Source organism: Lissotriton helveticus, chromosome 6 (assembly GCF_964261635.1).
Source record: "Lissotriton helveticus chromosome 6, aLisHel1.1, whole genome shotgun sequence".
In the NCBI taxonomy this organism is placed as follows: Eukaryota; Metazoa; Chordata; class Amphibia; order Caudata; family Salamandridae; genus Lissotriton; species Lissotriton helveticus.
This window is the reverse complement of record NC_136067.1, coordinates 1,221,465,824-1,222,619,256: the sequence shown is the minus strand read 5'-3', so window position 1 is coordinate 1,222,619,256 and position 1,153,433 is coordinate 1,221,465,824. Positions and strand designations below refer to the sequence as shown.

Sequence of the window (1,153,433 nt, the reverse complement as noted above, 5' to 3'; positions counted from 1 at the left end):
CTAAATAGTAAAATTCCCTTTTGTCAGGTGTTTTGCAAAACAGTTTACAGACATTAATCAAATGTCCTCTTCTTTGTTTCACCAGACATCCTTCAGAAACAAACACGGCATTTATACCATTATTGATATTTTCTGTAATATTCCGTTTAAAAATATAGTTTTGCAGCACTTCATAGAGACAAATGTTCTCAAGACGATGACTTCTGTTTGGATAATATGTATCCAACATATTTATTTTCACAATATCTGTACTTTCTGGCTCCTTTTCAGCGACATATTCAATTTCTTGTACAGGTTTAAGTACTCGGTTTCGTGTTGCAGCAAGACCTACACTCACCCAAATGATTCTTCTAGATTTGGAATATAGACTTGCGGATGATAAGCGATCCGAGCATTCCTACGCTCCAATTTCTCAATGAGATAACATCTTTAAACTGTAAGTATATAATTTCTTACTTAGACTCTTCTCGTGGGAAATCTCTTCCCACATTTCCTTCAATTCTGTCTTTTCTGATTTCGTTATGTACGATGTTACATATCGAGCAACAGCAATGGAATGTCTGCCACATATTGAATATCCATGTTAGCATTCCACATGGACAAAATGACTGGGTTTTAGTCATTTATGTATTTTGACTCTTCATTTCTTCATTTCTTCTTAAATTGTAGGTATTTTTAGGAGACTTTCTTGTGATAGTATGTCGCAAAGATGACATAAAACTGTTCACTCTTCCTTTTGATATTACTGGACGTGGTAATGAAAAGCGGCTTTTGGTGTAGAATTTATCCTTAGATTTGTACTTTCGACGACAGTATTTCCTACAACGATGGCTTTAGAATCGTAAGACCTGTTGTCTTAAGTCCTTATCCTGTGTGCTTTTGGGTATATCACATGTAGCGTATTCTTCAATAAAAGACATCAGAGTATCATCTGACTCTGTTCCAAATTTGGGAGCATCTTTGATCCATATTAGCATGTGTATGTGAGGAGCACCTCTTGCTTGATACTCCTTTCTCCAAAAGAAGTCCACAACCTCTCCAAGAGGAGGATTTTTTTAATTGGTGATAAGAAACATCATAGCTTCAAATCTATGATTGAAATATCTGCATACATTAACTGGATCCAAAGAGCACAATTCTCAAGGTGTATTGTACATTGTCGAAATCTCTTCTGCATACAATCTTAATGTCCGGTATTCAGATACAGGAATCTACACAGGTCGGTCATCATATCGTCCTCCTTTTCCTGTGGGAAACAAATGAAGGAAACAACGAGCTTCCAAGCTTTTTTCCCATACACTAATGGGACTTCCCTTTGCTTCTTTCATTTGGAATAACTCTATAGTATTCCCCATCACTTCTTTGGAATGCAGTGGATAAACACTGTAATGTTCGTAGATTTCTTCAGTTCTTGACACATCCACTTTTTCAATTTGTCCAGATGGCAAGTCATTATCTCCTTCAACAGTTATTTCTTCTTCACTCATAAACACATCTTTATAATATTGATTATTTTTTATTAGATACAACGTTGCCTTTTTCACTTTCCTAACATCTACTAATTCCTGCCATATTTTCTTACTCTTAGTAGGAAGCCCCTTAACAAGAATAACTAAAGGTTCATCTTCTGCATTCTCTACACCAACTGTTTCAATATTTTTCTTTAAATCTAATGGCAAATACACAACTCGTCCCTTTAATCCTCTCTGTAAATCTGAAGGAGGCAATTTCCCTGTCTTAGGCTCCATACGAACAATAGCCTGAAAAGGATGCACACATTGAATAAGAATAGACTCATAAGTATTTAAATCCACCAGTTCAGAAGGAATTTTTATCAACTCAAAATTATTATGCACAGCTCTAGCAGGCATTTTATTTTCGTCTAATTTGTTATAACAATATTTACAAATACACTGATCACAACCCAAATCAAAAGTATTCTCTACCAACAAATAAGTTACAAATTCCATCCACTCCTTATTATTTTCCTTTTCACATTTTAAATACAATAAGTAACTAACCTGAATTTCATCACAAACATTCTTTACATCTAACACAGATCCATGCAAAAGAGCACTCTTCAACTTCTTTAACATTCGAGCTGGACTTTTTGCATAAAACAACGTTATTACTAATTTCCTCTTTTCAGTATGATGTACTGCCACCATCCTGAAATGGTGAAAAACATTTCTACATACTTTTTTAGAAAGACAAGCCAAAGAATGTCCTTGCAAACCAGTATTTTATCTCACTCTGCAAGGGTCTAATCCTTGCAACATCTTAATCTTTTGTTTAACACTTTTCTTAGTATAGTTACGTAAGAAATTGCGTAAAAAATCAATAGATTCCTGCCATACACTACAAATACTACTGCAATTCCAAGTGTACACTGGAGCTTTAGACCTTTATTGATTTATTTTTATTTTTTCCATTTGTATGGCGCACAGCTACCCAAGAAGGGTTTCCCGGCGCCGACAACAGGTTTGCTGATCACAAAATTTCGCTTGAGGGTTACAGAGAGTTATTTGTTAAAGAGCCAGGTCTTGATGCTCTTTCTGAAACTGGCATAGTTTACCTCAGTCCTGATGTTGACTGGGAGGGAGTTCCAAAGAGTGGGTCCCAGGACAGAGAAAGATCTACCACCAATTCTTGCCAATTTGTATCTGGGAATCACAAAGAATGCTCCTGAGTGGGAGCGCAGTATCCTTCCAGGGATGTAAGGGGTGACCACTGTTTGCAGGTATTTGGGGGCTTTTGAGTTTTTAATTCTGAACATGTAGGTGAGGGCTTTGAACTTGATGCGTTGATCAATCCTGAGCCAGTGTAAGTCCCTCAAATGTTTCGATACACTGGTAAATTTGGGGATGTTACAGAGCAGTCTTGCTGCTGAGTTCTGGGTGAGCTGCAGCCTTTTGATCACAGCCTGATTTGATCCTAAGTACAGGATATTCCCGTAGTCAAGACGTGATGTTATCAATGCGTTGACTACGGTCTTTTGAGTTGCAAGGGGCAACATCCAGAGGATCTTTCTCAGCCATTTCATTATGGTGAAACAAAGACTGACTACTTTGTTTGCCTGTTGCCTCATGGATAGAGTGTCGTCGAGGCAGATGCCCAGATTTCTTGCATGGTCAACAGGAGTTGGAATGGTCCCTAGTTCAGATGGCCAATGGGAGGGGTTCCACAGATGTTTGTCTTTACCTAGGAGTATGACCTCCGTTTTATCGCCATTTAGTTTCAGTTGGTTGATGGACATCCAACTGAAGATGTTCAGGAGTCCCTGTCTAAGAAGAGAGGGGTCTGGGGATTTTGGCTTTGTCAGGGAAAAGATGATTTGGGAGTCGTCAGCATAGGTCATTAGGGTGAGACCAGAACTTTCTGCTAGATCGGCCAGGGGTCGAAGGTAAATGTTGAAGAACAGGGGGCTCAGGATAGAGCCCTGTGGGACACCGTGTGGGGCACTGAAGGTGTCCGAGCAAGCAATGGACGAGGTAATTTGAAAAGTCCTATGTAACAGAAAAGATCTGATCCAGTCAAGAGCTGCACCTCTAATGCCGTTGTTATCTAATGTGGTCAGTAGTTTGGAATGTGAGATGGTGTCAAACGCCGCACTCAAATCTAACAGTATGAGTGCGACAGTTTGGCCCTCATCCAGGTGTTTCCTAATGGCTTCCGTGACGCCTAGTAAGGCAGTTTCAGTAGAGAAGCCGGCACGAAATCCTGATTGGAATGGATGAAGGAGGGCGTTTTTCTCGGTGACAAGAGTAAGAGCAGAGTGAATGTGTCTCTCCAGAAGTTTGGAGCAAGCAGGTAGAAGTGATATAGGCCGATAGTTAGCCAGCACTTTAGGGTTGGCAGAGGGTTTCATCAGTAAGGGAATGACCATCGCGTGCTTCCACAGAGAAGGTACCGTGGAGTGGGTGAGTGAAGCGTTAAGGGTGTTAGCGACAATAGTCAGAGCTGGGTCGTCGAGGGTTTTTAGAACACTGACGGGGAGGGGGTCTCGAGGAGAGCCAGATTTGATGGACTTCAGGGAAGATTTAAATGAATCCAGGGTAATTTCAGGCCAGTGGGTAAGGATTTTAGAAGCAGGAGGGTTTAATAGTGGAGCGACTGGAAGGTTGTTAGGGAGAGGTTGGGAGTTTATGGCATGGATGATGTTCTCAATTTTATCAGTAAAGAAAGATGCTAGGTTTTGACATTGTGTGGTGCTCAGAGGGGGGGCGTTTGCAACAGTATTGACACCTGCAAGTTCCTTAACTGTGTTGAAAAGAGTTTTTGCTTTGTTTGAAGCGAGATTGATATTATTTGCAACATAAAGGGCGCGCACTTTGGTACAAGAGGAGTGGTACTTATTTCTGGCGTTTTGGTAATCCCTCTTTTTTTCAATGGAATAGTCCTTTCTCCATTGCCTCTCAAGGTGTTTACAGTGTGATTTTTCCGATTTCAGGCATTCAGTAAACCATGGGGCTGGGGGTCCCTAATACCTCATCAGCTAACACCTCTTCTGCATTTCTAGGAACAATTTTCTCTTTCTCAATAGGACAACCATTTTTAACCTCATAAGCACGACCTGTAGTATCAACTGCGTGCAACAAGTCATTACTCTGAAGATAACTCTCCTCATTAAAAAAAGGCTCAGAATTTGAACTATGTTTCCATTCACCCCAAAAAACTTCAGAAAGATTACTTCTGTTAATTACTCTTCTCCACTTACTTTTGCTCTTCCTTAAATGGATTGGCTTATCTAGTGATCGAATTCTATTGATTACTAAAAACAAACAGTTTTTTTTAATTCAAAAGCTTTCTCAACTACATTTTCAATACATTTTCGCTTCTTATAAAATGTGGTTTTCTTCTTACAATTCTTTATTAACTTACTCAAATTTAACAAAATTCTATTATAAAACATCTTCCTTCTTATGTCGTTAAATTGATTGATCCTCCTTTTACTATATACATTTTTTCTGAAGTTGTTCCATGACTCTTGTTTTTTCTCTTAGTTGCAGAAACAGTCACAGTATTGTTTACTTTGCGCACACTACTGTTAACAGTTGTCAATCTTCGCAGAAAAGTCTTAGTTTTCTTACCAGAACTTTTTTTCTTTTTGTTACTACATTGATCTTCAGGTAAATGTTGTAGATTAGTCCTCTTTAAATAAATTGCTTTCTTTCGTCCTTTCTTCTTCTCTGTTTTAGAAGGCCTGAAGATTTTTTTCAGTGGTCACCAAAAGAATCTATTAGAAAAAATATATATCACTTTAGAAAAATAAATTATATCAAATGCACTATTATATTACTTATAAGAAGACAGGAGAGATTATGACAACAAACATAAGAATATGAAAATAGAAGGACTTACAACAAGAGAAAGAGGACTACAAGACAATATGAAATATAAATAGAAAAGAGGATATAAGCAGACAATGGAGTATAAGGGGATAAATAGAGTATGAAAAGACTGGAAAATATGAAGAGATAATGAGGATTACGAGGAGAAAGGTAGCAGTATGAGGAGAGAAGGGAGGGTATAAAAAGAAAGATACAGAGTATGAGAAGACAGGGGACAATATAAAAAGAGGTTAGACAAGGGAGTATTAAAAGAAGTGTGACTATTAGAAGACAGACGAGACAATGAGGACAGAGACACACTAACGGGCCCATTACGATGGCGGGCAGATTGCCCCCGCCAGGCTGGCAATACCCACCGCCAGCCTGGTGAGGCCAATCCACCCGCAATCCCAACCAGAATGACCCCCAACCAGAATGACCCCCCGCCATGACTGAGAGCTCCACAGCAGTGGGAAAGACCGTCCACCGCTTTTCTGCCCGGTCACTTTACGACCGGGACAGAAAGGGTTTAACATGGTAGTGGTGTCTAATACACTCCGCCAGCCATATCATAATGGGCCTCTAGAGATGCCTTTCCGTAGCAGCAATACCGTCACGGAAATGGATGCGGTCTTTACTGTGTGGGCCCCTTGTACGCCCCCAGAGTAAAAGTGTAATTGACAGTGCACATGAGAGGAACCTGTGGTATCTCCCAGCATTCACATACACAAAGCGGAGATGATGCAGACAGAGGTAGTGATGTTACAGGAGGAGGAGAGATGGTGCAGACACAGGGGGAGATGATGCAGGCAGAGAGAGAGATGATGCAGGCAGAGGATAGATGGTGCAGGGTTGCAGGCAGAAAGAGAGATGGTGCAGGCAGAGGGGAGATGGAGTAGAGATAGGATGAGATGGTTCACACAGAGAGACAGATGGTGCAGGCAGAGAGAGAGATGATGCACACAGGGGGTGAGATGGTGCAGCAGAGAGGAAATGGTGCAAACAGAGGGAGAAATGTTAAATGCAGAGGGGAGATGGAGCACACAGAGGAGGAGATGCTGTAGACAGAGAGGGAGATGGTACAAGCAGAGGGTGAGATGCTACAGGCAGAGAGGGAACGGATTTAACATGGTATCGGTGTCTAATACACAGCACCAGCCATATCATAATAGGCCTCTGCAGATGCCTTTCAGTAGTAGCAATACCGCCAAAGAAAGGTATGCGTTCTTTAGTATACGGGCCCCTTGCACACCCCCAAAGTAAAAATGTAATTGGGAGTGCACATGAGAGGTACCTGTGGTATCTCCCAGCATTCACATACACAAAGAATAAATAATACAGACAGAGGTAGAGATGTTACAGGAGGAAGGAAGATGGTGCAGACAGAGGGGAGATGATGCATGCAGAGAGAGATATGGTGCAGGCAAAAGGTGAGATGGTGCAGGCAGAGAAGGAGATGATTCAGGTAGAGGGTGAGATAGTACAGGTTGAGGGGGAGATGATGCCGGCACAGGGAGAGATGGTACAAGCAGAGAGAGAGATGGTGCAGGCAGAAGGGAGATGGTGTGGACAAAGAGAGAGATAGTACAGACGGAGGAGAGAACGTGTAGGCAAAGGGAGGTATAATGAGAGACAGAGGATTTAAAGATCAGACAACAAACTACAAAAACATGGTATACTATTAAGAGACAGAGGAGACAATAAGCACAGAAACACATTAAGAGTACAGAAAAGACTGTGAGAATAAGCAGCACTAAGACGAAAGACAAGAGAAGTAGACTGTCAGCAAAAACTGTGAAGATTATGGAAAAAGCTGCAACTATAATTCCTTAATTTACACAGATGCTCCGTGTGATTCTAGACAAATTATTTAAAACCATACATTTTAGCAAAGCAGATTTCCCACACTAAAACGTTTAAGTGACTAAACACATTACATGTATATGACCACTACATTTCAGTGGACAATCCTGACTCAATTTCCAAATACATTTCAAATTTGCTGCATTATTTTTTTACAAGCATTACACCCAAAAGTGAGACACAATAGTACAAGAAACAGGCCCAAAGAGCTTGTCAGTGACATCACTAGAGGGGTGCAGACCGCACCGGGTGATACCCTCACATGGGGTGACACCATCTGCTTACGCTATGTATGTAACACAGCTCTGCAGCCTCGCCTCTGCTCTGTGTCTATTTAAACTTATTTCAACATCGCACTTACAAATTCAAAGCACATTTTATATATAACTTTAAGAAAAGCAAAGAACTGTGAGGGACAAACTATGGGGTAGGAGGGGGAGAACGTGATGTGAAAACCGTTAAAATTGCAGCAGGCGGAAGAGGGAGTGCAGGCGGAGGGGAAGGGATGGTGCAGACAGAGAGGGAGATGGTACAGGCAGACAGTGAGATGGTGCAGGCAGAGGATAGATGGTGCAGGGCTGCAGGCAGAAGGAGAGATGGTGCAGGCCGAAGCGAAATGGTGCAGAGACAGAGTGAGATGGTTCAGGCAGAGAGACAGATGGTGCAGGCAGACAAAGAGATGATGCACACAGGGGGTGAGATAGTGCAGCAGAGAGAAAAGGGTGCAAACAGAGAGAGAAATGTTACAAGCAGAGGGGAGATGGAGCACACAAAGGAGGAGATGGTGCAGACAGAGAAGGAGATAGTACAGGCAGAGGGTGAGATGCTACAGGCAGAGAGGGAACAGATTTAACATGGTAGCAATGTCTAATACACACCACCAGCCATATCATAATAGGCCTCTGCAGATGCCTTTCAGTAGCAGCAATACCGCCACAGAAAGATATGCGGTCTTTAGTATACAGGCCCCTTGCACACCCCCAGAGTAAAAATGTAATTGGGAGTGCACATGAGGGGTACATGTGGTATCTCCCAGCATTCACATACACAAAGCGGAAATGATGCAGACAGAGGTAGTGATGTTACAGGAGAAAGGGACATGGTGCAGACAGAGGGGGAGATGATGCACGCAGAGAGAGAGATGGTGCAAGCAAAGGGTGAAATGGTGCAGGCAGAGAAGGAGATGATGCAGGTAGAGGATGAGATGGTGCAGGTTGAGGGGGAGATGATGCAGGCACAGGGAGAGATGGTACAGGCAGAGAGAGAGATGCTGCAGGCGGAAGAGGATGGTGTGGACAAAGCGAGAGATAGTACAGATGGAGGAGAGAACGTGTAGGCAGAGGGAGGTATAATGAGAGAGGGAGGATTAAAAGATCAGACAACGGATTACAAAAAAAGGGATACTATTAAGAGACAGAGGAGAGAATAAGCACAGAAACACACAGAGTACAGAAGAGACTGTGAGAACAAGCAGCACTAAAACAAAAGACAAGTGAAAATAAAGAAAGAGGGAAAATATCACAAAAGAGGAGACAGTATAAGCAGAGAGAGGTAGACTGTCAGCAGAAACTGTGAAGATTATGGAAAAAGCTGCAACTATAATTCCTTAATTTACACAGATGCTCAGTGTGATTCTAGACAAATTAATTAAAACCATACATTTTAGCAAAACGCATTTCCCACACTAAAACGTTTAAGTAACTAAACACATTACATGTATATGACCACTACATATCAGTGGACAATCCTGACTCAATTTCCAAATACATTTCAAATTTGCTGCATTATTTTTTTGCCAGCATTACACCCAAAAGTAAGACACAATAGTACAAGAAACAGGCCCAAAGAGCTTGTCAGTGACATCACTAGAGGGGTGCAGAGGGTGCAGACTGCACCGGGTGATACCCTCACATGGGGTGACACCATCTGCTTACGCTATGTATGCAACACAGCTCTGCAGCCTCGCCTCTGTGTCTATTTAAACTTATTTCAACAGAGCACGCACAAATTCAAAGCACATTTTATATATAACTTTAAGAAAAGCCAAAAACTGTGAGGGACAAACTATGGGGTAGGAGGGGGGAGAACGTGATATGAAAACAGTTAAAATAGCAGCAGGCGGAAAAGGGAGTGCAGGCGGAGGGGAAGGGATGGTGCAGACAGAGAGGGAGATGGTGCAGGCAGACAGTGAGATGGTGCAGGCAGAGGATAAATGGTGGAGGGCTGCAGGCAGAAGGAGAGATGGTGCAAGCAGAGGGGAGATGGTGCAGAGACAATGTGAGATGGTTCAGGCAGAGAGACAGATGGTGCAGGCAGAGAGAGAGATGATGCACACAGGGGGTGAGATGGTGCAGGAGAGAGGAAATGGTGCAAACAGAGGGAGAAATATTACATGCAGAGGGGAGATGGAGCACACAGAGGGAGAGGTAGTGCAGACAGAGAGGGAGATGGTACAGGCAGAGGGTGAGATGGTGCAGGTTGAGGGGGAGATGGTGCAGACTCAGGGAAGATGGTGCAGGCACAGGGAGATGGTGCGGACAAAGAGAGAAAAAGTGCAGACGGAGGAGAGAAGGTGCAGGCAGAGAGAGGTGTGATGAGACACGGAGGATTAAAAGATCAGACAACAGATTATAAAAAGAAGGGGTACTATTAAGAGACAGAGGAGACAATGAGCACAGAAACACACTAAGAGTACAGAAGAGAATGTTAGAACAAGCAGCACGATAACAAAAGACAAGTGAAAATAAAGAAAGACAGAAAATATCACAAGAGAGAAGACAGTATAACCAGAGACAGGTAGACTGTCAGCAGAAATTGTGGAGATTATGGAAAAAGCTGCAACTATAATTCCTTAATTTACACAGATGCTCAGTGTGATTCTAGACAAATTATATAAAACCATACATTTTACCAAAACACATTTCCCACACTAAAATGTTTAACTGACTGAAAACATTCTATGTATATAACCACTACATTTCAGTTGAAAATTATGACACATTTTCCAAATATATTTCCAATTTGCTGCATTATTTTTTTGCCAACATTACACCCAAAAGTAAGACACAATAGTACAAGAAACAGGCCCAAGGGGCTTGTCAGTGGTGTCACTAGAGGGGTGCAGAGGGTGCAGACCGTACCGGGTGATACCCTCACATACAGTGACACCATCTGCTTACACTATGTATGTAACACGGCTCTGCAGCCTCGCCTCTGCTCTATGTCTATTTAAACTTGTTTCAGCAGCGCACGAACAAATTCAAATCTCATTTCATATCTTTATTTCAATGACTTTGAGAAAAGCCGAGAACTGTGAGGGACAAACCATGGGGTAGGAGGGGGGGAGAAGGTGAAAAGAAAATAGCAAAAATAGCAGCAGGTGGAGGAGAAGGTGCAGGCAGAGGGAGAGGGATGGTGCAGACAGAGAGGGAGATGGTGCAGGCAGAGAGTGGGATGGTGCAGGCAGAGAGTGAGATGGTGCAGGGCTGCAGGCAGAGGGGAGATGGTGCAGAGAAAGGGTGAGATGGTTCAGGCAGAGACACAGATGGTACAGGCAGAGATAGAGATGGTACACACAGAGGGTGAAATGGTGCAGCAGAGAGGAAATTGAGCAAACAGAGGGAGAAATGTTACATGCAGAGGGGAGATGGAGCACACAAAGGGAGAGATGGTGCAGACAGACAGGAAGATGGTACAAACAGAGAATGAGATGCTACAGGCAGAGAGAGAGATGGTGCACGCGGAGGGAGAGATAGTGCAGACATACAGAGTCATATTGCAGGCAGAGGGAGAGATGGTGCAGGCAGAGGAAGAGATGGTGCATGCAGAAGGGGGATAGTGTGGACAAAAGGAGAGATGATGCAGGCAGAGGAGAGATGGTGCATGCAGAAACTGTAAAGATTATGGAAAAAGGTGCAACAATAAATCCTTAATTTACACAGATGCTCAGTGTGATTCTAGACAAATTATTTAAAACCATACATTTAACAAAACACATTTCCCACAATAAAATGTTTAACTGACTGAAAACATTCTATGTATATAACCACTACATTTCAGTTGACAATTATGACACATTTTTCAAATACATTTCCAATTTGCTGCATACATTTTTTGCCAACATTACACTCAAAAGTGAGACACAATAGTACAAGAAACAGGCCCAAGGGGCTTGTCAGTGGTGTCACTAGAGGGGTGCAGAGGGTGCAGACCGCACCGGGTTATACCCTCACATACAGTGACACCATCTGCTTACACTATGTATGTAACAGGGCTCTGCAGCCTCGCCTCTTCTCTATGTCTATTTAAACTTATTTCAGCAGCGCACGCACAAATTCAAAGCACATTTCATATCTTTATTTCAATGACTTTGAGAAAAGCCGAGAATTGTGAGGGACAAACCATGGGGTAGGAGGGGGGAGAAAGTGAAGAGAAAGGAGTAAAAAGAGCAGCAGGCGGAGGAGAGGGTGCAGGCAAAGGGAGAGGGATGGTGCAGACAGAGAGGGAGATGGTGCAGGCAGAGAGTGAGATGGTGCAGGCGGAGGGTAGATGGTGCAGGGCTGCAGGCAGAGGGAGAGATGATGCAGGCAGAGGGGAGATGGTGCAGAGAAAGGGTGAGATGGTTCAGGCAGAGACACAGATGGTACAGGCAGAGAGAGAGATGGTACACGCAGAGGGTGAAATGGTGCAGCAGAGAGGAAATTGAGCAAACAGCGGGAGAAATGTTACATGCAGAGGAGAGATGGAGCACACAAAGGGAGAGATGGTACAGACGGACAGGAAGATGGTACAGACAGAGAATGAGATGCTACAAGCAGGGACAGAGAGATGGTGCATGCGGAGGGAGAGATAGTGCAGACATACAGAGTCATATTGCAGGCAGAGGGAGAGATGGTGCAGGCAGAGGAAGAGATGGTGCATGCAGAGGGGAGATAGTGTGGACAAAAGGAGAGATGATGCAGGCAGAGGGGAGATGGTGCATGCAGAATCTGTTAAGATTATGGAAAAAGGTGCAACTATAAATCCTTAATTTACACAGATGCTCAGTCTGATTCTTGACAAATTATTTAAAACCATACATTTTACCAAAACACATTTCCCACACTAAAATGTTTAACTGACTGAAAAACATTCTAGGAATATAACCATTACATTTCAGTTGACAATTATGACACATTTTCCAAGTACATTTCCAATTTGCTGCATTATTTTTTTGCCAACATTACACCCAAAAGTGAGACACAATAGTACAAGAAACAGGCCCAAGGGGCTTGTCAGTGGTGTCACCAGAGGGGTGCAGAGGGTGCAGACCGCACCGGGTTATACCCTCACATACAGTGACACCATCTGCTTACACTATGTATGTAACAGGGCTCTGCAGCCTCGCCTCTTCTCTATGTCTATTTAAACTTATTTCAGCAGCGCACACACAAATTCAAAGCACATTTCATATCTTTATTTCAATGACTTTGAGAAAAGCCGAGAACTGTGAGGGACAAACCATGGGGTAGGAGGGGGGAGAAAGTGAAGAGAAAGGAGTAAAAAGAGCAGCAGGCGGAGGAGAGGGTGCAGGCAAAGGGAGAGGGATGGTGCAGACAGAGAGGGAGATGGTGCAGGCAGAGAGTGAGATGGTGCAGGCGGAGGGTAGATGGTGCAGGGCTGCAGGCAGAGGGAGAGATGATGCAGGCAGAGGGGAGATGGTGCAGAGAAAGGGTGAGATGGTTCAGGCAGAGACACAGATGGTACAGGCAGAGAGAGAGATGGTACACGCAGAGGGTGAAATGGTGCAGCAGAGAGGAAATTGAGCAAACAGCGGGAGAAATGTTACATGCAGAGGAGAGATGGAGCACACAAAGGGAGAGATGGTACAGATGGACAGGAAGATGGTACAGACAGAGAATGAGATGCTACAAGCAGGGACAGAGAGATGGTGCATGCGGAGGGAGAGATAGTGCAGACATACAGAGTCATATTGCAGGCAGAGGGAGAGATGGTGCAGGCAGAGGAAGAGATGGTGCATGCAGGGGGGAGATAGTGTGGACAAAAGGAGAGATGATGCAGGCAGAGGGGAGATGGTGCATGCAGAATCTGTTAAGATTATGGAAAAAGGTGCAACTATAAATCCTTAATTTACACAGATGCTCAGTCTGATTCTTGACAAATTATTTAAAACCATACATTTGACCAAAACACATTTCCCACACTAAAATGTTTAACTGACTGAAAAACATTCTAGGAATATAACCATTACATTTCAGTTGACAATTATGACATATTTTCCAAGTACATTTCCAATTTGCTGCATTATTTTTTTGCCAACATTACACCCAAAAGTGAGACACAATAGTACAAGAAACAGGCCCAAGGGGCTTGTCAGTGGTGTCACTAGAGGGGTGCAGAGGGTGCAGACCGCACCGGGTGATACCCTCACATATAGTGACACCATCTGCTTACACTATGTATGTAACACGGCTCTGTAGCCTCGCCTCTGCTCTATGTCTATTTAAACTTATTTCAGCAGCGCACGCACAAATTCAAAGCACATTTCATATCTTTATTTCAATGACTTTGAGAAAAGCCGAGAACTGTGTCTGGGACAAACCATGGGGTAGGAGGGGGAGAGAAGGTGAAGAGAAAAGAGTAAAAATAGCAGCAGGCGGAGGAGAGGATGCAGGCAGAGGGAGAGGAATGGTGCAGACAGAGAGGGAGATGGTGCAGGCAGAGAGTGAGATGGTGCAGGCGGAGGATAGATGGTGCAGGGCTGCAGGCAGAGGGAGAGATGATGCAGGCAGAGGGGAGATGGTGCAGAGAAAGGGTGAGATGGTTCAGACAGAGACACTGATGGTACAGGCAGAGAGAGAGATGGGACACGCAGAGGGTGAAATGGTGCAGCAGAGAGGACATTGAGCAGAGGGAGAAGTGTTACATGCAGAGGGAAGATGGAGCACACAAAGGGAGAGATGGTGCAGGCAGAGGAAGAGATGGTGCATGCAGAGGGGGGATAGTGTGGACAAAAGGAGAGATGATGCAGGCAGAGGGGAGATGGTGCATGCAGAAACTGTAAAGATTATGGAAAAAGGTGCAACAATAAATCCTTAATTTACACAGATGCTCAGTGTGATTCTAGACAAATTATTTAAAACCATACATTTAACAAAACACATTTCCCACAATAAAATGTTTAACTGACTGAAAACATTCTATGTATATAACCACTACATTTCAGTTGACAATTATGACACATTTTTCAAATACATCTCCAATTTGCTGCATATATTTTTTGCCAACATTACACTCAAAAGTGAGACACAATAGTACAAGAAACAGGCCCAAGGGGCTTGTCAGTGGTGTCACTAGAGGGGTGCAGAGGGTGCAGACCGCACCGGGTTATACCCTCACATACAGTGACACCATCTGCTTACACTATGTATGTAACACGGCTCTGCAGCCTCGCCTCTTCTCTATGTCTATTTAAACTTATTTCAGCAGCGCACGCACAAATTCAAAGCACATTTCATATCTTTATTTCAATGACTTTGAGAAAAGCCGAGAACTGTGAGCGACAAACCATGGGGTAGGAGTGGGGAGAAAGTGAAGAGAAAGGAGTAAAAATAGCAACAGGCGGAGGAGAGGGTGCAGGCAAAGGGAGAGGGATGGTGCAGACAGAGAGGGAGATGGTGCAGGTAGAGAGTGAGATGGTGCAGGCGGAGGGTAGATGGTGCAGGGCTGCAGGCAGAGGGAGAGATGATGCAGGCAGAGGGGAGATGGTGCAGAGAAAGGGTGAAATGGTTCAGGCAGAGACACAGATGGTACAGGCAGAGAGAGAGATGGTACACGCAGAGGGTGAAATGGTGCAGCAGAGAGGAAATTGAGCAAACAGCGGGAGAAATGTTACATGCAGAGGAGAGATGGAGCACACAAAGGGAGAGATGGTACAGACTGACAGGAAGATTGTACAGACAGAGAATGAGATGCTACAAGCAGGGACAGAGAGATGGTGCATGCGGAGGGAGAGCTAGTGCAGACATACAGAGTCATATTGCAGGCAGAGGGAGAGATGGTGCAGGCAGAGGAAGAGATGGTGCATGCAGAGGGGAGATAGTGTGGACAAAAGGAGAGATGATGCAGGCAGAGGGGAGATGGTGCATGCAGAATCTGTTAAGATTATGGAAAAAGGTGCAACTATAAATCCTTAATTTACACAGATGCTCAGTCTGATTCTAGACAAATTATTCAAAACCATACATTTTACCAAAACACATTTGCCACACTAAAATGTTTAACTGACTGAAAAACATTCTAGGAATATAACCATTACATTTCAGTTGACAATTATGACACATTTTCCAAGTACATTTCCAATTTGCTGCATTATTTTTTTGCCAACATTACACCCAAAAGTGAGACACAATAGTACAAGAAACAGGCCCAAGGGGCTTGTCAGTGGTGTCACTAGAGGGGTGCAGAGGGTGCAGACCGCACCGGGTGATACCCTCACATACAGTGACACCATCTGCTTACACTATGTATGTAACACGGCTCTGCAGCCTTGCCTCTGCTCTATGTCTATTTAAACTTATTTCAGCAGCGCACGCACAAATTCAAAGCACATTTCATATCTTTATTTCAATGACTTTGAGAAAAGCCGAGAACTGTGTCTGGGACAAACCATGGGGTAGGAGGGGGGGAGAAGGTGAAGAGAAAAGAGTAAAAATAGCAGCAGGCGGAGGAGAGGATGCAGGCAGAGGGAGAGGAATGGTGCAGACAGAGAGGGAGATGGTGCAGGCAGAGAGTGAGATGGTGCAGGCGGAGGATAGATGGTGCAGGGCTGCAGTCAGAGGGAGAGATGATGCAGGCAGAGGGGAGATGGTGCAGAGAAAGGGTGAGATGGTTCAGACAGAGACACTGATGGTACAGGCAGAGAGAGAGATGGGACACGCAGAGGGTGAAATGGTGCAGCAGAGAGGACATTGAGCAGAGGGAGAAGTGTTACATGCAGAGGGAAGATGGAGCACACAAAGGGAGAGATGGTGCAGACAGACAGGAAGATGGTACAGACAGAGAATGAGATGCTACAGGCAGAGAGAGAGATGGTGCACGCAGAGAGAGAGATAGCGCAGACATACAGAGTCATATTGCAGGCAGAGGGAGAGATGGTGCAGGCAGAGGAAGAGATGATGCATGCAGAGGGGAGATAGTGTGGACAAAAAGAGAGATGATGCAGGCAGAGGGGAGATGGTGCATGCAGAAACTGTACAGATTATGGAAAAAGGTACAACTATAGATCCTTAAATTACACAGATGCTCAGTGTGATTCCAGACAAATTATTTAAAACCATACATTTTACCAAAACACATTTCCCACACTAAAATGTTTAACTGACTGAAAACATTCTATGTATATAACCACTACATTTCAGTTGACAATTATGACACATTTTCCAAATAAATTTTCAATTTGCTGCATTATTTTTTTACCAACATTACACCCAAAAGTGAGAGACAATAAAACAAGAAACAAGCCCAAGGGGCTTGTAAATCTACCTAAGACTGTATGCAGCAGTCTATGTATTCTGATTGAGGAATTCTTAACAGGGAGGTTCGATGAGAGACGGTGAATTAAAAGATCAGAAAAGCCAGTATAAAAAGAAGACTATTAAAAAACAAAGGAATCAATAAGGACAGAGAGACACTAAGTGTACAGAAGGGACTATGACAACAAGCAACACTATAAGGAAAGACAAGTAAAAATAAAGAAAGAGAGAAAATATCACAAGAGAGCAGACAGTATAAGCAGAAAGAGGTAAACTGTCAGGAAAAACGGCGAAGATTATGGAGAAAGGTGCAACTATAAATCCTTAATTTACACAGATGCTCAGTGTGATTCTAGTCAAATTATTTAAAACCATACATTTTACCAAAACACATTTGCCAAACTAAAACATTTAACTGACTGCACACATTCTACATTTTTTAGTACTGCACTTTATTTAAAAAACCTCACTCACTAACCACATTCATTTACCAAATGATTTTATCACAATACTTATTCAAATACAGTCAAACTCAAAATACAATTCTACAAACTTTTCAAGATTAAACACATTACTTTTACTAAAAATTAAAATGCACCACATACATTCCCTTACAACTTTTAAATTCACCTCTCAAACTGATAGGGAGATTAAGAAGAATGCCACTCACACAGCAGATAGCCTTATTCAGAATCTCCCTGCTCCAGTGCTTGCAGCAGAACCAAAGAAATGGCACATTTCCCTCTCAATTTACACATATATACACATTACTAACAAATCAAATTCCTTCACACAATAATTGAAAACCAAAGATATATTTCTATTGGTTCAACAATTCAAACCTTGCCAACTGACATAACTTTCCACCCTACCCCCAACTGTAAACTGTCACCAGAGGTCAAAAGTTCACCACTCTATAAAACACTGCTTCTTAACATATTTAGACTATACATAAGTACTTACTTATAAGTACCAATAAAAAGAAAAGCTCTAATTAGAACCAACCAACACATAAACACATAAACTTCAAACATATCTCTAAAATATATTTTTTCAAATATTTTTTTCCATACTAGGGTAAGCTTACGGGACGACTTACGTAATTCGCACAGTATGGCACGATAAATCTATCGCAAAAAAAATAGCGTCTATTACAAATTTTTTATAATCCCCAGGGACCCCATCCCCTGGGTCTAATAAAAAACCTTTGGGGACTGTGGGGGGAGCCCAAATGCCCCCACGGTCCCAGCCGGCTCCCCACGTCCTTTGGAAGCCAGAGAGACCAGCTAACATGCTGGTCTCTCTGACGAAAAGCAGTTTGCTGTGGTAGGGTGGGAGCCGCGAGGCTCTGCCCTACCACAGCAAACAGCAGTGTCACGAGATTGGGCACCCCGGGACACTGCAGGAGCCGGCCCTGGGGGGTGGCGGTCCCCAGGGCCATCGAGGGCTCCAGGAGGGGGGCCGCGCGGCCCCCCTCCCAACATCAAGAAAGCCCCGGGAGATGGTGATCCCCAGGGCTGGGGAGTCTGTCTCGGACCCCCCTATATTAAATATTACAGCCTCGGGGAGGTGGAGGTCCCTGGGGCGAGTGGGGGGGCAAAGAGCCCCCCCCACACCATTTTTTTTTTAAGGAAGCCCCGGGGGATGGGGTCCCCGGGGATTATAAAAAATTAGTAATGGAGGCTATTTTTTATTTACGATACATTTACCGTATGCGTACACTGCGAATTACGTAAGTCGTCCCGAAAGCGTAAAAACTAATTTGTTTAAAACATTGCGGATCATTGTAAAACCCCCTAACTAACCCAAGGGAGTCAGGAACTCCTATAGCAAACAGCAAACATTTCCTGTCAATCTACACATTCAATCCACACAAATATACAAATAAATTACAAATCACATTTATTCACACATTAAATTAAAATGAAACACACTTTTAAATTGCTTGAACTTTTGAACCCTATTCAACTGACAATACTTTCAACCCTTCCCCCATTCTACATTCTGCCAGTTACCATAGAAACACTTCAGGGAACACCTAAGTGACAACACAGGTGAAAAGTTCATCATAAATTGTTGCAAATCAAAACAGCAAGTGTGCTTGACTTGTCTATATACCAGCTTATCCTAAGTAATGTTCTTTCCTATCACTTTTTCTTAACCAATAAATAACAGGCTTTTAAAAAACAGAAAATTGCACCCTACTTGTGTAGCTAGTAACATTTCAAACAACTAATCATGTATTTGCTTTTTTTCAAATCTCCATTTATCCACCATTTTAGAAAAAACAAACTTCAAACTGCCCTTTCATTTACAGAGTCCATCTGAGTGCATCAAGACCTCTCTTCAAGATGCTTACAGTGTGGATTGTGGGACACAGCTATATTTTCTGGACTGAAAGGCACGCACAACAGACATAAATTGACAAAGACTTAGGTTTATCAAATGTGGACATTAAATGGATTGGACAAAGAGGTTTAAAGTGGCATCAATTGATGCCATTGATGAAATCCTTTATGCATCTCCAACACCCTGACCTCATAATTGTGCACTGTGGTGGCAATGACCTAGGCACTTTGACTGGGTAGGACTGGAAATGTTTATGAAGAACACCTTTAAATAACTGATGTCACTTTTCCCCCAAACTGCCTTTGTCTATTCTAATATATGTCAAAGGCAGAAATGGAACTGGTCCAATGAGTTTTGTCCACAAATTGAGAAAGCTAGGAAGCATGTGCATAAATCTGTTTCTGCATTTCTCAGAGACTATAGAATGGGGGTCCATTTACCATAACAATCTGCCTTCAATATGCATGACATCTATAGGAGAAATGGTGTACATTTTACAGATGAGGGGAACAGAGTCTTCCTCTTGAACCTTAGACTCTGCATCGGTACTTACTTGTAGGTACTAAAATCTCCCAATAAACACAAGGGCTCTTTTTAGAGCCACAAAACATCTAAACACATACACTTCATAAATATCTAAAAATATTTTACTTTTTATTGCTTAGGTAAGCTTACGGGACGACTTACAGACTTCGCACCGTACGCGCATGGTAAATCTATCGTAAAAAAACCCATAGCGTCTATTACAAATTTTTTATAATCCCCGAGGACCCCATCCCCCGGGGCTAATGAAAAAACGTTGGGGACTGTGGGGGGAGCCCAAATGCCCCCACGGTCCCAGCCGGCTCCCCAAGTCCTTGGGGAGCCGGCATTGCTTTTCGTCAGAGAGACCAGCTAACATGCTGGTCTCTCTGACGAAAAGCAGTTTGCTGTGGTAGGGTGGGAGTCGCGAGGCTGTGCCCTACCACAGCAAACAGCAGTGTCCCGGGATTGGGCACCCCAGGAAGTGGCGGTCCCCAGGGCCATCGAGGGCTCCAGGAGGGGGGCCGCGTGGCCCCCCTCCCAACTTCAACAAAGCCCCGGGGGGTGGTGGTCCCCAGGGCTGGGGGTCCGACCCCCCTATTTTACATATAAGTTCCCCAGGGAGGTGGTGGTCCCCGGGGCGTGTGGGGGGGTTGACCCCCCGCACAAGTTTATTATTTATTTATTTTTCAATTTAAAAATGAAGCCCCGGGGGGTGGTGGTCCCCGGGGCTGCGGGGGGACTCTATGCCCCCCGTAATCGGAATTACTTTGCCCCGGGGGGTGGCGGACCCTGGGGCAATGTGGGGGGGATTTGGTCCCCCCAGGGGCTAATTTATAAAAAACCAGACCAAGGTTTTTTTTTTCCCGCGGAGTTCGCGTACAGTACGCGGACCCTGTGATTTTTAAAAAAATAAATAAATTTGGGGGGCCTTGGGGGGGGGGTCCTTGTGGGACCCCCTGAGCAGGCCTAGGGGGTCAGGGTGTGTCTACCCTGCCCCTTTGCGTGTTTTATGCATTTGTTTTCAGCTTCCTTGTGCCTCGGTTCTACCGACGCACAAGATGGCTGCCAACACTTCCTGGTTTGGAGTGTTGACAGACAGTTGACATCCAATTAGCATGCAGCTTGTGCTCGGGAAGTTACGCGTATTGTAAGCGCACTGTACAGAGTACAATGCAGAGTACAGTAAGCTTCTGTAGATATACTTATGATTTTACTTATGATTTTCTCAGGAACTACTGAACGGATTTACACCATTCAACAAACCGTGATCTGCGAACAGAACTCTACCTTTTTGCCAAATTTGGTGTAATTCCGTTCAGCCCTTCGGGCTGTAGCCCTAGCTAAAGGTCCAATGGAAAATTGCATGGGGAAAACATGTTTTGGGACCCCCCTTTTTTCTTGGCTCCCGCTTCATGAATCACGCCAAGCTTTCAGGGAAGGAGCGGAGCGGAGCAGGCCATTTTCTTGGAGAAATTCACGAAGATTCGTCCACCGGTGCCAAAGTTATTCCAAATCGAATGTTGTGGATTTCCTATGGAAACTAGGTTTTAACTATAACTACCTACTGGCGACCGCCAGTAGGTAATATATATATATATATATATATATATATATATATATATTGGGTACAAACAAGGTTTGCAGGTACAACGCATAGCTCCAAATCGAGAGGGCGTATCACTTGAACCAGCACCTGCTAGCTGGGAAACATTGCAAACTCATTCTTTCCTACTGCCGAAAAGAGTGTGACACTGCTCCGGGGGTTTTCACAAGACGCGGCTTTATTTCTATTAAAACGCTGGCATTAAAAGTCTCTGGAAACGCAGGGCAGACACGTTTCTGCCTTCAATGGCTTCATCAGTGCCCATTCCAGATAGTCTCTCGTTGTTCCTAGGGGTCTGTTCGTGTGATATTCAAATTTATGACCACTCCCTGGTCACGTGTTCATCGGCCCCTCCTTCCCTTTACAGGTGCCGGCACTTCCCGTTCCTTTCACCACTCAGCTGCATTCTGGTAAGTGAAGTCCTCCATAGGAACCCATACAGTGGTGGATCATCCTTAGACATCGTTTGATGCCCCAAACTTTGTTGGCTGGTGACTCCACGCCGGTGCAGTCGTGTGGAAGGTAAAGCCGTCCTTGGTCCCCCTTCTCAGGCAAACATCTTTGCCTCCTCTCTCCCCATACTGGCGTGAGTTGCCTCATAGAATTCTGGCGCCTGGGGGGGCGTCGCGTAACTGATTGGGTACAAACAAGGTTTGCAGGTACAACGCTTAGCTCCAAATCGAGAGGGCGTATCACTTGAACCAGCACCTGCTAGCTGGGAAACATTGCGAACTCGTTCTTTCCTACTGCCGAAAAGAGTGTGACACTGCTCCGGGGGTTTTCACAAGACGCGGATTTATTTCTATTAAAACGCTGGCATTAAAAGTCTCTGGAAACGCAGGGCAGACGCGCTTCCGCCTTCAATGGCTTCATCAGTGCCCATTCCAGATAGTCTCTCGTTGTTCCTAGGGGTCTGTTCGTGTGATATGAACGGAATTACACCAAATTTGGCAAAGAGGTAGCCCTTGGTTCACACTCGTGCCTTTTGGTTAAATGGTGTAAATCCGTTCAGTAGTTGCAGAGAGAATCAAAAGTAAAATCCCATATATATCTATGGCCGCGGTAGTTCCCTGCACCTTATGAGTACCCTGCGCGCACCCTTCCAATCACGAGCTGCATGCTAATTGCCTGTCAACTGGCTGTCAACACTCCAAACCAAAGCACTCCCTCTCCCTTTTTTGGGGAAGGATCCAGTATGTAGGCCTTGGAGTCTCAGAGACACCTCTGAGAGAGTCCACTGCGTAAAGGGAGCCTCCCGCAACAGAGATAGGGAAGTGATACCACTTCCCCTGGGATCACAGGTTACTGGACTTTGGACGTTGCTTTGACTCGTCTACCGGTTTGAGTCCCTGTCACCCTTCCCCTCGTCTTTCCTTACGGTGTCCCTCACCCTCCCCTCCTCTTTCCCGCCTTCATTACCTGTCCACTTCCTCAGCTCCTTCCCCCTCCCCTGAATCTTTCCCCTTGCCTGCTCTTCCCCTTACGTATTTGTGCTTAACCTTTATCCTGCCCTTACAAGTAACTATGTTGCCATGCTCTAATAACTGTGTAACCTTTGTAACGATGTAACCTGTAACTATGATCTGATGCTCATGTAAAGCGCTCTGATACCTCCGGGTCTAGCCAGCGCTATATAAAACCTTTAAAATAAATAAATAAATAAAAATAAGTGCTGGCAGCCATTTTGTACCTTGTAGAAGCGAGGCTCAAGAGATCAGTGGAACAAGTGTGCAAAATGTATAAAGGGGGCAGGGTAGAAATACCCTGACCCTCTAGACCTGCTTAGGGGGTCGCACAAGGACCCCCAGGACCCAAAAAATGATTAATATTTTTTTTAAATGGCAAAATGCGAGCAGGGTGCGCAGACCGGCCAATTAAAAAAACGAGCGGGCTCAGCGCTTCTTTGGTAATTAGCCCCCGGGGGACCAAATCCCAGGGGTAATACTGATTATGTAAAGGTGGGCCCAGAGGGGCCCCCCAGCCCCGGGGATCGCCACATCCTGGGGCTTTTTTTTAATCATGTGCGGGAGGCTCTCAGCTCCCCCAGCCCCGCGGACCGACACCCCCGGGGCTTCTTTAAATTAGGTGGGGGGCTCTCAGGCCCCCCAGCCCCGGGGACCTCTACCCCCTTGGGGCTTCTTTAAATTGGGTCGGGACTCTCAGGCCCACCCAGCCCCGGGGACCACCACCCCCGGGGTGTCTTTAAATTAGGTGGGGGGCTGCTCAGGCCCCCCCAGCCCTGGGGACCACCACCCCCGGGGCTTCTTTAAATTAGGTGGTGGGCTCTCAGGCCCCCATCCCCAGGGACCGCCACCCTCGGGGCTATAAAATAAATAGGTGGGGGGCTCAAAGGCCACCTTCCAGCAAAATACATGGATGAGGGCTCAAAGGCCCCCCTAGCCCCGGGGACCGCTAGCCCCTGGGGCTTTCAAAAAAATGGGTGGGGGGCTCAAAAGCCCCCCCAAGTCCCCAAGCCCCGGGGCTTTGTATATTGTGGGAAGGGGGCCGCATGGCCCCCTCCTGGAGCCGTCGAGGGCCCTGGGGACTGCCACCCCCCAGGGCCGGCTCCTGCAGTGTCCCGGGGTGCCAAACCCCGGGACACTGCTGTTTGCTATGGCAGCTCCTGCCCTGTCATAGAAAACTGAAAGAGCAGGGAAACCTGCTCTCTCTTTCAAAATGCAAACCATATTGCTTTTCCACACGGGGAGCTGCATCTTAGCAGCTCCCCATGTGGAAAAGCAATGCCAGCTCCCAAAGGACGAGGGGAACTGGCTGGGACCGTGGGGGCATTGGGACTCCCCCCACGGTACCCAACGTTATATATAGGCCAGGGGGATGGGATCCCCGGGGAGAATAGGAATTAGTGATAGGTGCTACGTTTTTTTTACGGTCAAATTAGGAGTCGCGCTCCTAGCGGCCCCCTGGTGTGCACGCGGTAGGTGCGCGACTCCTGTCTCGTTGGGTGCACGACTCCTAACACGTTGGGTGCACGACTCCTAAAGCGGTGGTTGCGCAACTCCTAACGCGTTGGGTTCGGGACTCCAAGCAAAAAAAATGTAATATTTTTCAGATATATATCAAGCTTATGTGTTTAGATCTTGGGTGGCTCTAAAAAAGAGCTATTGTGTTTATTGAGAGATTTTAGTACTGATAAGTAAGTACCTATGCAGAGTCTAAAGTTGATAAGGAAGACTCTGTTACCCTCATCTGTAAAATGTACACCATCTCTCCTATAGATGCCGTCCATATTGAAACAAAGATTGTGGGGTAAAGGGACCCCATCCTATAATCTCGCAGATAAGCAGAAACAGCTTTATTGACATGTTTCCTAGCTTTCTTAATCCGCGGACAAAATTGATTGGACCAGTTCCATTTCTGTCTTTGCCATATGTTAGAATAGACAAAGGCAGTTTTGAGGAAAAGTGACATCAATTCTCCAAAGGTGTCCTTCATAAGCTTTCCCAGAACTACCCCAGTCAAAGTGCCCAGGTAAATGCCACCACAGTGCACAAATATGAGGTCAGGGTGTTGGAGATGCAAAAAGGATTTAACCAATGGCATCAATTTGTGCCACTTTAATCCTCTCTGTCTAATCCATTTCATGTCCACATTTGACAAAGCTAGGTCTTTGTCAATGCCTCTGTTTTCTGCATACCTTTGGCTCCAGAAAATATAGCTGTGTCCCACAATCCACACTCTAAGCATCTTGAAGGGAGGTTTGGATGCACTCAGAAGGTGTCTGTATGTGAAATGGCAGTTTGAAAACTGAGATTTCTCTAAAATGGTGGATAAGATGCAGCTTTGAAGAAAGAAGAGAAATGATTGGCTGTTTGAGAACATTATAGACTGAAAAGCAGGGTGCATATTTCTGTGTTTCAAAAGCATGTTTCTTATTGGTTAGTAAAACATGTTTGAAAGGAACGTTAGAGAGAATAAGCTAATATTTTGAAAAGTCAAGCACACTTGCTGTTTGGATTAGCATGAACTATGGTAACAGGCAGCAAGCAGATTGCGGATATGTTTTAAAGTTATGTCAATTGGAAAGGGTTGAAATCTGTGTTAGCTTTTGAATTAATGTGGGAAGCAATGTGATTTGATATTTACATGTATATGTGTGCAGAATGAGAGGAAAAGTTTGCAATTTTTTGGTTTTGCTAAAGAGCAGTGCAGTACAGACATTCTGTATAGGAAAATCTGGTGTGTGACTGACACTTCTTAATCTACAAATCAATTTGAAAGGTGAATTATTAATTTGTGATGGGTTGTATGTGGCGCCTTTGTTTTTAATAAGATTAATGTGTTTCTCTTGCTAAATTATAGGGAGTAGTGTTGCTTCTCCAGAATCATATTATGAATCTGTCTGCATTTGGGTAACCATTGTGAGAGAAGCATTTGGTAACTTCATGTCTTTGCTGACAGATAACTGCTTTAAAACCTGTCATGTTGTCAAGTTTTAGTAGTATTAGAAGACAGTCACTGCTTATGCATTTGCAGAATGAGACAGGCATTCACACTAGACTGCAGTAGTGAATTATGTAAAATGTGTGCAGTCACTTTACCCCTTCCAGACTAGTGAATTTGTTTTGGTAAAGTTCAAGGAACAGTGTTGCTTGTCTAGAATCGCACTGTGAGTCTGTGTGCATTTGGGCAACCATTGTGAGAGAAGCATTTGGTTACTTCATGTCTTTGCAGACAGATAACTGCTTTAAAACCTGTCATGTTGTCAAGTTTTAGTAGTATTAGAAGCCAGTCACTGCTTATGCATTTGCATAATGAGACTGGCATTCACACTAGACTGCAGTAGTGAATTATGTAAAATGTGAGCAGTCACCTTACCTTTTCCAGACTAGTGAAATTGTTTTGGTAAAGTCCAAGGAACAGTGTTGTTTGTCTAGAATCACACTGTGAGTCTGTGTGTATTTGGCAACCATTGTGAGAGAAGCATTTGGGTATGTCATGTCTTTTCAGACACATAACTACTTTAAAACATGTCATGTTGTCAAGTTTTACTAGTATTAGAAGCCAGTCATTGCTTATGGATTTGCAAAATGAGTCAGGCTTTCACACTAGTGTGTAGTTCTGAAATATGTAGAATGTGTGCAGTCACCTTACCCGTTCCAGGCTAGTGAATAGTGTTGCTTGTCTAGAATCACACTGTGAGTTTGTGTGCATTTGGGCAACCATTGTGAGAGAAGCAGTTGGTAATTTCATGTCTCCTTGTACTACTCTAATCATTCAGTTAGTATCCAAGTACTCATGCAGCGATTCAGGGCCTTAGCACATGGACTGCTACAAACTCTTATGCACTATGCATGTCGTCCTTTAACCACCTACACACTTGTGTTCCAGGGCTACAATTCCCCAGTCACTATCCATACACTCCTGCAAACACCGTTTCTCCTCTTGCACTCCTTTAGTGACTCATTCAACACCATGTACTAATCCATTCACTGCAGTAGAATAAAACCAATTATAAATTCACCCAGTATCTTTCCTTGTAGTACTCTAATCATTCAGTCAGTATCCAAGAACTCATGCAGCGAGCCAGGCCTTAGGACATGGACTGCTTCAAACTCCTATGTACTATGCATGTAGTCCTCTAAACACCTACACACTTGTGTTTCAGGCCTACAATGCCCCAGTCAGTATCCATACACTCCAGCAAAAGCCCTGTCACTGCTCTTGCAATCCTCTAGTGACCTATTCAGTACCATCTACTAATCCATTCACTTTGCCAAAAGTGAACTATTCATACATTTTTGTTGAATTACTCTAATCATTGAGTCAGTACCCAAGTACTCATGCAGTAATCCAGGTCTTACATCATGGAGTACTACAAACATCTGTCCAATGTGCATGCAGTCTTTTAATCACCTATACACTTATTTTACAGACACCCTGTCACTGCGCAAGCACATCTGCAAGAAGCTACAAATTATTAATACAGTCTTCAAAACACCCAGTTTATACCTCTGTAGTTTTGGAATCTCCCTGTCATAGGATATCATGTGACCTGAAAAAAAAAAGATTTGATTGGTTCATAATATTTCCCACTGTACCTATTGATGGACCGCAATCATTTCAATCATTCTTCTTTGAGCATCTTTGGAGAGATAACTCTGTGCTTACCTCCTGTCACTCTCATGCAATTTTTCAAACAATGAACTAGCAATATGTTCTTATTGTAACAGTCTGTCAATACCTAAGCGCTTAAGGGGCAAATTTAGAAGCATCCTGTGCCAACAATATGTCACTTTTCGTAACACAGTGGTAGCGCAAGACACTCTTTCATATTTACAAAGAGAGGAAAAGGCACTCTGTGTACCTTTTCTTCTCCATGTAAATATGACCTCAACATACACACCACTTTGCATTAAAGAGGTGTTTTATAGGTGTTGCTGTGTGTGTTTGCACAGAACACTCATAGAACAACACACATCTCCAGATTTATCAGAAATAATAAATCTGAACATGTGTGTGAATGCTGCACCATTCTCCAATTGGTGTAGCAAGGTTTAACAAGGAGATTTTTTTTATTTCTCCTCATTTTTCTCTTTCAATATATGCTGCATTGCACATCATACATTGAAGGAGAAAAATGCCTTCACTGATTGTTTTTGTGCAGGAAGGTGTGTCTTCCTGCACAAAAACAAACTCCACACGGCACCATGGTGCAAGGGTACCTGTGTTAGCACATGGCTGCAGTTTAAGCAGCAGTGCTGAAGGAAGCATAGACTTGCAACATATTTATGGACATATGTTGCATCCCTGTGCTTCGGAAGTACCACTGCACACTGCAGCTAAAGAGATTACAGTGTCATGCTGCAGCACTTCCTTATAGTTCTGCACTTATACATTCACCATACACTACTAATGTATTCTTTCAGTCAATTATACACTACATGTACATTCAACCAAACTTTCACACAGTATCATACAAATATAGCTCTTTTTTTAACAAGAGAAGTTAGTTCTGAAAAGAACTTTTTTGAACAATTTTGTGATTTATTTTTATTTTTTAAAGGAAAAAAAGAGAACTGGAGGAACCAAACAATGAACTTCAGGAAAAAAAAAAGTCTAGCACCGATGGTTTTCTTGTGCTCTGCAGATCAGATCTACGGACTGTTCTCCATAGCACAGTAATTTGTTGCACTTAATGCAGTGCACCTTCAGGTGACCAAATTGTGGACGTATGTCCAGATGTTGTGGTGAAGAAGACTTCCCAGAAGTACTTGGTACTGCAGGTGGAGGGATTTCACAGAGTCTTCTGCACTCCTCATGAGCCAGGTTCACGAGGTGCAGTGTCTTCAGGTGCTTCATCATGCTGGCTGTTCCACAGGAGTATTTTTTGTAGGATCTCCTCTGAAAAGCATCCTCTGACAAATCCTGCAGGTCACTTTAGTTGCATGAACTTTTTTCTGGCCTTCTGGGATTGAATTTTTTTTCCAGACAACTGATGTATATCTTTCTGGACGTGGAGGCTCAGGAAGAAATTCATGATCCAAAGAGTGGTCTGAGTCTGATGATTGCTGCTGTCCTGAAGTCATTTTTTGCACGTTTGAAAAAATAGAACAAAAGAATGCAATCAAAAAAGGTTCTTCTCAGTAGAGAGTTGTTCCTCTAAAGAAGGTCTAAGAAGAATGATTGAAATGGGTGGGGTCCTTCAATAGTTACAATAGGAAATGTTATGAACCAATCAAATCTTTGTTTTTTTCAGGTCACATGGGGTCCGCGTACCGTGCGCTCAGGCAGCACGCACCCAACGCGCCTTCGCAAAATTGGATTTAAAAGTAATATACGTTTATTAAAAGTAAAAGTATATTATTTTTACAATTAGCTTAGATAATGTCTTGCCCTAATATGTATATTGTGGAAGAGGTGTGGCACAGCGGCCAGAGTGACTGACACCATACGCTGGGGATCATGGTTATTTATATACAACAACTGTCACATACACTGCCTTTTATATTTTTACTTTGTTGGACATGTATCATTGAGAAATCTACTTACTCATCACTACACCCATAAAGACATTCACTCATCCAAACAACTGTTTCCACATACAGTCTTAACCTCATATACCTACTAAATCAACTATTTACACAACTTGGGACAGTCACACTCCTCCCACCCAACCCCACACACATTCACTCTCCCATACAAATACTCATTTAACTAATCAATAACTAATATAGACTTTCACACAGCTAGTAGCCAACTTATGCAGTAGTTTACACAACAAGAGACAGAGTGATACAGAATTTCACACGGTTTAATCACTATCCCATATATTTAGGGAGACACTTTAAATTAGTCACTTAAACAGTCAATCACACTGCTAGTAAATCCTCCATTCAGACACTTATACTTCTACTCATTCTTCAATGCAGATTTTGATATATATAATATATATTAAAATATCGAACCAAACCACATTCACTCGATGATGTCATCAGTGATGTCATTTGAGATGTCATCAGTGATGTCACTGACCATGTCATGAATGATGTAATATGTGACATCATCATCAGTGGAGTGCGGGCGCGCGAGTTATAGTTAGTACAACTAACTATAACGGAGGAATTTCAATGGTTTTGTACGAGTGAAATGTCCGGCTAACTATAACACCTCTGAAACCTATGGTTTTTTCAGTTAATGTATATCCATCTATCTATCTATCTATCTATCTATCTATCTATCTATCTATCTATCTATCTATCTATCTATCTATCTATCTATCTATCTATCTATCTATCTATATATATACATACATACATACATACAAACATACAGACAAAGTGGTCAAAGGCGGCGCACGCTGACTGCTGTTGCAAGCGTTTGGGGCCTGTCCAACTGCCCCACTTAATAAGCATGACAACGGAAATGACGCTGCACTCCCATGAGTTTGAAATTTCCAGCAAACAATACCAACGCGTTTCAACTTATAAAAGTCTTGTTCACCGTAAGTGAGTCACTGTTTAATTGTTGTTGCTTTCATCCTTATATTTTTAAGAGGTGCATTCTGGGAATTATAGGTCAATTTATCCTGATATTGGAAACAAATTATTAAGCAAAGGCTGACAGCTTAATGTATATCAATGGTGGACGCGTGCAGTGCCCGCTGAAATGGTTAAGTGCAGATTTCCATCAGTTGCTTCAACTGGGAAGATAAATTGCACTACATTTCCCAGAATGCCCCTCTTAGAAGTATGAGGATGAAAGCAACAACAATTAAACAGTGACTCACTTACCCTGAACATTGGTATTGTTTGGCAACATGAAATTAGAAACTATCATTAAACAACTTGGAAATGTGAAACTCATGGGAATGCAGCTTCATTTCCTTTGTTATTCTTATATAATTTATATACTATAATTTTATATACATATATAATATATATATATAATATTATATATAAATATTTTTTTTAGGGGTGGCCTTCATTGTTGTGGATTCCTGGGGGACTGCAAGACCCAGCCTCCATACAGCCCTAAGGAGGAGGAGGGGTGAGAGAGACAATAGGACTATGTAAGTGCACTTTAAAGCACGATTGTTGTGGATTCCTCGGGGCTGTAAGCCCCACCCTCCATATGCCCTGAGTAGGAGGAGGAGGAGGAGGGCTGAGAGGGACGGTAGTGTTACTTGAGCATGCTATGACACCCTTGATGCAAGACACCTTCATTGTTGTGGATTCCTTGGGGACTGCAATGCCCATTGCCATGAGGAGGAGGGGCAAGAAAGACAATAGCGCTGCTTAAGAACACCTTCAGCCCTGCAATGCAGGCTGTGTCTGGGCCAAAGGCGCGTCCTTACACCCCCGAAGCAGGCTGAGCTGGCCCTCCCTCTAACATTCTCAACTTGGGATACCTTCCTTGAAACTACTCTAGTGGCTTACAATAGCCTTAAGAATAAAAAGTAAAGCCCTCTGTATCGCTCACAGGGCAGTAAATAACAAAGGCCCACCTCAGCTTAAATACCTGAGCTCGTGTTATGCCCCCTCGAGATCTCTAAGGTCCTCCCACTCACACCACCTCAGCACCACTAGAATTAAAAAATCCAGATGGGGAGGTAGATCTTTCTCCCACTTGGTTCCAAAACTGTGGAATGCCCTTCCGTTGGACCTTAGAAGGCAGCAAAATGAACTAATGTTTAGGAAAAAGCCGAAGACCTGGTTATTTCCACCTAGCCATTAAGGGGCCTTTGTCTCTCACTACAGCTCTGATCATCACTGCGGGGAAGCCTCTGGGTAGCCATACGCTATATAAATCAATTTCAATTTCCACTTCCACGCTTCTTCTCACCAAGTAAGGAAATGCACTCACTATTCTATGCCAGAAGCAGATATTCCCTCTTTTTCTGCTTGTTAAATTAACAAGTGAATTGTTTACCACAAGGTATTACCTTAATATTTTACCTTCAATTAGTTCAAGTCCTTACTAGAGTTATTGGGCCTTCCATCACACGGATCTGAATCATTTAAGCCCCTAATTTAATCATACCACCTGCTACCTAATCAACTAACATCTTTACCCAAGCCACTTCTAAACTCCTCACTTGACTGGTTTATTCAATGAGCAGTGGAGTGATTAACAATGAGAGAGAGTTGATTGAATGCTGCTTCTCACTCACAGCCGAGCACTGCCAAAATCTAGACATCATCCAAGCAAAAGTTCCAACTCCCATCAAACAATGCACCAGGTCCCCTGAACGTTACCTACAAACTTAACAGAGAGAATTCCATCCAGAGCTATTCTCACTCCAAATCAGGGTCAGGAGACAAGTGCTTTATCCAGTCACGGTCCGTGCAGGTAACAGCGGTGGGGCCGGGTAAGAGGGGATTTCGAGGGAAGATGCTGAGAGAAAATTAAATAAATAATTAGTTTCCCCTTGGCATCGTCCCTCGAAATCCCCTCTTACCCGGCCCCACCGCTGTTACCTGCATGAACTGTGGCTGGTTTTATCAGATGAGGGTTCACCAGCCAAACAAAAAAAGTGTCTTCCTACAACAAAATCTAAAGCTACTGGTTCTGGCCCCTGCGCATTTGTACGATCTCCTATCATTGAACAGCTATTCTGCAAATCTGCCCATGAGGACTTGTTCTGTGTACAATTGCTGAGCAAACTTACTGCATCCGTTAAATCATAGCTGGCTCAACTTGAGGAACGGCTGGAGGCCAATTCCCCAAATATTGTGTGGACAATCTCTTCGCCTGCCAACCATACATCACTCCCCTGGAACAACATGATTTGACTTAGCTCCAGTAACTTGGTAGGCCGTCAGTCTGCTACAATGGCACCATCAGTTGCATCCGATCCTCTATAAGGAGCAAGGTGTATTGACTGCCTCCCTCTGGCTTCCTTGTCTGTCCACCAAGAAGGCAAAGGGCTGCCAGTTCTGGGAGAACTCAGGAACACAGACATGTTATTCTCACAGTGAACAGGGCTCATAACTTTAGAATTCACAGCCCCCTTAGGGGGGAACAATATTCTGACCCCCACCTCACTGCCTACACCCAGCGATGTTATTGACCTTCCTCCGGCTGCTTGCTGCTGTCAGCAGTAATGACCCATGTTCCACTATTGCCTCAGAATGCAGCAGAATCATTTCAACAGGTAAGGCTTTGCACTGGCTTCACTCTAGATTGCATTTCACCTTCTCAAATGCTCCTGACATTTTAATGGTTCATAGGGCAGAATGGGTGGGCCTTTTAGAGAAAAACCTAGAAGGAGCTTGTGCGATAATTAACTTTAGGCATTCAAAGCTAGCACAGATCCTTTTTTTGAAACATGGTCAAGCCGATATGTAGAGGTGTGGCATAATAAAGTTGTTGAAAAACCAAAGGTGATGATGGACGGAGCGTTGACAATACAAACACTCACCCCCAGTCAACTGATCTGGGTTTAATCCATCACCGTTCTTTAGCTCACTCCGCCACCCTAGTTCAGACATGGCCATATGCAAATCAGTCTGACCCTGTGCCTCATGGGAACAGGCCAGCCTGAACTGCCAAGCCATATCTTCCCTGGACCAGAATCAAGCTTCCCAGGACCGGTTTCTGGCATTACAGCCGTCTTCAGCTGGGCTTGCTTGACTCCAGTGGTAAAGTGAGCAAGGGACTCACGTCTGAGCATACCCTGCCAACTTAGGGAGAACAAAGAAAAACCAAAGGTGATGATGGACTGAGCGTTGACAATACAAACACTCACCCCCAGTCAACTGATCTGGGTTTAATCCATCACTGTTCTTTATCTCACTCCGCTACCCCAGTTCAGACAAGTTGTTACCTTAGGCTATTTCTGTTGGCACTTTCAAGGACTTTATGCCAGCCCGATTCCAAAGTTATACTGCCAACCTCTTCACACCCCTGGCATTCTTAAGCGAGAATGATTGACTGCCCCTTGATGAAAGGATCCATCCCACCTTGGTGTCTGGTACAACCAAAGAATCTCAATTGATTATCCCTAAGCTACTGAAGCCAAACAGTTTACCCATTACCAGAATACAATAACCAGGCCATACACATAGCCCAGCCTCTTAATGGTCAGGTCGATCTGTCCCTCTTGCCAAGGCCCGCGCACAATATATACTGGCTGTGGACGTCAACTCACCTGATGGAGGACTGGCTTTTAGGCAGGAGTGCCAAACACCCTTTTACCTATTATGTGTGAACCAGGTGTAAAGAAACTATTTTAGAACAATTAAAGTTTAGTCTGTGAGAGTCACTTCCACCGCTGCTCAGACAAAGTACATCATTCCTTCTTCATTTGCTCAAAATAACCTAAGGCCCAAAGGAGTTTCCCTTATTCTTAGTACATCTACTGACCTTACCTCTCCTTATGCTATATCAACAATCCAGGAGCCTCATGCTAATCAGAAAACACCAATATCATTGCCTAGTTGGAATGTGGCAGGGATCAAGACAAAATTAGAGGATATTAAGAGGGGGATTTTTATTGGCGACCACAGGGTCTGTCTCCTTCAAGAGAAGTGGACAGTGGAAAATGTTCAGAGGAATGGCTACAAACATTGTTTTGCCCTTGCAATTAACTCCTCTGCTGGGAGACCCTCTAGACTCTGTTAATGTGGGTTAACGCTAAATGGAAGTGTTCTATTCCTGAGTTGTCATTCCCTTCCCCCAATTTTCCAGTCCTTGTTCTAATGCAATCTACTAGGACTCCCTTGTAGTTAATATTGATAATAGAAGCTTGTGTAGGCAGGAATAATTGAGAAATATCTCCTTATTGGACATATTAACTTTGTATATAGCCTCACATAATGTCATAATTGCAGGGAACTTAAATTTAACGTTTGAGCCCAACAATGTCGCACAAAATTTGGGTGCAGAGGAGGATGCAGCTTGGAACATTCCTGAGTTAACATCTCATCTCAGGAGCAATTTGACTTGGGCCGCTTTGCAGATTTCTCCCTCACCCATGGGTTACATGTTTGTAATGGTCGTTCTGTCTCAGACCTAAAACCTGCTCCAACATACCACAGAGGCAACTACACCAGTTCTATAGATTATATCCTCTTAGACCTATGCATCTGGGGAACCATGGTGGACAAGGTGATTAGACATAGACCCGCAACCGACCACGATCCTTTGATATTAACAGTATGTATTCTCTTGTCTCACATATTGACTGAAGGTCCAGTGCCCAGTGGAGGGGCATACTCTAGAAGTGGTCAATAACCAAAAGAACATCAAATGGAATGCACTCTACTCCCCTAAGGACATGATTTCTAGCATCAATGATAACATGGCTGTCCACATGGAAAAGATGCTTGAGAAATGGGATTGCCCATTGTCCATCCTTAAGGAACACAGTCCCCTATTTTTGAACCTTAAAACCATTTTATGAAGGGCTTTAAACAAGTTGTCAAGATTCCAAAATCTCAGCAGTGTGCTCCGCTCCCTGCAGGGAGGCAAGTCTGTAGTATTCTTGCATGATATTCTATTCCCTATGTTACTCTGTCCTAGCTGTTCAGCCTGTGTGTGTGTCTTCTGTATGGAATGTTGGTGAGTGGACCTTGAGTAGAATGCCTGGGTGACTGGGTGAGGAGTGACAGTTGGTGGATGGGGCTGAGCAGCTAGCAGGCTGCTCCTGGTGGGGCTGTTGACATCAGGCTTACATGCTGCCCTAAAGGACTTATATACCTGTTAATGATGACCTACCTGTTGATAAGGACTTGCTGTTACTATTTGTGAATGAACCTACGTGGGTGTAATCATTACTACAAAGTCGTAATTTAGTAACGACCCTAAAGGTAGGCAATAGGACCGCTATTAGGGAGTCAAGAGCAGCATAAAGGCCAACTATTAAATTGGCCACGGTAATGTGGTAACAATCAATTTGGGGTGATATTCTAGAGGACTCAAAACATTCTGGCAGATAGTGAGCCAAGGATCTAAAGACCCAGTTAAACCAATGGATTATTTTATACAGCCCAGGGAATGGGAAGAACATTTTAAATCACTGTACCACAATCCCACCCAGATGCCCAAGAGTTTGCCACCTTTTTTGATAGACAAACAGAAATTCCCTATGTTGAGAGTCTGTCACTTAGATTTTCTTTTGAGGAAACTTCGACTGCAAATTTCTCCCAGAGGCAGGGGAAAGCCCCAGGGTTAGATAAAATGCCTTTTAATATGTTTCGCTCTAACCTCTCAATCAGTAATCTTCCAAAACATGATTACTCACCCACAAGGGTCTCAAGGTACTGAGGGGATGGAGGGTCTGCAGTTCAGTCGACGAGCCAGGTCTTGAGGTCCTTTCTGAATTGCAGCAGCAATGGTGAGTGTCTGAGGTGCAGAAGTAGGAAGTTGCAGGTCTTCACAGAAAAGTAGGAGAAGAATCTTCCTCCAGTCATGGTCTTGTAGATCCAGGGCCAGTTGGGCGGAGCAGAGATGTCTGGTGGGAGTGTATAAGGAGAGGCGGTGGTTGAGATATACAAGTATGGCATTGTGGAGGGCTTTGTAGGTTTGCATAAGAAGCTTAAAGTTGATTCTTTTGTTGACAGCTAGCCAGTGAAGGGATCGCAGTTGGCCGGTGATGTAGTTGTGGCATGGGATGTTCAGGATGAGTATGGTGGATATGTATACTGGACAGTCTGCTGTTTTGTTTCAGTTTCTGAGTGGTGCCAGCATAGTGTGCTTTCCCATAGTCGAGTCTGCTGCTGATGAGAGCATGGGTGACCATTTTCCTGGACTCCGTGAGGATCTACTTGAAGATCATAGAAAGAATGTGGAGCTTGTGTGTGGAAGCAGGAGGATGAAACAACGTTGATGTTGTGATTTCATTGAGAGAGAGGAGTTCAGGATGATGGAGAGGTTTTGTGCGCTGTCTGTGGGTGTGGAGAAGGATTCCACGCACTGCGGGCCACCATGAGTCATTCCAGGCCCAGGATGAGGACTTGTTTAGGCAGATGTCCAAACAGATGGTGACTGCCTACATCCTGTGTGGAAGTTGCTCTTGGTGGCTGTGGGTTCATCTGTGAGTGAGAGAATCAGCTAGGTCTTGTTGTCATAGGAGACTATGTTGAGTCCCTTGCTTCTGATGATAGCTACACTCGGGCCATGTAGATATCGAAGAGGATGGGGCTCAGGGAGGACCCCGAAGCACTCCACAGCTGTTCTCTGTGGATTCAGAGTTGAATGGTGGAAGTGTGACTCACTGTGTTCAGCCGGTGAGGAAAGAACGGATCCATTCTAGGGCTTCGTCGCGAATGCAACAATCTGGGTACCATATAATAATGTTTTTTCCCAGGGCAATAGCTACAGGTGTACCCATGTCATCTGCGTGGAAGGGTGTGGACATTTTGCCAATCCACAGAAAAGGGTGTCATAACCTCCTGAGTATCTACTGCCGTAGTAGACTACTAGGCAACCTGCAGAAAATGTTCCGCAAGCAAGTTTTGGTGCAACTAATATCTTGGATTGAGGATTATAATGTCATCATCCCCTCCAAGCTGGATTTAGGCCACAAATGGGAACCATTGACCACGCTTTGTTGGTTGTATCCATTTACAAAAGGCATTCAATCTGGTCCCAAGGGCAAAATTGTGGGGGATCCTTTTTGACATGTACCTCCTGGGCAATTTGTTGCATATAATTATGCAATTGCATGAGGGGAACTACACTCAGATCCAGTAGTAACAAATTGGGGATCTGACACACAAGATAGATTTAGGTAAAAGTGTTCAGCATGGCCCCTACTGGTTTACTCTTTTTTATAAACAAATGCATACATTATCTGCTGTATTGTGTTAACTATTCCTCTTTCTTGGTAAGCAAAAGGGATCAAGCTTTGCTCTTTGCCAATGGCATATTGCTGCCCTCCAAAACATGCATGGGTAGGTTTTGACATCTTTTGTGACACCTAAAGGCTATAGATAAATGCTCTAGAAACTAAAATTATGGTTTACTCTAAAACGAAGAGCTGGGGTACTATTGGACTAGGTGGTGCTCCACTAGAGAGGGAATCGGAATATGACAGTTTGGGGATCAAATTGTCAAATAATAAGTCCTGGGGACCCCAATTCCATTCACCACTTATTCACAGAGCATCTGCCATTATGAGGTTTGTCAAAAGAGCACCATCTTACCCGATCTCACCCATGATTCAAATCTATAATAAAAAAACAACGAATAACTGTGGGTCTCAAGCACAACTATGTGTGTAAATACTGGCCGTCTATCTGCTACAACAATTCTTTTGGAGGCAGACTATTGGACAGAGATCCACTGTGAAAAATGTCCATCAGTTACACGATTCGTACCGCCCAATACATCATTTGGTCTACTTCACAGTAGGTAGTCCATTGTCTATCTCCATATACAGGGAGAGGAGACAGATGTCTGGTGATAGTTGTTATAGTTGTAACTGAAAGCAGTGCATAGGTGATTTAGTGCAAAATAGTGAAAGTGTTCAGAATAAAATTGGATAAGGCACGCAATGTAACTTTATTCTGGAGCCATGCCTTTCCAAATATAAAACCAATAGAGTGCAATAAAGTCAGATGTTTCAAACAAATACCTTCTGACTGGGTGATCTGGTCGACATGTTTCTGCGGGCTTACACGGTCAAAGTATGTACCTGCCGCTTCCTCAGGACCCATAAACTAAATTGCTACTGCTTATGTGTGAACAAGATGAAAATTATAATGAAAATTAAATTAACATTAGGACTGAAGTGAACGCTAATGCGGAATGTCACTTGTTCACTTACAGTTTTCCTCCTTTGGTATAGAAGTCCATTTATAGATTCGCCAGGATTAAATCCACACATAGACAAGAAATAAATAAAATACAATAACACAATCATTAGTAATGGTTATTATTTAGACATTGCTATCATGTAAGTGTTAGCATAGAAGGTGTGTTAACCTTAATATGCCTTCCAATGTTCATGCGTAACATAGGACTCACCTCAGATTGTGAGGGGAAAGGGCCTCGCCTCACCTGGCAAACAGCTCAGGGACATGAAGCACCGCTCTGCGTTATAAAAATATGTTCAAGAGTTTATGAAAAAAAACACAATTGACCACTCATCGATGTAGAACTCATTTTCAATCAAACACCAACCTCCTCAATATGTATATTTAAGGGAGGCTTTCTTGTATAGAATTATTAAACATCTGGATTTCTGACGTGATTCGTCAGCAATACGAGACATTTAGCTCATCAGTATGATCATCACGTTAGTAGGAAAGGTCTCGGGGGAATGGTCCTCTCAACAAGCAATCCCAATTCGCTACTTCATAACGTTTATCAATCACGTCTCCTTTGAGATGTGAGTACACCCCGATCGTGCCCTACACGTGGTATTTTTTGCGCGGCCACTATTTCATTTTACTCATACCCAGATAACACGCTCGCATCTTAGGGTTAACTACAATTAAACTCGTCTTCAAAATAGAAACATGCCTACCATTCCGTCGGTACTTCCAACAGCCTGCCGTGCTGTTTGGGGAGGTGCCGCGGAATGGGCAAGGTGTTTCCTTATTGTCTCTTACGCGATCATGATTGGGCCGCTCCATTCGAAGTGAACTACCCTGAATCATGGGAAGTGTAGTTCCCTGTAGCGCGCTTCTTAGAGGTACAGCACACACCGATAAACTAGGTTACTCATCCTGTCTATCACTCTCAAGGATCAAGGGTAATGTAGTTTAAGAAAGAGGCGTGTGTTATGGTACTACGGTCTCACACATTAAGATGACAATTGTAATGTAGGATGATATTTATATTCTCGCATGCATCCACTGGGTCGTTCTTTTTATTAGGAACACCTAGGGAGTGTGCCCTTTATTATTGACTATAGCGCATTAGTGTCAAGATCGCAATATAGTAAGGCTATCTCTCCCGCCATGTATATAGAGTTTGTTTGAGTTTTAAACCCTACCCATGGGGATGTAACGTTAAATGATTCACATTATTATGTTTTGAACCTCCAGACGCGAGTTAACTATGGACGCTTAGATCTACTGCCTATATTACCTAATCTTGGACATTCTAGTGCATTCTGGGATATGTAGTCAACATATGTATTCCAACTTATATAATAGTGTAACTACATATGTTGTGATTGTTGAAACTCAGAGTGGATGTCTATCCGTAAATGCCTCAGATGACATATTTAGTGGATGGCCAAAGATATCGACGACCCTTCTATGCACTCTGCACTCTTCATTATGTGTCCATTTGATAGCTCTAGAGAAACCTTTGCACTGACTCAAAAGTTGGCACTGTTGACATGGTTTATAATGTCATCCACGGGATATCTTCATTCACACCTATTTAGGATAGAACAGAAATGGGTGTATAGACTCAACTGTGACAAGGCCGGATTGAATGAAGATATCCCGTGGATGACATTATAAACCATGTCAACAGTGCCAACTTTTGAGTCAGTGCAAAGGTTTCTCTAGAGCTATCAAATGGACACATAATGAAGAGTGCAGAGTGCATAGAAGGGTCTGAGTTTCAACAATCACTACGTATGTAGTTACACTATTATATAAGTTGGAATACATATGTTGACTACATATAATGTGAATCATTTAACGTTACATCCCCATGGGTAGGGTTTAAAACTCAAACAAACTCTATATACATGGCGGGAGAGATAGCCTTACTATATTGCGGTCTTGACACTAATGCGCTATAGTCAATAATAAAAGGCACACTCCCTAGGTGTTCCTAATAAAAAGAACGACCCAGTGGATGCATGCGAGAATATAAATATCATCCTACATTACAATTGTCATCTTAATGTGTGAGACCGTAGTACCATAACACACGCCTCTTTCTTAAACTACATTACCCTTGATCCTTGAGAGTGATAGACAGGATGAGTAATCTAGTTTATCGGTGTGTGCCGTACCTCTAAGAAGCGCGCTACAGGGAACTACACTTCCCATGATTCAGGGTAGTTCACTTCGAATGGAGCGGCCCACTCATGATCGCGTAAGAGACAATAAGGAAACACTTTGCCCATTCCGTGGCACCTCCCCAAACAGCACGGCAGGCTGTTGGAAGTACCGACAGAAAGGTAGGCATGTTTCTATTTTGCAGACGAGTTTAATTGTAGTTAACCCTAAGATGCGAGCGTGTTATCTGGGTATGAGTAAAATGAAATAGTGGCCGCGCAAAAAATACCACGTGTAGGGCACGATCGGGGTGTACTCACATCTCAAAGGAGACGTAGTTGATAAACGTTATGAAGTAGCGAATTGGGATTGCTTGTTGAGAGGACCATTCCCCCGAGACCTTTCCTACTAACGTGATGATCATACTGATGAGCTAAATGTCTCGTATTGCTGACGAATCACGTCAGAAATCCAGATGTTTAATAATTCTATACAAGAAAGCCTCCCTTAAATATACATATTGAGGAGGTTGGTGTTTGATTGAAAATGAGTTCTACATCGATGAGTGGTCAATTGTGTTTTTTTCATAAACTCTTGAACATATTTTTATAACGCAGAGCGGTGCTTCATGTCCCTGAGCTGTTTGCCAGGTGAGGCGAGGCCCTTTCCCCTCACAATCTGAGGTGAGTCCTATGTTACGCATGAACATTGGAAGGCATATTAAGGTTAACACACCTTCTATGCTAACACTTACATGATAGCAATGTCTAAATAATAACCATTACTAATGATTGTGTTATTGTATTTTATTTATTTCTTGTCTATGTGTGGATTTAATCCTGGCGAATCTATAAATGGACTTCTATACCAAAGGAGGAAAACTGTAAGTGAACAAGTGACGTTCCGCATTAGCGTTCACTTCAGACCTAATGTTAATTTAATTTTCATTATAATTTTCATTTTGTTCACACATAAGCAGTAGCAATTTAGTTTATGGGTCCTGAGGAAGCGGCAGGTACATACTTTGACCGTGTAAGCCCGCAGAAACATGTCGACCAGATCACCCAGTCAGAAGGTATTTGTTTGAAAAATCTGACTTTATTGCACTCTATTGGTTTTATATTTGGAAAGGCATGGCTCCAGAATAAAGTTACATTGCGTGCCTTATCCAATTTTATTCTGAACACTTTCACTATTTTGCACTAAATCACCTATGCACTGCTTTCAGTTACAACTATAACAACTATCACCAGACATCTGTCTCCTCTCCCTGTCTATGGAGATAGACAATGGACTACCTACTGTGAAGTAGACCAAATGATGTATTGGGCGGTACGAATCGTGTAACTGATGGACATGGACATTTTTCACAGTGGATCTCTGTCCAATAGTCTGCCTCCAAAAGAATTGTTGTAGCAGATAGACGGCCAGTATTTACACACATAGTTTTACCCACAGTTATTCGTTGTTTTTTCATAAGTCTCTAGGGGGATAATTACTGTGCTTGGTCGTTAAACTGCCCCTATAACCCTCCTTCAATTGTTTATATGCATCAAATCTATAATACCCAGATGAAGAGTGCTGCATTGTATGACACCAAGTTGTGGGTTTAGTGCAACTGCTCACTTCCGGGCGTGAGGGAAAATAACTTTATAAAGGCTGTCAAGTGACTCCACTCCTGTCACTCAGACTGGATCTTGCTCATAAGCCTATTACACTAGAGGCGAGACTGCTACTTCTAATGTACTGGCTTTCGGTATGGTCCACAGACACTAAGTGAGATCATAGCCTGAAAAGATTCATATAACATCCCCTGGCTGGCGTACATTAAACAGACCTTTAACAGTTTGGGTAGCCTGTGGAGCATCCCCTCATCCATCATCGGTAATGTTAAAGGCGTAGTCAAGTGGGCAAACTGGGCAAACTTCATTCCCTCATTGATTCCTTTGATTCTACAGGTAATCAAAGCCTTTTTATGCATAAGAATGTATTTGAATTTGAGTATGTCCTAATATATTAACCCATTTTGGGCACGTTCCCTTTTCCTGAAGTTTAATTCTGGTGTTCTTCCAATGGCTGCTTAGACATCACTGTGGGCCTTGTGCACTGACAACTCTATCCTTTGCCCAGTTTGCTATTTTACGGATGACTCACAGGAGCATCTCTTACGCTTCTGCAGGGCATATTCTAGATGGCGATCTAGGTGGATTGCACCAATGTGTCAGACCTTTGGGTTGGCCAATCTTGTTAACTCACTGAGAATATGAAAAACAGACACAAGGGTGGCTGTGGTGTTTGTAGTGGCCAAGTTCAATATTTCTGCATGATCAACGTGTTAGAAGATCAAAGTCCCTGCCTAGATCTTGTATTAGCAAAGGCAGCTTTTATTAATTTCAATCACCTGTAGGATAGGATTGAAGTTAAAATGATTTGTTTTGTGGATTTATATAGCGCACTTATCACCTGAGGAGTATCCAGGTGCTCAGTAGATGAGTAGGCCGATGTGGCTCCTAGTTGAATAGCCAGGACTTTAGTTTCTTGCTGAACTTGAGTAGAGATGGGGAGGTCCTGATGTGGTATGGAAGGTCATTTTAGGATTTAGCGGTGAAGTAGGAGAAGGAGCATCCTCCTGATTTGCTCCTGAAAATGTAGGGTACTTGCAGCTTGAACTGGCATTGCTTCTTGATTGGTAGCCAGTGTAGCTTTCTGAGATGGGAAACATGTGTACGCTGTGGAGGATATTGAGGACGAGTCTGGCGGCAATCTGTGTGGTATGGAGTCTTTGTATGAGTTGATTTGTGATGCTGGTGTAGTGTGTGCTGCCGTAGTATGGTGATAACGGCCTGGGTGACTATGCGTCTGGTTTTAGTGGGGGGCTATTGGACTATTTTGCAGGGCATACGTAGGATGAAGGAGGAGGTGGTGGCTAAATTTGTTTGGTTACTATGAGTCTGTCGTCTTAGAATATGCCAAAGCCTTTGGCATGGTCAGTGGAGGCCTACCAGGAGAAACCCAATGAAGGACTCTTGTGCACGAAGATCAGGACTTCTGTTTTATCTGTGTTGAGTTTCAGGCAGTGCTGTTTCATCCAGTTTGCTAAGTTTGACAAGCTGATGATGAAGTTGGACTTAGTGGTTTGGTTGTTTGTGAGTTAAAGGATGACCTGGGTGTCATCTTCATAGGAGAGAAATTTGATTCTTTGGGATATTATGAAGTTGGCGAGTATTGCCATGTAGATATTGAAGAAGGTAGGGCTTGGTGAAGATCGCTTTTAAATTCTGCAGTTGAGGTTATTGGGATTGGTAGTGTAGGTCTGGAGCCTGATTCACTGGGTCCTCTCTGAGAGAAAAGAAGCCAGCCATCTCAGGTTGGGTCCATGTACCCGAGTACATGGGCCAATATGAGATGGCTTTGTGAGTTGTGGAATGTTTTGATGAGGGTGCAATTGGAGACAGTGTTTAAGGCTCTGGAGAGGTCGATTAGTATGAGTGCTGCGGTTTCCCATTTATACATGATGGTCCGAATGTTGTCAGTAGCTACGATGAGAGTGGTTTCCATGCTGTGGCTGCTGCAGAAACCATATTGTGAGATGTCTAGTAGGTGGTGGTGTTCAAGATTGTTAGAGAGCTGCTTGTTGATAGCTTTTTCCACGTTTTTGGATGGGAAGGGCTGGAGTGAGATGCACTGTATGCTAAGCCTTTTGGTTGTGTCGTGGGGTTTTTCAGGAGGGCTGTGATTTCTGCGTTTCCAGTTGTCCGGGAAAGTTCCACTTTGGATGGAGGTGTTGATGGTGGTGAGGTGAGAGCTGTTCAGCATTCTTCCTAGGTTGTAGATGTGAGGGAAAGGGTTGGTGGGGGTCCAGAGTGGATTGTTCTCATGATTTCAGTGGTGTCTTCTGGGGTGACAGGTTTCCAGTTTGTGATATGGTGGGCCAATTTGGTGGTGGTGGGCAGCTGCTTGAAGAGTTCTTGTGCCTTGTGTTGGGGGTCAACGTTGCTATAGATCTTGAGGATTTTGTTGTGAAAGGAAAAGAAGAGCTTGTCACAGAAGTCTTGCAAAGGGGTGATGGAGTTGGTGGCAGCTTGGGTGTTGAATTTGTTATTGATGTTGAAGGGCTCTTTGCAGTTGTTAGATCTGTTTTCCAATCTGAGAGCTAGGGCAATTTTTCTTGCCTTGTCGAGTTGGCTGTGATATTTCCTGAGCACTGACTTGTAAGTGTTTCCTGCAGTGGTGTCCCAGCTGGTTCTCCATTTTCTCTCCAGCTGTTTGCAGTGGTGTTTGGCATTTCAAAGGTTTTTGGTGTACCAGCTGGCTGGTCTGTTGGTTCTCGAGTGTCTGACATTCTTTAGGGGGGCAAGGGTGTCTGCGTCGGTAGCTATCTGGTTGTTGAAGGCTTTCCTGTCAGCATGCAGGTCACTGATGAGATTTGGTTGTTGGGCATTGAGGGTGTTTGTTCAGTCTGTGCTCTTTATCTTGTTCTGGCTATGCCTGAGGTTGATAGTAGTCTTGGCTGTGAGGGACTGGGGTGATTTGATGAAGAAGTGGAAGATGGAGTGATCTGCCCAAGTGAGCGGAGTGAGGTGCCTGAACTTGACCTAGCTGCTGGCTGTAAAATGGGATGAGAGTTTGTCCTGCATTGTAGGTAGGGCCTTGGATGATCTGGGTGAGCACCAGGATCTCGAGGATCTCCAGTAGGGCAGTGGAGTTGGGATCCTTTCGGTCATCAAGATGGAAGTTGAGGTCTGTCAGGTCTCTCTCAAGCTCAAAGGTAGATTGGGTTAGGATGTAGTAAATAGGCAGAGAAATCTAAAAGAATATGTAAAAAAGAATTGAAGGTTCCCCTATTGTTACTATAGAAAAGCAATATGGCCGCTACTTAGCCACCTACTTAAATAAATTAGCGTTCTAGTCTTTATACACGAGAATAATGATGCTGGTGAGAGGCGCTGCCAACTGCGCACTTCACCTGAGTTCCTGGTACGGGAGGTTCGTTTTCAGTCAAGTTCGTTCGTGAAGCCTTGAATTCCCGCCGAGAGTCAAGAAAAGATTTGAGAAATAAATGTCCAGTGAAAGAATACTGACAGCATTGGAGTGTCCACAGAACACCCGCCCATTCAAGTAAGACTGTGAAATTACTTTGCCGAGTGCGCTAGTCAAGATAGCTACGGCGCATGACTGAGAGAGCTCCGTTCAGCTATAGACTTGCGCGCAGTGAGAGACTTATTCAGAGTCAGCACAAGTAGACTTCAGTGGAGCACCTTTTTGAGTTTTATGAAGACGCTCGGACTGCAACAGAAGCGCTTGAGTTTATGTACAAATATTCCTCTGAACAGTCATAATAAGAGGAGTTATCAGAAACCATAGAAAAGCCTTTTGAAGGAAAAAACGATACAAGAATTAGTCCCTGAGGCGGTAGTCTCGGTAGGACAGAATTCAAAACGGTTGTAAATAGATGCATGCATTAAATAAGACTAAAAGAATTGTAATACTTAGAAAAAGTTAAGCTCTCTTTTAAAGAATTCAAGAAAGATAGTTACATATAAAAGAGATATTAGAAGACAAACAGCAAGAAGGAAAAGAGGCAGTGAAGTCAACTGTATCTCTCCCAACTTAGTACAGACTACTTGGGTTGAAGTAATATTTTATAAGGAGATTCCTGGTCCTTAACAGGTGAGATTAGGAGGAGAGAGTAAAATACTCAAAAGAAAAAAAAAGAAAGCAGGAAGAGGCACAGAGAGTAAGAAGAAAATAAGTCTGTTTCATTATTTCTTCATTTTCTGCAGTTAAAAAGGAAGCAGGAAGAAAATAAACAAAAAAATAACAAAAGAAGAGAGGTTAAGGCACACAACACTGATGGTAGGTAGACTAGGACATAGTCATAATTAAAAAAGAAAAAGAAAAGTTTTAAGAGTTTTAAAAGTGTTATTTGTTTTGCAGTGAGTAGAAAACATACAGTGTATAAGAAGGAAGAAAGAAGAAGAGACTCAGTTACAGAGTTCAAAAGAAGATCTTCTTGTGTGCATTCTCTTCTCTGTCCATTCCCCTTTCCCCCGTGGGGCTCTTCTGGCTACTCATAGAGTATAGTGCGTGGCCGGGGAGTCTCAGGGTGGAGTTGGGAGCTAGCGTCAATTCTGCTCCTGTGTCAAGTACCGGCTGAGGAGAAGCTGGGTCTGACAGAGTGAAGTGCCCACGCATTGTTGGCACCTGAGCAGAATGGCTGAGGGATTGGATTTGAAGAAGTTAGGAGAGATTTTGGAGGGCATACAAAGAGAATTAATCATAGTTAGAGAAGAGAACCGAGAGCTCAAAAAAGACACTACAGAACTAGCGCAAAGGATGGGTAATTTAGTTTCAGGAGAAGGGGTTAGAATTTCATCTTCAGTTTTAGGATCATTTGGAGATCAGGCCTCACCTTCGCCAAGAGCAAATACCCAAGTGATACACTCCTTGTCTCCTGTTATACCGTTAGCGCCTCCTGAACGCTTTAGTGGGGATCCACAGAAGGCCCAGGTCTTTTTAACACAATGCTCTTTACACTTTATGTGCAGACCAGCATTGTTTCCGGATGCACAGTCTCGAGTAGCCTTCATATTGTCTTATCTCAGTGGAGACGCTGCAGCATGGTCCATGCCTCTGGTCACCAAAAATGATCCTGTGCTATTTAATTTGGATGCATTTAAAAAAGAATTCATGCGAATTTTTGATCGACGAAAAGTGTCACAAGCTACGGACAACGAGTTACTGGAATTAAGACAAGGAAATCGAGAATTAGTGGCATATCTAGCTCAGTTTAATAAATTGGTGTTAGAAACTGAATGGCCAGAGAATAAGAGGGCAGCAGTGTTTTATCGGGGATTAAAAGATGAATTGAAGGACGCCCTGGCTCAAGTCCCTAATCGTCCCACAGAGCTTTCAGCCTTGGTCGATTTGGTATTGGAAATCGACTTTCGTCAGAGCGAAAGGAGAGGAGAGAAGAAGCAAGATTATCGACCAAATGTTCCTCGTTTTGATAGAGCAAGATATGAGTCCCATAAAGAAACAGAACCAAGTCGTGGTGTGGAACCTATGCAGATAGGAACAGTTCGAGGGCCACTCTCTAAGGAAGAAAAGGACAAAAGACGAGCAAATAAACAATGTCTGTATTGTGGCGGAAATGGACATTTTGTTCGAGACTGTTTAAAGAGACCCAAGTCAGTGCCGGCGGAAAACGCCTCGCGCCACCAGTAGAAGGAGCTGGACTGGTGGTAGCAGAAACTAAAACAGCTTCACAAGATCATGCCTTAGCTAATACCTTGCAGTCGGCAGCCCCACATTTGTTTTTAACCATGACCTTGAGTTATCGCGAAGAAAGATTAGAACAAGTATCAGTGATGGTCGACTCAGGAGCCACCGGCAACTTTTGTGATTTAAAATTCGCTGAAAGAATTGGACTTCGAGCCATAAGGAAAGAAAAGAGTGAACCAGTAAGAGCAGTTGACGGCACCAATTTGTCATCAGGCCCAATAGTGAGTCATACCGAACTGGTGATTCTGGAGTCCATAGAAGGGCATCGAGAAAAATTGCAGTTTAATCTAATTGATGCTCCTCAATTTCAGTTAATATTGGGACTACCTTGGCTCACAGAGCATAACCCAGCTATAGATTGGGCAGCGAGAACAATAACGTTAAATTCCAAGTATTGTAAAGAAAATTGTTTCCAGACTTGTCGAAAGGCCACTGAGAAATCCCCAGCATATCATCTAAGTGAAAGTGAGAATATGGTTTGTTTAATTGACACTGTGGTGTTACCAGAGAAATATTCAGAATTTCAAGACGTTTTCAATGAAACAGAAGCTAAGAAACTTCCTCCACATCGCAATTATGATTGCAAGATAGATTTGGAACCTGGAAGTAATTTGCCCTGTAGCAGAATATACGCATTAACAGAGCAAGAAGATAAACATTTGAAGAACTATTTAGAAGAGTATTTAGAAAATGGATTTATCCGACCCTCTCAATCTCCAGTTTCTTCACCTTTATTTGTTATTCCAAAGAAGAAGAATGGAGAATTGCGTACCTGCATAGATTATAGAGCAATCAATAGAATCACGATCAAGAATCGATATCCCCTACCTTTAATTTCCACATTGTTGGATCAAGTGAAGGACGCAAAAATGTACACTAAGCTGGATCTGAGAGGGGCGTACCATCTTGTTCGAGTTCGAGCTGGAGATGAGTGGAAAACCGCTTTTAGAACTAAGCATGGACTATTCGAATACCAAGTCATGCCATATGGATTGTGTAATGCCCCTGCGGCTTTTCAACACTTTATAAATGATGTGCTGAAGGATTGCATAGACCAAATTGCCATAGTGTACATAGATGACATTTTGATCTATTCTGCAGAAATCGAAAAACATGAAGACCATGTGAGAAAGGTGTTGCAAAGATTACGTGAGAATGGGCTGTTTGTAAAATTGGAAAAATGTGCCTTTGATGTAAACTCAGTGGAATTTTTGGGTTTTGTACTGGCTCCTGGAGGAATTACGATGGATGAAAATAAGATTAAAGCAGTGGTCAATTGGAAATCTCCCGCTTCAGTAAAAGAAGTACAAAGTTTCATTGAATTTGCTAATTTTTATAGGAGATTCATCCAAGATTTCTCTAAGAAATGTATTCCCATCACTCGGTTGCTAAAGAAAGGAGTTCCATTTTTATGGACATCTGAAGCTGAAGAAGCATTTGAGAATCTAAAGAAGGATTTTACTTCAGCACCCATTTTGTTGCATCCAGATCTATCAGAACCATTCTACGTGGAGACAGATGCCTCGAATTTGGCGTTGGGCGGAGTGTTGTCCCAGAGGCATAAATCTACTGGTCAACTACATCCAGTGGCTTTTCGATCTCGAAAGTTAACCCCTCCAGAAATCAATTATACGATCACAGAGAAAGAGTTGTTGGCAATCAAGGACGCTTTCAAGGAGTGGAGACATTACCTCATGGGAGCGAGTCATGTGGTAACTGTATATACTGATCATCGCAATTTTAAATTCCTTAAGTCTGCCAGAACACTAACCCCCAGACAACTTCGTTGGTCCCTGTATTTTGCAGAATTTGACTTTGTAATAACTTATCGGCCTGGTTCGCAGAATGGGAAAGCAGATGCTCTGTCCAGATTAGAGACGGAAGGAGTTGTAGAGGAAGTACAGAATCAATCTATCATCCCAAAAGAACGGATAATTAGTGCAGTGTTGCGAGAAGTCCATTCACGAGGTGAAGAACAGGAGTTACAAACTCAAGGTGGCGGAGAGTACGAAGAATGGTTAAAGGAAGATTCCGGAAGAGAACTTCGAAATGGAGCACCTTATCACCATGGGGCCTTATTCTTGCCAACTAAAGAAATGCAATTAAAAGCCTTAAAAGAATGCCACGATAGCATTTTAGCTGGACACAAAGGAATCAACAAAACCAAAGATCTGGTTCGGAGAACGTTTTGGTGGCCAGATATGGTAAAGGACGTACATAAATATGTGACTACTTGCGAGATTTGTGCAAAAGGAAAATCTGAGAGAAAACAACCCCAAGGTTTATTACAACCTTTACCCACTCCACCTTTCCCTTGGCACACTGTAACCATGGATCTTATTGTAGATCTTCCTTCAAGTCAGGGATTTGATACCATCTTGGTTTGTGTGGATGCCTTCACTAAGATGGCACATTTTGTGCCTTTGAAAGGCGTGCCTACTGCCAAGATTTTAGCTAGTGCTTTTAGTCAGCATGTGGTTAGAGCCCATGGAATTCCCAAGGTGTTAATCTCTGATAGGGGATCCCAATTCTTGTCGCATTTTTGGAAGGCCTTCACTAAACAATTGAATATTGAAAATCGATATTCTACTAGTTTCCATCCTGAATCCGATGGCCAAACAGAAAGGACTAATCAGGAACTGGAACAATATCTAAGAATGTGTCTGTTAGAACAGGAGGGAGATTGGCCAGATTATTTATGGGCAGCGGAATTTGCGCATAATAACACAAAAAATGCCTCTACAGGTTATACTCCATTTTATTTGAATACAGGCAGACATCCCCAACATTCTTTGAATTTCCAAGAAGTAGATGTTCCTGCAGTAACTGAATTGGTAAAAAATGTAACTCAGATCCATGATCAAGCCACAAGAAACTTAACTTTAGCAAAAGCTAGTTATAAGAAATATGCAGATCAGAAAAGAAGGAAGGAGCCAGTACTAGAAGTAGGAGAAAAGGTTTGGTTAAATACAAAGAACCTTAGATTAAAGGGGGTAAGGAAATTTCAGCCACGATTCATTGGACCTTATCCCATAGAAAAGAAGTTAAGCACCTTAAATTATCAGTTAAAATTACCTAAGACCAACAAAAAAGACAGGGTGAACTTGCTATTATGATCAGCACATCACTGTTGCATTTTTCCCATCGTAGTCATTTATCCAGTCACACAGGAATACTCAATTTGGGAGTGCCCAACTGATAGGATGCTTATTCACCCTTAAGCAATTTCCGTCACGATAATCTACCAACAGAAACTGTAGTAGAGTTTCATGAACCATATGTAAAGATAATTCAACCAGTGCACATCCCTATTCGTTACTTTCCTCCAATTGGATTGTAATTCAATCACTTTGATAGATCAATTTCCTTCAAATCCACACAGATATTCAAGTAGTACACTGTCCGGTAAGACTAACGCGGAAGAGAGACGCCTTGCAGAGACGCGACCGGCTTCGCAATGGCGATGGAACTTATCAAGGCTCCTTTAACACTCGACTAATTCACGGACTACTGAGTGATAAATGGACTTAGAAGCACTAGTACTCTGAGGGATAACTGTCAGATTCATTATTTAAAGGCTCTAAGGACCAATGAGTAAGAATTTTACGTCTTTTTATTGATTTATACGAGAATACGCCACTCACCGTTCTATTTTGTGTTGCCTTGAAAAAGCCCGCGGAGGGCGAAACGCTCGTCGGCTGTGACGATGTGGCAAGAAAATAATCAATAAACAGGAACTTTAAAGAATAATGGACTGTGTACTACTTGAATATCTGTGTGGATTTGAAGGAAATTGATCTATCAAAGTGATTGAATTACAATCCAATTGGAGGAAAGTAACGAATAGGGATGTGCACTGGTTGAATTATCTTTAAAATTACCTAAGACCTTGCGAGTTCATCCTGTGTTCCATGTATCCTTGTTAAAAAAGTCAGAACCAGGTTTGAGGGTAGGTCAAGCTCCAAAACCAATTCAAACTGAACAGGGAGAAGAGTTTGAGGTTCAACAAATTGTAGATTCTAAATTACGTAAGGGCAAACTTTACTACATACTGGGCAACAAGGCCTTTGACGGTTGTTTGGCGGCCTTCTCTTCCACCCCTAAACCATTTCTCTACTGATGAGGGAAGTCATCCCGAAACCCGAGCCATGTCTCGGGCGACATCCAAAAACCCGGGACATGGATCGGGTCTAGAGATCATCAGTCTTACAAGTACTTACTTGCACCCACTTGGGTGAACCACTCTTCTACACCAAGTACCAGAATCCCAAGGGGCGACCCGGAGGAGGGGCTAGCGGAGTGCGGTCCATTGCTTCTGTTTCTACAAAATGGCTCCCTTGAGCCTTGAGCCGACGGGCTCCTGGACTACGCACCTGCGTGCCGGTTTGGGCAACAAGGCCTTTGACGGTTGTTTGGCGGCCTTCTCTTCCACCCCTAAACCATTTCTCTACTGATGAGGGAAGTCATCCCGAAACCCGAGCCATGTCTCGGGCGACATCCAAAAACCCGGGACATGGATCGGGTCTAGAGATCATCAGTCTTACAAGTACTTACTTGCACCCACTTGGGTGAACCACTCTTCTACACCAAGTACCAGAATCCCAAGGGGCGACCCGGAGGAGGGGCTAGCGGAGTGCGGTCCATTGCTTCTGTTTCTACAAAATGGCTCCCTTGAGCCTTGAGCCGACGGGCTCCTGGACTACGCACCTGCATGCCGGTTTGGGCAACAAGGCCTTTGACGGTTGTTTGGCGGCCTTCTCTTCCACCCCTAAACCATTTCTCTACTGATGAGGGAAGTCATCCCGAAACCCGAGCCATGTCTCGGGCGACATCCAAAAACCCGGGACATGGATCGGGTCTAGAGATCATCAGTCTTACAAGTACTTACTTGCACCCACTTGGGTGAACCACTCTTCTACACCAAGTACCAGAATCCCAAGGGGCGACCCGGAGGAGGGGCTAGCGGAGTGCGGTCCATTGCTTCTGTTTCTACAAACTTTACTACCTGTTGGACTGGAAAGGTTATGGTCCAGAGGAGAGATCATGGGAACCAGCCTCAGAGGTGAGGGCTCCACGGTTGGTAACAGAGTTTCATAGAAGGTTCCCCGGAAAACCCCGTTGTGAGTAAGCCCTTGAGAGGGGGGTACTGTCAGGTCTCTCTCAAGCTCAAAGGTAGATTGGGTTAGGATGCAGTAAATAGGCAGAGAAATCTAAAAGAATATGTAAAAAAGAATTGAAGGTTCCCCTATTGTTACTATAGAAAAGCAATATGGCCGCTACTTAGCCACCTACTTAAATGAATTAGCGTTCTAGTCTTTATACACAAGAATAATGATGCTGGTGAGAGGCGCTGCCAACTGCGCACTTCACCTGAGTTCCTGGTACGGGAGGTTCATTTTCAGTCAAGTTCGTTCGTGAAGCCTTGAATTCCCGCCGAGAGTCAAGAAAAGATTTGAGAAATAAATGTCCAGTGAAAGAATACTGACAGCATTGGAGTGTCCACAGAACACCCGCCCATTCAAGTAAGACTGTGAAATTACTTTGCCGAGTGCGCTAGTCAAGATAGCTACGGCGCATGACTGAGAGAGCTCCGTTCAGCTATAGACTTGCGCGCAGTGAGAGACTTATTCAGAGTCAGAACAAGTGGACTTCAGTGGAGCACCTTTTTGAGTTTTATGAAGACGCTCGGACTGCAACAGAAGCGCTTGAGTTTATGTACAAATATTCCTCTGAACAGTCATAATAAGAGGAGTTATCAGAAACCATAGAAAAGCCTTTTGAAGGAAAAAACGATACAAGAATTAGTCCCTGAGGCGGTAGTCTCGGTAGGACAGAATTCAAAACGGTTGTAAATAGATGCATGCATTAAATAAGACTAAAAGAATTGTAATACTTAGAAAAAGTTAAGCTCTCTTTTAAAGAATTCAAGAAAGATAGTTACATATAAAAGAGATATTAGAAGACAAACAGCAAGAAGGAAAAGAGGCAGTGAAGTCAACTGTATCTCTCCCAACTTAGTACAGACTACTTGGGTTGAAGTAATATTTTATAAGGAGATTCCTGGTCCTTAACAGGTGAGATTAGGAGGAGAGAGTAAAATACTCAAAAGAAAAAAAAAGAAAGCAGGAAGAGGCACAGAGAGTAAGAAGAAAATAAGTCTGTTTCATTATTTCTTCATTTTCTGCAGTTAAAAAGGAAGCAGGAAGAAAATAAACAAAAAAATAACAAAAGAAGAGAGGTTAAGGCACACAACACTGATGGTAGGTAGACTAGGACAAAGTCATAATTAAAAAAGAAAAAGAAAAGTTTTAAGAGTTTTTAAAGTGTTATTTGTTTTGCAGTGAGTAGAAAACATACAGTGTATAAGAAGGAAGAAAGAAGAAGAGACTCAGTTACAGAGTTCAAAAGAAGATCTTCTTGTGGGCATTCTCTTCTCTGTCCATTCCCCTTTCCCCCGTGGGGCTCTTCTGGCTACTCATAGAGTATAGTGCGTGGCCGGGGAGTCTCAGGGTGGAGTTGGGAGCTAGCGTCAATTCTGCTCCTGTGTCAAGTACCGGCTGAGGAGAAGCTGGGTCTGACAAGGTCGCCGAGTAAGATGAAGTCCTATAGATTGATGTTGAGGAGGGTGATGAGGTCTGTTGGAAGATTGCTGAAGGTGGCACATGGTCTGGGGGCATTAGTAAGAGTGGGTGCCTTTAAGGGTGGTGTGGTTGCCAGTTTATAGTCAGAAGTGCATATTTTCCTTTAAGGTTGTGTACTCGTATGTGGAGGGGGTGCAGGAGATGGATTCCTTGTCAATGACAGTAAGTCCTCCTCCTGGATTGTTTGGTCTGTCCTGGTGGAAGAGCTTGTAGCACATTGGAATGGCTGGGGTGATGGTGGGGCCAATGTGGGGTTCAGCCATGACTCTGTCAGGAAGAGGATTTCTAGGTAGTGCGTATTGATTTCCCAGATCTTGGTGGCATGGTTGCTGAGAAATCTGGTGTTGAGGAGTATGCATGCCATGTGTTTCGAGTGGGTAGGGCATGTAAGTGCAGGTGAAATGGTAGCATGTGCATGAGAAAGGTACTGCTGTGGAATGAGGTGAGGCTCAGAAGCAGCTTTTGTGGCAGCTTTATGTCGGAGGTAAGAAAAGGCTCAATGACGCTGGGCCCGGTCCATTCGTGGGTAGGTGCAGACAGGCTTTCTATTGGCACACACACCAGCTGCATGGTTGTGCAGCAGGCTCAGTTAAGTAGGTCCTGGGAGAAGGGAGCATGGGGAGAGTGCGGGCCATGGAAGGGCAATGTGCAGGATGTGAAAGAAGGCACACGAGGGGGATGCAAGTAGGGAGAGGCGGGAAGGTGCTGGAGGGGGAAGTGGGAAAGCACAGGAGAAACAAGAGGAGGATGGGCGCTAAGGAAAAATGAGCACAAGGAAAACAGACAAAAGAGGCATAAACCAAGAGAGAGTGGAGAGTGGAAAATGGACACAAAGAGAGAGAGAGTGGAAAGGGAAAATGGGCCTAGAGAGGCACAGAGAGAGAGAGTAGATAATGGGCAGAGGTACAAAAGCAGAAGAGTGAGAGTGAGTGAAAAGGACAAAGAGAAGGGCACATGAGTGATCGGTGAGAGGAAGGAGCAGAGATCGAGAGATAAGAAGAACAAGAACGAGTCAGGGAGGCTGGTTCCAAAGGGCTTTAGACCAGTCCAGGTAAGTGGGAGCTTGGTCCTAATCACTACTAGAAGGACACTATTATTTTGACTATTGATGAAGTTTTTGCTACAATGTTTAACATGTTATAAGGTTCAAGGGTTCCTAGACAATAGATACAGAAAGCATTAAATCTGGGACACTAATAAGGCCCAGGAAATATCCAATCAATCGTTAAAAATAAATTTATTATTACATGTCTATAAAATCAATTTGTGGGGGTGAGTACCCAAGCTGGGTCACACCTCACCAGGCATTAGACAAATAAACAGGCAAAAACAGATTGTGACAGAAAAATAAACACAACATCAAAGTCACACTTTTGTAAGACACAACACTAGTACACCAAAGAGTAAATTTTATATAATCAGCCAGGTCAGAGTGGTAAGGTCAATGATGATTAGATCACCCTGAAATATGGGATCCTTTTCAGGACAATGCGATGTTTGTCTGAACTCATAAACCAACATGGGAACAAGTTAATCATTATAAGTACCTGTAAAAACAAGGAAAATGGGGGGGGGTAAAGAAAAAGGGAGAGAGATAAAGAAAAGTGGGGAAATTAAATATTGCAAAATGTAAGCCTGTAAATCCAACAATAAGTGAGAGATCCATGCATGGGGACCTCCATACTGTGAGCAATTGTGATATAACTATGTGGAGGATACACATGTTTCCTATAAGGGTGATATGGAGTAGAGCATTAGTGCAAGATGACTGGCTATGGACTAGAGTGCTCTGCTACTTCCAGTTGATATCGTATCGGTGTGGATCTAATTACAATTTTGGTGAACCAAATTACATGCAGATTGAGGAATAGCATTCACGAAAACCAACCATCCCAATGACAATGGGATCATCCTACTTCGAACGTAAGGGGCACTCCATCTGAGTGTGGCCACAAAATAGGGGGGCGGAGGATCCCAAATGTGCGATTTCCAGGTTAATTACAATAGGAAAATTTGCTCTCCTCCACAGGGAAAATGGCTAAATGGAATTACACCAAATTTGGCAAAACAATTACAACTTTACTTTAATGTGCTTTTTGTGATTTAGTGTAAATCCTTTCAGCCATTTTTGAGAAATTAGCATTTAAAGAGGGGCTCAGGTTAGGCATAAAGGGGTTAAACGCTGGGTACATCTCGACCATTGGTGTGTAGATATGCTTTGACTGGCCTTTTAAAAATGGACTAGCCAATCTGATTGGCTGCCCACCTTATAAAAAATATGTTGTGTTAGCTAATACTGACTCTAGGATGTAGTCTCTGCATCGTGAAGATGAATTTTGAAAACATAAATGGGTAGGATGAACATACCCTGGCCTCCAGGGGCATGTGAGGGGGCAGGCAGAGAGTCTTACCACCTGATTTGCTTGCCACAACATAACTTTGTGGCAGCCAATGCAAAATTCAGGGACATGATCTTCATTGAGATGTATTGTAGTGGATACCAGGTTTTGGGGGTCACAAACAGGAGCAAATATAAAGGATGATAAGAAATTTAAGCCCAATATAAATCATTTGTTTCTGGTGTTATACTAATTTTAGCAATTCTGGTCAACTTTCAAGTGATTCTACCCTGTAAAAATTGCAGACCCTCTGCGAGGATGTGATGAACCTTGTTTGAAAGAAAAATATTTTTCTCATCATTTTCTCATAGAGGTTATTGAAGGTAATCTAGAAGCTAATTTGAGAGCACACAATCTTACTCAGACATATCAGAATAAAGACTTATATTCGCAGTAAGACATGTACTTCAAACAGAAGAAGCAATGTGTCAGTTGGTTTCTCACAGTGTTCTAATGAGCAACTAAGAGCTAACCTTTTTTATGTATGACAAAAATGTGGCACGCCTGAAAGCCATCTTGATGGAATCAAAGCTTTAAAACTGATAGCCTTTCTTTAAAAAATTAATGAAACCTGGTGGTTGATTTTGTCATAGAAATTGTGGTTAGTGCTCCAGAAATCTGAAATATCTTCCTCATCCATGTCAGTATTACATTTACATGCTGACTGAAACATGTACTTTCAACAGCAGCAGAAGTCTTGCCTGTTAACTCCTGAGTGATCAACTGCAGCTTAACCACAGACTTCTACTGAGCAAGTAGATCACTAAACTGTATTTATGACTAAAGTGAAGCACACCTGAATGCCATCTAGACTGAACCAAAGCTGTAAAACTGAATGCATTTCCTACAGATGAGTCTGCAGTAAACAAATAAAATAATGGAGTTCTTTTTGTCATAGATAATATGGTTAGTTCTCTATAAAGCTAAAATGATGATACTTGTTGTATGAGCTCTCAAATGTATACCTCATTCATTTCAGTAAAACATTCTGAAATGCAGCAAGAGAAATGTACTTTAAATGCTAGCAGCAATCTGTCAGTAAACACCCTAGGGTTCAAGTGCAGTTTCACCACAGAGTTCTAATGAACAACTAGAGCACTAACATTTCTTGGTGACGAAATTGTGGAGCACCTGAATGTCATTCTGATGATTTCAAAGCTGTAAAATTGGAAGGAATTTCCAACAGAGGATAATGCAGTCATTGAACAAAAGGAGGGGTTTCCCTTTGTGATAGAAATTATAGTTAATGCTCAAAAAAGCTAACATGTAGACCCATTTTCTGGGAGTTTTTAAATATCTTCCTCATTCAATTCAGCAAATCATTCTGACATGCCGAGTGAAATGAACTTCCAACACCAGGAGCATTTAGTCACTTAAGTTCCCAGTAATCAACTGGGGCATCACCACAAATTTCTAACTAACACATTAGAATGCTGACATTTGAAATTCAAGGCAAAATAGAGACACTCCAGAATGCCATGTTGTTGACATATGAGCTGTTCAATCTAAAGTCTTTCATGAAAAGGCTGAAGTAAAAGAGCACTGAGATGTTAATGCAGGTATAAAACCAGTGCATTAAAAATGTGAGGGAATATACGGGGTGTATTCATTTGAGTACATAGTTTCCATAGGGATGGAGTATTTTGACTTGCCAATAAGTTTGGTGCCATTTGATGAATCTTCTCACAATGTTCCTGAAAAAGTGTTTTGCTGTGTCTTGTTGTGGATGGAAAGTTTTGGGGAGATCTATCAAGCCACGGGGGTCTAGAAAAGGAGGGTCAATAAAAGTGTGTTTCCCATGTTAATTCCCATAGAGTGCTTCAACACAACTGCAGCCCGAATCGCTGAACAGAATTACAGCAGATTTGACAGAAAGCTAGCGCATGGTCCAGAAAGAGCCCTTTTTGTGATTTGGAGTACATCTGTTCAGTAGTATTGAAGATATTAAAGGAAAACCAAATTTGTATATATGGAGGTGCAAACCCTTCACAAATCCAAAGTGGTGCTTTGCAATTCATGCACCAACAGGACTGCTGTGATTGACTCAGCACAACCTGCGTTGAAGGTTGTGGCACAAACAAGGATTTGCAAATCTGTCGCAGTGCTCAGTGCAGCTACCGTGTAACTTCACTGTGGATTCACAAATTAGGCTGAAAATTAAAGAAAATATATACACTCATGCACCTACTGAGAAACCCAGACAGACCCTCTCATACCCACTAACAGACCCACTCCGGTGCTCACACAGTTACTCAGAAACTTATGCACTCATTCACAAAACCACTGATAGACCCAAATACTCACTCACAGACCCACTCAGACAATTACGCACCCACTCTTACACCTACTCAGATACTCATGTGCCCACTCACAGACATTCAGACACTCACTCTGGCACATGAAGACCCATTCAGACACTCAGTCACCCACTCACAGACCCATCCAAAGACTCATGCACTCACTCACACAGACACTCATGCACTCACTCATAAACCCACTCAGACAGTCATGTATCCACTCACAGACCTACTCAGACACTCATGCAGCCACTTCCAGACTCACTCACACACCCACTTCCAGACTCACTCACACACTCACACACCCACTCACAGACTCACCCAGACACTTCTGCACCCACTCACAAACCAATGCACCCACTGACAAACCCACTCAGAGGCTCACTCATAGATCGATTCAGATACTCATACTCAGACGCACTCAAAGACCCACTCACAGACCCACTCAGATACCCATGTGCCCACTCACAGACCCACTCAGTGACTTAGGCACCCACACGCAGACCCAGTCAGATATTTACACATCTACTCACTCACTCATTCAGAGACTCATGCACCCAGTCACATGCCCACTCACTCACAAATCCACTCCTAGACCCACTCAGTCATGCAGTCACTCACATACCCACTCAGATACTCACACATCCACTCAGACCTATGTACCCCCTCTCACACCCAATTCAGAGACTCACACACCCACTCACAGATATGCTCAGACACTTATGTACCCAATCACAGACCCAGAAACTCATGCACCCACTCACAGGTGTACTCAAACACTCATGCACCCACTCACATATCTACTCAGACACTAATGTACCCACTTGCAGATCCACAGACACACTGCCACTCAAGTACCCAGTCAGACACTCATGCACCCACTCATAGACCCACTAAGACACTCACTCATGCACTCAGAGACCCATTCAAATATTTACACATCTACTCACACACCCATTCAGAGACTCATGCACCCACTCACATGCCCACTCACTCACAAATCCACTCCTAGACCCGCTCAGTCATGCTGCCACTCACAGACCCACTCAGATACTTACACATCCACTCAGACCTATGTACCCTCTCACAGACCCAACTCAGAGACTCACAGATACACTCACAGATACACTCAGATACTTCTGCACCCAGTCACAGACCCAGACACTCATTCACCCACTCACAGGTGTACTCAAACTCTTGTGCACCCAATTGCATATCTACTCAGACACTCATATACCCACTCGCAGACCCACAGGGACACTGCCACTCACATACCCACTCACACACTCATGTACCCACTCACAAACTCACCCAGAAACTCATTCAGTACCTCACAGACCCACTCATGCCTTAAACACCCCTTTTATTACATATAGGCAACCCCTAAACTAGTCCGTGGGTTAGCCATAGGGCAGGGCGCTATGTTCTTAAAAGGTAAGACATGTACTTTTAAGTTTCAGTGAGTTAAATGCGCACTTAAAGACCCATATGCCCAGTTATACATCCAGTCTCCCATCCATACTGCAACTCACATACCTATTTGCAAAAGCATAGAGCCACTCACACACCCAGTCAGACAGTAGCAGAGGTATTTACACATTGACTCACACACCCACACAATACTTCTGTATCCAGCATTAACAGCGCCAGTTGCACACACAGTTACATGCCCCAATGCTCACTAACATAGCCAATAAGCAATCCAAACAGTCACTTACATACACATTTACAAACCAATAGAGTTACTAAGAGAGCCAGTCATATAGCAACATAGTTACTTGCATATCCAATGACATACCCGCATAGGAAGTAATACACTCATTCAGATATGTACTGAAAAACTGACACTACAAAGTCACCCATACAGACAAGTAGCCCTTTAAACATGTGTTTGGACATCAACTGCAGAGCCTGTGTGTGCAATTTTACTGACAGGTCGACTTGGCAATTGAAACTCCTCGCCAAGCCTTGAACTCCCCTTTTACCTCATATAATTCATCGCTAATGCAGGCAGTAGGTAGTCAATACTGCAGGGTGCTATGCGCTTAAAAGGTAAGACCTATACTTTAAAGTTTCAGTGAGTTACATGCAAACTTACAGTTCCATGTGGCCAGTTATACATCCAGTCTCCCACCCGTTTAAACATGTGTTGGGCTTGCTACTGGAGATCCCGTGTGTGCAGTTTTACAGGCAAGTTGAGTTGGCATTTAAAACTCTTTGCTAAGTCTTAAACTCTATTTCTACTACATATAAGTCACCCTTAAGGTAGGTGATATGTGCTTAAAAGGTAAAACATTTACTTTTAAGTTTCAATGAGTTACATGTGCACTTACAAACTCATACACAAAGTTATATATCCAGTGTGCCACCCATACTTTGAGTTAAATACCTATTTACAGAAGCAAAAGCCACTCAAACAGCCAGTTAGAGAGAGGCACTCATACATTCAGTTACACACTCATATGGCACTTATGTATCCAGCAGTAAGGGAACCAGTTGCACACATAGTTACATACCCCTAGACTCACTAATAGCCATTTAAATATGTCTCGGACATACCACTGCACAGATTGTGTGTGCACTTTTACCACCAGGTCAAGTAGCCATTTAAAATCCCTTGCCAAGTTCTAACCCCCTCTTTTTTGCATATAAGTAACCCAGAGGGTAGGTCGTAAGTAGACCTATACTGATAAATACACTGACAGACCCAGACACACTCTAATGCATATAGTAGCATACCCAGGGACACACTGGCACATGCATATGCATACAGTAACACACCCAGGCACCCACTGATGCATATAGTAACATGGTCACACATATATACGAATGCATACACTGACTCAGCCAGATAGACACTGATGCACACGCTAACACACCCAGTCACACACTGATCCATACAGTAAGACACTCCTGCACACACTGCTCCATACACTGAAACAACCAGGCAGACAGCGATGTATACACTGACACACCCATATACGTTCTGAGATATACAGTAGCACACCCAGGCTCAAACTGATATAAACACTAATACACACAAGGAGACACTAATGGCCACCGTGATACATCCAGGGACACACTCATGCGTACACTAACTCACCTAATGACACACGTGACACACCAAGTCACACACCTATCCATACAGTGATGTTCCCAGGCACACACACATGCATACACTGACACAACCAGGCAGACATGGATGCATACGCTCATACACCCAGAGACACTCTGATGCATGCAGTAGCACACCCAGGCCCACACTGATATATACAGTAACACACCCAAACAGACACTGATGGATACACTGACACACCCAGGGACATAATCATGCATGTACTAAAACACTCAATTACACACTTATACATACACTGACACATCCAGTCAGACACTAATTAATACACTGAGGGGTCCATTAGGATTTTTGGCGGTGGCACCACCGCGGTGGTGGCGGGGCGGAAAAACAGCTTATTCCGCTAGCGAGCAGCGGTACTCACGTCCGCCACATTAGGATAACAAAACATAGGTCAATTCCCGTCCGCCGCGGAGCGACACGCACCGCCATCAAAGTGTGCCCGCCACCGCGGTGGCGGGAGCCAATCTAGACTCTCCGCCGTGCCAAATGACGTCCGCCCGCTCGACAAATTAGGATGGCCCAAACAAGCTGACGCACCGCAGCGGAGACACTGACCAGCCTGAGCAGGTGGAAAGTCGACAGCGGAGCGCGAACGCCGAGACCCGGTCATGAACGCCATGGACCCAGCCCTCCATATGCATCCGGTGATGTACCTGCTACAACACTACCGCCAGATGGCCCGCCGCGGACGCCGCCGCAGGTATGCCACTACACAAACGCAACACACATGCCGACACAGGGCCCAAGCACAACACAATCACCCTGCTGGGGGACACTACACATCCACACGGGCACCCACACATCACCCACCTCAAAACAAGGCACTGCATCTGGAACACACATCGTCCACCAACCAGATACAACGTCCCGGTCACGTCACCGCCGTGGTAAACACATGCGCACTATGCAGAAGGCCGGGCCACTCCAAGGCATGGGCAGGGCACAAACACCATAGGGACACACCACCCCCAATCACACATCAACACATCACAACAAGTCACAGGCCAGGTGCCCATCCCGTGCACCACCCAGGCACACCAACAAGCACTGCAACAACAAGCACAATGCACATCCTCTGCACCACACAACACACAACCAGGGACACAGTCACTGCAGGAGTGGCTGACAAGGAACACACAACACCAGTGCCACACACACTGAAGGCTCACAATCCCTCCCATTACATACACAAACAAACACACACCCTGGGTGTAGCCACAAACACAACACACACACAGGGATGCCCCAACAGATGCCTGCACAAAAACAACATACAAACACTACAGGAACACATACTGAACTCCAACAGAAACAGACATACCCTGTCAGCCACACTGGGGAAAAGCAATGGGAGCACAGACACAACAGGACTACACAACAACATCACTCAGGAACAAAACATACACACCATAACACTAATCACACAAGAAGTGCATCTGGACAAACACACACTGCCACACCAAACCGACCACAGATGCACATGAAACCCCAATCAACAAACACCACAAGACATCAGGGGATGCACATCAGGCCACATACACACAGCACTGCATGCACAACAAGCAGTGTGTGCATAACAAGCACAACAGCCACACACACACATGATTGACACAACCGCATCACACACACCACAAAACCGCACTGCACAAATACAACAGCACACCCAGGAACTCAAGCAATACCACAGCCAACATCCAAACATCCAACACAACAACTACACATGGACCATTCTGGGATACAAGAGCCCAGCCACCTCCACCAGAGCACTGGCCAGCACACACTGCTGAAGTGCACATAACCACTACAGAATGACCAATAGCACAGGGACAGCACACATAAACCATTGGGGCAAGGTCCAGAGTGGAATAACACTCATGGCCCAAGAACTGCACCACAAAGCACAAGCCCACAAATGAAGTGATGTGGAGGCACACACACATGGAAACCAAGGGGACAGCTCACATCAAAGTGAAACAGCCTGCATGTCAGTAGCAAACATGTAAGGGGTGTACCACACACAAATAGAGGGAGGGAACACCCACAATGGCCAGGCACAAGTGGAACACATAGGGGATGGACCAAAACCACACACACCATGCCATACAGGAGTGGAAAAACCACCATGTGCCTGCAATGCATGACAATCACAATGCCAGTGTGGAGCAGCAGGCCCACACAGTTTACACAAAAACACCCAAAACACATTGAGGATCAACCAAACCCAACACTGATGTGCAACTCACACACTTTGCACACTTCAAACTTACAAACACAACAAGGAGGAGTCACACACAACACCATGGATACACCAACATACAGCACAGTGCACTACAAACAGCTCACACAAGTGCATACAATCTCTACACAGGTCAAGACAAAACAAACAACAGGAATACAACTCCTGGGTGACACATGTGTGTCCCCCACAAAACAGGGGCACATATACATCCACTACAAACTGACACCCTTCACACTGCACACCTCTGCTACACCCAAGTACCACGCATCTCATGTAGGCCATGATACCAGGACCAAGGGACAACACAAGATGACCATACACATACAAGGCTGGGCACACAGAAAGGAAACCGCACACATACTTCATGACATATCCCAGCCAGCTCCTAAACATTTGCACAGCATCACACCCTGTGCTGGCAGTGTCCCCCAACCAGACATATGAACAGTGTAGGCAAAAGTAGCAAATCACTATCAAGATGGCTGCATTGCAGCTAAAATAGCCATCACACATGACAACATTTTCAGGGTCAGAATGGACTGAAGACCCTGTCACCCCTGTCCAAAAATATGATGCCTGCAAAGAGCCATGCAATGTTGAAGTTATACATGGAGCATGGTGCACAGGCAATCAAATGCGAACAGAAACAGAACTTTAATCAGCAAGGACACTGACAAAACACACAACAGAAGTAACTGTATTTATTCACAGATTGCACAGATGTAGCGGTACAACAATTGTAGACAACAGCAAGGCTCAAAATGATTACAAATGCTAGATACCATGCACAGGTGAAACACAAACAGGAAGGCCAGTGTCCATAGCACAGGGGAGAGGCCAACACAGCAGAGCAACAGGGCCAGGGTCCATGGCAGGGGAGAGTACAGCACAGCAGAGCAACAGGGTCAGTGTCCATGGCAGGTGAGAGTACAGCACAGCAGAGCAACAGGGAAAGTGTCCATGGCTGGTGAGAGTACAGCACAGCAGAGCAACATGGCCAGTGTCCATGGCAGGGGAGAGGCCAACACAGCAGAGCAACAGGGCCAGTGTCCATGGCAGGTGAGAGTACAGCACAACAGAGCAACAGGGCCAGTGTCCATGGCAGGTGAGACAGCAAGTAGACGAGAGACTGCACAGGTGAGAGTACAGCACAGCAGAGCAACAGGGACAGTGTCTATGGCAGGTGAGAGTACAGCACAGCAGAGCAACATGGCCAGTGAGAGTGCAGCACAGCAGAGCAACAGGGCCAGTGCCCATGGCAGGTGAGACAGCAAGTAGACGAGAGGCTGCACAGGTGAGAGTACAGCACATTAGAGCAACAGGGCCAGTGTCCATGGCAGGGGAGAGGCCAACACAGCAGAGCAACAGGGCCAGTGTCCATGGCAGGTGAGAGTACAGCACAGCAGAGCAACAGGGCCAGCAACACACCCATGTTCCAAACAATGTACAGGACTAGCCCACCTGTATGATGCACAGGCGTATGAGGGTGATGTCAACTCACTCCTTGCTGTCATGCGGACTTGTACCTGGCTGTGTGTCGGGGACAGCAGGCCCAATTGACTGTGGTGACAGAGCCCCAGGTGCTGTGGGGCTAACAGTGGCTTGGCAAGCTGGAGGGCTGTGTGGACCAGGTAGCATAGTGGCACGTGGAGGTGGAGTCATGCAGACCTCTGACACAGTGTGGGTGGGTGAGGTTGGCGGGGTGCCCATCCACTTTTTGGGAATATGAAATGGCTTCCCTGTCTTGGGGTTGATGGAAAGTGGTGATGACACAACAGGCACACCCCCAACTGTCCCACATCAGGTGCAGACACTGGCACTACCTCTGGAGATGTGCTTGAACTAGCGGAACGCTTGGTCTGGCTACATCTCTGGACCACCTTCGCCTCTTTGCCAGGTGTAACCCCTACAGTGCCCTCCTTTGCCTTCTTGCCAGGGGTGGTCTCTACACTGCCCTCCTTTGCCTTCTTGCCAGGTGTACCCCTTCAGTGCCCTCCTTTGCCTTCTTGCCAGGGGTGGTCTCTACACTGCCCTCCTCCACCCGCATCAATGAATGTGGAATTGGGGTAGATGTTTTTGGTGGATGTGTCCCTGTGCTCTTCTTAGGTGTACCCCTGATATGCAAGACCTCCTCAGTGGCCACAGACACTGCATGTGTAGGTTTGTGTGATGTACTACGGACTGGAGAGTCTTGTGCTGGTGATGCCTCTGCAGCATGTGAGGCTGATGTCTGCCTCATTGCTCTTCTGGCCTTGCCCTTCCCTGACTGGCTCTTGTATGTGCATTCTGGGGTGGCCATGCTCTTCAGTGGGGTCTGTGGGCGGGAGTGTTTGGGTTGTGTCTGGTGTGTGCTCCTGGTGCTGTACCTTTTCGTTGACGCAGGCGAACCATGCACACTGTCATCTGATGTGGCCTCTGACTGGGGGGTGGACAAAGGCAAAGGGTCTAAACACAATGTACATTTGTGGTGCAAATAGACAACTGGCACTTCAGTCCTAAATATCTACAAAACAATAGTTATCCAAGAACCCTCAGCAGATGGTCAAGGATACCCATCAGTCACCACTCGGAACCGCCCTTCATCATTTGGGATTCCTTTAGAGACCATACACTCAGTCGCCTTATACTCAGACAAAGGAGATGGAAAACGGTCCCTTCAACTGAGATAGGAAACGGTATGGTCTTTCCACTCTATTGCAAGGGTAGGCTGTGATTGTGGGGTGACCAAATAGTGCAGTGCAAAAAGGAAAAATAACTAACTTAAAATGAAAAGGTGCATTTAAAATTGGATGAGGGAGTATGGAACAACTTTATTCAGGTAATACCCACTCTACCAATATTAGAAATAGTCAAGACAGTCTACCAAATAACTGTCTAGATATGGTACAAGGTCGACATGTTTCAGCAGTATGGGACGTATTTGTCCCTGCTTTCTTCAGGACCCAAAACGACTATAGGTACTGCAAAAATTAAATGAGTGAGATATATACAGTGAATTCTAAAAGGTATTAAGACAAGCACAGAGATCACCTGAAGATTCTAGGTGACACGTCTAGTCTTTTCTTGCAAGTCGTGTGATTCAATGAAAGGATGAAAAGACAGAAGTTAAGTGCCAATGCCTGTAAAACGCATACAAATGTATAATCAACACTAGGTTCCTGCTCATGAACCTTAGTGTATCCTCACCAAGAAGCTGACATAGTTACTCATTGAAGTAGTATACTGTTATCTCTACTTTGGGTATATCATTATATTCCAAATGAAGAAAAAAGTAATCTTACCGAACTTGTAAGAAGTGAAGACCTCACCCCACCTGGCAGCGGCTCAGGTGTAGAGTGAAGCACCGCTGTTTTCATTTCATGTTTACTTGCCTCTATATAGAGCGGTGCTTCACTCTACCCCTGAGCCGCTGCCAGGTGGGGTGAGGTCTTCACTTCTTACAAGTCCGCAACTACATGTCTGACACCCCCCTGCCCTACAGCTACCTTCATGGTGACTTACCACTACATTGGGACCACCAAACAGCCTTGGGTACTGTGCCAGCACCTCATCCACAAGGACCTCCAGCTCCTCACTTGTGAATTGACTGGCACGGATCTTCTCTGTCCTTGCAATCCCTGTGGACATGTAACACCTGTGATGGTAGTGAGTGGTGAGGGGTCCCAGGCAGCAGGCTCTTCAGGCAGCAGCAGGAGAGGGTCCCAGGCAGCAGCAGGAGAGGGTCCCGGGTGGCAACAGGCTCTTCAGGCAGCAGCAGGAGAGGGTCCCAGGCAGCAGCAAGAGAGGGTCCCAGGCAGCAGGCTATTCAGGCAGCAGCAGGAAAGGGTCCCAGGCAGCAGCAGGAGAGGGTCCCAGGTGGCAGCAGGCTCTTCAGGCAGCAGCAGGAGAGGGTCCCAGGCAGCAGCAGGAGAGGGTCCCAGGCGGCAGCAGGCTCTTCAGGCAGCAGCAGGAGAGGGTCCCAGGCAGCAGCAGGAGAGGGTCCCAGGCAGCAGGCTCTTCAGGCAGCAACAGGAGAAGGTCCCAGGCAGCAGGCTGTTCAGGCAGCAGCAGGAGAGGGTCCCAGGCAGCAGGCTCTGTGAGCAGTGGAAATGTGAGGCTCACTCCCACAGATTTATAGCCCCCTGGGGTCGTTTGGAAGCTGCAAAGCAGCAACAATTGGTTGTCCAGGACTGCCTCTTTCAACAGTATCTAATGACCGCCTCCGGGGTGGCGGAGCACATCTTCCGCAACTTTCAAATCTGCATCATGCCACCGCGATCATCGCTCCCATTGGCTGTAGGCAATGCTCCATGGCGGTGATGCACCGTGGGTGCCCGGGGTGCGCTACTGCAATGGTGCATCATTTAAAAGTATCCAATGACCGCCTCCACGGTGGCGGAGCATGCCCACCGCCATGTACACATGCCCATATGCCAATGGCTCCCGCACTTGTGAAGGGGGTGGTGCTGGCGTCACACCGCCGGGGACAGGCGGTAGGTACCGCGATGCATGCGGCGGAGCATGCCCATCGCCATGTACACATGCCCATATGCCAATGGCTACCGCACGTGTGAAGGGGGTGGTGCTGGCGCCACACCGCCGGGGACAGGCGGTAGGTACCGCGATGCATGCGGCCGAGCATGCCCACCGCCATGTACACATGTCCATATGCAATGGCTACTACACTTGTGAAGGGGTGGTGCTGGCGTCACACCGCCGGGGACAGGCAGTAGGTACCGCGATGCATGCGGCTGAGCATGCCCACCGCCATGTACACATGCCCATATGCCAATGGCTACCGCACTTGTGAAGGGGGTGGTGCTGGCGTCACACCGCCGGAGACAGGCGGTAGGTACCGCGATGCATGCGGCGGAGCACGCCCACCGCCATGTACCCTTGTCCATATGCCAATGGCTACCGCACTTGTGAAGGGGTGGTGCTGGTGTCACACCACCGGGGACAGGCAGTAGGTACCGCGATGCATGTGGCTGAGCATGCCCACCGCCATGTACACATGCCCATATGCCAATGGCTACCGCACTTGTGAAGAGGGTGGTGCTGGCGTCACACTGCCGGGGACAGGCGGTAGGTACCGCGATGCATGCGGCGGAGCATGCCCACCGCCATGTACCCATGTCCATATGCCAATGGCTACCACACTTGTGAAGGGGTGGTGCTGGCGTCACACCGCCGGGGACAGGCGGTAGGTACTGCGATGCATGCGGCAGAGCATGCCCACCGCCATGTACACATGTCCATATGCCAATGGCTACCGCACTTGTGAAGGGGGTGGTGCTGGCATCACACCGCCGGGGACAGGCGGTAGGTACCGCTATTTTCATGACCATTAATGGCTATGTCAATCCTGAAGAGTGTATCAGTACACAGCAGCAACATGGTGAAGGGCACATCATTGTACACACAATGCCATACTTCCATGTCATCCACAGGTGGACGCACGGTCAGTGTGACACACTTTGGTTTGTGGTCCCTGCCATGTTAGTTACGCATTTGATGGCTGATGATGCTCGACACTCTTGAGCTGGTGTTAATGATGTAGTACAAATCAATTTGTTGTGGGTCAGTGATGACCTTGACAAGGCTTGTGTCACTGCATTGTATCGTATCAAACTGGTGCATCCACAACAGCTCATACACACAACTGAAAATTTTCCTGATACTGTGATCATTGTGTTGATGGATGTGTGCAGAGTTTACATGATGCATTGAGGTGTGACAGGTACAGCAGATGGGTAAGATACAGACATGGTAATTTCAAAGATATTGGCGGATGTTGCAGCACCTTGCCTGCACATGTGAATTGTGTTCTCCAGTATGTGCGCATACACATTCCCCGATGTGTTTGTGGCACTTGTGTATTGTCAGTTTAGAGGTGTGCCCTCTATGTGTATCAAAAGGCCACCCATGTAACCTGGTGTGCCATGCATCTCTCAGGCAGTCTTTGTTTTCCCATGACCTCATTGACCTTATGTGCTGTGGACATCTCATGATGGTTGTCACTGACATTTCCAATTTTACATCTCAACTAGGAGGAGGCCAAATCTCCTATGTCACCTGACAGTACTGAAGATCCTGTGTGATCTATTGGAGCCCCACCTGCAGCCTCGCCGTCACTATCCAATGGCATTCACACCCACATACAAGGTGATGGCAGCACTCCACTTTTTTGCGACATGTTCCTTCCAGGAGACCGTGGCAAGCGCCGGAGGGATGTCGCAGCCCATGTTCAGCATGGTGCTGAGGGATGTTCTTGCAGCCATGATGCTGTATCGGAATCGCTACATCCATTTCCCTAGGGGAGGAGAATTGGCTGCCGTGAAGGGGGACTTCTATCCCCTTGGGGCCATCCCACATGTTGTTGGAGCCATCAATTGCACCCATGTAGGTCTGGTGGCACCACAGGCGACGGAGCACATTTATAGGAACCGCAAACATTATCATTCCATCAATGTGCAGGTGGTGTGCCTGCGGACATGACCATGTCTCATGTGTGTGCGAAGTATCCGGGCTCGGCGCATGATTCATACATCATGAGGAACAGCATGGTGCCACGGATGATGGAGAATCTGCATCCCGAGCGTGCTTGGATTGTGGGTGAGTATGCCTACTGATATGGCGTGCTGTGTGTTATCTGATGCACTCTGGCTGTGTAACATTGCAATGGGTGTATGTCATTCACAGGTGACTCAGAATATCCCGGTAGGCCATGGCTGTTGAGCCCCCTCAGGAATATCAGGACCTCGACTGACATCCGTTGCAATGAGGCCCATGGCAGGACCCGATGGGTAATCAAACTGACTCTTGGCCTGCTGAAGTCAAGATTCCGCTGCCTTGACAGGACCGGAGATGCACTGGCATACTCGCCTGGGAAGGTGTGCAAGATCGTTGTGGCATGCTGTATGCTGCACAACCAGGCCATCCACAAGGAGGTCCCCCTGCTCCTGGACGATGGTGAGGAACCAAGGCCACCACCTGCTCAAGGATCTGAGTCCAGTGATGAGGACAGTGGAGAGGAGGAAGGAGTAGACCTGTGCCAGCAGCTCATCGACCGCTACTTCATTTGAAGGTGGGTGTCGAGGTACAACGTGTACATTGTCTGGTGTGGTTGCTGTTGTTGTGAAGGGCTATGCGCGGATGTAACCGACAGGCACATGTTCAGTCACCTGTGTGTGGTAAATGTGACATTGACTTTCCATATGGGGACGTATGCTGGACCCTATTTGTTTACACCTGCAGCCCATTGTCTAGTATGCCTGTTGTGTCTTGTGTATGTTTTGTGTAGTGTTCTGCCTGTGATGCCACAATGAGACCAGTGACTGTTGTTCTGTTGTGTCTCCCTAGGTGCAACAGAAGAATACTGCCCTACATACTGTACATCACTTGGACACATCATGGACATTGTCAACACTGTAAATATTGCACTAAAAACGATAATGCACAAAATCAGGTGCGTCAGGTATTTTATTTTGGCAGTGGACATGTGAATTGTGCGGGAATATTTACATGAAGGTGGGGAATGAGCAGTGAGTTGACAGTCATGGTCGATGAGATGCAAGAGTAGACACCACTTGGATGTGGTGACCCAGTCACAACAGACAGGTGCCATTCCCAAGGCAATGTGCGGAAAGATAGTCCAAATAGTGAATGCAGTGGGGAAGAGGGTTGTCTTTACGGCTGGCTCCGTGACTGGCGTGTGGCAGGTGCTTTGCCTCCAGAGACTCCCAGGCTCTTCTTTGGACACCCCCTAGATCTTTTTGGTGGTGGGGGGCCTGCTGAATGGCCAGCGGCATCAGAGGACTCGCCCCTCTCTGTTGGCGCAGTGGAGGATGGTGCACTGTCATCCTGCGGCACAACAGGAGTGGATGGAGGTGGTGGTTGGGACACAGGCCTGTCCCTCTGCAACGCCACTTGCTGGCCCATGAGGTCCACCATCTGTCCAAGGCGGTTATCGATGGACCTCATCAGCAGGATGAGCTCCCTTAATAGTTCATCGGACCGGCCACTTTATCTCTGGACCTCTTGGTAGGCCTGCACAACTCTGGTGAAGTGGTCCAGGGATGGTGTCCACTCCTCCCGAGGTCTGGTGGTGACCCTGGCCCTTCCACCTGCTCTGCTGCCACAGACCTCTTGCCTTGCCATTGTGGGTCCACGCACTCTCTCCCTGCCCTCCACAGTCCTTGCTGTGGGCTGGTCATCCCCTGGGACAGGGAGGGTGCTGCAGGTGGTACTGGTGGTACTAGTGGTAGTGGTCGTGGCGGTGGCAGTGGTGGTGGCTGCCGTGGAGGCAGAGGCCGTGACAGCAGGGGTCTGCTGGGCTGTTGTTGCAGCAGACATGGTGGTGGGGAGGATGGGGGCCTGGGACCTCTGGGTCTGTGGCACACCAGATGGGCCGGGCCAGAGCTCATCGTCCATACTGTCCTGGGAGTCCACATCTGAGAGTCCATGTGCCGGGGATGGAGACTGGCTCTGCTGGTCATTGGGGTGGTCCTCAGCAGTGAGTTCTTCATCACCTGTGGAGTAGATGGGGAATGGTCAGTATTGGGCACTGTGCAAGTATTGTGTCATCTGCGTATCATCGACTTCCTGTACACTACACAATTATGAAGTCACCAGTAGTACAATTCATGGCAACACTGTGTGTAATATCGTAGTGCAGAGGAACATCATTTACACATACATGTTGAATGTCAATGTAATGCATGCAATTGTTGTTGTGTTTAGGGATGCAGGTCTACCACACACACACACATCAGGAAGAGTTAAGATAGCTACCTACCTGTTAGGTGAGGGTGAAGAGTGCAATGGCTGACACATGCTCCTGGGTGGGGGAGGCCTCCATGCTGCTGGAGTGTGGGCCAGGGGGCATGCTAGGAGTAGTGATACAGGCCTCCCACCCCCAAACAGTGCTCCAATACAAGATGGCTAACTACTTGTAAGTCTGTTTGGTGAACAGTGCCATGACTGACACTTGCTCCTGGGTGGGGGAGGCCTCCATGCTGCTGGAGTGTGGGCCAGGGGGCATGCTGGGAGTAGTGATACAGGCCTCCCACCCCCAAACAGTGCTCCAATACAAGATGGATACCTATCAGTAAGTCTGTTTGGTGAACTGTGCAATGGCTGACACATGCTCCTGGGTGGGGGAGGCCTCCATGCTGCTGGTGTGTGGGCCAGGGGGCATGCTGGGAGTAGTGATACAAGCCTCCCACCCCCAAACAGTGCTCCAATACAAGATGGCTACCTACCTGTAAGTCTGTTTGGTGAACAGTGCAATGGCTGGCACATGATCCGGGGTGGGGGTGCCTCCATGCTGCTGGGGTGTGGGACAGGGGGGGGGGGTTCTGGGAGTGGTAGTGCAGGCCTCTCACCCCCAAACAGTCCTCCAATACAAGATGGCTACCTACCTGTTAGGTAAGGGTGGAGAGTGCAATGGCTGACACATGCTCCTGGGTGGGGGAGGCCTCCATGGTGCTGGAGTGTGGGCCAGGGGGCATGCTGGGAGTAGTGATACAGGCCTCCCACCCCCAAACAGTGCTCCAATACAAGATGGCTACCTACCTGTAAGTCTGTTTGGTGAACTGTGCAATGGCTGACACATGCTCCTGGGTGGGGGAGGCCTCCATGCTGCTGGAGTGTGGGCCAGGGGGCATGCTGAGAGTAGTGATACAGGCCTCCCACCCTCAAACAGTGCTCCAATACAAGATGGCTACCTACGTGTAAGTCTGTTTGGTGAACAGTGCAATTGCTGACACTTGCTCCTGGGTGGGGGAGGCCTGTATCCTGCTCAGCTCTAGGCCAGGGGCAAGGTGGAGTGATAGTGCAGGCCTCCTTCCCTCCCCCATACAGGCCTCCTAAGCAAGATGGCTAGCTACCTGTTAGTTGAGGGTGGACAGTGTAATGGTGTTTGGCTTGTGCAAGGAAGTACTTCTCAGTGTGTTGTTTGGCATTTGTTTATACTTACCAGCCTCCGCTCCCCCTGCTACTCCTGTGAGACTCTCAGGAAGCAGTATGGCAAGCACCTTCTACTCCCATGGTGTGAATGTTTTCGGTGGGATGGGAGGGCCACTGCCAGTCACGTTCGCCAGCGTCCAGTTCTTGCTCCTCCTCTCCTTGACAACCCTCTTGAGATCATGCCACCGCTTCATGATCTCCTTCTTGGATCTTGGGGTGGTCCCTACTGCATTCACCATTTAGACTATCCTTTCCCACATTTGTGTCCTCGTGGCTAATGGTGTCTGTTGGACCAGGCTACCAAACAGTTGTGACTCTACTCTCACAATCTCATTGACCATGACTGTCAACTCACTCTCAGTGAATTTAGGCATTTTTTGTGCTGTCATGGTGTGTGGTGGTTGAGGTATCTGTGGGTGCAGGGGTGTGGTGTAGAAGTGTGAGGTGTGTTGTGTGCTGGGGGATGTTTGTGCTGGTGTAATGGTGGTGGTGCTGATAGTGGTGGATGTATGTGTGTGCTGTGCTCTTTTTCCTCTCCTGTTAGATGTGGTGTATGGCCTTCTCTTCTGGAGTGTAGCAAAGGATTGTGGTTAGTGAAGGGAGTTGCTTTATACTCAACTGTGTGGGTGTGTCCAAGTGGAATTTGGGTGTCAGGTGTGTTGTGGGAGTTGTCCTGTGGTGTTTTATTTTTATTTGCATTTATTTGTTTTATTTGTATGTGTGTTATGTATTTGGGGGCATGGCTAATTTTATTTGTGCAATGTTTGGCATCGCTGCTGTGTTTTGGCATCATCCGCCATGTTTTTCATGTCCCGTCTGCTGCGGTGGCTATGCTGCAGCTCTTCCGCTATTTCTCCCATTCACTCCTATGTACGTCCGCGGCGGTCGATAACAGCGGTTCCGACCGCAACACCCTCGGGGATATCCTAATTTCCCGTGTGGTGTGTCCGCTGTCCTTGCGGCGGGTTTTTGCTTTTCCGCAGCTTTTCCGACCGCTGTGGTCGGCTTTTGACCATCACCGCCCGCGTCGGACGGCTTTGCTTGGCCCGCTACCGCCGAGGTCGGTCTTCAGTGGCGGTTGATCCTAATGTGGCCGCCGGTGTATCTACGGTGCAGGCGGGCGGGGTGGTTTTCTACCCGCTATCCTAATGACCCCCTATGAAACCCAGGCACACACTTATTCATAGACTGACACACCCAGGCACACACTAATGCATACAATGACACACCCAGTCACACACTGATGCATACGGTGAGATACCCAGTCACACACTTACCCATACAATAACATACCCGGGCCCACACTTATGCATACACCGAGACACCCAGGAACACACTGACGAATATGCTGACACACCTAGGCACACAGTTATGCTTACTCTGACACACCCAGGCAGAAACTGATTTCAACATAAAAAGTAACAGACTTTAAATGTGAATAACATAGTGACATAAGTGTTTATGTAGGGACTTAAATTATGTAATTAAATAGTATACAATGAAAACCTAAATGTATTTATGTCTTTTCTTTCCAGACCTCTAGTTGTACCTAAAAACAGATAGTTATAATGCTGAAAAAAACAGAAAGAAAGAAACCGAAGTAAGGAGTTTGAATGTTTCATAGACTAGTAATACAGAATTTGGTATTAAGTATGAGGCAGAACAAAAAAAGAAGAGAAGCAGTCAAACAAAAACAATATATTGAGACTGTAGTTGATAAGGCATTTGCCTTGAAGCGGAAGCTATTTATTTTGATACTGAAAAGAATGAGAACATTGGATAAAACGTTGTTGGCTATGAAGAGAAGAAGCCAAAAAAGACTTGTGAATAGAAGTTATTATTGTAAAATATTCAGTGGAGAATGGAAGCATACGTCCAGTACTGAGCCTTTCTTTAATGAAGAAAGCTACTTCCAAGAGAACAGATGAGTGAATGCATTTGCAACAACTGGTCGATGTTATGAAATGAAATATGGTACTCCCATTACAAAATAGTTCCTAAGAATGTAGAGAGAGGGATAGCTGAAGAGGTACAAGGAAGGTGTAGACTGGTCCCTGTATACAAATGTAACTGTAGCAGTGTTTGCAGTGTTCACCAGTAATCAATTGAGATTTTTTGTACGCACATTTACATGCAAAAGTCTGAAACAGAAAATTTTCATTTTGCAAGGATTAGATCCATGCAGTGTAAGGAAGAATACTGATTTACAGGGATATTCACTGGCATGTCTATCAAACAAAGTTTGCTGATGCACCTTTCATCATTTCAGAATGTTAGCTGTTCATCCCTCTAAAATACAAAATATTAGTTAGGAGGTTCTACTGTATGAAAACGCCTACTTTTTATTTAGGGGAAATTAATAGAGCTCTAAGGCATGGTTCAGTAGCAGATGTAGAAAAAGTTAGTGAATATGTTCAGGTTCGTTTCTTCGCTCCTGAATTGGACTTTAGGGAAAATACGGGTACAGGTGTAGAAGAACAGGACACAGCTATTAGTATTGATACGTTTGCACAAGAGATTGCAAAGTTTAACACAGTTTCTTCAGAGAAACTAAACTGTGTTTGAATTTGTTGTTGACACACTCACTACAAAAGCCAAACTCGCAATGTTGTTTTGTTCTCAAAAACTGAACAAGATAACAGAGATAAGTTGCAATAATTTGCTATATATTTCTTTGTAGAGGAAAGCTTTGATTTGTCAGCACGGCAAATGATATTTAAGTATTGGGTAGAGGATACGTTAGAGGATAACCAAATGCAAGCCAGAGCAATACATAAGAAGTTAGATTTGGTATCAATTCCAGAACAACTTCGAGAGGTAAATGCTTATAAATAAATTCTCCTACAATATATAGACCCATTTCAGGCAACAGTGTGGATGGAACCAAAGACAGAAAAACTACCACCAACTGAGCTACAAAACGACTTTCAAGTTAAGTTGTATACTTGTTTATATATTTTAAATGGAATATGGAAATTAAAAAAGCTACAATATACCTGAAACACAATGTTGTTTTGCAAAAATGTTAATGGTGTTGGAGAATTAAGTGTTATGGAGGATGAAACATTACCATCAAGGGAACAGATCAAAAAAGTGGATGGATCCAAATCAGAAGAAATAGATGAATACTATAGTATCCATTCATTGAATGCCAAAGAGATTATTGGCGATGCTATTGATCTCTTTCAAATGAAACAAGCGAAAGGAGCTTCAATGAGTGTATGGGAGAATGGTTTTGAGGCTCGCTATTTTCCGCAACTATTTCCCACTGGAACATGTGGGCGGTATGATGGTTGTCCCATACAAATACCAGCAGCAGAGTACAGGTCAACCAGATTATATTCAGAAGATGCTAGATTTTAGCAGTTTATTTCCTACATATTCCACCTATTGTTTGAGAGTAACTTGTCTGCACTATCATATGCTGTAAACCACATTCTGGAGACAGGAGTTAATCTACAAAATCTCTCTGCACAGGAATTTGTTGACAAAGTTCAAGTAAGGGATGAAAAGTTGGAATACAATTTGATGGCATGTTAACGTGTTACCAGCGACTAATGGTATTGTCATCATGGAGAACATGAATGTGTTTTGTGAAATTTAGGTGCAGCTACTTAGTTTTTGATGCTCAGTTGTGTAGAGTATGCATGGGATGATTTACTTGACTGTCTAAGAGGGACATCAATGTGAAGACAGAAGGAGAACTTTGTTCTTTTGATTCTGCTAATGTTTATAGGTATTTGACCACAGGTTTCAAGCCATGCTGTCTTTCATCTGCTACCAAAAAAACATTTCTCTTGGTGAAGTTATTGATATCACTTGGTATTAAGAATACCAAGCAAGAGGTGCTCCTCATATTCACATGCTGTTAGGGATAAAAGATGCACCGAAATTTGGAACAGACCGTGATCACTCTGTACTCTCTTTCATTGAACTGTATGTGACATGCGCCATCCCGAAAGACAATGATGAAAAAGTCCTGAGACAGCAAGTTCTGGATTTTCAAACACATAGATATGGCAAGTACTATTATCAGAAATAAAGGTGTAAGGAAAATTTTACATAAGGTGTCGCTTTCGATTTCCAAGACCTGTCATTTCCTAAGGAAGAGTGAACAGGTTTTTATCTGCAGTCAGACATACACTGACACGAAAATCACCAAAAACCACATACAACATCAGATGAACAGAGGCCTCCAAGTATATTAATTACTATCATTCTGAAAATGTGGAATGCAAATATGGATATACAATTTGTTTCAGACAGGTTCATAGCTGTTGCTTGTTAATTCACTTCGTGCATTACAAAATCAGAGAACACACAGCTGAAAGAGATGTAGGAAGAGATTTCTGCAGAAAAGTCTCTAATGAAGAAATTGTACAGCTTCATTTTGCAAATGCTTTCACAAAGGGAGATAGGCTCCTAAGAATGCTGGGACCATTTGAGCTCAGCCAGTTTATACTCAAAGTCATGGGGAATTGTTTCCTAGGCCTTGCAAGCACACGAAACAGAGTCTTGAAGTCTTTCCCTGAAATTCAGTACGTAGCAGAGTTGGACCCGCAAATTACAGATACTGTGAAAACGAATATGTTGGATATTTACTATCCAAGGAGTCCACACCTTGAAAACATGTCTCTTTACGAGATACTTCAACACTATAGATATAGAAATAAGGTAACAGAAAACATAGATGAAGGGAAACATGCAGTAGTTGGTTGCGACGGTTCTTTGGCTCAACATACAAAAGGAAGTTTAATAAACCACAGAAAACTTAGTTGCCAAACACCTGAAAAAATAGTTTTGCTATTTGGCACTTCTGCATCTGTTCAAGCCTTTGCGTTCTGAATCAGAGTTACTTGGACACTTTGACTGCTATGAAGATTTTTTTCAACACTGTGAAAGACAGCATTTAGTGCTCAGTCTTTCTCAACTACATGAAAATGTTAAATTATGAGATTGAATATGAGGAAATGATTGCTGCTAAGAAAGCTATGGACAGTTCACAAAGCAGCCACAATTCAGGACCTCTAAGTCAAGATCCTTTCGGGCAAATAATTATTGAAAAATAAAATTGCTAGACCAGTGCCCTAGTAGAAGCGAGGTTGAAGAAGTCAGTGGAAGAAGTGAGGAAAACATATAAAGAGGGTAGGCTAGAAATATATTGACCCTCTATAGCTGGTTAGAGGGTCACAATGCCTCCGAGGGCCCAAAAAATGTTTTTTTTTCTAAAAACAATAAAGGGTGCGCGGATCATGTAGTACGCAAACAAATAAAAGGAAGCACGAGCTTTAATAATTAGCTACCAGGGGGCGAATTCCGGGGGCAAAAGTTTTTAATTTTATGGGGTACCAGTAGGGCTTCCTAGCACCGGGGATCGCCCCCTGTTGAATAGAATGTTCAACATAGTTGTACAAACATTTTTGAACGTGAAATACATAGTTTAAGGTGATTTCAGGTGAAAGGCCAAATTACTCTTGTATTTGTTGCCGGCAAACTCACTATAAAAATCAGACTAGGAGTGTTGATCTGTATTTAAAAAGTGAAAGAGAAAATAATGATACGTGGAAGGAATTTGCAACTTATTTGATGGTAGAGAATTGTTTTGATTTGGGTTTGGATCAGCGTATTTGTAAATATTGTTATAACAAATTAGATGAGAGTAAAATGCCTGCTAGAGCTGTCCATAATAATCTAGAGTTGGTTGCTATTCCTCCAGAATTGATAGATTTAAATAGCTATGAGTCTATTCTTATTCTATATGTGCACCCATTTCAGGCTATTGTTCGTATGGAGCCTAAAACATGTAAATTGCCTCCTTCAGATTTACAGAGAGGATTAAAAGGAAGAGTTGTATATTTACCATTAAATTTAAAGAAACGTTTTGAAACTATTGGTGTAGAGTGTGTAGAAAATTAACCACTAGTAATGCTAGTTAATGGCGTTCCTACTAAGAGTAAGAAAATGTGGCAGGAGTTAGTGGGTGTTAGGAAAGTGCAGAAGGTGACTTTGTATTTAATAAAAAACAATGCGTACTATAAAAATGTGTATATCGGAGAAGAAGATACTGAAACGTCAAGTGGACAAATTGAAAAAGTAGATATGTCAAGAAGTGAAGAAATTTATGAACATTACAGTGTACATCCACTTCATTCAAAAGAAGTGATGGGGAACACTATTGAGTTGTTTCAAATGAAAAAAGCTAAGGGAAGTCCCATGAGTGTATGGAAAGACAGCTTGGAAGCTCGTTGTTTTCCGCGGTTGTTTCCAACAGGAAAAGGAGGACGATATGATGAACAACCTGTAAAAATTCCTGCAGCTGAATATCGGACAACAAGATTATATGCAGAAGATCCAAGATTTAGACAATGTATCCCTTATATATTTCGCCTTTTGTTTGAAAGTGACTTGTCTGGACTTTCATATGCAGTCAATCACATATTGAAAACAGGGGCACATCTGCAAAATGTTTCTGATAAGGATTTTATCGATAAATTGCACCAGAGGGATGATCATTTAGAATCTCAGCTGATTAATCTAATGGCATGTCAGCGTGTCACTAATGAATATTGGTACCGTCGTCATGGAGAACTGAAATGTATGCTACGGAACTTAGGAACTCCAACATGGATCCTTACCCTAAGCTGTGCTGAGTACCCTTGGGATGATTTACTTGAATTTCTTCGAGAGGCAAATTCCAATATAAAAAATATTGAATACAAGACACCTGGAGAATTGTGCTCTTTGGATCCTGTTAATGTATGCAGGTATTTTAATCATAGATTTGAAGCTAATATGTATTTTATCTGCAATAAAAAAAATCCTCCTCTTGGAGAAGTTGTGGATTTCTTTTGGAGAAAGTAGTATCAAGCATATACATATGCTGTTCTGGATCAAGGATGCCCCAAAATTTGGAACAGATTCAGATGATACTGTTTTGTCTTTTATTTAAGAATTGGCATGCTGACAGAACATGGCAGAGAAGCTTTGCAGAGTCGATTACTTTCCAATTTGTTTCCAAATGAAAATGTAATTCCTGAGAAAATATATATGAAAATTGCAGAAAACAAATCTGTAATCTGCCTAATGCCAACTCTGCCTGAGTGTTCTATATTCAACTAACAACTTTTGAAGCTAGAAAATGAAGAAATAATAAAAATGGAGCAATGGGTAAAGTTGTGGATTTTGTTAATTATCTGAACAAAGATGGTATTGAATTTTTTTAAATTTAATTTGATCACATTGAAGAAGTAAAACAAATTGGTCGTTGTTCAGTTCACTTTTTGCTTGTTAAAGATTTATATGTCCGTAGAAAACAGTTTCCAGTTTCTCTGGCATATGCAGTGACTATTCATAAATCTCAAGGTTTAAGTGTAGAAAGTGCTTTGGTGAACATTGGGAATACTGTGTTTAAAGAGGGTATGGCACATGTTGCTTTGTCGCGAGTCAAAACTTTATCTGGTTTGTTTTTGATTGATTTTGATGACACAAAGGTTACTGCAGATGCAAACTGTGTAAAAGAGTTTAATAGGTTAAGAAGAGCGTATGCTCCCAATTTAGGTCAATGTCCTGTATTTGAAAAGCGTGTAGTAGGTAGAAAAAGAAAATATGAGAAAATCTGTAGTGAAGGTATAGAGAAGGAAAAAAACAAGATAATGATGTGATTGCAAGCAAAAAGAAAAAGGACACTGTTGAAGAGATTGTTAGTTATCAGTTTGAAAATAGTTCAGGTGTCAACTGCTGTGCTAATGTAGTGGTCAATGTTGTTTTCTTTCTTGAACGTTTGGAACAGCAAATTATAGAGAATCGGGAAGAAAGATTTTGTTAATTGTTGTATTGCGTTTATGAAAAATTGAGAACTGATAAAAGTAAAATACAAAGTGTTTCTGATATTCGTAATCTTTTGGATGTATGTTCTGGTTCTACACAATTTACGCAAAATATCCACCAGGATGCTCAGGAATTTCTAATGTATATGCTAATCATATTGGAAAATGAAGGTATACAAATTGAAAACCTTTTTTTGTTATAAATGGGAACATAATTGTGAAAATTGTATGTATACATGTAGCACTAACATAGACACTGAAAGATTTATATATTTGACATTGCCAGACTGTAAGTCAGTATCTTTCAATAAACTAGTTAAAGCAGCAAATCAGAACATGGAGTACAGCCAATGCAAATCCGAAATGTTGTCAACATTATTTATACACTGATATGGACAATATATAATTTTAATGATGCAACATTGTACAGCTGATGGAAGAAAATTAGAAACTTTAATAAAACATTTTGTAGCAAGTCAACTATCAGTATCAGGAATGACATTTGTAGCAGTAGCAATAATTTTCCATGATGGTCCTTCCAGAACATCTGTACATTACACTGCCTATCTAAAATGTGACAAAGGCTGGACTCTTTGGAATGATACTCAAATTACCTAATTCCTACCTAATATTTTTAAAGCCAAAGTTTTAGGATCAAAATTCGGTCTCTGATGAATTTATTCATATGTATTATTATGATTACTGTTGCACAATTTCAATATAATGCATTTCAAGAATACTATTTGGCCTTAAGGAAAAGTGTTTATTTGAATTACGGAATTTTTCTTGCTCATTGCTCATTGTTTGCAGTTACAGGATAAAGTTAACGTGAATACTGAGGGGCAGATCTAGAAGATAGTGCTACAGCGTGGCACTGCAAGCCCTTTGGCACTTTCAGAGCACAGGAATGCGACATATCTACAATGATATGTCGTATTCTTGTGCTCTCCCTTGCGCTGGTGCAGAAACAGCTGCCAAGCGCCAGCGCAGGCACCTTGGAACCATGGTGCAAAGATGCCTGTGCCATGGGTAGATTGTTTTTGTGCAGGAAGGGGCACCTTCCTGCACAGAAAGAATCACTAAAAGATTTTTCCTCTTTCAATGCATGCTATAGAATACAGCATGCATTGAAAGAGGAAAAAACAAGGAGAAATGAAAACATTTCTCCTTGTTGCACCTCCCTACACCACATATAAACTCCACATGACACAGATATTCTTACACCATCGTGCAAGGGTGCCTAGGTCATCACTTGGATGTAGTTTAACCACCAGTGCAGAGAGAAGCACAGAGTTGCAATATATTTATGTATATATGTTGCAGCTCTGTGGTTCAGAAGTACCTTAGCATGCTGTAGGTAAAGATTTTACAGTATCATGCTACAGCACTTCCTTATAGTTCTGCAGTTATACATTTACCATACACCACAAATGCATTCTTTCACTCAATTATGTAGTACGTATACATTCATATAAACTTTCATACACTAGCATACAAATTTAGCTCTTTCTTTAACCAGAGTAGTTAGTTCTGAAAATAACTTTATTTTTTATTTTTTGTACTTTTATATATTTTTTTGATTTTTTTGAACATTTTCTTCTTTTTTTGTTTTCTTAAAATAGAAAAAAAAGTCAACAGGACGAACAAAACAATAAACTTTGAAGGAATAAAAAAAAAACTAGCATCAATGGTTATCAATTGCCCTGCAAACTAGGTCTACTGACTTCTTCCCACGGCAAATTAACAATTGCACTTCACGCAGTGCATTCTAACTTTCACAAATTGGGGTTGTATGTCTGGTGGTGATGTTGAAGGTGATGCCCCAGAGGTACTTGGTATTGCCGGTGGTGGAGGTGTATTTTGGAGCAGTCTTCTACATTCTTTGTTAGCATAGTTCATAGGATGCAAGGATTGGAGGTGCTTGCGCATACTAGCAGTGCCACAGAAGTATTTCTTATTAGGATCTCCTCTGGACAGCACTGCCTGGCAAACCTTGTATGTCACCTTCGTAGCATTACATTTCTTTTGGCCCTCCGGAAAAGTAAAACATTTCCATACGATGGATGTGTGTACCTTTCGAGAGGGGGAGGTTCTGGTAGAAATTGTTCAGCAACAATATCATCAGAATCAGATGATTGTTCCAGCGGTGTAGCCATTTTTTTCTCCAAAAAAGAAATTCAGATTTCCAACTGAGAAAAAGTGACGTTCTTCTCAGAACAGATCTTCTCCTAAAGAAGGTCTAAGAAGAGTTATTAAAATGCGTGGGGTTCTTCAATAGTTAGAACAGTAAGTGTTATAAACCAATCAAATCTCTTCTTTTTTGTCCCATGGGATCCACGTTGGGTGCGTACACGCAACACGTACCTAGCGCGACTCTGCGAAATTGCATTTAAAAGTAATATAACTTTATTACAACTAAAAGATTTTTTTTGCTTTAATATTTATATTAAATACATATATATATCTTTCTGTGTATCAAAAAAATTAGCGGAAGTCGCGTGCCCACCACGTTGAAGATGTAGATGACGTCATGCGGAAATGCGTGAGCGTGACACGTATATGTCGCGTATGCGCTTGAAGTCGCATAGCGATCACGCATGGAAATACGCACCCATCGCACACCCTACGTGGATCCTACGGAACAATTGTAAAATGGCAGCTACTTTCCATACAGTAATCGAGAGAGGTGCGGTTTGAGAGCTCAAAAATTTGTAAAATAAAGAAAAAAGAAAATATTATAAAATATTGAAAAAAGAAATTTATTAAATAAATATTTTACTTTTTTTCAAAGAAAAATATTAAAAGTATGTTATGTAATGTAAAAAATAAGATATCTAAAAATAAATAGATTAAAAAACTGTAGTAAATCAGTACCAAAGAAATAAATATAACAATTAATATATTTAAAAATTTTCATTGAAAAAACCTTTGAAATTCACTAAAAATTCACATATGTTATAGTTAGGAATTTAAAAAACCTTTGACATTCATTGAAAAAACTGTAGGTTTCACATATGTTATAGTTAGAAATTATCATTTAAAAAACCTTAGAAATTCACTGAAAAAACCATAGGTTTTAGAGGTGTTATAATTAGCTGGACATTTCACTTGTACAAAACCATTGAAATTTCTCCCCAGAGTTCTGTCCTTCTTTATTGCATAATTTATGCCTCACTCTATGCCTGAAAGGGTTTTGTTTTGACTTATACTGGGTGCTCCCTTGTACTCCCTTGTGTCTGGACAAAGCTATACCTCTCTGAAGAGCTCTAATTAGAGTGAAAAACTGTGTCAGGGGTTGCTTTTACTCATTTCAGGTTGGCTTGAGTTGGTATTTTACCAATTCAAAGCTGTAATACTGTGCCTGGAGTGATAAATGGCTTATGTCATTTTACAGCTCGGCAAGGTCAGCACTGTGCTAGTCCAATGCTTGAAGACTTTGATGTAAAAATGGCAAAACACTTTGTCCTTTTCTATCTCGGCATGGATGGCACTTTGCTAATCCTATGCGGTACGCGAACCGGCAGCGTTACGGGAGTCCTCCATTTTGTGTTTCGGTAGAATTGAGATACAAGATGGAGGGCAAATAATGTTCAGAATGGGTAGAAGGGGGCACGGTAGACGTATCCTGACCCCCTAGGTTTTCTGAGGGTGGCTGAGGAGGCCCATATGTGCGAAACAAAAACATTTTTTTCTCAAATTTTTGCGCGGTTAGCGTCCGGTGCGCGTACCGGGTAGCGCTCCGGAAAGCGTAAATCGTGAAAATTAGTAAAAAAAAAAGTTACATTTAAAATTTGTTTAGAGTGATCATAGTTAGGGTAGCTCTGAGAAGAGCTTTTGGGTATGTGGAAGATTTAGGTACTTATAAGTAGGTACCAATACATAGTCTTAAATTCAGGATGAAAACTCTGTTCCCCTCATCTGAGAAGTGAACTCCATCTCCTCTGTAGATATCTTGCATGTAGTAACGCAAGTTATTGTTGTAGATGGAGCCCATTCCATGGTCTCTCATGTAAGCTGAAACAGACTTATTTACATGCTTCCTCGATTTCTCAATTTGTGGACAAAATTGGTTGGACCACTTCCATTTCTGTCTTTGGCATATATTTGAATATACCAAGGCAGTTTGAGGAAAAAGTGCCATCAATTGCTCAAAGGTGTCCTTTAAAAGCATTTCCAGACTTACCCCAGTCAAAGTACCCAAGTCATTTCCTCCACAGTGCACAATTAACAGGTCAGGGTTTGGCAAATGCAAAAAGGTTTTCACCAATGGTATCAATTGGTGACATCTTAATCCTCTGTGACCAATCCAGTTGATTTCCACATTTTGTAAATTGAGGTTGTGTAAATTTCTGTTATCAGCATACCTTTGAGCCCAGTGGATGTAACTATGTCCAACAATCCAGACAGAAAACATGGTGAGAGGAGGTTCTGCTGCAGTCAGATGAAGTGTGGGAATGAAATGGCAGTTGAAATAGTAGGAGTATGTAATGAAAAAAAGTGTGGAGTTTCTGTGCTAATGATTCAGTAGCAGTGATTGGTGGATTTTGATTGCTGAAAACAGAAAGTTAGGGTGCATGGATGAGTTCTTTGAAAGATGTAATTTGAATGGTCAAGAAAAAATCATTTTATGAAAGATTGCACTGGATACGCAGGTGTACTGAGAGTTCAGAGTTCAATTGAAACATTGTTGTGTGAACTTGTAAACATGACAGGTCTTTCAGGAGGTGGTTGCTATGGAAAAAAGGCAGAAAGGGCAGAGGGGGGAAGGGTGTTGATTTGAAAAAAGTGAGGGAAGAGTTTTGATTGGGTGACATGAGAGATATGTGTTATGAATTACAGCATTTCTGTGCCGTTGATGGTTGCAGCCTCTGGAGTGCATACCTTTTGCTCTGCTAAAGAAAAATTGGTGTGTGTCTGAGACTGTTTTGAAACTCAAAAAGTATTTGCTAAGGTGAGAAAAGATTCATTTAATTTAGATAGAGAATATTATGCTTTAGGAATAAATTTATGAAGAAAGTTGTGTATTTAAAATGTTGCTTTGTGTCACGTGTTTTACAAATAGATTTAGTTTCTTTGAGTTTCATAGCCATGTTAAAAGTGACGCAAAAGTGGTGGAAGGGGTTTAACAATACGCTTTCATGTGTGTTAGGGCATTTTAAGTCACTTCCCCATGAATGTGGGTAAATAAGTGATTTACTTGATGTGTTTAAAAACGTTTTTTGAAATCAATTAGGTTTCTTGATATGTACTGCTCGAGTTTCATAGGCTGCTTGAGGCATATTTACAAGGCCTTTGAGTCACTTTGATGTTATTTTCCCCATTTTAATTTAAGACATTTCCCCGTGCTGCAAAGTCTTTGTAAATACGCCGCCATGTGTGCTTGGCAAATTTAGACTTTGTTTCTTTGAGTTACATAGCCATGTTAAAAGTGATGCAAAAGTGGTGGAAGGGCCTTAAAAATACGCTTTCATGTGTGTTAGGGCATTTTAAGTCACTTCCTCATGAATGTGGGAAAATAATTTGTTTTTTTGATGTGTTTAAAAACGTTTTTTTAAATCAATTAGGTTTCTTGATATGTACTGCTAGAGTTTCATAGGCTGCTTGACGCATATTTACAAGGCCTTTGAGTCACTTTGATGTTATTTTCCACATTTTAATTTAAGACATTTCCCCGTGGTGCAAAGTCCTTGTAAATACGCCCCCATGTGTGCTTGGCAAATTTAGACTTTGTTTCTTTGAGTTACATAGCCATGTTAAAAGTGACGCAAAAATGGTGCAAGGGCCTTAAAAATACGCTTTCATGTGTGTTAGGGCATTTTAAGTCACTTCCCCATGAATGTGGGTGAATAAATAGTTTACTTCATGTGTTTAAAAACGTTTCTTGAAGTCAATTAGGTTTCTTGAAATGTACTGCTAGAGTTTCATAGCTGCTTGGGGCATATTTACAAGGCATTTGAGTCACTTTGACGTTATTTTCCCCATTTTAATTTAAGTCATTTCCCCGTGGTGCAAGGTCCTTGTAAATACGCCCCCATGTGTGCTTGGCAAATTTAAGTACTGACAGGGTATGCTTCTACATAGGAGCTGTGTTGTGTTTTCAAATTATGACCAGAAAATCGTTTTTTTAAAAAAAGAAATGCTTTATTGTGAGTAATGTACATTGCTCTGTTGCATACAGTCCTCATCTTCTGCGTACTCTTGGATATGCTAGACTACATCTGCACAATGAGATACCTAAGCTGAGGAAACACAGGTGATGTGATTGTGAATTGAGCATAAATATTTGCACGTTTTTCAATTACATCACCTGTGTTTTCTAACATTACGAATCACATTGTGCAAATGAGGTTTAGGTCTGTCCAGGGAGACAGAGGAGGTCTGGCCTTTGTTCAAGAGTGCAGTGGATATGACTCACTTCATTGGTAGGCCTGCACATGTATTATCTCCTCAGTACTCTTCAACAAGCCTAAATTTAATCTGCAACCCTGAGTAGGCCTCACCTCAAACAAACCTCTGGATAGGCCACACCTTATCGTCATCTTGAATCAATCATTTAAAATGTTAGGGGTAAATTTAAGATGGCCGTGCGCCTCTTTTGCGCCGCTGTTGCGTCACTTTTGTGACGCAGCAGTGGTGCAAAAGATGCACCATGTTGCAAAATAGGCCTCACTTCATCTGCAACAAGATACCGTCACTTTAAACTGTATACATTTAGGACTGTGTAGGGGGCATGGAGAAGCTGAATCTTCTGTAAGTGTAAAAATTGTTGCATACAGTGCTCACCTTCTGCGTACTCTTTGATATGCTAGACTACATCTGCACAATGAGATACCTAAGCAAAGGAAACACAAGTGATGTGATTGTGAAATGAGCAAAAAAAATTACACGTTTTTCAATTACATCACCTGTGTTTCCTAACATTACGAATCACATTGTGCAGATCAGGTTTAGGCCTGTCCAGGGAGACAGAGGAGGTCTGGCCTTTGTTAAAGAGTGCAGTGGACATGAGTCACTTCATTGGTAGGCATGCACATGTATTATCTCCTCTGTACTCTTCAACAAGCCTAAATTTCATCTGTAAACCTGAGTAGGCCTCACGTCAAACAAACCCCTGTATAGGCCTCACCTTATCGGCATCCTGAACCAATCATTTAAAATGTTAGGGGCAGATTTATGATGGCCGTGTACACTTCTTGAAGTCAATTAGGTTTCTTGATATGTACTGCTAGAGTTTCATAGGCTGCTTGGGGCATATTTACAAGGCCTTTGAGTCACTTTGATGTTATTTTCCCCATTTTAATTTAAGTCATTTCCCCGTGGTGCAAGGTCCTTGTAAATACGCACCCATGTGTGCTTGGCAAATTTAAGTACTGACAGGGTGTGCTTCTACATAGGAGCTGTGTTGTGTTTTCAAATTATGAGCAGAAAATCGTTTAAAAAAAAAAAAATGCTTTATTGTGAGTAATGTACATTGGTCTGTTGCATACAGTCCTCATCTTCTGCGTACTCTTGGATATGCTAGACTACATCTGCACAATGAGATACCTAAGCTGAAGAAACACAGGTGATGTGATTGTGAATTGAGCATAAATATTTGCACGATTTTCAATTACATCACCTGTGTTTTCTAACATTACGAATCACATTGTGCAGATGAGGTTTAGGTCTGTCCAGGGAGACAGAGGAGGTCTGGCCTTTGTTCAAGAGTGCAGTGGACATGACTCACTTCATTGGTAGGCCTGCACATGTATTATCTCCTCTGTACTCTTCAACAAGCCTAAATTTCATCTGCAACCCTGAGTAGGCCTCACCTCAAACAAACCTCTGGATAGGCCACACCTTATCGTCATCCTGAATCAATCATTTTAAATGTTAGGGGCAGATTTATGATGGCTCTTATGTGCCTCTTTTGCGCCGCTGTTGCGTCATTTTTGTGACGCAGCGGCGGCGCAAAAGATGCGCTATGTTGAGACATATTTACAACTTGATGCATCTAGGCAGATGTGTCACGGTGTAAAGTCCTGTGCCACATGAAACCTGCGTCAGGTTTCATGTGGGCGTTTTGTTGCAGGGTGGGCATTCATTTGCATGAAAGCCCTGTAAAACTAACACGGTGAAATTTAGAACATTTCACTGAGTCAGCTTTATGGCATTGCTGAATCAAATCCTTACGCCTGTTTGAAACAGGCATAAGGAGTGACGCACCATGCAATGTGTGGCTTGCCCCTGTGCATTGTAGTAGACATGTCGCGCTTATGACGTGATTCCTGCAATGTGCCGCTTTTGCGGCACAGATGCGTGACGCATCTGTGCTATTTTTGTTCAATGGTGCTCCACATTGTAAATACGGCACATCATGGGTGGCAGAGCAGCAGCGCACGTTAACTGTTGCATCTCTGCGGATGTGCCAGTTAACATAAATCTGCCCCTTTACATTTAAGTATGAGCAGGGGACACAGAGTTGGTGAGGCTTATCCAAGGTTAGGAAGAGATGAGTCCTGTTTACTGAAAACTTGGACATAGGCCTCACCTCCTCAGCATCGCTGGACATGGCTCAATAATATCTGCAAAATGTTACTCTTGTTAAACAATTTTACTATTATAGTCTCTGAGATTTGTCTCTTACTCTGCAACATCTCATTGTTGTTCTCTTTTTTTAAAGATAACGACAACATCAAGCATGAGTGATAATGAGCAAACTTTTGATCTCGATCTTATCATTGAACTTGTCATTGAAACATCAGTGGAAGTAGATCCCTTGGATGATTTAAATCCTGAGGATGATGAAGCACATGATGAGGATGCCGATTTGTCAGAATTGTATGACATAGGGTGGGAAGCTGACCTGCTCGAGCCTATGGAATTATAAAGAGTTATTTTTAAAAGTTACTGGAAATGAAAAGTAACCATGTTAACCGTTTCATTTAAAATTAAACACAACTTCAAAAACAGCTTGTGTGAAGTGTCTTTAATAAAATAGTGAAATATGCTAATAAAATTAGTTCAGATTCACATATAAAAGAGCACAGGTCAAATGTAGAAGCATTCCATTTCTTTGCTACTATTTGTGAGTCTTAAATTTGCCAATGCACTAAAAATTATTGTATGTAGAATTGACAAGTAGTGTTTTAATTTTTTGACGACTGTTATTGATTTACTATTTGGTAATAGTGGTTAATAACATTTTTTATTATATTTTACCACAGATTCAACTGCAGATCATTTCAAAATTACATAATGCCTTCGAAGCAAAGAATGAGAAAGGCTACAAAACGTCAAACACAGCAGCTTACTACATGCTTGCAGCAGTCCTCTACAATAAAAACTTGTCAAGTCACCAAAAAAGGTCCGGGTAAGAGAACGAAATCTTTCCTAAGAAACCTTACATCATTAGGAAACCAAAAGTGAAATGAACCAATGAAAAGTTTTGATAACAAGTTACATGACCTGTTACGCTTACGTTACGCGCTGCGCGCCGCGCCCCGGATCGCTTCCGGGGAGCTGCACTTCGCGCCTCGGTTCGCGCTCCGGAGCACTTCCGGGTGCGCTAACGCGGCGCGTCATAAAACGCATTACGCGAGAACACCATACGTCGCGATTACGCGATGCGTCACGATGTTGTTTTCTAACGCGGCAGTTGCGCAAACGGAACGTTTACCGGTTCGCGGACCGGGTCGCGGCACCAAATTAAGCTAACGGGAAGCTACCCGGTTCGCGGACCGGGAGCGAAACAAAAAAAAATAATAAAAAAAAATACACAAAAAAATTGTATTAAAAACATATAAAATATATTTTTCGAATTAAAGAAGAATACATTTTAAAGCTTTTGATATTTGCTATTAAAAAACCATTGAAATTCACTGAAAAAACCATAGGTTATAGACCATATATAGTTAGGAATTAGCATTTACAAAACCTTGAAAATTCACTGAAAAAACCATAGGTTATAGACCATATATAGTTAGGAATTAGCATTTACAAAACCTTATTTTACTCACACAAAACCATTGAAATTCGCATATATAGTTAGTTGCACTAACTATATATCGCGCACCCGCAATCCACTGCTGATCATGTCACATATTACATCATTCATGACATGGTCACTGACATCACTGATGACATCACTGATGACATCTCAAATGACATCACTGATGACATCACTGATGACATCTCAAATGACATCACTGATGACATTACTGAGCACATCACTGATGACATTATTAATGTGATAATATGATGAACCTCTTCAGACTCTAATATAACCTTAGATACACTCAGTGTAAACAGACACTCACGGACTGTCACTCATCCATGGAGTTACTCACACACCTATTCAGTCATGCAAAGAATCAATCACACCTCCATTTTCTCAACTATACAGTTATACACACCTTACTTATTCAAACATATACTAACACATATTTACTCTCTTATACAATCCCTGATACAAGTTCACAATGATCCATACAGCCACTCACCGATTCACTAGCTCTTATGCACAGTTATTTATATATGTCAACTCTCACATGTACTGTGTTTTACATATGTATTTACTTTGACATGTAGCACTGAGATATCCATTCACTCACCAATACACTCATGCACACAGTCAACCGCCCATACAGCTGTTTCCACATGCACTTTTGAACCCATACATCTAGTGAATCAACTGCTCACACATCTATGCAGAGTCATACACCTCCCAGCCACCCACACACACACTCAGTCTCCCATACAAATACTTGGGCAACCAATCAATAACCCATATAGTTACTCATATAGCTACTGATCAACACATGCAGCATTTTATAGAACAACAGACATAATGATGCACAAATTAAGACACTTTAGTCACAAACCCATGCACTCAGTGAGACACATTTAATCACTCAGTCATACAGTCAGTCATGCACCTACTAAATCCTTCATCCAGACACTTATACATCCACTCATTCTTCAATATGTAAGACATATTTTAACTTTACAGAAATACACCGTCACAGGATGTTGTCATCAGTGATGTCATTTGAGATGTCATCAGTGGCGCATTTTAAGTTGGGGGATTAACTCTCTTTTAATACTGAGGGTCCCTGAGGGCCAATCAGCCCTACAGGTATCTCCAGTATGCACCAGGGAGCTGCGTTGCAGACAGGTATTCAGAGGCCAGTGGCGCAGTGGCGCTTACTGGACGTACCTAGTCGGCTAATTTGCCCCTAGGGATCCTCAGGATTCAAGGGGAGTTAATGGCCCAACTTAAAACGGCCAGAGGGCATGTTTACACAGTGCGGAAGGGAGGGGACGGGGCCTGAGGTGACGTGTGCAAACACGCTCCATGGCGCGTTTTAAATTGGGGAAATAATTTCTCTTCAATCCTGAGGTCCCATGGGGCCACCTAGTCCACCAGGTGTTTTAAGTAAGCGCCTCTGCGCTGCGTTGCAGAGAGGTGGTCCAGGCCGTGTCAATTTTCTCTGCAACGCAGCTCTGTGGTGCTAACTAGAGACACCTGATGGGCTAGTTGTACCCAAGGGACACTCAGGATTCAAGGGGACTTTATCCCCCAAATTAAACCGGCCACAGAGTGTGTTTGCACATGTCAGCTCAGCCCCCCCTTCCTTCACCAGTGTGCAGATGCAGCCTGTGGCGCGTTTTAAGAGGTAGTTTTAATCCCCCTGCCCTATTATATAGTAGGGGCTTACAGAGGAGGTCATGCTAATAACAGGGGTTCCCCAACGCATAGTGTTTCCTAGTGTATGTAGGTGTTTTAACTGTATTCTAAGTGTCTTTTAGCATAGCACTGGCTCTAGGACTGGTTAGTCAGAGTCAGTTACCACCAGTACCCATCTGAAAAAGTTGAGGGCACAGGATGATTTTTCAACAAGGCCTCTTTATGCTCCTCTGTTTGTTCTTTCTGCACGTCTTCCTTCTTCCTGCACTTTTCTTCATGTTTGAGGATTTCTATTGCTTCTTTCTGCATTTCTTTTTCTTCTTTCTGTGTGTTTTTTCTTCTTTCTTCCCATGTCCTACCTCTGTAGGCATAGTTAGAAACTACCATTTAAAAAGCTTCGGAATTCACTTAAAAAAACATAGGTTTCAGTTACGTTAAAGTTAGAAATTAGCATTTAAAAAACCTTTGAAATTCTGTGAAAAAACCATAGGTTTCAGGCACGTTATAGTTAGGAATTAGCATTTAAAAAACCTTAGAAATTTACAGAAAAAAAGATAGGTTTCAGGGGTGTTATAGTTAGCTGGACATTTCACTCGTACAAAACCATTCAAATTCACCCGTTATAGATTGTTCAGCTAACTATAACTCGCGCGCCCGCAATGTACTGCTGATGACGTCACATATTACATCACTCATGACATGGTCAGTGACATCACTGATGATATCTCAAATGACATCACTGATGACATCATCCTTGTGATAATGGCAGAGCTCCTCTCACTCTATTATAACCTTTGATACACACACTCAAAAATAGAAACTATCATTTAAAAAAAAGAAGATACCAATACCAGTCACAACACACCTATTCAGTAATTCCAAGATCTACACACACATCCACTCAATCAGCAATATTTCTATACAGTCACTCATACATGTCCTCACTCATCATATGTACTCATACATCTATACATCCTGTTACACACTGACACTCATCCATAGTTACTCACACACATAGTCACACATGCAAAAAAAGTATCGGTGTTGTGCAATAAGGCTGCCTTATTGCACAACACCCAATTCGGATTCCGCCCCCGCCACTCTACAGAGTCCGCACTGCTTACTGCAGTTGAGACCCTACGTCAGGGGGTAGATGAGGGACATACCATGGCCCTCATCCTATGGGACCTGAGTGCAGCGTTCGACACTGTGGCGCACGACAACTTGCTACAGTGTCTGAACAACGGAGGTATATCCGAAGCTGCACTCCAATGGTTACAATCCTTCCTGACAGGGAGAAGCTTCCAGGTTCGCCAGGGCAACCACTACTCGAGAGACATGGGTTTGGGACAGGGCGTCCCTCAGGGTTCGTCCCTGAGCCCAACCCTGTTTAATCTCTATGTCTCTCCAGTGGCTTCAATTGCCGTGAGTCACGGATTGAGCATCGTGTCATACGCCGATGACACGCAGCTGGCTATCTCCCTATCGCGTGCACCCGGTCTTGCGATGGACAGTTTCAGGAACTGCATGCAAGAACTTGCAGCCTGGATGTCCACCAACTGCCTTAAGTTAAACGGCAACAAGACCGAGGTGCTCGTCGTGGGGGGAACCCATCTGTTTGGTCACCGGCGTGGTGGCCTCCTTGTCTGGATGAAGCTCTCATACCCCGCCAGGGAGTAAAAAACCTTGGCGTGTGGCTCGATGCTGACCTATCTTTTGGACCCCAAATAGACCGTGTTGCAGGCGTCTGTTTTGGTGTCCTAAAAACCATAAGGAAGGTCCTTGACCTCCTTCCTATGTCAGCACGGAAAACACTGGTACACGCCCTTGTGACATCACGCCTAGACTACCTCAACCTACTCTACTTGGGTACCACCTGTAAAGCCATGAATCGCCTTCAGGTAATACAGAACGCGGCTGCCCGTCTCATCCTAAAAATCCCTAAACGATCAGACACCAAAGCCGCTCTCAAAACCCTCCACTGGTTGCCAGTAAAGAGCAGAGTGGAATTCAAAGCCCTCTGTACATGCCACCGCATCCTGGCTAAGAAATCTCCTATTCCACTCCAGAACTTAGTGACAAGGTACACACCTGCACGCGAGCTGCGCTCCTCATATGAGGGCCTACTTCAGGTTCCCAGGGTCAAAAGAGCCCGTATGGGCGGACGCTCCTTCCGTTATCTGGCAGCGAAAAGCTGGAATTCCCTCCCTCTCCATCTCCGTCTGGATCCATCCGAATCCAGCTTCCGCAAGAACCTAAAAACACACCTGTTCTCTAGATAAAGGATCACTGATCTCCACCTCGCATAGAGTTCTTCAGTTGCAGCGCGGGGACACGCTTTGGCGTAACCAAGCGCTCTACAAGCTACCCTTATTATTATTATTATTATTATTTAGTTATATTTACAGTTATACACACCACCACACTTACTTCTACAGAAAATTACACATACTTACTCTCTTAAACAATCACTTATAGAAACACATACTAATTTATACAGGAACTCTTCCAATCTCTCACTCTCACATATACTCACTTATGTACACCAATACTCACATATGCTAGTTTAAAACATATGTAGTTACTCATAAAGATACTATTGAGACAGTCATTCACTCACTAACACACCCATACACACACTCATCCACGCATACAGTCCTGCACAGTTGCTGTCTTCAACACATACAAACAGTGAGTCACTCATTCATGCATCTATGCACTAAGTAATACCCTCCACCGAACCATTCAGACACTCAGACACTCATACTGATACTCAAAAAAACAACCAATAACCCATATAGACACTCATGTAGCTACTCACCAACCCATGCAGCCACTTATACACAAAGTGAGAGACTGATACAGATATTTACATATTTAAACAGTACTCACTAACCCATGTATTCACTAAGATACACTTAATCAGTCATACAATCAATTTTACAGAAAAAAATCATCCATTTTGACACTTATAAACCCGTTTATTCTTCCATCGACCTTGAGATATACATATATAAAACATATTTATTTTTCAGAAAAACACACATTCACTGGATGATGTCATCAGTGATGTCATTTGGGATGTCATCAGTGATGTCATGAGTGATGTCACTGACCATATCATGAGTGATGTAATATGTGAGGTCATCAGCAGTGCATTGCGGGCGCGCGAGTTATAGTTAGCTGAACTAACTATAACAGGGGAATTTCAATGGTTTTGTACGAGTGAAATGTCCAGCTAACTATACCACCCCTGAAACCTATGTTTTTTTCTGTATTTGTTTGTTTGCTTTGTCTGAAAAGCCGTAATATTAAAAGCTTGAGTAAAAATACCCCCGTGAGTGCGTTATCGTTTTCCTGGAGCAAGGGACGGTTGGAGCTGGAATATATATAGATATATCTCTCTATATATATATATATATATATATATATATATATATTCACTGAAAAAACCATAGGTTATAGACCATATATAGTTAGGAATTTGCATTTACAAAACCTTGAAAATTCACTGAAAAAACCATAGGTTAGAGACCATATATAGTTAGCTGGACATTTTATTGACATAAAACCAATGAAATTCCATATATAGTTAGTTGCACTAACTATATATCGCGCACACGCAATCCACTGCTGATGATGTCACATATTACATCATTCATGACATGGTCAGTGACATCACTGATGACATCACTGATGACATCTCAAATGACATCACTGATGACATCACTGATGACATCTCAAATGACATCACTGATGACATCATCTAGTGTCTGTGTGTTTTTGTAAAGTTTAAATATGTTTTACATATTGAAGAATGAGTGGATGTATGGAAGACTGAGTGTGTGTGTGGCTGGCTGGGAGGTGTGTGACTCTGTGCATATCAATGTGTACTTGTATCAGTGATTGTATAAGAGAGTAAGTATGTGTTAGTATATGTGTGAAAAGTATGGTGTTCTGTGTTTAACTGTATAGATGAGGAAATCGAAGTGTGATTGATTCTTCACAGGACTGACTAGGTGTATGAGTGCATATGATAGTGTTGTAATAATGAGTGACTGTATGTATGAGTGATTGTATGGGTGAATGAGTGAATGTGTGTGTAGACGTAGGAATCAGTGAGTGCGTATGTAGTAACTGGTATTGGTGTGTCATGATGTCATCAGTGATGTCATTTGAGATGTCATCAGTGATGTCATTTGAGATGTCATCAGTGATGTCATCAGTGATGTCACTGAAGTATGGTGTTCTGTGTTTAACTGTATAGATGAGGAAATGGAAGTGTGATTGATTCTTTACAGGACTGACTAGGTGTGTGAGTAACTCCATGGATGAGTGGCAGTGTGTGAGTGTCTGCATAGGTGTATGAGTGCATATGATAGTGTTGTAATAATGAGTGACTGTATGTATGAGTGATTGTATGGGTGAATGAGTGAATGTGTGTGTAGACGTAGGAATCAGTGAGTGCGTATGTAGTAACTGGTATTGGTGTGTCATGATGTCATCAGTGATGTCATTTGAGATGTCATTTGAGATGTCATCAGTGATGTCATCAGTGATGTCACTGACCATGTCATGAATGATGTAATATGTGACATCATCAGCAGTGGATTGCGGGTGCGCGATATATAGTTAGTGCAACTAACTATATATGGAATTTCATTGGTTTTATGTCAATAAAATGTCCAGCTAACTATATATGGTCTCTAACCTATGGTTTTTTCAGTGAATTTTCAAGGTTTTGTAAATGCAAATTCCTAACTATATATAGTCTATAACCTATGGTTTTTTCAGTGAATTTCATTGGTTTTTTAAAAGCTAATATCTATAGCTGTAAAATATATTCTTTATTACGTGACGTATCACGTAGCCACGTGAGACGCCTCATGACGCGTCGCATAACCGTGACGTATCGGCTCTGCAGCGCAAACAAAACCCGTAACGTAAGCGTGCCGGAGCACGCTTACAGATATATATATTTTTTTTAACCTTAATTAGACAAAATCCACACGTGCACATATCTTGAGGCCTTGCAAAGGCACATCAAACAAACAGTCCCTACAATTTTGCCAAGTTTGCTGGAAATCTATTCCCTTAATTTTTTTTTTACTGTTTCTCTTGGTTTTCCCCTTGTTACGCTTACCGGGACGCTACCCGGTACGCGAACCGGACGCTCCAAAAACACAAGATGGCGGACTCCCGTTACGCTGCCGGTTAGCTGCCCGGTTCGCGTACCGGGAAGCGCCTCTACCGCGAAAAATCGCGGGGGACTTTAATATCCCCCTCATCAATCCTAGGGGGTCAGGAGGGGTTTACCTTGCCCCCTTTCCTTCATTTCCCCTTCTTTTTTCACCACATCTTGTCTCTCGAACCTACCGAGAGACAAGATGGCGGCCGCTCCGGATTGTTTACAATATTGACAGCTACGCTGCCGGTTAGCTGCCCGGTTAGCTGCCCGGTGAGCTGCCCGGTTCGCGTACCGGGACGCGCCTCTACGGCGTAAAATCGCAAAAAAAATAATTTTTTTTATTTTTTGCCCCGCGGGGCACTTTAATATCCCCCTCATCAATCCTAGGGGGTCAGGAGTGGTCTACCTTGCCCCCTTTCCTTCATTTCCCCCTTCGTTTTTCAACACATCTTGTCTCTCGATCGTACCGAGAGACAAGATGGCGGCCGCTCCGGACTGTTTAGAATGTTGACAGACACCGGAGAGCCAATCAGCTTCGCTTCGCGAAGTTCCATTACGCGTCAGGTACGCGAACCGGGGCGCTAACCGGAGCGCTGTCACAGATATATATATATTTTTAAACATTAATTTCTCAAAATCCACTGGAGCACATATATTGAGACATAGCAAAGGCACGTTGGGCAAACCATATCTACAATTTTGCCAAGTTTCATGTAAATCTATTCAGCCGTTCGAGCTAAAAGTGAGTCCAACCGCCCTATGGAAAAATGAATGGGAAAAACGCGTTTTGGGACCCCCCTTTTTTCTCGGCCCCCCCTTGACGAAACCCCCCCATATTTTCAGGGGCTGCTCAGACACAAAATGTGCCATTTTCCTGAAAATATAAGCCAATTCCGTCCACAAACGCCAAAGTTATTAGACATAGAATTTTCAGAAATCCCATAGAGAAAAAATCCTAACTATATATACCCACTGGCTATCGCCAGTAGGTAATATACATATATAAACATATATAATCTGCATATCTATATAAATATAAATGCATGCATACATATACATATATGCATACATATGCATGTTATTTACATGAAAGTTTTAAAAACACTAATAAAAGCAAAGCTAAAAAGCCACCTCATTACAAACAGAATGGCTTTAACTTAAACGAGGGCGAGATCTATTGCATTTTCAATGCTTGTTTACTTTGGTTCTATCAAGAAGGCATTCAGATGTGTCACACATTTGCCATGAATTCTGAATGTTAGCACTCTAGTTGCTCATTAGATCACTGTAGTAAAGCTAGTGCTCACCAGGGAAGTCTGCTGCTAATCATGGTTTGCAGCCATTTTCCCGCATTTTTTATCCCGCAGACTTTCAGTCCGCATACCATTATCCCGCAAGGTCATTGACCTCGCATACCATTATCCCGCATTTTTTCAAAACGCATGTGCATTTATCGCGCATGCCTTTACAAAGAATTACGTTTTAAAGGCATGTATGGTAAATGCATTTGCGTTGTGAAAACCACGATGACGAGAGAGGTAAGTGGGTTTGTGTTAATTTTTTCGTGGGTTAGTGATTGTGTAGTGTAGTGTAGTGTTGTGTAGTGTAGTGTTGTGTTAGTGTAGTGTAGAGTTGTGGTGGTTGTGTAGTGTAGGGTCATGCTGGGGGTAGTGTTTTAGGGTTTAGGGTTGTGTTGTAGTGTTTGCGTAGTGTAGAGTCATGCTGGGGGTAGTGTTTTAGGGTTTAGGGTAGTGTTGTAGTGTTTGCGTAGTGTAGGGTCATGCTGGGGGTAGTGTTTTAGGGTTTAGGGTTGTGTTGTAGTGTTTGCGTAGTGTAGGGTCATGCTGGGGCTAGTGTTTTAGGGTTTAGGGTAGTGTTGTAGTGTTTGCGTAGTGTAGGGTCATGCTGGGGGTAGTGTTTTAGGGTTTAGGGTAGTGTTGTAGTGTTTGCGTAGTGTAGGGTCATGCTGGGGGTAGTGTTTTAGGGTTTAGGGTAGTGTTGTAGTGTTTGCGTAGTGTAGGGTCATGCTGGGGGTAGTGTTTTAGGGTTTAGGGTAGTGTTGTAGTGTTTGCGTAGTGTAGGGTCATGCTGGGGTGTAGTGTTTTAGGGTTTTGAGTAGTGTTGTAGTGTTTGCGTAGTGTAGGGTCATGCTGGGGGTAGTGTTTTAGGGTTTAGGGTAGTGTTGTAGTGTTTGCGTAGTGTAGGGTCATGCTGGGGTGTAGTGTTTTAGGGTTTTGGGTAGTGTTGTAGTGTTTGCGTAGTGTAGGGTCATGCTGGGGGTAGTGTTTTAGGGTTTAGGGTAGTGTTGTAGTGTTTGCGTAGTGTAGGGTCATGCTGGGGGTAGTGTTTTAGGGTTTAGGGTTGTGTTGTAGTGTTTGCGTAGTGTAGGGTCTTGCTGGGGGTAGTGTTTTAGGGTTTAGGGTTGTGTTGTAGTGTTTGTGTAGTGTAGGGTCATGCTGGGGGTAGTGTTTTAGGGTTTAGGGTAGTGTTGTAGTGTTTGCGTAGTGTAGGGTCATGCTGGGGTGTAGTGTTTTAGGGTTTTGGTTAGTGTTGTAGTGTTTGCGTAGTGTAGGGTCATGCTGGGGGTAGTGTTTTAGGGTTTAGGGTAGTGTTGTAGTGTTTGTGTAGTGTAGGGTCATGCTGGGGGTAGTGTTTTAGGGTTTAGGGTAGTGTTGTACTGTTTGTGTAGTGTAGGGTCATGCTGGGGGTAGTGTTTTAGGGTTTAGGGTAGTTTAGTTGTTTAGTGTATGCTAAAGGCATATTCGTTCCAAAAGTTTTCGTTATTTTAATTTGCGGCCTAATAGTACATGCGGGATTTTTTTTGCGGACTGATGGTATGCGGGATTTCGTCATATATTCGCTAATCATACTTTCTATGGCAAAATGAACCCCCTCATTTTGTTCCTTTTTAAATTAAATGTTTTAAGAGTTACCACTTTATTCCAATCAAGATGGCTTCAGGTGTGCCATACCTTTGTAATAAGTAGGACTGTTAGCACTCTAGTTGTTCTTTAGAACACTCTGGGACATTCTGTCATTGGGCTATAGTTGGGCTACATCTGGCTGATATTTGGGCTACATTTGTTTTTTTTGTCTCTGGTGGCCATCTTTGGGCTACATTGGGCTACATTGGGCTACATTGGGCTACATTGGGCTACATTTGGGCTCCAACATATATATAGCCCAATGTAGCCCAATATATATTTTTCAAAGTTAATTTTCGTAAAAACCACTGGAGCCTATATCTTGAGACATAGCAAAGGCACATCGGGCTACCAGTCCCTACAATTTTGCCAAGTTTGGTGTAAATCCATTCAGCCGTTCAGGCTAAAAGTGAGGCCAACCGCCCTATGGAAAATTGCATGGGAAAAACACGTTTTGGGACCCCCCTTTTTTCTCGGCCCCCCCTTGACGAAACCCCCCCAAATTTTCAGGGGCTGCTCAGAAACAAAATGTTCCATTTTCCTGAAAATTTCAGCCAATTCTGTCCTCAAACGCCAAAGTTATTCGACATAGAATTTTCAAAAACCCCATAGGAAAAAAATCCTAACTATATATACCTACTGGCTATCGCCAGTAGGTAATATATATATATAGATTCATGTTTTTTGGCATAACTGTATCAGTGGGTACTGTTTCATTAGCAAGGAATGTATTTTGGCTGTGGTTTTCTCTTGTCTATTGCAGGATTCAATTGTTTTTGAAAAGAATAGCAATATTGAGTCCAACATTTAATAAGATGGACACCTTCGAGCTTAATCTATATGCGGCAGTCCAGCCGCAGAGTATGCACCACCCCGTTAACGTGGGGGTCACAGCAGTGAAGTAGCAGCCGTACATGGGATCGAGGACGGGCCCACTCGTGGAGTCCATACAGGACTTGATTGTGTGCTTTCCGCACTACACTTCCCAGAACTCTCATTGGAGCCTCCCATTGGCGGGTGAGTTATATGAAATTGGAGAAGTGTAGCGGGTGCGCACACCGCTTCCGTTAAAGCCCCTGAAGAGAAGCAGATGGAGCTTCGAAACGCGTCGGGCAGATCCATTACGGAGCGGCGTCTACGAGCGGATCCCCGTCCTCACCTACACATAAATAAAGCTGCTGCTCGCGTGCTACTCACAAGGTGGACAACCTGGAGCGTGTGATTTATACGCGGCCGTCCAGCCGCGGAGTATGCACCACCCCGGTACCCTGGGGGTCACGAAAGTGAAGCAGCAGTCGTACTTGGAATCGAGGACGGGCCCACTTGTGGAGTCCATACAGGACTTGATTGTGTGCTTCCCGGACCACACTTCCCAGAATGCACAGTCTCATTTGAGCCTCCCATCGGTGGGTGTGTTGCATATAAAATGGAGAAGTGGGTCGGTGGTTGCGCACACCGCTTCCGTTAAAGCCCCTGAAGAGAAGCATATGGAGCTTCGAAACGCGTCGGGCAGATCCCGTACGGAGCGGCGTCTACAAGTGGATCCCCGTCCTCACCTATACATAAACCAAGCTGCTGTTCGCGTGCTACTCTAAGGTGGACACCTTCGAGCTTAATATATATATATATATATATATATATATATATATATATATATATAGATTCATGTTTTTTGGCATAACTGTATCAGTGGGTACTGTTTCATTAGCAAGGAATGTATTTTGGCTGTGGTTTTCTCTTGTCTATTGCAGGATTCAATCGTTTTTGAAAAGAATAGCAATATTGAGTCCAACATTTAATAGGATTGTCTAGGACATACTGTTTTCTGTACCGGTTGATACTCAGGTCCTTTGACATTTTTCTGGGTCACCCCATTTATATTAATGGGTGTGTTGTAGAGTGGCATGGAGTGTAGTAGTGTTGCGTAGGCAATAAAGTATTGTAATTGGAATGGGGTCTCATAAAGTACAGTGGAGTGCTGTGTCGTATCGTAACGTTTCGAGTTGAGTAGAGTGTTGTACAATGGAGTGTATGGACATAGAGTAGAGAATAAAGTTGGAGAGTAGAGTGTATGGGGACTGAGTGGGGTAGAATGTTGTAGAGTGCCATAAAGTGTAGTAAACTATTATAGAGTGGAGTTATATAGAGTGAAGGAGAGTGTCATTCAGTGGAGCGGAGTAGAGTGGAGTGGTGTACACTGTACAGTGGAGTGTAGAAGAGTGGAGTGGCATAGACTGGAATAGGATGGAGTGGTGTACAGTGAAATGGCATAGAGTGGAATAGCATGGAGTGGTGTACAGTGAAATGGCATAGAGTGGAGTTGGGTACAGTGGATTAATATAGAGTGGGGTGGCGTACATTGAAGTGGCATAATGTAGTCTTGAGGAAACAGTTATAAATTGGAGTGGCCTGTCATGTGACAGAGTGGAGTACTCTGTCATACAATGTTTGAAACTGTTGTAGCGTGTCATAAAATGGAATAGCGTAGAGTGGAGTGGAGTGGCATAGAGTGGAATAGCATATAGTGGAGTACCATAAAGTGGAGTGCCGTACAGTGGAGTAGCATAGATGAGTGGCGTACAGTGGATTGGCATAGAGTGTAATCACATATAGGAAAGTTTTGTACAGTGGAATGGCGTACAGTGTAGTGGTGCATACAGGGGTGGTGTATTGTGGGGTGAGGTAGTCTGAATAGCATACAGTGGAGTAGAATGGAATACCACACAGTGGAGTGTCAAAGACTGGAGTTGCGTACAGTGTACTAGTCTAGAATGGAGTGGAATGGCGTACAGTGGAATAGCATAGAATTGAGTACAGTGGAGTGGCATAAGAGTAGAATAGCGTAGAGTGAAGTGGCATGCAGTGGATTGGTGCAGATTGGTGAGGCATACAATGTGGTGGAGTAGAGTAGAATAACATATAGTGAAGTTGCGTCCAATGTACTAGCATAGAACAGAGTGGCGTAGAGTGGAGTGGTGTACACTGGAGTGACCTACATTACAGTAGCATATAGTGGAGTGGCATGAGTGGAAAAGCGTAGAGGGATTTGTACACAGTGGAGTGGCATAGAGTGGAATAGCGTATAGTGGAAAAGCATATAGTACAGTGGTGTTCAGTGAAGTGGTGCGATCTGGAGTGGTGTACTTTGGAATGGGGTAGAGTGTGATAGTATACAGTGTAGTGGTGTACATTGGAGTGGTGTCCAATGCAATAGCATGGAATAAAGTGGCATAGAGTGGAGTGCCATACACTGGAATGGATTGTAGTGGAGTGGAGTAGCATACAGTAATGTGGTATACATCGGTATAGCATACAGTGGAGTATTGTAGAGTCGTCTGACATACAGTGGAATAAAGTGTGGCGGAGTGGTGTACAGTGGGATGGGGTAGAGTGGAATAGCTTACACTGGAGTAGGGTTGAGTGGGAATGGTGTACAGTGGAGTGACGTAGACTGGAGTGGCATAGAGTTGAAGTGCGTTCAGTCTAAGAGTGTAGAGACGTTGAGTATAATAATGTGGAGTGGAATCTCGTACAATGGAGAGGCGTAGAGTTGAATAGCATATAGTGGAGCAGCGTACAGTGGCGTGGTGTACAGATGTATGTGAAATTTAGCAACAATGGAGATTATGGTGTGCAAAGTAATCCAGAACAGTAAATTGTGCTGCCTTGCTTTTCACCAGATTTAACAATCAACACAGGGCCACACATGGTGGCCTTGCATTGCTCTGTAAATCTGGCTTAAGTATTGTATTGCACATGCAACAGCACGCGTGATGCAAGGGTACCACAATCCAGTCATACAGCTAGACCTTAGTTATATTTTGGACATGGTATACTGCTGTAACCTCCGAGTATACCGCGGTCCAAGCGGTGACAAGCCCGTATATATTTTGGTAATTTACAAAAAGAGACTAAGGCAAATTATTTTGCACCTATCTTCACAGCAAGTTGAGGTTATAATAAGAATACAGTTGTGCACAAGTTTGGAAGACCAGTCATCTTAATCTTCATCACAGGAGAGACTCCATGACTATTGCCAAAACCAGAAGACTCAGCACTCAATGCGTTAGACTTAGTTCTAATAATATACAGAGAAGTTAGGCGAAGTTAGAAAGTAAATGCAAAACAGGTCACATAATGCATGGACTCAATGATGATTTTTCTTTAAAAGTTGTTTTCTTTATTCATGATCTTTTCTTTGTTTCTAAAAACTTCTACTTTTATTTGTCATTGCCAACGCATTTTGTCCCGTCCGGGATTTCTTCAGGGCAACAAAATACACACACAATGTATACAACTTAAAAATCTGTATATAAACCACTACAAGACAATACAAAATGCCACAAAAAAACAATGAATCACATTTCTAACAAGGTGCCTAGTTCCTTAAATCAGATAGCATACACTGTGCCTTTACAAGTCGTGCATGAACTATCAGTATATTGAATTTATCTGCATTCAGCTAACCATGAGGATTACATTATAACATCATTGGAAGGTCTAAATGCATTCAAATGGGGAGGCAATTAAGATGCCTCAGGTGGACTGTTAATGATCTGTACAAATACATGAACAATCTATTCAAAAAAGAAATATATATACCTTGTATTGATATTCTGTCTGCGTATCACAATACCTGTGGGGATCTTCAAAATGAGAAAAAGTGCAGAGTGCCATGAAATTAGAGTCAATCTGGGAACTTTCTTGGTGTCTCCTGGTACCTGAATCTTCCACCCATTGTTAGATCAGATCCTTTATTGTCCTAAAAACTTGTATAGAAACAGTTTCAACGTGTGTCTGTTCCACCACAAAGCTTTCCGTAAAAAAGTTAAAAGCAAAGTTTCCTGATCAATCAGACAGGGAATATCACCCACAATATGGAGGGCCTAATATCCTACTAGAGCTGTTCAGGGGAATGCTAATATTAATAAACACAAATCAGAAAGAGTCTATTCAGATCAACTACATGCCATATCATACAAACATGCTTTCTAACGAGTAGGTGTCACATTAACATCCTTGTATCCGAGCCTAAGTAAAACTACATTCAAGTCACACTGGTTAGTGTGTCTTAAAAGGTTGTCTGAACATAAACCCTGCCCATTAAATACAACCAGCCAAAGTGAAAGAAAGCCAGGTGTTATTTTAATATCAACCTCTATGAGTTGCATCTAGGGATAAAGGGACATCTAGATGGCAACGTCAGAAACATAGTGTAAGCAGCACCAAATCTGATACATATACAATGGAGATAACTTTGGGACCCTCATATTGGCAGTTGATATATTGATCCAGTAATATGTTGGTATATTGCAGTACAAAGCCAGCAAGCGGCTGTGAAAGGAAGGCGCGAACTCCATCTTGAACATTCAAGTCACACTGGACTGTAAATCTTAAAGGGTGTCGAAAAAAATCCCTGACCCATGAATATATTAACTCATATTGGCAGCTCATATATCAATTTAGTGATCTGTCAATATCTTCCACTGCTAAGTTGGAAAGTGGCTAAGAAAGGAAAGTGCAAGCGCCATCTTGAATATTTAAGTCACAGTGGATCGTACGTTTTCACGAGTGTCCAAACAAAAACCTTGACCCGTGAATACATTAAGTCAACATACAAGAAAGACGGGCGTTATTTTAATGTTGATCTATTATACATTGCTATGGGTGGCAACTGGCAAGCAGCACTAACAGAACATCTAGATGACAACATCTCATGGACAGTGTGGGTAACAAGAAGTCTGGTTCTTATGAATAGGAGCGAACTTGAGGTTCCTCAGGTTGGCAGTTTGTATACTTATCAAAAGATTTTGTTGATATATGACAACAGTGCAAAGTTGGCAAGCGGCTATGATACGAAGGCGCTCACGCGCCATCTTGAACTGAGGAGGAGACCGGGAAGGTCCAGGCTGTATTAGAAGCCCTATCATATAGTAATGGGACACCTCGTCGACTTTGCTCTTCCCTTGTTGGATTTTCCTGGGACTCATCACTACTTCTTGCGGAACCCGCTTCGCGGGTCCCGCTGCGGCGTGCCAGCCGCCTGGGTGCAGAGCTGTGGACAACACCTGCAAAGGACTGGGTGAGTGCAGGGCTGCGAGCGGCGGGACAGGACTACGTCTCCCAGCAGTCCTGTTAACCTGCGCCACCTGGCCGCTCTCCCTGCAAGCCCCGCCCCACTTACAGCCTGAAAAAGCCTCTGTGAGCTTTGCTGCCCTGGGACACCTCGTCGACTTTGCTCTTCCCTTGTTGGATTTTCCTGGGACTCATCACTACTACTTGCGGAACCCGCTTCGCGGGTCCCGCTGCGGCGTGCCAGCCGCCTGGGTGCAGAGCTGTGGACAACACCTGCAAAGGACTGGGTGAGTGCAGGGCTGCGAACGGCGGGACAGGACTACGTCTCCCAGCAGTCCTGTGAACCCGCGCCACCTGCCACCTGGCGGCTCTCCCTGCAAGCCCCGCCCCACTTACAGCCTAACTCTCCTCCTATAAATTCGAACAGCAACCCCCGCGTCGCGGAAGCGCGCGGGAGCGCCTGGGGTAAGCCCGGGACAAGGGCGGGACCGTCTGTGGCGGTCAGGGGCCTAAGGAGGCTGGGCTGGGCCTACTCTTTTTCATCTGTAATATCTTAGTTTTACTTTTGACCCTATTCGGATTGTGATATACGTCCTGGTCATGCCCTCACCGGCCCCGGGTGGAACTCCTGTGAAGGTGGGGGGAGGTAATACTGGGACTCTGGACAACTATTTCAAATTGGCAAAGGGTGACGGGGGAAAGGAAAGCTCCTTGGAGAAGCGTAGGGCAGAGCGTCGTCGCTCTATTGAACATATGAAAAATAGGCCCCCTAGTGACATAATTCCCTATTTTATCACCCAAGAGGAAGATCCCCTAAACGGTAGCCAGGATTGGCTATCCCAAGAAGGCGTCCCCCTATTATTACGGGATAGCGTTTCTAACCCTGGCTCATTCCCTGATAAGACCATGGACGGCATCCTACTCCCAATTGCCAGTACTACGGCTGTTGATCTAGTCACCCAAACACCCCCTGCAGCTAAAAACAGGAAAAATAAGCCAAAGCAAATCGTTGTGGCAGAGGTGCATGGTCCACCACCAAACAAGCGTAGAAGGAAGTTGAGGGGTGGGTACGGGAAGACCAAGATCCCCCATTCCGACTTTGGAAAAATACACAAGTCTGTACCTATGTCTGACAGGTCCATAGTTAATGTTCACAATGCTATTCCCCCTAAAGGTACTAATACCATTACCGCTGCTCCCACCAGCGACCATGGGGGCAATCCACCTAATATATTACCCCCTGTCACTTCCCTGGGGAACATAGAATTTCTACTCAGATCACTCCTGCTGCCCATTAGCGAGAGTTTGAAGAAAGTAGAGATCAGGCTTACCATCTTAGAGGCAACCCTAACTAGCCTGAAAACCTCGGCCAGCAAACAGAGTAAAACCATCGAGTCGAATCAACCAATAGTAACCTTCCCCAACACCCTACATTTTCCTATCAATGCGGGACCCCCTTTGGGTACCGATGCCGTTCCCGGTCTGCAGCCACTCATGGCCAATCCAGTTGTAAACCCATCTAACAATTCTAACACCTTACCTCCACAGACAGTAGGCCCTGCTTCCCACAGTTTAGCCCCTGGTATAAATCTTGGGGTCCCACCCAATGCTAGCATTGCTCCCTTATTCCCTGGCAAGCCCGCTCCCAGACCACGAAGACCCGACTTGCCACCGGAGGCTAACAGCCTTACGGTGGTTTTGGCGGGTGCTCCCCCTCTCGAAATGGGCGAAAGCGAAAACTTTCAATCACTTAAGAGGAAAATCATTAAATGGTTGAACTGGAATAGACCTCTCCCAGCCCATTTCAACAACGAGATCATTATGGTGAGACGGGTACCATGGTTGGGGAAGACGAGAAAATCAATAATAGGGGACTGCATTATGGTGACCTTCCGAGACCCTGGGACAGTATCACACATCTGCGCTGGGTCAAATAGATCACTGGATTCCACTATACAGACTCTCCCAGTCTCTTTCTTCTTTCCCCCCATTAACATGCACCATGATTTGCCACAAGGTAATTGGGCAAGGGTCGAACGGAGACCCAGATACAGGAGATATGCTCCACGCCCAGTGTACCGACTTTCGGAAACACCTTTTTTGGACTACAATCGTTTTAACTGCCTGAGTGGACTGGAAGGGGTCGATTGACTGTCCTCAAACCCTGACCTCAATCCTGTGACCTCGGACAATGTCTCCAATGAACCTTCTGATCCAACTGGACTTACCATTGACAATGGTCCTGATGTAGTAATTGGAGCAGTATCTTGTATTGGTTCCCCTCTCATTCCTACCCCTGCAATCCTCCCTGCTGTTGGTCCGGCGCTCTTGAGACTAATTTGGTGGAATGTGGCCGGCCTAGCCAATAAGCTGGACATTCAAGACTGGGTAACATATATTGAGTCTGGGGATGTTTGCATGTTTCAGGAGACTTGGGCTAGGGAAGAACATAGCCACCAGGGCTACCTGTCATTTTCCATCCCGGCCAGGTGGGAGGGCAAGGGCCGCCCTTCAGGTGGACTCACTACCTGGGTGGCATCCCACCTAGGTTGCCAGGCTTCACGCTTATCGGTGCCATCAGATGACATCTTAGTGGTTCTATTGGTATGGCCGAACTTAGCGAAACTTGTCCTGATAAATATCTACTCCAGGCCAGTGGGAGTCTCGAGAGAATCTCCCACCATAGAAGAGCTTTCAGTTTACTTATCTGAAATGCCAAGAGATATACCCTATGTAGTGGGAGGGGACCTAAATTCTCATTTTTAGCCGCTGGCTGGTCTCGTAGAGGGATCCCCTATGGGAGAAGAGTCCATGTGGTCAGTGCCTTCTGTAGTAGCACCTACCCCGAAGGCTTGGACACCTGTAGCACTGCAGATCACTGCCCTCACCCTAAAGCATGGAATTAGAGCCTGCAATGGGCGTATTAAGTCAGATGTACCAAGTAAAACTACGTATAACAGAGTGGGAAGAGAGTCCCGCTTGGACTACGCCCTTGTACAGATAGTGAACTGGTCATCTATCCTGGACTTTAGGGTCACTGAGAGACTAGACAGTGACCATAATGCCCTTGAACTCGATCTTATCCATCCTGGTTTACAAGCCTCTATAACAACTAAGGAGGAGAATAAACCTGAACTTCTACTGGGTAATAACAGGAGAAGAATCAGGTGGGAAAAATTAGCCACGAGCCAAGTGAAACTCCCGAGGCTCTATGCAGGACTAATCCCTATTATTGAAAAAGTGGGAGAACTAGTGAATGGGGTGGGCATTAAACATTCCCATGACAAACTATATCAGGCTCATGAGGACCTCATTAAGGGAGCGGCCTCTGAGCTCTTTAGTAAGGCTCAGAATTCAAGGAGGGGGCAGCAACACAAATTGTCATGGTACAACACAGCCTGTAGTAAGGCAAAGGGAGAACTTCTTAAAAGTATCAAGGAGAGACAAGGAGGAGAGAAGCTACGAGAAAGTAGACGGGAATACAAAAAATTAGTCGCCCATGCTAAAATCGAATGGGAGGAGAATCAATGGGAGGAGCTTACTAGTTCCCTCGCAACAAGAGACCATTGAACGTTTTTGAGAGTAGTAAATGGGGGGTCGGGGAGCTTTCATTCGGCAATAGAGCCAAACATTGCAGCAGGGGTGTGGCAGGCACATTTCAAGTCTCTCTACAGCTCTGAGCTGGGAGAAACCATGAGTGACATTGGTAACGGACTGGCTGAGTATGACGGGGATTTGATATCAGTGGGGGAGGTTAAGGTAGCAATAGCAGGACTGGCCTCGGGAAAGGCGCCGGGGCTGGATGGCCTCCCCGGGGACCTGTTTAAGCAGGAGCCCGTTGTATGGGCCCCCTACCTTGCTGCTGTGTTCAATGGAGTTCTGCAAGGCATGGAAATTCCGAGTACTTGGCTGGGGGCAGAGGTGGTCCCTATATTTAAGAAGGGCTCGCCTCTGCTCCCAGCCAATTACAGACCCATCAGCTTAATTGATGTGCCACAGAAGTTGTTTGGCAGAATACTGTTGAACCGGCTCCAGGACTGGGTGGGAGAGACGGGCGCCCTTAGCCCGTATCAGGCGGGCTTCAGAAAGGGAGTCTCTACAGTGGATCAGGTTTTTCGCCTGAACATCATCTGCTGGAGGGTAGCGATATTCGAGGGTGGCAGCTTATACACAATATTTGTGGATCTGAGGGCCGCCTTCGACCTAGTGCCGAGAGGGAAACTCTGGAGTGTTCTGGCCGAGATGGGGGTGCCCCCGGATATCCTGATAATTCTACAGAGACTGCACCACAACAACTATGCCCGGGTCAGGTGCAGGAGACTCGGGGAACTGACGGACAGATTCTCCGTTGACAGGGGGGTTAGGCAGGGGTGTGTATTGGCACCGACCCTGTTCTGCCTCTTTGTCAATGGGGTAATCGCCCATCTCAACGGCACTGAATACACTGATGCCCCAAGGTTGGGCGGCAGCAGGGTGCCTGCAATTATGTTTGCTGATGACACCCTGCTGCTGTCCAAAACCCCCATGGGGATACAGAGGATCCTTGATTCTTTTGTGGCCTTCTGCACCGATAGGGGGTTGGAAATCAATGCTGCAAAAACTAAGTTTATGGTCCTGAACCCAAGACTACGCCCGAATCCCCTACTGGGATCATCACGTTTAGAGAGAGTCTCCACCTTTGAATACCTTGGTGTAACGCTGAATGAAACCATGTCCTGGGGAACACACCAGACCAGGGCTAATCTTAAATTAGTGCAGACCACAGGGGGCATTGCTCGGATGTTGAAAAGCTCCACATATCGTCCGTTGGGGCCGCTTATTCAGATCTACAAGGCACAGGCCAGGGGGGCCATTATGTATGGGGCGGAACTATGGGGTCACACATCCTCCCGCAGTTTGTCTATAACAGAGAATAACTTTATTAGACAGATAGTTGCACTCCCGCCTAGTACTCCTCTGCTCCGTTTGAGGATGGATTTGGGACTGAGACCAATAGCAGATGAACTAGGTCTCAGACCCATAGCCTTCTGGCGGAGGCTATGGAGTAGTGAAGAACTTTCTACTTACAGGGCGGAACTGAGGGAGTTTTTAACCCACCCCAAAGCTTTGCAGATCCCGTGGATAAAATATATTCAAAAGTCCTGTGTGAGACTGGGGCTCCCCGATTTGTGGCTCGATCCAGCGAATGCTTCACTAAAGATCCCACGAAAAGCTTTGGCCAATGCCTACCATGAGCAGAAATTAGCTATGGCCTTGGACTCTCAGGGTGTCGGGTCATTAACATCTGCATTTACGCAATGCAAGGATTCATATAGGCTGGAGAGGGTACTGGATGCTATGTCCCCTGTGCAGGCCAGGAAGCTATTTCTCCAATGGAGATATGGCACATTACCCCTGCGATCCTATACTAGCTCCTGGTCAACACCGCCCTCCACCAAGCAATGCCCGGCATGTGCTTGTGCGGAGGAAAGCGATTTGCGTGTGGTCTTGTTCTGTCCAACTTACAAGGCCGCGAGGAAATATTGGCTCCTACCACTCATTAGAAACTTTGGTTGTAGGGAGTACCTCCCTATGTATAGAATTTTAAAAACTGATCTTTCGGGTCCAACTGTCTTTGCATTGGCTAAATTTCTTGTAAATGTCTGGCATACTCGCACCCGTATTTTAAAGTCACAGGTTCCCACATAATTTTTAGTTCAACAATTTTAAATGTATGATCTTTTATCTGTTTTCACTCTAGTAGTACCAAATCTTTAGGGTGGAACGATTCTACCCTGTACAATATGCATTTGTTGTTTATCTCAGATGATTTTACAATGTTTTAAATGTGTTCTTATTGTATATCTTTGATGGTCAAACCGGCCGAAATAAAGATTGAGAATGAATATAGTAATGCAATAAAACTTACTACATATATAAAATATCTAAATGGCAATGTTGCGTGAAACCTGTAGACAGAAACATGTCTAATACATATAAAGGGCTCTTGACCACCATATTGTCATAATCACAGTTTTAGTTTTGATTTACTGCACAGTGCAAGACCGGCAAGGGGCTATGGGAACCAAGGGGGAGCATGGCATAGCCGGTCTCCCCCTGGGCTGGTTCGCACAGTGTAACAGCCACTTAGTTTTTATTGGTTAGGAGGGCGGGCAGGCTTTGTTTGGGAGGTTATATATTGGGCTAGCATGGCAGGAAGGTTTTCAGTGAGGCATCCGTGCCCTGGGGTGTAGGCGGCGTTTCACTGTCACGACGCTCCTGTCAGGTACCACAGCGGGAGTTTTTTCCTGCACGCTCCTGTCAGGTACTTCAGCGGGTGTTTCCTGCACGCTCCTGTCGGGTACGTCAGCTGGAGTATCCTTATATTTATTTCACTTATAAAATGTACGACCTGACGCTGTGCGCAACACGATGCGCGTTATTTGTCAGGCAGGGCGCAAAGACTTGCTTCAGCCTGGTGTCCTTGGGGAGGCGTGGGTGGGCTTTGAGCGCCCCAAACGTAAAGCGGCTGAAGGGGTGGCTGTGGCAGTTGCGGCATGTTTGTCTGCTCACTCCTGGCCCCCTATTGAATCTCTTTTATCAGCCGGCTCCCTGAATAAAAGGAACGCGCACGCTCAGCGTTCTTCTTCAGTGTCGGTTGTTGACAGGACCGGGCGCAGCGGTGATTCATTGGTTTTAGCAGCAGGGGATCATTCTCCGGCTGGGAATAAACAGGGCAGATCAACAAGCCACTTGTCAGGCACTGCGAAAAAGGCAAAGTCAGCTCCTTCTCTGTCTCGTAGGGTTCAGAGATGAGGAAGGGGTTTTAAATCTATTAAGTCTTCAATTTTAAAAATAAGTTTTGATTCCTTTCATTCTGTGAAGGATCAGGGTGAGTTATAAGCACCTAAACATTTAGAGGGCACAACTTTAGCTCTTAACAAAGAAAATTTGATTCCTAACACACATTTTTTTCAAAGGTCTTTCTCACTAGTGTCATATTCTAGTGACAGTGAGGAAGATGGCTTGTCACACTCTATAAAATGACCAGTTTTTACTGCAACTTTAGACAACAAAGAATCTTTGAATGGGGTTCAATCAGAGTCATTATTCCCAGCGGAGAGATCGGATTTGGCTCCAAAGTTTAATTCGGATAAACAGTCTTTCTCTGATTTTGTACCGGTTTCAGGCTCAGATGTTGACAGGTCAGTGGGCGAACATGTTATTTATCCAGTGGAACATGTTGGTATCCCTCTTGGATATAGGCGCAAAGGCTTTTCAAATTACTCCTTAAGAGCTGATAACGTCAATACCAAGTCCCAGCCCAATTCATATTTTGACTCTGTTTTAAGTCCACAGTCTGGTCAGTGGGTTTGGGTCGCTCACTCAGATTTAGCTACTTCATCAGAGTCTAATGGCGCTACACATCAGAAAGGGGATCAAAAATTGGGTTTAGCGCCCCCTTCAGGCACGAGCAGCTTGAAGGCTCAATTTTCTGCTCCCTCTATTACGGAGTCTGGTGTTCCCAGTTTTTTGTCTGCGGAGCAGGATGTGGCTTCACAATTGGAACCTCACATTCTAAGAAGATCCAGAGCGGATGCTTCTGCATCAGCGGAACAGTTGAAGCGGATATCAGTGCATTCTTGGAGGTTTTATGATGGGGGAGTGGGTGATGGAGAGAAGTTGAGTGTGAGTAATGGGTTGGTCCCACATGAGGATATTTTGGATTATGGGGTTGTTAGTGATGATCTGAGGAGGGGGAATTGAGGGAAGTTGATTATGATGAACATGTGAAGGTTTCTCACAAAAAATCTGGATTGCATAAGGGTTTGTCAGGGACAACAAATGATTTTAGTATTTTATAGGCGTCTAGAGCGGACAAGACATCATCTAGAGCGGACAAGTCATCGGATCGAGATCGTCTAAGCAGACCTCGACAGCAGGAGGATCCTAGAGAATTCCAAAAAGGTTCTTCTCAGTTACCTACAGGTAAGGGGCAGTGGTGGAATGTGTGGCATCAATCTGACCACAAAGAGAGTAAAATGCTTTCCATTGGTGTGGGTGAAGGGTTGGTGGATATGGAATTGAGATGCCAATCTGATGTTGTATTACAGAACACAGGTACACAGGTTACGGAAAAAGTTAGTGGTATAATGGACAGTTCTATTCAGTCAAAGAAGGTATTAGACGTAGAGAATGCTGATAAAACCGATAAGGTGGAGGATCAAAATATCCATAAAAAACTGCCTTATATGGGTTTTGCAATGCCTTTGGGGTCACATCTGTCAGACAGGACAAAAAACTGAATTTGGAATCAAGATTTTGTAGACGTCTTTAAGCTATTACAGAGGGATAGTCAAGCCAAACAGGGATCTAAGGAAGAGGAATAAGAGTTGGCTAGGAGGCCCAGGATTCCAAAAACTATTGATAATTGGACATCAGCCTTTCTTATATATGCAAGCGCATATTGTGAACGCCATCAAGATCGAGCGGTAGCCATGTTCAAGTACATGGATATAATTCGTAAAGCACAAATGCATTTTGGAGGTTATGGCTGGTTGAGCTATGACAAGGAGTTTAGGGCCAGGTTAGGTTTATTTCATGCCAAACCATGGGGGCACATAGATTCCGAATTGTGGCTTCAATGGATGTCTTCCACTCATCCCCCAGCCACGACTCACAAGGCAAGTGGTTTGCTGATTACTTATCGTCCCTTTCTGCCCCGTTCTGCCCAGGATGGGGTGGGTTGGCATGGGAGAGGACAAACATTGGTCACGGGGGCATGCTGGAATTTTTATAGGGGATTTTGCAGCAGACAGTTTTGTCGGTACAAACATTATTGCTCACAGTGTGGAGGAAAGCACCCTATCACTCAATGCTTTGCAGGAGCAAAATTTGGAGATCAAGGCAGATTCCAGCGAGGAAGGGGCACAACTTTGCAATATACACCAAAAGGCTCCTACACCAATTAGATTTGACATTTTAGAACATTGGTTGAGCTTTTATCCAGATATAGACGCAGCATCTAGTTTGTACTGGGGTTTCAAGAAGGGTTTCAAAATTGTTTACCAAGGGCCCCGCCAGATGAGGTGGGCTGACAATCTCAAATCTGCCAAGCAGCTGCCTCGGATCGTGTGGCAAAAACTTAATGCATAACTTCAAGCAGGTAGAATAGCTGGCCCCTTTCGGCAGACCCCTTTTGAAAATGTGATTGTCTCACCTCTAGGAGTGGTTCCTAAAAAGAAAGAAGGAGAGTATTGTTTGATTCATCACTTATCTTGGCCGGAGGGTCAATCGGTAAATGATTTCATTTCCTCATCAGATACCAGTGTGACCTACGCTTCAGTGGATGATGCCCTGAAGTTGGTGAGGTCAGTTGGGGTTGGTGCATAATTGGGGAAGAGTGATATTAAATCAACTTTTCGCCTTTTGCCGATTCATCCTTCAGACTTTGAATTGTTGGGTATGTTTTTTGATGGTGCCTTTTATTTTGATAAATTTCCTCCCATGGGATGTTCTGTCTCTTGTGTCCTAGTTGAGAAGTTTAGCTCGTTTTTACGGTGGTGTTTTATCCAATTCAGTGGACATGACTTAGTTTGCCATTATTGGGATGATTTCCTGTTTATTGGTGCTAAGCAATCTAATCAGTGCAGTTTAGCTCTGCAAAGCTCTCAGGACATAGCTCAGGAAATGGGTGTACCTTTAGCACCTGAGAAAACAGAGGGTCCTAGTACAACATTAACTTTTTTAGGAATTGAAATTGACACAATAGACATGGTAGACAGACTGCCAGCAGAAAAAGTGCATGAAATAAGGTCCTTTTTGTTATCTGTCATTGATCAACCTAAACTGGAACTGAGGCAAGTCCAACGCTTGTTAGGTTATTTAAATTTCACATGTAGAGTGGTCAGGGCAGGCAGGACTTTCTGCAGGCGTCTGGGTATGTCCATGTCTGGGGCTTACCGTCCTCCTCACAAAGTTAGGATTTCAAAGGTTGTTAGGATCTACATATCTGGCTACGATTTTTGGAGGATTTTAACGGAGTGTCGCTGTACTTTGTTGAAGAAAATTTTCTGTTTCAGATTTAAATATTTTCGGATGCGTCAGGTGTGAATGGATTTGGTTTGTTTTGGGAGGGTCAGTGGTGTGTAGAAAGCTGGCCCTCTTTCTGGTTAAGGCAAGGGCGTAGTATTGCTTTTTTGGAACTTTTTCCTTTGATTGTGGCTTTTTGGTCTGGGGTAAGGAATTCCGTGATTGTTCTGTGCTCTTTCATGTCGATAACATGGCAGTGGTAGACTTAATCAATAAACAGCGAAAGATGTGAGAGTTTTACGCCTTTTATGTGCTTTTATGCTTCAGAGTCTGAAATTGATCATTGTTTTTAATCCAAGACATATTCCTGGTACTAATAGTTCCATAGCAGACTTGCTTTCAGTGGCAGAGGTTTCACAGTCTAGCACCAGGGGCAGACCTCATCAAGACGATAATCCCTAGGAGCATTTGGGAACTTGTGGAATGAGGATTGTCGAGCTAGTGGAAAAATCAGTTTGGAAAGGTGGTCAACAATGAACAAATGGTTTGGGGTTTTGTAATGCATTTAATAAACAAGGGTCTATGACACACCACCATTACAGAAAAGCTAGCCGGTGTTTCTTTTTATGGGCAGTTGTGGTGGGGATACGACCCGGTTACAGGTGTGTTGGTTAGGAAAGTTTTAAAAGGTCTCAGCAGAGAGAAAAAGCTCATTTTTCTCTAAGGGAGCCAATGTCTTTTGATTTATTGCAGTTGATTTTGGAGAAGTTACCTTTCTGTTGCCATAATGATTGGGAGGTATGTCGTTTTTGATTATGCATGATTTGGCTCTTTTTTGGGGCTTTTAGGGTTTCTGAATTGTCAGGTTTACGAGGTTTTTCTGGTTTATGCAGTGATGATGTTTTCTTACAAGAGCAGAAAATTAGGATTTGGTTCAGGGCTTCTAAAACAGATCAGTTAGGTAAAGGCGTCTGGATACACTTAAACAGAAGCGGGGTGGAGGGATGCTGTCCAGTGGGGGAGTGGGAAGGCATTACTAATTTAATTAGTTTTAAGTCTGGTGTAATTTTTTGTCACATGGATGGATCTAAGATTTGTAGTTCTCAACTGTTAGCAGTATTAAGGAAGGCCCTGGTGTGACTGGGCGGGACCGACAGCAGGGTCACCTGAAAGCAATACAGACTGGTGGACTGCTCTGCCTCCGTCACCTCTCTCTTTAATCCCCGACAGGAGGAGTGGTCTTGGGAAGCCGATCAAACCCCAGCAGAGGAAAACGAAACCTGTTCCACTGGGTGTTCTACTGTACTGAAGACACGCCTCCTCGAAACGTCATTGGAAATCCACTGGATAAGAACCAGGAAGAACACAGCAAGGTGTGCAACGTCACCAACGTGAAGAATGAAGGAGCAGTGGCGGTATCGAGGACGAGTGAGAATCCACCCGAAAGCTGCAAGGAGCAGCAGACGGAAGGAGACACACGGTCGGCAGAGGCTGTGCCAGGAGGCCAACGTTCCCACCCATCCTCGAGCCACGTTCCTGGAGGAGCGTGGCTTCTTCAGGTACGGGACCGGGTCTAGGGCTGGCTTTGGAGGCGGGGATGCCCTTAAGTACCGGACGGAGTTTCCCGACACCAGCGTACTCCTCCATTAATCCCAACTCCTTTTCTTCTGTCCCTGTTAACCGGTATTATTCACAACCCCTCAAACGGCAGAGTGCACTAGTGGTCACGTGTGTAACAGGTGTCTCCTCACCCCCGGCCCTTAACCTGGTGGTATTCAGAAAAACAGCCTCACTGACAGCTTCTCTTCTGTTTTTGCTCTCTTTGGCCCACCTAACGTCCGTGTGACTGCCAAGGGAAAAGGAGAAGAGAAGACCTGGCTGCCAGCAAACCTAGAAGTCATTCAGCCACCATGGATCTCGCCCGGTTTGCCAAAGAGAGACTAACTAGTTGTAAAAGACGTGTCTTGAAAACAATAAAACCTTACTTGCCCAGATCTGGTCTTCGCCAAATTCATTCCACGCCCCCACACCTGTTTGGTTGGGTAAAGACACTCTCTTGTTTGGAACTCACTCTGTTCGTATTGGTGCTGCCACTGAAGCAGCAAGGTTGGCTTGGGCATGGAATGACATTCAGAGGCTTGGGAGGTGGAAATCATCTTGTTGTGCTCGCTACTTTAGAAAATGATCTCTCTCCTTTTCTATTGCTAATTTTTGCCTTTCCATTTAGGTCCTGTGTAGGGCCATTGTTAAGGAAAAGAAATACTTGGATAGTGGGCCACTCGTTCATAAAGTGGGCAGCGCTGTTTGCTGAAAAACAAATTTATGGAAGATCACTGGGATTCACTGGGACTCCCAAGTGCCAGACATGAAGTTTTACGGAAAGGCATGAGTGGTATGAGGTGGGATGATTTATTCCCCATGCTTGCAGAGCTTTTTTCTTCTAGTGGTCCGCCTGATATGTTGATTATACATTAGGGGAAAAATCACTTAGTGCCCCTTTCAGGCTTGACACTTATAAAACAAATGAAGTTGGACCTTGCCGTCATTAAAAACAATTGGCCAGACACATGATTAACTTGGACTGAATTAATTTTCAGGAAGAATTAAAGGGGGGCTAGATGTCATGCTGCAGATGAGAAGGCCAGGCGAAAACTCAATCGGGCCATGACTGTTTTTTGTCAAGCAATGGGGATTAAAGTGTTGACTAATTGTAACATTACCAAAGCTGAAGAGCATTTGTTCAGAGAAGATGGGGTGCACCTATCTCAGTTGGGTAAGGCCTAATATTTAATGGAACTTAGAGACATGCTTGCTAATTCGTGGAATGAACATTTATGGTGAAATCCTTCTTTATAATTTGGTTTATTTTTCAACCATTTTTGAGTGTGTTGCCAGGAAAACTCTTTGGTTTTCCTGGATGGCGCTTTTGGGGGGCGGAAAATCTGGAGCGGCCTTATCCATCCCTCAGGGGGGCCGGGGGAAGGAATAACTTAGGGGAAGGGAAGTGAAAATGTGTTTTTTTCTATTACATGGGGGTTCTTTCAAGAAAAAGTCGTTGGATCTGTTTGGGGACAGGTTTTTGCAAAGTTTGGGGATTTTTAAGAGTTAATGTAAATATTGTGATGTCAAGTTATTATGCAAATTGTTTGTTTGAGTTTTATGTATTTTACCTGTCTTAGTAAAGTGGCCTTTTTTGCTGCGAAATTAGTAGTGGTTTGTGATTACTATGCGATGGTGGGCAGACGCAGGCGTCATCTTGAAAGATGATGAAAACAAAAATAGAAAAGCTTTATTAAATGCACTATTGCATGGCAGGAAACATTAAAACACTCTTCTCATCATTCCCCAAGACATTGTAGACAACCCTCCTCCCCAATATCTGAGGGCATCCAAGTAGTGGCAATATGTCCAATAAAGTTTAAACCATTATGATAAGGAAGCCATATAGGTCCCTGGGCATATAGTAGCAAACCTAATCCTGTCCCTCCAAAAAGGCTTACCAGTGAGTTGCGTATCTCACGCGGAGCATCTTGTGCCAAAGCTGTAGGCCGATGTTAACGCCACCCATGGTGCAGCAGGATTTAAATTCCCATGGCAATTTACAGCACCTGATGGAAAAAGTAATTCAAAGAATTGGTGTCTACAGCAAAAACCCTAAACCAAGTACACATTCCCAGTCGCCATATTGGAAAGTGTTTTAGCAAGAAGGACTACATGTCCCAAAATAATCTCAGCTATGGTTGAAAGATCCCAATTCCTATGAGAGGCAGTTTATTTAGATATACATAAATCTGATGAAATTGAGCCATAATATGACCTAAGTGGACAAGAAGAGATCAGGTTAATGTAACCCACAAATATTGCTCCCATATTACCTGAGAGATCTTCTGCTGAGATCTGTTTGGCTGCAACGACCATACACACAACGATATGGTGGCAGACACTTTAGGACTCAATCCCGAGTCCTAACGAAAAAAAATTAAAAAAGACATAAAAGTGCTGGGTAGGGATACCCTCATCCCCTAGGCCAGGAGCCATAAACTATTTTTTTTTAATTGTTGACAATTGGCAGAGGATCTGCAAATCTGCAAGAATTTGGATGTTTTTAAAGCTCCTGCACCTTTGAATTTTTTTCCTCCGTAGGATGGTCCAAGAACCGGGAGGGGGCGACACATTGACAAATAAGGAGAATGAAACGCATGCGCCCCCTCCCCAAGCCACGAGGGTCAAAGTCTTCTTAAAGCAGATGGGGCTTGGCGGGCCCTTGCTGAGCCTAAAAAGGCCCTGTGGACCCCATTGCCCAGGGCCACATAAACAATTAAGGGGAGGGACACATGACCCCCAGTGCCTCTGAGAGACCTTGGGATGCTGCAACTTGCGGATCACGGGCCTACCGGAAACGACACAAACTGGGAACATGGAACGTTTTTTGGAGAAGCTGCTGGTAGACCTGTTAGGAGCAGAGGTGTTCTCAAACATGTTTGTGGTGGAAAGAGCACACCGCTCCTTGGGACCCCGACCTCAGCCGGGCGCCCCGTCACGTCCAATCATAACAAAACTTTTGAATTATCAGGACAGCGATACGGCTCTGCGTGCGCGAGGGACAAACGAACGCTGCCATACGAGGGTTCGAACATCTCACTCTACCCGGACTTCACCGCCAGAGTGCAGGAGGCTCGTCAGCAATTATTCCCCATGAAGAAGCAGCTGCGGGAGTTGGGTTTTGACTATGCAACGCTGTTCCCGACCAAGCTGCGGGTGAACAGGCGAGGAAGATCCCACATCTTCATAGACCCAAAGGCTCTGCAGAAGGTGCTTAAAGACTGGAACAAGGAGCAGAGGCAGAGCCCGGAGCGACAGCTTCTGGATGAGGCCGCTGGGTGATCACTTGAGGAGCAAGACTGAGACCGGTTCGGTGACAAGCACACGTTAAGTATTCTGTGAGGTGGAGGGCCTGGGAGGAGGGGAAAGTATGAGGATAGTGTACATAATGCTGTGCTGAAGCGGACATTTACTGATGTACCACCATACATATCTCCCTTTAGACTAACCACTGTAATTAGGTATACCGTGGATGGGCAGTTATCAGGAGATGACTTAACAGCTTCTGCATGGGCCACGGGAGTGCCCATTAGGTTGTGGGATTTTTCAAGGTACTTGACAATAAGTGGGGGGTCACATGCTGACATGTGTGTTACCGGATTGTGGATCGTGGTGGGGGCTATGCTAGTAGTCTGTGCTTGGAGGTCGAGACAGGGAAAAGATTGGCACCTAATCAGTAGTTGTGCCTAGAGTGACCTCCGCCCGCAAGTGAAAACCACCACTACTGTTATTTAAGTTGGGAGTGGGAGGCGGGAGGTGTGGGAAGTGCCTTTACGGGATGCAACGCGACCAAGTTGTGGGTGGTCAGCCATGGGTGGGGGGAGGGGGGATGGGTTTGGGTCAAAGTTTTCTGTTGAGAGGTTAGTGAGGTCAGCCAAATTGTCTTACATCAGGCAGTATATATGTCAATCGCAGCACTCAGGGCGCTATGTCATGCATGACAGACAGGATGGTATCGACTAGAGAAGCCACTTCCCAGAGATCAGTAGAGTCCCTTAGAGTGGTAACATGGAATGTAAGGGGCCTTAATGACCACCGCAAATTACGTAAAGTGTTGAACTACCTCACTAGACACAACGTAGACATTGCCTTCCTGCAGGAGACGCACATCCCACTGCAGTGCCCAATGATGAGTTACAGAGACCTTGTGGGAAACGTTAACGCTGCTGGTTTCACAACTCACGCAAGGGGTAATGATATGGGTCAACCCCAGGTCTGACTATAAGCTGCAACTGCTGACGGCAGATACGGGCGGAAGGTTTGTGATTTCCCGCTGTCAGGGTAGGGGACTAGACTTAATATTGGTCAACGTCTACAGCCCCAACTATGACTGTCCCGGAGTTCTTCACCACACTGGCTAACATAGTGAATGGAAGCGGAACGACACAAATACTATGGGGTGGTGACTTCAACCTGGTCAGAAACCCAAGCCTAGACAGATCAGGTGGACCTTTAGGAAGGCCGGCGACGGCATTCAGAGCTGTAGAGAGGGCTATGATCAGCATGGCTCTCATGGATGTATGGAGAGAACTACACCCCGTGGAGGGTGGTTTCACACACTACTCCGCCTACTATAACCTATATACACATATTGATTACTGGCTAATATCATCATCTCTCATGTCCCAGATCCAGTCATGTCAGGTTCTGCCACGTACTCTGTTGGATCACTCTCCTATCCTTCTGGTCTTGTCCACTCCTAAGAAGAATATTCCTCCATTCACATGGCGTTTTCCCCCTTATTCACTGTTAGACACCCTTTTTAAAGAAAAAATAGCAGAAGCGATAGACACATTTTTTACCACTAATATAGGGTCTGTGGATAACTTTCAGACTGTGTGGGAAGCGTTTAAGGTGTACATTAGAGGGGTGGCCATGTCTAAACACTCCGGGGTACTTTGGGACATTCAACAGAGACTGTCGAATCTGGAGCGCAAATTGGGCGATTTGGAGGCTGGATGGGGAGTCCATAGAGTATCATGAGGCGGCGGACAGCGAAGTGCAGCATTTGGGAAAATATGCCACAGCACGCGCGTGCGGAGAGGGCGATAGGCCTGGATCAGTGCTGGCTAATATCCTGAAAGCCAGAAGGGGAAAGACCTCTGTTGCCATGATCCGTTCGGAAGAGGGCAATCTACTCACTGAGGAAGCCGACATTGCTAATAGATTTAAACATTATTGCTCGCGCCTGTATGCTTCACACCAGTCAGATATGGATGGGGAAATACTAAATTATTTGGAGCATATTAAGCTACCCTTTCTTTCCAACACTCACCTGGAGTTCTTGTCTTTCCCCATAGAAAGGGACGAGATTCTGGAGGCATTAGCGGGAATGAAGGCGAACAGTGCCCCAGGAACGGATGGTCTCACTGTGAATTTTTATAATACCTTCATAGATCTTTTGCTCCCGCACATTGCGGAGTTGTTTGATGATATGTGTGTATCGAGACAAATGCCACAATCAATGAGAGAAGCCATTTTGGTGGTCATTCCCAAGCCAGGCAAACCCCTGGAGGAATGTGGATCGTACCGTCCGCTTTCCTTGCTAAATGTGGACACTAAGCTGTTTGCGAAAATCTTAGCTACACGTCTGGCCTTTTTGACCCCGGAACTAGTAGCCCCGGAACAGGCAGGGTTTGTTCCCGACAGAAACCTCACATACAATTTGTGCATGGTCTTTGGCACAATGCAACATGTCCGGCGGGATACAAAGGCGATCACCGTCTTCTTGGACATGGAGAAGGCTTTTGACTCAGTGGAGTGGCCCTTTATGCGGCACGTATTGACTAGAATGGGACTCGGCCACGCCTTTTTGCAAATGATTGCGGTGCTATACAACGCTCCTTCCACGTGGATCCGGTTGGAAGATTTAGTCACAGACACCATTCCCATCTCCAGCGGAACATGCCAGGGCTATCCTTTGTCACCGACACTATATGCATTGATAGCTGAGTCCTTGGCGTGTGCGCTCAAGGAATACCACAGCCATAGGGGTGTAAGATTTCCAACCTACGAGATTGTGGTCTCCATGTACGCGGATGTATGTGAGAGACCCCGTAAACAACCTATCCCCGGTCCTAAGAGAGGTGGTGCACTTTGGGGATCTTTCTGGATTAAAGGTCAATTGGTCTAAGTCCATAGCTTTTCCGCTCAACCCGTCCACCACACCATTTGAGATGGAGTACCCATTGCAGTGGTCTGATGATTCAGTTAGATACCTTGGTATCAGGTTACACACAGACTCCGAAATTGTTTTCAGAGCAAATTATGGGACAGCCGTAGACAAACTAGAGGATGATGTCGAAACTTGGATTGGGCTGCCCCTATCGCTGATCGGTAGGGTATCCATCATGAAGATGGTAGTGCTACCTAGATTCCTATTTTTGTTTACAAATGTCCCGATAGTGCTACCGTGCTTCTTTTTTGCCAGACTCAATAAATCCCGAGTGAGGCTGACTTGGGCGGGCAAGCAGGCTTGTGTTCAATGGCGCGTTCTCTCTTTGTCTTACCACCTGGTGGGGTTGGGTGCACCTGACCTGGAGCTGTATTATAGGGTGGCACAGGGAGTGCAGGCACATAGCTAGATACACGGTGAGGATAACATACCATATCTCAGGCTTGAGAGACTGTTCGCCGACCCTCTTCCACTCTTGGCTGTTATTTTCAAGCCGGTCAATCGCAGGACTCGGATTCTGGACTTCCTAAACTTGACTCGGCATTCCTGGTACTGCATATTGCAGCAGACAGCGGGGGCACTGTTATACTCCCTGGAAATGCCTATAGACTGGGCGGTTTGGTTAACCCTCTGCAGGGATAAGGGGGTAGTATGAACGCTTCAAGTGCTAGGCATCCACAAAGTAGGAGACCTGTTTTCAGATGGTGTAGTTAAAACATGGGATGCTGTCACGACCATTACGGAAACTCCTACTATGCTGCAGCATTTCCAGTTCCATACGGTGCATAGAGCACTACGGCAACACCTTGGAGATGACATGGACGAACCCCCAGAGGCCCTGGAATTATCGTACCTCATTAAAACTAAATCTCCCCGCAAACTAATCTCCAATCTATATAAAGTGGCAATGTCCCAGAGAGCCAATCATTACACCAAAGCCAGGCTTGCCTGGCAGCGAATCTTGTACATCACAATTAACGACGACATGTGTTCATACTGCTGCTCCAACACGAAGCGCCTATCTCTGCACGGCAAACACAGACTGATACATTTTAAATACATTAATAGAGTGTACTATACGCCAGAGAGATTGCACAGGTATGGCCTGCGAGAGGATGCAGCTTGTGAAAGATGTCACTTCCAGACGGCGGACTTTCTACACTCAGCGTGGGGTTGCCCTGGGGTCTTTAAATTCTGGGAAAACTTATTCCGAGAGATAAGTACTATTGCAGGGCCACCTGCCATTCCCCATGTTCAAGGGGCTGGTGATCTCGCCCCTGGGATGGTGCTTAAGAAGGAGATAAGCCAGTTCAGGCCTTAGATACTGCTACAAAGGTAAGCATTCCTAACGCTAAAGCGTTACATCCGAGATGGATACAATGGGCTAATTGTCTTACTGCATCAGACGTAGAATACAGATACGATCCCAGTCTGAAAACACAAGCATTTCTGCAATATGAACAAGAATATCCTCTACCAAATGAAATAATGTCTCTAGATCGGTATGAATACATAATTTACACTGACGGATCTGCACAACCGACCATGGAAAGTAAACAGCAATACAGTGCTGCATGCGCAATTGTGAAAGGTCGAATGCAGGATGGTAAATTCCATCCAAGCTGTACAAAGACTCAGTCTCTAGGAGACTGCATGGCTCAGTTAGCAGAACTAAAAGCTCTTTTACTGGCACTGATAAATACGGATCCTGAATTCCCCACATTATTTGTGTGCGATTCCTTTTACTGTCTCTAGTCATACAATGAACATCTATATTATTGGGGACCAAATGGGTTTAAGGACTCAAAAGGTGGCACAATAAAGCACAAAATGCTATGAGAACAGGTAGCTGAGTTGAAAAACGAACTACCAAGAGCTCACATGATACACATGCTGAGTCATCAGCGTGATGGTGTTCACGTTGAAGGTAATTTATTGTCTGATGAAGCTGCGAAGGGGGCAGTACGAACTGCGTCTGTAGCTGCAATCACTCATTCAAAAAGTAGAATAGACGAACAGATAATGGTAGCTGTCATTGCTTCACACAAAGACAACAAAGCACTTTGAAAAGGTTTTCCACTCAAGTACTCCTACAAATTAAATGCAAACAACGTTCCAAAAAACCGAATATTACACCAACAGGATAATGACAGCCGAGTCCCAATCAAAGGAAATTTTTTCCACCGTCCACGAACTAGCATCATCCAGTAGAGCCACGGTCTCCATCCCCCCTTCCCAGCTCCTCTGCAACTCGCTCAATGAGTTCTTTATAGATAAAGTGGTCAAAATCAAACTCAACATCCCCTTGCCTTCCCCCACTTTTGTCATCCCGTCCCCACCCATCACTACCGTCAAGCTAACCAACTTTCCACTATTAACTAATGACACTCTCCTCCCTCTTCTTCATCGGGTCAAATCTGGCTCCCCCCTGGATTTCGCTCCTGCTTGTATCCTCAAAGAAATTTACTCAACATGTCCTACGCCTCCCCTGACCCTTCCTAATGACTCACTCACACTCGGGTCTGTCCCCAGCTTACACAAATCGGCGATTGTTATACCAATCCTAAAAAAACCGGACGCCGACTCATCTTCCCCCTCCAGTTACCGCCCCATTTCACTTTTACCTTACCTTGCAAAAGTCCTCGAAACCCATATCACCACTACCTTAACCACTCATATCGAGGCAAATCATTGCCTCTCCCCTTGTCAAGCTGGCTTTCGCCCCATGCACTCTACAGAGAAAGTGGTCATCTCAGTAATGGACAAATTGCGTGAAGGCATTGACACCAACCTTCCGCAAGCCCTGATACTCTTAGACCTGTCCGCCGCTTTTGACACGGTGGACCATTCCATCCTTCTCCACCGTGTCAGGGCGGCAGGCATAGCAGGCTTGGCCTTTTCATGGCTTGAGTCTTTTCTCGCTGGGAGAACTCAAGCGGTCCGTTTGGCTGGATACGCTGCGGCCTCCCGCAAGGTAGAGTGCGGGGTCCCCCAGGGCTCATCACTTTCCCCCCTTCTGTTTAACCTTTATATCTTCCCCCTCATTTTTATGTTACAGCAGCTGGAGGTCACCGTGTTTAATTACGCGGATGACCTCCAGCTAATCTTCAATCTATCCCACTCATCTTCGTCTGCCCTGAACGTCCAGACAGTAATGACGTTCATTCATGATTGGATGAACTGCAACCACCTCAAACTCAACCCGGACAAGACCGAGCTGGTTCTGACCGGAGGTGGTTGCAGTCCATGGTCCCCTTCCTTTTGGCCCCCTTCCCTTGGTGCTCCCCCACTCCCTGTGCCCAAAGTAAAAACCCTGGGGATTTTCCTCAATTCTCAACTCACCGTCCATTCACAAGTTAGTTCCGTGGTTTCCTCTTGTTTTTTCTCCCTTAGAATCATTAGGAAAGTTTCCCGTTTTTTTTCTTCCTCTGCCTTAAAAGTAATCGTATTGGCCATGGTATTGTCTCGTATAGACTACGGTAACATAGTCTATAATGGGGCCCCTGCCTACGCGATCCGTCGTTTGCAACTGGTGCAGAACCAGGCGGCTCGCCTGATCCACGGCCTGCCCAAATTCCATCGGGCCACCCCACTGCTCAAAACACTACACTGGCTCCCAATAAAAGAGCGCGCCCTCTTTAAACTTGGCTGCCTCACTTATCAGGCCAGATCGGGCACTGCTCCCGAATTCATCTGTTCTGCCATCAAGTCTTATCATCCTGGCAGAGAACTTCGCTCCACTTACTCGGCCCTCCTTGCCATTCCTCGTTTTAAAAAACAGAAAGCGGGCGGATCGAGTTTTGCTGTCTTGGCTCCCACCTTCTGGAACTCCCTCCCTGCTACCCTGCGCACTTCTCCTTCCTACCTTCTATTTCGGAAGAACCTCAAAACCTTCCTCTTCGCGCAAGCCTACCGGACTTAGCCTCCTCTTGTTGCTGCCACCCACTGTCCCCCACTAGCGCCATGAAACCGCCTGGTAAACGAGCGCTGTACAAATGCTTTTAAATTCAAATTCAAATTCTAATTTGCTCAGATTCCTGGAGTGGGGGATAGAATAATACCAAACACGGATCGCAGATTTGGCTTAATATTAGCTGCAACACAAGGCTTTGGGCTCTGCACATGCAGGAGTTACGGCAACGGTCTCTTTATTGCAACAACACTATTGGTGGCCAAAGCTAACGAAGCAGCAAAAGACTATGTCATAAAATGCGACATCTGTCAACAGAAGAAAGGCTCCACCATAACAAATCCAGCGCAGACACCATTGCTAATATCAGACAGACCACTCGCTTGTGTCTATTTGAACCACTGCAGCCCCTTACAATCTGATGGGGCGTACGAGTATATCATGGTTGCAGTGGATTCCTACTTGAGATTCCTATGGGTATGGCCTCAGCGCTCGGCTGACGCTGAAACTGTTATCAAAGATATGCGAGTCTTTATAGGAACATACGCAGCTCTAGGGCTTACAAGGAGGCCATGGGAGGTTTGTGTGTAGCATTGCGGTACTCCTCTTCATACCATCCCGAGGGAAATTCAGTTGTGGAGAGTAAAAACCAGGACTTAAAGCAATGATTAACAGCTAGAGTATTAGGCATGGGTTGTAGTTGGGTCAATCCTCTATTTGGGGTTCAACGGGCATTAAACAATATGCCAAGAAGTTCTCTAGGGGGTGTCACTCCTTATGAAGTCCTATTTGGGAGAAGAATGTTGGTACCTGATCTTGATTGTGAAGGCACAGTGGTGGATGAAAAACCTTTTGACATCAATAAACATTTGGCTATCTTGCAGGATCTGAACGAAGTCAGAGCGCTGTAAAGCAATGTGCAGGTAAAAAGGACCACCACTGGGGTAGTCAAGTCAGTCACGGTAAGACCTATCTGGATACCTAAGGCTGGGGATCTGGTCCAAGACAAAAAAAGAATTTGAGCCATCACACAGAAAGCCTGTACCTGTCCTGGCCGTCGAAGGAACAAGAACGGAACTTCTGTCACCTCTTACCTGGAAAAAAGGAGAAAAGATTTGTCCCGGAGTGACCTGATCAAAACACATTATGTGGCCGATACTGAATAATAGGCCTCGTGGACTCCTGAGTAGTGGACCCCCTACTATCGCTACTATACAGGAAGTTCAGACAAAGAGGCTCATCACGTACGAAGAGCCTCCTATATGGAATGATGGACTAAGCAACAATGCAATGGAACTCATTCCCCTTGAACAAGGAATACAAAATCAAGAAGAAAGACGAATTTCAATTCGCACACTGATGTCCCAGTAAACATGCCTAAACAAGCACATCTACAAGTTCAACAAAACCTGCTGAGCTACCCTAAATAGATCGAACTTCATCTGCCTATTTCAGCCACTTTGATACCTTTTCTTTGGATCCAAGTGAACCTGAAACAATGCCAGCCCCAATTTCTCATAAACAACAAATCAAAGACTTCTACATCTTTCCTTAGCAGACTGCCCTGGTGTCACCTTGGATAGAACTTTGGATAAGCACCAGGATACTTTTCTTTCTCTTTTGGTTAGGCTTAGTAACTGTCTTCTGCCTACTTGTCAATGGAACTTACCTTCGCCAAAGCTCTGCAGAATCAAACGTGAACTTACTCCTGAAACCTCATGTTTCATCAAATCGGGAACAAAGAGACTTGTCATCAGTGAACATTACAGCAGTTCCTATACCCGATGGTTTAGTATGGGACAAAGTTGATTTTGATATAGTCGGACCAACAGAACTTTTAAAAATACCAGATTTGTTTAAAAAAAAATGTAAATGATGCCATTACCTCCAGTACATTTTCAGATGATTGGGATTCTGAAACTGTAAATAATATGTTGTTTGATTTAGAACAATCTGCCACATTTTCTAGCATTGAAATTTTAGTAGACACGAGAGGCAAGATGGCGGCCGTGGAGAGAGCTGGGTGAGCAGCTCATTCCTCACTCCCGGAGGTGGACGAAAAAGATAGCGTTCTAACTCCAGAAACAGAAAACATGTAAAGGAGGAGGAAAAACTGAGTAATTAATACTACAGGCACTTGGAGCCTCGTGTGGTGCTTAAAGAACTGCAGCGCTTACTTGGTACTATCTGCACACCCGTGCCGACTTTCGCGCACTTGTGGTTATTTTGGTCGGAGCACTGTGGGGAACGGCTGGATGACGGTGGGGCTTCTTCTTTATCGGAGACTGTCGGCTTGGCGGTTTCCATTTCTTCTCCCGTACCGCTGTTTTGGTGTGGTGCGTGGCCGTGGAGGCACCCGTGGAGGCACCCGAGCGGCAAAAAAGAAGATGCCGCCTAAAGCCGTCACTCGTAACGGGAAAGGAAAAGAGCTACCGGCTGCAGAGATCGCTTTGAACGCGGTAAGCGCTACTGTTGACGAGCAGCCTGGAAACATTGTTGCAAGTGTGCCAGCTGGTGCGAGAGGTGGAGGTGAGTGTAGCAAACAACAACCCGCTACACCCGCTGCACTTAAGGCAAGAAAGGGGGGTGAAACCGCGGATAAGCTTACTTCCCGAGCTATGAAGCAGGGATTGAACACCCTACCTGCGCTGTTTGAGCGGCAAAAGGGGAAAGGAGCCACACGGCAGACTACTGACAGTCCTCTAATTGAGGAAGTAACTGAAGTCTCCAATATGGAGAAAGCATCTGTAGCAATAAATGATGAAGGGGGAGAAGAATATGTAGGAGATTCTGAACTTTATTCCCCTGTGCAGGGATCAGTGGCAGTGGGAGCTTTAGAGGCTGAGAAAGGCATTATGGGAGATGGAGTCCTCACTTCTACAGATGTAGCTGCTGGCAGCTTGGATAACCTTGTTTCTGTAATTGATTCCCTGGCATTGAATGATGGAACTTCCTCAGAGGATCTTAAAGGGTCAGAGGAAGTGTGTGACAATTTTTTTCCCTCTCTGACCCTTCCTCAGACGAGAATATCAATATCAGCAAAGACTGGCTGGAATATGAACAGGAGGGTAGCAGCTCTGAGGTTGAAATAACATCTGATCTAGCCTCCCCCAATATAAGTGCTACCACAGTTAGGAGAGTAAAGAAGAGAGTGACCCAGCGGAAAAAAGGTCATGTGGAGGCGACAAATATAGGGGACAATGTGAAGTTACCAGAACCTGCGTCATTAGAAAACTTGCTCCCACAGCAAGGAGAGACCTTGAATAAAGGGGACTTAACCCAGGAGACTAATCAGGAAATTACCCTTGCCACAATTTATCAAACAATGATGCAGCACAGTGCAGAAATAAAGGCTGAAAATGCAAGAACCCAAGCAACATGCAGCAAAGTCAAGAATGCTGTGCGTCGGGTGATTAAAATCTGCTCTGATTCTACGGCAAGAGTCATGGAAGCTGAGACTAGAATCTCGGCATTGGAGGATGAGGTATCAGCTCAGAAAGTTGATCTGGGAGCCATTAAAGCACACCGTGATGACACAGGTCATAAACTATCTGAACTGGCGGATTATACACGTCGGAACAATCTCCGTTTTCTTGGCATTCCAGAGAAATTGGAGGGGGTCAACGTGCGGAAATTTATTGCTGATCTTCTAACTGAAGCCTTCCCAGAACTGACCTCATGGGACTGGTCAAAAGAAATACAAAGAGCCCATAGGTTTCCTTTCTTTGTGAGGAAGCCTCGGCAGGGAGAAGAGGAACGCCCGAGAGCAATCTTAGTTTGCTTTAACAATTTTTTAGCAAGGGAGGATATATTCTCACTGGCTAGACCTGATAAGAAGGGTGTTACTAAAGGTTGTAGCTTTTTTGTCAGGCCTGACTTTTGGCAGGCTACAGTATCCAAATGCTGGCATCTTCGGCAGCTTATTTCAGGCTTTCAGAATAAAGGGGCCATAGCCTTTCTACAGTATCCGGCTAAGCTTAAAGTGATAGTAAAGGGCAAAAGCAGATTTTTTTTTCAGAGATTGAGGCTAAAGAATATTTGGGCTCTTTGTAGATATTGATAAAAGGAACCATTGGGGTGATATTTTTTTATCTAGCTGTAGCTATTTTTGGAGTTTTTTAAGAATAGAGAGTGTATATATGCATGGTTTCTATTTTTCGTTCACTCTGGGGGGGGGGGAGCACGGCATTCCATATAATACAGGGACTGATAGCCCCTGGGCCTCATGTGGTGGGAAGGGGGTGGGGAGGTGGGGGGTGGGAAAGGGGTAGGATAATGGGTGGAGGTAAGGTGGTGGGGGTAGGGTGTAGGGCTACCGTGGGGGGAAAATCAGCAACAGCCAGGGCAAAGGCTAGATGGCCTCGAAACAGACAAGAGATTGTAGAAAAGAATGGAATATGTTTAACGCTTTGTGATGTTATTTTTGTAAATACACTTCTTCACATATTTGATTATGGTCATGCTTTGATGTATGTTCATCTCATTAGGGAAAATGGATAAGAAATTAAGGATCTGTACTCTGAATATATGTGGACTTAATGATCCTAAGAAAAGGCGGGTACTGGCTAGGATTGTACAAATGTTAAATGTTGATTTATTATGTTTGCAGGAAACACACATTTCATGGGCCAATAGGGGGTATTTGAATAATTTGGGGTTGGAATTAGTAGTATGTTCAAAACAGACAGGGGTAAAAAGGGGGTGGCCACTTTCTTAAAGCGTGGCCTGGGTGTCTGTTTAAAATCTGCATCAGATAAATGGGGACGCTGGGCAATTAGTGAGTTCAGTATTAATCAAAGCAGATTTACTCTTTGCAATGTATATGGTCCCAATTTAGACGATGCTGAACTATTTACTTATTTGAACGAAGAGCTTGCCCAATGGACCCAACCAACGGTCTTATGCGGTGATTTTAACATTCACATTGAGGCTAAGATGGATATGAGGATTTGCAATATCTATAAAGGTAGAAAGAGACAAGTATTCAAATCATTGAGGGGGCTGATACAAGAACATGGTCTTCATGATGTTTGGAATAGATTACAGCCTGGTGATCCTGGATTCACTTTTTTTTCTGCCCCTCACACAAAATTTGTTCGGCTGGATTATTTTTTTGTATCACCTATTCTGCTAGAGAATGCCAGTATTGAGATACATCCCAAATTGGTTTCGGATCATAACCCGCTAATTTTGCAGATTTCTTTAGGATCTGCTCTGAAAGAAGGGAACCAAACTTGGTCCTTTGAGAGAAAATTACTGATGGACGATGAATATCTTCAATTTATGACCAAGGTTATTAGGGAGTTTTTTTAATTTAATAGAGGGACAGCTGAGGTGAAAATTGTATGGGACACCCTAAAATCTGTAGTTAGAGGGGAGACATTGAGTTTTTCTAATTTTAAACGAAAAAAGGTACGGGATAGACATAAAAAGGATTTTGATTTAGTTATGATGGCAGAAAGGGAATTGGCTGCTGTGATTGGGGCAGGGCAAGATGCAGCTAGGGCCCAAAGCAATCTTACTACTAAAAGGACAGCAGCATATGCTAATGTAGCGGATCACATAGCTGAAATGTATGCACAATATAAGGAGGAGGCTTACAAGTTTAGGGAGAAATCCGGCAGAACTTTAGCGAAAAGATTAAGGGAAAAGGCGGCCTATAAGGAGATTACTAAGATTATTGATTTGGATGGTAATATGCAGGATACAAAGGAGGGTGTTCTTGGAGCATTTCAAGGGTTTTATCAGCCTTTATACAGTGAAACTGGTTCAGAATTACAATCAAATGGAGAAGAATATTTGAAAGACTTGGTATCTGGGGTATTGACTGATACACAGAAAATTATCCTAGCTGCTCCCTTAACATGGGAGGAAGTCGAACTGGCCCTGTCAGGGCTAGCAAAGGGGAACGCTATGGGCCCGGATAAAATTCCACTAGAGTTTTATCAAATCTTTAGGAATGCATTGAAAAAAGAATTATTGGAGGTATGTCAGCAGGCTTTTTTGGGTGTTGTGCCGGACTCTTGGTCTAAAGCAACGATTGTTGTTTTTAGGAAAAAAGGGAAAAAGGACACTGATCTGGGATCTTACAGGCCAATTTCTTTGCTTAATTCAGATAGCAAAATATATTCAAAAGTAATTGCAAATAGATTGAATGAGGTGATGCCAGGATTGGTATCCCTCAGACAACATGGTTTTATTCAATGTAGGGATACTACGGATCACGTTAAAAGAATTATTTCAATACTGGACTGGTCCCAAGGCACTAACACCCCAGTTGGAGTGGCCCTGTTGGATGCCAAGAAGGCATTCGACAGGGTCACATGGAGGTTCTTATGGTCAGTCTTATCTTGGAAGGGATTTCCGGCCAGTATTATAATAGCTATACAGGCACTGTATCTTAACCCATCTGCTGTTATTCGGATTTCGGGCTCTCTGTCAGGGGAAATTGCGATAGGGCGGGGGACAAGACAAGGCTTTCCGTGCTCCCCCCTCCTATTCGCTCTATATATCGAGCCTTTCATACTTACTATGGAGAGTAATGAAGTTATAAAACCGATGGTTATTAATAATAAAGCATATAAAATATTTGCTTATGCAGATGATATCGTAGTTGTAACATCAGATATTAAAAACACTCTGCCCGAGATCATTAGAATGGTGGAAGCATTTGGACAGATTTCCGGATATAAATTGAACATCTCCAAAACACAGTTAATTCATTCAATGGCTGGCCGTCCAGTAGAAATTAATTTTGAACCGGTAGTAACCTATTTAGGGATTAAAATATCCCCAGTGGTTGAGGATATAATCCCTTTAAATTTAGATCCAATTATCGCCTCTTCGAACAGGATGCCGGAACGGATTAATAATCTGCATTTATCTTTATATGGGCGCTGTAATGTTCTGAAAATGCTAATCCTTCCAAAATTCTTATACATATTTCGTACTGTTCCCTTACTCATCTCATCTACGTTTTTTTCCCGTATTGACAGAATGTGTGCACGTTTTTTTTGGAGTTATCCTCGCTCTAGAAGAGCCTTGAAATGGTGTATACTGCCTAGAGTAAAAGGAGGCTGGGGAGTGCCTAATTTCCGATTATACCATTGGGTTGCTATATTACAACATCTAGGGGTGTTAATACTACAGGAAGACCCTACAGAAGATTTCGCTGCCCCGTCAATTTATGAGATGTTATTAGGGGGTGAGGCGAAGCAATGCTTAAATCGAATAATAGAACCCAGCTACTACAAGAAGACCAAATTCAAGGTAGTTATTTCTGCATTTGAAATATGGAAGAAAGTGAAGAAGCAATTGGGGATTGGGGTAAATTTGAATTTTGATACTCCACTCTATAACTGCCTAATTCTAACGGAAATATTTAGAGATCGGGTCATGGACAGATGGTACAACCTGGGGATTTGTACAATTGGTGCTTTTTTCAGGGGAATCAGTTTGTTTCATTTGAATTCTTGCAGAGGAAACATAATTTAGCCCAAAATGATTTCTTTAAATTCCTTCAAATACGCAGTTTTCTTGAACAAGAAATGAAGCAAAACCGAATTAGTCAAGAGAAGATAGAGATTGTAGATGCAATTAGAATGCGAAAGAGAGTGGGACACTGTAGTAATTGACTCCAGGCTGGTTGAGGTATTTCATGAAGATTTATTGTAAGATGTTAAGTATCCTGGAATAAGCCCCACCAGGAGCAGCCAGCATTCAGCTCAGCCCCATCATAACTGTGCTTATCTTCAACCAGCACCCAACATTCCGTAGTGCATCACAGTGCAGAGACATTCCACAAGAAGGGCATTAAGTGGGTTAAGGCATACATGGGAATATGCAATAGGTAGAATACAACATACCTCCTTTTCTTCCAAAACAAAACAATTAACAGAGGAGCATTGAAACTAAATTAAATATAATGTAAAACAACTTGACTTTAAGAGTGCAAAACTCATAGTGATACAGAGAAGGAAATGAATAAACAATATAAATTGACCCATTTCTTTCCTGTAAACAACGATGTAAAATAACAAGACTAGATAAGCGAGAACTCATATAATAGACTAGAAACTAGATTGAATCGCAATCCCACCAAGTGAATACTGCAAAATTGATATTAAGACTTTTGAGAATGTACAAACTGGAAAAGCTTGAGCAAAAGAAAAAAACTTGACAAACATTCCCAACAAGTCATACATTGAAATGTGCAATTATAGATAGAGAAAACGGCACAAATAGAAATTGAAAACATCGAGGAGTTGAACTTTGCAATACCTCGTGAAAATGCTAGGCTAATTGAGAAGCGTTGCACAAATAGAAAATAGAGGATAAAGGCTTGCAAAAGAATGAGAGGGATGAAGGCATTAAACAGTATGTAATAGCACTTTTGAAAGTGTATAAGTTTGAGAATGTGCAAACCTGGAAAACTTCAAGCAGAGGTCACCTGACATGCACAAATCGAAAAATATAAAGGATTGAGTAAAGTGCAACCTGGACAACCTCAAGTAGAAATATACCATTGAATTTTAACAAAATTACACATATGCAACCTTGTAAAAAAACAATTTGAGAAAATATTTGACTTGAAAAATTAAAGTCAAGTCCAGGCATGCATGTGAATTAAAAAAACAAAAATAACAGTAGAACAACTTACAATAACATTTGAAACCATACATTAGCAAATAATAGCATTTTGAAATTAAGAAGTATACCACCACACTGCACATAGTGAAGCATTGAAGTCCAAGGTAGATACAGTTAACAAGAATATCATGGTAGGAAAACAAAACTTTGCCGGTGTGGAAGAACATGAGGTAAACACCCTGGCTTGTAAAGCATGTCCTAGACACACTGTCAGACACGTGAGAATTATTATTTTTTTTTTTAAAGGCACATGAAGAGAAATAGAGTAAATGTTGAGGCAAAATTAATTCTAGGGAGTCAAAGTCGTGCTCATGTAAACACGCATGACCAGTGGATTAGACATGCACCACAACGACATAGAAGAAAACAAGGCACGTAAAATATTTCCTTGGATTAGGGCTAGAAACACGAGATAGAACTCGTGTTCAACACTGCCATTATTTGAAATTTTTTTTTTTTTTTTTTGAGGGGGAACATCTTGAATGAGAAAGAGGACCAAAATCTTGATGTGAGGCGCCAATACTGAGATGGCGACACATTACCGAACCGTTGTGTCGGGTGGCTGTAAGGTCAATCACACACCAAAACCTCTTAAAATTGACTCACTGCAGCAAATGTGCTTGAAATGAAACATCTGCTTCGTAAAAGTTCATGGCTCTGTCTACCCACTGTATAAAATATGTCTACAAATAGAGTCGTCACCCTCCCAGGCACATTTAAAGTACAAGTTAAGGTGCGTGTCCCCAACGTGTCTTTAATCTAGTTGATCTAAAGTCCTATGTCAAAACTTGGAGCACTGGTTGATGGACGGGAGGAGGTACTGCAAAATGGGAAGAATAGTAGATTCTTGAGGCACTGTAAAAGTAACTGGTAGGCAGGTACAATGGATGTGTGCAGGAGCACTTCGAGACATGCTTGCCCTCACCAAAGGCACAGCACAGGTTGAATTGACACACTTGACAGGTGAAATAGAGATGGAACTTCTAGAGTAGCAGGGACAAGGAAGTGAAAACTTTGATTCAATAGGCTTTGATTCTGGAAGGCGGGAGCTACTGAACAAATTGAAATTTGAGCCATAAAGACTTTGGCAGAAAATTACTGCACAACTTGAAAACAAGAATATAATTGAACCCCGTCCTTGAGTAAATGAATTGAAAATTGAACTGTACAGATCTTGGCAGAAAAATACTGCACAACTTGAAAACAAGAATAGAATTGAACCCCGTCTTTGAGTAAATGAATTGAAAATTGAACTGTACAGACCTTGGTAGAAAAGTACTGCACAACTTGAAAACAAGAATAGAATTGAACCTCGTACTTGAGTAAATGAACACATGCATGCACATTGATAAATAAACAATTGAAATTTACAGTCCAACTTGAAAATGCAATAGACACCCGTGCACATAGAAAAAGAAAATTTGAAATGTGCAATCCCAAATAGAGAAACCTGCAAACATGCATGCAAATAAACTTAAACCATGGAGTAATAGAACTATCACATGCATGTCCATTGATATCATTGATGAATTGAAAGTATGCAAGTACATTGATAAATAAAATACATTGAGAATGTAGAGTAATAGAAATTTTGAGAGCATGTAATTTGAGTAATATGGTATTTGACAATTGAGAAGAACTTGAAATTTGATAGGACCTGAAGATGGCATGACTTCCAAAAGTACCTTTCAAGACAGCAAAACGTGGTCTTTGTAGTTGATTTCGAGTCAAGGCGTCCCTTTACTGGAAAGAATAAAAAAAAACACCAAGAACTCCAACAAGGAGCATATACATGAATTTAAAATGGAGTTCACAGTCTACCATACATTGAGAATATAATTCTAAAATGCGATTAATTTTGCTGCTATGCATTCAACCACCATCAGACGGATGAACTCCCTTTGGTGTTACATTAATGTATCAGCCTGTTCAGATATACTTTTTCCGACATTTTGACAGTTACTAGAGGTGCGACAGAAGGTTTTATTATCCTCAATTAATTATTTCAAGACATTCGTTCTGCTTGCCTTTGGAAAGAAATCCATATTGAGAAATGGAAGCACTCAAAATACTACCAATATCCACCAAGTGTCGCTGTTAACAATAAATTAAGAGACTTTGTTTTGACTTGACTGTGCTTTCCTGTGAACCTTTGACAACTGACAAGTCTCTGTGCTCAAAGAGAATTATTTTCCTCAGCGTTTTGCAGAGCGTCATTTATATAGCACTAGAAACAGTCTCAATGGAAAACACAAGAGGAGATCTTGAAGGGTCCCAAAGATAACTTAGTGCGTGGAAATTGAAAAGTATCTTTGAAATATTGAAGTAACGTTCGGGTAGATACGTGTCTTCACTGGGGAGCATCTACACTGGGGAATGACAGGTGATTCCCAAACAACAATAATTGAAAGTGCGTACCTTGCATGCGATTGGTAAATAGAATGAAAACGGCAGAGGCACAAGAGGAGGACGTTGCCAATCACAGTGTGGCGAACGTATTGTACGTTGCGCCGGACGGCTCCTGGTGAAGGCGTGCTGCAATGCATCCATTACAGAGCTCCGGGTTCAGTAGCAACGGAGCTTCGAGAACAGTGATCAGACTGGAATAGCTGAGCATGAAAAAAGAATGCCGGTGAGTGTGCACGTGCCGGGTGAGACTCGTGCTTGAATTCAAAAATATGCACAGCGGTTGACATGTACAATATTTCAAGTGCCTGAGACCGTAAAAGACAAAAATATGTTTCAACAAATCCGGATGCCACCGTAGATCAAATGTACTAGGTAGTTTGTAGAGACATCTTGAAGGTTGGGACTTTTACAAAAAAGATATTGCCATTTCTTCAGACTGCTTGAACTGCCCAAAAGTCGAGGAGAGGGCTGGGCCACAATTGAGAAAAAATAGACTTACCTCATTAGTTCATAACTGGATAACTGCATACCTGCTTGATTTGAAGTATCAACGTTGTAAATGTGCACAGCTCTGCTTCGTGCGATGTTTACTTCGTCGAATATGTTCACAGTTGACAGTATTTTGATAGGTCCGTTTTATTGCAGGATTCTATGTAGAAATTTCTGTTCCTACTTTAGACGCAAGGAGCACTTGAAAATGTCATGTAGGCACTCCTTTGTAGCGCACACAGTTAGACGTCGTGGAAGCAGGAGCTGGCAACTCTTGATTCTTGAGGCAGTTTAACATCATAGTTGAGGTACTGTGAGTGCAGCAGGAGGTGGCAGGAAATGGCAAGAAGTATGAGATTCAATAACAGGGATGTCAGCCAAGTTTGAAGAGATGTATGGTGTGACTGAACCATCGATTGTCACCAGGCTTGTGAAACGTCCTAAACCACTTGAAGGCATAACAACTGGATGAAATCTTTTACAATCTTGAGATACTGTGGAAACAACGCCACTCCAGCACTGCACTTAAATCTTGATTACACTTGTTCCAAACAACATGGCACGTAGAAAGCAGCAGCAGTTTAAATGTTGAAAACATCCACAGCAGTTTTGAAAATACACCGTAGGTTGTAGAAATGAATCCCTGCCTTTACCATCCCTCTGGAGATATTGTATGAATAGTAGGTACTAGGAAGCAGCAGGAATTGTAAAGTCTGTGTCTCAATTAAACACCAAACCATTAGGGCCTTATTGATGGATGGGGTTTTGACATAAACAGGTGTCTTTGCGCAACATCACTTAGCTGGCAGTGCGAGGTAGAAGGGAGATGTAAGCAGGATGAACTCCCATTTTTGGATTTGTTTGAGATTGAAAGGAACAGAACTTGAATATCATACAACATATGGCAGGCACACTCAACAGCTAATCCATAGAGCCAAACTGGCTATGTGATATGGTTGAAAAGTCCAATTATTGAGACATGTGAACAGGAATCTGGCACGAAGAAGTTGGGGGCGACCGGTGAAATGGTCACTGGTGGGGCTTGGTGCCAGAGTCTTTGTTTGAAGTTGGAAGATAGATAAAGATTTTGAAAGACTTGCCTTCTTGAAGCTTGATTTCTTGAGTTGAACACGTAGGTAAGATCAAATCGTCGCCATCAAAATGTGGTAATTGACTCCAGGCTGGTTGAGGTATTTCATGAAGATTTATTGTAAGATGTTAAGTATCCTGGAATAAGCCCCACCAGGAGCAGCCAGCATTCAGCTCAGCCCCATCATAACTGTGCTTATCTTCAACCAGCACCCAACATTCCGTAGTGCATCACAGTGCAGAGACATTCCACAAGAAGGGCATTAAGTGGGTTAAGGCATACATGGGAATATGCAATAGGTAGAATACAACAGACACCTGTATCAGATCTTTATGGAAAAAGAGGAGAATGATCTTGGGAGTTGGGAGATAAAATGGCAAAATAGATTCGGAGTGGAGCATATTAATTTTCAGAAAGTAATCGATTTAGCTATGAACGTTTTGTTAAATGGTCCTTTGAAAAGCCAACATTACATGTCAATTTTTGATTTATATTATACACCGAAGAAAATTGCCAAATGGAAATCAGGTAGGGGGGATAGCTGTAGCCGGTGTGGTTTATATGCAGCAGACGCACTACACATGTTTTTTTATTGTCCCAAACTGATCAAGTTTATTACAGATGTAGAGCAATTTCTTCAGGTGTTAGGTATTACACAACCGCTATCTGCAGATTTGGTGATTCTAGGCCGGTCAGAAGGGCCAGTTAATTTTAGACCTGTTATGGAGGAAGTACTCATATTCTTGTGCATGTCTATTTTTCGTGTATGCATTACTTCGCAATGGCTCGACCCTGATCCACCAATCTTTATTAGTTGGCAATCTAGACTGTTGTCTGTATATTATTTGGAAATAGCGGCTTATAAGACCGAAGGTATGAGGAAAAAAACACAGGGGTTACAGTTATGGTCTCCCATTACTAATTGGTTAGGAAGCTAAGAAATGATTGTATTTTGTTACAATGTTCAAACTTTATTCTGATATTTTATGCATCTCTGCTTCCATTTTCTTTTTGTTTTTTCTTTTCTTTTTTTGGGATCTGTTATTGTACCATGTCCTATCTGTTTGCTGATATAAAATGTAATTAAAAAAAATAAATAAATAAATAAATAAATTTTAGTAGACACATCACACTTTAACACAATGTATTGTTATCAACATTTTGGTCAGCATTTCCTACACAAATCTAGTACCCCTAGAAATGTTTTCACAAACCACCAACAGGGTTTAATATTTCAGACCCAACCTCATATTATTTCATGGTCGCACCTACACCTGCACAGACAAATATGTTGACTAACGCAAACAGATTTACTCTGCTTCCTTTATTACTCAACTGTCTGAACAAGGTTTCAACTTATGGAAAGACACTATAGACTTGAAATCCGTCTGAAGCTATAGAGGCTGGCAAGTCCAAAGGATAGAAGCACTATTTAGAGCATGCCTCATTCCACAGCAGAAAATATTTCTGAATGAGACTGTGCAACAGACTTTCTGCCTTGGAATAGCTAAGAACAAGGATTTGAACACACCTCGGGTACCAACACCGTCGCATGCTGAGACTAACTTTACATTGAAAGAAGTGGTGACTCTAGATGACATTCTACAATACAATAGGGCAGACCACAATTGAAAGGGATGGTTGGTTTGGCCCACAGACACTAATACGTATCAGAAAAGATTCAGGGGTACAACCGAAGGGTTTAGTATCCATAGGCCTGACCCTTGCTATGTACAAAGGGAAAATCCGGGGAAGGTAACATCATACAGTGTTGGGAAGTTATGCCTCGATTGGCTAAGAACCTCAACACTAACACATGTGAAACAATACTTATTCTTACTCACAGAAGATGTGGATCTAGGGGATTTTTTACGAGGTCCCTGAAAGCCACGTCAGAAACGTTTCTATTACTCTGTCTATAATGAAATTTTGAAAATCTCCCAACAAGAAGCTGCGGAGAGACTACAAGAGATAGATAGGATCAAATAAAAGGCGTTAGCCATAGTTGACAATGGTATGACTACGTTAACATCCAGGATTTATTCACAGGGCAACATTGTAGCTTCTGCTAATGACTTACTAGAACAAGATTTGTCCATTCTACAGCATGGACAATCACAATTACGTTCTATTATGTTATTCAGCTGGACGTTGCACACATCGTGCGAAGGTTATGTGCCTTGGCGTTTTATCAACAGTACGTCACTATTTTCTGCATATAATCTCACAGATAAACAGATGAAAATAGCACAGAGGGGAGCAAGATATACAATGCTGCGTATTGAAAAACTGGATAGATTACCTTTTACTGTTACGGAATCACCATCCACAGAATCATTGATCCATGGCGATATAACACTACCAGTCACAACTTTCCAGTTTCAGTACTGCCTAGAACAGCAGCAGGCAGGAATGAAGAAATAGGTAGGGAATATATCAAGGAGTCGTGGGAATTGCTGTACAGATTTCGAAGCAGGAGTGGGGATCGAGAAGTGTTTCTCAGCTGTATAAACTGCGAGAGGGCTTTGAGTGGTTCTTTCATATGCCAAACTATTATTTTGCATGGGGCCTGCAATGGTTCGGTAGCAAACCTATCCTGCCACTTGAGGGGTACCCCAGCAGCTGTGATTACTCCGGTATTCAAGCTACTTTCAAATGGGAGTTACTTGATACTGAACGATCAAGGTTGCTGTGGCATGCTTCAGGGCATCGCATATCTAGTAACCATGAGCTCCAGGCTTACTTGCTGTATTCAAGTATTGTTTCCAACGACACATGCAGTCAGGGAGGCGCCATTATGGCCTTCACTAAATGTTTCTCTTATACGGTTTGATTCTCTGAGCAGAATGAAAGCCATGCTTCTACAGAAAACCGTGCCCTTAACCTCCGCCTGCGAGACTTTTGATCTCCAGATCGTAAGGCTGATATACAGGCACTCATACGTACAAACTGCCCCTTTCATTTCAAAAATGGTAAATCATATCTTTAACATGTCTGATACAACGGGTATAGCCCACCTATTTAAGACCATAGGTTTAGGACTATTAAGCACCTTTCAGACGGTTCTCGGAGTTATACCAAACTTTATACACTCGGTGTTCTGAAGCATTTTTGGAGGACTTCCACTGATCCTGTTCCTCATAGCAGGTATCCTGATTGTAATTTTCTGCTACTCACTAGACTCCCCACTCACCAAGGGAATGGCAACAACGCTCCTGGAGCATAAATACTGTGATCGCATGGTAGAGCATCTGGGCACACCTCGCCTACGTTATGTTATGTTATGTTAAGGCCGTACTTTTAGAGCGCACGGCTGCCCAAGAGGGCGTCCCGGCGCTTTGGCAAAGAGACCTGAAACCTAAAAACACAAAAGGCAGCAGCACTACAGTCACAATGATTACGCGGAGAAGAGCAGGGTCTTCAGCTCTTTCCTGAAAGCCAGGAGACTCGTAGCTTTGCGTAGGGAGAGAGGGAGCTCGTTCCAGCATCGAGCTGCCACAAACTGAAAGGATCGTTCTCCCATCCGGACACGCTTGGCCGGGGGCACCTCCAATTTAGCCAAGTCGGCGGAACGTAACAACCTCCGCGGCACATAGAAGGCAGTCCGCTTCCTAATATAATTAGGGCCGATTGAATGAAGGGCTTTGAAGGCCAGCGTAAGAATTTTAAATCTAATTCTTTTAGAAATAGGCAGCCAATGCAACCTATTCAGAAGCAATTGAGCGCTGGCTCTCCTCGGCAGGCCGAAGATAGCTCTGGCCGCCGAATTTTGGACAATTTGCAGTCTGGCCAGGAGATACTTGGGCAGACCCGCAAAGAGCGCATTAGCGTAATCTAGCCTAGATCCCACTAACGCCTGGACTACTGTCTTCCGATATTGTAGGGACAGCAGAGGAAGAAACTTCCTCAGCATCTTGAGGATGCCAAAACATTTCCCGGATATCCCCATGATGTGTGGGCGAAAGGAGAGATCATCATCAAGCACCACTCCCAGATTTTTCACTTGGGAAGATGATTTCTCCGGGGGGAACATATCCTGGGGCCACCAGGACTTCCAGGCCGGGTCAGGGGCACAGCCGAAGAAAAGCAGCTCAGACTTATCCGAGTTGCACTTTAGGCTGTGCCGCTGAAACCACGCAAAAACTGCGCTCAAACAGCTCTTAATCCTGTCTCCGTCAAAAGCCTCACCTTTGCTGCATGTGAACAAAAGCTGGGTGTCATCAGCGTATGAGATGACCCGGGCCCCATAAGCCTCCGCTACAATCGCCAGAGGGGCCATATAGATATTAAAAATGGTGGGGCTCAGAATGGACCCTTGAGGAACCCCAACCTCTAGCGAACTGAGCACTCCGTGGTTCCTGTCATTTAGACCTGTCTGATTGGACTGTGTCCTACCTGTTATCCAGTGCCTGTTCTGTGGAGAAGAATGCGTGTTGGATGTCTGTCTGACACTTCCATCATGTGCACATGCAGACTTTGACACTCTACTGGACCCGATAACGGCCCATGTTCGTCCCCAGTGTAACTCGATGTTATTGGCAGCATTCTTAGAGCCACCACAGGAAGTTTCAGCTCCTGTTGGAATGGACATCGGCTCCTCCACTGACACCCAGGCCTTAGATGGTGCACAGACAGCCCCAGCATCGGCTGCAGGCAGTGCATAAGATCATCTGTGCTCAATTGACGTAATGTGTGAGGTGTTTCAGGGTTTGTCATCTGTGGAGGCAGGCAGCAGCCATGTTGCATCTACCAGCCATGACACATAAACATTTGGCTTGTCGTGTGCTGGGAAAAATTTGGCATTTTTGAACAAACTCCAAATTGAGACTCAAAAACAAAATTGACACCTTTTATGACATGCATGGCTTTCCAATGCCTGTAGTTGTTCGAACTACGTAAACAGACACATTAGAGCTATTTGATTGAGTGACAGTTTTTGTTTTTCACATTTTTTGAGTTTTTTAAGAATTTTTAAGCAGCACTATTGTGTTATTATAGTTATTTGCATACCAGTGCTAGAGAGCCTAATAGTACGTTAGAATTGAATTATGTCGTCCAGTCGGATGAGGAGTGGGTGTTATCATCAATATAGGTACCCCAATATAGGCTCAGGTAACATCACCTATATTCTCCCCTACATTACACATATAATGGTTCTTGGGGACTGACCTTTTACCTAGATACAACACTGCACACAGAAAGTGGGATTTCCCTAGTAGCAGCCTCATACATTATGCATGAGTATTCTTGGAAACTTGGCAGGGCTCATCCCCAGCATAATAACTGTGTATAAAGTTCATTCCCGACGTCATCCTAAGTCTGACACCGGCAGAGCAAGGTAGAACCCCCGGGGACGATCTTTGGGTATAAAAACATCACATCTTGCTAAGACAGAGAGAGGAGATCAGGAGTCCCATGCAGACACACTGGCGTGAGGTGCAGAAGCACCTTGCATGCAGATACTCCAGATCGCAGTAGTCTCACATCCCTTGCGGGATGTCCAACCTGAGATCAGAACAGGGTCGCACAGTCTCTTACTTCAGGTAATGGGGTAGACTTTATCCTAGAGGGATTCTTAGCTCAACACCTACACACATGCTAGGTACACCTAGTTAGGATAGCATCGTAGCAGTACACATTTTATGGTAATTTTATTGTCATCTATTTTATATACTTGCCTGTATTCATGATCATATCACAATGGTAGAAATCTACCATCCTTTTACTTTCTTAGTGCTTTTAGTCATTTATATCTGCTACTGTCTAATGATCGTTACAGCACATCTATTCTACACTAGAATAACGACTGGTCAATAAATACTTATGGAAAACGTCCCTACCGTTTATTCTGTGTATCTCTCTGAGACTAAGTGAGCACGAGTGACTGAGCGAAAAGTAGTATGCTGTTTCCACGGTCCTGAGGGATCAGGGTTGTCATGTTCAATAGTTGCCAAGAACTATTATCTCCTTGGTGAGAGGAGTTTCTAGTGGCACTGTGAGCAAGCTGGTATAAAAAGGCCAACATACCCAGTTGGGGTGTCTGGAATCAGTCTGGACACCAAGCCTGCAGTGTATGTTGTCTTAATGCACAAATCCTGTATAGGTTTTATAGGAACTACACGACAGTGGCCCCTACATGACCAACACTCTTAAGGAGATAATCTGCACTACTATGATGACTTCCTGTTGGGGGGACAGGCAAGTTTCTCGGGATACATTGGCAGCGTTCCGAAACATAGCAAGGAGCTGGGAGTAACCCTGGTGGCAGAGAAAATGGTGGGTCCTGCAACCACACTGGCTTTCCTGGGGATAGAACTAGACTTGGTAGGAGGAACATCCTGACTGTCTGAGGACAAGGGGAAGGATTTCAGGGAGGAGATAAGGTCAGTGTGAGGCAGGGTGAAAGCAACCCTCCGCGAGTTGCAGAGGCTGATTAGCAAGCTCAACTTTTCAGCCAGAGTAATCCCAGTCAGCTGGGTCTTTGCCAGGCAAACAACACAACCCAGCGGTGGAGCTCACTAAAAAACACCACCACGCCAGGCTAGGGACGGGGGTCAAACGAGACCTGATCATGTGGGACGCATTCCTCTCAGACTTCAACTGGTTACTAATATGGAGAGAAGGCTGGTTAACGGCCAGGCAGATAGCACTATTCACGGATGCATCAGGGAGCGTAGGTTTCGGGGCAGTCCTGGGAGAAAAGTGGTGTGTGGGGCAATGGCCAGGGAGATTACATGATTTGGGTATCACCAATAACATCACGTTCCTGGAAAAATTTCCCATTGTAGTTGAACTTTTAGTGTGGAAACAGAAGCTGAGCAACATGAAGCTGACACTTTGGTCCGACAACAAATGGATGGTGCAGGCGATCAACAGAGGTACTGCCAGGCATCCTGACATACAGAGATTAATGCGTTGTATGGTCAAATTGCAGTTGGAGGGGAACACAGAGTTGAAGGCACACCACACAGAAGGGGTGTAGAATGCTGTAGCGGATGCACTTTCACAAACGCAGATGGAGAAATTCAGGGAGCTGGCCAAAGGAACGGAATGGAGAATGACCCCTTTCCCAGTGGATTTATGGGGCTTGGCAGAACTGACTTTTTGGTACTAGTTAAACACACACTCACCCCTGGAGTGGCAAAAATGTACAGGAAATATGCGGGAACAGTGATGCGGGTCGAAGATCGAGTCATGGGGAGGCCCAGGTGAGACAACAAGGAAGGTGGAGCACTTCACACAGTGGGCATACACAGACAAAAAGTCCAAATCATGGTCGCAGGCCCACTTGATGACGGTAGCGCATTTTTCAAAGATACAACAACAGCTACTCACTACATCAAGGCAGCAATGAAAGGGTGGAAGTGCACGGAAGGGAAGAACCCTGACACCCGGTGAGCCATAGATTTTAAGAAATTGACCCGGCTAATGGAAACGCAGGGGGGGTGGCGAGAGATGCATTTGAGATAACACTGTTCAAGGTGGCCTTTGCAGCGGCATTCTTTGGGGCATTTAGGGTCAGCGAACTTGTGCCCCAAGCAAAAAGTGGCAAGGCTGTAAGATGCCTTCAGGCAGCCGATATCAAACCAGGACTAGCAAGAATAGAGCTGATGTTGAGAAGGTCAAAAACTGATCAGGCAGGCAAAGGGGCATGGGTGCGGCTTGGATGCATGGGGGCCCCAGATACTGCAGGGTCTGCTGCCTCTTGGCCTACATGGGATAGGTCCCACAGGGGAGGGCCCACCATTCAAGCACAGAAATGGGTATCCCCTGAGTAAATTTGAGCTCACACCAGTCATGTTCCAAGCCTTAGGCAGGGTAGGGCTCCAGACGGGGTCCTTTGGATCGCATTCCTTCAGGATTGTGGCAGCAACATATGCTGCACAACAGGGGATGGCAGAAGCCCGGATCAAGGCGCTGGGCAGGAAGCGGTCTAAGGCTTATAAGACATGCATGCGGCCACAGGTAATATAAACAAGCATTTGCAATGCAATAGGTCTTGCATCATTAAGTTTGACCTCTTGGCATTGCTAAATATTGCAACACCAATTGCAACAAAAGTCTATAAATTGTAGGCCAAAAAAATGTGTATTTATTTTTGTAGCAATGGTGGTATGCTGCGCTTTACATGAATATGTTTAAAAGTAAAGTGTGCCATACTGCGATTGCTACAATAGTTAATTGTGGATGTGTTAACAATTGATGTGTGCACTGATGGCTGGCGGTGTGTGTGCCTGTAGAAATTGCGCACTGATGGCTGGTGGTGTGTATGCCTGGTGGAAGTGTGCACTGCTGGCTAGTGGTGAGTGTGCTTGGTGAAAGCATACACTGATGTCGGGTGGTGTGTGCCTGGTGGAAGCGTGCACTAACGTCTGGTGGTGTGTGCCTGGTGGAAGCGTGCACTGACAGCTGGTGGTGTTTGTGCCCAGTGAAAGCGTGCACTGATGGCTGGTAGTGTTTGTGCCCGGTGAAAGCGTGCACTTACGACTGATGGTGTCTGTTGAAAGTGTGCACTGACAGTGTGGTTGTGTGTGTGTGTGTGGTTGTGTGTGTGGTTGTGTGTATGATTGTATGTGTGGTTGTGGTTGTGTGTGTGTTTGTGGTTGTGTGTGTGTGGTTGTGTGTGTGGTTGTGTGTGTGTGGTTGTTTGTGTGGTTGTGGGTCTATGGTTGTGTGTGTGGTTGTGTGTTGTGTTATGTGTGTTGTGTTTGTGGTTGTGTGTGTGCTTGTGTGTGTGCTTGTGTTTGTGTGTGGTTGGGTGTGGTTGTGTGTGATTGTATGTGTGGTTGAGGTTGTGTGTGTTTGTGTGTGTGTCTGTGTGTGTCTTGTTTTGTGTGTGGTTGTTTGTGTGTATGTGTGGTTGTGTGTGTGGTTGTGGTTGTGTGTGTGGTTGTGTGTGGTTGCATGTGTATGTGTGTGGTTGTGTGTGTGGTTGTGTGTGTTGTGTTTGCTTCTGGTTGTGTGTGTGGTTGGGTGTGGTGTTGTGTGTGTGGTTATGTGTGTGGTTGTGGTTATGTGTGTGGTTGTGTGTGTGTGGTTGGGTGTGTTTGTGTGTGTGTGTGTGGTTGGGTGTGTTTGTGTGTGTGTGTGTGTGGTTGTGTGTGGTTGTGTGTGTGGTTGTGTGTGTGGTTGTGGTTGTGTGTGTGTGTGGTTGTGTGTGGTTGTGTGTGTGTGTATGGTCTTTGTGTGGTTGTGTGTGGTTGTGTGTGTGTAGTTGTGTGTGTAAAGTAAAGTAAAGTCCACATTTGTAAAGCACACAATCACCCATAAGGGTCTCTAGGCGCTGGGGGCCGTCAGGAAGATTAAGCGAGCTATTGCCCAGAGTCACATGGTGCTGGGCTAATCTGCCGCCGGAGCCGGGGATCGAACCGTGGTCCCCAGATTCCAGCGTCAGTCGCCCTGGCCGCGGCGCCACACCTCTCCCTTTGTGTGTGGTTGTATGTGTGTGTGTGTGTGGTTATGTGTGTGGTTGTGTGTGTGAGGTTGTGTGTGTGGTTGTGTGTGTGGTTGTGTGTGTGTGGTTGTGTGTGGAAGTGTGTGTGGTTGTGTGTGGTTGTGTGTGTGGTTGTGTGGTTGTGTGTGTGGTTGTGTGTGTGGTTGTTTGTGGGTTTGTGTGTGGTTGTGTGTGTGGTTGTGTGATTGTCATGTGTGTGTGGCTGTGGTTGTGTGTGTGTGTATGTATGGTGGTTGTGTGTGTGTGGTTGTGTGTGTGGTTGTGTGTGTGTGTGTGGTTGTGTGTGTGGTTGTGTGTGTGGTTGTGGTTGTGTGTGTGGTTAGGTGGTTGTGTGTGGTTGTGTGTGTGGTTGTGTGAGGTTGTTGGTTGTGTGTGGTTATATCACAGCATAACCATTAAACCTGGCTGTTTTAAGTCATAAATAGTTCATACAAACTGATGATAGGGCCTTTTACTGACTTCACAAACACTGCCTCCTGTACGTGTCACAGAGCTGCCTCAGTGCGGTATCCTCGGTGCAAAACCTATTAGCATTTTGCAGGACGCCTTGATTTTATTTCTTATAAAGTGCCAAGAATCTTTTAGAAATCCAAACTCCTGTTCACTAGCTCAGGGAAGGATAATAAAACATGCATTTACATTGCGGCCAGCCTGCATGTAATCCTCGTCTGCTCTCTAGGTAAACAAACCCCACGCTCGCACTATAGACACGGGTTGCGCGCACTAAAAGAACAAGCACTGGCAAAATCAGCAAGTTAAGTGGGCGCCTGCTAAAATATGGCACCCGTGTTAATAATGCTGAAAGTTTAGCGCGGCGCCCGGGGGCAGGACAGCAATGAGAAAGCTGCCTGATGCGTGGCCAAACAAAAAACAAGTAACACCGTACGAATTAAAGATAATTTGCAACAAGTACGAAAGCAATCGGACGGGGATTCCTGAAATATGTAGAAGCTTCATATTCAGAGTTAAATAGTTTAATATTATATCTGTTCACGAAAATCACTAAAGACAGAGGCAGAATGCATAGATAGGGGCTGCAGTGGGTGAGAGAGGTGGGCGGAGGGAGTTGTGTACGATCGCGCGGCGCGCAAAAGCAGTTAATTAATGAGGCATGACGGCTCGTAAATGAGATAAGAAAGGCAGGGGGGCGGAGAGGATGTTTTGAGGGAGAGCGACGTAAAGCCATATGGCTGCTTTGCGTGCGATAAGAAAGGCAGGGGGGCGGAGAGAGGAGGCTCTGAGGGAGAGTGCCTGCACGCCTCGTGCACTGTAGCTCTATGCTAGCCTTGCCAGCGGTAGCACTCTGAAATCCCCCTTACTAAATGTCTCGCTAGCAGCGCATGCGCGCTGGCTCAGCGAGACCTAAGAAAATAAAGGGGGGAATAGGAACCGTAAAGAGCTGTGCCATCTGACATTGTGATTGTTGCCTCAGCAGGGAGGCGCCCCAGACTGGTCTGGGTAGTTGGCCACTCATATGTCACCGGGTTGCATACCTGGTGGCTGCACAATGGTCACAAGCTGAAGGGCAGGCCAGTGGACATGTGTCAGGTGGTGGGGCCGCTTAGGAAATAAATAGAATCAGCTTTCAGCAACTCTGAGGGAATTGCAGATGGCGGCCGCAGTACACCCAGATGTCTTGGTGAGATATCTGGGGGGTACCGACCTTGTGCAGCTGAGGAGGAGGGCCCTTCTCCATACCATCCAGACAGGCCTAACAGAGGCAACCAAGCTGTTCGACAGCACCACAATCATATGGTCTGAGTTGATCACCAGGCTGGCATGGCGAGGCACCATATCAAACAAGGCAGTTGAGAACTCAAGGAGAAAACTGAGCATTGCAGTTAGCATATTTTGCAGGATTGATGGCCTGGAGAGCAGCAGGCAGGGCCTGATCAACCCGGGGCGCCCAGACCTTTACGCCAAGGATGAGGTGCATCTGTTGAAAGAGGAAATGAAAGAATTTTGGCCAGCCTATGGGCAGCCATGGCATTTGCAGGCTGCACATTGAAAAAATTATGATTTTTGGCCAGGGTCATAACGATATGACCACGGCACTGTACTGTAAAAGCTATTTCATACATGTCATGCATTTAAAAAGCTGTGACTAACCTCGACCACAATGTATCAAGATACAACACATGCTGGCAAATTTGTTGTTTGTATGTATGTGACGACATGCATGTCTGTTTGGAGTGGGCACAGTGCAGGGGTTATCAGTACTAGCAATTGCTGGCGCTGACAGGGACATAGGGGGTGCAAGTTGCAGTATTTATTGGGCTGACATTTGTTTTTTCACAAATTAAGCACTTCAGTGCAGATAACATAAGGATCTCTGCAAAAAGCAGTAACCTCTTGGCTACATACGTAAATACAAATCTACAACCAGAGGCGCAACTGGAGCCAAATTTTGGGGTGGGGGGCTAATAAAAATTTCAGGGGGGGGTAATTATTCCAGCAACAGGCAGAGTAGAGATGCAAGGGCTCTAAGAAGGGGTGAACAAACAACAAAGCCTAGTTAACAAGTAAATGGTCTTTTAAAGACCTGTGACGTACTCGGGTGCGGCTGCAATAAGACGGACGCCAGCCCAGCCAGCCCACAGCTGCTCAAAAACTGGCTGTGTATGTGCCCTGGAAGCTGTCTCAGCCAGGCTGACACACACGACAGAGGGGGGGGGGGCCTGAAGCCCTATGAGCCCTATGGGCGTTGCGTGCCTGTCTGAAACCTACAAGCTAAATGTTGAGCTTTGCAAATGACACTTTAAGGCTCTATCCTATTTTATGAGTGGACCTGTGACTAGGCTTTACACAGATCACTCCAGCATTAACCACTCGAGTTATCTCGCTGTTATTATACTCTGGTAATTACTGGGCACCCACAGAGCCCTGCAGCAAGTTTGCCTTCACTTCTAAAGATATTTTAACTTGCAGCTTGTTTGTAACCAGTTAACTAAGCCAAAACTGATTTATCACCATAACTGTACTTCCTGCCAATGTATTTGAAGCAGATCATAAAAAGAATAAATGTACAGATTGGCTGTACATCTCTGCTTTTAATGAATGCGGCACTCTTGCCTACACTTTCTTTCTGCTGCGACTCGTTAACACATAGCTTAAGGGATCTCATAGTATTTTTTGAGTGATTTTAGTTTTGCAATTAAAATTCAGTGGCTTTCTGTTCCATTTAGGCTGTGCACAGACCTGTTTTGTTTGTGTTGTATCATCATACACACAAAAATACGAACTCTGTTTCACGTAGGTGTTGCAGAAGAATCTTAGCTCTAAGCAACGAACCTGTGATCTTTGGAGCTTTCACTCTAGCCCGTCTTCTGTGTCTATCAGCGAGGGCACTGTCTTAGTACCATCATGGCAACACTCCCCACCCCCAAGCACCTAGAATGCATGCGAATAAATACACACCACACAACTTTGTTGTTGGGAAAAACTGCTGCAGGTTTATTACATACAACGATATGTAATATGATGGGTTATCTTACAGGCGATCCAAGGGCAGGCAGCATACTCGCCACCTGCCCGCCTGATGAGCCAAGCAGCACTGGGGCGAACCCCATCTGTGCTGCCCCTTCTGGTGATCCTCCACCCAGATCACTTGACACTTATTACTCACGCCCCTTTCAGGGCGGAGCGTAGCAAGGCAAGCCCCCGGTTGTTTAGGCCCACAAGCGTCTGAAGGACAAACTGGGCGCCGACGCGGTTTCCAGGAACCAATCATGAGGCTCCTGGGCTCTGGCACCCCTATGTGCCATGCAGAGGTACTCTTCTGTACCCAATTGCTTCCAGATCGCCCTGTAACTGTCATCCACGCACCTTATTGTCTCAGGAGTGTTGTGGAGTCTCGATGCTAGACACCCTGCTTCACCCCTATCACCCCCGGGGGTCAGGATATAACGCTAACCCCAAAAGGTAATGAGGGGGAAAACAGGGGAACAAAACAAGGGTAGAAGGGAAAGAACCCGCACTCTGCAATCTTCACCGGGAGTAGAATTCAGTCTTTACTTCTCTCTGTCCAGAACTATAGTAAGAGAAAGCAGAAGTTAATTATATTCCCTTCTCTGTGCTATCCTCAAAAGATTATTTATTCCCTAATAGTATACCTTTCAAATTGCAGGGTATAAGCAGGTGACTGTAATATCTGGATGCAGAAAGGGTACAAATGAGCTGTAAAGCTCTTCTTATTTAGTTCCTGTATGGAAGAAGAAGAAACCATAAGAAACCTATTGGCTATCGGTAAGGCTGAACTAATGACCCATGTATATAAGCTCACCTAATAAACCTAATAGGTAGTCTGGAACTAAAGAAATGGCCAGCAGCACTTAAACGGTACTAAGACCTTGTTTAACAGCACAAGACAACTATACAGTAACACCCTTAAGTCTGCACCAAGAAAACTTTATTAAAGAGAAGAGCGAGTTGCTTCTGTATTCGGAGACAACTCGGAATAAACAAACAATGATTCTCTCACAATCCTGAGGATAAGCCACAAAAAGAAAAGGAAGCAAAATGGAGCACACGGCTCCTGACTCACAGCACAAACGATAAGGAAAACGCTGAAAAAGGTGAAAACGGCGAACACGCCACTCTCTCCTCGGACGACACCACACCGTGACCCGTAACGAGTATCAGGACGCTAGCTCAACGCAAAGCGTATCCGGGAGCGTGAGGCGGACCTAAATGCCCAGGTATGTCACACTGCGCATTTGCGTCTTTCTGCGCATGCGTCCCAGGAGTCTGGCGTCTTTTGCCAACCATCCTCCGCCAACCCCGCACTCTAGATCAGCGAGTGCCCGCGGAGCTTCGGATCGGCTAATTCTCGTAAGCAGGCATGACAGAACACTCCCCCTACAACACCCCCCACAGGTTTGGGCTTATGAGGGTATCTCCTGTGAAATGCTCTAATGAGACGAGGAGCATGTACCTGGTTTGCTGGTTCCCACGAGCGTTCCTCGACACCATAGCCTTTCCAATGTATAAGATATTGGAGACGACGTCTCACTCGTCTGGAATCGATTATGGCTCCAACCTCATATTCATCAGTAGAATCTACCAGCGTGGGAACAGGAACTGTCGGAAGGCGAGTACCAGGTATAACAGGCTTTAACAAGGATACATGAAAAACGGGATGTATCTTCATGGGTGGCGGTAAGGTTAATTTCATAGCCACAGGGTTGATGACTTGAACAATAGGAAAAGGGCCTACATATTTGGGTTTGAACTTGCAGGCTCCTTTCAGGGACAAAAATTTAGTTGAAAGCCATACTTTATCATCTGTTTGATATACAGGTTCTGTATGCCTACGTACGTCTGCCTTTTTTTTATAGTCGGATTTGGCTTTATCGAGATTGTTGTGTATGGTAGAATGCACAGTCTGAAGGTGGTGGACTAGGTCCTGTACGGCCGGAGTGTCACAAGGTTTTAAGGGAGAGAAAGGCAGAACCTTAGGATGGAAACCATATGAACCATAGAAGGGACTGAATAAGGTGGAAAAATGATGGCTGTCATTATAGGACAATTCTGCTAACCAAACCAATTCATCCCATTCAGTCTGGTTTTGTATGACTTGGCACCTGAGGAACTGTTCAAGACTCTGGTTCTCTCTTTCGGTTTGTCCGTCAGTTTGGGGATGATGGCTAGATGAGAGACGTACTTCAATCTGCAGAGTGTTACATAGCTGTCTCCAAAACCTGGATACAAATTGCGTTCCCCTGTCTGAAATCACAACGGAAGGCAGACCATGTAGTCTAACTATGTTGAGTAAAAAGACCTTGGCCAATATTGTAGACGTAGGAAGGTTCTTTAAAGGTATGAAATGAGCGGTTTTGGTAAACATATCCACTACAACAAGGAGCGTGGTGTTCCCACTCTTGGTACATGGCAATTCCACGATAAAGTCCATGGACACTGTATGCCATGGTACAGGAGGAGTGGTAATAGGTTGTAATAGCCCTACCAGCCCTTCATGTGAGGTCTTTCCTTGGGCACATACGTGACAAGTTCTTACATATTGCTGCACATCTTTGACCAGCTGAGGCCACCAACAATACCTTCTGATGAGTTCTAAAGTTATTTTGTAACCTGGATGTCCTGCAATCCCATGGGAATGGCACCAGTCCAACACCTGTGTCTGAAGGGGTATAGTGGGAACAAACAACCTGCCTTGCACGTAATGTAGACCTGACTTGACAAGCGATGACTGTTGCTCTAAAAAAGGAAGAAATGAAGGATCTTGTTGGGCATCCTTTACCTGCTGTAAGAAGCTATCTTCAGCATTGAGTACCCCTATGATCTTTAGGGGACTGATAATACAAGGAGGTACGTCTTCAAGAGGGTAAGGTTCAAATCCCAAGCGTGAAAGGGCGTCCGCCTTTCCATTCTGTTTACCTGCATGGAAATGTATAACAAAGTCGTATTCATTGAAGAACTGGGTCCATCTTAACTGTCACATAGACAATGCTCTAGCGGTCTTTAGGTATTGTAAATTATGATGGTCAGTTAAGACTGTCACTGTGTGGAGAGTGCCCAATAAATATTGTCGCCATTCTTCCAAGACTTTCTTAACAGCAAGCAGTTCCCTTTCCCCCACTGCATAGTTTACTTCAGGAGGGGTGAGTTTATGGGAGTAGTATGCAACAGGATGTAGCTCCCCAGTAACCTGATCGGCTTGAGAGAGGATTCCCCCCACTGCCACTTGAGAGGCATCCACCTTCAACACAAAAGGACTACCAGGGTCAGGATGTCTCAGAATGGGGGCCTGGGTGAATGCAGACTTTAAGATGTAAAAGGCTTTATTTGCTTCCCTCGACAACACAAAGGGGGCACCCTTACGCAATAGACGAGTGATAGGGGCGACCACGTCAGAAAACTGGTGGATGAAACGCCTGTAAAAGTTGGCAAATCCTATAAACTGTTGCACTTCCTTTACATTTTTAGGAGGCGACCATTGTAACACCGCGTTGACTTTCTGGGGATCCATTCGCAGACCATGGACTGATACTATATACCCTAGGAAGGCAACCTGATGACGATGAAAAAAGCACTTGTCTAATTTGCAAAACAAATAATTCTTCTGTAGGGCGTGTAATACTGCCTGAACATGCACAATGTGGTCTTTCAGGGTCTTGGAATAAATAAGTAGGTCATCTATATAAGCGATTACGCTTTTGTCCAGATGGTCCTTCAGCACTTCATTGATAAAATATTGGAATGCTGAAGGAGCATTACAAAGCCCAAAGGGCATCACTAAATATTCGTACAAGCCGAACTTGGTACAAAATGCCGTTTTCCACTCATCTCCATCTTTAACTCGAACAAGGTGATAGGCTCCCCGAAGATCTAATTTCGTGAACCATTCAGCGTCTTTGATCTGATCTAACAAAGAGGAGATGAGTGGCAAAGGATACCTGTTTTTAATGGTAATGGCATTCAGTGATCTATAATAAATGCATTAGCGTAAGCCCCTCTCCCGCTTAGGGATAAAAAAAAGAGCTGAGGATGCAGGGGATCTGGAGGGCCTAATGTATCCTAGCTCTAACATGGTATCAAGGTATTCCCGTAAATATAGGTTTTCTTTTTCAGTTAAAGAATACACTCTGCTGGTGGGTATACGTGCTCCAGGCTGCAAATCTATACGACAGTCGTATACCCTATGTGGAGGCAAGACAGTGGCTTGTTCTTTATTGAACACCGAACGGAACTCATTATACACAGAAGGTAATACGGTATCAGGTTGGTCTATAGTATATTTTTCTTCTGGTTCTACGGAGACTAGTGTGATTGCCTTCGGCTTAGGAGAATCAGATGTAGGATTTAGGTTACTCGGACCTTCTGTATAGATTTCTTTTTTATGGTTGTTACATTCGTCCCTGAATCTGATGTGAGTTTGTTGCCAATCGATAAGGGGATTATGTAGTCGTAGCCAAGGGAGTCCTAACACTACAGGGAATTGAGGAGACTCTATCAAGTCAAAAGCGAGCGTTTCCCAATGTGCAGTGGTAACGTACAACTCTAAATGGATGGTAGCATGTGTAATAGGTCCAGATTTCAGAGGACTACCATCTATGGTATATACATCCTCAGTAACTTTCTTCTGTACAATGGGAATAGAATGGGCAGCCGCCCATCGTCTGTCTATAAAATTCCCTGAAGCCCCAGAGTCTATCATAATAGGCTCATCAATGGTGATGTCAGACCAACTTAACGTTGAAGGAATAAAGAAATGTCCTTCTTCCACCAACAAGGAGGAGACCATGTGACATAAAAAACCCGATGGAGCGGTCTCACTAAACCTCGGGTCGACTAGTTTTCCGACTTGCGAAACTGTCTTGGCTTTATCGGACATTCTCTTAAAAAGTGACACCCCTTTCCACAATATAGACACAGCCTATTATCACGTCTCCTTTGTTTCTCGGCTTCAGTCAAGGGACCTTTTATGCTGCCTATTTGCATTGGTTCAGGATCATCCTGTTTAACTTCAGGTTCGGGTTTTATTTCTCTGGTACCTAACTTAGGGTAATCATAACGGACGCTGTCCCTTCGCCTTTCTCCCAGCCTATGGTCCAACTTTACAACTAGATCTATTAACTCTGGACATGTGGCAGGTGGGTCCACTACGTGAGCCAAAGCATCTTTCAATTCGTCACGCAGACCCTTGCAAAAAAGAGCACTGCGTTTTTCTGTAGGCCAGTCAGCTTCCACCACTAGTCTATTAAATGTGGAAATATACGTGATAAGATCTTTAGACCCTTGCTTGAGATGTAACAGTTCCGTATCTGCTGCATGGGTAAATGTATGTTTGTCGAACATCTTACGTAGTTCTCGTCTGAAAGCATCATAATCCAGCAAGAGAGGATCATCTTTATCAATTAAAGGGATAGTCCAATTGGCCGCGGACCCCCCCAAATAGGAAAGAACAAAGGCTACCTTAGCCTGATCATTAGGAAAACAAGGAGCTTTGCAGAGGAAATGCAATTGGCATTGTGTCAAAAAAGCGGCACATTTAGATGGGTCACCATAGAACCTCTCAGGGAGAGCTAAGGGTATGTTATGTGGCGTCACCACCTGCACTACTGGAGCATTGGTGCTAGACCCAGCTCCTTCTTCTCTATGAATCCGTAGGGCCTCCACTCTATCTGAGAGAACCTGGGTTTCTCTCTGGAGATTCCCCACCATATGGGCCACATCCTGCAAGGTGAGATCCATGGCACTCGGGAGACAAATATATTAGGCTTCGCGTTCTGTCATCCACGCACCTTATTGTCTCAGGAGTGTCGTGGAGTCTCGATGCTAGACACCCTGCTTCACCCCTATCACCCCCGGGGGTCAGGATATAACGCTAACCCCAAAAGGTAATGAGGGGGAAAACAGGGGAACAAAACAAGGGTAGAAGGGAAAGAACCCGCACTCTGCAATCTTCACCGGGAGTAGAATTCAGTCTTTAATTCTCTCTGTCCGGAACTATAGTAAGAGAAAGCAGAAGGTTATTATATTCCCTTCCCTGTGCTATCCTCAAAAGATTATTTATACCCTAATAGTATACCTTTCAAATTGCAGGGTATAAGCAGGTGACTGTAATATCTGGATGCAGAAAGGGTACAAATGAGCTGTAAAGCTCTTCTTATTTAGTTCCTGTATGGAAGAAGAAGAAACCATAAGAAACCTATTGGCTATCGGTAAGGCTGAACTAATGACCCATGTATATAAGCTCACCTAATAAACCTAATAGGTAGTCTGGAACTAAAGAAATGGCCAGCAGCACTTAAATGGTACTAAGACCTTGTTTAACAGCACAAGAACAACTATACAGTAACACCCTTAAGTCTGCACCAAGAAAACTTTACTAAAGAGAAGAGCAAGTTGCTTCTGTATTCGGAGACAACTCGGAATAAACAAACAATGATTCTCTCACAATCCTGAGAATAAGCCACAAAAAGAAAAGGAAGCAAAAAGGAGCACACGGCTCCAGACTCACAGCGCAAATGATAAGGAAAACGCTGAAAGCGGCGAAAACGTCGAACACGCCACTCTCACCTCGGACGACACCACACCGTGACCCGGAACGAGTATCAGGACGCTAGCTCAACGCGAAGCGTATCCGGGAGCGTGAGGCGGACCTAAATGCCCAGGTATGTCACTCTGCGCATGTGTGTCTTTCTGCGCATGCGTCCCAGGAGTCTGGCGTCTTTTGCCAACCATCCTCCGCCAACCCCGCACTCTAGATCAGCGAGTGCCCGTGGAGCTTCGGATCGGCTAATTCTCGTAAGCAGGCATGACAGTAACTCCACCTGCAACAAAAAAAGAACAAGATTACAACATTCTCACCACGCTTCCTACCCCTGACCAAGCCGGGTAAGCGGTAGGGTGGGAGACGGCGTGTCCCACGAGGCAGCGGCCGCGCGTGTCCGGTGCGACGACAAAGAGATTGTCAATCCTCCCGCACCGGACATGACGCTGCACTGCCGTACCCAGGAGGGGACTCCCCTAGAGTCCCTGACCCTTTGGGAGGAAAGGGGGGTGTGGGCTGGCCAATGGTACTACAGGGCCGCATTCTTGAGTGGCCTCCTGCGGTGGCCTCGGGCAGCCGCATAGTACCATCATGGCGACACTCCCCACCCCCAAGCACCTAGCATGCATGCAAACAAATACACACCACACAACTTTGTTGTTGGGAAAAACTGCTGCAGGTTTATTACATACAAAGTTATGTAATATGGTGGGTTATCTTACGGGCGATCCAAGGGCAGGCAACATACTCGCCACCTGCCCGCCTGATGAGCCAAGCAGCACTGGGGCGAACCCAATCTGTGCTGCCCCTTCTGGTGATCCTCCTCCCAGATCACGTGACACTTATTACTCACGCCCCTTTCAGGGCGGAGCGTAGCAAGGCAAGCCCCCGGTTGTTCAGGCCGACAACCGTCCGAAGGACAAACGGGGCCCCAACACGGTTTCCAGGAACCTCTCATGAGGCTCCTGGGCTCTGGCACCCCTATAAGCCGTGCAGAGGTACTCTTCTGTACCCAATTGCTTCCAGATCGCTGTAACATGGGAGAGGGGGGAAGGCTTACCCATAGGGAATGGTGGAGTCCGTGCCCCGCTGACCCTGCTCCCCCTCCTTCCTTCCAGACGGACCAGAGGAGGGACGAGCCATTCGACAGCGACGACCAAGAGGAACACAGCGGCCCCTTTAACTGGGCGTTTGCTTCCGTGGAGGAGGAACCACCCCCTGAGTACATCAGCCCAGCCGGAATGGCCAAAAGCCAGGAAGTGCTGTATGGAGGGTGTATTTATACCCCGGAGGAGCGGAAGGCGGAAGAGGCGACGGAGAAGAGCGGAGAGAAGAACGGAGACGCGAAGGAAAGGCCGGAGGAACATCGAGGAGGCATCGTGGAGGCTGAAAGAGAAGGAGAGCCAGGAGGCCAACGACCCCCTGATCCACCGTGCCACACTCCCGAGGGAGGAGTGTGGCTGTCACAGGTACGGCGGCGTTGGGCAGCCTGGGTGGGGAGCCGTAGTGCTCACGTGTAAATAGTTGTAAAAACCCTTGCTCGTTTCCTCCCTCTTGTGTTTCCGCTCCCACCTCCTTACCCCGTGCCCGACCCTGTTCCTCACCTCCTACCACAACCCCTCGTTCACCGTGCACTACGTGTGAGAGCACTATACACTTGAGTTGTCCTCACTTCCCCGGTCCTAAAAGGTGCATAACTTGGTGAGAACCCACATTAACGGCATCCCTCTTTCTGGTCTCTTCCATATACCGGAGCTGGCCTGGGTCCCGCGAAGCACCTCCCCCGAGATCAACAACCGAGGGAAGAAAACAACAGCCACGGATCCAAGCGCATACTCCCGGGACCGATTGACTCAGAGGAGGAGAAAAACATTTGTGTACAAAAGCTCATTGAAAATAAAACCTTCATTGCCTGCTATACCTGGTGTCAAGGTCGTCCCTTCTCCCACGCCCACATCGCCCTCTAACCCCGCCACAGCTCTGGCGGCGGCCACTGTCGCTGACTGGGCCCCCCCACCAAAACAGCTTCGTTCTCACCTGCAACTTCTCATAAACAGGCCCCCTGCCAAAATTGGGCAGGAGACCCGATCTATATCCCAGTCACCCTTGACGTTAGATCGCCAGCGTCTCCTGACAGGCCTTTCAGGCAAGTGAACTTGCGACACAAACTAATCCTGCTATGGGAAAGTTCCACTGCTTCACATGACTCTGCCCCATGCCAGCTCTGGGCGGGCGGATCCAGACCCTATGGCACACATGGCGCCTTGGATTTGCTGATCTCACCTAGCTGTCGTCCAACTAGCACCGTGTGTCCTGCACACCTGTGCCCCACCTCTAAGGGACAGCAGCCCACATGTTAGCTGGCCGCTCCCACACGTCCGCCTACTTTAGGCTGGTAGGGTGAGAAGGATTATACTTTGGCATTTGCACTGTCCCTTTGCTTCCAAATCATGCCGCACCTGAATGCCCATAACTGTAAGAATGTGACAAAGAGCAGGGGGGGGGGCACTCCTGCCCTTGCCCGGCATACCTTAGTCCTTATGGGGATCGCCAGCTCAGCTCCCTCTCTGGAGAATACCCCTAGGTATACCGGCTCACGGCATGTCTGAATTATACAGTGCCCAATGCCAGTCAGATGGTGCCTAACATTAAGGAGTGACTAAGTCCTATTTACACCCACCCTAGCATGTTCACAAATCGGGGTGCCCACCTGAGCAGCTCCAGAGGTGGAAAATAACCTGCCCAGCTGAATTAAATTCTTGTTGCACACTGGACGTGCCAAATGTTCTATTACATAGTCATTCGTGCTTAACACCTTATTTCCCCGTTTCCTGGGACGGCAGCACAAGATGACCTGCAGTCAGCTTGGTGTGATCCCATAACCGCAATGCTCATGGGAACTTTGAAAAGCACCCAATTTCCACCTGGGCGTACCATCAAATCGAGACTGGCCTCATACAGCAGTAAAGCCATAGCGACCCATCTTAAACCTATTTCTGGTTGTTGCCACTTGGCACTTTCCCAGTTGCAGCTCTGGGTTTTTGTGTAGCGCGCATGCCCCCGGGGCCCGCTATTGCTGAATGGACGGTATATGTTACCCACTCGCTGATACTGTGTATCACTAACCGCCCTACTTGGATTGAAGGAATGCTGAATGGACCCAAGGACTTTGGACATGATTCTCCACTCAGTTGGCCACAAGCAACATCCTATATGGGACACCAGTCGCAGAAGACGCCCCTACAGTCTCGGTTCAAGCCCATGGATGGATCACACAGGGGGGCGGACAAGTGTGATGGGACCAGAGGGAAACCTTATGTGCAACTACCTTATGATTCCCGAATATTGTGAATGCCCATGGTCTAAAATGCCCTGTCCCATATGGCTCTAACTCAGTGTGTACCAAACGTTTTGCACACCCGCACTCCCAGGCTCCCAGTTTCATGTTAGCTGCAGTACACTTCCAGTGGATCCGCTGGAAGGTACCACAACTGCATTGGTCATGAGAACCTAAGAAGCCTCCAAATCTCACCTGGGCGTACCTCTGACTGATAGTGGCCTCACACAGCTGTAAGGTCAGAGACACTTCTTAAACCTATTTACTAGTTGCTGCTACTTGGTTCCTTTGTGGTTGAAGCTCTGTTTGTGCAGCGTGTGTGCCCCCGGGGCACGATGTTGCTGAAGAGCCGGTGTCTGTTACCCACTCGCTGATACTTATCTATCGCTAAAAGTCCTTACTTGGATAGGAGGAATGCTGGATGCTTCCTAAGGACTGTAGACTTAATGCTCCCACCTAGTTAAACCCCATAACTTAGGGAAAACCCAAGAAGTGATCAGGCCCTTCGTGGTACACCTACCCCCACTTAGACTATCAACGTATTTGGGACGCCGGAGCAGAAGATGCCCCTTCAAGCAGTGGCGTAACGAAACTTGAGGAGGCCCCCCTGCAAAAGTACACGGAGGGGCCCCCTGGCCCCGAAACCAGTCAAGAGCTCTCAGGCCTGTGGCTGCCACCAATGCACAGAGTCCCTGGAGTTCAGGGCCCCCACACTCTGGGGCTAATTTTAGGCCACTAGTACAAAGCAGATCACATTACTGCATTTTATGTAGATAGCTCGGTGGGTTAACTGTTTTTGTCACAGAGAACCTAATGTCATAGACGTGCATGAGTTACAATCCTAATATAGAACAGTCATCAAAGAGCTGGAAGTAAACTGCATGGTATAGGTTAGGATGCTATATGTTCTTTTTAACCCCCGTCTTTCCTTATCTATTCCTAATATTGCTAAAACGGGTTTGTTTGGGTGGTTCTACATTCTTATTACTGAAGCCAACCCCAAAAGGCGCTTTAATACAAATGAAAATGCATGTGGGAGAGGAGCTATGGAGAGATGAGGGGCACTGTTGAGGGGTGGGAGTGAGGAATCCATGGAGAAGGAGGTCATTGGGGGAGCACCAAAAAAAGATTGGCTCACCGGGTGCCACCAGCGCTAAAGCCGATCCTGGGCATCAGCTTGTGTGAGATCAGGTCCCTGCAGCTAATAATGAAGAAAATACACATTTAAGGCTGTGAACTTTGAAAGGGGTGAATAAAACAGCATTGTTAGTGCCATATAGAGCTGTGTAGCTCTGAGCCACGTGAGTCCTGACACCTGGACATGGGCAGTGCATGAAATGGAAAAATAGAAGTGCAGGTACTCTGCACCAGAGTACCTGCTTGTTTCTAAGAAGTGCCGGTTCTCTCCAATTAAAAGTATACGTCATTCTGGAGAAGTGCCACTACTCTCCCTCGCAAAAGAAAAAAGTGCCGGTGCTCCGTACCGGACAGTACCGGCCCATTTAAAAGCACTGGATGGGGGAAGCTGGGGCAGACATGAGACAGAAATGCAAGAGAAAAGGTGGCTGCCGAGGAGAGAAAGAAAGGGCTACACGAGGCAGGGAGGAATGTAAGAAAGATGGGTGAAGACAAGAGACTGGGGATGCAGGGATGAGGGAAAAATACATAAATTATATGGGAATGTGCGAAAGATGAAGGAATGGAAGAAAGGTCCGGATTGCAGGAGGGGGCATGGAATGGATGAGAGAAGGCCGGATATTGAAGGGAAGCAGAAAGGCATTTTAAAAAAATGGGGGAATCAGGAAAGAACTGCAGCAGAGAGTTGGAAGTAGTCAAGCGAGGGAGTTTCAGAAAAGTCGGAGAAAAGTCTGGGAGAGGGAGATATCAAAGAAAGGAGAAAGAAACGCGACAGCGGGGCGGGTGGGACAGCGTTTATGAGATAAAATGAAGAAAAGAGGACCGAATAGCGAATGGAATGTCGGACAAATTAAACGTTTAATGAGGTAGACTGAATAAGGAAGAGCGTGCAAAGTTTATCACAGAGTGGAAGAAAAGCCTACTTTAAGAAAAGCTTTGAACTACCTGCTATGGAAACATCAGACCAATGGAGGCAGCAGGCTTCCTGGCTGAAGGTGGGGGTCAGCAAGGCCTGGCATGCAGCTTCAGTGGCAGGCTCCAGCGGGCGGCGGGAGACCGGGCAAGCTTAGCTTAGGGCTGGCAATAATTAAATTAAGGCCGCACTATCCCGCTCAGCCGCCTCACGTGCACCCATAATTGCGCAAAGTGGCATGCGCAGGAGAATGACCAGCCCCACCCTAATGGTGAAGACTGTGCAGACGCGGCCTTGCACCATTTAATTTATAATGAGGCCACGGTGGGGTGGAACCTTAGCTACATAACCTTAGCTACATAACTCACATCCCAGACGGATGTGCACAGTGCTAACTGGTTCCTGGCTGTGCGGCCGCGGAGGGGGCCCCTGGTGGCGCGCTGGGCCCCCCCGCACCGCAGGGGCTCCGGGGGCCTGTGTTACGCCCCTGCCTTCAAGTCTGAGGCTGTGACCCCTAGCAAGATCACCCAGGGGACAGGCAAGTCTGTGGGAACCAGACGGGAACATTCAGTGCAAATACCTGCCCTTTCCTGAATATTGCGAATGCCGAATGGACAATAATACCCTGGCTCAAACTGAACAGGAACTGACTTGAGTCTTCACCTGCACAAGGGACCCAACAGGCAAGTTGGCCCTGACTAACCTCGTGTTCTGGTGCCAGATTTGGGAAGGTGTTTCCCATGTTCTGTGAACTACTATCAAGCTAAATGTTGAGCTTTGCAGCAGTCACACTTTAAGGCTCTATCCTATTTTATGAGTGGACCTGTGACTAGGCTTTACACAGATCACTCCAGCATTAACCACTCGAGTTATCTCGCTGTTATTATACTCTGGTAATTACTGGGCACCCACAGAGCCCTGCAGCAAGTTTTTTTTTACTTCCGTAATTTTTTATTGAAAATAAAGAGCATATTTACATGGTACTGGGTGGAGAACACATGGGGGAAGAGAAAGAAGAAAAACGCACCTGGGGGGGGGGGGGGGGGGAGTTGTCAAGCATTGTATACATTGGCTTTAATTAGTTTGGCTCTTGACAGTCCATTCTGCAATTTGTTACATCTTCTTCTCTCCGTTCTTGCACGTTCCAGTATCCCCCGTGTCTCTTTGCCACCGGTATGGTTATCTTTCCGCCCCCCTGGTGATGTGAGGAGATAGAAGATCAAAAGAAGAAGAGAGACGTAGGCATATTATGTTGTTGAGTAGGGTGCATGTGTGTGTTCGGTAGTATTGTCTGGTCTGAGTGTTTAGGGTGGCTTGTGAGAGGACAAGTAGTTGTCTAGTGACAGCCATAACTCGCTCTTTTTCCCTGAGTCCCTTTGGCTGTTGGACGTTATGGTGTCGGCTCCCCTTAGGAAAATGACCCAGTTGAACCAGGCCTTAAAGGTGGCCTTTGCTGTGTCCTTCCAGTTATTCAACACCGTCTTGACCGCTGCTGTAAGCAGGAGGTCAATCAGGTCTCTGTCATTTTCGGATGTTATGGAAGGGTCCGTGTATCCCAGTATTAGGTGGTGGAAGTCCATTGATAGTGTGGCTCCTGTCATGTCATTGATTAGAGTGATTATGGAGTGCCAGAACTTCTTTGTTTTGGCGCAGTGGAATAGGAGGTGTGCTAGGTCTCCCTTCTGCCTGTTGCAGTTCCAGCAGGAGTCAGTCTCTCTGATGCCTATGTTGGCAAGACGAGCTGGGGTCCAGTAGGCCCTGTGTACTAGCCAGAATTTTGTCTGATCCAGGGTCGTTGTCACTTTCCTCCTTGATGTGGAGGACCATAAATCTGACCTATCCTTCTCGCTTAGCTCTCTCCCTGCTGCTTCTTCCCATTGGCTTACAGTTCTGTTGTTCAATTTGGACGTTTTGGGGGTCATGGCTCTGTATATGTGTGCTACCTGGTGTCCTGTGATGTTCAGGCTATTGGCGTATTGTGTTATTGATGGGGCGAGCGAGTTTATGTTGGCTTTGGCTATTGCTACTCTTATTTTAAGGAAATTATAGAGCTCTATGTTGTCGAAGTTGTATTGTTGTCTGAGTTCGTCAAATGATGTCTGATTCCCTGTCTCCTTTAGCTGGCTCACCGTCGTTATGCCCTGCCTGTACCAGGTGTGCATATCCAGTGTTTTATTCCTGTACTTAATTCTGGGGTTGTGCCATAGCGACTCTAGCTGAGTTTGTCTGACGCTGATGTCTAGCAGTTTGTCTAATTTTAGTAGGGCCAGTCGCGTGTTCCTGAGGATTGCGTTCTGTTTAATGGCGGGGTGTTTTGTCGCTGTGAGTAGTGCCACGGGTTCCATTCCTCCTAGAAGTCTTCGCTCTAGGGAGAGCCAGGCCGGGGTGTAATCTTTCTTTGGTGATATCCAGTGTAGGCCCTGTGCTGCCAAGCAGGCTGTTTGGAAGGTTCTGAAGTTCGTTATGTTCAGACCCCCTAGAACCTTGGGAAGTCTGAGTTTCTGAAGGCTGATTCTAGGCTTCTTTCCTCTCCATAGAAATGTGTTTAGTAGTTTGTCCAGTTTCTTGTGGAAGTCTGGTGTGCTAGTTAGTGGTAGCATGTTGAGCATGTAGTTGATCATAGGGGTGACCATCATTTTGATGGTCTCCACCCTTCCCCACCATGTAGTAAATCTTGGTGACCATCCCTCTAGCTTCTCTCTTATTTTGTGCAAGATTGCTTGTTCGTTCTGGTCTACTGTGGTCCGCAAGTCTCTCTCGAACAGGAGGCCCAGGTACTTGATGGCTTTCTTCTGCCATGCTAGACCCGAGGTCCCCAGTACCGTCTTGTTGGTATGTATGTTCAGTGGTTTGCATTCAGATTTCTCTCTGTTGAGTTTGTATCCTGACACTTGCGCAAACTGATCTATGGTTTTCATTAGTGCTTTAATGGAACTTTCAGGGTCCTCCGTTACTATGAGGACATCGTCCGCATATGCTGCCAATTTGAAGGATTCACCCTCTATAGGTATGCCTCTAATGTCAGGGTTTGAGCGGATCATGCACAGTAGGGGTTCAATCGCTAGTAGGAAGAGGCCTGGGGATAAAGGGCATCCCTGCCTCGTCCCTCGTTTGAGATCTAGTAGCTCCGATGTGCCTCCATTCACAACCACACGGGCTTTGGGTTCATTGTACAGTGCCATTACCATCTTCCTATATTGTTGGCCCAGTACGAATTTTTGCATACATAGCTCTAAGTAGGGCCATGACACTCTGTCAAAAGCTTTTTCGGCATCAAGGGCGATCATGACCGCCGCGTTGTTGCTTTTGGCCGCGTGGTTGATTACGTGGCACAGCAGTCTTGTATTATCTTGGGACATCCTATTCTTTAGGTATCCCACTTGTGCGCAGTGTATGAGGGATGGAAGGTAAGTGTTGAGCCTGGTGGCTAGGATCTTGGCATATATTTTGCAGTCAACATTGATAAGTGATATTGGTCTGTAGTTCCCCGGGTGTTGTGCGTCTTTGCCTTCTTTGGGGATCACTATAATGTTTGCTTCCGCCATTGACGGCGTCATGCGGCCTTTGTGTATGCAGTTCGCAAAGACTGATGTCATTGCTGGCCTTAGTGCTTTGATGTAGTGTTTGTAGAACTTGGCTGTGAAACCGTCCGGCCCAGGGGCTTTTTTTATCTTTCAGGCTGTTAACTGCTCTCTCTATCTCGTCTCCAGTTATTTCTGAGTCTAGTCTGTCCTTCTGTGTTTCCGTCAGGGTTGGAGTTGTGACACTCCCTAGTAGTTCCTTTCCTCCATCTGCCCTAAGCGTTTCGTCTTTTTTGTATAGCTGTGTATAGAAGTCTCTGAAAGTGTCCAGTATTCCTTTGTTCGATGTGTGTGATTTGTTCGTGCCGTCTCTGACTGCTGCTATTGTGTGCTGTCTCTGCTTGCCCTTGAGGTATGCCGCAAGTGCTCTCCCTGCCCTGTTGGCCGAGCATAGATTTATTGCTCTATACTTGTTAATCCAGGTGCCTGCCCTCTCACTAAGGATCCTGTTTAATTCGTACTTTTTCTTTGTTAGCGTTGTGAGGGTGTTCCTGTCTTCTAGATTGATTATGTGACCTGCCTCTAGTCTTTTTATTTCGTTTTCTAAGTCGGATATCTTTTTGTTTCTTTCTCTGTTCTGTCTACCTTTGATGTTCATTATTGTCCATCTCACAGTAGCTTTCATTGCGTCCCATAGTGTCTCTCTTCCTACGTCTGCTGTGTCATTGTTCGCTAGATATTCCTTGAGTGCGACTTCTATTTCAGTACTGTTGCTGTTGTTTTTGAGGAGGTCATCGTCAAACCTCCATCTTCGTGTGGGGTGCTCGTTGTGTCTGCCCGTCAGAGTTAGGCAGATGTGAGAGTGGTCTGATATCGCTCTTGGGCCTATCTCTGTGTGTTCTATCAGGTGTGTGTGAGTGTCTGATATCAGTATATAGTCGATCCTACTGTATGACTTGTGTGGATTAGAGTAGAAGGTGTATTCCCTCTCATCTGGGTTTTGTAGTCTCCACGGGTCTGCTAGTCTGAGTCTTGTGCAGAGGTCTTGTAGTGGGTTGCCTCTCTGTGTGTTCAGTCTCTGTCTTTGTGGGTGTCTGTCTATGGCAGGATCCAGAACTTGGTTCATGTCGCCCGCTACTATTAGCAGTTCTCCCAATGGTAGCGCCTCTAGTTCCTTGCCTGTCTGTTCCCAGAATGTCCTATCCTCTGTATTGGGTCCGTATATGTTTACCATATGTATACGCTCCTCACCCCTGAGCACGCTAGTGATTAATAATCTCCCCTCCTCGTCTCTCTTAGTTTTGTCCGGTGATAGTTTTGACTTTTTGCTAAGTATAGTGATGACTCCGTTTTTTTTGTTCTTTGCGGGTGTCCCTATTACGTGACCTATCCATCCTGCTTTTAGGCGGTCTATGTCTTCTTCGGCTAGCCTGGTCTCCTGCAGCACATAAATGTCACTTTTCAGTTTGAATAGGTGATCTAGGACTTTCCTTCTCTTAACAGGGTGGTTGAGGCCCTTCACATTCATTGATACTACTCTTATGTCCGCTTTGAGATTATGGTTCATGTTGTGTGTCATTTTCGCTCCTTCCTGGCTGGCTTCTTTGCTGGCTTCCTACTTGTCCTAGTTCTGTGTTTGGTTCTCCTGTCTACTCTCTCTTGAAGAATGAAAAGGGTGTAGAAAGATAGGGAAAGATAAGAAAGTATTGTCAGCTCATGTGTGTGTACCCCGCACCCCCCTGCCCCCCCTCTGCCCCCCTCCCCTCCCTCCCCCCTCCCCCCCTTACTTGCATATTGGGTGCATATTGCAGCAAGTTTGCCTTCACTTCTAAAGATATTTTAACTTGCAGCTTGTTTGTAACCAGTTAATTAAGCCAAAACTGATTTATCACCATAACTGTACTTCCTGCCAATGTATTCGGAGCAGATCGTCACAAGAATAAATGTACAGATGGGCTTTGCATCTCTGCTCCTCATGAATGCGGCACTCTTGCCTCCACTTTCTTTCTGCTGCGACTCCTTAACACATAGGATCTCAGAGTATTTTTTGAGTGATTTTAGTTATGCAATTACAATTCAGTGGCTTTCTGTTCCATTTAGGCTGTGCACAGACCTGTTTTGTTTTTGTTGTATCATACACACAAAAATACGAAATCTGTTCCACGTAGGTGTCGCAGAAGAATCTTAGCTCTAGCAATGAACCTGTGATCTTTGGAGCTTTCACTTTAGCCCGTCTTCTGTGTCTATCAACGAGGGCACTGTCTTTCTGTCTCTCTCCTCCAGCTACTGAGTTGCCTATGGCAACCAGACAGCGTCTTGTATGTGTACAGCCTCAGCACGACCCGGGAGTAGGCTCAGGGCGCGAGGCTGCTCTTTCCCCCAGGGCAACCTAGAGTGGAACGCGTGCATGCAACTCGATCCCTCGACACTGCAGCAATCTCTCGACAGAACTGCAAAAGGTAGGAGGCCTCCTGCAGGACGTGCTTGCGTCTTCCATATCGTCCTAGGAGCTGCGGCTTGCAACCAGATACTCTTCTCCCCCCAAGACTGTACGCCTATTTAACAGCACTGCAAGGTAGGTGTTATATGTGTGGCCCCTCAACTAGACCTGTTTTGTAGGATTGCAAAGCAACGCGTTAAGTCCAGCCATATAATAATGTTTAACGCCGGGTAAAACGATGCGATTGGCTGAAGGCGTCATTATGTCACCTGTGAATTGAACCAACAAAAGAACTTCTATGTTTAGTTACAGTTAGTAGCTGTTTGTAAGCGTGCATCGATTCTTGCAATGAAATGGGACCACGTGTGTTCACAAAAAATTTCGTGATTTTGGTCAGAAACTACGAAGGCTCATTTTCTTTGGGTCCTATTCAACATGAAATGCGCCTGAGCTACTGTATACAGTATGCTTCGATGTTTAAAATCAGGGGGACCGTTTTCTATTAAAGGTTTCCATGTTATGGAGCGAAGGGGGTTATACCAAGAGTGGGTGTGGGAAGAAAGCAATGTTTTTTCAGCTCTGAGGACTTGTTGCTGTCAGGCGTGACATTGCATGCTTTTATTGTGCACACGCGTGACATCTACCTACCCATCATAAGTAGTCCTTACTATTAATATTGTTAATACGTGCCACGCCCCCGTGTTTTCTTACATTATCCTAACCATAGCTGCCCACTGTGATTGTAAGCGCCACCCTCTTCTCTAGCCCATACCTGACTTACCCCACAGGCAACGCCCACCCCCGTTGAATGCATTTCATTAAAATACTTTGAATCTTCCTTATGGCTTCCCAGTGCTATGTACTGCATCATATTGTGCCCTGCTTGCTCTGTGCTACTATAGATTTTGCAGTTTGTTTAAAGAAGGGTCTAAAGTTATGTCTTGTTAGATGTAAGAAGCTGTATTACTCCTGTTTTTGCTCTGCATTTTGTTTCATGTTTACTTGTATCCTTCTACAGAAGGGTTATCATTCCGCAGTCACTTGGAGGAAAGTGCTGGTCAGTGTACTTCAGTGTTTGAGAAATAACTTCGTAGTATTATATCCATCTCAAGGGCATGTCTGCTTGCTATTTCTGGCGAGATAACAGATAAAGCAAATAAAAGGAGATGATGGAGGGAGCCTGAAACTTTTCAGATACTCACCTCCAGTCACAGATCCGGGTTGAATCCATCTGCTGGTTCTTTAGCTCACTTCACCACCTCAGTTCAAACCCAGCTATATGCAAATTGTTCTTGACCCTGTGCCTCATGAGAACAGTCCAGCCCAACTGCCAAGCCAGATCTTCCGTGAACCAGGAACAAGCATCCTGGGATAGGTTTCGGGGTAACACCCCTCATCAGTAAGGTTAGCTTGAATCTAGTGGCAAAGTGAGCAAGGGACCCACGTCTACCCTGCCAACTTACGGCGAACAAAGCAAACACAAGGTGATGAGGGACGCTGAAACTTTTCAGACACTCACCCCCAGCCACAGATCTGGGTTGAATCCATCATCGTTCTTTAGCTCACTTCCCCACCCCAGATCAGACACAGCTATATGTAAATCAGTCTTGTCTCTGTGCCTCATGGGAACAGTCCAGCCCTACTGCCAAGTTAACTGATAATACATTAGCAAGTTTTTAAACAACAGAGGGCATTCTGAAATCCCACACTGTACAAATATGTTGGTATTATTTTCTGCCTGTATATTTACTAAATAATCTAGAAAAAAAGCGCTAAAACATGCATTAATTTATTCGCCTTGCAAGTCGATAGTTTGTCCTACTATTCCCAGCTTTTTGAGAATGTTTTACAAATAAATGTGGCTTTGTGTGGAGTTGAAGAGGTTCTCGGCTATTTTTCCTATCATTTTCTGTGAACAAAACTACGAATAATACTTGGTTTTAATATAGCTTCGCATTCACAAATCACAAGCATATACAAACACACACATCTATTATTGAAATGAACTGTGGCTGAGCTCCCACAAACCCAAAATAATTTGATTCCTGTTAGGCAGGTTGGTACTTGGGAGGCATTCCAAGCTTAAAGTTGGCACTATGGTCCAAGGAGAACTGCAGTAAGGCATTCATCTGAGAAAAACTGAATGCAGTACATTTACAACAACTATCAAAACAATGCCAAGGCAACCTACATTTAAGGAATTAAAGCCCTGTCAATTATAAATCGATTTAGTTAAAAAGATAACATCTAATTATTAAAATGACAAAAGTTTATTGTAGGCAGCTAGAGGTCTTAGGAAACAAAACGATGCCCTATGAAACAAAGGAAACACAAAAAGACATTTATGGGGATAAAATTGACCAGGAATAGGCACCATCTAAGCTCTACATTAGGGGGGAAGCATAGTCACCCTGGTCAAAAGTAATTAAGGACCAGAACCTAGGCAATAGGGCCCGGACCCCCCAGTATGACCCCCGCCCCAACCTTATGTAAGCCCACAAACAACTACCAGTCCATGTTGTGGGTAAAAAACGGCCATGTTTAATCTTCCAAAACATTCATAAACATGACAATAAACATAATTAAAATTGCACATTTCAAGATTCAAATAATTACAATTTTAATATGTACTATTATGTTAACTTGTTCTAAAGACCAACAGTTACGTAATAACTACTTCCTCTAGCACCAAGGGGCCCTCAGGCTCGCATCTCCAAACTGAGAACCACGCAAGGCGCAACCCACCTGCGTCCTTGAGCGGTGAGCCCCCAGCCCACGATCCTTGTCCGTCATATCCAGGGGCCCACCCCTCTACCACCAGGGTGCCAAGGAGGCTCGTGTGACCTGGCACCCTTGCCTCCCCAGCCGGTGTCCCCATTCTCCCTGCGGAGAGCTTACTGTCTCTCCCCTCAGTGTTGGCCTCGGGAGTATGTAAGCGGGGCCCCCGTTACCCCCGCTGCAAATCAATGTTCTGTGGCCTCTTTTCCGCCACTAGGGTGACCAGGGCCCACAGGTCCTTCATCCTCCCCATCGCAAACAAGTTCTGTACAAATGACCAAATCCCTTTGATCCACACATCTGTGCCAATGTCCAACAGATGCACGCCATCGTGATGAAACATCAAGTCCCCTGAAATCAGTCTGTGTGGAATGTGGCACAGGCGGCCCGGGCCTGAGCACAGCCTGGCCAATTCTCCATTGAGGCGCCTCACTGATACGTTCAAAGCCCAAGATATAACTCCAGCGGCCCATGTCCTTTGAGGTATCATACCTGACCAGGCAATGCGAGCTTTAATGAAAGCTCTCCCTATCCAGGCAAATTCCGTCAGTAAGGCTTCCCCAACTGCCATGCGTCCTAGTTCCACCATGTCATTGCCAACCAAATGGAGAACCACCAAATCCGGGGACTGATGTCCCTCGCATTCGCTTGTCTCCTCGATCAGCCGTCGCAACTGCCGAATTCGCAGGCCGCCCATGCCACGCCATATGAACGAAGTTCCTTTCAAACCTGGTGGTTTCGACACCCGCTTCTGCCGTAGCCGTACTGTGGCCCGCCGCACGAACACGTGTCCCAACATCCACACCACTTTCAAAGACATACTAGTAGTAGGAATAGAAATATAAACGTCAGCATTCATTAAGTCACAACCATCGTTCCATTGTCTCACAGTAATTCAGGCCGCACATAGCGCTTAAACCAGGCCGATGACCAGCGCTCTACGCTTTTGACTGCTTCTGTCGGCAAGCCTGCGCCCGCCGCTAAAGTTGCCGCCCCAATCCTGAATGAGTGTGAGGAATACCTGCTAGGATCCCTGCCCATGTGTAACAGCACACGCTTAAAGATGGCCCGGAATTGGAACTGCGACAAGCATTCACCCTGCTCATGAATGAACAGGGCCTGATTGCGCCCGGGCGGCCGAATCGCCATGTATGACTCCATCCTGGCCACTGGGCAAACCCCTGCCCCTGGTGCGGGAGCCAAATGAATCGTGATTCCTTCCCCAAAGGATCAGTCTTGGATCTCCTAAGAATCACCACCAAGCCCCCGCAACCAGGTTTGGATCCTGACTCTGGAGCCCCCCAGTGTGATCCAATTTTGAGGTACCCCTAGCCGAAATGCACCATAAAATGCTAAGGTTAACGCCACGCCAAACAAGATGCTCTCATATTCGGACGTGCACATTGACCGCAGCACTGCCACAATGTCCCCCAAGGTTTCTAGGTCTAAGGGCCTCCTCCAATCTTTCTTAACACCCTCAAGTCTCGCCCATCCTGACAGGGCTTTCCTTACCACGAAAGCCACACCAGGGTCACACTGCCCCGCCAGTTTAGCAAAGAAATTGCAGACACATGTGCCCTCGCATAAGAGGCCGGCCTCCCCTGTTCCCTCAAAGCTAACAGGAAGTCGCAGAGCGCCCCTGTTGAAAAAAGGGGGCGCCTGGCTCGCATGGTTAGCAAATGCCCTGTAAGTTTGGAATTGTTGCTGATAAGTCCTCCTAGTGCGCTCACTCAACAAGGCTCCCACTAGCCCAGCTAGACCAGGGCTCCAATCCTCCACATGAGATGTTGGGAAAACAGTCATCTGTTCTTCTGCCTGCGGGTGATACCTTCGGAAATCCTGTAACTTGGAGCGAGACAAAGCATCAGCAGCCAGATTCTCCACACCTGGTATATGTGCTGCTCTAAAGAGTAGATTAAGTTTCAAACAAGCCAAGACTAAATGCTTTAACAACGTCAACACATGTTTGCAAGTAGCACCCTGCCTATTAATGGCTTCTACCACGGCCATATTGTCTGACCAAAAGATGACTGCCTTGTTCCTGAAGACCTCTGCCCAGACATCTACCGCCACCACAAAGGGGAACAACTCCAGGAATGCTATGTTCTTAGTCAGGCCCTTCTCATGCCAAGATAATGGCCAATCGCCCCTACACCAATGAGAGCCCAAGACTGCTCCAAAGCAAATGCTTCCTGCTGAATCCGTGACCAGGCCCAAATCTGTGCTAGATATAGTGGGATCAGGCCAATCACCTTGCCATTGAATTCCTCCAGGAAGCTCCTCCAAATCTTCAGGTCCTCCCTCACCTCAGCTTTTAATTGCATGTGATGGTGCTTCTGTGTAAGGCCCACCATAGCGCGCGTGATTGATCTAGAAAATGGGCGCCCCATTGGAATAATTCTGAGGGCAAAATTCAACTGGCCTACCAAAACCTGCAGTTGATGCAGAGTGACTTTGGGACTTGCCAACGCAGACTCTATTGCTTGTGAGAAGGCCTGGATTTTGTCTGCTGGCAACCTGCATTCTCCCTCCACTGTGTCTATCTCAATTCCCAGAAACTACATTCTAGTTGCTGGTCCCACCGTCTTACCGGGTGCCAAAGGTACTGCCAACTCCTCAAATATCTCCACTAGTTTGCCCAAGGCATGACCGCACTTACTTGTTGCAGGGGGATCCATGATCATGAAATCATCTAGGTAGTGTACCAAGTCCTTGTGCCCTGTTCTGAAGATAAAGACCCACTGCAGCATAGAGCTGAACATCTCAAAATACCTACATGAAACCACGCAGCCCATTGGCATACACCTGTCATAATAAAGTTGGGAATTTAGCTAAAAGCCCAGTAGATGGTGATCCTCAGGGTGCACTGGCAATAGCTTAAAGGCTGACTCTATGTTGGCCTCATTCACTGAAGCCCCCTTTGGTGCTGATAAGTTGTGAATCATTATGAACTGGCCAGGGTCCTTTTTAGGCACCACACCCAGAGGTGAACAAACAAAACCTGGCAAAGGGGGAGCAGAGAATGGTCCTGCCACCCGCCCCAGCGCCCTCTCCTTCTCTACCTTCTGTGAAACTACTGAAGGGTGCCTATGGGCAGACGAAAGATTATTGCAATAATCCACTGGGGCTACCCCATGCGCTGGAATGCGGAAACCTGTAGAAAACCCCTCAAATAATGTCCTGGCTGCCTTCCTGTCAGGATACTGATTTAGCCAGAAAATCAGCCTCCCCAAATTCACTGGTGTGGGTAACTTACTGCTGGGAGGGGGGCTTGGGCTCTCTCGGCTTCTCTTTAGATTTCTTAATGCATTTGAACTCGGGGTGCTCTATTGTATTGTAATTATAGTAATTATTGTGCCCTGCTCATGTTATAAAGAAAAAATCAATAAAAAAGTTTTATTAAAAAAAAAAAAAAAAAATGAACTCGGGGTGGGGAGGATGGCCACAGTAGGCACATGCATGCTTGAAATTCCAAGCCCCTGTGGGTCAGGTGCACGTCTTCCTATTAAAGGCCCAACACGTCGCCTTTTGTCCCCAGCACCCCCGTGGGAAGTCCGAAAGGGCTGCGTCGAGGGTGCTTTACTGTTGACACTTTCTAATCAAACATTTACTTCTGTCTGGTCCCAACCCATTTTTCGAAAAAAGAACCTATACCCCAGGCACTAAAATACTTTTACAACTTAATGGTGTATCATATATCGCAAAAACATTACAAAACACCTCCCCTCTTTCAATTAGTGGGGTAGGAGATACATCCATGTTGTGCCAAGATTAAAATTGCCCAAGCCCTCTTCCTAAAATAACTACTGTGAGACGACAGAAAACACACACCAAAGTGTCACGTTCAGACAGGAAAGAAAAAGTGTGTGTAAGCGAGATGGCACCTCACGGGCGAACCACCAACGGGAACCTGACAGGTACTCACCAGGATTGACCTGTTCTCATCATCGGTGCCATCAAGCCAAAGAAAAATTGTGTCCAAAATAACAAACAAAGATAGTGTTTGTAAATACATGCAGTGTAGACAAACCACAAATGACGTACATGAAAGTCACAACAACATAGAAACCCCAAGCAACACGGATCTCCAATTTTATTCTTTTTCCTTAATGTTGGTTGTGGATTGTTAAAAAAGTGAGTGTGGTTACTACTTATCCAACCATACTCCACTTGCCGACATGTTTCATTGCCACGTAACTTTTTGGCAATTTCTTCAGGGCACTACATGTTTTAAGCACTGCCTTGGACATACATCGTCTTCACAGCCACTATCAGCTATCTTGTCGCATACCAGCTGAGAGGTGCATTCCTTTCGTGATTCTAAAAAGGGGGCTCCCACTATGAGTACCCTTTCTTTCCCCTCGGTGATTGTTCACGATAAAGAGAAAGACCGCCGGCGTTTCCCAACTCATGTCAGGATCATCCACTTTGGCCCATCTAAAGTCTCTGTTATAATCCAACCATGCCCCCCACCATACATTGTTTGTGCTTATAAAATCTTATTGGCATAGCATATCAAGGGTACAGCCAATTCTGGCTTCTTCTCCAACATTACAACGGAAAAAACATTGAAACCAAACAACCAATTCGCAATTGATTCTTCTACTCTTGGTTTCCTCTCTCTAAAAGAGCCCTCCTTACCCTCCTTCTCTTTAGACTCAACCTCCCTTCTCCTAGGTCTAATCAGGGAAAATATATCCACAAAGTCACCCTTCCAAATTCTTTCCTTTGTTTCAGGCGTAACATGCGCTGCCAACTTACCACGCTTGGATAGGCCAGACTCATGGCCCCCTATTAGTGCGCTCCCCTTATCTATCTCTTTGCTTCCAGACTCCACTGCCTTACCTGCAGAGGGCCCTGCTGTCGTCGGTTTCACGGGGGCCGCTTGACCCACCGCCTGGGGAAGCGTGATCAAATCCTTCTCGTGTGCCTTGCCCAAGAGAGCCACCTGCTTACTCAATTCGCCTAACACCCCCCAGTACTTGTAGTTGAGGCCCAAGGTGCTACTGTAGCGTTGACTCCTGGCGCACCCAATTGTGCCAACAATGTCGCCACTGTAGACAATATGGTAGCTGTAGCAGCTGACCCAGCTATTCCAGTGGAGGCAGCAACCATCTCCCCTTGGGGCGTCCCCTGTGTGGTTGGTGCCCCCCTGAGACCACCTCTGGAACTGAGGGGGCAGGAGGAGTAGGAGCAATAGGCGCTACAGTTGGGGCCAACCCTGGAGCCATGGGAGTAATAGGATTGGGAGCAGGCGCCAAAGCCTTTAACGAACCCCGAATCTCTGCTAAAATTGTGCCTACGTCATCCCGCCCCTCCGCTGGTGGTGTGCAGACTGGCTGCGGGGGACTCACAATGGGTTGGGGGCGTGTTGGGCCCCAGGACCGCCGGGGCAGCTACGGGTACCACTGGAATTATACTGGGCACTGGTGCTGTCGGTACCACAGGGATGGGCACTATGTTTACTGGTGCCGGGGGGGGCAGAAAGCCCTGAATCGGGCAAGCTAGGGACTGGCGCCGCAGGGGCACTAGACCCGGGCATCACTGGGGAAACCGGCGGGGAGAGGGGGCCCTCGGGAACCTTGCTCACCCTCCCCTTCTTACACACCCTGGGCTTCTTAACTAAAAGGGGAAAGGCAGCTTTAGGCGGGACTATGGCTCGCCGTGGTCTTGTCCTGGGGGTAGGCTCAGGCACATCCTCACTATCTGACACTAATGCCTCACTAATGCCTCACACGCCTGTTCCTCCTCACTACTATCCTCATCTCTGCCCAGTTTAGCGAGCACCAGCTTCAACAGCTGTGCTATCTCTGACTCCTCCTCCTTCTGTTTCTGATTCCAATTGGGTGGCATTTTTATCCCTTTTAAAGAAAAAAAACCTCTGATGTCCTCACTCTGCCGTCCCCCAAACACTTTGTAATCTGCTAACGCCAATCGGTTTCACACTTTTATTGCCTTTAATCGGTAAAGTGAAATCTTTATATACCTTTCTGTCCCTCCCCAGCACTTGTTTCCGTTCCTACTCAAAATGCCTGTCTGCCGGCCGTGAACGTCGCGAGCCTTTATTCTGGTACCGCGCCGCACCGCGCCCCAAAGACTGATGCACCAGTGAAGAGCAAGCCGAAAAACGCCCGGTCCGCGACTAATCCCGCGTGGAGGCAGCCTGTCGAGTACTGCATGAAACCTGCCCAACGAGACAGCCTCAACAAGAAGCACGCCTCCTCCTACGAGACAGCGCCGCCACCAGCACCACCGCGATACCGCCGACAAAAGTCCAGCTCCAGCCTTTTATCGGCCCCACTCTATTGCCTTGACGCCGCGCCACACTTCTCTGAGCGCCGGCTTCACGCCCTGCTATCGCATGCACACAAACCCCCCGGGGAGAGAGAATACTGGCCATACAAGCCCACTGCTTATGCGCACCCAATGCAAGCGCACGCCCTTTGCTGCACCCGGTCTCCCGCCTGAGAAGTCCCACGATCCAATCCCAGCCAACTAACCTAGGGACTCGCTCCCGGACGGGCAGAAATTAGCTATAGCCCCGCACCGAGCAAAGCCCGCGAAACCGTCCTGGAGCCCTCGCTCCCCCCCCGCGCCCCAACACCTCACCTCACAAGCTGCTCTGCCGCAACGCAACCGACGAAGCCTCAAAATTCCCAATGCCCAACGACCAAGGCGCAACCCCGCTGCCGACTGCAAAGAGATTCAGCCACTGCCCCGACGTCGCAGATTGAAGCAGAAGCCCCGTTCAGGTAGGTGTCCAGCCGGAAGAGAAAGAGGGCGAGCAAAGGTGCACCTGGGGCTAAAATAGCCCACTTGGCTCCGCCCACCGCACCTGAGTCGCTCACCGGAAGTGCGTCATCCCGGTGACCCGGAAGGACTACATGTCCAGTAGCCAACCGGCTACTGGACATCTATGGGGGTGTGGCGGTGATCCGGGAGGCCGGGCCCTAAGGGCGCGCTTGTTTATCACTCGCGCTTTGCATATTCATGGTCAACCGGTGATAAGACTAGATAACAAAGAGTTGGATATTCATCCTGGTCAAAGGTTTTTAATTTGGATTAGGATTTTTTAAGGTTGTCAAAAATCTTAGTGGGCAAGAAGCTTTAGCCAAGCTGTGCTACACAGGAAAGGGTATCTCTTCTTTGTGATGCAGCAATCGCTTCAAAATTCCCCAGCAAAAGCTCTGATCAGGAGATTGTTTCAAAATGTGCCCATCAGAATCTATTTTGGTCCCCATAGCACTTTCTTCTGGTCCAGTTGTACAACTATATAAGAAGTCCATTACTATTGACCTATAATAACCTCACATCCACTACATCAACCTCTAAGATATCTTATATTTAAGAAGTGCTAAAAGCATGTATTTACTTAGTAAATATATATATATGTATATATATATATCCAAACAAAAACGCTCCTTCCAGGTGTCAGGAAACCTGTGGGAGGTGGGGCGCACACCGGCGAAGCCTCCGGTATGTTAATCCACAAAGCAAGTCCAAAATCAGCACGCCCTCAGGTAACAAATATACTGGATGCAATACAAACAAGCATTGGCATAGCCAATAGGTCTCGCCTTTGGGACCTGCTGCATAACTACATACTTATAAGGTTCCAAATGCGCGACATTTTGGCTATGCCAATGCTTTTTTGTTTGGCACAGGGCCTCTAGGGAGCTGGTGTGGTCAACTCTGGGAGGTGGAGCTGCGGGCGGGTTTCAAGTATCCTTTGGTTCTGGTCAAATCACGTCATCTCCCTGTGTCTAAAAAAATGAATGTGTCCGTAGAATATACTGACTGACCGGAGAAATGAACAAGTGCAAACACGGGAGAAATAAAAGAGCAGAGAGATGGAAGGAAGACAGCCTCTGGGAGATGTAGGTGATGCCTCGTGAGGCATTGGAGGGCCACTAAATCCATTTCTTTGGAGATGTGGGGTTAACACCCTACTGATTCTTTGAATATGTATGCACTCAACCTGTCCGACTGCAAACTTTAACATGGGGCGAACAATAGCCCATAGTGCCTGTCATGTCCACACTCGTCTCTGTAGTGAGGGGGGGCACTCCTGCATACTGTTGCAGAGGCTAAATAAATAAGCATAGACACCCAAAGGGATGTAGACCCCCTAAGCAATGGACAGAGTCCCCCACAGTGACACAGAGCCGAAAATTCCGGGGAACCAAAATGACGCAGAGCCCAAAACGATGCAGAACCCAAAACGATGGACAGGCAAACATTACCTCCTCGTCCTGTCTTCCTCGCCACAGTAATTACCCATGAGCCTCCGGCTCCACACAGAACTCCAAGCATAAAAAAACAGCGCTCTAGTCTCCCTCTCCCTCCTCCAAGATGGCTCCCAGTGGCTCCAGCCAATCCCATAAAGGGATACAGAAAGACCAACACGACCTGTTCTTTTTTTCTGCACTACTCCGAGTGCTGTGTTCCCTGCTGGTCAGGTGAGTGGGGGCTGGGGTACTGCTGGAGCAGCCCCGCTTGTCCTCTGGTATTGGGAAGGGGGACGTTAGTGTATTGCCATTCCTTGGTGGTTTGACCGTGTTGTTTTATTTAATGAATTTTTTCTCCCCCTTCTTTTGCCGTTGCGCTCCGGTCCTGCTCTAGCGGACTTGGGAGCGTTTCTGTGGACTGGGCGCCTTGTGCCTCGCTACTTGTGAATGCGCCTTGGGTCCTGCTGTGCGGGGTCTTAATGGCCGTGTTCTGTCTCCCGGCCGAGCGTCCTGCTGTGCGGGTGTGTGCGTGGCCGGGTGCATTTTCCTTGGGGGGCCAGGGACTCCCGTGGACTCGTGGTGCGTCCTGCTATGCGAATGTGTGCGCGGTCGCTTGCAGGTGACTGTGGGGGCCGGAGGCTGCCGGTGACTCGCACCTACCTTCTGCTGACTCTCTGATTCGGGGGCTGCGGGAGGCGAGACGTGGCTTCTCGTGCTGTTTTCCCTGTGCACGTTGGGTCTGGGCATTCTTCCCGGGATGCGCGCAAGACTTCCCTCGCTTTTCTGTGCTGTTAGGGGCGTGCAGTGGGTGCTTTCCATTGGTTGCTTAGCTACCTCGGGTTTCTTTTTTTTTGGTCAGGTGTTTTTCTGTGGATTGCCTGTGTTTGTCACTCATGTTTGGCTCTTATGGAGGGTGGTTCTTCGGATTTGGCTGCTCCTGATTCCTTGGAGGCTTCTGGCTCTGGGGTAACGATTCCTTCTGTGGGATTATTGCTGAGCGTGATGGCTTATGCTATGGCTACTGCCTTACGGGATATGGGGCAGGTTCCTCCTGCTAAATGGCCTAGGGCTGATGACGATCGCACTCCTGACTCTTATTCGGAGGAGGATGTAGACGTCAACGATCGTTTTGTGCAGGGTGCCGACCTGAAGGTGGTGCTGGGTCACATTCGCTGGATCTTGGTTTTTCCTGGCTCTGTTGAACCTATGGAAGATGATTATTTGTCATTATCAGCGTCCTGAGCCTGATTCTTCGCCTCTGCATTCTTCTGTTTTGATAGTTTTGGAGTCGGAGTGGAAGAATGTGGACAAGGGCTCTTTTCCGCATTTTTTGAATAACCGCTATCCTCTGCAGGACTTTGCTGTGACAATCCCTTCCTCTGTTGAGGTTGATTCCTTGATGGCCGGTATGTCCTCTCATGGGACTGTTGTTTGGGAGGATTCCTCTCCTGCTGACCCTGTGGATCGTGAGGTGGATGGTACGGTGTAGCGCACTTTTGCAGCGGCTGCTTTCTCCATCCGGACTGCAGCCTGTTCTTAATATGCCGTCCAGTCTTTCCTTATGGATTTTCAGTCTTTGGCTGTATTGTTGGACCAGGGGGTAGATGTCTCTTCTACTCTGGCGTTAATGGTACAACATGATTCTTTGGGGACGGCTGCTTCGGCTGCTGGGTCTTCTTTCGCTGCTTGCAGGCTGTTGTGGCTCCGGTCATGGTAGGCTGATGCTGCACTGAAGGGTCTGCTGATGTACATCTATTTCTCTGGTGTGTGCCTGTTTGGCTCTCAATTGGGGAATTTGTTTCGGTAGACGGCGGTGGCCCGTTTGCTTCTGGCTCCTGAGCGTTCTGGCCGCTTCCGGGCTTTTGGTTCCCGAAGGTCTTTTGGTCCTTCGCGGAGGGTACGAGCTGGTCAGCCCTTTTGTGGGATGGGGCATGGCCGGGGTGCTTCTTCCTTTGCCATGTCCCGGTTCTCCGGTGATTTTACCTCCTCCGATCCCGCATTCCAAGTCCTGACTGGGTCGCTCCTGGAGTGTTTCCGGTTGGGGGCCGCCTCACTTGCTTCTTGGACTCTTGGCGCGAGTCTGGGTCAGATCGGTGGGTGCTGCAGGTGGTATCCAAAGGTGTTCATCTTGGATTTTCCCTGTCTCCCCCGGGCTGTTTCGGGTCCTCTCCGTGTCCCAGGGTCCCTCTTCTGCGGGTGGCTTTTTTGGAGGGTGTTGAGTCCCTTGTTCTGTGGAAGGCCGTGATTCCCGTACCCGACGATCTCTGAGGGTTTATTCTATCCTCTTCCTGGTGGCGTTGGGCGAGGGGGTTCCCGGTCATGTGAGGATTGTTTGGGTATATGCTTTCGTTCCTCTTCGGAATGGTTTCCCTCCGGGCTTTCCTTCCTCTGATCTTTCTTGGGGATTTTTTTGACTCCTTTGTCTTACAGGTTGCTTCTCTGCATGTGCCTGTTCGCCTGGATTCTCAGAGTTTTTCTCCGTTGCTGCATCCTGGGTCGTCACTCTCGGTTCCTGGTATTGCCTTTTGGCCTCTGCTCTTCGCCCATGGTAATTTTCGGGTTCTGGCTTCTCTTATTGGCCATTTCCGGGGGGGGGGGACGTTAGTGTTTTTTTCCCTGTCTGGTCATTAAATTTTTCTACTTCTTCTCTTTCGTAGGCGGGGTTGCATATCTGGATGCTATGCCGTGTCCTGGAGCATCGCGATTTACTGGTGAATGTTCCGTGGTCATCCCTGGTTCCGACGCGGGTATTGACTTTCTTTGGGGCTCTGTTCGGGACTCAGTTGGCGTTGGTGTTCCTGCCCCCTGATCGGTTCTGTCCCTGAGTCTGCTGTGCGGTCCCTGTTGTCGGGGCCTTCTCCTCATGTGTGCCTGTGATTGCGGGTTCGGGGTCTGATGTCTGCATCTTTGTAAACCGTGCCATGGGCTCGCCTTCACATATGTCTGTGGGTGTCCCGCACTTTTGTTGCATTTGGAACCCCTGTTCCCTAGATATGAGTGTTTTGTTCCCTGTGTCCCCGGGGGTTCGGGTGGTCCTAGTGTGATGGTAGGCCGAATGTCGTCTGTCCGGGCGCCGGCCGTTTCTGGTTGTTCCCTCGCGGGTTATCACTGCCGATTCCGGCCCGCTGAGGTAGGGTTCTTCTCTGGGGGTTTCTATGAATCGGGGGCTTGGCCTCAGGCGGTGTTGTCTTGTTCTTCCGACTACGAGAGGCTGGGTCCTTCCTGTAGGGTCTGTTGACCTTTTCGGATCCCCACGGGGTCACCGTGTGTGGGTCCGGATGGACTGTCACGTTCCCTCGGTTGCCTCGGCCGTCAATTTGTTGTTGAGCGGGGATGTGCCTGGCGTCCCTGTCTGAGCTTTTCCTGACTGGTCGGGAGTGCTTTGTGATGGATTGTCTGAACCGTGTGTTTCCATCCATGGGGTCTTTGTCCCTGCCACTCTTGATGTTCAGATGGTTGTGGTAGATGTTTGGGTCTCCGATTGTCGACCTCTTTGCTTCCCGGTCCTCTGCCGCATTCCGCTGTTTTTTACACGTTTATGCCTTGTCTGGATGCTTGGAGTGTGGTCGCTCTGTCGTTTCTTTGACCGAGGGGCCTGTTGTATGCCTTTCCTCCTGTTTCCCTCATTCCGAAGGTATTGCGGGAGCTCAAGAGGGTGGGGTCGTTTGTCCTTCTGGTTGCTCCGGGGTGGTGCCGTCATCCTTGGTATCCCCTGTTGCTGGAATTGGCTGTATCTCCGGGCTGGACGTTACCGTTCGTGCCTTATCCTCTGTTGGGTCCTCTTCTGCCTCTGCCTGTGTTCCGGTCCCTGGGTCTGCGGGCCTGGCTCTTGTGAGGGGATCGCTGTTGCGTGCAGGTTGTTCTTTGCGGTTGCTGGCGTCATTCAGCAATCTCGGAGGCCTTATACTCTTCAGTCCTACGCTAAGTATTGGGTTAACTTTGCCTCTTGATGTGTGTGTCACAGGCTGTCGTTGGCTTCTTTGGAACCTGCTCGGATTCTGGATTTTTTACCTGATGGTTTCCTTTTGGGCTTGGCCATTTCCACTCTCAGGGCTCTATGGGCTGCCGTTCGGGCATTTCATGTCCTCCTGCCTTTGGTTCTGTTTTCTCCTTAGGTGGCTCGGCTTTTTGAGTCGCTTTCTTTGCCACGTCCCTGTCCTATCTTCTGTTCTCCTCCTTGGGACCTTCCTCTGGTATTGCGCTCCTTGCAGTCGGCTCCTTTCGAGCCTTTGGAGTCGGTGGGCCTGAGGTTCTTGACACTCGAAGTGGTGTTTCTTGTGGCTATTGCATCTGCCAGGCATATTGGTGTGCTGGGTGCCTTCCTGCGGTCTGCTCCATTTTTGGTCATTTGGTCTGATCGTGTGGTCTTGCGCCCTCATCCTACGTTTATTCCTAAGGTGGATTCTTATTTTCACCGTTCTGCTGAAGTGGTTCTTCCGATTCTTGGTCCTGATCCTTCCTAGGCTGAGGATTGCCTTCTCCACCTGTTGGATGTGCGTCGTGCATTGTTGGTTTCTTTATCACGCACTTCTTCCTTTTTTACGGTTGACAATTTGTTTGTCAATTTTGGTTTGTCTCGTCAGGGCCTGAAGCCCTCCCTGTCCACTGTCAGTCGTTGGATTGAGGAGGCCATACTGTTGGCTTAAGGTTCTGTTTCTGTTCTTCCCCCTCTGTCTGTTCGGGGTCGGTCCACCGGATCTGTTTCTGTTTCGTGGGCCGCTTTTCAAGGGGTGTCCATGGTGGATGTTTGCCGGGCTGCCACTTTGTCGTCCCCGCTTACTTTCAGGTCCCGTTATCGCCTTCGGATTGGGGGTGGGGGTTCTGTTTCCTTGCCTCTTCTGTGCTGTCGGCTGGGATTCCTTGAGGTGTATGTTTCTGTGGAATATTGTACCTCTTGTGGTTAAAATGTGTTTCTCTGCATGATTCTGTGGAGTGTTTTCCTTGCATGAAGCTGATTGCTTTGGTATCGGCTCATGGGTAATTACTGTGGCGAGGAAGACAGGACGAGGAGGTAATGCCCCGGTTACTTACCAGTAATCTTCATTACTCCGAGTCCATGTCTTCCTCGCCACAGTATAGTTTCCCTTCCCTCCCGGCCATGTTGGTGGCTTCATGTCTGCGGCTTGGTTCTTCAGGTCGTGTTGGTCTTTCTGTATCCCTTTATGGGATTGGCTGGAGCCACTGGGGGCCATCTTGGAGGAGGGAGAGGGAGACTAGAGCGCTGTTTTTTTATGCTTGGAGTTCTGTGTGGAGCCGGAGGCTCATGGGTAATTACTGTGGCGAGGAAGACATGGACTCGGAGTAATGAAGATTACCGGTAAGTAACCGGGGCATTCCCAAAGTGATAGGCAGGCACCCCTCAAAATGACGCAGACCCCCTAAGGGATGAGAAGGGCCGCCGTGCTCCCTGTTTGTGCCCCCACACAGGAGCATGTGTTCAATAATTAATTTCCCGGCCTTCTACACATTTTCCACTCTTAACCCATTACACCATCGCACTATTGTGCCTGCAGGAGTACTGCTTGAGTGACGTGTTGAGGCAAAACCCCCGGCAGTGTGAGGTACTGAGGTACTGCACACAGGGGCCAAAGGGCTCCATGTCACATGGGCCACCCCCAGACAGTCCCTGGCACCTCAGCCGCAGCACTCTGCATTCTGGGGGTGTTAGCGCCACTATTTCCATTTCACGTGTGGAACTACATGTTCCAACATGCAGAGCTCTTCGGGCTGAAAGCTAGGAGTGGCTGAAAGGTGACTGTGGTGCCAGGCACTTGGCAGCTCCACAGAAGGCAGGACAGACTGTCTGTAGGCCGCACACCCCAAGAGGAGGGGTCATTGTGCACTTATAAAGCATGTCACTAGCGTCACTAGGCACCGAAGCGGTTTCAAGGTGCTAAAACGGAACCTGTCCCCCGAGGAGGGCGCACACTGGGCTGAGGTGGCCGACATGTGCCAGGCTGCAGCCTGTCTCCCCATGGAGGGGGAGCTGTTCAAAGGGGCGATAAGTCTCTTAATCAGGGACTTAAGTGGAAGGAAAGCAAAACAAACAACCACAGGACCACTGTGAATACAAAGACCAGAGAGAAATCCAGCACAAGATGAATGTGACAGTCTCTTAGGTACATAGGGCAGGATACAAGTTGAATTAGTATACACATTCTTAAATGTACTGAAAAAATGTTTAAATTCCACAAAGGCCAATAAGAGTCTTTAATGTTGACAGTGGGTTGGTGATAGCAAGGGTCATCAGATCCAATGATGGCACAACCCCCTGATGGTAAAAAGAATCAAAGCAAGTTACAGGGGATCAAATGATGTGACACAGCTCCATAGAAGTGGCAGGATCTCTGTGATGGTGTCAGAGCCCCTGAGATAGCCCTGATGATGATATCAGGGTCAGGCCGATGGTTTTTAGACTCCCAGAGATTGCCCAGTAAGCAAATCATTCCAGGTCAAGGTGTAAGCCCCCCTGGAAAGGTGATCTGCCCAACTGACTGTGTCAGGACTACGTTGGTGTCACAGGAGATGGGGCCAGGCCCTAGTGATGGTCTTGGACTGGAATACGTACAATATTTATTTATTTACTTTTGTAGATTTATATAGTGTTTACCCACCCCGGAGGTATTGGAGAGCTTTACATGAGCACCAGTTGTGTTACAGGTACATTTTTGGCAGGCATGGGGACATTAAGTCATTTGCCCAGAATCACAGGATTTTGAGGCAACGCAGAGGCTCAACATGGCTCCAAAGTCGGAAGGTAAAAAATCATCCATAGAAGCACTTACCCTGCCCCTCGGTCCTCGGTCCCCGACCCAGGACCCACTGTAACCAGCCTTTCCTCCTGTGTCCCCTGCACACCTGCTGTCAGGGCCTGTCAGATCCAAATCAGGTTGGACTGTTCCAATGGGTGGTGGAATGCCAGGACCCAGCACCCAAGGCCTCTGAATCTAAATCGGGCTGAGATCTTCTAGTGAAAGGGGTTGGGTGTGATGCCTACAACCAAGACCCAAATCAGGATGGACTGTTCCAGTGGGGGGAGTGGCTGGGGGCGGAAGGGGGGGAATGCCAGGACCCATGTCAAGCTGGACCAGTTAAATAGGGGTGGAGGGATATCCAAACCCAGTATTCAGGACCCAGGAGTTAAGGAAGGCATGACTGGTCCAATGTGAGAAAAAGGATGTCAGGAATCAGGCTGCAAATTGTAGGCATGTGTGATAATGTGAGCACGCCTAGGTCACTACGCACCAGCATCATGAAGAGGGCACCATTTTCCTTGATTTTTTTTTATTTACTGATCCAAGATGATGGAGGCCACATGGATTAGTAAATTAAACAAGCATTTACAATGCAATGGTCTCGGCATTGTTAAAGTTAGAGCTATTGGCATTGCTCATGACATTATTTTTATTTATGTTTTTGTTTTTAAAACATATAATTAAATGGCATTGTCATTTACAATGCCAATAGCTTAATCGCTCGCAAATGCGAGACCTATTGCATTTGCACCCACACACAGAGACACACACACAAAGCCACACACATACAGAGCCACCCACACAGAGCCACCTACACAGAGCCACCCACACAGAGCCACCTACACAGAGCCACCCACACAGAGTCATTCACATAGAGCCACCCCCACACACACAGAGCCACCCACACAGAGCCACCTACACACACACAGAGCCACCCTCACACAGACAGAGTCACCCACACATAGAGCCCCCTACAAAAAAAGCTACCCACACAGAGCCACACACACAGAGCCACACACACACACAGAGCCACACACACACACACACACACAGACAGAGCCACACACACACACACACAGACAGAGCCACACACACACACACACACAGCCACACGCACACACACAGAGCCACACACACACACAGAGCCACACACACAGAGCCACACACATACACAGAGCCACACACACAGACAGAGCCACACACACATACAGAGCCACACACACAGACAGACAGGGCCACACACACAGACAGAGCCAAACACACAGACAGAGCCACACACACAGACAGACAGAGCCTAACACACACACAGAGCCCAAACACACACACAGAGCCCAACACACACACACACAGAGCCCAACACACACACACAGAGCCCAGCACACACACACACACACAGCCCAACACACACACACACACACACAGAGCCACACAAACAGAGCCCAACACACACACACACACACACACAGAGCCACACACAGGGAGCAGAGGGCAGAAAAACAATCACAACCGGGGAACAGAGGCAGACAAACAATCACAACCAGGGAACAGAGGGCAGAATCACAACGAGGGAACAGAGGGCAGAATCACAACGAGGGAACAGAGGGTAGAATCACAACGAGGGAACAGAGGGCAGAATCACAATCACAACGAGGGAACAGAGGGCAGAATCACAACGAGGGAACAGAGGGCAGAATCACAACGAGGGAACAGAGGGCACAATCACAATGAGGGAACAGAGGGCAGAAAACCAATCACAGCGAAGGAACAGAGGGCAAAATCACAATCACAGCGAGGAAACAGAGGGCAGAAAAACAATCACAACGAGGGAACAGAGGGCAGAAAAACAATCACAACTAGGGAATAGAGGGCAGAATCACAACTAGGGAACAGAGGGCAGAATCACAACGAGGGAACAGAGGGCAGAACCACAATCACAACGAGGGAACAGAGGGCAGAAAAACAATCACAACGAGGGAACAGAGGGCAATCACAACGAGGGAACAGAGGGCAGAAAAACAATCACAACGAGGGAACAGAAGGGCAGAATCACAACGAGGGAACAGAGGGCAGAATCACAACGAGGGAACAGAGGGCAAAAAAACAATCACAACGAGTGAAAAGAGGGCAGAATCACAACGAGGGAACAGAGGGCAGAATCACAACGAGGGAACAGAGGGTAGAATCACAACGAGGGAACAGAGGGCAGAATCACAATCACAACGAAGGAACAGAGGGCAGAATCACAACGAGGGAACAGAGGCCAGAATCACAACGAGGGAACAGAGGGCACAATCACAATGAGGGAACAGAGGGCAGAAAAACAATCACAGCGAAGGAACAGAGGGCAGAATCACAATCACAGTGAGGAAACAGAGGGCATAAAAACAATCACAACGAGGGAACAGAGGGCAGAAAAACAATCACAACGAGGGAACAGAGGGCAGAATCACAACTAGGGAACAGAGGGCAGAATCACAACGAGGGAACAGAGGGCAGAACCACAATCACAATGAGGGAACAGAGGGCAGAAAAACAATCACAACTAAGGATCAGAAGGCAATCACAACGAGGGAACAGAGGGCAGAAAAACAATCACAACGAGGGAACAGAAGGGCAGAATCACACCGAGGGAACAGAGGGCAGAATCACAACGAGGGAACAGAGGGCAGAAAAACAATCACAACGAGTGAAAAGAGGGCAGAATCACAACGAGGGAACAGAGGGCAGAATAAGCGCTATTACACGGCCAGCATTTCCCACGCTGTTGTTCAGGTTGGCAATAAATAAAATCAATAGTCTTTGAGTAAGGCTTTGACTCGAGGGAGGTGGTCTCTGAGGGCAGTCTGGGGCGGGCTGGCCTTCACTCCAAGAAACGAGGCACTGAGGGCCATTTGAGGACAGATTGACCCTGGCTCTGACTGTGGACATGAGGTGATCTGGTCCTGGGTCCGAAGGCTGGTCATGAGTATGTCCTTAACGCCTTGCGGGTGGTAGTAAGGGCTGTCTCCCAGATGGGGCTGGGAGGTGTCACTAAGGACCGCCTTAGAGGGGGCTGGTGCCGGAGAATGTCTTAGACGTCTAGCCTTGGCCGTCTCGGGGCGCACTGGTTTGGGATCAGGGGTCTGGCTGGTAGTCACATTACTCAGAGGTGTACCTTGGCGGGGGCTTGCACTGAGACTGGCCCAGCTCTGGGGTTAGGCTATGAGGGGGGCGGTGTCACTGAGGGCTGGCCCTGCATCCGAGGGCTGGCTCCAGGGGGCGGCACTCTCGGTGCACACATTGCTCGGTTTCCCGTGTGATTTAGAAGCTCCGCCTGTACTGCTTTGTGTCACATTCACTGACAAACTCAGCGCCTGGAAGCAGAGCCGCCTGAAAGACATGCCCGTGAGTGACGAGGGGGATATTTGGGAGGAAATGGAGGGGAGAGCAAATGAGGCATCGACTTGAAGAATTAGGGGTCGGGAGTGTGCCTGTGCCTTCGCAGGGCTGTTATGGCACCCCACGTTGCATGTGTTTTCCTTCACACTGGCCTCTCAGGTGACCCACACTCTTGAGTGTTCGCCCCCCTCCGAGCTGGCACCTGCACTTTTCCCAGAAGACCCCCTTCTCCACTCGCACTGGTATATACATATTACCGTTTTTTCGTATACCATAAAATGGACATGTGTCAACTTTTTATGAACTTTGTCCTTCTGAAAAAGCCCCTCATTCTAAAACAAGTCGATGCCACAGTACAATTGATTGTGGGTTTTTTGCGGATCCAAAACATTCCTCTTGGCTGAATATTTTCAAATATCTGCACACACACAGCCTGATTCATGAAACGAAAATCGGCTCGCAAAGGGCAAGAATCTGAGAATCTGGCCCTTTGCGAGCGCAAATATTGCATTTGGGATTCATCATCCCAAATGCAATAATCGCTATTACAGAATTCGCTATTGTGCAAGGAATTGCATTTAAGGAATCTCTATTAGAGATTCCTTAAATGCAATTCATCAACCAATTTTAAATAGCGATTTCGCTATATTTGGCCGCTATTTACCACGAAGTCTGACTTCGTGGTAAATAGCGAAAAAATAGATTAAAGCACTTTAGTGCATTTCTTTCTTTTGCATGTTACACACACACACATGTCCTTTGGACATGTGTGTGCTCAACTCCAATGTAGATTACATTTCAGGGGTGCTACAGGGTGTCCTTTGGACACCCCTGGCACCCTTGAAATCGCTATCTTATTTGCGATTAGCAAATTGCTATTCGCAAATAAGGAATAACTCCCCATTCATTCCTATGAGCCTTTAGGCCCATAGGAATGAATGGGGAGTTATTCCCTATTTGCGATTAGCAATTTGTTAATCGCAAATAAGGAATGTGTAGGAATCGCATTTCTTTATGCAATTCCTACATGAATCCCGTTTTGCAAGTCCTTAATAGCGATTCGTTATGAATCGCTATTAGGGGCTCTCAAAACGGGAGATTGATGAATCAGGCTGATAGTCCCTAAACACGCCCCTCTGTGTTGCCTCAACGTTCTCACGCGGAGTCCCGAAAAATGGCTCCCACACTACCTCACACCGATACCCGATATGTCGTCTTCAAACTGCCCCCTTCCCTGCGCAACAGGTAGCATTCCCCTGTCCCTAATCCTGCGCCCCTGCATCCAGCCACAACTAGGCCCATATTCTGTCCCATTCTCCGCAGTGCCTCTTAAAACTTTAACACTGGGCTTCCACCCATTCCCTGGCACGAGGCACACCGCCTAGGCCCTCGCACTGGGTCCCATGTATGGAAATTCGTGCCCTCTTCTCCTGTTTTTTTCCAAGATCGCGGACGCTTGTTAAACACTGTTTTACAACGCATATAGAAAGCAGCGCCCGGGCATGTCTGGACATCTTCCTGCCAATAAGAACATATGCGTGGAGAGCCAACTCTTAAGTCCCATTAATGTAGTGTATAAGTTTACGGTGGGAACTGAGACACCCCCTTTATGTGGAGTGCATTTTGCGAGAGGAATACTTAATTATTTTGTCCCTTTCACAAATGGTAACGCCGTCTAGCCAAAGATTTCACTTCAGTAGAAATGCTGCAATAAGCAACTGAAAGAAGGGCCTTCCACTGCGCAGCAACGTGTCGCAATGTTTTTAATACATTTTGATCCGTTTGCGCTAGAAACTTTTTTGTTGTGCGTGTGTGAATCTGCAGATTATGCTGCGGATATGTGGCAAATGCGTAAACCATATTCATGCGGAATGCGCTGCGGCCGCAGAATCGAGATGGCTCTAAGTGCTTTCTAGTAACATGTAATCTGCCCTGACCATCTACCGCTTCACTTTACACTGTGTGATTCTCGTGGTTTGCAGTCCGACATGTCTAAACTGTCCCGGAAGTTGGCTTAGTCTTTCTCTGTCTCCCTCCCTACCAGGATTAGTGCCTGTCATACCCTGCCCGTCACGCACCATGCGGCGGATTCGGACACCCTTCCACCCCTCCGTAGGGTCACGCTCTCCGTTCCTGAGGGGAGTCTGGTGTTGTCATGCTCATGCACAGGGTGGAGTCACGTGTCCTTGGCCCACTCCCATCCTCTCCCCAAGGAACGGAGCACGCAGCTCTCTAATAACAGCTGCTGGGAGTCTACGGGAGCAAAAACTACAGCTGGGCATTTCCACAGACAGGGTTGGAAATGTCCAGGAAGTTAACGTCTGTTATTTATTAACCTAAAAAGCCTCCATCTAAAATAGTATTTTTAAACGTCACGTTATCACCATGCACACCACCATCTTTCTCTGGGGCCATGCAGAAATGCCTCGGAGAAAGGCACCGTCATTTTTGGATTCGGGGGCATGTTTTTCTTTCTCTCCTCTTCCCATTCGCTGGAATGTAAAATTCCAGCCAATGGGAAGAGGAGAGAAAGAACCTAAAAAAACACGCCCCTCAATCCCAAAAACACGGGGCTTAAACGAAACGACGCCCCTCTCCTCCAATGGCTGGCCTCCGTTTTGGAAGCCAGCCAATGGAGAAGAGGGGCGGGTCCAAGCCCCACACTGAGAAACATAAGATCTCGACAGCGAGACTGCGCAAGCGCAGCCTATGCAGGCCGAGTCCTAAAAACAAAAAATTTGCACAAAAGTGCATTATGCACCTCTGAGAGGTGCGGGCAGTAAATAGCCTATGTTGGGCTCTCCATAATATAAAAAAGTGAAAGGTCTGCGAGGGTTGGGGGATAGGGTCAGGTTTCATACGTCTTTATTTCGATTCTTACATCATAAAAGACAAATTGTACAGTAAAATTCATGGAATACAAAATGGATAAAACAACATATTTACCTAGAACATTTCATCATTAAAAAAAAACCAATGAAACAATTTATTAAAGACCCAATATATGAAAGCCCTAAAAGACATTTTTTTTATCAATCAAGTGCCTGCATATGTCTGCAGGTGTCTGGCTCGGATGATCCATGCCCACCCCAGATACTTGGCCACCCCTATTACCACCATCTCTGATGTATTAGTACGTAGCGCCCACAAAGCTTCAGTGCTCCCTTTGATTTTCATTTTACAACAAATAGGCCTGATCCATTTAGTTCTAGGGGCATGATAAGCTGGACATGCAAAAACGAAATGACCCACACTCTCCCTTTGGTCAACACACCAGGGGCAGAGCTCATTAGAATGACCGGACCAATTTTTTTGTAAAATATCTTACTGACAGGGACCCAACTCGAAATTGGTGATATAGCTTTTTATCTAGAGTTTTTGTAATGGTGTCCCAGTAATTCTCCAGTAGAGGGTCTAGTTTATGGGCCAGAAATCTACCTGTCAAACTGGTAACATCAGATTGCGCAATGGATGGAGGTTTAACAGAAGCCCAGTAGAGTGCTTTGAAGGCTTGCTTTGACGGGAATATAATAGAGCCTGGAGAAACCCATAGGTCATTAAAGACCCATGTCCTCCAAAATTGATTTCACCTCACGTAGCCAAGGGATATTACTAGAACCCAGTAATGATCTCACATCCAACAATTCATTTGCAAAGATACTTAGATCTGGTGACGTCCAGATCCGTCTCCACAGCGCCACTAGCCGATAACGCGCCATCTCGTTTATCGGTTTGCAGCCCATATCCAGCAAGAGTGGTTTAATTGGTGTGGATTGCGGGAGACCTACCAAATTCCGCAGGAATTTGTTTTGTACTTTTACCAATGGCGAAAGGTCCTTGTAACCCCATAAGTCAGCCCCATACAGAATAGCTGAACGAATCTTGGCCTCATAGATCCTAAGCGCCGGTTTAACCCGCTTAGTTAATGACAATTTTTGTTCCTGGATTAAACAGCCTGTGAGGCGTGCAAATTTTAAGTGGAGTACGTCAATCTGGGATTTCCAGCGGAGGCGATAATCTATCGTTACTCCAAGATAAGTCATAGCCTCAACTTGTTCAAGACTTGCACCATTCAACGTAACAAAACTTTTAGTGGGGCGATTTTTAGTTAGGACCATAAATTTGGTCTTGCTCACGTTGATTTGCAGATCGTTTAGCTTACAAAACTCCTCAAACCTATTTAATGCCGTTTGCAACCCTCCACGTGACTTTGAGAGGAGTAAAGTATCATCTGCAAAGATGAGCATTGGAAATTTAGTCCCAACCAAGCATGGTGCATCTGTTGGGGTTTTGGCAAAAAACTTCACCACCTGATCGATGAACAATAAAAAAAGGGTTGGTGCCAAAACGCACCCTTGTCGGACACCTCGTGTTACAGGAAAACTGTCCGTCACCTGCCCCTGGCCTCCCCACCTTACCCTTACAAAATTGTCCTCGTGTAGTCTGATCACAAGGTCTAATAAGTCTAATGGTAATCCCAGGTTTCTCAAGACTTCGCACATCTTAGCTCTTGGTATAAGATCAAAGGCCGACCTCAGATCTATAAAGGCGGCATAGATGTGTCCACCGCCCATCAGCACCACCTTCCAGTAAATCAGAGTAAGTCTGAATACCTGATCGATGGTGCTGATGCCTGATCTGAAGCCCGCCTGTAATGGGGAGAGAACATTTTCCATCTCCATCCATCCCTGAACTCTCGCAAGGACTGTGAGAAGTTGGCCTGGTAGGGGATGTTTCCAATTCTGGAACCACCTACTACCTGACCAAACAATCCCTTATGGTGTCTGGTTGTAAGTCAACCTTATTAGACAAGCTATCCTAGGGGTAGCATGGACTAAGCAGCCTAAAGGCTTAACTTAAGAGGTCGTGTTAAGCGAGCTGTTTTACCACATACAATCCTGTAATATCAAATGAAAGGACACCACACAAGTATATATTATAAAAATATATGTATTTATTACTAAAAACAATCCCCAGTATTCTTTATGAATAAAGGGGCACAAGCGTTAAATCAAAAGCACTGTTTAAACATACAAGTTGCACAATTATGGATGAGGGCGGGTGGCCACTCAAACCATATACTAAACAAGTGGTATAAGAGAGGCCACTCGAATGGTTAGGCCTAGGGCCTAGGGAATCGCTGGGAGCAGTCAGGACAAGCAATGCTGAAGTCGGGAATGGCCCTCGGGATTCGGGAGATGTGCGGAAAGCGCACGCATGCACCAATGTTAACCAATGGTGCGTAAAAGTCATAGAGTTAAAGTTTAAGGACACTTCCGCTGAACCTAGAGGAACAAAACTTAACACACAGACCCTAGAGGTGTGCACCAGTGTGGGAACACCGGCGGAGCAAAGTTACCTCACCCACAGGAAGTGGGTGCACAGGGTCGAAGTGGCGTCGGGTTTTGACACGCAGGCTCTTGGTGCTTGAAGCTGAAAGGGCTGCAGGCGGGTTAAGGATGAAGTGTCCGGTGGAGTCCAAGGGTGGACTCAAGTTGTAGAGTACCTGAAAGCAGAGGGGACAGAGTCTGGGTCACTCAGCAGTGACCAGGGTGGAACCAGGACGGAACCAGGCAATGTCGGGCGCAATCAGGTGGTCGTTGAGGAGCTTCTCTCCGCTGTCACGTGGGCTCTGGGGCATCTGCGACATCCAGGAGCAGGTCACGATCTGTCCCACGCAGGCTCTCACCGTCGGTGCAGTCGGCTTCAAGTTTGGAGCAAACAAGCCTTGGTAAGAGCAATCCACGCGGGATCGGAAGATTGCTTCTCACTCGGACCAGGAAGGTCAGAGTCGGGGCTCCTCTTCAGGGGAGCTGGTGTGGATCTGGAGCAACCAGATTCACGAGTCTTCTTTGTAGTTTCGTCGGCACAGGGACCACTAGCCAGCTGGCAAGTGACCGGGCCAACGCGTTGAGCCAAATAGAGCCAAAGGGCCCCACGCAGCACTCGTCGAGTGTGGAGGGCTGAACTTCGGCTCAGGAGCAGCTCAGGGTGGGGGCTTCTCAAACCCCGGTGCACAGCTTCGAGGGTCACTCGTGGGCTGCACGGTCAGCGTCTTGTGGTCAATTCAAGATGGCGTGCCCCACGCTTCCGGTCGCCTCCACGGGTCTCAGCTCTGCAGGGACTATGGATCGGGCTGTTGGAAGGCAGGCAAGCTTGATCTCGTCGATCTCAGTCGCTCGAGTTCCGGCGGGAACTGCAACTAAGTAGACGTCGAGGGCTGGAGGGTGCCTGCTGCTGCAGGGTGGTCACTCCTTGACCACAAGGGAGATTCTTCGGGCTTCCACGATGAGATGGAGGGCGAAGGGTCCAGAATTGCGTTTCAAATGTTTCTTCCAGGAAATCTGATGTGCATTGGCACTGCTCCCACTCTTATTCCAATCTGGGGGGCGTGATTACCTGCTAGGTCCCCTCCTATGGGTGGGACCCAGGAAGTGGGTGGATACACCCCCTTCCTTTGATCCAGGCCGCCCTGGCACGAGGGCTGGAGTGCCCCAGAACCGGTTTGGCCGGATTATGCAAGGGGCAGCCTTGTGCGCCCCAGGCAGTGTCTGGTTTCTTTCAAACCTCCCTGCTACAATACACTATCTCCTGTCTGGAGGGCGGTGACACCCTCCTGTGACAGGAAACCCTTTGTCCAGGACCCATTTGGTCGAGTTTCGGTCAACTGCAGGGGTCCAGACATTTGTCTGTGGCAGAGGCATCCACTTTGTGGATCTTAAGGTCTTTGGAGAAATTAACCGCATTTAGTAAAGGAACATGTCTTACCCCTCTAGAGGGGTGGAATGCCATCCCCGTCGCCAGAACTGGCGAGGGGATGGTATTCCAAATCGTATGACACCTTACACGACATGTTTTGATAAAGCCAAACCAAAGTTGCTAAATAACCGCGAGGATTATAAGGCACTTAATAGTATATGGTATGGCATTATCCTGAAACAGCTTAGGGATTTGTTCCCGACAGCTGCAGACAGGCTCAGCTCATGCTAGAGCTCCATCTCACATAAAACCACGCACTCAGCCTCCAGGATTGATGAGGCCTTCTATAGGAGTGGCTCACAGGTTTACATGTGTCCAGATATAGGTTTAGATATAGACATACTATACCTAAGCAAGGGGTGTTTACACCACCTTACCCCAGCTGAGTGATCAGCCAGTTGTGTCAATTTAAGAACCAGCCAGGGGTGGCAAAAGGTATGCTGCAGCCCCTGGTAGGCCTTGGTGGCCCCTATGCCCTGTGCACCTATAGTGCATTCTACAGGGGCTGACAAGGAGTCCATTTCCAATTGGTATGTGCCTATAGCACATGTGTCATTAATTTAGTGAGAGAACAGCAGGCTGGGGGTCTGATTAGCAGGCCCACAGCCTCAGTAGTCGAAAACCAGTGAAGCAAAAAGCAAAAATTTGGGGTGACCATAGGATAGCAGACCCTACTCTCCTACACAACCCCCCCCCAAACGCAGGGACATTAAACTAACCTTGACCAGATAAGTCTTCATGTTCTAAGTGGAAGTACCTGGAGAGACCATCTGCATTACCATGGTCAGTCCCTGGGCGGTGCTCCACTGTAAAGTCCATCCCCTGTAGGGAAATGGACCACCTGAGCAGTTTGGGATTTTCACCCTTCATCTGATTAAGCCATAAGAGGGGCTTATGGTCTGTCTGCACCAGGAAGTGAGTTCCAAACAAGTAGGACCTCAACTTCTTTAATGCCCAAACCACAGCAAAGGCCTCCCTCTCAATGGCTGACCAACGTTTCTCTCTGGGAGTCAGCCTCCTGCTAATGAAAGCAATAGGCTGGTCTTGACCATCTTGATTAAGTTGTGAGAGCACAGCTCCCACCCCCAACTCAGAAGCATCTGTCTGAACAATGAACTGTTTGGAGTAGTCAGGACTCTTTAGGATAGGTGCAGAGCACATGGCCTTCTTCAGGTCTTCAAATGCCTTCTGACAGCTAACTGTCCACTGAACCTTTTTTGGCATCTTCTTGGATGTCAAGTCATTTAATGGTGTCACTATAGACCCATAGTTCTTCACAAACTTCCTGTAATACCCAGTCAGGCCCAAGAAGGCTCTGACTTGTGTCTGGGTAACTGGAGGAGCCCAGTCCTGTATGGCCTGGAGTTTGCTTTCCAGTGGCTGAACCTGGCCTCCACCTACTAGGTGGCCCAGGTATACAACCTTACTCTGCCCTATCTGGCACTTAGTGGCCTTGATAGTTAGGCCTGCCTTTTGCAGGGCCTCCAAAACTTTCTTCAGGTGGATCAGGTGATCCTCCCAGGTGGAGCTAAAGACAGCAATATCATCCAGATAAGCTGCACAAAAGTCATCCAACCCAGTAAGGACTTGGTTCACCAACCTTTGGAAAGTGGCAGGTGCATTCTTCAAACCAAAGGGCATTACCACAAACTGATAATGTCCACTAGGGGTAGAGAATGCTGTTTTGGCTTTTGACTCCTCAGCTAGTCTGATTTGCCAGTAGCCAGCTGTCAGATCAAATGTGCTCAGAAACTTGGCAGAAGCCAATCTGTCAATGAGCTCATCTGCTCTTGGAATGGGGTGAGCATCTGTCCTAGTGACAGCATTGAGACCCCTGTAATCCACGCAAAACCTCATTTCTCTCTTTCCATCTTGGGTATGAGGTTTTGGCACCAGGACTACTGGGCTGGCCCATGGGCTCTCTGATGGCTCAATCACTCCAAGCTCCAACATCTTTTGCACCTCAGCCTTGATGCAATCCCTGACATGATCAGGTTGCCTGTAGATCTTATTCTTGACAGGCAGACTGTCACCAGTGTCCACAACATGGGTACACCAGTCAGTCTGGCTGGGTGTGAGTGAAAACATTTGCCTGTGAGCCTGCAAAACTTGTCTGCAGTCCCTCTGTTGCTGGTCAGTGAGGCTGCCTGCCAAGGCTACTCCATCAACTGAACCATCATCAGGGTTCTGAGAAAGCAGGTCTGGGAGAGGGTCACTCTCTTCCTCCTGTTCCCCATCTGTGGCCATGAGCAAGCTCATGTCCTCCCTGTCCACAAATGCTTTCAAGCGATTCACATGGATTACCCTGTGAGGGCTCCTGGGTGTTCCAAAGTCTACCAAGTAGGTGACTTCCCCCTTCTTCTCAATAATAGGATAGGGTCCACTCCATTTGTCTTGGAGTGCTGCTGGAGCCACTGGCTCCAGTACCCATACCTTCTGTCCTGGTTGGAACTCTACCAGCACAGCCTTTTGGTCATGCCAAGCTTTCTGTAATTCTTGGCTGGCCTCCAGGTTTTTGGATGCTCTTTCCATGTACTCAGCCATCCTGGAGCGGAGACCAAGTACATAGTCCACTATGTCTAGTTTGGGCTTTTTGAGAGGTAACTCCCATCCTTCCTTCACCAAACACAATGGACCTCTCACAGGGTGGCCAAACAAAAGTTCAAAAGGGCTGTAGCCAACCCCCTTCTGTGGGACCTCTCTGTAAGCAAAGAGCAGGCAGGGTAAAAGAATGTCCCATTTCCGCCTGAGCTTCTCTGGTAATCCTTTTATCATGCCTTTAAGGGTCTTGTTAAATCTCTCCACAAGCCCATTGCATTGTGGATGATATGGGGTGGTAAACTTATAGTTTACTCCACATTCCTTCCACATTGCTTTCAGATAGCTGGACATAAAATTCGTCCCTCTATCTGATAGTACCTCCTTAGGAAAGCCCACTCTTGAGAAAACTGCAATGAGGGCTTTTGCCACCACAGGTGCTGTGGTGGTCCTTAGGGGAATAGCCTCTGGATACCTGGTGGCATGATCCACTACCACCAGTATGAATCTGTTCCCAGATGCTGTTTGGGGGTCCATTGGACCCACAATATCAATTCCAACTCTCTCAAAGGGGACCCCCACCACAGGTAGTGGTATTAGGGGGGCCTTTGTTGTGCCACCTGACTTACCACTGGCTTGGCAAGTGACACAGGAGCGACAAAACTCCTTGACATCCTCTGACATGTGAGGCCAGTGAAAGTGTGGAACAAGCCTGTCCCACGTCTTGTTCTGGCCTAAGTGTCCTGCAAGGGGAATATCATGGGCCAAGGTAAGAAGGAACCCCCTAAACTGCAGAGGTATGACCAACCTCCTGGTCATGCCAGGCTTGGGGTCTCTAGCCTCTGAGTAAAGGAGTCCCTCATCCCAATACACAGTATGGGTACCTTTGGCATCCCCAGCAGCCTCAGCAGCTGCCTGCTGTCTGAGGGGTTCAAGGGAAGGGCAATCTAATTGAGCCTGCCTCAGGTCTGCCCTTGAGGGTCCCCCTGTCCCCAGAAACTCAACCTGGTCAGGTTCAAGCTCCTCTGAGACAGTCTCCTCTTGGACTGCAGAATCAGTTTCCTCTGAAACTTGATCCTCAACCTGGGGCAAGGTGGAAGGCTGGGCCTTTCCTCTCTTGCTCCTTCTCTTGGGTTGTGGCTGGTCTATTGTTTCAAGATCCACCACTGGTTCAGGAAGGCACTTCTTAGCCTGAGCCCTTGTCATGGCAAGGACATGCTCTGAAATCCCTAGCATTTCTGCATGAGTCCTGTACTCCACTTCTGACCATGCTGAGCTTTCAAGGTCATTGCCTAACAGACAGTCTACTGGTAGGTCTGCACTCACCACAACTTTCTTTAGGCCATCAACCCCTCCCCAGGAGAAGTTCACAACTGCCACACTATGGGAGGTAGTGGAGTTGCTGGCGTTGGTCACTAGGTAGCTCTCACCTAGTACAATCTGTCCAGGGTCCACAAAGTCAGGTGTCACCATGGTGACACTGGCACATGTGTCCCTGTATGCTTGAGCCAGTTTCTCATTAATTAAGGGAGTCTGCCTGTATTTGCCCAGGTTAGTGGGGCTTACTGCAGTGGGCAACTCAATGTCCACATCATACAGGAGAACTGCCTGTGTAGGGACTCTGACTAGGCCAGATCCTACTTCAATACCCAGGGTCAACCCAGCTACACCCTTGGACTGTGTTCCACCACTGCTTACTGTACTTGGGGTTGCAGTTGCTTTAGGAGCTGTAGTGGTGGGAACTGGATTTGCCTTGGTGCATTCACTGCCCCAGTGTGAAACTGATTTGCAGGTATTACACCAAGGTGTCTTTGGACCTTTGTTCTTCTTCTTCTTGTTACCATTTTGGGAACCACCCTCCTTACTATTAGTTTGGGGGCCTGAAGACTTCTGGTCTTTTTCTTTATCTTTCTGATTCTGGTTACCACCCTTCTGGTCTGTTTTCTTCTGGTCACCACCTTGGTTCTGGGGTTTCTGCTTAATCCTTGTTCTGACCCATTTGTCTGCCTTCTTTCCCAATTCTTGGGGAGAGGTCAGATCAGAGTCAATAAGGTATTGATGCAACAGCTGGTTTGTACAGTTATTAAGGATCTGTTCTCTCATTATAAGATTGTACAATCCTGTATAGTCTGAAACTTTACTTCCCTGCAACCAACCCTCCAAAGCCTTAGTGGCACACTCAACGAAATCAGTCCAGTCTTGAGTCTGTGCTTTTTGGGTGTCTCTGAACAACAACCTGTATTGCTCAGTGGTTAGGCCAAACCCTTCAATAAGAGCACTCTTCAAAACAGAGTAGTTTTTGGCATCCTCAGGTCTAACTGTGAGGAGCCTGTCTCTCCCTTTCTCAGAAAAGGAGTACCACAAAATTGCAGCCCACTGATTCTCAGGAACCTGCTGTACCATGCAGGCTCTCTCAAGAGCAGTCATCCATTTGTGGATGTCATCCCCTTCTTTAAAGGGGGGCACAATTTTGGTCAGGTTTCTATTGTCATAGGCCCTGTCTTTTTCTTTTGGAAAATTGCTGCCACCAGTGACATCTAAGCCACTTAATTTCTGCTCTCTTGCCAAGGCAAGTTTAGCTTGAGCTAAGGTAAGCTTAGCTTGACTCAGGGCTACCTCCTCTCTCTCTATCTGGAGTCTGACAGCCCTCATTCTAGCCCTATGCTCAGCTTTCTGAGAAGCACTCATGCCTCTCTCTGATTCTCTGGAGGCACTAGAAATATGAGAGTCCCCTGAGGGAGATCTCACTCTTCTGTTGCCTGGGAGAATCACATGTTGAGTTCTGGGGAGGTGCTGGCCCTCTCCATTCCCCAGTAGGTCCAAGTTGGCCTGGCTAAGCCTACCAACTGGAACCTGGCTACCCTGATCCTGTACTTCTAAGTCCTCAACATCTGAGTCCTCATCCAAGTCATCATCATCCTCCTCTTCAGGGGGATCAACTACAGGGGGGTTCCCTCCATTTCCTGTGTCTAGGGAAGCTGCTTTTGCCTTCTCTAAGTCATCCTGTTCTAGGATTTCTACCAGGATTAGGCAGGTGGGGCTTCTGCCCCTTTTTAACCCTCTTGCTTTGCACAAGGCAATCAAGTCTCTGCGGGTTAGTTTGTCATATCCAAAAGTTGCCTGGGTAGGGTCAACTGTCACAGGAGCAGACCCTGAGGCTTTTCCTGTGTCAGACATGGTTACTAGTGAGGTGTAAGTGGTGCACTTACCTACACTAAGTGTTTTCCTACTGTACCTTGCTAGTTAGTTGTAGTCAGGGTGTGCTAATCCCTTCAACCTACAACTACTAAGTTCAGTAGAACTTAATATGCTAAGCTTTTGATTTTATATGTACCTAGAAGTACTTGATGTGATCTTTCAATTTGATATAAAGATTGCAATGGTAAAACAACAGCAAGCTCAAATCCGCACCGCTGCTCACCAATGTGAGAAGTTGGCCTGGTAGGGGATGTTTCCAATTCTGGAACCACCTACTACCTGACCAAACAATCCCTTATGGTGTCTGGTTGTAAGTCAACCTTATTAGACAAGCTATCCTAGGGGTAGCATGGACTAAGCAGCCTAAAGGCTTAACTTAAGAGGTCGTGTTAAGCGAGCTGTTTTACCACATACAATCCTGTAATATCAAATGAAAGGACACCACACAAGTATATATTATAAAAATATATGTATTTATTACTAAAAACAATCCCCAGTATTCTTTATGAATAAAGGGGCACAAGCGTTAAATCAAAAGCACTGTTTAAACATACAAGTTGCACAATTATGGATGAGGGCGGGTGGCCACTCAAACCATATACTAAACAAGTGGTATAAGAGAGGCCACTCGAACAGTGGTTAGGCCTAGGGCCTAGGGAATCGCTGGGAGCAGTCAGGACAAGCAATGCTGAAGTCGGGAATGGCCCTCGGGATTCGGGAGATGTGCGGAAAGCGCACGCATGCACCAATGTTAACCAATGGTGCGTAAAAGTCATAGAGTTAAAGTTTAAGGACACTTCCGCTGAACCTAGAGGAACAAAACTTAACACACAGACCCTAGAGGTGTGCACCAGTGTGGGAACACCGGCGGAGCAAAGTTACCTCACCCACAGGAAGTGGGTGCACAGGGTCGAAGTGGCGTCGGGTTTTGACACGCAGGCTCTTGGTGCTTGAAGCTGAAAGGGCTGCAGGCGGGTTAAAGATGAAGTGTCCGGTGGAGTCCAAGGGTGGACTCAAGTTGTAGAGTACCTGAAAGCAGAGGGGACAGAGTCTGGGTCACTCAGCAGTGACCAGGGTGGAACCAGGACGGAACCAGGCAATGTCGGGCGCAATCAGGTGGTCGTTGAGGAGCTTCTCTCCGCTGTCACGTGGGCTCTGGGGCATCTGCGACGTCCAGGAGCAGGTCACGATCTGTCCCACGCAGGCTCTCACCGTCGGTGCAGTCGGCTTCAAGTTTGGAGCAAACAAGCCTTGGTAAGAGCAATCCACGCGGGATCGGAAGATTGCTTCTCACTCGGACCAGGAAGGTCAGAGTCGGGGCTCCTCTTCAGGGGAGCTGGTGTGGATCTGGAGCAACCAGATTCACGAGTCTTCTTTGTAGTTTCGTTGGCACAGGGACCACTAGCCAGCTGGCAAGTGACCGGGCCAACGCGTTGAGCCAAATAGAGCCAAAGGGCCCCACGCAGCACTCGTCGAGTGTGGAGGGCTGAACTTCGGCTCAGGAGCAGCTCAGGGTGGGGGCTTCTCAAACCCCGGTGCACAGCTTCGAGGGTCACTCGTGGGCTGCACGGTCAGCGTCTCGTGGTCAATTCAAGATGGCGTGCCCCACGCTTCCGGTCGCCTCCACGGGTCTCAGCTCTGCAGGGACTGTGGATCGGGCTGTTGGAAGGCAGGCAAGCTTGATCTCGTCGATCTCAGTCGCTCGAGTTCCGGCGGGAACTGCAACTAAGTAGACGTCGAGGGCTGGAGGGTGCCTGCTGCTGCAGGGTGGTCACTCCTTGACCACAAGGGAGATTCTTCGGGCTTCCACGATGAGATGGAGGGCGAAGGGTCCAGAATTGCGTTTCAAATGTTTCTTCCAGGAAATCTGATGTGCATTGGCACTGCTCCCACTCTTATTCCAATCTGGGGGGCGTGATTACCTGCTAGGTCCCCTCCTATGGGTGGGACCCAGGAAGTGGGTGGATACACCCCCTTCCTTTGATCCAGGCCGCCCTGGCACGAGGGCTGGAGTGCCCCAGAACCGGTTTGGCCGGATTATGCAAGGGGCAGCCTTGTGCGCCCCAGGCAGTGTCTGGTTTCTTTCAAACCTCCCTGCTACAATACACTATCTCCTGTCTGGAGGGCGGTGACACCCTCCTGTGACAGGAAACCCTTTGTCCAGGACCCATTTGGTCGAGTTTCGGTCAACTGCAGGGGTCCAGACATTTGTCTGTGGCAGAGGCATCCACTTTGTGGATCTTAAGGTCTTTGGAGAAATTAACCGCATTTAGTAAAGGAACATGTCTTACCCCTCTAGAGGGGTGGAATGCCATCCCCGTCGCCAGAACTGGCGAGGGGATGGTATTCCAAATCGTATGACACCTTACACGACATGTTTTGATAAAGCCAAACCAAAGTTGCTAAATAACCGCGAGGATTATAAGGCACTTAATAGTATATGGTATGGCATTATCCTGAAACAGCTTAGGGATTTGTTCCCGACAGCTGCAGACAGGCTCAGCTCATGCTAGAGCTCCATCTCACATAAAACCACGCACTCAGCCTCCAGGATTGATGAGGCCTTCTATAGGAGTGGCTCACAGGTTTACATGTGTCCAGATATAGGTTTAGATATAGACATACTATACCTAAGCAAGGGGTGTTTACACCACCTTACCCCAGCTGAGTGATCAGCCAGTTGTGTCAATTTAAGAACCAGCCAGGGGTGGCAAAAGGTATGCTGCAGCCCCTGGTAGGCCTTGGTGGCCCCTATGCCCTGTGCACCTATAGTGCATTCTACAGGGGCTGACAAGGAGTCCATTTCCAATTGGTATGTGCCTATAGCACATGTGTCATTAATTTAGTGAGAGAACAGCAGGCTGGGGGTCTGATTAGCAGGCCCACAGCCTCAGTAGTCGAAAACCAGTGAAGCAAAAAGCAAAAATTTGGGGTGACCATAGGATAGCAGACCCTACTCTCCTACAAGGACCATCCTGGCAAAGATTTTTTGCAGTGAGTCGATTAAACTGATGGGGCGGTAATTTCCCGGAGCCGAACGGTCCCCTTTTTTAAAGATTGGGAGAATTTCCACCCCTTTCCAGGATTCTGGAATCCTTGCTCCTTTGGTGATTGCATTAGCAATCAGAGTTATATAGGGAACCCATAGTTGGAGATTTGTTTTAAAAAGATCCGCCGGAATAGAATCCATCCCTGGCGCTTTCCCCGAATGGACCAGTCTGAGAGCAGACTCAGTATCAGAGGTTGTAGAGATCAACGAGTGACTAAGATTAAAGTAAATAGGTGTCTGCGTCCCTTCCCCATCGAGAGATTGCGGGTTAGGGTCCTTAAACTGTCCTGAGTAAAATTCCACCCAGTCTTCCACAGACACATGGTTTGTTGGGATTTGGGAGTTGGGGTTCCTGCCCCATTTCACAATTTCCCAGAATTTAGCCTGGTTTGGGGATAGACATGCCTCGAAAAGATTGGACCAATGGCACTCATCCCACTCTCTCTTCGCTTCCCACAGTGTTTTCTTATACGTTTTGCGTGCCATTTTAATATCACTGGTGACCCGTGATTTGATAGCTGCAATTAAGTTGCTATGTTCTACCCTACAGTTCTTATTGTACCATTTTTTCCGAGAACCCATTTCCAGCTCTTTCCCTTGTTTATTAGGAAGAGTCAGCAGGGCCTTGAGTTTGGTAAAACAATGTTCATGGAGATCACTAATTTGGACAGCAGCATCCAAAATGGATGATACATTCAACATGGCACTCAGTGTCATCGAAACTTCCTTTGATATGCCATCTAACAAGGTGGCATCATTCACAGCCCTGCACCATTTTACCCTTCTTCTATCATTGGTCAGGACGGCCTCGGCCGTTATACACGAGGCTAATTGGGGCCTAATCAAGTTGCATGGGAGCTTAAGGCTTGTAACCAATGGGTTGTGGTCGCTTTCTGGGCGAACCACAACTTCCATATCGACCAGGAGTGACCAGTATTCCATTTTAATCAGGATATAATCTAGCCTACTTTTGCTAACCCTGTTGTCAAAAGTGGGGCGACCAACCTTATCAGAGGGTGAGCGCCCGTTTGCCGCTCTCAGACCCCACTCCAAACACAACCCTGACCAGTGAAGTGCGGCCTCGGTCCCCTTCTTGATTTTATTCAGAGCCAACTTCGGGATGTTCCACACTGCATCTTCCTCAGACCCCAAGTCCTCCTCTTCACTGAACAGGGGTTCAAAGGTGCAGATTAGGTCCCCTGCTACTAGAATTAATTTGTCTCTCCCGATTAAATCAAGATAGGAGTCTAATTCGTTGACAACAACCGGACAGCACCCACCAGGGCAACCTGGGGCATAGATATTATTAACTACTATGTCCTGATGGTTCCTCTGTCGTAATTTGATTCCCAAAAGATCTGGGTTATCCACAACAATTTCTGTTGGAGTATAATCAATAGACTGTCTAACCCAAATCACAAGACCCCCTGAAGCTCTACCTTTGGGACCCTGAATCGCAGGTTTGTAAAAATTTAGAACCCCTACCTGATATATTGGATCAGGGGCCCAACTCTCTTGAAAGATTAAAATATCAAAGGTATCAATAAAGTCTGTCCAATCCTCAGAGCCCACACGCCCCTTTAGCCCTGCGATGTTCCATGAGGCCATTTTGAGCGGCGTACCCTGACTGACGGGTGCAACAAGATCCGAAACACACTGCTCTGAACATATGTTCCGACCAATGCTCGGGGAACAAGCAACTGACCGGATGCCGTCTACATAATTTACTAAGGCTGTAACTGACACCTTCTCCAAATTTTCTCCCCCCCTGCTTACTGCCACATTATCTACTACATCAACCCTACTGTCATAGTTTCCACATTCACTCCCTCCGTCACATACGGAATCGAGTCAATCAATACCCTCCAAACCAGATAAGGGTTCAAAGCGATTATACAAACGAGGATAGAAAGGGGAATGAGAGAACCCTGCCAATTGCGATCTACCAACAAAGCTATTCGGCATCAAAGGGTTAGCAACTGGCACAATATATCTTTTAGGATAAAAATAGCCAAGGCCCAATGACTGCACATCACCCACCCTCCCATACCTTGCATCTCTACAAATATAGTCCACCACCCAAGGATCTCTAAAGTTTATGATGATACAATCACCTTCTAGATCCTTTACACAATGTCCCACCCAATCAACTCTTCTCACATTCAGTATGTCTGTAACGGAGGACGGTGGAAGGGGACGATTTTTATTTAGCCAAAAAACAACTTTGTTTTTAAAGTCCCCATAAGCTTCAGTTTGGCCCTCCCTGCAGGGTGAGACACCTGTTAAAATAATTGTATATGGGGTAGCTTCAATGGGTAGGTCTGTGCGAGGGGGTCCCCGTTTATTAGCCTTCAGTGGTGGAGGGGCTGGATTAGAAGTAGCACTCCCCACTACTCGCGAATTTGTTTTAGAGTTCATAGAGAGAATAGAACCACCCCTCACATGGTCCTGGGAACAAATTAAGGGTGTTGGTATGAGGTTGCTTTGGGGGGCCGGGGGATTGGATTTAAAACTGGCCTTCTTAGGTTTTAAGACCTGTGGGCATGGTGCCGGTACGGGAGTGATGACATTATGAGGGTTCCCGACTCCAGAACCCATTCTAGCAGGGTTATTTATAGCTGGCCGAGTAGTTGCTGACTTACCAGGGGCTAAGACAGACTGTTTCCTGCTAACAACTACTCCCTGAGTTTTAGGTTTAATAGTACTAATGGTGTTGAACAAAACCTTTTGGTCATTAACCAGACTTTTTAACAGACCAGTGTTAGTATTAACAAGGTTCTCGAGGATATCCAATTTTGAGTGTATAAGTCTGGTTCTTTCCAGTAGGGGCAGCATAAGCGTTTTAAATAGTACTTCCATTTTACCGAGTAGTCCCTCATCACCACTACAACTCGCGGGATAGGGATCAGAAGAGCCAAAATGGACTTGCGAGGAGGGTAGAAGATCCCTGTCTGACAAGGAGGACTGTGGGCAAGTATAGGGTTCTGGAATAATTGGAGGCTGGGGAGAGTCAATTATTTTGGGTATTTTCAAGATACCTCCCCTCTGACAAACCTTCCTTCGTTTTCTACGTTTCCTTTTACCAGATAGGTTTATGGGCGAATCCCCGAGTGACGAGGAATCTAGATGGGATTGGCTAACCAAGTGTACACTCCCCCCTCCACACTCCTAGAATGCTCACTAGAACCCGTAACACTGTCGGAGGGAATCAAAGACAGACCCTCCGCCTCGCAGGGAATGTCCACAAAAACCGGAACCAGGGATGGAATAATACCTGGTGCCGTATTTTTAGGACTTGGTGCCATTGCAAGGGGTCCTAACGAAGAGCGTTTCCCGCTAATCAAATCAAGTGAGAGCCTTTTTTCCGCAAAAGCAATCTCCTTCTCCAGGATTCCTGTGGCCTTAGTAATAAAGGCATCCAAGGGGCCAGTAACCACCCCCTTTGTGGTCTGTAGTTGAACAGAGCGTTCCTTCCCGGAACGTAAAGGCATAATAGTGACAACTAGTGACAGAAATCAAACAGGGAACTAATACTAATATGGTTGCGATTACTCACTTTATATGGGGAAAAAGGAGGCAGGGGGGGTGGCCCTACCCAACCTCGCCCGGCCACGGACGGCTACAGACGGTCCCGCCCTTGTCCCGGGCTTCTCCCGGGACGCTCCCACGCAGCGGCAGTAGGTTCTGCTTTTATTGGGTGTGGACCGCCCAGGGGGCGGGGCTAGCAGGGAGAGCGGGCCAGGTGTTGCGAGTTGGCCAAGCAGGGACTCCTGGGAGATGGAGTCCCCGCACTATCGCTCGCAGCCCTGCTGCACTGCCCCTAGGCTCCCCAGATGTAGCGTCCGCCACTAAACAGCAGCAAGTCCCCCGAAGTCCTCCACCACGATGTGGGACCCGCGAAGCGGGTTCCGCGAGTTGTTGGCTTGAAAGGCAGGAAGAACAGCACAGCAGGGTAATCCAAAAGATGCAGCAGCCTCTCAGGGCAGAGTCACGATGCACAGAGTCCCACCGGGTCGGCGATCAGGAGCAGTTTATTAAGTGACCTATGCGCAGGGGGCGCGGCTAGCAGGGAGAGCGGGCCAGGTGTTGCGAGTTGGCCAAGCAGGGACTCCTGGGAGATGGAGTCCCCGCACTATCGCTCGCAGCCCTGCTGCACTGCCCCAAGGCTCCCCAGATGTAGCGTCCACCACTAAACAGCAGCAAGTCCCCCGAAGTCCTCCACCACGATGCGGGACCCGTGAAGCGGGTTCCGCGAGTTGTTGGCTTGAAAGGCAGGAAGAACAGCCCAGCAGGGTAATCCAAAAGATGCAGCAGCCTCTCAGGGCAGAGTCACGATGCACAGAGTCCCACCGGGTCGGCGATCAGGAGCAGTTTATTAAGTGATCTATGCGCAGGGGGCGGGGCTAGCAGGGAGAGCGGGCCAGGTGTTGCGAGTTGTCCAAGCAGGGACTCCTGGGAGATGGAGTCCCCGCACTATCGCTCGAAGCCCTGCTGCACTGCCCCTAGGCTCCCCAGATGTAGCGTCCGCCACTAAACAGCAGCAAGTCCCCCGAAGTCCTCCACCACGATGCGGGACCCGCGAAGCGGGTTCCGCGAGTTGTTGGCTTGAAAGGCAGGAAGAACAGCCCAGCAGGGTAATCCAAAAGCTGCAGCAGCCTCTCAGGGCAGAGTCACGATGCACAGAGGGGGGGGATAGGCAAAACAGCAGATTGTTGGCAGCAGCAGAGCATGGGAGGGGTTGAAATGAAATAAAAATAAATGCAAGTTGTGGGAGAGTGGAAATGAAGCATACAAGAAACAATACAGAGGGTGGTTGCCGAAGCACACGAGGGACACAGGGTCAATGGGAGGAGCACGCAAGGGAGTTTGCAACATGGAACACAGGGTGACAGGAAAATCATACTAACAAGAGAAAACAACCTGGAGGGGAGAAAGAGAAGCAAGAAAAAACGAGAAGTTAAGCAGCTATGTTTGTGATTTCCACAGCAGTGTCAAGCAGGAGACAGATAGGAGGCGAAGGAGTCAACCCTGTGATGCCATTAGGGGTTAAAGGTCGCAGGATGTCACGGTCCTCAGCTGCCTGTGTTTTAGTGAATGGAGGCACATGGCGGCATGTTTGCGTAGAGGGAGAGAGATGGAACTTGCCTCGTTCATTTTTTTTATTAGACTGAGGTATTTGTGACTTCTTACTACTAAGCGGTGCGTGCGGTGCCACGTGCTGACCGTGTGCGAGTGATCTATGTACCCCACACGTCCCGTCTGAGGTGAGGATTTTAAAACGGCGCGCCCCCTGACAGTGACCTGTTTTCTGCACCCAGCTGCAGCTGTAAAGAACATAGCGAACGACTTTGACACAGATATGGTCAAAGGTAGCGGAAATTACACAATGCACTCGCTGACCTCCAAATGTCTTTGCAAGAACGAACCTTGTCCTCGCATTAGCACGCGTATTTACTACAGTTGGCTGGCCTGTAACGCAAGAAAGAACAAGCATTGGCCGCGCAGCAGTAAAGCCGCGCGGCTGTGAGAGCCATCATTTGCATTAAAAAAAAAGCACGCGCCTCGTGCGGCAGCAGTAGGAGGGGGAATGGGCGATTTCCTTTCAGGAGCTTGCGACCATATGGCGCCACCCTATGGTGCTGCACGCTCCCGAAAGGAAATCGCCAAGATGTGCACGCGTTGCATTGCAAGCAATAAAAAGTGTGCACTTCTTTGCTGCCAAAGCGCTACCGGTGGCATTAGGTTCCCTCCTAAGCAACGCATGCGTGTTGCGTAGGACGGGACCTAAAAAAGGATTTATTGCTTCATAAATGCAGGCTTCGTGACACGTTTTAACCCACAAGTTGTCTTGCTCACATGATGCAAACAGTGTATACAGAGCATCATAAATATTTATGTCACACAAAGGTAGGACAATGCCATCCAATCAATGTCAGAGGAAATGAAAAGAGGACTCTGTGTCATCTTATGTGAGTGCAATCTTGGAAAAGTAAAAATAAAGAAAAAGTAAAGAAAAGCAAAAATAGGAACAACCAAGATATAGGCATTATGTGCAAGGAAAAGTAATTTAGACCTTAATTGACCTTGTACTGCATACATGTGTTGTACAAATATTAACATACATCACAAATATAAAATGCATGTTCCTCTAAAAAAAACACAATGATGTATCAAATACATATCGCAATCAAGGTATGAATTGCAAACTGGCCACTATGCTCATGGTCAATCCTTGTACAAAACTTTGTGACCCCTAGTGGGTTGCACAGCATACAATAACACTTATTATGTACCTTGGCATATAAATCATCAATTATGACATAGTGCACAATGCGTGCCGTAATCTAATCTGATTGACTTTACATCTCCCTGTTTATACAAATGCAATCCCCCAGTGGGTACAAAGACATGACAATCAGATGATGCTCAAAATAATACTGGTGCTCTAAATAAAGAAAGAAGTGAATTAAAATTCATATCTGTGACATAGTGGGCATTGGATGAACATATCCACTGAAGAAAAGGGTAGGGAACCTGGGAGATCCCAGGTTGGATCCGAGCGCCCCTTCCTTTCCTCCTGCAACAATAAAAACATAATATGCAAGAGACACATAATGTAAAAGAGTAGAGACAGCTGCATAGATTAAAAGCTAAGTGAAACATCTCTATATGGTTAATGATGCAGTTGTATTACCCCTAACCATCGCCCAGAAACTCAACAAGACATGAGTTACACATTATGCAGGTGTATAGCTATTTCCTCATCGCTATTCTGCCCTCCAGGGTAACGAGTTCCTAGATTGATGATATATCTAGACTCACATTGTCTCAGAATGAGTTCCCTATTGCCTTCCCAGTTGCCGTTGTTGACCTGTTCTATTGCAAAATATTTTAGTTTGGAACTGTCAGAGTAATGTTGTTGCTCAAAGTGTCTGGCTTTGGGTTAATGGTGGCCTTTGTTGTTTATGGCCCTCATATGTTCCATGACTCGCTTTTTTGCCATGTGTGTGGTGCTGCCCATATACCAGAGATTACATGGACATTCGAAAATGTAAATGATGTAGGAGCAACTGCACGTGAGTAATTGTTTGATATGTATAGTGGTGTTGATAATGGCATTAGTGTATTCACTTCTCATGAGGCTACTGCGGCAAGCCTTGCAGTGGCCGCATGGAAAGAAACCCTGCAGATTCATAATATTCTTGCCAGTGGTGGTTTTGATATCATTGGGTACATGGGTACATGTCCCTCAAATTCCGTCCTCTACTGTATGTTATTCTGGGTCTTCCAGTGATGGATTTACCAATAACGGGATAATTGATGAGAATTTCCCAATTCCTAGCCAGTATGTTTTGAATGTCTTTTGAATTGCCATTATATGTCAATATTATTCTCGTAGTATCATCCATAGCTTCAGAGTCAGGTATTCCAGTCTCCCTCAAAGTGGTGTCCCTTTGTACAGTCCTAACTCTTTAGACCGCTTTTTTAAGAACCCACCTAGGGTAGCCTCTTACGGTATATCTCGCAAGCATGGTGTCTTGCTCTCTAAGAAATATTCCTTCAGAGCTGCAGTTGTGTTTTGCTCTGAGCAGATCCCCATATGGAATACTCCATTTGAGATTGTCTGGGTGACTGCTCAGAGCATGCAACGGAGTATTGCCTGCTGTGGACTTCCTGAATAGTTTAGTATGTATTTCATTGTTGGCAATTTCAACTTTGATGTCTAGAAATTCCACAGAGATACCAAAGGGGATGATGGACCAAGCGTTTGAGCAAATCAAACACTCACCCCCAGTCAACTGATCGGGGTTTAATCCATCATCATTCTTTAGCTCACTCCATCACCCAGTTCAGACATGGCCATATGCAAATCAGTCTTACCCTGTGCCTCATGGGAACAGTTCAGCCTGACCTGCCAAGGCATGTCTTCCCTGGACCGGAAACAAGCATCCTGGGACTAGTTTCCGGTTCAGAACCCTCACCAGTCTGGCTATCTTGAATCCAGTGGCAAAGTGAGCAAGGGACCCACGTCTGGGCATACCCTGCCAACTTAGGGCGAACAAAACGATACCAAAGAGGATGATGGACGGAGCGTTTGAGCAAATCAAACACTCACCCCCAGTCAACTGATCTGGGTTTAATCATCATCATTCTTTAGCTCACTTCACCACCCCAGTTCAGACATGGCCATATGCAAATCAGTCTGACCCTGTGCCTCATGGGCACAGTCCAGCCCAAACTGCCAAGCCATGTCTTTCCTGGCCCGGATACAAGCTTCCTGGGACCGGTTTCAGGTTCATGACCCTCATCAGCCAGACTATCTTGAATCCAGTGGCAAAGTGAGCAAGGGACCCAGGTCTGGGCATCCCCTGCTAAATTAGGGTGAACAAAGCGATACCAAAGGGGATGATGCACGGAGCGTTTGAGCAAACCAAACACTCACCCCCAGTCAACTGATCTGGGTTTAATCCATCATCATTCTTTAGCTCACTCCACCACCCCAGTTCAGACATGGCCATATGCAAATCAGTTTGACCCTGTGCCTCATGGGAACAATCCAGCCCGAACTGCCAAGCCATGTCTTCCCTTGTACGGAAACAAGCATCCTGGGACCGGTTTCGGGTTCATAACCCTCATCAGCCAGGCTATCTTGAATCCAGTGGCAAAGTGAGCAAGGAAACCACGTCTGGGCATACCCTGCCAACTTAGGGCGAACAAAGCGATACCAAAGGGGATGATGGTATGCCTAGACGTAGGTTTTGTGCTCTCCATGCCACTGGAGTTAAGCTATCCTGGGTGAAGGGGGGGGTGAAACCCCGAAACTGGTCCTAGGATGCTTTTTTCCAGTCTAGGCAGTACCGGGCCTGGCAGTTCGGGCTGGACTGTTCCCATTGGGCACAGGGTCAAGACTGATTTGCATATGGCTGGGTTCAAACTGGAATGGCATGGTGAGCAAGAAAACGATAGATAAAGGCCCAGATCTCTGTACTGGGGGTAATGTATGATATTGTTCTGCATTCTATCCATCAATTGTTGTTTTTGCATTTGTCACCCTGAGTGGGACGGGTATGCCTAGACGTAGGTCCCATGCTCAATTGTTGTTTTAGAAATTCCACAGAGGCACCACTTACATTGCTGGTCAGTTTGAGGTTGATGTTGTTGATATTCAGTTTACTGATGACATTTTCTGCTTCAGATTCTGTACCATCCCAGATGACAAACAGGTAATCTATGTACCTCAGTGTCGGGGATCCAGCAATTCCACGGGAGCGAAGATGAATGTTCCACACCCCTCTGGAAAATAACACTTGGAGAACAAATACAAAAAAGTGCTCACAAGTAATTATTCCCCAAAAGTGTGGGGAATAAACCAAAGAGTGACCACCACTCTTCCCCAGATGATGTTGTTGAGGTATTCTGCAATGAGCTGGTCAAGGACGTCTCGTACTGTAGGGAAAAAAGGAAGCACCACAACATCTATTATATACCCTTTATAGAGACTCTTAAGCACATTGATAGAAACCAAGAATAGCGTCTCACTCTCCCCAAAAGTCCTCAATGTGTCCCCAATGATTAGCCTCCTCTTGCCGATGTCAAGGAACAGATGCACCCTTAGACTCAGAGGTGACAACCACGAGAGAAGGCAGGAGGGTAAGTAAAACAGGACAGCTTTCACTCAGAATATGAATGGTGGAAGATTCCAGAAACCTAAAAAACCCCAGAAATTATCTGTTTGGGCACGAAGTACAAAAAGGGGGGTAACCTGAGCTAAGGGTGACAGCTGTGTGAATCAAGTGGTGCTCAGGAAAAAAAATAGGGAAGAGGTAGGACCGTCCGGCTCTAGGGAGAGAGAGGAACAGTGCACTACTTCAAGGGCAAAATTGAATAGTGAGACGAGTTGTCCGTCCAAATGGGGGAGAGCGGAACAACCACATTCTCAACAAGGAAACGTAACAAACAGTGAACTAGCGAGGTGTGTGGTCCGGCTCTGTGAGGAAGAGAAAGAGCGGAGCAACAGCACCCTCGCGAAAAGAGCTCAAAACTTAAAACACGGCTCTCAAATACACAGGGCTTAACACATTAATGCCCTCTGAGAGCGATGCAACAAAAGGTGCCGACAACGAGGCCTGTTGCTCACCGGCCCGCAGAAGCGATAAAGCTTATATGCGCACGTACCAGGATACGGAAAACAGATGTCAAACAGGAGAATTCGCCTGTAAACAGGCGCGAAGACAAGGCAGGATACGAGAGACGTCAGAACAGAAACAGGAAGCGTTAGGAAGGGGGGCGTTGTCTCACCAAGGGATCAGTAAACCAAGCAAGGCGTCATTGTGAAGGCAGGCTTTTAAGGAATCTCAAGGAGCGTCTCCAAATAACTGCATGGAAAAGGGTCTGAAGGGTATTAGGGAATGTCTCAAAATTACGGCTTGAGGAGGGGGTGGAGACGCTATCTTGTAACATCAAGGCTGGTCTCTTTGCCACTACGTCCGTGTCCTAACACTCAGCCATATGATGACATGTTCGAAACTCTCCCTGAAGATTGTGTTGTTTTTTATATCATCCTCCCATGCCCCCAGAAACAGATTTGCAAAACTGGGGGCAAAACAGGTCCCCATTGCAGTACCGAGGACCTGGCTGTATATCTCGCCATTGAACAGAAATAAATGATTATGGAGACAATACCGCATCATATCTAAGACCATGGTGGTATGCTCCATATAACTAATGGGGTGTTTGCTGAGATATTTGGCACAGGCCATTAATGCCCAACTTATGGTCTCTGATGGTATAAAGTAAATTAGCATCCATAGTAATCAGGAGGAAATCAGTTTGCCATTCAATATTCTGTATTATAGTAAGGACATCTTTAGTGTCTTTCACATAAGATGGTTACATGGTCTTTAAGGAAATTGTCTACGTATCTAGACAAGTTTTCCAGAGCGCTCCTTTAGAAGACACTTTAGGTCTACCTGATGGATTAGTTTTTTCTTGTGAGTTTTAGGGAGGAGATAGAGGACAGGGAGCTTGGGAAAATCCTTTTTAAGAAAACAGTATTCCTCCCACTCCAACAGACCCCTGTCCTTCCAATCTGTAAGCTTACTCCAAATGCCTGTGACACTCTTTGTGTATTCATCTTTACTGCTTTTGGTGCAGTGGCGTAACAAAACTTGAGGGGACCCCCCCTGCAAACTACATGGAGGAGGCCCCCCTCCCATCCTCTGTGCCAGTCTAGAGCGCTCAGGCCAGTGACCCGCCATACTGCAGGGGATGCCGGGCAATTGTTACGCCACTGTCACCAATCCAGCCGTTATAAGTAACCCTGGATGGTGGAGTTAAAGGTTGGGCTTAGTCTGCCAGCAGACTATCATAGGTGGTGGTTTATTCATTACAGGGTCCCTGCCATCAGTACGCCAGGGAAGTTTGCCCAAGGTGGGTTTCCTGATGCAGACTCCTGTCATGATACACAACATCGGGCCCACTCATCATTCAGTTTTGACAAAAGTGCATCCACTGCTCCTTCTCGTTTCCGTTTTAAAACATTAGACAAAGCGACAATGCAGTATTTCAAAAGCAGATGTAACTACAAAGAGCACATTTTGATAATACATTTTTATTAGTAGACAATAGCAATCTTAAGAGGCATTGCATAGCTTCATACACACTGTGACCCCAATTCCATCACAATCTCTCTCTCTCTCTCTCTCTCTCTCTCTCTCTCTCTCTCTCTCTCTCTCTCTCTCTCTCTCTCTCTCTCTCTCAATGAGTCAGTCTCTCTCTCTCTGTCATTCAGTCCCTCTCAGTCAGTCAGTCAATCAGTCTTTCTCTCTCTGTTAGTCTGTCAGTCATTCGGTCTCTCTCTCTCTCTCTGTCAGCCTCTCTATCGCTCTCTTTCTGTCAGTCTGTCAGTCAGTCAGTCTCTTCGTCAGTCAGTATTCAGACTCTGAGTCAGTTAGTCTCTACTCTCTGTCCATTCTATCTCTCTCTCTCAACTCTGTCCACTCTATCTCCACTGTCTCTCTCTATCTACTGTCTCTCCCACCACTGTATCTCTCTCCATTGTCTCCCTCTCCACTGTCTCTCTCTCTACTGTCTCTCCACTCTCTCACTCTCTCTACTCTCTCTCCAGGCTCTCTCCACTCTCTCTCTCCACTGTCTCTCTCTCTCAACTGTCTCTCTCTCTCTCCACTGTCTCTCTCTCCACTGTCTCTCCACTGCCTCTCACTCTCTCTCCTCTCTCTCTCTCACTTCTCTCTCTCTACTCTCTCTACTCTCTATCCACTCTCTCTACTCTCTCTCCACTCTCTCTCCTACTCTCTCCACTCTCTCTCCCTCCACTCTCTCTCCACTCTCTCTCCACTCTCACTCTCTCCACTGTCTCTCTCCACTGTCTCTCTTTACTGTCTCTCTTGACTCTCTCTCTCCACTCTCTCTCTCTCCACTCTTTCTCTCTCCACTCTCTCTCTTTCCACTCTCTCTCTCCACTCTCTCTCTCTCCTCTCTCTCTCTCCACTCTCTCTCCACTCTCTCTCTCCACTCTCTTTCTCTCCACTCTCTCTCCCCACTCTCTCTCTCCACTCTCTCTCTCGCCACTCTCTCTCTCCACTCTCTCTCACTCTCTCTCACTCTCTCTCACTCTCTCCACTGTCTCTCTTTACTGTCTCTCTTTACTGTCTCTCTCCACTCTCTCTCTCCACTCTCTCGCTTGCTCCACTCTCTCTCTTGCTCCACTCTCTCTTGCTCCACTCTCTCTCCACCATTCTCCCCTCTGCCTTGCACCTGTCTCCCCTCTGCCTTGCACCCTTCTCCCCTCTGCCTTGCACCCTTCTCCCCTCTGCCTTCCACACTTCTCCCTTCTGCCTCTCCGCCTTGCACCCTTCTCCCCTCTGCCTTGCACCCTTCTCCTCTCTACTTTGCACCCTTCTCCTCTCTACCGTGCACCCTTCTCACCTCTGCATTGCACCCTTCTCCCCTCTCCCTTGCACCCTTCTCCCCTCTGCCTTGCACCCTTCTCCCCTCTGCCTTGCACCCTTCGCCTCTCTACTTTGCACCCTTCTCCCCTCCGCCTTGCACCCATCTCCTCTCTGCATTGCACCCATCTCTTCTCCGCCTTGCACTCTTCTCCTCTCTACCTTGCACCCTTCTTCCCTCTACCTTGCACCCTTCTCCCCTCTGCCTTGCACCCTTCTCCCCTCTGCCTTGCACCCTTCTCCTCTCTGCCTTGCACCCTTCTCCCCTCTGCCTTGCACCCATCTCCTCTCCGCCTTGCACCCATCTCCTCTCTGCCTTGCACCCTTCTCCTCTCTACCTTGCACCCTTCTCCTCTCTACCTTGCACCCTTATCCCCTCTGCCTTGCACCCTTCTCGGCCCCCCCTAGCCCCCTCCTGCGGAGGCCCACATGGTGCTTCTAACAAGAGTGCTTACCTGAGGGCCCATTTTGCTGCCTCATCCCTTCTCATATGAGCTTTGCCCTGGAGAATGCTCTCTCTGGGGGCCCCCACTCCCACCCTTGTCAGGGTCTCGAGCAATGCTCTGTGCTGCCTCCTCTCTCTCTGAGGCCCCCAGCCCCCCTGTCTTTGTCAGGGTCCTGAGCAGTGCTCTGTGCTGCCTCTTCTCTCTCTGGGGCCCCCAGCCCCCGTCCTTGTAAGGGTCCCGAGCAGTGCTCTGTGCTGCCTCCTCTCTCTCTGGGGCCCCCAGCTCCCCCTCTGTCCTTGACAGGGTCCCGAGCAGTGCTCTGTGCTGCCTCCTGCTCTTTCTCTGGCCCCCCTCCTTGTCAGGGTCCCGAGCAGTGCTCTGTGCTGCCTCCTGCTCTCTCTCTGGGGCCCCCACCCCCGTCCTTCTCAGGGTTCAGAGCAGTGCTCTGTGCTGCCTCCTGCTCTCTGGGGCCCCACACCCCCGTCCTTGTCAGGGTCCTGAGCAGTGCTCTGTGCTGCCTCCTGCTCTCTCTGGGGCCCCCACCCCCGTCCTTGTCAGGGTCCCGAGCAGTGCTCGGTGCTGCCTCCTCTCTCTCTGGGGCCCCAAGCCCCCCCCTCCGTCCTTGTCAGGGTCCTGAGCAGTGCTCTGTGCTGCCTCCTCTCTCTCTGGGGCCCCCAGCCTCCGTCCTTTTCAGGGTCCTGAGCAGTGCTCTGTGCTGCCTCCTCTCTCTCTTGGGCCCCCTCCGTCCTTGTCAGGGTCGTGAGCAGTGCTCTGTGCTGCCTCCTCTACCTCTGGGGCCCCCAGCCTCCGTCCTTGTCACGGTCCTGAGCAGTGCTCTGTGCTGCCTCCTCTCTCTCTGGGGCCCACAGCCCCGTTCTTGTCAGAGTCCCGAGCAGTGCTCTGTGCTGCCTCCTGCTCTCTGGGGCCCCCAACCCCCGTCCTTGTCAGGATCCCAAGCAGTGCTCTGTGCTGCCTCCTGCTCTCTCTGGGGCCTCCACCCCCCGTCCTTATCAGAGTCCCGAGCAGTGCTCTGTGCTGCCTCCTCTCTCTCTAGGGCCCCCAGCCCCCCTCCGTCCTTGTCAGGGTCCTGAGCAGTGCTCTGTGATGCCTCCTCTCTCTCTGGGGCCCCCAGCCTCCGTCCTTGTCAGGGTCCTGAGCAGTGCTCTGGGGTGCCTCCTCTCTCTCTGGGGCCCCCAGCCTCCGTCCTTGTCAGGATCCCAAGCAGTGCTCTGTGGTGCCTCCTGCTCTTTCTCTGGCCCCCCTCCTTGTCAGGGTCCCGAGCAGTGCTCTGTGCTGCCTCCTGCTCTCTCTCTGGGGCCCCCACCCCCGTCCTTGTCTGGGTCCTGAGCAGTGCTCTGTGCTGCCTCCTGCTCTCTGGGGCCCCCAACCCCCGTCCTTGTCAGGATCCCAAGCAGTGCTCTGTGCTGCCTCCTGCTCTCTCTGGGGCCTCCACCCCCCGTCCTTATCAGAGTCCCGAGCAGTGCTCTGTGCTGCCTCCTCTCTCTCTAGGGCCCCCAGCCCCCCTCCGTCCTTGTCAGGGTCCTGAGCAGTGCTCTGTGATGCCTCCTCTCTCTCTGGGGCCCCCAGCCTCCGTCCTTGTCAGGGTCCTGAGCAGTGCTCTGTGGTGCCTCCTCTCTCTCTGGGGCCCCCAGCCCCTGTCCTTGTCAGGGCCCAAGCAGTGCTCTGTGCTGCCTCCTGCTCTCTCTCTTGGGCCCCACCCCGTCCTTGTGAGGGTCCTGAGCAGTGCTCTGTGCTGCCTCCTGCTCTCTCTATGCCCCCCCACCTCCTTGTCAGGGTCCCGAGCAGTGCTCTCTGCCGCCTCCTGCTCTCTCTCTGCCCCCCACCTCCTTGTCAGGGTCCTGAGCAGTGCTCTGTGCTGCCTCTGATCTCTGGGGCCCCCACCCCCGTCCTTGTCAGGGTCCCGAGCAGTGCTCTGTGCTGCCTCCTGCTCTCTCTGGGGCCCCCACCCCGTCCTTGTCAGGGTCCAGAGCAGTGCTCTGTGCTGCCTCCTCTCTCTCTGGGGCCCCCAGCCCCCCCTCCGTCCTTGACAGGGTCCCGAGCATTGCTCTGTGCTGCCTCCTGCTCTCTGGGCCCCCCACCACCCTGTCCTTGTCAGGGTCCCGAGCAGTGCTCTGTGCCGCCTCCTGTTCTCTCTCTGCCCCCCCACCTCCTTGTCAGGGTCCTGAGCAGTGCTCTGTGCTGCCTCCTGCTCTCTGGGGCCCCCACCCCTGTCCTTGTCAGGGTCCCGAGCAGTGCTCTGTGCTGCCTCCTGCTCTCCCTGGGGCCCCCACCCCCGTCCTTGTAAGGGTCCGATCAGTGCTCTGTGCTGCCTCCTCTCCCCCCTCCGTCCTTGTCAGGGTCCTGAGCAGTGCTCTGTGCTGCCTCCTGCTCTCTCTCTGGGGCCCCCACCCCGTCCTTGTCAGGGTCCCGAGCAGTGCTCTGTGCTGCCTCCTGCTCTCTCTCTGGGGCCCCCAGCCCCCCTCCGTCCTTGTCAGGGTCCCGAGCAGTGCTCTGTGCTACCTCCTCTCTCTCTGGGGCCCCCACCCCCGTCCTTGTCAGGGTCCCGAGCAGTGCTCTGTGCTGCCTCCTGCTCTCTAGGGGCCCCCACCCCCATTCTTGTCCTTGGCTCTTCTCAGAGGAGCAGAGCCCTGTGGGGAATGTTGTCTCTGGGGCCCCCACCCCATCCTCTTTCTGGGCCTGGCACCTCTGACTGAAGAGAAACAATGTAAGTTGATACTTTGTTTCTCTTCAGTCAGAGGGAGGGGGGCGAGGGGCTCCGAGCAGGCTGCAGACAGCCTGCACCTGCTTTGGAGGGAGAGAGGCTTGCTTCAGCGCCTCTCTCACAGCTCTCACTGAAGAGCTGGGGGTGCTGGGCCCCCTTCATTTACTGAAGAGAGTGGGGCCCCCCCGCACTGCGGGGGCTGCGGGGGTGTTTGTTACGCCCCTGTTTTGGTGTAAAACATTTGATTATTGGACTGGCGCATAGCTTCAGTGAGGTACATCTCCCTACTCATGAAGACTATATTTCCTCCTTTGTCTGCCGGCCTGACGATGATGGTGTCGCCGTCAGCCAGGGTCTTGATTGTCTTCAATTTGACATTGTTCTGCATTCTATCCATCAATTGTTGTTTTTGCATTTGTCACCCTGAGTGGGACGGGTATGCCTAGACTTAGGTCCCGTACTCAAATGTTGCTTTAGAAATTCCACAGATGCACCACTTACATTGCTGGTCAGTTTGAGGTTGATGTTGTTGATATTCAGTTTACTGCTGAAATTTTCTGCTTCAGATTCTGTACGATCCCAGATGACAAACAGGTAATCTATGTACCTCAGCCATATGATGACATGTTCGAAATTCTCCCTGAAGATGGTGTTTTTTTTTATATCATCCTCCCATGCCCCCAGAAACTGATTTGCAAAACTGGGGGCAAAACAGGTCCCCATTGCAGTACCGAGGACCTGCCTGTATATCTTTCCATTGAACAGAAATAAATTATTATGGAGACAATACCGCATCATATCTAAGACCATGGTGGTATGCTCCATATAACTAATACGGTGTTTGCTGAGATGTTTAGCACAGGACATTAATGCCCAACTCGTGGTCTCTGATGGTATAAAGTGAATTAGCATCCACGGTAATCAGGAGGAAATCAGTTTGCCATTCAATATTCTGTATTATAGTAAGGAAATCTTTAGTGTCTTTCACATAAGATGGTTACATGGTCTTTAAGGAAATTGTCTACGTATCTAGACAAGTTTTCCAGAGCGCTCCTTTAGAAGACACTATAGGTCTACCTGATGGATTGGTTTTGTTCTTGTGAATTTTAGGGAGGAGATAGAGGCCAGGGAGATTGGGACAATCCTTTTTAAGAAAACAGTATTCCTCCCACTCCAACAGACCCCTGTCCTTCCAATCTGTAAGCTTACTCCAAATGCCTGTGACACTCTTTGTGTATTCATCTTTACTGCTTTTGGTGTAAAACATTTGATTATTGGGCTGGCACATAGCTTCAGTGAGGTACATCTCCCTACTCATGAAGACTATATTTCCTCCTTTGTCTGCTGACCTGACGATGATGGTGTCGTTGTCAGCCAGGGTCTCTTTCTGTGTTGATGTAAGACTAGCAGTCGGTCCCGACGTTGTCCGGGTATGAAATAGAATGTGTGTAATGTGTGTATTCAGATATGGTCATTCGCGTGTTCCCCCGCTTGAGGCCCAGCTGCAGCCCTGGTTGATGTTAGCAGGCACGTGTCCCCCCGCTTGAGGCCCAGCTGCAGCCCTGGTTCATGTCAGCAGGCGCATGTAATTAGTGTATTTATCCGCCGCCTGAGCCTGGCTACAGCCCTGGCTGATGTTAGCAGGCACGTGTAATTTGGTTTAATGTGATAGTTCAGTAACAGCGCGCATGAGAGGCTGCAGTAATTGTCCCCGCAGACACGCTCAGTCGCGTGTGCCCCCGCTTGAGGGCCAGCGGCGACCGTCTAACAATTAGAATTGTGTGAGTCTTGAATGATTGTTTCCCGCTGTTCTTATTTTATTATGACCCACACCGACGCTCTTCGGCCCGAGTGCTTTTTAAACGCACCCAGGCCAAGCCACACACTGCGTTCGGCCCTTTCAGACGCACCCAGGCCAAGGCACACACTGCATTCGGCACCCCCAGTATGTGTGAGACAATGGGCAGTCTCCCAAGGGAGTCTTGCGAATGGTTACTTACCACGCTTCGAGGTGAACGCCTTTGTGAAGCCCCCAGCACACGGCCACAGCAGACGATCTGATTAATGTACGACCCAGATTGCATGAAGTGCGGAACGTACCACATGCCCCTAGCGTTTGTCATGCCCCCAGCGTGCCCCTTGAAGCGGCGCAATTGCGTAATTGGCGCTTCATATGGCATGAAGGGCGGACACACGCCCACAGCGTGGACACACGCGCACAGCGTTTGTCACGGCCCCAGCGTGTCACGCCCCCAGCGTGCCCCTTGATGCGGCGCAATTATGACTCACATGGCATGAAGGGCGGAATGTACCACAAGCCCCCAGCGTTTGTCACGCCCCCAGCACACGCCCACAGCAGAACGCAGACACGCCCACAAGGGCGTAAGGGACTACTTTGCTGGCACGGTTCTTTTACCTTTTAAATGTATATGGTGGCCGTCTTCATAGCCGATGTCCTTCTGCTGCAACGGCCCTTTCCAACGCTGTATTGGGTGTTGTGATTGGTGCTGTGGTTACTGAGATTACCCGCCTCAAAATTTTGGGCTCTCTCTTTATAATATTAGTATGGATTGTTAACAGATCCAGTTTTTCTGTTAAACCAATGTTTCTGTCTGAAATGTGTTAAATCATCCACCACTACATCCTGAAAGGTGGTGATGTTATTGTGTGGCATGAGCGGAAGAAATGTAGATTTGGGTTTGAATTTAGTGGAAGCAGCACGATTATATGCAACTTAAAGCCTGTCTAGAATTTGATATATATTAGTATTGTCATGACTGGCCTCTCCCTCCAATTCATGTATAGCAACAAGGGTATCAATATCACTAATATTGAGTTCTTCATCAATGCATGGCATTTGTATGTTTTTGGGTTCTTTGTTAATGGGAGGTTTAAGTTTATGCCATTTTTTCAATGTAAGCTTTCTGCAAAATTTAAATAGGTCTATGCGGTTATCTACAAAGTCAACCGGTTGTGTAGGACAAAAGGATAAACCCAGGCATAATGTACTTGCCTCTAGCTAGTTGAGTGGTTTATCTGTTAAATTGATGATGGTTCGTTTTACCTGTTCATCATCCATTATAGGGCTGTTCTGGATCGAGTTGATTCATTTTTCATGTGCTCCCTGCCATTGCCTCTTCCTCCACCTCTGTTTGCGTCTTTTCTTTCTTTTGTGTTGCCGCACCGGCTTCTTCCCCTTCTTCGTCTTCATGTATTCTGGTTCTTGCTTTTGAGTTGTGAAGTTGCCCTCCTTATTTGTCGAACCCGTCATTGCTTATCTCTCTAATTTATTATGGATGTTTTATAAAGAAACATGTTAACATATTGCCCTTTTCAATATTAACCTCGCTACAATGTGTGCCGGTGAGAGTTTAATAAATCTCGTCATGCCCTATAAGGTTCTTTGATGAAAGTGTTTTTATCTTGACGTTAGTAACAGTAAAAACATCCTCTAAACCTCTTTCCCCTTTCATGACCCACTTTCTTAAAAAGGATTTTCCAAAGTTCCCTGTCCTCTATCTCCTCCTTAAAATTCACAAGAACGAAACCAATCCACCAGGTGGCCTATAGTGTCTTCTAAAGGAAGCGCTCTGGAAAACGTGTCTAGACATGTAGACAATTTCCTTAGAAACCATGTTACCCTCTTACCATCTTATGTGAAAGATACTAAAGATTTCCTTACTAAAATACAGAATATCGAATGGCAAACTGGTTTCCTCCTGATTACCATGGATACTAATTCACTTTATACCATCGTAGACCACAGGTTGGGCATTAAGGCCTGTGCCAAATATCACAGCAAACGCCCCATTCATTATATACCACCATGGTCTTAGATATGATGCGGTATTGTCTCCATAATAATTTCTTTCTGTTCAACGGAGAGATATACAGGCAGGTCCTCGATACTGCAATGGGGACCTGTTTTGCCCCCAGTTTTGTGAATCTGTTTCTGGGGGCATGGGAGTATGATATCAAAAACAACACCGTCTTCAGGGAGGATTTCGAACATGTCATCATATGGCTGAAGTACATAGATGACCTGTTTGTCATCTGGGATGGTACACAATCTGAAGCAGAAATTGTCATCAGTAAACTGAACATCAACAACATCAACCTCAAACTGACCAGCAATGTAAGTGGTGCCTCTGTGGAATTTCCAGACATCAAAGTTGAAATTGCCAACAATGAAATACATACTAAACTGTTCAGGAAGTCCACAGCAAGCAATACTTTGCTGCGTGCTCTAAGCAGTCAACCAGACAATCTCAAATGGAGTATTCCATTTGGGGAACTGCTCAGAGCAAAACACAACTGCAGTTCTGAAGAAATGTTTCTTAAAGAGAGCAAGATACCATGCTTGCGAGATTTACCGAAAGAGGCTACCCTAGGTGGGTTCTTAAAAAAGCGGTGGAAAAAGTTAGGACTGTAGAAAGGGCCACCACTTTGAGGGAGACTGGAATCACTGACTCTGAAGCTATGGATGATACTACGAGAATAATATTGACCTAGAATGGCAATTCAAAAGACATTAAAAAAATACTGGCTAGGAATTGGGAAACTCTCACCAATTATCCCTTTATTGGTAAATCCATCACTGAAAGACCCAGAATAACATACAGGAGAGGACGGAATTTGAGTGACAATGATATCAACGCCACCACTTGCAAGAATAGTATGAATCTGCAGGGTTTCTTTCCATGCGGCCAATGCAAGGCTTGCCTCGGTAGCCTCATGAGAAGGGAATACACTAATGCCATTACCAACATCACTATACATATCAAACAATTCCCCACATGCAGTTCCTCCTACATCATTTACATTTTGGAATGGCCATGTCATCTCTGGTATGTGGGCAGCACCACACACATGGCAAAATAACGAGTCATGGAACAGATGAGGGCCATAAACAACAAAGACCACCATTAACCCATAGCGAGACACTTCTAGCAACACCATTACTCTGACAGTTCCAAACTAAAATATTTTCCAATAGAACAGATCAACATCGGCAACCGGGGAGGCAATAGGGTGCTCATTCTGAGACAACGTGAGTCTAGATGTATCATCAATCTAGAAACCTGTTACCCTGGAGGGCACAATGGCGATGAGGAAATAGCTATACACCTGCATAATGTGTAACTCATGTCTTTTTGAGTTTCTGGGTGATGGTTAGGGGTCATACAACTGTATTATTAACCATATAGTAATGTTTCACTTAGCTTTTAATCCATGCAGCCCTCTCTACCCTGTTACATAACATGTCTCTGACATATTCTTGCAGGAGGAAAGGAAGGGGCCCTCGCATCCAGCCTGGGACCTCCTGGGTTCCCTACCCTTTTCTTCAGTGGATATATTCATCTAGTGCCCACTATGTCACAGATAAGGATTTTAATTCAGTTATTTCTTTATTTAGAGCACCAGTTATGTTTTGAACATCATCTGATTATCATGTCTTTATACCCACTGGGGGATTGCATTTGTATAAACAGGGAGATGTAAAGTCAATCTGATTAGATTACGCGTGCATTGTGCACTATGCCATCATTGATGATTTATACACCAAGGTACATAATAAGTGTTATTGTATGTTGTGCAACCCACTAGGGGGTCACAAAGTTTTGTACCAGGATTGGCAATGAGCATAGTGGCCAGTTTGCAATTTGATTTGTATTTGATACACCATTGTGTTTTTATAGAGGATCATGCATTTTATATTTGTGATGTATGTTATATTTGTACAACACATGTATGCGGTACAAGGACATTTAATGTCTAAATTACTTTTCCTTGTACATAATGCCTATAGCTTGGTTGTTCCTATTTTCGCTTTTCTTTTCTTTACTTTTTCTCTATTTTTACTTTTCCAAGATTGCACTCACATTAGATGACACAGAGTCCTCTTTTTATTTCCTCTGACTTTGACTGGATGCCATTGTCCTACCTTTGTGATACATAAATATTTAAGATACTCTGTATACACCGTTTGTATCGTGTGAGCAAGACCGCTTGTCGGTTGAAACGCATCACGAAGCCTGGATTTATGAAGCAATAAATCATTTTTTTGTAACGCATCCAGTTTATTCTCTTCCTGAGAGCGCGCTGATTTTAGACTTGATTTGTGGATATATATATATACACGCCGAAATGCATTCGCCTGGGACTTTCCTGCAATAAAGTGCTTCTTCACCTTCCCCCTTGGGTCACTACTCTTTCTTTGTGGAGGAGGTGTTGTTCATATATATATATATATATTTTTTTCACTGAAAAAACCCGAAGGTTACAGGGACGTTATAGTTCGGCTGACATTTCACTTGTGCAAACCCAGAGAAATTCAGTAGTTATAGTTAGCTGTGCTAAGTATAACTCACGGCCCAAGTTTACTGCCTCTGACTTCACATATTACATTACTCATGACATGGTCAGTGACGTCACCAATGACATCATCCAGTGATTGTGAGTGGTTTAAGAAATGTATGACTGTTAAATATATATAATAAGGTGTAATAGTGCATCAGTGGGTGTATGAGAGCCTGTATGGATGGTTCAGTGGGTGCATGCCTGACTGTATAGGTGAGTGATTAGGTGTCTCAATAAATGTATGAGTGAGCAACTAGGTTGTGCGAATGTCTGTATCAGTCTGTCAGTTGATGTCTAAGCGGGTTTTATGGGTTGGTGAGTGGGCACGTGAGGGGCTGTATGGGTGACTGATTGGTTGTCTGAGTACCTGTATGAGTGTCTGTGTGGATGGGTGGAGGGTGTGTGAATGCCTGCATGGATGAGTGAGTGGGTGAGTCAGTGGCTGTATTGGTTAGTGAGTGCATCTGTGAGGGGCTGTATGTGTGACTGAGTCTGTATATGGATATGTCGGTGATTAATGGATGTAACAGTGGTATATGGGTGAGTAACTGCATATGTGAAAGCCAATATAGGTGAGTTTTGGAGTATATGTGTGACTGTGGGCCCGATTCACAGAATAAACTTAAGACTAAATCCTAAACTTACTACTATTTGGTATTCACAGAATGCACTTACTACTTTCGAGATTCACAGAGTGAACTTACTACTTTCGGGATTCACAGAATAAACTTACTACTTTCGGTATTCACAGAATAGATTTAAGACTACTAACTCTAAGTCCGAAATCGGGGAGTAAATTCCGGCCCGGAGGCGGAGCTTACGGGCCGGAGGCGGAGCTTACGGGCCGGAGGCGGAGCTTACGGGCCGGAGGCGGAGCTTACGGCCCGGAGTCGGAGCTTGCGGCCCAGAGTTGGAGATTTCAGCATGGCAAAAATCCCCACCTCCGAGCCGGAAGCTCCGCCTCCGGCCCGGAAGCTCCGCCTCCGGACCGTAAGCTCCGCCTCCGGCCCGTAAGCTCCGCCTCCGGGCCGGAATTTACTCCCCGATTTCGGACTTAGAGTTAGTAGTCTTAAATCTATTCTGTGAATACCGAAAGTAGTAAGTTTATTCTGTGAATCCCGAAAGTAGTAAGTTCACTCTGTGAATCTCGAAAGTAGTAAGTGCATTCTGTGAATACCAAATAGTAGTAAGTTTAGGATTTAGTCTTAAGTTCATTCTGTGAATCGGGCCCTGTATGTGTAAGTAAGTGATTGCGAGATTGGGCGTGGCTGAGTGTGGGCTTGTGTCAGTGACTGTATATGTGAGTGAGTATGTGTTAGTATCTGTAATAAGTGAATGGGTGTGTGTATAACTGTATAGGTGAGTAAGTGGCTGTGTAATTTCCTCTATGGGTGAGTGACTAGGTGAGTGAGTAGCTCAATGGTTGACTGACCGTGAGTGGTTGTATGGGTTAATGAGTGGATTGGATTGAGTGGGTGTGAATGAGTGGATATATCAGTGGCTGTATTGGTCAGTGAGTTGGTTATGAGGGGCTGTATAGGTGAGTATGTGTTTGTGTCAGTGACTATATAGGTGAGTGAGTATGTGTTAGTATCTGTATGAATAAGTGAATGGGTGTGTGTATAACTGTATAGGTGAGTAAGCAGCTGTATGATTGATTTTATGGTTGAGTGAGTAGGTGGGTGAGTAGCTCTATGGGTGACTGGCAGTGTGTGAGTGGCTGTATGGGTGTATGAGTGGATGTATCAGTGGCTGTATTATTGAGTAAGTTTTTTGAGTGGCTCTTTGGATGACTGAGTGGATGTGTGTGTAGACCTATGAATCAGTGAGTGGGTGTGTAAGTGCAAGTAAGGGTGTGTCAATGGTTTTGCGAATGGTAGTGTGGAAGTTGGATTGGGTGTATGAAAGGTTATATTGGGGTGTGAGTGGGTGTGTACGATATTCTATGGATGATGTCATCAGTGATGCCATCAGTGATGTCATTTGAGATATCATCAATGATGTCATGAGTGATGTCAGTGACCATGTGATGAGTGATGTAATATGTGAGGTCATAAGCTATGCATTGCGGGGGGCGCAAGTTATAGTTAGCTCATCTAACAATGACTGCTGAATTTCTATGGTTTTGTACGAGTTAAATGTCAGCCTAACTATAACGTCCCTGTAACCTTTGTTTTTTTCAGTGAATTTCTAAGGTTTTTAAATTCTAGTTCCTAAGTATAACGTCCCTTTAACCTTTTTTTTAGTGAATTTCGAAGGTTTTTTAATGCTTGTTCCTAAGTATACCATCCCTGTAACCTTTGTTTTTTTTCAGTGAATCTCTGTTTTTTTAAAGTAGTAGTCATGTTTGCATAGTGGTGGAGAAAGGGGCCATGGCCACTGAAATCCTCTCGGCAAACCCACTGTGTAGGACTTACTGTAGGTAACAGGGGAGCTTGTTGACCCCCAAGGACCATGTGGAGCCCAGAGTACTTCGCCTGCCAACTAGTAGTGCACCAGGAGCTGCATTTGCAGAGTGGTGATGAAAGGGGGCGAGGTCTCTGAACACCTCTTAGCTATCCTGCCTTGTGGGATTTACTGAAGGTAACAGGAGCGCTAGTTGGCCCTCAATGATGCCCTTGGTGGTCAACTACCCTTCTGTTACCTCCAGTAAGTCCCACACAGCAGGATTGCTGAGAACTTGTCAGGGCCACACCTCCCTTGGCCACCACTCTGTAAACGCGACTACCGGCGCACTACTAGTTAGGGGATAAAGTCCTCTTGGCTCCAGATGGTCCTTGGGGGCCAACAAGCCCCCATGCTACCTTCAGTAAGTCCCACACAGTGGGTTTGCTGCAAACTTTTTGGTGGTCATTGCCCCTTTCTCCACCACTATGCAAACACACCTCCTGGCACACTGTTGGTTGGGGGTTTAAGTCCCTTTGGCTCTTGAAGGTCCTTGGGGGCCAACTAGCATTCCTGTTACCTGCAGTAAGACCCACACAGCTGCATTGCTGAGAGGTCGTCAGAGGCCACCCCCTTTCTCCATCACTCTCCAAACACAACTCCTGGCATACTACTGCTTCGGGGATGAAGTCCACTTTAGTCCTGAGGCCCTCATGAAGAAAGGCAACCTCATCCCCCTACTAGAAGTGCACCAAGAGGCGCATTTGCAGAGTGGTGGAGAAAAGGGGGCATGCCCTCCTACCACCTCTCAGTAATCCAACGTTGTGAGGCGTACTGGAGGTAACAGGTGGTCTTGCTGGCCCTTAAGGACCCTCAGCAGCCAAGGGGACGTCATCCATCAACCAGGAGCACGCCTGGAGGTGCGTTTGCTGAGTAGTGGACAAAAGGGGTGGGGCCTTCCGCAAGTAGCTGTCTATTTTTTTCTCCTTATTTTCTTTCTTAGAAAGGGAGATGCATGGTCCCCCTTCCCTGGACCATTTAGCCATATAGCTGGGTCTGGTGGCTAGCGGACTCATCGTCCTCATGGTCACAGGTTCAAATCCCAGTGGGTCCACTCAGCCTTTCATCCATCTGAGGTCGATAAAATGAGTACCATTGAGTTGGGTAACAATAAGCATCTGTTATTCAGCACCAAGGTACCCAAGGGTGAGTGTGCACTTTACAAATACCCATGTTGTGTTATGTTTTAGGGACCTGGGGACCCCATCCCCTGGGGCCTGATCCTTTAAAAAAAATGTCATCAAAAACTGGAGGAAGTCTGTCCAACCCCCCTCCTGATCCGTTTTCGGCCCTGGGGCCACATCCCCTGGGGCTTGCACCTTTTAAAAAAAGTGTTTAAAAAAGAGGAAGGGGGCCTTGGGGCCCCGCCTCCCTGGGCCAGGCCTTTATATTTCTTTTTAGGTTTCGACCTGGCGAAAAGCTGCGCCGCACAGCTTTTCGGGGCAGGTCGAAATCTTTTGAGTTACACTGTGTGCTTTAGTTCAGCCTCTCTCTTCCATTGGCAAGCTCCATAAATGGAGGCTAGCCATTGGAAGAGAGAACTGTCCGTCATTTCCCGAGGCGATTGGTGGGCGTTCCCGACGATTCTTTCCCTCTCCACCCTTTTCGCATTGTCATCGCGGCCGTGGGCGGGGCTTATTTTTTTTGGGCGTCCAGGTTTGTTTTGGCCATTCGGCGGCCGACCGCCAACGGAGGAAGCCTTCCTGACCCCCCTCCCGCTGTCCGTTCCCACCCCCCCCTGTCCGTGTGCTTCATGTTTTTCCTGCGGCCTTCCTGCCCCCACTCCCGCTGTCCGTTCCCGCCCCCCCCCCTGTCCGTGTGCTTCATGTTTTTCCTGCGGCCTTCCCGACCCCACATCGGGGACCTGCAGCGCGACCTGGCCGACGGCCTGAAGCTCATCGCGCTGCTCGAGGTGCTGAGCCAGAAGAAGATGTACCGCAAGTACCACCAGCGGCCCAACTTCCGGCAGATGAAGCTCGAGAACGTGTCCGTGGCGCTCGAGTTCCTGGACCGGGAGCACATCAAGCTGGTGTCTATAGGTGAGCCGGGGGGCTGGGGGCGCATGTACCTGGTTTCCAAAGGTGAGCCGGGGGCTGTGGAGGGCAGGCTGGGGGCACTTCTACATGGCATTCATAGGTGAGCCCCCCCTCCCCCCGCGCAGTACCCGTGTACGGATCTTTCAGCCACATCCTTTTGGGCAGTCGCTAGTCACGCTACATGTACACACCACAAACAGACCACAGTCCCGTATATGCTTTTCCACAAAGCCGCTGTGCTCTCTGCTTCCCTGTGCTGCCCACAGGGGTTTATGCCGTGGAGATACGAGGCGACACATTTACATCCGTGTTCAGTGTTCACTTCTTTGTGTGTGCAGTGCTCGCCTGTTTGTGGATATATCCATGCACACAAACCTACATGCGTGTAACTGCTGCCTCACAAGTGCTGGGACGCGTCACCAATCTGCAGATCTGACCTCACGCTATTGGATGGTTGTACAACCGAGGATGAAATTCAAACTCTCCCTCTTCTCCAAGAGCCTAGAGCACCACAAAGGGGGGGGGGTACACGTTTCTTCGCCATATGTGACTTTCATTCTCCCATGCACCCCTCACCATGTTTGCAGCCCCTTTCACACTTGTTTGTTGCCTGTACAATCCCTTGTACACCTGATGTTACACAAAGAGCTTCTCCCATTCAAACCGACCCATTATCTACACACTCCCTCTCAGACTTCTTGCTGTGTACAACCCTTTTCACACTCCTCTTTTATCTGCACAATCCCTCTCTCTCTCACTCCTACATCATCATCTCTCTCCCCAGCCTGTCACCTTTGAAGTCCTTTTTACACTTGTTGGTTACCTATGCGGTCGGTTCATCTTTAACAACAGTGTATAACTTGCACAGGGGGGCTCGCAGTGTATGGAGGGATCTGTGTGGGTGTGTGGAGGACTCTGTGTGGGTGTGTGGGTGTGTGGACGGCTCTGTGTGGGTGTGTGGAGGGGCTCGCAGTGTGTGAGGGCTCTGTGTGGGTGTGTGTGGGGCTCTCTGTGGGTGTGTGTGGCATTTGCGAGAGATTAAGCTATTGGCATTGTAAATGACAATGCCATTTATTTATCTGTTTTCAAAACGAACACATAAATAAAAAAAATGTAATTTACAATGCCAATAGCTCTAACTTGGCTTCTTCTCTTTATCTGTTTCTCTTTGCATTTTGTACGTTTAAGATGCCCCGTGTTTATATTCTTATGCCTCCGGTACAAACGTAAGTGCGACTTTGTTGACTCCAACAGTGATCTGCCTCGGACCTCGTCTTTATGCATCTATTTTTGAAGTGCTGAGAAGGAATTAAATCACTTGATTAATGATCCAGCTTGAAAGGCAGTGTTAGAAGGTGTGTACGTGTATAGTTTTAGTAATCTATACATTTACTTACTTGACTTGACTTGTGTTGCTAATCATTATTTTAAGCATGACTGCCACCCTTCCCTGACTCCCCCCCCTGCCTCCCCCCCCTCCATCCCCACCCACCATACGCCACATGCCTCTGAATGGTTAGTAGAGGTGGGGCGAACCCAGTCACATATTGGCAAAGAGGTCTCCAGTGAAGTGTGACCCACACAGTCCGTTCTTGGTCAGGGGGAAGAGTGGACCTTCCATTTCCGGCACGGTGTGTTCTGGCGCTGGTTGTTCGTGTATCCATCTGTCTCTTTCCCTGTACTTTTCTGTTGCCCGCGCCTGCCTGCTAGTGAGAGTCTGTGTGGTGTGCCCTTTCTGGGTTTGCTTTTCTGTCTGCGTCTGTCTGTGTGTGTGTGTGTGGTTCTGTCTGTGTGGGTGCATGTGGCTCTGTGTGTTGCTCTGTGTGGGTGCAAATGCAATAGGTCTCGCATTTGCAAGAGATTAAGCTATTGGCATTGTAAATGACAATGCCATTTATTTATCTATTTTCAAAACCAACACATAAATAAAAATGTTGTCATTTACATTCTAATAGCTTAAACTTTTCCAAAGGCGAAACCATTGCATTGTAAATGCTTGTTAAAAAAGGAGATGGGAACCACACGTTCCCCATTTCCCAGGCATATATCGGCCTCGTGGCCCACATCCCCTGGGGCATGGCCGCCTCGCTGAGGTCAGCGAAAGGAGCCCGAAGACCCCTGAGGTTCCTGTCGCCTCCCTGTGTCCTGTGGGAGCCGGCATTGCCTTTGGACGGAGGGAGCTGCTAATATGCAGCTCACTCTGTTAAAAAACAATTTTGCTCCACTTTGTGCAAGCAAGAGCATTTTTGCTCTAGCTTTCATGAAGCTGACCAGAGTTTGATATGGCTTTCTGCCAGGCAACATAGATGTAGCAGAAGGGGCGAATAACCTCCCGAGAAGAACACAGCGATAAGCTTACAAATATTGAACCAATATTCTGGTCAATACATGGACGAAGATTCCATTATACCCACGACATCCTCACAAGAACCCCTTTGAGGGTTGGAATTATCACCTCAAATAATAACAAAAGAAATATTGGAGAATAGCCTTGAAAAAGTCGGGGGTTACATTCCCCAAAACGACGAAACACGTGTCGGCTGTGACGTCTCCTACAATAAACAACAACCAATCCTGAACAAAAGGAATAAGAATTTATTTTGTGTGTGAACTGTATTGTGGAAACACATGTATATATCTGTAACATGGTATACTAAACGTGTGCTAAGGAGTATCAAGCATCTTGTGGCATTTGCCTAACTGGAAGAGAGAAAGTGGTTCTCTTCTCCTTGCAGCACCGTTGAAACTTTATAAATTGATTACCTGTAAACAGGACAAGTGTACTTCCCCCTGTGGCGCCAATACCTAGTAAAAATTACCACTACTCTAGTAGCCAAACATTTTCTGCCAGGCCATAGGAAACTGCAATGTCCCTGGGGTGGGCACCCTGGGACATTGCTGGAGCCAGCCCTTGGGGGTGGAGGTCGCAAGGGTCTTGTAGGGCTTCCCGAGGGGGCTGCGTAGCCCCCCTCCTTCATTTAAATTTGCCTCGGGGAGGTGGTGGTCCCCGGCGGTCCACAAAGGACTCACTTAATTTTTGGATTTGTGCCTCGGGGAAGTGGAAGAGGCCATAAGGCCTCCCCCGCATTGTCTTCTTTTTAAATGAAGTATGTCCCCAGGATGGTGGCGGTCCCTGGAGCAGTAATGGAGGCCCTATGGCCTCCACCACATTACTTTAAAAAAAAAGAAAACTTTGTGCTCCGGGGAGATGCCGAGCCCCGGGGCAGGGGGGATCTGCGAGGACCCCATATTATTAAAATTAGCCCCAGGAGTTGGCGGTCCCCAGGGAAGGGGCGGGTTGGTGAGGCCCCCATAATGTTTTAATGAGCCCCGGGGAGGTGGCTATCCCCGAGGCAGGGGGGGGTCTCTGAGGTCCTCCCCATAATTAGAAATAGCCTTGGAGAGGTGGCTGTCCCCAGGGCTTTGATAAGCTCTTGGAGGGGAGTGCTGTGTGCCCCCCCTACATTTATTATATGCCCCAAGGACCTGGCCCTCTCAGGGTTTCTTAAAAAGCAAGTGCAGGAGCCTGCGCTTGATTTAAAAAAAAAATAAAGTTGCAGCAAATTCGTGAATATCATGATGTTGTGACAACGTATTTAAAAAATGCTTTTATGCCATGGTAGGGTCCCAGGGGTCAGGGTATTCCTAACCTGCATCCTTTTATTTATTTTCACTTTTTTGGGGGAGACTCGGTGAAGCAGAGTCCCAAGATGGCTGCCAGCACTTAGGCTGCCAAAACTTCGTTGCTGAAGTGTTGGCAGCCAATCAGATAGGTGCATTTCCCTGCATGAGCTCGCCTTTTTTCACGAAGTCTTCATGTCCAGAGATATCACTACAATTTTCAACTTAAATTCCTGAAAAACTACTGAACGGATTTACGCTAAATATCAAACAGCACAAGCAGCTTAACAACATCTACCTTTCTACCAAATTTAGTGTAAGTCCATTCAGAGGTTCGGGCTTTAGGTGTGACCAAAGATTCCTATGAGATTTAACATTACAAATGCACCCTTATTTTTTGCCCCAATTTCACAGTCCTCACTGCATGGATCACCCCCAAACTTTCTATGACACACAGAACCTACCTTAACAACTTTTTGGAAAATTTCATGAAGGTGAAAGGACACCAAAGTTATAGCCAAGTCAAAAAATGCTTTTCCTATGGAAACTAGGTCCTAACTATAAGGTAATATAAATTTATGTATATATATACATATATATATATATATATATATATATTCACTGAAAAAACCATAGGTTTTACACACGTTATAGTTAGGAAGTAGCATTTAAAAAACCTATGAAATTCACCGAAAAAACCATAGGTTTTACAACAGTTATAGTTAGCTGGAAGTTTTACTCGCATAAAACCATTGAAATTCCCACGTTATAGTTAGTTGGACTCACTATAACTTGCGCGTGCAATGCACTGCTGATGACGTCACATATTACATCACTCATGACATGGTCAGTGACATCACTCATGACATCACTGATGACACCATCCTTGTGACAGAGTGACAGACCTCCTTTCACTGTAATGTAACCCTTGAAACACATATTCAAAAATAGAAACTAAAATTTTCAAAAAAATGGAGATACCCATACCAGTTACAACAACCAATTCAATAATTCCACCATCTATATACACATCCACTCATTCACCAACAGTTCTATATAGTCACTCATACATATACTCACTCATCATATGTAGTGATACACCTATACATCTTGTTACACACCGCCAGTCATCCAAAAGTTACTCACACACATACTCACACATGCAAATAAACTATTGAACATCCATTTATTTGCATATACAGCTATACACACACTACCACTTTACTTCTAAGGAAACTTACACATACTTACTCTCTTAAACAATCACTTATAGAAACACATACTAATTTAAATAGGAACTCTTACAATCTCTTACTCTCAGATATACTCACTTATATACATCAATATTCACATACACTAGATTAAAACATATGTAGTTACTGATAAAGAAACTAGTGAGACACTCATTCACTCAGTAACACACACATATACACAGTCATCCACCCATACAGTCCTGCACATATGCTGTCTTCAAAACACATACAAAGAGAGAGTCAGTCATTCATGCATCTATGTGCTAAGTAATACCTCCACCAAACCATACAAACACTCATACTGATACTAAGAAAAACATCTAATAACCTATATACATACACATGTACCTACTCACCAACCCATGCAGCCACTTATACACAAAGTGAAACACTAATACATATATTTAAATATTTAAACATTACTCACTAATATTTATTTTTCAGAAAGACACCCATTCACTGGATGGTGTCATCAGTGATGTCATGAGTGATGTCACTGACCATGTCATGAGGGATGTAATATGTGACGTCATCAGCAGTGCATTGCACGCGCAAGTTATAGTGAGTCCAACTAACTATAACGTGGGAATTTCAATGGTTTTATGCGAGTAAAACTTCCAGCTAACTATAACTGGTGTAAAACCTATGTTTTTTTCGGTGAATTTCATAGGTTTTTTAAATGCTACTCCCTAACTATAACGTGTGTAAAACCTATGGTTTTTTCAGTGAATTTCATAGGTTTTTTAAATGCTACTTCCTAACTATAACGTGTGTAAAACCTATGGTTTTTTCAGTGAATTTCATAGGTTTTTTAAAGGCTACTCCTTAACTATAAACTGTTTATAAGTTATATTTTTTCATTATATTTCTTAGCTTTTATTAATTGCGAAATATAAAATATTTTTTTAATGTATTCTATAGTTTTATTATAGATTATCGAGAAATGCTTTCATAGTATTACAAAGTTTTCTTCACTGTCAGAATTGCTTAGGAACTCCTTGCAAGTCTCAAAAGCTTTACAAAGTCTTTACCTTACGTTCATTTCACCGTTTACAGACTTGTCAGATGTTAAAAAACGTACCGAGGTGCGCGACAGAGTGCGCGCACCCCGGTGTTTTGAAACAATAAAAAAAGTTTGATACTTTATCGTCATTGTTCTTGTGACCCCATATGAAAGTATTTAATATTTTAGAATGTATACCTTTCCTCCTTTTCACATTTTAAAACTTCATTAAATTAGACCGATACTTCTAAATCACGTACGTGTCCGGATTCCGTCACCGCGTATACGTCCTAATACGCGCATGTCAAATCATGTGACTTGAAAAGAACACTTCCTTTTGGTTCATAGTAGTTTCTATTCCGCAATTTTCCAGAAACCACCAACTTCCCTCACTATCTATTTGGCGCTGAAGGGATAACAACCTTTTTCATATTTCCTGACACTTTGCTGAAATGGCGGCCGCAGGCAATTCTTCTTCGGAATCTGAAGGAAATGGTTATCTTCCTTTAAAAAAAAAAAAGGAATCTTTTATTTGGCAATTTTTTACCTTTCCACAAGGTCAAAAAAAAGTAAATGCTCCGAAAGTAACGTGCACAATTTGTGGCTCCGTACTTTCCAGAGGAAATCCAACCCAAAAATATTATTTTTCAATTCATACTATGAAAAGGCATATGAGCCAAGTCCACCCTGTTCAATATGCACAGGCAGCGACAAGAGCTCTGGCCACAGAACTGCCACCATCTCAGGCCAGTACTTCATCGACAGGACGACCTACATCTCCATCGACTGAACAGATGGAGTTGAAACCATTTTTAACGGAAGTGCATATAAAATGCAACAAGTGCAAAGGATTAATTGTGTACGGGGAGCAAAGCGTCATTTTTATTGAAAGAAGATTTAATCAGCATAAAATGTTCGAATGCATCTAATTTTTTTACAACTTCAAATGTTCCTGTTTTACAGTTAAAAAATTTGGTTCCTGTTTCACAAATTTTAAAGAATGAAAAACTTAAAAAAAATAAATTAAAAAAAACAGTTCTTTTCAGAACTACCTCATTGTACCAAAAAGAGCTCTATTCATAAGCTAAATTATTGCCGCATTTTAGGAACAATAATTAAAGAATGCGGCAAAACTTGGGACATATTATGAAGACGTGATAATTTCACTTTGCTTTAATCGGCATAACGCTGTTAAAAAAGCGCCGATAATCACCTTCATAATATGAGCCATATTATCAAGGATGGACGATACAATATTGCCGCTTCTATCGACAGGAAACTGACGATAAACCGGCAATAATGGACTTGATAATATGCTGTATGAAATTCCTAGCGTAGCCCATATTACATGTTTTCGCATCTTACATGGGCTTTGATAGGATTTCCATAGGGCAAATTATGAAACCCATTATCGCCGCTTTATCGCCAATTTCCTGTCGATAAAAGCACCGAAAATGTATCGACTGTCCATTATAATATGCCCCTATGTTTTTCAAAATTCAAATTAAAACGTATGTTATATGCCTTTATATCTAACATGACGTTCGACTGCAATTTATGAAGCATATTATGGACGCCGTTTTCGCCCCTATATCGGCAACTTCCTGCCGTTCAAGGCAGCGTTAAACTCTTTTGAATCTTTGTAAATATTCTTCAACATCTTTATGAGAACGTGATAACACCGCCTGCGGTAAAAGCACTTTGCATTTGTGCCGCACAGACAGTTAATGACATGCATAGTAGGGGTATGTTAAACTACAAGCAAAACCTGTTTAAAGGCGAAAATACTATCTCGTACACGGCTCCTGTTAGGAAAACAGTTTAAATAAACTTCTTTATCGTACGAGTGCCACGGGAAGCTGTGATGAAGCGTTTGGCAGCGTTAACGTGGAGGTGTGGAAAATAAAACTAAATCAACCCCCTCTCGTATTTACAAAGCACACATTAGTGCATAAAAGCAACGCTTGTTTTCACGCGGCAATATTAAGTGCCGCAGACTGTTACAGGGGTACTATCACATATGTATTCAAATTACGTTAAGACTGCCTCTTTTGTAATTCTCTGCTAACATGCACTCTCATGACTAGAAGTGAAATCATAGTCCTTCTTCTATTTTCATTTTATGTCCTGTTTTTTGCCTTTAGCAATCTACTTACCGTATACAACTAGTAAAAAATATCACTATGTTGGCTTACTTCCAATAATTTTTCGTAGACCAGCGGCGATCTTTAACGCTTAGGAGTGATACAATTATCAAAGTTTAATTCTTAAACTAGTGATTCCCAAACTGTGCACCGCGGCTCCCCAGTCCGCCGGAATGAGGTGCCAAAAGCACGGCGCACACTAGGATGCCTAACCGTCTGTAAATTCCACAGACGTCACTACTCTGTTATGTGTAACTCTATCCATCTCAGAAAGCTGCGCGCTCCTCCCCTGTGATAACGCTGACAGTCCATCCTGAAACGGCCTTGAATTATACTGCAGCAGGAGCACCCGTCCCACGCATTGGAATTCTCAAAGGAGCTTTCTGCCTCAATAAACAGAAGACATTGTTTTAGATAAAAAAAGTAAAACTACCATCAAGGCTTATTATGAAACAGTTTCTTTAAAAAAGTTTGTAAAAGAAAATTATTAAATCAGAATAACGTTCTTTCATTATCTCATAAATTTTAAACAGCAGTCTTTTTATTAACATATTCAACAATACCATGGTTACTGCTTATGTACATAAAGGAAGTAGGACCTAATCTCAAAGGCAATAGTGTTTGCTTGTTATTTGTGTGAAGGTATTTGCTAAACTACATATCTGCATGCAGTAAGACAAACAACATACCTCCAGTCGAGCACCACACTATACTACACGCATATTTGTAGTTTAGGTGCTTTAATCTACCTACACAATAACATCCAACACCTCCTTTGAAAACACTCCTTCCTTTTTTAAAACAGTGCTGAAAGTCAGGGGCGGATTACCAAGGCGGACATTCGGGCATGGCCCGAAAGGCCAGTGCCTCAGTGCCCTCTGTGGGCCGTTTTTTTCTCCCCTGCCCCAGTCCACACAGTGCACTTGGAAAGGGGAGAAAAAAAAAGCCGACCCACAGAATACACAGAGACAGACAGCGAAAATAAAAGCAGCCTCTCTGTGCGGCTGAACACCCCTGCCCTACCAAGCAATAAAGCTAAGGCTGGGCTGGGGAGGGATGATTGTTTCCAAGAATCGACCTCCCTGGGGGCTAGGTGTTTCTCAAGCCTTTGAGCCATTTTCACCTCAGCCCCCCTGGGGCCCATGCAGCCCATGCAGCAAGTATCTAAAGTAAACAAAAGTAAAAGGTAGCATACAGTGTGATACCAACAAAAACTGAAGTGTTCAAGTAACAAAAGAGTACCATACACAAGTACAAGGATAATACTACAGTAAATGGTAAAGACTTAATCTGCCAGAACACACTGGGATGGCACTTCCCATGCACCAGCTTCACCTCAACCTCCCCCTGCCTACCTGGCTGTGTTTTGAGGTCCCCTGCTAGGACATTTTCCCGAGGCCTGTAGGACTGATTAATTACCTAATTGCAGGGGCCTTACCTCTCTTCAAGTGCTCCTAAGCTGAAAGCCTGGGAAGGACTAAGTAGGTTAGTAATAGCAGCGGCTATTCTGCTTTTCATGTGCTCCTGTGCTGAACGGCTAAAATAATTTTGTGACAGAAAGGGGCCTTGCTATTTTTTTTAGTTGCTCAGCATGTTCCCATTAGCACCTTGGCCCTGTGTCCTATAGAAGAACAGTGTCCTCCCACTTTCATGCTTTGTATGTGCAAATGATGTTTCATGAAAGGGCACGCCCCTTGAATGTGGACCACACCCATTAAATATGGACTACGCCTCTTGAATGTGGACCACTTTTTTTGCTCAGGGGCAACTATTTGATTTTGATCATTTTCAAATATAGCACAAATATATTCCAAAGTGGGTAAAAACAGATAGTAATGTTAGCAACTGTTTGCAGTCACTTACATCTTGCAATGTTAACTTTCTATGTCAATTATATTAAATTTCACAGACAAACAAAGCAAATCCCAATATACTCATTATCTATCATTAGTTGTCACTAACTGCTGTTAGCATCAGCTACATACTAATAAGACAATTTTATCTGCACTATCTTGCCTTTTAAAATCAAAAATGCAGAATAAAATTCCTTTGATAATTTCCTGAAAAGTTCTGTAACACATATCATTTACCTGCAATATTTTCACACATCCGCATTAGTGAACTGACTGACTGAAATGTTGTTGATTTCTTAAATTAATTTTTTAGACGCTCCTTGTGACCGTGCAGCCAATCCTCCATGGAAATGCTTATATAAAACACAACACTAATATGACCATGATACTCAAAGAAATAACACAGGGTGTAAAAAGTATTTTTATTATTTATACTTACCTAAGAAATAGTAATAAAGAAAATATTGAAAAATTTGAAAAACATGGTATCTGTGAAAGAAAAGTAAAAATCTGGTTATAGTGTTATTTCATTAAACAAAACAAAGTAGAAGTGATTGAAGCAGAAAGTGAAAGAAAAGAAGACTGAGGGACAGAAAGAGACCAAGACAGAATATTTTGAAAGAAATAAAAGCACTCAAACAATGACAGTCTAAAGGAAACTAAAGTGACAGCCAAAATGAGAGTATGATCAGTGATAATACACAAAACAAATAGTCTCTGAAATAACAGACTAAGAGTACCTAAATATCTTAAAGAGATAGATAAAATAAAGAACCAACACTAAGAGAAAAAGAGTCAAAAAGGTAGAGTAACAGAAGATAAATAAAATACAAACAGACATGGAGTATAAGAGAGACATATAAACAAAAATAAAGTAGGGTGAGAAAACTAAACTATAGATTTTAGATTGGAAATTGTTCATAAATAAAGAAAGCAGAGTAAGGGAACAAATTGTAAGGTACAGTAAGACAAACAAATTAAGATTCAGGAAACAAAGCCAATAAAAGATCAATGAAGGTAACTCTCTATAAAGCAACGTAAGTAAGAAACTGAAGACTAAGAAAGACTGAATAGAATACTAACAAAAAAGATGTAAAAGTAAAAGCATGAGTTAAAGAAAATAACCATATCTAAACACCATTATCAAAGGAAGAGGATGAAGAAAATTAGAGTAAGAGATAGGTACACGAAACTTTCAGATATGATTAGTTGTTCTTACCTTAAAAATATAATATCTGTGGAAGACAATAAAGAAATCTGTTATAATAAATACTTCTAAATCCAATATAACAAAATATCTTAAACAACATATTTACTGGTTTATTTTTGCTGTCTTCAGATAAATTGATTTTCACTATAAACAGTGATTTCAATAGTAATCATCATGTAACAGCGGGGAAAAAAACACAATCAAAATGATTGTATTTAAAATCCCATAAAAGATCTCTATACATACTTTAAATACCTAGAAAAAAACATGTCTTAAATGTTTTTCTCTAATTCGCAATTTCTTGAGTAAGCACACCACATATTCCACAATTATAAACTAACTAAAGTATACCAGTTACTTTTAAATACTGCTCCACAAATAACCGTGCAACTATGTTCTTAAAACATTTATCTCAAATCAACATTTTTATATCTCATTTTTATCCACATGGCCAAATACTATGAGATAAGTCCTTATTTTTTTGAGTACCTCTCAACAAACTCGCGAGTAAGTATGTTCTAGAAACATTTATCTGTATTCCACATTTAGATATCTCATACATTTCCGCAAGGCCAAATGGTATGAGTTAATTCGCTTTTTTTACTACCTCTCCACAAACTTCCAAGTAAGTGTACTCTAAAACCATTTATCGTAAGTCAACATTTCCATATCTCATTGTTTTCCGTGTTGCCAAATAGTATAAGTTAATTCCAACATGTCCTGTACCAGAAACATTAAGGAAACCTTACCTGATGCTATCACTTTGGCACATAATAGTCTCATTTCCATATTTGAACACCCTTAATCACATCATATTTCTAAAGAACACATTTCCATATATTTACAGTATTACTCTGACTCCACCAAGTAATTTCACTGAAATTTTGGTTGCAAAAATATCAAATAAGAATTTCTTAACTCAGAAGGCAAACGTTTCTTAAAACTTAATTGACTATCATTGCACAGCGTCCAACCAGTTGGACTCTTCAAATAAGCTATGTAATGTCCTGATGATATAGATGACCCTTCATGAAAAATAATTGCTACAGTTACAAATGTTCTTCTAGAAATAGATATTTGAGAAGCCACATAATTTTTAATTAAAGTTGACAATTTACTTCCATCAGCTCTGCATCGTTGAAGCATTAAAATAACATACTGTCCATATCTATGGATAAATAAGGTAGATAACATTTCTGAATTACATTGAGAACAGACCATGTTCTGATATGCATCTTTTACTAGTTTATTAAAGGAGACTGTTTTACAATCTGGTAATGTTAAATATATAAATCTTTCTGTGTGTATGTCAGTACTACTTGTAAAAGAGCAATTATCGCAAATATGTTCCCATTTATAAGAAAGGCCAAATAGACTATCAATACCTACACCTTCTTCTTCCAAAACTGTAAGCATATACATAATAAATTCCTGACAATCTTGCTGAATATTCTGAGAAAATTGATTTAGTTCTGCACATATGTCTAAAACATTCCTTACTTCTGAAACACTTGCTACTTCACTATTACCACTAGTACATTTTTCAAACACAGAATTTAAAGAACAACAAAATGTTTGCTCCTGATTTTCTCTAATCTGTTCCTGTAACCTTTTTAGAAAAAAACCCACATTAACCACTACATTTGCATAGCAGTTGACACCAGACCTATTTTCAAATTTAAATCCAACAATCTCTGTAGAACTAACGTTTTTCTGACTCTTATCAATGACAGTCTCATCTTTTTTTCTTCGTTTCTCTAATACTTCACTACATTGTTTCTCATTTCTCCTTTTCTGACCAACTATACTCTTTTTAATTAAAGGATATTGAGGTAAATGTGGAGCGTATTCTCTTCTTAATCTATTATACTCCTGTACACATTTTAAATCTGCACTGATCTTTGTCTCATCAAAATCAATTAGATAAAGCCCAGATAAAGTTCTTACTCGTGATAAAGCAACATATCCCATACCCTCTTTGAATACACTATTTCCAATATTTACCAAAGCACAATCTACACTTAAACCTTGCGATTTGTGAATAGTCACTGCATATGCTAAACAAATTGGAAATTGTTTCCGACGGACATACAAGTCTTTTACAAGTAAAAAACGACTTGAGCAGCGACTGATTAGTTGAACTTCCTCTATTTCATCAAATTTTATTTGTAAAAATTCAATCTCATCTCTATTTGGGTAATTTACAAAACTAACAACATTACCCATTGCTCCATTCACCAGACCTCTTTCTACAAGTAAATTTCTCCGTAAAATAATCCGACAATTTAAACATACATACAGATTCTTCTCTAAACCAGCAGTTTTAGATATAGATGTCTGTAGACTATCCAATTTTAACTTTAATTTATCAGACAAAACAATAGTACTTCCTTCATACTCTATTTTATCTTTTGCTTCCAGTTTCTTAATTTCTTGATTTTCCAACTTCAACATTTTCTCATTGAAAACTGAGCATTCTTTTAGAGTTGGCATCAAGCATATAACTGACTTATCTTTTACCTCTTTACTATATATTTTCTCAGGTACATTATCTTCATTGGGAAACAACTTACATATTAATCTAGTTTGTAGAGCTTCTTTTGCATCTTCAGTTAGTCTTCCAATCCTTATATCCTGAAGAATCTCTCCATATTTAGTATCCTTTGCCTGTCGCATATTTTGAATCAGTTCAGTATACTTGAAATGTGACCATATATTTACATTTCCAATACTGCCAAGGCACTTTCTGGTGTCTTCATGTGTCACAGTTTCAAATACAGATTATCCTTTTACAGGAGTTAGTTGCAGTAGATCTCCAAAAAATATGACATGTTTCCCTCCAAATAAAACATCATAGTCAGTTTTAAGTATCTGCTGCATTCTTAAATGTACAAAAGCAAGCATTAAATTGGATACCATGCTTACCTCATCAATTTTAAGAAGTTTCATTTCTTTAAGAACTCTTGAAACTTCATAACAAACATCTCCAGATAGCTTGTGATATTGTAATTTGTTTTCATGTTCAACTGGCAGCATTAATAAACGATGTAAAGTAATACCTTTAATATTATGTGCTGCCAATCCAGTTGGAGCTGTCACAACACAAGACAATGGTGACTGAGTTTTTTGCTGTAGATATGCAGTAATTCCTTTTATAAGAAAACTTTTCCCTGTACCAGCTTCTCCACTTACATATAGTCGAATAGGTTGAAATGACATACATGAGCATTCTTTTTTCTCATGACGAAAACCATGCTCAATGTGCTCTGTCACTTCCACATATATTTGTCTTTGCTCAAGATTAAATTCCTTCTCCATTTCTTCTAAGTTTATTATATCCTCTTGAGCTTGCTCCATTGCTCTTTCCACCTCATCCATGGCAGTGGCTGCTTCATTTCGGATAATTGGTTCTCCCAGTGGATCCTGACTCAACGATGCTGAACTTTGTGTATCTTGTGAACTTTCTCTAGCAATCTCCGCTGCAATTGTTGCTTCTTGCTCTATTTCGTCGTTCAACATTTTCAGATAATTACTAAAAGCAGGACATTCTATACTACTTTTAGATGCGTTAAAAGAATCTTCATAACTTATAAACTCTCCAAGTAGTTCCTCTTCGGTACGCCATGGTTTAAAGAGTTGCAAAAGAGCTAAATAGTAAAATTCTCTTTTGTCTGGATTTTCGCAACTCAGTTTTCGGTGATTAATCAAATGTCCTTTTGTTTGTTTCACCAGACATCCTTCCTGTCCAATTACAGCGTACATACCTTTTTCAACATTCTCTCTAACATTCCTTTTAAAAGTGTATTTTTCAAGAACTTCATACAGACAAATATTTTCTAGCAGAGTACTTCTATTTGGATAGTATGTATCCAACATATTTGTTTTCAAAATGTCTGTACTGTTTGGTTCTTTCTGTGCTAAATATTCAATTTCTTGCACAGTTTTCAAAACACGGTTTCGTGTTCCTGCTAGACCTAAACTCACCCACAGGATACTTCGAGATTTCGCATAAAGACTTGCTGATGATAATCGATCACAGCATTCATATGCTCCAATTTCTCGATGTGATAACATCTTCAAACTGTATGTATACAATTTCTTGCTTAGGCTCTTTTCATGAGAAATATCTTCCCACATCTCCTTCAGTTCCGTCTTTTCAGATTTTGTGATGTAAGACGTTACATATCGAGCCACAGCAATAGAGTTGTCCGCAACATATTGTATATCCATGTTAGCATTCCACATGGACAAAATGACAGGGTTGTAGTCATTTATATATTTGGACTCTTCTCTTCTTAAATTATAAGTATTTTTGGGTGATCTTCTAGTAATGTTATGTCGCAAAGATGACATCAAATTATTCACTCTTCCTTTTGAAAGCACTGGTCGTGCAAATCCAAAACGACATTTTGTATAGAACTTATCCTTTGTTTTGAATTTTCGCAGACAATATTTCCCACAACGATGTCTTTGAAACCGTAACACTTTTCCTCTTAAGTCTTTATCACTTGTACTGTTAGGTATGTCACAAGTGGCATATTCCTCAATAAAAGACAGTACAGTTTCATCGGAGTCTTTTCCAAATTTGGGAGCATCCTTGATCCATAGTAACATATGAATATGTGGAGCACCTCTAGCTTGATACTCTTTTCTCCAGAAGAAATCCAAAACTTCACCAAGCGGTGGATTCTTCTTGTTTGTAAGAAACAACATCATTGCTTCAAATCGATGATTAAAATATCGGCAAACATTAACCGGATCCAACGAACACAATTCTCCTGGTGTCTTGTAGTTTATATTTTCAATATTTACATTCGCCTCTAAAAGATATTCAAGTAAATCTTCCCAGGCGTACTCTGCACAGCTTAGAGTTACAAACCATGTTGGTGCTCCCAAGTTTCGTAGCATGCATTTTAAATCTCCATGACGACGGTACCAATATTCATTAGTACCACGCTGACATGCCATTAAATTAATTAGATGAGAATCCAAAACACTATCTTTCTGTTGCACTTTATCCATGAAATCCTTTGCTGAAACATTATGCAGATGCACTCCACTTTTTAAGACATGGTTTACTGCATAAGAAAGACCAGATAAGTCACTCTCAAAGAGAAGATGAAACAAATATGGAATACATTGACGAAATCTGGGATCTTCTGCATATAACCTTGTAGTCCGGTACTCAGAAGCAGGAATCTGCATAGGTCGATCATCATATCGCGCACCTTCACCTGTTGGGAATAAGTGTGGGAAACAACGACCTTCCAAACTTTTTTCCCACACACTAATAGGACTTCCTTCTGCTTTTTTCATCTGAAATAACTCAATTGCATTCCCCATTGCTTCTTTGGAATGCAGTGGATGAACACTGTAATGTTCATAAATTTCTTCACTTCTGGACATGTCAACTTTTTCAATTTGTCCAATAGAGAAATCATTATTCTCTTCATCACTTACATCTTCTTGTTCTACATACACATTTTTATAGTATTTATTATTTTTAACTAAATACAACGTTGCCTTCTTCACTTTCCTAACATCCACTAAATCTTGCCAGATTTTCTTACTCTTTGTAGGTACACCATTAACTAGAATAACAAGAGGTTCCTCTTCTACATTTTCAATACCAATTGTCTCTATATTTTTTTTTAATCAAGTGGCAAATATACAACTCTACCCTTTAATCCTCTTTGTAAATCTGTAGGATTTAATTTCCCAGTCTTAGGCTCCATACGAACAATAGCCTGAAAAGGATGTTCGCATTGAATCAAAATAGTCTCATAAGTATTTAAATCCTTCAGTTCCGATGGAATATTTATCAACTCAAGATTATTATGAACAGCTCTAGCAGGCATTTTATTTTCATTCAATTTATTATAACAATATTTACAAATACGTTGTTCAAAACCCAAATCAAAATACTTTTCTACCAGCAAATAAGTTGCAAACTCTCTCCACTGAGTATTATCTTCATCTTCACTTTTTAAATATAAATCAACTAACCTAGTTTGACTTTTGTAATGAATGCGTCGACAACACACACAAGTTAAATTTGGTTTTTCACCTGCAATGACGTTAAATTTTGTTATTTCCTGTTCAAATTCTTCAGTATTAAAGTGTCCAACATTTTCTAACACATTTCCTTCTATAACTATATCAGTTTCTATATTCTGTTCATCTCGACCAAAATAACTTACCTCAATTTCTGCACAAATACTCTTCACATCTAATACACACCCATGCAAAAGAGCACTATTTAACTCTTTAAGCTTAAGTGCTGGACTTTTTGCATAATACATATTTCTGACTAATGTTCTCATTTTGGTATGATGCACTGCTAACATCCTAAAGTGATGAAAGACACTTTGGCATATTTTTTTGAAAGACAAGCCAAAGAATGTCCTTGCAAACCCACTTTTTCTCTCACTCTGCAACGATCTAATTCTTGCAACAGTACAATTTTTTTTTTTAACTTTCCTTAGTGTACTTACGTAAGAAATTGTGAAAGAAATCAATTGAATCCTGTCACACACTGCAAATACTGCTACAATTCCAACTATAAACAGGAGCATGAACACGTCCCTGTAAAACTTCTCCACCTATTTCCCCTTCTGTATTTCTGACCTCAATTTTCTCTTTATCAATAGGACAGCCATCCTTCACTTCATACGCTCGACCACTGGTGTCAACTGCATGCAACAAATCGTTACTTTGAAAGTAACTCTCTTCATTAAAAAATGGCTCAGAATTTGAAGTATGAATCCATTTACCAGAAAAGATTTTACAAAAATTAGTTCTATTTATGTGTCTCTTCCCTTTACTCTTAGCTTTTAAAACTCTGATTGCCTTATTTAGTGTATTTATTCTTTTAAGCACTAAAATAAAAAAAAATTTTTCGTCTCGAACGCATCATCCACAACTTCCTCTATATATTTTTTTTCTTATAAAAAGCAGATTTCCTTTTTGAAACTTTTTCCTTTTGTCATAAATTCATAACAACTCTCTTATGAAACATACGTTTCCTTATTTCCGCAAACTGATTTGTACGTCTTTTACTGTACATATTTTCCTCACCACTCTTTTCCAACACAGTTTTCTTTTTTCGTCCATTTCTCCTTGTAGATCCTGAAAACAGTTTTTCCTTTGCAACATTATCCAATTGACTTTTCCTCTGACACATTTTTTTTTAAATTCCTTACTGCTCTTACCAGGAGCACTCTTGTTTTTCTCCGTCCTTTGTTGATTACGTAAATCTTGTCCCTCTTTTCTCTTCAAATGGTATGTCTTTTTATACAGCTTTCTTTTTTCATTTCTCGTCGGCATACTGATTGATGTTTCTGATATTAATGATAACCTGTTTGGAAAAAATTTAAAAATATTATAGACCCCTACTACCATATACCATACAAATTATAACCAATGCTTGATTTTATAACTTGAATAAAGACAAAGAAACAGTCTCTGGTCAGAGTAGGAAATCCTATAGTGAATATTGTTTCTAAATTTGTGACACTCCATATCTATGTTATCCTTACACATGTATTCTATGAATCTAATTTTTGAGACATACAAGTACTATTCTAACTTCCAAGCATTGTCGATGTTCCTAATGCTTTTTATTTTTATAACTTTAATCTTTTATCCACCTTATCACAACTTTTACTGTCATTCTTAAAAAAGAGAATACTGATTAACGGTACAACAATAATATTTTCAATTTTTTGTTATTTAATCAAAAATAATTGTATTCATTTAATAATTCATATTCCAGAATTACATTTAGCATAATTTCATCTGATATTTCATTACTATTTTGCTCTTCCAAATTCTCTTCTTCCACCATATCTAAGTATGCACTATCAAAAGTGCTGTCCAAAAAGTCCTCATTTTCAGTTGAAATTTCATCCTCAAATACTCCTTCAATTAATTCTTCTAGGACTTCTTTTGCCATTTCAAAATTGATATTCTCATTTTTACAGTAATCTTCCATGTTTTTATTAATTTTCTATCTTCTTTCTCCTTTTAAAAAAATAGAAAGACTAATTTATATATTTTTTATTATTAGTTAACCAATGATTACCTTGAGTAATCTTTTAACTACATACACTTTCATACTTTTAAAGACATTAACTACATTGATTATTATAAGACCTTCCTCTTTATTTTTCTAAAAAACAGATACTTTCATCCTAGACATTAACAGTTTCCTATTTAATTTTTTTAATTAAAATTGTGCTATAAAAACACATTTCACTGTGAAATTTGCTTTCTGCATTTCGTGCTGTAGAACTATTTATACACTTTCTAATTTTATTGTAGAGATCTATTTTCTAACTTCACCACTATAAACTGTGATTCAAACTGTATGCAAACTGAAGGAATAACTCACAACATACCAATTAAACATTCACTAAACCGATTGCTACTTCCCACAGAGGCAGTTACTTTTACCTTTAACAGCATACTCATCATGTAAATTTCATCTAATGTAAAACATTTCATCATAGTCATATAAAACCACAATGAGACGCAACTCGTGGAGGCAATTATAGTGCGACAGGGAGACAAGGAGGGGAAGATCTTTGCTGGAGGGACCTAAATACCAGGATACAGATAATTTGTAGTAAATACATAATTTAATTATTTAAATGAATTTTACAGTGTGCACTACATTCCAAAATGCGATGCTGTGTACACTGAATTTTTTTTTATTAATTAAAATATATACTTTCCTACATTTATCTATATACCATATTTTAGATCTCTCTACCCTACACCTCCCCCTCCCTCCCTCCCTGCCCTACCATTACTCCCTCGATGGCGTCTGACTGACCTCATCATAATACACCTGTGCAAATTCATATAATAGAATGCAAATACATAGTACTGTCACAAAAATGCATCCGAAATGTCCATCACGCCAACAGCCATGTCATAATATACCTCTATATTTTCTCAAAAATTACTGTACACAAATGATACAGCATAAAGTTGAAAGATAATGATGACTAAGCAAAAATTAACCAAGGTAAACAGCAAACTCTTACAGTCAAAGAATAGATGAACCCAAACTGTATACAAAATAACACATGAACCCGGCCCATCAAAAGATTGTAACAATTAACAATAAAACCGTATTTCAAAATACATATGTACTACAAGCATGTTCAGACATGTTGAAAGTACAAATTAAAACCCTCATGTATAAGAGAAGCAGTGTTCATTTTTTTTTAAAAACATGCATATTATGATAATCTTTTCCAAAATAAGTTATCATTTTAAATTTATCAACTCACCTGTAAAAAAGGATTTTCTGTTTCTATACTCTCACGTTCAACCTCTGGTTGTTGCTTTTCAGCACCAAACACTCTTTAAAAAAATACACAACTGAATTTTAGTTAACATAATACACACAAATGTATTACACAACATACACCCATTTTACCAAATATCATGCCTACCATATACATTCCCTAATTTTCTATCCAATATATATCGTAAAGCCTAAGTTTAAGGGGCCTTATTTATGAAATCCTTGCGCCACCGGTGCGTCACTTTTTCCCATGTTAAAAGTGACGCACCAGCGGCGCAAGGCCTTCATAAATGAGGCCCAAGATGTCTTTGTGAACCATATTTATTTAGCAAATTTTTCCCCCTACAATTTTTTTTAAATCAATCATTATATACAATATAATCTACCATACATTACCAGGATACTACATGCAATATTTTTGATATGCACTACTACACAACCTTACTTTCTATATTTTTTACGTAAATACATATACATTATGTGCAGGGAGTTTTTTAACATAATGGCGCTCAACACTTTCTGAATTCCCCCAAATTGGGCATATTATCAAGGGAGTTTATCTCCACTTTTTTGCCTTCAAGTGCCAACAAAGCGAAGATAAAATTATCTCCCTGTTACATAGCTGTCGCTAACACCAGTTAGCGACAGCTAGTAGCAGATAGCAACCATCTAGTGCGCCACTTTGCATGTCAGTAATAACTATCACTAATGATATCCTAAAGTGGGCGTGGCAAGATGATAGCAACTGGAAACAGTCACTAACATCACTATCGCCTATTACCAATTTTGAAGATATTCGCGCTAAGCGTGAATATCTCCAAAAGCTAACATCTGCCCTGAGCAGTTTTTAGTCATGTTATCCAATGGGACCTAGATAACATAGCTAAGAGCATTAGCTCGGTATAGCATGAATATCGCTAACTTTTTAACAATATGCATACATTGCAGCCGTTTTTTATACCATTTATTATAATTAGCTGCTGAACGTCTCTCAACATTCCATTCGGAGGAAATAGGGAAGTGTTGCCGCCATTTTGTTAATACGACTGCATATATTCTACTGAAAAAACGGTGAGAACATGGAAAGAGAAAAAGGTACAGATTATCTAAGCGAGTACGTTTTCTCAGGGAGTGCACTATAGACCCTGAACGCCAGAACAACATTTTGTTTTTTCTGAAAAAAGTTACGGGGTGTGCGCACTCGATCGCGCAACCCTATTTACAAGACTGTGATTCACATGCTTTATAAGTAAAATTTAATGCTGGAAATGCAGACGACACTTAAAGATCGTTTCAGATCTTTAAGTTTACTTATTTTGCCTAATATTTAAAATTTCAAAAATATACAGTTTATAGAGTTCTCATTTGCTGTTTAACATCTGTTAACATTAGAATCAGTGCAAATCAGAAAGTATTGGCCGCCATTTTGTAACTGCGAGTGAATATATTGTACTGATCAAAGGGTTAGAACATGAAAAGGACAAAAGGTACAGATTATGTAACCCAGTACGTTTTCTCAGGCAGTCCAGTATAGACCCTGAACGTGAATGAAACTTTTTTTTCTCCGTAAAAAGTTACGTGGTGCGCGCATTGGATCGCTGAATATCGCTAACTTTTTAACAATATGCATGCATTGCAGCCGTTTTTTATACCATTTATTATAATTAGCTGCTGAACGTCTCTCAACATTCCATTCGGAGGAAATAAGGAAGTGTTGCCGCCATTTTGTTAATACGACTGCATATATTCTACCGAACAAACGGTGAGAACATGGAAAGAGAAAAAGGTACAGATTATCTAAGCGAGTACGTTTTCTCAGGGAGTGCACTATAGACCCTGAACGCCAGAACAACATTTTTTTTTTCTGAAAGAAGTTACGGGGTGCGCGCACTCGATCGCGCAACCCTATTTACAAGACTGTGATTCACATGCTTTTTAAGTAAAATTTAATGCTGGAAATGCAGACGACACCTGAAGATCATTTCAGATCTTTAAGTTTACTTATGTTGCCTATTATTTAAAATTACAAAAATATACAGTTTATAGAATTCTCATTTGCTGTTTAACATCTGTTAACATTAGAATCAGTGCAAATCAGAAAGTATTGGCCGCCATTTTGTAACTGCGATTGAATATATTGTACTGATCAAAGGGTTAGAACATGAAAAGGACAAAAGGTACAGATTATGTAACCCAGTACGTTTTCTCAGGAAGTCCAGTATAGACCCTGAACGTGAATGAAACTTTTTTTTTTCTCCGTAAAAAGTTACGTGGTGCGCGCATTGGATTGCGCACCCCTATTTACAAGACTGTGGACTATTACCTTTTCTCACAGATTATTAGCTGCACATATTAAATACACCATAATTTACTTATTTCACTAATCTTTATCAAACTTCAACTAACAGTTCCGCTAACACTGTAACAATATTCTCATACGTTAGTTTGTGAAAAAAATAAAAACTATTCCATACTAAATGTAACTCTCTGGAAACGTTTTCCGTTCCGTAACTACACTACACTCACCTAACATCATTTCATTGCGTCACTTCTCCACTACTCATAAGTACACAGTGTCAAAAATATCAATGCCGCACATAATCGTTCACATCCAGGCACTACCAATTGCATGACTTATTTTACATGAAGCACTGTAATGTTGCATGTGTTTTCAAAGGTACACCGGTATCTCCTATAATGCCGAATTTTACCTTAACACTCAGCAGTAATTATTTCTTTTCAAGCAATGTCAATTACTATGACTTTTTAAATGACAAACTTTAGTCTGTAATAGTCACTCTGCATATGCCTCTCTGTAAAAATGAACTTCATCCACCCACGCATGGGAACCTTGATGTTTTTCATCTGGCCGCAAAATACGGCCTTGAACTCAAAGTTCCATCCCTAGACTTGAACAACAGCCTTATTGTCCCAAAATCAAGCTACCCGAGCATCTGTTCACAAACATATCTCATTCACTTAGCTAACACTCGCAGAAAACTGCATACCTTATTAAATAGTGACCTTCCTTTACAATTTTCTAAGGTGACTCTCATAATCTTTAACGCTCCTCCACTTCCCAGCTGCACTATTTTTTTTGCAGCTACTAACCAATGGTTTGTTGTTTTTTTTGCACCAAATCATTTAAAGGCATTCTGCTACTTTCACTCCATACTTTCAGATCTATGTTTCTGAACTTCCTCATCTACTACCAGCAGCTGCAACTTTTGTATTCCTATTTTCGTTATTACAAAATGGATGTCCGTCCTGCCTTCGCAAACGAGCTGGAGCACTTAGAACTGTTTCGCCACAGGATGCTTGACCAGTATGGCATTCTGCCACTCGCGACTTTGAGTGCATCATATGGATTATCGTTTCGATTTACCTATTTCACCTGTGTGCAGCCTGTATTTCATTGCCTGAGCTGTGATTTCATGTGGGCCCTGGACTTATGTCTCTGCAACTCAGTACCTCCTGAAGTGAATTACAATCATCTCATGAATTCGTTACTTGATCATGAACAACTTTGTTCCGACTGAGGGATTATGGCCTTTGCAGCGATACATGGAGTTCTGGGTCATTGGAATATATTCGCAGCGGCGCAAGATTTCTTGGCACACAGCTACATTGAAAATTCACCGAGTTCTCCTCTGATGCTACTAGAGGCTCCGGTGATTAATGACCATGTATGTTCATTTCCTCTTTTCAATTGGATGACTGACTTGTTTTCGGATGATAACAATGACTTTCTTTTAGAAGCAGTTGCCACTTACTTTGCCTATTCAATGGAAGGATAGCTGTTCTGCAAACCATTGACATCTTGACTGTTTTTTCCCTTCCTAATTTTTCTTCTTTTTTTTTAATTATTATATTTTATATAAACTGACCTATTGGCTTTACTAACATTGGACATTGTAATTTCCTGCTGCTGTGAATTGTTTAAGTTATGTGGAGTTAATTTTTTTTCCACACCTCCTCGATTTTGTTCAAAACATTTCATGATGCTCTAATTTCAACAAATCACTACCTTATGTTATGTTATCTGATTTAAAATATTCTCGAACCAAGGCTGCGTAAAATATGGTTAAATGTTCCCTGAGAAATGTGTATAGTTACAATGACTTTTTATATGATTTTATATGGTTTATCACCATTCTCCCTTTCTACTCCTTATTTCCGCCTCACACACATGTGCTGCTTTTAATTTATGCCTATTGAAAGATTTTTGATTCATAACTAAAAAGTTTATGATTACCGTTCTGAGTACTGATTTTCGAATGTCCCTGCACATAACATACATGCACCTCGAGCCAAATTCTCCCTTTTGGCGCGTTTTTCATTTCCTTTCACAATACCATACAACAAGCTTGTTACTGCTTCGTATACTGAAAACTAACTGTTAATGAAGTGATGTTTAACCATTACTATTTTCATATATGATTACTGAACTTAAAATCAAAACACACCTTCTTGCATGCAATATAATTAAATATATTTCATTGTGGGGCTGTACAATGTTTTTTAAACGATATTCATTTTGCTTCATACTACATTTCCATCATTTGTGTTCTATGAACTAGTAACTATACCCACTATTTTCTTTAGATTATGTTTACTTGTATTAAATAAAAAACTTTCTCTCAAAACACTGCATCATTGAATAAAAATTTGAAATATATACGTTCCCTCTTTTAACCCATATTCACAACTAAAATAATTTATACTACAACTGTATTCATGTGTTTCACGTAATCTCAGCTGCACTCAATTCATGTTTTCTTATGTCAACCTGAATATTTCATACTTCAACCCGCTGGCCTGCGACGGTCAGTCAACCCTTTCTTTACGAGTTGTGAACCATAGCATCAATCCTACCTCTGGCAAAAAAATGATTTATTACTGTAACAAAACTCCGCCGCAGTTGTGCTTCACTCAGAGTATTAATCACTGCTCCCTCGCTTCCACAGAGCACACGCTATATCCTATTTCAATACTTATCACCCTTTCATCTCGACTATAACAACTGCCTGCAGAACAAACTTCCTTAGCTCAGACTGAACGCACACACACACACATACACACACTAACATAACACAAAGCAACTAATATAGAAAGCAGGAGTGAGATGAAAATGGAGTCACACTGTGGTACACAGAAACCTCTATATATATTTGCTCTTCTACATCAATTTATAAAAGGCATATACTCCACGAACCTGTCTACAACCTCATGGTCACAATTTTTCATTTGATTGTACTGGGACACCTCTCCTTCTCACCCCACCCCCACCACTGCATCCCTCGGCCGCAAACCACACTGTAATTTTGTCCTCAAACTTAGGGGTAGATTTATGAATGCCTTGCGCCGCCGGTGCATCACTTTTTCCCATGTTAAAAATGACGCACCGGCGGCGCAAGGCCTTCATACATTTGCCCCTTAAAGTTTAAAATACCTAAAGCATTACCACTTTTTTCGACAATATCACATTTAATCAACTATTTTTGTCTCTACCTGCATTATCTGTACTCTACCAATTCCTTTTTTTTAACTGTAACCAACTTTACAAATTATGTGCAAACGCTCCCAAATGTTTATTAACTTCTGTCTATTTCATTACATTTTATTTTCTATTTATTCAGTTTTCCACAAATACATTCAAAACTATAATTCAGACTTGAAAGAAAGTGAAGAAACGGCGCACAACTCCCATTAACTTAACATAACTTCAGCCCCTCCCCCCCATCTGACGTCTGCTGTGGAAGCCCAAGATAACACACATCCCAGATACACACAGAGCCGCACCTGAACGTTTCACATCTCTATAAAGAACCATTTCAATATTAATTAGGCCTTGCACTTGTTTTACCCATTGTAACAGCCCCTCCACCTTTACTCTATCTACTGATTACACGTTCATGTCCCCCTTCAAAAAATCATTTTTTATCGTCCTCCCCCCCCAAATTTCGTTGCAGATCCGTCTCTAAGTAACATTTAATTCATAGACCTAACAGTAGCTCATAACTTAAAAACATGACTGAACTCCACTATCCTTAATCAAATTAATTAATCGTAATTTTAAACTAATAATTACAAAGAAACAATGTTCCAAAACATTGATGTAATAAAATGAAACATTAGTTGAAAACATATCAAACTGTATCAAAGTCAAAAATGTACTTCCTTAGACACAGTAACTCACATAATCAAATATAGTGATCAAACCACATTTAACGGTACATCATAAAACAAACAGTTATACACTCACCTTTACCAATGCTTTATCAGATGTAGAACAATGATAGTTGTAAAACGATAGCCGTTTGACGGAGCTCTCAATAATACTTCTATCACTGCAACCAAAGAATAATGGCATAGATTTTCTGTCAATACACACTCATATATCTCTCTTCAACCAATCATATTTGTTCCCGCACAATTTCATATTCAAATTAACATTTCAGTTGGTTATCCTTTCAATATTTTCAAAGTCACATAACGGTCACCCTTCACCCTCTGCCTTCTCTGCCTGATTCCATGGTAACAGCTCATTCTGCACCTGCCTGAAGGCACAGGTCAAAAGTTCATATCTCAACGTTCTAAATCCAAGCAAAAAGGATAATTTCCCTCCAAACACACCTGCCTATCCACTCTTGTTTTACATTTCTTTTTTTTCCACGACCAATAGAAGATTTGTTTGTAATAAAACTATAACATACAGCGTAGTCTTCAATCTTGAAGTATATCAATTAACCAATCATGTTCAGTTTTTCATTAACACCAATCCTCACACACTTTTTTTATCGTGACTTTCACCATCTACTTGCCATTCCACTTCCAGAACCCATCGGAGTACTACTGCATCTACCTTGAAAATGAAGGTTTGGCTTGTAGGACACAGTTATATTCACTGGAGTGAAAAATATGTTGCAAACAGACGAATTTCTAACCTTGACTTACCAAATGTGCAGATTACGTGGATTGGCCAAAGAGGATTAAGATGTCACCAATTGATACCATTGGTGAAAACTTTTACGCATCTCCCTGAACCTAACCTGATAATTGTGCACTGTGGTGGGAATGATCTAGGCACATTAACAGGTGTAGGTCTAGAAATGCTTCTAAAAGACACCTTTCGTCAATTGATGTCACTTTTTCCTCGAACTGTCTTGGTGTATTCAAATATATGCCAAAGACAAAAATGGAATTGGTCCAATGAACGTTGTCCACAGATTGAGAAAGCAAGGAAACATATAAATAAATCTGTTTCTGCTTTCCTCAGAGAATATAACATGGGTTCTATATACAACAACAACCTACGTTTCAACATGGAAGGCATCTATCGGAGAGATGGTGTTCATTTCACGGATGAGGGAAATAGAATTTTCCTCTGTAACATGAAACTCTGCATCGGAACTTACTTATAAGTTCAGCAAAAACTCAATTAACACAAGGGCTCTTTTAAGAGCCACCTTAGATGTAAACACTCAAACTTGTAATTTATCTCCATCTTTCTTTATGTTTTTTGATCGCCGTGCGCGACCGAGTGCGCGCACCTCGTAACTTATTTGCGAAAAAAAGCTACTTTTAGACTTTTGTCATCCTTAATAAACCCCTCAAGAAACCTACGAAATCAAACACTCTCCACCCTGCTCCCTTTCCATTCTCACCACTATAGTTTTTCACAGTCTTGTAAATAGGGGTGCGCGACCGAATGCATGCACCCCGCAAATGTTTTCTCCCCCAAAAAAATGGTCTTTTCGCGTTCAGGTTCCATACTGTACCCCCTTAGAAAACCTACCCGGCCAGACAATCTCTACCTTCCCCCCTTTCCATGTTCTAACCCTTTGTTCTGTACAATATATTCACTCGCACTAACAAAATGGCGGACAACACTTCCTGATTTCCTCCGAATCGAATATTGACAGACGTTAAACAGCAAATCACAATGCCGCTCGCGCACACCCGCATAGGTGCGCGCACCCGTGTGCGCTTATAGATATATAACTGATTTCAACTTTAATTTTCTCAGCCACTACTGAACGGATTTACACCATTTAAACAAAAGCGTGATCTGCGACCCACACTCTACCTTTCTACCAAATTTCTTATAAATCCATTCAGCCGTTCGAGCTGTAGCCGTGTCTAAACGTCCTATGGAAAATAACATGGGAAAAACACGTTTTGGGACCCCCCTTTTATCTCAGCCCCCACTTCACCAATCCCCCCAAAACTTTCTCAGAATGAGCGCAGCGGACCTAGCCATCTTCTTTGAGAAATTCGCAAACATTCGTCCACCAGTGCCAAAGTTATTCCCAATAGAATGTTGCGGATTTCCTATGGAAACTAGGTCCTAACTATAACTACCTACTGGCGACCGCCAGTAGGTAATATATATATATATATATATTTTTTTTTTCTTCTTAACTCTACCAATACCTATCTTGGGAATGTATAAGTGGAATTAAGAATTGTAAATATATACTTACCCTACAATGTAGTGGTAAGTTCAAGTAGTGAACATACTGTTATTGCCAGGTCATCCACTACTGCTGGTTCTAAGAATGGAATTATATAAAAGGTTCTGTAATTTCTTTGCAGGTGCACCCAAAAAATATTTAAGCTTACAGGAAAGTCTGTTTCGGCTTGCTCTTTAGCACATATTTACAGCAGATTTACCAAAGTGTGAAAGTGCCTATTTAAGCTCATAATGGACACCAGTTGTAAGTCAGAACAAATTCAGCACGAGGTTAACAGAACGGCCCTCTTCTGTAGTCAAAATGCCACATGCCCAGGAACATGATGGGAAATCTTGTGCAAAAAGATAATTTTACAGTATTTTGATCTTTCCTCAACATGGATCCTAATGATGGCCGAATATGACTCTGTACCTGAAATCAGATGGTTCACCGCTGAGTGTTCAAAGGTGCACAGAGATGTTAGGAAAGCCCTGCAAGCGGTCCCTCGGGATATGGTCCAGATAAAGTTAGCTAGACAGATTTACAAAAAAGTAATTAATTCCAGGGGAAACGAACTAAGAAGAACAGCCTGGGAAGACCTAGAGAGAGCCAGCTCCCTTAAGGACTCTAAAAGTTTTGGGGAGGTTATAAACCATCCGCTCTTCTCAACTGATGCTAGAAGCATGGACTTGGCCATCACAGGTGAAACCTGGGAAGCCCACTTCCTAAAAATGTTCAATCCTCGGGGAATACCAATACAAGAACAAAAGGACGAGACAGTTATTAATCTACAATCTGCCAACGAATTAAGTCTATCCCTTTCCCTAAGTGAGGTAGAAGATGTGAAAGCTAAGGGCATATGTCTAAAAGCGGCAGGACCAGATGGGGTTCCCCTAGATTTACTTAAAAACAATCTTCAAATATGGGCACCCCTACTACTTAATGTTTTTAAAGCAGTAATAGTTGGACATATTCAATCATCATGGAAGGAAGCAGTGGTAGTACCAATTTTTAAAAAAGGAAACAGGAATGACCTCATGTGCTTTAGGCCAATTTCCCTAATAGATGCTACTTATAAAGTCATGGGAGGGTGATTTTGGCATGATTGGAGTTGTGGGCAAATGCCTCGGGATTGATAGCCTATACCCAATATGATTTTAGTAAGGGGATGGGAACAAATGAACAGTGCCTTAATTTAACCTTGATCATAGGCATGTACATGAGGGCCAGGGGGTTCTAGATTCACCGGGCCTTCATGGACTTGTCTAGCGCCTTTGACACTGTTAGTAGAGGGAAGTTATGGACGTTGATGGGGGAAATGGGTTTTGAAGAACCCCTCATCACCCTCCTACGTAGGTTGCATGAGTCTACTTCCGTAGCGGTTCGTTTTGTGCCAGGAGGTGAGAAGACCAGGCCGATTGCCTCTACGGAGGGGGTTCGCCAGGGACCCTTCCTATTCTTTATATACACAAATGGCTTAGAGGCATTCCTGCTTAACCAACAACTGGATTTTCCAAAAATAAATGGCAAACTGGTCCCCCTGCTATCATGTGCCGACGATACAGTCTTAATGACCCTGACGGCCAATAGCCTACAAAAAGTCCTGACTGTTTCCACTGATTTTATGTTAAGGGTGGACCTTAAAGTACATTTTAGCAAATCATTTGTTATGGTCTGTGGCCCAAAGAAAACTAAAACTAGGAAATTTATGGTGAAGGGAAAAATTATCGAGAAGGTGCCCTGTTTTACTTACTTAGGTAATGTTTTTAACAGCAAATTAAACTGGGATGACTTTGTTATAGTAAGTAAATAACAACAAAAGGTTTGGCTTAAGCGCAGTAAGGCTGCGCCAAATGTATGATCAACAAAACAAAGTGCCAGTACTGCACAATAGTTTTGAAAATAAATGGAACAATGAGTCACAAATCTCTCATATTCTATAGACCCCTATTTCAGTCCAGGGATGAATTTCCAAAAATCTTTTTATTAGTCTTTTTATTTTTTAGAATTGTTTTAGGTTTTTTTAATTTATATATAGTAAACAAAGGATTTGAACATTTCCTTTTAATCAATCCAAAGTTTTTTTATAAATACATAGGAGGGGAGACTCCCAGAGCTAAAATCTATGTGCGACTATGTACAAGTGCGTGATGAAAGAGGGGGAATTTGGAAGGTAAATGAAAAGCGTGAAGGTTTACTCAGACATGCACATCAATTTCAAACAAGCAACCATTTACACGTGAGTGCAAAAAGAATAGAAAAGAAGAGCTGTGGGTCATGTAGAAATGGAATCCCTGCGCTGATGCTAATTTTATCTGGCAGGTGATAACCGCAAAAATAATATTTAGAAGAATATCTTTTTTATACAACAATCAATTTGTAAGCCATCAAACAATTCATAAATTGACTCGACATTCCAAATGATTGGCTTAAGACAGAAAAATGGTTGACGCGTTTCGAATCCCCAAAAATGATGGGATTATCCTCAGGACCGTGTGATCATTCAATCTGAAAGACATAATATAATCAATCAGTCATCTAGCTGGCAACACTCAACTCGACATTCAATCTAGCGCACACAGCAGTGGTACCCGATCTTTTAAGGATGGTTTTGATAGAAGGAAACTGTGGGAAAAGAACAATGTACTATAAGTGTCTCAGAATGTGGACTCATGGTTTGATTGAAGAGAGGGGGGGTGGGGGTGGTTGCATTTGGGGAAAAAACAGAGGACATTGTACTCACCAAGTATATAGGTGTCACTGCACGAATAATCTCCACGAAGGCTTATCTCATGATTAGGCAATATGGATTCTTTTTTGATTCTTTTGGCCTCTCCTGGCGTCTCTAAAGAAATCAAACATACCCCATATTAATGTTAAAGGGCGCGCTCCAAGTCATCTTGTCCATACTAATGCGCGTTTGCCGCTGCTCTATAGTCCAGTAGTTCAGACAACCTCGTGGCTCTTAGCTGGAATTAGTGGATTACCTTTTGATTTAGACGGAGAGTCTCCCTGTGACGTTGCCTGTACTCGGGAAGGCGCTGTAGTGTTCTTCCGGGTCTTCGTAAGTAAATAGTTCCATGTTAGTCTCCTGAAGGAGGATGGGATTTGTAGTTCTTTTATTTTACATGACGGGAATTGTAGTTGTTTCAACCTTACGCTGGCTCTTCGCAAAGGGAACCGAAGGGTGTCGATTTTGCTATTCGAGCACATGTGAACTTGAGGATACACAGTTCGGATTTGACAATTGAGGCAACTTAATACTGGATCATCACTCGCAATTTAGTTAATAAAAGATTAATGTTAATTTGAAAACCGAAAACTCACTTTCTGATTTGCACATATTTTATAGGGCAGGTAAATGCGAGTGTGCGGATTCATTAGTTCATGGCATGCTAGGTATAAGACTGTATTGGAGAGCTGGGGGGTCTGATGGAAAACATTTCTTGCACCCTATTTGCAAGCGTAATAGGGGTAAGCTAAGGGGCTGAGGAGTCTGATGGAATCCATTTCTGATGCCCTATTAAAAGCAGAGTAGACATGTGCTAAGGAGCTAAGGAGTGTTGGTGGAGTGTGCTTCCAAATTTCTCTTTGCAGGCCTGAGGAGAATATGTCCCGGAGGTCAGTTATTCCTACAATCATGACGTAACCGTGTGCGTTCTCCATGTTTATAGATTGTACAGTTCAGCCATCTCATTCAAACCCCTTGTTGCAGTATTGAATTTTAAAATAAGCATTGCTTCTCTCTGTCGCAGTTTCGCCTCTACATCACCACCTCTCGGGTCAGGTTCCACTTTGGAGATTACTGTCCATCGCAGATCGATGTCAGTATGGGTTTCCTCAATCCAATGTTGAACCAAGGGGGCAGAGACGACTTTCCTCTTTAATCTGGACTTGTGTTGTGAGATTCGCTGTCGAACCTCTTGATTGGTCTTGCCAATATAAAGTTTATTGCATGGACACAAGATCCCATAAACTACGTTGGGTGTTTTACAATTCGTGAATTAGTCGTGTTTCCATGAAATTCCTTCATGCTGGAACAATGTTCCTTCAATTGTTGAAATACAACATAGGCACGTACCACATTTGTGGTGGCCTGTAATTGGAGGTAGGTGTACATAGTCTCGCAGAGTCAAAGATTTTGTTTTTGGTACTGCTGCTCGTACTATCTGGTTGGAAATACTTTTGTCCTTTCTAAAGGCAAAGAGTGGTAATTCAGTGAACTGGGCATTCAATTCTCTTAGTAAATGACAATTTTGATGGATGGCTTTCTTCAGCCAGTTCGATGAGGGACAATATGTTGATACACAAACTGTGCGGGTTTGATCTTTCTTTGCTTTCTTGTTTAACAGGTCCTCACGTGGTGTCCACCATGCTCTCTTAATGGCTTGCTTGAGGAGTTTAGAGGGATAGCCTCTGTCTAGTAATCTCTCTTTTAGGGCATTTGCATGGTTCATATATTCATCCTTGAAAGAGCAGTTCCTACGGATGCGTAGGAATTGTCCCAAGGGTAAATTCTGTTTCAGACTTCTGGGGTGGTTACTTGAGATGTGTAAAGCTTTGTTAGGATCTGTTTTTTTCTCATAGAGAGTTGTCACCAGTTCTCCATTAGAGCAATACACTTCAACATCTAGAAACTGTAGTCTAGTTTTTGAAGACTGAAGACTGAACTTGATGTCTTTCGTTCGATTGTTCAACCAGTCGTGGAACATTGTAAGTTGTTCTTCTGTGCCTGTCCAAGTAAAAAATACGTAATCTATAAAGCGTATCCAACCGCCTATCCATTGTTCGAATGGGTTGTTATTGTAAATGAATGTGTCCTCATATTGGCTCATATACAATATTGCTAGTTCTGGGGCAAATGGACAGCCCATGGCGACTCCTTTAATCTGAAAAAAGAAATCGTCCTTGAATTTAAAATAGTTCTTTTTCAAAGCCATTTTGGCTAATTCCAATATGAATTCCATTGGTATTTTCATTGGTCGCTCTCTCATGTTCAAAAAGATTTCCAAAACTTCTAGTGCCTGATCTTGCGGGATTTGTGTGTATAAAGAAACAATGTCCATGGTCACAAGCAGATCTTGGTTCTCAGTAAATGGCAATGTATGAAGTTTATTTAGGAAGTCAGTCGTGTCCTGCAGAAATGATTTAACCTTGATCGTAAATGGTTTAAGGAAGAAATCTATGAATTTAGAAATTGGCTCGAACAATGATTCGCACCCTGAAATAATAGGTCTTCCCGGGGGTTTATTTTCATCCTTATGTACTTTGGGTAGTACATAGAACAACGGAGTGCGAGGATCTTTATTTTGTAAATAGTCAAATTCCTTTTTTCCAAGGAACCCATGTTCAAAGCCCTTATGTAGTATAGCGAATAGTTCATTTTGGAGTTCCAACGTTGGATCTTTCTCGATTTTCCGATAACAGTCTTTGTCCATGTGTATTGTCTTGCTTCATTTTGTCCAATCTTCAATAAAAAAGATTTGAATAAAAAAAAAAAAAAAACAGTCTTTGTCCATTAACTGTCTATTGGCCTCCGCTATGTATTCGGTTGTTCCCCAGACGACGATAGAACCGCCTTTGTCGGCTTGTTTTATTATAATATTGTCATCATTTTTGAGTGAGACCAAAGCTTCTCTTTGAATTTTCGTTAAATTGGGTTTAACATACCACATTTTTTTCTTTTCTTTAGCGGCAATTGCAGATAATATTGTTTTTTCAAAAACATTGACCTCCTTTGGTACTTTGCACGCTGGCGGACAAAAAGTTGATTTTTTCTTGAAAAAGAACTATTTTAAATTCAAGGACGATTTCTTTTTTCATAGTAAAGGAGTCGCCATGGGCTGTCCATTTGCCCCAGAACTGGCAATATTGTATATGAGCCAATATGAGGACACACTCATTTACAATAACAACCCATTCGAACAATGGATAGGCGGTTGGATACGCTTTATAGATGACGTATTTTTTACTTGGACAGGCACAGAAGAACAATTTACAATGTTCCACGACTGGTTGAACAATCGAACGAAAGACATCAAGTTCAGTCTTCAGTCTTCAAAAACGAGACTACCGTTTCTAGATGTTGAAGTGTATTGCTCTAATGGAGAACTGGTGACAACTCTCTATAAGAAAAAAACAGATCGTAACAAAGCTTTACACTTCTCAAGTAACCACCCCAGAAGTCTGAAACAGAATTTACCCATGGGACAATTCCTACACATCCGTAGGAACTGCTCTTTCAAGGATGAATATATGAACCATGCTAATGCCCTAAAAGAGAGATTACTAGACAGAGGCTATCCCTCTAAACTCCTCAAGCAAGCCATTGAAAGAGCATGGTGAACACCACGTGAGGACCTGTTCAACAAGAAAGCAAAGAGAGATCAAACCCGCACAGTTTGTGTATCAACATATTGTCCCTCATTGAACTGGCTGAAGAAAGCCATCCATCAAAATTGGCATTTACTAAGAGCATGGAATGCCCAGTTCACTGAATTACCACTCTTTGCCTTTAGAAAGGACAAAAGTATTTCCAACCAGATAGTACGAGCAGCAGTACCAAAAACAAAATCTCTGACTCTGCAAGACTATGTACATCTACCTCCAATTACAGGCCACCACAAATGTGGTACGTGCCTATGTTGTATTTCAACAATTGAAGGAACATTGTTCCAGCATGAAGGAATTTCATGGAAACACGACCAATTCACAAATTGTAAAAAACGCAACGTAGTTTATGGGATCTTGTGTCCATGCAATAAACTTTATATTGGCAAGACCAATCAAGAGGTTCGACAGCGAATCTCACAACACAAGTCCAGATTAAAGAGGAAAGTCGTCACTGCCCCCTTGGTTCAACATTGGATTGAGAAAACCCATACTGACATCGATCTGCGATGGACAGTAATCTCCAAGGTGGAACCTGACCCGAGAGGTGGTGATGTAGAGGCGAAACTGCGACAGAGAGAAGCAATGCTTATTTTAAAATTCAACACTGCAACAAGAGGTTTGAATGAGATGGCAGAACTGTACAATCTATAAACATGGAGAACGCACACGGTTACGTCATGATTGTAGGAATAACTGGCCTCCGGGACATATTCTCCTCGTGTCTGCAAAGAGAAATTTGGAAGCACACTCCACCAACACTCCTTAGCTCCTAAGCACATTTCTACTCTACTTTTAATAGGGCATCAGAAATGGATTCCATCAGACTACTCAGCCCCTTAGCTTACCCCTATTCCGCTTGTAAATAGGGCGCAAGAAATGTTTTCCATCAGACCCCCCAGCTCTCCAATACAGTCTTATACCTAGCATGCCATGAACTAATGAATCCGCATGCTCGCATTTACCTGCCCTATAAAATATGCGCAAATCAGAAAGTGAGTTTTCGGTTTTCAAATTAACATTCATCTTTTATTAACGAAATTGCGAGTGATGATCCAGTATTAAGTTGCCTCAATTGTCAAATCCGAACTGTGTATCCTCAAGTTCACATGTGCTCGAATAGCAAAATCGACACCCTTCGGTTCCCTTTGCGAAGAGCCAGCGTAAGGTTGAAACAACTACAATTCCCGTCATGTAAAATAAAAGAACTACAAATTCCATCCTCCTTCAGGAGACTAACATGGAACTATTTACTTACGGAGACCCGGAAGAACACTACGGCGCCTTCCCGAGTACAGGCAACGCCACAGGGAGACTCCCCGTCTAAATCAAAAGGTAATCCACTAATTCCAGCTAAGAGCCACAAGGTTGTCTGAACTACTGGACTATAGAGCAGCGGCAAACGCGCATTTGTATGGACAAGATGACTTGGAGCGCACCATTTAACATTAATATGGGGTATGTTTGATTTCTTTAGAGACGCCAGGAGAGGCCAAAAGAATCACAAAAGGATCCATATTGCCTAATCATGAGATAAGCCTTCGTGGAGATTATTCGTGCAGTGACACCTATATACTTAGTGAGTACAATGTCCTCTGTTTTTTCCCCAAATGCAACCCCCCCACCCCCCTCTCTTCAATCAAACCACGAGTCCACATTCTGAGACACTTATAGTACATTGTTCTTTTCCCACAGTTTCCTTCTATCAAAACCATCCTTAAAAGATCAGGTACCACTGCTGTGTGCGCTAGATTGAATGTCGAGTTGAGTGTTGCCAGCGAGATGACTGATTGATTATATTATGTCTTTCAGATTGAATGATCACACGGTCCTGAGGAGAATCCCATCATTTTTGGGGATTTGAAACGCGTCGACCATTTTTCTGTCTTAAGCCAATCATTTGGAATGTCGAGTCAATTTATGAATTGTTTGATGGCTTAAAAATTGATTGTTGTATAAAAAAGATATTCTTCTAAATATTATTTTTGCGGATATCACCTGCCAGATAAAATTAGCATCAGCGCAGGGATTCCATTTCTACACGACCCACAGCTCTTCTTTTCTATTCTTTTTGCACTCACGTGTAAATGGTTGCTTGTTTGAAATTGATGTGCATGTCTGAGTAAACCTTCACGCTTTTCATTTACCTTCCAAAGTCCCCTCTTTCATCACGCACTTGTACATAGTCGCACATAGATTTTAGCTCTGGGAGTCTCCCCTCCTATATATTTATAAAAAACTTTGGATTGATTAAAAGGAAAATGTTCAAATCCTTTGTTTACTATATATAAATTCAAAAAAACTAAAACAATTCTAAAATATAAAAAGACTAATAAAAGATTTTTGGAAATTCATCCCTGGACTGAAATAGTGGTCTATAGAATATGAGAGATGTGTGACTCATTGTTCCATTTGTTATAGTAAGGGCCCAACAGACCAGTAGAATAATAGAGGGCTCTTCTGTTTTGCTTGCAAATTGGGACACAAGCTGGTAGCAGAGATGATAAACCCTATACAAATCAAAATGTTTATCTGCAGCTACCTATGGGGCCGGAGTACGGGGTTATCATGAGAGCTACCAGATGCAGATTTTAGAGAATCCATTTTTTAAAAGATTATTAATGATCCCTAGTAGCTCACCAACATTATTTTGCCATTCTGAGGTGGGCCTGGAATTTGTGAAAGACAGGATAAACATTGGTATACTCTTTCTATGGGGGAAAATCTGGTCCTCAGAAGACTTAATATTCTCTAGGAGTATACTTAGAGATTGTATGAACTTGGACAATGCAATCATATGTAAGGAACACCTTCTGTAAGATTGGACTAGAAGAATATTATAATAACCCAGAAATCATGCAGAATAACTGGAAAATGGTTATTAAAAAATGCACACCGTATTGAACTAAGTATTTCTAACCAGGATCGGGTGATGTCGGAAGCCAAATCATCAGCAATTTTACCTGTCTTTTACCCTGCATGCACAATCGCGTTTTCCAATGACTAGATTAAGACTTGGCACATTGCACTTTTTAGTGGCCTATCCTAAACAGGTTGGTTGGTGTGAGAGACTAACCCCCTGCCCATGTAATAATTTGGCCATACAGAGCACAATGCACTTTATGTTGTTTTGTTCATTGTATGCAGTCCCTAGAGCACACTTTATTAAGCCCTTATTGAAAACCATTCGGCCTTGCTCTTATATGGAGGGCTTTGATCATTTGAGATTATCATCTACGGATGAAATCTGTAGTGCAGTGCTTAGTTTTATTAGAATAGCACTTTCAATCCGAAAACGATATGAATTGTGAAAGTAAATGAAATTTTATATTTATTGTAGGTCCTTTTATGAATCAATTAAATGTATAAATTGTGATGTCGAAGGCTGGGAGAATTTTTAAAACTGATTGAGTGTTGCTGGTATATTAATAATTACTGCAGAGAACATGTTCATTCCTTATAAATGTTTTTAATTGTATTTTTATATTTGTAGATATGCATACTTTTATTATTCACAAGAATGGAATAAAGTTATTTGAACTGAACTGACTTTGTAACCTCTTTATGGATAGTGAAGACTGGCTCAGATTCTCAGGTTAGCACAGATTATGAACAAATCATTCCACATTTGATAACATAGGACAAAATGAAGGATGTTATTATGATTGCACCACCCTCTGAGAAGATGCGAAAGAAAATGGAACATCACCAATGCAATAGTTCAGGTTAAGCAATAATGCTTTTTCCCCTAAAACTAAAACTGTTCATCCTCTGAAAGCCGGACCAATAAAAATCATGTTGGACATTGTTGATCGCTGTAAATGTCAAGTTCCTGTGCTTCACATGGGGATGAGCTTCTCTGACTGTCAATATTATGGGGGACTCATACAATATGGTCCACCATGTGGACACAAGCAACACAATGCACTGACCTAATGTGCTGTGTAGGGCTCAAAATCCAAGCTCATCAGCAGCTGTTGTGGTGTAGCTCACACGTTGAGAATGACAGCCCCTCACATGGGCAGACCTGCTCTACGTACCAGAAGGCTAGTCATTTTTAGAAAAAGTCATCTGTTAAAAGAGAAAACACATTGGACATGGGAGACATATATGCTGGGAAAGAGTTCGCATGAAATTTGGGCTGCTGATGAAGTTGTGCAAAATGAACTGTTGTAAGAATAGGAAGATAAGGAGGTATACATATAGGGCCCGATTCACAGAACTAACTTAAGACAAAATCATAAACGTACTACCATTTTGGTATTCACAGAAGGCACTTACTCATTTTGGTATTCACAGAAGGCACTTACGGCCACATGCATCAACCTATTTAGGAAGTGCAAACGGTGCGAATCGGTAAATTCGGCCGTTTGCGATTCCTAAATAAGTTTTTGGGATGCATCATACATTTTTGTGAAAATCGCTATTGTTAGCGATTTCCAAAAATGCGATTGCTTTTAAGGAATCGCAAATTTGCGATTCCTTAAAAGCAATGCATGATTGTTTTTCAAATTGCGAATTAGCAATTAGGGGGTGCAAATTACCACGAGGTTGAACCTCGTGGTAATTTGCGAAAAGTTATGAAAATGCTCAAAAATGCATTTTTTAAACTTTCATGTTATAGACACACATGTCCTTAGGACATGTGTGTGTGAAACATGCACTTTAAAATACATTTCAGGGGTGCAGGGGGGGGTCCTTTGGACCCCCCTCTGCACCCTTGGAATGCATCAACAAATTGCGAATCGCAAAAAAAAAAATGCAAAACGGCATTGATTCCTATGGGCATCTAGGCCCATAGGAATCAATGTAATGCCATTCCTTAATTGCGATTCGCAATTAAGGAATCGCAAATTCCGAAATTTAAGAAATCCCAAAAAAATTTAGGATTTGTTGATGCATAGGATTTTGCAATTCCTAAATTGCGATTCCCTAATTTTCGCAATTTAGGAAATGCAAAATCCTACAATGATGTATGTGGCCGTTACTCATTTCGGTAAGTTTAGGATTTTGTCTTAAGTTAGTTCTGTGAATCGGGGCCCAAATTCCTTCCATGTAAAAGGTTAATCAAAACTCAGAAACCACAACAAACGTCAAGGCTTTATTTAGGGCCTGGAATTGAGAACCCTATAAATGTGGGAGCAGCCATCAAAATGTTTGTAGCATGGTAATTACAGTGGAAAAAAATAGGCTGGCGCTGCAGTGTACCTAAGAGTGAAATTATGCATGTGGGAGTCTAGAACAAATACCACTGAGGGACTTTTACCTCTTGAGTGTGACATGAACAGGCAGAGGTCAGACTTAGTTCCATTGATGCAGTGAGCACATGAGATACTGGTTGCACGTAGAGGGTTGCACTGAGGAAAACAATTAAGAACGTACGATGTTGAGCTGCCCAACAACTTGACATCTCAAGCTAATCTAACTTGCACTCAACCTCAATCACTCAACCATCAACGACATAAGTAATTTCCTAAACTAATTATAGGCATGTGTGCCTGAAAGGCAAGAAAGTGATACAGCACGTTGAAAATGCCACACAACATGTTGTGCTGCGACATGGCTAAAATCGCATACCAACTCAAGAAACAGGTGGAGGCTGAACCCCAAATTATAGAATAGCCTGGATCATTGACTATTGGCCGGCCTGAGCCCTTGGTTACCCCAAATTGTAATTAAGAAGGCGGCCAAGATGCCTGGCCAACTACACACTAGTTTCCCCAATAAAACCATCAAGCAAGAAAGACATGCATCCACCATAGAAAGACATAGCTGCTTTGAATATTGAACGTGGTTCTCAAAGGTGAACCACAATACTAGATATCACAGATGTGAGCTGCATTTGGACTTGTGCTATGAAATAACCTTTGCTACCCATGTGTTTTTGTGTTCATATGAAAAAATTAAGTTTGGATGTCTCATTTGCTGCTAAGGCGTTTAAAAGAAATTGTGGGTGATCTATTTGGTGTCCTGAACGTAGGTGAAAACATGTTAATAAATGTAACAATGGAGCAATAATACCATGAGTGGCTTTGAACAACCTTAAAATGCCTCTTTAACCATGAGTTCAGCGGTCAGTGGAATAAGTGCACGTTCCTAAAACCCACCCCCAGTTTGACAACATGGTTTGAGAAGTTGAGGGTAAACACAGACTCAAAAAATGTACAACACATGAATACAGATCAAAATATATCTGAGCTACAAAGCCATCTGGGCACACTAATCAATCAGAGAGAAAACTACACAAGCCACACAATGAGTGGTGCTCGAGTGAGCTGTAAGATGCACTACTGTCTGAAACCCGGAGAGGGTATTGAAATCGTGGTTGATGGTAGCTGTGAGGGTCGGATGTGCAAACCAATCAAGGTGACTTATTGGTGCCAGTAACTTCTACCAAACAGGCTCTGGCATCTGTGGAAAAATACGACTCACAAATGGAGCTAGACACCATTACTCTATTGTTTGTCAGCACGCCCACGTCTATCTACAGAGAAATGTATTTTTGGTAGCCACTAACAATAAAAAATATCTTCTCATACTCCTGTTCCATGAGTAAGTCCCTCACCTCCCACAGTGCATTAGGAAACTTGACCTGACCTGGGCAAGACAAGCCAGCTGACCATCTTTTAAGACTCCCACTACCAACACCTCCATATAAATGGGAAGAGGAAACCTAGAACAGAAACATGTCCAAATGCTAGTAAAGGTTGCTCTCCCTTAGGGTAGCAATATGGAAATCATGTATGGCACACATTAAGACGAATGCCTGCAAGTAGCGATTAGTGTGCACATGCAACAGGATGCTGAAAGTATATACGTACACTACACCATAAGTAACCCAGCAAATGATTGCAGCTGGCACCAAAATAAGGTGTGAAATACAGTGTAGGAGGAAAGAGTAGTTCTTAAAGGGCCCCAGATGAGGATTCTGCATTCCTTGCCACCAAGGACAGTCCATTTTTTACAATTAGTTTATTGTTTACACCCTCTCTCTTTAAGAAGCTTTTAGGAGTCTAGAGAAAACATTTCAACCAATGTAGAGTGAGTGAACCATCTCCCCATTAAAGTTTGATCATCACTCCTATGCATGTACATTTGTATGAGTTTTACCCTTATCTCCCGTTAGTGCTTATTGTAATTATTTCCAGTCTAGCTATCTTTCCTTTATTTTATATAGAATGTTCAATTTAAGTTTCCAGCTTCCAGCTGATTTTCAGTTTCTTATAAGAAGGCAACACATATCTGGTATACAACCAGGTAAGACCTCCAGTAGTCTTCTTGTCATCTCTGGACAGTTCTGCCTACCTACAAAACAGTTCTCCATAGTTTGAGTCAAAAGGCTATCTAAGTTTATATCAGAACTCTGTAGCCTAAACGCACGAAACACCTTCTCTAGCTCAGTAATTTGAATTTGGAACCCTAAGCCGTCTCCAGGGAAATGTCTCAGAATTACAATTACCATCCCTAGTTAAGGATCAAGCAGTGCCTCCAGAATATATCATAAAGTTGGATACTTACTAAGAAAATCCTCAGTGACCTGTGTGGCATTTCTTCTTATCGCCAAGTACTGTTTTACTGTCACTCTGGCTTTTCCTTAAATCATGGTGAATTGCCCCACAGTCCCTACACACTTTGATGTGCCACAAAATTATTCACGTCGTGCCTGTCCTATCCCAGAAGTGGCATCAGGGCCCCAATATAACCACCACCTCCGTGCGAGGATATCGGTGCCTTCAAAAGCAGCCTGGGGCTTGCTCCCTCAATTCTGTGACCTGGCAGAAACTTTTTTTTAAATGTTTCCAGTGTGCAAATGACATGTTTCTCCTTCAACCATCAGGTTTTAAACCCTATAAGAATTGCCACAAACAGATATCAGGGATGGACCCTCACAAGGTCTGTCTCTGTGGTCTGTGCTCCTCACATGACTGTGCAGTGCGACAAATGTTCCCGGATGAATCAACAAGCCACTGACCACTACAAGATCAAACTCTTTCTTTGAACAATGAAGGAAGGCTCATAAGGCCTGGTTGAATTTGAGGACATGGACACGTTCCCAAAGCCGTTCCAGAGACAGGTCATCAACCCACTTTAAAGCCTAATACCCCCACTGATTCCCAGCCTGTTTTCAATTCTGCCTGAATTAATGGGTTCATTGAGGACACCGTAACAAATAAATCATGGGGTGGGGAGAAGGAAAAATGTTGGATCCAACCACTTTCCTTAGAACAGTAATCTTGTAAATCAATTGTGGGGGGGGTTGGATCACTTGTCCTGCTAACCTGGGTTTTCAGGTCGCTGGGATGTCCCTTGGTAAAAAACCCTCATACACGTGAGTGGGTATTTTTGTGGGTAGCGGTATATCTTGGTTCTCCGCTATTGCACTCTCGTGTCTGCATAATCACAGGGTTAGTTGGTATGCATCCTCCACCAGGAGGTTGTAACTCGAGGTTAAAAGCAGTAGTGTCCAGTGATAAATGGTGTGAGTGATATTTAAAATAACTTGGACAGCCGGGGTAAGTATTTATTATTCCGGATTCGAGTTAAAACAAGAAAATGTTGGTTGATATGCGTAGGGAGAATTGTTAGGATTCTCACGCTATCTATTTTCGTTAGATTAAAAGGTCGACTAGTTTCAGCCCTAGTTGCCTGGGGGGTCGATGGGCTTTCTTCAGGACCAGGTGAGAGATGTGTAGCAATGTGACATATTAGTCCTCTGCTGGTGAAGGTCAATGTTGTGCCTGTAAATACAAATGATACGGGTGACCTCGGTGAGGGTGGTGGGACTATTATACAGTTGGTTTGTGTGATTAAAATACTTGTTTGCTCACCATATACTGCTGGCAGCTTCCACATACTCGTGACTCTGGCAACCAAACTATTGTTGTCTATCTCATTTGTGGTCGGGCTGGTTGAAAGCTAGACTAGCAAAAGGGCTAACACACGGTTCATTTTTAAGGTTTAAAGGGTTAAGTGCCGATCATGTATCTACGAGGTGTTGATAATAGTATACATGTGTGATTATTGTGACTTTCACAACTATCGCATTCATACTTAACGTACCTTTGCGCACTCCGTTCTGCGCTTCCTCGGGTGACAGGGAGTCTTGGGGATTGGGCTCCTTCTAAAAGTAGTAATGGTGAGGGGTACAAAGTTAGTAGGCGGGGGTGTACTTATCTGTCGGTACCATTGGACCTCCACTCTCGATGTTACCTGTAGCTCCACGCTTCCCGCACTACTTGTGCTGACTCTGCCGTCCTGTACCCGGTAGCGTTAGGTTGCTTCCGGGGTTATTTATACACCTTGTGTGGGTGTAGAGAGGGAAAACAGACTCTGTAGCTAGGGGCTTTTGACTGGTTAGACAGGGAAAAGGTATTCTCTGACAGTTTCAATGCCCATTTTCTCAGTGAGTTCATTTTATGGCGCTTAATAGCGTCTGTATTTATCTATTCAGGCTGGCCCATGGAATATTATCGTTCAGACCTCGCACATCAGTACCCAGTCTGTGTACCCATCTTTGTTCCTTTTCGAACAGTATTCTTTCCGCATTGTGATCTTTGGTTTTCAGGGTCTCTAGGATGATCCATTGCAGATCATTCACTCTGTGGCCTTTTTCTAAAAAATGCGTGGCCATCTTGGTTGTTGTCTTCCGACATTTGACGTTGCTGCGGTGTTCACATATCCTCTGTTTTTAGAAAAAGGCCACACAGTGAATGATCTGCAATGGATCATCCTAGAGACCCTGAAAACCAAAGATCACAATGCGGAAAGAATACTGTTCGAAAAGGAACAAAGATGGGTACACAGACTGGGTACTGATGTGCGAGGTCTGAACGATAATATTCCATGGGCCAGCCTGAATAGATAAATACAGACGCTATTAAGCGCCATAAAATGAACTCACTGAGAAAATGGGCATTGAAACTGTCAGAGAATACCTTTTCCCTGTCTAACCAGTCAAAAGCCCCTAGCTACAGAGTCTGTTTTCCCTCTCTACACCCACACAAGGTGTATAAATAACCCCGGAAGCAACCTAACGCTACCGGGTACAGGACGGCAGAGTCAGCACAAGTAGTGCGGGAAGCGTGGAGCTACATGTAACATCGAGAGTGGAGGTCCAATGGTACCGACAGATAAGTACACCCCCGCCTACTAACTTTGTACCCCTCACCATTACTACTTTTAGAAGGAGCCTAATCCTCAAGACTCCCTGTCACCCGAGGAAGCGCAGAACGGAGTGCGCAAAGGTACGTTAAGTATGAATGCGATAGTTGTGAAAGTCACAATAATCACACATGTATACTATTATCAACACCTCGTAGATACATGATCGGCACTTAACCCTTTAAGCCTTAAAAATGAACCGTGTGTTAGCCCTTTTGCTAGTCTAGCTTTCAACCAGCCCGACCACAAATGAGATAAACAACAATAGTTTGGTTGCCAGAGTCACGAGTATGTGGAAGCTGCCAGCAGTATATGGTGAGCAAACAAGTATTTTAATCACACAAACCAACTGTATAATAGTCCCACCACCCTTACCGAGGTCACCCTTATCATTTGTATTTACAGGCACAACATTGACCTTCACCCAGCAGAGGACTAATATGTCACATTGCTACACATCTCTCACCTGGTCCTGAAGAAAGCCCATCGACCCCCCAGGCAACTAGGGCTGAAACTAGTCGACCTTTTAATCTAACGAAAATAGATAGCGTGAGAATCCTAACAATTCTCCCTACGCATATCAACCAACATTTTCTTGTTTTAACTCAAATCCGGAATAATAAATACTTACTCCGGCTGTCCGAGTTATTTTAAATATCACTCACACCATTTATCACTGGACACTACTGCTTTTAACCTCGGGTTACAACCTCCTGGTGGAGGATGCATACCAACTAACCCTGTGATTATGCAGACACGAGAGTGCAATAGCGGAGAACCAAGATATACCGCTACCCACAAAAATACCCACTCACGTGTGTGAGGGTTTTTTACCAAGGGACATCCCAGCGACCTGAAAACCCAGGTTAGCAGGACAAGTGATCCAACCCCCCCCACAATTGATTTACAAGACACCGTAACAAATACAGGCTTTCATTGAAGCCATGTTGCACATTGTTGATACCCTTCTGGTGACCATTGGCACATTTTCAAGCACCAAGGACCCAAGGAGGCCGACGGTGAACCACTTCCCTATTCCAGGATCTTCTCCAAACCTAGGAGGGCTCCTGCTTTTATTCAATTTTTGGTGCCCAGATCATGGTATGGCACTTTTCGAACAGGAATGTGAATCTGCTGCAACCTTGTTTCAATGCCCCATCCCCCCTACTGACGTCAACTACAGCCTCTTTCTGATTGCGGTACGCCTTCCCTACCTCAAGGGTTTTCAGACCCCGGAGATGATGATGGAATGATGAATCCCAAATATGATGATGGGAACATATTTTTGGATCTCCGGGATGCCAGTGGCCTGAACACATCTCCTGACACTGGTCTTCATTCCCCACCTCTACCGAGGAATTGGCATTCTTTACCATGGTCATGTGGAAATCCTTGATTTTCAGCTACAGTCCATGGAAATGAAAACTAAAGTCCCCACAGAAGTCCTGTAGCCAGGATAGACTTCACCAGAGCCACTCTTTCCCTTCAACGAGGCACTAACAGATACCCTTATGGGCACGTGGGCAAAACCAGGATATTGTCTCCCAGTCAATTGACAGCTAGCAAGACAGCATTGACCATCTCTGGGGTTTCTCTCTTTCCTCATCTAGCGCTCTACACCTGAGTGTAGTAGTTCAGGCCTTTGCAAGCTGGTTAAACCCAAATTCTTTTCCCACGAGGCATCCTGAAAGAGATTCCAAAATGCACGGAGGCTTTCAGAAACAATATATTTTGTTCTACAAGCCTTGCTCTTAGATCAGGCAACTCGAGTTGCCATTTACTAGATTACTTGCATGCATTGTCAAACATGGTGGCTGAGATCTTGCAGGCGGTTCGGTAGGCCAGTTGTTATCAGCAGGGAAGGCTCTTCCAAAAGGGTGGCTCCTCCAAAAGGGCGGAGGAGAGTCGCACCACTGCTTTCTCGCAGTGCGAGAAAGCAAAAACATAAAATGGTAATAATTTTTAGTTATTACCATTTTATGTTTGCTATGTGCATTGCAGGCGGGTGGGCGGGGTTGCTCTGTTGTCTGAGCAGGGCAGGGGAGGAGTTGTGTGCCCACTACTGAGTACGCAAAGACTGTTTGGTCAGCCATCTCGGACGCCAAAACCAGTCTTATGCACTCTGCAGCCTGCATGGAGAACATGCTCACCCTTCGAGCCCCTGGCTGGGTGCGGCCCAACCAATCACAATGCTGCATGCAGCATTGTGATTGGCTTAGGGGAGGGAGCCTGGCTGCCTGTTTCCTGTTCCTGTCAGAGGCAGGAGAGCTGGAGCAGAGAAGACGCGGGGCCCAGCGTAAAGGTAAATGTAATTTTATTTCTTTATTTCCCCGTGATCCCCCTTGACACCCCCGTGAGTCCCAACCCCACCCCCGCGACCCCTCACGCTCATTCCCCCACTCTTGGGCAATGCCTGCTACTACTGTATATCAGTGTGGTGATTTTGCACAACATGAGTATTAGATCCATGGGTTTCCCAAGTGGTATCCAACCATCACTAATGGACATGCCATTTGATGGCACCTGTCTCTTCGGGGACAAACCAGCCTCTGCCCTGGAGCACTTTAAAGAAAGCAAGGCCATGGCCCACTCCCTATGTCTTTCTGCGCCTGCACAGGAGTTTCACAAGATCGCCCATTTTGAGACTTCAGAAGAGGCATTCAGCAGAGGCAACACTAAAACTTGCCTCTGCAGCAACAGGCCTCCCAAGCGTTTTGAGGGTAGGGTACGGCCGACAGCATCTAGGCCATCAGGAGTGTCATACTATCCAATCCCCCACTTACCCTGCTACAGCCGCTGTAAAACCACTTAAGTTTGCCCACAGCGGTGCACAGTCACCTGGTTGAAAGTGAGATGGGCTTTTTCTTCGATGGGTGGCAAAGCATCACATTGAACAGATGGGTGGTTCAAATCTTCTACAATGGTTTTAGACTCTCTTGGAGAAGGGAGCTCTAAAGGGAATAACACATCAGAATGCAGCTAGTCCTGTTACTTTTTGGTGCAGAGGAAGGATGGAGGACTTTATCCTATTTTAGACATTTGCCCTCTTAACTTCTTCTGAAGAAGGATAAGTTAAAGATGCTCGTCCTGGATCCAGGTGACTTGGTGGTGGCAGCAACACCTATTTCCATATTCCCGTACTGCAGCCCCACAGGCGTTATCTGCGGTTTCAGGCAGGTCAGGAGCATTTTGTTTGTAGGACTCTATTTCAGCCTTACCAGTGCTCCTTTGGTGTTGATGAAAGCAATGGTAGTTGTCATTGCCCATCATTGAAGGATGGGAACACCAGTCTTTCTATACCTCGTTGACTGGTTGATGAAGATTGGATCGCCACAAAAAGTTGTCAACTACCTACAGACAACAAATGACCTATTGACACCTCTGGGCTTTCTATCCATGTTCCATGTCACACTGACCCATTTACAGAGAATACTTTTCACTGGAGCTACCCTGGACACTGTAGTTTATTCAGCCTTCCCTCTGCCTCAACAAGCCCAGGACATTTGGGCTATGATCCCAGTGTTCCAACCTTTGATCTCGGTTTCAATGAGAATGGCTCTAAGGCTTCTTGGCCTCATGTATTTAGCTAGTGGACCATGCCAGGTGGAACATGTAGGTTCTCTAGTGCGATCAGAAGTCTCAGTGGGCTCAGCACCAGCGGAACCTCTCAGTTTCCATCGGGGTGTTGGAGGACACTCTAGTTGTGGTTGTTGGATGGCAATTGGACCAGTGGCAGGCCCCTACCCCACCCAGAGCTGACGATCATCGCGGATGCACGGCTACTGGGTTGTGGAGGGCAGCTAGGAGAGGTGGAAATCAGAGGACTCTTGTCTAAGGAGGTATCCCTCTTCCACATCAACTTGTTGGATTTGTGGGTGATTCGCTTGGCACTGAATGCCTTCCTCCCATCCATCAAGGGAGAACAGGTGCAAGTTCTCACAGACAACATCACCGTCAAGTTGTACTGCAACAAGCAGGGCAGAGTGGGGTAGTGGGTTCTGTGTAAGGCGGCTCTGTCCCTCTGAAACTGGATGAGTCGTCAAGGCATCTCCTTGGTCATACAACTCCAGGCAGGATCTTTAAATGCTAGGGCAGACCTGCTCACCCAGCATTGCCAGGGGATTACAAATGGTGGCCACACTCAAAGGTGGCACAGGGCATCTACCAGGGATGGGGTGAACCCTGGTTTGAACTTTTTGCAACTGCACAGAATGTGCAGTGTCCAAGCGTTTGTTTATTGGATTTCCAAAGGTAGTTTTTCCTCTGAAAAGTCTTTGGTCTGGATTGGAGCTCTGTACTTTGGTTCGCCTTCCCACCTCTATCACTCTTGCCAAACGTACTAAAGAAGATCAGGAATGACCAGGCCCAAGTCATAACAGATTAGGCCAGAAGAATGTGGTGCCAAGGACTTCTGGCCATGGCCATCGGTCCTCTGATTCTGATGACTTTTTTGGGGGGGAGGTCCTCTCACAACAGCAGGGCAAAGTTTGTTATCTGTGCCTGCACAATGTACACCTTCATGCATGGAGAGTGAACAGCAACAATTGACGTTCTTCAATCCCCCCCCCCCCCCTCCCCACCCCTCGAAAAGGAGCAAATCTCATTCTGGTAGCTAGACATCCCTAGACTAAAACCATTTCTGCGGGGCACTGTTGTTTGGTCTCTCCCATTATTACTAGCCCAGCAGGGCCTTTCTGTGGCAACAGTTGATGGCTATTTGTCAGCTTTATCAGTTCTTTTAATGACTTTCTGATCAGCCATCTCTGTTTAAATCGCAAGTTGTGATGCATTTTTCAAAAAGACTGATGCATATATTCCTGCCCAAACACTTTGTGATGCCCCAGTGGGACCTTAATCTGATTCTCACATTTGTGATGTGCACCCATTTGGGCCAATGCATAATTGCCCTCTGAGAGTGCTCACATTGAAGACAGTGTTCATCATTGCAATCACTTCAGCTCGGTACGTGAATGAACTGTAAGTGCTTTCAGCCCAGCAACCGTACACCACTTTCTTTGCAGATCAGCTAATGTTAAGGATTAAGGCAGCTTTCCTTCTGAAGTTTAAAACACGTTTCTGCATTGGGAAGTTTTATCACCCTGCCAGCATTTTATTCCCAACCTCATCTATTTAAATAGGAAAAAAGATTACATCATTTAGATCCGGAGACCACTGAGCTTTTACATTGATTGCAGAAAAGACCATTGAGTGGACAATCAGCTCTTTGAGGAGTTCTCCTGGACCCAGAAGTGAAGAGCTGGTCCAAATATAATATCCAGATGGATTGTCCTTTGTATGAAAATCTGCTCCAGAGTGGCTAAGAAGCATCTCTAAAAGCCCTACAGGTCCTTTCCACCAGAACCAAAGTTGTTACCACCCCATTGGCACTTGGAGTGCCTGCAATAAATATCTGCCAGGCTGCAACGTGCATGTCAGTTTACATGTTCATAAACCACTACTGCCCGGATAGCCAGGGCCAACAGGAGGGACACTTTGACTGTTCAGTCCTGAAGGATTTCTTAGTCTGAGCAATCCTTCAGACCCATCGCCTATAGAGTTGCTGATCTGGTATCTATTCACAAGGTGAGGAATCTGCGGTGGAAGAATCCATCAGAGGAACAATGTTTCTTACATTTGGTAGCGCTCTTTCTGGTGGGCACTATAGCTAACCACAGAATCCTTATCAACTCATCCTCCACCCCATTGCGTGGAGCGGACTCTTTTGGTCCATACTAAAAAGATTCCAAAATAGAAACCTGCATGCTGGCACAATCTGATTACTTACGGCACTGCCTCCAATGGTGTGGACAGATCTCAGAAAGAAACTGATGTTGACTGGGGGAGGAGGTGGAAATATTGTGACCCTAGCATCACTTCTGGGGGTAGGATGGACCCGATGAAGAGTCACTTGATGCCACCTACTGAAGCGCTAGGGAATTGTTGAGAAAAATCTCTAGATTCAGTTTGGACCCTGGGTGTATTTACAGGGTGTGGAATCCTCGGTTATATAAAGTATCCACAAGAAAGAGCATTACTGAAGGTAAGTAACATGTTCATTATAACCACAGTTGACCATCCAGTCTTGCAAAATTGCCCATTAATGCCAGGGAATATTGGGCCAGATGTAGTTAGCTAAATACCAGTCGGTAACGGACGAAAATCAGTGATTTTCCCGTTACCGACTGGTATTTAGACAGCGGCGTTATGTGATTACCACTGTTCCATCTGCTGTGGCGTACTCTCTTTCCTTTCTGGAAAGCGCCGGGACGCCCCTTTGCTGGGGCAGCCGTGCGCTATAGAAGATCATATAACATAACATATTTAGCCCTTTCTAATGTAGGAGGCTGGAAATAAGGATTCGGTAATTTACCAATTCCTTATTTTAAGGAATCGGTAAAATACCGATTTCTTATTTTAAGGAATCAGTAAATTACCGAATCCTTAAAACCTATGTAGGTAGCACTCAAGTGAGTGCATTTTTGCTTTAAGGATTCGTTATTTACCACCAACTAGAAGTTGGTGGTAATAACCGAATACCTTTAAAAAAGCAATACTTTGCTTTTTCCAAGGTGCCATGTGGCAGCCATACATGCCCTTAGCCACATGTGCACACATGCACGATTCAGGGGTGCAACAGGGTGTCAATGTGACAACCTGCCACCCTTGAATATACTCCCGCTATTACCGATTCGGTAAATACCGAATCGGTAATAGCGAATGGCTTCCCATTTATTCCTAAGGGCCTCCAGGCCCATAGGAATGAATGGGAAGGTATTTCTTATTACCGAATCGGTATTACCGAATTGGTAATAAGAAATATTACCGAATCGGTAAATTTTACCAATTTATTACCTACATCCTATTTACCGATTCCCAAATACCGAATCGGTAAAATGTAGTATTTAGGAATCCGTAAAATGAGATCACCTACATCTAGCCCATTGCTCGTAATTGCTAGAGATTATTGCCTGACATTGTGAAACATCAGCACCATCACTGCAGAAAATAGTATTCCTTCTCTTACATTCTTGATGTCGCTTTATGAGCTTGGTGGATTCCCCCTCTCAGCTTGTATCGTTGAAGTGTTAAGGCCCTCCCCTGACTATGAATAATTTCACATGACATCAATGATGGGAGTTGTTGTGCTTCTTCTCTGTGAGCTCCAACATGGAAAATACAGTTAAAAATAAACCGAACCTCTATATTTGATTTTTTAAATGTTCGAAATAACTTAATTGGAACCTTAATGTGTCTTTTCTCAGCCCTCCATATGCATCACTGGCGGTAGTGGTGTGAGACTCCGTTGCCTTTGAGTTTTCAAATCTTCGTCTGGATTTCTGGCTCTTGAGTGAAGTATGGCTAGCACAATGCCAACCATAGAAGCTGAGTATATCAAAAATCTTCAGCAGCAAATCTACTTCCTGGAGCTTGAAGCCAACTTTCTATATCCTTTCATCGTATATTGTGTTGTTTTATAATGTATAGTAGTATTTGTGAACTGCTTACTTTCCCTTTGTGGGATCTGAAGAGCTTACCTACAAGGAGAACATATACAGCGCACAGGATTTGAAGAATACATGATTACCAAGAGAAGTGCTCTTACCTTGTCCTAACAGAGTGAAGAATGATGGCTTTAAGAGATAAATACAGAGGTTACAAATGTGTTGGCCGTTGGCACGGGTTAGCTCTACAGGTGGCACTGATTAGCTCAACAGATCCTTAGAAGTTATAACATTCCATCCGGTCCTTTCGACTCGGAGGCGGAAGGATGTCCATTGAATTATGGTGGTGCCACAGGGTAATTTAACTTCAAGTGTTTCCACTTGGCCTCTGTGCACTGTTGCCTAACCCTATTGTGGTTTAAATCTTAACTTAGATATATAAGTTAGTAATAAACTTTTTCAACAATTGACTTGAATAAAATTTTCACAATGTAGTTTTCATATCATCAAAACAATCTTTAGCTGTTTATTTTGTTTACATCAGAAAATGTCCTTGTGTGAGACATAAATTACATGTATATCACAATAAAAATTGCTTTTGGTAGAACTGCCCAATGCCTTTCAGGCCCCATCAGACCCTTCTTCGGGGGCTTGAACTGAAAGCCAGCTGCAGGAGGGAGGAAGGTCTGAGATCCACTTGGATGACTCAAATACTGTACATTTATGTATGATTAGGTAGAAATTGGGAGAATCAGAATAGACCTCCAAAGATATACAGGGATTACGGACCTCCTTTTCACCAGCTGGAAGGTAGGTCTCACGCACTGTGAGTAGCCGCCACCTAGTTTAGTAGAAGATGGTGGTGAAGTTGCAATTCTGAGAGAAGATGGGGCAATGATAAACCTTGAAATCCAAGAATGGTTGTACCTACCCAGGCAGGCTGATTTGGTTATCCCAGTAAAACATGTGATACAACCTAGGACGATAATCCCTGAAGTCCAATTGCAGCTGTAGCTAACCAGTGGAGATAGTAGGAGTGCACCCAAGGCTGATGATTCTAATAGAGGGGGTTTTATGTGGGGTATGGGTATTAATGTAGAGCTTACTGCCCTTGACGAGGTTCTGAAGAGCTTTTGGACTGGTAGCGCGCCACTCGGTGGGAGCCCAGTATCAGTGATCAAGTCAGATATAAGGGTTATCATTAGTCATGCAATTTCATTCATAATCTTTGCAATTTCTGATATTATTCTCACACCTATTTTTCTAATATTGTTCATATTTCACACGTAATGTTACTTTCATGTGCGAAAACAAATGGGTGCTTCACATTATCAATAATATTGTCTTGTTTTCTGTTAGATACCAGTAGTCATGCTGTTTGTGATCCAGTTGCCATGCTGCTTGTAGTCTAATTGGTACAAAAGGGGGTGGTGATGGACAGAGCATCTGAACCAATCAAACATTCACACCCAGTCAAAAGATCTGGGTTTGATCCATCATCGTTCTTTAGCCCACTCTGCCACCCCTGTTCAGACATGGCTATATGCAAATCAGTCTGACCCTGTGCCTCATGGGAACAGTCCAGCCCGAACTGCCAAGCCAAGCCTTCCCTGGACCGGAAACAAGCTTCCGAGGACCGGTTTCTGGCATTACAGCCGTCTTCAGCCCGGCTTGCTTGAATCCAGTGGCAAAGTGAGCAAGGGACTCACGTCTGAGCATACCCTGCCACACTTATGGTGGCCAAAGTGGTACAAAAGGGGGTGGTGATGGACGGAGCATCTGAACCAATCAAACACTCACACCCAGTCAAAAGATCTGGGTCTGATACATCACCATTCTTTAGCCCACTCTGCCACCCCAGTTCAGACATGGCTATATGCAAATCAGTCTGACCCTGTGCCTCATGGGAACAGTCCAGCCCGAACTGCCAAGCCATGCCCTCCCTGGACCGGAAACGAGGACCGGTTTCTGGCATTACAGCCATCTTCAGCCCAGCTTGCTTGAATCCAGTGGCAAAGTGAGCAAGGGACTCACGTCTGAGCATACCCTGCCACACTTATGGTGGCCAAAGTGGTACAAAAGGGGGTGGTGATGGACGGAGCATCTGAACCAATCAAACACTCACACCCAGTCAAAAGATCTGGGTCTGATACATCACCATTCTTTAGCCCACTCTGCCACCCCAGTTCAGACATGGCTATATGCAAATCAGTCTGACCCTGTGCCTCATGGGAACAGTCCAGCCCGAACTGCCAAGCCATGCCCTCCCTGGACCGGAAACGAGGACCGGTTTCTGGCATTACAGCCATCTTCAGCCCAGCTTGCTTGAATCCAGTGGCAAAGTGAGCAAGGGACTCACGTCTGAGCATACCCTGCCACACGTATGGCGGCCAAAGCGGTACAAAAGGGGGTGGTGATGGACGGAGCATCTGAACCAATCAAACACTCACACCCAGTCAAAAGATCTGGGTTTGATCCATCACCGTTCTTTAGCCCACTGTGCCACCCCAATTCAGACATGGCTATATGCAAATCAGTCTGACCCTGTGCCTCATGGGAACGGTCTCAGCCTGAACTGCCAAGCCATGCCTTCCCTGGACCGGAAACAAGCTTCCGAGGACCAGTTTCTGGCATTACAGCCGTCTTCAGCCCGGCTTGCTTGAATCCAGTGGCAAAGTGAGCAAGGGACTCACGTCTGAGCATACCCTGCCACACTTATGGCAGCCAAAGCGGTACAAAAGGGGGTGGTGATGGACGGAGCATCTGAACCAATCAAACATGAATGGAGTCACAAAACCTTTGCTGTTTTCTGCATACTTCAAGTAGGTAGTAAGCCAGTCGCAAACAAGAAGGGGCCCCTAGGGAACCCCTTCCCGTTTGTGAATGATAGTGAAAAAAAATCTAAGAGCAGGCAGGGGTTTCACAGACCTCTGCCTACCTAATCTTAAAAATTAAACTGAAGGCTCAGGTTGAAATGGAAAAGGCGAGCCAAGGATGTTGTACAGGAAGCCGGTCAAAGTGATGTACTTCTGGGTGGTCCAGGTATGATGTGGTGCAGAGCAGCATAGCGTAATTTGCATCAGAGGAGCACAGAGTGGTGTGCCCCCCGACAGATGAGTTGATGTACAGCTAAGGAGCCATATGGTGATGAGCATTAGTGAAGAATACAGTAGATGTGTCTCACGTGGCCAGAAGGTGATGTGCTACAAAGGAACACTAGTTGCTGTGCCTCAGCTTTAGATGCCTCAGGATAATACTGGTTCATCTGCAGTTGATGGCACACGGTGATGTGCAAAAGAAATTAATGTTCTCTGTTACATCAATAAGGAACTATAAAGTCATTGACTTGAACGCCAGCAAACAATACATTTGTGGGCCGCGATCCGCGACACAGCTCATATCAGAGAATATTGTGGTGTAATGTCTGTTCTGACACTTACATTAACTACATTCATTTCTTCTGTATCTTGAGCACCCAGTAATTTGTGAATTTCATTTTTTACAATTTCAAGTCTATTACTTTTGCTGTGAAAATTAGAAAATCTCAGATAATGCAGAGTATACCAACACCTATGCATGAGGAGAAATATTGAGTCCTTTAAAAGGGCAACAGAAAAAAAACAGCTGGGCACACAGAGAAAATAATCTGGTTGTCTTGTTTGGGCTCAAATGCATTTCTTGACGAAGACCTTACACTTTGCTCCAGGACATTCTGAGGAGCAGGTTTCCTCCCTTCAACACTTCCCCACTTTTTTCGTTTTCACTTCTGACTCAAAGAGTGGTGCCTCTGCTATTGGTCAGGCCTGGAGGATGATGATGGAGTGGACCAATTATGGGACAGAACTTCAGCTATCCACTATTTCCACCAGCTGTCAACTAGCTCTCTCTCATGCATACACTCCTCCCTGGTGTAGGTCCCTTTACACAACTTCAAGGCGCCTACTTCGTGGAGTATTTTATGTGCATCAGATACCAGCATCTAGACCTACAGAAATGCCCGAGCCTATTAGGTCGAGGCTTGTGGGCAGAGGTTTAAAAAAAAGTGTCTGAAGCAAGTCATGTGAACAAAAACTGAAACCCCAAAAAGATAAACATAACCTAGGACCAGGTCTAATTTCAGGAGCCCCAGGAAAAAGGAGGCAGTTGCTTCAAATGGTCATCATATGAAAACACTCGGATTATCAGGTTGTCCAAGACTTGCTTGTTTCTATGTGGTAAGATATTAGGTCAGGTAGGACATCAGCCTGTTTCAACCTCCACATCACTGGATGCCAGCTGCATGTTGCCCCATGCAGTGCCAGCTCAAACACAGGAGTTAGGCAATGCAGTGGTACTAATAGTCACAAAAATGGTTGCATCAAACGTCTGGTTTAACAAGCATTGTCAAAGCTAATATGTGTCGCCTTTTTGAGCTATTGATTTTGGCAATGGTTTTTAGCGATGTTAAAGAGGAAACCAAATAAAATGTGCTATGATGCAGCCACTGTGTCATTTTGAAGGTGTATACATCACACATGCCGGAAAAATGTATGGGTGCTTGTTTCCTTTTTATTTACTGATCCAGGTTGGATTGGCAAATAAAATAAAGGTAAGACAAAGACGTTAAAAACAAGCATTGAAAATGCAATAGGTCTCGCAATAGAAGAGTTTTACATTTTTCGTTTTGCAAATGGATGAGTGGCGTTGCGTGGATGAGTGGCGTTGCGTGGATGAGTGGCGTTGCGTGGATGAGTGGCGTTGCATGGATGAGTGGCGTTGCGTGGATGAGTGGCGTTGCGTGTGTGAGTGGCGTTGCGTGGATGAGTGGCGTTGCGTGTGTGAGTGGCGTTGCGTGGGTGAGTAGCGTTGCGTGGGTGAGTGGCGTTGCGTGGTTGAGTGGCGTTGGTTTTGAAAATAGCAAAATTAATAGCTTTGTCAGTTACAATGTCAATAGTTTTAACTTTCGCAAATGTGACACCTATATCATTTGTAATGCAATGTGTGTTGTATTTACGTGACTTAGATGTATTGATATTACAAATAACAATGGCTTTTAATTTTGTAAATAATAAATACTGAAATAAAATGTATTGTAATTTATAATGGCAATAGCTTAAACGTTTGTAAATAACTTTTGTGAAGATTATGTTCAGTGTATTTTATTGTGACGAAAATTCAAGAACATTGCATTTGCACCTACACACACACACACACACACACACATATAGATGTGGTGGTGGTGGATCTAGGGGATATGGTGGTGGTGGATGTGGTGGTGGATGTGGTGGTGGTGATGGTGGATGTGGTGGTGATGGTGGTGGATGTGGGGGTGGGGGTGGATGTGGTGGAGGTGGTGGATGTGGTGGTGGATGTGGTGGTGGTGGTGGATGTGGTGAAAGTGGTGGTGGATGTGGTGGTGGAAGTGATGGTGGGTGTGGTGGATGTGGTGGTGGATGCGGTGGTGGATGAGGTGGTGGATGTGGGGGTGGTGGTGGATGTGGTGGTGGTGGATGCGGTGGTGGTGGTGGATGCGGTGGTGGTGGTGGATGTGGTGGTGGTGGTGGATGTGGTGGTGGTGGATGCGGTGGTGGTGGTGCATGCGGTGGTGGTGGAAGTGGTGGTGGATGTGTTGGATGTGGTGGTGGATGTGGTGGTGGTGGATGTGGTGGTGGTGGATGCAGTGGATGTGGGTGTGGTGGATGTGGTGGTGGATGCGGTGGTGGTGCCTTTTTTTTTAATGTGCTAAAGTAAGTTATTAATGCAATTTCGGATTAGGGGGGCATGACGACAGTGCATCTTTGCTTTGCACTTGGACATGCTGCAAAACATACTGTGTTGTATTCTTCTGTGAAATCCCCATGACATTTGGCAGTTAAAAGAATGTATTGAAAGAAATGTTCATCTAAATAAGATAATTAGTGTGCACGACATAATTCTGTAGAACTACAGATTCAGTTTAGGTATGCAGCCCTGCGTTACAAAATCATTTAGAACTGAAATGCAAGAAAGTTGCAGTTTGGCTTTGAAACGGATCAGAGAGGTGTCTGCGTGATAAATGAATGATGCATAGGAATGGACAGAATGGAAATGTGTTTCGAAGGACGTGCTCGGGGTGTGCATACTGGAAGCAAGGCGATGGATTCGAGGCTATGAGCGAGGGTGATGCCGAGCTCACCTCAAGGAGAGGGGGAGGGGCCAGGGCAGAAAGTAGGGAGGGGAGGTGTAAGTCGGCAAAGTCACACGGATCGAACAAACGATGAGTAAGGGAAGAATTGTTAAATAGGTTTAAAATGGAACAGGAAAAAAGAAACAAACTAGGGAAGGAAAGAAACGGAATCTGAAAGGAAAGAGAAAAAGAATAAAGGAAAGAGCAGAGGGAAAATACAAGACGGAGGGAAGGCAGAGAAGGGGAGGGGGGAGGAGAAATGCGACACGGCGGGCAGGGGAGGGGCGGAGCGGGTTTCGGATTAGGGGGGCATGACGACAGTGCATCTTTGCTTTGCACTTGGACATGCTGCAAAACATACTGTGTTGTATTCTTCTGTGAAATCCCCATGACATTTGGCAGTTAAAAGAATGTATTAAAAGAAATGTTCATCTAAATAAGATAATTAGTGTGCACGACATAATTCTGTAGAACTACAGATTCAGTTTAGGTATGCAGCCCTGCGTTACAAAATCATTTAGAACTGAAATGCAAGAAAGTTGCAGTTTGGCTTTGAAACGGATCAGAGAGGTGTCTGTGTGATAAATGAATGATGCATAGGAATGGACAGAATGGAAATGTGTTTCGAAGAACGTGCTCGGGGTGTGCATACTGGAAGCAGGGCGATGGATTCGAGGCTATGAGCGAGGGTGATGCCGAGCTCACCTCAAGGAGAGGGGGAGGGGCCAGGGCAGAAAGTAGGGAGGGGAGGTGTAAGTCGGCAAAGTCACACGGATCGAACAAACGATGAGTAAGGGAAGAATTGTTAAATAGGTTTAAAATGGAACAGGAAAAAAGAAACAAACTAGGGAAGGAAAGAAACGGAATCTGAAAGGAAAGAGAAAAAGAATAAAGGAAAGAGCAGAGGGAAAATACAAGACGGAGGGAAGGCAGAGAAGGGGAGGGAGGAGGAGAAATGCGACACGGCGGGCAGGGGAGGGGGCGGAGCGGGGAGAGCGGCCTTTGAAGTGCACTTTACACGGCCGGCCGGCAGTGAAACTGAAAGCACGGCCGGCCGGCCGTGAAAGCCTTTGATGACGCAGCAGGGGGAACAGACGGCGAGAGGGTGTGAAAGCAGCAGGGGCAGGCAGGCGGCTGGGGGCATGTGCACGCGCTTTTAAGCGCATGCGCATTTAGCTTAAAAGTCACGGGCACTGCAAGGAATCGCCACGATTCCTTGCAAGTTAGGTAAAGAGTGGTTAAGCCCCCATAGTCTCGCAAGCTCGATGCGCATGCGCATCGACAGGCGAGACCTAAAAAGGGTCGAATGGAATCAGCAAAGAGAGCTGGGAAAGAAGCAAAACAGAAAGCGCTGCTGGATGAAAGCATCACGCAGGATGTGGTCGGAAGCAACAAGGAGGGGGCAGGAGAAGTACATAAAACGGGCGAGAGAGGAAAATGGAGCACGGGTAAGAGAAGCACACAGATGGGAGAGAGCACAAAGTGGAGGGGGCTGAAACACATGGGCGAGGGCAAAATGAAGCATGGCAGAGCGCTAAAGAGAATTACACGAGGGAGACAGCTGGAAAACAGATGCACTCTCATAGAGTGTTTAAAAAGAAAAAAGGGGTGCCTGAAAAGTAAGCAGTGGTAGGATACAAGTAATGAGTTCTTGCTCCACGGCAGGAATCAAACAGAAGAATAGGAAGGAAAGCCCACACAATTTGAGAGGAGTGAAAGCCACACTCAAATAATAAATACAATCCTTGCCAGGGTGTGCCACAAAAACTCACTAAATTATCCTGTGCTTCACCCTGTGGTATTTTGACTAATAAACATTTAGGCTGAATTTAGAAGCAATGTGTTAAGTATTTATGCAGTACACTAACAGTATTAAAGGGAAACACAACCCACGAAAAATCCCACACCAATTGAAAAAAATAGAGCACATTTTATTAAACAAAATGATGGCAAAACAAATTATATCCAATCAGTAGAACTATAATTAGGATTTAAAAAAAAGTTCTTAGTGAAAAATAGCACCTAAAAGAACAAAGTGCTAACCACGATTCTCTGTTCACGTAAGACCGGGTCAAACACAAAAGTTAAGGCCGAGCTTGATAGAAGAGCATGGATTGGAAACCAGGGGTGAATTGAGCCTGGAATTGGCTTGCATTCGGATTTAGAAGAAATTTCAGAAAATTTCTTAGGGAGATTTTCAGCGGTGCAAGGAAGCAACCTGTATCCATAGAAGTGTCATCATAGACGGAGAGCCGCTGGATGAGGTCTCAGTGAAGCTGTCAACAAAGGTGGGAAAAAGCTCTGAGTTGGAGAAGCTCAATTTCCACCCCATCAACGATGACACCGGCAGAGGACAGTGTCATCGTTGATGGGGTGCTGGTCGTTGTCGAACCTGGCGAAGATTTCTACCTCCAGACCTGGAAGTTTTTCTGAAGCTCTGATTCACCCAGCTGGATGAGGCTGAAAGCTGTAGAATAAGAGGGCTCCACGAGGCGATATACTGCTGCCGTAGGTCCAGAAAAAAGGATTTGCTGCTGCAAAGAAAAATGTGACAAGACTCACCGCAAAGTCAGGAAAAGCACATTTGGCAGTTTGGCTGGCAGGTAGGTACTGGTGTTCTGTCGGTTTCTCCAAGCAATTTTTCTTGAAAAAAATCCAGCTTTTATGGTTAGGCAGGAACAGAATCGCCAACACCATTTATGACAGGGGCAGGACCTGGGGAGTACAACTTGGGGGTTATGACTCACTCTAGGAGAGTCCAGCAGCAGGGCCCAAGGCCTCTGGAGCTTGTTCTGTCCCTGTAGCACACACAAAATGCTGCCAGCTAGTCCTTGGAGTCCCTATGGCGGACCTGGGTTTAAGGTGCAGGTCCAGGCTTCCTTCCGCAGGCAGCAGGACAGTGCTTCCAGCTGCAGGGCAGTCCTTCTAAGTCTTCAACAGGCCCAGAAATTATCTGAAGAAAGGTTCTGGGAACCCATATATATACCTGGGCCAGCCTTTGTGTGGGAGGGGGGGCACCCTATCCTACCCACACCTCTGGTTCTGGGAAATTCAACCCTTCCCTTGTCACGGCTCTAAACTGTCTGGAGTGCCCAAAAGCTGGTGTCAGGTTCCTTTTGTGTGTGCTGGAGGCAAAGCCATTTGAAGAGTAAGTGGGGCTGGGTACACCTCCACCCCCAGTCTTCCTGGCAGGATCGTCCATCCTGTAAAGACCTGGTCCCCTTTGTGGTACTGTCTGGGAGGAATACACAAACCCCAACAGCAGATCCATTCACATTCACATGACACAGGACACTGGCAGAAGGAACAGTTAATTGGGACAAGGAAATACCAACTTTTTAAAAGTGGCATTTTCAGAATTGTAACTTAAAATACAACTTTTAAATTAGAATTCATTTGAGTTTAAATAGTGTAAACAATACTTTTATTTGATTTATTTTAAAATCATGAAAGGGTTGAACATGCCACGAAGGTACATAAGACATCAAAATGATTAGTCTAGTTAAAAGGCATTAGAAGAAGTAAACACGTCAGGATGAATGAAGAATGAAGAGAATTAACAACGAAATTTAAAAAGTGAGAATGCGAAGCAGTCCCCTTTTGTATTGTTCAGCATTCGTTCGTATCTAGTTATTTTGCTGCTATGTTCCTAAGTTTTATTGCTTTGCATGACAATTGGACTAACAAGCCTCTAAGACATTTTATGACCGCCACTCTGTAGGTCCTTATTTGTTCTCTCCTCAGTGTTTCTCGAAGGAGTGATTTCCAAACATCTAGTGGCAGGACAAATACACAAGAAGTGTAATAGTGACTCGTCTCCTTGTCTGCAGAGGCGGCATTCCTTTGTCATCCATGTCTGTTTCCATTTTGGAGTGAGATCTTTCGAAGGGAATCGTCCTAGCCTTCGTAAGGTCAGGTTCCGTTTTTTTGGAATGAAAAGTGTTCTGACTGGTGTGGTTGGGGTTTCAGCGTTTTGTAGGATTGCATCACCACCCATGAGTGTTGTTTCTGGGCCAAGGTGGCTTTGTCTATTAACGATGAGTGGTGCTTTATGGCTTTGTTTGCTGCATTTTTAAACTCAGAGTAGGTCATTGTTGTGTGCCAGACCAAGTCTAGCTGTAATGCAGAAAGTGATTCCTTTAAAACTGGGAATAAGGATTTGCTTGGCCTGGATTGTTTTTCGATCTCCTGCCAGCGATAATGGGCTAAGGTGTTATCTTCAGCTGCCCTCATCCTCGAGTATTATTTAACCAAGGCTCCTTGTCTTGCAGGTATCTGGATTTTTAGACCATATTCTAGTCTTATCTGTGCTTGTGAAATATGACGTGGAGTTGAGAACAATTTCTTGAACAGACTGGATTGGCTGTGTTTACAGCATTCGTGTTCTTTGCATTTATCATTTTTGGAGCTGTACACTATGGATAGCAAGAATTTTACCACAATGACCTTAAGCAAATGCCTTGTTGAACATCTGCTAAGTCTTTTCCGCAGAGTTTTAAATGCAAATCACAGTTGTTTGGCTTTTGTTAGCTGTTGGTCCAGGTCCTGCTTAAAATTGAGATGTCGGTCGGGACCTTAAGCGATTTTTCCCCTCCTTCGAGTAAATTCATATTAAAGTCCCCGGACAATATTATATCAGCTTTTGGTGGATGAATTTTAATGTTTCTATTGCCGCAATCAGTGACCCGATTCTTGACCCCTTTTGTTTGGCAACGGCGTGGTTTTAAATGTTCAGGATTTGCAGACTGGTTGACTGTGAAATGTCTAGGTTGCTGCATTGCATCCAAGAGGAGTCAAGGTCAATGGTAGAGACTTTCCATGGAATGTCCGTAGAGATGTTTTGCCCTTCCAAACTTTGTGTCTCTTGTGGCTGGGTTCTGATATTCTTTACATCTTACTATTGATGAATTATTTATCTGCCATGTTTCTTGAAATAAAAGTATGTCATACTGTAGAATGTATTCTGAAAAGTCAGCCTCTTCAAGTTTTGTACTTAGGCCGTTGACATTCCATGAGGAGAACTTACATCCCAGGATTCATTTGGAGTCCTTGCGCGGTTTTGATCATGCTGTTTCATAATTAGTTGTTGGGGCGGTCGTCTGCCGAATGTCTGAGGGTATAGCTGCTTCAGTCTGAGCAAAGCTTGATTGTAATTTTCCTTGCTGTATGGCCCTCACCACTTGTTATTCTGTGCTCTTCTGGGCCTTTTGCACCTTTTAGGATGCCCTCTGTCCATTTGTGTTGTTGTAGCAGACTTGGGAACAGAGGTATTCAGCCTTTTTTAGCTCAATTCCCCATTTGGAGAAGGACTCCTTATGCCGCCAGATTTGTTTGACAAAGGAGTAATCCGTCCATGTTGCTGTTGTAATTTCGTGGACAGTTTGGTTGGGATTGACTTTAAATTCTATGCTTTCCAGATTGCTACTTTTGGTATGGCTCAGAGTTGGAAGAGCCTTAAGTAGTTTTAATAAAGCACTTCTATTTAAAATATCATGCGCTCCCCTTGAGACATAATGTGGGTTCAGATCTATCTTGTTGTGGCCTTTGAGTGGAAGATCAATTTGTTGTTCTTTTGCTAGGCCTTTTGGGGTCTCTGTTATAGCCTCAATGGGCAGTAAGTGGTTAGAGATTGGATTTGTGCTCTGTTTTGTTGAGTGCTTCGGGGGGTTCGTGGCGATGTTGCCCTCCTCGCCTCCCAGGCAGTGTGCTTGTATCTTGGCTACATCGTTATTGCGCCTCTCGTCTCGGCCTGCTGACCTGTTGCTGATGGCCTCCTGTCAGCGGAATGTGCATGCTTCTGTTGTTCTGCCCCGAACTGTATGTATGGTATTAGTTTTCTTTTTAACAGTTTGTTTATTGGCATTTTGGTTTCAACAACACATCAAGTACAGTACATGGTAGGCATTACAGGGACATTGCTTGGTTACTTTGGTACAGCGCAATAATTGATCTGAACAGACAGGACACAGTACACAAGAGCTGGGTTGAGCATGGAGGGAATACAGAATTTCACAGTAAGTATATCAGCAATCAACCCCGTTAGTCTGTGGCCCTGCGGTCTAGGCATGTCAGCTGGTCTATGTAAGTGGTGTGCTATTTCCATGTCGCTAGCAGTCGCTCTTAGCAGGTAATTTATAAGGGGTTCCCAAATATCACATGGTCTTGAACGAGGAGGGAGCAGCTCAGCGTATATATTATTTTTCTCTTGACAATAAGTTAGGTCTGCTAGCCATTCCTTAAATTGGGGCGCCCTGCCTCTCCCCCATCTACATGCGATTTTTTGCTCAGCAATGAGTAGGCCCACAGCCAGTAAGCACTTTATGCAGTCTTTGTACCCAGGCAGGTGTCCTAGGAGACCCATTTCAGGTGTTAGGTCCAGCTGTCCTCCAACCATGTCCCCCAGGGCCGCTTCCACCTCAGTCCATGCAACATGTAAAAACCCCGCTCCGTCCTGCTTACAGCAGTCGCATTTGTCGCTATCTTGCAATTGGAGTTTTTGCATTTTTACAGGTGTATAGTACATTCTGTGGAGAAATTTAAAATGTATTATCCTAAATCTACTGTTTGCAGTGATGCGTTCCGTTTGTGACAGCAATACGTTCAGGCCTCATCCCTGAGTTGGTGTCCTGATTCTGCTTCCAACCCTTGTTTTGCTTTCAGGGTGTTGTGCATCCCTGCTCCTATAGTGGCTTTATATATGCGGGACACGGCATGGGATGCACCTGCGTGTAGCAATGGGTGCAGTGGGAGCAGTGTGGAGGGTTCCGCCAGAAACGCTGAAGTTGCGGCCTTAACATCTTGTCTTAAGCGTATGTATAGGAATCGGTCCCTATTGGTGAGGGGGCTGTCTCCAAAAAAAACTTCTACTCCTTTGACTTGCCCTAGAGTATACATATCCCACCAAGTAATGACTCTGAGTTTGAGGAGCATACGCTTGCAGATGCCGTCTTGTGTAACTGGCATATTTTGCTGATCCCGGAGGGGAAGCAGCAGGGAGTATACCATGGGAGTTTGGAAGAGCTCGCCACACGTTATTAGTGCAGGCTACAGTTGACCATTTCCCCCCGTTTGTTTTATCATTGGCTCCCAGGAACCCTGTGAGGGGTACGGGTGCCATAAACCCCTGCTCCATTGCTATGTGCGTCATGAAGGGTGGAGGTTCAAGCCAGTACGCGGCATAGTATGCCAGAGCGCTGAGATAGTAAAGTTCAGGATCGGGCGCTTCAACCCCGCCCTGAGCAAATGGCAGTATAAGGGTGCTCCACTTGATCTGAGGCGGTTTCCTGCCCCATGCCAGGTGAAAGAGCTGACTCTTAAGTCTTGTGAAAAAGGGGCGGCCGGGGAGAAGGAAACGTTCATGAACACATATAGAAATTTGGGCATAAAAAACATTTTCATTAAGGCTACTCGGCCAGCGCGGGAACGCGGAAGAGCTATCCATCTGGTGATCGAGTCTACCACGCTGTTGAGGACCACCCCGTAGTTCGCTCTCATAAGTTCTTCTTTGTCTTTGGTGATAGTAATGCCCAGGTACCGGACCTCGTTGTCGCTCCACTGCAACGGATAGTCCATTGGAAAAGGGGTGGTGCACCGCGTGAGCGGCATTACCTGAGACTCGCCCCAGTTTATATGATGCCCGAGAAGGCCCCAAACTTTATTATTTTGCGGACAATGGTGTTCAACCCTTCGTCAGGATTACGCACATAGAGCGTAATGTCATCCGCGTACACCAATATTAAGACTGGCCTTGTGGGGTAGTCTAGAACATACTGCTTATGGTGCTACCATAGCATGGCCGCCAGCGGCTCCATGGCTATCGCAAATAGCAGGGGTGAGAGGGGACACCCCTATCTTGTGCCCCTGGAGATATCGAAGGCTGCCGAGCATTCTCCATTCAGGAGAACAGTGGCACAGGGGCGAAGATACAACAATTTGATCCACATGAGGAACCCAGACGGAAACCCCATATGTGTTAAAACTGTAAATAGGTATCCCCATTCCAGGGAGTTGAATGCTTTGGTGGCATCTAGAAAGACCGCCACGATCTGTTCGTCCTGATCGATGTTGTGCAGAACGGACAATACGGTCCGTAAGTTGTGCGAGGTGGACCGGCCAGGTATAAAATCCGCTTGATCTGGCCTAATTAGGTTGCCCACCAATAGTGTGAGTCTTTTGGCCAGTACTTTGGCTAATATCTTAATGTCGCAATTCATTAAAGACAGAGGTCTATATGAGTCGGTGGAGTCAGGGGTCTTTCCCAGTTTCAACAGCAAGACCAGCACTGCCTCCCACTTGGTGGGCGGTAGCGTTCCTGTTTGGGCCTCATCTTCATAGACCGACTTCAGAAAGGGGGCTAGTGTATCTATGTAGGTCTTATAAAATTCAATAGCAAGGCCGTCGGATCCCGGCACTTTCCCATTCCCTATATGCATGATGGCCCCATGTATTTCTTCCTCCTCGATATTGGCAGCTAAGAAGTCTTGTTGCCCATTGTTTAGCCATGCTAGTTCTATCTGCTGCAAGTATTGTGGAGTCTCAGCTTGCCTTGTCACGCAAGTCGAGTATAGCATTTGGTAGTGAGTAGTAAACACCCCCATTATGGCCGGGGTATCTCGGTGCAGCTCGCCTTCCCTATCTCGGATGGCCAACACATGGTTCGCTGCCTTTGGTGGCCGGATGGTCTCTGCAAGCACTTTGCCGGGGCGTTCCCCTTCACCATACCTGCGTGCCGTGTGGTATTTGCTATGAAATAGGCACTCCCTTTCTGCTTCGGCTTGGTACTCCATAAGGAGTTTGCGTTTATTGGCCATAGCTGGGCCCTCACAAGTTGTGAGAGTACTTGATTCCTGCTGGTTAATCTGGCATTCCAGTCTAGCTATGGTTGTTCGCATATCTTTAAGGATACCCCCGCTGTGGCCATGCAGTGTCCTCTGACAGTGTCCTTCAGCGCCTCCCACACCGTGGCCAAGGAAGGTACAGAGTCTCTGTTGAGCCGTAGGAATTCTTCAAACGCTTCCCCCAACACTACGTCCAATAGCGCCTTGGGTTGTAGGCGCCACACCCTGGGTGGGGTGACAAACCTGGAGGATTTAGCAGCATTAGCACCGGGGAGTGATGTTAGTAGGTGCTCGCCAAGTGACAAGTGGAAAGGGCGTGTATCGCTATGTCCTGGGATGCAAGCCACATGTCTAGCCTAGACCAATTGTTTTGTACTGCCGAGTGGAACGTCCCTTCTTTTTGCGTGGGGTCGTGATGTCCCAGACATCCACCAGCCGGTTGTTGGCTATTATTTGCTGGAATTGACGTTGCGCTTTAGAGTAGTGATGCAGCAGCGGGTGGGAGCAGTCTTGTGGTGGATGGAGCGATAAATTAATATCTCCCCCCATATGAGGTGAGTCAAGCCTATGCCCACTATTCGTGGCCACTAAGCGATGAAGTAATCCTCGTCATCTACATTGGGCCCATAGCTACATACTAATGTGATTGATGCCGATGCCAGCCTGCCCTATGTCACGCAGAACCTCCCGTGTGGGTCGAGTGCTTAGCGCTCCTCAATTAAAGGCACCGTTTTTTAAATTAGAATTGCTGTTCCTCTCGAGAAGGCACGGTACGAGGAAAAGAATCTGTGGGAGGCCCACCTTGTGGCAGACTGAGGCTGTTGTGTAGGGAGGGTATGTGTTTCCTGCAGCATTGCTATGCTGACATGATGCCTATCCAAGTAGGCTAATATGTGCCTTTTCTTTCTTGGGTCGCCCAACCCCCTAAAGTTCCAAGTTAAGAGTCCCATGTGAGCTGTGGTGTTACCTCGTTGTCCCTCACCCACCATTGACCAGTGCCATGGGTATATATTTGTCCTGTTGATATGCAACTATTCCTGAGTGTGTACTGTACCTACGCTGCCTGTTATCCGTAGCAAACTTAGGAATGCCCATCCTGGTATCCCAACAGTTCTCCCACAACGGCGACCCCAACTTGCTGTAAACATTCCCTACCCTCTTAAACCCTCCCAATACATCTAAAAAAAACCTGTGTAATCTTCCTCACAGCTGCCCTATGCTGACTATGCGTGGTCGGTGCTGTGTGCCTGTAGAGCATCCGTGACGATAGAGTTTAGTGTTGTGTTAGCATGTAGGTGCCGACAGTGTGGAGAACGGAGTGAGGTTGAGTCGCAGGGTTGCTAGAGAACCATAATTTCAACATTCCCACAACAGAAAAACAAAGATAACATCCTAGCAATACAGTTCCCACTAACGGAGGAAAGGGGAGCTCCCTTGGAGTCGTGTGTCCTAGGGGGCGTGGCAGCGCCTCCTGCACCATTGTAGCATGCAGGAGAGACCCTGGAATGCAAGTTCAGTGTCCGGTAGGGTTCTGACCGTCCATGTTCAATCTGATGAGAGGGCGGAAGGCCATACAGTGACGATATAGAACATTACCTGCTAGTGGAGTGGCCATCTGTGCAGTCCGCAACCGTATTCAAACCTGTTGTAGGTGGTCAGCTAGAGCCCGTCTAGTGCTCTCAGTCTTCATCATGGTGCGTTGGACCTTCTCTGCTGCCTGAGGGCTAGCACTCCGCTACCTTAGCAGCTTGCACTGTCTTTTTGAAGAAGTCTGCCACCTGCTGTGATTTACTGCAGATCTGGTGTTTGCTGTCATAGGTGAGCTGCAGACGCGTGGGGTAAAGCGTGGCATACTCCACTCCCTCTTGCTGTAACTTTTTCCTAATTGGCAAGTACTTTTTTCACACTTCTTGGACGTTTAGGGTGAAGTCGGGATATAATGATATGGCATTATTCTTGATTGCGACGTCCTTCATCCCCCTCGCTTTGCAGAGAGCCGTATCCTGGGCTCTGTAGTTGAATAGTCTCGCGACTATGGGTTGGGGAGCTGCACCTGGTGGGGGCTTCGGTGCAAAGGTTCGATGTGCCCGTTCCACTATAAGCATTTTGGAGAAGGCCTCCAGGCCAGAACATGAGGTGAGGAACCGCTCTACATAATCTTCCAGCCTTACTGTGTTGGTTGTCTCGGGGACACTGGTAATGCGAATGTTGTTCCGCCTCGAGCGGGCTTCGATATCTCCATTTTTCGCAGCGATCACTTTGAGGAATTTATTAATGTCCGTGAGTTGCCCTGCCTCCGGTGCCTGGTCGTCTTCGAGAGTAGAGATTTGCATTTCCACCTCCTTGATTCTGCCGTCCTGCTTCTCAATATTTTGGGTGATCTGGTCCATTCTGGCGCACATTGAGTCAATTTTCTCCCCAATGGATGCAAGGCTATTTTTCATTGTGAGGAGCAGTGCCTTCATATCAACATCGTCAGTGTTCTGGCTCACCTGTCCCGTTCCTTCGAGCTCTGTTTAGGGTGACGTTCTGCGGGAGTCGATTGTGAGCTTAGGCTGTTTGCCATCTGGTTTCCCCACTGTCACTCCAGTCTAGGAAGGTGGCAAGTGCGCCGATGAGCTCTAGGCAGTGGGTGCATGCGCTGGCGGGCACAGGTGAATTCCGGTCGCTTCAGTGTTCAAAGCAGGTGCACAAGTGGGCTCTGGTGATTCAGGCGCATTACTATTCATAGCCGTGCCTGTGGTGCCCGTAGTGTGCGCTCTGGTTCCAGAGAGAAGAGTTTGTGCTCCTTGCTGTGTGGCCCAGTAGATGCGGGGTTATACAACTGCATCTAATCCGTGTGAGGTGACAAGTGTTGCATGGTATGTGGGTGGCGTGGGTTCCTCTCCCACTCTGCACTGCGTCGCACTGGGCAAGTTGGCGCCTCTTCTCCCATGGTGCCCAATCTATTACAGGGCGCAAACCCGCGGCCTGATCTGGATGGGTTACGCGCCCCACGGCAGGGGTCCCAGACCGGGGACCGGAGAGCACACTCCACCTTCCCCCTAGAGGCTGGATATCAGGATGCCCGGGGTGGGGCACCTTGGCAGCAGTGAAAAGGGTTTGTGTGGTTGAGGCCTGCTGTGTCCACCAGGCAGTCCTTGTGAGTAGGCCGCGGAGTCACCGCAGCACAGCGCTGTATGGGCGCAATTGTTCTCGCCCAGGTGGGCAGTAGCGTGGGTGCGTATAGCGGGGCAGAAGGCTAAGATCTCCGGCCCTGCGTAGAATCCGCCCGATTCTAAGCCACCTCTTCAGCCCACACAGTGTTCTACTCAGCCATACACCAGATGAGCAGCAGAGCTCGGAGTGTCCCTCCACCCACTGGGCTTGTGCCATACCTGTCTGCTGTGTGGGTGGCAGGGATGCTGCCTCTGTCGTGGCTCTGGAAGGTGACATGTCGCACCCGGATGGTCTGGATCCCCGGTCCTGGGTGGCACTGTCCCGCGCAGGGGTGCCCTCGTGGTCGGTGTACGATCAGTGTGCGCGGGTGCAGCCTCCGGTAGCGCGGTCACCGCAGCACCCTAGTCGCGTCACCTGGGTGTCAGTAGGTATATTGCGGGATCAGTACCGGCGGTCTTTGAAAATTCCTCACTTTTGTGGTCACACGGGCTCTGCAGGCAGCGGTAGGTTTGCACTGTATCTAGCTCTGTTTTAGGTGGCAGGATCATACCTCCAACCCAGTAGCATGAAGTGCCATGTGTGACAGGCTTGAATCCCCGACCTCGCGTGGCGTTATCCCGGGCTTGGGTGCCCTCAGGGAGGTGTGCAGTCTGAGCGCATGGGCGTGGCCACCTGGCTCGAAATTTCACCAGCACCTCAGTCACAGCGCCTGTGTGGCAGCCGGTGTGTCTCGCGGTCAGTGCATCCAGATTATGACAATCTCTCGCTGGTGTGGTTGCGTGGCCCACGCGGTCGACGTCAGGCCCTCACCTCTTGCGGCCCGGCCGTTGGCCCCGCGTTTCACCGGCCTCAGATTTGCACGGTGCCCAGCTGGTCCGCCTCAGTGATTGGCTCTGTTGTGCCGCCTCTGCCGATCTCCGACTGCTTGTTGGGGGAAAGTACACTAAGATTACCCCGCAGATTCAGGATGGATTATGGATTTTGTCTCCAGGGCTGACGGAGCCTCACTAAAGTGCGGCCATCTTGTCAGCCCCCCCCCAGCATCTCCATTGTATGGTATTTGACTGACTTGAGGGGTTGGCTTATTTAATTCTCGCCCATCCAAATGATTTAAATAGCATACCTCTATCTACCCCGAGTCCAAAGTTAGCACTTATTAAAGGGAAAAAGGCCAATGGGAGAGATAGCTCTTACAACAGCGAAAAAAAATATTAGGAGTTTTTCACTGTAAGAAGATGTAAAACTTAAGTAAACATGTCATACGTTTTAAATACCATGCACCCTACCCTATGAGCTTTTTGGCCCTACATTTGGGGTGAATTATAGGTATTAAAAAAAGGAAGGTTTAGGTCTGGCAAAATGTTTAAAAGGTCGAAATGGCAACACTACACTACAGACTGCAGCGGCAGGCCTGAGACATGTTTTAAAGTGCTACTTTAATGGGGGGGGCACAATGAGTGCTGCAAAGTCCACATTTGTAAAGCGCACAATCACCCGTAAGGGTCTCTAGGCGCTGGGGGGCCGTCGGGAAGATTAAGCGAGCTATTGCCCAGAGTCACATGGTGCTGGGCTAACCTGCCGCCGGAGCCGGGGATCGAACCGCGGTCCCCAGATTCCAGCGTCAGTCGCCCTGGCCGCGGCGCCACACCTCTCCTGCAGGCCCACTAATAGTATTTAATTTACAGACCCTGGGTATATGTAGTACCATTTACTGGGGACATTCAAGTAAATTAAATGTGCCAATTAAGGTGTCGATTAGGATGGCGGACGGACTTGCGTCCGTCCGCCACCCCGAGGTGGAGGGACCGTCCGCAAGGGCAGCAGCATTCCCTCAATGCCAATTAGGATGTGACCGCCACCTTGGCGGTCACATCCTGTATCTTTAACATTGCGGCGGGTGCTGCTTCAAGCAGCACCCGCCGCAATGTTGAAAATGCATGCATTGAATTTGCATGCACAAAGCAGCAGGCACCGCGCGGTGCCTGCCGCTTTGTGCATGCACATGCAGGGGGGTACCATAGGTACGCCCCATGTGCACCCCCACCACCCCTTCACCCTGGGGGTCCGCAAGGGCCACCCAGAAGCAAAGGTCCACATGCTTTTCCACGGTGGAAAAACCGCCGCGGAAAAGCATGTTTACACACGCTTCCTAATTTGGCTGGCGGTGTCTTGCAGACACCGCCACCAAATAGCGGTCTACACCCCGCGGATCAGCAGCGGACGGACCTGCCGTCCGCCGCTGATCCCACCGCCATCCTAATCTGACGGGTGGTGTTGACAGGGACCGCGGCGGTGAATCCACATCCTCCGGGCCGGCGGTGGCTTCCACCGGCCCGTAGGATGCGGATTCACCGCCATCATAATCGATCCCTAGATGTAGGTACACTTTACCATATTGTAGGGACAGGGCTGCAGCATTTTAGCACTGGTTAGCAGTGGGAAAGCTCTCAGACCAATCACATTGTTGCATTGCTGCGTTGTGATTGGCTTAGGGGATCGCTGTGTACACATAAAGAGAAGCATTTTTTATTTCATGAGAAATGTATATCCTTTTTGTTCCATAGATGTGTTTTCAAGAACGTCTGGTAGTCAGGCTGAGACAGTAAGAAAGAACCACTTCTATATTTTATACCCATTGTGTGAGTATATATGTTTTCTTTCTCCACTATCACCTTTAATATAACGTTAATTGCAGGGGTGCACTTCAGATGGCAAATGATGTTGCAGACTTTAATTTGGGGCATTAAAGATGGCACTGTATTTGCAAGTGAATAGAGAACTATTGGACTTGTTACCCTTAACTTCAGACAATTACTCGGGAACAGACTAAAAAAGCAGTAAACCTTCAGCCCAGAATTACCTCAGAAGCTGAGCTCATGTTTGCAAAAATGCGGGTAAGCTTATTTTATTACAGCTTGTTTTGTTTCCATAATGACTAAATTACCCAAATTGAGGAACATTTTGTTGTGTGGGAAGGGGTGTGCTTATTTTGTCATGTTCAAGTTCATGCCCTTGAAAGTGTGAGTTTGTCCAAGTGGAAACCAATCAGGTGCTTATTTTGTCATGTTCAAGTTCATGCCCTTGAAAGTGTGAGTTTGTCCAAGTGGAAACCAATCAGGTCACATCATCATAATTTGAGAGTTACATTCATGAGTATAGTGTTAAAATTAAATTTACAGGTATTATTGTGGGATAATTGACTTCATTTTGGTATCCCGGTCCACAGGTGGGAGGACAATTATCCTACATGCTTAAATCATTTTGAAGAACATTAGCCCAGCTTGGTCTTAAATCGACCAATATTGTTTTTTGCAATTTACTGAGTTTTACAAACACATAATTCAATTTCAACGTATTTATTGTAACCTGGTTATTCCAAACCTTTATATGAAATTTTTTTGAGCCTGTTTTCATTTTCTGAGTCAACTCCAATTATGGCAGATTTTAGGTGATTTTAGTCTTAGGGCTGAGGATCTATAGTCTCACAGTTACTTAAAGATTGTACCTAATGCTGTCTCTTGATAAGAGTCATCCTGACTTCTTGGGTAACCCAGAACTTGGTGTCTCTACTTTCAACAAGTGGATCTCACCGGCTATGGAAACCAAAATTACTTTCTAAAAAGTGTTATTTTGCAGATGCAGACCTTCTGGTTCATGGCTTTCTCCTGAATATTTAATTGCTAAATTTAATCGTAAGAATTGAGAGTACCTTTGGCATACCTTGTATTATGCGATTAGCAGTGCCACCTACTTGGAAAAACTCATTTGTTACCTAAAACTCCTTTGAACTGCTTGTGTGGCTTTTTATCAGTGATCCATCTAACATTTTGAATATTAAACTGAAGAGGATTGTAATATTTTAATAATTGGCCTCTGCTAGTTGTGTTATTGAGCAGTTAATACTTCCCAGCATGTATGGGCGAACTTTCTGACATCTTCATTCAAACAATTCTTGAAATACTACATCCACTCTCTTCAACCTACTTCCCTGATCTGGCACAACAGGTGTTTCCCACTAAAAAGCATATCAAAACCTATCTTTCTTCTTTTTTCCTCAAACCTGAAAGAAATATTTTCTCAATTTCTTCCTAATTCCTGCTCAGCCGCGGACCGTGCAGGTAAGAGTAGTGGGGTGGTTAGGCCAGGTGAGGAGGGATTTTGACAGACGATGAAGAGAGAAAATTAATTATTTACTTAATTTTACCTCGTCTTCGTCCGTCAAAATCCCCCCTTACCCGGACCCCCCGCCCCACTGCTCTTAGCTGCACGGGCCGCGGCTGTTCCTGCTTTACCCTTGCATTGTGAAAATGATTACATGCCAAGTTCTTTTAATTGCCCCTATATTAGTGAGCCTTTGTGATCTGTCACTTTCCTCCATGTGATTTCTGATGCCTGAAAGAAAGCCCTGGTTGCTCTCCCTTTGCAAAACACATCTGCTGATGCTATTGAATTTACCAACTATACGTACATCTCACTTCTATTACTACCCTCTAAAATTCTGGAGAGCTTTGTGAATACTCAGCTCTCCAGTTACTTGGAGGATATCGTTCTAGCACCATATCACAACGAAACAGAAGAAAGAGCCTAGTGAGACCAACAAAACATTTCATCATCATCAATAACACTCTGGTTGTTGCTGGCTATATTGTTGCATTTTATCTTACGTTATTTAGAAGTTTATTGATATCATCTCTCAGAAAATACAATAATTAGGAGCGCAGATATACCAAGAATTTATTATTGGAGTCTCAAAATGATATGTAAACTTTTGTACATAATCCTTGGATAAACATGATTCCATCAGGAGGTGGTCATTACAAAATTTAAAACTGTGAGCATTCTATAGATAATCTTCTCAAGTTTGAGACTGTCACGAAATCTTATGTGTCCACCGAATGAATAAATTAGAAACTACTGTCCACAATCAATTTGTTCTTGTAAGATCTTTGCAGCAGGCTTCTTAGAGTATGCATAGTCGACACATTGTGGCCCTGTTGTTCACAGCCTCCTCAGGGATATACAAGGGTGTGTAATACCGCAAAGGACTAAACTCCTAGCTAGTCACAGGCACACTTGTGAGTCAAGTCTAACTGAGACTTGCTGTTTCCCGGAGGATCACTCACTCAATTCGCAGGCCCGCCATTGGATAAATACATTTTCTTTAAAACCTGAGGGGCGACGGCCCCAGCAGTTGTCTATAGAGATGAGATACATGTAGCCTGCGTTTGGGAGTCCTCAACTGTATGTTTGAGAGTATAGTCCTTTGAAGTCTAGCACACAAGTTCTAAATACAATACGATAAAATGCAACAATATAGCCAATAACAATATATAGTGTTATTGTTGAAGACAAAAAATGTAATAAGTCCTTCTAGAGCCCCTTTCTTCTGTTAAGTTTTGTTATCTGGTAGCCTAGGCTCTAGAGGGGTATATAGGCTTCCCACCATTTGTTTTTGCCAAGAGTCACATTATTCAGCTTTTCATTCATGGCACAGACAAAAAAAAATCCTAATCTCGTTTGCCAATGTTCTTTAAATGAAATTGAATGAGGGTAGAGCAACTGCATTTATACTGGACGCTGAAGCAAGGACTGCGAGTCCCAGGTCACTCTGCTGTCAAGGAAGGAGGAGGGGTGAGGAGGAGCACTTCCTGTTATTAGCTCTATTAAGCACTATCACCTGGCCTCCTGCATGGGACGTTGGAGCCAGGTCACTCTGCTGCCAAGGAAGGAGGAGGGGTGAGGAGGAGCACTTCCTGTTGTTATCTCTATTAAGCACTATCACTTGGCCTCCTGCATGGGACGCTGGAGCCAGGTCACTCTGCTGTCAAGGAAGGAGGAGGGGTGAGGAGGAGCACTTCCTGTTGTTACCTCTATTGAGCACTTTCACTTGGTCTCCTGCATGGGACGCTGGAGCCAGGTCACTCTGCTGTCAAGGAAGGAGGAGGGGTGAGGAGGAGCACTTCCTGTTATTAGCTCTATTAAGCACTATCACTTGGCCTCCTGCATGGGACGTTGGAGCCAGGTCACTCTGCTGCCAAGGAAGGAGGAGGGGTGAGGAGGAGCACTTCCTGTTGTTACCTCTATTAAGCACTTTCACTTGGTCTCCTGCATGGGACGCTGGAGCCAGGTCACTCTGCTGTCAAGGAAGAAGGAGGGCTGAGGAGGAGCCCTTCCTGTTGTTAGCTCTATTAAGCACTTTCACTTGGCCTCGTGCATGGGACGCTGGAGCCAGGTCACTCTGCTATCATGGAAGGAGGAGGGGTGAGGAGGAGCACTTCCTGTTGTTACCTCTATTAAGCACTTTCACTTGGCCTCCTGCATGGGACGCTGGAGCCAGGTCACTCAGCTGTTAAGGAAGGAGGAGGGGTGAGGAGGAGCCCTTCCTGTTGTTAGATCTATTAAGCACTTTCAGTTGGCCTCCTGCATGGGACGCTGGAGCCAGGTCACTCAGCTGTCAAGGAAGGAGGAGGGGTGAGGAGGAGCACTTCCTGTTGTTAGCTCATTTAAGCACTATCACTTGGCCTCCTGCATGGGACGCTGGAGCCAGGTCATTCTGCTGTCAAGGAAGGAGGAGGGGTGAGGAGGAGCACTTCCTGTTGTTACCTCTATTAAGCACTTTCACTTGGCCTCCTGCATGGGACGCTGGAGCCAGGTCACTCTGCTATCAAGGAGGGAGGAGGGGTGAGCAGTAGCCCTTACTGTTGTTACCTCTATTAAGCACTTTCACTTGGCCTCCTGCATGGGACGCTGGAGCCATGTCAATCAGCTGTCAAGGAAGGAGGAGGGGTGAGGAGGAGCACTTCCTGTTGTTATCTCTATTAAGCACTTTCACTTGGCCTCCTGCATGGGACGCTGGAGCCAGGTCACTCTGCTGCCAAGGAAGGAGGAGGGGTGAGGAGGAGCACTTCCATTGTTACCTCTATTAAGCACTTTCACTTGGCCTCCTGCATGGTACGTGGAGTGAGGTCACTCTGCTGTCAAGGAAGGAGGAGGGGTGAGGAGGAGCACTTCCTGTTGTTAGCTCTATTAAGCACTATCACTTGGCCTCCTGCATGGGACGCTGGAGCCAGGTCACTCTGCTGTCAAGGAAGGAGGAGGGGTGAGGAGGAGCACATCCTGTTGTTACCTCTATTAAGCACTTTCACTTGGCCTCCTGCATGGGACACTGGAGCCAGGTCACTCTGCTGTCATGGAAGGAGGAGGGGTGAGGAGGAGCACTTCCTGTTGTTACCTTTATTAAGCACTTTCACTTGGCCTCCTGCATGGGACACTGGAGCCAGGTCACTCTGCTGTCAAGGAAGGAGGAGGGGTGAGGAGGAGCACGTCCTGTTGTTACCTCTATTAAGCACATTCACTTGGCCTCCTGCATGGGACACTGGAGCCAGGTCACTCTGCTGTCATGGAAGGAGGAGGGGTGAGGAGGAGCACTTCCTGTTGTTAGCTCTATTAAGCACTTTTACTTGGACTCCTGCATGGGACGCTGGAGCCAGGTCACTCTGCAGTTAAGAAAGGAGGAGGGGTGAAGAGGAGCACTTCCTGTTTTCTTCGCTATAAAACACTTTTACTTGCCCTGCTGCACGGGACACTTGAGCAAGGGATAACGAGTCCCAGGTCAGTCTGCTGTGGGGTAATGAGAAGGGGTGAGGAGGATCCCTTCATGTTGCCTGCACTATAAAGTGCTTTCACTTGCCCTCCTGTACAGGATGCTCACAGGCCGCAAACGGCCAAAGTCTGGTCATTGTGCAGGCCAGTCCACACCTGTAAGAGTGGAAAAGGCAGGGCAGAGTCATCCGGTTCGTTTGAATGTTTACCTCAACACATTCTGCTCACGCACAGGCATTACAAGGTATAACACTGGTTTTATTGTATTAAATGCATATCCTGATTCTGGAGTCACGTTACCTAGTATTTTGTAAGAAATGGCTTATTGTGGCATTTGATCATTGAGAAATTCAAATCAGTGGAGTTTTTACTGTTGCTTTTCACTGCTGCCTGCTGACCTTTGAAATTGGTGTTATTTGATTATTTATTTTACCACGAGCCTGCTTGTGTAAAACTTGTAATGGGGAACAGAAAAGCAGGAAATAGCCTTCCAGGTCTTTCCAACTCAAAAAAGTCACTAAACATGACGCGGACAACTACAGTTCAAAATATTGAGAACCTTATTGACGATGTGGAATCAAAGCTAATACCCCTTGTATAGAAACCTGTGATAAAAGGAAGGAAGCTGGCAGAAAAATTGAGAAAATGAGTAGGGAGACCAAGCCAAGTGTAATGCCACCAACATTTTTGGCTTCTGATATTCTAGACCCTAAATCTGCAGACGCCTATACTGACAATCATACTAGTAACCAACCACAACTATTGACAAATAACAGGTTCTAACAGATTTATCCCATAATCGATTGATGAAACAAATAATCAACTAGAGGACAATTTGAAAGTATCATCACCTATTGTGGCTACACCAAGAGGCTTTCAATAATATTTTTCTATACCCCAAGACCTGGAGATTATTGTATTTGGTGAATGAACTGAGAGGGGAGTCAATGAACTGAAACACATTGTATTTAATCTAACAGAACTGTTGAGTAGTCAACAGCATTGGCCACCAGAAAAGTCAAATGATACCAACATGAGGACCCTGAAACTAAATTTGTACTTCTAGTACAGATCTCTTGGCAACCAAAAGGGAATCCTGATCATTCTTTGATGTTGCAAACTAGACCTGTTCAGGGGAAATCCCCCAGAGAAAGAAAGGGATTTACATCATGGGGAGTGCAGCGGCAACTTAGATAAAAAAGAATCTAATACTAATTATATTGATCAACACAGAAATTTTTGTAATGATCAGTAATATGGGTCTTCTAGTATTCCCCTTAAAAAATAAACAGTGTGTTCATAAAAAACATTTCAAAGCTCCCTAATGGTGCCCTCGAGGTAAGAGCTTGTTTAAAAAACAAAGTAATTGATTGGATTCTTAGTGTTCACCGTTGCTACTTAGACTTCTAAGCTGACATTGTATTTTTTGTAAAGCATAAAACTGACCTCTTGGAACCATATGACTATATACTTGAGTTTTTGGGGAATTATTGTATTGCAGGTTTGATTGTGTTAGATCTTAGTACCTTACATCCTGAGCTGCTTGTTATGTTTTTATGAGTTAGTCGGTATACGCCAAGAGTAACCGTGTCCGGTAGGGAGGTGTCCGCCCTCATAAATACATTGTGTTTGGTTAAGTTTCTTTAAAGGTATTTGCCTGATTAAATTTACTGGATGTTGGGTTCATAAGTGCCCAAACACCAACATATTACATAGGGCAAGTAGCTCTCATGGTTGTGACCCCAACTGTAAAATATGCCCAAAACGTTAGATGTTAAATGTTTATTATGTGTAGGTGCTGTATTGCCTCCGTGGGGGGGCGCAGGAACTGAGCAACTGCAGGAAAAACTCGGCAAACCCTTGTCACATGCCACAGGTTCGACCATTGGGCTTGCCGTGCTTCCAGAAACTCTGCAAGGCCTCCGAGAAACCCTGGAGACCTTTCAACCTTCACCAAAGTGCCAAGAATCTCCCTTCGGACTAAAGGTTCAGAAGAACACCTCACAGTAGGACAGCCTCCACGACCTTGAAGGATCCTCTCAGCCCCACAACCTTAGCCATGCCCAGCCCAGTGCCTGTTAGCCTGTAGCCTCCTGCAAATGGTCCTGCCAGCCTACTCCTGTCTCTTTTGCATTGACGCCCTACAGTGACCTCTCTGTGATGGTCAGATGATGGCAGAACTCCTCCATCTTACTCAACGGTAACTGTGTTAGCGGCCTGCTGAAAACCAACCTGCTACATTACTCTCTGCAGACCGCAAGGGTAATTTTCATCGTCGGTATCGACCGCCTCGGCCTAGATACTGAAGCCCACACCTTTTGGGTGCCCCCAGTCACCCACGACCAACATTGTCCGCAGTGTTGGCCTGAGACACCCGAAGACTGTACTGGAACTATAAGTGGTATACGTACTTGTTAAACCACACAATTGTTTTCCTCCAAAGGATACTATTGAACTGCTCTGAAATTTGCACTCTCAAACTTCTGATCCCTGAAACGTATTTTTAATTAAAACCATACTTACTGGGCCCGATTCACAGAACTAACTTAAGACAAAATTCTAAACGTACTACTTTTGGTATTCACAGAAGGCATTTAGTAGTAGTAAAGTTAGGATTTTATCTTAAGTCTATCTTAGGTCTGTCTTAAACCTGTCCTAAGTTTGTCTTAAGTCTGTCTTAAGTTTGTCCTAAGTTTGTCTTAAGTTTGCCTTAAGACTGTCTTAAGTCTGTCTTAAGTCTGTCTTAAGTCAAACTTAAGACAGAATCCTAACTTTACTACTACTAAATGCCTTCTGTGAATACCAAAAGTAGTAGGACAGACTTAAGACAGGCTTAAGACAGACTTAAGACAGACTTAAGACAAACTTAAGACAAATTTAGGACAAACTTAAGACAAACTTAGGACAGTATTAAGACAGACTTCGACAAAATCCTTACTTTACAACTACTACATGCCTTCTGCGAATACCAAAAGTATTACATTTAGGATTTTGTCTTGTTAGTTCTGTGAATCAGACCCACTGTAATGCACAGACCTTGGTCTTAAAATAACATATAAACAAAGTATAATTTTCTTAAATTGGTCTGGATCTCCTTCTTGATTCATGTGTTCCTTTTTGATCACTATTGAGCAATAAATGTCTTACTCTGTGTTCGGCCTAAGGCTGCTTGCCCACACTACCACAAATAGAGCACTTTGGGTTTTGCATTAAGCCATTCCGGGAACCCATGGACTCTGGTCATGGAATTACCATGCAGTGGCAATATCATATACAGAGCCAGCTTCTTACATTAATTGTAACACTCATCAGAAAATCAGTGCGGGATTTTTAATACTACCTTCGAAGCTTATAGGACCATTAATACTCTTATAGAAGATAAGAATGAGCTCTTGAGAATGCCCCTGCTAACGAAACCTGTTAGAAAAGATTTGAGTGTAACAGTATTACAGTTAGTGGACACGACACTATATCATGTCTTAAGGGTTTGTAATGGTCATTCTGACCTCAGTGCCACGCCTACCGTTAGAAGAGGAAAATGTAGGAGTAATACTAATTATATCCTCCTGAGCTTGAGCTTATGGCAAGAAATCCTAGATATGTCAATTCTCCAGAGGCTGGGAGTGACCATGACCAGCTAATATTTAAACTTGAAACGACTCAGATTCTGTCAGTTCTGTGCCCTCTGTAAGGGATACTATTGTAGTTTCTAACAACAGATGGAACTCGAGGTTCGATTTACAAACCCGCAAACCATCCAAGGAATGTATAAACATTTGGGGCCAGATGTAGGTCACCAAATACCGGTCAGTAACGGCCGAATTCGGCCGTTACCGACCGGTATTTGGTGATTGAGATGTAGGGGCCATTATTTTACAGAATCGGTAAATTTACTGAATCGGTAAATTCACCGATTCTGTAAAATACCGAATCGGTAATTTTACCGATTCGGTAAATCCATATGTAGGTGACACTCCTAAGAGTGCCACAGGCCCTTAAGAGTCGATATTTTACCACCCAATCCTATTGGGTGGTAAAATACCGAATTCAGGTGTGCATGCACACCTGTGCAATGTGACACACAGACATGCCCTTAGGGCATGTATGTGTGCCCCATGTCACACATGCCTGTACTTGAGGTGCTAGAGGGTGTCAAAGTGACACCCCCTGCACCCTTCTCAGGGTTCGGTATTTACCGATTCGTTAAATAGCGAATGTTACCGATTGCCCATTGATTCCTATGGGCTTCAAGGTCCATAGGAATCAATGGGCAATACCGAATCGGTATTTACCGATTCGGTAAATACCGACTGTTACCAATTCGGTAATTCAAAAACATAAACTACCTACATCTCCCTCCTTCATATTTACCGATTCATAAATATTGAATCGGTAAAATTCGGTATTTATGAGTCGGTAAATTGAAGTCACCTACATCTGGCCCTTGATTCCTGCCATGACTCCGTCGCGAAAGTGGGTATTAAACCAGAAGCTTTCACTGAAACTCCATTCTTTTCACAAAGGCTCTTCTTTCAAAAAGTAAAATACATGTAAAAGCATAGCATTGAAGTCTCAACAATGGTTTAACAAGGACTGAAGGGCACCTAAGAATGCACTATTTCGGCTAGCAAAAGTAAAAGACAGGATAGCTGTATGCAGGCTAGTCAACAAAAAAGATATTCGAAAGAGCAAGGCAAATTGGGAGATAAGAATCTGGGGATATCTGTTGCATGTTGCCAAATCGAAAGACACTAGAGGGTTTTGCCATGTACTGGCACACAGGGGAAGCAAAGATTATACAAAGCCTGAGGTACATATAGAGCCTGGGGACTGGACGGATCAAATAAAAAAATCAGTTTCTCCCTGAGATATACACATGGTTCTGGTCTCTAGATTAGATTACTTCCCTTATTTGTGTCAGTCTGCTGCAGTTCCTTCTATCCCATCTTCAAATTATTAATATTTCAGCTGCCTATTGGAATAAGTCATCTTGTATAGTCTATCATCTTGATGTACTCAGCTGGCTCCCTAACTACCAACCACAATCTAAATTATTTAGCAGTCATTAGAGTAAGAATGGCTCACTTGCAGATCTCCATAGCCTGGTTTAAATTAAGAATAGTCAGGATTAAGTACTTGCAGTGCTGATATAGTAATAAGGCTCTTGAGATAGGATTTTCTCATCTGAGTGTAACTTTTAGTCTTGTTGTAGTGCAGAAGGAGTCAGTTGATTTTTACTGTCTCCGAAGGCAGATTTTACAAAATATTTAAGGTAGCCTCTATCCACTTGGCCGCTGGATTATGAGTAAATAGTCTGTACTATTTTGTTGACTACTGCCTAAATAGCAGAGAATGTTTATTATTCAGCTGCCCTCTGGAAGAACCATAGACTTCCCAATCAACTAAATTAAATTTGACGCTAATAGCAACCATGTTTCTTGTGACAAACATAACATCAGCAGGCCCAAACCTACAGAGATTCCAAACCTGTGAGACCAAGAGGAGATCACAAGGACTGTCAAGTAGGAGAGGATGAGAGGAGAGGGAACAGACTGTTGATGGTAGGGTGAGGGTCAAAGCCTGGGAAAAGAGTGGCATAGTATACGGGAAATGTTGAGAGGTTAGGGAGGAGAGCAGAGGTTAAGGGAGAGAGCAATCCTGGCCAACTTTCTCAGGTCCATGTGTGAGGAGCTGCTCCAGTCCGGCTTTTTTTCAGTGAATTCCTGTACTAGGAAACTTGCGGCTATGCAGGGGTGAAAGTAAGATGCTTGTAGGGGCATAAGTGGAGAAGTGTGGCTCAGTGGTTAGAGGCGGCAGACCCGGAAGCTGAGATCAGCCGTGGACCAGGGTTCGATTCCCCGCCTCGGCGGGTCTCGGGCTCAAAAATTCCACGGACTCAACAATTCTCGCTCCGGTGCCTACTCGACTCACGGGGTCACACTCTGCGACTCTGGGCAATAGCTTGCCTAATCTCCACTACGGCCCCTCGCGGCGGGATGCCTGGCTTTCACCTTGTGAATACCCTGCCGGGGTATCTCTCACAGGGGAATACCAGGACGGGTTCCCTAAGCAAGCGCCTTGAGACCCCTGGGTGAAACGTGCGCTATATAAATCGAAATACATTTACATTTACATAAGAGAATTGTCAGGGAGACCAGACAAAGCAGGGTTTGCTCAGTGAGGCTGCGGAGAGACTTGATAGACAGGGAGGGTGAGTAGACCTGGTGGGCGAGCATATATTCCTGGGGGGAAACCTTAGGGTGGTGTGGACAGAAGATAGACTGAGAATGAAAGGGCGCAGTCAAGATGGGAGAAAAAAGACTGGGAGTGGGAGACAGCAGAATAGGGGAGAGCAGAGAGGCTGGTGTGAGAGCAGAGTAACTGGTGAGGAGAGTAGAGAAACTGGGATGGTGAGAGGAAACACTGGGTTGGTGGGCAGAGAGGCCGGCAGAGCAAAGACAGGGGGCAGTCTGTGGGAAAGCAGAGAGATGCGGGCGTGGAGAGTCCAACAACAACAGGAGAAACCCTTGGAGAGAGACTAAGGGAAAGCAGACAGACTGGAGGGTAGATCAAAGAGATTGTGGGGAAGAGGGGGCAAGAGAAGGTGGGAGACAGCAGGGAGGCTTGGGGGAGAGGATAGATACTGGGAGAGAACGGGAGCAGACTGCATAGAAAGAAGGTAATGGGAAGGAGAGCAGATAGTTCAGAGGAAGAGCAGAGAGAGGACAGCAGTGAGTCTTGATAGCAAGCAGAGACACTGGACATAGATCAGAGAAACTGGCAGGCTCAGAGGAGAGACTCCCAGGGACAGTTGATTGATGATAGAGTGAATTCACTTACTAGAGGAAAGAGAGGACAGACCTGGGGAAAGCAAGAGACATAAGAGAGTATGCTGCGGAAAGTAGACAAAGGATGAAAGCAAACAGAATAGTAGGTACAGTGAAGGGTAGAGAGAGAGAGAGATGGCGAAGATCAGATTGATTGGCATAGAAAGAAGGCAAACTTGCAGGGTGAGCAAGACCGAGACGAAGAGCAGCGAAATTGAGATGGCAGATATACTGGGAGAGGAGACATTTTGGGAGACAGCAAAGAGACTAGGGGTGACAGGTGAGAGAATGAAGGCTGGGAACAGAGCAAAAGCTAGTGATGAAAGAAGGCATGTAGGAAGAACAAAGATGAGTACAGCAGAGAGACTCAACTGAAATGAAATGAAATGAAAAGGCGACTTGTAGAGCGCAAAACATTCACCCGAAGGTGTCAAGGCGCTTTAACTGGACTGGAAGTAAACAGACTGGAGGACACTGCAGAGAGATCTGGAGAGAGCGTATAGTCTGGGAGAGAAATGTAGGGAAAAGAGATGTGGAGAGTGAAGAAACAGAAGGGGTGAGGTGGCATTCAGGGAAGGAGAGTGGAGATACTGGGGAAGAGCTGGAAAGTAGACTCACTGGAAGAGTGGATAGGCAGTTGGGAGAGCAGAGAGTCTTAGTGAGTTGAAAAGACTGAAGAAGAGCGAGCAGAATGGTAGTGTGACTGGGGGAGAATGGTCAGAGGAACTCGCACAGGAATGGCTATTGTGCAGATGCATCTAATTTTCCAATTGTCTACCGATTCTCAGCTGCTGTGCATGAGTAGGTGAATGCACTAGTTGTAGACAGGAGATGTAGTTACAGCAGTTTGGTTCCAGTGTACCTATTAAGTGCAGACCTAGGGAAGTCAAGTCAAAAAAATGTGTTTTCGACTATCAGTGACCATCATAAAAGTACAATTCAAACTACAAACATTCTTAATAACAGTTACAATGGTTAAAAAGCATAGACTTGTGACAATGTACATCAAATTTGAAAAAGATCCCACTCTGAAACAAACTTCAGCAATTGCAGAACATGTAGGGCTTGTATGCACTTTATATCATTGTACTTTCTTAAAAGAGGCATTGAACACTGTTTAATATAAACAGCATAAACTTTACTAAAGAAAGGAAAGTGCAAAATAGTCTTATCTGATACACCTTCACAGGGACAAATTCATATGCTAGAACTGTTATACTGTCCTGGGGAATAGATGTCATATTATGCGGGCTCTGAATCGAAATAACAAAGCCCTTTCCCAGTGGCCTGGCAACTGAGTCAATTAAGACTCCATGCCATTGCATGTCTGTGCAGTGGTAAAAAGCCTCACTGAAGGTTGGCTAAATGCCTCACCTTTCCTCCTTAAGTGCCTACTTTCCAAAAACATGCATTTAGTATATAATCCATCCTCTTTACAAGCAAAGGTAGGATTCTCAAATAACCTCCCCAGCCCTTGTAAATTCTGTTTGACGTATGCGAGCCAAAGCACGTTTAATCCTCTGTCACACGCTAAACAATCTCTATTGATCGAATGATTTAGAGTCACATGGGGGTTGAGCCAGTCTGATAACAATGCTATTGGAACTAATTTATAAAGATCTTCAAGATATGGCAGGCCAAATTTTTCCTGGTAGATATAATGTGATGTAGGGAATGGAAAGAATATCTCTACAAAAGATATTTTCCTCTACCTGTAATGCGGAGCAGTTTGCGTTACCCCATACTGCAGCCCTATGTGTCGCCATGGGGGTATACTGAGTTTTATAAATTTCAATTGTTTGCCTGCTAAAGATGAAGATAGATTAAATAGTTATACAAAACAGTGATGGATGGAATTCTTGAATTAATCTCAGCCACTGGTAATCACTCGTTATTTTGCGCACCCTGCTACCTCAGTTTCGACCCAGCTATATACAAATCAGTTTTGACCCTGCTCCAATGAGAGCAGTCCTGCCTGAACTGGAACACAAGCAACTCAGGACCGGTTTCACCCTAGTGCGGTCAACCCCACACATGGGAAGCCAGGCAACGCTTTGAGATGTGGCTATGAATGTTGACTTCCCGTGGACGAGAAGGCCAGCAAAGGCCTCCAGAAACAAGCAAGGGTATGAGAAGGCCAGAAGAGTGGGAATGAGGGTATTTAAGCAGATACATGGATTAGAGCCACAGGTGATGGGTTTCAATATTGGCAGACAGGGTTGGCAAGGATCTTGAGGGCTTAGGGTAGTAGAGGACATATTTAGTGGAGTGCTGGCAGGGATGTTCTGAGTCAGTGCTTTATGAGAACCATTGCTGAGCTCTGGCAAAGGAAAAAAAGGTCAAAAGACTGGTTCCTTCTGGATTCTCTTTTTGTGTCTCCCCTCTAAATGTAAACAAGCTAAAGAATGAGTGACAGACTTGGGTGCAGAGATGAAAAACCTGACAACGTAATGTGTGGAAGGCTGCTTTGGTGGCAGCCCCTTGCTGGTTTAGAAATGCTACCTTTGTGGTTTAGGATCTCCTCACTGCAGTTATTCACATTACTCTTTTTCTAAAAGTGAAAATGTGACTCTAAAGCAAACCTTCACTGGCACTTTTCCGTAACTTGCTTCACAGTGCACTGGGATATGACAGGGGCATGAAGAGGTCCCAGTCTGCCCTCTTTTGAGTTCTGACCATTTGATAGAAGTGTGAAAAGGTGGGTACTCAAAGAGTAGCAATGTAGGAATGTTAGAACATGGGGGAAGGGAGAACCAGGAAAAGGAAAACCAGACAAAGGCAGGATATTGGAGAAGGAAGAACAGAACTCTGAAGGGCCAAGAGGGCTAAAAATACCATGTGCAAAACAAGTGCAACTGGAAAGAACAGGAGGACCAGAAAGAGCAGTGCGGGAATACCAGGAAGATTAGAACACCAAGAATATCAGTGGGACCCATACAACTAGGGCCTAAAAGACCAAAAGGAACAAGATGATCAGGAGGAGCAGAGGAGCAGGAAGAGGAAGAAGAGGCCAAGGCGGAACACCAAGACAGGGGCCACCTCTGAATATAGGATGGGTACTTGTATAAAGATCGGGGCAAGCAGAACAAGGTTTTAGAAAGAAGAGGAGCAGGCCCAGAAGGTCCAAGAGCAGGAGGATCAGAAGGACAAAGATCTGGAGGAGGAGGAGATTGATGAGGATATCTCAGAAGACCAGGGGGAGTGTGTGGTACTGAAAGAGGTGAAGGAGAATCTCCAGGAGGGCCAGCAAAGCCAGACTGCTATGAAAACACACACATCTAGGGGCAGGGCAGCCTACAGGAAGAGAAAAATGAGAATGAGTAGGAAGATTGGCAAAAGATGTAGGAGACGGAAGAAAAGGAGAAACACCAGGACTGGGTGCATCATGAGTAGGACAAGCACGAACAGGACCAGGAAGCAAGGGTCCTCCATGACCACCACAATAGAGCTGTGGTGGTGGTGGGGGGGGGGGATAAAAGGACAACAGCCTTGGAGATAAAGATAACCTGGCACAGGAGGACCAGGAATAGGAAATTGAGTATCATTACCAGCAGGGCTAGGAAACCGGGAAGTCTACGACAAACTGAAGAATCCTGAGTGAGGACCTATAGGAGTAAGGTCACCAGATGTGGGACAGGGACCAAGAGGACCAAGCCCATGTGGACCTGAAGGAAGGCAAGGAAACAGAGGAGGAAGATCAGGATGATAAGAAATACCAGGACAATAGCTGGGGCCATTACAATGTGGATCGTAGGGGAGGACCTGGAAGAGGCCCAGGGCGAGAAAATATAGAGGAGGATCAAACGAAAGAAAGACTACAATGAGGAGGAAAAGACCAAGTGGATGATGTCAGGAACAGGTAGGGATAGGAGGGCCAGGAGGAGAACTAGAACACCCAAAATTGGACCTGTACCATGAGGATTACATTCAGAAGCACCATGTCTGTAAGGACTAAGAAAAGATGGGGCAGCAGGACCAGCATAATGGGATAAAGATGATCAACACTAGGAGGAGGACCGGGAAGACCAGGGAGAGGACCCATGGTATTGGAAGACCAAAACCAGTAGAATCATGAAATCCTAAAGGAGGACGATTAGGAGGATATCCAGGAATGGATCCACAAGGAGGAAGGAAGGAGAAGTGTGGCTCAAATGTACTGCATTTCTCAAATCGTCCTTACAATGAGTATTCACTGATCCTTGTAAATATATTTTTTCTATCTATTTGCAAAAGAAATCGAATGGGTAATGATACTCATAACAGAGAATAATTGGATATGTTTCCTCTATATATTTGCAAAAACGAGCGAATAAGGAAATTCGGGACCATGATCTTACAGGGTCTGTTTTACATGATGCCATACGTAACGCTTCATTATAAGGAATATCGTTCGTTCTTTGCCTAACCTAAACAGCAGAAAAGACCAGCGCATGATAGCACATGCGCGTTTCGGGTAACAACAAAACCCGCTACAGCGCATGCGCAGCGGGATAAACCAGACCACAGGGACGCATGCGCGAACGGAAGACGCGAGCACATAATGACCGCGAGTTAGGAACCGACAATGCCCATATATGTCCTTAAAGGAAACTACAATCATGCAATCAATTAACCAAAACGGACAATGACCATATATGACCACAAGGAAACAGGTAACATGCAATTAACCAATTAACAACAACCCGGGAAAGGGTATACAATCCCCGTTTCAGGATTCCTTCGGGCATTATCACTGGAGCCACGAAGGGATCGATCAGGAGGTATTTCCTCGTAGAAATCGTGAGTAACAAGGTCGGAAGACCGTGAGCACTGCCACCACTACATGAATGTGAGTAAAAGCAGAACCTGAAAATGCCTTTCTCCCCCAAACAGGTGCTAAGTAGCACACCAGATCCTGATGTATGGACTCATGAGGTTTATCCCCAACTGGAAAACAGTATGTTGTGAATATGTAATAGCATGATTTCCTTTTTTCTTTTTTCCTTTTTTCCTCTTCACTCAATAGGGATACAACCACAAACATTATTCCTTTTTCCTCTTTTACCAACGAGGGTGTTACGACCAAATATTGACTGATTACTAAACGACTGATCAAAAAGTTTTCTCATTAAGTGTGTGTATTTTATGTTGTGTGTCAGTAAATCTAGTGTGTTCTTTTTGATATAAAAAGGTTTTTATCTCACTATAAGCACGAAAATGCGGCTTTAGTTTGTCACCTGTAACCACTGGACATTTTACCTATGGATATGGAGAGAGACCACCAGAAAAAAAAAAAAATCTTCTTTCCTTTACAGGTTGATTAATAGACAACGTTCTTCTTTTTTTGCTAGGTACATAACCTGCACTGTAATATTTTTTCCTCACTTTTATTAGAAAATTCTAGTATTAGTTAGAGAAACGTGAGTAAGGTGGGGATTTGTGCACCCCGTCCTGAAGAAGGTGTTTTTGGCACCGAAACATGTCGACGCACACATGATGGAGGAAACGCACATTGTCAGCGTAGAGACCTCCCATCTCTAATTTTAACAGGACCAGCCCGGGGGCTCATTAAATAATTTTTAGTCACCCCACGAGCCAGGTTCTTTTTTAATTTTTTCACTATTTTCCAAACCCCACTATACACTCACATTAATTTAAATAATCCCCTCACCTACACCACACATAGTCCAAACGAGTGCTCCCGCATCTTCGTAGGTCGCAGCACGCCGTACCTCGTAGAGGGGTACGATGACCCCGATGATGAAGCATGACACCAAGGGGCCTGTTGGTGTGTGAGGGGACCTAAAAACATAAAGGTGTTCCCCACTGCGGAGGAGACACCCTCATTTCCCAGGAGTGGATTCTTACTGTTTATCAATGGTTAGAGCGGCAGACCCTGATGCAGAGGTCTGACCCGGACCAGGGTTCAATTCCTGCCTTGGCGGGTCTTGGGCTCAATTTCCCCAGACCTGATAATTCTCGCCTCGGTGCTTATTCTAATCATGGGTCCCACTCTGTAACTCTGGGCAATAGCTTGCTTAATCTCCACAATGGCCCCAACAGCGCTAGGATGCCTGGCCTCACCTTGGGGGTGCCCAGGAGTGGGCACTTCACAGGGAAAGGCCAGGAAGGGTTCCACAGCGGTATGTGTACAGCACCTTGAGACCCCTTCAGGGGTGATACGTGGGCTATATAAGCACTACATTTACTTTTTTTTTTTACAAGTGGGCCAGGACCACCAGGGGGGTAAGTAAGATGAGGACCACTATAAGGATCCACATGACTAAGTCTGGGTAGATCAGAACAAGTATGGCCAATAAAACCAGGACTAAGATGGCTGAGCATCTCCAAGTAATGGCAAAGATGTGTGCTGGAGGCTACTTAAACAATCCAAATGTTATCCTATTTACGCGCCCACAAGTTATATATAGAGATGTTTTTCTGTCATGTGCTTAACCGTTCACCAAGTAGCACAGACATTCTGTTGGTTACCTGACTACTAGCCCAGTAGCACAACATCTCTGCTATTTGCCCAGCTGCTGGACGAATACAACACATACTCTGCTAATTGTCTCTGCTATTTGTCTATGGGCTATGGCACACCCACAGACCAGACCGGTGTATTGGACAACCGTGCAAATGGAGATTCTGCATTATGTGGCTGTCGGCTGAGCAAATCTCAAATAAAGTTTACTGTGTATCAGGTAGCCCATGGTATAGCAGAGATTCACTACAGGTAGTCCACTGGTCAGGCAAATAGCAAAAAAACTTTCATTTTACATAGCAACCGACTAAAGCATATAGATCTGATGCTATATAGGCAGCACTTGGAGAAAAGTGATGTTTTTTTGTTTCTGAGTTACTGGCTAAGTAGTGCATAATCTCCACTACTTAACTGCTGTTCAGATTAATAGGAGAGAATCTTCACCATTTTCCTAGTGTCTGTCTCAACATCAGTTACCAAATGTAAGGCTTTTATATTTCTCTTGCCACTGGCCAATCAGTTTTTTAGTTGGGCACTGTATCACTGCCAGTCCATTAGTACATAATCTCTGCCATTAGCTGACTTCTGTATAAATAGTCATATTGCCTACTATCAGCATCACGGTAGGCAAATCTTGCATAATCTCTGCTATTTATCCCATGGCCATGTGAATAATGAAGTTTCGACCAAATAGAGCATAATTGCATAATATCTTCTATGTGGCCTACAGCCTGGTAAATAGTGTAATTCCTTTGCTATGTGCTTGTCTGTCTGCCAAGTAGTGCATAATCACAGCTATTTAACAAGTAGTTGGGTAAATAACGAAGTCTTATTTTGCTATTTGTATGGCCAGCTGCCATACCGTGCACAATCTCTGCTTTTTAGCTACAGGCCAGTTAAATGGAGAAGGTTATTTGCATAACCGCCAACAACACACAGCATAATCTCTGCTAGTAAGCCAGCCGCCACGTAAACTGTGATGTTTCCTTAGTCTTTGCAACGCCACCAGCCATACAATGCTGTATGGACGGCCACTGGCCAAAGAGGGCATAATATCTGCTTTCTAGCCAGCAGCAGGGCAACTGTTGTAGTTTATTTGCTATTTGCATGACCTTCAGCTAAATCAATCATAAAATATGCTATATAACAATCAGCCAGGTAAATAGTGACATTTCTTTGCTATTTGTACTGCCGCCAGCCAAGTAGTGCATATTCTACGCTATTTAGCTAGCAGCCTGGTAATAGTAAAAATTATTTTCTATTTATTTAGCCACGAGCCAAGCAGTGCATAATCTCTAATACTTAGCCAGCGTCTAGGTAAATAGTGAGTTTTTTTTTTTTGCACAATCGCCAGCCAACCCGTCCATGATCGCTGCTATTTCTCAAGCAGTCAGGCAAATAGCAAAGAAAAAACTTCAATTTACCTGGCGGCGGGATAAATAGCTGCCACTAATATTCAATTGTATTTTAAATTGATGTTCATTCCCATAGACGAATTTACTTGTGAATCATTTACCATCCATGTCATCATGCACCTTTTATGTTTCTTTGGGGTACCTGTGTCAGAAGTGAGACCCAAATAACGTCTATGGACCAGTTGTCTGTACATGGTGTTTTCATGTGTTAGGATGGAAAAAAGTCACCTCCATTGTGACTGATGTGAACCCTTAACCAGGGTGCCCCAACTACATGGATATCTGGATCAATGGCACTGATTTTGGTCATGGACAAACACGGACCATGCAGGTATGGCATGACCTAGGCCTGTCTAATGGTAATGGGGTCTATTTACCTCTGTCACAAGAGTAGGACCTGCTGGGCCACTCATGTAAAAGTTTGCTGCTGTGCACTTAACTCATCCTTGGCGTAAATAGTGATTGTGTGTAACGCTGGACTGTGCCTAATACCTGCATGTGTGGCTGTGATGTATGTTTAGCTGTGCTAGGTACACAACTTGCAAGCCCATGGGTTCCATTTTGGAAGCCCAGGGCCTGGAAATGCTAGTGGAGGTAAAGACTGCAACCCCTAGAGAGGAGATGTGGATTGCTGACTTACTTGAGAGCTGTGTGGTTAACACACACACTGGAGAAAGTAGAGAAGAGCATTTTCGGTGTACGCCAAAAGTCTCTTTGGTTCCAGGAAGTGTTACTACTCCGTGTGAACTGGGCTCATTGTCAGGGAGATGTTGTGTCTGATAAGGTTTGGACAGTAAGACCAGGGGATCATGAAAGAAGGGAAGGCTTAGGCCTTTGAATCTTTATGAGGCATATTTCAGTGGAGGTTGACTGCCAGGTGTGGTCCTCAATTACTCTGTGGGCTTGTGTTGTGGATCAATCAAAAATTAACTGTAGCCATTCATGCCATGGAAGACTGTCCCTTTGAAAAAGGATATGGCAGAGGAGACCTTTGCTTCAAAGACGTTGACACTCACAAGTAGAATTTTAAAGAACCGGACGCTAACATCTGTGACTGAATTTGGACTATAAAGTTGGGAGCATGAGTCCAACAAGTTGTTCGAAAGCACTGTTTTACAGACGTGTTGAACTGGAGGGAGGATCACCAAGACTTCGAATTAAAGGAAAGAGGACTAGGAACTAAGGTCTGATAGTCTCATTGCTGGGTGAATGGCCATCTCCAAGGCGGTCAAGACCACTTGCCCTGAGCCTGGAGCACAAGCCTGCCTGCAAAGACCAGTGAATCCTGTGAGGAAGAGAGCACCAGGGGGGAACAAGGCCCAGCGAGAATACTGCAGAGTGGATCCTGGTAAAAGGAATGTGAGATGCCTGATCCCCTTGGGACCATTGCAAGAGTGCAGACCGTCCACCCACTCTTTTGGAAGCTTGTGCCATTGCCCTTGTGAACTGTGAGATCGGCATTCTCCATGCGCCAGAAGGAGGCCATATGAAGTTAGGTCTTGCGCGTGTTGAAGTCAGAGACCCCCATGTGCCAGGAAAGGGGCCGCGCGAAGCTAGGGCAGTCATCAGTGTGCACTCACTGGTCCTCGTTATTGGGAGCCCGGAGACAGCAAAAAAGCACCCTGGACCTGCTTTGCTTGCTGGCTGCCATTGGGTCAGCGTAGACTGTGCTAGGCCGTCAGGATTTCTGGAGAGTTGCACAAACTTCGCTCCAAGCACAGGTAACATTGACTTTTTGCCTCGTGGGGACTAGTGTGAGCCACATCTAAAACTCATCTTTATTATCAAATGGGGAATAACCAACCCCTCTAGAAGGTAAAGATGGACACAGAGATTCCACCCAGGATGACGATTGTGTGTGCCGACCATAAGAGACTGTGGGTATTATTTGGTGTGTTATTCCTTTGATTTGTGTATTTACAATAAAATACTCCTTTTTTCATACAAGCGAGTATTTGACTGGAAAATCATCTAATTGCTGCCATGTTTTGTCATTTAAGTCATGGGTCTGTGTATGCCATACACTGACTTCCTCCTTGAACACACTTAGACTGCTCGACCCGCGCTACCTCTGAGAGTCAAGTGATTAAAAGGGGTTGTACATGACCCAGTTATTTAGGACCCATAGTAGGTCCTGCCGCATGACAGCAGGAGTATAAGGCTACAACCCCCACAGTTGAACCCAGTAGTCACTACTTGCCCTGAGAACACCTGAAAGCGGTTATAACACAGTAAGTTTAGACAGCTACTTAAAAAGTATTTTTTCTAAAAATGTATTTGGTTGGATATTCTTGGTTCCTGCAAACAATACTAATGCTATTAAATTAACAATAAATGATAAATTCAAAGAACCTGTTTTTGACTGACAGTGAAGCAATAGCGAGAACTTATAGGAGGAAGGCCCATATGACAAAATGGGTGGTAGTTTGTGCTTGGAGCTCAACAAGCCATGCTTTTGTTGAGGTTCGATTGCTTATCCTCACATATGGTCAGTGGAGGCTGGCAAGGCTTTTGCTTGATCTCTTTTACAGCTAGCGGGTCACATTGTTTCCTTGTGTGGTTCTCATTGGCCTTGTGGGCACAATCAGGTCAACACCTGCACAAAATAACACAAACTTTTTCAGATTGTGACAAGAGCAGATCTCTAAGTAAGCTTTCACTTTAGGTGAGTCCTGAAATACACCAACGGCCCTTGAGGGTGGGATGTGGCTAGAACATCTACATTCCACTAGGGTCAGAGGGTCCTGCCTGTTTCAACAGAAAGCTAGCAGGGCTACCCTCCTCTGGCAAAGGCATATGCAGAGAGCATTTCTTTTGTCTAGGTGGATCGCAAGTATATTTTGTCTACACTTGATATAACCAGGTGTACAAGAGAATGTTTTCTTCACCAGATGGCAAGACTTTTAGACTTATTCTTGTCAGTGGTTGGCAAACTGACTGAAATTAATTCACTTATACATTCTTTTATCGAGGCTCAGAGGCATCCGAATGGAAATGTAACCTTTTCTCCTTGAAGATATGAAAATATTCTCTATTTATTTTGAACTGTTTATAATGTTTATTAAAATAGTTTTCTCTCTTTCATACAGGAGTTACAGTCTCAGGCTGACAGCCTCCAGCTGGAAAGGAAACGAACAGAAGCCAAATTAAATATGTTACAGACTACAAGGGATCAGACGAGGAAGCAGATCCATGAAACTGAGGGTAATTACTTTTTTCAGTTCACACTAATTAGATTATGTTGTCAATTCAGGAGACTTGTTTTTGTTATCATTCTTAAGTATCAGGAGAATTCCATTGTCTGACCATTTAACCCTTGGAGGGGGGCCCCATGCTATTACAAAAAGGGTTTCAAAAGTTCCAATCACACAGATTAAACTCTTGAACTTCCAGTTGTGTCATTATTTTCCAGGCTTCCCAAACTAGCACAATTTTTGGTTTTACTACGTCAAATCTCGGTGATAAGGCAAGTCAAAATAAACAAGCTTATCATACTACATTGCATAAACAACATTTTCACAACATGACAATCTACTAACTGCACAGCTACCTGCAACAATCTGTCATGAGATTTTACACCAGAATCAAGACACAAACAAATTTAATGTGAATGGCCATGAATTAGCAAGCAGTCAAACCTTTTTAGCTATAGTGATCAAAGCTAAATGTTTGAGTAAAGCCGAAATCTAAGACTTTATCATTTAGACCATACATTTTTCACTCAAAGATGGAAAGCTCTCAACAACCACTAGCAACATTAGCCATTTTATAGGCCCATTGGTAAAGATATAGGTTTTTGGTCTGACAGCAGCTCGACACATAATATTAACCTGGTCCTGATGAGGTCATGGATGGTGAGGAGGAGGAAGATTCAAAATGCAATTAGTTTTTGATTTGTGCCTATGGTTGCCTGTGGTGAGCACCGGTGCTCACTATTCGGTACTGGAACACATTCTTCATCATCAAACCTGGTCCCTAAAACCAAAGAGAAGGGCGCAAAAAGAAGAAAAGAGAAGAATTGAAAGAGACTGGAGTGTGGCTTGGGCTACCACATGTTGGCCATCCAGTGTTAACTCTCCTGAGCCCTTAGACCTACTCTCTGTCATGAAAGACAGAAAATGACAGGCTTATTGTCATTTGTTTACTGGCGTGGGCTGCTTGATTGCCGGAGAGCAGCTCAACTTGTAGTTTTGGCCTTATTATGTTCGTGGATGTGCTACAAATTGTTTATTGTTGTTCAGCTATTTAATGTACATGAATTTCGTCGAATTTGTCTCCTCTTCATTCCCTTCTCGTATGTGTAAGTTTAGTCCAATACTAGATATGTCCTGCCAAGTGCTGTTTTTACTTGTCTATCTTTCTCTTATAGGTATCTGTCTATATTTTTTATTACGTTTTTCAGGGTTTGGGAGTTCCGCTTGGTCACATTTTATGGTGCCTCTCTACTCCTCATTCTCATTTTATTTTTTCACTTAAGCATTACACATATAGTTGAAGTTCTTTCAAATTCGATCACGCTTTCTCTTTTACCCTTACGGAATTGTCTATTGTATTTTTCCTATTTTTTTTCTAGTTGCCTATTTCCAATGTTGTTATGATATTTTTCTTCTCTTGTTTTTTCTCATATATAACGAATCAAACTTCACTAGTTGCTGTATACCAACATTTGGTCTTGTGGTCAATGAATAGTCTTCGTATTGTCTCATTAAATGCCAAGGGCCTAAAGAGTCCAGCTTAAAGGCAAAGAGTTCTTAATCATTAGTCTAAATTAACATATGTTGTGACATTTTTAATGCTATCTCTAAACTCTCTAAGAAAAGGCTTCAGATCCTAATGTTTTTGCAATTTAATTTTACTATACGTTTTTTTTTTTTAAGTTTGAAAAGCTTTATTGAGTAGATAAAGACAATGTAAAACATCAGTGCAATTGCAAAAAGATGAAATACGGTTTAAGAAGAAACAAAAGTTGCTCCCTCACGCTCTCCTGCCAGATTATTTTGATTAACATCACCTGCATCGCAGCTGAAGCCCTTCGCAGCCGAGTATTCCTGACTGCGCCTGGTATCGTTATTATTGATTAAATCATCGCGTTCTGAAGCAATTAGTCGCACTGCGCTCCCAGTACTCCATTTATCAAAATTGAATTGTGCTTGCTGTAGTTTAATTTTCTGCATCTCGCTCTGTGCATCATTGCCTGTAAAGCTTACCGCGTTTATCTAAAAGTCAGCATTAGCGCTTCGAAGCTGATTATCGCCTGGCGCTTTAGAATCCTGGTACTTCAATTGTGTTTGGCGCTCTGTGCTCATAACGTGCACTTCTTAGCTGTGTTGTGCTCCAAGGTTGATAATCCTCGAGTTACGCTTTAGCAGAGGTATTGTGCTGGAATTTAGAGCCTTTGGCTGCCTGTTTACGAGCATTGTGTTGTGCCCTCGCTGCTGCTTGTAGTTTCACTTTCGCCCTCCATCTTGTGTTTTTCTCTCTCCCCTGACCCGCCTCTCTGATCCCGCCTCCCAGCTGACCCTCCCACGCTCCGCCCCCTCCACTGTCCATTAATGCCTGATGCCCCCACGCGCAGCGTCCACGCGCTACGGCCTCGCCGAAGGTGCGCCAAAGGTAAGCCCGTCTACGCCCGTCCGCGCCTGGACCGCGCCCAGCGCCAGACCCCCTGCCCATCGCGCTGCCCAGCCCTCCCGCGTTACCTACAATGCCGCCACCCTCCTAGCCCTTAACCCCGGTCGCGCCCCCAACTGCGTCCAAGCAGCTCCTGGACACACCCATGGACCTTTCTCATGCTACTCCTGCAAATTCAGCGGCTCCGACATTTACTCCGCTACGACCACTCCACAGAATCCCGACCCCAACCACCTACAGTGCATCCTTCTCAACACCCGATCGGTCCACAGACACGCCATTGACCTATGGAATCTACTAGACACCATCTCTCCGGACGTCGCCTTCCTTACAGAAACATGGATGAACGCCTCCTCCGCCCCAGACATCACCATTGCCATCCCAGAAGATTATAAGATCACACGCAAGGACCGTACCGGCCACACAGGAGGAGGAATCGCCATCGTCCATAAGAAATCAATCCGCATCTCAACCAGCTCTGACGCTAACCTCGCCAACTCTGAACACCTTCACTTCCAGATCCTCATTGACCCCAAGACCACACTCAGAGGCACCCTCCTCTACAGACCACCAGGACCCCGCGCAAAATTCAGTGAAGACATCACGGACTTCATCACTCCTCACGCGCTCCCCTCCAAAGACTACATCCTTCTGGGAGACCTCAATTTTCACCTTGAAAAGATCAACGACCGCAACACCACCACCCTTTTGGACAATCTCGCCAACCTCGGACTTAAACAACTGGTATCCTCGCCCACCCACATCGCAGGTCACACACTCGACCCCATCTTCACCTCCAGCAATCATGTCTCCTTCAGCCACACTACGGAGCTCCTCTGGACTGACCACAGCTGCGTTCACTTCACCTACAACAAACCAAAACCCACCAACCACCTCCAACCAACTCTGCAAAGAAACTGGAACAAAATCACCACAGACCAGATCTCCGCATCGCTCCTTCTAAACACCCCAGCCCACTCTTCTAACGCAAACGAAGCCGCCGCCAACCTCACCCTATGGTTATCCAACACCGCCGACACCTTAGCACCACTGAAGAAACGTCAAAACAAACCTGCCAGCAAAAAGGCCTCATGGTTTAACGATGATCTTAAGAAGTCCAAGAAACTCTGCCGCTCCCTCGAAAAGGCCTGGAAAAAAGACCCAACTACTAGCACCAAGGACGCCTTCAAAAACGCCACCCGCATACACCACCAACTAATCCGAAAGGCCAAGAAAACAGCATTCAAGGATCGACTAGACAACAACGCCCACAACAGCAAGGAACTTTTCAACATCGTCAAGGAATTTTCCAATCCCTCGGCCAACTCCAACGACATCACCCCCTCTCAAGCCCTCTGCGACTCCCTAGCCTCATTCTTCCACAACAAGATTGCAGACATCCACAACAGCTTCGACAACCAACCCGGAAACCAACACACCCTACCTTGTGCTGAACATTCTCCCCCCGTGAACACCCTTAACGACTGGAACCCAATCTCCACTGAGGACACAATCCGCCTGATGAATTCCATCCACTCAGGATCCCCCACAGACCCATGTCCTCACCACATCTTCAACAAAGCAGACTCCGTCATAGCACCGCACCTCCGAGACGTCATCAACAGCTCCCTCAACTCCGCCACCTTCCCGGAAGACTGGAAACACGCTGAACTCACCGCCCTTCTGAAGAAACCCACAGCGGACCCCACCGAACTCAAAAATTACCGCCCCATCTCGCTCCTTCCATTCCCGGCCAAAGTCATCGAGAAAGCTGTCAACAACCAACTCGCCGCCTTCCTCGAAGCCAACAAATCCCTCGACTCCTCACAATCTGGCTTCCGAGCAAAACACAGCACTGAGACCGCCCTCATCGCAGCAACAGACGACATTCGAACTCTACTGGACAATGGAGACACAGTCGCCCTCATCCTCCTCGACCTCTCTGCAGCATTTGACACAGTCTGCCACAGCACCCTTTTACAACGCCTCAATAACATCGGAATCCAAGGAAAAGCACTTGAATGGATCGCCTCGTTCCTCACCGGAAGAACTCAGAAAGTCCGCCTCCCACCATTCAAGTCCGAGGCCACTGAAGTCATCTGTGGCGTACCACAAGGATCCTCACTCAGCCCCACCCTCTTCAACGTATACATGAGCCCCCTCGCGACCATCGCCCGCCAACACAACCTCAACATCATCTACTACGCGGATGACACTCAACTAATCCTTTCTCTCACCAATGACCCCAGCACCGCCAAAACTAACCTACACGAAGGAATGAAAGAAGTTGCCGAATGGATGAAACAAAGCCGTCTGAAACTGAACTCAGACAAAACAGAAGTCCTCATCTTAGGTACATCCCCCTCTACATGGGACGACTCCTGGTGGCCGGAAGCACTCGGAAAGGCACCCATCCCGACAGACCACGCACGGAACTTAGGCATCATACTGGACTCTTCACTCTCAATGAATAGACAAGTCAGCGCCGTATCCTCTTCCTGCTTCAACATTCTTCGCATGCTGAGAAAAACATTTCGCTGGATCCCCACCGAAACAAGGAAAACAGTCACCCATGCTCTGGTCACGAGCCGACTAGACTACGGAAACACCCTCTACGCAGGCATTACCGCCAAACTCCAGAAGAAACTCCAACGAATCCAAAACGCCTCAGCCAGGATCATATTAGACATCCCACGCAACGAACACATCTCCGGTCACCTTAAAGACCTCCACTGGCTACCCGTCAATAAGAGGATCACTTTCCGACTGCTAACCCACGCACACAAATCACTCTACGACATCGGACCAGAATACCTCAACTCACGACTGTCCTTCTACACCCCCTCCCGCCAACTACGCTCTTCCAGCCAAGCCCTCGCCACTGTACCTCGCATCAACAAGACCACCATGGGCGGCAGATCCTTCTCTTACCTGGCTGCTAAAACATGGAACTCACTCCCCGCTTACCTTCGCCTCACCCAGAACCACCTAGCATTCAGAAAGCAGCTTAAAACGTGGATATTTGACAAGTAATCTTCCTCCCCTCTCTAAGCGCCTTGGGACCCTCTGGGTATGTAGTGCGCTATATAAATTCTCTGACTTGACTTGACCTAAATAGAAACCTCAAGGAGGTAATGCATATACCGAGGGAAAATGCTTTTATAACTTTTAGAGTTTTTTAACAGTCTTGTACCTGCGTTTTTTTTTTCATTTATTTTTTATTTATAAACTTTTATTGAGACTCGTCACGGTACATCAGTGTCATAAACATCCAGCATTACATAACAAAGCAAGTACATGTAAGCATAGAAGAACACCTTCCCGTATCATTACAGCAGGTTGACCATTTCTTTCTTAAGAACTGTACGAATTGCAGCATAAGTACGATATGTGAACCAATAACAATAGTGCATAAAAACGTAACCCAGGTTGTAAATATCTCAGATCATTGCATGACATAGTCGCAATGAGTAGAGCTGACATGTACAGTGATCTCATGGCTCTTAAGGCTACTCCCTACCGGTATAGGCCGACACATACTTTGAACTAAGAAACCTCAGATGCCCCGTTATGCTTCCCACCAGCATGAGGGGGGGTCGTGAATGGTCTACGGATCTGGGATTGCCTCTTTGTGTGTATGTGGAGACGGGGCCACGGATATTACTGCATGCGGTTCCTCCGCCCCGTTTATCGGTGCTGGACTTGAAGCTTCGCCCTCCTCAGCTCGGTCAATCTCTGGTGCAAGGAGGTACGACATAAGTGGTCCCCATGTATCTTTTGGGCGTGACGAACTAGGGAACATGTCCGCATAATAATGCATATATTCCTGCCAGGTAGTCATGGTATGCACCCAGTCTTTAAATTTGGGCGCCCGTCCACGCCCCCATCTGCACGCCACCTGGCGTTTCGCTAACAGCAGGCTCATCGCTAGGAATTTCTTGTGTACCGTATCAACATTGTGAATCAGCCCCAATAACCCTATGAGTGGACACGGTGCAACTTGGACCCTTATCATGTCAGATAGACATTTAAATATTTGCATCCAATATTCATTCACCCGGGGGCAGTTCCACCCCAGGTGCATGAAATCCGCTCCTTCCCGCCCACATCTCCCACAATTATCAGTGTCCCTGAGGTGGAACTTATGTAGTCTGACAGGTGTGTTATATAGCCGGTGCAAAAATTTTAAATGTATTAACCGCAGTCTGCTATTACCAGTGATGGCATTCGTTTGTGCACAGGTAAGCTCCCATTGATCGTCCGTCAGCAGTTCTGGGAGGTCTCTGAGCATGTTTATACAGTAAGGATATCACATGTCGAGGTGTCTCTTGTGAGAGCAGGGCATGTAGTGGTGCAAGGGTCTCGGGCTCGTCTGAGAAGGCGGGAGGGAGTAAGTGCCTTCAGGTTTTGCCTAAGTCGAGTATATAGGAATTTTATAGATAAAACAGGAGTACAGTACCCGTCAGCCGTGTTGAGATTGGGGCGTAATGGTATGAAAACAACAATGTCCCAACTGGTATTAGTTAAAGACAATTAATAAAGATATGTAAAATACATTATCAAAAAGGAAAACAAGGAGTCTCTATGTATTTCTGACAGGTGCAAGAAGCATCATTTTATGTATAAAAAGTTTTTGGGAAAAAGGGGCAGAATTATACAAAACAGTTATAGCAGCACTGCAGAATATAAATCACAATGATTGAGGTAACAACCCAAATTGTACAAGGTGCTCTAGGTGTTATGTTATGTTATTTGTTATGTTATTTTTATTTGTACCGCGCACAGCTGCCCCAGCAAAGGGGCGTCCTGGCGCTTTGAAAAGGTAAACACAACACAGCATTAAAAGCAAGCAGAGAGAGAAAAGACACCTCTGAGGGGCTAAACAAATAAAAAGGTCTTGATGGCCCGTCTGAACTGGAGGAGCACATCGATGGCCCGGATTTGCGGAGGAAGAGAATTCCACCAGCTCGCCGCCAGGACCCGGAAGGAGCGGCCACCAACTCTGCTCAGCTTAAAACGCGGGACCACTGCTAAGTTCTGACCGAGAGATCTAAGAGTGCGAGAGGGGACATAAGGAGTCAGCAGATTCTCCAAAATTTGTGGGGATGTACCCTTGAGGATTTTAAATGCAAGGCAAAGAACCTTGAATCTAATCCTCTGCTGCGCAGGGAGCCAGTGGAGAGAGCGCAGGGTATTGGACACCGGGCACCGCTTAGGCAAGCCTGTCACCAGTCGGGCCGCGGCGTTTTCGAACCTGCTGCAGTCGGGAGAGTTCTGACTGGTTAACCCCCGCCAGTAGTGAGCTGGCATAGTCCAGCCTGGACAGCACTGATGCTTGGACCACCAGTTGTCTTGTGGGTGCATCAAAGAATTTGAGGATGGGTTGAAAGCCTCTAATGATGCCATAGCAAGAAGCCGCCACCTTCTTGGTATGACAGATGAAACTCAGAGAAGGATCAAACAACACCCCCAAATTTTTTATCTCTGACACTGGGAGGGGAGTCACACCCAGATCCGAAGGCCACCATTTGTCGCCCCACAAAGCCACCTGTTTACCAACCACCATAATCTCCGTCTTCTTGGTGTTTAACTGGAGACAGTTGGAATTCATTCAGTTAGCCACTTCCCGCAGACCATCACAAAACCTGGGGGCCTCCAAACCTGAGTCCCCGCTCAGTGTGACCGCCAGCTGCGTGTCATCTGCGTAAGAGACCATAGTCAGGCCCCACCGCTTGACGACCGCAGCCAACGGTCTCACATAAAGATTGAAAAGGGTGGGACTCAGCGATGACCCCTGTGGGACCCCCTGGTCTAACGGGTAAGATGACGACTTACCGGGCGGGATCGCCACCTGGAATGGCCTATCCGTAAGGAAGGATCGAAACCAGCACAGGGCGAGGCCAGAGACGCCCACCTCCTCCAGTCGCCGAAGCAGAATCCCGTGCGAGACCGTGTCGAAGGCGGCACTAAGATCTAATAACAACAGTGCCGCCGTCCGACCCGAATCCAGCACGGAACGCAAGTGCTCGACCATAGAGAGAAGGGCCGTCTCCGTACTGTGACCCGCACGGAACCCGTTCTGAGTAGAGTCAAGAATGTTAAACCTACCAAGATGGTCTGAAAGAGTGGCGATCACATGGGCCTCCGCTACTTTCGTGGCCCAAGGAAGTAGAGAGATAGGGCGGTAGTTTTCAGGTTCAAGGGGGTCGAGGTTCGCCTTCTTCAAGATTGGCGTGACTACCGCCTGCTTCCATCTGACGGGAACCACTCCAGAAGAAAGGGACAGGTTGATCAAAGACAGCACCGGGGTGCGGCAAACCGGCGCCAAGGTCTTAAGTTGGGCCAGTTTCAGCAGGTCTGCCGGAGATCCAGACTTGATTTTAGCGCTAAGAGAGTCAAACATCTCCATAGATAAGCGGGGCAAGATAGAAATGCACTCCCCCTCACCTAAAATGCAACCAACCTGCTGTAACGTCAGGGAACCCGTTGAAAAAGTGCGATAGATGGCTTGCACTTTTTCGTGGAAGAAGGAGGCCAAACCCTCGCAGTGGGTATCCGAGCATATCTCCACCGCAGAAGCTCTCTTAGCCATCAGGTCCTTTAATACTTTAAAAATGAGTTTCGGTGACAGTGAAAACCAAGATAGCGACAATGTGCAACAGCGTGAATGGCGCAAGGTGACTGGTGAATATATATACAGTGTATTCTTTAGCATACGGCGGTTCCAGATGGATTAATGATTCATTTTTTAGATATTCAAATGTTCAACCGCTTCGTATTTCATGCCAATATTTGCGCTGAAAGGTCGACGGCGTTTCGATCCAGATAACTATAGGATCTTCATCAGGACTGGGTCGTGGGTAGTGCTGCAGGGGGACAAAAAGAGAGGTGTTGGAAAGGGGGCGGGGTGGGGGGAGCACGGGAAAGGGGGGGAAAGGGGAGGGAAAGGTAAGCCGCAGGGGTGGAGGGCAAATGCTTAGGGATGGAAAACGTGCACTCAATTGCAAAAAGGCCTGGTGGACCTGCGCAGGTCAGGGGTGAGCAGGGATCACGGGTATTGGCCAAATTAAGGATGCTGTGCCTATGCCCCCGAGCGGATGTGTCAGTATCAAGAGAAGTACGACTAGTACAGATCCATAAGGGAGAGCAAGGGAACGCAATTGGCCTCATATAGGCATGATGGAGTAGGCCTCAGGCGGACATAGTGATGGAGGTGCGGTGGCGTATACCTGATGGTAGAAATGTGGGTAATCAATCGCCGAATAGCGTAGGCAGCAAGTGCTTGGATCCGAGCTGTACTTGAAATGCTTGGCCTGGAGGACAGAGAAACAAGGTGTGAAGGGAGGAAAAGGATTGGGAGAGGGGTGGGGGGGAGGGGAAGACGGGGTGGGGGGAGGTCGATAGTGGCCAGGGGTGGCTCAATGGAGGATAGATTAATTGCTAGGATGGAAGATCTTACCAGGATTAGAGTAATTTGGTCCCGTGGCAATCCCAGGAGCGGGATTAGCAGCAATGTAGCTTTATAAACACGTATATTAATTATTTGTCGTGAGGACCTAGAAGTAAGGGAGAGTAAGGGCAATAGTCGATTAGAGTGGCTGGTCTCGTTGCAGAATACGAGGTATTAACTCGAAGTGACTGGTGAGCAGGCGCTCGGCAAATCGGTCTTACCAGGGTGGGAGATCTAGAAATGACTCCCGATCGTGACGGAAGTAAATTGCCAGGGCGCCGGTCCCTGACGTGGACGGCTAGTTGAGAATTAATCTGTGAAGTAAAAACGAAGAAGGTGTCGTGAGGACGTCTCTTCGTGTAAAAACAGGAGGGGGGGGGAAAGTAAGCTGCTTGGAGCGGCCAGGGACTTACCTCTAGCGAAGATAGCCTCGCGGTCAATCCAGGGGAGCAAAAGTCTCTAGAATAGGGATGAGCGTGAGCTGCGTCTAGGAAAGGGCTTGTGATAGGCAGGGGGCATGGCTAGCATGGGCGGCGGCGGCTATCCGTGTTAGAGGACAGATGATAGGCGGAGGAGCCAGGGGGTGGGAGGGACATGGGAGTGTGGGCGTGAAGGGGAGGGAAGTAAAGTCTGTCAGGTAACGCGACCTGGGCTGTTGTCTAACTGAAGCAGCCTACAGTTGGGAAAGCAAACACTGAGGGTACCGATACCAGAGGGAACAACTCTAAACGTCGTATAACTCGTGATGTCAGTTCGTGCATATCGTCTTAATAGTGGCATGCAAGGATGGATATTCAGCCATTGGGGATAAACAATTGTCGTTGCCACCAGCTCGGCACTCAATTGTATTTGGCAAACAGGCAGTCTACAGGAATATATTATTGTATGCAATGACAGATGGATATTTGCAATCATAAATATTTTGCTCAAATGAAGTAAAAAACAACAATAAAAGACCATCACATGTAAACAATCCCAATTCGTCTGTGTACTTAAACATTTGTTCTACAGTTTTAAGACTAGACATGCGTATAGATAAAGACAGGTCCTATGTGGTCAAGAAGAATATTAGTGACCTCCAAAGCCAATATTATGACCGAGAATTATGACAGATGTAGGTCGACTACCAATCTACCAACCTAATATTGACTGTGTTGGAAAGGACAGTGCTAGATCGAAGTCGGGGGGAGAATAGAAGCAGCATGAGTAGTCAGATAGATATAGTGCTGTTCCACTCATCAATAGTGTTCAATCCATTGTTGACCGTGTCACAAAAGGTCATCCACTTGCACTCAGATTTATTGAGAAGAATTCTGATGTGTCCACCTCTCTGTGGTAGTGTCACTTGTTCAATGATCAACCACCTGATGTCAGGTTTTCACTGTCACACCTAGAGCACCTTGTACAATTTGGGTTGTTACCTCAATCATTGTGATTTATATTCTGCAGTGCTGCTATAACTGTTTTGTATAATTCTGCCCCTTTTTCCCAAAAACGTTTTATACATAAAATGATGCTTCTTGCACCTGTCAGAATTACATAGAGACTCCTTGTTTTCCTTTTTGATAGAGTATATAGGAAGACATCCATCGCTGTGGGCGTGTGGGCGCCAAAGAACTGTTCCTGGGACCTGAATCTACCCTCCAGGTAGAGATCCCCTCAGGTGTGATACCGTTGAGTCTCCAACAGTCGACAGCCTATTCCCTCGCAAGTAACTGGTAAGAGGGGGTTGTGTAGTAAGGGCATCTTGGGTGAATACATCATCTGAGTCCCCAGCCGACGTGCAATTTGCCGCCAGGCAATGTTAGTGCAATCCACTGTGGATGTGTCTCTCCCTCTCTCCTTCACCGGGGCAAAATGGTAAGTTCTGGAAGGCAATGGCGCCATGTACCCATCTTCCCCCGCCAAATGCGGCATAATGGGCGGGGGATAAAACCAGTAGGTGGCGAAATGAGCCTGCGCACAATAATAATACATTTCAAAATTAGAGACATCGAATCCTCCCTGGTTATATGGAAGCATCATAGTGGATAAACCGAGCCTGGCCTGACCTCCCCCACATATTAATCTGGTAAGTTGGGATCTAAGGGTTGCAAAAAAGAAGCCTCCCGGGTGATAAGGAATATTAATAAATAGATATAGTAGCTTGGGGAGTATGACCATCTTAATGAGCGAAATCCGCCCTGCCATGGATAGTGTGAGTCTCAGCCACTTAGTAACATTGTCTGAGATTTTATCAATGGCGGTGCCATAGTTCAGCCTCATGAGCGTGTCTTTGGAACGTGTGATATATATACCCAAATATTTAAACTCGTCTGTCTCCCACACTAATGGATAGTCCAGGGGGCGTATCGCCATATTGTCCGTGAGCGGGAATATGGCAGACTTCGACCAATTGATCTGCACTACAGATATGGCACCAAATTTAGTTATTTCTCGTAGAACTGGGTTGAGGTTCTCATCAGGTTTCTTAATATAAAGCGTTATGTCATCCGCATATAGAGATATGAGAAGCTGACAGACCGGGTAGACTAAGGCTCTATGATTAAGATGCTGCTGGAGTTTGGCTGCGAGGGGCTCAACGGCAAGAGCGAATAATATAGGGGAGAGCGGGCATCTCTGTCGCGTGCCTCTGTAGATTGTGAAGGGGGCTGACTTAGCTCCATTTAGCAGGACTGATGCCGATGGGGGGCAATATAGGAGACTTACCCAGGTGAGAAAGCTGGGCGGTGTGCCCATGCGTTCTAAGGTGCCCAGTTGATAATCCCACTCCAGGGAATCTTACGCCTTCGTGGCGTCTAGGAAAACAGCAACTGCCCAACAGGTGGGGTCGATGTCTTGCAACACCGCAGCCAGCGTCCCGAGGTTATGGGCAGTAACTCGACTCGGGATTAAACTCGCTTGATCAGGGAGCACTAGTCGGGTCATTAATAGATTAAGCCGAGTTGCCAAGACCTTCGCTAAGATTTTAGTGTCGTTATTTAAGAGTGATAGGGGCCTATAGGAGTCACAATAGATGGGTGATTTTCCAGGCTTTAGCAGTGACGGTATTAGAGCCTCACGCATTGTCGCGGGAAGGCTGCCTTCCTCGAGCGCCGTGTAATAAACTTCTCTAAGGATGGGAGCTAGTATTTTAGCATATGTTTTATAAAATTCAATTGGCAACCCAACGGCCCCTGGAGCTTTGCCCGATTTAGTGTGCATTATGGCATCAGTGATTTCGTCCAGTTCTAAGTCTAGACTGAGGAACTTACGTTGGACGTCTCCCATCCACGCTAATGCTACATCTTCAAGGTATTGCGGCAGCTCCAATGGGGGTCCTGTCTGTGAGGTATAGAGGGTTTTATAATGGTCCCGGAAAACTTTTAGTTGATCTGGCAGTGCTCGATGGGTACAACCTTGTGCGTCTTGTATCTCTGCCACATAATTTGAAAATCGGGGGTACGGGTCGCTTGTGCAAGGGCCTTCACCGGGCGGTCTCCCTCCCCATATACTCTTGCCCTATAAGGTTTACCACGCAGGCTGCATTCCAGCTCTAAAAGTCAAAGGGCTATCTCTGGAAAGTTTCGTAGACAAGGGAGCTACTTCCCGAGTGTCGTACTCTATTCTCACGTACGACACTCGGGAAGTAGCTCCCTTGTCTACGAAACTTTCCAGGGATAGCCCTTTGACTTTTAATGCCAATAGTACCCTGTTCCCCGGAACGTGTGGGGTCCTCTCTCATATTTTCTCACTGAATTCCCACTCTGCCAGGGCTTTATATTCGGTCAGTTTGTCCCTCAAGTGAGCTCTTGCCGCGTTAGTTCCAGAATCAGAAGCAAGGGCACCTTCCAGAGTCCTCAATTCCCCCTCTAATTTTAGTAGGGCATTCTGCAGCGATCGTAGTACTCCCCCTCCCTTAGAGATTCACCAGCCACGCACAGTGACCTTGAAGGCCTCCCAGACGGTAGTAACGCTGGGCACTGATTTTAAAATAGGCTCGAAAAAATCTTGTATGTCCTGTTCAAGCTGAGCCCTAAACGCTGTGTCCTGTAGGTGCAATGGGTTGAGACGCCATCTACTGTATAGAGGTTGCGAAGGGGGGGAGACAGGTCGGCCACAACTGGGGAGTGATCTGAGTATGTGCACGGTAGGTGAGCGGTATGCTTCAGCCAGTGTGCCATTCCCCGGGAGATGAGAATGTAATCCAATCGCGCCCAGGAGGAGTGGACAGCAGAGAAGTGTGTGCCCTCCATCAGCGTGGGGTGTGTGTACCTCCAGGAGTCTAATAAGTAATCAGAGTCTACTATGTCCTTCAGGGCCTTATGAGTATTGTTAAAGTGTGATGGGGTGCTGTGAGACCGATCTAGGGTTGGCTGTAGTGTCGCATTAAACCCCCCCCCATATGACGTAGGTTGTGTCTGTGTCCTGTATACGAGCCCGCAGGGCAAGGAGTGCACGCGGGTCATCCACATTGGGACAGTAATCGTAAGATTATGAGTGTAATACCGCCCCCATACCAGGCAATATCTGCCTTCAGCATCCACCTCCGCACCAGATGGAACAAACGGCGTCCCCCTCCTGATTAAAATGGCAGTCCCCCTTGAATAACCTGAATAAGAGGAGAAATATCGATGTGAGGCCAAGCGAGAGGCGAATTGTTGCGTGTCCCTGGGGTTCAGATGAGTCTCCTGTAGTAAGGCCACAGTAATGTGATGTCTGTCAAGGCACCCCAGTATCTGCATCTTTTTTCCTAGGTTTATTAAGGCCCCGCACATTCCACAACGCCACCCTGAGACCCATAGAATCTCGTGAGTTGTCAGCCATATCGCCTACTCAAAAAAAACATTCCTGATTGCATACTAAGAAACATTTCAACCTGAGTCAAGGTACACAAAATGTTTTTCAATTCCCCACCCTCCTCCCACATCGGCTTCCCCAACTTGCCAGGCATTAGTCCCCCAACCCCCTTAACCCAACCCACCCTCAAACTAACAGATCCCATTCCCAAAGAACGCTTGGGGGTATGCCCGTGTGGGGTCATCACTAGGTGCAGGCGACCTGCCCACTCTCCTCCCTACTTACACCCGCCTGTCACCCCGAAGGAGCAGACAGATCACGGGACAGAGGAGAGTAGCCGAGCGGGATATAGTGCATAATGTGAATACAGTCAATATATCACCATTGTAATGCCCACATCAGTATCAAGTAGTCCAGAGAGTTCTGTGTCGGGCTGTCATCGTAGCTACCACTTAGCCCACATCGGACAAAGGCGACATCTATCTGGATCTCTCACGTGCCACAGCCTCCCTGGATGCCGCCCGATGTTGTTTCTTGAGGTATTCCTCTGCTTGCTGCGGGGTTTGGAAAAAGTGTTGCTTCCCTAAGTGCGTGATCCTCAGCCTTGCTGGATACAGCATCGCATAGGGGATGTTCTGGGTTTGAAACTTCTTTTTCACTGCTATGAATTTCCGTCTGGCGTCCTGCACAGCTGGAGTTAAGTCGGGGAAAAAGACCAACGTGGTGTTGTCATAGTGGACCTGCCCTTTATCGCGGGCCAGGCGGAGGACTGCATCTCGATCTCGATAATTCAGGAAGCTGGCGATCACAGGTCTCCGGGGCGCACTGGAGGCGGGCGGGCCGCCAAAGACCGATGGGCTCTCTCCACAGTCAGATGGGGCGAGAATGACTCTTTCCCAAACAAATTCACCACCAGTTTTTCGACAAAGTCTTCCATGCGTCCCGTGTTGGTTGATTCCACAAGGTCAAGTATGCGCACATTGTTTCGTCTAGAACGGGCCTCTAAATCTTCGTTTTTGTTGGCTATGATTTTCAGCAGCTTTTCCATTTGCAACAACTGGCCGCCGCTTGCAGTGGCCCCATCTTCGAGGTCTGATATCCTGGTTACTGCCTCCTTGATGCGTTGGTCGTGTTTTTCCAATTTTGAAACAATGGAGCCCATCCTGGAGTTCATTGTGTCGATTTTGGCATCGATGGAGGTGAGACTGTTTTTCATGCATAGAAGCAGTGCCTTCCAGTCCTCCTCAGGGGCCTCAGTGGTATCAGATTCCATCTGGTCCTCCGTGCCGGTCTTAGAAGTCTTACGTGAATCAAAGGGGATCTTGGTCTGCTTGGCGTCGGCCCGCCCCATGTTGTGGTAGGCAGATATGGTGGGGTCCAGATACTAGATATATATTCTATTCTCCACTCTATGGACAGCATATTCGTGGCTAGTAGGTCCCCGCAAAGGTTGCCGCTAGCCTCCAAGTAGATCCGGGTAACCGCGCCAACCGCTTCACCAGGTACCCCCCATGCAGCGTTGTGCCACAGGGCGTAGCTCGTGGCCTTGCGGCTCTCTGTGGCAAAAAGGACAAGGGGGGGGCACCAGGGCAGATGAAGAGTGTGCCGCCAAGGCGGCCCAGTTCTCCGCAGGGGCAGCTTCTCAGAAACCCTGGCAAGAGGATCGCCCCCCAGGGCCATCTCTACCTCGGGCAGGTGACGGATGTGTGATGCACTCTGGTCAGGGGTAACAAAGCGATGCATCCAGACAACTGCCACGCAGCCCAATTTGCAGCATCCGGCTTCTCAAAATGGCGGCTCCTTGCTACCCCGCTGACCCCAGGGGTCTTGGTGAGCCCAATCTCCGCCTCGAGGGCGGTCGCACTGGAGCACCTCCACTTACTGCCCAGAAATTGTGCTAGTCCAAGTGCAGGCGCAGGGATGTCGGCGTGGGGGGTGGTAGACAAGGTTCCCAATACTGCAGTGGCAGTCTATCTCCCACAGACGTTTTGCTTCTCACCCCGTATTCAGTTATGGCAGCCAGCTGGGTGTGTGAAATCACCCTTCCCCCAGTCACGTATTAGGCCTCAGAGCCTCTGCCAGTGGGCACCCCGTGCAGCCTCCGCATTACCTGTCTCAGCTTCGAGGTCTCCAGCAAGTAGCTCCTCGTTGCTGGGGGGTTCACCACGTTGGCTGGTAGCTGGTAGGCCCAGTGCGCCTCGGATTTTCTTGAGCTCAGCAGCCGGCGCGTCACTCCAGGCGTTCTGCGGCACGGGCCGTCCACCACACCAGGAGCCCCCCACGCCAGCCGCGAAAGAAGGGTCTCGCCCCTCAGTGCTTCACTGTGTGGCGCTACGCGGACTCGTTGGTTAGGGCCCAGGGTCTGCGATATCCCTCACCCAAGCGCCACGTTTCCTCCCTCACTTCCCAATATGGTGGCAATCACGGCCCGGGGGTTCGTCGACTCCTCCTGTCATTCGGCTACCCCGGAGCCACAGCAAGCTGGCTTAATACACAGCCTCTTTCGTACCTCCCTCACGGTATCCGGGGCCACGGCGCGATGTGTCCTTCGCCTGGGGGCTATCGCCCGCGTCGGGGCGATGCAGGGAAATGAGGCCTAGTTCACAGGCCGATCGCGACCAAGCCCGGAGCGCCGCGGATTTTCGCGGGACTGGCAACCAGCGTCGCCCTCCAGGAGTCCTGTCGCCCGGGTCCCTCACGTCTTCCGGGGCCTCCGATGTTACCGCGTCCCAGGCTGGCCGCACAAGAGAGGTCACATCGGCAGCAGCGCAAGTGTAGGCGTCCCACAGGGTGACCCAGGATGCGGAATAATGCTGCAGGATGAATTAAAGGATGGTTCCCCGCTAAGCAGGGTCGGAGCCTCAATGGTGTGCGGCCATCTTGGTCGCGCGCCACCTAGCGCCCCCTCGTCTTGTACCTAAGTTTATGATGCGTTTGAAACATTTTCTTTCAGTTTTAGTTAAGTGTGGCTCCTTTTCAGAAGCAATGATATGTCTGATCGCTAAAAAAGACAAAGATCATTCTGAATGTAAAAATGATGCACCAATCTCTCTTATTAACACTGATTCAAAAGGCTTTGCTAAGATTCTTGCTCTCCATGTTAGTGACTTGATTTCCCATCTTGTAGCTTTGAACAAACGGGTGTTGTTACGGATTGCAATATTACTGATAAATCTAAGACATTTCTTAAGGTTATTCATGGTGCGGCATGACACGTTACCCAACAGACTACAGTTTCATTTGATATAGAAAAGGCCTTTGCTTGAGTAAGTTGGTAAATTATATATAAGGCTCTAAAATGACACGGCTTTGGTCCTAAGTTCTTTCAGCTTACTAAGCTTTTATATGACACTCCTAAAACCTCTGTTTTTGCAATGATTTGCAATCTCATTATGTTCACCTTAAAAGAGGCATATACAGGGTTCTCCTTTGTCTACATTATTTTTTTATATTATCATTGGAACCATTCCTGGAAACTACTTGCATATCTAAGAATTTTAACAGTTATAAATTCAAAAAATGCGAAGATCATATGTAGCAGATGATATCTTATTATACATGTCTAACCCACAAATCTCATATTCATCCTCTTATTCTTCAGTCTCAGGTTATAAATTGAATATTGATTATGCCACTTTATAATTTTGCATTCAAGATATGTTTAAATATTTTGGTTTCTTTTGGAACCCAACTAAAATCAAATGTTTAGGTGTTTTATATTGCAATACTGTTAAAGACACTGGACCAGATGAACAACCATTTCATTTTGTTGTTAGCACATTGCAATTTTTAGAGTTGTAATTAGCAACTCGCAAAATGACACATATTAATGTATCTCAGACACATTTAACAATTCCCAATGGGATTGCAAATTAACGTACTCGTTAATATTCATGAGGTGGGTCACAATTTGCGACTCATTGAGAATGGCCTCTAATCAAGGGGATGGTGGCCTGCTGGGGTCTGCACCACCATGTCTGTGTTTGCTATATAAATAAAGCTATTTTGTATTTGAAATGCAGCCTGTTTTCCTTAAGGGAAAATAGGATGCATTTAAAAAAGAAAAATGTAAAGTTTCCCTTCCATTTTTTAAGAGTAGGCAATGGTCTGTGGGAAAAATGTTGCTACCCACATTCACAAAGAGGAAAGGTCCCTTTGGGACCCCTTCCTGTTTGCGAATGGGTTACGATTTCCTTCATGGAGTCGGAAAAATATTAATGTTTAGCGACCCTGTTCTGGTTGTAAAATATTCATACATGCCACTGCAACTCGCTATTAGGAAGGGAGAACCTTGAAACCTCGCCCTCCTATTAGCGACTCTCAAACCCTATTTTGCGAGTCAGTGATAGGTTAGTGGCTCGCAAAATAGGGTTATTACATTGCAAAAGCCATTTTAGCAGTCGCAAGCGGCCCATTTTCCATTTGCAACCGCTAAAAACGGTCGTACATCTTGGCCCTCTGCCCCTGTGAATTTGGAGGTGTTAAAGATTAAGATAACTTCCCTTTCTGAATTATGGTCACCTCTCTTTTAATCTTGATGGGGCAAGCTAGATACAAATATAATGATTAAGGGCCATGTAGGTAATTCTATTTTACCGATTCATAAATACCGAATTTTACCGATTCGGTATTTATGAATCGGTAAAATAGAAGGAGGGAGATTTAGGTAAAATCGGTAATTGAATTACCGATTCTGTAAAAATCTGTATTTACTGAATCGGTAAATACCGATTCGGTATTGCCCATTGATTCCTATGGGCCTTGAAGCCCATAGGAATCAATGGGCAATACCGAATCGGTATTTACCGATTCGGTAAATACCGATTCCAGCAAGGGTGCAGGGGGTGTCACTTTGACACCCTCTAGCACCCCGAATACAGGCATGTGTGCCATGTGGCACACAGACATGCCCTAAGGGCATGTCTGTCTGTCACATGGCATAGGTGTGCATGCACACATGTGCATGCACACCTGGATTCGGTATTTTACCACCCAATTGGATTGGGTGGTAAAATACCGAATCTGAAAGGCCTTTGGGACTCAGAAGAGTCCCACCTACATCTGGAAGTTACAGAATCGGTAAAAATACCGATTCAGTATTTTACAGATTCGGTAAATTTACTGATTCGGTAAATTTACCGAATCGGTAAATTGGCCCCCTACATGCCAATTCCTAAATACCGGTCGGTAACGGCCGAAATCGGCCGTTACCGACCGGTATTTGGGCTCCTACATCTGGCCCTATGTTTCAATTATCGCTGTTTATCTATCTATGCTTCCAGTTAAACTTCCACAAATGTTTTCAAATTTATTGATATTGGGTTTCTTTTGGAACCATACTAAAATCAAATGTTTACGTGTTTGATACTGCAGTACCATTAAAGACACAGTCCTTGTGAATTTGGAAGAGTTAAAAATTAAGATAACTTCTCTTTCTGAATTATGGACCCCTCCCTTTTCATCTTAGTGGGGCAGACTAGAAACAAATAATATGTTGATGTTACCAGTTATCAATGTTTTTCATCTATGTTTCCAGTTAAACTTCCACAAACTTTTTCAAATCTATTGATAGTATTTTGTCTAAGTTCTTGTGAAACGAATGACCTGCTCACATTTCTCTATTCAAATTTAAAAAGTGAAAAGCTAACAGTTGTGTTCCCAATTTCAATCAATATCATACAGCCTTTACCCTAAAATAGAAATTGACTTCTGTCTCGGATATCTCCTCTGCAAATACCCCTGTTTGGTGTAAACTTTAGGTCTCATTAATTTCACCTTTTTCTTAAGGTACTTCCTCTTATTTCACAAAAACCCAAGTTGCCTTTTACACCTTTATTAAATACTTTTGGTGTTATGGCCAGGTCCTTTTATCCTACATTCATTCATAATCACAACAAACAATAATATCCCCCATATGGTTTAACTAGCATCAAAATTGCTAATAAAGTTTTAGAATGGCAAAGTTGGATGGATAAAGTTATTACAAGTATGACTCAATTGAGCAATGCAAATTATTTTATGTGTTTTGAAGAGATATAAACAGAATGTGATGTTCCATACTCTTTTAGAACCAACTATGAATTGCTTATAAAAACTATCAGGCAGAATATTCTAGATCATTCCATGGTATACTGTGAAGACGTTTTGACTTCATCACAATTGTATTGCTTTAGCACAGAAGTTAAAGCTCCTTACACATATAAAAAAACCTGACTTCAAAATTAAAACTAAAATAAAACTAATAGTGGAAAAAACGTAATATGACCTTTTCTACTTCCTTATTGAATAAAATGTGGTTTAAAATTCATACAACTTCTCGTTCTGTCAGTACCACCCAAACGCTATTCTTCTTTTGTAACATATTATTGTTTACCTCACGTTCTTTATATAAAATGAATGTTTCCAAGGATAGTAAACGTTGGTTCTGTAATGCTGATAATGGTGATTTTTACATATTTTTGGGGGAAACATTGTAAGAAGTTGGGGTACTAGTTGAGAGGGGTGGAGTCCCTATGCAAGCAACAACCGCAAACCTTGCCAAAGTGAGCCACAGAAAGTCACTAAATTAACCTGTGTTTGGCCCTTCATGAGCTTGGAAAAAAAGCGACCAGGCAATGTGTAAAGTATTTATGCAGCACACAGTATTAGAGTGAAAACACAACAGAAGTAAAATTCCAAACCAATTTAGGTAAATAGAGTACATTTTAATAAATAAAATGATAACGGGACAGCAAAAATCCAATCAGTTGAACTGTGATATGCGATTTTAAGCATTTTGGTAAAAGTAGCATCTAACATCACAAAGTGCCACTTGCAGTCGTCTGGTCTTGCCAGACTGGGGAAAAGTCACAAGTTCAGGCCAACCGTGTTGGAGCACGGATTGGATACAGGGACAAGGTTGGTTGCTCTGAAATTCTACTTCCGCAAGTCCTTCGCTAAGAGTACTGTTCTCATTGGGACATGCCACAGGGAGAAAGTTTTTGGTCTGAAGAGCAGGTTGGGTGTTGCGAACGGTCTTTGCTGTACTGTGAAGATTTGGTCTTTACTAGAGCTTTGCACTAGCGGTCGTAGCAGGCTGTGGTTCTGTAGCCTGAAGTGCAGGTCTTGCGTAGCCTGTCATCATGGATGGTCATTGTTGGCATGAAGAGCAGGTCCCACCAGAGCGCAGGTTTCACTGGAGCTCCGTGTTGGCTTTCATCATGGGTGGCAGCATTTCGGCACACACAGGCCCGTTCTTGGTTGCAAGGAGCCCAAACTTCGATATTCACATTTCTTCTTGGAGGAACTTCCATTGATGCCATCCATGCGTCCAGGACCTGAGGGCACCTTCTCGGTGAAAAAGATTTACTCCAGCAGGGCCAAAAGGAGGTTCAGTTGCAGATGATCAGCTGAGCAGTTGCAGGAAGGCATCTGAAGCTTGTTGTGTCCCTGTAGCTCCTGCAGTATGTGAGTTTACTAACCCTTGGAGTCACTCGAGTTAGCCTAGGATCAAGTCAAGCAGGTCCCGTCTGCCTTCGTAAGACAGCAAGTCAGTCATTCAAGCAGGACAGTCCTTTTCAGGAAAGTCTCACAGTTCCAGGAGTATTCTGATGAGTGGCTCAATCTTTATACCTGGTACCAGCCTTTGTGTAGGGGGACTACCTGTCCTAAACCCGCACCTAGTTCTGGAAAGTTCTTCCCTGCCAAGGATCAAAACTGTCTTGGTGTGACAAAATGTGTTATTTTCAGAATTGTAACTTAAAAAAATGTCTTCACTATTAAAGAAGATTTCGAATTACAATTAATTTGAGTTTAAACAGGATATCTTTATACGTTCCCAATCTAAAGTTAGCACGTAATAAATATAAAAAGGTAACCCGGTGTTAGTCAATGGGAGAGATATGCCTTACAACAGTGAAAATTAACTTTAGGAGTATTTCAATGCAAGGACATGCAAAGCTTTAGTACACATGTCCTATGTTTTAAATGCAATTCACCCTAGACTATGGCACTTTCGGGCCTACCATGGGTTGACTTATAAGTATTAAAAAGGAAGGTTTAGACCTGGCAAAAGGTTTGTTTTGTCAGATCAAAGTGGCAGCTTAAAACTGTACTACAAGCTTAAAGTGCTGAGTGGAACAATGAGTGCTGCAGGCCCGCTAGTATCATTTAATGTAGAGGCCCAGGGTACATGTAATACCATTTACTAGGGACATACAAGTAAATTAAATGTGTCAATTAGGTGTAGGCCAATTTACCATGTTTCAAGGAAAGAGCACAAGCACTTTAGCACTAGCAGTGGTAAAATATACAAAGTCCTAAAGCCAACCAAAAATTAATTTACCAAAAAAGATGGGGTAAAGGCAAAAAGGTTGGGAGTGACCATGCAGAGAGGGCCTAGTCAACATGAATTTTCCAACCAAAAGCTAGGGTAGACTAATCAATACCTTGATTGGTTTTCCAGCCAGGAAACAGAACGTGGCAAAGGGCCCCTTCTACAGTAGCACTTGGCAGAAATGTGCCCCTCTGAACCTTTTGGGGCCCATCTTTCAACACTCCCGAGCTACTGGACTGACCTATCAGGAACCCTGCTTCTCTTCTGTAGGCCCCTATCTGTGAGAGTTTCAGCCTTAGTTTTCTCACAGATTCATCACAGTAGGCACACAGTACTAGCATGGCTAACAAGGTGACAAGAGTCATAGTTCCTTAGGAGCAGTACCCTCAGAATGGCTAACGTCTGGTAGTAGCGTCTCTGCAGTTTCTTACCAGAGGTTCGGAGTAGCCAGATGAGGGGAAAGGGTTTTGGGGAGGGTACTGCATGGAGGAATATCGAAAATAAATGGTTGAGTGTGACAATACATTTATATGTGCTTTCTCAATGGAATGTATTCAACAATGTATCTGAAAATGCTTCAGGTGAGATCTCCTTTAATAATGGTCTAGCGCCTTGTTGTAGCATCACGAGGCTACCACTGATCTATCATGGGTCAAATTCTGTCGACGTAAGCTCACAGTGGTTTGCTTCATCCTGGCATATGGAATACTGTATATACCACTATCCCAGGTTCAGTATTCTGGTACAGTTTCTGAAATGAACACCCCACACGTTTTTCTGATGATTCATTAGGCACAATGACTAATTGCGTTGTTCCACAATCTCTCCCCGGTCTTGCCTCAGTGATTTTGCAGGGCACAAGAGTATCTAAGTTTCGCATATCTCTTACCGAGAATTATAGACCTGACAGGGGAACACGCAGGCACAGACTGAAGAGCCCTGCCTTGCCGGACTGAACAGGACAGCTCCACTGCAACAACTGGGCTCTGTAGTACTACTCAGCTCAACTACTTCATTAACAAGTGGGACAGAGTGGGCAAAATCTTCTTATATGGAGACTATTCCCATGGTAATATGGCAGACAAGACTTCTGAGTTAGTCGGGATCTTGCGAGACTCAGTGACCTACAACATGATAAAAAATATAAGAGACGGAACAATTAGGCAAAGCAGTAGAGCACAAGGAAGCCATAAATTGGGATTGAAAGGCACCTTCTCACAGCAGAGAGCCCGAGGGGCAAATTTACAATAACTTGCGCATCCCTGCATATCAGCAGGGATACGCCAGTTATTGTGTGTCACGGCAGACTCCTCTTGCGCCACCATGGATGCGCCGCATTTACAATGCGGCGCACCATGGGGCAAGAATAGACAGATGCGGAACGCATCTGCTGCCATAAAGGTGACGCATTGCTGGAGTTGCGTCTCAAGCGCAACACATCTCCATCAAGGCTCAGGGTGCCCCTATGCCTAACATGCTGTGTCAATCCTTACGCCTGCTTCAAGCAGGCGCAGGGTTTTGACGCAGCATGGCCTTAAAATTGACTGAGTGAAATCTTGCAGCCACTTTTAGGAGCCGTTCCTGCGCCGGAACCCCCCCCCCCCCCGTGCTAGAACGCTCACATGTGGCAAAGGGCTTTACAACGTGATGCATCTCCCTAGATGCGTCACGTTGTAAATACCATGCAGCATGGCGCTGGCTGTGCGCCGTCGCTGCATCACAAAAGTGACGCGACGGGGCGCAAATGTGGCGTACGGGGCTTGTAAATCTGCCCCTGAGTTTCAAACATAATTACAGTTATGACAAAAATGCACCTACAGTTTGACAAAAGTGCACATTCAACACAATGATGTAGAGGGAGGAGCAGAAGGGTGTGTGCTAAAATGAGGCTGTATGGGTATGGGTATGGGTGAGGGTGAGAGTGGGGCCAGCAGCAGGAATGATGACAGAGAGCCCTGGCAGTGGGTAAGAAGGCATACCCACATATCTTAAGTGGAAGGGAGGTTAGGGCATGTGTGGACATGGGGGATTGACACCCCTGGCGCAGGAGTCCATTCCATCCATTGGATCAGACTTCTGTCCCCTACCCAAGGAAAAATCTGTCTATAAGGACAGCAATACCACTGACAGCTGTCAATGTCAAGAGTCAGGCCCCTGGCCACCCACTGCCTTGAGCTGGCTCTAAGCGGGGGTCTTGGGCAGGCCTCACTTTCAGCCTTGAGGCTGGCAAGGAGTCCACAACTTGATCCTGAAGTTTCCCTGACCTCCTAGGTTTCTTAGAGTTGGGAGCAAGAGCTCCAAGGATTCGGCATCCTATTTCCTTTCTCCTTCCCACCAATCCGGGGGTGGTTTCCTGAGATGGGCCACTCATCACAAGGTCTATTCCTTGAGTTTGTACAGGTGCCTCCTCCCCATTCTGCTGGGAGAATCTGAACCACCCTCCTTGAGTTCACTCCCAGTTACCTTATTCTTGACCCTGGTGCTAATCAGAGGTCAGCTTCCTTGTCAAGCTCCCTGTGGTCAAAGTTTGTGATAATAGCTTCTTTTGTTTGGTGTGGAGGGCATCTAGTCAGCCACTTCTAAAGGCTATATGGTATCCCTCCCAATAACTGGCATGTGCCTATACATACTTGGCTCCTAAAACGTCCTCTGGGACTCTAAGCATCCCAAGGGTTACACCATAGGTTTTGAACTTCTTATCAATATAATCCCCCACCTCAAATATAGGCACCAGGTCCTTTGGTGTGTGGATCCATCTGTCTCCAACATAATTATTGGACTCTGTCAGCTTCTGCATCTTCAAGTCCACTTCATTTAGAACCCCTTTATGAGCCAACAAAAGTTTCTTTTCCCCCAGAGCTAGCTTTGTGTAGAAAATTGTGTACATAAGGTGGGAATTTACAACTTTCAGTCACACAATAATAACATTTAAACACTGGGAGATTAAGGGCCATATGTATCAAAAAGTCATTTTGCGATTCTCAAAGAGCGATTTTTTGTGAATCGCTATTTGAGAATCGTAAAATGCTATGTATGTAGGATTTGCAATACATTTTGCAAATCCTACATATTCCTTAATTGCGAATCTAAAATTGTGATTCGCACTAAGGAATACCTCCCCATTCATTGTTATTGTTATTGTTATTGGTGTTTTTTAGAGCGCATGGATCACCCAGGGGCATCTCCGCGCTAACCTAGTCCAATTACCGAGAGCAACGAAAGGCCAGGAGAAAAAATCAGTATAAGAAAGCCTTCAGCTGTTTTCTGAAGGTCAGGTAGGAAGGGGCCTTGCGAAGCCCTTCTGGCAGGGAGTTCCAGTATTTAGGACCTACATATGAAAAGGCATTACCTCCCAGGCGGTTCCGTTTAATCCGGGGGATGGCTAACAGGGCCTTACTGTTAGATCTTAAATTACAGCGCGAAGTCTGTCTACAGAGTCTATTTTGTAGATACTTTGGGCCGGTGTCCATCAGGGCTTTAAAAACTAAACAGCACGTTTTAAAGAAAGATCTCTTTTTAACTGGCAGCCAATGGAGTTCCTTCAATAAAGGAAGCGATGGTGTGCCAGGGGGACGGTTCAAGACCATCCGAGCGGCAGTATTTTGGATTACTTAGAGCTTTGTTAGCTGTGTATCACCTACTTCTTTGTAAATCAAAAATGGACTAGCCAAATTATCAAAAGAAAATAAATAAATTGTTTTAATTTATCAAGGACTCAAGTATGTTTCGTCAACGGTTGGTGGCACCTGGTAGGTGTGCTCATAAAGCCCTCACCCACCAACCTAGTTGGTGGCATGCTTCATCATCGGGCCCACCCAGTGACACCTAGCGTGTCCCGGGTGTGCTTCGACGCCTGAAGACAGCGGAGCAGGTATGTTGCTGTGTGTGCGGTGAAGACTGTTATGGAATGTGAGTTTAAAACGGCTTGGCGGGGATCCCAGTGCCCAAGGGCAAACACACTTTATTGGCTGGGTCACCGTCAGCGGTTAAAAATAAGGCTATTGGATGTTAGAGGCGAGTTACGACCTCCCACATCCTGGGGTGTGTCAACATGTTTCAGCCAGTGCCTTATGATTATGCTGGCTTTCTTCAGGACGGGTAAAAAGGGTGTGTGCAGTTAAAACTAGTGGGTGTATATCCAGACTGTGTGTATACACGCCCTAAAGTGTTTTTCTATGTGTGAGTGGGGGATTCCCATCTCAAGAAAACACCTTTACATGTAACATATAGGACAAGGACAAAACATACATGGAAAAAGGTTAGAGTCACTTGGCTGTATGGTTTATATACAGTTGGTTGCCGGCTCTATAGCGGTGTAGGTGCTGGCTATGAGCGGCTATGGTGTAATGGTATTGGTGGTACCATTAGGGTGGGGTTCGCACTAGATTACGGTAGTGGGGTGGCTAAAACACGAATTGTACATTTATAGTGCACAGTGGTACAAGAGGAAAACATAAGAGTTCATTCTTACGCTAGTTTGTCAAAAGTGCTACTTCATGGTTAGAGAAGTGGCATGGGTTGACCCTGTGGAGTAAAAACATGGGTTTTGCCACAAGTTTTAGAGAGAGAGAGAGAGACCTGTGGGGGAGAAAACGCTTACCAGAGTTGAAGAACCGTCAAAGTACTCACAGAGTTCTTGGTCAGAGCCTGCCGTAGACCTGTACTGCCTCCTTCGCTGCACCGGTAGGGAATGGCTCTGGGAGTGAGCTTTTTATACTGTTAGTTGATTGTTAAATTGTTTGCACCTGTATTTTTGGAGGAAAGGGTGAAAAGACTCGAAAAACCGGGTCAGTGCGCTCGCGATCGCTAGTCACGATCGTGGTGTGGATCTGCGCATGCGCGTTGTAGTGCGCTATTACCGCGCATGCGCATGCGCGTTGGAGTGCGCTATTACCGCGCATGCGCGTTGGGGTGCTAGTTCTGTGCATGCGCAATGGTAAAAGAGTCGGCACTACTCGTTAGCGCATGCGCGGCCAAAGCGGCGCGATTGAAGGCCATCTGGTGTTGATGGTGTAAAGGAGTTTATGGGATGAACTGAGGCAATGGGTAGTGGTTATTAGAGTAGATGCATGCCTCATTATTACTGGACGATGCAATGGTGGTACAGTTGGGGGGGGGGGGGGGCATGCCTCATTATAACCAGACGATGGTCTGTGGAAGGCTGGCACTGTTGATGGGTTCACGTCCTATTCACGTGTGGGACAAAGAATTCCACGGAATGGCATCGTTGAGCCCATTGGTCGATGTTGAAAGACGGTATATCCATCTTTGTTCTTTACCTAGAAGCCTTTTGTCATTTTCAATGGCACTTTCAGGGATTTGCTCAATTATTGTCCAATTGAAGTCATTGGGTGTGTGGCAGTGGGTGATGAAGTGGTTTGTTAGCTTGCTTATGTTTTTCTTGCATCGGATCGTGCTCCGATGCTCAGTGATTCTGGTCTTGATCTTTCGGGTGGTCATCCCCACATAACGGAGGCCACATGTGCACGTCAGAAGGTACACCACGTTGCGTGAGTTGCAGTTGGTGTGACTTTGTTGCGTCCATATTTTGTTGGGTTCCAGATTCAGCGTTCTGGAGTGTGTGGTCAGATGACAAACACTGACAAACAACAAAATATGGACGCAACAAAGTCACACCAACTGCAACTCACGCAACGTGGTGTACCTTCTGACGTGCACATGTGGCCTCCGTTATGTGGGGATGACCACCCGAAAGATCAAGACCAGAATCACTGAGCATCGGAGCACGATCCGATGCAAGAAAAACATAAGCAAGCTAACAAACCACTTCATCACCCACTGCCACACACCCAATGACTTCAATTGGACAATAATTGAGCAAATCCCTGAAAGTGCCATTGAAAATGACAAAAGGCTTCTAGGTAAAGAACAAAGATGGATATACCGTCTTTCAACATCGACCAATGGGCTCAACGATGCCATTCCGTGGAATTCTTTGTCCCACACGTGAATAGGACGTGAACCCATCAACAGTGCCAGCCTTCCACAGACCATCGTCTGGTTATAATGAGGCATGCCCCCCCCCCCCCCAACTGTACCACCATTCCATCGTCCAGTAATAATGAGGCATGCATCTACTCTAATAACCACTACCCATTGCCTCAGTTCATCCCATAAACTCCTTTACACCATCAACACCAGATGGCCTTCAATCGCGCCGCTTTGGCCGCGCATGCGCTAACGAGTAGTGCCGACTCTTTTACCATTGCGCATGCACAGAACTAGCACCCCAACGCGCATGCGCGGTAATAGCGCACTCCAACGCGCATGCGCATGCGCGGTAATAGCGCACTACAACGCGCATGCGCAGATCCACACCACGATCGTGACTAGCGCTCGCGAGCGCACTGACCCGGTTTTTCGAGTCTTTTCACCCTTTCCTCCAAAAATACAGGTGCAAACAATTTAACAATCAACTAACAGTATAAAAAGCTCACTCCCAGAGCCATTCCCTACCGGTGCAGCGAAGGAGGCAGTACAGGTCTACGGCAGGCTCTGACCAAGAACTCTGTGAGTACTTTGACGGTTCTTCAACTCTGGTAAGCGTTTTCTCCCCCACAGGTCTCTCTCTCTCTCTCTAAAACTTGTGGCAAAACCCATGTTTTTACTCCACAGGGTCAACCCATGCCACTTCTCTAACCATGAAGTAGCACTTTTGACAAACTAGCGTAAGAATGAACTCTTATGTTTTCCTCTTGTACCACTGTGCACTATAAATGTACAATTCGTGTTTTAGCCACCCCACTACCGTAATCTAGTGCGAACCCCACCCTAATGGTACCACCAATACCATTACACCATAGCCGCTCATAGCCAGCACCTACACCGCTATAGAGCCGGCAACCAACTGTATATAAACCATACAGCCAAGTGACTCTAACCTTTTTCCATGTATGTTTTGTCCTTGTCCTATATGTTACATGTAAAGGTGTTTTCTTGAGATGGGAATCCCCCACTCACACATAGAAAAACACTTTAGGGCGTGTATACACATAGTCTGGATATACACCCACTAGTTTTAACTGCACACACCCTTTTTACCCGTCCTGAAGAAAGCCAGCATAATCATAAGGCACTGGCTGAAACATGTTGACACACCCCAGGATGTGGGAGGTCGTAACTCGCCTCTAACATCCAATAGCCTTATTTTTAACCGCTGACGGTGACCCAGCCAATAAAGTGTGTTTGCCCTTGGGCACTGGGATCCCCGCCAAGCCGTTTTAAACTCACATTCCATAACAGTCTTCACCGCACACACAGCAACATACCTGCTCCGCTGTCTTCAGGCGTCGAAGCACACCCGGGACACGCTAGGTGTCACTGGGTGGGCCCGATGATGAAGCATGCCACCAACTAGGTTGGTGGGTGAGGGCTTTATGAGCACACCTACCAGGTGCCACCAACCGTTGACGAAACATACTTGAGTCCTTGATAAATTAAAACAATTTATTTATTTTCTTTTGATAATTTGGCTAGTCCATTTTTGATTTACAAACATATAATCCGGGGGATAAGGTCTAGCTTTCTGGTCCTCTCTCTCCATCTTGATACACGTGTATATCACCTACTTCTGCCAGCAAGGCGTTCCCATAATCCAACCGGCTGATCACTAAGGCCTGTTCTACCGTTCTACGGTGGCTCACGGGAAGATATGGAATAATTTTCCGCAGCAGCCGAAGGCTGTAATAACAGGAACTCATGATATTGCTAACATTTTTCTTCATAGACAGGTCTTCCTCAAGTTGTATTCCTAGGCTTTTCACTGCGATCGAGGGCACTGGCGCGGTGCCCAGCTCTACTGGCCACCAGCGATCCAGTGCTAGTTCCTGTCTTTTACCCAGAAATATTAACTCTGTCTTTCCAGGGTTTAATTGGAGGCAAGACTCTGCCATCCAATTTGCTAGAGCCAACATTCCTAGGGTAAAACGTTCTCTTTCCTCCGCCAGGTCTCTCCCAATGGGGAAGATCAGTTGAGTGTCGTCTGCATATGAGATGACCTCAAATCCATATTGCCGCACTATTCTGGCTAGCCTGGCCATATAAACATTGAAGAGGGTCGGGCTAAGACATGAGCCCTGCGGAAATACCTCTCTCCAACGAGTATTTATTTAACCTGAAAGGGCCCATCATGACCTGTTGTTTCCTGTCGGCTAAAAAGTGAGTCAGCCACTTTAGCGCCAGGTTCCCGATTCCACAATCCTGTAGCCTCTTCATCAGCAGTCGATGTGAAACGGTATAGAATGCTGCGGAGAGGTCCAGGAGGATGAGCATCACCGATCCACCCCTGTCCAGCGTCCGCCTGATGGAATCCGTAACTGATAGAATGGCCGTCTCCGTGCTAAATCCAGGCCGGAAGCCGGACTGTGATATGTCACGGATGTTATTAGACTCAAGGTACTGGCTCAATTGGGTGTTGATGTGAGCCTCGAGTATCTTTGCTAACAGAGGAAGTAATGATATTGGCCTATAATTACTTAGGACTGTGGGATCAGCTGATGGTTTCTTGAGAATAGAACGCACATGTGCTTCCTTCCATGCCATAGGTATTTGGCCACTAGCGATCGAGGAGTTGAAAATGTTCTGAATGGTCGGCGCACAGCTCTCTGCAATCCGGGCCATAACATAAGGTGAGCAGATATCGCTCGGGGATCCCGATTTGGATGCTTTTAGATGACGAATGACGTCTTGTTGTGCAATGGGCTCAAACCGGTTGAGGCAGCTCGCCGGCACCCAGTAATTGACGCGGGGTTCAACTGAGCTGGGGCTTTTGTTTTTTGGAAAGTTCTCATAGATCAAGGAGATATTATCTTGAAAGTAGGTGGCTAGAGCTTCACAGAGCTTCTGTGTTTCCACCGGTGATTGTTTACAGGCCTGCGGGGAGGAGAAGTCCTTCACGATACCAAATAGTGTCTTTAAGGAATTCCCAGCCTGTTCAATTTGCACCTGGATGTAGCCACATCTGGCCACTTTAATATTGTGATGATAGCCTGCTAAGGCTTTTTTATAGTTCTTTTTATCCTCATCACTTTTGGATAGTCTCCATTGCCTCTCCAGAGTTTTACAGGTGGATTTTTCAATTTTTAGAGCCCCTGAGTACCAGGGTGCTGAGACTCGGCGAGGTCCTGACTTCATGTTTTTTCTTGTATCTAAGGTTTGAGCCAGCGCCCGATCAAAGTTGTCCAGTAGCGTCTCAGTATCCATGTCCCTTAATTCCTTGATATGAATCTCAGGGGTCTGAAACTTTCCCTTAAATGCTTCTGCAGTGAGCTTCTGCCAGGCTCTAGCTTTCTGACGCTGTATTAATATGGGCCGATGTTCTCCTTCCTGTTTTGTTATCTCAGGGCACCTGAAAGAAATCAAATGGTGATCTGTTCAGGTCAGCTGTTGGGCATCCGGATGGGGCTGTTTATAATGCTCCAGAACTTGGCGCTAGACTTGTAGGTTGTAGCTTCCATAAGGTTGCTCCAAGCTTCTTCCTTCAAGGCCTAAGTGCCAATTTATACTGTTTCCTATGATTTTTAACAAGTGAAGCGTTCCTCTGGGAGGCATGAAGGGCTGATTTCTGCCTCTGGGCTGGAAGCGAGCATTCAGAGTTAAACCATCTGGGCCCCCCCCACCCCCTCTGGGTTCTCTGTAAAGGAACAGACAGTAGGTCGGCGACAGAGCCAGAGATTTGGGTAAAAGCACAGATGATGGCCTCATCGGACTCAGCCTGAGCATTCTGACAAATCAGGATTTTCTTCTGGTGCATCTCCCTTAAGGACCTGCACAAAATTTCTGAAATAATCTTGCCCCACCTAAGGCATCTCCCACCATCTGTTGCCCGTAAAGCCACACCTCCTAATGCCTGTCTTTTTAAATTAAAGGAGGGCCAGATGCCTTTGATGCATAGGGGGTTATGGTCACTATAACTACAGCTATTATTATGAACTCCGAAATCAGATAATAGAGGGGGGTGGAAGTTAAGATAAAGTCAATAAAGGAGGGTTCCTGTCCTGGACCCTTAAAAGTTGGGATGAGGTATCGTGTAGTAGGAGTCAGTTTCCCTAAGGTTAATTGCAGGTCCAGATCGCAGATCAATGTGTTTAATTTCTCCCCCTGCCTACAGTGTTCAAAATGCAAGCAGTCTGCTAGAGGACAAGAGGGCTCCTCACTGGCTCCTGGACCCCTCTTCCTTAATTCTCCACATATGTGAGTGCTAAAGTCTCCTACAGAGACTATGTTACCCGATTTACATGACGAAACCTTACCATTTATTACGAAAGCACTTAAATGGGTGAGATTACACACCTCCGGGAGGAGAGAGGTGGCGTTATAAAAATTCAAAGGTGTTAGGCTAAAAGACCCTGATGAGAAGGATAATGCCTGAAGGCACGGTTTAATTTTTTTTAGTACCACAAAATCACCTCCTAGGCCAAGAGAAACGTAAACTGCGAGACCCCCTTTAGCACGTCCCGCCCTTGATGGGGTTAAAGGAATACTAGAAAGCTTGTAACCCTCCAGGAAATGGGTGTTGTCAACAGTCTCTTGGAGACAGATGATATCATATCTTTTAATGAAAGTTAATCACCATGTGTCCAAAAACTTACTGGCCAAGCCGGCTATGTTCCAGGAAATTATATTAAAAAAGTTGTATGACAGTGACAGTTCACCTTATCTGACTGTTCCTTTGGAGCCGTTTGAAGGAGCACGTTGGGTTTCTTTGGGCCCTGGCCACCCAGTCAATCACATAGGTTCACTTGGCTCAGGAGCTCAAATGGGAGGATATAAAGGTAGTATGGGTGGTTGAAGAGGCCGCTTCAGTAGAGTCGGGGTCGCAGGTCTCCTCGGGAGCGACATCATGGATGACGTGGGATAGAAATAGCCCAAGGCAAGTGCTCTTATGGAGGAGCGGGCCTGTTCTCTCGCCATGGTTAGTAGCATATAGGATCCTTTCTGCCAGGTGTGGGCTTTTAAAGTTAATGGTTACACAGTCCCCGTCACAGCTCTTTTTCAAGCCCCCTATTCAGGCCACGCTTCTGACCATGTGGATGTCCAATTCCACTCTAAATCCCAAGGAGGTGTGGATGTTGAGCCAGTGAAGGACCTTGTTCTTTAGTTGGAATAAGTCCTCGGTGGTGGCCGGCTTTAGAACTGACACATTGCCCAGCACCACTACATACGGCGTTATCGGTAGTAGCTGTTCCGTATATATCTCTGACCACGCCCCATCTGTTTATGACACCATTTCCAAATTGCATAAAATAGCTGCGGAAATACATCAAGACCAAGAAACATGGGCTCAGTCTGTATGGTTATGGGGAATCATTTCTACTTGGGGCTGGAAATTGTTAATGGGAATAGCAACAAAAGGGAATCACACACACATGAGGTAACGGTAAGAATCAACAGCCTTGGGGGCATATTATCAAGAGAAGTTTAGCTTCTTTTCTGGCACATATCGCCGGAAAAGCAGCAATTTTCCTATCGCACTATCAACAAGGAGTCCCTAACATGCTGTAGTGCTTGTTTCCTGGCGATAGCAGGTGTTTTTTTTTTACTGCTTTGCATGTCAGCAATATTTATCGCTAATGATATGCAAAGTAGGCGTTCCTCACTAAAACAACATGGAAACAGTCGCAAACACAACTTCCCTCCTATTACCAATGCGGCCATCTTGTCAATGGGAGGTGGATTGTCAGGCTGAGTCCACACCTGCCTATTAGCAAGTTTTACATTAGCGCTGTCAAAATATCGCTGGATTACTCACGCTGTTGCTGGTTTTTACCGCTTTCGCTGGATTTTACATCGCCTCTGAGCAAAGCGTTGCTAATATGCCGCTAACATGGTGATGTAATCCAGCGATAGCCGGCGATATTAAAAGACGCGCTTAACGAGCTTTGTGATAATTATCGCATTCTGTTGATAATATGCCCCTTGGTGTCTTGTGCAATTGTCGCGTCCTAAGGCAGCACAACAAGGTATGCCTTCTGAGTAGACTTTGCTTGAGGCTTTACCATTGTGTGAAAAACCCAGAGCAGACACCAGCTGTTCGGTTGCTCTGACTCTGCAAGTACACACAGTTTACAATACCTCAATCTAGAATATTTTACTCATGGTTATACAGATACGGTGTCAAGGATAGAGCCGGGCTGGAAGTAGGGCAGGGGTGAAAAATGGATGAGGCATAGCTTAATCTAAAAACGAGAGAATTAGATTTTACATTTTAACAGTCCTTCATTTTCACCTATGCTAAATCCATTTTAAGAGTACATATATTAATCTTGTATATCGATATTCATAAGTTCGTTAAATTCAGTTTGCATCATCATTTTTCGTTTCGATTCATGAACATTAATCGGGGGAGGTCTAATATTATTACAAGTGGCTATACAAGCTGTACATATCATAGGGGCACTTTGAATGTAGCAACAGCAGGTGAGAAAAATGATTCCTATTGTTGCTATTCCCATTAACAATTTCCAGCCCCAAGTAGAAATGATTCCCCATAACCATACAGACTAAGCCCATGTTCCTTGGTCTTGATGTATTTCCGCAGCTATTTTATGCAATTTGGAAATGGTGTAATAAACAGATGGGGCGTGGTCAGAGATATATACGGAACAGCTACTACCGATAATGCGACATGCCCAGATCCGCTAGTATTGCTAGTATTGCATCTAATACCATTCTATTTTGGAATGGTACAATTCTTGTCATTTGGAGCTCTTCCGTAATATTTCCAAGAGCCATTGCTGTTTGATTAGTTACTGCTTTTACCACTCGGGTCAGGCGTGTAATCTTTCTACTATTTAGGGCTGCACCAACAAGGAAAAAGAATTCCAAGTTAAAATCAACGTATTGCTGTAATGCTGTATCAGTTTGATCTACTTCATCATTATTTATAGTTCTTTTAAATCTATCCAAGGAAATGTCATTAAATAGTTTTTGGTCTCTGTGATAAGATCCAGTGCTAAGAACACAGCAGGAAGCAAAAAAGACACATAACATATTCCAGACCATCCGACTGGTAGATGATAATACCCTTTGTTTCCAAAAATAAAGTAAAAGTTATGGAAAGATAGAAAACTACTATTGTTCGTTCCAGTGATATTCAATACTGTAGTACAGTCACTTTTTCCCACAGGAATACTGCCAATACTGCTCACACAAAGATCTGCTCGGGCTCTGGTTACACCGATAACAGAAGGTCCATTACCTTCCGCTGTTCGAGTGTTAGGAAAAACGTATCTTGTGGAGGAATTTCCTCTGCGGCACTGCTCCATTTCCCATACAGTTCCTTTGGCCTGCTGGAGGCCTTCATCATCGGGGTAACAAACCTTATTTAGCTGGGCATTGAGTCTTCCTATATCAGCTAGAGTAATATTACTAATTTCAGAGGCCCACAAAAGTGCGAACCAGGCTTTACAAGAGTCATGTGAAAATGGCAGGGGAATGAGAGGCGTTCCTCCCTTCTTCGGATGGGCTGGCAACATTCCACATACCCAGCAGTTGGTAGTATTCGTAGCATTATGAGTATGATGTAACATTTGTATGAAATTGTTATTGAGGTATGACATTCAATGTTTTTTCTCATGGTAGGGAAGGGTGAAGTGATAATGTTGGGTGAAGGCAGGAGTAGTAGTGGGCAATAAGTTTCAATCCGGAATTACTTTCTCCATTGTCCAAAAAACTGCTGCCAATATTCTCAATAATATGATCAGAATCATCATACACAGAGTCTTGTCATTGCTTTGCAACTTAGATCCCAATTTCTGCATTTCTCCTTCTCGGTATCTATACAACCACAGGTCTGCGAGAGACCCAGGCACCACTGAAGACTTATCACAACCCACTCTGAACCTAGTTCTGCCGATTCCGTGATCCTACCGTGTGAAAGCCGAACCGTTCCACTAATTGAAACTGGTCCTCGGGTATCTCTACCTTAGATCGATAGTTTGATCAGGAAACAAAGTGTCTTCATTCAGAGGAGCAACAATTTTCTGAGTTTTGTCTATCAGATCGTTTCTGTCTTCTGGCTGGAGAACAGTTGCTGGGATTCGTTTACAGTGCGCAGCGTAGATCGAATTGCGTCTGTTGGTGACAGGGACAGCAGTTCGGGTTGCCAGCAAGACTTGCTCGGCGTTCTTCTGAGGTTCCAGATTCTTAGAGAGTTCAAAGTTTTTTATCAAGACAAAGGCGCCGGGTTGGAGACCATGAGCCGGACCCTCTGATTTGTCTGGTATAGCTTCATGCACCTGCTGGTAAATCAAAGACAATTTTTCAGTAACATTTTTCAGGTAATCACTCATAATAGCATTCTGTATTCCTTTCATCACATTTGGCCTTGAGGGTCCCCATACATTCATAGGTCTACCAAAAACTATTTTGTAGGGAGAAAGTCCAATCTTACTATGTGGGATGGAATGAACAGATAACAACACTAGGGCAAAGCATCTGGCCAATTAAGGGCCGTTGTTGCCTGTATCTTTGCCATTTTCAACTGCAATGTGGCATTGTACCTCTCTACTAGACCAGCTGCCTGCGGGTAAATAGCATCATGAAACTTCTGTTTTACCCCTAAACCCTTCATTAGGTACTCTATTATCTGGCCAATAAAGTGGGGCATTGTCACTCCATAGGATTCTACAAACCCCAAAACGGGGGAAGAACTACTTTAACAACATTTTAGCTGTTGTCAAGGTGTGTTGTCTTTGGTTGGATAAGCTTCTACCCACTAAAGGAACAAACCACTACTAATACATGATTCAAGTTATTACAGAGCTCTAACTGAATATAATTCATTTGAAGTGCTTTGAAGGGAACCTGGGGTTGAGACTCCCTTCCCAGGATTGTGCTGTAGACATATCAAGCAATGTTTAACCAAATGCTCAGCTGTTTTCCGAATGTGCTGATTATCCCAAACATGTTCTAGTTGGGTGATAGTGTTTTTGTCACTAACGTGAGCAGGTCCATGAGCCATGGTTACAAAGGGCAGTAAATAAGCATAGGGCAACTTCCATTTCAGCATATCTTTGGACCTCCAAAATCCCTCATCATCTAACTCTTCTTCCTTTTTCCATTCTGCCTCATCTTGTTCCGTAGCTAGCTGCTGTATTTCTTTGATCTCCGTATACATATTTTCCCATCTTTCAGCTTGGGATCGTAGTACATACATCCTACTCGTCTTTACACTTGCAGTATTTCTTGCAACTTCATCTGCGAAGGCATTTCCTTGTCCCACTTTGCCTGTGATTCTCTTATGGGCACTACATTTGATAATGGCTACACTCTTTGGCAATGTCAAGGAAGTAAGAAGACTATTTACCAATTCACTGTGCTGTATTTTTGAACCTTGGGAAGTTAGGAATCCCCTTTCCTTCCAAAGGTTGCCAAAATTGTGTGCCACACCAAATGCATACTGACTGTCTGTGTAAATGTTCACTGATAACCCTTCCCTAATTTCACAGGCCCTTAAAAGCGCAATGAGTTCTGCTGCTTGGGCAGATTTTTGCGGAATACGGGCTGTTTCTACCACGGTTTGTAATGTGGTTATGGAATAGGATCTTGAGGTGGTGCCGTCGGGTAATTTCAAGCAGGAACCATCCACCCATAATTCCCCCTAAGGATCTAATAAAGATGTATCTTTAAGATCTATTCTTCCCTCAGTTTGTTCTTCTGTCAGAAAAATAGAGTTGTGCAAATCATGAGTTTGTTCATCTGGCAAAGGTAACAATGTAGCTGAGTTAAATATCAAACATCTCTTGAGTCTGATATGAGGTGCCAAGAGCATAAATTTGTATCCTGTGAGTCTAGCGTTAGTCAGGTGTTGTTTCTTGGTCTGATTAAGGAGTGCATCTAGGGAATGGGGTACCATAACCAGTTACTCAACACTATCCCCTCAGATTTTCATATAGAGATGGCTGTGGCGGCAACCGCTCTAAGACCGCCTGGAAGTCCTCTGACCCCTGGGTCTAATACAGCTGAAAAATAAGCACACAGAAGATGCTTACTACCATACGGTTGTGTCAAAACTGACAATGCACATCCTTCTCTTTTGTGAACATATAATATGAAAGGCTTAGCATAGTCTGGAGTGCCTAACACTGGAGCAGAACAAAGGGATGCATGAAGCTGCTGATATACCGTACCAGGAAGACGGCGACCAGGAACTATAGGAGGAGGGATTATACTGAGACGATTTTCGGCATCAGGGTACAAACACCCGAACCGTTACCTGACCTAAACGTCCCCTCCCGGTCCATGGCTTGATGCACACAAACATTGAGCACCGTTAAAAACAATAGTCCTGATTTGGACTTCGTGACGAAAACCCTTTTAAAGTAAAGATTCTCCTACGATTGAGTTTTTTAAGAAATCTTTGTCTGGACTACTCACAACTAAGGAGTGTACCACCACACCTGGACCCCTTAAAGATCAGAAATGTTGTTCCTACGATCGTGTCTTCACCATTTCTGGACAGCCAATATCTAATCATTGTTGTCAATTAAGTATCCATTTTGGTACTTATACACATATATCGGCCAAGAGTGACGGTTCTTTAGGTCGTGTCGTTAGCCCTGAGGAGTCGCAGAAATCTGTTCCCATGCGACGAAACACGTGTCGGCTGGCTTTTGGAACCATTAAAACTACACCTGATTTCTTCATTCACAGTCCTGGATGCATTTGCCTTAGTTGCTCTAATAACTGTTTGTTGTTGTAACTTGCCTACTAAGGGTCATATTATAATTGCGTGTGCAAGGGCTCTGCAGTTTCTATTGTTGTGTAGGTTAGTTTCTAACCCGCATTCTGAACGGTTAAGGGGTCTTATCCGTTCGCCTTTCCGCATCACTACCCTACCAGTTTTTTCTCCTTACTCTCACGTTCACTCAAGGCAGCGCGCTCATTCCTTCTGATAACTCAAAAACCCCACTTGTAGTGTCTATTTTGCTGATATGCTTGTTCACATTCAGTTGTCCATAGTAGAGGACAGGGAGTGTCTTTAGTAACAAGGGACAAAAAAGGTTTGATGACAAGTGAAAAGTTGGGAATCCACTGTCTGCAATAGTAAGTATTAACGATAAGTGCCCTAACTTCTTTTTGAGTACTCGGAATGGGAATTTTTAGGATGGTTTGAATCCTGTCTTTAGTCAGAGTGCGGCCTTCCTTAGACAAGTGGTGGCCCAAATAAGTGACCTCAGACTGACAGTATTGCAACTTATTCTTAGAGACCTTATTTCCCTTAACAGCATGAGGATCTAATAGGGAGAGAGTGGCCTCTTTACAATGCTCAACTGTGTCTGCTGCTAGCAAAATGCCATCGACATATTGCACAAGTGTAACACAAGGTGGCAAAAGAAGTTCATCCAATTGTTGTTTAAGTCCCTGACTGTAAATGCTAGGACTTTCTGTATAAATTTGTGGAGCTCTACAAAATCTAAATGAGCGGCCCCTTAATGAGAATCCAAACAAATATCTACTATCCTTATGTATAGGAATAGAGAAAAAAGCATTTTTTAGATCTATAACCGAAAATACAGTGGCTGTAGCTGGGATTAATGTCAATAGGGTTGTAATATCAGAGACAACAGGATATTGAGGTACCACTATTTTGTTTATTTCTCTTAAGTCAATCACAAATCGGTAAACCTTGTCTCATGTTCCATCTCCCCTTTTAAGGATAGGAAGAATAGGGCTGTTACATACATTAGAGGAAACCTTCTCAATGACTCATGTACTTATCATGTCGTCAATGATAAATATTAGCACATCCTCACCTTCTTTCGATATTTTATTTTGCGGGAACCTTGGTAAGGAAGCACCCTCCCGAACCTGTATGTGTACTGGGGAAATGTCCATTCTTCCCACATCTGTGTCAGCAGTAACACAAACAAATAGAGGAACAGAATCAAGATCTGAACATAAAGAGAAATTATATTGTTTGGGCAAAGTATTTTTCCCAAAAATGGCACATACTCTAGAAGGGGAACAATGTAAAGTAGCATGGAAATATTTCAAAGTCCCATCAAATTATCAGGAGCGTGTGGGGGAAGTAAAAAGGGGGCTAGAGTGATGAAATTCTAAACCTGCAAAGGTAGTCTTTGGGACACAGGGCTAGGAGATGGTGTTCCATCAAACCCTGTCCATGTGATCACTTGGCCCAACATGGGTGTCCCAGGGACCAGTTTTTGAGATATCGCACTGCATGTCGCCCCTGTATCCACTAAAAATTTCTGATCCTGCCCAAGTATGATGGCTGTTATATAGGGTCCTGACTGGTCTACAGGTATCTCAACTGATCCTCCTTGTCCTACGCTGTTCTAGGCAAAGTGCGTTCCCACAGTTTCCTATGATTCCCAATCCTCCATAGAATATTGATTATTTCATTAATCAAAATCATTTTCTGACCTATTTTTCTCTGGAGTTTGAGCTTGTTGTAGCTGCTGTCAGGGAACTGGAGACCCCTGGCTACCATTCACTTGTCCCCTTCCTCTCCCAACAGTAGCTAAAACACGACATTTGGAACCCCAATGTCCTTTCTCCTTACAATAAGCACATTGATCCAGCCCTAGTGGGGTTTGTCTACGCGATGGCCCTACTGGAGGTGTATGTCTGAAATTCCGACCATAGGTTTGACCACGACCTCGACCTTGGGGTCCGTAGGCCTGGACCATCATTACCCTAGTTTTCAATTCTTTTAGTTTTCCTTCTTTCCGTTTTTGCTCAGTGGTCATCTGATTCTGATAATACTGAGCCATAGCTAATATAGCTTTCGGGGTTACCGAAGCCCAGGTACTCTCAGAATTTTTTAAGCAAACTGATACCTAGGGAATTAAGTTTCCCACAAATCGATCTACAAATAAATGCGCACCCATTGGTGTAGTAGTATCTTGCCCACTAAAATCGTGGAACACTTCCTCAAAGCGAGGAAAGAAATCAGGGACGGCCTTTCCCTGTTTTTGTTTACAAGCAGTGAGAAGTGCCCAATCTATTTTCCTTGCTGGAACCATTGTTTTTGTCTAAGTAAGTATGTTACCATGAAGATCCAGTATGAGCTGACAAGGTTTCTGACCAGGTTTCCTATCCCTGCCGGCTGCTATGATGGCAGTCCAGTCTCCTCCTAGATCAGCAGCATGATCCTGTTTCCGAGTAAGTCACCACATATCCGGTGGCAAGATCATACCAAAAACATATCAATATCAGCTAAGGTCATGACACAGGAATCAATGGCTGCCTGTACATCATCATAAAATCATCTAGGATTTTTCCGTGTGTCTGGTAAGGAGGCTTTTAAAGTGAGTACATCCGTCCTTTTCCAGGGCGTATAAATCCAATCGTAAAAAAAATGGACTCTAGCATCGGGACTATTAGGGTCATCTTTATCTGCATTCCCTGTTCCAGGAATGAACTGTCGCGCAGCTTCCCTCATGGGTCTTATTCGAGGAGAGGAAGGAAGTTCATTACGATATACAATTATTGTTGCTATGGCAATGTTAACTCAACTTACTGGTAAGACTCCTATCTTACACTGTCGATTAACAGCTCTAACTTCATTGGGACCATTCTGTCCATCGCCCATTGGACTATAAGTTAATGAGAAAGCTTATTTACCAGACAAAGAACCTCGCCCTCTGAAAAATCCTGTATCTGATCTATCATTTCTCTTACCTTCATTTCTAAATCACTTAACCATTTTAATACTATCAACCTTAGTGTGTCCAGATGCAACTGAGGTACAGTAGAAGGAAGAATTCGAGGGGTTGAGACAGATACAGAAAGTACGGGATCATCAGTCATTTCAGGTGCAGTGGCCTGGAATGGAGGGGGTAAGGGATGTACCGGTACTGGTTGGAAAATAGAAAGCTGGACAACTGCGGGCAAAGGAGGTGGAACCGGAGGTACAGGGGAACCGACATTTAGTGGTCCAGGGGGTGGTGTTAATGGTACATGTGGGGGTCGTTCAATCAATAATCCATCAATATCTTAATCCACATCTTCTTGGTGGATTTGTGCTGTTACAGTTGGTCTGACTATATATTCCTTAGATATTAGCAAACTATGCTCTTGATCTAAACATTCCTTCTTCTCCTGAACTTCCTTGTCCTTCAATTCCTTATACTTCTGATACTCTGTCTTCCTTTCTTGTTTCCTTTGTACCTTCTCCACCTAGAGCTGCCGCTCCTTTACTTCTTTCCTCCACATACGCAAACTGTCAAACAGAGCTCGCCTAACTTTTTTTAAAAACAATCGTTTCTCTAAATACTTGAGTTTGTGAGGGTCCATTGTCCCCTCCAATGGCCATTGCAACTCGGGATCCCCTTTTGTATATTTGTTCCACAATGCATTATACATGATGGGACAAATACCATATTTGATGTACATATCAAAATTCGGCGTACCTTCTGGTGGCGCCAGCTGACTTGCTTCCAAAATGCTCTGCATATCGCAGAAGCAGCTACAAAACTTCCAAAGTGTTCTAAATACAGGCATGTTATAGAAGATATAAAAAACGTATAAACAAAGAGATGTGAAAAAATATTCTCACATTACCTGTAAGAATTTTTTTTAATCAATATCAAATAGCACGTTTCCAAAGAAGGTTCAAGACAAATTCCAAACAAATTCCAAATAGTTTCCAAACAAAATTCGAAACAAGTTCCAAATAACCAAAAGAACCGGTTCAATACAAATCGACCTTATTTGTAGTCTTCAAATCCCACCTGTCGATCGTCTCTGATCTAAAAGAATGACCGTCCGAGGGCCCCAGTCAAGGTTAGCAGCCGCTAGGAAGATCAGAGTCGGGGATCTGAAAACTCACCTTGGAACCAAGAACTAGTCTCTTCAGGTGAGTGGTCCTCAGTGAAGTTCGTCTTACCGACACAATCTCCTTCCCCGATCCAACTGCAAGCCTCTTTGATGTGGCCCTACGTTGGGCACCAATTTGTGGAAGCGGATTATTGAACACCCACTGGTGCAGCATCACCCTTAGTCCACGGGTTCTTAACAAGTAAGGAGGAATCTACACTGGAGTGAAGTACAAACCAAGGGTCATTTATTAGCATTCATGAATGGGGGCTCATCCGACAAGCACCATGGAGATACTCAAGGATGAAACACACTGAACGGTGGTTATATGGTTTTTTATAGCAAAAGATCACAAACAAGAGATGCCCAGTGGTAAATAGAGCTTTGGGAAGAACACACACATGAGGAAACGGTAGGAATCAACAACCTTGGTTTCTTGTGCAATTGTCGCGTCCTAAGGCTGCACAACAAGATATGCTATCTGAGTAGACTTATCTTGAGGCTTTTCCAGTGTCTGAAAAACCCAGAGCAGACGCCAGCTGTTCTTTTGCGCTGACCCTGCATGTATAAACAGCTTACAATGCTCCAATCTAGATTTACATTTACTCACGTTTATACAGATGCGGTGTCAAGGATAGAGCCGGGCTGGAAGTAGAGCAGGGGTGAAAACTGGATGAGGCATAGCTAAATCAAAAAACTAGAGAATCAGATTTTACGTTTTAACAGTACCTTCGTCAAGCGCAGTTCCCCTCTTGCACACCTTGTGATCTTACCTGCATCCCAAAATTGCCAATACAGCTAGGCAAGTACCTGTAATAAAGTAGTATAAAAGTCTTGGGGTGTTCACGAAAGATAATTCAACATTATGTATGGAATAACCTTCGCCGATCCTATGGAGGGATGGGACATATGAGGGCAGTATTTGGCACAGCAAGTCATCCCTTTGTGTGATGCACTGCATCCACATGCCACGAAGGAGCACAGAGGAACTCTACTCACAGTGGAACCAGGGTAATGGTTTTATATGCAAAAACAGCGTTTCCAGTGGATAATAGGAAATCTAATTTAAGCAGTAAAGATGCACAATGGCAATAAAGATACGAAGGACTTGGTAATGTCAGAAGGCGAAAATGAACTTACTACACAGTTTTTTCTCAGTATAATTTATAAAACATAGTAAATAGTATAAACACTTTCTTAACTTCAAAAAACGCAACACTTTGTGCATAGTGTCCCCAAGTGAAAGATGGAACCAAAAAGTGACTGTACACATTGAAAGATTTGATGTAAGGTTTCCATGAATTGTAAGAAGCGACCATTTGAATACACTTTTTTTACAGCTTGGATATACAGTGACACTAGCTGATCAATGGTTCGCCCTGCAAGCTTTTCGTTGGCGTTTCGACCATTCTCTCAATGTGGGGTCTCCTTAGGACTAACAGTGTAGGAACATCTGGGTAGGTTCAGGCGCAGCCTACGTGAATGTGAGGTGCCTTGGTGGGGAGTGAAAGTAAAAAACTCACCTGAGGACCCAGCTGGGTACCTCTCACAGTGAGGGAGGCTGGCTTGCAAGATGGATATTGTCTTCTGTAACGTTGCTACAGCTGTAGCAGTCTTGTGCTCTAAGTAGAGCCTAGTGTGAGGCCAGTGTAGGGCTCCTGAGCGCTCTGTATGATAACAGAGCTATCTGGTTTTTCCTTGAAGGAAGTCATCGCACCAGAAGCCAAATCACACCGCAGGGCAACAATGCTTCCTTTTCACCAACTACGCCGCCCTCGGAGACTGCTCCGGTATACATCCTTCAAGGAAAAACCAGATCGTTCTGTTATCATACAGCGCGCTCAGGAGCCCTACTCTGGCCTCACCCAATGCTCTACTTAGAGCACAAGACTGCTACGGCTGTAGCAACGTTACAGGAGACAATATCCATATTGCAAGCCAGCCTCCCTCACCGTGAGCAGTACCCGGCTGGGTCCTCATGTGAATTTTTTACTTTCACTCCCCACCAAGGCACCTCACATTCAAGTAGGCTGCGCCTGAACCTACCCTGATGACCCTACACTGTTAGTCCTGAGGAGACCCCACATTGAGAGAAGGGTCGAAACCCCGTCGACAAGCACGCAGGGCGAACCATTGATCAGCTAGTGTCACTGTATATCCATGCTGTAAAAAAAAGTGTATTCAAATGGTCGCTTCTTACAATTCATGGAAACCTTACATCAAATCTTTCACTGTGTACAGTCACTTTTTGGTTCCATCTTTCACTTGGGGACACTATGCACAAAGTGTTGCGCTTTTTGAAGTTAAGAAAGTGTTTCTACTATTTACAATGTTTTATAAATTATACTGAGAAAAAACTATGTAGTAAGTTCATTTTCGCATTCTGACATTACCAATTCCTTCGTATGTTTATTGCCATTGTGCATCTTTACTGCTTAAATTAGTTTTCCTATTATCCACTGGAACTGCATCCATATGCAGCAGGACTTATTTGCAAAACCTTTCTCGCTGCGGCCACCAGATTGGTCTGACCCATTTTTTTATGTCGAGCCTAGGCAGCACATGCACTGCCTCTTGACTTGCTGTATCTGCTTCTGTGGGGTCTTGCCATGCCTATCACTCTCATTGGTTCTTTGGTCTGCCTATTAAAATTCATTTCCTTTCTTTGGTAAATGCTGTACATTTATCCCGCATTTGGCTGTTTTGTTCCTACCCTGGAGACTGACCCCTTCACGTGGATCAGTTTACCCCTGAGCATTTATTTATTTTGGACAGACTACTTTTTCTTTTGCTTTGGCTGATGTTTTTAGTTTGTACTCATGCTCCGTGCATCAAGTCCTCGCACTTCATCACACACCATGCCAGCGACGTGGCTCCCGCAGCCTCTTGCGCCTATGATACTGAAGGTCCCTCCCTTCAGCCCAGGCTTTTGTATCGCCACAGTGAAACCCCCAGCAGCCAGGATACAAACAGAGCAGGCTGTCAAAAATGGCTTCCGCCCGCTGCCCGCAACTGCACAAGCGCTTTTAAATGTACAGTACGGAGACTGCAGCCTTTTACTCTGAAGGCATCTCCCCGAGGCCCAGGCTTTAGAGTCCCTGCTGTGAAAGAAAGGGCGCAAACAGGGCATGCTGCCTACAGCAGCTTCCGCCTGCTGCCAGCACAAAACAAGCTCTTTCCCTTTGTGAGCCCTTTCTCTTTAACTTTACAGAGTCTGGCAGAGGAAGAGCTGAGCACCGAACTCAAGAAGCAGGAGCTCGCTTTCCTTTCTATGGGTCTCTTTTGTTTTGCTGCAGTGTTCGGTGCATTGGGTCACTTTTGCTGACTGTGAATAACGTTATTATGGCTATCACTGTCCCTTCCCTCTCCTGACGCTCAGAACAATATGCTGGCTCTCCTGATGATCTTACTGGCGTCTCTTAGGCTCTCGCTTTTTGCCTTATGGAGCCCTACCACATTCCTTGGACTGCCAGAGACCCTTGGACTGTGAGCTAGGTGGCTGAAACAGCAGCCCCTGCACAGAAAAGGGTTTGCTGCTTTGGGCGCAGTGTATGCATGCATCTGTTTGAAGTCGTTATTATTATTGTTTTTTAGTAACTCTCCCATTCCACTTTTCCTTTGATGGTCATAAAGAGCCTTGTTTTTGGGGATAACTCTGTCACCATATAAAATACATGCCAACACGTAACAAGGTAACAACATCTCCAATTGGGAGGGCCTTCCAATGTTGCATTTTGTCATCCAGCCAGAGAAGAACACGCCTGAATCAATGACTGTAAATAACTCTGATTTGGGAGCCCTTCCGTTTAGACCAGTGATACTCAAATTATGGCCTGGGCTGCTTGAGGCCCTCTTGGCCTTTACATGTGCCCCCCCCCCCCCAGAACAGCAAAACGCACAAGATGATGGACGGAATGTTACACAATGGCAAAACATTCACCCCCAGTCACAGATCTGGGTTTAATCCATCGTTTTGCCATTGTGCAACATTTCGTCCATCAATTGTTGTTTTTGCATTTGTCACCCTGAGTGGGACGGATATGCTCAGACGTGAGTCCCATGCTCTCCACACCACTGGAGTCAAGCTATCCTGGCTGATGAAGGCTGATAGCCAGAAACCGGTCCTAGGATGCTTGATTCCGGTCCAGGAAAGACATGGCTTGGCAGTTCGGGCTGGACTGTTCCCATGAGGCACAGGGTCAAGACTGATTTGCATATTGCCATGTCTGAACTGGGGTGGTGTGGTGAGCAAAATAACGATGGATTAAACCCAGATCTGTGACAGGGGGTGAATGTTTTGCCATTGGGCAACATTCCGTCAATCAATTGATGTTTTTGCATTTGTCACCCCGAGTGGGACGGGTATGCTCAGACGTGAGGCCCGTGCTCTCCATGCCACTGGAATCAAGCTATCCTGGCTGATGAAGGCTGATAGCCAGAAACCGGTCCTAGGATGCATGATTCCGGTCCAGGGAAGACATGGCTTGGCAGTTCGGGCTAGACTGTTCCCATCAATTGTTGTTTTTGCATTTGTCACCCCCGAACAGCAGCACAAGCAGCTGATGCAGCGCCCCTATAGAAAATCTGTCTCAAACAACACTACCCAACACCATGATACTCACCATTAATCACAAAACTCTCACAAGGCCCATAAACTACCGAGACAAATTTTGGGCGGCTGAATCATGTGACCTAATTAATCAGAACTATCCATAACTATTTACACATTTATATACAACTGCAGTTTAACATATCTTATTATAAATTATTAGCATAAAACATTTTAATTAAGTCACTAAGGTAAATGGATCAACTGATGGTAACTAGACCATGAATAACAAGACCAGCTTGTGATTTCAAAATCTAATTTATTAGCTTTATTATTTAAAGAAAGAGCATTTTAAAGTATGAATCTTTATTTTATTAGCAGTTAAACAGCATTTTATTGAGGAAAAGGCACATTAGTTTGTCATTTCAAAGCATCACCATTTAGCATGAATTAAAGTAAAATAAACAAGTATCCTAACTTCTAAGTTCTATTTCCCGATCTGGAACTCACTTCGTCTAAAGGTTAAAGTCATAAAGGCCCTACAATCCTTACGTGCGCCAAATGTCCGTCAGCACGTCTCGCCCTTCAGGATTCGGCAAACAAGCAGCCCCCTCCCATTTTGGGGCTAAGTTTTTATACCTTTCTAACTAGCTAATCTCACTAAAAGTATTCTTTTTCTTGACTGTCCAGAGTTCGGATTGGTTGACAAACGTCAGCCCATACGGTGTCATCCTCTTTCCTGAAGACTAAATCAAACTTTTTCTTAGAGTCCATTGTCCCTTATTCTCAAGTCACACAGCTTCCTCAGATCGAAACATTTTTGCAGTCACAGGCTGTGACTTCCTTAACTTGGCAGAATTTGCCGGTTCCTGTCCTTGGATTTAATCCTTCCATGAACACGTATAATACAATTTTCAATTGTGCTTGCGAATGTTTTCAACGTGATAAAACTTTCCACGCAGAGCTCTCTTGCTTTCTCTGGACAGGACTCGTCAACACCATCTTTAATAACGCTAGGCCTCAGGCCTTAGGCCTTTTTCATGGAGAACTAGTATTCAAAGAAACACAAGACATCAATTAACTAGAGTATTGATAACCCTTCTGTTACCCACCCCCTTTGCTAATCATTAACCCATTAATCAAAGTTACCTAGCAAAAGCTGAAGCATATAGATTTTACAAACTCATGCCACATATAAGACAAAAGACTTAACATAAGCACACAAAATAAGCACATGCCATTATTTAAACAGCCACATTTAATACTGACAAAGACAATAGACAAGGTTAGTTCATTATTTTTCGCGTACTTGCAATTGCAACATAGAGCACATATGTTAATCCCTTGTGTCGTGTATGCATTTTAATCTAGGTTGATTAGTATTTTTCACTCACAAACTCATTAGTACAATTATTTATTCTGGAAGTTTAACGAGTTTGAACAAAATTTTGTTCTGCACCTCGCTCCATCACAGCTGAACACTAATACTCAGAAAATAATGTTAAATGAATAGGCAAGCATTTATTACCTGTAAATAAATGCTTACCCATTTATTTAACATTGTTGTAGACCTCCTTACACAATCCTTGACCCACCCAAGCCATCACATGGTTTATTTGTAGTGTAATTCTTTTTCAAATTAGATAAACATTACTTTAAAAAAGGAATAATCTTTTTTTTTCTTCACATAAAAATAGGTTAATTTCTGGAAAAATACTTGGACCTTTTGGGTGTTTCTTCTCATTACTTAAGCAGGGTTGTAGTTGTTTCCCTTGCAAAGAAAACATTGCGCAACATAATGGCAGCTGTATTTAATTTAACAGCAGCCATTTCGACTTCAACTCAGTACTTGTATCCAAGCATGCCTTTCTAGTCGAAATACAGGCAGTATAAGTTCTTATGAGGCATTGCAAGTATTTTAAATCTTGCCAAAACTTAGTGGCGGGTCTGTAATCTCTCCCAGAATAGACAAAGGAATAGAACAGCGGTGGATGCGGACCCAATGTTCTAGGATGCAGCTAAGTGACGGCCGCCTAGGTCGCAGGGTACTTTCACTTGAAAACACAACACTGGGTAAGTAATGCTTTGGGGCCTTTAACTGTAAAAATACGTTTTCAGTAAATAGATTCAAGCTGTGCAAAAGGCTTTTTCACTGATGACTCCTGCTTTCGCAATGTCAAGAGGGAGTGATTCACCAATTACGGCTGCTTAGTTCAAACGGCCCTCCCTACCTCTTCACAGCTCCCTCATCCCACTCTTTGCAGATCTCAATTGGTCAGCAGCGCACGCATGTCTGGAGCTGGCCTCCAAACTGCAACACTAACGTTTGTACTCAAGAAGCCCCTGTCCAGCCCTCCCCCTTCGGATGCTTTAAAACTTCTTAGTTAATGCCGTATCACTCAGTAAGTTTTTTAAACACCTGCATGTTTATTTCTATTCATCCTGCGAAATGACTCCATGACTCGCAATTTCCCACGGCTTGCGGAAAGTACAGCAGATAGAGCCCACCTCTATTTACATGTGTTTAGTTCCATTAGCCCTTGTTTAACACCAGAGGAACGCTAAACACACTCCCTCAGCACATCTGTTTCTTACTCAAAGCTGCGCAGAGCATGTTTGTAAGTAGGCAGTTGGCATTGTGCTGTTGTGGGTTGTGCGGACGGCAGCCTAATTTAATAGTGTAAGTGTAGACACCTGTGCTAAACATGTAAACAAATTGGAAACCCACAAACCAAGAAGCAAGACATCCACAAGGAAGGTCAGATCTTAACAGAAGACAGTAACAGAGGCAATGATGTCAGTTGGGAGATTCCTGTGACATTAAGTGTAATGTTATTTAATTGTTTGTACCATACTTTAGCTCTTGTTGTAGCTCCGTAGTACCCTCAAAATCTGGCATATGGGGGGGCGTGGCCAAGATGGCGGCGAGATAGGATGTGCTTCCCTATCCCTCAGGCGCCGTCTGCCATAGCCTTGTTTTATCCTCCCTTCTGGGGCCCATCCGCGCTGGACATCAAGCTTAGAGGTGTCCGCTGCTGCCCTAGGACCGACAGGGTGCTTCTTTGTTGGTCCTGTGGCGGCTTTTGGGGTCTGCCCAAGCCACCTGGCCCCGGCCTTGCTGGGGCCCGGCGTGCCTGTTGGGGCTCTGCTGCCACTATGGAACTCAACGTCGCTGCGACACCGTTCGCCTGGATAGGTGGTCCGAAACCTAGCTGGGACAGCGTTGAGGCCGGACAAGAGGGGTCACAGAGCATGCCGACTGCGGGCGGGCATTTTGAAGGAGCCCTGCACGGCAGCCGCCATTTTGCTGACCTGGAGGAGGCTGCGGCGAGCTGGGGCCCTACGTTGGAGGATCCGAGCGAACCTCTCAGCGAGCACAGCTGCGGGCGGACCCCCAGTGAGCACCTGAGTACTTCTTTGCCGTTGATGATCGTGGCTGAGGCAACCGGGGCCCAGGTGTACAAAAGTGAGGAGCGGAGGGGCAGCGGACCGGCACCCGGCCTCTAGCTGTGTGGCTTGGTCCGCATATCGGCGGATGGCTTGGCGTTAGTAGCGGTCACGGGAGGGCCCTGGTTCCTATGCATGGTGGGCGATCTTGGACTTTGCGGGCCCTCCCTGCTGACTGCGGGGCCTAGTGCTCTGGGGCGGCTCTTGACTGGCGCTTGATCAGCAGTGCTTGGCGGCGGCTGTGCGGCCTGGGATCAGAGGAGCAGCTTTTGCCCTCGGGCTGGTTGATGGGGGCTGGTCCCGACTGTAGAGGTCGCATACCGTGATCTCCCTGTGGTGGTGGTGCTTGGGAGGCGGTGGCGGGCCTGGGGATCCCCCCATGCGACCACTACAAGGCCTTATTCTTGCTTTGCTGGCCTCCTGGACTAGCTTTGCTGTGCTTTAGTGAGCGGGAGGCCTGCCCATTGCCCAATGATCGGCGGGTGGCGGTGATAGAGCGCGCAGGGCACCCGTCTAATAATTTTACCATATGCACATTTGGGCCCATAAATTCCATTTATCATACCTACTAGTCAGGTAACCTCCACACTACTACCAGCAACCCAGTTCCTTCCTATTTATTACCACTGTACTCGACTTACCAATCCTTGTCACTGTTACCTATGATCACAATGGATCAGGGAGCTAGCTGTAAAAAAAAAGCAGTCACAAAATGCCATAACATTTATAATATTTGCACTCTTTATAATAACCACAGACTCAGGAAGTTTTGAAAACCTTTATCTAGTTCTCTTCAATCTCAGCAAGCAGAAAGTTGACAGTGAGTAAGCTATCAATAACCAACATCATAAAAAGTGTATATCCGTGTAGGAAAATAATAAGACCAACCATTTAGAAGCCTAAAGGGAAGGTAAGAACAAGGAACATACTAGTATGGATTTTCAGAGCTTAGACTCAATATGATGTCTAAAGGACGGGAAAGATAAGGAACATGCTAGAATATCACAGTTTGATTACCCCTCGGAGGTGGGTAAGGCAAAAGAACTTTAATTAGTCTATAGAGAATTCGAAGATACCATGCAGCTATAGGGAAGGTAACAATGGAATACGCTAATAATTCAGTGTAACCACTTTGAATCAAACTAAAGGATGGGTAAAGAAAAGGAACATCTATATTTCATGAGCAGTATTTAACCTTTTACGTAAAGGATGGGAAGAAAATGGAACATGCTAGTAAACAATCCAGAACATAGAACTTTATTATTTGTCAGATTTGGGAGGGTAAGAAAAAGGAACAAAGGGCAAGTACGATTTTATTAAAAGCAAGGAGATAAAAGACGCAAAAGGGTTCTCTCAGATTTATATTTACCTAGAACAGTGTGGAGACTAACCCTGGCTCCGCAGCACCTCTGTTTCTCGATCAGCTATTGAGTGCGTTGGGTCAGTGACAGGTCAGCTATTCGACAAGTCGGACAAATTCTCTATCTAAACCTAGGCTAGTTATCCTGTTTTCGGGTCAGTGTACACCCCCCAAATGTTGCAAGTGTAAGGATCCCCAATTTCGATTGGACAACAGAAAGGACAGGTCATCACACCAGCTAGGATTTGACTTTCTCAAGCCCATAATTTACATTTCTGGGACCGTCCATTGAATTTGGGGTTCCAATGACATGCTTTCTACACGAAACAATGATGAATTTAACTTTTATTACAATGTGTTACATTTAGTACAATTCAGCTTCTTCTACTAGGCAAAGGTGCATCTTCCCCAGCACATCTTGGCTGAGACCTCTGGGTTGGCACTCATTCAATGCCATAGAGTTCATCCTCTGGCGAAAGACTGTCATGCGCAGAAAGGCAATTCAATATGGAGTATTCCCGTCCCTCATGCCCAAGGTTTACGATACATGAAAAGTAAATAGAAACAGTTTTAAAACACAGAAAAAAATAAATGCACTGTATACCATGAATCCTTATACTATTCCCAATACTTTATAATAACTATAGCATTAGGATTAATGCAAGACAAACAGTATAGCGAAAGCAGCAATACAAGCATCAGGCATGTGAGGACACAAAGCGCCCATCTTAAGTCTAGTGCGCAAGTGCAAAAAGGTTTCCCACCAGAACTGCGAGTACGTCACATCACATGGGTTTGACCGACGCATGCGCAGAAGAAATTCCCGCGTAGCAGCAGCCATCTTTAGCAGCAAGCATTATTATTATTAGTAAACACATAAGCAATCATCACTGGGACACCCCAAATGTCAGAATAAAGGGAAAATTAATAAAACAAACAGGTTGATTAAGACTATTAGGGTTATTTGAGGTACATGAATTCAAGCAAGACGCTTTACGTGCGAATTCTTGCTCCATCAATCCCCTCTTTGATGATATTTTATATCATCACAAATTAATAGAACCAGATGCCAACTTTTCACATTTTCCCCAGTTCAATCTCTTCAAACATTCGGTTCTGCTTTTTCTCAGTCTCTTTATTAGGGTGAGAATTTTTCACCCTTTTATAAATCTGATTATTTAGTTCTTCTAATTCAAGTTCATCAACATTTCGTTTCACTCCTCTCTTGTTCACAGTGTATTTCTTTTGGTGTTTTCGACATTTGCAGCAAATTACTATTATAAACATTACTAACCCTATTCCCACAACTGGCATCAGTACTTTACTTAAAAGACTTTTACCTAAGTTGTGATGTATTCCTATAGGTTCTGTATCGATTCCCCTATTCCCGGCCCTGTTCTGGTTAATACTTAACTAGCAGCCGACCCACGGTGCAAAAAAACGTTATCTGATTAAGCCACACCACGGCACAGAAACGTGTTATCTGATTAGGTAATAACGCATGCCATCTAATTAGACAAGCACTATTCCTCCAGCCCATGATAAGGCATACGGAGTTCTCAAAACAAATCAAACCTATGACAACCTGGGAAAATCCCTGCGGCCATTGTTTTGATTTCACCGAGAACTTCAGCAAAAGAATGTGCGAACAAGCCCGTTCTTATGACATCCTTATTGACGTATCCATGTCCATCCTTACGTCAATCTCGACACCTTACAGGTATAAATATTACCGACATTGCCTTAAGCAAACGCACGCGGTGGTGACGAGATCGGAGCAGCGAGACGCGTTGAGGAGCCCAGCAGAGAGCGAAGCCCACACGCGCTGCCCCGCCTTCCTGACGCGCTGAGAACGAGACGCTGTTTTTCTCCTGCCGAGAAATCCAGCTCCGGCGCTTCCAAGCAGCCCTCGCAGGCAGCTGGAATATCAAGACCAGAGACGAGAGATACCAGCCCTCAACCATTCTAGATCTCAGGTACAGAACTGAACAACCCCTTACAGAGAATTCTTGAGTCAGTCACTTGGCAAAACAAACTTAACTTAAACTGCTACTTATCTACTCCCGCCCACGTATTAGGCTTAGGTCAGGTACACTGGGGTAGGCGTGGTTAGAAGCACCAGTTGAGTACGATTAGTCAAATGTATATGTATATATCTATTTTATCAATTTTAAATATCATATGGCTTAGAAACCATATCAATGCTTCTGCAGTATTATTTTATACTTCTGCTTTTATTGTATGCACTTTACTTAACTATAAGTATCGCAATAATATCGATTCATTTCTCTTGTACGAGAAAAGAGACTGATCAATAAATACCATCTTTTATTGAACACGCCCGTCTCTTCCTTTTCTCTACAAACTGGTGAAACTAAGAATGCACGTACTGACTGAGTAAAATAAGTTGTCTTTTGTTTTCACACGACTCTAGAGATACACTCTTGATTAGGGGAGAGCAAAGTTGTCATGTTCTATGGTTGTCAGAAACTAAATCCCTTCTTGTCTATCCAGGGAAGTTAAACTCCTCCTTGTCTAGTCGAGAAAGTTTCTAGTGAACTCTGAGCTAGCTGGCAAAACCAAAAACTTTAAGTCTAATATCGTCAGTAGAAGACCTAGTTAACCTCTGCCCTAGATCTATACTATTGAAGATATTATTCCAATGCGCAGAGCCTATTGGGATAATAGGAACTACACTACTTGGCGCCCAAACGTTTGGATAGGCGATAAAACTAACGCAAGACATTAGAGTAACTCAGTCGTGCTTTTTCACACAGACCCCTTTTTTCCCATAATACTCCAAAGACGTCTGGAGTGGGTGAAAGGTCATATCCGCCAAACCTCGCAGGAGGAGACTCCTATGTATGGTTCTTGGTTTATTCAACGTTGAAGGATACACTGTTCCAAAATATTGTGCATCTAATCTTTGTTTCCATAAGAAACCTGATCTGCAAACAAACGGAATAACCTTCTGGACAGTAAAATGTCAGACAGTGAAGGAGAAAGAGAGGCAGCTAGAATAGCAGCTGAACTCGTAGCAGCTGATAATACTCTGCTACAAAATGACCCAAATGCAAAACTCATCCCGGTCAACATAAGAAAATCTATAACTTTAAAACTTATAGAAAATGGACTGACATCGAGAGGTGGTACAGTCATATTCGTAATTGAGGCACACGAATATCGGCAGACAGAGGTATTCTATTCATGGATAAACTTTCCAGCAGCAAACGCTGTAACAAAAGAGTTCCACTATTATAAGATAGAGGAACCACCGGATACCTACACTCCTTTCGAGGAGGTAGAAGTACCACTCAAATTCCAAGAGCACCTGCTCTTGTTTGATGGCGCCCTAAAACATAATAATCACATCACCAGGCTCGTCCACTAGGTAGACCAGGAGCAACGTGGCCGGTCCTAGCCGGATATACACCACATCCAGACATTGAAGAAATGCCTGCACCAGATCTTTTAATACAGCTAAAACAACTAATCAAAATACATAGGCAATTAGTCCAATATGTAATGCGGACTTCAACAATCCAACCAGCAAGCAAAATTCCACAGCTGACCCCTCATCAGGGTAACACAAATAAAATTACACCACAGAACATACAGTCCTGTCTAGGTAAAGTACCCGCAAAACGGGAACAAATACCTTTCTGGCTAGCACAAAAAATCACTCAGATAGAGGCGGTGTTTCCAGACACCACCCCTGTAGATAAACACAGGATTCTGACTATCTGTCTTCCAATGGGAATCGCACCACACGTGGAGGACTGTGACACTTGGGGTACAGTCTTTGCTTCCATATACACAAAAACACATGGTGTACCATCCATGTCAGTAATACCAGATGTGCTAAAACAAATTCAAGATGAATATGGTCCAGAACCCGCTTTAACTCTTGGTATGAAATTACTGAAAGACTTCAAGCAGGTCTCGGCTATATTATTAGCCAACATAAAGGGAGAAGCAGAAAACGTGGCGATCCGCCAAAGGTTAAAAGAGACAGACATAGCGGACCAACCAACTGAAATTGCCAGAATCATAGAGAAATCCTATGAAGAACTAGGAAGGGATAGTCTGGGTGGAATACCGGTAAAACCTCAACTGATTGAAAGTCCTGAAAAGGTATTTATTAAAAATAATTTAAACACTCAAAAAAAGAGCTGGGATGGAAACAAACAATCCAATCCTAAAGAAAAAAGATTCCAGTCCAGAGGAAGGTCTCCTCGGCGGAGAGAACGATCTCCGAACCAAGGACGCAGGTCTCCCCAAAGTGAGCCCTCTGGGAAAAAATATAACCTTAGAAATAGGGATAATATAAAGAAACCTGATAGATATCAAGATAATGATACACGTCCCTCTCAATCTTTTCAGACTTCCTCGCAGAAATCGGAAAGAAGAGGACGATCAGAACACAGGGAAGAGCACGTCAACTCCAAAGACAAGGAACCTGCTCATCCAAATAAAAAGTTACAATTTCCAAAAAAGAAGGTAGCCAGTATTAAAGTAGTCAAAGATGCCGAGAATACTGAGGACACAGCTGAAAAACGGAGAATGGGCTCAGACAATGCTAGACAGCGCAGCAGAAGTGAGCATAGCTCGCAAAGTCCTTATGAATCATCTGGAGACAGTGGACACAAATGAATATATTCAAGTGGAAACTGCCGACACCAGAGTTAGCAAACCTCACAAAATATATGAAATAACATTACGTATAGAGGGGGATAAGACTAGAAAAATAAGGGGTCTTTTTTGGGATAATCTCTCCCAGGGCTATGACATCCTTCTAGCTGAACAAGACTGGCCACCCGAGTTCGTCAGAGAGTGCCCTCATGGCGAAGAAATAATTATGCCTGCCTTCTCAAATCACATTCCAATTCATAAAAAATATACACTTGCTAGAAAGTGGGCAGTAGCTCAAGCTCCTGCTTTATATAAAAATCATGTAGGATGGGATGAGGACTCTCCTCCTCACAAAATCCAGTTAAAATCACAACCTACTGCACAGAGGCAGTACCCAATTAAGCAAGAAGCTAAAAAACAGGTAAAAGAGATCTTAGATCAACTTGAATACCAGGGGGTGATTGAAACTTGCACCTCACAAATGAACAATCCTTTGTTTCCTGTCTCCAAACCAGACAACTCATATAGTCTAGTTTTGGATTACAGACACCTTAACTCATGTTGCAAAACATTTGCAGTGCAAAACTCGCATAGTGCTGCACTAATGAATAACATAGTGCACAAAAAATACAAAACAACATTAGACATCTCTAATGGATTCTTTTGTCAAAATATAGCAACAGAGAGCAGATATTTGACTGCGTTCTCGGTAAATGGCTCGCAAAAAAGTTTCTGCCGTTTACCCCAGGGGCACAAGAATAGCCCAGGATTATTCTCAAAGAGAGTAACAGAATTACTACAAACATACGATGACGAGGCATTATCATATGTCGACGACATTTACCTAACAGATGATGACTTGGATACTCACTTGAAGAGAGTGAACACCATAATACTTGGGTTCGCAGCAGAGGGTTACAAATTCAACTTTAAAAAATCAAGAATTGCCCATCTAACAGTCCTGTTTTTAGGATATGAATTATCAAGTGAAGGCAAAAGCCTGGCTGACAATTTCCTAGAGAAATGTGCTGTACTCCAAGCTCCTAGAACACTAAAAAACTTACAATCAATTCTAGGCTTCCTAAATTTCGGAAGAACATACATTGCAAATTATGCAGAAAGGGTCAAACCCCTTTATGATCTAATAAAACCAGATTTTAAAAGAATCAATTGGACTCAAAAACACACAGAAATTTTGAGATCTTTACAAACAGACATGCTAATTAAAACAAAATTAGAAACACGTGATAACTCACGTAATCTTGTGATTCGAGTCATCCCAGGAAGATGCGGATTCACATACCTGACCTCTAATGAGGGAGAAAAGGTACCAATTGCATACAAATCACACTTGTACACAGAAGCTGAAAAGAAGTTCTGTGTTAAAGACAACATTGTTCATGCAGTTCAAACGGCTATAGCAAGAGAAAAAGAAAACGCCGACGGTAGACATATCACAGTCAGAACAGTGGAGTCAGCCTTTGAGGCATTAACAACCCCATGTAATTTACCAACAACAGCGTTGAATCCAGAATGGATACAATGGGTGAATTCAATTACAACGGACAGAGTAAAATACTACTTTGATCCAGAATTAAAGGAATTAAAATATCTAGAATATGAAATGACATACCCTCTGCCAATCGACATTCTGCCTATACGACAATACGCCTGTGTAATACATACAGACGGGCATGCTCAACCCACAGTTTGGGGAGAGCTGGCTTACAAGGCAACATGCGAAATTGTAAAGGAAGTTGGGCGCGGAGGTAAATTAAGACCTCTACTTACAAAAACACACTCAGTGGAAAATAATTCAGAACAACAAACTGAAATAATAGCGTTAAAAATGGCGCTAGATAATGCCGATCGCGAATTCCCGACACTTATTGTGTGCGATTCGTATTACTGCGTCAAATCATACAATAACGATTTACAGAAATGGATTCAAAACGGTTACAAAGATGACACAGATGCAACAATAAAGCAAAAAGTGCTTTGGGAACAAGTAGTTCTTTTACAGAAAGAACTACCAAAAACTCACGTGATACACTCACTGAGTCATCAGCGTGATGGCGTTCACGTTGCAGGGAATTCATTGGCTGAGAAAGCCACAACGGCAGCAACTGAATCAGCTTCCGCAGTCAAGAAAAAGCGTACAGTAAAACACATTGACGGTGAAACTATGCTGGCGGTGAAAACGTCATCAAAAGGCGACTGCTCAGCACTACCGATCAACTATCCACTCAATTATACATACATAATCGATGCAAACTCAGTCCCTTTTGCTCGAATCCCTCGAGTGGGGGATAGAGTGATTCCAAACACGGACAGGAGAGGCTTGTTAATAGCAGACGCACATATGGGTGAAGGTCTCAGACACCTTAAACAAAAAGATTCTCTGGAAGAATTACAATCAGTGTACTGGTGGCCAGGCATGAGCCTGCATCATCAGATTTTTGTAAAAAACTGCCCAGACTGCAATAGAGATCGCAGTGGCGAGCGAGGAGGACTATTACCATGGCACTTCGCTCCAGAAAAACAACAACAATAAGAAAGTACCCATCACGAAAAAGCGTTATATTAACATAAAAAGACTCATTTTCACTTATGATGTAAGACCCCAGCACTCGGCTGACGTCTGGACTGTTATAAAAAGATTTGCGAGTCTATAATGGCATATACGCTAGAAGCATGCTACGTTTGGCTGAATGTTTTTTCTTCTTGCCCTAAAGCGTATGAAAAAAACATGGTCAAATGAGCATAGCATAGCGGGACTCTTCTCACTTCCTACCTGAGGGAACGGGATGGTGTAAAGAAAAAACCAAAGGCATAAAGCAATCTATAACAGCGAAGGTATTAGGTTCAGGTGCTGGGTGGGTCAAACATCTAATAAGTGTCCAACGTAGTCTAAATAACCTGCCAAGAAATTCTCTGAGGGGATTCAGTCCGTACGAATTATTGTTTGGAACTAGAATGATGGTCTTAGATCTTGACAGTCAGACTTCAGTGGTTAAAGAAAAAAGCTTTGATATCAAAGATCGTTTGGCTATTTTACAGGACTTAAACGAAACAAGGAAAGACCTGAGCAACATAAAGTTGAAACAACAGCCAACGACCACTGAAGAAAAACCACCTGTCCCAGCAAGGCCTGTCTGGATTCCAAAAGTCGGGGATCTAGTCAGAGAAAAGATCGCGGTAAAGAAGGAATTTGGGCCTTCTTACAGAAAAGCAGTTCCTGTCTTGTCTATCAACGGGACAAGATCAGTAGTACTACCGCCCCTTGCTGGTAAAAAGGAGAACCGAGTTGTATCCATCGACCTGGTTAAACCACAATCATGTGGCCGATAACAAACAGTAGGCCAAGTGGACTCCCGATAAGTAGTAGAACACCAAGGTTTGCTACAAACACAGAGGTTCAATCTAAGAGGCTACTCACGTTTGAAATGCCAAAAGAACAACAACAAGGTCTATGCAACAATGCTATGGAACTTAAACCTCTAAAAACCCAAATAAAAACATTTAGCAGAGACACACCAATCTACAATGAAGTAATAAATGACTATGCTGCTGCAACAAAACACACGGATAAAGCAAATATCAATCCTGAAGCTATTGGAACAATAGACAGAACGGCATCCGGTTACTTCATCAACTTCAGCGATTCATCTGAAAACCTGAGTGAATCAAAGGAACAAAAATCAACAAAAACCCTTAAAAATAAAGCTAAGGAACTTTTTCAACATCTGAAAGAAACCTATCTGATTTCTCCATGGATTGAATTCTGGGTGGCCTTAGGTGCACTTATCCTCATACTTTGGCTCATCATGGTACTATGTTTGGGACACTTCATTGAGGGAAAATATGCTAAAATGGACACAGCAAGCCAGAAAATCAACTTGGTCCTCAAACCACACACGTCTTCACACATCGAGAAAAGGGAACTTTCTTCAGTCAACTTCACAGCCAATCCTATACCCGGTGGGGTAGCATGGGACAATACTGATTATGAAATCTATGGTCCGGTTGAAATCCTGAAATATCCACATCAAATCAAGATCTCATTGAGTGACTTTGTAAAACCAAGCTCAGTTGCTGATGATTGGGACTTTGAAAGCATTAATAATATGATGTCTGACCTAGTGATGTCTGCTAAATTTACAAAACATGATTATTTGCAGGGTTCGTCTAATTATGATAAAATGTTCTGCTATAATCACTATAGTAATCATTATCTGCATAAATCTGCACAGCCTAGAAATATTTTAAATTATAATCAATGGGAACACTGTGCAACCCCTCCAAAAGGTAGTTCAAGAACTTTTTATGACAAATATTCATATTTTTCAGGGTTCAACACAAGTAATGCTGAAACATTTTATTTCAAATTATCAAATAAGACAGGTACAAAGACCATGCTTACAAACACGAAATTGATATATTCAGACTCATTTTTTGAGCAAATGAGTACATTTGGGTTTGAATACTGGGACAAAAATGTTGAAGTAAAACGTGTTTGGGGTACAAAGGAATGGCAAGTACAAGGTATAGAATCATTGTTTAGAGCCTGCATGATCCCAGAACAAATGATATTTTTGAATGACACTATTCAACAAACTACCTGTCTTGGCCTAGCCAAAATCAAAGATTTAAACAAACCGTCTATTCCAAAGCCAACGATAAACAGTAATAGCTCGACAGATGAGGAGATAGACGTAAACCATATATTAAGCCAAAACAGAACACATCCAGATTGGAAAAAGTGGTTGATCTGGCCCACAGATACTAATAACTGTCAAGACAGATTCCTGAACAAAATCCAGGGGTTCAAATTGACCAGGCCAGACCCTAGATATTCCCAAAGACAACACCCAGGGATAATTACCACGTACAGTGTGAGCAAACTCTGCCTTCAATGGCTACAAACATCCACACTGGCAGAAATTAAGCAACACCTAACTTTACTTACTGATGGTGCTGACTTGCGTGATTTCATTATGGGACCACGCAAACAGCGTCAAAAACGCTTCATAGCAGCCTCTGTATATGCAGCTTATAACGAAGCCTGAAAAATAACTCAAATTGAAACATCAGAGAAAATACGGGAAATTGACCGTATTAATTTGGAAAAATCACTTTCTGTGGTGGACAATGGGTTAATGACTCTGTCCTCCAGAATATACTCTTTGGACAGCATTGTGTCTTCAGCAATCGACATAATATCGCAAGACTTACTGTTATTACAACACGGTCAGTCCCAATTGCGTTCTATTGTACAACTTGGCTGGATGTTACAAAATCTGCGTTCAGGCTATGTGCCTTGGCGTTTAATCAACACAACGTCACTGTTCAATATCTTTAACCTTACTGATAAACAAATCAGTATGGCACAGAAGGGTGCTGATTATACAATCCTGAGCATTGAGAAACTCGAGAGATTAACATTGACAATGTCAGAACGACCTGTCAGTGAGTGGATAATACATGGAATAATTAATATTCCAATATCTACTTTCAGGTTTCAATACTGCCAAAAATATATACAGGCTGGCATGTACGAAAAATTGGGTAAAGGGTACATTAAGTCAACATGGAACTTGCCCTATTCACACGCGTGTGTCAGTAATAAAGGCCGGAAAGTGTTTCTTAGTGGCAATAATTGTGCAATGTCACTAAGCGGTACACTTCTGTGTAATGGTATTAGTTTACACGGAGCCTGTGAAGGGTCCTCAAATAACCTTTCATGTCACCAGCTAGGCACACCTGCGACACAAATAGAACCATTCTTTAGGAGACTATCGAACGGGAGTTACATTATAATCGTAGACCGCAGATGTTGTAGCTTGGTGCCCGGAGTAGCTTATCTCATAACTACGACTGCGAAGGTCATGTGCTGTGAACGAGTATTGTTCCCCAGCGCAATGCCAGACAGGAAGGCAAGGTTATGGCCGAATTTGAAAATTTCTTCCATTAGAGTTGATACTTTAAGCAGAATGAAAACTGTGCTCCTTCAGACGCCAACCAGGCTCACGTCATCAAAAGAAACGTATGATCTCCAAGTTGCAAGGACAACGGCAGAGATTCATTCATTGTTATCAACTAATTCCCCCATACATTTCGCAGAAATCCTGAACGAAATCTTAAATATTTCTGATACCAGTGGAGTCTCAAATGTATTTAAGACAGTGTTTTCAGGGGCTCTAACACCATTTAAAGCCATTCTGGGTATTTTTCCAGACTTTGTCCATTCCGTCTTTGGTGGACTTCCTCTCCTTTTGGGACTAGTGGCAGGAATCCTATTTTTGATCCTGTTATTTCACTATGGCAAACCGTGTCACAGACAAGACACCTGCGACAAGGGAAGAAACAATCCTAGCCATTGGATACCGGGACCAGATATCTAAAATCCTTGGACTGTCCCGGCTTAGAGACCTGAACATGACTTGGTTTCTTTCATTTAGACCTATGTGGCAAAGCTGTGTTTTACCTGTATTAAGGTGCTTGCTATGGGGAGAAGAATGCGTGTTAGACACCTGTCTGACGCTACAATCGGATGCGCCAATGGATGCAGAAACTTTGTTGGGTCCGGTCACGGCTCATGCATTGTGCTGTCCCCAGCGGCTACCAATCCTGATGACGGCATTCGTGGAGACTTCACCACTACGATTAAGGGGTAGTGAGGTTCAAGATGAAAGCAGCATCGATCAGGTACGACCTTCTGTCAGCTATGCTGATCCAAACATCAATGAAGGCAATCATGCTCACGAATGCATGGTAACATCTTTTTCCGAGTTAATGGAACTTTCACAGGAAGCTGTTGACAGTTTTTTCGAGAGTCTAAATGATATGATGTTCTCACCAGAGCAGAAATAATGACTTTTGAACAAGCTAGCACAAGGCGTTCCCAACACCCTGAATTTGGCCTTCAATTTTGATAATAAAGTATAATGAACACATTTTTCTCTAGTTTACGGACAGCGGAACATAATTTTTCAGTGGCCCCAAAATATTTTGCAATTTTTCGGGACACTTATCTTCTGCTTAAAGTAGAAACTATTCTTAGAGAACTATATTTCTATTTTAGGAACTTTAGAGTCATTAGCTGCCCTCTGGCCTGTTCATAAATATTTTATTTTGTGATGGAATGGTCTCGCATTTTTTTCTTCTGTATTAAGAGCCATTTCATGTGTTAATTTTCATATTTTATTAATAGTGATGTATGAATATGCGTGATTTATTTAGCATTTCATGTTTCAAAATGCATATGGATGTATTTTGGGGTGGTACGGTATACACATGCTCTACTAGTGTATTTACTATGCCTAGATCTTGTAAATATGGACATAGTCAGCGTGGAGTGGGTGTGATGTATTCCTATAGGTTCTGTATCGATTCCCCTATTCCCGGCCCTGTTCTGGTTAATACTTAACTAGCAGCCGACCCACGGTGCAAAAAACCGTTATCTGATTAAGCCACACCATGGCACAGAAACGTGTTATCTGATTAGGTAATAACGCATGCCATCTAATTAGACAAGCACTATTCCTCCAGCCCCTGATAAGGCATACGGAGTTCTCAAAACAAATCAAACCTATGACAACCTGGGAAAATCCCTGCGGCCATTGTTTTGATTTCACCGAGAACTTCAGCAAAAGAATGTGCGAACAAGCCCGTTTGTATGACATCCTTATTGACGTATCCATGTCCATCCTTACGTCAATCTCGACACCTTACAGGTATAAATATTACCGACATTGCCTTAAGCAAACACACGCGGTGGTGACGAGATCGGAGCAGCGAGACGCGCTGAGGAGCCCAGCAGAGAGCGAAGCCCACACGCGCTGCCCCGCCTTCCTGACGCGCTGAGAACGAGACGCTGTTTTTCTCCTGCCGAGAAATCCAGCTCCGGCGCTTCCAAGCAGCTCTCGCAGGCAGCTGGAATATCATGACCAGAGACGAGAGATACCAGCCCTCAACCATTCTAGATCTCAGGTACAGAACTGAACAACCCCTTACAGAGAATTCTTGAGTCAGTCACTTGGCAAAACAAACTTAACTTAAACTGCTACTTATCTACTCCCGCCCACGTATTAGGCTTAGGTCAGGTACACTGGGGTAGGCGTGGTTAGAAGCACCAGTTGAGTACGATTAGTCAAATGTATATATGTATATATCTATTTTATCAATTTTAAATATCATATGGCTTAGAAACCATATCAATGCTTCTGCAGTATTATTTTATACTTCTGCTTTTATTGTATGCACTTTACTTAACCATAAGTATCGCAATAATATCGATTCATTTCTCTTGTACGAGAAAAGAGACTGATCAATAAATACCATCTTTTATTGAACACGCCCGTCTCTTCCTTTTCTCTACAAACTGGTGAAACTAAGAATGCACGTACTGACTGAGTAAAATAAGTTGTCTTTTGTTTTCACACGACTCTAGAGATACACTCTTGATTAGGGGAGAGCAAAGTTGTCATGTTCTATGGTTGTCAGAAACTAAATCCCTTCTTGTCTATCCAGGGAAGTTAAACTCCTCCTTGTCTATTCGAGAAAGTTTCTAGTGAACTCTGAGCTAGCTAGCAAAACCAAAAACTTTAAGTCTAATATCGTCAGTAGAAGACCTAGTTAACCTCTGCCCTAGATCTATACTATTGAAGATATTATTCCAAGGCCTATTGGGATAATAGGAACTACACTACAAAGTTAGAAAACCAATGACCTACAGCAGAGAGACCATCAGTAAGTCTCTTCCATGCACTGTCAAACTCAAGTGGTTTGAGATCTTTTTCCAAATTTGTAATGTTCCTTACATACCCTTTAATTTCCACACCTTTGTCAGGTATGTAAGTGCAACAATGTTGCGCTTTCAACATTCTGCAGACTCCGCCCTCTTTTGCCAATAATGTATCAAGAGCAAGTCTGTTTTGTAAAACCATTGACCTAATCGCAACCATTTCGGTATTAACCATCAGGAAACCTCCAGCAGTGTCAGTTGTTAGCCGATCTACTACTGTTGACAATTTGCAAATTCTGTGTGTGTTCAGAGCCACTCCCACTGTAGGTATCATTGCACTAAATATATCACCTACTATTTCACCAACACTTTCTCTTTTATTACATACTAATTCATTAGTCTTTTCAGTGCTTCCAGCGATTTTCCCCACATGGTATATCTTTGGGAAGACAATACCAAAATAACAGGTTCCGTACCAATGGCCGGGCAATTTGAAGTAAGCCTTGTTCCCACATATAAAATAAATTCCAGGAAACACAGGCTCTGACCCATCTTTGAAACCCCAACCCCCAATTACCTTGTAATTGTGTTCGCATTCACTGGAACCAATGAAGATCTTGTTATAATAACTAGTTTTCTCTCTTTTAAGACAAAGTTTCCCTTTCTTTTCGAAATCCAGCAACATGGCAGCATTAGCTCCACCATTTGAGGTGCTTTCTATGCTTTCGGCCCATTTAGAAATTTTCTGATTTTTGTCTTTTTCTTTCTTTTGGAAACGTTCTCTTCTTTTCTCTACCATATTTAAAAACGTTTTCTCTTTTTCGTGTAATGAACAGGTCAAGTTATCTTTGTGTGCGTTATCTATGTCTATTTTACCTACAGTTAGAAAATAGTCACTCGTGTATTTTGCTACATCTCTAGTTGTATGTACAGGGTTCAGGTTTCTGCGGACAGGAAGTTCAGAAAATGTCACATCAAGATTTGAGTAATAATACTGTAAAGGTCCTCTTCTATAAAATAAACTAGTTAGTATACTACAGGAAACTCCATAGGTTAAGGGCAAGTGGTGATATGTCACACCTTCAGCTACTGAAGTGGGTAGCTTCATACAGACATAACAATCATCTATTTCCATAGCTTCTACATAATGAACTAACAGGTTTGCGAAAACATTTAAATGAGTTTTGTTCTTGATTTTACTGAAATGTAACCCTTCCTCATCTAGTGCTTCTAAATCTAACTTTGTTTGCTTACGGCTAAGTGGTTTGTCTAGTGTGTCTACTCTTCGTGGTGTATTTCTAGTGTGTGATTCTACAGTGTCGTCTGGCAAGTGATTATTGGGGTACAAGCTCGGGTCTTTACTCATCATAGAGGGAATAGCTATTGTTAGTCCTATCCAAAGTATCAGTACTATTGCTACACTACATAAACATACTTGGCAGCATGTTTTTAAACAACTTCGTCTCGGTCTCCCATTCACAGAAGAATCAGACATTTTGGCTTAAAAGAAGCTTCAACCCCTCTTTGTAGCAACTTTTCAGGTTGGTTCTGCTTCTTCACTGGTCTGGTCAGTAATCAATTCTTCCTCACTTTCGTCACTTATTTCCAGATTCTCAAATTCTTCCAGCACAAAGTAAGTCTACTCTGGACTCGGATACTTGATATTCAGTTTCTTGATACGAGCACTTCTTCTCTTAGGATAGGATTGTCACTGCTGGGTCTGTTTGACTTGAGACCTCATTTACCTGTTCAGACTCTTCATTTATTGTTTTTAGTCGCAATCTCAGTCTTTTCACAAATCTGGGTACTGAGTCACCTTTTCTGAGTCTTTTAACTGGCACTGTGTCTTGGCCTTCTTCAAACACTCTTTTGTTGTCGTTCAGTTGTGGCACATTTGGTTCAGGCTCACCTTCTGTATTTTCCCCTAACTGACTAGGTCCAGGTCTTTCATCAGTTTCTTCTGCCTGGTCCCTAAACTGGCCTTGTTCAGGTGTATGCTGATTTTGGCTTTGATCTGTTTCGATTTCTTCTTCCTGAACACAATTGTCTAATCCTATCTGTTCCTGTTCAAGCTCTTCGAGCTCTTGATTTTCTTCCGCTTGAACTTTCGCCCTAATTTCTATCTGTCCCTCTTCTAGCTCAGGAGTTTGTGGTGGAGTGTCAATGACCTGTTCTCTCCCTATCTGGTCCTCCTCAGAATCAGATTTGACTTGGATTTCGATGATCTCAGTACCTTCTTCTTCACCTGTCTCGTCCTCACTATCCCACTGTCTATCTAAGTAGATTTGTCTTCCTGTTCGTATAGGGTCGATAGTCAGGTCGAATATTGGGACCCAATCATATTGACTGGAGCTCGGTTGTTCCTCTTCAGCTACTTCAGGACCGATATCTTGGGACCCCTCAGCTGCACAACCTTCAGCCTCAGTTTCTTCAGGTTCTGTCACTTTCTTCGTGTGGCTGGCATGGATCCAGCGAGGTACTCCTGCACACTTCACAGCTGTGGTGGTTACCAGGATCACCTGTCGTGGCTTTCCCCACCTCGGTTCAAGGCAACTTTTTCGAGTATGTTTCTTTATTACAACCCAGTCACCTGGATTTAGGTCATGTGCTGGAGTCGTTGCCTGGCGACGGCGTCTCCCCCAACCTGGTGAGAGATAGAACGCACTTGGTCAGCCAGCTCTTTACAGTATTCTAGCACCAAATCATCAGATATGCTTATCAGTTTGTATCCTGGCACCCATGCTTGCCGCATTGCTCTTCCCATTAGAATCTCGTGGGGACTCAAGCCCGTGTTCCGATCTGGAATACTTCTGAGTCCCATCAACACAAGAGGCAGAGCATCTGGCCATTCCAATTGAGTGTATTCACACATCTTTCCCAACCTTGCTTTTATTGTGCCATTCAGTTGTTCTACCACTCCAGAAGCCTCTGGGCGATATGCACAGTGCAGTTTTTGCGTACTTTTGAAGACTTCACAGATTTGCTTAATTATTTCATTCTGGAAATGACTTCCTCTGTCTGATTCAATTGTGACTGGGAATCCGTACCTAGGTATGAGTTCTCTCAGTAATAGTTTAGCTACTGTGATGCTATCATTTCTATGTGCAGGGTAAGCTTCCACCCATTTTGAAAATAGGCAGACAATGACAAGTAGGTACTTCATTCCTCGACAAGGGGGTAGCTGAATAAAGTCTAGTTGTAGTCTAATAAAGGGACCTTCTGCCTTTCCAATAGTTCCTGGTAATACCACCGTTTTCTTTCCGGGGTTAAATTATTGGCAAATCAGACACCTCTGGAAGAGTGCTTCTGCTACGTTTCTGAATTTCGAATTGAACCAGGTCCGATGAAACATGCGAATCATCGCGTCCCTACCTAAATGTGTGTCTCCATGTATCAGCCTAGCCATAGGAGCAAGCATACAGTCTGGCAACACAGGCACATCATCAAGGTAAACAATGACACCATCTTCATTTCTCCTTTGACAACCAAAGTTTCTCCATTTTTGCTTTTCCTGTGGCTCTGCTGCTTCCTGTTAGTCTCTCACTTCCTCCCACGTATTCACTCCCTCTAGAATCAAAAGTTGGCAGCTGTTTCCATTTCCCCCAACCTTCATACTGATTGATATTTGGTATCTTGCACAATGTTGGGCTAACTGGTCAGCATATCGATTACCTGCTGTCAGTTTGTCATCACCAGATTTGTGAGCAGCACACTTGACCACAGCCAATTCTTTTGGTAACTGGATTGATTCCAGTAAATCCTGCACATATTTTCCATTTCTGATAGGGGTGCCTGAAGAAGTCAGGAACTCCCTTTGCATCCACAAATAGCCAAAGTCATGCACAACCCCATAACCATACTGGCTATCAGTACATATGGTTATTTTCGAATTCCTCACAAATTTACAAGCTTTTGTTAATGCAAGCAATTCAGCTATTTGTGCAGACTTGACTCCATGTAAATAGGATGTTTCCACTGGACCTCCTAAAGTGCACACGGAGTAGGTGATCAACTATATTAATAGTTTGGGACTGACTGCCTCAACCCCTTTTCCCCCCCCAGCCTGTTCCGACCCACCCGCTGCCTCTCCCCCCCACCCCCTGCTCCGACTCCCTCGCTGGACCCAAACTCACTTCTCTCTCCATTTACTATCTCAACACACGCTCTGCAGTCAAGCATTATCATGAACTCTCTGTCCTACTTGATCTCCACAAACCTGACCTCTTATTTCTTACGGAGACCTGGTTCCGTGATAGTTCCCTCCCTTCCCTATTAGCATCCCTCCCCGCCAATTACTACGCTCTCCGTGCTGATCGGCCATCTGGCAAATCGGGCGGGGGTGTCGCCCTGATCGCCCGGAAAGATCTCCCTTTTCAGCCTCTTATTTTTCCGCCTTTTGGCTCCTCAGATTTCCTAGTTGTCCGTTCACTCTCCCTTAATGTACCTCTCACGTGTTTACTTATGTACCGTCCCCCCCAACCCTCTCAAACCTTTCTTGCTGGGTTTCAAGAGCTTGTGGCCACCCTAGCGGTTAACAACTCCTCCATTATGGTGCTAGGTGACTTCAACTTCTGGCCTTCTGACCCAGCTGAATGTTCCACCTCCAAAGAATTTCCCGATACTCTACGATCGCTCAACTTCATCTCGCATGTCCTCTCCCCTACGCACACTCAGGGCCACATCCTCGACCAGATCTGGTCCCTTAACTGCCCCATTGCGTCTCTTTCCATTTCCCCCTGCCTCTGGTCTGACCACTCCTTGATTTCTTTTTCTTTACAATTTGGCCCACCCACCAAGCCCTCGTATCCCAAGAACATCTGGGTACGCTCCTGGGGCCGGGTGGACGCGGCCTCTCTAGCCTCCTCTTACTCCTCTTCCAGTCCAGACCTATCTGGTCTGTCTATCTCAGAACAAGCCGACTCCATCAATTCCTGGCTACTATCAGGCTGCGACTCTATCGCACCGCTCAGGCGAGTTTCCTCCAGACGTACGAATGATTCCAACCGCTGGTTCAACGAGGAACTAAAGGCTCTAAAACTTACAGTCCATCACGCCGAACGGGCCTGGAGACGACAATACTGCCCCATCCTCAAAGCCCAGTACACCTCCCTTCTGTCGCAATATAAAAAAACTATCTTGACTACCAAAACTGACTACTTTTCCTCGAAAATCCTAGTCGCTATTGTCAACAAACTCGCTTACTCTGACAGAACCACTCTCAAACCTTCCCCGTCACAATCTTTATGCGACTCCTTGAATACTTATTTCCTGGATAACATTGCAAAAATCTGAGCCAATATCCTCCCCCCTACTCCCTCCTTCCTTAATCCGTCCCGCCCGCCTCTAGAGGCTCGTCTTGACTCATTCCCTCTTCTAACGGAAGAATCCTTTCTTTCCCTTCTCCCTCTGGTTAAATCAGGGTCTCTACTTGACCCGTGTCCTGCCCATATTCTCAGTCACATTTTCACGAAATGCCCGTTACCCCCGCTCACTTTTTTCAACTGCTCCCTGTCACAGGGCGTTGTTACCCCCACTCTCAAAACTGCTATAATTCTCCCCATTCTCAAAAAGCCTGGTGCTGACCTCTCTACTCCCGCCAACTATCGCCCCATTTCTTTACTCCCCTTTTTAGGGAAAGTTCTGGAGCGACACGTGACCAGAGTACTCACCACCTACGTGGAAGAAAACCGAGTTTTAGCCCCCCGTCAGGCCGGATTTCGCCCTGCTCACTCTACCGAGTCAGTAGTGTTATCTGTACTTGACAACCTTAGAGAAGGAATAGACACCAACCTTCCCCAGGCCTTGGTCCTACTCGACCTTTCCGCCGCCTTTGACACGGTGGACCACTCCATCTTACTCTCCCGTGTCGGGGCGGCGGGGGTCGGCGGTTCGGCCTTGGTCTGGCTGTCCTCCTTCCTTAGTGACCGCACCCAAGCGGTGCGCCTGGGAGACTTCTCGGCCGATCCACGGAAGGTCTATGCGGGGTCCCACAGGGCTCCTCTCTTTCCCCACTACTATTCAACCTGTATATAGCCCCCCTCATCTTTGCTCTTCAGCAAATGGAGGTATCCATATTCAATTATGCGGATGACCTCCAGCTCATATTCCCTCTATCTCACTCCCCTGACGCTAAAACTAATTTTCAATCTACTATGATCTTTATCCGGGACTGGATGAATTGCAACCACCTGAAATTAAACCCAGATAAAACAGAGCTGGTTTTGACAGGTGGTTGCACCAGTCCCTGGTCCCCCCTCTTTTGGCCCTCCTCCCTTGGTCCCCCTCCATCCCCTTCCTCCTCCGTCAAAACGCTTGGCATTAAGCTCAATACCCAACTCACCTTGCACTCCCAGGTAAGCTCGGTGGTTTCCTCTTCTTTTCTTTCTCTCCGTACCATTCGTAAGGTTTCCCGCTTCTTCTCCTTCACTGCCCTTAAATTAATCGTACTAGCTATGGTCGTCTCTCGTTTAGACTATGGCAATGCCCTATACTACGGCATGCATGCCTATAACGTACGACGACTACAGCTGGTTCAGAACCAAGCCGCCCGCTTGGTTTACAAGCTTTCCAAATCTCATCACATCACCCCCCTCTTAAAATCCCTGCACTGGCTCCCCATCCGTGAGCGCTCCCAGTTCAAGGTGGGTTGCCTCACTTTCCAGGCTCAGCTAGGGTCCGCTCCTGCTTTCATCTCCTCGGAGATTAAAGCCTATGCTCCCGCCAGGGAACTACGCTCTTCCTCCCAACACCTCTTGATAGTCCCCCGTTTTCGCCGTAAAAAATGGGGAGGCTCAAAATTCTCCACACTTGCCCCACCCTCTGGAATTCCCTCCCAGCCCACCTCAGATGCTCTACCCAATACTCTCTCTTCAGAAAGGCGTTAAAAACCTTTCTATTTTCTAAAGCCTTCCCCCAATAATTCTCTCCCATGTCCCCCTCCTGTTTTTGCCTCTCAAGGCTTCAGCAACTGTAGCGCCATGAAACCGCCAGGTGTACGTGCGCTTTAGAAATAATTTAAAACTCAAACTCAAACTCAAACTTAGGCCACCTTCCTCGTGTCTCATGCATGAGCCGTCCACAAACAGCTCATAATCCTCATTGATTAAAGGGTTTTCTTTTATGTCTGGGCGTGGTTTTGTGCTAAACTCGGTCAGACCAATGCAATCATGTTCAATTTCCTCCCTCACTTCTGCTGCGAATGAGCTAGGCAGTAAGGTAGCTGGGTTCAGAATATTACATCTAGCAATGGTTACGTTTCCTGCACCTACAAGGATTCTCTCATACTTAGTCAGCCGACCAGGTATGAGATACTGGGTTTTGGTTCTTGTTAGCAAAATTACAACAGAATGTGGAACATATACGGTTACTGGATGTCCCATCACAATGGACTCACTCTGTTCAAGACTCGTGCATGTTGCAGCTACAGCTTTCAAACATCCAGGTAATCCAGCTGCTACTGGGTCCAATGTGGAAGAAAAATATGCCACTGGACGTCGAGTCAAACCATGAATTTGGGTCAGGACTGAAAGTGCACAATTTTCTTGTGTGTCACAGAACAGTGCAAAATCTTTTGAATAGTCAGGCATTCCTAGTGCAGGAGCAGTACACAGACATTCTCTCAATTTTACAAAAGCAGTCATGCTTTCGTCATCCCACTCCACAGGATCTTTGGCTCCTTTCTTTGTCATTTTTATCAATGGTCTTGCTAGGACTGCAAATCCCACAATCCACTGCCTACAGTAACCTACGACTCCAAGGAACATTCTGATTTCTTTCTGGGTATTTGGCAATTCCATGTTACAAATTATTCTAATTCTTTCTGTGGTAAGTTTCCTGATACCTCTCTCCATCTGGTGCCCCAGATATTTTACTGAAGAGGTACAGAACTGCAGTTTTTCTGGTGACACTTTACATCCACCTTCACCTAAATCGTTCAGTAAGTCAATGGTGTCTGTAACACAGCCTTTTCTGCTCCTAGACGCTACCAAGAGGTCATCCATATATTGCACCAGGACTGATTTTCCGGGCAATACCAGAGTTTCAAGGCACTTTTTCAGATTCTGATTAAAATTCGATGGGCTTTCTGTGTACCCTTGAGGGACACGATTCAAGACGTAGACATGGCTGTCGAATTCAAATGAGAAAAGAAATTTGCTGTCTGGATGCAATGGAATTGAAAAGAATGCATGACATAAGTCAATGACGGTAAACCATCCCGCATTCCATGGTATTTGGTATAGAATTACTGCAGGGTTTGGCACGACAGGACAGCAAGGAACTACGATTTTATTTACCTTGCGCAGGTCCTGTACTACCCTATACTTACCACTAGGTTTCTTGATGCCAATAATTGGTGAGTTACAAGGACTGCTCAATACTTCTTGCAATATTCCTGCTTCTAGTAATCTTTTTATTTCAATAGCAACACCGGCTTTTACTTCTGCACTCATTTTATACTGCTTGGTGTTTGGATAGACTGCATCCTCTTTTAGGGCTATTTTAATTGGGCCAACATTTGCCATTAATCCTACATCTTTTCCAGTAAAATCCCATACCTCTGTTTTCACTGTCTCTTGGAGTTCTTCAGGTAAGTCCTGTATTGTCAGTCTTTTAATTTCTGAGTCAGATCTTGCTAACATTAATTTGTAAATTCCATCTTCATCTGGGGTCTGTATTTCGACGCCATTTGGAGTGCAAAAGATAGTGCAATTCATTTTACACAACAAATCTCGTCCTAGAAGGTTTACAGGACTGGAACCACAAACCACAAATCTATGCATTTCTTTAAAATTCCCAATTTTAATCTCCATAGGTTCTGTAACTGGTGTACTAATTAGATGATTAGAAACGCCCACTACTTGGATCGCTTCTCCCGAGAGGGGTAGGTTTGGAACGTCTGCTGTTCTCACAGTAGAACGGGTAGCACCAGTGTCCAACAGAAAGGTGACGTCATTTCCTTCAACCTTTCCTTCAATGTATGGCCCTGACTGGTCCACCGGCAAGGAGGCGCCAAGCACGCACTCCTCGTCCTCCCCCCTCAGGCACCGTCAGTAGGTGTCATCACAGAGAAATGTGTCATTTAACAAAAATTGTGAAGTTGCTGCATTTCTATCCTCCCTTCCTTCCAAACCATCAGTGTCTTCACTCTGTTGTGCTTTGCTACTGTAATTTGGCCTAGGTGCACGAGGCAACTGATTCTGTTTTACCTGCTGCTGGGTCTTCCGTGGTGTTTCATTCTGCGTCTGTGGATTCAAATCATTAATTTGCACATTACCATTCTGCACAGCCTTACATTTGTCTCTCCAGTGTCCAATCTTTCCGCACCCGTGACAGGGGAACTTCTTTCTTGCCTCTTCTCTGCTCATTTTTACTCTGGGCTTTCCCCCACCCCCGGGGCCTTGATTCTGATTATTAGCAGTTTTACTTAACTGCTGTTCCTGGTGTTCTGCTAACTTTACCTGTGCCCACATGACATTTTCATTTAACTCTTTTCGTTTATCTGCCAGCTCATCCTCGCAATATTTAGCATACTTCAGGACTTCATCAGTTGGTTTTGCTTGCCAGCAGATTTTATTATCTTTGATCCACTGTGAGATATCAGGCCTTAACCCTAGCACAAATTGATAAATGAAGTGAGTCATGTCTTTCATCTCAATGTTGTCCAAACCACTGTACGTCTTGAACACCTGTAACAGTCGTTCATAGTAAGAATGCACAGTTTCATCTCTATTCTGGGTAGTTCTGTCTTATCGGGTCCAGTCAGTTTCCTTTGCAGGCACCTTTCCTTTCAGATACAACATCACCTGATCATACTTCCTCATCACGTCCCCTGAAGGAGCCCCTGTTGTTGGGTCCCTCGGGAATTCCTCACTAGGCCAATCAACAGCAATTTTACATTCTGTCCACAAATCCACAGGAACTACAATGTCGAAGAAACCATCTAGATCTTTCAGGAGGCATTTCTGAACTTTCACAAATCTCTCGACTTGTCTGTACCAATCTAAAGGTTTTCTCGCAATTTTGGGAAGTCATTTGTAAAGGACACAATATCCTGTCGGGACCCTGGAACATGTACATATCCTCCACCTGGCACTTCTCGCATAATATATAACTTTTCTACCTTTTCTGCTTCTTTTAAAACATATTCAGATGTTATTTGCTTTGATCTACTATCTTCTTTTTTCTTGGCCCACCTGGCTTTCTATTTTTCTAAATCTCCCCATTTTTGTAACAGGTTTAGAAATTCTCTGATCTGTACCTTTTTCCCTGACACATTCATGTTTTCCAAATCTTTGTCTGAAAATTCTGCTCTGTAGGGTTTTTGCAAAACTTTAGATCTGCTAATGTCTATTCCCATACTAGCTGCAGTGTCCATTAATTTCTCATGGTACACTCTGGTATTACGGGTTAGACTTTTACAAATGAATAACAATTCTTCTTCAGTCAGGGTGTTCAGTCTGTCCAAACCCACATTCCCAGCCATCAGTTCCTCTAATTATATTCCCAATTTGTATATGTCCAATGGTTTTGGCTGAGGATTTGGTTTCTCTAATTCTCGGGTCCATCTGTCAATTTCTTCAGGAGTCACTACGGTAGCACTTCTAGTACCGGAAGATGACTCAATTTGAACTTCTCTCGAGGTAAATGGAGTGTTCTTTCTCTGTGAACTCGCCTCTGGTTCCCTTATCGGTAAATCCATCAAGGAAATCACAGACTCGCATTCACTTGCCTGATCATCCACTATCAAGGTCTCTTTTCTTGGCTGCACTACTGACGGGGTTATTATTGGAGTTTTCGGACTACTGTGCTTATCCCCGTACAGAGGAACAACTGGTCCATTAGTTACTGGGATCGTCAAAGCCTCAGGACTTGTATTTAATTGGGAGATTTTCTGAATTAGTTCTGTTCTTTGCTTAACTAAAGCTTCTCGTTCTCTATCCTGCAGTACCTTTTCCATGGAGGTTTCATGTACTATCTGCGGAACTAACGGAGGACTAAAACTCGGGGCAGTTGGGTGAGTCATACTCGGTCCATCACCATAATTAGGTTTCAGGAAGGGATTTCCCGTACTTAAAGATCTTGATTCCTCCTGATAAGGAGGTCTCAGACATGGATCTCTCACACTCAAAGATCTTGGTCCTTCATTATAAGGTGGTGGATTTTTCATTAACAAATCCTCCAAATAATCATCATATGAATCACCACTGGTCATTAAATGCTTGGTCTTTTCTGTCCTTTTCCCTCCCATGGGCTCTTCTACTGGTATTACAGGGTACAGTCCTTCTACCATCATGTTCTGTCTCCATTCTTTCATTCTTTTTTCTCGGGTCTCTCTATTTACTTTCGGATAAAATTTTGTTAACCCTTTGTCATTTCTGGGTCTGTCTCGCTCAAAAGCCTCTATTTCCCATTCTTCTAATGCCTCATATTGCGTTAATCTAGGTCTGGGATGTAATTCATTCATTCGGGTTCTCAAATTGAACAGAATCATGCCATTGAAGGTACCTTCTAACGGAAATGCCAAAATTCCGTCATCTTTAGTATATTCCACCCAATTTTCCAACCATGCGCAAGCATGGTAGCTTCTGTCAAACATCATAAATGATGCGGGAGTGTTAGGTGGTGGAATAATAACTCCTTCTCTAGTTTTGATAGGCCTGTCTTTCTTGAAATAGTTCTTTACTTTGTTTACCAAAGTCATCTTTCTCTTGCTCCCGTACATAGTGCTATGTCTTTCTGTTCTCCACTGATCTCTTACAAATCCTTGATATCTAGGATCCGGTCGGGACTCGGGATGATGCGAATACCACATATACCTTTTTGCAAATTACTTTTGTTTACAAAATCACTTCCAATACAAATGCGTCTCTTATTTTTCTGCAACCAATCAACAATATGATTTCAAATAATTTCAACCAATGGGTGCATGGCGTTTCACGTGATACAAGTTCTCACGCTTCTGTGCTCACCTCTCCTTTACAATACTATCTCAGCTACACGCCCGCTGTCTCAACCAATACCAGCGCTGCACTGAGTGACGTCAGAACAGCTCCGCTACTGACTCCCTCTTTCACAAGATATCGTAATGTAATTCTTTATTTAAAGTGCAAGTGCTCTGTTTAATTCACAACGCAAACACATTCGCCACTGTACTCGAGTGTTTAGAAAGGAAAGATTTGTTTCACTGCAAGTAAATCTCTTCCGTTTACTTTTCATATACTGCGAGTAGAACCCTTCTGCCTACTATTCACACAAGCATTAGAGAACCTGCTACTCCTTCGACTCATCCACTCTGGGATATATACTAAGCCAAATGTTTCACCAATGAACTCCTTTGCTATCAAACAAGCTCAGACGAACCTGCTACTCCTTCCGTGTGACCCTTACTAGGTGATATCACAATAGAAGTTTCTCCAGCGAACTCTTTGCTATCATTTATTCATACTTTTATACAGAAACCCTAATTAGTGCTTCCAGTTCTGCCCAACCTGCACCAATTTTCCTCGAGCAACTGACCTCACTGCAAGGTGGATTCTCCTCACCACCCGCTATTCTGCCCCCGGGGATTCCAGACAAACATTTAATAACAATCACTAACAAATTTTGTTAAAACATTTAAAGCAGTATTTCAACACAAATTTAAAACATTTCATAACAATTTAAAGCAGTAAAAATAACAATTTTGCATTTGATCGATCAATACTTTTAGCAGCAATAAAGTTTTACAGTTTAGCAGCAGTTTACCTATCTACCTATCCTAACTAGTCCTACCTACCTTTAACCAGTCCCTAACCATAGCTCTGCTACCAGAAAATTACTGATAAAGCGCGCAGGTCACCCGACTAATAATTTTACCATATGCACATTTGGGCCCATAAATTCAATTTATCATACCTACTAGTCAGGTAACCTCCACACTACTACCAGCAACCCAGTTCCTTCCTATTTATTACCACTGTACCCGACTTACCAATCCTTGTCACGGGTACCTATGATCACAATGGATCAGGGAGCTAACTGTAAAAGATAAGCAGTCACAAAATACCATAACATTTATAATATTTGCACTCTTTATAATAACCACAGACTCAGGAAGTTTTGAAAACCTTTATCTAGTTCTCTTCAATCTCAGCAAGCAGAACGTTGACAGTGAGTAAGCTATCAATAACCAACATCATAAAAAGTGTATATCCGTGTAAGAAAATAATAAGACCAACCATTTAGAAGCCTAAAGGGAAGGTAAGAACAAGGAACATACTAGTATGGATTTTCAGAGGTTAGACTCAATATGATGTCTAAAGGACGGGAAAGATAAGGAACATGCTAGAATGTCACAGTTTGATTACCCCTCGGAGGTGGGTAAGGCAAAAGAACTTTAATTAGTCTATAGAGAATTCGAAGATACCATGCAGCTATAGTGAAGGTAACAATGGAACACGCTAATAATTCAGTGTAACCACTTTGAATCAAACTAAAGGATGGGTAAAGAAAAGGAACATCTATATTTCATGAGCAGTATTTCACCTTTTACGTAAAGGATGGGAAGAAAATGGAACATGCTAGTAAACAATCCAGAACATAGAACTTTATTATTTGTCAGATTTGGGAGGGTAAGAAAAAGGAACAAAGGGCAAGTACGATTTTATTAAAAGCAAGGAGATAAAAGACGCAAAAGGGTTCTCTCAGATTTATATTTATCTAGAACAGTGTGGAGACCAACCCTGGCCACGGGTCAGTTAAGGACAGGAGAAACCCCAAGGAAATACGGTCGCCAGTAGGCCAGCAGGTGCAGAATGGAAACCCAGGACAGGAAAACCAGATTAGGATCAGGACAGGACCACCAAGGAAAGACCAGCACCCGCGTTCAGTTGCAACGCCTGCGCTACACCCTCTCTGCAGCTATCAGTCAAAACCCCGATTGGGTTATCGAATTCCCCAGCAAAGTGCTCCGCCAGCACTTAAGGTTCTCAAAACCCCGATTGGGTCTGTGAGTCAGTCGGACAGAGTGCTCCGCAGCACCTCTGTTTCTCGATCAGCTATTGAGTGCGTTGGGTCAGTGACAGGTCAGATATTCGGACAAGTTGGACAAATTCTCTAGCTAAACCTCGGCTAGTTATACTGTTTTCGGGTCAGTGTACCACCCCCCAAATGTTGCAAGTGTAAGGATCCCCAATTTCGATTGGACAACAGAAAGAACAGGTCATCACACCAGCTAGGATTTGACTTTCTCAAGCCCGTAGTTTACATTTCTGGGACCGCCCATTGAATTTGGGGTTCCCATGACATGCTTTCTACACGCAATAATGATGAATTTAACTTTTATTACAATGTGTTACATTTAGTACAATTCAGCTTCTTCTACTAGGCGAAGGTGCATCTTCCCAGGCACATCTTGGCTGAGACCTCTGGGTTGGCACTCATTCAATGCCATAGAGTTCATCCTCTGGCGAAAGACTGTCATACGCAGGAAGGCAATTCAATATGGAGTATTCCCGTCCCTCATGCCCAAGGTTTACGATACATGAAAAGTAAATAGAAACAGTTTTAAAACACAGAAAAAATAAATGCACTGTATACCATGAATCCTTATACTATTCCCAATACTTTATAATAACTATAGCATTAGGATTAATGCAAGACAAACAGTATAGCGAAAGCAGCAATACAAGCATCAGGCATGTGAGGACACAAAGCGGCCATCTTATGTCTAGTGCGCAAGTGCAAAAAGGTTTCCCACCAGAACTGCGAGTACGTCACATCACATGGGTATGACCGACGCATGCGCCATCTTTATAAGCAAGCATCACTGGGACACCCCAAATGTCAGAATAAAGAAAAAATGTATAAAACAAACAGGTTGATTAAGACTATTAGGGTTATTTGAGGTTCATGAATTCAAGCAAGACGCTTTACATGCGAATTCTTGCTCCATCAGCGGTCCCCTGCTCCTGCCTTTGCCATCGGCTTTGCAGCCCAGTGTGGCCACTAGCTCTGCGCAATTGATTTGGGGAGACCTTGTTGCCCCGCACAGCAACAGTGATCGGGCCGTAGTCCCCTTGGTCTTGGTGTCGCTCCCCCCCCCATCCTGGCTGATGAAGGCTGATAGCCAGAAACAGGTCATAGGATGCTTGATTCCGGTCCAGGGCAGACATGGCTTGGCAGTTCAGGTTTGACTGTTCCCATGAGGCACAGGGTCAAGACTGATTTGCATATGGCCATGTCTGAACTGGGGTGGTGAGCAAAATAACGATGGATTAAACCCAGATCTGTGACTGGGGGTGAATGTTTTGCCATTGTGCAACATTCCGTCCATCAATTGTTGTTTTTGCATTTGTCACCCCCGAACAGCAGCAGAAGCAGCTGAACACTAATGTTCAGAAAATAATGTTAAATAAATAGGCAAGCATTTATTACCTGTAAATAAATGCTTGCCCATTTATTTCACATTGTTGTAGACCTCCTTACACAATCCTTGACCCACCCAAATCCTCTACCGCCACCCTGCTGGCATCTATGTAGCCCTCGGTCACACCACAGACCATATTTTTGGGCCCCTGGGCAAATGATTGTGAGCACCCATAGTCTAGACCAAACAACTGAAATCAAAGCCAAATATTTCTCCAGTGCGCAGAGTGCTCGCAATGCCGTATTCAACCCCCACACAAGTATACATGAGATACAGCAGACAGCATTACATGTAGGTGAAAAAAAAACCTGCACTTGAGCATGGAAACCTTCTTAAAATGGCAAGGGAGTCCCGCCTCTTCAACCTTCACCTGCATGGCGACCATCTTCAAATGGCTAGCATGTGTGATGATTTCTTACATTTACATATTTTGCAATCGCTTTTTCTATCACATGGTTTATTTGTAGTGTTTTTTTTTTTCAAATTAGATAAACATTACTTTAAAAAAGGAATAATCATTTTTCTTCACATAAAAATAGGTTAATTTCTGGAAAAATATTTGGACCTTTTGGGTGTTGCTTCTCATTACTTAAGCAGGGTTCTAGTTGTTTTCCTTGCAAAGAAAACATCCCGCAATATAATGGCAGCTGTATTTAATTTAACATTATTTAAAGAAAAGGGGGTGACCCTGTGTCCCTCAGAACCTGGGTAATTAATGGTTAATATAGAAGGTGGTTCTGTCGGGTAAGAAACTTGAGTGATTCAAAAGTACTGTTACTGAAATGGAGGAACCCCCTCTTTTGACAACACAATTCAAGAACCTCACAATAAATGACTCGAGGTCTGGTAGGTGTCTGGAGATTCCTAACATTTCTTTTCGTCAGCTGACAGTAGGCAGCGGATCTATGGAACTAGGAGCCTATGATTATATCCCTTGACTACTTGGAAGTGGATTTTACGGCCATTGAGCCTCCACCGCACAGGCGATTCAACACGACCTGCAACCCGTGGACTGTCGTGCAACACATCCCTGTCTTGATAAAGACCCGCCGCGACCTCACTCACAGGCGCAGAAGGGTCGAAACGTCGACATCCCACAAAGGCCCATTACTTCTAGGATTCCGAAAAACGAAAAGAAATGTTAGGAATCTCCAGACACCTACCAGGACACGGCCTACCTTAAAAGAACTGTGTATATATGTATAGATTGAGTGTACAGATTTGATCCCACACTGTACATATTGTTTCACCACGTGATCACCATTCACTATTGTCACTATTTTTGCACTTTAAATTCACTTGGACAGTCTCTAGTCTGTATTGTATGCAAAACCAATTGAATGAATTTAATTCAGATAAACAGAAAAAAAGCAATGAATAAGACCTCGAGTCATTTATTGTGAGGTTCTTGAATTGTGTTGTCAAAAGAGGGGGTTCCTCCATTTCAGTAACAGTACTTTTGAATCACTCAAGTATGTAATTTAACAGCAACCATTTCGACTTCAACTCAGTACTTGTATCCAAGCATGCCTTTCTAGTCGAAATACAGGCAGTAAGTATATGTTTTTATGAGGCATTGCAAGTATTTTGAATCTTGTCAAAACTTAGTGGCGGGTCTGTAATCTCTCCCAGAATAGACATAGGAATAGAACAGCGGTGGATGCGGACCCAATGTTCTAGGATGCAGCTAAGTGACGGCCGCCTAGGTCGCAGGGTACTTTCACTTGAAAACACAACACTGGGTAAGTAATACTTTGGGGCCTATAACTGTAAAAATAAGTTTTCAGTAAATAGATTCAAGCTGTGCAAAAGGCTTTTTCACTGATGGCTCCTGCTTTTGCAATGTCAAGCGGGAGTGGTTCACCAATTACGACTGCTTAGTTCAAACGGCCCTCCCTACCTCTTCACAGCTCCCTCATCCCACTCTTTGCAGATCTCAATTGGTCAGCAGCGCACGCATGTCTGGAGCTGGCCTCCAAACTGCAACACTAAAGTTTGTACTCAAGAAGCCCCTTTCCAGCCCTCCCCCCCTTCGGATGCTTTAAAACTACTTAGTGAATGCTGTATCATTCAGTAAGTTATTTACACACCTGCATGTTTATTTCTATTCATCCTGCCAAATGTCTCTGTGACTCGCAAATTCCCAGGGCTTGCGGCAAGTACAGCAGATAGAGCCCACCTCTATTTACATGTGTTTAGTTCCATTAGCCCTTGTTTAACACCAGAGGAACGCTAAACACACTGCCTCAGCACATCTGTTTTTGACTCAAAGCTGCGCAGAGCATGTTTGTAAGTAGGCAGTTGGCATTGTGCTGTTGTGGGTTGTGTGGACGGCAGCCTAATTTCTTAGTGTAAGTGTAGACACCTGTGCTAAACATGTAAACAAATTGGAAACCCACAAACCAAGAAGCAAGACATCCACAAGGAAGGTCAGATCTTAACAGAAGACAGTAACAGGCAATGATGTCTGTTGGGAGACTCCTGTGACATTAAGTGTAATGTTATTTAATTGTTTGTACCATACTTTAGGTCTTGTTATAGCTCCATAGTACCCTCAAAATCTGGCATATGGGGGGCGTGGCCAAGATGGCGGCGAGATAGGATGTGCTTCCCTATCCCTAAGGCTCTGCCTGCCATAAGCCTTGTTTTATCCTCCCTTCTGGGGCCCATCCACGCTGGACATCAAGCTTAGAGGTGGCCGCTGCTGCCCTAGCACCGACAGGGTGCTTCTTTGTTGGGCCTTTGGCGGCTTTTGGGGTCTGCCCGAGCCGCCTGGCCCCGGCCTTGCTGCGGCCCGGCGTGCCTGGCGGGGCTCTGCTGCCACTGTGGAACTCAACGTCGCTGCGACACCGTTCGCCTGGATAGGTGGTCCGAAACCTAGCTGGGACAGCGTTGAGGCCGGACGAGAGGGGACACAGAGCACGCCGACTGCAGGCGCGCATTTAGAAGGAGCCTTGCGCGGCAGCCACCATTTTGCTGACCTGAAGGAGGCGGCCTGTCTGCGGCGTGCCGGGACCCTGAAGTCAGTGGGGCCCAACGTTGGAGGACCCGAGCAAAGCTCTCGGCGAGCACAGCTGCGGGCGGACCCCCAATGAGCACCTGAGTACTTCTCTGCCGTTGATGATCGTGGCTGAGGCAACCGGGGCCCAGGTGTACAAAGGTGATAAGCGGAGGGGCGGCAGACCGGCACCCGGCCTCTAGCTGTGCGGCTTGGTCCGCATAACGGCGGATGGCTTGGCGTTAGTAGCAGTCACGGGAGGGCCCTGCTTCCTGTGCATGGTGGGCGATCTTGGACTTTGAGGACCCCCCGCCTTCCCTGCTGACTGCGGGGCCTGGTGCTCTGGGGCGGCTCTTGACTGGCGCTTGATCAGCAGTGTTTGGCGCCGGCAGTGCGGCCTGGGATCAGAGGAGCAGCTTGTGCCCTGGGGCTGGTTGCTGGGGGCTGGTCCCGACTGTAGAGGTCGCATACCGTGATCTCCCTGTGGTGGTGGTGCTTGGGAGGCCGTGGCGGGTCTGGGGACCCCCCCATGCGACCACTACACGGCCCTATTCTTGCTTTAGTTGCCTCCTGGACTAGCTTTGCTGTGCTTTAGTGAGCGGGAGGCCTGCCCTCTGCCCACGGATCGGCGGGTGGCGGTCCCCTGCTCCTGCCTTTGCCATCGGCTTCGCGGCCCAGTGTGGCCACTAGCTCTGCGCAATTGACTTGCGGAGACCTTGTTGCCCCGCACAGCAACAGTGATCGGGCCTTGGTCTTGGTGTGGGCCCCCCCTCCCATCCTGGCTGATGAAGGCTGATAGCCAGAAACCGGACCTAGGATACTTGATTCCGGTCCAGGGAAGACATGGCTTGGCAGTGCAGGTTTGACTGTTCCCATGAGGCACAGGGTCAAGACTGATTTGTGTAATAATGTGGAATATACACAGTATTGTGTCCAATAGGTTATATTTATTCAGCCCGAACCAACAGTCAGCTCCCAACTGACAATCCTGGAATGACCAGTTATGGGAACCTTGGTGTCATGTGGTTCCAAGCACTAGGTTCCAACATGGAACCAGAATACAGAGGAAGACAGGTCATCACACTTCTCCCTCTTAAACATTAAACAGGTTTACATGTCCAGCAATGAAGTAGACAACAAAAAGATAAGAAAAAGAAAGCAGAAACTACCTAGACATAATCACGTAAGTGAACAGGAGGCTTGCATACTCTCACACTCTTGCGAGAATGATTAGAACGCAGATCAGGAACAGCAACAATATCATCACATTTCCCTTTTCCCCCAAAATGAGAAACACGACTATTGTTCCAGATACGACCATCCTCCGTCTTTACAGCATTTTTGAAAATGTTTACAATGGTTCTAGGAACAGAAAACTTCGACCAATTTTGACAGCCCACAGGAGCCCTGATCTTAACAACCTCCCCCACCACGAATTTGGAATCCTTTGCAGAATTTCTCCTATCCACATATATTTTCCTTTTCCTCTGTAGTTCCAATTCCCTTTCTCTCCATGCACCCACCTCATTATTTTTTACACCCTTGTCTGCAGCCATCCAGGCAGGACATAAACAAGTGTTAGGTGCCCTACCCTTGAAAAGTTCAAACGGAGTTTTTCCTGTAGTTGAGTGAGGAGAGAATCGATATGCTGAAATTCTATTCTGTAACTCCTTTCTCCGGTCCAAATTGTTGACCCTAGCCAACTGAATGCTTTCCTTCAAAGTTTTGTTGAGTCTCTCCAAAGCATCATTTGCCTCAGGATGATACAAAGAAATCTTCTTGTGAATAATGCCGCACTTACTGAGATACTCCTCAACTTTCCCTGAACAAAATTGTGGCCCATTGTCAGAAAGTATGGAGTTCGGAAAACTCTCACGTTTAAATACAGACTCCAAAAAGGAAATAACAGATTCACTTGTAATCTCCCTTACCAAACTAACCTCAACCCATCTAGAATACAAATCCAATAAAACCAACATAAAAGGAGTTTGATGCTCACCATGTAAAGGCCCCACAATATCAATTGCGATTTCATCCCAAGGGGACCTAGGCAACCTCCTGCAAACCATTGGAGAAGACCTAGTCCTCAAAACTTTATCACTCGCCTGACAAGAAGAGCAATCTCTAACAGTGCGTTCCACCAACAAATCGATACCAGGCCACCAGAAATCCATTCGTATGCGTTCTTTCGTCTTTGAAATACCCAAGTGTCCCTCATGAGACATGTCCACCAGCACACTTCTGAGATTAACTGGAGGGACTAACCTAGTACCTCTTATGAGTAAACCATCTACCACTGCCAACTCATCAGCAATCAAAGACCAAGGTTTCTTTACAGAACGAGACCTACCACCTTCCAACAATTTAATGACTTCCTTCAAATCCTCATCCTTACTCAGCTCATCTCTCCAAGCATCTTCCTTCACCGCCCCCAAGGTAACATCACACACCTTTAATTCACTCTCAAAATCGTCTGTTAAAGCTTCCTCAACATTGTCTACAACATCCACCAGCCTAGACAGGCAATCTGCTGAGACATTAGTTTTTCCTGGGATATACTCGAACCTGAACACAAACTCCTGCAAAGAAATTACCCATCTCCTTATTCTTGCCGAGATGGAGTCTAACCCCTTTTTTTCAAACACTTCCTTTAGTGGTTTGTGATCAGACCTGACGGTAAAAGAGGAACCCCAAACAAACTTCCTGAATTTATTCACAGCCCAATATATACCTAGCGCCTCTTTCTCTATGACAGAGTAATTCAACTCTGCTCCCTTCAAACATCTCGAAGCACAAGCTATCAAGACCTCCTTGTCTTTCCTCACCTGTAACAACAAAGCACCCAGACCCTTACTGCTAGCATCTGTTACAATAAACGTCGGATCCCCTGGAACAAACGCCTGTGAATTTGGTGCATTCCTCAGATCCATCTTCACCTGATCAAACTCTCTGCTGCACTCCTCAGTCAAATTAAACACAACATTTTTACACATGATTTTCCTCAGATTGACAGTCTTATCTGCGAAGTTTCTGACAAACTTATTGTAAAATTCTGCCATGCCCAAAAATGATGAAACCTCTTCTTTTGAACATGGTTCCTTCAATTTTTCAATAGTTTCCACAAGATCCTTCTTTGGAGATATGCCCTGCCTTGAAATGTGGTGGCCCAAATAATCTAGCTCATTGACACCAAACTTGCACTTGCTCTGACGCAGAGTTAAACCAACTTCCAACATTTTCTTCAACACCAGGCAAACTCTCTCATCATGTTCCTGTTCATTCTTACCAGAAATGAGAACATCATCCTGATAACATCTTACCCCCGGTATTCCTTTGAACAGGTCTTCCATAATTCTCTGGAATACCGAGGCAGCTGAAACCAGCCCAAAAGGCATTCTTAAGAACTTGAATGCACCCATAGGTGTAATGAAACTAGTAAGCTCTTGACACTCCTTTTTTAACGGAACTTGGTGATAGGCCGAAGCCATATCTAAGGTGGTGAAATAGCATGCACCATCTAATGTAGAAACCAGCTCCTCTATGTTTGGCAAAGGGTACTTGTCAACTATCACCTCTTTATTTAAAGCACGAAGGTCAACACACAGGCGAATCTCATTATTAGGCTTTCTCGCGACCACAATTGGTGCGAGCCACTCAGTAGCTTCTACTGGTTGTATAACCCCAGTTGCCAACAACTTCTCAATTTCTTTACCCACGGCATCCTTCACACAAATTGGAATGCGTCTTACTTTAGCAGCCACAGGCACTGCACCCAACTTCAGTTTGATGTTGTGATTGTACCCCTTTATACATCCCAGTTTTTCACTGAATAACTCTTTGAAGTTCTTTATGAACTTGTTCTCCACATTGTCTACAGCCTGTACTTGAATAACAGGATGAGCATTTGGATTGAGGCTTACACCCAACCTTGCCTGATGAGACCAACTCAACAAGTTGTCCCCCCTGTTTACCACATAAACTTTTGCTTCTGTGTACCTCCCCTTATATTCAATGCAGTCAAAAAAGTAACCCATTATTTTTATGGGATGTTCTTGATAACCTGTTGGTCTTATATCTGGTTTACACAAAGACTTTTCCTTTCCAAACACATTTTCAAACACCTCGTTTGAAATAAAAGTAACATGTGAGCATGAATCAAATTTCATCAACACACTTGCTTTCCCAATCAACACATAATCAGAAGGATGTTCAACGACATCATCATTAATCTGAAAGCTAACCAATTTAGTCTCAGTCTTCGTATCTCTCCCAACTCTTGTTCTGCAATTTCTACCAATGTGTCCCTTTCTACCACACACATTGCAATTGAATTTAAGAGCAGGACACTCTCTCGCATTAGCCATATGTCCATATCTCCCACATCTATAACAAGTTCCTTGAAAAGGAGTTGTGAACTTCCTACTTGTCTGTATTTTAGAAGCACCACCATCAACCTCCCCTTTCAACTTTTCCTCCACACACACTTCTTTTTTTTTCTTCTCATCCTCTCTCTTCACAGCCTGACACACCACTTCCTGCGTTGAAGAACTACTTGACTTTTCCTCCTTTTTTTCCTTGCTTAGTTCTCCAACGCATTTTAACATGTGCTCAACCCTTTTTGCAATACCTACCACCTCTTCCAATGCAGGTTCATCCTTTAGCCACAACTATTCCCTTATCTTATCACTCACACATCTCAAAACAAACTGATCTCTAATTCGTTCTTCCACCAAACCCCCAAACTTGCAACTTGAGGCTAATTTTCTTAGTGCAGTAATGTACTCCTCAACGCTCTCTTCCTTACCCTGCTCCCGTAACCCGAAATAGTACCTTTCCATGATTGTACTCACTTTAGGAAGATAATGTAAATCCAACTGCCTAGCACACACCTCATACTCATTCAATCCTCTTTGTTCTGCTTGAGGAATGACTGGAAGAGTCTCCAAAATCTCCTGGCCTTCTCCGCCCAAACAATGCATCAATAAAGCATGCTTCCTTTCACCACTCAAATTTGCACCACACACCCTTGCGTAATTTTCAAATATTTTTTTCCATTTTTTCCACCTAATGAGTGGTTCTCCTGGTTCCATCAGAAAGAAGGGGGGTGCAGTTACATTCTGCATTTTACTGCCGAAGCTCCACTCAACACTCTTACTCTTATTCCACTTTTTAACCACAAACAACAATGATCCCCCACCCTTCCCTCAAAGGTGTGCCTATCACCGTCGACAGGCTTCAATTTCCACAATGTAGAACTTAAAACAATGAGTCTGGTTTTCCTTTTCGGCAGTTCTCAGTACTACTCCAAGTTCGAGTCACTTACTCCATCCACCTTGCTCTCACAACTTTTCTCTTCTTCCAGTTTTCATTCGCTTTCCTTGCAACAGGTCCTTCTGTCCTCCTTCACCATTGAGGATGATACCCTTTTAATGTCTCACTCCAAACTGTTGTTTCACCGGATGCAATCCTCTTGAAATATCAGAAAAACGAAGAAAAAAAACGATAAAAAAATCCAAGATGGCCGCCACTAATCCATCACAAACAAACAGTCTTGTTTCCAAAGTGAATTGGGCTTTCTTTTCCTCTTTTTCCCAAACCAAGTCAAAATGGCTGCCACAACATTAAATGTTTCTTTCTTTGGCTATTCGAGCTTGTTTTTTTTTATTCTTGAAACTTGCCCATTCCAAGATGTCCGCCAACTTTTCTTCAAACCAATAGACTCTTTTCTAAGGGAAATCACCCTCGAAAACTGGTGTCAGTTACAAACTTCGTTTTTTTCTTAATTTCTTCCAAAAATCATTGTAAAAGTCTACCTTTTCCGATTTTCGTCGCGTTTTCGACATTATCTACCTCCTTCACTGCGTTTTCTTCGCTGGGTGACAGCTGTACCATGGAGATGTTGATCAATCTTCCTTCATCGACATACCAGTCACATGAGGTTTTCTCTTAGTATTTAGCTAATCTCCTGTTGTTGAGGCTGTCCTGCACGAGTAGATCCCATCCACAAGCGTCGCCAGTGTAATAATGTGGAATATACACAGTATTGTGTCCAATAGGTTATATTTATTCAGCCCCAACCAACAGTCAGCTCACAATTGACAATCCTGGAATGACCAGTTATGGGAACCTTGGTGTCATGTGGTTCCAAGCACTAGGTTCCAACATGGAACCAGAATACAGAGGAAGACAGGTCATCACAATTTGCATATGGCCATGTCTGAACTGGGGTGGTGAGCAAAATAACGATGGATTAAATCCACATCTGTGACTGGGGGTGAATGTTTTGCCATTGTGCAACATTCCGTCCATGAATTGTTGTTTTTGCATTTGTCACCCCCAGAACAGCAGCAGAAGCAGCTGAACACTAATATTCAGAAAATAATGTTAAATAAATAGGCAAGCATTTATTACCTGTACATAAATGCTTGCCCATTTATTTAACATTGTTGTAGACCTCCTTACACAATCCTTGACCCACCCAAACACTCTACGGCCACCCTGCTGGCATCATTGTAGCCCTCGGTCACACCACAGACCAAATTATTTGGCCCCTGGGCAAATGATTGTGAGTACCCACAAAAAAAAATCAAAAAATATTTCTCCAGTGCGCACAGTGCTCGCAATGCCGTATTCAACACCCACACAAGTATACATCAGATACAGCAGGCAGTATTACATGTAGGTGAAAAGAAACCTGCACTTGAGCATTGAAACCTTCTTAAAATGGCAAGGGAGGCCCGCCTCTTCAGCCTTCACCTGCATGGTGACCATCTTCAAATGGCTAGCATATGTGTTGATTTCTTACATTTACATATTTTGCAATCGCTTTTTCTATCACATGGTTTACGGTTTTAGAAAGCATTTATTTGTAGTGTAATTCTTTTTTTTTCAAATTTGATAAACTTTACTTTAAAAAAGGAATAATCATTTTTCTTCACATAATATTAGGTTATTTTCTGGAAAAATACTTGGACCTTTTGGATGTTTCTTCTCATTACTTAAGCAGGGTTGTAGTTGTTTCCCTTGCAAAGAAAACATCCCGCAACATAATGGCAGCTGTATTTAATTTAACAGCAGCCATTTCGACTTCAACTCAGTACTTGTATCCAAGCATGCCTTTCTAGTCGAAATACAGGCAATATATGTTTTTATGAGGCATTGCAAGTATTTTAAATCTTGTCAAAACTTAGGGGCGGGTCTGTAATCTCTCCTAGAATAGACATAGGAATAGAACAGCGGTGGATGCGGACCCAATGTTCTAGGATGCAGCTAAGTGACGGCCGCCTAGGTCGCAGGGTACTTTCACTTGAAAACACAACACTGGGTAAGTAATGCTTTGGGGCCTTTAACTGTAAAAATAAGTTTTCAGTAAATGGATTCAAGCTGTGCAAAAGGCTTTTTGACTGATGACTCCTGCTTTTACAATGTCAAGAGGGAGTGATTCACCAATTACGGCTGCTTAGTTCAAACGGCCCTCCCTACCTCTTCTCAGCCCCCTCCTCCCACTCTTTGCAGACCTCAATTGGCCAGCAGCGCACGCATGTCTGGAGCTGGCCTCGCGCAAGAACTCACTGTCCACAACTCCTTAGTTTAGCAAGAAAGGCCACTTTATTAAGACAGGTGCAAATAAAAATCTGATCAAACATTTTTCCAATTAATTATTTAATAACCAAAAATTCCCTCAGCTTAGCTTATCATCCTTACTCAAGAGGAAACCCCCCACCAAGTTAACCCAAACAAAACCCAGAAACAACCTGACTCTTGCTGATAACCCCTCCTTTCCTTTAACTGCCCTTTGAGGATGGACCAATTCGCTCCAGGCTGCCCACCCCCCATAAAAACCGCCTACCAACTGTAAAACTAAAACTAACCTGTCTTAGCGTGGCAACCTAACCTCCTTGACCGTACCTAGAGCACCGAAACCTAAAAAAGGGGAGCGGAAGGGCTGAAAATAGAAAAAGAGAGGGAAGGGTAGGTGGGGCAAAACAAAACTCCTCTACCCTCCTCCCGCCGGTACAGTAACCTTGCCGGTCTTTCAACCCTTATATATAGCCTCCCTCCCGCTAATTAAGCACCTAACCACCTGCCTTTCGTGGCCAGTCCTCGCGCGAACCTACCCAGGGAGAGACCGGCTCGCGCACGGCTCTCCCTGGGTCCCCCCTCACGCAAGAACTCACTGTCCACAACTCCTTAGTTTAGCAAGAAAGGCCACTTTATTAAGACAGGTGCAAATAAAAATCTGATCAAACATTTTTTCAATTAATTATTTAATAACAAAAAATTCCTTCAGCTTATCTTATCATCCATACTAAAGAGGAAACCCCCCACCAAGTTAACCCAAACAAAACCCAGAAGCAACCTGACTCTTATTGATACCCCCTCCTTTCCTTTAACTGCCCTTTGAGGATGGACCAACCCGCTCCAGGCTGCCTCCCCCTATTAAAAACCACCAACCAGGAAAACTGAATAGAGTTTTCCTGCCCCACCAAAGGAATCAAACCCGCTTCTTAGAGCCCACAGCTGAACATCCAGTATCATAGTGATCAAATGCCGCAACTCCAATATATAGAAAGACTGCCCCATCTGAGAAAGGTGGACCCCATCCTCTCGGAAAAAGTGCCGTTCTGTAAGCTGTAACTTAGGGTGAGCTAAAATGTGAAAACCAATCCCAAAAGACTCATAGCTCTATACAGTTGTCTCTGTGTTCTGTCCATGGCTGCTTGAGTCCGTGCTTCTCTCCAGTGCAGCCCCGGTATAAAGTCCAACCAAATCACCAATGGTGCTCACCCAGGTGTCCTTGATGGCCGCCAGATCCAATTTCATCAGTTTTATGAAAGTCAGGGCCGATAGCTGCACCAGATAGTTCTCACCAAGGTGGATTACCAGCAGATCAGGGCAGAAAAACAGTTTCAACCAAAAATAATAAAAGAAACTACTTCCTAACATAGTTGTCGCAGCATATAGACCTCCACTTCCCAATCCCTCGTATTTGTGACCAGTCCCACCCCAACCTGTCAGCCTCAGTTGCAGCCCGATACGGATGGAATGTATGCCAAAGAGCAAAGGATTCTCCCCCAAAGTCACAAAGCCACCCGTAAAACGGCCAACAGCTGGGTAATGGAAATTGGACATCCTTCAACATGACAGAATAAAAACCATGCCTAAAAGGGAGAGACCCTGAAAACCTCCCATTCCCAAACCGGGCAACAGGAAATCCAAACTACTCCTGCACAAGAAAAACCCACTTGCCCCTTCCCAACTGATCTGTCCTCGAAAAAAGGCAGATATCTGCCCCAGGAGCCAGTCTGCGGAATGCCAATAGTGACAAAACAACTCATGCCTGCTGATGAAAGTGAAACGCCACTGTAAAAAGGCGCTAAAAGTTTTGAATGAAGCACATGATACCAACACCCTATGGGCAAAACCTTGTCTACCTAGAAATCCCCTTGAAAGTGCATCCCCAGTAGACCAAAATCAAAAGGATGAATTGACAAAAGACGGACTGCAGACTGAATGTCACTCTTCGCCAACTGTGCCCCCTTCCCGCAGATCTGACCAAAAGTAAGGCATCGTCCACCGAAGCGTAAGACACACAAGAATCTTCTTGCGCAATAAAATCATTGATTGAGGATCCCTCAGGCCAGGACAAGTGTTGTATCAAATGGAAATCACCAGCTGTCTTTTTGGGCACCACCCCCAGGGGAGAAACAATCCAATCAGGCAGCGGACAGTGCACAAAAAGACCAGCAAACCTGCCCGCCTCAACCTCAGCCCTCAACATCTTCTGCACCACCTGAACATTCTTCTGCAGACTTCAAGTTGTCCGACCACCTTCCTTGACGGGGGGCCCGATACCCAATCTTGCAACCCATCTGAAAACCCCAAAACAAACACTTTGCTGCATCAGTGTCTGGATAGTCCCCCAACCAATGGTCCAAAACCTCCACTTTAACAGGCGTAGGAGCCTTTGGAGACAAACTGAAAAGACTAGGCTCTTCACCCTTGACCCCTCCCTTGATCTCCAAAACGCTGTCCGGGGAAACAGTGCGTGATAGGGAGTCTACCCCCACATTGCGAACACTCGTGTTGATATTTACAATACTGCCGGGTGCAAAGTTCTTTTTTATAATGCCCACAGGCCCCAGATGCTGCTGCCTGCCCCCTACCCATGATCCCCGCCCCAAAATGGGTGGGATGAAATTGAATGGGACGATACGTCACAGGTAACCCACTCGCAGTGCGTGTAGTAGCCGTCGGCTGGCCCAAAGCCATCCATTGCAACCATAGCTCCGAATCCACGGCACCCCAAGAACGCTCAGGAAACAGACTCATCCTAGCCCGGAATTCCTCATCATAAAAGAGAACCAGGCATAGCCCCCAAAATAACTGTGCGCCTTCCTAATAATGCCCATGTATTTGAAAATCGCTACTACCTTATCCTGACGTTGTTCGCAATTAACACTGGCGAATATAAGGAAGGCAGAGGTCCAAGTCTCAACCGACTTCGGGACCCTAGGACATCAAGCTAACTCCCACCCCTTCTCCTTAGACCCCTCCTTGGCCTGGATATCCCACTGAAGTAAATTGTAAAAACATCAACAAACTCAGGACGCCAAAATCTGGACTTAGTCTGTTCCGCCCCAAATGGGAACCCAAAGGGATGCCAATTCCCACGTAAGGCAAAGTTCTCATGTATGTTCTCATCCTCAACCACATGCTCCTTTGATGTAGAAACCTCCCCTATAGGAACTTCCTCAACAATGCTTTCTTCTCAATTAGCCTGCCGCACCGGCAGCGTTCTTGCAGCAACTTTCTCCATAATCAACTCATCCCCAACTCCAATAGACCTAGCACGCTGAGCAGGAACGTCCTCCCCCTGTTGTCAAACAGACCACCATCCTGTCTTACTTGTGGAAACTGTGATGCTCCTTGTTAAAACACAGCCAGGGTCCTCCTGCTGGGACTTGATATCCGAAGCGACTCGCCCGTTTGCTTGGTCCGCACTTGACTCCTGCAAAACACTAAACATACAGGATTGCCCCAAAAATACCCTTCTGGCCGTGTACTGTAACTTTTCCAAAATCCCCATCACGTAATTGACCCTCCTCCAGTTCATCACCATCAATATCCAACGTTATGTCATCACCAAGTTCAAATAATCCCCACCGCCACTCGGCATCTCCCCAACACCAACTCCTTCTTCATAAAATTGCCATTGAATATAATTAGTAACCACTCTGTCGCACGTCGCAGAAACGAAATCCGCTCCAGATCCCTTTCCTGTGCACCCCCCCAGACTGAACCGCAGAGTGTTCAACCCGCAATTTCCCCATGCCATCCGATAACTCGCTCACTGTAGGTGTAAACCCGCCTGTGCGGCCGCTCAAACCAGACTGCGCCGGAACCAAAAAAAAACCACATCCCCACTGTACCATCCAAAACTGGCCCAGAATCAGAACCTGGGCCCACCCACACCAACATGACCACCCTGGGAAGCCAGGACCATAGGCGGAAAACCACCCCACCACCCCTCCCCCGTGGCCCGGCACCATTACCCGCCGCAATGTTATCTCAGGTCCTCGGATATCCACACCCACAACCATGCCCGGGGGGCCAGTAGCCTGTAACGTCTGGTGGGGAAGGCTGTCCCTTTTTCCAAAATCGCTGCGCCACCACAGGCTGGTCCTAATGCCGTGGCCTCACAACATACAACCCACGTCCTCCAAAAAAGGGGGGGCTGCACCAGAGTCCAGACTCCGCAGCCACCCTGGGCACAACAGAGGCTACCTAACTGTGAGCCACAGGGGCAGGACTCACCACATAAAGCCTCCCTGGAACCTGAATAAATTGGGCCTGGTCCAGCAACACCCTTCAGGGCCACAGAGGCTTGCATACTCCCCCTCCGTGAAGCGACAGACAGACCTTTTACCTGTTTTTGGTACTCTTATGTAACATGCACACGTCACTTTTCTCCTGTAACACACTGTTTGCTACCCCTTACATTGTGTTTGCTAGAGACACTTGCACAAGTGGCCTACGGAACGATCATTCTTGCGTATGTGTCTACCATTTATTGTAGTATTATACCGTGTGTCCTTGTGTTTGAGTGTCTACCATTTATTGCAGCATTATACCACTACTCGCACTTCATATACCTCTGTAACCTGCACAGATGTCACTTTTCCTCCTATAATGATATCGTTTGCCACACCTTGTACGTCGTTGCTCATATTTGTCTCATTTGCCTCATGTAACTGAATGTGTGCTGTTGTACCTTGTTCAAGTGTAATTTTCTCCTCATGTATCTATACAGGTCCTATCGTGACGCGTCTGACCCCTTCGGGCAAAGTCCACGCTATCAAAAATGCACAAACAACTAAATAAATAAACAGACCCGCCCAGCACTCCGGCACTCAGATCCCTCTACCCCCTCCCAACAGAAACAGCACTGAGCGTTGAACTGCCCAGGGCCCCGCCCCTGGACCTTGCGGCAAGCCCCCAAGCCCTCCCCCACCCTCCACCGGTGCCCCCCCCCCGGAAACGTGCGGGGGGGGGTCACCGATGCCACCGGACTGAACCAGTCCTCCGCCGGCATGGCAGCGCCAGGCAGACACCGCCGTCGCTACGCCTCAGGCCGTCATCCTGGTGGGGCGCTCCAGCCCACCACTCACCCTCAGGAACACCGAGCATCAGAAGGCCTTACCCGCCCGCAGCCCGCAAGACCAGGAGAGCCTGCAAAACAAAACTCCTCTACCCGCCTCCCGCCGGTACAGTTACCTTCCCACCCTTTCAACCCATATATATAGCCTCCCTCCCGCTAATTAAGCTCCTAACCACCTGCCTCTCGTGGCCAGCCCTCGCGCGAACCTACCCAGGTAGAGACCGGCTCGCGCACGGCTCATCCTAGGTCCCCCCTCCAAACTGCAACACTAACGTTTGTACTCAAGATGCCCCTTTCCAGCCCTCGCCCCCTTCAGATGCTTTAAAACTACTTAGTGAATGCCGTATCACTCAGTAAGTTATTTACACACCTGCATGTTTCATTCTATTTATCCTGCCAAATGTGTCCCTGGCTCGCAATTTCCCACGGCTTGCGGCAAGTACAGCAGATAGAGCCCACCTCTATTTACATGTGTTTAGTTCCATTAGCCCTTGTTTAACACCAGTGGAACGCTAAACACACTGCCTCAGCACATCTGTTTTTGCCTCAAAGCTGCACAGAGCATGTTTGTAAGTAGGCAGTTGGCATTGTGCTGTTGTGGGTTGTGCGGACCGCAGCCTAATTTAATAGTGTAAGTGTAGACTCCTGTGCTAAACATGTAAACAAATTGGAAACCCACGAACCAAGAAGCAAGACATCCACAAGGAAGGACAGATCTTAACAGAAGACAGTAACAGAGGCAATGATGTCTGTTGGGAGATTCCTGTGACATTAAGTGTAATGCTATTTAATTGTTTGTACCATACTTTAGCTCTTGTTATAGCTCTGTAGTACCCTCAAAATCTGGCATATGGGGGGGCGTGGTCAAGATGGCGGCGAGATAGGATGTGCTTTCCTATCTCTCAGGCGCCGCCTGCCATAAGCCTTGTTTTATCCTCCCTTCTGGGGCCCATCCACGCTGGACATCGAGCTTAGGGGTGGCCGCTGCTGCCCTAGCACCGACAGGGTGCTTCTTTGTTGGTCCTGTGGCAGCTTTTGGGGTCTGCCCGAGCTGCCTGGCCCCGGCCTTGCTGCGGCCCGGCGTGCCTGGCGGGGCTCTGCTGCCACTGTGGAACTCAACGTCGCTGCGACATCGATCTCCTGGATAGGTGCTCTGAAACCTAGCTGGGACAGCGATGAGGCCGGACGAGAGGGGACACAGAGCACGCCGACTGCGGGCGCGCATTTAGAAGGAGCCCTGCGCTGCAGCCGCAATTTTGCTGACCTGGAGGAGGCGGCCTGTCTGCGACCAGCCGGGACCCTGAAGTCGGTGGGGCCCAACGTTGGAGGACCCGAGCGAACCTCTGGGCGAGCACCGCTGCGGGCGGACCCCCAGTGAGCACCTGAGTACTTCTCTGCAGTTGAGGATCGGGGCTGAGGCAACCGGGGCCCAGGTGTACAAAGGTGAGGAGCGGAGGGGCGACGGACCGGCACCCGGCCTCTAGCTGTGCGGCTTGGTCCGCATATCTGCAGATGGCTTGGCGTTAATAGCGGTCACGGGAGGGCCCTGCTTACTATGCATGGTGGGCGTTCTTGGACTTTGCGGACCCCCCCGCCCTCCCTGCTGACTGCGGGGCCTGGTGTTCTGGGGCGACTCTTGACTGGCGCTTGATCAGCAGTGCTTGGCAGCGGCAGTGGTGCCTGGGATCAGAGGAGCAGCTTGTGCCCTCGGGCTGGTTGATGGGGGTTGGTCCCGACTGTAGAGGTCGCTTACCGTGAGCTCCCTGTGGTGGTGGTGATTGCGAGGCGGTGGCGGGCCTGGGGACCCCCATGCGACCACTACATGGCCTTATTCTTGCTTTGGTGGCCTCCTGGACTAGCTTTGCTGTGCGTTAGTGAGTGGGAGGCCTGCCCTATGCCCACGGATCAGCGGGTGGCGGTCCCCTGCGCCTACCTTTGCCATCGGCTTCGCGGCCATTGTGGCCACTAGCTCTGCGCAATTGACTTGGGGAGACCTTGTTGCCCCGCACAGCAACAGTGATCGGGCCGTAGTCCCCTTGGTCTTGGTGTCGCCCCCATTCCCCCCCCCCCGTCGGCCCTCACCCCCTGTCTTGTGCTCTGTCCTCCATTGGCGGGCGGACTGTTTGAGGGGGACTGAAGACTTACAGGCGGCCACCTGGGCTACGCGACTTAACCTACCACACTTGGCCCTGCACTGCACTGCTGCACGGAATCCACCACAGCTCACCCCCTCTATCTTGTGCGACGGATTGGCTTGTGCTGCGTGAGTCAGTTTCTCCCACGCCTACAACAATATCTGCTGCTGTCATGATCAGAGAGAGTACGATTGCATACAGACAACTGATTGCAGCACCATGTCAACGGCTAGAAGAGAAGCGATAGTAAGCATTTGAAGCGATAGTAAGGGGAGGGAGGAGGGGGGCGAGGCAAGGTCAAGTGGGGAATGGCAGTCATAGTTACGAGCGTCCCGCGAATCTAAACAGAATGGTTGAAAAGGATGGTTACAGTAGTATTTTAAAAGAAAGACACCTGTAATTAAAAACAGCATATAATGACAATGGCTGGCATATAACAGGGTACACATGAAAAACGGCGACCACTCGTGTAATCCGTGGTCGCCGTTTTTCATGTGTGCCCTGTTATATGCCATAAATTACGGGTGTCTTTCTTTTTAAATACTACTGTAACCATCCTTTTCAACCATTCTGTTTTGATTCGCGGGACGCTAGTAAATATGACTGCCATTATCATGCTTTTCAACTATGCTTCGTACATGCTTAATTGCTTATGAGAGTTGTCACCGTGCTTCACCTTTTCACTCGGCGCTTGGTAACCACCAGCCATTGTCCATGTTGCATTACCCTGTTAAAGTTTCATTGACAGGGCGGTTCACTCTGCCCCTTTAACATGGTCCACAGCGACTTCCTCTGCCCCTCCCCGTGCACTCTGATTGGTGCACCCCGATCACGTGCGTAACCGCATGACCGGCCCAAATTTACCTTGGAAGCTGCCTTCCTTTCTAGCTGACTGTCCCGACCAGCCAGAGGATTGTTTCCCACGCAGAATCCCCTATTCACTCAGGTGAGTCGCCTCCTATCCCTGCCTCCTCCTCCACGAGGCCCCACTCCCCCGTGGGCTCCGTAAGACTGATCCCTTTAATTTACTCCCTTAGGATCTGCTCCCTTCTAATGGTTACCAACTCGAAATACCTCGGTGGAGACGTCTCTTGTTGGCGCTCCTTCTAACTTCACTCCAGGTAATTCAAACGCCGCTACCTCCTCCGGTTTTTGCCTCCCCCCCCCACCACCCTGTTCTCATTTCAGCCTCTCGTTTTTCAGCTTGCCCGGATGACGGTTCTCCTCTTCCGCACCATGGATCCCTTTTCCACACCAATTCGACCTCCAGGTAGGTCGATTCTTGCTAAATTAGTTTACCGGTCTCCTCCCGCTCCTTCCTTCACCCCGGGCACCTCATCCCCTTATCTGTATCCACACATACACACCCGTTCTTTCCACACCTCATCGGGCTCCCGGGGAATCCCTACCCTCCCCCTTGGAGCACCCCCACTCTGTCTACTCCATGCTGTCCTTGCAGCCTCCAGTGTACGCCCACGCCTCGCCTCGGGACGTCTCCCTCCTCTTAGGTACCACACTGTGGACAGCTTCCACAGCTTGCCCAGATGTCCCCCACCTTGCATGCGCCCGTAACAACACCTCCCTTCGCATTCCCCTCCTGTTAGGGTTCCCCACACGACTTGACCATGCCTCGCCCCCCTCCTCCCGACCCTTACTATCGCTTCAAACGCTACCATGGACTCAGGACCATGTCTTCTCTTGACCAGCTTTCACGGGTTGGTGAATTTCCCTTCTGCCATTCCCTAGGGGTAGTGTCTTACCCGGGATGGTTGGCATCATGCGCACACTAGAGTGGACACCAGATCCACTGCTCTTCTCTAGTCACAACCCCCCCACACCCATTTCGCACACGCTCCTCGTCCCGTTACTTTCCCCCCCCCCGAATTGTCCTTTTCATCCCGCAGCACATTCTTAACTAGACAACCTAGTCCTGAAGATGATCCCAATTGACGTCGATCGAAACGGCGTTGATTTCGCAGCGCAATACTAGGCACCCTCTCTACTCTGGCTCAAAACAAAATCGCCAAATTGTCATTCAAAGTCTCTTCAATTGTTACCATTTTTGAGCCATTCACTGTATAATATCTTCACAATTGTTCACCTTGCGCCTCTAACGCTGTTCACCTTGTCACTTGCGTCGCCTCGTTTTTTCAATTGTACACACTTTAGCACCAAGTGCATTCAGGTTGTCATATGATTTCTCTCATACAATGCTGCAATATACTGTATATACTTGTTTTTTTTTTATCCTTGAAATACATGATGATTAACAACCTAAACTTTATTGAATTGAAGTCTCCTTTATTCCTCACTTGTCTACTTGTCTACGTTAATATTACCAGTTGGGATATTGTTTGTTATTCTATCTTTCTACCCCCATCCCGACGTGGTTTATGGGTCACACTCCTGTAACTTCTTACTAGACGTAATAACATCAGAATCCGTGCTGTCCCTTGGAAGGAAGAAGGAAATGACCTCCGAGCTTACATCTGCGATTTATTTAATCAGATCCTCTAGGAAGGCGGGGATCAGGAAATACAAATGGACCGAGTTCACCGTGTGGGGCTGCCGCGAGGTGCTAAAGCTCCCCCCCGGATATCCTCATCTGTGTGCACGATTTTCAACTCAAAGAACAAATTATTTTGCAAGGCCAGAGATCTCAACCCAGTGCAATTCAGAGGTCATCAGCCCGCACTTTACCAGGATCTAGCAGCCTCCGCGTTCATCAAGCGCAGGGACTTCAAACCCATAACCAACCATCTTCGGGAACAAGGCATCCCCTACTCTTGGGGCCATCCGTTTTGCCTCATTCTCAAGCACCAGGGCAAACTTCTGCAGATCCGCTCTTTGGAGGCAGCTTATACTATCCTGGGATTGAATCAGCCCCCTACCGCGCCTGGGAACGACAGGCCTCCTTCTCGTCAGCGCTGGCGCTCTTCCGAGTGGCAAGCGAGTTGGAAGATCGTCTCCTGCCTCAAAACCAGACACGTCCACTAGACAGTTAGAGAGAGAGGCAGCCCTTACATCAGTGGCACAGGTGACGGACAATGCAGACGTTCCTTGATCTGCCAGTAGATTGGTATCCTGTTGGGCTTATTTGTTGGCGCTGGAGGGAGGGAGCAGTCTGGTGGTGAGCAGTGTCATCGCTCCCCATCATACAGAGAGATTGCTCTGTACTGTATGGCTCAAATTGGGAGTGTGCCATGTCCCCTTGAACATTTGAACTCTGAGACAAACTTTTGTCACTCCATTGGATTTTATGGTTTTACTTTTGGATTTGTCGTTATGTTTTGCTTGCGACTCAGGGTTTTTGGGGCTCCGCTTCAGTTCTTAGGCAAGGTTGGCAGTTACCCGGACCAAGGGAAATGACCTACTTGGGTTGTGGCTCTGTCGGGCTTGAGCAGCTACATGATCATCTTTCCCTTCTTAGAGCTGATGGGTAGGGACTTAAAAATTGTTAGCTTGAATGTCCGAGGGTTGAATAACCCGGTTAAGCGCTCTGCAATACTTTCTCTCTTAGAAAACACTGAGAGTGATGTCTGTTTGCTTCAAGAAACCCATCTTTTACCCAAGGATACTAAGCAGATGAGAGATAAGCGTTTCCAGCTGCAGCTGTGGTCCTCAGGTCCGGCTAAGAAAAATGGGGTTGCAATTCTTTTTAGTGCGCGATCACAATGCAAAGTAATGTCCACGCTGGCGGATATCAAGGGCAGGTTCTTAGCACTCTGAGTACAATGGGGGACACGCAAATGACAATAGGGTCTTCATATGCCCCAAATGAACGGCAAGAACCCTTCCTGCGCCTAGCCCTCTCTGAAGGTCCTGCCTCTCCGGATGCAGCGCTCTTAGTGGGAGGAGACCTGAATGTGGTGATGGACGCAGGGATGGATAGATCGGAGCAAAGGTCCAATCAAACAGGGTTGCTATTGCCGGGAGGGAAGCCGTGGTTAGCTGTCTGTCGTCTGAATGATGTGTGGCATATTCAGCACCCTAATGTGTGCAATTACACTTACTACTCAGCAGCGCACAAAACTTATGCACGGTTGAATAATTTTTTAGCTTCCCCCCGCTCTTCTCTCTAACTTGCACACAGCAAAGATCACTCCCCATTCCCTCTCGGACCCTGCCCTCATATCCGTACTACTCACTTCACAGGGCCCGCGCTCGACACCACCGGGCTGGCACCTTCGTGACTCCCTTCTTCACTCGGATGAGGTCATCGCTCGAATCCAGGATACAATAATACACTACCTCGCAGAGAATGACCAAGCGGGCACTCCTCTCGCGGTTGGATAGGAGGCGCTGAAACTAGTAGTGCGGGTAAATTTATTGTGATAGCGGCATCCTTTACATGGTTGCGCAAGGAAAAGCGTGCAGAGTTGGAAAGGGAGGTGGGAGAACTTGAAGCAGTTCACAAGCGGTCAGGAGCCCCGAGAGTTTTGAGAGAACTGGAGACGCGACGACGCATGCTGAAACACCTAGTCTTGGACAGGGCTGAACATGCCCTTCTGAGACTATGGCATACATTTTATCTTAGTGGGGACAAGGCAGGGAAGATGTTGCCACATAGACTGCAGGCGCGAATGCAGATGTCAGCGATCCAATCTGTCCGAGATCTGAATGCAGTGGAGCATAATACGTACACCCTAATTGTCAATACCTTCCGTCAGTTTTATCACCGTCTTTATACGAGGGGGAATGCTTGCTCACACAACACTGGGGACTACTTAAACTCTTGCGATATTACTCCTTTGCTTCAATCGTTGGTGGATACTTTAGACTTCGCCCTTCGAATAGAGGAAGTCATCTCGGCGATATCACAATTGAAAGTGGCTAAATCCCCGGGTCCTGATGGCTTTCCAGCACTGTTTTATAAAACATTCTGTGTGGAGCTGGCTCCCCTTTTAACAAGGCTTTTTAACTCTTTCCTCGATACTTGGGAGGTGACACCCTCAATGTCAGAGCCGCAATTTCTATTATTCTTAAATCTGGAAAAGACCCTAAAGAGTGTGGGTCATACCGGTCAATTTCTCTTCTTAACTTTGACGCGAAGTTATTTGCGAGAATCTTGGCCGCCCGACTTAGTCCCTTAATGGATGGGCTTATAGATCCAGGCCAATCTGGTTTTATCCCAATGCTGCAAGGAGGAGACAACACCAAACGGCTCCTCCATCTCATAGATTTGGTGCACCGCTCCCGCACTCAGTCCTTCTTACTTTCGATCGATGCAGAGAAGGCCTTTGACCACGTTGACTGGGAATATTTATTTGCAGTCTTGCGGGCATTCGGATTTGGTGACAACTTTATCCGCTGGATCCGTTGCCTGTTCGCCTCCCCCAAGGCGGCGGTGTGGGTGAATGGGAGTAAATCGGCCCCCTTCCCCTTTGCCCGGGGAACGCAGCAGGGTTGTCACTTGTCCCCGCTCTTATTCACGCTCTACATGGAGCCTTTTGCCCAACGCATTCGATCCAATCCTGACATTGTGGGTATCAAATTTGGCACTGACACACACAAAATTAGTATGTATGCAGATGATGTCATCCTCTCACCCGCACCCTGCGGCACCTGTCGAGAAAGCTTATTACCTTTGGCGAAGTCGCAGGGTTCAAAGTCAACTTTACGAAATCGCAAATTCTTAACATCTCTATCTCCGAAGCTGAGGACCAGGACCTGCAACAGGATTTCGCCTTCCATTGGGTGCACACGGACATCACGTATTTGGGTATTCGGTTGACCTCATCTATCGCTAAAACTTCTGCCCTCAATTATAAATTATTGTTGGAACAAACGACCACGGCGCTATCTGCCTTGTCCCGACTTAACCTGCCGTGGTACGGGAGGTTAGCGGCAGTGAAGATGACAGTGCTCCTGTGAATTCTATATATCTTCCAAATGCTTGCTGTGAGTCCACCTCCGGGCACCCTTCGGAAACTACAGGAGCTCCTTAACAAGTTTTTGTGGGATAATAAGAAACCGCAGCTCACATTACCATTAGTCACCTTGCCGAAAGCCTGCGGTGTGCTTGGCTTCACGCTTGTGGGTGCTTATTACCAAGCTTTTTGCCTCCGCTACATCACGGAATGGAACAGACCCTTGTCCAGTAAACACTGGAACTTTATGGACCAAGCGGTGGCCGACTGTAATATCTGGCCTGAACTGTGGCTTCCGCGCAGACATAGGGCGTGGGGCCTAAACTCCTCTCCGGTTACATTGCCGACTCTTAAGGCTTGGGACCGGCTAGCGTGTCAGAAGGGATGGACCACGTTCCCCTCCCCTTTGACCCCTGTTGTGGACAACCCCGATTTCTCGCCAGGCTGCGCATCCCAAGTCTTCCACAGTTGGAGGGAGGAGGGTTGTAAAAGAGTAGGCTCCCTTTTTGATCTGGACGTTTTGATTCCCTTTCCACAACTGCGCAAGAATTATGATCTAACAGTGGCGGATGCTTTCCAATACTCGCAGCTTGCACATTGGGTGACACAGGCTCCAAACTTCGCTCTCATGTCTCACCACATGACAGCTTTTGAAAAGCGGCTGGTCTGTAAAAAAGACGACCGTAAACTTTACGCTTTGATCCTTGCACGTCCTAAGAAACAACGCACAAAGGCGCAGGTCTGTTGGGAGACTGAAATGGGGAGGCCCTTAACGCAGAAAGATTGGGAACACATCTTTTATCGGGCACATTACACTGCTTCCAACTCAGCGGTGCGGAGTCAGCATATAAGGTAGTCACTTACTTGTATTATTCCCCGGAGTTCAACAAAAAGTGGGACAGAACTAAGTCAGACCTCTCCTGGTGGGGGTGTGGCCTTACAGGCACTCTGGTTCATTTACTGTGGCATTGTCCGAAATTGGTTTTTGGACAGCAATCCTCAATGGCATTGATACTGCATTTCAGATTACATTTCTGCGAGAACCTGTGCACACGTTACTGGAACTTCCACAATCTGGGTCCATCCCTTTGAAATCATTAGGGGGTAAGCAGATAGCTCTCGCACTGCTTGCGGCAAGGCAGGTACTGCTTGCGGCAAGGTAGGTACTGCTAGCGAATTGGGGTCTTCGTTAGTTCCAGACCCTCGAGATTGGGTTCAGAGGCTATGGCACCTTTAGCAATGGAACGCCTTTCGCTCAGCGTAGATGGGAAGGGCAAAGAATATGCGAAAATATTGGCCCCATTCTTGCAACTCCTTACCAAAGACATGAGGGAAGTAACGTGTCAGATATACCTGCAAATCCTACAACTCATACCACTAGAACCACCTGGTGCTCCCGCTATTTAATCTGCAGGATACTAGCCAAGGCCTGGCTGCTAGGAAGAGGTAGAAGTGATGGTCATGAAGTGATGTGGAGGGGGAGTGGGGGGGTTAGATGGGGGAGGCAGGGTTGTTTCTTTATTTGTATGTTTTTTTGTTACATAAAAGAGGTGTCTGAGCCAGGTGCCTTATAATTGCGTTGTGGATTGATTTTATCGCGGGGTCACCCTCTGGGATGTAGACCTAAATGCTGTGTAATGCCTGTCCGATTTTGCTCTGCCGGTGCCCTGATGTAGGCAGCTAAGCTGTGTACTTATGATCTTCCACCACACAATAAAAATGAATCATTCTAACATCTGCCATCTGCTAATTCTCCCCTAATATCCATACGCTACTCAAGTTATATTTCACAAACTATTTCCTAACCTCTTCCATCTCGTTGTCTATATTCCCTCCCCATCCAAAACAAAAAAAACTTAACAACCATTAGAACAGGCAGGAAAAAGTTTCCAACATTCCAAAAATAAATCCACTAAAAATTTTCTATATTGTGGTAAATAAATAAATAATACCCTATTTTTGACTAGACATATATCATAACAGATAGCTCAATAAATAAGAGTCAAGATTCGAGGTAGTAGGAGTTTTGCAGGTTTAATACAGCATAAGGACAGGAACAGGACAACCTGCATAGGAATAGGATGGCAGGGCCCAGCAGCTGCTGGGGCTGGATCTGGGATGAGCGCGCTGGCTTTTAATAACAATACATGAGCATATATACATAACGCAAACACATAGCATTACATTGCAGTAGGCGTAGCAGTGGGTGGAGCAATAGGTGTGACGCGTAGCAGTCGCGAAAGATAAAGGCAAAAGTAGGTGTAACTGGGCGTATACATAGACATGTGGTGCAGACGTAACAGGATATGTCATGAATGGGGCGGAAACCATGGAGGGGGCTACCTGAGGAGCCGGGACCTCTAACCTGATGGTGCGCGCAAACTAGCAATGACGTATCACTAGGAGAAGCTGGGGGCTATGAACTCTGTGCTAGGAGCAGAGACTGAAGTCTGGAGGGTCGGAGCGACATGTACCTAAACCCTATCTAGTATCTGATGTTTAGGGAACATGTTGATATGAACTAGAAGTTAGGAGGGGAAAGGCTAACTTGATTCTAAGACTGGACCATGCATTATTCTACATGTAGTGCGTGATGAAGAATATGAAGAATATAAAATGACCATTAAATGCAGTATTTCTCTAACGTGGAGACGTGAAGGCTAGACAATGACGGAAACTATTGATGCAGTTCAGTAGCTTAGGAATGCAGAGAAGGAGGACTGAACTGATAACTGGAATCATAACATATTCTTGGCAGACTCAGAGACTGAGCCAGGCTGGGCCGGGCACTGCGAGGCAGGAAGTAAGTGAAGGGTCGAGGATACAGGTGGGGGCTGTATCCCTCCTCAGCGAGGCTTCAGGAGACAGGAGCTGAATCTGGTGTCCGGGCCCTTTTGAGGCCTAGAAACGGGGACTTTATAATGGAATAACGTGCACACTGAGAAACGTGGCAACGTAGCTTTACATAGGCCTGATATTCGTATTATTCACGAGGACTGGAAACTGGCATACTAGAGGGGGACACAACTGTAATTGCGTCATTAATCAGACATGGGGAATGCATATGCATATTTAATCATGCACACATAACATATGATGGATGACACGTAGGGACACAGAACATGACAAAATTTACTTTTCCACATTCCCTCCTTGTCACTACGTTTCCATCAGGAAACATCAATATTCATGATACCATCTATCATTTCATACAGTATCATTTGCTCGTCTCGAATTATCCTGGAACGGGATTTAGAACTGGGCTTGGGACTAGGAATACAAGAGGTAGCACAAATGCCGCAAATCGCAGGGCCACATTGTATACAGAGGCAGCAGCTGAATATGATCGCTACTGCAATACCTAGAAAGGACAATATTTTCCATCCCCATGCGGAAATTATATTCCAGAACCAACCGGACCATGTCCAGGTGCCTGGATCTTGGTGTATCAGATGGGCAATTTTATGGAGTCTGGTTATAGCTGAATAAACAGACGGCGCGTTATTTGGAATGAAAATGCAGCAACTAGATCCGATGACTCTACAGGCCCCGCCCCTATCGGCCAGTATGACGTCAAGGACGAGACGATTTTGCAAAACGACAAATCTCATAGCAGATTGCTCTTCAGTTAAGTTACCTAGAGCAGAGGCAGTCTCATTTATTACAGCTTCAAGGGTTCTGGTTAACCTACGGATTAGTTTACTATTCTGGATAGGTCCTATAAAGAAAAAGAAACCTCTGTTGAAATCTGTATACTGTTCTAGAGTAGTTTCAGTATAATCGACAATTGGGGACTCCCTTCTATGTCTAATGTGTACTAGATGTGTATTTCTATGATAATCAGGTGGGGCTAGGAAAACTGGTGGCAGTAGGAAGGCAATGTAACAGGTTCCCTCCCAATCGAGGGGCAGACGAATATATGCGGTTTGACCACAAATAAAATATGAATGACGTGAAGCTTTGAAAATAGATTTCCCACTGTCACTATACTTGACAATAGTAGTACAATCACTATGTCCTACATGTACGGAACCATTATTTCGGACACATAATTCGCCTTTGACTGGTAGTACTGAAATAGCAGGTAAGTCTGGAGTAGTATCAGACTGAACATTCAAGACCATGAAATTCGACGAATAATTACCTAAATTATACACTTCATTTTCTAGATCTAAACCTGTTCGGTGAGGGAGACCTTGCTTGTCTGGGAAACATGTACTGTTAAGAAAAAACATATCTGTTGAGGATGACGTTAACGTGGACCATGCTCCACACGAACCATTATGTGAAAAAGGATAAGGAAAGAGTGGCAGAACTCCCTTCGGTGTCTGGAAAGGGGGGAGTCGACCACACACCCAACAATTAGTGGCATTGCTGGTCTGGTGTGAGTAATGTAACATGCGGATAAATGAGTTATTACGCATAGCGAGGCGGTAAGAGAGTTCATGAGGGGGCAGATCACTAAACGTGTGCTCTACTGTAGCATTAGCAGACTTATTTACATGTGAAACTGGGAAACATAGGTAAAATGCATAACTGGTGCAGGAAATCATAAGGCTGGAAAACAATATGAAACATAGAAAAACGATACATCGGATTGAGTTTTGACTAACTCTCTCATTATGGGGGTCTATTTTATACATGTCAGAAACAGTCTAACCGTTTCACCTAGGGGAGGACTTAGACAATCAAACTGACTGACTTATTTTACTAGACCTTAATTTCTGTTTATACTCCTGCTGCGGAGTTTTCTCTAACAGGGGAGGGGTTGTAGCAATGTAATTTGCGGGACAGTCCTTGAGAACAATATTCTGGCAATCCTTTGAATCCTGGGAAATGTTCTTTAAGACGGGTTTCAGTCCATTAAAAAGTTTGACATGAGAAAGGTGTACCCAGCCTTTGCGTCCTTCCAACTTCACGGCTGTACGGGTAGTGAGGAGGACCTGTCGGGGCTCTTTCCATCGAGGCTCCAGCGGACTTGATCTGTCAAAGTTGCGGACCATCACCATGGATCCTGGAACGATTTCATGCGGTGCCACCTCGGTATTGTCTGGAAATGCGGCGGCAACCTGTGAACGACATGAGTTGAGGGCAGACATCAAGGAAGCTAGGTAATCTGTCAGCATATTACTTGAAACATCGGTAATACTTCGGGGTCTAGGAGTACCCCACATATTAGGGGGGCGGCCGAAGACGACCTCATACGGGGACAGACCTGATCTGGAATGTGCGACCATGCGCATATAAAATAAAGCGACTGGCAGGGCTACTAGCCAGTCCACACCTTTTTCTTTACATATTTTGGCGACTCGGACTTTCAGAGTCTGGTTATGTCTCTCAACGAGACCGGCTGCTTCAGGATGGCGTACACAATGGAACTTCCACTGGTACCCTAACAAAAGGGAAACATGCTTCATGAGTTCAGATGAGAATGGCTGGCCGTTATCAGAATATACGACTCTAGGGAGTCCATAACGGGGGAAGAACTCACGAACCAACTGCTTGGCAGTGGTCGCGGCTGTGTAATCTGGGACTGGATATGCTTCTGTCCACCTGGACAAAGCGCATACAACTACAAGGACATACTTGAAACCTCGACATCGCTCCATCTGAATATAATCCATCTGGAGGACTTCAAAAGGGTGGTCAGGGGGCTGGAAACCACCTTGTTCCACCGGGACACTTTTACCTGGATTAAACTGACAACATATCATACAGGTACGGACTTTCTGCTTAGCTGCAGCTCGTAAATGCTTGTTGAACCAAATGTTCTGGATACTGTCTAACATGGCTTTTTCCCCTAAATGTGCTGGACTATGTGCGGTATTAATAATGACTTGAACCATAGAGTCGGGGAGAAACCATGTGGCTTTACCCTTCGTTACCCATCCCTGATCTGTCTGGACCCCTCCTTGTTCGGACCATTTCTTGATTTCTTCGGGAGTAGCATGTAACTGGATATCTATGATATCTTGAGTAGGGTCCTTAACTGTCATGCATGTAGTCGGATCTGGAGTATGTGTCTGATTAACTTGAATGTCTGGAGTCTGTGCTGTAAGCTTGGCTGTGCGATCTGCTAGATCGTTACCCTGGGAAATAATGTCAGTGACCTTCGTATGTGCTTTGCACTTCATGATAGCGATAGATGTCGGTAAGTGTATGGCATCTAACAGAGCTTGAATAAGGAGACCATGCTGAATCTTGGTTCCATGAGAAGTCATGAAACCTCTCTCCTGCCAGAGCACTCCGAAGTCGTGTACAACTCCAAATGCGTAGCGTGAATCTGTGTAAACATTAACTTTCAGGTTCTTGGCGTGTATGCAGGCTTGTGTCAGAGCAACTAGCTCTGCTGCTTGAGCGGACAGAGTATCAATACGGTGTGTCTCAATAACTTTAGTGTCAGTAGTCACTGCATACGCGGCTACTAGTTCTCCTGTACTAGTTCTCATACATGAACCATCCACATAAAGTGTCAGGTCGGGGTCTGGTAACGGAGTATCTGTCAGATCTTGTCTTGGCTTTGTCGTAATGTTAACTACTTCCACACAGTCATGTGGGTCAGGATTCGAAGTAACTGATGGTAACAGTGTAGCAGGATTTAAAATGTTGCAGCGTCTGATTTCTATGTGTGGCTGGAACAGTGTCAATTCATAACCCGTTAAACGTGCAATTGTCAAGTGCTGAGTTTGTGTTCGGTTCAGAAGAACTTCCACAGAATGTGGAACTTGTACTGTCAGAGAGTGTCCTAAAACTATGGAATCACTTTGTCTGATAGCTAGTGCTGTGGCTGCAACTGACTTGAGGCACGCAGGCAAAGCCTGGGCGACTGGATCTAGTGTGCTAGAAAAATAAGCACAGGGCTTGTATTGTCCTGCTTGATCCTGTGTGAGAACAGATAATGCTGTACCTTCACGTTCAGTAACGAAAAGTGTAAAAGGCTTACTGTAGTTCGGTGTCGCTAGAACTGGAGCTTGGCATAAAGCTTTCCTTAACTCGTTGAAACTAAGTGTATGTTCAGATGTCCAAGGGAGAACAGTCGATACGGCTGCCTCCTGTGTCGTTAACTGTATCAGTGGTTTGGCTAGAAATGCATACTGGGAAATCCATTGTCTACAATAAGAAGTAAGGCCGATAAAGGCACGTACCTCCTTCTGGGTCTTGGGCTGAGGAAGACTCGCTATTAACTGGATACGGTCTGGTGTCAACTGCCTACCCCTCTTGGACAGTAAGTGTCCTAAGTAGACCACTTGCTGGACACAGAATTGAAGTTTAGAAGGGGACACCTTGTGCCCCATCTCGGCTAGGAAATACAAGACTGTAAGGGATGCTTGCTCGCAAGCACGTTCAGAACGGGCTGTGATCAGTAGATCATCGACATACTGGAGCAGGGCAGTGTCAGTTGGCATGTGAATGTTGTCTAGTTGTCTCTTAAGTGCTTGACTGTAAATACTAGGACTTTCTGTGAAACCTTGAGGAGCGCGTGTGAACATATAGCTCCTTCCATTTAAACAGAATCCGAAAAGGAACTGGCTGTCTGGATGAATAGGAACACTGAAAAATGCGTTCTTGAGGTCTATGACAGTGAAGAACGTGGCTTCGGAATCAATGGCTGTCAATAGGGAAGAGATGTCTGGGACAACTGGGTACTGCGGAATAATACATTTATTAAGCTCTCGTAGGTCGATCACTAATCGATATACTGGGGGTACATTTGGATCAGTACGTTTCATAACTGGAATGATCGGAGAATTGCATACGTTGGAGTCAGTTTCTACAACCACTCCTTGAGCGATGAGCTCGTCAATAATTTTGGATAAGGCTGCTACAGCCTCGGGTGGCAATCTGTACTGTCTGATTCATGGTAACACTACACCTGGTTTGAGAGTCACACGATAAGGTGTGATTTGCATATAACCTACATCAGTTGGACCTTGCGCCCATAAATGCTGTGGAACATTAGACAGTCTTGAATCAAAATCTCGTAATACATAGTGACCCTTAAAGTCACGTAGGAACAATCGTATTCCCTCTGGGGAACAGCATATAACTGCACCTAACTCTTTCAGTGTTTTAATGCCCAATAGGTTTTCTGGACATGACTTAGTAAGTAACAGATCAGTAGTACGGGACAATGGACCTACTTCTAGAGTAACTGGCTTTGAAATCTCATTTACGATAGGTTTTCCTGAAAATCCAAGGGAAACATTTCTTGAGCCTGAGAGCGGAGCCCCTGGAACTTCGGCATGACTAATTGTGGTCCTACTTGCCCCTGTATCAATCAAAAACTTTCTGTCTTTCCCTAATACTTGACTGTGAACATAGGGACCTTCTTGATCTACAGGTATCTCGATGAGAGGCAAGCCTACCTCCCTCTCTAGGCTGTTTCATGAATACTGCTGGTACTCTGGATACTCAGACTGTGCATACTGGTACATCTGTGATGTAACATGCTGTGTTGCAGCGATAGGCTGCGGTACTGTAACTATCTGTTGTGCATTCTGTGGCTGAGGAGTCTGTGAGACTTGCTCTTGTCTAGGCGGACGTGGTCTTTCCTTAGTCTTACCAGTAGCTATGTTGTGTTTCAGAACTGCACACTCATTTATAAAATGACCTGGCTGTTTACAATAATTGCAGTTCCCTTTAACGGGAGCTGCAGGATGACTGGCTTGATTCGGACCCCTCTTCTGACTGTCTTGAGGAACAGATTGTGCAACTAGTACTTTCATTTTCGTGTCTTTCATACGTTTTCTCTCGTGTTCTTGCTCTTCCCTGATTCTATTCTGGTGGTACTGGAGCATCTGGAGCATCTGGGACGGAGTATTAGCTTGCCAGGTGCTTTCGACTTTCAAAACTCGATTTTTAACTTGTGGGCTTGAATTCTCGACTAATTTAGTAACAAAAAGGTGAGGGTATGACTCACTACTTGTCTTGAGGCCACTATTGATGCTAAAACATTTTTCAAACCTAGAATAGAAATCACTAATATCTTCCTCTTGTTTCTGTTTACAGGCTGAGATTGCATCCCAGTCTTCTTTTCTAGTTGTCAATAATCTGGGTAAAACTTGAATCAATAATTCTGGTAATTCTTTACATTTCTCTCCTAGACCAGTACCTGGTACTCGTGCCTTGTCTTCAGCTTCTAGAACTGCCCAATCGATCTTTTTCTCTCCCACCTCCCATTCTTTTTCCTTGAGCTTTTCATACACCCCTGCGGGCAACAGGACCTTTAACATTTTAATGATATCTGGGTAAGTGTATTCTCCCATACGGAGCATGTCTTTTAATTCTCTATGGAACCCTGCTGGATCTTTGTCATGACAGGGAATTAATTTCTTCATTTCGAGGAGTTCCATCTTTGTAATCGGGGTGTAAACAAACACTCGTTGCATTTCACCGTCCTCTGTCTTAACTGGATGCACTTCTCGTAACGGGTTCTGTCTTTCCATGTAAAATGGTTTACTTTCTGGGGGTGAGACATGAACAAAATGCGGGTTCAGAAACGTTCTATATTTGTGGCGCTGCTCTAGAATGACACTAATTAAGTCGGTACCTAGACCTTTCCATCTATACTGGAGTAACTCGTTCAGGACATCATGTAACGGACCTGGATCAGAATGTTGACCCTCATACAGAGTAATGAGGTGCTGGATCATATACATACCCACCAGTCGCTGCTCGGCTGGGGGCAATTTCAGAAACATTTGTGCCACTATTTCGTCTGGAAAAGTGGTAGAATCAGTAATCCATCGGACTGCTGATCGGGCTAGTTCCTGTTCATGCATGGTACTTAACTCACTGTAACCGATTCGTGATTTCAGAATGTGATCGGTAGCTTGGAATACTTGTTCTAGGGAACCTTGTTCTGGTGCTGAATGATGGAAAATTGACTTGTGTTCTAGGCGTAAATGGCGATCTGGAAATCTAGATTTTCCTACATACGCTATTCTGGCGGGATTCTCGTCCTCTACCTCTTCAGTATCAGAGTTACTTTCTTTCTCGCTTACTTGTGCTGCTTTACGTTGTTCGTGTATCTTTATTATTTCTCTACGGATTTTCTTGTACATACTCTCCATGGCACTAATGGTATTGTGCTTACCCTCGGCTATATTATCACTCCACTTTGTCAGGGTTTTCATTTCGGCCGGATCTTTAGATGGGTAATCTTGTTCTCTTATTAGACAGTTAATTAAAAACTTTAATATCATACGCTGGATCTCAGCTTTCCTTTGAGACATGGCATCACTAATACTTTCTGGATCATCCCCTGTACGGATGAAACGATATATTCTGTCTAGATCTTCTTTCATATTGGGTAGGGTGACTAGATACTCGGTCACCCTCCTTACGCGTACTGAATATAAAACCATATTATTCTCGCCTGGGACTGGGTCATAGGCACATTCGCCAAGGGCTTGCCTGATTTCTGCAACAGACTTATTACTCTTGGGAGTACGCTGTGATGCTTGAGCATGTAATTCGAGTGCTGATAAACGCTTGCGTGGCGGCGGGGTTTGAGGAGGACCTCCTCCTGTGGCCCCTAGACTAGAATCGTCGACTGATATTCTTCGTGGTGGAGCGGGAAATTGAAATGCTGGCTGGACCGGGGGTACCGTAGCAGGTACTGCATGGGGTGCCCCGGTGTCTGGAGGAGCAGGATGTGCCTGATTTACAGGGACTGGCGGAGCGCGAACAGGATCTGCATATTCAGGGACTGTGTCGTCCAGATAGGACGAAATAAAAATATCAGCTGCGGTCGGTTTGTGACGTAGCTTGGTCGGAACTAGTGGTGGCGGGAAATTACTGGATGCCTCCGGGGTCGCTTTTGGCAAGCCCTCGGCAAGAAGAGGATACATACCCTTAATAAGGGCATGCCTCTGTCTGTCTGACTGTTCGGCTTTGACTTGTTCACCTATCTCGATTAATTCTTTTTCTTGGGCTCGCTCTAAGGATTCTCTACTTAATTCTGACTTTCTGATTTCTTTTTCAGTTCTTTTATGAGCTTCTTTACGCCATAACTCGATGGCATCTTTCTGTGACTGTCTGGCTTTCTTTTTCCATAATGCTTCTTCTACTCGCATGATGCATTCGGCATCCCATGTACCCGATACGGGCCATCTATACTTTTCTTCTAACTGTTTGGTATACTCCACCCATAAGTCTAGATACAATATGGCACTTATGCCATGTTTCTGATACATAAAGTGACCTGGACTGTCCCTGGGCGGGACGGGAACTGCTGCTTCCAGCAGACCCTTTCTAGTTTTTAACTGACGTAACTTGGAAAATATGGGCATGACTGAACTGTAATCTAGACACAATACAATACACAATGAACACGATACTTATTCCCCATTCATACCACGACATTAAAATACATGAAAAACATTTAAAATAATCAGTTCGAACAGAATACTACCTGGAATACTGAGAACAGAAACACATAAATTTTCTCGAGAACAGAAACTGACTAGAACAGAAACTAGATGCACTGCTGAAACAGTACGAAACTTACCGGTCCCATAAAGGGACGCATCAAGACCCGTATCCACCTAGGTGAACACTTCGTTTGTGAGTCTGTGTACCACCAACCCACGGACCAGAGTCAATTTAGATTGACCCTGTCTAGATACTACCCCAGTAATGGTACTCACCGGGCAGCAAGAACGGAAACCTCGGACTGGACTGTACTGCTACGACGACGGACGACGAACTTCAGACTTCGGACTTCAGTTACGGGTGGACCTCCGGATACCTCGGACCTTGGACTCTTGGCTTGGGCTCTGGTCGGGACTCGCCGCGTTCCTCCACCGTCTCGTCTGGATGCTGGACCGCCTCCTCCGTCTCCTCCGTGGGCCTGAGGGATACTTGAGCAGAAATATCTGCCACTGCGCAGAAGAGTTCCGTCACGACTGCAGAGGGTCAGGGGGTCGGCGTGGCTTCACCGACGCGTGGGGAAAGGGCAAGTCCCTGTTCGGGCACCATTATGTGGTAAATAAATAAATAATACCCTATTTTTGACTAGACATATATCATAACAGATAGCTCAATAAATAAGAGTCAAGATTCGAGGTAGTAGGAGTTTTGCAGGTTTAATACAGCATAAGGACAGGAACAGGACAACCTGCATAGGAATAGGATGGCAGGGCCCAGCAGCTGCTGGGGCTGGATCTGGGATGAGCGCGCTGGCTTTTAATAACAATACATGAGCATATATACATAACGCAAACACATAGCATTACATTGCAGTAGGCGTAGCAGTGGGTGGAGCAATAGGTGTGACGCGTAGCAGTCGCGAAAGATAAAGGCAAAAGTAGGTGTAACTGGGCGTATACATAGACATGTGGTGCAGACGTAACAGGATATGTCATGAATGGGGCGGAAACCATGGAGGGGGCTACCTGAGGAGCCGGGACCTCTAACCTGATGGTGCGCGCAAACTAGCAATGACGTATCACTAGGAGAAGCTGGGGGCTATGAACTCTGTGCTAGGAGCAGAGACTGAAGTCTGGAGGGTCGGAGCGACATGTACCTAAACCCTATCTAGTATCTGATGTTTAGGGAACATGTTGATATGAACTAGAAGTTAGGAGGGGAAAGGCTAACTTGATTCTAAGACTGGACCATGCATTATTCTACATGTAGTGCGTGATGAAGAATATGAAGAATATAAAATGACCATTAAATGCAGTATTTCTCTAACGTGGAGACGTGAAGGCTAGACAATGACGGAAACTATTGATGCAGTTCAGTAGCTTAGGAATGCAGAGAAGGAGGACTGAACTGATAACTGGAATCATAACATATTCTTGGCAGACTCAGAGACTGAGCCAGGCTGGGCCGGGCACTGCGAGGCAGGAAGTAAGTGAAGGGTCGAGGATACAGGTGGGGGCTGTATCCCTCCTCAGCGAGGCTTCAGGAGACAGGAGCTGAATCTGGTGTCCGGGCCCTTTTGAGGCCTAGAAACGGGGACTTTATAATGGAATAACGTGCACACTGAGAAACGTGGCAACGTAGCTTTACATAGGCCTGATATTCGTATTATTCACGAGGACTGGAAACTGGCATACTAGAGGGGGACACAACTGTAATTGCGTCATTAATCAGACATGGGGAATGCATATGCATATTTAATCATGCACACATAACATATGATGGATGACACGTAGGGACACAGAACATGACAAAATTTACTTTTCCACAATATGACTTCTGTTTTTAATAAAGTTGTTCAATTGGACAAAATCTCGTCTTAATTATAGACAAGGTAACAAAAATGCTTATAACACTTTTTTTGTTATGGCTTTGCAACTTGCTGCACACAAGCTACAACATAGCTTAAACACATTAGCAAAACCAATTGTCCTGGCTAAACACGTATAAGGTCCCAAAGGTGAGACCTATTGGCTTTGCCAATGCTTGCATTTTCATGCTCTCAAGTAAATCAAATGCCACCTGTGTTGCTCCTTTCTTTGGCAAGGACCCTTTATTTTGGGGGAACAAAAGGTTCAGTATGCTTAATCTTTTGTTTAGCATGTATCCTTTATTAGAACATAACTTTTTAATTTCTCATTCGACCAGTTTGGGGTTTTACATCAGCAATGTAAAGTGTTTGGTGGATGGGGTCCCCTCCAATAGATATTTCAATAATGGACCTTTGATTGCCTCAGGGTCAGAACTACTTTCAAGCTAGTTTTTCCATGGCCATAGTGTTCCAGAGATAAGAGTGCCAATGTGAAAGGTTGAGGGAGATCTGGTTTCTTCCTTTGTGACTCTGCAGTCATTTTCACTACCCCCAAACAATTCCATAGTAGTAGTCAATCTGCTTTAAACTGATGCTGCAGATCATATACTGTAGCCCTCAGGAGCACACTTGTAAGTTCCTCAAGAATGGGGTAGACCAGTATGGACTTGAGCGGAGCTAAGACTACCCCAACCCCCCACTGCACCCCTCCCATAAAGTTTGATTATTGGGCATTCCTACCAGATTTGAATTATATATCCTATCCTTTCTGCAATTTCTGCAGCACAGTGGGCTAATCAGATTAACACATTTACGTAACTTAAAAGGATATCAATTCCAAATTAAAAATAGCTTGTAATGTGTTTCCCTGCCCAGTATGATATAGATGGTACTAGTTAGAACTTTACAAATATGTGTTCATTACCCTGCCACTGACTCACTGCTTTATAACGTTTCCCCACTTGTTGTTATGTTGGTTATGTATGCCTGTTGATGACTTGAGGAAATGCTTATATGATGTTAAAACAACCCCCTTTGTTCTGGTGAAATGTCATACTGATTTCTCAGTTGGGGTAAGTCTCTCAGAGCTGCTTCTTTGAAAGAGGAGTGCACAATGAATGTTTTATTTGTGGGCAGTGAAGCCTCTGTTTTAACCTCTATTTAACATACTTGTTTAAATGTTGAAATTAATGGCTGTAAGTGCTGAAACCTATTCAGTGTATCCCATACTTTCAATGCGGTGCCAACAGGAGTGCTGAGATACACAATTGCAGGTCTATCTTGTTTAGATTTCCATATTTGGTCTCATATTGTAGATCCCGCTGGGGCTTCTATTTATGTGCACCACATTATGTCTGAAACACAAAGACCCTTAAGTGTGCACCTCTATAATATATGTGCATGTCTGGCAGGGCTAAACATCCTTTTTCTTGGGCCGTTATAATACTCTATATGAGGCTCCCAGTCTCCCTTCCCCAGATATATTTCACAGCCATGCTCTTTAACTTGGAAAAAAGCTTTCTGGTGCTTCAATAGGTAGGGCCTGGAATATGTACAGTATTCTTTGGACTACATTCCATTTACTGACATTGATCCTGCCTAGCCACAATACAAGTTGAACTGCCCATTCCTCTTGCATTACCAACTAAAAGGGGATCATATTAACCTTAAACAAATCTCCCACTTAGAGTGTATTTGTGCCCTCGAGTGAGCGATATTCCTTGAGGACCACCTTAAGCATGTGTGGCCCATAATTATATCTACTTCTGCCTGTGATTGCATCAAATTAAAAATCTCAGTTTTAGATGCCATTATTATTAAGCCTGGGACCCTCTTGAAGTCCTCCTATTGGGTCTATAACTTAATGGAGAACCTAGCCGGGTCTGTTAGAGTCAAAAGCATAGCACAGGAAATATAGCATTATCTTATAGGTATGCAGGCCAAACTAGATTCCCATTATCCCTCCATTTTCCTTATTGCTTATGGCAAACAATTGTAGGGAGGGGGAGTCTTAGAATGTACCCATCTCCAAGCCAAATGGTTGGGAGATTCCCCCATTAAGAGTTATCTATTATGTAGGTACCTGATATCCTGCCAGGGCCATTGTCATTACATTTGGATTGAACCTGCCACCCCTGCTTTTTAAAAACCTTTCCTAGAAAGTGCAAGTCCACACAGTTGAAAGTTTCTTCTGTGTCTAAAGTGACCAAGACCTCTGGTATTGTTGTCTTTTCTGCTTTGTTTACCAGGCGAAATAACCTTCTGATGTGTGGTTTTAATTATGCTTTTAAACCCCGATTGATCCGGGTGTATGATTGATGGGTGAAGAATCCGCCTTCGTCCCCCCTTCGGCCTGCTCCAATTTATATCTATATATACCAGAGCATGGTTGGGTATTGATATTGTCCCTATCTCAGACTGGAAAACTAAGGGCACTAGGGCATTGTTGGGATGTAGTCAATTCTCAAATACGCTGTATGGATGTGTGTGAAGGATATATAGTCCAGTTTTGTTCGAGAATGCCCCAGTGTGTGAGGTCTTTGTAACACGTGCTATCATTTTCAGCAGCCCCATACTGCATAGAAGTCTCCCATGAGCATAATGCCCCCCTCTCCATACACAGCTAGTACATCAACTGCATTCCACAGAAATGCATCTGGGGCTGAACTGGGGCCATAGATCACAGCAATTCTCAATTTGTTTCCATCTAATGTTCCCTTAAGCATAACATATCTGTCATCTGTATTTTTTTTAATGTCTATTTTATTATGTCTAGAGTGGCTTGAGGAGTAATATACTTGTGGGTATTTTAAGTGTACTCCTTGAATGGATGCTACATCAACTTCCTTTCCCCACTGTATCACCACACTTTGGTTTATTGCTTGAGAAATTCACTGCATTCACATTCAATAATACTATCTTCGCCATCCTAAGATCTTTGTACGGTAATAGCTAATTCCTACCTCTCCTTGGCCCAGGTCATTCCTGATTACTAAAGTCAGCAATTTTCCCTTTGTGGTTACAACTCCAGAATCATTATCACTTTGTAAACCTCAATACAACATGATAAGAGTGGATAGGAAGGGGAAAAGAGGTGGAGGATTGCTCATAGCTACCATTGATGGTGTGGTAATCACCCTATTCGAATCTATAAGTGTAGATCTACTAGAATTATGTATTTTTAGAATAGACGGCATACTTCAAAGCACCTTGAGAGGAGCCTTAGTTTACAGACCCCTTGGCGCGAAAAACGACTTTGTACATAAGCTGCTTCAGGCCATTGCCCCTCACGTGCTGGCCGCAGAAAGATTTCTCCTAATAGGAGATTTCAATTATTACGGAGAGATACACACTGACCAAGACAGAAATCAGTTGATCTCCAATATGGCTACTTTGGAGTTAATCCAAATGGTGACAGGTCCCACCCATGCTGCGGGACACACGCTTGATCTACTATTCACTAATGCCTTAGGTATTATAGTCGAACCTTCTTCTCTGCTACTATGGTCAGACCATGATCTACTGAAATTCACAATCCCAGTCCATATTATTATAAACAAGACCAAGAGCGAATTTATAAGAAGAAGGTCATGGCGGAAAGTTACCCCCACTTCTTTCGCAGCTCACTTTACTCTCCCTCCACAGTGGCAAGAGGATAACATCGATCAGGCAGCCACTTCTCTTGAGAGAGCAATAACAACTTTGTTAAACGAGGTTGCTCCTTTTACCAGGATTAAAATTAAACCAAGAACCGCTCCCTGGTTTATGGAGCAATTAAAAGTAACAAATCTTTCCTGTCGGACTGCAGAGCGTTAATGGAGGAAAAGTAAAAACCCAATGGACCATAAAAAATACAAAAGTATTCATCGAAGCTATTTGGAGAATATTAGAAAAACAAAAAACTGTTCCTCTTAAACCAGATTGAAAAGGTGGCAAACTCAAACAAAGAGCTCCATAAAATCCTAAAAGAAATTACGACACCTCCCGCTCAGATAGGCGTTTCTGTTACACAGGACTGGACAGACTCCCTTTCCACATTTTTCGAAGATAAAATTGCCCCAAATCATGTCTCCTTTCTACTGTGTGAAAACATAAGCACTTTGGAAATATTTCCCATTGTTGCACCCCCCCTGCTACAGGAATTCTCTTAGTGCTATCCTGATGACGTGGCTAGAGCCATGCTAAAAATTAAATTGGGCTCACCTGTGGATCCAGTGCCACCACGTTTCCTCCCTACCATTGTTCCAGTGTTTCTTGACAGTCTCACCAATTTATTTAATAGGTCACTGTCACTGTCAATGGTTCCAAAGATATGGAAGGCTGCTAGAGTTAGGCAAATTCTAAAAAAATCCACTACGGACCCCAAACTTCCAACCAACTATCATCCAATCTCGCTGCTCCCCTACTTCAGGAAGGTACTTGAGTCACTGGTGAACCAACAGCTCACATTTCATCTCGAGATCCACAGTTTATTGGATCCTTCACAGTCAGGCTTCAGGGCCGCCCAGACCACCGAAACAGCGCTGGTAGAAGTTACGGATAAAATAAAATTAGCATTAGATAGAGGACAGTCATCTATTCTCGTCCTGCTAGACTTATCAGGTGCTCTTGACACCATCTCCCGCAGCATTCTAGAACAGTGGCTCTGGGAGATGGGTGTGAGGGGGAAGGCCCTGAGGTGGCTTAAGAGTTATCTAATAGGCCGAGTTACTGCAGTACAGATTGGCAACCTGATTTCATGCAGCAGGCCAGTCAAGATGGAAGTACCGTAGGACTCCATCTTGCGCCCTACGTTGTTTAATCTTTATATGTCCCCTGTAGCCAGGGTAATCAGATCCTAAGGCTTAGATGTAGTGTCATATGCCGACGACACTCAGATTCTGATCACCCTTGGCCACGACCCCATGGACACAAAATCTCGTTTTAAGAATTGCATGGCCAAAGTCGATAGGTGGATGAGCAGCAACCACCTACAATTAAATGGAAGTAAGACCGAGATAGTACTCTTTGGTAAGGCTCATGAGCACTGGTCCGATGACTGGTGGCCCCAAAACCTCGGTCCATGCCCTGCTACAAGTCAGTTGGTGAGGAACTTAGGAATCCAAATTGATAATCAATTATCAATGAAAAATCAGGTTAACCATATAATTGCCACCTGTTTTGACATCATGCGCAATTTGCGCAAAGTGTTTAAATGGATTCCGTTAGAAGCCAGGAAACCATTAGTACAGGGACTGATGATCAGCTGTATGGATTACAGAAATGCCCTGTTGACACAAATAAATGAAGATCTTTTTTCAGGCTTCTGATCCTGCAAAATACAGCAGCCAGACTGGTGCTACATCTCCCATCTGGATTTCCCTGGGCACCTAGCCTAAGACATCTTCATTGGCTACCAGTGAGGAAGCAAACCCGTTTTAAGACCCTATGCCTAATGCATAAGAACATGTATGGTAGAGGTCCAAGCTATTGCAGCTGGTATCTTCCTTGCAGGACCTTAAGATCTAGTAATAGTTCTCTCCTCACTCCTCTCAGAATGCGCACAGCTAAAAACGGGGGAAGATCTTTTTTTTTCTCGGTCCCTCCCTCTGGAATAAACTGCCTTTATACTTACGCATCATCTCTGATCACAGCTGCTTTCGAAGGGAGTAAAAAACATGGATGTTCAATCATTAGTTTGGCTACTTCTCTTTTTCTAGCCGATAATCCTAAATTGTCTGCAAGTGCCATGAGACTTTCGGGTGATTTGTGCTCTAAACAAATGCTACTGATGTATTAAACATACATCAAAGGTCAAGGTCCACGCCAAACAAAAAATGGTCCATCATTTGAAATTTTGAAGTGAATCAAAGATTCAAAAGACCATAGGTATCTTACAGTGCTGTTAGGCTTCCCTCATGTATGAAGTCATCTTTCACCGGTAAAGTGTACACTCTTGCCAGTTTAAAGATGAAGCAACCTATGGTGCTCCCTTGGTCTGAAAGATTGCACATTGGATGATCATCTTTAAGCAATGAGAAAATCAATTCTTTGACGCACCCACAAGACAACTGGTGGTCCAAGCATCAGTGCTGTCCAGGTTGGACTATGCCAGCTCATTACCGGCGGGAGTTAATCAGTTAGAACTCTCCCGATTGCAGCGGGTTCAAAACGCCGCGGCCCGACTGGTGACAGGTTTGCCTAGGCGGTGCCCGGTGTCTAACACCCTGTGCTCTCTCCACTGGCTCCCTGTGCAGCAGAGGATCAGATTCAAGGTTCTTTGCCTGGCATTTAAGATCCTCAAGGGCATATCCCCACACATTTTGGAAAATCTGTTGATCCCTTACGTCCCCTCCCGTACTCTTAGATCACTCGGCCAGAACTTAGCTGTGGTCCCGCGTTTTAAGCTCAGCAGAGTGCGTGGACGCTCCTTCCGAGTTCTGGCGGCGAGCTGGTGGAATTCGCTGCCTCCGCAATTTCGGGCCATTGATGAGCTCCTTCAGTTCAGACGGGCCATTAAGACCTTTCTATTTATTTAGTCCCTTGTGGTGCCTTTTTTTTCCTTTTATTTGCTCTTAATGTTGTGTTATGTCTACCTTTGCAAAGCGCCAGGACGCCCCTTTGCTGGGGCAGCTGTGCGCGGTACAAATAAAAATAACATAACATAACAATTCTGAGGGTATTCCTATGTATCCGTGACTAGCAGATTTTTGTACATGCTGTCAGTTGATGTGGAATGATCAAAGTCATCTTTTCTACACTGGAGTTGCTGCCTCTGCCACCTTTTTTGACTCAGTTTTCTCTGGCCTGTAGACTTTATTTTTTAATTTTTTTTTATTTAGAGATAGTTCATAAATCCATAGTACATAAATATTGAAAGGAAGAAATACATTAGTAGCACAAACGACATACACACATGATTGCAGCCAATGTTTATAGCCATACACAGTAAAAAAAAAAAAAGATTTTTAAAGTGCAATAATTCACATCAATGATTGTAAAATCTAATTTGACAATATTATAAAAGTATATCCATTCCATAAACAAAGTGACCCTTAAGTTACGTTGTAAACCGAATTCCCCCTTAAGGCCTTTAACATCCTATAGGAGCCTGCTCTTAAAGCGTACTTTCTTTCATGTTCCTTAATCCTCCTTAGTTTACTAAATAGCTGTGTAGTAGTTGGTATGTCATTCGATCTCCACCTTTGTAGGATCAGCAACCGAGCCGCCAGGACCAAAATAAATATATGTTTTTTCGTAGGGTGGTTGCTGTTAAGGCTGTAGAATATCCTAAAACCATTGTCTGGATATCCAGTTGCTGAAGGACTTTCAGTATGTCATGACAGTATCTGTTAATACTCTCCCAGAATCCATCTAGTTTCGGACACCAACAGATGGTATGGGTCCCTTCTCCCTCCCTCTAGATTGCAGTGGAAGCAGTTTGATGAGATCCGGGGATTAATTTTATGCAAAAAGTCCGGAGTGTGGTACAGCAGTCACTTAGAATAAAATTGCATCCGCTTTAAGTTAGCCGTTTTCAGCAAGGAGCTATTAAACTTATTGATCTGATTCCAATCTATACTAGAGATATGCAGCCCTTCTTGATTTGCCCCACAGGTCTGAAACAGGGAGACCCAACCACTTATTGAAATGCAATGTGTATGATTTACTAGGTGCCCTACAAGATCACTGGCATCGCTAATATATGTGGGGTTAAGTTCCGACAGAAAGCCTTTAATCCTAACAAATGACTATTGCATAATCATTTTACTATGTTTAAGCAATGGGCCTACTTCAGACCGGTTTTTCCAATCTCCCAACAAAAAATCTCCTATTTTACTGAAGCTCTGACTTTTCCAGTTAGCCTGAATTGCTGGTTCTAATAATAAATCTTGACCTACGTGGATGTCAGAGAGGAAAGTTTGGATTAATAGTGCCTATACAGCTGTTAACACTCCATTGAAGGGTTTTATATCTTACTTTTTAGGGAGTATATCCTGGTAAAAGGAGCAACCTCGTTTAATATAAATTAGTATAATAGTACTTTTTCAAATCGGGGAGAGCTAGTCCCCCTTCTGGAACTGGTCTGAAAAGCATATCCATTGAAAGTGTGGGCACCTTATTTGCCCATATGAATGTAGAAAAAAGACCTTGGACTTCCTTAAAAAAGTTCATTTTGACCGCATTAGGGAGGGCTAAAATAAGGAAGTTACATAATTGTAGAATCATTATACAAATGATGGCTTCTCGGCCTATTATTGATACTGGAAGTACTTTCCATTTTAACAGTTTTGTCTTTATTTTATTGATAAGGGGGATATAATTTAAGGCGTAAAGATTGTTAATATTTTCTTATACATTCACCCCTAAAAAACTCTTGGGCTGTGTATTAACCAGTGGAACTAAATCTGTCAATAATGATTCAGATATGCAATTGCAAAGCAGAATCTCCGTCCTAGATGTATTCATTTTATAATCTCCAATGGATTGGAATTCCTTAAACAGATTAAAAATTTGCATTTGCACTTCCCTTTCAGGTTTTAAAAAAGGACTATATCATCGGCATATAATTTAATGTTAGTCATTCCAGGCATTCGGAATGTTTTGCTACATATAGAGCGAATGGCTATGGCAAGAGGCTCTATGAAACAAACAATGAGCAGAGCAGAAAGGGGGCAGCCTTGTCTTGTGCCCCTAATTACTCTGCAAGCGGCCACCCGCTTGGCTTGACCCATGGGCGAATAGCAAGATGGGTGTTTCTGCAGCGTCACGGAGAACATGGCGGCCGCAGGCTAGTGCGGCGCGCGCGTTAGACGCCGGATCTCCGAGCATCGTGGAGTGCAGCCGCTGCCTTCTGAGGAACTATGCCGTGGAGAGTGGGGCTTTTCTTTTGAAGTTCCTTTAGCCTGTTTCTGCACCCTGGGAGTTGCGTGAAGCAGAGTCAGCTTCGCATTCTTTTGGCAGAATTGGGCGGAGCTGGTGCTGATGCCGGTGCCGGTCGATGTGTCGTGATGGGGAGGAAGCCCTTCGGTCCTTCCCCGGCAGCCCCCCACCTCCTCGGAGCCTGTGGCAGAGAGCAGCCGGGGACAGCTGAGAGGTAGGCTGGGCTTTGCTGGGGAAGAGGGACAACGATTGCAGCGGCTACGGGCTCCCTCGGAGGGGGGTCAGGACTGTGGTGTAGCAGCTGGAGCCGGTGAAGGGGAGCAAAGTGAAAGTAAACGGGAGTGTGGGGCTAGTGGGGTTGGCGGTGCCTCTGTTGAGACCTGGGACTAAATAGAAGAAGTAGTGGAAGGCATTGACAACAAGGTGATCTCTATGATAATCGGATCTAAAGATAAAAGTGCCACTCTCAGGATTAGGAGTACAAAGAGCGCTAAGAGCGTGAATGAGAAGTTAGGAAAGAAACAGAGGGTAGTTAAAAAAAACTACAACTCCCAGAGTCCTCTTCTTCAGATGAAGGGGCGACAATAGAGCCTTCCACATCTGTCACCTCGGACTCAGCAAAAGCTAGGTTAAATCAGAAATCTATAACTAAGGGGAAAAAAAGCAGTAAAAAAAATAGCAAAAGTAGCAAAGGCGGTCCTCAAGTGGATGCTAAAACTCTAAATTCAACTAATAGCACTGGGAAGATTACCCCCTCTCTGCGTTCATATTTCAAGGCTTTGCCTCAAGTTTTGGATTTGATACCGGCCCACAATCCAGTTAAGGGTCATAACATACCTATACCTTCTCTCTGCTTGTCCGCAACCACAAATTCTGATCATCACTTCATTAATTGTGAGCTTAAGCCTCCTATCCTAGTCTCGGATATGGCTGAGTTTCCATCTCTTCCACCACCGAGTGAAGTGGAAAATATTCTAGAAAACGAAGGAAGTGCGCAAGCCGCAATATCCCAAGAAAGCCCACATAATTTAGATGTGGGGGAGGAGGAACAAAGAGACAAAAGTAAGAGGCCCGCCCACACAGAGAGTGCTTTGGAAGCTCTGGCTGCTTCAATAGCCTCAATGAGAGAAGAGATTCGAAATTATTTTCTGATTTCTAAGGCAAACCAGAATGATATCCGGACGTCTTGTGAGGCATTGGAGAGGAAGGTGGATGGGCTGGTTGAAAGAACAGAGACACTGGAGGGCTCTGTTGGGGCGATGAAGGCAAATCTGGAAGCAGCCGAGTCCAAAATCCATAACCTACGGAGGGAAGGAGATGCTTTGAAAGATAGGGTGGAATCGCTAGAGAATTATTTGCGACGAAACAACTAGCGCCTCCTTAAGATACCGGAGGGAAAGGAAGGAGGAGACCTAAAGTCCTACATTATCAGACTATTGAAGGATTCCCTAAATATCGAGGAGTCAATAGAGGAGCTCGATAAAGATATACAAAGAATCCATCGGGATCCCTTCCGGCTGAATCCCGGTAGATCTAAACCTAGGAAAGTCTTGATCAATTTCTTGACGTATTCCTTGAAAGAAAAAATTCTTAATCTTGCACTTAAACTAAAATCTATTAAAGGTCCTGATTTTCCCTTTGAAATACGCTCTGATCTCTCTAAACCCACGCTGGATAGGCAATGGGAATTGGGTCAGAGGATGGAGAATTTTAGAGCAGCCGGCGCAACTGTCCAGATGAGGTTCCCCGCATTTTTGCGGATTATGTATAATAATAAAATGCATAACGTAAGATCACCTTTTGAGGCCGATGAATTATTGGAGTCCATCAGCAATCACTCCCAGGGTAAAGTTTAACTTTAAAAATGTGATTCATTGAGCTCCTGTTTTTATACCATACTGTACACCTATATCTTAGACCAACATTAGGGATAGAGGTTACGTTCATCAAACCCCTCTCAACACTGTACCTATCAGGTATTGGTAGTAGGAATTTAGCATGTTAGGTCAGTGATAGATACTAGTGAGGTTATTGACAAGAAGGGAATAATAAAAAAAAATGTTTATGAATAAAGACACAAGGGTCCAAAGGATCTATAGGATAAAAGGGTCTATAGGTTAAAGAGGTGAAAAAAAAAATTCTAAACTCAGATAAAATAATACGGTCCCTAAAATGGGGGAAAAAGAAAATTGTAAAATCCTCACGTGTTTTTGTTTCTCGGGGGAGGTAGGGGGGGCACTTTGCGGTGTTGGAGGAGAAGGCGTCGCAAGACGCGAATCCGGCCTTACATCAGGTCGGAGTAAGTATGGGAGGGTTCTCCAAGGGTGGGGTGAAGGGGGCGGGGGGTGGGGGGGGAAAGCATAAAAAGTAAAAAAAATCCTTCCAAGACAAGATATTATAACAATCACTAGTTGCAGGGGAGACCATACGGAGTTGGATGTTGGAGGATGACCTCTGTTCAGCTTTTATCTTGGAATGTCAATGGTCTGCGCGTGCGTGGTAGAAGAGAACGTATTTTGCAATATTTACGAGACTCCCCAGCGCAGATCATAGGCATGCAAGAATCACATCTCTTAAAAAGTGAGGCCAACATAATATTAAAAAAGCAGAGATGGATACACAAATTTATCAGTACTGATCATAATGCCAACATAAGAGGAATTCTCATATTATGTAAAAAATCTGCGAAAGTTCAGATTCTTTATTACAAAGAAGATCAAAGTGGCAGATGGCTCCTAGTGAATATATCCATTAATGGTTGGGTGTGTAATCTAGTTGGGTATTATGGGCCTAACACTGACGACTCTTCCTATTTAGAAATAATAAGGAACCATCTGACGACCTCTTTGGATCCAACAATATGGACAGGGGACTTTAATGTTGTATTAAACCCAAAACTGGACAAATCAACCCACCATAGAGGTCATTTCCCTTCTAAATCTAGACAGTCCCTTAAGGGTATAATGGAACAATTAGGCCTGGCAGATCTATGGAGAGAAAAAGTGGGTAATAAACAAGGGATATCCTACAGAAATGTAAAATATAAACACATGTCAAGAATTGATTTCGCGTTATTTAGTTATTGCCTCCAAAATTCCCTAACTAGTATTAACTATATCCCTTCCCATTTATCGGACCATTCAGCTCTCTTCTTTTCTTTAAAACTCTTAGCTTAATCCAAAGCTCCTTCTTGGTCATTTGATCGCACTATCCTGTTAGACCAAGAGGAAGTGACATATTTGACTAAGGAAACAAGTACGTTCTTGGACATAAACTTGACCTCAGCCTCTCTTGACATGGTATGGGAGACCCTAAAGGCATTTTTGAGAGGTTGTATAACAAACAGATCCTCCCACCGGCATAAAATATACCGATCGAAGATCCAAAATATTGAACAAAAATTAGTAATGATTGAGCAGAGGATTGGAGACTCAATCGGTTCACTTCAAGATCAAAAAAATATGCGTGACCTGAAAAACCAACTAAAAATCATATTAGAAGAGAGAGTGACGAAGAGATGGGAGGCGAGTAAAATCTCGCATTTTGAATTTGGAGAAGCAGCGGGCAAGATATCGGCTTGGAAGATCAAAGCCGATCCAGCCAAAAATTATATTAGAGAAATCAATGTTGAGGGTGAGTCCGCCGCTAGGACCTCTAACCAAGAGATAAGCACTGCCTTTAGGGAGTTCTTCGTGGAAATATACAGGGAAGATACCCTAGACGATCAGCAGACTAGGGATTCATGGCTAAATCAGATTTCTCTACCGTCCCTTTCGTCTATACAGAGCGAAGGGATCGAGATGGAAATCTCTGAGACGGAAGTGAGATATGTCATTAGGTCTCTAAAGCATGGTAAGGCCGCAGGTCCTGATGGGCTTCCGGGTGAACTATATCGTGCTCTGGTAGATGTTATTGCCCCTATTCTAACGGCCCTCTTTAATCGAATCTTAGGGGAGGGACAAGCCCCCCCAAGATCTTGGGGTGAGGCTACTATAGTATTGATCCCTAAGCCAGGTAAAGACCCAACTTTATGCGGGTCTTACCGTCCTATATCATTACTGAACAGCGACTATAAGATCTTTGCTTCCATCATGTCATCTAGATTGGGTTCAGTAGTGGTGGAAATAATACATCGGGACCGGAGGGGATTTATTAAAGGTCGCCAGCTATCATACCTGACGTACGATCTGGTGGGGGCAATTGATATCGCCTCATCTTTTTCCCTCCCGCTGGCAACACTTACTTTACATGCCACTAAAGCATTTGATAGGGTCAATTGGCCCTATCTAGGGGCTGTCTTGAAGAAGTTTAACTTTGGCGATAAGTTCTGTCGTGCTGTATCACTTATGTACAATGCGCCATCTGCACAGTTATTAATCAATGGCACATTGTCCGACTCATTTAAAATCTTGAGAGGGACAAGACAGGGCTGCCCGCTCTCCCCTCTCCTCTTCAATCTATACATTGAACCATTTGCAGAGGTTTCTGAGGGGAGATGTAAATATTCCATCCTTTGGATTTGGGGAGTGGGAAAGACGGGTAGCTCTTTATGCAGACGACATTTTAATTTTAACCTCCGATCCGGAGACCTCTTTTCCAGAGGTTATAAAGAGAGCCGAAGAATTTGGCCGCATCTCGGGGTCTGAGATAAATCCAAGGAAAACCGACATCATGGCATGGAATATCCCCAACTTACAGCTAGATGTGACCAACTCAATGAGATATCTGGGTATCCGAGTGATACAAGATGTCTGTAATATTGCTCAAATTAATCTGGAGAGAGTGTTTAACGAATGTAGCAAACTGTTAAAATCTTGGTCTAATCTCCCATTGACCATCCTAGGCAGAATTAGTCTGATAAAGATGTCTATCCTCCCTAAATTTACTTTTATATTAAATACCATCCCCCTGGCATTCGATAATAAATTATTGGAGAAGTGTCAGAGAGAGTTGAATTATTTTGTTTGGAACTATAAATCGGCAAGAGTGGCATGTAAAAAACTGAGGAGGAGGAGGGAAAAGGGGGGACTGTCCTTGCCTGACTTACAGTATTATGCATGGGCCTTTCAACTGTCCCATTCCAGAATGTTGTTAAAAACACCATCTAACACATCTACCGGCGTAATGTTTAAAGCCATGTTGGAGGGGGCTGTAGTATCAACCAATGGTTTTATGTTTAAATTCGGGGACCAAAAATACTTCAAAAAAGTAAAGTTAAAAACTCTTATGTCCCAGGCGAAGATCTGGTCACAAATAAGAAAAAAACTAGGTTTGCCGTATTTTTCAAATTTTGCACCCATTTGGGACTCTCCCGGGTTACCGTTGTGTCTTAAAGATAGGCTGGCAATATCGGTGAGAGATGGAGGAATTACAACATGGGGAGATCTGCTTGTTGGAGAGTCACTGAGGTCCTGGGAGGAGTTACGGGAACAACTGGGCCCAGAATTCTCGAGATTTAAGTTTATACAATTAGATAGTTGGGCGAAAGCTCTGGTTAGGTCAGGGATTTCACTTGGGAAGAACAGCATCATAGAACAAAAGCTGGTAGAACGACAGGGGGGGTAAAGAAGTTTCGCAGTGGTATTGGGATCTGCTGGAGGAGATAGATGGTGAATTCACCCTTCCGGAGGAACTATGGGGATTAGAGCTTGGGGCCCAAAGTATAGACATCTGGCAGAAATCTTGTACCTTGCTATATAAAAGTGTTAAACCAGCATGGCTGAGGCGTAACCACTTTTTCACTATACATCAAGCCTATTTCTCCCCCCCTGAAACTGTCTAAATTCATTCCAGGAAAGAAATGCAATAAGTGTAATTATATCGTGGCCTCGGACACCCATATGTTCAAGGACTGTCCTGGTATAGCTCAGTTCTGGATTGAAGTGAAAGCGACCCTGGACTCTATTCTTAATATCTCGGTGCCCATCACATTATCACTTATAATATTTGGATGGGACAATAGTATAAAGGGTCATGCAAGGACATTTTTGATTTATGCAGTATTGCTTGCTAGAAGACAGATATGCAAAGTTTGGATCGAAAATACGGCACCAACACACGCAAATTGGCTGTCATCCCTGTATGAAACATCTAAGACAGACTTGTTGAGATCTTGCAGCCCACGTAATGTGGCTTTTTGGGACTATTTGGTTCAATGGAAACAGTAGCCGGGGTGTTTTTTTTTTTTTTTTCCCGGTCCAATGATTATGCCATAATACTCCAAGAACTAGGGGCCCGATGTAGGTAATTAGTATTTACCAATTCGTAAATACCGAATTTTACCGATTCGGTATTTACAAATCGGTAAATGCTATGTAGGTATTTTTTTAGATTTATTTACCGAATCTGTGTGACTCGGTAATTACCGAATGGGTATTTACCGATTCGGTAATTGCCATTGAAGGCCCATAGGAATCAATGTCAATTATTAAAATTACCGATTTTGCAAGGGGGACAGGGTGTCACTTTGACACCCTGTTGCACCCCTGATTCTGGCTTGTGTGCCATGTGACACACATACATGCCCCTTAGGGCATGTATGTGTGCCACATGGCACAGGTGTACATGCACAGATGTGCATGTACACAGGAATTCGTTATTTACCATGACATAGTATGTCATGGTAAATAACGAATTCTTAGGGGCCTGTGGCACTGTTTCCAGTGCCACCTACATATAGATTTCCCGATTCGGTAAATTTACAGATTCGGTATTTTACAGAATCGGTAAATTTACAGAATCGGTAAATTTACCGATTCTGTAAAATGTAGGCTCCCTACATCTCAATCACCAAATACCGGTCGGTAACGGCCAAAATCGTCCGTTACCGACCGGTATTTGGTGACCTACATCTGGCCCTAGACCCCCTCCTCGATTTCATGGTTGGTTCTACAGGTGGTAACACCAAGTCTGGAGTCACCCCTGTACCTCTTCGGGTCATCTCCTGCCGATTCTCAGAAATCGCTCTTTTAAGTGCAGTAAATCTTTGCACCTAGATTTAAGACGCGCATGGCAGTTGGAGGCTAATCAAGAGGAGGGCAAGGCAAATGAGGATTAAAAAAAAAAAAAAAAAAAGAGCAGAGGAGAAAGGGGGCAGCCTTGTCTTGTCCCCCTAATTACTCTGCAAGCGGCCACCCGCTTGGCATTTACTATTATTTGAGCTGTGGCCCCCTCATAAAGTTTTGAAATAACTGTAATCAACTCGGGGGATGGGGAAACCGAATTTTGCAAGTGAGTAGCAAAGGCTTTCCCAACACACAAGGCAAAAAGCCTTTTCTGCGTCTAAAAGCATGATCCGAGATGGAGTTTTATTTTGTGTAAAATAATCCAGTGCTTCAATATGATGTTAAAAGATAACTGTCGCCCTGTGACAAAGGTACATTGATCTTTATGGATTATTGACCCTGTGCAGTTGCTAATTCTGTTGACCATTAATTTGGCTATAATCTTGTAATCGTAATTCAGCAAACTGATGGGTCTATATGAGTTTATATCCTCTTTATCTTTATCCTTTCATTAAAAAAACTGACAACGACGGCTGTTCAGAAAGAGGATGGTATTTCCCCACCGTATAAAATATAATTGGCCAGTATCACAAGTTCGTTGTTCAGACTTGTGCTACATTTTTTTTTAACTCGATTGGGATACCATCTTCCCCACAGGCTATGCCATTAGCCATTGATTGGACCATTCCTTCCATTTCTTGCATTGAAACCTCAGCCATTAATGTTGTGCATTGGTCTGAGGTTAATTCTGGGATTTATAATCCATTTAAAAATGAACCTAATTTCCTCCTATCGTCTAACTGAGTAAACAGATTCGTAATGCCTGACAAACTCACTTTGTATTGTCTACGGTGCGGCTCTTAGTGACCTTATTGGGCAATGCATGCACCCTATTCTGAGCTTGTTTGTCTTTTATTTGCCAGGCTAAAAATCTGCCTGTAAACTCACTCTCTTAATACACTTTTCTGATGATAAGCAGAATTAGCAGTGTAAACTTTGCTGTAATAATAGTCTTGCATCTCCCGACAAGCTTGCTCTAGTGCAAGTTTATTCCTGATGTTTGTATCCTTTAGGTATTGCTCATGTGTGTGCTTAACTTTAGCTTCAAGGTGGTTTCTTTCTATAATTTGCGCCCGCCTGGTATCAATCTGATTAGATGATATAACACCGCAGATTGTGGCATCAATTGCCTCCCAAACATTCTCCAGCGAGGCAGTGCCCTTGTTAATTGTTAATCTGGAATAAACCCTCTATCTCCTCTTGGATCTCCTTACACCAGTCTTTATCTTCCATTAGAATTCTACTAAATGTCCATTTTGAGGTATTTTTATCCCTACCGATTCCAGATAGTTCCAGTTTTAATAATGCGTGGTCCGAAAAACTATTTTGTGTATAAGTACAGTTATTCTGTGATAGTTACCTAGAGATAAAAAAATAGTCAAGCCTGGCGGCCGAGTTATATTTTGCAGAATAGCATGAGTACTCTTTTTACTCTGGGTTTCTTGACCACCAGCAGTCCACTAAGTTTAAGTTTGTCACGCATTCCTTTAATGCCGCTCCAACCCCTGTTTTATTTGTTTCCGCAGCCCAGAAAATGAATCTAGACCTGGATTCTGTAAATAATTAGAATCCCCACCTAAGTTAATGAGTCCGTGAATGTATAGTAATGCATGATACAGATCCCAACGGGGGGGGGATATCCTCTATTGGGCTGTAAATCGTAGCTATAGTCAATTAAGTGTTATTGATTATACCATTGACAAATCCCCATCTGCCCTCTTTGTCTATCTGAGAGTATGTAATCTGAAAGGGGAAGAATTTGCTAAAAAACATTGCTACCCCTCTTTGAGCTATGGCTATCGATACTGCCAGCCCACTTCTGGAACATGTTAAATGGAAGTTTCCTAATAGCATCATAGTGTGTTTCCTGCAGCAGAACAATATCTGGGGAGTTACCCATTAGCCATTCTGCCACAGCTCTCGCTTTAATTTTATTATTCAGGACGTTGGCGTTGAAAGACAGAGTTTGAACACAATCTCTAATTGCCTGTTGAGTAAGCGTCATTACTGATGATGATAAGTATTCAGCCTTGTATGTGTCTGCTTATTCCTAGGTCCTTTCAACAAATTATGCACGGTAATATAAGTTAAATCGTTTAAATATAAAGTGACAATGCAAATAAAGTGCTTAACAGTTGTGAACAATAATATAATTTTCCTAAACAAATTTTCGCAGGGCTGAGGTAAAAGCATGATCTATAAACAATTGACAAATAAAGTGACAATGCGAATAATGAGCCTTTGTCTGGTGCCTTAATACGATGAGACTAAGAAAAAAAAATGTAATCTATAACTCATATAGACATAAAGTGACACTGCTAATAAAGTGCTTACAAAAATGAACAGTAGTATATTACGTACAGTAGAGCTAAAGACTTTATTTATAAAACCTTTAACAATTAAAGTGACAGGTCAGTTTAAGTGCTTGGTTGAAATAAGCAAACGTATGGTTTCCTGAAGTCGTACTTCCTTCCCCTTGATCCTCAAGAAACTCTATCAAGTATCTTAGGGCCTTCCAGTCCATGTCTTTGCATTGGCAATCGCCTGCAAGATGACTGATATACATTACAGTACTAAAAAGATTTAGCCAGAATAAAGTGTCCATCCATCAGAAGTCCAAATAAATTGGCCATAAAGGAAAAAAATAGTGCCTAAAGTGCATAGAAAAGTTACAGTACTACCTAAAGCTCTTGATTGTTATAGACATTTTATATATTTCTTTCCCTTACATCTTGTAAATACCCCTAGGTTTAAAATAACGATCTCCTTTTCCCCCCTATGCTTCACCTTCACACCCTGTGCGCTCCCCCACCCTTCATGTGTTCTCCTCCCTGCGCATATGGAAGAATACCCCACTTCTCCTCCCGCCCCCCCTAATGATTGCTGGGTGCCATGTGGCTGCACCCCTCTCCTTGTGCGTTTCCACTGGCCAAGGATATATTACCTCCGGATCCCTGTCGGCCCCGCCCTACTTATTCGGGTGCGATTGAAACATCATTATCATAGCCTTGCAATTCCTTATACCTCAATACTATAATTCACTGATTATAACTCATTCCTTTTTAGCAGCTCTAGCCTAGACTTGAGATCTGCATTAGTAGTTCTTGTGCTGTGACAACATTGCCCAATACGTAGAATTTTCCCTTTGCCAGAACCTTCAGTTTTGACAGTTGGACAATAGATTCCTGCGCACTTTTTGATTTAAATGAATCAATCATCCTTACAAATTCCCGACGCCTCTTTGTCTCCACAGCTGTCATATCAGAGAATATTCTAAAATGTGGAACTTCTTGTGTAGACAATGTTCTTTTCTCAATGGTTTTGGAGAGGATCTTCTCCTTTATTCGAAAATCGACAATGTTTAATCGATCGGTGCAGGGACATTTTTTATTTGGAGAGCGCTGGTAAGGGACTCTGGGGCATATTACCAACCAATAGAGATAATTTTTGTCTCTAACTTGTTTAGAGACAAAAATTATCGCCGCACATCGGCGATTTTTATCGCAGATAAACCTTGCTATTAGCAAGGTTTATCGCAAATGCGATAAAAAACGGCCGCAATGCATGAATATCGCTGAAAAGTCAGCGATATTCATGCATTATCGAGCAAATGCTCTTAGCCATGTTATCCACCTCCCATTGGATAACATGGCTAAGAACTGCTCCTGGGCAAGTGTTAGCTTTTGGAGATATTCGCGCTTAGCGCGAATATCTCCAAAAGTTGGTAATAAGAGATAGCGATGTTAGCGACTGTTTTCAGTCGCTAACATCTTGGCACGCCCACTTTGCATGTCATTAGTGATAAATATCACTGACATCCAAAGCGGGGCCCAAGATGGTCACTATCTCCTATTAGCTGTCGCTAACTGGTGTTAGCGACAGCTAGGTAATAGGGAGATAATTTTATCTCCGCTTTCTTGGCTTTTAAAGCCAAAAAAAGCGGAGATAAAGCCCCTTGATAATATACCCCTCTGTGGGCTCTAGTAATGGTTAGGCCCACTCAAGTTCAGGAATTGCTTTCTTCAGTAGGGTACACTCTTGCACCCAAAGCCCTTCCACAGCCTCAGGCACACATACCAGTCGTCAATTGGATCATCTGTTAAAATTTTCCATGTCCTGCAGTTTGGATTTAAGAGCCTCTGTGTTGTGTTTGAGTTGGGAAAATTCCTGATCAAAATTTATTACTCTATCTTCAAGGTTAGATATACGCTCTTCAGTCTCATTCAGCCGTACTGGGATGTTCCCCAAATAGTCTTCTATTTGGGAAAGCCTAGCGTGCAATGAGGCAATCTCCACCACCTATGAAGCCCGAAGTTCTTTGATCTCTGAGAGGATCACTTCAAACATTTTTTGAATTGTGAGATCCGGTTCTTTTTCAGCCTCCAGACTCTGGAGAGCCACGCCATTGCTTATTGAAATCACCTTTGCTGATAAGAGGTGAGCTGTTGGTCCTTCTGTATCATTCAATTGTAGCGTCCAGGGGAGCAAAGATGCAGAAGCCTGTGATGGAATATCTTGCATTAGCGGTGAGGCCGACGGCTGACTGGAGAAAATTGAGGCAGTTGTTGCAAAGTGAGACTTTGAAAAGAATGGGAACTGCGTGCAGCAGGCGGGGTGGAAAAGGATTCCTCCATAGGCGTTTTCTGAGGGGGGCTACCCTTTCCATACTGACAATCCCTTCTTCTGGTCTTGATTCGGAGGAGCCCTCCCCTTGTGCTTGAGTGGATTCTGGCATTATCTGATGCAGGCCACTAGGCCTAGTCTCGGATATGGCGCCCTGCGCCCTGAATACTGTGCTCTTCCCTGGGCAATCAGATGCTGCACTTTCAACCCCATTCTTTATTGTGCGTTCCGCAGCATACAAGGGCTGCCTGCTGTCTTCTCTGTACCTGGTTTACCGCCTGCCTTTCTCTGTATTGCAATTGGGTGGTTGCTGGTTTGGGTGCCTGGTAAAGGGCTTGTGATTGGGTCCTTCTGTTTAATCGTGTGCATGCTTCTGAGCCCCCCTTGCTGCTACACTTTGTCATAGGGTGACCAGAATTTTAAAGCCAAAAACCGGAACATTTCACAAAAATAGAAGGACTACAATTTTACTTCAAGCGATGAGAGCGCTCCTCAGCAGAGAATTACAGAACAGGAAGTAAGAACATACATAAAATGCCATTTTAAGCCCAGTAGCTTGCCTGTTAATTAAATGTCTTTCTTGAAACAACTGCTAACTATCCCTGCTTTGTAAAACATTACCTTTTGTTGCATGGTATAGGTATCCCGCTCTACTTGTCCCCTACATACTCTGTCTTTTATAGGCTGAATTTGCTGGCATCTTGCTAGTGTAGCTGAAGCAACATCTTGAAAGATCACAATATTGGTTGTCTGAGCCTTTCCCATTGCTACTTTATATAGTCTCTTAAATTTCACAGCTATGGAACTTTGCTACGACATTATGAAAAAATGAATAAATAGACCTCAATGAGGATTTTGGCCCTTAGAAATATGTTTAGCCAACCTCTCTAAATACACTCTGAGTTTCTAAAATTGAGGCAGCATAGGTCATTTTATGTGTGTATGGTATTTTATTTTCAGCAATAACTTTTTTTTTAGGTCCTTTGCGTTAATGATTCGATAAAAAATGGATGTGTCCGTAATATGTATTATTTTGTAAATATGTAGAACATGTTGTTGAGGTGTATTTTTTTATTTATTTTTGTTTCCCTTGTTCTCAATACCAAAAAAAAACAAATGATTGTGCTTTGAATTAATGAAAAATTGAATAATTAAATACTCCAGACCAAAGGAATTGGTTTATGGTATGTCGTTTGAACTAATGTTATTGATAAATGTGATGACTAGATAATTTGTTGTTTTATATATATCAGGCCCTTTTTAGTTGTCTTAACAGGGCTAACCCCTCTAGGTACAGCATATCATGATGTAACCGTTGGTTTGGCCTTTTTATGAAAAGGGATTTGTTTTTGTGGTTCTCATTTCAGGTTGATGATTTTTATATAATAAGCCTGTAGAAATGTCCCCTTTTCTAAGATGGTGCACACCTCTAAGGTTTGTTTTGCATTACCTCTAAATTTATTGAAGGGGCCATTACATTGTATATATCCTATCTTACCACCTCTGCAAGCAGACAAACAAAACATTGTTAGGTATAATGACGAGGGTAGTATTGGTTGTCTATGTATGGGGAGGTGCCCCTTAATTGCGGCTAATTCCATTCAAGCTCACCAGTCCAAGGTGGCGGGTGTTTTGATACACGATTTTGTGACCACACTGCCTTTATTAAAGTAGGAAGGTTATCGCACTAGAGTTTTGTTTATGGAGTACAGCTGGAGGGCGAAACTTCTGAGGTGCATTCTGTTTTCCACAAAGCGTTTAGAGTTTAAATGGCCTTTACCAAAATGAGGGAGGCTTTTTCTGTAGCTCACGCTTTGTGAAAGAACTGCCTTTTGGGGAATGTGACTTTGAAGTAAATGTACAGTATGGAATGGTTTTCTCCCTCTCCAATGGCCTGTCGTTATAAGCTATTAACACAATTATTACCCATCCTGTTCCTATTCCTCAAACACAACTAGAAGTGTAGATATATACAACAGGCATTGGCAAAGCCTATTGGTCTTGCTTTTGGGACCTATTGCTTTTGCTAAGGAAGGAGGGAACCTAATATTTTGAAGATTACCCTTCCCTAGGTTAGCTTAGTTGTTCTTAATTTTTTTTAATGTATTTTAGAAGGCAGAAAGGTGCATGTCTCGTGTTGTTTGTGTCCCTTCACGATGCACAGGAAGGCAACGAGGAACAGTGGGGCTGAGTATGATCAAGATTACTGGTAAATAACCCAGATATTATGCACTATGGCTAGATACAACCCCAAATGTTTCAAGTGGTCTAAAAGTAAGACCTGGAGAGTGGGTAGGGCTGTTTTGGTATTGTCCAAGAGTGAGAAGAATCGATAGCTCATTAAGCATTGTGCTTTCCCTTTTTCTGCTGTTAAGATGCTCATTCTAAGAAGAAACAGTGGTTGGTAGAAGAAATCATGCAACTGAAGAGGAAGAAGGAACTTTCAGACACACAGATCTCTCAAAAGGACATGGAGATACTGCATGCAAAGCAAGAGCTAGAGCGTGAGCTAACACGTCTAAACAGCAGTGATCAGAAAAACTTTACTCTGCAGTCAAAGGTAAGGTGTTTATCATGCTTTCTCTTCAATGAATATTTTAGTTGGAAATATTTGACTTTTTAATTCCATTAAGCCTTTTACTGAGAAAAGTTATACTTTCATTGTAAACATTTAAAGTGGATTTATGGATCTTTAAACATCTCCACTTGATTGCGCCTAGAGGTTTTGATATCATTTTGATACCTTAGATGTGTGAGCATTCCCCTAGTGTCTTTTGACTTATGTACTGTTATTAGCACACTGAATATGTTAGTCCAAAAGTTATTGAAGTGATCCTCACCCTACATAAGCCACAAGGCTAATTTATGCTTAACATGAGCTCCACCAATATTCTTTCCAAGCCTCCAAAATGTAAGTACCTTTTGAAACAGCGTTGTGTAGTTTTTGTGGGCTCTTTGGTGAGGTAAGACCTGAAAAAAGTAATTGTTTTGTGTAGGACCTGGCCTTTTTGGTTAAAGTTCCCTAAACTATTTGCTTTCCCCAGACCGTTTTCCTGACCTAGAGATGCCAATTTAGATGCTTTGGGTACTTTGCCACTGCTGATCAGTGTCAAAGTACAGGAGTTCCCTATGTAAAATGTAATGGTGATTGTATGGCCATGATTGGTATGTTTGCCTTACTAGTAAAAGTCTCTATTGACGTGCACTGTATGGGCTATTAATGCAAGGGCATGCAGAGAAGGGAACTCAGGCCTTCAGTGTAGGGCCTTCGCACAGCATGAGCTATTAATGCAAGGGCACGTAGAGAAGGGAACTCAGGCCTTCAGTGTAGGGCCTTCACACAGAATGCTAAGTTAGCATGTAGTCCTGACAAGTGGAACCACTTGTCAGGCCTGGCTTACCATTTTACATACACATGCGGCATCTCTGTGGTATGTACCAGGTAACCCCTGGGCAGGGTGCAGTGTAGGGAAAAGGCATAACATAAACTGAGGTGTGTGTTATGTTCTGACAGTGAACAACTCTCCATTTTGTTTTTCCCTGCTGAATGGCCATTCTGCCCATAGGACAGAATGGGGGAGGCTGGGTGTTGTGTTTGTTAGCCTAGTTTCCTGTCCGTTTATAATGGAGAGGTGAAGTTTGGTATGTATGGACTCACGGTGTCATAATGCATCTTTCTGTGAAGGTGATTTTGTCACTGTGTGTTTATAAACCACTCTTTAAGAAAGTGGCTGAGTCTGTGCTCTGAGCATTTCTGTGTGTCTCTGAAATGTGGATTGTCTGTCTGGAACTGAAAGGTGAGAGGAGCTGAGAGAGGTCTTGACCCCGGGAGGGGTTGAGATGGCACCAGGCTGCCCTGCATCTGGAGAGTCTGGGGAGGAGAAGCCCGGGAGTTGAAAAGGCCTGGGCTGATGCTATAAACCAATTGACCCATCTCCTGCTGAGTGATTAAGTATCCAGATGCCCAGTATCTAAGGGAGAGAGGTGACACTGGGAGGGAGACACCCAGAACTGATTTAGGGAGAGGTCAGGGACACCTGAGCACATACAAACTTCGAAGACATTAAGGGGTAAAACTATGAGAGCTGAAGCCCCTGAACGTTGGAATGCAACAGATATGTATTGAGACTGAAAAGGATTGGACCCATTCTGTGGTCAAGAGGAACCTCTGCTAAATAAGGAACAACTGAAGAGACTGCTGTGGATAGACCAACCCTTGCTTAGTGATCTGGGGCTGGTCTGCAGTTTGCTGTTCTAACTAAGGAAGAGGCTGTTGGGACTGTGCTTGGAGGCGCTGGGTCCCTCTGCTTTTAGAAGATTGTGCTTTGTGCTGTGTCTTGTAACCCCAAGGGCTTGAGCTGGCTCCCTGTTTGGAAATACAGGATCATAAAAGTTTCCGGAGAAGTTCCAAGCAATGCAGTGTGCACATGCTTTATACCGCTTGAGACCCTCAGAAGTAGTGCCTTGTGATTAGTGGCCACGCAGGAGTAACCTAAGTCTCAGATGTCCACAGTGAGTGTCGTGGTGCAGGCCAAGGAGTTCGTGAGGAGCGTCTGGCCGTGGTGTGCACAGGGAGACAAGGCGAGGTGAGGACGGGCAAGAGTGCGTGTTGTGATGCAGCCCGGGTGTTGGTGAAGAGCGCCTGGGCCTTGTGTGCACCAAAGGAAGAAGTGAGACTCAGAAGCGTAGTGTACGTGTCATGGAGTGCATGTCGTGGTGCAGCCAGGGCGTTAGGGAAGAGCGTCTGGACATCGTTTGCACCGGGAGAACAGGAGAGGCTCGAACGTGCATGGTGCGTGTTGAGGTGCAAATGGAGTGTTGGTGAAGAGCGCCGGATGGGTGTGAGCACCAGAGAAGAGGCGAGTCTTGGACGCGTCGGGTGCATGTCGAAGTGCAACCTGAGGTACTGGTGAGGAGTGCCTGGTTAGGGTGTGCACCGAATTGAAGTCAAGACTCCACAGTGCTGAGGGCAAGTCTTGATGTGGACTGAGACAGCTGGAGTGAGGGCCAAGTCATTGGGGCCCTCGGAGTCGATCAACAGCGGCCTGGACCGGCAGCCACGGAAAAGCTGAGTCGCCGGCCCGAGTCCGCTGCAGCCTGTGACGGAGTTCTGGATCAAGGCCCAAGTCGCTGACGGCGGGGAGGAGAGTGGGAATGTGCCCCACCAGGTAATGTGGATCAACACCTGGGGGTTGATGCAGGCCTGGAGGGACAGTCCCTCGGCCTCACGCTTCAGTCAGCTGCGCAATCCGTTGCTTTGGTTCGGATCCCGGCCCGTGCTGACCCAAGACGGGGCAGTACTGGTGCCAGAGTGGGAAGCCGTACTTTTTGTGACATCATTTGATCCATGACGGGGCACTGTTAACTGAGCCCCTAAACTGTCGTATTAAACTTTGCATTATTGCTACTAACGAACTATCGAACTGTCGTATGACGCGCGACCTCATTTGTGCCTGACGAGCTACATGCTTGGTGTGCTACGCACTGCGTTATTTTTCCCTTGCAGAGTACATGATTGTAACATGGCACATTACATTATTTCTTCATTGCACAGTATCTGGTTATAACTTGGCACAGTGCATTATTTCTTCCTTGCACAGTACATGAATGTAGCGTGAGGCATTGCTTTTTTTTTTCCTGGTACAGGGCATTCTGGTAGTGATACGCATTGCATTAGTCCTTCTATTGCAAAGTACATGATTGTGGCGCTACGTATGGCATTGTTTCTCTGTTGCACAGTACAAGAGAATATCGTTACGCATTGCAGTATTTCTTTTTTTTTGCGACATGTGTAATTCTAGCAATACGACTTGCCTAACCTTTTGGAAATGGTTAGAAGTGAGCTTAAATGTTGGTTAGAAGCGGTGGCTGAAATTAGAAACTACCAGTCCACCGAAAGGAATACTACCCATTCTTATATGTCGATTTTGTATTGTGTGGTCATATCGTATATCTGCTTATATAAAGCTTATACTCATTTTATAAAAACTTGTGTGGAGTCTATTTGTGGTGATATCATCGGGTTGCTGTGAGTGTGGTTGCACATATTGTACGCTCGTGCCTTGGAGATAAGCCTGGCTGCTCGTGTCAAGCTACTAAAGGGGTGAGAAGGGCTATCTCAGATGGTTTCCTTACTTAGCCTAACGTTGAAACGAGGGGGCAGGGGACTCCCGCCTCCAACATTTGGTGAGATAAGGACTCCCACTTCCAACATTTTGCATATTGGATACGGTTATGAATCTTTCAAGGAGAAGCAATAGTCTCACATGAAAACCACCAACAACTCTATTGCTGGGAAAAACAACCATGACTTATCCATAACCTGCAATAAGAAAGAAATTATTGCCTGAGGGGTTCATGAGGCGATGTAGTCTGATCACTACATATTCAGTTTTTTAAGACCTCCATTTTAATACTAGCCTCTCTCAATGGCCAAATTGTGTGATCCAGTGCATTTTAGTTTCTCTGTGGGTGTCCATGTTAATTTTTCTTCAAAATGTATAAGCACCTAGAAACAGACCAATCCCCAGTATATAAAAATTGTACACATATGAGGGACATGACTGTGCAAGTGCCTTAAACTGAGACCTCAAGCAACAAACATCAAACTGTGGTTAGGCGGGGCTTCACAGCTTGATACCTTGATACCAGTCCAGGAACCTTTAGGGGTACGTGTGGAGTTTGACATCACAGCCACTGTTGGATGGAACATCAGAGAAAGGCCATAGAAGCTGCGGCATGCAAATCAAGGTGTATTGTATGGTTCTCAGTAGTTGGTTGTTAGAATTATACAGGGCGTCACACACAGAAGTCCGCTCCTTAGGCAAGGTAATAGTTCTGAGTTAAGTTAGGTCATGGGCAGGTTCAGACACTTGTGGAGATATGCGGTTATCAGTAGTTAACTGAAGGGTGGCCAGTGTCATGCTCACCCGTAGACAGCATTTTGAGAGCAGGGCTCTTGGATTCACTGCTCGGTCTGCTGTCTGGTTACCTGAAATTACAGAATACAGCTTCTGGATGCTGCTGATGCAGTGGTTGTTGACATACATCAACCGCGAAAGTTGTCCCATACTCATTTCTGTGACTCTGTGGTGCCACAAAGTGCTGGTCCATACATTTCCAGCCCGCTCTTGTGAGAAAACGTAGGTAACCTTTTGGAAGGAGGGAGATACTTTGGCAGTCATTGTATGCCTGTGTAGCCTTTCAAGATATGCCCCTGAAATCTTCTGATATATTGTAGCAGATTTATGTACCTCCAAGTACCACAATGGATTCTGTTCTATTCAGTGTAACGTCTTGCTTTCCTATCATTCCTGTCTGTCTGTAAACCATTTTCAGAATAACTAAGGGCTTTCGTTTTAAACAAGTTTACTTCGACATCAGTTTGTACTGTGAACTGTGATCTTGTGTTACTTTCAGCACCCGCGGCTTGACTGAAGGACTGGTGATGTTAACCGATAACTGTATATTAGGCTCTTAGACAATAACTTTAATATTTCTATTTTTTAACAACGTTAACTGTATTTATAATTCCACATAGATAGATGTATAGCAAATCAAACCGTACATATATGACATGTACGTCTTTATGCAACACATTTTCTTCATTACTTGAGAAAATCTAAACTCAAACAGTTTGGCGTCCTAATAGCAGATCATGTTTCGTTGTTCACATGTGAGGCCGATGCCAATGATACCTCACCCATCCCTGTTCCTTGAGGTACGAGGGGCATGCTTGTTGGCCCTCTTATATGTCTCCTTCTCGTTTTATGAGCGTTTAAAATGGTAAACAGACCTTTTGGAATTTGAGCAAATTCTCATCGCCGCTAGTTTCCCCATTGTGGAGATTGCACACGTTTTGGACCACCAAGTATGCAGACTTTTTCTTTCCACAACTGAGCTCTGGACAGTCTGCAACCAACATCAAAAGTGTGAGTAGTTTCCCCATAGGTGATGTGAGAAGATAAACAGAATCTTCACCTGGGTCTTCTAGTAATGGTATCGTAAGTTCCAGGGGGAGCTGAACTCCTGGGATATGACATATATTTTGCCACTGTTACTCCCCAGAATCTGTGTACGAGATGGCAGGACTACCATGTGAGGAAAGGGTTCTGGATAGTCTTTATTTTCCCTATGTGAGGAAAGGGTTCTGGATAGTCTTTATTATCCCCATGTGAGGAAAGGGTTCTGGATAGTCTTTATTATCCCCATGTGAGGAAAGGGTTCTGGATAGTCTTTATTATCCCCATGTGAGGAAAGGGTTCTGGATAGTCTTTATTATCCCCATGTGAGGAAAGGGTTCTGGATAGTCTTTATTATCCCCATGTGAGGAAAGGGTTCTGGATCGTCTTTATATTCCCCATGTCTAGAAATGCCGGAAGTACGCTTCCCCAAATGCAAAAAAGAGCTTTTCTCCACCCATATGATTTAAAACATGCCAACAGTTCCCTGCATCTACTAGGATTTGTATTTTAAAATACACTTGGGAGCCCAGGGGGGGAATTCAGTGTTAGCGGTGATCTTCGCAGTATTCATGTGATTTTCATTACATGACTAGTAATTGCTTTTTTCAGTCAGGTTAGTTTATTAATAGTTTAGAGTAATTCTTGCGAGACTTAAGACAATGACTTGTGAATTTTGAGTGCTAATAATGAACGTGAAGCGCTTCCTCCTGACAGCAGTTGACCTTTATTCGTTTCTTAACATTGGATTTTCTTTACCTAGCGTCACAGTAAATGATCTAGGTATTTCATTCAATTAACAAGACACAACCGGCTGGTGTGAACACTGTACTATATTTAACACTGACTGATAGTCACTTTCCTTCACTTGGCTGCAGAGAGCTCTGATGTGTTTGAATAGAAGAGCAAATGCCCTTTCCTGGAGACACAGAGCAAATTCAGATCAGCCTTGTAACCACTGCTTTGGCATGGATCGTCATGCTCCACCTGTCTTGAGCTCTAATCCAAGATGGCATTTGTGAGAGGCTTTTTTCTATTTTTAAATTGCCTTTATTAGCTTTTACCATATTACATGCTCATTCTTACATGCATTATTACTTCAGTAGTATCTTGTGTGCAAACCTAGAAAAAACAATAACGTTTTTATGAAACTTGCGGTTATAACGAAAGAACTACAAAGGAAGGAAGAAAAAAACCTGAGCGTAAAGAAAACATCATAACAGGCACGTGCAGGGAAGTTGCACATACTCGAGCTAATGAATGATTAAGATATGTCAACTAGAGTTATTACCAACTTGGACAAAGTGCAGGCTCAGCAGGCAAGATGAGCATAACTCCTGACCGTCTAGCACGGCATCTAAGTGTCTGCAGTGCAGTCAAGGGCTAGTCCATAAAAGAACTAAGGGCACCATCCAAAGTCCCCCAGCATCCTTTCCCCCAACTGGTTCTCACGGGGCATAATGGGGACAGCACCACTGGCCGTGGAGATGCCCATCCCAGTCCTGGGGGCCAACTGGAGTCAATTTCTTAGTCCATCCTTGAAGGGCATCAGGTGGCTTCTCTATCCAGATAGTCTCCTCCAGGTATCGGACCTCCTGAACTGTCTCTCACTTGTGCAACCCTCCTGCACAGTATTCTAGGACAATACAAACTGGAGCCTTCAAGTTTTCTCCAGTAAGAGTTCCTCTCAGGGATTCAGCTTTACCCCTAGCTGACACAGCAGCCTGATTCCTTCACACCAAAACCTCAAAGGTGAGCCCCTTCTGTGCTGCCTCCAGAAGTCTGGCCACCATCTTTTGTTCCAATGTGTCTGGGTTGTCTTAGTGTGACAAGTAATTATCAGATGCAGATTTGCTCCGCACCCCTCCTTTCCCAGGAACTGAGTCAATCACTGTTAATTGCCCTTTTTTATGGGTAGGCCTTTGCTCCCTCTGTTGGAGAGTGCATTAATTAACTTGGCGCAGTAGGTGGACAAAATCCTGGATTCTGAATATGATCTGATCCATAGAACTATGCCATATCTTGAAGTCCCATAATATGTGAATTTAGTCTGTTTTACCCCAATTCAATACTTTCTTATATTGTGTACGCCCAAGTAGTATGAAACAGCACTTAAGGACAGATTTCGCATATATATATATATATATATATATTACCTACTGGCGGTCGCCAGTAGGTATATATAGTTAGGATTTTTTCTCTATGGGATTTTTGAAAATTCTATGTCTAATAACTTTGGCGTTTGTGGACGGAATTGGCTGAAATTTTCAGGAAAATGGCACATTTTGTTTCCGAGCAGCCCTTGAAAATTTGGGGGGGTTCGTCAAGGGGGGGCCGAGAAAAAAGGGGGGTCCCAAAACGTGTTTTTAACATTGAGTTTTCCATAGGGCGGTTGGCCTCACTTTTAGCCCGAACGGCTGAATGGATTTGCACGAAACTTGGCAAAATTGTAGGGACTGGTAGCCCGATGTGCCTTTGCTAGGTCTCAATATATGTGCTCCAGTGGATTTTGAGAAATTAACGTTCAAAAAAAGATATATATCTGTAACAGCGGACCGGGCAGCGCTCCGGTTCGCGGACTTTTCGCGGTACGGAGCTTTGTGAAGCGAAGCTGATTGGTTCTCCGGCGTCTGTGAACATTCCAAACAGTCCGTAGCGGCCGCCATCTTGTCTCTCGGTAGGATCGAGAGACAAGAGGAGGCCAAAGCGAAGGGGCAAATGACCATAAGGGGGCATAGTAGATCCTCGCTGACCCCCTAGGTTTGATGTGGAGGTTTTAAAAGGGCCCCGCGGGGCAAAAAAAAATAATAATAATAATAATCGAACGGCTGAATGGATTTGCACGAAACTTGGTAAAATATTAGGGACTGGTAGCCCGATGTGCCTTTGCTAGGTCTCAATATATGTGCTCCAGTGGATTTTGAGAAATTAACGTTCAAAAAAAGATATATATCTGTAACAGCGCTCCGCTTCGCGTAACGGAGGTTTGTGAAGTTGATTGGTTCTCCGGCGTCTGTAAACATTGCAAACAGTCCGTAGCGGCCGCCATCTTGTCTCTCGGTAGGATCGAGAGACAAGAGGAGGCCAAAGCGAAGGGGCAAATGACCATAAGGGGGCATAGTAGATCCTCCTTGACCTCTTAGGTTTGATGTGGAGGTTTTAAAAGGGCCCCGCGGGGCAAAAAAAATAATAATAATAATAATCGAACGGCTGAATGGATTTGCACGAAACTTGGCAAAATTGTAGGGACTGGTAGCTCGATGTGCCTTTGCTAGGTCTCAATATATGTGCTTCAGTGGATTTTGAGAAATTAACGTTCAAAAACAAGATATATATCTGTAACAGCGCTCCGCTTCGCGGAGATAAAATTATATCTGTATTACCTAGCTGTTGCTAACACCAGTTAGCGACGGCTAGTAGGAGATAGCGACCATCTTGGGCCCCACTTTGCATGTGAGTGATATTTATCACTAATGACATGCAAAGTGGGCATGCCAAGATGTTAGCGACTGGAAACAGTCGCTAACATCGCTATCTCCTATTATCAACTTTTGGAAATATTCGCGTTAAGCGCGAATATCTCCAAAAGCTAGCACCTGCCCTGAGCAGTTCTTAGCCATGTTATCCAATGGGAGGTGGATAACATGGCTAAGAGCATTAGCTTGGTAATGCATGAATATCGCTGAGTTTTCAGCGATATTAATGCATTGCGGTCGTTTTTTATCGTATTTGCGATAATCCTTGATAATAGCAAGGTTTATCTGCGATAATTTCTGACGATGCTTAGCGGTAAAAAAATCGTTGCTAAGCATCGTTAGGGATAAATATCGCTTAACTTTGGTAATATGCCCCAACGTCTGTTAACGTTCGATTCGAAGGAAATCAGGAAGTGTTGAAAAACATTGTCTGCGCCATCTTGCCTTTTTTCAAATGCCACACTTTTGTCGTGCACGGCAGTAATTTTATATGCCTTGACCAGACCCACTCTGTGCACGCTGTCGATCCTTAGCATGGCTCCCCACCCTCGCAAGCATCTCCCCCAGGCAGTGGTCACCCCCGCTCTCTGTCTTATGCATGGGTAATAAACCACCCCCCATCTGGGCTGCTCTTCCCTGAGAATCACACCCTGTGCCCGCCCGACACCTCCCTTTTGCCCTATTCACTACCGCACCCTCTGACACTCCTTTTCCTCTGTGTCCGATTGTCCAGGCCGGTCCTAGGGTATCAGCTAGCCCTGCAGATGTAGTTTATGGCCCCAGCTGTAAAGAATCACCCCTCTTCAAAGGAGTTATAGTAGATCAAGGCCCACACTCGATGAGATCCGTCACAGCAGACGCGTTCCTATTATCTGAAAACCATCCTGTATTGTGATTGGGGAGGGGACCGAGCCTGAAGCGGAAGATTCCAGGGATGACTCTTTGTACATCAAAGTTTTTACAATTATGTGTCACATTAAAAATATATAGCACTCCAACAAAGTAGTAAGATTATAAAACTTTAATAACTTATAAATATATACAAGAAAACAAAAACAGTAATAACATATAAACATTTTTAGGGAAAAACAACGAAGTAGCGGTCGGCTGTGCGAATAGTCCCAACTCAGCACAACGTCCAGATTTCTGGCGTGGGGCGTCGCGGGGGGTGGGTCATCAGTAGCAAACTGTTGTGCGAATAGTTCCAAGGCAGCAGAACGATGGCACCAAGGTGATGTCCAGTAAGTTGCCGCACTGGTTTTGGTATCCTACAATGCTGCTCCGAATAACGGCGTGGGGCGCCCCGGGGGAGGCGGCGTGAACGGGCCTCTCCAGGTGGAGTCTCGTCTGTTGTAGTGGGGCGCCCCTTTACCGTTTCAGTTGCCATTCCGTCCGCTTTTGGTCCACTGTGTCAAAAGCCGCAATTCAGCTGAGTTGCGCCCACTCTTGCGGTGCAGCGATAGGCGGCTGTCACAGGACTCTCAAAATGGCGGCAGGCTGTTTCCTTTTTGGGCCTGGTCCACTGAAATGGCCCTGGGACACCTTGGAAATCGGACGCTTGTCTGCTAGGTCTTGGACCCCATTCTCGAAAGCGTCCCCTCCGCCTTGAGGATTCATCAAAAGTTTTGGGGGCCCCCGACTCCTGTAGGCTTCTGGTGGGGAGCGGCTGCCATGATTGCTCGCGGAATGACCACGACGGAGCTACGAGATGGTGGTGCTCTCATGCTGACGCCAGCTTCAGTCTGAAACATCCAGAAACAAGGTGGGGCTTTCATCGTTTGGGAAAAAAAAAAGTTTTCATCCAATGAAAAGTGTTGTTTTTAGGTCATATGATCAAGCCTTCCATCATTAGGAAACCAAAAGTAAAATGAACCAATGAAAAGTTTTATAAACAAGTCACATGACCTGTTATGCGGCATAGGGTATAAAATGCGGAGAAAATACGTTGGCACGTGAGGCGGCGTCAGTAGCGGACCGATGTGCGAATAGGCCAAAGGCAACACAACGCGCCAAGATCCGGATAGCACCGAGGTGGTGTCCAGCAAGTTGCAGCACTGGTGTGGCCATCCTACAATGCTGAAAGTCGGCGTGGGGCGCCCCGTTGGCCTGTGAGTTTGCGTCAGTAGCGGACCGATGTGCGAATAGGCCGAAGGCAGCACAACGCGCCAAGATCCGGATGGCACCGAGGTGGTGTCTAGTAAGTTGCCGCACTGGTGTGGCCATCCTACAATGTTGAAAGTCGGCGTGGGGCGCCCCGTTGGCCTGTGAGATGGCGTCAGTAGCGGACCGATGTGTGAATAGGCCGGAACCAGCACAAGGCGCCAAGATCCGGATGTCACCGTGGTGGTTTCATAGTTGAGAGGCACTTCATCTGCAGTGGGGCGCCGAGATCCGGATGGCACCGAGGTGATGTCTAGCAAGTTGCTGTACTGGTGTGGTCATCCTACAATGCTGAAACTCGGCGTGGGGCGCCCCATTAGCCTGTGAGATGGCGTCAGTAGCGGACCGATGTGTGAATGGGGCAAAGGTAGCGCAAGAATATTTTCTGAATAGAAGACACCACAAGGCGCTGAGATGCCAAGATCCGGATGGCACCGAGGTGGTGTCTAGCAAGTTGTGGCACTGGAGTGGCCATCCTACAATGGTAAAAGTCGGCGTGGGGCGCCCTGTTGGCCTGTGAGATGGTGTCAGTAGCGGACCGATGTGCGAATGGGGCCAAAGGCAGCGCAACAATATTTTCTGACTAGAAGACACCACAAGGCGCTGAGATGCCAAGATCCGGATGGCACCGAGGTGATGTCTAGCAAGTTGCTGTACTGGTGTGGCCATCCTACAATGCTGAAACTCGGCGTGGGGCGCTCCATTAGCCTGTGAGATGGCGTCAGTAGCGGACCGATGTGCGAATGGGGCCAAAGGCAGCGCAACAATATTTTCTGAATAGAAGACACCACAAGGCGCTGAGATGCCAAGATCCGGATGGCACCGAGGTGGTGTCTAGTAAGGTGCACTGGTGTGGCCATCCTACAATGCTGAAAGTCGGCGTGGGGCGCCCCGTTGGCCTGTGAGATGGCGGCAGTAGCGGACCGATGTGCGAATGGGGCCAAAGGCAGCGCAACAATATTTTTGGAATAGAAGAGACCACAAGGCGCTGAGATTCGGTTAGCACCGAGGTGGTGTCTAGCAAGCTATGCAGCTGAGTTGCGTGCGCACTTGCGGCGAATAGGTCGAAGGCAGCACAACAATGTTTTCTGAATAGAAGACACCACAAGGCGCTGAGATTCGGTTACCACCGAGGTGATGTCTAGCAAGTTGCCGCACTGGTGTGGCCATCCTACAATACTGCTCCGAATAACGGCGTGGGGTGCCCGAAGGGGGGGGGGAAAGCGGCATGAACGGGCCTTCCTAGGTGGAGGCTCGTCTGCTGTAGTGGGGCGCCCCTTTACCGTTTCAGTTGCCATTCAGCTGAGTTTCGGCTGCTCTTGATGCTACAGCGACAGGCGGCTGCAACAGGACTCTCAAAATGGCGGCCTGTTCTTTGGATTTGGGCCCGGTCCACTAAAATGGCCCTGGGACACCTTAGAACTCGGATGCTCGATTTTTTTTTCCTTTCCTGTACATGCAAAAAAAGGTAAATGCCCGGTACGTTACACGCTTCATCTGCCACGATGAACTCTCCAGAGGAACCGAAAAAAAATATAGTTATGGTAACTATACCATGCATCGTCATATGGAGAGGTGGCACCAATTAATTATAGTGCTGCATAAAAGAGAGATTTGGAGGAGAACCCCTGACCTGCTAGTACATTCATCAAAGAAGTGGCACTGACAGCATCAGAGGCAAGGGAAACGGTCCCAAATATTTAGAAGAACTTTGGAAAGATTAAAATGACATGTTTAGATTGTGGCAAATTAATTTCATGTGGACAGATGAGTGTTACTCTAATAAATACAGCATATGAACATCATCATAGTCGATGGTTGGTAGAGACATTTTGACTATATCCTGGACCTGCCCGTCCTCGCCCAAAATGGCGCCGGAATAAATGGGACTCGTAACTCCTTGTTGTGTACTGGTTGCAGAACCTTGAAATCACGAGATACGTATGCAGCTTTGAAGCACATGGCGGGCGGGGACGAGAATTGATTGAATATTTCGACATCCCTATTGATATTAAGTTCTGATGTGTTATTGATTACTGTACTATTGAAAGTTCGAATTAACGTCACCCATGGTACTTGCCCGCAAATGTATATCTAGATAATTTTATTGTAACTGGCCCTGTCGTATTTTAATTATAAAATGTACGTCCACCGATTCCGTAACTGTTAGACACCTTAGTTCTTGCAACCTAATGGCCCGCCCGTTACGTTCCTCTACAGTGTAAATGTCTACTCATCATATACGATTACAGTTTGCTCCGTGGCCGGCCCACGTGGTTATAGGCTCGTATTTGTATAATGAAATTTTCACAATAAAGGTTTTTAAAAGAAAACATGGTAGTAGTATATACATTGGTAAAGTTTTTAATAATAGTCACTGTTTTAGAATCATTAAAAGGCAAGTGAAATAAAGCAGACCAATTACATGAAGGGTAAAAGGTATAATACGAAGGAACGCAGTAAAGATAAATGGTCAAGGGCTGTTGTGTTTTCTACTCCTGCAACATAAAGTGATCGATAAGAATCTCATATTCAGGCGTATCGGCGACTAAGACAGCAGGTCGACCCTCTTTTGCTCAACGGCTCCGTCATGGGACGAAGAAACGCTCTTTTTCTCGAAAAAAGAATATATTTTACTTGCAGGACAGTTGTAAATTTTCCGGGAAAGTACATTAGCCTGGAACATTATAACATATATTTAAGAAAAAATAATGTTCGGAAGTAATAAAAAGCGTAATTTTTAGGTCATATGACCAAGCCTTTCATCATTAGAATAAGAAAAGTAAAATGAACCAATGAAAAGTTTTATTAACAAGTCACATGACTTGTTATGCTTACGTTACGCGCTGCGCGCCCCGGATGACTTCCGGATGCGCTAACGCGGCGCGTCATATGACGCATTACGCGACAACGCAGGTCCAGAATATAGTCAAAATGTCTCCACCAACCAGCGGTCGGAACACAACCCCTTTCAGCAGGCTAAATAGTTCTGTTAAATGACAACAGAAGGGACAGGCAACAAGAACCATCAGTCAAAGAGGGGAGGGCTAGTTCTTCTCTACCGGGTTACATTGGGGCGCTACCGGAACTGATCGAATTGGTAGTCTACAGTGTTTCTGGATGTTTCAGACTGAAGCTGGGGTTAGCATGAGAGCAGCACCATTTCGTAGCTCCGTCGTGGCCATTCCGCAACCAATCATGGCAGCCGCTCTTTATCGTTATTTTGGGCGGGGTGGGTGGCGGAGCCGAGCTGTTTTGCAGCCATCATTGTGTGGAGTTCAGTTCATCTCACTAGTTTTGTATTTGACATGAGGGGTTGTCTTAATGTTTCTATTTTAGCGAGGTCAAAAAGAGATCCCATTAGTGGCCTACTGATTTTGCTCGATTCCTTTTCTTTTTTTTTTACACGATTTTTCGTTATCTGCAAAGACTAAACAGAGTATTGCGACTCTGTGTTTGTTTGTAAATAGAGAATGAACCAAAGAGAACCAATTCTAAAACAGTAAATACTTGGATAACAATCAATCAAATGGAGAGAGAAGCAGGCACGACGTATTACAACGGGGGCAAAGGCCTGCGTTAACTACCCTTCACTATGTGCAAAGAGAGAGTACTCCTAATAGAAATGAGGGGGGGGGGCACCATTCAAAGCAGATCAGTGTGCATAAACACGAAAATGTTTTCACTTACCACGTACTTGACATTCGACAGCTTATGATATTTGCTATCAAAAAACCATTGAAATTCACTGAAAAAACCATAGGTTATAGACCATATATAGTTAGGAATTAGCATTTACAAAACCTTAAAAATGCACTGAAAAAACCATAGGTTATAGACCATATATAGTTAGGAATTAGCATTTAAAAAACCTTATTTTACTCACACAAAACCATTGAAATTCCATATATAGTTAGTTGCACTAACTATATATCGCGCACCCGCAATCCACTGCTGATGATGTCACATATTACATCATTCATGACATGGTCAGTGACATCACTGATGACATCACTGATGACATCTCAAATGACATCACTGATGACATCACTGATGACATCTCAAATGACATCACTGATAACATCTCAAATGACATCACTGATGACATCTCAAATGACATCACTGATGACATCACTGATGACATCTCATTTGACATCAATGACCACATCACTGATGATATCATTCATGTGACAATACAATGCATCTCCTCACACTTTAATATAACCTCTGTTACACCCAGTGTTAAATACAGAGTATAATTTTTGAAACCATTGACACACCAATACTAGTTACTACATACGCACTCAGTGATTCCTATGTTTACACACACATTCACTCATTTACCCATACAATCATTCATACATACAATCACTCATCTTTACAACACTATTATATGCACTCATACACCTATACAGACTCTCACACTCTGTCACTCATCCATGGAGTTACTCACACACCTAGTCAGTCCTGTAAATAATCAATCACACTTCCATTTTCTAATCTATACAGTTAAACATAGAGCACCTTACATTTTGAAACATATACTAACACATACTTACTCTCTTATACAATCATTGATACAAGTACACATTGATCTGCACAGAGTCACACACCTCCCAGCCAGCCACACACACACTCAGTCTCCCATACAAATACTTGGGCAATCAATCAATAACCCATATAGTTACTCATATAGCTACTGACCAACACATGCAGCAGTTTACAGAACAACAGACATAATGATGCACAAATTAAGACAGTTTAGTCACTAACCCATGCACTCAGTGAGACACATTTAATCACTCACTCATACAGTCAGTCACGCACCTACTAAATCCTTCATCCAGACACTTCTACATCTACTCATTCTTCAATATGTAAAACATATTTAAACTTTTCAGAAACACACAGTCACTGGATGATGTCATCAGTGATGTCATTTGAGATGTCATCAGTGATGTTATCAGTGATGTCACTGACCATGTCATGAATGATGTAATATGTGACATCATCAGCAGTGGATTGCGGGTGCGCGATATATAGTAAGTGCAACTAACTATATATGGAATTTCAATGGTTTTGTGTGAGTAAAATAAGGTTTTTTAAATGCTAATTCCTAACTATATATGGTCTATAACCTATGGTTTTTTCAGTGAATATACATATATATATATATATTCACTGAAAAAACCATAGGTTTTACACACGTTATAGTTAGGAAGTAGCATTTACAAAACCTATGAAATTCACTGAAAAAACCATAGGTTTTACACACGTTGTAGTTAGGAAGTAGCATTTACAAAACCTATGAAATTCACTGAAAAAAACATAGGTTTGACACCAGTTGTAGTTAGGTGGACATTTTACTGATATAAAACCAATGAAATACCACGTTATAGTTAGTTGGACTCACTATAACTTGCGCGTGTAATGCACTGCTGATGACGTCACATATTACATCACTCATGACATCACTGATGACACCATCCAGTGAATGTGTGTCTTTCTGAAAAATAAATATGTGTTATATATGTATATATTATTGAATATCTTAGTGAATACATATATTAGTGAGTAATGCTTAAATATTTAAATATATGTATTAGTGTTTCACTTTGTGTATAAGTGGCTGCATGGGTTGATGAGTAGGTACATGTGTATGTATATAGGTTATTAGATGTTTTTCTTAGTATCAGTATGAGTGTTTGCATGCTTTGGTGGGAGTATTACTTAGTACATAGATGCAAGAATGACTGAGTCTCTGTTTGTATGTGTTTTGAAGACAGCATATGTGCAGGACTGTATGGGTGGATGAGTGTGTATATGTCTGTGTTAGTGAGTGAATTACTGTCTTATTAGTGTCTTTATCAGTAACTACATATGTTTTAATCTAGTATATGTGAATATTGATGTATATAAGTGAGTATATGTGAGAGTGAGGGATTGTAAGAGTTCCTGTTTAAATTAGTATGTGTTTCTATAAGTGATTTTTTAAGAGAGTAAGTATGTGTAAGTTTCCTTAGAAGTAAAGTGGTAGTGTGTGTATAGCTGTTTATGCAAATAAATGGATGTTCAATAGTTTATTTGCATGTGTGAGTATGTGTGTGAATAACTTTTGGATGACTGTTGGTGTGTAACAGGATGTGTAGGTGTATCACTACATATGATTTGTGAATATATGTATGAGTGACTATATAGAACTGTTGGTGAATTAGTGCATGTGTATATAGATGGTGGAATTATTGAATTGGTTGTTGTAACTGGTATGGGTATCTCCATTTTTTTGAAAATTTTAGTTTCTATTTTTGAATATGTGTTTCAAGGGTTAGATTACAGTGAAAGGAGGTCTGTCACTGTTTCACAAGGATGGTGTCATCAGTGATGTCATGAGTGATGTAATATGTGACGTCATCAGCAGTGCATTACACGCGCAAGTTATAGTGAGTCCAACTAACTATAACGTGGAATTTCATTGGTTTTATATCAGTAAAATTTCCACCTAACTACAACTGGTGTCAAACCTATGGTTTTTTCAGTGAATTTCATAGGTTTTGTAAATGCTACTTCCTAACTATAACGTGTGTAAAACCTATGGTTTTTTCAGTGAATTTCATAGGTTTTGTAAATGCTACTTCCTAACTATAACGTGTGTAAAACCTATGTTTTTTCAGTGAATTTCATTGGTTTTTAAAATGCTAATTCAGAAAAATCTCGTGTATACAACCTATACTTTTGTCAATAAAGGTCTGGCAATATTTTTTTGGGAAACAAGCTGATGAAAAAGGGTTCAGGCAGATCAGGTCGTTTTACCCCTTTTCTAGGTTTGCCCAGCGTTAGCCGCTTCTCACCCAACTCACGATTTACCAAATAAAGAGGCAGGCGCTGGAGACTGGAAGGCAGGAAACAGGAGTTTATTTCCGACGGAACAGAACACGTCAAATCAGACAACAGGGTATCTTCTCGAGGTGCTCTAACAAGTTTCTCTACGGCTCTGTCTTTTATACACAGGTTTATGATGTACAAACATTCCTTATTGTAATAAAGACACTTTGAAGTACGAAAAGGCATGTTTGGAATCCCAGCTTCAGGCCTATTCCCATACCGGTCGCTCTGATATTGTTTCCCCCTCCCAAATGTAACATGTGATCGTAATCGGCAGCCGGACATTCCAACCGGACACGAGGGCAAGAGGGGTGGTCGGATCTAAGGTTGGGCAGGCGATAAGATCACGTTTCGCTATGCGAGGCCGGGGGGGGTACATCCACGAGACCTAGGTTTATGACAAGGGACTGGGTCGAGAGGCCAGGTGTAGCCGGAGGGGGGTCATCAGAAGAGAGGAAGGGTGTTCCTGGGAGGGATGCAGGGGTGTCGGTCAGATCTAGGGGTGTGAAGGCCTTGATTAATCACCGCTCCTCTGATGTGAGGCGAGGTCCTACTGTAGGGAGCAATAAACTGCATCTGTTGGACTAGGTGATGGCCTGGGATCAGGCCGGGCAATCGGGCAGGGAGGAACAGGTTACCAAAAGGGCTCAAGGCCCAAGTCGCTGACGGCGGGGAGGAGAGTGGGAATGTGCCCCACCAGGTAATGTGGATCAACACCTGGGGGTTGATGCAGGCCTGGGGGACAGTCCCTCGGCCTCACGCTTCAGTCAGCTGCGCAATCCGTTGCTTTGGTTCGGATCCCGGCCCGTGCTGACCCAAGACGGGGCAGTACTGGTGCCAGAGTGGGAAGCCGTACTTTTTGTGACATCATTTGATCCATGACGGGGCACTGTTAACTGAGCCCCTAAACTGTCGTATTAAACTTTGCATTATTGCTACTAACGAACTATCGAACTGTCGTATGACGCGCGACCTCATTTGTGCCTGACGAGCTACATGCTTGGTGTGCTACGCACTGCGTTATTTTTCCCTTGCAGAGTACATGATTGTAACATGGCACATTACATTATTTCTTCATTGCACAGTATCTGGTTATAACTTGGCACAGTGCATTATTTCTTCCTTGCACAGTACATGAATGTAGCGTGAGGCATTGCTTTTTTTTTTCCTGGTACAGGGCATTCTGGTAGTGATACGCATTGCATTAGTCCTTCTATTGCAAAGTACATGATTGTGGCGCTACGTATGGCATTGTTTCTCTGTTGCACAGTACAAGAGAATATCGTTACGCATTGCAGTATTTCTTTTCTTTTGCGACATGTGTAATTCTAGCAATACGACTTGCCTAACCTTTTGGAAATGGTTAGAAGTGAGCTTAAATGTTGGTTAGAAGCGGTGGCTGAAATTAGAAACTACCAGTCCACCGAAAGGAATACTACCCATTCTTATATGTCGATTTTGTATTGTGTGGTCATATCGTATATCTGCTTATATAAAGCTTATACTCATTTTATAAAAACTTGTGTGGAGTCTATTTGTGGTGATATCATCGGGTTGCTGTGAGTGTGGTTGCACATATTGTACGCTCGTGCCTTGGAGATAAGCCTGGCTGCTCGTGTCAAGCTACTAAAGGGGTGAGAAGGGCTATCTCAGATGGTTTCCTTACTTAGCCTAATGTTGAAACGAGGGGGCAGGGGACTCCCGCCTCCAACATTTGGTGAGATAAGGACTCCCACTTCCAACATTTTGCATATTGGATACGGTTATGAATCTTTCAAGGAGAAGCAATAGTCTCACATGAAAACCACCAACAACTCTATTGCTGGGAAAAACAACCATGACTTATCCATAACCTGCAATAAGAAAGAAATTATTGCCTGAGGGGTTCATGAGGCGATGTAGTCTGATCACTACATATTCAGTTTTTTAAGACCTCCATTTTAATACTAGCCTCTCTCAATGGCCAAATTGTGTGATCCAGTGCATTTTAGTTTCTCTGTGGGTGTCCATGTTAATTTTTCTTCAAAATGTATAAGCACCTAGAAACAGACCAATCCCCAGTATATAAAAATTGTACACATATGAGGGACATGACTGTGCAAGTGCCTTAAACTGAGACCTCAAGCAACAAACATCAAACTGTGGTTAGGCGGGGCTTCACAGCTTGATACCTTGATACCAGTCCAGGAACCTTTAGGGGTACGTGTGGAGTTTGACATCACAGCCACTGTTGGATGGAACATCAGAGAAAGGCCATAGAAGCTGCGGCATGCAAATCAAGGTGTATTGTATGGTTCTCAGTAGTTGGTTGTTAGAATTATACAGGGCGTCACACACAGAAGTCCGCTCCTTAGGCAAGGTAATAGTTCTGAGTTAAGTTAGGTCATGGGCAGGTTCAGACACTTGTGGAGACATGCGGTTATCAGTAGTTAACTGAAGGGTGGCCAGTGTCATGCTCACCCGTAGACAGCATTTTGAGAGCAGGGCTCTTGGATTCACTGCTCGGTCTGCTGTCTGGTTACCTGAAATTACAGAATACAGCTTCTGGATGCTGCTGATGCAGTGGCTGTTGACATACATCAACCGCGAAAGTTGTCCCATACTCATTTCTGTGACTCTGTGGTGCCACAAAGTGCTGGTCCATACATTTCCAGCCCGCTCTTGTGAGAAAACGTAGGTCACCTTTTGGAAGGAGGGAGATACTTTGGCAGTCATTGTATGCCTGTGTAGCCTTTCAAGATATGCCCCTGAAATCTTCTGATATATTGTAGCAGATTTATGTACCTCCAAGTACCACAATGGATTCTGTTCTATTCAGTGTAACGTCTTGCTTTCCTATCATTCCTGTCTGTCTGTAAACCATTTTCAGAATAACTAAGGGCTTTCGTTTTAAACAAGTTTACTTCGACATCAGTTTGTACTGTGAACTGTGATCTTGTGTTACTTTCAGCACCCGCGGCTTGACTGAAGGACTGGTGATGTTAACCGATAACTGTATATTAGGCTCTTAGACAATAACTTTAATATTTCTATTTTTTAACAACGTTAACTGTATTTATAATTCCACATAGATAGATGTATAGCAAATCAAACCGTACATATATGACATGTACGTCTTTATGCAACACATTTTCTTCATTACTTGAGAAAATCTAAACTCAAACAGTTTGGCGTCCTAATAGCAGATCATGTTTCGTTGTTCACATGTGAGGCCGATGCCAATGATACCTCACCCATCCCTGTTCCTTGAAGTACGAGGGGCATGCTTGTTGGCCCTCTTATATGTCTCCTTCTCGTTTTATGAGCGTTTAAAATGGTAAACAGACCTTTTGGAATTTGAGCAAATTCTCATCGCCGCTAGTTTCCCCATTGTGGAGATTGCACACGTTTTGGACCACCAAGTATGCAGACTTTTTCTTTCCACAACTGAGCTCTGGACAGTCTGCAACCCCAATCAAAAGTGTGAGTAGTTTCCCCATAGGTGATGTGAGAAGATAAACAGAATCTTCACCTGGGTCTTCTAGTAATGGTATCGTAAGTTCCAGGGGGAGCTGAACTCCTGGGATATGACATATATTTTGCCACTGTTACTCCCCAGAATCTGTGTACGAGATGGCAGGACTACCATGTGAGGAAAGGGTTCTGGATAGTCTTTATTTTCCCTATGTGAGGAAAGGGTTCTGGATAGTCTTTATTATCCCCATGTGAGGAAAGGGTTCTGGATAGTCTTTATTATCCCCATGTGAGGAAAGGGTTCTGGATAGTCTTTATTATCCCCATGTGAGGAAAGGGTTCTGGATATTCTTTATTATCCCCATGTGAGGAAAGGGTTCTGGATAGTCTTTTTTATCCCCATGTGAGGAAAGGGTTCTGGATCGTCTTTATATTCCCCATGTCTAGAAATGCCGGAAGTACGCTTCCCCAAATGCAAAAAAGAGCTTTTCTCCACCCATATGATTTAAAACATGCCAACAGTTCCCTGCATCTACTAGGATTTGTATTTTAAAATACACTTGGGAGCCCAGGGGGGGAATTCAGTGTTAGCGGTGATCTTCGCAGTATTCATGTGATTTTCATTACATGACTAGTAATTGCTTTTTTCAGTCAGGTTAGTTTATTAATAGTTTAGAGTAATTCTTGCGAGACTTAAGACAATGACTTGTGAATTTTGAGTGCTAATAATGAACGTGAAGCGCTTCCTCCTGACAGCAGTTGACCTTTATTCGTTTCTTAACATTGGATTTTCTTTACCTAGCGTCACAGTAAATGATCTAGGTATTTCATTCAATTAACAAGACACAACCGGCTGGTGTGAACACTGTACTATATTTAACACTGACTGATAGTCACTTTCCTTCACTTGGCTGCAGAGAGCTCTGATGTGTTTGAATAGAAGAGCAAATGCCCTTTCCTGGAGACACAGAGCAAATTCAGATCAGCCTTGTAACCACTGCTTTGGCATGGATCGTCATGCTCCACCTGTCTTGAGCTCTAATCCAAGATGGCATTTGTGAGAGGCTTTTTTCTATTTTTAAATTGCCTTTATTAGCTTTTACCATATTACATGCTCATTCTTACATGCATTATTACTTCAGTAGTATCTTGTGTGCAAACCTAGAAAAAACAATAACGTTTTTATGAAACTTGAGGTTATAACGAAAGAACTACAAAGGAAGGAAGAAAAAAACCTGAGCGTAAAGAAAACATCATAACAGGCACGTGCAGGGAAGTTGCACATACTCGAGCTAATGAATGATTAAGGCATGTCAACTAGAGTTATTACCAAATTGGACAAAGTGCAGGCTCAGCAGGCAAGATGAGCATAACTCCTGACCGTCTAGCACGGCATCTAAGTGTCTGCAGTGCAGTCAAGGGCTAGTCCATAAAAGAACTAAGGGCACCATCCAAAGTCCCCCAGCATCCTTTCCCCCAACTGGTTCTCACGGGGCATAATGGGGACAGCACCACTGGCCGTGGAGATGCCCATCCCAGTCCTGGGGGCCAACTGGAGTCAATTTCTTAGTCCATCCTTGAAGGGCATCAGGTGGCTTCTCTATCCAGATAGTCTCCTCCAGGTATCGGATCTCCTGAACTGTCTCTCACTTGTGCAACCCTCCTGCACAGTATTCTAGGACAATACAAACTGGAGCCTTCAAGTTTTCTCCAGTAAGAGTTCCTCTCAGGGATTCAGCTTTACCCCTAGCTGACACAGCAGCCTGATTCCTTCACACCAAAACCTCAAAGGTGAGCCCCTTCTGTGCTGCCTCCAGAAGTCTGGCCACCATCTTTTGTTCCAATGTGTCTGGGTTGTCTTAGTGTGACAAGTAATTATCAGATGCAGATTTGCTCCGCACCCCTCCTTTCCCAGGAACTGAGTCAATCACTGTTAATTGCCCTTTTTTATGGGTAGGCCTTTGCTCCCTCTGTTGGAGAGTGCATTAATTAACTTGGCGCAGTAGGTGGACAAAATCCTGGATTCTGAATATGATCTGATCCATAGAACTATGCCATATCTTGAAGTCCCATAATATGTGAATTTAGTCTGTTTTACCCCAATTCGATACTTTCTTATATTGTGTACGCCCAAGTAGTATGAAACAGCACTTAAGGACAGATTTCGCATATATATATATATATATGTACATATATATATATATATTCACTGAAAAAACCATAGGTTTTACACACGTTATAGTTAGGAAGTAGCATTTACAAAACCTATGAAATTCACTGAAAAAACCATAGGTTTTACACACGTTATAGTTAGGAAGTAGCATTTACAAAACCTATGAAATTCACTGAAAAAACCATAGGTTTTACACACGTTGTAGTTAGGAAGTAGCATTTACAAAACCTATGAAATTCACTGAAAAAACCATAGGTTTGACACCAGTTGTAGTTAGGTGGACATTTTACTGATATAAAACCAATGAAATACCACGTTATAGTTAGTTGGACTCACTATAACTTGCGCGTGTAATGCACTGCTGATGACGTCACATATTACATCACTCATGACATCACTGATGACACCATCCAGTGAATGTGTGTCTTTCTGAAAAATAAATATGTGTTATATATGTATATATTATTGAATATCTTAGTGAATACATATATTAGTGAGTAATGCTTAAATATTTAAATATATGTATTAGTGTTTCACTTTGTGTATAAGTGGCTGCATGGGTTGATGAGTAGGTACATGTGTATGTATATAGGTTATTAGATGTTTTTCTTAGTATCAGTATGAGTGTTTGCATGCTTTGGTGGGAGTATTACTTAGTACATAGATGCAAGAATGACTGAGTCTCTGTTTGTATGTGTTTTGAAGACAGCATATGTGCAGGACTGTATGGGTGGATGAGTGTGTATATGTCTGTGTTAGTGAGTGAATTACTGTCTTATTAGTGTCTTTATCAGTAACTACATATGTTTTAATCTAGTATATGTGAATATTGATGTATATTAGTGAGTATATGTGAGGGATTGTAAGAGTTCCTGTTTAAATTAGTATGTGTTTCTATAAGTGATTTTTTAAGAGAGTAAGTATGTGTAAGTTTCCTTAGAAGTAAAGTGGTAGTGTGTGTATAGCTGTTTATGCAAATAAATGGATGTTCAATAGTTTATTTGCATGTGTGAGTATGTGTGTGAATAACTTTTGGATGACTGTCGGTGTGTAACAGGATGTGTAAGTGTATCACTACATATGATTAGTGAATATATGTATGAGTGACTATATAGAACTGTTGGTGAATTAGTGCATGTGTATATAGATGGTGGAATTATTGAATTGGTTGTTGTAACTGGTATGGGTATCTCCATTTTTTTGAAAATTTTAGTTTCTATTTTTGAATATGTGTTTCAAGGGTTAGATTACAGTGAAAGGAGGTCTGTCACTGTGTCACAAGGATGGTGTCATCAGTGATGTCATGAGTGATGTAATATGTGACGTCATCAGCAGTGCATTACACGCGCAAGTTATAGTGAGTCCAACTAACTATAACGTGGAATTTCATTGGTTTTATATCAGTAAAATTTCCACCTAACTACAACGTGTGTAAAACCTATGTTTTTTTCAGTGAATTTCATAGGTTTTGTAAATGCTACTTCCTAACTATAACATGTGTAAAACCTATGGTTTTTTCAGTGAATTTCATTGGTTTTTAAAATGCTAATTCAGAAATATCTCGTGTATACAACCTATACTTTTGTCAATAAAGGTCTGGCAATAGCAAACAAGCTGATGAAAAAGGGTTCAGGCAGATCAGGTCGTTTTACCCCTTTTCTAGGTTTGCCCAGCGTTAGCCGCTTCTCACCCAACTCACGATTTACCAAATAAAGAGGCAGGCGCTGGAGACTGGAAGGCAGGAAACAGGAGTTTATTTCCGACGGAACAGAACACGTCAAATCAGACAACAGGGTATCTTCTCGAGGTGCTCTAACAAGTTTCTCTACGGCTCTGTCTTTTATACACAGGTTTATGATGTACAAACATTCCTTATTGTAATAAAGACACTTTGAAGTACGAAAAGGCATGTTTGGAATCCCAGCTTCAGGCCTATTCCCATACCGGTCGCTCTGATATTGTTTCCCCCTCCCAAATGTAACATGTGATCGTAATCGGCAGCCGGACAATCCAACCGGACACGAGGGCAAGAGGGGTGGTCGGATCTAAGGTTGGGCAGGCGATAAGATCACGTTTCGCTATGCGAGGCCGGGGGGGGGTACATCCACGAGACCTAGGTTTATGACAAGGGACTGGGTCGAGAGGCCAGGTGTAGCCGGAGGGGGGTCATCAGAAGAGAGGAAGGGTGTTCCTGGGAGGGATGCAGGGGTGTCGGTCAGATCTAGGGGTGTGAAGGCCTTGATTAATCACCGCTCCTCTGATGTGAGGCGAGGTCCTACTGTAGGGAGCAATAAACTGCATCTGTTGGACTAGGTGATGGCCTGGGATCAGGCCGGGCAATCGGGCAGGGAGGAACAGGTTACCAAAAGGGCCTGTTCTATGGGTAGGATGAAAGAGCGAGGGGGCAGGGGTTGAGCACGGAGATAGGGTTGTGTTTAGTGGTGCGTTTATGGCCCGAACAGGAGAGACCGGGGGATGTCGGGGCACGGGGGGGATACTTGCGAGGCTGGGGGGGAGAGAGAGAGAGAGAGAGAGAGATGCAGGCTATTGGCAGTGGGTAGAGAGGTCATGACACACAAAATGGCTACTATCTATGTTCGCGATGGGGCCTAAAAGGGGACAAGATGGCGGGGCCACTGTGCCGTGACTTTCGCTTTACCTTCTACAGTGGTGAGGGAGAACACAAATGAACGCTGCTTATGTACATATACATTGTCATTTTCCACAGTCGCCGCTTTTTAACATAAGCTAGGACATTTGCGTGTTTATCATAGCTGACGGAGTGTACATATAGTCGTGTGTTGTAAATGGAATAGCGTTTGTCAATACTGGTGGATTTGCATATAACCGTGTGCAGTTGATGCGTCATATGAGGTGGAATACATATAAATTTACATTTGTCGTATTTAAAAAGTGACCGATGAAACATTTTACAGGCAAAAAGTGGTTGAGGGAGGAATTTAGTCCAGTACAAGCAATTAGTCAAGGGGGGGGTGTAGAAAGTTCCGAAATAAAGGGGAGTCTTCGTCACAGTGTCCTTTTTTTTTTTTTGTAGTGAGTCATCACTGGTAGTTCGTTTTCTTTCGTTGGCGCTGTTGAGCACCGGCGGTGGAGCCATAGGTCCAGCTCGGATCCTTCTTTACACGTCGCAGGGTGTGATCTGTCCTTTGCCGTTAGGCCACAGTCCTGTTTCCTAACTAATCTCTTAAAGGGTGCCTCATGCTGGGCACCTGCATTTCTTTCTCGGAGTCAAAATCCACGTGGAAAGGATAGAAGGGGGTTTTGTCGGATAATCGAGGGAGGAGAGGGCGGAGTGGGACCGGATCTTTGGGACAAACCAAGGGAGCAAAGGGTGATGCGCAGGCAGGTCCATCAATCGGGCTCAAAGGGCGGGGACTTCTGGCACGCGTGGGTCAACAAGTAGAGGGCTTCAAAGCAGCCCTCCGTTCCTTCATTTTCTGCGTTTGAGAGTGGTGCATCGTCCCGCATCCTGTTGCTCTGCGGCTCCATCTTAGGTCGAGGTCACACGCCCTCATGATCTGTGGCCAGGCTGTGCGTCACGTCCAGCCCCTCTCCTCCGGTGACTGTGTATCCTTGAATGGGTACAAAACAGGTTTTAGCGAACTGGCAAGAGAAGACATTTATACATTTCAATTCCGTCCCAGATCTAGGTAGTTGGGGGTACGTTTCATCGGTCACGGTCAGGAGTTATCACTGTGGAGCATGTATACAGGCATGTCTACTGAGTTTGTACTAAATCTATTTGGCGTTCATTCATGACGTAGGTGGCTTTCTGACCCTCGCCCTGGCAGTCTTCTATCAACGAGAGAGAGAGAGATAGTGGCTAAACATTCTTTTCTCGGGGGGGGGGCAACAGTTAATCGCGGTCATCAGTCATACTTCGTGTTATGGAGCTGGGGCCAATCGGGAGAAAACGGGGACGTTTTGGACATCCGTACCTGGGTGCAGAGGGGTGGGGTAATCTGGGCATTGTTTCTAACGAGCCGAGAACAGAAAGCCACTGACATATAGTCCTCCTGTAAGAAGGCCAGATTAGGGGACTTCAGTCGTCTAACCTGTCCTTCCTTCATAGCCAATTCAAGTTCCATCATTTTACAGAAAGGAGAGGTAGTAATATGGCAAATTACACTTGTTTTGGTTTCTGTCAATTTGCCGAACACCTTTGTGTTCAAAAACCAATTAGGCTCGTGCCGGCGGGGCACGACGTTACCACACAAAGGAAGGGGGAACAGGGGGACTCTCAGAGAGAGAGAGAGTTGTCTGCATTTTAAATGAACTATTCGGTACACGTACAACATGAAGAGAGAGAAAAAGAGAGAGAGTGAGATCCGGATGTGTTTGGATTTACTCCTTTTCACGTTTTGAAACTTCGCTGAATTAGACCGCTACTTCCAAATGGCGTACGTGACCAGATACTGTCACCGCCTACACGTCCCGAGACGCGCATGTGAAGTCATGTGACTCGAAAACAACACTTCCATATTGGTTCTTAGTAGTTTCTATTCTGCAATTTACACGGACGACTCCACCCACTTCCCTCACTATCTTTTGTACTCTCAAAAGAGAACAACGTTCAACATCCTTTGGAAGACTTTGCTGAAATGGCTGCCGCCCCGCATTCATCTTCCGAATCTGAAGGAAATGAGCGACTACCTTTAAAAAGAAAAAAGGAATCTTTTATTTGGCAATTTTTCACTTATCCTGAAGAACAAAAGAAAGTGAATGCGCCAAAAGTTACCTGCACGATATGCAATTCGGTTCTCTCAAGAGGAAATCCAAGAAAAAAATATTCCTTTTCCATACATACCATGGTGCGGCATGTCAAACAAGTGCACCCTGTGGAATTCGCACAGGCATCGACAAGAGCCCTGGCCACACTATTACCATCAGAGGTGGCCAGCACATCTTCTGATCGACGACCTGTATCTCCATCGAGTGTTGTGATGGACTTGAGACCATATCTTGCAAAGGTGCACATGAAATGCAATGAGTGTGGAGAAATTCTTCTGTACGGAGAGCAGAGCCTCATTCTTATTAAACTAAAAATTGAGAGTCATAAATGCCCCGAGAAAAGATAAATTTCTTCATTTCATTTTGATCCTGTGTCACAACTGAAAATGTTCTTGCAAGTTTAAAAAATCCAAAACAACATAACACTTGTTTAAAAAAAAAAAAAAAAAAAAGTTCTTTTCAGAACTAACTCATTGTACCAAAAATAGCTCCAGGAGCATATTATAAAGTGGGTTTATCTCCGCCTTTTTGGCTTTCGTACGTGCGCGACCGTGTGCGCGCACCCGCCTATATATTTCGTAAAAACTTTGCAATTGCAACTTATTAAATTTCTTCATAGACCCATCAAAGAACTTATACTACGTCAAAGACACTAAACCTAGGCTTCTTTTTCATTATTATGAAAATTTACATTAAATGGAGCTGAATGTCTTTTTAAACTTTCCTGCGTGACCGAATGTACACACCTTGGTATTTTAAAAAAAAATATAAAAGGTTTTATACTTTAACAATTGTATGCTTGAATCGAGCTCAGAAGATATATAAAATCCGGATGTGTTTAGATTTACTCCTTTTCACGTTTTGAAACTTCGCTGATTTAGACCTCTACTTCCAAATGACGTACGTGACCAGATACTGTCACCGCGTACACGTCCTGAGACGCGCATGTGAAGTCATGTGACTTGAAAACAACACTTCCAATTGGTTTTTAGTAGTTTCTATTCTACAATTTACACGGAGCACTCAACCCACTTCCCTCACTATCTTTTGTACTCTCAAAAGAGAACAACGTTCAACATCTTTCGGAAGACGCGATAATGTGAAATACTGAGATTGTTACAGGATTTTCTATCAGTATTGTGTTCCCATTGCTGTAGAAGCACTAACACCGTGGAAAATTCCACCGATAGCAGTGATATTTTTAACGCCGAGCACCGGCGATTTTTATCACTTAGAAGCCTTCCTATTATGAAGGTTTATCTCCTAAATCTCTGATTCTCAAACTGTGCAACGCGGCTCCCCTGTCTGCCGTAATGAGGTGCTAGGGGCGCCGCGCACACTCTAGTGTGACTAACCATCCATAAATTCCACGGACATCTCTACCCTGTTATCTACAATTGTGAACATCAAAAGGAGCTGCGCTACGCCCCTGTGAGAGGCCTCACTCCCACTGCTGCAACGGCTTGGCAGTCCTCCAGATGCACAGGAACAGCCCCTCCGATCCATTGAAGTTCTGTGTCGTGAGAGGCCTCACCCCCACTGCTGCAACGGCTTGGCAGTCCTCCAGATGCACAGGAACAGCCCCTCCGATCCATTGAAGTTCTGTGTCGGTCTCAATACCACTTACGAAATGAAAATAAGCACTGAAGAATATTCAAGCATGTAGTATTCCTCCTGCTACAGCATACAGAATGCATTCTATTACCTATAAAAAAGTGAAACACCCACGCTACAATCATATAGAATACTTCCTCTAAAGAAGCCTGTGAATAACTTTAAAACATCAGGTTAACCTTTTTTTACTCTCTCATCATTGTCAAAAATTTAACACACTACTTGTCATTTTTACATAGAATAATTTTTAGTGCATTGGCAAATTTAGTATTCACAAATAGTAGGAAAGAAATGGAATGCTTCTACATTTTACCTGTGCTGTTTTATATGTGAATCTGATCTAATTTTATGAGCATATTTGACTATTTTATTAAAGACACTACACATAACCTGTTTTTGAAGTTGTGTTTAATTTTAAATGAAACGGTTTACATTTTTACTTTTTATTTCCAGTAAATTTTAAAAATAAATGTTTATAGTTCCATAGGCTCAAGCAGGTCAGCTTCCCACCCTATGTCATACAATTCTGACAAATCGGCATCCTCATCATGTTCTTCATCATCCTCAGGATTTAAATCATCTAAGGGATCTACTTCCGCTGACGTTTCAATGACAAGTTCAGCGATAAGATCGAGATCAACGGATTGCTCATTATCACTCATGGTTGATGTTGTCGTTATCTTTAAAGAAAGAGAACAACAATAAGATGTTGCAGAGTAAGAGACAAATCTCAGAGACTATAATAGTAAAATTGTTTAACAAGAGTAACATTTTGCAGCTATTATTTAGCCATGTCCAGCGATGCTGAGGAGGTGAGGCCTATGTCCAAGTTTTCAGTGAACAGGACTCATCTCTTTTTAACCTTGGATAAGCCTCACCAACTCTGTGTCCCCTGCTCATACTTAAATGTAAAGGGGCAGATTTATGTTAACTGGCGCATCCCCAGAGATGCACCAGTTAATGTGCACCGCTGCTCTGCCACCCATGGTGTGCCGCATTTACAATGTGGAGCACCATTGAGCAAAAACAGCACAGATGCGTCACGCATCTGTGCCGCAAAAGCAGCACATTGCAGGAATCACGTCGTAAGCGCGACATGTCTACTGCAATGCACAGGAGCAAGCCACACATTGCATGGTGCATCACTCCTTATGCCTGTTTCAAACAGGCGTAAGGATTTGATTCAGCAATGCTATAAAGCTGACTCAGTGAAATCTTCTAAATTTCACTGTGTTAGTTTTACAGGGCTTTCATGCAAATGAATGCCCACCCTGCAACAAAACGCCTATATGAAACCTGACGCAGGTTTCATGTGGCACAGGACTTTACAGCATGACACATCTGCCTAGATGCATCAAGTTGTAAATATGTCGCAACATAGCGCATCTTTTGCGCCGCCGCTACGTCACAAAAGTGACGCACAGCGGCGCAAAAGAGGCACACGGCTATCATAAATCTGTCCCTAACATTTTAAATGATTGATTCAGGATGACGATAAGGTGTGGCCTATCCAGAGGTTTGTTTGAGGTGAGGCCTACTCAGGGTTGCAGATGAAATTTAGGCTTGTTGAAGAATACAGAGGAGATAATACATGTGCAGACCTACCAATGAAGTGAGTCATGTCCACTGCACTCTTGAACAAAGGTCAGACCTCTTCTCAGTCCGTGAACAGGCCTAAACCTCATCTGCACAATGTGATTCGTAAAGTTATGAAACACAGGTGATGTAATTGAAAAATGTGGAATTTCTTTTCCTCATTTCACAATCACATCACCTGTGTTTCCTTTGCTTAGGTATCTCATTGTGCAGATGCAGTCTAGCATATCAAAGAGTACACAGAAGTTCAGCACTGTATACAACAATTTTGACATTTACAGAAGATTCAGCTTCTCCATGCCCCCTACACATTCCTAAATGTTTACAGTTTAAACAGACGGTATGTTGTTGGAGATGAAGTGAGGCCTGTCTTGCAACATGGTGCATCTTTTGCATCACTGCTGCATTGGTTTCATGTGGCACAGGACTTTACAGCATGACACATCTGCCTAGATGCATCAAGTTGTAAATATGTCGCAACATAGCAAATCTTTTGCACCGCCGCTGCGTCACAAAAGTGACGCACAGCGGCGCAAAAGAAGCACACACCTATCATAAATCTGTCCCTAACATTTTAAATGATTGATTCAGGATGACGATAAGGTGTGCCCTATCCAGAGGTTTGTTTGAGGTGAGGCCTCCATATTAATATATATCCTTAATATAATAATCATCTAAGGATGCATACATATTTGCGTAGCGGCCCATGGCAGGAATTTAGCGTGCTCTGGCTCTGTTCCACTTCCAAACACCTTGATCCACCCCCCCTATTCAGTGGGCTGCACGCTCCGCCCCGCCCAAACCCCCTGTTACAGAGCCCCCTACCTACGCTCCCTGCCCAGGGCTGCCATGACCCTATACCCGCCCCTGGAAAATGTATAAGACACAGCAACAGTAAAAATCAAAGAATAGGCAACATGCAGAAAAACTGCACAGTAGATAAAGAAACATATGTTTAAGATAACCCCATTGAAAAACATGTAGTAATTTTTTTAATCTGCCATGTATCTGGCCCTACAGGACCGCTTTGGAAACTCCTGCTTTAAACCTTTACATTTCATTTTCACCACACACACGTTTTGTAAAAACCCATGTAACGGACAACAACTGCATACACAGAAAATGCAGAGCTGGCCTTAGGCATATGCAAGCTGTACACCTGCACTGGATCACCAAACCCCAGGGGCCACCATGCCAATATATATCCTTAATATAATAATACTCTGACAATAGATGCATGTTTCTGCGATGGCCCATGCCAAGAATTACGCGTTCTCTGGCTCTGTTCCACTTCCAAACACCCTGACCCCCCCCCTCTTCACTGGGCTCCGCACTCCGCCCCGCACGGACCCCCTGTTACAGGGCCCCCTACCTACGCTCCCTGCCCATGGCCACCATGACCCTAGATCCGCCCCTTGAAAATGTATAAGACACAGCAATAGTAAAACTCAAACAATAAGCAACATGCTGAAAAACTACACAGTAGATAATGAAACATATTTTTTAGATAACTCAATTGAAAAACATGTAGTAATTTTTTTAATCTACCATACATCTGGCCCTCCACGACCGCTTTGGAAACTCCTGCTTTAAACCTTTACATTTAATTTTTAAACCATACACACGTTTTTTTTCAAAGCTGCATATTAAACGCCTAAACATGTATTTAGTCGTCCACATGCAGGCACTTTCAATTACATGACTTATTTAAGTGGAATCCCTGTAATGTTGCATATCTTTCCAAAAATACACCAGTGCCTATTATTATAACGATTTTTTTTCATTCTTCATCAGTGATATTATTTTTTACATATAATGAAAATCACTATGACTTTTTAAACGACAAAGCTTACGCGGTAAAAATCACTCTGCATTTGCTTCCCTTTAAGAATGTAGTTTATCTACCCCACGCATTTGAACCTTGATGTTTCCATCTGGCAGCGAATTCCGGCCTTGAATCACAAGACATGAACAACAGCCTTATTGTCACAAAAAGAAGTTAGCGTAGCATCTGTTCGCGAACATATCTTTCACTTAGCTAATATTCACAGACAACACCATTCCTTATAAAAGAGTGGCCTTCCTTTACAATTTACTGAGGTGACTCCCTTAATTTTAAACGCATCCTCCACTTCAAGACAGGCTATTTTTTTTATAACTACTAAGCAATGCTTTAGTGACCGGACTGCCAAAAATTATATCAACTCATTCTGCTACTCTTCACTCCATGCTCTGCGACCTAGTTCTGTGGACTTCCTGTTGAACTGCCAGTGCTGCAACGTTTGTGTTCCCATCTCGTTTATTTCAAAATGGATGTCCCTCCTGTCTTCGCAAACAAGCCAGAACACTTAGAACTATTTCGCCAGAAGATGCTTGACTACTACGGCATCTTAGCACTCTCGACTCTGAATACTTCATATCGATTATCATTTCGATATTCCTATTTCACCTGTGTACAGCCTGTATTTCATTGCCTGAGCTGTGATTTCATGTGGGCCCTGGACTTATGTCTCTGCAACTTGGTACCTCCTGAAGTGAATTACAATCATCTCATGAATCCGTTAATTGATCATGAACAGCTATGTTGCAACGGAGGGATTATGGCCTTTGCAGCGATACAAGGAGTTCTAGGTCATTGGAATATATTCGCAGCGGCGCAAGATTTCCTGACAGACAGCTACATTGAAAACCCACCGAGCTGTCCTCTGATGGTACTAGAGGCTCCGATAATAACAGATCATGAATGCTGCTTTCCTCTTTTCAATTGGATGGCTGACATGTTTTCGGATCATAACAGTGACTTCCTGTTAGAAGCAGTTGCTGCCTACTTCGCCTATACAATACTTGGATGACTGTTATACAAGCCATTGACGTCCACATTTCGTTTTGCCTCCCTATCTTTTTCACGTTTTCTTTGATATTTTCTTAACATGAACAGACCTATTGGCTTTACTAACAGTGGACATTATGATTTCCTGCTGGTTAAATTTTGATCTTTTCTGTGGACTAAATTTTTTTTCTTCAGCTACTCGATTTTGAACTTTATTTTTTATTAAAGTCTAATCTCAACAATTCTATTGTATATCTTATCTTATGTTCTTTCAAACGTACTCGAAGCAAAACTCGGTAATATATGCTACATGTGCCCTAATTAATGTGTAAATATAGAATGAGTTTTTTATAACTGTAAACGCCATTTCGCATTTGAACTGCTTATTTCCGCCTCACACACCTCTGCATCTTTAATTTTCCATAAACTAAAATATTTTTTAATACATAAGAGAAAAATATGTTCTTTCAATAATATTTCCATTGTTTTTCGTACTGTACTTCAAATGCAATACTGCAACCTTCAAAAGATATCTCAATACAGTAGTTCTTCTCAACACTGATTTGCGAACGATCCAACACATTACATACATGCACCTCTCGCCATTTTGTCGGTTTTGGCGCGTTTTTTTTCCCTTACACAATAGCATAACAGAAACGTGATAGTGCTTCGCATGCAGAGAGCTCATTGATAAAGACATATTGTCTAACCACTAGCATTTTCATGTATCGTTCCTAAACTGAAAGGCCAGAGACCTTCTTCCATTTATTAACATATAATGAGCCTTATTTATGAAGGCCTTACGCCGCCGGTGTGTCACTTTTTCCCATGTTAAAAGTGACGCACCGGCGGCGCAAGGCCTTCATAAATCTGCCCCAATATACTTCCTCATAAGAGTGTATAATTAATTTTGCTAAACCATATTCATTTTTCATCAACTATACCGTTTGTATTTTATGTACTAGTGGCTATACCGATTACTTTGTTTTTTGCAATGTCTGTACTCGTATTCGATAAGAAACTTGCCTTGAAAACAGTGCATTTCTGAATAAACATTTCAAATATACACGTTCTCTCTTTTAATCCATAATCTCAACTAAAATGATTGTATATTGAAACAGTATTCATGTGTTCCACGTAACTTCAGCTGTACTAACTTAATATTTTCTTTTGTCGACCTGATTTACTCATACTAGAACCCACAGGCCTATAACAGCCCGTGAACCCTTTCTTAGTAGGTCGCGCACCATGCAGACAGTTGTACCTCTGTAAAAAAATAATTAATTACTCTTACCAAGCACTACCGCAGTTCCGCTTCTCTCAGTGTTAATCACTGCTCCCACGCTTCTACAGACCAGACGCTATGTCGTATTTCACTCCTTATCACGCTTTAATCTCCACAATAACAAACACTTCTCCGCCAGCCACCAGAGAACAGAGTGCAGATGCAGAGGCACTAAGTAGTGAAATACAACATACCCTCTGCTCTATGGAAACAACCGAGCGGTAATTGTGAAAGAAAACATTCACTAGCGCTTCAAAAAAGCATTTCAATTATATAAATAGTTTTTTCAAAACGTTCCAACTACTTTGATGAGACTATCTGTGTGTGCCTCCACAGCAAAGTTCCTCAACCCAGACTGAAGGCAGACACAGACAGACACACACACAATAAGATAACACAGGGCAACGGAGACGGAAAACAGAAGGGAGATGAAGATGCAGTCAAACAGCAGGAGTGAGAGAGATATTTTTATACTCCGTTTGGTACCTTAATTTACGAACACATTTACTGCACAAATCTGTGTACAACCTCATGGTCAGAACTTTTCATTTTATTTTACTCAACCACCTCCCCCTCTCACCCCAGCAGTGCAAGCCGCGGCCACAAACTACAATGTAATTTTGTCGTCTGTCAGAAAGTTTAAGAATTCATTAAACATTACCACTTTTTCAACACGGTGATAAGGGTGGCTCAAATCCACCTGAGTGACTTACCACACTCACCTATAGTTACCTAATAATAAGTCAGCCGGACAGTGGAGAAGAATAAACAAGCAATTTTATTAGGCCACAAACTCCCATATGAGAGGGCCCTGTCTGACCTCACTCTCTAAGAGTGTGCCGAGAGGACTGACTCATATCATCACAGTAACACATTATAATACAAAAAGGCAGAGTAAAACACGCCCATACTGGAAAAGTACTGGACCCCGGAGAGGATAAACAATGGCCTCATACAAGAGGCATCTGCACCTGGAATTGCAACATTCTCTCTTCTGACTCCAAGGACACGGAGCCAGGCCTTAGCATCTCCAGCACATGAGAACAGAGTGATAAGGGGTTTCGCTAGTAGTTTCAGTCACAGTGAGCTGAGAGACAAAACTGCTGACATGTGGAATATTCCTATTCCTACGGGAGGGGGATGAGCAAGTGCAACTCGCACAGAAAGAGAAATGCTTCAAAAATGGTGGCACACAGGCCAAGCTAAGAAGACTGAAATAATGTCACACGCATAAATGAATAACTAATAGAAGAATATAAACGTGAATGCATAAATGAATATATCAGTAGTTAGACACATTCTGCTAACTCATAAGCATAATGTATGCAGTGGGCGGGGCATGGAGAAATGAAACCTATCAGACCCTCCTTTTAGCAGACTGTGGCTAACTTTATTAACTAAAAGGAGAGCCTTTACATCAAATTCTAAGGGCCAGGACACTATACTGATCAAAAATATCATCATCAATAAGCATTAGCCAGTGAATTTCATAAAGTTCAACAGCATTGGAAACAGGATGTAGTCTTGTTGGCCTTCTGGAAACTCGTATATTGCTGGCACACATGGAGCAACAAGGGGCAAGGCAATAAACACAGAGGCAGCAAGTCAGTAATACACCTACATTTCCTACAACCCAGTCGGGGAGTCAGGAAATCAGGCTGTTGAAAGAATTTCACCCTACCAATCAAAGTGTACCAGCCCACGCAGCTATTCACAGGTGTCAAGGGAAGTGCCAGTAACCTGTCCTTCTTATATGCAGCGGAAAGGAGTAACCCACAGACCCAGCAATCTGTCACCTTACACAGCATGGTCATGATCACAGAAGTAGTGCAGCATGCTATAGGGCAGGAAATGCAGAGGCAACAAGAAAAAGAACAACCCCTGCCATACCTACTAGGACAATAATTATTCTCTGGGTGTGAGGCACCCTCCTTTTTGACTAATCTAAATACATCACACTTTAAGTCATGAGCAGGAATTAATGCAAATAAGATCAAACTGTCATCATCAAGGAAAACACCCCATTGAATCCAATACTGAGGGCTCACTTGCATTATCAGCTAGGACCTATATCTAACATCCTTGGAGTAAATATTTTATCAGGCTGAGAAATGTGTTTTACTAAACCACTCAAAGTATACTAACCCTCACAGCTACTTCCATAGGGCAAGAATACAAGCAACAATTTTCCACCCCTGTGTGTGTGTATGAAGGCAATGACCCACACACCCAATAATTGTTTTGCTATTCTATGAATAACATGTGTCAGGTGCAACATTTGAATACTACATCATATTAATGAACTTCCCAGTGCTCCTCTTCGTGAGGATCTAGAGTACCAATGATATTATCAGGTGGCGTTGAAATACTCATGAAGGTATGTGTCAAGCAACAAGAAACTAATTCTCTAAAGAGAAATATGAAAGCAACAGTTAGGATACAAACAAACACAATATTAAATTTGTAGACCAAGAGAACCAAAATGATCAGGGACATCTGGACAAGGAGCCGCAGGGGCTGCTCCTCCATGGGAATAGGAACATTCAAAACACAAATTTTCCTAGCTAAAATGTCCAAATTAAACTAAAGGAAACAATCTGCAACACAGCCAGCCAGAGGGGGGTCTTCTCCCTGTGTCCATCTGAGCCTCACAGGTAAGCTCATATTATCCATCAAAAATTCAAAAATCATCTGCGTTGGAGCTGCACTTGCTAGCAACTCAAATGGAAAACAATCTTGGCCAATGATGCAAAGTCTTTCTTGCAGAATTTTAGCAACCACCAATCCAGGTAGTGCCCTCTACAAATTCTGTCCAGTGTCTCGCTCAGTACACCAGATATGAATCTAACAGATACTAAGAGCACTGTATCTGTACCCTAAGACTAAAGTCTCTCCCTATCTCCTACTTTTCTTCTCCTGGTGTACCGCTCTTCTGTCGAGGCCATAGATTGTATAAAGTGTGAGCAGGTACCTTAGCAGACAAAACTGTAGATTCCAAAACAGATGGGGAACAGGGAAACCTGAAGCATAACCACTGGAGAACTGGCGGCAGCCTTTTGCACAGACAGAACTGCCCCTCTCAAGTATTTCTGAGAAACGAACCACTGGGGAACTGGCGCAAAAGCGAAGAGTGAGTTCTCCATCTCGGTCAGGCCTGCCCTTTTCTTACCCAGAATCACACACCTACAGCAGCTTCAGTGGTACCTTGGCTCCAAGCTAAACTTCCATTGGTATCTTCTGACGACGGGACTTGACTTGCACTTGAAGTTGAATCCGATGCTTGGGTCCCCTCTGGCTCGGGCTGTGTGACTCATTTCTATTGATGGACAGAACAAAGGTCTTTAGACAAGGCATATGAATAAAATTCAAATTCAAAGAAACCAAATGAGGTATATTATGTGCTTTCATATTTCTTTACCCATGTCAATTTGAAGGTGAACACATTGTACCTATCAATAAATTTGTGCACTGACATTAGGTAATACATTACATATCTGACTTTTCGCTGTATTACCTGTAGATGGACGTTTGCATTTATTGAATTCTAAGAGAAGAGAGAAAAAATAAAACAAAACAGACATGTTGTATTCCCCCATTTGCACTTGAGAAACAGCAAAAAGGGAAGTTCAAACCGCTCTTCCTATAGCGAGTACACAGCGTCTACTTTATGAACCTTCACTGTTGTGCAAAACTTCAAACACTTCTAATATTCTTTTTTATTTACTCAAAACAACTATATTTTTGCTCATGACCATGCTCACATATTACTAATTTCTACAAATCTTTCATTTCTAAAAATATTCGTGCTGAGGATCACACAAGCATCTTTTCACTTTTTTCACTATTTAGACCATGTAACATTTTATTTAGGGGAAAACCTGTTCACCAGCTCTAATAGGGAATATCAGCTGAACTTTACCGGCTAACTGATAAGAGACTTGTACACCTTTACTTAGTGCTGCACAATAATGGTGTTGTTACCTAGGAATGTGACACAAAGGTACCGACCTATTGTTCCCTTCAAAGGTCAAATAAGGAAACACTAGTCAGGAGGCAACTCAAGACCTGGCTGTTCGAGCAGTAGCGGACCCCTTCCCCCCAAGCGCCTTGGGACCCTCCCGGGTGAGTAGCGCGCTAATTCTAAAACTCTCAGTTTACCCAACACTTGTAGAACAAAACTACCCACGTCTAATTCCCTTTTTAGATCAAAGCAGGACAGGAGGGAGCAATACACATGTTACCTAGTTTTAATTTATATGAGAGCTAGCGGGGAGCTAGCTTCCTACCCCATTTTGACAGAAGGAAATCTGAAACATATTTCACTTCGGTCAATACCATCAACCACTGGGTGTAGCCCTGAGCATAAACAAAATTCTAGGGGATACGTAGCACTTTTGAGAGGGCTAGAACATCTTTTAGCACATGTCGAAATGCCTTTGCCATAAAATGATATGTGTGCCTATTAATATCAACGTATCTGAGGAAGAGTAGTAAGGAAATGGAACTGGAACTGGGACACAGCTGAAGTCCCCCATAACTAGGCACTATGCGACATTCATTAGGGAAATGGCGGCAAATGGAAAATCTATAAATGAACAAAAATTACTGAGGTAATGGTCAGGCTTGTGACACAACACCATGAGTACACCGTAGAACTCTCGTATTTTTCCCTTCATACCCCTTTTAACCAAATAGACAAACACTGCTGAAGTGTTGTCTGTGAAATTTAGGGACCAGAACAAATTCCCCATAGAGGAGCTTGTTCTAGTATCAATAATAGAATTATCAAAAAATACAATACAGAGACATACATAAAAAAGAAAAACAAGCATACCAAGGCAGCAGGTATACTTGCTGTGTTAAGCACAGATAGCATAGAAAATTCACTGTAACGCATGCAAATGAGCTGTGACACACAACATGATGCCATGCATTTCATGTACAGTGAGCCTGTGGCCCAAAACCTAGCATGCTGGCCTACTTAATTTATCAAGCTTAAGATCGATCAGCATACCATCCACGCAGAACAGAGCAAGCAATGCACAATAAGCCAAAGAAAACATAAAACACAGAATAGCACAAAGGCCACAAAAAGAAAACACAATATTAGTTACTCAAAGGACTATTTTTTTTCTCATGCATATACTCGCATCATGCGGTGTCAGTGCACACTTAATCTGTCTAGCACAAAGCTGCATCAATACTCACCGTAATCACACAGATAAAAAAATATTTCCCATTGCACTGAAACGAAACAAATCAAAACACACACAAAAGAAACAACAACACAGAAAATATTGGACAAAAAGCAACCACTCAGTAAAAATACCTTTCACAAATACTTACCGTAAAACCTATGCTTGGAGCTCATTCACACCAGTTCACCGTTCACTTTCCATTCTGAAAACCCTGTCTGCTGTCTCACATAAGAACCATTTCTAACCTCTTTAACCGTCAGCCAAGAATATAAAACATTTAGCAGCATTGAAAATCACATGACAATCTGGTAATGGCATTTAATGCAGCATCAAAAGGGAAAAATATATATAAATTTACATTCACATCATTCACTTGTCATAAGCCAGGAATTTCCATATTTGCGTAAAATTTTTATTCTTGTTACTAAAATACCAAATGCATAGTCATCTGTCGCTGTGTAAATGAGCCCTCTTATAACCAATGCCATTTCTTAACTTTAAACAAAAGGGCGCCATATTCTCACCTCCAGAACATACTAAATACTCCAGTGCACACTAGCAGACGTCTGCACACTCAGCGGGTGGGGCACTGGAACAGGGCCCTCTGTAATGGTGTCCCATGGACAAACTGCATACAAATACTGTTACACACATATAGACATTACACACATATATACCTTCCCACCAGGCCGCTCCTATGAGCAACACAATCAATATTTTTACTTGCCCTCGCATCATCAGTACTCTCCACTGGTATCCACTAGCAAAGACACTAATCAGTATGCCAATCAGGGACCCCCCAACTCAATTATTTTTGAAATAGAAAAAATTTTATACTAGGACATTGTCCAACATTGAAACAAAAATCAACACCAAAAATGGACACAACAGGCAACCAATAAATCTCTTTTTACTGTTTGCCATTAAACTGCACACAAATTAATCACTTACTGAATACCATCCAAACAATAGCAGTAACACTCACTAACATATTGAGTAAATTAATTTTTCTCAAAACAATCCTTATTTTCTCAGGCTGGGCCATGTTAAAGTGCAATGTTCTATGTCCAAACGAAATGACCTGTTGAAAGTTATTCATAATTTTGTTCCTCATTCTAAATCACATGTGTTCTGAACAACTGCATTATACTTCAGTCTAAACCCTCATAATTATGCAGACTCGCTGTTGCTGGCTCCAGCTGTGTATCTCTGCTTTCTGTGCCAGGAGCAGAGTCTCCTAGCCCCCCCCATAATCTTCTGCCTGCACTCTTCTCTCGCTCTCGCCCTCGGTGCTCTGCGAACCCATTGGAATGGTGCTGATAACACCAAGGTCACACCTGTCCTGCTCTACGGTGGCAAGCATCTATGTTTCCATCCTCCATAATCTTCCAAAACTGAATAAAAATGCACACACTGTTATTCTAAAGTGTGGGCTGAAACACATTCATTCGACAAGTCATGTTTAAAACTAACTAAATAACTGCATTTCACTTTCACCGTCTGCTAAGAATTCTGGGCTGCTAGCCAGCCTTCAGCCTCCCCTGGCATTCACCACCAAGGTCAAATCTGCCTCGCGCTCGGGTCTGGCGCTGACAAAGCCAATAAGTCCTTCCTAACTCTTTGTAACATTCAATAATTTAACACTATTTCGGCAAATACATTTCTCATTCTATTTTTTTTTGTTTTTCACTTTACACTCTTCCCACATGCTATTAATATACATTCTAATTACTGGTAATCAAATCCCTTTTACTCCATCTTCTACTGTTCACAAATTGAGGGAATGGAAGAAACCAAATTCTTTTCCCATAGAGCACAGCCCTGCATGCACTTTTAAACTACACGAAAAACACACTGATAGTCAGGCACACCCATCTCAGATAGCTCACAAGGACCAGACAATCTAACTTATGCAACAAGACGCACTCACTTCATGCAAACAAACATTTACACAACCAAAAGACAGCCCACAGACTGCTCTCAACCCAAACCAATTATAACAAAATAAAACATGTTACATGAAATACATACCCCATCCTCTTAATCACTGCTCACATTGGCTCACTGAGCCACTAAAAGCAACTTTAAGTGTACACATTTTGTCTTCTTTTAAAACTAAAATTTCCTCTTTCTGCCACAACCTTAGGAATCAAACATGATCTGACAGCAGTGCCTAGCAAACAATCTCTCTTGCAAGTGATCTATCTTAACTGCATCAGAAATATTAAACAAAATCAAGAGTCTTCTACAGGAGCGGGTTGGCTCTTGGCCAATCTGACATCAGTTGAACTGCAGCAACACCTAAAACATTGCAACTTAGTGAAACACGGCATCTTGCACACTCAATCAAACACCACCAAACTCACTCAATCAGATACCGCCAAAGAACCCACACATCTCCTGGCACAAAAGAACCAAACAACTATCTCCACACACAACCACACACGCACACGTACTTCCTATGCATTGAGTCCCTGCCAAACACGTGTTACCATAATGGGACAAGGCCCGTCGACCAAGTCCTGGGGAACCTGGACCCTACCGCAGACCGAACAGTACACTAACTGTTCAGAGGTTGGAGGACACATCCGCCACCCGGGTGGCACTGCAGACCATTGCGCACTTTACCCCGGAAGATCTGGGACTCTTCCCTCAAACCACTCACACCAGGGGTTTGGGTCCTTTCCCAGTATTTAACCGTGGTGAGCCACACTCCAGTCTCAGTACTACCCGGTCGGATGCTCTAAAACAGACATCCACCCAATACCCTCATCACCAATAGTCTGTCAGAGCGCCACTTGCACTCTGAGTTCCCCGGAGCACACTAGCCCCAGGAGCACACCGGCTCCTCCAATCACCAGAGACACACCGGTCTCAGAGACACACCGGTCTCATGGAGCATCCCAGCTCCCTCAATCAACAGTCGGACCACTCACCTTCTGCTTGCAGAACCGACCTCCACCGTTCTCCACTGCCGGCTGCTGGGACCAACACGGTCAGCTCCAAGGTTCCGCCTTCTGGACTCCGGTGCAGGATCATGAACCAGGACCTCTCCCGATCAGCAGGGTGGGGCAGCGCTGCGAGAACCAAGCTCGGCATCAAAGTGGGTACCCAGACCCACCGTGCCGACCAGAGGGTCCCCGGCCTTCTGCTACCCACTTACGGGTGAGAAAGATCCTTATCACGGAGTCCCTATTCGGGCTGCCATCTGATAAGGGTGGCTCAAATCCACCTGAGTGACTTACCACACTCACCTATAGTTACCTAATAATAAGTCAGCCGGACAGTGGAGAAGAATAAACAAGCAATTTTATTAGGCCACAAACTCCCATATGAGAGGGCCCTGTCTGACCTCACTCTCTAAGAGTGTGCCGAGAGGACTGACTCATATCATCACAGTAACACATTATAATACAAAAAGGCAGAGTAAAACACGCCCATACTGGAAAAGTACTGGACCCCGGAGAGGATAAACAATGGCCTCATACAAGAGGCATCTGCACCTGGAATTGCAACATTCTCTCTTCTGACTCCAAGGACACGGAGCCAGGCCTTAGCATCTCCAGCACATGAGAACAGAGTGATAAGGGGTTTCGCTAGTAGTTTCAGTCACAGTGAGCTGAGAGACAAAACTGCTGACATGTGGAATATTCCTATTCCTACGGGAGGGGGATGAGCAAGTGCAACTCGCACAGAAAGAGAAATGCTTCAAAAATGGTGGCACACAGGCCAAGCTAAGAAGACTGAAATAATGTCACACGCATAAATGAATAACTAATAGAAGAATATAAACGTGAATGCATAAATGAATATATCAGTAGTTAGACACATTCTGCTAACTCATAAGCATAATGTATGCAGTGGGCGGGGCATGGAGAAATGAAACCTATCAACGGTATCACATGTAATATACCAACTTTTCATTTTATTTCACTCAACCACCTGCCCCTCTCACCCTACACCCACCAATGCAGGCCGCGTCCAGAAACCGCACTCTAATTTTGTCGTGTGACAGAAAGTTTACGAATTCATTAACCATTAACATTTTTTCACAACGGTATCACATGTAATTTACCATTTCTCTCTCTATCTGCATTATCTGTCTCTCTTCTAATATCATTTTTTCACTTCATAAACAACTTCTCTCATTATATATAAAGGCTTCAAAATCACACAAATAATTACTCTTTATATTAAACATATTTTAAACTTCATATTTCACATTTAAATTAAAAATAGTTTTAGAAATACAACACATTATGACAGCCAAAAATGAGTTTAGTTTCAAACTATGAGGAAAATCAATCATTGTTTGTGAGTAAACCATATTTTACGGTACATGACAAAACAAACAGTTACAGACTTACCTTTACCAATGCTTTGTACGATGTACAACAGTGACAGTCACAAAATAGATATTCGTTTGACGGAAGTCTCAATTATGCTGCTATCACTGCAACCAAAATTCAATGGCACAGATATCCAGTCAATACAGACTCATATATGTCTCTTCAGCCAATCATATTTCCTCCCGCAAAATTTTGTATTCAAATTTACATTTCAGTTGGTTGTCCCTCACAATATTTTCAATGTCACATAAAAGTCACCCATCACCCACTGCCATCTCTGGCTGTTTCCATGGTAACACCTCATTCTGCACCTGGCTGAAGGCACAGGTCAAAAGTTCATATCTCAACGTTCTACAGCAAACTAACAACACTGTTTTCCCTCCAGAAACACCTGCCTATCCACAGCTCTGTTACATGTCATTTTTTTCACACCCAATACTACTTTTTCTTTTACATAACATTAACATGCAACGTAGTCTTCAATCTTCACGTATTAGAATCAACCAATCATTTTTCGTTTTTCAACCACACCAAGCTTCATCCATTTTTTTATCCTGACTTTCAGCTTCTAACTGCCATTCCACTTCCAGAACCCATCGGAGTACGAGTGCATCTGCCTTGAAAATGAAGGTTTGGCTTTTAGGACACAGCTATATTCACTGGAGTGGAAAATATGCAGCAAGCAGACGAATTTCCAACCTTGATTTACCAAATGTGCAGATAACGTGGATTGGGCAAAGAGGATTAAGATGTCACCAATTAATACCATTGGTGAAAACTTTTATGCATCTCCCAGAACCAGACCTTATAATTGTGCACTGTGGTGGGAACGATCTAGGCACATTGACTGGGGTAGGTCTGGAAATGCTTCTAAAAGACACCTTTCGACAATTGATGACACTTTTTCCTCGAACTGCCTTGGTATATTCCAATATATGCCAAAGACAGAAATGGAATTGGTCCAATCAACATTGTGCACAAATTGAGAAAGCAAGGAGACATGTTAATAAATCTGTTTCTGCTTTCCTCAGAGATTATAGCATGGGTTCTATTTACCACAACAACTTGCGTTACCACATGCAAGACATCTATAGGACAGATGGTGTTCATTTCGCTGATGAGGGAAACAGAATTTTCCTCTGCAACATCAGACTCTGCATCGGTACTTACTTATAAATGCAGAAAAAACTCAATTAACACAAGGGCTCTTTTCAGAGCCACCTTATATCAAAGCACTCAAACTTCTGATTTATCTCCATTTTCACACTCTTGTAAATAGGTGTGCGCGCCCGAGTGCGCGCACCCCGCAACTTTAAAAAAAAAATATATATATATATTTTTGCGTTTAAGGGCCTTACTGCACACCCTGAGAGAACCTACGCAGCAAAACAATCTCTACCATCTCCCCTTTCCATGTTCCAACGCTTTGAAATGACAATATATTTACTCGCAGTGACAAAATGGCGGTCAACACTTCCTGATTTCCTTCGAATCGAACGTTAACAGACGTCACGCAGCAAAAAAAAACTTCCGCTCGCGCGCAGCCGCTTGAGTGCGCGCACCCGTGCGCGCTTATAGATATATAATTGACTTTAACTTTAATTTTCTCAGCAACTACTGAACGGATTTACACCATTCCAAAAAAAGCGTAATCTGCGAGCCGGACTCTACAGTTTTGCCAAATTTCTTATAAATCCATTCAGCCGTTCGACCTGTAGCCGTGTCTAAACGTCCTATGGAAAATAACATGGAGAAAACACGTTTTGGGACCCCCTTTTATCTCAGCCCCCACTTCACCAATCCCCCCCAAACTTTCAGGGAAGGAGCGCAGCGGCCCGAGCCATCTTCTTTGAGAAATTCGCAAAGATTCATCCACCAGGGCCAAAGTTAATCCAAATAGAATGTTGAGGATTTCCTATGGAAACTAGGTCCTAACTATAACTACCTACTGGCGACCGCCAGTAGGTAATATATATATATATATATATATATATATGCTTATATATATATATATATATATATATATATATATATATATAGCAGCGAATACCCCTGGGGGGCAATGAAGACGCACTCTCTCGCCTCAATTCAAGTGATAGCGGTTTATTTAGTAACCTGTACCCAACGCGTTTCGCTTTTTACAACGCTTGCTCACGGGATGATGAGCCGGTTTCTAAGTCCTCCTTTTAAACACCAGGTCATGTGACTTCCTCTGTTGGTGGTAAGTGCATGTTGGTTAATGTAGTCCAATTACATTGTTGTCACCAGTATGCAAATGTCTGTTATAATTCACAGTTTGCAGCAACAGGGAAGAGGGGAAGGGGTGAGTGCACCTTTTGGTTTGCAGATATTTTTTTAAAACTCCTTGGTGAGTGTTTATTTTATCCTTTAGGTTTGTCTCAAGTGACCCCATTGGATTACATTTTCCTAGGTACTCCTTCTTGCACCCAGTTAGATCAGTTATGTTAGTTCATTCAGATCTGTATGTGTGGCCCTCTGGTGGGCGTTTGTTTGTTATTGAGGGGGACAGTTGTCTGTAGTTCAACACCAATGCTTTAGAGATGAACGTAAAGTTCTTCAGTCAAGTTCAAACCTGTCGGTTCCAAGGTTCTGAAATTTATTAAGTGCTTAGATTCTTTGTGTCTGAGTGTTTTGAGTCGATCACCTCCTCTCTCCGACGGTTGTACTTGTTCTATTGCACAGAATTTCAAGAGTTCCCAGTTGTTGCTGTGTGCTTGCTCCATGTGCTTCGCCATTGCGTAACTGCGATCCTTATTCGTTGTTGCCCTAGTGTGTTCCAAGATTCGCTTCTTGCATTCAAAGGTGGTGCTCCCTATGTATTTTTTGTTACAGGGGCACTCGATTAGGTACACTACGTAGGTGCTCTTGCATGTTAGATGTTGTGGTATTGTCCATTTCGTGCCCTTTCTGATGGCAATTTCCTTGGTTGCTTTCGCAATCCTGCAAACCTTACAGTGTCTGCATGGGAAGAAGCCCTTTCGTTGTAACCACTCAGTTTTTGGCACTTCTTTATAGTGGCTGTGCACCAGCTGGTCTCCCAAGTTTCTTGTGCGTCTGTATGTTATGTTTGGGTGGTCGCCTATAATTTGGGTTAGAGTCGGATCAATTTTCAAGATTGGCCAGTGTTTCTGAATGATCTTCGCCAGTTTATTGTTTTCTGCACTGTGTGTGGTGATTAGTCGGATCACCACACATACAGATTCCCCTCTTCCCTGTTGCTGCAAACTGTGAATTATAACAGACATTTGCATACTGGTGACAACAATGTAATTGGACTACATTAACCAACATGCACTTACCACCAACAGAGGAAGTCACATGACCTGGTGTTTAAAAGGAGGACTTAGAAACCGGCTCATCATCCCGTGAGCAAGCTTTGTAAAAAGCGAAACGCGTTGGGTACAGGTTACTAAATAAACCGCTATCACTTGAATTGAGGCGAGAGAGTGCGTCTTCATTGCCCCCCAGGGGTATTTGCTGCTATATTCAAAACGACTGGCCCAGTCGTAGAAAACTGCACCACGCTGAAAAAAGAGCGCCGACACCACTCTGGGCTACAACTGCTTCTCGTCAAAGAAACCGAGTGTCTGGCAACCTCTGCGAAGAACACTGAGAGCGTGATTAATTGTGGATATCAAATCAAATCTCTTTATTCGGATTTACAAAAAAATCCATAAAAGTACATCTTAAAAAAAAAAAACAACAATTCAACATATTCAAAATTAATGTTAAGCAAATGCAAAGATATTTAAATAATGCATATTAGTACATATAACAAATCATATATTTCCATTATCTGAGGTACCAAGGGAGATCAGTAATCATAAAGGAGTACAAATAAATCGGGGGTATTCTATGCTTCTACAAACATAAAAAAATTACTTAAAAAAAAAAAATAACTTTTAAAGAATGCTTGCGCGATATATAGGTTCATCAGTTTCTAGTTTTAGGCGCATGAGATAGGGCTAATTCAAAAAGAGTGTTCTGAGAAATTTAGTAATTGCAGGACATAAAACTATTGTACAATAATTAGGGAAAATTAAAAGCCACTGGAGCACTGCTACCATTACTTAAATGGGATCCTCTGCCCACTTGATTGTTTACAAAGCCCCGGGAACTAAAGGAATGCATGTAGGACATATTAGGGTAAAAATCATATAGATTCCAGGTAGAGATAGGTCCGTCACCATTATGTGATAGCCATGTCCGTATGTATGGCACAATATGTCTGCTCCTAAATCGAATCAGGATCAAATCGCCCAAGATGTCCTTTTTTTGGGGTCCAAGCCATCCAACACTTATTATATGGCCATCAAGGTGTTTGGGCAGGGGTCTGTTTTTAGTTAACCAAAACTTGACCTTGTTCATAAGTTCGTATTGTCTCTCAGTTTTGCCTTTTGTTAGCTCAGGGACACCCGAAAGAACAATTACACAAGGCGCCGCCTCTGGAGGTAAGTGTATATGGGTGGTGCGCACATGGTTAGACGGAATATTGCGTGCTGTTGTCAATTTCGGAGGGGCTTTGGGATTGGTAAGGAACAAGGAGGTGGAGGTTGGCAATCGAGTGGGCACCGCTTCATAAGGAATAATCAGATTGGGTGGATTTGAGAGAGCAGGTGTCGGCGGGCATTGAGTTGTAACAACATGTGTTGAGGATTTCAGGAGAGAATCAATAGAGTACTCCAACCCCATCAGCTTCTCCTCCAGCGTGTTGATTTTAACCATCAGGGGGTGTATTAGGGGATGTATTAAGGTTTTGATCAGATTCTCAATCCTAATCAGAAGGGCCTGATGAGAGGATGGTAATAAATCGTCCAAAATTGCAACAGGTGGTGAAAGGAAGGACGAGTTAGTTAAAGATGGTGTAGAAGGTTTATCAAATTTGTGTCTTTTGAGAAGGCTCCCGTTTTCTTTGTCTTTATCCCCAACGATATTACTTTGGGCTGGTATGACCATGGGGGATATTTCATGTGTATCAGGGAGGAATTTCAGCTCCCTTGGGCATGGTAACGTGGGAGTAGGTGCTGTTGGAGCATACTTAGCCTTACACAAGCTATTTAAGTCATTCAGCCACGTATAACTAGGTGAAGAATGTGCAAATATGTCATCCGGGATGTTGTCGGACATATCCCCTGTATTGGGCTTAGGCATAGTTAGTGAAAGTGCTAATCGGAACTTTACCTCTCAGCAGACAATGGGGGTGGCCCGTCCCCGTCCTCCTCGGTCCGATGAGGGCCGTAGAGGGCCCGCCCTTTGCCCTGGCTTAGCCCCGGGCGCCTACCTGCGCGCGAACCCGCGACGCGGGTACTGCTGTCCTTTTGATGCGCCTCCTGGCGCGCTGCTCCCGTGTCTGGCGAGATGCTGGGGCATCTGGGAAATGTAGTTTCCACCCCTCGCGCTCCGGCCGCTGTTGTAGTTGCGGCGGCGAGGTGGAAACTGGCAGGGAGAGTTGACCCCCGGTGCAGGTAAGCCTGGGAATGAGCCCCCGCTCCCCCGGGACTGCTGTCCTTTTGATGCGCCTCCTGGCGCGCTGCTCCCGTGCCTGGCGAGATGCTGGGGCGTCTGGGAAATGTAGTTTCCACCCCTCGCGCTCCGGCCGCTGTTGTAGTTGCGGCGGCGAGGGGGAAACTGGCAGGGAGAGTTGACCCCCGGTGCAGGTAAGCCTGTGAATGAGCCCCAGCTCCCCCGGGACTGCTGTCCTTTTGATGCGCCTCCTGGCGCGCTGCTCCCGTGTCTGTCGATATGCTGGGGCATCTGGGAAATGTAGTTTCCACCCCTCGCGCTCCGGCCGCTGTTGTAGTTGCGGCGGCGAGGGGGAAACTGGCAGGGAGAGTTGACCCCCGGTGCAGGTAAGCCTGTGAATGAGCCCCCGCTCCCCCGGGACTGCTGTCCTTTTGATGCGCCTCCTGGCGCGCTGCTCCCGTGTCTGGCGAGATGCTGGGGCGTCTGGGAAATGTAGTTTCCACCCCTCGCGCTCCGGCCGCTGTTGTAGTTGCGGCGGCGAGGGGGAAACTGGCAGGGAGAGTTGACCCCCGGTGCAGGTAAGCCTGTGAATGAGCCCCCGCTCCCCCGGGACTGCTGTCCTTTTGATGCGCCTCCTGGAGCGCTGCTCCCGTGTCTGGCAAGATGCTGGGCTAATTGTGGATATCAATCATTCGCAGGAGAAGGAAAGTGTGTCCTACCAGAGAATCGTCAATGACATCCCAGCCAAAAGAATAACAGCTGATCGAGTAAAAGTGTGCAATGGAACAAAACAGAGCGGAGCAGAATTAACATGCATGGAGCCCCGGATATCCATAAGAACACGAGCAAACCGATCTGAGCTGCAAATAAAATCGAGGCTTTAATGGATGTTTCAAACGGATGACACTGAACAAACGACGACGACCGGTAAGAACTTTCCTTTCCTTCCATATCCTGCAGATTGTATTTACGAGTCAGCAACTGATAGACTCTTTAAATCACAACAAAAACGCTTTCACACGCGGAACTAGCGCCCTCTAGAGAAATAATAATAAATCTAGACTATTCACATCCAGTCCCCCACAGCAATATTGCTGACAGGCAAATGTGGGAGACGAGCTGCGTGGGATAACGGAAAATAGCAACACACGCACAAAGGAGAAAGTGAACGGGCTCGCCTCATAGGATAGCGGTTCAATCAAAATACTAACTAAAATAGTAACCATGGAGCAAAGAGAAGCGCAGAGAATAGCAGATATAGAAGAGCTATTTTCCGGTGTTACTCCTTCAATGACACGCAGAGAAAGGGGCCAAACTGCAACACCACCAAATACAAACAGAGAGAAACTTAGACTTTGGGAACGCCTTTCTAAAAGAGAGATCAATAAGTGGTGGGAGCTTCTAACTCTCAAAAAATACATCGAGGCAAGAAGAATACCGAGGGGACTTCGACTCACTTTAATGCCAAGTCACCAGGACACATGCTCTGAACTCCTCCAAGAGTGGGGGGAACACCTATTGAACTCCTCAATGGGCCTTATGGCAATACTAATAAGACATCTGGAGAGAACAGTAAAACGAATTAAAGGCGACCTAAAGACATTGGAGGATGAGGTGGAATCCCTGACACTAGATGAGGAACTACTAAAACTAAAAACAGGGATCATCAAAAACCTTGAAAGACATGAAAACAGAGTGAAGATGAGGAAACAACATAAATTCCTACGGGACAAGGCAGACTTTGAGGAGGGCCTAATCTTCACCTTCGCAAAGAAAACAGACAAAGAAAAGAAAGCTACGCAACGCCAGACAACACAGGGCGATGAGATATCTAGCTTTGATTCCCTTTCAAGCCTGGAAGAAAATGTAACGGAAGAAAGAGTCACACCAACAGAAACAGGAGAAAAAAAAACCAATTTTTTAATCGAGATGAGAGAGGCAGTGGAGAACCGCCAAAAAAGAAGCGACCCACAGATGAGGGGAAGAGGCAGAGGGGCCCGAGGACGGGGAAGAGGAGACAAACAAGAAGGGGACGGAGGGGCCAACGCAACCCCAAAAGCAGATGCATGGTCGAGGACCCGTCTGAGACAGCCACGCAAGTGAACACAATGGATGACCCCCCACAAGAATTGAACATCATTAACCTCTCGAGTAGGGAATTAACATCAATGGAAAATAACATCCTAACCAAGGGCCTAAACTTCTGTCCCACCTCCCACATCAACACCACAGAAGTCAGGATTGACATATACAAATACACAAGAAAACTTAAATTGGCAAAGATCTATGCTGAAAAATCAAAGAGAGAAACAACAAAAAACATAAGGGGCCAACAAACAGAACAATTGTTAGTGGAGGACTTAGAGGGCTTAAACACACTAGTAACTATGGGAACTACTACCCTCTCACAAGAAGAAGAAGCAATGATAACTCTGGAGGAGGTGCTACCGATCCAAGGAGCCAGTGAGAGTGGCTTGAGGCACAAATCAAGGTTCAATCCACAGTTGCCACCAGGGAACAAAATTGACCTTTTCCAAGAACTAGTGGTAGAGGACCTTTACAAATTACAGCCTTCCAGGATTAAGAACAACTTAACCAAGAATGAGATGAGCCTACTAAAACAACTAGAAATGGATCCGCGAATAGAGATCAAACCCGCAGACAAGGGGGGCAACATCGTCATCATGGACAAAATGGAATACGTGGCAGAGGCCCAACGTCAACTGGAAGACAAAGAATGCTATGTAGAATTGGAGAAAGATCCAACCAAGGAACTACAGCTCAACCTACAAAAGAAATTATCCGAATGGCATGCTCAAGGCCTAATTGATGATCATGAATACAAATACCTGGATAACAAAAATCCGGTAACACCTACCTTCTACCACCTTCCGAAGGTACACAAAGACAAACATAAACCCCCGGGGAGACCGATAGTGTCAGCCAAGAAGTCCCTGATGGAGCCAATATCTAATTACATTGATAAGTTCCTGGCACCCTTGGTCAAACAACTACCAGCATACCTCAAAGACACGACAGACCTGCTACAAAAACTCAAAACAATCACCTGGTCAAAAAATTACCTACTTATAACTATGGATGTGATGTCACTGTACACCAATATAGAACACCACATAGGGATAAAGGCCTGCAAGTTCTTCCTAGCAAAAAGGAACATCCAATATAAGGACCACAACAAGATGCTGAATGAAATGATCCACCTATGTCTGAACCAAAACATCTTTCTGTTCAATAAAAAGCTATATAAACAGATAAAAGGATGTGCCATGGGCTTTTCCTTCTCGCCCAATTATGCTAACCTGACCATGGGATGGTTCGAACAGCACTTAGCGTGGCACACAAATAACTATCAATGGAGCACAAAGATCATCCTATGGATCCGATTCATAGATGACCTATTCATCATTTGGGATGGCGGCAAGGAAGATTTTCTCAGATACTTTGATATCCTAAACAACACAGCAACCAACTTAAAATTCACTGTGGAAATGAGTGCTGAAAGGGTGGTATTCCTGGATACAGAGATCTACATAAAGAATGGAACCATACAGACCACGTTGCATCGAAAAAAGACAGCTACCAACGCGATTCTCCATGGGGAGAGCTTCCACAACAAGAAATTGAAAAGGAGCATCCCCTACGGAGAGTTCTTACGTTTCAGACGCAACTGTTCGGAAGATGAAGAATTAAAAATCCACAGTGCCAACGCGGTCACCAGATTCACGAAAAGAGGATACTCTAAGAAAGTGGTGGGAAAGAGTCTCGAAAGAACACAGGCACAAGATCGTAATGAACTCCTAAACAAACAAGAGAAAACCCCAGCACAACAAGAAGTGATCCGACTAATCACCACCCACAGTGCAGAAAACAATAAACTGGCGAAGATCATTCAGAAACACTGGCCAATCTTGAAAATTGATCCGACTCTAACCTAAATTATAGGCGACCACCCAAACATAACATACAGACGCACAAGAAACTTGGGAGACCAGCTGGTGCACAGCCACTATAAAGAAGTGCCAAAAACTGAGTGGTTACAATGAAAGGGCTTCTTCCCATGCAGACACTGTAAGGTTTGCAGGATTGCGAAAGCAACCAAGGAAATTGCCATCAGAAAGGGCACAAAATGGACAATACCACAACATCTAACATGCAAGAGCACCTACGTAGTGTACCTAATCGAGTGCCCCTGTAACAAAAAATACATAGGGAGCACCACCTTTGAATGCAAGAAGCGAATCTTGGAACACACTAGGGCAACAACGAATAAGGATCGCAGTTACGCAGTGGCGAAGCACATGGAGCAAGCACACAGCAACAACTGGGAACTCTTGAAATTCTGTGCAATAGAACAAGTACAACCGTCGGAGAGAGGAGGTGATCGACTCAAAACACTCAGACGCAAAGAATCTAAGCACATAATAAATTTCAGAACCTTGGAGTCGACAGGTTTGAACTTGACTGAAGAACTTTACGTTCATCTCTAAAGCATTGGTGTTGAACTACAGACAACTGTCCCCCTCAATAACAAACAAACGCCCACCAGAGGGCCACACATACAGATCTGAATGAACTAACATAACTGATCTAACTGGGTGCAAGAAGGAGTACCTAGGAAAATGTAATCCAATGGGGTCACTTGAGACAAACCTAAAGGAAAAAATAAACACTCACCAAGGAGTTTTAAAAAAATATCTGCAAACCAACAGATGCACTCACCCCTTCCGCTCTTCCCTGTTGCTGCAAACTGTGAATTGTAACAGACATTTGCATACTGGTGACAACAATGTAATTGGACTACATTAACCAACATGCACTTACCACCAACAGAGGAAGTCACATGACCTGGTGTTTAAAAGGAGGACTTAGAAACCGGCTCATCATCCCGTGAGCAAGCTTTGTAAAAAGCGAAACGCGTTGGGTACAGGTTACTAAATAAACCGCTATCACTTGAATTGAGGCGAGAGAGTGCGTCTTCATTGCCCCCCAGGGGTATGTGCTGCTATATTCAAAACGACTGGCCCAGTCGTAGAAAACTGCACCACGCTGAAAAAAGAGCGCCGACACCACTCTGGGCTACAACTGCTTCTCATATATATATATATATATATATATATATATATATATATATATATATATATATATATATATATATATATATATATATATATATATATATATATATATATATATATATACATATACATACATACATACATATATATATATATATATATATATATATATATATATATATATATTACCTACTGGCGGTCGCCAGTAGGTATATATAGTTAGGATTTTTTCTCTATGGGATTTTTGAAAATTCTATGTCTAATAACTTTGGCGTTTGTGGACGGAATTGGCTGAAATTTTCAGGAAAATGGAACATTTTGTTTCTGAGTAGCCCCTGAAAATTTGGGGGGGTTTCGTCAAGGGGGGGCCGAGAAAAAAGGGGGGTCCCAAAACGTGTTTTTAACATTGAGTTTTCCATAGGGCGGTTGGCCTCACTTTTAGCCCGAACGGCTGAATGGATTTGCACGAAACTTGGCAAAATTGTAGGGACTGGTAGCCCGATGTGCCTTTGCTAGGTCTCAATATATGTGCTCCAGTGGATTTTGAGAAATTAACGTTCAAAAAAATATATATATATCTGTAACAGCGGACCGGGCAGCGCTCCAGTTCGCGTACTTTTCGCGTTACGGAGCTTTGTGAAGCGAAGCTGATTGGTTCTCCGGCGTCTGTAAACATTCCAAACAGTCCGTAGCGGCCGCCATCTTGTCTCTCGGTAGGATCGAGAGACAAGAGGAGGCCAAAGCGAAGGGGCAAATGACCATAAGGGGGCATAGTAGATCCTCCCTGACCCCATAGGTTTGATGTGGAGGCTTTAAAAGGGCTTCGCGGGGCACGTTTTTTTGGTGGGGTGCGCCCGGTTAGCGTAACGGGAAGCGGACTGGGGAGCGTACTACAAGGAATGAAGAATGATTGACTTTTAACTTATTGTATGTTTATAGACTTTTTTTTTACTTTTTTTTCTGCTGAGTGACGTCTCGGCCTATCTTCACGGGATGCAGTCCCTACCATCTCGGCGTGTAAGCCCAGGGGGACGGGTAGTGTGGGAGAGATAACGGGGCATATTATCAAGGGGGTTTATCTCCGCTTTTTTGGCTTTAAAAGCCAAGAAAGCGGAGATAAAATTATCTCCGTATTGTGGAAAAGTAAATTTTGCCATGTTCTGTGTCCCTACGTGTCCTCCATCTTATGTTATGTGTGCATGATTAAATATGCATATGTATCCCCATGTTTGATTAAAGACGCAATTACAGTTGTGTCCATCACTAGTATGCCAGTTTCCAGTTCTCGTGAAAGCTACGAGTATCAGGCCTATGTAAAGTTATGTTGCCACGTTTCTCAGTGTGCACGTTATTTTATTGTAAAGTCCCCGTTTCTAGGCCTCAAAAAGGGCCCGGACACCAGATTCAGCTCCTGTCTTCTGAGTCCTCGCTGAGGAGCGATACAGCCCCCACCTGTATCCTCGACCCTTCACTTACTTCCTGCCTCACAGTGCCCGGCTCAGCCTGGCTCTGCCTCTGAGTCTGCCAAGAGTATGTTATGATTCTAGTTATCAGTCCAGCCCTCCTTCTCTGCATTCCTAAGCTACTGAATCGCATCAATAGTTTCCGTCATTGTCTAGCCTTTACGTCTCCATGTAAGAGAAATACTGCATTTAATGGTCATTTAATATTCTTCATCACGCACTACATGTAGAATAATGCATGCTCCAGTCTTAGAGTCCGTTAGCCTTTACCCCGATAACTTTTGGATTCTATCAACCTGTTCTCTAAACATCAGATACTAGATACTGTTTAGGTACATGTCGCCCTGACTCTCCAGACTTCAGTCTCTGCTCCTAGCACAGAGTTCATAGCCCCCAGCTTCTCCTAGTAACACGTTATTGTCAGTTTGCGCGCACCATTAGGTTAGAGGTCCCGGCTCCTTAGGTAGCCCCCTCCATGTTTCCGCCCCATTTATGACATATTCTGTTACGTTTGCATCACATGTCTATGTATACGCCCCTGTTACACCCATTTTCACCCTTATCTTTCGCGACTGCTATTGACCACACCCACTGCTCCGCCTACTGTAATTCATTATAATGTAACTGTTTTAGTATATATATATGTGTGCACTGTTATTAAATGTTACGCCGATTCTGATCCTGCCCCCGGCAGCGCTGCCATCCTGTTCCCGTGCAGGTTGTCCTGTTCCCGTCCTTTATGCTGTATTAAACCTGCAAACTCCTACTACCTCGAATCTTGACTCTTATTTATTGAGCTATCTGTTATTGCTATGTCCAGTAAAACCTAGATCCGGTATTATTTATTTATATACCACATAATGGCGCCCGAACAGGGACTTGCCCTTTCCCCACGCGCCGGTGAAGCCACGCCGGCCCCCTGACCCTCTGCAGCCGTGACGGAACCATACCGTGCACGTGCAGATATTTCTGCTTCAAGTATCCCTCAGGCCCACGGAGGAGACGGAGGTGGCGGTCCAGCATCCAGACGAGGCGGTGGAGGAACGCGGCGAGTCCCGACCAGAGCCCAAGCCGAGAGTCCAAGGTCCGAGGTATCCGGAGGCCCACCCGTAACAGAAGTCCGGAGTTCGTCCGTCCGGCGTCGAAGCAGTCCAGTCCAGTCCGAGGCCTTCCGTTCTTGCTGCCCGGTGAGTACCATTGCTGGGGTAGTATCTAGACAGGGTCAATCTAATTGACTCTGGTCCGTGGGTTGGTGGTACACAGACCCAAAACGAAGTGTCCACTTCGGTGGATACGGGTCCTGACGTGTCTCTTTATGAGACCGGTAAGTTTCGTACTGTTTCAGCAGTGCATCTAGTTTCTGTTCTAGTCAGTTCTGTTCTCGAGAAAATTCATGTATTCTGTTTTCAGTATTCCAGGTAGTATTCTGTTCGAACTGTTATTTTAAATGTTCTGCACGTATTTTAATGTCGTGGTATGAATGTGGAGTAATTATCGTGTTCATTGTGTATTGTATTGTGTCTAGATTACAGTTCAGTTATGCCCTTATTCTCTAAATTACGTCAGTTAAAAACCAGAAAAGGTCTGCTAGAAGCAGCAGTTCCTGTCCCGCCTAGGGACAGTCCAGGTCATTTTATGTATCAAAAGCATGGCATAAGTGCCATATTATATCTAGATTTATGGGTAGAGTATACCAAAGAGTTAGAGGAAAAGTATAGATGGCCCGTATCAGGTACGTGGGATGCCGAGTGCATCATGAGAGTAGAAGAAGCATTATGGAAAAAGAAAGCCAGACAGTCACAGAAAGATGCCATCGAGTTATGGCGCAAAGAATCTCATAAAAGAACCGAAAAAGAAATCAGAAAGTCAGAACTAAGTAGAGAATCTTTGGAACGAGCCCAAGAAAGGGAACTAATCGAGATAGGTGAACGAGTCAAAACAGAACAGTCAGACAGACAGAGGAATGCCCTCATCAAGGGTATGTATCCTCTTCTTGCCGAGGGCTTGCCAAAAGCGACCCCGGAGGCATCCAGTAATTTTCCGCCACCATTAGTTCCGACCAAGCTACGTCACAAACCGACCGCAGCTGATATTTTCATCTCGTCCTATTTGGACGACACAGTCCCGGAATATGCAAATCCTGTTCCGCCAGTCCCTGTAAATCAGGCAATTCCTGCTCCCCCAGACACCGGGGCACCTTTTGCAGTACCTGCTACGGTACCCCCGGTCCAGCCTACATTACAATTTCCCACTCTGCCAGCACGAAGAATATCAGTCGATGATTCCAGTTTAGGGGCCGCAGGAGGAGGTCCTCCTGGTACCCCGCCGCCACACCAACGTAGAACGTTGGCCGAGTTACATGAATGTGCGTTACAGCGTACGCCCAAATATAAGTCCGTTGCAGACATCCGACGAGCTCTCACTGAATGCCGCTATGATCCAGTTGCAGGTGATGATAGTACAGTAATATATTCCATCCGTGTAAGACGGGTGACCGGGTATTTGGACACCCTACCAGATATGAAAGGAGATCTAGACAGAATATATCGTTTCATCCGTACAGGGGATGATCCAGAAAGTATTGGCGAAGCCATGTCTCAAAGGAAAGCTGAGATCCAGCTCATGATATTAAAGTTTCTGATTAATTGTCTAATAAGAGAACAAGATTACCCAACTAAAGATCCGGCCGAAATGAAAATCCTGACAAGGTGGAGTGATAATATAAGAATAATCAGAGGAGGGACGAGGAAAACGTGTCCATTTTATTTCCCCAAACAGTATCAGCGTTAATCAAGTGGAAAAATGGACACTTGTAACAGATCCAGACCATTAGTTGGAAAAACTATGGTACCCTCAAAAGACCCAATGTGAATAGGTGTAGCGGTATATATCATTCCTCCGCCCCTACATTGTGGTTCGTTGGCAGTTATCATTGGGTACCATAGGTAGTGTGGGTGCCTGCCTCAACCTGAGGCTCCTCTGGTCTGGATTGCAGTGGCCAGAGAGAAAAAATATATAGTGCAAGAAGAAAAAAAAAAAAAAAAAAAGTTAAAAAAAGATCAGCACTTTTAAGTATTTTAATAAAAATAGTGTAGATCTTGTATTAAAATCAATGGGTACTTATCTAGGATCGAATTATGAGATCCAGAAGTATTCACTCCTGTAATTTGAATACTTCTGGATCTCATAATTCGATCCTAGATAAGTACCCATTGATTTTAATACAAGATCTACACTATTTTTATTAAAATACTTAAAAGTGCTGATCTTTTTTTAACTTTTTTTTTTCTTCTTGCACTATACATTGGGTCTTTTGAGGGTACCATAGTTTTTCCAACTAATGGTCTGGATCTGTTACAAGTGTCCATTTTTCCACTTGATTAACGCTGGAGTGATAATATAGCCGAGGGTAAACACAAGACTATCAGTAGTATAGAGAGTATGTACAAGAAAATTCGTAAGGAAATACTAAAGTTACACGAACAACGTAAAGCAGCACAAGTAAGCGAGAAAGAAAATGACTCTACCGAAGAGGTAGACGACGAGAATCCCACTAGAATAGCGTATGTAGGAAAATCTAGATTTCCAGATCGCCATTTGCGCCTAGAACACAAGTCAGTTTTACATCATCCAGCACCAGAACAAGGTTCTCTGGAACAAGTATTTCAAGCTACCGATCACATTCTGAAATCACGAATCGGTTACAGTGAGTTAAGTACTATGCATGAACAAGAACTAGCCCGATCAGCAGTCCGATGGATTACTGATTCTACCACTTTTCCAGACGAAATAGTGGCACAAATGTTTCTGAAATTGCCCCCAGCCGAGCAACGACTGGTGGGTATGTATATGATCCAGCACCTCATTACTCTGTATGAGGGTCAACATTCTGATCCAGGTCCGTTACACGATGTCCTGAACGAGTTACTCCAGTATAGATGGAAAGGTTTAGGTACCGATTTAATTAGTGTCATTCTAGAACAGCGCCACAAATGTAGAACGTTTTTGAACCCGCATTTTGTTCATGTCTCACCTCCAGAAAGTAAACCCTTTTACATAGATAGACAGAATCCGTTACGAGAAGTACACCCAGTTAGGACAACAGATGGTGAAATGCAACGAGTGTTTGTTTACACCCCGATTACAAAGATGGAACTCTTAGAGATGAAGAAATTAATTCCCTGTCATGACAAAGATCCAGCAGGGTTCCACCGAGAATTAAAAGACATGCTCCGTATGGGAGAATACACGTATCCAGATATAATTAAAATGTTAAAAGTCCTGTTGCCCGCAGGGGTATACGAGAAACTCAAGGAAAAAGATTGGGAGGTGGGAGAGAAAAAGATCGATTGGGCAGTTCTAGAAGCTGAAGATAAGATACGAGTACCAGGTACCGGTCTAGGAGAAAAATGTAAAGAATTACCAGAACTGTTAATACAAGTTTTGCCAAGATTATTAGCCACTAAAAAGGAAGACTGGGATGCAATCTCAGCCTGTAAACAGAAACAAGACGAAGACACTAGTGATTTTTATTCTAGATTCGAGAAATGCTTCAGTATCAACAGTGGCCTCAAGACAAGTAGCGAGTCATACCCTCATCTTTTTGTTACTAAATTAGTCGAGAATTCAAGTCCACAAGTTAAGAATCGAGTTTTGAAAGTCGAAAGTACCTGGCAAGCTAATACCCCGTCCCAGATGTTACAGATGCTTCAATACCACCAGAATAGAATCAGAGAAGAACAAGATCATGAAAGGAAACGTATGAAAGACACAAAAATGAAAGTACTGGTTGCACAATCTATTCCACAAGACAGTCAGAAGAGGGGTACGAATCAAGCCAGTCATCCTGCAGTTCCCGTTAAAGGGACATGCAATTATTGTAAACAGCCAGGTCATTTTATAAACGAGTGTGCAGTTCTGAAACATAATATAGCTACCGGTAAGACTAAAGAAAGACCACGTCCGCCTAGACAAGAACAAGTTTCACAGACTTCTCAGCCACAGAATGCACAACAGACAGTTACAGCACCGCAGCCTATTGCTGCAACACAGCATGTTACACAGCAGATGTACCAGTATGCGCAGTCCGAGTATCCAGAGTATCAGCCGTACTCATGAAACAGCCTAGAGAGGGAGGTAGGCTTGCCTCTCATCGAGATTCCTGTAGATCAAGAGGGTCCCTATGTTCATAGTCAAGTATTAGGGAAAGACAGAAAGTTTTTGATTGATACAGGGGCAAGTAGGACCACCATCAGTCACGCCGAAGTTCCAGGGGCTCCGCTCTCAGGCTCTAGAAATGTTTCCCTTGGATTTTCAGGAAAGCCTATTGTAAACGAGATATCTAAGCCAGTTACTCTAGAAGTAGGTCCATTGTCCCGCACTACTGATCTGTTACTTACGAAATCATGTCCAGAAAATTTGTTAGGTATTAAAACACTGAAAGAATTAGGTGCAGTTATTTGCTGTTCCCCAGAGGGAATACGACTGTTCCTACGTGACTTCAAGGGTCACTATGTATTACGAGATTTTGATCCGAGATTGTCTAATGTTCCGCAGCATCTATGGGCACAAGGTCCAACTGATGTTGGCTTCATGCAAATCACACCCCATCGTGTGACTCTCAAGCCAGGTGTAGTGTTACCACGAATCAGACAGTACAGATTGCCACCTGAGGCTGTAGCAGCCTTATCCAAAATTATTGACGAGCTCATCGCTCAAGGAGTAGTTGTAGAAACTGACTCCAATGTATGTAATTCTCCGATCATTCCAGTCATGAAACGTACTGATCCAAATGCACCCCCAGTATATCGATTAGTGATTGACCTCCGAGAGCTTAACAAATGTATTATTCCCCAGTACCCAGTTGTCCCAGATATCTCTTCCCTATTGACAGCCATTGATTCTGAAGCCTCATTTTTTTCAGTCATAGACCTCAAGAACGCATTTTTTAGTGTCCCCATTCATCCAGACAGCCAGTTTCTTTTCGGATTTTGTTTAAATGGAAGGAGCTATATGTTTACACGAGCTCCTCAAGGTTTCACAGAAAGTCCTAGTATTTACAGTCAAGCACTTAAGAGACAACTAGACAACATTCACATGCCAACTGACACTGCCCTGCTCCAGTATGTCGATGATCTACTGATCACAGCCCGTTCTGAACGTGCTTGCGAGCGAGCATCCCTTACAGTCTTGTATTTCCTAGCCGAGATGGGGCACAAGGTGTCCCCTTCGAAGCTTCAATTCTGTGTCCAGCAAGTGATCTATTTAGGCCACTTACTGTCCAAGAGGGGTAGGCAGTTGACACCTGACCGTATCCAGTTAATAGCGAGTCTTCCTCAGCCCAAGACACAGAAGGAGGTACGTGCTTTTATCGGCCTCACTTCTTACTGCAGACAATGGATTCCTCAGTATGCATTTCTAGCTAAGCCACTGATACAGTTAACGACACAGGAGGCAGCCGTATCGACTGTCCTCCCTTGGACATCTGAACATACACTTAGTTTCAATGAATTAAAGAAAGCTCTATGCCAAGCTCCAGTTCTAGCTACACCGAACTACAGTAAGCCTTTTACACTTTTTGTCACTGAACGTGAAGGTACAGCATTATCTGTTCTCACACAAGATCAAGCAGGACAATACAAGCCCTGTGCTTATTTTTCGAGCACATTAGATCCTGTAGCCCAGGCTCTGCCTGCGTGCCTCAAGTCAGTTGCAGCCACAGCACTAGCTATCAGACAAAGTGATTCCATAGTATTAGGACATTCCTTGACAGTACAAGTCCCACACTCCGTGGAAGTTCTTTTAAACCGAACACAGACTCAGCACTTGACAATTGCACGTTTAACAGGTTATGAATTGACACTGTTCCAGCCACACATAGAAATCAGACGCTGCAACGTTCTAAATCCTGCAACACTGTTACCGTCAGTTAATTCAAATCCTGCCACACACGACTGTGTGGAAGTAGTTAACACTATGACTAAGCCAAGACAAGACTTGACAGATATTCCATTACCAGATCCCGACCTGACACTTTATGTGGATGGTTCATGTATGAGAACAAGTACAGGAGAACTAGTAGCCGCGTATGCAGTGACTACTGACACTGAAGTTATTGAAACACACCGTATTGACACCTTGTCTGCTCAAGCAGCAGAGCTAGTCGCTCTGACTCAAGCCTGCATACACGCTAAAAACCTGAAAGTTAATGTTTACACAGATTCACGTTATGCATTCGGAGTCGTACACGACTTCGGAGTGCTCTGGCAGGAGAGAGGTTTCATGACTTCTCATGGAACCAAGATTCAGCATGGTCTCCTTATTCAAGCTCTGTTAGATGCCATACACTTACCGACATCCATTGCTATCATGAAATGCAAAGCACATACGAAAGTTACTGACACTATTTCCCAAGGTAATGATCTAGCAGATCGCACAGCCAAGCTTACAGCACAGACACCAGACATTCCAGTTAATAAGACACCGACATACACTCCAGATCTGACTACCTGTATGACAGTTAAGGACCCCACTCAAGATGTCATAGATATCCAGTTACATGCTACTCCCGAGGAAATCAAGAAATGGTCCGAACAAGGAGGGGTCCAGACAGATCAGGGATGGGTAACGAAGGGTAAAGCCACATGGTTTCTCCCCGATTCTATGGTTCAAGTCATTATCAATACCGCACATAGTCCAGCACATTTAGGAGAAAAAGCTATGTTAGATAGTATCCAGAACATTTGGTTCAACAAGCATTTACGAGCTGCAGCCAAGCAGAAAGTCCGTACCTGTATGATATGTTGTCAGTTTAATCCAGGTAAAAGTGTTCCGGTGGAACAAGGTGGATTCCAGCCCCCTGACCACCCTTTTGAAGTCCTCCAGATGGATTATATTCAGATGGAACGATGTCGAGGTTTCAAGTATGTCCTTGTAGTTGTATGCGCTTTGTCCAGGTGGACAGAAGCATATCCAGTCCCAGATTACACAGCCGCGACCACTGCCAAGCAGTTGGTTCGTGAATTCTTCCCCCGTTATGGACTCCCTAGGGTCGTGTATTCAGACAACGGCCAACCATTCTCATCCGAGCTCATGAAACATATTTCCCTTTTGTTAGGGTACCAGTGGAAGTTCCATTGTGTACGCCATCCAGAAGCAGCCGGTCTCGTAGAGAGACATAATCAGACCCTGAAAATCCGAATTGCAAAAGTATGTAAAGAGAAAGGTGTAGACTGGCTAGTAGCTCTGCCAGTTGCCCTATTTTATATGCGCATGGTCGCACATTCCAGATCAGGTCTGTCCCCTTATGAGGTCGTATTCGGCCGCCCCCCTAACATGTGGGGTACACCTAGACCTCGAAGTATTACCGATGTTTCAAGTAATATGCTGACAGATTACCTAGCTTCCTTGATGTCTGCCCTCAACTCTTGTCGTTCACAGGTTGCTGCCGCATTTCCAGACAATACCGAGGTGGCACCGCATGAAATCGTTCCCGGATCCATGGTTCTTGTCCGGAATTTTGATCGTTCAAGTCCGCTGGAGCCTCGCTGGAAGGAACCCCGACAGGTCCTCCTGACCACCCGTACTGCCGTCAAGCTGGAAGGCAGGAAGGGCTGGGTCCACCTGTCACATGTGAAAAGATTTTTTGGACTAAAGCCTGTTTCAAAGAACATTTCCGAGGATCTTAAAGACTGCCAAAGTACTATTCTTAAGGACTGTCCCGCAAAAGACATTGCTACGAACCCTTCCCTGTTAGAGAAAACTCCGCAACAGGAGTATAAGCTTAAACTAAGGTCTAGTAAAATAAGTCAGCCAGTTTGATTGTCTAAGTCCTCCCCTAGGTGAAACGGTTAGACCGGTTTCTGACATGTATATAATAGACCCCCACAGAGAGAGAGTTAGTGAGAACTCTAGAAGTTGCACTATTATTTTATGTTTTCTGCTATATTTCAGCATTATGATTTCCTGCACCAGTTATGCATTTTATTTGTATTTTTCAGTTTCCCATGTAAATAAGTCTGCTAATGTTACAGTAGAGCACACGTTTAGTGATCTGCCTCCTCATGAACTCTCATATCGTCTTGCTATGCGTAATAACTCCTTTATCCGCATGTTACATTATTCACACCAGACCAGCAATGCCACAAATTGTTGGGTGTGTGGTCGACTCCCCCCTTTCCAGACACCGAAGGGAGTTCTGCCACTCTTTCCTTATCCATTTTCACATAATGGTTCGTGTGGAGCATGGTCCACGTTAACGTCATCCTCAACAGATATGTCTTTTCTGAACAGTACATGTTTCCCAGACAAGCAAGGTCTTCCCCACAGAACAGGGTTAGATCTGGAAAAGGAAGTTTATAATCTAGGTAATTATTCTTCGAATTTTATGGTCCTGAATGTTCAGTCTGATTCTACTCCAGACTTACCTGCCATGTCAGTACTACCAGTCAAAGGTGAATTATGTGTCCGAAATAATGGTTCCGTACATGTAGGCCATAGTGATTGTACTACTATTGTCAAGTATAGTGACAGTGGGAAATCTATTTTCAAAGCTTCACGTCATTCTTATTTTGTTTGTGGTCAGACCGCATATGTTAGTCTGCCCCTCGATTGGGAGGGAACATGTTACATTGCCTTCCTACTGCCACCAGTTTTCCTAGCCCCACCTGACTATCATAGGAATTCCCATCTAGTACATACTAGACACAAGAGAAACCTCCCGATTGTCGATTATACTGAAACTGCTCTAGAACAATACATAGATATCAATAAAGGTGTCTTCCCCTACTTAGGTACTGTCGTGAATAGTAAACTGATACGTAGATTAACCAGAACACTTGAAGCAGTAGTGATTGAGACTACTTCTGCTCTAGGTAACTTAACCGAAGAACAATCCTTTATGAGAATTGTCGTGCTCCAGAATCGTCTCGTCCTTGACGTCATACTGGCCGATAGGGGCGGGGCATGTAGAGTCATCGGATCTAGTTGCTGCATTTTCATTCCTAATAACGCACCGTCTGTTTATTCAGCTATTACCAGACTTCATAAAATTGCCCATCAGTTACACCAAGATCCAGGCACCTGGACATGGTCCGGTTGGTTCTGGAATATAATTTCCGCCTGGGGATGGAAAGTATTGTCATTTCTGGGTATTGCAGTAGCGATCATATTCAGTTGCTGCCTCTGTTTACAATGTGGCCCTGCGATTTGCGGCATTTGTGCTACATCTTGTGTTCCTAGTCCCAAGTCCCGTCCTAAATCCAGTTCCAAGAAAATTCGAGACGAGCAAATGATACTGTATGAAATGATAGATGGTATCATGAATATTGATGTTTCCTGATGGAAACGTAGTGACAAGGAGGGAATGTGGAAAAGTAAATTTTGCCATGTTCTGTGTCCCTACGTGTCCTCCATCTTATGTTATGTGTGCATGATTAAATATGCATATGTATCCCCATGTTTGATTAAAGACGCAATTACAGTTGTGTCCATCACTAGTATGCCAGTTTCCAGTTCTCGTGAAAGCTACGAGTATCAGGCCTATGTAAAGTTACGTTGCCACGTTTCTCAGTGTGCACGTTATTTTATTGTAAAGTCCCCGTTTCTAGGCCTCAAAAAGGGCCCGGACACCAGATTCAGCTCCTGTCTTCTGAGTCCTCGCTGAGGAGCGATACAGCCCCCACCTGTATCCTCGACCCTTCACTTACTTCCTGCCTCACAGTGCCCGGTTCAGCCTGGCTCTGCCTCTGAGTCTGCCAAGAGTATGTTATGATTCTAGTTATCAGTCCAGCCCTCCTTCTCTGCATTCCTAAGCTACTGAATCGCATCAATAGTTTCCGTCATTGTCTAGCCTTTACGTCTCCATGTAAGAGAAATACTGCATTTAATGGTCATTTAATATTCTTCATCACGCACTACATGTTGAATAATGCATGCTCCAGTCTTAGAGTCCGTTAGCCTTTACCCCGATAACTTTTGGATTCTATCAACCTGTTCTCTAAACATCAGATACTAGATACTGTTTAGGTACATGTCGCCCTGACTCTCCAGACTTCAGTCTCTGCTCCTAGCACAGAGTTCATAGCCCCCAGCTTCTCCTAGTAACACGTTATTGTCAGTTTGCGCGCACCATTAGGTTAGAGGTCCCGGCTCCTTAGGTAGCCCCCTCCATGTTTCCGCCCCATTTATGACATATTCTGTTACGTTTGCATCACATGTCTATGTATACGCCCCTGTTACACCCATTTTCACCCTTATCTTTCGCGACTGCTATTGACCACACCCACTGCTCCGCCTACTGTAATTCATTGTAATGTAACTGTTTTAGTATATATATGTGTGCACTGTTATTAAATGTTACGCCGATTCTGATCCTGCCCCCGGCAGCGCTGCCATCCTGTTCCCGTGCAGGTTGTCCTGTTCCCGTCCTTTATGCTGTATTAAACCTGCAAACTCCTACTACCTCGAATCTTGACTCTTATTTATTGAGCTATCTGTTATTGCTATGTCCAGTAAAACCTAGATCCGGTATTATTTATTTATATACCACAGTATTACCTAGCTGTCGCTAACACCAGTTAGCGACCGCTAGTAGGAGATAGCGACCATCTTGGGCCCCACTTTGCATGTCAGTGATATTTATCACTAATGACATGCAAAGTGGGCATGCCAAGATGTTAGCGACTGGAAACAGTCGCTAACATCGCTATCTCCTATTACCAACTTTTGGAGATATTCGCGCTAAGCGCGAATATCTCCAAAAAGTAACACCTGCCCTGAGCAGTTCTTAGCCATGTTATCCAATGGGAGGTGGATAACATGGCTAAGAGCATTAGCTCGGTAATGCATGAATATCGCTGACTTTTCAGCGATATTAATGCATTGCGGCCGTTTTTTATCGCATTTGCGATAAACCTTGATAATAGCAAGGTTTATCTGCGATAATTTCTGACGATGCTTAGCGGTAAAAAATTCGTTGCTAAGCATCGTTAGGGATAAATATCGCTTAACTTTGGTAATAGGCCCCAACGTCTGTTAACGTTCGATTCGAAGGAAATCAGGAAGTGTTGAAAAACATTGTCTGCGCCATCTTGCCTTTTTTCAAATGCCACACTTTTGTCGTGCACGGCAGCCATTTTAGATGACTTGACCAGACCCACTCTCTGCACGCTGTCGATCCTTAGCATGGCTCCCCACCCTCGCAAGCATCTCCCCCAGGCACTGGTCACCCCCGCTCTCTGTCTTATGCATGGGCAATAAACCTCCCCCCATCTGCGCTGCTCTTCCCTGAGAATCACACCCTGTGCCCGCCCGACACCTCCCTTTCGCCCTATTCACTACCGCACCCTCTGACACTCCTCTTCCTCTGTGTCCGATTGTCCAGGCCGGTCCCAGGCTATCAGCTAGCCCTGCAGATGTAGTTTATGGCCCCAGCTGTAAAGAATTACCCCTCTTCAAAGGAGTTATAGTAGATCAAGGCCCACACCCGATGAGATCCGTCACACCACACGCGTTCCTACTATCTGAAAACCATCCTGTATTGTGATTGGGGAGGGGACCGAGCCTCAAGCGGAAGATTCCAGGGATGACTCTTTGTACATCAAAGTTTTTACAATTATGTGTCACATTAAAAATATATAGCACTCCAACAAAGTAGTAGGATTATAAAACTTTAATAACTTATAAATATATACAACAAAACAAAAACAGTAAAAACATTTAAACATTTTTAGGGAAAAAGAAGGAAGTAGCGGTCGGTTGTGCGAATAGTCCCAAGGCAGCACAACGTCCAGATTTCTGGACGGCACCCAGGTGATGTTGCCTGGGTGCCGCACTGATTTCAGTATCCGGCGTGGGGCGTCGCGGGGGGTGGGTCATCAGTAGCGGTCTGTTGTGCGAATAGTTCCAAGGCAGCAGAACGATGGCACCAAGGTGATGTCCAGTAAGTTGCCGCCCTCCGAATAACGGCGTGTGGCGCCCCGGGGGGGGGGGGGAGGCGGCGTGAACGGGCCTCCCCAGGTGGAGCCTCGTCTGCTGTAGTGGGGCGCCCCTTTACCGTTTCAGTTGCCATTCCGTCCGCTTTTGGTCCACTGTGTCAAAATCCGCAATTCAGCTGAGTTGCCGCCCTCCGAATAACAGCGTGGGGCGCCCCGGGGGGGGGGGGGCGGCGTGAACGGGCCTCCCCAGGTTGAGCCTCGTCTGCTGTAGTGGGGCGCCCCTTTACCGTTTCAGTTGCCATTCCGTCCGCTTTTGGTCCACTGTGTCAAAATCCGCAATTCAGCTGAGTTGCGCCCACTCTTGCGGTGCAGCGATAGGCGGCTGTCACAGGACTCTCAAAATGGCGGCAGGCTCTTTCCTTTTTGGGCCTGGTCCACTGAAATGGCCCTGGGACACCTTGGAAATCGGACGCTTGTCTGCTAGGTCTTGGACCCCATTCTCGAAAGCGTCCCCTCCGCCTTGAGGATTCTACAAAAGTCTTGGGGGCCCCCGACTCCTGTAGGCTTCCGGTGGGGAGCGGCTGCCATGATTGCTCGCGGAATGACCACGACGGAGCCACGAGATGGTGGTGCTTTCATGCTGACGCCAGCTTCAGTCTGAAACATCCAGAAACAAGGTGGGGCTTTCATCGTTTGGGGAAAAAAATAGTTTTCATCCAATGAAAAGTGTTATTTTTAGGTCATATGATCAAGCCTTCCATCATTAGGAAACCAAAAGTAAAATGAACCAATGAAAAGTTTTATAAACAAGTCACATGACCTGTTATGCGGCATAGGGTATAAAAAGCGTAGAAAATCCGTTGGCACGTGAGGCGGCGTCAGTAGCGGACCGATGTGCGAATAGGCCGAAGGCAGCACAACGCGCCAAGATCCGGATGGCACCGAGGTGGTGTCCAGCAAGTTGTCGCACTGGTGTGGCCATCCTACAATGCTGAAAGTCGGCGTGGGGCGCCCCTTTGGCCTGTGAGATGGCGTCAGTAGCGGACCGATGTGCGAATAGGCCGAAGGCAGCACAACGCGCCAAGATCCGGATGGCACCGAGGTGGTGTCTAGTAAGTTGCACTGGTGTGGCCATCCTAAAATGCTGAAAGTCGGCGTGGGGCGCCCCGTTGGCCTGTGAGATGGCGTCAGTAGCGGACCGATGTGCGAATAGGCCGAAGGCAGCACAACGCGCTAGGATCCGGATGGCACCGAGGTGGTGTCCAGCAAGTTGTCGCACTGGTGTGGCCATCCTACAATGCTGAAAGTCGGCGTGGGGCGCCCCGTTGGCCTGTGAGATGGCGGCAGTAGCGGACCGATGTGCGAATAGGCCGAAGGCAGCACAACTCGCCAAGATCCGGATGGGACCGAGGTGGTGTCTAGTAAGTTGCACTGGTGTGGCCATCCTACAATGCTGAAAGTCGGCGTGGGGCGCCCCGTTGGCCTGTGAGATGGCGTCAGTAGCGGACCGATGTGCGAATAGGCCGAAGGCAGCACAATGCGCCAAGATCCGGATGGCACCGAGGTGGTGTCTAGTAAGTTGCACTGGTGTGGCCATCCTACAATGCTGAAAGTCGGCGTGGGGCGCCCCGTTGGCCAGTGAGATGGCGTCAGTAGCGGACCGATGTGCGAATAGGCGGAAGGCAGCACAACGCGCCAAGATCCGGATGGCACCGAGGTGGTGTCCAGCAAGTTGTCGCACTGGTGTGGCCATCCTACAATGCTGAAAGTCGGCGTGGGGCGCCCCGTTGGCCTGTGAGATGGCGGCAGTAGCGGACCGATGTGCGAATAGGCCGAAGGCAGCACAACGCGCCAAGATCCGGATGGGACCGAGGTGGTGTCTAGTAAGTTGCACTGGTGTGGCCATCCTACAATGCTGAAAGTCGGCGTGGGGCGCCCCGTTGGCCTGTGAGATGGCGTCAGTAGCGGACCGATGTGCGAATAGGCCGAAGGCAGCACAATGCGCCAAGATCCGGATGGCACCGAGGTGGTGTCTAGTAAGTTGCACTGGTGTGGCCATCCTACAATGCTGAAAGTCGGCGTGGGGCGCCCCGTTGGCCTGTGAGATGGCGTCAGTAGCGGACCGATGTGCGAATAGGCCGAAGGCAGCACAACGCGCCAAGATCCGGATGGCACCGAGGTGGTGTCCAGCAAGTTGTCGCACTGGTGTGGCCATCCTACAATGCTGAAAGTCGGCGTGGGGCGCCCCGTTGGCCTGTGAGATGGCGGCAGTAGCGGACCGATGTGCGAATGGGGCCAAAGGCAGCGCAACAATATTTTCTGAATAGAAGACACCACAAGGCGCTGAGATGCCAAGATCTGGATGGCACCGAGGTGGTGTCTAGTAAGTTGCACTGGTGTGGCCATCCTACAATGCTGAAAGTCGGCGTGGGGCGCCCCGTTGGCCTGTGAGATGGCGTCAGTAGCGGACCGATGTGCGAATGGGGCCAAAGGCAGCGCAACAATATTTTCTGAATAGAAGACACCACAAGGCGCTGAGATGCCAAGATCCGGATGGCACCGAGGTGGTGTCTAGTAAGTTGTCGCACTGGTGTGGCCATCCTACCATGCTGAAAGTCGGCGTGGGGCGCCCCGTTGGCCTGTGAGATGGCGTCAGTAGCGGACCGATGTGCGAATGGGGCCAAAGGCAGCGCAACAATATTTTTGGAATAGAAGACACCACAAGGCGCTGAGATTCGGTTAGCACCTCGGTGGTGTCTAGCAAGCTATGCAGCTGAGTTGCGTGCGCACTTGCGGCGAATAGGTCGAAGGCAGCACAACAATGTTTTCTGAATAGAAGACACCACAAGGCGCTGAGATTCGGTAGGCACCGAGGTGGTGTCTAGCAAGTTGCCGTACTGGTGTGGCCATCCTACAATCCTGCTCCGAATAACGGCATGGGGTGCCCGAAGGGGGGGGGGGGAAGGCTGCGTGAACGGGCCTTCCTAGGTGGAGGCTCGTCTGCTGTAGTGGGGCGCCCCTTTACCATTTCAGTTGCCATTCAGCTGAGTTTCGGCCGCTCTTGATGCTACAGCGACAGGCGGCTGCAAGAGGACTCTCAAAATGGCGGCCTGTTCTTTGGATTTGGGCCTGGTCCACTAAAATGGCCCTGGGACACCTTAGAACTCGGACGCTCGAATTTTTTTTCCTTTCCTCTACATGAAAAAAAATGTAAATTCCCGGCACGTTACACGCTTCATCTGCCACGATGTACTCTCCAGAGGAACCGAAAAAAATATATAGTTATGGTAACTATACCATGCATCGTCATATGGAGAGGTGGCACCGATTAATTATAGTGCTGCATAAAAGAGAGATTTGGAGGAGAACCCCCGACCTGCCACTACATTCATCAAAGAAGTGGCACTGACAGCATCAGAGGCAAGGGAAACGGTCCCAAATATTTAGAAGAACTTTGGAAAGATTAAAATGACATGTTTAGATTGTGGCAAATTAATTTCATGTGGACAGATGAGTGTTACTCTAATAAATACAGCATATGAACATCATCATAGTCGATGGTTGGTAGAGACATTTTGACTATATCCTGGACCTGCCCGTCCTCGCCCAAAATGGCGCCGGAATAAATGGGACTCGTAACTCCTTGTTGTGTACTGGTTGCACAACCTTGATATCACGAGATACGTATGCAGTTTTGAAGCACATGGCGGGCGGGGACGAGAATAGATTGAATATTTCGATATCCCTATTGATATTAAGTTCTGATGTGTTATTGATTACTGTACTATTGAAAGTTCGAATTAACGTCACCCATGGTACTTGCCCGTAAATGTATATCTAGATAATTTTATTGTAAGTGGCCCTGTCGTATTTTAATTATAAAATGTACGTCCACCGATTCCGCAACTGTTAGACACTTTAGTTTTTGCAACCTAATGGCCCGCCCGTTACGTTCCTCTACAGTGTAAATGTCTACTCATCATATACGATTACAGTTTGCTCCGTGGCCGGCCCACGTGGTTATAGGCCCGTATTTGTATAATGACATTTTCACAATAAAGGTTTTTAAAAGAAAACATGGTAGTAGTATATACATTGGTAAAGTTTTTAATAATAGTCACTGTTTTCGAATCAGTAAAAGGCAAGTGAAATAAAGCAGTCCAATTACATGAAGGGTAAAAGGTATAATACGCAGGAACGCAGTAAAGATAAATGGTCAAGGGCTGTTGTGTTTTCTACTCCTGCAACATAAAGTGATCGATAAGAATCTGATATTCAGGCGTATCGGCGACTAAGACAGCAGGCCGACCCTCTTTTGCTCAACGGCTCCGTCATGGGACGAAGAAACGCCCTTTTTCTCGAAAAAGGAATATATTTTACTTGCAGGACAGTTGTAAATTTTCCGGGAAAGTACATTAGCCTGGAACATTATAACATATATTTAAGAAAAAATAATGTTCGAAAGCATCATTAGAATAAGAAAAGTAAAATGAACCAATGAAAAGTTTTATTAACAAGTCATATGACCTGTTATGCTTACGTTACGCGCTGCGCGTCGCGCCCCGGATCACTTCCGGATGCGCTAACGCGGCGCGTCATATGACGCATTACGCGACAACGCAGGTCTAGAATATAGTCAAAATGTCTCCACCAACCAGCGGTCGGAACACAACCCCTTTCAGCAGGCTAAATAGTTCTGTTAAATGACAACAGAAGGGACAGGCAACAAGAACCATCAGTGAAAGAGGTGAGGGCTACTTCTTCTCTACCGGGTCACGTTGGGGCGCTACCGGAACTGATCGAATTGGTAGTCTACAGTGTTTCTGGATGTTTCAGACTGAAGCTGGCGTTAGCATGAGAGCACCACCATTTCGTAGCTCCGTCGTGGCCATTCGACGAGCAATAATGCTAGCCGCTCTCCACCAGAAGCCTGCGGGAGTCGGGGGCCCCCAAGACTTTTGTAGAATCTTCAAGGCTGAGGGGACGCTTTCAAGAATGGAGCCCAATCTCTAGCAGACAAGCGTCCGAGTTCCAAGGTGTCGCAGGGCAATTTTAGTGGACCACGCCCAAATCTGAAGAGCCGGCCGCCATTTTGAGAGTACTGTGGCAGCCGGCTATCGCTGCACCGCAAGAGCGGGAGCAACTCAACTACATGGTGAGCGAGACGCTGTAGTCGAAAGAGCGGGCGGTAAACAGCTGAATAGCGGAAGAGGCACAGTGTAGCAAAAGCGGGCGGAATGGTAACTGAAATGGTAAAGGGGCGCCCCACTACAGCGTGTCTTTAGGTGAAACGGATTGTGGGACAAGGTCAAGAATGGAAGAGTTACCAAAAGGCAAAAAGTTCCGCTTGATCCCGGGAGCCGGCCACCTATGTCGGGGGCGATCTCAGGCTACACCAGGAGAACACGACTTGGGGAGGGAGCCGGAGCCAAGCGCCCCCTCCGAGTCCGCGCCATCACACCGTCCCTCGGGGGCCTCCGTCAAGCGGTTCAGGGTGGCACCGCATTATATTGTTCACAAATGCAGTCACGTCCTCAAACAGTCCCCACTTTACTTTGACAATAGTGAAGCTGAAGCAAGTGCAAATAGGCTTCAGACAGTGTTACAAGCACTCCTCAAAACTTTGAACCATCAGAGTGCATGAGTTTCATGCTTGATCGATTGAGCTAGCCGGATCGGGCATCAAAAAGTATAAAATAGTTATGTAAATAGTTGTTTAATAAAATGTTTTACCCTGTTACTTTGCTGGTGTGTTGTATATATTTGTAATATTTGCATAGAGTTTATCGTTATTTTGGGCGTGGTGGGTGGCGGAGCCGAGCTGTATTGCAGCCATCATGGTGTGTGGAGTTCAGTTCATCTCAATAGTTTCGTGTTTGTCATGAGGGGTTGTTCCTAATGTTTCTATTTTAGCGAGGTCAAAAAGAGATCCCATTAGTGGCCTACTGATTTTGCTCGATTCCTTTTGTTTTTTTACACGATTTTTCGCTATCTGCAAAGACTAAACAGAGTATTGCGACTCTGTGCTTGTTTGTAAATAGAGAATGAACCAAAGAGAACCAATTCTAAAACAGTAAATGCTTGGATAACGATCAATCAAATGGAGAGAGAAGCAGGCACGACGGATTACAACAGGGGCAAAGGCCTGCGTTAACTACCCTTCACTATCTGCAAAGAGAGAGTACTCCTAATAGAAATGAGGGGGAGGGGGGGCAGCATTCAAAGCAGATCAGTGTGCATAAACACGAAAATGTTTTTACTTACCACGTACTTGACATTCGACAGCTTATGATATTTGCTATTAAAAAACCATTGAAATTCACTGAAAAAACCATATGTTAGAGACCATATATAGTTAGGAATTAGCATTTAAAAAACCTTGAAAATTCACTGAAAAAACCATAGGTTAGAGACCATATATAGTTAGGAATTAGCATTTAAAAAACCTTGAAAATTCACTGAAAAAACCATAGGTTATAGACCATATATAGTTAGGGCTTAGCATTTAAAAAACCTTATTTTACTCACACAAAACCATTGAAATTCCATATATAGTTAGTTGCACTAACTATATATCGCGCACCCGCAATCCACTGCTGATGATGTCACATATTACATCATTCATGACATGGTCAGTGACATCACTGATGACATCACTGATGACATCTCAAATGACATCACTGATGACATCTCATTTGACATCAATGATCACATCACTTATGATATCATTCATGTGACAATAAAATGCATCTCCTCACACTTTAATATAACCTCTGTTACACCCAGTGTTAAATATGAGTATAATTTTTGAAACCATTGACACACCAATACTAGTTACTACATACGCACTCACTGATTCCTACTTCTACACACACATTCACTCATTCACCCATACAATCATTCATACATACAATGACTCATCTTTACAACACTATCATATGCGCTCATACACCTATACAGACAATCACACTCTGCCACTCACCCATGGAGTTACTTACACACCTAGTCAGTCCTGTAAAGAATCAATCACACTTCCATTTTCTAATCTATACAGTTAAACACAGAGCACATAACATTTTCAAACATATACTAACACATACTTACTCTCTTATACAATCATTGATACAAGTACACATTGATCTGCACAGAGTCACACACCTCCCAGCCAGCCACACACACACTCAGTCTCCCATACAAATAATTGGGCAACCAATCAATAACCCATATAGTTACTCATATAGCTACTGATCAACACATGCAGCAGTTTACAGAACAATACAAATAATGATGCACAAATTAAGACAGTTTAGTCACTAACCCATGCACTCAGTGAGACACATTTAATCACTCACTCATACAGTCAGTCATGCACCTACTGAATCCTTCATCCAGACACTTATTCATCCACTCATTCTTCAATATGTAAGACATATTTAAAGTTTACAGAAACATACAGACACTGGATGTTGTCATCAGTGATGTCATCAGTGATGTCATTTGAGATGTCATCAGTGATGTCATCAGTGATGTCACTGACCATGTCATGAATTATGTAATATGTGACATCATCAGCAGTGGATTGCGGGTGCGCGATATATAGTTAGTGCAACTAACTATATATGGAATTTCAATGGTTTTGTGTGAGTAAAATAAGGTTTTTTAAATGCTAAGCCCTAACTATATATGGTCTATAACCTATGGTTTTTTCAGTGAATATATATATATATATATATATATATATATATATATATATATATATATATATACATACATATATATTACCTACTGGCGGTCGCCAGTAGGTATATATAGTTAGGATTTTTTCTCTATGGGTTTTTTGAAAATTCTATGTCTAATAACTTTGGCGTTTGTGGACGGAATTGGCTGAAATTTTCAGGAAAATGGCACATTTTGTTTCTGAGCAGCCCTTGAAAATTTGGGGGGGGTTCGTCCAGTGGGGGCCGAGAAAAAAGGGGGGTCCCAAAACGTGTTTTAACATTGAGTTTTCCATAGGGCGGTTGGCCTCACTTTTAGCCCGAACGGCTGAATGGATTTGCACGAAACTTGGCAAAATTGTAGGGACTGGTAGCCCGATGTGCCTTTTGTAGGTCTCAATATATGTGCTCCAGTGGATTTTGAGAAATTAACGTTTAAAAAAAGATATATATCTGTAACAGCGGACCGGGCAGCGGCCCAGGACGCGTACTTTTCGCGCAACGGAGCTTTGTGAAGCGAAGCTGATTGGTTCTCTGGCGTCTGTCAACATTCCAAACAGTCCGTAGCGGCCGCCATCTTGTCTCTCGGTAGGATCGAGAGACAAGAGGAGGCCAAAGCGAAGGGGCAAATGACCATAAGGGGGAATAGTAGATCCTCGCTGACCCCCTAGGTTTGATGTGGAGGTTTTAAAAGGGCCCCGCGGGGCAAAAAAAAAAAATAATAATAATAATCGAACGGCTGAATGGATTTGCACGAAACTTGGCAAAATTGTAGGGACTGGTAGCCCGATGTGCCTTTGCTAGGTCTCAATATATGTGCTCCAGTGGATTTTGAGAAATTAACGTTCAAAAAAAGATATATATCTGTAACAGCGCTCCGCCTCGCGTAACGGAGGTTTGCGAAGCGGATTGGTCATTCTGTCACTGGGCTATAGTTGGGCTACATCTGGCTGATATTTGGGCTACATTTGTTTTTTTGTGTGTCTGGCGGCCATCTTTGGGCTACATTGGGCTACATTGGGCTTCATTGGGCTACATTGGGCTACATTTGGGCTCCAACATATATATAGGCCAATGTAGCCCAATATATATTTTTCAAAGTTAATTTTCGTAAAAACCACTGGAGCATATATCTTGAGACATAGCAAAGGCACATCGGGCTACCAGTCCCTACAATTTTGCCAAGTTTCGTGCAAATCCATTCAGCCGTTCGAGCTAAAAGTGAGTCCAACCGCCCTATGGAAATGAAGGAAATGAATGGGTAATTTGTAATTAGCAAATAGCTAATCGCAAACTAGGAATGGTAAAGAATCGCTATTTATTCCTTAAAGTTCGCTATTTAGGAAATGCAAAAAACTTCGATGATACATATGGCGGTTCATCTCTAACAAGATAAGAAGCATAGGGATACATTTATGATGACTGGCGCATCACCAGGGATGTGTTAGTCATTCTGTGCCGCTGTTCCGTCACCTATGGTGTGCTGCATTTACAATGCGGCGCATCATGGGGCAAAAACAGCACAGATGCGTGATGTATCTGTGCCGTAAAGGTGGCGCATTGCTGGAGTTGTATCGCAAGTGTGATGAAGCTCCAGCAAGGGTCGGGGGTGCCCCTGTCGCAGGGTTTCTGTTCTCACACAGAACTGTGGACAGAGGATTGGAACCTCGGCGAATTAGGGTGTCCCAAAACTCACGTTAGTAATCAAAAACTCCTTGGCAAGCTAGGTACAGTGTCACATTGGATATAACAAACTCTCAATGTTTAGACAATCCAGAATATGAACTTATAGTACCTCAGGATACGTGGAACTCATGAACAGTCGGTCGTTATATATTTCTTAGAAACCAGAACATGGAGTTAAGAAGAACACATGTGTATTTGAAATGTTTATTTACTAATGCCGTCTTCTGAGGCGTAGTATCTTAGATTATACAAGTACACATATTATCAGTAGCAAAATTACCAGCATAGTCAGTAGTACATAAAAAGCGAATGGTGACAGTATGTTAACATGCTGTAAATGAATAAGAGTTAGCAACACTTATAAGCAGCCGCGGGCCGTGGAGGGAGTTACGGTGAGGCAGGGAGGCGGGGAGGGGGAGAAGCAGGGTGGAGAATACAAGTACACATATTATCAGTAGCAAAATTACCAGCATAGTTACTAGTACATAAAAAGCGAATGGTGACAGTATGTTAACATGCTGTAAATGAATAAGAGTTAGCAACACTTATAAGCAGCCGCGGGCCGTGGAGGGAGTTACGGTGGGGCAGGGAGGCGGGGAGGGGGAGGGGCAAGGTAGAGAGGGCTCCACCCTGCTTCTCCCCCTCCCCGCCTCCCTGCCTCACCGTAACTCCCTCCACGGCCCGCGGCTGCTTATATCTCACCCTCCCTAATACACATATTATATTATTTGCTAAGAAGGTCTCTTTGTGTTGGTTTAGGGCGTGCCCATACTTTAGTGTCTTAGATTTGAAGGAATCACATCAGCATACACCAGCTCTCTCTTCATGTGAACCGCATCAACTGTTGTGTATGTGTGTTCGGCAAAGCAATATAAAACCCGCCTCATGCCCAGAATTGGCAGAAGTTGCACTTATGTTATGAGTATGAAGTCGTGGAGATCAGACCTCATAACAATTCTGTATCGTGTTGTTCTTGAAACTTTAGCACTCGCTGTACAGATATAGTTTAACAAGCAAAGCAGATAGTAGAGCAATAACATATTATTCTCATGTAAACCACGATGAACTACTAGGTGGAAAGCTAAAGCAACAACTAAGTGTCGTGTGCAGAAGTTGCAAAAAAGGAAAAATGGCGTTTAAACCGGTAATGAGCCCATGCTAACTTAACACGGTGTAAAGATATCCAGGACCTAGATGACACCTCCCCATGATCCGGAAACGAACTGAATAAGATAATAGAAGTGCCATCTCATGAGAGCAGATTGCAAGTTTATATGTGGACGGTCCGCAAGGTAAAGCATTAAAAACTAGGAAAATTTAATGCTAAAGAAAAATAAAACAGCCAAGTACTTTATCGAGTCTTAAGCCAATAGGCAAGGTAAATAATAAAAACTTGACAAATAAGTCAATGAATTGTCAATGAAATGCTAGTACTCAGCATATCAAACATGAAAAAGGTCTATGACATAACTGTGTATGCAAAATAAGCTGCAACAGCCTCCAATAGGAAGTCACCGTCTTCATCCGAAAACAGTTCAGCCATCCAATTTAAAAGCGGAAAAGAACATACGTGCTCTCCCAGCACCGGATCCTCTATCACCATCAGAGGACAGCTCGGTGGGTTTTCAAGAAAGCTCTGTTCCAAGAAAGACTGTGCTGCCGCCAGTAAATTCCAGGGACCAAGTAGTCTATGCATCAATGCCACAGCCATAATCCTTTCGCCAGGACAAACCAACTCGTGAGTAATGATAGGAGTCATCAGCTGATTAAAGTCGACGTCAGGAGAAACCGGTCCGCAGAGACACAAATCAATGGCCCAATCGAAATCACAGGTCAGGCAGTGAAATACAGGCTGGACACAGGTGAAGTAGGAGAATCGAAAAGATAATCCATATGCCGTGCTTAATATCGCCAACGGCATTGTGCCATAATATTCTAGCATGCGATTGCGGAACAGTGTCAGCAGCTGCAGGGTGGGAGGTTGCATAGGAGGGACATCCATATTTAAAAATGTAAAAAAGCACAAGAGCGTCCGCTGGTAATGCAAGTAAAAATGCCAATCCACGAACCAGAGTGGAGAAAATAGAATGAAAGGAAGCAGGGATGACTCCAAAGATTTTCTCAAATGAAGTCACGAGACCACTGGTAACAACTTTAAAAAAGTGCGCCAGGGTCTTTGTGGAGGATGCGTTAAAGATAGTCGGAACCATCTTGCTGAAATTGAAAGGCAAATCTGAATTAAAAGTATTCCTTTTATCGTAACAGTAAGTGAACGGGTTATTTGCTGCAGAAATGTTCTATTTCCTCCCACACATGAACATAGGGAGTTTTCAATCTGGCCACAAATACCAACCTTGGGACAGATTTCAACGGCATGGCAAGAATAAGAGCTCTTTTGTCTCAGAGAGAGGTGGCCTTGAGTTCGGCCCGTGAAACTTTCGTGCTTCACATAGCGAACACCCGTACAGAGGTGCAGACCCTTTTCAATTAACTCAGAACAATCTTCATTATTGAGCATCAAATAACTACCATTTTCCAACAACTTGAACGTGGGGATGATAGCAGGAACTGGCGTGCCTTGCAACACGCAAGCCATATTTGGTCGGTGTTTGTTGCATGAACCGTGTAACTGTATGTGCCTACACATTAGTGAATGATCTGGCGTCTCAGTGCATTCCTCTCCATTCAGATAAACTTCTTGATCATCTTTGAAACATCTGTATGTGTATGGAAGCGACCAGACCTCTTGAAGAAAAGCACTACCTAAAGGTTCATAACGACCTATTGGTATATATTTCATACAATTTGAAAACTTATATAAAGCAAAAGGCAGCGTTATTAAACCGTGGATAAGGCACGTTGCCAAAAAACCCGCAATCCTCTGCTGATGATGTCACTGAGCATGTCATGAATGATGTAATATGTGACATCATCAGCAGTGGATTACGGGTAATAGTATCTCTAGTTTACTCCCCTATAGCTGTCTTTCTTTTAACATAAGTGTCTGTTTCCTTCCCTTATACTTACTGTTTTTGGTTCGCTTCCGGTTCGCGTACCGGCGAGCGAACTGGGAAGCGAACTAAGAGAAATAGAGGTTGGCACAGTTCCAAATATTGTACCAATTTTTTAATAACGGGGAGGTAGTTCTGAAAAGAACTTTTTTTTTTATTGTTTTTGTTGTTTTATATTTTTATTATTATTTTTCGGAACATTTTTTTACTTTTTTTGAATTTTTCTGAACAGTTTTATATTTTTTTGGGTTTTTCTTGGAGGGGGCAATGAAAACGATTCATTGTAAAGGGCTCAACAGGAGCAACAAAACAAAAAAAGAAGTATTTATTATTTTGGGCGTTTCGTACAAACTTGCATATGATAGTCAATAGCTCTGTTGATCAGAGTGATGCTTCTTTCTCCGTAGGAAATGAATCCATCGCAAAATACGCAGATGTGTTTTACTTCACCAAATTTCATTTGTATATTTGGCACCATCTCCCTGCCCTCTGGTCCCGTTACTTCCGGTACAACAGATCTTCTGGCCATAATAGGGAGATTATCTAGGTCGTTCCGAAACTGTGCAGCACTGTAGTTGTTAGGATGCCACCTAGTCATATGGCGATGCATTGTGTAGTTTCCGAAACTGTATTTTTTCTCGGTTCCTCTGGACAGTCTATCTTGACATATAAGGCAAGTTACGTATCTTGCATTTACTTTTTTCTGACCTTTGGGAATTTAAAAAAATTGCCAAATGAAGTTTTCTTTCCGGTGAGACGTCTTGGGCTGCTCAGGCAAAAACTGCCTCTCTTCGTGCTCGTCGTCCTGTTCCTCTTCTTCCTCTTCTTGTTGAATTATAACTTGAGCAGGTGGTCCACTCTTCCTTGGATGTGGTGGAGGTGGTGGGGAAGCACCAGCTGAAGCTACTAAAGAAGCCATTGCTCAGTGATCACAAAGGGTCTTTCTCTCACAATGATGAAAGTCAGAGTGAGGAAAGAAGGAGGGATTTTCATCATTTGGGAAAAACAAGAGTTCTCAAACAATCAAAAGTGTTCATTTTAGATTATATGACCTAGTCTTACATCATTAGGAAACCAAAAGTGAAATGAACCAATGAAAAGTGTTATTACCAAGTCACATGACTTGCTGTGTTTACGTTAAGCGCTTTGCAGGGCCTCACGGTTTGCTTCCAGAAACCTGCGCTTTGCGACTCGCTTCGCGTACCAGTTCGCTAACGTAGCACGTCATATGACGTATCACGCGACAACGTGGAACGTCATGCGGACGGGAGGCGTCACGATGTTGTTTTCTAACGCGGCACTTGCGGTAAAGAAACGTTTACCGGCTCGCGGTCTATTTCGCGGCATCAAGGTCAGCTAACGGGAAGCTTCCCGATTCGCGAAGCGGGAACGTAGAAAAAAAAATATTTTAAAAAAAAATTATTCATAAACATATAAAATATATTTTTGGATTTAAAGAAGAATACATTTTACAGCTACAGATATTAGCTGTTAAAAAACCAATGAAATTCACAGAAAAAACCATAGGTTATAGACCATATATAGTTAGGAATTAGCATTTACAAAACCTTGAAAATCCACTGAAAAAACCATAGGTTATAGACCATATATAGTTAGGAATTAGCATTTAGAAAACCTTATTTTACTCACACAAAACCATTGAAATTCCATATATAGTTAGTTGCACTAACTATATATCGCGCACCCGCAATCCACTGCTGATGATGTCACATATTACATCAGTCATGACATGGTCAGTGACATCACTGATGACATCACTGATGACATCTCAAATGACATCACTGATGATATCTCATTTGACATCAATGGTCACATCAATGATGATATCATTAATGTGACAATACAATGCATCTCCTCACACTTTAATATAACCTCTGTTACACCCAGTGTTAAATACAGAGTATAATTTTTGAAACCATTGACACACCAATACTAGTTACTACATACGCACTCACTGATTCCTACGTCTACACACACATTCACTCATTCACCCATACAATCATTCATACATACAATCACTCATCTTTACAACACTATCATATGCACTCATACACCTATACAGACACTCACACTCTGCCACTCATCCATGGAGTTACTCACACACCTAATCAGTCCTGTAAAGAATCAATCACAGTTCCATTTTCTAATCTACACAGTTAAACATAGAGTACCTTACATTTTCAAACATATACTAACACATACTTACTCTCTTATAGAATCACTGATACAAGTACACATTGATCTGCACAGAGTCACACACCTCCCAGCCAGCCATACACACACTCAGTCTCCCATACAAATACTTGTGCAACCAATCAATAACCCATATAGCTACTTATATAGCTACTGATCAACACATGCAGCAGCTTGCACAACAACAGACATGCTGATGCACACTTACAGACAGTTTAGTCACTAACCCGTGCATTTAGTAAGACGCATTTAATCACTCACTCATACAGTCAATCACGCACCTACTAAAACCTTCATTCAGACACTTATACATCCACTCATTCTTCAATATGTAAAACATATTTAAACTTTACAGAAACACATAATCACTGGATGTTGTCATCAGTGATGTCATTTGAGATGTCATCAGTGATGTCATCAGTGATGTCATCAGTGATGCCACTGACCATGTCATGAATGATGTAATATGTGACATCATCAGCAGTGGATTGCGGGTGCGCGATATATAGTTAGTGCAACTAACTATATATGGAATTTCAATGGTTTTGTGTGAGTAAAATAAGGTTTTCTAAATGCTAATTCCTAACTATATATGGTCTATAACCTATGGTTTTTTCAGTGAATTTTCAAGGTTTTGTAAATGCTAATTCCTAACTATATATGGTCTATAACCTATGGTTTTTTCTGTGAATATATATATATATATATATATATATATATATATATATATATATATATATATATATATATGAGGCTCCTGCTTGATTTCGTGTACGTGAGAAGCACTCAAGCGCCAGCACCGGGCTCCAAGCACTGCCCGATCATTTGTGCAGGAAGGTGGGTCAGTCAATCCCTTTCACAGTTCTGACATCATGACACTGCCGACGCGTTTCGAATAAACATTCTTCTTCATGGGCTGATGATGGCAGAAAAACACGAACCAGGTGGTATTCCCATTTATGCAAAATAGCGCGCCTATTATTAAAACACTGTGAGTCTTAAAAACCTGCAGTGTTTTAATAATACTTCAAGGACTATAACTACCATAATGCTAAGCGTAGTATCATAGAGATCAGCCAGAAAGTAGGCGCGCTATTTTGCATAAATGGGAATACCACCTGGTTCGTGTTTTTTTGCCATCATCAGCCCATGAAGAAGAATGTTTATTCGAAACGCGTCGGCAGTGTCATGATGCCAGAACTGTGAAAGGGATTGACTGACCCACCTTCCTGCACAAATGATCGGGCAGTGCTTGGAGCCCGGTGCTGGCACTTGAGTGCTTCTCACATACACGAAATCAAGCAGGAGCCTCAGATATCGGCGGTGTTCGTACCACCGATGAACACCACCCCGGGAACCTGGGGGCCACAGGAGTCTGTATCCAACATGCTCCTTCAAGTGGAACATCGGCACTGATAGAGGATCGTGTGTTCGTCAGGGCTCATCTGTGAGCCTTAAAAACCAGCAGTGTTTTAATAATACTTCCAGGACTATAACTACCATAATGCTAAGCGTAGTATCATAGAGATCAGCCAGAAAGTAGGCGCGCTATTTTGCATAAATGGGAATACCACCTGGTTCGTGTTTTTCTGCCATCATCAGCCCATGAAGAAGAATGTTTATTCGAAACGCGTCGGCAGTGTCATGATGCCAGAACTGTGAAAGGGATTGACTGACCCACCTTCCTGCACAAATGATCGGGCAGTGCTTGGAGCCCGGTGCTGGCGCTTGAGTGCTTCTCACGTACACAAAATCAAGCAGGAGCCTCATATATATATATATATATATATATATATATTCACTGAAAAAAACATTGGTTTCAGGGATGTTATAGTTAGAAATGAGCATTGGTGTAAAAAGAAGCATGGCCTCGGATTACCTGTCTGCAACACAGCTCTGTGGTGCTTACTGGAGGTACTTGTTGTGCTAGTTGGCCTACAGGGACCCTCAGGATTAAAGGGGACTTAATCCCCCAATTTACAACGCGCCAGGGAGCGGTTTGCACACTTGTTATATCAGGGCCCGCCCCCTCCATGCACCACTGAGCAAACGCACCCCCTGCACGTTGTAATTTGGGGGATTAAGTCCCCTTGAATCCTGAGGGTCCCTGGGGGCCAACTAGCCCACCAGGTACCTCCAGTAAGCGCCACAGAGCTGGTTGCAGAGAGGTGGAAAAAGGGGCATGGCCTCAGACCACCTCTCTGCAACGCAGCTTTGTGACGCTTACAGAAGGTACCTAATGGGCTAGTTGGCCCCCAGAGACCTTTAGTATTCAAGGGGACTTAATCCTCCAACTTAGATCGCGCCAGGGTGCGCGTTTGCAGAGTGCTACAGGGAGGGGGTGGGGCCTCCGGCGAGTTGCCAGTCTTTTTTCTTTTTTCTCTTTCTTATGTTATGGGAGGGGGGCTGCATGCCCCCCTTCCCTGGGCCACTATTGGCCCCAGGGATCCCATCCCCCGCGGCCTGGCCTGTTTTAAAAACATTTTTTAAGTATATTTGCGAGGAGGGGGTTTGCGTTGCCCCCCTCCCCTGGGCCATTTCTGGCCCTGGAGACCCCATCCCCTGGGGCCCGGTCATTAAAAAAAATTTAACATGAAGGGGGCCGCGTGGACTCCTGCGGGGCCACTCCTGACCCCGGAGACCCCATACCTCAGGGCCGGCCCTTTGGGTTAGGGACCATGGGGGGAGCCCCAATGCCCCCATAGTCCCACCAGCTTCCCGCCTCCTGCAGGAGTCGGCATTGCTTTTGAGCAGGGGTAGCTGCTGACATGCAGCTCCCCTTGCTCAAAAGCAAATCTGCTTTGCTTCATTGAAACGAGAAGAGGTTTTCCTGCTCTCGCTTCAATGAAGCAAAGCAGCCGTGCTCCCACCCTGCCATAGCAGACAGCAATATCCTGGGTGTGGGCACCCCAGGGCACTGCAGGAGCCGGCCCCTGGGGGGTGGCGGTCCCCAGGGCCATCGAGGCCTCCAGAAGGGGGGGCCGCGTGGCCCCCCTCCATCCATTGCATAGCCCCAGGGAAGTGGTGGCCCCCGGACCCGGAGGTCCGCAAATGACCCCTGTATTTAAATATTTAATACGCCTGGGAGGTAGTACTCTCCAGGGCACTGTAAGGAGGGGCAGGAGCTCCCCCACACACTTTTATTTTTTATTTTAGCCCAGGGGAGGTGGCGGTCCCCGTGGTTTGGGGGGGCAGCAAGGCTCCCCTCCTTTTAAATTTGAATGCCCCGGGGAGGTGGCAGTCCCAGGTGCAGCCTTTGTGGGTTGGGACCCCCCATGCCTTTATAAACAAAGCCATGGGAGATGGCAGTCCCAGGGGCTGCGGAGGCTGCGTGCCCCCAGCATTCAAATTAATAAGCCCTGGGAAGGTGGCGGGCCCCTGCAAATTAATCACTGATTGTCCCTGGGACCTGGCCCACTTGCGTTTTTTTTTAAAACGAAGAACGGGAGCCCGCGCTTCATTTTTTATCATTTTCACAGCAGAATTTGCGACCCCAAGGCGATTTATGCTGCCGTTTAAAAAAAAGAGATTCTTTTTTTTCCTTGAGGGACTCACTGAGCAGGCCTAGGGGGTCTTTTTTTCTTTTTCAACCTTTTTTTCACTCTTTTCTTGTGACTCGGTTACCGAGTCACCAAGATGGCTGCCAAAACTTTCTGGTTTGGAGTGTTGGCAGCCAATAAGAGTAAAACTTGTGCCCGGGAGGGTTCGCGAACCCTCCTCGGTGCTCAGATATCGATATTTTTCTTTTTTTTATTTCACAGGAACTACTGAACGGATTTACACCATTTAAAAGAAGGTCTCTTTCTGAACCAAGGGCTACCTTTTTACTAAATTTGGTGTAATTCTGTTCAGCAGTTCGGACTGTAACCTGTTTCAAAATTCCTATGGAAATTAACATGGGGAACATGCGTTTTTGGATTCCCCTTTTTTCTCGGCCCCTGCTTGATGAATCACCCCACTTCTAAGACAGGAGCTGACCGGAGCACCCCATTAGTTTTGAACATTTTGCGAAGTTTTGTCAACCGGTGCTAAAGATATTGGCAAAACAAAAAAAGTTTTTTGAATAGAAACAAGGTCCTATCTATAACTACCTACTGGCGACCGCCAGTAGGTAATATATATATATATATATATATATATATATATATATATATATATATATATTCACTGGAAAAAAACATAGGTTTCAGTGACGTTATAGTTAGTTGGTCATTTCGCTCCTACAAAACCATAGAAATTCCACCGTTATAGTTAGTTCTGCTAACTATAACTCACACCCCCGCAATGCACTGCTCATGACATCACATATTACATCATTCTTGGCATGGTCAGTGACATCACTGATGACATCTCAAATGACATCACTGATGACAACATCCACGTGATAATCTGATGCACCTCCTCACACCCTAATATAACCTTCGAAACACCCATTCTAAAATACAGACTACCATTTTTGAAACCATAGACACACCAATACCAGTTAGTACATACCCACTCACTGATTCTTAGGTCTACACACACATTCACTCATTCACCCATACAATCACTTATACATGCAGTCAATCCTTTATACAACACTATCATATGCACTCATACCCCTATTGAGACAGTCACATACCGTCACTCATCCATGGAGTTACTCACATACCTAGATAGTCATGTAAAGAATCAATGACACTCCCATTTACGCACCTATACAGTTACACATACACCACCTCACTAATTCATGCAAATAGTAGTGCATACTTAGGGCCAGATGTAGGTAGCCCAATACCATTCGGAAACGGCCGAAAATACCGATTTTCGGCCGTTTCCGACCGGTATTAGGTTATGGAGATGTAGGGGCTCAAAAAACATACAGATTCGGTAATTTTACCGAATCGGTAAAATTACAGAATCGGTAAATTTACCGATTCTGTAAATTTTACCGATTCGGTAAAGTTACCAATTGGTAAAATTACTGAATCTGTATTTTCAGATGTAGGTGGCACTTTGAACAGTGCTTCAGGCCTTTCAGGATTCGGTTTTTACCATGTAATACAATTGCATGGTAAATACCTAATCCCAGTGTACATGCACATCTGTGCAAGTACACCTGTGCCATGTGGCGCACAGACATGCCCTAAGGGCATGTATGTGTGCCACATGGCGCACAAGTCAGTTACAGGGGTGCAACAGGGTGTCAAAGTGACACCCTGTTCCCCTTTGCAATTCAGTATTTTTACCGATTCGGTAAATACCAATTCAGTATTTGCTATTGAATCCTATGGGCTTCAAGGCCCATAGGATTCAATAGCAAATACCGAATCGGTATTTACCGAATCGGTAAATACCGAATCTTACCGATTCGGTAAAAAATACAGAATTATTACCTACATCTTATTTACCGATTCATAAATACCGAATCGGTAAAATTCGGTATTTATGAATCGGTAAATTAGATTTACCCACATCTGGCCCTTACTCTCTTATATAATCAGTGATACAAGTACACACTCATTTATACAGCCACTTTTGTAATCTTTCACTCTCACATATAGTTATTTATAAACAACATCACTTACATAACTGCCTTTTACAGATGTAGCTACTTACATGTACCACTGACATCTCCCTTCACTCACAAACACACCCATAAACACACTCATGCAGTCATAAAGCTGTTTCCACATGCACTCTTGAAAGCATACAGCCAGTGTATCAACTACTCACACATCTATGCACAGAGTCGCACACCTCCAACCCACCCACACACACACTCAGGCACCGCTACAAATACTCAGGCAAACAATCAATGACCCATATACACTTTCATGTAGCTACTGACTAAGCCATGTACTAGCTTACACAATAACAGGCACACTGATACACACATTCACACAGTTTAGTCACTAATGCATGCATTCAGTAAGACACGTTTAATCAGTGACTTATACAATCAGACACACACCTCGTAAATCCTTCATCCAGACACTTATACACCCACTGATTCTTCAATACACCTTGGCATAAATTTAAAACATATTTAAACTTTAAAGAAACAGACAGTCACTGGATGATGTCGTCAGTGATGTAATTTGAGATGTCATCAGTGCTGTCATCAGTGCTGTCACTGACCATGCCATGAATGATGTAATATGTGACGTCATGAGCAGTGCATTGCAGAGGCACGAGTTATAGTTAGCTGAACTAACTATAAGGGTGGAATTTCTATGGTTTTGTACGAGTGAAATGTCCAGCTAACTATAACGTCCCTGAAACCTATGGTTTTTTCAGTGAATTTCTAAGGTTTTTTAAATGGTAATTTCTAACTATAACGAACCTGAAACCTATGGTTTCTTCTGTGAATTTCAAAGGTTTTTTTAAATGCAAATTTTTAAGTGTAATAGAAGTTATTCCTATGTTTTTGTACTGAATTTCTGAAATTTATTAACTGTTTATTTGTATATATATTATTTATTAAACAATATTATATACTTTTCTGAAATTTGCAATTTTTTATTAAAAAAATTTTAAAATGTTAAATATAGTATAATTATTTTGTTTTCTTTTTTTCTTTTATTATATTTTTATTATTTTCTTTTTTTTAACTAATTTCTGAGGGACTTGCGCACCGAAAGTGTTCCTAACACAGCGGGTGCGCGTACCCAAGTTGCCATTTTGAAATAGTTGCGAAGGATCCACGTACAGTGTGCGACGGATGCGTGTTTTCCAGTTATGTCATATATGTATAATATTACGTGGTGTGCGCGTTTAGTATGTGACTGGTACGCGACTCCTGCTCCTGCGCGACACATGTAGTTACAGAACGCAACGCTTGCGCGGTGGTGGGCCCCACATGACATCATATACGTGCTGGGGTGCACTTGATGCGCGACTCCCGCGAACGTTTTTATATTCTAAAATGATATATATGTGTCTTTAATGTACATATTAGGGCAAGAGATTATCTAAGGTATTCATAAAAATAATATATTTCTACCTGTAATAAACGTAGATTATTTTTAAATATATTTTTGCAAAGTCGCGTCGGGTGCACTCTTCCTGAGCGCATGGTGCGCGAATCCCATGTGACCTCAAAAAAATCATTTTATTGCTTTATAACATTTCCCTCTGTAACTATTGAAGGACCCCACCCATTTTAATCATTTTTCTTGGACCATCTTCAGAGAAGCATCTCTTCTCCAACTTGAACCTGTTTGATTTTTTTTGGTGTTATTTTTTTACTCTATAGAAAATTGGCATCTGGACAGGAGCAGCAGGAGCAACTACTTTCAGAAGAAGTGTTGGAGGAAGACGCACCCAAAAAAAGACCAGAGTCTGTGTTCTGGAAGCTCTTCACTTTTCCTTCCGGACAAAAAAAGGTGAATGCAACAAAGGTGACATGCTTGCTGTGTAGCACGGTGCTGTCACGAGGCACCGAGAAGAAATACTCCTGTGGAACAGCGAGTATGTATAAGCATTTGCGCACCGGACACCCCCGGAATCCTGCTCGGGAGGAAATGAGGAGAGCTGCGGAAAATCCAACACCAGCAGTAGCTAGCACCTCAGGAGCAACGCAACCAACACCTCCTATGGACATAAGGGCAGAATTTGCGTTTTTAGAACAGCACTGTGTAAAGTGCAAAAAAATATTATGCTATGGTGAGCAGTCAGTGGATGCAGTTTGTGCTGCCCAACGCAACCACCACTGTTCATGTTTTTTTGTTGGTCTTTTTGGAATGATAACTAATTCCAAAAGTTTCCTGTTAAATTCCTTCCTTTTTTTGTTCAGTTTAAAAAAAAAACATTACAAAAATACAAAATTCTTCAAAAATACAAAAAAAAAGAAAAAAGTAGAAAAAAAAGTTCTTGTCAAAACTACCTTATGTGGTTAAAAAAAAGAACTATAATTGCATGGTAATGTGTGAATGTTTGGTGGAATGTATGTGTAGAGCATGATTGACTGAAAGAATACATTAGTAGTGTATGGTGAATTTATTGGGCCAGATCCATGAGGAAGTGCTGCAGCGTGACACTGCAAGCCCTCTAGCTGCACCACTTCCGAAGTACAGGGATGTGACATATTTACATGAATATGTCGGAACTCTGTGCTTCCCTCTGCACTGGCGCACAAATTGCACCCATGCGCTGACGCAGGCACCCTTGCACCATGGTGCAAGGATGTCTGTGTCGGGGGGAGATTTTCCTCCTTTAATGTGTGCTGTGGAATGCAGCATGCATTGAAAGATGAAAAAACAAGGAAAAATTAAAACATTTCTCCTCGTTGCGCCTCGCTACACCACCTCTAGGGTGGCGCAGCATTCACACGTATCTCCAGATTTACGATTTGTCGTAAATCTTGAGATGTGTCTTGTTCCATGGGTGTTGTGTGGGAACATACACAGCAACACCCATGGAACGCCCCTTCAATGCAAAGTGCTACGTTTGAATGGCACGCAGGGTGGCATTTCCTCTCCTTGTAAATATGGAGGAATCCCCGGCACCATCACTACGTCACAAAAAGTGATGTACTGAAAGCGCAGGGGGCTTGTAAATCTTCCCATAAGTGCTTAGGTATTGGCGGAGTGATAAAATAAGAACATAGTACTGGATGGGTGATTGAAGAAGTGCAAGAGACTGACAGGAGGTATCCTAGGCTGCATGGGTACTCCTTCAGTATTTAGTGGAGTGTACCTTTAGTTTGTATGTGCTTAGAGGTTTGTAGGGATTGTGCACAGAATATTGTACGTGTACTTGTATTGGTGCCTAGGTCATTCTATAATAACATCACTTGTAACTGGAATGATGTCAGTGCTGCTAACAGAGTGCACAGTTAATTTATAAGTGCTTAGGTATTGGCGGAGTAATAGGATAAGTAGATAGTGGTAGATAACTGATTAAAGAAGTGCATGATTCCTAGACTGCATGGGTACTAACTGGGTATTTAGAAGAGTGTATCAATAGTATGTAGCTAGTTAGAGGTCTGCATGGATAGTGCACAACATATTGTAGCTGTACTTGTGTTAGTAGCTAGGCCATTCCATACGTTTATCACTAGTAACTATAATAATTACAGTACTGCAAACTGAATGTGTAGTGAATGTATAAGTACTTAGGTATTGGTGGAGTTATAGGATGAGTAGACAGTGCTGGATGACTGATTTGAAAAGTGCATGGGACTGATTTCTGCACTGCAAGGGTACTAACTGGGTATTTACAAGAGTGCATGAATAGTATGTAGCTGGTTAGAAGTCTGCATGTATAGTGCACAGAATATTGTAGCTGTACCAGTGTTACTGGCTGGGCCATTTCTTAAGTACATGACTAGTAACTAGAATGATTACAGTGCTGCAAACAGAGTTTATGCTCAATTTATTAGTGGTTTGGTATTGGTGGAATCATAAGATAAGTAGATAGCCATGGATGGGTGATTGGAGACGTTCATGAGATTGACAGGAAGATTCCTAGGGTGCATGGGTACTACTCGGGTAATTAGTGCAGTGTAGCAATAGTATATTTGTAGTTAGACGTCTACATACATTCTGCACAGACTATTGTAGGTATATTTGTCTTAGTAGCTAAGCAGTTCCATAAGTACATGACTAATAAGTGGCATGATTACAGTGCTACAAACAGGGTGCCTGGTGAATTTATAAGTGAATAGATATTGTCAAATTGATTATATAAGTACATAATGCTGGATGGGTGATTAGAGAAGTACATGGGACTGACAAGAGAATTCCTAGGCAGCATGGGTAGTACCTTAGTATTTACTAGATTGTACCAATAGTATGTATGTGGTTAGAGGTCTGCATGCATAGTGTGTAGAATGTTGTATGTATACTTCTCTTAGTAGCTAGGACATTCCATAAGTACATCTCTAGTAATTGGAAAGATTACAGTGCTGCAAACAGACTGCAAGGTGATTTTATAAGTGCTTAGGTATTGGTGGATTAATAGGATAAGTATATAGTGCTGGATGGGTGATTGAAAACGTACATGCGACAGACAGGAGGATTACTAGGCTGCATAGGTAGTAACTTAGTAAGGAGCTGATTAAAAGTTTATATAGAAACTGCGCAGCTGACTGTAGTAGTACATGGATAGTGTTTGGATTACTTAATCTTACCTTTACAGTAGTGGCTATCAAAATATTCTATAATTTTTTGCAGTTGTTTTTTATAATTTACATTTTTAAAAATTTCGAACTTTAGAATTATGATCTGTAAAAGAGAAGAAAAAATACAGTTATAACGTATATTATAATTTTATAAATACAACATAATTTAAGCATAATATAAAATATTTCGTTTGCCTTTTTTGCTGGTCTCAGAATATATTGAATTTCACTATAAATAGTGATTTCAATGTTACTCATCACATAACAATGGGCAAAAAAAAGCAATCAATAAGATTGTTTCAAAAAACCCAATCTGTGTCAAAAATATTTTCAATATAGTCAACTATCTCTGCACATTCCATAAAAAGAACATCCTCAAGAACATACTGTATAATTCAAACCACACATATATAAAATGCTTCTTTCTAAGAGAATTTTGTTACTACAATATGAAAGAACCAAAACAATAATTCAATCAACAATTCTTTATAATTTCCATTTACTCTAAATGATGTTCTTTAAAATATATGCTGTCAGAATATCCAAGAAAAAGTGCTTAATTGATATTAATATCTTCCCCTAGGCCACATGATATTCCTGAAATCCTTTATACTGAAATTGTCCAATAGTAATCATATTAATACATTTTAACATTTTCCCAATAGGCCGAATAATGTTCTTAGAACTTTAGTTTTAAAAATATTAGGTAGGAATTTGGAAATTCGTTAGGCAAACAATGTCTAAAAACCAAATGAGCATCATTACAATATGTCCATCCTTTATTGCATTTTAAATAGACAGTGTAATATCCAGATGTTGTGGAAGGACCATCGTGGAAAATAATTGCTACTGCTACAACAGTTCTTCCTGATATTGATAGTTGACTTGCTACAACATGTTTAATTAAAGTTTCCAATTTTCTTCCATCAGGTGTACAACGTTGTATCATTAAAATTATATATTGTTCAAATCTTTGTATAAATAATGTTGACAACATTTCTGATTTGCATTGGCTACACTCCATGTTTTGATTTGCTGCTTTAACTAGTTTGTTGAAAGACACTGTCAAATATATGAATCTTTCAGTGTCAATGTGAGTGGTAGAAGTAAACGTACAATTTTCACATTCATGTTTCCATTTATAACAAAGTCCAAAAAGATTTTCAATTTCTATTCCCTCATTTTCCAATACTGTAAACATATACATTAGACATTCCTGAGCATCTTGTTGGAGACACTGTGTAAATTGTGTGGAACCAGAACATATATCCAGAAGATTCCGAATATCAGAAACACTTTGCATTTTACTTTTACTGGTTCTCAATGTTTCATTAATAGAATGCAACAATGAACAAAACCTTTTTTCTCGATTCTCCATAATTTGCTGTTGCAGACTTTCTAGAAAAAATACAATGTTTACCACTACATTAGCATAGCAGTTGATACCTGAACTATTTCCTAACTGATATCCAACAATCTCTTCAATAGTTTCCTTTTTCTTTTTGCTTGGAATCTCAACATCATCTTGATTTTTTTCTTCTCTTTAACTTCACTACAGATATTGTCATATCTTCTTTTTCGACCTACTACACGCTTTTCATATACAGGATATTCACCTAATTGTACAAAAACAAGACAATGTTTATCACTACATTAGCATAGCAGTTGATAACTGAACTATTTTCTAACTGATATCCAACAATCTCTTCAATAGTTTCCTTTTTCTTTTTGCTTGGAATCTCAACATCATCTTGATTTTTTTTCTTTTCTTTAACCTCACTACAGATATTGTCATATCTTCTTTTTCGACCTACTACACGCTTTTCATATACAGGATATTCACCTAAATGGGAACATACAATCTTCTTAATCAATTATACTCTCTTACACAATTTGCATCTGCACTAATCTTTCTCTCATCAAAATCAATCCAATGCAATCCAGATAAAGTTCTGACTCTGGACAAAGCAACATATGCCATACCCTCTTTAAATACTGTACTTCCAATGTTTACCAAAGCATTGTCTACACTTAAGCCTTGAGATTTATGAATAGTCACCGCATATGCCAGAGAAAGAGGAAACTGTTTTCTATGAACATACAACTCTTTAACAAGCAAAAAACGAACCAAACAACAACCACTTTGTTTTACTTCTTCAATCTGATCAAATTTGACTTTCAAAAATTCAATTCCATCTCTATTTTGATCATTAAAAAAATCAACAACTTTACCCATTACTCCATTCACTAAACCATTTTACACATCCAAATTACGCCATAAGATTACCCGACAGTTTACACATGGATATAAATTGTTTTCTAAATCAGCAGTTTTAGATATAGATTTTTCTAAAGAATCCAATATTGTGTTTAATTTTTCCTTCAAAAGAATAGTGATTCCTTCAGGCTCTATTTTATCAATGGCTTCCATTTTTATTATTTGTTCATTTATCAGCTTTAAAAGTTCTTCATTGAATGTAGAACACTCGCGCAGTATTGGCATTAAGCAGATTATAGATTTATTTTTTGTACATTTTTTCAGGAACTATATTTTCATTTGGATACACTTTTGTAAGTAGTCGACTTTGCAAAGCTTGTTTGCCATGTTCTGTCAATACTCCAATCCTTATATCTTGAAGAATAGTTCCATAATCAACATCATTTGCCTGTCGCATATTTTATTGAGTTCTTTGTATTCAAAATATGACCAAATGTTAACGTTTCCAACACTTCCCAAAGACTTTCTGCTGTCTTCATGCACAAGCGTTTTAAATACTGGTTGCCCTTTTACGGGAGTGAGTTGCAGTAGATCACCAACAACTATTACATGTTTACCTCCAAATAAGACATCGTATTCTGTTTTTAGAATTTGCTATTTTCTTAAATGCACAAAGGCAAGCATTAAGTTTGAGACCATGCTCACCTCATCAATAATCAGAAGTTTAATTTTCTTTAGCACTCTTGAAATTTCATAACAAGCTTCTCCAGATAGCTTGTGATATTCCAATTTGTTTTCATGCTCTATAGGTAACATTTGTAAACAATGTAATGTAATTCCTTTAATGTTGTGTGATGCCAATCCTATTGGAGCAGTTACAACACAAGACAAATGTGAGTCAGTTGTTTTCTGTAGATAACTGGTTAAAACTTTAATTAAGAAACTTTTTCCTGTACCAGCTTGACCACTGACATACCTTCGGATAGGTTAAAATGAGGTGCATGTGCATTATTTCTTTTCATGAAGAAATCCATGGTCAATCTGTTCTCTCACTTACTAATATATTTCTTTCTGTTCAACATTTAGTTGTTCTTCCAAGTTTCCTAAGTCCATAATATCTTCTTGAGCTTGATGTATTGCTGTTTCCACTTCACTCATGGCGATTGCTGCTTCATGTTCAAGAATTGGTTGTCCTAGTGGATCTTGACTCAGTGGAGCAGAACTTTGACTGTCTTGGGAACTGTCTCTAGCAATCTCAGCTGAAATAGTAGCTTCTTGATCAATTTCTTCATTTAACATTTTGAGATAATTTGCAAAAACGGTGCATTCAATGCTATCTTTACAAGCATTGAAAGAATCTTCATAGCACTGAAAATCTCCAAGTAATTCCAATTCTGTACGCCAAGGCTCGAAAATTTGCAAAAGTGCTAAATATTAAAATGCTCTTACAACAGCAGTATCACAACTCAGTTTTCTATGATTAATCAGATTTCCTTTACTTTGTTTCACCAAACATCCATCTGAACCAATCACTGAATATTTTCCTTCATTTATGTTTTCTGTAGTATTTCTCTTAAAACTGTAATATTGCAGCAGTTCATAGAGACATATGTTTTCAAGATGACGACTTCTATTTGGATAGTATGTATCCAACATTTTTGTTTTGACATTATCTGTACTTTCCGGTTCATTTACAGATAAATATTCGATTTCTTGTATAGATTTAGCTACTCGATTTCGCATTGCAGCACGACCTAGAATCACCCAAAAGATTCCTCTAGACTTTGAGTATAAACTTGCCGATGAAAAGCGATCTGAGCATTCGTACGCTCCAATCGCTTGATGGGATAACGTCTTCAACTGAAACTGTACAATTTCTTACTAAGACTCTTCTCGTGGGAAATTTCTCCCCACATTTCTTTCAACTCTGTCTTTTCTGATTTTGTTATGTAAGATGTCATGTATCGAGCAACAGCAATGGTATTATCCGCAACATATTGGATATCCATATTAGCATTCCACATTGAGAGAATAACTGGATTATAATCGTTGATATACTTTGATTCTTTACTTCTTCTCAAATTTTATTGATTTTTGGGAGATTTTCTAGTGATGGTATGTCTCACAGCTGACATAAAACTGTTAAATTTTCCTTTGTATATTACTGGACGTGAAAATCCAAAGCGACATTTGGTATAAAACCTTTCCTTGGACTTGTACTTCCATCGACAGTATTTGCCACATCGTTGACTTTGTAATTGTAACACTTGTTGCCTTAAGGTGTTTTCTTCTGTTCTTTTTGGTATAGTACATGTAACATAATCTTCAATAAAAGATAAAACAGTTACATCTGAATCAGTTCCAAATTTGGGTGCATCCTTGATCCATAACAGCATATGTATATGAGGAGCACCTCCAGCTTGATACTCCTTTCCCCAAAAGAAATCAATAACTTCCCAGAGAGAAGGATTCTTTTTATTGCAGATAAGAGACATCATAGCTCCAAACCTATGATTGAAATATCTGCATACATTTACATGATCCAAAGCGCACAATTCTCCAGGTCTCTTGTATTCAATATTTTTTATATTTGAATTTGCTTCTCGAAGAAATACAAGTAAATCATCCCAAGCGTATTCAGCACAGCTTAGGCTAACAAACCATGTAGGAGTTCCTAAGTTCCTTAGCATGCAGTTAAGTTCTCCACAATGACAATACCAATACTCATTAGTACCACGCTGACATGCCATCAAATTAATCAGTTGAGATTCTAAATGATCATCTCTCTGATGTACTTTATCCATAAATTCCTTTTCAGAAACATTTTGAAGATGTACTCGTTTCGTTTCGTTTCGTTTCAAAAACTTTATTCGATTCCGGCAAAGAATCATAAAAGTCAAAACAATACATTTAAAACATGGTTTGAAATTCATTTGAAGACAATTTTGACCTATAACACTTATTTAGTAAAAAACATTTGGTTATATAATCACAATTGTAGCCCATAGCTTTTCAATCCAATTAGGTTAAGTTAATCATAAGTTCCTGATACCTATAGAAAAAATCAAGGGCAGAAAAAATCATAAACAACAATATAGATGGGCTGCAAAACAAATTCATAGAGCCAAAATTAACCATACCGTTTTCTAATCAATAATGACACACGTATAAAATTTAGCATTGCACAACAAACATCAGATGTGGACAAGGTTAACAAATGGTCATAACCCTCTTTATAATGGCATGGTTGCTTTTCCTTAAGGATCGGCTTAATAAACCTGATTCTCGGATCCTTATATAAGGGGCAAAAGAGAACAAAATGCATGGTACTTTGGCTAACTCTATTGTTACAGGGACAGGGGGGCAGTCTCTCACACCAGCTCCCCTGTTTTGGAAACGCAAAAAGAAAATGCAAAATGTGTAACCTAAAGCTTGTCAAATAGAATCGCCATTGCACATGATTTGTAAAGGTTAAATAAAACTGATGCTGAAAAGTAACCTTAAAAGCGTGAGGGCTAACCAAGGAATGCACAAGTGAGGATTTCCAATAACTTAATTTGATAACAGATTTAATATCTCCCCGAATATTTTCAGGGTTATCAAAGATGTCACCATGGCCTATTTTGTGGAGTGTTGTATTAACATAACATAGCCACGGGATCTTATTCGTGTTCGTCAGTTTTAAACAATCCCGAAGGATGTCTCTAGACAACTGGAGATCCTCCGATAGCCATATTTTACCCCATAATAATAGGGGGGAAAGGTGTATGATGTCGCTCACATAACTCAGACCTATCTCCTCATGGGCAAATCTATTTGAAGAACTTGATGGAATAGCCAATAGACGCTTCAAGAATTTGTTCTCAGTGGTTTGTATTATGTCAGGGCTTTCGATTCCCCAAACCCCTGCCCCATAGGTAGCTACCGACACACATTTCGCTTTATACAAGGATTTTAAATGATCGACGGGTTTTTGACCCAGCTTCCCACAGAAACGGAACAGACCTTCAATAGAGCGACTAGCACTCTGGACTCGGGTCTCCATTAACGGGGCCCAGCTTAATTTGTTATTGAAAAGGTTTCCCAGATAGTTAAAATTTTCCACCTTTTCAATAATGGCACTATTTACTACAAACTTTCTGGTTTTTGTGCCCTTTGGGCCACAGACCATAACAAAGGATTTGGTGAAGTTTACCTTCAGGTCTAAGTCCAACATAAAGCTATGGAAAGCATCAAGACATTGCTGCATGCTGTTTCCTGTGAGTGTCATTAATACCGTATCATCGGCATAAGAGAGCATCGGTATGCTCCTACCATTAACCTTAGGGAAATCATGGCAGTTGTCCAACAAATATTTTTCCAACCCATTAGTGTAAACTAGAAACAAAAAGGGGGCTAAAATACATCCTTGACAGACGCCCTCAGTCGAGGGGATGGATTTAGTTTTCTCTCCCCCTGGCCCAAACCTTATGGCTACTGTGGTTGCTTCATGGAGTCTACGGAGCAAGTGGACCAAAGGTTCCTCGAAACCCATAGCCTCCATCATTTCCCACAGCTTGCTTCGACACACAGTGTCGAATGCACTTGAGAGGTCCATGAAGGCAAGGTGGATGGAAGAGTTCATTGCCTTCATGTATTTCCCTATAATCAGAGCCAGGTTCAGGCACTGTTCGACGGTGCCTTTGCCTTTCCTGAACCCATATTGGGAATCTACGATAAGGCCCACCGAATCTGCCCATGTTTCTAGTCTGGCTAAGATGACTCTACCCAGTATCTTACACGATGCATCAATTAAAGAGATTGGGCGATAGCATCGGGGATCAGATCTATTGCCTTTCTTGAAAATCGGCACCACTACTGCCTCCTTCCATGAAGTTAGGATACGGCTGATAACAACTGCTCTAAATACATTTAACAAAAAAGGAGCCCAAATCTTAATATTGTGCTTAAAAAAGTCCAGTGGGACTAAATCAGGACCAGGAGCTTTTAATGATATACCTTTCAACAGAGCATCTTCCACTTCTTGCAGAGTGAGTGATAAGCTCAGGGACAGAGAGGATTGTGGGACCACCAAATCCCTAGGGTCTCCTGTTAGAGGTTCGTTAAGTGAGATTCCATGTGGGTTAAAAATATCCCCAAAATGTGACTCCCATGTTTCACATGCGATCTGCATCACGATATTGTCCTTGCCATTACTTATAAAAAGGGGGCGATTAATTACTTCCCAAAAAAGCCTGCTATCCTTCAATTCTGAGGCCTTTTCTAGATCTTCCCAAGCTAGATTCTTTAAATCCAGCTTCCTTTTTCTAATGGCTTCTTTATAGGCCAGTCTAGATGCCCTAACCAAATCTATGTCCCTAGGTTTTTGTTTTAATGCCACCTTCAGGGATCTGTGTGTTGCCGAGCATGCAGCATCAAACCATCTAGGCCCTTGCCTTTTATTTTTTCCAATTGGTTTTGTGAGCCGTTCAGCTACATGCCCACATAATAACTCAAAATTCTCTATAACCTTTTCAGGGTTAGCTATTGATGATAGACATGCTTCATATTCTGTGCTATATCTATTTATTATTTCGTCCTCTAGACCTGCTGCGTCTATTTTGCCCCACTTAAGAGTGATACCTTGGTTTCTGTTATACTTTATAGGTTGTTCCCAGACAGAATGTTTGGGTTTAACAGGACAAAAGAGGGATAGAATCAAAGGATTGTGGTCACTGGCAGCATTAGCGATTACTTCCAGTTTATCAACATAGTGAATATACCCACTGGAAATGATTGCAAAATCGATGAAACTCGTCGTGCCTCTACTTCCCTGAAAAGTTGGTATCGGAGCCAAATCTGGACCAACCCAGGGTTCTACTATAGATAAATCATTTAAAATAATGATATTATTTAAAGCATCCCCCTGTGGTGTATGTTTAAAGTGAGTCAAAGGAAAGTCATAAGAATCTCTCAAACCACACACCTTCGAGTCCCCATGGGTGCATAAGATGTACTCCTGTTTTTAATATGTGGTTGACTGCATATGAAAGTCCAGACAAGTCACTCTCAAACAAAAGATGAAATATGTATGGGATACATTGTCAAAATCTTGGATCTTCTGCATTTAATCATGTTGTCCGATATTCTGATGCAGGAATCTGCACTGATCATTCGTCATATCGACAACCTTTTCCAGTTGGGAACAGTTGCGGAAAACAACGAGCTTCCAAACTTTTTTTCCCATACGCTCATGGGAATCCCCTTTACTTTCTTCATTTGGAATAATTCAATAGTATTCCCCATCACTTCTTTCGAATGAAGTGGATGTACACTATAATGTTGATACATTTCTTCACTTTTTTTCCCATACGCTCATGGGGATCCCCTTTACTTTCTTCATTTGGAATAATTCAATAGTATTCCCCATCACTTCTTTCGAATGAAGTGGATGTACACTATAATGTTGATACATTTCTTCACTTTTGGTCATATCCACTTTTTCAATTTGACTACTTGACGTTTCACTATCATCTCCCACAAGTATTTCTTCTTCTTCCAAAAACACATTTTTGTAGTAATCATTGTTTTTAATAAAATATAATGTTGCCTTTTGCACCTTCCTTACATCCACTAATTCCTGCCAGATTTTCTTACTCTTAGTAGGAACACCATTAACTAGATTAACTAGTGGTTCACTTTCTACATTCTCTACACCAATAGTTTCAATATTTTTCTTTAAATCTAGAGATAAATATACAACTCTTCCTTTTAATCCTCTCTGTAAATCTGTAAGAGGCAATGTACCTATTTTAGGCTCCATATGAACAATAGCTTGAAATGGATGCACACATTGAATCAGAATAGACTCATATGTGTTCAAATCTATCAGTTCTGGAGGAATAGTTACCAACTCTAGATTAATATGACAGATATAGCAGGCATTTTATTATCGTCTAATTTGTCATAACAATATTTAAAAATACGCTGATCAGAACCCAAATCAAAGCAATCCTCTACTAACAAATTAGTTGAAAATTCCTTCCACTTATCATTATTTTCTCTTTCACTTTTTAAATATATATCGACAGTCCTAGTCTGCTTTCTATAGTTAGTTCGTCGGCAACAAATACAAGAATATTTTGGCCTTTCACATGAAATCACCTTAAACTTTGTAATTTGTTCTTCAAACTTTTCTTTAGTAGTATGTTCCACATTTTCTTCAACATCTACTTCTATTAATGTCTCACTTTCTCCACTCTCTTTTTCAGGACCAAAGTAACAAAACTCTATTTCATCACAATCCTTTTTAACATCTGATACTGACCCACGCAAAAGAGCACTGCCGGACTTTTTGCGTAATAAAATCTTCTGACAAACTTCTGCATTTGAGAATGATGTACTGCTAACATTCTAAAATGAGGACAAATACTTTGGAATACTTTTCTAGACAGACAAGCCAGAGAATGACCTTGCAAACCAGTATTTTTTCTCACTCTGCAAGGATCTAGTCCTTGCAACATCTTAATCTTTCGTTTAACACTTTTGTTTACTATACTCTCGTAAAAAATTGTGTAAAATATCAATAGATTCCTGGCGTATACTACAAATACTACTACAAACCCAAGTATACACAGGGGCTTTAGGACGTCTCCCTAGATCTTCATCAGCTATCAGTTCTTCTACATTTCTAGGAACCATCTTCTCTTTCTCAATTGGATAACCATTTCTAACCTCATAAGCTCGACCACTGGTATCAACTGCAAGCAATAATGTACCGGTTTGCAAATAACTCTCTTCATTAAAAAAAGGCTCTGAACTTTAACTGTGTTTCCATTTACCCACAAAAATATCACAAAAGTTACTTCTGTTAATTAGTCTCTTCTTCTTACTTTTGGCCTTCATAAAATGTATTGGCTTATCTAGTGATCGAATTCTATTTAAAACTTAAATGAATAATTTCCTTTTTAATTCAAAAGCCTTCTCAACAATAGTTTTAATTTCTTTCTTTTTTTTTATAAAATGCTGATCTTCTTTTCTATTTCTTCACATCTTTAAACAAATTAAAGACATCTCTATTGTAAAACATTTTCTTTCTAATGTCTTCATACTGACTCTTCCTCTTTTTACCATACATTGTGTCATTTGAATGGGATTTCTCATTATTTATGTTTCTTTTCTTCTTATTTTTTATTGTTGTTGAGGCATTCTTTGTACCTTCCACAATGTGCATACTGTTTCTAGGCTTTGAAATCTTTTTAATAAATTCTTCTGTTCTCTTACTGCAAGACTTTTCTTTTCCCCACAAGTTGTTGTTCATCTAATTCTTGCTGTTGAGTTTTCTTCAAATATTATTCCTTTTTCAGTTGTTTCCCCTTTTCTGTTTTTCTAGCCATAATAAGTTTCTTTTAATGATGATGAACAATATCTGTAAAAAATAAATATATATAATATTATTTTAATAAATCTATAAAATACACTATTCTATTAATAAACAAACATATTCTACATAAAAACCATTTAAACACTTCCTTTTGAAATCACAATTAATTTACTCAAGTACACAGGTACTAATTGAATAATTGTTGGAATGAATAAGTGTTATACAAATGCATAGACAGTGAATGAGTACCTAGAGTACTGGTACTTAACAGCACAACGACTTTATAAGTGCTTATGTTTCAGCAGAGTGATTAGATAAGGACATTCTTCTGTCAGGATGATTGTAGGAGTGCACACAGACCCACAGTGTTATTCCTAACTTTCATAACCCTGGATTATTGCAGTAGTCTGCAGAGACTTAGTGGACTGCATACATTGGACACATTTGACTATACCACTGCTTATCTCAATGCCTGAGTCATTGTGCAAGTGTGTAGACAGTGAATGGGTCTCTAGAGTGCCAGTAGTTAACTGCAAGGTGAGTTTATAAGTGCTTATGTTTCAGCAGAGTGATTAGATAAGGATATGCTTCTGTCAGGATGATTGTAGGAGTGAACACAGACACACAGTGTGATTCCAGACAAGCATGAGTATTACCTGGATTTTCGCAGGACTGACTCAATAGTCTGCAGGGGGTTAGGGGACCCCATACATTGTGCATATTTGACTGTAACACTACTTGTCTCAATTCCTGAGTCATTTTGCAAGTGCATAGATAGTGATTGGGTACATAGAGTGCTAGTAGCTCGCAGCAAGGTGAGTTTATAAGTACTTATGGGTATACAACCTTTACAACGAAACTTTTACAACGAACTACCATTACAACGCAACTTTTACAACGCAAACTATTATAACGCATTGCTCTGGGGGGCGCTCTAGGATAGGGAATAGGTTAATTTACTATCCAATAACCTTCCCTACTATCCACGGGGACTGGAGTTGGAATAGTAAATTAAACTATTCACTATCCAGCGCCCAAAAGCATTATGCGTTGTAATGGTATGCGTTGTAAAACTTACAATGTAAAGGTAGGCATTGTAACGTCATACATCCAGAGTGATTAGATAAGGACATGCTTCTGTCAGGATGATTGTAGGACTGAACACAGACTCACAGTGTCCTTCCAGACAAGCATGACTATTACCTGGACTTTTGCAGGACTGACTTAGTAGTCTGCAGGGGGTTAGGGAACCGCATACATTGTGCACATTTGATTGTACCACTGCTTGTCTCAATGCCTGAGTCATTATGAAAGTGCATAGACAGTGACTGCGTACCTAGAGTGCTAGTAGTTGACAGCAAGGTAAGTTTATAAGTACTTATGTTTTAGCACAGTGGTTAAATAAGGACATGCTTCTGTCAGGATGATTGTAGGATTGGACCCAGACTCACAGTGTGATTCCAGACAAGCATGACTATTACCTGGATTTTTGCAGAACTGACTCAGTAGTCTGCAAGGGGTTAAGGGACTGCATACAATGTGCACATTTGACTGTACCACTGCTTGTCTCAATGCCTGTGTCATTCTGCAAGTGCATAGACAGTGACTGGGTCTCTAGAGTGCCAGTAGTTAACAGCAATGTGAGTTTATAAGTGCTTATGTTTTATCAGAGTGATTAAATAAGGAAATGCTTCTGTCAGGATGATTGTAGGAGTGGACACAGACTCACAATGTGATTCCAGACAAGCATGACTATTACCTGGATTTTTGCAGGACTGGCTCAGTACTCTATAGGGTGTTGGGGGACCGCATACATAGTGCACATTTGACTTTACCACTGCTTGTATCAATGCCTGAGACATTGTGCAAGTGCATAGACAGTGACTGGGTACCCAGAGTGCTAGTAGTTGACAGCAAGGTGAGTTTATAAGTACTTATGTTTAAGCACATTGATTATATAAGGACATGCTTCTGTCCGGATGATTGTAGGAGTGGACACAGAATCACAGTGTGATTCCAGGCAAGCATGACTATTACCTGGATTTTTGCAGGACTGACTCAATAGTCTGCAGGCGGTTAAGGGACCGCATACATTGAGCATATTTAACTGTACCTCTGCTTGTCTCAATGCCTGAGTCATTGTGCAAGTTCATAGACAGTGACTGGGTACCTAGAGTGCTAGTAGTGGACAGCAGGATAAGTATATTGTAATAAGTTAGCCTGGCATATGTTGTCCACTATTCTAGTGGGCACCTTGCACCAGTCTAAACGACCCTTATTGATGGTGGTTGTAAAACTAACCTATAGACAAGCTATCCTAGTGGTAGCATGGGCCAGCAGTCCATGGCTAAAACTTCAGAGAGCATGTAAAGCAAGCTGTTTTACCAATTATAATCCCTTGAACATCAAATGAAAGGACACCACACAAGGTATATATCAAATATATATGTATTTATTTCTAACACAACCCCTCTGCACTCTTTATGAGGTCATAGATCAAAATACATCACAAGTTACTCAATTAGCATTCGATAAATTGCACAGATAAAGTTATGCCCTAGGGGCCTCACAAACCATAAACTAAGTAAATGGTATAAGAACCACTTCAGAAATAGTGAATAGGCCTAGGGCCTAGGGAATCGCTGGGGCTACACTAAACAACCAAAGGTTAGGAAGTAGGAGACCCACGGGAGACGCGTGCAGTGTCTAAACACAGTCGCGAGTTACCATTGACTTATAATGGGAACGTAAAAGTTACAAAGTTACAGTTTTAGAGCTCTTCCGGATGGACTACGACAAAACCCCTTTAAACTAGGACACTTCGAGAGTCAAGACCCACGGGAGCACCGGAGTACTAGAGTTACCTCGCCCAGTGAAGCCGGGTGCTTAGGTGTCTTTTCGTGTCGGGTTTCGTTGTCGTTTTTTATGGAGAGCTGCAAAGAAGTGCTGCAGGCGACCAGAGGAAAATTATCCGGGTGGATCCAAGGGTGGATTGAGGAGCTGAAGAACCTGAAAGCAGAGGGGACAGAGTCTGGGTCACTAGCCAGTGACCAAGAAGGAACCAGGAAGGAACCAAGCGATGTCGAGTTAATTTCAGGTGAAGAGGTGAAGCTTGTCTCTGCAGCCACGAGGACCAGGAGGTGTCGACGACAACCAGGAGCTGGATTCGAGCTGTCCCACAAAGGATCTAGTTGACTCCGGTGTTGGTATCCGGACTGGACCCAACAAGCCTTGGCAACCACAATCCGCAGGAAGTGGAGATTGGTGAAGGTCTGGGTAGCTTCTCCTTTGCAGGGATGCTGGAGCAAGCCTGGAGCAACCTGGAAAGCAGTTTAGTTTTAAAGGAAAGTCTTCAGAGGGCTAACTAGCCAGCAGGCTAGCAACCGGGAAGATGCATTGAGCTGAAATGCAAGAGCAGGCCCCACGCGGCACTCGTGGAGTGTGGATGGCTGAGCTTTGGTGCAAATGGCGCTCGGGTCTGGGGCTTCTCATACCCCAATGCACTGCGAGGGTGCCTTGGTAGTTGCACTGTTAGCAAAATGCAGGATGTCTAGGGTGTCCGGTCCCACGTCTCTCATTTCCGCCATGGGTCTCAGCTTTGCTGTGGATGGGAGTCAAAGAGGTTGGAGAATCTAGTTCCTGTGTCGCTGTGTCTTCGGGTTCCGGCAGGAGTGTCGACAAAGCAGACTGGCAACTTACTGGTGGTGCCTGTTTGCACAGGGTGGTCACTCCTTGACCACAAGGGGGAATGTCTTCAGTCTTCTTGTCGGTATAGAACATCGAAGGTCCAAGAGTTTCGTATCAGAGTTTCATTCCAGGATAATCTAAAGTGCTGGGGATACAGCACCTATCTTTATACTAAGAAAATGGGCTGGATTACCTACTAGGTCCCTCCTATGGGTGGACCTGGGAAGGGGGTGGTTACACCCCTTTCCCTTTGTCCAGTTTCACGCCAGAGCGGGGCTGGAGTGCCCCAGCAACTGGTTTGAACCGGGCTATGCATGGAGCACTGCCCCAGGCAGTGTCTGGAAAAGCATCTTTCCATTCAACCCACCCTGCCCCAATACACTACAGGCTGTCTGGGGAGGTGCTAGCACCTCCCTCAACAGGAAACCTATTGTCCAGGCCTCCCTTGCTGGAGTTTCCCCCAGCAGCAGGAGGTCAGACTCAAGTCTGTGGCAGCAGCATCCATTTTGTGATGCTGAGGCTCTGTTTAACTTTAACCGGGTAAAGCAGTAACTACATGTCTTTTCCCTCTAGAAGGGTGGAATGCTACCCCTGCTGCCAGAACTGGCGGGGGGTAGTATTTCAAAGTGTTTGACACCTTACACGACATGTTTGATTAAGCCAAACGAAAGTTAGCATTAACTGCGAGGATTATAATGCACTTAAGAGTATTTGGTATGGCTATATCATAGAACAGCTATAAGGAGATGGTTCCGAAAGCTGCAGAGGGGCTCAGCTCATGCTAGGGCACCCTCTCACATAAAACCAAGCACTCTGCCTTCAGCATTGTCAAGGCCTGCCAAAGGAGTGACTTATAGGTGCATATGTGTCTATATATATGGGTAGATATAGGTATACTATATCTAAGTAAGGGGTGATTACACCACCTTACCCTAGCTGAGTGATCAGCCTGTGGTGTCAGTTTGGATGGCCAGCCAGGGGTTGCTTAATACATGCTGCAGCCCCTGGTAGGCCTTGGATGCACCTATGCCCTGGGTACCTATGGTACACTATACAGGGGTTCACAAAGGTGACCCAATACCCAATCAGGTATGTACCTAAGGTACATGGTATCAATTTAGAGAGAGAACAGCTGGGCTGTGGGTTCGATTAGCAGGCCCACAGCCACACTAAAGTCGAAAAAACAGAAAATCACAGCAAAAAGTGGGGCTGACCATAGGAAGCAGACCCTACTCTTCTACACAACCCCCCCCCCAATGTAGGGACATTAAACTAACCTTGATCAGTTGAGTCTTCATATTCTAAGTGGAAATATCTGGAGAGTCCATCTCCATTGGCATGGTCAGTCCCAGGTCTATGTTCCACTGTAAAGTCCATCCCCTGTAGGGAAATGGACCACCTAAGCAGTTTGGGATTTTCACCCTTCATCTGATTTAGCCACAAGAGGGGCTTATGGTCCGTCTGAATCTTGAAGTGAGAACCAAACAAGTATGGCCTCAGCATCTTCAGGGCCCAAACCACAGCAAAGGCCTCCCTCTCAATAGCTGACCAACGTTTCTCTCTAGGGGTCAGCCTTCTGCTAATAAAAGCTATTGGCTGGTCTTGACCATCTTTATTCAGTTGTGAAAGAACAGCACCCACACCCAATTCAGATGCATCTGTTTGAACAATGAATTCTTTGGAGTAGTCTGGACTTTGCAGAATAGGTGCAGTGCACATGGCCTGCTTCAGGTCCTCAAATGCCTTTTGAAAGCTTACTGTCCACTGAACTTTCTTTGGCATTTTCTTTGATGTTAAGTCATTGAGAGGTAGCACAATGGACCCATAACTATTGACAAACGTCCTATAGTACCCAGTCAGGCCCAAGAAAGCTCTGACCTGTGTCTGGGTGGTGGGAGCAGTCCAGTCCTTTATGGTCTGGATCTTGCTCTCCAATGGTTGAATCTGACCTCCACCTACCAGGTGGCCCAGGTACACAACCTTGCTTTGCCCTATCTGGCACTTGGTAGCCTTGATAGTTAGGCCTGCCTTTTGCAGGGCCTCCAAAACATTCTTTAGGAGGATCAGGTGATCTTCCCAAGTGGAGCTAAAGACAGCAATATCATCCAGATAAGCTGCACAGTAGTCATCCAGACCTGAGAGGACTTGGTTCACCAACCTTTGGAATGTGGCAGGTGCATTCTTCAAGCCAAAGGGCATTACCACAAATTGATAATGTCCTCCTGGGGTTGAAAATGCTGTTTTGGCTTTTGCATCATCAGCTAGTCTGATCTGCCAATAGCCAGCTGTCAAGTCAAATGTACTCAAAAACTTGGCAGAAGCCAATCTGTCAATGAGCTCATCTGCTCTTGGTATTGGGTGGGCATCTGTCCTAGTGACAGCATTGAGGCCTCTATAATCCATGCAAAACCTCATCTCTCTCTTACCACCTTGGGTGTGAGGTTTAGGCACCAGGACTACAGGACTGGTCCAAGGGCTCTCTGAGGGCTCAATGACTCCCAACTCCAACATCTTTTGGACCTCTGTCCTGATACAGTCCCTGACATGATCAGGTTGCCTGTAGATTTTACTCTTGACAGGCAGACTGCCCCCAGTGTCCCCTTCATGAGTGCACCAGGTAGTCTAACTTGGAGTCAAAGACAACATATGTCTGTAGGACTGTAGAACCTGTCTGCAGTCCTGTTGCTGTTGGTCAGTGAGGCTGCCTGCCAAGGCTACACCATCAACTGAACCATCATCAGGGTTATGAGAAAGCAGGTCTGGGAGAGGGTCACTCTCCTCCTCCTGTCCCTCATCTGTAGCCATGAGCAAGCCCATGTCTGCCCTGTCAACATATGGTTTCAATCTGTTGACATGAAGAACCCTGTGGGAGCTCATGGGAGTTCCAAGATCAACCAGATAGGTTACCTCTCCCTTCTGTTCAACAATAGTGTGGGGTCCAGACCATTTGTCTTGGAGTGCTGCTGGGGCCACTGGCTCCAACACCCACACTTTCTGCCCTGGCTGGTAAACAGTCAGCACAGCCTTTTGGTCATGCCAGGCTTTTTGGAGTTCCTGGCTAGCCTCAAGGTTTTTGGATGCCTTTTTCATATACTCAGCCATCCTGGAGCGGAGACCAAGTACATAATCCACAATGTCTTGCTTTGGAGCTTTGAGAGGTAACTCCCATCCTTCCTTCACCAGACAAAGGGGTCCTCTTACAGGGTGCCCAAACAGAAGTTCAAAAGGGCTGTAGCCAACCCCCTTCTGTGGGACCTCTCTGTAAGGAAACAAATGGCAGGGCAGAAGGATGTCCCATCTTCGCCTAAGCTTTTCAGGTAAACGCTTGATCATGCCCTTTAAGGTCTTGTTGAATCTCTCCACCAGACCATTGCACTGTGGATGATAGGGCATGGTGAACGTGTAGTTCACTCCACACTCCTTCCACATAGTAGTCAAATATCCAGACATAAAGTTTGCACCTCTGTCTGAGACAACCTCCTTCGGAAAACCCACTCTTGAGAAAACTCCCAGGAGGGCTTTTGCCACAACAGGTGCTGTTGTGGTCCTTAGGGGAATAGCTTCTGGGTATCTGGTGGCATGATCCACTACCACCAGAATAAACCTGCGCTCAGATGCTGTTTGGGGATCCATTGGTCTAACAATGTCAATCCCTACACGTTCAAAGGGAACCCCCACCACAGGTAGTGGTATTAGGGGGGCCTATGTGGTGCCACCTGATTTGCCACTGGCTTGGCAGGTGACACAGGAGCGACAAAACTCCTTGGTGTCTTCTGACATGTGGGGCCAGTGAATGTGAGGGACAAGCCTGTCCCAAGTCTTGTTCTGGCCAAGATGTCCTGCAAGGGGAATATCATGGGCTAATGTAAGAAGGAAGCCCCTGAATACCAAAGGTATGACCAACCTCCTGGAAGCACCAGGCTTGGGGTCTCTAGCCTCTGAATACAGGAGCCCTTCATCCCAATACACTCTATTGGTTCCATTAGCATTCCCAGCAGCCTCAGCAGCAGCTTGCTGTCTGAGGAGCTCAAGAGAAGGGCAGTCCAACTGTGCCTGCCTCAGATCTGCCCTTGAAGGTTCCCCTGTCCCAAGAAACTCAACCTGATCAGGCTCAAGCTCTTCTAGGACAGTTCCTTCTTGGGTCTCACAATCAGCTTCCTTGGAAGGCTGATCCTCACTCTGAGGCAAGGGGAAAGGCACTGCCTTAACCCTACTGCTTCTCCTCTTGGTAGGCAACTGGTCCATTATTTCAGGATCCAGGGCCTGTTCAGTTTTGCACTTTTTGGCCTGTGACCTGGTCACAGCAAGGACATGTGCTGAGATACCTAACATTTCTGCATGAGTCCTATACTCCACTTCAGACCAGACTGAAGATTCTAGGTCATTGCCAAGCAAACATTCTACAGGGAGGTATGAACTAACAACAACTCTTTTGAGGCCAGTTACCCCTCCACAAGGAGAAATTAGCAATTGCCATACTATGGGTGGTAGTGAGATTGCTTGCATTGGTCACTAGGCAATTTTCACCTAGTATGAACTGTCCAGGGTCCACAAAGTTGGGCGTCACCATTGTGACACTGGCACATGTGTCCCTGTAGGCCTGAGACACTTTTTTTTTATTAATTAAAGGAGTCTGTCTGTACATGCCCAAGTTACTGGGGCTCACAGTAGAGGACATAGCCATGTCCACATCAGAGACAAGAACAGCTTGAGTTGGTATCCTGACTAGGCCAGGATCCATCTCAGTTCCCAGGGTTAACCCTACTACACCCTTCTGTTGAGAACCACCACTATTAGCTGTACTAGAGGGAACAGTTGCCTTAGGGGCAATGGTGGCTGAAGTGGCCTCCTTCTTGGTGCAATCACTGGTCCAGTGTGTATTAACCTTACAAAAGTTGCACCATGGTTTCTTTGGACCTTCTTTCTTTTTGGATTTCTTAGAACCCCCATCATTAGAAGCTTTTTGGGGACCTGGCGAAGACTTCTGGTCTTTTGCTTTCTGCCCACCCTTTTGGTCTTGCTTCTTCTGATCACCACATAGGTTCTGTACCTTCTGCTTCACCCTGGTTCTGACCCATTTGTCTGCCTTCTTTCCCAGTTCTTGGGGAGAGGTCAGATCAGAGTCAATCAGGTGTTGATGCAATAACTGGTTCTGACAATTATTAAGAATCTGTTCTCTCATAATCAAATTATACAATCCTGTATGGTCATTGACCTTACTGCCCAGTAACCAGCCTTCCAGAGCCTTAGTGGCACAATCTACAAAGTCAGTCCAGTCCTGAGTCTGTGTCTTCTGGGTGTCTCAGAACAGCAACCTATACTGCTCAGTGGTTAAGCCAAACCCATCTATCAGAGCACTCTTCAGGACAGTGTAGTTCTTAGCATCCTCATCACTAAATGTGAGGAGCTTGTCTCTGCCTTTATCTGAAAAGGAGAGCCATACAATTGCTGCCCACTGACTTTGGGGTACCTGCTGTACTCTGCAGTCCCTCTCCAAAGCAGTTATCCACTTGTGGATGTCATCCCCACTCTTGTAGGGAGGGACAATCTTATTTAGGTTTTTATGGTCATGCGACCTTTCCCTATCTCTAGGAAAATTGCTGCCACCAGTGGGTTCTAACCCACTTAACTTATTCTCTCTTTCCAGATCCAGGGTCTCTTTTGGAATGGCAATCTCTTGCCTCTTGATCCTAAGATGTACTTCCTTCACCCTAGCTTTTTGCTCTCTCCTCTGAGGGGAAGCCATTATCTTTAGAGTTGAAGCTTGGGACCCCATTGAGTCATCAGAGTGGTTGGACTCACTGGATAGTGACCTTCCTCTTCTGTGCTCAGTGTTAGGCCTACTTGGGGGCCTGGGTTGGATCCTTCCTTCTCCAGTCCCATGTAGTCCTAGGTTAACCTGGTTCAGTTCCCTGACTTCTACCTGGTTATCATCCACTTCATCATCAGTGCCCCCTTGATTTTCATCAGTGGGGACTTCTGTTGAGGGATGGCTCCCCTCTGGACTACCTGTTTGATCTGGGTTGGATGCCTTTTCTACATCATACTCCACTAAAATATCTACCAGGTGGTTAAAGGTTGGACTCCGTCCTTGTCTCAGCCTTCTGGCTGTACACAGACTTCTCAGCTCATGAAAATTGAATGTGTCATATTTGGAAGGGATCCTGGGAGGGTCCAATTCTTGCAGAGGCACACTAGACCCTGCAGTCAAGGACATTTTCTAGTGAGGTGTGGTGTGTGCACGTACCTACACTAAATGTTTTCCTACTAGAACCTCTCTAGGAGCTGTGGTCAGGGTGTGCTAAGCCATTTCCTCTACAACTGCTAAGTTCAGTAGAACTTAAAGTATTATGAGAACGTGATGTATATGTACCTCTAGGTACCTTAATGTGATTATTCAAATGATATCCCAAGATTATATGGTAAAACAACAGCAAGCTCCTATCCCATCCGCTGCACACCAATGTGAGAAGTTAGCCTGGCATATGATGTCCACTATTCTAGTGGGCACCATGCACCAGTCTAAACTACCCTTATTGATGGTGGTTGTAAAGTCAACCTTATAGACAAGCTATCCTAGTGGTAGCATGGACCAGCAGTCTTAGGCTAAAACTTCAGAGAGCATGTTAAGCAAGCTGTTTTACCAATTATAATCCCTTGAACATCAAATTAAAGGACACCACACAAGGTATGCATATATATGTATTTATTTCTAATACAACCCCTCTGCACTCTTTATGAGGTCAGAAATCGAAATACATCACAAGTTACTCAATTAGCATACGATAAGTTGCACAGATACAGTTATGCCCGAGGGGCCTCACAAACCATATACTGAGTAAGTGGTATAAGAACCACTTCAGAAATAGTGAATAGGCCTAGGGCCTAGGGAATCGCTGGGGCTACACTAAACAACCAAAGGTTAGGAAGTAGGAGACCCATGGGAGACGAGTGCAGTGTCTAAACACAGTCGCGAGTTACCATTGACTTATAATGGGAACGTAAAAGTAACAAAGTCACAGTTTTAGGGCACTTCCGGAAGGACTACGACAAAACCCCTTTAAACTAGGACACTTCAAGAGTCAAGACCCACGGGAGCACCGGAGTACTCGAGTTACCTCACCCAGGGAAGCCGGGTGCATAGGTGTCTTTTCGTGTTGGGTTTTGTTGTTTTCTATAAAGAGCTGCAAAGAAGTGATGCAGGCGACCAGAGGAAAAGTGTCCGGGTGGATCCAAGGGTGGCTCGAGGAGCTGAAGAACCTGGAAGCAGAGGGGACAGAGTCTGGGTCACTAGCCACTGACCAGGAAGGAACCAGAAAGGAACCAGGCGATGTCGAGCTGATTTCAGGTGAAGAGGTGAAGCTTGCCTCTGCAGCCACGAGGACCAGGAGGTGTCAATGACAACCAGGAGCTGGATTCGAGCTGTCCCACAAAGGATCTAGTTGACTGCGTGTTGGTATCCGGACTGGACCCAACAAGCCTTGGCAACCGCAATCCACGCAGGAAGTGAAGATTGGCTTCGGTGCAGAACAGCAAGGTCTGGGTAGCTTCTTCTTTGCAGGGAAGCTGGAGCAAGCCTGGAGCAACCAGGAAAGCAGTTTAGTTTCAAAGGAAAGTCTTCAGAGGGCTAACTAGCCAGCGGGCTAGCAACCGGGAAGAGGAATTGAGCTGAAATGCAAGAGCGGGCCCCACGCGGCACTCGTGGAGTGTGGAGGGCTGAGCTTTAGTGCAAATGGCGCTCGGGTCTGGGGCTTCTCATACCCCAATGCACAACTGTGAGGGTACCTCGGTAGTTGCACTGTTAGCAAAATGCAAGATGTCCAGTGTGTCCAGTCCCACGTCTCTTGTGTTCGCCATGGGTCTCAGCTTTGCTGTGGATGTGGGTCGGAGTTAGAGAAGTCTGAGAGTCCAGTTCCTGTGTCGCTGGGTTCCGGCGGGAGCGTCAACAAAGCAGACTGGCAAGTTACTGGTGGTGCCTGTTTGCACAGGGTGGTCACTCCTTCACCACAAGGGAGATGTCTTCAGTCTTCTAGTCGGTATAGAACGCCGAAGGTCTAAGAGTTTCGTATCAGAGTTTCATTCCAGGATAATCCAAAGTCCTGGGGACACAGCACCTATCTTTATATTAAGAAAATGGGCTGGATTACCTACTAGGTCCCTCCTATGGGTGGACCTGGGAAGGGGGTGGTTACACCCCTTTCCCTTGGTCCAGTTTCGCGCCAGAGCGGGGCTGGAGTGCCCCATCAACTGGTTTGAACTGGGCTATTCATGGAGCACCTTGTGTGCCCCAGTACGTGTCTGGAAAAGCATCTTTCCATTCAACCCACCCTGCCCTAATACAGTCCACAAAGTGGTACAAAAGGGGTTGGTGATGGACGGAGAATCTGAACCAATCAAACACTCACACCCAGTCAACAGATCTGGGTTTAATCCATCACCGTTCTTTAGCCCACTATGCCACCCCAGTTCAGACATGGCCATATGCAAATCAGTCTGACCCTGTGCCTCATGGGAACAGTCCAGCCGAACTGCCAAGCCATGCCTTCCCTGGACCGGAAACAAGCTTCCTCGGACTGGTTTCTGGCATTTCAGCCTTCTTCAGCCAGGCTGCATTGAATCCAGTGGCAAAATTGGCAAGGGACTCACGTCTGAGCATACCCTGCCAACTTATGGCGAACAAAGCGGTACAAAAGGGGGTGGTGATGGACGGAGCATCTGAACCAATCAAACACTCAAACCCAGTCAACATATCTGGGTTTAATCCATCACCGTTCTTTAGCCCACTCTGCCACCCCAGTTCAGACATGGCCATAGGCAAATCAGTCTGACCCTGTGCCTCATGGGAACAGTCTAGCCCGAACTGCCAAGCCATGCCTTCCCAGAACCGGAAACAAGCTTCCTAGGACCGGTTTCTGGCATTTCAGCCGTCTTCATCCAGGCTTGCTTGAATCCAGTGGCAAAGTGAGCAAGGGACTCACGTCTGAGCATACTCAGCCAACTTATGGTGATATGGTGAACAAAGCGGTACAAAAGGGGGTGGTGATGGACGGAGCATCTGAACCAATCAAACACTCACACCCAGTCAACAGATCTGGGTTTAATCCATCACGGTTCTTTAGCCCACTCTGCCACCCCAGTTCAGAAATGGCCATATGCAAATCAGTCTGACCCTGTGCCTCATGGGAACAGTCCATCCTGAACTGCCAAGCCATGCCTTCCCTGGAATGGGAACAAGCTTCCTAGGACTGGTTTCTGGCATTCCAGCCGTCTTCAGCCAGGCTTGCTTGAATCCAGTGGCAAAGTGAGCAAGGGACTCACGTCTGAGCATACCCAGCCAAGTTATGGCGAACAAAGCGGTACAAAAGGGGGTGGTGATGATCGGAGCATCTTAACCAATCATACAATCACACCCAGTCAACAGAGCTGGGTTTAATCCATCACCGTTCTTTAGCCCACTCTACCACCCCAGTTCAGACATGGCCATATGCAAATCAGTCTGACCCTGTCATATAGCTACTGTTTATCTTTATAATGTGTTAAGTTAGCATAGGCTTATTAAATGTTTAAATGCCATTTTTCCTTTTGCTGTTTCTGCACACGACACTTAATTGTTGATTTAGCTTTCAACCTAGTAGCCCGTTGTGGTTTACATGAGAATAATATGTTATTGCTCTGATATCAGCTTTGCTTAATAAACTATGTCTGTACAGAGAGTGCTGAAGCTTCAGGAATAACATGATACAGAATTGTTATGAGGTCTGATCTCCGCACCTTCATAGACATAACATAAGTGCAGCTTCTGCCAACTTTAGGCTTTAGGCGGGATTTATATTGCTTTGCTTAGAGCACAGATACACACTTGATGCTGGTCGCATGCAGAGAGAGCTGGTGTATGCTTATGTGATCTCTTCATTCTAGGATCTTGAGGTATGGGCCCGCCCTGCTAAAACCCAAAGAGACCTTCATAGCTATTAATATAATATGCGAGTTAGGGAGGATGAGAAATGGGTGTTGTAAGACCCTTATTCATTACAGCATGTTAACATGCTGTCACCATTTGCTTTCTATGGACTAGTAACTATGCTGATAACTTTGCTTCTGATAATATGTTTCCTTGTATTATCTAAGATACTGCGTCTGAGAAAACGGCATTAGTAAATAAATATTTCAAATGTGCACGTCTCCTCATTTACTCCATGTTCTGGTTTGAAATGATTGTATAACGAAAGAGTGCTCATGTGTTCCACGTAACCTCAGGTATTGTAAGTTCATGTTCTGGTTTGTCTAAACATTGGGAGTTTGTTATGACCAATGAGACACTGTAGCTAGCTCGGTAAGGGGTTTGTTGGGTACTGAGGTGAGTTTTGGGTCACCCTAATTCGCAGAGGTTCCAATCCTCTGTGCACAGTTCTGTGGGAGAACAGAAACCCTGCTACATGGCGCCCATACGTTGGTGGTCTTATATCATGACACTCGAGTAGTATATCATTCAAACCTTAACCCCTTCTCTATCGTTTCCGGAAAACGGTGGTGTCGGAAAAACCTACCTATTTGTGACATAGGTCTTTTCAAGCTTGAATCTATCTAAAACGGTTTCTTTGAATTACTAACCAGTTGTGCTATAAAGTTTCCTTTGTGTTTCAGTAGTTCCGGTGTAATCATGGCGCAGGCTGTGAACATCCCGCAGCATAGTCGCATTGCGGTGCGCAACCATTTACAGACTTTCCAGGTCCCAGTGGATGGCTTAGCTGTGATTTTAGTGGTGTGTGCAGATCCGGCGTACCCATACAAACTGTTTTATTCGTGGGTAACGTTTCCGGCAGTGGACGCAAATTCTGGTGTGTTCCACACCTACACACCCTCACCTGTACCGGCTGAATATACACCGTACAGGGCTCTGGAAATACCTATTGATCATTGGCAGCATCGCGTTTGGTTTGATGGCGCCCTACCCCACTCTTTGTCCGCTGCGAGGTTGGGTCCTTTGTCCATTCCAGGCAGAAATTGGCCTGTGTTGGCTGGATTTACCCCGCACCCGAATCACGGCGCTTGTCCCCTAGCGGATATTTGCAGACTACATGTTGTTTCGATTGCCGTGATTCGTGCATTAGTGCAATACATTGGTCGTCATCTCCCGGGTGGTCCCCCGGGGGGTCCGGCTGTTCAGACGGAACATGGCGGTTTAAAGCTCAATCCGGTTATGGTCAATTCGGTTTTTAGTAAGCGCCCTGATGATAAAGATGAGTTCCCTTTCTGGCTTGCCGAGAAATTTGACCAACTGGAGGCTGTGTTTCCGAATTCTACTCCTGCTGATAAACATAGAATGTTGACGATTACTTTGCCTAAGGATTTAACTCCTGAACTCGTTGACTGTGAAAGTTGGGGGAAAACTTTTGCGGCTGTTTATGCGAGGTGTTTCGGCACCCCATCTATGTCCGTACTGCCTACGATCGTTAAACGTGTTCAGGATGATCACGGACCGGAAGCAGCGGTTGAATTGGGTATGCGCCTGTGTGGTTCTTTTGAGATTGTTAGCGATCTCATACTCTCCAATATAAAGGGAGATGCGGTGAACTTTCAGGTGTCGAATGCTTTTGCTGCTCTACCCGATGCCGAAAAACCGCGACAGTTGGCGAACATAGTTGTGGCCGCATATAAAACTATAGGTCGCACCAGTAAAGGTCTGAAGAATTTTGCTATCAAGGAGAAAAAACAACCACATGGGCAGTCTGCTGAGGCAGATGTCCAGCCCAAGTCCAAAAAACAAAATTGGCCTACAAAACAGAAACAGGGGAAGCAACAACAGCAGACTCAGGATTCTTATCCTGCGCCACAAGTTTCTGCGCCGACAGAGAGAGTTTATAACTTGTGCGATTGCGCGATGATTAAATCACCTGATCGATTTCAGGTTTCTGATCAACGCTCTCCTCGTTCCTTTCAGGACTCACCGGCCCCGAAGACCGGTGGAGGAGGAGGCGGAAGAGGACGTGGTGGCCAACAAGGACGTGGCCAGCCCCGCCAGTCAGACGGCGCAGGAAAGCAGGAGGATTCTACGCCAAAAAGACCGCAGTTTGCGAAAAAGAAAGTCGCAGCCTTAACAGCGCATCGATATGCCACACATAGTGAGAACGCGGCTTCGGAATCTGACGTGGGCTCTGACCTTGCTGAACAGCGCGGCGGAGATTACCATAGTGAGAGAGGCGCTGCGTCCACTACTGAGGGTGACAGCGACTGATGTCTACGTTGTAATAGAGACAGCCGATACAAGACTTGCTCCCCCTGAAAGACTTTATGAAATTGTCCTGTTAATTGAAGGTGACATACAACGTACCATCAAAGGGGTATTTTGGGAAAATCTTTCATCTACGTATGATATTTTGCTTTCGGAGGCTGACTGGCCCCCACCTTTTGTGCTTGTGGCGCCGCGAGGGGAGGAGGTAATCCTCCCCAGTTTCGCGAACACTGTCTCGAAAGAGCATGCGCAGCATTTTGCAGAAGAGTGGGCTTGGGCTCTCGCACCGGCTCTGTACCGTAACCAATGTGGATGGGATAAATTGTCCCCATGCCATGAGATTCCGTTGCGGTCTCAGCCGCAGCCTCAACTCCAATATCCCATACGACCTGAAGCCAAGGCATCCGTGGCGGAAATCCTTGAACAATTGGAATATCAGGGAGTTATTGAAACGTGTGTGTCACCGATGAATAATCCTCTTTTTACTGTGACCAAGCCTGACGGATCGTATCGTTTGGTATTGGATTACCGGCATTTGAACTCGCATTGCCGTAACTGTGCAGTACAGAATACTCACGGCTCTGCCCTAGTGGATAGTCTAGTGCGTAAGCATTTTAAAACAACGCTTGACATTTCCAATGGTTTCTATGCCCACAGATTGGATAGCTTTAGCTCCCAATGGACCAGTTTTACATGCGCTGGGGTCCAAAAACAATTCCGGCGTCTCCCAATGGGCTATAAGAATAGTCCTGGTATATTTACCGCCTGCATAGTCTCTCTTTTAGAGAGAATCAACCCGGATGCTTGCTCGTATGTGGATGACATATATCTCACGGACGACGAAATTTGGGAGCATCTGTGTTGTGTAAATTCGATTATTTGTAACTTTGCAGACATGGGTTACAAATGTAACTTTGCAAAATCGCACATTGCTGATTACACAGTGTTGTTCCTGGGCTATGACCTCAACAATGAGGGTAGAGGTTTGGCTCCTCACTTCTTGGAGAAATGTGCACATTTACGCGCTCCTACAACACTGAAAAAATTACAGTCTTTACTGGGCTTTTAAAATTTTGGGAGGACATACATTCCGGAATATGCCCAGCGTATCAAGCCTTTGTATGCTTTGATACAACCAACTTTTTCTAAATCATGCTGGCTGCCTGAGCACTCAGCCATCTTGCAATCCTTGCAGGTTGATCTGCTCGCTTCTAAATTCTTACTGACTCGTGATAACCACACCAACCTGGTAATAAGAATAATTCCAGGAACAGTGGGTTTCACGTACCTCACTTTTAATGAAGGAGACACAGTACCTATTGCTTACAAGTCACACTTGTACACTTTGGCTGAAATGCGGTTTCCTACTGTGGAAAAGGTTTTAACTGCTGTGCAGATGGCGATTCTTAAGGAACGAGCTCTGTCACAGGGGAAACGCATGTTGGTTGTTACACCCTGTCCTCATTTAGAGGCAGTCACGAAAGCCAGTGTACCAAATTCAAAAGCTTTGCACCCTCGGTGGATTCAATGGGCTGCGTCCTTGACGTCCACGGATGTCACGTTTATTTTTGACGCCTCACTACGGTGGCAAGAGTACTTGCAGTATGAATTTGTTCATCCTACTTCTCTAGCTATGCGACCTTTGGAGGACTTCCATTGCATCATTTACACTGATAGTTCGGCGCAGGTTGCGCATGGCTCAAAACATGCCTACGTTTCCGCATGCGCCATTGTGGTCGGTGCCATGGTGAATGATGAGTTCATATCCAAGGCAGTACACACGCAGCCTCTAGGGGACTGCACCGCACAATTGGCAGAGCTTCGTGCTCTCTTACTAGCATTGGAGTACGCAGATCCTAGTGTAACTACTCTTATTGTGAGTGATTCTTACTACTGTGTCCAGTCTTACAATGAAAACTTGTTCTTTTGGATTCAGAATGATTTTCATGATTCCAAGGGTAGCACAATAAAACACAAGATGATCTGGGTTCGAGTGGTGGAGCTTAAGGCTACGTTGCCACTCGTTTTTGTGATTCATACTCTCGGCCATCAGCGTGTTGGAGTCCACGCTGTTGGTAACTCGCTTGCTGATGAAGCAGCGAAATCAGCGGTGTCTACATACTTAGTTGCAGCAGTTACTCGGTCCAAAAGTAAGATTGATAGTGACATCTTGGCGGCTGTTGCTGCCACTGAGAAGGGAGGTAAACATCCTACGGGGTTCCCTTCGAAGTACACATACCACTTAAGTCCCGAAAAGGTTCCTTTTGTGAAAATTCCTGATGTTGGAGAACGTTTGATTCCCAACTCGGATCGCAGGGCTGACTTGATTACAGCGGCACATGAAGGTGTGGCGTCTGCGCATGCGGGCGTCTCGGCCACTGTGGCTCAATTACAACAACGGTTCTGGTGGCGGGGACTGTACAAACAGGCACGAGATTATGTCCTTCAATGTGACATTTGTCAGCAGATTAAACCTTCGACTGCTGCGCGTCCGCCACAGACACAGTTGTACATTTCTAATAAACCACTAGGTTGTGTTTATTTAGATCACTGCGGTCCTTTTTCCTCAGATACTGCGCATAAGTACATCTTAGTAGCAGTTGATTCATGCACACGCTTTGTGTGGGTCTGGCCCCATCGCAGCGTTGATTCACTGACTGTCATTAGAGATTTGCGTATCTTTGTAGGGATTTTTGCCTGTGGTACCTTCCATTCGGATCAGGGTCCGGCTTTCGCCTCTAAGGCGTATAAGGATGCCATGAGTTCGATGGGGGTCCAAGTCAAGTTTTCGTCTCCCTACAGACCTGAGGGTAATAGTGTAGTGGAGCGAATGAACCGTGAATTAAAACAATCTTGACAGCTCGAGTTATAGGCACTGGCAGAAACTGGCTGGCCCACCTCAATGGCGTGCAGCGTGCTCTTAATAATCTCCCTAGAAGGTCTCTGGGTGGGCGGACCCCATACGAAATGCTCTTTGGCATCAAGATGTACGTACCTGACCTTGACGGTCTAGAATGCGTGGCTCGCGCCACACCCTTTGACGTAGATGAACATTGCAATGTTTTACAGGATCTACAAAAGACCAGAGACAGTCTTGCAAAGGAACATTTGCCCTCCACATCGGATGTTGCGTTGCAGATCCCGGTAGTCGGCTGGCTACCCCAAGTTGGAGAACTAGTTCGAGAGAAGATCGATAACAAGAAAGAATTTGGGCCATCCTATCGAGCTCCGGTTCCAGTGCTTGGAGTGAAGGGCACAAGAACAGTCATTTTACCACCACTTCCTGGTCGTAAGGAAAACAGGTTTATCTCAATTGACAAAGATACACAGAGTGGCCGATTCTTCTTAGCATGACACCGGCGGTTTCCTGTCCTTCCATTGTGAGAAATTGAGTTTTGCCCACTGCTTCTAATCAAGAAACTGAAGTGGCCATCGAATTACCTGCAATTTCCAGTCCTTTATTAAGTACTTTGCCTGGTACTGACCATGATGAAATAGACTACACTTAGCCCACTGACTTGTCCATGCCTGACCTACAAGCACGTTTGGCCACAGAATCCAGATTTTCTTTTGACACTGTTTCCAATGCTTCGAAAAGACCCTCACGTTTTGCAGTTTATGCCACCTTATTTAAAAAACATTTTTTGATTCCCCCTTGGACATATATTTGGCTGGTGCTTTTTTCAATTTACCTTTTTATGTCAATTGGGTTTGTGTTTTATTTTTTCCGAATTATGAATGGACACTATGTCGAAGAAAGAACATGTATTCGACATCTGAATGGAACTTTGGCCCCCCTTTCCTCATCGCATTCTGCACACAGATTGAAAAGAGACTTGACATTTGTTAACATCACTGCTTGGCCTGTCCTTGATGGGATAGTGTGGGATGCCGTTAGGTTTCAAATTCATGGCCCTACCGAGGTTGTTAATGTCCCTAATGTGCTTAGAGTTAATATGGGAGATGTGGTGAAACAAAACATACGTTCTGATGATTGGGATGTTCAGGCCGTAGAGTCCTTGTTTTCTGATTTGAAATACTATGCTGCCTTTGATGCAGAAGATTTGTACTTAGAATCTGCTAATTATGGTGATTTGTTTTGCTTTCAACATTTTGGCAATCACTTCTTACATAAAACAACGTCCAGAAAGAATACTGTAAATTATACACAATGGGAACATTGCCCAGCTCCTAAACAAGGCAGTTCAAGTACTTTTTTTAAAAAGTACACTTATTTTACCGACTTCAATCAGTCTAATCCCGAGTCCTTTTATTTCAAAATGACACAGAAGCCTATGTCCAAGGTTAGACTTACCGATACCAAATTATTGTACTCGAAGTCCTTTCTTGATCAGCTAGCTGTTGGCGGCTATGAATTATGGAAGAAAACTATTGACTTAAAATCTGTTTGGGGTACTAAACGCTGGCAGGTACAAGGCACTGAAGCTTTGCACCGTGCTTGTCTCATCCCGAATCAAATGTTGTTTTTAAATTCTTCTATTTCACAGACAACATGCTTTGGATTGGCTACTTCTAAAAAATTGAACACTCCAACCATCCCTGAGTTAGAAGAATATTCTGGCTGGAGTAATTATACTCAGTTTTCGATTAGGGACTTGCAAACCCTATTGCTGAATTCATCCTTTAACATATCCAGTATGGATCCAAAAGGTTGGCTGATGTGGCACAGGAGTGCTGATTCATGCCAGCACCGTTTTCTGGGTTTATCTGATGGCTTTACACAGGTCAGACCTGATCCACGTTTTGAAACTGAACATTCTGTCACAACTTACTCTGTGGGCAAATTATGTCAAAATTGGCTGAAACATTCAAAATTGTCTGCAGTTAAATTACATCTTGCAAAGCTGAATGATGATGTATATTTAAATGATTTCATAAAAGGCCCGGCTAGTGGTAGATCAAAAAGATGGATATATGCTGTTTACAATGAAATCTAGAAGACATCACAGATTGAGGCAGCGACACGCCTTGAACTATAGATCAAGCCAATCTAGAAAAAGTGCTTGCTGTGGTAGATAATAGTATTAACATGCTTTCTTCCCGCATTTACACTTTAGATAATATTGTGTCTTCTGTAGTGGATATTGTGCATGATGAAGTGTCTGTGTTGTACCATGGTCAGAATCAATTACGTTCTATCATGCAATTTGCATGGACCCTTCAAACGCTTAAATCTGGCAAGGTGCCATGGACCTACATGAATGTTTCTTCTCTCTTTGCCCCCTTTAATTTGACTGACAAGCAGCGCTTGCTTTCCATGCGAGATGCTTCATTTTCTATGTTACATATTGAGAGATTGGAGTCCTATCCTTTTTCTGTGGCAGAGGCCAGCGCTGCAACGTGGCTTATCCACGGTTTGATAACATTACCTTTTGCTTTGTATAAATTTACAAATTGTATGAGATATGTTGCCATAGGTCGCTCTGAGCCGTTAGGTAGTGCGTTTCTCCATGAAGTCTGGTCCCTTCCTTTCACTTATAGATGTTTGAAAGACGGACAGGAGGTTTATTTGAATGGGGAGGAGTGTACGGAAACACCACATCACTCGCTAATGTGTAGGCATATACAATTGCACGGTTCTTGTAACCAGGACCGGCCAAACTTAGCCTGTGTTTTAAAACGGACTCCAGTTCCTGCAATCACCCCGACTTTTACCTTGCTGGGAAACGGAAGTTATTTACTTTTAAATAATGAAGATTGTTGCGGGTTAATTAAAGGCGTTGCTTATGTGGTAACCGTAACTGAGCGTGTAGTTTGCTGCAGCAATGTTCTGTACCCACCCACACATGAAAATAGGGATGTTTCCATCTGGCCACGCATCCCAACCTTGACAGCAGAGTTCAACGGCATGAGCAGAATAAGAGCTCTATTGTCCCAGAAAGAAGTGGCCTTGAGTTCGGCTCGGGAAACTTTCGTGCTTCACATAGCTAACACCCGGACTGAGGTTCAGGCCCTTTTAAATACTGATTTACCGTTGCATTTCAGCGAGATGGTTCATTCTATCTTTAACGCGTCCTCCACAACTGCGCTGGCGCATTTTTTTAAAACTGTTAGCAGTGGTCTTGTAACTTCATTTGAAAAAATATTTGGAGTCATCCCTGCTTTCTTCCATTCCATTTTTTCGAGTTTGTTTGGTGGATTCCCGGTTTTACTGGCACTAGCGGCAGGTGTTCTAGTGGTTGTTTGCTTCCTTAAATATGGATGCCCCACATGTGGAAGGAGCCGCCCAGCCCCTTCTGGCGCTGTTTCGCAACCGGATGCTTGAGTATTATGGCACGCTGCCGCTTGCGATTTTAAGCACGGCATATGGATTATCGTTTCGACTTTCCTACTTCACCTGTGTCCAGCCTGTGTTTCATTGCCTAAGCTGTGATTTTGACTGGGCCATTGATTTGTGTCTCTGCGGACCGGTTTCTCCTGACGTCGACTTTAATCAGCTGATGAGTCCCATCGTTACTCACGAGTTGGTTTGTACTGGCGAAAGGATTATGGCCTTGGCAGCGATGCATGGACTAATGGGTCCTTGGAACATTCTCGCAGCAGCGCAATATTTCTTGGCACTGAGCTTTCTTGATAACCCACCGAGTTGTCCTCTGATGGTAATAGAGGCTCCGATACTGGGAGAACACGTTTGTTCTTTTCCTCTTTTGAATTGGATGGCTGAACTGTTTTCGGATGAAGACAGTGATTTCATGTTGGAGGCTGTTGCTGCATATTTTGCATATTCGGTCTTGCCTTGAAAGCCTTTACTGGTTTATGATGATGATACATTTTTCTTTGCATTTTTTCACCTCCCAGTCCTATTGACTTGAGTGCTGTTGAATACTAAAATTGACATTTTGAATTTTTGCTTTGGTTCATGTAGTCTTTTCCATCACTTATTATGATTACAACGTTGGTCATAGTTCTTGAACTCTGCTCTCATGAAGTTGCCCTTATCTTATCTTATCTTATCTTATCCGTGTTCGGATCATGGGGGGGTGTCATATAGCTACTGTTTATCTTTATAATGTGTTAAGTTAGCATAGGCTTATTAAATGTTTAAACGCCATTTTTCCTTTTGCTGCTTCTGCACACAACACTTAATTGTTGATTTAGCTTTCAACCTAGTAGCCCGTTGTGGTTTACATGAGAATAATATGTTATTGCTCTGATATCAGCTTTGCTTAATAAACTATGTCTGTACAGAGAGGTTGAAGCTTCAGGAATAACACGATACAGAATTGTTATGAGGTCTGATCTCCGCACCTTCATAGACATAACATAAGTGCAGCTTCTGCCAACTTTAGGCTTTAGGCGGGATTTATATTGCTTTGCTTAGAGCACAGATACACACTTGATGCTGTTCGCATGCAGAGAGAGCTGGTGTATGCTGATGTGATCTCTTCATTCTAGGATCTTGAGGTATGGGCCCGCCCTGCTAAAACCCAAAGAGACATTCATAGCTATTAATATAATATGCGAGTTAGGGAGGGTGAGAAATAGGTGTTGTAAGACCCTTATTCATTACAGCATGTTAACATGCTGTCACCATTTGCTTTCTATGGACTAGTAACTATGCTGATAACTTTGCTTCTGATAATATGTTTCCTTGTATTATCTAAGATACGGCGTCTGAGAAAACGGCATTAGTAAATAAATATTTCAAATGTGCACGTGTCCTCATTTACTCCATGTTCTGGTTTGAAATGATTGTATAACGAAAGAGTGCTCATGTGTTCCACGTAACCTCAGGTATTGTAAGTTCATGTTCTGGTTTGTCTAAACATTGGGAGTTTGTTATGACCAATGAGACACTGTAGCTAGCTCGGTAAGGGGTTTGTTGGGTACTGAGGTGAGTTTTGGGTCACCCTAATTCGCCGAGGTTCCAATCCTCTGTGCACAGTTCTGTGGGAGAACAGAAACCCTGCTACAACCCTGTGCCTCATGGGAACAGTCCAGCCCGAACTGCCAAGCCATGCCTTCCCTGGACTGGAAACAAGCTTCCTAGGACCGGTTTCTGGCATTTCAGCCGTCTTCAGCCAGGCTTGCTTGAATCCAGTGGCAAAGTGAGCAAGGGACTCTCGTCTGAGCATACCCTGCCAACTTATGGCGAACAAAGCGGTACAAAAGGGGGTGGTGATGGACAGAGCATCTTAACCAATCAAACACTCACACCCAGTCAACAGATCTGGGTTTAATCCATCACCGTTCTTTAGCCCACTCGCCACCCCAGTTCAGACATGGCCATATGCAAGTCAGTCTGACCCTGTGCCTCATGGGAACAGTCCAGCCCGAACTGCCAATCCATGCCTTCCCTGGACCGGAAACAAGCTTCCTAGGATCGGTTTCTGGCATTTCAGCCGTCTTCAGCCAGGCTTGCTTGAATCCAGTGGCAAAGTGAGCAAGGGGCTCACGTCTGAGCATACCCTGCGAACTTATGGTGAACAAAGCGGTACAAAAGGGGGTGGTGATGGACGGAGCATCTGAACCAATCAAACACTCACACCCAGTCAACAGATCTGGGTTTAATCCATCCCCGTTCTTTAGCCCACTCTGCCACCCCAGTTCAGACAAGGCCATATGCAAATCAGTCTGACCCCGTGCCTCATGGAGCACCTTGTGTGCCCCAGGCAGTGTCTGGAAAAGCATCTTTCCATTCAACCCACCCTGCCCCAATACACTACAGGCTGTCTCGGGAGGTGCTAGCACCTCCCTCGACAGCAAACCTACTGTCCAGGCCTCCCTTGCTGGAGTTTCCCCCAGCAGCAGGAGGTCAGACTCGTGTCTGTTGCAGCAGCATCCATGTTTTTGATGCTGAGGCTCTGTTTAACTTTAACCTGATAAAGCAGTAACTACATGTCTTTTCCCTCTAGAAGGGTGGAATCTACCCCCGCCGCCAGAACTGGTGGGGGGTAGTATTCCAAAGTGTTTGACACCTTACACGACATGTTTTGATAAAGCCAAACCAAAGTTAGCATTAACTGCGAGGATTATAATGCACTTAAGAGTTTATGGTATGGCTATATCATAAAACAGCTATAAGGAGATGGTTCTGAAAGCTGCAGAGGAGCTCAGCTCATGCTAGGGCACCCTCACTCATAAACCCAAGCACTCTGCCTTCAGGATTGTCAAGGCCTGCCATAGGAGTGACTTATAGGTGCATATGTGTCTATATATATGGGTAGATATAGGTATACTATATCTAAGTAACAGGTGATTACACCACCTTACCCAAGCTGAGTGATCAGCTTGTGGTGTCAGTTTGGATGGCCAGCCAGGGGTGGCATAATACATGCTGCAGCACCTGGTAGGCCTTGGATGCACCTATGCCCTGGGTACCTATGGTACACTATAAAGGGGCTCACAAAGGTGACCCAATACCCAATCAGGTATGTACCTAAAGTACATGGTATCAATTTAGAGAGAGAACAGCTGGGCTGTGGGTCTGATTGGCAGGCTCACAGCCACACTAAAGTCGAAAAAACAGAAAATCACAGCAAAAAGTGGGGGTGACCATAGGAAGCAGACCCTACTCTCCTACATTTATAAGCGCTTATGTTTCAGCAGAGTGATTAGATAGGGATATGCTTCTGTCAGATGATTGTAGGAGTGGTACAGACTTAAAGTGTGATTACTGACTTGCATGATTATTACCTTGATTTTTGCAGGACTGACTCAGTAGTCTGCAAGGGGAAACAGGACAGCATACATTGTGCACATATTTACTGTACCACTGCTTGTCTCAATGCCTAAGTCACTGTGTAAGTGCATAGATCGTGACTGGGTACCTAGTGGGCTAGAAGTTGACAGCAAGGTGAGTTTATAAGTACTTATGTTTTAGCACAGTGATTACATAAGGACATGCTTTTGTCAGGATGATTGTAAGAGATGACACAGACTCACAGTGTGATTCCAGACAAGCATGACTATTACCTTGATTTTTGCAGGACTGACTCAATAGTCTGCAGGGGGTTAAGGGACCGCATACATTGTGCACATTTAACTGTACTCCTGCTTGTCTCAATACCTGAGTCATTCTGCAAGTGCATAGACAGTGACTGGGTACCTAGAGTGCTAGTACTTGACAGCAGGATAAGTTTATAAGCACTTATCTTTCAGCAGAGTGATTACATAAGGACATGCTTCTGTCAGGATAATTGTAGGAGTGGACACAGACTCACAGTGTGCTTCCAGACAAGCATGACTATTACCTGGACTTTTTCAGGACTGACTCAGTAGTCTGCAAGGGGTAGGGGACCGCATACATTGTGCACATTTGATTGTACCACTGCTTGTCTCAATGCCTGAGTCATTATGAAAGTGCATAGGCAGTGACTGGGTACCTAGAGTGCTGGTAGTTCACAACAAGGTGAGTTTATAAGTACTTATGTTTTAGAAGAGTGATTAGATAAGGACATGCTTCTGTCAGGATGATTGTTGGAGTGGACACAGACTCACAGTGTGATTCCAGGCAAGCATGACTATTACCAGGATTTTTGCAGGACTGACTGCAGGGGGTTAAAGGACCGCATACATTGTGCACATTTAACTGTACCACTGCTTGCCTCAATGCCTGAGACATTGTGCAAGTGCATTAAAAGTGACTGGGTACTTAGAGTGCTAGTAGTTGACAGCAGTATACGTTTATAAGCGCTTATGTTTCAGCAGAGTGATTAGAGAAGGACATGCTTCTGTCAGAATAATTGTAGGAGTGGACACAGACTCACAGTGTGATTACTGACATGCATGACTATTACCTGGAATTTTGCAGGACTGAGTAGTAGTCTTCAAGGGGTTAGAGGACTGCATACATTTTGCACATTTCACAGTACCCCTACTTGTCTCAATGCCTGAGTCATTGTGCAATTGCATAGACAGTGACTGGGTACCTAGAGTGCTAGTAGTTCACAGCAAGGTGAGTTTATAAGTGTATATGTTTTAGCAGGGTGATTAGATAAGGACATGCTTCTGTCAGGATGATTGTAGGAGTGGACACAGACTCACATTGTGATTCCAGACAATCATGACTATTACCTGGATTTTTGCAGGACTGACTCAGTACTCTGTAGGGGGTGAGGGGACTGCATACATTGTGGACCTTTGATTGTACCACTGCTTGTCTCAATGTATGAGCCATTGTGCAATTGCATAGACAGTGACTGGGTACCTAGAGTGCTAGTAGTTCACAGCAAGGTGAGTTTTTAGCAGAGTGATTAGATAAGGACATGCTTCTGTCAGGATGATTGTAGGACTGGACACAGACTCGACTCACAGTGTGATTCCAGACAAGCATGACTAGTACCTGGATTTTTGCAGGACTAACTCAGTAGTCTGCAGGGACTTACAGGACCGCATACATTTTGCACATTTGACTGTACCACTGCTTGTCTCAATGCCCGAGTCATTGTGCAAGTGCATAGACAGTGACTGGATTCTTAGAGTGCTAGTAGTTGGCACAAGGTGAGTTTATAAGTACTTATGTTTTAGCAGAGTGATTAGATAAGGACATGCTTCTGTCAGGATGATTGTAGGAGTGGACACAGACTCACAGTGTGATTCCATACAAGCATAATTATTACCTGGATTTTTGCAGGACTGACTCAGTAGTCTGCAGGTGGTTAGGGGACTGCATACATTGTGCACATTTGATAGTACCACTGCTTGTCTCAATGCCTGAATCATTGTGCAAGTGCATAGACAGTGACTAGGTACCTAGAGTGGTAGCATTTGGCAGCAAAGTGAGTTTATAAGTACTTATGTATTAGCAGAGTGATTAGATAAGGACATGCTTCTGTCAGGATGATTGTAGGAGGGGACACAGACTCACACTATGATTCCAGACTAGCATGAGTTTTACCTGAATTTTTGCAGGAGTGACTCAGTAGTCTGTAAGTGGTTAGGGGACTGCATACATTGTACACATTTGACTATACCAAACACAGTGCATAGAGAATTTATAAGTACTTAGGTGTTACTACACTGAATGAATAAGTGTATGGTGCTTGATGGGTGATTGAAGGAGTGTCTCAGTACAAACAAGGCTATACCTGCTCAGCAATCAAACTCTTTATAGAATACATCTACTGCATAAATCTGTACTGCTACATTACCTTTTTACAACTACTTTTAATGTTACACGTAGCCAAATACAAAGCAGAAACCTTTCACATTTCTCTACTATAAGTCTCACCATATCACTGAAAAATATAAATGATTATCTCTCTACAGAACACTATCTACACCACATAAATTTACAGTACAAGCTTCCAATTGGAACCAAACACCAAAAATGATGTCGCATATTTTAACTATACCTCTTTAGACACTTATAAAAACTACTCTCATCACTAATACATTAACTCGACATATACATTTCCAATTTAAAATCAACACCTACAATTATGCACTATTCTACTAATGTACATATCCACACATTAAAAAAATCTGTCATGATCAGCAATCCCTATTCCAAAACTCATATAATACTATGCAAAGTGTATATTAAACAACATTTAAACACATTACAAAAAACTGCAATAAATATTTATTAATAACAAAATATATGACTAACTTCAAATTTTATTAATTATATTTCATGTTTAAAATAAAGGCACCACATAAGTACACCTCACAACTTAACAACTCAGCTTTCAAATTGATTTGTAGATTATGAAGTATATGAATCACACACCAGATTTTCTTATGCACACAACGAATAGAGTGCACCGCTCTTAGCAAAACCAAAAAATGGCAAAGTTTCCCTCTCATTCTGCATACATATACTTGAAAATATCGAATCACATTGCTTCCCAGATTAATTCAAATTCTAAGACACATTTCTATTGGTTACACATATCAACCCTTGCCAACTGACCTCTAACTGAACCAAAATTGCTTCTGGAATTTTCTAGAGTCGCGCCTGGTCCGTGCACCGTAAGTGATGGAACCGCAAATCCAGAGGAGACTTCAAAAGTATATTACAAATATTTTTACCATTTTCTTTCTTAACACACTACTTCTAACCATACCAGGACTTGGGAAATCAAACTGCAATTACATATTACTGTAATATTTATAAGAAATACACATTTTAATGCCACACATAACTTCCAACCCTACCCCCATTCTATTTAATGCCTGTTTCCATAGTAACAGTTCATGGAACACTCAACTGAACACACAGGTCACAAGTTCAGCATACAATGTTGCAAATTCAAACAGCAAGTGTGCTTGACTTTTCAAAATATCAGTTTCTCCTATTGAATGTAACTTTCAAACAGTTTTTACTAACCAATAAGAAACATGCTTTTTAAACACAGAAAGATGCATCCTATTTTTCACTCTATAATGTTCTCAAACAGCCAATCACTTCTCTTCTTTTTTTAAAACAGCATCTTGTCAACCATTTCAGAGACCTCTTATTTTACCAACTGCCTACTTCACCTATAGACATCTTTTGAGTGCATCCAGACTTCCCTTCAAGATGCTTAGAGTGTTGATTGTGGGACACAGCTATATTTTATGGTGCAAAAGGTATGCTGAAAGCGGAGGTATTGACAAAGTCCTAGCTTTGCAAAATGTAAACATTAAATGGATTGGACAGAGAGGATTAAAGTGGTACCAATTGATGCCATTGCTTAAATCCTTTTTGCATCTCCAACACCCTGACCTCATAATTGTGCACTGTGGTGGCAATGACCTAGGCACATTGACTGGGGTAGGTCTGGAAATGCTAATGAAGGACACCTTTGCAGAATTGATGTTACTTTTTCCCCAAACTGCCTTTGTCTACTCTAACATATGCCAAAGACAGAAATGGAACTGGTCCAATCAATTTTGTCCTCAGATTGAGAAAGCTAGGAAAAATGTCATTAAAGCTGTTTCTACTTATCTCAGAGATTATAGTATGGGGTTCATATACAACAACAATCTGCGTTTTAATATGGATGGCATCTACAGGAGAGATGATGTACATTTCACAGATGAGGGAAACAGAGTCTTTCTCAACAACATTAGACTCTGCATAGGCACTTACATGTAGGTACTAAAATCTCCCAATAAACACAAGGGCTCTTTTTAGAGCCACCCAAGATCCAAACATATAACCTAGATTCATAATTAAAAAAACATACATTTTTTTTTGCTTGGAGTCACGCACCCAGCGCGACTAGGAGTTGTGCACCCCTCATGTTCACACCAGGGGGCCATGCTGGGAGTCGCGCACCCCTCATGTTCACGCCAGGGGTCGCGCTGGGAGTCGCGCACCCATTGCGTTCACACCAGGTGGCTGCGCTGAGCGTCGCGCCTCCAATTTTTTTGTAAAAAAAACGGCTCCTACCACTAATTTCTATTCGCCCAGGGGACCCCATCCCCCGGGGCCTATCCACTTCAATGGGGACTGTGGGGGAGCCCCAATGCCCCTACGGTCCTGCCGGCTCACCGCAACCTGCGAGAGCCGGCATTGCTTTTCCACATGCTAACATGCAGTGTCACGATTCGCTCCCTGTGTTCTCATGTCCACCACCAGGGGGCTGAACTGTGGGACTCTCCAGTGTTCTAATATGCTTCCTGACACTCCCCTGCATGCATATCTTGACTTCCAGCCATTTGGACACTATTTGGGAATTGACATCCATTCCCAATCCATGCCGGGTTTTGTGAAAGCCAGCCTACTCATGCCTGAAACTCCATTACCCAGAATTCCCTGCTCACTGCTTTGTCTCCACCCCTGCAGGCAAAGGATGGGTGGAGGAATTCAGCTCACCTGTGGCTGGCTGCTGCTGGCCTGCTCACACCAGCTGCATGTGATTACTGTGATCTCTTTTAAGCCCTAGCTCCCTTCAGGCAAAGGTTGGTCATTGTAGCTGTTTACCGGTGAGACCAATCCTTGGTTCCAGAGTTCCCTGAGCTTTAGCTATTCTTGTTTCCAGTGTTTCCTGAGCTTTAATTATGCCTTGTTCCTGACCTGCTGCTGTTTACCCTGTTGAATTAGCACGGCCTGCAGTGCTACCTTGTTTCCTGAGTTCCTGAGCTATAGCTATTCCCTGTACCTGAATTAGCACTGCCTGCAGTGCTACCTTGTTTCCTGAGTTCCTGAACTATAGCTATAGTTTGTTCCTGGTCTTAGCTATTTCTTGTTCCTGATTTGCACTGCTTGCAGTGCTCTCTTGACTCCTTGTTTCCTGAGCTGTAGCTATGTCCTGTTTCCTTGAACCAGTATTGCCTGCAGTGCTACCTTAACTCCTGAGCTCTAGTAATTTCCCTGTTCCTGAGTGCTACCTTGTGCAGTGCTACCTTGACTCCTGAAGTTTTGGTAGTTCCCTGTTCCTGAACCAGCACTGTCTACAGTGCTGCCTTGACTCCTGAGCCTTAGCTCACTTCTTGATCCTGCCCCAGCACTGCCTTCTATGCTACTTTGTTTTCTTGATTCCTTAACCTGCACTATTCTAGTATACCCTTGTAGCCTCCCCTTCTGTATATCCGTTTCCAGTCCCTGCCTTGCTTCCCATTTCCTTGGTTCCAGTTCTAGTTTGCGGCCTTTCTATTCTGCTGTCTTACTTCTGTTACCTTGTATGTTTGTTACCTGCTTTCTGCCAAGTGTGCCCTGTCATTTCCTTCCTTTCCTGTTAAGCACTCCTCCTTGCTAGCTCCTTGTCTATTGTGCTTGTGTTTAGTTCTACCCCTTTGCTGTTACTGCCTTGCGCGTTCCTGTTTGTTCGCCAGAATCCATGGGCTCAGCTGACTACCTAGGTGGTGTTTCTTGTTCACTGTGAGTTTTGTCTTTGAGTTACATTTATAACATCACTATAGGTATAAGCTCCACAGACCCTGCCTGTGCATGCATATCCTACATGTGGGTATTTGCAGTCAGTATCTGTAACAGCAATTGCGGGTAAGAAACTTACTGAGCTTCAGACTTACCATGTGGAGCTCCTGAGTGCTTTACCCCACACCCCCCTTTATTGTTAATGTTGTATTATATATATGTCTTGCACGTCCGTCCTGGGTGCAGTTAGTCTGAATGCTAAATTGCCTTGTGAGTGCCCTTCCTTTCTGAGTCTTACCCATCTTGTTCACTTGTACAGGCTTCCCCTTTGGATCCCTTTTTCTCCTCTGACTCCCTGTATGATCCTGGGCAGCACTGTACTCCTCCTTTCTGTGTACGTCTTCTACCCAGTTCCCAGTCCTTGTCCAAGTCCCTGACTGTGTTCCCCACATAGTCCCAGACAGTCCCTGACAGAATGACCAACCTAAATTTCCAGGGTCTCTTCTGAGGTTTCTTTGCATTCAGTTAGCTACCTCCTTTTATTTCTCAGAGCTCTCCCAGTCAGTCCTTGCCAAGATGTTTAGTGTCAGATCCAGAAAGTCTGCGCAGTTTGTCAGACATCCATTACCAAATCACAGTTCTATACAACCTAGTAGAAAGTCCTTAGACTCTAGAGATCGATTCATTGAACAAAACAGACTCTTACGTGCTGAATATTATTCCCTGTGGTCAGCTGACCCGTCTTTGTTAGATTTTTATTCCATCTGTAACACTGATCCTCACCTGATGTCAGCCTGTGACCTACAGGATGAAAATGAATTTCTGCAAACCTTGTTAGCAGCAGAAAGACAAAATAGTAATTTAGAGAGTGGTACTATTAGGGAACATTTTCCTGATGTTTGTAACTCAGAGACCCCCTGTCAAGACAATGTTTTCTTTGAAGATAATTTCCAGACACCGTATTTATCATCATCTTACCAAACTGGTAGTTCAATGACCCCAGTTAAAGCATATTTAACCACACAGCAGCCAAAGAAAGAGCAGATTCATTTCATAACCTATGTTTTCCATTCAGATGATGTTGAACAGTATGTTAGTCCAGTACAGATCACAACACCGAATACTAGAGGAACCTTGTTAAATACTACTTTCAAAGTAAACTGTGATCAGTTTGTCAAAAGAGAGAGAAGACCTATTAAAACACAGACCACTAGTAGCAAGTTTAAACAAAATTCAAGGTTTAGTTCTGTTGATTGTTGTGAAGTTTCAAAGTCTACCGCTGTCCTTGTAGAAAAAGATCTTCAATCTTCACAGGATATATTTGAAGCGAAGACTTTGGAATTACAAATGGAGAATAAAATGTTTCAGACTCTGTTAAAAAATTATAACCCAGAGTTCAAGTGAGAATCTAAAACCCTGGTACAAGACTACTTTTCAGCTTCTATGTTAGCCTCCTTAGAAATGGAGAATTAAACCTTGCGCGCTCTTTTGCGGTCCCCTCAGAGCTGGTCTAGTAATTGTGTAAATAATCCTGTGGCTAATCACTCAGATTCCACTCAGGACAACCATAGTAACATGTCTCAAAGTGCAGTTAAGGAAAGTATTTGTTTGAATCCTGGATTTTCTAACTCCCCTGTTTTGTCTTCTAGTGCTAAATTACATCTAGGTGCTACATCTGAGATGTGTCCCTCCAGTTTTGAGGAACCCCAAATTTCAGGCAAGACCCAAAACATCTCCTTGCTTTCTTTTTCTGGTAAGGCCAGTTCAATCTCAGAGATAACCCATAGACAGGCCAATAACATACTGACAAAGCATGAACCAGTGCCCCACATAATCCCTGATGTGACAATGTCCTGTGACTCAGACCATGCTCTTGATTTAACGGCTGTGACAGAAGTCAACCTCCTTGCTGAAAAGGAACAAAATTCTGACCCCTTCTTTGCTGTTTTGCCTTCAAGCACACCACATATGGAAAAGTCAGGAAATTATATTACTGTATGCTCTGATGCACCTGTACCACCTTCTAATGCAGAGGAAAATGAGAACATTTCCAAAGACCAAGTGATCTCTTACTTGTTTCCTTTGACTAAGACATGTGAACTGCCAAATGGTAAAGGGAGTCTGATCATCACAGACGCTAAGACAAGCACTATTCTGAGCCATCCTGAAGAAAGAACTTCAGCGTATTTTAATGTGCAAAGCAACTGTGAAGATTTCACTACAGACAACAAGGAAGCTACTGTTCAAGGGCTACCGCCCTTTCCAGAATTTAAAGCCTATCATCCTTGTGCCCCTATGCCATCAGCTTGTCGTCTTTCAGAGTCTCCAGAATCCTCAGTTTGCTTGGCATCTGAGTCCAAGCCTGCAGCCTACCTGCTATCTGAGCCGGAACCTTCAGCCTTCCTGCCATCAGTCCCGGGCCTCCAAACTACCTTCCTCCAGAGCCCGAGTCCTCAGCCGGCCTGCTGCCTCCAGAGCCCGAGTCCTCAGCCGGCCTGCTGCCTCCAGAGCCCGAGTCCTTTGCCGGCCTGCTGCCTCCAGAGCCCGAGTCCTCCTCCGGCCTGCTACCTCCAGAGCCCGAGTCCTCAGCCGGCCTGCTGCCTCCAGCACCAGAGCTACCAGGCTCCCTGTCTCCTGCACCAGAGCTTCCAGGCTCCCTGCCTCTGCACCAGAGCTTCCAGGCTCCCTGCCTCCTGCACCAGAGCTTCCAGGCTCCCTGCCTCCTGCACCAGAGCTTCCAGGCTCCCTGCCTCCCGCACCAGAGCTTCCAGGCTCCCTGCCTCCCGCACCAGAGCTTCGAGGCTCCCTGCCTCCCGCACCAGAGCTTCCAGGCTCCCTGCCTCCCGCACCAGAGCTTCCAGGCTCCCTGCCTTCTTCAGCAGAGCTTCCAGGCTCCCTGCCTCCTGCACCAGAGCTTCCAGGCTCCCTGCCTCCTGCACCAGAGCTTCCAGGCTCCCTGCCTCCCGCACCAGAGCTTCCAGGCTCCCTGCCTCCCGCACCAGAGCATCCAGGCTCCCTGCCTCCCGCACCAGAGCTTCCAGGCTCCCTGCCTCCCGCACCAGAGCTTCCAGGCTCCCTGCCTTCTTCAGCAGAGCTTCCAGGCTCCCTGCCTTCTGGACTTGAGCCTCTACTGTGCCACCGTTTTGACCCTGTGCTTCCAGTTTCCCAGCCTTCAGAGGTCTCAATACATATACATTCAGAGACTGAACCTCCAGCACCAGAGACAAAACTCACAACATGTAAGCCTCCAGGGCCTGAGTCTCCTGAATGTGTATCTTTAGTATGTTTTCTTCCGGGGCCAGAACTTCAGGTCTGCTTCCTATCACCTCCTTCATTTTCAGTCAGTTTGTCTTTGACCTCTGTGCCTCCTGCCAATCCGTTATCTGCTTTTGACCCTACAGTCAATCAGCCTTTGTTTTCAGAGTGCTACTCTAGCCTGTCATCATCAGGACTTCAAACACATTTAATGCAGGCTTCTAAGACCTTGTCACTGGATTTGGACTCTTCAAGTTCTACCTTCAATACTGCTGTTAATTTACAGAGTATTATCCAACTCTAAAGAACATCACAATTTACCTTCAGTCCTCTGATAGCGTGCACTGAATCTATGATGGGAAATGACTTAATTCTTAGGAGCAAAGGCTTTAAATCCAGTTCCAGACTCCAGGAGACGGTCTTTGAAGGGGGAGTACTGTCATGATTCGCTCCCTGTGTTCTCATGTCCACCACCAGGGGGCTGAACTGTGGGACTCTTCAGTGTTCTAATATGCTTCCCGACACTCCCCTGCATGCATATCTTGACTTCCAGCCATTTGGACACTATTTGGGAATTGACATCCATTCCCAATCCATGCCGGGTTTTGTGAAAGCCAGACTACTCGTGCCTGAAACTCCATTACCGAGAATTCCCTGCTCACGGCTCTGTCTCCACCCCTGCAGGCCAAGGATGGGTGGAGGAATTCAGCTCACCTGTGGCTGGCTGCTGCTAGCCTGCTCACACCAGCTGCATGTGATTACTGTGAGCTCTTTTAAGCCCCAGCTCCCTTCAGGCAAAGGTTGGTCATTGTAGCTGTTTACCGGTGAGACCAATCCTTGGTTCCAGAGTTCCCTGAGCTTTTGCTGTTCTTGTTTCCAGTGTTTCCTGAGCTTTAATTATGCCTTGGTCCTGACCTGCTGCTTGTTACCCTGTTCCTGAATTAGCATTGCCTGCAGTGCTACCTTGTTTCCTGAGTTCCTGAGCTATAGCTATTCCCTGTACCTGAATTAGCACTGCCTGCAGTGCTACCTTGTTTCCTGAGTTCCTGAGCTATAGTTATTCTTTGTTCCTGGACTTAGCTATTTCTTGTTCCTGATTTGCACTGCTTGCAGTGCTCTCTTGACTCCTTGTTTCCTGAGCTGTAGCTATGTCCTGTTTCCTTGAACCAGTATTGCCTGCAGTGCTACCTTAACTCCTGATCTCTAGTAATTTCCCTGTTCCTGAGTGCTACCTTGACTCCTGAATTTTTGGTAGTTCCCTGTTCCTGAACCAGCACTGTCTACAGTGCTGCCTTGACTCCTGAGCCTTAGCTCACTTCTTGTTCCTGCCCCAGCACTGCCTTCTATGCTACTTTGTTTTCTTGATTCCTTAACCTGCACTATTCTAGTATACCCTTGTAGCCTCCCCTTCTGTATATCCGTTTCCAGTCCCTGCCTTGCTTCCCATTTCCTTGGTTCCAGTTCTAGTTTGCTGCCTTTCTATTCTGCTGTCTTACTTCTGTTACCTTGTATGTTTGTTACCTGCTTTCTGCCAAGTGTGCCCTGTCATTTCCTTCCTTTCCTGTTAAGCACTCCTCCTTGCTAGCTCCTTGTCTATTGGGCTTGTGTTTAGTTCTACCCCTTTGCTGTTACTGCATTGCGCGTTCCTGTTTGATCGCCAGGATCCGTGGGCTCAGCTGACTACCTAGGTGGTGTTTCTTGTTCACTGTGAGTTTTGTCTTTGAGTTACATTTATAACATCACTATAGGTATAAGCTCCACAGACCCTGCCTTTGCATGCATATCCTACATGTGGGTATTTGCAGTCAGTATCTGTAACAGCAATTGCGGGTAAGAAACTTACTGAGCTTCAGTCTTACCACGTGGAGCTCCTGAGTGCTTTACCCCACACCCCCCTTTATTGTTAATGTTGTATTATATATATGTCTTGCACGTCCGTCCTGGGTGTAGTTAGTCTGAATGCTAAATTGCCTTGTGAGTGCCCTTCCTTTCTGAGTCTTACCCATCTTGTTCACTTGTACAGGCTTCCCCTTTGGATCCCTTTTTCTCCTCTGACTCCCTGTATGATCCTGGGCAGCACTGTACTCCTCCTTGGTGTGCACGTCTTCTACCCAGTTCCCAGTCCTTGTCCAAGTCCCTGACTGTGTTCCCCACATAGTCCAGGACAGTCCCTGACAGAATGACCAACCTAAATTTCCAGGGTCACTTCTGAGGTTTCTTTGCATTCAGTTAGCTACCTCTTTTTATTTCTCAGAGCTCTCCCAGTCAGTCCTTGCCAAGATGTTTAGTGTCAGATCCAGAAAGTCTGCGCAGTTTGTCAGACATCCATTACCAGATCACAGTTCTATACAACCTAGTAGATTCAGAGACTGAACCTCCAGCACCAGAGACAAAACTCACAACATGTAAGCCTCCAGGGCCTGAGTCTCCTGCATGTGTACCTTTTAGTATGTTTTCTTTCGGGGCCAGAACTTCAGGTCTGCTTCCTATCACCTCCTTCATTTTCAGTCAGTTTGTCTTTGACCTCTGTGCCTCCTGCCAATCCGGTATCTGCTTTTGACCCTACAGTCAATCAGCCTTTGTTTTCAGAGTGCTACTCTAGCCTGTCATCATCAGGACGTCAAACACATTTAATGCAGGCTTCTAAGACCTTGTCACTGGATTTGGACTCTTCAAGTTCTACCTTCAATACTGCTGTTAATTTACAGAGGATTATCCAACTCTCAAGAACATCACAATTTACCTTCAGTCCTCTGATAGCGTGCACTGAATCTATGATGGGAAATGACTTAATTCTTAGGAGCAAAGGCTTTAAATCCAGTTCCAGACTCCAGGAGACGGTCTTTGAAGGGGGAGTACTGTCACGATCCGCTCCCTGTGTTCTCATGTCCACCACCAGGGGGCTGAACTGTGGGACTCTTCAGTGTTCTAATATGCTTCCCGACACTCCCCTGCATGCATATCTTGACTTCCAGCCATTTGGACACTATTTGGGAATTGACATCCATTCCCAATCCATGCCGGGTTTTGTGAAAGCCAGCCTACTCATGCCTGAAACTCCATTACCCAGAATTCCCTGCTCACTGCTTTGTCTCCACCCCTGCAGGCCAAGGATGGGTGGAGGAATTCAGCTCACCTGTGGCTGGCTGCTGCTAGCCTGCTCACACCAGCTGCATGTGATTACTGTGAGCTCTTTTAAGCCCCAGCTCCCTTTAGGCAAAGGTTGGTCATTGTAGCTGTTTACCGGTGAGACCAATCATTGGTTCCAGAGTTCCCTGAGCTTTTGCTATTCTTGTTTCCAGTGTTTCCTGAGATTTAATTATGCCTTGTTCCTGACCTGCTGCTTTTTACCCTGTTCCTGAATTAGCACTGCCTGCAGTGCTACCTTGTTTCCTGAGTTCCTGAGCTATAGCTATTCCCTGTACCTGAATTAGCACTGCTTGCAGTGCTACCTTGTTTCCTGAGTTCCTGAGCTATAGTTATTCTTTGTTCCTGGGCTTAGCTATTTCTTGTTCCTGATTTGCACTGCTTGCAGTGCTCTCTTAACTCCTTGTTTCCTGAGCTGTAGCTATGTCATGTTTCCTTGAACCAGTATTGCCTGCAGTGCTACCTTAACTCTTGAGCTCTAGTAATTTTCCTGTTCCTGAGTGCTACCTTGACTCCTGACGTTTTGGTAGTTCCCTGTTCCTGAACCAGCACTGTCTACAGTGCTGCCCTGACTCCTGAGCCTTAGCTCACTTCTTGTTCCTGCCCCAGCACTGCCTTCTATGCTACTTTGTTTTCTTGATTCCTTAACCTGCACTATTCTAGTATACCCTTGTAGCCTCCCCTTCTGTATATCCGTTTCCAGCCCCTGCCTTGCTTCCCATTTCCTTGGTTCCAGTTCTAGTTTGCTGCCTTTCTATTCTGCTGTCTTACTTCTGTTACCTTGTATGTTTGTTACCTGCTTTCTGCCAAGTGTGCCCTGTCATTTCCTTCCTTTCCTGTTAAGCACTCCTCCTTGCTAGCTCCTTGTCTATTGTGCTTGTGTTTAGTCCTACCCCTTTGCTGTTACTGCCTTGCACGTTCCTGTTTGATCGCCAGGATCCGTGGGCTCAGCTGACTACCTAGGTGGTGTTTCTTGTTCACTGTGAGTTTTGTCTTTGAGTTACATTTATAATATCACTATAGGTATAAGCTCCACAGACCCTGCCTCTGCATGCATATCCTACATGTGGGTATTTGCAGTCAGTATCTGTAACAGCAATTGCGGGTAAGAAACTTACTGAGCTTCAGTCTTACCATGTGGAGCTCCTGAGTGCTTTACCCACACCCCCCTTTATTGTTAATGTTGTATTATGTATATGTCTTGCACGTCCATCCTGGGTGTAGTTAGTCTGAATGCTAAAATGCCTTGTGAGTGCCCTTCCTTTCTGAGTCTTACCCATCTTGTTCACTTGTACAGGCTGCCCCTTTGGATCCCTTTTTCTCCTCTGACTCCCTGTATGATCCTGGGAAGCACTGTACTCCTCCTTTCTGTGTACGTCTTCTACCCAGTTCCCAGTCCTTGTCCAAGTCCCTGACTGTGTTCCCCACATAGTCCCGGACAGTCCCTGACATGCAGCTCCACATGTGGAAAAGCAATTCTGCTTTGGATTTTGGAAGAGAGAGCAGATTTCCCTGCTCTCTCCTACAAAATCCAAACCAGAGCTTGCTACAGTAGGGCGGGAGACGTGCTCCTGCCCTACTATAGCAAACAACAGTGTCCCAGGGGTGGGCACCCTGGGACACTGCAGGAGCCGGCCCTGGGGGGTGGCGGTCCCCAGGGCCATCAAAGGCTCCAGGAGGGGCGCCCCGTGGCCCCCCTCCCAACAATTGCAAAGCCCCAGGGAAGTGGTGATCCCGGGCCGGGGGTCCACTACGGACACCCGAATTTGAATTTTAGTGCCCCATGGAGGTGGCAGTCCCTGGGGCATATGGGGGGGCTTGAGCCCCCCTACACAGGTGTTATTTTAAAAATAAAAACCACAGGGGGTGGCGGTCCCCGGGGCAGGGGGGGCGTGTGCCCCCACAAAATGCTATATCGAAAGGCTGCTGGGGCCTCCCTGGGTCCCCGCTATTACATTTTTACATGCCCCGGTACCTGGCCTACCCGGGGGTTAAAAATAACGATGCGAGAAAGCCCTTGTTTAATTTTTTTTAATTTTTAATTTGGATCCGTTCACCCAGCGCACATTCCGCTGTTTTAAAAAAATGCTTTTTTTGGTCCTTGTGGGACCCCCTGAGCAGGCCAAGGGGGTCAGGGTGTGTCTACCCTGACCCCTTTTCTTGTTTTATGCCTTTGTTACCCTGTTTTCTTGTGCCTCAGTTACCGAGGCACAAGATGGCTGCCAACACTTCCTGGTTTGGAGTGTTGACAGCCAATTAGAATACAGCTCCTGGTCGGGAGGGTCCGCGGATCCACCGCGCCTCTATATATTGAAACTTATTTTTTGATTTTCTCAGCAACTACTAAACGGATTTACACCATTTAGGAAAAAGAGTTCCATCTGAGACAAGGGCTACCTTTATGCCAAATTTAGCGTAATTCCGTTTCAGCAGTTCGGGCTGTAGCCATATCTAAAGTTTCCTACGGGAATTAACATGGAGAAAACATGTTTTGGGACCCTGTTTTTCTCTGCCCTGCTTACCGAATCACCACAAAACTTTTAAGATAGGAGCGAACTGGAGCGACCCACTAGTTTTGAAAATGTCGCCAAGATTCTTCAACCGACGCCAAAGTTATTGGGAAAAGAAAAAACGCTTTTTGAATAGAAACAAGGTCCTAACTATAACAATCGCCAGTAGGTAATATATATTGTGGAGCGCCGCAAGGTATTGCGGATATATATATATATATATATATATATATATATATATATATATATATATATATATATATTCTCAGTGAAAACACACTATGAATGCCCACTCATATTGTGAGGCCTACTGTAGGTCAGAACCAATACTTGCGGAGTCCCTTCTGCGCCAGGCTTCCAGTGCTTAAATACCAGGCTGTGCACGAACAATGGTTGTCTCTGAAGTTCAACCCACACATTTGCACACACCTGTGCACATGTGTTCCGATGCAAACATCAGGGTGCCTCTTACCATAGCTGCACAATCTTAAAAGGCGGACACTGTCAGTTAGCATGCTCAGTACAATTACCAGTAGTTTGACATTAAAATGACAAAAGTGCTAAATAGATTGAGATTTTTGTAATCTATGCATAAATTGGAGACCGAAGGTGAACCTCATAAATCTACAGTAAATACATTGTGTGGGCCCCATAGTGAGGATACATTAAAGGCAACATTGTAATATGGTTCTGAATGGCCATTGAGGGGTTCTTGTGATATTATAAACACAAGACCGAACGGAAAGTGGGTTGCAAATGTCACCAGAACTAAAAATACAGCAATAATGTACCATAATATAAATGTTACCCATTATGTAAATATTATATTTTGTGTTTTTTTGTATCAGTTAACTTGTAAAAGGTCTGTTTTCCAAAAGAGGGAAATGTTTGTTAAAACAATAACTGGAACACTGGACTATGCGGAAAAAAGCCAAAAAAAACGTAATGTACAGTTGTGCTTGATTTCACACTCAGTGAAAGCTATACTTCAATATGTTAGGATGTGTTCACTTTATGTTATATTCCACTGTAGTTTTAAAGCTTACGAGTAAAGATTTGTCAGCTTGCTGAGTCGAATAAGTGAAGCACTCAAAGTGGGTACTAAATGTACCATTTATTGTGCATTGATTCAATATCCATATTCATTCAAAAGGTTCTTCTGAAATGTCTGATCTCCCAAATCAACCACCTCCAGTGGAAATGGGCGTACCTCATACAACTCTCACATCTGTCGAAAAGGGGGCAGCCCCAAATCCAACCAACAACCCACTACCATAGGGTCTTCATGGCAACTAACGCAGGTTGAAGAGGAAGAGAAACACACCCCCAACGTAACAACCTGGGAATGGAGGCATCATCAATTGCCATGCAGCGTGAAGTCTGAAGTAATTATATCATATTGCCACCCTTCCACTCAAACAACAACATTGCTAGCTGATAAAGGTGCTAAGATTCCCCAAGCTGTTTTGGTCACTTCTACCAGCCAGCCCAAATTCCAATTGGAAAGGGAACTTCAATGCCCGTCCAATTCAGTTTCACCTACCACAGAGGACGAGCACCAGTAAAATATAATGCATCAAAACATAGCTGGTCAAGCACTAAGGCTGCTTCTGTGGAAGATATGGAGCACCTGCACAGCACTGGGCTAGTAGCAAATAAAATTCATAGCAACCGGTGCAGGGCTGAAGGATCATCATCATTACTCAAATCAGGAACCAATAGCTACCAGCCCATTACCAGCCAACAATTATCCAACCAAGCGGATAACCGTAACAAGGTCGGGAACACCCTGGAGTACACACCAGTATATAGATTAAGAGGGGCACACAACAAACTAAATTAAGGGACCATTCTCCGCCTATTGTCACACATACCGTCACTAACAGAGGTAACCACTACAGACTTGGACTCGGTAGAATTTGTTAACCATGACGACCCCCAGGGGGGTGAGGTCACACTAACCACTTGGAGACAGGCAACTATCGTACAAAAAATATTGCTGGAAACTTCAATCTTCAAAAGCTGGGGCATAGAGATAAAACACATCAGCAAACCTGGCTATCCTGCTCCACTGGTTCACCTGTATGCAGATAAGACTACAACAGCCCGGAAAAATACCCGTAGGTCTGTACTGAGAGGGGCAAGAGGGCATTCTCCACCCACAAAGAGGCATACACAGGAAACACTGACACATTTTCCAGAACCTACCTATCAATCAATCAATCAATCAATCATATTTGTAAAGCGCACTACTCACCCATGAGGGTCTCAATGTGCTGGGGTGGGGAATGCTGCTACTGCTCGAAAAGCCAGGTCTTGAGGAGTTTTCTGGAGGTCAGCAGGTATTGGGTCTGCCGTAGGTGAATGGGGAGGGTGTTCCAGGTCTTGGCTGCAAGGTGGGAGAACGATCTGCCACCGGAGGTCGCTCTTCGGAAGCGGGGGACTGTGGCGAGGGTGAGGTCAGCGGAGCTGACGGGTGGGGGTGTAGAAGCTGAGTCATCGGTTGAGGTACGTTGGTCCGGTGTTGTGGAGTGCCTTGTGTGCGTGGGTGAGGAGCTTGAAAGTTATCCTCTTGTTGACCAGGAGCCAGTGCAGGTCTCCCAGGTAGGGTGTGATGTGGCTGCGGCAAGGGATGGTGAGGATCAGGTGCGCAGAAGCATTCTGGATGCATTGGAGCCGTCTCAGGAGTTTGGCCGAGGCTCCTGCGTAGAGGGTGTTTCTGTAGTTTAACCTGCTGCTGTCGAGGGCCTGGGTGACCGTTCTTCTCGTTTCAGTGGGGATCCACTTGTAGATCCTGTGGAGCATGCGGAGTGTGTTGAAGCAGGGGGAGGAGATGGCCCTGGCCTGTTTAGTCATGGAGAGAGTGGAGTCGAGGATGACCCCTAGGTTGCATGCATGGTTGGTGGGTGTTGGAGCGTTTCCCAGTGCGGTTGGCCACTAGGAGTCGTCCCAGGCCGAAGGGGTGGATCCGAGGATGAGGACCTCCGTCTTGTCCGAGTTCAGCTTCAGTCAGCTGTTCCTCATCCATTCAGCGATGGCCTTCATTCCTTTGCAAAAGTGTATAGAATAATGTTTGGCTTACCAAAAAGAGTCTCTCCAGCACAGATCAGGCTCAAGTTTGGTGTCCAAAAACAGACCCTTGCAAGACAAGATGCGATTGTCATTTTTCGGGCCAAAGTACGGAAATCAAAACCAGGAACTCTCAATTGGTGCTTGTGGTTGGAACTACAATGTAAAATGTCATCACCTGCTTTAAAATATCTACTAGCAAGTCTGACCACCCTGGGGCTTATCGAGCTCTGGGAAACACCTATCAGTCACTGTCTCTCCAAAAAAATAGCAAGGAAAACAGTAAAGCACCTATTCTGGATTGAGGACAAAGCAGCCTTATCTAAGAGGACACATGGCTGGATGACTCTGAGCACCTTATTCCACCCCTCTTCTCAAAAATACCTAGCCCTGGGGTTTGCTAGATCTACTAAAATCCAATTTGTAAAGTATGACTTGGCTTTCTGCCATGCACAAAGCATTTTCTGCACTGGTTGAAAAGCCAATTCGACTCCATCTGCCGCTTGTGCGGCACAGCACAGGAAGACATTCTGCACCTTCTCTTCATTTGTAAAGAACTGACACAAGAATGAAAACAGCTTTTAAAACCACTTTTTAATCATAGAGGCATCCGCACACGAAGACAAGCGGTGCTGGAATGTTTTTCACCTGAGGACACGCAGTTGAATTGTTGCCTGGTAAAGGTTTTGAGGCAGGTGGAGAAAAAAATGCCACAACTTTTGACAGGCACATCTCAGCACTAACATTGGGCAGAAGTTGGGTGCAGGGTTTAGAATTTAGCACAAAAACCTCCAAAACCGACCAACCCTCGCTGGCTGTTTTTATTTAATAAAAATAAGATTTGTGAATCTTTTCATTGGATTCACAAACTTTCGCAATGTGCTGGACTCATATTGGATCTTTCACAGGATCTGCAAACCTAGTTTCAAATGCAAAACATGGAAATGGGCTAGTATGAGCTAGTATGGGTCGATGAAGTTTGCACTGGGTTCATAGTCTCCAGCCAGGAGTTGTTTATCTCGAGATGGCCACGCTGGAGGCCATGAACCCAGCCATAGGCAAAATAAGTTAAAAAAACATAATTTTCGAATCATGGGCCTGGAGGGGATGGGGGTGAGGGGGTAACAGTATACTCATTCTGCCCCCTTATGTGCCCTTTCATTCTTATTTTCAGGACATGTGGACTAAGTCCCAGACACACACAATTGTGGCTGCAACATTTTACTCAAGTGTGGTCAGCCAATGAGAGTGCCTCAGTTCTGCAGACCCAACTTTAGGTTCACTGAACCAAATTGGATGAAGGTAAAAAAAAACTTCCCTTGTCCAATCAGATTTGGTGTTTTTTTTTGGTCCATAAAAGTTTGCAAAATCAGGTTCATGGAATTCCACAAGTTACTGGTCCATAATGTAACATATTCATTCCCAGACTGGAACACTTCTTAAATGCTGATTTTTCAAAATGTTCTGAATGGATTACACCAAACCATGCGAAGCACTTCCTTGAATAAGTGGCTAACTTTCATTCAGCTTTTTTTTCTTTCTCAAGGAGCTAACAATTCTATAATAGGGACTATACGAAATGTCATTTTTGAGAGCCCCCTTTTTTAGGAACCATTTTGACAGATCTAAATGAAACTTACCTAACCAACAACTAACTGTAAAGTCACTTTAACCTTTGTTTTTTCAGTGAAATTATCGATTTTTAAAAAAAATAAACTAATATGGTAATTCCATACCTTACTGTAACATCACTTTAATCTTTAATTTTTTTCCAGTTAATTTCAATGTATTTTCGCCTTGAGCATAAACTCAACCGCCTCAGGCAACCTAGAGCCAAGCTAGGGATTAGTCTCTGGCCAGGCCATGCATCAAACAGCAACACCATGGTGGCCAACATTTGGCTATGCACAGCCTCTGGACATGTCCTGAGCCCATCAGACCCACGGTAGGCCAACCCCCGGCTGCACATAACTAAAGGCAGCACTGGGTTACTTTAGGGATTAATGCCTACAATGCTCAAATTATCAGATGAACTATCCCAATCACAATCTCTATTGCTGAAAATTCATGAGATCATCACATTCACAGCAAAGGGCCTTTTTTTCTACCGCCCGCCCAGCCAAAAGTAGAACCACAGAGGCACTATACAATAACAAAATGTAACCTGACAATGTCAATTGCGTTTACACTCTTCTTTATTAAAATAATTTTTTTTCATAAAAAGCTTTTTCATCGAGAGACAACAATCAATGTGGAGGTCATCTATTTTGCACAATCCCACATTGGTATATCACAAGTTGCAATGTACCTTTAAGTATCACATCAGAACATTTAAAAAAACACATATACCTTAGCAGAGCTTTCCAAACTGTGTGTCCTGACACAGTACTGTGTCGCCTGCAAGTGGTGGGTGTGTCGCAGGCACTTAGCACATAACTGCTGCTAATTAAGAGGCATTCCTAGACACTCTGCTCTATGGGGGCTGGGCGATTGAACAAAGCCTCATTAACACTTAAATGGTCTTTTAAAAACCTGTGAAGTGCTCAGGTGCCGCTGTGTGTGTGCCGGGAAGCTGGGGTAGGTGACAGAGGGTGACAGACAGAGTGTGACAGACGGAGGGTGACAGACAGAGTGTGACAGACGGAGGGTGACAGACAGAGGGTGACAGACGGAGGGTGACAGACGCGATAGAGGGAGCAAGACAGAGGGGGGAGGCAGAGGGATGGAGAGGGAGACAGACAGAGGGATGGAGACAGAGGGAGGGAGACAGAGAGGAGTAGGAGACAGAGAGAGGAGTGAGACACAGAGAGGAGGGAGACAGAGAGAGGAGGGAGACAAAGAGAAGGGAGACAGAGAGAGGAGGGAGACAGGGAGAGGAGGGAGACAGAGAGAGGAGGGAGACAGAGAGAGGAGGGAGACAGAGAGAGGAGAGAGACAGAGAGAGGAGAGAGACAGAGAGAGGAGAGAGACAGAGAGAGGAAAGAGACGGAGAGAGAGAGGAGGGAGACAGAAAGAGAGAGGAGGGAGACAGGGAGAGAGAGGAGGGAGACAGAGAGAGAGAGAGGAGGGAGACAGAGAGAGAGGAGGGAGACGGAGAGAGAGGAGGGAGATGGAGAGAGAGGAGAGAGACAGAAAGAGAGAGAGGAGGGAGACACAGAGAGAGGAGGGAGACAGAGAGAGAGAGAGGAGGGAGACAGACAGAGAGAGAGGAGGGAGACAGAGAGAGAGAGGAGGGAGACAGAGAGAGAGAGAGAGGAGGGAGACAGAGAGAGAGAGAGAGGATGGAGACAGAGAGAGAAAGGAGGGAGACAGAGAGAGAGAGGAGGGAGACAGAGCGAGAGAGAAGAGGGAGACAGAGAGAGAGAGAGGAGGGATACAGAGAGAGAGAGGAGGGAGACTGGGAGAGAGAGGAGGGAGACAGAAAGAGAGAGGAGGGAGACAGAGAGAGAGAGGAGGGAGACAGAGAGAGAGAGGAGGGAGACAGAGAGAGAGAGGAGGGAGACAGACAGACAGAGAGAGGAGGGAGACCGACAGACAGAGAGGGGAGGGAGACCGACCAACAGACAGACAGAGAAGGGAGACCGACAGACAGACAGAGAGAGAGAGAGGAGGGATACAGAGAGGAGAGAGACAGAGCGAGAGAGGAGGGAGACAGAAAGAGAGAGGAGGGAGACAGAGAGAGAGAGAGAGGAGGGAGACAGACAGACAGACAGAGAAGGGAGGCCGACAGACAGAGAGAGGTGGGAGGCTGACAGACAGACAGAAAGAGAGAGGAGGGAGACCGACCGACAGACAGACAGAGAGAGGAGGGAGACCGACCGACCGACAGACAGACAGAGAGAGGAGGGAGACTTACCGACAGACAGACAGAGAGGGGAGGGAGACCGACCGACAGACAGACAGAGAGAGGAGGGAGACTTACGGACAGACAGACAGAGAGGGGAGGGAGACCGACCGACAGACAGACACAGAAAGGAGACCGACAGACAGACAGTCAGACAGAGGAGGGAGACGGACAGGTAAACAAGAGTCAGACAGAGGGAGACAGATGGAGGGAGACAGAGAGGGAGAGAGAAAGAGAGAGATAGAGAGACGGAGGGAGACAGAGACAGACCGAGATAGAGACAGACCGAGATAGAGACAGACAGAGATAGAGACAGACAGAGATAGAGACAGCCCGAGACAGGGACAGACAGAGACAGATAGAGGAAGAGACAGGGATAGGGGCAGACAGATAGAGGCAGAGACAGACCGAGACAGAGACGGAGAGGGAGACAGAGGGAGGGGACAGAGACAGACAGACAGATAGAGGCAGGGACAGGGACAGCCAGATAGAGACAGAGACTGAGACAGACAGAGAGACAGAGACTGAGACAGACAGAGAGGCAGAGACTGAGACAGAAAGAGAGACAGAGACTGAGAGAGACAGAGACTGAGAGACAGAGAGACAGAGACTGAGACAGACAGAGAGACAGAGATTGAGACTGAGACAGACAGAGAGACAGAGACTGAGACAGACAGAGAGACAGAGACTGAGACAGACAGAGAGACAGAGACTGAGACAGCCAGAGAGACAGAGAGGGAGAGAGAGACAGAGGGAGGCAGAGGGAGACAGAGGGATGGAGAGGGAGACAGACAGACAGAGGGAGGGAGACAGACAGACAGACAGACAGAGTGAGGGAGACAGACAGAGGGAGGGAGGGAGACAGACAGACGGAGGGAGACAGACAGATGGAGGGAGACAGACAGATGGAGGGAGACAGACAGACGGAGGGAGGGAGGGAGAAAGAAAGAGGGAAGGATAAAGATAGAGGGAGAGAGACAGAGGGGGGAAACAGACAAGAGGGATACAGACGGTGATAGACAGAGGGAGGAAGAGAGAGGGAGACAGACAGAGAGGGAGACAGGGAGGGAGACAGGCAGACAGGCAGACAGGGACAGACAGATAAAGGCAGATACAGACAGAGAGGGAGACAGAGGGAGAGAGACAGGGACAGGCAGGGATGGACACAGACAGGCAGAGACAGGGACAGACAGGCAGAGACTGAGACAGACAGAAAGAGAGACAGAGAGGGAAAGGGAGACGGAGGGAGAGAGAGAGAGAGAGAGAGAGAGGGTGACAGAGGGAGGGAGAGGGATGGATACAGAGACAGAGAGAGAGGGAGACAGAGAGGGAGACAGAGGGAGGGAGACAGAGGTAGGGAGACGGGGGAGACAGACAGAGGGAGGGAGACAGAGAGGGAGGGAGACAGGGAGGGAGACAGAGAGGGAGGGAGAGAGACAGAGGGAGAGCGAGAGGGAGACAGAGGGAGAGAGAGAGAGAGGGATACAGAGGGAGAGAGGGAGGGGGAGGGAGGGGGAGGGAGGGAGAAAAATGTCTTCTGGGGGTAGAAACCCCCCGAACCTGCCTTAGGTGGATTGGGCTCACTCACTACCGTCGCTCACTACGCTGCCTTACTGTGTCCCAAAATGATGCATCTCCAAAAAGTGTGTCACTAACATGAAAGGTTTGGAAAGCTGTGCCTTACAGTATCACATCAAAACATGTTTAAAAAATACATTCATGTAAGTATGTCCAATACATAACCCAACAAGCATTTGCAATGCAATAGGTCTCGCATTAGGAAAGTTTGAGCTATTGGCATTGTAAATTACCATTTTTTTTATTTGTGTTGATTTTGAAAATAGATACATTAATAGCATTGTCATTTACAATGCCAATAGCTTAAACTTTCGCAAATGTGACACCTATTGCATTTGTAATACAATATGTGTTGAGAGTGAGTGAGTGAGTCAGTCAGTGAGAGAGAGTGGACGAGTCGGTCAGTGAGAGTCTGTTAGTGACAGTGAGTGTGTGAGAGAGAGGGAGAGTCTGTCAGTGAGAGAGTGAGAGTGGGAGAGTCTGTCAGTGAGAGTGAGAGAGCCCGTGTGAGTGAGAGCCAGTGTGAGTGAGAGCCAGTGTGAGTGAGAGTCAGTGTGAGTGAGAGAGTCAGTGTGAGTGAGAGAGTCAGTGTGAGTGAGAGAGTCAGTGTGAGTGAGAGAGTCAGTGTGAGTGAGAGTCAGTGTGAGTGAGAGTCAGTGTGAGTGAGAGTCAGTGTGAGAGAGTCAGTGTGAGTGAGAGAGTCAGTGTGAGTGAGAGAGTCAGTGTGAGTGAGTCAGTGTGAGTGAGAGTTAGTGTGAGTGAGAGTGTCAGTGAGAGAGTGAGAGTCTGTGAGAGTGTCAGTGTCAGTGAGAGTGTGATAGTGAGAGTGAGTCAGCCATTAATGCAAGACATTTGCAAGTAGGGTGAGTACTCTAAAGCTCAACTTTCATTGTGAAAATGGTTCGAATATACTGCCATTGCCACTGTGTGTTGTACTCATGTCAACATAATCCTGCATCAAATGGCGTTGGCGTTCAGGGATATTTGTGCGATTTTAAACGTCATAAAAGCAGTGCTTACAAGGAGAGTGCGTTTTTTTATTTTTTTTATTTGCAGTTTTAAAGATCATTAAAGCTGTGCTTACAAAGGGTGTGTGCACTAAAAAAATTTTTTGCTATGTTTACTATTCAAGAAATAAATAAACTTAATATCTTCCTGTGATTGTTAGCTTGGGTGGTTGGGGGGGTCTGAGCACATACTTATAACTCTGTTAAAGATTATTAAACCAGTGCTTACAAAGGGTGTGTGCGATAATAAAAAAGTTTGCACACTTCTTGTATTACATATATTTGTAGATTGCTTTCATAATATAACTTCCCTTGCAAAGTCACCAAATCATAACTTTTGAAAGATGAAAGAGGAGAACACCAACATCATGCCAAGAACAGCCTCGACTGTGTCTGTTAAAACGTACAACGCGAAAATAACAATAAAAAGCTCATGTTTTCCACCCACGCCATGCATCAAAAGGGTCACAACAGAGCGTGGCAGACGTTTGTTCCGAACTGGAAATAGAGTTTGGAGAACAGCTACGCGAGACCTATTGCATTTCAAATGCTTCTTAAGCTACCCTAGTAATGTCTCGGGTTGATTATTGCAACTCTCTCTATCTCGGTACGGGAGAGAAGCAATTGATCAAGCTGCAGGCTATCCAGAACGCGGCCGCCAGAGTTCTCCTGAACCTGCCAAAGCGTCACCCCACTTCCCAGGCCATTCGAGAGCTGCACTGGCTGCCAATTAAGCGCAGAGTCCAGTTTAAAGCCCTCTGCTTGGCCCACAAAGCCGTACACGGAAAAGGATCAGACGATCTGGCCAAACTTCTCCCGCGCTATGTGCCCAACCGAACTCTAAGATCGGCTAATCAAGACCTGGTCTGCGTGCCTAGAATCCGGAAAGTGCGTTGGGGTGGAAAATCATTTTCTAATCAGGCCTCCAAACTTTGGAACTCATTGCCTGTCGAACTTCGCTCACAAGCCTCCAAACTGAGATTCAGAAAATCCCTGAAAACATGGCTGTTCTCCCTGCCCTGATCTGTCTCACATCACCTTTTATTCTACAGCGCCAAGACGCCGCGGCATTCGAGCGCTTAATAAAAACTTCAGTCAGTCAGGCAGTCAGCTACGCGTCGAAATATCTGAATCTTCTGCTGTGCCTTATTGTATGAAGTAAAGCATATACCCAGCATTTCGTGGTGCTAAATGGAGCATTATTAACTATAATGACTTCAACGAGATTGTTTAAGGCAAAAGTTGGTGGCAGCAGACGCTAATGATGTGCACATCATGCCCCCAACTCAGGTAAAATGTTTAATTTTAAAAGTCTTACATGCGTGGTGGTCCAGTAACTTGAAGAAGCAAGAGCTTGTTATTAAGAAAAGTGCACATTCCCATGTATTTGAGTGATTTGCATGGAAATGTACGCAATTTTAAATCTGTTGTCATCCTTCTATGAAATGAGTACAACTGCTTAAAGTGTGACCACCATAGAAGCCAGGACCCCTGCCAACTTTAGCGTTCAGCCGATGGTTTCTTCTAATGCTGTGGACTGCAGATTACTTGGAATAGTCTACATGCAACTGTTTAAGTTGCTAAGCAGAACTAATTCTGTATGGAATTGTAAGACGCCTTGAGAAAGGCATCTGTAGGATTAGGCATCAACACTACAAGGTAATCACTTGGCAAACTACTTAAGGGAAAGCGCTGATGGCATGGTGTGGAGCAGTGTGCCCTGCTGCCCCATGTCTCAGCCAGCCACACAAGAAGCATGGCTTTAGAGAAGCCAGGTAATAGTGCCTTGTTTGAATGCCACCTCTTTTGTAAAGGTCTCTGCTGGGGGAGATCAAGGAACCACCGTGTGATAAGTTTATTATCATGTATTAAACATTTCTATTGCCAGTCACTGCTGCTTATGATGATAGAAATTCTGAGAAGGGAAAAGGCCATTTTGGATGCTTTAGAACGGACCAAGATAAAAAATCTGATTGCATCACAGAGTAGATGTGCAGTTTTTCGGTTAAGTAAGTAGACCTCCTGCTTTCATGCTCTCCTAAGCAGCATATCTACCTCGGGAATCTTCAGATCCGTTTCGTTAAAGGAATCCTAGCTCATATGAGGCCATGTGTACAACTCTGTTTCTTGTGGATCCAGTCTGTGCCCTGTGATGCTCAAGTTGGTGTGTTCCTAGGCAATTAAGTAGAGCTAATAAAACGACCCTAGAACACGTAGCTACTGAAATATCTCTCATAAATGTGGCTGTTGGAGAAGCGCTGTCATAGGAAGCTGTTTTTCACGTTAAGGAGTTGGAGGGTAGAGCAGGTCGCGGACTGCGTTGCTGGCCCATTGCTGAGTCGGAGGTATGCGCTCACTAAGCAAGGCACAATCAGGATTTATAAAAAGAAATCAATGTGCAAGGAATGGTCAACATTCTCCCCGTCACCTGCAGTCGTCCTTTAGAATGTGCTTCCCGCCCCTCTGTGAGATCTGAGCCCTATTGCCTTTGCCTGTCTCTAAATTGCTGCAATATATCATCGACTTCAAAGACTTGTATGTTGACTTTTATTGCAGAGCTGCATGAACTGAGCCCCAGCAGACTCTACTGAATAGGGAAGTAAAACGCACGTAGACCAGCAACAGCCTGGCCTCGGTAAATTGGCACGAGGGTAAATTGTTAATATTATTTTATTTTTACAAAAGACATGCCTAAAAAAAAAGCATTTGGTGTGGGGGCAGGGATTTCAGTGGGGAAGTAGCAACGGAGGGCCATCGGTGCAAAACGCACGCACTCTCACGGAGTGCCTAACGTAAATGAAACAGGATGGCATGCACAATTTGGAGCGAAAGCATGTTTTTAACAAGCATTACACAGCACCCCACATCCTAATGCTGATTGTGGCATGCACACTTTGGCTTTAAACATCTGAAGTTCAAGCACGAGTGGCAGGATTGCTTCAAAAGTAAGGAAAAATAAAATGTGCCTTTTTTTCTCTCTTTACTTTTAAAGTAATCCCGGCACTCGTGCTTTAGCTTCAGATCTTTCAAGCTAAAGCACTGCTACCGTAATTGAAACCAAAAGTAAACAAAGAGGGGAAAAAGTGGATGGCAGACGTTTTTTCCTTTTATTTATTTACTTTTGTTGGGGCACCCGCGCGGGTGCCCCATTGTAACAAAAGTAAATAAACCTGGCATTAAAATAAAACACGTAATCAGTTCGCCCATTTCTAAGATGCTATCACAAGATGGAGAAGCGGTGGTTTAGCTGTTAGAGCTGCGGACGTGAGACCTGGAGGGCCAGTGTTCGTGCCTCGGCATGGCTTAACATTTGTTAAGTATATGAAAATTACGATCATAAATAAACACATGGCCCGGGAGAAAAGAAAGTCACACTCACACACACTTACCAACAATGTCCGAGAAGCATTGTTACCATGCGCCCCCAAACATATTCAATAAACAAATCTTAAAGTGTCATGACAAAAAGACGGCCGCAAACATTTCAAGTCTGCCAATGTAATGAGCTTTCCTGGAGAAACTGAAATGGACAATAACGTTTGCCTTTTAGAAACAATAGGGATTATGTATAAAAAGAGGACATACTAAAACAATTATTTGAACCACACATCAACTTCATGTTGGACGGTGGAAAACCCGACCGAGTAATCTATAACTCATTCCTTTGGCCGGTGTACGTAACACCAAAAACACACCTAAAGCGGCATGTCCCAAACAGATATGCTCATTATTCCAAGGCATTTTAAAACCTACATCAATAAGTAGAGACTAGTAACGTTACTCACACTAGGGTCGTGCCCCAAGAGGGCGCATGTTAAGACGTCTTGGTACATAACCGTATAATATAGAAGTGCAAATAGAATAACTACGGACACAATTGTCCCATTCTATTAATAGTATTTGATCTGCACTGTGAGTGTAGTATACGAATGATAGCAGAACGAGCAAAACAGACTTCAGTGGGCAGGAAGAGCCGGCTACACGGCTTTTAACAGACACAGGCTGGAGATTAGCACAATGCATTTGAAAAATAGTACAACTCAGGAAGGGCTGGATGTCTTTTTTTGTGCAGTGATATCAAACGGAGAGGACACGCTACAGACAGCACACTAAATGACTGTTTCATGGGGACAAAACGCAACAATAATAATGTGATTTAATCCTCCGTTAAACTGAAAGGTCAGTGCTGCGAGGAAAATAACAACAAGCAATGTCCTGAGCAAATGGTGGGGGCCTGAAGCAGTGGAGTCGGAGAGGTGAAGGGGGAGTCACAGGGAGATTAAGGCGACAGGGGCACTGCCTGGCGGCTGTGAAGTGCAGGCGGGGGGCGGGGAGCAGAGCCTTTGAAGAGCCAGAGTCACGGCAAGTGAAGTGAATATTTAGGGGAGGAGAACTGGCAGGCTGATAGGCAGAAGGCTCAGGCAAGCTCGTGCACGAGGCATGCACTTCCCAAAATCCGCTGGAGAGCCCTTGCTTGGCCTGAAGTATGGTTTGGCTGCATTAGGGCTCTTTTTCCTATTCCTGCGGAATAGGAAAGGGGCGAGCCCTAAAAAGGGGATTTTCGTGTTACTGTAGGGCAGGCCTCTGGCCATGACCTGCACCCGACACCGCCAGGGCCAGCCAACAGCCTGCTGCTTATGGCCCAGCACTGCCACTGCCGTCTGCTATGCAGCTGCAACTGTTTTTGGCAGTGCGCAGTGTGGCGTTGTCCGCATGGGTGGGTTGTTGGTTACCATACATTAAAAAAAAATCCATTAAGGTTCTTTTTTGTCCCTCAACACCAAAGGTGGTCTTCGCTGGGTCCTGCTTGTCTGCAACAGAGCAAAATCGTTTTTTTTCTTTTTGGCCACATGGGTATTCCACTTTGACACCTCCACAAGGGCCAGGGTCAAAGGGTATACCTACCCTGACCCCTTCAATGTGTTTTTCAACATAGTTTCTGAACGCGGGGACTGAGTCCCTAATTCGTATAAGGAGGACCACAACATTTTTTGTTATGTTGCGGCTGCCAATCAGATTGTTCTGGCCCACGGCAGTCCCTCGGGTCCACCTAATAACAATGCATTTTTTTCTCCAGGACTCCCATATGAGTCGTATGGCAACATACTGCTATACATTTTAAACATTTTATTTCTCTAAAATGGCTAAACAGAATTACACCAAATCACAAAAAGCATGCTTTCTGAAGAATAAACTAGTTTTTCATCTTTCTGCCAAATGTGGTATAATTCTGTTCAGCAATTTTTACAGTATCATTGTTTAATTTTTCCAATGAAAAAAGCTGGGGGGAAAAACTGGTATGGGACCCCTATTTTTAGCCCGCGCTTGACTAATCACCTCGAAACTTTACGGGAAGGAGCTAAAGTTTTCCTTTCAGGAAAGTTTGTGAAAATTCTTCAAACATCGCCAGTGTTATTAGCAAAACAAAAAAATGTTTTCCTCAATGGAGGCTCTCTCTCGCATATAACTACACAGTGGCAACAGCTACTGCGTAACATATTATTGTTGGGATAACCACTGTGTATTATAGTTCAAATGGTGTATCCAGTGAAAAGGCATTTTTGATTCACCTTTAACCCCATGGGTCGATAAGCATGAAACTTGGCAATGTACTTGCACAGTCTCGGTGCAGGTTAATAAGGGAAGGGGGTGAAAAATAACAGTTTTCCCCAGTTAACTCCCTTAGGAAGTTTGACTTGAATCTTCAGGCCAAACGACTGAGCAGAATAATACCATTAGTAGAACTGTGCTCAGATTGTAAATTGGCGTAAATGTATTCAATAGTTTTTTTTTCAGCATGGCGTAACATTTTTTTTAAAGTTTCCAAGCTGGCTTTAAAGGGTTAACACTTTAGTATAGCTCCTCCGTTTAAACCAACGAGTTATAACTCGAGAATTACATCAAAAACATTTTGATTTTTGTTTGACAAAATGTGTTTGGCTGGATGGGCGCTGAATCATTTTTTCTGCTATCTTGAAACTCATGAGTCATCTCTAACTTGAGAGTTTAGCACAGTGAAAAAATAATTCCGCTGCCAAATGGGGCCAACTCCAAAAAGGGCAATGATCAGGCGTACCCAGATGTGTGGAAATTAAAAGATTCTTCTGAGAAACAAGCACCTAACACGAGATATGAATCATGAGTCGGAGTTTGCCAGCAGACATTTTAGTTGCCAAATTGGACTGCCTTTTTGTGCCTGACTTGCGAGTTGCTTCTAACTGGCAAGTGTTAGGAAGTGTGTAACTAAAGCTCAGGCAATGCCAAACTTTAAATGGATATATGACGTTGCTTGGAAGGCAGGAGGTATGACACGAGGCCATGACAAATGACAACTCCTGCTGCGCAGTTCCTGATATATATAGGTTGGCCCTAATCTGAACCCCCACTGTGCATGGTGCTCTGAATGCAGTGCACAATGTATGGCTACAGGACAGGCCCTGCACCCAACCCCTACTGCCAATGCTTGCAGGACAATGGTAGCTTTGGTAAGGTTGGGGTCGTGGATTATGGATAAGATACAGAGGGTCTTTTTGTCTCTTTGTTTTGAGCAACGTTTGATTTCACTTTCCATCATGACTTTGGTTTCCAAGGTATGTAGTGACTACATTCCATTGAATGAACGCTCACAATTGATATGGGTATCTCTGGTAATACTGCTTGAGTGAGCATTCAACAGGGGTACCAGATATACAATATCACAGCATGCAAGAAGCTCTATTTAAAATTGGAAAAAAGAGGTGAAAGGACATAGATTTACTGTAGTATTTCCTACAGCTCGGAAGGCATCTGGTAGCGTTTAGAAATTCCTCATTACTGATGTGCATTTCTACATATCACAGAATCATGTAGTAACCAGCAGGTCTTAAAATCCAGGAAGTGTCAGTTCCCTCAGCACTAGTATTGCAGTAGACTGCATTCCTCTAGAAAGCATTTTCCTCTTACAGTGAGCAACTCCGTATTAACAGGATGATAAACAAACACAGCTCCTCCCTTTATGTCACCACTGGGAGGCAGACTTAATACCCCCTTGCACTGAGAAGGAATGTGCTGCTTTAATGAAAGGCCCACAAGATGTGCCACGAAACGCCCGCTTGAAGCTTATTAAAATTACATAGTACATAGGGATTATCTCACAACTGCCAACATTACTAGGTTCTATCACCGGGAGGATGCAACTTGCCCACCTTGTCTCCATGTAGGTGCTGACGTACTAAACATGGGAAATATATCTCCTGGGCTTGTATTGTAGGACTTAGAAACATAGGGTGGACTCCAGCTTCCTAGATGTGGGGTTTATAGTGGCTTAGCAACTCATTACCTGTAGACAGAAATATCTAGAGCCCCCACCGGTCACAGTTTGGGAGCGCTCGATGCTCAACTGGGCGCAAGCAGAAAGTATAGCCTTGCGTGGAGAAGGCACACCTGGACTGACAAAGTACCCCATTGCTACTTACAGGGACACTATTTTATCTGATTTGCAGTCTAATCACTCACCCGCTGCGGGCAGTAGTCCTGGCACAGTAGTACAGGCAATGGATGCGCAGTCAGGAATTGTAGGCTGATGTTGCTTATCATGCTCATTACAACATCGCTAATGCACATTCTTGTTGTGGTCACTAGCGGTGCATATTCCACCCAGCATCCGTTGGAGATGACAGCTAGCGGAGTGGTGGCGGGTGGTTCAGTAGTTGGGTCTGTTATGATTTTTTGTTTGGGTTTTGTTGCTCAGTTTATCAAAATGTGTGAATCTGTTCCTACTGTTTGCTATGTTACCACAGGTTATCTGCCTTTCCTACTCTTTATAGCAGGAGTTTACAATCAGACATCCTATTAATTGTAAAAGTATATACATCTCGGTCATATGTCCTAGTCTGGAGCTAAGCTCTTGTATTTCTCATTTTGTATGGGCGTAATGGGGTACACTTGCTATTGTGATTCTACCGTTTTACTGGCATTACCTGATTATCACACTGTTTTGTAAAGATTATGGGCCATATGAATGAAAATTCCATTTTGCCATTCTGTAATAACGATTTTTAGAGAATCGCTATTTGAGAATCGCAAAATGCTATGTATGTAGGATCTGCAAATAATTTTGCGAATCCTACATATTCCTTAATTGCGAATCGCAGATTGCAATTCGCAATTAAGGAATACCTCTCCATTCATTCCTATGGGCCCAGAGGCCCATAGGAATGAATGGGAAGACATTCTCAATTTGCGATTCTCAATTAGAGAATCGCAAATTTAGAATGCAATTTCATGGGTGCCAGGGTGTCAAAAGGACACCCTGTTGCCCCCCTGAAATGTGCATGAGTGCCCATGTGGCACACATACATGCCCTAAGTGCCATGGCACTTTGAAAAATGCAAAAAAGTGCATTTTTCAAAGAAATCGCAAATTACCACCAACTTGAAGTTGGTGGTAATTTGCGATTCCTTATGGCCAAAATTGCACTTTTTCTGGGCCTCATACATTGCATTTAAGGAATCGCAATTTGCGATTCCTTAAATGCAATCGCAAAGTAGGGAATCGCAAATTTGCGATTTCTTATTTTGCGAGGCTGTTTTGCTTACATACATACCACTTAGCTATTTTGCGCTCGCAAATGCCGAAATTCTGCAAATGTCGGCATTTGCGATTGCAAAATTGCCTTCATACATATGGCCCTATATGCCGTTGTGTATTCCTCTGTATGCTTCATCACCAGTCTCTTGCTATGCAATTGTATTGTATAATTGGAAAACTTCAATAAAGAGATTCAAACAAAAAAAACAGGGTGATGTACAGATTAGCTGAAATTTCTATATGTAATGGTGATGGGTGAACACCCTTCTGCATAGTGATGGAACAAAGTCTGGTGTAGTATGAGTGCTGTGCTATTTTGCAAAGGTTTATTTTTGTGAGCCAACGTCTCCACCATTAGCGAAGGGTTTGGGTGAAAGATGGAACAGAAATTCTGCCAATGGTGTCCGCCACTACTGAGGGCACCTATTAGGTACCGCCATTATGATAAAATGCCAGTGGAGAATTTACCAGTCTGTTAGACACACAATTCTTCTCTGGTACAGTCTATCATAACTGCTATTTCCATTACTGGGTTCTCGCTACAAAACATGATGGTGGACCCAACACTTTACACAGGTAGTAAATCTGCCACCATCTTTGGCAGAGTGGCATCACAGCATGACTGAACCACCAGTAGACACAGATATGTCTGCTCTGGTGTGACATCAGCCATTGATGCACTGCCAAATAGCGAAGATTGACTGCAATGGTTGACGATGAGGGTATTCATTTTTGTGGTTATCCTTCTCCCATCATGTTTGGAATAGAAGCAAAAACTCACTGTGGAAAACATCAAAAGGTATAGCGTGAAATAAATTCTATAGACACACTTTTCTTGTGGTGCCCAGTTTGGAAATGGACCCTTCCTAAAGTTTGAAAGCTAAAACTTACATTTTTGGTGAGATTCTGTCTTTGAACTCATTTTAAGAATGCGTTTTGATTCAGTGTGCCACTTACCTTTCACGCCTCTGTTAAGCTGAAGCAGCGGATGGAGCAAAAGAAAGAAGTGGAGCTGCAACTTTCTGAAAGGAGAATGGACCTGCTGAAGGCCCAGTCTGCCAAGCATGAGATGGAAGAAAAGATATACAAGCGTACTGCAGAAATTCAAGATCAGGTCACACATGACCTTAGGTAAGTCATTGAATGCTGACTAAATTATGTACTGCACAATCACGGATGTAGTATGCATAAGTGGAAGGATTATTGTGAAGGGCTGGATTGGCCACCAAGACACTGACAATTCCTTAGTGGACTGCAAGCTACCAGGCTGCTTGCAAGTATAGATGACCAACCATGTTTCAACCTGGAAGGTGGTCTTCTTCTGTCTGCCTTTCTCTACTAAGTCAAAGCAGTCTTCTTTTAATGTAGCTTATTCGCCTGGACTGTGAACATGAATTACTTCTAAACTACTGCTAATGCACACATGCAGCATGTTTTCTCTGGGACTGCACAATGTATGCAACGTTTGGAAAATGTCCCAGATGTGGTTTTAAGTGATGGGGAGAATGAGGTATATCCATTTTAACATCATTCTCACTACGAAAGATCGGTTCTGCTTTTCAGTTAGAAGAAGATGAAGTGATAGTGAAGTCTGAGCATTGCTCAGCCAAGCTTATAAACAATGGTGAATTTCTTTAAAACAAATATTTCTAATTTAATGTAAAACAATGGGGTACCTAAACATATACAATTGTTTTTTAAGTGCCTACATGAAGTACATCAAGTGGTACACATACTCTTGCTAACAAAGTCCACTATCAGTGATTATGTTACATGTAAGCTAATTGACAATTAAATCTCAATGTTGCCTTCCTAATTTTCAGTGATACAAATATGAAATCAGGAATTTCATGTTGTTTTCATGTTGCCTTGACTTACTTCAACTTAACCCAAAGTGGGAGGTGTTCAGTTTCCCCTTTTGGAAACAACGGATTCATTTTTTGTCTGCACAGAGAACTATATTTCACCAGTCATTACAAAAAAATGGGGTCACCCTAATTGGTCTTGGACCTGGGTGCAATATGATACAAAAGACAATGGTCCTTGACCTTGCTTGTAGAAAGAAGATTAATCAGTTAACCTTTAGTATATTCAATAAATAATTTCTGAGCATGCTAAATCATCAGCATCTCATGGGTTCCCTGTGTTTTTTCAAGAAGCACTGCGTGCTACCCACACTGCACTACTGAGACTAATACCCTACACATCCTGACCTCACATGAAAATCATCCCTGCCCCCTAATATTGCTGGACCTCTCAGCTTCCTTCAACACACTCCCATAGCACCCTCCCCCTGGAGTCTTGATTGGGATTCACCAGCAATGCGCCTCCCTGGTTCTCCTCCTACCTTTCCAACTGACATCAGTTTGTTAACATAGGCACCTCCAGGTCCTAAAATATCCCCATCACCCAAAGAGTTCCCCAGGGTTCCATGCTGTCTCTTGTCATATTCAACCTCTAGATGCAGCCGATTGGTGCACTACTCATAGATAACACATCAAGGTTCACCAATATGCTGATTATACACCACTCTGCTTGAAAGTCTAGTCTGCTTTAGACATCCAAAGCCTCAACCACTATCTGCACATCTTCCAGACCTGGATGTCCAGCGTTTACCTAAACCAAGACAGAAATCCTGTTATTTGGTAAGAACAACAAACAAGAAACAGAACAAACCTGGCTCAATGATATGGACCTTGATGGCTTTGAACCCCAACTTTCACCGATTTTCACTTGGATTCATTGTGGACAACAGCCTCAACCACAAGGAACACATTGCTAAAAAAAAAAAGACTTTCGCACACCATCTACCTCTTCTAAATAGGAAAACAGTTTCTTCCGTAAAGCGCCTTCAGAAATACTGTTCATGTGCTTATACTCTTGCATCTGAATTATTGTAATAACCTGCTCCATGGCCTTACAGACTCCACATCGCACCACTTTAACCTAACATAACATATACATTTGTTCACCCAGAAGGGTATCTGGGTGCTGAATAAAAGATATTTATTGTTACCCAACTCAATGGTACTCTTTTTATCAACCTCAGAAGGATTATAGGCCGCCGGAATATGAACCTGTGACCATGAGGTCGAACACAGGTCCCTACATTGGACGCATTAGTCCACTAAGCCACCAGACCCTACCTCACACCTCAGCCCATCTCAGTGATGGTCTGAAGAAAAATGCTCACGTCACCCCTATCCTGATGGAACACTTCTTCCTCCCCTCCTGGTGCGCACCATTTTAAAATCCAGCTGAATCATCTACGAAGCCATCTCAACTGGAACCGCTGCTTATGTTTAAGACCTGGTCTCCATATCTGTTGGTTCTCGGCACATCCCCAGGCAGGAAACTATCAGCATGCCAAAAAAAAAGCATAAAAAAATGACTTGCAGCATCTCTTTTCGATATATCCTCCTAGGATCTTGAACAACATTCCTGTATCAAAGATAGTTTCAGCTCCTAGGCTTATCATCCCTCCCCCCTCATTCAATCTTCCTATCCTGAGCTTATTTCGAGGTGGAAGCCCCCTCGTTGTTGACTGGAAATGCGGGTTCATGCTTGTCTGTGATAACCCACGATAAGAGTTCTAATTACTCCAAATCTTTTCCTATTTCTTAGAGCAGCCTCTTTCTTGATAGATCACTTTTTTCACCAGTGTATATCAGTCTATGTTCTGCTTTCAGGTTTCAGGGTCCAGAGGAATTCCTGCTCCCCAGGCTTTCACAATTTTCCTTTTGGCTACCATTAAATCCAGCGTGATCCATACTCTCTGAGTCTAGTCACCTCCGTCGCACCCACACATTAAGCAAAAATCTCTTTACCAAACTCCCCAGTCCCCCTCCTTCCAGTTTTTGAATATAATCTGTGATTTCTGATCAAAAGACTTGTATCGCCGGGCACTCCCAGAGGATGTAAAACAAGGAGCCTACCTGTACACATGCTCGCAGGCATAGGCCAGAGGTTGCCCTGCCCATTTTTTAGTAGGACCATTCAAGAGTAGTATGACCAATGTAAAATACATAGCTGTACCAATCGAAACCCAGACTATATCGCAACCTCTCTAGGGGTACCTAGGGCCTCCTCCCAAACCCCATCTTCAAAGTTATCACGTCCATCACCCCCGTCTCTTCAGTTGTTGTAGGAAAGCAGGTGTGTGGGTTACAATTATTTTTGTCGGAGCCGCGTGAAGGGGGAGGGAAGCCAGACAGCCCTGAGAGTAACCGTTGCCATATCGGGTAGAACGGACCCCCCAACACGCTGTGGCTCATGAGGCCATGTAACCTCTTTTCATAAGTGTCTTTAATCGCCAATTGGGCGCAACGGACCTTACATTAAACATAGATAGGTACATTTTCACCTTTTCTAATTTTTTGTAGAGCACACTTTTAAATCTACACACATGTGAGTAAGGTGGGGATAAGTAGTGCACATCCTCGTCCTGAAGAAGGAGTTCTTCAAACTCCGAAACATGTCGACGCACTGACATGGTTGGGTTACCCTAATTAGTAGACCACAACCATCCCAGCACTCTTTTAACAATACCAGCCGGAGACTTAATACATTTTTTCAGTACTCACGTGCCAGGTATTTTTTAATTTTTCCATCTTCACCTCACCACTCACATTGTTTACCCACACACACCAAACACATAGTTCACCTTTAAAGTGCTCCTGCGTAGTCGTGAAGTCGTAGCACGCCGCATCCCGTAGAGGTTTGCGAAGACCCCGATGATGAAGCATGACACCAAGGGGCCTGTTGGTGTGTGAGGGGTATTTTAACAACATTGGTTGCTCCCCACCATTGTGGTAACAACCACCTTCCACCTTGTGGATTCCATTTTGTTTATGATACATTTTTTAGTAGGACCATTCAAGAGTAGTATGACCAATGTAAAATACATAGCTGTACCAATCGAAACCCAGACTATATCGCAACCTCTCTAGGGGTACCTAGGGCCTCCTCCCAAACCCCATCTTCAAAGTTATCACGTCCATCACCCCCGTCTCTTCAGTTGTTGTAGGAAAGCAGGTGTGTGGGTTACAATTATTTTTTATATGTCAGGGATGGGGCTTATTTGTCCATAGGTTCACTTAATAATCTATCCTCCAGGGGAGAGACTTCCTCCAGCTCCATACTCGTTCATTAATACTGATCTCAGGGCATGTGTCACCTGTAGATATCGGTAGGCTGTGGAGGCTGCTAATTGGTAGTCTTTGGTAAATTCAGAGAGAGGAATTACACCTCCCTTAACTTACATGTCCCCCACTGTGATAATGCCAATAAGGTTCAACCTGGCAATGCCCTTTGATCTTCCCAGTGCCGCTAACATCTCTGCATTCCTGAGTGGGGTGATCTATTTTATTCTTCTCACCCATATTCAGAATTATTTCAATCGCTGTTCAGGTGGCGGTGGATAGCCCTCTCAACATTTGTCTTCGATAGAGCACTGCCCGGTCGCTCCTCGCACTCATTGCATGTCTGTCCATTTGTAATGCTGTTTCAGTCTGTGCCATGAAGACCCAGTAATTGACTGTAATTGCAGCTCCCAATAGTACTGTTAGATATCTGGAAGGGCAATTCCCCCATCATACCAGCCCTACATCAGTTTGAGCAGGGTAATCTCTGCTGGGCTGCCATCAAATAGTAGAAGACGAAATTCTGCCACAATTGTCTTGAATTACCCTTTAAGAACCTCATAGGTGGGTCGTGTTTTGTAACACATATCAGAAACGTGGCAAGGACATTAAAGCTGCCCTACCAAGAATGGAGAGCAGCAGTGGATGCCAATGATGCACATCGCCTTTCAGCCTGTCCAGCAGAGGGATTAGATTCCACTTGTGAAAGAACTTCACTTTTGGTGTTAAGTAAGTACCCTAGTAGTGGAATCCACTCCATACAGAGGTCACCTCACAAAATGGTGGCAGTCTTGCTATTCCTCCCCTAAGTGGGTATAGTAAGGACTTGTGCTAATTGATGACATACCCAGAGTATTTACTAAAGTTTGTGAGCATTTGCATTATTCTGTCCACCGTCAGCTCGGGCGAACATATAGAGTAGCACATTGTCCGAGTATTGAGATATTTTGTCCTCCCAAGCCCCACCCCAGTCCAATTCCTTCACCAGTGGACTCTGTTATATCCAGGCAGCGAGGGTCTCCAGTGCCAGAGTAAAGATCATTGGCAACCGGGGGCTTCCCTGTCTAGTGCCCCTGATTGAGACTGAATGTTGAGGAATATGCCCCTTTCTCCCTGACCCTAGCCAGTGGGCCATTGTACAGCAGATGTACCCACTGCTTATATTATGGTCAAATCCCAACCTGTCCAATACCGCAAACATATCAGGCCATTCCAACATGTCAAAAAACATTTTTGCGTCCAACGGCTGGGCCATTGCATTATCACTTATATTTTCTTGGGCATTGCTTTATAGAGTTCCAATGTGAGTCCATTGGGGCCCATGGCCTTCTCCACCTGGAGCTCCCATATCGCTGCCCCAATCTCCTCAATCCCTATGTCGTTGTCTAGATACTCTACATCGTCCTGTGTTAGTAGGGGGATGCAGATATCTTTGAGAAGGGCAGCCAAATCCTCGGCTGTCTTCATCACCGCTAGGGAGTATATCTGGGTGTATGAGGCAGCGAAAGCTTTGGCTTTGCACTCTCCTCTGCTAACCATTTCCCCAGACTCATTCTTGACCTCTAGCACACAATTTTGGGACTGAACTCCCTGTCCAGCTAAGCAAGGAGTTTGCCCACTTTATTTCCAAACGTCATACAGCCGGTTGGCGTTGCTCTATGCACTGCCCTTGAGGCATCAGTGGCTAGGTTCTTATAACCTTGCTGCTCAAGAAGCCGTTCCGGTTCCATGATTTCTCTCTCTAGCTCATCCATTTAAGCTCTCTTATCTTGCTTGAGTCCTGAGATCAAGGATAGAGCCTGTACCCTGACAACAGTTTTGTAAGCTTCCCATAATGTTAGGGTCGAATCAACTATGCCCACATTTTTCTTGATGTAATGTTCTATGGATGTATGCGTCCCTCCCATACCCTTTGTTGCCACCTCTCTTAGCACCAGAGACGCGTGTCACATCTCTAGCTCTGGCTCCAGGCCACACACATTCCTCTGCAGTTCCTTTTATGGGCCTTGGCTAAACTCCTTCCTCGTTTCTTCCTTCCCTTCCCGTGCTCCAGTCTGTACTGCCAGTCCGTGATGTTTAGTCATTGGCTGTCCTCCTCGAATTCACTAGGAGACCCGGGCATCCCCCAATCTCTCTTCTCTTTGCACCCCTTCTCCGCACTTGAGGCAGGTTATTCAGGCAAGCATGGAGCCTTGGTCCAGCATCATTCTTGAGGTGGTGTTTCTGCAGCCTGCCATCTTTCGGCTATCTACTTTCTCCTTCCCGCATCGAGCACTAGAGCGGAAGAAATAGGGAAATGGATTGATTGATGGTGGGGGATTTAGGGACGTTGATGTCTAAGCAGCTTCACAAAGCAGTCGTTTTCTTCAGTGGTTGCTCACGCTTTCAAGGTCTGTCACTTCTTGGAAAGACAAAAGTCTGGCATCCAAAGCAACAGACATCTGGGCTAGCCTTCTGTCATTATACTGCACTACCAGGGAACACGTGGCTTGCTCCATCATTGAAGTTTCATGCCTTTCTGCGAGGTACATTTCTTATATACAGAAATAATGTAACTGTGAATGCACATTCCAGCGGACCCCCAAATAAAAGGGATCAGGCATATTATCCTCATCTCTGACATGACCCTGCAGGCAATGTGATTGAATGTATAACATCAGAGAACGTAGGCTTGGAAGAATTTGTCACTGAAAGATTTGATATAATAGTCATGATGGAGTGTTGGCGCATGCAGAAAGTAGATAGTAAGAAAAGGTAGTTAAAGCAGCAATCTTTGTTAGCACCAAAAGAACACTATAGATTTTATGGCACACAAAAGTGCAAACACTGATAAACCTGTTTTTTAAACAGATTTTTTTAATTGATTTTCAAAGTAAACAGTACAGGTCATAGTAGTGATTTATTGTGACAGTAACATTCGGTACACTTGTTATCAAAGACACCTTAGCGATGGTATTCCTAGGGTGCAGATTCTCGGGCTCATCAGCACTAATCCCTGCCCCCCACCCCCACCCCCCGCCAGTTCGATTAATGGGGAGATACAGAGCTCTCCTCTTTATGAATTCCATTTACCCCAATTTTTATACAATTTTTTGGGACAACCTCTGTTTTTAAAACTTCCTTTTCGGCGATGATACGTCTGTTTTTGTTACGTTTTTAAACCACTAGAAAAGACTGAAAATACCCTACCGTAATTAACAATAAATAGGAATTCAAGAGAGGAAATTTTACAAATAAGATAAATAAAACTTCCATATTAAGAGTCCCCAAATACAAAGTACATGAGTACAAAGACAGATTTCAAATAAAATAAAGAATGCCGAAAATGATGTAACAAGTTATTGATACTTACAGTTGCCGCAGAGATTTGTGATATGGAGAGGTAACTAGCTAACAAAATAGATATTGCAGAACTACACATATCGGAATAATATGGCTTCTGGACTGTTAATAGGGCTTTACATACCCCCACAATGTGATTTGTGGCATGGCAGAGGCGTATAACAAACTGGGAATAAACGGACATTTTCAGGACAGTAACTGGTTTTTATAATGATACAGGGTATACACTGGTGTCATAGGATTACATGTAACTTAATTGCTCATTCTAATGTCTGATGTTTTTGTCTATGCAATATGTAACTGGAAACAGACCTCATACTCTGTTGGAGAGCCATAGCACCGCGAGCCGCCCCTTTGTGACAGTGAGTAGTCTCCTCTCTCCAGGGAACATGATTAGCCTGGTTGAGCATTCTTGATGACCCCCAGCTGGCATTTTCAGAACTATTCTGGTGCACTTGAGCAGCACCCCATACAGGCTGGCAAATGTAGCAACATATTTGTATCAACAAAAAAACAAAGTACTTGTAAGTATACTTGAATTGATCTAAGCCACTGGTCTTCACTCATCTGTCTTTTCAACTTCTATGCCACACCAGAGACCAGCAATTTGCAAATTAGTCTTGAACAATCAAAACTGCCAGGCCAAGTTCCATATATATATATAGGTGGTAACACAAGCAACCTCAGGATGGTTTTGGCCTTTTTATGCCTTATCAGTGATGTATAACTTAAGTCAAACTGTGCAGCAAATTTGGGGCATAGGACTGGGTGTGCCATAGCACTTAGGGTGTTGTTGTAGGGATTCTGAGCATACACAGAATTATGCATAGGATTATGGGACCTCAGTGTATAGAGGCTATGCCTTCCTACCGTCTTAGTACCCACAAGTCCAGGATTAACTAGCTATAGTGTCTCACTCGCTCTCCTACTCACAAATAGAAAAACAAATGATTAGACAACCCAGAACAGCACACTCCTGGATCTCTCAGGAATTGCGGTAACAAGACACCCCTTTCGCTCACTTCTCTTGTACCTGTCCACAACAAGATCTGAAAGAGTCATGGAATTAGTTTAAAATATTTATTTCAACTAACTTGCTCTAAAATGCAGTATGCGTGCCATTACTAGTGTAATAATGCATAATACAGATATTGTCAGCATTACAGCAAGTACATACATTATGAAGGGAGATGCCATCTTACAAAGACATTGGAAACAGGACTACAGTGACAAAGCTCCCTTCCCGTGGACTGAATAGGAAGCATTATATAAATAGATGATCTCATGGCTTTGTCAGCAGACCCCATACCTTTAGGACCTAGATCGTATTTCTACATCACAGGTGCGTATTGCTTTTCTCCCTGGAAAGGTCCCTCTCCAAGTGTGTCTGTGTTAAACATGCTGTCCGGTAATATCAAAATACAAGTGTTCCACAAACAGCAGCTGCAGGGTATGTTTTGTCTATGTGTTAGGGCCTGACCAGAACAGAATAACAAGGGGCATTGTTGGTTGACCTTGCTTAACATGTTCAGACTAAACTCCAGGAATAAGCGGAGAACGATTGCAGCAGACAGTTCTCATGTGAAAGGTGTAACTAGTCTTGTACAAGAGAAAGCATCTAGTAACGTGCAAAAAAGTAGCATCATGGCTCCTGGGCGCATGCAAACTTAAAGATGTCGACAGTACCCTTTGCAACCATATGACTCCCTCCCCCTGGCCAGGTTGTAGCAAATAGCAAAACCAAATCTCAGAAGTAAGCAGAGTAAAATCCCAGTGGAAAAATCCAAATACCCTGAAGCGATGGGAAAAGGAGGAGACAGAAAAAGCAAAAAAAAAAAGTATGTTGCAATTTATAGATTTAAAAAATCCTCTAATGTGTCTGAAAAATCCACCAATTCGTTAGATCCATTGAAGGCAAGACGTTCCAAAAAGCAATCCTTGTTGTTGAAAGCAAATTGGGATGCCATCCAGTTGAGCATATCGAAGGAGCAGACATGCTCGTCATAATTCGTTGCATCAAAGAGCATATCCGGGCAACCTGCGTCATATTCAATGAAACTTTGTTGCAAGAGGTGCAATGCAGCCTCACAGCTATTCCAGCATACCAGCACTTCATTTACGGCAACAAAGCAGCATGAGGTCCCCATTGGAACAGGCCTGGTCATGAGCTGACAAAGAAACCATCAATAGTTCATAATACGGGTCAGGCCGCGCTGTGTTGAAGAGGCAGAGATCCACAGCCCATGTGAATGAGCACTTTCTGCACCAGGATACAGGTTGGACACAAGTAGTAGGCATAACGGAAGGTGAGTCCATTAATGGCTCTTATGACAGCCAGAGGTAAGCACCCAAAAAGTTCCTGCATCTGTCTACGGTACAGCCGTAACTGGACTGGATAATCGAGTACCACATGATGGGCAGCCATTGCGAAGTAGCAGTTGAAGCACCTGGACTGCATCAACAAGCAATAGGATTAATGGCAAGCCACCAAATGCGCTGTAAAATAGAGAATGTATAAAAGCTGGTATTACACCATATATCTTCTAGAAAGATTTAACAAGGCCAGAGCCTACCAGTTAAAAAAATGTGCACACCTTCAGTATCAAAAGCATAAAATATTTGATGAATTAGTTCTCCAAAATGTAGTGGGAGATTTGTGTTTAACAGTGACTGATTTCACTAGAAGTCCTGGCCACCTGCAATTCGAAGGTCTCTAGCCAAAGTGAGAGCCACTTCTTGTTGGAGTAGTAGTGCTTTGAGTCTGCTTTGTTTATTGAAATCTGTTTTCAAAGTGGGAATGGAAGGCCACAGCAAATTATCTACAATCCCATGCGGGCGGAAAAAGAACATTGCTGCAACAAGTTACTCATTTAGAAACGGTTACAAAGTATGGTATACCTGTCCGTAAGCCACAGCAATTGTAGTTATTAAGGATAATATAACTTCTGTTATAAAGCAACGTGAGTGTGGGAATTATGGAAGGGACTGGCACTCCTTTTAGAAAACAGGCCAAATTAGGTGTCGAAACATTGCAAGTGCGATGCAATTTAACTTGATGGCAAACCAAAGTGTGTCCCATTGTGGAATCACAGTCCTCCCCAGTTAGGAAAACCTATTCTCAAGTAAACAGCGGAAAGCGAAAGGTAAGGACCACACTTTGTGAAGGAAATTACTACCTAGGGGTTCAAATCTACCGATTGGGTAATGTTTCACGCATGTAGTGAATTGAAAGAGAGAGATGGGCAAAAAAATAACCCAGTGTATGAGCCATACAGAGGAAACAGTTTCCGCTATAGAAAATGGCAACTGTTCGAATTTTTCAATGTGCAACATAGTGTATGTGGAATCTTCATAGACGATAGCTTCTGTTTATCTGTGAGGTTGAAAGGCAAAAATAGGGAAGTTGTATTTAAATAATCCCATGGAACTTTACCATTTTTCAACGTTTGCAAACTCTAACCAAACTGCATTACAGACCGTAGTTGATTTTGAACGTTTGCAAACTCCAACCAAACTGCATTACAGACTGTAGTTGATTTTGACCATGATACAAAACAAAAACATCAGATTGTATAATGTCAATGACAGATGATACAATGTTATCTTAAGTGTAAATTCGAGTAGACGACGTGTTAATACTAATATCTACAACTTCAAGGACTTTTCTTAAATTTTCTTGATCAATTAGACGCAAACGGAAAGCCGCTTCCATCTGGGAAAGTTTCTAAAACTCATTGTATGCCTCGTATATAAAACTTTTAGGACGTGGGGATCTAGGACCCAAAAGAAACAGAGACAGATCGATGTCACTAGACAAAAGAGCAATATGTTATTTTACAGATGACAAGGAAGAATGTTGTAACCACTGTTGACACACTTTACCCACAGAATAAGTGGTCACCAAATCTGATTGAGGGATACGAGGGTCAGATCTACTAAGTGTTAATCCAGTAGAAGCATTCAAAAATCGTTTATGACAGGTGTAGGTATCTGGGGGCCAAATTAACCAGCCTAATGGATCCATAGTGGATGTGTTAAGGGAACCATTCTGCACCATTAAATGTAAGTTTTCAAGAGTATAATTTGTGTATTGCTGCCAAGTTTCATAAGCAGCCAGCAAGGGAGAGAATTTAAATATTTGGCTGTTGCCAAACCATAACATGTAGCCTGTTGAACAGATTGATTAAGAAAGATCAACTGAGACGGTATCAAACATGCCAGATGCAAGGATTCAGTATCTTGCACATGCCAATCTTTTGTTCCTCAGATAGATGTTAATTCCACCTGGCCTTTCAAGAAATTATAACCTTTTATTGCCAAATCGGCTATGAATTTGGAAGAAAAAACCAACTTAGTTTGAGTCAGCATGAACTTCATGCCGGCTGGTGCATTCCATTTGTTAAAGTAAGACCTAGGGTCAGACAGATTGTAACCCAACTCATTTTTCTGTGTTTGGGAACTTCCCTGAAATGGTGCCGGACAATGCTCCCATTGGGTATAATTAACATGATTTCTAATTGTGTTTTATTTATGCAAAAAATGATGACCATAATGTTGATAACAGAATAAACCTGCGTAATTTGCAGAATTTAAATACAAATCCTCAGTTTTGAAAGCAGTATAATACTTAAGATCTGAAAACAGTGAATGAACAGCATTAACATCCCAGTCATCAGAAAACATTGCGGGCATGATTATGTTACCTAGGGAACCCCGAAAGATGTATGGCATCCTGATGGTCTCAGTCGGACCATAAATTTCGTAAGCTACTTTGTCCCATACAATGTCATCAACAAAGAGAAAAGCAGCTATGTTATTGTGAGTTCCATCTCGTTTCATTATATGCGATGAAGTTTGAGGGGCAATAACTATATAAACCTAATGGACATCAGAGCATCCAGGTAAATAATGGCCATTTATCAAAAGAAAAAAGACAGTCACAAAGCCAATCCACATAAAGAGAAAAATCCTCGTAAGTGTCATCCAAACGTAAGTCCAAGGAGGCACTAAGTACACTTTTCGAAACCAAGAAAAGAAAATGCAAATTCTGCTTGGGGGATCCTCCACTGTGAAAATCGAAGAAGACGAAAAGATACCTCTGTCCATATAATAACCACTCGAACCCAGGCGGAACATCGGGGGTTGATCAGGTTTGAAGGACAACTGTAGTGCAGCATCAGGAACAGCCTCTGATGGCTGCAGTGGTGGCAAGGCATAATCTGGGTGAGCAGCAGTCGAAGTTGAGGATACAATTGGCAACATATTAATAGCTGTATCCACTTCCCATACTTGCTGCGCAGGATTCGGTTTGGATGGCATTTTAGTAAGGGAAACATCTCTTTTTGGAGTGTTCCTAGGCATATTATTTAGAATTGGCCAACTTAGAAATGTATCAGTTCTCCTTGCGTCCATGCAATGGAGGCAAAATTACTGTACGAGTACCCTTCAATCCGAGAACTGGAACTGGTGCCCGGTAGGAGGGACCAAATTCTTTTTTGTTCTCTATCTTCTCCCGGACCAGGTCACCCACTTTCGGAAGCCAGCCTGTGACAAGAATCAGCACTCCAGTGTCGGTGGATGAGGGCAACTAAGTTGTTGCAAGAGTATCTTGTGTCTTTTGTAGATCCTGCAACATAGTACAATGGTTATCTACATCAAATGTTGCGGCAGCTGCCACAATGTCCAGACCATCATGGTCAGGCATAAACATTTTAATGCCAAAGAGCATTTCGTGTGGGGTCCGCCCACCAAGAGGTCTTCTTGGGAGATTATTTAGTGCACGTTGGACTCCATACAAGTGATGCAGCCAACACCGACCAGTACCTAAACTCTACCTGTCAAAGAATGCTGTAAGTCACTGTTCATTAGCTCCAGAGAAAGGCATTCAAAAGTGTGGAAGGAGCTGTTAGTAAACACCTTAAGCTGAAGGGAGTTTCTAAAGATAACTGCAACACCTCCCCCAACTTTGTCAATTCTGTCATTTCTAAATATAGAATAGCCTGTGGGTAATAGGAGATCAAACATGGAGTGAGAGGTATCGTTGAACCAGGTCTCTGTGAGGAAGAGCATGTCAATATTGTGAAGGATGATGGTATTGGAGATTTCAAGTTTGTGTTTTATTGCAGATCTGCAGTTGTGGAGCAGACAGCGCAGCTCTGTGGAGACTGTTTTGGTGAAGGGGGCACTTGGGCTATGAGGGGTGATAGGGATATTGTACTTATACGAGGGTGCTCGGGAGGGTTTAGGTAAGTGAGTGATTCTGACAGAAGAGATGGTCAGAATAGTGTAGATAGTAAGGTTACTTGGAGATTAAAGTGGAAGAAGGGTGGCGTTCGAGGGGTTGTGTGAGTCTGCGATGTTTTCAGACAACAGGTTATGCCTTGTGCATCTCGTGGGAAGGTGAGTGTTTTTCAAAGGAATTGAGGTGTATGGAAAAGTGGAAAAGTGGAAAAGTGGTAGCTTCAAGTTGGGAGATGGAGGTGATCAGAGAGCTTAGCTTATTTTTCAGAGAGAGTAGGGCAGAGTAGGGCAGAGCACGGCATGTTGGGTGGCTCGATGGAGACAGGAGGGGGTGCAATTGGCGGTGGAAGGCAATTCTCCTGGGAGGGCAAACAACGAGTTCTTCAATCACTGAGAGAGGTGCAACGGCTCCTCCATCTCCCTGTAGACCCTGAAGATCCGCCATCATCACGAGAACATAGCACTTGAGCGCTTCGTCCGGAATGGTCTACTGTTCCCCCTCCAAGATCCAAATGTTGAATACAGGGACTTGATTTGTCGCAAATTAAACAGGACTTCCTAAGCCACATCCGCTATTTGAGTGCCTCTCCTTCTCCAATGAAATCGCCGCCCCCTGCTGAATGACATTTTATAACTTGCGCTAGTCCTTGTTCTGTACTTGACACCTTTCACAGCTTAGGCCCAGTGACCCGTTTGAATTGTGCTTACTTTTCCTTCACACAGGATGCAGATGGCGGAGGCCTTTGGAATTCTGTGTGTCCACCACCCCCGCACAGCAGAGTCCCACAGGGGAGTGACTTCTCCGGAATGGCCCGTATGAGTGATCCTGGGCTGTTCCTGTCAGACTCTGTAATTGCCTGGCCCAGTTGGCCACTTGTTTGTATTTTTTCTTCTTTATGTATTTCTTCTTTCTTCTCTTCTTTCTCCCTATCTCTTTGTCTATCTCCTTCTTTTAGACGCGCTACTGGGGGCTGCTGTATTCTTAAGATCCTCTGAAGCTATAATGGGTGGGCTTACTTATATACGTGCTGCTGGTATAGCGATTAGGGGGGCCTTTCTTGGTCTGGCACTGGAGAGACTGACTCATGGGGGTGGTACGGACGGTCTGGGCTGTCTACCTGCATTTGAAGGGTGCTACATTCCCCTCTAGGCACCATGATTAACCCTATTAAATTTCTTTCTCTAAATGTGAAAGGGCCGAACTCCCCTAATAAATGCCACCATTTCTGGAGATATTTACTCCATCAAGACCCTGATGTGATTTTCCTTCAGGGGACTCATTTACTTTTGGCGGACACCAACCTTATGTCACACCCTAAATATCCCCTTCAATATTGGGCATGTTCCTTCTCTAAAACGGGTGGGGTGGTGCTTCTCTTGAAACCGGGTTGGCAGGCGGCGAACTCTAAGATTACAGCAGATGCTGAGGGGAGATTTCTCAGAGCACACATGTCCTGGGGTCAATGGTCCCTAACTTTCGTTAATATATATGCCCCTAATCAAAATCAGGATGCATATCTCCTTTCGCATCTTAGAACTCTCTTGCAGCCCATTACAACCCTTGTTGACCTCGGGGGGGATTTTAACTTGGTCTGGAACCCGAAATGGGATCGCACTGCACACACATTTCAATCAACCGGGGCCATGTCGACGTCTCTGCGAAATGTCCTTACCGACTCCAGGTTGGTTGACTCCTGGTGGCATCTTCACCCAGATTCTCAGGACGACACCCAGCTCATCCTCTCCCTCACCAAGGACCCACACACCACCAAAACCAACCTCCACGAGGGAATGAAGGCCGTCGCCGACTGGATGAGGAGCAGCCGTCTGAAGCTGAACTCGGACAAGACGGAAGTACTCATCCTCGGACCCACCCCCTCAACCTGGGACAACTCCTGGTGGCCGATCACACTGGGAACAGCGTCAACACCCACCGACCATGCACGCAACCTGGGATTCATCCTCAACTCCTCCCTCTTCATGTCTAAGCAGGTCAACGCCGTCTCCTCGTCCTGCTACAACACCCTCCACATGCTCCGCAGGATCTACAAGTGGATCCGGACCAAAACAAGAAAAACTATGACAGAGGCCCTCATCAACAGCAGACTGGACTACGACAACGCACTCTACACAGGAATCCCAGCCAAACACCTACGACGACTACAACGCCTCCAAAACGCCTCCGCCCAACTGATCTTCAACGTCCCCCACCGCAGCCACATCACCCGCCACCTGAGAGACCTACACTGGCTCCCCGTCGACAAGAGGATTACCTTCAAGCTCCTCACCCACACACACAAAACACTCCACAACGCCGGACCAGCCTACCTAAACAGCAGACTCAGCTTCTACATCCCCACCCGCCAGCTCCCATCCGCCAGCCTCGCACTCGCCGCTGTCCCCCGCATCCAACGAACGACCTCCGGCGGCAGATCCTTCTCCTACCACGCCGCCAAGACCTGGAACACCCTCCCCACCCACATACGACAGACCCAAGACCTACTCACCTTCAGAAGACTCCTCAAGACCTGGCTCTTCGAGCAGTAGCAGCACCCCCCCTCCCCTCAACGCCTTGAGAACCTCACGGGTAAGTAGCATGCTCTACAAGAACTCTGATTGATTGATTGATTTTTCCCATGCACATTGCTTGTATTCTCATATAGATTATTTCTTCCTTTCCCTTCCATTGATACGTATGCTTTTGTCGCAGGGATTCCGTTCTCATACAGAACTGTGCATAGAGACTTGGAACCTCAGTGAATTAGGGTGTACCAAAACTCACATTAGTACCCAAAATCCCCTACCAGACTAGCTACAGTGTCTCATTGGTTATTACAAACTCCCAATAGTTAGACAAACCAGAACATGGACTTAGAATACCTCAGGTAACATGGAACACATGAACACTCTTTCGTTATACAATCATTTCAATCCAGAACAAGGAGTAAATGAGGACACGTGCACATTTGAAATGTTTATTTTCTAATGCAGTGTTCTCAAGCGCAGTATCTTAGCTAATACAAGCAAACATATTATAAGAAACAAAGTAATCAGCATAGTTACTAGTCCATAGAATACAAAGGGTGAAAGCATGTTAAAATGCTAGAGGGAAGAAGGCTAAAAGTCACCTAATTCTCACCCTCCCTTGCTAGTATATTATTTTATATCTAAGAAGGTCTCTTTGGGTTTTAGCAGGGCGGCTCCATACCTCAGATCCTAGTGGTAAGGGATCACATCATCTTCCACCAGCTCTCTGCATGCGAAGCGCCATCAAGTGTGTGTGTATGCTCTGTGTAATGCAATATAAAACGCGCCTAAAGCCAGAATTTGGCCGCAGCTGCATGTATGTTATGTCTAGGAACGTGCGAAGATCAGACCTCACAACAACCACTGTGTCGAGATATCCTTGAAGGCTTCAGCACTCACTGTACAGACACAGCTCACCAAGCAAAGCTGATATCAGAGCAACAACATATTATTCTCGTGTGAAGCAAAACATTCTACTAGGCTCAAAGCTAAAGTAACAATTATGTGTCGTGTGCAGAAGCAGCAGAAAGGTAAAATGGCGTTTAAACTCCTAATAAGCTCATGCTAACTTAACACAGCGTGTAGGCAAAGCATATCTATATGACACCCTCCCTTGATCCAAGCACGGATAAGATAGGATAAGATAAGATAAGGGACACATATTTGAAATGCAGAGTTCAAGAATGATAGTCAATTTAAATTTGAATAAGTGAAAAAATTAAAAGATTTGTCACTCAAAAAACAAAAATCTCAAAATCATGACAGTTTAGTGTTCGCCTTCATCAAAGTCAATAGGTCTGGGTCTCAAAAAAAATGTTTTCAGAGCCTCAAAAAAAATAAAAAATGTCCAATGTCAACAAACGCATCGACAGACCTTAGCCTAGTACTGAATATGCAAAATAAGCAGCAACAGTTTCCAAAAGGAAGTCACTGTACTCATCCGAAAATAATTCAGCCATCCAATTTAATAGTGGGAAAGAACATACATGCTCTTCAATTACCGGAGCCTCTAGCACCATCAGAGAACAACTCGGTGGGTTCTCGATGAAGCTGTGTGCCTAGAATTCTTGCGCCGCTGCGAATACATTCCAACGACCCAGTATTCCATGCATCGCTGCAAAGGCCATAATCCCTCCGTCAGAACAAAGCAACTCATGAGCCACTAAGGGGCTCATGAGTTGAATAAAATCAACTTCAGGAGACACCACATTGCTGAGACACAAATCCAGGGCCCAGTCGAAATCGCAACTCAGGCAATGAAAGACAGGCTGGACACATGCAAAATAGGAAAATCGAAACGATAATCCATATGCTGCACTTAAGGTGGCGAGTGGCAGCGTCCCATAGTATTCAAGCATCCTGTTTCAAAACAGTGCCAGCCGCGACAGCTCGTCTTGGAACACAGGATGTGCATCCATTTTTAATAAAGCAAAATAGCACAAGAACGCCTGCAGCCAGCGACAGTAAAACGGGAAATCCACCAAATAGGCTGGAAAAGATCGAATGGAAGAAAGCAGGAATGACCCCAAATATACTTTGAAATGAAGTCACAAGACCGCTGCTAACTACTTTAAAAAAATGAGCCAGCCACGATGTGGAGGATGCATTAAAAATTGTGTGAATTAGTTCACCGAAATGCAATGGAAGGTCAGTATTTAATAAAGCATGCACCTCTGTGCGGTTGTTAACTACATGAAGGACAAATGTTTCACGAGCAGATGTCAGGGCAACTTCTTTTTGGGACAATAGAGCTCTTATGCAACTCATCTTATTGAACTCTGCGTTTAGGGTCGGAATCCTCGGCCAGATGGAAACATCCAGTTTCCCATGCGTGGGTGGATACATCAGATTTTTACAGCAAACCACACGCTCACTGACTGTAACGACATAAGCGATGCCTTTTAATAACCCACAGCAATCCTCATTGTTTAATAGTAAATAACTCCCATTTGCCAGTAATGTGAATGTGGGAACGATAGCGGGAACGGGGGTACCTTTCAAAACACAGGCTAAATTAGGCTCGTTTTGATTACAAGAGCCGTGTACTTGGATATGTCTACACATTAATGAGTGATCTGGTGTTTCAGTGCATTCCTAACCTTTCATATAAACTTCTTTTCCCTCTCTAAGGCATCTGTATCTAAAAGGAAGCAACCAGGCTTCATGGAGATAGGAGCTACCAAGAGGCTCGTACCTGCCAATGGCAAAATACTTCATACAATTTTTAAACTCGAAAAGAGCAATTGGTAGAGTTATTAACCCGTAGATAAGCCACGTTGCAGTAGTGGCCTCTGCCACAGAAAATGGTAAAGATTCCAAACGTTCAATATGTAACATGGAAAAAGAAGCATCCTTCATTGAAAGTAAACCTTGCTTATCAGTCAAATTAAACGGGGCAAATAGGGAAGAGGTATTCATGTAATGCCATGGAACCTTCCCGGCCTTAAGTGTCTGCAGGGTCCAAGCAAACTGCATAACAGAACGCAATTGATTTTGACCATGGTATAACACATACACTTCATCTTGCACAATATCAACAACAGATGACACAATATTATCCAGTGTGTAAATGCGGGAAGAAAGCGTGTTAATGCTATTATCTACGCCTGCAAGCACTTTTCTAAATTAGCCTGATCTATAGCCCTAAGGCGGGTAGCCGCCTCAATCTGGGATGTTTTCCAGAGTTCGTTATAAACAGCATATATCCATCTTTTAGATCTACCTCTAGCCGGGCCTTTTATGAAATCATTCAGATCAACATTGTCAGTCAGTTTAGATACATGCAGTTTAACTGACGCCAAGGTAGAATGTTTGAGTTAATTCTGACATAATTTGCCTACTGAATAGGTAGTCACAGAATGGTCACTCTCAAAACGGGGATCGACTCTGACCTGTGTAAAGCCTTCTGCTAAACCCAGAAAACGATGTTGGCACGAGTCAGCATTTCTGTGCCAGAGCAACCAGCCATTGGGATCCAAACTGGATATGTTAAAGGACGAATTTAGCAACAGAGTTTGCAACGCTCTGATCGAAAATTTCGTAGTATTACCCCAAACTGAATATTCTTCCAAATCAGGGAATGAAGGAGCATTTAATTTTTTAGAAGTAGCCAATCCAAAGCATGTTGTCTGTGAAATGGTAGAATTCAAAAACAACATACGATTCGGGATGAGACATGCACGGTGCAAAGCCTCAGTGCCTTGTACCTGCCAACTTTTAGAACCCCAAACAGATTTAAGGTCAACTGTTTCCTTCCACAACTCATAGCCCCCAACAGCTAGCTGCTCTAGAAAGGACTATGAGTACAATAATGTAGTATCGGTAAGTCTAACCTTGGACATGGAGTTTTCTGTCATTTTAAGATAAAATGATGTGGGATTGGACTTATTAAAATCAGTAAAATAAGTGTATTTTTTCAAAAAGGTACTCAAACTGCCTTGTATAGGAGCTGGACAATGCTCCCATTGTGTATAATTTACAGTGCTCCTCCTGGAATTAGTTTTATGTAGGTAGTGGTTACCAAAATGTTGGAAACAAAATAAATCACCATAATTAGCAGATTCTAAATACAAATCTTCAGCATCAAAGGCAGCATAATATTTCAAATCAGAAAACAATGCCTCTACGGCCTGAACATCCCAATCATCAGGACGTATATTTTGTTTAACTACATCCCCCATGTTAACTCTAAGCACATTACGGACATTGATAACCTCAGTGGGGCCATGGATTTGAAATTTAACAGCATCCCATACAATCCCATCCAGGACAGGCCAAGCAGTGATGTTAACAAAAGCCAAGTCTCTCTTCAATCTGTGTGCAGTATGCGAGGAGGAATGGGGTGCCAATGTTCCATTGAGATGTCGAATGCATGTTCTCTCTTCGACATAGTGTCCATTGACGATTCAGAAAAAATAAAACACAAAACCAATTGACATAAAAAGGTAAATCGAAAAAAGCACCAGCCAAATATATGTCCAAGGGGGAATCAAAAAATGTTTTTTAAATAATCTTGCATAGACTGTAATTCGTGAAGGCTTTCCTGATGTGTGCGAAACAGTGTCAAATGAAAATCTGGATTCTGTGGCCAAACGAGTTTGTAAATCAGGCAGTTGGGTAAGTGTAGTCAGTTTCATCAAGTTGAGTACCAGGCAATGTACTCAATAAAGGACTAGAAATCGCAGGCATCTCGACGGCCACCTCAGGCTCAGGATTCGAAGCAGTGGCCAATGACTGTTCTTGTGCCCTTCACACTAAACACTGGAACTGGAGCTCGATAAAAGGGACCAAATTCTTTCTTGTTTTCGATCTTCTCCCGAACCAATTCTCTAACTTGGGGTAGCCAGCCAACTACCGGGATCTGCAACACATCATCCGAAGTGGAGGGCAAATGTTCCTTTGCAAGACTGTCTCTCGTCTCTTGTAGAGTCTGTAAAACATTGCAATGTTCATCTACGTCAAAGGAGGCAGCAACAGCCACCGAGTCTAGACCGTCAAGGTCCGGTACATACATCTTGATACCAAAGAGCATTTCGTATGGGGTCCGCCCACCCAGAGACCTTCTAGGGAGATTATTAAGAGCACGTTGCACGCCATTGATGTGGGCCAGCCAGTTCCTGCCAGTGCCTATAACTCGAGCTTTCAATGATTGCTTTAAGTCACGGTTCATTCGTTCCACAACAGTATTACACTCAGGTCTGTATGGAGACGAAAACTTGACTTGGACCCCCAACGAAGCCATGGCATCCTTATACGCCTTAGAAGCGAAAGCAGGACCCTGATCCGAATGGAAGGTACCACAGGCAAAAATCCCTACAAAGACACGCAAATCCCTTATGACAGTCCATGAATCAGCGCTGCGGTGAGGCCAGACCCATACAAAGAGTGTGCATGAATCAACTGCTACTAAGATGTACTTATATGCAGTATCAGAAGAAAAAGGACCGCAGTGATCTAAATAAACACAACCTAGTGGTTTATTAGAAATGAACAACTGTGTTTAGGGCGGACGTGCAGCAGTTGAAGGCTTAATCTGCTGGCAAATGTCACATTGAAGGACATATTCACGCGTCTGTTTGTACAGTCCCCGCCACCAAAAACGCTGTTGTAACTGAGCCATAGTGGCTGAAACGCCTGCATGCGCAGACGCAACTCCTTCATGGGCCGCTGTGATCAACGTATGTCTGCGATCCGATTTGGGAATCAATCTCTCCCCAACGTCAGGTATTTTCACATAAGGAACCTTATCGGGACTTAAGTGGTATGAATACTTCGAAGGGAACCCCTTAGGATATTTACGTCCCTTCTCAGTGGCAGCAACAGCTGCCAAGATATCATCATCAATCTTACTTTTGGACCTTGTAACAGCTGCAACTAAATATGTCGATACTGCTGATTTTGCTGCCTCATCGGCAAGCGTATTGCCAACAGCGTGGACTCCCACGCGCTGATGACCAAGAGTATGAATTACAAACACAAGTGGCAATTGCTCCTTAAGCTCAGCCACTCGGACCCAGATCATTTTATGTTTTATTGTGCTACCCTTGGAATCACGAAAATCATTCTGAATCCAAAAGAACAAGTTTTCATTGTAAGACTGAACACGGTAGTAAGAATCACTTACAATAAGAGTCGTCACACTAGGATCAGCGTACTCCAATGCAAGCATCAGAACACGATACTCTGCCAATTGTGCGGTGCAGTCCCCTGGAGTCTGTGTGTGCACGACTCTGGACTAGAACTCATCGCTTACCATGGCACCTTCCACAATGGCGCAAGCGGAAACGTATGCGTGTTTAGACCCATGCGCAACCTGCGCCGAACCATCAGTGTATATGATGCAATGGAAATCCTCCAAAGGCCGCATAGCCAAAGGTACAGGATGAACTAATTCATATTGCAAAAACCCCTGCGACTGTAAGGAGGCATCAAAAATAAAGGTGACATCCGGGGATGTCAATGATGCTGCCCATTGTATCCACCGAGGACTCAAAGCTATGGAATTTGGTACACTGGCTTTCGTAACTGCTTCTAATGCAGGAAACGGGGTAACAACCAACATGCGTTTTCCCTGTGACAGAGCACATTCCTTAAGAATCACCATTTGCACCGCCGTCAAAACTTTCTCCACAGAGGAAAATCGCATTTCAGCCGAAGTGCACAAGTGTGACTTGTAGGCAATAGGCACTGTGTCTCCTTCGTTAAAAGTAAGGTAAGTGAAACCCACCACCCCAGGGATGATTCTTATCACCAGGTTGGTGTGGTTATCACGAGTCAGTAAGTATTTAGATTCGAGCAGATCAGCCTGCAAAGATTGCAGAATAGCTGAGTGTTCAGGCAGCCAGCACAATTTGGTGAAAGTAGGTTGTATCAAAGCACACAAAGGCTTGATACGCTGGGCATATTCTGTGATGTATTCCTATAGGTTCTGTATCGATTCCCCTATTCCCGGCCCTGTTCTGGTTAATACTTAACTAGCAGCCGACCCACGGTGCAAAACCGTTATCTGATTAAGCCACACCACGGCACAGAAACGTGTTATCTGATTAGGTAATAACGCATGCCATCTAATTAGACAAGCACTATTCCTCCAGCCCCTGATAAGGCATACGAAGTTCTCAAAACAAATCAAACCTATGACAACCTGGGAAAATCCCTGCGGCCATTGTTTTGATTTCACCGAGAACTTCAGCAAAAGAATGTGCGAACAAGCCCGTTCGTATGACATCCTTATTGACGTATCCATGTCCATCCTTACGTCAATCTCGACACCTTACAGGTATAAATATTACCGACATTGCCTTAAGCAAACACACGCGGTGGTGACGAGATCGGAGCAGCGAGACGCGCTGAGGAGCCCAGCAGAGAGCGAAGCCCACACGCGCTGCCCCGCCTTCCTGACGCGCTGAGAACGAGACGCTGCTTTTCTCCTGCCGAGAAATCCAGCTCCGGTGCTTCCAAGCAGCCCTCGCAGGCAGCTGGAATATCAAGACCAGAGACAAGAGATACCAGCCCTCAACCATTCTAGATCTCAGGTACAGAACTGAACAACCCCTTGCAGAGAATTCTTGAGTCAGTCACTTGGCAAAACAAACTTAACTTAAACTGCTACTTATCTACTCCCGCCCACGTATTAGGCTTAGGTCAGGTACACTGGGGTAGGCGTGGTTAGAAGCACCAGTTGAGTACGGTTAGTCAAATGTATATATGTATGTATCTATTTTATCAATTTTAACTATCATATGGCTTAGAAACCATATCAATGCTTCTGCAGTATTATTTTATACTTCTGCTTTTATTGTATGCAATTTACTTAACCATAAGTATCGCAATAATATCGATTCATTTCTCTTGTACGAGAAAAGAGACTGATCAATAAATAACATCTTTTATTGAACACGCCCGTCTCTTCCTTTTCTCTACAAACTGGTGAAACTAAGAATGCACGTACTGACTGAGTAAAATAGGTTGTCATTTGTTTTCACACGACTCTAGAGATACACTCTTGATTGGGGGAGAGCAAAGTTGTCATGTTCTATGGTTGTCAGAAACTAAATCCCTTCTTGTCTATCCAGGGAAGTTAAACTCCTCCTTGTCTATTCGAGAAAGTTTCTAGTGAACTCTGAGCTAGCTGGCAAAACCAAAAACTTTAAGTCTAATATCGTCAGTAGAAGACCTAGTTAACCTCGGCCCTAGATCTATACTATTGAAGATATTATTCCAATGCGCAGAGCCTATTGGGATAATAGGAACTACACTACATGGCGCCCAAACGTTTGGATAGGCGATAAAACTAACGCAAGACATTAGAGTAACTCAGTCGTGCTTTTTCACACAGAACCCCTTTTTTCCCATAATACTCCAAAGACGTCTGGAGTGGGTAAAAGGTCATATCCGCCAAACCTTGCAGGAGGAGACCCCTATGTATGGTTCTTGGTTTATTCAACGTTGAAGGATACACTGTTCCAAAATATTGTGCATCTAATCTTTGTTTCCATAGAAACCTGATCTGCAAACAAACAGAATAACCTTCCTGTCGGTAAAATGATAGACAGTGATGAAGAAAGGGAGACAGTTAGAATAGCAGCTGAACTCCTAGTAGCAGACAATACTCTGCTGCAAAATGACCCGGAGGCAAAACTCATCCCGGTCAACATAAGAAAATCTATAACTTTAAAACTTATAGAAAATGGACTGACATCGAGAGGTGGTACAGTCATATTCGTAATTGAGGCACACGAATATCGGCAGACAGAGGTATTCTATTCATGGATAAACTTTCCAGCAGCAAACGCTGTAACAAAAGAGTTCCACTATTATAAAATAGAGGAACCACCGGATACCTACACTCCTTTCGAGGAGGTGGAAGTACCACTCAAATTCCAAGAGCACCTGCTCACTTGTTTAATGGCGCCCTAAAACATAATAATCACATCACCAGGCTCGGTCCACTAGGTAGACCAGGAGCAACGTGGCCGGTCCTAGCCGGATATACACCACATCCAGACATTGAAGAAATGTCTGCACCAGATCTTTTAGCACAGCTAAAACAACTAATCAAAATACATAGACAATTAGTCCAATATATAATGCGGACAATCCAACCAGCAAATAAAATTCCACAGCTGACTCCTCATCAGGGTAACACAAATAAAATTACACCACAGAACATACAGTCCTGTCTGGGTAAAGTACCCGCAAAACGGGAACAAATACCTTTCTGGCTAGCACAAAAAATCACTCAAATAGAGGCGGTGTTTCCAGACACCACCCCGGTGGAAAAACACAGGATTCTGACTATCTGTCTTCCAATGGGAATCGCACCACACGTGGAGGACTGTGACACCTGGGGTACAGTCTTTGCTTCCATATACACAAAAACACATGGTGTACCATCCATGTCAGTAATACCAGATGTGCTAAAACAAATTCAAGATGAATATGGTCCAGAACCTGCTTTAACTCTGGGTATGAAACTACTGAAAGATTTCAAGCAGGTCTCTGCAATATTATTAGCCAACATAAAGGGAGAAGCAGCAAACGTGGCGATCCGCCAAAGGTTAAAAGAGACAGATATACCAGACCAACCAACTGAAATTGCCAGAATCATAGAGAAATCCTATGAAGAACTAGGAAGAGATAGTCTGGGTGGAATACCGGTAAAACCTCAACTGATTGAAAGTCCTGAAAAGATATTTATTACAAATAATTTAAACACTCAAAAAAAGAGCTGGGATGGAAACAAACAATCCAATCCTAAAGAAAAAAGATTCCAGTCCAGAGGAAGGTCTCCTCGGCGGAGAGAAAGATCTCCGAACCAAGGACGCAGGTCTCCCCAAAGTGAGCCCTCTGGGAAAAATTACAACCTTAGAAATAGGGATAATATAAAGAAACCTGATAGATATCAAGATAATGATACGTGTCCCTCTCAATCTTTTCAGACTTCCTCGCAGAAATCGGAAAGAAGAGGACGATCAGAACACAGGGAAGAGCACGTCAAGTCCAAAAACAAGGAGCCTGCTCATCCGAATAAAAAGTTACAATTTCCAAAAAAGAAGGTAGCCAGTATTAAAGTAATCAAAGATGCCGAGAATACTGAGGACACAGCTGAAAAACGGAGAATGGGCTCAGACAATACTAGACAGCGCAGCAGAAGTGAGCATAGCTCGCAAAGCCCTTATGAATCATCTGGAGACAGTGGACACGAATGAATATATTCAAGTGGAAACTGCCGACACCAGAGTTAGCAAACCTCACAAAATATATGAAATTACTTTGCGTATAGAGGGGGATAAGACTAGAAAAATAAGGGGACTATTTTGGGATAATCTCTCCCAGGGCTATGACATCCTTCTAGCTGAAAAAGACTGGCCACCCGAGTTCGTCAGAGAGTGCCCTCATGGCGAAGAAATAATTATGCCTGCCTTCTCAAATCACATTCCAATTCATAAAAAATATACACTTGCTAGAAAGTGGGCAGTAGCTCAAGCTCCTGCTTTATATAAAAATCATGTAGGAATGGATGAGGACTCTCCTCCTCACAAAATCCAGTTAAAATCACAACCTACTGCACAGAGGCAGTACCCAGTTAAGCAAGAAGCTAAAAAACAGGTAAAAGAGATCGTAGATCAACTTGAATACCAGGGGGTGATTGAAACTTGCACCTCACAAATGAACAATCCTTTGTTTCCTGTCTCCAAACCAGACAACTCATATCGTCTAGTTTTGGATTACAGACACCTTAACTCATGTTGCAAAACTTTTGCAGTGCAAAACTCACATAGTGCTGCACTAATGAATAACATAGTACGCAAAAAATACAAAACAACATTAGACATCTCTAATGGATTCTTTTGTCAAAATATAGCACCAGAAAGCAGATATTTGACTGCGTTCTCGGTAAATGGCTCACATAAAAGTTTCTGCCGTTTACCCCAGGGGCACAAGAATAGCCCAGGATTATTCTCAAAGAGAGTAACAGAATTACTACAAACATACGATGACGAGGCATTATCATGTGTCGACGACATTTACCTAACAGATGATGACTTGGATACTCACTTGAAGAGAGTGAACACCATAATACTTGGGTTCGCAGCAGAGGGTTACAAATTCAACTTTAAAAAATCAAGAATTGCCCATCTAACAGTCCTGTTTTTAGGATATGAATTATCAAGTGAAGGCAAAAGCCTGGCTGACAATTTCCTAGAGAAATGTGCAGTACTCCAAGCTCCTAGAACACTAAAAAACTTACAATCAATTCTAGGCTTCCTAAATTTCGGAAGAACATACATTGCAAATTACGCAGAAAGGATCAAACCCCTTTATGATCTAATAAAACCAGATTTTAAAAGAATCAATTGGACTCAAAAACACACAGAAATTTTGAGATCTTTACAAACAGACATGCTAATTAAAACAAAATTAGAAACACGTGATAACTCACGCAATCTTGTGATTCTAGTCATCCCAGGAAGATGCGGATTCACATACCTGACCTCTAATGAGGGAGAAAAGGTACCAATTGCATACAAATCACACTTGTACACAAAGGCTGAAATGAAATGTAGTCCAACGGAAAAAATTCTGACAGCGGTACAGACTGCTGTAGCAAAGGAAAGGGCCCTAGCACAAGGTAAACGAATAATCATCGTGACACCAATACCAGCCCTGGAGGCGGTAACAAAAGCAAGCATTCCAAATGCTAAATCACTCCATCCAAGGTGGATACAGTGGGCTAATTCTCTTGCTGCAACAGACGTTGTATACGAATTTGATCCCAACTTAAAAACACAAGAATTTCTCCAATACGAATTTGAATGTCCTCCGCCAATCGAAATTCTGCATCTAGAACACTACGGCTGTATAATATATATACAGACGGGTCAGCACAACCCGCAGTAGGGGGTAAACAAGCTTACAGTGCTGCGTGCGCGATCGTTAAAGGTCGCTGGCACGAAGGGAAATTTAAACCAACGGTCACTAAAACACAATCTCTAGGCGATTGTACAGCTCAAAGAGCAGAACTACTAGCATTCAAGATGGCGCTTGAAAATACCGATCGAGAATTCCCCACACTCATAGTGTGCGATTCGTATTATTGCATTCAGTCTTACAATGAATACTTACAGATCTGGCTTCAGAATGGTTTTAAGGATGCAAAAGGAGGCACAATCAAGCATAAAATGCTTTGGGAACAAGTAGTTCTTTTGCAAAAAGAACTACCAAAGACTCACGTGATACATACACTGAGTCATCAACGTGATGGCGTTCACGTTGCAGGGAATTCATTGGCTGATGAGGCAGCGAAGGCAGCTGTGCAAACGGCTTCCGTAGCCGCCATCACACGGTCAAAAACAAAAATAGACAGCGATATATTAAAAGCTGTCAGCGCGACAGGAAAGGATTCGATAGAAACACTCCTAAAAGGCTTTCCAGTGAAATACTCATATAAGACTGATACAAACAATGTTCCGTTTGCTCGAATCCCTGGAGTGGGGGATAGGGCAATTCCAAACATGGAACATAGGTTAGGACTTATCATAGCGGCACACGAAGGACTTGCTTCTGTACATGCTGGCGTCTCAGCCACAGTATCATTATTAAAACAGAGATACTGGTGGCCGCAAATGAGAAGACAAACACGGAACTATGTTCTAGAATGTGAAATTTGTCAAAAAATGAAAGTATCAACAGTGAGACGACCAGCTCAGACGCCCCTTCTAATCTCGGATAAACCATTAGCTTGTGTTTACCTGGACCACTGTGGTCCCTTACAAAGGGATGGCAACTATAAATATATCATGGTCGCAGTGGATTCCTGCACGAGATTCATTTGGATGTGGCCCCAACGATCGGCTGACGCCAGAACTGTTATAAGAGATTTGCGAGTCTTTATCGGCACATACGCAATTGGCATGTTGCATTCTGACCAGGGTCCTGCTTTTAGCTCTCGAGCTTATAAGGAGGCCATGACCAGCATGGGCATTGCATTGCGGTATTCTTGTCCATTTCATCCCGAGGGAAACGGAATCGTAGAAAGAAAAAACGTGACATAAAGCAATCTATAACAGCGAAGGTATTAGGTTCGGGAGCTGGGTGGGTCAAACATCTAATAAGTGTCCAACGTAGTCTAAATAACCTGCCAAGAAATTCTCTGAGGGGATTCAGTCCGTACGAACTATTGTTTGGAACTAGAATGATGGTCTTAGATCTTGACAGTCAGACTTCAGTGGTTAAAGAACAAAGCTTTGATATCAAAGATCGTTTGGCAATTTTACAGGACTTAAACGAAACAAGGAAAGACCTGAGCAACATAACGTTGAAACAACAGCCAACGACCACTGAAGAAAAACCACCTGTCCCAGCAAGACCTGTCTGGATTCCAAAAGTCGGGGATCTAGTCAGAGAAAAGATCGCGGTAAAGAAGGAATTTGGGCCTTCTTACAGAAAAGCAGTTCCTGTCTTGTCTATCAACGGGACAAGATCAGTAGTACTACCGCCCCTTGCTGGTAAAAAGGAGAACCGAGTTGTATCCATCGACCTGGTTAAACCACAATCATGTGGCCGATAACAAACAGTAGGCCAAGTGGACTCCCGATAAGTAGTAGAACACCAAGGTTTGCTACAAACACAGAGGTTCAATCTAAGAGGCTACTCACGTTTGAAATGCCAAAAGAACAACAACAAGGTCTATGCAACAATGCTATGGAACTTAAACCTCTACAAACCCAAATAAAAACATTTAGCAAAGACACACCAATCTACAATGAAGTAATAAATGACTATGCTGCTGCAACAAAACACACGGATAAAGCAAATATCAATCCTGAAACTATTGGAACAATAGACAGAACGGCATCCGGTTACTTCATCAACTTCAGCGATTCATCTGAAAACCTGAGTGAATCAAAGGAACAAACATCAACAAAAACCTTTAAAGACAAAGCTAAGGAACTTTTTCAACAACTGAAAGAAACCTATCTGATTTCTCCATGGATTGAATTCTGGGTGGCCTTAGGTGCACTTATCCTCATACTTTGGCTCATCATGATACTATGTTTGGGACACTTCATTGAGGGAAAATATGCTAAAATGGACACAGCAAGCCAGAAAATCAACTTGGTCCTCAAACCACACACGTCTTCACACGTCGAGAAAAGAGAACTTTCTTCAGTCAACTTCACAGCCAATCCTCTACCCGGTGGGGTAGCATGGGACAATACTGATTATGAAATCTATGGTCCGGTTGAAATCCTGAAATATCCACACCAAATCAAGATCTCATTGAGTGACTTTGTAAAACCAAGCTCAGTTGCTGATGATTGGGACGTGGAAAGCATTAATAATATGATGTCTGACCTAGTGATGTCTGCTAAATTTACAAAACATGATTATTTGCAGGGTTCATCTAATTATGATAACATGTTCTGCTATAATCACTATAGTAATCATTATCTGCATAAATCTGCACAACCTAGAAATGTTCTAAATTATAATCAATGGGAACACTGTGCAACCCCTCCAAAAGGTAGCTCAAGAACCTTTTATGACAAATATTCATATTTTTCAGGGTTCAACACAAGTAATGCAGAAACGTTTTATTTCAAATTATCAAACAAGACAGGTACAAAAACCATGCTTACAAACACTAAATTGATATATTCAGACTCGTTTTTTGAACAAATGAGTACGTTTGGTTTTGAATACTGGGACAAAAATGTTGAAGTAAAAAGTGTTTGGGGTACAAAGGAATGGCAAGTACAAGGTATAGAATCATTGTTTAGAGCCTGCATGATCCCAGAACAAATGATATTTTTGAATGACACTATTCAACAAACTACCTGTCTTGGCCTAGCCAAAATCAAAGATTTAAACAAACCGTCTATTCCAAAGCCAACGATAAACAGTAATAGCTCGACAGATGAGGAGATAGACGTAAACCATATATTAAGCCAAAACAGAACACATCCAGATTGGAAAAAGTGGTTGATCTGGCCCACAGATACTAATAACTGTCAAGACAGATTCCTGAACAAAATCCAGGGGTTCAAATTGACCAGGCCAGACCCTAGATATTCCCAAAGACAACACCCAGGGATAATTACCACGTACAGTGTGGGCAAGCTCTGCCTTCAATGGCTACAAACATCCACACTGGCAGAAATTAAGCAACACCTAACTTTACTTACTGATGGTGCTGACTTGCGTGATTTCATTATGGGACCACGCAAACAGCGTCAAAAACGCTTCATAGCAGCCTCTGTATATGCAGCTTATAACGAAGCCTGGAAAATAACTCAAATTGAAACATCAGAGAGAATACGGGAAATTGACCGTATTCATTTGGAAAAATCACTTTCTGTAGTGGACAATGGGTTAATGACTCTGTCCTCCAGAATATACTCTTTGGACAGCATTGTGTCTTCAGCAATCGACATAATATCGCAAGACTTACTGTTGTTACAACACGGTCAGTCCCAATTGCGTTCTATTGTACAACTTGGCTGGACGTTACAAAATCTGCGTTCAGGCTATGTGCCTTGGCGTTTAATCAACACAACGTCACTGTTCAATATCTTTAACCTTACTGATAAACAAATCAGTATGGCACAGAAGGGTGCTGATTATACAATCCTGAGCATTGAGAAACTCGAGAGATTACCATTGACAATGTCAGAACGACCTGTCAGTGAGTGGATAATACATGGAATAATTAATATTCCAATATCCACTTTCAGGTTTCAATACTGCCAAAAATATATACAGGCTGGCATGTACGAAAAATTGGGTGTGAAGGGTCCTCAAATAACCTTTCATGTCACCAGCTAGGCACACCTGCGACACAAATAGAACCATTCTTTAGGAGACTATCGAACGGGAGTTACATTATAATCGTAGACCGCAGATGTTGTAGCTTGGTGCCCGGAGTAGCTTATCTCATAAGTACGACTGCGATGGTCATGTGCTGTGAACGAGTATTATTCCCCAGCGCAATGCCAGACAGGGAGGCAAGGTTATGGCCGAATTTGAAAATTTCTTCCATTAGAGTCGATACTTTAAGCAGAATGAAAACAGTGCTCCTTCAGACGCCGACCAGGCTCACGTCATCAAAAGAAACGTATGATCTCCAAGTTGCAAGGACAACGGCAGAGATTCATTCATTGTTATCAACTAATTCCCCCATACATTTCACAGAAATCCTGAACGAAATCTGAAATATTTCTGATACCAGTGGAGTCTCAAATGTATTTAAGACAGTGTTTTCGGGGGCTTTAACACCATTTAAAGCCATTCTGGGTATTTTTCCAGACTTTGTCCATTCCGTCTTTGGTGGACTTCCTCTCCTTTTGGGACTAATGGCAGGAATCCTATTTTTGATCCTGTTATTTCGCTATGGCAAACCGTGTCACAGACAAAACACCTGCGACAAGGGAAGAAACAATCCTAGCCATTGGATACCGGGACCAGATATCTAAAATCCTTGGACTATCCCGGCTTAGAGACCTGAACATGACTTGGTTTCTTTCATTTAGACCAATGTGGCAAAGCTGTGTTTTACCTGTATTAAGGTGTTTGCTATGCGGAGAAGAATGCGTGTTGGACACCTGTCTGACGCTACAATCGGATGCGCCAATGGATGCAGAAACTTTGTTGGGTCCGGTCACGGCTCATGCATTGTGCTGTCCCCAGCGGCTACCAATCCTGATGACGGCATTCGTGGAGACTTCACCACTACGATTAAGGGGTAGTGAGGTTCAAGATGAAAGCAGCATCGATCAGGTACGACCTTCTGTCAGCTATGCTGATCCAAACATCAATGAAGGCAATCATGCTCACGAATGCATGGTAACATCTTTTTCCGAGTTAATGGAACTTTCACAGGAAGCTGTTGACAGCTTTTTCGAGAGTCTAAATGATATGATGTTCTCACCAGAGCAGAAATAATGGCTTTTGAGCAGGCTAGCACATGGCGTTCCCAACACCATGAATTTGGCCTTCAACTTTGATAATAAAGTATTGTGAACAATTTTCTCCAGTTTACGGACAGCGGAACATTATTTTTCAGCGGCCCCAAAAATTATTTACAATTTTTCGGGACACTCATCTTCTGCTTAAAGTAGAGACTATTCTTAGAGAACTATATTTCTATTTTAGGAACTTTAGAATCATTAGCCGCCCTCTAGCCTGTTCATAAATATTTTATTTTGTGATGAAATGGTCTCACATTTTTTTTTCTTCTGTCTTAAGAGCCATTTCATGTGTAATTTTCATATTTTATTAGTTATGATGTATGAATATGCGTGATATTTAGCATTAATATACTGCTTGAGTGCATATAATGTATATATATATCGTTTCATATATTTCATGTTTCAAAATGCATATGGATGTATTTTGGGGTGGTACGGTATACACATGCTCTACTAGTGTATTTGCTATGCCTAGATCTTGTAAATATGGACATAGTCAGCGTGGAGTGGGTGTGATGTATTCCTATAGGTTCTGTATCGATTCCCCTATTCCCGGCCCTGTTCTGCTTAATACTTAACTAGCAGCCGACCCACGGTGCAAAACCGTTATCTGATTAAGCCACACCACGGCACAGAAACGTGTTATCTGATTAGGTAATAACGCATGCCATCTAATTAGACAAGCACTATTCCTCCAGCCCCTGATAAGGCATACGGAGTTCTCAAAACAAATCAAACCTATGACAACCTGGGAAAATCCCTGCGGCGATTGTTTTGATTTCACCGAGAACTTCAGCAAAAGAATGTGCGAACAAGCCCGTTCGTATGACATCCTTATTGACGTATCCATGTCCATCCTTACGTCAATCTCGACACCTTACAGGTATAAATATTACCGACATTGCCTTAAGCAAACACACGCGGTGGTGACGAGATTGGAGCAGCGAGATGCGCTGAGGAGCCCAGCAGAGAGCGAAGCCCACACGCGCTGCCCCGCCTTCCTGACGCGCTGAGAACAAGACGCTGCTTTTCTCCTGCCGAGAAATCCAGCTCCGGCGCTTCCAAGCAGCCCTCGCAGGCAGCTGGAATATCAAGACCAGAGACGAGAGATACCAGCCCTCAACCATTCTAGATCTCAGGTACAGAACTGAACAACCCCTTGCAGAGAATTCTTGAGTCAGTCACTTGGCAAAACAAACTTAACTTAAACTGCTACTTATCTACTCCCGCCCACGTATTAGGCTTAGGTCAGGTACACTGGGGTAGGCGTGGTTAGAAGCACCAGTTGAGTACGGTTAGTCAAATGTATATATGTATGTATCTATTTTATCAATTTTAACTATCATATGGCTTAGAAACCATATCAATGCTTCTGCAGTATTATTTTATACTTCTGCTTTTATTGTATGCACTTTACTTAACCATAAGTATCGCAATAATATCGATTCATTTCTCTTGTACGAGAAAAGAGACTGATCAATAAATAACATCTTTTATTGAACACGCCCGTCTCTTCCTTTTCTCTACAAACTGGTGAAACTAAGAATGCACGTACTGACTGAGTAAAATAAGTTGTCTTTTGTTTTCACACGACTCTAGAGATACACTCTTGATTGGGGGAGAGCAAAGTTGTCATGTTCTATGGTTGTCAGAAACTAAATCCCTTCTTGTCTATCCAGGGAAGTTAAACTCCTCCTTGTCTATTCGAGAAAGTTTCTAGTGAACTCTGAGCTAGCTGGCAAAACCAAAAACTTTAAGTCTAATATCGTCAGTAGAAGACCTAGTTAACCTCTGCCCTAGATCTATACTATTGAAGATATTATTCCAATGCGCAGGACCTATTGGGATAATAGGAACTACACTACAATTCAGGAATGTATGTCCTCCCGAAATTCAAAAATCCCAGCAAAGACTGTAATTTTTTCAGAGTTGTTGGAGCGCGCAGTTGTGCGCATTTCTCCAAGAAGTGAGGAGCCAATCCTCGACCTTCATTGTTGAGCTCGTAGCCCAGGAACAACACTGTGTACTCTGCAATGTGCGATTTTGCAAAGCTACAAATTATGGGGTCAAATCAACACGGATGCTTCCAAAGTTCGTCGTTTGTGAGATAAATGTCATCCACATACGAACATGCATCTGGGTCGACTCTCTCTAAGAGAGAGACTATGCGGGCAGCAAATACTCCAGGACTATTCTTATAGCCCATTGGTAAACGTTTGAACTGCTTTTGTTCGCCGCCGCATGTAAAACTGGTCCATTGGGAACTTAGACCATCCAAATGATGGGCATAAAAACCGTTGGAAATGTCAAGCGTGGTTTTAAACCACTTAAGCACAAGACTATCCACTAAGGCAGAGCCGTGTGTATTCTGTACTGCACGGGTACGGCAATGCGAGTTTGAATGCTGGTAATCCAATACCAAATGATATGATCCGTCAGGCTTGGTCACAGTATAAAGAGGGTTATTCATCGGTGACACACATGTTTCAATCACTCCTTGATATTCCAATTGCTCAAGGATTTCCACAACAGAAACCTTAGCTTCGCGCCTAATAGGATATTGAGGTTGAAGCTGTGGCATAGACCACAAAGGAATTTTGTGGTGTGGGGAAAATTTATCCCAACCACAGTGTGTACAGTACAGAGCCGGCGCAAGGGCTTTAGCCCACTCTTCGGCAAAATTCAGCGCATGCTCCTTCGAGACAGTGCGCGCGAAACTAGGAAGGATTATCTCCTCCCCTCTTGGAGCCGCGAGCACAAAAGGTGGGGGCCAGTCAGCCTCCGCTAACAAAATGTAATAGGTAGTCGTAAGATTTTCCCAAAATACCCCTTTTATGGTACGCTGTATGTCACCTTCGATAAACAGGACTATTTCATAAAGTCTATCAGGGGGAGCTACTCTAGTGTCAGCTGTCTCCACAACAAAATAACAGTCAGTCGCTGTCACCTTCAATAGTAGACGCCGGGCCTCTCACACTATGGTAATCTCCGCCGCGCTGTCCAGCAAGGTCAGAGCCCATGTCTGATTCCGAAGCTGCGTTCTCACTATCTGTGGCATATCTCGCTGTTAAAGCGGCGACTTTCTTTTTCTGAAACTGGGGTCTTTTCGGTGTAGAATCGTCCTGCTTGCCTTTACCGTCTTTCGGGCGGGGCTGGTCGCGTCCTTGCTGGTCACCCCGACCCCTGCCACCTCCTCCACCACCGGTCGATGAGGCCAATGAGTCCTGAAAAGAACGAGGAGAGCGTTGATCAGAAACCTGAAAACGATCAGATGATTTTATCGTTGTGCGATCGCGCAAGTCATAAATACGTTCTGGGGGCGCAGGCAATAGAGACGCAGGACAAGACTCCTGTCTCTGTTGTTGTTGTTTACCCTGTTTTTGTTTTTTCGGCCAATTTTGTTTTTTGGTCTTAGGCTGTTCGTCAGTTTCTGACTTCTGCCCTTGGGGTTGTTTTTATTCTTTAGTAGAAAAAGGCTTGAGACCCACACTATTGCGGCCCACGGTTTTATATGCCGCCACAATAATCCTTGCCAACTGTCGGGGTTTTTCGACATCGGGAATTGCCTGCAAAGCATTGGACACTTAAAAGTTCACTGCATCTCCCTTGACATTCGCAAGTATGAGATCGGAAACTACATCAAAGGAGCCACATAAGCGCATACCCAATTCAACAGCCGCCTCAGGTCCATGCTCATCTTGAACACGTTTAAGGACCGTCGGAAGGACAATCATAGATGAAGTGCCGTAACACCTCGCATAGACTGCCGCAAATGTTTTTCCCCATGTCTCACAGTCACCAATTTCTGGGGTCAAGTCTTTAGGCATGCTAATTGTCAGAATCCTGTGTTTTTCACCAGGAGTCGTGTTAAGAAATACCGCTTCCAGCTGGTCAAACTTTTCGGCAAGCCAGAAAGGAAAATCATCCTTATCCTGGGGGCGCTTGCCCATCACAGCGTTGACCATTACAGGACTAAGCTTCATTCCGCCCTGTCTGGCAGGAAGCGCCGCACCACCTGGGGCCCCGCCCGGGAGATTACGGTTTATGTATTGCACTAACGACCTAATTACGCTGATTGCGACTACATGTAGCCATCTCAAGTCAGCTACGTTACACGCTCCGTGCTGTGGATGAGGTGTAAATCCAGCCAAAACAGGCCAAGTCGCGCCCGAAATGGACAAAGGACCTAACCTCGGAGCTGTCAAAGAGTGGGGTAGGGCGCCATCAAACCAAATGCAGTGCTGCCAAGCATCAAAAGGAACTTCCTGTGCCCTATACGCAGCATATTCCTGTGGCACAGCAGTGGGAGTGTACGTGTCGAACACAGTAGTATTTGCGTTCACAGCTGGGAAGGTCACCCACGAGTAAAAGATTTCATAAGGGTAAGCCACCTCTGCACTCACCACCATTATTACGGCCATGCCATCCACGGGGACATTATAGGTCTGCAAATGATTGCGCACCGCAATGCGACTATGTTGCGGAATGTCCACCGCGGCCATAGCGACACAGAAAGAAAGAGGTACAAAGTAAACTCTGTAGCACAACTGGGAAGTAATTCAAGGAAACCGTTTTGAAAGATTCAAGCTTGAAAAGACCTATTTAAATATAGGTAGGTTTGTCCGACACCACCGTTAACCGGAAACAAAAGTGAAGGGGTTAAGGACCGAATGTTGCACTACTCAAGTGTCATGTAATAAGACCACCAACGGTTGGGCGCCATGTCGCAGGGATTCCGTTCTCATACAGAACTGTGCATAGAGACTTGGAACCTCAGTGAATTAGGGTGTACCAAAACTCACCTTAGTGCCCAAAATCCCCTACCAGACTAGCTACTGTGTCTTAATGGCTATTACAAACTCCCAATGTTTAGACAAACCAGAACATGGACTTAGAATACCTCAGGTAACGTGGAACACATGAACACTCTTTCGTTATACAATCATTTCAATCCAGAACAAGGAGTAAATGAGGACGCGTGCACATTTGAAATGTTTATTTTCTAATGCAGTGTTCTCAAGCGCAGTATCTTAGCTAATACAAGCAAACATATTATAAGAAACAAAGTAATCAGCATAGTTACTAGTCCATAGAATACAAAGGGTGAAAGCATGTTAAAATGCTAGAGGGAAGAAGGCTAAAAGCCACCTTATTCTCACCCTCCCTTGCTAGTATATTAGATTATATCTAAGAAGGTCTCTTTGGGTTTTAGCAGGGCGGCCCCATACCTCAGATCCTAGTGGTAAGGGATCACATCATCTTCCACCAGCTCTCTGCATGCGAAGCACCATCAAGTTTGTGTGTATGCTCTGTGTAATGCAATACACAGAGCATACACACAAAGCCAGAATTTGGCCGCAGCTGCATTTATGTTATGTCTAGGAACGTGCGAAGATCAGACCTCACAACAACCACTGTGTTGTTGAGATATCCTTGAAGGCTTCAGCACTCACTGTACAGACACAGCTCACCAAGCAAAGCTGATATCAGAGCAACAACATATTATTCTCGTGTGAAACACAACATTCTACTAGGCTCAAAGCTAAAGTAACAATTATGTGTCGTGTGCAGAAGCAGCAGAAAGGTAAAATGGCGTTTAAACTCCTAATAAGCTCATGCTAACTTAACACAGCGTGTAGGCAAAACATATCTATATGACACTTTGTAACGCCGAGATATCGGATATCTCTATATCGGATCATGCACATGTCCAGTTCTCCCTCCAATCCCCTGATTCGCTTAGGGAATCTTTACCTCGGTCGAGACTACCCCCTCAGGTCCTCCGGTACCCTGTTGATGTGGCGGACCACCAGAAAGAGATTGAGGCCTTCTTTCTAGACAATACCCTCTCTGATACCCCAAGGATATTCAGTGGGATGCATTCAAAGCTACCATTCGAGGGGCTATCATGTCCATCTCGATTGCCAGGACTTATGAGGCACGCTTGGTGGAGTCCGTCCTCTCTCAGGATATTAAGGACTTAGAACGTAAACATCACACTCACCCCTCTCTCCGCAATAAGCGTATTCTTGCTGAACTTTGCAGCCAATTGCGTCTACATTCCACCAAGAAAGCTGAACGACTCTTACTTACTCTCAAACAGAAATTCTATGCAGGGGGAGACAGAGTTGGGATGTGCTTGGCGCAATGTCTTTGGACCCAGACTGTGCGGGCTCACATTGCTAAACTTAAGCACTGAGATGGCACTTGGGCCATTTAGGAAGCAGACAAAAGCCTTGAGTTAGAAACTTTCTATAGACACCTTTACGTAGATGAACCGTGTTCACCTGATGCCGTTTCTGATTTTCTCGACTCTTGACCCTGGGAACTAATCGACCCTTACTTTGCGAAACTACTTGATGGCCCTATCACGCATGAAGAGATATCCAGGGCCTTGAAACAACTCCCAGGTGGGGTTTATCTGTCACCGTCAGGGAGCAGACAATATCCGCCAGTTTGCCCACTTGGTGGAGAAGGTGCGATTCAGAAATATCCCCTCTCGTCTCGTTCCCTAGACGCGGAGAAAGCATTTGACCCCTTGAATTGGGGCTTTCTCAGGGCAGTTCTCCGCAAAGTGGGTTTGGGTCCTGGGTTGATCTCTAAACTGATGGCTCCCTATGCGAAGCCAACTACTCACATTCGTTTAACGGACGTTACACTGCCTCTATCCCCATTCATCGTGCTACCAGGCAGGGGTGCCCGCTATCTCCGCTTTTATTCGCTCTTGTAGTGGAACCCCTCGCTATTGCTCTACGTCAGGATCTAGTTATAGGGGGTCACTATAAACAGTCTAGGATAGTGTGATAACACATTGAATCTCACTTGTATTACCATCCGGACTTTGGTGGACTTTCATGTGCTGTAGCATTAATTTTCCCAAACTGGGCAACATCTTTGGGTCTGCTTCCATGCTGTAATTCACACTGCTCCACTTGAATTTACAGTAGAGCTGTTGTACCTTTTGCTGGATCCCCTACTCATGTTAACACAATATTTATTATTAGTGGAAGCCCTTCTAACTTTCATTCGGTATAATCAATGGTGTCATATTGTGGCGCGGTGTAAGGAAGGGACCGGAGACCAAATGGTATTATACAAGGTTTTATTTTTATCAAGTATCTCTTGTGGTGAGTGGGGAATAACCGGCTCGGCTCAATTGCGGTGATTCTGTGTTGAAGGGCTCCCGGGGTTGGTCTTTTTCCTGCTGGGTTGTTCTTGCTCCGACAAATTTCCTTCTGGTGATGTTCCTCCTCTCCTGTGGAATATGTGTGAAAAAGAAACTATACGGTTGTCAGGACTTCTATTATTGTTCACACAAATGCCCAGAGAGCCGGGGGGTGCAGGGGTCACCGCTGCTCGTGGGTCAAACACAGTACTTTCCTCTCATGTCTATGAGGAAGGTATGGCGAGGGTTGCTTGTGATAGGGGAGGAGCGGGAAATAGGGTCAGGGAGGACTATTTACAAACTTCGGTATGAAAACGGGAGCTTGGTTGCAGGATATCTTTACTTAGACGAGATACCCCACCTCCCTACCCTTTCCGACACCCTCTGCTGTACCTGGCTTAGCCACGCTCCTCCGGGAGCGTGGCTCAGCAGTGCCCGATATTGTTGGCCTCCTGGCTCTGCAACACCTTCAGCTGCTGCGGGTTGTCCCTCAGGTCGGTCTTCTGTTCTTCGCTGTTCGGGAACCCCTCTTGTCGCTTCTCGTACTCCTCCTTTTGTCTCTCGGTAATTTTTGGTGACGTCACACGCCGTACACGGTGTTTCCTGGATTTTAGCCAGTGCGGTTGTGTACGCGTCAAATGGGGGCGGGCCCTCCCCACAGGTATATGCCTAGTTAAAGGAACCTTCGGTTTCTTCCTCTTCTGGTGTAATCCATAATGGGCAGTTCTCGTCTCTCCATTCATTCTGTGGGGAAGGAACAGAAGATGACAACGGAGTAGGTACAGCCCACCATTATTTATCCATGCTATTTTGGGGGGTCGGCTTCTCCTCCTGGCTACACATATAAATTCAAAGAGAAAATGATATGCTTGAAGACTATGCAGTGAGACAATATCAACATGAATTGCTAATATTATGGTAGGCTCAGTCTGAACTTTATTTCTTTCTATTAAATGTACTCTGCAGGTAACAAATTCCAATTTAAGCTGGGCGTATTTTTTGTTTCATTGACATATTTATATATGATGGTGTGATTGCATCAGTTTCCCTAAGGCCTTCTTTACAAGTGGCCCAGGAAATAAGACCATGGGGTTGAGAAAATCTGGTATAATATGAGTTGGATGCTGAAGTGAGGCATTGCTAGGGGAATCCAGAATGTTTGGTCCAATTCGTCTGGCAATTCCTCATTTTATCTTTTTATCTTATGGGCGCCGCAATTCGGAGGATACCTTTGAATCGTTCTTCATCCATAGCAAAGTACCAGAGTTCTTATTAAAAAAGGACCGCTTCGCAAGACCTATATATCAACTTGACACATATATACTTCACCAGGATACAAGATTCAAATTATTAAAAAGTCGCCGATAAGATGTTTTACACCCACGGAGAATGAATATCAAATAGGAAGTGTAATCTTATAGAGAGGCATTTTTTAGAGGATATAAATGGATACCCAGAACGTTGATTCTAGATCTGAATATCAATACGCTATTCATGTGACTCTCTTCTACTAAATATAAACAGCTTTCAAACAGAAATTGTACAGAATTTCCTGAGGAAGGCAATGCCGAAACGCGTTGATTTGGAAATATTTGGTTCTATATATAATCATGTCTAATTGCTAGCTCTGTATATAGTATCTCATCACGGGTGTTGAATAGAAAGTTTCACGTAAAATTGTACAAAGATTATCATGTTGAATGACAGTATCAATGAATTTATTGCTCAAACAAAACTAGATGTACACTTTTTCATTGTTTTGGAGAAATAAATAATTAGAAAAAATATTGACTCTATATCTACAACAAATAAATGAATAAAAAATGTATACTTTAAAGATGAAACACTGTTAGGTGGATTATTAAATAAGGGTCAGCTGTCAGCTTTGTGATAATAATATGCACATAACCCGGTGCTTAGATTGTCTTTTCTAAAAACAATTCCTCATTTTAGGCCAGACTTTCATCCTACTGTTCTTCAAATGGGGTTAGTAAATGTGACCTATGTGCTCTAACTAGGAATGTAAGAGGATACAGTGACTCATAATCCTAGATATGCCATCAACATCAGTTTTGTCTAGCCAGTAATTATTGTGTTTGTGCAGAGTGGCAATGAGGCCTTTAGCATAGATCCCGATGCTGTTTATGTGTTGATAATTTGGAGGCCATGCATACAGTAGGGTAAATTTCAGAAAATCGATTTCCTCTGTGCTGCAGAAAGTAATTCTTACAATATGAACATTCCCCCATTCAGCTTTCTCTGCCCCGGTCATCTTTACATGAAACACTAAGTTTGCTGGCATTAGGCACAAGCGTCTGCCTAAATACATCCTTCTGTATGTCTTCAACAAGATCATTACTTTCTAAGAGCCCATAAAACAACCAGTCAGAAATAGGAAATTCTCACAACCACCAACTTTTTTCAGAATATCAAAGAGAAGAAGTTTCTGGTAGGCTTGTAGACATTAGTAATAGATAGTTTGTTATTTTCAACTGGATTCACCGTACCTCAAAACTATTTTCTGATCAGGAATGAAATAAGTCTTCTTCACCAACAACTCCGAGAGAAAGAGCTTTTGGCAGAACAGGATCGGTTGTTGAGAAGCAAAATGATGGATGACTGTGCACAGATGACCAAAGAAAACGCCACTCTGCACTCTCGTCTTCTAGAGATGAACAAGCAGGTGAACATAGTAAGTGCACAAAGAAATTGTTAACCTTGCTCATAATCAGACTTTTTTCAGGTTTCTGGATGTTTAAACTCTAACTTCACTATCCTGATCCAATTTGGAAATCATAACTATCATTACATACTACAAAGGTATTGTAATGTTACTGCTGTTCTTAAATTTGTAGTCATTACATTGTGCCTGTTACACCTGGAGTCATTCTACCTCAAATCCATTTTTGCTACATTGACTAGATTTAAATCACCTTCCCTTAACACAGTATATGCAAATATAAACACACACACACACACACACACCCACACACACACACACACACCCCGAGCATTTGTTTGCACTGATAGATTTTGTAGAAGAATAGTCATTCCAATATCTGCCAGGGTTTCTTTTGCACTAGCACTTTATTGCATCAACTCTGAGAATGCAAATGGTTCCTCAGTCCTTCTATTTATCGAATGTTGCTAAGGAAATAGGACAGTGTCACAGTGAAACAAGAGCCTCGAGTTTGGAATTTGTAAATAATTTGGGACAATGTTGTTTTAATTGTTAACACATTAGAAAATTAGATTTTAATTCAATTTGGAATGATATGTTTAATTTCTAAGTGCAGACTGTATTGGGGATGCACTGCTATCCATGTTCACGTCCTTTTAGCAACTGAAACTTTGTTCTAAGTCTGTCTTCTATATCCATACTGAATTACGAACCATGTGACTGTGTAACTCTGCTTTTTAATGGCGCAGGAAAGTGGCGATTGTAGTGTGAGCAAGGCAGGAAGTGCAGAAACACGTTACTGAGTATATTCGAATATACCTAAGACCTAATTGTTGATCCTACCTCCATGTCGGTGTCCGTTTCTTCAACCAGTGAATTGGAAGTGGAGTATATAGGTGTGTATATATATATATATATATACACACACACACAGACACACACACACACGCACACACACACACACCCTCCTTCACGGCATTCATTTAGGAAAGTACCAACGCAGCGGCACTGCAAAATCTCGCAAACCAGTGGTAATCATTACATTTTTATTTCATCTGCTCTTTCCTCTTATCTTTTTTTGAGTGCGAACTGCAACATTTTTCACGAAGCACCAAATAAATCAAAATAAAACGACTGACCCGTTTTGGCTGACGCCTTCCACTGGGAATATATATATTAAATGAAAAAAAACAAAGGTTAAAGTAACATTATAGTTAGGTGCGACTAAAGGATCTGTTATTTTTTTCAAACCTTAGTAATTCACTGAAAAAAACAAAGGTTAATGTAATGTTATAGTTAGGTAAAGTTGCCAGTGACAACATAATCTAAATAAACCGCAGAATTTCACCAGTTATACTTAGCAGGGCTAACTATAACTTGCGCCCCGGCCATGCACTGCTTATGACTTCACATATGACATCACTCATGACATATTCTATGATATTATTTATAACAACACTGATGAAATCTCAAATTAAATCATTTATGCCATCACAATGACATAATCCAAGCTTTGTTTTCATGGCGAGGGCGCAAGTTCTAGTTATTTTAGGGCACAAGTTATATTTTTTTGATTCACTTCAGTTGTTTTGCTTGTGTAAAACGATATGTTTTAATTGACATTTTTACCTAACTTTAACATGCCTTTAACCTTTTTTTTCAGTGAATTTCTAAGCTTTATTAATGCAAAGTAAGATATTATTACCATTCCTTACTATAATGTTTACACCTTTTTTTAATGAATTTCTAGTTTTTTTTTAACACAGAGTAATATTTTTTTTACCATATATAACACCATCCTGCACTCAGTGGATCGGTTGTCTTTCTCATGGATAATCAGCCAGTCTTTCTTTGCTTTTTGATATATTGTCCTAAGTGTCAGTCCCCATTCTTACATCGTTCTAATAGGAAATTCAGTTTGTGCCAATACTGATTCTGAATCAGAAAAACACTTCCATATCTATTACAGATGGCCATAACCTCACTTCTACTAAAAAGTAGTCAATCCTGCTCTCATACCCAGAAGTAGTATATGTCATTTTAGCTGTAGACACTCAGATGGTGTACAATCGTTTGCAGCTCTTAAATAAAAGTTAAGTGTTAAGGCCAATACCTGACCAGCTTTTGGGGACCATAGTACATGTGTCAAATCCAGCTGGGGAATAACCCCACCCTGCTATCATATCTGCCATCAGTTTAGAATATATATCAATCTGGGGTTCAAATGTTGAATTAAAATCTCCTGCCACCAAAAGGATGCCCCTCCTGGTGCATTCCAAAATTGCCACTATAAGAGAGTCACAAACCACTGAGTCGACTGATCTCGGGCTTACTCTGTTACAGACATAAAAAATATTTAGAACCATACCTGCCAATACATGTAGTGCATCAATACATATTTCCTTAACTTGGCATTACAGGCATGTTTGGACCCAAATCACCAACCCTCCTGATAGTCCACCCCTTCCACTCCGAGTTGCATTTACATTTGGAGACATAACCCCATATTTATGGATGGAGGACAAAGACCAAGTCTCTTGAAAGAGACACATATCAGTAGGATCAATAAAGTTGCCCAGTCCAAATCAGGGAGCAGTTTTGAGATTCCAGCTACATTCCAAAGCAAAATCTTCAATAGAGGTTAATTTGACTGGGTATACAAGGTGACATCACTGACCACTGGCTTGACATTCAGAGGAAGGAGGCCTGAAACAGCCTGCTCATGAGAAAAGAGGGGGTGTCCATCTGTCCCAAGGCAGGTAACATGGGTATTAACTGGCATCTTCCCGTCTGTAATAAACTGCCTCATTAGCTGTGGATGGTTGAGAGCTTTGTTTTGACAAAGGAGAACAGGAGGGGCTACCATGTCTACTCCATCATGAACAACAGCAAGTGTACCTAGTCTAGGAAACGATCCATTTGTCTTGTAGATAACAACCCCTTTGGCTTGGGGTAGATCTCCTGCAGCACAGCTGGCACCCATTTCCTGGTTCTGGTACTTTATAACAATTCTAGTTTTAGCTTGGGAAAATAGTTTTAGCATGTATTGCCATAAGACCATCAACAATGCGCCTGTGGGAGAAGTAAACCTTAACTCTCTCATTTTCTCCTTGGGGGCTGGACAATCTTTCAATACCCACAGAAGGAGAATGATGAACAACCCGGAACCAGTGTATAACCTTATTTTTAGGTGACTCATTTATTTTGAAGGTTTTATATAGCGCAAACATGACCCTAGCGGGTATCAGAGCGCTTAACAAGTAAGATAGTTAAACAAAGGAAAAAATGTACAAAAGAAACATAGTATTTCCAGATAAAGACTTATGTTACAGCTGGTGGTTCTAAGGGTCCGAAATAATGTTCAAGAGAATTTTGTCATGAGAAGAGATTTAATTTCTTTTAAGGAGGCAGTTGATGTGTTGAGTCTGGTTTCTGGGGGTAGTGCATTCCAAATCCTTGGAGCAATTCCAGAGAAGGCGTGATTATATGTTTTCTTCTTGGCAAATATTTCATGATCTTCTTTGACACCAAGGGGCAAACTGGGAACTGATGTAAGAAAAATTTGTGACTGTGAATTCCCCTGTTGGTTGGATATATGTAGGTGTACTTATATAGCGCAAACCTGCGATATAACATCCATTACTCACCACTCCCCCCCATGACGGGGCAGTTGAGAGTTGTCAGTGGAGGGGTGCCATGGGGTCTGGGACCTTTGCCCCCATCCTATCCCAACTCCTGGCACCCTCCTGGTAGGATCAAACCCCCTGGGATCATACTGGGCTTCCCCATGGTGAAAGCTAAACCTAGGATTGAAAGGTGTGATAGAGTGTGGAATATAGCGGCAGTTTACTTAGACAGCAGCTTAGAATATGACTTGAAATGGGGGACCCCCTGATTATTAGTTATATTTAAGTCCAACCTTTCTTGCACAGATTCACCAGGGACAATGACACTATTCTTCTTAGTATCCGTCTCCTCAAAACTCACCACTACCTTCATGAGAGAGGCTATGTGATCCCTTTCTTCCCATATGACACCCATCAAACTAAGGAGCATAAGGTAACATTCCTGGGTGGGAGTTTTAAAAGCATCACTATAGGACCCCATCATTTACATCAACATCAGGACAAAGAATGAGAACCTATTTTGGCACTCAATTACTGCCTTATTGGCATCTGCCAAAGGAGTTACAGACTCACGTAGCACTACTGGATCAAAGTGCATTTCCTCAGACGATGATCCATTTCCCCTCTTGGCTTTGTGAAACTTTTTAGGAATGTGCTTAGAGGCCACCGCTGGGGGTGACATGCCACTTGAGGATGACTTGCAACAGCCACACACTCAGTGATGACATCTTCAATGCGGTCCAATGCACAGTTCACAGCAGCGATGGCAGAGGCTTCTTTTTAGCTATTAAGAATAGAGACGCCCCTTCCTCAGCTTTCCTTTTTTCCATTGTGGTGTTACGATAGTGTATTTACCAGAGGTTCTACCGTGGCATCTCAGTTTTTATTAACCTTAACAAACTCTCAATATAGACCCTCACAGACTGGATTCAAGGGAGGTGTCCCAGCCTCGCAACCGGGTGGTGTTACGATAGCGTATTTACCAGAGGTTCTACCGTGGCATCTCAGTTTTATTAACCTTAACAAACGCTCAATATAGACCCTCACAGACTGGATTCAAGGGAGGTGGCCCAGCCTCGCAGGCGCAACCGGGTGGCAGCGCCCCACGCCACAACTTACCACAACTGATCCCTGATGAACATATATCTTATAACAGAGCTAGGGGATGACTAGGACACAAGATAAAAACCAGGGTGAAGGGCAAAGAACAAAATTGTGCACCAGGAGCAGGACCGATGCTAATGAACCTATCCAACACTCACGTTCAGAAAAAAATGACTTGACCAGCATCGTTTGGCAAGTACATTAAGCCCATAAAGTCTACAGTATGACACAGCACATGGCACATCATACAGCAGCCATGTCCACTTACCTCTCACTGATCTTGCAGCTGCAGCCTCCATCCACACAGATGACCAATGAAGGCAATCAGTAGTCCGCAGGCCTCAGACGGCAGACTGTAGAGGATGGCAGGAGCCGAGAGCTAAGAGCAGCTGAGTTGGCTGAGAGTGGCTGACAGAGGCTGCACCTGCAACTATATCTGCATCTGCACAGGTTGCGGCTAGTGCCTGGTGGCTTTGGTTGTGACTGGTACAAACTGCTAAAGTCCAGAGAAAAGTTCAAAATACCAAAAGAGTTGTAGAACTGATGTTCATACCCAGTCACGGCCCTGGACCGGTGGCAAAATAGCATAGATGGCATTATGACGCGATGATTATGGCAGGTCAGTCTCGGTCGGTGACCACAGGGATGTTAATTAGACACATTGAACATGTTAGTCCTCAAGCTTAGGTAAGACAAAAAATATGCCAGGAACCGGTCTGGTGTTAGGAGTCAGAACAGGGCTGAAGAGAGCTGCACAAGGGACTGCCACTTTCGAAACTTTATACCAGCAGGATGTAACCAGTGCCTTCTACACCCTGCCCTGATTGCCCTTCGCACACCCGAGCCCTCACACCTCCACGATAGTACTGAGCACAGTGATAGGGTGGGGGGTACAGTTAAAACACTGGCAGTGGCAACTGACAATTACTCCACATAAACCGATCTTGAAATGTGAGATTAAATGGGCAGCCTCAGTCTCAGTGGTGCAGAGCAGTAAAAAATTGTGGCTCGGCAGCCATCAGGCCTGCTTCTTCAAAATCCCAGCGTGTTACGTGTGCACAGTGTGTGAGCGGGGACAAGCTCGGCATCAGGGAGAGAACCCAAAGGCATTATCCTTATTCTCAGGCATTAGTTCAGGACAATAACAGAACTTCCCCTTCAACCTTCTTCCATCAGTGTTTGTAATACTTCACATTCTGGATTAGAGATGTTGTTGTTTTCCAGATCTCTTGGTGCCTGGAATGTTGAATGGTCCTCACTTGTAAGTTATAGGTGTTTTTTCCAATTGCCTTCTCAAAGCTGGTGTCCTTGCACTTGTTTCCTTCAATGCAAATACTTTTGCTAGCTTCTTGTGAATTTCTAGAGATCATTCACTTTGTTTGTGTAATCGAAATGGACCATTGGACAAAGTTTAATCCTTTTTGTAGTATGTTTGTTTCTGTTTCTCTCAATATGTTATCTGATAATTCACCATGATTGATTGTTCATTTTTCCCTTGCGTTCTACCATGTTTGTTTTGTTTTTAAATCTTCCTCTTTATCCTCTTCTAGTCTCCCTTTACCTCTTCCTTGGGTTGCTCTTTTTCCCTTTTCTTGTATTTGCTGGTGTAGGAGACGCATCTTGTCAAAAAATGATAGCTTTGATTCAAGTGCATCACCTTAGTTAGATGTTCTTTCTCTGATTCTCCAATTTCAATGGGACTGTGTTCCTCATATCCATCTTAATGTTCATCTCTCCACCACTGCCTTATTCCTTAAGTTGTTAAAACATGGACCACTCTTGTGAGAACACCTAGATCTTGCTAATGCTTGGTGTGCATGACCAAGTATTCAAGGTTTCTGCTCTTTTTCACCTTCTTCATAATCCTTCTTTGTTCTGTTATAACTGTCATTCCTCAGTTCCTAAAGGTCAAGGCACTGTCTAGATGTGGCCCGTACAAGACACATTTTCAGTTTATGGCTGAGCAGCAGTTCACCTGAAGACTTTGAGTCATGTGGTGGTTAATGTTACAAGGGATTTCTCACCAGTCCCTCATGGTCTGACACAACACATGTTATATTGGAGATTTCGTGACTATAGTAGTTTCCATAGCCTTATTTGAAGTAATCCTGCTGTGTTCTGCAGTGTCAATGGCCTGTTGTTAAATGTAAATGTCCAGTATTTGTAAAGCACAAACAATTACCTGAGGGTATTAAGGCGCTGGGGGCCGTCTGGAAGATTAAGCGAGCTATTGCAAAGAGTTACATGGTGCTGGGCTGATCTGCCGCCGGGGATCGAACAGTGAACACCTGCTTCTTGAGTCAGTCGACCTGGCCGCTGTGCCACACCTTTACCCTATACAGGTATTATCTGTTAAGTCCAGGATAAGACACAATGGTAGTATTTCCAAGCATGTAATCTCCTGCTGAAGTCGCAGCAGCACATAGCACAACCACCAGGCAGGAGGTCCAACTGCTACTCTGCCCTGGCATTCCAATATAAAGGAGAGCCTGCAATGGAATAGATGTTCACTTGTAGTGCTACAAGCACACTCTACCTTACACTTCTTCCCCCTTAACAATAAGGAAAACGAAGAAGAGGTCAATTACAATAAAATAAATTCAAGATTACACAACCTTAATCAAAAAAAAATTCTCCTTCCCAACCTTCCCCTATGACTACCACTTGTGGTTATGCCACTGATTGTAGCGTTACATGTGACTGAAATAGTGCCTTTGGATAAAGCTGAACTACTATCAGATGTATTGACACCCTTAGGTAAAATGGAAGTGCGTACATCTGATGAGGTAGCAGATGTTTCAATCACATTTTCTTTCAGTATCTATTACATACACAGCACATTTCAACTAATCATAACTGATTGCGTTAGATAAACCACACTAGATTACATAAGATTTTTTCTAAAGGCAAAGGAGCTGAAAAATTACTTTAACCCTTTTTTTTTTTAACAAATCTCCCTTAACCTTAAGACTGTACTGCATTCAGAGTTCCACTTTCTTCACACCATGATTCATTATACGTGATCTTATGACATGCTTGTGTTACCCCTATCGTAGTCTTCACTTCTTCAGGCAGCCAATCAATTTTACTAGCTTTGATCATCCCACCATATTGTCCTTAGCCAAGGAGTCCAACATCTAATTAAAGTAAGGAGACTATGACCAGTAGTATCACAAGGCGTGATTTTGTACGCCCATAATATCTATTTGATTTTACTCTCCCAATGCAAATAGTTACTATTCGCCAATTTAATACTACCTTTCATTTCTCTATCAAAGCATTCCACATTGCCATTGGCCTCGAGATGGTAAACTGCTGTTGTTCCGTGTTTAATACCATTTCTACTAATGAACTCTAGAAACACTTCTGATAATATTGCTGATTATTAACTTGTGACGGCCTTCCCTTTAAAAAATTTCTTCCAAACTGACACTACTGCATTGGTATCTGCTTTACCTATGACCTTCACCTCCAGCCATATTCCATTCATTCAAAACTTTCTTTTGGTCGATTTCAACCATAAAAGATACATTTTAAGACACTTTTCATTTAGAGTAGAATTGATGTATGGCTATTAGTTACAGTACAAAACGATAGGGACATTTAAATAAAATGGCAATTATATGATCTGTTCCCAATAAAAACGTATATGCTACAAAAAACCCCATAAAAAACAATAAAAACTAGGCATTTAAATGAGGCAACATTGTTTTGAAATCCATAACATTTAACATATGTCTAATGCTGTTTGCGTGATAGTTTCACTTATGCAGTAACTTGGAACAAGTCATTTCAGAATCACGGTTTCCCGATCAACAACCATAGATCATAGATTGCGAGTGCAGAGTTCTTTAAAAACAATTAATGAATTTTGCATAATCCTTAACTATTATAACGTCAGACCAACTTTAGCCCTTATATAAGGCTCACATTAAATAAGTATCTGCCTACACTGAAAACAATCATTTGTGAAGTATCTGTCTTCAATATGCATTCCCCCTCACTACAGCATCTAGTATTCAAGTTTTTGCAAACTGGCTTAATCCATTTTTTCCTAGGTGTATCATATGTGGGACAGAAAAATAGTATATGTAGATCGTTTGTCCTTATTCTCATTTGGACATAATGCGCACAGTTCGCTACTTTTACCATCATGATTATTGCCCCATCTAGATTTGTTGGCTTTTGTTTGAAGCACCCCATATCTGATTTTCATGAACAAGGATTTCGCTAGTTGAGGATGATTATCGCCCAAAAAAGGTTCAAACTGTGCTACATCTTTAAAAAGAAGGAATCTTGATGTTAATGACCCCGTAGAAAAGCTATGTAGCATGTTATTGTTGATAAAAGCCCAGAAGGTAGACTTTGGCAATTTCTTGCAAGCCGGTGTCAACTGGGATGGTTCGTCCCAGTTGTGGGATAAGCCCAAGTCATCATCCACGATACAACGTGTTTAAGCCATGGGATGTCCCTGCTCTGATCAATTTTCATGATCTCCTCTAGGCCTTCCTTGTAATGTGACAGCTCTGGGGTTGACCTTCCTTACCCAGAATAAGAAGGGTCTTAATAGAGCATGATGGTCGGTGCGTTTGATGTTTAGTTCCATGACAATCAGGATTAAGGGTGTTCTAGTAGGGAGATTTAGTAATTTCCTAAAAAATGATTTGGATGTATGTCATTACATCGCATACTAATACCACGCATGCCATTACAACACGGGTATTACTACGCAATGTCATTGACATCGCATTCCATTACATCGCATACTTTTACCACAGGTATGCCTTTACCACGCATGCCATTACAACGCAAAGGCATGCGTGGTAAAGCTATACTTGTGGTAAAAGTATGCAAGGCAAGTGACAACCCTACCCCTACACCTACACAACACACTACTCCCACCCCAACACTACCCCTAACCCAAAAACACTACCACACTACACTACCCACACTACTCCCACCCCTACACTACCCTAAACCCTAAAACACTACTACGCTACCCACACTACTCCCACCCCTACACTTCCCCAACCCAAAAACACTACCACACTACTACACTATCCACACTACTCCCACCCCTACACTACCCTAAACACTAAAACACTACTACGCTACCCACACTACTCCCACCCCTACACTACCCTAAACCCTAAAACACTACTACGCTACCCACACTACTCCCACCCCTACACTACCCTAAACCCTACAACACTACTACGCTTCCCACACTACTCCCACCGATACACTACCCTAAATCCTAAAACACTACTATGCTACCCACACTACTCCCACCCCTACACTACCCCAACCCAAAAACACTACCACACTACTACACTACCCACACTACTCCCACCCCTACACTACCCTAAACCCTAAAACACTACTACGATACCCACATTACTCCCACCCCTACACTACCCTAAACCCTAAAACACTACTACGCTACCCACACTACTCCCACCCCTACACTACCCCAACCCAAAAACACTACCACACTACTACACTACCCACACTACTCCCACCCCTACACTACCCTAAACCCTAAAACACCACTATCCTACCCACACTACTCCCACCCCTACACTACCCTAAACCCTAAAACACTACTACGCTACCCACACTACTCCCACCCCTACACTACCCCAACCCAAAAACACTACCACACTACTACACTACCCACACTACTCCCACCCCTACACTACCCTAAACCCCAAAACACTACTATGCTACCCACAATACTCCCACCCCTACACTACCCTAAAACCTAAATCACTACACTACATGAACATTACACTACCCTCCCTAATACACTACACTAAACAAACACGACAACACCACAACACACACTAAAACGTTTTTAAAAAAACACTACATTTAAACTACCCTAAACCCTATGAAAGTAACCCCCACCCCATGCACAAACCCCCTTACCTCTCTCCTCTCCAGCGTCGCCGTCGGATCCTGCTTCCCCTTCCTGCTTGCTTCACGTCGTTGTGAGAAAACAGCCTAAATTTCCTCACAACGACGTGGATAGCCACCCCCGCCGCCATTACACATTACATCGCATGCGTTGTAGAAGCACATGCTATGTAATGGTATGCGTCGTTTTACCACGCGTTGTAACATCGCATGCGTTGTAATGCATGCGATGTAAAAGCAACGCGTGGTAAAACCCGCGTTGTAATGGTTGTCCCCCATTGATTTTCTCCCAATTCAAAATTCTTTTTGCAGTGAGGCCCCCATATTTCAGCTCCGTATAGAGAAGCTGATTGAGCTTTGCTTTTAAATACCTCCAGGGCAGGGGACACTGCTTTCGAAATACTGACCCCATGTTTCTTTAATATAGGGAATGAATTTTGAAGCAGAATTATTTTGTTTTTTCCAGTTGTGGCTTCCATGACAATTTAGTATCTAATGTGATGCCTAAATAGTTAAAACTTTGCACGTACTCTAATTTCTGAATATTAAGCTCTAAATTCTTTTTAAAAGATCTATATGGGTTTATTGACATGTATTTAGTTTTGCTGGAATCAATTTCGAGACCTTTCGTAGTACAATATGTATAAAAAGAGTCCATTAGACATTGCAGTCCTTTAGGGGTTGGTGAGATTAAAATGGTATCGTCAGCAAATAAAAGTACTGGCATCGCGTCACCCCACAACTTAGGAGCATCATTTAGGCAGCCATTCAAATAGCTAGGGATGTCGTTTACATACAGTGAGAACAGGGTGGGCGCCAGTACATACCCCTGGCACACACCCCTTCTCACCGGTATTACCTTGGTGAGTTCACCCCTCGGGCCCCATCTTACTTTAGCAAAATTATCATCACGGAGCCTAATTATTTGTACAAGTAGCTCACCTGGCACCCCTTGACGCCTCAATGAATCCCACAATAGGTTTCGGGGTACGAGGTCGAAAGCTTCCTTTAGATCTACAAAAGCAATGTACAAATGACCCTTTCTTAAGTTTATGTATTTCCAGCATAGACATGTAAATCTAAAAACTTGATCAATCATACTGGTTTTGATTCTGAATCCTGCCTAATATTTTGAAAATACCTTATCCTCTTTAATCTACTTATTTAGTCTATTTAAAATATGCCTAGCAAATTTTGTTTGTAAAATGTCTATTAAACTAATGGGGCAATAATTTGCTCGGATGTATGACGTTACAACGCAGGCTATTACAACGCCTGCCTTTACAACTCGGTTTTTACATCGCATACCATTACAACGCATAGCGCTTTTGGGTGCTGGATAGTGAATAGTTTAATTTACTATTCCAACTCCAGTCCCCATGGACACTAGGGAAGGTTATTGGATAGTAAATTAACCTATTCCCTATCCTAGAGCGCCCCCCAGAGCAATGCGTTGTAATAGTTTGCGTTGTAATGACCGTGTTGTAATGGTAGTGCGTTGTAAAAGTTTCGTTGTAAGTGATGTTTACCAATTTGCTCGATCATATCGGTTGCCCTTTTTAAAAATTTTAAACATTTCTTCCCCTTTCCATGTTTCGGGTTTCGCTGTGCCTGAGACTATTGCGTTACAAAAATAATTTATGTATGGTCCCCAAACACTAATGTCATGTTTCAGTAGATATCCTGGGATTTTGTCAGGTCCAGGAGCTTTCCCCTGTTTGACTGTCTCAATTGCCGATATTGTTTCCTTCAAGCTGAAATGTAAGTTGGCAACCTTTGAGGTAAGTGCCAAATCTGCAGTAATAACTAATTGCTTGCATTGGATGTCTGAGTAGAGGAGGGAAGAGTGATCGATCCAGGTATGGGCATCCAGAAAGAGGTCCTTAGTGACACTTCCTGCTTTCGCTATCAATCTCCAAAAACCTGACGGGTCCTTAAACTTGGCTGCACTAATTAGGTCTGTCCAGGTGTCGTCATCCCATGTTTTTTTGCTTTTGCAAGGGTTCTCTTGTGTTTAATCCTTTTTTCCCTTATTGCTATTACATTGTTGTTTTTGATTGCCTAGATGAGTTCTGCTTTTGCTACCTGGCAATCTTTATTATACCAGGGGTTTACAGCCTCATTCCGGTCTTTACTTCCTGCGTTGCTCTCCTTAGGTATATTGCTTACTACCGAGTTAGAGCATCTACAAGTATATTATGTAGATCTAACGTTGGAATTTCATCAACTGGTAAGTGTATAAAATATATAATAGTATCTGTAAAAATATTATAGATACTTGTCATAGACTGGCTATTCCCTAGAATTGGAGACAAGTTTACGGCTTGATGGTTGTTGCTTAGTATGATGTCATCCTCAGTGATACTATTGTCTCTGCTACCCAAAGGAGTGGAAGGGAAGGGTTGGGGCTCTAAAGTCAACTGTAGGGGACGAGGGCCACTCTCAGTTCTGGGATCTATTTTTAAGTCAAGAACATATGGCCAGAATTCTAGTGACACCAGTATATAATCTATATTGCTCCGGGAGCTGCCTCTACAGAATATATGTGCATTTGGTCTGTCGGAGGGCAGGCGACCATTACATGCTCTTAATCCATGACCCGTAGTGAGCTTCATAATTTGCGCAACTACTACAGTGCACCGCACTTCCCTGTTGCTTTCTATGGCAGGAATATTACTTGCCATGTCTTCCCCCTCAAAAAGGTTGTCGAAACCCACCACCGGTTCATAATTACAATTAAGGTCCCCACCAACAATTACCCTCGTCTTTGGCCCTAATGTGCTTAGGAAGGAATCAAGCTGTTCTATTACTAATGATTCTTTAGTAGCAGGGCTTGGTCTATTATAGATGTTGATTAGGTATAGATCTTTACCATCCCGCGTAACCATTTTACACCAACCATGTCCTGGACGGTGTATATACTGTAACGATATCGATTTCAAGGGTACTCCTTATCAATATTACAAGGCCCCCTGATGCCCTGCCTTTTGCTGATGGGCTGGCATTCACACTAAATGTCTTGAATCCCACTCTATGGGGGATTTCCAATGACCAGGTCTCTTGTAGGAGGCGGATATCTCTCAGTTCTATATATTCATTCCATATAACGTCTGTTAAGTTCCTATTTAGCCCTGCTACGTTCCACGAGGTAAGACGTGCTTCCATCTGCTTGCTTGGTTCTATGGTCAAATGCAACCCATTTTCCGTATTACCGTTGGATGAAATTGACATGTTAATTTCCATTAGCTGATCTGAGTGCAACTCTAAAGGAGGGGTTTGTAAGCTAGGTGTAGACCCCACTCCCACCTGCTTAGATGGTTCATGAATCCCATCAACCTTAGAGCACACTGTGAAACTTTTACGTTTTGTACATTCGAAGAGTGTGACTGGGCCATATGGTCAATTAACTGGGGAGTGACAAGACCATTATTCACTCTGCGAATTAAGGATTTTTGTTGTCAATCTAGGGTATCTAGTGAAGATAATTCTTCAAATCTATTAGAAAGGGAAACAAGAGTGTCCGCTACATTGGCACTGTTTCCAAAGGGTGGTCTATAGAAATATCCTAGGGGAAGAGCACAAACACATATATTTTGAGGGGAAATCTCCTCTCGCATATTTAATAGATTCCGTACCATCTGGGGCGTCTGAAATGTATCACCTCACAGTCACCTTTTATGTTCTTTGAGGATTCACCTACCCACCTTTCCCTGCAAACCATGAGAATATCTTCAGTGTTTAATGGGTTGAATTTTTAAAATTTTGTTAACCAGTTGACTGTTTTATTCCGTAGGTTACACCAAGACTCTTTCTGTTGTCTTCTTAGATTGAGGACCCCAGCTAGAATTAGCACATAAGGGCATGAAGCATGGGGTAATCGTAAGACATCAGTGTTTGGTGTTAAGTCTGTGCATTTTGGACTATGTGTTACTGCCCGGCCAGAGTGGATTCCCAGTCCATCAGGAGCTATTTGTGCAGAGTGTCTATTAGACAAACTTCCTTGATTTTCGTATATGTCCTGTAGCCCGCCCTGTGTGCTACCCACCCTGTTACTAGCTATAGAGTGGAAATTTGCCATAGGCGTATCCCTGGCCACATTACTTGTGTTGCTCGTTTTGCCCTTGCCAGGTGGAACCGGCAAGGGCACCTGGCTTGCGATGTTAGTTGTGTTGGTGATTGATGTCGAGTAGTTTGGTACCCTCCTACATGAACACTAGAACAGACAGTGCCACTACTGTTCTTCAATTGGTCTATGGTGGTGTTCAACTGCTTTATCTTCTTGTCCAATTAACTAAGTTTCTCGTTCATGAGTTCGTCGATCTGAGTTAGCAAAACCCCATGTGCAGACTCTATGAATATTTTATAATCGCTCTATGTTCCCAGCAATTGCTTCCATTTGTTGGGAGTGCAGAGCATAATCTACCTCGGTCTGTCTGCTAACCAATTTCATTGTTACCATTTGGACATCTGTGTGGTGATTTGATTTAGCCGCATGACTACCCCCCCCAACTTTGTTTACTTTCGATTTCCTAGTGCCAGGGTTAGCTCTCTTTTTTCCCATTGTTCTTTCTCCTTGCACCGCAACGTCGGTCTTAGTGCTCGTAGTCTAGATGCCATGACTTGACTGGATATGCTATTTAAATTATCTGGCACCACAGGTAAAAAAGTAGTTGAAATATCGAGTAGCGGTGACTCATTTAGGACCGTTATTGTGGGTCTCAACAGGGTTGCTTTCAAAGTGTCAATTGGTTTAGGTGAACATAATTGTCCGTGTGTAGATAAATTAACAGGATCGACGTGTGAGAAGTTGGCCTGATGTATGATGTCTCCAATTCTGGAGGCACCTTATATCAGTCCAAACAATCCCTTATGGTGGTGGTTGTAAGTCAACCTTAAAGACAAGCTATCCTAGAGGTAGCATGGACTAAGCAGCCTAAAGGCTTAACTCAAGAGGACATGTGAAGCCAGCTGTTTTACCATATGCAATCCTGTAATATCAAATGAAAGGACACCACACAAGTTATATATTATAAAAATATATGTATTTATTCTCAGAATAATCCCCTATACTCTTTATGAGTATAGAAGCACAAGCGTTTAAACAAAAGCACAGTATAACATATGAAAGTTGCACAATTATGGATGAGGCCGGTGGCCACTCAAACCATATATCAAACAAGTGGTATAAGTATCACTATTCGATCAGTGGTAAGGCCTAGGGCCTTGGGAATCGCTGGGACTACACTGGACTAACAGTAGTTAGGACGGAATAGCCCGCAGGAATCGGGTGCAGCGCTAAAAGCACACGCGTGCACCAATACAAAGTCAATGGTGCGTAAAAGTTATCGAGTTACAGTTTTAAGAGTCTTCCGACTGGACTAGAAGGACAAAACTTTAGACTTAGACTCTAAAGGTGTAAACCACTACAGGAGCTCCGGCGTTCAAGTGTTACCTCACCCACGGGAAGCGGGTGCACAGGTGCAAAAGCGTGTCGGGTCTCGTCGTGTAGATCTAGGGTGCCTGGAGATGAAGCTGCTGCAGGCGGCTAGTAGAGAAGAGTCCGGTTGGATCCAAGGGTGGATCAAAAATGTAGAGTACCTGAAATCAGAGGGGACAGAGTCTGGGTCACTAGCCAGTGACCAGGAAGGAACCAGGCAATGTCAGGCGCAATCAGGTGGTTGTCATGAAGCTTGTCTCCGCTGCCACGTGGACTCTGGGGCACCGAGGATGTCTTGGAGTGAATCACTAGCTGTCCCACAAAGGCTCTCGCTGTCGGCGGTATCGGCTTCCGGATTGGAGTCAACAGGCCTTGGCAAATGCAACCCACACAGGATTCAAAGATCGCTTCTTACTCGGAACAGCAAGGTTAGAGCGGGTGCTCCTTTTCAGGGGAGCGAGGGCCAGTCTGGAGCAACCAGACTAGTAGAGCAAATTTAAAGGTTTGTCGGAACTGGGGCCACTACCCAACGGGCAAGCGACCGGACCAACGCGTCAAGCAGGAAAATGCAAAAGGGCCCCACGCAGCACTCGATGAGTGTGGAGGGGTGAGCTTCAGTGCAAAAGCTGCTCGGGGCTGGAGCTTCTCAAACTCCAATGCACAGCTTCGAGGAAGCCTCGGATGCTGCACGGTCAGCGCTTCGTTGTTTTCCCAAGATGGCCGGCCCCGCGCTTCAGGTCGCCTCCACGGGTCTCAGCTTTGCAGGGACTGTGGATCGGGCTGTTGCAAGGCAGGAACTCTGAGTCTTGTTGATCTCTGTCGCTCGAGTTCGGGCGGGAACTGCAACAAAGCAAACGGTGACGAGCTGGATGGTGCCTGTTTGAACAGGGTGGTCACTCCTTGACCACAAGGGAGATTCTTCAGTCTTCCACATCGAGTTAGATGTCGAAGGGTCCAGAGTTTCGTTTCATAAGTTTCAGTCAGGATAATCTGATGTGCATCAGCACAGCTCCTACCTTTATTCCAAATCAAGGGGCAGGATTACCTGCTAGGTCCCTCCTATGGGTAGGACCCAGGAAGGGGGTGGTTACACCTCTTTCCCTTTGTCCAGTTTCGTGCCAGAGCTGGGGCTGGAGTGCCCCAGAACTGGTTTGACTGGATTTTGCATGGGACACCTTGTGTGCCCCAGGCAGTGTCTAGTTTCTTTCAACCCTCCCTGCTCCAATCCACTGTCTCCTGTCTGGGGTGGTGTAACACCTCCCTGTGACAGGAAACCCTTTGTCCAGGCCTCCCCTGCCAAGTTTCGGTCAGCTGCAGGAGGTCAGACTTGTGTCGGGCAGCTGCATCCATTTTGTGATGCTGAGGCTCTGGTTAGGATTAACCGCGTTTAAAGTAAAGTAACATGTCTTCTCCCTCTAGAAGGGTGGAATACTACCCCCGTCACCAGAACTGGCGAGGGGGTAGTATTCCAAAGTGTATGACACCAAACACGACATGTTTTGATAAAGCCAAACCAAAGTTAGCATTAACCGCGAGTGTTATAATGCACTTAAGAGTATATGGTATGGCAGTATCACTGGAACAGCAGTAAGGAAATGGTTCCAAACACTGCAGACAGGCTCAGATCATGCTAGAGCACCATCTCACATAAAACCAAGCACTCTGCCTCCAGGATTGTAAAGGCCTGCCATAGGAGTGACATATAGGTGCATATGTGTCCAGACATAGGTTTAGACATAGGTATACTATATCTAAGCAAGGGGTGAGTACACCACCTTGACCCAGCTGAGTGATCAGCCTGTTGTGTCAATTTAAGTGACCAGTCAGGGGTGGCAAAAGATATGCTGCAGCCCCTGGTGCCTTGGATGCACCTATGCCCTGGGCACCTATAGTGCACTGTACAGGGTCTGATAAGGTGTCCAGTACCAATTTAGTTATGCACCTAGGGTACATGGAGTCCATTTTAAGGGAGAGCAGATATCCTGGGGCCCTGATTAGCAGGATCCCAGGCCAACCAAGTCGAAAACCAGCTAAACACAAGGCAACAAAACTGGGGTAACCATAGTCAGGTATCCACCTTCCTACATAACCACCCCCCCCCCCAAATGAAAGGAGATAAGGCTATCCTTGACCAGGTAAGCCTATATTGCCTAAGTGGCCATATAAGGAAGTACCTGCACTAGCATGGTTACCCCCTGTCTCATGGTCCACTAAGCAATCCCTCACCCTAGGGGTATCAGAGGGTCTCCACCATAGGGAATCACTACCTGTGGTGTGTTTTGGCAAAGTAAAAGGCTGGTGTTGAGATGTAGTACTGAAGTGAGGCTCCACTAATGCAGGGCTCAGCTCCCTCCAATCATCTTCCACCATGTGTGCCTTTCTTTCCTTGACTGAGTTGCACTGTGCTCTCAGGGTCAACCTCTGGCTGCCTACAGCTGGAGGCTGGGTCCCTTCTGTTGGCTTACTGGAGGGACAGATCAGGTTTGGGGCCTTGGGGTCCCAGGTTTGGCTGTGCCCAACAGTGTCCATTTGGGGGAGGTCCCTAACTAATGGTAAGGGGGATCCCTCAGGTATTTTTAAATTGTTTACCTTGCTAGGGCTGCTAGCTTTGGTGCCCCTAATCTGCTGATGGGGGTGTTTTATTTGACAGGGGGCCCTTTGGGGCTCACTGACCTCCTTGACCTCTGCAGCTCTGGGCTGACTGAGGCAGGGTAGAGAGGGGCAGGTTACCTGCTCCAGACTGGGTCCCACTTTGGAAGGGTCCACTGACATCAGGGGCTCTGACAGGCTAGGCCTGACTACCTCTGGGGCAGTTTCTTCACAAGGGGTAAGATCAGTTCCCTGAGGAGGCTGATCCTTTCCTAATGTCTGGTGGGAGGGAGATTTTTCTTCCTCCTCAATACTCTCTGTTTGTGTGGAGTGATCCACAGTTTCAGGCTTCACAACACATGAATCAGTTTGAGTTTGGGCTGTGGCCATCACAGCCCCACCAACCTTTTCAGGAAGGGACTCAGTTTGGGTATGGGCTGTTACCCTAACAGCTCTGCTAACTTGTTCAGGAAGGGATTCTGCTGAAGATGGGGCTGAGTCTTGCACAGCCCTACTAACCTTTTCAGGAAGGACATCTTGGATTGGGGCTGTAGCCATCACAGCCCCACAAACCTTTCCATGGACATTTACCATTTTAGAATGGATTTCTTGTTCCACCTCAGCCCAGGCTGAGATTTCTAAATCATTCCCAAGTAGACAATCTACAGGCAAGTTTGCTGACACTGCCACTCTCTTTGGGCCAGTGACACCTCCCCAGCTTAGATTTACTACAGCCATGGGATGATTTTTCTGCACTCCATCAATATTAGTCACCTGATATGTGGCACCAGGTAAAAGCTGCCTTGAGGGGACTAGATTCTCAGTCACCATAGTGATACTAGCCCCTGTGTCTCTGTAGGCCTCAACTTTTTGACCATTGATGATGGGCTCCTGTCTATACTTGCTCAAAGTGTTTGGGCAATCAGTGAAGTTGGCAAACCCCATGCCATTTTCACAGACAAGAGTATCTGGATTAGGGGACCTGGATAGGCCAGAGTCCACCTGAGTTCCAAAAGTAAACCCACCCAAATTTCTGGGGGTGCTCCCACCACCTGGGGGATTACTACTAATAGTAACAGGGGGTGTAGGAGCTTTACTTGGAGGAATATTTTCTTTATTGCTATTCTTTGGACAACAGCTGTCTGTTTTCCAGTGGCCAGGCTTTTTACAAGCATGGCAATAAGGTTTCTTTTGGTCAGGGGAAGTGTTTTGGGACCCACCCCAATCCTTGAAGTTTTGAGGCCCTGTGGGAGATTTTTCTTTAGATTTATCCCCACCCTTCTCTTGAGCCTTGGAAGTATCCTTCTTTTGGTCATTACCCTGATTCTTAGGCCTAATCCTGGTTCTGACCCATTTGTCTGCCCTCTTACCCAATTCTTGTGGAGAGGTCAGATCTGAGTCCACCAGGTGCTGGTGCAAAAGCTGGTTCTGACAATTACTTAGGATCTGCTCCCTCATAATCAAATTATACAATCCTGTATAGTCATGTACTTTGCTGCCATGTAGCCAACCTTCCAGAGCCTTAGTAGCACAATCTACAAAATCAGTCCAGTCCTGAGTCTGAGCTTTTTAGGTATCCCTGAACAACAACCTGTATTGCTCAGTGGTTAAGCCAAGCCCATCAATGAGAGCACTCTTCAGGACTGTGGAGTTTTTAGCATCCTCAGATCTGACTGTGAGGAGCTTATCTCTCCCTTTCTCAGAAAAGGAGAGCCACAAGATTGCTGCCCACTGATCTAGGGGGACCTGCTGTACCATGCAGGCCCTCTCCAGAGCAGTTATCCATTTGTGGATATCATCCCCATCTCTGTAGGGGGGCACAATCTTACTCCGGTTTCTATGGTCATAGGACCTGTCTTTATCCTTAGGGATAATGTTGCCACCAGTGGGTGTCTCCCCACATAATATTTGTTCTCTTGCAAAGGCAAGTTTCGCTTGGGCCAGGGCTACTTCCTCCCTCTTGTTCTAAACAAAAAGTTTGTTCCTCACTTCCCAAAATGGCAGTGAATCCCTTTCCAAAATTATTTTCTCTGGCCACCCTTTACTAGCGCGTTCCATCACTTTTCCCAAAACCACATCATGTTCCAATTCACTTTTCCATTCTTCATCTGACACGCCTGTAATGTAGTTAGCAGTCTAGTAGTCGGGGTGGGCGGAGCTAGCTGGGTGAAGGGAAGAGGAGGAGTGTAGACAGGATGGGGTTAGATAGAGTAGGGACAGGGACCAGACAAGACATGAGTAATAAAGCTCCTGAATAATGATACACGTGTCTGTCGTTATTACGTGCCAGACACGACAGCTGGCGACGAGGGTGGGATGTGCATGATCACAGCACACAGAACCCCACGAAAGTGCCCTGTCCCATGCAGCGTCGGAAAAAGAGAACGCTGCTGTGTGGAGCTGCCGCCTGAAGAGAAGAGGCCAGCAGCAGGTGACCCTGTCCCTCCAGCGACTGCAAGGGAGCCAAGAGGGAGCCGCAGCAACGAGCGCTGAAACCCTCGAGAAAGAAGAAGCTGTTCGCGGCAAAAACACGATGCCCGCCGGATGCGTGCAACCAGGTGCATGCTGATAGAACAGAAGTCGGGAGCCCACTCCGACTTTGCCCAGCAACCCCAAAGTGGAAGAAAAGTGCCCGGAGCAGGGACGTTGCCCCGAGGAGATCCGGAGGTAAGCGCTGTCGAGTGCGCTGGAATCGTAGCTCGAGTAGCCCGGTCATCGGAAATCTCACTCCCGATGCGTGAGCTTTAGCACGCTATCGCCGAGTGAGTGCGTGGACCCGATGAGGCGAAGTGGGAGCCCACCCCAACCTCACCTGACTGTGGCAGCTGCTGAGAAATCCGGTGTCTGGAGTGTGCTGCCTCGAGATCAGCTGCCGGTGAGTCCTGAGGAAAGAATGAATGGAAGTGAAGCCTCGTGAGAAGTGCAAGTTCAGTGACGACGGCCATCTTGAAGTCAGGCAGCTTTTGGGACGTCTTCCATGTGCAGACTGCCGGCGGCCATTTTAAAGTCAGGCATGGCAAATAGTCAGTGAAAAACGGCGCGCTCAAGTCATGAAGAAGTATAGCAAGTCTGACCCAGCAAAGCCAAACAAGCACGAGCAAAACCAAATGAACATTGACCGAAGACGACCGTAATTGCTCATTCGAAGCTTTAGCGAACAAGCAGCGACAGGTCAGTCGGAGTTAGAGAAAGGGGTGAGAAGCACGTGATGCCACAATGGTAACCCCAGACAATTCCCCACAGCGAAATGAAGTCAAGCCCATCATTGCGGGAGGGTCGCATCTGCGGGCCCCGGAACCTTTAACCCTGACCACCGGAGGGAGCATGGGCCCCAAGTGGCAAGAATGGTTAGAAGACTTCGAAGATTACATTGAGGGATCTAAAGTCACAGTAGACAAGGAAAAATTGATTGCCCTCCGCAACCTTGCAGGTCGAGAAATAAGTAAGATAATCAAGGACCTTCCCCCTGCAGATGCTGGAACCTATGACAAGGTGCGTGAGGCCTTGAACAAAAAGTTCCTTCACAAGAGAAATGTAGACTACGAACGTCACGCATTCCATCAAGCACATCAAGGAAAAGATGAAGCAATGAGTGCATTCATCACCCGACTGCGGAGACTGTCGAGACACTGTGAATTTGACACCTTCTCAACAGATGCCGCTATTAAGTCACAAATTATAGATGGATGCCACTCCGAAACCCTCAGGAGGAGGCTGCTGAGAAAACCCCATGAACTAGACGAGATCGAAGAGATGACTCGTGTCTATGACCAGGCCGAAGAGCACGCCACCACCATTGAAACGGGGCGCAACGTAAGCCATGAACAAGCACACCGTGTCCAGGCCAAAGGCAGCAGCCGGAGGTATTCGCAGGAGAAGCAATGGAGACCGAGATCGTCATCTTGCCAACGGCGCCCGGACCACAGGAAGCGAGAACCTGGGCGAAGAGACCGGAGACCGGAAAAGACAAGAAGATGTTACAGGTGTAGATATGACTATCCTCATGTAGACACCTGTCCTGCCATGGGTCAGTGGTGCAGGAAATGTGGGCGGTCAAACCACTTTGAAGCGATGTGTGGAGACTACCACAAGGAGAGGCGAAGCGAAACAGTGAGGTCATCTCGTTCTGACACCAGAAAACACCACGTGAGAGCTGTCCAAGGAAAGTCCACGTTGTCCTCTGGCTCGTCCCACTCCAGCCGAGAATCGCGCAGATCGCGATGGGAGCGTAGATCACCCTCCCGGGACTCCAGATCATCATCCAGAGACTAGGAATACACCGTAGAATATTTGAACATGATTGCGGAATCTGATCAACTCAAAAAATATCCACGCTTGGACATTAGAGTGGGAAACCATGACACTAAATTTGTGATGGACAGCGGGGCTTCGCTGAACTACATCCCAGTCACAGAATATGAGAAAATGACTCCTAAGCCCCCACTGACTTTTGCCCCAGTCCGTGTTTTTACGTGGATGTCCAAAAAGCCACTCCCCTGTTTGGGTAAATTCTCAACAACGCTCAAGCACGACAACATTACGATACCAGCGGTCATACATGTCATCAAAGGCCCAGAGGCCGACTGCTTACTTAGCCTCCCCACTGCGGAGCGTCTCCGTCTTGTTGAAATCCTGTTCAAAGTCAGTGACAATCAGGACTGTGTCAGCAAGTTTCCAAAGCTGTTTCAAGGCCTGGGGAAATTGAAAGGATGCCAAATACATCTGCACATCAACAAACTAATCAAGCCTGTGGCACAGCACCCTCGACGTGTTCCATTCCATCTTCAAAACGCAGTCGAGGACGAACTTCAAGAACTCCTATCTGCAGACATCATAGAACGCACGGATGGTCCAACCCCATGGGTTTCGCCGGTGGTCATCGTGCCTAAGAAAGGGACTCCCAACAAGGTGAGACTGTGTGTTGATATGCGCCTACCCAACACTGCGATCGAAAGGGAGCGCCACCCAGGGCCCCATCTGAGCGACATGATCGCTACATTGAACGGCACAAAGGTGTTTTCAAAGCTGGATTTAAACAAGGGCTATCACCAGCTAGAACTGGACGTCAAATCCCGCTACATCACGACATTTGCAACCCACTTAGGACTTTTTAGGTATAAGAGGCTGAGTTTTGGCGTCTCATCGGCCGCAGAAATTTTTCAGGAGGCGATCCGTCAAATCATTCAACACATCCCCAACACTCTTAACTATAGCAACGACATCCTTGTGTATGGTTCCGATGTTCGTGAACACGACATCGTGCTTGATCGCGTTTGTCATGCCCTGCTGGATGCAAACCTGACATTGAACAAAGACAAGTGCGAGTTCCACCAGGCCACCTTGAAATTCTTTGGCCATATCTTCTCAGACGCGGGTATGAAGCCTGATCCAGATAAGATTGCAGCCCTGAACAGCACCAAAAGCCCACAAGACGTCGGTGAATTAAGATCATTCCTGGGGATGGCCAGCTACTGTGCCTGCTACATTAGAGACTATGCGACTGTCAGTCATCCTCTTCGCATCATTACCAAACTCGGCCAACCGTTTGACTGGACCTCTCAGTGTGAACAGGCGTTCAGGGACATCAAGCGGGCGGTGGAGTCGGCTGACAGCCTTTCGTACTTCAATCCTCGGCGGAAGACTGAGATCACTGTGGACGCCAGCCCCTTTGGGTTGGGGGCCATTTTGGCACAATATGACAATGACTCTGACCAGAGACGCATAGTTGCCTATGCCAGTCGCAGCCTGTCTGATTCTGAAAAGAAGTACTCGCAACCTGAGAAGGAAAGTCTTGCGGTGGTGTGGGCATGTGAACACTTTCATGTCTTTGTCTACGGCAAGCATTTTACTTTGATCACTGACCACCAGGCGCTAGTCACCATCTACGGCAACCCTAGATCCAAAATGCCTCCAAGGATCGAGAGGTGGGGCCTCAGACTTCAAGAATACACATTTACCATTATTCACAAACCCGGGAAGGCGGAGAACCCGGCTGATTATATGTCCCGCCATCCTCATACATCGTCAGACTCCAAACCATCGATTGCTGAGGAGTACATTCATTTTGTGGTTGACCAGGCGCTGCCACCTGCTATTCCCATGAAAGTCATTTGTGAAGCCACCGCACAAGACGCTGTTCTGCAGAGAGTACTCCGTCGGATTCAGACCAATCGGTGGAGACATGACCCTCAAGAAGACGACATGGACCCAGCTGTCAAGCAAGAGATGCAAGCATTCCGGCACGTCTGTGATGAATTGTTAGTCACCACAGATGGAGTCATACTGCGAGGTCAACGAGTCGTGATTCCTAGTCAACTACGGCAGGGAGTTATCAATCTGGCCCACGAAGGTCACAGGGGAGTAGTATCGACGAAGCGAGCTCTCAGGGAACGCGTGTGGTTTCCCTTCCTCGACCAGATGGTAGAGTCTACTCTGAAGGAGTGCCATCTGTGCCAGTTGACCAACAAAGGTGATCCACCAGCCCCACTACCACCCTGCCCGATGGAGTGTGGCAAGAAGTTGCCATGGACTTCTACGGACCGCTACAATCCGGAAAATATGTAGTGGCCATAATTGACGAATATTCACGATTTCCCATCGCACAATTCGTGCCATCCACCAGTGCCTCTAGCACTCTCAAAGTGTTAGATGAAGTATTTGCAACGTGGGGTGTCCCCAAAGAAGTAAAAACGGACAATGGACCCCCATTTAACGGGCACAAGTTCAGTGCATTTGCAAAGCATTTGGACTTCAAACACAGGAAAACCACACCTCTCTGGCCGCAAGCAAATGGCACCATTGAAAGATTTATGGCTACAATCAAAAAGACATTTCAACGAGCCACGGCTGAGAAAAAAGACCTGCAAGTAGCCCTAAACGAGGTCCTCAGAGCCTATAGGACAACTCCTCATTCAACCACTGGAAAATGCCCAGCAACCCTCATGCTGGGGCGTCCGATGAGAAATCGCATCCCAACCTGGGAAGGAGCCTTGCGAGCCGTGTCACCGATCCGCAGCCATCAAGAGATGACAGTGACTGACAAATACAATAAAGACAAAATGAAACCATATGCTGATGTCAAGAGGAGAGCAAGATCTCCTTCCCTGCAGGAAAGAGATTACGTCTTTGTCAAACAGGATCAACAAAGAAAGACTGACTGTCGATTTAGAGATGACCCTTTGCTGGTTACCCATCAGAAGGGCACCATGCTGACTGCGGAATCTGATCAACGACGAGTCACCAGGAACATCTCACACTTTAAGAAGTGTCCTCAAGGCATGAAAGGGCCTCTGGTGAACATGACTGACATACTCACGCCTGAAGAGTTTGACCCTGGCGACCAAGAGAGCAGAGGTCAGCCAAGTGAACCCTTGTCTGATGATATCACTGGAGTCATGTCTTTGCGGCCCCGTCGTGAGATCCAGCCGCCAAAGAGACTCATTGAAGAGATGGATTAAAACACTGTTTGCTATTGTTTTTTAAGAAAGGGGGAGATGTAATGTAGTTAGCAGTCTAGTAGTCGGGTGGGCGGAGCTAGCTGGGTGAAGGGAAGAGGAGGAGTGTAGACAGGATGGGGTTAGATAGAGTAGGGACAGGGACCAGACAAGACATGAGTAATAAAGCTCCTGAATAATGATACACGTGTCTGTCGTTATTACGTGCCAGACACGACAACGCCTGCCTTGTAATTCATTACCAGTCAAAGCTGCCACCAAACACTCATCCCATGCACTCTTAGTTTCTTCCTCAATATGCAGAGATAACCTACTAAGAATATCGGCAATCTTAAGTAGTGCACGAGGTACGTACTGTATTTCATAATTTTAATCAAGAAGCTGCAGTGAGAGTCTTGCAATCCTGGGTGAAGCATTGTTAAGTCCTTGTGTGGTAAGCAATTTGGCTAAGGGTTTGGACCCACAACGGAGCAATACAGTTGACCCCTACACAAACCGACAAAAATGCATAAAACCCAACTCATATCACAGGGTTTCTCTCTCTATAACAGAGTGCTTCTCTTCTGTCGGTGTTAAAGTACAGTAAACAAATGTTATGACACATTATTCATCCACTTCATTCCATTAGAATAACACCAGACCACCCTTGCCTCTAGCATCATGTGACAATGATTTTACATTTTGGGTTGTATCCCTGCAAAAACAATCGGGGATTCACATATATCCTTTTTGATATTCTCAAATGCAAGCTGACAGTCTTGAGACAATACAAACCGCCAAACGTTCTTCAGTCGCAGCCCGATGTGGCACATTTTACCTGAAAAATTATTAACTCATTTTGAAGAAGCCACACACTTCGGTTTATTTTGTGGTGGTGGAGAAAGTCTAACGGCTTCGAGCAGGTTTTCTTTAGACGAAATGCCTTTGCAACTAATGTTATATTCTGGATATGCGACCTTCCTCCACGCAAATTTGCATTTGGATTTCTAAACCTACCCTTACTTTGCCATCATGATCTTTTAGCTTCTTCTGAAGACTGAGATGTCATCCTGGGAAAATGTAACTTTCAATCAATTAATCAAAACGTCCTTCGGTTCATAAATCAAACTATAAAAGCACGAGCACATAAAAATCAATATAAAAACGTATAATATATAATCGTATTTATAAAAAAAGGCTTGTGCAAAATATACAGACATGTCAAACATTTTCTTTGGCAGGCTAATGTACCACCTACAAAAGAGCAAACATGAGGTTGATGGCAGTGACCATAGATACATAGGCAAAATCAGCCTTCATATAATTGAATCCCCAAGTTACAAAAATGTGAATAGTGCGACAGGGGACTAACCTGACTAAAAATAGAGTGCAGTAGTGGAATGCTAAATACTGCATACAAGCTGAGAACACTCAGTGAATAAAAATCAGTCCAAACTTTGTTGGGATGCTTAATCGGTAGTGGTGTCCGGAATAACTAGAACATTAATGTTTGCCTGCGCCGAAGCAAATGTTTAAGGAAAGAAGCCACACCCAAGCATACCTCCGGAGTGGTACACATCTGCAAGAATAAAAGTGGTGGAATGTGTCTAGAAAATAAGGTGCCCCTGAGGAGTGAATTAAAAACCTTCTGGTATGGATACAATAAAACCTGTCAAAAAAACAAAGTGCACCAATGTTTTCAGGGAGTGGTCATTGCAGGGGCAGATCAGGATGGGTTTGGGATCAAACAGGCCCAGTGGGAAGGAAAGCTTGCACCTGATCTGACCTAATGTAAATCTGATTTGTAATACCCTGTTCCTATCATTCAGCACCATTCCCGGATCGTTAAGAAGAGGGGGTAGAGAACAGTCCGAGCTCTTGGGATGGAACCGCATCCGATTCAGAATAAATAATCAGAATCGGATGCGATTCAATCCCAAGAGTGATTTGAACCAACAAATACTCTCTATTGGCAGGCTTCCCCAGCTCGGACTGTTCTCTACCCCCTCTTCTTAACGATCTGAAGCTATTTTTGACCCAGCTGTTGTCCCTCGCAGTGATATCAGCTGCAGGGCCGGACTGGCTGTGGCAAGCATCGGGCATTTTCACGGGAGGCTGGATGAGTGCGGGGAACGTTTTTGCAGTGGTGTGGGGCTATTATTTTGTTACTGGGGGGCGGGTTTGCAGCCGTGCTGAAATTTCGGCCCCCCAGTGCTTCAAACTTCCACTCCCCCCAGCCCAAGGGGGGAGGAACTGGGGAAGGCGAAGGGAGGGCAGTGGGTGGGGGTGCTCTGACCGCTAAAAGGTATTTGTCTGATTGGTTCATCCACAATTGGCATAAATTAACTTACTTATAAGTCCCTAATATATGGTATTAGGGGTACCCAGTGCCTGTAAGTTACTGTGTCCCTTGCGGACTGCAGCAAATTTTGTGCCACTACAAGCATAACAAAGCAAAGCATGACTCCCATTGCCTGCTTCCAGAACACTTATTACTCTGCTAATTCGTCTTTGCCATTTAAAGTAATGGTAAAGCCCAAACCTTCTTTTTTAATATTTAAAGGTCACCCTTAAGGCAGGCCTACAGAGCCCTAAAGGCAGGGTCCATTATATTTGAAAGTTGGACATGTGTGTTCCTAACTTGACTTGTCCAGGCAGTAAAAAAAACCTGCATTGTCGTTTTCGCTGCGGAAAGGCGAGTAGCCCCATTGGCGAGAAAAGAGTTAGATACTGCGAGGTACTAAACAATTCTTTGCATTAAGCACAAATTGATGCTCAAGTCGAATTTAATATAACTTTTGCACCAATGGCAACGTTAGAAGGTAGCAGGGCGGCCGAGGTCGCGTTTAGGTATACGGCAGTTCCACTACAAAAAACTACAATGTTAGCACAGTGATGATACCTCCTCCCGCCCTCCAATGAATTAGACACCTTAATCAGAAGTCTTTTTCATTTTTTCAGATTCGCCCAGTGTGGTTTGAGTCCTCTACCATTTAGCGACTTTTGCTATCTGGGATACAGGGAACTAGGATAGGGTGTGCCTTTTAGGGGGTACATACCGTCCAGCTCCCTGTTAATGCGGTCCTGATGAAAACCTGGTACACCTTACCCCCGGTTGAAACATGTAGACCAATTTACACATAAGAGATACTTTTGGCCTTAATATACCCTCACAGTATCTCGTCTCACCTTTTTAATATTGCCCAGTTACTTGTAAATAAAATGTATCCTCCCACTAAGTTAAACCAGGACAATTTTTAACACACTTTTTTGCACATACACTCACAACCAGATCCACTGTAATTCAGGTGTTGTAGCACACCCTGGCGACGCTAGGCCGCCAGGGTGGACATCGATGATGAAGCATGTCACCACTAGGTTGGTGAGTGAGGGTTTTTTTACAAAAGGATAATTTCTTTTCCTTTTGGTTAAGCTTACCACCACATTAGGAATCCTTCGTGACCTCCCAATGATGGTACTCCTCATTTTGTTTATTTAAGTCCTTCCACAGGGGAACAGGAGTACTCTCCGTTCACCTTACGTGAACAAGATCCCTTGCTCTCTCTTTTGCTAATAAACGTTAGAAAGTTGCCACTTTCTTGCTCAAAGTTTTCCAGTTTTTACTGTTCCTTACCTCAAGACAGACTTCTGCCCTCCTGGGGGGAGGTGTGAATGACTCTCAGGAAGGAACACAAAGGGACTGCCGTTGGACGAGGTGTTACCTCCTCCTGGCAGGATGGCTAACCATTGCGTGAGCCCTAAAGGCAAGTTTCAAAGTAGAAGCCGCCTTTGAAGGTCAAATGGTAGCCAAACACGAGAATTGCATCTCTTTTTTATTGTCAGCAGGCAGCCACACCTCTAGGATAGGCTAGGGAGCTCCACACGCAAGAGAATGGCTCTGCCATGTTGAGAGTGGACAGAAATGTGCACTATAGGCTAGCTAGATGCCACCCTTCACAGGAAGTCATCATTAGTCAGGCGGGACCCTGGTGGCTCAATGGCTAGTAGTCGCCCCCCCACTACAGCAAGAACTGAGCATAAAAGTGGCACCTCTGGATCTCTGACCTCAGATCCCATCTGAACTGAAGAGAGGACCGAAGTAGGACTGCCCTGCTGTTCCTTGAACCCAGCAAAGGGAGGCTGCACCAAAGACTGGACTTCACCTGCTGCTTCTTTGGGCTAGTAAAGAGAGGACTGTGCCCGTTGTGCCCCCTTGAGGAAAAGTCATCCCTGAGCCTCAGACAGAAGAAGTGACTCCAGGAGTCGGTTGATTGACTTTCGGTTACAGCTACAGGGCCACAAATGCTGCTAAAGCCTGCTTTAGTGAGTAGGTAGTCAAGAACGCCTGATCACCAGTGACCACTGAAGTGTAGCCTGGGAGATAAGTCCCGACCCTCAAAGGTTTCACACGAGTCTGCTGGACACGAGAGAGTCATCAGAGTGTAGTTTGATTGGCCAGCAAGGAAGTTACTGCCAGTTAAAGGGAAATCTAAGTTTGCTGCAGCCAGAGACCAGTAGACCAGCGACACCTCTTTTTTGGCTGTGAGGGACATTGACCCCAGTGGTGAAAGTTGCCCCACTGTGTGTGCTGCCCGAGGGTTGGACCCAGGAAGGCCCTCGTCACCGGTGTTATATGGAGGGTAGGTTCATTGTCGACATTGCTAAGTTAGCATGAGCTTGGCTACCATGATGCTGCTTTTACGCAAGTTAATACATGACTTTGTTTTTGCAGAACTCTGCGTGTGCCTTTCACATGAGAACTGTCTGCTTTTCGTGTTCTCTGCTGTTCTGTGGGGTCTAGTCTGCACACGATGTACAAGGTCGACAAACAATGCCCCATGGAATTCTGTTCTGGTCAGTCCCTCGCATCTAGACATAACATGACACACAGCTGTACTATTGAAAGTAGTGGGCTTTAATATTGCAGCGACGCATTTTGTTCACACACTTGGAGAGAGACCTTTCCAGCGAGAAGAGCTGTGCTGGTCCTGGGATGTAAACCTTTCATCTAGGCCTTGAGGTATGGGGTCTGCTGACAAAGCCCAAAGGTCTTCTTTTTCATAATAAACTCTGCTTTTCACGGGGAGGGTGGTTAGGCACTGTATCTCTTTTCCACTGTCTTTATAAAATGATATCCCCGTTTGTATTCTATGGAATTGTGACAATGCTGACGATATAGTGTTTAAGTATTTTGCTGCTAGTGCTGACACTTGTACTGTACCATAGAGCACGTTAGTTAAAATAAACATTTTAAACCGTGACTCTTATTACTCTTATTGTGGACAAGTATGAGTGAGTGAGCGAAAGAGTACGTCTTGCTCCTGCGATTCCTGAGAGAGTCTGGAGTGTTGTGTTCTGGGTTGTCTAATCATTGGTAGCTTCGCTATTGGTCGGAGAACGAATGAGACACTATAGCTAGTCTGTATTGGGGATAATGGGCACTAAGGTGATAGGTTGTATCGGACTCGGCCGTTCTGGCAGGTTCACCCCTAAACTTTTTGCTTCGGTATGTGACTTGGTGTTAGTGACTTGTGGCTTCTGCGCACTTTCACTGTGTCCCAGTGTAAAGTGCGTGCGCACTCTAAGTGCGTGTGGTGAGATTGGCCTGCCCTCCCATAGGAATGCATGGGAATGTATGTGTCCATGTTAGTTCCTGATGCGTGTGGAGTGCAGGGTTGAGTTTGGTATGTGTGGACTCGTGTGATTAAATGCTGCGCGATGATGTATGTGGCGTTATTGTACCTAGTGTGGAAGTGCCACTTCTAGAAGTTGGCATGTCTGTGTAATTTATGTGAATTGGCTGTCTGGCTTGTAATTGGCTGGAGCTGGCTGGTGAGCCTGGCTCCAGGAGTCAGGATGGGTCTGCCCCGGTGGTGAGTGGAGAGATTTGCATGATTGATGGTTGGGAGGAGTGCACCTGGGACCTGAATAGGGCTGGGCTTTCCCCACACAATGCTGGCTCCGCCCCCTGTGGTGCGACTGATGACCCTAGCCTGACTAGTGAATGAGGAGAGGGGCTGAGCACATCAGAGTGCTCCAAAACCAGCTGCGACTGGCTTTCCCCCCACCCTATAGACACAGACAAAGGGTTTCTGTGTATAAAAAAGGGGCTGTGACCCCTTACAAAAGGTTCTTGCTGATCCTACCTTGAGGGGTCCTGCTGCTGCTGCTGGGCGCCAGGAGGACCGCCACTGGGGACTGTCTCCCTGCCTGGAGGGTCCTGTGAGCTGGACCCTGGGCCCAGCCTTTGCTCCCCTGCCTACCTTTCTAAAGGACTTGCCCTGGACTTGCGTCTTTGTTTCCTGAGGCGCTATGCTGATTTCCTTGGTGGCCCTGAAAGGGGGAATCCCCAGCGCAGGGATTCCCCCCTGGCTCTCTTCACTGCAGGTGCCCACCCTGCATTATGCCCGTGTTGGTATATTTTAAATAGCAGGAGCCCACCCTGCATCTGGTGCCTACCCCGTCGTGTATCTTGACTTGGAGGGAGCCTACCCCTCGTTTTGACCCCTGAGTTCACCGCAGCCGGCCGGGTTCGCAAAAGGAACCAAGAATCGGGGTCCTGACACCGTCCTCGATGCACCGCGCCGTGATTGGCTCCCGCCTGCCAGGCCTCCCAACGCGTCATAGTGGGGGCGCACAGGGATTGGTCCCCGGTTCGAGGGCTTCCCCAGGAAGTAAGGCGGGCCCGGAGCAGAAACCGGAAGTGTTCTGCCTCCCCAGTGAGGCTCTCCCGAGGAAGAGAGCCCCGCCCGCCGCCATTGGAGAAGTCCGGCCCCAGGAGCAGCGCCGGGGCAGAGAGGAGCCCCAGCAGAGGCCCGGGGAGTACGGGCGTCTCGAGGCGGGGTCACCATTGTTCTTTAAAGGCCCGTGGCCTTTGTGAAAGAGGTGTGCCTGTGGATTTTAATCACTTTTTGTCATGCATGGAGTGAGACTGTTGATTGCTCTATTGCACTTCACACATTCTGTTTCTGTTTGGACACTTTTCTTTCTTCTTTTCTTTTCTGGGACAAGATGACTGCCTATGATGAGAAAAGGGGCATAATCTGGTGAGTACCAGCCAGTTACCCCGCAGGTGGTGCGCCCGTGAGGGCTAATTTTGTCCTTCCCACATTTTTTTCACGTTTCGATGTACTGTTTATTTTTCAGACATCGGTAATGTCCTTCTTCACTGTCAATTGAAAATTGAAATAGGTTCTTTGAATTTTTATGTAAGGGCGATATACTGAGAACACCCCTTAGAAATAGGAATACGAAGGGTGTTGTAGCAAAAGAAATCGATGAGATGCATTCTTCTTGCAGTAACATTATAGATATCTTGGTCGCCTATGAGACAGGGTTTATGTGTATTTATGTTTGATGAGTGGAGGGCAACCCTGGCGCTCTTTTTCCCTCTTGGCTCCTGTTGAAGTAGAGGTTTACCCGAAGAGCCTGGAACTGGCCTGCGGACCGCATTGACTGGAAGGTAACTGTTTCTGCTCGACCTTATTGGTCCCAGTGGCTAGCTCCAGACTGAAATTGGATACCACAGGAGTGCTTTTATAGCTGTTTTCAAGTTGCTTGTCATTGCTAAACTAAAACCATGAGTCACTGTAGATTACAATGATTTGTGGTACTGAGTGAAAATCTGTAATTTATTGTTTCTTTAAAAATTCATATCCTTCTGGTGGATTTTTGTCATTGAGGTATCTATTTAAAGATAAAAAGAAAGCCTATGTTTATAAACAGTTGTTCGATTTTTTTTGTATTGCTTTTTCTTCTTATTCAACAGTTTTGGTACTTCTTAAGGCTTTACACTTGTTCCTTTGATCAAGCTGGACTCCTCAGAGCCACAGCCACCAAGGGTTGAGCTAAGAGTGTTCAAACATATCTCACTAGACCCATTATGGATTTGTTACTTTATTACACAGTGAGGTTGCATAACCACATCATATAATAAACCACTTTCTTCACACCTCACCCTCAAATAATACTCCAGTTTCTTACATTCATGGCAGCAGTGGGATTCCGTCATTCTCTTTGTGCAGAGCCACTGAGTTATATGTGTAAAACCAAAACACCCTTGCATGATCTGACATCCAAATCGATTTTAAGTTTTTAAAATCCTTCGACTTTTAATTGGGCATTTTTTATCTTTTTTCATAACTTTCACGCCTCTTCTCTTATTTTGCACCTGTGATTTTTACAGGAATGGAGGGCGGTCTCAACTACACTGAAAGGTTCACTGTGGCAGAGCTGAAGATGTTGTATAAGGAGAGGGGACTGAAGTAATCAAAAGGCTGCATGAACTGGAGTACTAAATAGACCTCAGAGCTGGGAAGAGGTCCGGCTATTACAGTCTGCATAACTAGGACTAGAGGATAATCGTACAGAAGAGGAAGATTGAAAAGAGGAGGAGGAAGGGAATGTCCTGATGATTGTCACAGAGGAGTAAGGAGGGCCCACAGGAGTGAGGTTCCCAGTCAGTATTAGTATGACCTCCAACAGCCTGACCTAGAGGAGGGAGAGGACAGGAAAGCTGGGAGAGAGCTGAGGCTGCAACTGGCCACTCTCTCCATGGTAAGCTTTTTATCCTCCATGGTTAAAGTAGCCACAGCCAGGGCAGAGGTGGAGAAAAAATAGAAGCGGGGAGATCCCTGGAGGAGTAACCAGGCAGAAGCTGAGAGAATAAAGGAGGAAAAGTGTCTGGCTCTGGTGGAGAAGGAAAGTTTGCTGGCAGAGGAGATGAGCCACAAAGAAGTATACCTGAAAGGGGCAAGGCTACAATGACCAAGATGGAGGCTGCTCGGGGTTAGAGCTCTGTGAGAATAACCCTGCAATCCAATTATTTGTCTCACTGCAGGTCACCATCTAAAATGCGGCTGAGAGTGGTGCTTGGTCCTCACTCTCCATTGTCAGATCCGCCGACCCCTCATGGAGGATAACAGCACTTAAAGCAGGACCTGATCCGCATTGCCACATGGAGGTCTTTCGGGCCTGCACCATGTTTATCTTTATTAGAGTTTTGCTCACTGCTGCCTCAGGCCGCTACATGATGCACTGGGGTCTACTGTCACAGCCATGGCCTCCTTCTTCTTCCGCCTGTGGACTGCAGATACCTGGGGCTCAAGGTTGCGCCTGACAGGGCACCTGGGATTCCCAAAGGATGTGATGAACAGAGGATACTAGCTAGTCACCCTTCCTCTGAAGAGATACGCGGGCTTCCCCCTTCAACATCCCTGTGAGCTGTGCTGGGTTACCAAAGGCCTGGCTAAAGATGACTCTGGAGAAGCTGAGCGGTGAATGAGGGCCTTAGCACACACAACACAAACACCGCATATCAGACCTTAATGTGGGGCTTCCTACCAGCTTGCTCCATCGCTCTCTCCAGCATTGGTGTTACTCTTGCTCCCACACAAGTTGAGGGTTGCAGGCGCATTGAAGGTGAGAGACAGACATTTTAATCACCAGTGGCTGGATCATACATTCTGCATTTGCTTGCTTATTCTTTGCTGCCTGATCACTGTTTGCCGCTCACCCTCTTATAAACCTTCCAATGGGAAGAGCAGCAGTCAATGACCCCTTAATTCACCGCCTGGCAACACTGCTCACTTTGTACATTTTTGACGCACACTTTGAGTACGTGGAACTTATCAGTGCCTGTTCACCTCGTCTGGACTGATCTATGTTCTACTGCTTTACCTCTCCCACACCACTCCTTCCGTTGTGAACAACCAGGATACCTGCTTTCATCATTGCATCTGAACTTCACCAATGGACTGCTCGTTTTATAGTGGCAGCCTCTTATCCTAGTGCGAGCCTGCCTCTGTGTGTGAGCCTACATGTTGCTGTTCCTGGGTGACATTCCCCCCTCTTCTTTCTTCCAGTGTCTACAGCTCTGATACCATGGGACAGCTCCGCGCAGCCCATTTTCACAAGTGTCTCAGGATTGCAATCAGCACCACCACAAGTCATAGTCCCACCCTTATCAGCAGAGGCTTTGGACACACTTGATATTGTTCTTACAGTAATAGAGAAGTCCAGAGTCTCATTGGAACATAACATTGACATTGTGGTCTTAGAACTGAACCTTCTGAGGGAAAATTATTGGAAACTTGCTGATAGTCACAGAAGATACTATATGTTATGCAGCCTCAATCTGTGGAGGTAAAAAACTAACAGGTGCAAGACTAAGGGGGGGGCGGGGGGAGTCCCTCCCTTTCCTGCACAAAAACAATCCTGCTTGCAACACAGGTGCCTTTGCATCATGGTGCAATTGTGCCCATTTTGGTGCTAGGCAGCACATAGTATTAGTATGCCAGTGCAGTGAGGGAGCAGGAATGCGATATATGTTAGTAAATATGGCACATTTCTACCCTCTTCATTTGACGCAGCAAAACACTGTGTCTTGCTGCATTGGGTTGCGTCAAACCTTGAAAAATCTCGACACATGTTTCATGCCAAGGCACAAATTCACCACCTTCTTTTCTTTTGTAGTGCTCACAAAGTAACTGCCTGCCAGCTGACCCCTGAATCGCCCATTCATTTATTAGTGACTAAACATCTGCATTATAAAGACTGGGACACAATTTTAAGCGGAGCCCGGTGAGGAAAGGACTCACTATTGACTGTAGTGATTTTATGCACTTGCAGTTCAACATCAGCGAGCCTCCTTCTCGCATGTCAAGCGCAAACTGAATTAAACTTCAAATACTCGCTCTTGTTCCCGATGAGGCTTAGAGTGGTTGCAGGACACAAAACACTGTAGTGATCCCGCTGAGGCCTGAGGCTGAGCAGAACACTATAACCGGGCATGCCATCTGGGCCAGAAAAAAACCTGTGACCAACAGGTCACCTACTTCTAGTGTACCAAGTTGCAGATGCAGTCTGGCGCCTCCTGCAAATCTTGTTTAACCTGCCAATCCAGTGAGAAGTCAAGGAGACAGCATGAAACCCCACCTGCTTTCCTTTCTTGTAATTGAAACACCCTTGGAAAGGGTGGACTTTGACATTGATTGGCCTCTGGTCCCTGAGATGCCTTAGGCAAAAGGTTCACCCTGGTCTTGTTGGACCATTCCATGCAGTATCCTTAGGCCATACCCAAGAGGTTGGTGAGTGCACTTTCAATGACCAGGGCATGGAAAAGGATATTTACCAACGTGGGTTGCAACTGACAGGGGCACCTTCTTCATGTCAGTTTACATGTAGCCAATGTAGGAGGAATGTGAGGTAGCCAACATGTTCTTCACTCTATACCACCCCAGACCAATGGGCTTGTTGAAAGATTCATTAAGACACTGAAAGGTATGACTATGGGCCTACCAAAACCCATGAGGCATAAGTAAGATGTCTTGCAACAATGCCTGCTATTCGTCTACTGGGAGGTTCCTTAGAAGGTAGTGGGATTCAGTTCCTTTGAACTCCTATTTCACCATCCTGAGAATGGACCTCTCAGTCTTGTGAAAAAAGGGATGGGAGCAGCCCCCTCAAGATGAAGTGTTACATGCTGGCGCTCAGGTCTCATATGAACCACTTCTGGAAGGATGCCACTGAGAACCTGGAGGTTTGCCAGGAAGTCATGAAACCCTGGTACAATAGTATGGCCAATGTGGTGGAGTATCATCCTGGCTAAGAAGCTTAGGTAATGGAGCCTGTGGAGCCCCAGGCCTTGAAGGACCGATGGACTGGACACCAAGAGGTGAAGGAACTGAAATGGGAGGTTACTACCTGGTTGACCTCAAGAATTCCAGGAACCCCTCATGGGTCCTGAACATGAACCATTTAAAGCCCCACTTTGGGAGGTCTTAAGTGACAGTGCTCTTGGTGACAGGTTATGGTGAGAGGAGGTGATTGAACCCCATCCAGACCTTTTTTCTGCCAAGTGGCAAGATGAGTCAATGAAAGGAGTTGGTCTCTGCCGTACCCTGTACCCCGGAGCAATAGAAGGACTGTTGCCAATTGTTGGGGCAGTTCACGTTAATCTTCTCACTTACCCCATGGCTCAATTTTTGATGTACCAATGATAATGGCCTGAGGACAGCATGTCTTTCAAGAATAACATGTACAGGCTGTGTGACAAAGTGAGGGCCAACATAAGGGATGAAGTATTCAAGATGTTGGATTTGGGGGTGATTGAGTCCTCCTGTAGTTCCTGGTCCAGTCCTATACTACTGGTACCTATGTTTGCCTCACTAGACACTGCTCCAGGTTCTGTGTGGATTACTGGGTCTTCAACTTAGTCACCAACTGTCCCCGGAGCTGATGACCTCATTGATCTGTTAGGGGCTGCGATGTTCCTCAGTATCTTTGACATAATGTCTGTGTATTGACAGATTGCCATGACTGAGGGGCCAAGGAGAGGTCCACATTCTCCACCCCAGAGGGACACTTTCAGTTGAACGTGATGCCTTTTGGACTAAGGAATGTCCATGCCACTTTCCAAAGTCAGTTCTCCCACATCCAGACTGAGATGGAAAGATTCAGTGCAGCCTACTTGGCTGATATTGCTGTTTTCAGCTGCATTTAGGATGACCGACTGCACCACCTCCGCAAAGTGCTTTGGGCCTTGCAACTGGCCGGCCTGACTATCAAGGCCAGCAACTGTCAGATAGGGCAGGGATCAGTTGTGTACTTAGGCCACCAAGTTGGTGGAGGCAAGGCTCAGCCTTTACAGCCCAATATATATAACATTATGGCTTGGGAGCCTCCCAAGATCCAGACCAAAGTCAGAATCTTTTTGGATCTCACACTGGGTAGTACGGGAGATTGGTTAATGAATAAGGAACCATTGTAGCCCCGCTTAACTTAGCTGACTTCTAGGATGTAGCCGATGAAGGTGATCTTGACGGAGGTGTTCCAGAAGACGTTTGATACCCTGAAGGAGGCCATGTGCACTGTACCAATGCTCAAGGAACCCAACTTCTCCAAGAAATTTCTAGTTCAGATAGAAGCATCAGAGTATGGCATTGGGGCTGTCTTGTCACAGCTGAATGATGAAGGCTTGGAGTAACTGATAGACTTCATCAGCAGGAGGATACATACCAGGGAACAGAGATAGAGTGCAATTGAGAGGGAAGCATTTGTAGTGGTCTGGGCACTAAAGAAGTAGAGACCATACCTGTTTGGAGCTGACTTCCGGGTTCACACAAACCCCAGATGCCTCAGATGGCAGATGCAAAGTGAGAATCCAAAACTATTGAGGTGGTCCATGTCCCTAATGGTAATAGACTTTATGGTGGAACATTGCCCTAGGACTGACCCCACCAATGCGGATGGCTTTTCCAGGCTTTTCCGCCTTAGCAATGAGAGCTCCCATGAGGGTAGGTAATTCTCCCTGGTTTTTGCTAGGAGGACACATGTTGGAAATTACTATCTTTAACATGGTATTCCCCCAGAGTTTTAGAAAGTTGTCCTTTCTTGCCTAAGCCAAATGTGCCTTTCTGCCATTATCCAATGCCACCTGATTGTTGAATGGCACCCTTGTGGTGAAATGTGGAATGCTTCCAAGCAGCGGACAACAGGCTTGAGTATGAAGATGCATTTTCCCTCCTTGAGTAGAATGGCCTAGAGAGCTGTGCCCAGCCCTTTCCTGAGCTTCATAGGATACCTACCCCAGTCACTGGCAGATTAACTCACACCTAGGTCTGCCTCCCATTGTCTCCAAATCCAGTGGGAGGTGGGAGATGCCCCAGAACTAGGTTTAAGTGAACTCTAGGGGGGTTTGACAATTATACTAACTACACCCATAGGGGCATAGGGAGCTTGACCAGGGGAAAAAGGCTCTGCCAGGTTGGATTTAGGTAGAGCAGGGTACTGTGGGATAGCTTACAGTAAAACACACTGGGAGTGCTGCAAAAATGGGTAGGACAACCCTGGGAATTGTTATCCCATTGTTTAAGGAGTTGCCAGGTGTTTCCCCACAACATCCTGTCTCTGGACATATATGTGGATTCCCAAGTACCTTCCCCCGAACACTGCTGAACCTATGAAAACCAGAAGGAACATTGATTTGCATTCTGAAGATTGTGAAGCCAAGCATTAATCCAGGACCACAGAAATGACTACAAGGGTCAGTTGTCTGACTTCCTATTTGAGCTTCAGGGACATGACAACCTTCCAGAGGCCTAGCTCCCTGCAACTGCCCTGCTGTCCATTTCCAACTGAACCTGCCATGCATGTTTGAAGGGAAAGACAACAGTGGAAGGTTCCCAAGAGAACAGCACCTAGCCAAAAATTCTCCAGAAAGATTGTTCTTTCGGGCCCACCCTCTAGTTCCCAGGGCAGTCTGTGTGCACACTCCACAACACCCACTGTTACAGTGTAGGTTCAAAACATGAACTATGAAAGGATTTGAAAAAAAGGTCAAGGTGCACCACTTAAGCGTTTTTAGAGACTGTTATCTCTGATAGGGTAAACAGTAATGATCACATCAACTATTCCTTGTATTCTTGAAGTTTCTTTATTCAATTCAGTTGAAAAGCTATACACAGGGTCTACAGCCGACGCGTTTCGTCCTCAAGGGACTTCTTCAGGGCAAGACGGTAGCTAATGGTGGTGTCCCTGGATCTTCTCCCGTTGTCGAGGGGTATGTATGTTTTATCCGCGACGTTGTATTATGGTACTCGAGTCCTCTAAGAATGGTCAACAAGAGATCATTAATAAAGGCTGGCACGTATTATAGACACCTATCCGTTTTGGTTCTGTTCCAGCAGATCAATTTTTCTGATTGGCAGTGTGGGTCTATTCGGATTTGACTAAAACCAAATTACACCAGTAATATGAGGTGTTTCAATATTGTGCATTCAAGCCACATCTCAATAAGGATAATAATCCAATAATAGTAGAACCAGGGTAGAAGGGTAGTAGGAATCTCCGCTTGTCGTCTTCTAGGGATTTTTTTGATTGTTTCCTCTTTTTAGTAGAAGAGTGTGTAGAAGTTCTATTGTCAAGAAACTCTTAATAAAGTCAGCTACAGCATCCCCTGGTTCATTAGTGGCTCGATGAAAGAGCGGGAAAAAGGCGTCCCCCTCCGTCAAGTTCCTGCCATGCACCCAGCTGCCGGTATCTGTTGAGTGAGTCCTGATCCCCAAATGGTGCCCTCCCACATCCTGGACCCTTGGTTGGTGTTGGAGTGTATTCCACACTGCAAATCTGGGACTTAGAAACTTTTTGCCTACTTTTCCTCCATAGAACTGAGACCACTTTCAATATCTAAATGTCAGTCAGAATAAACTTGCTGCTTTGCTCCGCTGAAGGAGATCTGACTTCTTGGAAAGGTTTCTAATTCTAAAAGAAGAGGGTTCATTGCGACCGACACTCAGCTGCAGCCCCTCAACATTGAGGCCTTCCTGAGCACAGACTTATTACTTCAGCTGCATGGAGCTTTTCTGCCTTCATTGTCGACTGCACCGGGACTCCACTCTTCAACAGCATCACCATTTTCAAACCCTGCTTCGAATACAACTTGCAGTCTGCCCTTCCAGTGACTCATCGATAACCACTTTGTTCTCATAACATTTTGTAAGTCCAAAGGTAAACTTTCTACTGGTTCCTGTATCCTCACCTGATTTCCATCGTGGTTGGCCATAACTTTTGACTTTGACCAGGTCGTGCCTGACCAGATAATCGCGTTTGGTGTTTCATGGTTTTTAGCACTGTTTTTAATTCAATCTTCTAAACTTCAAATCTCTGGTTCTACTTACTGAAATTTTGTCATTTATTACAATGTACTCTATTTTTATTATTGATTTGGGATTTTCCTTGTGTTGTGTTTTCACTTTATTGCTGTTTCAGTACTGCATAAATACTTTACACACTGACTGCTTTTGTACCAAGCTACCAGGGGGTTAAGTACAAGGTATTTAGTGTCTTTTGTGGTTCACCCTGATAAGGATTGTCATTATTATCTGAGGATGAAGAGCTTGGTATAGGAAGAGTATAAGTTCATCAGCTCACCTTTGAGGGATGCTTAGTGGCAGTATTTGGGGAGGTCAGACATGACCTTGGGGTGAGAGATTTTGAGAGCTGCATGGTTACAGCTTCTAAGATGCAAATGTACGGAAAGGGTTGTTGGATGTTTGTCAACATCAAGAGGAATTAAATAAGCACAGTAGCACAGTGGGAGACCCACTGCTTTAAATGTAAAGATGAGCCAACCTGTTGGCCAGTGCCTTTATACTGTTGCTCTACTTATCCTGCATGATGGCCGGAGAGAGTTTGCCACCAAAAAAGGCTTTTCTCCTAGCCTACTCAGGACTGGAAGGCTTCAATGGCCTTCTCCAAGTTCTATGGTTCTAGGGTGCTGCATGAAGCTTTCTAGGCTTCACAGTTGAGCCAGGGAGAAATATTCGAATTGTCTCCCCATCTCCACTCACTGGCATACTGCATGTGCTGCTGAATATGGGTGTCCCTTCGCCCTACAAAAGTAAACATTTCGACCATGCCTAAGGGCTGAGAGATTGTGTGCTCCTATAACTGGCTTTGACTGAGAAGAAACAAATTAACATTTCTCTCCTCGTCTGGAGTTCTTTTAATCAGCATTTCTCTGCCTGTGACAGAGACCACAGAGTGAGCATCAGCAATGACCAGTTTCTTCTGACCCTCCTTTCCCCCACCACTATACTTGGGTTCAGTAGACTGCTGCTTCTGTTATTTGTCTCTCACATCTGAGGGAGAAGTGCTGGGGCAGATGAATGCAACCCAGGCCTACATTGCAGGGCTTGGAATTCAATAGGTGTCGCATTTGCAAGAGTTATAGATATTGGCGTTGTATTTATTATTTTTTTTTTTAATATATTTTTATTTTATTCTTTACAACCAAAGCACACATTTGAGAGAAAAAACATATTCCATCTTACATTTGTTCATCTCACAATAAGATAGAAAAGAAAATCCGTTACATCAGTGTATAATATTGTAGGATTTCAATAAAATCCAGAGAATCAGCACAAAACAATAATAATAAAATAAATTTTTTTTAAAAAAAAACCCAATCAACCTATCCCTGCTCTCCACCTCGCCAGGGGCCCCCAGATTTTAATTCCCTGAGCCCTCCCAATCCTACCTTTTCTTGCATAAATATGTTTCTCTAAATTGTGTATAGAAATTAGATTTGATAACCATGTTTGGATGGATGGAGGAATCTTATCTAGCCATACTCTAGCTAACATTAGTCTAAAAACAGCAGTCACCATAAACAAAAACATTGCATCATTTGGATCCGTTAAGGTATTTTCAGTACCAACTCCCAACATAATCAAACTCGCTGTAAGGGTTATCTTTATCCTTAATGATTTATCCAAAAAGTACTCAATATCCTTAATTAACGTATATAACTGAGGACATGTAGCAAACATATGTACAATATCTGCATCAACCGAGTTGCATCTGGGACAAGTAATACCCTCAGTACCCCCCCATTTCGCAATCCTGGCTGGAGTATGGTATAGTGAGAATAAGGTTTTATAATGTTGGGATTGCAAGGGAGCAGAACAGAGAATGGACCGACCTAGTTCCAGGGATTCATGGAAGGATTCAGAAGTAATCCCTACTTTCTCCACCCATTTATCCAAATCATCCGGCCTACTTTTTGACAAAAAGGCATATACCGACCTAATGGAGTGTTCCTCCCCCGTAGTTATCCCTTCCATCAGATCATTAGATTCAAACCCCGCCGGTCCCCCTTGCTTATTTCTCAAAAAACTCCTAACCTGAAGGTATTTAAAAAAGTCACTTCTACTTATTTTATATCTACTTACCAAATCCTCAAATTGGACTATCCCCACTGAATTTCTTAAATCCCCGATTTGTTGTATCCCTTTATCTTCCCAGCCTGCCATTACTGAATCCGCAAAAATCTCTGGAGGGAAGGATTTATTTTGATATATTTTGGTGTACCTATTGAATCTTTCCAGACCTGTCTTTTTTTAAAAAGAACTCCAAATTTTAAGTGCAGCCCTAAGGGTCTTAAATGACTGTCTTCTAAGATAACCCAAGTCCGTATGGTACAGGAAGCAGTTTTCTGCATCTTGGCCTAGTACAGCTGCGTAAACTTCAGTTGACATGGTGGTAATTTTCGGTAGCCCACCGCCCCCTCCTATTAACCCCTGCATATAGTGAAGTGCAGCAGCAAGATAATATAATCTAAAATCTGGTGCACCCCAGCCCCCTCTATCCCTTGGTAAAGTAATAAATTTATAAGCCCTGCGGTCTTTCCATGAGCCCATATAAATCTATTTACTATACCCTCTAACATATTAAACCATTTATTCTCAAAAATTAAAAGAATTGATCTAAATAAATACAAAAATTTAGGTAAAACCACCATTTTCAACACATTAGTGCACCAGATATTGGCGTTGTAAATGAAAATGTGTTTTACCTATGAGTTTTATTTTGGAGTGTAGGGAATGTATGTGGTGTGGAGTGGAAGTATGTGGGTTCTATTTGGAATGTTAGTTGTAGAATTGTGCGGGGTGGAATTGTGTGGAGTGTTTTTGTGTAGTGGAATTACGTTGCATAGTGAATAGATGGGGAGAGAGCTGCATAGAATAGATAGAAAGGAAGGTACACAGGGATAGGTGTTATGAAGCCTCAATTGGTTAATGCAGTCACTGATTTTTGTCCTTGTTGGTGCAGTGGTGGATAGTGACATCTGTATTATAGTGCTACAAGTTATCAGAATGTGACTGAATTCACTGTAAATATGCACATTGTTTTAAAATTGTATTATTCATAGAAAACGGGGGCTGCACCAAAAGTTGCATATGGTTGGTGTTTATTGTAAAGCAAGGGTTAACCTTCCATTTCAGGAGTTTTTAGCAATTTCAAGATATTTTTAGAACTTCTTATAGCACAAAAAGTTGTAATTTATGATATTAGTCCCTTTCCATGCACCTTATTGCTTTGGATCTACTTGCCAGAAAGTGTCATTCAAAATGTCACATATTTGGCTGTTGAATGTTACTTATAAGTGTACTGAAACCATGGAAATGTCAGACATAAGCAATTTGAAACCTTGGCGGCTACATAGCAGTGGTACCATTCACAGAGTCCTAAGGCTAAGAAAAACACATTTTGGTGCCGACCTATGTTGTTTAATTTCCTTAATAAAGCTACGTTCTTTACGCAGGGTGACCGAATTGATATGAAAATAATCCTAGCAGTTTGCACACACCTCTTTTCAACCATTTGGTAGCTGCAGGACTATTTTGCTCATTATGGAAGCAGAAACAAGGGTTGCAGAAGTCAGACAGGCTCAGGGCGGGTCAGCTTTGTAATGAATGAATGAATGAATAGTTTATTGTGTCAATTAACAAAAATTGTTACAAAAGATTCAAATAAAATCTCCCCAGGACTTACTTACTTCGTTACAATTGGTACGTGCCTAGCGAATTTGATGAATTGTATATACTAAAACAAAAGAAAATGATTTTTACTAACGGCGCAAAAAAACCCCAGATAAAATCAATGAAGAACTGGTATTAAACCAATAAATCAATTCAGTACAGAAGGATCCTTCCCCTTGTGTGTAAACTTCTCAAATCTTGCGGAAAGGTTTGGCGTCTCAGAGTTATGAAGTGCATTCATATAATCTTAAAAATGTTCAAAGCCTATTTTAAGTAAAGGATTCAATGTGATTGTAAAGTGCATGAGTCCGACAATGGCATATACAAACCAAGTACTAAGTATACTAGGCGATTCCATTTCAATAAAGTGCAAGATGTACAACCCTAAACGAAGCATGGATTCTTCGTGCCAAGTAATATCATTTCAAAAAGGTGCAATATACGTAGCCTTGCTTAAGAGTTCTTTAGCCTTATATGCAAACTTTGCAAAGCTTGCCAATTCCATTGGAGTCTCCAGATTAAAAAGAAGTTTCATAGCTTCAGTACAGGTCCACACCCCATGTTTTAAGAAGAGAGGTTTCAATAAAGTGTGTTGTGCGTATAACAAACAATGACATCTACAAACCAGGTGAACCAAGTATTCCTCATGTTGGTGGCAAAGTCTACAAGTTGTTATTGCCGCTAAGGCTTTCCATCACCTGTTGATATCTTTAATCGGCAAAACCATAAGTCTCACCAAAAAAATTTGCTTTAAAAACGACTTATTTAACACAGTGTCAAGATATGGCTGCCATAGGCGGTCTTCATAGGAACTTGCAAGTATCCCAGTATTGTTACTGGAAAAATTCAGTTCCTTCATGTCCTCTTCCTTTGATAATGATCTAACTTGTTTTTTCAGTATAGACTTTAGTATGCCAGGCTGGTGGATAGGATCCTGCACTTTGGTCGTGTTGAGGCGCAATTCAGAGCAGGCGGTGAGCAGGCCTTTACCCCACATATTATTTTCTTTCATAAAAATTATCTTTAAAATTGACTTAATTGTGTGCAGGGGACTGCACAAATCCCTTGATGGAACTGCACCATTGAGGCCCAATGCTCGTAACCAGTGCTTTAAATGGAAAAAAATAAGTGCAGGTACTCACCAAAAGGAGCAGTGGGCGGAGTTTAGGGTGGGCACACGGGCGGTGCTAAGGCGGATCAAGGGGCGGGGTTAGCTTTTTGATCGTGCCAAGATTGTATGCAAGAAATCTGCATATATTGTTAGAATGTGGGATGTATCTGTCCATTAGTTTTTTTAATAATATGACACTGTGAACGCTGGCCACATCACAGCACTTTTTTAACCTTCCCCACCCTCATCCATCTTGTTTCTTCTCCCCTCCACCTCTCCCCATCCTGTTTCTTCTACCCCCAACCACTACCATTCCTTCCTTTTTTCTTCTGGCTGCTTCATAAACTTCTTTAGAACTGTCCCATTACAAGACCTATTGGCTTTGCCAATGCTGGTTTTACTTCTTATTCCCAATTCAGTTTATTTGTTTTGATGCTAACACAATAACCTATTTATCTTCGCTGTTAAACTGTTGCACACTCCAATGTCCTTCAGGGTGGTAGGCAGATTTACCCACTTCTGCACTGTTAGGAGGTTTCAGCTTTAAGTTGCCTCCACTGTCACTTACTATGACTTTTGATAAACCATCCTTTCGGAAAACAGCATCCACAAAGTCCACTTCAGCAAATATTTCCCATTTGCTTCGATTTCGTATTCTGTACATAAAAGTAGAACTTTTTAAAGGGAACCACTCGCACTTCCAAACGGTTTAAAATAAAGTTCGTAATGTGAAGCTTTCCAAAGAAATTAGGACACTTTATGTATCAAGCCTCAAGGTCTGAATACTAATGAGGTCATTGCATGACGGATTTTTTGATAATCTAACTAAAACGCATTCATTTTATCAACCACCTAAGGATGACATGCTGCTTCAGCCTGCCTTAAATCGAACGTGTGCCCTACAGCACACTGAGCCATCTGTCCAGTACACGAGCCTCTCCTGGAACATTTGCGTTAGGGCTAGAGCTGACGTCTGCACTGGGGAACCAGGTGCCAATCTCCACATTTTTCATTGGACTTACAGTCTGTCCAAGGTTGATAAAATAGGAATCAGCGAGTTTGGTAACAAGATCCATTCTTATTTACACATGCAAGTAGGCAATTCAAATGCGTGGCGATGGTTAAAGCATTAGCAAACGTTCTTTTGTTTTGTCCTGAACTGTCCGTCCCACCCCACCCATTTGATTGTACAGACCCCTCTAAGGCCCACTGTGAAAGGTCAATGGAAGCGCTAATCACTCTGTCACCCCTGCCCTGATTACTTCTATAGCAGCTCACGCTGTGTCCTGGTGACAAGAGCTCCTATGATTTATTCGGAATTCCGTGCAGTGCTTGTTATAAGTGCTGCCGTGTTATCACTTGAGGGATGAAAGGAGCGCTGCCTGGGTTAAAGTCAAGTCCCCATGAGTACCGGTACTCTCTTTCTTCTAGAAAAAAGTGCCGGTACTCAAGGGGAGAAAATGAAGAAGTGCCGGTACTCAGTACCGGTGAGTACCGGCCCATTTAAAGCACTGCTCGTAACTCTGTTTATTCAGTCCAAATTCCAATCGCACCAGAGCATTTTGGTTGGGCATAAGCAGGAATATGAAAGATTCGCTTAAATGCTCGTCAATTGACATGTTCTTTAATATTAATGAAAGCTGCTGGGAATGCTATCTGATCATATGTAATTGACTTAAGCAGTTTGGCATTTATAACCTTTCTGATTGCTTTGATCGACGGGCTGCTTAACTTGGAGTACAGTTTGCACAGGGCAAACGTCACTGCTTTGGCTTTTGTTTCAACTGAAGCAATATGCGCTGTGGGCTTCCCGTTGCTCATCAGCCACACCCCCAAGGTAGTTGTAATTGGTCGCTGTTACTATTTTTAAATTTCCCAGTCTCCATTGTTGTCTGAGTTTGTTGGTATATTTTCCAAATATCGCTACATTTGTCTTTCCTGCATTCACGCATAATTCGTTATTGTTGTTGTAAATGTTTAATGCATCCAGTAGTCTTTGCATGCCTACTTTTGTATGGTCCATATTGTCTGCCTACTGCATTAACGATAATCTATTTAGGCCGAATTTAGGGCGTAAAAGGTTAGTGTTAGATATAATTTTTCTGAGGTCTGCCGTATATAAATTAAAAAGCAGAGGAGCCAATGCGCAACCTTGCTTTAACCCTCTGTCTGTTGGCATCTTTTTAGTGGCTGAGTTCATCGCGGTTTTTACCTGTACCCAAGTTCCTGTGTAGAGGCTAATTATGGCTTTCAACAGGCTCGCCGGTATTCCCCAGTCTTGCAGTTTCCGCCACAACAGACTCCGATGGATTCCATCAAACGCTGCAGAGAAATCCACGAAACATGCGAAGAGAGGAGGCAAGTTTTTCTGCACGGACTGTTCTATTAAGTAGGCGAGAGCTAAAATATTGTCCATTGTAGATGCTCCTGACCTAAAGCCGGTTTGGTACGGAGGTAGAATTTAATTTTCATTAGCCCAATCCTGCAGATCTTGCAGGAGAAGGCTGGCATATCCTTTCGCCTCAATTTCCAAAAGGGCAATAAGCCTGTAATTTGAAGGGTCCCCAGTGTCTCACTTTTTGTGGATAGTTTGCAGCAAGGAGCGTTTCAAAGCCACCGGGACTGTTGAATTTGTCAGACAATACTGATAAAGTGGCGTGAGTACGGTTCCCCAGTAGACGCAGTCTTCTTTGAAAAGATGGCCTGGTAGGCCATTAGGGTCAGGTGCCCCATCTTTTCTGATATTTTTTAAGATTGCCATCAAACGATTCCCTGGAGCCAATGCTTCAGATGTTTCCTCAATGGTTGACAATTTCCCTGCCATGGAAAGTCCAAATGTATCTGCAGGAGAAGTATCAGGCCAACCCATGGTAGTGGGGGGCCTTTGCATGCCCGATGATGGATTAGGAGCTCCACAGTATAGTGTGGTTACATGGTTTATCCATGTGTCCCTAGCGACCACATTGTGTCGATCATGGCCATGCCCTGAGAACCTGTTGATATACGACCAGAACTCCGCCTATTTGCTTGGAGTCAGCAAAGTGAAGACATGCAGACATTCAGAGTCTTGTTGTTTTCTTTTATGGTCCCATGCATTTTGTCCGTGTGTTTTTCTTGCTAAAAGAAGATTTTGATGTGTTTTGATTTTTCCCTCTCGCTTTTGGTTGCATAAGGCTCTTCTAAGTAGCCTCTTGCTTTGCTCCACTTTTTTGCACCGAGGTTGAAGTTGGCAGAAAGGCCTTTCTCTAGGTGTTGGGGGATGCCTTCTTTGTTTACCTATTAAGAGATGATATACCTCAGTTGACAGTTTAATCCAATTCTCAGGGATATTGCCGCTTGTAAATTCTTCAGCTATTTTCGGTCAGTTGCTTTTCCACATACTTAGGACGGATGTATCTATTTTATTCTACTTTAGTCTCCTTGGTAAAGCATGTATTTCTTCCCCATTTGTGTGGCCCACAAGAACAGTGGGCTGGAGTCAAATCGCTTGTACGCTGATAGCTATGGCCAGTGGGAGATGATTGCTGCTCTGGATGAAAGGCTTTTGCAATTCTGACACCTGTCCATACAAAATATTACACACAAAGATATAATCAATCATTAATTTGATCTTTCCCTGCGGATCTTTGGTCGTGGCTGTGGCCAGCCGGTGACTCCTTTGTATTGATTTTAATCTATACGTGTTTAAAAATGAATTCATTACCATTCCTGCCCTGTCCGTAGGCAGTGCTTCATCTGGTGCCATCCTAGGTTTTGGGTGTTAAAATGCCCAGCCATTATGATCCCACAGTTAGGCTGGCTACTTAGTAGTTCTTCGAGAGTATCCACTAATGCCCTAATATCGCTGGGAGACTTTTTGCTGTTAAAATAGATTTTCAAGAGTACAATCTTAATTGGACCTCCATTCAATCTCATGCCTTGCAGTAAAACCGCTTGAGCCATATCCGTTTTGAGTAGGGGTTTTATTTTTATGTTACTACTGATACGCGTGTATAATGATAAACCCCCGAGGGTCTTCCGAATATATTGTATTTTTTGCTGGCTGCTAAAATTCTGTGAACCCAGGTATCACCTCTGGGGCTAGCAGCCAGGTTTCTTGAAGGCACAACAGGTGCCCAGACTGTAAAAATTAAAATGCTCCCTTGTTATTTAGTGTGGTTTTTAGCCCATAAACGTTCCAGGAGATCACTTTCAGGGGTCTGCTCAATTTGTTGCTAGGGTGGCCATTTCCTTGTGTGCTAGGAACATGTTAGCCTTATTTGACTGGAATTAGACGAGAAGTGTATTCTTAAATTGGAAAATGTTGTGGCACGAGCAACATAGTTTGTCCCTTTTAAAATAGACTTCCATGGGCTCTGTACTGATTTAGGGTCAAATCCATTTTTTAGCATGAATGGGTATTTCTCTTCTTTAGGCATGTGAACATTAATACCCCAGTTTGCGAATCGATCTCTCTCTCTTTCATGATGCTCTTGATGTATTAATGCCCAGCATTTTATATTGAACTTGGATAAGATCTTCTGTCACGATACAGGAGAGCTCTGGGATGTGTTTTTTGATTTGTAAGATGTTGGACCTATTTAAATTGTCTGAAGCTCCCCGTGAGGTATATTCTGGTGTAAAGATTATGATGGTATTCTCCGCATGTATCAAAAGAAAAGGGGACTGAGGGCTTTTTCAAAGAGGTCAAGCGTACTAGCCCTGTCAAAGTTTAAAACAAAAAGAAGTACGCAGTTCCTCAACATGTACGTGTAAGACCTATAGAATGCAGGTCAGTGTGCAGGACGTGTCCAAGGCACCCAGGGGAGGGGGGGAGGAGGGTGGAAAGGAAAATTCTCCTTTCGGAACTAGGGCCCTCAGACACCCAGCAAGCTAGGTGTCATGCTTCATCATATGGGCCTGCTCCTCGTCGGGTTGGCGCTGCAATACCCGACGGGCACCCAAAAAGGGGCTCTTTGTGGGAGATCTTTTGTTCCTGCCGTATGGGTGCCGTGGGTGTGAGGGATCTAGTGTGTGTGTAGATGTTCTGAGTAGTGAAAATTAAAACAAGTAGGGAATCCTTAGAGCAACTTTATTCTAGGTCGATCCCTTCTTGGTTAAAAATTGGTGAGGAAAGGCAACTATCAAGCTGTCTAGAGAGGCTCTACTCCTGGATGGTCGACATGTTTCACGCCAATTAGTCCAAAGGATCTGGTGGTGTTTCTTCAGGACCGTGAAAAGTGACTATCTACAACAAGTGGAATGCAAAATGTGCCACTAGACCAAATATATTAAATCAAGGTTGTATGGCGGAATTTACCTACCCCCACAAGGATGAGTGGGTGACTATCCGCAGGTGCTGGGGCAAACCTGCATGAGAAGAGCGTAAAAACAATACATGAATTATAATTGCCCAAAATGGTGCTAACCGCATACTTAAAACGGGGTCAAGACCCTGTTTAATTAAGTTCATTTCATAGTGCACGTGGTCAAGAAGATATACCAATCACAACAAATAGTAACATGCAACACGGAACAAGCATGGCTGCAGTAGAGAAATCCATTGTGATTGTGGCATGTGGTGCTGTGGTGAGGGGTGGTGAAGCTTATAATCTGAGACTCACCTAATGAAGGTAAAGATTGCGCCCTATCTGCTACTTCACTACTTGTGACATCTATATTAGGATGTCTTTTCGACAATAGAAAAAGTTACATTTAATGGAGCAAGTCCTGTATTAACCAATCACAGGAAGGTAAACCTGGCTCGGTGGGACTTTAGTCGGTAAGAAGTATGCTAAGGTAGTGTGCTGGGGCAGTCACGGAGCATACCCCTGGATTTACTCCTTAACCTCAAGTAGGGGGGTTCAGGGGGCAATAGAGGGTTGTGGGAGGGTCAGAGCCGCACACACCAGTCCTGGACACTCCCTAGGGTTCCATCACTGGTAAAGAATACGGCAACTACCCGCCCTACCACCTGTCACCAGCCACAGATCATAGAGCAAAGGGCCCTCATGGGACCCTAGGGGTAGGCTCGGCCACTCACACCCCCCAGTCCCCACCGCCGTAGGGGTAACCCGCTCACCAGCAAATTATCGCCAGCGGATTACGGGTGTCTCTCTGGGGTTTGCAAACACTTACCCGCTTCCTTTGGAAGTTGCGCAGTCCACCTACCCCTTCGTGCTGAAGCCGGGATGGTGCAGAGCGGTCAGCACGAACCGCTTATAAACGCCAAGCCGTTCGCAGCGGGCGGGAAGTTGGAGGCTGATCGGGTCCAGCTGGTGGTGTGACGTGTCATGTATCATGTGACCTACTACTACGACTACAAGCTGATGGTGGTTGTGCTAGCATGTCAGCCATCTTAGAGAAGGTAGTGGTACAATGCCACAGGTTAACGCGGCTGGTGATAATGATAATTAAAAGAGGCATCGTTCTTATAAGTGCCATAGGTGCTGATCAAATATACCAAGATCGTGTCTAGTATGGACTCTGCATATAGGAAATGCACACGTATTGTGTTATCGAAATGACTCCTCATGTGTAAGCATAGTGACGAGGATAGTAATTACACAGGTGTGTTAGAAAAAACGGTCCATGTGCTATCCTAGTGCAGTAGTCAAAACAGGGGTTCACATCACAGAATTAGGTCTACAGATAGGTGTAGTATCTTTATGCAGTGGTCTGCCACTGGTTCACTACCAAGATTGAGGAGTGTCTTGTTGTAACAACTTTCGGACCAAGGGATACATGAGGCTCACAGTCCTCCTATAGACATGTCACAAGCCATTGACACAATTCTTGCATAGTGCCTACTCAAAAGTACAAAGAACAGTCATTAATAATTCAAGAAGATCGTGACAAGCTTTCATCATTATTAAGAGTCCTAGGACAGAGAACCCCATGGTATCTCATCATTAAGGCCCTGGTGGCCCAAGCCTAGTTGATGCACCCAGCGCTGTTCAATCCTGAATGGTGCAGATTGCGTAATGTGTGGGTGTGCCTCCAGGATCAACCATCAAAGGTTTCGCGGTGGTGTGTGTGTTCCAAGTAGTGGGTGTATATTTAGGTGGTGGTTTTCTGACTGCGGATGTTATTTATGTTCAGATATCCTATTCTTAACTGCCCTCATGGTCATGCCTACGTATTTTTTGTCACAGGGGCATATCAATATATAAATACAATGGGATGTATTACAGTTGGTGTGAGTACGCATTCTCTAGGTAAAGGAATCTGTTAATGCTATCTCCTTAGTTGGTTTAGTTTGTGGGCAAGCGGCACAGGAGCTACAAGGGTAGTGGCCCTGTACTGGGGGAGGGTTCCATAAGGTTCTCTGTGGATTTGTGTTTGCTGGTTTGGGTCGAGTGTGTACGAGCATATCTTTTAGGTTGCTCGTGCATTTGAACGCAAACCTGGGCTTGGGGATGTCAAGGGACCCTGTGCTGAGAATTCCCCAGTGTTTATTGATGATTTTCTTGAGTCGGTTAGACCCGGGTGTGAATTAACTCACGCTTGTCAAAACCTCACTGGGTTCTTTTTGGTTTACTTCTAGCAAGGCGTCCCTATTGTTATTTCTTGCTCTTTTTAGAGACCTCTCGATTTGGTGAGGGGGATAATGTCTCTTGACCAGGTTGGTAGTCAGTAACTCAGCCTCAGTTTTATAGTCATTGACTGTGCTACAATTTCTCCTAATGCAGAGAAATTGCCCAAAAGTCAGGTTGTCCCTCAATGCCCGTGGGTGGTGGCTGTGGTACGACAACAGACTATTCCTTTCCGTGGGTTTTTTGTACAGGGAAGTCTGTAGGTGTCCCTCCTGAATGCTAAACTTCAGGTCAAGGAATGGTATACTAGAGGCTGAGATAGACCTTTTGAACCTAAGGAACTCATTCTTCGTATTGACCCAGTTACAAAATTCTTCACAAGAATTGAGGTCACCCTTCCAGAAAACAAGAATATTGTCGATATATATTTTCCACAGTCTCAGGTTGCTCTAATAGGGGTTACTCTGGTGGTAGATGACCTCCTCTTCAAAGGCAGCCATATAGAGACAAGCTACACTGGGAGCAAAGGTACTGCCCATTGAAGTACCTTGAGACTGGTGGAAAAGTTGGTTCTTGAATTCAAAGAAGTTCTCAGTCAACGCTAAAGTTGCGCATTGCATGATAAGGGTGACTGGTGTAGGTGATGACCACTCGACCTGTTTCAGTGCTGTTTCTATAACAGTGAGTGTTGCCCTTTGTGGTATGTCAGTGTAGAGATGCTCCACATGCTAGGGTACTAGTAGGTCAATATCTTGTGTGTCTCCTATATCTCCCATTATGCGTAGTATGTCAGTTGTATCCCTCACGTATGAGAGAGTCTGTTTCACCAGTGGTTGGAGAAAGTGATCACAGAAGACCGATAGTGGTTCAAAAATGGAGACTTAGTTCTGAAAAGAGGATTTCCCCTCCTTTCCTCCCTCCTCCACCCCCAGGGAATTCTCCGCATCCCTATGCTTTTGAGGCATTTGACTGGTGACAGAGGAATGTGTTGCCCAGCTTTGTGCAGATGTTGCCGTTGCCCCCAAGTCATTGTTAACGTCATGAGACCCCCGAAGCTCGTTATTGTTCAATAATGTGGTTGCTATTATTCCTCCCTATGGAACCTCGTACCAAGTTTCCAGCTGACTTTCCCGGTATTGATCCTCAGGCTATCTGTGGTAATTATTTGCGATGTCATTTTCAATTCTTGCTGTGCTGGTTCGGCTGTAACTTTAGCCGGTATTTCCTCGGTGGTCGGGGTTATGATTCATTTGGGTGCAAGTTTATTTTTTGTCTGGATTTCCTTTTGGAAAATCCGGAAAAATGTCTGTGGTTCCGGGTTCCTTTGAATTAGAGCCTTTTTGGTATCCATTTTTTGACGCTGAGTCTCATAAGGTTCTCTCCGCCTGACAATAATTCCTTTGCTCTGTTTTGTTGTTTTGTGTTTTTTGCATGTTTTTTCAAGCGTTTCTTTGCCCTTCTGGAGAGGGTTTTACAGAGTTCTGTGGTATACTCTAAGTTGGTAACCCCATCGGCATTGCAGTGCAGGGTCTTGCCTGTTACAGTTTCCTCCTGAGTAGCTGTGTTTTGGCTAGACAATGGTGCTGGCTGCAAAAATATTTGGGCTATATCCATGCTAAAACTTTGGCTGTCTTGTGTATTCGTAGGCGTCAAGATAGTTTCCACTAGACAAGTGTTACCCACAAGATGATTTGCCCCCCTCATTTCTGTTACAGTTTGCGATGTCACATTGGAGGGGCTAGCTGCACCCGCAGAATTATTCATTCCTTTTTGTTTGCCACCTTTTAAAAATCTTTTGGTTATTCTTTGATGGGACTGGGGTATGATGTCCTATTGTCTTTGATTTAGGTCTGTAAAAATAGATGTTAGGACTTCTGGTAATGAACTGAGCTTCTCCACAATTGGAAGACACAAACATCTGGCAATTGGTTGCAGCCTCAGTGAATCCAGTTTTTCGGTTAAAACGTTGATTTTAGCTTCAATACTAATCATAGCTATTGCAAGCGTCTGCATTGTGTCCATTTGTATTTCCAATTTCTGTGTTTGCCAAGTGAGCGCATTGACGGCCGTTGTTAATGTAGAGTTTATTTAGGATAGCAGGGAATTTTGGTTGTGGCATCCTTTGTAGGGTGTACATTTTATTTCGGCCGTGATGTGAAGCAGATTCTGTTCACCCAGGGAGTTGTTCTCTCTCTGTTCCTCTTCCATCAAGGGCGAACTTTGGTTGAAAGTGAAACTTTTAATTACTGATAAGCTTTGTAGCTGGGCCGGGGACGGGGACAGTTCATGCTGGTAAATTCCACCCTCCGCATGTTGGTTCGTTGTAGTCTCCACGTGCGTGAGTTGATTGTCTCTATTTAATTGTTCCAGTGTTGATGAGATTTCCAGATCTTCCAGTTTTCCCTGGCACGTTTCATCTATCCTTTTGCCCGTGGAGTCCAAGTACTCTGATGAAATTTCCAAGACTTCTAGGTGTTCTTGCCATGGTGTAACTTGCTCTTTTCCCTGGGATAGAGGGATGCCAGGTGTTTCCTGTCCCATCTTCTGCCTTTCCTCCTGCAGTTCTGGGTACTCGGTCTGTCTTGATATATCAACCACTTCCGAGTCTCCCTGTCCTGTCCCATCTTTTACCATTTCTCCGCTATTCCCTTGGGGAGGATGTAACACGCTTTCCTGTGCTCCGATCTCCCGGCTCGGGATCCGGGTCTGGCTCAGTCCCTTATTGACGTGTGGCGTCGAGTGTATTAATACCCTACTGTTGGCCTCACTCGTTCCCATGGTTTTTTGACCAGGCGTTATCAACATAAAATATTTACAGATTGTCTTACTGTTTAAATTAAGGTTTGAGTTCGATTTTAAAAACGATGATTGCGCCATAGGGGTAGACTCCAGCAGCACTTGGCTCCTTGTTGATGGCTTAGTTCTAGAGCCTGTACCAGTTCCTGTGCTGGTTGACTTGCCCATCCTGATGTTGGATTTACCTTTTGTCATTTGCCATCCTGTCCGTAAGCGAGTTGGGTTGTAGCTGTGCCAGAGGTGGCTTTTCACTGCTCTATCCTCTCATTTGTAGGGGAGTAAATATTTGAGTTTGTAGGGACATTTCCAGGTCTGTGCACTGTGTGACGATCTGAGCCTCCTGTTTCCCCTATTGTATGGATTGATGTCTAGAATCATTAAAGTTGAGCAAGTTGTTTGAATGAATTGAAGTGGCCTTCTCCCCCTCAGACTTACACAATTTTGTGCTGTCTTGCTCAAATGTAATCAGGAATGTGCTGGTAAGGAAAGACGGCAGGGGCTTTGCCTTTTGAGTAAAGATCAAACAAAGTTTAGTGAGTGTAAGAGTTCTTGATGGCTCCAGTGATGTTGGTGGAAATGGCGACAAGGGGATGATACTAGCTGATGGCCTCTGGGGCGAGGGGTGGTAGAGAAGGGATTAGGAGCAGGGCACACTGGGGCGCCAAAGCATAACCCCTCACATATGTCCACAATCTAGGATGACACTATCCTGGCTCTGTCATTCAAGTTCTTGGAATCATACTCGCTAACGCGCCTCTGCCGTTTGATGTAGGGTTTCAGAGCAGGGCTTGGAAATGTCAGCTAGATAAAAAGAGAAAATGCACAGAGGGGCTAAAAACAATCTGTCTCCCATGTTATAAAGGTGTTGTTCGTAGCAATTAGAGCCTTGAGTGCTGCCAAACGAACTGCGATTTACCCTAGCTATAAGATTTTCCACGATATAAGAGCATTGGCTACTTGTACCTCTCATATAGTCTTATGTATTTCTGTTCTATTTGTTTCCTTGTAACACTGCAATTTACTTGGTATATTTGGCAGAGCCTGCTTATGCGATACCACTACGTATTCAGGTCCTGAGGGAGCAGTTATGGTACATTACCGCATCATGTAACATATTGTCACCTGCAATACTAGCTAAGATAAAAGAAAGCTCTGGAAAGGTAACACTATGCATAAGAAATAAATGCCATGTGTGGAAAGCAAAACGGCTCCAGCCGAAGTCATGGCGCACTTGGACCGGCTTTGTGCATCCCACAGCATCACACCAAAGCAGGATTATTAGTTAACTGTGCAGTACACAAAAAATGCACATCCGTCATATTGGAAGATACAGCTCAGGATCCTGGGATGCAACATTCTAAAAAAAAGAGTTCTTCTCAACAAACCATGAACCATGGAAGCGTAGGTAAACTGTAGTTAGGAAGTGCTGCTTACATAAAAAACGGGAGTGACATATGACTCCATCAACCATTTAGAAAGCAGCAAAGAATAGTGGCATTTCATTAAACCAATGGGGAGACAGCAGGCAGAAGCAAAGTCCTTCATGGAATACAGCATGTATTGCAGGCAACGCATGCGCTCTGCCTAGGCTCTACCTAAAAAGGTAAAAATAATACACAAAGCATGGGATCCCTATGGGCTCATTATGAAACAATTAAAAAAGGTCAAAGTCGGTGCTTTATGAGTGCTGTATGAGGCTTAAAATTCCCAACCAAGCCATTAGCACAAAGGGTAAAAATACAAAATGTTCCCCGTGATCGTGATAATGGGGAGTAATAAAAAAGCAAATGCTGCCAAATCTTGACAGTAACACAATAAATCTGCATTATGCCACTTATAGATGAACATCATTTTTTCTTTTATGAAGCGTGATTCCAAAACTAATCGAGAATCGTTAACATTTTAAGGTGACTGCAATCCTCTTGAAATGTTGGTGGTTCTCAAGCCCATTATGGGGTTCAGGTCCCAACATTTAGGTTTTAAAACTTTAAAAACAGCAGTGCCAAAATAAGTATGAAGAAGCTGTAGGCTGGTGTAGAGTGTCATGACACAGTACGAGTGGCTTGTGCCCATTGCTCACTGTACGTTGACAAATTATTGGGCAAGGATTTGGGTGCATGAAAATTGAAAGAAAACTACTGCTTGAGGCCATGTCTCGTGCCCTATAGACAATGTGCATTCTCAAAGGATATGCATAGTGGGTTTCCCAGAACATGAGGACTGGGAATCGGAATCAGGACTTCGCCATTGGCTGCAGTGTATGGCCGAAGACTATATGCAAATTGTTCATGGTCCTGCAGCTGGTGGTCATATCTTGCTCCCATGGACCACTGAGCATGGCTGAAGGCTAGACCCTGCAGCCAGGCTTTACGACACATGAAAAATGCTACGTGCAGGAAGATTGGGTCCCTGAATCTCACAGTAGGGAGTAACCAGAGACCTCATCGTGTGCCCAGTAGCCACTGTGCCCTGCTTTACAGTATGAGTTCAGGGTTATGGCTGAGGCCCCACTGTTTTCCATGTTTCACTGCAGGTGTCAAAAGCTTGTGCGTAGTGGGTTTAGGGACATGAGAAAGGATTGGGTGAAGGGGTGACCAGAGTCCATGGCTCATGTCCAGTGACCAAAGACTCTTTCCTCCAGTGAGAAACTAAAGCTTGCAGCCAACAGCCTTGTGCAAATGGCCAATGGCTGCAAAAAAAAAAGTAATACAAAATAATATATATATTGGTGTTGTGCGGGGCCTGACGACAAAGGATGTTTTTCACGTCGTAAAAGCAGGCACAGTGGGACTTTCATGCAACAACCTGCTTCCCCAGTCCAGAGTCCCACTGGGGTTTTAAAATGACTTTTTTACGAGTGACAGATCGACGGAAACCCACTTGGGTAATACACATGCTGAGAATTGAAACTACAGGTACCAGCATGCCAGAAATCTCAAGCACACCTGTGAACCAGCAGCGCATGCGTTTAAAAGTACAGTTGCAGCAAGTGTCTGTGGTCTGCCGCTTTTTCCTCTGATGAAGAGGCCGCGAGGCCTTGAAACTCATCAGGAAGGTGAATAAAATAACTTTGGACTGCGCAAGTTTGGTGGCATTTATTATGGTGTTTCCATCCCGCTGACGGCGAGCTCTCACTGCAGGGCAACTTTTTGATTGATTTATTATGCGGCAGCCTGGCCGCAGAGAGCTTGCCACCGCCTTGGTGTTGTGCGGGGCCTGACGATGAAGGATGTTTTTCATGTCGTAAAAGCAGGCACAGTGGGACTTTCATGCAACAACCTGCTTCCCCAGTCCAGAGGCCCACTGGGGTTTTAAAATGACTTTTTTACGAGTGACAGATCGACGGAAACCCACTTGGGTAATACACATGCTGAGAATTGAAACTACAGGTACCAGCATGCCAGAAATCTCGAGCACACCTGTGAACCAGCAGCGCATGCGTTTAAAAGTACTGTTGCAGCAAGTGTCTGTGGTCTGCAGCTTTTTCCTCTGATGAAGAGGCCGTGAGGCCTTGAAACGCGTCAGGAAGGTGAATAAAATAACTTTGGACTGCGCAAGTTTGGTGGCATTTATTATGGTGTTTCCATCCTGCTGACGGCGAGCTCTCACTGCAGGGCAACTTTTCGATTGATATATATATATACATATATATATATATATATATATATATATATATATTCACTGAAAAAACCATAGGTTTCACACATGTTATAGTTAGCTGGACATTTCACTCATACAAAACCATTGAAATTCCCCCGTTATAGTTAATTCAGCTAACTATAACTCGCGCGCCCGCAATGCACTGCTGATGACGTCACATATTACATCACTCATGACATGGTCAGTGGCATCACTCATGACATCACTGATGACATCTCAAATAACATCACTGATGACATCACTGATGGCATCACTGATGACATCATCCAGTGAATGTGTGTCTTTCTGAAAAATAAATATGTTTTATATATGTATATCTAAAGGTCGATGGAAGAAAAAATGTGTAAATAAGTTTCTAAATGGATGTTTTTTTGTAAAAATGATTGTATAACTGACTTATTAAGTGTATCTTAGTGAATACATGTGTTAGTTAGTAATGTTTAAATATGAAAATATCTGTATCAGTGTCTCACTTTGTGTATAAGTGGCTGCATGGGTTGGTGACTAGCTACATGAGTGTCGATAGGGGTTATTAGTTGGTTTTTAGAGTATCAGTATGAGTGTCTGTATGGTTTGGTGGGGGTATTACTTACCACATAGATGCATGAATGGGTGACTCACTGTTTGTATGTGTTGTGAAGACAGCATGTGTGCAGGACTGTATGGGTGGATGAGTGTGTGTATGGGTGTGTTAGTGAGTGAATCACTGTCTCAATAGTATCTTTATGAGTAACTACATATGTGTTAAACTAGTATATGTGAGTATTGAGGTATATAAGTGAGTATATGTGAGAGCGAGAGATTGTAAGAGTTCCTGTATAAATAAGTATGTGTTTCTATAAGTGATTGTTTAAGAGAGTAAGTATGTGTACGATTCTGTAGAAGTAACTGTAGTGGTGGGTGTATAGCTGTATATGCAAGTAAATGGATGTTTGATAGTTTATTTGCATGTGTGAGTTTGTGTGTGAGTAACTCTATAGATGAGTCTCCGTGTGTAATAAGATGTATATGTGTATGAGTACATATGATGAGTGAGTACATGTATGAGTGCCTATATAGAACTGTTAGTAAATGACTGGATGTGTATGTAGATTTTGGACTTATTGAATAGGTTGTTCTAACTGGAATTGGTATCTCAATTTTTTTGAAAATGTTAGTTTCTATTTTTGAATGTGTGTATCAAGGGTTATATTACGCTTAGAGGAGGTCTGCCACTCTTTCACAAGGATGATGTCATCAGTGATGTCATTTGAGATGTCATCAGTTATGTCATCAGTGATGTCACTGACCATGTCATGAGTGATGTAATATGTGACGTCATCAGCAGTGCATTGTGGGCGCGCAAGTTATAGTTAGCTGAATTAACTATAACGGGGGAATTTCAATGGTTTTGTATGAGTGAAATGTCCAGCTAACTATAACATGTGTGAAACCTATGGTTCTTTCAGTGAATTTTGAAGGTTTTTTAAAAGCAAATTCCTAACTATAACGTGTGTGAAACCTATGGTTTTTTCAGTGAATTTCTAAGGTTTTTTTAAATGCTAATTTTGAACTATAACATGGCTGAAACCTATGGTTTTTTCAGTGAACTTCTAAGGTTTTTTATTTTTAAAAGTATATATTTTTATTATACAGCTTGCGTATATCTACAAGACTACATAGCATTAAACATATCATGGAAAACCATAGGAACAACCCAACACAAAAAAGAGAAAAGAAACATAGGGGAATCTCATAAATTAAAAGGGGGAAACAGAATAACAAAAAATAATAACGGTACTGCAAAAAAATATTTACAACAACCGTGGGCCACAATAGCAATGAGACCAAATGAAACCAAATTGATACACATCATTTAAACAGATCTAACATTTCAGTTGTTCTGCCACTGAACGAATGGAGCCCAAATTCGTATTGACCTCCCCCGCCTCCTTTTGCCCCCACGCATAAACACTGCCGATTCCAAATTATACAGTGCCAAAATCCTGGCCCTCCAATTCATAAACGTAGGGGCGTCTGAACTAATCCATTCTGAAGTAATACATAAACGCATTAAAGACATTGTAATAAAAATTAAAGCAGAAGAGTAGCTCGACCTTATTTCAACAGGGTTAGATTCACATCCCAATATTACTAGCTCGGGGGAAAGGACAACAGGAATTTTAAGGCAAGTATTGATAAATGTTTGAACTTCTTGAATGAATAAATCAAGTTTGGGACAGATAAAAACATATGTATGTCATTAGCAGCACGTAAGCCACACCTCGGGCAGCTCTGGCCCCCATTTACCCCCCATTTAGAGATTTTGACCGGGTATAGTAGAGGTCAAATAAAGCCATATATGATTGAGACCGTAGGCTCCCTGAGGTCAAAAGCGTATTGGATAACTCCAATACCTGCGTAATATCGGTACCTAACAACCCTAATTTATTATCCCATTTGGTGTTGTGAAGAATTAAGTCATCCGGTAAACCTAGAAGAAGGTTTTGATGAATCAGCCCAATTTTTGATTTCTTCAAAATCTTCTCCATAAGTGCATTTTTAGCAAAAATAGTTGAATTTCTAAACAACAATCTCTCTAGATAGCTACGAATCTGTAAATATTAAAAAAATTCATGCGAGTCTAGAGCGAACTTCTCCTTGAGAAAAAGAAAGGAGGGTAAGCTCTCCTGCTGAGCTAGATCTCCCAAAATTATAATGCCATGAGTCTTCCACCTGATTGTAATTTGATCTTGAAAGATATATGGTAACAGTCTAGCTGCAGCAAGGGATGTGTAATAATTAATATTAGATATCGACCATTTCCATCGCACCTTCCTCCAGACCGAATGCATAGCCATAATCACTTTGAATTTGGTTTTCTTGTAGTAGCTGGGTTCGAGGACTGACAATAATGTGCCATTTACTTCTTCTCCGAGGCCAATTGCAAAGATCGAGGGGAAGCAACATGTTGGGAGTACAGCCCTAGCCCCAAAGAGTGGGACAGCTAGATGTTGAAGCAAGGCTACCCAATTATAGAGCATTAGATTGGGAACTGAACACCCACCCCTGTCCAGCGGCAAGTACATCCATTTCGATGCCCTTCGTGGCTGACGATAGCTCCATAGGATTCTATTACAGCATCTCTCTACCTTAGCCATACTAGTCTGAGCAAATTCTAACGGGATAGTCCTAAAGATATACAGGAACTTTGGTAAGATTAACATCTTTAGGACATTCCTTCTACCGAACAATGATAAATGCAAGTTGTCCAGTCTGTGTAGTGTAGTGCTAACTGTATCTATGATAGGTAAGATGTTAAATTCTGGAAATTTGCCCACCGCTGCTGTAATTCTTATACCTAGGTACATTGCACTTGAAACTACTGGTGCATCGGATGGACCCATTGTAGTAGATTGTACTACTTGGGTTTTTTGGGCATTGAGTTTGTACCCAGAGCACCGGCCAAATTGGCCTGCAAAAATCTTTATTACTGTAAAAGAGGTAGCCACATCGCTTGTTAATACAATAATATCATCGGCATAAGCCAATGCTTTAAACTCATAGGTGTTGACCCTTACTGGGGATATAGAGAGAGCAGACTCAAGTTTGCATAAAAACGGGTCAATATATAAAGCAAATAGCAGGGGCGAGCAGCGGCAACCCTGCCCAGTGCCCCTGCTAATGCGAAAAGGTCTTGAGACCAAGCCGTAGATACATATAGTTGCCTGTGGCATGTTATAGAGTGCCTGCACAGCTTCAATAAAACCAGGGCCAAACCCCTTCCATTGCAGGACTCTCCACAAGAACCCCCACGCAACTCTGTCAAATGCCTTTTCGGCGTCCAACAGGATTGCGCTACGGGGTGAGCCTGTAACTTGAGCCCAGTCAAAGATTGCAATGACACGACGGACATGATCCGCCGTATCTCTGCCCGGAATAAATCCATGCTGGCGGATGGAAACCAGCGGGGAGATAACTAAGGCTAATCTGGTTGCTATAATCTTAGCGAAAATCTTGTTGTCCGTATTGATCAGCGAGATCGGGCGGAATGAGGCAGGATCAAGCTCAGGCTTGTTCTTTTTTTTAAACAGAATGATGTTTGTATGACGCCAAGAGTCCGGTATTAAGCCAAGCTGAGCTTCCCTAAGAATCGTTAAAAGATCCTCCTGGATCTCCAACCGGAATGTGCTATAGAACTCGATAGGGATAGAGTCCTGGCCAGCTGCTTTGCCCTTAGCCAAAGTATTTAGCGCCAGTTCGACTTCCTCCCATTCTATAGGTGCAGCTAGAGTTAGATTCTGATCCTCTGATATTTTTGTAGTATTAAGCTCATGTACCAACTCCTCATCCATATTCTGGCCCCTAACTGTCTCTGTATATAATGAGGAATAGAATTCCGAGAAAACCTTCAAGACTCCGTCTGGGGTATCGTGGATGCTGCCCTGAGCATCCTGAATCGAGTCAATACGATTAGCCATGGATTGCTGTTGGAGACGTTTGGCAAGGACCCTTCCTGCTTTTTCCCCAAACTCAAACATGGTGGAGCGAAACTGCATGTATTTGTCTGCTAAGTCTATACCAAAAAATTCCAGAAGGGAGGCTTTGATGAACGCCACCTGCCATTGGATATGGGATGTGTCCTGACCTGCCTTAATGGTACTAGTAAGCAAAACCTCTGCGCGACGTAGTTCATCGGTCCGAATATTAATTTGTTCACGGATTTGTTTCTGGCGGGAGAAAGAAAAGCTCTTAGTTTCTCCTCGAATCGCTGCTTCAAGTGTATCCCAGACTATACTGTTGGAAGCCGACCCTCTATTGATATTCAAAAATTCAAAAAGCCAAGATCGCATGTGGCTCAAGTTAGATTCTTCTAATATTAGCTTCCTCTCAAAGGTCCCAGGTCTAGGAACCTTTGTGATAGTAGAAAGGGTACAGTTAATAGTCAGCGGATTGTGGTCGGATATTATACGAGGTGAGATAGAGATTGAGGTTGAATCTGCGAGCTGATCTGACAGAAAAAATAGTCCAATCGCACCATTTTATTATGAGGAGCTGAAAAGTAGGTACAACCATCTAGATCCCTATGATGATGATACCACAGATCTGTCATTGAATGCTCCTGAACTAAAGCCTGAAGGGCCCTAAACACTTTAGGTTTCTTGCCTACGTATTTTTGTCCCCCTGATAAGTTAAAATCAGCTGGCAAACTGATGTTAAAGTCGCCACAAAGACAGACGGGGTGGGGCCACAAAGCCAGTTCTACATTTAAGTAGTGTAAAACTGCTGGGTCATCCAGATTGGAGTTATATATAGTGCAGATAGTCAGAAGTGACCCATTAATCGAAAGTTCAGCAATAGCCCAACAGCCGCCATTATCTTGAAGTGTTCTCACACGCGCGCACACCCCGCACTTAGCCAAGATTCCAACCCCCTTTATCATGGAGGTCTGTCGTGAGCATCCTATCAAATCGAACCCACGGATTTTAAGATACTGTCGATTATGCCAAGGTAAGTGCGTCTCTTGCTGACACAGTAACTTTAAGTTCAAAGCATGGACAACCCTTGAAAACAAGGCCCTCTTTTTGCCATTGTTCAAACCACAGACGTTTAACGAGGCTATACGTAGTTTACCCAACGTCATTTAATCTTTTGAACAATAAGAACCACATAGCCAAAGACTTCCATATGGTATCCTGATACAATCTACATTTTTCAAGCTGTGTTTTTTTTTTATGCACCACCCACCCAAAACGCCACCCAAAAAAACCCACAACCCACCCTGAAACCCCCCCACCCACTGACACAAACCCCCCTACCCCCCACACAAGGCAATAGGACCGAGGTCCTAATGATGGGGAGGCTGGTGAGCACCGGAGCCCCCTTCCCCTGGAATTCCTACCGGTCATCTACACAGGGGGAAACCCAAGGAGGTAGAAAACTTCAGAAAGAAAAACAAAGAAACCGGGAACCATTGACCCCCTCAAGTGAGCATCCCCCCCTAAAATTGTATGGAGTAGAGAAGAGGAAAAACAGATAAAGAAGAAGAGAGAACATAACGTGCAGACTTTAACGCTTACTACATTGAATCCAGAAAGACCTTAGCTTGTATCTCAGACTCAAAGAATTTTGTTTGGCCTTGATACATAACTTTAAGTTTGGACGGGAAGAGCAGAAACACCTGCGCCCTCTTAGTTTGAAATGGAGCAATTAAATGCCGGAGCTGCCACCTCCGTTCCACTGTAGCAGGGCAAAAATCTGGCCGGACAAATAACTGGCACCCCTTCCCCGATCTCTGTCTATCAGGTCTCGCTAAGTCATATAGCTTCTCTCTGGCGAAAAAATTTTGCAAACATATTAGGATAGCGCGGGGTCTATTAGGCATTTGTCCAGAGTGTTGTTTAAGTTTAAACGGAAATCGGTGGGCCCGTTGAATTTCTTGCTGCCAATCCCACTCCTTCACGTCGGCGAATGCTTCCATAAATAGTTCGATCACAAAGCGGCGGATATCCGACCCCTCGATGCCTTCCGGAACCCCCACAATCCTTAAGTTGTTCCTCCGGGATCAGTTTTCCATGTCCACAAGCTTCCACTGGACATCATCCCTATGACATTGTATTGACTCCAAAGCAGACTTCTGAGTAGCCATATCATCCTTCAGTGTAGAGATCCGGGTTTCTGCATCGGCTACCTTAGATGCCATATCTGCACAGGTTTTAATAACCCTCCGGAGCGAATTCTGGACCCTACAGCAAAGCCCCTTGTGCGCGGGCTTTCCTGACGTGTCTCCTCGCGATGGGCAATTATCGTTTAGTAGATTATTGCAAGCGTCATTTCGCCCGGAGGGGACTACATCCTCCTAGGGGACTTCAACTTCCACCTGGAGAACAACAATGACAGCAACACCACCGCCCTGCTGGCCAACCTCGCCAACCTCGGACTCAAGCAACTGGTGGACACCCCCACCCACTACGCCGGCCACACACTAGACCCCATCTTCTCCTCCAGCAAGCACATCTCCTTCAGCCACTCCACTGGACAGATCACAGCTGCGTCCACTTCAACTTCAGGAGAACCACGAACCAGCATCACCCACAACAGGTTCCCCGCAGAAGCTGGACCAAGATCACCACCGACCAACTCACCACCTCCCTCAGCCAGCACCCTCCCACCAACACAAGGGACCCCAACGAAGCAGCCAGCAACCTCACTCAGTGGCTCACCAACTGCGCCGATGAACTCGCACCATTGAAGAACCCTCCCAGCAGACCCAGCAGCAAGAAAACCTTGTAGTTCATCAACGACCTCAAAAACTCCAAGAAGACCTGTCGCACCCTCGAGAAAGCCTGGCACCACAACCAGACAACAGAAAACATGACAGCCCTCAAGAACGCCATCCGCAAACACCACCAGCTGATCCGAACCACCAAAAGGACAACATTTAAAGAACGACTGGACAACAACACCCACAACAGCAAGGAACTCTTTTGCATCGTTAAAGAGCTCTCCAACCCCAACGCCTGCAACAACGACATCACACCCTCGCAAGACCTCTGCGACTCACTCGCCTCGTTCTTTCACCGCAAGATCGCCGACATACACAACAGCTTCGGCGCACAGACCACGTGCCCAACCACCGAACCAGCGCCCCCCACCACCACCCTCTGCACCTGGACCCCGGTCAGCACCGAAGACACCACCCGCACGATGAACACCATCCACTCCGGCTCCCCAACCAACCCTTGTCCACATGACATCTTCAACAAAGCCGACTCCATCATCGCACCCCAACTCCGGGACATCATTAACAGCTCCTTCGCATCCGCCACCTTCCCGGAGAGCTGGAAACATGCCGAGCTCAGCGCCCTCCTGAAGAAACCCACCGCGGACCCCACGGACCTCAAGAACTTCCGCCCCATCTTGCCCCTCCCTTTTCCTGCCAAAGTCAACGAGAAGACCGTCAACAAACAACTCTCCGCCTTCCTCGAGACAAACGGATCCCTCGACCCCTCACAGTCCGATTTCCGAGCGATTCACAGCACCGAGACCACCCTCATCGCAGCCACCGATGACATCAGGTCCCTGCTCGACAACGGGGAAACAGCTGCCCTAATCCTCCTGGACCTCTCAGCAGCCTTCGACACCGTATGCCACCGCACCTTAATACAGCGCCTCAGCAACACCGGAATCCAAGGAATGGCCCTGGAGTGGATCATCTGGTCCCTCGCCGGAAGAACCCAGAGAGTCCGCCTCCCCCCGTTCTGATCCGTGGCCACCAAAGTCATCTGCGGCGTTCCGCAAGGTTCCTTGCTCAGCCCCACCCTCTTCAACGTCTACATGAGCCCCCTCGCAGCCATCACACGCCAACACAACCTAAACATCATCTCCTAAGCTGACGACACCCAGCTGATCCTCACCCTCACTAACGACCCCACCACCGCCAGAGCCAGCCTCCAGGAAGGAATGAAAGACGTCACAGAATGGATGAAGGTCAGCCGTCTGAAACTGAACTCAGACAAGACGGAAGTCCTCATCATTCCATCAGCAAGAGGATCACGTTCAGACTCCTCACCCACACACACAAGGCTCTCCACGACATGGGCCCCAAATACCTCAACAGCCGCCTGACATTCTACACACCCACCCGCCTGCTCCGGTCCGCCAGCCTCGCCCTCGCCACCGTCCCACGAATTCGCAGATCCACCACCGGAGGAAGATCCTTCTCCTACCTGGCGGCCAAGACATGGAACTTTCTCACCACCCACCTACGGCAGACCCAGGACCATCTCCCCTTCAGGAAACAACTCAAGACCTGGCTGTTTGAGCAGTAGCAACCCCCCCCCCAGCGCCTTGAGACCCTAGCGGGTGAGTAGCGCGCTTTACAAATTCGCTGATTGATTGATTGCGTCTTGATCAGGCTCTTGAGGTATTTTCCGCACTGTAGACAGAACCCTTGATATGGCTGCGGAGTTCAAAACCTCGTTTGTACGCCAGTTAGCTTCTCTCTCTTCATCGTCCGTCCAATTACTTTCCAAACCATTCTCATCCACCGAAGAGCCAGTGTTCTCCGATAGAGAAAAACAATTGTCGCAATCTGTATCACCATCAGAGTTTTTTACAACTGGTGTGGGAGAATCTTGAGAACCCTCTACCTGGGTGCTTAGTACCGGTAACAGGGGTGTCACCGGAAAATCTGCTGTTATATGCTTATTAGAAGTCTTTGCTGGATGGACTACATCTCCCAGAAGGCTATTGGGCTGTGTAGTTGTATCGGTTACAGACTCAATTTCAATCAGTGTACCAGAGTTATTAGCATCTGACACCCCCATCTCAGGTTGAATTGTTGTTATACTGCTTGCCGAGCCTCCACTGATAATATTAGACAATCCCTTTGCAGCTGATGCTTTAGCTTCACCATCCATCTTGCCTATTGCAGGGGTAGGGACTTTTGAAGATGTTGCAGCGGTGGCTCGGCAAGTCTTCGCTAAATCAAGACTGTGAGGGGTCTGAGGTGTTTTACTAATAACAGCCCGCGGCTGAAACATTGCCGGTACTGGGGCAGTTTTACTGTTCTTTGCAGCCTTACCGGACGGGTTCTCTAGATGTCCCTTCTTTGTGCTCTCGAGTAACGGTGCAGCCTGTATAGACAGAGGCTGAGGGGCCAGGGAGCCCGATTTCACCGGGAGGCGCGGCTGATTTTTGAGTTGTCTCTTCATCATGGCGTTCTGGGTACTGGGAGAACGGGACCGACACACCCACCACGTCAGTCCGGAGCCACAGGTGAGCAGACGCCACGAAGCGCAGATCCGACGAGCAGGGCAGAATCGACAGCTCCCAATCAGCCGGAGCATCCCGCTAGGCAGAGACAAAGGTAAGCGCGGGGAGTTCTTCTATTAAAAGGCCCGCGTGAACATCCTCTACTCCTCTAAGTGCAGGCCTGTCAGTACGGCAGGCATCCAGGTGGGGAGAAGCACTGTAGCCAGCTCACTCGGTCGAGGAGACGCCCGCCATCTTGCCCTTCCCGAATTTCTAAGGTTTTTTAAATGCTCATTTTTAACTATAACGTGGCTGAAACCTATGGTTTTCTCAGTGAATTTCAAAGGTTTTGTAAATGATAAATTTTAAATGTATTAATTGTTATATTTTTTTATACTGATGTACTACCTTATTTTAAACTATTTATTTTTAGATATTTTATTTTTAAATTACATTACACATTTTTAATATAAATTGAAAAAAAATGTTTTTTAAAATATTGAAATTGTAATATTTTTTTAATTTATATATATTTTATATAGCAGGCAATGATATCCTATGGAAGGAAATTCAAGTTACTGGTAAGTACAGTTAAATTTACTTTTCAGGAATAATAGTGAGCTAGATTGGGGAATTAATTCCTCTTTAATACTGAGGTCCCCTGTGAGCCAACTAGCCCACCAGGTACCTCCAGTATGCGCCAAGCAGCTGTGTTGCAGAGAGTCGTTCAAAGGGCACGTCCCCTTTTTACAACACTCTGCAACACAGCTCTGTGGCGCTTACTGGAGATACCTGTTGGACTAGTTGCCCCCTAGGGGACCTCTGGATTGAACAGGAATTAATTCCCCAACTTAAAACGCGCCTCAGGGCATGTTTGCACTCACATCACCTAAAGCCCCGCCCCTACCTTCACCACTGTGCTAACGCGCCCTGTAGAGTGTTCTAGGTTGGGGGATTAAGTCCCCTTGCCTACTGGGGGTCCCTAGGGGCCAACTAGCCCACCGGGAACCTCCAGTATGCACCAGGAGGCTGCGTTGCAGAGACGTGTAATGAGGCCACGCCCCTTTTTACACCTCTCTGCAAAGCAGCCCCTGGGTGTGTTTGCAGAGGGGGAACTAATTCCCCTTGCATACGGGGGGTCCCTGGGGGCCAACTAGCCCACCTGGAACCTACAGTATCATTGCAGAGAGGTGTTATGAGGCCACGCCCTTTTTTACACCTCTCTGCAATGCAGTCCCCGGGCGCGTTTGCAGAGGGGGAACTAATTCCCCTTGCATACTGGGGGTCCATGGGGGCAAACTAGCCCACCAGGAACCCCCTGTATGCGCCAGGGGTCTGCATTGCAGAGAGGTGTTATGAGGCCACCCTCCTTTGTACACCTCTCTGCAATGCAGCCCCCGGGTGCGTTTGCAGAGGGGAAACTAATTCCCCTTGCATACTGTGGGTCCATGGGGGCCAACTAGCCCACCTGGAACCTACAGTATGCGCCAGGGGGCTGTCTTGCTTTGCCCCGGGGGTGGTGGTCCCCGGGGCAGTGTGGGGGGGATTGGGTGCCCCCACACTTCTTTTTCACTATGCCCCCGTGATTTGGTCCCCCTGGGGGGTAATTTTAAAAAAAGCAGACCGGGTTTTAAAAAAAAACAAATTGGACCTTGGGTGTCCTTGTGGGACCACCTGAGCAGGCCTAGGGGTCAAGCTGTTTCTACCCTGCCCCCTTTTTGCGTTCTACATGTTTGTTTTTCTGCTTTCTTGTGCCTCGATCTATTGAGCACAAGATGGCTGCCAACACTTCCTGGTTTGGAGTGTTCACAGCCAATGAGCATGCAGCTCGTACTCGGAAAGGTACGCGTACAGTACTCGTGCGGTACTCGTACCCCGCGATTTTTGTAAAAAAAAAAGAATTTGGGGGGGCCTTGGGGGTCCTTGGGGGACCCCCTGAGCAGGCCTAGGGGGTCAGGGTGGTTCTACCCTGCCCCCTTTTTACGTTGTACATGTTTGTTTTTCTTCTCTCTTGTGCCTCGGTCTACCGAGCACAAGATGGCTGCCAACACTTCTTGGTTTGTAGTGTTCACAGCCAATGAGCATGCAGCTCGTACTCCGAAAGGTACGCGTACGGTACTCTTATGGTACTCGTTCCCTGCGATTTTTGTCAAAAAAAATAATTGGGGGGGCCCTTGGGGGTCTTTGTGGGACCCCCTGAGCAGGCCTAGGGGGTCAGGGTGTTTCTACCCTGCCCCCTTTTTACGATCTACACGTTTGTTTTTCTGCTTTCTTGTGCCTCAGTCTACCGAGGCACAAGATGGCTGCAAACACTTTCTGGTTCGGAGTGTTGACAGACAGTTGACAGCCAATTAGCATTTAGCTCGTGCTCGGGAAGGTACAGAGTACAGTAAGCTTACAGTAAGCTTACCGTATGCACCTCTAGATATACTTATGATTTTACTTTTGAATTTCTCAGGAACTACTGAACGGATTTACATCATTTAACAAAAAGGCCCATCTGCGACCAGAACTCTACCATTTTGCCAAGTTTGGTGTAATTCCTTTCAGCCGTTCGGGCTGTAGCCCCGGCTAAAGGTCCTATGGGAAGTTGCATGTGAAAACACGTTTTGGGACCCCCCTTTTTTCTCGGCCCCCGCTTGACGAATCACCCCCAAACTTTCAGGGAAGGAGCGAAGTGGAGCAGGCCATTTTCTTGGAGAATTTCACGAAGATTCGTATACCAGCGTCAAAGTTATTCCAAATAGAATGTTGCCGATTTCCTATGGAAACTTGGTTTTAACTATAACTACCTACTGGCGACCACCAGTAGGTAATATATATATATATATATATATATATATATATATATATATATATTTTTTTTTTTTTTTTTCACTGAAAAACCCATAGGTTTCAGGCACGTTATAGTTAGAAATTAGCATTTAAAAAACCTTGGAAATTCACTGAAAAAACCATAGGTTTCCGGGGTATTATAGTTAGTTGAACATTTCACTCGTACAAAACCATAGAAATTCCCCCACTATAACTCACGCGCCCGCAATGCACTGCTGATGACGTCACATATTACATCACTCATGTCATGGTCAGTGACATCACTCATGACATCACTGATGACATCTCAAATGACATCACTGATGACATCATCCAGTGAATGTGTGCTTTTCTGAAAATGAAATATGTTTTATATATGTATATCTCAAGGTCGATGGAAGAATAAATGGGTATATAAGTGTCTAAATGGATGATTTTTTTTTATTAATTGTATAACAGACTGATTAAGTATATCTTAGTGAATACATGCGTTAGTGAGTAATGTTTAAATGTGTAGATTTCTGTTTCAGTCTCTCACTTTGTGTATAAGTGGCTGCATAGATTGGTGAGTAGCTACATGAGTGTCTATATGGGTTATTAGTTTGTTTTTTGAGTATCAGTATGAGTGTCTGAGTGTCTGTATGGTTCGGTGGGGGTATTACTTAGTGCATGGGTGCATGAATAAGTGACTCACTGTTTGTATGTGTTGAAGACAGCATGTGTGCAGGACTGTATGGGTGGATGAGTGTGTGTATGGGTGTGTTAGTGAGTGAATTACTGTCTCAATAGTGTCTTTATGAGTAGCTACATATGTTTTAAACTAGTATATGTGAGTATTGGTGCATTTGAGAGTGAGAGATTGGAAGAGTTCCTGTATAAATAAGTATATGTTTCTATAATGATTGTTTAAGAGAGTAAGTATGTGTAAGTTTCTGTAGAAGTAAGTGTGGTTGTGTGTGTGTATAACTGTATATGCAAGTAAATGGATGTTTGATACTTTGCATGTGTGACTATGTGTGTGAGCAATTATATCGATGAGTGTCGGTGTGTAACAGGATGTATAGGTGTTTAAGTACATATGATGAGTGAGTACATGTATGAGTGACTGTATAGGACTGTTGGTGAATGAGTGGATGTGTGTGCAGATCTTAAAATTACTGAATAGGTGTGTTGTAAGTGGTATTGGTATGTCCATTGTTTTTAAAATGTTAGTTTCTATTTTTGAGTGTGTGTATCAAAGGTTATATTAGGGTGTGAGGAGGTCTGTCACTCTATCACAAGGATGATGTCATCAGTGATGTCATCAGTGATGTCATTTGAGATGTCATGAGTGATGTCACTGACCATGTCATGAGTGATGTAATATGTGACGTCATCAGCAGTGCATTGCGGGTGTGCGAGTTATAGTTAGCTGACCTAACTACAACAGGGGAATTTCTATGGTTTTGTATGAGTGAAATGTCCAACTAACTATAACTCCCCTGAAACGTATGGTTTTTTCAGTGAATTTCTAAGGTTTTTTAAATGCTAATTTCTAACTATACCGTGCCTTAAACCTACGTTTTTTTCTGTAAATTTCAAAGGTTTTTTAAATGCTAATTTCTAACTATAACGTGCCTGAAACTTATGGTTTTTTAAGTGAATTTCAAAGGTTTTTTAAATGCTAGTTTCTAACTATGCCTACAGAGGTAGAACATGTGAAGAAAGAAGAAAAAACACACAGAAATAAAAAAAAGAAATGCAGAAAGAAGCAACAGAAGTCCACAAAGACGAAGAAAAGTGCAGGAAGAAGAAGAGATGTACAGTAAGAACCAACAGAGGAGCAGAAAGTCCTCCTGTAACCGCAATTTTTCTGACGGGGACTGATGGTAACTGAATCTGACTAACCAGTGCTATGCTAAAAGACACTTAGAATACAGTGACAACACCTACATACACTAGGGAACACTATGCGTTAAGGTACCCCAGTGATTTCCATGACCTCCTCTGTTGGACCCTAGTACATAATAGGGCAGGGGGATTAAAACTACCCCTTAAAACGCGCAACACGGGCGCGTTTGCACACTGGTGAAGGGAGGGGGGTGCCTGAGATGACATGTGCGCAAACACGCCCTATGGGCTTTTTAATTTTTGGGGATATAGTCCAGTTGAATCCTGAGTGTCCCTTGGGTCCAACTAGCCCACCAGGTATCTCCAGTAAGTGCCACAGAGCTGCGTTGCAGAGAGGTGTAAAATGGGGCACGGCCTGGACCACCTCTCTGCAACGCATGGCAGTGGCGCTTACTGTAAGCACCTGGTGGGCTAGTTGACCCCCAGGGGCCCTCAGGATTGAAGGAGAATTATTTCCCCAACTTAAAATGCGCCACCGGGCGTGTTTGCACATGTTACCTCAGGCCCCGTCTCCTCCCTTCCCCACTGTGCAAAACGACCTGTGGCCATTTTAAGTTGGGAGATTAAGTCCCCTTGAATCCTGAGGGTCCCTAGGGTCAAACTAACCCACTAGGTACCTCCAGTAAGCGCTGTTGCAGAGAGGTGTAAAAAGGGGCACGGCCTGGACCACCTCCCTGCAACGCAGCGCAGTGGCTCTTACTGGAAGCACCTGGTGAGCTAGTTGGCCCCCAGGGGCCCTCATGATTCAAGAGGAATTTTTTCCCCAACTTAAAACGCGCCACAAGGCGTGTTTGCACACGTCACCTCAGGCCCTGTCCCCTCCCTTCACCACTGTGTAAACACGCCCTGTATCCATTTTAAGTTGGGAGATTAAGTCCCCTTGAATCCTGAGGGTCCAACTAGCCCACTAGGTACCTCCAGTAAGCGCCACAGAGGTGCGTTGCAGAGAGGTGTAAAAAGGGGCCTGGCCTCTTAACACCTCTCTGCAACGCAGCTCTCTAGCGCATAGTGGAGGTACCTGGTGGGCTAGTTGGCCCTGAGGGACCCTCAGTATTGAAGGGGAATTAATTCCCCAACTTACAACTTGCCAGGGTGCGTGTTTGCACAATGGTGAAGGAAGGGGGTGGGGCCTTAGGAGTCATGTATGCAAACACGCCCTGTGTCGCGTTTTAAGTTGGGGAATTCATTCCTCTTCAATCTTGAGGGTCCCTGGGGGCAACTAGCCCACCAGATACCTCTAGTATGCGCCAGGGAGCTGCATTGCAGAGAGGTGTTCAGAGGCCCCCCCCTTTTTACACCACTCTGCAACACAGCTCCGTGGCACTTACTGGAAGTACCTGGTGGGCTAGTTGCCCCCCAGGGAACTTCAGGATTGAAGAGGAATAAATTCCCCAACTTAAAATGCGCCACAGGGCGTGTTTGCACACATGTCACCTCAGGCCCCGCCCCCTCCCTTCACCAATGTGCAAATGCGCCCTGTGGCACATTTTAAGTTGGGGGATTAAAACTTCCCTTAAATCCTGAAGGTCCCTGGGGTGCAACTAGCCCACCAGGTACCTCCATTAAGTACCACAGAGCTGCGTGAAAAAAGGGGCATGGCCTCTGAACACCTCTCTGCAACGCAGCTCCCTGGCGCATACTGGAGGTTCCTGGTGGGCTAGTTGGCTCCCAGGGACCCCCAGTACTCAAGGGGAATGAGTTCCCCATCTGCAAACACGCCAGTGGGCACGTTTGCAGAGTGCTGCAGGGAGGGGGCGGGTCTCCGGCGCGATGCCGGTCTTTAAAAAAAAAAAAATTAGGAAGGGGGCTGTGTGTCCCCCTTCTTTTCCTATTTTATTGGACCTGGGACCCCATCCCCCAGGGCCTGACCCATATATATATATATATTTTTTTTTAATTAAAAAAATGTAAGGGAGCCGCGTGGCCCCCCTCCCGAGGCCATAATCGGCCCCGGGATCCTATCCCCCGGGGCGTGGCCATTTAATATTTTTATTTATTTATTTGGAGGGGGCTGCGTTGCCCCACTCCTCAGGCCATTTATAGCCCCGGGGACCCCATCCCCCGGGGCCGGGCTTTATTTATTTCTTTTTTAATTTTTAATTTTTGAGGGGAGGGACGCATGGCCTCCCTCCCGGGCCACTTTTAGCCCCGGGGACCCCATCCCCTGGGGCTGGCCCTCTCCGTTGGAGACCTTGGGGGGTCCCCAATCCCCCCACGGACCCACCGGCTCCCCGCTTCCTGCGGGAGCTGGCATTGCTTTTCCACATGGGGAGCTGCTCAGATGCAGCTCCTGCTCTCTCTTCCAAAAACCAAAGCAGAGTTTGCTATGGCAGGGCGGGAGCCGCGAGGCCACGAGGCTCCCGCCCTACCATAGCAAACTGCAGTGTCCCGGGGGTGGGCAACCCGGGACACTGCAGGAGCCGGCTCCAGGAGGGGGGCCGTGCAGCCCCCCTCCCACCATTTACAAAGGTCGCCAGCAGGTAGTTATAGTTAGGACCTAGTTATCATAGGAAAATCTCAACATTCTATTCCCAATAACTTTCGCGCCGATTGACGAATCTTCGCGAAAATTGTAAAAATTATGGCCTGCTTTGGTCCACTCCTATCCTGAAAGTTTCGGAGTGATTCGGCAAGCGGGGGCCGAGTATAAACAGGGGGGTCCCAAAACGTGTTTTCTCCATGCAATTTTCCATAGGAAACTTTAGACACAGCTACAGCCCGAACTGCAGAACGGAATTACACCACATTTGGCAAAAAGTTAGCCCTTGGTTCAGAAAGAGCCTTTTTTGTTAAATGGTGTAAATCCGTTCAGTAGTTTTTTAAATAATAATACAAAAATAAATATATATATCTGGGCGGAGCCTAACCACACATCTCATCGTGAGATCTGATTGGCTGTCAGCACTTCATCTAAGAAGTGTTGGCAGTCATCTTGGGGCCAATATACATGATAGCACCTCATTAAAAAGCATTGCAGTTAATAGAAGGTTTTAAGACTTTAGATACATTATAAATCATTTGTTGATGGTACCATACTCATTTTAGGAATTGTGGTGTGTTCTAAGGTGATTTTACCATGTGAAAAAGCCTGCTACTGGGATATCATGAATCATGTTTGAGAGAAAACTATTTTCTCATGCCTTTTTCCCACACAGTTTTGGAAGGTGATCTATAAGCTAAACTGAGAGCATATTTTCTGTAAATTCACAATATCTTTCTCAGTCATGTGAGAATGAAGTCTGACATTCTGAGTAAAACATGTACATCCAACAAGGGCAGAGACTGCCAGTTGATTTCTTTGTGTTCTACTGCAGCTTCCCAGAATGTTCTAAAGAACAACTACAAATGCAAAAACAACAATTGATGGACAGAATGTTGCACAATGGCAAAACATTCACCCCCAGTCACAGATCTGGGTTTAATCCATCTTTATTTTGCTCACCACACCACCCCAGTTCAGACATGGCCATATGCAAATCAGTCTTGACCCTGTGCCTCATGGGAACAGTCCAGCCCGAACTGCCAAGCCATGTCTTCCCTGGACCGGAATCAAGCATCCTAGGACCGGTTTCTGGCTATCAGCCGTCATCAGCCAGGATAGCTTGATTCCAGTGGCATGGAGAGCACGGGACTCACGTCTGAGCATACCTGTCCCACTCCGGGTGACAAATGCAAAAACAACAATTGATGGATGGAATGTTGCACAATGGCAAAACATTCACCCCCAGTCACAGATCTGGGTTTAATCCATCGTTATTTTGCTCACCTCACCACCCCAGTTCAGACATGGCCATATGCAAATCAGTCTTGACCCTGTGCCTCATGAGAACAGTCCAGCCCGAACTGCTAAGCCATGTCTTCCCTGGACCGGAATCAAGCATCCTAGGACCGGTGTCTGGCTATCAGCCGTCATCAGCCAGGATAGCTTGATTCCAGTGGCATGGAGAGCAGGGGACTCACGTCTGAGCATATCCGTCCCACTCGGGGTGACAAATGCAAAAACAACAATTGATGGAGGGAATGTTGCACAATGGCAAAACATTCACCCCCATCACAGATCTGGGTTTAATCCACCGTTATTTTGCTCACCACACCACCCCAGTTCAGACATGGCCATATGCAAATCAGTCTTAACCCTGTGCCTCATGGGAACAGTCCAGCCCGAACTGCTAAGCCATGTCTTCCCTGGACCGGAATCAAGCATCCTAGGACCGGTGTCTGGCTATCAGCCGTCATCAGCCAGGATAGCTTGATTCCAGTGGAATGGAGAGCAGGGGACTCACGTCTGAGCATATCCGTCCCACTCGGGGTGACAAATGCAAAAACAACAATTGATGGAGGGAATGTTGCACAATGGCAAAACATTCACCCCCATCACAGATCTGGGTTTAATCCATCGTTATTTTGCTCACCACACCACCCCAGTTCAGACATGGCCATATGCAAATCAGTCTTAACCCTGCGCCTCATGGGAACAGTCCAGCCCGAACTGAGTGTTCTAAAGAACAACTACCGCACTAACAGTCCTTTTTATGACAAACGTATTGCACACCTGAAGCCATCTTGATTGGAATAAAGTGGTAACTTTTAAAACATTTAATTTAAAAAGGAACAAAATGAGGGGATTCATTTTGCCATAGAAAATATGATTAGTGCTGCAGAAAGAAAAATTAGGGCACATTTTGAGTGACTTCTCAATTCCTCTTCTATTTCATTAAAATATTCTGACATGCAGACTAAAACATGCACTTTCAATACCAGCAGCAGACTTCCCTGGTGAGCAGTAGCTTTACTCCAGTGATCTAATAAGCAACTAGAGTGCTAGCATTCTGAATTTATGGCAAATGTGTGACACATCTGAATGCCTTCTTGATGGAATCAAAGTAAAAAACTGAAAGTATTTCCTACTGAGGAAACTGTAGTAAATGAGGAAATTAGGAAACTTCATAACAAATAAATCTCCCAAGATGGCCGCCACAGATAAAAGAGCCCAAATTTAGTACAACTATCACCCAGGTGTAGCCCAAGTATAGCCCAATGACAGAATGTCCCAGAGTGTTCTGAAGAACAACTAGAGCGCTAATAGTCTTACTTATGACAAAAGTATGGCACACCTGAAGCCATCTTGATTGGAATAAACTGGTAACACTTAAAACATTTAATTTAAAAAGAAACACAATGAGGGGGTTCATTTTGCCATAGACATTATGATTAGTGCTGAAGAAAGAAAAATTAGGGCACATTTTGAGTAACTTCTCAAATCCTCTTCTATTTCATAAAAAAATTCTGACATGCAGACTGAACCATGCACTTTTAATACCAGCAGCAGAATTCCGTGGTGAGCAGTAGCTTTACTACAGTGATCTGATGAGCAACTAGAGTGCTAACATTCAGAATTTATGGCAAATGTGTGACATATCTGAATACCTTCTTGATGGAATCAAAGTAAAAAACTGAAAGCATTTCCTATTGAGGAGACTGCAGTAAATGAGAAAATTAGGAAACTTAATAACAAATAAATCTCCCAAGATGGCCACCAGAGACAAAAGAGCCAAAATGTAGCACAAATATCACCCAGCTGTAGCCCACATGTAGCCCAATGATAGAAGTGTGCAAAACACTTTATATTTTTTGTATTTTTGCAGGTTTATATATTGCAGACTTGTCAGGTATTGGAGTGCTTTACATGAGCATTGGTTACATCACACAAGAACAAATTCATTTTGATTTCAGACATGGGGAGATTAAGTGATTTGACCAAAATCACAGAATGTCGAGCTGAAGCAGAAACTCCAACCTGGTTTCCCAGTTGCAAAGTCTGCAGCTCTGGAAGTAACACGACATCCTCTCCCCTAAGTGCAATATTTAATCAAGTGGTCAACTGGATAAAAAAACAGAAAGAGAACAAATAATTTAAAAGTGCTTTGTCGCCATTTGAAAACTCAGAAAATATGTCCTCATTTTAGTTTTTTTTATAGCACTAACCATAATTTTGATGCAAATAAGACCCTCTCATATATGTAATTTCTAAATGAAATGCTCTAGGTATTACAGTTTGGATTACATCAATATGAGGTCAGGCGTTCCACACTTTTGTAATAAATATAGAATGTTAGCAATCTAGTTGTTCATTAGGATACTGTTGAGAGGCAGAGGCCAGGGGCACAGACTCTGAAAATTGAAGGCAGGTAAGAGGGTGCAGAGGCAACAATTTGACCACACTGGGCAGGCAGAAAGGGCAGTGACAGCGCAACAGACTATGGAGGGCAGTGGAAAATGGGGCAGGGGCAACAAACCAACAATACAGGACTGGCAAGAAAGGCTGTGGCAATATAATAGACCATTGTGGGCAGAAGGAAGAGGCAGTGGTAGTACAACCATACATGCCAACAGACCCGATTCAGCCAGGAAACGTCCAATGATCTTAAGCCCAAATGGGCTTTATTTGATCTGTCTCATGTCTACAATCTCCTCTTTTTCAATGTAAGTCAAAGGGGAAAATCAATACCTCCGTTTTTTTCCAAAATCTCCCTCTTACCAAGTTCAAAATGTTAGCAAGTATGGTCCATTGGATCATGGAAAGCAGGAGGAATTGGGGTAAGGACATGGACTCGGATAACAGAGGACAGGAGGGACATGGAGAGGTGCACCAAACTGACCCTACAGGGCAGGCACCAGGGTTTGCAGCAGCACAATACACCACACAGTGCATGCGGGATGGGAGTGCAGCACAACAATCCATAGAAAGCAATAGGGAGGGGACAGGACCATGCACAAGGACAGCAGAGAACAGAGGGGAAAGAGGCAATGATAGCTAGCTTACCATAATTGACAGACAGAAAAGAAAGCTGCAGCATAACGGACCATAAAGGGCAGTAGGGACGGATCAGGGGCATTACAATGGAACAGAAAAGACAGGAGGGAGGGAATAGGGGTTTGCACATGGAAACAGAAGGCTGGGGCCAAGGGGACAGGGCAGGAGCAGCAAGATGACCATGGAGAGCAACAGTGAGACTATAATGGCATACAAACAGACCATGGAGGGAAGGTGGGAGGGGGTCAGGGCAGCTAGCTGACCACACAGGGAAGGTGGGAGGGACTGTGGCAGCACAGAAGACCATGCATGGCAAGCAGGAGGGTTAGTGCCAGCACAATGGCTGTGAAGGGCAGGAAGGAGGGTGCAAGGGCATGCACAAAGGACCATGGAGGATAGAAGGGAGGGTCAGGACCTGGGCACAGACAAGAGAGTTCAGGAGAAGGTGCCTCAGAACAGACCTCGCGGGGCAGGCAGGTGGAGCAGTTGCAGCACAACAGACCAGGAAGGGCAGAAGGGTGTGGCAGTAAAAAGGACCATGGGGGTCAGAAGGAAGAGGATAGGGGCATGGAATGTGGACAGGCACGGTGGAGGTGGCAGGGACAGGTTACAGTCATCTGACAATGCTAGGCAGGTGGGAGGGGAGTGTGAGCTCAACAGAACACTCAGATTAGATAGGAGTGGTAGGTCAATGGAACATGGTGGAGCAGGGGCATGCACACAAACATCGGAGGACAGGGGAAGGAGAATAGGGGCAGCCAGCTAAGCACAGAGGCTAAGCAGGAGGTCAATGATGAGGCATAGAATTGGGCAATGGAGGGCAGGAGGAGTGGACTGGTACATCATGCTAAATGGAGGGCAGTGGCTGAGGTCCATGGATTCAGACAACAGATAATAGGGAGGAGGTGGTTGGGGCAGCAAGCTAACTGTTCAGAGAAGGCAGGAAAGCCAGTGGCAGAACAACTGCCACACAGGGCTGTAATAAGGGAGAAGGGACATGGACTTGGGCAATGGATGGCTAGGAGGACGGAAGGCAGGAGCAGCAAGCTTGGGTGGGGACAGCACAATGCCAGGCGCTGCTTCTAACCCCCACCATCCATTGTGATATGCATCTTACTTAACGTTAAAAAAACTAGAAATTTGCGGAAAAAACAAAGATTACAGGGACAGAATAGTTAGACTCAGATTTCACTCATACACAACCAGTGAAATTCAGCAGTTATAGTTACCTGAGCTAACTATAACTTACTGCCCCGCAATGTGCTGCTCATGACCTCAGACATGACATAATTCATGACATGGTCAGTTACATCACTCATGACATCACTCATGACATCTCAAATGAGCTGTGAATGGAATGGAAGTATAATCGCTGGAACTTTATTTAGGGATAGTGTATGTATATTAACACCCCTTTTTTTCTTTTCTTTCGTGTAAGAACCATTATAATATGCAACGTGCCCAGATTAATATTTCAGATAGCCTTTCACTTTCGAGTAACGTGTAGTCCATTGTTTATGTTGATGTTTGCAATCCTAAGTATGTTTATTATGAATAAGTCACGTTGATGAACATCCAGGTATGGTGGTCATGGGGCAAGATATGCTGAAATGACGTGTGCATATTAACACATGTTTTCTTTTCTTTATTGTATCAATTCCTGAATTTTCACATCGTGACCAGGCTAATATGGCTGCCAGCTTTTTGGATTAAAGTAATATGTAGTCTTTTGTTAATGTTGGCAACTTTAGGCATTTGTACATTTAAATAAGGATGCTACAATGACGTCTTGTATTGTTATCAAGGTTCGGACGAGCCGAAACGCGCCGATCACGTCCTTTGCAGATTAAATACTTCCAAACTACAACCTGAGTGCTGATTCCTTCCTTGTAAGAGTGAGAGAAGATTAAATACATATATATAAAATTCACTGAAAAAACACAAGTTTCAGGGACATTATAGTTAGAAATTAGCATTGAAAAAACCTCAGAAATTCACTGAAAAAAACACAGGTTTCATGGACCTCATAGTTAGTTGGACATTTCACTCATACAAAACTAGAGAAATTCGGCCGTTATATTGTGCTAACTATAACTCGCGCCCCTGCAATGCACTGCTGATGACGTCACATATTACATCACTCATGACATGGTCAGTGACATCACTGATGACATCTCAAATTACATCACTGATGACATCAACCACGTAATCAACCGATGCACCTCCTCACACCCTAAAATACAGACTACCATACTACAGCACTATCTACGTATCCTATCACTCCACCAATACCTAAGCACTTATAAATTCAGCACGCACTCTCTTTGCAACACTGAAATGACTCCAGTTATTAGTCGTATACTAAAGGAATAGCGTAGTCACTAACACAAGTGCAGGTACAATATTTTGTACACTATGCATGCACACCTCTAAACAGCTACAAACTATTGATACGCTCTTCTAAATACCCAGTTAGTACCTATGCAGTGTAGGAATCCTCCTGTTTGTCCCATGCATTTCTCCAACCACCCTTCCAGCACTATCTACTTATCCTATTACTCTATCAATACCTAAGCACTTATAAATTCACTATACACTCTGTTTTTGATACTGTAATTACTCTAGTTACTAGTCATGAACTTATGAAATGGCCTAGCTACTAACACAAGGACAGCTATATTATTTTGTGCACTATCCAAGCAGACCTCTAACTAGCTTCTTCAATCACTCATCCAGCACTATGTTCTTATTGTATCAGTCTGCCAATACCTATGCATTTATGGGGCAGATTTACAAGCACCCTGCGCCACGAGTATGTCACTTTTTGTAACGTAGTGATGGTGCCAGGCACACCTTCGTATTTACAAGGAGAGGAAAAGCCACCCTGCATGGTTTTTCCACTCCTTGTAAATACGACCCCTTCATACACAGAACTTTGTGTTGAAGGGACGTTCCATAGGTGTTGCTGTGGGTGTTCCCACACAACACCCATAGAACAAGACATATATCCAGATTTATGAGAAATCGTAAATCTGGAGATGTATGTGAATGCTGCGCCATCCTAGAGTTGGTGTAGCAAGGCGCAACGAGGAGAACTGTTTTAGTTTCTCCTCATTTTTTCCTCTTTCAATGCATGCTGCATTCCACAGCATACATTGAAAGAGAAAAATGCCTTTACTGATTGTTTTTGTGCAGGAAGGTGTCCCTTCAAGCACAAAAACAATCTCCACATGACACAGACATCCTTGCACAGTGGTGCAAGGGTGCCTGTGTCACTGCATGGCTGCAGTTTGTGCTGCAGTGCAGAGGGAAGCACAGAGTTGCAACATATTCATGTACATATGTCACATCCCTGTGCTTCGGAAGTGCCACAGTGCAGTGCAGCTAAAGAGCTTGCAGTGTAACACTGCAGTACTTTCTCATAAATGTTCACCTATAAATTCACCATACACTACTAATGCATTCTTTCAGTCAATCATGCTGTATACATATATTCAACCAAACTTTCACACATTACCTTTCACCTCTAGTCCTTTCTTTAACCAGATAAGGTAGTTCTGATAAGAACTTTTTTTTCTACTGTATTTTTTTTAACAATTTTGTATTTTTGGGGTGTTTTTTAAAAAAACGAACAAAAAAAAGAACAAATAAAACATGAAACTTTTGGAATTACTTAATAAAACAAAAAAAATTAACAATAATGGTTGCGTTGCACAGCACAAACTGCATCCACCGACTTCTCACCGAAGCACATAAGTTTCTAACACTTCACGCAATGTTGCTTGAGAAAGGCAAATTCTGGCCTAATGTCCATTGCAGGTGTTCCTGAGGACGCTCCAGATGTACTTGCCACAGCATGTGAGGGGTTCAAAGCAGCTCGCCTCATTTCCTCCCTAGCGAGATTGAGAGGATGTGTGGTCCGGAGATGCTTGTACATAGAAGCAGTGCCACAAGAGTATTTTTTTCACTGCCTCTTGACAGGACTCGGTCACAAATTTTGCACGTCACCTTTCTCGCATTTACTTTATTCTCTCCAGTTGGAAAAGTGAAGAATTTCCATACAACAGATTCCGGCCTTTGTGGAGGTGGTGCCTTCTGAAAGAATTCTTCTTCAGAGGATACTTCCTCCTGCTGCTGCTGTCCAGATGCCATTTTGTTTCATATTTTTTGAAAAACACCAAAAAAAACAAGCAAAAGGGGTTCTTGTAGGAAAAGAGATGTCTCTCTAAAGATGCTCCAACAAGAATGATTAAAATGGGTGGGGTCCTTTAATAGTTACAGTGGGAAATGTTATGAACCAATGAAATCTTTTTTTTTAGGTCACATGGGATCCACGCACTCTGCGCTCATGAAGCACGCACCCAACGCGACTTCGCGAAAATATATTTTAAAATAATATACGTTTATTATAAGTACAAATATATTATTTTTTAATATCTTAGATAATCTCTTGCCCTAATATGTATATTAAAGACACATACATATCATTTTAGAACATAAATCTTTTTTGCGGGAGTCGCGCACCCAGCGCGCCCCAGCACGTATATGACGTCACGCGGGACCCGCCACTGCACAAGCGTCGCATACCGTAATGCGCATGTGACGCAAATGCGCGGGAGCAGGAGTCGCAGACTGGCCACATACCAATCGCGCACATCACGTAATATTAAATGTATATGATATAACTGAAAAACACGCAGCCATCGCACACCGTACGCAGATCCTTCACGACTTTTCGAAAATGGTGGCTAGAATCCGCACACCCACAGTGATGTGTACCCTTTAGGTGCGCGACTCCGAAAAAAAATGGGAAAATATTATTAATATATTAAAATTAAAAAAATAAAACAAATAAATGAAACAATATTTCAGGTTGAATTTTTTTTAAACACTTTTTTGCAATTATCTGAAAAATATATAATGTTATTTAATTAATAAAATATTTATAAATAAACAGTTAGAAAACTGAGAAAATCTGTACAAAAAATAGGTAATGGTGTCACATATTCCATCATTCATGACATGGTCAGTGACATCACTGATGACATCATTGATGACATCTCAAATGACATCACTGATGACATCATCCACATGACAATCTGATACACCTCATCATACACTAGTATAACCTTCATCACTCACTGTAAAATACAGAGTACCATATTTGAAACCATTGACACACCAATACCAGTTACTAGATACCCACTCACTGATTCCTAAGTCTACACACACAACTACCCATTCAACAACAGAATCACTTATACATGCTGTCACTAATTTATGGAACACTATTAATTGCACTTATACACATATATAGACATTGACATATCAGCAGTCATCTTAGTCGGTTAGGCAGTCATCCTGCTCACTCATGAAAAAAATGAATCACACTTAAATTTACTCACTTACACAATTATACACACAACCCCTCATTTATTCAAACACATAGTTACTCATAGTTAATATATTTAAAAAACACCATTACAATTATACACTCATTCATATAGTTACTCTCACAATCACTGGCTCTTACATATACTTATTTATATACACCAACTCTCACATACAATGCCTTTTATTTTTTTACTTTGTTGAAGATGTACAACTAAAACATATATTCCCTCACCAGCACACAAATAAATACACTCAGTCACCCAAACAACTGTTTCCACATGCCCTCTTAAACCTATACACCTAGTCAATCAACCATTCACACATCTATGCATAGAGTTACATACACCCCATCCAACCACACAGAAACTCAGTGTCCCATACAAATACTCACCCAACTAACCAATAACTAATATACACACTCATGTAGTTAGTGACCAATTGATGCAGCATGTTATAAAACAACAGAGACAGTGATGCACACATTCACATAGTTTAGTTACGAATTCATGTATTAAGCGAGACACTTTTAATTGCTCATTTAAACAGACAGTCAGACAGCTACAAATCCTCCATCCAGACGGTTATACAGCCACTCAATCTTCAATACAGATTGGTATATATATATAATATATATTTAAAACTAAACCACATTCACTGAATGATGTCATCAGTGATGTCATTTGAGATGTCATCAGTGATATCATCAGTGATGTCACTGACCATGTCATGAATGGTGTAATATGTGACATCATCAGCAGTGCATTACGGGTGCACAAGTTATAGTTAGCAGAACTAATTATAACGGAGAAATTTCTATGGTTTTGTATGAGTGAAATGTCCAGCTAACTATAACACCCCTGAAACCTATGTTTTTTTGTGTGAATCTCTAAGGTTTTTTTAAATGCTAATTTCTAACTATAACGTCTCTGAAACCTATGGTTTTTTCAGTGAATATATATATATATATATATATATATATATATATAAATATATATATATATATATATATATATATATATATATATATATATATATATATTCACTGAAAAAACCATAGGTTTCACACTCGTTATAGTTAGGAATTAGCATTTAAAAAACCTTTCAAATTCACTGAAAAAACCATAGGTTTCACACCAGTTATAGTTAGATGTCATCAGTGATGTCATCAGTGATGTCACTGACCATGTCATGAATGATGTAATATGTGACATCATCAGCAGTGGATTGTGGGCGCGCGAGTTATAGTGAGTCCAACTAACTATAATGTGGGAATTTTAATGGTTTTGTATGAGTAAAATGTTCAGCTAACTATAACTGGTGTGAAACCTATGGTTTTTTCAGTGAATTTGAAAGGTTTTTTAAATGCTAATTCCTAACTATAACGAGTGTGAAACCTATGTTTTTTTTCAGTGAATTTCAAAGGTTTTTTTAAATGCTAATTCCTAACTATAACGATTGTGAAACCTATGGTTTTTTCAGTGAATTTGAAAGGTTTTTTAAATGCTAATTCCTAAATATAACGAGTGTGAAACCTATGTTTTTTTCAGTGAATTTCATAGTTTTTTAAAAAGTTAATTCCTTTGTATATCGACTTTGTTACCTATGATTTTTCTTTTTTTTCATTAGCTGTTTTTTATAACTATTAATTATAATTTATTTATTTTTTTATTATTTGTTCACTGTATTTTTCTTTTTTATTAATCATTTTCACTTGGTGCGCTCAGGGTGCGCGCACCGGTAAGCTCTCCCGAGAGCGCAGCGAGAGCGCTATTTCTGCGTTCGTAAAAAAAAATATGTAAGAAAACTAAATAATAATACAAGACATTCAGTATTTTTGATTTACGTAATGAAAATGATTTTGCATTTCCGTAAAGCTACCAAAACGTCACTTAGGCGCGCCCCCGGAAGCGCCTACGTTCGCGCCGCGTAAGCGCCCCCGGAAACGCTCCGGTGCGCGCAGCGTAAGCGTGTCGTCATGTGACCTTAAAATAACACTTTTCATTGGTTGCTAACAGTTTTTTTTTACAAAGAATGAAATCCCCACCCATTTCCTTCACTTCGTCTTTCACTTTTGTGACTGCAAGATCTCTCTTTTTCCTGCTTAATCTTTTTTGGATTATCATGGCTGCCAGAGCATCCAGCAGCAGTGATCACTCTGATGGATGTGTGTGAGAAGTGTGGCTCACTGGTTAGAGGAGGCAGACCTGGAATCAGAGGTCAGCCCGGGACCAGGGTTCAATTCCCGGCTTGGCGGGGTCTTGAGTCCTAAAATGTCCATGGACTCGACAATTCTAGCTCTGGTGCCTACTCGACTCACGGGTTCACACTCTGCGACTCTGGGCAATAGCTTGCTTAATCTCCACAACGGCCCCTCGCGGCGGGATGCCTGGCTTTCACCTTGCGGATACCCTGTCGGGGTTATCTCACAGGGGAATACCAGGACGGGTTCCCTAAGCAAGCGCTTAGAAACCGCTTGGTGATTTGCGCTATATAAATTCCTGTACATTTACATTTACATGGATTCATAGATGAAGAGCCTCCTCAGGCGAATGTGAAAGAACATTTCATTTGGAATTTATTTGATGCACCTGAGGGATGTAAGAAAGTAAATGCTCCAAAGGTGGAGTGTAAGATCTGCCATACTGTACTTTCCCGAGGAGACCCCACAAGGAAGTACAGTTTTGGTAATTCTAGCATGAGAAGGCTTCCAGAGAAGGCATCCCCAGAACTATGCCCGGGAGAGTGTCAGGGCTCTGGCACGAGAGCCTCCAAGAGATGGTGCCTCTACTTCAACTGGAGGAGCAACTGCATCGGTGAGGGGGCGACCAGAGCAGCTGATCCCTAATATTCAGCCTGCTTTTAATGAAGCCACAATTAAATGCAGACAATGTGATCAACTACTTTGTTATGGGTAACAAAGTGTTATGCTCATGGTTCGAGCAATAGAGAACCACCGCTGCCTTCCCCAGCCCTAATTTTGATTTTTTTTTTTGCTCCTGTTGAGCAGTTTCCCATTCCCTGTTTTTGTTTTTGTTAAAAAAAAGGAAAAAAGAAGAAAAAAAAGTTCTTTTCAGAACTACCTCCTATTCTCATCAAAGAGCTGTATTCTTAAAAAAATTTAAAAAAGTAACTGAAGTGGAGTGCAGTGAGAGAGGAGAGGAAAATGAGTGAGAAAGCAAAGAAAGGGATGAGAGGGGAAGGGAAGTGAAGTAGGAGGACTGAAAGAAGGTGTGTGTGGGGAAGGAGAGTGAGGAGAAGGAGAGTGAACATGGGGAATGAGGATAAGTGAAGAAAATTTAGTAAAGTAACGGGGGTGTGGAAGGGTAAGAAAAGAGCAGTGATGTTTAGGATAGAGAGGAGATACAGACTGGATAAAGACAAGTGAGTGTGAGACAAGGTGAGTAAGGCAGTGAAGAGACAGAGAAAGTGAAAGAAAAAGTGAGAGTAGAAGACTGAAGGCTTCATTTATGAGGCCATGCGTCACTTTTACGCCGCCGGTGCGTCACTTTTTGTGACGCACCAGTGGTGTAAAAAATACACCTTGTTGAGTCATATTTACAAAGTGACGCATCTAGGTAGATGCATCACTTTGTAAACCCCTGCGCCACATTATACCTGCGCCAGGTGTAAAGTATGCAAAGGGGGCGTATTGACGCAAGGAAGGGTCGTAGAAGTGACGCAGTGAAATCTATGAGATTTCACTGCGTCACTTTTAGGATGCCATTGCGTCAAAATCTTGCGCCTGCCTCACAGCAGGCATAAGACTGACACAGGCCCTTTCACATGGGGCTTGCACCATGTGAAAGGATGCATTGCTGGAGTTGCGTCACTTTTGTGACACACTCCAGCAATGCATCACTTTTGCGCTTACAGATACGTCAGAAATACTGACGTATCTGTAACTCCTTGAGAGAGTGGAGATACAGACTGGATAAAGACAAGTGAGTGTGAGAGAACGTGAGTAAGGGAGTGAAGACACAGAGAAAGTGAAAGAAAAAGTGAGAGTAGAAGACTGAAGGCCTCATTCATGAGGCCATCCGTCACTTTTACACTGCCGGTGCGACACTTTTTGTGACGCACCAGTGGTGTAAAAAATGCACCTTGTTGAGTCATATTTACAAAGTCACGCATCTAGGTAGATGTGTCACTTTGTAAACTCCTGCGCCACATTATACCTGCGCCAAGAGTAATGTATGCAAAGGGGGTGTATTGACGCAAGGAAGGGTCGTAGAAGTGACGCAGTGAAATCTATGAGATTTCACTGCGTCACTTTTAGGACACCGTTGCGTCAAAATCTTGCGCCTGTCTCACAGCAGGCGTAAGACTGACGCAGGCCCTTTCACATGGGGCTGGCCCCATGTGAAAGGATGCATTGCTGGAGTTGGGTCACTTTTGTGACACACTCCAGCAATGCATCACTCTTGCGCTTACAGATACGTCAGAAATACTGACGTATCTGTAACTCCTTGCGACATAATGCGTCATACATTAAATATGACGCATCAGGAATGTCGCAAGGAGAGCGCACTGAGAAGTGATGCATCGCTGCTTTCACGCAGCAATGCGTCATTTCTCATAAATGAGGCCCTGAGTGAGAGAGGAAAGAAACATAAGTGAGGGAGTGTGCCTGTGTTATAGGGAGTGAGTGTGATAGAAGAGGAGTGACAGACTAAGGGGTCAGAGAGAATGAGGCTAACCGAGAGAGAATGAGGTAAGAGGAGTGTAGAAGTAAGAGGACAGAGGGAGTAAGAGAAGGAATTAGTGAAGTGGAGTAAGGACTAAGCATGGGCGTAAAATCCGTTCCGTTCTCGCGGATTTTGCGGATTTTCGTCAAATTCGCAATCCGCGAACTTGCCGAAAATTCGTAAATCCGTGCGAAGCGGATTTTTTGCTTGGTCGCACTTGCCAACTAGAATACTATACAATTTTGCGGGAGTAAACACTTGCGAACACGTAGATGCGGCAGGCAGCGACAATCTCGCAATTGCAAGATTGCAAAATTTGCAATTTCGCACAAGAAATCCACCAGCAGGCAGCATAAACCTTGAAAATTATGATTTTTATCAGAATAACTCCTCAGGTTGACATTTGCCTGCACTTTTTTTTGCAAGAAGTCAATTTTGGGGGGTTGGGGGGGGGGGTGGGAGGAAGGAAGTGCCCCACAGTCTCCAACTTCCTGTTCCTGTCCCGAGGCTCCTCCCAGTGCTTTCTTCATGTGCTGGTCACTTTGATTTGGATCTTGACCTGGAAGGATTACTTTTTGTGGATGCTGCTGGATATTTGGATTTTTGCAAAACTGAAAGCACTCAGCAGGTGCAAAAGTTCAATCTTATCATTAGTAACCATTCCCTGTAGTGCCTGGAAGGATTACTTTTTGTGGATGCTGCTGGATATTTGGATTTTTGCAAAACTGAAAGCACTCAGCAGGTGCAAAAGTTCAATCTTATCATTAGTAACCATTCCCTATAGTGCTTCCTGAGGGGCCCCTTCAGAGTTCAGTTGCCTACTTGCAACTATTCTATGACCCTGCTCTGACCCTCACAGCAGGCTCAGAGAATAGCTACAAGTATACAACAAAGGTCCTGTTAAAAAAATTACACTGCAACAGAAAGCAATTACAGATAAGGAAGCAGGTGCCAGCCTGGAAGTTCAAATTCACTGACACATTAATCAGCCCCTAATTCATTCATGTCAGTTGAGGCAGGGCAGGTGTGCTTTTCCCCCCATAATCTACAGTGATGAACTAGAGGGTGGCATGGTTGAGCCAGAGGGTGGCATGGGTAAGCCAGAGGGTGGCAGTGGTGAAACAGAGGGTGGCAGTGGTGAAACAGAGGGTGCTGTGATAAACCAGACGTAGAAACAACATGGTCGCGACCGTTGCTACCCGACAAGTAAGTTCGCGTTTGCGAACTGGTAAAAAACCCTTGCGAAATGGCAGAAACACTTGCGAACACAAAAAAATGAATCCCCAAAATTCGCGAGAGTTCGCGGATTTTGCGGATTGCGAATCCGTAAATACGCAATTTCGCGGATTGCCAATTCGCAAAATCCGTCCATGCTTAGTAAGGACAGTAAGGGAAGGGAAAACAGTGAAAGAGCAAAGGATGGGAAAAGAGAGGAAGAAAAGAATAATGGCATAGATTCTTTCTCATTTCAGACCCATATTCTTGTACCTAACCGATTACAATTGTTCCCACATAAATTCAAAACCAAACTGCACATTTTAATTGGTTGTACATTTCAAGACTTTGAAACTCACATAACATTCACCCATCCCCCAGTGCTCATTCACCAAGTAACCATGGTAACTCCCTCTTAAACCAGCACACAGTTCACAAGTTCATCATACTATGTTGCAAAAAAATCCATCAAGGTTGTTTGACCTCTCAATCTACTAGCTAATGAAATGCAATGTTTCTTTAAATGACTTTTTCTCAACCATTTAAATGACTGCTTACAAAAAAAAAGCATGCAGCCTAATTTTCAGTGGAGATTTTTAAGAAAGCACCAATCATTTCTGTTTTTTCAACTGCACTTATTCCCAAGCACTTTTTTTCATAATCAAACTGCCATTTCATTTCCACAATTCATCTGACTAGAAGCACATCTACCTTCAACAAGCAAAAAGTCTGGTTTGTGGGTCATAGGTATGTCAACTGGAGTCAAAAATACGCAGCTAACAGAGGTATTTACAACCTTGATTTACCAAATGTGGACATTGTATGGATTGGACAGAGAGGATTGAGAAGTCACCAATTGATACCATTGGTAAAATCCTTTATGCATTTACCACACCCTGACCGTATAATTGTGCACTGTGGTGGCAATGACTTGGGCACTTTGACTGGGGTAGGTCTGGAAATGGTTTTAAAGGACATCTTTGGGCAATTGATGTCACTTTTTTGAAAAACTGCCTTGGTATTTTCTAATATATGCCAAAGGCAAAAATGGAACTGGTCCAACCAATTTTCTCCACAGATTGAAAAAGCAAGGAAACATATAAATAAATCTGTTTCTGCTTACCACAGAGACTATGGTATGGGTTCCATTTACCACAACAACTTGCGTTACAACATGCAAGACATCTATAGGAGAGATGGTGTGCATTTTACAGATGATGGGAATAGAGTTTTCCTCTTGAATATAAGACTCTGCATTGGTACCTACTTGTACGTACAAAAAACACCCATATAACACAACAGCTCTTTTCAGAGCTACCCTACCTCTAAGCACTCTAAAATATTTTTTACTATGATTTTTTACACTGTTTTTCCCTGTGGTGCGTTCAGGGTGCGCGTACCGGAGCGCGCACCTGGGAATGCACCCAGCGCTTACCCCGCGAAAATTTTAAAAAAAGAAAAAAAGTTTTTTTGCCCTTCAGGGTCCTTCTAGGCCCCCCTCAGTAAACCTAGGGGGTCAGGGGGTGTCTACTCTGCCCCCTTTTAATTAATTCCACCTTTATTTTTCACCTCTTGTGTCTCGATTCTACCAAGACACAAGATGGCGGACTCTCCCGACTGTTTAGAATGTTGACAGACACCCGACAGCCAATCCGCTTTCCGCTCGCGCACTCCCGTAGCGCGCCGCGTGCGCTTCCCGGTAGGCGCACCTGTGAGCGCTCGGAGAGCGCCTATAGATATATAAGTGTTTTTTAAGTTAATTTTCAAAAAAACCACTGGAGCAATTTTCACCAAATATAGCAAAGGCACATCTGCGTACCAGTCCCTATAATTTTGCCAAGTTTGGCGTAATTCCGTTCAGCGGTTCGGGCTGTAGACTTGTCAGACCGTCCTATGGAAATTAGCATGGGGAAAACACGTTTTGGGACCCCCCTTTTTTCTCAGCCCCCACTCCACGAATCCCCCCGAAACTTCCAGGGAAGGAGCGGAGCGGAGCTGGCCAAATTTTTGGAAAATTACACGCAAATTCCTCAACCGGCGCCAGAGTTATTCCCAACTATAACTACCTACTGACGACCGCCAGTAGGTAATATATATATATATATATATATATATCCAAACTTTGCAGTTCCCAAATGAGGAAAGAGCCGGTGCGTGCTCTCTCTCCTGCCGCTACTCTGAATAAATCTGCTGCCTATCATTTGGTCTCCTCCGGCTCTTTCCTCATTTGGGAACTGCAAAGTTTGGATTGTTAACGGCCTGCCTGGGTCGTGGGAAGAGCCGACTGCCGTCAGAAGCGGGGCCGCAGCAGCGTCACTGATGCTGCTCACGAGCGGCAGGAGAGAGAGCACGCACCTGAGCAGTAAGGTGCCTGCTCACAGCGGGATTAGCGGCATCAAAGCGGTGCAGGAACCCTGAGTCAAGTCACCCAGATTCACTGACATTTTGACTAGGCTGAAGCGCACCCACTGGGGTAACACTAAGGCACGGACTGCAACTCCCAGGAGGCCCGAGGGCCACGCCCATGAGGGGCGGGATGAAGTTAAAAGTACGAGGTGCCTACGAGACGCTTTACCTTGCCAGTTCACAAAGCCACTGACTAAGAGGTTTGACACTCGAAACGCGTTTGGCTGGGACACATGGTGTATTCATTTTAATTTGTCTTAGGAGTTCCTGCGGGCAGGCTGCTACTCTGAATAAATCTGCTGCCTATCATTTGGTCTCCTCCGGCTCTTTCCTAATTTGGGAACTGCAAAGTTTGGATATATATATATATTACCTACTGGCGATAGCCAGTAGGTATATATAGTTAGGATTTTTTTCCTATGGGATTTTTGAAAATTCTATGTCGAATAACTTTGGCGTTTGAGGACAGAATTGGCTGAAATTTTCAGGAAAATGGAACATTTTGTTTCTGAGCAGCCCCTGAAAATTTGGGGGGGTTTCGTCAAGGGGGGGCCGAGAAAAAAGGGGGGTCCCAAAACGTGTTTTTCCCATGCAATTTTCCATAGGGCGGTTGGCCTCACTTTTAGCCTGAACGGCTGAATGAATTTACACCAAACTTGGCAAAATTGTAGGGACTGGTAGCCCGATGTGCCTTTGCTATGGGTCAAGATATAGGCTCCAGTGGTTTTTACGAAAATTAACTTTGAAAAATATATATTGGGCTACATTGGGCTATATATATGTTGGAGCCCAAATGTAGCCCAATGTAGCCCAATGTAGCCCAAAGATGGCCACCAGAGACAAAAAAAAACAAATGTAGCCCAAATATCAGCCAGATGTAGCCCAACTATAGCCCAATGACAGAATGTCCCAGAGTGTTCTAAAGAACAACTAGAGTGCTAACAGTCCTACTTATTACAAAGGTATGGCACACCTGAAGCCATCTTGATTGGAATAAAGTGGTAACTCTTAAAACATTTAATTTAAAAAGGAACAAAATGAGGGGGTTCATTTTGCCATAGAAAGTATGATTAGCGAATATATGACGAAATCCCGCATACCATCAGTCCGCAAAAAAAATCCCGCATGTACTATTAGGCCGCAAATTAAAATAACGAAAACTTTTAGAACGAATATGCCTTTAGCATACACTAAACAACTAAACTACCCTAAACCCTAACACACTACCCCCAGCATGACCCTACACTACACAAACAGTACAACACTACCTTAAACCCTAAAACACTACCCCCAGCATGACCCTACACTACGCAAACACTACAACACTACCCAAAACCCTAAAACACTACACCCCAGCATGACCCTACACTACGCAAACACTACAACACTACCCTAAACCCTAAAACACTACCCCCAGCATGACCCTACACTACACAAACACTACAACACAACCCTAAACCCTAAAACACTACCCCCAGCATGACCCTACACTACGCAAACACTACAACACAACCCTAAACCCTAAAACACTACCCCCAGCATGACCCTACACTACGCATACACTACAACACTACCCTAAACCCTAAAACACTACCCCCAGCATGACCCTACACTACGCAAACACTACAACACTACCCAAAACCCTAAAACACTACACCCCAGCATGACCCTACACTACGCAAACACTACAACACTACCCTAAACCCTAAAACACTACCCCCAGCATGACCCTACACTACGCAAACACTACAACACTACCCTAAACCCTAAAACACTACCCCCAGCATGACCCTACACTACGCAAACACTACAACACTACCCTAAACCCTAAAACACTACCCCCAGCATGACCCTACACTACGCAAACACTACAACACTACCCTAAACCCTAAAACACTACCCCCAGCATGACCCTACACTACGCAAACACTACAACACTACCCAAAACCCTAAAACACTACACCCCAGCATGACCCTACACTACGCAAACACTACAACACTACCCTAAACCCTAAAACACTACCCCCAGCATGACCCTACACTACGCAAACACTACAACACTACCCTAAACCCTAAAACACTACCCCCAGCATGACCCTACACTACGCAAACACTACAACACTACCCTAAACCCTAAAACACTACCCCCAGCATGACCCTACACTACGCAAACACTACAACACTACCCTAAACCCTAAAACACTACCCCCAGCATGACCCTACACTACGCAAACACTACAACACTACCCAAAACCCTAAAACACTACCCCCAGCATGACCCTACACTACGCAAACACTACAACACTACCCAAAACCCTAAAACACTACCCCCCAGCATGACCCTACACTACGCAAACACTACAACACTACCCAAAACCCTAAAACACTACCCCCAGCATGACCCTACACTACGCAAACACTACAACACTACCAAAAACCCAAAACACTACCCCCAGCATGACCCTACACTACGCAAACACTACAACACTACCCAAAACCCTAAAACACTACCCCCAGCATGACCCTACACAACGCAAACACTACAACACAACCCTAAACCCTAAAACACTACCCCCAGCATGACCCTACACTACGCAAACACTACAACACAACCTTAAACCCTAAAACACTACCCCCAGCATGACCCTACACTACGCAAACACTACAACACTACCCTAAACCCTAAAACACTACACCCCAGCATGACCCTACACTACGCAAACACTACAACACTACCCTAAACCCTAAAACACTACCCCCAGCATGACCCTACACTACGCAAACACTACAACACTACCCTAAACCCTAAAACACTACCCCCAGCATGACCCTACACTACGCAAACACTACAACACTACCCAAAACCCTAAAACACTACCCCCAGCATGACCCTACACTACGCAAACACTACAACACTACCCAAAACCCTAAAACACTACCCCCAGCATGACCCTACACTACGCAAACACTACACTACCCAAAACCCTAAAACACTACCCCCCAGCATGACCCTACACTACGCAAACACTACAACACTACCCAAAACCCTAAAACACTACCCCCAGCATGACCCTACACTACGCAAACACTACAACACTACCCAAAACCCTAAAACACTACCCCCAGCATGACCCTACACGACGCAAACACTACAACACTACCCAAAACCCTAAAACACTACCCCCAGCATGACCCTACACTACGCAAACACTACAACACTACCCAAAACCCTAAAACACTACCCCCAGCATGACCCTACACTACGCAAACACTACAACACTACCCAAAACCCTAAAACACTACCCCCAGCATGACCCTACACTACGCAAACACTACAACACTACCCAAAACCCTAAAACACTACCCCCAGCATGACCCTACACTACGCAAACACTACAACACTACCCAAAACCCTAAAACACTACCCCCCAGCATGACCCTACACTACGCAAACACTACAACACTACCCAAAACCCTAAAACACTACCCCCAGCATGACCCTACACTACGCAAACACTACAACACTATCCTAAACCCTAAAACACTACGCCCAGCATGACCCTACACTACGCAAACACTACAACACTACCCTAAACCCTAAAACACTAGCCCCAGCATGACCCTACACTACGCAAACACTACAACACAACCCTAAACCCTAAAACACTACCCCCAGCATGACCCTACACTACGCAAACACTACAACGCTACCCTAAACCCTAAAACACTACCCCCAGCATGACCCTACACTACGCAAACACTACAACACAACCCTAAACCCTAAAACACTACCCCCAGCATGACCCTACACTAAACAACCACAACTCTACACTACACTAACACAACACTACACTACACAACACTACACAATCACTAACCCACGAAAAAATTAACACAAACCCACTTACCTCTCTCGTCATCGTGGTTTTCACAACGCAAATGCATTTACCATACATGCCTTTAAAACGTAATTCTTTGTAAAGGCATGCGCGATAAATGCACATGCGTTTTGAAAAAATGCGGGATAATGGTATGCGAGGTCAATGACCTTGCGGGATAATGGTATGCGGACTGAAAGTCTGCGGGATAAAAAATGCGGGAAAATGGCTGCAAACCATGATTAGCAGCAGACTTCCCTGGTGAGCACTAGCTTTACTACAGTGATCTAATGAGCAACTAGAGTGCTAACATTCAGAATTTATGGCAAATGTGTGACACATCTGAATGCCTTCTTGATAGAACCAAAGTAAACAAGCATTGAAAATGCAATAGATCTCGCCCTCTTTTAAGTTAAAGCCATTCTGTTTGTAATGAGGTGGCTTTTTAGCTTTGCTTTTATTAGTGTTTTTAAAACTTTCATGTAAATAACATGCATATGTATGCATATATGTATATGTATGCATGCATTTATATTTATATAGATATGCAGATTATATATGTTTATATATGTATATTACCTACTGGCGATAGCCAGTGGGTATATATAGTTAGGATTTTTTCTCTATGGGATTTCTGAAAATTCTATGTCTAATAACTTTGGCGTTTGTGGACGGAATTGGCTGAAATTTTCAGGAAAATGGCACATTTTGTTTCTGAGCAGCCCCTGAAATTTGGGGGGGTTTCGTCAAGGGGGGGCCGAGAAAAAAGGGGGGTCCCAAAACGCGTTTTTCCCATTCATTTTTCCATAGGACTCACTTTTAGCTCGAACGGCTGAATAGATTTACATGAAACTTGGCAAAATTGTAGATATGGTTTGCCCGACGTGCCTTTGCTATGTCTCAGTATATGTGCTCCAGTGGATTTTGAGAAATTAACGTTTAAAAAAATATATATATCTGTGACAGCACTCCGGTTAGCGCCCCGGTTCGCGTACCTGACGCGTAACGGAACTTCGCGAAGCGAAGCTGATTGGCTCTCCGGTGTCTGTCAACATTCTAAACAGTCCGGAGCGGCCGCCATCTTTGTTTCTCGGTACGATCGAGAGACAAGATGTGGTGAAAAACGAAGGGGGAAATGAAGGAAAGGGGGCAAGGTAGACCACTCCTGACCCCCTAGGATTGATGAGGGGGATATTAAAGTGTCCCGCGGGGCAAAAAATAATTTTTTTTGTATTTTTTGCGATTTTACGCCGTAGAGGCGCGTCCCGGTACGCGAACCGGGCAGCTCACCGGGCAGCTCACCGGGCAGCTAACCGGGCAGCTAACCGGCAGCGTAGCTGTCAACATTGTAAACAGTCCGGAGCGGCCGCCATCTTGTCTCTCGGTAGGTTCGAGAGACAAGATGTGGTGAAAAAAGAAGGGGGAAATGAAGGAAAGGGGGCAAGGTAAACCCCTCCTGACCCCCTAGGATTGATGAGGGGGATATTAAAGTCCCCCGCGATTTTTCGCGGTAGAGGCGCTTCCCGGTACGCGAACCGGGCAGCTAACCGGCAGCGTAACGGGAGTCCGCCATCTTGTGTTTTTGGAGCGTCCGGTTCGCGTACCGGGTAGCGTCCCGGTAAGCGTAACAAGGGGAAAACCAAGAGAAACAGTAAAAAAAAAATTAAGGGAATAGATTTCCAGCAAACTTGACAAAATTGTAGGGACTGTTTGTTTGATGTGCCTTTGCAAGGCCTCAAGATATGTGCATGTGTGGATTTTGTCTAATTAAGGTTAAACAAATATATATATCTGTAAGCGTGCTCCGGCACGCTTACGTTACGGGTTTTGTTTGCGCTGCAGAGCCGATACGTCACGGTTATGCGACGCGTCATGAGGCGTCTCACGTGGCTACGTGATACGTCACATAATAAGAATATATTTTACAGCTATAGATATTAGCTTTTAAAAAACCAATGAAATTCACTGAAAAAATCATAGGTTATAGACCATATATAGTTAGGAATTTGCATTTACAAAACCTTGAAAATTCACTGAAAAAACCATAGGTTAGAGACCATATATAGTTAGCTGGACATTTTATTGACATAAAACCAATGAAATTCCATATATAGTTAGTTGCACTAACTATATATCGCGCACCCGCAATCCACTGCTGATGATGTCATATATTACATCATTCATGACATGGTCAGTGACATCACTGATGACATCTCAAATGACATCACTGATGACATCATGACACACCAATACCAGTTACTACATACGCACTCACTGATTCCTACGTCTACACACACATTCACTCATTCACCCATACAATCACTCATACATACAGTCACTCATTATTACAACACTATCATATGCACTCATACACCTATGCAGACACTCACACACTGCCACTCATCCATGGAGTTACTCACACACCTAGTCAGTTCTGTAAAGAATCAATCACACTTCCATTTCCTCATCTATACAGTTAAACACAGAACACCATACTTCAGTGACATCACTGATGACATCACTGATGACATCTCAAATGACATCACTGATGACATCTCAAATGACATCACTGATGACATCATGACACACCAATACCAGTTACTACATACGCACTCACTGATTCCTACATCTACACACACATTCACTCATTCACCCATACAATCACTCATACATACAGTCACTCATTATTACAACACTATCATATGCACTCATACACCTAGTCAGTCCTGTGAAGAATCAATCACACTTCGATTTCCTCATCTATACAGTTAAACACAGAACACCATACTTTTCACACATATACTAACACATACTTACTCTCTTATACAATCACTGATACAAGTACACATTGATATGCACAGAGTCACACACCTCCCAGCCAGCCACTCACACACTCAGTCTTCCATACATCCACTCATGTATGTAAAACATATTTAAACTTTACAAAAACACACAGACACTAGATGATGTCATCAGTGATGTCATTTGAGATGTCATCAGTGATGTCATCAGTGATGTCATTTGAGATGTCATCAGTGATGTCATCAGTGATGTCATCAGTGATGTCACTGACCATGTCATGAATGATGTAATATGTGACATCATCAGCAGTGGATTGCGGGTGCGCGATATATAGTTAGTGCAACTAACTATATATGGAATTTCATTGGTTTTATGTCAATAAAATGTCCAGCTAACTATATATGGTCTCTAACCTATGGTTTTTTCAGTGAATTTTCAAGGTTTTGTAAATGCAAATTCCTAACTATATATGGTCTATAACCTATGGTTTTTTCAGTGAATATATATATATATATATATTACCTACTGGCGGTCGCCAGTAGGTATATATAGTTAGGATTTTTTCTCTATGGGATTTTTGAAAATTCTATGTCTAATAACTTTGGCGTTTGTGGACGGAATTGGCTGAAATTTTCAGGAAAATGGCACATTTTGTTTCTGAGCAGCCCTTGAAAATTTGGGGGGGGGGTTCGTCAAGGGGGGGCCGAGAAAAAAGGGGGGTCCCAAAACGTGTTTTTAACATTGAGTTTTCCATAGGGCGGTTGGCCTCACTTTTAGCCCGAACGGCTGAATGGATTTGCACGAAACTTGGCAAAATTGTAGGGACTGGTAGCCCGATGTGCCTTTTGTAGGTCTCAATATATGTGCTTCAGTGGATTTTGAGAAATTAACGTTAAAAAAAAGATATATATCTGTAACAGCGGACCGGGCAGCGCTCCGGTTCGCGGACTTTACGCGGTACGGAGCTTTGTGAAGCGAAGCTGATTGGTTCTCCGGCGTCTGTAAACATTCCAAACAGTCCGTAGCGGCCGCCATCTTGTCTCTCGGTAGGATCGAGAGACAAGCGGAGGCCAAACCGAAGGGGCAAATGACCATAAGGGGGCATAGTAGATCCTCCCTGACCCTCTAGGTTTGATGTGGAGGTTTTAAAAGGGCCCCGCGGGGCAAAAAAAAAAATAATAATAATAATGGAACGGCTGAATGGATTTGCACGAAATTGGCAAAATTGTAGGGACTGGTAGCCCGATGTGCCTTTGCTAGGTCTCAATATATGTGCTCCAGTGGATTTTGAGAAATTAATGTTCAAAAAAAGATATATATCTGTAACAGCGCTCCGCTTCGCGTACTTTTCGCGTTACGGAGCTTTGCGAAGCTGATTGGTTCTTCGGCGTCTGTAAACATTCAAAACAGTCCGTAGCGGCCGCCATCTTGTCTCTCGGTAGGATCGAGAGACAAGAGGAGGCCAAAGCGAAGGGGCAAATGACCATAAGGGGGCATAGTAGATCCTCCCTGACCCCCTAGGTTTGATGTGGAGGCTTTAAAAGGGTCTCGCAGGGCAAAAAAAATAAATATCGTTTTTTTAGTTTTTTTGCGTGTAGTGCTCCCGGTTCGCGAACCGGGAAGCGTTCTGGGGAGCGTACTTTCTTGAAAATTAGTGAAAAAAGTTAGAGTAAAATAATAATTGTGAGTGATCAGATGTAGGGTAGCTCTGAGAAGAGCTTTTGGGTTTATGGTACATTTAGGTACTTATAAGTAGGTACCAATGCACAATCTTAAATTCAGAGTGAAAATTCTGTTGCCCTCATCTGAGAAGTGAACTCCATCTCCTCTGTAGATATCTTGCATGTAGTAACGCAAGTTATTGTTGTACAGGGAGCCCATTCCATGGTCTCTAATGTAAGCTGAAACAGATTTGTTTACATGCTTCCTCGATTTCTCAATTTGTGGACAAAATTGGTTCGACCACCTCCATTTTTGTCTTTGGCATATATTTGAATATACCAAGGCAGTCTGAGGAAAAAGTGCCATCAATTGCTCAAAGGTGTCCTTTAAAAGCATTTCCAGACCTACCCCAGTCAAAGTGCCCAAATCATTACCTCCACAGTGCACAATTAACAGGTCAGGTTTTGGCAAATGCATAAAGGTTTTCACCAATGGTATCAATTGGTGACATTTTAATCCTCTGTGGCCAAACCACTTAATTTCCACATCTTGTAAATTGAGGTTAGGTAAATTCCTGTTTTCAGCGTACCTCTGAGCCCAATAGATGTAACTATGTCCAACAATCCAGACAGAAAACATGGCGAGAGAAGGTTCTCCTGCAGTCAGATGAAGTGTGGCAATGAAATGGCAGTTGAAAAAATGAGAGTGTAAAATGAAAAAACTGAGAAGTTTCTGTGTTAATGAAGCAGTAAGAGTGATTGGTGGATTTTGATTGCTGAAAACAGAAAGTTAGGGTGCATGGATGAGTTCGTTGAAAGATGTATTTTGAGTGGCGAAGAAAAAATCATTAAATGAAAGTATGCACTGGATATGCAGGTGCACTGAGAGTTCAGAGTTCAATTGCAACATTGTTGTGTGAACTTGGAAACACCAGAGGTCTTGCAAGAGGTGGTTGCTATGCAGAAAAAACAGAGAGGGGGCAGAGGGGGGAAGGGTTTTGATTTGAAAAAAAGTGAGGGAAGAGTTTTGATTGGGTGACATGAGAGATATGTGTGAAGAATTACAGCATTTCTGTGCTTTTGATAGCTGCAGACTCTGGAGTGCTTACCTTTTGCTCTGCTGAAGACAAATTGGTGTGTTTCTGAGACTGTTTTGAAACTCAAAGTATTTGCTAAGGTGAGAAAAGATTTCTTTAATTTAGATAGAAAATAGTGTGCTTTAAGGAGAAAATTATGAAGAAAGTTGTGTTTTTCAAATGTTGGTTTGTCTCAAGTGTTTTACAAATAGATTTTGTTTCTTTGAGAAATTGTAATTGGAGAAAATGTGAAGTATTAGTACTGACAGGGTTTTTATGTGCATAGGAGCTGTGGAGTGTTTTCAAATTATGACTTGTAAATCGTTTTTGAGGAAAAGCAATGGTTTTAATATTTATGACAAGGACATAATGGTGTATGCTTCTTTATAAGGTAATTGAGAGTCTCTGATGGTTTTTTTCCCATTTCAATGTAAGAAGTTTCTCTGTGGAGCAAATTGCTTGTAAATATGCTCCCACCTGTGCATGGCAAATTTAGATTTTGAATGTTTGCGTTACATAGGCATGTTAAAGGTGACCGAAACATGCTGCAAAGGCAATCAAAAAACGCATTCATGTGTCTTAAGGACATTTTAAGTCATTTCCCCATGTGGAGTGTTTTTAAATTATGACTTGAAAATCGTTTTTGGGGAAAATGAAGGCTTTTAAAATTTATGACAAGGACATAATGGTGTATGGTTCTTTATAAGGCATTTCAGTGTCTCTGATGTTATTTTTCCAATATTAAATTAAAAGACCTTTCCCCGTGGAGCAAATTCCTTGTAAATATGCTCCCACCTGTGCATGGTAAATTTAGATTTTGACTGTTTGAGTTACATAGTCATGTTAAAAGTGACCCAAAAAAGTTGCAAAGGCTTTAAAAAAACACTTTCATGTGTCTTGAGGACATTTTAAGTCATTTCCCCGTGGGCAGTGTTTTCAAATTATGAGTTGAAAATCGTTTTTGAGGTAAAGGAATGTTTTCAAAATGTATGTGCTCCATATGCCCCCAAATTTCTTTTTCAGGGGTGCAGCAGGGTGTTCTTGAGACACCCCTGCACCCTCGGAAAAATTAGTAATTTGCGATGAGGTAATTGCTAATCGCAAATTGCACCTTCATTCCTATGGGCCTCCTGCTCCATGGAAATGAATGGGTAATTTGTAATTAGCAAATAGCTGATCGCAAACTAGGAATGGTAAAGAATCGCTATTTATTCATTAAAGTTCGCTATTTAGGAAATGCAAAAAACTTTGATGATACATATGGCGGTTCATCTCTAACAAGATAAGAAGCATAGGGATAGATTTATGATGACTGGCGCATCACCAGGGATGTGTTAGTCATCCTGTGCCGCTGTTCCGCCACCTATGGTGTGCTGCATTTACAATGCGGCGCATCATGGGGCAAAAACAGCACAGATGCGTGACGTATCTGTGCCGTAAAGGTGGCGCATTGCTGGAGTTGTATCGCAAGTGTGATGAAGCTCCAGCAAGGCTCAGGGGTGCCCCTGTCGCAGGGTTTCTGTTCTCAGACAGAACTGTGGACAGAGGATTGGAACCTCGGCGAATTAGGGTGCCCCAAAACTCACCTTAGTAATCAAAAACCCCTTAGCAAGCTAGGTACAGTGTCACATTGGATATAACAAACTCTCAATGTTTAGACAATCCAGAATATGAACTTATAGTACCTCAGGATACGTGGAACTCATGAACACTCGGTCGTTATATATTTATTAGAAACCAGAACATGGAGTTAAGAAGAACACATGTGTATTTGAAATGTTTATTTACTAATGCCGTCTTCTCAGGCGTAGTATCTTAGATAATACAAGTACACATATTATCAGTAGCAAAATTACCAGCATAGTTACTAGTACATAAAAAGCGAATGGTGACAGTATGTTAACATGCTGTAAATGAATAAGAGTTAGCAACACTTATAAGCAGCCGCGGGCCGTGGAGGGAGTTACGGTGGGGCAGGGAGGCGGGGAGGGGGAGGGGCAGGGTGGAGAGGGCTCCACCCTGCCCCTCCCCCTCCCCGCCTCCCTGCCCCACCGTAACTCCCTCCACGGCCCGCGGCTGCTTATATCTCACCCTCCCTAATACACATATTATATTATTTGCTAAGAAGGTCTCTTTGTGTTGGTTTAGGGCGTGCCCATACTTTAGTGTCTTAGATTTGAAGGAATCACATCAGCATACACCAGCTCTCTCTTCATGTGAACCGCATCAAGTGTTGTGTATGTGTGTTCGGCAAAGCAATATAAAACCCGCCTCATGCCCAGAATTGGCAGAAGCTGCACTTATGTTATGAGTATGAAGTCGTGGAGATCAGACCTCATAACAATTCTGTATCGTGTTGTTCTTGAAACTTCAGCACTCGCTGTACAGATATAGTTTAACAAGCAAAGCAGATAGTAGAGCAATAACATATTATTCTCATGTAAACCACGATGAACTACTAGGTTGAAAGCTAAAGCAACAACTAAGTGTCGTGTGCAGAAGTTGCAAAAAAGGAAAAATGGCGTTTAAACCGGTAATGAGCCCATGCTAACTTAACACGGTGTAAAGATATCCAGGATCTAGATGACACCTCCCCATGATCCGGAAACTAACTGAATAAGATAATAGAAGTGCCATCTCATGAGAGCAGATTGCAACTTTATATGTGGACGGTCCGCAAGGTAAAACATTAAAAACTAGGAAAATTTAATGCTAAAGAAAAATAAAACAGCCAACTACTTTATCGAGGCTTAAGCCAATAGGCAAGCTAAATAATAAAAACTTGACAAATAAGTCAATGAATTGTCAATGAAATGCTAGTACTCAGCATATCAAACATGAAAAAGGTCTATGACATAACTGTGTATGCGGGTAAAGTTGAGTATGCTACTGGAGCGTAGGCATATCCCTGCCGTGGGCACACTTGTGTGGTCCGAAGGCACCGAGGATGGTGCGTCGAATACCAAAAAGTTCAATTCAAAAAGTTGTACGTTAAAGCTTTCAGTTTTTATTTATTCCATTTGATTCTCATGGAAATTCATATTTATGTCATATGAAACATCACGGTAAGTTGGAAATCACTACATGACGCTGGATTAACTCCAATGCATTTCGGACCAGGGGTCCTTTGTCAAGGAGCGCTACAACAAAAAGAGTCAAAAAAATACAGATCAATGCGGGTTCTGTGTAAACCAGAAATAGTCACATGCAACCTATATAACATGTAAGGGTTTGGAAAGGGATCGAGTGGTGTTCTAAGATGGATAAATGTGGTAGGTGAAAAATCTCATGCAAGCATTCAGGCGCCCAAGATTTAAAAAAAAAAAAAAAAAAAAAGAGGTCAAATGAATATGCTAGAAACGATGTGCTTAGTGAAGGGAAAACGGGTGAAAAAGACAAAACTTGGTGCTGGTCGCGTTAACAAAACGGAGATACAAAGTGCGGTAATTAAGTGCGGTGCAGTGAACATGCAACCGGGGCTACTCGATGTTACTTGAGGCTTATGTCCTCTCAATAAATTAAACGCGGTAGCGGTAATGAAAACTTACTTGGAAAGTCAGCGTCTCACTCCCAGGGTGTGGGTGTCAGCGCGGTTACTCCGCGGAGTTAGAACGGAGTTCAAACAGGGTGATAGTAATAGAGGAGGGACTGGATGGGTGGCGTGGAAATAAAGGTAAGACTGTGTTGGAAGCTTACAGGGGTGGTGTAACATGCGTGGCCATATTTGAAGAGGGTTAAAAAAGTGAACAGTGACATATAATGCAAGAATTATAGCCAACAAAGATACAAAATGCTGTGCATCAAAAAGAGATCTGTTACAGGTAACAGCTCAGTTCAGTACGGTCATTGAGACCAGCCGGTTTCTGTGACTGAAGTCTGTATATCCAGGATGTTTCGCGTTGGAGTAAAGTTTTATTATTGTCTTTTCCTTCAACTATTGGAACCTGTTCAAGTACTAGAAATCGCAATTGTGCCACATTGTGGTTGGCCTCATTGAAATGGAGGGCTACGTTGGATTTCACATTCCTGGTTCGAATATTCGATTTATGTTCGTTAAGACGAGTCTTAATCTTGCGGGTGGTCTTGCCCACATAGATTTTGCCGCAAGGGCATTTCAGAAGGTAGATGAGGTTAGAGGAGTCACAGGTGGCATTCACTTTCAATTTAATGTTGAACCCCCGCATTGGGTGGTTAAGATTATTTCCTTTTATGATGTTATTGCAGTTGTTGCAATGATAGCAGGGTCGAGTTCCAGTGTGTTGGATGGGTACAGTATCACTGTGGGTTTTGGATAAAATTTCTTTAAGGTTCATGGGGCGGGTGTATGCAAAGATAGGTGGTTCCTTAAACATGTCCTTAAAATCCGGTTCTGACGATAAAATGCGCCAGTGTTTCAAAATGATGTTCTTGTAACATTTGCTCACAGTGGAATACCTAGATACTAAGACCATTCGCTTTTCATCAGTTTTAGGTTTATGCTGTAGGGCTTCAGTCCTAGGAATGGTTGAGGTGCGTTCTACTGCTTGTTGCAGGATGTCATCAGGGTACCCTCTTTGTCTGAATCTAGTAGCCATGGATTCCAATTGAATGGATCTGGTGTCCGGGTTGGAAACGATGCGTACGACTCTCAGCATCTGGCTGTAGGGTAGGTGTCGTTTTAAGGAGTTCTGATGAAAACTGCTGTAAAGTAAGGAATTGTTGCGGTCAGTAGGTTTTCGAAAGAGGTCAGTCTCAATGCCATTGGGGGTAAGTTTAAGTAGGACATCTAGGAATGTTATTTCCTGACTGCTGATGTTCCACGTGAACTCAATGCGGTCGTCTTTGGTGTTGAGGTCTCTGAGTGCCTGTTCTAGGTTCTCCTTAGTATCCTTCCAAATGAAGAACAAGTCGTCGATATAACGTACATAGAATTTTGTGTGTCTTATCCAATTGTCATTTTGGTAGATGTTGTTGTTCTCAAAATTGCCCATATACAAATTCGCATACGTCGGTGCTGCACAATTGCCCATGGCCATGCCGGACATCTGGAGATACCATTCTTCTCGGTGTTTGAAGTAGCTGTGGTATAGGGTGTATACCATCAGCTCGAGTATAAATGGTTTAAGAGAATCATCCATTTGGGAAGATAACAATGCTTGTTCTACTGCGTCTATTCCTCCTTCGTGGGGGATTGAAGTATATAGACTCTTTACATCAGCCGTGCATAGACAGATTTTTTCGTCTTCGAAGATTTGGACTTCTGAGAGTTTATTTAAGAAGTCTGTGGTGTCTTTTATATAACTTTTTAGTTCCAAAACCATGGGTTGGAGGTACCGGTCAATAAGTTTCCCTGTGGGTTCATGGATGGACCCTCTTGTGGAGACAATGGGACGGAACGGGGGATCCGTCAAGTCTTTATGTATCTTGGGAAGCATCGTTATAGATGGGCTTCTCGGATGTTCCACCATTAAATATCTTTTTGTCCTGTCATCAATGATGCCATCAGCGGTGGCTTTTTCAATAATTTGAGATAGTTCCTTTTTGAAATCATTGGTCGGATTGCCTTCTAGGAGTAGATACACTTCATGGTCAGTGACGTGTTCATGGACCTTTCGATCATAAAGTTCAGTGTTCAGGATAACGAGGGCCCCGCCCTTGTCAGCCTTTACACATTTGATGGAGGGATTTTTAGCTAGATTTTTGAGGGTGTCCAGTTCTTTATTGGTGATGTTTTTGTGAACCTTTTTTCCGAAGTTGATCTTAGATATGTCCTGTTTCACCAAGGTTTCGAAAGTGTCTATGCTTTTATGGCTGATGGGTGCCATGAATGTGCTATGAGGTCGTAGGCCTTTAAGTTGATCTGGTTTGTCTGTAGTAGATGATTCGTTGATGTTCTCAAAGAAATGTCTTAGTCTCAATTTTCTGGTGAGTTTGAATGTGCTCACGTCCAGTTCAAGTAGATTCGTTTCACTCGTCGGGATGAAGGACATACCCTTTTGAAGAGTTTTAATTTCAAAATCTGTAAGTGTGACCTCTGAGATGTTGATTACTAGCGATTCTTCTTGTTTTTTTGTCTGGTCTTCGAGGGTGGTTGGTCTTCCTGTTCTTTTGCCTGTCCTCTTGCCCCGTCGGGGTCTGCGGTTTTGTCTGTACCTACGCCTAAAAAAGGCACAGTAGTGGTTAAGTCGATGTTGGATGTGGAAGGTGTTTCACTGCTAGCGCCTGTGGAGGTTGTCGCGCTAGTTGGATATCTTTTAGGCGGTCGATTAGTGTTATCACTACCAGAGGATGAAGTGTCTGTGTCTGGCTTGAATGGTTTGTTTCTACGTCGTTGAGCGTATACATCCGCCCAGGTGTATACCTCACCTAACTTGTAGTCCAAGGTGTCCCGTCGAAATTTTCGAATTTTCCGTTCATTTATTTCTCTGGTGTGACGGTCTAGTTGCGTTTTTATATCCTCCAAAGTTGCACTAAGTTCTTCAGTGGTAATGAGTTGTTTCAATTCATCCTCAATCGTATCAATTTCCTGCTTCAATTCTGTCAAAATTCCTGATAATTCTTCTACAATTAGGAGTATGAGGTCCAGGCTGCACTTGTTGAGGATGGCATTCCATCTCTCAATGAATGTCTTTGAATTCTTGCACAGGGACGGTTTTAAGGCGATCCGGAGGCCTCGGGGAATGCGTAGTACCTTGTGGTATTTGATAAGGGTATGTGCATGAAGTTGTTGATTAATGCGGCGTTTCGATAGATATAACAATTGTTTGATGCACTGTTCTTTGGATCTGTTGGCTGTGGTTTGGGCTAAATCTTCATTGATCAGTGCGTAGATTCTTTCGGTTGCATCCGTGTCAAAAGCTAAAGTCTCAGCCCTAACTTCAGTGGATTTTGAGATCTCATCGTATTGCATGATGAATTCTAGTTGGGTGCGTGCTGCCAGCCTTAAAACCGACACCTGGGCGGATGTATACGCTCAACGACGTAGAAACAAACCATTCAAGCCAGACACAGACACTTCATCCTCTGGTAGTGATAACACTAATCGACCGCCTAAAAGATATCCAACTAGCGCGACAACCTCCACAGGCGCTAGCAGTGAAACACCTTCCACATCCAACATCGACTTAACCACTACTGAGCCTTTTTTAGGCGTAGGTACAGACAAAACCGCAGACCCCGACGGGGCAAGAGGACAGGCAAAAGAACAGGAAGACCAACCACCCTCGAAGACCAGACAAAAAAACAAGAAGAATCGCTAGTAATCAACATCTCAGAGGTCACACTTACAGATTTTGAAATTAAAACTCTTCAAAAGGGTATGTCCTTCATCCCGACGAGTGAAACAAATCTACTTGAACTGGACGTGAGCACATTCAAACTCACCAGAAAATTGAGACTAAGACATTTCTTTGAGAACATCAACGAATCATCTACTACAGACAAACCAGATCAACTTAAAGGCCTACGACCTCATAGCACATTCATGGCACCCATCAGCCATAAAAGCATAGACACTTTCGAAACCTTGGTGAAACAGGACATATCTAAGATCAACTTCGGAAAAAAGGTTCACAAAAACATCACCAATAAAGAACTGGACACCCTCAAAAATCTAGCTAAAAATCCCTCCATCAAATGTGTAAAGGCTGACAAGGGCGGGGCCCTCGTTATCCTGAACACTGAACTTTATGATCGAAAGGTCCATGAACACGTCACTGACCATGAAGTGTATCTACTCCTAGAAGGCAATCCGACCAATGATTTCAAAAAGGAACTATCTCAAATTATTGAAAAAGCCACCGCTGATGGCATCATTGATGACAGGACAAAAAGATATTTAATGGTGGAACATCCGAGAAGCCCATCTATAACGATGCTTCCCAAGATACATAAAGACTTGACGGATCCCCCGTTCCGTCCCATTGTCTCCACAAGAGGGTCCATCCATGAACCCACAGGGAAACTTATTGACCGGTACCTCCAACCCATGGTTTTGGAACTAAAAAGTTATATAAAAGACACCACAGACTTCTTAAATAAACTCTCAGAAGTCCAAATCTTCGAAGACGAAAAAATCTGTCTATGCACGGCTGATGTAAAGAGTCTATATACTTCAATCCCCCACGAAGGAGGAATAGACGCAGTAGAACAAGCATTGTTATCTTCCCAAATGGATGATTCTCTTAAACCATTTATACTCGAGCTGATGGTATACACCCTATACCACAGCTACTTCAAACACCGAGAAGAATGGTATCTCCAGATGTCCGGCATGGCCATGGGCAATTGTGCAGCACCGACGTATGCGAATTTGTATATGGGCAATTTTGAGAACAACAACATCTACCAAAATGACAATTGGATAAGACACACAAAATTCTATGTACGTTATATCGACGACTTGTTCTTCATTTTGAAGGATACTAAGGAGAACCTAGAACAGGCACTCAGAGACCTCAACACCAAAGACGACCGCATTGAGTTCACGTGGAACATCAGCAGTCAGGAAATAACATTCCTAGATGTCCTACTTAAACTTACCCCCAATGGCATTGAGACTGACCTCTTTCGAAAACCTACTGACCGCAACAATTCCTTACTTTACAGCAGTTTTCATCAGAACTCCTTAAAACGACACCTACCCTACAGCCAGATGCTGAGAGTCGTACGCATCGTTTCCAACCCGGACACCAGATCCATTCAATTGGAATCCATGGCTACTAGATTCAGACAAAGAGGGTACCCTGATGACATCCTGCAACAAGCAGTAGAACGCACCTCAACCATTCCTAGGACTGAAGCCCTACAGCATAAACCTAAAACTGATGAAAAGCGAATGGTCTTAGTATCTAGGTATTCCACTGTGAGCAAATGTTACAAGAACATCATTTTGAAACACTGGCGCATTTTATCGTCAGAACCGGATTTTAAGGACATGTTTAAGGAACCACCTATCTTTGCATACACCCGCCCCATGAACCTTAAAGAAATTTTATCCAAAACCCACAGTGATACTGTACCCATCCAACACACTGGAACTCGACCCTGCTATCATTGCAACAACTGCAATAACATCATAAAAGGAAATAATCTTAACCACCCAATGCGGGGGTTCAACATTAAATTGAAAGTGAATGCCACCTGTGACTCCTCTAACCTCATCTACCTTCTGAAATGCCCTTGCGGCAAAATCTATGTGGGCAAGACCACCCGCAAGATTAAGACTCGTCTTAACGAACATAAATCGAATATTCGAACCAGGAATGTGAAATCCAACGTAGCCCTCCATTTCAATGAGGCCAACCACAATGTGGCACAATTGCGATTTCTAGTACTTGAACAGGTTCCAATAGTTGAAGGAAAAGACAATAATAAAACTTTACTCCAACGCGAAACATCCTGGATATACAGACTTCAGTCACAGAAACCGGCTGGTCTCAATGACCGTACTGAACTGAGCTGTTACCTGTAACAGATCTCTTTTTGATGCACAGCATTTTGTATCTTTGTTGGCTATAATTCTTGCATTATATGTCACTGTTCACTTTTTTAACCCTCTTCAAATATGGCCACGCATGTTACACCACCCCTGTAAGCTTCCAACACAGTCTTACCTTTATTTCCACGCCACCCATCCAGTCCCTCCTCTATTACTATCACCCTGTTTGAACTCCGTTCTAACTCCGCGGAGTAACCGCGCTGACACCCACACGCTGGGAGTGAGACGCTGACTTTCCAAGTAAGTTTTCATTACCGCTACCGCGTTTAATTTATTGAGAGGACATAAGCCTCAAGTAACATCGAGTAGCCCCGGTTGCATGTTCACTGCACCGCACTTAATTACCGCACTTTGTATCTCCGTTTTGTTAACGCGACCAGCACCAAGTTTTGTCTTTTTCACCCGTTTTCCCTTCACTAAGCACATCGTTTCTAGCATATTCATTTGACCTCTTTTTATTTTATTTTTTTTTTAAATCTTGGGCGCCTGAATGCTTTCATGAGATTTTTCACCTACCACATTTATCCATCTTAGAACACCACTCGATCCCTTTCCAAACCCTTACATGTTATATAGGTTGCATGTGACTATTTCTGGTTTACACAGAACCCGCATTGATCTGTATTTTTTTGACTCTTTTTGTTGTAGCGCTCCTTGACAAAGGACCCCTGGTCCGAAATGCATTGGAGTTAATCCAGCGTCATGTAGTGATTTCCAACTTACCGTGATGTTTCATATGACATAAATATGAATTTCCATGAGAATCAAATGGAATAAATAAAAACTGAAAGCTTTAACGTACAACTTTTTGAATTGAACTTTTTGGTATTCGACGCACCATCCTCGGTGCCTTCGGACCACACAAGTGTGCCCACGGCAGGGATATGCCTACGCTCCAGTAGCATACTCAACTTTACCCGTATTTCAAGTCGCATCTGTACAGTGGCGACACCTGCAGGAGCACCTTAAAAATCTTTGAGACATCTTAATCTGCATTTAAATATTTTACCATATTTGCTGTGCGCCTAGCCCCCAATCATCATAACTGTGTATGCAAAATAAGCTGCAACAGCCTCCAATAGGAAGTCACCGTCTTCATCCGAAAAGAGTGCAGCCATCCAATTTAAAAGCGGAAAAGAACATACGTGCTCTCCCAGCACCGCATCCTCTATCACCATCAGAGGACAGCTCGGTGGGTTTTCAAGAAAGCTCTGTTCCAAGAAAGACTGTGTTGCCGCCAGTAAATTCCAGGGACCAATTAGTCCATGCATCAATGCCACAGCCATAATCCTTTCGCCAGGACAAACCAACTCGTGAGTAATGATAGGACTCATCAGCTGATTAAAGTCGACGTCAGGAGAAACCGGTCCGCAGAGACACAAATCAATGGCCCAATTGAAATCACAGGTCAGGCAGTGAAATACATGCTGGACACAGGTGAAGTAGGAGAATCGAAAAGATAATCCATATGCCGTGCTTAATATCGCCAACGGCATTGTGCCATAATATTCAAGCATGCGATTGCGGAACAGCGTCAGCAGCTGCAGGGCGGGAGCTTGCACAGGAGGGACATCCATATTTAAAATGAAAAAAGCACAAGAGCGTCCGCTGGTAATGCAAGTAAAAATGGGAATCCACCAAGCACAGTGGAAAAAATAGAATGAAAGAAAGCAGGGATGACTCCAAAGATTTTCTCAAATGAAGTCACGAGACCACTGGTAACAACTTTTAAAAAGTGCGCCAGGCCCTTTGTGGAGGACGCGTTAAAGATAGTCCGAACCATCTTGCTGAAATGGAAAGGCGAATCAGTATTTAAAAGGGTCTGCACCTCTGTACGGGTGTTCGCTATGTGAAGCACGAAAGTTTCACGGGCCGAACTCAAGGCCACCTCTCTCTGAGACAAAAGAGCTCTTATTCTTGTCATGCCGTTGAAATCTGCTCCCAAGGTTGGTATTTGTGGCCAGATTGAAAACTCCCTATGTTCATGTGTGGGAGGAAATAGAACATTTCTGCAGCAAATAACCCGTTCACTTACTGTTACGATAAAAGGAATACTTTTAATTAACCCAGAACAAACTTCATTATTGAGCATCAAATAACTACCATTTTCCAACAACTTGAACGTGGGGATGATAGCAGGAACTGGCGTGCCTTGCAACACGCAAGCCATATTTGGTCGGTGTTTGTTGCATGAACCGTGTAACTGTATGTGCCTACACATTAGTGAATGATCTGGCGTCTCAGTGCATTCCTCTCCATTCAGATAAACTTCTTGATCATCTTTGAAAATCTGTATGTGTATGGAAGCGACCAGACCTCATGAAGAAAACCACTACCTAAAGGTTCATAACGACCTATTGGTATATATTTCATACAATTTGAAAACTTATATAAAGCAAAAGGCAGCGTTATTAAACCGTGGATAAGGCACGTTGCCAAAGCAGCCAACCTTTTGGATTTATACTGGAAATGTTAAAGGAAGAATTACGGAGTAGGGCCTGTAAATCTTTAATGGACAACCGAGTAAAATTACTCCAACCATCATATTCCTCTAACTCCGGGATAGTAGGGGTGTTTAATTTTTTAGAAGTAGCCAATCCAAAGCATTTGGTCTGGGAAATTGTTTCATTCACAAACAACATATGATTTGGGATGAGACATGCACGGTGCAAAGCCTCAGTGCCTTGTACCTGCCAGGTTCGTGAACCCCAAACTGATGTAGATCCTGGATATCTTTACACTGTGTTAAGTTAGCATGGGCTCATTACTGGTTTAAACGCCATTTTTCCTTTTTTGCAACTTCTGCACACGACACTTAGTTGTTGCTTTAGCTTTCAGCCTACCTGAGTCAAGATCTATGCCTGCTTCAAGCAGGCGCAGGGTTTTGATGCAGCTTTGTCCTATCTGATTGTAAATGCGGCACACCGTGGGTGGCAGAGCAGCGGTGCACGTTAACTGGTGCATCCCTGGGGATGTGCTAGTTAATATAAATCTGCCCCTTTACATTTAATTATGTGCAGGGGACACAGAGTCGGTGAGGTTTATCCAAGGTTAAGAAGAGATGAGTCCTGTTCAGTGAAAAATTGGAGATAGGCTTCACCTCCTCACAGTCGCGGGCCGTGGAGGGAGTTACGGTGGGGCAGGGAGGCGGGGAGGGGGAGGGGCAGGGTGGAGGGACCTAAAAACTGGCATATGGATAATTGCAGGTAAGTACACAATTTAATTATTTAAACGAAATTTGTAGCGCGCACAGCATCGCATTTTGCGATGCTGTGCGCGCTACGAAATTCGTTTGAATAATTAAATTGTGTACTTACCTGCAATTATTCATATGCCAGTTTTTAGGTCCCTCCACCCTGCCCCTCCCCCTCCCCGCCTCCCTGCTCCACCGTAACTCCCTCCACGGCCCGCGGCTGCCTCCTCAGCATCGTTGGACATGGTTAAATAATAGCTGCAAAATGTTACTCTTGTTAAACAATTTTACTATTATAATCTCTGAGATTTGTCTCTTACTCTGCAACATCTCATTGTTGTTATCTTTCTTTAAAGATAAAGACAACATCAACATGAGCGACAATCAGCAATCAGTTGATTTCGACCTCATCATTGAACTCGTAATTGAAACATCAGTGGATGTTGATCCCTTGGATGATTTCAATCCTGAGGATGAAGAAGAACGTGATGAGGATGCAGATTTGTCAGAATTGTATGACATAGGATGGGAAGCTGACGTGCTTGAGCCTATGGAACTATAAACATTTATTTTATAAATTTATAATGAATAAAAAGTAAATATTTAAACCGTTTAATTTAAAAATAAAGACACCTTCAAAAACAGGTTATGTGTAGTGTCTTCAATAAAATATTAAAATATGGTCATAAAATTAGATCAGATTCATATATAAAACAGCACAGGTAAAATGAATATAAATTCCATTTCTTTTCTGCTATTTCTGTATTCTAAATTTGCCATGTACAAAAAAATGTTCTATGTAAAAATGTTAAGTAATGTGTTAAGTTTTTGATGACTGTTATTAATTTACTGTTGGGTAATAGTGGTTAATAACATTTTTTATTATATTTTACCACAGATTCAACTGCAGATCATTTCAAGATTTCAGCATGCCAACCAAAGTGAGAAAGGCTGCAAAACGTCAAAGACAGCAGGTGAATGAAAAAAAAGCAGCAGTCCTCTAACAAAAAGATTTGTCAAGTCACCAAGAAAGCACCGGGTAAGAGTAGAAAAACATTCATAAGAAATATCTGTAGTAAAAAAAATATTACTACAGAAAATGTTTCAGTCCAGAAAAGGAGAAGCAATTCTAACGGTAAGGAAAGGCCAATGAAAAATGTTACTGCTAGAGTAAGAGATAACTCTATGCATGAAAGTAGAAGGAAACAACAGTTTAGGGACATTCGTAAACGAATGTTCCGCAGCAGGATAATTGGCAATTTGTTAAAAAATATTAAGAAAGGTCAACAGAAAGTGGTTTTTTATAAGAGAAAAAAAATAGTTGAGAAAGTTATTGATCAGGCATTTGAAATTAAACGTAAGTTATTTATTTTGACAATCAATAGAATTAGGAAGCTAAACAAGGCAATTTATGATTTCAAAAGAAATAGTAGATGGAAGAGAATAGTTAATCGTAGTAATTTTTGTGAAGTTTTTTCTGGAGAATGGATGCATAGTTCAAGCTCTGAGGCATTTTTTAATGAGGAGAGTTATTTCCAGGATAATGATTTGGTGCATGCAGTTGACACCAGTGGTCGAGCTTATGAAGTGAAAGATGGTTGTCCAGTTGAAAAAGAAAAACTTGTGACAACAGAGATAGAAGAGGTGTTGGGTAATGAGGTTTTAGGGAGACGTCCGAAGGGTCCTGTGTACACCTGGAAGTGTAGTAGTATTTGCAGTGTACGACAGGATTCCATCAATTTTCTTTGTGATTTTATACGGTCATTTAATAAGAAAAGTTTGAAGCAGAAAATGAAGTTGTTGCAAGAATTAGATCCTTGCAGAGTGAGAGAAGTGATAGGTTTGCATGGTCATTCACTGGCTTGTCTTTCCAGGAGAGTATGCCAGAGTGTTTTTCATCATTTCAGGATGCTAGCAGTGCATCATAATAAAGTGAGGAAATTAGTTAGAATGTTTTATTATGCTAAGAGTCCAGCAATTATGCTTAAACAATTATGCGCTGCTCTTTTGCATGGTTCTGAAATAGATGTGAAGAATATATGTGAAGAAATTGAGTTTTGTTACTTTGGAAGTAAAGAGGAGAATGTTGAAATTGACCAAGAAGAAGAGAGTAATGTGGAAGATAGTGTACAGGTTTCCAGTACAGATAATTTCCAGAGGGAAATTGCGACGTTTGAGGTGAAATCAAGTGAGAGGCCAAATTTCACTTGTGTGTGTTGTCCACGCACTTATTATAAGAATCAGACTAAGTTAGTGGATTTATATGGAAAAAGTGAAAGGGAAAATAATAGTGAATGGAAGGATTTTACAACATACTTGATGGTAGAAAATTGTTTTGATTTGGGATTGGATCAACGTGTGTGTACTTATTGTTGTAACAAATTAAATCAAAACCAGATGCCTGCTAGAGCAGTTCATAATAATCTGGAATTGGTTGAGATTCCTTCTGAATTGAAGGATTTAAATACTTATGAATCTATTTTGATTCAAAGTATCCATCCCTTTCAGGCTATTGTAAGAATGGAGCCAAAGACAGGGAAATTGCCTCCATCAGATTTACAGAGAGGATTAAAGGGAAGAGTTGTTTATTTGCCTCTAGATTTGAAGAAAAACATTAACACAATTGGAGTAGAAAAAGTGGAAGAGGAACCTCTTGTTATCTTAGTTAATGGGGTTCCGACAAGGAATAAGAAAATATGGCAAGATTTAGTAGATGTTAGGAAAGTCAAAAGGGCAACATTGTATTTGAAAAAATATAATAAATACTATAAAAATGTATATGTTGCAGAAGAGGAAGTAAGTGAGGAAGAGGATAGCGATTTGTGTGCTGGTCAAATTGAGAAAGTAGAACCCTGTACTAGTGAAGAAATATATGAACATTATAGTGTTCATCCTTTGCATTCCAAGGAAGTCATGGGGAATGCTATTGAGTTGTTTCAAATGAAACAAGCGAAAGGGAGTCCCATTAGTGTTTGGGAGGAAAGTTTGGAAGCTCGGTGTTTCCCACAGCTTTTTCCAACAGGTCAGGGAGGAAGATATGATGAGCGACCTCATCAAATTCCTGCTTCTGAATACCGGACTTTGCGATTGTATGCAGGAGATCCTAGGTTTCGACAATGCATTCCTTATTTGTTTCATCTCCTGTTTGAAAGCGATCTGTCTGGACTGTCATATGCAGTGAACCACATCTTGAAAAGTGGTATACACATGCCAAACATCTCGGCAAGTGACTTTATGGATAAAGTCAATGTCCAAGACAGTATTTTGGATTCTCACCTGATTAATCTCATGGCGTGTCAGCGTGGTACTAATGAGTACTGGTACCGTCGTCATGGTGATTTAAAATGTATGCTGAGGAACTTAGGAACTCCCACATGGTTCCTCACTTTGAGCTGTGCTGAGTATGGCTGGGAAGACTTACTTGAATTTCTACGAGAGGCAAATGCTAACGTAGAAAACATCGAATTCAAGACACCCGGAGAACTGTGCTCTTTGGATCCAGTCAATGTATGTAGGTACTTCAATCATAGATTTGAAGGTATGATGTCTTTCATCATGAATAAGAAGAATCCACCTCTTGGAGAGGTGTTGGATTTCTTCTGGAGGAAGGAGTACCAAGCAAGAGGTGCTCCTCATATACATATGTTGCTGTGGATCAAGGATGCACCTAAATTTGGAACGGATGCAGAAGACTCAGTGATGAGTTTCATAGAACAGTATTCTACGTGTGCTGTTCCAAACGCAAAGGAGAAAAAAAGCCTAAGAGAAAAAGTTCTACGTTTCCAAAGCCATCGATGTGGAAAGTACTGTCGTCGTAAATTCCGGAACAAAGACAAGTTCTACACCAAATGTCGTTTCGGCTTTCCACGACCGGTGATTTCTAAAGGAAGAGTGAACAGTTTGATGTCTTCGCTGCGACATAATGTGATGAAGAAATCACTTAAAAACACATACAATTTGAAGAGGAACGAAGAGTCTAAGTACATCAACGACTACAACCCGGTGATTTTGTCCATGTGGAATGCTAACATGGATATACAGTTTGTGGCTGATAACTGTATGGCTGTGGCTCGGTATGTGACATCTTACATCACCAAAAAAGAGAAGACAGAATTGAAGGATATGTGGGAGGACATTTCCCATGAAAAGAGCCTCAGCAAGAAGTTGTACAGTTTCAGTCTGAAGATGTTGTCGCATCGAGAAATCGGAGCTTACGAATGTTCTGACCGGTTGTCTTCAGCAAGTCTCTATGCCAAGTCCAGGAGTATCGTTTGGGCGAGTGTTGGTCTTGCTGCAACGCGTAATCGAGTTCTCAAACCTGTGCGGGAAATTGAGTATTTGGCGGAAAAGGAACCAAACAGTACCGACATTTTGAAGACCAACATGTTGGATACATATTATCCAAATCGAAGCAGTCACCTCGAGAATGTTTGTCTGTATGAGGTTCTGCAAAATTACATATTCAAGAGGAACATCAAAGAAGATACTGAGAAAGGAGTGTATGCTGGAATAGGAAGTGAGGGCTGTCTGGTCAAGCAAAGAAAATGCCACTTGATAAACCATCGAAAATTGAGTGGCGAATCTCCTGAAAAAAAGGAGTTTTTCTATTTAGCACCTTTGCAACTTTTTAAGCCTTGGCGTGCAGAAGAGGAACTGCTTGGAGATTTCCTTTGTTACGAAGACTCATTCAATGCTGCCAAGGAGACCATAGAATGTCCTGCTTTTCCCAAATATGTAGAAATGTTGAATGTGGAAATTGAGCAGGAAGCAACGATTGCAGCCGAGATTGCCAGAGACAGTTCTCAGGACAGTCAGAGTTCTGCTTCATTGAGTCAGGATCCACTAGGAGGACCTCTTATCGAAAATGAAGCTGCCACTGCTATGAATGAAGTGGAAAGAGCCATGGCACATGCTCAGGAGGATGCGGTTAACTTAGAAGAGTTGGAAAGACAACTCAACGTTGAGCAGAGGAAAATATATGACGAACTTACCATGCAAATTGATCATGGATTAAGTCATGACAAGAAAGAGTGCTCATGTACGTCGTTGAAGCCTGTCCGACTGTATGTGAGTGGAGAAGCGGGAACTGGAAAAAGTTTCCTTATTAAAGCAATTTCATGTTATTTGCAGGAAAGGACAGAGTCATCGCTGTCTTGTGTTGTCACCGCTCCAACTGGACTGGCAGCACATAACATTAAAGGGATTACTTTACATCGTTTACTGATGCTGCCAGTGGAGCATGACAACAAATTAGAATATCACAAGCTATCTGGAGATGCTTGTTTTGAAGTTTCAAGAGTCTTGAGGAAAATGAAACTTCTTATCATTGACGAAGTAAGCATGGTTTCCAATTTCATGCTTGCCTTTGTGCATTTGAGAATGCAAGAAGTTCTCAAAACAGAGTATGATGTGTTATTTGGTGGCAAACACATCATTGTTTTCGGAGATCTTCTGCAGCTGACACCAGTGAAAGGGCAACCTGTGTTCAAAATGCTCACGCATGAAGATACCAGGAAGTGCTTAGGGAGCATTGGCAACGTCAATATATGGTTAAACTTCAATTATGCTGAACTGCATGAAAATATGCGTCAGGCAAAGGATGAAGTTTACAAGACTATTCTACAAGATGTTAGAATTGGAAAAGTGACCGAGCATGGGAAAGAAGCTTTACATGCACGATTACTGACAAATTTATATCCAGACGAAGATGTTGTGCCTGAGAATATTTTTCAGAAAATTACTGAGAAAAAATCTGGAATATGTTTGATGCCAACTCTTGCAGAATGTGCCAAATTCAACAACAAAATGTTGCATTTAGAAAAGCAAGAGATTGTGAAACTGGAAGCTATTGACAGAGTAGAGCATATGGGATCAACAATTATTTTGTCTGAGAATCTGAAAACAAAATTGGATTCATTAGAGAAGAGTATATCTAAAACTGCAGGTTTTGAAAAGACTCTGAATGTGTGATTGAACTGCCGTATAATTTTAAGAAGGAATTTACATGTTGAAAGAGGTCTGGTAAATGGATCAATGGGTAATGTTGTTGATTTTGTGAAATACAGAAATAGAGATGGAATTGAATTTTTTAAAATTTAATTTGATGGCATTGAGGAAGTACAGCTAATTGGTCGTTGTTCTGCTAGATTTTTGCTTGTAAAAGACTTATATGTTCGTCGTAAGCAGTTTCCTGTTTGCTTGGCATATGCGGTGACAATCCATAAATCGCAAGGTTTAAGTGTAGACTGTGCATTGGTGAATATTGGCAGTTCTGTGTTCAAGGAGGGTATGGCATATGTGGCATTGTCACGAGTTAGAACTTTATCGGGATTGTACTTGATTGAGTGTGATGTCACAAACATTTGTGCGGATCTAGATTGTGTTAAGGAATACAATAGGTTAAGAAGAGAGTATGCGCCACATTTGCCTCAGTATCCTTTGTTTGAGAAACGTGTGGTAGGCCGGAAACGAAGAAATGTGACCAATACTGGGGAGGTTGTAGCAAAAAGACGAAAAGTCGATGAACCTGAAATTATAAGCAGAAACAAAAAGGATTCTGTTGAAGATGTTGTTGGTTTTCAATTTGAAAACAGTTCTGGTGTCAACTGCTATGCTAATGTAGTGGTTAATGTTTTGTTTTCTCTAGAAAATGTAAAAGAAGAGATTGTGGTCAATTCTGATCAAAGATTTTGCAGTTTGTTAAATTCTGTGTTAGAGAAATGTAGCACTGATAGAACAAACATAGAAAGTGTGTCTGAAATTCGAAATCTGTTAGACAGATGTTCAGGCCAAACACAATTCTCTCAAAATAGTCAGCAAGATTGTCAGGAGTTTTTAATGTATATGCTTGATGTATTGCATGATGAAGGTGTAGATGTAGATCACCTGTTTGGGCTTTCTTATCAATGGCAGCATGACTGCGAGAACTGTAGGGTATCAAGTACTACTAGTGTAGACTCAGAAAGATTTATATATTTAACTTTGCCAGACAGTAAATCAGTCTCTTTTAATAAGCTAGTAAAAGCAGCTGATCACAACATGGAGTGTAGCCAATGTAAATCTGAAATGATGTCCACATTATTTATACGAACATATGGCCAGTATGTCATTTTAATGTTCCAACGATGTAGGCCTGATGGAACAAAATTGACAACTTTAATTAAAAATTTTGTGGCTTCACAGTTGTCAATATCAGGAAGGACTTTTGTAACTGTAGCAATTATATATCATGATGGTCCTTCAATAACATCAGGACATTACACAGCTTATTTAAAGTGTAGAAATGGCTGGTCATTCTGCAATGATTCTGTTTTAATTTTCACACAAAAATTGCCGTATGACCTTAAAAACTCTTACCTGGTGTTTTTAAAACCAAAATTTTAGGGAAAGAATCTCGGGATGTGCTCTGAGGAATTTCAAGAAGTTCTAATGGCTCCTACACGATTTGGCCTTGAGGATAAGTGTAGTACAGAGACATAACTTCTTACCATAACACTGGACGTCATGGAGAAATACGTGCACTTTGAATGAGTTCAGAAAAACTGTTTCTTTTTATAAGCTAATTGAAGCAGCCAATCAAAACATGGAGTAGAGGGAATGTAAGTCTGCAATGCTGTCTACTGTTTTACATTGCTTTGTGATTAAAAGTGATGTAGAGAATTAAATAATTGTACTAGTCATAAAGGTAGTGTAAGTCTGCTTCATAGTAAGCAGTATCAGTGTGATAGGAAATGTAGAACATGATTGAGCAAGAAGGGGAAGATATTACTAGTCCAGGATTGTGAAAATGATCTTCAACATTTTAACATGACGGGATTGGCTTAAAAGAATTCTAAGAGTTATAAATGGCTCAGACACGATTTGGCCTTGTGGAAACGTGTGGTAGAGAGCGAGTCGCAATTACGACTCACATGGCATGAAGGGCGGAACGTACCACACGCCCCCAGCGTTTGTCACGCCCCCAGCACACGCCCACAGCAGAACGCAGACACGCCCACAAGGGACTACTTTGCTGGCACGGTTCTTTTTCCTTTTAAATGTATATGGTGGTCGTCTGCATAGCCTATGTCCTTCTTCTGCTGCAACTGCCCTTTCCAACGCTGTATTGGGTGTTGTGATTGGTGCTGTGGTTACTGAGATTACCCGCCTCAATGGTTTGGGCTCTCTCTTTATAATATTAGTATGGATATATATATATATATATATATATATATATATATATATATATATATATATATATATATATATATATATATATATATATATATATATATATATATATATATATATATATATTCACTGAAAAAACCATAGGTTAGAGACCATATATAGTTAGGGATTAGCATTTAAAAAACCTTATTTTACTCACACAAAACCATTGAAATTCCATGTATAGTTAGTTGCACTAACTATATATCGCGCACCCGCAATCCACTGCTGATGATGTCACATATTACATCATTCATGACATGGTCAGTGACATCACTGATGACATCACTGATGACATCTCAAATGACATCACTGATGACATCATCTAGTGTCTGTGTGTTTTTGTAAAGTTTAAATATGTTTTACATATTGAAGAATGAGTAGATGTAGAAGTGTCTGGATGAAGGATTTAGTAGGTGTGTGACTGACTGTATGAGTGAGTGATTAAATGTGTCTCACTGAGTGCATGGGTTAGTGACTAAACTGTCTTAATTTGTGCATCATTATGTCTGTTGTTCTGTAAACTGCTGCATGTGTTGGTCAGTAGCTATATGAGTAACTATATGGGTTATTGATTGATTGCCCAAGTATTTGTATGGGAGACTGAGTGTGTGTGTGGCTGGCTGGGAGGTGTGTGACTCTGTGCAGATCAATGTGTACTTGTATCAATGATTGTATAAGAGAGTAAGTATGTGTTAGTATATGTTTCAAAATGTAAGGTGCTCTATGTTTAACTGTATAGATTAGAAAATGGAAGTGTGATTGATTATTTACAGGACTGACTAGGTGTGTGAGTAACTCCATGGATGAGTGACAGAGTGTGAGAGTCTGTATAGGTGTATGAGTGCATATGATAGTGTTGTAAAGATGAGTGATTGTATGTATGAATGATTGTATGGGTAAATGAGTGAATGTGTGTGTAAACATAGGAATCACTGAGTGCGTATGTAGTAACTAGTATTGGCGTGTCAATGGTTTCAAAAATTATACTCTGTATTTAACACTGGGTGTAACAGAGGTTATATTAAAGTGTGAGGAGATGCATTGTATTGTCACATGAATGATATCATCAGTGATGTGGTCATTGATGTCAAATGAGATGTCATCAGTGATGTCATCAGTGATGTCATTTGAGATGTCATCAGTGATGTCATTTGAGATGTTATCAGTGATGTCATTTGAGATGTCATCAGTGATGTCATCAGTGATGTCATTTGAGATGTCATCAGTGATGTCACTGACCATGTCATGAATGATGTAATATGTGACATCATCAGCAGTGGATTGCGGGTGCGCGATATATAGTTAGTGCAACTAACTATATATGGAATTTCAATGGTTTTGTGTGAGTAAAATAAGGTTTTTTAAATGCTAATCCCTAACTATATATGGTCTATAACCTATGGTTTTTTCAGTGAATTTTCAAGGTTTTTTAAATGCTAATTCCTAACTATATATGGTCTCTAACCTATGGTTTTTTCAGTGAATTTCAATGGTTTTTTAATAGCAAATATCATAAGCTGTCGAATGTCAAGTACGTGGTAAGTAAAAACATTTTCGTGTTTATGCACACTGATCTGCTTTGAATGCTGCCCCCCCCCTCCCCCTCATTTCTATTAGGAGTACTCTCTCTTTGCAGATAGTGAAGGGTAGTTAACGCAGGCCTTTGCCCCCGTTGTAATCCGTCGTGCCTGCTTCTCTCTCCATTTGATTGATTGTTATCCAAGCATTTACTGTTTTAGAATTGGTTCTCTTTGGTTCATTCTCTATTTACAAACAAGCACAGAGTCGCAATACTCTGTTTAGTCTTTGCAGATAGCGAAAAATCGTGTAAAAAAACTAAAGGAATCGAGCAAAATCAGTAGGCCACTAATGGGATCTCTTTTTGACCTCGCTAAAATAGAAACATTAGGAACAACCCCTCATGACAAACACGAAACTATTGAGATGAACTGAACTCCACACCATGATGGCTGCAATACAGCTCGGCTCCGCCACCCACCCCGCCCAAAATAACGATAAACTCTATGCAAATATTACAAATATATACAACACACCAGCAAAGTAACAGGGTAAAACATTTTATTAAACAACTATTTACATAACTATTTTATACTTTTTGTTGCCCGATCCGGCTAGCTCAATCGATCGAGCATGAAACTCATGCACTCTGATTGTTCAAAGTTTTGAGGAGTGCTTGTAACACTGTCTGAAGCCTATTTGCACTTGCTTCAGCTTCACTATTCTCAAAGTAAAGTGGGGGCTGTTTGAGGACGTGACTGCATTTGTGAACAATGTAATGCGGTGCCACCCTGAACCGCTTGACGGAGGCCCCCGAGGGACGGTGTGATGGCGCGGACTCGGAGGGGGCGCTTGGCTCCGGCTCCCTCCCCAAGTCGTGTTCTCCTGGTGTAGCCTGAGATCGCCCCCGACATAGGTGGCCGGCACCCGGGATCAAGCGGAACTTTTTGCCTTTTGGTAACTCTTCCATTCTTGACCTTGTCCCACAATCCGTTTCACCTAAAGACACGCTGTAGTGGGGCGCCCCTTTACCATTTCAGTTGCCATTCCGCCCGCTTTTGCTACACTGTGCCTCTTCCGCTATTCAGCTGTTTACCGCCCGCTCTTTCGACTACAGCGTCTCGCTCACCATGTAGTTGAGTTGCTCCCGCTCTTGCGGTGCAGCGATAGCTGGCTGCCACAGTACTCTCAAAATGGCGGCCGGCTCTTCAGATTTGGGCGTGGTCCACTAAAATTGCCCTGCGACACCTTGGAACTCGGACGCTTGTCTGCTAGAGATTGGGCTCCATTCTCGAAAGCGTCCCCTCAGCCTTGAAGATTCTACAAAAGTCTTGGGGGCCCCCGACTCCCGCAGGCTTCTGGTGGGGAGCGGCTAGCATTATTGCTCGTCGAATGGCCACGACAGAGCTACGAAATGGTGGTGCTCTCATGCTAACGCCAGCTTCAGTCTGAAACATCCAGAAACACTGTAGACTACCAATTCGATCAGTTCCGGTAGCGCCCCAACGTGACCCGGTAGAGAAGAACTAGCCCTCCCCTCTTTGACTGATGGTTCTTGTTGCCTGTCCCTTCTGTTGTCATTTAACAGAACTATTTAGCCTGCTGAAAGGGGTTGTGTTCCGACCGCTGGTTGGTGGAGACATTTTGACTATATTCTGGACCTGCGTTGTCGCGTAATGCGTCATATGACGCGCCGCGTTAGCGCATCCGGAAGTGATCCGGGGCGCGACGCGCAGCGCGTAACGTAAGCATAACAGGTCACGTGACTTGTTAATAAAACTTTTCATTGGTTCATTTTACTTTTCTTATTCTAATGATGAAAGGCTTGGTCATATGACCTAAAAATTACGCTTTTTATTACTTTCGAACATTATTTTTTCTTAAATATATGTTATAATGTTCCAGGCTAATGTACTTTCCCGGAAAATTTACAACTGTCCTGCAAGTAAAATATATTCCTTTTTCGAGAAAAAGGGCGTTTCTTCGTCCCATGACGGAGCCGTTGAGCAAAAGAGGGTCAGCCTGCTGTCTTAGTCGCCGATACGCCTGAATATTAGATTCTTATCGATCACTTTATGTTGCAGGAGTAGAAAACACAACAGCCCTTGACCATTTATCTTTACTGCGTTCCTGCGTATTATACCTTTTACCCTTCATGTAATTGGTCTGCTTTATTTCACTTGCCTTTTACTGATTCTAAAACAGTGACTATTATTAAAAACTTTACCAATGTATATACTACTACCATGTTTTCTTTTAAAAACCTTTATTGTGAAAATTTCATTATACAAATACGGGCCTATAACCACGTGGGCCGGCCACGGAGCAAACTGTAATCATATATGATGAGTAGACATTTACACTGTAGAGGAACGTAACGGGCGGGCCATTAGGTTGCAAGAACTAAAGTGTCTAACAGTTGCGGAATTGGTGGACGTACATTTTATAATTAAAATACGACAGGGCCAGTTACAATAAAATTATCTAGATATACATTTGCGGGCAAGTACCATGGGTGACGTTAATTCGAACTTTCAATAGTACAGTAATCAATAACACATCAGAACTTAATATCAATAGGGATATCGAAATATTCAATCTATTCTCGTCCCCGCCCGCCATGTGCTTCAAAACTGCATACGTATCTCGTGATATCAAGGTTGTGCAACCAGTACACAACAAGGAGTTACGAGTCCCATTTATTCCGGCGCCATTTTGGGCGAGGACGGGCAGGTCCAGGATATAGTCAAAATGTCTCTACCAACCATCGACTATGATGATGTTCATATGCTGTATTTATTAGAGTAACACTCATCTGTCCACATGAAATTAATTTGCCACAATCTAAACATGTCATTTTAATCTTTCCAAAGTTCTTCTAAATATTTGGGACCGTTTCCCTTGCCTCTGATGCTGTCAGTGCCACTTCTTTGATGAATGTACTGGCAGGTCGGGGGTTCTCCTCCAAATCTCTCTTTTATGCAGCACTATAATTAATCGGTGCCACCTCTCCATATGACGATGCATGGTATAGTTACCATAACTATATATTTTTTCGGTTCCTCTGGAGAGTACATCGTGGCAGATGAAGCGTGTAACGTACCAGGCATTTACCTTTTTTTGCATGTAGAGGAAAGGAAAACAAATTCGAGCGTCCGAGTTCTAAGGTGTCCCAGGGCCATTTTAGTGGACCAGGCCCAAATCCAAAGAACAGGCCGCCATTTTGAGAGTCCTGTTGCAGCCGCCTGTCACTGTAGCATCAAGAGCGGCCGAAACTCAGCTGAATGGCAACTGAAACGGTAAAGGGGCGCCCCACTACAGCAGACGAGCCTCCACCTAGGAAGGCCCGTTCACGCCGCCTCCCCCCCCCCCTTCGGGCACCCCACGCCGTTATTCGGAGCAGGATTGTAGGATGGCCACACCAGTACGGCAACTTGCTAGACACCACCTCGGTGCCTACCGAATCTCAGCGCCTTGTGGTGTCTTCTATTCAGAAAACATTGTTGTGCTGCCTTCGACCTATTCGCCGCAAGTGCGCACGCAACTCAGCTGCATAGCTTGCTAGACACCACCTCGGTGCTAACCGAATCTCAGCGCCTTGTGGTGTCTTCTATTCCGAAAATATTGTTGCGCTGCCTTTGGCCCCATTCGCACATCGGTCCGCTACTGACGCCATCTCACAGGCCAACGGGGCGCCCCACGCCGACTTTCAGCATTGTAGGATGGCCACACCAGTGCGGCAACTTGCTAGACACCACCTCGGTGCCATCCGGATCTTGGCATCTCAGCGCCTTGTGGTGTCTTCTATTCAGAAAATATTGTTGCGCTGCCTTTGGCCCCATTCGCACATCGGTCCGCTACTGCCGCCATCTCACAGGCCAACGGGGTGCCCCACGCCGACTTTCAGCATTGTAGGATGGCCACACCAGCGTGACAACTTGCCAGACACCACCTCGGTGCCATCCGGATCTTGGCATCTCAGCGCCTTGTGGTGTCTTCTATTCAGAAAATATTGTTGCGCTGCCTTTGGCCCCATTCGCACATCGGTCCGCTACTGCCGCCATCTCACAGGCCAACGGGGCGCCCCACGCCGACTTTCAGCATTGTAGGATGGCCACACCAGTGCGACAACTTGCTGGACACCACCTCGGTGCCATGCGGATCTTGGCGCGTTGTGCTGCCTTCGGCCTATTCGCACATCGGTCCGCTACTGACGCCGCCTCACGTGCCAACGGATTTTCTACGCTTTTTATACCCTATGCCGCATAACAGGTCATGTGACTTGTTTATAAAACTTTTCATTGGTTCATTTTACTTTTGGTTTCCTAATGATGGAAGGCTTGATCATATGACCTAAAAATAACACTTTTCATTGGATGAAAACTATTTTTTTTTCCCAAACGATGAAAGCCCCACCTTGTTTCTGGATGTTTCAGACTGAAGCTGGCGTCAGCATGAAAGCACCACCATCTCGTGGCTCCGTCGTGGTCATTCCGCGAGCAATCATGGCAGCCGCTCCCCACCGGAAGCCTGCAGGAGTCGGGGGCCCCCAAGACTTTTGTAGAATCCTCAAGGCGGAGGGGACGCTTTCGAGAATGGGGTCCAATACCTAGCAGACTAGCGTCCGATTTCCAAGGTGTCCCAGGGCCATTTCAGTGGACCAGGCCCAAAAAGGAAAGAGCCTGCCGCCATTTTGAGAGTCCTGTGGCAGCCGCCTATCGCTGCACCGCAAGAGTGGGCGCAACTCAGCTGAATTGCGGATTTTGACACAGTGGACCAAAAGCGGACGGAATGGCAACTGAAACGGTAAAGGGGCGCCCCACTACAGCAGACGGGGCTCCACCTGGGGAGGCCCGTTCACGCCGCCTCCCCCCCCCCCCGGGGCGCCCCACGCCGTTATTCGGAGGGCGGCAACTTACTGGACATCACCTTGGTGCCATCCACATTTCAGCGCGTTCTGCTGCCTTGGAACTATTCGCACAACAGACCGCTACTGACGACTCACCCCCCGGGACGCCCCACGCCGGATACCCAAATCAGTGCGGCACCCAGGCAACATCACCTGGGTGCCGTCCAGAAATCTGGACGTTGTGCTGCCTTGGGACTATTCGCACAACCGACCGCTACTGACCATTGTTCCTTCTTTTTCCCTAAAAATGTTTAAATGTTTTTACTGTTTTTGTTTTGTTGTATATATTTATAAGTTATTAAAGTTTTATAATCCTACTACTTTGTTGGAGTGCTATATATTTTTAATGTGACACATAATTGTAAAAACTTTGATGTACAAAGAGTCATCCCTGGAATCTTCCGCTTCAGGCTCGGTCCCCTCCCCAATCACAATACAGGATGGTTTTCAGATAGTAGGAACGCGTGTGGTGTGACGGATCTCATCGGGTGTGGGCCTTGATCTACTATAACTCCTTTGAAGAGGGGTGATTCTTTACAGCTGGGGCCATAAACTACATCTGCAAGGCTAGCTGATAGCCTGGGACCGGCCTGGACAATCGGACACAGAGGAAGAGGAGTGTCAGAGGGTGCGGTAGTGAATAGGGCGAAAGGGAGGTGTCGGGCGGGCACAGGGTGTGATTCTCAGGGAAGAGCAGCGCAGATGGGGGGAGGTTTATTGCCCATGCATAAGACAGAGAGCGGGGGTGACCAGTGCCTGGGGGAGATGCTTGCGAGGGTGGGGAGCCATGCTAAGGATCGACAGCGTGCAGAGAGTGGGTCTGGTCAAGTAATCTAAAATGGCTGCCGTGCACGACAAAAGTGTGGCATTTGAAAAAAGGCAAGATGGCGCAGACAATGTTTTTCAACACTTCCTGATTTCCTTCGAATCGAACGTTAACAGACGTTGGGGCATATTACCAAAGTTAAGCGATATTTATCCCTAACGATGCTTAGCAACTAATTTTTTACCGCTAAGCATCGTCAGAAATTATCGCAGATAAACCTTGCTATTATCAAGGTTTATCGCAAATGCGATAAAAAACGGCCGCAATGCATTAATATCGCTGAAAAGTCAGCGATATTCATGCATTACCGAGCTAATGCTCTTAGCCATGTTATCCACCTCCCATTGGATAACATGGCTAAGAACTGCTCAGGGCAGGTGTTACTTTTTGGAGATATTCGCGCTTAGCGCGAATATCTCCAAAAGTTGGTAATAGGAGATAGCGATGTTAGCGACTGTTTCCAGTCGCTAACATCTTGGTATGCCCACTTTGCATGTCATTAGTGATAAATATCACTGACATGCAAAGTGGGGCCCAAGATGGTCGCTATCTCCTACTAGCGGTCGCTAACTGGTGTTAGCGACAGCTAGGTAATACGGAGATAATTTTATCTCCGCTTTCTTGGCTTTTAAAGCCAAAAAAGCGGAGATAAACCCCCTTGATAATATGCCCCGTTATCTCTCCCACACTACCGGTCCCCCTGGGCTTAAACGCCGAGATGGTAGGGACTGCATCCCGTGAAGATAGGCCGAGACGTCACTCAGCAGAAAAAAAAGTTTAAAAAAAGTCTATAAACATACAATAAGTTAAAAGTCAATCATTCTTCATTCCTTGTAGTACGCTCCCCAGTCCGCTTCCCGTTACGCTAACCGGGCGCACCCCACCAAAAAAACGATTTTTTTTTTTTTTGCCCTGCGGAGCCCTTTTAAAGCCTCCACATCAAACCTATGGGGTCAGGGAGGATCTACTATGCCCCCTTATGGTCATTTGCCCCTTCGCTTTGGCCTCCTCTTGTCTCTCGATCCTACCGAGAGACAAGATGGCGGCCGCTACGGACTGTTTGGAATGTTTACAGACGCCGGAGAACCAATCAGCTTCGCTTCACAAAGCTCCGTAACGCGAAAAGTACGCGAAGTGGAGCGCTGCCCGGAGCGCTGTTACAGATATATATCTTTTTTTTAACGTTAATTTCTCAAAATCCACTGGAGCACATATATTGAGACCTAGCAAAGGCACATCAGGCTACCAGTCCCTACAATTTTGCCAAGTTTCGTGCAAATCCATTCAGCCGTTCGATTATTATTATTATTTTTTTTTTTTTGCCCCGCGGGGCCCTTTTAAAACCTCCACATCAAACCTAGGGGGTCAGGGAGGATCTACTATGCCCCCTTATGGTCATTTTCCCCTTCGCTTTGGCCTCCTCTTGTCTCTCGATCCTACCAAGAGACAAGATGGCGGCCGCTACGGACTGTTTGGAATGTTTACAGACGCCGGAGAACCAATCAGCTTCGCTTCACAAAGCTCCATAACGCGAAAAGTACGCGAACTGGAGCGCTGCCCGGTCCGCTGTTACAGATATATATCTTTTTTTGAACGTTAATTTCTCAAAATCCACTGGAGCACATATATTGAGACCTAGCAAAGGCACATCGGGCTACCAGTCCCTACAATTTTGCCAAGTTTCGTGCAAATCCATTCAGCCGTTCGGGCTAAAAGTGAGGCCAACCGCCCTATGGAAAACTCAATGTTAAAAACACGTTTTGGGACCCCCCTTTTTTCTCGGCCCCCCCTTGACGAAACCCCCCCAGATTTTCAGGGGCTGCTCAGAAACAAAATGTTCCATTTTCCTGAAAATTTCAGCAAATTCCGTCCACAAACGCCAAAGTTATTAGACATAGAATTTTCAAAAATCCCATAGAGAAAAAATCCTAACTATATATACCTTACTGGCGACCGCCAGTAGGTAATATATATATATATATATATATATATATATATATATATATATATATATATATATATCAAAGCAGTGTGAAAGACACTATAAACAAGCTCACTCCCTGGGAGTCAGCTTTACAAGATTTTTGATTGATTGGTAACTTTACAAGATTTTTATTTAATTACAGCACAAACGTGGCCCAATGCATTTCGGTTCCACTCAGCCCTTGATCAGGGGTTATTTTCCACACAGACATGTCTTTCATTTATTTTGATTTACAATACCGTAATTTCCTGCTTTCCCATTGCATGATGGTATTTGTAGTCGGGTGCAAATTCAGGTATTCCTTTTAAGGTAATTTGGTGCATCCAGTGCAATTGTGCCATTAAAGTGAATTGTCTTGAATTCAAAGTGCATTGGTGCAAATACCATCATGCAGTGGGGAAGCAGGAAATGACAGTATTGTAAATCAAAATAAATGAAGGACAGTTCTGTGTGGAAACCAACCTGTGATCAAGGTCTGAGTGGAGACTTAAACGCATTAGGTAACAACACAGGACTCTGGGACGTGTAGTTTCCTTTAACGTTTTAGGACTCTGCACAGGTGTGCTTCACGTTTGAGGGGGCGGTGCGAACTCGCTACCACGAGTTCAGAAAAGGCGGCGCTCATCAGCAGAATGCATCCCATCTTTGGAGGTTTGTGGCGCTGACGACGGCCAAACATCGGCTAGAAATGCATCCGCCATCACTTTTCATTAAAAAGCCTCCAACAGTTCCCCTGGGTCTCTGCTCGTTCTTTCGGGAGGAGTTTGTGGCAAGTAAACCGTGCATCGGCCAGAGGTGCACTTCAGAGACCCCTGCCTCGTTTGGGCGAGAACAACACTGGCACCTATTGTGGCATTCCCTTGCTACAATCAACCTTTTTCAAGAGCACCTTGAACAGTTCAAGCCCGCTTTGGAACCCGGGGAAAGGAGTTGGTGGTGATGAGGTCATCCGACCTTGCTTTGGGCTGCCTGCACTGTCAGCGTAGCCCCTGCCGCATGCATTCCCTGGAACCTGAAGCTGAGGTGGTACGGGGAGCCAAGGAGGACTTTTAATGGATTACAAACCCACAGAATTTAAACCGTCTCATTTTTTTTTTTTTTTTCTTCTTTTGGGCACACATTGCGGTAATTCCGCCGAGCACAGTGGATCTCTTCCCACCGATCCTTCCCCCGAGCTACATCCCTGGGGACCCGCAACACAGGACTCTGGGACGTGTAGTTTCCTTTAACGTTTGAGGACTCTGCACAGGTGTGCTTCACGTTTGAGGGGGCGGTGCAAACTCGCTACCACGAGTTCAGAAAAGGCGGCGCTCATCAGCAGAGTGCATCCCATCTTTGGAGGTTTGTGGCGCTGACGACGGCCAAACATCGGCTAGAAATGCATCCGCCATCACTTTTCATTAAAAAGCCTCCAACAGTTCCCCTGGGTCTCTGCTCGTTCTTTCGGGAGGAGTTTGTGGCAAGTAAACCGTGCATCGGCCAGAGGTGCACTTCAGAGACCCCTGCCTCGTTTGGGCGAGAACAACACTGGCACCTATTGTGGCATTCCCTTGCTACAATCAACCTTTTTCAAGAGCACCTTGAACAGTTCAAGCCCGCTTTGGAACCCGGGGAAAGGAGTTGGTGGTGATGAGGTCATCCGACCTTGCTTTGGGCTGCCTGCACTGTTAGCGTAGCCCCTGCCGCATGCATTCCCTGGAACCTGAAGCTGAGGTGGTACGGGGAGCCAAGGAGGACTTTTAATGGATTACAAACCCACAGAATTTAAACCGTCTCATTTTGGTTTTTTTTCTTCTTTTGGGCACACATTGCGGTAATTCCGCCGAGCACAGTGGATCTCTTCCCACCGATCCTTCCCCCGAGCTACATCCCTGGGGACCCGCAACACAGGACTCTGGGACGTGTAGTTTCCTTTAACGTTTGAGGACTCTGCACAGGTGTGCTTCACGTTTGAGGGGGCGGTGCGAACTCGCTACCACGAGTTCAGAAAAGGCGGCGCTCATCAGCAGAGTGCATCCCATCTTTGGAGGTTTGTGGAGCTGACGACGGCCAAACATCGGCTAGAAATGCATCCGCCATCACTTTTCATTAAAAAGCCTCCAACAGTTCCCCTGGGTCTCTGCTCGTTCTTTCGGGAGGAGTTTGTGGCATATATATATATATATATATATCAAAGCAGTGTGAAAGACACTATAAACAAGCTCACTCCCTGGGAGTCAGCTTTACAAGATTTTTGATTGATTGGTAACTTTACAAGATTTTTATTTAATTACAGCACAAACGTGGCCCAATGCATTTCGGTTCCACTCAGCCCTTGATCAGGGGTTATTTTCCACACAGACATGTCTTTCATTTATTTTGATTTACAATACCGTAATTTCCTGCTTTCCCATTGCATGATGGTATTTGTAGTCGGGTGCAAATTCAGGTATTCCTTTTAAGGTAATTTGGTGCATCCAGTGCAATTGTGCCATTAAAGTGAATTGTCTTGAATTCAAAGTGCATTGGTGCAAATACCATCATGCAGTGGGGAAGCAGGAAATGACAGTATTGTAAATCAAAATAAATGAAGGACAGTTCTGTGTGGAAACCAACCTGTGATCAAGGTCTGAGTGGAGACTTAAACGCATTAGGTAACTTTTGAGCTGTAAAGAAATATAAATCTTGTAAAGCTGACTTTCTGGGTGTGCGCTCGTTTATAGTGTGTTGACACCACTTTGGAATGTGACAGCGGCGTGGTCCGGCCGGAGGATATATGCACCACCCAGCAAAAAAGAGCACCATCCACTAATTGGAATAACACTATTTACAAGTACAGGAATACTCAGACATGTGCAGGTGAAAATCAATTGAATCCACAAGCTTCTCCAATGCATTTCGGCATAACGCCTTAGTCACTGATACGGAGTGTAGCTGATAAGCATTATTTACCTACTGAATGGAGTGAACTGTAAGAAAAGACTTCCGGTGTATAATATAACACATAGGACCCTTAAATGCATGGCCAGGAACCCCGCCATCATGGAAAGTGCAATAAAGGAATACATTATACATAGTGGTGTCAATAGATGTCAACAACAGTGATGTTCCCAGAAGTATTTAAAGTTTTAAAAAATGGTATTTGGGAATACATGGTTACAGATCACATGAAATGACGCTGTTGATAGCACAGCAAAATTATTTAAATGGCACCAAACAGTTCTGTACAATTCCCGGACTGGCAGTAATGTCCTACTCATACACGCAGCCCATGTGGGCAAAGTCAGAGGGACCACCATCCCTCCACATAAGCTGATAAAGCACCTAATATGCAACTGAGGCAGATTTCTAGAGAACAGAGGAAAGACCCAGGCTCTGAAGGACCAGTAAACACCGGCCCTATGGGTAGAGTTGTAGTAGTCCAGAGGGGTGGCAGTTGATCTAACATATTCCACCTACCGTAAATGAAGGCTTAGCTAAGGGGCAGACCCATTGTATCCTATTGCCTTTCTCAATGCTGGCGTGCCTCATGCCTTGTTAACTACCTTATACATATTCGAATCATCATGGCATGAACAGCGAGGACAGCCAAACTCACAACTTTGATAGACCACGTACCGTATTCATTGTGCTCATCTTAGAATGTTTTGTTACAACAATGGTACATATCCTTCATTATGTTGTCACCTGATTACAAGCAGACTCTTTCTAAACCAATATAAACAAATACGTTTCACAATTAACACATAATTAACATATCAGTCATGTATCAACCTGATCAAAATATCAGTTAGTTTGATTCCAATACCACATCAATTGCTATCCATCCATAGAACATACATTCAATTCTAGGAAAAATGCATCATGATGTCATCTTAGATAATCAGAGGCAGTTAGTGAAAGATCAACCTTTTAGAAGAGGATGTATCCTACTAACATATAATATATTAAAATAATATCAATTGTCATACATGTTTCCTTCTCTAGTACAAACCACGGATTGGCTCATCAATAGCTGTTGTCATCAATGATATCCTTACTGTCCCCTCTACCATTCATGCCCTGAATGGGCTCGCTCCATAAGCTGTCTCATGATATGATTGGTGGGAGATGCAACGAAAACAAGCAACAAATACTCTGTCAGGGTGTATCCTGTATAAATTAGAACAATAATGCTGGTTATGCTATGCTATCTAAATACCCTACGCATAGAAGATTTCGCCTTCAATGGGCCTTGCATGTAGTCCCCTATACTAGCCTTAAGGTGTTCCGAAGGGAAAAGACTAAACTAAATCCTACTTTCAGCCATCACTTGCTATGCCCCTCAATGTACTGTAGCCGTCATACTGATTACCACCTGATTTACTATCTAATTTCCTTAATTTCCCAAGTGGACCCATAGTTCCTCAACTTTTTTGAGACCTTTCATCATTTTGGTCAGTAACTTTATGATGTACTTCGACTCCAGCTGCCTCAATGCCCATATCCTGTCTCCCTCTCTTTCCTTCTAGGCACCTGATCAATGCAGATGTATTCAGAGATTTCCAGTACTTTGATGTGTTGTTTCGAAATGTCGTGCCACAGGATATGCTGTACCCTTATTAGTGAAAGCCCTCATATGCTCCAAAACATGTTTTTAGCAGACTGTGTGGTACTACCAATATATTTCATGTCACAAGGACAGATTAGAAATGATACCACAAAATCGGAATAACAGTTTAGCAATTTAGTTATGGAGACTTTCTTTCTACTTCCTGGAATCTCATAGACTCTTTTTTTACTACTTGTCCTAAATGTCTTGCATCTCACCCATGGGGAGAATCCTGGTATTTTATCCTTCTGTAGTGCCGCCTCAGAGAAATGCGTATATACCAGATAGTCTTTCAATGACGGACACATCCTGTAAGTAACTTGAGTAGAGGCCCATAATTTGTGACAAATCACCACATCCACCTTAAAAATTCCCCAATTCTGTTTTAGAACCTTATACACTTTCGGTGAACTGGGGGAAAAATTCCTTATCATTCTCACTGTATCATCTTTATCTTTGCTCTCCTCAGTTTTATCAATTAATAGTATATTGTGTGTAACTGATTCCGTCTTTGTTTTGGCTGCTTGCAGCACTGTGCATGAATAGCCCGAATTATGAATCTACTCAGTGTATCATCTTCTGCTGCTTGATACTCTGATGCTGTGGAGCAGTTATTTCTAGGAATGCAATAGCTCCTCATAGGGTTTGTTATTTATCAAATTGAATAGATGATGGCTACTGGAATGGAGCAAAGAATTCCCTGCTGTAGTATTTCTGAACAGAGATGCTTGCAACTTGTCGTCTTGGAGAAACACTTTAAGACCTAAAAAAGTGATGCTCAAGCTACTAATGTTGCTCGTGAACTGAAAATTAAGTGAGTTGTGATTTAAAGCCACTATATACTCATTAGCTTCCTGGCGTGTGCCCTTCCAGACGATAAAAAATTGTTTATATAGTGTGCGCGTAGGGCCAGAATTTCTACACATTCCTCGTTTTCACCTGCCCATGTACTTCTCCCACCTGCCCACAAATAATTTGCGTAGCTGAGAGCGAAGCACATGTCAATTGCTGTTCCTTGTCTCTGGTGATAGCGTTGTCCTGCAAAGGTAAAGATGCTATTATTTAATGGAAACTCAATTATTTGCAAAATCATGGTGTTATGTTTGTAGTATTTGAGTGCTCTTCCTTTCAGAAAAAATCACACTGTTGCAGACCTGGTGCATGGGCTATGAACATCTAGAGTTATCAACATGAAGCTTTCTTCCCACTGGATCCTATCAATCAGTCAAAGGAAGTCTTTAGTATCTCTTATGTGCGAACTTAAGTATTTACAAATGGAAATAAATAAAAATCTACATAAATTGGATCATTTTTCAAAAGACTTCCTGTCAACGATACAATGGGCCATCCTTGTGGCAGGGTGGCATGCTTGTTGATTTTTGGAATAGATTGAACGTTGGGATCTGCGGGTTGTCTCATCTGAGAAATTGATATTTCTCATGATCCAGTACTATATTTCAGAGTATCCAAAAGTTCATGGAACAGAGTTAGAGATCGGTTGATAGTACTCCTGATCTTGTAGCTGCCTTAGGGCTTCTTTTTTGGTAGTAATCATTAGTAAGCAGGACGACATTTCTGCCCTTGTTTGAGGGCTTAATGACCAATTCTATGTAATTCTTGAGCGTTCAAATAGCCTGCCTTTGATCCTGGGAAATGTTGGTATTGCCCTTGTTAGTTCCTCTTCGTTGCAGCTTTAAGAGTTCTTTGTAAACTATATCCTAAAAAATGGTGTTTGAGGGACGACATGGGAGTCTTTAGATTCCCTGTTTTTAACAGTTCCTGTTTTCTTTCTTTTTGTGGTTGTGTCTGTCTTTTTGGGGTGTCAATAAAGCGCCGGGACACTCTTTTGAGTAGCCGTGCGCTATAAAAGACAACAAATAACATAACATAACATAACCTAAAGTTACCTTTTTGGTGAACGTTACTCCTATTCCATAGATTCTCTCCTGCTATCTACTTTCTGCCACTCACCCCAAAAAATTACACTCTTTGGCTTCTTGTTTTATGACCTTGTAATGCAGGTTTGAGTGCAAAAGTGGGGGGCATTCCTTTTATAAAGCACAATATGGAGCATGGAAAGTTCTCATACATTTTGGCGAGAGAAAAGAGCCCACAGTCTGCAAATAAAGGAAGTGCCATGAATGTATCCTTTGTAGGTGGGCAGGATAAGTTTGGGATAGTGGGTTGAGCAGTGCTGATGTGTGGCTTGTTGGTAATGGGATCGTCATCTCGCTGATCAGTTTGATGGTTTGAGAAAGAGTGAATGTCTAATTTGTAATTAATTTGGTTTTCACAAGTAAAATAATAATGATCAGCTGAAATTGCATTGAAATTCCTCAAAAACCGGAGTAAAGCCTGTAATAAAGATGGCGCTCTTCTCTTTGTTTTAGGAAAGAGCATTGAAGGAGGAGAACCACACTTCTCATTCTTCCAGCATTGCTCAGCTCCTTGCTGTGAAGGACCACGAAGAGCAGCTGCAGCGAGAGGTGAACAGGCATCAAGACCTCTTGGAAGAAGAGAAAAATAATTTCAAAGAATGTATGGATAAGGTATGCATGGTACACTGAAAGACTTGTTTCATGCTGGTTATGGCATGTGAGAGACATAAGCCAGCAGTGGCGGCTGCTAGCTATGGGGAGTGGTGAGGCGGAAATAACAGAACAAAAAATAAAAAATACATAATTTTTAAAAAGTCGCTTACCTGGCTGCACGTCCTTGCTGTTCCCAATCTTCTTGCTCCAGCATGGGCCCAGCCAACTCCCTTAACCAATCCTGGCGCTGGTCTCATGCTGTGAAAGCAGAGTCAGGATTGGATGGTGCGTTTGGGCTGGACACTCCTTCAGGCCCTGTAGGCCTGTGCTTGGTCTCCACCTAGCTGTCTAAGACAGCTAGGTGGAGAGCTTAAAAGTGTGTGTGTCACTTTGACCAACGCAAGACAGCTGGGCAAGATGACAAGCGCACTTTGGAGCACCCAATTAATCACTGCTCCTGTCCTCTGCTGTCAACACCGCTGGGATGGTAGTTTTGTAGACATGCTGGGGAAAGAGGGAGCTGTGCAGCAGTGCCAGGACAGGGGAGATCTGTCGCTGTGGGAGGGAAGAGCACAGAAGTGACTATCAATGCACATTTATCTATCATGGTGTATATGTAACTGTGTGCCATCATCTTTGAATGTGGCATTATGCCTCCTTGTGTTTCTGCGTATTATGTCTTTTGGAGCTTCTGTGGCTAATTGCACCTTTGTGTCAGTACATATGTGTACCTACCTGTGCCTGTTTACTATATCTGCGTTTCGGTGTGTGTCCTGTGTACATGTGCGGGCAAGTGTGTGCATTTGCTGGTGGGCGTAGTGTGTTTAAATATGTAGATTCATGGAGCATTTTGGAAACTGTAGAAATATGTGCATTACTACACCACTGAGAAAGTTCAGGGTATCTATGTGTTGGGGATGCGTTTTGTGAAAAGGACATATAGGAAGATTTTTGTGGTAATGTTGACATTTTACAGAAATATGATTAATTTATATTTAAGAAAATAAATCAAAATATACATTACCGGTGCAATATAACATTTTAGCAGATGGAAACAGTATTGAGTCGCTAAAACTGAAAAAAGGTGTGTATTACAGATACATGGGAAGTCACTTGAGGTGTGGTAGAAGCAGTTCAGTGTATGGTTCTTGTAGTTGTACTGATGGTCACTAGCCCTATATAGAGGTAGATCTGACATGATGCTTAAGATAAGCCGTTCATAGGATTACTTGTGTTTTTATATATTGTTACTGCCATTGTATAGATTGAACCTGTATCTTCCTGTCTAATTTTTGCAAAACTCCAACTATGATTTTTTTTGTACTAAGCAAAACCTGAAAGGGTCACTCTCACTACAGTCTTTGGTGAAGCGGAATGCAAGAGAGCTCATTGATCAGCTATTTGTCACTCACTATATAAGAAATTATTTTAATATATAAGTTCTCTGTTATTTTCTGGGGTGGCTAGTAATATATGAAAGTGGTGGGGCAAACAAAGTGCCCCACCACATTCCAAAAGCCAAAAATGCTGTTTTTCGTATATTCTGCCCGCGTGCGAGGCCTACAATAAGAGAAGACGGTAACAACTTAAAAAAAATCATACTGGAATTAGATAACGCTCATGTTGGATTAAAGAAAACAAGCCTCATGCAATATACACACAGAAACGAAATCACTGACATGTATTACACTGATATTGTAGTTAAAAAATAAATGTTACTTACCCATGGGCTTCGTGTATTTGTGTTCTTCTGCAGTCTGTGGCTCTGAGAACAAATTAAAGAGCTAACTCCTTAACCAATCCAGATGCTGCTCTCATGCTACTATTAACCGGTATGAGAGAAGCACCAGGATTTGATGGAGCAGGCTGGCTGGACACTACTTCAGGACCCAAAGGCCTTTACTTGCTCTCCACCCAGCTGTCTAACATAGCTTGGTTGGAGAGCTTTACAGTGAGCATGTCAGGCCGACTGTCGCAAGACAGCCGGCCAAAGTGGCATGCGCACTTCAAACTGGAGTGTCTGGCCACTACTCCTCCAAGCTGCCAATCAGCAGCAGTGGACCCACCCTGCTTCAAACTTGGCTCGGACAGGCTGTCCATATGTAAAAAATAAAATGGCAATAAAATAATTTAATTGCCATTTTTGTTTTTCACATTTGCTATGTGTGGCTCACAGCGGGTGGGGGGGAGTGATGCTCCCCATCCCTAATGAAGAAGCTACCACTGATTATTTTATTATAACTTATCCAATAAAAATGGCATTTCGGTATGCTGTGCATCAATTAGATAAAGAATTTAATGTGATTTAGTTTAACTTTGAGATGTAAAATTGTCTCTCATGCATTGCAATGGAAGCACTCCAGGTGGAATGATACACCAAAGAGTCAGTACTGAACTGTGAGAGAAGGATACTCCTCTGGGTCGTTTACAAAAGGAGGTTGGTATGGAGGAATTAATATAAATTTTATTTTCGAGTAGAGCACATTCAATTACCCTCTCATCAGTTTTTTATCCTTCAAACACATATTATTTCATTGATAACAACACACATATATAATGGCACCTAGTTAATAAACAACACATAATTACAAACAGAACAAAATGTAAAAAAGATATATACAAAAATCATACAATCAACTATACGTTGCCAATACTCATATCAATTAATACTCGTGTTCACCCTTTTATTCTGGGTGATACACTTAGAGGTAGTCTCGATTGACACTTAAGGCGAAGGGTTTTATTTTCTATGACTCTTATTGTGTCCTCGAAGAGTTAATAAACCACTCCTTATGAATATGCTAAAGACTCCTCCTTAATAGATGTCGACGCGTTTCAGGCTAGATGTTCTTCTTGGCATCTTTAGGACAAGGGCAATGGAACAAAGTAAATAGGCATATATATATATATTAAATTAACTACCATATCTGGCCTTTTATTTGTATAAAGCATGCTGGCTATACCGGGCAGGTGCCTGTACAGTTATAATTACCATAGTGTCACCAGGGAAGTGAATAGGATGCCAGGAACAATCACTCCTCTGGGTCGGGCCAAAGCCCACCCCGTGTATTTAAAGACACAGTAAGAATAAATTATTCACGCAACTGCACTGCCCAGCCTGACCTACAAAGAATGTCATCTCAAATTCTCTGTATTAACATTGATGCTTGTGGTGATATGTTGATCAGAATGCCCCAGTTGTTACACATTTTCACAAATAAGGTATTTTGAAATCATATCCAACTGTAACCAATGTTTCTGATCACGTGTGCTTGCGGTGATTTTTTGCCCAAAATGTTCCATTTACGACAAATGATCATGATAAGGTGCTTTAAAGTCATATCCATTTTTAATCAATGTTTCTAACTAAGTGAGCTTTAAAACTGAACTTGTTCCCTAATCTTTCCAAAAGTTTCCATGTGAGGAGAACTATAACCAGTGCTCCTTGACCTTTTTAAATGGTCATTAAATCCCATCCAGTTTTGACCAACTTGAATAGCACAGCCCATGTAAAAGTGCACCATTTTATAGGTTGTCACAAAAATTACTTTAGGGAGAACCCAGACTCTTGCTGTACTCTCTTTAAATTCACCCGCTTCTGGTCAATGTTCCTGGCCAGCAACCTCCATTCTTCATAGACCACAGTTTTTCCTAAAATTTCTTGCGGGGAAACCTTCAAAACTAAATATAATCTTGGTCTGACCAGTGCATCTAGGCCAGAGGTATTCAAATTGTGGGGTGCGACCCCCAGGAAAGCCACGGAGTCTTGGGAAGGGGGTGAAGCATTTTCAGGCCTTGTTTCTGCCTTAAATCCAGAACATGTGCTCACCGGCTGAGACACTTCATTCTGATCTTTAAAATGCTTCAGCTTAAGTTAATTAAGGCTTCTGTGCTGTTCTGGCAGATAGGTAAGACAGTCGTTTGTGTTAGGGTGCCTTATTTCCTGAATAAAATGCAAACATGCGCTATGAGTTAATCTGAAAATGTAAAAGGTGCTTGGGAGCAGTTCTGGCTTTAATTGCTTGATTCACTCCAAGCATTGTGATGGCAAAGATTTTTTTTGAGTGGTAGTACTAAGCGTTTTACAACTGAGCTGTGAAGTGCATGCTTTTAATCATAATTGTATTTACACAGCGCTTAGTACCCCTGAGGAGGTGTTGAAGGGATAGTTGTATGTATGGTCATGTGTTACAAAAATCTACATTTTGGAAGCTCCATTTTATCCTAAAACAATTTGCACAGTTTGTAGCTGTCTACCATATAATTTGTGTAATGCAAGCATAAAATAATGACTTACACATTCAGAGTGCTTTCTGTCACAGGCTGTCACCTCGTAGCACAAGAAAAACACACGTCCTTATTCTCCTCTGCACCAACCAAATTCAATTCTGTGGCTCTCTGGTTATACACAGACCTCTGTAGTGCATTAACTAATATAGGTTTCATAATGTACTGCTCTGAGTAGCAACTTTTTCAAATGTATTTTTCATTTAAGCTATCCATTATGTTTATGTATCTACCTGATGGTGAAAGACCTGAAGAACTAACAAAATAATTTGGGGCTGATTTATGAGAGGCTTGCGCATCCGGAGCATCACTTTTTTTGAGGTTCCAGCGGCACAAACATCTCAATCATATCTATGAGGCGACACAAAGTCACTATGCGTGGCTTTGCATGGCCTCATAGATATGGAGTAAGACAGAGAAGTGCAAGTTGCTGGTTGCCTTACTCTATGTCAAGTATGCTTTCCGTGGGCATTGCGGTGGATGTTCCTATGCAACACCTATGGATTTTGACTCTGCCCCAGATTTACAAAATCATGTAACCTTGTGGCAGCGGCAAAACCTTACTCCTCCCCATTGCAGGCAAAATGAGGAGAAATGTTTTCATTTCTTTACGTTATTTCCTCTTTCCATGTATGCTGCATTCAGGAGCACCCATAGAAAGAGGAAAGCCCCTCTCTGGATTGTTTTTGTGCATGAAGGTGCCCCATCCTGCACAAAAACAATGCTGCCCACATTGGCGTTAGACAGAAATTTGTGCACCAACGCAGGGAAAAAGGACAGAAAAGCACCATATTTCATAAATAAGGTGCATTCCTGCCCTTTCACCTTTGCATAGGGCAGCGCAACAAGAAGACTTGTGGCACTGCCCTACGCCAATTTCTGCTAAATGAGGCCCTTTGTTTTTAGCCACACCTTTGACTACGCCCCACGCTCACTGACCTTTGGTTTGCTAAACACTGTTTAATATTATTTCCCCACCGTAAAACTGATTTGCTGTGGAAATTGGGTGCGTTTATAGTTGTCGATGATGAGGAGTGCCAAGTTCTAGAAATTTTTGTCAGGAGGGGGTCCTTAAGCCTAATAAAGTTAGACAGGGGGGTCTCGACATTAAAAAGTTTTAAAACCACTGATCTAGGCCAATGTGCTTGAAAATTCTGCAATTGCTCTGCTTTTCTTAAAAGTCCCTTTGACGATAATAATCAAACTCTCCTTAAAGTAATCTTTAATTCAGTTTTGATCGGTGTTACTGACATCTAAACCATTTGCCACATTTCTTTCCAAAGGTACAGTAAATATGTCATGACAAATTTACAAATTACAATTAATGAATGAGGGACACTATTTTGTGTCCATGCCTTTTTTTATACCAATCGGTCGCTGCTATACAGACAGTAGAAAGTCTGAGAAGCTGAAATTGCAATGGGACAAGAAGTTGTGAAAGTTGAACATGAGTGGGAAAACAAATATTTAGATACAAGATTGTGAAAAAATGAGACCGGCAAAAAAGATAATCGAGGGATGGTGTGCTGGGGTTTCACAACGATAGACTTCTATATTCAAAAGAGCAGCAAGATTTTTAGCCTTTAGATCACAGTGCTGATTCTTTAGAATGCTTATCTAGTTATGGAAGCCATCACGAGAAACTATTTGGTTCAGGCCGTAGTGTAACTCACATAAATCATTCAGACTAACTGGGTACCAATGGGGCACTCTATAATTTTCAGATTTACATGTTGATATTTCACAATTACCTTTCACATATTTATATTTGCATCACATTTCACACATATTGTTGGTTGTGTGTAACATTTCAAACACATTTCAGATTTTAGGCACAAGAAGGGTAAGCGATTTTTGTGTAACATTTCAAACACATTTCAGATTTTAGAAGGGTAAGTGATTTCCAGTCAAATAAATGAGCCAGGACTAAAACTCAGGTTTTAATCTCGTCTATTTAACACTAGACCTGAGGTCGTTTTCCAGTAAGTGCCCCGGGGGCGCAACGGACGTTTGCGCCCACTTTGCACACCTCCGTGGCACTTTGGTATTACAGAAAGGAGCGCAGACCCTTGTGCGTCCCTTCTGTAATACCGATAGCGCTGGCGCACTGAAAGCACTAGCTCTACCTACCTGTAATGCCCAGCACAAGTCAGCATTCTAGTGCTGAGCCTGTAACTACACTGAACACCCACCCACCACTGATGTCACAGGTCATGTGACACAGTACCAATAAAAGAGGCCGAGCGCACGTGCTCTGGGCCAGTTGCACCGAGCCAGCAGTGTGTCCTGCGTCCCAGTCATTTCCCAGCATGAGGGCCTTAGGCCCGACCCTACAATGGCGACGAGGGTAGCTGTGTCCACGCGTGCCACAGCTCTAAACATCATCGAGGAAAAGGGGGAGAGAATGCTGCTCGCCTGAGAGCACCCCCTGCGAAGAAACGGGCCGGCCGCCGAGAGGCCCGTGGGGCGTGTGTCGAGCCCCGGGCCGAGAGAAGAAGGAGGAGGTGACCGGGAGCTCACCCCGCACCTCTCCAGCCTGCCGTGGTCCGCCCTGCCGTGGCGGAGCCCCAAGAAGACAAGCGGAGCCATCGCGGTGCCCACCCGCTGAAGAACAGGCCCGTCGGCCGAAGGTGAGCCCCAGACTGTGAAGCACTAAAAGCGGAGCCCACCCGCTTTAATACATGAACACTGACTGTGCCCCCTTAAATCAGAGCGGCGCCAGCTATGTATGAATAATCAAGCGAGGCCAGCGGAGCCCACCCGCGGCCTGCCTGCAACTTCCCCCGCAGCGTGTATGAAGAGCAGCGGCAGGGGGATCAACTGAAGAGGAGAGCGCCCGCAGCGTGAGGCGAGCTGCCGGGCGCCCAAACAGTTAAAGCGGAGCCCACCCGCGAAGCACTATCACCCGCAGTTCATTTAATAAAGCGGAGCTCAACCGCAGTTGAAACGGAGCCCACCCGTCAAGCGCTAATTTCTCCCCGCGTGTGCTGTGTAGGCGGCGGGGGTGGAGAAACGTGGAATCGAGCACCAGGCCCGCAGCCGGTAATCGGGCTGCGAAGGGCAAGACGGAGCAAAAGTGAAGAACTCACCCCTGCGCCCAACAAGTAAGGTAACGCAGGAGGAAAGCGTTTGCCCCAAGGCCAGCGGAGGTCCGTTAGGCCGTCCAGCAAGAAGGGAAAGTGTGCCCAGGTTTTGGGCAGCAGCGAGGACTGTTCCCCGCCCCACACAGCGTGACACCCGAGAAGCTGATGCGGGAGGGGAGTGCACTACTGAGATGCGCAATGCCCGCAGCTAACCGAAGTCAGCCCCCCAGCCAGAGTAGAACAATGCCTGCTGCGAAAGGCAGAAAGTCGTAGAAAATAAAGGAAAACTCACCATAGTGAAGGGGAGCCATCCAGCTGGGCCTGCCCGACTGCCTCGGGCTGCAGTCCGGTTCCTCTGCCCCCACGACCCCCTGCAAGAGCCAAAGTGTTAAAACAAACACCGTGGAACCGAGAGAGGTCAGGAAACAAAGCAGAACAGCAGACTGCCTCAAGAAAAGCAGCGACTCCTCACCAGATATTCAAGAGAACGCGCGACAAGTGCGCCCACAAGAAGATCACAAGAATCGCAACTAGCACCAAACGGAAGAAGCACGACCAAGAGAAGAAAACGCAAGAACTATACTGCCTGCGGCTTGTAAGCAGCCGAAGAGACTCTTTTTGAAAGCGCAAGTCCAATGTTATTTTCTGTGGTTTCTTTCCCCCACAGGTGTTTGGACTTTTTCATGTTTGGTTTAATTTTTAACCAATTTGGGGAGGGATGTAATGCCCAGCACAAGTCAGCATTCTAGTGCTGAGCCTGTAACTACACTGAACACCCACCCACCACTGATGTCACAGGTCATGTGACACAGTACCAATAAAAGAGGCCGAGCGCACGTGCTCTGGGCCAGTTGCACCGAGCCAGCAGTGTGTCCTGCGTCCCAGTCATTTCCCAGCATGAGGGCCTTAGGCCCGACCCTACACTACCTTCAGTGGCCGTGACCCATAATCTGCGTTTCTACTACGGATTCCCACTTCAGGTTGTTTCTTTTTTGTGACGTTTATTCTAAAGTTCGACTTTCACTGGAACTGTTTATTCAGAAAGGAAACATTCAAATGCCTGCCATTTGATGAGCCCGTCATTAGTGTCAATAGGCCCCAATTTGGCCCGGTTGTTTATGTGTCTCGTGATCTTTGTTAGTAGTTTAACTGGTTCGAGGATTTTACCGAGGTGTTTAGCAATCTAACTCGAGGTTTAGGGAATGACTGACTGCCTGCAGTCTATTGCAATTCTAATTTAACTCATACATAGTACCTGGCCACTTCAGTTCTCTAGGCATTTGTTCAAATATTTCATGGTAAAAAAGGTTTCTTTCAAAATGAAGCCTACATCCTGTTCCATTACTATTGACATAATATCTAACGTGTCAGATATAAAATCAGGACTACACAATGGAGGGTGCCCACGATTAAGTACAATCTATCTGTGTATCATCAATGGAGGCTACATTCTCTAGTGTTACTTGAGCATCCCTAATGTTGTAGGTCTCTTGCTTATTTGGAATAATATTGCCAATCACTGCTGGATTACATTTGATCTCCCTCTTCATACCTACAAGAACAAGCATTTGCAATGCAATAGGTCACGCATTCACGCGAGTTTGAGCTATTGACATTGCAAATGACAATGCCTTTTATTTTTGTTTTCGTTTTTGAAACATAAATATAAGGCATTGTCATTTACAATACCAATAGCTTAAACTTGCGTAAATGCGAGACCTATTACAATGCAAATGCTTGGATTACTTTGGTGCTGCTATACTACTTTTCACACGTTATCTAAGACACGTTTGTCCTCTGTTCCATAGCTATCATGGGTAAGTTCAAAAATCCCACTGAAACATGATTTGTACTTTTTGGTTCTGGGCAGCTAAAATTTGTGGGAATTCACCCCTGCTCTTCTCCCTAGTTAATAAGATGCACTTCCTGACACCTGCTGTCTGTGTTTCAGGTATCATTTGACACACTCCTGAAATGAATGAGCAGTGATGCAGAGGTTTCCATTCCCGATTCTAAATGAGTTGGAAATATAGTTTTAGCGGGGGGGCAAGATGGCCGCCGAAGCGCTGTAGGAGAAAGTCGCATCATAACCCCTCTCCGACCCAAGACTAGTCCCAGGCACTAGATGGACTTCAATAAGTAGTATGCAACTCATCTTATGCTGGGCAGAGGGTCAGCAAGGAGCACACAGCAGATCGGGGTGGAAGAGGTGCAGCGGTGTACTTGGCAGTCTCGCACGCATATGGGAAAAAGCGAAGATACTCTCTGTCTTCCTGTTCAAGACATTCCGCACAAACGGATTTGAGGGAGAAATGGCGTCCCGAGGTAAAGATAAACAGCAGCAGCCCGTGCCCTGCGGCTTAAATAAGGAGACATGCCAGAATGATGCCGGGAGATCGGGCACCATACCGAAAGCTAAAATGCCGCCTTCTGCCAAACGCTCGACACCCGCTGTATCTACAGCGACCAAAGCCCAGCAGCGCAAGCTGGACAGAGCTACTGAGAAGGAGAAAGAGCTCAAGCTGGCTAAAGATACACGAAGCGGCAGTAATCAATCGATGCGGGAGCCACCAGAAAAGAGGAAAAGCGAGAAAGACCCCACTTACAGACAGCCTTCCGTCTCAGAAGTCTTCAGCGTGAAAACAGCTCCGGGTGCATCAGGATCATTCATGGCAAATCTGCAGCTCACGGCAGGCCTGCCGTCCGATGGAACAAGCAGCAGCGTCCTCGAGGACGCAAGCAGAAGCGTCACCAGGCAACCGGTGTACACAGACCTCACGCTTCCCGCGGAGCTCCCGACAGTGAGGACGGCGGATGGCGCTGTGCAAGAGCTGGAGCAGGGGAGCCAAGGCGAGTTGGACAATGCCGAGAGAAAGGTGAGAGAAGCCGCTGGTGGGGCGGAGGTACTGAATACTGGACAGATGTTAGACGCCCTCAAAGAGGTGGAGGCAGAGATGCTCGGGGAGCAAGCCCACTTGCAAGGAAATAATGGCGCAAAGTGGGGGAGTGTAGCGAGCCTCAGAACACAGAAAGACCAGGCAGAGGCGGATTTCACGGAGGGGGCCGAGGGGGACAGGTTCTTCTCGGTCCCTGAAGAGTCTGAATCAACGATAGCAAGCAGTGATGAAGGGAGAGACACCTCAGATTTAAGCTTGAGTCCTGGAGACAGTGGAGGCTCTATGGGGAGAGGCACTCAAAAAAGGCGCAAGATGGTGTCTAGAAGGGCAGGCTCGCCCATGAGCACACATAAGAAACTGATATGGGACTACTCTGTCACCTCTAGTATGTATAAAGAGGATGGACAAGAGGTTCAAAGCGAAGGAGGAAAATTGGATATAATGTTTGCCACATTAAAACCGATGCAAACAGAGGCCAGAGCTGAAAGTTTGAGAGCTAGGCATGATACCAAAAAAATTAAAGCCTCAATCAGGAAAATAAACAAGAAATTTGAGGAAGTTGAGGAGAGAGTCTTAGGAGTTGAAGAGAGAACTGGAAGACTAGAGGATGAAGTTACAGACTGGCAGACATCTAGAGGGAAGCAGACAAAGATTGTGGAGGATCTACAATGGAAGGTGGAAGATTTGGAAAATCGCCAGAGGCGTAATAACGCCAGACTCCTTGGTATTGAGGAAGGTGTGGAGGGGCAAGACCCCAGAGGTTTCGTTATCAAGCTGTTAAAAGGGGCCTTCCCGGAGGTGCCATGGCAATGGGAGCAAGAAGTACAGAGAGCCCATAGGTTTCCACTTTCAATAAAGAAAAGGCGAGAAGGGGGTACAGATGCGCTTCCAAGGGCCATGCTAGTGTTGTTCGGAAACTTTCTAGCAAGACAAGAACTGATGGAGAAAGCCAGACCAGACTCTAGGAAAACTGTCGAAGGAATAACATTTTTTGCTAGACCAGACTTCTGCCATGTAACAGTTGAGAGGCGGTGGAGACTCAGGCAATTGATTGCAGCATTTCAGGGACAAGGGGCAGAGGCTTACTTAATGTTCCCGGCAAAGCTAAAAGTTATTTCTGCAGGTCGAACAAGAATGTTCTTTTCAGAGATCAAGGCGGGGGAATTTTTGGCAGAATTAACAGAACAAGGAGGAGCCAGGAAGAAGTAAAAGGGAAATTACAAAGAGAGAAAAATGAGAAGGTTGATGGGAGGAAAATAATCAGCTTAATGAGCCTGGTTTTTGGGAGTACCAATGGGTGAAGGAGAGTTGAGGGAAAGAGAGGGGGGCGACACTACAACGCTCAGTGGTCACGCATAGGTCAGTTGTGACCTATTTGCCTGTAGCAAGGGGGGTGGGACAGCAGAGTGGGAGGGGGGAGGAGGGGGGGCAAAGGGGGAGGTGGTGTAGAAATACAGTACAGATTTTTAAAATGCGAAAGGGAGAGAGAAAGCGGCTGGATAATTTCAAGATGGCATTTGAAAAGATGGCAAAATTAAGCAAGAGTAAATGGCAGTCAGGGTAATCACGATTAACATTTGTGGACTAAATAATGGAGAGAAAAGACAAAAGCTAGCTGCATTGCTTCGATTCTGGAGAATTGACATAATTTGTTTACAGGAGACGCATGTGGCGGGCAAAGACAAGTTTATGCTGGATCAAATGGGATTTGAGGTTCTTGCTTATACAGGACAGGAAGGGAGAAGTAAGGGAGTGGCGATCTTGGCTAGGAAAGGCACTGTAAAAATTAAAAAGAAAAAGGAGGATCGTGATGGGAGATGGGTGGTGCTGGATATGGAAACTATGGCTGGAAGATTCACACTTACTTCATTATATGGGTCGACGGAAGATGAACCTGAGTTAATTCAATTTATGGATGGAGAATTAGCATTGTGGCCAGAACCTTTGGTATGCTGTGGGGATTTTACCATCAATGGTTTGGATGGCCTAACTGACAGGGGTGGGGGTAGATACCGAGGGAGGAAAAAAAAGACATACAAAGCAGTACAAAATCTTGTCCGACATAATGCTCTGGTGGACATGTGGGCGGAAAAAAATCCAATAGGTACAGGAAGTACTTTCTATTCAGCCCCACATCAAACGATTGCTAGACTGGATTACTTCTTTATATCTAGTTCACTTGTAGGTGGAGCCACAATAGAACGTCTTCCCAGAATAGTGTCAGACCATAATCCGCTGGTTCTAAGTATGTCAGCGGCTAAAAATAAGGATAGGTCAACAAGCACATGGACATTTGAACGGGGGTTGTTGAAGGAGAAGGAATATATTACAAGGATGCAGAAATGGATAACACAATTCTGGGACATGAATAGGTACTCGGCCTCAGCGGATATGGTATGGGACACTTTTAAAGCAGGAGTGAGGGGGGAGACATTAAGTTAAACGTTGGTAAGAAGTAAGAAGGAAAAGGAGAGGATGGAAGAGAAGATTAGAGCTCTGGTGGACCTAGAAGAGGGCCTAGTGGCTGCAATAGGTAGGCGAGAATCTATTGAGCAGATCCTGCTGGCCTTGGAAGTACAGAAGGCAGATGCAGGCGCTACATTGGCGCAGAAAACAGCAGGGAATTATCTAGCAAAAAAAAGAAAAATGCTACGAATTTAATGAGAGGGTGGGACACCTCCTGGCAATTAGGACCAGACAAACACTAGCAGCAGGGGAGATAAAAGAAATTAAGGATAGTACAGGGACAATTGTTAATAAGGTAGAGGAGGTACAGGAGGTGTTTAGAAGGTTTTACGAGATCTTATACGAGCAAGACACAAATAACGCAAATCTAGAGACAGGGATTATGGAATATCTGTCACAGGTACCACAGGTAGGGTTAAGCACGGAGGAGAGAGATAAGTTAGATTTGCAGCTAACAGTCCAGGAGGTAAGGGACGCGACATTCAGCCTCCCCTCTGGCAAAGCAACAGGTCAAGATCAGATACCTGCAGAGTTCTATAAGACCTTTTGGGATGTGTTAGCTAAGGACATGTGGGCAATTTGCTGTATGGCACAGGGGGGTAGAATAGTCCCACAATCTTGGGCCGGTGCGGATATTATAGTAATACTTAAAAAGGACAAACCCCCAACGGAACCAGGCTCATATAGGCCAATAACGTTACTAAATGCGGATGCAAAGATATTTTCTAAATCACTGGCTAATAGGTTGAGCAAGGTTATAGAGGGGGTGGTATCCTCAGCACAACATGGCTTTATCCCAGGCAAAGGGACTACCCAACATACTAGGCAGATGATCACCATCTTAGATGCAGCGGAGGCTGCAGGAGACCCTGTCGTGGCTATTGTTTTGGATGCCAAGAAGGCCTTCGACAGGGTCTCCTGGGACTATCTCTGGAAAGCCATGGAGTGGGCAGGTATAGGCAAGGGATATATAACAGCAATCCAGGCACTTTATGAGCAACCCTTAGCCAGGATAAGAATGAATAAATCCTATACGAAGGCAGTACAGATTAGACGAGGGACTAGGCAGGGCTGTCCAGCCTCGCGTTTACTATTTGCCATATATCTGGACCCATTTTTAAGAAAGCTCACACATAATAATAGGATCCCCCCAGTCAGACTGCATGAGAAGGAGTACAAATTATTCGCCTACGCGGATGACGTGGCTATTACAACACCAGCACCGGAGGGGGCACTGACTGTAATAGAACAAGAGGCAAGGAATTTTGGAGCGGTCTCAGGGTATTTAATAAATAGAGGAAAGACACAGGTAGTGCAGAATAGATATACAATATTTGAAGATACAAGAGTAGTCTCAGAAGCAATGTACTTGGGAGTCAGGGTGACTGCAGACTTAGAGAACCTAGTAGAGATTAACATGGAACCACTTTTAGGGAAGGTTAAAAGAAATATGGAGAGAGTCAATAATCTACATTTGACACTAATGGGACGTATTAACTTTATTAAAATGGTCACTTTTCCAAATTTTTAATATATTTTTAGAGCAATTCCCTTATACTTTGATGGCACATGGTTTAATAGAATAGAATCAACAGTGAATAGATTAATTTGGGTACAAGGGAAGACACGTAGAGCATATCGATTTTTGACACTATCAAGAGAGAAGGGAGGTTGGGGGGCACCGGACTTTAGATTTTATTTTTGGGCGGCAGCTCTCCAATATTCTAAAGGGTTACTAGGAGGAAGTGACCAGCAGGGTGAGAGATCGGGTCAAGGGAACGTCTACGAAGCAATCATGGGAAAGGCGGCAGAGAATGCCTTAGTAACGACAGTGGATTTTGCCTATTTTAAACACACGAGGTTCAAGACTCTGCGCGCTGTATATAAAATCTGGAGGGCAATTAAGAAAAAGTTAGGATTGGGGAGGTATAATAGATACCTGAGGCTGTATACGAACAACGAGCTTCCTGTAGAGATTTTCAGGGATGCAGTCATGAAAGAGTGGGATGGCAGGGGGATTAAGAAATTAGGAGACTTGTTGGATGCAAAAGGAGGGTTCTTACTGTTCCAGGATATCCAAAACAGATTTAGAATATCAGGGAATAATTTTTTTAAATACTTACAAGTGAGGAGCTACTTTCAAATAAAACGGGGTGGGACAGCAGGATTGACAAATTGTAGGATAATGGACTATCTAGGGAGCAGTCTACAGTGCACGATTAGACAATTGTACTCAGAATTACAGGAATATAAAACAGACGATAGAGAAAAATATGGCAATAAATGGGTGGAACAAGTAAGGGCCCATCCTGAAGCTCTTCAAGCCTCATTAGACCTAGGCTGAACTGTCTTGTGCTCAGCAACGCTACAAACTCAACACTATAAGACAGTCTACTCGTTGTACCATACACCTGCTAGAATTGCCCAGTGGGGGGGGAGCACTGGAATAACTTGCCCACGCTGCAACTCAACAAGCGCCAATATTACTCATATGTTTGCACAATGCCCACAACTTTACACTTTAAAATTGGCTATAGAGGAATTTCTGGAGAGATCTCTGGGGTTAAAGACCAAATTAACGGATGAGTTGATAATGTTAGGTATTAGTATAGGAGATAATAATGCATATCCAGAATTTATGTTTATGGTTACGGCAGTTTTTAGGATTATTATTGCAAGAGCCTGGATTGATAAATCGGCACCGTCATTTCAGACATGGATAGCAAGGCTACTCTCCACATACAATTTGGAGAAAGCTATCTATGATAGGAAAGGTAGAAGGTCTAGGGCACTGGGGGGTAGGATCTGGTTACCCATTGAGCAATGGAAGAATAGGGAGAATTAAAAATGTACAATGTGTCTTTTTCTCGCTTCCTCCTGGGTTACTTTGTTTTTTTTCTTTTGTGTATTTTATATTCTTTTTTTGGGCGATGACTGTTGAATTTCATATGTATGTAAAATCTGTACTGGAAAGTTGTACTGGAATTATCAGAAAAATTGTAAATAAATAAATAAATAAATAAATAAATAAAAAAAGGAAATATCGTTTTAGCATTGATATGTCTGGCCCGTTAAAGACCATACATATCAGTGGAGACACATCAAGGCATAGGAAATGTAGCCTGCGGACATCCTCAGGTGTGAAGCAACAAAGAAAGTTGGCTAATGACAGCCTATCCATGACAGAGCAGATGGCAGGATTGGACGAAACTGCGAGTGCAGACAATGTGTAGGTCCATGGCCTGGAAGTTCCCCTCCAGGGAGGTCTCAATCATGTAGTTTGTATTAAGGGTCCGAAGCTGCTCTTGCAAACCGAACATGTAGGTTATAGTTTATTCTGGTCGAAATATCAACCGTCAAAAATATCACATCCACTATGGTTATCTTTAATCGATATTTTAAGCGAATGTGGAGTTAATAATACTTACGTCAATGCTATGGTGATATCCAATAGAGTAAACACGATATTTTAGAGGTCAATATTTCTTCCGCAGCACAGCATTCAAATACTCCTTTCCATATTCTAGAGGGAAAAACTGGATATCCATGTACAGAAAACTCCTCCGCCTACAGACCAAATGATTCAGTGCGGATCAAGATTGGCCATCCTTCCTAGGGGCTCCTACAGTTTTAGACACTTGGTCTGAGGTTTGGCTCAATAATTGATACAATAAATATTCCATTCCCCTTTCCAGCCTTTAAGGGCATAACACATTAGCTGGACCTGCTCATGGGGAGGGACTCTTGTGCTATATTGAATGATTGTCGAACACCTCACATGTTGAGCATTAAATAATGTGCAACACGATGGAGCTGGGGGAGAATGACTAACCGTGAAGAGGACTTCACAGGAGGTCTAGAAGAGCACTTTGCAAAGCAACAATAACAAGTGCAATATATTTTCCCTCAGCAAGAAAACACGTGACTTCCCAACATATGTGGCCTTTGTCTCGCTGAACACATCTCAGAAGGATTAGGAATGACATATTAGGAAGAGATTATTGTATTGACATTTATGTTAAAAAAGCTCCAGAACACACTACACAAACACACGGATAACTCCTCCCCTTCCACACGACACACTCAGACATGCATAAGCTTAATACAGACATACAGAGCCACTCCGCCTATGCAGTCTATACAAAACACGCACGGACCACCCACAACAACACCACACACATTCATTGACAAATGCAGGCTCAAAACACAGCCACTCGGTGTTTACATTCTTCACAATAAACACGCATGAGCCCTATCCACCCACACTAGACATGTTGGCAAGCTGGCTTCTTATACACACACAGACTCAGACATGTCCCTCCACACAACACACCCTGACAAGCAGGCTTCACATATATACGCACACAGACGTAAAAAATACAGAGACACGCACAGATATAGACACCCACTGACACCACACATAACTGCCCCTGCACACAATACAAATGCACGGGCACAAACACACTGCACAAGTACTTACTGACTCACAAGCACACACATATACCCACAGACTCCAAACATGTTCACGGGCATGCCGCACACATACGTGCACTCGATGTACACAAAGTACAAATACTCGTAAACTACACAGGCACACACTGACTTTCATACCCACAGATCCGAAACACATTCACAGACACTTCGCACACATACTGATACACAGAAACACACATACACACACACACACACTCGCCAGGAAGATAAACACAACCCCACACGGCGCATTGTAAATCCACACCCTGTCCGCAGCGCTCACCGTCCTGAGCCTCCTCCCCGCTGCTGCAGTTGCAAATATGCTTCATCTCCTTGCCGATGTGACAGTGAATGACAAAGGACACGTTGTTGTTGTTGTTGCTTGGCTCCTTTAGCAGCTTTATCTTCGCCAGATAGAAGGCTTTCTTCCGCGCCTTCTCCAGGCTGCATGTCTGGGGCACAGCTCTCCTTGCAGCCTGACGGCGGCAGCGGAGAAGGAAAACATCCCAGGCTGCCTGGCGTGCATGAAATCCGCCATCCGTCCACTCCTGCAGCCTCAGTGACAAACCAATGTGTGCTCGCACACACACGCATTCACGCCCTCACACACTAACAGGGATTAGGAGAACAAGGGGGCAAGAAGGCAAGACAAAGTAGTGCTCAATGTCTAAATGACACATAGGTACTGTGTAACACTTGAAGTAAAGGGGCCAATAGCCATAGAAGGGTACAGATGACGACATGGCCATAATAAGCCGGGACTACCAAGCCTCATTATCAATCAGACTGCAGCATTTACAAAACACAATGACACCAGCCAATTAAAAACATGGGTGGAGATTGGGCGGAGCTTCCACGGAGATACCACTTCATACGAGATAACTGCATGCCTCACAAAGTGAGCAGCGCATGCGCGCTGCCGCTATAGGCTCAACCTCAAAAGGAGAAAAGCAACATCGAATTTAGGAACATTGAGATTCTGCAAAAAATATCTCTTCTGAATATTCGTGATTGTTTAACTTTTTTTCTGCTACAATGTAATGGCTTTTGAAAGGCACCTGAAAAAAAATCATCTTTCTGAAACAAAGATTTTATGCAGGTTCTCACGTCAGGGGCTCCTTTGATAATGTGCAAATTGTTGCGAATGCCTTGCAAAAAGCAAGTTTTGGAATGTATATGCATTTTTATTAAGGGCAGGCATGCTCTCATTAATGCAGGTACAGAATTTAAGGGCCCTGTTAGACTTGGCATCTTTGGCCTGGATTTCCCTGACTTTTAGCCTCTACCTCCTGTATTTTTGATGCAGTGCTGGATTTTGTTTTTGCTGGCTTAGATGCTTAGGGCACTTTGCCACTGCTGATCAGTGTCACAGTGCAAGTGCTCCCTGTGTAAATTGTGTTTACAATTGGTTCTCCCTGATTGGCATACTTCATTTATTGGTAAGCCCCTAGTAAAGTGCACTGAGTGTGCCAAGGCCTGTAAATCAAATGCTCCTAGTGGGCCTGAGCACCGATTGTGCCAACCACACGAGTAGCCGTGAAAAGATGTCTCCGACCTGCCACTGCAATGTCTGTGGGCAGTTTGTTAACTGACATGTCGACCACTTACCATGCCCTACCATTCCCTTTTCTTACATGCAAGGCACCCCTATGGTATTCCTAAGGTACCCCCCTGGGCAGGGCGCAGTGTATGTTAAAGGTAGGACATGTACTGGTGTGTGTGACATGTCCTGATAGGTAAATACTGACAATTTTGTTTTCCACTATTGAAAGGCTATCTTGCCCCATAGGCTAGAATGAGAAATGCTTTGCAACATCTTACAAGTATAACTTCCCATTGTAACAAGATGGAGAAATAAAGTTTAGGCTCCCTGAACACAGAATTTAATAACATCTTTTTAGTAAAGAGGGTTTTTAAATTGTGTGTTTGAAAATGGCACTTTCTGAAAGTAGGACTTTTCTCATTTAACCATTCTGTGTGCCTCTGCCTGTTTGTGTAATGACTGTCTGGTTCTGCAGTGACAGAGGCTGAGGATGTGCATTCACTGTAGACAGCCATGGGGGGGGGTGCCTGGCTCTTATTGGATGACTCAGAGCTGAGCTGAATGGGCCTTGGCTGCATTTGGAGTAGTAGGAGGAGATTTTCTTGCACCTGAATAGGGCCTTTCTCCATTGCACAATGCTGTCTCCACCCCTGTGGACAAATTGCACCAGTGAGGACAGAACTGGTTTGGACTGGGCTCAGACACCCTTGCACAAAAAGAACAAATATATTTTGGGGTATAAGTATTAGACCTAAAACCCCAGAACTTTAGACTACTTCTGGAATCAAGAGGAACCTTTGCCAAGGAGAAGAGCTGGAGAAACTGGAGGAGGAGTACTGCTCCTTTACTGTGTGCAGTCTGAGATTGGCCTGCAGTAGCTGTTTCTGCCAAGGAAAGTAAATGGACTTTGCTGTGTCCTCCTGCTTGAGGAAGAACTCCAAGGGCTTAAGTAGAGCTTGCCTCCTGTTCTAAAATCTCAGGTACACAAAGTCTTCACCATAGGCTCCCCTGAACTTCTTTGCTGGGAGTTCTGACCTGCCAAGAGATGCCTGTGACTGTGTCGGGCCTCTGGGGGTTGTTTCTGCTTTTGGGAGCTGGAAAAGCAATGCCACTACATGAAAATCAATGCATCACTCTTCTTCTGTCAGCGAAGTATCTCCATGCATTGCCGTGCCCCAGCCGAAACCAACACAGCGCTTGTCGCCGCTGCAAGGTCCGACACAGCGAGGGATCACGGCTAAAGAAACTGATGCAGCTCGGCTCGACGCCGCCGCATCCATCGCCGATGCATCTGGGATTTTCGCCCATCGTACCTGTGCGGCAAGTTTTCCCGACGCAGACCAGAATCGTCTTGGAGTCGACACATCGCTTCCCCCTACAGACCTAACACATCAATTCTTCTGCATGCAGCAGAACTGTTGCATCGCCTCCCTATGGTCTCAGGAACTGATGCATCTCCCTTTTTTTAGACACTTCCCATCTCTGTGGCTGTTTGGCCTTCTGAATTTTGAAACATCTGCAGGTGCTTTGTGAGAAATCACGCATCCATAGTTTTCTATGGACCCAGTTGTTTGAAACCATTTTAAGGTCATAGTCTTATCACATGTATGTTGGATTTTTGTCGTTTTGGTCTTGCTGAATTTAGATAAAGATACTTTATTTTTTCTAAACTGGTGTGGTGTCCATGTGTGGTGTTATCACTGTAATACTGTGTGTTTTGAGTAGAAATACTTTACACTTTGCCTTTAGGATAAGTCTTTCTGCTCATGCCAAGCTTCCCAGTGGGTGAGCAGGTGTTATCTAAACTGTGTGTCCCCCCTTACCCTGACTAGAAGCAAGGGTCGCTATTTGGACAAAGGTACCTACCTCTGCCAACTAGAGACCCCCATTTTTAACATTGGTGGTCAGCGGTGAGGATTTGAACTTGTATTTGTACTTGAGCCACAGTGATTGGTCTACATAACTAGTTTAGTTGGTCATACCACTACGTATAACACGAAAAAAATACTCCAGTGGACCACGTGGTGGTCCATAGAGTAATAAGTAAAAACTGTACCTGTGGTCTAGAGAACAGAGAAGTAGGAGCAACACGGGTAGTTTTTCTATAAGGTTGTGTCTCGCGCAACCATGTATGTGGGGGAAAAAACTAGTTTGTTTATATTACCCTCACACACCCTAGTGGTGTCATGCTTCATCATCGGATCACCCCGACCCCTACAAGCCGGGGTGGGCTCGACCACAGTGTTGGGATGTCCTTCTGATATATTCGAGGAGGGGGCTTTACGTAAGATAAAATCACCCAGATAGATCCCCGGTTTCCCTTTATTTTGGGGTCTATCTGAGAAGCCTGAGTTAAACTCTGAAAATGGTGCGCTATTCGCTCGACCCAGAAAACCCGACTAAATCATGCAAGGCACGGGGTTCCAACCTGCGGGTCCATTTCAAGAACACCCGTGAGACTGCTCAAGCCATCAAGGGTATGCATATCCGTAAAGCCACCAAATACCTGAAGGATGTCACTCTTCAGAAGCAATGTGTTCCTTTCCGTCGTTACGATGGTGGAGTTGGAAGATGTGCTCAGGCCAAGCAGTGGGCTTGGACCCAGGGGCGATGGCCTAAAAAGAGTGCCGACTTCTTGCTTCACATGCTGAAAAACGCGGAAAGTAACGCTGAACTCAAGGGACTGGATGTTGATTCACTGGTCATCGAGCACATCCAAGTGAACAAGGCGCCCAAAATGCGCAGACGTACCTACCGAGCTCATGGCCGAATCAACCCATACATGAGCTCTCCCTGCCATATTGAGATGATTCTCACTGAAAAGGAGCAGATTGTCCCTAAACCAGAGGAGGAAGTTGCTATAAAGAAAAAGATATCTCAAAAGAAACTAAAAAAGAAGAAGCTCATGGCTCGGGAATAAATCTCAGCGGTTGTAAATAGAGAGTTGAAATCTGGAAAAAAAAAAAAAAAAAGAATTGTATAGAAATTATTTATACAATTCGGGTCTTGTCAGGGTATTATGGTCCTATGACCCCAGTGCCGACATGTTTTAGTCCACCGTGGCCATAAAGGTCCGGGACTTTCTTCAGGGCAAATACGGCCCCCTATGTGAGGAAAATAAGGATGGGATTCCCTATCCTAACAATGTTGTGAGGGCAGAGTAGCTGCTCCTCAAAGTAAAGGATGTGCTGTGTGTGTCAACTGCCAGGCTGCGTCTGGGAAGAAAAACAAGAACAAACAACATCATATGCTTAATGCAGAATACTATTGTCTGCAGTGACATAGGTGGTTTAGAACGTGTGCCACTATTGTGAGCATGCACCATGACTGTAGTGCACGCCTGTATAGAGGTATCAACCCCTACTTGTGCCATTTAAGTACATGCCTCCGTGACATATCAAAGATTACGTAAAGGAATGTATGTCCCAGTGGCGACATAATCGCATTCTGATATTTTGCATCCAATAGCGACTGGTGTGTATAAAAATATCAACATAACATATGCACCCAACGGGTTAGTCTCAATCGTATCCACTCAATTAGTAAAAACCAGAATTCTCAATTATTCTGATACCATTCGCTTCATCACCCATTTTGTCATGCACACATGTGTGGTTTAAATACTATACCCAATTAGGGAAGTCGGCTTGCTTCACACAGGACCGGGAAACATGTGGGTGGTCCTAGTGATATGAAGTTATGATGGTATTACCTTGTAGCGATCGCAATCATAGAGTTATAAGGAAGGATCGTAGGCAGTATCTTGCCGAACGTGCTGCATGTAGAGGCACTTACTTTAATTGAAGGTCTCACCCTGCAATGTGCCTATATCGGTTCCGGTCCTCGGCTTTGGCTTTGGGCAGCCGAAGTGATCGAAGCGTTGGTAAATAAAGTTCTTCTAGCGGCATCGGAGGGTGCCGTCGGTCACGCCCCTACGCGTGCATGAATGACGCTGTATGTCGTGCGTGTGCGTAATGGGCCGGAACAGGGTGGGAATTGTAGTTTCTTAGTCTTTGTGTAGTTCTTCATTAATTCAATGCAAAAGACGCATGTATATCGTGTATGGGGCGGAACAGGTTGGGAAAGGAAATTTTAAGGCCATTTGTAGTTCTGCATTGATTCATAGCGAACTGAGATGGGTGGCTAATGTTTGTATATGTAGGGGGAATTGTACCCAAAGGTTATAACTTTATTGAAACTAGATGGCAAAGCCTGTGAAAATAGAAAAAGTGTTAGAAGTCAAAACAGAAAAATCAGGGCAAATGTCCTCAATCCAGACAGTAGATATTGATCAGCGGATGGTGATTCATGAGATTGTAAGGAATACTCTGATTCAGTTCTTAAGTTGGCTCCAGGGTATGCCATCGTTAAGACCATTAATATGGGTTTTTAAGCGGTAAACCCAACGTTGTTACCTTTGTAGGAGTCTCTTTTGAAGGTTGCAAGTGCCTTTCAACTGTTCAGTTATCGTCCATTGTAGGTCTGTGTCTTTGTGTTGTTTTTCAACATAGTGAGCTGTTAATCGGGTGGCTGTAATGGCTCTCCTGATTGTGCTCCTATGTTCACTAATACGTATTTTTATTTTTCGGCTCGTCATACCTATATACATAAGTCCACCAGGGCACCTGATAAGGTAGACCACTGATTCCGAGTTGCAGTTAGTGTGGGATCTCTGTTCCCAAACTGTGCGTAGCCCCAGATCTATAGTTCTTGTTTGTTCAGTGAATTCGCAGGCCACACATGAGGCACGTGGATAATGTCCTGTAACTGGTGTGGTGTTCCATAGTGTCGTTTGATTATCAATTTTGAGTTTGTACGAATCTGTGTGAACCAAGACATCCCTCAGGCTTTGATTTCTTTTGAATGAGAACATAGGTTTCTCATATGTCAATTTGTTTGATGTTAGGATAGCCATTATTTATTTATGATCTTTTTGATGTCATTTGATGACGAGTTGTATGTTATTATTATTATTATTATTAAAACAGTTTTGTATAGCGCGTGGTTACCCTAGAGCATCCCGGCGCTTCGCCAAACAGAACCACAGATTAAGAGAGAGAGAGAAGCACAGCGGTTTAACAGAAGAGAAAGGTCTTCAGCTCTTTACGAAAACGCAGAAGGCATGGCTCCGAGCGTAAACCTAGGGGGAGTGAGTTCCAAAGGGTTGCAACCCTTACGGAGAATCTCCTCCCTCCTGAGCGAGCCTTTTTAACCCTAGGGATCGTGAGTAAGTGTTGTTGGTCTGAGCGTAATGATCTACTTGCCTTGTAAGGGGTCACCAGCTTTTGAAGGGCAGGAGGGCCTTTGCCTTGCAAGATTTTATATGCAAGGCAGAGAGACTTAAATTTCACCCTTTCTCGCACTGGCAGCCAATGCAGCGCCCTTAGTGCGGGTTTGGCTGATCGTGACATAGGGATGTTGTGAAGCATTCGTGCCGCCGCATTCTGAACTTGCTGAAGTTTGTTCAGAGTGATCTCAGGGGCACCCAGATAGATTGCATTACTAAAATCTAATCTAGATATAATCAGGCCCTGGATCAAGAGTTTCCGGGATAGAAAAGGAAGCAGAGGCAGCACTTTGCGCACCGATCGGAGAAGGCCGAAACAGACACCAGCCAGTTTGGTAGCCTGGGTCCTAAAGGAAAGGTCCTGCTCCAACCAGATACCCAGGCTCTTGATCTCAGCCTTGGGCTTGGGGGGGGATCCCAGGACGCTAGGCCAGGCAGACCGGAGGAGTGAGGGACTTTTCGTCCCCATCAGCATTATCTCGGTTTTTGAGCCGTTCAGCTTTAGTGCTGATTCCCCCATCCAGGTGTGGACTTTGGATAGGCAGGAATGTAGCACCTGGGGATTTTCCGTGGCCTGGGAGAGGGCAAACACCAGCTGGGTATCATCGGCATAGCTCACGATTTTGATGTTAAATGGAGCCACCACATCCTCCAAGGGGGCCATGTATACATTGAATAATGTGGGGCTCAGGGAGGAGCCCTGGGGCACTCCACAATGGAGGTGGGTGGAAGCCGATCGTGCGCCCCCTTCCCAGACCTGGAAGGACCGTTCACTAAGAAATGACCTGAGCCATTTCAGTGCCGTCCCCCTCACTCCCGCATCTGAGAGTCGCTGAAGTAACACTCGATGGTTAACAGTGTCGAACGCTGCACTAAGGTCCAGGAGGATCACTGCCACTGATCCTCCTGAGTCCAAAATGCAACGTGCCTCTTCCGCGACTGCCAGCAAGGCGGTGTCAGTGCCTTGACCCGGGCGGAAGCCTGTTTGGGAACTTCTCAGCACACCGTTGGACTCAAGGAAGTTGGATAGCTGGAAATTAACCAATTTTTCCGTGATTTTACTGAGTCCCGGAAGTAGCGAGATGGGCCTGTAGTTCGCCATGTCAAGGGGGTCTAGGCTGGTTTTTTTTAAGAGGGCTTTTACTATTGTATGTGGTGACACAGATAATTTGTTGAGGTTGTGTTTTCTCCTTGTCTTCTAGGAGGGCTTCACGTGGGGTATTACGCGCTCTCTTTTTTGCTTTTTCAATGATGTTATCGGGGTAGTCTTTCTCTTTCAATTTTGATGTAAGTATCTCTGCCTCTTTTTTATAGTCTTCAATTTTGGAACAGTTTCTACGAATTCTTAAAAACTGTCCAACAGGTAGATTTTCTCTCAGGGCCCGTGGATGTGCGCTGTTGAATCTCAGTAGACTGTTTTTATCAGTCGGTTTTGTGTATAAGGAGCTCTCCAGGGATCCATTGTGTGTTGTTATATTAACATCTAGAAAAGGCATGTTTTTTTTGTTCCTGGTCAGGGTGAAGTGTAGATATGGGTTCAATCCATTGATCCAGATTGCGAAATTGTCAATGCTATTATCATCGCCTCTCCATATGACAAGAATATCGTCGATGTAGCGGTACCACTTACATATGTTTTTAGTGTAAGGGTTTTGAGACCATATATATTGGTCCTCAAAGTGACTCATATAGAGACAGGCTATGCTTGGAGCAAAAGTACTGCCCATAGAAGTTCCATGGACTTGCAAATATAATTGGTCTTCGAATCTGTAAAAGTTCTCAGTTAGTGCTAGTCGCATGAGAGAAGTTATCCACTCGATAGGGGCTGCCCACGGCCATTCCTCCTTCCTGAGGAGTTCTTCAATCACCCCAATACTTTCTGTTTGGGGTATACTGGTATAGAGTGCCTCCACATCTAGGCAGACCAAGCAGCATTCTTCTGGGTTGTACTCAACGTCTGTTAAGAGGTTAAGCAGATGTTTGGTATCCTGTACATAAGACGTTATGCGTCTCACTAAAGGCCTCAGAATGTATATAGGTATGAAGAGCCGAAAAATAAAAATACGTGTTAGTGAACATAGGAGCACAATCAGGAGAGCCATTACAGCCACCCGATTAACAGCTCACTATGTTGAAAAACAACACAAAGACACAGACCTACAATGGACGATAATTGAACAGGTGAAAGGCACTGGCAACCTTCAAAAGAGACTCCTACAAAGGGAACAACATTGGGTTTACCACTTAAAAACCCATATTAATGGTCTTTACGATGGCATACCCTGGAGCCAACTTAACAAGTGAATCAGAGTATTCCTTACAATCTCATGAATCACCATCCGCTGATCAATATCTACTGTCTGGATTGAGGACATTTGCCCCCATTTTTCTGTTATGACTTCTAACCCTTTTACTATTTTCACAGGCTTTGCCATCTAGTCTCAATAAAGTTATAACCTTTGGGTACAATTCCCCCCTACATATACAAACATTAGCCACCCATCTCAGTTCGCTATGAATCAATGCAGAACTAAAAATGGCCTTAAAATTTCCTTTCCCAACCTGTTCCGCCCCCTACGCGATATACACGCGTCTTTTGCATTGAATTAATGAAGAACTACACAAAGACTAAGAAACTACAATTCCCACCCTGTTCCGGCCCATTAAGCACACGCACGACGTACAGCGGCATTCATGCACGCGTAGGGGCGTGACCAACGGCACCCTCCGATGCTGCTAGCAGAACTTTATTTACCAACGCTCTGATCACTTCGGCCGCCCAAAACCAAAGCCGAGGACCGGAACCGATATAGGCACATTGCAGGGTGAGACCTTCAATTAAAGTAAGTGTCTCTACATGCAGCGCATTCGGCAAGATACTGCCTACGATCCTTCCTTATAACTCTATGATTGCGATCGCTACAAGGTAATACCATCATAACTTCATAGCACTAGTACCACCCACATGTTTCCCGGTCCTGTGTGAAGCAAGCCGACTTCCCTAATTGGGTATAGTATTTAAACCACGCATGTTTGCATGACAAAATAGGTGATGAAGCGAATGGTATCAGAATAATTGAGAATTCTGGTTTTTACTAATCGAGTGGATACGATTGAGACTAACCCGTTGGGTGCATATGTTATGTTGATATTTTTATACACACCAGTCGCTATTGGATGCAAAATATCAGAATGCCATTATGTCGCCACTGAGACATACATTCCGTTACGCAATCTTTGATATGTCACGGAGGCATGTACTTAAATAGCACAAGTAGGGGTTGATACCTCTATACAGGCGTGCACTATAGTCATGGTGCATGCTCACAATAATGGCACACTTTCTAAACCACCAATGTCACTGCAGACAATAGTATTCTGCATTAAGCATATGATGTTGTTTGTTCTTGTTTTTCTTCCCAGACGCAGCCTGGCAGTTGACACACACAGCACATCCTTTACTTTGAGGAGCAGCTACTCTGCCCTCACAACATTGTTAGGATAGGGAATCCCCTCCTTATTTTCCTCACATAGGGGGCCGTATTTGCCCTAAAGAAAGTCCCGGACCTTTATGGCCACGGTGGACTGAAACATGTCGGCACTAGGGTCATAGGACCATAATACCCTGACAAGACCCGAATTGTATAAATAATTTCTATACAATTTTTTTTTTAACTTCTCAGATAGACCCCAAAATAAAGGGAAACCAGGGATCTATCTGGGTGATTTTATCTTACGTAAAGCCCCCTCCTCTAATATATCAGAAGAGCTTCCCAACACTGTGGTCGAGCCCACCCCGACTTGTAGGGGTCGGGGTGACCCGATGATGAAGCATGACACCACTAGGGTGTGTGAGGGTAATATAAACAAGCTAGTTTTTTTCCCCCACATACATGGTTGCGCTAGACACAAACTTATAGAAAAACTACCTGTGTCGCTCCTACTTCTCTGTTCTCTAGACCACAGGTACAGTTTTTACTTATTACTCAACTGACCACCACGTGGTCCACTGGAGTATTTTTTTCGTGTTATACTTTTCTGGGAGGATATACTCCGGTTACTACCTCTCCTACCCTCAAGGTACCTGGTTCAACCCAGTGCCTAATTGTGTTATCGTACTTCGCACAGCAGACTGCTGTTTGGTATATCTACCAATTTGAGATCAGATCGGACTCTATTAAAATAAACTGGACATAGCACAGCACCCCTCACTGTTGGTCTCTTGTATTCTCTCAGCATCACCCAAACAGTAATTTGTCACATTTAGACTCTGCCATGGCTGAACAATTAGGGATCGGATATACAGATAACATGGCATCCGCCATCCTAGCAGGCCCAAACTTACTATCAGATACCAATATCGGACAAAACCTATTGCAGGCACAAAGTTGGGATGAACTAAAAGAACTAAAGCGCTGTCAGATGAGAATCCTCCTACATGGGGCCATCATGACAGAGTACCTACGGGGTAATGTGGCACCAAGAGGCTTGTGGGTCACAAACGCACCCAGCATATTCCTGGACAATCCCCAATTCAAAAAAGAATGGTCGCTGATAGCATGGCGCTGTGCACGGGATTGGCTAATCCTGGTTATCAACACAGCCAAGCGACTATCTGATGCAATACTAGTCAAGATAAAAACAAGTGAAGACCATCTACTAACAGAAATCAAAGTTACACTCTACAAAAAGAAACTTGAAGAATTCAACAAAGAAATCATGGAACATAAGGACTACCTCATGCAGAATAAGATTTCAAAACTACAAAAAGATTTGAAAAAATTTAGTCATGAGAAGGTCTACCCCTATATTAAGGATGACTACAAAGGCCAAGACACTTCAGATACTGCATCCACACGAAGTAACCGATCAGGATCATCGGAATCAGACCAAGAGGATTGGTCAAGCGATGGTTCAAATAAAGGTTGGCGTAATAAACAACAGAGATCATGAGGAGGTGGTCATAACCAAATATATGGACATCCACAGATGTACCCGTGGCCAGGACCCTTCGGTCCAACCCATACCATGCTCCACCGCAGTATCCCGCAGGCCCATACTTCCAACCAGAATTTAACCAGCATTTTTTAGGACAGGGCGGAAGAAGAGGCAGACGAGGACGACGGAACAACAGAAGGGTACAATGGGAGGAAGACAAATCGGGACCGAACACCAGGAGCAATTCCAAGGGCCAACAACAGCCAGGAACGAGCACAATGAGGGAATAGTAGTGACCCTCACTGACACAATCCTCACAACGGAGGAGATGGGAGTTCTAGAAAAAGGCCTCGGATTCGTTCCAACTACCCACCTAGATGCATTCCAATTACGATGCGAACTCGGAGAATTTTTCAGGAAAATAAGACTGAAAACCTTCTTTCAGGCGAACGACACAATCACCCCCGATGAGATTAATACAAACCTGAAGGTAAAGTCTACATTTAATCCCCCATCATCTCTGATGCCCCCAGAGGTACTCGCCTTTGAGGAGGCAGTTATCAAGGAAGTGGAAGAACTCCAACCACGCATAAAGAGTTTCAACAACCTGAGCAACAAAGAACGTGGAGCCTTAACCAAACTCAAGAATCGAACAGACGTGGTTATAAAACCAGCGGACAAGGGTGGCGCAACAGTACTCCAGAGTACAAACGCCTATAGAACAGCATGTCTGACCTTATTATCTGATAACAATTTCTACAGAAAGATCAACCGCGACCCAACACAACGACTCAAAAAAACCATCATGACAATAACTTCAGATGCACTTGAGAGAGAATGGATCTCAAAAAAGGAGCACAGATTCCTAAATCAGGAGGACCCAAGAACACCGATGTTTTACACTATTCCCAAAATCCACAAAAGGAAAATACCACCCCCAGGCAGACCAATCGTATCCGGCTTCGGATCAATTCTTGAGCCCCTCTCACAATATATAGACTGGTTTCTGAGGCCTTTAGTGAGACGCATAACGTCTTATGTACAGGATACCAAACATCTGCTTAACCTCTAGACAGACGTTGAGTACAACCCAGAAGAATGCTGCTTGGTCTGCCTAAATGTGGAGGCACTGTATACCAGTATACCCCAAACAGAAAGTATTGGGGTAATTGAAGAACTCCTCAGGAAGGAGGAATGGCCGTGGGCAGCCCCTATTGAGTGGATAACTTCTTTCATGCGACTAGCACTAACTGAGAATTTTTTCAGATTCGAAGACCAATTATATTAGCAAGTCCATGAAACTTCTAAGGGCAGTACTTTTGCTCCAAGCATAGCCTGTCTCTATAGGAGTCACTTTGAGGACCAATATATATGGTCTCAAAACCCTTACACTAACAACATATGTAAGTGGTACCGCTACATCGACGATATTCTTGTCATATGGAGAGGCGATGATAAGAGCATTGACAATTTCGCAATCTGGATCAATGGATTGAATCCATCTCTACACTTCACCCTGAACAGGAACAAAAAAAACATATCTTTTCTAGATGTTAATATAACAACACACAATGGATCCCTGGAGAGCTCCTTATACACAAAACCGACTGATAAAAACAGTCTACTGAGATTCAACAGCGCACATCCACGGGCCCTGAGAGAAAGTCTACCTGATGAACAGTTTTTAAGAATCCGTAGAAACTGTTCCCAAATTGAAGACTATAAAAAAGAGGCAGAGATACTTACATCAAAATTGAAAGAGAAAGACTACCCCGATAACATCATTGAAAAAGCAAAAAAGAGACCGCGTAATACCCCACGTGAAGCCCTCCTAGAAGACAAGGAGAAAACACAACCTCAACAAATTATCTGTGTCACCACATACAACTCGTCATCAAATGACATCAAAAAGATCATAAATAAAAAATGGCCTATCCTAACATCAAACAAATTGACATATGAGAAACCTATGTTCTCATTCAAAAGAAATCAAAGCCTGAGAGATGTCTTGGTTCACACAGATTCGTACAAACCCAAAATTGATAATCAAACGACACTATGGAACACCACATCAGTTACAGGACATTATCCATGTGGCTCATGTGTGGCCTGCGAATTCACTGAACAAACAAGAACTATAGATCTGGGGCTACGCACAGTTTGGGAACAGAGATCCCACACTAACTGCAACTCGGAATCAGTTGTCTACCTTATCAGGTGCCCTTGTGGACTTATGTATATAGGTATGACGAGCCGAAAAAATAAAAATACGTATTAGTGAACATAGGAGCACAATCAGGAGAGCCATTACAGCCACCCGATTAACAGCTCACTATGTTGAAAAACAACACAAAGACACAGACCTACAATGGACGATAATTGAACAGGTGAAAGGCACTGGCAACCTTCAAAAGAGACTCCTACAAAGGGAACAACGTTGGGTTTACCGCTTAAAAACCCATATTAATGGTCTTAACGATGGCATATCCTGGAGCCAACTTAACAAGTAAATCAGAGTATTCCTTACAATCTCATGAATCACCATCCGCTGATCAATATCTACTGTCTGGATTGAGGACATTTGCCCTGATTTTTCTGTTATGACTTCTAACCCTTTTACTATTTTCACAGGCTTTGCCATCTAGTTTTAATAAAGTTATAACCTTTGGGTACAATTCCCCCTACATATACAAACATTAGCCACCCATCTCAGTTTCCTATGAATCAATGCAGAACTACAAATGGCCTTAAAATTTCCTTTCCCAACCTGTTCCGCCCCATACGCGATATACACGCGTCTTTTGCATTGAATTAATGAAGAACTACACAAAGACTAAGAAACTACAATTCCCACCCTGTTCCGGCCCATTACGCACGCGCACGACGTACAGCGTCATTCATGCACGCGTAGGGGCGTGACCGACGGCACCCTCCGATGCCGCTAGCAGAACTTTATTTACCAACGCTCCGATCACTTCGGCTGCCCAAAGCCAAAGCCGAGGACCAGAACCGATATAGGCACATTGCAGGGTGAGACCTTCAATTAAAGTAAGTGTCTCTACATGCAGCGCGTTCGGCAAGATACTGCCTACGATCCTTCCTTATAACTCTATGATTGCGATCGCTACAAGGTAATACCATCATAACTTCATATCACTAGGACCACCCACATGTTTCCCGGTCCTGTGTGAAGCAAGCCGACTTCCCTAATTGGGTATAGTATTTAAACCACACATGTGTGCATGACAAAATGGGTGATGAAGCGAATGGTATCAGAATCATTGAGAATTCTGGTTTTTACTAATCGAGTGGATACAATTGAGACTAACCCGTTGGGTGCATATGTTATGTTGATATTTTTATACACACCAGTCGCTATTGGATGCAAAATATCAGAATGCGATTATGTCGCCACTGAGACATACATTCCGTTACGTAATCTTTGATATGTCACGGAGGCATGTACTTAAATGGCACAAGTAGGGGTTGATACCTCTATACAGGCGTGCACTACAGTCATGGTGCATGCTCACAATAGTGGCACACGTTCTAAACCACCTATGTCACTGCAGACAATAGTATTCTGCATTAAGCATATGATGTTGTTTGTTCTTGTTTTTCTTCCCAGACGCAGCCTGGCAGTTGACACACACAGCACATCCTTTACTTTGAGGAGCAGCTACTCTGCCCTCACAACATTGTTAGGATAGGGAATCCCATCCTTATTTTCCTCACATAGGGGGCCGTATTTGCCCAGAAGAAAGTCCCGGACCTTTATGGCCACGGTGGACTGAAACATGTCGGCACTAGGGTCATAGGACCATAATACCCTGACAAGACCCAAATTGTATAAATAATTTCTATACAATTTTTTTTTTAACTTCTCAGATAGACCCCAAAATAAAGGGAAACCAGGGATTCATCGGGGGGATTGTATCTTACGTAAAGCCCCCTCCTCGAATATATCAGAAGAGCTTCCCAACACTGTGGTCGAGCCCACCCCGACTTGTAGGGGTCGGGGTGACCCGATGATGAAGCGTGACCCCACTAGGGTGTGTGAGGGTAATATAAACAAGCTAGTTTTTCCCCCCACATACATGGTTGCGCTAGACACAACTTTATAGAAAAACTACCCGTGTCGCTCCTACTTCTCTGTTCTCTAGACAATAGGTACAGTTTTTACTTATTACTCACCTGACCACCACGTGGTCCACTGGAGTATTTTTTTCGTGTTATACTTTTCTGGGAGGATATACTCCGGTTACTACCTCTCCTACCCTCAAGGTACCTGGTTCAACCCAGTGCCTAATTGTGTTATCATACCACTACGTAACCACATACTGTGTTTTATTTTTGGTTCTATTTTTGATTAACCCTTGAAGAATCCACACACCATGTATTTGTATGGTAAATCAGCAAGTGACGCTGAAGAATTGGAGTTTGACATTGACATGTTAAGTAGTTACCAAGTAGAGCAAAGTAGAGTACCTCAGGCAATTCTGCAAGAGCTTTGTATGTCTGGTGGGAGGCCAGACAAGCTAAGGAGTCAGAAGATGCATATGTGAATGGGGGTGTACCATATGGTGCGTTCAGGGGCTAGACCTACTGGCCTCTCTACCACGCCCGCAGACTCACCGAGACAGAACCCTCGATTAGACCCCCCCACCAAATGTCACTAGCAGAGTCACCTGGGATGACCAACGTATCTTTAGGCCTCACATATCATGCCCGCTCCCCACCCCGCGAGAGGGCTTGACCCAAAACTGATCGCCCCCAGCCCTTGAGAATTTGGCGCTATGGCTAACCCTACTAGAAAGCCAGCTAGAAATAATAGTCAGGGGCCTCGAGGAAGTCCTAACCAACCTAGACAAAGTTCGAAGGCCCCAGCAATCCCCACCCAGGCCCTCCTCTCAAACAGACCCTATCCTTCTAAACCCGCATCTCGGGCCCTCATCTGCCCACGAGATCCAGCAGCAGAAACCTACCAGGAAGGACGCTGAGATTCAATTTCAGCCTCCCGTAAGAAGCAAAGCCCCCACATCTAGGGTACAGATCCCTCCTAGTAAGGAGGCTGAGAACCAGTCACCAAGACCTTCCAGAACTAAAGCAACTATGTCTGACGAAGAGGCTTCGGACCTAGCCTCCAACTATGTCTCTCCTCTCTCAGCGTCCCTGAATTCTAATATTCAAGTGATCACAGGCTTCAGAAGAGACCACCCCCCTGCAAAAAGCACAAGACCTCCACCCTCCCTTTCCTCAATTCCAACGGCCCCATCAGGAGAGTACCCGAGCAATAGGAAATCATCCACTAACTGCATGCTCATTAACTGTAGATCAGCGCCCAAGCATGCAACGGAATTAGCAGAAGCCATCCTCTCTCAAGATTTAGATATTGCATTAATCACGAAGACGTGGCTGAACGAGATCTCCCCTCCCCTGTTTTGAAATGCTGGTACCCCCAGGTTTCTCCATCATCAACAAAGATAGAGAAGACCAACGAGGTGGAGGCGTGGCCATCATCCATAAGAAGGACATAGACATCACTGTAATGGACTCCTGCAAGTATAGCTCATTTGAATGTCTCACTGTCAACATCAAAACGAAGGACAACAGCACATTAGTTGGTCACCTGCTCTATCACCCACCAGGTAACAGCCACACATTTGGGGAACACTTATCCAACTTGATTGCCCACTGCGCTCTCAAAGACACTAACTTCCTAATCCTGGGTGATTTCAACCTTCGCTCGAACGAAGCTAACAACACACTAATTCAATCTCTCAATAATCTCCTCGGTGCGAATAACCTGTCCCAACACTGCTCAGAAGAAACTCACAACAAAGGAGCGACCTTGGATGCCATTATTGCCCATCGGGATGGAATCACGATTGACAACATTCTTCCAGTGGACTGGTCGGATCACCACATGATCTTATTCCACATCAACAAAAAAGCTCTATCCCTGCCTCCTGTTCAAGATCCCCCCCAATGGTCCAGAAACCTCACCCAGATCCCCCTTGACATCATGGAAGAAAGGCTAAAGTTGATCCTACCCAGTGACAAGGATCTCTCCACAAATGACCTCACCTCGTTATACAATATAAATATGGTATACCTGCTGGACCAACTAGCACCCCTGAAACTTTAAAAAAAATGAGCCATACCGTCCCGATCCTGGTTCAACTCTGACATCAATGACGAAAGGAGACAATTAAGGGCCTCAGAAAGACGTTGGATGGGGCATGCCCACTTCCTTCCACCACGATCAACTCAGATCTATCAGGACGAAATATAACATTCATATCAAAAACTAAAAATCTGTATATTTCCGCTCTGCACTGGATTGCGCAAAAAACAGACCCAAGGAGCTCTTCAAGATCATCAGACAACAAACCTCTAAACCTGATACGTCCCAGGGACAAGCTTCCAAAGAACGGTGCGACAACATCACCACCTTCTTCAATGACAAGATCTCCAAGATCGAGTGTTCACTAGACATCAGCTGCTCCTCCCCTCACCTTAGCAGCCCAGCCGGGGTGCTCAGCTGCGCTCCCACTCCCCTCACCAAATCCTGGTCACTCTTCCAACCCATTCCAGAGGAAGAGATAGTCAAACTTATTTCCACCTCTAAACCTTCATCTCACACCCTAGACCCTCTCCCGGCTCAACTCACCAAAAATTGAAACTCTCCCTTGCTCCACTCTGGTGCAGGATTATTAACAGCTCCCTAAAAACCGGAATCGTTCCAGATTGTCTGAAAGTGGGTCAAGTCACCCCACTGCTGAAAAAAGCAGGCCTTGACATAAATGACCTAAACAACTTCAGACCTGTCTCCAACCTTCCTAATTTTTCCAAAATCCTGGAAAGATGCGTACTCCAACAATTAACTCAACACCTTGACAATACCAACCTCCTCGACTCCCCATCAGTCGGGTTTCAGGAAAGGATGTAGCACTGAAACCGCTATCCTCAACATAATTGATGATATTCACAAATCACTGGACTCAGACCAATGCTGCCTCTTTATTCTCCTAGACCTATCGGCAGCATTCGATAAGTTGACCACAAACTTCTCCTCAAAGCTCTCGAAGAAAGGCCTGGTTTAAACAAGGTGGTCCTTAAATTGTTCTCCTCATTCCTTCTCAACCGCTCCCAGAAAATCAAAATCAGATGCTTCGAATCCGACCTGCAACCAGTCTTGAGGGGAGTCCTCCAAAGATCAGTGCTCCCCCCCAACTCTTTAACATTTATATGGAACCTCTCGCCGCCATTCTCAGGAAAGCTAACATCCCTTTTCACCTATATGCTGATGACACCCAAATATACCTGGAAATCTCCTCTGCCAAAGACATACAAAGACTCAATGAAACACTAAGAGATGCGCAACTTTGGCTATCAAGCAACCATTTAAAACTGAACCCGGACAAAACCAAACTACTCCTCATCTTGAACAAAGAAGAGAAACCTCAGGTGGCTGAGTGGCTAAAGGAGATTGATGCTGTCAACGGGAACCTCTCCCTGGCCGATTCTTTCAAATCATTAGGCATCGCGCTAGACTCAAAACTGGACATGACCAAATACATTAAGATTTCGGCTAAGAGCGCCTTCCTTAATCTGAAGCTACTAAACAAAATAAAACCTTTCATTCCACCCAACAACCTCAAACAATCCACTCAAGCATTGGTGCTGCCAAGACTGGACTATGGAAACACAGTCCTCTCTGAAATTGCGAAAACACACCTTGCTCCGCTAAAAATAACCCTCAATACGGCTGCCAGAATGGTAACGGGATTAAAGAAATTTGACCACATCTCTCTTGCCCTCAAAGAACTCAAGTGGCTACCCATACAAATGCGGGTGAAGTTCAGAATGGCCTGCCTCACCCACAAAGCCCTCCACACAGGCAAACCCCAATATCTGGCGTCTAAACTCAAAAAAGCAGGTCAGGGGGGGCGTGGCTACGAGCCAGCGATGGCGGCCGCAGCTTAGAGAAGCTCCCGTGACGAGGCGGCTTCCCGCTGAAATCCGATATAATTATCCTGATCTTCACGGTGTTCGAAGGGGTGGACCGGACCCAGAGTCCTCGCAGCACCCGGCGGAACAGTTTTGAGGCAGCGACGGCCTGAGCGCGGCTCAAAATCGCTTGGCAGAGATCGGAGTGGGGAGTGGCCTACCGCCCTCCTGGAAGCAGCGGAGTTGCGGACAGATTAGAGCCGGCCGGAAATAGATTTCTGGCGGCGGTGATTGACCGGAAGTGCCGGTTTCTGGGACGCACTGCACGGACAGCTTTGAAGCACCCTCCAGCGGCCCGCCGGTGCCACAAGCGGGGCCCCGCGGCATCCAGCGGCAGTGGGCATAACTGTGGGGTTGCGACCAGAGGCGCCGCGGACAATGCCGAAGTTCAGGAAACCGGACCCGCCATTGTGCGTGCTGGATGCGTGTCACGCCCCGGGCGCCTACAGCAGTCACCCCCGCGAGCGCGGGGGCCGGATCAACCTCCCGGGAGAAAACATAGGGATCCGCTGTCTTTGCAGCATTGATTTTACAGGGGTCGGCAGGCGGATGTGCGGCTTTCCTCTGCAACTAGGGCGGTGAGTTGAGACCCCCCTCCCCTCTCTTGGAAAGACTCTAAAGGCAGCGGACGGGACAATACCGGCACTCCCGCCAAGGGGACACTGCGGGGCGGCGGAACGGGGAGACACGACCCAGCACCTGCCACGACGCGCAGTCCCCCGCCAGACTAACTCATGGACGCTCTGCAGGACTATAGGCTCACCGGGCCGCATACGCTGTGACACTGATAGGTGGAGTACCGCATCTCGTATCTCTTGTACTGATAGTGCCCGGCCCGACCTCGCATATCTATCAGGGTGAAACCCTGCAAACAAAGGCCTACGGAGAGACACCAATCACATACACTGAGAAGTCAATTGCGCTGCTGCCTCACGAACGGTTGTAAGTGAACAGGGGGACAACCCTCCTCAGTCCGACCACCGACCCTCAACACCGTACTGCAACGCCCATAAGAACAGGACCATGTCCAACAGAGGCCCCAAACATAGCACTACCCAGGCCAATCTAGACAAATTCACTTATGTGAGACAAACTCCTCCCCAAGAACAGCGCAAGAATGCGGGGAAAGCGACGGAGACCGAGGGGACGAAGAAGGCCACACTGGAGGATGTCTTGGCGGCGCTGGCCCAGGTGCAAGCAACGGTGGGGGCTACGGCCACTGAGGTCACCTTGATACGGGCGGACCTCCAGAAAATGAATGAAAGGGTCAAACAGGTTGAGGTTGTCACCAAATCCTTGGTCGAAGATGTGTCCGAACTACAAACGGCGATGGAACGACTACAAACTGACAACAAACTGCTCAGAGAAAAACTGGACGATCAAGAAGGACGCTCCCGGCGCAACAACGTCCGAATTTTAGGGGTTCCGGAATCTGAAGATACGGGTGCAATGGACCTCTATGTAGAAGACATAATCAAAACCAGACTCCAGCCTAAGGGCCTCTCGAACTTCTTTTCGGTGGAGCGGGCCCACAGAGTGCCGGGGGGCAAACCTAAGACAGGAGGTCCGCCTCGGCCAATATTAGCGAGGCTGTTCAACTTCAGAGATCGCGACGCCATCCTACAGGCCGCAAGAGTGGCACCGCCCATCCAAATCCAGAACTCGAAATTGGCCTTCTTCCCAGACTACACGGCGGAGGTCTCCAGGAAGAGGAGGACGTTTCTGGAGGTAAAAAAGACTTTGAGGGAGAAGGAACTGCCATACTCGATGCTTTTCTCGGCCCGGCTGCGAGTGGTAGCGGACAAAAAGGTGTGGTTTTTCGACTCCCCGGAGGCTGCCCGGGACTGGCTTGAGGGATGGCACACCGTGGACCGGCAGCGGAGAACACACAGATCTAATCACGACCGCAGAGGGGACAGCAGGACTGGCTCACAGACGTCTGGTCGAGAAGGGGCGGAGGGCTCTCCGTTCCGTGGATTTGCAGGGGCCGGCGGAGAGGAATGAACCCCCCACTCTGGATTCTAAGGTCCGGGCAATCGCTGACCGTCAACACACAGTTTAGCAGCTGCGCATGGACACTGGCATGGACACCCCGGAAGCACGCAGGGATGCCGCCTGCTCGGGGAGATGCTCTCCCCCCTACACGCAAGTACTCTGGTTGTGGGATGGGTCAAGCACTCTGCTCAGTTGGGGGGGTGGGCAGTTGAAAGTCCGTTAGGCAGGGTAGCAGGGAGGGGGGATGGGGGAGGGGTTGTACTGTTACAGTTAGGAATACATATGTACGGTCGAAGACAAAGGCTAGGCTTCCACATGAGTCAATACAAGGTGGGCAGAGAGGACAACGGTCATATGCCTCCGTGAGGTCCCTCAGCATTTTACTACGCAACTGCATAGCCGACGCACATGACACACTTGCTGATCAATATACCATGGACCCCATCGTACCAAATGGCTACCGTCCCAATTCCTGAAAGGGATGAAGTAGACGCTGAGACTCAATGCCCCTCCTTACGCCTAATGACTTGGAATGTGAGAGGACTGGGGGACAAGGTTAAACGGGGGCTGGTGCTAACTGCACTTAAGAGACAGAAACCCACCATAGCACTACTGCAGGAAACACATCTGATGGGGGGAGCTACTAAGGCCTTGGACAGACAAGGCTATAAGATGATAGTCCACTCTGAGTTCACGTCCGGCTCCAGAGGGACCGGTATCCTGATACAGAAAAACACACGGTTTATCCCTCTATAGACTAAGACTGACGACCAAGGCTGCTTTGCGGCTCTGCAGGGCCAATGGGAGGGAAAGCTTTTCAATCTGGTCTCGGTGTACATCCCACCGGCATTGCACTCGGTACACCTCCCAAAACTGGGTGACTTTATTCTATCACTTCCCGAGGGAGAGGTCATCCTTGGGGGGACTTCAATGCGATTCTGGATGCACAACTTGAAAGATTTCCCACACCGGTCCCCACGGGAGGGGTCCCCCACCTCCAGCGGTTCTTAACAGCCATGGGACTGATGGATATTTGGCGACACCTCCACCCCGGTGCGAAACAATACACTTTTCATTCCGCAGTACATGGCAGTCTCTCTAGAATCGACCACTTCCTGACCCTGTGGGATGGTCTCCGATACATAGACACAATTGTAATCCATCCTCGAGGGATCTCGGACCACTCTCCACTTGCCCTAACACTTTCCTCTCAGGAACGATCGCGCAAACGCATGTACCCCATACACGCCACTTATCTTAAGATTCCCCAGGTTCGCAAGGCGCTTAAAAAAGTCACGACTCAGTATTTCAATGAGAATGCCCATTCAGTGCGCTCCTCCGAGATACTATGGGAGGCATATAAAACGGTCTTAAGGGGACAAGCCATCAACTCCATCACGGGCCATAAAAGAGAACAGTCTCAGGAACTAGCTAATCTGGAATTAGCTCTGCAAGAACTGACGACAACACACGAACAACACCCCACTCCCTCTACCCTGCACGCACTCACTATTCATCAGCAGCTATACAACGATCACTTGCGCGTCCAAGTAAAAGGGCACCTAGCCGACACTCAAAATAGGATCTACGAAGTGGGCGAAAAGGCCGGGAGAATGCTGGCATGGCTTGACAAAAGGGAAGGGAATTCTAGGGGAATCCAACATTTGAAGGATGAACACGGGGGGTACATACGAACCCGGGACGTATTGCTGAACTGCTGGCGACCCACTTTGAACGGGTGTACACCCCTGAACGTGTGATTACACCTGAGATGGCCAGAGAAGTACTACACCGATCGAGGTCCAAACATTATCCCAGGAAGTGTCGAGTGAGTTGGAAGCGGACATCACCGCGGATGAAATCCAATTGGCTATTCGTGCCTTGAATCCGGGTAAAGCAATGGGACCTAATGGTATACCTATTGAATGGTATCAAGCAGTGCCTGAGACCCTCAGCAAACATCTGCTGGGGATGTTTAAGGAATGTCTGGAGAAGGGTTCGCTTCCACCGGACCAGAGAGCGGCGACTATAGTAGCCATCTCCAAGCCAGGCAAACCGCCTGAGGAATGCTCCTCTTACCGCCCCATATCATTGCTTAATGCAGAGGCCAAAATTCTGGCCAAACTCCTAGCAACGAGAATCCTGCCCCATTTACCATCCATTATACACCCCGATCAGTCCGGATTTATGCCGCACAGGAACACGGCGTTGAATCTGCGCAGACTGCACGGAGTGCTGGCCAGGGCGGACTCGATCACCACACCAGCTGTGATATTGGCCCTTGATGCTAAGATGGCGTTTGATCTTGTGGAATGGGCATACTTATTTGAGACATTGTCGCGCTTGGGATTTGGGCCCCGCTTTCTTGCATGGGTTAAACTGTTATACGCTGACCCGGTAGCTCAGGTGGTGGCTAACGGACAAATTTCGCGAGTGTTCCCACTAGGGAGGGGCACGAGACAGGGATGCCCCCTATCGCCCTTATTGTTCGCGATTTCCTTGGAACCCCTTGCCACTCTTATAAGGACCTCGCCCCTACTCGAGGGCCTATGCTGGGGGGAAGGATGGGAGGACCGGCTGTCTCTGTATGCAGACGACATGCTGATTTAATTAACAAATCCGGAAAGCGGAGTGCCGGCCCTACTGCATCTCTGTGATACGCACGGAAGGGTATCCGGATATACGCTAAATTGGAGTAAGTCGGAGCTGTATGTTCTGAAAGGGCAGGTCCCGACCCTCGATGCAGGGTGCCCTCTGAAGATAGCGGGCTCGTCGTTTAAATATTTAGGCATTCAGGTTACTATTGACCCCACGGAGTTTATGGACAAAAATCTGAAGCCCCACTTAGAAAGACTCAAACAAGATGTTACGTTTTGGTCAGGACTCCCGCTAGCGCTCCTGGGAAGAGCTGCACTTTACAAAATGATGGCCTTGCCACGATTTTTGTATGTCCTTGAAAACACACCTTACCCGGTAGCCCCTAGGTTTTTCCAGAAGGTTGCGGCGTTGGTATCCAACCTCCTGTGGGGAAACCTCCCTACACGCATCGCGCAATCCAAACTGCACAGAGGTTGGTACGACGGTGGTATCGCCTTACCTAACTTAAAACTGTATTACTGGGCGGCACACCTTAAACCCATCAACCAGTGGATTCATGCTTCACAAATCGAGCCTGCATTCCAGGCCGACAGGGCGCAATTAGGCACTAATAGCCTACTGGGTCCGTTATATGATCCACGCAAAATTCGCGCCTTATTGGGACCCACCGCACTAACGGTGAAACTTTGGCATGCGGCGACGGCCGCTCTAGGCTGGAAGGGGAGGATCACCAAAATTACCCCACTGTGGGACTCTCGAGTCTTAGGCAACATGAGAAATAGTAAGGGATTCTCACACTGGGACACTATAGGGATATCCACGGTGGGCGATCTCTGGGAGAGGAACGGGGTGATGCCCTTTGATAGACTGAGAGAACTGTACAAACTGGGCGAAAGAGAGCTCTATAGGTATATCCAGATACAACATGCATTGCTCACGGCGCTGCCCCCAGACGCAGACCTGCCCGAGTACTCCCCGCTGGAAGACCGCCTTCTCGCTGACTTTATGATTGAACGCGCAACATCGCTTACATATCGTAAATTACTCAACAACTTATCAGATCCAACACTGTCCTTGAAGGCGAAATGGGAGGACGACACTAGTGAAATGGACGAACAAGAGTGGAATGAGGCACTTGGGTCGCCTAAGGAAGTGGGCCTCTCTGCACGACTACGGCTAGTACAACTGAAAATACTACACAGGGTGTATTACACTAGGACTATGCTACACCGTATTAACAGGGTACCACATCCTTACTGCCTTCGCCGGTGCGGGGAGGAGGGCACGTTTTTTCACACCATGTGGGATTGCCCCCGGATTCAGGAATATTGGAAACAGATACTACGAACAATCTCGCAAACACTAGAAATGTCGTTATTGCCTGAACCGAAGAGGTGCCTTTTAAACATATGGGAGCGTACTGACCTCTCTAGACATGAGCAACTTTGGGTAACAGTGGGATTGATGGTAGCTAAACGGGATATCGCACAGCGCTGGGGAGCGGCAGAAGTGCCAACAAAGTCACAATGGTGTTTAAACATGGATAAGGTAATGGTGACGGAAAGGGCGGTATATTCTAACCGTGCCTGCCCGAAGATGTGGACTAAAATCTGGACCAAATGGAATGTATACAGAGGGGAGATCTGTTATCCCTTGCCGGAGGAAGATCTAGATGAGTCAGACGGGGAAGAGGAAGTGGGCTAATACGGCGGGCGAATTGTTGGGGGAGGACAGCCAGGGACAATGTGAATGACTTCCTTACTACGTTACTAGGGGGGGAGACAGGGGTGGGATTACGTGGAACACAGTTAAATGGGATATGTACGCGTGTATACACACAACCCCCAGGGGCCCCCAGCATGAATGGTAGAGGGACTAGCGGGGGACACTCTAGTAAGGTACTTGCACATCGGTTTGTATTGCACAATACATGGCCACATTACTATTCCTAACGTTCAAGTTGGTTTGTTGTTCTTAAAAAAAAAAAATCAAAAACCACTAACAATTGCAACACTGATGCATGAGCTGCACCTCACCATCGCAGCAGCTATTTGACTACGTATTAAGACGGACATTCTAATAAAGACTTTGGGATGCTGCAATGTAACTGTCAAACTGCTATAGCGGCCAGCCCAACGGGTTGTAGGCGCTCCGCTGTGTAACTTACAGGTGCAATAAAGGTTTTTGGAACAAAACAAAAAAAAAAAAAGCAGGTCAGAACAGGAACCTCAGAAGCTCCAATACCTTACTGCTTATCCTGCTAAAACCTCGAAAACAAAAAACCGCGGCCAGATCCTTCACCGGCAATGCGCCCAAAATATGGAACTCTATCCACCCCCACATCAGAACTATTCCCTCCTTCACTAAATTCAAAAGACAGCTCAAAATCCTTTTCCTCGATCGATCTCCAGCGATCAGATAGGATCTATCGGAGTGCTGAAAATGACACTTTACCTCTACCGGCTGTGGGATAACAAGTCCTTGTAATGGACCCACTCATCATCTTCTTTACTACGACTCACACCCGGACTGTCTCACTGTTTTGCTATTTGTTATGCTCCCTTTTGCTCACTTTATTGTAATATGTTATGCTCTCGCATGTTTTGATATACAATTGATGTGAAGTGCTCCAATACCCTCCGGTCAGGCTAGCGCTATACAAAACTTCATAAATAAATAAATACATTTGTCTGTTGGGAGTGTAGGCTCTAGGGCTGGCAGCAATAATTCTTTCAGAAGTTGGGCACCAGAGGCAATGGAGGAAAGGGGCAGGGCAAGGGTCATGAGTTGGAGGGTTTGAGGCTCCAGACCAAAGCAAAGGAGGGCAAGAACACTTGTGCTTTGGAGGAAAAGAAATTGATCTTGGCCCATGCATTGAGCATGAGAGAACTGGACATCAAAGCCATACAGGTGGAGTCCAGTACAAATGGTGGGAGCGCACAGCCAGTGCAAGGGGGTAAGGTTTACATTCCCAAGGACCTAGTGCAAAATTTCCAAAAGGAGAGGATATTTATGTATAATTTGCAACTTATGAGGCAGCACTGCGTATGAATGAGGTCCCTCAGAAGAATTAGGGGCTGGGCCTGTAGAGACACTTTGAGGCCAATGGGAGGAACACCTGACACCTTTGGCGGAGGGGGTACCTATCCCAATATAAAGGAAGCGTTATGCCTCAGTTATGAACTCACACCAGAGCAGTACAGGAAAAAGTTTAGGTCCTTCAAGAAACTTGAGTCCAATACTTGGGTTGAATGTGTGAACATGTATTGCGGATCACTGGATGGTTGGATATAGGGCAGCAGGGTAACTGATTATGAGGTGTTGAAGAACTTCATTAGTTGGGAGCACTTGAGTAATCTGTGTGTTCCAGAGCTGTGCCAGCATCTCATGGATAGTAAGCTGACTGACCCCAGGACGCTTGCTCAGTAGGCAGACCGCTAGATGAGTGCCGGGGGTCCACAAGGGGTATGTGGGAAACCCAGCCAAATGTGGGCAGGGTCCCCAACAGAAGATTGGGGGTGACAAGGGTAACCAAAAGGAGTTCTCTAAAAGGCCCCAAAATAGTTCCCAGGGTAAAGATTCCTAGCCGCCCACTTCTAAGAAGCCATGGTCCCCTAAGAGTAGGCCAGACAACAGGGGTCCGACAACAGGGGTCAACGCAAGTGTTATGCATCTGGTCAGGAGAGTATGTTGCTGAGACCGGGGCTGCCCGTGTGCTGGTGGTAATCGCGTACTACAGGTCCTTCCTACTGGGTCTGGCTCATGACGTGCCTTTGGCAGGACATTTGGGGTGTGACAAGATCTATCACAGGCTTGTCGCCCACTTTAACTGGCCCCAAATGGGGAGGCACGTTGGCACACATTGTAGGACTTATCAGACTTGCCAGGCAAGTGGCAAGAGTGAAGGGAAGTGTAAGGCTCCCCTCTAACCCTTTCTGTGGTGATCATCCCTTTCGAGCGGGTGGGTATTGACATTGTGGGGCCACTGGAACCCAAGACAGCCTTAGGCAACAAGTTTACCTTGGTCTTGGTGGACCATAACACCCGGTACCGTAAGCTGTCCCACTCAGGACAATCACAGCCCCTGTAATGACAGTGCATTGATGGGGATCTTTTCCTGTGTAGGGTTCCCTAGCTACGTGGTCTCTGACCATGTTACAAACTTCATTTCAAGGTATATGAAGTCACTGTGGGTGGAGTGTGGTGTAATGTACAAATTCACCACTCCTTACCATCCCCAAGGGAATGGATTGGTTGAGCGATTCAACTGGACCCTAAAAGGCATGATAAAGGCTCTTGAGGAACCCATGAGACTTAAGTGGGACATATTGCTACCATGCCTGTTGTTTGCCTACAGGGAGGTACCACTGAAATCCTGAGGATGCAGTCCCTTTGAATTGCTGTATGGACACACTGTGAGAGGACCTATGAGTCTGGTGAAGAAGGGGTGAGAGAAAACTCCTGGTAAGACCCCCCAAGATGTGTTCAGTAACATGTTGGCCTTCAGGAACCAGACTCAAATCTTCAGGAAAATCAGGAAAATCGCTCAGGTGAACTTGGAAGTCAGCCAGGAGGAGATGAAACAATGGTACGACCAGAATGTTACTTAGGTTAAAGTTCAGCTTGGCCAAAAAGTGTGGGTGATGGCACCAGTGAGCCTTGTGTGCTCCAAGACAAATGGACTGGTCCATTTGAGGTGATGGAGCGCAAGAGTGATATGGCCTACTTGGCAAACTTATATCAAACAAAATTGGTGGAGGGTCTAAGGGGAGAATAATTTAAAGACCAAAAGACAGAATAACCCCCTATTCACAATATGACTATACAAAAAGACTGTCAATGGTCTATGCAACTGATAAGGGCGAAGAAAAAAATGCACCGGACTCTGTGTTTACCTGTAAAGTGTGTACAACAAAAAGGAAATGAATCCCATCAGCCCACCCAAATGGCAGAGCATCATCATCTGGGATAGAATCAAAGATGGTCCGGTTAAGGAGCCACACACCTGTTGGAATTGTGTGCTTCTCCAAACCAAAGGAACCACCAGTGATGGATCATACCAAAAACCAAATATATTTGTAAAGATGTGGCATAGCAGATTGCAGTGAGAGAAGAATTTGTGATGTGCAAACAATCAAAAGTGAAGTATAAAATTGGCTACCATGACTTAAGGGAAATTTTATTAGGGAGACATCATGGTGTCAACATTAAAATGAGTGTGAGACAGTTTGAAATAATAACTGTCAGTTCAAAGATGGTATTTGGTCAATATGTTTCAGCCATTGTAGGAAAGTTACACCTACTCGGCTTTCATCAGGACCTATAGAACACTACTGCAATGGGGGAAAAAACAGAATTTTTAACACCAAAAATTGATACCAAACATCCTACTGTACATTGGATTCGGGGGATGTCTGTTTCATTAATTGTTTTCAGGATTCTTCCCTAGAAGGACAAGGTACACAACAAAAACACAACAGATAGGTAGAACACAGACACACATTTTTTATTTTATTGCGCCACATATATCTTTTACCAAAAGGTCATTCTCACAAGGAGATAGAGATGTGTTTATATTTCTTTTACTCACCCAAAAATGCTTGGGAGAAAGCCTCACCTCTTCCTGGCCACTGCTCAGGGATGGAGGCACCGCTCTAATGTGTAAAATAAAACAGTGGATGCCTGGTTAAGTCACATCCATACTGATGTTTTGCTAGCACAAAGTGCAAGTAAAACCTAGGCATTATTTCTGAGCATATGAAAGGCAGCGTCTGCACGGGAAATCGTGAGACTGAGACAGGGATGTAAAAGATCTCTAATTCTGACATTGTGTCACTGTGAAAATAATGAATTCTTAAAAACCGGCTCGTAGCAAACCTAGTTCATTTAATAGAAATGAATGAAGAGCTTCATCCTACTCAGCATCTCAATCGTAGTTCAGGAGCCTATATGCTCGTAGCCTGAGCGCTCTCCTGAATAAAGAGTAGAGAAAAGACTGAGACAGGGATGTAAAAGATCTCTAATTCTGACATTGTGTCACTGTGAAAATAATGAATTCTTAAAAACCGGCTCGTAGCAAACCTAGTTCATTTAATAGAAATGAATGAAGAGCTTCATCCTACTCAGCATCTCAATCGTAGTTCAGGAGCCTATATGCTCGTAGCCTGAGCGCTCTCCTGAATAAAGAGTAGAGAAAAGCGCTTAGCTATGAGAGCTGAAAAAGGAGCTTGGCTGGAGTTACTTCCTCACCTGCCCGTCGATACCCCTGGACTGATCCTGAGCCGAGGGGGAGGTACCGACTGGCTCAGGGAGGAAGTAGATATGTGTTCCACGGGCCAATGGAATTACTGCATAGCTGTCGGACCAGAATGGAAACTGCAGTATTAACCAATGAAATAGTTTTTGCAGAATCGGAAATGGCTGAGTCTAAAAAGAAGTGAGTTTGGTCGTACGGACAAACAAAAAGGAAATGAATCCCATCAGCCCACCCAAATGGCAGAGCATCATCATCTGGGATAGAACCAAAGATGGTCCAGTTAAGGAGCGACACACCTGTTGGAATTGTGTGCTTCTCCAAACCAAAGGAACCACCAGTGATGGATCATACCAAAAACCAAATATATTTGTAAAGGTGTGGGATATCAGATTGCAGTGAGAGAAGAATTTGTGATGTGCAAACAATCAAAAGTGAAGTATAAAATTGGCTACCATGACTTAAGGGAAATTTTATTAGGGAGAAATCCATTAAAATGAGTGTGAGACAGTTTGAATAAATAACTGTCTGTTCAAAGATGGTATTTGGTCAACATGTTTCAGCCATTGTAGGAAAGTTACACCTACCCGGCTTTCATCAGGACCTATAGAACACTACTGCAATGGGGGAAAAAACAGAAGTTTTAACACCAAAAATTGATACCAAACATCCTACCGTACATTGGATTCGGGGAATGTCTGTTTCATGAATTGTTTTCAGGATTCTTTCCTAGAAGGACAAGGTACACAACAAAAACACAACAGGTGGGTAGAACACAGATACACATTTTTTTTTTTTTTGCGCCACATATTTCTTTTGCCAAAAGGTCATTCTCACAAGGAGATAGAGATGTGTTTATATTTCTTTTACTCACCCAAAAATGCTTGGGAGAAAGCCTCACCTCTTCCTGGTCACTGCTCAGGGATGGAGGCCCGCTCTAATACGTAAAATAAAACAGTGGATGCCTGGTTAAGTCACATCCATACTGATGTTTTGCTAGCACAAAGTGCAAGTAAAACCTAGGCATTATTTCTGAGCATATGAAAGGCAGCGTCTGCACGGGCAATCGTGAGACTGAGACACGGATGTATAAGCTCTCTAATTCTGACATTGTGTCACTGTGAAAATAATGAATTCTTAAAAACTGGCTCATAGCAAACCTAGTTCATTTAATAGAAATGAATGAAGAGCTTCATCCTACTCAGCATCTCAATCGTAGTTCAGGAGCCTTTATGCTAGTAGCCTGAGCGCTCTCCTGAATAAAGAGTAGAGAAAAGCGCTTCGCTATGAGTGCTGAAAAAGGAGCTTGGCTGGCGTTGCTTCCTCACCTGTCCGTCGGTACCCCTGGACTGATCCTGAGTCGAGGGGGAGGTACCGACTGGCTCAGGGAGGAAGTAGATATGTGTTCCACGGGCCAATGGAATTACTGCATAGCTGTGGGACCAGAATGGAAACTGCAGTATTAACCAATGAAATTATTTTTGCAGAATCGGAAATGGCTGAGTCTAAAAGGAAGTGAGTTTGGTCGTACGGACAAACAGAAGCGCAAAGTGACTGCTCGGACCGTAATGAAAGCTGTAGTATTATCCAATAGGCATTCCTCGACCAAAAATGGAACTGAATTAGAACGGTGCTTAGTGTACAAGTACTACTTCTGTTCTGATCTCTACGAAGGCATGGCGGACCAGAGAGAGCACTGAGACTCGGCCCAAAAGCAGCGCATATGTAAAAGGTTGACCAAATCAGCTGTTGCTATGTCATTATTGAGCGAAGGTTCGGGACCCCAAAGCGCTAGTCAGAAATCGTATTGTTTAATAAGATTGTAGAGGAGATTTTAAATATATACACCTGTGCATCCTCCATTTGCCTATAGAATACTCCAGGCGCTGATCAAAAAGCACACGGAGACCTGTTTCTCCCAAGGTGAAATGTCCAGCAACATTTATTTGTATGAGGGTCTAAGTCTAGCCGCAGAGCGCTTACGCAGTGCTCCAAACAGAATGTGAGCTTGATAGTGTTGTCCCGCTGCGCATGCGCACACCCTTAGACAAGGAAAAGCGCGAATAGCAGACACTGGGCCTAAGAATCATTCAAAATGATGTGTACGTGAATGGCACATCTTAAATACCATCACCAGAAACTCAAGCTGTTTGTCTTATTTGTTTATGTTACATGTTTGTGTTTAAAATACGGTAAAATTTTACGAAGATGAAGGCTCCCGCATGTAAACAATTTTACAGCCGGGGATAAACTACATCTAGATATAAACATCAAAAAGTACTAGCGTTTAAAGAAACAGTTGTCTGATGTCACAAACATGGGTACAAAGAGTCTTGTAAAAACATGGGCAATGTGTGTCTCTCTCCACCTCAGAAGCTACTTGAGTTTCTAACATAACCACTTATGTACGCAGCTGGAGCTCGGATGAACTATAGTGCTGGGGTGGCAGGAAAACCCATCTCGGTCAAAATGTTAGATTGGGACAGGGAATAACTATCTGTGATATGTTGCCTGGACCAAGTGGAGGTACTGATGTTATATGTTTAGAAGAATTCTTCAGGTCTCCCAAATGGACGGCATATGATGTTCTATATCACAAATGTTGGTGCAATAAAAATTTAGATGGTCACCCACGGGATGTCATCATTCAGACCCTCTATGTCGCTTCTCAATTTGAAAATCCATTTTTGCTCCTTCAAGAAGAGATACCTTGTCACAGTTTTCACATGTTGGGGCACAAAGGCTGCTCTAAAACCATCCAACTCATTTCCTCTGCTCTATGTTTCATCTGTAAGAAATGGTTGGTCAGTCGAGTGACTGATTTGTTGCACCGAATGGTGCTTTTGTGCTCATTTATCCTCACCTTGACTTTTCTTGTAGTCATACCTACATACCGTAGGGAACAAGGACATGTGATTAGATAAATAACTTTCTCACTGTTGCAGTTGGTATGGTTCTTGAGGACCCAATGTCTAGTGGGTCCAATGTCTATAGTCAAGGTTTTCTTCGTCTGTGGACAGGCGGTACATGAACCACAAGGATGGTGTCCCTGTACAGAAGGTAGACCCCACAAGGTGTTAGTGTGTTCTTTTCTTTCTTGTTTGGGTCTAGTATGAACCAGACAATCTCTTAAGCTAGATCCTCTTTTAAAGGAGAATAAAGGAGTGGGGATATTCGATCCTGCAATATTTAGGATCTTCCAATTCTTCTGCACCGTTTTTTGCACTTTGTTGGATAGAGTGCTGAAAGTGGTGACGAAGGTCAATCTGTCCAAGGGTGGTTTCTTAAAAGGAGGGCACAACAAAGCATCACGATTGTTGTTAGACGCATGTTTGTGTGCTCTCTTGATCATGCGTCTAGGATAATTGCGCTCACGTAATTTCAAAGCGAGATCTCTGGCATAGAAATCAGAATCTGAGTTATCAGAACAATTTCTACGGACCCTCAGAAACTGCCCCACAGGTAAGTTCTCCCTGAGAGATTTGGTATGGTGGCTGTTAAAGGTCAGAAGGGAGTTCTTCGCCATAGATTTACGATATAGTCTACTTCCTAATCTGCCATTCGTAGGAAATATAGATATATCCAGAAAAGGAAGTTATTTTTTGCTGAGATCCACTGTGAATCTTAAATATGGATTCTTACTGTTCAACCAGATTTGGAAGTCCATGATGGATTGGTTTTCCCCACGCCAAATGACCAAAATATCGTCAATATAGCGTTCCCACAGCAACACCTGATGGAAAAAAGGGTTGCTGTGGTTGAGGACACATTCCTCTTCAAAGAGATGAACATACAGGTTAGCCAGAGGCGGCGCGAACACACTACCCATCGAGGTGCTCGATGTCTGAAGGTAGATCTTCTCTTCAAAGCCAAAAAAGTTCTCAGTCATAGCTAGTCGTGCACAGTCCATGATAAAATTCACAGGAGTAATGCTGTTTAACTCGCTACCCTCATACAAATAAATGTTGCTGGACATTTCACCTTGGGAGAAACAGGTCTCTGTGCGCTTTTTTGATCAGCGCCTGGAGTATTCTATAGGCAATTGGAGGATGCACAGGTTTACATATTTAAAATCTCCTCTACAATCCTATTAAACAATAAGATTTCTGACTAGCGCTTTGGGGTCCCGAACCTTCGCTCAATAGTGACATTGAAACAGCTGATCCGGTCACCCTTTTACATATGCGCTGCTTTTGGGCCGAGTCGCAGTGCTCTCTCTGGTCCGCCATGCCTTCGTAGAGATCAGAACGGAAGTAGCACTTGTACACTGAGCACGGTTCTAATTCAGTTCCATTTTTGGTCGAGGAATGCCTATTGGTTAATACTACAGCTTCCATTACGGTCCGAGCAGTCACTTTGCGCTTCTGTTTGTCCGTACGACCAAACTCACTTCTTTTTAGACTCAGCCATTTCCGATTCTGCAAAAACTATTTCATTGGTTAATACTGCAGTTTCCATTCTGGTCCGACAGCTATGCAGTAATTCCATTGGCCCGTGGAACACATATCTACTTCCTCCCTGAGCCAGTTGGTACCTCCCCCTCGGCTCAGGATCAGTCCAGGGGTATCGACGGGCAGGTGAGGAAGTAACTCCAGCCAAGCTCCTTTTTCAGCTCTCATAGCTAAGCGCTTTTCTCTACTCTTTATTCAGGAGAGCGCTCAGGCTACGAGCATATAGGCTCCTGAACTACGATTGAGATGCTGAGTAGGATGAAGCTCTTCATTCATTTCTATTAAATGAACTAGGTTTGCTACGAGCCGGTTTTTAAGAATTCATTATTTTCACAGTGACACAATGTCAGAATTAGAGATCTTTTACATCCCTGTCTCAGTCTCACGATTTCCCGTGCAGACGCTGCCTTTCATATGCTCAGAAATAATGCCTAGGTTTTACTTGCACTTTGTGCTAGCAAAACATCAGTATGGATGTGACTTAACCAGGCATCCACTGTTTTATTTTACGCATTAGAGCGGTGCCTCCATCCCTGAGCAGTGGCCAGGAAGAGGTGAGGCTTTCTCCCAAGCATTTTTGGGTGAGTAAAAGAAATGTAAACACATCTCTATCTCCTTGTGAGAATGACCTTTTGGTAAAAGATATATGTGGCGCAATAAAATAAAAAATGTGTGTCTGTGTTCTACCTATCTGTTGTGTTTTTGTTGTGTACCTTGTCCTTCTAGGGAAGAATCCTGAAAACAATTCATGAAACAGACATCCCCCGAATCCAATGTACAGTAGGATGTTTGGTATCAATTTTTGGTGTTAAAACTTCTGTTTTTTCCCCCATTGCAGTAGTGTTCTATAAGTCCTGATGAAAGCCGAGTAGGTGTAACTTTCCTACAATGGCTGAACCATATTGACCAAATACCATCTTTGAACTGACAGTTATTATTTCAAACTGTCTCACACTCATTTTAATGTTGACACCATGATGTCTCCCTAATAAAATTTCCCTTAAGTCATGGTAGCCAATTTTATACTTCACTTTTCATTGTTTGCACACCACAAATTCTTCTCTCACTGCAATCTGCTATGCCACACCTTTACAAATATATTTGGTTTTTGGTATGATCCATCACTGGTGGTTCCTTTGGTTTGGAGAAGCACACAATTCCAACAGGTGTGTGGTTCCTTAACCGGACCATCTTTGGTTCTATCCCAGATGATGATGCTCTGCCATTTGGGTGGGCTGATGGGATTCATTTCCTTTTTGTTGTACACACTTTACAGGTAAACACAGAGTCCGGTGCATTTTTTTCTTCGCCCTTATCAGTTGCATAGACCATTGACAGTCTTTTTGTATAGTCTACTTGGCAAACTCCCAGGAACCCTTTGAGGGTCCGACACGTGAACTGCCTCAAACCTCACTTTGAGAGATCTGAAGTAACAACAATGCTCCTGGCTACAAATGGTGGAATGGATGAGGAGAGGGAGCCTCTTCCTGACATCCTGTCAGCTAAGGGACATGATGGGTAAGTGGATGGAGTGAACCTCTCTCCCATCCTGACCCCAGAGCAGCATAGGGACTGTCACCAGATGCTGGGGCAGTTCACCTCCCTGTTCTCCCTGACTTCAGGCATCACCAACTGGTGTCACCACGGATTTTGACACTGGGGACAGTTTACCTGTAAAACATAAAATGTACAGAGTAACTGACAAAGTCAGGGCCAGCATTAAGGAAGAGGTTTCCGAAATGTTGATGTTAGGGGTGATAGAGACCTCTAGCAGCCCCTGGGCTAGCCCAGTGGTCTTGGTTCCAAAAGCTTCTAGACGCGGTGCCACTCTTGAACTGGTTCTGCGAGGACTATCGTGGGGTCAATGCCGTCACCAAAACAGATGTACACCTCCTCCCCAGAGCTGATGAGCTCATTGATCGGCTGGGAGCTGCCCAGTACCTTAGTACATTTGATTTATCATGAGGGTACTGGCAGATTGCCTTGACTGATGGGGTAAGAGAGAGGACTGCTTTTTTAATGCCAGAGGGGCACTACAAGTTACGTGTCATGCTCTTGGGTTGAAGAACGCTCCTGCCGCATTCCAGAGACTGGTCAACCAGGTACTGTCTGGGCTGGAGGTATTCTGCGCCGCCTACTGGTATGACATTGCCGTGTTCAGCTCCAGGTACCTACCTCTGCCAACTAGAGGCCCCCATTTCTAACATTGGTGGTCTCTAACAGGCCCATAATAGGGCCGATTCTCAAAAGCATTTATGAGCATAGGAAGTAGTAAACAATATGAATGAGCTAACTGTTGTCTGAAAAGACCAATATAACTTAGGCCATAGAAGTTGTCTCCTTTACTAAAAACCAATTAGGTTTTTAAAAAGAACCCTCACCGACCAACCTAGTTGGTGGCATGCTTCATCATTGGGTTCCCACCTAGGAGGCCGAGTGCCTCCTAGGTGTGCTTCAACGCCTGATTACAGATGAGCAGTATTTTTGTGAAAAGTGAGTGAAGTGAGTGCAAACCTTAAAACTGCATCCAGCATACCAAATCAAGAGGTGTGGACCAAATGTATTAAGAAGTTCCTAGGTTAAAATCAAAGTTGGATGTGAACGAGAAATGATCTCGCATATCCCCAAAAAGATATGGAGTGGTCAACATTTTTCAGCCATCTTTTCCAATTTATTTTGGTTTTCTTCAGGACCAGGGAGACTCGGGCTTAAATGTGTTGGTTTGCCAGTGCAGTTGAGGCACACTCTTTACAAGACATATTTGAGGAAATAAAGACACAACAGTGGATTTTCCAGCACAATTTCTCCAAAATTGGCTAAAGAGTTATAAGTGTTACATGACGTTAAACAAAAACTTTTTCAAATGCCTAAAAGTTTTCAAAATGTAAACCACATCTTATTTTACTTCATTTTCCCATCATGCACTTTTCAAATAAATTCTCACTCACATTGTATGACAATGTTTTCACTTGGAATAAGTAAAGTGGATAAATATGAAGTTTGCCAAATCTCCAATACCAAGCAATAGACAACAGGGGTAGACAAATACAAAGTTGTGTTCAGCCTGATGGAGGGAAGATGCCATCTGTATGAGCAATCGTGTTCAAGCGCTCCTCTCCAACCCTGAGCCACCAGGCCCATGTAAACGTATGAGATGCGTGAATTCATATATATCAGCCTCCTGATATGTGCTGGTATTGCAGCCGGTGCTCAGAGGTATGGTTGGCAGCATGGAAAAACAAATAATTGGATTAAGATTGTCAGCAATCACAACAACTATAGCCCATGCGGTCAGCCTCGTTTTGAGAGTCCTGCATTACACCGACTCCAGTCTGCATCACTGTCCCACAAGATACAGGTAGCTGCCAGCACGAGCGTCTCAGGAGTCTAAAATGCAGCCAAAATCTGTGTGCACACACCAGACTGGCTTACTGAGGCAACAATGATGACACCACATCCCTCTGCCACCTAGCTTTAAGCAAGATCGGAGTGGTGGCGGGAATGAGAGGGAAAGAGAACCGGGCCTAGAAACATCAAAGGCTCTGAGACGCAGCCTACTGCAGAGTGGAACAATATTGATGGGGGCCAACAGAATCTTGGGCTGCAACCCACTATTAAAGAGTTTTTTCCATTAACGATGGCCGTTTCAGCTGAGCAAGGACTGAAATCTGAGCCTTTAACAGTGTGGCTAGGCTTGGACAAAGGGACAGCTACAGGTAGCCTTGCTCAGAATAGAAACCCAACTGGTGATTCAGAATGTGCCTGGCTCTTGTTTGCGACTCGAGGATTATCCCCAAGACTAGGGGTGGCCAAGGGACATTGGGGTGGAGAGACTGTAAATCCTAATCCTCAAGTCAGTTATGGCTTTGAGGTTGCAGTTATCAGGGAGAATTTCTCTTTGTAACAAAATACCCAAGCAGGGGCAGCCGTTAATTTGTCTGAGTCTCAAGATACCCAGGGGATGGGACTTATGGCTTGAGAGGAGGTCCTCATGGGTACTTTTATTGTAATGCCTCTGTTGCTACCTATCGGGTCTTCGGGACATGTGATTAGCTGTATATTAGCCATTCATTCTTCTAACTCTGAGCTTGGGATACATGACTGTCCTACCACAACAAGCCCTTCCCCCAAGACAGCCAATGTAGGCCTTCAAGTAGGAGGGATCCCCACTTCCTATCAGGCTTGAGTGGGGGGCAGGTAGCAAAAGATGGCCCCACTGTGGACAAAGCCCATTACAAGGATGTTAGGAATCTGATTGAAGGAGCGGTGCACAGAAACCCTGGATCACTCTCTGGAACTAGCAGATACATTCTTTTCACTCACCAAAGGGTCTGATAATAGCTCAGTGGAGCTACATGTAGAAAGTAATTGCTGATTTCCAGTACTAGAATGAGTAGTCTGTCAGACAGGCCTTAAATGGTTATAGGTGAGCTAGGTGTCTTAGGAAGATGAAAGATCAGAGTCAATACAGAATCCCTGTGAAAGTGTCCAATAAGACTGGGTCGATTTATACATTAAAATGCACGTGGGCGATAAGAAAAGTTGCTAGAGTTTGTTCTGAGATTGGTGAGATGATAATGTCAGTCGAAAACAGGACTGCAGTACTTGAGTCTGATTTGAGGACATTGCTCAGGGATCACAAGTCAGTTGCTTAGGGATCTCAAATCAATGATATACAGTGGACACTGGAGGAATTTGGGAACAAACAGACATGTAATAATCTGTGATTCCATGGCATAGAATAAGGGGTGGAAGGCAGAGATGTCAGGGCATTCATGGTCAGCCTGCTGAAGGGGACCTTTCCAGAAATGGTGTTCTGGAATTGGGATGAGGAAATTCAGAGAGTGCCCCGATTTACTTTGATGCCGAAGAAGCCAAGACCCTCACCAGCCGAATGTTCCAATAAACCGAGAGACATTATTATTTATTTTGGGAATTTCTTGCTTCAGCAAGTTGTTGGTGAAAATCCAGACCTGACGCCAAGCGGAATTTTGATGGTCATTCTTTTTTTACAAGACCAGGCTTTTTTCATGTGACAGTGCAGAGGCAGTGGAGATTGAGGCAGCTAATCAGCTGTGTCAGGCAATTGGGGCACAGTCATATTTGAAGAGTCTTGCCTGCCTTAAAATAGTTTTTTATAATAGGACCCTGGCATTCACCTCAAGGATTAAGGCCAAGGAGTATATGGATGAGTTAACAGGCTGGACTTGATTGTTATATTTTAGAAATTCCACTCTCACTTGTCGCAATCTAATTTAATATGCACATATGGAATACTCTATGGTGTGCTAGATGTTTTCCGACCTTTCAGCACGTATAACGGCACTTTGAGGTGCAAGATGATATTGTTCTCTGACTCAATCTAGGGTTAGCTTTATTCACATGAGAATGTGTGGGCTTTGTCGGTTTGCAGATTTTGAGGAGGGGAAGCACACCAGCAATTATTCAGACCAGAGGTGGTTAGTTTGCCTTACGGTATAGGTTGAGGGGGTAGGTTGGTTTTGGGGATGGGAAGATAGGTTAGGTTCGGCTTTTTTTGGGGTGGTGAGTTCCATTAGACATGTGGGGAAAAGAATGGTCTATGAGTTCATTGGGTATCTTTGTTGTTGTTTGGAGGGTGACTTCAGTAAGACAGAGAATAAACATACTTTGAAGAAGTTGTTAGCCAATTCAGGATGTTTATATAGCCAGCACAGCTAAGATATATTGCCTCTGTTAATATCTGTGGGCTGAATGATAACACGAAAAGGTGCACCATTGCCAAAGATTTTAAAGTTCTTAGAGCGGATGGTGTGTGTCTGCAGGAAACACACATTAAGGGGTCATGGAATTTTTTTTCCGAAGCTCTCAGGGATTCACTAGGGATATGGACAGCACAAAACACAAATACCCGTGTGGTGGGGTGGCTTTTTTTAGTCCGATTTAATATCTAGAGGGTTAAGCAGTCCTCTTTTGACAAATTTGGTCCTCTTCTGACAAATTTGGCAGGTGGGTGATTGCGGAATGTCAATTTGCTAGCAGTTCAGTAACACTTTGCTTTATTTGCGATACTTACTCAGATGATTTCTCTCTATTTGATTTCCTGAATATTGACTTGGGCTCATGGGCCACCCCAAAAATATTATGTGGGGAGCTCAACATTAATGTGCCGAGTGGGCTACTTGAAATGGCAGACACCCGACTAGGGTCTTTCTGGCACTAGAGTGCTTCAAGGATAATCACAGGCTTTTGGACGTCTGGCACAGAAATAAGCCATCTGACCCGGATATACTTTTTTTTCGCCCCCCACCCCCATAGGAAACATGTCTGTCCGGACCACATTTTTATATCCCTAATTCTGGCTCAGGAGGTTTAAATTAGAAAATAAATGGATCACAACCCCCTGGTTATTTAAATATCTGATATCGAAGGTGCAGGACGAGGGCAGGACGAGGGCAGGTCTGGCGGGTTGGAAAAGGCTTATTGCCAGATGAGAGGTATATTGCCCATATGAATCAGTGGATCATGGTGTTCCTGGATTGTAATCGAGGTAGTGCCTCTTCAGGGGCAGTCTGAGATGCTCTCAAAGGTAGGAATAGAGAAGAGACAGTTATAGCCTTCATCAACATAAGATTCAAGTACAGCTATCTGTAAGAGTAATTAGCAGCATCTGAGACATAACTCATTGTGGCAGTTAAAAAGGAGATGATCTAGCAGTAGTTCAACAGAATCTTGCTCTAGCCAGATCAGCTTTTAACAGCATTTCGGCCTTTAAAGTGTCTGAAAGGTTTTTATTCTATAAAAGGGAATGCTACGAATTTACGACAGGTTGGTCATCTGCTTACGGTACTTACCAGACAGAAATTCACTCAGAGTGAGATCATGGAAATTAAGAACGAGACGTGTCATCTGGTCACAGACTAGGTAGGAATTTGCAATGTATTTCATCATCTTTATGTGGCATTGTATAGGGCGGAAGGGGTGTTCAATGACAGCGAGCTAACTAAATACTTGGGATCAATTTCAAGAACTTAAGTTACCTCTGAATATCTGGCTTTTTCTAGATGTCCTTTTAGCAGGGATGAGGGTTTTGCACCTCTCTTTGAACTCCCCTCAGGTAAAGCAGTCAGACTGATAGAATGCCTTTAGAATTTTGCAAAGTATTTATCGGCTTTAGGAGAAGACCTGGTTGAGGTATTTCTCAAGGCACAGAAATGGCTGTAAAGACCAGATTCTTGGGCCATGATTAATATTGTGGTATTTTTAAAAAAAGGAAAGCCTCTACAAGACCCAGGTTCATACAGACCCATCACTTTAAAAAATATTGACTCTTAAGATTTGTTCCAAAATTCTTGCCACCAGGCGGTGTAAGGTTATTTCCAAGCTGGCAGCATGGCTTCATCCCAGGGTGGAACTACAGACCATGTCCGCTGCCTTATCATGCTTTTTGATGCATCAGCTGTTCATGAAAAGCCCATGGCCATGGACCTGTTAGACACAGAGAAAGCGTTTGACAGTGTGGCCTGGGACTATCTTTGGGAAGCAATGAAATGGTATGGAATCGAGGGGAAGGAGGGTTATATCAAGGCCATCCAATTGGGTTTAAAGCAAACAGAAGGAGGTAATGGACGGAGCGCTGACAATTTTCAGACACTCATCCCCAGTCACAGATCTGGGTTGAATCCATCATCGTTCTTTAGTTCACTTCGCCATCTCAGTTCAGACCCAGCTATATGCAAATCAGTCTTGACCCTGCGCCCCATTGGAGCAGTCGTGCCCGAACTGCCGAGCCAGGTCTTCCCTAAACAGGAAACCAGCATCCTGGGACCTTTTTCTGGATAACCCCCTTCATCAGCCAGGCTAGCTTGAATCCAGTGGCAAAGAGAGAAAGGGACCCACATCTGGGCATACCCTGCCAACTTAGGGCGAACAAAGCAAACACAAGGAGATGATGGACGGAACGCTGAAACTTTTCAGACACTCACCCCCAGTCACAGATCTGGGCTGAATCCATCATCATTCTTTAGCTCACTTCGCCACCTAAGTTTAACCCAGCTTTATGCAAATCAGTCTTGACCCAGTGGCTCATGGGAACAATCCAGCCCGAACTGCCAAGCCAGGTCTTCCCTGAACTGAAAACAAGCATCCTGGGACCGGTTTCTGGGTAACATCCAATCGGTTTACCATAATCCCACTGCAAGGCTTTAGTTAATGGGGGGATCCTCTGTTGTCATCAGAATCATGGGAGGGACGAGGCACGGAAGTCCTTGTTACCCTTTACTGTTTGCCCTTTATATAGATCCATTGAACAGGGGGTTAGAGTCAAATGCCTTCATGGAACCTATGCCGTTACACAGGAGGTGTACTAAGATTTTGGCGTACGCTAATGATATCGTAGTGGTTACATCTGCCTCAGCGATATTGATGCAAGAGGTAGGAATAGAAGCTTTGGAATTATGGAAACTGACTGGATATTCTTTAAATTAGTCTGAGACACAGGTGGTGGGCAATAAATGTGTGCAATCTATCGATGGCCACACTTTTACAGAGGCATTCTACCTGGGAATTAACATCATGAAGGATTTAGGGCAGATTGTGGTGTCTAATTTAGACGCAATTCTCTGTAAAACCAAAAGAGATCTTAGGAGGATGGACAATTTGCATATGTCTATCGTTGGCTGCTGTAATGTCGTAAAGATGTTATTCCTACCCAAGGTCCTTTATATATTCCGGGCTATTCCTGTGAAATTTGAAAAACTGTGGTTTAAGGTGATGGAAGATATGGTCAGTAGCTTTAACTGGTCGTATGCCAAAGTACGAAGAGGGTTAAAATTCCTGATCTTATCTAGGGAAAGAGGGGGTGTAGCAGGAGAGACTCAGGGGGGTCTATGTCAGAAAAGAGGTCTACTCCAGAATGTCTTAAACTGGGCTTTATTTTTCTGTATATCTGTCTTTTTATGGAAGCCAGCGTAATCAGACAGGCAAATGGGGAAGGGAACAGATAAGAAACAAAAATGTCTGGGTCTCCGTGGATAAAGCTTCTTATCCGGCTCTCATTTCTCAGGGCGTAGATCCCAACTCTGGCATTCCACTCCTTGGTATTTATAGATGCTGTGTCCTCGGGTTCGGTTTGTAGATTCCAAAATGGGTTGAAAAGAATGAAAGGAAAGAAAAGAAAACCATGCATCAGCCTGTTTGTTTATTTCCTCATAAAAAAAGGGTAGGGGAGGTGAGAGTACACTGGTGTTTGGCTTCGGGCATACAAGACAGTACGGGAGTGCTCGTGAGAGGAAGCGACCAGTTGTGTTACAACCTAGTTACGGCTACACGCTCCGCACTCACTCAGTACATCCCAGGCTGCTCTGCACCTGACTTCTGATCACATAGAGAGCTAGTGGGAGGGATTGGTCCCATTCTTTCCCTTCTATTGTTAGCATTTTTTTAGAACCTTTTTGATGGTTCCTTTGTACCTTTCCACTAGACCATCAGTTTGAGGGTGGTATACTGAGGTTTTTATATGTTGCAGGTTGAGGATTCTGCACACTTCCCTCATTAGTTTGGAAACAAAGGGAGTCCCCTGATCTGTCAGGATCGCCTTGGGAAAACCTATGCGAGAGAACAGTTCTATTAAACGTTCGGCCATATCTTGGGATGTAGGGGACCTTAAGGGGAAGGCCTCTGGATACCTGGTCGCATAGTCCACTATTACCAAGGCGTATTGGTGCCCTCTTCATGTTTTGGGGAGGGGTCCTATCAGGTCCATACCTATTCACGAGAAGGTGTCTCCTATCACGGGAAGGAGCTGTAACGGAACAGGGGGGGTTTATATGAGCTTAACTTCTGGCAGGTATCACACTCCTGACAGTGCTTTTTTATGTCATGGAAGATTCCTGGCCAGTAGAAGTGTTTCAGAACATTCTGGGTTGTTTTTTCTCTACCTATGTGTCCTGCTGTGAGGTGCGAATGGGAAAAGAACAATATCTGATCCCTAAAACCTGAGAGTACTAGCAGTTGAAGTTTGCTATTCCTGTCTCCTACATGGTATAACAGTCCACATTGTACTCTAAAGTAGGGGAATCATTGTGGGGGTCTTGCTCGTCCTTCAAGGAGGCCTGCCAGGCATACTTGAGGGATGGATCGCTCGACTGAGCGAACCAGAAGCTCTTGTCCAGGAGCCATGGCTCAGGGGGAATCAGGGCTGGTAGGGGTTCTTCAGTTTTCTGACAGTGTCTGTTTCCTCCTTCCTTTTTTGCAACACGGCCCTGAATAGTGCAAGGAAATGGGGGTTATCGGTCCCTATGATAAGGTCTTCTGGTAGGTTTGGCATTACCCCTACTCTGACTGAATATAGGGCTCCGTCTGGGGTATTTAGACCTATGATAGCCAGGGGATAGGTTGTCACATCTCCGTGTACGCATCTAATATGTACCATAGTTCCCTGTACAATCTGTTGTGCTCTTATCAGGTCCCTCTGGATGACAGACTGTTTACAGCCTGAGTCTAGTAGGGCCCGGACTAAGTGTTGGTTTACCCTCACACTTACATAAAAAGGCAGCCGAGTATAAGACCGATCTCAAGACACATCCGATATCCATTGGTTCTTCACTCGTTCTTCATTTGGGGCAGGTTCTTGCTATGTGTTCCCAGTCTCCGCATTCGAAGCACTGGGGTCCCTTGGGTGTTTGCATCTCGGGTGGTTTGTTCCTAGCAGTCTCGGGGAGGGATTTAGAAGTTGGTCTTACGAACTTTCCTGGGAGCGTTCGGTAGGTTCGTTCAGCGTCCCCACTTCCGTAGCGAGATTGGGCCCTTGCAAAGGTGGCTGTCATTTCCATTGCTTCTCTTGTGGTAAGGTTGGCATGTTGCTGCAACCACCGTTGGGTATTATAGGGGAGGGCTTCTAGAATCTGTTCTAGATATATTTTATCTAGGATGTCTTCTTTTGTGCTCTCATCGGGTTTCAGTAAACAACAACAAGGGAACCCAATCGGTTAACCGGGGACCGTGGGTAGCTATATTCTAGAAACAACAGTGGTCCCCAAGAGTATATAAATTCAAAAAATGATAAACAATAGTCCACAGTGGGAACTATGTTGGCCACTGTCCAGCCGGACAGGGTAATTTATTTTCCAATAAAACAATTACTGGGGTGTAGAGAGGCACAGTCCTGTACCAATTCTGGGAACAAACTTATAGAGTTTTTTAGGCAAGAAGGAGCATGATTGGCCACTTGTAATTCAGTAAACATTTAAAGTTGTGCCAATTTTTAGTGCTAGACACAGCATAAATTAAACACAATAGTCGGGCTGTGAAAACACTTAAAACAAGTCGACGTTTCGGTCCCTTATGCTCAATGTTACGGGACCATCATCAGGACTAACAGTACATACAATTGCTTGCCTGGTATAAACAATTAAACACACATCCGCCTATTAGGGGAGGAAAGGGTTGAGAAAAAAGGAAGAAATATATATGAAACCACTTCATTGGTAAACTAGCAAGTCGACACTACACTTTATTCGGAACCGACTTATCGTGTTCGTTAAGTCCATGCATGTGGAATCATTAGCCTAGGAACACGTGCTTTTACTAGTCTGTGTCTATAGCCTTGAATCATACACGGGGTGCAGCGGGTGACATGTGTATGTGAATGGAAACATGTTACTCTGAGTACTGATAATCAGCCAGTTATTTTATCCAGAAGTTACCTTTTCAAAAAAGCAGTAGTAATAACTTCATTAGTAATGAATTCAATAAATTCAATGGATTCAATACAGCGTCGCTTCCACGCATCTACCGCATTCATTCTGCATTTAGGTTCATTCATTAACGCTTTTTTCAACATCATGCACATTCTAACACCTCTCAAAGTGACCACTTACCCCTGTGGGTCGGGTGGTTTATTCGGGTAAAATATTGGGTTGCAAGAACCTCGTTTTGGTAGCCGCCTAAATAGGGGAGGAAGGGGAATTACAAAATTGTGTATAAGCGCTAGCGGCTCCTTAAGGGATCAAATAGTCATAACCTGATGCCATTACCTGTTGAATAAGGGCGGTTCCGCTAAGTGCACCTCATTTTCAGGGAGCAGTAATATCTGTTGGATAAATAAATATCAATTCAAGGGCGGTTTACATTGCGGAGGTGAGCGTCTAGAACCCGGCGTTCCGGGAGAAGTTGGGACACACAAGCTTACCTTGCGTTAGACAACGGCCGGAGTGGTCCGATGTTGATCAAAACGGGTCTGGAATGGGAAATAAGGACCCGATTTCAGTCAGAGGTTCATGCGGGAATTTCGGGCAACATATCTATAATTGCTCATTGCGCTTACCAGTGCGGGGCTACGCCTCCGTGGTGTATGGGGTCCCGAGGTGCTCTGCCAGATCGCAGTCACTGAGGCCAACCGGGCTGGACGCTGGATAAGCGTGCACCGGTGGAAATGGAAGAAGGACAAGGCGCACATGGGCGCCATCTTGGAGTGGGGTAGATACACTAGGGTGAGTTACGTGCATGTGTTTGTGCACAACTGGCTATAATAGACGGCGCAGTGCTCGAGTGATTTAAAAGCTTAAACACACAATATTTACATTTGGTACATAAATTATATTTACATGTATAAAGATTCAGTGGCCTTTTGGGGACTGACTCATTTTCTCATTTACAGTTTTCAGTGCATAATCACTAGTCCATCGTGATTATGAAACGTCAATGTCTCAAATTACACCGCTCATAACAAAGTAGTCCAGTCCTCTGCGCGATTTAGACCGTCGCGAATGGTGTTGAATTGAATCATAATCCTCAACTCATCTCTATTGAGCATCTGTGTAAGGCTGCCGCCTCTCGGTGGGGGTTTGACGACTTTTAAAACAGTCCATTTGATGTCGTTCTCATTGTGCCCAGCTTCATTGTAGTGATCCACAAGAGGTGCATTGATGGTGTGGCACCGGATTCTACTCCGATGCTGGCAGATGCGGGTCTTCACCTTCTGTGTCGTCTGACCAACATACATTTTTGGACACGGGCATTGAATCGAATAAATCACGTTCTGCGTGTTGCAATTTGACAATGATCGTCTCTCATACGTGATCCCTTTGTGCGTGAAATCTTTACCCTCCACCGTGAACTCACAAACGGTACATCCACCACATTTAACATGTCCTGTAATTGGGGGCAGTCCCCACAACAAATCAATAGTTGGATTTTGGGCTTGGGATGGTAATGCCGCTCTTACAAGGTGGTCCCTTAAGTTCTTGCTCTTTTTGAAGGCAAAAAGTGGTCTATCAATATTTAAGGTCCCCACATTTAGCGTTGGCCAATGTTTCAGGACTGACTTCCTAATTTTGTTGGAAATTGGGGAGAAGGTTGTTACACACGCAATGATTTCTTTCTGAATTTTATCCTTAGGGCATAATAGTACCTCTCTTGGGCAATACCAAGCACGCTTTAGGGATTGTTTAATGATTCTTTTAGGGTAGCCCCTGTCTTTCAGTTTATTTGAGAGGGTTGCGGCTTCCCTGAAATAGTCCTTCCTGCATGAGCAATTTCTTCTGATTCTTAGAAATTGTGAGTAGGGTAGAGCATCCCTCAGTGCTCTCGGATGATTACTCTCATAGCTTAGGAGGGTGTTTCTCTCGGTCGGTTTTCTAAAAAGCCTTGTGAGAATTTTTTCCTCTTTGATGACACTTATTACCAACAGATCAAGGGGACCAGTATGGGGGCTATTTTTGCTCCGAACCTGGCCATACTGTTTATGGACCAATTAGAGACCGGTTCCATTCTGTCAGACTCCAACCCTTTCCACTCCGGGATACGCGAGTGGAGGCGTTATATAGACGATATTTTCATGATCTGGTGCCTACCAGTAGAAACCCTTACTCAGTTCCTCCACTGGCTAAACAATAATAGTTGCGGCCTAACGTTTACCCTGACGTGGGACAAAGAATCGATACCTTTCCTTGACCTCACCGTATACCACACTGAAGGCAAGCTGCTCACAAGGCTTTTTAGAAAACCGACCGAGAGAAACACCCTCCTAAGCTATGAGAGTAATCATCCGAGAGCACTGAGGGATGCTCTACCCTACTCACAATTTCTAAGAATCAGAAGAAATTGCTCATGCAGGAAGGACTATTTCAGGGAAGCCGCAACCCTCTCAAATAAACTGAAAGACAGGGGCTACCCTAAAAGAATCATTAAACAATCCCTAAAGCGTGCTTGGTATTGCCCAAGAGAGGTACTATTATGCCCTAAGGATAAAATTCAGAAAGAAATCATTGCGTGTGTAACAACCTTCTCCCCAATTTCCAACAAAATTAGGAAGTCAGTCCTGAAACATTGGCCAACGCTAAATGTGGGGACCTTAAATATTGATAGACCACTTTTTGCCTTCAAAAAGAGCAAGAACTTAAGGGACCACCTTGTAAGAGCGGCATTACCATCCCAAGCCCAAAATCCAACTATTGATTTGTTGTGGGGACTGCCCCCAATTACAGGACATGTTAAATGTGGTGGATGTACCGTTTGTGAGTTCACGGTGGAGGGTAAAGATTTCACGCACAAAGGGATCACGTATGAGAGACGATCATTGTCAAATTGCAACACGCAGAACGTGATTTATTCGATTCAATGCCCGTGTCCAAAAATGTATGTTGGTCAGACGACACAGAAGGTGAAGACCCGCATCTGCCAGCATCGGAGGAGAATCCGGTGCCACACCATCAATGCACCTCTTGTGGATCACTACAATGAAGCTGGGCACAATGAGAACGACATCAAATGGACTGTTTTAAAAGTCGTCAAACCCCCACCGAGAGGCGGCAGCCTTACACAGATGCTCAATAGAGATGAGTTGAGGATTATGATTCAATTCAACACCATTCGCGACGGTCTAAATCGCGCAGAGGACTGGACTACTTTGTTATGAGCGGTGTAATTTGAGACATTGACGTTTCATAATCACGATGGACTAGTGATTATGCACTGAAAACTGTAAATGAGAAAATTAGTCGGTCCCCAAAAGGCCACTGAATCTTTATACATGTAAATATAATTTATGTACCAAATGTAAATATTGTGTGTTTAAGCTTTTAAATCACTCGAGCACTGCGCCGTCTATTATAGCCAGTTGTGCACAAACACATGCACGTAACTCACCCTAGTGTATCTACCCCACTCCAAGATGGCGCCCATGTGCGCCTTGTCCTTCTTCCATTTCCACCGGTGCACGCTTATCCAGCGTCCAGCCCGGTTGGCCTCAGTGACTGCGATCTGGCAGAGCACCTCGGGACCCCATACACCACGGAGGCGTAGCCCCGCACTGGTAAGCGCAATGAGCAATTATAGATATGTTGCCCGAAATTCCCGCATGAACCTCTGACTGAAATCGGGTCCTTATTTCCCATTCCAGACCCATTTTGATCAACATCGGACCACTCCGGCCGTTGTCTAACGCAAGGTAAGCTTGTGTGTCCCAACTTCTCCCGGAACGCCGGGTTCTAGACGCTCACCTCCGCAATGTAAACCGCCCTTGCATTGATATTTATTTATCCAACAGATATTACTGCTCCCTGAAAATGAGGTGCACTTAGCGGAACCGCCCTTATTCAACAGGTAATGGCATCAGGTTATGACTATTTGATCCCTTAAGGAGCCGCTAGCGCTTATACACAATTTTGTAATTCCCCTTCCTCCCCTATTTAGGCGGCTACCAAAACGAGGTTCTTGCAACCCAATATTTTACCCGAATAAACCACCCGACCCACAGGGGTAAGTGGTCACTTTGAGAGGTGTTAGAATGTGCATGATGTTGAAAAAAGCGTTAATGAATGAACCTAAATGCAGAATGAATGCGGTAGATGCGTGGAAGCGACGCTGTATTGAATCCATTGAATTTATTGAATTCATTACTAATGAAGTTATTACTACTGCTTTTTTGAAAAGGTAACTTCTGGATAAAATAACTGGCTGATTATCAGTACTCAGAGTAACATGTTTCCATTCACATACACATGTCACCCGCTGCACCCCGTGTATGATTCAAGGCTATAGACACAGACTAGTAAAAGCACGTGTTCCTAGGCTAATGATTCCACATGCATGGACTTAACGAACACGATAAGTCGGTTCCGAATAAAGTGTAGTGTCGACTTGCTAGTTTACCAATGAAGTGGTTTCATATATATTTCTTCCTTTTTTCTCAACCCTTTCCTCCCCTAATAGGCGGATGTGTGTTTAATTGTTTATACCAGGCAAGCAATTGTATGTACTGTTAGTCCTGATGATGGTCCCGTAACATTGAGCATAAGGGACCGAAACGTCGACTTGTTTTAAGTGTTTTCACAGCCCGACTATTGTGTTTAATTTATGCTGTGTCTAGCACTAAAAATTGGCACAACTTTAAATGTTTACTGAATTACAAGTGGCCAATCATGCTCCTTCTTGCCTAAAAAACTCTATAAGTTTGTTCCCAGAATTGGTACAGGACTGTGCCTCTCTACACCCCAGTAATTGTTTTATTGGAAAATAAATTACCCTGTCCGGCTGGACAGTGGCCAACATAGTTTCCACTGTGGACTATTGTTTATCATTTTTTGAATTTATATACTCTTGGGGACCACTGTTGTTTCTAGAATATAACTCATCGGGTTTCAGCCACTTCTCTGCTGCACATTTGAGACGGTTAAAGAGTGTCTTTGGGTTCTCTCCGAGATGTCCTTTGTCTTTTCTGTACCGGACGCGATATACCTCGTCATCCAGGCCAAGTGGTCTAAGATTATTCTTTTTACCTTTCCATAGGGGGTGTTACCTAGGTGATTGGCCACCTGATAGGCATCCTGTGCCTCACCTGCCAAAAAGGAAGCCAACAAGAAAGGCCATTTCTCTACAGGCCAGTTACAGGCTCTGGTGGCGCGTTCAAAGTTCAGGGGGTAGGCATCCGGGTCTTCGCCTGTTACATATTTTTGTAGGGCCACTCCTGTGGGTCCATGACTAGGGGTCCGTGTAATGGACTGGGAGCCTGCTGTTTGTTCCATCACAATCTTCTACAGGCCCTCCATCTGAGCCGCCATGGTGTCCTTAAAGACATCTCAGTCGGCCTGAGCTGAGGTCATCTGACGTTTCTACCGACCATCCCAATTTGTCCTAGGCTTTGACGATGTGTTGGATGAGGGCGTCCATTAGATCCAATGGACAGCTGCCCGCATTCTCCACCAAATGTAGCGGGACAGACTCAGGGGGCGTCTATGTCAGAAAAGAGGTCTACTTCTGAATGTCTTAAACTGGGCTTTATTTTTCTGTATATCTGTCTATTTATGGAAGCCAGCGTAATCAAAGAGGCAAAAGGGGAAAGGAATAGATAATAAACAAAAAGTTCTGGGTCTCCATGGATAAAGCTTCTTATCCGGCTCTCGTTTCTCAGGGCGTAGATCCCAACTCTGGCATTCCACTCCTTGGGATTTATAGATGCTGTGTTCCTGGGTTCGGTTTGTAGGCTCCAAAATGGGTTGAAAAGAATGAAAGGAAAGAAAAGAAAACCATGCATCAGCCCGTTTTTTGTTTATTTCCCCAAATGCAAAGGGTAGGGGAGGTGAGGGTACACCGGTGTTTGGCTTCGGGCATACAAGACAGTACGGGAGCACTTGTGAGGGGAAGGGGCCGGCTGTGTTACAGCCTAGTTACGGCTATTCGCTCCGCGCTCAATCCTCCTCCCTCTCTTTCCTCCCGACCCAGCCCGACACTTGGCTCCGTACCTGTGAGAGCCACACTCCTCCAGGAGTGTGGCTGGGTGCTAGGCGGGGTTGATGGCCTCCAGGCACTCGTTCGGTCCTCCGGTCTTCAGGGCCCTCTGGTAGACTCCAGATTTCGGCTCTGCTTGACTTGCTCCTCTCGTCTTCGCGCAGCTTGCGACTCTCGGTCTCCGTGTTCTCTCTTCTTCCGGGCTCCTCTCCGCCTCTTCTATCCTGGGCTGCCACTCTATTGGTGCGTTCCCGCTGACGTCTTCTCTCCAGGCGTGGTTTTCTTGTTCTTCCCAATTCATTAAAGGTATAGATCCCCATGTCAGGGGATTCCTGAACCATACTGTGTTTGGGACGGGGCTCCAGTTCTCGGGCTGAAAAGAAAGGACAGGATGGTTTTCAGGGGGTGAGGACCACCACTCTTCTTGTGCTTTATTCTCTTCAGGAACATCATAGTGGAAGGGGTGCCCGACCCGTGACAGGGGGGTAGGCCATTCCCAACTTTAAACTCTATCAGTGGGCTGCAGTCCTCCAATATATAACAATAGGACCCTCCCTATGCCATAAATATATATATATATTATTTCATGGACCATGTAGCCTATATACATCCAGACATGCAATTTATGTCCATGTTTCCAATTTAGTTGTGTTCCCCCTCCTTCATCACTACCCTTCTTTGTTATATATGTGTATCACCCGTCTCACACCAATATCTATGTAAACGTATGCAAGACAATTATTGATTAATATTGTTGTATTTTTGGTCCAAATAGACTTTGAAAGTGTATAAATATAGAGCATATGTACATTTAACACATCATACATTTTACACATACATTTTATGACATCTCAAATACATAGATATTGGACATTTCAAAACATAATTTAAACATACATTTTATGACAACTCATTAATAGAGAATTAAGACATATGAAGACATAACATTCCCTTAAACTTGTAGTTGGACACGTATATTTGAATGGTCTAGGTAAAATCAATTATTAAGCTTGTAGTTGGACATTATTACAGCTCAATCTGGGGATCTCGGTACCTCCTATCATTGTTCCAGGACCCTTGTTGTTTTAGATGGAAGGCAACGGGGCTCAGGAGGCTAGGGGATCTATACGGGGATACAATTACCTCAGATTTAGAAGTACCTTTTTAAAAAGAAAAGGGGTTTGGGGGTTGGATTAGCTAAAATAGATTTGATGGAAATCGTAGGGAGTAATTACAGATGTACTATCAGTCAGATTTATAAATATCTTAGTCAAGGTATGCCTGACGACTTGGAAAACACACCGGCAAATTGATGAGGAGGATTGATAATGCAGACTGTTTTTTTAATGAGTCTCTAGAACTAGGGTGTACCTTATTGTAATCTGCAGGGCTGCAGGCACAGCATTTTAAAACACTATTGGACCTCTCCTATACCACAGCCAAGATTGCCAAATGGGGTGGGAATGCTAGTATTAGATGCCCCTGATGTCAAAGTCAGGAGGCAGGCCTAGTGCACATGTTTGGCTCTTGTCCGGCTCTCCACTCTTTGGAAGAGGACATAGCTAGGTTTATTGCAACAGAGCTTCGGCTGGGTCAATGGCGTAGCAAGGTCAGGTGGTACCCGGTGCGGAAAATTTCTTGTCACTCCTGGCTTAACGTACAAATACAAACAAATAGCATGCATCATAACATTTACGTTACTTATCAAAATCAATATCATAGAGAAGGAGATCACAATGAACCAATGAACTAAAAAATGTAACAAAAATAAATTGTTCATCACAGTGGAGGGGAGAGGGTTAATAACTTGGTTCCACCACCCCAAACCCTCTAATAAAGTATACACACACCTTGGGAGGTGGGGAACAACAAACACTCAGACGCTTAGACAAGGGTTAAAGAAAAATAAAAATATTTTAAAATACTGCCCTCACTCACACACAGTGTGTGTGACATGCTTCATCATCGGGTCTGCTTACAATACACCCCCGCGTAGCCACGCAGGGAGCGGAGCATAGGGAGGGGAAACAGAAAAACACCACTGCTCAAGACAATAATAATAAACAAACATTAACAGACAACATATAAGTGACATAGAGTGATCACAAATACATTTTGTCCGTCAGGACTGGGTGGGTGATAGACTAACGGTGCAGTTAGAAAGTGTTCATTAAAACTGGCTCATGGGTACCCATAAGTGCTTTATTCGGGGGTCCCAAGGTCAGGGTTAAAACACGACTCCTTATACTGCTGTGGTCAACATGTTTCGACCGTTACTCAGTGCCCTAGATTCGTGTTTTCTGGATCTTGACTGTCTGCCGAAACACGCATAAAGCCTTCTCATTAATTTTAACCCTGACCTTCGGACCCCCGAATAAAGCACTTATGGGTACCCATGAGCCAGTTTTAATGAGCACTTTCTAACTAACGGACACAATTTATTTGTGATCACTGTATGTCACTTATATGTTGTCTGTTAATGTTTGTTTATTATTATTTTCTCACATTGTGTGTGAGTGAGGGCAGTATTTTTAAATATTTTTGTTTTTCTTTAAGCCTTGTCTAAGCGTCTGAGTGTTTGTTGTTCCCCACCTTCCAAGGTGTGTGTACAAAAATAAATTGAGCACAGCACTTATAAACTTCAGTAATAATGCACAACTAACTCAACTGAATGACATGGGGTGACTGATCGGCACGGCAGCAGATAGGATTAGTTGTTGGTTGAGTGATGATGAGCCACCGGTTGTTTACGTCTCGCTCGAGTACAAAATGCAGAGACAGCATTCGGCGGAAAGAAACAACCCCTCCACTTCCTTATCCATATGCTCTCTACTACACAGCGTCGAGTTCAGCCGCGTTTCGTTGTGTTTGTTGACTGCACAAAAAAAGTTTCAATACGTATTATGTTCATATGTTGAGGTTAATTAATTGTCAGATGAAGTTACACATTGCCATTTTGTCACCCCCATCAATGATGGCACCCAGGGCAGCCCATACCCACCTTACCCCCTTCCTACTCCACTGGGCTGGGTAGTACAATAACTCACCAGTTAATATTACTCAGCCCGTATACTGACATGGTCACCAGGGTGGGGCAGCTTTTCCTCTTTGTAGCATTATCAGTTGTTCATATATCTATCATCAGCTTGGCATAATCCACATCCCTCCACATACCACCAAAGGCTAGTCCGATTATCGCAGATTTACGATCTTGAAACAAGCCTAGATGCTCGCAAAGGCAAGAAAGCCAGGAAGCGTGGTGAGCAGGTCTGCGCTCCATGGCAAAAATGGACGGTGGCTCTTTCACCGCCGCATGGGGAAGGATAGGCCTTCTTTGATATACTTCTCTTTTTTAAGCGAATGGTTATGGTGCTCCCTTCTCATGTTCAGCCCCCCTAGAGTGTCGGTGGTGTGACTTGTATGACCTGCATTTTCTAGTATCTACCCTGGGTATTTGTTTGTCATCTGCTGTAGGATCTGAAGGAAGCCGTAGCACTTCCTTTCGTCACGGCTTGTCTTGACGTGAGAGTTAGGGGCCTCGTAAGTGGTTGTTCGATAGGTGCTTTGCACTTACTTGTTCAGTACTGGCTACTATGTTATAGTCTATTCTCTGCACTTGTCTTTACCCTCTAAGATATCCTATTGCAATAATTATTACGAAACAGACGTAAAGAAAGAAATAAAGTCTTATTCAGCAGTGATACTGCTCAGCTACATATAGTTTACGGGAGCAAACAGCAGAGCAGTCCATCCTACATGCTGAAGCCCCAGACTGCAGTATTCGTGACATTATTGAAAGCTTTTTCAATACAGAAGATACATTTTTCCGCAGAGCCATGAAATAACAGCCACAAAGGCAAGCTCTATTTGCTACCACAGAACCAAAATCAGCAGCACCATACACAAAACAGCATAAAGTATGTGACATTTGAGATTTAAAGGCATTTCTTAAATACACTAGTTTTGTCCGAAAAATCAATATAGATGAATCAAAAAGAAATACAAAGGTTTTATCAAGACTTAATAGGGCAGCCAAAATACGTGTTTGGGGTACAGAGGAAGGAGGCTTACATCACACTTAATGTGAATTACTACTGTTTGCGCTCAATGCAAGCTGAACAATTTCCAGAGTCTGAAAGTAGATGTCTTCATTGCCTAACTCAATTAAACTCTTTTTACCGACCTCACAGAATAAATAGCTGAGATGACCCTGTTACTTAGCGAGTCTATGGTCTGAAGGTTGGACACAAATTGCTATAGCAGGCCCACAGCTGACAAATATATGTTTTTCACTGATACCTTCAAACTTAATTGTTACTAGACATGTGTCGTTTACAGACAAATACTTAGGCGGAGGGCAGTGAAGGTGGATCTCTAAAGATCACACAGTACTCGGTGGCTGAACTGGGACTGGAACTCATTCATTCCTGATGCCAAATGCAGCCTGAGTTACTAGAACTATCCTCCTGTCACTCTTCATTTAACAAATAAATGGACTTTCATCTGAATGTATGAGAGTCATTAAGTTGATCATTCAGCGTTTTCACCACCACAATTCGTTAAGGCACCTGCGGTGCTGGGAGCCCCTCGATTATTTTGCATATTTTAACCCTCATATTCAGCATTGGACAGACACACACTTTCGTCTGTGTCCACCGAGCCTTTCATCTCTAGGCATCGATAAAATTAAGAAACAAAATCAATTGGACACTCCAGTGACAGGCTTTATCCTCGCAGTGGCATGATCACATCTCTCTCCCACTCAACGGTGAAGTGGTTTTAGGCTCACAAATGCGAGACAAGAGAGGTGAGATGGCAGTCCTCTGGCTTACTGACTGGCATGTCTTGGCAGGCAGTGCCAGGTCCCCAAGACTGACCCAGAGGACAGCTCACCCCATCCTGACAGAACTATATTAGCTACCCTTGCCGCCCTAAACCAATGGCATCCTTTAGGAAGCATTTGTGATCAGCTCACCATCTCTGGGGGTTTATGGCAAACCTACATCCAGAACAGCATGAGACAGACTGCAGAGGCAGAAGTGTAAAAAATAGACAAGAATTGGCACAGTCAAAAGGTTATGCCTGTGGACCTATTGGCATTGACAGTGGGTTTTAGCCATGCTGTACAGCACCGCCAATGCTGTGCAGCTTGGCAAAAGAAAACAAACCAGAACAAATGATGCTATGATGTGGCTGCCACATGGGTGTGCCCTCAAAATGAAGCAAGCCCTTTTTTTACTTACCGAGTTGGGTCGGTGTAAAAAAAAAATCGAATTAGAGTGTTTTTAGGTATTTTTTGAAGTATAGGTGGGGGTAGGTAGAAGTAGGGCGCAGGTAGGGGGGAACAACACAAACAGTGCACAGGTGGCAGGAAAAAACATGGAGCGCATGGGTTGACTGTAGCAAAATGGAGGGCGGGAGGACATAACAAACACAGACGGCAGGGGCGGGAAGAAGCAATGAATGAGAGAGCAACGTGGAACAGGTAGGTAGAAGCCCAAGGGTGAGAAAGCAATGAGAGGGGAAGAAGTACATGAGGGCAAGTACAGCACACACAACAGAGAGCAACATGGGGCGCAGCCGGGGGAGAGTGGCACACAAGTGAGATCTGGAAAACACATGCATTCTTGTAGCGTGCTAAACCCAGAAGAAAAAGTTGTGCTTGAAAAGAAAGCAGCAGGAGGACAAAAATAAGGCACCCATGCTCCAGCGAAGGGACAAACGCAAGAGGAAGGAAAGCCCACACAAGCTAACAAACGAAATGCAAGGGAACGAGAGTGACAGTAAATTCAAACAATGGTAACCAACAGGTGTGCTCTAATCCCACTGAAAGCTGTCAAGAGGCTTATTGCTAAGAGACAGCTTGCGCTGTGTGGCCGGCAAGACCTAACAATAATGCAGCAGGCCTTATCTGTCTATGCACCGAGGGTCTGAAACAACATTCCCATATCCATCAGAACCTCACCAACATTGCTCCAATTTGAGAAAGAGTTGAAGGCACACCTCTCTTTCAAGAACACTGCATCGCAATGCATTAACAATCCACAAATCAGCAATCTATCCAATCATTTGTTGATTTTATACTTATTTTTGAACGCGAACAGCACTCCTCTGCCTTTTAGCTAGGTTTGCGCTGTAGAAATACCACATACTCATATAAAATAATGTATTACCAACAGTTGAGACAACATTCATGCTTCAAGGACAGGCTAACACCCCATTTCCAAGTTCTCCATAAGAGCAGAAGTTTAATTTAAAGTCTAAGCTATGTTTGCTACAAAACCTGTGTAATGAAGAGAAGGCAGTACTGAAACCCATTAAAGAGAACTGATGTGCCTCTGTTTTCCTCATTGCACAAGCCTGAATTATATCCTAAATTAACAGATAATGACACTGTAATATCATGTAGCTTTCCCAGGGAGGCTGTGATGAGCCACAGGGCCTAGGCAAGCAAATAATGAAATGCAGAGGTTGTGTTGACCTGCTAAGGGAAAAACTGGAAGCATCAACAATTATTTGTTGTAAGGAATGTAGGAAATGCAAAGACAGCAGAAAAGGTTTATACACAAGCAAATTTAAATCAGATGAAACAGAAGTAGTGTTTATGTGATGCTATGTTTGCTTTTCCTTTTACAGCTAATGGTATGGATTTAATGGCACAGCTATGGCATATACAACCACCAGGCAACTAGTTCTACTTACCTTTGCTCAGAAACATGCTTCTCTACAGGTTTTCCTTGTACGTATCTGGAGGAACCTACAGACCTGTCACACTCAACGGTGGCCCGTGGAAAGCCCTTTCAGAAGCCAGAATAAGGCTGGGGGTTGACCCACTTAGCACCCTCTCTAACCTGACTTCTGATCGGGTGTTGGGCGACAAGACTAACAAGCATCTACAATGCAAAGGTCTCGCCTTTGCAAAAGTTAGAGCTATTGGCATTGTAAATGACAACATTTTTATTTATGTGTTGGTTTTGAAAACAGATAAATAAATGGCATTGTCATTTACAATGCCAATAGCTTAATCTCTCGCAAATGCCACACACACACACAGCCCCACACACACAGAGCCCCACACACACACACAGAGCCCCCCACACACACACACAGCCACACACACACACAGCCACACGTGCAGAGCCACACACACGCGCAGAGCCACGCACATGCGCGCAGAGCCCCACACACGCACGCAGAGCCTCACACACGCACGCAGAGCCACACACGCGCGCGCAGAGCCACACATGCGCAGAGCCACACACACGAGCAGAGCCACACACACGCGCAGAGCCACACACACGCGCAGAGCCACACACACGCGCTGAGCCCCCCACACACACAGAGCCCCACACTCACAGAGCCCCACACACACATACAGAGCCCGACACACACACAGAGCCCCACACACACAGCCCTCCCACACACACACAGCCCCACACACACACACACAGAGCCCCCCACACACACACAGAGCCCCCCCACAGACACAGAGCCCCCACACACAAACACAGAGCCCCCCCACACACACAGAGCCCCCCACACACACAGAACCCTCCCCACACACAGAGCCCCCCCACACACACACACAGAGCCCCACACACACAGAGCCCCCCCACACACACACACAGCTCCCCCCACACACACAGCCCCACATACACACAGTGAGCCACACACACATAGAATGTGCCCACTCATTAACTATTGGGGTAGCACGAGTCAGCTGTCCCAGAAGTACCTATAAAGAGGCCAAACTGTTCCTCTTCCCAACAAACAAGTCTATTGCCCCTGAACGTTAACATGTGGAGGCCAAAACTATATTTCCAATGATCCAACTGTCCAGACCACGCAACTGGTCACAATGCATAACAATCCGAAGATCCGACTGTATGACGAATGACATTAACCTAACCCACAACACGCCATGAGTGACGCTAGCATCACAGATGGGTAGGAAACAGGCCAGCTCACGGGGCACCCTTTCGCCACTGAAGTATGGCATGCCAAGAGGCATGGTGTGTTTTTGGTGCCCTTCCAGCGTCCACGCGGCCAGTTCCTGGCCTGTAAATAATGCCAATAAGCGCGCAAGAAGCCTGTTACCCCTGCCCTGGCCGCCAGCCGGACATGGAAGGCCCGGCTCGCAGAGCAGCACGATGCCCCACGCAGACGAAAACACACTCTCGTCTCTGTTTTACAGATATTAAAAAGTTATTTTACAGCATATTGAGTTTAATTATTCCTCACAATCTGCACTCCTCTCCCTTCCTACTGCTCCTTACGTTCACCTCATTCCCCGAGTCTCATAACCAGCCCCTTCCCCATCCTACTGACCAAGCTTCGCCCCTGGAACCGGGATGTTGATGGTTTGGGGGCAGAGTCTGGTGATACGAGCAGGGGTTCATGCTTTCTGTTCTGTTTGTACCTCGTGGCATCCAAACAGACATCTGAGATAAAGAGCGGCACGACCTGCCCTGCCCTGCCACCAGAGAGAGCACCGCACTGAACCACAGATGACACACAGGTACTCCAGGTCAACCGCACGTCTGGCGCCTGTAATCAGCAAGCAAGCGCCTCGCGAAAAGCATGCCTGCACTCAAGCGCCTTACAGTGAGAACCTGGGTGCCCCAGAACCCATGCAACTCAGAGAGAGGGGCGCAGGCCCGACAGCAGGGATGCACCCGCGATAAGAAACCCCCTGTGCTAGGAGCACTGAGACCCTCAACAAGCGCAGGGAACCACTGCACTGAATCACTTTCGCTCATCCATGTCTCCTGTCCAGTTCTAATAGCCTCAACACCTCCAGTCCACAGCAGAAGGAACCAACAGCCCGGGCTCCCATTCCCCATTCCCAGCTCCCCTGTTGACTGCTTCAGCACATCCTCGGCAGGCCCCCATCCTCTCGGAGCCACGGCCGGCGCTACATGAACAGTGGGGGGTTGAGGAGCTGTTCTGTGCTCTGACACCTTTGGGTAAAGTCCGCGCTTTATAAAAATGCATTAAATAAATAAATAAATAAATAAAAATACCTGCCCCTGTCCTGTACGCCTTATTACTCTTGAAGGGGTTCCCCACTTCATCCCCCAAGCTGGCACCCACACACACACATAGCCCCAGGCCTCATGAAGCACTCAGACCCCTTGCACTCACCATCCCCCGGCACCGCTCCTCGGGTCTGCCGCTGCTCCTCTGAGGCTCGCCTCGACGCTCCTACAGATCATCCATATATGCCCCCTCCACACTCTGAGCCCTGACGAGCAGCCGCGGCTGTCTATGAGCGTCCAGGGCCCCGGGACTACCTGCCCCTCGGCAGCCAATCACAGCGCTGCGATCCGCACTTCCTCACTGCCCCCAGGTGTAACCCCTTTGCGCCCGGCAACAGCGAGCGGGGAAGTACTCGCAACAATTTCCACTTCGGTGACCGGTGGAAGCTGTGCCAGGGAGGCGACAGTGTGCCACGGAGTGCACAGGAAGCGGAGGGCTGTGGACAAACGAGGAGAGAGGGGGCGGGGGGAGGAGGAAGTGGGAAGGCAGTGTGGTGCAAATTACAAAAGCAAACGATAAGTTACATGAGGCAAAAGTGACAATTGTGAGCAAACAAAATACAATAGGTAGCAAAAGGTACATTACATGAGGAATAGACTGGGACCTCGGCGAGAGGGAGGGTGTCCCTGAACACCACCATGTTTCTCCGAGGCAATGCAGAAATGCCTCGGAGAAACGCAGCCTCATTTTGGGATTCGGGGGCGTGTTTTTCTTTCTCTCCTCTTCCCATTGGCTGGAAGGTAAAATTCAAGCCAATGGGAAGAGGAGAGAAAGAAAAGAGAAAGAAAGTTAAAAACACCCCCCCGAATCCCAAAAAGACGGGGCTTGAACGGAGTGAAGCCCCTCTCCTCCAATGGCTGGCCTCCGTTTAGGAAGCCAGCCAATGGAGAAGAGGGGCGGGTTCAAGCCCCCACTCTAGGAGACATAAGATCTCTCCCTGCGACTGCGCAAGCGCAGCCTACGCAGGTCTCGACCTAAAAAGCGTTAGCACATGAGCAAGCTCCTACCTTCAGACAGTGCACTGATTTGGGCATGTGCAGCAGGTCTACGATTCACAAATGTGTGAGTGGAGCTGAAATGTGAAGCACATTTTTCACCTGCACAGTCCACAGATCTGTGCTCATGTCCCCGTCCCTTTGCTGCTGGCATGTGAGCTGTGTGCTGTCAGCACACACACCAGGAATGAAAGCGCTCAAAGTGGCAGCTCTGTCAGTACTTTGTTGTATTCAATGAGAAGATGGATACTTCAAGTAGGATTGAATAAGTTACTTTATTAAGTTAATTAGTTAAGATAGAAAGGAAACCCCATCAGGAGCAGCTGTCCTGCTGCTCAGCCCTCACTCAACTGACATTCACACCAAGCAATGTTCTATTCATTCAACATTCTACAAGACATGCAATCCAGCTGAGCAGCAGGGAAACACAAGTTATAACATATCTCCCTTCGTTATGGGTACTAATACTATTGCATTAAATAATAATATAGTTGTCCATAAAATGCATTTTAGTTCATATAGTCAAAGATATTAAAATTGTGTATTAAAGTATAAGTGGACATCATAAATAAAATATTTTCAACATATCCTTCACTGCATTGCTTCCTGAAGAGTACAACTATCTTCATCCTATATCCGTATGCTACTAATTATTCAAGTTGGCCAGACTAGTATAATCTGTAAGACATAAAGGTATAAACTTAATTCTACTAATATCAGGAAACAACGCGCATTTTATAGACTAAGAATAAGTACTTATATAACTTATTCTTGTCTCCAACAAAGTAATGAGTGGCTATATACTATATAACTAACTTTTACTCGAACTAATGGTTGGGTAGTTTTATACTACATAGCTTCTACAAACATGAGTTGATGAGTCGTCTATTATCTAGATATTCTCACACTTAACTTTAGTCGTGAATCAACTCTTATTAAATCAGCATCAACAGCTAAACAACATTTACTAAGGGGTGACTATATACTACATAGTCTCCACAAACATGAGTTAATGAGTCGTTTATCATCTGGACACGCTCACACACAACACTAGTTGTGGAAGAACTCTTGTTAAATTAGTATTAACAGTTAAACAACACAGCCAAGGGGTGACTATATACTGTATAGTCCCCACAAATATGAGCTAATATGTTGCTTAATATTTGGATACACTCACACACAACACTGGTTGTGTAACTACTCTTGTTTAATTTAGCGTCAACAGCTAAACGATACAACCAAGGGGTGACTATATACCACATAGTCCCCATATCTCGAGTTAATGAGTAGCCTAACATCTAGACACACTCACACACAACATCAGTTGTGGAACAACTCTTGGTAAAACAATTACCAACACCTAAAACAATATAACCAATGAGTAACTATATACTGCATAGTCCTCGAATAACTATGTAACAACATACTACATAGTCTCTACCAACATGAGTTAATGAGTCACCTAACATCTAGACACACTCACACACAATACCAGTTGTGGAACAACTCTTGGTGAAACAATCACCAACACCAGAACAAGATAACCAACGAGTGACCATATACAGCATAGTCCTCGAATAACCATGTGACCACATACTACATAGTCACTACCAACTTGAGTTCATGAGTCACCTAACATCTAGACACACTCACACACAACACTAGTTGTGGAACAACTCTAATAACTAATGAGTGACCATTTACAGCATAGCCCTCAAATACCTATGTGACCATATACCACATGGTCACTACAAACCCACGGTATGTACACACCAGTGAAACTGATGAGTGGTTTAGCATCTTGACACCACTTTATACACAAAAGAACAAATGAGTAACAGCTCCTAGATCTCCACTCACACACAGCAACAAGCTATACCCATCCTCAAGCACGCTTAGCATTGCACTGTTCGTCAAATTCAGTGACAATTGTCCCAACAAAGTGTCTGCAGTGTAGATCCTCTTCTATCACTAGGACATTTTCCTGTTTCAGCCACGGATTGCAGCAATACTATGTCAACAACAACATGGGTGGATCTCGACGTGTTTGTAAGAAAATAGTCAGCATGATGACATAGTCGTTTTCATATCACTGCTTCTATTCTTATAGACTCTTTACACACTTGTGGAACTTTTGTAGACTGAGACTTCAATGTCCTGGACCCTCCGCAGACAACCCTTTCGATAAGGTACTTTTTTTTTTTTTTTTTAAATCACGTAAATGGCACCTACTTCCTTTTGGGACGATTCATTTAAAGTATCACTATTAAACGTCACTCTTTCACCTTTGCAAGTATACTGTCCCAATTCTTCTCCGAGACGTGTTGCTTCACAAAGACGTGTTGCCTAGTAACCCAAAAGTACTTTAAGATGGCCGCCACGTAACGTGATTACGTCACTACTGCTTCCTCCTGTGACGTTTACCTCTGCTTCTTACTTCCGCTGGTGGCCGGATTCCACATATGCCTCCAGTTGGCTCGGTTCGAAAGATGCTGCTGTGCTGAAGATTCCAACAGTGAGTAAGAATTCGGCTCGCGCAACTCTGCTCGAGCTACTATTCTTTCAAGTTTAAAAAAAAATGCTTCCGCTCTTCGAGGAGAGCACATCGACCATACTCCATACACAGGAATCCTCCACATACGTTGTTGCACACCGATCACAGACCGTAGCAAACGCCGATTACAGTTTGCTGAGAAAGCCTGATTATAAAACTTTTCCAACAGTCATTTCACGCTACGTTTTCTAATTCTCAAAGCGGTAATATCCTCTGCCTTGCAAAAGTTCCACTCGGTTTGTTATCGCAAAACTCAAAGTGGTAATATCCACTGCCATGCATATGTTCCTCTCGGTTTCTAGTCCCAAAGCGGCAATAACTTCTGTCTTGCAAAATTTGCTCTCTCAACAGTCATAGAGTCAATCTTTTCTGCCTTGCCAAGATGCCCAAAACCGACAACCTTGCAGACCAATACTCTATACTGCTGCTGGTGATTCAAACTAGATTTTCTCAGTTCAGTCTGGCAAATTTCGGTTTCAGGGCGACCGGTGTCCGGGTCCCTGATGGGGTTTGTTTGCCAGTCAGTGTTACACACACACTTTACATCCAGAATTTAAAGTATTTTACCTCTAGTTTTCTTTTTTTTTTTTCGTCTTCAACATCTGTGTGCTACCATTTCTTTTTTCTTTTTCTTCTCTCCTTGGTTACAATGAAGTTTTCTGAATTTTCTTCCTTTAACCCCTTCGACGCTCATGACGAGCTGGGCTCGTCATGAGGTAGCCTCCTCGCACGCTCATGACGAGCCCAGCTCGTCATGTAAAGTGTGAATCCGCAAAATCCAGCGTACGGGGGGGAATCATGCCGCACGCATGCGGTTAAGTTGCACGCGTAGACTCTTTACAGAATAGTCCCCAAATGTCGCCAAAATGTTGTATTCAATGAGAAGATGGATACTTCAAGTAGGATTGAATAAGTTACTTTATTAAGTTAATTAGTTAAGATAGAAAGGAAACCCCATCAGGAGCAGCTGTCCTGCTGCTCAGCCCTCACTCAACTGACATTCACACCAAGCAACGTTCTATTCATTCAACATTCTACAAGACATGCAATCCAGCTGAGCAGCAGGGAAACACAAGTTATAGTATACTTCTGCCTTAATTTCTGCTGCTAGAGCTGCAAATAACAGCGTCTCCATCTGTGGGTGTTTGGGCTGATGTGGCTGTGCTCCAGCACTCCATGCACCAGCCGCCACAGGCCCATTTACAAATGCATGAAAGAGTATGTAAAGGAGTACTACTGTGGAACTTCTTCCTGCGCTCATAAATACTTTGTGAATCGACTCTAATGTGTTCATAAGAAGTATTGAGAATGTTCTTATAATTGTATTTTTCTCCAGTCTTAGCAAATAACAGTTGCCGGTCTGTTGAGGTTGCCAATACGGTGCTTTGATGTTGTGGCCATTAGGGGTGCTCCTGCATATGCTGCATAGACCTTGAGTGTGCTGCAACACAACTTCTGTGTTCCACTGTTTTGCCAGTGCTGATGTTCCGTATATTGTAGCTACCTGAAGTTCAAAGCTCTCCAACCTCTACTGAGCATGGGAGAACACTCCAGAGCATCAACATCTTTTTCATTTGTTTCCACACCCATTTATTTTCATTTATTTTTATTTATTTTGGATGAAGAGTTTTAAACCACCTTCGTATTATATTTGGTATGTTATTTTTCACAGTCACGCACTGCATTCAAACTTAGACACAACAAAAACATTGAAAGATGAATTGATAAGAGCACTATAGAGTAATGCATGCGACCTCTAAGGGATTTAGAAGTTGCACCCCCCCCTCGCGGAACATAACATTACTTGGGAGTATTCTCATGCTCATATTTTTACTGAAGTTGGACTCGGGTGTTTGGGCCTATTTCTATTTCTGCCTTCCGCTTCTGAGAGACAGCGTGGACATTAGGCAGCTTCCGGAAAGCCAGTAAATATGGGGAAGCTTAGAAGGTTATAACACATCGGGACCACACATCTGGTTGTTCCAATATGCTGGAATAAACCTCCCCCTCCACCCCTCAACAAGAACGTTTTTTGAGGAGACAAAGGATGATACAGGAAGCAAGAAGGTGAAGAATATATTATATTGTAAATGGTAACTATGTTGATTGCTTAGTGTACCAAAACCAACCCATGTGTACCAAATGATTGGCCATGTTATATACGCGGACATAATTGTTGTATGTTTGATTTGTTGTCTGGAAGCTCAGTAATGCTTATTGCTTCTTGGTTTTATTCTTTAGTAATAATTCTCTGTTTTACTACAGACTAATTTGACCACCGTGCGCTGAAGTACTTGTTGCTGCATTGCTCATTTTAATTATTTTTAAAATCACTTGTTCTACTGCGCGTTCGCGCTGACGATCTTTGGCGCTAGGCGCAACCTTTCCTTGCTCGTCATCGGGGGGCAATATTTAGATTAGCTTCTCACCTGCACCATAATTGGACCTTACCCCGCACTTTGCGGGACTCACAGCGCTTCAGGGCACCTTGGGCTCGTGGGGACATCGCGTCGCGGTGATTGTAGCTGCCATCTTAGGTGAGGGAACCAGGGAGTGCCGAATAGCAGGCACCATCTTGGTTGGGGTGCTAGTGATCTCACTGCAGGACTCCCGTGTCTGAGAAGGGGCTTAAAAGCGGAGCCTTCCTATCGACAGGTCAGACTAATTTGACCACCGCGCGCTGAAGTACTTGTTGCTGCATTGCTCATTTTAATTATTTTTAAAATCACTTGTTCTACTGCGCGTTCGCGCTGACGATCTTTGGCGCTAGGCGCAACCTTTCCTTGCTCGTCATCGGGGGGGCAATATTTAGATTAGCTTCTCACCTGCACCATATTTGGACCTCACTCCGCACTTTGCGGGACTCAGAGCGCTTCAGGGCACCTTGGGCTCGTGGGGACATCGCGTTGCGGTGATTGTAGCCGCCATCTTAGGTGAGGGAACCAGGGAGTGCCGAATAGCAGGCGCCATCTTGGTTGGGGGGCTAGTGATCTCACTGCAGGACTCCCGTGTGTACGGCTATATAAGATGGCTGATCCTAAAGCGCGCAGCGTAGGCGCGCAGCGGGCGTGCCGGCGGAGGGCTGGAGGTGCGCCAGAGGTAAGCCCGTTTGTGCCCGTTCGCGCACAGGATGCGCCGGGTGCCGGAAACCCTGCCTCTCTGCATCAAGCCGCAATATCATATTCCCGTAACGAACTTGTAAGCCTGAATCTCGGCACCATCCCTAGTTGTAAGCCGACCACCATCTGTATGCACCCAGACTCCTTGTCCTGTGGCTTGCTAAATGTGAGATCTCTCAGCAAGCACAGTGAAGAAACTGCGCTACTCATTGAGTCTCACGATCTAGACGTACTCTTTATGACAGAGACGTGGACTAGAGCGAACAGTTCGGTAGAACTGGGGACAGCTTGCCCCCCCCGGCTTCAAAATAATACACAATCCTCGGGTGGGGGGCAGAGGAGGTGGAGTCTGGCTAATCTTTAGGGAGACTTTAGATTTCTCCCAGCTTAACATCAAGGCCATTTCTGGATGTGAATTGCTGGGCTTTTCCCTTAAGGGTCAGGGTGGTGTATTACACACTGGGCTGCTTTGTTACAGACCCCCGGCGAATACGCTATCTGCTGTGTCTGAACTTATAGACCTAATTTATGATCTATCTCATTCTCACACAAGGCTGATGGTGTTAGGGGATTTTAATCTATGGCCGGATGGGCCGACGAACTCGGCTTTTGTAGAGTTGGTTCAGGCCTGTTGTAGCATCGAGTTACAGCAGCTCGTACTCTCCCAAACCTATTCAAAGGGTCACACCCTGGATTAGATCTTCGCCGACGCAGGTCACACGACTTTGCGGGATGTCCTACCTCAGTGCTGGACGGACCATGTGCTCGTCCTTTTCTCTCTCTCACTCACAGCCGCTATAGTCAAGAAAGGTAGTGCGGGAATCGCTAAGATGGGTAGACAATGGTCTAAACTCCTTAATCAATCTACCCTGCCTACTTTGCTTTCGGACGGCTTCATCTTGGGAGATAGTGTGGACGTGAGCTATGAGATCCTTTGTCAGCGAATTTTGGCTTCTCTGGACTCTTTGGCCCCGCTGCGTAAAATTAGAGCTAGGACTAATCTGGCTAGGCCATGGTACTCAGGAGAACTTCAGCAGCTCAAGCTCCAGTGCAAACAGGCCGAGTGCGCCTGGAGAAAGCAGTACCTGGAATCAGACAGAGTCCTCTTTAAACAGGCATTGGCGACCTATAAAGTCCAGATTAAGCTGGCCAAAGCCAGTTTCTTAGAAGAATCGCTGAAGGCAGCTGTAAATAAATCTCAGGCCTTATTCAAGATCGTCAAAGACCTGGCTCACCCAGCCTGTACTAGGAATGACATCCCGGCCTCTCAAGCTCTCTGCGACTCATTGGCACAGGCCTTTGAGGACAAGATCGCCACCATCTTAAACAATCTTGCCTCGTTATCTGGCCTTGTCCCTCAATCCGCGCAGTATGACATTTTAACTGAGACCAAGAAGGAAGGTGCCAAGTTAGCGGGGTTGAACAACTTCCCCTTGCCGTCCTTTGAGGACTTCTGTAAGCTGGCTGACGGTGTGTCCTCGGGCTCGCCGCTTGATCCTCTTCCACCTAAATTCTGGAAACTGTTCCGGGTAGAGCTTTTTCCCCCGCTCTTTGCTATTTGCTGTCAGTCCCTCAGGTCGGCACGGGTCCCGGACTGCTGGAAACTGGCTGTGGTTTCCCCACTGCTAAAGAAGGAAAACCTGGATCCCGTTTGCCCAGCTAACTATATGCCTATTTCCCTGTTGCCATTTCCAATTAAAATTCTTGAGAAACTGGCCACAAATCATCTTTCCAACTTCTTTGAGACCACTGATTGTTTGGATGTGGCCCAGTTTGGCTTTAGACCAGCCCATGGGACAGACTCGGCATTGGTGACTGTTCTTGATGACCTTCGGATGCGTGCCGACCAGGGTCGAGCGGCCTTTTTAGTGTTGCTCAACATGTCGGCCGCGTTCGATACGGTCAGCCATGTGATCCTGATCAGGAGATTGGCGGAGGCTGGGGTATCGGGCCTGGCCCTTGACTGGCTGGTGTCTTATCTTGACAACAGGCACCAGGTAGTTGCCCGGCAACCATTTAAATTGAACATCAGGAGGGTTGGACAGGGCGTACCTCAAGGGTCGGCCATTAGCCCCATCCTATTCAATCTCTACCTCCGCCCCCTGATCAAGCTGGTAAAATCTTTTGGCATAGCAGTCACCAATTATGCCGACGACACACAACTTATCTTCTCGTTTGAGGGTAAGGAGGCTGTATCACAGGAGGTCTTCCATCGCTGCATGAGCACCACGGCTGAAGGACTGGGTAATAACTCCCTTCATTTCAACAGCTCCAAAACCGAGGTGCTACACTGCTCCTCGGACCGTACCCCTAGGCCTCTCCCACAGGAGTTTTGGCCGACTGACTTTCAAGGTACCAGTTTGCCTGCTGAATCTGTTCGAAACCTGGGGTTGATGTTCACCCCCTTTTGTACAGCTCCAGCCTGCAGCTGGATGCATCAGTGAATAAAACGGTGGCCACTTGTATGGCACTGCTCTGCTCGCTTCCGAAGATCTTACCCATGCTCCCTGTACAGGCTAGAACAGAGAAAGTGCGAAGCATAATTTTAAGTAGGCTCGACTATTGTAACGCGCTACTTCTGGGGTCGCCGGCTACTTTGGTGGGAAAATTGCAGCGCGTACAGAATTTTGCCGCCAAACTAGCACTCTCACGCCGACGCTTGGACTCTTCTGCCACGGCTCTTAGGGACCTTCACTGGCTGCCAGTCCCTCAGCGGATTGACTTTAAAGCTTTGTGTTTGGTATTTAGGGCTCTTCACGGACAAGGTCTGTCCCCTTTGCAGGATCTATTCGCTTGGTACACCCCGTCCAGATCACTCCGTTTGGCCTGGCCTACTTGGTAGTAGTGCCCAAGATTCTGAGATCCCGGATGGGTGGTCGATCTTTTAGGTTTACCGCAGCAAGACTGTGGAATTCCCTTCCGCTAGGTTTGAGGGGTTTGGAAGACCTTTCTTCCTTTAAGAAAGCCTTAAAAACACACTTGTTCCCTAGAATACTGTAATTGTTTCAGCTGCTGGAAACATCATGTATGTGTCATAACAGTCTAAGCGCCAGGATGCCCGTCGGGTGACAGCTATGCGCTATAAAAGTATGCCAATACATACATACATACATATTAGTCAAGAATCATCTCATTCCCCAGTGGCTTTCTGGATCAGGAAAATAAGGTTCTATGTAGGCCTGGGCGGTGAACTTCGCTCCGTTCACGGAGTTTGCTGCACTCGCGGAGTGCAGAAAACTCTGATTCGCGGTGTGCAGCAGAGTTTTTACCGCGATCGCAAACGGTAAGTTCGCGATCGCGAACAGTAAGTTCGCAAGTGCGAGCTGCCGCTCGGGGCCAATTTCTATCCAAGCTGCAGGGATAACAGCACAAACTGCTGTTTGCACTGCACTCCGCCACTCGCGGAACTTCACTGATTTTTTTTGTAACTTCGCGGAGTTCCGCGTAGCAAAACTCCGCAAACTACGCCCAGGCCTACATATAATGGAGTGCATAGAGTGGATTAGAGTGTTGTGGAGTAGAGTGCTGTATAGTGAATTGGCATAGTGTGCCATAGAAGGGCGTGGCATAGAGTGTATTAGAGTGTTGTGGAGTAGAGTGCTGTATAGTGAATTGGCATAGTGTGTCATAGAAGGGAGTGGCATAGAGTGGAGTAAAGTGTCATAGAGTAGAGTGGAGTGACATAAAGTGTTGTAGAGTGGAGGGGCATAGAGTGCAAAACTCTGCGAACTACGCCCAGGCCTAGTTCTTATTTTCAGTATTGAGGTCAATAATATAGACTTGTGCAAATAGCTACTCCACAATGTTGTGAACCACTTTGTCAATAAATATCTAAGAAATCGTTCACCTAATATTCTAACTCTATAACTTCTTACTTTGACAATATAGTGGTACTCCATATTGTGGAGCCAATATTGTTGCGATTTCATAATATTGCGTGCCCCCCACGCAGAATTAATTACGAAGTCACAAAAATCGGTTTTAACTTTGAATTAAATGTAATATTTGTGCCATCCGTTTACTCAAACTAATGTTTTAGTCTTCTTTAATAACCCTCTATAGAACTAGCACCTTGTAAAGGCTGCATCACCCACAAACCATTAAAAATGTACCTCCTCCCTTGTAAAATTCATTAGTATTATTTAACTTGTTGATTAGCGCTTTGAGGGTTACCAGGACTTCTCAATGAAAGCAGGCACCGTAAGTTAGTAAACGTTCATTTGTAAAGTTCAATTTCTGTTAAAGCTATTATTTGCGTTCACAGATTCTGATTTTGGAAAGAGGAGCCACCTCATCTGATCTAAATGTCAACACAACATACAGCCGAATCGCGGAGATCCAGGCCATGCTGAGCAAAGAGGAGCAAACCAACATTGAACTCCGAAGAGATAAAACATTGTTGGTGGATCTTATTTCGAATTTACAAACGCAGGTATTTGGCGTCTTTTGCTGCAATGTTTTATGGCTTTCTGTGCAGCGGCCTCTGCACTGAATCTTTTGTTGCATCGCCTTGCGGAACTCCAAAAACACGTGACCCGTTTCTAACCCTTTTCATTGTGAAAGAACAAAGCCTATGTCACCACAATATGGGATTATAAAGTCTTTAAACAAACCTAACCTTTGATGTTGGTTATTATGCCACCAAAGCAGACCCGGGGTTATTGATTGCTTTTTAAACAAGCACTGTCAAAAGTAATAGGCCGCATCATGCCAGAGCAAATTGCTTTGCTAATTTGTAGCCATGTTGAACACCACTGTGGCTGCTGTTCAGCATGGCTAAAAGTTAGTGGCTTATAGGATAGTGGCACAGCGTGGCGTGGCAAAGGGTGGAGTGTCATGGAGTGGCGTAGACTGAATGGTATAAAGTCAAGTAGAGTAAGGTGGAGTAGAGTGGACTGTTGTAGGGCTGTGTGGAGTGGCGTAGAGTGTTGTCGAGTGTCATTGAGGGAGTATAATGGAGTAAATTGGAGGGGCATAGAGTGAAGTAGTGTCATCATCACTGGTGTGTCGTAGAGTGAAGTAGAGTTTCGCATAGTGGAGTGGCATAGAGTGTGGTGGAGTGGCATAGAGTAGAGTGTTATAGAGTAGATTGGAGTGATAGGGACTGGAGTAAAGTTGTGTGGAGTGGCATAGGGGGAGTAGTATACAGTGGAGTGGGAAATAGTGTAGTAGATTGTCATAAAATTGGAGTGGCAGAGAGTTTTGTGGATTGGATTGGCATACAGTGGAGTACGGTTGAGTATCCTGAAGTTGCCTAGAGTACTGTGGAGTGGAGTGTAGTGTTGTGGAAGGGTGTAGAGTGAAGTGGCATGGGAACAGTAGATTAGAGTGGAGTCAAGTGGAAGGGCTTAGAGTGGAGGGACATAGAGTGGTGCAGAGTGCCATATAATGGAGTGGAGTAGAGTGGATTAGAGTGTTGTGGAGTAGAGTGCTGTACAGTGAAGTGTCATAGTGTGTCGTAGAAGGGAGTGGCATATAGTGGAGTAAAGTGTTATAGAGTACAGTGGAGTGACATAAAGTGCTGTAGAGTGGAGGGGCATAGAGTGGAGTAGAGTGTTGTGGAGTTGCATGGAGTGGTGTGGAGTGTACCAGAGTGAAGTGGAGTGGCGTAGAATGGAGTAAAGTGGCATGGAGTGGAATATAGAGAGTTATGTAGAGTGGAGTAGAGCATTGTATAGTAGAATAGATTGTAGCAAAGTGGAGTAGAGTGTTGTGTAGTAGAGTGTTGTGGAGTGGATTGGCGTGGAGTAGAGTGTTGTAGAGTTTAGTGGCTTAGAGTGGATTACAATGTCGTAGAGTGGAGTAGCATGGTGTCATAGAGTACAGTGACATAGAGTGGCAGAAAGTGGCACAGTGGAGTAGTGTGTTATAGAATTGAGTGATGTTGAGTGGAGTGGAGTGTTGTAGAGCGGAGGGTTGGAGAGTATTTGGTCATAGAGTGGTGTGTTGTAGAGTGCAGGGGCGTGTCAGAGAGGCATAGAGTGGAGTGGCATATCATAGAGTAGAGCGGAGTGGCATGTCGTAGAGTAAAGTGGAGTGTCATTTTATAGTGTGTCTTAGAGTGGAGGGACATAGAGTCAAGTGGCATATCATAGAGTAGAGAGGAGTGGCATGTCTTAAAGTAAAATGGATGTTGTGTCATAGTGTGTCTTGGAGTGAAGGTGCATAGAGTGGAGGAGCATGTCGTAGATTGGAGAGTTGTCGTAGAGCAGCATGGAGTGGCGCAGAGTGAAGTGGCATGTAGTGGTGTGGCACGGAGTTGAGTGTTGCAGAGTGGAGTTGCGTGTTGTGTCATAAAGTGGATTGGCATGTTGTGGAAGGTGTGTCGTACAGTGGAGTGGCGTGTCGAAGAATGGAGTGGTGTGTTGTAGATTGTCATAGAGTGGGGAGGCATAGTGGAGTAGAGTGGAGTGGGGTAATGCGGAGAAAGCATGGTGTGGTAGCACACTGCCATTACAGACAACATATTTTCAATTGAAATGACCATTATATATGAAGGGACGTGGAGTTTTAGGGATAAAGCGTGCAGCACATGAACGATAATCTGTGGAAATGTCAGAATTACAAAAAAGTGCTTCATTTTTGCTATCCTAATTTGGATATAGTCTGAAATATGTGCACAGTTTATTTACAGACTGTTGTGTGCTAGATTAAAACCTTTCTTTCACAGGAAGATTGTTACATAAATCCTCAGACTTTGAAGTCAGTAAAAGAAAAGTTATGTTATGTTAATTTAATTTATATCGCGCACAAATACTCGAAAGAATCCCAGCACGGAACATAGAGGGCAACGATCAGAAATGTATGTAAAGAAATATGTTTTTAGATTCTTCTTTAAAAGCAACGGACCCTGAATGTTCCGGAGGGCAAAAGGGATAGCGTTCCAGGCAACAGCAGCTTTCCGAGGTAGAGTGCTGCCTCTCAGCCTCTGACATTTAAAACAGGGAACCTGAGCAAGGTGCTGGGATATGGAATGCAAACAACGCACTGGAGTGTAAAAGGCAAAGTATTTTTGCAGGTAGATGGGAGCGAGCCCATGAAGAGAGCGATGGGCCATGACCAGAGATTTAAATTTGACCCGGGCGGCTATAGGAAGCCAGTGCAGAGAGCGCAGATGAGGTCTCATGATAGTCCTAGCCGGAACTTCAAGAAGGAGTCTGGTTTCCCCATTCTGGACCACCTGGAGTTATTTTAACAGGTAGCCTGGGATGCCCACAAAAAGGGCATTGGCGTAGTCCAGCCGAGAAAAAATAAGGGCACAAATAACAGTCTCTTTTGCCGCCCTAGGCAGGAGAGGGAGAAACTTCCTCAAAGATTTAAGGAGACAACAGCAGGTCCCAGCAAGTTTCTTGATCTGCGTAGCGAAGGAGAGGTTCTCCTCAAACCACAACCCCAGGTTCTTGGCAGGCTTCCATATAGAGGTGGGAATAGGTAACTCGGGGCCAGAGAGTTTCCCTGAAATTCTAGGGAAACTTTCCATAGAGGAGAACCTCTGATTTATCTTCATTGCACTTCAATTGTGCGGCAGCCAGCGAATGAAAAATGGAGGACAGACAGTGTTGAGCAGAAGAGACAGAGTCCACTTTCTTATCCAAAGTAAAAAGAAGCTGGGTGTCATCTGCATAGGCCATGACCTTAGCCCCAAGTTCCTCTGCCAGATACACCAGAGGTGTAAAATAAATATTAAAGAGGAGGGGGCTAAGGGAAGACCCCTTTGGGACTCCTGTAGTCACTGCCTGGGAAGAAGAAGAGGACGGTGGAAGCCATATCTGCTGAGCCCGTCCTTCCAAGAAGTATCTGATCCAACCCCAAACAGTACTCAACACCCCAATCTTGGTTAGGCACGAGAGGAGGATGGAGTCGGGGAGACTGTCGAATGCTGCCGACAGGTCAAGCAGAAAAGTAAACACCAAGCTCCCTCGGAAGACAGAGCTGACCTTTTATTGGAGAGCAAATGTGACAACATAATAACAACATCTGAAGGCCTGTTTACAGAAAGCGAGTAGTCATGGAAAAATACAGTAAATAGGCTATGCTCCACAGGAGGGACAGATTTAAGCTGAACAGCCTAAACAAATAAAGCAAGCAAATAGAAAGCAAACAAATGTGAGTTACAAAACCCAAAGCCAGTGGAAAGCATGCATTACCGGGGAAGATTTCAGAATGTCCCCAAGATGTTGTTAGCTGTGCTACCTGGTAGGCTTCAACCTAAAAATAGAGTGAACAACACAGTTTCAGAGAAGGGCAACAAAGAAGCATTTACAAATGCAGTAGGTTTTGCCTGAACAATCTTCTTCCCAAAACCCAGCATTGACGTGTTTGGTTACCCTGATTCCTCTCTTCTCTGAGCCTGCTTTAATGTATTCAAAATTATTTACATATGTGCCTATCCGCATCAAATTATGGCGGTTCCCAGTATACCAGTGTTGGACTTGTCCCTATCTGTAGGGTCATCCCCAAATATTTTGCCTTCACCCTCCAGTTGTCTGAATCCATTTTGGTTTGATTTCAGGACTCTGTACACGTTACTACTGCTAACCAGTGCTACAGTGCTGTGCTCTCTCCTTTAAACATGGTGAACTTGGTTTACACCCAATTAGCACATTTAGGGGCATATTACCAACAACTAGCGATAATTTTTGTCTCTAACTTGTTTAGAGACAAAAATTATCGCCGCAAATCGGCGATTTTTATCGCAGATAAACCTTGCTATTAGCAAGGTTTATCGCAAATGCGATAAAAAACGGCCGCAATGCATGAATATCGCTGAAAAGTCAGCGATATTCATGCATTATCGAGCAAATGCTCTTAGCCATGTTATCCACCTCCCATTGGATAACATGGTTAAGAACTGCTCAGGGCAGGTGTTAGCTGTTAGAGATATTCGCGCTTAGCGCGAATATCTCCAAAAGTTGGTAATAGGAGATAGCGATGTTAGCGACTGTTTCCAGTCGCTAACATCTTGGCACGCCCACTTTGCATGTCATTAGTGATAAATATCACTGACATGCAAAGTGGGGCCCATGATGGTCACTATCTCCTATTAGCTGTCGCTAACTGGTGTTAGCGACAGCTTGGTAATAGGGAGATAATTTTATCTCCGCTTTCTTGGCTTTTAAAGCCAAAAAAGCGGAGATAAAACCCCTTGATAATATGCCCCTTAATTTGTTTGTGTGTCCCTAGTAAAGTGGTTCTACATGTATCTAGGGCCAGTAAATTAAACTCTGCTGGTAGGTCCGCAGCACTCGTTCCACCCACTTAAGGAGCCCTTTTAGCATGTCTCAGGCCTGCCATTGCAGGCTGTGTGTGCAGTTTTAAACTGACATTTAGACCTGCCAAATAAGCCTTTGTCAGGCCTAAACCTTCTTTTTTTAATACATATAAGCCAGGCCTAGGGTAGGTCCTAAACAGCCCATAGGCTGTGCGTAAACAGTAGGACATATCTTTTTAAGTTGTACATGTCCTGGTAGTGAAAAAATTACATTTGTTTTTCACTACTGCAATACCTACCTCTTCCGTAGGATAGCATCGGGTTACCTTATTACATTTAATAACTAATAACTTTTAACTGGGGGCATGTAGGAATGCCAAGTTTGGTATCTGAAAAATTGTAATTTAAACCCCTCTTTAAAATGATAAAAGTCAGATTTTAAGCTACAGTTCTGAAAATGCCATCTTCAGAAAGTTGCTTTTTTCGTGTCCTTACTATTTGGTGTCTGCAGCCCATACCCAGTGTCATATGACTAGGTGTCTGTCACTTGTTTTTTGTGCATTGCTCCCAGACAGAGAGATAAAGAGGAAATAGGTGTTAGCAGGGGGAGGAATTGTCACCTACCACACATTACAAAGGCTCTGCCTCAGCACAATCACAAATGCCTTCCTACTAGTCTTTTGTGCCCCCAGACACACTGGGGCCAGGGCACTGAGGCAGAAAATTCCAATCACCTCTGTGGGTAGAAACCTTCACAATCTTCTCCTACTTTAAAGCTGGCACCCTGTAAACATATTGAACCCTTAGACTCAAATCTTCAGAGTACTCCTGGGCTTGTGGATATTACCAAAGAAGAACGCCCTGCTACCCTGCTGCTTGAGGTCTTCCCTGCTTGCTGAGAAAGAAGACTGGCCCAACACCCTTCATCCCAGGCTGAAGTGACTCAAGGGTCAGCTGACTGACCACCTGTTCTGAACTTCGGGGACACAACAAGCTCCAGAGTTCTCCTTGCAAACTGCCCAGTTGACCTGCTGCACCGGACTTGACTGGACCTGCAACTAGACCTGCCTCAGCCCTGGTGGCCTCTGCTGGAGTGAGTTCTTAATCGCCAATAGGTGCCCCTCAGGTCCTGGGATCTTGGTGTGGCATCAATTGAATTCCCCCTCAAATAAAAGGAGATCTTCAAAATGTTTGGGCTCTTCACAAACTGCCCTGTTCACGCTAAGATCTTGTCACCTTTGACTAATGCCCAGTGAACCCACCTCTTTGTGCTAGTGTGAGAACTGCACTTCACGCTACAGCATTGACAACTGGCGCTTTGTGCTTTTAGGCAATGTATTTACCATAAATCTTTGAAATTGCATATCTGCGGTTCTACTGATTGGATATTTATCTTTTTGGTCACAAATAATATATTCATTTTAGCTTCTTTTTTTAATTGGTTTGCGATTTTTCTTTTGTGATGTTTTTGTTTTATTACTGTTTGGTGTGCACCATAAAAACTTCCACATTGCCTCTAAGTTGAGCCTGACCACTTTTGTTCCAAGCTACGATAGGGTTAAGCACATGTTAATTTGGGATAGCTTGTGACTACACCCGAACAGAAATTGTGGTTGCTGCTTGAGTAGGGGTTCACCCCTCTCAAACAGTAGCCCAATTTCCTACATGTGTCTTCAATGGTGAGGATTAGGAATTCTGTTTGTGCAGTGCCATACATTAATTTTGCATTAGACTAAAAATCCCAGATAAATAATTTGATACCAATAGGAGTTTTGTTCTAATTCTCCTTGATTGGTTCTTTTTCTTCGTTCTACCTGATTATCTGGGATCATACTAGCAGAAATGGAATTCAAGGTCATCAACCTGAAGATCTACATTATGGTTGAGTTTAAGTAGTTCTGTAAGGAAAGGGGGCCTCCAACTATAAAGGGAGGGATAACTTGCACTGGAGCTGGGTGACCAGATGAAGTACACTTCAATGAAAACTATTGTTATCACCAAATTGAACACACCTCGAAAAAGTATCGCATTAGATTTAGGGATAGTCAGAACCAGTCTGTGGTGGATTTTCTTGATTACGCGAGCAAGGCACTGAATAGTTGGGTGCAGGGCGGCAAAGCTGATGATTTTACTCGATTGTTAAATTGGATACTGAGAGAGCACATGCTCAGTACATGTTTTTTTTGAGATGTGGCAGCTACTGATTAATAGCAGAACTCACTAAGCTCAGAAAGCTTGCAAATGAGTTGGACCCCTGGATCAGCGCCAGGGTGTCCAGGAAGGTCCCTAGGAGTGAACCAAAGAAGGATGGTTCTGGTTCCCCCAGCATAATGTGGATAAGGCTAAAGATGACCCAGATCAATCCCTGAATAAAGGATGGAGGAAAGAGTTCAAAAATCCCTTCTGAGAAACAGGGAGGTGGTTCTGGTGGGGGGTGGCCCAGGGCTCCCCATTTCCAGTGCTGTGCTTTTATTGTTCTGAGTTAGGACACAAGCAGGGGGAATCGTCTGTCCAAAAAAACACCCACTTGTGCAAACTCTACAGGGATGGCCTGTGTGGCCTCACAGGGTAGTAGTCTCGAGGGGCATGTGATGGACTGTACCCTATTCTGTGAGATAGTTGTAGGGTGTGAGCTGGTGATCTCTGAGGTTGGGAGTCATCACTTCCTCTAGATAGAAGTGAATGGGGTCCCTGTCACTGCTTTGAGGGACACTGGGTTTAACCAGACCACAGTAGTGGAACAATAATTACCTTTTCAAAAAGAGGGAGAAGGAGTCTTATGGCTGGGTTCAACCTCCTAACTTTAAAGTACAACACAATAATCCATATATGATGGACCGTGGAAACCCAGTCAGTGGAAGTTCAAAAGTATTCCCAGACTTTGGGTGTACCTTTTTCAGAAAAGAAAATTATTTTCTTGAGTCCCCTCACTCACCCAGGGTTGCCCCTAACTGACATGCTTCATCATTGGGGCCATCCCAAGCATCTACTGCTTGAGGCGTGCTGCGACTTGCGAAAGAGACGTAGGAGCACTGATTAGTGAAACTATGTGCGGTACAGTGTGTAAATAAAAATACCTAACTTAGGGGTAGATGTATCATCACCATCATTTGCGATTCCCAAATAGCGATTTTTTAGAAATCGCTATTTGGGCATTGCAAATTGGGATGTATGTAGAAATTGCATTTTTTTGCGATTTCTTAAAATCCCTTAATTGCGATTAGCAAATTGCTAATCGCAATTAAGGAATAATTTCCCATTCATTTCTATGGGCCGGGAGGCCTATAGGAATGAATGGGAAGTTATTCTCAATTTGCGATTCGCAATTTGCTAATCGCAAATTGAGAATAATTTCAAGGGTGCAGGGGTGTCCAAAGGACACCTTGTTGCACCCCTGAAATATGCGTGGGTGCACATGTGGCGCACATACATGCCCTAAGGGCATGTATGTGCGTCACATGGCACTTTGAAAAATGCAAAAATTAGCATATTTCAAGGAATTCACAACTTACCACCAACTAGAAGTTGGTGGTAATTTGCGATTCCTTAAGGGCATTTTGCTAATTTTTTCTGCTACATACATTGCATTTAAGGAATAACAAAATTTGCGATTCCTTAAATGCAATTGCAAAATAAGGAATCGCAAATTTTGCGATTCCTTATTTTGCACCAAATTTTGCTTCATACATTCCATTTAGCAAATTCGCATTCGCAAAGGCCGAAATTCTGCGAATTTCGGCCTTTGCAAATGAGAATTTGCTTGATACATCTGGGCCTTAGTGAGCTAAAATTTTTATTCCTGCTCCTAGCTGGTACATTAAAAAGGGGTTAGATGAACGGAAAAAATTAACTGTTATGTAGTCAAAATCCCTAACATCCTGTCGACATGTTTCAAGGTGTCCCCTACACCTTTTCTTCAGGACAACATGAGGGCACGCCCCATGTGTACCACTCCTGTATATAAACCTAAATTGAGTTAGGAAAAATATTTAGAAAGAAAACACACCTAATGTGTGTATTTTATATTTATACCTACGGTTAACGTTGTACCCGCAGTGTCTGTATTGTTTGAAAGAAACACAGATTTGTAGATTAGTATATATAGAGAACGCCCCAAGCAGTAGATGCTTGGGATGGCCCCAATGATGAAGCATGTCACCTAGGGGCAACTCTGGGTGAGTGAGGGGACTCAAGAAAATAATTTTCTTTTCTGAAAAAGGCACACCCAAAGTCTGGGAATACTTTTGAACTTCCACTGGCTGGGTTTCCACGGTCCATCATTTATGGATTATTGTGTTGAACAATAATTACCACCATATTGCCAGTATCATCACTGTGCAAAGGATGCCAATATCATTTCGGATTTAAAAGTTGGATTAGCAGTATGTCATCTTTTGGGCACCAGTATGCTATGAATGCGGAAAATATGTCAGTAGTTACCACCATACTGTATGGACTGTGATTATGCCACGTATGGGTTCCACTGGGCCATGGATGTACACAATATAACAACACGACCACCATTCTGCCAATGCCAGCATTATATCAAAGGTAATCACCATTATACTCTGGTTGCCTGCAATGCGCTAGAAATGAAGAAATCACATTCCTTAAGCAAGGGCCATCATTTTACATGGGGCTGGAGCAGGGCATCATTACATGGGTGTCCATATGTTGCTAAAAAGTAATTCCATTTTGTGAGGGTCTATAATATATCATAGTGGGCAGTGGCATAACACTCATGCACTCAACATGCCTGCGCAGTCACTCACATTCAGACAGACATGCATGCATGCCCTCACTCAGATGAACACACTCCCTCGCACAGAGACATACACATACATGAGCACACACAGACAAACACACAAAGACATCCACTTATGCACACATATAAACAAATAGTGTCAATTTACCTTAAAAATTACCTTCCACTTGGAGCTGCCATTCTTATTCTTTTTTTAAACATTTTTTATTGACTTTTTTCAGTGCAAAATCCCACAACAAGCATGTCAGTTTCAAGCAACACCCCCACAATCCCAACCCCCCGCCCTCCCCTCCCGTCACTTGGTCCAGGACATAGTCTCTTCTTTCCGGTAGTTCATCCAGATCTCTCGCCCAAGTCCACAGAGATACTAGTCCCTGTTCCCCTACCCATTTCCGGTCAGCGGAGACCAGGAACCCAGGACTCCTTGTCACATCAAAGCCCACCATCCAGTCCATGAAGTCGGCACCCTACCAAACTTCTTTGGGCACCCCTCGCCTTATATGTGACTCTTTCGGCTGCCATGTATATGTCCATACCCCTCCTCCACTCCTCCAACTGTGGTATGTCAGGTGCCCCCCATTTCCGGGCCACGTCTCTCTTGGCCACCACTAAGGCAAGCACCAGGAAAATCAGCAATGGTCGAGCCAGATCCACATCATTCGTCATTCCCAGGAGGACAAGTTTAGGGTCTAAAGGTAGGGCAATCTCCAACACCTCCCCTAGCTCTGTTAGGACCTCCCCCCAATAGGTTTGAATTTTTGAGCATGACCAGATCGTGTGGTAGAGGTCCCCCCTGTCATGGCCACAGCGCAAACAACACGGATCAATCACTCTCCCCATTTTATGCAGGCGCACTCTATCAAAGTATGTCCTATGAAGGTCTTAAACTGGATCAGCCTTAGGCGAGATTTAATCGCCACCTCCCTAGGATGCATCAGGACCATACCCCAATCCACCTCATCCATGTACCCCACCTCTCGCTCCCACGTGGCCCTGAGGCTCCCAAGTCTGTCTGGTCTATTATTCATTATGGTTTTATACGTTAGGGACACTGCCTTCCCCGGGATCCGTTCCTGCAAAAGGCGTCCCTCCGATGGAGCATACTCCGGGAGTGCCTCCGTCAAAGCCCTCTCCGCCCTCCAGGCATGTCGCAATTGCATATATTTAAAATATTGGGAGCGGTGGAGCCCAAATTCCTGTCGCAGCGAGGGAAAGGACTGTAGCACCCCTTTCTTTATCACATTGCCTAGAGTCGATATGCCAACGGCATCCCAGCCTGCCATTCTTATTCTTGATTGCTGGTCCAGGGTAACACACCACTCCCTCATCCGACTGATCCCTGGTCGATGTCAGTGCTCCTAGGAGGGAGCAGAGGAAGGAAGTGCTTCAGGTGACATGGATGAGTTAGTCATGAGGGAGTGCTTAGGGGTATAACTGGTGCGGTGGATAAGGGGGAAGAGATCAAGCAGGATCACCAGGGGGAGGAAGATGTGGTGCAATCAGAAGAGAGTTGCTAGGTGTGGGGTAGAGGGATATCAGGTGTGCTTGGGCAGCTGGGGGAGGGTGATCTCCTCAATCTGCTGATGTGAGTGTTATACGGTTCCTACGAGTTAAGTAGGACTGTGTATCTGGACAATAAAATGCTAGAATATGGGAAAACAGTTCACACATATCATCAGAAAATGTTCGTCCAATTCCTAGCTCCCCAATCTGAACCTGTAACCTTACCAGTGTTCCAGATCGTATCAGCAACCTCAACATGACCACTCTTTATTCCCCAAGGGAAAGGAAATACCAAGGTGGCCGACGGCAGTACAAAGGCAAAAACATCGACAGAGCCCTTTCCTATAAGTACTTGGGGGTTCACCTGGACGGAAAGGGAACTTTCTCTAAGCACAGAGATGAGGTAGAAGCTAAAGCCCTGACAATTCAGGTGGCATTTAAGACTCTTGCAAAACATCTGACAGGTCCTAGTCTAACCCCAATTATAACTGTAATGAAGGCAAAAATGATCAATTTCCTCACCTACAGCCAGGAGATCATGCAGGGGAGAGACGACAGTCAAATGAACAAAGTAATAACAAGAGTATTTAAACAGGTCCTGGACCTACCTAAATCCTCCTCCCCCGCTCAAGTACATCTTGAACTTGGTCTTCAAGACCACCAAGCAATAGGGCGTGGAGCTTACATCAGGCTGTGCAACAAGCTGCGCAGCTCCAGAGAGGGAAGCCTGGAGGCCCTCTTGTGGCTGGAAATTTCAGCTGGCCAAATTGGCAGCTCACACAGGCGTTACCTGCAGGACTCCTTAAAGCTCCTCGATATAGAAGAAATCTGGGCTTCCAATCCACCGCAGCAGGTACTTAAATCCCACATCAAAAAAAACGTCCGTCTCTGGTCCTTCCACTCGGACAGAGCACAATTGGTTCAACGCAAGCATGCCTGGTCAGTGGTATCAGGATTTAAGCCAGGGATCATGGGCCTACACCTGTCATGTACCTACTCAGTGCTGTGGAAAAAAAGATTTTTGGCCCTCAGGAGTGGTGAATGGCCATTCCTGTATCACCTGCCGAGATGGCGAAACACAAATTCAAACGTAACGTGCAGAGGATGTGGGAGCAGTCCAGAAACATTCGAGCACGTGGTATGCCTTTGTCCTGCAGCTCAAGACGACCGGAGGAAATTGTTAAAAAACTAATGGAACAAACTTGGTATTCGAACACGCCGCCAGGCTATTCTTGCATAAATGAATCCGGGCAATCCACAGCTTAACATCAGGTTCACCAAGTTTGTTACAGGAATAGCAAAGAAATTTACAAACTGTGAGACCCTGTAAGCCATCAATGGCTAACTCTTGTTGTATTCCTTCCGATTTGCATAGTCCTCTGTATTACACAAGAACAGCCGACAATGGTCCCGGCGTAGAATTGATTTGTTCTTCGCGTACATCTCTGGAATTTGTTGAAACGTTGTATGCAGGGGGCTTACTACATAAACGGACTGTAACCCCAGGACCCCCACCATAAACTATGAACTACACAATCAAAGTTATTAATTGTTAATTCTGAATAGCAAATATCTGCATGTGGTTCGATTAGATGGAAAAAACGGAATGGAGAACCAAGGACTTCAACCACTTTTAACAATAGGTTTTAGGTTTTTAAATTGTTCCTCTGATGAAATCTTACTTTTTTTTAAAAACATGTTTTTATTGGTTTTACAACAAACTTAGAGCAGCAGTTCGTAGATAAAACATTTCCGATAAGAATTCTGACATGATAGTTCTGACCACATTTGTCTAGTACTCCCATCCCTCCCTTGACAAACCTAAACAGTTCAAAGAACAACAACAATCCGTCCGCCCCCTCAATCCTCTCCTGAATCATCATCTAAACCATCATGATCAAAGTCCGGAATAGGCTCACATATATCTCCCTTATAAGTATTCCATGCAGCCCACACCTTATCCCACTTTCGGGGGCACCTCCTATTGATATACACCGCTCTCTCAGTAACCATTGTTACATTCATGCCCCGGAAACCAAGACTCCAATAACGGTCGATCAGGGCCCCCCATGTCTGTGCTATGTTCCGCTTTGCGACCATGAAGCCCAGCGTTGCCCAAATCTGTCCATAACGTGTCAAGTCATTCGGTTCCCACATGTTGAGGAGACATCTACGTGGCTCAGGCAGCAAAGAAATATGTAGAGTCTGGGATATCGTTCGGAGGATTTTGCGCCAATAATCTAGTATGAGGGGACAGTCCCAAATAGTGTGGAAAAAGGTACCCTCTTCCCCGCATCCCCTGAGACAGTATGGGTGTTGCGCTCTGCCTATTTTATGGAGTGTAGGCCTGGTGAGGTAAGAGCGGTGTAGGATTTTGAGTTGCACTAGCCTGAGCCTAGCCGGGATCCCTACCTCTCGGGGTGAGGCGAGGGCCTCTTGCCATTCTGTCTCATCCATGTCACCAAAGTCTGTGGTCCACTTCCCCTTCAAAGATATTGTGGGATCTGGAATATTGTTAAGCAATTTACGATATGTGAGGGATGTAGCGCGTTTGTGCATAAAATCTGTGAGCAGCCTATCCTCTAGAGGGGAGGCCTCGGGTATGTCTACATCCTGTGGAAGTATTGCTATGAGAGCATGACGAATTTGTATATAGCGGAATGTTTCTGTAGGTGCAAGTTCGTATTGCTGTTGAAGCCGATCAAAGGGAATGACCGTTCCTTTGTCCCAGAGGTCGCCCACTGTGGAGATACCAATGTTGTCCCAGTGCCTAAAGCCCTTGCTATTTCTGAGTGTGCCAAATTGCTTCGTGTCCCAGAGCAGGGTGAGTTTAGTGATGGTCCCCTTCCAGCCTAAGCGGGTCTGTGCCGTGTACCATAGCATGACTGTATGCCGCGTTGAACCTTCTAATGTCCGCGCCCGACCCCTATTGTACAGGGCCGCCAACATATTGTCTGTTCCGAGTTGTGTCCTATCTGCCATAAATGCAGGATCTGTGTGTGAGGTGTGAAGCTACTGGTTAATAATTTTAAGATGAGCTGCCCAGTAATAAAATTGGACATTGGGGAGCGCTATGCCGGCGTCGTACCAGCTGCGATGCAATTTTGTCTGTGCTATACGTGCTGGTCTATTACCCCACAGGAGTGTGGATACCAGCGCCGCTATTTGTTGAAAATATTTCGGAGACACAGGAAAGGGAGTATTCTCTAGCGCATACAGAAAACGGGGCAGGGCCATCATTTTGAATAAAGCAGCCTTTCCTAATAATGTCAGGGGTATGGCTGCCCAATGGGTCACGTCTCTACGCAAGCGCTCTAGGGGGGGGGGTCAGATTTTTGACAAAGAAGGCGGCTGGGCTTTTGGTGATATGTATGCCCAGGTATTTAAACGAGTCGTGGGACAACGCCAGCGGACAGTCCGGGGGAAGCCTAGGTTCAGGACCCCGAATAAGGTAGAGAACTGATTTGGCCCAATTTATGGTGTAACCGGAAATGGACCCGAAAGTGTGACAAATCTCAAATAACACTGGTAGTGAGCTTTCCGGGTCCATGAGATATAACAGAATATCGTCTGCATAGAGGGAGATGCGGTCCTCCCAGTCTCCTGTCCATTTAATGCCCCGCAAAAGAGGGGCCCGTCTAATTTTCGCCGCTAAGGGCTCTAACACTAACGTGAACAGGAGTGGAGATATGGGGCAACTGGTCCCTCTTGTCAATGGTATAGTTCCTGACAAATGCCCATTGACCGCCACGCGTGCCACCGGCTCCGTGTAAAGGAGCCGGATCCATGAGCAAAACCTCGGGCCAAAGCCTAAGTGTGGGAGTGCTGCAAAAAGATAGACCCATTCCACCATATCAAAAATCATTCGCACGTCTAGTGACAGGACCGCTGATTGCTCCGTTAGTAAGTGTTACCGAGCTAATACGTTGTGCAGGCGTCTGAGATTGAGGGCAGTATTCCTATTTGGCATGAAGCCGGACTGATCCGATGAATTAAATCCGGTAGGTGTGCGTGCAATCTATTTGCGAGCAATTTAGCCAACATTTTTGCCTCTATGTTAAGCAGTGATATTGGACGATAAGAGAGACAGTCCGATGGGGCCTTCCCGGGCTTCAGAATCGCCACAATCGTGGCTGTCCTCTGGTCCTCAGGTAGTATGCCCTGTTCCTAACTATCATTATACATTGCAAAAAGATGTGGCCCCAACGTTTCTGTCAGATGTTTGTAGAGTTCCAATGAGATCCCATTGGGCCCCAGTGCCTTACCGGACTGTAATGACTTAATAGCCGTGCTTATTTCGTCTACGGTCAAGTCGGCCTCTAGTTCTAATGCAGCTTCTGGCCTGAGGCCCGGCATCTCTATGGATCGTAGGAAGCATGCCGCTTCAGCTTCTGAAGCAGGCGAGGAGGAAGTGTACACTGCCCGAAAATGCTCCGCAAGTGTGTGTGCTATAGCGCCAAGGTCCGTTATAATTTGGCCTTCCGTCGTTTTTAGGTGTGCTATCGTTCTACTACCACCCTCCCTCCTATCCAGCCAGGCCAGCAATTTCCCGGCTTTGTCGCCCACCTTATATATTCTGTGTCTAGTTGCCTCTATATCCGCCTTCGTCTCTTGTCTAAGATATTCCCTATGCTGCTGCTGCTTTAGGTCGAGGGTGTGAGCGGAGTCGGGCGTGGGGTCATCCGTATGTGCAATATCTGCTGCTTGTAGCTCTTGTTCTAAAGTTGCAAGCTCCTGGTGCTTTGAGCGTTTGTAACCGGTGATAGAGGCTATGGCCTGACCACTGAGCACCATTTTGTAGGCCTCCCATAGGGTGGTCGGGGAGCGAACTGAGGCTACATTCTCGGCAAAGAAATATTTCGTAGTCTTATGAAGGTCTTTCCGCACCTGAGGTATTCGTAAATAACCTGGATTAATAGGAAATAAGCGTTTGCGGGAAGAGTGGTGTGAAGTGTAAACTAATATTACTGGTGAATGATCCAACACTCCCCTAGGTCCAATAGTAATATCCTGTGTGTGTGGCCGGCTGGATTCCGAGGTCAAAAAATAATCTATCCTTGATAAACTATTGTGTGCCGTAGAATGGAAAGTGTATTGTCTCGCTACTGGGTATTTACATCTCTATGCATCTATCAGGCCCAACTCTTCTGTAAAGCTCTGGAGGCGGGAAACCCCCGGTGTCAACAACCTCCCTGGGAGTCGGTCCACACTGGCATCCATCGCTGCGTTAAAGTCACCCCCAATAAGGAGGTCTCCCTCAGGGAGAGACAGCAGTAATTCACTGAGGGCAGGAAACGCGACAGCGTGGTGCACAGGAGGAATATAGACCAACACTACATTTATGAGTCTGCCCTCCCACTGTCCGTGTAGTGCAGCAAACCTCCCTTGATCGTCATGTTTCATGTGTAATACCAAAAACGGGGAGTTTTTTCGTAATAGGATACCTGTGCCCCGTGACCCGGTTGAGAACTCGGAGTGTGCTACCATTTTGAACCCCCATCGATCCATCGCCCTACACGCCAAACCCGTGATGTAAGTCTCTTGCAAAAGTGCTAAAGTGGGAGCCTGACGTTTCAAGGATCGCAAAACTAATCCCCGCTTAATTTTATCACCTAATCCGTGTACATTCCATGTCAACAATGTAAGCGGAGCTACTGGTACCCTCGGGGCCTCTCCATCGGTACCATTATTAGGTGTGCCTGTTGCCATCGGGGCTGTAAAATGCGTTGGGGGACGGTGAGTTTGTCGTGTCAGGTGGGGACCAGTCGTGGTGCAGATACCATGCTGCCGTGTTATTTCCAAACACTATCAAAACTAGAAAACGAAAAACAAGAACTTCCCATACCCTGGATCCCACCTACCTCCCTGCCTCCCTGCCTGGCGGACTTCCAACTGCCCGCACCCCAACTCAGCAGAGTGCTCCATCACAACCCAGAACAGTGTACTTGCGTGTAAGGGGTAAGAAGTCCTGGAGAAGGGAACCCTCCCCATTTCGGTAGGGCCCGCCTCCGCTCAGCGTCCAGAGACAGCGTTGATAGAGTTTCAGAAACTAATTACAATCTTTGTTACAGGGCTGTGCCCACTGGTCCGGTTCATCCATTGCCGAGGTCGCCGCATCTACTCTTTGTGAGAGGCCATCTTCATGTTGAACGAGTTCTTGACTGCATGTTTCATCGTCACCAGTCCGCCAGCTTTGTTCCTTGTTCCCGCGATGGGTCCCACCCGTCTTCCGCCATCCCTCAAGCCAGTCATAAGTTTCTTCAGGAGTCTCAAAAAAACATGTTTTGCCCTCAGCCACCACCCTTAGTTTTGCTGGGAATAACATTGAATAGGGCAGCTCTCGGGCTCTTAACGCCTTCTTCACCTCTGTGAAACTGCGGCGGCGTTTTGCAACCGCTGCCGTATAGTCTGGAAAGAAGGAGAGTGTGGAGTTGAGTACACGGATTTGTGGGGAGACGCGCGCTGTTTGGAGGATCACATCTCTATCACGAAAATTGAACAAGCGCGCAAGCACCGGTCTGGGGGGCGCCCCCGGCTTAGCTCTACCGCCCGGTACTCTATGCGCCCGCTCCACCGAGAAGAAAGTGGACAGTCCCTTTGGCTGCAGCCTCATTTTTATCAGGTCTTCCACGTACAAGTCCATCGCCTGCGCGCCCTCGCTCTCCGGAATGCCCAGGATGCGTACATTATTTCGGCGCGAGCGCCCTTCCTGATCGTCTAGCTTGTCGATCAATACTTTATTTTCTGACTCAAGGCGTGACATAGTTTTTTATAGGGCTACTGTGTCCGTGGTCAGAGTCTTTGTCGCCTTTTCCACCTCCGTGACCCTGGTGATGATTTTTTGAAAGTCCGCCCTAAGCAAAGATACATCAGTGGAAATAGAACCCACCGTAGTTGAACCTTATTAAGTGCCGCCATGATGTCTTCTAGGGTCACCTTTGTGGGAGTGTCTGCTCCTGTGGCGCCTCCCGATGCTCCTTGTCTCTCCGGTAGCGGGGGGAAGTCTTTTGTGTAGGCGTATTTGTCCAATCTCGTCTGAGCATTTTGGTTCCTTGGGCCTCTGCCCGACATGATGGTGGTTCAGAAGCAGCACGGGAGCCCCCGTGGGCCGTGACGTTCCGCTAGGCTAGAGTTTCTTTTCCTGTCGGTCCCCCCCTTCTTGATGAAACTCCTCCCCTCCGGGGCTCCACAGTGCAAGCCCCACCAAAGGGGGGGGAGATATGAAAGCTTGGCAGGGAGCGGCTAATGTATGTAAGTAAGAAGGGAGGAGGCTGGTGGCGCTGGTAGTCGGTGCGCAAGTAACTCGCCGCCCAATTCAGAGCCGCCTCCAGGGAGAGTGTGCTTCCCTCTGTGTCAATTTCACCCTAGTCCGGCCAGCGGGGGGAGGGGGGAGAGACGGGGCCAGGTTCGAAGGGGCGCTAACCCCAGGCGTATGGAGCCGGCGCCGCACGCGCACAGCGCAATACAAAGAGATGTGTATGTTGCCGAGGTTCAGATAATCCAGGGGCTCAGAGTCATTGATAGCCAGGGCCTGCAGCAGGATGTGGTTTGCCAGTACTTGAAGACCGCAGCGATTTAGAAGGTTGGTCAGATTTCAGGCCGACACCATAAGCCATATGGTAGCTGACCGCATCCAGAACGCCTATCAAGGTCAACTGTTAATGAGGTGGGCTCGGTTGGTGAAGGTGTCAGTACAACCCCCTTACTATGTTCAGGGCCTCTATCAAAGTCTTCCCGATGTGGGGCCTAGATCAGCATCACTTTCTCGTGCTCTCTAATGCACCGCACCAGTGCCTCCCTGTCCTGTCCCCAATGTCCAGCGCCTACATAGGATACAACGCCCTAGAGAAAAGGACAAAGCTGCACTCAGCAAATGGGCCGGAAGCTGCTCTCAGACTCCGGACCACGTGCCGTCAAGTCCAAAGCTCGCCTGAATCATTAAAGTGTGGCGCCGATATTTCCCATTGCCAGGAGGTTAAACATTAGCCTGGTGCGGCTCGTGGTCTCTGCCGTCCTGGACTGGGCAAGATCTAATCGGGGGGGGGAGTCCAGCAGGGCCCCAAATAGCCCCCAACGATGTCGCTGTAGTAAGCCCCGGCGTCTCTGATATCACCGCCGGCCCCTCCGCCTACCTCCACCGTTCAACGCAGAGGGGGTTGCGGCAATCCCCCGCTTCGAATCTTCGTCTTCTCCGGCGATAGCCTCCGCAACATGGGGTGCAATGGCAGGCTCCGCCGCACCACTGTTATGCGTGCCTGCACCCCAGCTCAACCCGCTCCGATCTTGGGTGGGTTTCCGACGCTGTGCCCCTCATCCTCCGTGCCGGGCCGGGCATATACATTAATCAAGGCCCCGGCTTCCTAACGTTGAGCAGGCCCTCTGCACGATGATGTCGCTGACCTGGATTGCAATGGCGGATCGTGACCGGAGCAGCGGCAGCCGATGCCGCTCGGTCACCAGCGTTGGCGAGGCCCCCACAGCTCATCTGTCGACAGGATAATTATACGGATTGTACTGGGAGGGTCCCGCTTTTTCTGAGCCTCTTCAGCAAGCAGCCATCTTGCCGGCTGCTAGCCACGCCACGAAATCTTACTTTTTAACCCCATTATGATGGTCCAAATGCAAATATTTTAACAACTATTCATGACACATGTTTTATATTGTTCGCATGTTCACCATTGTAATGATTTTTTATTAATAAAACAATAACGTTTCTTCTTCTATTCCCCAAGGAAATCGTGGAAACAGGTCTACCCTTTCGTTGTTTACTTTTGCATGCCCGAGGTAAACACAAGAAAGATACAAATTCACATTTTAAACATTTATTGAAACAACCGTATTTTTGTATAGAAAGAGTCTGCTGCAATTATTAGAAGCATTGTAACCTGCATAACAAGAACAGTTTAACCATTATATCATTACTGTATGATTATATTCCTATTTAACACTACCTATACTATCGAGGGCATAGTGGGAGTACCCTCTGCCAGATCCCTGGGGATAACCTGAGTATCATGTATCAGGAAGCTGGCCTGTGTAGAACAGACTATCAACCTTTGCCGAATAGAGTTCAGAGTCAGCAGATCTGCATCTCAGTCACAGTGCGTTGCATTCCAGGACAATCCGATCAGAAGTGCTCATCTGCCTACTGTAATGCAGAGGCCATTTATATAACAAAAGTACTTTTTAAATCTCACAGTGTCACAGCTGCAGAACTGATGCAATGGTTTGTCTGGAATCTTAGAGCTGGCTCCAACAGGACATCTAAATACAAGGGCATTGCATTCGATGTGCCTAGACTTGGACAAGGTGTACGAACAACATGATAATAATGCTTACTACGAAATAAACTGCTTGTAGAATAGCTTCTCAGTACATTATCTTGTAAGTGTAAATCATGTAAAAAGTCACATAACATATGTATTTGTAAAGCGCATGTTCACCTAGAAAGGTTTCTTGGCGCAGAATAACAGATGTTTATTGTTACCCAATTCAATTATGCTCAAATTATTGACCTCATAAGGATAAAAGGTTGAATAGACCCGCCGGGATGTGAACCTGTGATCATGAGTTCAAACACTGGCCCCTGCAATGGATTCATTAGTCCATTAGATCACCAGACCAGACTCTATTAGTCCTCATTAGAAAAAGAGGTCACGTTAAAATATTAAGTTAAAATGGAGTCCCTTTGGAGGACTGTCCCCTCCTGCAGAGTGATTCCTTTTTTAATTTGTTTTTCCCATTACTTAAAAAGCTAGTAGGCAAAACAGTATTTTATCTTTTGCTGGGTAGGAGTGAAATATTTTTTCCACCTGTATAGCAAGCATGTAAATGGTCTGTTTACAACCTGCAAGGTGTTGTTTTGGTAAAATAACAAAAACAAATTTGCTTCAAGGTGCGGGTACGTGACGTCATTGAGGCAGAACCTAAAAAAGAGACGTGGACTGCAAGTTAACTTGAAAACACTTGCAAAGCAACCAAAGTGTGATCTGGCAAGAAGGTAAAAAACAATTAGACAGTGCCCTATCGTGTGTCTTATAAAACAATCGATAATATAGTAAATCACATTTACAATGGAAAAAGCCAATGGGTAATCTTCCACTGAAATGACTGTCAATGAAATAGGCAGTACTGTGGCTTAACTCTGCATATAAATCAAATCAAATCAAATCAAATCAGGAATATTTATTTAGGGCACATATCACCCGGAAGTCTCATGGTGCTTGCGGAATACTCAGGAGTTGGTTTGGACGAGGAGAGTCAATTCATTGACAAACAGCCATGTTTTTAGCTCCCTGCGAAAACAATTGTGGTCAGAGATAATACGTAAGTGTAGAGGCAGTTTGTTCCAAAGAGGGGGAGCGAGAAAGGAAAAATATCTTACTCCCTATCTTATAAATTCAAAGGCATGATATGAACAGTGTTGGGCAGATGATCTGTCAGTATGTTTGAATCATTGATTGGATATTATTTAAAGTTGCTTATGGAAATGTACTCTGGTGCGAATTTGCAGTGGTATGAAGACCATGGCACATTTCGGTTCCTTATTGATTCATTGCATATATCTATTTAAGAAAGATGTCGCCATGAATACCGGTATGTAAAACTAGCTAAATAATAATAATAATTGAACGCTTTTTAAATTGCTGATGAGCTATAATTACTTCACATATCTCCCGGCAGTTTGCAGTTTTATACGTGTTCAGTTGACATGAGAAAGATTGGGCTTATGAATTTGGAAGTGCATTAAAAAAGAAAATTACATCAGAAAAAAGCCTTTAATTATTGTGGCTTTATTACTTCCACCTTATTTCTTCAAAACCATTCCTGAGTGCCCCTCTAAGAATTTCAGCTTGATTGATTGATTGCTGTTGTCATCATGTTGTGAATATGGAAAGTAGTGCTTCATTGGGGGCGGGTAAGAGATGCATTTCGGCGAAGTGACAATCATTACTCACATATTCCTAATATTCACAGTCTTCAACAGCTCCCCACTATATAACCATAGCTTGCTGGTGATCAGCTTTTGAAGACAGAATATGAACATTTATTTTTTATTCATTAGACCAAGATGGCATTGGTAAGAGTTTTGATTACTTTAAATAATCGTCGATTTTATGTTTTAATTTATAGCTTTCAGTAGAGGGCTGCCTTGATTCACAGGCGAAATGTGATCATGGGCTAGGAGTTTCTAATAATTTCTGACGGACTCCTGTCCATTGGTTCTTGAATGAAGTCTTCCCCTTTTTGTACCAATTTCATTCACCTGTTTTTATTATATATAAACTTCCAGACCCTGACATGTGCCTCCAAAAATGTGGCTGGAAGTGAGTACTTTGTTCTGAATCTTACACTAAAACAATGGTGTTGGGTGTTATGGTGAAATGTGTTACTGAATCCCACCTATTATATCTATCTGTATAGCACACAACACTCCTGGGAGGTAATCCTGGTGCTAAAGCAGTTGCTCTATGATCCATGCCTGGGTTGGAGCTAGGTAAAGAGCCAGGTCTTCTGTTTCTTTAAGAATTCAACAAATAGGCAGGCAGCTCTGATGTGCGGTAGGTCATTCTGAAGGAAGTAACCCGTTTAGGGCCAACGGGTCACTAATGACCACCTCTCAGCTTTCCGTACTAAATGAAGAGTCGGTCAGACAGTAGAGAATACAAACCAAGAATTGTTTATTCATATACACTCATAGTGGAGCCCCATCTGCTCAGTCGCTAGGAGTGCTACAGAGGGAACTTAAATCAACAAGCCTAAAGACACATTATGTACGTTTTGTAGTCAAGCAGAAACACTCCCACAGTGGAATTTTCCAAGCAGGTGCAGCTAAACAGTAAATTACAAAAAAAGGTTTCAACTTCTTGTGTTTGACACAAACTAACATAATCCAAGGGCGTTCCATCCTGGGTCCACCACCAGACAAGTGGGAAAGGGCCTCTATCTAGTGGGAAAGGTGTGCACTAATATGAACAGTGCACTTATTTCCGAAGCAAAACCTGAGTGAAGAAACAAAACTCAAAGGGGAGCATCTCTCAGAATTGAATGGGATCAGTTTCAAACAGCCTGAAAGGCACCTGTAGAGAGAATGGCGCAGCGAATGCTAACATACAAGGAGCACTGCATAAGCATAAACAGTTTTTATTCTAACAGACCCTCCTTTTAGCATGAGCTAAAACATTTTCCAACGGCAACAAAAGAAAAGCATACTATGAACAACAATATTAAATCACATTAATAAACAGTTATGAGAACTCCATACCATCAGCATCAGAAGTTTAAACAGCCAGGAGGGAGGAATTATCGAATAATTATTGACCTCTGTATCAGTTACTCCCTCACAGAATTCTTTTGTCAGAGTCATTTTGACCCATTGTATGTTAGGCTTGGCATATTTAAAAGGTATGCTCAAGGGCAATACCATTCCAAGAGCTATATCATCTGTACCATTATGAAAATTAGAATATGTCCCATTAGACAAAAAGAAAAACACTGGGTGTGCATAAATCAGTGTCTCATAATCCACTGCTGCATACCTGGAATTCATTCAGAAAGTACTTGGATCCTCGTCATTTTTATACAACATTATTTCTGAGCAATTGATATATAGTGAAGTATTAGTGCTATTCTCAATGGGGCAACAGGCAGGGTAATAACCAGCCTCTCGGGTAACTATAAATCCTTGTAATGCCAACCCACCAATGTGATATTCTGTTTTTCCATATAAAAATTGTGACAATATGTATTGTTATCACAACATGGATAACTCATTCCCAGTGGCTTTCTGTGGTATAGACATGGCCCCAGATAACCAAAACCAAACACTCCTTTCACTTCGGTAAATTGAGTTGGTCGAGTATGTGAATAATTTACGAGTGACAATAGTTATGCAGTCCATAGACTGGTGACAGATTAGGTGGGGTAACAAGCGGTCCCCTCCACAAAGAACCTCTTATGTGTTTCTAAAAATATACTACTTGGGGCTGTTTTTTTATTTATTTTCGGGAGATAACCTGACCCTTGTTGTGCAAAGGCACACTTTGATCACTTTCCAAAACCCATGACACCGCACACAGTATTATTATCAGTAAGACAAGAATAATAACACATATTATTCTGCATTTCTGTGTCCACACCACATTATGCTGTGCAACAAGAATCATTAGCTGTTCCTCTTCAGCACCCTTCCTACCAAAGGGATGCATAATGAATCAAAACAAAAAAAAGAAAATTCAGGAAAATGTACAAGTTCCCAGTATCCCACAGAGCCTCAGTGGTACAGGCTTGTATTGTCCTTCAATAAGTTGGCGCTCTTGAGCACCGATGGTGGAGCTTGCTCTGTCCGAAGCTCTTTTAATATATCCCACGTGGATGAAGATGGTATTCCTGCAAGGTATACTTCTGCTAATGTTCAAACAATAAAGACAATGTGACCATGAAATTCACCACTAATTTCAGTTAATTCTGTTGGCACTGTAATTCAGTTCTCTCTATTTTGCACCGTCCATCCCTAATCTTTCTTATCATTGGTCTCAGTATCCCTCAGCCGAGGAGGCAAATTGTACCTGGTAGCCCCAGGCAACGTATGATCAATAAACAAAGGCTCCTGAATAGCTCGTTTTTCTGGTGGGACTGCCTCTTCAAAACATTGTTTTTCTCCTTAGCTGTCTGCGTCCAGGTCAACTTGGAATCGCTAAAGGGAACAAACCTGGGAACCTGCTCACACTCAGTGTCGCCGATGCCCTCCTTGACCCGCTGGTTGTATGGTAACATCAAAGGAATCCCCCCGCAGTGGGTGGCATGCACCCAGTTCATTCGACCAGCAACCTTTACAGCCATCCGTGTCACCAACAGACCCTGCTCAGGACCTTTCCTGCGCAGCTCCAAACATTTATTCTGCTGAGAGTTTCTGATGAGAATAAAATCTCCAGGCTGAATGTCATGGCCGGGTCCCTCTGGTTCAGAAGGTAGGGACTCCCGCACCTGTTGGTGAATAGAACAAACACTTTCTGTTAACTGGCCAAGATAATCGAACAACACAGGATGTTTAATATCTGAGTATTTACGAGGACGTGCACTCCCCAGATATTCGCCGGGCGTCCGAACATGACCTCATAAGGTACAATCCTGTTCTAGAATGAGCTGTAGTTCTAGTTGAAAGAAGATCTAACGGTAGAGCATCTGCCCATTTCAACCCTGTTGTCTCCGGCATTTTTGCCAATTTCATTTTGAGAGTACCATTGTACTTCTCAACCAAACCCGCTGACTGTGGATGATTGACAGCATGACATTTCTGTTTGACATGCAAACCTTCACAAATCAATGTATTCACTTTCCCATTCAAATGACTACCGTTGTCACTCCAGATAATTCGGGGCAAGCCGAAACAAGGAAGTACTCTTTAAGGAGTACCTTCGCAGTTGTAATGGCCATAGTATCTTTAGTGGGGTAGGCCTCAACCCATTTACTGAACTCACATACAACCACCAAAACATACTCAAGAATATTACAGCTCTCTAATTCAATATAGTCCATTTGGAGGACTTCAAAAGGAAAAGTAGGTGGTTCAAAATTACTAGATGGTGTAGGGGTACCCTTCCCTGGGTTATGCATCATGCAGACCATGCAGTATTTCATCAAATAAACCACAGCAGTAGGTGTTTTACCAGTGAATTCACCACCCCTGAATACTCCTAAGGGATCACTGGTTTTGTATATTTGTACACTTTAATTTACTCTTTTGCTTCTGAGCACTTTTCTAGCAGTAACACTCCTTAGGTCCCGACGAAGGCCACAACACCTTTGAGGTCCCAGGCTGAAATATGTTCACCTTTCTGACACGTGAGCGGGTATAATGCTTCCCCACCGTGCATTATTGTTTTTTTAATCCTAGCCCAGGATCGCCCGAATAAAGTTAAACAGTAAACGCTATAGTTAATTTTAATCACTTCACCTCTTTTTGCACTGCAACCCCCCTCCGGACCACTTCTACTCTCTCATTGGGTATTTATTATATACCATCATTAGCATCAAATCATCCCTGCTCGACTCTCTCTCAATCAGGAGGGTTGTAGCCCTTATCATGGCTAGGCATCATGATACGAGAAGGGTTCCCAATGATGAAGCATGTCCCCTCTGGTGGGTGAGGGAACCCATCCTTTAAAAGATGTCTTCTTGGTAGGTGTGTTTTTTTCAGCCAAGTTTACATTATATAGACCTGAAGGTTAATTTTGTGTTCAGCTATATGATTCAAGGAAGCAAACCCTTGCTGGTCTTTAAATCTCTTCTAGCCCTCCCCCTTCTGTAAATCATAGCATCTAAGTACCTCCACACTCCAGCTCCATCTGTACCAACAGAATGTCCTTTGCTCTTAAAGATGGGAACATCTTCTTCACTGGCTTAAGCCCAGCCTTTTAGAGCAAGGAAAAGTAGAATTGACTGACCTCTTAAACTAGAGGGCCCTTCTTTTTAGTGAAAACTTCTAATTACTTGCTGTGTCCATCGGGATTCCCAAGTAAGTGAAGTTTTGGCCTTTGGCCACCACCTCTTCAGAGAAGGTACATTTCTTGGATTTAAAATACTTTTGCCCACATTTTATTATAAACGACATAGAGAGTTTATTTTCAGTCCAAGGTCATTCATAAAAGTGTTAAAGGCATCCAGGAGGACCTGCAGCTAGTTGTCAGTTCTAGCTAATAGCGCTTCATCATCCACGTATATTAACATTAGGACAGGGTAGAAGCCTATTTTAGGCAGGTGTTTCCCCATTGAACACAAGCATTTTTCCAAGCCATTTATATAAAGTAAAAAAAAAGAAAGAGGACCATGACACTAATCTTTCGTACCCCAACAGTAAAATTTCTTGTAGGAGATAATTTACCCCAAGGCATATTGTATCTATAACTGAGGTATGCCAGTATAACCAATGGAGCAAATTTATCAGTGCCTTGTTTATCCCCATTCCCCTATTATATCCCAGAGTTTGGGGCGTTGCACTGTATCAAAAGCACATGTGAGGTCCATGAAGGCCAAGTGCATAGTTCCTTTCTTTGCCATGATGTATGTTTGGGTAATTTAGATGTAAATTAAGGCACTGACCTATTGTCCCAACCCAAGGCGAAACCCAAATTGCAAATCAGATGTTCGGTATTCTCAAGTGCCCCTTTTTCGAATTTTGAGATTATTACCCTACCTAACATTTAAACAGTGCTGTCTAACAGTGAAATAGGGTGATAGCTGGTAGGGAGACCTTTGTACCCCTTCTTGAAATTTTGGACTAAATTGCCTCCTGCCATCTTGGAATTGATGCACCTACAATAGTGGCTCTGAGGACGTATGTACTTACTGGGGCCTAGAATGGAAGATATGCTTTAAATAAGTCCATGGGGATTTCATTCGGGCCAGGCGATTTAACTGAAGGACTCATTTTAATTGCCAGAATCACATGATCTATTTCAGTTGATTGACTCAAATGGATAGCAGCCTTCAGGTCATAGACAATTCCATATGTGGCCACTTTAGTCTGATTATTTGGGTCAAAAAGATTATTTTATTTGTCCTCATTCAGCTCCAGCTGCCAACCCAAGATTGCGCCCTATTTGTACGTCTGGGGCACTTGGTGTACAAGCCTAGGAAGATGTTGTCGACCTTTTCCAACTGGCCATGCCAACTGGGTTTCCAAGTTTTAGGTCTGGTGTAATCATAGGACGTGGAGTCTACACTTCTGCCACATTCTCCCCCAGCCATGTAATCAACGGCTCCCAAACATATGCTCTTCTTGAAAACCCATAGGAGGTGTTCATTTTCAAAGTATACATCGCTGAGTTTAGCCACTTAGATTTAGTAGGAGGGACATTTGATACCCATTTCCTGCAACTCTCCATACTCGCCAGCAGAATCACATAGAACACTACCTTTTGTTCAATTTCACCGCTTCCTATGCTTTCCCAAAAATTATGAAAACAAGTCTTACCTTAATGTCTACTCGGGGCATCTGAATTATGCTCCTACTTACGTCTTCCCTCTTCTGTTGTATTTTTGGGCACCCCATGAAGTGATGAATATCATCAGCCTTTTCTGGGCCACACTTCATACAAAACACTGGATCCCTTTTCTCCAGTTTCGAAATCCTTTTTGGGAACTAGAAAGCTCTATGGAGGAAGAAGAGATGGTTCCTTCTCAGTTATGCTGATTTTACTTCAGTGTAAAGTGTACATATTGATACTTGCCATAAGTCTAGAATCTGTTGCTGTGGCAAGCTTCTTCCCCATAATTCCTCTGGAAGTACGAAGTCCAATTCCATGCTGTCATGAATATGCCATTACCAGTGTGTTATCTCTTTCTTTCTCATTTGCACAATTTGTAGCTGCTCTTCAAGCTCATTTGAGTTTCTATCCTCAGTTCTGGGGACCAACTTGTTAACTCCAGAAACTTGAAAGCTGATTTAACCCTGGGCTACCCTTTGTGTATCTTCCCCCGTGAGGAGGTCGCCACCCTGTTAAATCTGGCCCAAGTATTGCATCTCTGTCTCCCTAATAGGGGCTGTGAACTTATCTTTCGGGCAGACGGGTGTATCGGGGGACTTTCATGCTGGTGCTCATCTGCTACAATATACTAGCTTCGTATCCCTTCTTAACTGTGACCAGAGATAAGCCATTGCCCGAAACACTTTCAATCATACTTTTTAAAAAGGTTTTATGTCTCCAAACTTGTACAGGAAGTGCACTTCCCCCTTATTACATCCTTCATCATAACTTTAAGTGGTCTTCCCTTGCAACAGTTTCCTTGAGTAAGCACCTTCAACTCTTCAACTGATAAGCCCAAGCATATATCAGGAAGTCTGGCAGTGAGACGCCCTGCTAAAACGAGTGGAGTAAAACTCCCAAAGCAGGGGCTAAGCATAGAAAGGAAGACTTGCGTCAGATTACCAGGAGGGGAGGGGGGCAGAAAAAAGAATTAGGTACTCCCTGAGGAGTATAACAAAACTCCAATTTAGGGCCCCAATGAGTGTCGGTAAACAGGCATATGGGCCTACAAACAATATTAAATCTAAGGCATGCAGTGGTGGGATAAAAGGAGTAGATTGAGTGAGCCGGTGTAATTCCCCTCTGCTCATGATTAGCATGGGCGTGAGCATAAAAGCAGTCCCCTCTCAAAGGAGCAGAGGGAGTCACAAATAAGTTGCAGGTGAGAGAAACCCCTATTGTGAGGACGTTCTTTAAAATTCTGCGCAAACCTACTACAGGGGGAGAACTGGTGGGGAAGGTGGCTGTCAGTACTACTTAGATGAGTGAGCCCACCAACCTAAAAAGCAATACATCCAGCTACCCTATTCCCACAGAGAGTGTTGAGTTTCAACGGGGTATACCCTGAAAACTGCCTGACCTGGGTCATAGAATAGGTACTTAAGATAGGGGTCAGTGTTTAATTATTTCACATGAGAAGTATCTTATGAAAATTCAAACGGTAATTTTAGAACAAAATTATTCAAATATTCACCATAATACTTTTCACAATGTATATTTAATAAGCATGAAGTTATGGAGACTCAAAACCAATTATGTAGCTCCAAACGTATGATTCAAAACATCAGATAAAAAAAAAATTCCCAAAAATACATGAATAACTCTTGTCAAGCAAAGTCATCTGTATCGTATTAAAATTAAGCAGCGTTATCAATCTGCCGTCTCGGGTTGCTAGGAAAGTCCGGCCCCGTGGGTGAGTCTGTGCACCGCCACCGTCGCTTGATGAAGCGACGGTGGCGGTGCACAGACTTATGGGTAAAGACTCTCTGACTTTATGCATTATAACCTGGAGATTGATACCCGGTTTCGCCCAGACACCACCTTAATCAACCAAGCCAGCGAGGAACTTTTGAAAGGTCCCAGACAGACGGTCACTTGGAGGCCGCACATGAAGTGCTCCCACACTACAATGTCCTGATGAAGACCCCAGAATGAGGCGTAAATATCCCTTATATCCAGCGGGGTCGAAACGTAGACTACACTACTGTCTCGCATCATAGGATCTAAATAAATTGAGAAACCTATCTTATGTGTGACGAGATCTAGGCAACTACGGATCTTGTTAGACTGTAAAGGTCTTCTTCTAATTGCACTGTGATTGTGTTATTGTCACACCACCTTTACCCAATCCCCCACTTACCTCATCACCCCCTTCTTACCCAAATACCCTTCTCTTCTTCCTCACTGAGAGCACGTTCAATTTTAATAACAATACAGATGACTTTGATTGACAAGAGTTATTCATGTATTTTGGAATTATTTTGTTTGAATCTGATGTTTTGAATCATACGTTTGGAGCTACACAATTGGTTTTGAGTCTCCATAACTTCATGCTTATTAAATATACATTGTTAAAAGTATTATGGTGAATATTTGAATAATTTTGTTCTGAAATTACCGTTTGAATTTTCGTAAGATACTTCTCATTTGAAATAATTAAACAGTGACCCCTATCTTAAGTACCTACCCTATTCCCACAGTCAGAGGGGGGGGGTGAAAACCTGCACACCACACTCAAGATTTGGAGGATGAGGCAGCACAGAATACCAAGTACCAAGCATTGACTTAGTTAGAAGAAAAAGACGGGGTAAACCTTGGAGAACTATCAGAAGAGGCTGGAGAGGGGGTAAGGAGGATGATTCTACACTTGCAATGAGAGGGGTAGTGCAAGCCACACCCAGGAAACTGCGACATCGTGACACCACTCTGTACAGGGAACCCAACTGAAAGCATGTTCCAGTCTCTGGCGGCAGCAGTCAATAACGGTTTACCACCTCCACAACTAATCAGACGAAGATCCAGGGTATGTGCGAAAGCCTCGTGGAAAAAACTGGATCCTAGCGCTAAGAACACAGGTCCTTGAGGATCCAGTGGCAGAATTGAAAGCCTCTGCTACAACAGACAGAGAGGAGATAAGGGCAATATAACTCAGAGGGAGTCCCTCAGGATAAACTTGTGTCACTAGAAAATGGTGCAAGAAGAAACAACATAAGAATGTGCCAGAGGGGCAGAAGGGGAGTATATTAAGAAGATTATTGTATCCCTTTTTTAATCAGAGGGTCTATCAGAAGACTCAGAGGAGGTCCTCCCCAATGGAATCCAACAGGTACGCTAGGATCCTTTTAGGAAACACCCCAGTAGAAGCAAGCCAAGGAAGATCTTGTGAATTTCCTGACATACTCCATAAAAGAGCAGATTTTGGCCAAAGCATTAAAGCAGACATCCCTGCAAGGAAGTCAGTCAACATTTGAGGTCAGGTTGGATATCTCACGCACCACCCTGAATGGACAAATAGAGGAGTTCAAGAAGATAGGTGCTACAGCCCAAATGAAATTCCCCACCGCATTAAGGATAATGCACAGTAACAAAATGCTTAGCTCGAGGGACCACAATGAAGTAGACAAGTTTATCGAGGTGATAAGTAGGGGAAATATGCCACAGGAAGATTAGCACACATGGGCAATGTTGGAAATGCCTGTAGTCAGCATGTTCAATATTTTTTCTTTTTTTCTATCAGTTACTTGAACTTGTTTTAAATCCCATAACAAGCACTAAAATGGCTATTTTAATAGGCCATGAGAAAGCAAGGGAGGGGTTTTCACGGGATGAGAGGAGTAGGAGGAAGGGGAGCATATTGATATTGTTCTGAAGTACAGCCCGGTTTATCAATAAAAATTCTAATTGGCAGACTTTAGAACTGGGGTAATGGTGAAAACAGTTCAAATGTTATCATTGAATGTTAACGGCCTCAGGACAGACAGGTGGCAGGCTAGATTAATTCAATACCTAAAGGATTCAGTAGCTCAACTAATAGTTTTACAAGAAACCCATCTAATCAAAAAGGAATGTCTGGAGCTATTTAGCAAACAGAAGTGGGTCTGACAAGTAGTATGCACTCATCATAAGTCATGTGAAAGGGGTAGCAATTCTAATAAAACAACAACTTGAGGCTCTATAGTAGAGAGTGAGAAGGATAAGCTGGGTAGATCGGTTATTGCTAGCCTACAGCTGTACAGCAAAAAATATACCCTAGTGGGATATTACGGCCCAACCTGGAGGATAACGAACCTCTTAAGGTGTTCTTCCAAACAATATTGGCTTTCTCGCTGGAGACTTTAATACCATTATGGATAACAGCCTGGAAAGACCAAATAAAAGCTGGACCAAAACATATCCCAAAATGCAGGCATATCTTAGGAACATGATGAATCATCTAGGTTTGTGCAATATATGGAGGGTAAGATTTGGGAAGGATCAAGGGTACACCACTCGTAACAAAAAATATGGTCACTCATCCAGGATAGGCTTTATATTAGTGGGTCAAGGTATAAGTGAAGATAACAAGGGAGTTAAACATGTAACAGCTCACCTTTCTGACCATGCAATCATTATTTTAGTAATGAAACCTGCTAACAGGCAAGAATTAAAAAGTTGTACTTTAGAACAGACCCTGCTATTAGACCAAGAGGTTATTGACTGTTTAAGAGTGGAAACAGAGGAATTCGTGAATATAAATATAGGTTCAGCTCCCATGAGCGCAGTTTGGAATGCCTTTAAGGCATTTATAAGGGGAAAGCTAATCAGTATTGCAGCCCAGAAGAACAAGAAATATAGAAGAGAGGTTGAGGCATTAGAGGAAGAAATGAGTCAGCTAGAGAGTCAACTCTTAGCCTAGCAACAAGCACTTGAAAGAAAAATAGCATTGGAGAAAGAAATGCAGGGGAGGAAGGATCATCTTTCACTATTAATATTGGAGACAAGATTGAAGGCAAGATGGGTGGCAAGCAAGTTGGCCCATTTTAGTATGGGAGACTTCTAGGAAGTTGATTGATTGGAAAACTAGAAGGGATCACAAATGTAGTGAAGGAAATAAAGGATGAAGGGAAGTGATTAACCTTCTCAAGGACTCAGGACATCGAAATGACTATCCTTAACTTTTTAGGGACTTATATTTGGTGAATTTGAAAGTCACAGAGGCGAAGGTGGAGGAGTGGCTGAAGGGAGACGTATTAAATACATTAACAAAGGATCTGAAAGCGAGCCTAGATCAAGATACGGCCAACACAGGGTCAGTTAGGGAAGGCTTTCAAGTAAGAGAGGGAAGGCAGCAGCCTTGACAGCCTTCCCAATTAGTTCTATAAAGCTTTAGGAGATTCAATAATCCCCTTCATGACCAGGCTCATCTGTGAAATCTTGGAGAATGGTACAACGCTGCCACATTCATGGGAAGAAGTTGAAGTTTCTCTAATCTTAATGGCAGGGAAAACCCCAAGCACTGTTAATCGTATAGATCTATATCTCTTTTAAATAGTGACTATAAAATCTTCACTAACCTTCTAGTCAAGATGTTGGGTCAGTAAGCGGGGGACCTGGTTCATGAGGACCAGAAGGGATTTATGAAGGGAAGATATCTCTGCCAACTGAAGCATGAGTTGATATCTGCAATTGGTCTGGCGACCACATTCGAAGTCCCCCTAGCTGTTTTGACACTCAACTCCACTAAAGTGTTTGGTAGTGCAAATTGGTCCTATTTGAATGCAGTATTGAAAATGTATAACCTAGGAGAGAATTTCCAGAGAGCAATTCAACTAAAATATACAAATCCCTTGGCCAAAATTCTTATAAATGGCAGATTAACAACAGAGTTCAAATTAAGGAGTGGAACGAGGCAAGTATGCCCTCTCACCCCAATGTTGTTTAGTTTATACATTGAAACCATTGGCAATCAATCAATCAATCAATCAATCAAGACACTTATAGAGCGCACAACATACCCGTGAGGGTGTCAAGGCGCTGCGGGGGGTGCTGCTACTGATCGAAGAGCCAGGTGTTGAGGAGTCTTCTGAAGGCCAGTAGGTCCTGGGTCTGCCGTAGGTTGGATTGGGAGGGTGTTCCAGGTCTTGGTGGCAAGGTGGGAGAAGGATCTGCTGCCGGCGGTCGTTCTTCGGATGCGCGGGACTGTGGCGAGGGCGGTGCCGGAGGAGCGGAGCTGGCGGGTGGGGGTATAGAAGCTGAGTCGTCTGTTGAGGTATGCTGGGCCGGTGTTGTGGAGAGCTTTGTGTGCGCGGATGAGGAGCTTGAACTTTATCCTCTTGTTGACGGGCAGCCAGCGCAGGTCTCTCAGGTGGGATGTGATGTGGCTACAGTGGGGGATATTGAGGATCAGATGTGCCGAGGCGTTCTGGATGCATTGCAGTCGTTTCAGGAGCTTGGCTGACGTTCCTGCGTAGAGGGCGTTTCCGTAGTCCAATCTGCTGGTGACGAGGGCCTGGGTGACTGTTCTTCTAGTTTCGATGGGGATCCATTTGAAGATCCTGCGGAGCATTCGGAGAGTGTTGAAGCAGGATGAGGAGATGGCGTTGACCTGCTTAGTCATGAAGAGGGTGGAGTCGAGGATGACCCCTAGGTTGCGTGTGTAGTCGGTGGGGGCCGGGGCTGTTGCCGGTGTGGCCACCAAGAGTCGTCCAAGGCTGAAGGGATGGAGCCGAGGACGAGGACTTCCATTTTGTCCGAGTTCAGCTTCATTTGGCTGTTCCTCATCCATTCGGTGACGGATTGCATTCCTTCTTGGAGGTTGGTCTTGGCGGTGTGAGGGTCTTTGGTGAGGGAGAGGTTCAGCTGGGTGTCGTTGGCGTAGGAGATGATGTTGAGGTCGTGCTGTTGGGCGACGTGGGCAAGGGGTGCCATGTAAATGTTGAACAGTGTCCGGGCTGAGGGAGGAGGCGGAAGCTCTGAGTTCTGCCGGAGAGGAAGGATGTGGTCCAGGCCAGAGTCTTTCCTTGGATCCTGGCATTGTGTAGGCGTGTTCATAGTGTGCTGTGGCAAAACGTGTCGAAGGTGGCTGACAGGTCCAGGAGGATGAGGGCTGCTGTTTCTCCGTTGCCAAGCAGGGTCATGATGTCATCGGTGGCGGCAATGAGGGTGGTTTCGGTGCTGTGATTGCTGTGGAATCCAGACTGGGACGGGTCCAGGATGCTGTTCTCCTCGAGGTAGCGGGTCAGTTGTTTGTTAACGATTTTCCTGTGACCTTTGCCGGGAACGGAAGCAGGGAGATGGGTCAGAAGTTGGCATCTGCCTTGCGTTTCTTGAGTAAGGTGTTGATCTCGGCGTGCTTCCAGCTCTCCGGGAAGGTTGCTGTCTCAAAGGAGATGTTGATTATTTTCCGGAGATGAGGTTCGATGGCTGAGCAGGCTTTGTTGAAGATGTGGTGAGGGCATGAGTCTAACTGTGATCCGGAGTGGATGGTGTTCATGATCTCGCTGGTGTCTTTGTCATTGATGCTGGTCCAGGAGAACAGGTGGTTGGTGCGGGTGGTGGTCATGGGGGTGATGGGTGTCAGGGCGTCACGGTGTCGAAGCTGTTGTGGATGTCGGCGATCTTGCGGTGGAAGAAGGTGGCCAGTGAGTCGAATAGGTCTTGAGAAGGCTGGATGTTGTTGTTGTTGGAGCTGGGGTTGGAGAGTTCATTCACAATGTTGAAGAGCTCTTTGCTGTTGTGTGCATTGTTGTCTAGGCGGTCTTTAAATGAAGCCCTCTTGTTGGCTCTGATGTGTTGATGCTGCCTACGAGTGGCGTTCTTGTGGGCTGCGTAGCTTTCCATAGTTCGTTCATGGAACCAGTTCTTCTCCAGTTTTCGGCACGTTTGTTTGGAGGCTTGGAGGTTTTCGTGAATCAGGTGGCTTTCTTGCTGGTTTGGCTGTTGGCAGGCATTTGATCACGGCGAGGGTGTAGGGGCAGTTGTTGATCCATTGTTTGAGGTTGCGGGCGGCGGTGTCCGGGTCGGTGGAGTCGGTGGGTGGGCTCTGGGCAAGAGTGGTGGTTAGCTGGTCTTCGGAGACCTTGCTCCAGCAGCGCCGGGGCATCTGTTGGGTGCGGTGGTGTGTGGTAGGCTTCCTGAAGGTGAAGTAGATGCAGTGGTGGTCAGTCCAGTGGGGTGGTGTGGTGTGGTTGAAGGTGATGTGGGGGCTTGCGGTGAAGATGGGGTCAAGCGTGTGGCCGGCGGCATGGGTGGGTGTTGTCACGAGCTGTCTGAGTCTGCGGTTGGCGAGGTTGTTCATCAGGGTGGTGGAGTTTGTGTTGTTGTTGTTCTCGAGGTGGAAGTACAGTTCCCTGAGGAGGATGTAGTCCAGGGAGGGGAGGGCGTGAGTGCTGATGAAGTCGGCGATGGAGTCGCTGAACTGTGGTTGTGGTCCGGGGGGTCTGTAGACGAGGGTTCCTCTGAGGGTGGTGTTCGCGTCGGTGTGGATCTGGAAGTGCATGTGTTCGGCGGTGCTGAGGGTGTCGTCGGTGTTGGTCGAGACTTTGAGGGTGTTCCTGTGCACGATGATGATTCCTCCGCCAACGCCGTTGGTTCCGGTCTTTGCGATTGATCTTGTAGCCATTCGGGATGGCTATGATGATGTCGGGAGATGAGGTGGGGTTCAGCCAGGTCTCCGTCAGGAAGGCAACATCTGGGAAGGTAGAGTCGAGGAGGTCCCAGAGTTCGACGGCATGTCTGCGGGTGGAGCGGGTGTTAAGGAGGATGGATCTGAGGTAGTTGGGTTCTTTTGTTGGAGGTTTGGTGGGCCGGATGCTGGTGAAGCTGCAGATCCAGCAGGTGAAGGGTCCTTGGGTGCGCTTCAGGGTGGCCCGGTAGCAGGTGTATTTTCGTCCGGGGTTGAGTGTGTGGAGGGTGTTGGCATTGTAGCGGAGTCAGGTGTCGTGGCGTTCGCAGGGGCCAGGGGTTCTGGCGCTGGGCGCAGTCCAGGCGCAGATGGGCGCAGTCAGGCCTGCCTTAGGGGGGAGGGCGGAGGGCGGTGCAGCTGGGAGGCGGGAGCGGGGAGGCCAATGGAGGACGAGGGGGGCGGGGCCGCAGTGGACGCAGCGGCGGGAACCGGGGATGGGTGAGAACAGAAGGCAAAAAGGGGGGGACAGTGGGGGTAACAAAAACTAACTCTACAACGTGGATGAACTAAACACAGGACAAATTATACAGTATGAATCACCAATAAACAAAAATGATGAGCAGAGCCTACAGCGGGCTTCAAACCCTGGACACAGCGGGAGAAGCTGGCTGGGAGCACTAGCGCAGACAGGTGGAGCTGCGCGGTGTGTGGAGCGACCTACCTGGAGGCAGGGTTAGAGTCGCTCTCACTGCTGCGCAGCGGCCGCCATATATGGGGAGGTGGGAGGGAGGTGCAGCTGGGAGGCGGAAGAGGGGAGGCCAATGGAGGATGAGGGGGCGGGGCCGCGGGGACGCAGTGGCGGGAACCGAGGATGGGTGAGAACAGAAGGCAAAAAGGGGGGGACAGTGGGGGGAACAAAAAATAACGCTACAACGTGGATGAACTAAACACAGTACAAATTATACAGTACGAAGGAAGCTGAGGGGAGAGAGTATGATAAGACCCATTAAGCACGACATATGGGAAAAAGAGATCTCCCTGTTTGCGGATGATCTGATGATATATACAGCAGATTTGCAACCATCCTTATTAGCAATTGAGCAACTGGTATCAGATGTTGGGGAAGTATCAGGATATACAGTAAACTCCTCAAAGACGGATATAATGGCCTGGAATTTTTTGTGAAATGCTCGACCCATACACTAACCAGGATTACTGTATCTATCTGTGGTCTGTCACAACTAGAGAAAAAAAGGATTATTTACTACTCTGCAAAAGGCATTACTATCTTTTATCTTTCCTGCAATTTCATGGTCTTCCAAGGCTTTGTTCCTTTTTCTGACTTCCTTTCTGCTAATATCACTTTGTTAACTTTTCTAGCTGAAGTTACTGTATTCCTTTCACGTGGGTATTCCCCTAAAGGTGACTTAAGACATTTATGGTCTAGGGAAGAAGCATGATTGAACCAACCAGGTTTAGTTAGGCTTGGACATTTAGGCGTTGTTAGTGTTACTGAAATGTAGGCAAAGAGAATTGTATGCATGGATAATAATATGTGGAACTCCCTCCTGCTGATTGCTTGCTAATTTTTCTTCGTGCCATCCCATATAGATTGGTCCTTATCCATCTTTTCCCATTTAATTTGTAATACTCTTGCTCTTTAAATATTCCCCTGTTTGAGATCACTTCTTTTCTCTCTCCTTTCTCTCCTTTCCTAATGTAGTGCTGACTGTTTGTTGTAAGGTGTAATTGTTGATCTTTTTCTGTTTTACTGTTAAACCACATTGTTGCACTTCCTTTCGTTCCCTCCTGCTGTCTCCTCCCGCATCCTCCCTCTTTTTATGTCTCTCCTTCTCCCCTCTCTCAATGTATTGAGACTGAACTTTTTTGTCTGATGCCTGATGGAGCTACCTGGTTTAGCTATAGGTGCGATGGGCCGTGGATTCCCTCCTTGGTCTTCACCTACCCTGACGGTCCTTAGATAGACGTCTTTTTGTCTCTCCGTATTGTCTCTTCCCTTCTCCTCCCTTTCTCACCTCCCCTGCCCCCTCCACTACCTCTCTCTCTCCTTTCTTCCCTCTCCTAATTGTATTGCCTATTCTTTTTTGGGGATTTATTGTGTAATTGTTGAACTTTTTCTGTTACATTGTTGATTCTTATGTAAAGCGCTCAGATACCTCCGGGTATAGCCAGCGCTATATAAAACTCTTTAAATAAAAAGAAAAAAAATAAAATAAAGATGCAAAGTAAGTGGATTATGATCACTAATACAACTTGCCAATACAGCATACTCCTTTAAAATGGGAGCCAAATCAGAAGAAAGTGTTATATAATCAATAACACTACATTTTCAAACACCATTAAAAGTCAGGTGTGAGTTGGTAATAACTGACTTATAGTCTTGTGCAAATACCACATTTTTAGACAAAACTGTCCTATTTAATGCGTCCTTGTATGGGGAGTGTCTAAAATAATTCATCATTGAGTCTGTCACATCCTGTAAATCACAGCTCATCGCAGTTTTAGGATTACAGGTATGAATTTTAAAATCCCCTACCTAGAGGGTAAAAGTCTATTTATCAACAGGAGGTTATATATTTCTTGGAGTTAAAGTAATATCTGGTAATAAGGGGTGCAGTGCAGCACCTTCACAACCACTCTTGTAAGATCAACAGAGACAAATATTACCAGACCTCCCTTTGCTCTTCCTGGAGTTGAGGGGATAGTGGGGCTGCAAAATGATATATACCCATTTAAATGGCGTTGTTCCCTGTCCCAAGTCTCCAGGCAACAAACAATGTCATAGGGCCAGATGTAGGTAATTCCGATTTACCTACTCTTAAATAACGAATCATACTGATTTGGTATTTAAGAGTAGGTAAATTGGAAGTGGGCAGATGTAGGTAATTTTTATTTCAAAATTACCGATTCTGTAAGATTCGGTATTTACCGATTCTGTAAATACCGAATCGGTATTTCCCATTGATTCCTATGGGCCTTGAAGCCCATAGGAATCAATGGGAAATACCGATTTGTAGTTACAGAATCGGTAAATACCGAATCCTGGCAGGGGGAACGGGGTGTCACTTTGACACCCTGTAGCACCCCATTTGCAGGCTTGTGTGCCATGTGGCACACAGACATGCCATAAGGGCATGTCTGTGTGTCACATGGCATAGTTGTACATGCACAGATGTGCATGTACACTGGAATTCGGTATTTTACCACCCAATAGGATTGGGTGGCATATTAAGAATTCCTAAGGGCCTGTGGCACTGCAAACTGTGCCACCTACATATGGATTAACAGAATCTGTATATTTACCGATTCGGAAAAATACCGAAACGGTAAATATACCGATTCTGTAAATTCCGAGCCACCTACATGTCAAAAGCCAAATACCGGTCGGTAACGGCCGAAATCGGCCGTTACCGAACTGTATTTGGCTACCTACATCTGGCCCTCAATGAATAACTAAGTGCAGCCAGTCTGGATTAGGGCAGTTTAGTTCAAATGTTCGCCACGTTAGAGAAATGACTTTAAAACCCTGCGATACAGCAGGGTCAGTAATACTAGCAGGGGGTATGTAACGTTTACAACAAAATGTTTACAACGCACTACCATTACAACGCAGGCATTACCACGCATACCATTACAACGCATTGCGCTGGGGGGCGCTCTAGGATAGGTAATAAGTTTAATTTTCTATCCAACACCTTCCCTAGTGTCCATGGGGACTGGAGTTGGAATAGAAAATTATACTTACCACTATCCAGCACCTCTAAGCGCTTTGCGTTGTAATGGTATGCGTGGTAAAAACTGCGTTGTAAAGGTATGCGTGGTAAAAGTATGCGTTGTAACGTCATACATCCCTAGCAGGGATATCAGCCATGTTCCAGGTGCTGACCCCCTAGAAAGCGAGAATCATTGAAAGGGACACTTGATGGTCAGTACATCTGGTCCAGCATTTATAGGACCTCATATCTATTAGTAACTGGCGGGTTGCATGATGAGTTCAAATTAGAGTCAAGGGGGCGGATTCACAGAACTAATCGGAGACAAAATCCTAAACTTACTACTTTTGGTATCACAGAAGGCATTTAGTAGTAGTAAAGTTAGGACTTCTAACTTTACTACTACTAAACCGAGACAAAATCCTAACTTTATGACTTTTGGTATTCACAAAAGAGTATTTAGTAGTAATAAAGTTAGGAGTCCTAACTTTACTACTACTAATGCCTTCTATGAATGCCAAAAGTAGTAAGTTTACGATTTTATCTCAGTTTAGTAGTTGTAAAGTTACAAGTCCTAACTTTACTACTACTAAATGCCTTCTGTGAATACCAAAAGAAGTAAGTTTAGGATTTTATCTCAGATTAGTTCTGTGAATAGGCCGCATAGAGTTTGATGTTAGGACCCTGGGATGTCCGAGATCCTGTGGAGCTGCTGAATGGAGCATAGAAGAAACCTAGGGGTTGAGCTTGAATATTTCCAGTTTTGTGAATTAACGGGTAAAAGCAATGCAGCATCACTCAAGTAAAAGATTCATTTTTAAAGTAGATAATGATACAGCCCCCTGAAGAATCCTTTGTGCGTGTACCAACCCAGGTAACACTTCTAACAGATCGGGGGCCAGATTTAGGAAAATCGTATTTACCGATTCATAAATACCGAATTTTACCGGTTCGGTATTTGTGAATCGGTAAATATGAAGGAGGGAGATTTAGGTAGATTCGGTAATTGAATTACCGAATCTGTAAAAATCGGTATTTACCGAATCGGTAAATACCGATTCAGTATTGCCCATTGATTCCTATGGGCCTTGAAGCCCATAGGAATCAATGGGCAATACCGAATCGGTATTTACCAATTCGGTAAATACCGATTTCAACAAGGGTGCAGGGGGTGTCACTTTGACACCCTCTAGCACCCCGAATACAGGCATGTGTGCCATGTGGCAGACAGACATGCCCTAAGGGCATGTCTGTCTGTCACATGGCATAGGTGTGCATGCACACATGTGCATGCACACCTGGATTCGGTATTTTACCACCCAATTGGATTGGGTGGTAACATACCGAATCTGTAAGGCCTTTGGGATTCTGAAGAGTCCCACCTACATCTGCAAGTGACCGAATCGGTAAAAATACCGATTCAGTATTTTACCGATTCGGTAAATTTACCGAATCGGTAAATTTGGCCCCCCACATGCCAATTCTTAAATACCGGTCGGTAACGGCCGAAATCGGTATTTGGGCTCCTACATCTGGCCCAAAATCTCTGCATGCAGATTACAAGTCCTACTCTAGTGTTTTCTAAGCCACTGGACAACTTTGTTTAAGAGGGATGCATGATCTTCCATGTAGAGGTCAACTGATGTGGAGGCATTTTACAACACTATGATGTACAGGGTGCAGTTTGAAGGGTATCTGAGGATATATTATTTTTAGCTCGGCAATTCAAATTACTAGGGCATGACCTCAAACAAAACACAGAGGGTTTTGGATCCTGCCTCTAAACTTCTTGTCAACATTGTCAACCATGTGGACTAAGGGCTGACTGAGCCCCCAACATGTTGTTTCCCCCTTGCAGACCTGTGCTGATCTGTGCACTTCCAATGGCTGTGCTGTCTGATGATGGTGGCTGATCAAGAGATATTCGCTACAAATTAGATTCAGTTTATTGTCAGGGGCTTTGCAGAAGGCCACAAGTCTGTTATTCAATACTTTTATCTTACTTAAAATTAAAGAACAGAAACTGTTAAGCAGGTCATCCAATTTATCTAGTTTTCCAAGACATTTATTGCTATAATCCTTGGGAATAGCTTCAATTGCAGCAATGCCCACTGGAGCATTTTCATCGACAGTACCGGCTATCTTTTTGCATCGAAAACTAGGTGGTGGATATCAGTGATCCAGTGCAAGATCTCAAAGGTACCTTGGAACCCCTAGACCCTGAATTGTACTTTCTTGTCCATTTGTATGGCAGACTGTTAGAGGGGAGTAGACACCTCTAAAATGATATCATACATTGGGTCATGTGACACACATGGGCTTGAGTTATTAGCTTCAACAAAAATGAATCCCACTTTACTTCCGTTTGTCTGAACCTAGGCCCCTTTGCAAGTCTCAAGCATATGCTGTTCTGTACTGTAGCAGCTCTAATCTTCGGACATCGGTCCCTGAGAGTTGTAGAGATTGCCAGAATATTTAATTGCACTTTTGGCTAATAAAAGGATGAGATCAGTCAATATGCATTTAAATCTTTAAGCCTTGGACCAAGGCATCAGGCCTAGTGTAGATGGCATGCATGTGGGATGCATAAAACCTCAGTCTGCCTATCAAGTCCATGATCAGTCAGTCATTGCAGTCCAGGATGTATGAAGTCAGAGACACACCCATACCACGTGAAATAAAATGGCATATTCAACAGAGTAGCTCGGATAATTATGCAATATTTAAGAATCATATCCGTTCTTCATCTGAAAGTTCTCTATTCAGGTATTTTGCACATTTTCTTTTCAATGAAACAGAATAATTTCCCATAGATAGAAGTAATCAGTATTCTGATTCCAATTAGGATAAGCAACACATGTAGTATACTATTTAATGTCAGGTTCACTGGTTTTACTGCTCCATGCTAACTTAGCAGCACTAACCAGGGATATATGTGCCAAAAATTGTTCCAGCTGCATACCTAATTCTTCTCTAAAGTTTTTTAAATCCCATGGCTGCCTGGAGTCATACAGATCTGCAACCCATTTGAAGCATACCCCGATCTGAAGTTTAACACTCAGTCTCCCAGCCAGGTTATGTAATCTGTGAACCCCTCAATGGCAGGCAGCTCTGAAGAATAGTGCTCTTCCAGTTCTGATGAGGACCATTCTCTAGCAATATGAAGCTACAGGGCAGGAATTACCAATTTTAGCATTTACTGAATGAGGCATTGTTAACCGCCCTTTCAGCCGGTCCAATTTAGATGCATTTCAGTTAGTCGCTCCCATGGGTTGAAGCTTTCCAACAATCCATTGGAGATGCAATACTCAATAATTTGCCAAATCAAATTCTGGTGCAGTTAATCTTTCATTTGTGAGCAAGTACAGTTTTTCAAGTGCATATTTTTGATAGTCAGTCCTCAGAAGAACTCTGTCAGAAATAAATCAATTTAAGTGAAATATTGTTGCCTAACAACAGTTGTATTAGGAACAAAAGCTACAGTAGTCTATGGAAAATCAGTATTTTGGATAGCACTATCCTGCCTGTCTTGTACAGAGAGACATTTCCAAAAGCTTACAAAAAATCGAGCTGCCATTATGGCCTTATTAACATTACTCGCAATGACATCTACTGTTTAGCATTAACCCCCCCCCCCAAAAGAATCTGAAATTAATTTGTGGGGGCTTCAATTAACTAAGAGTGTTAATGTGCAAAATCGGGACTGCCGTCATAAGCCCCTGTGGGTCTTCATAAGAGTAGTCCAAGGCTGATGAACAATGAGATTAGGAATCAGTACAGAAAGCAGAAAGTACTTAGTCAATTAGCGATCAGTGTCATCAAAATAGTCAAAGCAATATTCTGCAAGAGGACTGACAGAAGGTCAGGCTTTAAAGAAAACCCAAGGAAAGAACTAAGGGGCTGATTATGAGTCTGGCAGTTGCAAGACTGCCAGACTCGCTGTGGTACCCCAGTGGTGGTCCGCCGTTTACAAAGACATGCCGGCGGTGAACCACCGGCTGTGCCAGGGAACAGTTGTTACCATGCGTTGGCGCAACTGCGCCACAACTCATAATATGCTGAGCACGGACTGGCGCTGTTCCGCTCAGCCAGGGCCCGACTGGGAAACGAAACCGGCCCCGGCAAAGTGCTCGGCCGGACCCCCCTCCCCACTGGTGGGGTTGGGAGTGCCGCCGAGCTCTTTGACGGGGCCGGTTTTCGGCCGATTTTGGTACAGGGCCGATTTTGCAGGCCCTGTAACAAAAACGGCCCCCAGGGGCCCTAAACCGGCCCCCACCCGTGCGGCGCACAGGGGGATTGCCCGGTGCCCGCTATGGCCAGTCCGGGCCTGCGCTCAGCATATTACAAGTTCTTGCACTCCTAGCCATTTGATGGCGGAACCCTGCCATGAAAAGGCAGGTGGTGAAAGAACAAAGGGGGCCCTATAGGGCTCTCAAGGCACCCCTGCCATGGGGACACATTCAGGGGGGCTCAACATGAGTCCCCCTATCTGTATTCTCAGAAAGTTCTAGCACGGCATAGACGTCACTGTCCATGCCGTGCTGGAACTTTTTTGCCCTGCCCATTGCTGTGCCTGTTTTCCAGGCACTGCCATGGGAAAGGCAAAGGATTGCTGGCAGTATTACGAGTTACACATTTTTAACTCGTAATACTGCCAGTGGTCCTTGTGCGGCACCAAAGTCATATGCAGGCCCTGAGTATTAAATCAATAAACCTACTAATGTAGAGTCTGCCTTGGAAGGAAACCCAGAAACAACCGGCTCACCTTCAAAATCTAGCAGTTTATATAACGTTTCATAGTACAGAAGCCACACACATTTCATACTTCGACAGACACTTCCTAATGAATTCTATTTGTTAGGCTATGCATAACTAATTAAGGAGATGAATTGGAATTTTATGCAATATAGAAATACAAGAGTCCGTTAAGCTAAAGAATAACACACATAGAGCTTCAGCAAGTAACCTTGATAAGCTACCGACTGGAGGCTCATCCTGCGCATGCCTTTCATCAACAGGACGCAAATAACATATTACACACTTCACAATAGAAGCTTCTTCTTCAATGACTTTGCTTTCATGGAAAAAAATACACAGCACACAAAGAGAAGGCTTGCTTACATAAAATAAGCATGTGCTATTATTCTTCTAATGGTAATGTCTGTCAGTGCAAACTGTTTGAGGCTTAGTCATGGTAACTGAACCACGTCTAAATTAGGCCGTATTTTCTTATCAGTGAAATGATCCTACAATCTTGTGCTATTCCTAAACTTAAAATATGTGGGTAAATAAGGATTTGTGCTCCTTGTTTACTAAGTGAAAAATGTAGGATTTGTTTGATTTCATTATGAGCCCAGATACAGTGACAGAGAATTGCAATTGGTCTAATATTGGTTCAAGCCCACTGTTAACATTGTACACATAGAAAACAATATTAAGGAGCATGAGAAACTTGAGCAATTTGCTTTTCCATAATGATGTGAAATTACGTGATTACACAAATATAAAATTGTCATTTAGGGGCAGATTATGGTGGCGGTCCTACCGCCATCAGAACCATCTTATCCGCCTGTATATTTCAATGGCGAGTGAATGGTTGGCGGTTGGCAAGACCAACCACCACGCATCCAACAGGCTCATTGAGCCCGCCGGTGCGGTGGAGGGGGTTGTGTCCCCTACCATGGTGGCTGTGCCTGCCAGGCACCGCCATAGCGATTACAATCTCCCTTTCTGACCGCCTTTTTAAGTGGAGAAGTGTGGCTCAGGGGTTAGAGGCGGCAGACCCGGAAGATGAGATCGGTCCTGGACCAGGGTTCAATTCCCCGCCTCGCCGGGTCTTGGGCTCAAAAATTCCACGGACTCGATAATTCTCGTTCCGGTGCCTACTCGACTCACGGGTTCACACTCTGTGACTCTGGGCAATAGCTTGCTTAATCTCCACTACGGCCCCTTGCGGTGGGATGCCTGGCTTTCACCTTGTGGATACCCTGCTGGGGTTATCTCACAGGGGAATACCAGGACGGGTTCCCAAGGCAAGCGCCTTGATGCCTTCGGGTGATACGTGCCCTATATAAATCGCAATACATACATTTACATTTTCATGGTGGTTCACCTGCCATGAAAAGGCAGGCAGAAAGGGACTTTGGGGGCTCATAGCCGGCCCCCCTTCCCCACTGGCCCTCAGGTATGGGCACTTGGAGGCACCTATGGTGCCCCGCTACATATCCCTGCAGCATGTGGACGCCACGTAGTGCAGGGACATGTCAGGCATCCCTATTTCGCATTTGGATGCAAAGACGTATTCAAAGAGTGCAGTAAAAAAGCACCACGAACGAAGGCTGTCAGTGCTGTCATTCACATCACCTTCCCTAGTGTTGCACAGGCTGGAGTTGGAATAGTCAAATGTACCATTCCAAAGTCCAGCGCTTCCCTAAAGCAGGTCGTTGTAACGACTTGCGGTGTAATGCAATGCGTGTTAATGACGCGTTTGTTGTATTGCCCACGTTGTAAAGGCATGTGTTGTAAAAGTTACAATTATACTGCATTTATGAATTCCTTTGGTGTAAATAGTAAGTGGCTTCTGCTTATGGCAACAAGGTTGTTGTAGCGCTATTGTGTTGGGACCCTTTTGATTAACTATCATTTGTCTAATTATCTACTATTCCTTGATTAATATGAGCTGCCATACCAAATGAATTTAGCCACAAACAAATAATGAGTCAGAATCAGCAGGATTAAATAAATCTTAGTTTTGTATTTTAATGAAGTTTGAATGAAATGGCATACAACCCTAAATTCAAATTAGGTCAGGTTTAAGAACGCATTAGCAAAACTCTGCGAGATCCAAATATAAAGAGGTATGATCTTCCTCAGCCGAGATAGATTATTATCTTCACAAAGATAGATCAGCATGGGTGTTAAAACGGGGTCTCTAGTCAGCAATGGCTGGCGCCAATGTCCAAATAGGGACCCTTCTTCCTAAGTCAGGTAAGTGGGCTATCTCCTTTGACAACCCCTGCTCAACCCTGTGCTAACTTAGCACGAGCAGTTAGGCCTATCTCAGAGGCAGTGTGTGAAGCATTTATGACCATACACAATAAAGCCATAATGATGCCACAAAAGGACACAACTCAGGTAGGTATAGAAAAATAATATCTTTATCTAAGGTTTAACTCAAGACTCTCAAAGCGTTTTAACAACTTACAATGCACGTAAACCAATAGGGACTCAAAAAGGCAATAACGGTTTTGACAAACTACAATGCACGTAAACCAGTTGGGACTCAAAAAGGCAATAACGTATTCACCAGAACGTGACACTGACTGAGCTCAAGGCCGGGGCCTAGGCGACCCGGTGTGCACCAGATACCTGCTTTGAAAGGGGACACAGCACGCAGCTTCTCAAAGAAGCGGAGACGGTGACAGGCGGACTCCCAGCGACCACAAGTCTTGGCTGTCGGGGACCGCAGCATGCACCCACAATGATTCAGGCACTTGGGGGCAGGCGGGCTCTTAGCGGCAGCAGCACGCGGCTGCGATGGCCCGGGTTGGTGGTGACGATGACTCTCGTCTTGCAGCTCTGTGGTGGGCTCACAGCGGCAGCAGCTCTCTCTTAGCTCCGGCGGGCCAAGTAACGATAGCGACAATCCTTGACACTGGTGAACAAGATGCGGGCACTTAGCGGCAAGGGCGATCTCTTAGCTGCCATGGCCCACAGGTCAAATCACAAATATGCAAGCTGGCAAAGTGCGTGCACTCAGCGGCAGCAGCTCTTTCTTACCTGCCGCAGCCCACAGGACGAATCACGATGATGCAAAGTTGACAAAGGTGCGGGCACTCAGGGGCAGCAGTTCTCTCGTAGCAGCGGCGGCCCAGAGGACAAATTACAATGATACAAAGTTGACAAAGATGCGGGCACTCAGGGGCAGCAGCTCTCTCTTAGCTACGGCGGCCCACAGGACAAATCATGATGATGCAAAGTTTACAAAGGTGCGGGCACTCAGCCGCAGCAGCCCTCTCTTAGCTGCGCCGGCCCGCAGAACAAATGGTGAGCTCGACCAGGCTGACACAATGGTGAGCTCTCAGCGGCTACAGCTCTCTCTTAGCTGCAGCGGCCCACGTAGATTCAGTGAAGGTTCAAATTCAGGCGGGCTCTCAGCGGCGGCAGCTCTCTCTTAGCTGCAGCGGCCCACACAGATTCAGCAAGGGTTTTGCAGGTTCAAATTGAGCCGGGCTCTCAGTGGTGGCAGCTCTCTCTTAGCTGCAGCGACCCACACAGATTCAGCAAGGGTTTTGAAGGTTCAAATTTAGGCGGGCTCTCAGCTGCGGCAGCTCCCTCTTAGCTGCAGTGGTCCACACAGATTCAGCCAAGGTTTCGAAGGTTCAAATTCAGGCAGGTTCTCAGCAGCGGCAGCTCTCTCTTAGCTGCAGCGGCCCACACAGATTCAACAAGGGTTTTCAGTCCGCACTCCTCACAGTAGAACCAGAGGCTCTGGCTCACTCGGCGGAGGCCTCACCTGCAAGCAGAATTCCTCGCACAGGAATGCCAACGGCTGACGGGGTGAAGTCTAATGTCCCTGACACTTCAGCAGGAGGCGCTCTCAATTCAGGTTCTCGGGTAGTTTCTTCCGCAAGCTTGGTGAAAGTTTCACAGTCCTTTCCTCACTAGGACAGAGTTTCATCTTGACATCTAGAAGGAGCACATTTGGACGGAGTTCCAGCGCAGCGTATAATACCTAAAAAGTCTTTGTTCTTTAAAGTCACAAATCACTCGATCCAGTCAGAACCAGCTCAGTGGGGTCGGGAGCACTTAGTTTATGAGGGGGCATCCTTCCCTTTCAGAATGAGGGGGTCTGCTATCAGACGCCCCGTGGGAGGTAGAACCATCACTCACCTTGCCGGGCACGGCCTTGCTCAGATGAAAGAGTCACCCCTCCCCAGGCTCTGAATACCGATCTCTCGCTCCAGCCAGGTTTGACCCAGCTGGCCCTGCTGCTCCATAATCAGAGGGCCAATACACATACTAGCAAAGTCTACAGGAAAGCTTAGGCAAGAAAATACCACGTTTTCAGAAGAGGCATTTTCTAACATGGGATATATGAACGGTCCTTACTAAAACTCGAAGTTCCTATCAGGTTCCTGGGGTCAGAAAGGATTATAGAAGATAATCCTCAATCTGCCCATTCTAACCTATGGGAACGGGTAGCTTCTTAATAGAACCGATGAAAGGGAGAATATCTCGCTACTAGAACATGCTACACAGAACAATGAAAGGGAGAGTAATTCGCTACTAGAACATGCTACTCAAAACAATGAAAGGGAGAATAAATAGCTACTAGAACATGCTACACAGAACTGTGAAAAGGAGGATGACTCGCTATTAGAACATGCTACACAGAACTAGGCATTAAGGTTATTCTAACCCATTCAGTCATCCTTACACAGGGAGCATTCCCGCTGTGGCACTGATTAGCAGTGGCACAGTGCCAGAGCATCTAAATCCAGCCGATAGGAAGAGAATAGAGGGAGGGTGATCCACGTCAATGATGCCAGGTCTAACAATGGGAAATCAGTTGTGTTTCACATTAACCCTTTAGGAAAGTTCAGTAAGTTCCAAATAACCAGCTCTAGTTCAAAAGGACAATATATCTGTCTCTGTCAAACACTGCAGCATCAAAGCCGCAGCTTCTCTGACGCAAAGCCTTTCAGACGAAAATGTTCCACTATGCTAGCATACCAGCTGGCAGCAGATCGCAGTATTACATCACAGTTCTCATTGGTTCTGGAAGTCCAAATTGTCAGTCTCTATGCGCAAGATAGGTAAAGTAGCTGCCCCATCAGTTCCAATATCTGAGCAATAATAATCCATCAATTCCAGGTTTATACTCTTGACATCACCAAATTTGTCAGACCACTCTGTCCCATTGGTCACTCTCGATAGGATGAGATGATGTAGTAAAAAGTATACAGATCCGGAAGAATTAAGTAATCCATTACTCGTAATTTTCTTAGAGTCATTGTAGTTCAGTCATACAATCATTGTAGCAATTAGAAAGAAGGCGACTTTATGTTCTCATCCTTTGTCTATCAGTTCTCAAGCATTTGCTCTAGGAAGTAGCACTTTTGTTGGGAGTCTAATCAAGTAGGCTACAAATCTCAAAGAAGGCGATTGGAAGTTAGAACACAAGTGGTAACATTACGAAAAGTTTCCATAGGCTTCAGACTATTGAGTTCATAAGTTTTTATTAGGAAACGAAGCAAAGTTGAGTCCTTCATGAAGTACACCTCATACACGATGAAACTGTGCTATAATATGAATCTTGCTTTACATAGAGTAATGTATTAATCCTTCATTTGAACATATTAATATAACTTCAATATGATCGCAAATAATTTATGTAATTATTGGGTTTTTAATATATCACTATTATTCACATAATTTTTGTAAGTTTCTTTTGCACATCATATGTTCTTAAAGCTTACAAGTTCAAAAGAACATCAATTATAAGATTTACAAATTGCAATCTTAACATAACCTTGTGTAGCACTTTCTTTTCTTTTGTCATTTTCAGTGCCCACGTTATACATTGTAATAAGCTATTCATCCTTAACACGTGAAGCATTTAATTCTCACATAGGAATTTCTACGTTATCATTATTATCACGCTCATCTAATCACAAGATCACGTCATTAAACTGTCCAATTTCACATCTACTTATTTAATGTTATATGTAGCACAACACTACTTCTAACATTCTGCAAGCTTTTATGAGGCAGTGTCTAAATCAGAACTTCATTTGTATGTTTCTTGAGATATGGAGCCTTACACTCATTTTGTCATTTCCATGTAAAATAGAGTCACAAATCGTTTCTGTATAATTTGTCGTAAATTAATGAGAGGAAATACCTCTATTCTATCAAGGTATAAATCATGAAGTGTAGAATTCAATTGTTCTTGGAATGTGATATAAAATTCAGTTGGCTGCCAGGTAAATTATCCGGGGCCACGTTTCACATTATTATTTGAATGTTAGCTAATTCTAGGAGGCAGTCAAACAGCTGTCTTTGCTCTCGGTCTAGCCTAGCTCAATGGATCAATTACATGCAGGTACTGAGTCATCTGCATTTTTACTTTCAGAATGTGAGTAAAGAGTCAAGTCATAATCTGCAAATATATTGTTCATTTTGGTATTGGCATTTATTAAGGTCCCAGACCTATCTCCTATTCCAGTGATTGTAGATTGGTGTATGTTAGATATGGAAAATTGAGCCTACAGTAACCCCTCTCTCACCCCTATACAATGTTGATTCACAGTGAATGTTTTTAAATCTTAAAAAGTCTGTCTATCTATTAATGATCACTATGGAGCACCTTACAGACTTCTCTTACTGTTTTGATGTAAATTCCTGTGATGCATACCTTGAGCCCTTACCAGTCCTTCTTAGTCTTGAAATTAAAATATCAAATTGTAGCACTTGATGCAGCATCTTCAAGCATGCATGGTTATAGTTGCCTACTCTTGATGCAAGTATGAGGTCTACCCCAGCTTAAAGGCTGCATTGGGGATCATCATATGAAATTGTCTTGGCATGTGCAATTTGGATTCGGTGGGGGGACAAAGAAACAATGCCTAGCCTTATGTGGTGATTGTGTATAGGAGAGTAAAATGTGTATTCACAAACCAATGGGTAAACCGCCCTCAAAACAGGGTTTAAGTTTCATCCTCTAACCTATTCCATTAGGTTTGCAGAGGAGTGGAAGAAATCTAGCACTGTTGATATCCATCACACAATTTAAATCTTCTCTCATTAGCTGTGACACCGACAAATGGGGTGGTAATATTTCCAAAACACGGTCAGTTGACAGTGCAGTCATACAGACCCATCATGAGTATGAATTCCACATCTGCCAATTCTTCTACTCCTACATATCCCCCTGCTGAATCTTTTGTCTCTCGCTGACCACAAAACTAGTGCCTGACATGATCCAAAACAAAATCCCATTCACATATGCTGATCAAGTGGTATAGAATAAGTGTTCACCTTATCTTCGACATAATCTTTCACGTTCCATACAAGTGAAATGTGTTTCCTGCAGTAAGGCGAAATGTTTTTCCTGCCTTCCGAGGTAAATATGTCCTTTATATCTCTTTGATGGGCCTCCAACTGTAACAGTTTCTGAGATGATGAACATATCTGTTTGAGAATGCATTAATATTACTGTGTTGAAACCAGTTACGTGATATGTAGTGGCCTACTACAGGATCTCTTGCCCTACTTAAAATGAATCTGGGACATAAAAATAGTGTGACCTTTGCTCCATGTTGTCCTTCCATTATTCTTTGTTGAGTTCTCTAAGTAAATGAGCGGTTGGATATTTGCAACTCACTATAAAACCTATTAGCGTAAACTAGGGCAAAGGCATCACTGTTTGGGACTGTTCGGGCTGTTTTGGGCCAAGGGTCAGAGATGCTGCTCATTTCATATTGCATAAGCACTTTCCACAGCCACAAATACAGCCATGCCAGGGCTCGACAAATCCAAAAAATGGTACTAGTCCTGCAGGTCTAGTACCATGGAAAATCCCCTCGACCTGACTGCAACCCACTTGACCTCCGTCTCTGAAAACGGAGCAAAAGTGACAAGATAACAAGATTTAAAGACATCTTTATTGCTCATTCCCTTTGTGAGCAATACAATTGCCTTTAAATTGTGTTATCTTGTCACTTTTGCTCTGTTTTCAAAGACAGAGGACAAAAGTTTGTTTGACTTCCTACTCGCCAGAAAGGGCGAGTAGGACCTAAAAATAGCTCGTCCTCATCCATTCTCCCTCGCAAACGCGAGCGGGCGAGTGGATTTGTCGAGCCCTGCATGCAAACTAGCTCACAAAACACACAATAATCTGTACTAACACACAAGGTGAGTCCACCATTCTCTCAATCATCAAACTCTACTTGGATATTTAACACTACATACCCGTGTACCTCTACACACACACAAACACACACACTCCTACACAAACCACAACACAACCAAACACATAGGTTGCTGATATGCCAACAAAACACAAAAGTTACACAGTTAATCTCATAAACTCCCACCCTTTCAAAACAAAAATCTTTCAGTACCCTCTGCCTTCTCCTAGCATTGCCCTTGCCTACCCTCTGACACCTTTCATCCACCATCTATCATACCACTCTACCACACATCCATCCTCTTCTCCTCAAACACAAACAAACTACAGCGCTCTTTCAAGACTCTCCTCCAGCAATAAAGCACATTTATGTCCCTACCCAGCCTACAACCATCTTTCAAAAACATATTTTCCCACTCTCACACTACACAAAATCTCTACTCTCAAACACAGTCCCACCCTATATCATACCCAACTCATCAGTCCCTCATTCTCAAATCCTGCACCTCAAATCACTACCAACATCTCGATCTACACTTATCTTCTTACAGCATATGCTACCTTGGTAGCCTCAACATATGGTTGGTTGACAAACCTAATATGCCACAACCCACTAACGATTTTCACTGGCCTAGGCACACACAAGTTACAATAGCTCTGGCACTGGTTAGCAGTGGTAAAGTGCATAGAGTACTATTCCAACAAAAACAAATTCAGTAAAATAGGAGCAGTGATGGCATAAGGTTTTGGGGGATGACCACGCTACGGCTGACAGGTCTAATACAACCCATTTCCTACAAAACCCTCCAGAAAAAGACAATCATAGCTTCTATATTCCTTCAAAGAGCTCATACCAACTGCATTTCTGAATCTTGTCAAAGCAAGCAAGCTAGCAGGCTGCCCCTCTGACACTTGTCTATCTCAAATCTTCAAAACATTCTACTATCAACTTCTGCAGCCAACCCGGTCAGAACACATATCAACAACTCCTTAGCAACAAACGTTTTCACAGAAGAATTGAAAAAGACATACATACACCCTTTATTTAAAAATAAAACCAAAAAAACTACCCCGGACAATCTAGGCCCCAAAAACAACAGACACGTGGCAAACAAACTGTTCCTAGGCAAACTGATAGAAAGAGCAGCTTTCACCAAAATGTCACAATTCATTGAAGACAATTCCATACTTTCTCACTTCCAAACTGGATTATGTCAAGGAACAGACACTGAATTGCCCCTTATCTCTATCTGGAATGGCCTTAAAAACCCATAGACTAGAACGGAGTTGCTGCCCTTCTTCTCTTGAACCTTTTGGCAGCCTTTAACACAGTCGACCATGACACACTAATCAAAAGACTTGAAGAAGCAGGAATATATGGCACAGCTATTGATTGGATTACATTGTACCTACACCATAGAGCAAATAAGATACATACTTCTGCCTTTTCTTCTAAACAATACAGCATTAGAGCAGGAGTCTTCCAAGGCTCAATCATCACACTGATGCCTTTCAAAATCTATATGAAAGCATTACCAGATCGAACCAATAGTTTTCACCTCACCTGCTATAACTACACTGACGACATGTAGATACTTCTGAAGTTGGAAAACCCCCAAAACATTGGAACATCAAATATATTCAGTTGCCTGGATGACATGGAGCCACCTCAAATTGAATGTCTTCAAAACCAAAATACTCACTTGTGGTGACCGCAAAACCTATGACCCTCTCTAAGCCTGGCCTGGTGATCTAGGACCACTACCCAAAATATCTAAGGAAGTAAGAAACCTCCAAATCACCATAAACGTCATGCTGTCAACGAATGCAAAAGTGGACGAGGTAGCCAAATCAAACTTTCTCACAGTGAAAATTCTGCAACACATATTCCTTTACCTGGTATTCCCTCACAAGGTTCAAACTGACATTTCTCTTGTCCTATCAAACTGGATAACGCTAATGTTCTGTATCACGACTCACCTCTGTCAACCATTAGAAGATTACAGAAAATGTATAACACTGCTGCAAGACTACTCCTACATGTAATGACACAGGCCCATATCTCCCCTGCCTGGAGGGCCCTGCACTGGTTACCATTTGTCAGAAAATCCACCTACAAGCTGCTTTGTATCACACATAAAGCAATACATGGCAAAGAATCACTCTTCATGAGAAAGAAAATCAACAAATACATTCAACAAAGGAACTGAAGCTTAAGAATGTCTCCCTGCCCCAACGACAAAACAAGACAAAAAATATGGGTGAAACATTTTTCTCTTTCAAGCAGTCATACTATGGAATTCACTAGCCACACACATAAGCTCCACTTACAACCATCTTAGTCCAGAGCTGGCTCTTCTCCACAGCGCAACTATATTAAAAACACATCAGTGTGCAACAACAGTATAGTCAGCCATGACCAACTATACTTCTTACTGTTTAGAGATGAAGGTGTGGTATACATATTTCAAATAAGCATTGAACTATGCATCCTGTTGTAAACAGATACATTCATATAATGAGACAAATGTATATTACACCACCAAATACATGTATTTATCACACAATGTCATAACTAATGCTCCTATACACATATTATTCCAAACATAGAAGAGTTTAGGCCTGCTAATAAAACTTTGAGAAATGTTAAGAAAAATGTGCATACCTCAAAATGTGCAAACATGTAAATATTACAGTTTCTGCGCACATATGGGTGTTTATATGGAGGGATTTTCTGCAGCCAATACAACCTACCAAGCAGTCGTGGCTTCCCTGCAAAGGCGTAGGAGCGTTGCCCCACTGCCCTCGAAGCAGTGTAAGAGGAAAAATAAAATGAAAGTAATAGAAGTTATTATCATTTTATTTTTAGTATCTTCCTCCAGGTTAGAGCGGACCAGCCCGGGCTCCCATAACGTTGAGGACGGAGCAGTGGTTGCTGCTGCATGAAGTGTGCATGACAGGTTGACTGGCCGTCTTCGGCCAGCCAAACAGTCATGTGCACTTTGCATGTTCTCCACAGGGTTGTAATGCACAGCCTGGGTGGAGAACATGCACAGGCTGTCAGTCCCCCTCTGAGTACCGAACCATGGTGCTCAGACCGATCACGAGGCTGCTGTCATGGTGACAGCATCATCGTGATTGGCTATGGGGAGCCTGTGTGCTGCCGGGATCCAACAGAACATCGAGGAGGAAGAAGAGACTGCAGCAATGAGAAGGTACGTTTTTTTTTCTTTCCAACCCCCCGCCCCGCCACCGTTACCTACAAGCCACCATGCTACCAAGTATCATGTGCATATGTGTATGTATAAGTTAATATCAGTGTTTTTAAATATGAGAAATATATAACAAATCATTAGAAAAACTAAATGAAAAAACTCTCAAAATGTTTCCAAACCCTCCTCTCTTTGACTCATCGTAAACCTTTCTGACTACTATGAACCCCCAAACAGGGCCACTATTTATAAAAACAACTTAAAACTCTCCCTTTCAAATCCATTTCCATCTTTTTATAACTGCCCTAAACTTTACTAAACACACAAGAAACCAAGAGCAGAAACCTAACACAACTAATGCACAAAGAAAAGAAACAAAAATATTTTACTAATCTACTGACCCCTAATCTTGGGTTCCAGAGTAGCTAGCTACTTGCCCTAAAATGCTTCAATACCTCGTTTGAGGTAGGAAGTACCATATAAATACAATTTATAATTACAACTGCCCCCCAGGGCTAACCCAAAGCCTGCTTGCCCCAGTTTTGTAACAGCAAAACCAGTTTATCTACCATATCCTCCCTTGAAATCAATGGGAAACTAGAGGGTGGGTGAGGGAACAATAAAGGACATGGGGACTCAGCCCTACTCCCTCCCTGACTGCCCGCTTTTAAATATAGCATTGATAGAAAATGTGAACACTCCCATGTGTTGTGTTAGGAGATAAATATACTTAAGCAATGAGGCTGCATATGCACTCTTTCTATTCTCTCATTGGTAGGTATGCAAATCAGGTTGTATCAGTAGGTATGCAAATCAGGTTGTATTATCTATTTATAAAGGAGTCTTCCTCAAGAACGTTTCTTCACTCCAGAACCCACAGATCCAGAATCTTTGGCCTGTGGCATGGATCAAAATGGATATAGGCTGTCACATCCCTCAGTGAGCTGGTCACCGCCTTCACTGCAATCTTTCCTAGTACATGTGTTACGTTAACAGCCTAGTCTTCATGGATAATGTGCATTTGTTTTTCTGCATCCTGTGCCACAGATCAGAACTTTCATCCAGCTGTGCACTATTCATCGCTGCCCAGTTGTCCTCCTACGCCCATGCATCTTGCAGGTCAGTAAAGAAATGTCTAATGGAGAGCCGATTTCCTCTTGAGATGGTACCATACATGTTTTTCAGAGATTTAATTTGGCTACAAAGCTGGATTGTTTTTTAACTTCACAGACTTTAACCAACAAAAACCATTTGATAATGGCAAATAGCTTCCCTGTCCATTTTCTTATTTCAGTAGAAGTTGAGATAAACAGAGGGCTGGTTTTAAGAAACAGATGGCCTTTAAATCAATCATTGGTCCTTGTGGAAGGGTGAGTGTCCTCTTCTCGCGCCTTTATCACAGATTTTTTAAAGGATTTTTAATAAGAAGGCAAAATATGATACTGTCTACGGTAGCATGGAAATATTTTTACCTCCAGATTAGCTGTCCTATTTGCTTAATCTCAATAGTGAATCAGTGAGATGGTGACAATGTAAAGTCCATGGTGATCTATTCAGGCGTTTCTTCATAGTGGCTGGGTGGTCGGGCATTTGTATTTCCAAGCTTCCCTGCCTCTCTCCTCTACACTTCAGTCTAATACTCAGAGGGTCAGAGTTTCCAAGCAAATTGGCACTTCTGCAACTGCCCATTGTCTGGGCCCCATCCACCAGCTGCAGTACCTCGCCTGCAAGCGTCTCTACTACTGCTAAGCACCCCAGTAGGAAAAGAAACACATACTCTCAGTTGCAAGTTCGTCACTGAGACGCCTGTTTGCCACATCCGATGTAGCTCAGAAGCTCAAGGGAGTTGTGATAATAGCAATGCAGTGCTCCATGCTAGCTCATCGGTCCCTCTGGGAACAAGTTGGTCGAATCACAGACAGAAACATTCGGCCATTGTTCAAACCAATACCTGTTCCCTGGTTCCACCTGGCCTCTGCTCTGAGTCAGTCCATGTAAGTAGGATTGTCTGATGCCAGCAGGCATTCAGTGAAGGGGCAGATCAAAACCATGGATTACACCATTATCTGCTGCTCTCCATCCCCATTTCTATTTTAAGTAAATAACAGGGTTTACTATTAGCCAATTTAACTGTATGCAATTTACTAGCCTCTGTGGTATGGAAGTCTGAGCTGGCTTATCTGACATTTGGACTGGTGGTGACCTGCAGAATACAGCAAATGAAAGAAATTAGTGTTTTCGCACTGTTCCACCTCTCCATCTATTAGCTGACAGATTGCAGTTGTGGCTTCTGGTAAACCTGTTGTGGCTCAGTCTGAGATTTAACACTGAGAGTTTGGTTTGTGTATTGGGATCTCAACCTTATAAGAAACCTGCTGTTTGACTAACTGTGAACATTTTGGACTGTCTATGGGGCTTGGATATAGAGATTAATTTAGGATATAGAGAATTAAAAGACCTAGAAAATATTACAGGTACTGATGCCCCTCAGCAGGCAGTAGTCTCCCTATTATTCTGTAGTGTACTCCAGCAGACTACAGTCTCTGCTATCAAAAAGAGGTAGCTCCAATAATAGCAACCGATAATTCCTTCAGTTTTGTCATCAGCCTCTAGAGCACTCATTAATCATATTTCTTTATTATCAGTTGATTGTGCCTTCAGGTATGGCATCTCGTTAATCAGAAGTGTAGACGTGCCTGATCAGCTATTATTCCCCATCGTACAGCTGCCATCCCTCAGTTACTGTATCAACTGGGAGGTCCCACCTTCCCTCATCAGCCTTTACTTCTCATCAGTCAGTAGTTATCCAGTTAACCAGTTAACCAGTAGCCCTTTGCTACCAGCCACTGGACATCCTTCGGCTGCTAGCCTTTCTCATCAGTCAACATTAACCAGTAGCCTTCTCAACAGCCAATTCTTACCAGGGTGCCCTTTCTGGGGACCTGATGGTTGAACTGCAGATATTGAAGGGTCAGCTACCCATAGGGGTTCGGAGAAGTATGTGTCTATTTGCCAATGGTCATCAGCCTTGGTTCCAATACTTTGGGCTCAACCTCAGTTTAGTAGAGCACAAGAGGGAGAGCACAGACTGACTGCCTCAGGAGATGTCCTAATTTATCTTCATTAGTAGATTTCTATAGCATAGCAGACATAGTTCATGTGACAACCGTTTACGCAAGATCCAGTTACAATTGTGATGATACCCACAGTACAGAAAATACAAACAGTACAATATCACAAATAGTACAAATCTAGTACAACTGTCACAAAAGGGAGCCATCCGAATTATCTGTGGTCTATGGCCTGATGTGACATGATTACAAGTCCACCAATGTATCATAACTGTCTTGGCTACCAAACGATCAACAGTTTCAAAATAAAGATCTATCTTCCTCGTTTAGAGAGTACTCAAAGAAAAGCCTCACATTACTTGTATCTCTTCCATTTCCACCAACCGCCATCCCCCTTAAGCTCATGCTTTAACCGAAAACTGTTTATCTCAATATGTTACATCTGACTGTGATAACAGATCTCTAAAGGTAGCAGAAGCAAAACGTTAGAACCTGAAATACCTTAGAGTAGTCAATAACTTCAATAGCTTCACACCTAAAACAACTACACCAACTCCTGCTTAAGGGGCAACCATGAACAACTTTCTTGACAGCATCTGCCTCATGTCTTAGGCTCTCTGTATGACTCTCTTTTTCCTTCGACTTTGTGATTTTTTAAAATGCTGCATGAATTTGTTTTTACGCACACATCTGATTTCCTCCTAATTTGATGTTTACTGAACTCTATACTGCAGCCTCCTGTTCTGTTATTGTAGCTTGTTACTTTTTATTTTGGGTTTATTGCTTACTACACCTGTAAATTGCCCAATAAATGTGTCTGCAGATTGCAAATAGTCATCAATAAAATACCACAATAAAATAGAAATACGTAGGCTACACATAATAGGGCAGTGCTGCAAAAATTCCAATTATGTACATAATCAGCAGACGTAGGAACAACCATTATTAAAAAAACCTGTATTCACTAAACACTCCATAAATCAAGCACATCCACAATGATACAAAGATAGAAGTCTTGAACTGGCACGGTAACCTTTAAAATCATTTTCAAAGTAATTAGAAAAAGGCAATTGGACGCCCAAACTAAAATATGGTATCATTACTTTATGACAAAAAGAATGTGGCTTAGCATCAAGGGCCTGATTTCGATGTTGGGCGGGATAACGGTTTGAAACTACGGACCTTAGGTCTGCGGTTCTGACCACATGATTGCAATCCGGCAACCACAGGGCGGCCTCAAACATCTATTTTCCAATGGAAGCTTGTGCAGTGGGCGAAAATGGCCAATAGCACAAGCTTCCATTGAAAAATGGATGTTTGTTAACATCCTTGCACCTTGTGGCAGGCAACATGTGGTGCCTGCCACACGGTGCAGGGATGTTTAGAGGGCCACCATAGTGACCCACATGCCCCATTGCTGAGGGTCAGTGGGTAAGGGGGCCCTGTTAGGGACCCTCAATGTCGCTTTCCGGCAGCCTTTTTTTATTTTTATTTTTTCAAAAGTTTTTTATTTAGAAGGTTTCCAATACAGTACAGTAGTAATGCAGGGGCGGGGGTTACAGCGGGGAGTTCTTGGCATCTTTTATGGTTGCATGGTTACATAGATCATACATAGTATAGGCTGATTTGGCTGTAAGTTCTGTAAGCCCCCTTGAAATGGCGGTCAGAAAATTACATCATAATCCAGACGGTCGAACCCCCGTATTTAAGGTATTATGAAATGAAATGAAAAGTAGTTTTTCAATAGCACAACTGCCACTCCTAACGGAGTCTCCTGGCGCTGTGATTATGCTGTCTTTCCAATGCACCGATGGGCTACTTGAGCCCATCGGAACAATGTCAGAATCCCCCTGCAGGTTTAACTCCAACCCCCGTCATCCTGATACGGCGGTCAGACTGTAAACCTACCGTGTCGGGCAGACAGCCTCCGACCGCTGGTCAGAGGCTTTCCATCCAACATCATAGTCAGACCCTAAGTCAAGAAAAAGGGGCTTAGGGAAACCAGAGGAAGGGGAATATATGTAGACGGAGCGAGGTATAAGCATAGAGATTACATGCCGAGTTTGGCCTATCAACCAATGGCAAGCCCAGCTTTAGATCCGTTTAGCAGAAATCCATAAACTCTAAAGCCATCATCATTGCGTTGAATCATCAGTCTCACTTGGCTTTACTTTTTGAGTGGGTCCGACCCCCACAAGTATGGTGCATTGACAGAACACACCAGGTGTTACCTTGAAGTAGCACAGAAGGCAACTAACAAAAGGAGAGAGCAAAGGAGGATGCCAAAAACATTTTGATCCAAGGAGCTATTTCCAGCGTTCCATCTTTCAGAAGACCTTGAACGCGCACGTTCCCTGTCTCCATATTTACTTCAACTAACTCCTCCTCCCTGACCTTTTTCCACTACTCTCCCCTCCATACTACATCTCATACTTCCAGGGACACTTAACAGGATCGACGAGAGGCGCAGAACCAGGGGGAAAGCTGCACGGCCGCTGACACTCTCACTGCTGGGCTCCTCACGCTGATTGTTCCTCCCGCCGCCGGTGCTCGCCATCTGCACGGCCGCTGTGGGGAGGAACTACAGCTCCCAGCAGGCTGAGCAACCCTCCGCCCAACCACTTCCTGTCACCACGCGCCCGGAGGCGCTGATAAGGAGGAGGCTCCCTCCACCTCGCGGACGCGCACGGGCGGTGCCGGGCGGAGCCCGGGCAGAGGGCTGGCCGTCTGTGGCCGTCCGGGGCAGGAGGAGGCTGGGCTGGGCCACCCCCCTAAGCCTGTAAAAATGGGCAAAAGGAAAGGCACGGCGCACACTGACCAGGGAGGTAAGAAAGCGAAAATAACTATTCACCCTGAATCCATAATATCGTACCTCTCATCACCGGTGGGGGCCCTCTCTAAAGAAATAGCGCATGCCGAATCCGAACTGGGCCTGCCATCCACCCCACCTTTGCCACAGTCATTATCACCAGCTTTGGCGCCACCAGTCCCTCTGGACCCAGAGGTGCTGATTGTAAAGCCCACCACAGTTGCGACATCAGTGGGGTCCACCCTACCCACCAGCACTCAGGTCCCCCCTGGACCACAGCCCTCCCCCCACAAGCAAAAGGCCAAAAGCACACTGCGAAAAACAGGAAGATAACGGGGGGCACACTTTCTACACCTTTAGTGTCGGAAAGCCCACTTGGTTATCAGTTAGAAACTCTGTTTACCTCATGCATTGAACCATTAATTGTAGATATCGCTAAGGATATCGTGGAGACTCTTAACACCTGCCTTTCTGGCCTACTGGTTAAATGTTCCTTAGTCGACAAGTTGGTTAAAGACCTTGCTGCTATATCCTCACAGCTAATTGGGGGAACTGGATTGAGGGACTCGGGACCATCTGACGCTATGGATACGACGAACTCCTTACCATCTGGCAGTGGGAGCACCAAAGACTCAAATGGGGCTTGCCGACAAACAGTTAATGGAACTCTCCTAAACTCAGTCAACCCCAAGCAAGCACCCCAGCCAAACAAAAGCAATCCCAAAGTGACAGAGGTGCATCGGGAGCAACAGACTGGTTATCCAACTACTGAACTACCCCCAGAAGCAGCCCCGCTAGTAGCGGTCTTTGTGGGCGTTCCTCCGCTGTTAGAAGGGGCGGTTGAATCTGCATCTGCCCTTGTGAATAAGGCAAAATCATGGTGTGCTGGTGCATGTAGTGGTGGGTCTGACATAGCTAACAATGTGATTTTTGCTCGCAGGGTAAGATGGATTGGGAAAAGGCATAAACATATATGGGGCGATTGTGTCATTGTAAATTTTAACATCCCCAATGTGGCCCATAGACTGTTCTGGGATGGTTCTAATATTACCAGCGAGGATTATCTGAGACCTGTCCCCTTAGGGTACTTCTACCCGCCCTTACCACCGGCTCTGGGACCAAGGTATTTCCGCCCTGCCAACCACAGGGAGACTAGTCTCCCTATGGTAGGCGGGCTTAGGCTGATGACACAGTCACACATCGTTCCTGGGAGCATCCCGTCCCCTACTATCACGCCGTCTGAGGCGACACAGACTATGGGGAAGGAGCCATTACCAGTGACCCAACCCAACCGTTATGCCCCCCTCTTGGATTTAGAGGAAATCGATTGACAACCAGTCCAAACACAAGATACATGCCCCATGCCCATAACATGTATAGAAGCTGAGGCCTGCAAACTAATTAGTTGGAATATTGCAGGCTTAAGAGCTAAGAGGACAGATATATCCTGGCTGAAGTTTATTAAGGCACACAATATCATTGCATGCCAGGAAACGTGGGATAGCTCCCCTGATTTCTGGGTTGATGGATTCATTACCTTTACCACACCCGCAGTCCCAAGTCGATCAGGTCGAGCTAAGGGGGGTTTAATGTCCCTGTTTTCCCTTAAACTGAAGGGTAGCTTTAGGCAGATTCATTGCGATTCGCCAAACCTTTTAGTTGTTGAATGGGTAGTTTCACCAGTTTGCACTATCCTTGTTATTAATTTTTATAACGCCTGGGAGAGAATTAACGAAAGAGAACATCTGGTTGGGCTGGATAATTTTCTCTCATTGTTTAGTCAGAATAAATGCACAAATTTCGAGTTGGTTTTATTAGGTGATTTTAATGTTCATCTCTGTAATGAATTGTGTAGAAGAGATGAAATGGATGATTTACTGAACAATCAGGTGCCACATTTTGAACATTCTAAAGGGGGGAGGCTCTCGAGGAGCTATTGGCATCTTATAATTTGTTTGAAGCCAATATTACGGAGAGGGGCGACAGGACAGTTACCTTTAAGGGCACATCTCCTGGTTCCATAGTAGATTACATTTTTGTGTCGTCAGGCATATTAGCCAGAGTTAAGATGTATAACGCACTCTTTGTAGTCTATAGTGACCATAACCCTGTTCTACTTGTGGTACAGGGGGGGGATTGGCTGCATATTAAGCAACAGGGGGACGTCCCGGGTCCAGCAGTACGTCCTATAGATCAAGGACGCAGACTTAAATGGGCGAACGTGGTACCCGAGAATTTTATGCAGGAACTTTCACCAAAGATTGGGCCCCAAATAGCGATCTGCCAGGAGGTAGGCACACCTGCACATGCCATCATGAGAAGCTTTGAATTAATTTGCTCAGAGGTTTCGACTGCCCTAACTGTTAAATGCACCCAAGGTTCCCCTAAACTCCATAGGTGGTTCGACGAAAGGTGCTCAAAAGCACACAGGTCCTTAATGAGGGAATTGAAAAGCAGCCCGAGAGATAGGGGTAAACTCTCGGAAGCCAGAAGGGTGTACAAAGCAACCATCAGGAGGAGAAAGAAAGAGCTCAAAGAAGCAGCATGGGATAATTTAACTTCCTCAGCAGTTGTACGGGATAGCTCACAGTTCTGGGCCACAGTAAACCAACCTTTTCTTTCAGAATCAGATAACTGCATCATGGATTGTGTGATATCGGATGACAAGTGGTTAACCCACTTTGGTAAAATTTATGGTCTTGGCGAGATGGCCAACCAAACCGAACCCTGGGAACCTTTAGTATGTGCACCATTGGTCTTTACTGCAGGTAAGGTGGAAAGGGCTATCCTAGAAACTTCTAAAAGGAAAGCCCCTGGCCCGGACGGGGTGCCTGGCGATTTTTACTTGTTTGCACCGAAACTCTGGGCTGGGGTCCTAAGTCAGGTCTTCACAGCGGCAAATAGCAATACTTTCCCCAAAAGTTGGGCAACCGCGGTCATCGTGCCAATTTTTTAAAAGGGCCAGCGCGATGACCCAGGCTGCTACAGGCCCATTTCCCTTCTGGACTCTGCAATCAATATCTTAGGCAGAGTCCTTCTGTTCCAACTGAGAGATAACATCAAGAAGGGGGAGGGGCTGTCAAACTTACAGTACGGGTTTAGGGACAAGAGGGGAACTGTGGACCAATGTCTCAACCTGCAACTGCTAATCTCCAAGTATACAGTCGCCAAGGAGGGGTCCCTATTTCTTGCATTCATGGACCTCTCCTCGGCTTTTGATATGGTTAACAGGGCTAAATTGTGGCCAGCCAGCTGGAGATGGGGGTGGATGGCTCGCTAGTGAATTTTATAGCCCCTTTACATCAGGATCTGTTTGCCAAAGTGAGAGTGACAAAAGAGGGCAGGTGCACCAGCTGCTTTAGATCGGAGAGAGGGGTGCGGCAGGGCTGCATCTTGGCCCCCCTCCTTTTCACGATCTATATAAACGGGCTTGAAAAACATCTGGTGGCCGTGGAGGGGGATGTTCCGCGTGTAGGAGAGAGAAAAATACCAGCTCTCCTATACGCGGACGATGCGGTCCTGATAGCTCGCACTGGGGTGGGCCTTCAACGCCTGTTAGACTCATTTGGCAACTTTATGGACCAGTTAGATCTTAAAATCAACACCAAGAAGTCCCACACCATGGTGGTGGCCCGAAAGAAGCATAAATCTATTCCATTGCACTGTAAAGGAGAGGTTGTGTCCCGAGTAACATCGTTCCCTTACCTGGGTGTTACTTTCGATGAGAAGGGCACCTGGGGCCCACAGATCAAGCTAAAAAAGCTTGCCATGACTAGATCCGCTTCAGCTCTTGTGGGGTTCGCGAACAGGCTGGGATCTAGACCCATGGAGGCTATTTTAAAAATTTACAACACAAAATGCGTCGCAATAGCCACATATGGCGCACCTTTATGGGGTACCTGTCCAACGACCTTCTACAAAGGGCAGAAAACAAATTTCTTCGCCAACTTCTCTCTGTCCCTCAATCTACCCCCATTTTTTCGATGCACGCAGAGCTGGGTCTAGATTACATCACAGACAAGTTGAGACTGGCTCCGCTAACGTGTTGGCTGAAGTTATGGCTCAACGAGGAATTATCTCTTAATCATGTTATCCTGAAGGATGTTTTGTCTCTTGACCATAGGAAGAAAATCCCCTGGTTAGAATATGTTCGACCAGCTTTTGAAAAACTAGGTCGCCCAGGATTATTTAATTTGCCATCTTTTATCATGGTTGAGGATATAAAATGGGTCAAAAAACATTTTATGGAGAATGTAAGGCTGGCTCGGGAGGAATTCGAGCTGACAAAAATAACAGTAAGGGCACACTACATGCTGTTATCCTCCCCATCTTTAGAGCCCTACCTCACCTTTGTTACTAAACCCTTATACAGACACCTCCTAATTAAATTTAGATTTAATCAAATTCCTTATGTGTTGGGCTGCTTCCAGCAATGGAGCACGCCGGAATCAGGAGCCCCATGTAAATGTGACGATTTTTCCATTCAAGACACGTTGCACTTTATGATGTTTTGCTGTACATTTAGGGAGCCAAGAATTAAATATCTATTACCCGTTTTAAAAGAAGCTGGATTTATACAAGTCAGGCCTGCCCTGTTACACTTACAGTCTTTAAGCAACATTTTTATTACATATTCTGTGGCTAGCTTTTTAGTTGCAGCATTTAGAATCAAATCAAGGCTCAATAAGGGTAACGCTGTAACATGATTGTTGATATATTTGTCCTGTTATTTATGACTGTTTAGTATGTCGCTAAAACCTAAGATCTGTATGTATTCTTTTTAACCTGTATATATTAATGTGTTTTTATTGGCTTTTATGATTTTAATCAAATCGAATAAAGTGTATTTTGACTGACTGACTACTTCTCTCACTTCCAAGCTGTCACAGTATCTAACGTTAAGAACTTCTTTGAAAGGCTTCTTCTTCTATGTAAAGCTCACATATGATGCTTGGCACAGTGGCGCTAAAGAAATCTATTGAAGAAATGAATTCATAACGTGATGCAAGCTTCCCCTTATATTGAGAGGTTCTATAGAATTAAGGACCTAACAAAAATTTTAGATTGTTAAAGATGATGAGGATGAAGACTCCTTACTGGAAGAAGTATAGACCAAAGGAGAACTAAGCTGTTATGAGCACACATTCTACATTCATACTAGGACATCTTTCTCACTGGCGTCTGTGTCCCCTTATTATTAGTTTGAATTCCTTTGATTTCATAATGAGATATCTTATTCTACAGCATAGAAATGGGGGACTACCAAATTAGGTAAGGCAGTATATCACATGCATGCCACAAGATCCATTCATTAAAGCTTACATTTTGGTCTGGATTCGTTTTAGCCATTTTTGTAAATTACCATCTTTTTCATTGCAGTCCCTAGATTCTTGCCTTCTTTTGCAGAACCTGTTTTTGTTTGCCATAGGACTCTGCACACTTCACCCCTTCTGACCAGTGGTAATTTGTTGATGCTTTCCATTTTAAATATAGTAAATTGACATATACCTAGTTGGCACAGTTAATTTGCTTGTAAGTCCCTAGTATATGTTACTACATGCACTCAGAGCTGGCAAATTAAATGCTTCTATTGGACAGCAGCACTCTTTGTGCCACCCACTAAAAATGACACTGTAAAACATATCTACAGACCTTCCAATACAGCCTACGTGTGCAGTTTTAACCCCTTCGGCGTTTATGGCACAGTGGAGCTGTGCTCATGACGAGCTGAGCTCGTCATAACTGCCGCGGAACACTCACGTGGGGCTAACTCCCCTCCTGTGCGGACGTTCCACCAGAGTGGGCGGAGTCATTATGAGCTGAGCTCGTCATGAGCACAGCTCCACTGTGCAGCATGACAAGCTGGGCTCGTCACGAGCACCGCGGCGCCGTGCGCGCCCTCCCCCCCGCACCGCGGTATAATTAGCCATGCGTGGATAGGGTTAAACTGCCATTCCAACCTGACAAAATAAATCTTTTGCCAGGTCTAAACCTTCCAATGTAATGCTTATAAGTCATCCTAAGGGCTGCAGCAACAAATGATGAGCGGGATGCTGAATGAATCAAACATTAACCCCCAGTCAAGACATCTGTTTTTAAATCCATCGCTCTTTTGCTCCCTACGCTATCTCAGTTTGGACCCAGCCATATGCAAATCAGTCTTGAACCTGTTCCTCATGGGAACAGTGCAGCCAGAACTTCCAAGCTGGGTCCTCCCTCGAACGAAAACAAGTATCCTGGGATCAGTTTCAGGGTAATACTCCTCATCAGTCAGGCTAGCTTGAATCCAGTAGCACAGCAAGCAAGGGACCCATGTCTTGGCATACCTGTCCCACTTAGGGTAAAAAGTGCTGCAGCAACAAATGATGGACGGAATGCTGAATGAATCAAACATTCACCCCAGTCAGGAAATCTGAGTTAAATCCATTGTTCTTTTGCTCACTACCAATACCAGTTTGAACCCAGCCATGCACAAAACAGTCTTGATCTTGTTCCTCATGGGAACAGTCCAGCCCAAACTGCCAAGCTGGGTCCTCCGTAGACCGGAAACAACCATCCTGGGACTGGTTTTAGGGTAACACCTTTTAATTACTTTATTTCAGTCAAACGCAACCATAAAAGTACATACAATATAGACCCATTCAAATCAAACAACATCATATAACATCAATTAAAAAAGAAATACAAATAAACATATATGAAAACAATTTGATAATATTCCACATATATGGAATCATAATTCCCCAGGCATCATTAGATTAGAAAGATAAAAATAAAATCAATCAACTATAAAGTGTCTAGGGCGTCTAGATTTACGCACAAAGTATACAAAAGAATCGGCATGTGCAAAATTCAAGCATCAGTGAAGTGACTACTGCAACTTAAAAAAACGGTCCCTAGTCCACCACACACTCGTCTTGGAATACAAATTCATAATTCAAGGCAACATATTCAGCAATTCAAGATAGCAGCAAATATGTGGATCTGACAACTCAAAATTCATAGACACACTTGCCCTCTTAATAAAAAAAGAACAAACACTTGTAAATTGACTAGTGCAAGACACTGTGTATAAAACATATTTAAAACAAAAAGTCCTATTTAGAAAATAATAATAACATCATCCATGTAAAGGTCTCAGTTCGTACTTTTATGAAAAGATAGCAGAGATGACAAGCCAAAGCATAAGGAGACTATATATGTCATAAATAAGTCTATTGGGCAGAATGCCCACTTATAGGTTGCTATACCATAGAGGAAGTCAGACAATTCTAGAATGACTATAGGTAACCACACCTTATACATACAGAAGTCTATGAACAAAGTAGGATCTCGACCCCATGCCTACCCGCAACTAGTTCTTAGAAACAAAGCCCACTTTAAAAATTGTGACAGGGCAAAGCAATTGGTTTCGATTTGTTAGATTTTAATAGACGTAGGGTCTCCATGTGCTATCTCACACCCAGATTACGGCATATCATGAGAATCCACTTTGACCCCTGGATTTTTTTTATCTGTGGCAATAAAACGATAAGTGTGCCTCAGTTTCAAAGTTGAGATGATAGAAGGGGAATCCCTCAGTTGCCTTCCCCATCTTTTCCCACTTAACTGAAAAGACCTTTAGTGACAGTGCACCAATTTTAAAATTAAATACAGAGATTTGGACTCAGAAGGATTTATTTTGTCATAACATTGTTCGAATTGCGGCCTACATTTGAGGGTTAGGAACTTGTCAATCAGACCATCAGACTTTGACTCACGCCTTACTGCCTGAAGCATGTGGTCCCCAAAAACTCCCTTTATCCAGTTAACAGAATTTTTCACCACTTTGCTGGGATCTTCCCACACCTCTATTTTTTACAAAGTGCACAAGAGTTTTAAAGATTCCAACCAAGGTGTAGTACAGCGCTTATCTAAAGTGATTAGCTTCTCAGGAGCAGCTATGTATGGGGTAAATCCGGGCATAGTCTAAATTCTGTCCCAATAAATCAAGATTTTAAGTCAGGCAATATGATTGATCCCTTTTAGGTTCAAATCCCACCTCAGGGGTACTAGAGGTGTACTGACTAGAACGTTCAGGAGAGATCTCATAACTTCTTTTCTGATCCTTTCTGCTGGATGCCATCCCTGCGACCCCACATTTTTGTCCAGTACAATGCTCCTCCAATGGACACAGCTCTATATACCTCAAGGGCTGGGGTGACTGACCTACTAGATGTTGGCTTACATTTTTTCACTGTGGCTGCTGATCTATGCATAAGAATAGAGTTACGTTTTGATCGATGACAATCCCAAGAAAGCGTGCCCTTTAGCCTTACTTCTAGGTAATTGAAGTTCCTGACCTGATCAATAGCAGCTCCATCCATAGTCATTTTATTCCTCAACATATGATGGGGATTTACGGACATGAACTTAGACTTTCCGGCATTAATCTCCAAGCACCTGTATGGGAGTACAGATGCTGGCTGATTTTGGTGTGTCATGCTGGCATTCGTTCAATAGTTGCACTAAGCCATTCATATACAAAGAGAACAGCGTGGGGGCCAAGACGCCCCTTGCCTTACCCCCTGCTTTGTATTGGACCTGTTAGTCAACTCCCCTGTAGCGTTCTACCTGACCTGTGCATAAGTATCTGAATGTAGTCTAACTATATGACATGAAGGAGATCTTGTGGAATTCCATATTGAGCCAGTACCTCCCATAATGTTTCTCTAGCCACTAAGTCAAAAGGTAAATGTTAAATGTTGTATACTTGTAAAGCGCACAGCTGCCCCAGCAAAGGGGCGTCCCGGCGCTGTATACCGCTGGGGAACCCGTCCTGGCTTTCCCTGTGGGATGGTCCCTACTGGGAATCCCCAAGGTGGAGCCAGGCATCCCCGGCGTTGATGGGGCCGTTGTGGAGATTAGGCAAGCTAATGCCCAGAGTTGCCGAGTGGGACCCCAGGTTAGAGTAGGCACCGAGGCGAGAATTGTCAAGTCCGCTGACCCTGGTCCACGAAGTCATGTCCATGAAGGCTACATATAGATGGTATTTATTAATGGAAACATACTTCAAATGGTCCTGAAGTAAAACACCTGGTCGATAGTACCTATCTTGTCACAAAAACCTGAATGGAATTCTGACAAGTCCTGATGTTCAGCCATCAAATCCTGCAACCGGAAGAACACTTGCCTGCAAAATATATTCTGTGTGTTATCAATAAGGCTAATCAGCCTGTACTTTGCAGGATTGTCTTTTCCCCCCTTCTTATGGATTGGAAAAATAATGGCACTGCACCATGAATCTGGGTTTCCTTCTTACTAGCTGTGGCATTACTGAGCTTGTTCAAGTAGGGGACCCGTATGTTTAGCTCAGAGTGAAACATTTCCCTGAAATGCTATCAGGACTGGGAGCTTTTTCTTTCTTCATATGTAAAGGGCATCTTCAGTTTCCTTAAGAGTAAAGACAAGTGAAGATGTACCTAAGCAAGGAGAAGAAGCCAGAGGAGGGGACCAGCCATCAGCAGTATTAAAGTATAAGCCTGATCAAGCCATGTCCCTTGCGTCATAAAGAGCAGACAAATGTGCAACCCAGTGCTCTGCCCAGGAAATACATCCGGTGTGATTAATCCAGAACTACTGCCATTGGCAATACTCTCCCGTAAAAAACTCTAGATTCTTTTTTATGCAGACATCTGTTAGGTCAGCCCATTTCTTTTTGGAGTTAGACACAGTTATTCAGTAAAACTTCCTGACTTGTATTATACCTAGTTTAGCAACCCTTTTATTGCCTCAATCACAACTCCCCTTGGCCACTCTACAATACCTGCTTCTGCTTTGCGACTTCCCAAATTGTTTCCCAAAAACAATCTTTAGAGTTTCTATGATGTCAGACCATAAAATACCATATCCTTAGGTCGACCAATATGTAACCTATAAAATTGCTATACCTTCCTCTTTTAAAGGTTGGCTGTGGGCAATGATCAGGTTTAGTATGCTTGTTTGCAGCTCTGAGGCCATATTGCAAGCAAAGATGAAAAAGTTGCCCATTTCTTAACTGGCTTGCTTGTGAGCTCAGGTAAACACCACTCTTCATCCTCCTCTATGATTAAAGGTGAAAAAGACTCAATTGGTTTGGATTTCGTGTTGCAGTCTCCTACTATAATAACAGGACTATATGTAATGATAAAATCTAACAAAGTGTGTAAAGCATGTATAATAGAAGATTCAATGTTGTTCTGAACAGAACATATATATATATATAAATAAATATATATTACCTACTGGCGGTCGCCAGTAGGTAGTTATAGTTAGAACCTAGTTTCCATAGGAAAAGCATTTTTTGATTTGCTAATAACTTTGGCATTGTTTGATGAATCTTCATGAAATTCTCCCCAAAAAAATCTATCCAGGTCAGCTCCTATCCTGAAAGTTTGATGGTGATTCGTTAAGCGGCGGGTGAGAAAAAAGGGGGTCCCAAAACGCGTTTTCCCCATGTTAATTTCCATTGGAAATTTTGAGACAGGCTACAGCCCAAACTGCTAAACGGAATTACCCCAAATTTGGCAAAAAGGTAGTGCTTGGTTCAGAAAGCGACCTTTTTTTTTAAAATGATGTAAATCCGTTCAGTAGTTGCTGAGAAATTCAACAAAAAATGATTCAAAAAATCCGTTTCCCATACGAAATTTTAGGCATGGCTATAGCCCGAACTGCTAAACTGAATTACACCAAATTTGGCAGAAAGGCAGTGCTTGGTTCAGAAAGCGACATTTTTTTAAATGGTGTAAATCCGTTTGGAAGTTGCTCAAAAATTGAAAAAAATAGTTTAGATATCTATGGCCTTGGTGGGTTCGCGCACCCTCCTGACCACGCGCTTGACTGTAATTGGCTGCGAGAACCACCAGCTTCACTGGTATTGGCTGCCAACACTCCAAACCAGGAACTGTTGGTAGTCATCTTGTGACTTGGTAGAACCGAGTTACAAGAAAACAGTTGGAAAAAGATTAAAAAAGAAGAAAAGGGGGCGGTGTAGAAACACCATGACTTCCTAGTCCTGCTCACGGGGGTCCCACCAGGATCACCAGGTATAAAAATTATTTTTTTGTAATACAAAAAAGCCAGAATGCACGCTGGGTGCGCAAATCCGGCCCAAATATGTTTTTTTTAAAGAAGCAGGGGCTGTCCACTAAATTTAAATGAGCCACCGGGTGGGCCAGGTTCCAGGGGTAATCCTATAATTATATTGCGGGATCCTGCGGGGCCTCCGCAGCCCTGGGGACCGCCACCTCCCCGGGGAAGGCATACGCCCCCCCACCCCAAGCCCCGGGGTTCACCATCCCTGGGGCTTCAATTAAATATGCAGGGTTGGGATTTGCGGGCTCCCCAAATGTCCAGGGAACACCACCTTTCTGGGGTTTTGAAAATAGTGCTGCTCCTCTGCTGAAGTCCTTGATGGCTCTGGGGACCGCCACTCCCCAGGGCCAGCTCTTGCACAGCATCTAGCAAACTGTGAATACGAAGGGTGTGCCGCTCTCAGCGCAGCCCCCTACTGTGAACACGCTGGGTGCGCTGCTCTCAGCACAGCACTCGAGTACTTCTTAAGTCTTTCAAACACCGAGGGGTATATTCTCAAGGACACATCGCCGAGTTAACAGCACTTTATCGCAACCAAAATGGTGATAAATTTAATGCACCATTCACAAGCTGGAGCACACAGCCCATACCACCAGTTTACCAGCGATAGCAGCCTCAAAAAGCATTGTCATGGATGACCCCGGAAAATATTGCTAATGAGTTGTAGACTAGGCGATCCCGTGCAAAAAGCAGCAAACACATCACTTCGCAAGTTTCTCAACCACCAGCAAGATCATCGAAGAGAGTACAAAACAGGCGATAAGGTGCGTTAGTAGCAGGAAGTGTACACCTGCTCTGACCTGGTATAAAGTTGGACTACAACCTGCAACATGAAAAGAAGCCTAGCCCAGAGCCATACTTGAACTACAACAGATGCAATGGAGCCAACGATCATGCAGCTCGGACACCCAGCACTGCCCCGACACCTGGAATGTAACAAATTGGCTGGTGTCAACAATTATATAATAAAAAAGATGCATGTGAGGTTGGACAAATAAGAATCTCAGTCGTCTATGGATTTACATATAAAACATTTTAGTTAAACAAAACAACAAAATGAAAGTAGTTACAGGCATGGCGTGTCATCCCTCGACAATTTGTGAATCACAGCCTGCAAGACAAAAAGAAAGATAAGATTGTGCGTCATGCGTCCGTCAAAGGAGAGAGAAAGAGAGAGAGAGAGAGAGAGAGAGAGAGAGAGAGAGAGAGAGAAGGAGAGAGGGGAAGAGAGAGAGAAAGAAAGAAAGAAAGAGTGACAGATGGAGGAAGACAGAGAAAGAGTGAGAGAGAGGAAGAGAAAGAATGAGAGAGAGAGGAAGAGACAGAGAAAGAGAGAAAGAGTGAGAGAGAGAACGGAAGAGATAGAGAGTGAGAGAGAGAGAAAGAGTATGAGTGACAGAGAGGGAGAGTGAGTGTTGACACTGTGGAGAAAATCCTCACGGCTCATCTTTCTGCCACCGGTGTGTCTCCAACCACGTGCCGGGACATAGTGCAGCCCTCAAGCTTAGTCATCTGAAACATAGTATAGAATCAGTAATGGCAGAGTACATACAACTGCACACGCCTAATTCTCTGTTCCGCCCCTGCACACCCAGGCTGCTGCACCCCATCGACTCCCTCCGCCCAGAGGTGTTAGTCCACCCCTGCGCACTCAGGCTGCTGCAGCCCATCGACTCCCGCCACCCAGAGGTGTCTGCCTGTCTCTGCGCACCCAGGCTGCTGCACCCATCCACTCCCACTGCCCAGAGGCGTCTGCCCGCTGCTGTGCACTCAGGCTGCTGCCCCCCATCGACTCCCACTGCCCGGAGGTGTCTGCCCGCCTTTGCGCACCCAGGATGCTGCACCCCATCCTCTCCCAATCCTAATGCCCGGAGGTGACTGCCCGCCGCTGCACACCCAGGCTGCTTCACCCCATTCACTCCCACTGCTCGGAGGTGACTGCCCGCCGCTGCGCAAACAGGCCTCTCTGCTCACCTTTCGCAACCTGTGTGTAGAAAAGAGGGCCTACCACGTGCCGTTGCAAGCCCCAAGCCCGGGGTCTGCGGACAGGGCACACTCCATATCATGCAGCCCCGCTCCGCAGGCCACCAGGTCTCACATTTGGTGCTGTGTCTTGATTTCGCCACGGCAGAGGACATACCAGTGCACCCGGATTTCATCGCAGGCTGCACACCCGCTCAGCACTTGCGGTGCCACTAACTCTGTGACCAGCGAGGCAACGCCACGTGGCTGCAGGCCTGCACTGTCTGATGGCTCAGGCCTACACTGCGGTCCAGCAGAGCACACAAATTCTGAGCTGTCCAAACCGCAGAGACGGGGCATCATTGCAGGCTGCACACCCGCTCAGCAGTTACGGTACCCCTACTTCAGTGAACCGAAAGTCACCATCCCGTCCCGGTCTGCCTGTGCCGGCCGCAGTGCATCCGGTGCCAGCAAGTCTGAAATGGCGTAGAGCACGTGCGCCCAGTCTTTTTTATTGGCAGGGTTACGTGTCCTGTTACGCCTGTGCTGGATGGGTGTGGTGTGGGTGTATACCAGCCGTGAGGGAGTGGCTGTGGCATACTGACAACTAGGCTGTGACAAGCAGATCACTGCAATGAAAATCTGGGCCATGTAGCATTGTTTTCTTTCCATGTAAGCGTAAGCAGAGTGGGCTGGCTTGGCGTATGCCAGTCAGTCCTGTATGAGGCTGTGAAGAATGACTTTGGAGCTCTGGGCATGGCTCCGTCCTGGGCTGTATGAGGAATCAACTGATGTGGGTGTTCCTGTTGTAGTGCTGCCGTCACCCGTGTTGCAAGCGCCAATGTGTGACTCTGGGAGCTTAGTCACACAACATGGCCAACATGGAAGGTACTGGGGAATCATTGACCATCATCCATAGTTCCACACATGAAAGATGGTGGACATAACACATCTGTGTGGCTATGAATGTTTATTGCACATTCAGTGGAGTGTTGCAGCTGTAGCAATACAGGGCCATGCAAAGTTCAAGTTTCAGTTGTTGGCTCATGGAGGACAGCCAATTAGAGCCAAGCTTGTGGTCGGGGTTAGGCTGCGCCAACATATGTACTTATACAATCACTCTGCCAATCCCCAAGCACTTATAAATTCACTATACACTCTCCTTGCAGTACTCTAAAGATCCAACCTCTATGTACGTACTTGTACAATGACCAAGACAAAATTACATAACAAAAGTTTTCCCCACTGCCAGAGGTAACATGGTTGCACAAGCTGTCCACAGCACAATTTAATGTGGTAGGGCCCAGGGGCAGCATCTTGCATACATAATGTACACACGGACACAGTTAGATAGATAGTGGAACTGTGTACGGGCACGTGTGCTCGACTCCTTTTTATTACCAGGGTCACATGTCCAGTGACGTCTATGCTGGATGCATGTGGGGTTAGTGTAAGCCAGCCCTCCGGGAATGGTTGGTGCTGGCAACAAGTACAACAGTAATCATTGGATCAGACACTGAGATTCAATCATAAAGGGTCAATGATTTGTGCTGCACTAAGGTAGGGGCAGCAGATGTGAAATAATACGCAAAAGATTCTATCATAAAGGTTCCATGACTTGTGGTAGACTGAGGTAGGGGCAGCAGATGTGAGATTATACACAAAACATTGTATCATAAAGGGTCCATGAGTTGTGCTGCTCTGAGATAGGGGCATCAGAAGCATTCAGCATGTGCGCAGCCAGCGATGATGCGTGGTGGGAGCAATGTCTGTTGCCTACTGGACTGCGTCACCTGCAATCACGACTCAATGTGAATTGTGAGCCCTGCTATCCGCAGTGTAGATCGAAGGCAGAAGTCAGCACAGACATCGAAGAATGCTTTTTATCACTTCCTTTTGACACAATCCGAGGACATAGAGTACAGTTGACTATGAAATTAATAAAGCAAGACTGAATTTGAATTGTGAGCCCTGCTGACCACAGTGAAGGTCGGAGGTAGCGGTCAGCAAGGGCCCACAGCCACGTGGCGTTGACTTATGTTGCACAGAGTTAGAGGCACATGAAGCACTCAGCGGGTGCGCAGCTAGTGATGATGTGTGGTCCGGGCAGGCCGCACTGGATGCAATGTCTGTTGCCTAATGGATTCTGCAATTAATAAATGAAGACTTAATTTTAATGATGAGCCCTGCTGACCGCAGTGTAGGCCGGAGGCAGTGGCAGTGTAGGCCGGAGGCAGTGGTCAGCAGGGCCACAGTCAATGCCACAGTCACGTGGCATTGACTTCAGCTGCACAGAGTTAGTGGCTCCTGAAGCATTCAGAGTGTGCGCAGCCAGCGATGATGCGTGGTTCAGGCAGGCTGCACTGGGAGCAATGTTTTTTGTCTAATGAATTCTGCCTTAATAAGTCCATGTGGCGTTGACTTGTGGTGCACGGAGTTACTGGCACCTGAAGCACTCAGTGTGTGCGCAGTCTGCGATGATGTGTGGTCCGGGCGGGCCACACTGGGAGCAATGTCTCTTGCCTACTGGACTGTGTCATCTGCAATCGCGACTCGATCTGAATTGTAAGCCCTCCTGTCCGCAGTGTATATCAAAGGCAGTAGTCTGTACAGACATAACTCTGTGGTGCTGTGCTGCTGGGTTTGATGGGGCCTGTGTCGAGGAGACCAGTGGTCACGGGGGAGGCCTCGTGGCAGGGTGAGGGCCGCCCCCCCCGGCAGACGCTTTAGCCTTCCCACAAGTGATCCACGCCTAGAGCCCCAGCCTATTTATTCATACTCCTATGCTGGAGTGGCGTACGTTGGACCAGCCCACTCTGCTTCTGCTTCCAGGGGGGGGGGGGGGCAACACAGCTACATGACCAAGATCTTCCCCACTGCCTGAGGTAACATGGTTGCGTTTGTTGTCCACAACACTACAAGTACCAGCAGTATATGTCCAAATGAAAAGGTTTGTGCTCTGCATAGAGAGGTCTGTCCAGCACATCACTGCTACACTTAGTATTGTGTGCATTATTATTGATGGGTGACTTGCATCCTTCACACATACTTGGTTGCCACATCTCCCAACATCCAGCTATTGTGTGACTGAGGGACCATGCCATTTTTGGAAGGTCCACTGTACTGTTCTGCGCTGCCTCAGTGACGATAGGGAGGGGGGTGGTCCGGGTGAGGTTCTGAGGGTGGTGGCAGTGGGTGTTATGGCCTTTTTGGGTGTCGGAGCTGCATGATCAGTAACTCTATGACATGTGTTGGTCTTTAGATGTGATTCTGGGCTGGGCTCCCTTTCTCACTGTAGGTAGTCGTCCTGCTTTACACCAGTAAAAGGCAGATGTTAAATCCCTACTGCTAATGCAGCTCATTGCAGGATCGCACCCCAGATTTGGCTGCTCGTTGAAAATATCAGGAAGTGGTGTTTTCGTGTTATTTTTGCACGGGAACGCCTCCTCTACATATTATTAGCGTTAGTTGTCGCTGGCTATATTGGCTGTTTTCACTAGATTGAGAATGGAATGATAATTTTATATCAATGAAAAAACCATAGGTTTAATGAACAATTTAATTAGAAATTAGCATTTAAAAAATCTTTGATATTCATTGAAAAAACCGTAGGTTTCAGGCATGTTATAGTTAGAAATTAGCATTTAAAAAACCTTGGAAATTCACTGGGAAAACCATAGGTTTCAGGGACGTTATAGTTAGAAATTAGCATTTAAAAAAACCTTTGAAATTCACTGAAACAACCACAGGTTTCAGGGACGTTATAGTTAGTTGGACATTTCACTCGTACAAAACCATAGAAATTCCACTGTTATAGTTAGTTGAGCTAACTATCACTCGCCCCCCTGCAATGCACTGCTGATGACGTCACATATTACATCCTTCATGACATGGGCACGTGACATCACTGATGACATCACTGATGACATCATCCACGTGAAAATCTGATGCACCTCCTCACACCTTAATAGAACCTTTGATGCACCCACTCTAAAATACAGACTACTATTTTCGAAACAATAGAGACACCAATACAAGCTACTACGTACGCACTCACTGATTCCTAGGTCTACACACACATCCACTCATTCACCCATACAGTCACTCATACATGCAGTGACTCATCAATACAACACTATTTTTTTCCAAACCTTTATTAAGGAAGTTCAAGTCAGACACGTTACACTGAGCAACAATGTAGTACGACTCAACACAGTATAGATCAAGTCAAGCAATTGGAAACAGTTAGATGACAATTTGCAGCTAGCAAGAATACATGACAAGTGAGCTCACAGCTCCACTGCACCGGGGGCTCTCCCCTCATGGAGGGTCACGCATACGGAAATGATACCAGTGGGGAGTGCCAAGAAGCGAGGGGCCTACGGGGAGGGAGGAGGTGGACACTGACCAGCACTGGCAGCTGCCGCGGGCATAGGGTCGGCGGGGAGCGCGGGAGATGTAGCACCACTGGGATGGGAATGGGAATGGAGATAGGAAACCAGAGGGCCCCAAATGTCAACAGGTCAGGACTTGGCGGGCAGTAAATCCCAGAACTCCGATAACAGAGTCTGATACAGAGAGGTGTCCTCCAGCTAGCTCTCAGCTCTAGAAGCGGGTCTGCGACTCCAACACAGGGCCACCCTGTGCCTAGCCAGGACCAGAAGCATCACAATCAAGCGACGGGAAGCGTCAGGACAGAATTTTACAAAACCAAGGAGACACAGGGGAGGGTCAGGATGCACAGAGGCAATAGTAATATCAGAAATAGTGGAACACACCACCTGCCAGAATTCAGAGACCTTGGGACATAACCACACCAAGTGAGCAAAGTCCGTGGCAGGGGCAGCGCAACGCATACAAGTGTCATTTGGAATGAGCCCAAGCTTACGGAGCTGAACAGGAGTGCGGTACTGCCTGTGCAAATACTTGAAATGTATTAGACGGAGCCGGTAATTTGGTGACAGCTTTTTCGTCTGGTTACAACAGTATAACCAGTCAGCCTGCACAATGTCCATACCAAGATCCGCTCCCCATGCCTCCCGTGCCCGGTCCGAGGAGATAGAGGTGGACGACAGAGTAAGCGCGTATAATTTAGTGACTAATTTGTGAGGGGACAAGATAGTATAGATGAAGTCCAAAGCCGGCATAGTGGGTGGGGGCTGAGGGAATGTGGAGTGTAGATTTCGGCAAATAGCACGCAGCTGGTAGAATAAAAGCGTGTCCAGCTGGTCCGAGGAGTCAGGGAGAGAGAAGAAAGTATCCCCTGGATAAAGGCCCGGCACTGTCCGTAAACCCAAACGACGACGCATGCCTAGCCATGTCAGAAGGCTGGAGCAGAGGAAAATCTGGGTGGTTCACCACTGGCACAGTATTGACAGAAAGAAGGGGAAGATTGGAGAGCCGGCGAAGGCCGTACCAGGCCCAGTGCAATGTCTCAACAGTATCGACCTCTTACCGCCGGCGCACCGCCGGCGCGAACAAAGTTGTGGACTGAGGCAACGGGGATGCTATATCCATCTCAACGTCAACGTGAGGTTGATAAGGGGTAGGGTGGATCCAACAATGCAGAAAACTGACCTGGGCACACAGAGCATAGATCCTGAAGTCAGGCGCGCCCATACCCCCGGCAGACATGGGAAGAGTGAGGATGTCATAAGCGACTCTTGGCTGTGTACCCGCCCAGACAAGCAAAATGATAAGAGAGCGCAATTTGCGAAAGAAATGAGAAGTGAGAGGGATAGGAATGTTCAAAAATAAGTCAAAAAATTTAGGCAGAACCACCATCTTGGCAATTGCGACCTGACCCGCCAGGGATGGCGGCAACCGGCTCCAAGAAGGAATCTTAGATTCCAGCCAGTCAACCGCACAGCCGAAGTTAGATCTCCACAGTTCATCCAGATCCCTGCTCAACCAGATGCCCAAATAGCGCGTGGGGCCCGAGGCCCACACGAACGGAAAATCCGGTGTAAACGGCATGGTGGCATCCGTCAAGGGGAACAAAACTGACTTGCTCCAATTCACTTGGATGCCGGAAAGTCCGCCAAAGCGTATGATTTCCCGGAAAAGGGGGCTGAGGTTCTCCTGAGGATGAAGGACGTATAGGGTTACATCATCCATGTACATGGAGACGAGAAGGGAGCGGGACGAGAAACCTATACCTCTGTGAGTGTGGTGTTGCCGAAGCTTGGCAGCCAAGGGTTCAATCGCAATGGCAAAAAGCATGGGTGATCAAGGTCACCCCTGCCGGGTGCCATGAGCAATACTAATAGGGTTGGAGACCTGACCATTGAAGTGCCGAGGAATTAGTGTAGAGGAGTTTAATGTTACGCATAAAATGTTCACTGAAGCCCATGCGTGGCAAGAGGTAAAATTAGAAGGGCCACTCCAGCGTATCGAACGCCTTTGTGGCGTCCAGCAGGGCAGCCACAGCCGGAAGGTTAGGGTTTATTTGATGTAACACTGAGAAAATTGTGCGGAGATTGTGCGATGTTGCCCTACCAGGAATAAAACCTGACTGGTCTGAAAGGGCAATAAGGGGCATGAGTAATAGAAGACGGGAGGCGATCAGTTTGGCGAAGATTTTATTATCGATGTTAATGAGGGAGAGGGGGCAGTAGGAATCGAGATGGTAAGCAGGTTTGTCAGCTTTGAGGCGCAAAGTTGTCAGCTCCTCACGGAGCAACAGTGGAAAAAGGCCAGTATCGATTGATTTGTTATACATAGCCACCAAGTGGGGTTCTAGGAGATCAGCATAAGTTTTGTAAAATGAGGCCGGCAGACCATCCAGTCCCGGGTGCTTGTGTCCGGTAAGTTGCTAATGGCTGCAAGCATTTCCTCCCTAGAGAATGGTTCATCTAGAAATTTCCGGTGGTAATCCTCTAACCAGACCAATACTATAAGCTCAAAATATTGATCAAAGGCCTCCTGTGGCAGAGGAATAGCGGCGGGATAAAGCTGAGAATAAAAGTCCAAAAAGCAGGACTGAATTTCCACCGGGGAAGTGGTCCTACACGTGCCACCATCACTAAGAGCCGTTATATATGAAGCAGCATGGGGTGGGAGGAGGAGATTAGCAAGGGTACATCCCAGGCGGTCTCCCTCACCGAAACGAAGATCACGACCCTCCCTACCCAAGAAGGATAATTCGCGGTCAGCCTCCTCAGAAAATTCAGTGTGTTTTTTACGTATTAATGTCAGAGTCTCAGGACTGGGGTGTGCCGCTTGGGCAGCATCCAGGTCTTTGATTTCTACCTCGAGCCTAGCCAAAGCAGTACGAATAGAGCGGAGGACACCGGACTATTTAGCAATACATTCACCCCGGAGGACAGTCTTAAACCCTTCCCATAGGACAGAAGCAGAGTCCACGGATCCCGTGTTTAAGTCAAAATAGTTAGTTATAGCTGTGTGAATGTCCACACAAAAGACAGTATCTTGGAGGGCGTTTGGGGGGAGACGCCATGTGAATGCACGTTGCGGGGAGTGGGGAGGGCGGAGGCGGATCTGGACCGGCGCATGGTCGGAAAAGGTGCGTGCCATGTGTGCTGCGTCGATGAGCCAGGTCAGGGCATCTGGGGAGGTCAGCCAAAAATATATGCGCGACCAACAGCCCCTCGCGCTAGTGACGCAGGTGCCCTTGCAGACATCAGGACAAATGTGATACCAGGCGTCATAGAGAGAGTTATCAGTTAAAATAGACGTGAGGGCCGCGGAGACATATAGGAGCCTGGTCGATCGAGGGTCGCAGATAGGGTGACATTAAAATCTCCTCCCCACTTGACAGCTGCAGGGCCAGAAGCGGAGATGAGGTGCCAAATGTGATTCAAGAAGTCTGGGTAATCCGAGTTGGGACCATAGACAGCGACAATCGTAACGGGCTGGGCCAGAAGTGAACCATGGAGGATGACATACCTGCCCTCAGGACCAGTGAGTGCCTGATTGGTGTGTCAAGGAAGGCCCCGGCGCAACAGAATTGTAACCCCCTAGCATATGAAGAGTAGGTAGAGGAGTGGGTTTCCCCTCAGTAGCGCACCTGGAGTCTGGAGAGGGATCCGGGCATCAGGTGCGTCTCCTGTAAGAGACACATATCTACCTTGTGTCGCTGCAAGTGTGAGTGTATCAGTCTAGCCTTACGATGGTAATTCAGACCACGGACATTCCAGATCCTGAAGACAATATCAGTCATGAGAAAGTGATCCAGGGTGTAGCGCTACTCATCGCAGGTGGGGAGCAACACATGCAGTTGCGGCAGTCATGTGTGGCCCTGAGGTCTAATGCGCGCTGGGAAGCAGAGGCAGCACCCCCTGTGCCCCAACCCAGCAAGGCAGTCATGAGTGGCCCTGAGATCTAATGCGCGCTGGGAATCAGAGGCAGCACCCCCTGTGCCCCAACCTGGCGAGGACACCCAGCAGGCAAGGAGAAGGATCAGAGAAGCAGCGGAAGCATAGCATGAGGATAACAGTGGACTTGAGTCAGAACAAGGAGTGGTGCATAGCGCAGTGTCAAGAGCGTGACTTGTGAAAACAAAACATAACAAGCATAGAGTCGCAAAATTAAACCACTGTCCCATTAAAGTAGCAAAGAATCCCAGGGAGGAACCACCCACCCCGACCCATCCCAACCAATCCAAACACAAATAACCCACCAACCCCGCACCCACTCAAACCCCCCAAATAGGCTGAGCAAAGGTGCCCACAACTGGTAGAGGGAGAAGCGTCAGAAGAAAAGGGAATCATCCCGTGGAGGCATGGCAGGGCTGGGTGAACACCCCCGCTACGAAGCAGGGTGGCCAAGCTTGAATCAAATCAGGGATCACTCAGGAAAGAATAGGTCACTGAAACAATAAAGTCTGCACAGTCAATCGTTGTCACTGAGGTGGTCGGTGTCATCAAGCTGAGATTTAGGAGGGGAGGGGCGGGCCTCCTTGTCAAGTTTCTTGGCGAAAGCCAGGGCAGCTCCCGGAGCAGGAAAGACAAGTGTCTTGGCGCCCTGGCGGACCCTCAGCTTCGCAGGATAGGCTAGGGAGTATGAAACATCATGTTTCTGCAGGATGCGCTTAGCGGGGAGAAATTCACGTTGGGCAGCCTGAACAGTGAGGGTGTAGTCCGGATAAAAGGACAGCGAGTTACCCTGGTGGTTTATGGTGCCCTTGTCCCGTGCAGCACAGAGGATGGCGTCCCTGTCCCGGTAATTCAGAATTTTGGCAATGATGGGGCGAGGAGAGAGTTCGGGACCAGGACGCGGCCCCAGAGACCTGCGTGCCCGCTCAACAATGAACACCGGGGAAAGGACGTTGCCAAAGAGCTCCCTGGCAAGCTGCTCCTCAAAGTCCTCCATCCTGGAAATGTTGGTGGACTCCGGAAGTCTCGTTATGTGGAGGTTACATCGGCGGGAGCAGGCCTCCAAGTCCTCATTCTTTTCCCGGATGACCGCTAGGATCTTGTCCATCTTAAGTAGTTTTTGACGGTCCTGGGCAGCAGAGCCGGCACCCTCAGTTCCCGTAGCGTCCTGCCTAGCGGACCGTCGAGGTCAAATGCAATCTTGGGCTGCTTAGGATCCGTTTTCCCCATGATGAGGGGCCCACTCGAGGGGTGAGAGGCTCATGCGGGGCAGGAAGCTGTTGACCCAGAACAGAAGTCTCCAGCAGCAGGCCAATGACAGTATGAGGCAAGGAGGGTTCAGTCGGGATCACCACACCCCAGATCCCCAGAGCCAGTGGAGAAAACCCCCTGAGCAGTGGAGGAGGCAGTGGCCCCTGGGTAGAAGAGGGTGGAGGGGCTAACAGAGTTGCAGCAATGACGGGGGTGATGCAAGCAAGCAGAAATCCCAGCAGGTACCTATCAGGCAGTCCACAGGTGGAACCCCAGGCCAGGGAGGTAGCAGGAGCAGAGGCTGGAGAAGATGCGACCAGGTGAGCAATCCACACAACTGAGGGCAAAGTCCAGAGATACCACCCCACCCGCCTCAAGACACCACCTCAGATCACAGCGTCCAGTGAGTAGGGTGTGCGCCGGGCTTGCCACAATCCACGAGGTGCCAGCCTAGCCCGGAAAGGAACCAGCAGTCACAGGGAGTCTCAGCAGTGGGGCCCCTGGGGCTCAAGGCATTCCACGGGGTGCAGGAGGGCCACAGGGCCCGGCAGCATCAAAGGAGGAGTGTCGTGATGAGCAGCACACCCATGGGGCCAAAGGTGCAGTGCCCGTGTAGGAGCAGGCCGCGGGACCCCCACAGCATCCCCAAAACGTGAAGGGGCCACAGCACCCTGCAGCAGTGAGGCCGGGGCACCACAAGGAACGCTGCAACCGTGCAGCCCCGGCAGCAGCAGTATTCAGATGGTGCTGGTGCAGGGGCTGGCACCCCAGGCCCCCTCAGGCCCCCCCGGGCAGGAACGGGCTGGCGGGAGTCTGCAGCTGGGCCCGGTCATGGCCACACAGTGAACCTGGGCCCAGCAGTAAACCAGGGCCCAGCTGCGGCAATGTAGTCCGCAGGCAGCGCCCGCTCAACGAGGCGAATTAGCAGCCAGAGGGGGGGGGAGCGTGCCCACCAGACAGAGGCGAAGCCGGCGAGGAAACGCGGGGGGCCCACCGCCTACCTCGCCATGCCCATGAGCTCACGCCTGCAGCAGGCAGCCAGGGAACCGGGAGATGCCACAATGTCAGCGCCCACAGCGCGCCACACCGGGCCGGGAGGAACAGCCCGCGGGCCACCCTCCCCGTGAGCAAATACCAGTGGGGCAGCGCACTCACCCGGAGTCAGAAGTCTTCACCACGGGGGAAGCTCATGCCCGTGGGCAGCAGCAGCAGAGAGCCTCTGCAGTCAGCGGACAGGTAGGCCGAGTCACGAGCCCTGGGGACACAGGCCTGGTGTCCGCACCAGGTGGCCGCTCTCCGCCACACAGTCGAGCTGGAGACGAATGAAGCTATCGATCTGTGCCTCGCATCGTGGGGGTCTCAGGAGCAACGCCGATGAGCAGAACAGGTAGGGATTCCTGCAGGATTGTGCCGGATTATCAAGCTTGGCCGGCAGAGCCCATTCAGAGTGTGGCCATCTTGTAGCCGGCCAAGCCACGCCCCCCATCAATACAACACTATCATAGGCACTCATACACCTATACAAACATTTACACACCTCCACTCATCCAGGGTTACTCACACATCTAGTCAATCATGCAAAGAATCAATCACACTTCTACTTACTCACCCATACAGTTATACACACTCAACCTCACTTATTCATACAGATACTAACATATACTTACTCTCTTATACAATCACTGATACAAGACTCTCTCGTATGGTCATTTATATACTCCAACTCTCACATACACTGCCTTTTACATATGTAGTTATTTGGACATGTAGCACAGAGATATCCATTCACTCACCAACACACCCATACACATACTCACCTACCCATACAGCTGTTTCCACATGCACTCTTGAACCATACACCCAGTGAATGAAACACTCACACATCTATGCACAGAGTCACACACCTTCCACCCACACACACACTCAGGCAACCAATCAATAACCCATATAGACACTCATGTAGCTACTCCCAACCGATACAGCAGCATACACAGCAATAGACAGACTGATACAGATATTTACACAGTTAAGTCACTAACCTTCATTCAGTAAGATACATTTAGTCACTCACTTATATAGTCAGTCACCTACTAAATCCTCCATCCAGACACGTATACACCCACTCATTCTTCAATACACCTTGGCCAATATATATATATATATATAACATATTTAAACTTTACAGAAACACACATTCACTGGATGATGTAATCAGTGATGTTATTTAAGATGCCATCAGTGATGTCATCAGTGATGTCACTGACCATGTCATAAATGATGTAATATGTGACGTCATCAGCAGTGCATTGCGGGAGCACAAGTTATAGTTAGCTTAACTAACTATAACGGTGGAATTTCTATGGTTTTGTACGAGTGAAATGTCCAACTAACTATAATGTCTCTGAAACCTATGTTTTTTCAGTGAATTTATCTATCTATCTATCTATCTATCTATCTATCTATCTATCTATCTATCTATCTATCTATCTATCTATCTATCTATATATATATAGATAAATATATATATATATATATATATATATATATAGGTCATGTGATCAATGTCCAGGTGGGACCGAAACGCGTCATGGCGGCTTAGGTGCGGGATATTTGAAAAATAAAATTGGCACAAAGAACTCTTGGGGTCCGCGTGTTCATCTGCTTGCCGAGAAGCTGTTCTGGTGAAGTACGATTATATATATATATACTACTTACAAGAACATGTGAAAAACCTAGCGTCTTTTATATTAGACACTGGAGACTTACTTAAGAAGTTGTCAACTTTCAAATGGAAACCTGGTTACTTATTGGTTTCAATGGATGTAACATCCCTGTATACAAGTATTTTTCACAGGGATGGCACAAGAGCCATTCAATTTTACTTGAACAAGAGACCTAACTCTCAAAATGAACACTCTAAAATGATCATTGATATGATTAACCTCTGTCTTAACAACAATGTTTTCCTTTTTTCCAATCAGCTTTTTCAACAAACCAGGGGTGTAGCAATGGGGGCTTGCTTTTCCCCAAGTTATGCCTGCCTTCACATGGGGTATTGGGAGGAGCAGGTCCTGGCCATTGACTACGGTCCCATTGTGAACACCAAAATAAAGAGGTGGTTAAGATATATTGACGACCTCCTCTTTATTTGGGATGGGTCCGAAAGTGAAGTTGTTGAATTCATTGAACAACTCAATGTAAACAATCTGAATTTACAGTTCACTAGTAACATCAGTGCAGAGTCAGTCAATTTCCTGGATGTTGAGATAGCTGTAGTAGATGGCAGACTGGAGACCAAACTCTTCAGGAAACCCACTGCAGGGAATTCCGTGCTGCATGCTGCCAGTCAGCACCCAGCCCACCTAATACGGAGCATTCCTTATGGGGAGATGCTCCGTATTAGGAGAATATGTAGCAGTGACTCTGAATGTTACAAAGCCCAAAGAGAGAGTCAGATCAGGTTTCTAGCCAGAGGTTACAACAAAGAAACTCTGTCCAGAGCCATCAACAGAGCTAACTCCAAAACAAGGCAGCAAATACTATTTCCTAATGTGGATAACACTCCAACTCTAGTACCTGACAGTGAGACACGCATCATTTTTGGCTTTAGTACTCAACAAAAGGCCATTCACAGGATTGTGAAAAACAACTGGTCACTCGTAACTAGTGATCCGGTTGTTGGCCACCTAATGAGGAGTACTCCAAACATCACCTACAGAAAAGCCAGATCCATGCAGGACAGTCTCGTCTCTAGTAGCCCGGAAATCAGAGCTAAAACACCTTGGCTCGATAGCAGCAGGGGTTTTCTGAAATGCTTTGCCTGCAAAGCCTGCAAAAATGGCATCAGCAAGAAAGAATACACGACCCCTTTTAGCAACGACCCTATCCAAATTCGACACAAACTGAACTGTAGAACAGAATATGCCGTTTATATTCTGGAGTGTCCCTGTGGCCTTCGATATGTGGGAAGTACCAGGCCGCAGGTGTACAAACGGATTCTACAACACCTCAGAGCAATCACCAATGCTGACGCAGCATATCCTGTTGCGCGGCACTTTGAGGAGTGTCATGCTAAAAAATGCCAGCGGACTTAAATACTATGTAATAGACACAGTACTACCCCAGAGAAGGGGTGGGGACCGTGAGGCCCAGCTACGTAAACTTGAGACGAGACACATTATTCTGCTTGATACAAAAATACCAAACGGTCTCAATGCTAGTGAGGACTGTTACACCTACTTATGAACTCGGTAACCAAATAGGAGCAAATGTGTATACATTTGGCATTGCAATCCTTTAACACTCTTTTACATGCCTATATACAATGAAATGATGCCGTCCATATTTGTTTTTAGCACACAATTTGTATTTTGATATTTCACTGGTAGCACTCTTTTAACCTATTGCATATAAATGAATTTTATGTCATCTTTTTATGCTATTGCCAATAGACATATTCTGATATATCTTTTATGGTTTGCGCTGTTTTGCACACAATGTAAGGTTAGCCCACTTGGGCTTAATCAACCCTCCGGGCACTGTTGGACTAGTGACGGATTGGGGGTTTTTAGCCTCCCTGTAAATATGTGTTTTAAATTGGTTGGATAAACTGATATTTTATCTTGATTAACCATTTGTATATACACATTTTACCATGGTTTTAGGGAAGCTAAGTCTTTTTTATCTTTTGCAATGATTTATGAATATTTATATTTTAGAACCTATATGAGAGACACTCATTGAGTTTTATCATTATTCTTAAATTGCATTTAGATAATTACTTTAACCTTACATACAACTCATGATGTGAAATCAAAAATGGCGAGTTAATGTGTTTACTACTTTTGCCACGCAATACTACTTGATGTTAAGACACTATGTCTTTAAGTATTTTCTTTATGTCTATGTCTATCTACCGCACTGTGCACTTTAAATTTGCTAGTCCGTCTCACAAACGTTGTCATGTGATCAAGGCCTCGCCAGGCCGAAACGCGTCATGGCAGAAGTGGTGTTGGGTTCTAAATAAATTTACACGCACCAGATACTGGGTTTGCCTCGTTCTTGACCGATTGATTGGTTGCTGAAGGACGTCTACGTACCGAATATATATATATATATATATATATATATATATTACCTACTGGCGGTCGCCAGTAGGTATATATAGTTAGGATTTTTTCTCTATGGGATTTTTGAAAATTCTATGTCTAATAACTTTGCCGTTTGTGGACGGAATTGGCTGCAATTTTCAGGAAAATGGCACATTTTGTTTCTGAGCAGCCTTTGAAAATTTGGGGGGGGTTCGTCAAGGGGGGGCCGAGAAAAAAGGGGGGTCCCAAAACGCGTTTTTCCCATGTTAATTTCCATAGGGCGGTTGGCCTCACTTTTAGCCCGAACGGCTGAATGGATTTGCACGAAACTTGGCAAAATTGTAGGGACTGGTAGCCCGATGTGCCTTTTGTAGGTCTCAATATATGTGCTCCAGTGGATTTTGAGAAATTAACGTTTAAAAAAAGATATATATCTGTAAGCGCGGACCGGGCAGCGGCCTAGGACGCGTACTTTTCGCGCAACGGAGCTTTGTGAAGCGAAGCTGATTGGTTCTCCGGCGTCTGTCAACATTCCAAACAGTCCGTAGTGGCCGCAAACAGTCCGTAGTGGCCGCCATCTTGTCTCTCGGTAGGATCGAGAGACAAGAGGAGGCCAAAGCGAAGGGGCAAATGACCATAAGGGGGAATAGTAGATCCTCGCTGACCCCCTAGGTTTGATGTGGAGGTTTTAAAAGGGCCCCGCGGGGCAAAAAAAAAAAATTATAATAATAATCTTACGGCTGAATGGATTTGCACGAAACTTGGCAAAATTGTAGGGACTGGTAGCCCGATGTGCCTTTGCTAGGTCTCAATATATGTGCTTCAGTGGATTTTGAGAAATTAACGTTCAAAAAAAGATATATATCTGTAACAGCGCACCGCTTCGCGTACTTTTCGCGTTACGGAGCTTTGCGAAGCGAAGCTGATTGGCTCTCCGGTGTCTGTAAACATTCCAAACAGTCCGTAGCGGCCGCCATCTTGTCTCTCGGTAGGATCGAGAGACAAGAGGAGGCCAAAGCGAAGGGGCAAATGACCATAAGGGGGCATAGTAGATCCTCGCTGATCCCCTAGGTTTGATGTGGAGGTTTTAAAAGGGCCCCGCGGGGCAAAAAAAATAAATAATAATAATAATCGAACGGCTGAATGGATTTGCACGAAACTTGGTAAAATATTAGGGACTGGTAGCCCGATGTGCCTTTGCTAGGTCTCAATATATGTGCTTCAGTGCATTTTGAGAAATTAACGTTCAAAAACAAGATATATATCTGTAACAGCGCTCCGCTTCGCGGAGATAAAATTATATCTGTATTACCTAGCTGTTGCTAACACCAGTTAGCGACGGCTAGTAGGAGATAGCGACCATCTTGGGCCCCACTTTGCATGTGAGTGATATTTATCACTAATGACATGCAAAGTGGGCATGCCAAGATGTTAGCGACTGGAAACAGTCGCTAACATCGCTATCTCCTATTATCAACTTTTGGAAATATTCGAGATAAGCGCGAATATCTCCAAAAAGTAACAGCTGCCCTGAGCAGTTCTTAGCCATGTTATCCTATGGGAGGTGGATAACATGGCTAAGAGGATTAGCTCGGTAATGCATGAATATCGCTGAGTTTTCAGCGATATTAATGCATTGCGGTCGGTTTTTATCGTATTTGCGATAAACTTTGATAATAGCAAGGTTTATCTGCGATAATTTCTGACGGTAAAAAAATCTTTGCAATGCATCGTTAGGGATAAATATCGCTTAACTTTGGTAATATGCCCCAACGTCTGTTAACGTTCGATTCGAAGGAAATCAGGAAGTGTTGAAAAACATTGTCTGCGCCATCTTGTCTTTTTTCAAATGCCACACTTTTGTCGTGCACGGCAGCCATTTTAGATGCCTTGACCAGACCCACTCTGTGCACGCTGTCGATCCTTAGCATGGCTCCCCACCCTCGCAAGCATCTCCCCCAGGCAGTGGTCACCCCCGCTCTCTGTCTTATGCATGGGTAATAAACCTCCCCCCATCTGCGCTGCTCTTTCCTGAGAATCACACCCTGTGCCCGCCCGACACCTCCCTTTCGCCCTATTCACTACTGCACCCTCTGACACTCCTTTTCCTCTGTGTCCGATTGTCCAGGCTGGTCCTAGGGTATCAGCTAGCCCTGCAGATGTAGTTTATGGCCACAGCTGTAAAGATTCACCCCTCTTCAAAGGAGTTATAGTAGATCAAGGCCCACACTCGATGAGATCCGTCACAGCAGAAGCGTTGCTATTATCTGAAAACCATCCTGTATTGTGATTGGGGAGGGGACCGAGCGTGAAGCGGAAGATTCCAGGGATGACTCTTTGTACATCAAAGTTTTTACAATTATGTGTCACATTAAAAATATATAGCACTCCGACAAAGTAGTAAGATTATAAAACTTTAATAATTTATAAATATATACAAGAAAACAAAAATAGTAATAACATATAAACATTTTTAGGGAAAAACAACGAAGTAGCGGTCGGCTGTGCGAATAGTCCCAACGCAGCACAACGTCCAGATTTCCGGCGTGGGGCGGGTCATCAGTAGCAAACTGTTGTGCGAATAGTTCCAAGGCAGCAGAACGCGCTGAAATCTAGATGACACGAAAGTGATGTCTAGTAAGTTGCCACCCAGCAAATAACGGCGTGGGGCGTCGCGGGGGGTGGGTCTTCAGTAGCAAACTGTTGTGCGAATAGTTCCAAGGCAGCAGAACGATGGCACCAAGGTGATGTCCAGTAAGTTGCCGCACTGGTTTTGGTATCCTACAATGCTGCTCCGAATAACGGCGTGGAGCGCCCCGGGGGAGGCGGCGTGAACGGGCCTCTCCAGGTGGAGTCTCATCTGTTTTAGTGGGGCGCCCCTTTACCGTTTCAGTTGCCATTCCGTCCGTTTTTGGTCCACTGTGTCAAAAGCCGCAATTCAGCTGAGTTGCGCCCACTCTTGCGGTGCAGCGATAGGCGGCTGTCACAGGACTCTCAAAATGGCGGCAGGCTCTTTCCTTTTTGGGCCTGGTCCACTGAAATGGCCCTGGGACACCTTGGAAATCGGACGCTTGTCTGCTAGGTCTTGGACCCCATTCTCGAAAGCGTCCCCTCCGCCTTGAGAATTCATCAAAAGTTTTGGGGGCCCCGACTCCTGCAGGCTTCGGGTGGGGAGCGGCTGCCATGATTGCTCGCGGAATGACTACGACGGAGCTACGAGATGGTGGTGCTCTCATGCTGACGCCAGCTTCAGTCTGAAACATCCAGAAACAAGGTGGGGCTTTCATCGTTTGGAAAAAAAAAAAGTTTTCATCCAATGAAAAGTGTTGTTTTTAGGTCATATGATCAAGCCTTCCATCATTAGGAAACCAAAAGTAAAATGAACCAATGAAAAGTTTTATAAACAAGTCACATGACCTGTTATGCGGCATAGGGTATAAAATGCGGAGAAAATACGTTGGCACGTGAGGCGGCGTCAGTAGCGGACCGATGTGCGAATAGGCCGAAGGCAACACAGCGCGCCAAGATCCGGATGGCACCGAGGTGGTGTCCAGCAAGTTGCAGCACTGGTGTGGCCATCCTACAATGTTGAAAGTCGGCGTGGGGCGCCCCGTTGGCCTGTGAGTTTGCGTCAGTAGCGGACCGATGTGCGAATAGGCCGAAGGCAGCACAACGCGCCAAGATCCGGATGGCACCGAGGTGGTGTCTAGTAAGTTGCCGCACTGGTGTGGCCATCCTACAATGCTGAAAGTCGGCGTGGGGCGCCCTGTTGGCCTGTGAGATGGTGTCAGTAGCGGACTGATGTGCGAATGGGGCCAAAGGCAGCGCAACAATATTTTCTGACTGACACCACAAGGCGCTGAGATGCCAAGATCCGGATGGTACCGAGGTGATGTCTAAGTTGCGGACTGATGTGCGAATGGGGCCAAAGGTAGCGTAACAATATTTTCTGTATGGAAGATACCACTAGGCGTTGAGATGCCAAGATTCGGATGGCACCGAGGTGATGTCTAGCAAGTTGCTGCACTGGTGTGGTCATCCTACAATGCTGAAACTCGGCGTGGGTCGCCCCATTAGCCTGTGAGATGGCGTCAGTAGCGGACCGATGTGCGAATAGGCCGAAGGCAGCACAACGCGCCAAGATCCGGATGTCACAGTGGTGGTTTCATAGTTGAGAGGCACTTCATCTGCAGTGGGGCGCCGAGATCCGGATGGCACCGAGGTGATGTCTAGCAAGTTGCTGTACTGGTGTGGTCATCCTACAATGCTGAAAGTCGGCGTGGGGCGCCCCATTAGCCTGTGAGATGGCGTCAGTAGCGGACTGATGTGCGAATGGGGCCAAAGGCAGCACAACGCGCCAAGATCCGGATGGCACCGAGGTGGTGTCCAGCAACTTGCCGCACTGGTGTGGCCATCCTACAATGCTGCGCCGAAAGTCGGCGTGGGGCGCCCCGTTGGCCTGTGAGTTCGCGTCAGTCAGTGGGGGCTGTTTGAGGATCTGACTGCATTGGAAAGCAATGTGATGCTGTGCGTCGCCCCCAAGATGGAGGTTCCTCGGCTGCAGTGGGGCGCCCCTTGGTGTTTCACTCGCTATGCAGCTGAGTTGCGTGCGCACTTGTGGCGAATAGGCCGAAGGCAGCACAACGCGCCGAGATCTGGATGGCACCGAGGTGGTGTCCAGCAATTTGCCGCACTGGTGTGGCCATCCTACAATGCTGCGCCGAAAGTCGGCGTGGGGTGCCCCGTTGGCCTGTGAGGTGGCGTCAGTAGCGGACCGATGTGTGAATAGGCCGGAACCAGCACAAGGCGCCAAGATCCGGATGGCACCGAGGTGGTGTCATAGTTGAGAGTTCTGAGCAGCGCTTGTAACACTGTCTGAAGCTTATTTGCACCTGCTGCAGCTTCACTATTGCCCTGGTGTGGCCTAAGATCGCCCATGACATAGGCGGCCACCTCCCGGGGTCCGGCGGAACTTTTTTCCTTTTCCTTTGTGCATCTTGTCCCACAATCCGTTTGACCTGAAGACACGACCAGGTCCCTGAATGTGTGCAGGGGGACGCCATTGATTGAATCAAAATGGCGGCTTCACACAAAGCTGACTCAAGCGTTGCTGCTGATGCTATACAGAGAAAAACTGGTTTTCAGTTTGTACATTCTTCAGGATTTTTCCATCCAAGGCTGGTTGAGAGTTTGTATAACAATGGCTTCAGATTTTCAACATACTACTCTTCAACATTCTTCCTAAATGTAACAATGTGAGACTCACTAGGAGAACGGTGTAGTGAGGGCCACAAACGGCTGTTTGTCTTTCCTTTCAAAATGCTGCCAACAATATTTTCGGAATGGAAGACAACACAAGGCGCTGAGATTCGGTTGGCACCGAGGTGGTGTCCAGCAAGTTGCCGCACTGGTGTGGCCATCCTACAATGCTGCGCCGAAAGTCGGCGTGGGGTGCCCGAAGGGGGGGGGGAGGCGGCGCAAACGAGCCTCTCCCGCTTCTCCATGTGGAGGCAGTTCATCTGCAGTGGGGCGCCGAGATCCGGATGGCACCGAGGTGGTGTCTAGCAAGTTGCCGCACTGGTGTGGCCATCCTACAATGCTGCGCCGAAAGACGGCGTGGGGTGCCCGAAGGAAGTGTCCTTATCCAGGGCATTATCGCTGTATCATGTCCTCCACTAAAATGGCCCTGGGACACCTTAGAACTCGGACGCTCGATTTTTTTTTCCTTTCCTGTACATGCAAAAAAAGGTAAATGCCCGGTACGTTACACGCTTCATCTGCCACGATGAACTCTCCAGAGGAACCGAAAAAAAATATAGTTGTGGTAACTATACCATGCATCGTCATATGGAGAGGTGGCACCAATTAATTATAGTGCTGCATAAAAGAGAGATTTGGAGGAGAACCCCTGACCTGCTAGTACATTCATCAAAGAAGTGGCACTGAGAGCTTCAGAGGCAAGGGAAACGGTCCCAAATATTTAGAAGAACTTTGGAAAGATTAAAATGACATGTTTAGATTGTGGCAAATTAATTTCATGTGGACAGATGAGTGTTACTCTAATAAATACAGCATATGAACATCATCATAGTCGATGGTTGGTAGAGACATTTTGACTATATCCTGGACCTGCCCGTCCTCGCCCAAAATGGCGCCGGAATAAATGGGACTCGTAACTCCTTGTTGTGTACTGGTTGCAGAACCTTGAAATCACGAGATACGTATGCAGTTTTGAAGCACATGGCGGGCGGGGACGAGAATTGATTGAATATTTCGACATCCCTATTGATATTAAGTTCTGATGTGTTATTGATTACTGTACTGTTGAAAGTTCGAATTAACGTCACCCATGGTACTTGCCCGCAAATGTATATCTAGATAATTTTATTGTAACTGGCCCTGTCGTATTTTAATTATAAAATGTACGTCCACCGATTCCGTAACTGTTAGACACCTTAGTTCTTGCAACCTAATGGCCCGCCCGTTACGTTCCTCTACAGTGTAAATGTCTACTCATCACATACGATTACAGTTTGCTCCGTGGCCGGCCCACGTGGTTATAGGCTCGTATTTGTATAATGAAATTTTCACAATAAAGGTTTTTAAAAGAAAACATGGTAGTAGTATATACATTGGTAAAGTTTGTAATAATAGTCACTGTTTTAGAATCATTAAAAGGCAAGTGAAATAAAGCAGACCAATTACATGAAGGGTAAAAGGTATAATACGAAGGAACGCAGTAAAGATAAATGGTCAAGGGCTGTTGTGTTTTCTATTCCTGCAACATAAAGTGATCGATAAGAATCTCATATTCAGGCGTATCGGCGACTAAGACAGCAGGTCGACCCTCTTTTGCTCAACGGCTCCATCATGGGACGAAGAAACGCTCTTTTTCTCGAAAAAAGAATATATTTTACTTGCAGGACAGTTGTAAAATTTCCGGGAAAGTACATTAGCCTGGAACATTATAACATATATTTAAGAAAAAATAATGTTCGGAAGTAATGAAAAGCGTAATTTTTAGGTCATATGACCAAGCCTTTCATCATTACAATAAGAAAAGTAAAATGAACCAATGAAAAGTTTTATTAACAAGTCACATGACTTGTTATGCTTACGTTACGCGCTGCGCGCCCCGGATGACTTCCGGATGCGCTAACGCGGCGCGTCATATGACGCATTACGCGACAACGCAGGTCCAGAATATAGTCAAAATGTCTCCACCAACCAGCGGTCGGAACACAACCCCTTTCAGCAGGCTAAATAGTTCTGTTAAATGAGAACAGAAGGGACAGGCAACAAGAACCATCAGTGAAAGAGGGGAGGGCTAGTTCTTCTCTACCGGGTTACATTGGGGCGCTACCGGAACTGATCGAATTGGTAGTCTACAGTGTTTCTGGATGTTTCAGACTGAAGCTGGGGTTAGCATGAGAGCAGCATCATTTCGTAGCTCCGTCGTGGCCATTCCGCAACCAATCATGGCAGCCGCTCTTTATCGTTATTTTGGGCGGGGTGGGTGGCGGAGCCGAGCTGTTTTGCAGCCATCATTGTGTGGAGTTCAGTTCATCTCACTAGTTTTGTATTTGTCATGAGGGGTTGTTCCTAATGTTTCTATTTTAGCGAGGTCAAAAAGAGATCCCATTAGTGGCCTACTGATTTTGCTCGATTCCTTTTCTTTTTTTTTACACGATTTTTCGTTATCTGCAAAGACTAAACAGAGTATTGCGACTCTGTGTTTGTTTGTAAATAGAGAATGAACCAAAGAGAACTAATTCTAAAACAGTAAATACTTGGATAACAATCAATCAAATGGAGAGAGAAGCAGGCACGACGGATTACAACGGGGGCAAAGGCCTGCGTTAACTACCTTTCACTATCTGCAAAGAGAGAGTACTCCTAATAGAAATGAGGGGGGGGGGCACCATTCAAAGCAGATCAGTGTGCATAAACACGAAAATGTTTTCACTTACCACGTACTTGACATTCGACAGCTTATGATATTTGCTATTAAAAAACCATTGAAATTCACTGAAAAAACCATAGGTTATAGACCATATATAGTTAGGAATTAGCATTTACAAAACCTTGAAAATTCACTGAAAAAACCATAGGTTATAGACCATATATAGTTAGGAATTAGCATTTAAAAAACCTTATTTTACTCACACAAAACCATTGAAATTCCATATATAGTTAGTTGCACTAACTATATATTGCGCACCCGCAATCCACTGCTGATCATGTCACATATTACATCATTCATGACATGGTCAGTGACATCACTGATGACATCACTGATGACATCTCAAATGACATCACTGATGACATCTCACTTGACATCAATGATCACATCACTGATGATATCATTCATGTGATAATACAATGCATCTCCTCACACTCTAATATAACCTCCGTTACACCCAGTGTTAAATACAGAGTATAATTTTTGAAACCATTGACACACCAATACTAGTTACTACATACGCACTCACTGATTCCTATGTCTACACACACATTCACTCATACAATCATTCATACATACAATCACTCATCTTGACAACACTATCATATGCACTCATACACCTATACAGACACTCACACTCTGCCACTCATCCATGGAGTTACTCACACACCTAGTCAGTCCTGAAAAGAATCAATCACACTTCCATTTTCTCATCTATACAGTTAAACACAGAACACCTTACATTTTTTAAACATATACTAACACATACTTACTCTCTTATAGAATCACTGATACAAGTACACATTGATCTGCACAGAGTCACACACCTCCCAGCCAGCCATACACACACTCAGTCTCCCATACAAATACTTGTGCAACCAATCAATAACCCATATAGCTACTTATATAGCTACTGATCAACACATGAAGCAGCTTGCACAACAACAGACATACTGATGCACACTTTCAGACAGTTTAGTCACTAACCCGTGCATTCAGTAAGACGCATTTAATCACTCACTCATACAGTCAATCACGCACCTACTAAAACCTTCATTCAGACACTTATACATCCACTCATTCTTCAATATGTAAAACATATTTAAACTTTACAGAAACACATAATCACTGGATGTTGTCATCAGTGATGTCATCAGTGATGTCACTGACCATGTCATGAATGATGTAATATGTGACATGATCAGCAGTGGATTGCGGGTGCGCAATATATAGTTAGTGCAACTAACTATATATGGAATTTCAATGGTTTTGTGTGAGTAAAATAAGGTTTTTTAAATGCTAATTCCTAACTATATATGGTCTATAACCTATGGTTTTTTCAGTGAATATATATATGTATATGTTTATCACTGCAATGTGTTTTATTGGAGCAGCACTATGAAAAGTTAAAATGATCCCCAATATGCCCTTTGAGCGAGAGTATAGGTCTTTCACCTTAAAATGGTTAGACTTTTTTAACCAAATTAATACTCCCCCTGAGGCTCTCCCTCAGCTAGCAGGAGTAGCAATGATATCAAATGAGAGATAACTTAGGCTATAGGTTGGCTGCGTCACCCATGTTTCCTGCAGAAGTATAATTTGATGGTTATCAACAAATTCTCGAAGCAAACCCAAAGGGGATGATGGATGGAGTGTTGAACATTGCAAGCACTCACCCCCAGTCAACTGATCTGGGTTTAATCCATCATCATACTTTAGCTCACTCTGCCACCCCAGTTCAGACATGGCCATATGCAAATCAGTCTGACCCTGTGCCTTATGGGAACAGTCCAGCCCGAACTGCCAAGCCATGTCTTCCCTGGACCGGAAACAAGCATCCTGGGACCGGTTTCTGGCTAATCAGCTGTCATCAGCCAGGCTAACTTGAATCCAGTGGCAAAGTGAGCAAGGGACCTACGTCTGGGCATACCCTGCCAACATAGGGCAAACAAAGCAAAACCAAAGGGCATGATGGACGGAGTGTTGAACATTGCAAGCACTCACCCCCAGTCAACTGATCTGGGTTTAATCCATCATCATTCTTTAGTTCACTCTGCCACCCCAGTTCAGACATGGCCATATGTAAATCAGTCTGACCCTGTGCCTCATGGAAACAGTCCAGCCCGAACTGCCAAGCCATGTCTTCCCTGGACCGGAAATAAGCATCCTGGGACTGGTTTCTGGCTAATCAGCCGTCATCAGCCATGCTACCTTGAATCCAGTGGCAAAGTGAGCAAGGGACCCACTTCTGGGCATACCCTGCCAACTTAGGGCAAACAAAGCAAAAACAAAGGGGATGATGGACGGAGTGTTTGAACATTCTCCCCACTCAAGGTCATTAAGCTTTGCCTGTAGCCGAGCTGCATTCCTAGACACAAAACATAACTCCCCTCCTAAGTTTGGAAAAAGTTGGAATAGCAGACAGGGAGGAAGCTTAGAGTTAATTCTGGAAGTGTGTTAGACACTTTAGTTGACCATCTACAAGAGCCCTTGGGTTTTTCAAAGCCACACCTGTGAGCCACTGAGAGTTTGAACCCTGTCTCCTCTTTGATGCACATGTTGTAAGTAGGGCATGCATATTTGATGTTTTACATGGTCTGCCAGTGAAAAACCTCCAGAGTCACTAGCACTGTAGCAAGGCTTGCTCTCCAGTATTTTAACACTGGTTTACACTATTACACTTAATAAGTGCTATATTCAGTTTGGGAGTAGCTAGAGAAATGGTTCAAAGACTTATTTTAATAGTAATTTAAAATCCAACTCGTTGGTAAAGTCAGATTTTACATTACTCTTTTGGAAATTACAGTTTTATAAAGTTGTCATTTTCATGTGTAAACCAAATGGAGCCTCTCTGCCAGTGTCCCGTGTCCCCAGACTGCCGATGCTGCCCATATGGATGGCTCTCATACAGTGGACAAAGTGTTTGGGGGTGGAAGGTATTTTACTTCCAAAAGAGGATGGCCTTTTTTGCTGTTCCCAGCCCCTTCCTCAGTTTTAAAAGATGCCTACATGTCACTGGCAGATGCCTTTTGTCTTGATAGTCTGCATGGTTCCAACCCCAGTAGGTGGGGGACTGGGGGGGGGGGGGGTTGCCCCAGATCTGGTTTGGACGGACCGCAGGAAAGGTTTGGCCATTATCATAACCACAGCTCTGGGTGTGCACAGGGGGCTCTGCCCAAAGAAAGAAAGTTTCTGGCATGTTGATTTTGGGAAAAGAGGGTACTGTGGGATACTTTACAGTACAACACACATTAAGAGCTGCAAAAGTGAGTAGGGTTACCCATGTGAACTTTTACCCCATTCGTTAGGAAGTGGACAGGAGTTTCCCTACCCACAGACTGGCAATGAGCATAAAAGTGGCATCCCCAGAACTTTCATCAGAACACTGCTAAGCCTGATGAGAATCAGAAGAAGGACTGCCCTGCTGTCTTAAGAACTTGAAGGGTAGACTGGAGCTTCTTGCCTTGAAACCAGGACCCCAGAAGGGATTTCAAGGGTCAGGTGGCTGACCTCCTGTTTTGAGCTATAGGGATACAACACATTTCCAGAGGTCAACTGGACCTGCTCTGGACAATTGCTGCTGGCCTTTGTTGGAGTGAATCCTAACCCCCAGTGGTGCGCCCCTAGTCCTGGACCCCAGACTGGTGTTAGAGTGTACTCATTGTCATCATTTCAAACTATAGGATTTATGACTGCACACTCACATCTAGTCAGCACTTGCGTGGTTGGTGTTCTATTTAGGATTGTGCTGGTCCAATACTTTTCTGTCAGAGAATAAGGGCGTCATCTTTTAAGTATTCACTTTACACTCTTCAGGATATTTATTACGACATGCATACATGAAATGATTTTTCATTTAATAAAACAGACTATGAACTTCAACTACTCAACAAGTGCACTTACTCTGTGATGTGCATGCATTGTAAGACACATGTATGTCATAGGTCACTTAAGTGGTATTTTTTTCTATTGTTTTATTTACGTCTTTTACAGTGTTTCACTAGTACATGACAGTTTACAACAATGATGTCATTTAGTCGCATCTATACATAGTAGATTTTGGCATACAATACATATATACCAGACTGGGTGGCGGTCCACAATGATCTTCCAGCAAGTTATATATAGGATACATTTAAAAGAAACGTAGTTTCGACAATTACATTGGGGACATCCACTTTCTCTCATGACCATAGCCTTTATGTTCAAGGAAGAAAAGAAGTTGACGATTATCCAAGCCTACACAGCATTGTTCCCCTCGGCTTCTACAGTTTCCTTACCCACCAAATACTGTTGGGATAGTCCCAGAAATTCTTAGGGTGGCTCTGCGGGGGTAGCAATTCATTATAGGTTTTGGATTGCATATTACAATATAGCATATCCGTGGCCCAATCTTTTATTTTCGGAGCTGAACCTTTGGCCCAACATATAGCTATTCTCCGTTTGGCAAGCAGCAGGCCCATAGCCACCAACTGCCCGACCTCTTTCCTGAGCTTTTTGGTATAACCCAATAAAGCGAGTAATGTATCTAATGTTAAAGTAAGCCCAGTAACCTAATTGAATGTGCTAATGGTCTCCTACCAAAATTCAGTCACCCGGGAGCACTGCTAGGCCACGTGCAGGACCCCGGTAGCGAACCTACAGCGAAAGCAGGCCGCCGTATAACCTCTCCGGGGTATAATAGACCCTATTCAGGAATTTAAAGTGTATCAGGTGGTGTCTGCCATTGAGAGAGACTTGCTTTGTCGCTTCACAGCAGTGTTTCCAAGTGCTGTCGTCCAACACTATCCCCCGGTGGTTTTGTCATTCTAGTCTAGCTTTATTGTACTGTGTCATCCTAGATGCCTGCATTAAGTCATAAATGGTGGAAATGTTTTTGGAAGGGGAGGCTGAGCTCAACATGAAGCTTAAGGGCAGAAATTCTGGGGGTTCCTGCAAGTCTACGCCAAGCAGCTAAAGCAGGGCATGCTGAACTCTGTAATAGTGGTATTGTGTAAGTGTGGTGGTATCAAGACTCTCTGTTGCTACATAGGTCCACCTGCACAACCCGTCATCTGCAAATAAGTCACCTACCTTGTGTATACCCAATACTGCCATAGCTTGTATGACTTCTCTTTCCTCGCATATTGGAAGCCAGTGGCACCACTCCATCGGAGTTAGTGGAGAGTACATAAGTGCTCCCGCTTGCCTATTCAATAACTCATGCCATCCATGAACAGTGGAATTGATAGAATCCAGTGTACCAGCTCTCCTAATGAGAAGTTTAAACAGCCTTTGTGGGAGAGAAAGAGGGTCAGCTGCAGCACGCTCAATTTGTAAATGCTGGAGATTTTGTGGGCCGTGGATCCAATAATGTACATGGGTGCATTGTGCAACTCTATAATATAGTTCTAGGTCGGGAGCATTGAGACCACCCATGGAGTAAGGTAATGTGAGGGTGCTCCATTTAACTCTAGGCTGTGTCCCTGCCCAAGAAAGCTTAATCAGCAGTGAGCGGACACTATTGAACATGAATTTCGGGAAAATAATTGGAATGTTTAAGAATAAGAACAGAAATCTAGGGAGGATCACTATTTTCATGTCAGAAATGCAGCCTATTAGAGACAATGGGAGTCAAATCCAAAAGCTAACGTCTTCTTCAAGCCTAGAAATTGCTTTCCCTTAATTCTTTCTAAGCACTAAGTCCGAGTTCGTATGGACTTGTATACCTAAAAAGGCTCGGTATTCCATTGTAATTTAAAATGTAATGTGATCAGAGATATAGGGGGGAGGTTAGTGGAAAAATAACAGATTTGGCCCAATTAACTTTGAGTCTGGACATGGCCCCAAATCAAGAAACCTCAGTAAGTACTGGAGTTAAATTATTACGTGGATTACGAATGTACAATAGCATATTGTCAGCGTATGATGAAAGAACGAGATATATGTAGGGAACCAAATACCCCTACGTCCGTGGTATTCCCTCAGGACGCGCACCAATGGTTCTGGCACAATGGCATACAACAGGGGTGAAAGTGGGAAGCCCTGCCTCATGCCCCTGGAGATCACAATAGGAGACATAACGGCATCGCCAACCTTGACTCTGGCAACTGGAGTGTTATATAAGAGTGTGATCAATTTAAAGAAGACATATTCCACCCCAACCCAGAGCAACACTGCTTTAATGAAATCCCATTCCACAGAATAAAAAGCCTTCTCCGCATCTAGGAAGACCGCAGCAGCCTTGAGACAGAGGTCTATAGAACGAGCATTCGTTTGGGCGTTTCTCCGGCTTCAACAGGGTTACTATCTTCACCTCTCTCATCGAGGGGGTAATACACAATCCTTTACCATTTCTTCAAATAAGGTAACTAGGTGTGGCATGAGCAGATCTTGATAAGCTTTATAAAAGGACACCGTGAGCCCATCTTGGCCAGGGGCGCTGCAGTCCTGCATGAAGCGGAGTGCAACGCTAATTTCAGTAGGGTCCAGTGGACCCTTAAGGTGCTCTCTATGAGTGTAAGTGAGCCACAGCACTTGTATGTGCTCAAGATAGAATTATCAGGGACAATTTTGGAGCTGTAAAGTTCTGCATAATATCTACGGAATCTGTCTGCGATCTCCAGAGGGTCGCGAAGCATATCCCCACTCTCATTTTGCAACTCTGTTATCGTGCTAGACTCTCTGCGGCGCTTTTGTAAAGCAGCGAGTACCGAGCCTGGTCGCTAAACTTCACCATACATCCTGGCTGTGGCATACTTGCCCATATGTTTTACCTCACGGTCAGTGACTTCATGATATTCTTCGAGTGTTTTCTTTTGCTCTTCTAGAACCTGCATATTTTTACCTGTCAGCAGAAGTATCTCCATCTAAGCTAAGCGCCCCTAAAGTGTTGTCAATCTACCCCTAAGTGAGTGAAGTACACCGGCGTGCTTAGAGATCGTGACTCCTCTGATAAATAATTTAGATGTTTCCCACACTGTGCAAAAATGGTCCACCGAGCCTGTTTGTGGAAAAATAGTCTTCGATAGAAGAGGCCAGTCCTGACCACCTTTAGTTTTTCCCTGTTAAGTTGTATATAATCACACTTTGTAAATATGATATGCACTGCACCATCACTGAGCACCCAATGTCACTATATTACATGTCACTTGTAAATGTAATCACTTTGACAGCCTTTTCAATTTTTGTAAATACTTTTGAAAGCCTCAAATCATATAAAATAAGGATTTTGCAAACACCTTCTAGCCAGTGTTTTTGATTTTGTGTTCAAACTGCATTTAACATACATGTTATTTTCTAAAAAGCAATTTGATATCATTTTTTGATTTTGTATAATGTATAAAATGCTCAAACTTTGATTTATTCTTCCCATGTAAAGTGATTATTCTCCCCTGCAGAACCACTGTAGCTTTCTGTATATGTACCCAGGTTCTGAGGGACACAGGGTTACCCCATAGTAACTATACCCTATTTGCTGTCCAAATTCAATCCTCCAGTGGCTCCAGCTGGATCGCGCTTCCAAATCTTCTATCTTACTCTAGAGTCTGTAGCCCAAGTAGGGTCTTGTCAGCTTTGGCTTGAGTGCGCGAGTTTGATGACACTGTGTCTTCTGCATTAGAGACCCTCTTTTCCACGACATCGAGACATTCTGTGTGCTTCTCGGGGCTTTCTGACATTCTGTGCATGCGAAATGTTAGCGCATCGGTTTTACCATCAATTTGAGACAGACTGCGCTGCATTGCCAACAGATGTGTTTCAGATCCTGCTCGGACATAGAGTCACCTGCCACGGAGCCTAATTCTGGGGCATCCAAATCCGGACCCTGATGCTTTGGAGTTTTGCGAGGTTCAAACTGCAGCTTCGGTTGTGTCCTGTCTGTGCACCCCATCTTGTTCCAAAGTTATGCTCTACCATGAAGGGCAAACTTTATTGGGTGAGTAGTGTGGAAGTGGGTGGCCTCGCAACCCCAGCAGATCAGAAAGAAAGACAAAACGTAGATGTGATCTGGTCCTTCAACGGTGCCAGCAGGAACAGGTGTATCACTGAGATGGGGAAAGGAGCACCTGCCGCCCTTTTGCTTAAAAATTGGTGTCCCAGTCCCTGCAGCGGCAGCCCATCCACAGCACACAATGCCCCTTGTGCTGGAAAATACAGTCTCTGCCCAGGACGAATTCACCCAGCAGATAATGGCTAGTTTCCCTCGGAGGACTAGAATGGGATAGGAGAGCGCTGACCACACCTCTTCGCTTCACAGGAATCTCACTTGGAATCCCAGGACAGAAGTAGGCCCCAAGACATAGAGGCAGCAGGCGAAGAGTGACCACACCATTGCAGGTGGGGAGGTCTGAGGGGCCAGTCACTCATATCTCATGGGGGCAGGATTTATGGAGGTGACACACGCCGATGTGTGGGTTGCCAGGCTCACGGGCACATCGTAACTCTCCTAGGCATGTCAAGATCACACACACGGTGGAGGACACAACACCCCCTCAGCGGCCTTCTGGAGGGCAGCACGCTAAATCTCCCAGTGCATGCAGCTTCCGGCAGACAAAGCAGTTAGAGTGAGCTGGGCTTCACCGGCCAGCAGGGGATGCGAGTCAGCGAGTCCCCCATCTGCACGCCTAGGATCGATCTGACGCGGCGTGTTCATTGCACCGCTTATACTCTACACTTTGAACCAGGCAGCAAGGAAAGTTATGTTTGGGACCACAGTGGATCCGGAACATCGGAGTTGCCAGATCGGAGTGCAGCAACTGTTTCCCAGTGCAATTGGCAAAACAAACGCTGAGTAGATCATGTTGATTTTGAGGATTTTGCAGGATAGTTGAATCGGCCTGCGGAGCTGCACTAGCAAGCGGCTATCTTGGAGCCAGGCAAGCTCCGCCTCCCACTTAAGTGGTATTTTTATAAGTAGAAGACACACTACAGAATCATTCATGTAAGGAGCCTTTATACATACTATTTCCTGAGTTCCTGGGAATTACTTTTTATATGCATGTTTACAGCGACATGCACACACATTTTGGGGCATATTTACAATTAAGTGGCGGAGCGTGGTGTTAGCCTCCTTGGGTTAACACCACGCTCCGCTACTTCAGAAATGCAGGGCTGCACCATATTTACAACAATATGGCGAAGCCCTGCATTTCTTCCTGCAATGGCGCTAAACTTAGCAGCCTAGCGCCAACACAGGCACCTTTGCACCATAGAGCAAGGGTGTCTGCGTTGAGGGGAAGATTGTGTATGTACATGAAGGACTCCCTTCCTGTACATAAACAATCTTTAATTGAAGTTTTGTAACTTTTATGTTTGCTGCTTAATGCAGCACACATAGAAGTGGTAAAACTTCTTTTATTTGATTGTTTAGGGTCACCTTCCTGTACATAAATTATCAATGGGAATTCGCTGTTTCTATGTGTTCTGCACAATGCAGCACACATGGAAACAGCAAACACGAGAAGAAATAAAGCATTTCTCCTCGTTTCGCCTGTTTAAGACCACGTTTCCCCTTGTCTTAATTTTGGGGCTGCCTCCTAATTATGCCACCCTTTTAAATTGGGGGCAGCGTCAAAAACAATAGGTGTTGCAGTGGGACACCCACCGCGACACCCATTGCCCTCTCCTTTCACAGTAATTACAGCGTGAAAGGGTGCCTTATTTACAAGGCAACGTTAAGCCACAATAAGTGGCTTAACGCTGCCTTGTAAATGAGACGAAGCCCCTATCGCCACCACAGCGTCACTAAAATCGACGTTGTGGTGGCTTTAGGGGCTTGTAAATATGCCCCTTTGTCATTAACTGCAATGTGCATGCTTTCTTAATAATTGGCTTGTGCACACAAGTAAAATAAATACACTGCTGTATTTTATGTATATTCACATATGCTTTAATTTTAGACTGAGCTTCAAGTTTTCTTCTGTAATGTGTATGTTTTATTCATAACACCAGTATGTTTATGGCATATGTGTGCTTTCATAATCAGTACACATTTATATATGAGTTATTCAAATTTTGAACATTAAAAGGGTCGATTCCGATTCGGGAAAAAAAACGTCCGTACGATTGTATCCAGAGCCCTCTCTGTACGAATCGTACCCGTCCGCCCGAGTCACGTAGTACGATCCGTATTCCGTGAATCCGTCCGAATCGTCGCGATCCGTACGTATTGCAAGGCTGAAACCGTGAACCGTACAACTTGTACACATGCCGTATGACTCGTACACATGCCATACGTTCCGACGAGTATGATCCAGACCGGCGATTCGTACGGTCCACGTCAGGCAAGGGCGAGTTGTACGGTGAGTCATACGGAAAAGCACACAAACACATACACACCGTACGGTCCATGCACGATGGGTGTATGCACCGTACACCCATCGTACATGGGGTACGGTGCGTACACCCCATGATCGCAGGGGTACGATGTGTACCCTTGCGATCATGGGGGGTACGCACCGTACCCCTGCGATCATGGGGGGTATGCACCATACCCGGGGGGGCGTTCCATACCTGTTTTGGCGCAAACTCTGCTTTTACGGCTGTTTTCAGCTCCCGTAGTAAAAGGGTCGTACGGTGCGTACTCGACACGTATCGTGCTTGCTGAGTCGTAAAAACCAGCTGCGAACCGTACAGATGTCGCGTACAGCAGCTTCCGAGGGAGAATCGTACAGAGATTAGAGTCTTACGGTCTCTGTACGACTCGTACGGAGTACGGCTCCTGGTACGAATCGTACTTTGTCGTACATGCGGGGGACATTGTAGGGTACGATTCGTACAGGAAAAACGCTCCGAACGGCTATTCGGAGCGGTTTTTCCTGAATCTGAATCGGCCCTCAAATGTCTAATTGTTATATATATATATTGACATGTTATTTTTTATGTTCTTTACAGTGATGCAATGTTGTCACTTGCATATTTGAGTTGTGTAGTATTCATTCACATTGGTAACTTACTATGTTTTTCATAATTTATTTAGTGCGATCTAAGAGCATAATTAGGTTTCCGAATTAACATGCAGTTTGACCCACATCAAAAATACCTGCAATGCAAAGGTGATCCGCCTATTATTTTGAAGAGGTGGAAAGAGGAATTGTTGTGGTATTGAACAGCTATTGATAGTGACAGACTAACTGTCAACGGTGAAAAATGCATTTTACTACATTGTCTTGGTTCAGAAGTTCAAGAAATATTTAGATCACGGACTCTCAGTGTACCACCAGAGGGAGTGGGAGATCTTTATGACTACGAAAAAGCCATGCAAAGATCAGAATAAAGGTTCAAGCCAAGAAGTAGTATGACATTAGAAAGGTACCACTTTTATACCAGAGCATAAAAAAGTAACTAATCTTTTGGCAAGTTTCTCATTGCTTTGATGGTCAGGCAAGTCACGTAATTTTAGTTTTTCAGAAGATGAAACGATTAGAGATCAGTTAGTGATCAATACTAGTTCAAGAAAGATTGTGGATTGGATTGTGGATTTGGAGACCCCAAATTAGACGAGGCTAAGAAAACAGCTAAAGCCTTTGAACAATCCATGTCATTGGTGAAAGAAGTTAATGTTGATAAGCTAATTAAAAATACAGAGATATGCATCTTGTCTATTAAGGGTTCAAAAAAAGATGTGAGTTGTGAAGCTAATAGAGGAAGGAAACTGGCTTGTTATCATTAAGGCATTACATGTCACATTGCATCTTTAAAGAATTGTCCGGCTATAGGTAAGCAAAGCAAAGCGTGTAGTAAAATAGCCATTTTGCCAAAGTGTATAAGAATTCTAAGTCCATTTCCAAAACCTAGGTGAGTGAAATAGTTAATGTTGAAGTGGACAGTGGAAAAGTTAAAGACATTACATTTTTCATTAGTCATTAGAAGCACAAATTGTGTTACAGACAAAGATAACTCTGGGCCACCGATGTGTAGTATAAAGGTATTAGGTTTATGTCTGGAAGTAATGGCTGGAGTTAGCCTCCCCTTTTACCAGGGCTGGACTGAGAACGCACACCCGCCCTGGCAATTTGGTCACACTGTCCCGGGTGGAGAGGTGCTGGTGGGAAATAATGCTGCTGCTTTTGTTACAGGGTGCTGATATAAAAGTACTGCTGTAAAACCGGCCCCCAGTAACAAAACCGGACCCCACCCTTCCGGCCCACCTGGAAAATGCCCAGTGCCCGCTACGACCAATCCGCCGTCCTGCCCTTCACTGTTATCATTAAAGAGCTCAATGAAAAAAATGCTGTGCAGTTTGATCCAGAACATCAAAAGCCTGATGTCAGAGTGGTATATTTTGATGTTTGAGAAATCAAATTCATGGGATATTTTTCTGCTAATATATATTTCGAAGGGAAGTCTGCATGGATAAAAAATCATGTTGCAAGCAAAGGCATTTGTGTGCTTGGATGGTAGGGTACAGATAATTTTTAATTCATGTTTACCTGAACAAGTACTAGTTCCTGAGGCGAGTGCTTTAGGTAATTAAACCATCAGGCAATTTCCTTTAGTATTTAATGATTGTTTGGAAGAGCTACTGGATTTTAGAACTGATTATTCTCCAAGAGCATTCGAAACTAGTCAAATCAAAGATGAGAAGTGTTCCCATTGGTGTGAGAGCAGAACTGCAGACGTTATTGAAAGATATGGGGAAACAAAACATCATTGAAGAGGTTGTAACATCCAAATGGGTATCTCCCACACTTTTAACTAAAAAATAAAATGGAATTGTATGTCTTTGTATTGACATGAGAGCACTGAACAAGAACATTTTGATTGACAACCAATCACTTTCTAATATAAATAAACATATTTCTATACAGGAGGGCTCTACTGTTTTTTTTTGTTTTTTTAAACTTGTTTTAAAATCGGTATATCATCGGGTAGAATTAATGAAGGATACTAGGAAGTTAACCTCTTTCATCACTCCATTTGGTTTATTCTGTATTAAACGCATGCCTTTTGGTCTTCCGTTTGATTCATCAGTTTACCAAAAGGCCTCATTTCATATTTGAAAAGACATGGTTTCATTTGTCAAGTTTTTCCAAGATGATACACTGGTTTTCACTAAAGATATTTAATCTCAAACAATTCTTCTGCAGGTAAGCTCACATCTAACAAGAAAATGACTGCTATTAAGTGCTGATAAATGCATTTTATTTCAAACAAAAGTTGATTATTCAGGGCATTCTATTTCTACAGAAGGTATTGTTCCTAAGAATAGTTTGGTGGACGGAATACTAAAATTGATAAAAAAATGTAAATTGATACTTGTATTGCGCACTACTCACCCGCAAGGGTCTCAAGGCGCTTGTACGAATAGCGCTGTGGAACCCATCCCGGCTTTCCCTGTGAGGTGTCCACTCCTGGGCACCCCCATGGTGGAGGCCAGGCATCACTTAGCGTTGTGGGGGCCGTTGTGGAGATTAAGCAAGCTATTGCCCAGAGTTGCAGAGTGGGACTCCATGATTGGAATAGGCACCGAGGCGAGAATTATCAGGTCCGTGGAATTTTGAGACCAAGACCCGCCGAGGCGGGGAATTGAACCCTGGTCCCGGGCCAGACCTCTGCATCAGGGTCTGCCGCTCTAACCATTGAGCCACACTTCTCCACTAAAGGCTCATGCACCTGACTGCAAACGCAAACTTTTATTATTCAATGGTATTTGTGAATATTATAGCAAACTTGTAAAGGCCAGCAAAGAAAATGGAATCTTTGCGAAAACTGCTTCACAAAGATCAGGAGTTTCTATGGGGAGAGAGTCAACAAGCTGCTTTTGACAATATAAAATCTACCATTGCTACAGCCCGACCTTGAAACCCTTCTGTGTTGGCAAGATGTGTGAGATAACAATCGTTGGCAGAGTCTGATGACTTGGTGCAGTAGTATTCCCAACAGCCGGTTCTCAAAAACAAAATGCTGCATTTGCTTACAAGTCGGTGTCCTCTACTGAATGCCTATATGGAGTGATCAAAAATGATTGCCAAATTTCGTATGGGCCATAAATCATTTCAAACATCATGTGGAACCAAGTTTATCCTTAAATCAGATCACAAACCATTGGTTAACGTCCTATCTATGGGTTGGGCATCTGTGCAACTGCTCACACAGTTTGTGCTCTAAACTTCAGAACTACAGCTTTGAAGCAAAATTTGTTCCTGAAAGGAATTGAACAGCAGATTCCCTTTCTCATCTTCCCATTAGCTCTAGTAACTGTGCAGATTTAGCAGAGAATGAGGGTACTGACATGATGTTTGCTATCTATGATGTGGTAGACCGGAGCTTTCCGAACTCTGTGTCGCGACACAGTACTGTGTCGCCTGCTAATGGTGGGTGTGTCATGGGATGACGCCTGCGACGTCCGAATGCCAGACATATGTGAAGAAAGGAGGAGACCTTGGTAGGCGAGCGTGTGCGCCCGGCACATACGCATTTTCAGGACGAGGAGGAAAGAGCGGGCCCGACGAACAATATATTTGCCACGGCGTAAGAAGGCCTTAACATTCTTGACCTTCTCACAAATAGGGTGATCAAATAAGGTCGTGAATGGGAACTCCAGCCAAGATGCAGATAGTTGGAGCTGGTAAATTCTAGGGTAGCTGCAGGACTGATGTGTTTCAGTTCAAGCACTAACCACCTGACCTTGGAATCTCCCAGAATTCCTCTTTCTGTTTTGCATAATTTATGCACCACTCTAGGTTTCTGAGTAGCTGGGTTTTAACAGATGAAAATCAATTAAGAGCGGTTTAACATATGTTTAGACAAGTTGGCTATTTTAGTTTGTCTCTATCAACGTTGTAAAGGCAGGGTCCGTGCAGGTGACATTTCGCGTCTGTCCTCAGTGGCCCTGGTGGGCTCTGAGTAGAAAGGGTGAAACGAGAATCAGTTGGTGATTGGGCTTTTAGCAATCTCTGGCGCCCAGAACATCATCCAGATGGTGACAGAAAAACGTCAATTATTGTTCGATTAAGTCGAAAAGTAATAGCATTTTTAGAACGTCATTTTTGGAAGTTTCGTACACTTTGTTCAGAAGTTGAAAGTCGACACAATTTAGATGGCAGCAAAAGTCGTACTTGTGAAGTCTTCCCGTTCACACTGTGTAGAAATCCCACTCGCGTGGGCCACACCAAATGAATCATTTCTAGTGAAAACGCACTGTATAGAACAGACTTTCCCAATGTCGCACCTCCCCTCTCTTATTCAGGAGGTTCATCCCACAATAAAGAAGACACAAGCCACTACTGTTTGTCTTTTTTGGATGCCAACATGTTCGGCTCCCTTCAGATGTAGATTCTATTTCTCACGGTTCTTCCCACCACATCAGTCATGTTCTCATTTTGCAATGGCCTTCCTATGCAGACCCGAGTCGGGGTTTGCAGAATATACAACCCGGAAGGAGCAGCAAATACCGCTGTTTGCCCTGCAAGGCCCGTGTTTTCTTATTATACAAATGGCGGCAAGGACCCTCTTTATTACCAATGTGCACCCGCTCCAGCAGCAGGCATGGGGCAGAGCCGGCATTTGCCACGATAGTGCCCTGTAAGTAGATTGTAGCTGATAAAGACATAGGGCTGTTTACTTGTTTTATTTGCTGGAGTTTTTAAAGAAGTGATGTAACATATCGTACATTAAACTGCTTAAAATAAGTTTTTCATTGTGCAAATGGTTGTAATTTGGGATATTTTGTATGTTTCCCTTCTCTTCATTCCTTCATTTTGCATGTCACTCATACTCGATCAAATGTCACTCATAATCGCACTGAAATTATGAAAATGTCACACGTGGCAATCTGAAACCTTGGCAGCTATGAACACGTTTCCTAGCACTTTCAGGCGCTAAGGCACTATGCAGCATATGTATAAAGATTATGACATGTACACATGAATGCAGCTTGTAATACTGCTTGAAAAAAGCATCACTCCGGCATTATCTACCAGTCCCCTCCACCCAGCCCCCAACTGCATTAATTTGTTCTCTTCATTTTCAAATTCGATTTTTAAAGTTTCTTTAGTGCAGACCGAGCCCAAAAGTGTGTCAGACTGCTAAACATGAGATGCGGGTATTAGTTTATACAGAGAGAGCTGTGCTGTTTTTTTTCCCAGATGTCATTTGAGGTGTTCCTCAGAAAGTTTGGTGACAGTAGAATTTACGACTCATCTAAATTCCAAAAATGAGCATCTATTGATTTGGAGCAGTACTTGTCATTAACTCGAAGGAATCTTGCATTCAGAGTATCTGCCTTAGAAAGGGCACGGGACAAGAAGCACACAACAAACACACACCTGCATGATACAGTACGACGTGGTTTTAAAATAGAGTGCAACATTTTCTAGGTAAAAACAATTAGCTGTCCACGACCATTCAGCGAAGAGCTAAAAATAATTGTGTAAATTTTTAAAACGGTGCAAAGTTCTAATAATAGGAAGCAGTGAAAATAGAAAATGGTTTTTCGCCACGAAAACAATTCTCTTTCTTGTCATCTTTTTCCACATAAAAAAATGCAGTGCTGCATTGGAAATTAACCCTGCAATCCCCAAAGCTTTGAAAGGCCCTGGCTGGCAGCAGGACTCTTTCATGCATTGGGCCAGTCTGTTGTCATCCTCAGCATGGCTCTGTTTGCTGGCTTGGCAAGCTGCGCAGGTATTGTTGTTCATGACTGAGCGTCGATGTAACAACACATGGGCTCAGAAAAACAACACTTCATTTAGAATGCAGGAAGTGAGAGTTTGGTCTCCAATTAATCTGGCAACAACAAAACATTAGTTTCACCCCGTGTGAAAGCACCTCAAAGGATTTTGTTAGAGCGCTTGTGAAACAGCACTTGTCACATATTTCTAAAGATTTGTCATTCAAATTGAACATTGTTACATAAAAAAAAGGTACATTGAAGTTACCTTTACAGTGGTGCTGCTGGGGTGGTCTGCCCCAAGCAGCACTCTTTTTGGAGGCAGCCACCTAAATGAAGCTCACAAAACTGTGGTTTACGCCTTGCGCCTAAGCTTGCCTTTTAGACATAGGTTGTGCCATAGAAGTTGATGTTCATGCTTTATTTTTTCATATATTTTATTTTTACTTGTGAAGTTTGCCATTGTCGTATATAAAAGGAGGCAGAAGTTGATGCACAATTTGAGTTTCTAATACACATATGTGGTACATCTGGCTAGTTTATTGTTTGGTAATCAATTTTCACGGCCAGGCAGGTTGCGTTTTGCCACTTAAATTCTGCATGCTGTCTGCTACATTCGCTATCTCTCTTAATCTTAACATGAAATAAAACCCAATCCAAGATTTGATATTTTAAAGAGGAGGTCTTTCTTTAAATTCATAGTGGTCCGGCCCCAGCTATATCCCTTCTTCCAATGCAGACATTCAGAAAATGCCACTATTATAACTCGTTTTCCATTTCAGACATTTACTGTTAGGATTTGGGAAGTTGATGCTCAAACCTTTGTGATCTTTTTGATCCAAACTCATCTCTTGCTCTGGATTTTTTTTTGGGTGGAGTTTTATATAGCGCAAACTAGACCTGAAGGTATCAGAGCGCTTTGTTCCACTGCATGTAACTGGTGCTCATGTAGTCAGCTATGCTTAATACAAGCTTCTAGACGTTTCTTTGAATTGAGGCTGCAAGAGACCTCTTTGCTTCCTTATATTTAGGAACAAGAGGGATGTAATGTGCCTGGATTACATTACATGCCCAAAGAGAAACTTACATCACAGTGTTAGACCTGACATCTTTGGCGTGGTTTCCCCTTATCTTTTTGCCTCTACCTCCTGTATTTTTGATGCTGTGCTGGATTTCGTTTTTGCTGGTTTAGATGCTTTGGACACTCTGCCACTGCTGATCAGTGCCAGAGTGTAAGTGCTCCATATGTAAATTGCTATTCTGATTGGATATACATGTTTGGCATATTTGTATCACCATGAAGTCCCTAGTAAAGTGCACTGGGTGTGCCAGGGCTGGTGATGACAAATGCTACTAGTGGGCCTGGGCCTGCAGCACTGATTGTGCCACCCACAGGAGTAGCCCTAAAATTATGTCCCGGGCCTGACACTGCAGTGCCTGTGTGCAGTTTAGAACTGCCATGTCCTCCTGGTCAGTGTCCCCACTGACCAGGCCTAACCCTTCCCTTTTTGTGCACATCAGTCACCCCTATGGAAGGCCCAAGGTACCCCCCTGGGCAGGGTGCAGTGTATGTAAAAGGTAGAGCATGTACTAGTGCAGGTGACATGCTCTGGTAGTGAATGGCAGCCATTTTCGTTTTTCACTACTGTAAGGCTATCTTGCTCCATAGATTAACATGGGGGATGCTGGCTACAGTGGTTAACAGCATTTCTTCCCATAGGAACAAGATAGGACATAAGTATCTAGTATCACTGAATTCAGAATTTAATAACACTTCTTTTAGGAAAGGTTGTTTTTAAATCCTGTGTTTGAGAACAGCACTTTTAGAAAGTTGCTGTTCTCTTGTCTGACCCTTCTGTGTGCCTGGGCCTGTTTGTGTATTGACTGTCTGGTTTGAGAGTGACAGGGGCTTGGGATTCCCCAGGAGGCTGGCTGAGTCAGCCCTAGGTTGAATGACTGCATTTGCAACTGGAGTGGTGGGAGGAGTTTGCACCTGGGCCTGAATAGGGCTGTGCCTGCCTTCCACAATGCTGGCTCCACCTCCTGCTGGGCGGCTGACGACCCTGCCCCTCACTCTGAAAGGAAGGAAGAAGACAGCAAAACAAAGTACTCAGGAAACACCCAGAACTGGTTTAGACCGGGCTCAGGGCCCACATGCACAGAGAGAACAAAGACTTTAAGGGTATAAGTACAGGACCCCTGACAACAGAAAATTAGATCATCCTGGAAAAAAGAAGGAACCTCTGCCAAGGAGAAAGCTGAAACTGAAGAAGGAAGACTGTCCTGCTGTTGCTCTGCTGGACTGACCTGTTGCTTTGCTGCCAAGGAGAGGGGAAGGACTTTGCTGCTGAGCTGTGTCCCCTGTCTTGAAGGAATCTCCAAGGGTCTGAGTAGAGCTGGCTCCCTGTTCTGAAGTCCCAGGAACAAAAGGACTTCACCCCCAGCTTCCTGAACTCTGCTGAAAGAGTTCTGTCCTTCCTAGAGTGCTGCTTGATCCAGTTGTGGGGCCTCTGGAAGTTGTACCTGTGCTGGGAAACCTGAAACTAAGCTTGAGAGACTTTTGAAATTTGAAAAGTGTCGCATCGCTCGCTTGCGGAGCGCATCTTCGACAGTGCGAGGGGTTTCCCGCCGCTACAAAGGCCGAGATCGTCGCAGCGCCTGACACTGCTGCCAGAGCCGTTGCATCCTTCGTTTGCGGGACGCACCAGACCGGTGCGGGAAAATCGAACATCGCTCCGAGTGTCTTCGCAGAGCCTGTCGTCGCTGGGTGAGATCGCCGCACCGCTTGCTTGCCGACCGCATCACGTCGCTGCGAGCATCGTCGCAGAACCATCGCATCGAGGAGCTGCGAGGGAGAGGATCACCGCTGGACCGCGCATCGTCGCCCCGGAGATCGTCGCAGCCCCCACGAGATCGTCGCATCTTACGGAACCTACGCACCAGAATCCATACAAGTGGCCTTCCTCCCCATACAGACCGGATTTGTCGCAACACGCCCGCTGCTGCAGCGGGGCTGTCGCAAACGCCTCCCCAGGGTCTCAGGAGCAACGCATCACTTGTTTTCCACCGCACCAGCTTCTGCTTTTTGGAACTTTGTTGCAACTAAAAGGCACTGTGAGTAAACGTGATGCAACTGTGAACTTTTCACGCATCAGTAGAGAATTCTATCGCAACGTAGAGAATTCTATCGCAACGTAGAGAATTCTTTTTTTTTTTTTTTTTTTTTTTATTTTTTTTTTATTATTCTTCACAATATTCGAGCACCATAAGCCTTACATGTATTACCATTTATCCATTACAATACTTTTCATATTATTTAAATTCCATCATTGAATACTATCATACTGTGATAACAATAATACTTTCAACAGTAGAAAGCAAAAAAGGAAAAAAAGAAAAAAGATAAGAGCAGCTACAGAGAAATCTAGATAAACGAAAACAACAACAGTAAGAACTACATCTTCCAACCCCCACACCTAGTTGTTCCTTCTTTGCATCTCTTTCCAATTACATATTGGCTCCCAAATTCTTCTCCCCAGTTGTCTTCCACTCCTCCCTTTTCGAGCATAGATTTTTTCCTCTATATTGTAGGCATACAGGGTGTTTGCCAGCCAGCATTGCAATTTTGGAGGGTTTTTATCTAACCAAGCCCTAGCTATTGTTAATCTATAGACAGCCATTATTACAAACAGAAATTCAGCATATTGATCCTGTTCCCCTTCAGTCACACCTAACATAATACAAGCTGGTGTAAGAGATATCACAATACCCAATGATCTTGCCAAAAACCCCTCAATCTCATTTATCAAGGTTTGTAATTGGGGGCATGTTGCAAAAATATGAACACTATCTGCTTCCAACTCATTGCATCTAGGGCAATTAATTCCTGTATTCCCCCCCCATTTTGCGATCCTTGCAGGCGTGAAATACAAAAAATATAATGTTTTATAATGCTGTGACTGCAGCGGGGCAGCACTTAATATTGTACATCCTAAATCCAGGGAATCATAAAACAGATTACTTTCAACTCCTAATTTGTCTGCCCATTTCTTACTAAATTTATCTAAATCATCTTGTTTTTCTTTCACCAATGTTGCATAAAAGGATTTAATAGAGCAGTCCCCCATCAACTTTATTTTCTCCATTATTTCTATTTTATTAAAACCTGCTGGTCCTCCGACTTTATTTTTAAGAAAACTTCTGATCTGTAAATATTTGAAAAATCCCCTATTATGTATACCATATGCATCTCTCAGCTCTGAAAATTGCTTAAAACCATCCTGTGAGAATAGGTCACCTATTTGCGTGATCCCCCTTAAAGCCCACTCTGCCATTGTATGGTCTGCAAAAATTTCCTCAGGGAGCGACCTGTTGTTGACCAATGAAACATACCTATTGTACCTCCCCATCTTAACTTTCTTTAAAAATGAATTCCACACTGTGACTGCCGCCTTAACAGTCTTAAACCTAGTTCTCTTAAAGTAGCTAAAATCTATACATTTCAAAAAACAATTGTGAGCATTTACCCCTAGTGCGACAGCGTAAACCTCTGTAGACATCTTATGCATTCTTACATCATCGGCATTGCCTCCAATAAGGCCTTGAATATATTGCAGGACAGTAGCCATATAATACAAGCGAAAATCTGGTGCACCCCAACCCCCTTTTTCTCTGGGAAGTGTCATGTACCTATAGGCCCTCCGGGTCTTTCCATGTGCCCATATAAACCTGTTGCATATAGCCTCTATACCATTAAACCAACTGGCTTCAATCAACAAAGGTACAGCCCTAAATACATATAAGAATTTGGGTAGAATCATCATTTTAATAATATTTGTGCAGCCAACTAATGTCAGGTGCAAATTATTCATATTTTCTAGATCTTTTTTCACTTGAGCTATCAAGGGATCCATGTTTTTTTCCACAATCATATCAATTTCTGCTGTTATTTGCACCCCTAAGTAAGTTGCCATATCCGTCACTCTAACATCGTTACAGGTTACCCACTGGTTTTTAACTATCTGTGTTTTAGTGATGTTCAAGCTGTATCCTGAAAACTGACCAAACCTCTCAGCTTCAACTTCAATTGCCCTAATGGCCCCTGTAGGTTCTGCAGTCAGGATGGCGACGTCATCCGCGTACGCTAATGATTTAAGTCTACAACCATTAAGAACTAACGGTGGTATCTGCTGATTACTTTCCAACTTTCGTATGTAGGGGTCAAGATATAGAGCAAAAAGCAGGGGAGAAGAGGGACAGCCCTGCCTTGTACCTCTCTGGATATTAACTGCTGCCGAATAACCTCTATTGATTCTTATCCTAGCCGTCGGGTTAATATATAGTGTCTGTAGTGCCTTTATAAATCCTGAACCTAAACCATGCCACCTCAAAACATCCCATAAATATCTCCAAGAGACCCTATCGAACGCTTTTTCGGCGTCAAGAAACACCGCTGCCATTGGATCTTCTAGGATGCTTGCTACATCAAACGCCGTGATTACTTGCCTGGTATGCTGGGTTGTTCCCTTGCCTGGAATAAATCCATGCTGAGTAGAGATAACCAAGGATTCAATTACCCTAGATAGCCTTTTTGCCAAAATTTTAGAGAACACCTTAACATCGGCGTTCATTAAAGTAATGGGTCGATAAGAGCCGGGGACATCTACGGGTTTGCCCTTTTTTGGAACAACAATAATATCTGCGCCTCCCCAGGTTTGTGGAACAAATTCACCCATTTGTGCTAACAGCATCACATTAAACATTTCCGCTAATAAAGAGGATTGGAAGACTTTGTAAAATTCTATCGGAATTTGGTCCGGACCAGCTGCCTTTCCGGATGGCAGCTCACTCAAAGCCTCAACCAACTCATCCACTTGAAATTTCTCTTCCAGATCTTTTCTGTCTACCTCTGCCAGCACTGAGGGCTCAATCTCACTCAAATATGCCCTTATATCCTCCTCTCTTTCATGACCCCCTGATGTATAAAGCTCCGTATAAAACTGTCTGAAGACCTCTTTAATCTGTTCTGCATCCTTAACCTTAATTCCCTGACAGTTTTTAATCTCTTTGATATCTGCCATCCCATCTCTTTGTCTAGCTCGTACTGCCAATATGTGACCAACTCTTTCACTAAGCTCATACGCCTTTTCTTTATTTACTAAGTACTTCTCTACAGTCTTTTTAGCCATCCCATCCATAACTTCAGCTTTAAGGGCAACTATCTTCAGTAATATCTGCTCAATTGGAGAATGTGTATGTATAGCCATCATAAGTTCTTCCTCTGCCTCTCTGATCAATTTGTTGTCTTTCTCCGATTTTTCCTTCTCCACTTTTTGAGCACTGATGACATAGCTCAGAGTTTCTCCTCTTATCCCGGATTTAAAAGCATCCCACACAATCCCTGGTGTTGAAGTACCTCTGTTAATCTCCCAAAACTCCTTAATCCATTCACTCATTCTCTCCCTATAAAGTTGATCCTGAAGCAGCGTTCTGTCAAAAGTCCATTGTCTAAGTTCTTTATTTCTCCTTTGCCCAAGTATTACAGTTAACACTAACGGGCTATGATCTGAAATGATCCTTGGTTCTCTTTCTATTCTTGCTCTATCTATCAAACCTCTCGTGATTAAAAAATAATCCAACCTGACCAGTGTCTGGTGAGGAGCTGAGAAGAAAGTACTTCCATCTAAATTCGGATGACAATTTAACCATGGATCTTCTAGCGAATTATTTCTTGCCATATCTGCTAGTGCTCTATAGGTTCTTCTTTTTCTCCCCATATATTTCTTATCAGGGTCTAAAAAACTACTATCTGGGTCATGGATGTTCAGGTCACCGCATAATATTATGGGCTCCGGCCATTGCGCAAGTTCTGCGTCTAAAAATTGAAAAATATCCGGATCATCCCCTGTAGATCCATACACCGAAGCTAGCGTAATAGTTTCTCCCCTAAACAATAATTCTGCTATAACCCATCTGCCCCACTGATCCTCCAACTTCCTCTTAACCAGCGTATCCTGTCTGTTGCCCAATATCGCCACTCCTCTCGTCTTTGTATTCTGATTAGTTTTTGTTAAAACCTTAAAGCCAAGTTGATCCAATAGGTAAGCCTTGGTGCCCTCAATGTGTGTTTCCTGAAGGCACACTAGATCAGGTTTTAGCGATTTTAACAAAGACGTGGTTTTTAACCTCTTGTTTAACTCATTAAGTCCACAAATGTTTATCGAAACTATTCTACAGGTCATCATATTTCGTAACTTTTCCTACTTCATGTTTACAACTATACCAATAACATTTAATGATTTTCTTTATTTTCTTCCCCATATTTCTTCTTGTTATTCCACTGTGTAGCTTACTCCATATATTTTTTTTGTTGATTTTTTTACCTTCACCATGTTTGTGCTCAAAATCACCGTGCTTATTTCCCCTCCCCTCCACCCCCCCTCCGCCCCCCCTTGCCCTCCTCCCTTTCAGAGCCCCCCCCCCCCTTGCTACAGGCAAATAGGCCAATCCTGGCCTATGTGTAGCCCCTGTAGTCTGCAGAATCGCTACTCTCTCCTATCCTATTTCACCTCTGTCAGGCATTAATATACACATTTTGCTTATTATTACCATCTTATGGAGTCTTCGGTGAGGTTCTTACAGGGGATCTAGGTGGTGTTCTGGTTCTGGTTCTGCTCTCCTTTCCTTTATCAAGTTCCGTAATTTCTGCTAGATATTCCGCTGCTTTTATCTCTGATGTAAACGTCCTGGTATAGCCTCTCCTAATTACTTTCAGCCTTGAAGGGAACAACAAATAAGCCTCCGCCCCTTGTTTTTGGAAGGGACCTATCATCTGTCTCAACTTCCACCTTCTTTCCACGGTAACGTGGCAAAAGTCAGGCCTAGAGAAAAAAGTATTGCCATCAACTGTTTTTTTTTAATCTGGCCTAGCCCTATCAATTATTTCCTGCCTAGCTAAGAAATTACCTAGGAATACCAGCATTGCTCTTGGTCGATCGTTCTCATACCCCCCTCGGTTTTTCTTGATAAACAGCGGGTATCTATGGGCTCTCTGCACTTCAAGATCCCAGTGCCATTTTGACTCTGGGAAAGCTCCTTCCAATATCTTAACCACATATCCTCTGGGGTCCTGTCCCTCCTTCCCTTCCTCCAGTCCCAAAAGTCTCACATTGTTTCTCCTTTGGCGATTTTCAAAACTTTCTAACTTCCATTGGAGGTCTTCCACCACTTTCTCCTGTTCTGATTTAAACGTCTGCCATTCTGTCACCTCATCTTCCACCCTGCTTGTCCTTTCCTCTACTTGCGAGACTCTTCCCTCGACCTCTTCCTGTTTTCTGCTTACTCTTCTTAATGATGTTTGAAGTTTTTTTGTGTCTCTTTTTGCTCTTCGACTTTCCACTCTTGCTTCGGTCTGCATTTGTTTCAGAGTCCCAAACAGCATTTCAAGGGTTACATTTTGTGGTTTCTGCCTCCCATCCTTTTCCTCCTCTTCCTGCCCATTTTCCAGATAAGTCTCTGAGGTAGCAGAATAATCCCACGATAATTTCTTACTCATACTACTCCTTGACCCTTTTCCAGTTCTTTTATCACCAACCCTCTTTTTCTTTTTAGACTCTAGTTCCCTGGAGCCCTTACTTGTATCTGAATCCGAAGTCTGTTCAGTGGACCTCTCCTCCTCCTCTTCAGTCTCCTGTTCACTGACATCCGTAGTATCTGAGCCCTCATTTACTGAATAAAACTCTGGGGAGCCTCCCCTCGTGTTTCTATCTTCTCTTCCATTCTTGCCATTTCTGCCATTGTCACAGTTAGGATCTAGCCCTTGCTGGTCCCTTAAGCTCTGGGTGCTACCCCATCTCTGTTCTAAATGCAGCATGGGCCGATTATTGGGCTCTATCTCCACACTTAGCAAAGCGTCTAGCATCTGCATGTTGTTGTGCTTTTCTAGCTGTTCCGTGACATTGTCCTCATAGCCGGCATTCTCTACAGCCCCTTTGCTCACCTTCGAGGCTTCTGTGTTCTGCCCTGCTTGCAGCGCTCCGTCTCCCGTACTGCTCAGCAGTTGCCGAGCAACCATGCCTTCCACGCTTGCGTCCTCGCGGTCTGCTGCCGCAGACTCTGCTTCCGCATTCAACACTCTCTGGGCTCCTGAAACCGTCAGCGGTACCGCTGCCTCCCCGCTCATCATTCCCAGCTGACAGGGCTCGCTCTGCTGAAGCACTATCTGCGGAACTGCTGGGAGCGCTTTCGAGCTGAATGACTCCGGTAAGGTTGCCTGCCGCATCTGTTCTTTTGCTTGTACCCGCAGGGTCTTTCCGTCTGAGTCCATTGACACTTCTTTTGCTGTTTTGATCGCAGCCGATCGGGTCTCCGGTCTCGCCTCAGTCCTTTTCTCTCGCTTCTCAGGTTTCTTTGTCAATGCATTCTTTGACAACCGATTAGAAACTTCTGTTTGTTTTTTTGAAGATAGAGTTTTCGGAACTGCCCCCTCTCTGACTGCAGCGGCTGAGCCTTTAGTCGGCCCTGCGTTTACTGGTCTGTCTCTGTCTCTGTCCACTTTGGCTCTTTGGGACATCTTAAGAGATACTTTCACGCTGCTTAGCAGGCTCTTCCAACACTCCAGCCAGCTTTTCACCGTCTTTGTTGAGAAACCCTTCAGCCAATCTGGTTTAGATGTTTCTGTCGTACCACGATGTACCAGGTTGACCAGGTTAACCAGCACTCTCATTCCTGCAATCACCAGTCCTTCCACATCCTAGGATAGGAGAGAGAGAAAAAGCGACTTCTCTCTACAGACCTACGGTGGCCATCTTGCCTCCGCAACGTAGAGAATTCTATCGCAACCTAAAGAATTTTAACGCAACCTTAAGAACTCTTTTGAAACCATATTCTTGAACTGTGTATGTTGGATTTGTGTCGTTTTGGTCTTGTGTAGTTTAGATTAAAATACCTTTATTTTTCTAAACTGTTGTGGAGTCAGTTTGTGGTGTTTTCACTGTGTTACTGTGAGTGTTGGTACAAATACTTTACGCATTGCCTCTGGTTAGCCTAGACTGCTCGTGCCAAGCTACCTAGAGGGTGAGCAGGGGTTATCTCAGAGGGTTATCTCCTTGCCCTGACTAGAAGCAAGGGTCCCTATTTGGACAGTGGTACCTACCTCTGCCAACTAGAGACCCCCAGATCTAACATTGGTGGTCAGGCGGTGGGATCTGAACTTGTATTTGTACTTGACCCACAGTAATTGGTGTACATCACTAGTGAGTGCAGACCACTACGCCACCGCATACTACTGGTTTTTGATTTTTGATTCTATTTTTGAGTAACTCTTCAAAGCATCATGGCTGCAAAAGGAAAGGCACTCAGTGAAGGGGCAGTAGGAGAATGGGAGTTTGTCATTTAGGATTTGTACTCCTACCCAGCAAAACAGCTTAAGCACTTCTGCCAGAAATGTGGGTGCCCCGCAAAAGGCGCCAGGAAAGAGGAGCTGCAGAAAATCTTGAAGGCCCATTGGGGGGCACAAGAGGGAAATGATGCTGTGGATGCAGAGAATAGTTTTCAAGTCACAGATCTGCCAGTGGGCAGAGTAGGCTCAGGAGCTGGCAGCAACCATTCCAGCAGGGGCCTCAGCCCAGAAGAGTTACAAGAAAATCAGAGAGTAAGAGAATATGAGTTGCAAGTTCTGAAAATGTAAATGAAAATGAAGCAATTTGAAATGGATAAAGAGAGAGAAAAGGCGGCGGAGGAGAGCAAAAGTGCCCGCGCCTTGGAGGAAAAGAATTGCTTTTGGCTCATGAGTTGAGCATGAGAGAACTGGATCTTAAAGCCAAGGAGGTGGATGCCAGTTTAAATGGTGGCAGCCCGCAGCCAGTGCAGGGGGGGTAAAGTATACATTCCCAAGGACCTGGTGCAGAATTACCATAGGAGTGAGGATATTTATGCCTGGTTCACTTCGTATGAGACTGCATTGAGGATGAATGGTGTGCCTGAACAGCATTGGGGGCGGGCCTGTGGAAACATTTTGAGGCTTCTGTGTGGAGTGCTCTAGAGCCCTTAGAATTAGCAGGTGCCATGACCTACCCCAATATGAAGGAGGCCTTATGTCTCAGGTATGGCCTTACTCCAGAGCAGTACAGACTGCAGTTTAGGAACTCCAAGAAGAGAGAGTCTGAGACTTGGATGGAGTGTGTGAATTTGTCCTTGCGTGCACTGGAAGGTTGGATGAAGGGCAGTAAAGTAACTGATTTTAAGGGGTTGTTGCATTTAATCATTTGGGAGCACGTGAGTAGTCTTTGTGTTCCAGAGCTGCGCCAGCATCTGTTAGACAGCAAGCTGACAGACCCCATTGAGCTTGCTAAGGAGGCGGACCGCTGGACCAGTACCAGGGTCCACAGAGGAATTGTGGGTACCACAGCCAAAGGTGGGCAGGGTCCCCAGCAGAAGAGTGGGGGGGACAAGGGTAACCAAAATGAGTTCTCACAAGGGCCCCAAAATAGTTCCCAGGAAAAGAAATCCCAACCCCCAAACCTAGACTGCCATGGCCCCCTAAGGGCAGGCGGGACCATAGAGACAGAAGAGATAACCAATGTCCCCCTACCTGCAATCACTGCAATGAGGTGGGCCACATTGCTCCAAGTTGTCCCAAGAAGAAGCCCGCACCCCCTGGTGCTCCCGCCCCAGCGTTAGCTAGTGTAGCTTTGGGAGGGGATTTGGTTTCTAGTGACTGGGGGGAGCTAGCAGTTATGACCCTTGTCTCTCTAGGAGACCAAGAGATGGTCCAGGAAACCTTACTGCCCTCTAACACTAAGAAATATGGGCAGAAGGTAACCATCAATGGGAGGGAGATTGAGGCTCCGAGAGACACAGGAGCCAGCGTGACATCCGTGAGGTGTCAGTGGGTGTCTGAAGAGCAAATCATCCCTGATGTACTCCGCCCTGTAGTGGCAGCTGACATCTCAGTGCGCCTCTGCAAGCTGGCGCGTGTTCCCTTTGCATGGGGGGAGTCTCTGGTCTCTTGGAGGTAGTTATCAGTGATGCCTTGCCTGTAGACTGTCTGTTAGGTAACGACCTAGAGAGTTCCCCATGGAAGGATGTAGAACACAGAACTCACCTGGAGATGTTGGGTTTGCCTGCGTGGATCTGTGTGTCCACACGTGCTATGACAGCCAGTAGGGGGGATTCAGCAGAACTGGAGCCTGAAACAGTGGCCCAGAGACCTGCCAGGAGAGGAAGAGGCAGAGGGCGCGGGAAACCAGCCCCAGCCGTTCCCACGGTCCAGGAGGAAGCAGAACCTGAGGGGGATGCCCTGGAACCTACAGGGGAACAGGTGGCCGAACTGGGAGACTTACCTGAGCTGACCCATTGGCAGCAGGAAGGTGGTCCCTCCAGGGAGGAATTCTGCCAGGCGCAGAAAGAATGCCCTTCCCTCATTGGTCTGCGGCAACAGGCTGTAGATCAGGCAGCAGGTGGAGCAGCCAGAGATCACTTTATCTACTGGGAAGATGACTTGTTATATAGCGAGCCTAAGTTTGCTGAGCCCGGTGCAGCCCGTGTGCTGGTGGTACCCGAGTGCTTCAGAAACTTCCTAATGGGTCTGGCTCATGACGTGCCTCTTGCAGGACATCTGGGGTAAGACAAGACCCTAAACCGGCTTGTCACCCACTTCCACTGGCCCCAGATGAGAAAGCACGTTGGTTCCTTTTGCAGATCTTGCCAAACATGTCAAGCCAGTGGCAAGACTGGAACAAAGTTCAAGGCACCCCTTCAACCTTTCCCAGTAGTGAGCACCCCTTTCGAGCGGGTTGGCATAGACATTGTAGGGCCGCCCCTGGATCCCAAGCAACAGATTCATCCTGGTCTTGGTGGACCATGCCACCCGGTACCTGGAAGCAGTCCCTCTCAGGACAATCACAGCACCCGTGGTGGGCCGTGCATTGATGGGGATCTTTTCCCGTGTGGGGTTCCCCAGAGAAGTGGTCTCCGACCGGGGTACCAACTTCATCTCTAAGTACATGAAGTCTCTGTGGGAGGAGTGTGGGGTAACTTATAAGTTTGAAAAAGTTTTGGATCCCTATGCACTCTTTTTCATAATGTTTACACAGTTATTTTGAGTTTTAAATGGGTGGCGCAGGCGTTTGTCACACGATGCCTATTCGTGTCTTCAACAAAGTAACCAATGTGTGGAGGCTAGATAACCTCTCACAAAAACGTGTGCACAGGTTAACATAAAACAATGTAGTTTCTTCACTTAGTTTTATAGTTCACTTCCAATAAATTGAAATATGAATGTTTTATCATGAAATCATTTCAATGTTTATTTTTGATCGTTTTTCCTTCCTTATTCCATTTCATAAGGGTTAAAGATTAATGTTTCTTCAAACAATCCAATTACATCACATTACTCTTCCTCCCAATGCATTTCGGGTCGGTCACGCAGTCACGTGTTCGTTAGTTTGGTTCGTGTAAGTGGAAGTTAGTTTTGAACCGGACTACGCGTTCACATGATGTGAGTGTGTGAGCTTCAATGGAAATAGACAACATGCTGTGAATGGGGCATAGTATGTTAAAAAAGGTGCTGAATCTTTGTTGTGTACTCATAGTAAGTTTCTCCTCACTCTATCGTGACTTTCACCTCACTTTTTAATCGAACTTAGTGCACCACTCGGTGGGTTATTTCTCCTGTAAATTTTCTTATACTCAAATTAGTCAACACTCGTTTTTGACTTTTTCACCGACTAGACTACGCTATTATTTGCACATAGAATGTGTTTGTTATTCGATCACATGCTCTAAGGTTTTGCACCTCTTTTCACTAACACTCCTTCGGGATTCTCGAGAATTGTTTACTCAAACGTTTTTTTCTGACCTTCAGTATACCACATGTTTGTACATATATTCACCTACATTGATCGCTAAGGTCCTGTATCAATTTATTTTTTAGGCTCCTGACGAAGGGTCGCTCTGGCCGACCCGAAATGCATTGGGCGGAAGAGTAATGTGATGTAATTTGATTGTTTGAAGAAACATTAATCTTTAACCCTTATGACATGGAATATGGAAGGAAAAACGATCAAAAATAAACATTGGAATGATTTCATGATAAAACATTCGGATTTCAATTTATTGGAAGTGAACCATAAAACTAAGTGAAGAAACAACATTGTTTTATGTTAACCTGTGCGCACGTTTTTGTGAGAGGTTATCTAGCCTCCACACATTGGTAACTTATAAGTTTACCACTCCTTACCACCCTCAAGGAAATGGGTTGGTTGAAAGGTTCAACCGGACCCTTAAAGGTATGATTATGGGCCTAGCGGAGCCCATGAGACGGAAGTGGGACGTCTTGTTACCATGCCTGTTGTTTACCTACAGGTAGGTGCCTCAGAAGTCCTTAGGGTTCAGTCCCTTTGAACTCCTGTATGGCCACCCTGTTAGAGGACCTCCCTCACTGGTGAAGGAGGGTTGGGAAAAGTCCCGTGGGAAAACCCCCCAGGATGTGTTCAGCTATGTGCTGGCCATCCGCAACCAGACACAACGCTTCAGGAAGCTCGCTCAGGCGAACCTGGAAGCAAGCCAGGAAGAAATGAAAAGATGGTACGACCAGAATACCACTCTGGTCGAATTTCAACCTGGGCAGAAAGTGTGGGTGATGGCGCCAGTGGAGCCTTGTGCGCTCCAAGACAAGTGGACTGGGCCATATGAGGAGGTGGAAAGGAAGAGTGAGGTAACCTACCTGGTTAACCTGAGGACTCCCTGGCAGCCCCTGAGAGTCTTGCATGTGAACCGCCTCAAGCCACACTTTGAGAGGTCTGAAGTGACTATGCTCATGGCTACAGATGCAGGAATGGAAGAGGATAGTGATCCTCTCCCTGACCTCCTGGCAGTTAAGGAGCAAGATGGGTCAGTGGATGGTGTGATCCTCTCGCCCTCCCTGTTCTCCCTGACCCCAGGAGTCACCAACTGGTGCATCCATGATGTGGACACTGGAGGCAGTCTGCCTGTGAAACACAAATTTTACAGGGTAGCTGACAAGATCAGGGCCAGCATCAAGGAAGAATTTTCCAAGATGTTGGCGCTAGGGGTGATTGAGCCCTCCAGCAGCCCCTGGGCTAGCCCAGTGGTCTTGGTGCCCAAGAAAGCTGCTACGCCCGGTGGCCCTCCAGAACTCCGGTTTTGCGTGGACTACCGTGGGCTCAATGCGGTCGCGAAGACTGACGCACACCCCATCCCCAGAGCTGATGAGCTCGTGGATCGGTTGGCAGCTGCCCAGTACCTCAGTACCTTTGATTTGACTTCTGGGTACTGGCAGATTGCCTTAACTGATGGGGCCAAAGAGAGGTCAGTATTTTCAACGCCAGAGGGGCACTTCCAGTTCCGAGTCATGCCCTTTGGGTTGAAGAATGCCCCTGCCACATTCCAGAGACTGGTTAACCAGGTACTGACTGGGCTGGAGGAATTCAGCGCCGCATACCTGGATGACATTGCTGTGTTCAGCTCCACGTGGGAGGAACATTTGCAACACCTCTGTGAAGTGTTGAAGGCTCTGCAAAGGGCAGGCCTCACTATCAAGGCCAGCAAGTGCCAGATAGGGCAGGGATCTGTGGTGTATTTAGGACACCAAGTGGGGAGCGGCCAGGTGGCGCCCCTACAGGCAAGATTGATACCATTCTGGCTTGGGAGCCCCCCAAGACCCAGACAGAGGTAAGAGCCTTTTTAGGACTCACCGGGTATTACAGACGGTTTGTCAAGGGATATGGCACCATTGTCGCCCCTTGACAGAACTCACTTCCAAGAAGTTGCCCAAAAGAGTTGACTGTACTGACGCCTGCCAAACTGCTTTTGAAACCCTGAAAACTGCTATGTGCACAGCACCGGTGCTCAAGGCACCTGACTTTTCCAGTGAGTTCATAGTACAGACAGACGCTTCAGAGCATGGTGTGGGAGCAGTACTCTCACAAATCACTGAGGAGGGAGGCGACCAGCCGGTAGCCTTCATTAGCAGGAGACTACTTCCCAGGGAACAGAGGTGGAGTGCGATTGAGAGAGAAGCATTTAGTGTGGTCTGGGCTCTGAAAAAGTTGAGACCCTACCTGTTTGGGACTCACTTCCGTGTTCAGACCGACCACAGGCCCCTCAGATGGTTAATACAAATGAGGGGTGAGAACCCAAAACTGTTGAGGTGGTCCATCTCCCTACAGGGTATGGGACTTCACGGTGGAACACCGCCCTGGCACAGAACACGCCAATGCTGATGGTCTGTCCAGGTTTTTCCGCCTTAGTGAAGAGAACTCCCAAGAGGGTGGGCAGTTCTCCCCACTTTCAGCTGGAGGGGACACGTGTTAGACCTGGCATCTTTGGCGTGGTTTCCCCCTATCTTTTTGCCTCAACCTCCTGTATTTTTGATGCTGGGCTGGATTTCGGTTTTGCTGGTTTAGATACTTTGGACACTCTGCCACTGCTGATCAGTGCCAGAGTGTAAGTGCTCCCTATGTAAATTGCTATTCTGATTGGATATACATGTTTGGCATATTTGTATCACCATGAAGTCCCTAGTAAAGTGCACTGGGTGTGCCAGGGCTGGTGATGACAAATGCTACTAGTGGGCCTGCAGCACTGATTGTGCAACCCACAGGAGTAGCCCTAAAATGATGTCTCGGGCCTGACACTGCAGTGCCTGTGTGCAGTTTAGAACTGCCATGTCCTCCTGGTCAGTGTCCCCACTGACCAGGCCTAACCCTTCCCTTTTTGTGCACATCAGTCACCCCTATGGAAGGCCCAAGGTACCCCCATGGGCAGGGTGCAGTGTATGTAAAAGGCAGAGCATGTACTAGTGCAGGTGACATGCTCTGGTAGTGAATGGCAGCCATTTTCGTTTTTCACTACTGTAAGGCTATCTTGCTCCATAGGAACAAGATAGGGCATAAGTATCTAGTATCCCTGAACTCAGAATTTAATAACACATCTTTTAGGAAAGGTTGTTTTTAAATCCTGTGTTTGAGAACAGCACTTTTAGAAAGTTGCTGTTCTCTTGTCTGACCCTTCTGTGTGCCTGGGCCTGTTTGTGTATTGAATGTCTGGTTTGAGAGTGACATGGGCAGGGGATTCCCCAGGAGGCTGGCTGAGTCAGCCCTAGGCTGAATGACTGCATTTGCAACTGGAGTGGTGGGAGGAGTTAGCACCTGGGCCTGAATAGGGCTGTGCCTGCCTTCCACAATGCTGGCTCCACCTCCTGCTGGGTGGCTGACGACCCTGCCCCTCACTCTGAAAGGAAGGAAGAAGACAGCAAAACAAAGTACTCAGGAAACACCCAGAACTGGTTTAGACCGGGCTCAGGGCCCACATGCACAGAGAGAACAAAGACTTTAGGGGTATAAGTACAGGACCCCTGACAACAGAAAATTAGATCATCCTGGAATCAAGAAAGAACCTCTGCCAAGGAGAAAGCTGAAACTGAAGAAGGAAGACTGTCCTGCTGTTGCTCTGCTGGACTGACCTGTTGCTTTGCTGCCAAGGAGAGGGGAAGGACTTTGCTGCTGAGCTGTGTCCCCTGTCTTGAAGGAATCTCCAAAGGCCCGAGTAGAGCTGGCTCCCTGTTCTGAAGTCCCAGGAACAAAAGGACTTCACCCCCAGCTTCCCTGAACTCTGCTGAGAGAGTTCTGTCCTTCCTGGAGTGCTTGATCCAGTTGTGGGGCCTCTGGAAGTTGTACCTGTGCTGGGAAGCTTGAAACTAAGCTTGGGAGACTTTTGAAATTTGAAAAGTGTCGCATCGCTCGCTTGCGGAGCGCATCACCGAGAAGTTTCCCGCCGCTACGAAGGCCGAGATCGTCGCAGCGCCTGACGCCGCTGCCAGAGGCGTCGCATCCTTCGTTTGCGGGGACGCACCAGACCGGTGCGGGAAAATCGAACATCGCTGCGAGTGTCGTCGCAGAGCCTGTCGTCGCTGGGTGAGATCGCCGCACCGCTTGCTTGCGGACCGCATCACGTCGCTGCGAGCATCGTCGCAGAACCATCGCATCGAGGAGCTGTGAGAGAGAGGATCACCGCTGGACCGCGCATCGTCGCCCCGGAGATCGTCGCAGCCCCTACGAGATCGTAGCATCGTGCCTTTGCGAGAACAGACTTCCTACGGAACCTACGCACCGGAATCCATACAAGTGGCCTTCCTCCCCATACAGACCGGATTCGTCGCAACACGTCCGCTGCTGCAGCGGGGCTGTCGCAAACGCCTCCCCAGGGTCTCAGGAGCAACGCATCGCTTCTTTTCCACCGCACCAGCTTCTGCTTTTTGGAACTTTGTTGCAACTAAAAGGCACTGTGAGTAAACGTGACGCAACTGTGAACTTTTCACGCATCAGTAGAGAATTCTATCGCAATGTAGAGAATTCTATCGCAACGTAGAGAATTCTATCTCAACGTAGAGAATTCTATCGCAACCTAAAGAATTTTAACGCAACCTTAAGAACTCCTTTGAAGCCATATTCTTGAACTGTGTATGTTGGATTTTTGTCGTTTTGGTCTTGTGTAGTTTAGATTAAAATACCTTTATTTTTCTAAACTGTTGTGGAGTCAGTTTGTGGTGTTTTCACTGAGTTACTGTGAGTGTTGGTACAAATACTTTACGCATTGCCTCTGGTTAGCCTAGACTGCTCGTGCCAAGCTACCTAGAGGGTGAGCGGGGGTTATCTCAGAGGGTTATCTCCTTGCCCTGACTAGAAGCAAGGGTCCCTATTTGGACAGTGGTACCTACCTCTGCCAACTAGAGACCCCCAGATCTAACACACAGAATAATACTTTTTATTAGAAAGAAGCACTATGACTTATTAAGAATGTGGTAGTCAATGATACATAATGCTGTTTAGTCTTGTTCAGTTCACTCACTGGACATTGTTACAGGTTTCCCACAAGAGACTGGTCCATGGTTAATCAGGAAAATTCATAGCACTTTATCCTGCTTCACTGAGAAATCTCACTACTAGGAACTTGGGGTGGAGTCAGGTTTTCAGGACGTTCTTGGTGCAGTGTCTTTCTGTGACTGGAAACACCAGTCAGAATTACAGCAAGTTTGATTCACACCTCCATACTTCCAAAACATTGGTAACTATATTGCCTGTATTTTACAGCATTTAGAAACAGCCTCATGCAAAATGTAGAGCTATATTTAAGATGTAACTTCTCTTTTTATTTCCAGTCTGCCCTATTTTTCATTTTTGAATTCTTCTATTTTTGCACAACATTGCCTTCAAGGTCATGAACATATTCCACACCAACTACATTTGCTGTTGGTGGGTTCTTCAGTAGCTTGCAATGCATAATAAAAGCAGAAAGATGGAATTAACATTTTTGCCTTAGCTATTGTTGGCAAAGAGGAGTGTCACATTTACCTGGATGGGCCAGTGTGGGCCTAGTCTCGACGTTTGGGAGAGGAATGTGTGTGAGTAGGTAGGTAGGCAGTGGCGGACGAAGTACGCGGAGGAAGTATGCCTCTGTAAAATGTAGACATGATGATAAAGCGGAAGATGATCTGCAGGTTTGGGGGGGTGCTGTCTTTGTTAGAACAGATTCAGAATTGTTTTATTAACCTTCATACTTTCCCAAATTTGCTTGAAAATGCACCATTTGCCCGCTATTTTTTCAAATTGTTCTCGGGGGAGAACCCCCCCTCTCCCCCCCAACTCCCCTTAGGTGGTTCAAACTCGCTCGCTCTCATTACCTTGTCAATAAAGCATGAATGTATAAAAAGTGTGTCACCAACATGAAAAGTTTGGAAAGCTGTGTGGTAGACCGTTCATTTTGGGGGGATTTCCAAAAAGGCATGGTTGGTTTCTGATTCAAATGATGCAAAAAAACAATTGATGGACAGAAATTTGCGACTGATGATGATTGTTTGCATTGTTCAACATTCTGTCCATCATTTGTTACTTTTACTATTGTTGCCCTAAGTGCGAATGGTATGCCTAGACGTGGGTCCCATGCTCACTGCACCACTAGATTGAAGCTAGCCAAGCTGATCAGGGGTGATGCCCTGAAACCGGTCCCAGGATGCTTGTTTCTGGTTCAGGGATGACCTGGCTTGGCAGTTTGGGCTGGACTGTTCCCATGAGAAGCAGGGTGAAGACTGATTTGCATATGGCTGGGTTCAAACTGGAGTGGCGTGGTGAGCAAAAGAACAATGGATGAAACCCAGAACTTTGCGACTGGTGGTGAATGTTTGCATTGTTCAGCATTCTGTCCATCATTTGTTCCTTTCAATTCAAATGATGCCATTCTTAAACAAGTAAGATAGTTTGTGAATGAAAAATAGCTATCAATCAAATAATTGCAGTGCTCCTTAATTTCATTCCTGCATGTTGCACAAGAACTCAGTGTTAAAGGCTACTTAGTCTTTAGGGATGACAAATGCATTCTTCCATAAGATATTAGACCAGTACTTCTTAAAAGTGTGCATCAAGGTCACATGGGCATGTCTGCAATCAAGAATGCATAATTAACCCATTTTTGATGGCCTAAGTTGGGCATCAAAGCTCATATTTGGATAAAGCAATGTGATTTTTGCTCATCTTGTGACAAGAATGTTTCTACTTAAGCTCACACTACGGTACAAGTGCAGTGGGCCAATGCAGCCTGGCAAAAATATGTGCTCAAAATGTTGGGTTCTTCAAAATTGTATTTTGTAGAACAGGCCACACTAAGCCTGTGTCAGAGTTCCTTTACAGAGTGTTTACCAAGGAAGGTTTCCCTGAATTATTAGTAACAGATAATGGTGTGAAGCTTAACTCAGCAGAGTTGAAGGATTTTCTTGCCAAATATCACATCTAACAAATCAACATGACCTGTCTGATCCTCAGTGTAACAGACAAGTGGAACCTTTCAACCGTTACATCAAAGACAGCCTCAAACTGGCACTGTTAACTCATTTTCCACTAACAACGTAATGGAAAGGCAATGGATAAAGGGCCAGATGTACGAACAATTTTAGCATGCACAAACAGGTTAGCGACCCATTTGCGCTTGCCAAAATTGTCATGGCCATGTAGCAACACAATTTTGAGAGCCGCAAATGACTTGAGATTCACAAAAAAGTTTTTAGAGGCACGCTATTTGGAAGGGGAGTTCCCTTCCAAATAGCGAGTCTCAAACCCATTGTACTAATGTTTTGCAACCACAATTGCAGTCGCAAAACACTCACATTTACCACCTACTTCAAGTAGGTGGTAATGCATTGGCAAATGGGAAAAGGTCCCCTGGGGACCCCTTCCCCTTTGCAAATGCATGCAACATTATTTTTTATGTGCAGGCAATGGTCCCAAGGACCACTGCCTACCCTTAAAAAGTTAAACGAAAACATTTCATTTTTTTTATTTAATAAATCCTGTTTTCCTTTAAGGAAAACGGGCTGCATTAAAAAAAATCAAACTGCTCTATTTAAAAGAAGTCCCAAAAATAGTGGTCTGCTGAGCCCAGCAGGCCACCATCCCTGGGAGGGCCAGTCATTCCCAATAGGCTCGCAAATTGCGAGAGCCTCATTGATAATAATGAGCCTCGCAATTTGCGACCCCATTGGGAATCGCAAACAGTGTTAAACGCACTGTTGTACATTTGATTTTGTGCCTTGCAATTTGCGACTCGCAATGTGTCACAAATTGCGAGGCGCAAAACCAAATGGTCGTACATATGGCCCTTAGAGTATTAGCCCCCATGTCACTGCTGGTGGCAGTCCATTTTTTGTTATTGCGAGGGAGGCATCCCATGTCTCAGATATGTCCATGATGGCTATGCATACAATGGGTCTCCAAGAAAATTGATCTTGCATGTATATGAAAGAATGTTAGTGACAGATTTGCTTGTAAACAAAAGCAATCCAAAAATGGAATGATCAAAATCACAAGACAAATGAATCTAAGATTTTTGTTAGGGACCTCGTTACGATAATGTTACTGAAAAGTGCATCCACTTTTTCTCAACCACTGAAAGATATCAAAATAAATAGCAGCAGCGTGGTTACATAGGATGGCAAATGCTGGAATATGAGAAGGGTTGCCAAATGGAATGGCCTGAACTCCCAACGTATGATGAGGACAGTGAAATCCCCATGGTAAAATTACCTCATAACCATCTTGCCAATGAGGAGTCTGTTGTCAAGAATGCAGAACACAATCCCACTCTGCCACCCCAGTTCAGACATGGCCATATGCAAATCAGTCTGACCCTGTGCCTCATGGGAACAGTCCGGCTGAAATGCCAGAAACCGGTCCTCAGAAGCTTGTTTCCGGTCCAGGGAAGGCATGGCTTGGCAGTTCGGGCTGGACTATTCCCATGAGGCACAGGGTCAGACTGATTTGCATATGGCCATGTCTGAACTGGGGTGGCAGAGTGGGCTAAAGAACGGTGATGGATTAAACCCAGATCTGTTGACTGGGTGTGAGTGTTTGATTGGTTCAGATGCTCCGTCCATCACCACCCCCTTTTCTACCACTTTGTTCACCATAAGTTGGCAGGGTATGCTCAGACGTGAGTCCCTTGCTCACTTTGCCACTGGATTCAAGCAAGCCAGGCTGAAGTCGGCTGAAATGCCAGAAACCGGTCCTCGGAAGCTTGTTTCTGGTCCAGGGAAGGCATGGCGTGGCAGTTTGGGCTGGACTGTTCCCATGAGGCACAGGGTCAGACTGATTTGCATATGGCCATGTCTGAACTGGGGTGGCAGAGTGGGCTAAAGAACGGTGATGGATTAAACCCAGATCTGTTGACTGGGTATGAGTGTTTGATTGGTTCAGATGCTCCGTCCATCACCACCACCCCCTTTGGTACCACTATGATTAGTCAAAGACAGTTGAGAGAAATGGGATGGATGGATGTCAAAAGAAGCTTGTTGCTGTATATGATTTTTGAATAAACCTACTGCTTTAGGTCTTGGATTTGTCTTCATTACACTTGTCCTATCCAACGTGAAGAAGCTGAGACATAGAAAGTTGTTACAACTTTCTGCCTGGACGAACAATGGAAATCGGAATTGCTTTAGAGGCTACATGCGTCAACGTTTATTTACCGGTCGGCCTCAGCTTGCTGGTTGGCCTCGCTGAAGGAGATCTGACTTCCAGAACAATTTCTAGGTCCGAACATAGAGGGCTTCTTTGGGATTGACGCCATCAATGTCGAGGCTTCTCTGGGCACAGATTTCGGATTTCGCCTCCTCCTTGGAGCGTTCGTTATAGTTGCTTCAGATCCAGATTGCAGTTTGCTCCATCAAGAGCGCATCACCTACCACGTATTCCCCCATAAACGTTTCAAAATCCAATGGTAAGTTTTCCACCGGGATGAATCTAGGGGCATATTACCAAGCCCCAGCTATAATTATCGTAAGCGCACTTACCGCTAGGATAATTATCGCCGGGTAGCGGGGATTTTTATCACTGAGATAGCGTGCTATCAGCAAGGCTTATCTCAGAAGTGATAAAAATCCTCGCGCTAACTGCCAAATGAGAGATTGTCGCTGGAAAACCAACGATAATCTCTCGAAGTTTGGCGTTAGCTTGATGATAGGGGCTCACAAATTAAGCCATGATATCCACCTTCCATAGGATATCATGACTAAGTCAGGAAAATACCAGGTGTATAAAAAGCAGCGCTAACCGCGGTTAGCGCTACTTTTTTAATCACTAACAGGGTTAGCGACATCCTTGATAATAGGAGAGATGTCACTTAACAACATTTCTCCTATTATTTTTCTCTGGAACGCCCCCTTTGCATCTCATTAGAGATGCAAGGGGAAGCGTAGAGAAAAAGGGTGCTAACATGCGAATTTGCGTGTCAGCACCCTGTTGCTGATAGGGAGCTAATTTTATCTCCGCTTTCTTGGCTTTTAAAGCCAAAAAAGCGCAGATTAATCCCTTGATAATATGCCCCCTGGCCCCTGTATCCAACCAGCGATCTATCACAGTTGGCCTTAAACTATTGACTTTGGCTCAGTCTAGAGCAACCACATAACCACAGCTTGCACTTTGGGCTTTTTGGTGGTATTTTTAATTTAAACTTTAAAATGTTATATCTACTTATTTGGTTTTTGTTTTTCTGATGTCATTTTATTTCTTACCCTTTTTAAGGCTTTTTATTGTGTTGTGTTTTCACTTTTTTGTTGTTATTAGTGTTTGAGCACTGCATAAATACTTCACACATCGCCTTTTGTGGGTCACTCTGACAAGGATTGTAATTATTGTTTGAGGTGGAAATTCACTCCTCTCAGCTAATATTCCTATTATTTACAATCATACATTGGCAGTTATTTTTGTAAGGATCATTTACCTTAGTTGAAGTCACAGTTCGAGTTCCTAGGAAAGAATGGACTGGGATGAGGCCCCGAGGTGAATTCAAGTATTCCATCCACCAGTTTTTTAAACACTTAAGTGCAATTCTAGACTTGAGCAGCCAAAAGCTATTCTGAAGAATAACTGATGCGATAAATGTTCACAGCTGTGATTTTTTTTGTTTGTGATAACTCACGACGAAAATGAATTCCGGTGCTGTGCTAGTGTGCTTGTGAAGTTAAAACATACAATCTACCCATTTTATTAGTTATATTTTATCATATCAGCCCACGATGAACAAGAGTGGGGCACTCATTTTCTTATTTGGATTTTGGCAGTGACTGGTGCAGCATTTCCTTTCTACGAGGCACCAGTGCTAAAAATAGCATGCTAGCTGGAAGCCTTCAATATCTTTAGAACATTAGAAAGCTGTGACTATGGCAACCCAGGCAATGCTACACGAACTCAGTAAAACAGAGCGTGTATTTGAAAATAAGCACTTTGAAAATTATAGAGTGACGACGGTGCAACGTCTTAGCCGGTATTTGCATCACTGGGTTTCGCATTAAGTTAAATATCAAATGCTGTTGGCTCGTCTTGAAGGTTTATCTTGCCTCGTGCAGAAGAATCTGAAAACCCAGAACCCGGAACATCAAAAGTGAGGGCTCCCTTTTAAGATATCCTGTCAGGACATAAATAACTTAGACGCCATTTACTTAATGCGACACTTCTTTTAGAACTATTTTTATCTGAGGCCTAAAGAGCTCGAGTACAGAGAACTAATTGACTTTTGCGGAAACGTTTGAGGGCAGCCTTGGTGGGTGAAGAGCACCCAAAAGGTCAGACTCTGCTAAGCCGCTGTGACGTTGTCGATTGAGCAGTCAGTTTCTCGGTGGAGGATTGATTTTCTAGGTTTTGATGTCCCATTTTGTGTATTTAATATGGCTAATATTGCCTCACATTCTCAAAAATAGTTGTAAACAAGCTGCAAAATCCCCCTCAGTAACTTGGCTGGCGGTCCTGATTCTGTTAAAGACCAGGGGAAAAAGGTTTCTTGAAATACCTCAAAACTTGATGGGCGGACGGAAGTCTGTATTGTGTTCCTCAATATGGAATGAAATTGAAAGCACAAACATTTTCGTTATTAGTAAAGCATGTAAAAATATCACTTCATGAGCGATAGCTGTTATCTCCATCCAGGGCCTTTATATCTGAAAAAACCCAGATGCAAAAGGATAATACATTTAGAAGTTAGAAGACAATTGCTTTAACGAAAACCTTTCCTTATCAGGCCTTTCCAACTTTAACATCACCCTTATGTAGTTTACACAATAATACCTACACCTTTCGAACGTAACAAAGGAATCATTCGTGTAATGCCCATTGTGTGTGGGATCAGACAGCAGAGCACAAGCTTAGAAGAAGATACATGAATTAGAACTTTTTGTTACTCCAAACAAACTAGAGAAATTGCAGTGATGTGGCCAGAATGAAGGGTGTGCCTGTTTTAGTTCCAACGTGACTGTCCATTCTGCTTCTAAGTCCTTCATAGATTGGATACCTACACATTTAGGTGCCAGTAAAACATAAGCTGTTCAACACCTTGAGAATGAGTACAAGACAAAACCCTTTGTCCCCTTATAGATCACCAACAGGCTGATGATGGAAGCCTGGGGCTTGAAGGCAATAGCTTCATTGGCCAATTGTGCAATAATTACAAGGCCGTCTTCTGTAATAAAACATCTACTTGCTTAGATAAAATAGAGGATGGGGAGGGATTATCTGTACTGGATGAGAGTAAAATTCTCACCTGTAACATGTAAATAACCAATGGTCTGACATCAAAGAAAGAAAAAGGTAGAATTATCCACGCTAGATTATTGAAGAATCTGACTCTGAGCTGTCCACTTATCTGCAGATAACCAGACATGCCCCCCCTCTTTCCTTATTGCATGAAGAATATGCTCGTCTTATTGGCTATTGGGCAGGTCTGTTGGAGAATCAAGCTCAACCCCGAATGGTCTTTGAAAAAACCTTTGGAGTAAACACCTTTTGATAATTTTGTTGAGCCTTGTCAAAAAATATAAAGGTCTGTAAATAGTAAAATATATGTTAATAAACTTGTCACCAAACAAATGGCAATTTGCTTTAGACTCCAACTCCTTGACCCTCATGTCTGTCAATCTTTGGTCAGTTCTTAGCAAGGACACTTGCTCCACTAAGAGGACAGGATTGGCATTATGGCATTCCCAAATAGCCCACAAACTCTGTATTCCAGCCTCCTAAAATTGGAAAGGACCTCATGCAGCTGCCACTTCCTTTAGTTCTATAAGCTTTGTACAATGGCCCAAAAATATTAAATGACTTATCCTGACAAGGAGAGACAGCTTTGTCAATGCCCTTTTTCAGATTCTTATCCTTCCTTGCTGAAATGTCTACTGTAGCGTCTTCCTGAGCCTGGGTACCCGCTAATGACTATGCCACACAAGGAGCTTAGTGTTATATGTCTTTATTCTTCTACGTGTAACTGTGAACTCAGCATTCAAAATTGCCTTCATTGCATTCGGCTCTAAAAACCTACTTGATAGCTCTACAGAGCCCATCAGGAGCAAAAATCGTTCCGGAGTTAGTCACATCTCCTCTGTTAAATAAAAAATGGCACATTTTTACTACATATATATATATATATAGTATATTTTTACTATATATATATATATATATATATATATATATATATATATATATATATATATATATATATATATATATATATATATATATATACATATATATCTATATTCACTGAAGAAACCATAGGTTTTAGGGGTGTCATAGTTAGTTGGACATTTCCCTCGTACAAGACCATTGAAATTCCCCCGTTATAGTTAGTTGTACTAACTATAACTCGCGCGCCCACAATCTACTGCTGATGATGTCACATATTACATCCTTCATGACATGGTCAGTGACATCACTGATGACATCTAAAATGACATCACTGATGATGTCATCCAGTGAATGTGGTTTGGTTCGATATTTAAATAAGTATTATATATATATATATAGCAATCTGCTTTGAAGGCTGAGTGCATGTATAAGTGTCTGAATGGAGGATTTAGTAGCAATGTGATTGACTGTGTAAGTGACGAATTTAAAGTGTTTCACTAAATATATGGGATAGTGATTAAACTTTGTGAATACCTGTATCACTCTATCTCTTGTTGTGCAAACTACTACATAAGTTGGTTACTAGCTATGTGAAAGTCTATATTAGTTATTAGTTAGTTAAGTGACTATTTGTATGGGATAGTGAATTAATGTGTGTGTGGTTGGGTGGGAGGTGTGTGACTGTCCAAAGATGTGTAAATAGTTGATTTAGTAGGTATATAAGGTTAAGACTGTGTGTGGAAACAGTTGTTTGGGTGAGTGAATCTCTTTATGGGTGTAGTGATGAGTTAATATATTTCTCAATGATACATGTCCAAGAAACTAGAAATATAAAAAGCAGTTTAGGTGACAGTTGTTTATATAAATAACTACACATAAGACTCAGTGATTGTATGAGTGACGTATGGATAACTGTATACTAGTAATTGTATTTTATTGTAATTGCATTTATATAGCGCTTACTACCCCTGATGAGGCGTCGAACGCTTTTTAGGCGGGTAGCACGCTGCTCCGGGACCCATAGAGGATTAGTGTTGAATTGCAGAGAGGTGTTCAGAGGCCATGCCCCTTTTTACAACACTCTGCAACACAGCATCTTGGCGCTTAGTGGAGGTACCTGGTGGGTTAGTTGGCCCCAGGGGACCTTTGGATTGAAGAGGAATTAATTCCCCAACTTAAAACGCGCCACAGGGCGTGTTTGCACACATATCACCTCAGGTCCCGCCCCTTACCTTCACCACTGTGCAAACACCCCCCGTGGCGCGTTTTAAGTTGGGGGATTAAGTCCCCTTGAATCCTGAGGTACCTTGGTGGCCAACTAGCCCACCAGGTACCTCCATTATGCGCCAGGGAGCTGCGTTGCAGAGAGGTGTTTTGAGGCCACGCCCCTTTTTACACCTCTCTGCAACACAGGTCTGGCGCTTACTGGAGGTACCTGGTGGGCTAGTTGGCCGCCAGGGGACCTCAGGATTCAAGGGGACTTGAAACATAAAAATCACAAAATAAAATCATATGCAAGGTATTCTGCTCTGACAAATTATCACAGGGGCAGGGCCCAAGAACCCCCTCCGTGGAGAAACCTTTTGGAAAAGATAATAGCCATGGAAGCATATTATACTTAAATCTAGTCAATACAAACAAATGGAATGGCTTGTTAATATATGTTAGGTATGGTTGGATTCATCTTCCTGTACTCAATATTACGAAGCTCCCGACTGAAGGTTTGGCCAGCTCCCCTTCTTCCCTCATTAACATAGACCTGTTTAGAAACTGAGATTTTATGGCTTTAATGGCCACCTTGCTCAGTGCCCTTAGGTTTGTAAACAGGTCGGGACTGCCCAAGATATCCATTTGTATTTTAATATATCTGAGCCACGGTATATCAAGGGCTCTATCTAGGGACATACAGTCCTGGATTATCGATTGGTTTAGGTTGGGCGATTGTTGTGCCCAAATTCTTAGCCAGCCTAATAATGGGGCCACAGCAATCTGATCTTGGATGTAGCCAACACCCACGTCCTCCTGTGTGTTAAAATTAGCAGCAGATACTAGGAGCGACAGCAATTTTTGTAAGAAAATATTTTCTGCTACTTGTATTTCACTAGCATCTGTGTAGACCCATACCTCACTCCCATATAGCACCATGGGGACACACTTTGCATTATATATCTTCATAAGGGCTGGGAGTGGCTTTGAACCTATCCGCTTAACGAAACCCAAGACAGCCCCCGTGGACCTAGCTAGGCTGTTCTTTTTTAAAGTACGCTGCGCCACCCATGACCTTCTTTCATCAAATACTATCCCTAAATATGGGAAGGTTGGTACTTTAGTCAGTTCCAGGCCTTTGCAAAACAATCTTGCCTTTTTCGCACTCTTCCCACCTATCGTCATTGAGTGTGACTTCTTAAAATTAATTATAAGATCAAGAGAGTCCATAAAACTAATAAAACGGTCTAAAAGCAATTGCAATCCTCTTGCTGTTCTAGCCACCAAGACTGCCTCGTCTGCATATAGCAGAGCTGGAATCTTTTTTGGACCTACCCTTGGGATATCTTCGCAAGATGTTATTAGTGCGTCACCCAAGTTATTTATATAGAGCGAAAACAGCAGAGGGGCAAAGATACATCCTTGCCTTACTCCACATTTAACAGGCCACGCTTCGGTTAAACTCCCATTTTCATTATAACGGACCGCAGCAGTGTTGGTCTCATGTATATCAGCCAGGAAGGATACTAGAGTAGGTTCCATCCCCATTTCAGAAAGAGAGGCCCATAACTTTTGCCTATTTACAAGGTCGAAAGCAGTGGATAGATCCATAAAAGCTAAATGGATGTCCCCCCGCTTTACGACCGTGTACTTTCCTATGACCAAATGTAAATTCAGGCATTGACCTACCGTACTTTTCCCCTGTCTGAAACCATACTGCAAATCAGAAATAATGAAGTTTTGGTCCAGCCAATCTGTCAGACGCGCTAGTACAACTTTTCCCATTATCTTTGCAGCAGAGTCCAAGAATGAGATTGGCCTATAACAGGCCGGATCTGCTCTTGAACCCTTTTTATATATTGGGACTATAACTGCTTTGCCCCAAGTTGCTGGGAAACCGGCCTTGGTGGCAGCATTAAAAACACAAGTTAAAATCTTTGCCCACACACTTGGATCAGCCCTGTACACATCCGCCGGGACCCCGTCCAGGCCCGGTGCTTTCCCTTTGGCTGTGGATGCAATTGCCTCCTTAACTTCCTTAACTTGGAAAATAATTTTTGGTGCCTGATTAAAATTCCTATGGGTAGTTGCCAACAGGAGAGTACTCACGGAATACAGCCCACTAAAATGTTCCACCCATCTTTCTGGAAGGATGAGGCAGTCCTTGATGGTATTGTCTGCCTCATCAAAAACTGGACTATTTATTACTTTCCAGAAGTGGGTACTACTTTTTAGGGTACTGGCTTGACTTAGCTCCTCCCAAGCCATCTCCTTGAGTTCAGTTTTCCGCGATTTAATTGCATTTTTATAGCTCCTCCTAGCTTCAGCGATGCTGATTGCGTCCCTTACGGGGGCCTTCAGGACCACCATTAGGGCATTGTGTGCAGTAGTGTATATTTGATCAAACCAATTTTTAAACTTCTTAGGCCTTGGTTGGCCCGTCCGAGTCAAATTGGCCGCTATTTGATTAGTAATGCGGTGAAAAGCACCTAAGATTTCTGTAGATTCGGTGCCTGAATTAATGCAGAGGCTGAAATCTTCACGGTTACTATCATACAGGCTACCAAGAAAGTCAGCCGGAGTAATAACCTCCCATCTCCTCCTTCGGCCCTGACAATTAGTAACTATATTAGAATTTGAGATAAGAGCCAAAGGTGACTCACATGTAAGGGCCTCAATTTTAATGTCCATCCTAAGGGGGTTATGATTGCTCATCCCAACCTGCCTAACTCCAAAAGAGCCAATACGGTCCATTAAAGGGCATGACACTAGGATATAATAAATAATGCTGTCCTGGCCTTGACCTATATAGGTTGGGATCGGGTTTAAATTGTTTGATTGTTCAGTGCAAAACAAGTAGTGGGCAGCTAAAAGACTCTCTAGGTATAGCCCGCTTCTCGTATGCTCAAAATGCATGAGCCCCTGCGGGGCAAGTTCATAATCAATACTTGGCAAACAATTTAGGTGACAAACATGAATATTAAAATCTCCAAGAATTATAAGGTGGTAAGGGGCGTCATTTTTTGTTTCAAAGTCATCTAAAAAAGAGGACAATGCTTTTAAATGGTCTTATTCATCTTCCCTGGTAAAAGAGTTATAAAAATGTACCACTAATAAAGTTGGAAGGCTATTTTTGCCCTCCAGCTTAACAGCTAAGATATGTGGAGAATTTGACACAACTAACTCTGGGCTATATAATAATTGTAAGCTAAACAATAAGAAAAGACCCCCCCCTCGGCCTCCTCATTGGCGATGGTTGAGCAAACTTATTAAAGGAGAGATAACCATCTAAATTATAGGTATCTCTAGCCTCCCATGTTTCCTGCAACACAATGATATGACTTGTAGATAAGAAAACCTCCCATGTTTATCCCCTCTTTTTGACCGCAGCCCAGCGATGTTCCATGACAGGATCTCTACCTTATTCATGGTTGCAGCCTGACCTATTATGTTTTCCCCCATGGTCAGCATGCTCACTAAATTAGATTGGGCCGGCTCATTAGTGGGTTCTACCTCAAAGTCAGCTAAAATAGACGTCAGACTCCCATCTACCATTTGTCTAGTAACTGGCTGTAGCATTTCAGGCTCATGCCTGCCCTGCAGTCAGCCTTGATCATCTAAACCAGATAAGACCTCATATCTGTTTGAGACCAAGTTAATCCCCCCTTCTAATCTTGCTTGTGGTTTGTAAAAATAACCTAAAGGGAGAGCAGCAATACATGTAGTAGTAAAAGAATAGTCCTGTGCTTCCATAACCGTTAAAACAAAATCACATCTATCAAAATTAATAATAACACAGTCGCCCCTTATTTTTTTAGGCGAGTTCCCAAGCCAGGCCACTCTACGAACCATCAAAATATGGTTTGAAAGAAAAGATTTGAAGCCTTTGTGCTTAATAAGCCAATCCACCGTTTTGTTTTTTAGCTCGGTCCATGTCTCAGTTTGGTCTGCTCTCAATGAGGGAACGCCAGCCAAAACTACCACCAGGGGACTTGCTGCTGGGGGTAAATCTATAACGTCTTTGGCTGGTTTCAGCCCACAGACGTAATTTTGATTATCAGGTCCACATACTTGACCTACGTTTTTTGTTCCAGTTGGGTTGTTCACAGCTCGCATTTGATTCACCCCTGCATGCTGAAAATTACTTTTTTGGGCTAGATTTTGCTGTGGTTGGCTAACTGGTCGTGTCTGGCTATTTGAAGAGACAGTCCCATCTGGCACTAATGGTTTTGGGGGAGCTTTACTAACATTCCCGGTAATCAAAGGGTTTGCGGCCGTAACATTACCCTGCATGACCAAAGTCCCACCTGACTCTAAATTCCCTATGGCCATAGCGGATGTACCTACTTCCCTCGCATCTTCTTGATGTACGATATTTCCTTCTTTAAACTCTTTGGCCAAGCTACTAATCTTATTCTCCAGAACCTCTAGCTTGGACCAAAAAGGGGCTAGAGAAGATGATATCAAGGACTCCATGCGCCCCCAGAAAGCCTGAGAGCCCCCTGGGTCACCTGGGTCACTTACAATAGAAGTAGCAGCTTCCTCACGTTTATGCCTGGCATCAAAAATACTTGTCTTTTTTACTTTGGGGGCTTCACTTTTCCCTTTGGTCTTATTTTGTGACCGCGTTGCTGGGCCACCCCTTGTACGTTTTGCCAAAGGCGCGACCCGCCTGCCATTTGCTCCAATACTTTCACTAGCTGGCCTTTTTGGCCTGGTGGAATGGGTGTCACAAACTTCCCTTACATTAAAGATTGCATGTGTATTATGTTCAGAGGAAATCTCATCAGGGCGACTACACACAATAGGAGGATTTGGGGGTATTACGCTCATGTCTCGAGCAGCAACAGAAACAGTATTTACCATATCAGTGATACATTTGAGATGTCATCAGTGATGTCACTGACCATGTCATGAATGATGTCATATGTGAAATCATCAGCAGTGGATTGCGGGTGCGCGAAATATAGTTAGTACAACTAACTTTATAGGAGCAATTTCAATGGTTTTGTATGAGTCAAATGTCCAGCTAACTATAACACCCCTAAAACTTATAGTTTTTTAAGTGAATTTTAAAGGTTTTTTAAATGCTTATTCCTAACTATATAAGGCCTGAAACCTATGGTTTTTTCAGTGAATTTCAAAGGTTTTTTAAATGCTAATTCCTAACTATATAAGGCCTGAAACCTATGGTTTTTTCAGTGAATTTGCAAGGTTTTTTAAATGCTAATTCCTAACTATATAGGGCCTGAAACCTATGTTTTTTTCAGTGAATTTCAAAGGTTATTTTAATGCTAATTCCTAACTATATAAGACCTGAAAGCCCACCAGGAATCCCCAGTATGCGCCAGGGGACTGCATTGCAGAGAGGTGTAATGAAGCCACGCCCCTTTTTATACCTCTCTGCAACGCAGCCCCGTGCATGTTTGAAGAGGGGGAACTAATTCCCCTTGCATACTGGGGGCCCCTGGGGGCCAACTAGCCCACCTTGAACCTCCAGTATGCGCCAGGGGGCTGCATTGCAGAGGTGTAATGAGGCTATGCCCCTTGTTACACCTCTCTGCAACGCAGCCCCCTGGCGCGTTTGCAGAGGGGGAACTAATTCCCCTTGCATACTGGGGGTCCCTGGGGGCCAACTAGCCCACCAGGAGCCTCCAGTATGCGCCAGGGGTCTGCATTGCAGAGAGGTGTAATGAGGCCACACCCTTTTTTACACCTCTCTGCAACGCAGCCCCCGTGCATGTTTGAAGAGGGGGAACTAATTCCCCTTGCATACTGGGGGTCCCTGGGGGCCTACTAGCCCACCTGGAACCTTCAGTATGCACCAGGGGGCTGCATTGCACAGAGGTGTAATGAGGCTATGCCTCTTTTTACACCTCTCTGCAACGCAGGCCACTGGCGCGTTTGCAGAGGGGGGACTAATTCCGCTTGCATACTGGGGGTCCCTGAGTCATATCTGCCCAAACGCCGAAATTCCGAACGATTGAAAATGACTTTTCTTGAGAAACATTTGGATTTGGATTATCATGTCCTATACTTTGGAATTTTTGAAAGACTGACTTTGAGGATGCTATAAATTACGCAAGTCTGCCCGAATTGTGTGGGTAAAATTGATACCTAGTCACTTTGAATAAGAATGTACTTACGTCTCGTCTAACATTTGGAAGAAATATCTAGTTATATGACAACAGGATACCGACATATCTTGAAAGAAATAAGAACGCCCTGAAGAAGTTCTGTTGTACAGAACGAAACGCGTCAGCTGGCTGTGGTACATAAACTTAAGGAAAATAAAAGCATTTGAATATACACCAAGATTCAGCGCTTCAATAAGGACTCTAAGTGATATGATTTGATTGGACTTATTGTGCAAGTGGTGCTGTGCCAAACATTGGAATATTCTCCACTACTCTCTGCTACTTACTCTCTACTACTCCACTACTCTCTAATACTCACTCTCTACTACTCATTCTCTACTACTCTACTACTCTCTACTACTCTCTCTCTACTACTCACTCCCTACTACTCACTACTACTCTCTACTGCTCACTCTCTACTACTCTCTACTCTCTACTACTCACTCTCTACTACTCTCTCTCTACTACCCACTCTTTACTACTCACTATCTACTACTCTCTACTACTCACTCTCTACTTCTCACTTTCTACTACTCTCTACTACTCACTCTCTACTACTCTCTCTCTACTACTCACTCTCTACTACTCACTCTCTACTACTCACTCTCTACTACTCTCTACTACTCACTCTCTACTACTCTCTCTCTACTACTCTCTACTACTCACTCTCTACTACTCTCTACTATTCTCTCTCTCTGCTACTCACTCTCTACTACTCTCTACTACTCACTCTTTACTACTCTCTACTACTCACTCTCTACTGCTCTCTACTACTCACTCTAATACTTACTCTCTACTACTCTCTACTACTCACTCTCTACTACTCACTCTCTACTACTCTCTACTACTCACTCTACTATTCACTCTACTACTCTCTACTACTCACTCTCTGCTACTCTCTCTACTGCTCTCTACTACTCTCTATTACTCACTCTCTACTCTATTACTCACTCTCTTCTCTCTACCTCTCTTCCTCTCTCTACTTCTTTCTTTACTAGTCTCTACCTCTCTACCTCTACCTCTCTACCTCTACACCTCTACCTCTCTACTTCTCTCTACACGCACACATATACACATATATATATATGCATATATATGCATATGCATTTATGTATGTGTATATATATATACATACATACATATATAAACATATATAATCTGCATATCTATATAAATACAAATATAAATGTATGCATACATATACATATATGCATACATATGCATGTTATTTACATGAAAGTTTTAAAAACACTAATAAAAGCAAAGCTAAAAAGCCACCTCATTACAAACAGAATGGCTTTAACTTAAACGAGGGCGAGATCTATTGCATTTTCAATGCTTGTTTACTTTGGTTCCATCAAGAAGGCCTTCAGATGTGTCACACATTTGCCATAAATTCTGAATGTTAGCACTCTAGTTGCTCATTAGATCACTGTAGTAAAGCTACTGCTCACCAGGGAAGTCTGCTGCTAATCATACTTTCTATGGCAAAATGAACCACCTCATTTTGTTCCTTTATAAATTAAATGTTTTCAGACTTACCACTTCATTCCAATCAAGATGGCTTCTGGTGTGCCATACTTTTGTCATAAGTAAGACTGTTAGCGCTCTAGTTGTTCTTTAGAACGCTCTGGGACATTCTGTCATTGGGCTATACTTGGGCTACATCTGGGTGATATTTGGGCTAGATTTGGGCTCTTTTGTCTCTGGTGGCCATCTTGGGAGACTGCATGTCAGAATGTTTTAATGAAATAGAAGAGGATTTGGGAAGTCACTCAAAATGTGCCCTAATTGTTCTTTCTGCAGCACTAATCATACTTTCTATGGCAAAATATACCCCCTCATTTTGTTCCTTTTTAAATTAAATGTTTTAAGAGTTACCACTTTATTCCAATCAAGATGGCTTCAGGTGTGCCATACCTTTGTTAATAAGTAGGACTGTTAGCGCTCTAGTTGTTCTTTAGAACACTCTAGGAGGCTGCAGTAGAACACAAAGGAATCAACTGACAGTCTCTGTCCTTGTTGTATGTACATGTTTTACTGAGAATGTCAGACTTCATTCTCACATGACTGAGAAAGATAATGTGAATTTACAGAAAATATGCTTTCATTTTAGCTTATAGATCCCCTTCCAAACCACTGTGGGAAAAGCATGAGATAATAGTTTTCTTTCAAACATGATTCATGATATCCCAGCAGAAGGCTTTTTCACATGGTAAAATCACCTTAGAACACACCACAGTTCCTAAAATGAGTATGGTACTATCAACAAATGATTTATAATGTAACTAAAGTCCTAAAACCCTCTATTGACTACAATGCTTTTTAATGAGGTGCTATCATGTATATTGGTTCCAAGATGGCTGGCAACACTTCTTGGATGAAGTGCTGACAGCCAATCAGATCTCACGATGAGATGTGTGGTTAGGCTCTGCCCAGATATATATGTGTTTTTGAAGTTAATTTTCATAAAAACCACTGGAGCAATTTTCACCAAATATAGCAAAGGCACTTCTGCGTACCAGTCCCTACAATTTTGCCAAGTTTGGTGTAATTCCGTTCAGCGGTTCGGGCTGTAGCCTTGTCAGAACGTTTTGGGACCCCCCTTTTTTCTCAGCCCCCACTTCACGAATCTCCCCGAAACTTTCAGGGAAGGAGCGCAGCGGAGCTGGCCAATATTTTTGGAAAATTACACGCAAATTCCTCAACCGGCGCCAAAGTTATTCCCAATTGAATGTTGCGGATTTCCTATGGTAGCTAGGTCCTAACTATCTATACCTACTGGCTCGCCAGTAGGATATATATATATATATATATATATATATATATATATATATATATATATATATATATATATATATTACCTACTGGCGGTCGCCAGTAGGTATATATAGTTAGGATTTTTTTCCTATGGGATTTTTGGAAAATTCTATGTCGAATAACTTAATAACTTTGGCGTTTGAGGACGGAATTGGCTAACATTTTCAGGAAAATGGATCATTTTATTTCTGAGCAGCCCCTGAACATGTGGGGGGGTTTCGTCAAGGGGGGGCTGAGAAAAAAGGGGGGTCCCAAAACGCGTTTTTCCCATGCAATTTTCCATAGGGCGGTTGGACTCACTTTTAGCCCGAACGGCTGAATGGATTTCCACGAAACTTGGCAAAATTGTAAATATTGTTTGCCCGATGTGCCTTTGCTAGGTCTCAATATATGTGCTCCAGTGGATTTTGAGAAATTAACGTTAAAAAAAATATATATATCTGTGACAGCATCCCGGTTAGCGCCCCGGTTCGCGTATCTGACGCGTAACAGAACTTTGCGAGAAGCGGATTGGCTCTCCGGTGACTGTCAACATTCTAAACAGTCCGGTGCGGCCGCCATCTTGTCTCTCGGTAGGATCGAGAGACAAGAGGTGGAAATAAACGAAGGGGGAAATGAATAAAAGGGGGCAAGGTAGACCCCTCCTGACCCCCTAGGATTGATGTGGGACCTATTGAAGAGCCCCGCGGGGCAAAAAAAAACAAACGATTTTTCGCGGTGGAAGCGCTACCCGGTACGCGAACCGGGTAGCTTACCGGTAGCGTAACGGGAGTCCGCCATCTTGCGTTAAGGTCTAATTTGGACACAAGATGGATGCTAAACAATGCTGGGATTGTGTAAAAGGGGGCAAGGGAGACATATCCTGACCCCCTAGGTTTTGTGAGGGTGGATGAGGAGACCCATATATGTCCCCCCAAAAAAATTTCAAATTTTCGCGCGGTCAGCGTCCGGTGCGCGAACCGGGTAGCGCTCCGGAAAGCGTAAATCGTGAAAATTAGTTAAAAAAAAATTACATTTAAAATTTATTTAGAGTGATCATAGTTAGGGTAGCTCTGAAAAGAGCTTTTGGGTCTGTGGTAGATTTAGGTACTTATAAGTAGGTACCAATACATAGTCTTAAATTCAGGATGAAAATTCTGTTCCCCTCATCTGAGAAGTGCACTCCATCTCCTCTGTAGATATCTTGCATGTAGTAACGCAAGTTATTGTTGTAGATGGAGCCCATTCCATGGTCTCTCATGTAAGCTGAAACAGACTTATTTACATGCTTCCTCGATTTCTCAATTTGTGGACAAAATTGCTTGGACCACCTCCATTTCTGTCTTTGGCATATATTTGAATATACCAAGGCAGTTTGAGGAAAAAGTGCCATCAATTGTTCAAAGGTGTCCTTTAAAAGCATTTCCAGACCTACCCCAGTCAAAGTGCCCAAATCATTTCCTCCACAGTGCACAATTAACAGGTCAGGGTGTGGCAAATGCAAAAAGGTTTTCACCAATGGTATCAATTGGTGACATCTCAATCCTCTGTGGCCAATCCAGTTGATTTCCACATTTTGTAAATTGAGTTTGTGTAAATTTCTGTTATCAGCATACCTTTGAGCCCAGTGGATGTAACTATGTCCAATAATCCAGACAGAAAATATGGTGAGAGGAGGTTCTGCTGCAGTCAGATGAAGTGTGGGAATGAAATGGCAGTTGAAACAGTAGGAGTTTGTAATGAAAAACACTGTGGAGTTTCAGTGCTAATGATTCAGTAGCAGTGATTGGTGGATTTTGATTGCTGAAAACAGAAAGTTAGGGTGCATGGATGAGTTCTTTGAAAGATGAAATTTGAATGGTTAAGAAAAAATCATTTTAAGAAACAATGCACTGGATACGCAGGTGTACTGAGAGTTCAGAGTTCAATTGAAACATTGTTGTGTGAACTTGTAAACATGAGAGGTCTTTCAGGAGGTAGTTGCTATGGAAAAAAGGCAGAAAGGGTAGAGGGGGGAAGGGTGTTGATTTGAAAAAAGTGAGGGAAGAGTTTTGATTGGGTGACATGAGAGATATGTGTGATGAATTACAGCATTTCTGTGCCTTTGTTGGTGCAGCCTCTGGAGTGCATACCCTTTGCTCTGCTAAAGAAAAATTGGTGTGTGTCTGAGACTGTTTTGAAACTCAAAAAGTATTTGCTAAGGTGAGAAAAGATTCATTTAATTTAGATAGAGATTAGTATGCTTAAGGGAAAAAATTAGGAAGAAAGTTGTGTATTTAAAATGTTGCTTTGTGTCAAGTGTTTTAGAAATAGATTTTGTTTCTTTGAGAAATTGTAATTGGAGATAATGTGAAGTATTAGTACTGACAGGGTGTGCTTGTACATAGGAGCTGTGCTGTGTTTTCAAATTATGACTTGAAAATCGTTTTTGAGGAAAAGGAATGCTTTTTAAATTTATGACAAGGAAATAATGGTGTCTGCTTCTTTAAACAAATATTTCACTTGCCCCATGATTTAGGGAGGATAATTTGCTTACTTGATGTGTTTAAAAACGTTTCTTGAAGACATTTAGGTTTCTTGATATGTACTGCTAGAGTTTCATAGCCAGCATGGGGCATATTTAGAAGGACTTTGAGCCACTTTCACGTTATTTTCCCCATATTAAAAGTGACGTACAAGTGGTGCAAGGGCCTTGTAAATACACTCTCATGTTTGAGCCACTTTCATGTTATTTTCCCTATGTTAAAAGTGACGCAAAAGTGGTTCAAGGGCCTTGTAAAATATGCCCTCATGTGTGTTAGGGCATTTTAAGTCACTTCACCATGAATCTGGGTGAATAATTTGCTTACTTGATGTGTTTAAGAACGTTTCTTGAAATCATTTAGGTTTCTTGATATGTACTGCTAGAGTTTCATAGCCTGCTTGGGGCATATTTACAAGGCCTTTGAGTCACTTTGACGTCATTTTCCCCATGTTAATAGTGACGCAAAAGTGGTGCCTTGTGACGAGGAAATCACCCAAAAATACATACAATTTGAAAAGAAACGAAGAGTCCAAGTACATCAACGACTACAACCCAGTGATTTTGTCCATGTGGAATGCTAACATGGATATACAGTTTGTGGCTAATAACTGTATGGCTGTGGCTCGGTATGTGACATCTTACATCACAAAAAAAGAAAAGACAGAATTGAAGGATATGTGGGAGGACATTTCCCATGAAAAGAGCCTCAGTAAGAAGTTGTACAGTTTCAGTCTGAAGATGTTGTCGCATCGAGAAATCGGAGCTTACGAATGTTCTGACCGGTTATCTTCAGCAAGTCTCTATACCAAATCTAGGAGTATCATTTGGGCGAGTCTTGGTCATGCTGCAACGCGTAATCGAGTTCTGAAACCTGTACGGGAAATTGAGTATTTGGCGGAAAAGGAGCCAAACAGTACAGATATTTTGAAGACCAACATGTTGGATACATATTATCCAAATAGAAGCAGTCACCTCGAGAATGTTTGTCTGTATGAGGTTCTACAAAATTACATATTCAAGAGGAACATCAAAGAAGATATTGATAAAGGAGTGTCTGCTGTAATTGGAAGTGAGGGATGTCTGGTCAAGCAAAGAAAATGCCAATTGGTAAATCATCGAAAATTGAGTGGCGAATCTCCTGAAAGAAAAGAGTTTTTCTATTTAGCTCTTTTGCAACTTTTCAAGCCTTGGCGTGCAGAAGAGGAACTGCTTGGAGATTTCCTCTGTTACGAAGACTCTTTCAATGCAGCCAAGGAGACCATAGAATGTCCTGTTTTTCCAAAATATCTAGAAATGTTGAATGCGGAAATCGAGCAGGAAGCAACAATTGCAACCGAGATTGCTAGAGACAGTTCTCAGGACAGTCAGAGTTCTGTTTCATTGAGTCAGGATCCACTAGGAGGACCAGTTATCGAAAATGAAGCTGCCACTGCCATGATTGAAGTGGAAAGAGCCGTGGCACATGCTCAGGAGGATGCGGTTAACTTAGAAGATTTGGAAAGACAACTCAACGTTGAGCAGAGGAAAATATATGACGAAGTTACCAACCAAATTGATCATGGATTAAGTCATGAGAAGAAAGAGTGCTCATGTACGTCGTTGAAGCCTGTCCGACTGTACGTGAGTGGAGAAGCAGGAACTGGAAAAAGTTTCCTCATTAAAGCAATTTCATGTTATTTGCAGAAAAAGACTGAGTCATCGCTGTCTTGTGTTGTCACCGCTCCAACTGGACTGGCAGCACATAACATTAAAGGTATTACTTTGCATCGTCTACTGATGCTGCCAGTGGAGCATGATAACAAATTACAATACCACAAGTTATCTGGAGATGCTTGTTGTGAAGTTTCAAGAGTCTTGAGGAAAATGAAACTTCTTATCATTGACGAAGTAAGCATGGTTTCCAATGTCATGCTTGCCTTTGTGCATTTGAGAATGCAAGAAGTTCTTAAAACAGAGTATGATGTGTTATTTGGTGGCAAACACATCATTGTTTTCGGTGATCTTCTGCAGCTGACACCAGTGAAAGGACAACCAGTGTTTAAACTACTTACACATGAAGATACCAGGAAGTGCCTAGGGAGCATTGGCAACGTTAATATATGGTTAAACTTCAATTATGCTGAACTGAGTGAAAATATGCGTCAAGCGAAGGATGAAGATTATAAGAATTTTCTACAAGATGTTAGAATCGGAAAAGTGTCCGAGCATGGGAAAGAAGCTTTACATGCACGGTTACTGTCAAATTTGTATCCAGAAGAAGACGTTCTGCCAGAGAATATTTTTCTGAAAAATTACTGAGAAGAAATCTGGAATATGTTTGATGCCAACTCTTGCAGAATGTGCCATCTTCAACAACAAAATGTTGAATTTAGAAAACCAAGAGATTGTGAAACTGGAAGCTATTGACAGAATAGAGCATATGGGAGCAACAATTATTTTGTCTGAGAATTTGAAATCTAAATTGGATTCATTAGAGAAGACTATATCTAAAACTGCTGGTTTTGAAAAGACTCTGAATGTGTGCTTAAATTGCCGTATCATTTTGAGAAGGAATTTACATGTTGAAAGAGGTCTGGTAAATGGATCAATGGGTAATGTTGTTGATTTCGAGAAATACAAAAATAGAAATGGAATTGAATTTTTAAAAATTAAATTTGATGGCATTGAGGAAGTACAGCTAATTGGTCGTTGCTCTGCTAGGTTTTTGCTTGTAAAAGACTTATATGTTCGCCTTAAGCAGTTTCCTGTTTGCTTGGCATATGCGGTGACAATCCATAAATCGCAAGGTTTAAGTGTAGACAGTGCATTGGTGAATATTGGCAGTTCTGTGTTCAAGGAGAGTATGGCATATGTGGCATTGTCACGAGTCAGAACTTTATCGGGATTGTACTTGATTGAGTGTGATGTCACAAACATTTGTGTGGATCTAGATTGTGTTAAGGAATCCAATAGGTTAAGAAGAGAGTATGCGCCACATTTGCCTCAATATCCTTTGTTTGAGAAACGTGTGGTAGGCCGGAAACGAAGAAATGTGACCAATAGTAGGGAGGTTGTAGCAAAAAGACGAAAAGTCGATGAACCCGAAATTATAAGCAGAAAGAAAATGGATTCTGTTGAAGATGTTGGTTTTCAATTTGAAAATAGTTCTGGTGTCAACTGCTATGCTAATGTAGTGGTTAATGTTGTCTTTTCTCTAGAAACTTTAAAAGAACAGATTGTGATCAATTCGGATCAAAGTTTTTGCTGTTTGTTGAATTCTGTGTTAGAGAAATGTAGCACTGATAGAACAAAAATAGAAAGTGTGTCTGAAATTCGAAATCTGTTAGACAAATGTTCAGGTCAAACGCAATTCTCTCAAAATATTGTCAGGAGTTTTTAATGTATATGCTTGATGTATTGCAAGATGAAGGTGTAGATGTAGATCATCTGTTTGGCCTTTCTTATCAATGGCAGCATGACTGCGAGAACTGTAGGGTATCAAGTACTACTAGTGTAGACTCAGAAAGATTTATATATTTAACTTTGCCAGACAGTAAATCAGTGTCCTTTAATAAGCTAGTAAAAGCAGCCGATCAAGACATGGAGTGTAGCCAATGTAAGTCTGCAATGCTATCCACATTATTTATACGAAGATATGGCCAGTATGTCATTTTAATGTTCCAACGATGTAGGCCTGATGGAACAAAATTGACAACTTTAATTAAAAATGTTGTGGCTTCGCAGTTGTCAATATCAGGAAGGACTTTTGTAACTGCAGCAATTATATATCATGACGGTCCTTCAACAACATCAGGACATTACACAGCTTATTTGAAGTCTGGAAACGGCTGGTCATTCTGCAATGATTCTGTTTTAACTTTAAAAAAAAGATTGCCTTTTGACCTTAAAAATTCTTACCTGGTGTTTTTACAACCAAAATTTTAGGGAAGGAATCTCTGGATTTGCTCTGAGGAATTTCAAGAGGTTCTAATGGCTCCTACACTATTTGGCCTTGAGGATAAGTGTAGTACAGAGTTAAAAGTTATTTTTGAGTTTTAAGTAGTTCCTGAAAAAAAAGGTTTTCTTACAGAAAGTGGTGGGCACGGATTAGTTAAAGGACAACAGAGTATTTCCGAAAGCAAACGGTGTTCTTACCATAACACTTAACGTCATGGAAAAATAACTGCACTTTGAATGAGTTCAGAAAAACTGTTTCTTTTAATAAGCTAATTCAAGCAGCCAATCAAAACATGGAGTAGAGGTAATGTAAGTCTGCAATGCTGTCCACATTATTTGTACAAACTTTTGGTTATAATGTCATTTTAAAATTCCAACTATATAAACCTGATGAAAGTAAGTTTTCAACTTTAATTACAAATGTTGTGGCTACACAGTCGTTGATTTTAGCAAGAACATTTGTAACTGCAGCTATTATATGACATGATGGTCCTTTGACAACATCCGCTTATTACACAGCTTATTTAAAATGTAAAAAAAGCTGGTGTTTCGGAAATGATTCCCATTTGACTATGAAACAATGTTGCCTTTTGACTTAAAATATTCTTACTTTGTGTTTTCAGAAGAGAGAATTTAGGGTAGGTAACTGGCCTATAATGATTCTAGGAGTTGATATAATTTTATGTACTGTTTTAAATTGCTTTGTGATTAACAGTGATCAAGAGAATTAAATAATTGTAGTAGTCATAGAGGTAGTGTACGTGTGCCTCATAGTAAGCAGTATCACTGTCATAGGAAATGTGGAACATGAGTGAGCAAGAAGGGTGAGATATTACTAGTACAGGATTGTGAAAGTGATCTTGAACGTTTTCTTTCTGAAAGTTGTGGAAAAAGAAAATGACGGGATTTGCTTAGAAGAATTCCAAGAGTTATAAATGGCTCTTACACTATTTGGCCTTGAGGAGAAGTGCGGTAGAGAGCGAGAAGTCATTTATTGTATGTAACATATTTCTCAAAACGATGGAGCTTTACTTTCAGAAAGTGGCGGGCAGAAAATAATAACAGCACAACAGAGTATAAGCTGTTCATAGGACATCCTTCGACGTCATGGAAAGTAAGTTACTTTTGAGGAGTTCTGATTTCTGATTGGTTATGTTATATGGGTTTTTTAAACACAATCATTTTGATTGTGTTTTTTTTTCCCCGCTGTTATATGATGAATACCTTCAACTCACTGTTTTTAGTGAAATTTGATATATTCTGAGAACAGCAAAAATAAACCATTTAACATGTATAATTAATTCTGTACTTTGTATTGTGAATTTTAATTTGTACTCGTCTTGTCTCATGCTCACTCGTCTTTTACTACCTTCTATCAATCCTCTTTACATACTCACATTGCCTTTTGTTTTATTCTCTTTCACCCTTGTTCTCTAACTCCACTTATCTTTCAACCTTTGTTTCCCTATTCCAACTCTGCTTTTTTCTTTTCTCCCTTGCACCATTTTCCAGCTTTTAGACCCTCTGCTTCGCTTGTCTTTTCCATCTTTCCTCCCTTTGTTTTCTAAATTAAATATTTTTGGGTTCTCCTTTTTTGGTGCAATCAGTTAGTATAACTCACCCTCACTCATTTATCTTTCTTTGTTGCCTCACTCAGTCTGTATCTGACACTCTTTCCTTCACTTCCTCTGTCTCCTCTCTCCCTCACTCTCTTTTCCTTATTCACCCTTTCCTTATATAGTTTACCTTACTCACTTTCTTTTAGTAGCTTACACAACTTCAATTTAGTTTTCTCTTCTATCCTTCTTTTCTGTCACTGAAAGTATCTTCCTTTTTTTCTCTTATTAATTTACTCTATTACAATTTCTTTTTGTCTCTGTCTGTCTATCACCGTTTCTTTCTCTTTCTTTCTGCATGTTTATCTCTAACTTTATTTCTTTGTAAAATTGGATGATTTTCAATCTTTTCCCTTGTCTTTTCAAATTTTTAAATACATGTTTTAATATTTTTCAAATTTTTGTTCTTTCTTTCACAGATTGAAAGTATAAATATAACAAGTGACTAAGTTAACGACAATTATAAGGTAAGTGTTTTGTACTCTTTCCGTTACATCTCTATCACATTTGACTTCTATTAGTTCCACTGCTTCATTTCTTTAACCCTCAGTTTCCTGCCTTTGCTACTTCCCTCATTCCTTTTTCTATTACTTACTTACTCGACTCCTTTCACTCCTTTTCTCAGTCCCTCTGTTCTCATAGTTCCTCACTCCTGTTCACTCACTCCGTCTCTATTACTCTCACTGTCTCTGACTCATCACTCTTTCACTACTTGTTCATTATGCTTTCTCCCTGTATTTCAAGCACACTATGTTATTTACATTTCTTTGCTGTTTAAATTATTCCTTTTCTGTCACTTCTTCTTTTCTGCTTTCTGTTTTTTCTCTCTGTTATTCCACATGTTTTAACCTTAGTCACTGTCATACATCTTGTTTTATTCCTATTTACTTTCGCTCACTGTTTTCTTAACACTTTCCCTCAGGGTTGTTCTTTTAGTCCGGTTCTATCCCTACCTCTCATTCCACATCCTTTACTGTTTTTCTTCTTAATTTGAACATTCACTCACATTCTCCAAGAAACTCTTGTTTATTATTCTTCTACTCTCCTTTTTTTCTTTCACTTCCTTATCTATCTTGTTTTTCTCAATTATACCCTCTTACATCTTTTCTTTGGTAAATAGATCTATTAAACAGTATCTCTGTGTTACTACCTCTAGCTGTCTTTCTTTTAACATTACTCTCTGTTTCCTTCCCTTATACTCACTCTTCCTTTTTTAAATTTTTTTTTTTCTGTTTCGCTTCCGGTTCGCGTACCGGCGCGCGAACCGGGAAGCGAATCAAAAGAAATAGAGGTTGCCAGAGTGCTAAACATTCTAGCAATTTTTTATAAATGGGAGGTAGTTCTGAAAAGAACTTTTTTTTGTTGTTTTATATATTTTTTATTTTTTTTATGAACATTTTTTTACTTTTTTTGTATTTTTTGAACGGTTTTACATTTTTTTTGTTTTTTTGGGGGGGGACGAAAATCATTCATTATAAAGAGCTCAACAGGAGCAAAAAAAAAAAAGATAATTTACTTTCTGGGGCGTTTTGTACATTTATGATTTTCAAAAGCTCTGTTGATTAGATTTATGCTTCTCTCCCCATAGCAAATTAATTTGCTGCAAAAAATGCAGACTTGCTTCAGGTCCCCGAAGTTCATCTGGATGTTTGGGACCGTCTCCCTCGCCTCTGGTCCCGTCAATGCCTGTTCGGTTGATGTACTGGCCACAGGAGGGGGGTTTTCCTGCAGGTCCCGTACCTGCGCAGCACTATAATTTATAGGGTGCCACCTCTCCATGTGCCGATGCATGGTGTAATTCCCGAAGCTGTACTTTCTATCAGTCCCTCTGGACAGAAATTTGTCACAGATCAGACATGTGACGTAGCGGGCATTTACTTTTTTTTGTCCCCGGGGAAATGTGTAGAATTGCCAGATATAATTATCCTTCACATGGGACCTCCTTGGCTCTTCAGGCAAAAAATGCCTCCTCTCTTGCTCCTCTTCCTCTTCTTCCTCTTCTTCCTCCTCTTGATTAAGGATGACCTGAGGAGGTGGTCCATCCTTTTTTGGTGGTGGTGGTGGTGGTGGATTGGCTCCAGCAGCTGCAGCTACAACACTTGCCATTTTAGAAAATATGGAAAGTAGGTCTTCCTCTCACAAAGATGAAAGTCAGAGTGAGGAAAAAAGGTGGGGGCTTTCATCATTTGTGAAAAAAAAATGTATGAACCAATGAAAAGTGTTATTTTCAGGTCACATGACCTGTTACGCTTACGTTTCGCGTCCCGTTCCGCGCCCGGTTCACTTCCGGGGTGTTGCGTTTCGCGCCTCGGGACGCGGACCGAAGCGCTTCCGGGTGCGCTAACGCGGCGCGTCATAAGACGCATTACACGGCAACGCGATACGTCGCGCTTACGCGACGCGTCACGATGTTGTGTTCGATCGCGGGAGTTGCGCTAACGGAACGTTTCCCGGCGCGCGGATCGGGTTGCGGCACCAAATTGAGCTAACGGGAAGCTACCCGGTGCGCGGACCGGTAGCGAAACAAAAAAAATAATAAAAAAAATTAAAGACATAAAAAAATTAAATTAGATACATATAAAATATATTTTTCCTTTAAAAGAAGAAAATATTTTACACCATTTGATATTTGCTATTAAAAAACCATTGAAATTCACTGAAAAAACCATAGGTTATAGACTATATATAGTTAGGAATTAGCATTTACAAAACCTAGAAAATTCACTGAAAAAACCATAGGTTATAGACCATATATAGTTAGGAATTAGCATTATCAAAACCTTATTTTACTCACACAAAACCATTGAAATTCGCATATATAGTTAGTTGCACTAACTATATATCGCGCACCCGCAATCCACTGCTGATGATGTCACATATTACATCATTCATGACATGGTCAGTGACATCACTGATGACATCACTGATGACATCTCAAATGATATGCACAAAGAGCAAACAAACTGCTCGATGACGTCATGGTAATTACAGGGTGTATAAACACCCGGGACCCACAAGGAGATGGAAGTAAGCAATCAATCCAGGGAATCATTACGGAATTACAGCAATATAGGATTCAGGAAGTGAATAAGTGGTGGTAAAAGACCACCCTGGAAAAATATATCGAATTCAAATGAGTGCCAAGGGGCCTCAGAATCTTGATAATGCCAACACTTAATAACCTGGGTATGGACCTAATTAAACAATGGCAAACTGACACAAATGCATTCTCATTCAAACTGATGAGAACTCTTATTATTCATGCCAAGAGGAAACTTGAAGCAATAATCGAAAATATTAAAAAATTAGAACAAGAATTGGGCAAATATCCAGAGAATGATGAGAAAAAAGATCTGTTGGAATCCATGGAAAAGAAAATAGACAAATATGAGGCAGATATAGAAAAATGAAAAGCGAGTAAATTCAACCGAGACCGCATTGATTATTCCAGTGTTCGCATACATACATTTGCACAAAAATCGACACACTGAGAAATAGAGTTGTAATGGATAAATGTGCTGGATATGAAACAACAAGCACAGTGGACAGCTCAGATCTCAGCTCTGCTCATGAGGAGCATAGCACTTCGAACTTGGATTTGTATGGGGAAATGTGACTAATGCAGATGGTCACGCAACAAAGAGGGTGAGGAAGAGGAACAACGCTGGGAAGGGGACAAAGTCTACCCCAACCACAATAAGAAGCAAAGAGTTGATCAAAGAGCAAAAGAGGAAGAGGAAAGAAACAGCAAACTAAATGAAAAAAATTATCAAAAAAGATCTGGTCATAAAATTCTCCAAAAGAACTTTGAGTCCAGATCAAATTAATCTGCTGAATAAAGGCCTATCCTTCTGTCCCAATCAGATGTGGATCTACCTAACAAACATCCGTATTGATCTATATAAATTCTGCCGCAAATTGAAACTCAAAACATATTATGAGGAAAGAACACCTAATCAAGATCCAAAAGTTCCATCTTCAATTGTGATCTCCCCGCTAGACCACAGAGATAGCTCAACATTGAGAACATTGAATAGCCTGGAGAAAACTTTGGAACCATCGAGTTCTTCAATAAATAAACAAGAAGAAAATGACACACAATTCTGTCAGAACATTGACATCTCCGCTGGGAGGGGGGGGACAGTAGACTTAAAGTACAATCGACAGGAAATAAAATTGACATTTTCCAAGAACTTGTGGTGGAAGACATCAATAAATTGCTATCTCCCAGATCAAAATCCACAAAGACCCAAAAGAGAAAATGGAACGTAACACTAGGGGAACACAAAGCCCTTAAATAATTAAGAGATGACCCACAAATCATAATAAAAGCCTCTGACAAGGGCGGGAACATCGTTGTCCAGGGTGTCAAGGACCATATTGATGAGGCTACCAGCCAAATCTCAAATAAAGATCATTATGAGTGTCTAGAGAAAAATCCAGTGGAAACATGGACACAGGAGTACCACTATAAATTACAACAATGGAATGAATTTGGGTTGATCGACTTTGAAGAGCATATGTATTTGAAGGTAAAATATCCCATTCTTGCAACCATATACTTCTTAACAAAAGTACACAAGTTGGTCAATAACCCACCAGGGAAACCAATTGTGAGCTCGATTGGATCACTCTTAGAAAAACATCACGCTTCATTGATACCTTCCTGAAGCATTATGTAACATCATTGTCATCTTATTTAAAAGATACCACAGGCTTCCTCAAAAAGATCCGTGTGTGTTCCTTGTACACATCAATCTTACATTCTAATGGAATCAAGGCTGTATAAGAGTGCTTTTAGAAATGTTATCTTACTGTCTTACCCATAACATCTTCCTCATTAATGGTGAGCTCTTCTTGCAGAAATAGGGAGCAGCAATGGGTACATCCTTAGCCCCCACGTACACAAATCTACTCATGGGAGTATGGGAGAAGGATGTACTAGCTGGTAACCATAAGTCCAATATCAAAATCTGGACCAGATTCATTGACGACCTGTTCATGGTTTGGAGGGTGAACAGAATTATTTGGAAAACTTAATTGAATCACTGGACAGGAATGATTTCAATCTAACTTTCACGTCTACTATCAGCAAGTATGGTGTGATATTCTTGGATGTGGAAGTATTCATCAAGAACAATAAGATCTGCAGCAAAGTACACCAGAAACCCACTGCCTATAATAGTATACTCCACACAAATTGTGGGCACCCTCAACATCTGAAGTGGAGCATACCTTACGGACAAATGCTACGGGTCATAAGAAACTGTTCAGAGATAAGTGATGTAGAACAACAACTCGACGAGATTAGTGCCCAGGTTTTGGGGAGAGTATATCCATTAGAGGTAATTAGAACTGCCAGAGTAAAGGTCAATCAGAAATTACGAGAATCTTTGCTTACATCCCAACAGGAAAACCTGGCAGTACAAGATAGAGACATGTGAATAACACGACTGATCGTAGACTTTAATAATCATAACAAGGAACTGAAAAAGTTTGTAAAAAAAGAACTGGAATATACTCATGCTGGATGAAACATTAAAGAAGAAATTACCATCATGTCCCAGCATAACCTACAGGAAAACAGCATCCCTACTGGATATATTGACACATAGTAATTTTGAAATCAAAGACCCCAAAAAAACATCTTGGTTGACTACCCTGAGATTTTGGAGATGTCCTTAATGTAGTGCATGTGAATATGGCCGGAATACATTGATGTTTACATTACAAATAGGAAAACAGAACAGATCACGGACCATATAACATGCGAGTCCAAATATGTAGTCTACATACTAGAACGTCCATGAAAAAAACAGTATGTTGGGAGTACGATTAATAAGTTAAAGCTAAAAATACTTCAACATCTGAGAGCCACCAAGAACAAAGACTTTTCTTACCCCATTTCAAAACTTTTTTTGAACACCACTCTAGCAACCATCGTGACTTGAGGTACTTTGGCATAAAAATTGTGCCCCCAGGAAGTAGAGGTGGTAACAGAACAATGGTGTTAAGAAAAATGTAGACCAGATACATCTTAGCGATAGGAACAGAGAATCCTTTTGGTCACAATCTGGATGCGGAACTCCATATATACTTACAATGATAGCTCTGAAACTCTTAACTGAACTCCCACCCCGCTAAAGAGAAGGGACAATTTGAGTGATCTTAAAATGAGTAACTCCATTTCATCATAGAGAATCCTGTGGAACAACCAAGGCATAGGAGGGGGATGGAGGGTTGCTTATTTTTATTTATTTATGCATATTGTCACTTTAACAATTGAATAACCCTGGGCATAGTTTGCGTAGAAGCGGTACGCATAGCTGCGTGAAGTGCACTTCGCACTACGCACGCTACGCGTAGCTAGGCAAACGGCCTAGTGCGGTAGGGAAATGCTGATCGCACTGATTGCACAGTGCTAGATGATTGTCCACACTGTCCAATCATTGCAAACGGCATCTTGCACAGTGCAAGCAATCGTTTTCTGGCACTCGAGTAGATTTGTACTTGAGCGGCAGCTTTCTCAACGCGGACTGGTAGTTTCTCATCGCGAGCGGTCGCGAGCATACATGACAACTCGCAATGCAAACCTGACCTCCCCGCATTGAGAATCTCGCCGGGAGGTTTATTTTCCACACTCGCGATCGGCAACTTGATGTTGCTGATCGCGAAAGAGGAAAAAGTCTTGCTTGGATGTTGATTTTGCTCGCTCGCGGTCAACAACTTGACGTTGAAGACTGCGAGCAAGCAAAAAATGCCCGCTATGCTGCGCATTTTTGCACTGTGCTACGTGCAATTTGCTTAGTGCGTAGTAGCGCAAACCATGCACGCTCCGCGAGTGTAGCGTAGTACTACGCCCAGAGTTACAATTGATATGGAGATTCGATACGTTTAGGGGAATGGAACTATCTTCTTCCCCAAAATCTAGAGACGGAAATCTTAAAAGGAGTTGAGGTGCATGTATTATCAACAAAATGTTTAAATAGGTATCATATTTATAAATATTATCCAGGTAAACATGAAGAAATAGTTAATATATTTACCACACTCGGCTCTTAATGATCATCTCCTCCTTATATTCACATTCTTTAAATGATGATGGATTATATTTTCAGTACACCTTTTTAGAAGAAGTTCCACCAAATAGTATTTTCCTCCTTGATCTCCAGATTGTTTTAAATTAACAGTTTTGTCATGTTGTTCATATACTTTACATATATACACATTTTTATCATTGAGAATTTTAACTTTTAAGATATATTTAACTTATTCTTTTTATAGTTGGACTTTCAATGATTTTATGGATAAAACTGTCTGACTTTTTTGCACAAAATTAACATTTTAGAGGTTCTATTAAATTAATGAAAACCAATACCAACGCTGCTATTCCAACAAAAAACAACCCCCCCTTCATTATGAAGATGTTTACATGTTTGGTTCTCAAAAAAACTGTATTAACTGTAGCCCGAGTTCTGCTGAGGCTTCCCAGAACCTGCTCTGCGACGGGGGCTATTCGACGCCTACACTGGTTGCCTATGACCAAAAGGATCAAATTTAAAACCCTGTGTCTGACTTTTAAAATTTTTAAACTTTCATCCCCTGAGATTCTGTCCAATCTGTTGGTACCTTACGTACCCACACGCCAGTTACGCTCGGCTGGGCAATATTTGGCTACAGTCCCTCGAGTGAAGCGTCTTCGAGCTCGGGGACAGTCTTTTCGCTGCTTAGCGGCTAAACTGTGGAACTCCCTGTCTACTCAGATTCGCTGTCTGGATAGCCTGCTGTCCTTTCGAAAGGCTACCAAAACCTACCTTCTTAGTCCCTAGTTTCCTTACTGACACTGCTACCAGTGCCAGGACACCTCTTCTCTGAGGCAGCTGTGCGCTATATAAAAAGAATGAACATAACATAACATAACTGAATGCACTTTTCTGTACTGGCACTTTGTTTGAAAACAATGCATTTGCACTCCTTGGCCGTATTATGTCTTTAAACTTTGCAAAAAGATCACTAATGTACTTTGCAGTTAGTGAAGTGTGAAAATGGCAGAAATGAAACTCCACTATAATGAGTAGTGGGTTAGCAGTCTAGAAGAAAGCACAAGGGTAAAAATAAACAAGGGATCGTAATGAGCACCTGTCACTTTAACCCTTTCCGTGCTGATGACGGAACCGCTCCGTCATCAGCCGCGGTGGGGCTGTGCTGATGACGGAGCGGTTCCGTCATGGCCCGCCCGACGCGCCTGCGTGGCGCTGATTTCGCACCTGCGCGGTGTGTTCTATTAAGCGGGCGGGGCCATGATGGAACCGCTCAGTCATGAGCACAGCTCAACCGCGGCTGGTGACGGAGCGGTTCCTTCACCAGCATCGGCGTGCCGCGTGGCCCCCCAGCCCCTAAGCGTTGTGGCGGAATAGCCGCCGTAGCGATGAGGTTCAAATGGCGATCTAGACACCCGGACTCTATGGTCCAGTTGAAGGCATTACGCCGAAACCCGTAGACAGTCCATGTCTCTGCAACAATGGAGGACTGAAATAAATATTAAAAAAGAAGTAATTGCCCAGACCTTATTTCTTCACAGTGCCATGGATACTTTGTTGAGCGAAAAGAAAGCATTGGTGACTGTGAATATATATATATATATATATATGATGATGTTTGGCGGCCGAGCCCGGTCGCGAGGAAGCCCACTGCCGAATCTGGGGCAGATCGAGTGCTTGGAACTGTTTACGCACACAGTGAAGACAGGCTGCACACAGGACTGAATTAAAATGCAGCTCAAGTACCTCAGAGTCTACTTTCCCCTACAAAGGTTGTAAATATGGATTACTTTGGTGAATAATGGCAGTACCCACTGTGTGAAAACGAGGCGGAACTACAAGCTCCAGCATGCCTAACGGCACTCACGAATGGAGGCGGAGCCAATGTATACTTATTAGGGTGTTCCCAATCAACTCTGCCATCAGCACTTCCTTAACCCGTGACCAAGAACTTTGCAGTTCGAAACGCTGTGGGTTTTAATTTTGTTCAGTGACACTGTTGCTGTATTGCGCTGTTAACATCCTGTGATTAAAGGCATCAACTGTCTCCTGAGGCTCCTCTAAAGGGTGTGACATTTGTGATGATGTTTGGCGGCCGAGCCCGGTCGCGAGGAAGCCCACTGCCGAATCTGGGGCAGATCGAGTGCTTGGAACTGTTTAAGCACACAGTGAAGACAGGCTGCACACAGGACTGAATTAAAATGCAGCTCAAGTACCTCAGAGTCTACTTTCACCTACAAAGGTTGTAAATATGGATTACTTTGGTGAATAATGGCAGTACCCACTGTGTGAAAACGAGGCGGAACTACAAGCTCCAGCATGCCTAACGGCACTCACGAATGGAGGCGGAGCCAATGTATACTTATTAGGGTGTTCCCAATCAACTCTGCCATCAGCACTTCCTTAACCCGTGACCAAGAACTTCGCAGTTCGAAACGCGTTGGGTTTTAATTTTGTTCAGTGACACTGTTGCTGTATTGCGCTGTTAACATCCTGTGATTAAAGGCATCAACTGTCTCCTGAGGCTCCTCTAAAGGGTGTGACGTTTGTGATGATATATATATATATATATATATATAAAATGCCACTTCAAACTGCCCCCAGTTGAAGACACCAGACACAGTGTTTAGTTTACCCTTTATTGTTCAGAAGGCAGCAGCGGATTGGAAAGAGTCCACACAGCAAAACTGTACACCATCTCTGCCATACGCGTTTCGGAACTGAATCCCTTTTTCACTGGCTGGCGTTTGCTGGGGAAAGAAGCAGCTTGAACTTTATTCAGGTATAGCTGGTGAATTTAGTCCCGCCCTCCTGGGCGTGTGCTTGCTAGGCACTCTGGATCTTGCAGTCCTTTAGCATAATTATGCCCATAGTGAGCCGCTGTTCCATGCCCTCCATAATTGTACTCCCGTTGGGTCGCTGTGAGGACCGAAGCCTTTCCGCTGCTTAGTGATGCCAAAACCGAACAGGTACGTTGCTCCGTTTTTTTGTGCCAATAGCCTCAGCACACGGACCTGCTTGACAAGCAGTGGGGCTGTCTTCGTGGTCAGAGCCGACCACAAAACATGCCACTTGAAACTGCCCAAGGTTGAAGACACCACACGCAGCGTTTGGTTTACCCTTTATTGTTCATAAGGCAGCAGCAGATTGGAAGGAGTCCGCACAGCAAAACTGTACACCATCTCTGCCATACGCATTTTGGAACTGAATCCCTTTTTCACTGGCTGACGTTTGTGGGGAAAGGAGCAGCTTGAACTTTATTCAGGTGTAGCTGGTGAATGTAGTCCCGCCCTCCTGGGCGTGTGCTTGCTAAGCACTTTGGATCGTGCAGTCCTTTAGCATAATTCTGCCCATAGTGAGCCGCTGTTCCATTCCCTCCATAATTGTACTCCTGTTGGGTCGCTGTGAGGACAGAAATCTTTCCGCTAAAGGACTGCAAGATTCTGGTCACTGGAGATACTTGAGATTGGGGCTACTTGGACCCCAAAGATCTTGGTGGAAGGAAGCCAACAAGCCTTTGCAACAGAAAGTCAACGCAGTGCACAGGGGTTTAGTTACTGCGGCTCCCACGAGGGATACTGGCCTCAAACTTGGTGAGAGGGCAAGGCAGGCCTCTAGAGCTGTGGATAACTACAAACTGTGTTGCACCTTTCACAGTCCATAGGAGCTCAGGATCAGCGGACCATTCAGCTTAGTTGCGGTGCCTGTAGATGCAGGGAAGTGACTCCTTCACTTCAGGGGGGATTCCTTCAAGTGTCTTGGATGCCCAGAGGCCTTGGAAGGTTCCTGTATGGTGCACAAGCACAAACAATGCAACAGACTGAAAGGGGGATGTAGTCGAGCCCAAACAAAGTCCAACGAAGTCAAGAGTGCCCAGACGGTAGAAGTTGAAATGGTCTCTGAATTAAATCATGTCCCACGACAAATCCAGGGACTCACCCACAGGTAGGCCCTTAAGTACCCTAAGGAAAGGATTGGGACGATTCAGGGGACCCTCCCGAGGGAGGGACTGGACAGTGGGGAGGATACTCCCTTGTCCTTTGTCCAGTTTTGTGCCAGAGCGGGAGCCAATGGCTCCCAGAGCTGGTTTGGACTGGACTATGCAAGGAGGTACCAAATGTGCCCCTCGTGAGTGGCGCTGACAAGAGCACCCACCCGGCCTTAATACACTAAATCCTGTCTGGGAGGTGGTCACACCTCCCTGTGACTATTGTTCTGCCTTCCCCTGCTAGAGCTTGGCTCAGCAGCAGGAGGGCAGAATTGTGTCTCTGGTCGGCAGCAGCCATGTTGTAGTGTCCAGGTCTAGAAGACTGGTACCGGGAGCACTGAGAGCCTAAAGGAGGCCTCTTCCAGTCCTTGGAATCATACCTCCCACGCCGTTTGCAGTGTGGGGGTATGATTCCAACATGTTTGATACCAAACAGGATAAGATTTGTTGCAGCCGATTTTGAGATGGTCAACGAGTAATTACGCGGTGCCCCTCTTTATGGTATATGGCTGCTTCACTTACAACCCGGGTGAATGGACACCATAGGCTGTAGGGGTGTCCTGCTCATGCAGGGGCACCTTCGCACTAAGAACCAAGCACCCTGCCTTCAGGATTCTAAGGGCCTGCTATAGGGGTGGCTTATAGGTTTTAAGTGCAGTGACCATAGATATAGGAAACCTATATGTTTCATAAGTGGTAAAAGCACCAGCTTACACAGACTGCAATTGTACGCCGGTAGTTACTGTTTGAATGGTCTCCCATCGGTGGCATAATGCATGTTTCAGCCCATGGTGGACCTCTGGGGTACCTATGCCCTGGGTACCTGTGTACCATTTACTAGGGGCTGACAAGAGTACCCCAGTATCCAATCTGGGATGTACCTAAGTACTGAACCTAATGATTTAGGGGAGAAAGCAGGGAGATTGGGGTCCTGATTAGCAGGATCTTAGTCAGGCTAGTCAAAATAGCTTAGCACCAGGCATAAAGTGGGGGTAACCATAAAAGTAGATCCTACTTTCCTTCAGACAGTTACACAGATGACAGGCCTTTAGTTCCTTCTCAACCCGCTCATCGAGATACGGAAACTAGACTTTGTCTCTGGGAGCTTGTTTCGTGGCAATGATTTCATAATGTTCTCCATGGGCCACTTCAATCAACTTCACCCTCAGACACTCCAGAATCAGGATTCCAGAGTTATGGACAGTTCATCTTTGACATTCTTGTATTTTTGTTATTCACCATCACTAGTGAGATGTCTTGGGTGTTGATTCAATCACTGATATGTGATTATATCTTTCCACTTTAGCATGTTGCTATCATGGCTAGTGGCAGTGATAATCTGGGATAACAAAATAGCAGTTTTTTATTTTACAATAAAATTGGTGTAGGCTTCAGCTGTTTTTAGATGGGGTACCATGACCTTGGATAGGTACTCTGGAAAAGTAGTCAGGGGGGTTCTGGTCCTTCCCTGAAAGATAAACACTTTTATAACTGTACTCTTGTAAACATATTTACAACAAGGGGTGGTGAGGGACAGAGTCTCTGAATTAAGCAGAATACTCTCACCCAGTCAAGAGATATGGGCTAGATCCAACACCGTTTTTTAGCTCATTGCACCATCCCAGTTTCAGAACCTGGCTGTATGCAAATTAGTCTGTCCCTGGCCCAGTGCATCATGGGAACAGGGCAGACCAGACTACAAAAGCCAATTCTTACACTGGGAAGGAAACAAGCTTCCGGGGACCGGTTTCTGGCATTACAGCCGTCTTCGGCCCGGCTTGCTTGAATCCTGATGGTCCAATGAGCAAGGGACTCATGTCTGAGTATACCCTTCCACGCTAAGGGTGGACAAAAATATTTACAACAAGGGGTGGTGAGGGACAGAGTCTCTGAATTAAGCAGAATACTCTCACCCAGTCAAGAGATCAGGGCTAGATCCAACACCGTTTTTTAGCTCATTGCACCATCCCAGTTTCAGAACCTGGCTGTATGCAAATTAGTCTGTCCCTGGCCCAGTGCATCATGGGAACAGGGCAGACCAGACTACAAAAGCCAATTCTTACACTGGGAAGGAAACAAGCTTCCGGGGACCGGTTTCTGGCATTACAGCCGTCTTCGGCCCGGCTTGCTTGAATCCTGATGGTGCAATGAGCAAGGGACTCATGTCTGAGTATACCCTTCCACGCTAAGGGTGGACAAAAGAATTGGCTTTTGTAGTCTGGTCTGCCATGTTCCCATGATGCACTGGGCCAGGGACAGACTAATTTGCATACAGCCAGGTTCTGAAACTGGGATGGTGCAATGAGCTAAAAAACGGTGTTGGATCTAGCCCTGATCTCTTGACTGGGTGAGAGTACTCTGCTTAATTCAGAGACTCTGTCCATCACCACCCCTTGTTGTAAATAATTTTGTCCACCCTAAGCGTGGAAGGGTATACTCAGATGTGAGTCCCTTGCTCATTGCACCATCAGGATTCAAGCAAGCCGGGCCGAAGACAGCTGTAATGCCAGAAACCGGTCCCCGGAAGCTTGTTTCCTTCCCAGTGTAAGAATTGGCTTTTGTAGTCTGGTCTGCCCTGTTCCCATGATGCACTGGGCCAGGGACAGGCTAATTTGCATACAGCCAGGTTCTGAAACTGGGATGGTGCAATGAGCTAAAAAACGGTGTTGGATCTAGCCCTGATCTCTTGACTGGGTGAGAGTACTCTGCTTAATTCAGAGACTCTGTCCATCACCACCCCTTGTTGTAAATACTTTTTTCCACCCTAAGCGTGGAAGGGTATACTCAGATGTGAGTCCCTTGCTCATTGCACCATCAGGATTCAAGCAAGCCGGGCCGAAGACGGCTGTAATGCCAGAAACCGGTCCCCGGAAGCTTGTTTCCTTCCCAGTGTAAGAATTGGCTTTTGTAGTCTGGTCTGCCCTGTTCCCATGATGCACTGGGCCAGGGACAGACTAATTTGCATACAGCCAGGTTCTGAAACTGGGATGGTGCAATGAGCTAAAAAACGGTGTTGGATCTAGCCCTGATCTCTTGACTGGGTGAGAGTACTCTGCTTAATTCAGAGACTCTGTCCATCACCACCCCTTGTTGTAAATAATTTTGTCCACCCTAAGCGTGGAAGGGTATACTCAGATGTGAGTCCCTTGCTCATTGCACCATCAGGATTCAAGCAAGCCGGGCCGAAGACGGCTGTAATGCCAGAAACCGGTCCCCGGAAGCTTGTTTCCTTCCCAGTGTAAGAATTGGCTTTTGTAGTCTGGTCTGCCCTGTTCCCATGATGCGCTGGGCCAGGGACAGACTAATTTGCATACAGCCAGGTTCTGAAACTGGGATGGTGCAATGAGCTAAAAAACAGTGTTGGATCTAGCCCTGATCTCTTGACTGGGTGAGAGTACTCTGCTTAATTCAGAGACTCTGTCCATCACCACCCCTTGTTGTAAATAATTTTGTCTACCCTAAGCGTGGAAGGGTATACTCAGATGTGAGTCCCTTGCTCATTGCACCATCAGGATTCAAGCAAGCCGGGCCGAAGACGGCTGTAATGCCAGAAACCGGTCCCCGGAAGCTTGTTTCCTTCCCAGTGTAAGAATTGGCTTTTGTAGTCTGGTCTGCCCTGTTCCCATGATGCACTGGGCCAGGGACAGACTAATTTGCATACAGCCAGGTTCTGAAACTGGGATGGTGCAATGAGCTAAAAAACGGTGTTGGATCTAGCCCTGATCTCTTGACTGGGTGAGAGTACTCTGCTTAATTCAGAGACTCTGTCCATCACCACCCCTTGTTGTAAATAATTTTGTCCACCCTAAGCGTGGAAGGGTATACTCAGATGTGAGTCCCTTGCTCATTGCACCATCAGGATTCAAGCAAGCCGGGCCGAAGACGGCTGTAATGCCAGTAACCGGTCCCCGGAAGCTTGTTTCCTTCCCAGTGTAAGAATTGGCTTTTGTAGTCTGGTCTGCCCTGTTCCCATGATGCACTGGGCCAGGGACAGACTAATTTGCATACAGCCAGGTTCTGAAACTGCGATGGTGCAATGAGCTAAAAAACGGTGTTGGATCTAGCCCTGATCTCTTGACTGGGTGAGAGTACTCTGCTTAATTCAGAGACTCTGTCCATCTCCACCCCTTGTTGTAAATAATTTTGTCCACCCTAAGCGTGGAAGGGTATACTCAGATGTGAGTCCCTTGCTCATTGCACCATCAGGATTCAAGCAAGCCGGGCCGAAGACGGCTGTAATGCCAGAAACTGGTCCCCGGAAGCTTGTTTCCTTCCCAGTGTAAGAATTGGCTTTTGTAGTCTGGTCTGCCCTGTTCCCATGATGCACTGGGCCAGGGACAGGCTAATTTGCATACAGCCAGGTTCTGAAACTGGGATGGTGCAATGAGCTAAAAAACGGTGTTGGATCTAGCCCTGATCTCTTGACTGGGTGAGAGTACTCTGCTTAATTCAGAGACTCTGTCCATCACCACCCCTTGTTGTAAATAATTTTGTCCACCCTAAGCGTGGAAGGGTATACTCAGATGTGAGTCCCTTGCTCATTGCACCATCAGGATTCAAGCAAGCCGGGCCGAAGACGGCTGTAATGCCAGAAACCGGTCCCCGGAAGCTTGTTTCCTTCCCAGTGTAAGAATTGGCTTTTGTAGTCTGGTCTGCCCTGTTCCCATGATGCGCTGGGCCAGGGACAGACTAATTTGCATACAGCCAGGTTCTGAAACTGGGATGGTGCAATGAGCTAAAAAACAGTGTTGGATCTAGCCCTGATCTCTTGACTGGGTGAGAGTACTCTGCTTAATTCAGAGACTCTGTCCATCACCACCCCTTGTTGTAAATAATTTTGTCTACCCTAAGCGTGGAAGGGTATACTCAGATGTGAGTCCCTTGCTCATTGCACCATCAGGATTCAAGCAAGCCGGGCCGAAGACGGCTGTAATGCCAGAAACCGGTCCCCGGAAGCTTGTTTCCTTCCCAGTGTAAGAATTGGCTTTTGTAGTCTGGTCTGCCCTGTTCCCATGATGCACTGGGCCAGGGACAGACTAATTTGCATACAGCCAGGTTCTGAAACTGGGATGGTGCAATGAGCTAAAAAACGGTGTTGGATCTAGCCCTGATCTCTTGACTGGGTGAGAGTACTCTGCTTAATTCAGAGACTCTGTCCATCACCACCCCTTGTTGTAAATAATTTTGTCCACCCTAAGCGTGGAAGGGTATACTCAGATGTGAGTCCCTTGCTCATTGCACCATCAGGATTCAAGCAAGCCGGGCCGAAGACGGCTGTAATGCCAGTAACCGGTCCCCGGAAGCTTGTTTCCTTCCCAGTGTAAGAATTGGCTTTTGTAGTCTGGTCTGCCCTGTTCCCATGATGCACTGGGCCAGGGACAGACTAATTTGCATACAGCCAGGTTCTGAAACTGCGATGGTGCAATGAGCTAAAAAACGGTGTTGGATCTAGCCCTGATCTCTTGACTGGGTGAGAGTACTCTGCTTAATTCAGAGACTCTGTCCATCTCCACCCCTTGTTGTAAATAATTTTGTCCACCCTAAGCGTGGAAGGGTATACTCAGATGTGAGTCCCTTGCTCATTGCACCATCAGGATTCAAGCAAGCCGGGCCGAAGACGGCTGTAATGCCAGAAACTGGTCCCCGGAAGCTTGTTTCCTTCCCAGTGTAAGAATTGGCTTTTGTAGTCTGGTCTGCCCTGTTCCCATAATGCACTGGGCCAGGGACAGGCTAATTTGCATACAGCAAGGTTCTGAAACTGGGATGGTGCAATGAGCTAAAAAATGGTGTTGGATCTAGCCCTGATCTCTTGACTGGGTGAGAGTACTCTGCTTAATTCAGAGACTCTGTCCATCACCACCCCTTGTTGTAAATACTTTTTTCCACCCTAAGCGTGGAAGGGTATACTCAGATGTGAGTCCCTTGCTCATTGCACCATCAGGATTCAAGCAAGCCGGGCCGAAGACGGCTGTAATGCCAGAAACCGGTCCCCGGAAGCTTGTTTCCTTCCCAGTGTAAGAATTGGCTTTTGTAGTCTGGTCTGCCCTGTTCCCATGATGCACTGGGCCAGGGACAGACTAATTTGCATACAGCCAGGTTCTGAAACTGGGATGGTGCAATGAGCTAAAAAACGGTGTTGGATCTAGCCCTGATCTCTTGACTGGGTGAGAGTACTCTGCTTAATTCGGAGACTCTGTCCATCACCACCCCTTGTTGTAAATAATTTTGTCCACCCTAAGCGTGGAAGGGTATACTCAGATGTGAGTCCCTTGCTCATTGCACCATCAGGATTCAAGCAAGCCGGGCCGAAGACGGCTGTAATGCCAGAAACCGGTCCCCGGAAGCTTGTTTCCTTCCCAGTGTAAGAATTGGCTTTTGTAGTCTGGTCTGCCCTGTTCCCATGATGCACTGGGCCAGGGACAGACTAATTTGCATACAGCCAGGTTCTGAAACTGGGATGGTGCAATGAGCTAAAAAACGGTGTTGGATCTAGCCCTGATCTCTTGACTGGGTGAGAGTACTCTGCTTAATTCAGAGACTCTGTCCATCACCACCCCTTGTTGTAAATAATTTTGTCCACCCTAAGCGTGGAAGGGTATACTCAGATGTGAGTCCCTTGCTCATTGCACCATCAGGATTCAAGCAAGCCGGGCCGAAGACGGCTGTAATGCCAGAAACCGGTCCCCGGAAGCTTGTTTCCTTCCCAGTGTAAGAATTGGCTTTTGTAGTCTGGTCTGCCCTGTTCCCATGATGCACTGGGCCAGGGACAGACTAATTTGCATACAGCCAGGTTCTGAAACTGGGATGGTGCAATGAGCTAAAAAACGGTGTTGGATCTAGCCCTGATCTCTTGACTGGGTGAGAGTACTCTGCTTAATTCAGAGACTCTGTCCATCACCACCCCTTGTTGTAAATAATTTTGTCCACCCTAAGCGTGGAAGGGTATACTCAGATGTGAGTCCCTTGCTCATTGCACCATCAGGATTAAAGCAAGCCGGGCCGAAGACGGCTGTAATGCCAGAAACCGGTCCCCGGAAGCTTGTTTCCTTCCCAGTGTAAGAATTGGCTTTTGTAGTCTGGTCTGCCCTGTTCCCATGATGCACTGGGCCAGGGACAGACTAATTTGCATACAGCCAGGTTCTGAAACTGGGATGGTGCAATGAGCTAAAAAACGGTGTTGGATCTAGCCCTGATCTCTTGACTGGGTGAGAGTACTCTGCTTAATTCAGAGACTCTGTCCATCACCACCCCTTGTTGTAAATAATTTTGTCCACCCTAAGCGTGGAAGGGTATACTCAGATGTGAGTCCCTTGCTCATTGCACCATCAGGATTCAAGCAAGCCGGGCCGAAGACGGCTGTAATGCCAGAAACCGGTCCCCGGAAGCTTGTTTCCTTCCCAGTGTAAGAATTGGCTTTTGTAGTCTGGTCTGCCCTGTTCCCATGATGCACTGGGCCAGGGACAGACTAATTTGCATACAGCCAGGTTCTGAAACTGGGATGGTGCAATGAGCTAAAAAACGGTGTTGGATCTAGCCCTGATCTCTTGACTGGGTGAGAGTACTCTGCTTAATTCAGAGACTCTGTCCATCACCACCCCTTGTTGTAAATACTCTTGTAAACATAGTCCTCATCATTCAATGTGAGGAGGCATCTTCACCTTTGGGTTGCCAAATATACTCAGTAAAGCTTGATAATCAATTACCAGCGTAAAAGGCTTTCCATACAGGAAGACGTGGAAATGTTGACAAGCCCATGCCACAGCTATACTTTCTTTTTCAAGTTGTGAATAAGCACGTTCTGTTTGGGACAAACACCTACTTGCATATGCCACAATATGCTTTCGAGCATTTGGGTGTCTGCTGTGCAAGGATTGCGCCTAACGCGACGGGGCTAGCATTGACAGCACCCTCTGTATGAAGCTTCAGATTGATAATCACCATTTCAATCAGTCAAACCACTTTATTCGATTAATTAAAATCATAAAAGTCCAATACATTACACAGAAAGCACAAATATTATCTTTCAATACAAATGAGGGACATAAAAAGTATAAAATTCCTACACAAAATCTGTAATTCATCAAGACTTAAAAGATATCAGATAAAAACGAATACTAATAAAATGGTAATTGAAAAATTCATATAACATTAGTAATAGGAAATCTTTTTTTCCTAAGGCGGACCGCAGCAACAAGGAAACTAGCAAAGTTAAATATATTCCGTGTGTCATCTAGCAATTGAAGATACATTAAAGCTGGTCTGACCTGTAGAAAGCCTTTCCCCCTCAATAGAGGGATTAAGAACCTCCTCCGAATGTCATTGTAAAAATCACAAAACATAATAAAGTGCATTGTGTCCTGGGGTGAGAAATTGTCGCAGTGACACTGGCTATATCCTCTGATTCACACCATCCAGGAAGGTTACCCAGCGAAAAGTGAATTAAGTTGAAGCGGAACCTAGTCAAGAGCCAGCGATGGTAAGGCTTAGTCACAATTCTCAAATAGGGCTCTATTGATGGGGAGGAATTTATTAGGTAATGAGCCCTAACCAAAGGTTTTTGTATCTCCTGTTCCTCCCGTTCCAACCTCAGTATATTCAAGAATTGTGATTTCACCCATTTTACATCATCTTTTTTAATCCCTTCTGGGGCATTATAGATATTGGGTCGCCCTAGTTTAAGGAACAAACCCTTAACGTAAGACAGCCACGGAATGCTGTTGGGTTTATCTAGGGCAACACAGTCCCGCAAGATCTGGTGGTTCAAAGTTATCTCTGATTGAGCCAGGTTTTCATCCAACAGACCAAGGGTGCCAATCTCAACAAGTCAGCCACATTACCCAACCCCAATTCCTGATGAATAGCAAAAGTTGGGGTTGATTGTGGCACGGACAGAAGGGTACGTAAGAATTTATTTTTGACCAACTGCACCCCTGACAATTGTTTATAGCCCCAAATGGCAGAGCCATATGTAGCAATAGCCAGACATTTAGATCTGTAACTGGCAAGAATTGCTTCAAAAGGCCCAGCTCCCAGTCGCTGTGAGAAGACCAGTAGAGCTGATGATGATCTAACTACTGCGTTCTTTTTAGCTTTAAATTGGGGGACCCAGGAAAATCTGTTATCAAATAGAATCCCCAGATATGTAAAGGCAGTCACTCTGGACACCTCAGCTCTGTTACATGAGAAAATTTTAACTTTTCTATTTCTTTGGCCCATTGTCATGACATGTGATTTTGACATGTTTACCACCAGATTCAAGTATTTCGTATAGATATCAAATGCATCCAAGCGTCTCTGAAGACCTATGGAAGTTCGGGATAATAGCACAGCATCATCCGCATATAGGAGGACTGGGATGGTCCTATTTCCTACACGCGGAATGTCCAGGCTGGCCTGATCCAGGGTTTTATCTAGGGCGTTGATGTAAAGAGTAAAAAGCAATTGCGCCAGTATGCAACCCTGGCGGATGCCTCTACCTGATTTAAAGTGTCTAGTGCATTTGCCGTCCTGAGTAACCCTAACAGCAGCTAAAAGGTCCCGATGTAAATCTGCTAAAAAGTAGACCAAACATGGATCAATTCCCATATCAAGTAAAATAGACCAGAGCTTCAATCTGTTTACCAGATCGAATGCTGAGGTGAGGTCCATAAAAGCCATTTGCAGGGAATTTTTTTTTATTATGGTGTATTTGCCTGTCAATAAATATTAATTAAGGCACTGGTCCATGGTGCTTCTGCCTTGTTTAAAACCGTACTGGAGAGTGGATAAAACCCCATTATCATTTACCCAATCTGTGACTTTGACCAAGATCACTTTACCTAAAATTTTAACTGCAGAATCAATCAATGATATTGGTCTGTAGCACCGTGGATCCCCTCTCTGTCCCTTTTTAAAAACTGGTATAATGGTACACTGGGACCACAATGCAGGGAAACCCTGGCCAACTGAGGCCCTTATCACTTCCCTTAGGGTAAGAACCTGCTTATTATTTTCCTAGGAATGGGTGTCCTCTTGAAAGTTTTGGCATCACACCTCAGCTTAGTGTTTGAATAGCACTCTGAGAACCTCCAATGTGAGATACTAATCGCGCCATTATTAGACCGATTATGAAGGGAATTTCCACCCATTGTACGGTACGATTGATTTCCCTTCACCCACCCCCCCTCACCCCTCACAGTGTGGAGAGTATTCACTGAAGTCACGTTATATCTTCTGAACAATAAGTCACTTAAGTGAGATTTGACTTGCCTTGTTCTTTTTTAACCTATTTTTTCCCTTACCTCTAGGTCGCCTAAATAGAGCAGGACCCCCTGGCCCTCTATACCCCCGACCCAGAGAGGTTGTATCTGCCTTTTTCAAAGTGAATGAGCATCTAATTCTTATGTTTTTTTGTGTGTAGTACTCTGTTGAGGTCCTGACGAATCGCCGGTTGGCGAGAAACATGTTGACCACACCAGGGGGTTGAGCTAGTTTTCTGTATACCCACGGTCTCTAGCTCCCCTCTCACCCCTTTTAATCTGGGAATCAGCCACGATAATAAAAGTCAGTGTGGACTGATTACCCTTTTTAACTTTCACTCACTTTCGCACCGACTACACTTTCTTCCATCCTCACTCACACCCACCATCGGCAAGGAACAAAAGAACCCCGCCAAAAGAGTGCCTTTGGGTTCTCCGTCAGACATTGCAGCGCCGGTCTGTCGAGGGGCAGTGAGTCGATGATGACACTGGACACCCTTCAGTCAGGGTGTGTTTCACACCTAATACTCTGGGTGTGTGAGGCTCTCTAAGGTCCGACAAGGGAACCCTCCAGTCCCTTTACCTGTGACATCAACTCCTCTCTCCACTCCGTAACACTTTCCCCGGGGAACTTTGTATTCTGCTGTATGCAACTGAGGCATTAAACACATTTGCTAAAATCTTGGCCCAAAATTTAGGTTCACCCTTATACAGGTCTGCAGGGACATAATCAGGGCCAGGTGCCCTATTGCTGGATGTATCCATTATTGCCTTTTCAATGTCCACCTCTTTAAAAACCAACAAAGGTAAGTCACCACGTGTATCTGTGGCTAAAAACGTATCATGAACCTCACTTGATCCATAAATACTCTTAAAGTGCGATAGCCACTGCTCTTCTGAGATATTAGTTTCCAGGATGTCATTCTCTAGACCCGAGAAAAAAGGGGTATTAACAATAGCCCAAATTTTTGAGCTATCCTTTAGGATTTCAATAGACATTAGGGCGTTCCAGGCCTCTGATTTGATCTCATTTTTGCGGGTATATACCTCTAGCTTGTAATGCTTCTTGAGACTAACTATCTGCTCCCTGTCTCTTGGTTTATTTTTCAGGGCTTGTACTAGATTTGGATGAGCCCTAGAGCAATTTGCATCAAACCACCTTTCACCTGAGTTCAATCTGGGTTTAGATGTAACAGTCAGGTCAGTGCAACCTAGCCACAAATACCTTCAAACGCTCTAATAACCTCATCCTTTGGGGTGGAATAATCCACCCATTTTGCAATATCATTTTTAGCCTTCATAAATAAATTAGCGAAAAAGGATTTAGGGAATACCTTAGACCATTTGAGCCTCCTCCCCTGGTCACTTGTTGCCACATGCTTGACTCCCATGTTCCTGCCCAGAGCGCACAGGAGATCCATGTCTTTGTTTAATTCAAGACATACTGGATTATGATCACTAAAGGGAGACAGCCTAGGGTTATAAAACACTACACTAGCTAGCATTGAGGGGGACAAAAATATATAATCAATAATGGTATCCCTTCCCCTGGCCTTAAATGTCGGGACCCTCTCAGATAGATCGTGAAAACCAGGTTCGAAGAGGTCCGCTCCTACCAATTGTCCTCCAGAACCTCCCCCTACAGCGTGTGCTCAAACTGGGGTGACATCAAATATCAGGGCCCAAATGATCGTTGATATGGCAATTCAGATCACACAGATGAACATTAAAATCGTCCATAAGTATGGTATGATAAAAAGTGGATTGCTTTGATCTATAAACTTCTGAAAAACATTTCAAATAAGAAAGATGCTCATTTCTATAATCACATTCCTCAGAGTTATAAAAATAATTAGTAATATTTTGGGATGATTGGGGGTGCTTAGTTCTACTATCATTATGGGAGCTTATTTCCAGCAGCTTTTAACTTTACGGAAAAAAGGAGCACTAAGCCCCCCTTGGCTCTGCCTGCCAAGGTAGGACGTGCGGGTGAGCAACAAGTTTTAAACCCATCCAACCAAAAGTTGCTCTCCCTCTCCCATGTCTCCTGAAGGGCAATAATGTCATATTTTTTTATAAACTTAAGCCAACTAGGATCATCCCTTTTAGATCTAAGCCCCGCAATGTTCCAGCTAATAGTCTTACAATTAGGGGCAACTTCTGTATCAATAGGCTGGAGATTATGTGTGGAATCAGGTAAACAATCATGGGGAATCTCTAGTCAGTCATTCTCGTCTAACTGGGACAGTGGAGAGAATCTATTTGATAGGGCTAAGCCCACACCTACGGGGCCTGTTTGCATATAAATAGTTTGCGGGACTGATATGTCTCTAACACTAGAACTTTCTGGGTGAAGCTCAGAATGATACATTTTGCCATGGCTTTGAAGAGACTGATGAGGCCTCCTCAAATCTACCTCTGAGTGGGTTTTAGCAAATACCTCTGGACATCTTACTGGGGGATAAAAAAAATCAGAGTGGCAGGGCTCTGATAGCCCCCTTCCCTTCTCCAGGTCCGCGGCATCCCAGAACAGTCTATCAGCTGCACCTCGTTTGTTCAAATTAACAATAAAACAGTAGCCGTCAACTTGTTTTGGGCGATTCCCCAACCCCCCCCCACCCGTCTGGCCATTATAAATGCCAGAAGAGATCTCAGTATTTCCAGTACAATACTGTTCACACCATTTTTTGGCTTTTAGTAGCTGGGCTGGGGTGGATTTGTTGTCTTCAGCACCAAGTGGTGGTACCCTTACGAGGACCGCAACCAGTGGAGTCGCTTCTGAGGGGAGGTTAAGACTACAGCAATTGGGTTTTACATGCCTCTCGTTTCAGGAGGGGGCTCCCTGATAGCCAGGGTCTTAGCATTACCCGTCATAACCACAGGATTCCTGTCACGACGGCTGGAGTTCCCCCCACTCCCAAGGGGGCCCCTGGTAAACCCCAACTCTCTCAATGAGACCGGAGTCTGCTCTTACCCGTGATGGACAAATGAATAGGTCACCCGTGTTGTCAACACCAGTACGTAGCCTGGTCTCGGGTTGGGCTTTAGGGAGCATAGTTGGACTAGGAGAAACATGCAAAGGTCTCAAAGCTGTTAAAAAAGAATCAATGCGCTCACATTTCTTCAAAATCCTGGCAACACAAGTGTTCAGACTATCAATAAAATCCTTAGCTATGCTGGTCAGAGCGGATTCCAATTGAGAATTAAATATCTCCTCCACCACTTTCCGAACTGTCAAGTTAATGTTTTCACTCACAGCATTCCCTTCAATAAAGTTACTTTTTTTCAGGCCTTTGTCCCGTTTACACGTTTTTCTGGTGGTTCTCCTTTTCCCAGCGGGTCCCAGGGACTGCCCTTTTTGTACCTTTTCCTGCACAGGCAAAGGATCTTTAGTAGCGTTGTCCATTCCCCCAGTCTGAACGACATTGTGAGTTAGGGCACCTTGTGCGACTAACGGAGTCGTTAACAGTACCATGGGTTCCAGGGAAATGGGAAATTTTTTCACAAGGTCTGGTGTAACGTTCTCCTCATCTGGCTCTTGGCTCGTACCCAGACCCAATTCTTTTTCAGCATTAGCAATTTCTTTGTTTAGGGCTCCCACCGCCGAGGTTGGATATGATATAATAGATGCTGACTTTCTTGGCATGTTTGTTTTGAGCCCCCCCTGATCTTGGCTACATAATTGTTTCTGCTTACCCATTGTAGACATTAGAGGGGTGGCCCTGCCCGTCCTCTTTCGTTCACTGACGGACAAGAACGGGCCCGCTCTTGGCCCGGGCTTTGCCCGGGCGTGCCCGCTTTATGCGCCTCCTGGTGCGTATTGCTGTCAGCTGTGGCGGCCCAGGGAGCGGTCTGGGAGGTGTGGTCCCCCGGGGGGGAAGAAGCTGGTGGTGCAGGGGTTGTGTGGGTCCCATGAAGCGGGAGCCGCGGGGAGCTTTATATGCCTCCTGGCGCGTATTGCTGCAGCTGCGGTGGCCCAGGGAGCAGTCTGGGAGGTGTGGTCCCCCCCGGGAGGAAGAAGCTGGTGATGCTGGAGTTGTGCGGGTCCCGCGAAGCGGAAGCTGCGGGGAGCTTTATGCGCCTCTTGGCGCGTATTGCTGTCAGCTGCGGCGGCCAAGGGAGCAGTCTGGGAGGTGTAGTCCCCCCCATGCATGGGGAAGAAGCTGGTGGTGCTGAGTTGTGCGGGTCTCGCCAAGCGGGAGCCACGAGGAGCTTTATGCGCCTCCTGGCGCGTATTGCTGTCAGCTGCGGCGGCCCAGGGAGCAGTCTGGGAGGTGTAGTCCCCCCCCTGTGGGGAAGAAGCTGGTGGTCCCATTTCAATAGCATTCTCAATGGCTTGTTTGATTTTCTTAAAACCTTTCTCACATTAGTGTGTTTTCGTCAGCTCTCTCATTGGAGCACTTACAGTGGCAAAGTCTTTTATATATCTGGAACAGTAGTTGGTTGTGCCAATAAATGAATGCACCATGGAAACATTTGTAGGGATCAGCATTTGACAGCTATTCTACTTTAGCAGGGTCAGTTGTCATACCCCCATCAGAAACAATATGGCCAAAGAATTTTACTTTGTCTTGTGAAATTCACATTTATCGGCATTCAAAGTCAATCATGCATCTAAAAGTAAACAACATACTTATGTGAGAGCTCATCATTCTCTTTTTGCGTAGCATCAAAAATTAATATGTCATCACTATAATTGAACGCATTCATGACAGGCAGTATGATACATCAAATGACTTCTTGAATAGGTTCTGTACCCGATGACACACCAAAACATAGTCTTCTGCTTCGAAACATACCAACGTGTATAGAAGAGGTTGTTATATACCTGCAGTTTTCTTCAAGTTCCAACTGATGATAACCTTCATTTAAATAAAGATGAGAGAAGACCTTTGCACCATGTAATTGTGTTATCATGTCGGCAGTGTGTGGACCTGGATATCGCTCTCATTCAGTTGCCTTGTTTGCCTGACTCATGTCAATGCATATGCATACAGCTCATTCATTGTCCTTTTTGGACACTACCACTATGGGAGAAATCCATGGTGTGGGACCACTAGATCGCTCAATGATATCATGCTTAAGAAACAATTCCATTTCTTTTTCAACAGCATCTTGTAAATGAAAACCAGTTTGTCTATTTGTCTACGTCTTTGAGCAAAAGGATGGATATCTGCATTAAATTGCAGCTTTACTTGCATGGTCTTAAATTTCCCTAAACCCTGAAACAATGAAGGGAATTGACTTACTATTTCATAATGAGCATTCATTGTGTAGTAGGTTAAGGAAATCTGTTCCATATTAGCAACTCTTCTGAAACTAAGTAGACAGCACTTGACGGTGTACCTTAAAGCACATGGATGGGTGCTTGCACCATCCTGTTCTTGTGTTTTATCATCAGAACAAATGATCCTTGACTTTATAAGGGCATCCATGCAGCCCATGTATGCACTTTGCTTTTTGATGGCGTCAATCACGGTAATGGAGATAATACATTATATTTCTCCTCAGGCATAAGGTTTAATGAAGCACCACTGTCGATGATGAAAGTAATCGAACAACCATTTATTTTAGTGTAATCTTTGGACAACGCTTGAATGACTGGTGCTTTAACATATCATCTTTTCTTTGACAGACATTTTTCTTCACATGTGGCTAGTCCAACATGTGCATTCATTTCTAAGGTAAAAATCAACATGCCACATCCATCTTCTTCACTTTTACCTGATACTGATCTAGAAGAACTTCTTGACGATGATTTAGATGACAGTCAATTTCTAGAGTGGAAATTTGTCTTAACTGATATTGCTGCATGGCCTTGTGGGCGCACGTCGAACATTGCTGCTGGAACATTCCGGCGGCCCTTTTGTCTTTGCACCGTGACACACTTGCTTTTTCCTTTGCTGTACAGACCATCACAAAATGGTTCTCCTTCCACAGCCTTTACAGATCTATCAAATAGTGGGACATATACCTTCATGTGGAAATTAAATCCAAATTTGAAACACAACGTCTTTTTACGTACAGATATCACCTTGTGTCCTTCAGTCTTTGGCTTTAGCTTACTTTTCACACTCATGACAAATTCATCCTTAGTGCCTCTGGCCTCAATGTCAGAAGCTTGTCTATTGGCATGCTCTTCACCTCTGGCATTCATTAACATTCGCTCCAGACTAAGGGGTTCTAATCTGAGATCAAATTCTAAATTTACTACTTTTGGTATTCACAGAAGGCATTTAGCAGTAGTAAAGTTAGGACTCCTAACTTTACTACTACTAAACTGAGATACAATCCTAAACTTACTACTGTTGGTATTCACAGAGGCATTTAGTAGTAGTAAAATTTGTACTCCTACCTTTACTACTTCTAAATGCCTTTTGTGAATACCGAAAGTCGTAAAGTTCACAATCTAATGGCACAAATATTAACACGATAAAGATTATATGCGGGTGTGGACTACACATGATTATAATGCACTCCAACAAAGGACAGAGCAAATGTGCGCTCTATCAACTGCCCAGCAGGTTCTCTGCCAGTGATGTCTAGATTCTACAAAGCTTTTGTTATCTTTAACTGCTTCACAGCTGCTGGAGCTGCACTTTGACTCCACATGCATTAAGCATTGATTCCATACTTCGATGATGGCACATGTGGCACGCGTGAACAGTTTTCTTGGACCACGGCAAACTCTCTTGGAGAGCACTGTCGATCTTCGGTTTACTCCTCCCCTATTTTGTCATAATTTGTAGCATCCTCCCCAGCCTGGGTACCCGCAAATTACTACACAACACACTGAGCTTATTACTCCATGTCTTTATTCTTCAGTGTGTAACTGCGAACTTAACATTCTAAATCATCCTTTGCATTCCGCTCTAACACCTACCGCTCTACAGAGTCCATCAGGAGCCAAAAGGGTTCCTTCCTTGCTAACTCTCAAGACACTACATCTACCACAGATTGCTCCTTCTTCTATTTACTGAGGAAAATATGACAAAGTCACTCGGAGCTCAAGTTATTCCTGTTGTCTTTCTCTATTGGAGATTGTAACCAATTACTGGCGCCCTCTGAAATAGTTTAGACATCAAAGATGCCTCATGTCATTAGGATCAAAGTAGCTAAATAAAGACCCAAATCCAGGACAGCCAGAACCCCATCTTAATTTCAACATAATCTGCTAATATTGGGATAGGACCAGCAACTCTAACGATATGTAGACAATTCTTTAGGGAAGTTTCTCAAGAGAATATTATAACAGCACATCGACCTGAATTCTCTTGCACTGTAGCACAGCATGCACATCTTCTTTGACATCATGAGCCAAGAATGGTTCCTCCCTGTAAGGCTCACATGCCTCAGGCACATTTTTCTTATTAGACAAGCACTTACAACCCTCTAGCCAAACTGTAGAATGTAGGTCATCGTCTGCAAGAGGCCCTTTTAGAGGGCAAGGAGGTAAATGAGCAATTGGTTTTTTATAGGAAGCCACAAAGGAGCTACCAATTACTACTGACTATGCTGCAGTCTGCAATTTAGGCTGAACATAAGTGGCAGGGGTGTTCTGCTCTTTAACCCTTTCTTCTTGTACGGAAACCTTGACTGAGTATCTAGAGCTCATACTGGGCTCTCCAAAACTAAACTTCCCTAACATACTCTTGTCACTACCTTTCCACAATTTCCTTACCCTTCCAGAAGTATCTGTTTACTATTTGATGTCTGCCTCACGCAAATAAAACCAAACCGAACTCCAAAAGGAGCCTTGAACTAAAGAACAGCCTTATCTCCAGAGCGAGGGCTGAGCAAAGTTGTGATGGAGAGAAGATCCTGTCTGCAAGGTCAGTTCTGCTCCGGGTGTACACACCTGATCCGAGCAGGCAATGTACAACGGAGCAACCGACAGCGGTGAGGGAAGCCGACCTCCTTACTTCACACCACAACGCGAATAAACTGCAGGAGCCGCCGAGCCGGAAGTGCGGCCTTATCTTTTGGGACTTCTGAGGGCACGATTAGCAACCCTTCCACTGCCCTCTCGCAACAGAAGAAACAATTCAGGTTTGAACAGAGTGCTCAGGGTGACGTCCAGCGGTGGCGGTTTCTCAGCACAAGAATACAGTTGAAAAGGATAATTAAAACATTTTAAACCGAAAAGCATATTCTTGCTACTTGAGCGAAAAAGAATAATTGCTCGTCTCCTAGAAAAAATAAAAATAGGAGGATGAAAGATACCAGGCCGTGACCTTGAAGGGGTGACCTTCACCAGGATTGGTTGATGTTTATCGTTTATCGTAATACGTTTTTCATCCATTTGAAGGCGTTTTGTAATTTATTTTTGTTGCTAGGGATTTATAGTAAAGAATTATTCAAATCTTCGCTTCAGATCACAAAATAGAATTCAAATAACTTTAAAAAGGGCCAGATCTACTAACTTTATTATTATTATTATCATTAATAATAATGTCTAAAGAAAAAAAACTCCACCTTTCTGAAACTGAGTCCAAAATCACTGATCAAACTCTGTACCCTTCCCGCCTGGATGATCGAAATACCTTAACAGCGTCCGCATCTCATCTCATGCCCATATGGCCCCTTCATGAAAGCCGCCTCTGTGGTCATCTATGGTCAGGCCACAAGTCGGGGGTGCACGCAGGTGGACAGCGCCCACCCACTATTTTCACTAGGTGGACGCCGTCCCCCACCACGAAATTAGGCCCCAGTGAAACATGCTGAATGTGTCCCGGTGTAATTTGCCGACACCGGGACACATTCAACAGAGCCTGCATGTTGTCTGCTTTCTGTTCTAAGCAGCAAAGTGCAGGCGGGGAGGGGGCGTTCTTATCTGAGACTCCAGCTGGTCCCATGACAGAGGCCCAGTTGAAGCAACTATCAGCCCTCCTTGTGTTCTAATAGGAACATAGCTGGGGGGTATCTGGGGGCTGACACATAGATGCCTATGCCATGAACTGGAAACAGAGGCACACACGTCCTTTATAAGTACTCAACAGAAATCACATCTGTTTTTCATTTTGTTCAGCCCCTGTGTGCCATTGACATGCATGCACTGTGAGAATGTCAGTTGTTTCAGTTTGTAAGAGTATTTACACGAATAGCAATTTTAATACTACCATTTTTATATTATTATGCTTTTATAGTGCTACACTGCACATTTTAGGGTGTCAGAATGCTTTATTTCACACACACGTTATGCATTGACAATAAATCACACATGTGTGTAAATCAATGTGCAGGATGAATTGCATAAGGAAATCAGGGTTACTTAAGTATAGGAGTTACATGCCGCCCCTTACCAGTAGGCATTACATGTTAAGAGTGCCTGACCAGGAACATCAAAGTCTGGATTTCATATGTAAGTAGTGCTCTGTACTAATAAGACTTTATTACTTCCTAAAGAACCACTTTTCACCAACTTTATAATAACAGAGTGACAAAAAAAGATAAAGTCCAAACCAGGGCCACTGGAATTATGCAGCAGTGGAGGCCCAAATTATGCAGCAGGGTTGACTAAATTATGTGGCAAGAAAATTCAAAGTATGCATAGTACTGCCTCACATTTTGAGATAGCATCACTTCATTATCTTTTCATTTTTTCACTGGTAACATTGTCGGGGTAAATATTTCACCTTATTAGTACCAGTTTAATATCCAAATACTACAATGAACAACAGAAAAATGACTATTGAACCATTGCAAACGGCCTTCCACTGCGCAAGGACACTTGGTGCCACATTTTTAGTGACTTTTGGTCCTTTTCAACTAGAAACAGTTTTTTTGTTAAAATTTACAGATTATGCAGCAGATGATGGATTATGCGGAGAGTGTGGCAAATCCATAATTATGTGGAGAACACTGCAGTTGTGGAATCACCCAAATCCAGTGGCCCTGGCTTAACTCATGCTTTGAAGTTTGCATGCAGGTCCTTGATGCCAGTTCATATTTCACTGTGCTATATTTTGGACTTCAATTTATAAACTGCAAGTAACAAAAAGATCTCAGTGTTAAAAGAATTACCGATCTGCATTAAATAAAAATAATCTGCATATTACAGGGTGTGCTTTGTAGTGTACACATTAACCTTCTATGTTACTTTATGAGTCTTGACTAGACTAAACAGAGATCTCTCCAGCAAGTGCATTAACCCACCGAGGTATCTTACCATTATTATTACTATTATTCCCTAAGAATTACTGGGCATGCAAAGATATCTGCAGCAGGTGCCTTAAACCCATACGATGTTTTTTAAATGCAACCTTTGCGACCACTTAAGCCAGAACAGGTTTATTGTTGCATTTCTCCTTAATGCCAATTTCTTTACAGCAAAGTTTAAGAAAAATACATATATAAGTTGGCTTTCAGACTGGGTTTTAAGACTCTGCCCTGGTGACTCCACCTCCTCTTTTCGTTGCGATACTTTGACCCCCAATTTGTGTGTTTCCGGAGTAAATTTTTTCCAATTCCAGCACTGCTGTAAGGATCACTCACAGGGCAGAAGTAAGGCAGGAAAACCGTTTCAAATCTGCCTCGCGTCAGCTCTGTGATTTTTCACAGCATGCCCAGCACTGGAAGCCTGGAAGAAATCAGCAGGAAGAACATAGGAAAATGTTCACACTGACTCTCCCAGAATGCAGTATGCCAGGAAGCCAGAAGACTGACATTCGTTGTACACCATTTAAAAAAGTTGGTAGCCAAAATGTTCGTCCTTTTGTTCTTGAGCCCCTACACCTCCCTTTGCCGTACTGTGCCTTGCCTTCCATTGGAGCTGGATTACACAGACAGAAATAAGAAGAAAGAAGCCCGACAGAGATTGCTGGCATAGATAAGTTGGCTGTATATAGGTTCTTATTGTACATGGAACAACATTACATTCTAATAAATTTAACACAAGGTATATGTTTGCCTAAGTTGCACACAGTGTGGTCAAGTGGGGAAGCAGGGGTTGATCCCAGGTTTTCAGCTTACACATTTTGTAATTCTGCCACTAGATGGGTGTGATCAATTGGGTTATTGCTTGAGGGGAAGGGAAAGCCCTTCTTATGAAACAAAGACAATCCTAATCAGGGCGAACCACAAAAGTCAACAAATTAACCCGTGTTTAACCCTCTGGTAGCTTGGCACAAGAGCAATCAGCCTTAATTTAGAAGAAATGCATAAAGTATTTATGCAGCACTCAAACAGTAATAAAGTGAAAACAGAATACAAGAAAAATCCCAAGCCAATTTACAAAAAGATATGATATGTTAGTAAACACTTTGGTACAGCAAAAATCAAATCTGTACAACCAGAGATATGCAGTTTCAAAGATTTAGGTACGCATAGTCCCTAAAAGCACAAAGTGCTACTTGTGGTCATCTGGTTGTGCTAGAGCAGGGGAAAGTCACAAGCTCAGGCCAAGCGCAATGGAGTGTGGGTCAGATACAGGGACCAGGTTAGTCCTGCTAAAAACGTTACCTTCTCAAAGTCTGGCTCAAAGAGTCTAGTTTGCAGTGGAAGAGGCCGGCCGGTACAGAGACAGAGTCGAGGATGGTGGTGCCCATTGCAGGAAGAGCAGGCCAGGCATCGAAGGCAGTCATCGCTTTAGCACGAAGATCCTGTCGAACATCGCGGATGGCTGTTGCCGGAGCTTTGCATTGACGGTCACCGCAGGCTTTTGTTGCTGTAGTGCGAAGTGCAGAATTCGCATTGCAGTCATTGCTTGCGGTTGCTGTAGCATGAAAAGTCAAGATCACTGAGCTTCACATTGACGGTCAGTGCGAGCAGCGAGATCTTGGTGCAAATGGGTCTGTTTGTGGCTGCGAAAAGCCCAAGGATTTCTCCAGAGGAAACTTCAGAAGAGTGCAGTCTGATGCTAACCAAGGGCCCAGGACCTGGGGAGGTGCCTCTTTGGGATCAGGTGCTCACTCCTGCAGAGACTAGCAGGGCCAGGGATGGTCCAGTTGCAGGTCCAGTGCAGGAGGCCAGCTGGGAAGTTGCAGAGAGGACTCTGGAGCTTGTTATGTCCCTTGTAGCTCTGAACCGGAGGTCAGTCAGCCAACTTTTGGAGTCACTTCAGGGATCCTGGGAGGAATGGATCAGGTCCAGTCTTCCTTATCAGACAGCAGGGCAAGCCTCAGGCAGTAGGGCAGTCTCTGGCAGCAGGGCAGTCCTTCTGTAGCATCCACAGATCCAGGAGTGTACTAAGGAGTTGGTCTGAGGGACCAATATTTATACCTGACGCCAGCTTTGAAGCGGGAGAAACATCTAGACTTCCCATCCCATCAGTTTCTGAAACTTCATTCCTTCCCCTGCCCTCTTCTCAGGATGTCTTCAGTCACAAAAGGTGAGTGTGTAGATCTTTGGGCTTGTGCTGTGGCTGCTCCTTTGAAGTGCAAGTGTGGTAGGTGATATCTCCACCCTCCCATCTGGTCATGGTGGCCCATCCTGACAACACCTATCTCCTTTGTGATACTGTTTGGGAGAAATACACAAAGGCTAACTGCCAACTATTCCTAGTCATGGGACCCAGGATACAAGCTGCAGGCACCAAATGGTTAGGACAGGACATGCCAACTTTCTAGAAGAATCACGCAACATCATGCATGCCAGTACTGATACCAATTAGACAACTCTCATCATGATCACACTATTCACTTGATATAACCATACATTTTTTTTATTTTATTCTACTTCTTATTGTTATTTCATATTAATTTGTCACAATTGTTAGGACATATTACTCATCCAGTGAAACATCGATTTCGTAAAACATAACACAACATAGAGTCACAACAACATTACAACGTTTAAATGACATTCATTGAACATGGACCTAAACAAACATTCATTGAACAGGGACCAAAACAAAAACAGTTTTTTGACTTTACATTCATTTTGAAGCACAAATTATAAAAATCGGATTCATTCTGGTTCTGTGCTTTATAGAGCTATTTTTCTTTTACTCAAAAGAAAACAATGCCACTCAAGCAGGTGTTACAACGCACTATTTTTGCAGTCCTTTCACAAGGGCAACATCCAAACAGTGTAACAGTAAGGCTCCCACTTTGGAGAAAGATTTTCTTATGCCAAGGTTTTAGGAAAGTGGTCAAGTGGTTGCCATTGTGTTTAAAGGCTGTAATGAAAATCAAGCTGTACACATTAACTGTGGATAAAAGAGCTCTATGCGTGTTCTGAGTCCTGAGGAGAACCCTGTGAGAAATGAAATAGAGTTCGAAATGCGTCAACTGTAGTGTTTCCAAACAAGTGTGTCTTTGAAAGCATTTATCATGGAGGCTCATAATACGAATTTGTACATGTTTTAATTGAGAAGAAACATATTGAGTCCTACTGTTTGAATAGTGTACCTCACAAGTTTATTAAACATTTTACGGTTGTTTATGGGTACTTTTAATTATGAATATGTACGAGCGCCTTTGTTTATTTTCCAATTATATTTCTGATTCATAATTTATCAGAGCACTTAGAACATATACATTCTATCAGACCGAGAGCACCCACCTGGGCTGCAATTGACACCGTTCTACACCATCACTGGTCTCTCACTGTCCTACAATATCCTGGACTCGCCTGCCCCCCCTCCCTTCCCCCCGCATCACTGGATCCGCAGTGTCCTACAATAACCAAACTCTGCTGAACCCCCCATCACAGGGACCACACTGTCCTACAATATCTGGGCTTTGATGCATCCTCCATCGATGAAAGGTTCTGTCCAACATTATCCAGGACTTGACTGCGCCCTTTATTACTGGGTCACTCACTGTCCTACAATATTCTGCTCTCTACAGATACATCTGTACCTGGGTCTCTCATTGTCTTAAAATATCCTGGACTCGCGTGCACTCTTCATCAATAGCCCCTCACTGTCCTACAACAGCCTTTACTCTATCCCCATCACTGGGCCCCTCACTGTCCTACAACAGCCTTTACTGTCCCCCATCAGTGGGCCCCTCACTGTCCTACAACAGCCTTTACTGTCCCCCATCAGTGGGCCCCTCACTGTCCCACAACAGACATTACTGAACGCCCATCACGGGGCACCTCACTGCCATCATTATCTGGACTCTACTTCACCGTCCATCATTACAACCCACCCTATCCTACAATATCCCGGTCCCTGTTGCACCCTCACTGTCCTACAATATCCTGGACTAAGCTGCATCCTCCGGCACTTGGTCCCTGACTGTCATCCTGTGTCGTGGATTCTACTGCACCTTCCCTCACTGGGCCCCTTAAAGTCAAACGATATCCCGGACTCCACTGCATCCGCCATCTCTGGGCCCCTCAAGACCCTGTTAACTGTAAGTTCCATCACTGACTGCTAGTCTCTGCTACTACTGTGTACACAGCAGAAGCCTCCATCACTGCCCTCACTGCCCTCACTGCCCTGGTGCCACTGCACTCTCTGTACCCTGTCCCCTCGCTGACACTGGTGGACTCTGCTCTGCACATTCTGTCAGCGGGCCCCTCACTCTCCTGCGCTAATACTGCTAGACTCCACAGTTCATGTGACTGCTACACCTTGCAATCCTCCACTTTTATGCAACACATCCTCATGTAATATGCGTGTGTTGATGTAAAGTGCTCTGACACCCTGCATTGGGATGAGTAGGAGGGCTATACAAGAATAAATATTGGTACTTAAATTATTTCAACGGTTCCGCAGGGGAAGTAAGCTCTATATAAATGCAATTTGCTGTGTGTAAATACTGGGAAAGACCAATCAATGTGACATTCTTGCAGTGCATGCATATCTCCTAAACAGGGACTAAACAAAGTGAAAAGCTACTGTAGTCAAACAAGCATTGGCATAGCCAATAGGTCTTGCCTTTGGGACCTTATAAGTGTTTAGTTATCCAGCACAATATCCTTGGTGCAACAACATCAAGTGCTGCATGGCTAAACACTTATAAGGTCCCAATAGCGGGACCTATTGGTCCTGTGTCCAGTACAAAGAAGCTTTGGGTCTCAGGAGGTGGTTGGACCAAAGAACATCTAGAAAGTAGCCAACCTCCTTGTGTGGTCCCTGTATGCAAGAGCACATGTATTGAGCAGACATGATCTGGAGGCTTACAAGTTGCTGCTGCATCCTGAAGAGGAGAAAGCTGGATCTAAATGCCATTGTCACAAACTTTGAAAATGTGCATTGTCAACAATTTTTCACCTTGGAGTTTCCAGAAGAGCAGATATTTGGAGGCACATTCCAGCTGTAATGTATCGTGGGACTCCCTCCCATCACTATCTTTCCTGCTCAAGTCCTTAAGAAGATCAGGAACAACCCATCCCAAGTTATTCTAATTGCCCCATATTGAGCCAGGTGCATGTGGTGCCCTTTATTCCTGAGCATGACCATCTGTCATCTGATCAGGCGAGCACTTAAGGAGGGCCTTCTGTCCCAGAAGTATGGCTGGGTCCTTTTTCCAAACTTCCACATCTTATACCTCCATTCTTGGATATTGAGCAGTGTCTAAGTTGCTTTCTGAGGTGGTTGATATAATCTTTGCTGTCAGGTGCCCTTCCATGAAATTCAACAATGCTGGGCACTGGGAAAAGTGTGTCCCCTGGTGTGATTGCTGAAAAACGGAGCCCTTATGTGCTAAATATTCAGCTGTTCTGTTCGTTCTTTTTGTATACCAACAAAGCCTTACACTGTGAACTGTAAGAAGTTATTTGCGAGCCCTGCCAGCCTTTTTTTGTTGCCACCAGGCCAGCCATTGTTGTTTAAATCACCAGTTGTGCTCAGGCTCAGTAAAGGTAAGACACACACATTCCCCTCCAAACCATTAGTGAAGCCCCATGGGACTTAACTTGGTCTTGACATTTCTTCTGTGTATGCCCGTTGAGCTGATGCATTGCAGCTTCCTGCATCTCTGGATCCTGAAAGCATCATCATTGGGATGATACCCCCTTCTTTTCACACAAATTGATGCTGAGGACTTTGGTGGTATTTTTGCTGAGGGTTGTGACTCCCTTCCACGTTCCATCGATCACCAACAATTGTGTTACGTTATGCATCTGGAAGAATAGAAAGGGGAGAGACAAGAATCTATGCATCTGGGAGCATAGAAAGGGGAGAGACAAGAAACTGATGCCAGCGTGCAGGGTGGTTCTTATATGTGGCAACTGCCACTTCTTGGGTGGTAAAGCCAGCACATCTCCACCTACATGCACGTGAGCACTGCTGAACAAATTCTCTGGATCCTGACTGGTGCATCGGATATCAAAAAATTGAGGAATCTGCGGTTAGATAGATTATCCATGAGAAAGAATGTTACGAAAGGTAAGTAATGTATTTGGCTACGGAAAGATTGAGCTGTCTAGAAGACCTCAAGTTAACAATTCTTCAATAAAGTACAATAAACAGTACAGCGAAAGAGTCGACTTTGGGTCTGCCCTTTTCAGCTGTTCGCTTCCATGTTTTTCATGACTTGCCATTGCTTGTATGGGCTGCCCACCATCCACCATGGCATGTTTTTCATTTTAACGTTGTTCCGTTTCTCTTATGTTTAGGTTTTGGTGATGAGGCATCAAGTAGTCTTTTTGTTGATTGCAGATGTTACATGACAGTAGAGAGCCATATGTGTTCTTTGGCATATTTGCTTTGCTGGAATAATGATATTTTAATTGATGATTTACAGTTGTATTTGCGTAGGAGGTGCTTGCTCTTTATGTGTTAGCCTGCCATAAAGCAAAAGACACAGATTTAAGAACGTTTTGTGCTGAGTTTGTGTCACTTTTGTGAAGCAAAGTGTTAGGGTGGGATTTACTAACTAGCACAAACCAGGAAATGCATTGGATAGTATCCCAAAGTAACCCAAAGCTGCTCTATGCACTGCTTTGGGTTACTTTGTGTCAAGTGGCGTTCCCTGAGTATTACATAAGTGCTCCCATGCAACAACCTGCTGTATTTGACAAATACCCTATACTCTTACATGCTAAATAATACGATTTTAAAATTGTAAAGTCTCCTCTTTTCATTATTCCACGTATAGGCATACTTGTTTACTTCATTCCATTATACTAGTATACCTAACCAACCTATTTCATTCAGTGGCTTCACCACTAACAAAAAATCTCTTGCTGGCGCACATTATCTCAGATGGGAGCCGAATTGGGTGACGTTTCAAACAAAATTATGTACAGTGCTATGATTTGGTATGCATGCCCTTCATGTTCACTACTCACAATTCAAATTTCATCTTCTGATTCATTTCCATAGCTCACCTCTGCTAAGACAATCTGTTTAGCAAAGGTGCCACACTCCCAGCGCCCATGATGAAAGATCTCAGGAGATTACATTCTATGAGATTGCAAGAAATTCTGGAGGCACCACTTGAACAGAGACGCCTAACTATAGGCTGCACAAACAGGGAGCCACCTGATTTGTATAACTTAGGTGTTTCTAGATTATTTTTTAGAACAAGATAAACAATCTATCTTCCTATCTTGGTAGGACAACAAATGCAGGAAATTGAAACAATTAAACAGCTTCTATCTCGGTGAGAGTTCAGTGCTTTCTACGATACTAATTTTAAAGGAGCCTATTTATATTTACAAGAACACCAACTGAATTGGAACTAAACACTTTTACAATAGGTTGGGTTATTACTCTTCTCACTATAAGCATTTAATAATAAATCAGAAAGTTAAAAGTGTGAGAGGACTCTCACGCATGAGAACTACCAACTTTGAAACTGGACATGGGTTTCCATAGTCAATGGCTCTAGTCCACTGAGCTGTCTAATATGTCTGATGCTAGCCAAAAGGTTTATTGTATAAGTTACAACTTTCTCGTAACTCTACATGGTGTGCTTTCCAATCCCAGGTGATAAGGGTGAACTCGATTCAATGGACTAGTGATGAATGTGAAAGACCGATTATAGTAACCCTGCAAAACCCAATTCCATGTAGAATTGACATAGAAGTATTGCCTCTGGGTTTTTAACAATCCCATAGAGGGATGGGGGGCACCATTCCAATAGTAACAACCCTTATTTTTTTAATTTACTGTATACACACTGTGCTTAGAAGAATGACAACTTTCAATTTAAAAGTATTTATCACTACAGGGGCAATCTGTTTCTCAGTACATCTAAAACAACTACACAGAAATTTGTAAACGAGAATGAAATGAACATTTCTAGCATTGTTAAAATTTAATTTAAAATGTCACCTTGAACCTAACACTCTAATGTCTATTTCTACGCGCTATACTAAGAGAGCATGGAAGAGAGAGCAACTTGCAGTCTAGAATTTCTTAAGGAGAAGAGAGGCACGGCATACCTTGTTGACCTCAAAGACTGTCTTTAACAGTGAAGGCAAGAAGATCATATTCCCCGTGAAGGGCAAACACATGCTGCAGTAGTAGTCCGTCATCCTTCCTCAGGGACTCAGTGTTATCAGATTCAGGCGAGATGTAGGATTCACAAAATGTGCCTGCTGTAGGTGAGACCGTCTCTGGCAGAATCTTCTGCAATAGTCTAGGTGCAGGACCTCTCCTGAAAAAAGGTTAAGCAATCGTCTTTATATACTAAATCTTATCAGAAATCAGAATTTCTGACATAAGTTTAAGAATGTATGTGACCCAATATTTAATGGTCCAATATGACAACAGACTCATTCACGTGGAACAGCAAGGGAAGCACTCATCTCATTGTTTGTTGCCAGAATGAATTGAGCTGAAGGCATAGGCAAATACTCAATTTGGTCAATTTACATTTAATTGGTTTCTATTTCTAGTGCAAAAGGTGTAATTTTCTCACAACAACCAATATTAAAGTACTATGAACATTGAGGAAGTAAATCAAAGTAATTTTTTGACTGAGTGACCATAATGCACAAGTAGGGTCCTGGGTAAGTCGACAGTCACACTGTGCTTTGACACGTTTTGACGATACGACAGACCGGACAAAGCCTATGTTTTGTCCGATCTGATTGGGTCCGTCCGCTTCTCAATCACTGGGTCTAACGCGGGAGACATCCTGAAAGCCTATGTAAAATATACAGGCTATGGTGCATAGACTCTTTACTTATCCATCCCTGTAAGAGGTGAATAAGCTCATCTCGGTCCTGATGAAATGCCATGATCTGCTAGGGTCTGTTATAGGTATGAAACATAATAGTCCATTACATCTATTCTATGTTCAAACCACGCTTTATCCTTGACAAAGGGTCCTACTATTGAAATGTAGTTCTCGCTTGGTTCTCCTTAGTAATTTTTTAATGCACATAGCAGTCACCGATTCTACTTGTGGGATCTATTTCTAGTGCAGAAGGTGTAATTTTCTCATAACAAGCAATATTAAAGTACTATGAACATTGATGAAGTAAAACAAAGTACATTTTTGACTGAGTGACCATAATGCACCAGTAGGGTCCTGGGTAAGTTGACAGTCACACTGTGCTTTGACACGTTTTGACGATACGACAGACCGGACAAAGCCTATGTTTTGTCCGATCTGATTGGGTCCGTCCGCTTCTCAATCACTGGGTCTAACGCGGGAGACATCCTGAAAGCCTATGTAAAATATACAGGGTATGGTGCATAGACTCTTTACTTATCCATCCCTGTAAGAGGTGAATAAGCTCATCTCGGTCCTGATGAAATGCCATGATCTGCTAGGGTCTGTTATAGGTATGAAACATAATAGTCCATTACATCTATTCTATGTTCAAACCACGCTTTATCCTTGACAAAGGGTCCTACCATTGAAATGTAGTTCTCGCTTGGTTCCCCTTAGTTATTTTTTAATGCACATAGCAGTCACCGATTCTACTTGTGGGATCTGAAATAATAATAATAAGAAATAATACCACAAATACAGTTCTCTGTCAGCACAGAAGATAGCAGAATTTATTGGAGACCAACAATTATGCAAAGTATGTGCGGCATGGAGACAGACAACAAAGATACTGAATGTCCAATGATGTGACGTTTCTGACAAGCTTTTATATGCCAAAACTGCAAAGGATGCAGTATCATAACATACGTAGTACAAATTAAGCATAGTTCATTTGACCAATTAGCGAATGCCTAGGCAGTGCTATACCATTTAAGGTCCGAAATGTACTGTTGCTGACCACGTGTCCCAAGTAGGCAGTTTCTGGGACTTTCCACTGTAATGTAAGATATCAGTTTTGGTACTTTTCCAGTTTATAATTGCAACATAATAGCAATGACCAGAAATATTGCAAAATGGGATATGCTGAAACGTTTGTGTCTAAGCGAGCATCTTCCTTTGTCACATATCTGTCTTGAGCAAGCCTTGCGTTTCTAAAGCCATTTCTCTGAAGCCAAGGATAGGTACAAGCATCTTGGGCAGTGATTTTTACATCAACCTAACAGGGCCTAAAAGCTAACAGCATTTGGTATCACATAAGAAAGGTAGCTTCTACCTACTCACATTTTGTTACTCACACATGCATATCACATCAGCGGAAAAGAAAAGATCTCCGGCAAAGAGTCCCCTTAAGGGGCTGATTGGACATTACATTGGACATTGCAGCGCCGGCCAAATGAGGAGCTGCCAAATGATGAAGCATGACACCTCTTGGGGTGTGTGAGGGCCCTTGCTCCTAAACGGAGCACTCCCCTCCGTTAACCTTTCTCTTGACCTAGATACTCACATAGGAACAGTACACTCCTTGTTCATGCATAATGCGATGAGACAGGATCAGAAGTATGGCTTTTGATGGCCAGACCCGCAATGGGTATATGCTTATATAAACATGAATTCAGCAACCGAGTGAATAATTCCAAGACTACACTGATCATAAAGCAGAGGGAATTAAGTACAAAAAGAATACTAAAGCCCAACATCATTACTTTCCCTTAACTGGGGGGAAATAGAGCATTGACTGAGACCACACATCATCTTTCTGTAATTGCCTCAATGATTCACCATGCCTGGAAGAGGAACAAAGTACTGCATCACTCATAACTTAAAAACTAAAGAAAATAACAGAATTCTGTATTTAAATGTGAATGTTTCCAGGGGAGGCTCCTAAATATGAGCAGAGCAGCATTGCCCCACAAGACCCAGAGCTGACAAATAAAATGGTAGTAAAGTTTATTTATTACCATTTTATTTTTCAGCAACCTGTCCCAAACTAAGTGTCAGGACAGTGTGGGGCCAGTGCTCCTGAGTGGCAGCAGCAGGAAGGTATGCGCTGTAAAATGTGCATGTCTCTTTGGCCGGCTGTCTTGGAATAGCCAGCCAGACATGCGCATTTTAAAGTTTTCTAACCTAGCTATCTTAGACAGCTGGGTTAGAGAAAGTGTAGGCCTCCAGTGTTCTTAGGAGCACTGAGAGAACCCGCACTATCCAAACCTGGTGCTGCTCTCATGTTGTGAGAGCAGCGCCAGGATTGGGTAGTGAAGTTTCCTGGTCCAGAGCTTCCAAGAGGAGAGAAGACACCTGAGGGAGGACGACGTTGCGCTGCAAGTTACAAAGGCAAATCAATTTTTTTTATTTTTTTTTGTGAATCCCCTTCACCCTCCTCCCAACCATCCTTGGTACAAGTCAGCCACCACTGTTGTTTCAAAGAAAAGTATGTTAATGTAGTAAAACGGGAAAGGTTTAGGTGTCCAAAAACCTCTTTCAATCTTTATTCCTCCATACATGCAGCACTCATGTAGCAGCCCAAGTAGATCATCAAAGCACAACAAGGCCCCGATTCTGCTTTGACTGTAATTAATGTGGCAAAAAGAGTGAAAATTGCATACCTGGTGAATACACTTCGTGTTGGTATAGTATTTAACAGGTGTGTAATTTGCTCTCCATGCTGCATAATCTAAGTCAAAATGAGGAATATTAAGATAATACCGTGTCATTGCCCATTTTGGGGTTCACAAACAGCGCATGTGTGCTACTTGTGCCCTGGTAGGGAAACCAAGTTCAGCACAAACAGAGGTTTGTGCATGCACGTCATTTAGGGTCACCAGGGGTCACAGCTGCTACCCCCTGGCTTGCCCCTTGTGATGCCTTGCACTACTTTTGTGACCTCTGCCTTGAGAGGTTACAAAATATGTGCCAAGTAGACAGAGGAAGAACGCCCTTATGGGCATTATGCTTCTCCTTCATTTTCTGCCTCTTTTTTTTATTACGCTATGCTAATAGTAAATAATACTTTATTATTCACTATTATTGTAATAAAGAAATAGAGCACCACGGGCTAGAACTAGAGTTTCGGTGGAAGATGTTAGTGTCAGAATATTTTTTTTAAATGTATGTAGTGTGCATGCTTGGTGATGAGAGTGTATTTGTGTGCAAGCAAGCATGTGCTTGTGAGTGTGTGTCTCTGTGTGTGAGCATGTGTGAGTGAGAGTCAGTGACAGGTAGTGAGTGAGAGTCAGTGATAAGTAATACATAAGATTGTGTGTCAGTAAGTGTTAGTGAGTAAGATTGAGTGATAATAAGAGTGTGTGCACCTCAGTGATGAATTATGATTGAGAGTTAGAGTGAATGTGAGAGTGAGTTTTAATAAAGGAGAGAGTAAGTGAGTGAGAGGGTGTGATAAAGGTGGAGTTCGTGCAAGTGAGTATGAGTAAGTATGATTCAGTCGGAGTAAGAATGAGTGAGAGTGAGTTAGAGTGATTGCAAGATAGTGATTGAGAATAAGAGTGCAAATGAGAATGAATGAATTAGTGTGAGTGAGAATGTGTGAGTGAGTGAATATAAGTGAGTATGGGTGAGAGTGTGATGATATGCTTGCTAGTCTGCCATTGACCCTGAGAATCTGATAGTAATTATTGGCCTATAAAGGCACCCATGGAAATAGTCTACAGCTGGCTTACAGGAGGCAATTGTTAGCATGACATACATCTGTGAAAAATACCTCTACTGGCATGCTGGAGGTCATTTTTGCCATAATGGGCACCCATGACAAAATGCTGGCGCTAGCTCATTGGGGATACTTCTTCGCATTAGGCTTTGAGGGTAACATAAGGCATATGAGGGCATTAACTGCAAAATTCTGATACTGGGATATTGTAGATAATATTTGGCATTGGGGCCACACATTGCACATGAGCTGCACCCTTGAAAAAATGATGGCACAATAGAGATGACTTTGTTAAGTCAGGGGAAATCCATAGCAAATTCTGAAAACAATGGGGTGAACCCCTCAAGAGCGTCAGGTTTGCCTTTTCAAAACTTTTGGATTTTTAGCAAATTTATGTGACAATTGTGGTTTTTAATACACTATTTAATATCATTTATTAAAAAACAATATTCTAGATGGGCGAACCTCCCCCCTGAGCCCACCGAGAAGACATCGGCTCACTGTAATGTACCTGTTTAAGTTTTGCTGCAGACAGCTTCATATCTCTTAGTGACCTCGTGTGTCACGTCTGAAGTCAGCTGGTAAACCAGATTCCACTCCAGCCTCCACGGGAGCGAAGAACGTATGCCAGATGCCGTCTTTCTCACAGAGACATGGCTTACGACGGACTCTGACCCTGATATAGCGAAAGCCCTTCCCTCAGGTTTTCAAATCACTCTTCGGGATCGCCCCGAAGGGAGAGGAGGGGGCCTAGCCATCATATATAAAGAACAATATCACTGTCGAGTCATCCCAGATTGTGAAAGTCTAGCTTTCAGTCTGGAATTCTCTTCTAATAACTGCTTTTCAGGCACCGTTGTATATCGCCCCCCGGGACCTCCCAAACAATTTCATAGTCAACTTCCGTCAATTCTAGTAGAACAGGATAGAATTGCCTCTAACTTTACTTTGCTAGGGGACCTCAATTTTCATTTTGATGTCCTCCAGGACCATACCTCCATCTCACTTATAGATGATCTTGCTGCATTAAAGCTAACTCAGCGAGTACAGGCCCCCACCCATATTAAAGGTCACTTGCTGGACCCTGTGTTTAGTAATTGCCCAGAGATTGTAGTTATGTTATGTTATGTTAATAACTTTTATTCGGCGCACAGCTGCCCCAGCGAAGGGGCGTCCTGGCGCCTGATCAGATACCACAACACAACAGGTCAGAGCTGAAAAGAAGAAAGATCAATTAACAGAAGCGAACAGGTGAGTTTTAATGGCGCGTCTAAAAAGAGTAAGGCTATCCAGGGCACGGATGTGTACAGGGAGGGAGTTTGACTGCCAATTCCCCTCCCTTGGACCGACCATTTATTGGTGCCTTTTAGCTGGACAATATCCAAGGCACCCCCCCCTAGATCTATTGTAAGGCAGGCTAGAAGTTGGGCAAAACTCCCAGTCGATTCATGGACCAGTAGACTTGGGATGGGCCAGCCCTCCTACAATAAGGATCCATGCATAGACAACCAGGAATTGGATTGCACAGTCTATAGACGACACCATACCCCTTAGCAAAATGACTTTGAAACGTCCTCAAAAAACTGCCCCCTGGTACTCAGAACTCCTTAGGGATAAGAAACGCCAGTGTAGGAGAATGGAAAGACGATGGCGCTTAGGCTACTCATCGGTCGACAAAGCCCAATATAGAGAGGCAATTGAAGTTTATAAAACAGAGGTTAAATCTGCCCAATCTATATACTTTGCTGACAAAATATTACAAGCTAAATCCAAGCCCAAGGAGATTTTCCAAATAGTGAAGAAACTGACCAAACCTCCCTCTCCCATCATGCACGTGGATAAATCCACAGCTCATTGCAATAACTTGGCAGAATTTTTCCACCAGAAAATCACCCAAATTTACTCTCTCTTTCCTTCTACAACACTACAGCCCACAGTTCAGGATCAGACAGCGTTGAGGGATACGCCCTTCCATTCTCTCATTACGCTAGATCACTTCCCCCCACTAAACCTTGAATCTCTAGCCTCTATAGCCAGCAAAGTAAAATCCCGATCCCCACGTGATCCAGCACCCCCAGAAATCATGATGCTGGCACCCCAGGTTATCCTGCCGATTATCTTGAACCTTTTAAATGCCTCCATTACTTCCTGTATCGTACCGCCTGCTTGGAAGCGGGCCATGGTGTGTGCTCTGCTAAAAAAAAAAACCTGGACCCCGGTGACTTCAGTAGTTATCGTCCCATTTCTCTGCTCCCCTGGGTAAGCAAAGTTCTCGAGAAGCACATTAATGTCCATCTGATTCACTTTCTCAAGAACAACCAGCTTCTAGATGTTACCCAGACGGGCTTTAGACCCAGGCATGGGACAGAGACCGCCCTGCTGGCAGTCACCGAGGCAACCAGAATGATCTTGGATCAGGGAGGGTCAGTGGGAGTGATCCTCCTTGATCTAAGTGCGGCATTCGACACGGTCAGCCATGACATCTTGCTGGGCCGTTTGTCGAGTGTCGGAATAGTTGGCGGAGCATGGCTATGGCTCAAATCCTTTTTGAGCGAGAGGTCTTTCCAAATCTTTGATGGAGCCTCGGTATCCTCAAGCAGACCTTTGAAGTGTGGAGTCCTGCAGGGCTCCTCTTTAGTCCCTGCGCTTTTTAACATCTACATGAGACCACTGGCTGAGATTGTACGTCCGTTTGGCATCAAGATCGTTTCCTATGCGGACGACACTCAGCTAGTGGTCTCCCTGGCGCAGGAGCTGAGTCCACCATCCTCAGGTGGTCTGGCAAAATGCTTAGAGGAGGTTAAAGTATGGATGACGTCCTCTCTCCTAAAGCTTAATGGGGACAAAACAGAGCTGATGCTCCTGGGCCCCTCTAATTCTATTTCGATCAACCCTGTGTGGCCCGCATGTCTTGGTATTGCCCCAGTATCCAAGGACAATATAAAAAGCCTGGGGGTTTGGTTGGACAAGACGCTTTCTTTTAACACTCAGGCCACAAAACTCGCGGCTACTTGCTTTGGCCTCCTAAGGATGTTGAGGAAAGTCTTTCCTCTCCTGCCGATGGAGGCAAAGCAGGTAGCCATTCAGGGTCTGATTCAGTCCCGTCTGGATTCTAATAACGTCCTCTATCTCGGCGCTCCGGAATATACACTGCGCAAACTACAGATTGTGCAAAATTGTGCGGCTCGTGCCGTGCTCCAGTTGCCGCGCAGGCTGTCAGCCAAACCCGGGCTGACTAGTCTGCATTGGCTTCCAGTTCGACAGAGAGTCGCCTTTAAGGCAATGTGTATATTCCATCAAGCATTCTGGGACACAGGACCGGCCATTATTCGGGATCTGGCAACGCAGTACCAACCCAGCAGAGCTCTTCGCTCTAGCCAGGCATGTATGGCCTCAGTCCCCAGAATAAAAAAGGCAAGAGCTGGCGGCAGGACGTTCGCCTACAACGCAGTCAAGCTGTGGAACTCACTCCCATTTCAGCTCAGGTCCAATGCAAATCTCTCCACCTTTCGGAAACAGCTGAAGACCTTCCTGTTCAATGCTTCTTTCTAAAACTCTTTTTCTGACTTAAGCAATTTTATATTTGGCCGCTAGCGCTTGGACGCCTCAGGGCAGCAATCGCGCTCTACAAGTCGACATTTCATTTCATTTCATTTCATGCTTGTTCCCCACACCTGCAGAAAACAACCCCCAGGGGAATGCAGTTATATATTTTCCTCTCAAGGACTTGTTCCCAAAAAGTGAGGGGAATAACCAGGAGTGACCAACACTCTTCCCCAGATGTTGAGATAAGCCACGTAGATGTGCAGAGCTGGAAGAGAAAATACAGAGTGCTCCTACGGGCTATGTGCAGATAATAAATATAACAACTACTAAAACATTAATGCATGCCAATAATATTGACCTATAGTCCACTTACCAGGCAACTTGTCCCCGAGTCTCTTGGAATGTCACAGACCTTGAAGATCAATTCTGGAAGAGCTGTTGAAAGCCTGGAGCGAAAGGGCATGTAAAACTAGGGACAAGAGATTAGCTTAGTCTTCTACACTCAAGTGGGAGTGGGGATATTTGGAGAGTAGGGGTCTCCCACAACACAACAGAAACTTAGTAGAGTGACCAGCTTGAGAAATGAAGCGAAGCAGAGCACCTCTACACACAAGGACAAGGAAACGTGGTACGCTGGCCGGCTCTGAAGGCAGAAGAGCGGAGCAACAGCACACACGCAAAACGAAAATAAAAAAAAAAATGGCGTGGCCCGCTGACCGGGAGGGGCAATGAAGCGGAGCAGCGGTGCACATACGACAAAGAAGGCAAAACAAAGTGTGGCCCGCTGACTGGCTCCATGAAGGGCAGTGGAACGGAGCAGCGGGACGCACGTAATGAGGAACACAAAGCGAGGCACGCTGACCGGCTCAGTGAGGGGTAGTGGAGCGGAGCAGCGTGCATACGCAAACAACGCTGGGGGAAACAAAGGCAATGCGGTGAACGGGCCGGCTTCGATAGGCTAAGGAGCGGAGCCGTATCACCGATGCCGACAAACAAGAGGACGGGGTAAAAGCAGGACGATTCTAAATAAAAACTAACAGGGCCCAGAAGGCAAGAAAAGAAATACCTTAACTAAGCCTCAAGGTAGCAGGACTGCGGGAAAGGTATCTCGACTGAGCTGGAGAGAAGGTCACGGGCGATCAGGAAGCAATCAGGAATTCGACTGACAAGGTAGGGTGCGTGGTCACCAAAACAGGAAATCAGTTAGCCAAGCATCGGCTGACTGGGGAGACTGCCTAATATACGTCTTAGGGATCGTCACCAAATTACTTGCTCTTGTGGACTACGGAAGCATTGGCCATGCACTAATGTTCCAGTATTTTATGTATCCCAGCTACGCTATCGGGAGCCTGATTCCTAACATCATGTTGCCGGCATGCAAAGAAACATACATATCGGAAGTAGTACAGAGTGGGCTAGTCAGTCTCCTTCAGCCATTGGCCTTGACATATTTTTAATTGCTTGCAATTGCTTGGATTGAGTTTCTATCCAGCACATCACATTCTGTGAAAAGTTACTTTGTCCCATTGTTTGGTGGTGGAACATCAAGAAGTAGTCTTCCACACTTCTGCTGATTGTGCCAACGGTGCTGTCACTTTACTCCACTCCTCACTTCCTACCTCCCTCCCGTGTCCTCCTCTCCTTACCCCGCTTTTAACTCTGCACCTGCCTTCTTTACTTTCCATCTCTCTTCCTGTCCCAACTTTCCTTTCCTGCTCCTGTATCCCAAATTCCTTGTGCTGAACCCCTGTGCCTGCAGTGCGGTTTGCTTTCCCCATGTTGGCTTACCCTGAACTCTTCTGTCTTTCTCTCAGTGCAGCACAAAGTACTTTCCCCAAACTGAATGTGTTACCTGGGATGTTTGCATGTTCACCTGAGCCTGTGAATGTGCACTTCCTAACCTGGAACTGTGAGGTTTCACCAGACCTGTGTTCCAGAACTGTAGTTCACCCACCAGAGATTGTGCCTGGCTCACCACCAGATGCTAAATAAATCAGCAATAAAACTGACGTAGTAAATACAAAAATATGTTTGTTTCCACATGCAAGTGCCTGGTACGAGCTAGGCATGTTAGGAATAACCTTAATCCTTGCTAATGGACACCTGTGGGATCTTGAGTCATTGCATAAAATTCTGCAGCATGATCACAGATTAGACAATTGTCTCTCTCCACAGTGATCTGGTAACAGAGACTTCTAGTAACGACCTCAATTACTGCAGTATACCTTATAATAGAGTTTGTGCCTGACTCCATGGGCTCTTACTCTTTTCCCACTTTGGTGAACTTTTCCTTAAGGGTTTTTTTTTGTATTATGAGGGGTAGCTATATTAAATAATTGGAAAAAGTGTATTCATATTTACGGTGGAGAATATTTAGAGGGGAGTGAGGGGAATGAGATAACTGATCCGTCAGCAAAAAGAAAAGTTACGTTACATGTTAGTTGAGTATTAGATATTCTAATTTGTACATTTTTCCTGTAAAATGTATTTTGTAGGAGCCATCGATTCTGTTAGTAACTATCTGCAATGTGAACAAGGCGAATGCTGAAGATCGTGAGACTAGGATTAACTAAACAAAGTTGAATTTACCTTGTCATGTTGGATATCCACTTCTGAAATAAAATGTTCATACTCTTATAGACTTTTCTGTTTGATTGACTTGCCTTGGTTAGCAGGGATGATGAAACTTTGTCTATCACACTGTAAGTGCAGAAAACGGACATTATCAACATTGACCGGAATTCAAAGGATCATGTGTGACAAGTAGGGACATTCTCTGGAAATAATTTTTCATCAAGCTTCTGTATTCCACTTTAGTAAAGTATCACATTGATGCTGCCGAGTGTGGACAACCAAGTCCAGAAATCCAAATTGTCAATCAAGCTCCTTCCCATTTCCAAATAACGTGTGGCTGTGGTGGAGGATGAATTTGTTGCTGCCTTGCCCTCTTGAATCACACACACTTTTTTCTTCGTACTACTAGGATCTGTGCATATATTTTGAGCTCTTCAGGCTAATATAGCTGTTTACAAGAAATGCATTGTTCTATCATTACCCCCAGGTCCCTCCTGTCCTCGTCCCATTTCTTAAAAATTGGAGATGACCATCTCCACGACAGAAAAAAATAAAAGGAGCATGCTGGGATACCCTACCCACTCCCTCCCACTGGGAGTACATAAGAGGTACCAGCCCAGCATGCAGCCTGTTCTTTTTTTCTGTCTTCCAACAGAATGGATGTGGAGTTTTCTTCCTTACCTGCTGTTGGCTTCCGGGACGTCTCGTCGGGCTGCTGGGCTGTCCTCTCCGTCCCTGTTGTCCTCCTTCTTGTCACGTCGTGCTGCTGGGCTTCTCGACGTCCTGTTTCCGTGGTCTCCTGGCCTGCCGGGAGCCGCGTTGTGGACGGCTGGTCCTTTGTGGCTGGGGCGCCGCTCAGCCCGGCTTGTTCCAGGTTGTAGGCCGCATCTTCCTGTAGCTGGGCTGGTCGGGGAGACGTGCTGCTGCTGCTGCTTGGAGCACCACGGACCAGTCTTGGGGAGGCTCTTGGTGTTCCTGGATGCTGGTTGGAGCTGTTCACGGGCGCCTGGACGTTTCTTTGGTTTTCTCCCTGGTTTCGGCTTGAGTGCTTGGGAGTGACTGTTGCTCCCGGTTTCCTGCTGGCTCGGCGCTCGTTCCTGATGGCGCCTGGGCTGGTGTTTGGGGGTCGGTCTTTGAGTGTTGGTGATTGACTGCCCCTGTGGTGAGTACCGCATAGCGGTTTCTTTTCCCCTTGTTTGGTGCTCGCTTCGGCTGCTCCTGTTCTCCCATTGGTACACTATTGTGGAGTTTGGCAAGGAAGTTAATGACCCCTGTGCATTGGTTTTCCTGTTCGGTCTTGTTTCATTCATTTTTACATGTTGCATTTTGTGCGGGGTGCCTGGTCTTTGCTTTCTCCCTCAGGTGCGGAGTATGGTGGATTGGTTTCTTGCTCCTTCCTTTGGCTCCTCCCGGCGCTGGTTTCCTGTTGAACGCCTGGGCTGGATTCATGGGGGTGTTGGGCCGGTGGTGCGCCCTTCCTGCCCCCTTGGTGAGTACAGCGTAGCGGCCCCCTTTTTCTACTTGCTCATGGGACTGGGTTTGTCCTTGGGGTGTTCGCATGGTTTCCCTTGTGTTGGGTGCGGCCATGGGGTAGGGTGGTCTTGGCCGCACTTTCTATTGCCTGCTTTGTGTGGGCTGGGGCTGTGTACATGTGACTTGTGCTTGCTGTTGCGCCTGTTGACGCTGTTCCGTGCTGTGGTCGGGGTGTTTGGCTTGCTCGCCCCTTGTCCTCCTTCGGGGGTTCGCTTTCTGGGCATTGTTGTTTGGAGGTTGCCCTTGCTCTTTGCTACTCCATTTGTTTGGTGCATGTGGGTCTCTGTGTGTGCCTTTCCCGGTTGGGTTTGGTCTCTTGGCCTGTTCTTTCCTGGTGTTATTTCCCGGGTGGCTTTCTTCTTGCCTTGCTGGGTCCCTGTGGCCTGGTGGTTGTGGTCATATACTCTTTTTTCCGTTATCTGTGTTTCACTCTGTGTGTTTCACTGCCTGTGTTGGCTGTCTGCGGAGGGTGGTTTGCCTCGTTTCCCCTCTTGCCGCCTGCTGTGTGTCCGTCTGTGCTACTTGTGGTCTGCTGTTGCACTTTGGATGGGCTTCGTGCGGGGGGGGGGGGACTGCGGCGTTGTTCTCGCCTCCTTTTGGGTTGGTGTTCGCTTGTGCCCTGGCTGCTCTCCCCCTTTTGCAGGTTTTCTTCCTCCCTGTGCCCCTCGCCCCTGGGGTGGTCGGGGTTTTGTCCCAGGGCCACCTCCTTGCACTGCTTGTGCTCTGCTCTGGCGCTGGGTTCGGCTGGTCTCGTCCGTTGCTGTTCCCTGTGTGCTTGGCTGGTTGCTTTTGGTCCGTTTGTTGCCTCGGTCCGGGGTCTTTGATGTCTCCTGCCTGTTGCTCTGCCTCCGCTGCCTCCTGCTCTGGCTGCGTCGTTGGCTCCCCTGTGTGGCTACTCGCTTGCTCGGCGCTTCTTGCTGGTTTGCGTCTGGGCTGGGATCCTGTGGGTCTGCTGTGGCCTGTCCCCTTGGTGCTCGCCGCCTGGCGGTTTCTGCCTGTGCTGGCCCGTGGCTTTGACGCCTGCTGCCCGCCTTGTGGGTTGGCTGTGTTGGCTTTCTTCCTCCCTGGGGTGGTATCTGCCTTGTGGGCCGTGGCTCACTTTGGGCGGTCTCTCCTGGGGTTTTTGTTGGTTTCCTCTGGAACCTCTTTGCTCTGTCCTCGGGTCGTTTGACCGTCCTGTCCATCGGGCTTCTGTTGTCCCTGGTCGTCCCTGGGGGGTGCCTGGGTTGCTGTGCGCCTGGGTTTTCCTGTTGCAGTTGCCTGTTCTGGTCTCCTCTGGCTGCTTGTTGCTGGTGCCGTGGGCTTCTTGGCCTTCCTTTGGTTGCCTGAGCCCTTCCGCCCCTTGGTTCCTGCCCTTTTGTGGGTTCGGGCCGGGTGTGTGCTTCTCTGGGTACCGGCCTGTCTGCCTGCCTGAGGTTTTCTGTTGGGTGCTTCTTGCTCCCTTTTTGTTGACTTTGCTTGCCCCGTGCTCGAGGTGTCTGACTTCTGGTGTGGTCTCCCCCTTCTTTTCCGGGAGGTGGGGGGGGGGGGGGGTTTGTTGTGCCCCTCCTCTGTCCTGGTGGGCCTTGGCCTTGTTGGGGTGTTGGCTCCGTTGTCTGTTTCCCTCTGGTGGTGGCTGGGATTCGTTGGTCTTCCTTGGCTTCGGCCTTGGGTGGCCTCTTGTTCTTCCAGGGCTCGGCTCTTGTGACCTGTCCTGTTGGCTGTGCCTTTCCCTGCTTCTGGGGTTGGGTGTCGGCTTCCTCTGCTGTGTGGCACATTTTTCCCTTCTCGCCCCTCTCCTTCGGCTTTTGGTTGAGGTTGGCCTTGTTTCGGGTCGAGGGCTTTGGGGGCCTGTAGGGGCCCTGTGCTCAAGTGCAGGCTCTGTTCGGCCTGGGCCCTTTGCTCTCTTTTTGGTGCTGTGGGTTCCTTCCGGCTCCCTTGTTCTGTGTTGGGGCGCCTTTGGCTTCTTTGGGCTCCTCTCCTTTGCTTTCGGTGCCTGGGTGGTTCCGTTGTGCTCTGGGGCCTGGGCTCTGCCTCTGTTGATTTTGCCTTTTGGTTTCCTGTTTTTGGCCTCCCGTTCGCTTGTGCGTTTGGGTCGCTGGTGCGCCTCTCGGCTTGGTTGTGTTGGGCTTTGTGCTGTGGGGCCCTTCTTTGCTTGGGGTCCTCTTTTTGCCCTTGCTGCGGTCCTTCCCTGGCCGCTCGTTCTCTTGGGCTTTGTCTTGGTCCTGGGTTTGTCTTCTGTCTTTCCGGTGCCGCTCCATTCGGTTGGCTGTGGCGCTGGGTCAATTGTGTGGGCTCTGGGCTTCCTTCCTCTGCTTCTCCTTTTCTGATGGTCTGGCTGTGGTTGGCTGCTGTGCCTTTCCCTGTGCCCCTTCCTGGTTGGGTGTTGTTTTGCCTCTCCTTGCGGGTCCTGGTGGTGCGGTGTTGTGTGCCTCCTGGCTGGCTGGCCTGCCTGTTCGGCGGCTGGCTTCCTGGGGTTGGGCGGTGGTCCTCCTTTGTTGGTCTTTCCTGTTTTGCTCTTCTGCCTCTGGGAGTTCGCCTTCGGTGGTTCCGTGGTGTCCTCATTTCTCCTCCTGGCGGTCGGTCTGGTTTTTTGGTTGTTCGGCTTTCCTCCTTCCGGTTCTGGGGTTTTTAATCCCTGGCTCCGTGTTGTGCTCCTTTTGGTCTTTTTTGACTGTGACCTGGTTTTGCCGGGTCTGTCTTGGGTTGAGCTTTTTGCTCTCCCTGGCCTCTGTTTGGCAGATTGCTGGGTTTTTTGTCCCGGTGTCTCCTGCTTTCGGGGTGTGCCTCGCTCCTGGCCGGTTCTTGTGCTCCGGGTTCTTCTCCCGCTGGGTTGGCCTTTGTGGGGTGCTGCCGCTCTTCGATATTTCGGCCGGGGTTGGCCTTTTGGTCGGTCCTGCCTTGTGGCCTGGTGGTTCCGTGGGTTTCTGTCCTCCGGGTTCCCTGTTGCTCCCATGCGACCGCCCCGCTCTGCTCCCCTCCGGCGAGACCTCCCATCCGGGCGGGCGGGTTTCTTCCCCTGACGGGCTCCCGTGTAACGGTGGGGCTCGCGCGGGTGTCCGGTCGGGGAGGTGGGCACGCGGCTCCCGCGCCCGGTGTCGGGGCGGGGACGCTGTTGTCGGCTTGGGGTGGAAGGGGGCCTTGTTTAGTGCCCTGCCTCTCCTCTTCCTGGTGGTTCCTCTGGGGTTCTGCTTGTTTGCCTCTGCGGGTCGGCCCTCTTTGCGGCTCTGCTGGTGGCCTTCCCTGGTGTGTTGGGGGTGGTCCTGTGGTTGGTCATGTCTCTTTGTTCCTTCCTGGCCCTTCGGCTCTGCCGCCCTGTGCAGGCTGTTCTCCTCTGCATTTACCCGTTGTGCTGGGTTGGCCTGTTTGGTTCCTGGTTGAGTGGCTGCTTGGTGGTTATTTAGGAAACAAGGGACCCCTATAAACAGACTAGCTATAACATAGGGAATGAAAACTAGTAAAGGAAAGTTATAGCTAGAAAATGTTCTAAACAATTTCTATCCTAAAGAATACCCTTCAGTATCTGAAATATAGACATGTATAAGACAAGCACTCTGCAAAAACATAATAAGCATAAAGCACTTATATTGATCAATTTATTTATTTATTCTTGTTATCTAAATTATTTTTTTCCTTTTTTTTATTGTACAAACATAATATTAAAGTGGATGAAACAATGGTTCAATTGTGCATTTGAGAAAAATAATTACATATAAATCAATTCATACGTGGTCAACAGTATATACAATTCCATGTGATAGACGGAAACGTTGACTCAGGCAGTGCGGCAGATGTCTACAACGCGCGTTTCGGCATACATGCCTTCATCAGGTAGCCGTCCACTACTTGGATAAATCGCTACCACGGTGTCTGCCCTTAGGTTCATATTAAAAGAGAGCCACTTTAATTTCAAATTTGTTTTATTGGTTTTAAGGGCAAGAATGACAGGCAATGGAAAACAGTAGGTATGCAGTAGGCATATATAGCGAGCGAGACAGACAGGCACGTCTTCTCTAAGAGTCTTCAAGGAAGCAGATAAACCATGCCCACGTAGAAATGCTCTGCCGACACTTTGGTCAAAGCGCCATGTAAGAGAGTCAACCGAACAGAACAATAAGAAGAACCCAGCCCCCCACCCTTTACCCAACATTTCCCCCCTCCCCCCGCCCCGACCAGTATGCCATTTGTCTGGAGCCTCTGTTATAGCACGTTCAGAGTGGTATGTTTCAAGGTGTTCAAGTTCGTGGGGGATCTCGTGGTGGTTCCGTGAGCCGCAGAATGCGGATATATTTCGGGCATGTGATTTCGTGAAATTCTCTGGATAAGAGGGACTGGAGCGGTTGCCAGACTTTCTGAAATGAGTCAGCCGTGTGTGTGAGCGTAGCCTGGATACGTTCCATGCCTAACGTGAACCACAGTTTATGCAGCCAGCCAGTGTGGGTGGGTATGGTGGTGGATCCCCAGAGTGACAGGATATGTTGTGACGCTGCCTGCACGGCAATTCCCATCTGTTTGCCACGAGGAGACCTCAAGGGAAATGTGAGTGCGTTGGGCAGCCCTAGGATTGTGTATGCAGGAAAGCGCGGGATTTCAGTTTCAAATGTGGAGTCGATATCATCTAAAACCGCTTTCCAGTACCCTTGCAGAGCGCGGCAGTCACATAGAAGGTGGGTCAGAGTGCCCTTTTCACCGCAGCCCCTCCAACACAGCGCGCTTCGAAGAGGATTGCTTTGATTGAGTCTTGCTGGGGTAAGATGCCAGTAGATGGCCAATTTCACTGCCGATTCCCTGGCACTAGTATTACGAGTGGTGTGTGCAGCTCTGTAGTGTACAAACCCCCACTCCTTGGGTGATAATGTCCTGCCGAGTTCTGATTCCCAGCGTTTCTGTCCCGCTGTCTTACCTGGGCCAGCCACGGGGGATAACATCTTGTAAAGGTCTGAAATAAGGTGCCTATCCGAGTCTTTCATCACCAGCCATTTCTCGAATGGTGTCATTTGCCGAGTAACTAGGGGAGCGCAAACCGGGTTCAAAAGCCAGTGGCGGAGTTGGAAGTATTGGAACATGTGGGGTTTGGTCACTCCGTAGCCCCGTGTGATATCGGCGAGGGGGAGAAAACCCTCCAAGTCAAAGAGATGGCCCGCCGAACGGCAGTCCGTACAACGCCATTGTGGAAAGGCACAAGGATCAGTGCCCGGCGGAAATTCCGGATTGTCGAAGAGCGGAGTGAGCGGGGAGGGGAAAGTCGCCAGGCCTCTCTTGACCACCACCATGTCCCAGGTCTTCATGATGGTGCGTGTGATGGGGGAGCGGAGGAGATATCGTGGTCTATGCTGGCGGGCAAGGAATGGGATCTTCCACAGTGACGTCTGAGCCATCGCCCTGTCCTGAAATAGCCATCTCTTTTCGGACTCAGGTCTGTACCACTCCACCAAGTAGCAGAGTTGTGAGGCTTGAAAATAATGCAGGAGATTAGGGATCCCGAGGCCCCCCTCATCAACACCTCTGTGCGCCACCTGCTTATGCAGCCTTGCGCGTTTCTTTTCCCAGATGAACTGATGGAAAGCGGTTTGTAGATCAGCAAGCGCGCCCGGCGGCGGCAGTACTGGGAGGGTCTGGAAGACATACAAGATCTTAGGTAAGGCTGCCATTTTTACTGCTGCTATGCGGCCTAGCAAGGAGAGGGGTTGTTTCGACCATCGCGTGAGGTCAGCTCGGATTTGAGAAGCAAGTGTTTTATAGTTAAGGGTCACCGTCGAGTCTGTGGAGGAAGTAAGAGTGATCCCCAGGTATGGGAGCTGCGTAGAAGTTTGTAAGTCGCAACCAAAGTCAGGCGTTGGGGTGTGAGGGTGGGCATTGCTGCCCAGGGGTAAAATCAGGGATTTCCCCCGGTTGATTTTGAAGCCAGACACCGCTCCAAAGCTCTCCAGTTCCTCCAGGAAAGCAGGTATAGAGCGGGACGGTCGGTCTAGAGCAGCGATGATATCATCGGCATAAAGCCCCACTACGTGAGGTTCATGGCCGATGGAGACTCCGCTAATGCGAGGATTGTCTCGGATTTTCTGCGCCAGGGGTTCCACGTACAAGGCGAACAGAAGGGGCGAAAGAGGGCACCCCTGATGCGTGCCTTGTTGTATCTCGAAGGGGTCCGATTTAAGGCCGCCCAATATGACCCGGGCCATAGGGTGGTGGTAGCAGCTTGCGATCCAGGCTTGAAAGCGGTCGCCCAGCTGGTACCGTTGCAGGACCTTCTGCAAGTAGGTCCAATCGACTCGGTCGAATGCCTTCTCCGCATCGATGGCCAGCAGCACCGAGTCCGAGTTTTGAAAGTGAGTTTTATCCACGAGGTGCAGTAGCCGTTTAGTATTATCGCTGCATTGGCTCTTTGGAACAAAGCCCGATTGATCCGGTTCGAGGATACCCGGTAGGCAAGGGCCCAAACGGGCTGCTAATACCCCCGTGAATAGTTTCAAAGCTAAATTAAGTAAGGAGATGGGGCGGAACTCGGAACAATGTGTCGGGGGTTTGCCCGGCTTGGGCAGCACCACTATGTCTGCCGCCAGCATGTCCGGTGGTATGGAGCTCGGGCCCTCGAAAGAATTAAACAACCTCGCGAGTATTGGAGCTAGTACCTTGCCGAAGAGTTTGTAGAAGCCTGATGAAAAGCCATCAGGTCCTGGCGATTTGAGCGGTCGGAGGCGTGAGATGGCGGCTAGGACTTCGTCAGGGCGGATAGGAGCGTCTAAGGCCTCTGCGTTTGCCGGACACAGCGGTGTGATTTCCGCTGATTGCAAATACGCGTCGACGGCGGCTGGCGATACTTTATCCTCGCTATACAGGGAGGCGTAAAAGGAGCAGAAGGCGGCATCAACCTGTGTGTCTTCGGTAAGGGTCTCACCGGAGTCATCCAGGAGAGTGGTGATTTTTGAGCGCTGAGTCTTGGCTTTTAGGGCACTGGCTAGAAGGCGCCCGGTGCGGTTGCCTCCTATGTAGTACGTATGGCGGAGACGAAGGGCGGCAAATTCCGCTCTGTCAGTATCGAGGCTGGCCAGTTGAGCCCTAGCGGCTTCCAGCTAACGCCAAATTCTCGGAGCGCAGGTGCGACTGTGAACCCTTTCTAGTTCAGCTACTTGTGCTGTGAGGTCAGCCCTCTTGTCTTTGCGGATCTTGGCGTCAGCAGCCGCGATGGCGATCAGTTCCCCCCTGATTACGGCTTTTAAGGCTCCCCAAAGGGTCGACACCGAGACTGCGGAGTTATCATTAGTGGCAAGGTAGTCCGAAATGCATTTATGGATTTGTTTAATAACGGCCGGTCTCTGCAAAAGGGGTTCGTTGAGCCTCCATGAACCAGGGGTGCGTGGTGTCTTGGGCATACTGAGTGTCAGTTCCGCCACATCATGGTCTGAGAGGGCCGCTGGGACAATGGAAACATCAGTGACATGGGGGACCAGTTCTGAAGAGCCCAAGAAGTGATCTAGGCGCGCGTATGTGTGGTGTACATGGGAATAGAAGGTGAAGCGCGCTGTGTTGAGGTGCGCCGTCCTCCAGAGATCTAGAAGACCCCTCTCCTGCAGCCAGGACCCGCCCGCCTCCGATAGCGCGCCAGTGTCCCCATAGCGGTGCCCAGACCTATCCTTATTCGTGTCCATGACTAAATTGAGGTCCCCCCCAATGAGCAGCTGAGAGTGAGGTGACTGTAGTGTTTCGGAGAGTGCAGTTTTCAGGAATGGTTCCTGACCTGTGTTGGGAGCGTAGATGGAGCCGATCGTCAGTGTTCTATTCCCTACAAGGAAGGTGTAAGCCAGGAGGCGTCCTTTAATTTCACCTACTTTGGCCCCCACCCGGCCCCGGAAACGCCTGGACATGAGAACGGGCACCCCTGCTTTCTTAGATGGAAGAGAAGAGAAGAATTGCTGAGGAAAAGCCCGGGAGCGCATCGTGTGCCAATCTTTAGTTAGGAGGTGGGTTTCCTGCAATAAGCAGATGTCAACCTCTGAGTGCTCCAGATAGGAGATGACAGCCCTTCTTTTAATCGGATTATTGAGGCCTTTTACATTGAGAGACAATATCTTAAGTGTATCAGTCATCATGGGAGAATACGAAGATATCTGAGTTTAGCAGCGTAGGTCGCTGTTGCGTATAGTAAGCAATAGTTAACACCTGAAATCTGTAGAAGTCCCTTGGCATACTGGTCCCCACCCTCGTTCCCCACCCCGCCCTGCCTGCAACACTGTTCCCCCCCCCGTCCCCCCTTCCCAACCATCCCTGAGGAACCTCCCCAACCCCAACAGAGCCCCCCTCCACCCCCTTGTTAGCCCCCCCAACCTCCCCATAACAAACCCCAAAACTAGAACTACTCATAGTCTCAGGCCTACTTGTGTATAACACAGGTCCGTAGAAAGTCAGTGTAGAGGGTGGCGTGGTAGCGGCCGAAGCGGCGGCTCCCCGACCCATCACCCCAGGCAGTTACAGTGTGAAAGAGAACCCCCTGGATAATATTGCCTTACAGATCGGTCACTGTGTTGTCCGCCACCTCCTGCACAGCCACCTCTCGTTCTTGAGCGACTGGGGCTGGGTCCGGTTTCGGGACGGATCTCGGGGATCGTCTCCGTCGCACTGTCTGCCAACCGTCCTCTGATCGCCGCAAGGGGCCATCTTGCGATCTGCTTGGGGATGTTTCTCTAGAGCCTGGTCCTTTCGGCATATCAATGTTCAGTAAAGCACAAGTCTCGTGGAGTGACTTGAGTTGGTGCAGCGAACCTTTCCATTTAAAGATCAGGCGAAACGGGTGACCCAGGAGTAGGGTATTCCATTGTCTCTCAGAAAGTTTGTCGCTATCCGGAAGGATTTACGTTTCTGCAGAGTGATGGTGGAAAGGTCCTGAAAAAGAGCTAAGGGTTCGTCCCGGAAGAGAATAGGCTGTTTTCTTCGGGCCTCTCGTAAAATGCGTTCCTTTAGGGGGAAGTCTGGGAGGAAGGCCAGTATGTCCGGGGGTGGGGCTGGTGCCCTTCGTGCCAGGCCAACCCTATGTGCCCGGTCAATCCGTATCTCAAATTCCTCGGACTCCCCCAGGATCTCCCGGAATAGATCTTGCAGGTACTCGACCATATTGTTCTTTTCGGACTTCAACGGGACGCCACGGACCCGTATGTTGTTCCGCCGGGAGCGGTTCTCAAGGTCTTCTGAGTGCGATTGTAAATCCACTTGCTGGTCATGGAGACGAAGAATCTCCTGTTGCAGCCGCTCCACCTCCATGCTGCGGGATTGATCCGCCTCCTCCACCGACGCCACTCACTCGCCCAGGCCGTCTAGGTCTCGACGCAGCTCCCGCTGTTCCCCCGCCAGCTCCTGTTTCAGGGTTTGAAAGTCATCCCTCAGAGTGTTGAAGAGGGAGGCCAGGAAGGCTTTGGTGATGGGGGCAGTCTCATCATCCTGTCCCTGGGGGCTTGCCGGCGGCTTCGGGGACACCGTTGTCTGGGCCTTCTCCCCTTTTGGCACATCTTTGTGTAGGAGGTCTACGATATTCCGGGTTCCCTTGCGACTAGAGTGTGCCATGTCGCCGATGTGAGGGTCCTTGGAGATCCGATTAGCGAGTTCAAAAGGGGCGCAGTTGGCGCTCCGGCGATGTTGGGTGTAACTCCTGTTGGGGCTGGCGGTTCACCCAAGACCGTCGTGTGGAAGGTGCTGGGGACGGAGTGCGGTCGTCCGTTGTCGGGGTGCCTGGAGGTTGTCAGGTGACAAGCGGGGCCTGGCGTGATATCCAAGGTGGGGGCCTGTGGGGCACCTGGGTTTGGCATTATGGAGGGGACGTTTTTGTGTCCAGCCAGATGCCTCCGCTGGGCCGTGGGACATGCGGGCCGACCGGGAACCACAGCGCTGTCGGTCATGCGCGCGGGGGCCCACCTCAAGGCCCGTGACCCCAGCAGACGGTTTTTGGTGGCGACTACAGGCTCCGGGGGTAGACCGTCCCAGTCAGGACCCTTCTCAGGGGCCCCTGCGAGGTCCAGGGGTGTGGGCCGTAGGTGCTGCCAAGGTGAATGGAGGGGTCAGTTCCGCTTTACCTCCGGGCCGGCAACTGCGCTCCGAGGTCCGCCACCGCTTGCCCCCAGTGCGGCCCCAGGTCGGTGCTGTTCGGGTCCGGCCCCTGGCCGGGAGCAGGCGGCTCTGTTGGGCTCCAGAGGTGAGCAGCGTCGCCCTGTCTAGGTCCCTCCCAGTGCGGTCGCGGCCTATTTAGGCCGGGGCTCGGTCCGGCTCCCTCGGCGCAGCCCACCCTGCTTACTTCTCTGCAGGCTCTCTGTTCCACCGGCGGGGGGGGGGCTTCCGCTCCCGTCACTGGGGGCACGGCGATCTCTCTGGGGTCCCGCTGACGCCCAACTCGCGGGAGCAATCGTCATTCACCGACCTCCTCCCGGACCAGGCCCGAAGCCGGGGGTTCGAGTGATCCGGTCGGCCGTGCAGCCGCAGGTCAATGCTTCAGCCTCCGCATCAGCCGGAAGGCCGCCTCACAGCCGTCACAGCCGTCGCGGCGACCCCCGCGGTTCCGGCGGGGTCCGCGCCTGCTTTCTCCGACGGCTCCGGTCCAGGTTAGAAGGCTTCGGGCTCACTCCCGGCGGCAAGCGGCCGCCATTTTCTCGCAAGTCAGGGCCGGGATCTCCCGGCTCGTCTAATCGGACACCAAGGGGGCCACAAAGTCTGAATCTTCAGCGGGAGGGTATCAGGAGCAGGCTTCAAAACTCCGACAGCAAAACCAGCGATTTTGGGGTGTAGCTCGCTGTTATTGAAGGGCTTTGGTGATCAGGGCCGGAGAGCCTCGCCGAGACACGTCCGATCAGGCCGCCATCTTGGCCACGCCCCCCAAGAGAGCCCCTTTAATATTATGTTTGTACAATTAAAAAAAAAAGGAAAAAAATAATTTAGATAACAAGAATAGATAAATAAATTGATCAATAGAAATGCTTTATGCTTATTATGTTGTTGCAGAGTGCTTGTCTTATACATGTCTATATTTCAGATACTGAAGGGTATTCTTTAGGATAGAAATTGTTTAGAACATTTTCTAGCTATAACTTGGCTGCCTGGTGGTGCCTGGGTCCGGGTGCTTCGATATTGGGGGTTTCCCCCTGGTCGGTTGCCTTTCTGGCTCCTTTTTCCGGCGGTGGGGGCCTTGGTTTTGGCCCCTCTGGTTGCTCCCTTGGGTGCTTGCCTCTGCCCGTGTGGCCCCTTTCTGGCTTGCCGGTGTGGGGTGGCGGTTCTTGTTTTTTGCTGGCCGTCCCCTTCTGGCTTTTTGGGTCTCGGTTCTGCCTGCTGGGTTGGGGGTCTGGTTGGTTGTTCGCCCCTTCCTGCTTTTTCTTTTTCGTCCTTCTTGGGGGCTCCTTTTTGCTCCTGTGGGGTGCTGTTTTCAGTCTGGTGCCCTTTTGTGTTGGTGGGGTTCCGGAAGGCCGGGTTCTCTGCTTTGGTATTTCTCCAATTTTTAAGGAATGGGACGAGGACAGGAGGGACCTGGGGGTAGTGTCCTATTACTTACCGGTAATCTTCATTACTCCTGGTCCCGTTGCCCTCGTCCCATTCCTTACACCCCTCCCTCCCTCCCTGGCGACCGGCCTTCCTGTTGTTGGCTTGGTGTTTTCAGGCTGCATGCTTGGCTGGTACCGCTTATGTACTCCCAGTGGGAGGGAGTGGGTAGGGTATCCCAGCATGCACCTTTTCTTTTTTTCTGTCGTGGAGATGGTCATCTCCAATTTTTAAGGAATGGGACGAGGACAACGGGACCAGGAGTAATGAAGATTACCGGTAAGTAATAGGACATTCCTTTACAACATGGTTGTTACAACGACAGCGTTGTTAACACGCAAACCATTACATCACAAGTCGTTTCAACGACTTGCTGTAGGGGGCGCGCTGGACTTAGAAATAGTATTATTTACTATTCCTACGCCAATTTGTGCAACAGCAGGGAAGGTGTTGGATTCTAAATCCAACACCAGCGTGCCCCCTACAGTAAGTCGTAGAAACGACTTGCGATGTAATGGCATGCAAGGTAACATTGCGGTCGCTGTAATGGTACCACATTGTGGAGACAGCGTTGTATACGCTGTTTCCCCTCCAGGCAAATGGGCATTTTTCCCATTGGAGCGTAGCCCATCCACTAAGAAAAAAAGGCATGTTGTATCTTCTTCACATGTCACTTGGCTCATCCCAGTGATAGCATTCTGTGGCTGCCTTACCGTGCCTTATTAGAGAGCTGGCCAAACACACAACAAGTCCAGCCTACTACGTGCGGTAAGTGTAGCCAGCTGATAAGGCTCTGCTTGACTGCATTACATTATAGTGCTACCATCCACTGGATCATGGGAAGCAAAATGATTACTCTTATAACATCTTCTACACAAAGTTAGGAATTGAACACCTGCAACTACTGTCTTTTCTCAGGCGTGCTGATGCAGACCCCATTGTCAAATAAAAATATCACCTTCCCTTATTTAATTCATACAATGTTAGTTAATATAAGTATTCAATTTGTGAAATTATCATGAAACGGTATTTCCAATTAGTGGGCATTCATTTTTATTTTTAATTTCTGCGCACGTGTGATGTTTCGTGATCGCATTATACCTTTCGAATTGAAAATCCTTATTTTATGTTACAGATTGCCAATAAAGAGCACGAGCTGTCTAAAACATCCTCAAGTGTTGAGCAACTTGACCAGCATATTGCTGCACTGCAATCAAAGCACGAGCTGCAACAGTCCCTCCAGACAGCAAGATGGCAAGAGATTTCAGGCATGGCAAATTCTATGAAGAAGCTGACCAAATCCATGGCCGACATGGCAGTTAGTCTTGACAAATACTAATTTAGGCTGCCTAGAAGTGTAGTGCAAGAATGAGTGGTTGCGTGAAACACTATGGGGCTGATTCACAAATGGAGAAATCCAGACTTTAGAAAGGCTTAAGACTGTTTTAAATCACTTAAACTTTAAGAAGAGATATACCTTGGCTTTAGACAGTCTTTTGGGCCTGATTTACAAAGGGTTGTCCCTGATGTAAGGCTGAGTTAAAAAATGCCTTTTGATTATATTTAGGACACGAACAGCAGTCCTTTTACCTGCTTTCAGACAGTTTTTTTAATACTGTCTTGATTTCTCCTACGTGACTAACAATTTGTTTATTTTCGATTTGCCTGTGAGAAATATTGCAGGCTTCCGAAATCCTATCGAAGTAATGAGTTTTCCAACTAATACACTGTAGGATATGTCGACCTCATATTGTGAGCCACAAATGCGATTTCGCTGCTCAGTCTGTGGTAACCTGGAAAGCATAGCATGCTTTAATTACTCAGTCCATACTCCACGGTTAGAATTTACCTTGAGCGACTGGCTAATTGCACAGTTGAATAAAACAAAAGGTTGCACATGAAATGAAGGATAACAGGCAATGAAGAAAAGGACATTCGTCCCCTACACTTTTACCCAGGTAATAAATGGTGCTTAAGTAGCATGAAAAATATCCTGTACCGAGCTCTTTAGAGGAACTTCTCCCTGATTCTTCTACGTTAGTTTGCCCAGATGTTCATTCAGGGCCAATTTTTGTGGCCATGCTAAGTTTTTTTGGAACTTTCATTTTGTTTAAACCTGTTGATGTAAACTCTTTATAAACTAGAAAACGAAATGAATGGAACAACTACTTTATAATTTCCAAACAACTAAAGGTATTTGGAAAACAGGGATTGATAAATTCGCTAATTTTGGGTCCTGCAGTGTCTTCAAGAGAGTGCTGGAAGCTGAAAGCTAGATGTGTTTTCAGACCTTGGACAGGGAAGTGGAATATTTTTGAACCCTTAGGCCCTCATTACGAGCGGGGCAAAGAGATGTCCCCAGGGATGTCCTTCTGACTTCTGAGTAGCCTTGTGTTACTGGGTTCATGATAACAGATCTGAAACTACCAGATTTGGCAATCCAGGGCATGGAAACACTGAACCCAGAGCCTTGTGTCGTGCTGTGGGCAGTTGGCCCTCCCTCCTTGTGCACAATCTGGTGAGCAGTAAATGCTTGCCTAAGCTCTCATGTCACCTACGCTGCCCTTCCACCTCCCTTCTAGCTACATCATGGGTCTCAAAATAGCCCTGCACCCATTTCACAATTGCCCCAAGTAGAAGTAATAAGTGTGCACATTTGGGCCCATACATGGAATTTGGGCAGGCCTTGCTCCAGGAAGTTTTTTTTGGGTGGGCCATGGGTGCATTCGGGTGGGCCACTGCAGGCCCGATTTGCCACTTGTATGTCTAGCCAGGCCTGCTTCAGGACCCTCCTTTATCTCTCCTTACTTTTACGAGGGCCAGTAAAACACATTATTTTCTTTCCAAATCTCTTTCTAAATGTTATCACTCTCAAAAAGTGATTTTCCATGCAATGTCTCTTTGATCGGAAGAGGAGGTTTCTGAGGTGGGAGTATGAGGCAAATGACACTTCTCAGGCTCTCCCTCGTGACCTCTTCCTCAGATTCCCTCACGGTCACCCTCCTCAAGTGCCCCTCATCTCTCCATAGCCCCTCCCCCTCATGACCTCCTCCTCGGATTCCCTCACTACCACCCTCCACCAGTGCCCCATATCTCTCCATAGCCCCTCCTCAATTACCTCCTTCTCAGATTCCCTCACTGCTACCCTCCGCCAGTGCCCCTCATCTCTCCGCAGCCCCTCCCCCTCATGACCTCCTCCTCGAACTCCCTCACTGCCAGGATCACCAGTTTCTCATCTCTCCATAGTCCCTCTCTCATATGCATTTCATTTGTTGTATAGCGCTATGCATAGTGTAGGGTGTCACAGTACTTTACACACATCATGCAGAGACAATGAATCATGCAAGTACGTAAATCAGTCTACAGGGAATGTCACATAAACCAATGAGGGATACAAGGTGTAGGAATCACGTCATCCATAGTGGTGGGCAGTATATTTTAAGAGGGTTTCGTCAGGAGAAACACAAACTCAGGATTTAAAGGGCACTCTTGCTTGGGGGTTGGCTTTACTAATAGATATGTATATATGCCCAAACGAGCTATTTTTAGCAACATTGGAATAATGAAAGATCTGGGAAGTTCTAACTATATCAAAACATAAAAAAAGCTACATTCTAACTATACCATTCAGGTTTACATGCAGCTCTTTGAAGAAAGTTCATAGGTCACTGTCCTATGATAGGATTGTAACTTCTGAACTGCAATTAACTCAAGAAGCTCTGTGACAAAGGCAGTAACCCACTGAGCTATCCTCATAACATACAGTTTATCTGCATTTCAAAACTACTAACAGACAAAGGATTGCTCTCCAGCAGGATTATTAATTACCAGAGTTATCCTGACATTTGTTATTGTAAATGAAGCATGCATAACGTATGTGGCTTGCTGGGCCTTCCCTGATTTTAAAAGGAAGACCAAATAGTCACACATTACCTTACCTGCTGGTTCCTCGAGATCTGATAAGCAGCTTCGGAGCCAGGGAAGGTGACTCAGGAAAAACAAACTTTTTTCTCCAGTGTGGAATAGTAAAGGAAATATCCAGGCAGCAGAACGGTTAAGCTTACAGTTAAGTTTGCCAGGTGCCAAAGAAAGGATTTGCCCCCTTCCCGTGACCCAATTGTACTTGCACGAGTGGGCAGGACACAGTTCACTTTTCTAAAACGCAATGCGTGATTGGGGGTGCCTGTGAGAGAATCCAGGCCCAATCACGCAACTCCTAGGAAGAAAAACAGAAAGTTAAAGGAAAGTGGCCATTTACTATTGGCCTTCGAGATGGCTCTGTCAGGGCCAGGCTCATGTTTGGGTGGGCCTGGCCCATCCAGTCCATCCGCTAGAAATGGGCCTTAATTGAGGCCAGGATTTCCAGATCTGTGTGTTATTCTGAAGGAAATACATTGAGAGGATATCAACTTGGAATCAGTGATTCTGGCCCAATCACATCACCACACCGAAATCCTGGGAACTTAAAACTAAGGTCTTAATTGGTAAACAGATCCTCTAATCAAAGGGTCGCTAACTAGTCTGAGAAGCAACTCAAAGCATTCTGTTTTTTGATAGTGGCGCTTTATTAGATGAAACATTATAGGCATGAACAATCATGAGGACATTGGGCCATGGGAATCTACTGTGCCTTAATTTGCGGCCTCTTGCAATGTTATGTCTTTTTTGTTTAATTTTGCAACTGATTTTACAATTTGTAACCACGTGGGCTGGGCTTCTCCTCCATGTAGAAGGGCAGCTAAGAAGCAGTAATGGTGGACATCACAAATACGTCAACTTTATGTTGACAGGTAGCATCCTCCATTCAGGCGAACTGCATGCATGTATGTCTTGCATATTTTTTGTATTCACATATGAAAACTGTGATAACATGGATTGTTTGTATAACGTATTATCGAAATGGCCACAATAGAATTGTTAAATTTAAATGTAGTTAAGAAGCAGTTGACATTTTTAAATTGAGTATCCTATCCTACAAAATTCAAATTAACACCGCATTTAAGATTAAGTTGAATTTTACTCCAGGATCATACTGCATTTGCCAATCAGTACATAAGATAATCCCTAGTTACATCTACGTTGTACACACCACTTTGAACTTTTGCCTATTTGGCAGACGGATCTGAAGAATTTTGGAAGGAACGGTAACAATGGGGTTGATTTAGACCTTGGCGGATGTACCACCATCTGCCAAGGTGGTGGTCACCTCCTCTGCCAACTCTGCTTGACTGCCATCCACCAAGTTAAGATATCCCTGTTAAGATCTTGGTGCCAGCACAGGAGCTGCCACCATTGCGACTCTAGTGACGTACAAAATGTTTGGTGTGTGTCTGCCAGGTTTCTGATGACCACTCAACAAACGTTTTGTTTTTCAGTAACAAACTTAAAAAGCTGGAGCTTGTACCTGATAAAATAATGAAATAATGGGTCCTGATAGCTTTCTAATAGGGTCTGGGTCATTCTTTTTTTCTATTTATGACCACCAGGTTTTACCTGGCGGTGACAGAAAGGGACATCAGGCCATCCGCTCTAAATGGGGTGGGTGGTCTGAAGCCCCTAATTTGATGGCCCCCTACTCAGTTGGCCCTTCAGAATAATTTTTCTCACTGCGGACCCATCATTTGACAGTCTGTTTGACCCATATTTGAGCTAGCGCAATGAGGGTTTGGCAGACAGGGTACTCCGTAGCATTTGTAATGGACTGTCCTGTTCACCGAACTGTATATACAGCCCTAACTGGTTTGCCAATTAGTTGTGTTCGAACAATGTGTGGAGGTTGTATCAGTCAGCTGCATTAAGTTTTTTACATGGTGTTTCTGTTATGAGGGTATTATAGATATATTGTTTCATATAATAGAGTCAATGTATGTTCCACCCACCGAAATGCTTGTATTTCCATCAGCTTTGTGTATGTATGTAAATGTTTGTATGTTGTGCAAACCTAGCCAAAAGGGAGCGGAGCACTGTATAGACTCAAAGTCAAGCATAAAGTCAATGAGTGATACAAGGAGTAGCTGAGTTATGGACAGTAAATACATTATCTTGTAGTGTTCTTAGAAGAGCAGAGTCTTCACCTCTTTCCTAATTTGGAGCAGAACTGGGGCAATCTTGATGGATATTGGTATGATCTTCCAGAACTTGAGTACTATGAAAAATTGGTTTATTAGTTGGGGTAGAGTGTAACCCACCATAAGAAACAAGGTGACTATTCTTGTTAAGTCCTGTAAAGGTTTCAGTAATTATAACTGCAGCTCAACCCCTGATAGCTATGACACCGGGCAGACAGGCGTAACTTAAGAAAGTGTGTAAAGCATTTAGAAGTACCAAAACAGTTAAAACATTAAAAACACAACACAATCACTATCTTACAGCAAGGTATAATGATAGAGCACAATTTAATGAACAAAATGACAACAAAGTGACAAAAGTGCAAAAAGGGGAACAATTAATATGATTTTCTGGCATTTTAAATGGAAATAGCACCAAAAAGCATTACGCGCTAATCCCATTCATCTGGTTGTGCTTGACCGTTCTAGGCATCATTTAAAGCTGACCACAATGGAGTATGGGTCGAGGATAAAAAACAAGTTTGACTCAGTTGGAGGTTATACCTTCAACTTTGTTTCTGAAGCAGAAGTCAAACATCCCCAGCAGGGAAAGGCAACAGGCTCTTGTTGAGAACGGATCCATCAGACTGAATAGTCATCAGTGCTGGTGAAGCTGTTGACTTTCGGCAGAAAAGCTAAGTGCGCGAAGAATTCAAATGTTGCGTCTTTCAGGAGCCACATACTTTTGACACTATTGCTCAGTGAAGATTTCTACATTAAGACTTAGGAGTCTATGTGGTATGTGTGTGTATGACGCAAACCTTAAGTGAGATTTATGAAGTCACACACTGCCACTGAGTGGCTCTATAAATCTGGAGTAAAGCAACATAGCACAAATCTCTGTGTTGCCTTACTCTGCACAGGGAAGGCTTTCTATGGGCATTGTACGGGTGTACCCATGGCACTCAAATGGTTTTTGACACATTGCCAGACTTACCAGAGTTGGTGAACCAATGAATGCACCAAAAAGATACGCCTTCCTAGGGACACGTAACAAGGAGAAATATGTCCTTGTTACTACCTCTTTCAATGCATTCTGCAGCACACATAGAAAGAGGAATATGCCTCTCAGGATTGTTTTCATGCAGGGAGGTGTCCCTTCTTTCACAAAATAATCCTGCATGTATCACAGGCACCCTCACACCATGGTGCAAGGGTGCCTGTATAGGTTCTAGCCTTCCAAAATATGTTGCATTGACTTAAATTCAGCACATTCCTGCTCTTTCCCTGTCACGCAGTGCAGTGCCAGAAGACGAATTGCAATGCTGTACAGTGTCACGGTGTAGTAAATCTCCTCCTCAGTCACTTTTTGTAGCTTGGATTACTCCAGCAGGCCAAGGCTGTGAGCAGTAGCTAAACAGGGCTTCCATGAGGCTGGATACCCTATCCTCAATGTCCTGCTGGAATGGATTTGCTTCTGCGACATGAATCTTTGTCCCAGCGGCATCGCAGCTTCACTGGATTGACTTGGCAGGTATGTCACATCCTGTGGAGATCTGTGGAGCCAAACAGTTTCTCAGTCCCTTGTTAGGAAGAGTACACTTTGACAAAGCCAAGGGTCACAAAACCTCAGGAAAATCACTTGCAGGTTATGACTCACTCCAGCAAAAGCCACCAGCATGGTCCTGGGCAGATCTAGTTGCAACTGGTCAAGTGGGCGCATAAGGAAAAGGAACTTCTTATGGCGTGTTGTGTCCCTGTAGCTTAGCAGAAGGTTGTCAAACTGACACTTGGGCTCATCTTCTTTGTCCTGGGTATAAGTGGAAGCAGGTCCAGCCTTGCAGGTCTCCTCACAGGTCTCAACAGCCTATGCAGCCCTTCTTCTCTTTTCCACATAGTGATCTTAAGACGGTCCCCAGAGGTACCACATTTATACCCGTGTGGGTGGGTATAACTCCTGACCCCCTAACCAATAGAGAAAAAGTTCCAGGGGTCCCAGAACCTCAGGAAAATCACTTGCAGGTCAAGACTCACTCCAGCAAATGCCACCAGCATGGTCCCGGGCAGATCTAGTTGGAAATGGTCAGGTGGGCGCATAAGGAAAAGGAACTTCTTATGCCTGGTTGTGTCCCTGTAGCTTAGCAGAAGGTTATCAAACTGACACTTGGGCTCCTCTTCTATCTTTGTCCTAGGTATAAGATGGGGAAGTTCCAGCCTTTCAGGCCTCCTTAAGACAGTCCCCAGAGGTATCACATGTATACCCATGTGGGTGGGGATGACTCCTGGCCCACCTAACCAATAGGGAGAAAGTTCCCAGGGGTAACCATGCCCATCTTTGCAGCAGTTCCTGTGAGCCCTACTCCAAACAGTCCCGCAGTGCCCTTTCTATCTAAAACGAAGATATTGAACATTTCTTCCCCTGTGCAGGGCTCCTGTGACCACACTGCAGGTGTGACGAGGCAAGTGAACAACCCCTCCTCTGTGGTCACTTTAACCAGTTTTAGGGGCAGCTACTCTCCCACTGGAATTAGTGCCTGGCTGGTTAGAAAGACAATAGAAGGGCAGGCCCAGTTTGAGCTATATCTGCCTGGCAAAGGGCAGGAACCTTTGAAGATAATTAAGCTCCTGGGCACTGTCCAGATGGCTGTCCTGCCAGAAGAACCAGATACCTCCCAACACCATATTCCAGTGTCTCATGTCTGGGAGCCCATTCACACCCAATCAAAGAAGAATTCAGCTCATGGATGACCGCTGAAAGCTAATGTGCTCTAGAGGATTTAGGAAGGCTAAGGGTAACTTTTTTGGAAGTACCTTTGTAAAATATTTGTTACAAATCTGACATTACCACTTAATGGATATGTTATAAATATTTTAGAATGTCCAACAAACTTTGTAGCTGGTTCCCTAAGTGGAAATCATTTTATATACTTAAATAAAGTATCCCAATACTGTCGTATACAATAGCTAACCATGCTACAATGAAAATAGGTTTTAGGACATTGTCCCTGTAAGGACATATTTAACATTTCCTTTTACATGTCCTACTGTTTGCTATTATGCAGCCTGCTTTATGGGCACTTAAGGCCTACATGGGGCAAAATATTAATATTTGAAAGGGGGGTTTAGGCCTGTCAAAAGGGATTATTTTGACAGGTCAAATTTGCGGTTTATACCAGTACAGCCAAGTTAGTGGTGGCAAGCTTGCAGTCAAGTTTTGATTTGTCACTTTAGTAGTGGCACAATGAGTGCTGCAGTTCACTAACCACATTCAACTCACAGGCCCTTGGTACACTTTGTATCGTATACTAGGGACTTATAGATAAGCTAAATATGCCAGTTTAGTATATACCAATTCAGCATGTTTTTATGTGTCAGAGCACATACACGAGGCAGTGAACAACAGTGTCCCAGTGTGCAGAGTCCAAAACCTCAGCAGCAAAATCTAGCAAACAAATCTGGGTGGCGAGGCAAAAGGCGCATTTTCCTACAAGTTCCATCATGATGAAGAGGATGTGTTCATGTTTCTTATTCCCCTAGATGAGATGTGATGTGTCTTTTCGGATGCCTTTAATGGTGCCATTGGGGAGTCTGGAAAGCTATGGAGCAGGGCGTTACCACTATCCAGATGTGAGAGTATGAGTTCTTGAGCAGTAGTTTTGAAGTTGGTTTCTGGAAGAAAGAGTTTCACTTTCTTTAGAAGGGAGAGCTGGTACCAACACACCTTTGTTTTTCTGGCAGTGGGTGAGTTTAGTCTAAAAGCTGCATCCATGTGACTTGGCATTTGAATTTATACAGCACAATGTATACCCTAGGGTGCTTTGGGACTCATCCTTTAGGTTGGTCTCTCTTGTTCTCTGCACTGATGGGTTCTTCTCGGTTTCTCCTTTTTGACAATAATCCTGGACTTTATGTACACTTTTACTAGGCGATTTCACTCCATAAATAGATAAATATGCTTAAAACTGTGTAAGAAAATGTAGCCGCTGTTTATCAACTAGAAAACCTATTCTTACAAAAGTCTAAAAGCCAATAGGATATTTTTACAAGTGCCAATGAGAGAGCACCTGCACTCAGTGGCATGTACTTGAAAGGCAATATGAGCCTTGTCCAACTGTGCTTTATACCTTTACTGCATAATGTTTAAAATGAGTAATAATCTGCAGCTTGGACTTGGATAACCTAGAACTACTTTGTGGATGTATACTGACTATTTTAAAAACAATTAAAATTATGACTGCACTTATAAAAAATATATGAATGCTTTTAACATATACATAAAAAGTAATGTGCTACACAATGAATTTGTTTCCTTTAAAAGCACATAAAACAGCATAATCCTTTCTCTGAAGCATTACAAAGCATATGTCAGAAAAGACCGTGGGACTTAGGTCAACAGTCAGAAGATCAAGAGACACGATAAAAGGAAACATAATTGAAGTTTATGGTCTTCTTTTCATGTATTTGAGGTATGCGCCAAATTTGAGTTTCTGTGATATGCTTATGGTTACTTAAATGCATTATAATTCTATTTATATTTTTGTGTCAATGTAAAAAGTTAATAGAAATGAATATTTTTCAATATAATGTTTTAACATGATGTGAATAAAACACGATAGTAACCTGGTTATTTTTAATATATCCACGGTGTTCCTAGAGTCTTGTAATTTAACCTCTGCTGTGCCACATATTAGAGGCAATCAAACGTTTGATTAAAAATAATATATCCTTCTCGTGTGTTCTGTGTCTGCTTAATACAAAAAAATGTCAATTTCTTTGCTTATTAAGCAGGATACTTAATTACTGCTCCCATGGCCATAACTAGATGATAATTTAGATTAAATGTGTTTTCTTTCAGGTATGGCGCTAGTAAGGCGTAAGTTTTCTCTCCAATTGCATGATGTCTACATCAGAACCTAAAGAACTGATATCACACCATATGGGGACACGAAATATAAATGCTGTAAAACACCCATATATAGCCTGGGTTGTGACAGAAACGTGGTACATTTCTACAATTTAGTTAAAACAATCGATCCGTTATTATGATTTATGCTCCTGTATTAATTCCCCATCTGTTCAAAGGGGTCCTCAAAAATGTGTCCTGATATTGCATTGGTCAAAAAACACACACGTTGTCCCCAACCCACTCCCGTCTGTGCAATTTAAAAATGAGGATTATAGTTCCAAGGACAGAGTTCTGGAATGTACATTTTCTGGCTTGTACAAGTGACAAACTCCCTTTTGTTTTCCAGTTCTAAAACACCAGTAACATTCACCAGATCATGCTTATCACAGAATGTTGTTTAGTTATGGTAAACCTGTCAAGAACCAGATTGCACCTTCTGCTTCCCTTTCGTTAGAAAAAGGCTCTTAATTTTTTGTAATCATTCATTACAGATGACCCAAGAAATCAATCTTTCTTCCTGTTCCTGTGGGTACATACTCAAAAGTGATCAACAAGTCCCATGCCTATAATTACATTTCCTTTCCATAGTAATAATGCATGTCAATCATACATTTTTGGTTCTTGAGTGTTGGATCTTACATATATTAACATGAGCTTTTGATTATTACTGACATAACGGTCAGAATCATTTGTAAGAAAAAGGTAATATGAATATGTTAATACTTATTTTTTGTAAGACACCTACAATAGGTATTTATCCTGAAGTTGTGAGTGTTTGCTGCCTATTGCCTGACCTTATATTCCTTATAAACGTGGGAAAAAGAAAGAGAAACTTCAAATTGTAACCTGGTAGCACCAGTCAAAAGGGACAAAGCTACAAGGCTTCTACATATAGTATGTAGTGTGTAGTATATAGTGCAGGGGAATCATAAGAGGGAGAGTTATAGACTTTGTAAGATCAGGATAGTAACCACTGACAGAAAAAAGATAAAGAATATCTCTCTCTATATATAGAGAGGCCCTACGACTGCAGACCAACAAAATGCCCAAACCAACCATGGATCTGACCTCGGTAATCTCTTGTGGTTTCAGAAAAAAGGTTCTAAATAGGGTATTCCAACCGTTTTCAGTCCTCGTTCTAAACGAAGCAAGGATATCATACATCCAATTAGAGAAAAGGGGACAAGCTTTCAATGCTAACATTTGTTTACAAGTATTCAGTAACAAAATAACAGTGCCATCAAGCGTGCCTTCTAGTCAATAAATGGCAGTGGAGTGGAGATCTATATATATTAGGTTCCCATGACAGAACATTACTGAATACTTGGAAACACATGTTCGCATTGAACGCTTGACCCCTTTTCAGTGGTTACTATCCTGATCTTACAAAGTCTATAACTCTCCCTCTTATGATTCCCTGCACTATATACTACACACTACATACTATATGTAGAAGCCTTGTAGCTTTGTCTCTATTGACTGGTGCTACCAGGTTACAGATTGCTAAGTTTCTCTTTCTTTTTCCCACGTTTTTCCCTGTCACCACTCTCTACCTTTTACCTTTTATCTTTTACTACTAATTCGACGCACATCGTTGTATTATCTTTTATGTGCTTTTTATATATGTCTAAAGATTATAGCGTGTTGACTTTTGTATGTAACACAGATTTTTGTTTTGTTTTAAATTTGTTGTTGTAATGCAGTCCCAAAGTTTTGTGGTGTTTATTTATATGTGCTTTATTTGTTCTCTTTTATATGCCATCTAATTGGATATGTACGGTATTCAAGAATCATTCTATGTCATTGCTCTTCAGTCCTAGTAGACCTACTAACGTTTTATATATACTTATATGTATATATGATGTAATATCTGTCTTGTGGAGTAGGACTGTGTTTCTTATACTTGGTACGAATTCCCTTCCCCATGTTTGTATTTTTTTCAGCCTGAAGTTTTGTTGTTTGTTCCTTAATATTGTATTTTTATATATATGTAGTATGTATTATATATTTGTGTTGTTTGTTTGTATACTTAGTGTGTCTTTCATATTTGTGCTCTTTTCAGCCCTGACAAAGTTCCAATGGAACGAAATGCGTTGGCTGAGGCTTTTTAAAGATTGAAAAGAATAAAGGACTTAATTTTGGCAAAATTGGAAGCTCTCTGGAATTTGTTACTTGGTGCGCCGACCTTGTCTTCAAAAATACAGTGATGTGTTTGTTGCTCTTGATCAGTTCCAAATTAATATGCCAGCCAACATGTGCTTTGTATTTTAAAACCACTTTTCAGCGCTCAAAACAAGATTCCAAACATTCGCTGCTCACTAAGCTAGTGAGAAGTAAACTCTTTACATATACACTTCATATCATAGAAGCACTTTAATCATTTGAGTTCTTATGAAGGGTACGCAATAGGTTGTGCACTCAAGATGAAGTGTGGAATGCAATCTTTGGATATTTAAAAATAATAGAAAATCACAACCATGTTTTTCAGTAAGAATATAATTTAAAGGCTATGGATTTAGGGCATTTATTTTCATATAAAAAGTAAAACAAATTCTAATGACACCATGGAATCTTGATTTGAATTCTGAAGAAGCAGTTTATTTAAGGTAGGAATAATAGTGACTATAAAGCTGAGTTATGGTATGCTTTCTGTGCATTGCACACCATAGCTTGTGAAATTCAGTGGTTTTGCATATTTAGCTAAAACCATAACTCTTTTTTCAACTGTGATATTTCTTCGCAACTGGCATTGGTCTCAGCCAGCGTCTGGCCAGATTGCCCTGTATCCAACTTGCTGCAGGCAACCTTTTGCTCTTCCACTATTATTTCTTGCTTTGCCTTTTTCTCTCTGTCTGCCTCACACCGTTTCGTTTTTTTTTTTTAACCCGTTGTGAAAGTCTGAAAATGGCGACTTTCATGCAGCAGTGGCCGGTGCAGGTAAGCGTGGTGGAGGGGAGTCCAAAGACAACAGATTAGGATTTACTTATTTCATTTTCTCTATTTGGGCATCTGTCTGCAAAATGACGCAAGGATACCTGTGCTGATGCATGGCAGCAAATTGTGCACCAGCGCAGGGGAAAGCACTGGAATGTGTTGTGTTATTGTTAATATAATGCATCCCTGTGCTTTGAAAATGACTCAGCATAGCACAGATAAATGGCTTGTGGTGCCGCACTGCATCATTTTCATGTAGATGAGGCCTGTGGTGTTCATCTGACACAAAATGGATGCCTGCGGGGAAACAGCACCACAAGAAAGAGTAATTCACTCTGGCCATACCCCTTGACTTTATTGGTAGACATGCAGTGACAGAGATCAAGATTTTTGAACTTGCCGGAGACCAAACGTACACACTGTATAAAATATATTTTGGAATTAAACTGTAGTATGCAATACAACATATTCCCACACATGTCCGCTACTCCGAATAAAAAACGTACAACTTTCCTTTTCTAATCCATTACCATCAAGCAAAGCAACAAAACAAGATTAAAGGTTTGGATTCCTAATGGCCCATTTTTTTTACTTCACCTGGGAAGTTGTCTTCAAGTAAGGCGAGGCAACGCCGACTCTTCTGCTTTTGTAAGTAAACAAACCATCTTTCAAAGTCTCAGATCCCGATTATGGTCCATGCATTCGGATCTCCTTGCTTTCTCTAAACTTTGACCCATCCATACTACTGTATACTTTGTACAACCCCCTCTGCAAATCGAAGTTAGGTTTCTGCTTCATAAATGTCCCTCACAAATT

General features: G+C 44.6%; 1 protein-coding gene across 1 annotated transcript; it reads left to right on the top strand.

Annotated features, from left to right (window-relative positions):
- The first annotated feature begins 289,772 nt into the window (after positions 1–289,772).
- LOC144763373 (uncharacterized) lies at positions 289,773–1,141,127 on the top strand. The gene is made up of 9 exons (XM_078648937.1): positions 289,773–289,861; positions 310,816–310,894; positions 333,397–333,511; positions 475,255–475,439; positions 640,540–640,694; positions 683,480–683,642; positions 825,591–825,749; positions 915,693–915,860; positions 1,139,866–1,141,127. Exons 1-9 carry the CDS (start codon positions 289,773–289,775, stop codon positions 1,140,067–1,140,069), a joined length of 1,317 nt encoding a protein of 438 aa, XP_078505063.1. The 3' UTR covers positions 1,140,070–1,141,127.
- The last annotated feature ends 12,306 nt before the right edge of the window (positions 1,141,128–1,153,433 follow it).

Coding starts and splice junctions, on each gene's coding strand:
- LOC144763373 (XM_078648937.1), top strand. CDS start 289,773: ATGGCTAGCACAATGCCAACCATAGAAGCTGAGTATATCAAAAATCTT. Junction 289,862..310,815: donor GAGCTTGAAGCCAACTTTCT/ATATCCTTTCAT, acceptor TCAGACAATTAC/TCGGGAACAGACTAAAAAAG. Junction 475,440..640,539: donor ACTTTACTCTGCAGTCAAAG/GTAAGGTGTTTA, acceptor GCCTCTGTTAAG/CTGAAGCAGCGGATGGAGCA.